At 40.6% G+C, this 1,147,085-nt stretch overlaps 15 protein-coding genes, 3 long non-coding RNA genes and 1 other non-coding gene across 69 annotated transcripts; 12 read left to right on the top strand and 7 right to left on the bottom strand.

Moving 5' to 3' along the window:
* The first annotated feature begins 24,475 nt into the window (after positions 1-24,475).
* Positions 24,476-37,602, top strand: LOC109144665. The gene is made up of 3 exons (XR_002045551.3): positions 24,476-26,533; positions 27,055-27,135; positions 29,342-37,602. It is a non-coding gene; the product is annotated as an uncharacterized LOC109144665 (long non-coding RNA).
* A 5,774-nt stretch (positions 37,603-43,376) lies between these two features.
* Positions 43,377-60,150, bottom strand: TNFAIP3 (TNF alpha induced protein 3). Of its 2 annotated transcripts, XM_039569508.1 has the most exons (10): positions 60,073-60,150; positions 59,650-59,865; positions 56,164-56,476; positions 51,826-52,016; positions 51,453-51,600; positions 51,090-51,260; positions 50,162-50,342; positions 47,813-48,723; positions 45,741-45,973; positions 43,377-45,088 (listed from the first exon to the last, which is right to left on the bottom strand). In XM_039569508.1, the coding sequence occupies exons 3-10, from the start codon at positions 56,474-56,476 to the stop codon at positions 44,807-44,809; spliced, it is 2,430 nt and encodes an 809-aa protein (XP_039425442.1). In that variant the 5' UTR covers positions 59,650-59,865; positions 60,073-60,150; the 3' UTR covers positions 43,377-44,806. The 2 variants fall into 2 exon arrangements, with proteins under 2 accessions (XP_039425442.1, XP_010397976.1); XM_010399674.4 differs by lacking the exons at positions 59,650-59,865; positions 60,073-60,150 and adding an exon at positions 59,267-59,389.
* Positions 60,151-177,456: 117,306 nt separating this feature from the next.
* On the top strand, positions 177,457-178,784 carry OLIG3 (oligodendrocyte transcription factor 3). Its single transcript, XM_010399661.3, is given in 3 exon segments — positions 177,457-178,541; positions 178,543-178,620; positions 178,622-178,784. Coding segments are annotated over 3 exon segments (822 nt in total). The 5' UTR covers positions 177,457-177,875; the 3' UTR covers positions 178,700-178,784.
* A 109,599-nt stretch (positions 178,785-288,383) lies between these two features.
* On the top strand, positions 288,384-313,416 carry IFNGR1 (interferon gamma receptor 1). Its single transcript, XM_039568431.1, has 7 exons — positions 288,384-288,468; positions 297,807-297,921; positions 298,321-298,493; positions 299,918-300,066; positions 300,766-300,937; positions 301,992-302,107; positions 308,399-313,416. The coding sequence occupies exons 1-7, from the start codon at positions 288,384-288,386 to the stop codon at positions 308,897-308,899; spliced, it is 1,311 nt and encodes a 436-aa protein (XP_039424365.1). The 3' UTR covers positions 308,900-313,416.
* Positions 313,417-316,836: 3,420 nt separating this feature from the next.
* Positions 316,837-326,071, top strand: IL22RA2 (interleukin 22 receptor subunit alpha 2). 2 transcript variants are annotated; one of them, XM_010399636.4, is made up of 6 exons: positions 316,837-319,925; positions 320,912-321,062; positions 321,877-322,055; positions 323,291-323,460; positions 323,893-324,071; positions 325,160-325,586. In XM_010399636.4, exons 1-5 carry the CDS (start codon positions 319,862-319,864, stop codon positions 324,046-324,048), a joined length of 720 nt encoding a protein of 239 aa, XP_010397938.3. In that variant the 5' UTR covers positions 316,837-319,861; the 3' UTR covers positions 324,049-324,071; positions 325,160-325,586. The 2 variants fall into 2 exon arrangements, with proteins under 2 accessions (XP_010397938.3, XP_039424364.1); XM_039568430.1 differs by lacking the exon at positions 323,893-324,071 and having other exon boundaries at positions 325,160-326,071.
* A 25,899-nt stretch (positions 326,072-351,970) lies between these two features.
* Positions 351,971-370,935, top strand: IL20RA (interleukin 20 receptor subunit alpha). Of its 7 annotated transcripts, none has more exons than XM_039569504.1 (7): positions 351,971-352,127; positions 363,020-363,149; positions 365,325-365,503; positions 366,169-366,344; positions 366,503-366,647; positions 367,191-367,330; positions 369,787-370,935. In XM_039569504.1, exons 1-7 carry the CDS (start codon positions 352,058-352,060, stop codon positions 370,696-370,698), a joined length of 1,752 nt encoding a protein of 583 aa, XP_039425438.1. In that variant the 5' UTR covers positions 351,971-352,057; the 3' UTR covers positions 370,699-370,935. The 7 variants fall into 7 exon arrangements, with proteins under 7 accessions (XP_039425438.1, XP_039425440.1, XP_039425441.1 ...); XM_039569506.1 differs by having other exon boundaries at positions 352,023-352,127; positions 363,020-363,135; XM_039569507.1 differs by having other exon boundaries at positions 352,024-352,127; positions 363,051-363,135.
* Positions 370,936-399,618: 28,683 nt separating this feature from the next.
* On the bottom strand, positions 399,619-405,104 carry SLC35D3 (solute carrier family 35 member D3). Its single transcript, XM_039569911.1, is given in 5 exon segments — positions 399,619-403,493; positions 404,672-404,707; positions 404,710-404,850; positions 404,853-405,080; positions 405,083-405,104. Coding segments are annotated over 5 exon segments (1,257 nt in total). The 3' UTR covers positions 399,619-402,663.
* Positions 405,105-408,361: 3,257 nt separating this feature from the next.
* On the bottom strand, positions 408,362-451,916 carry PEX7 (peroxisomal biogenesis factor 7). The gene is made up of 10 exons (XM_039567938.1): positions 451,739-451,916; positions 450,339-450,396; positions 448,688-448,838; positions 444,195-444,272; positions 443,786-443,894; positions 432,813-432,919; positions 432,316-432,429; positions 429,012-429,067; positions 422,584-422,683; positions 408,362-411,021 (listed from the first exon to the last, which is right to left on the bottom strand). Exons 1-10 carry the CDS (start codon positions 451,860-451,862, stop codon positions 410,953-410,955), a joined length of 966 nt encoding a protein of 321 aa, XP_039423872.1. The 5' UTR covers positions 451,863-451,916; the 3' UTR covers positions 408,362-410,952.
* A 7,181-nt stretch (positions 451,917-459,097) lies between these two features.
* Positions 459,098-559,463, top strand: MAP3K5 (mitogen-activated protein kinase kinase kinase 5). Its single transcript, XM_039567934.1, has 30 exons — positions 459,098-459,906; positions 488,349-488,488; positions 491,162-491,185; positions 501,188-501,381; positions 501,625-501,793; positions 502,726-502,832; positions 505,290-505,460; positions 509,430-509,542; positions 515,291-515,450; positions 517,514-517,667; positions 520,188-520,295; positions 525,461-525,510; positions 529,558-529,653; positions 531,051-531,132; positions 533,054-533,187; positions 537,098-537,225; positions 539,083-539,219; positions 539,824-539,929; positions 540,899-541,056; positions 541,556-541,733; positions 542,560-542,580; positions 543,662-543,839; positions 543,938-544,106; positions 546,979-547,164; positions 550,651-550,756; positions 553,015-553,255; positions 556,003-556,115; positions 556,984-557,096; positions 557,977-558,053; positions 558,731-559,463. The coding sequence occupies exons 1-30, from the start codon at positions 459,501-459,503 to the stop codon at positions 558,789-558,791; spliced, it is 4,080 nt and encodes a 1,359-aa protein (XP_039423868.1). The 5' UTR covers positions 459,098-459,500; the 3' UTR covers positions 558,792-559,463.
* Positions 559,330-562,307, bottom strand: LOC120411591. Its single transcript, XR_005604018.1, has 2 exons — positions 562,223-562,307; positions 559,330-562,049 (listed from the first exon to the last, which is right to left on the bottom strand). It is a non-coding gene; the product is annotated as an uncharacterized LOC120411591 (long non-coding RNA).
* Positions 562,246-672,776, top strand: MAP7 (microtubule associated protein 7). Of its 13 annotated transcripts, none has more exons than XM_039567935.1 (19): positions 562,246-562,375; positions 624,501-624,569; positions 629,265-629,342; positions 637,380-637,543; positions 638,293-638,404; positions 639,290-639,376; positions 641,748-641,858; positions 647,587-647,700; positions 651,073-651,221; positions 653,680-653,789; positions 654,167-654,447; positions 658,017-658,200; positions 660,057-660,249; positions 661,733-661,834; positions 662,116-662,166; positions 662,264-662,321; positions 664,772-664,910; positions 670,048-670,274; positions 670,944-672,772. In XM_039567935.1, exons 1-19 carry the CDS (start codon positions 562,330-562,332, stop codon positions 670,952-670,954), a joined length of 2,286 nt encoding a protein of 761 aa, XP_039423869.1. In that variant the 5' UTR covers positions 562,246-562,329; the 3' UTR covers positions 670,955-672,772. The 13 variants fall into 13 exon arrangements, with proteins under 13 accessions (XP_039423869.1, XP_039423871.1, XP_019143619.3 ...); XM_039567937.1 differs by lacking the exon at positions 562,246-562,375 and adding an exon at positions 565,266-565,678; XM_019288074.3 differs by lacking the exon at positions 562,246-562,375 and adding an exon at positions 565,477-565,678 and having other exon boundaries at positions 651,097-651,221.
* A 347-nt stretch (positions 672,777-673,123) lies between these two features.
* Positions 673,124-700,545, bottom strand: LOC104689430 (vacuolar protein 8-like). Of its 3 annotated transcripts, XM_010399545.3 has the most exons (14): positions 699,862-700,541; positions 696,695-696,814; positions 695,627-695,746; positions 694,411-694,530; positions 689,896-690,018; positions 688,782-688,864; positions 687,440-687,565; positions 686,576-686,621; positions 685,275-685,408; positions 680,803-680,931; positions 679,052-679,166; positions 678,036-678,170; positions 676,708-676,833; positions 673,124-675,797 (listed from the first exon to the last, which is right to left on the bottom strand). In XM_010399545.3, the coding sequence occupies exons 1-14, from the start codon at positions 700,085-700,087 to the stop codon at positions 675,676-675,678; spliced, it is 1,725 nt and encodes a 574-aa protein (XP_010397847.1). In that variant the 5' UTR covers positions 700,088-700,541; the 3' UTR covers positions 673,124-675,675. The 3 variants fall into 3 exon arrangements, with proteins under 3 accessions (XP_010397847.1, XP_010397855.1, XP_019143667.1); XM_010399553.3 differs by lacking the exon at positions 676,708-676,833 and having other exon boundaries at positions 699,862-700,545; XM_019288122.2 differs by lacking the exons at positions 685,275-685,408; positions 686,576-686,621.
* A 6,571-nt stretch (positions 700,546-707,116) lies between these two features.
* On the top strand, positions 707,117-732,417 carry BCLAF1 (BCL2 associated transcription factor 1). 19 transcript variants are annotated; one of them, XM_039568176.1, is made up of 15 exons: positions 707,843-708,032; positions 712,839-712,977; positions 714,022-714,095; positions 715,106-715,198; positions 716,070-716,187; positions 717,215-718,120; positions 719,552-720,223; positions 720,336-720,505; positions 723,176-723,281; positions 724,182-724,266; positions 724,954-725,129; positions 726,271-726,451; positions 729,983-730,129; positions 731,696-731,905; positions 732,048-732,417. In XM_039568176.1, exons 5-15 carry the CDS (start codon positions 716,084-716,086, stop codon positions 732,051-732,053), a joined length of 2,763 nt encoding a protein of 920 aa, XP_039424110.1. In that variant the 5' UTR covers positions 707,843-708,032; positions 712,839-712,977; positions 714,022-714,095; positions 715,106-715,198; positions 716,070-716,083; the 3' UTR covers positions 732,054-732,417. The 19 variants fall into 19 exon arrangements, with proteins under 19 accessions (XP_039424111.1, XP_039424115.1, XP_039424105.1 ...); XM_039568172.1 differs by having other exon boundaries at positions 716,064-716,187; XM_039568177.1 differs by lacking the exons at positions 707,843-708,032; positions 712,839-712,977 and adding an exon at positions 707,117-707,264 and having other exon boundaries at positions 716,064-716,187.
* Positions 732,418-736,200: 3,783 nt separating this feature from the next.
* MTFR2 (mitochondrial fission regulator 2) lies at positions 736,201-763,785 on the top strand. 7 transcript variants are annotated; one of them, XM_010399394.4, is made up of 10 exons: positions 736,201-736,361; positions 736,946-737,077; positions 737,416-737,520; positions 737,757-737,881; positions 739,864-740,069; positions 741,066-741,369; positions 743,340-743,526; positions 745,032-745,166; positions 746,498-746,655; positions 761,383-763,785. In XM_010399394.4, the coding sequence occupies exons 1-8, from the start codon at positions 736,299-736,301 to the stop codon at positions 745,128-745,130; spliced, it is 1,221 nt and encodes a 406-aa protein (XP_010397696.3). In that variant the 5' UTR covers positions 736,201-736,298; the 3' UTR covers positions 745,131-745,166; positions 746,498-746,655; positions 761,383-763,785. The 7 variants fall into 7 exon arrangements, with proteins under 7 accessions (XP_010397696.3, XP_039424125.1, XP_039424123.1 ...); XM_039568191.1 differs by lacking the exon at positions 736,201-736,361 and having other exon boundaries at positions 736,432-737,077; positions 761,383-761,455; positions 763,151-763,785; XM_039568189.1 differs by lacking the exon at positions 736,201-736,361 and adding an exon at positions 757,100-757,213 and having other exon boundaries at positions 736,432-737,077.
* On the bottom strand, positions 760,366-932,439 carry PDE7B (phosphodiesterase 7B). 3 transcript variants are annotated; one of them, XM_010399373.4, is made up of 14 exons: positions 932,287-932,439; positions 932,013-932,127; positions 876,365-876,425; positions 798,896-798,979; positions 785,873-786,024; positions 784,550-784,613; positions 782,829-782,924; positions 781,057-781,157; positions 779,479-779,610; positions 773,096-773,187; positions 771,903-772,047; positions 769,802-769,898; positions 765,774-765,854; positions 760,366-765,255 (listed from the first exon to the last, which is right to left on the bottom strand). In XM_010399373.4, the coding sequence occupies exons 2-14, from the start codon at positions 932,031-932,033 to the stop codon at positions 765,038-765,040; spliced, it is 1,344 nt and encodes a 447-aa protein (XP_010397675.2). In that variant the 5' UTR covers positions 932,034-932,127; positions 932,287-932,439; the 3' UTR covers positions 760,366-765,037. The 3 variants fall into 3 exon arrangements, with proteins under 3 accessions (XP_010397675.2, XP_020439235.1, XP_039424121.1); XM_020583646.2 differs by having other exon boundaries at positions 932,322-932,439; XM_039568187.1 differs by lacking the exons at positions 876,365-876,425; positions 932,013-932,127; positions 932,287-932,439 and adding an exon at positions 842,416-842,762.
* A 99,451-nt stretch (positions 932,440-1,031,890) lies between these two features.
* On the top strand, positions 1,031,891-1,046,028 carry LOC109144714. Its single transcript, XR_002045627.3, has 3 exons — positions 1,031,891-1,032,026; positions 1,038,081-1,038,201; positions 1,038,863-1,046,028. It is a non-coding gene; the product is annotated as an uncharacterized LOC109144714 (long non-coding RNA).
* A 40,368-nt stretch (positions 1,046,029-1,086,396) lies between these two features.
* On the bottom strand, positions 1,086,397-1,087,716 carry SF3B5 (splicing factor 3b subunit 5). Its single transcript, XM_039569949.1, has one exon. It carries the CDS (start codon positions 1,087,511-1,087,513, stop codon positions 1,087,253-1,087,255), a length of 261 nt encoding a protein of 86 aa, XP_039425883.1. The 5' UTR covers positions 1,087,514-1,087,716; the 3' UTR covers positions 1,086,397-1,087,252.
* Positions 1,087,717-1,107,925: 20,209 nt separating this feature from the next.
* On the top strand, positions 1,107,926-1,122,213 carry STX11 (syntaxin 11). Of its 3 annotated transcripts, XM_039569913.1 has the most exons (4): positions 1,107,926-1,108,165; positions 1,116,251-1,116,432; positions 1,117,106-1,117,433; positions 1,119,159-1,122,213. In XM_039569913.1, exon 4 carries the CDS (start codon positions 1,119,164-1,119,166, stop codon positions 1,120,028-1,120,030), a length of 867 nt encoding a protein of 288 aa, XP_039425847.1. In that variant the 5' UTR covers positions 1,107,926-1,108,165; positions 1,116,251-1,116,432; positions 1,117,106-1,117,433; positions 1,119,159-1,119,163; the 3' UTR covers positions 1,120,031-1,122,213. The 3 variants fall into 3 exon arrangements, with proteins under 3 accessions (XP_039425847.1, XP_039425846.1, XP_039425848.1); XM_039569912.1 differs by lacking the exon at positions 1,116,251-1,116,432; XM_039569914.1 differs by lacking the exons at positions 1,116,251-1,116,432; positions 1,117,106-1,117,433.
* A 3,444-nt stretch (positions 1,122,214-1,125,657) lies between these two features.
* On the top strand, positions 1,125,658-1,125,740 carry TRNAL-UAA. The gene has a single exon. It is a non-coding gene; the product is annotated as a tRNA-Leu (tRNA).
* The last annotated feature ends 21,345 nt before the right edge of the window (positions 1,125,741-1,147,085 follow it).

Below are 1,147,085 nucleotides of genomic sequence, written 5' to 3'. Positions count from 1 at the left end.
ATATCTCTAATGGATGCTCCCTTCAGCAGCTCTGTTTACTTCTGGAATAGAACACTGGTATGGACAAGGTAAGAAAGACCTGACATATCATTTCCAAAATAAAGGACAATTCAATGTGGGTAAGATTAGCAGAATCTGGGTCATAATTAAATCACTTTTTGTTAGATGCACAACATGGTTGCATGAAAAAGAGTCGTCCTTCCTTTTGAGGCATTTCAGTTGTGTGACAGTTATTACTCCTTATAATTCAATCTCTTGGAACACTTCCTTGCACATTTCTATATTCAGTGGATTTCTCTGTGTTCTGAAGATAAATAGATTCAAGAGAATAATGAAACGAACAAGCTCCTGATAAGGGAAAAAGGTATTGGCCCATTTGCGCACTGTTAGAAAGGAGGAATCAAACCATCTTGCTAGGACAGTGATCTGAACAAATAGTTCCTTCTGGATCATATTGGAAATTCCAGGCTGAGAATTAAAAGACTGATAATAATGGGGAAAGAGAGATTAAATCAGTTGGGTCTTCCTTTATCTTGTTCCACACTGTCAAAATATTGCTTTTGCCAGAAATTTTGCTTTCAAGAAAAAATTGTCACTTTGGTGCAGCTCCATAGGAATGTCTGGGCCCCAATTTTATCTGCAAAATGCTTCAGTGCTAAGTGCCAAAATCCAAACAAGCACCTGAATAACCTTAAGGCTGCAGATGATTCTGATGGGGCCGTCAGAGCTGTTTTCATAGGTTGTTCCTTAAATGACTTGATGTATTAGGTCTCATATGCCCATCTGCACACAGTGGTTAGTTCCACAGATTTCCTGCATGTGAAGTGATGCAGTAATTCTTTTTTTTCAATTTTGCTTTTCATTTTTCATGATCAAAGTGAAAATGTGGATGTATCATAGGATTTTGCATGGTGTTGGCTGGGTGTGAGGAAAATTTACAGGAACAACTTTCAAAATAGTTTTCCTGTTTAAGATAAATGTGGTGAGATTGGATCAAACTGTCCTCTCTTGGGCAGCTTTTATGATACTTCCTTTTACTTGTGCCCTAGTTTGTCCAAGCCATCTGGTTTTTTGTAAAAACTGTTTTGTGAAAACTCACGCTAGTATCATACTGAAAAGAAATTATATTAGGTATCCATGGAGAATCCATCATAAAGCACTTTAAATAGCCCTTGATTGTTCAAATGCAGATCAAACAGAGAGGAAGATGTTGTCTGTAGGATTTTTCCACAGATAGTGTAAGCCCAGAAGAAGATTCAATTAACTATTGACTGTAGACCTGGCTTACATGCCCAGCTCCCCATTTCTTACAAACTAACAGGTGCCCTAGAACTTTGCCCTCAGGGGAACATCAAACAAGTAAAATTCAAACAAGAAAAATGAAGGAAAAATATTACATAAAGTATTTATATATACACATCCATAGTGTCACAATTTAGTCCATAGCTGACCTCAACATGAATGAGGATGGACCAAAGTTGTGTGAATCACAGTTGGGGCTCTGCTGTTATTTCCAGTTTTTCATTCTTTTATTTTCCCATATGGAATTCTTCTCACCTCACCTCTGTCAAGCCTTACTGCTTTTTTTGTATCTGTCCCAATTTTACCACACCCGGTCTTAACAAGCACACACGTGCTTGCCATGCTCATATCTGAAGGATGATATTAATTCAACTAGGCTTTTATCCCTTAACCCTCTTTCTTTTCTTCTTAAATAAAAGGGCTTGAAGTAATAAAATCCTGCTGACGTTAGGAAAATTGGAAGAATGGGGATTTTCTCAGGCTGTTTTAGAATTAACCCGCAAAAGAAGAAAGAAACAAGAACTGAGGTTCAAAAGAAAAACCCAGTCCAGTACAAAAAGAGTATCCCAAAATCTACTTGCAGTCTTGACAGTAAAATGGCTTGGGGTGATTAGCAGCCAAACTACCTTTATGGCTCCCTCCTTCATGTGAGTGCGTACTCCGCGTTGCCGTGCAGTTTCTCACTAGCTTCAACAAATCTTCTGGGCACTGGTTTCTGAATCCACCAGTATGCAGAGAGAGGAGCTGCCCATCGCCTCTGCCTCCTATAGCACCCAGGGAAGGGAGTTTTACGGCAGAAGCCCAAAGGACTCTTTTGGCCCTTGTATGACATGGCTGGTGTCCTCATGGCAGGATGGGATGGTTGCCCACCGGAGTGGAAAGCTTCCCTCTGTTTTAACCTACAGTTCCAAACAGGTTACTAGCAAGTTGAAGCTGCCATTTTATTCATCTGAGAGGGTTTTGTGAGCAGGCAGAGGAAGGTTAGAGATTTGGAGACTCACAGTGCTTAGCCCAAGAATTTTGTAAATTAAGAATTCACTGTGTCAAGATGTACAAGCTTCCTTAAAATACTCCCATGTATAATACACAGAAAAAGGGAGGGAACAGACACACCTATTTATCTTCATAATTGTTAGGCCTGATGCTTTGACACCACGAAATATTCTTTGGGTTAGTAACAAGAGGATGAATACAAAGAGCTGAAACTTTATGCTTTGTCCTGAGTCACAGCCACAGGTGATGATCTCCTGAGTCACCAAGTGCTGTCTCTGGCTGTTAGAGAAAATTGCTTATTATCTTGTTCATTATCTTATCCAACTCTGCTTTGCTGTCCATTTGTTACAGGAGGCTGATTTGAAAACAATCTGAGGGTCGGCCTCTGATTTCCATCCAACATGTATCACTAGCCAGAAGACAAGAGCACCTCTCCTTCTGGCACTGCCTATGGCAATACCCAGGGGCAGCATTGTCACCTCTGAGCTTTCCTCCTGCACAACTTCTTGTTTCAACTGCAAAAACTTGCATTTTGACTGCTCCATACCTTTCAAACCATCTTTCTCCAAGCAGTACACTGCTTTCCAAATCTGTGCTCCTGTCTCAGCTGCTGCCTAATATCCCATGACTGCCACAAGGGGTAATCACTGTCATCCCCAGTAGTGTCTTGGGCATCATTTAAGTTCCTCCTTTCTCTTGCTCAGCCTAGAGCACAATTATTCTGAGCTGGCCATGCAGCAGCCAGATGGGGAGCACTCTTCACTCTGGCCAGGGTGTGACCAGGCTGGAGGGGAGCCTTCCTTGTTCATCTCTGTGGCAGTGCATGCTTAAAGAGCACCTAGGCCAGCATTGCAAAAAAAAAAAAAAAAACAAAACAAAAACAAAAACAAAAACACAAGGTTAAACCAAACTTCTTTGGATCTCCATCTGTGCAGTAAAGACAAGTAAGGGCACAAGAACTGTTTGCTAAAGCTCTTTTTGCAGTGGTGGACTTGAAATGACATGTTCTGCCTTCACCTCCCAAGCTCCTCAGGGCATTTAGGAACCATGAGTCCTTTAAAGGTTCAAAGGAAGTGGAAAGAATTCTTCTCCTCATACACTTCCACCTCCTCCCAGTGAAGCAACTCAAAGGTTGCTCTGGAACCTCCAACAGGAATGTAACTAACACAAAAAATCAAACCAAAATAGTTCAGAGGAGGAAAGGTGGCTTCAGGCATCGTAGTGGACTATCACCTCCTAAATATAATATTAGTTTACACAGAATATTGCACAGATCATATACAGTGTATGCTTCGGAAAAGGATGGTTTGTTCTAGTGTAGTAAACATTGCTACAGGTGGTGTACCAGCTTGGATTAGTATTGGAAATTAGGCTTGATATTTATAAACCTTGTGTCATCAAAGTGGTTTCAGCCTGAGCTGTGTTTGTTTGTAGCTTACTGCATAAAAAACCTCAGAAATCTGATATCAATTTTGTCTAAATGATTGATTCTTTAGGGCATTTTTGGTTTTCTTTTTATTTAGCTTACTTTCATGGACATCGTCCCAAAACAAAATACCTATTTCACCTTCCTTTTCCTGGTGTATTTTTCTCCAGATTTTAGAATAATAAATTTTCAAAATGAAAAATTTGTATTTTCTTTCAAAGCATGTAGGCATGACATTTTAGGTATTTAATTTTTATTTTCCAGTGCATGAAAATATTCATAAATGACAAATTTGAGAGTTTAAAGAGATCAGAGAAGCTGAGATCTGATTTGCTTTGTAATGAGCAATCTATTTGCCCCTGAACTGGCCTGGTTCTATTGTAAATGCAGTAGCTGCTTTGCTATTAAAAACAGTAGTACGGCTTATGTAAAGCTAATGTAATCCAAAGAGATTCTTTCTTTCAAGTCACCATCCAAACAGAAAGGCTGGCTTTGAAGGTTATCAGATGAGAGATCACAGAGGACTGAGCCAAGCTACAGGGCTTGTACAAGGGCTCCTCCGCACTTACTCTCCTGGTTTTGAGAGTCCCTGCCAAGTCAAACACAAACATAAAGACTTTTTGACAGCCTGTGAAAAACATTTTGAAGGCAGAGAAATGCCAAATAACACAGTACCTCTGCCTTATGCTCCTGCCACTAAAAATGTGACCTGTGCCTTGCTACAGCTCTACAGGTGTTTTAGTTTTCTAATGTAAGGGTGCTTCATTTTATGTGTATTAATATAATGAAAATGTAGGCTGGCCTAGCAATAAAAAAAACGAATGAACTAATATGCAGGGGATGTTCAAAAAGGGAGTGCTTGTGTTGCCAGTCTCACAGAACTTTATCATCATGCTTCCTTCTTCCCCCATGGCTGTGGTAAGCAGGACTATTATGCACCTCTTGCAAGCAAAAAAATATATGAATTAATATCCCTCAGAGGGCAATTCCCATCAGGCTTTGGGACTGACAAAATACTATATAGATGCAAATAGTAGGCACCTAGAACATCTACTCACATGAAATTAATCTCAGCATGGAGCAGTTGGTCTGGGCAACAGAAAGGCTCTCTTCCAGCTTTAGGGCAGCCAGTGTATTTCTACTGTCACAAGAGATTAGGAAATACACTGTGCTGTCCTAAGGAGCTGAATCAGCAAAAAACCCTGGGCTGAGACGCTGCTGATGAGACATTCAGTATCAGTTCTTGGGTAGAAAATGCCCCTCGGGCTAGGGCTGGGCTGCTCCGAACCTCCTTGGCAAGGAGACAGGAGGCACAGTCATCCAGCACTTGGTTCTGGGGAGCAGCTCCTCTGCAATCGCTTGAGGGCAGTGAGAGAGTTGGCAGAGAAGCCATCACAGCACCGAAATTAAATTTACAGGCTGCTTTCCCATGGCTGTGCTGGGACATAGCAGGGTGCTTTATAATTATGCTTTAGGAGCCTCCGCCCTCTTGCCCTAATTTCCAATTAAAGTTGTACCCTTCCCAGTAAAGATTGCAAACATCCTACAAATGGGGAGGAGGCCAGGAAGGACCATTCTGTGTAGATTGGTAGCAACCTGCAGAAATTATGCCACAACCAGCAGCTACTCAGCCTCGTCACCCGATAAATTTTCTCTTCTAGACTTACTGATGGTGTATTAAAAGCCAAAAGGAAAAATGGACAACAAGTGGAATGGAAATGTGGTGGGAACAAAAAGAGGGGGGAAATAGACGAGGCAGCAAAGTAGTGGAAAAACTGCAATGCTTCAGTCTGGATGCTATTCCTATGGTCAGCCAACTGTGACTGTCTAGAGTGAAGTGCTAGGCTAGATGTGTCAGCAAGAGATACTCTTTTACTAGTTTGTTTTCCTAACTAGTTTGTTTCCTAGATGTTAGACAGTGTCTTCTCCTCTGTTTACCCATACCTCATCCTAGGTGACCCAGATACGGCACCTAGAAACCAATGTTGTTCATTAATCTTGATCTTTTGAAAGGTAGAACATAGAAACTCTACAACTAATAGCATTTTAAAATACTTCTCATTTAAGTTTTGTGGACAGTCTCCTAGTTTTTATAAACCACTGCAAGTTTTTATATATATTTTTCAAGTGCTGGCAACTTCTGATTCAGATTTAGAATGTGCAAGACCTACATTTTCATCTCCAAAAGTTTGTCAATAGAAATTTCGTGGTGGCTTTAAATGACCAGTAAACTGCTCTGAATGCCAAATGGCACAGAGGAAATGTGTGGTTAGACTTGTGATGGAGGCTGGCAGCACCTGCTTTAACGAGGAAGAAAGGTATACGCAGATGCTATGAACCCTCTGTTTTACCACATCTGAACAGGTCTTCCTCCCGTCATGGGTTATATTAGTCAGTAGGTTGCAGCTGTGAAGGAAACATCTCTTACCCAACACACAGATCTTCCTCTGACATTCTCTCCTCCTCCCCCTCCTCATTTGCCTCCTCATTTGCCCACAACTCTGCAGTGTCCATTCTTTTCATGTGGGTTTAAATTAAGGAAAGACCATAATCTCATGAGTGGCATTCAAAGCCACAACTTTGCCCATTGTAATAATAATAATAATTTAATATCTCCTATAAGATGTTAAGAGGATGTTTCTCTCTTCCCCTGTGTAATAAAGAGTTTCCTTTTAACTTTAATAGTCCTTGTTCCATCATCCATGACTAGCAGAATATGTTATTATCAAAAATATAATTTATATAATTAGAGATTTATGGGCTTATATTGAACCCTTTACCAGCCTGCTTCCGTTTCTAGACATTGCAGTTTTCTTGTTTGTTTTTGCAGCTGATAAGAGCCTGTGTGGCCACTAAACCTGAAAATGAAAAAAAAAATCATATAGAAACCTTTCCCACTGGAAAAAGCAGATCTGGACAAAATAAGACTGTAAGGCTTGATTTGCGGACTTAGGCACTTAATTATTATATTCCTTTCATTCTTGTAGAACAACAAAAGCAATGCTTAATGAGATGACATTTTTGATCTTATCAAAATAAAAGGATTTATGAAAATCACTTCAGTAAACCCTTAGTTTATAATTCTAAATAACTTTTCCTAGACATTTTTTAGATTTAGCTCAAAGCAGATGGAAATATAAAGCCATTAAAACATAAATTGTAGAAAAGAAATTTCTTCATTGACCACTGTCAATAAATGTAATTTTTAGGGATCAGTTTTATGGAAGTTTTGATTCTGGTGAATAACCATGACTTAGTTATCATTAAAGAACTTCTGTACAGGCAGAAAGATAAGTGAGTAAATGTGGAAAAGATAAATGTTTTTGCAGTTAGATGTTATAAAATGAAAAAGTGGAAGAAATGTCCATCCTGAAGGGACTGTGAATGTTCTGTCCATTTGAAGAGTACCAAAAGTTGAGCTCTGTCGGTGGGGCTGCAGCCTCTTTGTGTAGGTCAGACACTGCCTTAATGCAAAGCTGTGCTCAGCACTGTCTGCACTGCTTACACCTGGCACATCGGACTCCTTAGGTCTAGATGAGGAAAAGCCTTGGGACAAGGCTGTGGGGGACACACAGCTGGATCCAGAGACAAAGCTGAATCCAGATCCACCTCTTTCTTCAGAGCAGGAGGTGTTGCAACATGACCGACGCGGCTGCTGTTGCTGAAGATACCATGTTGTGTGTGAAGTACTGGCTTCTTCTTCAGTCCAGGGTGGCATCCATGACGTCTCCTTTGCTCCTTGTGTAGTACAAGATGGATTACAAGCAAAGGGAAGACTATTAATTGTATAATTAGCAAATTATGTATGTTGAAATGTTACTAATTTAGTAAGGGCTTTTATAGCAGCACAAACAAGGAGCCATTTCTCACATAAAAGACAAAGTTTTTGCTCATAGCTCTTCAGGAGTTATTAATGTTAAAGCTTTTTCAAGCTACCCTGGACTAAAAAGCAGACAGAGTAATTATCAGCTGCTCTAACTGGAAATCTTTCAGCCATCAATCAAGGAAGATGTGGGAGCAAAGGACAAATGCACATGCTCAAGGCAAGAGTCATTCCAGTTCAATGAGTTAATATTAACCTACATTTTTATCTGTTCTTGTCTGATTACACTTGAAGTCCTCTGAGAGCAGAAACTCAGTATAACTTGTCCTTCCAAAAAATTACTTTTCCTAGGTATCCTAGTGAAGAAAACCCTGAAACCACATAGAAATGGTAAAAAGGATAAAGAGTTACTTTTTTCTGGTTTTTTTTTTTTACTTTTTTCTCCCCCAGAAAACACAGAGTGACTGTGACTGGTCAGGTCAGTAAGTGAACTACAGAAGAAGCAAGTGATGCTGAGGAGGAGGCCATACTGAGAGTTTTTTTAAAGAAAAATGTGACAGTGAGGGAGCAGCTCAAGAAGAGTTTGAAATGGCAGCTAACCCTGATGTGAAATGCCAAAATTCCAAGTACCGCAAGGGTTTGCTCTTCATGTTTTTTTCAATTACATCTTATTACTGCTGTAGCTAGTGATTTATGTGGGTGCACTGTGGGGAAAGATTTTAGTGAGCTGCATGTGCAAACTGGGCTTTCAGCGTCATAGTTTTCTTCAGGAACGTCATCATCCTTCAGCAGTTTGTTGTGGTGAGGGTTTAGGAGGAAAGAGAACCTACACGGGGTTGACCTTAGCTGTCATTTTATTGAGTGGGAGCCTCAATTTTACCTACACATGGATATGAGGGATGAACAGAAAAGCATGTCTAATAACCCAGTGACTGCACGAACAGAGTGCTGGAATCCTCCACTGCCACTTACCTCCTCCAAATATGTGTTTCTATGTAAAATAGGGATAACCACCTTTTGCAGAGGATGCATATGTGAAAGGTACACTGAAACTGTGGATGTTTTTGAATTTAACTGAGTTCTAAAGCTGGCAAACAATTTGAGCCTGTTGTTCCTCGGGATGCCAATGCAGCCACTCCTCAAATGCAACACCCAAGGCAACAAAACCAACAACCTGATCGGAAAAGAAAGGAAGAAGCTGCTTTCCTTCCTCTTAGTCCTCTCAGTCCTCTCTGTCCTCACATCCCAATTTGCTTGTCAGACACCAATAGAAGCAGATGAAACAATACTGCCTTTCATGTCCTTTCCCATGCTTTAGAGAGAGCAATTGTGACAGCTCAAAATAACTTCATTAAAAGCATATTCAAAATAGCAAGAATATTTTAAATATTTCAACTTTTCTGGCTGATTCTGAGCTGTGTGCAAGCTGTTTGGGAGTTGTATATGTTCTAGCAGAAACCAGCATCACTTTTTTTTGCAGACCTGGTTAAAAGTTCAAGCTCTTTATACTAGAGAGGTTCTACCCCTCTGTGATCAGCAGCAGTGGTACAGTGCCCCAAGCACACCAAAATAACAATCTTAATGGCATTAGCACTGCTAGTGTTGTCAATTCCCTCCCAGTTTATGGCACAGCAGTGATTATCCCGGATGTCTTGGAAGCTGTGGTGTGGCAGATGTTGGTTTGCTCTGGTAACTGAGCAACATGTTGCTGCTGCATGGGGGGATGATGAATCATGAGGGTGTTGTTCAGGCGTAGCAGGGTTTGGCTTGGGGAAAGCACTAAAAAAGGAAGCCTAACAGATCTTGTACAAATCCAAGAAAACACTAGTGTTGTCATGGTCCAGGTCAGGGACCAGCCTGTGCAATAAATTGCAGTCTATTCACAGGAAAAATCCCCTGGCTTCGCAGCCAGAGGTGCCAGGTAGCCAGGTAGTGACCAGAAAACGAATTATATTGTGTGTGTGTGGGGATGAACATAGAGAGACTAACAGGCTCCAGCCAACAGCTTTTGGCAGAACAGTGTCTTTAGTGGGTTTTAGGGCTTCTGCAAGAATTAGAAGCTGTGAATTTAGTACTAAATTGAGAAACATATGCAGGTTTAAAGAATGGATTATTTTAATCATTTTTTCTTTTAACTTTAAACAGATTTATGAGAGTTTAATATTCCATAGTAAGCATTATGCAAATATTCCTATTCCCTGCTAATAAAACAGGAAATAATGAATGGTGGGGCTGTCTCAGTTACACAGCGTGGTAAGTCTGACAGATAAACAAGCAAACCAACCCATGAAATGCAATTTTTGCGTGATTATGTGTATAAATCTATAATTTCACTAATAGAAAGCTGTGCAAATAGCAATACATTTGGTTCGGGTTATATGTGAGCTGTGGCAGACCTCTTCAACATGGAGGTGAGAAAGTAAAAGGTGAGAAAGTAAAAGTAGCTGACTGAAAACTTGTCCTTTATAGCAGATATCAGGGGCTATATCTCAAAACACTAATTTTATTGTTCCTTTTTAAACATAAATCAACCTTGGCTGAGTTTGAGCCCAGACATTTAGAAATTCCTGTTCTAAATTGAGCTTGCTTGAACCATAAGGATTTCTGTTCACATCGGAAACTGTCTGATTCGCAAGTGTTCTCATTTGTCAGTATTAGAAAAATACTTTGCATCATAAAAATGAGATGAGAGTAGAGTTCTTGCTTTCCCAGAACCTGGTAGTGGCTGGGACAGTCTTTCAAACCTGCAGAGACGGATCTCCTTCCAATTAAATTTCTTCTTACTCCCTTCTCTTGTTGTCATTTCCTCCTGCCATAGGTTATACCTCACCAATCTGCCAGCAGAGTGACTTGTCTTAGTGCTCCTTACCTTGTTTCAAACACAATCAGTTGAAATATTTCAAACTTTTTTCCACCAAGTCTTTAATTTCCTCCGATTTGCATGAATTAGCTTTGTTGATTAACAGTGACGTGAGTTAGAAAATGCTTTTGCAATTGTGATATTAACAGAACAGCTGTGAAAGAAAAAAGTAGCTGAGAATCACTTTTTCTGCTGTCACTGGACACAGAAGAGAACCCCTGTCATTGCACTATGAAATGCATCTCTGAAAGCTTCTCTAGCTGGGCCCTATCATGTTTTCATCAAGGTCTTTGGCAAGCCCTTCTTCAGAAGTATGTGAATGTGATTATATTTTTCAAACTACACTTAATTCTTTATCTGATTCCTTCAAAATCCCGCAGACCTCCTTTAGAAACACTTCTATAAAGTGACAATATAAATCAATTCTCTGTAGCCCACACATGCAGCTCATTCTCCATTAATGCTTTCTCTGGTTTCAAAGGACAAATCCATTGCACCCTGGGGAAAAATAAAGATACAAGAACATTTAAATGGTCAAGATATTTCCAACTGGGCACACAAGTTATCTACAGGAGCTCAGGGTCTTCTGGCTTTGTCAGTATTCATAACAGATAACCCAAACTAACAAAGCAAAGCCAAGGCCTTTTGTCTATATTAATATTCTAAGTTCTATGTTGAGTACAACAAATCTGTATTTTGTTTTGGGACTCTATCATTCTAGGAAAAAATCTCCTTTGATGCAGAGAGCCAAAATCAAAATTGTTTTCCACAAGTCCCAAAACCACAAATGGAGTTAATTGATTGGCACTATCAGGAGGAAGGACATGACTGAGCTGAAGCAACCTTTATACCTTTCTCCTTTCTTAAATCAGGAGTTGGAACACACTACTAAAGCCATGTTGGCAAAGATTGCATCATTGCTTCTTATGCTGTACCTGCTGGTAAACAAAGGCAGGATTGTGTCTTCCACCACCACTGTCAGCTGGGTGCATTTCATGTGAAATAAATGCGAGGAAACATGAAAATAAGGAAAGTTAGGAAGAGACCTTTGACATAGATCTGAGACAAAAATTTAGACAGGTGCAGTGCAGCCTCCTTTGACAGTCAATAAGTTTCTAATCATCAGAGTGTGAGGAAAATCATCTCCCCTGAGGGAGTGAGCCCTGCTTGAGCAACTTTGGCATCAATATCTGAGAGAGGTTAACCAATCTATATGTCTGTCTCATTTTTTCTTAATTCATGTGTCAATGTTAGTGATCTCAGATTTCAAGGCTGTAAGGGACTCACCACTACAGTCTTGCCTCTTGCAAGACACAACAAATAATGTTATTTTTTAATGAGCAAAATATCAATACTGCCAAACTCAGCCTTTATAATGAGATCACTTTTTCAACTTTTAAATGCTTACTCTTTTTAAGAATTAATAGAACAAAATAAACCAAAACAAAATGAAGCAAACCCTCTTTGCTTGTTCCAATCCCTGAATCATCTTAAGGTGGGAAGAAAATGCAGCTCAAACTTCACAGCTTTTTTCCATACTGCTGAGTTGGGATCAGCTTGAGACTGAGCTCTCACAGAGGTCTGGGCCTTACAATTAAATGCTTTGCTGAGACCTGTTGACCCAGAGAAGCCCGCATAGGCCCAGGATTTCCTCTCCTGGAACAAGCTGGGGGTGACACTCTGAGGATCAGGAACTGCCGGGAAGGAGGGATGAGTCTCCATTTGTTCAGTAAGGAAGGCAGTCGTTAGCCTCCAGCAGACCTTGGGCACAGAAGGCCTGTAAAACAAAGCAAGAGCTGAAAATATTTTGTTTCAGTGCCTTCACTGGGAAAATTTTAACAAGTCACAGACTTGTCCTCTTTGTTATCTAAAGTCATAAGGCATAAGACTAGAATAAATTTTTTCTCCAAGAGATGAAAAGGCTGAGCTCAATGGGGTGTAAAGCAAAGAACTGAAGCCTTCTTGCTTGTATCTCTAGTCTTGTATCCCTGAGAGCCAGCGACATTGCTGGATTCCAGCACAGCCATCTCTACAGTGCTCCCCACCAGCTGAGGAAGCCTACTTCAACCAGGCTGCCGGGAAGCACAGCAGTGCTAACTCCTGGGGGTTAGCATGTAAATGGCTCTGCATCTGTGGCCCCTGCAGCTCCTTGCAGGCCTCTTCCCAGTGAAAGTGAATTGCAAACTCCCCTCTGACCACATTTTATGGATGGCAGCTCAATGGCTCATTAAAATCTCCCTCTCCAGAGAGGATGTGATCCTGCCTTCTGCAGCCAGACCTCCATAATGTGACTGAAATTAATCCTGCAGCCCCAGTCATGGCACAGGAGCTCTTTACTTTGGTTCTTTGTTTTACACCCCATTGAGCTCAACCAATCTTATGGATAGAATTTCCCATTCATTCTGCAAAAAATATCCCCCCAAACCCACTCAGTCCCCCCTGCCATGGATATTACAGTTAGTAGGGGACAGTGCACACAAGAAAAAGAATTCACTGCAGCATTCAGAAAGGCTACCAACACTTAGTGGCACTGCTACCACCTGCCAGTGGTACAAGCCACCTTCAGGTACAAACTTGTTATTAAACAGGCCTACAAGCCAACCTTCCGCTGCTGGAACAGACTACCAACAGACCTATTCCACTTTGTGTAGATTTTTATTTTATGGCACAAAAATAGCCAAAAACCAGGGTTTAGAAGCACTTTTCACTAGGAAGACCATCACAAGTTCAGCTCCAGCTTACCATGCTCTGGAGTTCTTTGAAGTTTATCCTAAACAAATCCAAGTAAACAATAATTAGCTGTGCATGGGTGTGGGTCTTAATCAGAAGGCACAAAGGATTCATATTTATTAATCCTCTTGTACCAGGCAGGTTTATCTTCCTGGTAGAAAAGTTTCAGGATTTTTAAAGGCTCTCCTAAAAATATCTCACAAGACTCTCAAGGATCTTACCCTTTTGAAACTGCTCAGGAAGAGGCAGTCTGCTTTGTAGATTGAGTGCAACAGCCAGAATAGTAGCCTCTAAAGTTAACTTTGAGGTGTCAATGATCTGCTTTGGGAATTTTGCTCAGTTTTGTTTTGCTATTTTTTTACGTTTTGATTTGCTTGTTCAAACCATGAGAGTAGCTTGAGCCTTTCCAGATCTGTGGCAAGCAGGGAGGACTTTGCCCTTGTAACAGCATTTTGCAAGTAAGAAGTTAGTTATTGTGTAGGAAAAATAATAATTTGTTCTGTAAACCTGTAACAACTTTAAAATTGATTGGTGAGTCATCCCATGTGAAACTCAAGGATCACAACTTAGTTTTTGATGAGGTGGCTGGTTGATTTCTGAATTTATATGTTTCTCAGTTTTTTGACTTGGAAAGCAACCTTAGCTTTCTCTATTATTAGTGGCTACATTGACCTGTTTTTATTTCATTTCTGGAGACTTAGTTTTTGTAGTAAGGAGGCTGTAATCCCTGCCAGGGATTATCTGGCAAACTATAAGCATCTGCTCTCAGCTCATTTCCTCAATGGACAGGGCCGGTTAGACCTTGTGGCTATAAAGGTGTGCTGGTTTTTGGAAAGAAGGGCTGTAACCATTAGTGCAGATGGTCTGATGGTCTTAGAGAGCCTTTTAAGACCCTCAGCGCCAGCATTTAAAAATTTAGTTGGAAATCTGGAAAAATTCCTAGAAGGTTCCAGTAGCCATTCATTACTGAACTGTCTTATATCCCTTTTGGCATTAAACTGAAGCAATGTTGGATCAAGAACTTGAAATAAGCGCATTGAAATAAGCATTTCACATGGATAAGGCTGAAATTCAGTCTAAGACATTTGTATGTCTCTTGTTCATTTGTTTATTTTGAAGCTGATCATAGTGTATGAGTTGACATAAGAGAAGAAAAGATTTCTTTGAAAATAAGAGAGAAAAGGTGGATTTTTAAACAGAGATTTGTAAATGTTTCCCATTCTTTTTTAAGACAATTGGGCTCCCAGTTCCCTTCAGATCCTTTGAGAAACCTGCCTCCATTGCTACAATTTTAGAACATTCCTATATAAAATTTGGGCTATCTGAATTTTAACTGTCTTCTAAGCTCTAAATATTCCATTCACCTGCTCTAACAGAAAGTTTTAACCTTATTCCATGGACATATTCCTGAAAGGGCTTACACTGAGTTTTTAATAAGAAACGTAGAAGACTCAATGGTATGATGAGTTTGAAGTTTAGTAGTAAATTTGGTAAACAGTTCAGATTTCATTGTTCTATAAGATGGAATTAATTCCTTGTCTGTAAACAAAATCACTTCTTCCCCCATATAGGAAGGGATGAAGAAAACGTTGTAGTGACAGCATTGGCTTCTCTGCTTCCTGTGGCAGCAGATGATTTTTGTTCTGTGCCCAGGTTGCCGGTCCCATGACCTGAGGGCTTTTTGAACATGAACATGGTGATCAAGAAAGTCAAAATTTCCCAGAGGCCTAAAATCTGCAAACAGAGCTGTTGTGAGTAAAATGTCTAAATTTGGTCTCATATTGTCCACACTCAAGCACACAGCAAAACCTCAGCTGATTTGAGCCAGAAGCAGACCCTACACAGAGAGCTGTGATATCATCAATCAACTGTTTAGACAGAGAAATGTACAGAAATCGCCATATCCATATATTCTCTGACACATTTCCCAGTGTAGGATTCTGCTCAAAAGTGCTAGACACTCAGATTGAAAACAAGGCTCAATTGTCAATTCTCAAGTTGTTGACAGTGAATCATTTAATGGACTGACCAAGTCCTGTCATCATGTGCCACTTGGTGGGCACGTGTCCACATGTTTAAAAGATTCACACATTTGCAACAGGTGAGAGCATTGTTTCCCTCCTTCATGTCACATTAAAATGACACTGTTTGCACATTTAGAGCTATTGGGAGAGCTGTCTGCACTATTTTTTCAGAGGAAGAAATGTGGTTTATGTAGTTCAGTGTCACTGAGGTGAAATAACACAAGTAAAAATCATAGAATCATAGAGTGGGTTCGACATAGATCTGTTGGAGCAGGTCCAGAGGAGGGACATGAAGGTGATCAAAAGGCTGGAGCACCTCTCCTTGGAGGAAAGGCTGAGAGAGCTGGGGTTGTTCAGCCTGGAGAAGGCTCCAGGGACACCTCACTGGGGCTTTCCAGCAGTTAAAGGAAGCTTGTAAAAAAGAGGCAGAGCAACTTTTTACATGGGCATGTAGTGCTAGGACAAGGTGTGGGGTGGTTTTAAACACTGCATCTCTCTGCCAGATGGCACTTATGCTCCCTCCTGAGGTGGGGACACTGAGGAAGAATAAAGGTAAATAAAACAGCAAAGAAAGAGATGGAAGGGATGTGCCCTTGTCTCAGAGATTAGCATGCCTTGCATGTCTTAGGGAAGACCTAAATTCTATCTTTTCTCTAAATGCTGCTTATACATTTAAGGATTGGTACATAGACCTGATTATGTGGATATGTTTGTGTTCATGGACAGCGGTGGCAATAATCCAGTTTCCTGGTTTTCCCCCTTCTCTGCCACATGAGCATCTTCATCACTGTGCCACAGAATTGTGCTACCTCTGTAGACCAGTGGGATATGAAGTCATGAGACTCAGTGTGAGAAAAAGTGCTATGGCCATGTATTTTGTGGGTGACAGCTGAACCTCTGGCTCCCTGGGCCTTGTGACAACTCTGCCTGCTGGAACCTGTCAAAAAACAAGGCACTTATGGTATTTAGAAACCTTCAGGAATAGAGAGCAGCTGAACAGGAGTTTGCTTATCTGAACATGTGTGCTTCATTCTGATAATGCACCATTTATTACCTATGTCTTTTCATTATCTCCATCTTTCTACCCAATATTGAAGAGAGTGAGGAGAATATTTATGAGTAAACTGCAGGCATAAGCACACTGAAAGGCTGCAAAAGCACAGACATCAGAATAAAATTACTTAACATGTCACGCTCCCTGAGTTAGGGATAGTTACCTAAGTGATTCCATTCCAACCAATGCAAGAACAACATTAATCATGTCTAACTATACAATTTCAGGTTGGCTCCTGTCCAGTTACTGAAAATCTTAACCATGTCATAACTCCATTCTGATTATTTGTTGCTTGGGGAATCAGCTTCAGGTCCCCCAGAGGCACAAAAGAAGCATGAGCAAACACTGTCAGGCACTATCTTTATTCTAAAAGCACTTTAAGAACCATGATGGAGATCTCCATCTCTGTTGGATACATCCTTTCTCCTGGAGCAGGTGTCTTCTCAGCTACTGCCTCTGCCCTGGAGCTCTGTGCTAGCCCTCAGGCAAGGCGATGGTACCATTTCTGCCAAGTCCACAAACAAAAGCCATTGACTTGGGAAGAAGAGTCACTGCTTGCGTGCTTGCAGGAGAGGCAGTGAGCTGTTAGAGACCCATGTTTACGGCTGATTAACAAATTGTGTGGTAAGGCAGCATGGCATTAAGGAGTTAATCACAATGGCAGAGATTAATATCTAATTGTAGCAACTCCAGGCAGTTTGCTTCCACTGGTTTAGTGACAGAGTGACTCTGCCAACTGGAGCCATGTGAAGCCTGCTCCACCCAAGCTGGGGTGGTTTCAGACAGAAAGCACCTGTCAATCTGCCCATCCTGCCTTGCTGCATGCACAGAAAGAAGAAACCATGTACAGCTCTCCATCTCCTAAGCTCCTCTGCACTGAGGCAATTACCCATGATTATATGCTTGATGGAAGCTGATGTCTCCTCAAATTGGTCAGGCATGCTCACAGGTTGAAGAAAAGATGAAGTGGCTCAGTGATTTGAGATTAGTTTCTGTCTCCCTTTGTTGGAGCCATATTCACAGCACACTGCCTCACCCCTGTGCAGGAGAGAGAACAAGATCAAAGGGATTCATACACAGACTTGCAATTCCACACGGAAATACTGTTTCCTCATCTCACTTTTCTGCCAGTCACACTCCACTGCCCTAACTCTGGAGTAAGGACAGATTTGGGAAAGGAACAAGGTGGCCTGGATTTGGCACTGGGGATTAATTTTGTACCACCACATCTCTCTGGAAAAGGATCTGCAGAAGTGTGTCCACTGTAGCAGCTCTCTTCAAAGAGAATCCAGTATCACCAATTTGTACAGGAATTTGTTTCTCATCTCTCCACACTGCTCAGATTATAATAAAGGAGCTGATTTTCAGCATACCACAGCAGTGGGAGAAGTGAGAAAGTACCTATATGTTGCATTAGAAGCAACAACAGTGGTTGAACCTGCAGGGGAACTCCCAGTACAGCGGATGAAGTAACCCAGATTGGAATTTGACAAAAAACCTGGATTATTTCCTTTGCCTGAAGAAATACATGATGGTGACCCTAAGGTCATTTCACTGCATGAAAAGCCATGATCTTCCTAATATGGTTAAATAAGTCATTCACCAAATTAATTTGAATCCTTTTTCCATGCAAGGCCTTGTCTGCTTTAGGACAGTGTCCTGACAGATTTAATTCTGATTATTATGTTTGTTAGAGAAATAATTACTTCAGGCTCCCAGCTCAGAGTCCTTGACGTTAGTTCTCATACAAAAGTGCAGAGAATATTTATGAGCAGATTGCAGGCACAAATATACTGAAGAGCTGTGAACTTATGTGATACTCTCAAGCCCACAGTGACTCCAAGCCATCACAGTGAGGCACTTAAATGGTGAGCTGCTCTTTGAAGGTGTCACTGACTGCAGCAAGTGTGACTTTCAGCTTTTGTGGAAATAGTTACTGAATTCTGAGTGATACCATGGGGAGATCTTGTCATGCAAAATGCTATGCTTTTTTTTTGATGTGAGATCATAGAATGATTTGGGTTGGAAGGGACTTTAAGGATCACCCAGTTCCAATCACCCCACCATGGGCAGGGACACTTTCCAATAGACCAGACTGCTCAAAGCCCCATCCAACCTGGCCTTGAACTCTTCTAGGGATGGGGCATCCACAGCTTCTCTGGGCAACCTGTGCCAGTGCCTCACCACCCTTAAAGTAAAAAATTTCTTCCTTATATCTAACCTAAACCTACTTTCAGTTTGAAGCCATTCCCCTTTGTCCTGTCACTACATGCCTTTGTAAACAGTCCCTCTCCAGCTCTTTTGTAGGTCCCCTTTAGGTACTGGAAAGATGCTGTAAGGTCTCCCCAGAGCCTTCTCTTTCTTCTCTTGGCTGAACAACCCCAGGTCTCTTATCCTGTCTTCACAGAAGAGAGGCTCCATCCCTCTGATGATCTTTGTGGCCATTCTCTGAACTCACTCCAACAGGCCCATGGCTTTCTTATGTTGGGGGCCCCAGAGCTGGATGCAGTACTCCAGGTGGGGAGCAGAGTAGAGGGCCAGAATCCTCTCCCTTGCCCTGCTGGCCATGCTGCTTTTGACACAATCCAGGACATGTTTGGCTTTCTGGGCTGCAAATGCACATTGCCAGGTCTTATCTAGCTTTTCACCCACCAACACCCCCAAGTCCTCCTCGGGGCTGCCCTCAATCCATTTTTCACCCAGCCTGTACTTGCACTTAGGATTGCCCTAACTGAGCCACATGCAGGACCTTGCCTTTGGCCTTGTTGAATGTCATGAGGTTCCCATGTCAATCCCATAAGGTCCCTCTGGAATTACTGTTGTTTCATGCCTGCTTCTTCTTAGGTGACAAAGGCATGGTTCCTTCGGCAAGTGCCACGAGAGTCAGCAAACCTTTACTGCCAGACACAAGAAAGCTGCCATGCAGAAAGGAGGGCTGGGCTGGGAAGGGCCTGTGAGAAAATGCTTCAGTGGCCATGGGGAAGGAGCAGAGGAGGAGAGGAGGACGGAGGAGAGGGAGAGGAGGGGAGGGGAGAAAGGGAGAGGAGAGCGCCTGCCTATCTCTGCCAGGGGACGGCGCAGCGTTTTCCGGCAGGCACTCAGCGCTGAGCGAAGCGGCTTCCCGGGCTGCTGCTGCTGCCGCTGCCGGCTCGCCGCGCTTCCTGCGCCTCTTCTCCCGGGGCCTGCCCCCCGCCCGCGCCCCCGCCGCGGCGCCGCTGCCCGCGCCCGCCCCCTGCCGCTGCCCGGCGGCGCAGCAGCCGCGGGGGAACCGGCACGGGCACCGCCAGGGAGGGGCACGGCACGGCACGGCCGGGCGGGGAGGGGCAGGGCTGGGCCGGGCGGGGAGGGGCAGGGCACGGCCGGGCGGGGAGGGGCAGGGCTGGGCCGGGCGGGAAGGGGCACGGCAGGGCCGGGCGGGGAGGGGCAGGGCCGGGCCGGGCTTCGCCAGCTGGGCCAGTGTCGGCACCAAGGCAAAGGCGGAACAGAGGCTGGCAGATGCCCTTCCGCTTGGGGCAATCGGCTCCTGAAGAACTGGTCCCAGGCTGGGCCTTTCCCCCGGCCGTAGGGGGACGGGCAGAGCTTTTCTCTTGCCTGTGTTCCGCGGCACGAGGGGCCGGGCCGGGAGGCTCCCGTGGCTGGGGCGGGAGCAGCTCCCACGGCCGCGGGACGGTGCGCGTGGGTGGAGCCGCGCTCCTTCGTGGCATCCACTGGGCTCCCCAGCGGCCGGCGGCAATCCCGGCCGCACCGCCCGCGTCTGCCTAAAAGGAGCGATTAGCAGCAGCCAGGCAACAGCTTGGAAACTGCCTTGTCCGGTTGATTGCCACCTACTACTCATATGAAACCTGGGACAGGCTCCCAGAAGTACCTTGGACTTAAAGCTAGGCCTTCCCCAGATGGGAACAGACACGTGTATTGGTAACCTCTCTCCAGGATGAGGAAGATGCCATAGTCTGGCTGCATGTGAAAAGCTCACTGCAGCTGAACCTTGTCCACAGAGGAGCTGTGGGCTGTGACCCCTCTCGCTGCTTTGGGGTGTAGCTTTTTCAGGTGCTGAGCGCACACAGAGACCTGTGGGGTCAGTGCCCAGCCAGCCCTAAAATACTCAAAAGCTCAGTGACACTAAATAGCACAAAAATAAAAGAACTTTCAACAGGAAGGCCCTGAACCCTACTCACTGGAAATCTTGATGTGAAGATCATGCTGTATGAGTATTATGTTCTTAGTTGGATTGTAGGATGTTCTCAGCTCAATATGATTTGTAACTGTTTATTCACTGGTTTGTTTTTTCTCGGGCATCCATTGTGCCTAAAGGTTGCATAAGCAGGTTATGCACAACTTTATGACTACATAGTGATAATCTAGTGACCAGAAGATTTGCATAGTGCATAGAAGATTTCTGGGGCTAATGTGCTACTGGACTGTATCTTGGCATGCAGACGTGTGTTGTGTCACTGCTAGTCTGGCAGCCCTCAGTGACCAGGGGACATAGCAGCCTCCATCAGACCTTGAAACAGGCTGATTCTTGATCTTGTTGAGCCATTTTGACTCTGCTTTATTTCTTAGGGATTTATACTGCTTCACATTGCCACTTGTCACCTGAATCCTCTTGTTAGAAGTTAATCTTGTCTGAACGTCTTTAGTCCTGCCTTTGCTTTTACTTTTCTCATGTGGTACAGCTTTAGCTTAGGTATCCCCCACAGTTCCTCACGGTGTCCTCAATAAAGTTGCACCAAAGCCATGCAACCTTGCCTTGCAAACCTAGGCCATGGCTGGCAGGCACCCAAATCCCTCGGCTTGGCAGAAAATGGGTGGCAGAAACATGCCTGACCTGTGAGTGTGTGAGCTTGAAAGGGGAGCTCAGGAGGACCAGCCCATTGCAGGAATAATATTCACACTCACTTGCAATCAAAGAAAAGGCTAACAGTGAAACAAATGGCTGATGTGATACAGGAGGTTAAACCAGGGAACTGGAATGCTTTCTCTGACCCTAGATTTCTACATTCTTCTCGCAGACCTTATAATCCATATATAAAAATCCATATGCATAAATCCATATGTTCTTCTATGTTAATTACACGTGCGTGAAAGGGCTTGTCTTCATGATGTGTCTATAATCTGCTAAAAAAGGATTTGTCTCATTAGTATGCATTTCATATTAAAATGCTGATTTATTTCTGTAGACAGATTGCCACACAAGGCAAACTGCACTGGCATGAGAATACAAACATAGCTGCTAAAGGTTATTCTGCTTAATTTTATTTTTGATGCTTTAAGATGTAGACTGCAGTGCATGTCCCTGGTTAAAGCAAACAGCACTAAGAGATGAGGTGGAGAGTCCTGCCTCCTTTCACGCATTGCTCTGAGGTGCTACAGCTTTGTGGGGCCCCTAAACAGCTCATCCAGCACATAGGCAGTGGAGCACTGGGGGGGGGGGGCGACCTATGGCTGGGCATAAGTGACCACAACGGCTTTTCCTTTTGTCTGGCTAAAATACACCCATTCCTCCTGCTGCCATTCTCTGCACGGTGCGTGGGCATGATTTGATTACTGTCAGACATTTCTGCAGTTTCTTCTGCAGCTCCTTTTTATCATTTCATGATTTGACTATTAGCTAAATAGTAAGTGTTCCCGCATGGCCTGTTTAGGATGTGTGAAGCAATTTATATGAAATAAAGCTGTTAAATACTTGTGTTCTTTTTTATTTCAGTTTTCATGCATTTCTTTAAGACTCTTGAGTCAACGTTTCTCTGAACCAAAGTGGAAATGCTAAAATAGCCTAAGATTTTTTTAGAAAATAAGTAACAAAGTATTTTATTTAGGAAATGACCTGTTTTTGTAAAAGAAAAGGATCAAAAGTACACCAGGATGCTAAGTGTTTGTGTAAATGGTTTTTATAGATATATATTCACACAAATACTGAATTAATGCAAGGAGCAATAGAACTCTTGCCATTTCAGTCAGGCATTACCCGTTTGGTATTGGTGGGCATTCTGTACCCTGACCTTACCATGGCTTTTTTTTTTTTTAGAAAGTCTGCCAATAGCCACAATTTGAGATGGCCAAGTGGCCAAGAGGGCCAAGACTTTCAGGGTAACTCTGTGTGAGGTACGAGGAGGAAGGAAATTTTCTGACTTGTGCCCCGTCATTCTCTTGGTCTTCTGTTAGCACTGTTCTCTTTTGAAAACTAAACCAGAAGTAGCCACTAGATGGCTGTATTTAGTAACAAAAGGCCACACATGCCGCCTTCTTCTGCTATAACCCGTATAAAAGATGCAGTATCATTTTTATAAAATCAATTAATCTTTTCATAGCAAAATTAAGGTGGACAGGCCTAAGAGGCAGGACAAACCACCCTGAAAAGTTCTTCAGAAAACCAGCTGGAGCAGGACAGCTTGGACAGCATGGGGCTTGAGCATGGAGGTCCTGAGCTGTCCCCTAGTGCTAGACCCAGCCTAATTCTAGAGGAGGCCAAGGATGACATTTCCTGCCAGGACTATGGGGAGACACCCCTGACTCAGTTTGAGATGCTGCTAGAAATCCCAGATATGGAGCACTGGTCAGTCAGTGGCTGTGCCAGCCATACTTCTGGGTGGCAGAGGCAGGGTAAGGCAAAAGTAGGACATCTCTGCCCCTTCCCACAAAGAAGTCCTTGGACGCCAAAAGAAGGCTGTGGTGGGTTAATCTTGGCTAACAGCCAAATACCCACCCAGCTGCTCACTCCCTCCTCCCTCCCCTCCTTCTCCTGTAGGACATAGGGAGAAAAAAGGGTGGGAAAGATCATGGGCCAGGATAAAGACAGGGACAGTGCTTGCCAATTGCTGTTATGGGCAAAACAGACTACTTAAGGGAAAATCAGTGTAATTAACTGCCAACTAAAATGGTGAAAACAAAAAGAACATTAAAACAACACACTTCCTCTCTCCTTCTCCAGGCTCAATTTAACTCCCTCAATCCAGACTCTTCTACCCACTCCAATTGGTGCAGACTGGCAGGGGTGGATATGATCAGTACAGAGTGGTTTCTCTCTGCTAATCCTTCCTCCTCACACTTCCTCTGTTCCACTGATTTGCCCATGAACTGCAGCTGCTGTCAGGAAAAATCTCCTCTGATGTGGGCTCTCTACAAGCTGCAGTCCTTCGGGAATATTCATGTGCATCCTTCATGGGCTGCTGTCCAGCTGCATGGGCTCCCATATGGAGCGCCTCTTCCCCCTTTTTCTGACCCTCATCTTCCCTCTGCTGCTTCTCCCTTATTTTTGCCTCCTCCTCTAGAAATCACGGAAAAGAAATACCTAGTGTGTCTACTTGGTCTTGAACCTTCCATCAATGATCAGCTGTGAAGGACCTGCCCTTGGGTGCACTCGAAAGGGCTCATAGCATTCCTACTGCCATGGGAGCAGCCTGGGCACATCTGGACTTTCTTCAGTGTCTCTGAGAGGGCGTGCAGAAATGGTACTCTGCCCTATTTGAAAATGTTTATCCATTCCATAAGGGAAATATAACACTCAGAGTAAGAAACATTGCATATTAAACATTGGCTTGTTTCTATTACGATTTAGAAATCAAATTCTTAGGTTAAAAATCTTTAAGAAAGCAAATTAAAAATCACTAAGAGGGACTGAAGAATTTCTTTCACAAAAGATTTTGAAATTTTTGAAATCCTAATACTGAACTTGTCACCAAAGAATTCTAGTTAAGTGATAAAAATCCGGCAGAAGAAGTCTACGCCTGCAATTACTCTAGCTCAGATTCACACAGAAATTTCACTTTAACAAAAATCTGCGGTTTCAGTGTTACTTGTTTTTAATGAGAATTTTAAGCAGACCATCTGATTATGTCATGAGTTTCTCATTTCTTGTGAAATAGTATTTTGGCAGAACTGACATGATACTATGAATATTGCTTTGATAGCATTGCTTCTTTTTAATTATGAAGTGTTGTGTGAGGTTTTTTTCAACCACTTTGGATGTGGTTAACTTTTCTAATGCATTTTCTTCCTGACTACCTGGTTTTTAGAACTGTTATGATACTCAGGCTGATTTCACAAGCAGAATGTGGAAACCTGGCCTCACAGAAAGACAAGAGGAAAATCTGTCACTGACTTCAGTATGGCAAGTTTTTTCCATCTATGATTCCTTGACCTATCTCATTCTTGGTCAGGCCACTAAATTATTTAAGGGGTTTTTTTTTTTTTCCTTGTAAAACACCTGTTTTATTTCTACATAGATTAGAGAAAGAAGAGTAATTTTTTTTTTAACAGGAAATCTTTAACAGTTTCTTGTACATTTAAAATGTGAGAACTGTGGATTCATCTTAAGAAAGGAGCCAAAGTTCAAACCAGTTCTGTCTGAGCCAAAGCAATGCTGCATCCCAGTTTCCCAAGCACTATGAAGAGTGCCCAGTGATAGGAAATTTTTGCTTCTGTATCTGTGTCTGCTAAAATATTTTAAATAGATCCTTATTTCTTCATATAAAACAGTGAAATGTAAGCAGTCAGTACAGCACTGGCTTAATCACTGGGGTTTTCTGTAAGGATACTGTGGCACCACAAACCTTCTCTGCCCAGCAAGGCTGAGTTCCTGGGTGGGAACTCTGATGTGCACTGCCAGGGTTAAGAAGAAACAGTGGTGGAGAATGGCAGGCAGGCCAGGCAATAGCTACCGAAATAACTGACCCACAGAGAGGGACTGGTGTATCTTGTCAACCATGACAATTGTCTTCAAAATCTTGTCACAAATTCCCAGACGAAGACAATAGTGTTTTTTCTACACCTTTTCTCTGCTCCAGCAGTGAGATTGGAATTTACATTACTACCTACAATATTAAAAATAAAACTACTGAGGTCAGCTGAAAGTGTCAACAATGAGATTTATCTGAGGCTGAAGTAGTTTAATCAAAGTTTTGCCTTCATCTTAGTCTTTCGGTGAAAGGAAGGCTCTTTCTCCAGGGTATATCATGTAAACTGGCAACTACAAATTTATTTACAAAACTTAATTAAAATTGTGCAAAACCCTTTCAAACATTTTTTAATAATGTCATGCCAATTTAAATCAGTGTAAATTTCAAAGTATGCAAATAAAATGTAACACAAGCATACTCTAGAGACTTTTCTTATGCTAAGTGGTGATTTATTTATTAACTTTTTGTCCATTTCTGTCAATTGCCGGTAAGTGTCCCAAGTTCTGTCTGTTGTTTCTAATAACAGGAGCAAGACTCATGCAAATTTGGAGAAAACATATAGTTGCAGCCTTCTAAAATGGGGAAATGATGGATTTCTTAACAGACTGTCAAGCTAATCTTGCACCTCTGTTTAGTCAGTCCTTGATGAAACTGCCCATTGTGACGCCAAATAGAAAGTGAGTTGTGATTATGAGCCTCCTTGTAGAGCTTGTCAGCTGTGAGCCTGATTCTGGCCATCTCCTTCTCTTACAGAAACGTTGTCACATCATTCAAGAGATGAGGGTGATGTCTGTTTGCTGCACCAGCACTAGAAGATAGGCTGGGGTGTGCACATATAATATGCATTTATATAGAGTATCTCAAACACCTGATCTAGTGTATGAAAATGTTATGCAGAGCAGTGTTACTAGGCATGCTATTTAAAAAACACCAACACCTGAAGCATTGACAGGTTAAATGACTTGTCTAGGTTATAAAGGAAAATTGTGGGAGACTTAAGAACTGCCACACATTCTCCCAAACCCACAAAATCATCTTATTCACAGACAGGCCTCTAAAAGGATTCATCCAAATGCTATGTTTGTTGGAAACTGAACTCCAGTGCTTATTTCCTCTCTCCATAAAATGAATACTTTGTTCACCTTTTCCTTCTTTCTCTCTATGGCTGAAAGTACTACATGTTAAATGTGCTGCAGCAGCTGTACCGTGCTTCTTGTGGGTACATACTGCTTGTTCTGCATTCCTCTAGCAGCTGTCATCAATACCCACCAGCAAATGTTTATATGAAGTTATTATTATTTCGTTAAAAATATGATACATAACCTCAAGGACGAACACTGACAAAAAAGCAAGCTGTCAGATACGTATTCAAAAGGCTCAGGACTGCTCATCTGGAACTAAGGGTGCTATGAGGTCAAGTACTTCCCCTTATTCAACCACACACAATACCCCTGGCTGCTCTGTAATTGTAGTTTTAAGCATTTGCTATCTTTGGTATCAGATTGTTCCACCAACAATCAAGGTTTGAAGTGAAGAGGAAGCTTTGTTGGAAAGCTTGTGGTGTTAACCCAGGCACTGGCTTACTTCTTGCAACCAGAATTTAAGGATGGCAGTGGAAGACTTCAAGCTGCAAGTAAAAACAGGTCAGTTCTGTATGGTGAAGGTGACACCTTCCTCAGGAAAAGGATGTCAAGTTGTAAAACTGCAGGTAGAGAGGCAGAGTGTAGCTGTGGGGTTTTCTAGGGCCTTCTTTGTGGAAGAACTGAAGTGTGTTGACAAGCAACATCTTGCCTGGCTTGTGGTGCCCCTTGGGACGGTAACAGTATTAGTGGCTCTTTGGGTCACTTCCAGTCTCAATACTGAAATTTGCATGAAATTTAAGAAGAGACTCCTCTCTGGTCTTCTCCTTTCACTGTTTTAATCAATGAATGAGGATGCTTAGGTAAATGTGCCTTCCTCTGCTGTGCTGGTAACCCAGACCTCAGAGTGATGGGTTTGAACCTGAGGACTTCCAAGTGACTCTGCTCACTGGGAAAGCTGTCACTGACTGTCTGCCTCCTTCAAGTCAACCACAGTGCAGTCCACAAATTAAGTGCTAAGGAAAGTATGTGTTGTTTTCCTGATTCATATAAAGTGCATCGTCACTCTTTTTTTTTTCTTTTAGAAAGAAACATGGGTAAAACTTCTCATGAAGCTCTGAAGACCAAGCTGTAGCCTGCATCGCTGTATCTTGCTCATTGCTGTGGTATGTGAATATTTTATTGAAATCTATAATGCATGATGGCTACTGAAGCCTGTGGTATTTTCCTCTGCTTTCTACAGACACTGGAAAGACATGGAGAACATTATTGAAGAGGGAGGAAACATTTACAAATAGTAGCAATGTTACTTCTCAAGCCAAATTTAAAAAAAAAGGAAAAAACATAGTTAAATGTCAGGAAGTGGTTCTTAAGGGAATAGTTCTCCCAAGGTCTTGTGCCATTTTTAGCCTTGACCATGTAAGCAGAGCACAGCAGCTCTCGAAGGACACGTGTGGGCTGCTGGCTCCACGGGGCATGTGCAAGCACGCTGCACAGTCTGAGTGAAGAGGGCGAGAGGGCACCTGCATGCCTCTGGGGAGGGGATGCCTCAGAAAAGGTAGGTATAGAAAACGTCTCCAGAGGATTACAGACGACTAGATTGTTTCTATTGGAAGTCTAGAGAATTAGTTCTTTCATTGCCCATTAGGTAGCATTGTCCCTGCTTTTGTTATGATTAGAAATAAAACCTCATCTGCTGCAGTGCTTGTTGCTCTGGCTAGCAAGGGGCAAGGTGAAGTTGTACACTCACATCACGTTCTCTGAAACACAGACAGTGCAGTGGGACAGTGTGAGAACCAGCCCTGCCTTACCCAGCTGAGATGGAGCCCCTCCTGTCTGTCCCATGTGGGATGAGGGAATGGATGCAGCTCATCTGGCGCCAGCCGTTCCTGGGGCCTTCCTAGGCTCTTCCCAGAAGATGAGCATGCCTTTGGCCCTTTCCACTGAAAAGAACTGCGGGGGAAAGTGCAAATGGCTCAGCACAAAGCAAAAGATTGGGTGTACTCCCAAGTGCATGGTGAAAAAAAGATAGTCCTGGGTAGGCTGCTAATCACTTGGTGGAAACATTTCCTAATTATGCAACAGGCAGCCTTAAATAACCTCCTAGAACAAAAGCAAACACTTCTCTTTTGATGCCACACCTTCTTAAGGAGGGAGAGAAGCACTGAGACGAAGCAGAGAGAGGCAGCCACTGTGAAGTGCTGAGGGCTTCCCAGGGCGGCTGTGGAGCACGGGGTGGGCCAGCAAGGACTGTATGCTGGAAAGCCGTGTGTTTGGAACAGAGCTGGCTGGTGGCTGGTCACGGAGCAAAGTGCTTGTTTGCAGACGGGAAGATGAAATGCAGCGAGCAGGCAGGAAGAGGCTGTGGCAAGAAAAGGGGAGGCAAAAAAAAAGGCTAAAAGAGGAGCTGGGAAGGAGAATCTGCCCACTAGGAAACTTACTTTAGCTGCCAGTGTGACAACTCTCACTGCACGACAACAGCTGTGCCGACCACTGGCACTGCCCTGAGGCCTGGGCTGGCTCAGCGTTCTGAGCACACCCAGCCTCTGCCATTGGAAGCACCAACACGGAGACATGCCAGAGCAGATGGGAGACCATGCACACAGGAAAGCTCTGGAGGTCCACCAGCCCCTGGAAGGCAGTGCAGCAGTGGGAACTGAAGGCATTGTTTGAGGACATCAGATGAGCGTGCAGGATGTGTCGCTGCAGTCAAAGGCCTGCTTCCCGTCTGACATCTTCTGGCCACAATCATGTTTGAAATGTACGAAAGTCCCTGTGACATTTTGAAAAAATATGACAATATTTTCATGTTGCTTGGAGAGATGTAGCTGGAGATAAGAGTATGTCTAAAACAACTCATCATGAACTGAAATAAAGAATAACTGAGACTTCTGAGTGTTTCCACCTAAGGTACATAGAAGTTTGAAAAGTACCTAGATAAAGTGTCTAAGGAACTAGAACTACTTTGACATGGGAAAGGAAGAGGTTGCACGAACCATTATATACTTCCAACTTAAATTTTCAGTAGAGAGGTTTTAAGGAGGAGAGATACCATCTAAATTTTGCAGAATTTGTTTTTAGAGCATCCACCTGTGGACTTTGGACAAAAAAAAGCGAAGTGACAGAAATCAGAATAAACCACTTAGTCTAGCTGCATGATCTACTAAACCCTGTCTTGTGATGAGAAACCACATGAAATCTGTACAGATAAGCCATCACCAGTGGCTAGTTTCCCCTGTGTCTTACTGAGAAGAGGGGGGGAAGAATATGCGTAATTAATACCCAGGGGAAAAGTAGGGAACATCTGGTGAAGTAATCCTTCATTACATTCAAGTGGGTATTGATCAAATTAAATAAAATATGCTTTTGTAGCAATATTCCCCTGGAGAGGGTCCAAACAGAAGCAGCAGGGGAGCTGTGATGTGGCCTGGTGGAACAGCATCCCGCCCACTGCTTCACGCCTGGAGGCACAGAGGAGGTAGGACAGGGGGAGATCTTCTGCTGAGATGGGCCCATGCACTGCAATGCTGATGGGCATGAAGGCAGACTCATAGAGTCTGGGTGAGTATTTAAGGGCAATTTTTTTGATTAAGTTCGTCACATGGTCTTTGATTAAGCTAGAAGTAGGAGGACTAAAGTGAATATTTGAAGGCTGGAAAAAAATCACCTGCAAGAGAAGTTTCTGGGTGTGGTGTGACTTATCTTTTCCTGTTTCTCACTGTTATTCAGTGAGAAGATGGTTTTGTAATTGCAGTTATTATCTTTAGGTGATAAACTTAGTTCTGGTGACAAGATAAATAATGTTGTAAGCAAGACCTCATTTTCCTGTTACTAGTTTCTTTGGTTAAGTAACTTATGCTAGTTATCGAGGAAAGCAAGACCTCATTTTCCTGTTACTAGTTTCTTTGGTTAAATAACTTACGTTAGTTATGGAGGAAAGCAAGGTACAATGGAAATATACCTTGTCCTCTTATTCAGCCTTTCAGTAATATTGTAAGGTAAGTAAGTCCACGTAAGGACTTAAGGTTTTGACATTATGTACAATGATACTGCAAAAAACTTACGCTGTTTTGACAGAGATAACTTTACAATGCTAGCTGCAGTCTTAAAAAAGCCCAAAACAACAAAACAACAAAACTGTATGCTTTCTCTTTCTTCATCCTGAACAGATTTTTTCAGGAGAAATTACTTCTGCAAAATGTTGCCTCTTAAATTTGTAATTATAGTTCCCTTGAAATTTCAAAGCCTGGAATTATTTAGGGCACAGATACCCTGGTTCATTCGCTGTGAGCAAGGCTAAGAACAGCTCTGCGCATTGGTCTGCTCCAAGTGACTGTTGCAGTGTAAATGTGTCCATCCACACTCATGCCTCCAGATCTCTAGAGAATCTTTCTGAAAAGAGATGAATGGATGAACCAGAATTTAATGGCAAAAAAGGTTGTATCCTTGTGGGTGACTGGGGTGATGTCAGTGGTTAGAAACTCAGATCTAGCTCACGCTTCACTGCACATTTTGGATTGGGGTGAATGGCTGAACACTGCTGAGGTGTTCCTTCCTCCCATTCTGGAAACACACTTGTTTGGGGGATTTCTGAGACCTATGCTTTCAAAATTCACAGAAAATATGACAAAACCTGAAAAAAAACCCCAGCAGATTCAGCCAAGACTGTGTTTATAGAAGCAGCAGACAAAGAGATTTCAAGAGGTTTTGCCATATACCCTAAAGACTCTGGGCTGCATTTTGTGTGGTATGGAGGGATCTGATGGAGGCTGCGTTGAGCTTGGGGTGAAAATAGGATTCAATGAGCTGACTTTCCTAGTTTTCCATACTGCTCTGAGCCCAAGGGGAGTGCACTGGCTCTTGCACTCAGGGATTACCCAGGATATTGCTGGACAAGGATGGATGCCCTGACCTGCCTGAGAACCCTGCCAGGAAATGCCTCAGCTTACAAACATGGGGACTTCAGGGTAAAGTGTCAGTGCTGGTGTTTGCTGGCATACAAAATGCATGGAAATGAGGAAAGAAATGGAAATCCTGCCGAAGGTGAGATGGCCAGGTGCCAGCTGCACAGAGGTGTGCTGCGCTGTCTCAGCACCACCACACTGCCCAAGCACCTGGACACTGGTGTGAACCCCTGGCTGGTTCACCCAGATTCTGCCCAGCAGTCTGCCCTGAGAGTCAGCAGGTGCTGTTCTTCTTGGTAACTAACTCTTTTTATGCAGGCAGTATGGTAATCTCCTGTGGTCACAAGTGGGAAACCCCCTCTTTGCACACCACCTTGTAAAAGCACCACTCAGACTCTCCCCAGACAGAGCCTTCAAAGGGAAAAATTCCTCTTCAGACCTGTCAGGCATGTATCTGCTGAAGAAAAATGTTCCTGACGTGTCCTCAGTCCTTCAAACTGCAACCTAAAGTCCTTGGAGCTGAGAATGACAGGGAAATCCAAAAGGATGTTTCTCCTGAGTTAAAGTCTTAACAGACTTCCCTTGGATTATGTCCAAAGCCAGCTCCAACACCAGCCCACCAATGAGGGGGCCAGGGTGTGTTTCTTTCCCAGAGAAAGAAATATCCCCTGTAGAAGAAGGATTTTTCATTTCTCCTCTGGGGACGGGCTATGCTATGCTCTGTCTAGGGGAGCTGCCAGAGATCTCACCTGCTCTGTGGCAGCACCACGCCTGGGATCCCACCAGGAAGGACTGCTGATGGAACTAATGACATTTGAACACAGCCCAAATCTGGGCAGAGCTGGCTTGCAAGAGGCTTGGTGGTGGACAAGGGGAACCTAGCAACCTGCCTCAGGGTTCAGCAAGCGTAGACAAGTGTCGGTGTGGTCATGCTGACTTCTAGTCACCATGGAGCACCCGACAGCATAGAAGCTAATGTTAGTTGGTCTACTGTAAATTTGTCATTTTTCATTTCTTTTAGTTAGAAAAATAAAAATACCTCATTTCTTCATGAGCTTTTTTTCCTCCTGCATATAAGCTAATCCAAGAGCTATTTAATTCTCACTTACATGGCAGTTTTTCTTCTGATAGCAAATATACTTTAAGTTCTTTTACTTGTGTTCCTATTAAATATTAGTACAAATATATTAATTACTTTTTCTTTTCTAAATTAACGCTGTCTTTTTGAAAATTATCAGTGACCTGGTGGAGGAATCAAACATCACACCATTTTCTCATATTTACTGTGTTTGCAGTTTGTTTAGCCCTTGTACAACACAGCAACTGTATAGAATTAAAAATAAAGAGCATCACATTTTCCAGACTGAGGGACCAAAAGGTCCTTCTGTCAGCTGTGCTGGAGCAGCTCATTAGCCAGAGCACAGCAGTGGAGTTGCGTGGATGGTGCAGACATGTAGGAGTAGGGAACTTTTTGCATTGCCACATAATGCCAAAACTTGGCGGTTGAACCCTAACCCAGCACCCTGTGTGTCATCCACTTGTTCTTTTGACATCTGACTTGTTTACAGCATGAACACGTCTCTCCCACATACAGGGATTGAAACTCCCTGAAGTCTAACTTCAGATGCCAGGAGATAGGGTAGTTTACACCTTTTCTACAGAGGTAGGTAAAAAATTTTACCTAGTATAAAAGTTCTTCAAGGGTTTGACTTTGCTTATTTTTCTTGTGGATTAGATAGGTACACTAGGGGCTACTAAAGGTTAATGACACTGGAGAGCCTTTATACTGTAGGACATCTCCCTAGGTCAATTTTTGTCTGAAGTCAAAATTTCTTGCAGCTTGGAACTGAAGGTCAATGGACTGAGTAAAATGATTAGATTTTCTTAGGAATTCTGCTTTATCAGAACATGAACATTAGTACAAGGATGACTTTAGGAACATTTTGTGTATCTTCCCAAGTGTGAATTGCACCCACATTGAAGAAAATCTAAAACCAATAAGGGATTTTTTAGAATCCAATTAATCTCAGTCATTATCCTTTGGAGATAATAAAATTCTAAGCATAGAGGGAGAAAATAGTCAGCAAACATCTTGGTTCTGTATCTAACATTTACCTTAAATAATAATGTAATGGAAATTATTGTTAATATGTGGTACAAGTAAATAGGATCACTTCTTCTTGAATGCAGCTTACATCCACAAGTCCTACAAGAGTTGCTTAAGAAGAAGGAAAACAGCCACTGTCATTCTATGTTAATTATTAGAAAAATAAATCTTCTTTAATAAATCTGATCCAGTGCTTTGCTGATGTCAGTTTCTAGCCTGGTTGATGAAAGCAAATACATAGAATTTTGTGAGGTATTTGTTTTGGTATTGTAGAATATTTGGACAGGAAAATCTAGCAACTCTTGCTGGCAAAAAACCCCATGCCCATTAAACTGATAACTGATGCCCTGGCGTAATTACTAATATGTTGGCAATAAGAAATCTTTACCACATGACTTCTCTAGTTATTTTCTGCAGAGATCAGTGCCAGATTTGATCTCATTCTACTTTTTTGTCTCTGTCCAGGAAGAAAATACTAAGTCATAACTTAATACTTTTTTGTACAAACCAAAGATGCCAAGAAAATGGGAAAACTAAATATGGAGGAGGAAGAGGAGTCAGACAGCGTAAAATAGATAATTAGCAACTAGTCAGCTGAAACAAATGCACTTTAATACAGGAAACTACCAAGTGGGGTATTACATCCTGAGAGCAACAAAGAGAATAGGGGGCACAGTGAGCAAATAGCACAATATGAGCTCACAGTTTTACAGGGGTAAAACTGTTTACGGATGTCTTGGCAAGCTAACAGAAAAGGTTTCTCTTGCCCTTGTATTTCTCATTGCTGAGGTTTTGTTTCTTTCCGTGCTTAGAATTTAGTAATTCTAAAACTTTTCATTGGTTCTTCTCAGATCTCACTGAAATCACAATTTTATCTTTATTATGAATATTTTTCCACTACAAAGAGGGTGTTTATCCCTTGGTTATGTCAGTAAGTCAATACAGAAATAGATAAAAGCCAGCTAGATGAACTTCTCACTTCACTTCCTTGTTCATGCCACAGTGGTTTATTCTCATCTCCCTTGATAACCTCAGAGTAAACAAGTGGGTCATCTATTTGCCCCAGTTTGTAACATTAATCACTGTGCAAGCCTTGGTACACAAATTCCCTGGTACATCTCAACTGCATTATGATTCAAAGAAGCTAAACACTTATCTGCAACCAGCTGCAAGTGGTGTACAGAAAACTGAAACTCAGTACTTTTCCTTGTTGTTTGAAAAAATTTCAGATTTTTGTTTTGTCAGAAAAGAAACTGATAATGGAGCCAGGTAGACCTTCGATGCAATTTCATTGGCTACAAAGGAAACCCTATTTTCTTGAATGCATTATTAATGCCTGTAAAGGATATATTGGTTTTGGCAATTGCCTTGCCATTAACGCTTGTTCCAAACAGCCCTGTCCTGATGCATCCATCTCCTTTTGGTCTGATTTGCTACACTGAGAACATGTTGGCCCTGAACCTGGAATTTTTTTAAGAATTCAAATACATTTCTAGAACACTGTTAAAATAACCAAGGAAATGGTAAGGAAGCAACGGTAATGAATGGTAATTCATTAGTATTTAGATGTTGTTCAATGCAGAGACTTGCATGTGGTTTCACATGCTCCCTTTGGGCAAGTTTAATTTTGATTCCTCTATATCCCATGGAGTACCTGAAAGAAAACACGACAAAGTGACTTCAGAAAAATGGAAATGTCTCCAAAAGTGAGACTCAGTTGATCCCAAAGCTATGGGATTGTTAGTGTGCAGTGAGTACGTTCTCAACACACATAGAAATAATTAGTTATTTACATATCAGATCTTTCACCTCAGAATGTCAATGCATGTTGTAATCATCAATTAATTTAATCTCAGAACCACTGAGGAGAGCTAAGTGAGTGCTACATCCCCAATTTTATTCAGAACAAATAAATAAATGGAAGAAGTGAGAGGTTCATTTCCCAGAAATGCAAGGCATTTAAATGCCTAACACCCATTGATTTCAGGAAGCACTCGTTGCCATAAATTTTGAGTGACTCTGTCGTTTGCCCAGCATCAAACTGATTAGTCAGGAAGCTATGCAGAAACAGGCAACCTGTGTATTGCCCTGATTTCCTAACTTTCTCCAAGAGGAAACATCTCCTTAGAAATGGATTGTGAGATTCAGCTCATCAAATGTGTCCCCTTTAGAGTGTAAACATCTGCATCTGGACTAATCATCTGGACATTCCTTGTAGTCAAGGAAGGCTAAGACAACAGAGATGAATCCCACCCCGTGTGTCTGCACCGCAAAAGCGGAATACCAAAACACAGCCTACACCAGCTGTGGTCATCCACTTACCCTTGATATCCAGAGATTCACTGGAAAAAGTTACAAAACAAATCCAGGGGATTTCCACACAGTCCTTGATGTTATCTTTAATGTTCTAATTCAGTTTCAGAATAAAGCACTCATTTATACTTTTTCTTGTGTCTACTTGCCTCTGCTTCAACCAACTCAAAACAAAGAGATTTTAAACATTTACTGGCTCCACATGCCTATAAACTTAGCATTTTCTCATTTTTATGATATCTCTGATGTCTTGTGATTATTTTCCATTTATTATAAGCTTTTCTGGATTAACTTTATCTGCTGATGATATTTTCATTGTTGCAGTATTAAAATAGAGATTTAGTCAATCTTTTATGCATTAGCAAGTATTTTTCAATAGTTTATGGCTTTTTGACTGGGGAAAAATAAATCACAAACAATGATCTAGCTAGACTTTCTCTGGAACTGAAAATATTTAGTTACACCCTGAATTATAACAGAAAAAGCATATTGATAAAAGATTAAGCACAAACACAGCTCTGCCAGCTATAATACAGATGTTATTATTACAGACTGAGGCTTCATTGTCAACAAGAAGAAAAGAGATACAACCTACCCATAACTGCTGTGTTTGCTGCTGGACTTTGTCGAGAGCTTAGTTTGAAGTTATTTACAAATAGGAAGTGCTCTTAACTCAAAAGAATAAATACTGGGAAATTTGGAAGGTCAGCCCTTTGCAGAGCATGGCTGGGTTTCTGCATTTCTACAGATAAATTCATCTGCAAGACAAAGAAGGCAAGCACAAAGAGGAGCCTTAGGGGCTAGAAATTTTCAGGAAGCTGCATTTGTGACCCTCACCTTCTTCAAAGCCTTGGGAGTAGAAGAAGGTGATATCTTGGGAGCTGGCTCAACAGCGGGAGCAAACCAAGATGTACCTAGACCAGTGGGAAAACAGTGAAGAAGAAGCGTCATCGTGCTGTGAAATAAAATTACAAGTACCTTGGGAAGTTGGCTAAAGCTGGAAATGCTGTGTCATCTATTTAGCGCATGCAGATGTGGAAAATACAACAAAGCTCTGCACATTAAAGATCATATAGTTCCTCATCCCAGCTGATGACAGGTTTCTCTTCTGGGAGGGGAGAGGGAGCGTGGGTCCGAGGACAGACATGTGGCAGTGAGATAACTCAACATTGTGGATGGAAATCAACTTACAGTGTGCAGGCACATGAACAAACCAAATCCTCAGAAAAAAATCTTACCACTCTGAGGAGGACTCGGTGTATCACGGAGCTCAGAGTGGAAAGCTGCTGCAGCCCCTGTGCAGAGGAGATGAGCAAAGATAAAGGTCTGATGCAGCACCAAACTGTCTGAACTGAAAGTTGGTTAATTAAATCATGAAAGCCCAGTGACATGAAATTCTGCCTTAATAGGTCCTTTCTGCTGAGTACACAAAAGAAAAAGCGAGAGGAAGAAATTCTGGTGATGAATATGTTAAATTTGACATTCATATAGACTTAGGTATGGGCAGTCCTGATGGGGCTGAGCTACATGTTTAGTGTGAGTAATGCATTTTGAACTTTAATGGTGCACATTTCTGTTATGACTCAAATGCACAGGAGTGCCAGCAAGCACCGGAGGCTTTCCTGCCTCCAAGCACCTGACCTGGCACCAGCCTTCAAAGAGAAGAGCTCTGCCAGGGGTTATCATTTATTGTTCTATCACAACTGTCCAAAGTTCCCTTTTTTAAAAAAAAAGTCTCTGGAAATGATGACTTTTCTTTTAGGCAAATGTAGGCTGGTCTAGACATACACATGATTGTGAAAAAGCCATGCAATATCATCCTTTTCTGTTAGGCTGAATCTTAATAATACATACATGAAAAATAATATTTCTTCCCACCAGTAAAAATGAGCTTTGTTCTCATTGCAGATAATAGGTTACAGGATAAATAAGCTACAATCTATCATGCTGAAATATCAGTTTGACAACTACTGTTGCTGTGCATTAAGGACCACAGCAAAGGCTAAAACACCTAGTTCCCATTAAACTGTAGCAAGCCACCAAAACATGCATCTATTTAAATGGAATGACTTTAACAATGAGGTCTGCTCAGATAGGCATGCCTCTGTGGCATGAGGATATCAACAGCAGAAATTTAAGGTGCATCTTTTCCCTCCAGATGTATAAAAGGAAGTAAGAGACTATTTTTTAAATGTTATCAGACCAAATTCCCATCCTATTTATACTAAATAATGTGTCACTGCTCAGGGACTGTCTGAACATTGGTCAGGGGTGAGCAATTTTATTGTGCATCATTTATTTTTCTTAAGTTTTATTCCTCTCTCTTTTCTTTTAATTACTACTACTATTATTATTATTGTTATTGTTATTATTATTATTATTTTGTTGTTGTTGTTAGTAGTAGTAACAGTAGTATATTTCACTTTGTTTCAGTTATTAAACTGTTCTTATCTCAACCCATGAGTTTTACTTTTTTTTCTGATTCTCCTCCCCATTGTGAAGGTGTGAGTAAGTGGGAGTGCATCTTTTCACTCCAGAACATATAAAAGGAAGTAAGAGACTATTTTTATATGATAGCCGGCCAAATCCCCAACAGAATATCTGGAGTAAAGTTGCAGGAGAAAATTGAATTATTACAGCTTTACATGAATATAAATGTTACTGGAGTTTGCAGCAAGATGTTTATCCAGTGTCACTGCAGTTTACACTTCTGTCACCAGTGTCAGGCAACAGGAAATTAAATGAATCCCTCAAAAAATAATGTTAGCATGTGGGATTTCTGACCAGACAATCTCATGCTATGCCATACTTCATGCCGTAACCAAATTCTGTCCCACAGTGCTCAGCAGCATATCTGACAGAGGTCAGTAGGAAAAGCATTCTTTTGAAAGCACAAAGCACCACACAGGGTCGTGCTCCTCTTAGCAGATCCCCAGCTCACTGGCTTTGCTTTACATTGTAAATGAGAAGGGGATTTTGACTCCTTCTTGTGACATGACACCCAGTAGTGGCTCTTTTAAAAAGCAGTACTGGCTGGGAACTGGACTAACTCATGATATGCATTTCTATGAGCTCATATGAATCCCTTGACAATGAGCCACAAACAGAGAACAAAACCTAAGATCCCCCTTGGCCGGTAATTCACCAGGGGAAATCTCAATTCCTGCCCAACACCACTTATGTGTACTACAGCTTAACCCAGAAAAAAAAAAATTGTGGGGAAAAAAACCAGCCAAACCAATAACAAAAAGAATCATTGCTGTCAGAGATTGGGGTGGTGGGAGGGAGGAGAGTTTGCGTTCGTAACATCCACTTTAGTGAGGCTGCAGGAGGGGGCAGTCTGGATAGCATGCCGTAGACTGTCTTTCAATATTAGACAGAGGGAATTTTTTTGAAAATTAAGATTAGTACAAAAAGAAATCATCATAAAACTCCCAAGCAAAATTACCTGTTCCTATTACAGATTTCTCTTTGATGGATGGTACAATTGGGTTTTTTTTAGTATGATACACGTATATATACACAGAGGCTTTTTTTCAATTGACGTTCACCTTGACAAATGGAGGTGTAATCACATGGGGCTGACCAGGTTATCTACAGCAGCTGTTTGGTGGAAAAGGCCTGCAAGAGCTCTTGGCAAGGGTGCTGGGCTGCCTGGGAGGCAGTGGGTGGACAGCCATGGCTCTGACCAGACATCAGCAGCAGGCAGCTGCTGGAACCTGGGCAGACTCGTTGAGCTGGCTTGACCATAGCTTGAGAAGTGGTAACATTTGTGTAGGTGCAGGACTGGGCTGTGAGGCACATATAAGGGTGTCCTACTGCATTGAACATGTACATGAATAACCCACCTGAGAGCTGGAGGCAGCCTTCTCCAAAATTACCATGGATGGTCAAGGAAAGGGGAGTTAATGAAATAGCAGCTCAATTAAACCACTTGTCTTTCTTACTATGCAGCTAGGATAATGATTCTGAACCAGGCAAGGGTTGATACTATGAGTATTTATCACTGATGTGGGAGAAAGGATCAGCACAGGAATGACTGAACAAGTTTAGTTTAGTCCATTGAATCCACTCCCATCAGTGACAGGTTTGCTTTTCTGCATGTCAGATGTGGGACCTGACAAATGGAGCACTCCAATGTACTTTTAACTCCAGATTTTAAGGTGCCTTTGCAGTTCAATGTGATCTGAAATTATAACTGTTCTGTGTTGTGGTTTTCTATTTCAGTGATATATGTATTACACTATAGTCTCCTATTCAAGTATGCAGGACAAAATTATGCAGCCAGTGCTCCCCTGTGCCTGTCACCTGAACAAATGTGCATGATGAACTCATGTGCACAAAATTATGCTCAGAATGATTGTTTTTGAGATTTATACCCAAACCACATATTCAACATCTAAACACTAGTGAAGTCTCCATTAATCTTCTCAAATACTGCCTTCAGCCCCAGAAGTCCTTCATCCCCTCTGTCAGTAAAATCTCCAGTTACTGAGGGTATCTGTGGTGAGTCTGTGTCCCAGTTCCCACACTGCAGAGGCCTTACTGCTGCCAGAGTCTCAGCAAGACTCTCAAACAAAGCATCAACCTGGACATATGAACTGCCAGGTCTTGGTTCTACCAGATATCCCTGCTTACTCATTGTCTCCTAAACACAGCTAGAGATGAGCAGGTAAGTTCATAATTTTTGTTCACTAGGTTGACTTCCCTCTTGACATAGCTGCTCAGAAGTCCCTGCCGTGCCTGTTCAGAAGAGGAGCTTAGAGTCCAATATCCCAGTCCCAGCTGGGAAAGACACCTTAGCATATCCCAAAAGCTTTGGTCTCATGATGGGGGCCTGTTTCTGTGTGTTTATCCTAATCACTGAACTGCTCTTTCTCCTATGCCTATCACTGTCAGTGTAAAGGCCATAGCTGCCAGATAAGTATGGTTTATATGACTTCAGATACCTTTGAGGAATGGGGTGTATAGATTACAACAGTCTGTAGCAACTGCAGGGACATCAGGATGAAAGCTGGCAAAACAGCTATCACTTGTGATTCAATCAAGCACATAAAAAGTAGACATGAAGCCACTCCTACATTTACAATCATTCAGCCCAACGTTTTTCATTTCCATTTATTGCATTGCTACTTGCTCCAGGCCATCAGTGGGTCAGCTGGAATCTGTACACCAAGTTGCACGGCAAGCAATTCACAAAAGGCTCATCAAACCAGATATCCTTACTTCAATAACCATTTTTCAGCTACTGCCTTGGAGAAGGATAGTTCTCCTGTGGTTTGTCTGCAGTGAAGAAGCAGCACTGCAGGCTGCAGGCTCCCTCTGTCTCCAGGTAACTCTTTCCTTCCACTCCGCTGAGTGAGGGCGAGTGCTGTGAGGGGTGGGGATGGGGCTGAACAAGTGCAGGAGGAAAAGATGGGCAAATGGCTCACAGGCCATCAATATGCTGCCTTTCCCTTCTGTGTTAATGCAGAAATAACGTCACAGCCCGCACCTGAGGCTGTAACAGCAGGGACCCTCCGTTGTTGCTTTACCAGCAAACTGCTGACCATACTGAGTCCCGCCTAAGGCTCCCAGGATACGCAATTAGGTCAGTAGCTCAGTGTTACGTGTTTCGATCTAACACAGTACATGCTGTTTTGTGATCCCAAACCTGTTAAGTGGCCTAGTATTTCAGATCATGCCAAAGACTTGCCAGGCAGAGCACTGAAATACCAAAAGATAAACCTATGTACTCCCTACACTGAAAATGTACTAAGTGCTTTCTTCTTCTCTGTATCATGTTATCTATGAATTGAGTAGTTATATCCCTGAGAAATCCAGAAACATAGATAATATTCAGATCACCTTATATTCATCTAAAGGTATCCGTTCCCCAAATAAAATGAATGTGTAAGCCTGCACAGCAATCCCTTCCTGCACGATATTACAAGGAATTCCAGTACAATACAAGTAGTCATTAAGCCATTTGTTTCATATTGGGATTGTTTAGCCTGGAGAAAAGGAGGTTCAGGAGAGACCTTATCACGCTCTACAACCACATGAAAGGAGGTTGTATCTAGGTGAGAATCAGTCTCTTCTCCCAGGTGAAAGTGACAGGACAAGAGGAAATGGCCTCAAATTGCACCAGGCGAGTTTTAGATTAGGTAATAGGAAAAATTCCCTCACTGAAATGATTATCAGGCATTGGAACAGGCTGCCCAGGAAAATGTTTGAGTCCCCATCCCTGGAAGTGTTCAGAAAAGGTTTGGATGTGGCACCTGGGGATATAGTTTAGTGGTGAGCACATCAAGTGTTAGGTTAACAGTGGAAGTCAGTGATCTTGGAGATTTTTTCCAGTCTTAACAATTGTATGATTCTCTACTAGTTTTGCCTTTCTGCTAAGAAAAAAAACTCTGGCTATCGAAGATATGTGTCTTAGAAAAGAGCCTTCTTTTCTAAGTGAAGTGGTCACAAAAAGGGACACTCCAAATAAAAGTTCTCTCTTGCAGAACAGGAAGGAAAAAATATATGAACTTGAAGAGTTGTCTGGGCAAAGAGCAGAAAGCATCAAGAGGGTCAAAATCCCCTAAGGACATAAGGGAAATACCAGAGTATTTAAAAAAAAAAAGAAAGGCCCCACTAGCTTTAATGTTCCCACACAAGCAACTCACAAGAGACAGGCTGGGCACTCATTTACATCGGAGCTTCAGAATGAGACCAGCCTCATGTGACACAAGGGTTATGAGTAATGGGCCCAGAAAAGAGCAGAGAAAAATCAGTGGGATGTGGGGCATTCGATCTGAAATCCTTCCTCTCTGCAGAAGTTGCAATTAACAGCAAATGGAGTAAATCAGCCTCTTGACACTCAGGGTGTCATGATGGAGGTTCTTTTCAGTGAGCAGGGACTGGTGGCTGCTGAGAGTGGATGCCATGAGCTGCCTCCATTTCCTGCTGCCTGGCTGCAGACATCCCTCCCTATCTTTCCCTGCTCTTTCACCACTGAAGTGTCTGCCTGGTGCAAAGTTCAATGAATCGCAGGGGCATGTGAGTTGCATGACTTGTAAAGAAGGGAGAAGGTGGGTACTGGTCAACAGAGTCAGATTTTGTATAAGAGGAATGTGCTGTAGAGATGGCGTTGATAGGTCCAGCAGGCTCTGCTCTGGGGGGAGTAGGCTGACTTCTAGGTTGTACGCTCTGAAAGGAGAGGGAAGCTCTGTGAGTGCAAAGGGAGCTGGGCTATGGATTAAAGAGTTAACCAGGACAGACAGCAACTGAGCTGAGAGGACAGCCTCTTGGGAAAGGGTCCTCGACTGCACAGGGATGTTTGCAGCCTTGATTCATATTTTTCTTTCATGTCATGAGCAACACCGAAAAGCCATGATAGCGTACAGTATGGCAAGTGTTTGTATGTATGCCTGTCTAGGCAGAGGTCTGAAACACCCGAGTGCCAGTACAGGAGTTACAGTGCAGAAATCCTCTGGCAGTGAGGCTTGGTTAGGCTGAGCTTGGGATAAGAAGAAAACACTGCTTTCATGTAGTTCTTCGAACAGCAGCTGGCAACTTGCTCTTCACGAGCTACTGAGCAACTCTGATGCCAAGGCTTCCCTGGTGTCCCTGATAGAGGGAAGGTTGTAGGCCTGGCCTGTGCCTTTGGGGCTGCACACACAGCTGGGTGGAGGTTGGGATCATGTGCTGCCATCACCACCTCCCAGGGTAGCACTCAAGCACCACTCACTGGGAATTCCTGAAATAAGGGATGGATGAACAAAGAAAGCTAAATCAAGTCAGTGTAGGTTGGGTTTCGTTGCAGTCTGCTCCTGCACCATGCATACTCTCCCACACTCATTCTTCCGGGGATGAAAATAGTCTGCACCCACAGGAGCCAGCTCCTCACACCCAGGTCCTTCAACAGAGCCAAGAGCTCTTCCTGAGAGAACACCCACTCACAGCAAGTTATCACCTCTTCCAGGCACTTGGCTACATCATCTGCACCAAGGAGCAGTCAGTAACATGCTGAATGGTACTGCTGAACAGGAAGGCTTCCTTCAGGGGGTGTCCCATCCTCAACCGTGCTCTCTTGCGCAGATATAAAAATAACAAATTCAGTCCTTCAATAATTTATTTCTTTATACCACAGAAAGTTTTTCAATTATACATTTAAGTTTGTAACTTCCAACACTAGGGTAAATATATGTTAAAAAAAAACTAGCTGTGCAAATTTCAAATTGCATTGTTTCAAATAATATAAATATTTTAATAAAACATACGTTCACATTAAGGTTCACAAAATATATAAAATTTAACAGAAATAAGTCATGAGTTACTTAATTTTTTTTCTTTTTAGAAACTGGTTTTTTTAGTAACTAGAAAAAGATTCTAAACTTGAGAAGCAAGTTAGAAGAGGTATCCAAAATCATAGCAGCAAAACAGGTGCTAAAAACTTAAAAGGTGTGAAAGGAGAAGAGAGAAGCAGGTACCAGGCACAGTGGTAAAGCTGAGGTTCCTAAAGAAAAATTGCAGATTGAGAAGTGGAAGCATAAACTCCAGGAGTAAAATCTCAACCCTGAGGAACTCATGTTACTGAGCTCCAAGCTGTTTGCATGATAACAGAATCACATTAAGGATGACAGAGAGCGTGACAGAAATGGGAGGGAGGATATGAACAGCACACACATACTCCTCTTGACAGTTGCAGTGCAAGAGAGGGAAGAGTCACTCTTGTTTCAGAACTGAACACAAAGGGATTTGGGGTTTTTCTTTGTCTGTTGGAGATAATTCCTTCCACAGAAGTGGGAAATGGCAGCATGCATTTTTGCCATCATATGCATTTCTTCTGTAACTTCTGTCTTTCCAGCTGTCTCGGGATTTGGGAAAGGTTCTAAATGCTGATTAGGTTAAGCTTGTTAAAGGAGCAGACCAGTGCTGGTCTTGTTTCTGGCTGTGGTTTGCTGAGGGCTCTGCAAACACAGACCGCTTGCTGCTATCACCCTAAATGCCTGCGGGAGCTCCCGCCCTGGCGAGCTCTGTAAGAACAGCAAGGACACGGGCAACCCAAACCATGTTTCTTTGGATGTCAGCTGGAAGTTGCATCAGTCTGTCCTGGGTAATCCCATTCAGGAAGGACTTGCCCCTGACTGATGTATGCAGACACAAAAAGGTCCAGCACCTCCGACAGTAGGCATGGGTCCTTGCCTGGGAGAGGGGAGGTATTGAGAAAGAGGCAGAATTGGGAAGTTCTTTGGATTCAAATGCTTCATACTTCCCTCCTGGGAAGTCCAAGAATTAAATATGGCATTGTAAGACCTTAGTCATGAATGAGAGCTCTGTGCAGAAGGCAATGTGACCTTCTCAGCAGTCCTTGTATGCAGTGTTTAGAGGAAGTAGAAATTTATTCCCATTCTTGGGAATAAACATGATCTGAGCAGACAGCTTATGTTTCCCCCCGCTCTCCCACTCCCAGGACTGTTAAGTGTTTTGGACATAGCACCATTTCAGTGAAGGAAGTAGCTGGCATTGCTTTCTTGTTCCCTACTAGCCATAGATCTGTTTGAACTGGTAGCATTCATTGCAGTAGCCGTTGCACTTGGCATTGCCATAGTGATCACAGGCAGGGGCTCGGCAGCGCTGCTTGGGAGGCTCCTGTGCCGCTGGCTCCCTGGCACTCCCCGACGGTGGGAGCTGACTGAGGCGCCGGCACTCCGGGCACAGGTCATCACTTCTGCAGGCCAGGTTGTTTCTACACGAAGCCACACCACACTGTCTCTTCTGGGTACTCAGTGCTGCTCGCTGCACATCTCTGTGCTGCCCTGTTCTCTTGAAAAATAATACAACACATTGTCAGTCGCTGTGCTGGCAGCACAAATGGCTTTTCATTCCCTTTTTACTCTACTCATGGTTTGTATAGGTAATCACTTGGGGATTGCTTGCAGGCACTTCTACAAAGTGCAATGCCAAGAGCCAAGTCGAGTTTTACCAAAGAAAACCACAAATTCTGTCATTTCTTAGGAAAAAATGTTGGGTTTTTTGTCTTTGGCAACCCTCAATTCTAAAAGGACCAAAACAAACCACATAAAATACCTCCATCGGGAACAAAGACAGTCTGTAATGGACTCAATCAAAAATTCAACTTGAACCCCATGATGCAGTTGCACAGCTCTAAGGGTAAGAATGAAAATCCTCCCCAATCAACAAAACAACCCAATTGTAGGTCCAATTGCTTCCACTAAAATTGCTGGCAAAATCCCAGCTGAGGTAAAACTGAGCACGGCCACTGACAACCCTAAAGTGAGAATGACTTTTTAGGAGCACTGCTCAATTGCAGCAGAAAAAATCATGCTCTATGGTTGTCTTTCCATGATAGCTAGGATGCAGTTGAGGATTTTCTAGTATGCATCCCAAGTTGCTCACACAAGAGAAAAACATGCAGCGCTAAACAAGAGGAAGATTTTGAGAAGTTCACACTTACTTCTGGCTGTCTCACCAGTTGCTGTTCTGTCCTTCTGGCTTCTTGGAATCGCTGGTTCTGGGCTATAATGAAGCAGTTCTGGCAGTACCCCTCGAGCATTGTGCTGCCCAGGGTGCCGCAGTCGCGCCGCTGGCAGGACACAGTGTTACGGAAGCCGGCAGCGGAGCTCCCTGTCTCGTCTGCTGCCGAAGACTTCCTCTGAGATCTCCTCTGCTGGCGTAGCAGAACACTGTCTGTAATGCAAAGCATGAACAGGAGGAGTTCGAATGTGCCCAAGAGATTTGATGGCCCACAGCAACTATAAAAAGTTCCCCACCTTAAAAATGAAAATAAATTAAAAAGATCAACTAGCCTCAAGCATGGGTTTTTGACATCTCTGAGACACCCCCCACTTGGTACATCATTCTTCATGTTACGTAAATAAGGGTGCTAATGCAGCCTGACTTTCATATAAGAAGTTGTTGAAACAGATGATTTGGGAAAAACTTGCCCTAAGTGGGAAACCTGGATCTCACTGAAATTGAGAAAAATTTCATCTTTGACTTCATTTTGACTGTCATCTGTGACCTACCCGTTTCAGCCTCCCCCATTTCAGTCACATCAGATTATTGAAGTGGTACAGAGCTTAATAGGAAAAAGTGAATTATACTTTTTAGTCTCATGAAGCAATCTTATATATTCCACAATCAGAAGGAAAAAAAATTTCATTGTGAGCAATGCTGGAAAATAAGTTCTTGCAAGCTGGCACAGAAGTTCCCTAATCTGAATTCATGTGGAAAGCTCATTGTTGTGAAAGATGTCCCTGCCAATGGCAGAGGGGTTGAATTAGATGATCTTTAAAGGTCCCTTCCAACCCAACCTATTCCATGTTTCTTTACTTGTATCGGCAAATTTACCAGCAATAAAACAGTCTGAAGAGGTAAGTAATAATTCTCTGTTACTTATGCCTTTCAGGCTCTATACCTAAGGGCTCTTTACCTGTGAAAGAGGGCAGCAGCATGAAAGATGAAGATTTCATGCTGTGATTTATTCACAGATTATTGCCTTTTTGAAGGTCAGTCTTTAAACACGTGCATGCACACGCATGGTATTACCAAGGAAGATTTCAAGGCAGAGTATAACAATACAGGCCTAAATTACTCCAAAATATCAGCTAATTATCCACAGTCAACTGCTACTTGCTCTGCTTATCAAGGCAACTACAGTGGTTACTCCAGAGCATTATACCTGTTACATCCAGAACAGATACGGATCTTCAAATTCTTCAAAGGTTCTTAAACGCCTTGCTAACATAATGGGTTTTCAGTACCTTCCATACATTTACAGCATTTCCTTCACTGACCTCTACAACTTGTCTAGCTGTGAAGAAAATTCATACCAAACCATAATTGCAGTGGATGCTGGGGAGGTATCAAAACCCACCCCCTTTTGAGTTAGTTTTGCTTCCATCAAAGCTGAAAGGAAGTTTTACGAGAGATTTCACAGATTTCTCACACTGCTGCCATGTGCTCCTTCATGGTTTTGGCTGGGGTAGAGTTAATTTTCTTCACAGTGGCTGGTATGGGGCTCTGTTTTGGATTTGTGCTGAGCACAGGGTTGATAATATCGAGATGTTTTTGTTATTGCTGAGCAGGGCTTACACAGAGCCAAGGCCTTTTCTGCTTTTCATAGTGCCCCGCTGGCAGGGGTGCATGGGAGGCCAGGAGGAAACACAGCCTGAACACCTGCCTGCCCATGGCAAGCAGTGAATTAATTCTTTGTTTGGCTTTGCTTGCATGTGCAGTTTTTGCTTTTCCTATTAAACTCTCTTTATCTCAACCCATGAGTTCTCCAGCTTTAACTCTTCTGATTCTCTACCTGAGCCTGCTGGTGGGAGAGTGAGTGTGTGGGGTTTGGTTGCTGGCTGTTGTTAAACCATAATAATAGGATAACAACAGACAGAAAATCACCTTCTCCTCACACTGTTTTCATCACCCCCTGCCTTTGTATCAGCCAGTGCACACAGAATTTCACAGTTCAAGGAGGTTGATCTGCAGCCAAAGTCTGTCAAAGCTCACTCTAATTCTACTTACCATGGTTTTCCCGGTACTCAAAGAAACACAGCGTGCAAAAACCCTCATTTTGTGATGTCCCAAAAAACTTGCAACCAGGTTTCCTACAGAGGTTGCCTCCCCTGTTCTCCTCAGGAGGCTGTGCTGGTTGTGGGGGCTCCTTGCCATGGCTGTTGGGAGCCTGATAACAGGAGTGCTGGTGGAGGATCTGTGAGATCTGGGACGGGTCTGACGTTGATCTCTGGTGGCAGGTGGGCAGGAAAGCGGGACTGTCATCTGGGGACTGCTCTGTAGACCTTTTGAAGCAAGTGCTGCATATACCATTGAAGGTCCTCTTGGCCTTCTGACAGCACATTTTGCATGTGGCATAGTCTAAGTGTCTCTGGTCATCCAAGTTGTTGCAGGGACCAAGCTGTCTGGAGTTGTAGCAGCGTTCACACAGCCCATTGTGTTGCACATTCAATGTAAAGGGGCAGTCTGGGGTCCTGCACTTCATGGCTGTGGTTTCACTGTACAGGAAAAGGCTCGGAGCGGTTGGAGGTGCAGAGCGAGGCTCTGTTACAGGTCCTTCAGATGTCCATCCCCCAGGTTCACAAATATCCCCACGGGGCAAGCCTGACCCAGGTGCCTTCAGCTTCTCAGGTGCTGCTTTGGAGGTCTGCTTTCTTCCTTTGTTTGCCTGGGACCTCTGCTCAAAGCATTCGTGGCAGTAGGGCTGGGTGTTCACAGACATGTAGAAAGGGCAATTTGGCGTTTCACATTTCATCTGTAAGAGTGAGAGCTGGGAAAGTGACAGTTCCTGTCTATTCCTGGAACACATCTCTCTTCTAGCGGGTTCAGCATTCTCCTGCCACTTCTTGTACTCATGCTGTACCAGCTGAAAGTAATCTTCCACGAGGTTTATTTCTTTGGGTAGGTTGCCTTCATCTAACCTGACAGCCAAAAAAGGAAGATTGCATCAGTGGTTGAAAAGACCAGATGGTGGGGGTGGAAGCAAATACAAGCAATGTGGGAAGGAAATGTAGATTTAGTGCACATCCATATTACTCAGACAGAAGATCTGGGATGTTACACTGTTGGTGTAAATGGAAATAATTTTAAAAGCAGGTGTTCAGTGATGGAGACTTTCACATCTGAAATAAATGTCCAGAAACAATGCTAAACAGAAGTATTCTTAAAAGGCTTTGCTAGGTGAGGGTTTTCTGTCTAAGAGCTGTTTGCACAAAGAATATGGGTAACCTCTCAGAAGCAGAAAGTCCCCCAAATGGTGAATTTCTCTGAGGACCAGTGTTGAACTGAAGAGAGGTTAGAGTAGAAGATGCTTTTCTTCACTACTCCATACTAAGAACAAGCCCTTCCTACAGTGGGCTCAGCATTCCATGATACAGTTTATCACAAAATCTGCTCCTGCTTCTGCCCCGCTGTGTCTGTATCTACCAGCAGAATTCTTCAAACAAAGTGGGGGGTTTCAGTGTGGTGCGTGCAATGCTACCATCCATCACACCATCCTTACTCTGCCTCCAGCTGCAGGGAAAAGATGAGGAGCTAACATTTCTGGTAATACTCCGGAACACATCCAGGCAGTGGGACTAGGGAAGCTCAAGTGCTACCCTTTATGTGTGCGTGTATCCTTTTGGTAGGAGGACTTCAATTTTCAAGGCCCCTAAACCAGAACCAGTCAACAGCATAAAGATTCCTTTCCATGTGGTAGTGGAATCAAAGACTGAGGATACAGGGAGTTACTTCCCTCCCTCAGTTGTGAGGGGACTGGCTGGACATCGCTGCCAGTGTCCATTAAATATGAGAAGCTGATGTGTCTTGCCAGCTGCTCCCTGTGTGTTACTGATGCTCAACCATCAGAGGGATGAGCAGAGACACCGGTTCCTTCACTGGCCACAGCTTCCTGCCTACTGCCACACGGAACAGCCTAGGGTGTTGAGGCATCTGTGCTAAGACCATACTGCCAAGTACTTTCCCCAGGGCAGCCAAAACGACACCAACTGCCCATTATGCAATGTGCCCTTACACAAAGCACAAGAGCTTGGGCTAACTAGTTCCTGCATTTAACTACTTTTCAACCACCCTCCTGTGTAATCCAAAAGTCAGTGAAACTGATCAAATGGATTTTTTCTTTTAAAATGCTAGTTTCAGTTTGCTAAGTCTGACCACATTTTTGCCTTTAAATTTGAGACAGGCCTCAGCTCATACTACTTCAAAACATATCAACGGTAATGCCAATGTTTCATATTTCAGGTAGTAAACACATGGGTCACCTCGAAGGAAGGAAAGACCAAAAGAAGACACTGGGCTGCCCAGCTTGTCCCACTTTGGTAAAAAATATAACTTTGAGGAAACAGGAATGACACTCACTTTGCAGCATTAATTAGATGAGTTGTACCATGATCCCAGCCTTGCACTGGAATTTCCATCACTATCAAGTAGTCTTTTAGCAGCTGCTCTTTCTCCCTCTCTTCTGCATCTGTCAGAAAGTGCACATTCAAATCCTCAAATCTGCCTTGTTCACTGGTGACCAGAGGGACAGCCCGGATTTCTGTGGAGAAACAAGATGGATTAACACATACACATGCACACATATATATACACACACACACATAACCAACTAGTCAGGAATAACCATAAAATGCAACACATGGAGATATCACCACTAAATTTTTGAGAGAGAGGAGAACAGCTGGGCAATCAGTTTCTATATGGAACCATGGGGGAGGTCGCAGACACACCTACATCACAAAGTTAGCTCCATGCCACAGTAGTTTTAATGTCCCCATAGCAACTATCTTCTCCATGTGAGCAGCACTGTGGATCTTTGTTTGTTATGCCTTTCTGTGGGATGATGCTGTAACCTGAAACTAGAGAACTGCTGGCCACTCAGAAGTGATGCATTAAAAATGGTAAAGCATCTATTTTGTTATTCCTGCCAGGCAGTGGTACCCTGCTGTGAGACTGCATCCTTCAAAGCTTCTTCTCTTATGATGTGATCTGGAAAGGAGGCCAGAACACAATAAAGCAGAGGCTACCCTTTGACTAATTCCAGCCTGCAAGCAGGTGAGTTGCACTCTACTTTCCATCAATACCTTGAAGGTAACATTTAGTTTCTATTCAGATCCACAGACAAAGCTGTTTCTGCTCACATTTTAAGAATGTATTTCAAATTCATCTTTTACATTTATTTAACTTTATAAATGGAAATCTAAACCAGATTATATTTTAAATGCTTTATCAGCACAATGGTTTTGAAGAAGGAACATAAATACCAAACAAGGTACTTGAAAAATACCTGGCCCGCTGTCCTTTAGAGTCACCAGTGGTGTAAAATGCATGTTGTCATAGCCAAGCACAATTGGGTATCTGTAGCATTCTTCAGCTGGCCACAGGAGAGGCAAGTAAACACCACCAACATTCAAAGGAGCAAAACTGGAACCTGACTCTAAGCTTCTAACCACTTTATCTGCATAAAAAAGAAAAAGAAAACACAAATAATATGTGCTACAGGCAAGAGAAAACAGACGCTGGGGGTTTTAGAATAATTGCTGAAAACACTGTGTTCTGAAATGCATCTACCTGAAAACAACAGTTGTTGACTAAGACTACTAACACAGCACAAGAGTAACGCAGTGGGATGACCAGCCAGGCAACTCACCTGCAAGGACAATGACGGGCCTTCTGAGGATGTTAGCAAGGATGAAGATGTGGATTTCTTCCAGTGCATTATAAGGAAGCCTGTTTCGAGCCCCAGATATTTCTGGGGAGGTCATTTCAATGAGGTATTCCCACTCCTCCTCCCAGTTCTGAGGAAAGAAACAGTTGTCACCAATGGTTCAAAGACAAGGAGGTCAGGAACCAGCTGCAGTACAGCAGTGCTCAAATAACTGCATTTTCCCATTTCCTCCAAAGGAAGACTATTTCTGCTCTCCATTAATGATGGAATCCGTGAAGCCCAAAAGCAAACAGAATCAGCAAGGCAACACTGGTGAGCACTCAGAAAACAGCACCATTCCCTCAGGCTGCCTTACCCGGGTGTCATAATGGAGTCCCGTTTCTACAAACTCCTGGGATTTAACAGCCTCCCGCTGCCAGCGGAGCTTGAAGTTCCGTGTGTCAATCTCCCTGAGAGCACTAAACAATGTTTTTCTTAAGACAAGGTCGATATCTTCAATGCCCCACATGTACTGTGATGCTGCATGCATAAGGCAATTTCCATCACCTGCAACAAAAGAAAGAGTGCATTATTTTCAAATGGCTACTTAAATAAAACACCACAAACCTGTGGGACATAGAATTACACTGCACATATGCATATTCCCTGTGCACTTCTCTCTAAGCCTCAGAGAGAAGGGTTGTAAAGAAGGAGACCAGAGTTATGGTCTCTGTTCAGAGACAGAAAGAAAAAACTCCCCTCCCTACTGGTTTTGTCTCTGTACCAGTCCAAGTTAAGCTGTCATTCAGCAATGCCCCTTACCTATCTTACTTAACTTTGACTGGTATCACACACTAAATTTTGGGGTCAACTACAAATGTCAAACACAGCTGAAATAGCTTCTTAAACACAACGAAGTCATAAAATTACAAAAGAAGATGTAAATCTCCCTCGTTGGTGTTTATACAAATATACACCAAATGGCATGGGGTTGAAATAATGAAAGCCATTAAGAAAATATTACAGTAACACCAAGCCTCACATCCCCTGATGAGCACTGCTTGGCACTTGGCTGTTCTTGATGGAGGAATTGTAATAAAAAAGGAGACAGAAAGGGAGTGGCAGGCGATTTATGTAAAGCAATCATAGGAACACCTCTGGCCTTCCTCTCAGAAATGATAGTGTGTTGGGTGTTTACGTGTATTACTTAGAGGGCTGTTTTTCAGAATCCAAAATTAGAACTAAGTAAATGAAAGACAGTGAATCCATTTTCATTTACGCAATCTCCTTGATTGAAAAATTCCTCTTTCCATGTAGGAAGGATTGTGATATTCTTCAGTTTCAGAGAAACTGAGACTCAGAGGAGATAACTAACTTAATTAAAAGGTTTGACAAAAAATATATCTATATCTGGGTTTCGAATTCTATCTCTAGCCATCTTCTTCAAAAGGGGATGTCTCCCCTGAAAGGGAGACATAAAGAATCATTATTGTCATATCCTCAGATGCAAAACTAGGTCTGATGTTTACTACAGTGGTAAACAGATTCACCCAATGTTAAGAAACCACAGCAATTTTTTTGGAATAGAAGACATCAACCCTGGTAAAGCTACTAGATTTTTTCTCATGTGAAAAAAAACCCAAACAAACCCACCCAAAGAACTCCCACAAAAGAATTAAACCCAGTTTGCCACACACATTATGAGTTCAATTACACCATTGTGAACACTTTTGCTACTTATTCTGTGAAACTGCAGAGAAAAGCCTACAATAGACCCCAGCTCCTGAGTAAGATATAATTTGAAATCTACTCAATGCTTCATAAATTGTTATGGGATTGGTGGATATCAGGTTCCTGCAACTGCCTTCTGGTTTCTGAATGCTGTCTTGCAAAGCTTACTTCAATTCTGCAGACTGCTTACTTGAGCTCAAATATCAGGGAGCAACAAAGACGACAGAAAAACTGACTGGGTTTCCTTCTGACCAAGAAAGATGACATATTAATCCCATTAAAATTTTCCCTTTGCAAAATCTAGAGCAAAGATAAGATTAAATTTTTTCTCTCTCTTGAGAGCTCACTTTCGGTTCTTTATTGAGAAGCACTGCCCAAAATTCCTTACACAGCACTTGGAATTCCCCCACACCGTTTGACTAGCAATTGAGCAACAGTTGTACTTTTTGTTCTGCGGGGTGCAGCGTAGCCTCCCTCGGACTTTCCCAGGGGGTGTGGCTGGGCGAGCTGGAATGACTGCCAATTCATTATACAAGTGAAATCTCTACAGCCAATAGATGCTGGAATTTTTAAATTTAAAAAAAGGAAAAAAACCCAAACAGTTTCGATTTTTGTACCTCCTACCGCTTTCCTTCTATCCTCCATTCTCAGATTTCTCCAAAGAAATATGTGGTGATTCAAAACAGCTTTTTTAATTAAGAAAACCCCACCACGCCACAGATTCACAAACATATTAGGTAAAATGTACATCAAAAGATCCTGTAGGAGATACTTACTCTGTTTTCAACAACTACAACCTTGATCAGAAAAACCCCAGAATTTTCTGAAGAAAGCCCACTGTTGACTGAAAGAATTAACATATTCCTCCCACATCTATAGGTTAAGCAGCTAAATGCTTAAAGAAATATTTTTTATGCCACATGGGAGAAAAAAAAAGTTACTTTCTGGAATAATACAGGGCTTCTCCAGGCTTCTGCACTTCTTTCAGAGATCCTCTCCTACTGTCCAACCTACCTTCCTTCTCCTGCAAAGGTCCTTCAATGCAACTACTTTGCATAACCCACAGGTTTCCAAAGACACTCCTACTCACGCACTTAATGACCCCAAAGCACTGAACTGAAGCCAAGTTCTTCGTCGGCACAGTGTATGGGGAGACCACAAACCGAGTCCTTGCTTTGCTTTCCCTCAATCTGCCCTAATATTTCAGCATCTCGTATACTGGTGTGCCTGCTCACAGGCGGGATCCAAGTCCATGCTACTCCCACCTGTAACACTTGCCGATGGTCATGAGACAAAGAAAGAGGTCAGTGTTACTGAATGTAACGTGGTCACCACAAGGGTCTGTCCAGGCAGCCTTAATCCCTGCAGGATTTCTATTGACAAGAGAGGGGGGGATTCTAAAACTGTTACTCTTTGCCCCAGGCAAAAATTGTGCACATTGTCCATTTTTCTAGAAAATCTGTTAGAGTGAAGTTTTTAAGATGCAACACTTGGAGTGATGTTACCTTCCCAGCATCTGCAAAGCGCTGTCTGCCCTAGCTGCAACTCCAGTCCTTCCAAAGCTCAAGATTCCGCAACGTCTGTGCACACCCCAACTGCAGTCATGAGAATTTTACACCAATGCAGAGGCAGCCCAAAAAGCCCACCAAAAGGTCAATGCCTCTACAACAGTTACGGACACACATCGGGATCAGGCTTTAGGTTGCACAGTGACATCTACCTATTTTTAAGGCTTCTGTATAACACAGCTGTGTACAATCAGACTGAGAAATATGGCAGAACTTGGAAAGGGAACAATGTGGACTAGGAAGATAAGTATAGAAGCAGATATGAAAAGAAGCAACCATAGAACACAACATGGACTTCAACAAGGCTGCAGGTCCACCACACCCAGTGTTTCTGTAACTGCTGTGATCTGCTCCTTGAGCAAAGAATATGTATTTTCCATCTTCTTGAAGTCCTCACCGTCCCAGTCTATTCTTCCTGGTTAGGGACAACCTGTGCTGTAAGGAATCCTGGGTCCAAGTTTGCAGCTGCGTGACTGTAAGTCATAGCCATTACCGAATCTTTCCTCCACTGAATGTGAAATGCCCGGTGACTCTTACAGTCATGTGCCAAGGTTTCCTGCTCAGGACTGTGGACAAATGCAACCCGTTCAGGAAATCTTGGCGCTACTTCTGCGCCTTTTCCTTTGTAGCACTTGATGCAATACACACACAAAGTAACCCAAAAGCCAAGTCCTGAAACCAGCACTGACTGTTGAAAGAAAAGGGCACTGCAAACTTTGTGTTGCACAAAGATGGGTGTCAGTCACACCCATGGGGGCTGCTGGTGGGCCCTGAGAGAGGGTGAGAGCTGGCAAACCCCAGCAGGTAGCTGAGGATGAGGGAGCAGCCCCAGTGTGGGGTGCTAACCCCAGGGACAGCAGCATCAGGTTCCCAGAGGCTCCATGTTCTGAGTGCTATTGCCGTCACTGTTCTTAAAGTTGGATCAGCAAGCAAACCCTGCCTGCCAGCAGGGCTTACTGGAAGGATATTAGCTTCTGCTAAATATACATGGGAATGCATCCCTGTCACTCAAAGCATCTGAAGGCTCCTCTTGCCTGGCATTAAAGGATGTTTGGTGCTTCCGACGAGGCTGCCGACATGTAGCAGTCAGATTCGTGGGAAGGCGGTGGGTTCCAAATCAAGTTTCCTTGCCTTTTTCTTGACTCTGAAGTGCCACAGCTTACCAACATTATTAAAATATCTGTGAAATTTCTACGGTATTCACATACTGTGGTATGGGCAGGGGTCTGCTACAGCCTCAGGGCAGTACCTCACGTGGAAAGAATTTTAATTTACAAAACTAAGATTAAAAGGCAGCACATTTTTAAAGCCATGTGCTTCTGTTTCAGTAATGTGAACTCAGATGCTATTAATAATGTTACCTACATTCGTAGAACCCATTTTACTGCGAGTGCAAAGACCTGCTCATAACTTACCATTAGTCTTCAAAGGAACAAGTCTCCGAACTTCCCTGCACCAGTTGAGCTTCCTCTGGCGCTCCAGTGAAGTCTGGGTAGCCTGGTCAGTCAGGGACTTCTGAAGCGTTTCCCGAAACTGTGGACAAAACTGGCACATTCTGAACATTTCTATGGTATATCTGTGCATAGTCCTGAAGTGATGAATTATTCCACCGGGAGGTTTGACTAGATCCTCAGGTGTCCTCTCTCTGATCTTCATAGCCTTCAGCATATTGCTCTGATACAAAGCTTGAGGAAGGATGTGTTGGCCAGCCATGTTTCTAGAAGACATCTGAAATGAAAGAGGATCCTTTTATTGCCATGTTAGTGTCCCTCTACCACAGTGCTATCACTTCTGCAGAGACTGAGAAGACACTTTCAGGGGCTGGATTCTGGATGCAGTTTTGCCTAAAATGAGCACAGAGTGGATGCAGTCCAACTGAGCCTTTCATAAATAATGTTTGTTTAAAGCTCATATTCACTAACTTTTCTGCATTACTCAGATATAGGCAGTGATCATCTTATCCCACTCATTTGCTGATATAATTGACTGTGATATTAAAGAGGATTTATTCATAAGTAAGGAAACTGCATCATCATTCAAAAAAAAGCGCATTTAAATCAAAATAAAGATAAGAGAAGGCAAGATCAAGGGAAGGGAAAATTATCCTGGAAACGTAACTAATTGATAATTGCACAGCATAATCCCATATGCACTTGCTGAATTTCAGCACATTTCAAGCTCTTGCTTTGATAACATGCCAAAAGAAAGCAGATAGTGACCATTCAGATTTCCACAGCCCAGACATTCTGAGAAGTGATGGTCAGTAGAGTACAGAAAGAGCCCAAAGAATTGCAAGCTGTGCTAGTATCAGTCCCATACTTACAGTGGCCAGATATGGTAGATGAGGAATTTGCCACTCAAGGAACAGACTTAGGCTACTTTTCTTGAGGCTGTTTGTATTTTGTGAGTGGTAGAGCTACAGCACAGAGGTGCTTGTGCCATGTGTGGGGGTGCAGACTGCAGTGCCACTATTACTCAGTGGTAAGCCAACAGAGCTGAAAAAGCATTTCCACTTGGCTCAAAACCCCCAATATCTTTCCACAGTAGGACATGTAATGTTTACTGCCCTGCATCCCTTTCTTCAGTAACTCTGGCCTCATGGGGTGCAGCAGGAAGAACATAAAAAGAAACCCATAACCTCAAACCCTCTACACTCTATGAAATACTTATTCAGAGCACACTAACTTTGTGGCTAGTTAGAGCCAATGTAGGCACAACATCCCTCAGAACTCCCATGTGCTACAGTACAAACAACAATAACCTGTTTTTACGTGGAGGGGCTCTCCACACTGTCCACAAACATTCCTGCTTTGTTTAAAAACAAAGCAAAGTTTGTATCAAGACAAATAAAAGTATGCATGCTTAACATGTTTCGAGTATAGCTAGTCACATTGGGAGAACCCACCATTGTGATTATGTGTCTAGGGACAAGTATCAAGCCACACATGTGTATCAATCTACGGACATCAAGTACAGGGAAACAAGAAACAACCAAAAATTGTTTATGCAACTATTAGGAAGTTTTCTCATGCAGATAGGAGTCAGGAGGCACAGGGAGAGGAAGAAGAACTCCAGTCTGACAGAGTGACTGGGAAGGCATTCCCAGGTCTATGGAGGCAGAAAACCCCTCTTGCACAGAAGGACTTCAGCACCTCCTTCCCCACAGGGAAACATCTCCTTACTCCTCTTTACCCAGACACTTCCATTGGCAACATCCACCTCCAAATGCCCAGCCAAAGCTTTGGAAAAGACCCTCTCAGGGTGAAAGGGGACCTCAAACTCCAGGTGCCAAGAACTGACCTCTATAACCTCTCTGAGAACCAGCTGATGGAGACGTACAGTGGACATCCTGAAAAGCCCTGAACAGAGGCAGATGAAACAGGCGATGCTACAAAGTTCTACTTTAGGGCAATGTCATTCACACACCCTACAGCATAGGGCTGTGACATCTTGCACATATGGAAAAGCTTTCCTTTAGGTAATAGAGATGGCATGTTCTTATCATTCCCCCACCAGCATACAGCCTTAAAATGAAAATAACACATTTTCTCATCCACTCTCTTCGCCAGTATAGTTTTAACACATGCTATTTACGTAATCCTGTATTTAAATGTATGAATGATTCTCAAAAGGAAATATAAACAACCCCTTACTAATCTATATAATAACCACAGCTCTACTTTGCTCTGAGATGACCAAAATACTGAATTCCTTACTTATGTTAGTAGAAACATTGAGTCAATGGGATTTTTTACACAAATAAAGACTAATCACATGACTAAGCACTACCGGCACGGACCCTTGAAATGGTTATTTCCAGCTTTAAGTAACAAAAAGTACTGAGTTTACAGAAGTACTCACTGAAACAACATCATTCGATACTATGTTCTACAGACATTTTTCCCCCTCCACATGTGGAAATTACTGCCTATGCTATTTACAGTCATAAATGTCAATCAAGGCAAAAGCCAAGCAACCCTTATTTTCAAAATCAATGGGATGAAACAAACAGAACTCAATAGCCATTTAAGTTGGAGATTTAAAAGTAGAAAACCGACCTACAGTTATTATTTTACAGTCTACTGTGCTTTGTTGTGTGTTATGCTACTTTAACGTTCTGACAAGTAATGACTAGGAATTCCCAGAAAGGAACAGCTGTAAACAATAATTAGAGACAGCATCCTTTCCAAACGTGTAATACTGAGGATGCTGGGCTCGGGAAAGCTGAATAATGTTCTGAGATCTGCCAATGGTTTCATAAAGTTATTTTAATTTTCTGTCCTCTATTTGAGAAAACGGCAATTAATAAACTTCTCCATAAAGTGCTAAAACTCCTAAAATAAATATGCTTAATACTTTTTAAGCCCCCATAGATTTTTTCTGCCTGGGTCTTTGCTCGGTACAACCCAAAACATAGTATTACTCTTCACCAAATCAGAAGATGAGGACCGAGGGTCTTTTAAATCCCACAGGACTGGTTTACCCACAGTAAGTGTTCCGCGTTCTTCGTTCCCTGACCTACTGCTCTGCTGGAGGCTGGGTATGCAAGGTGGAAAGGACACAATACGGCCCGCCAGCTTCCCAGGCGAAGGACCCGAAGCCCCAGGGCGGACTTCCCCGCGGCCGCCGGCGCTCGGAGCAAGCCCGGCCGCACCGCACCGCACCGCGCCCGCTCTGCCTCTGCCTCTGCGTCGCGGCGCCCGTGGAGCCCCGGGGCCGGGCCGGGCCGGGCCGGCAGCAGCGGGCACAGCGTCACCGCCCGGCCGGCGGCGGCCAGCGCCAGCCGGAGCCGGCACACGGGGCACGGCCGAGCCCCGCCGCCAGACCCGCCTGGTGCCCCGAGGCGGCCTCCTGCAAACGCGCCCGGGGCTCCGCCGTGCCCTGCCCAGAGCGGCGCTCACCTCTCCGCGGCGGGCTCCTCCTCCGGCCGATCCTGCCGTGACTCCTGCTCAGCAGCGAGGCTGGGGCGATGGGGCACAGCCGCGCTCGGGATCCATCAACCCCCACCGTGCCGGGGCTCCTTCCTTCCCTTCTCTCCCCGCCGGAGCTGCTGCTGCTGCTGCTGCCGCCGCTGCGGAATGAAGGGCTGAGCCCAGCCTCTTGTTTTTTTTCCCTTTCTGTTTAAGCGCCCGGGTGAAAAAAAAAAAAAAAAAAAAAAAAAGAGAGAGCGAGAGACTGAAAACACAACACAAAAAACCCCAGCGGGGATTTCCACCGGCAGAGCGCAGGGACTTTCCGGCCTGTGACAACCGCCGCGGCCCTGCCGCCGCCAGGGGGCGCCGCCGCCGGGCAGCCCCGCGGCCTCCCCGCCCGCCGTGACTCACCCACGGGAATTTCGGGAGCCGGGATGGCAGTTCTTCCTTCCTTATTCCTTTCCCCTCGGGCAGGAGGTTGCCCATCCCGTCCCGCAGGCTTCGCTCCGCTCACGGGCCGGCCCGGTGCCGAGTGGCCGGGTCGGGAACAGCTCTGTGTCCCTGCGCAGAGCGGCGCCCCGGCCGTGCCCCGCACCCCCTGAAGGCCGGCAGTGAGAGGCGGCTGCCCCGGGAGCCCTTCCCGTGTCCTCAGTCACACGGGCACGCGTGGCAAGCGCCTGCCCTGGCACACAGGTCTCGGGCTGCAGGTGCCCGGGTGTAGATGCCCACACCCCTGCCCCAGCATCCCAGCAGGACAGGAAGGGAGCCCGTCCCATGGAAAGTATTGCTCTTCCCGACGGTTTTCAGACCCAAGCAAGTATTTATTTTTTTCGTTTAGCTTGTACGTGCTCCACAGTTTTGGCTCTGTATTTTAAGTAACCACAAGTGACTTCATTTCTTTAATTAGAGGTTAGGCCGATATGTAATCCCATAATCCCATATGCTGGCATTTTTGGCAGGAGATGTCAATGTGCTTTAATCCAGCCCTGCTCGAGGTAAGATTGTTGTAGTTAAGGGGCAGAACAGTGGGCTAAAGCTATCAAGTCAGGGAGATCTTAGTGTCTGAATACGTTTGTAAATTATTGACTGCAGCTAGCAGCTTGTAGGAATCATTAAATTTAATTATTGTAAACAATTCATTCATACCTTTAAACAATGTCCTAATATCTGTGCAGTGAAAAAATTCACTGAATAAAACCCCAATATGTAAGGGCTGCTAATATGATTTATGGATGGGATTTATGCTGGAAAAGGGGCAGTTTTTTGCTCAACATCCTTGCAATCTGAAGGCACCCAGAGATGAAAAGCAGTGCAACAAAGTTTCTTGCAGTATTGAAAGACTTCATCTTCCCAGATGATGAGCTCCTCCTGCCTGTTCCTGAGTATCCACCCCTCCCACGGGCAGGATGAGAAGCCGGGGTTGCTGCACACCTCGAAAACAGGTCTTAAATATTGACTCCTTCAGAGAACAGGTGGATTTTGGAAGAGTTCAGCCTTGAACTCCTTCACCTCACCTCCAGCAGCAGCAGCTGGCTCAGATCATGCACTTGTGTCACACAACAGGATTATGTGGCAACATGATCTTTCCCAGGGTTTACAGGCCTGTGCTGGCTCTGCACAACATGCCATCCTTCTCCTCTGCCTTTGTTCAAAAAGAAGTCGGGGATATGGCTGGAAAAATAATGATCCCTTCCAATTTTTTTTTCTCTTCTCCTTGGAGAGTTTTCTTTTAAAGATTTTTGTGTGTTGTTTTTCTTTCTTCTCCCCTCTCCCCCCCTTCCTCCCCCCCCCCCCCCCCCCCCAGCCTCTCTGATGCCTTGGAAAGTATAGTTGGGTAGGAAGGCTCTGCATTTAATGATTGATAGCCTGAGGGGTGTCTAAGATCCAGGGGACTGGATATCTGAAGGAACTGGGCCTGAGTGATTCCTTGCATAACTAGGGCAGCATCTGTGCTGTGATTTACACAGTGTATGTTTCTGTCAGCATCTTGCAGTTCCCTTCTCCTGGACATTTTTCCCTGTTCGCTCATGGGGACTGAGGTAGCAGATTACTGAAGTGATCTGGTTAGAGGAAAAAAAAACCTTAAAAATATATTTGTTTTTCTCCAAAACATTTCTCTCATGTGATATGAAGCCCAGCACCTCACAGAGTTTTACAGAGAATATTTGAAGTGATGGAGGGTTTCACAGTGGAGTAGGAATGATGAGCTAAGGTAGGAAGTAGGGAAAAAAGAGCTGACTTGTACCCTGCTTTGCTTATGAAACTGCAGCAAGTAGATTCACAAGTGGTCCTAGCCATGGTGGAGATGCTGAGACCCAGGAAAACCTGAAAATGCAACAGCTTATTTTTTGTTTTCTAAATGGTAAGCACATCTGAATGTTAATAATTACTGTTTACACCTTGATAAACTGAAAGTTGATTGCACATTGCTACAGCTGATGTTTATCAAACAGGTCTGAGCAGGATGGCAGGAATTCATTTGATCTGAGTTTGCACAGCACAAAATGAAGTTCTGTCTTGTCAACCATAACTCCTAGGCAATATGGAAATGCATTAAAAACATCAGGAACATCAATAATTATAGAATGCATGAATGTACAGTCCTCTTTTCTGAATGATTCCTGGGGTTTTTTGTAGTTATACCCTATAGTTTATCTCATAATTTATGGTATAATGCTTATATTTCATAAAATATAAACATATAGTATAACATAAGTATAAAGTCAAGGAAAATTTGCTTCTTTGAAGTGTGTGTGAAAGTATGCACACATACACATAACTATATACACGCACACACGTATTTTTAGGTATATATGCATGTCTATATCTCTTGAGGGAAGGGTGAAGTTCTTGGCATTAAGGGCAGAATAAGAAATACTTTAAATTTCAGCTACCTGCATTCTGGTTAAGTATAAGGATGAAACAGTCCACCCCTATAAATGGTAATGTTTACATAACCTTGGAGAAAGCTGTCTAGGGGAACTGCAGAATATCAATTTTTTTGGTGAAAATTTAAGTAATCAGTTTTGTGCACATCAATCAATAACAATTCTTTATTGTACTTGGGAAAAAGAAGAAATCTCTCAAGGCCCCATTCAGCTCTGTATCTCTAAATTATTTTAATTACTTTGCTTCTTTTTAGAGTTTGGGAAGGAGTAGCTCATGCTCACTAAATTAAACCAAGACCTCAGAGTGTTCAGAACACCATTGCCAAATGTTTCAGAGGTTGCACCAGGAAAGACTCATTGTTAAGACAGTACTCATATACTATTCAATGCTAGGATGACGACTATAATAGTATGAACAGATAGTAACCTTCAGACTTTTAATAGTTCAATCATTTGCTAGGTCTTTTAATATCAGATAATTCTGTAAGAGGTGTGATTCATCTAGAAGGGAGGAAAAGGATCATAAAAGGGAAATCCCTTTTAATGCAACAGCAGTGCTTGAGGTCATGCTTGAGTTCAGCATTTGTGTCTTCCAGGAGCTCTTCCGTTGCTTCTTTTCCCGGTGGAGAAGTGATAAGAGCTTGTCAGTGCAAAGGAAAAAGAGGGGGAAAAATCCCCTAAATATCTATCAGACAGAAAGATGGTGCTTATTACTGAATCACGTAATGATGGTAAAAAAAACCAACAAAACCCCCAAATCATGTCTGCCAGTTAGATAGCAAGAGCTGAACTGGTTTTGTGATTTTTTTTTCCATTGTACTCATCTGAATACAGTAATAGAAACTAGAGATTCCCAAGAAGACTTTTACCAGGGCATTCTGGCAAGTGACTGTACTGGAAGTAGGGATTCCTATTTATGCCCCTGGGCCAAGGTTTCCTCTGCTTGCTGCCTTTTTTTTTGTGTGTGTGTGCTCATTTTCTTGATCTTTTTAATATCTGTGGTAGAAGTGTCAGAAGTAAAGGCTGGAACTGCAGTGGGCTCAAAGAGGCTGAAAGTTCAAACCTTGCCTTAGCCCCGTTTGTTAAGCGGAACGCTAAGGGTGGTATTCTGCCAGTAAGGCTGGTGAAACAGTGTGAAAAATGACCTATGGAGGCAAACACTGAACGTTTTTAAAAACAGGTTTTATTAGCTATGAGGGAATTAAGTATGGCATTAACCACACAAAAGATTGGCCTTAACTGTACTGACCTCCTGGTCTAGAGGTAAGTTTCATCACTGTTTTCTGTGAAATGCGTGAAAAAGTCTAAGTGGCGATGATAAAATCTTTGTAACTTGATTTTTATTCCTCTGATATCTGTAGATACTGCAGCAAGCCTCAGGGCCCCTAAGCACACATAGCTATGGTATAGCTACATTTGAGATGGCAGCACAGCCCAGCATGACTTACCCTCTTCAATGCACAGTACAGAGAATTCCAGCTAGGCCCCAGCAAGAAGTAAGAGGAAGACCAACATTATTTCTGCATAGGAGAGCAAAGTGATTTCAGTGGATTTTGATGCAGGCTCAGGCTAGACTTGGAGCTAAGCTGAGGCAAATAAGAACAGCAGTAGTAAGCCAAATCAAAGCCCATTGACCTAACTGCCCTGTTTCTCACAGAGGTTGAGAAGGTGTCCAGGAAAGAGCATAGAAATCGGCTGGAGTGTTCCCAATACTTTTTCCATCCTGCACTTTGTCACAGTTTCTTGTGGGATTTGGGGCTGTGGCTTACATTCTGGTACCTCAGTTTCTCAGTTGTATGGCAAGAGTGTGAATGTTTCTTTCCTCACACTTTTCTGTACATGCTTGTTTAACTTTGACTGCAGACTCTTTAGAATAGAATCTTTTCTTGTGTTGTGTTTGCTGTACTTTAGCACCTAGACACATGGTTATTTACCATTCAGTGCGGTCCCTGCTTTCAGGGAGTTACCATCCATGTGTAGCAGACTTCACTTAACTGTGAACTACTACTGTCGGAATGGTCTTTGATTTAGGTGGAGGGTTGTAAGCATAAAGCACTGCATGGATAACACTGCACAGGGATGGATTCTGCACAGGCCCGGTCTTTGCTTTGCAAAACTGCCTTAATGTACAGAGCAGTGGCTGGGTTTAGGTAGTGCAAGCCCAATCATTGTAACTTTAAACTTGATCTTTAGGCTGGCATAACTGCTGTGCTGCCAACATGTCCAGCACGCACCACAGCAGAGGACTCTAAAGCAGAGTCTGGTTTTGGAGCTGTTTGCTTCAAGCAACAGTTCAGCATCCGTGAGTCAGCAACTGGTTAACAAATAAATAGCTAAAGAAAATGCCTCATCTGAAATCAAGCAGGGACTACTCTTGTTTTCCTTTCTATATTCCTATCTGATGAGATGATCAGCTATTCTAACTTTAGGTATGAAGTAAGCATTTAGCACAAAGCTGTATGCTCTGTGAGTGGATGGGAAGCATCAAGGAATGCAGCTAGTGAACACTTGCTCACATAATTAAAGCTCTTTCTGCTCTCTCCTCTGTTCCTCCAACAATTTCAACATGTAAGGAAGCCAGTAAAACTTTCTTAGATAGAACAACCTGCTGTTCAGCAGACTTGCCAGTCTTCCAGGTCGTTAGCATTCTGTATTCCTTTCCCAGTGAATTCTAGTTTCACTGGAAGTTCTTACTTTCTCCCAAAATATAAGCAGTTTGTATAATCTGAATGGAAAAAAATTAACTGCAAACTGTTCTAGTTTCTTTCATACATGTCCAATAATGTATTTTGTTACCTATGTTTCCATTTATTGAGACAGCCTTACACTCTTTAAAATCAGTAAACCGATTTTGAATTGTGTTTGATTTCCATGTACTTGGTGCATACGTGAATGAATGACTCTATCATTCCTTGCCAAAATGGGAGAACTGCTGATACTGTTTTCTCTCCAGATGGAAATAGTTCCTCTCAGCAGCTCTTAGCGATGGAATTAGGTGGGGAGTGCTAAGTGAATAAAAAGTGACCATGTGAAGGTAATCTTTAGTCATGAATCATAGAGCATGAAGCTTGTCAGTCTTTTCCCTCTGTAATTTTTGTAATTTCCCCCAAATCATCTAAATGTGGAGAAATAGCCAAGAAGGATCAGTTTCTACAGTACTTGGTGAATGCTTCTGGCCAGCTTTTTATGTTTGCAATTGTCTAGTCTGACAGACAATAACACAGTCTGTTGAGCTTCTTGGGGTGTTTCTGTGTCAGCCCTGTAACTGCTGCCACATGGTCAACATCTTTTTCAGGAAGAGACTGTTTTGATTTTGTTAAAGGGAACAGAATTGTATGAGGGGTCTGGTACCCACAGTGTTTACTCTAAATCCTGTTTTAGAGTGACTAATTTAGGTGTGAGAATTAATGTCAGTTGGCACACCCTCAACCAAATTGTTCAGCTGAGGTTTTACCTCAAAAGCGCTAAGCATTCAATAGGTTTCAGTATCTCGTATGTTAAGAGGTTAACTACATTGTGGGTCTGTTTAAAGCTCACAGTGTTTTCAGTGACAATGAGGAAGTGAATTCATTCCTGGACTTTCAAAAGCAGAGGAAAGGCATTTCTTTTGCGTAGAGCAAATTCTGTGCATGGGGAATAACATGAGAGGCTTTATGAGTGGCCAGAAATTCAAGCTAGCTTTCCAAATGTAGAGAAAATCTATTTGCCCTGTATCAGCAGTGCCAGAATTTCCCCAAGGAAAATACCTCCAAAGAAGGATATTTATTTATGCCTGGGGATTTACCAGCATATGCTGAACTAAATAACAGAGTCCATAGATTTTTTCCTAAAAGCTAACAGTCATCTCCCATCAGGGAAATGGTGAGTTTGCTTTGTAAACATGGGTTTAGTCAATGTCCACGAGGTGAGTCTGCATCATGTGTTTTAGCTCAAAAAAGTACATTGTTTTCTTCTGATTTCAGAGTGAAGGGACTCCCCATTTTTGCAATGACAGCACTTGTCAGTAAGACTAACATAATCATTGATTCTTAACTTCACAGAGAGGATTTTTAAAGATTTCTGCTATATACATGGGGGAGGGGGTGTGTTTTCATGTCATATACTCCCACTTTTGTAATTTTTGATGCTGCAGAAGCAAAAATTGTAGCTGCTTGCTACAAATTCCAATTTACTCATTCAGGTGGAGAGAAGTAAAAGTGGTCCTAGACAGATTCGGGAATCATACAGGAAAAGGTAGTGTATAATGTCTAGGAGATGCTATAGAAATACATGCATCTCTGGTGTATGTGGAGCCCCCCAAGTAGTTGTTTCCATCCATACGGTTCTAGAGCATTAAAACTAAGAACTGTCTGATCTGGATCACCTGGACCATGTAAATGCATCTCTCTGAGTTGACCATCTTCATAATGGAGCAGGACTTTCTTTTGATGGTGCAGTGATGGAGTCCAGACTGAACAGGACACGCAACTTCTGAGAGGCCATAGGTTTAAGTTTTTTTGGTATGTTCCTGTAATAGTTCATTGTCCAAAAGCATTTCTCATGCTTTCCAATTGAACTGATGAATTTGCCTTACTCTTAAGAGAAGGCATTTCTTTATTTGGTAGACCAGTTTTACAGAAATTTTCTTTGTTTATTGCAAAACCTTTTTTTTTTTTTTTTTTTTAATGCGAGAGCTGCCAAAGTCCTAGTCAGCTCCTCACCATTGTCATCAAAATAATTTACCATTCAAGTCCTCTCCATGCAGAAGAATAAATGTTGAAAAGGAAAAAAAACCCAGATGCTTTTGCGTGATATCTAAAAATAGAGTGAAGGAAATACGCCACTGTGGACAAGGTAAAGACTGAAAGTTTATTGCTAAAAATTTAAGTGCAGTATGTATTGCTTTATCCTAGCTGAGTCATGCCCAGCTTGTGGAGCAGGAGTCAAACAATTTAAGAAGTCTGGCACACATCTCGTCCTGATCGCCTCAGCCTGCTCTTTCTGCTGTTTTACCATTTTTTCCCTTTTATAGTTACACACTTTGCCCAAACTAGTTCATTTTAAAAACAGATGAAAGAGAAACACTAACCTTATGGCTAATTCTCAAATAACTTGTCGTGAAATTTCATGAGAACATGTGGCAGAAAAACAAGGAGCCCATAGTCAGTAACTATTCGATGGGATTTGTTACCACAGTGAAGGCCTGCTCCAGCCTGAGGTGTTTCAGTGAGGTCAGTTACATCTGCCTGCATAGGTTTTCACTGTAATTTCAGCAGATTTATGGCATCCTGTCATTTCCTGGACTAAATAAAGTAATTTAGGTATACATTGAGGACCAGCTACGATATTCCTGTGCTTCTATGACTGTTCACTCTTCTGGCTGCAGGTATATTACATTGGCTGTGGGAGCAGGTATCTATATGATCTGTGTTCTCTTTCTATGGTACGTTGAATCCCTAGAGGTCCAGGGAGGAAGTAATCTCTGCACACTCTGCCTTTTTGATAGATTCTTGTGGAGATTGCAGAAGGAAGATCTGTTCTGCCCCCCTTGGCTGCTTGGCATGTGTACTATAACTGGGCATTAATGAAAACAGGGTTATCTCCAACCTCATGTTCTGCAGAGAAATTAGTTCCTTTACAGATGGGGCAGATGGCACCATGGTGGGAGTAGTTTACAAAAGGCCAAAGGAGAGCTTTGCTGTTACTTCAAAGTGGGAGTCTTCAAACTCTGGAGAAACATCCTGGTACCAGAGCCATCCTGGGCAGAGAGGGTGACTCCTTCCAAGAAAGTCCTGCATGAAGATTCTGATGAAGCTCTGAAGTAGTTCATCCACTTCCACTGAACTGTGCATAAAACCACCACAATGCTGTTGTAGTGCATAGATAATTTAACATCTGAATTGCTTATCAAAGGTAAATCCCCTAGCTGAACATTCACCACTGCATGAGCATTTTTGCACATTAGAGGCACCTACGCATGCTTACCACTTCTTGCCTTATTTCAATACTCAGTGTATCTGCTTGATGTTAAGCCAGCACTGTTATCAGTAAGACAAAGTTGATAGGTTTCTCAAGAATGAAATTAGAGCATGTGTTTTCATCTTATGTATCAATTATAACCACAATCAGGCAAAAGTGTTCAGCATTGCTGGTGTTAAAACCCAGTTTCCTGGTTTTTTCCATGCTTGTCAACCCCCTTTTCTTTTTTAAATTAAAGTATCTGCAGTTGTTTTCCACAGTGAATTTGGTGACAGGTGGGAAAGAGGGAAAGCCTGACTTAAAATAGGTAATTCTTTTCTAGGGACAAGGCTAAAGAAGAAAAATACATAATTTTGTTTTTTTAAAAAATGTCACTAACTTTTTATTTAAATTGATCTGATGACCCAGTCTTAGGAGCAGAAACCCGATTTCTTGCAATAAAAAGATTTGTTCATCAGGGGATGTGCCATTTGCCACTCAAAGAAGTGTCAGCCCAAACCTACTGCTATTTGCACTTGTGGATAGAGACTTTTTGCCTCACATCCAAGAAATATGCTCTGGTTGACCTGAAACTGCCAAGAGTCAGATCAAATACTTGCACCTGTCTTCAGGGTGAAGACAAACAGAAGTACCAATTCCCCCTGTTGCCCAGTGGCTCAGGGGGGTCTTGTATAGAATGTTGTTCCTGCTTCTGCCATGGAAAGCAAGGTGAAGACAGGGGCGAACCTACCTTCCCTTTGCCCTTCTCGGTGATGTAAGGAAACCTACAAGCTATGCTGGAGCACAGAGTATGCAGAAACCTCTTGTTCAAAGTGTGGCACTTAAATAATTTTTTCTCCTTTGGGTAGGAGGGAAAGCACCGAGGAATTAGGTTTCATCATAGACTAACGATGAGAAATCTTACTGAGGCTATTCCAATTAAGAGTTAAACATTTCTGAATAGGGTAGGCAAGACTCAACCTGCAAGGCTGGGAGCACCATACCCTGGACTGTACCATCTGGTGATATTAGATGTAGAAAAAGAGCCTGTGTCTTCTCACATCCCAAAATATTAACCAATGGCTTAGTTAAAAGGTAGGAGGCTATAGCACTGTCTCCTGTTCTTTACTTTGTTCCTTTTTTTTTTTTAATATTTCAAATGCTGCATGTGGAAATAAAAAGTTTTCTAATGAGTAAAAGTGCAGGTGATTATACTTTTTCAGGTTAATAAAAGGAACAGAAAAATCTGCATTTTCTCACAGATCAAACTACTTCTTTTATTGATTTTTTTGCTCTTACACTAAACCAAACCAACTTCATCCAGAGATGGAGTAAATTGCCATCCTGTAACTGTGTGCTCCCCACAGTGTGACGGAGTATGTTCCATCCCCTTACAGATCCAGTATTGCCCACAGGGTGCAACTGTGCAGGGTGATCCAGAGAAGGTTTGCTGCAGCCCAGACCTGTAGGGCAAGGCTGGACATCCTACAATTCCAGCTCCCCACCAGTCCAAATCCAGGTGGGAAGCAATAATTATATAATGACTTAGTAAATGAAAAAATGGAGCTTGTCCCTATCTCATAATTTTAGTGCCCTTTGTCTTGCTGGCAAGCATTGTAGAAGAGGGGAATGGGAAGAGCCTGGTGTTACTTGAGTAGCAGTTAAGACTTGGTGATGATTGCTGGCACCTAAAGTTGGAGAACACTCAGCTTCAAAGCTGGGGAGACTGTGGATGCAGAGCAGATTCTGTGGGAGATGAGAAACTGGGAGCTGAGAAGCTGCCTAAGGGAAGCAATTCACTTAATCAATTCATTCATCAACACTACTAGAGTAGAAACAAACTGGGACTGGGAAGATAAGTGATGGAGAGAACATCAGCTCCTCCTAGGACCTAAAATATGGGGTGAGAAAAGGAAATTATTGGAGAAGAAAAGATCAAGTAAAGGAAGTACCAAGTGGGACTGGGATAGAAGGAGCCTAGGGGAAAGGCTATTAACAAAATGTGATATGAATTTTGAAATGATGAAGACTTAGTCAAAAGGGCTAGAAGAAGACTGGAACTTGGTAAAGGAAGGAAACAAGAGCTTGGTGGCAAAGCTTGAGGAAAGGGGACAGAGAGCTGAAGACAAAAAAATTAGAGGGATAGGAAGAAGCAAGTGCAACCCGAACAAGGAGGAGTGAGGAATAAAAAGGGGAAAATGTGAGGCAGTGGGGAAAGACATTGTGTGCCCCACTGTGCAGTCTGTGCTTGAGCATGGTTTGGTGTTCCAACTCACTGAGTTTTGCCATTTCTACACCAGGGATAGAATGTGCCCAGTACCTTTGTCCCACACTTTCTATTGCTCTCCCTGAGACTAAAGAACACTAAAGTCACTAAGTGTGATACAGAAGAATGCCTGTTTCCTTCACGTAATACATTTGTCCTGGGGGAATCAGTGATATGAGGCAGAGAGAAAAGGGCATCCCCCATATGTCCAGGACCTCCACCTTGCTTGCTGTCTTGTTCTGAAGCTGCAGGCTGAAGACGGATTGCACCGAGAGCAAGCACAGCATGTGGTGAAGGCAGTCACATGCTGCCCTGGGAAACTGTGCTTATCCTCCTCTTTGCCACAAAATTTCTGTGTGGTGCTGGGCAAATTTTTGAAACCTACCTTGTCAGAGGTGATGACTGACTGGGTGCTCCTTGTATTACGCATGTGTGGGTGGAGATTTCATGTCTGACGTGAAGGAGTGCTGAGTTCTCACAGCAGAAGCTGAGGTAGCGCATTCTGGGTTTTGGAGACAGAAAGTAGAGTATTAAATAAATTGAGAAATCAAGTCCTAGGAAGTACAAAAAAGTAATGGAAACTTTTGACCTTAATCACTTTGTGCTTCAGTTCCCTATGTGTAAAATGTGGATTGTACCACCCCCTCATGCTGCAGGGCTTACTAACAAAGATTAGCTCACATTCAAAGATACTCAGATGCTTTGGTGATGAGGTAAGAGCAAGAGTCCCTGAGTAATTTTATTTTCAGAGCCGTGTTTGAGGAGTAGGTAAAGTGTGAGGCTATGCACTGAGCAAAGAGCAGGACACAAAAGCCCAAAGAGCTGCTCACCAAATAACTAGCTTTGCAGCCTGCATGCAAAGAGATGGCTGTGGGATGGGAAAAGTCAGTGAGATTACATTTCCTAATGTAACTTAAATTTTACAATTTCCTACCCTGAGGGTTTGGTTTGTAAATGCTCAATAAACATTTTTGTGTGCAGTATGGACATGAGTTGGCAAGATGTTCGGTGAGGTAGACATTTCTCTCTGCCTATAATGTGTGATAAGTGAGGCTTTCCTCGTCATAGAGTACTACACTGTGTTGGTGAATAATTTTGATACTAATTCGATGATCTTAATTAATATGTTGGCATCCATAGCAGTGGGTTCTTAGAAAAGCAAGCATCATGACCATTTTACAAATCTGTTCTATCAATATTTGAAATGTGCATTGGAGAGTTGGAAACAAACCCTGGATCCCTGGATCTTGCTCTTTTCCCTAAAGATGAAACCAGGCATGCATTTCTGTTCCAGTCAGATTGGGTTAGGAACACTGCATAATTAAACAGGTCTACCTTGGAGTCCGGCGGTTGTCTCACCATTTAGCATAACTAGGGTCAGGTCTGGGATAAATAATTCTATAGGAACACTGAGCATGGTAGAGGAAAAATCTTGGTCTGATATTGAAGAAAATCTAAATGCATCTTGATTTTACAAAAAGATGGATGGATCTGATTCGATGGAACAGCTGAAATCCAGGGACATGGATGAGGTCTGGCTTTGGAACTAAAGGCAGTTTCCTAGAACTGACATTTACCTGTATGTTAAGGAGGAAAGGGGTACTCCTTTTGATTGCACTTCGAGTGTGTGGAATCCCCTCTGATAACTGATAATGAAACTGTCACTGATAGTTTTAAAGTCACACATTTGGTGGTTTGTTTTTTAAAAATTTCTGTGAGTCACAGGAATCTGTGAGGCCAGTTGGGAGCAGGGGGAGAAAAAAGAAACCCTCTACAATGTAGGTCACTAATTCTCAAAAAGTCAGCGGAGAAAAAATAAAAGCCCCAAATCAAGTATGAGTCCTTACACAAGTCACTATTTTGGCTACAGAAACATTTAATTTCTGAGTGAAAAAGAACCCACACCTTTGTTTTCGTCACCATAATTTATTCCAAATGTCATTAGTCTGTAGATTCAGAGAAATGAGTCTTACACCACGTAGAACATTTATTAACATTTAGTAACATCTTAAAGCTAAATATACACCGTTCTCTTGGTGTTTGTCTTCACTAATGACTTCTCTTAGTCTCAGACTTTTCTCCTTTACATACTCTGCACTCATAGCAGGAGCAATGTCTTTTCTCCCCCCTTTTTTAAACTTTTTGTAATGTTTAACAATATGGCTTAAAACTAAGGCCACAGCTTTCTTTAATTTCACTGTGGAAGTAATGAATAAAAGGTAAATGAAGGGATTGTGCTGTTTCTTACCTTGTCTTCTGCTGCAGCTGTACCTACAGCTGAAATTGTGAGCCTGACATCAACTACTGGAAAATGTTTAATATTAGTTATTCTATGAGCAGAAAATGCTATAGGCCTTGACCTGTCATTTTTCTTCACTACAATCTCCTTCTCTCCAATCTCCCTTATCTCCTTTAGACAACTGATTCTCTGCTGCATTTGCTGTTTTGGCATATTAGGATTTGCTCACAACAAGCACTCTCAGTAAGGATTGGTACCTGTGGCATGGAGGAAGCAATGAGTATGAGGAGATCCTGAAAGGTATCTTGGGATCTGGAAGAGAACACAGAAACAGTAACACAGTTCAAGGAGGTATTTAGTTCTAAGATTCATCTCAAGCCATTAAGGACCCTATTAATTAGGTTTTATTGCAGATATGCTGTTAGGGAGCTTCTATCTTATCTGGTTAAACTTCTAGAAGATTATCTTTCTGGGATACCTTCTCCAGCAACAACTTTTTTTTTTTTTTAGAAGGATTCAGCAGCAGGACAGCTGATTTTAATTGTAGATGGTGTTGTTTCTAACCCAGTCCATTTGAACATCTGGTTTATTATCTGGAAGAACATACCTATTTGTTATTCTGGTCTTCTGCATGAAAACACATGAACTTAAGCCCTAAACTCTAATTTTTAAAGAACAGTGAAAAAAATGAGGAGCCAGGTGAGTGTAGGTAGAGTTCATATCTTATCTGAACAGCTGATAGAGCTGGAAAAAACAGATGAAATATTGAATGAACAAGCCCTTCCTTCACTTTTAAATAGAAGATTCACTTTTCAAAAATAATGAGGTGTATTTGCAAGTTGGAGAAAACATCTTTCACTGAGAAATTTAAGAGGCACAAAACTTTGAGCTGAAAGAAGATCAGCTTGGTTTTTGATAGGCATCTCCTAAAGGAGACAGGGCAAGGTGCTAATGGTAGAAAAAGTCAAACAAACCCCAGTGGCCAGAGGTCAAAGCTACACAAATTCGAACGAGAAGTTAACTGCTCATAGCTAAATTGCAGCTAATCATTATTGGGACAAATACAAGATGAAGCCAAGATCTCTTGAGTGTCAGATCAAAACAGGACAGCTCTCTGGATGAAAAGCATCAGCCAGACACCACTGAATACAGCTAACTGTATTCAGTACAGGATTGACTAGGAGACTTGTAACACTGGGACTGGTGAATGACTGGATTGTGTTTACACAGCTGTGAAGGTGTTCTATGCTTCTATGCTGCAGTAAAAGACAAAAGTTATGCTGATAGAAGTTAGGTGTTTCTTAATAAACTATGTCTGAAGCCAGACTTGTATGATTCCAGTAAAAAGTACACCCCTAATTTACAAAGTTACTTGCAAAAAAATCTGGGGTTACCTGAGAAGTGACTTTTTTTGCATCTTTTTGTTTTTTGTTTCTTTTCTTAATTTGGACACTGGCTCTAGCAAGAGAGAGGGCTGTTGAAATGTGGATATTTCAAACACATCCTGAAATTGGATTAGCCCGGACCTGTGTGTGTAGACATTGAATGGGAAGTCTCTTTACCAACATCCACAGCCTCTTAAACAAATGTAGAGTGAAACATCGTCCTGTGAACCCACTCAAAAAAGGAGGAGACATAGCTCTTCCCTGTAGGGACTGTATCCACAGAGCACTTATGGGTCATAAAGGTGCGCTCACTTTCATGAAAATGAAAAATGGCCAAATCGGGTAATAAACATCCTTGTACAGTTATGTTTTAATTGAATGAGGCATCCACAAAAATAGCAATCACCTCCTTTGGAAGGTATATAGAAAAGTCCTTTTTAATATAAGGTAACTAGTAATTATTTTTTATTGCCACTCAGATCTTCAATATTATTGTTTACTTTGGGATGTCTTATTTTCTATGTACTTTACACCCAAAAGAAACTCAAGGAAGAACACTCATGCAGCATTGTAGAAGAATCTGCTTGGTTTAAGTACCACTCTAAAAGACACCAGCAAAGAAAGGCAAGTGAGTTGATCAGTCACTTTTGAATGGTTTGCCCCACAAGAGAGTGGACTTCTGTGTGCACATTGGCCTGCATTACTCCTGGGTTGCTGAAACACCAATCTCTGTGGTTTTCAAACACAAGTGTTTAATACTGCTGCAAGCCTTTAGCATTTCCCTGTCGAGCCAGTCATGACAGAGGGTAGTTTTATCTTGTGAGGGTTATCTCTGGCCAGTAGTGTGGCAAGGCTGCCATGGCTGGAGGGAGAAGATGCATGATCCTCCTGCTACTATTTTATCAGTGGGGGAGAGTCTGCTGCTGTTACATGTTTGAAAAATGGCACAGTAAATCAGGTCAGTGATGTTGCATCATGATAATACATGTTAGGTTGCAAAGTTGTTTTCATCAGGGCTTTAAGCAACAGTGCTTTTCTCCTAGTAGGTGCATGTTTAGACAATTAAAAGAGTTAAGCGCAACATGTTGATCTAGAAAAGAAGGTCAAACCACTTTTATCCTTTCCTATTGTCTCCCTTTTTTTCCACAGCATTTGTGACTTTCTCATCAAATAACAGTCCTGCTGCTGCAGACTTTCAATCTCTCATAACCTCACAGATTCTCTTCATACCTGTCAGTGGCCACAACAGACCAACAGTTGCTTAGAGACAGCTGTTGACATCCAACCCATTTTATTTACCTTAGCTACATGATCAGTGTCACCCCAAAAGGGACTTATCTGGTTCACTTGCTGGCGTAGTTGCTTCAAGAGAGGGCAGATTGAAGTCACTAGTATGTTGTGTTTCTGTCTTCTGCTATCTGTTCAGTGGAAAGGCCCATCCTTGCTTCTCTGGTCTGGAGTAAAACTGTGTGCTAAAGATATGTGCATGTGGGAAGGAAGAACCTCTGTGGAAATGAAAAACCACTATATTCTTAGAAATGGATGGCCTCTGCAAGTGGTGAGTGGAACGGTCAATCATCTCAGCCCACTTTGTGTACCAGATGTGGGAGGATGTGCCCACGCTAGTGCATTTATATAGGTATAGGCTGTATTAATATTGCTTGACTGCTTTCTTCTAAGCAATATCTTCTTTTCTTTTTCTCGCTCTCTCTTTTTTTTTTTTCGAAGGGGAATGCCAGACTTGACTAACAAAAACAAGAGCAGACTAAATGTTTCCTTAACAGGAAGCCATGAGCTCTCCACTTAGCAAGTGGGGAGGAAAAGCCTTTAAAAATGTTCAAACTTTCTTATGCAAATTTCAGTTACACACAGGTTTTGGGAGAACTTATTCGAGTGTGAATTGAACAGTCTCAGTGATTATAAATGCACATTACACAAAACTGTGTGCAGCACAGCACAGAAATCTAAAGGTGAGGGTGCTTTCTGGTCTCCCAGGGTGTTGTTCCACTGTTTCCAAACAATCTAGTTTTGGCTGCAGTTAATATCTTTTCTAAGAAAAGCATTAAAAGAGCTTTAAACCAAAGCAATTTAAAGGCAAAGCAATGTGGTCCCTCTAGAGGAACATGACAATTTCTCAAATGAAGGCATTTATTATGGTTGTAGTCAGAGTTTTTGAGTGACTGAAACACCTGCACATACAATTGCCATAATTAGAAAATATCCCAGAGCCCTGTCAGAGATCAAGGATGCTTTCTAGCTGCTCTTCTCACATACATCAAGGAGATAATTTTTATCTCCAGACTGTTCTGCCTTGGACTTGGGATCTGTATGCATACCTTCTTTGTGGCCTCAGCGATGCTAATCACATGACACAAAGATAAGCAAATGAGCAGTGACTGAAGCTTTGTTCAGTGGCAAGATACCATCAGAGGGTAAAGCTGAAAGAGTGGTAAGTGAGAGATGGGCCGTTGTTAACAGGTTGTCTTCTCTCACCAGTCCTCATGGTAAAAAGGAGCATTATGGATGTGAAGGAGTTCTGCTGAACTAAAGAGCCACTGCGGGTGCCATAATGGCCTTCCTAGAAAAACAATGTTGGTTCCAAGATCTCTTCCCTGGACCTCTGTCTGTTTCTTGCAGACAGCCACAGAAAATCTTCATGTAGCTTTCCACTGAATTTTGTGGGACACTCTGCAGAGGGCAAGGGCCTTGGTGTGTGTTAGATGTTGCCTTATAACTACACTGTCTGACACACATCCCAGAGCTGAAGATCATTGTGTGCCTGGCCCAATGGCTGTCAGAGAGACCAGCCTGCGGCTCTGCTTTTATCTAGGCCAGCATCTAATGGTCCTACAGAAGGGATAGCACAGCTGAGTATCAGGACAGCAGAGGCATGTCTCCTCCCTTCACCTCCACCCTGCTACTGCCAGGAAAGCAGGCAGTAGCTTGTACAACCAGAGGATGCCTTTTACATTTGAGTGAGTTACCTGTGGCTGAGGTATCTGCCTGCTCAAAGCAGGCACAAAGCCTGAGGAGAGTGTTGTTTCATGAGCTAATGCTTCAGGGCAAGAAGTGCAGTCTGTCATTTTTGTTCTGGGACCAGTTTCCTCAGCTCAACCCCTTCACCGACCAAAGGCACAGTGTTTAATCATGGTGACATGGCCATACATCTTCATGAGGACTGCCTACTCACCAGCTCTTGGTGTGCAAGACCTGGGCTCTATTCTTGCTTCTGCTATGGTATCGCTCTGACTCAGTTTCCTCATCCATCAAATGTGAATAAGGATGCTACTCTCCTTTGTGAGGTCTGTTGTGCTGTGAATGAAAGCAGTGCACCAGGGAGAAAATTGTGAGAGGACAGAACTCAGCGCTGGCCTGCTGCAGCTTAGGGTGTGCTGCTATGCTGTGGGTACAGAGTGACAGCTGTAATCCTTGTCAGGTAAGGAGAGAGGTGGACTCTTTGCTCACTTTGCTCATCTTCTAGAGGAAGCAACCACTTTTATCCATGTGGCTGACATCTGAGAGAAATTACCATTCTCTAGGGAACTGAAAGTTCTTTTCGGTACATTGGAGAATTTTATTCCCCAACAGGGAAGCACAGCACTTTTTACTTAGAAATAACCCTGGCCAAATCAACTGTCTCTCGCTGTCCACAGCCTTAGGTTATCACACAGCCACACATGCCACACACAATAAGCACAATAAGGTGCTTTGGGCCCTGCTGGAGAGTGGGAGATGGTTAAGGAAATTCCTGGGTGCTACATATGGAAGGAGTTACTCAGGAGTCAGCAGGTTTTTTTTTTTCTGACTCAGTGCTGATCCTTCACCTCTGCCTGTTTTTTAGACAAACTGTGTTGTGCATAGTTACTGTCTTTCTCATGGTGTTTAAAACTGACATTGTGACACTTTTTAGCATCAGCAGATGCTACAGTGCTTTTTGCAGTATCAGCTTGAGATGAGTTTTTTATGGGTCATGACAGACAAGGCACTTTGGGCATTCAGAGGTGATCTGTCCTGCCCTGCCCTGAGACCAGGCCTCGAAGACCTCAGCTGATTGTGACAGATACCCCTATTACCTGTTCTTATACACCTGCAATGATAAGGCCTTCATACTTGCTGTTGGCAATCTGGTCCAGCATCTCCTTAGTTTTACTGACTGGGGGTGTCTCCTCATGTTTACCTTGCAGCTCCCTAACTTGTGCACTCTGCAGTTGGAGCCAAGCAGTATAAACATCATTTGGCACCAAAGACTTCCACTTTGCAGAAAATAAGCAAATTATTATTTTTCCTATTAAAGAAATGTGGGGAAATTAGGTATTGAGAGCAAATATCTAGTTTCAGAATTTGCTTTCCATCTTTATAATGAAAAGCCAACTAGGAGAATCCACCACTGCAGGCTGGGTGTCTCGGGTGCCTCTGTGCCCTGACCCGCAGTTAGGACCAGTGACAGCACCAAGCCTTAACCCCATGTCAATGGCACATGCTGTGACTGCTGCTGGTACCAGTCGTGGCAGGGGCCAGTGCAATCAGCAGGGCTGCAAGGCCCGGTACCACTTTGCTCTGGCATTTCACAAGTCTGCAGCAGAGCTGGAGGCCATTGTGATGGAGGTGGGTTAGAGTGTATGTGGGCAACTGAGTCACTCTCTGGGTGGTGGCAGGCCAGCGCTCACATTTGGTGACCTTGTTATCACCCACCCATCCCCAAGCATTCTCTCACTGTGTCCTGGTCTCTTTTTGGTTGTGGGAGGAACAGGTGGCTCCTGACGGATGTCAGTGATTTCACCTGTGCTGGGCAGTGGCATTCAGCGTGTGCCCCACGGCACATCAGCTGGGTGATCCCAGTGGGGTGCTGACACCAGGTGGGGTTTGGGGCACAGCCAAGGCAGCACAGTGAGACAAGTGGCACAAGGCAGCCTGGGAAGCCGCATTCCTGCAATGGTAATGCCATAAAAATTTTTAAGGACTTCCTGCAGAAACAAACACAAATGAGGTTAATATCTCTATTGAAAGCCTTCGAAGAACTTTGCATCTGCCCCCTCCTGTCCTATAGACTTATCTTTTACTTCACTTTTACTAACCAGATAGTTAAGCAAAGAGCTGGATCTTGAATAAATCAGAACAGCCCCACTGAAGTCAACAGCACAGCTATGTTATTTTAGTACCAGGGTGTGGTACAAACCTCAAATTAAAAATTAATTTATTATCTGCCTGAATATAAATTCATGGTGCAAGTCCTTATTTTCCCCTACTGTCCCATCCTGCTAAAAATGCCAGAAGACTTGGTTTGTCTTGTTTCAGCATGGATGTGTCTGCAGTTTTTGCTGCTGTGGGTCATAATCAACAGCCACTGCCTGCACAGCAATTCCCTTATAAATTTTCTCTTTCAAGGGTGGTCACTTTACTTTGTCCTTACCCAGCAAAATTCTGTCCTCAAGTATCAATTTCAAACATGTGCATTTATCATAAGTCCACTTGTATATTGATTCATTACTGTGCCTCTGCTGAATTTGGCAAGAATTTTGTGTTAGCCAAACTCTTGTAATTGCGTAATAGCAGAAAAAATACAAAAGAATACCACTTACATCATTTATACTGCACATTTACCAATATTCCTTGCTGCATCTATTTCTTGTGTACCAAGTATGTGGCAATTTCACACGAACTGACTGCCACTTCACTGAAAGTGACTTTTAACTATATGAACCAAGGAAAACCACTATTATTTTTCATTTCCCAACAACAACCAATTTAGCTCAAAATTGATATTTTGTAATAGCTGAAATGAAGATATTTTCTACCAGACTCTCCTGATGACTTTTTACCGTAAGATGGGCAACAGTGGACAGATGGAAGCAGATCATTTCCACTAAGAAAGGTCATCAGCCCTATTGCAAAAGTGGTCACTTCCAGCTGGACACATAATGACTAAATTTTAATGAAAGTTTTTTCAAGTCTGTAGGTTTGCTCATTTTTACTCTACACTGACCTACATTTTCAATTGTTTTGACAAAAGCTCCAGAATTTCTGAAGTGCAGCTGTTTTTCTGCTCAGCTCTGCTTCTAATAGTTGCCTAAAAACATTTTACTTTTAAGGGCATGTACTCCTGCAGATAGAAATGTCAGCTCTAAAGAAGAAAGCATTTTTTCTCTTTTTTTGTTAACCCATTTTTGACCTGGCAAACATAGGTGTGATTTAGGTGATCGCCAGCTACAGTGGAGGGTTTGTTGAGCTTGCTGCAGCTGAGGCCAGAGGCTGATCTCATGAACACTGTTTTTACAGGCATGTGACTCTGCTGACATCCTTTGACTTCCTGTTCAGTGAGGCTGTGTTTGACATCCTTGGATTTAGGAGCAATGTGAATTTTCTTAGACTTCACCCTCCAGCCATTGTTTTCTTTCATCAGCCCTTCCCTGCCTGTGAATAATGGTCATGATCACATCATGCAATGGCCACAGGGAGGGAAGGTCCCCTCTGCTGCAGCGCTTTTGGTGGCAGCAGTGTGGGTGAGGTAGGTGTCCGTGGGAACGAGGGGGAGTGGGTTTCAGGCAGTTTCTGGTAGCATGTAAGACATGCAGTGCGTGGTGATTCACCCCTTCAACACCATCAAACCTTCAGATTATGAGTGGGTTGAATCCTGTAAGGTCATAGGCACACTATAAAAATAAACACAGACCTCTGAGGTAGATAGGTTACTGGTGAGGGGGCAGTAGTGTGGATAAATCAGATCATTCTTCTTTCTTATAAACACTGACAACAAAATCAACTGTTCCTACTACCAGGCTCTAAGGCTTTGCCTCCTCTTTTCATTGCTGGCATGGGTGCTGTAGTGCATGTCTGACACCAAGGAGAGGTCCTGCCCATGCTGAACTTTTTGAGTGCATTTGAAGGTGCTGAGTGCTGTGTTCTGGTGCCAGACCACAATAATAACAATGGGCTAGCGAGGAACTTCTCTGAGAATTACTGAGTCCAGAATTAAAGGTCATGCATGCCCACACTTTTATTTTTGAGGTATTAGTTAGGGAGGGAAGTAGATGGAGGGGAGATATCAGGGCTCATCAGAGCATATCTATAATACCATGTCCAGTTTCACACTCTCTCTGTCAGATACAGGGAAGTTGGGGCATGTTCAGCAAGATATTAAGGGCTGAAGCACTTGCCCTGTGATTAGAGGCTGAGGGATTTGGTCTAGTCCAGCCTGAGGCAAAGAAGTCTTTGGAAGGACCTAAGAGCAACCCCCCAGCGCATACAAAGGGATCAGCAAGAAGACTTTGCCAGAATCATCACAGCACTACACATTGGGAGGACAAGCAACAAGGGACTGAAGTTGAAACAAGAGTCTCAGGCTGGATATAAGGATACACTTCCCCAAGGGGAGAGAGTCAAGCACTGGACCAGGTCACTCAGTGAGGTTGTGCAGCTTTTGTTCTTAGAGTTTTTCAAGACTGGTCAGACAGGGTCCCAGGAGACCTGGTCTGAGCTTAGAGCTGTGTCTGCTTTGAGCAGGAAGTTGGAATACAGACTTCTTGACATCCCTTCCAGTCTGATACTCTCTGATCCTATGTCTAGGTATCCCATCCTGTGAGGGTCATGAAAAGTTTTAGGTGAAGTTTTTGGGTGAAGCGTTGAAAAGGTAAAAAGAATGCATTTTGACCCCTCTCTCCACCTTTGACCAACTGATTTCACTCCAGTCCAGCAGCAGTGATACTTCCTCTGTTTTCTCTAACCATGATCAGGCAGTGGGCTTGTGTAAATGTTGTCCTGGCAGCTGAGAGGACAGGGGTGCTGGGCAGAGGGGATAGGGCACCCACTGTCTGAGGAGATTCTAATGCTAAAGCAAGGCTCAATCAAGTGGGATTGGCTGAGCCTTTTGGGATGCCTTGAAGGCTCAGAGATAGGAACAGAAATCCAGCTTTGCCCAGCAAGATATACCCGGTGGGATACTCTGGCAAGTAAGCTGTTGATAGAGATACAAAGCATGTAACATTGGCCAATTTTGACAGTTTTAGTCTCCACAGAATACAAAATCAATATCATACCACAGCATTAAAATAATTTCCCCAGGATACAAAATCTCCTCAGAATACAAAATTAATAACATAAAAATAATTGCAATTATTTGTGGTATTTCACTTTCCAACCTAAAATTAGTTGTGTGCAAATTCATCACTGAGACTAGGGCACCCATGTTGCCTGTGGGGCAGTCACTGTGCTCCACAGTGCCACTCTTATCATACTTTTTCCTTCCTTCCCTGCAGATCAGAAACTCGATGTGGGTCTCTTCCCTCCCTGTGGATCCCAGTGCTGAGAAGCCAGCAGCAGTCAAGAGAAGTCACCACATTTGTGTGTTGGTGGGTTTTTTTATGAATGCAAGGATTACCACAATTGAATGAATAATTCATTCATGAAAATGATGCTTAAAAAAAGAAAAGTACTTTTCTGTTATTCTTGGAAATTGTTAACCCAGTTGCTTTTTTTTGCCTTTGCTGTGGTGGGACCTGGCAGTGGCTGTCACTGAGAGCCAGCAAGTTCATCTCAGTGAAAGTGAGGGGGGGGCAGGAAAGATGCAGGCCCTGCCCCGTTGTCACTGATGGCTTTTGTGGGTGTTCTCAGAAAGTCCTGCCTGGCGTCCCGGGTGACTCACCGGCAGCTGACTGAAGGCAGGCAGGACGCCAACAGCCCCTGCACAACTGGAAAGTACAGAGCCATCCCAGTGTGTACCAGAAAAAGGAGAAGATGACATGCAGCGATGTGTCTGTCTGCCTGCCTTGTCTGTCTGTCACAAGGCTAGTAAAGCAGTGACTCTGTGTTTTTTGTAGGATATATGGGAGCTTGGTGCTGTGAAATCACCTTTGTTCTTGCTAGAGGGACTGTTGGATGGTCACACAGGAAGGTGAGGAGCTAGTGCAGGCTTTATTCAAGCTTCTTGGCAAACAAAACTTTCTAAGGCATACATGGTATTAAATCCTTTCACAGGTACAGTGTAGCATCCCTTTAGGGCCAGGGTCAAGTTTACTCAGTCAAACCTACCCACTCCCTTATGAAGCTGCTCTTGCTGCTTTCTGGCAGGCAAGTGATGGATACCCAGAGGGATAATGCACATGGTCATAAAGGGGTGAGAGTGTAAATACAGTCCAAGTCTCATCTCTTTCACTGGGGGCTCTGAAGAGCACATTTGGATAACCTATTCTGCATGTTCACCCTGGAGATCATGAACCCTTTTTCCTAGAGAGCTGTGCCTTCAGCTTTTGTGACAGGCAATCTCCGACTGAAGGTTTTTCTGTGATGGACTTCTTTATAATACATCCCTTCTCTGTGGACTTGCTGGTGCACAAGGAAGGTTATCCTCCTTCCTCCACCCCTTGGGCCACTGACCCAGACAAACTCTTCTTGTAGATCTGGAAGAATTTAATTTTCTTCAAAATTCGTATCTATCCTTGAGACTCATGGTTGGCTTTGGCTAACAGGCTCAGGGCTGCCTGGCATGGTATTTCTGACAGGAAATTACCCTGCCAGGGTATTTTCTGAGGGGACAGGCAGGAAGGGCAGGAGGGTCAGGAAGAAAAACAGACACACATTCTGACTCCTGGCACTTTTAGAAAGAGTCGAGATGAATGGCTGTGGAGGGTGACCCCAGGTGGGATCTTGTTGCTGCCCCAGAACCCTGCCCAGACAGAGCTGCAGTTCACAGTCCACCAGCAGCACGTGCCTGCGGCTTGCACTAACAGGCCTTAGCAGGCCCTGCCTGGACATCCCAGAGCCGTGTCTGACACTGGTTCCCTCACCAGCTATGATCCTGACCCTCACCCACACACCTACATCCTGTCTCCTTTCCTGGGGAGTTTCCCAGTGCTGAATCCTTGCCAGTTCCTTCCTGGCCCTGGATGCCCACAGCGCATTAACCAGGAAGGAAGAGTCATGGGTGTTTGTCCCTAGCTGCAGCCAAGCCAAGCCATCGTATTTCAGAGAGCATCCTCCCCCCAGCCCCAGCTCTCACTGACACCTAAGTTATTCATCAAAGGCAGGAAAAAAGCCTTCCTGGTTTCAAGCCCCTGGGGAACTGGGACATGGCTTCAGCATGATAAAACGCAGAGCAAATGGTGATTCAATTTTGATTCAAAGCCCCTGGTGAAGGGCACAGACAACTTGGTTTTACCTCTTTTTTTCCTTGAAAAGGCAGTTTTCCACCAGTATCACATCCTGGGAGGGACAAGAACACACGTTCTCCTTCCCCAGGGCCAAAAATGGGAGGGTTTTGTTAGGGAAGTCCATTGAAGGGAAGCCCACAAAATCCACATCAATTGTCTCCACCTAACAAGTACCATTCAGCTGCTGTACCATGACTCAGATTGCATGGAAAATGCTACAAACTGCTTTCTGGGGGTAGGAATGCAGGTATTCCTGCTTCCAGTGAGCAAGGTGAAGAGGCTTTCTGGAGCACCACAGCTGCTCTTGCTGATACACACCTTGAAAGCCCCACAAGTGATGCTCTGGGGACAAGCCTACAGAACAAGTTTACATAACTGCAGTTCAGGCTGGGTGGGTTGAATCACCACTTGGGTCACTGTCCTAATATGGGCAGGATGTAAAACTCTGGAGTTTAAAGAGGGAACTGACACTAGGGTGTAGGGATGAAAATAATGAAGTGTTCCTTTATTTCAGTAATAGTGTCTGATCTCCAACTGAGAGAGGGAGTTTTTCAGAATGCAGGCACATGCCTTCTGTGGTTTGTACCACCTGACAACCATTGAAGCTATAAAAACTCTCAAGTAAGTCTTTTCTGTGGTGAATGCAAGAGAAAACTGCAAAGGAGCCCTCTAAAAACAACTGACCTCTGCAAACATTCAGTACTTTGTAAAATCAAGGACTGATAACGCCGGTGAGAGAGCAACACAGCTTGCAGTCGGCACTGTGTGACCTCTGCTGCTGAGAGGCTGGTTTCCAAAGTGAGGGTGGAGAGGAGGTGAGGTGTGTGGCAGTGTTTCTGATTTTCGGAGCTCTCTAAACACAGACACAGAGACTGGTTTTAGAAGAAACTGTTTATTCTGTGCAGAGTGCAAGGTGAAGGTTTCCACAAATCAAGTACACCAAGTGGTAGAAAGTTTTAACTTTTTTTCAGTAAAATTTACATGAATCCACCTCTCTAATACATATTCTCCGCCTACTTAATGCATATTTATTTAGGCCGCATAATCTTCCACGATGCTTGAAACATAAAGTTCTTTTTTTCATTAAGCAACTTCTATTGTAGACGTTATCTGATGACATCAATTACATTTACAAAAGGTGAGAGAAGTCAGCTTGAAGACATCAATTCCTTTTGTAGAATTCAGCCTGGGGACAAATAACTCAGCTTGAAGACGTCAATAGTAGCAGAACCCCATAGGGATCAAGGAGGAAACAATTCGTTTTCATATGCTTGCAGTAACTGGAACTTCTTTCTTTTTCTGTGGGTGTTTTGTTTATTTTTTAGTATCTGATAAAAAGGTGTGACAATCGATTATTCTTTTAGCCCAACCTAAAACCCAAGGGGACTCAGCAGCAGACAGGTCTGTGACACTGAACTCAACAATGTTCAGAGAAAACCCTCAGTGACAGATCCCCACGGGAGCTGCTGGAACAAATCTCTTAGGGCACCTCTACTGCCACCGCAGGGACGTCAGCAAGCAATGCCACAGCCCCACGGTGCTTGGCTACAGACATGCATGGGGCATCTGCAGGACAGCTCGGGATTTTTTTGTTAGCCTGGCACTGTGTCAGGAATGATAAGTTCTATGCTTTTACAGAGAGAATCAGTTTAGACTCAGAGACATCCTAGGAGCACTGGTACAACTCTACCAGCAGCCAGAGCAAATCTGCTGCAGGTCATAGAACAGAGTAGAATCATTTAGATTGGAAAGGACCTCTAAGATCATTGAGTCCAACCTTTAAACCAGCACTGCCAAGTCCACCATTAAACCATGTCCCTGAGTGCCACATCTACATGTCTTTTAAGTATCTCCAGGGATGGTGACTCCACCACTTCCCTGAACAACCTATCCTAATGCTTGACAACTCTTTCCATGAAGAAATTTTTCCTGATATCTAGTCTAAACCTTACCTGCTGCAACTTGAGGCCATTTCCTCTTGTCCTGTCACTTGTTCCCTGGAAGAAGAGGCTGACCCTCACCTAGCTACACCCTCCTTCCAGGGAGTTGTAGAGATAAGGTCTCCCCTGGGCTTCCTTTCCTACAGGCTAAACAACTCCAGCTCCCTCAGCCACTCCTCGTAAGACTTGTGCTCCAGCTCTCTTGCCTTTCTCTGGACTTGCTCCATCTCCTCAATGTCTTTCTTGTAGTGAGGGACCCAGAAATGGACACAGGATTTGAGGTGTGGCCTCAGCAGTGCTGAGTACAGGGGGATGATCCCAGCCTTGGGCCTGCTGGCCACACTATGGTGTCATCTACAAAGGGGTGCCCTTGATCTCCTCATCCAGATAATTAATAAAGCTATTAAACAGGGCTGGCCCCAAAACTGAGCCCTGGGGACACCACTCATGACCAGCCACCAGCTGGATGTAGCTCTCTTCAGCACCACTCTCTGGGCCAGGCCGTCCAGACAAATTTTACCCAGCAAACTCTGCACCCAGCCGGCCATGGGCTGCTACTTTCTACAGGACAAGGCTGTGGAAATGGTGTCAGAGGCTTTACTAAAGTCCAGGCAGGTAATATCCACAGCCCTTCCCTCACCCACTAAGCTCCTTGTCATAGGAGATCAAGTTGGTCAAGCAGGACCTGCCTTTCATGAACTCATGCTGGCTGGGCCTATGTCCTGCACATGCCATGTGATGGCTCTCAGGACGATCTTCTCTATGGCCTTCCCTGGCACTGAGGTCAAATTGACAGGCCTATAGTTCCCCAGATCCTCCTCCTGACCCTTCTTGTAGACAGGTGTTGCACTTGCTAACTTCCAGTCACCTGGGACCTCCCAGGCTAGCCAGGACTTCTGGTAATGATGGAAAATGGCTCAATGAGCACTTCAACTGGATCTCTCAGTACCTTGGGTGGATCCCATCTGGCCCCATAGACTTGTGCATGTCCAAGTGCTGCAGCAGGTCACTGACCATTTACATTCAGATTCCTCCTTAACAAGTATGCATCTAAATAATTGCTAAAACACTTCTGATACAGAATGTGGGTTGAAATTTCTCATCTTCATTGATTCCTATGGATTGAAAGCACATGCCAGTCTGTTAATCAAAGGCAAAACTAGGCAGTAGGTGGGAAAACCAAAGGCACAGAGGAAACTCCCTCACACTGATTTTACAGTTCCCCTTCAAGTGATGCCTAAACTGCAGGAGGCAGCTTAAATAATCTCCTGTATTATTGCCTCCATCCACTGCTCCATTTCCTTCTGCGTCAGTTGTAAACTTGTGTAAACCAACAGTCCACAATATTCCTTTTTGCTCTTTTGCAAAGACAGTACAGGGCTAGCAGATAGGCTATGGTGGGCTAAATATAATTTCTTCTTAAGAAGAAAAGAGATATGAAAATTCTTTCAGGCACAGTAGCTATGGAGAAGTCTTGGAGGAAGGTCAATGCTTTGCTTATGCCAGTACATCCCACTTGTAGTAATATATTCATAGTTTGTGAAAGGTTTAAACTAACATAAAGGTGTGAAGGGTGGAAAAATACTCTCCTGCTGAGCTGTGAGTGTGCTCTAGTGCAGGGGCAGGGAAGCCAACTGGAGGCAGCAGGACAGTAAAGTCCTCCAGGTCTGAGTTTTCTTCCTTGAGACTGCAGGGCTGTTACTGAGATGGTGATTCCCAGCAGCACTTCAGTGTGATACTGCATGGGAATACATCACCCTGAAGGGAAACCTAGCAAGTTTCCTGGTTCCCACTCCTTTAGGGAAGCTATGTTGTTGCCTTGATGTTCAGTAGAGAAAACCTTTTAACCCTTTAATTTACTTCTGTTGCATTCTGGAGAGCTGCACCACAAGTGACATTGCTTTGGCTGGTTTCATTAGCAGTATATGAGAGTGTTCAAAATGTAGCTCATGCAAAGTTCTGTCATGTACCAAGAACCATCAAAAATTAAAAAATGGTCTTGAGTAGGGCTGTTTGCAGACACCGGAGTTTCTGTGACCAACTTACCCAGTGCTAGGAATAGAGATGATATTCCCATGGCAAAGCTCCTGGAGTTCTACTGACAAAACCAGCTACATGACATTTGACATTAGTGTCACTGTAATGGCTGTTAGCAGTGCATGTGCTTCATGTGCAGTGGTATGATTGCAAGACAAACTGGTACAGGCCATGTCTAAACCTAGTAGAAGGAAAATGAGCAAGGAGCCCATGTAAAGGGGAAGCCTCTAACAGCTGAGCCTTTGTGATGCTTAGCATAACAATTGAAGATGCCAGCACTGGCAGCTCTCTGCACTCCTGTTTCTTCAGCAGACCCTGTCCTCACTAGCAGAGCTGGTGGATCTGCATCCTGCGTATGCCTTAGGGTCCCAACTGAAATTCTAGCGTACCCAGAGAGCTACCATTTATTAGAATAAAGTACCAAAAGTGTAGAGAACAGCAGTTTTGTGTTAAGATTTTGGTGCATGGGCAAATACTCCATTCTGTCTGGTCCCTCATAGAAAAAGAAACCTCTGGCTTTGGTTCCTGGTGGTCCAGAAGGGTCAGTAGTATCTGTCCTGGCTGGATTTACCAGAGTGTGTCAGACTTAAAAGGGGTTACAAAGCGGACTTTAGTTAAATCAGCACAACTTCCCTGTATAGAGTTTCTTACAGTACCGACCTAAAAAGGAAGCAGAAAACAAAAACTTAAGAGTTCCCCCAGTCCCCACAAATCCCTGGGCTCTGTATTCTTTTTCCTGAAGAGCTGGAAAATATGTCTGTTTCCTTCTGAAAAGGATGAACTCCCTGTGGATTTCAAACTGCATTTTCCTATATCTGAGTTTATACAGTCACAGTTTCTGAGGATTCAATCCCTTAATTCATAAGGCAGAAAGGAAGGGTGAAAAATTCAGGCTATTTCAGCATTTTCACCATCAGGCCACATCAAATCCTCATAATGAATGTGGTCTGTGCTGAGATTTTCAGAATGCTCCCAGAAGGAGTGCCATGGCACAGTAATGAAGAGACTACTGTTCCAAGTGTCTAAGTAATTACTTGATTTATAGGAGAGCGTTCCGAGAAGAAATCCTTTATTTATAGAAGAACTCCTCCATTCTGGCCTTGTGGAAAGGCACACTGGTCACTGTCACTGTGCATTCCCAGCCAAGCTCCCAAAGACACAGTGAAAAGCTAACATTCTGCTATAATTCAGTTGTAGGAGCATCAACAGAGCATCCTTGCCGATGGGTGCTGTGGGGCGGGGTTAGGGGTGGGGACAGGGAGAGCGGGGAGGTGACAGCTGGGTGAGAGGAGAGGGCGGGTGGCAGAGGGCACGTGGTACACAGCCAGAGCAGCAGCAGAGAGCTCTGAGAGGATCTGGAAGGATCCAGAAAGGATCTGGAAGGATCTGGGAGGGGAAGAGTGCAGGAAAGAGGAAACAGAAATGCAAACGGAGAACAGAGCAAGCAGATTTGCAGTGTGCATGGAACAAGATCTGCACGGAGGATTTGGAGGGAAGCATGTGGCAAAGGCACCATGCCAGAAGAGGAAGATGAGCAATTTTTGGCTACTTATGCAACAAAGCTGTACCTACAGGTGCTGACAATAGCCACTACACCCATCAGTCTTGGTAACGGCCACTGAACAAGTGCTGACAGTAAACAAAGCATTTATATCTATTCCAAACCAACTGAACTGGCTACGGTTCAGAGGAAGTTGTGATGGGGTAAGCTTTTTGTGGAACTGCATTTACCACACTGGTTCTGGTCACTTTGCCTTCTGTGCATCTCTCAAAAAGTATTCAGGGAAGTTTTATTACCTTTAGTTAACTGTGCTCCCCAAAATGCAAAGATCCCAAGATCATAATGAGAAAGGTCAAAATGTTTATAATTAAATATTTCCTTGGGGAGAAATGATGATTTAGAAAAATCAGTCCTTGCATTTGGTAATTTGTAATTTCCAGGGAAAAGTCCGTTTTTTTGTGGGAAACATCTAAGTAAAACTTGAAATATCAGGTGAATTTAATTTTCTTTCTGTTTATGAAAAAAAATTCTTCAAAATTACTATAAATCAAGGAACAACATGTATTCAGGGTTTAGAAATGGAAGTAGAGATGCTCATATTCTAAATCAGGGTAATTTAAGGGGTTGTGAGGAAAAATACACTGCAACAGTGATCTAAGAAAAACTGTAACGCACATTGTTTTGTGCACATTAGTCTTCAATGACTTTCCCAGACTTTGCTGACTGCATTCTGGGAGGGCACCACCAGGTCATGTTTCATTTTCTTTTTCCTATTGCAGCTTTCAAATCCCCCTCAGCTTCAGCAAAGCTAGAGAACACGTAAAAAGAAAAGACCAGGGGGAAAAAAAAGGCAACAGTTTAACACTGGCGCTAGGGAAAAGTGAAAAGTTAAAGGATAGCAGGCTCGAATAGTTATCCACCACACATTTTCCCCAATTGGAAACAGTATAAAAACCGGAAAAAGAAAAAAGTAAATTCCTTGTTGAAGGAATCCTGCATGAGAATTCGTTTCACATTCTCACTGGCAGAAAGAGGGGGCAAAGGGGTGATACTATTACCAAGTGAAAATAGAGTTTCAGATATTTGAAGAATATGTGTGTAGGCTCACACATGCTCTCACATACACAAAAACATAGTCCCCTGCTGTCTGCTAGACCAAGTAGCAACCTGCCTTCTCAGATAGATTTCAAATTCATAATTGATTTTAAGGCAGATTACTTGCTAAGGTGCAATAGTAGGACATATTTTCATGGGCAAAATTGTTACTGATTTTTCTGTTTATTTAGAGAATTTCTTAGAGACTTTATAGAAAGTGGAAATGGGTCCATATCAGCACAAGAAGGACTTGAGCTTTATCAACATTTAAATTTCTGGCTGAGGATTATGGGTGAGAGGATTTTTATTAAGATGTCCTTGTTAGGGTAGCATTAAATTCTCAGGGGACTGGTTTTCTGAAACAGTAGAGGGATTCATAATTCCTTTCAAGAACAATGTTTTCAATTGAGAAAACAGTCTCATTATGAAATACGCATTTTCCTTCTCTTCTGCCTCAATGTTTCCTAGCAGACTATGCAAGCAAAAACAACTTTTGTTTCAAGTATTTTGTTTTGCTTATAAGCTCTTTCATTTTCTGCTTCCTTCCTTTTTGTTTCCTGACCTTGGCAAGAAAATTTGTGTGACTCGGTGTTAACTTGAATTCTCTTTGGGAGGGGGCCAACTTCTCCACAATGACTTTTGGGTGCATATAGAGATTAATTCCCCTTTCTGAGTAAGAAAGTCTCAGTCTAAATTCGTGTAACTAAAGACTGTATAACTGGAATTGATTCTCAAAATAGAAAATAGAAAGAGAAAGAACTGTGAAATGGAAATCATATACAGTGGGAATCTGTTATTTTTAGAACTTCCAGGTAAAGTCCAACTCCAGAGTGTGGATGATATTTAGGATTTTACCCATCTTTTTTATTTTATTGTTCAGTAGTTAAAACTTGGAGTCATTATAGAAGATGTTGTTGTCAGGCCAGTCTCACTAGCCGCCTCCCCGTCCTTCCTTGTTTGCCTGGAAGTTCCCAGCTTTTGAGATTATGGTGTAAATGTAGAAGAGACAGAAGTCAGTAGGAAATGAGTGAATCAGTTGTCTAATGTGCTGTGTGTCACATAGCAGGAATTCCAGTATTTTCAGCAGTCCTTTTGCTCCCTTGTGAGAGCACGGTTGTTTCATATTGTCCTTTTAAGATAAGAAATTTTGGGCACTAGCAGTGTATGGTGCTGCATCAGTGTCATTCTTTGATGACCCTGGCTTGCCAGTGTCTGGTTAGAGTGGCTGCCAGCAGGACCACAGAAGGCTAGTGTCCCCTGAGCAACGCACGTAACCTGCGGCAGCTTCTGTTTTTCAAAACTGCTTGAGAATAAGCTTCTGCACTTCTGCAGCACCATACACTGCTAGTGCCCAAAATTCGTGTTGGGAGAATGCAACTGTCTTCCTTTTTGTTCCCATTTCCTTCCTGTCCTTACAGTGGTGTTCTGGGGAACCTGGTTGGAGGCAATGACCTCAAGGACAGCAGGCTGCACGCTCCCATGCAGACACTTTCTTTAATCAGAAATAAAAGGGGCTTCAAGAACTCCCCCATGTCAGATTAACCCCACACCCAGAAGCGGGAAATACGTTGTCCTTTAGTCAGAGACAGGGTCAGTGATGTTTCTTTCTCTGATTATGAAACGGGGAGTGTTGCAGTCACCACTTGTATTTCCTGATAACAGCAATACTGAGTTGTGTTGTCAGATACCTCACTGCGGAAGGAGATGCTGTCACATTTAATCCCACTGCCTCCCAAGGAGTGGATGGAGCAGGATGCTGTAGGCGATCACAGTGGATGGGTGCCAGGCACCAGGAAACCACGGAGCCTCTGTCACCCAGAAAGGTTCCTGTGAGAGCACCCACTGTCATGGGGAGCTCCAAGTTGCAGATGAGATCCTGGTATCTTTAGGAGACAGCTACCTCTTGTTCTTTCCAATGATTAAGCATATTGATGCCAGATTACACAAGTACATGAGGTGCTGATGCGATGTGGGGGACCATCTGTGGAGGTGTGAGGAGATGGGGATGTCCAGAGTAATTTTGCCTCTACCATCAGCACTGAGTTTCTCCAGCTTGTGGAGAGGAGACAGAATCAGGAATTAGCACATGGAGTGCAGAAAGCACGTGGTGGTTTTGACTGGGCTTTTTTTTGGATGAATATCCCAAACGATGAATATCCCCTGAGCCCCTTAGCTTCCTTCTCACCCTTCCCTTCAGGCTCACTCTGTGCACTCCTGCCCTTTCTCTCCTTCCAAACCCTTTCCACCCTTTCCCACTTCCTTGTTGTGATTACCTTTCCATTTCACTGACCTTTCTGTTATGGATATGACACTCCTCCCTCTGCCCAGCACCCACCTGGGTCTAGCGGTGCTCAGCCACATTTGCATTTGCAGAAGGGCAGCAAGCCTCTTCTTGTGCAGAACTGCTCTGAGTTTGGTGTTGCATCTAAGCAGTGAGTCTCTGAATTAACTGAGGGCTGTGAAGCAACTGCTGTGAACAAATGCATTTTTTATTTTTGATTTAGTTTCTGAGACAGGTATTTATTAAGAAAAAGATAAACACACATGCTTACACAGACCTTCTCCACAAAATGTACTCTCTTTTACTAATCAGAGAAGGGACCAAGCAGTAGTATGTGCAAAGTATGAAGAACATGAAGTAACCCTATCTCCTCTGAAAATGTTCAAATGAGTTTGGATAACTAGACTGATTTCTGGTTGATCTTCTGGATAAACAGAGGCTTTTGAATAGGGAGAGAGGGGGGAAAAAAACCCCAAGAAAATAAGAACTATATTTTTAAGGACTTATTTAAGCTCTAATCAAGCACAATTTTTATGGTGTGACAGAAGATCATCTTCAGCTTCTCAGTTTAACCCTAGGAAGACAATAGATTCACTTGGAGACTAAAGGCCTTAACATTAGGGAGAAAAGATCTTGCAATCTTTTTGACAAAATTTATAAAGGTCTTCTGTTAACTGAAATGAACTGCTGCCTAACAGGCAGAAGAATTTGGCTCTATGACAGAGCAAGAACTGAGTGCAATGTTAAATTACTACAGACCAGAACTTGTTGAGAAGATGCTAGGCTGATCCTTCGCTCTGTTAAAAGTATCATTTCTGTGAGTCATTCTAGGTGATTTCTGAGATACTTTTCTGGTCCTACAGCAGGAATCCTCTCCTTCTTTCTGGTGGGAATTTTCCCTGTGCAATAGCAGAGGCTGCTGTGGTTTCATAGAAAAGAAATCCATATGTCCTTCCCATGTACGCAACTGTCAGGTCTGTGGTTTTCTTTGGTAGTTACAGTATTTTGACCATATGATCAATTTCTTCCTTCACTAACTCTGAGTGCAATGAGCAATTGTATTTGGAAGGCACTGTAGCTAGTGGTGTCATGAAATATTGACAACTCTTGCTCTGTCTCCTAAAGAGAAGTGAAAAGCTCTGGGGACATCACAGACTGTGATGCTCTGCTAAACATCTTTTTCCCAATGCAGGAGTGATTGCTGCCCCAGCCAGCAGCGCCAGCTGTTGTGCTTGTACTGCTCAGGGCTAGAGTACAGTGACTGTATCCAGGTCACAGTGGTCTTGCCCCAGCCCTCTGTGCTCCCTGCAGTGCAGCTGGAGCTTTAGGACATGACCAGCGTTTCTTATGTGTTTTCTCAGTTCAAAATGTCTGAAACAATGAGAGGGCAGCCCACGCAAAGGTACTTCTATGGCATGAGGCCTACGGACACTTCCAGGCTGCAGCATGCCAGATGTGTGAGGTGAGGTCATGGGGAAGTTGGTGCCTTGGGGAGCCTCTGGGGGACAGGCAGGACAATGTGGAGTAACAGTAGCCAAACCTGTTGCAGATCTCCTACACTACATCCTCAGGCCATCCTGGGGTGAACTGTTTTCCCCATTGCACCTGAGCTTGGTTAACAGTTGGACTTGATGATCTTAGTGTTCTTTTCCAACCTTAATGATTCTATGGTTCAGAGGGAACCAGCTGCCCTCTCCAAAAGATAGGAAATGAACCTGTACTTCTCCAGGGTGGATGAGCATGGGGCTAGGAGTCATGGTGGGACTGTGTTAACTCATATGCTGGATGAGGGTATGACGCCACAGCCAGAACAGCATCTGCTCCCACCCATAGAACAATAGAGTCCATAAGGTTGGAAAAGACCTCCAAGATCCTTGAGTCCTACCATTAATCTGACACTAACATTTCACCATTTTGTCATATGTGCCAGTGATTTTATCTTGTCATCAAAAGACCAGACCTCGAAGGCTTCCTGGAAATGGCACCATGACCCCAATTCTCATTGACTTGGGGATGCAAGAGAGACTGTCATTTTGCTGAGGCCCAGAAGCATTTGAACATGACTCCAAGTGCAGCATAACTGCATAGAATGCCCTTGAAAGGGCATGTCTCACTCTTCTCTGTTGCTGGCTGGCCTTCCTGCTGCTTTCCCAGAGTCATTTAGTGAGCAGGTGGCCAGACATGGAGCTGGAGCCACCTGTAGAACAGCCAGAAAGAGGATACATCTACTAGAGACTGACAGGTTGGCAAGAGCCAAGCTATCCCTTTGAAGAGCAATCCCCAATCCTCAGTTGCAGGAGGATATGAGCCAGCAGGGTTGTCCTGGCACCCAGTTGCAAGCCCAGTCCTGCTCTCTCCCACATTATTCCTGGAATTTCCCCTCCTCTCAGTATGTGGTAGGTGTCTTGTAGCCGTTGTCGGGGGCACAGGGAATCCTCAGGATGCAATGGGGGGGGATTGGAGAGTTTGTCTGTTGTCAGCCCACCTCCCAGGGACAAGCAGGAAAACTGGGATGGCTCAATTAAAACTGCAAACTCAGTCCACAGAAATGAAGACAACTTAACTGTACCCCAAGCATGCTTTTACTTGTAGAAATGGAGTTCACACCTTTAGCAGAGCCTTCTTAACTTTCTTGAGAGTCAAGCTAGCCCTATTTAGATAAACATTCAGTGATTTCCAGAGGAAGACAAGAAGCCTTTTTAATGTCAATGTAAATATGGCCAACAGGCACCCCATCTATGTGGGTAACAATCTTCAGCTAACAAGCCTTGCCTTGGGCTACTGGCTGAGAGGGGAATTTTGGTAATGTGCCCTTTGACAAAGAAACCTGAACAAACAGGGTCTGACAAATTCAAGTAAGAAAGCACCAAATGGCAGTCACTTGCCTGCACAGGATACTCAGAAATAAGTGTAAGAAATGCAGCTTAAGGATCCCAGTCTTGGTAAGGACAAACACACACTTGTGTTTCATTTTTCCTAGGGTGAGTCAGGAATAACAGTATCTATCATGATTCAGCATGAAATAAGCTTGTCACTAAGAACAATGTCCTACCTGGACTATAACAGAAAAAAGAAAAGGGAAAAAGGAAAATGTAGTTTAAAGAATTAGATTTGAAAATTGGCCATGGACTCACATCTCTGACTCCAGCTGTGTCTGGTTACTGACTGCAGCTGCTGTTTAGAGCTTTAATCTAATATCATAAGAGGAGCTCATCTAAACTGAACCCACTGCACTGTAAACTGGGGAAAAACCTATTTACATAAGGGTTTATACTTTGTGCATACTTTAACATTTTATTCCTGCTAGAAGAACATTACTTTTCTACCAGCTGATGGAAAACACCTCAGGAAAACACCAGTTGCAGCTTCCTGTCTGTGAGCACACTGCCAGGATACTGATGATGTGATTGATGCCTGTCCCAACAGTATAGTCATCCACTTCCGTCATACAGCAGTGATTGCTCTGGTCAGAGCTTTCATCTGTGCTGGACAAGATACTTCCCCATCCTCTCTATTCCCTCTTTTAAACCTAGCAACAGTTTTGGTAACATCTTTGTTTGCTGTCCTGCTTCCCAAGAGGGGAATAAATGGACTTTTGTCATTGGAAAAACCCAGCATGAACCATGAAGGCCTCAATGAAGAGATGAAAGGCAGAGATACTGAGATGAAAAAAACACACAAAACTTGTGGAGAGGTGGATGTCTTTGAAATGCAGAAGGCCTGGCCCTAAGGCAAATGAAAGCAAGGAGGGAGCCAGTTGCAATGCAATCCTGCCTGATTTCCTTTTAAATGTGGGGAATTTTCTCCTGGTATTCTTGCAAAGTATCTTGTCCAAATATGCAAAACCCCTCCTTTTGTTTGTGTCATCTCTGCATTGTTTTCTTGAAGATGCCTTATGGTTCTTCACTTGATATCCTGAATAAAACTCACTCTACTTTTTCCATAATAGTGTTGCTTTTTATAAAAGCTCTGTAGGGAACATCCCTGTAATGTCTGCTCTACAGGCTCCAGAGTCACAGGCAGTGCCTGCCTTCTGTAGGACTCCCTCACCTTCAAGAGTAATGCAAGGGTACTTGAAATTACTACTATACTCCTTGTTGAGACCACACCTATAAGCTCCCTTTACTTAAAATGAGGGGCTTGCATGGAAGACCTGTATTAGCCATGCCTACAGCTATACCCCTGTCCTAAAGCAAGCTGTCCAGAAAAGTGCAGTATTTTTACTGCCTCTTTCTGTTCATATGTAAAATAAGGGAATGTAGGACACTTCCCCTGTGACCCCAGTACTCAGTGCTCTGCAGTAACAGGTTTGGTCTCCTCTGAGGTTCAGCCCAGCCTTGAAGAGTTACTTCTGGCCTCTCAGAAGCCTCTCGAAGCAGTCGTCCTACACCTGCTTGCATAGAAATCCTATACTTCCTTGCAAAAATGCTCTACAAGGCATTGCCCCTAGCAATAGCAGAGAGGACTTTGTGTTTTCAAACCTGGGCTCACACAGGTGCTGGGAGTGCTCAGCCCTGCCCAAATACTCAGATGTACACACTGGCCAGTGAGAGAGATCTTGGCATGCTGTGCACCTGACTTAGTACAAAAACACCCAGAACAAACGAAAAAACCTAACAGAACCACTGGTAGAAATTCCTGAGGCAAATAAATCTGTGGACTCATTATATGTAAAACCTTTCCAGCAATATCAGGTCAGTTAGAAGTATGGAGGGTTTTTACTAACATGGTTATGCCACTAAAAGCACTAACGTAGATTCAGTTATACCAGTACAGATTGCTTTTTACTCAGGTTTGCTTTCCAGAATGAAATAATCATACTAGAATACTACAAGATGGAGTTCCTCTTGTGGAGTCTTTGAGCATTTTAGGCTGTTAGAAGACATGGTAGCAAAAGCTGTCTATTCTCTGACAGAAATCCAAGGATCTCTCAGTCTAAGTTACTACAAGAGCCTCCTATCTGGGTAAACTGGCAGATTCACAGCAACACTGTGGTGCAAAAAAGTTTATTCAAGTATTCATACACTTGAATCTATATATAGCTTGAATGGGAAAACATGGAGAGAGATTTTTGATGAAGAAGGCTTCCAATTTACCCACGGTGACAGAGATTGAGGAGAGAAGGGAAGACTGGGAGACAAGTACTAGAAAAGGTTGGAGTCCTGAGTCAGGGAAGGCAAGGGTTTCGTGACCACTGCTGTCTGTGAGGAGAGGGGTGGACAGATCAAGACAGTTGTTAATAGAGTATTTGTGAGGTTTAGCTAGGAAAGAGGTGAACAGAATCTCAGCAGAGTGCCATTTGGAGGCTCTAGACTGAAGATAATGTAAAACCCTTGTGCCAATGAGCTTAAAGGGAAAGAAACCCAGAGGTCTTCACTTAAAAAGCAATAGAAATTGAGTCTCTTGTTCAATAAGGGCAACACACATTCATAATATGAAGGAAAGAACCAGAGGAAAGTGAGGGTGGAGCTACAGTCAGTGTTCTGAGCCAATGTCACAGCTTGTGGCCACTGAAAGAGGAAGGTCCCAGCCCGCCACCCACTGCCCCCTTTCTCTCCTTGGCCAGATGTTGCCTCTTCCCCTGCCCTGCTGGCTTTCAATTCACTACTGTAAATTCAGCCAAATAAAAACCTGGAGGAAAAAAATCCAAGCTAAAAGCCTTAGAAAGACATTTTCTGCAGGGTTAGTGAATGGAATTGGCCCAAAGAAATACCCAGTGAGCTGGCATTCCTGGGGATCAGTGAGGGAATGGCAGGAACTGGGAAAGACGGGGCAACACAACCCCTCCCACAACCCTGAGAGGTGAGATTGTCTACATTACCCTGTGTGATGTCAACCTGAGAAGCTGCAGAAGAGGTAGGGAAGGGGGATGGAGAGATAGGCTGGGGTCCTTGAGGAAAATGACTAGGCAAGAAGGGAAAGGAATTCAGAAAATAACTTTCTGACAACAAAAAGACTGTGCTGGTGGAGAGGCAGGAGGAAGAACAAATTAAGTTAGAGGTGCAGAAATGTTTCAATAAGATTAAGGAAGAACAAGAAAATGAATTTTGTAAGGCTGCAGGAAATCAGCCTGGCCATAGAGTCAGCCAAAGTGGTCCTCAGCTCGGCCACCTAGCAGGTAATGTGGGTCAGTTAGCAGTGCTGGGTGAAGGTAAGAGCAGTGCTCAGCAGTGCTGGAGAGCACAGTGCCTCCAGAAACCCAAGTGCCTTAAATGTCAGATGCAGTGCGTGGGAGGACAGGACTGTGCTGGAAGGCAGTGTGACAGAGTGACACCAAAGGAGTAAACAGCTATGAAATTATGGCAAAATATTGATGTCATGACAAAGGCAGAGAGTTGACAGTGGTCAAAGACAGAGGGAAGGGCATTAGGAAAGGGGGAGAGGAGATGACAGGAGAAGGAGGGAATGTGGAATAGAAGCTAAAATGGGAAGGAGAGGCAGATGCAGATTCACTTATTGGTCATGTGAAGAGACTAAGGCTCCATAATTAATACTGTTTTAGCCTTTGGCATATGACAAGCGACACACACTCTATGTAATCCCAGTCTGATCCTCTGACCCTGACTCCCAGACTTTTATCCCTACCCATTCCATCCTGCCTAATTTTGGTGCTTGGTCCATCTGCGTTTGTGTAGGCATCTGTCTTTTCTCTCTGTGTCCTGGGTTTAGGAGGAGCCAGGGCTCCCCAGATGTATTAGCACCATTACTGTCTCAGCTCTGGTGCTTAAATCTGGTAGTGCTCTGCATCAGCCTTTAGCACAAATCTTTCTGAAGTCCTGGTTCTAGACATGCTCACTGCAAACTGTCCCTGGGGAAGATCCAGTGAGGTTTTTCCTGAGGATGTGCAAACTGAAATTTCTCCAAAAGTTTCTATATTTTGACCAAATTTGGGTAGATTGTTCCAAGAACAACAAAACTCCCTTCTCTGACTGAAAGCCATTTGCTAACTGCTAAGCCCTGCTCCAGCATGTTGGGATACTGCAGCTTCGCCGAAATTAGATGTCTGCCAAAATTATGGGCTAAATAGCGTTCATTATCCAATCTCACACTCACAAAGGGTTTTGGCTGCAGGCTCCTTCCTCCATGTTCCTAAGGAAAACTCATCCCAAAGCAGTCACTTGGGCATGAACAAATTGGGCCTGAAAGCTGAAAGTCTTATGAGCAGCGTCAGGAAGCATAAATCTTCTGTGGACATCTTCCCACACTGCCTCATGGCTTCACTCTGCTCCTGCATGCAAGAAGCATCTTCTTCTCAGCAGAGCTCTCACATACTGCGTCTCTTTCCTTCCAAAATCTGCACCCCAGAGTGCATACACTTCTCTTGTTTCTACACCCAGGAGCAGACCCCACTCCCCTCGAGGCTGTGGTGGCACTGTGCAATTTGGCAGGTGCACTGGCACAGGTCTGCAGGTCCCCTCCTGAGGACACACAGAGCCCAGGCATGTTCCTGGCATCAGTCCTCTTGGGTTAGGTCCGTGAGCTGGTGGGGCAGTAATGGCTTTTGCTCCCATCTCTCACGAACCCACACAGTATCAGAGAACCACTTGCCCTCGAGGCGGGTGATGACAGCGTGAAGGCGATGACAGCGTGAAGGCATCTGGCCATACTTGTGTGCCACTAATGGGGTATGAACAGATGGAGTACAATGAAGGGAAAGACAGCCCATGGACCTGTGGTCTGCAATAAATAAATAAATACAGATGAAAGGTGAAGGAAAGCAAGGGAGATGTTTTCTATTCACTTTCTCCACTGGGGATGGACACCATGTGTGGACACTCCAGCAGTGCATGGTGCAGGGTGCAGGGTGGGGTACTGATGTTATCCAGCTGGAGTAGGCAGCCTGAACTGAGAGAATGCCTGCCTGCTTAGTGGGAACAAGTGGGACTTAGAGCTTCTCCTCTGACTATGTGGGGGACACACACTCAGCTGCCACCTTAGGGCTGCTGTGCCCCTTAGGAAAGTCAATGGCATCAGCAATCCTCTGTCTTGTTTGTAGCATAAGGTGGGAGCAGGTGAGCAGTGCAGAGCATGTCTGATTGAGGATGAAATAAACATCAAATAAACACCTTTATTCATGGGCTGAGGAGGCCAAGGCACCTCAGGCTCAAGTTCATCTGTGCTAGGGCAACCTGCTGCAGGACACCCCTGACACTTGCCCAGGTCATAGAGATGACTGGCTGAATTAGGACCTTTGGTGCTAAGTGAGACCCTTCTCTTGTCGAAGGGCATTCAATTTGCAGCAAGGGGGGGGTCTGAAGCACCCATGGGAGCCCTTATGTTTGTTTGTCAGGGCCTCAAATCTCTCTCCGCTACTCAGGGGTGCAAAAGCCATTCATGGCTGTTGCCCAACACAACAATACCCAAAGTCCTGTTTATCTTCCCTGCTTTGGGGTGAAGAGGGCAGAGGAGAGGGAGGAATGTGCAGTGCCTGACTGGGGGTCAGCAGGGCTGGTAGGGAGCAGGGGGTGGGCACAGAGGAGATAGAGAAGGAATTTCTAAGGGTAAGGGAGGGCAGTCACTATGGGCCCCTGAAAAATGCAAGGGGGAATGGAGAGCCGACATGGGGTAATGAGGAGAGGAGCTCCAAGAAGCCTCCAAAGGACCTGGCATATCTGGAAAGCAGGGTGTAGGGAGAAGGGAGGAGGGACCCCCAGCTCTTTCCATGAGGGAGCAATGGATTTGCTGGCAGACATAGCCAATATATGGCCACCTCCAATGGATTTCCCTGTCTAGTTCTGGGGTGCTGGAAGGCAGAGTGGTCTGTTGCTACAGGCTTCACCTGTTTCAGGAAATCCTTCAGCCACACAGGTTTACAGGGAATGTGAACTTCCAGCTATTGGGGCAGCTTGGAAACACCAGAGGTTTTTGCTTTTGGACACAGAAGGGGGACAGACACCTCACTTTGCTTTTCCAAACATTCGACATGTCAAAACAAGCTGGAAAGCCCGCACGGGTATTTTTTGTCTCCTTGTCTGAAACCTCAGTGCCCGCGGGCCTGCCACAGTAGGACTCGAAGGAGGAGGAGGTGAAAACAAAGAGGTGATTTCCCCCGGTGCTGTGCGCCATTCCAGCTGTGCTTGACTTCCCTTTCTGGCGGTGGGAGGGAACTGTGACTTATTTCTTCTGTCAAGAACTCACTGTTCCTCTTCCTACTTCACCTGCCATTTGATTGCTACAAGGGTAGTACTTTAAACATTGGTGGAGCAAAAGGAATACCTTAAAGTAAGTGTAAATAAATGCTTTCTTTCTGCCTAACAAGTGATAGCTAGCTGGAGTAATTTCTTTGCACCTCCCAGCCCTGTGAATCATGGTTATTCATCCCAGAAGGAGGCTTTGATCTTTCTGCATGTACTTATCCATTAAATAACTGATATGTCTCTTAGACATCTTGAATGCTGATATAATTTTCCTCCCTTTGGCTCTTGAAATCCTGATTCTAAGTGTCTAAATATATCATTCTCCTGTTGACTAGAAACATTTGCTTCGGTTGCCTATGTTTCAGGAAAGGAAATGTTTTTTGGAGCACATGCAGAAAGAGCTTTGCTTAGGGACAGGCTCCAACCTTGGGAGTGACTCTATATTCCCAGGGCTAGGATACATCTAAGATGTGGTAATGAAATGCTGTTAGGTGCCAAAAGATCAGCCTGCTCTGATGCCCAAAAAATCAGGATATTTTTGAGAAGGGCAAGGAGATATTTCATAACAAGGAAGACTTTTTTTTTCAGGATTATATTAAGCAGCTTTAAAAATAGAAGGTTTTGTCAAGGCCCATCATGGCTTGCCACATGCTTCCTGCTGTGTCCCTTCATTCCTGCTTATCTCATTACTTTTTTCTTTTGCAGAAAAGAACTCCTTGGCCTACATTAAAAAAAAAAAATAGAACACATCCCTGGCAGCATCATTTTCAGTGCCTCATGCATTGCAGCTACCTGGTGCTGTCCCATCCAGGTGGACACTGGCACTGGCAGCCAAGTGTGAGGGCCACTCTGTGCTGATGAAGGTTTCTCTGGACCACTTCAAACTTCATCTACTCCACCACCTAATCTCTACCTCAGTGGCAGTGCAGGCCTTAGTAGCTTCCTTAGTAGCCAGCTGTCCCAAGGGAGCAGCAATGTCTTTGGCACAGGCTGGGTGATTTCCGGGTGCCTGCCCTGCCTAGTCTGAGGTGGGGGAGGGAGTCTCCTTTGAAGATCTACCAGTGCTGGTGGCTGCGCTCCCTTTTGGCCTCCAGACCAGGGTGTCAGCTACCACCTCGCTGTTCTGGACATCCCTATGACCCCCTGGGAGGGTAGGAGAAGTAGGGAGCCAGGTGGTCCCAGGTGGGTTATGGTGCTTCAGTGAGGCTCAGGTCATCTCCAGTTCTCCACCAAGGGAGGATGCATTACTGATGTGTGATCCCATTTGGCCAAAGGGCTCCCTTTGTGGGACCATTGTATCATCACCCATTGCCCCAAAACTGCCTGAGTGTTCCCCTCCAAGTGGCTGTCCAGTGATGGGGACCCCTGACCATCTGGCTGGAGTGGCTATGGAGTGCTGTGAATGTGGCATTTGTCTTGGAAGGGCTGCCTTCAGAGAGACGAGTGAACTGGAAGAGACTGGAAAAAGGAGAAGTTGGTGCAGAGGGAGAGGTGAGGAAGAAGCAGCCAAGAGGCCCACAGGAAACACTCGGAGGGGGAAAGAAAATGAAAAAAGGAAGAGATGAACAACAGAGAAATTATTTAAAGACACAGAGCCTTGGTGAGATTCAGAATAAAGAAATTAAAATAATTTTCCAAGGAATATTTGAGCAACAACCAATGTACCTTTCAGGCAGCACTCCTGTTTCCTTTACATGAATACAAGCACCCAAGCTGGCAAGGACTCCCTCTGTAAGTCCTGTCCCTGCTACCTGTCACCTCCAGTATGCTGTCTCATCTCTCAGGAACAGTGCCATTGTTCACATATTCTTGACTGTGCTGACAGCACTGGTAGATTTATCATGCACAGCTCTTTCCACAGCCTGTTTCGTGAAGGAGGCTTTGGCAGACACCTTGGCTTGTGTCCGGGGAAATGGAAGCACAACAGATGAAATGACTTGCTCGAGGTTATCTGGGAAGGCACTGGCAGAACCAAGACCAGAGCCCAGAGGTTCAGAATCCCTTTGACTGTCCATGGGGCCATAGTTACTGCTTTTAATTTATTTAATATCTCCAGAGTGCATACGAATGCGAATTTTGAGGTGCTCATATCTGCAGTGCCAGGATCTTTATTTAAAACATCTGCTTCAACATTTCCACTTTGAGCCAAAGAAAACATTCCTCTGCTTTGTAAGTACATTGTCAGCCAGACCTCTGAGCAGATACCTTACCAATATCCAGCAAACCTTGTTTTAAGTTGACCTGTTCTGAATAACATTCTCTAGTGCTAACTGCTGCTTCTCCCCAAACACACATCTTCCCCTGAGGCAAAAAAACCCCAACCAAACACTATAATAATAATAATAATAATAATAATAATTATTATTATTATTATTATTATTATTACTACTATTTTTATTTAGTTGGAGTATGTCATAAGGACTTCCCCTTCAGCAACCTCAAGAAGCCTTGCTGGCACCTGCTGGGGGATCTGCAGACTATTTACATTCCAGAGGAATTTGCTGGGAAAGTCCAGGACTCTCAGGGCTTTGAACACATCTGAGGAGAGACGCCTGATTGCTGTAACCCGAGATGGGGTTCTTTGCTCAAGTGTCTGAAGCCCTCGTCCACTTGCAAACCAGCTCTCTGCAAGTTCGACTGACTTGGTCTGTACCACGACCACCACCACCAACAAAGCAAGTGTGCAGGTGCTGGCCAGGCACATCTGGCTGAGTTTGCAAGGCTACATAGCCTGTGGTGAGAAACCTCAGGTTTGCTGTTTGTTTGCCACGTACTCAACACTGCTGTTATTATTTTACTGCCTGTAGCTGAGGTGCTTCACAGTCACAAATATCAAAGGGAAAGAAAATGTTTTATGGTTCTCCCCGACAATCCTGTTAACAGAATGTGTTACCAAAGCAAAATGATTTTCTTACAGGTATGGCCCCCATAATGAAGCAGAACAGACTCAAAGGTGAGTACCTTGGACCACAGGTCCTTTCAGTCCTGGAGGCTGCAAGGGCAGCTTCATCAGCTAGCTCACAGCTGACCTTTTGGCTACATGGGACATAGAGAAAATACCTTTTATTGTAAAAAACCCAAAAGACAGTAAAGGCCTAGCATCCAGGTGAATGTGTACTGCTCAGTTGCCTCTGGAGCTGGCTCAGAGATTCTCAGCATTGTGCAGAAAATTGCTTTTTGGTGCCATGCATGTGCCAGAAGCAGCCAGCCTGGATTCCTTCAGCCCTGACTGTGGAGCCAGAGTCATCATCACACCCAGCCCACTCACTCTACAACCCTTCTCCATGCTGAACTCTCACCTCCCTGCTCAAGAGAAGAGCCAGAGTGCCTCCCAGAGTGCTGGGGCTCTTCCTATTACCAGTTGATGTTTCCTAGAAAGACTAGAACTACCAGGTAGAGCATGGGTACAGCACAAACCACAGAAAAGTGCTGTGTGATCAAATACCTAAGCAAAGTCTTTTTTGCACATGCAGCAAAGCAAACACTGACTATAGGGGCATATGTGTGCTCACCCCGGAAAAGAGGTGGCTTTCTGTGGTAGCACACTGGGCAGAATGTATTCCCAAAGGCTGTGGCAAAAGAGGGAGGAGTGGACCTGGGGAGTTCTTATCCCCAGTCTGCTACCAGTGGATTATCCTGACACAGTTAACTTCTCTGTTTGCAGACCCACAGAAGACTAATGCCTCATGCTTTCTGTTCCCAGCACTGCCCTTTAGCCTGCATTTTGGGTATGCAGAGCAGAAGTGAAGGCATTAAACCCAGAGTCCATTTTCTGTCATGCAAAGGTGGATGACTGTCAAGGGCCATAGGTCTCTGACTTACCCTCCCAGCTGTGTTGGTTTAAGACATTACCTCCATCCTCCCTCTTTCTTTCCCCATGCACTGATGTCTGTGCCTCTGCTCAGCTGGCTTAACCTGTGTGCTGGCTTAACCTGTGCCAGGTGATAAAAGCTAATAAACCATCTGGGAACTGAGTCAACAGAGCAGTAAATACACATTTACACCTGCACACCTAGCAGGCACTGGTTCCTTAGCTTTGCTTGTCAGAGGCAAAAGGGTTCTCTGCACCTACATGTTGGCTACCCAGATTCATTCTGCCTTTCCCCAAGGGTGTAATAATTTCCCCCCTTTTCTTTTCTAACCATCAGGGTGAACAGTCATAGCCTTAGGAATGGTTCTTATCTCCCAATGCTGTGGTTGCCCTGTGGTCATAGACAATATAATTTCACGGGGCATTTGGAGTTTCATGTTGCCTTGCTGCGCTCCCCGGAAGTTTGTCACCCATTTCAGCCTGGCACGGCACAGACCCATGAGTAACACTGCTCCCATGCATCTCTCTGTGTGCCAACAGAATGAACATCACTGGTCTTGACCTGGGATGGCAAGACTGAACCTGCTTAGAGCTGCAGAGATTTCAGGATACCAAAATAGCGATTTGTTTATATTATATAACTCCAACATAAACAGGCTTTGGCATAATGTTTTCATTTAAAACACTGCTGTATAGGAGAGCAAATATTATGATATTTTTTTCTTGGCAGAATCAGATCTGGAAAAGGGGTAAGAAGGACCATGCGTTTCTTAAAGAGTGAGCCTCCACAAAGCAGGAACCTGGAGAGTTCAAAGGCAAATCGCTTGGCACTGCAGAGCATCCTACACAATCACATCAGTTTTTGTGACTTTGCTGTGAGCCCACTGGGGAGAGATTGTGCTTTTGGCCTTGGGTAAATCACTGGCTGTGTCTCTAAATGCCATTTGTTTTTTGGGCTATGAAGTAATGACTTTGAAGGGAGGGAAAAAAACTTCTTGGACTTCCCCTTTGATATATCTATTCAGCTTGCCAATAAGCAGTGGAAGTTTGATGCTTCCTTTTATGTCTACAGTAGAGCCCAAAAGTACATGGTAAACTCCTCTTTCCACTGCAAACAAGTCACACAAAAATAACAGCATAATTGTGAGGGTGATTTCTCCTGGAGATACCTCAGAACGAAAGAGCATAACTCCCACGCATTTAACCTCCCACAAGGCTCAGTGTGAGCCACCAGCGACATTCTCTGTGTGGTCTGTCACACTGACAGAAAGGGCCAGGGGATCAATAACCTCATGTGAACTGGTAGAGGCCTTCTGCCTATGATACAGCCCTCTGAACACCCCCAAACTAAGAAGCAGCTGTATTTAAAGAGATCTTTAAAGTCTCACGTCTGGTAAAGTTCCCAGATTTCTTTATAAATGTTAAAATGAAATTTAAAAGCAGAATGAATATGTTTGGTTAAGTGAAAAACTGGATACATCATAATTTTGTAGTAATTCAGTATAGTAGTACTGTAATGAAGAATCAAAACAATTTCTTTTAAGACTCAGCATAGCAGATCTATGTAATCACAAATTCAATGACCCTCAGATTGACCCAAGCATAGAAGGTCCATGTAATCACAAATTCCATGACCTTCTGGTTGATACATTAACATAACTTGCATACTCTTTCATTTCTTGCAAGAAACAGACCAAGAAACGGAATGTTTTCTCTTGTTCCTTGTATAGAAAAAAATCTAAATTAAAGAAACTAAGAAAGGAGAATGTTCTTTTCTTCTTAGCACCCAAACCTCTTCCAAAAAGGAAGAAAAGAAGCCTTTGTTCTAAATATTTGTGCCAGTCCTTTCAGCTTGAGATGCAGATCTGTAGTTCTGCCTAATACTGAGAGCTTTTAGACAGCTTTACAAGAAGATGAAAACATAACCTCTGTTTCAGCACTTCTTTTGGAGATGGTCAGGGGTTTTTTCATGTTGAAATTTTGAAGTAAAATCACCACTTAAGGAGGAAAAGGCATTGCTTGTCTCATGAATTTCCCCATTACCATCATTTGAGGAATAATGTGCACAAAGTTTTAAGGACCTGTCAAGAACCACTTTCCCTTGAAAAGAATATTTTATAAACATGTTCCAGTTATAATCCATCTCAATAGTCTAAACACAAATGTGTTTTGATATGCTGATTGTATTTTCATGTAAGTCAAAAACTCTCCACAGCCTCTGCCTTGCAGATAAAATAAATTAAGGAAGGAACGTGTATATGTGTCTCTTGTGTGTGTGTGTGAGCATGTCTGAGATCCACTCTCAAAAATATATAAAATTGGTTTTGACTCAAAATTGCCTTTTACTCCAGCCACAGACGTGACCACTATTGTCTTAAATAAACCACAAGCCATTTCTCCTACCACAGTGCAACTTCCATTTTTGGTGCCACCAGAAATGTGGTACTTTTCAGGCAAGGGAATGATCCCAAGAATTTCCCAGAGAATTCTGAGAGGAAATAAAAGGCGGCGTAATGACCTTGTCCTTGTACTGTTCAGAGCTGTGATTACATCTTACTTGCTTTTGGACTTCTTTGCTTACTATCAGAGAATAAAAAGCTTTCCATGGTACTCATTATTAAAAGAAAACATACTTTTGAGTAATTTTTGGACTAGAATGATGTTTGTTCACTCAATCTTGAACCTTGTGCTTTCCATAAAAGTTTGTTGGAAATGTTCAGCTGGCCTGGAAATTTTCTTAGACAAAGCCAAGGTATTATTGCCACGTGTCTCGGGAACACTGGAATTACCCAGCTTTGTGGATGTCTGTGTAGTGTTGTTGAGCAACTGTGGGGGATCCCAAGTGTGTCCAGCTGGGACAACATGGGCATGAAACCACAGGTTTTGAAAGCAGCCTCCTCCCTTTGAAGACCACCAGGGGCAATATGTGATCTCTTCTCATTAATGTTTGTGTTTTGTGCCCCCAATAATCATATTAACAATGAATGCCAATGCCACTGTCAAGTGCTTCCAACCTTCTATGGGTGCATCACGCAGTTTTGACCTCTCCTGTATGTCCATGGATCGTGTTTGTGTGAAGTGGCAGCAGAGAGAGATTTGCAGCTCTGGGCAGATCAGTATCAGCCTGGCCCTGTCTCTGTGAACAGGGTCAGGAAACAGTGGCAGGGCTCAGGTCTTGGCTGCCCATTCAGTCTGCAGGCAGGGGTAAGGCAGGTGAGTTTGTTGTTACCCATGGTCTCAGTTAACAGGTGTGAGCAGAACAGTCTGCCTCCAAAGTCACGGTATGTTTTGAGAACTGATGTTATGTTTAGTAATATCACAAGTTACATTTGATAGCAACATCACACAATGTATTAATAAAAGGCTATAAAAGTCTATAACCAAATCTCAGTAGCTTTGGGAAATAATTTTCCTAGATCTTTAAAAGTGATGAGTTGAAATACCTGTGTTATTACAACCAGGGGATTTATTAAAACAGATACCTGTGCTGTCTGTAGGGGTAAAGTGTAAAGTTTTTTCAAGATAGGAGAATGAGTATATCAGCCTTTAGGTTTTGATGGTCTAAAAATGTACATCCATTATTTTAATTTGCTAAGGATGTGCATGAATATCAAGCTAGGCAGAGGTTAAAGCTCCAAGCTGAGGAGCTGAAGCAGTATCTGTTCTAGAGATGGGACATAGCTCTGACACCAGCAGTGGCTTCTGACTGCAAATTGCCAGAAGAAATTATTATTTTAGTCAAAGCTGTTTGTCAGAGCTAAATGTCATATGACTGGCCATAATCAAGGAGGGCAAATCCGTTTGAAGTGATGTTCACTACAGACCTAAGAGGTCTTGTAGTGATCTGATGCAATACTGTGTGTGCTGTGGAGGCGGAAGGAAAAAATACAAAATGTCAAACATTACTGAGCAGTTTTAATTTTGGTGGCTCCCAGAACCAGGTGGGGTTTCCGTGCATTTAGTCTCTCACTCCTGATTCTCTCTCTGTTTCCCCTGCAGTCATGCAGGCCCTGATGGTGCCTTTATGCTGAGCATCCCCTAGCCACAGGGCTACCTCCTTCTCTTTGTTTGGGGATGTCAGGTGAGCAGGCAGAAATAAACATGGAGCCCCCCGACCCCACAGTGGCCCCCATGGAGTGATGTCCAGTGGGTCAGACCCTGCCACCAACTGAGAGCAAGAAGGTGCTGACTCTTCCTGCCCTTTCCAGTCCACACACTGTCCTGGTGCTGAGTCCCATCCTGGCATGGCAGTGGGCTTCTGGCAGCTCTGAGCCCCAACACTGTAGTGGGACCACCCAGCTTTCACAGCCAAGGGCTCCACAGCCCCCTCCCTGTGCACTTCCCTGCTCAGGAGAAGCATGGGACAAGTTTTCCCAGGAGTGAGCTGGGGCGACTGAATCCGTCGCACTCCAGTCGCCGTGCGAGTCTGCACGCCCATGCTAACACTCGTTATGTTTTCAGGAACTAAGATCATTTTTCATCAGCGCCTGGAGGTATCCACGTAATTTTAGAAAATACATAGGATCCTCTGCCTCAACTGACCTGATTTTGATTTGTGGATTGGGATTTTTTTTCTTGTCAGAACTCTTCCGGGGGTTGCAATGCCCAAATTAGGATGAGAAGGCAAAAGGGACAGTGTGTTCCAGTGCACTTATTTTTTTTTTCTTTTCTGGTTATTAATTAGCAGAAGTGAAAAATAGGACTTAAGGAAAATGACTTCTTTTTTTTTAAATGGAATACCCATTTCATTGAAAAAAATTGACATCCCTCAGAAAAACTTGGAGGGATATTACAAGCTTTGATGGAAAATCTTTTATTGTCTTTAATATTTTTTCTTAGAAAAACCCATCTGTCTAATTTTGAGCAATTTTGCTTTGCAATTAAAGATCGTCTAAACACAAAACCCATAAAATTTAACTAGCCTTTTTATTTTTTTTTTCCAGTGAGCAGAAACATTCCCATTTTGACTTCTCCCCTCTGTCCCAAAGAAGAAAAAATTTAAATAAAAAATTGAGAATGTTAATGAGATAAGAAAGGTACATTCTGGTCTCATAAATACCTGTACATACCCTACCCAGGATACCATTTCAGTGTGCAGCAGTGGCACTTCACAGTACCTGTCTGATGTCTTCTTATTTGCTTCAAGCTTAATTCCTCCTTATCTCAAAGGACAGAAATCCACAGACCAAGTTTGACCTTGCTGTAATTCTGAATGATGTCATTTTGTCATTGCTGAATTTGGTCCATTATGATTAGAAAGTGTGCTTAGCTGGCAAGGAAATTAGGTGAGCGTATGTAGTTAATTTTAAGCATGCTTTTAATGCTATCCCCTTTCAACAAACCACTTAGACACATGCTTAACAGCCCGTGTGCTTGAAGTTAATTAAGTGCCTAATTGCTTTTCTGTATGTGGGCCTGAATAGGGATGGACTAAAGCACGTACTTCAGTTCTCAGTTAAATTGCATCCTTTCTAGCAGGGCTGTTGCAATAGGACAAGGGGTCATGTTTTTAAACTAAAAGAGGTCGATATAGATTACATGGAAGGATTAAGTTTTTTACAATGAGGGTGTTAAAACACTGGAACATGTTGCCCAGAGATGTGGTGGGTGCCCCAACCCTGGAAACCTGCAAGGTCAGACTGGACGAGACTCCGAGCAACCTGATCTAGTCAAAGGCGTCCCTGCTCACTGCAGGGGGGGTGGACTAGAGGCCTCCAAATGTCCCTTCCAACCCAAACTGTTCTATGATTCTAAAAAGCAACTCTATTCCTAACCCTTCAACTTCCCCCCTTGTTCAAATTTATTTAATTCCTGTGTCACCGAACTCATCCCTATGTTTGCCTAACAAAAATCCAATCAAAACAAGTTGTGGCCTCTTCTTGCTGGCTCTAACTATACTTGTGAATAGCTGTACTGAAATCCAGAAATCTAGTAATGTGGCATTAATTAGCCTAATGGAGAACTGAGAGAGAAATGTGGTTTCTGAGGCAGTAAAGTTCTGTGCCCTGGAACACAAGACACGCCAGTCAGAACTCTGCTCAGAAGGCCTCTATGAAATACTAAACCTCGTCAGGGTTTGCCTCAAACAAGACACACTCCCACAAGGGTTCCGGTTTTTGGTGGAAAGAAAAAAAAAAAAAAAAGGCAGAAAATTCAGCTCCACCAGAACTTCTCCCGAAGTGCAGCCCGTGGCTTCCCTCCAGCGGCTGGTGAGAGTGGGGCGGAGGGAAGCACTCCTCATGGCGTGGGAGGGCTGGGCCGGGCCCAATCACAAATCCCTCAGCCAAACAAGGCAGAGCAGGAATCTGCCACGGGTTCTGATGATTTAAAACACGTTCTCCTTGTCCCACGCGCTTTTTTTAGTGATAAAATTGTGTAGCCATTCATCTTTTGCTTTCTCTCTGATCCATGCCAGGGAAATTCCCTGTTGCCAAGACAAGGGGTAATGGTTTTAAACTAAAAGAGGGCCAATTTAGATTACACGTTGGTAAGAAGTTTTTTTTACGATGAGAATGTTGAGGTTTCCCAGAGAGGTGATGGATGTCCCATTCCTGGCAGTGTTCAAGGTCAGGCTGGATGAAGCCTTGAGTAACCTGTCTGGTTTGTCAGGAAAATCCACAAACGCCAGAGGTTTATGTCCAAAAAGGAGACAGAGGAGTCCTTCAACTTTATTCGAATAAAGGGAGAAAGTCGACCGAAGCACAAGTCCGCGGGGTTTTCTCTGGAGGTTTGGGAGGGCGCAGCCTCCCTTTTATCCTAACTCCCGGCCGCATGTTGCCCTTTTCCTTTCCCCATTGGCCGAGGTACAGGGAAGGTACAGCCTTCCCGCAGCGCCTACCCCATATTCCCCCTTGAACCTACTGTTTTACCCCGAAGTTCAGAAGCTCAGGCTTGTGCAGACTCGTGTGTATTTCAGGAGCCAAGCTGTCTGGGCCCGGTAATGAACCTGCTGCCCCAAGTCAGTAGAGGTATTAAGACCCATTTCAAAGACGTTGACACCCATCAAATTGTTTGAAAAGACATTAGCACACATCTTTCCTCTCAGGTTGAACATGTCCCTGCCCGTGGAGGGGGGGCTGCAACTAGATGACCTTAAAAAAGGTCTCTTCCAACCCAAACTATTCTATGAATGTGTGACCCTGTGAGATGGGTTTGCAGGGCCCGCGGGAGCCGCCGCAGGACACCGCCTCGGCCGCACCTCCGGCAGCTCCCCGCCGAGTGCTGTCGCGACATGCGCTGCCCGGCCGTGCCATGCGCTGCCCGGCCGTGCCAGCGCGCAGCACCGCTGCTGCGGGAGAGGCGGGACGGCACAGGGATACAGCCTTGTGGCGAGGGCGCAGCACGCGGGGAAAGAGGCGGTGAGTTTGGAGTTCATCCACGCGCCTGTGCATCGCTTGCAAATACTGTGGCGTTAATCTGTCCACTCTTTGTTATCAGGAATTGGTGATGAGCTTCAGGCTCCCTGTGGAAATGGGAAGTGCCTCTGCTGAGGGAGCTGCCACAACACTTCTGCGGTCCAGAGAGGCAGAAAGAGGTACTGCTTGTCCCTGTCCTAAGACAGACCATGACAAGTGGGATATATCCCATACTGGGGGAAAAAAAGCACTTCTCTTAAAGGCCATTTCATGTTTTATGTCTGCTCATGTGAAGAAAGTGACCTTGTCGTCTTACTCCTTTCCCAGTACATCCCAAAATCTCATACATAATTGATCCATGTCTTACAGCAACCTACTTTCCTCTTCTGGTTCTCTCAGCACCCTGTGAGGCTGCCTGGCCCTCTCTGACCTCCTCTGAGAGTACCTTGGTTTCCAGAGGCAGCAAGCCTGAGTCATCCATCCATCCATCCATCCATCTGCTATCTCTGCTAAGGACTGATGTTTGAAACACCTTCATGGACATCACAAGGCCAGGGAATGCTAGCATTGCCTGTGTGGTGGGAAAAACAAAGCTCCTTCCTGTCATGCTGTCCATTGTGAAAACTGTGCTCTCATGTTCTGTGACTGGAGAGTACATTGTATTTACCCTGTAACAGGCTGAATGTGTGTGTGTACAAAATGAAATTTCACTAAGTAGGAACACTGGCAAGAGGAAGTGTGGATTGTCACATTACTGCACTGCAAACATCAAAGTGCCCCCAGACTGTTTGTTAGAGAAACCAGCAAATCACTTGAGTGATTCATAGATATTAGATTATACAAGAAAAAAAAAAAAAAAAAAAAGATGAGAGAAGTTGCCAGAAACTGGAAGGCTGGAAAATAGGGCCTTTTGTAGTAATAACATTTATAGCCATACAATACCCTATACTACGACTCTGTAGGCACCAAATGGTTGTTGGACCAAAGATAATTAATAAACTGCATCACTGCAGAAAGCTTTTTTATGGAGGAATTTCCTGATACCCCCAGCCTGTCTGGAAAACTAACTTGAACCTGAGCCCTTGCAAGATGAAGTCTCCACCTCTGGAAAAACCCTATGCTAGTTCCTTGAATCGTGTGTGCTGCTACAGCGGTAGCAACCATCACTACAGCTGCGAGAGAAACCGATGGACCACCAAGAGGACCTGCTGCACAGCAGACTGACTTGTGTTCCAGAAGCAGATGTTAGATCTATTTTGACAGAACTGCAATAGGCACCTCTAGAAGCCCAGGCCTATCTGCAGCAGGGATCACTGCAAAGGAACTATTGTTTCCCTGCGCAGTGTGCCCCCAACCCTTATCTCCACAAATTGCCCACAGGCAGCTGAACTGCTATCCTGACAGAGACTCTGCAGTTTTCCCGGACTTTTGTAGAACACCTAAGAGCCCAGGTAGCGCTGGGATTAAACCTGTTCCATGCTCAGATTACTCAGGGGTCTTCTACAGAGTGGAGCTCAGTGAGACAAGTTTGGGTCCCTTGACTTCACCAAGCACCATGTGTCTCCAGGCTACATTGATGATGATGAACTGTTGAGGAACAGCTGCTAGTGCCCAGTTGCCAGTAATAGCAATTTGGGGATCTGCAGTGTGGCCAGTTCTGACACCCACTGCTGAGGCTACTCCACAGGAAAGTGCAGAGCAGCCTGCTCTGACTTTGTGCAGTAACTGGCTGTTACCAGTGGCTCTGTCTGGCTGTCATTGCAGCACCTGGAAGGCATCACTCTGACAAGTGTGGACAGGTTGTGGGGACGGGGAGATATCTCTGGTGTGAGGGTTACTGGGGGAAGAGATGCTGCTGCTGCATGAGGTATTGTGCCACACCATGGCCATCTCCTCCTTTTGAGCCATAACTGTAGCACAGGCTCCACAAAGCTCTGGGAGATGAGTCTGGAACACCCAAGCACAGCAAGCTGACCAAGGCCGCTCTGCAGTCTGCTCTTGACTCTCCCAAAGGCACATGGCAGAGCTGTGCTGCGAGCAGGTGGGTGAGCGGCAGTGTGGGTGTGCTGAGGGCTGCCAGGTGGGAAAGGAGCTACTGTGCCTATTCCCTCACCTAGGTACATTACTGACAATCTCTGTCCCTCCTCACAGAGAGGTCCTGGGGTGAGGAGACTGGTGAGAGTCTGGGGTGAGGCCCCTGGGCTGGCTTGCTTGGGTGCTGTAGATGTGCAATTCCAGAGGCAAATAAAGCATTTCAGAAGGTGTTGGGAAGAGAGAGAGATGGGAGGGCTGGGCTAGGCGCACACACACACACACACATTGCTGCTTGCTCTGGGCCTCTGCAGGCAGCTTGACCCTCTTGGCCCATTCTCACTTGGGCAGAGGCCTGTGCCTTCGGAGCATCCAGGAGCTACTTTTGCCTGTATCTCACTTCAGCCTCCAGCACTTATGTCAGGGAGTATCTTGGGGCCTTGAAGAAAGCCGCACTGTGCATGCATGCACTATCTGATGCATCTCTGGAGGCAGAGGTACAGGCACACTGCTGAAAGAAGCCTCAGGGACCTCAGCGCTCTGCATCCACTCATCCTCCCAAGGCAAGCAGTGAAGTTCCCAAACAAGGGCAAGTGGATGGCACATCCTGGCTGCAGGATAGAGCTCTAAGCATGGGAGGGGTCATTAGCTCCCAGCACCTAGTGAGCTCTTCATCTCTGCTGCCACTGGTTCAGAAGGTGGAGCGTCTAACAACAACCAGGGAGAAGCCAGCCTGTGTACTGGATGGCAACCTTCTGGGTTCTTTCTCACCTGCTCTGTGTGTTGAGCACACTGATGACATATTGCCTGTTCAGGTGCCTTCCTGAAGCCTGGCAATCCCTGAAGGGCAAGGGTAAGTTGACACGCTCATCTTTAGCTATTTGCTCTGCAGCATGCTGCTCCCCAGCTTGATCCAATGTATCTGCTGCTTACTGAGTTGCTCTGATCACAAGAAGGTACTGGTCTGGAATTTGCCCTCCTCCCCAATCCTGAATGAGTCTCGCTGGTGTGGGAAGTTATTTCACAGTCTGTGCTGACTTTCACAAGGCTTCTCTCAGCTCATTTCTCCAGGTCCTCCTAGAGAGCAGCTCTGCAGCTGGTTGTGATGAAGGGAGCCTGCCATGGAGTGGCAGTGTGTGGGGATCCCACTGAGGCCCCACAGGGCTGGGTCTGTGGCAGGAAAATGGTTTCAGAGAGGTTGGCCTGCAAGGAGCAAGGGTGTATGAACTTATGTTTAAGCAAATCAGTGGCTTTAATGAGATCTTAAGGAGTGAGGTGCATGAATGTAAGTGGGAAAGGAGAAAGATAGATTTAGATCACCACTTCACACCACGGGCATACCACAAAAACCTCATTAATTCAGTCCTGGCAGCTGTTGTTATTGTTTCTGAGTAAGGGGGAGGTTGTATTCTTAGTCTAGGTGATAACACCTTAAAATGATTCCTTGACCATGTCACTCAGGGAAGGTGGCAAAAAGGAGAGACTGTGCTTGCCTCCCAGTTTCTCTAGTGATCTGAGCTAGGCAGTTGTAGAGGTACCTGACTGCTGTGACCCTGCTGCCTTGGTGTCAGTGGCATGGGGACTTGGGAAGGTGACAAGCAACCACTGGAAGTGAGGATTTCACCCTTCTCACCAGAACTCTGAAACTGGTCAAGAACTGCAGGGTTTCATCCAGAAAATTATGTCCTGTTAGTCAGATTGTCTTGTGTCTTACCATTGTAATTCAAGCACATGCTGATGGTAATAGGCCAATCATCCCGTGCAAGATGGATCCAGCATCTGTGGAGCTCTGTTTCTTGCCACCTTGACAATGTCTATCAAAGGAACTTAACAGTTGTATTATTCTTGCTCCTGTGCACTCAGTACTAATTAGCTTTGCTGGATGTTACTGTAAGACCTTGTTGCAGAGAGCATCCCTCAAACCAGATAGTTCTGCATGACCTTCTGCATGATAATCCAGCATCTAGGAAAGCAGCAGCACGTCTTTCTAGGAAATAATGACTACACTCAGAGAGCTTTATTCAGGCATAGTATTGCAGACAGAACTCCTTCATATCTCTCAGCATATCTAGAACTTGCCTCTTGGCTAGCTAGGTGCCTTTCATTTGCCATGCAATTTTTAAGGACTTAATTCTTGCATCCCTATTCACCGTGCAGAAAAGAGAGCGCTGGGGATTCCAGCAGCTAGTGGGATGCAGAGTTAGTTAGTGCACTCACCAAACTCCTTTGTAGCCTCAGCCATAAAGTAACACTCGGGAGTCAGTTTTACAGCGATCACATGTGGTCTGACTGGGGAAAAGCAATAAGAGCTTGGTTCAGCTGTGGGCTCTGCTTGCAATTATGAAAGACTTCTTTTGGGATCTAAATGTGTATGTGGTTTTAATAGCTGAACATTCTCCCAGGAGCTGGAGGGGCCTTTTTGTGTTTCTTTCTTTACTTCTTTTAATAAAGACAACAGCAGCTGGAAGCATTTCCGTGAAGACGGCCCTTAGCAGTTTCCCTTTTGCTGGGGATTTTTTAGGGAGTGGATGCAAAGGTTTTTCCCCCACCACAGGAGAACAAAGCATATATAGAGTGGTATTTCTGAGCAGATTTAGAGGGATGTTCTGGTTTTATACAACTTCAGAGTTTAGCAGAACATAAATATTTTAGTGGTGAATGGTTATTGCACTGCGATGGCCTGACTACCTCTGCCTTCGGTTAGAAAAGGGAAGCAGATCAGCTTTTCTTTGTAAGCACATGCTTTTCTTTCCACACAGGCAATACTCGGGGTGAGAACCGGGGCGCAGCCTGGGCCCCGCAGAGCCCCGCAGAGCCGGAGCGGCTCCCGGGTGCGGCCGCCAGGGGCCGCTGCAGGATGCGGGATGAGGGTGGGGAATGCACGGGCGTGCGGGGCGGGAGGCGGGCTGCGGGATGCAGGGTGTGGGGTCGGGGGAACAGACCCCAGAACCCCACAGTGGGTTTCCTGGCAGTCTGCTCCGTGGCATTGCCTTCAATTGCGGTGTTTGCCTTCTCTCTCTCTGGTGAATTCGCGCTGGTTTTTAGAGGTGGGCCGGCTAAATGTCCCCCGCAGCAGAGTTGCTGCAGGAGCAGCAGCCCTCGGGAAATTTCAGGATTTTTTGTAAATTCAGGCTTTATTTTCTACAGAGAAAAAAATTGCTCCAAACTGTGAACCAATGTATATGAAAAGGACAATAGCAGTGCCCCCCAAATAATCAAGGACATTAAGAGTGACAGGTGACAGCAAATCAAGCTAGTTGCTTGTTGAGACAGACATTTTAGGAGCAATTTGAAGAGTTAAATGAATAGCTGGAAAAGTGAAAAAAGACCTTTGTTTCACAGGGTGTGAGGGTGCTTAGCCCTGGATGGCAGCAGCAGCTTTGCCTCCTAACACTGCCTTGGAAGCAGCAACTTCCCTCCATGTTTTGGCATCAGAACCTCAAGACTGACCCTGGCTCTGCAGCGAACCTCCATGCACCAGGGATTGCCAAAGTCAGTCTCTGGAGAGAACACACTATTTGTGTGGCTGGTGCTCACTGTGGCTTTGGGTGAATCACAGGGATACTCCTTTCAGAAAACTCCCAATCGCTTGCATGTATGCTTTTAACTTCTGCTTGCAAACCAGACTGGAAACTGCGTCATGAAATAGACAATGAACGTCAGATGTGTTTTCTTCTGATGCTAAATAAAGACCTTCATATAAGGAAGGGAACCAGAACCATCCTCAAAACTGGGTTTCCTTTGCTTTGCAGACCAGTATTTAACTTTTCTTGGTACTGCCTGGTCCGACCCTGAGCTGTGAGGGTAGACATCCACCCCACCTGTGGTTTTGGGTGGCTAGTTGGTGCTCAAAAGATACTTTCATGCCAATTATATGAGTTGGGAGGCTCATACATCTTATTGTCCAACTGTTCATCTGAAAGCAGGACCTGCTCCTGCAGGAATGCTTTTGGTGGATGCCTGTAATGCCAATGGGTAGGTTTGTTACAGCCTTGTGCACTGAAAGAGAGATGTTTCTGTGGTGGAGCAGCATCTCAGGAGGAGAAGGAGATGTGGGGTGAGTGGGCAGCTCGCACAGAAGGAACCAGTGAGAGAGGAGGTTATGCTTTAAATGGGCCAGTCTGAGAGTATTGGGGCTGGGTGGAGGTAGTGGGAAGAGAATGTAGGAGATATGGGAATGTTTAGTTTGTGGCTGATTGGGAGAAATGTGGTAGACAGGGCGACTGTGGCTGCTGTAGAAAGTGGATAGGGTGTTTGCCATGCTGACAAGTTGAGTACTTTACTGCCCACAGCAGTCACTTGACCATGTTGTCCTCTTGAAGCTTAATTGCCAGGCTTATGCAGGTCTTTTATCTCAGTTGTTTGTTGCAGAACTGGAGAAAATACATTCCTTAACCATTATCTCGAGTCCTGCCTTGTTTATTAACACCGGGATCAGAGCAGGGTTTTTCTGTGTGTTGGTGGGTGAGTTGTTGACACTGGAGATCCAACAGTGTGGGAGAGGTTGTGGGAGGAGGACATGTGACAGAATGGTCTGGCACCCTTTGCAATGCCAGAGCATATTACAGCTCGCTGGTTGTGCCGATCCGTCCACTGCTCCTGAAAACTCAGCCCTCCAAATCAGCTGTTCCCAGTGCTCACATCTCAGACATGAAATAAAATGAAATGAAATAAGCAAATGATGTAAACTCCTCCTTCCACCATACTGCACAAGGGGATCTGGGCTGGCCTGGGATTTCAGCAGCTCTTGGTAGCAGAGCCTTGATATGGGTAAAGACACAATTTGATGATGTTCAGTTCCAGATAAGAGAACTGGTTCTTGCTCAAACTTTACCAAGGCAAAATTCACAGAGAAGGGGTAACCAAGAGCTAATTCCTGATTTATTCCACTATGAGGGAGGGCTTTTTATGTCTCCCTTTTCCCTTCCTAAACTGCTTGGCTGTTATGGTCTCTGTTCCCCTGCACCAGCAGCAGGGATGCTGGGACCTCTCAGTGGGGCTGTACCCTGAACATCTCTGTGGTTTTACCTTTTCCCTTTTGAGTGTTGTGACTGCATGGTCAGCAAAAGAGAGTTTTCAGAGTCTGTGAACAACACCCAGCAGCTTTCATTGCTCAATCAACTTGTCTGCATCACAAGATCTTACCAAGGGTACATATGGTTTGGGAGAACTGCACAAAGCCCCAAGGGAATGTTCACATACTTTGAAGATCTGTGCTTGATGTTACACCAATCCACTTGTAGCTAAACTCTGAACCTGTCCAGTTTATCTATTCAGAAATGTCGTGGTCCCATTTTAAGGAAATAGAACACTATGGAGAATATTCAACTTAGGAAAACCTGTCCTGCATTTCAGAGGCAGAAGAGTTTTACATGTGTGCTTAACACTAGGACCAGAGGCTGGCAGGACCTCTGTCCCTTCTTCAGGAGCCAAATTGGATATAGTCGTGATGTGAATGTATTTTTATTGGCATTGCCGCAGGTGCACTGTTGCATCTCAGCAAGGCAGAGGGGCTATTTTCAAACTGTTGATGAAAAACAAGCTGAAACAACAGCATCCATCACACCACCAGATTGTCATTCACAAGAAGTATGGAGGCAATTTTTGTTTAGATAAAATTTGCTGGTAAGACAGCAATGAACACGAGATATTCAACATTCTAATAAAATAGTAATGCTGCAAGCTCAGCGGCTCATGAAACATTTACAATCTGCAGCTAGTAAAGTACAAACAAGAGATTTAAGCGCTGCTGTTGCTAGATGGATGGAAACCAGTAAGAAGATTAACGGAAAGATTATTCCACACAGGTTAGAATGAGGTTCATTAAATGCCTATCAGTTCTCTCATTTGCTGTAGGAGACAAGGAGGGCTGCAGGACTGCACCTGTTGAACCCGGCTCATCCTCAGTGCCAGTGTTAAGCCAAATGAGCTTTTCTTTTCAGCTTGTCGTTTGTTTTGCTTCTCATGTCTCCCTGCATCAGAGGTTTGCAGAGGCAGCATTACTGGTATACTTGCAGATTGCTATTCTTTATATATGAAACTACTTAGGTGTCAACTTGTAACAGGCTCTGGAGGGTGAGATGAAGAAGAGGGCACAACATACACAAAGCTCTCCCATAAGTTCAAGATAAGCAGTGTAATTAAGGAGATTTAATGCACTTCCAACCCGGATAAAAATTACACACCAGGCAAATGATTTTATCCATTGCTTGTTTGGTTTTTAACCTTTGATCCATTTTATCAAGGACTACAGCAGATTTCAGTCATTACTGTCACACCTAAGTGCTTCTCCATGGATCCTTCAGAGATTAAAGGTTAAAAGAAGAGTGTTGGATAAGATCAGACAGGGAAGCCCCCAGATACCTCCCTCTGTGTTTTCTGCATTACTCTAGCTGAGTCATTTTGATTCTTTTCTAAGCAGTTCTTGTATAAAACAAGCAGCCCTTGCTTTTTGGTCTCTTAACTGTACAACAGGGCTCATTCACCAGGCTACTCTGCTTCTTTTAAATCTGGCTCATAGTTATTAAAATTTGCATTTTAAGAAAAGCTCTGAGGCTTTCTGTACCACTGAATATGTGAGAAACAAACAAAACTTTTAAGCAGCAATTTCCTTCCTCCACTGATGGAGAAACATTTTTTTTGTGTCCAGAGTCCATGAACAATGTAACCCTGTGAAATCTGGTGCCTTTTTAATGCTGTAATTTTAATAGCAATAATGGTCTTGGGTGAAACCTTGACAATGTTGCAGTTAAGAAGTGCCTTAGCTGCAGGTTGTGCCTGTCATTAACTCTGAGATTTCACTCTATGTACAGAGACAGGTGCAATATTCCCACAAATACTAACACAGGCTTTGACTGGCAAGAAGAGACATATCTGCACTATGTGCAGTCACAGAAAAATCACAGCAGTATTTAATTTGAAAAGCTTGGGTCCATGTATTTTAGGACTATTCTCAATCCAGAAATATGTTGCAATGTCAATAAAATGTGAAATGGGAACCGTCCTGCCCTGGTTCCTTGAGTGTGCTTCTGAGAGTAATGGTTGAAGGAAAAGGCCCATGGTTTGGGGATGAAAGAGAAAGATGGGTAATTTCTATAATAGACAGCAAAGAAGGCAAAATGCTTTTTGAAACAAGTATAGAGCTACTTAAGCTCACAGATCACTGTTTGAAAGACAGGTCAAATTATTTGTGACACTGGAGTGAATTGCTGCAGTAGGTGAGGGTGGTTGGGGTTGCTAAATGTAAGGGTTGGAAGTTTTCTGAAACGATTCAGTTGACAGCAGTATGAGTGGTACAGATTGTATCTGTAGTCACAATGATGAGGCAAACTTACAGAGGCAAAGCAAACAGAGGCACTGAAGCTGAAACAATAATGTAGGGACTTTTCAGCTTTGGGAGCTTGGAATGGGTATGACCCTAATTACTTTTAGGGGAGAGAAATATGGAGGGAAGGATAAAATAATCTGTATTGCTGTTGGCTGTAGACTGTGGAAGGTTTGGCATGTAGAAGGTCAGTAAACTTTAAAGAGCTTCTTAGGGTGCAGTTACAGAGATTTTGAAAGTACTGCAGCCTGAAGTTGTCATTTTAGCACCTCAGAAACAGACCTGTTTTAGGGAAGAAGAAAAGCCTTGCAAAAAACGCAAACATGAAAAATTCAAGTACTTCCCAAAGTAAATGCAGGGATTATAGTAGTCCTCTCAGGCTGTATTAGTTTGTCATCCTTTTATAACATATTGCATTAAGGAAATGCAATAAGAAGGAAACAGGCAACTGAGAAAACTGTAACATCTCTGTTACTTAAAGACAGTAGAGAACTGAATTTAATTCTTGTTGTTGAAAAGTAATTGTCATGAAAAGTGAAATGGATATATGAATGATGTTCTAAATAAAAATTTGTTACTTTTTAAAGGTATTTTTACTTAATTTTAAAATGTTTTAAACCCCATCATGTAGTATTTGTTGCTGTGTTTTCAGTCTTGTTTGAAAAATGAAAAATATTTTTCTCAATAAGAATGTGGCTGAAAGTATGCAAAATATCCAGGAATTTTTTGGTAGTATTTTGGAAAACAGGACTTCTGGTCAAATCTAGTAACCTGATTAGATCACAGCACTTAGAAAGGTAAAGTCAATTATTAGAGCTGCTTGTTCGTTAAGTCTGTGTTGCAATTACAGTGTCCTCTGATCAAATTCCAGCAGCATTTTTCCCATCTGTAGTTGAACTTCTCCTGAACACAGGGTAATTTGGATAAAACTAAGTATGTCTCTTCTGCTTTCAGAATTCAAGCTAGGTCCCCATGACATATCTCATCACACTGTGTAGATCTAGCAGTATGCTGAGTTCTAGCACCTGTGTTTCTGTAGAAGGCATTTGTAGAAATGACTTTGCTCTCTGAACTCCCAAATCACTTTGGAGACTGGGACTGATAAACCTAAAATCCCCAAAGTGAGCAAAGCAAAACTGAGTACCTTTAATGATGTTTCCTTACCTACTGGAGACTGTCTCTTGTTAGGGCAGGCTTGCAGAGCTTCTGTGTTTGATCTCAATGGAAGCAAATGAGCTTCACCTCTGCATGACTGTTTCATAGTAGTTTCACTTCCAAACTCCTGTAGGAGAGCAATAAAACCCCCTTTTTAACTTTCCACATTTTAAATCATGCAAAAATATCCCAGACTTTTGGGGCAATGATGCTTAAGCAAGAACTGGCGGAAACTGATGCACAGGAAATTCCACCTGAATATGAGGAAGAACTTCTTTGCTGTGTGGGTAACCATGCACTGGAACAGATTGTCTGGAGAGGTTGTGGAGTATCCCTCACAGAAGATATTCAAGAACTGTCTGGATATAACCCTGTGCAATGTGCTCCAGGATAATCCTGCTTGAGCAGGGAGGCTGGAATAAATGACCTGTTGTGGTCCCTTCCAGTCTGACCCACCCTGTGATTCTGTGTCACAGGGCCAGTCTTATGAAGGACTACTACAGAATCACACAAACACTTCACAGGACTTCCAAGGAAAACTGTGTATGGACTTTAAACGCTTCACATTTCTTTGAGCTCACTTTGAAATCTGATTGCCAGACCATAAAACTGTATCTGATGCTCTTAGCAATTACTGTTACTGCTGCCAATATGATTGATATAAATAATAGCAGAAACTTCTGGCATAGGATGTGTCAAAATAACTCTAATTTCATCCTATGAGAAGCTTATATATAGCTTCTTTTTAAATGAATGATATTTTGGTCAGTCACTCAAGTGAGCATGCATAAAGGCTACCTTTAAAAGCAGAATGTTGTTAGCGTATGGCAGAGAGAGTTTGTTTACTCTGCTTGGGGAAAGCAGGCTACCTGTGCAATTATTTCCTTAGTGAGTCTGCATAAAACTTCTATTGCATTTAATTCAACGCAAAACATTTTCTATATTTCATGTCATGGGTAGGAATGAAAATGGAGATAGTTCATCAATGCTGATATGTGATATAAAAAGAGCTGAGAAGCCAAGGGTATGAGAGTGCATAAAAATGTTTTGTGTCCTGACCAGTACATTGCTTAAAAAAAAAATTTTACAATCAGCCCCAATTGTTCATTCCTCCCATGCAGAAGATACTCACATATTCATTTTTAAAAGGGCAAATCAACCATAATTCAGTTTATAAACTGTGAAGCTGGTTGCGAATGTCTGGATGAATATTCATTAGAATCTCTTAATCTGCCATCGACTGTGATTCATTAGGCATATGTAAATATCACTCACTTTAATTGCCCCTAAACTGACTTAACATAATATTGTCATTAGCAAATTATTAGTTATTTGTGTAACTAATGGTACATTATGGTGTACACGTTAAATCGCCAAATATATGATTACAATTATGATGATGTTTTATGCGGGGTGCTTTGTAAACTATTTGATGAAATATAATGGAGCCAAATCAAATCTGGTATGTTAATAGGACAGTTGTGGAACTTTATAATTATATTTCTACACCTTGGTGACTGGTCTAATACTTGAGCCTTTACCTCACCTCGTGCTTCAATGGGTTATGGATTGGCTTCACTTTCCATATGTGAGGCTGGCGTGACATTCCAATGCCTGCTTACCCTTTGTTTTACCTGATGAACTCAGTTCCAGTTAATTATTGGTGAAAGTGCCCTAGGTTGCTGTGGCAAGATCTTTTCACTGAAAGGCCGGGGGGAGGGAGCAGAAAATATCACCTTTGCAGCATGAAGTCTTAACAGGCCTTTCTGGGGAGTGCTGCTGTTGAGGTAGCAGTGGCTGTAACCTGCTGGTTTTTCTGTAATCTGTTAGTGTGTCCTAGGATTTTGTATTTCCCTGGCCTCTTAACTCTTGGCTCCCATTCATTTATCTGATGAGAAGCCTTGCCTGGAACCTTTGACCCACCCACTTTCCAGCACTTCCAATAGTTATGCATGAAACAAGCAGCTTTTAAGATGACAAAGTTATGGTGGTGAAACCTTCAATTAGTGCTGTTAAAAGGATTTTAATTACAAGGCTAATGATAACTGGAATATGTTTGTGCAAAAGGCATGAATGGTATGCTCAAAGGCTTTTATTAAGTCCTGTGTCTACATGCAAATATATTTATGAGCGTGTTAATGTTTATAGACCCAGGAAGTTAAGAAAGGGCTGTTTCCCATTGCCACATATTTATTCAAGATGCATTTAATATGGCAGTTACTTTATTTCTTTAAAAAGAGCTTATTAAGGCACATTTACTGGGAACTAATTAAAATGTAATGAACACAGATCTGTTTGCAAATTAATAGAAGCCTGTGAAAGAATATCCTGCATCATCGAGTGGTTCTCCAGCTATTCCTGTTAGCCACGCTGCTCCACCTGGGACCTCGCCCCTCAGGTGCTGCAAACCGGACTGTACCTGCAGTCTGTAATGTGGAGGCAACTTCTATCAGCTGTACTTCTGCTCTTCCAATCAAACAAGACACTTCACTGTCATTTAAATACATGCAGATGTCATGAATGTCACGGAAACTTTTTCATCGGCTTCAAAAGACTTTGGCACAGATGCAAAATATCAAATGTTTGTTAGAATAAATTAACAAAAGGCATTGGAAACAGATGCTGAGGATGCAAAATGGAACTACCACATTGGAAGCCTGGTTCAAAAGGCTTATTTATTTCCAGCATTGGCTAAAGCTGTGGATTTCCACTGATTTAGCTGAAGCTGGACAAAAAGCACAGGGGAATTATTTTGACCTTAATTGTAATGATTTACCTTAATTCAGTTAGAAGCAGAATTATGCTAAACCCCAGAAAACACCTCCAACACTAGGAAAACAAAGTAAAAATACTCACATGGGATTGTATACTAATTTAATGGAAATAGCCCCTATTCTTATGCAAGAATTCCCTAAAATTTGCAGGTATCAGGTCTGGCCCCTCTCCCAGGTGAAAACCAGACCTTTGGAACAAATCAAGGGAGCTCAGATGCTGTTCAGAGGGTATTCGCAAGAAACTCATGGCAAATTAATTGCAGAATAATTCACATAAATTATTGTCTGGGTAATTTTAAATAATGAGTTAAGCAGGAGAAAAGCACACATTATTACATAATTTGTTCCATCCAAACAGAAACATTAATAATGCTCAATAAAGGTAAAATAAATTGCACTTAGAGACTATTTAGTCCCATCTCAAACCTCACTGAAGGCAGCAGGAATGCTCCTCTGGGTCTGATATGGACAGAATATGTAAGAGAGAAAGAAGCAGAAGATGGGCTGGGAGATGGGCTGTGCAACAAATCTATTTCCGAGGCAGATAAAAATGTCAGTGGGTGATGAGCTCTGCAGGGAGGGCAGCTGGCAAGCCAACATGCAGTTCCACCCTATAAAGACCCCATTCTAGTGTCCACTGAGCTCTGCAGACTGTCCCTATGGCCTTGGAAGGTTGCTCCTGATGGTTGGAAGCTTTTGGAGGGTGAAAGAGGAGGAAGGGAGGAAATGGATCTTGGGATCATGTGTGGTGCTGTGATGCAGGACTCCAGACCTGTTTCCAGCTCTGTCACTACAATGCTGGAAAACCTTGGATGGATCAGATTTTGCTTCTCCTTCTATAAAGCAGAGATAGTGGTGAGAAAGAGGCACAGGCTTGTGGATGCAAAATAAGCTCATTTGAGAGATTCCAGGCAACCGCTGTGAAATTGTCCATCTGAAATAATCTGTTTTAACCTTTTTTCTTCCTGCATTGATGATTTTGTAGATCTGCAGCCATACCAGCAGTTGCATTGATGCCACAGAGGGGAGAGGGTTTTATCAGCACGAGGGCATGGGCTGAAATCTTTTTTAGCAAAGGTACTTGGGGCTTCTTTGTAGAAGGCCTGCTTAATCAAGAACTCGGATAATAGTGAAGTGGCTGAGTTCACACGTAGGACGAGAAGTTTGCATTGATGTTAGTTGTTAATTAAAAAGGAGAACAAAGATAAGATGGTTTTATGTTAGAATGTTTGTGCTGCTTGTTAGAATCCTTCCTGGTTAGTAAACCACCTGCAGACTAAAATATAATAATAATAAAACTACCATAATGTGATGATTAAATGCAATGCAAGGTTGATTTTAAATATGAGTGCTTGCAACATGAGTAAGAGGTACACACCTGAAAAATGCACTTATTGGTAGAAAGAAAAACATTTGGGAAAAGAACATGTAAAATAGATAACATAAAACATAAATTACTGAAATAGGACTATTAGAAGAAGTCTTCTTGAGGTGATGAAATATGTTGCCAAATTCCTGGAGTTGTGGGGCTGGGTTACAAAGATAAGCAAGATGCCTTGAAGGAAAACAATTACTTTGATCCTGTACCTACAGTACTTTAGCTCTGCCTCTTGCTTTCTGCTGAGGAAGGCACGTGAGCTTCTGCAGTAGGTTCAGGTTTTGTGGCACACATAATCATACTCATTCACTTGCTCCTGGGGGAATAATATTCGTAAGACATTAATTATGTCCAGGGAGCAGCGCTGCACACACTGAGGGAGGTTCAAAAGGCTGGTATGGCTTAAGCAGATTCTTACACTGACCACCTGCACACAGGCAGGAGGTGGAAGTTCTTGTTGGCCAACTTCTTCCCTCTCGCTTATCACTGCTTTACTTGGAAAAAGAGACAAGGCTCTAACTCTTAGAAGCTACTGGCAAGCCCTCGAAAGCATGAAAGTGTCTTCTACCTTATCACTGTGTTTGGGGCACACCTGCAGGAGTGTGGCCCACTTGCCATTGTCCCTCTCAGGTATAAGACACATCAGTGCTAACACCACCCTGGTGCTTCTTGAAGGTGCTTCCTTCCTTCTTGAAAGAAATTTTCAGTGACTATGGAAAGTGAGTGTGGAGTCCATTGGATGAGAATGTATCTCATCCACATCCAAATGCATATTCATAGGCTGCATCTGACCACATGGGGAGGATGAGCAATGACAATGCCTCAGACATGTAGAGACAGATAAGTTTGTGTCCCATGTAGAGATATGGATGATTGTTGGTAGGGAGAGAGTTGGGGGAAAGAGGAACAGAGTGGATAACTAAAGAAGGCTCAGTTTGCTTTGGATCCTGACTATGATGGGCACATCTTGCACCTTGAACAGTTTTCAAAGCTAACTCACACTATTTCAGCACAGGCCAACTCAAGCCAAGGTGCCAGGTACACACAGCCCAAAATTTCTCCTGTTCTCTCCTAATTTTTATATCAGAGCTTGCAAAGGGCTCTCCTATATACCAGAACCTGAAACACAGACTTTGACCCCCAAATCTCTATGGCACTTTTAAAATCCCTTTTGACTGCTCCATTCACCTCCTTTTTAATATGTTCCTGGCAAGGTTAGAAACCATACTTCCTGCTATTACACAGAAAGAGACACAGCTTCCAGACTCTGTTTTGTGAGAGAAGTGACCTGCCCTTCTCCCATTGTGTAACATTTTGTAATATTGTGCTAGATGGAGGTGAAATGGTCTGGCTTAAGCATACTGTTAAAATACTGAAAAAAAAAGACAAATTGCTATCTGGATTGAAAGCACATCTGGGGAACCTCTGCAGCAGTTAATGGAGAAGACATGGAGTGAAGACCTGATCACACAATAAAGAAGTGGTACTTTCAGTCCTTGGCAAGCAGATGGGAGGAAGCAGAGGAGAACTGCTAGGGCTGCTGAGAGCAGTGCTCACTGTTGGGGTCTGCAGTGTGCCCCCTGGCTTCAAATCAGCTCTTCAAAGCGATTTTTTGAAGGTGCAAATTCAGGACAATATGTTCTTGCTTTTGTAAAGAATCTCTCAGCTCCGCAGGTTAAAAGCTGCTCATTACTATAATTATCCTTTTTGTTAATACACATACATAAACATCTAACTTCAGGTTGTTTCCAATGAGGAATACTTGAAGTGGCAATGCAATGGCTGCAGTACTCTCTACTTGCTGTTAGTCTACAAAATCAAGACATATGCTCATCATGGAAAGTTTGCACCAAGGTTCACAGTTTGGCTTAGGAAGACATCTTTTAGGAGTCAAGCTTTCAGGCCTTACAGAAACAGAGACCATGCCATCACTATCACATTGCTTACCTTGTCTGATCAGATGAAAAAAGGGCTCTCTGAGCCCAGGGAGTTTGAATCACAGAAAATCAAAATCCATTAAGCTGCAATAGATTCAAACTGTAATTGCTGCAGATTAGAATTCAGCGGAGAACTTTGCATAATGCCAAGAGGTGACCTTTTTCTGGGGTGCTCTCCTGTGATTGTTGGGACCTTGTAACAAATGCCTAGTGCCATTTAACGAAGGAATGACATATCTCTGATATGCAAATTTTTACAGCACAGCAATTAAGCGGTTTAGAATTTTACGACAGTGTTTGGGCTTTATACAACAAAAAAAGGGCCAATAAAGGGCTGTGATGGATGGGCTAATCCCCACTGGAAATATACCATGTAATCTCATGGAGACAATGCATTATGGACAGCATTGTGATTATTGGTGGTTAATATCTCCCCCTTCTCCTCCCACCCTCCCCTGCCCACAGCCTCCCCCTCCCCTGCTCACCGCCTGATGAAAACTGCATGGCTGCCACATTGTTGGGGGCACAGGCCTGGGATACAGATGGGAAAGTTGGGCCATTGCAATCTGCTGCACGCACGGACGACAGTGAAAAGGGGGCTTGCAGCGAGGCAGCTTGTCAGCAGGGGACAGGGCTGGGGTCCATATGCCTCTCTTCTTCTCCCTTCTGTCGTCGAGTCTGCTGCCACATCCTGCTGTCGGGGGACACTTTAATGATAAACATGTTTTAAACAGTTTTGCTTACCTAGCGACAGCTTTTCAGGGAAGGGGAGCTTAATTAGACACCTTCCGCAGTTTTGGTGGGTTGTATTTTTCTGCAAGTGTCTGTCTGTCTGTGGGTCCATCCACTGCCCTGCCCCCTGCAGCCGGGCACTGGGTGCAGCTGCAATCCTTGCGTCTTGCCGTCCTCCACCTGCCACAAAGGGCGCATCACTTTTACTCCACGTGCCTCTGGCTGGCCATCCCTCTCCTTGCTGCTTGCAGCTTTTACCTGAGGTCTGCTGTGGAGCTGGCTGAGGTGTTTGTATCAAGTGTTACTTCACATGCAGAGTACGCACAGTTTCAAGCAGGGTGAGAGAGCTGTGATAGGGGCTGATCCTGAAGTGTGAGGACAGTTGCTTTGGACACACGATAGCAAGATAAGCATTGGGAATTTTAACTATGTTTATGAAACCAACGTGTAAAATTAGAAGGAAGAAACATCTCTGACTGCTGTTTGGAGTGCCAAAGTAAAGTAATTTAAAGCCTGAAGTCACCATCTTGCTATTTGTTCACTATCTTAAAGAGTCAAATAAAGCTTGTTGTTTATCTTTTTTTTTTTTTCCCCCGATCTTTTATACCCTTGGTTAGAGCTGCTACTGAAGTACTTTTTTATTTTTAGGACAGAATAGGGGACTGGGAAAAATTCAGTTCAGTTGTTTCTTTAAAGTATTTCTTAGGTGACAAGAAATTCCATCAGTATATGTTGTGGCCAAAATTAATTAAAGATTAATTTTACAAAACCAAAAATTTACAAATTTTACAAAAAACCCCATTGACAGTGGGATTCTGGGAAGCAAAAGCAGCATGGGGATTCCCAGGCAGGGATCCTTAAACTGGGAAGCATGTGGGACAGGGGGAATGAGATGGGAAGTAGATTTGCTGGGGCAAATACAATCTCTTCTACAACACAGGGGCCTTCCACCACCTGATTGACTCCTAGGAACCACAGAAAGCAGGACAGTTTGTGTGGAAGAAATTGTTTCAGCACTAGCTCTGATTTCCCACAACATCTCCTTATGGTCCTTTCCCAAACAGTATCCAGCCCTCACAGAGGGAAGTTTACCCTCACCCCTGCCATTAGGCTAAGAGGGGCCCTGAGCAAACATGGTGTGCCCCCTCCTTTAGGCTCTCAGAGGTACCTCTTGTTACTTAATCACTAAGCTGCCCTCTCCCTGACTATTTCAATGAAGAAAGTATTGAGGGCAACAGCTGAAATAAACAGCTGGATAGACAGATGGATTGATGGGTAGATAGCTGGATATACAGATACAGGCAGATACTGGGAAATAGGTATGGACAAGGATTTTAAACATCAAATGAGTCCTTTGCTAAGCTGGGAACAGTCAGCAAGAACTGTCCTGCTTCAAACCTCAGATCTCAAATAAGCTAAAACACTTCTGAACCAGGAAGCACGATAGGCTAACTCTATTCTTGAGATACAAAGTATCATATGTGCTGGTCTTGGCAGGACACTGTAAATTTTTTCAGTAGCCAGGAGAGGGCATGGCCAAGGCCCAGATATTATTCTGTATCACCTTATGTCAATCCTGGGGGCCAAAGGAAGAGACTGAGGGGAGGAGGTTCCTTCTGGTCAGGAGAAAATGTGCCGCGGAAGATCTGGTATTGGTACGGGCTTTCCATGTACATTTTTTGTTTGTCTTATACCTTTGTTATTAATATTGTTGCTGTTAGTGTTCCTTTTCTTATCTCATTGCTGTTTCCAATAAATTGTTCTTATCTCAACCCATGATCTTTGCCTCTAGGGCATCCAATTGGAGGAGGAGGAGGAGGAGGAGTGAGGAGTGATGTGGTTTTAGCAGGAGTACTAAATTGGAGAATACCATTTCTAAACCACAACACCGTGTCGTGCAGCAACTTCATTACAGTTTCCTGTACAGGATAGGCCAAAATAAAAATCCTGAATAGCTGGTGGTTTGAGAGTAACATCTTTGCAGCTATAAGCGGGAAGCCCTTGAAATGTTTGGCTTCTGTGGAATTTTTAATATTGTCTTCTTCGGCCAGCTGACAAATATATTTCCTGAAAGGGTCAATTTCGCTCTACAACGCAATGGAGATAATCAAAGGAAAGGAAGCACTTCTAGCAGTGAGTCTGTCTGTCTTCAAAGGAGTGACATAAAAGAAGTGAGAAGGTTCTTGCAATTTTCATGTTTTAAAATATGGAAGAAAATACTGGAATACAACCCCTTGTATGACAGATGAGAGACTGTGCCAGGAGAAGGAAGAGTAAGCCATCTCAGTAGCAATTTCCACTTTGTCCCTTTCACTCCTGCGAGGAAGAGTCCCTTCACAAGGCATTGCAGTTCCTATGGATGGGGAAAAGGGCCCTTGGCAGGTTAGTCGCTTTGTCTCTGGGAGACCTTGGCCATGCTGTTTCCTTCAATCTGCTCATCCAGACAACTTACTTGACAAATGCCTAACCTAGTTTTCACCTGATTCAAGGTGGTCCTCTGCATCTTTCTCACTTGCAACAAACCAGTGTGCAGTTCCTCATAAGAAGGACAACTGACTATCTGGCATGGATCACCACTCCCTGCTAGTTGTCACAGTGGCAAGTGTGAAGTAGTGAAGCCTGGAAACAATTACACATCGTTATTTTCTGATCCTGAATGGAAGTGGAAGAACATGGCAATATTTGGTGTTCAATAAAAATACTTAATAGCACCTGGGTCATGCCACCGTGGGGAAGCCTTCCTCTTGCTGCCACCCATGTGTGGGTACAAGCAAATGTTTGTGCCAGCAACGTGGTACAGCTTTATTGATTGCGGCAGTAAGAGATGTGAGAGGATGGTTGGCACTTGTTTACAGTAGTGGAAGTACCTGACAGTACTAACCAGGGAATCCCAGGCAGCACTAACTTGGTGATATCTTTAAGGATGACAAAATTAAGCTGTGACGTTAATATCACCTGTTGCAAAATGTCAACAAAACCACTGAACCCCATTAGAAGATAAGAGTCCTCTCCAGCTCCTGGACTGCCTCCCCTGCTTGGTAACATCTGTGAAACTTTTGCATTAGAATTTGAGTATCTAGAATAGAGATGGTGAGGTAACATGTGTGAATCTTCAAGGAAAAGTCATCTTTTACCTGAATCTAAACAGAAGTGGAGTGACTCAGCTTATGGAACATTTGGAACCAGACAGATATATTAATGAATTTAACTGAAAGTTTTCCCCAAAGTGTCAAGACTGCTCATGGAGTGAAAAAATGTCACCTACAAGGTGCAACAGCTCTCAGCATTCAGACTCCAAACCCAAGGTCACAATTGATCAGGTTTCTTGAAGATTTTGTGAAGCTCTCAAAGTAGCTTTTGTTTACAAAGTTGCAATGATTCAGTCATGGAAATTATCTGAAGTCACCACATGAGATAGTCTTTTTTCTTTGCTTTAAACTCTCTTGAAAGACAACTATAAATTAAATTAAATAATTTCCAAGCATTAAAGTATTTCCAAATAATTTCCAAAGAGTACTTTGAAAATCACTGCCACAGCAACTGCAAGTCACAGGTCACAAAATGGTGTGCAGCCTTCAAAAAAGGGGATACTGTTCATTTTGGTAATCTCCATGTAAAAAACCTTAATATACATGCAGATTGCATTTCTACCAAGATATTGTACACTTGCATCTTCAGTTAGTGTTGCTTTGTATTTTTCGTTCTTGCATTTTGAGTAACTGGTAGATGTCATAATATCACAGTTCTGCTTGCTTTTCTGAAGCGTGCAAAAAGTCACTCTTCTTTTGTTGCTCAGCAAAACTTGTGACATCAGGAAAGTTAACTCCCATGGTGGTGGTGGCAGAGAAATTGTTTTCACCGTCTTGAATAACAGAAAAGTATATAGGTGAGACAGGTTAGACAGATCAGACCTGAGACCATTTCAGCGCTCCAAGCCAAATGAAGTATTTCCTATTTGAATTATGAGCAATATAATTTTAAGTTTTATCACCAAACACTATCAGTGCTGTCATTCAAATCTCTGTCGTTCCAGTGCCTGAAACACTATGCTGGCGCATGTTCATACCACAAATGTGTTGTTCTTTTTTGAGGACAACCAGTTCCTTCTGTTTCTAAGGCAGGAAGGAAGGTGGCTATTGCAAAAAGAGACTGAACATAAATCAGATTGTTTTCTCAGAGTAGTTTATTTTTATTAAGGACTACTATTCTGTTACACTGTTACCCATGCTGCCACTGAAAATAGCGGAAGTAAAAGAAAACGTAGAACGGAAGTTCCAAAAGTCTGTGAATTTCCAGATCCCAGAGAAGATAAATAATATGTTTGGTTCAAGAATAAGCAAATAATAAGTGTGAAGAAAGCTTAAATGAGGTTGGGTTGATAACACATCTTTCTGTATGGAAAGAAAGAGGCCAAATTTAGAACTAACCAAATAGTTCATTCTCCCAGAGTGGTGTGGGAGATGCATGACTTCACATGGATCTCGTTATCTTGGGATCTGCCTAAAAACTTGCCAAAATAATGATGCAAATAAGAACAATATCTCTGAAAAGAAATTGACATAATCACGAGTTTCTAATTCAAAATATAAGCTAACCTACAGTTCACTGCAACTGCAAAATAGTGAGTAGGTTATTCCTCTGTGCTGCCTTTTTTTTCTGCCATTGTTTTATTAGAGGTGATAGTGGATCATAGTATTCATCAGTTTTACCCAATTTGATACTGTATGTGGGCATCTAGATAAAATTTGGATGTGTTCATTTTTCACATCTGTATGTTGTTCTGAAAAACAAATCAGCAACTTTAACATCACAGTAATTTAGGGCAGACTATTACAAGTATCTGATTTTGGTGGTATCACTAAATGACTCAAGTGCTACCTAATTTGTATGTATTGGGGGAAGAGGAAACAGGTTGGTGGTCATTTTTATTCATGCAAAAATGGAGCTTTCAGCTACAACATTGCATCAGAAATGCAATTTTCTTGTTTCCTCTTACCTGCATCAGGTTTTCTTTGGTGTTATGTTTGGGGTATAATGTAATTATATTCACAGAGTTGCTGTATGATTTTAATTACAGAAAAGAAGAAGAACTTCATGGCAAGCCAACAAACTTCATTATATTTTTAATTCATCTCTGGATTTCTCTGGATCACTTCATGTTTCTGGAGCCAGTGCTGCTGACTTCCTTCCTCTACTGTGGAGGGAAATCAACTTATGGTTAGGATTATGGATGAGAAACCCAGGAGAAGAGGGACAAAAATCACGTGAAGACAGAGTTTTAGCTTAGATAATTTCCCACTTTTCCCACTAACATCATGTGTAATTTGGGATGAAACGGATAAAGTATGTTTTTTCTGAAAGAAAACACTAAGGCACAGTGAGGTGAGTGAACCACCACATGGAATGAAGATATGGAGTCTGAATTGGATGTCAGCATCCCGTAGGAAAGCAGGCACGGGTCAGACAGGCTTGACTATGGCACTCAGGTTTCTTTACTTCTAAGTATGAGCAGCCGCACGATGATTTACAGCCCTCAGATTTATGCACTCTAATTTCTCGCACTTCGTTAATTTGTCTCGTGCTTCTGAACGTCCCGGGCTCTGCCGCGCTTAAACGGCTCATTTTTCTCTACCTTAGTCACAGCCGGGTGACAGCCGCGGTGGCGAAGTGACAGCGGCAGGCGGTGATGGATGGCAGGGGAGAGATGTGCGAGGAGAAGGACAGGGGAGGCTGGGAAGGCGGGGGGGCGTGCTCCGTGCTGGGGGGACGCTGCGCGGGGAGGTGGCACCCGGGGGTGCTGCGTTTGTGGCGAGGCCATGAGCCGCTGCAGTCAATAGATGGCACTGCTTGGTTTGGTGTTCCAATTTTGCGGCATTGGGAAGACAGGCGGGAAGCTGCTGGAGTTGGCAGCTTAGCCATGCTCGGCTCTGCCTGCTCGGACTTTATTGAAGGAGCTCTTGTTAAAACAAACAAACCAAGCTCCCCCGTCCCCGACGCACCCCTAAAGGGGCTGCTTTCCTCCCCACAGCAGCGGCAGTGGGGCAGCCTGTGGCGGGTGACAGCCTCCCTTCCTCCTCTCCCCGCTGCCTCAGCAAAACCACAGATCTCGGTTTGACAACGTCTCCTGTCCTCTTGCAAGCTGATCCGCTGGGAAGGGGGGAGCATCCGGGGGTCCCAAAGGCTGGTCCAGGCTTTGTGGCTGCCGTCGGGCATCTGGGCACAGGGGCAGGGCAGCTGGGGGAGTGCGGGGACTTGTGAGCTGTTAACAGCCTGTCCGATTCCATGTGACATCCTTAGTCCATCCGAGAGTGCTTCCCCCTGGCCCGAATTGACCCCGGATACCAAAAATTGGTAGAGTATCTGGAAAGTGCCCACACTTATTCTTGTTTTGAGAGAGCTTTGAAAAATACCCGGTCAAAAAAGCCTGGAAGAGTGGAACAGATATTTGGCTTTTCCAGAGAAATGACAAAGATTACAAAATAATCAAGGATTTTTAACCTTCATTAGCACAGTCCAGTGTGCTACACTCAGTTCACATGGCTGTGGACCTCTTCCCCACCTCACTATGGCTGCACCCACCATTGCTAATATTTGTTTGGCCATGTTGCCCATAGCCAAAAGTATCCTTTATTTTAATGCATGCATCCCCTAAACCTCACTTCTCCCATCATTAATATGGGTAGGCACAGCATGATGAGGTAATTTTTATGGAATACAATTCAGACAAATTGAATTTGGAAAAAGCATCCTGCTAAGATGGTGACTGGTTGATAAAACTGTATTCATAAGTAATACAGCGTGGACCTGATTCCAGTCTGTATACACTCATTCACAGATGTTATTAATTGACAAATATATTAATGCAGTTCAACAAATCATTTGTGCCAAGGATTGAATACATCCAATACTATTAACATTGCTTACTTTGCCGCAGAACCTTGGAGACCTTGTGAGAGATGGTACTCATTTTGCTAGGTGCTGTATGAATAAAAAAAAAAAAGTGTCACTGCTCTACAGGAATGTAAGAAAAGTTGCAGATTGGAAATCGTTTGAACACAGACTCAGAGAAACCCAAATGTGCTTGAAATCCCAAATGCACAGTTAGCAACTAGGTTTGGCCTCTCCTTCATTAGAAAATGCTGTAGCAGCCCCAGCCCCGCTCCAAATCACAGCAGTAGACAGGGGGGAGTTAGGAGGGGGTCTCAGCCCTGGCTGGGTAAAGCCACCTTTGCAGGAGGATTGCTAGTGAGTTGAGTGGGAACAGATTGCATTTGTCATGTGCTGGGATTTAGTTTCCACACGCAGTCTGGTGGGGGTTTTCAGCATTGCTCTACAATGTAATTTGTGATTTACTCCATGGTTTATTCCAGCAGCAGTGCTGAAATCAGGTTAGGCTTGCTTCCTGATGTTGCAAAATCTAAAGGTGGTTTTTGTAGACAGAAGGGTGCACTTCCTGACAACTTACACTGTTCTTATCAGGAATAACAAGTAAGGTCATGAGGCTTTGCATGAGGATTTTCTTGTAATAGTTCTTCGTTGCAGGTCTTTTGAAATCAGCAATGAGAGATATTCCCTTGTAAGAGAGAGTGAGGATTTTTTGCAAAGTTTTATCATGTTGTACTCTAACAAGCCCTCCTAGATGATGGAAATAGGAAGCACTTCTTATACAGCAATCATCCCAGGGTACAGCTGGCATGAGTGTGCTATGGTGAGGGCTTTGGCAAGGAATTCACTGCAGTTCATTGCAGATTAGAGCAACAGGAAAATTAGTGAAGTTGCAGCACAAGAGAAAGACAGATAAAGCTGAACACAAAGGCAGAGATTTTAGTAACAGTATTTGAGAACATGTTAGTACAAGAACAATGAGAAAGGTGTTAATGCTGTGTGGTTGAAGTCATCTTGAAGTTAGCAGTACTGAGCAGAGCGAGAACAATTGTTATATCAGGGCCTTCCTTACAATCTGGACTCCAATTTTGCTGCTGCTGGCGTGCAGAGTTAGCAGTCAGGAGAAATGATGTCTGTATAAAATACAGCTTTAGCATTGCAGACAGATTGCAATGTAGGCAAATGCAAGACATAATAAACAAAAGAAGGAAAAATAGTTAATGACAAAAGGCGAGAAAACCACCTTAACCCCCAAATGTGTAACCGCCCTCAAGCTGTCTCACAGATTTCAACTCAGTAGGAGCCATTCAATGAGGCAGTAGTGTGCAGTTCATTGCTCCTAACTGAGTGCTGAAATAATACACTTGACATTAGGTTTGTATATGATGATTTGTATATTATCAGTGGAGCATATGTGAATATGCCCAGAATGGCAGGAGAAATTAAGTACTTCAGTCAGGTATAACCCAATGCTTCTGCAAACTGGCTGAGTTTTGCTGAAGTGCTGAAGCTCCAGCAGTCCATACCATAGGAAAGTCTGATCCAAAGCTTTTATGTACCTGCATAACTGTTGCTCTGTATATAGCATGCCTCTCTGTGCCACTGTGTCCTGAGCTGCTTGTTCAATTGCCAGCATATAAAGAAGTACAAAAGGCTGACTCACATCCCAGTCACCACTGTTAAACTTAGTAGGAAAAACTTCAGAGGTACAGGAATTTTCAATTTGATTTCAAATACTATATTAGACATTACTTGTATTTATTTCCAGGAGACGGCAAAGCCAGAGTGCATGCATTGAGAAAAAAACTAAACCTTGCTGAGAGTAGTGAAAGTTCAGGGGAACTCAGCTGCTGATGAATTACTTGATAATCTGCCACAGGTATCTAACAGAATAATGAAACATTTCAATGAGAAATAAGTTAAATTAGAGACTATTGCCTATATTTTTGATTTCCACAATCTGCTGGATCTTTAACTTAAAACTTTACATCTTTTAGCAGAAAAATTAATTTCTCTTTCACAAGTTCCACTTAGATTTTGTTGCTAATAAACCCAAGGATGTAAATACTATTAAGTACAAAACAGCCTGCTGCATAATTGTTTCAAAGCAATTACAGATTATATCGAGCCATTCGTTGAGCAGAAACAGTTTTTTCCAAGGCACCAGCTCCCTGTACCTTGAAATTTTATTAGTCTAAGAATTTCATGCACCATATGTTGTAATACGAGACTAGCTGCAATTGAACAAACAACTTTCTGATATATAAGTGAATGATAACCTGATTTTAAATGTGTTTATCTAATGAGATAGTAACTGTAATTTACAGCACGTATAAAAACTCCCACTGTTACTCCTGGTGCACCTTTTGGCTAAAAAGGGTGATGCGCTGAGATATGCTAATGAATATCATCTTGGTTTTTACCAAGTCAGTAATAAAATTTGCATTTGATATTGTGCACAGTAAACTGGGTTATTAGCCTTGAAAATGAGTCTCATAAAATTTAAATATAGGCTTAAATCATATTAACTGTCCTGTAGGTTTTCTGAGAGGCTTTAAAGCATTGTGCTCTCATTCTATAGCGTCAAGCATGCAGATGTCATTTTGCCTTCAGGGGTGCCCCAAAATACTCACTTATTGGAACCTGCAGGATGAGCAGCAGATCGACCCCTTCTTTCACGCTTGGGGAAGCAGAGGTAGTTCTGGGGCTGGGAAGACTGCAGTGGGAAGTAGGGGCTGGAAAGGGGAGAAAGTACTGTTGCTTAGGTGTTGCCTGTGGGCTTGGGCAAGACAAAGCAAAGGGTTCAGTCCTGCATGTCCAGCCTCACTGGTGTGATCACCCATTACCACATGTGGGCTGAAATGTTTGTGTACTGGGGTCACGTCTGGTGCCAAAGTGGTTCTGTTGGTCCACAGGAATGCTGTTTCAACTGCACAGTCACAGAAGAGACAAGAATTTGATCCCTGGTGTTTTGAGTGAGTAGAAGGCATTGGAAACACAGATCTGCACTGTGGACAGATGAATCTGATTCTCAGTACTTTCAGAGGGCAAACTGTTGGAGAGGAAGATGGGCAAAGCTGAAGAATGATGGCCTGTCTCCAGCTGGAGGGAATCCCTAGTCCCAGAAGTGCTCAGGGACAAACTGTGTTGAGCTTGGTTCTGTCCGGCACTTGGCATCCTTGTGCACATCAAGGTTAGGTCTTAAACACTTTAGAACATGTCTTGTAAAACTTCTGTCTGTTTTAAAAGGAAGGTTGCACACATACAGATTGCTTACATGGTATGCCAGGCCTTTTAGTTCACTTTGTGAGACCAAATCTTCTAGTAAAAGCTGATGTTTTCAGGGAAAGGAGGACATTTCTTGCAGCTGTTGTCTATCACCAGTGCAGTGCTGACTCTTCTTACTTAAGAGTCTATTTAACCATTATGCTTCTCTTCTTTTACCCAACATAATGTTGTAATGTTTGCTAGAAATCAGACTCTTTTTTCCAACTGGTTTCTGTGATTGCTGTAGGTCAGAGGGTAGGTTTAGTTTACCTACTAGGATGACTTTTACAGTGAACGTGGTGAGACACTGCCAGTGAAGTTGTGGATACCCCATGTGTGGAAGTATTCAAGGCCACATTGGATGGGGCTTTGAGAAACCTTGTCTAGTGGAAAGTTACAGAGGAGTTGGAACTAGATGATCCATGGCAGAGGAGCTGGAACTATATGATCTTTTAGGTCCCTTTCAGTCCAAACCATTCTGTGGTTCTGTGACTGTCAGAGAAGCTTTGTCTCAGAAAGAAACCTCCGTTTCAGTCAGTCAGGTAATGATAGCATTGCATAATATTATTATAGTTGTACTACTGGCTATATGTCCATCTGGAAGATGTTGCCACTTTGAAGTGAGGCAGAGTCAACATGTATTCTGTGCCAAAAAATGTAGTGAACCTGTTTGCTTATCTATGTGATGTTGTCTACTCTTACTCTTACTCTTACTCTTACTCTTACTCTTACTCTTACTCTCTCTATTCTTACGACACAAGCATAACAGGGATAAAATTACAGTCTTGTAACAAATTATTTAATCTCAACTCTTCTTATCAATGAAAGTGTCTGGACATGGTGCAGAGTATTAGACAAGCAGCTTCAAAGCGTGGTGCCTGCTGCCTTCAGGGTAGGGCTCTCACTGACACTGAGAAATCAGCCTTAAAGTCTGATGTATGGGGTTGAACATGCCAACCATGCTGCTGCTGGCATTTATTACTAATAACTCCAGGAATTCTTTATAGTATTATTATAAAACAACTTTTAAAGTAAAATTATTTTAGCATAATCAATGTTATAAACAGCACTTACATAAACAGGAACATGGTTCTCTTCTGCTACCCACTGAACAAAACCAGTATTGTAATACCAGGACTCTGTGATGCTTCATTGGGATAGGCTGAGTGCCAAGACACCAGTCCTTGAAAAGTGGAGGGGAAAGGAAAAAACAAAACCAGAAAAGAGAAGCAAAACATTCTCCTAGCCTGGAAAATGAAGGATTTCCTGACAGTGCAGGAAATCTAGGTGCTGCACCGTTAGGCAGTTTGCACTGCCCTTCCCACAGTACTCTGTCTCCGTCTGTTCCAGTGTATTACGATTTGGCAGGCACCCGAGCTGCATTATGTAGTGTTAAAAGAGACTGACACTTCCTTTGGCTGAGACATCTTTCCCGACTGAGCCTTCCCTGCTCCGCTTAAAGAAGAGGAAGTACCAGGCTGGTTCCTCTTGTTTGACTGCTAATGACCCAGCTCCACAGACCACCTAGCAGATCCTTCCTGGTATGGCTGGCTGAGGAATTAGAGGATTGCTTTATTACTAGGTTTATCTAAAGCAACTATACCATTTCTAGATAAGGATTCCCCAGGAGAAAAATTAATATCTCAAATGTTAATCACCAAATTTGGTTTTGCTTGACTTCTGTGCCAGTAAGAAATTTTTCTTTGGGAAAAGGTGACAACACAAAAGACATAACTAAGGGCTTGGATATTGGCTGAATAGTTTTGACTTTCTTTTGTCATTAAAAGCAGCTGAAAGGAGCTCTTCATCATCATTAAGGGTTCCATGGTATCATGACTATGAGCCCTGCTTGAGGGATTGTGTCTGACTGGGACAAGCACAAGAGTATCAGAATAAGGTGTAAATCCTGTTTTCATCCCTGATCTTCCTGAAGGCCTGGGCTCCTCCTTGCTCCTTCCTGGCAGAGATGGCTTCTCCTTCTATGCAAGTATCATTCAGGGGAGGGTGGATGGGAGAGAGATGGTTTGGTGGCAGGGGGCAGGTTTGAGGCTCCACTGACTTCCTGCCATGGTGCAGGGGGAAAAACACATCTTTAGACTGCCTTCAATCTAATCTCTGTTGCAGGCATTTCATGCCAGAAAATATAGATTTTTAATTTACCTGTGCCAGGATGATGCCTTCAAGTAACTTTTGACTGGCTACACTGATTTGTGGAAATAGCAATATAAAGGAGTGAACACCCAGAGAAAGGAAGACAGTTTCAAGATAGGTCACAAGTGGAGGTAGAGTATCTGTATAACGAGTAAGTTATTCCCTTTAGCTTTCCTGGCTGGTCACTGGTAGCATTAAAGTGAAGCACCATTGCAAATCATGCATGTAGAAGTCATCATGTAGAGGTTTTTTCTTCTTTAGGTTACCCTCGTGTATCCTCAAAATATGGAGGATCCTGCTCATTTTAGCCCTCAGTGCTGGAATTCCTCTGTCTGTACCAGCATATTCTGTCCCCATTGTCACTATGAAGTGTAACAACACCGGTGCTTACAATGGTTTATTAGTTGATTTATAGGGGTAAATCAGGGGTAAATTGAGCCCTTCTTTAGCAAGCCTTGAGTTCACAATGCCAAGATATGCTGAGCATAAAAACTCATGCGGGGAAAAAAAAGGGCCAGAACAATAGTGACACTGTGTGGAGCCAGGTTCTATATGCAATCGCACAATCTCAGGAGGTCCGTGAAGAAAACACAGCATGCAGTATGGTGGATGGGTGTGTAAGCACAGGATCACCTATTGTGTTGTCTCAGAACCATGTAAGTATTTCTGGGGAAAAAAAAACCAGCACCAGAAGTAAACTGCTGTTGTTCGGTGGGAGGAAAGAGAATTTAGGGACAATTTTTACTAAGCCCAAATTTAGATTTTCAAATTTGGCTTTACACTCAAGGAAACAGAAGAACGTGAAAAGAGAAGAATTGAAAGGAAAAGAAAACTGTGTGATGGTTTTGTTTGGACAACTACTTTTTGTAAAAATAACTATTTTGCCATTTCTAGAAATCATATCTGTTTTCAGTATTTCTAAATATACTGCATATTTATTGTTTATAAAAGCATGTAAAAATTACTTTTATATATATATATGTATGAATACATATGCACACGTGTGTAAAGTAAGACTATTTCTCAGGCTTATGTACACAGCTGGAAAGAGCCAGACTTCACCCTGGAAAGTTTTTGATGAAAAAGGCAGAAGAACTTGAATGGGAAACTCTACCTCCTTGTTTTGTCAAAGTGCTATCACTGTGACACCAACAGCCACAAAGATTAGGTGACAAATCAAAGTCCCAGTATCACAGAAAGTCTGGCAGTGCTGTCAGCCTAGTTAATCTGTAGTTAATCTGTAACTTCATGTCAGGAGCTGAAGACATCCAAGTCTTAAACTGTGCTATGCTGGAAAAAATTTCTCAGAAAATTTCAGTCTGCTAGTGATAGTAGAAAGCTGAAGTTGTATCCATGTTAAAGGATCCTTGTGTCTCTGGCTTTAAAGTTCTGATAACCTTCATGGCTATGTCCAGACTGTAGAACAAATAGGGTCTGAGGTTGGAGACTTGTTGGAAGTAACAGTGTGCCTCTTGCTTTGAGCTACCCAGCTTTCATCTTCTGGAAACTGGAACAGAGGAGGTGCCATCATAGTGTGCATCAATTCTCCATCTTCTTGTGTATCTGGAAGGTGGTAGATGCATGTGCCTGGATACAGGAGTTCAGAAACACTCTTTTGCCCCAAATAGGCTGTACTGCCTTTTTAGCAGGTAATTTTATGCCCTTTCCATGGAGGAGAGAATAATAGTGATACAGGGAGAAGTTAGAAGACTTAGAAGATAAATTCCTCAGACGTATTCAGGAGATAGAGTGGGTCTGCTCTGCTGGAGCAGGGGGAAAAGGAAGCTCACCTCCTCAGCAGCATGGCCCCAAGTGTCCACGTACACACCAAAGGAAGTTGGACATACAAGTTTCACAAGTAAAGTCTGTGTGGTACTGGCAATATCTTTTTAATAGAATAAACATCCTGCTTCAGCCAAATGCAAACTAGCAATCTGTACACAGTCTGAAGAGGTGGTCTTTGTCCCCCAGATGAGCAGGTTATGAAGTTTAGCAACTGAAAATGTTTGGCTGATGTTTTAACTCAGCCAATCCACACAAAACAAATAAACAAACCTCAACACCAAAATATTTCGAAGTACTGTTCTCCGCAAAACCAGCCATAGTAATAACGGGATACAGCAGCCTGAAAGACTGCCCATTTTATGGCACAGTGCATCCTCTCTCAAACTACTCAGCACATCTTCTCTCAAAGGTTACAGGATTGCTTAGCAAGCAAGGTGACCTGACTACACAGTATGTAAGAGAAGGCAGAAAGAAAAGAATGCAGACGTATATTCATGGGTTTTATGTGGTGGGGTTTTTTTTAGAACAATTTTCTTCTACAGAATTTCTAAAAGTAGTCCTTTTTTTTTTTAAATTTCTAGAATAGGTTATTTTTTCTGTGTAAGTGAAGTCAATTATCCTCCTACCTGTTGTTTTTTTCAACTTTATCTGAAAATTACTGTGCCTGTGAAACTCCCCGTTTCAGTAAGAGAAGGCTTCTGGCCCACTTGATCACTGTGGGAAATCAGGACATGAGCAATTGGGCTCAAACCCCAAAAGAAAGTGTAAAGAATAACTCAAGATATAAACAAACTGTGTGTTTTTTGTGGGCTTGGCTCACAATGTGTGTGATGTGCAATGGACCATCTTTTACCCTCCTGTTATTTAGACAGCACTGATGATACTGGGTCAGTCTTGCCTGAGACCTGGGATGAGCTCCTTGGTAGCCCTTCAGTCCCAATGCCAAGACTGAGTGCTTACCCAAATCTTCCTGCAGAACCCTCCACGCAGAGGCTGGCTAGAGATGCCCACCCCCACCTCAGTCCCAAGGGTGAGCTGGAGCCACAGCCTCTGCCAAACAGATGCTTGCAGGCACTGCTGAAGAAACTCAATATGGGAAATTCCTACAATTGTGTAGTTTTGCAGATGAAACCAATTTGCTTTTAGTCTGGTGGGAGCTTGATGGCTGGTACTCCTGTAACTCTGCACCTTCCCTGGGTCATTAATCATCTTTGCCTCTGAGATGGACTAAGCAATGGATAGTCTGGCTTGTTCCTCTGTGCATGAGAGATACAGACATTTCCTTTCCTGACCATGATGCATGCACAGTAATCCCTGTGTCACTGGTTTACACCATTAGGCAATACGTTACGTGTGGTGTATTTTCTTTAAAATACTTGCAGATAGAGGGTGTAAAGGAGTAACAGCTCATTCACTGCTTGCCTTTTAGCCTGTGGGACATTCCTTTGCAAGCCCAATAGTCGCATACGGCATTTCTAATTTCAGCTACAGTGATATAAAAGGCACAAAGACCAGTTTCCCCTGAAGCCATCAAGATTCCAGGTATTACTTCATGAGGCGTGCCTTTAGTGTAAACTCCATCAGAGTTTTGCGGGGGAATTTTTGTAAGGCTGTAGGAGAACGAGGGTCATGGACTCTGATCAAGAGCAAGCCTAGTAGTTCAAAATAAATCCCTTTACTCACATAATCTTCTATATGAAAAAGGGTGGGGGAAAGCAAGAAGGAAGGAAGGAAAACCTTGTCCATTTTCGCCAATTGGAATAGTTTTCCATATGTTAAAATAAAATATTCATCAAATATAGCTTTTCTGGCACTGGCTCTATCACCAAAGTGAATTTTATTTACATGTCTCAGAGTCCCACTGCAGCCCAGCACGGTTCTGTCTGCCACAGCTGCAGGCACGTTTCCTCTCCCTGGCTCCGATCCGCATCGCTTCCCTCATTCGAAATGTTAACAGAAGGGACAAAAGAGATGGACTTTCAACTGGTCCTCACCACCGATGTGAACAGCGCTACTGACAGTGCTCGCCAGGTTTTGCTGGCCATAGGTGCCTGAGCTAACAGTGCAAAGGGAGCAAAATATTCTGCCTGTTGGGGAGAGCACGAGGCACCCAACCCACCAGGGGAGCAGAGTTGTGCCCGACACCCTCCCACACTAAAACGTGACACCCAGCATGTCTGCAAGGGTTTAAAAACCCCCTCCGGGCTGCGGAGGGCCGTGGGGGGTTAATGCGGAGCTGGGTTGCCACAACACTGGAGGCATTCAGAGAAGAGGGCTGCGGTTGCTGCATAGGCACATTTGGCCCAGGTTGCCAAAGAGGCTGTGTGTGTTACTGCAGAGGAGTACACTGCCTGCCACTGTTGGGCTATTAGTATGGAAATGAGGCATGTGTGTGACAGGTGGCCTTACAACCAACACAATTAACTTTCTCCATTAGCTGACGCACTGACAAAACAGATGCAGCATCAATAAGCACCAAAAAACCCACAAACACTGAATAGGAATGACACGTTGCACACCCCTATTATTTATAAGGAGGAACAGCATAATTTCTTTGGGATGCAGTGGTGAGTAGGAAGTGTTTGGGTTTTTTCTCCCCTGATTATGATGTTTGTTTGCTTTCTTAAAATTATCATTTTAATCTTGAACTTTATAGAGGCATTGCTGCGAACTTTAAAGATCTCTCAGTGATGCACAGCAGTCTCAGGAAGGTTTGTCACAGCTGTTGGGTAGGAAGAACACAGATCCTTTGATAGGAAGTAATTCCAAGTTGCAGAAGTCATTTGACCAGGTTCTGAACTATAGAGAATTGCTTCCCAGCCCTCCAGTACAGCACATTTTAGTTGCCTCTGACAACACTGGTAAGGACAGTTAAGGTGGAGCAGCTGGTCATATCCCTAACATGAGTTAAAGGGCTCGTGGCTCAGCTGAAAACATGGGGTTGGGAAGGAACACTTGGCATATTAGATTGCAGCAGAGGAGCATCTCATGTTGGCTTCAAAGAAAATCAGCTTAAATATTGGTTGTTCATAAGAAGTAAATAAAAAGAGGGGATAGTTGGTTTTGGTTTTGAATGTCATGATTTGGTTTTTTTTCTCAGTCAAGCATCTCCTCCTGACAAGGTGTATGAACCATACTGGGGATTTAAATAAAAGCAACAACTTGAACTGTCTGAAATGGGGAACTGTAATGTAATAATGAAAATTTGCATAACAGCCTCCTTATGTCAGCTGGTACCTCGTGAAATATTTAGAGATGCACTGAGTAGTATCCTTGGCACATCCAAATTCTCATTGGCCTTTGGCTCCACTGGTCTACACCAGAGTTTTCCCAGGTTAAAGTCACTAAAGATCTCATCCTGTATTATCCCAGTATGAAAATGTCCTGGAACACAGCATCAGCTGTCGGGTTGCCCTGGCAGCATACTAATTCATGGCATATGGATGGCCTCCAATTAGGAGGATGTTTGAGGAGATAGAGCACTCAGTCTGTAAACCAGTCCAGTACTGCCCTGATTAAAACCCACTGACCATCTTTCACTGGCCTACAAAGTGATGGGTGGGAGTCAGCACCGCATCACAGACAAGGAGCTGCTGTCCTGACTGTGGACATCAGTGCTGGACTGTCTGCAAGTGCCAAGATGAGCTGCATCAAGCTGGTCAACTTCCACGCTGATGAACTGCTTTCTGGCCATCCGTCTACCTTGCACTATTTTCAAGTGCACAGAGAATTCTGACTGCATTTTACAGCTGCAGATTTGGAGCCAGGCTTTTCTCAGTGGTGCTGAGCAATAGAACAGGAAGCAATGGGCAGAAACAGGTGCACAGAATGTTCCACCTGAACATGAGGAAGAACTTCTTTACTGTGTGGTGACTGCGCACAGATTGTCCAGAGAGATTGTTGAGTCTTCTTCACTGAAGCTATTCAAGAGCCATCTGGATGCAACTCTGGTCCTGCTTGAGCAGGGAGATTGGACCAGATGATCCACTGTACTCTCTTCCAACCTTACCCTGCAACAGGAGAATAGATCCAGTGGCAGCAAGGCCAGCACTAGGCTGGCCATGGTGGAAAGCATGAAATCTTACCTAGAAAGTAGTAGCTCTCTCTCCATAATAATTACATGAGCTATTAATTTTTTTATTTTGTGTGGTGCCTTGGGATACATGCCATGGAAGACCTTGCTATTAAAGCATACTTTAATTGATTGAATTATGGGACATCCAAAGCACAAAACCCCTGCTAATCTAATTAGATGCCCTAGGTTATGCATTTTCTTCTCCCTTTGCTGTAAAGCCGATTTCCAGCTCTGGTGTGCAGGTGTCTGCACTGTCAAGCTTCGCTCCAAGGACCTTGCTCCATAACCCAAGCCACATAAAGCTGGGTGGACTTGCGCATCCCACTCATCTATCTGACCACCTAATGGATCTCAACATGTAGGTGTTAATGAGGTGGTGTGAATGAAGTTGTCTCCAGGGAGGGGGATGTGAAATGGTGTGAAGGTGGGTTGTTCTTAATGGGAAATTCCCATTTCACTGCCTCCCTGTGACTAAGGAATGCAGCTAAGGTGATTGACAGACAGACAGCCTCTTGACTCAGGTCAGGGGGCCTCTTCCACTTCGGCTGTGATTTGGATGGAGTGACTGAGTTATGGATAATAGCACAACTGAAATTTCCTGGTTCTCCCTGTTCCCACTTGGGGAGCACTGTCTGAAAGGTTCATGGAGCATTGTTCCATCTCCTGGGTTTTGCCAGTTTTATAGCTATGATTTATTTGTGCATGATTTATTTGAGGCTACAAGCAAGATTTTTAGAAGGAAAGGAGGATTTTTAGAAAGTATGATGAAACAAAGAAAGGGACTTTTTTTTCTGGTGTTAATTAGATCCATTTGGCAATGCAAGTAAATAGCCACTTGTTCGCATGCACTTGTGGAAACATGCATTTCAGTAAATGTTCTTAGAAAAGCAAAGAAGAGGAGTGGCTAGGATATTCAGCATCCACTCAAAAATAATAGTTCCCATATTTGTTCAAATGGAATAATAGATTTTCCTAAATAGCTTTTTACTTGCTTTTCTTCATCCTAAAGGTGCCCTTTTGTTTGATTTTGAAGAAGTCTGAGACACTTATTGAATAATTATCAAGCCAAGTCAAAAGGAGGTTTGTGGATGTAGGGTGGGTTTGTATGTGAATATAGCTGTCTGCTTCCATACTTATTTATGTACCTAAAACTGTTCTTTTCCCATTTTAAAGTATTAAGTCAGATTTTTTTTTTGGCATCAAAACTGGAATGCACCAATGTGTTCTGGCTATTCACACAATTACATAATAAGTGACAGGAGTTCTTAGCTTGAACCTAGTTATTCTTATTAAACCTGCCTCTGTGTTTTTGACTAGGGAAGCAGCTGGTTATTCAAAATAAGACCTTTTCTCACAGATATTTTAAAATGTCAAAAAAATTTTTTAAGCTTCTCTGTTTCTTAGAGCTCTTATTTAACCTAGTGAACTGCCTGCCTGGATATAGTGTTGAGTTTTTACCTGGTGAGCATCTAAATCATAACAAAAGACATTTTCAGGACATCTCTTCAGACGTGGCTTGCTGGCATGACAAGATGAGTCACGGGAACCTCAAAAAACTCTCTACATCCTAATTTGTTTGCTTTTGTTACAAACTGACTCCAAGACAGTTTTTATGAGGGGGCTGGAAGATTTGTTTTCCTCCTTCAACATTTCCTTAGTATTGTGTGTGTGATTTTTTTCTTTCAATACTAAGAAGTAGAAGAGGGAACAGAATCCTAGACTTCAAGAAGCTAATGGTTTTCAGATCCCTCTGAGAAATATTAGATCTTGGTAATCTCTTGAAAATATCATCAGAGAGGTGCTGCCCTAAAGGTGCACTTCAGTAGATTGACAAGGGGGTGGCAAATTGACATAGGTCTAAGGGAGACAGTGGACCTTCTGGAGAAGCAGTTTACAACCAGACAGGATGCCTAAAGCCTCTTAAATGGATTAGATGCTTGTGTGTAGGCAATAGCATTGCATCTTTTAGTCACAGCAAGAGTCATGAGATTGTAAGAAGTAGGGCTACAAATCCTGAGCTTAACCTATTAATATTAAATGTAGACTTAGTTTTGACAAAAGACAGTAAAACAAAGGGGTTGAATCACAGCCATAGTGAAGATCACCCTTAAGATAAAAGCTCTAGGCATTTTTTTCCAATGTAAGGAGAGATGGATTGGAATAAATAACAGACAAATATTATCTCTTAATACTTGCCACAGGAAAATATATTCAAAGGAAACTTCTTCAATTGTATTTAGCTGTGGAACTCCTTGCTACAGGATGGTGGGGGTACCAGGAATTTACTTGAGCTCAGAAACCAGCTGGACAAATTCATGGAAGAAGAAACTATCAAAGGCTATTATGCCATTGTACTAGGAAACACAAGAAAGTCACTTTTGTTCAAAATCTCCTACAGCAGCACAGAACTGTGCACCAAAGGGAGTATTGCATTTCTGCTCTTTGATCCTTCTCTATGCATCAGCTCTTGGTGACTCTTGGATTTGGGGTCTCACCCAGGATGCCCATAATTATGATTTTGGGCTGCCTTTCACCATGCTTGGATCATATTGGATCTTATTGTGCATGCAATGTTTGAGGCTTATTTCTAAATTCAGAGTTCCTTTGTAAAAAGAGGTAAAAAAGGGGGTCTGTGATGCAATTCATTTACAAATGTGCAGAACTGTTATCTCTCTCAAAGACCTCATTATGAATGGTGGTTGTCTTGAAGCTGCATTTATTTCAATCTCAATTAATTTAAGCTGCATTTTGTTATAATAATTGATCATTTGCAACTCCAGAATCAGAAAGTTATTGGTTGATGCAGTCACTCCTCTTTGATTATGATTGCTTCTTTGGAAATGATTGCAAGGAGAAAAAGCCAGCATACCTGTTCCTTTTCCATTATAAGGTTATATAATTTTATATATATATATATATATATATGTATGTGTATATATATACACACATATATAAAATTAGACAATTATATATTAAATATTATAGTTTTATATATATTTAAAATATTACATATGTACGTATATATATGTATATATGCACATATGACAAGTTTATATATGTATTATTTTGAACATAATATATCTAATATAAAATCGTAAGTTTATAACATGATAAGATTACGAGGCTATAAAACTAGTCCTACTGAAGTCCTTTCAGGTACAGCAGTACAGGATTTGGACAGAAGATGATGGGAAAGATCCATCTGATGGTAGGAAGGGATGGTGGTGCGTGTGCTCCTTTCTTGAGAGATCTTTTGTAGAAAAGTGCAAAAGCTGAAAAATTGCTGAGCCTGAGCTGGCAAACTGATTGCAAGCCTGATGCAAAGCCTATCGGGGTCAGCTGAAGCTTGAGGTAGCACAGCTTTGTGAGGGGTACTTGCTGGACTGGGACAAAAACTGCTCCAAGCCATTTTCTATCATGAACATGAGGGAAGGATTTTGTTCACTTTGGAGCCTCTAATTCCTCCTCTCTCACTGTTTATACCTTCTCTGAGACTATGGGACAGTGGCTTGGATTTACAGTATCTATGGCTGAGCTATAAAACACATATCTGTGCACTCAGAGTACCCTAGGCTTTCTTTCCTGCCATGTGAAATAAAAGGCCTGCTTAAAGGCGGAAAGCCGGGGGAAGCAAATGGAACTAATGGGAAAGGTGCATCAGTGTGACCTAACTCCACTGGTTTAACAAGGCTAAAAATGCATGACTCAATTACACAAGAGTTAGCTAATGAGGAATGGGGAAGATGTTACAGTTTAAAACAAATGGCTACTAAATGAATTGGGTGCTGCCTTTCAAATCTTTGCCATTCAACAAAAACCTGGCAAGACATTTTCTTCACAGGATATGAATCATCCGAGATAAAAAAAGCAAGACTAGGGCCACCTACATTCAGAGTTTGTACAGTATGACCTTAAGGCCCAACATCTACCAGAAGTTGAGTAGCAAAAGGCCAAGCTCCAAAGAATAAAAGGGCTTACATCAGTATTAAATAATTCTTTCTTAGAGATGCAAATTTCTAATTAGTTACTGTGGAAACTGTAGAGGCCTGGAAGTAAGCCCCGCACAATGAGAATGAGAGTTTACTTTTTTGATTTACTGCAGGGCTGCAGTAGTTGAGGGAGGGCTGAGAGGGGGAAATAAATTCATTGCTTTTAACATGACAACAGAATAAAGTGCAACAGAAGAAGTGACTTTGTTTTGTGCACTGCTGCTGCTGCTGCAACAGATCCCTGAGGAGCTTTATGTGACATAGGCTCACTTAAAACATCTCTCAAGGCATTGTAAAATGCTTTGTTTACAAACAAGTGACTTTCTCAACACCCTCACTTGTTACGTCTCTGACAAAGCCTTGGGAGGGTGTTTTTCAAAGCCAGCAGGAGATTGGGGTGCCTTCTGTTGTTTAGGTGACCAAACTGAGGTACCCAAATTTCAAGGTATACCACTACTGAAAATCAGAGTGCCCTAACCCGACCTATGCTGAGCACCAAAAATATCTTGTTGGAAATACTTTTAGGATCCTGAATGTAGAGTAGAAATAATTGGTTATGTAGTTCTTTGCCTTCTTGTCTTTATTTCTGTTTTACTTTACTTCTAATTATTTGGGAGGTGCAATACTTCTTTTTGGCTCCACCTGTCTGAGCCTTCCACTGGCATCAGGTGATTTGCCATCTGCCCAAGGAGCTGTCAGGATGAAGGAGACTGAAGCACCAGTCTGCTTTGTAGATGGACCACAGCCAAAACAAAGGATTGGTGCATTGCTGCTTGTTAGTAACTGCAGAAGGCTAGCTGTGATTCAGCAAAGGCAGGAATATTAGCTCAGCCAGAATAGGGAAAGCATCTTTCCTCTTAGCAGGTCGCAGAATTAATTTAATTTGTACTATGCTTGTTTTAGCTCTATTTCCATCTTGATAAGCCCCAGATATTTCTGAAGCAAGAAACCACTTATGCCCAAATAATAGGAGACTGCCATTTTTTTTCAAACATTTCAAATGCAGCTAAAAGCTTACAGATAGCACAGAGAAGGAAAATCAGAAAGCTAATAATTGCAACACTCTGATTTTACCATGGGAAACTAAGAAAAGCTAGAAATACTTTAAACTGGTACATAGTCTTTATGAGCATGATTCTAGATCAGCATCAGTGCAGAATTTCAGAACATAGCCTGAGCTGTTGCTGCTTAACACTTTGTTCATATGAAGTCCATGTCAGAGGCTGGAGTTTATTATGCTCAGTCCTCTTTAGCATCCTTAACCTTTGTAGGTAATGCAGGAGTTGAAGTTATCTGGGTGTGCCCTTAGTATTTTGAATAGGGATTGGGCTGGGCATCATCTTCTCTTGTCCCGTTATCACCTCACGCCCACGTTTGATGCTGAATCAATTTTTAGCAGTGCCCTTAGCTGTCCGAGCCCTTCCCTGAACTGTGTAATTAGCCATTCATAGTAGGACACAGAGAGCACTCTTCTGCACATCTGAGTTACCTGTAACTCTAATCAAAGTCTCTGAATAGCTCATTTTAGTGCTTCCTGTGGGTGACTCCTCCCAGCAGTTTGGTTATTACCCTGGCATCCTGGCCAGCCTTCCCTAATGACTTGTTTTCATCTGATTCTCACTGCCCCTCAGAGCTGCACCCAGAATTATCTGTCAATCCCTTTGGATCTGCTGCCAGGGAAGAAGTATTTTAATAGCACTTGTTTTCTTCGCTACTTCTGTTTAAAGTACTTTCTTTAGTATTTTGCTATTTTCTCATGCAGGGGGTTGAATTTTCTCTTTAGCAAAGTACTGAGCCAGTCACACAGCCTCTTCTGAAGTTAAATAAACAAGAAAGGATCACAATTTGAGTTCCTCCAGAAGTGAAAATCTGTCTTGGAGAAATTTTTTAGTTGATACAAAAGTTGAGAAATCTGCAAAGAATCGCTTTTCCTGCACACTTTAACTCCTCCAGAGCTTTGGAGAGCTGGCACCATCTGAAGTGTGCTGACAGTCCTTGCACCAATATTACCAGAGAATAATCTCATCAAACCTCCTCACAGATTATGAGCCATAAAGTTCTTATCTTCACAGAGAAATTCCTGATGACTTTTTCCTGGCTGCTGCCCTTTACATAAGCATGTGGCTCAGATTGTATAGTAATCAAGCAGTGTAACAGTAGTGCTTTTGCCTTTTCTCCTTAACTAAAAATAAAATAGTGTTCATAGCTGAACAGTTGGTGCACAAATAGCCTCAAGGACACCTGATAAATTATGTTATTCACCTATTTTTATCTTTGATACAAGGATTACTATATACAGTTAGAAATACATTTGCATTTCAAATGCCACAGAAACTATAAAACTCACCATTAGTTCTATCCCAGAAATTATTTGCAAGGAATTGGTTTAAAGTAGTCTGTAAAAATATTTTTCATCCCATTCTGCTGATTCAGCTTCATTGATGTTTTTTCAGAGTTTGTTCAGAGTTCAGCATTCAAATTCAAAACATTGCTGATGGTATGAAAGTCTCTGACTAGCTGATGTCCTGCTTCCTCCAAATCCAGAGCTCCCAAAGTGCTCAGATCCTCAGCAGCTCATTTGGATGACTGGCTGGGAGCCAGAAAGCCCTGCTACCTTTAGCTTTCATCTTCTTCTGGCTTCTTACACAGTCCAGAATGTCAAGATTCATGGTACCAGGGTGTCCATCAGATGGATTACCCAGGAGCTGAGATTTGATTCCCTTTTGTCTCCTATTGGAACAAAACCTAGATATGAAACTCCCCATGAAATGAGGTTACTTTTCTCTGACAAGTTCTGCTCCAAAAAACCTGACAATATAGTTTTCCGAGGCTTATGGGAACTTCGGGAAATAAATCTTTTAATTCTTCCTAGACTGATATGAGAAATAGTTTATTGAATCATTTCTACTGAGAAATTACAGGGAAAGACAAGAAAGGAGCAAGGAAGTAGTATAACTAAAACTCCAGGGTCGTGGCCTGGCAAATTAAAATTTAGTCTGCTTTCTAAAAATGGGCTGGAGACGTTTTATTTGAAACAGTCTTAAAACATTACTGTCCCTGAATACTTGGGGAGGTGGGGGTGGAGTCTATACAAGAAGAGAGGATCATTCCTCCCACAATGCTAATGGCTTTACTAGGACTGTAGAGAGTGATTACGAATAAAACAACATTTCAATCCATTTTCCTAAGGAGCTTTCACTTAAAGAACAGAAAAAAAATTAAACCAAGACAGTAAAACTCTGAGAAAACAAAGGAGGGGAACTGCCAGCCTGTGAAGTCCTAATGCTCATTATATCTGGTGCATGTTTAGCTTGTAGGGAGGGTTTGGGAAGGAAAGTAATTCAAGCAAACCAACCTGGGCCATCTTTTCATTCTTTGTTATGCACTGCTGTTGTTACCTTTAGAAATCCAGCAGTGGGGCTGGTTGTGTCCTGTTTTAGTGCCCTTCGTAAAGCATTCCCTTTTCACCAGCTCCGATGGCCCCATTGGAGTGGCCATGACAATGGATGTTCATTTTACCGCTATAAAAGGGTTTAATGATTAAAAGGCCACACCATTGCACTCAGCCACAAAACTCATTCTTCCACTTCTGTGGAGCCCTTTGATTCAAAATGTTCTTTTGACAGGATCAAGAGTGGTTTTCATTCTGTCGGGCAGCAGAAACATCTGCATTTTTTATCCTCTGCCTCCTCCTCAGTGCACATAGTTAATGTGTAATTAATGAAACATCCCTTCTCGGAGTGGCACACAATCAGGGTAGGTCTCCCACCAACCTCGCTCCAGCTCCAGTAAAGCAGGTTTGCTTTTATATCCTTGTACTCTCATTCAACAGTAGTAATAAACCCAGTTCCAGGCTTATCTAGCCAGCTTACATCTTAATCTTTCTTTTTCCTCCCCCCTTCTCTCTCTCTGTCTCCTCAGGGAAAAGGGATGAAAAAAAAAAGAACTTCTCTTTCTTTTGGGTTATCCGAGCACATTGGGAGGGGGGAACCAAACACACCGCAACATTCAAAGCAAAATAGAGAGAACAAGGGATCTAGGGAAAAAGTCCCCTCCTCCCTCCTTTCCCTGGAAGAAAAAATAAAGACCTTGGTAAGTAGTCAAGCAAGCTGAAAAGGCAGTTACAGAGGAAGGATTTCTAAGCCCTATAGGGTAGGGCCTTCAAGAGTAGGGAAGTTCTTGCTCTCATTAGTCCAATGCATCTGAAATCTAACACATAACGTGTCAGAAAACTGCTACATCCTCCTATACAGGAGTAGCCTCTTCATTTGCTCTTCCATTTGTAGAATCTGAAGGGCCCAAGTGTGCTTGAGAAATACAATATTAATGCCCAAGTACTGTCAAGTCTAAGGCTACATACTACACAGTGACTAATGAATGTTTTACAATTGTATTTACTTGCATAAGCCTTGTATTCATTTGTTTAATCTTTGCTAAGTTTGCCATGAATGACTGTGTAGAATAATGGAGAAATGTAACTCTAGAATTTGTTCGATTCTAATAACACCTCAGCAACACTGGATGGGTTCTAAGTGATGAAAACTGAGTCAGATGGGTCATGGTCCACCAGCAGCTCTCAGGTTAGTTCTCAGAGCCCCATTTACACAGCAGATCTAGAGAGCATTGCACTGTGAGCGAGTTGCCATAAAGAGCTTTCCTACAGAAAAACACAACAAGGCAAAGGCAAGTAACAGACCAAAAGGAGCAATATGTGTGCCCATGTTAATCCTACCTGCAATAATTTAAAGTAGAGTATCTGTAAAGTTCAGGAGATGAAAGCCACATGGGGAAGCAAACCCATCACTCGCTTGGCTGTGAAGCTGTGACCCTTAATGTCCTGTGCCTGGCCTCTTTTGGTTCTCAAAGAGGAAGTGATTCCCAAAGATTTCATTTTGAGCTAAAGGCTCAGCTGCAAATGTAGTAGGGAGAGAGAAGTATCAAAGAAAATTAGCTAACTAAGAAATTCACTTCTGAATGAAGTCTGTATCATGCCAATCTACTTAAAAACTTAGGCCAAAACCAGAAAGTAGATTTGCCTTGAAGAAAAAGTTCAGAGGAAAAACATAATATTCCCTCGTCCCTTGATGCTCTTGCAAAGTTGGGCTTCCTCCTGTCCAAGGATTTTGCCCACCCAGAGGAGGTAGAAGCCACAGATGTAAGCCGTTCTTTCTATTCATAGGAAACACACCTTTGCTTCACAGTTTTTAGGACTGTGTCCCAGTTGTCTAACTCCACTCTCAATAGGAAATTGTATCCATTGTTCATGTATCTGTTAAATGAGCAAAGTTCACAGGTAAAAATGAGAGCACGCTGAAGATGTTTTGGCCCCCTTCTGAATTAGTCTGATTGGAAGCTTTCCCGCTCCTACATTTGAGGAAGAAAGCAGATTTCTCCCCAGAAGTCTGCATGTTGTTCCTTTTATTGTCCTGGTTTCAAAGAGCTGAAACTGAGTGCATAAAGCATCACCCACTTTTGTACAGTACACTTAATCTTAAAATTTACTACTGTTCCAATAAAATAAGATTAATGTAGGAAACAGTTGCAAATATATAATGCTGCAAATATTGACTCTTTTTTTTGGAACCATAGCTAGAAGGAAGACCTGCCTATGAATTCAAGGACCTGATAAAAATTTGGTACAAAAATACCCATCCAGGGTGGTACACAACAGATGTGGTTCTTGTGCCAGTCCACTTCTGAGCAACCCCCAAGAGATCAGCAAACATACTCTGTTCCATCCATGTGCACATATACAGCAAAAATCTGTTTTCAGTCTGACACTTACTTTAATACAGACTCTGTCACTGTCAGATGTTATTTGTCTACAAAAAGGAAGAATCAAGATTTGAAGCAGGGCAAGGATAACAAGCATCTTGCAACACAACATTTTGGGCCAAATTCCACATGCACAGCTCCCACTGAGATCCAAATACGGGCAACATTTGTTTCCAGATTGAGCACAGAATGTGTCTCTATTGTTATTGAAATGAAAAAGGGCATGAGCTTTTGAACATTATTCCGTTGGTCAGACAGGCCAGCTCAACCTATGTCCAGTGATCAGAAATAATTTCACTAAACCACTTATTTTCTGTCTTCACAAAGGTGCATGCTGAAACATAAGGCATTGGAGATAGTGGACCAATAAAAATAGACAAATCTGCTGTGGGTAAACTTTGCTCAAGACTGTTGGCTGCAGCCATGCTTAAATAAATGGCTTCTTACTTCTTGTAAAAGAAGTGTGTCCTTCTCATCACATGCTACAGGAAGGCTGGTGTGTTGGAAGGGCCTGGGACAATTGCAACAGTCACTGAGCTGCACTGTGATACATTTGAATTCTGGCCAGAATCTGGGAAGTTCACGTTAGCTTGCCAGACCATTCAGAGAAAATGGGCTTCAAAGAGAACTTTTTACCCTTGATTCCAAAGTGTAAGTGAGTATGGAAAGAGTATAATGTTTGCTGTTGGGATTAGCCCCCTACTGCGTCAGCCACATATGAGTGCACTGAAAATTGGCGGCATGTAGGGGGAAGCCTCTCAGCTTGCTGCAGCTGAGCTAAAGCCAGGGTAGATTTCCAAGCACCAAAGCAGAAGGTGTGTGAACCTCATTATCATCTCCTAGCACAGAAAAGAAACAAAGCAGAAATCACACTGAAAGGAATGGAAACCAAAGACCATGTAAGATGGGAAAACATTCTCTATTTCAAATAGTGTACGAAAACCTTCAGTAATACTGAGGGACTGCTTAAAAGGACTTGTTGCACAGCAACGTACAAAGCAATGAGTTACAATTTATGTTGTAAAGAAAAAGATAATTCTGATTAAAATTATATTAGAGGATTTTTTCTGTTCCATGAAGACATAATAGGATAAAGATTCTCCTTTATTAGATGGCCAGCACTCTCCTCAGTTTAGAAAAGGCTGGTGTCATGCTGCACCAGTTTTTGCTCATGCAGACTACTCAAGCGTAACACAAATCAAAGAGTCACTCTACCCAGTATGATCTCAAGGTTCTTCCCTCATTTCTAGCTTCTCTCTTATGTCCCTTCCTTGACCCAGAAGTTTCTACAGGAGCATTTTGTAGCTCGTACTCTTAAGAACCAATTTTGACTTCTTGGAGTATCGGCCAGAGAGAAAGCTCTATCTGCACAAGGAATGAGGTGCTCACCCTTGGCATTGTTATGCTGCTGGTTCAGTGTTTTCCCTCACTGTGCTATCCACAGCCCCACAGTGAGAGGTCTAAATTCTTCAGACCAGGCCCGGGGAAGAGCTATGCACCACAGACCAAGCTGAACAACAGCCAGCATGCTGAACAAAAATGTGCCTGAGATGGCTTTGCCGCAGTGCTGAGAGAGGCTGAACTAGGTACCTCGCACCCTCCTCCATGTTCACGGGGGACTGCAGAGACACATATTTCAGATGCCAAGTTTCACACCCAGAGCCATGAAATGGAAACCAATTTCCCCGAAGAACTGAGGATGGCCAAGAGAAACATTACCTAGACCCATTAACAGAAGTGACAGGGAGCTGAACACTGGGCAGCAAAATGGGAGCAGCAGCAAAGGAGAGAGAAGGGAGAATGCTGTCCTGCCTCCCTTTGCCAGTACTGGGAGAGGAAGGATCCAATGCAGTGCAGTAAGACAGGAGGACATAAACTAGTTGCAAGAAAGGAAATTGTTCTGAGGACTGATTTCAGTATATGTGGATTCAGTATCACAGACTGAACTTTTTATTTTTTATTCTAAGCTCCCAATTAACATGAATAACAACCTCCAAATGAAACTTTGTCAAAAAGGTAGAAACTGTTGGGCCATGTCAGCTGACCACAAATGAAAGCATCTTAACATTGCCATCTCACCTATGAGTATTCAAAAAATTATTTTCAAAATACTCTGTTTAAATATGGACCTAAGTAATGCTTAGTTTGCAGAATAAGTAACAGCTATCTCCCCAAACCTCATGCTGAGTGCCTAGGTCATGCCACTTTAGATAAAAGAAGAGGTTGAAAAATTCATTCATATATTGAGAGTTATTAAGGAACAGAATTTTGTCTGGGTAGGACAAAAGGAGAAGGAAACTATGTCTTGAATCAGTAAACTGAGTCTGTGACACATATTGTGTCAGTGCTGTTTAAACCACCTCTAACTGTCCTCCTCGTTTCCTTTATACCTCTACTTCCATTCCCATCTGTTCCCTCCTGTGTTAGCACAAAGAGTTTTTTAGCACTGTGGTAAACGAAGACATTAACTAATCTGATTGAAAAATAATCCAGAAAAAATATAACAATGTTTTATTCTCACCCAGATCAGTTCCTTGATATGTTTTGCTGTAGGGGTCATGAGAACAGCTGCAGTAGCATAGAGGAGGATGTGATGCAGGAAAAAGAATCAAATAAAGCAGGACTGATGCCAAAAAATGGCTCACATAACCACAGCCTGAAGAACAACATTGTATAAAAACAGATTTAATGAAAACGTAAAATTGCATACCAGGGATGTGCACCTGACCTTCTCCACTTGCTTGAGTGGAGATATATATGCCACATACTCGTAAGATAAATTCGAAATAATATATATACTTCTAAATCAAGAGGTAGTCATATTACACAGCACTACTGCAGGCTCCATTGCTTGCCTGAACCTCTCATGGATTCATGACCATTGTTGGTATTTCTGAGCCTTTATCTGATATCTTCTGCTTTACTGTTCTGTGTCCAGAACTGTCAGCTCTAAAGTAATCACACTGTGTTTTCAGATGATCTTTAGTTCTATATGACATGGTTTCCTTAATGTAAAGCACATGGAATTGATTGCTTAATTCAGCGTAGTTGTTTGCTGGATGCAGACAAACTCTTGCTACTGTGACAAACCGCTACTGCTTCTACTAATGCAGGTGCAGCAATCTGGTTTTCTGGTTTTTTTGCAATTGCAAACCTTACAGACCTTTTAGGAATGTCTATTGTGCAAGGACAGAAGGAACAGCTGTAACTCCAAGGTTATAATCAATTTTAAAAGAGAAACCAGGGAAAGGAGGAGGCAAACAGAGACTAAACTGATTACAAACAGACCTAGACCTAGAAACAATAATTTTTAGATACAAGCTTTTCTAGCAGGATTGAGAAGAATAGCTTGCTTCAAGCACAGCACTGATTTGATTGTCCTATCCCACTTGTGCCCAGTGTAAGCATGCCCTTGAAATGGATACAGCTGTAAGGTTCATTTTGCTATCTGGGTTCAAAGGCCTGATTTAACAGTGCTTCTTTTTTTAATATCTAAATGCCTGTATGCTCATTTACAATGTTGATTGCCTTTTCTTGATGGTTTGGCTTCAGAAACATGCTGTGGAATTTAAATTCTTTCCCCTCCCATGCTAATGTTGGCATTATTTGTGTGTAAACACATTACATGGGATAGCAGAAATGTAAATGAGATTTCAATGTTGAGTTGATTTATAAACAGCCAGTCTCCTAATTTATTGAAGTTGTCTTTGTGTTGTTTGCACATGATTAGCAGCATATACCATACATAGGGTGCCCTTCTGTAACATGTTCAGAAAAAAGAATTGCAAACTGTATACCATTATAACACCAAATGAAGATCTTATTGAGCTTCAAGATGCTTTGAAACATGTAGTTACTAACTTAACTCTGCCTGTGAACTTGTCCTCATTAACTCCATAATTAGCAAGATCATGTTTGATCTTGGAGTTCATTAGACATTGCAGCTGGAAGATTGTTTCAGTTTTAACACATCAGAATAGACAATTAAAGTGATAATAAAGAATCAATATCACTTCCCTGTTTCTTAGATTTTTTTCAAGGTTGCAGTGTGCCTAATTAAACCTGGTTTGAAACAGTGAAAAAGTAAAAAGTAATGTGGTCATATCTATTTTGGTTTAACAGGCTATTTAAAAGGCTGTTTGAAATGTGTCCTGGGAAATAGTTTCTACCCACATGATGAGTAAATAGTTGGGATTATTTCAGATTCAGCTGCTGACTTAACTGAAGACTTGAGCAGATACTATTCTCATGTGCCTTCTATTGTCTGTGCCACATGCAAGTCCCTTTCCCTCTTTTTACTTTGTGACTGGACCCAACCTTATATTTCACATCACCTGATGCTCCAGAAAAAAGAGACAACTTTTTCAGGTCAAGTTACTTGTATGTCCCTGGGTTTTCCTCAACTGGTCATTAAGTTCACTTTCCAGAACAGCAGCCTGATTCTCCAGTGCATCAGGATATCCTTATGCAAGACAGCTGTAAAAGTCACCTAATGTTGAGAGTGTCTGTGGTAGAGCCAAGTCTGAATTCACACCATTAAGGGGCTCCTTCCCCCTCTGCTGTCCCCAGGAGACAGACTGGGGTCCTCAAACACACAAGTGGTTCTCTACTTGTTATCACAGCCTAGAAAGCAGTATAAACTAGAGAAATAAAAGAGTGATCTGTGCGCAGCAACCCCATGTTCAGGTGGACCTGATTCTGTTTTCTGCCTGTCTCCTGTGTGGTAAGTAACTGAACTGTAATACATTTCTGTGCTTCTCTTTTCCAATGTCAGAGTGAGGCTCTTAGACTTAAAACCAGAAGAACATGTAGGAAACCTCAATGAAATTTTCTATTTAATGAAATGCAATAACATTCTAAACAAGATTAGCGAGACTCAACATCCTCCTTCTACTTACATATTTTTACTTCAATTCTTCATCATTCTCATTTAATAAGCACAGTTAACTGAAGACATGAATCGTGTCACTGAGGGAGAAATGGATAATGAAGGACCACTGAAGCACTAATCCAACTAATCTTGCCTTTGGCTCTCGAATTTGTGTAGATCCCAACAGTAAATACTAAGTTCCAAATTCACCCAATTGATTTCAGTGGCCTACAGGGTGCCACATCTTTTCATTTTGTTTGCAATCATTTGAAACTAAATTCTTTTAAAAGATATTAATGCTTCATTGCTTTAAACTGAAACAGATTCTAATAATTGGCATTTGGGGCAGATTATAGAAATAGGGTCAGATCCCTTGTTGGTGTGAGTCCATCAAATAGAATGACAATGAGAATCCTAGCTTATGTATCCTGGATATAATGCCCTTGATATATGGCAGAATTAGGGGAAAAAAATTGCCAGTGTCCAAAAATTGACGTGCCAAGGTGACAATATACAAGCAGATAGCAATATCTAGGTTTGATTTTGTTCTCTGTGGCACACTTCTGTGCCTATGCTGCAGATTTTGGTTGCAAATGAGGACTAGTCCACTGGCATCAGCCCACTCCCTTGCACAGCTACACGACAGGCTGAGGCTGATCCGGCCATACCTGCATTGTCCTACCTTATGGGTCACCCCCAGGCATGACCCTTGCCAACCAGCATTTGAAGCACTTGTAGAAGGACCTTGTCTTTCAAGATATCTCGTCCTGACATCAGCTGTGTCTCATGTGCCGTATTTCCACTGCCCTGTACAACACTGGGTCGCCTTGGCTTGGCATGACATAGATACTGACCTCGCTTTCAGCTTTACCGACTATCGCCTCATAACAAACAGGCCTTTGGTGGGAGCTGCACTGCTCCTTCAGGGGCATGGCTCAGCTAGATGGGCAGAGTGACTGGATGAAGATTGGGAGGACAGGCAGCATCATAAAAATTTTGTCCAGATGCAATCCTCCAAAATTGCCCGTGCTCACGTGTCAAGGACACCTGTTTCTTACAGGCCCCACTGCCACCTCTCTGCGCAGGCCGAGGCTGGGGAGAGCACTGGGTCCTGTTCAAAATGGAACAGACAGGTCTCAGGGGGAGGCAACGCCATCCACAGCAGCTGAGGGTCATCATGGCACCACACGTGCTGGAGCATGAGTAAGGCCGAAGGCTCCATCGGTCATGCCATGAAGTGGCCATCTGGCTACCGCATGGCTGCAGCTTCCAGCCAGCAAGAGCCCCTGTGGACAGCTTCTTCTTGAGGGCACCTCAGCAACATGGACACGGAACACTTGCTGCCTCTGGACTCAGGGCCTGGAGACAGTCTGGGATCCATCACAACTCTCAACACTGACAGAAAAAATGTCACCCTTGCTTTGCCCATAAAATGCTTGGTGTCGTGAGGGAGACAACGCCACAGGCACCCTTGGGCCACAGAGCTCTTTAATACAAATGAAGCTTCGCTACGGACAAATTGTTTTCCTTCTCTTCCCGCTCTGGGAAGTCTAAAGTAGGGAACACGTGTGCCAATGTGCCCTGGCTCTGCAGATTGTCTCTGCCCTGAAGGGCTGTACTCTCCCAGGTCCCCTTCCCCTACCAGGCTGCAGGCAGAGCAGCACTGCTGGAGTTTGAGGAGGTTGTCAGTGCAATATCAGCAGTGTCCCTTGCATGCCAAGACTAGTTCTCCACATGAGCAGTGTTTCTGTGGCCAGCAGCAGGGTCAAGTCCACAGAGCTGCACCAGTACTAGGCTAAGATAGAGTTTTATTCTCACTTCATTTTATCCTATGTGTTCTCTGATGCACGTGGCAAAACTCTTTCCTGGGCTGTTTCCTGCTAATGAAGTGATTTTAGTGCATTGTGGGTTTTGGTTTAGCGTGTTTCCAAGAGGCAATCTTATTGCTTTATCTATGCAAAGTTAAAGATCTATCCTCATTTTCTGTCCCTGTGACATTCAGGAGGTTCATGTGCAAGAAAAAAAAATGGACTTGCAGTCCCCAGGCTGATTTTGGGATGGTTTATACTATCTCTAAACAGCAGGTTAATTTCAGTTGACACTTATTTATGAAAGCACAAAGTCTGGTGAGGTAATAAAAAAGTCAACTCCAAGAGAATATATAGCCTTAGATTTTCTTACCTAACATGGTTTTATTTAGAGATTTATTGAGCAAAATAAAGATTTGCCTGGCAAATAATGTTATCAATTGCTCCATATTTTAAAATCTTTTGAAAGCACATACAAAAACCAGATTAATTTCCTTGTACACGATCTACTGTGGGGTATAAACACATTTTATTCAGTGACTAGCCAAGAAAATGTAAATTAGCTGCCTGACATTTGGGAAATTCGTGTGGCTGAATTATATGACTTGTATATTTGGAAAACCCATAGGGTTTGTTAGTATCCAGGTGGATGTTAATTTTAAATAACAGCCTGGTCAGATGCTGAGGTTTCAGTGTTGAATCAAAGACACAGAATCTTCTGCCATCTCTATCCTTTTACCTATGTAAAGTTAGAGGATTTGTTGCCTGAAATCAGTTTTCAGAGAGGCTGACTGAATAACACATCTGGTCACTTGCAAGCTGACTCCGTCTCTGCTGCCTGGTCACTGTTCGGCAGAGATCTGCTTACGCGGCCCACTTCTCACATCCGCGCAGGGTAAGAGGATCCCTCCCCAAGACAGACCTAGGGCCTCTGACTGGGTACATGATCCCGGCTCCTCTCCCCATCTTTGTGGCCAGGGAAGGATGGAGTGATAGTGCACTGTCCCCTACAAAAATCTGCCATTCAGTGGGGCGAGGTCGGGAAATAATGAAGTCAGCACATTAGTGCCTTGCCTGCTGAGCTCACTCTGCTGAAAGCGGCCGGTGGGTGAATTTCCCAGCGTTTGGAAACTTTGTCTCAGTTCTGCGGGTTTGCTCAAGTGTGCGATGGCTGTTTGCAAAGGGAGCTTTCCTGCTGGGTGGGTTTGCTTTCCTCCTCACGGCTCAGGGAAGGTGAGAGCTCTCCTTCATGTCTCCCCTGCCCCCACTGCTGCCCCTCGTTCACCCCACAAACACAATGCTCTTCCAGCAGGTTCCCTCCGCTGGGGAGCTTTTCCCTCTCCCAACTCCCACACTGGGACATTTTTCCACATTTCCAGGATTACGGCCACTTTCACTTAGATCTATGTGTGTTGCCTCCACATACAAAGAAGCACTTGGGGACGGGATTAGTAGGATTAGAAGAGATTCACATATGTCCAGTTCAAGGAATTGGTATTCAAAGCTTTACACTTCCAAATGCCACCAAGAGAGAGAAAAGGAGCGGGGAGCTTGCTTTGCATTTCAGCACCTTCCTGCGGGGGACAGGGACCTTTGTCTGGGACGGGGGGAGGGGGGGGGGGGCACAAATCCCACCCCCACCCCTCTTAATCCAACACCCCTTAGCCACCAACTCTTTCCCTTCGGTGCCACCGGTGGGGCTCTGCCATAACCCCAGTAAGGAGCTACAACTATCGCGGCTTCCCCCATTCTCTCTTTCAGAGCAGCCCTTCTGCAGACTTTTGTCAAATTCTGCTGGTGTCTGGCAGGCAACTCAGGGTCCTGTCCCGTGAAGTTTGTTACCATATATCTTGTCTGTTGATGTAAGACAAGAAAGCATCACTGGGTTTAGAACATAAAGGCAAAAAATTCCTAAAAGAGTGCCTTTGTTCATATGAAGTTCTTCACGTTAGTAAACTGTTCATACTAGCAAGGCAAATCTTATGATTAAACAAGTGCAGTAGGTATTTCTGAAAAAGCAGTGGGAAAATCTACTTTTTGCCATTTCATTTTAGATAGACGGTCTTCCTTGTTGCCTTTAGTTGGTGATTTCCTGATATTAGACACATCAGCAAAGGCAGAATCTATGTTGCATAGCCTGCATTTTGGCAATCTCTCTGCCTAAACAAATCATCTTGTTCAAAAATCAGGAGGAAGGCTTTGATACTAGTCAGTGTAACAAACCTCTCTGCAGTACAGTGAGAGATTTTTGAAGCAGAGCAGGTGGAGCCTTATTTAAATACATTCATCAATTAATTAATTCATTCATTCTTTTGTTCAGTCTTTCTGCTCACTTTCTGCTCACTAGGATAAAAGCTCCTGTGGAATACTATATTTTTGGCTGTTACTTATGAGGGACAGGACCATATACAACCAGATTAAAAAATCAAGCAAACAGAAAAAAAACACCAACTTTTTATACCCTGAAGAATGTCCTTTAACTGATTTTTAAAATATTTCCAATAAGTGTGTATTTGTTTTACAATTTTTGGCCCAGAAATTAAATTTCAGAGTATATTAAATAAGCTGAAGAAAACTGAAATGTTGCTAAAATAACAAAGATGATCTCTTAGTTATTTCAGTTTACTTTTATCTTTAAAAGTCATGGAGTCCTGAGTGAGTATTAGCTGATACCAGTATATTTAATATGAATTTACTAATACCAGAGTAAGGCAGTACTAAATCCAGTGGGTCTTTTTTCTCATTAGTAAAATGCACGAAATTTGAGTTGATATTTTGTTAACTTGCTATTTTTGCAACTCCAAGTCTTACCTCAATAAAAATACATGGGAAAGGGTGCCATAAATATCCAGATTAAAGGAACTAAGTGTGTGGATTCTAGTGATTTTGGAAAGCCACAAAATTTTGCAGTATAGAAAGAGATCTATAGGACTTCAGATAGGTGGAAATCCTTAAAATATTGAAAACCAGGGAGGTTATCAGGTCTGTACATGCTCCCCATATCTTCAGGGAGTTCTGAATAGTTCACATACACTAATGGTGCAAGACTAGGCCTCTGCAATTTAGGAAAAACGTAGTGATATCTGCAAAATCTTGAACTGCAACATGCTGATTATCCATTTTGGGTACCTGCCAGATGTGGAGAAGAGATTCGTTTAGTAACAAAGCTGATGAGAAGACAACTCAAAACATACGTACCTATGAACGTGATTTCAAATTGGATTTTATTTTCAGAAGTGGTGAGAATAATTACTTCCCACTGCATCTGTTATCATCAGTCATAAAGAGCTATAAAATTAAAAATACATATAGTTTTTGCTGCTTTCCTTTTACCTTTTGTAGTTCTGATTTTGGTGCCCAGTCTTTATCTATCTATCTATCTATCTATCTATCTATCTATCTATCTATCTAAGATATTTACACAGTATGCCCCTTAAAGAAGGTTTTACACATCTTAGTGTATCCATATTTTTTGAGTCTGCTTTTCCTGCCATATTACAGGCAGTAATTGGTAGCAAGACTGGATTATGTGTGTCATCCCACTCCAGAAATATATTCTTTTTGTTTGGAAGAACCTTAGAACCCTTACCTCCCTGAGTATACAAATTACCTGAAAAACACAGTGTAGCATAGGAGCAGTGCCAGCTGTTTGTTTTGCTGTGTACAAACTGCTTGAAGAGAAGCTGTAACTCCCAAGATCCTGTTCCATCCTAGGCTCCCTGTCACCAGTGTTTCTGACAGCGAGGCAGAGGATATGGGGCACTAACTTCCACCAAGGAATCTCTCACATCCCATGTATTTCCTCTCTAAATTACATTTGCTGGCAGTATCTGAAGCTAGTGAGTTCCATATGACGGTTGTGGTTCACCAGGGACCCAGCGAAGCACCTCTGCAAGGAAGTGTCTTCCTGACAGAGATGACGGCTTCAGGCTAGATCTGGATTCATGAAACTGCTGCTACTGGACACCCACCTTTGGTTTGCCTGCAAAAGAATAACAGGCAAAATGATTACAGAAGTGGTATTAGCAAACTAGAGAAGATGACCTGAGTTCCATCCATAGGTCCTTCCCTGAAAACAGTTTTGCTTAGCCTTGGCATCTGGAAAGAAAATGTGAGCTCCCTTAGCTGAGCTTGGTGTCTATGGCTGGCATGGGCACTTTTAAAATCTCATTATTAACATTTTGCTAATCGATTTCCTTTTTGGGAAAAAAATATGAAACGGTCTGCCCCAATTAAAGCATTTTTGTTTAAAAACTAAATGATCTCATTGGAGTAATTAAGCACTTCCTCAAAGTGCTCGCTCATTCTTTATTGCAAGGAACAGCACTGGTGACTTGAATTTTAGGGGCCTGACCTCTGAGTCTATTGAAACCAGGAGACATCAGTCAGCTTCAGTAAAGTTTGGTTCTGGCCCTGACAGGCCTCATAATAAGCAAACAAACACCACAGTTTGTCAATGTTTTGATAGTTAATAATTAACCTCTGCCATAAGCTGGTGAGAAAAGATGGTGTTGGTGGACCTTGTCTTCTCTCCCTCTCTCTCTCTTTTAAGAGACAGAGGTGGGACTTTTATGATCCTCAATACTATTGTGTCTGAGCACTTCTAAGCCTGCTCCAAGCTGCCAGGAATTACAGGCTCCCAATGTTATATCCATAGGTTTGTAGGTTTTCCATTCAAACGACACATGCTGTGTCCCAGCCCGGGCTGAAGGGAGGACCAAGGAAGCCACCTGTCTCCTCCAGCCCCGCAGCCCTGTGCCTGGCTTTAAGCACTCACCAGGCACTACTGCCCCTGCAGCTGCACTGTTGCCTGGGGGCTTGTCCGAGTTGGGCTGGGGCTGTCACTCCCCTTATGTGAGACAGGAACATTTCTGACAGGGAGTTCTGCAGATGTGGTGGGGTAATGGCCATCAGGCTACATGCTACCAACACTATCCTTTCCCGTGTGTCTGCTTTCTGACCATCATTCTTCTCTTTTATACTTGTGTTTGATGTTATTTTCCTCTAGTGTATTTTATTTTCCATTTCTGGAATCACATTTACATTAACAGTGCAATTGTCACTGAAAATGGACTGCCTTCAGCCGCAACTTTAAACAAGATGAGAATGGAGAATTATTCACATTGTAAGGGTGGGAAAATGTGATTTAAATGATGCAAAAAACTCATATAGCAAAGCCTCCCTGAATATTTGGAGTTTCAACAGCTCAGCTGAAAGAAGTATAGCAAGAGACTCAGAAGCGATTTATAAAAACAGCCTTATGCCTTAGCCAGGCCAGATTTTACCATCATTTCTGGTGTTCATTAGCATCTCATTGCACATGTCGTCCCATTGATCCCAATGGAACAAGCCCACACAATAGACTTCTATTCAAGGGTAGTGAAGGCAGTCCATACGCCCATCCCCAAACACTGAGACATGGCAAAGGTTTGTGAATAGACTGCAGATAATTTTTGTTGTGTCTTCTAGAATTTGTACTAGCCTATTATCAACCTGTAAATATTCACTGGAAACATGCATTGTTTAAAATTGAGATACAAAATGAGACAAGGATTTTTTTTCTGTCTCTTTAGCAAGTCTTCCATGCTTTTGAATGTGTAGTAGAAGAATTATTCAATAATTTCTGTGACTTTATTTGTTTTCACTATAGCTATGAAAACTAAATTGCATTACGCTTGTTTCTGAGATGGCAAAGCATTTCAATCTTTATTTGTTAGAACACCAATGCTTTTACACTGAGATGACTGTAAATATTTGAGAAGCTTACTTAACAGCAGTGCATCTGGGGTTTCTGATGGGCAGGATTTGGGGGGAGCTTGAGGGGAGCTCTCTCTGTTTACAGCAGATATTTAAATACCCTATGTGACTTAAAGACTGACATGGTAATCATCAATTATCTAATAAAGTAGTGAGGGAGAGGGTTCTTAAAAGTCACAGTGTGAGGTTTGGTATCAAGTGTTAATAGATGAAGAAAGTTCACAGTAATAAGAATGCAAATAACTGCAAGTGACATGGAAGGGCAGAAATAAACAGAAAACTTGGTCATTTGAGAATGTTAATATTTTAGTGTGAATATGGGCCAGAACATAAAGGCAAAAGTGAAAATAAATACAGGCCTTTGAGCAGCACTATTATCCTTCAACACTGTGACATGCCAGATGTGATTCCAAACTATGTGACAAGGTTTTTTTGCCAGGACTTTCAGGTTTAGCCCATTCGGCATGCCTGAAGTGTGCACCAGTGTCTGAGCACTGCACAGGCGAAATGTGTATCACAGTCTCAGCTCTGTGGCTCTATTTTAGGGGTAATGCTGATGCCTTTTCCAGGTCTTAAAATCAAGATTCAAATACGGTTAGAAGGGAAAAAACGGATTTTACCTTTGTATTTATTTTAAGGATCCTTAGGTGCACCACGTCCAGGTTGAATGCACCCCAATGCACACCCACAATAGCTTGAGTATAACATTATAGGTCTTACTAATTAGCAGACCTATCAAAGATTCCCCAATGAGAGGCTCGAGTGAGCCCCCCCTCCCCAAGGAGCCTTCCCCTGGATGGTTCTCTCTTAGTTTACAGAATGTGTTCTGGAGAGGACCTTGGGGTCTGGGGCACACTGATCCCCGGCTACGAAGCTTCTAAAATGTTTGGTCTCTTAGCTTGACAAAGACGTCCAAGAATGTGGGCAAAAAGCACTAAGAATACAGAAGTTGTAAAAAGGTATAAAAGGGGTATAAAAGAAAAGGCAAAAAATCATCATGGCATCACTGCAAGTTTTACCAACCAGCTAAAATTAAACAATTTAGTGGATGCATATTCAATAATACTGACAAGTTTATTCTGAGTTTTTTTTTCTGGAATTCCAAAGACTGAAAAATATTTCACTGTTGGCTATTGTGATGGCATGTCTGATGCCTGTACAAACATTCAAACTGATTTTCTAAAATCTTTTCTCTGTATAAAATGCAGGTTTCAGGTGCAGTCACTACAGGAAAAAGAAAAAAAGGAATTACATTAAAACTGTCGATTAAGTGGTTTTTATTGTTTGTGGAAACCAATTTCCTACTTTTGGTAGCAAATATCATATATCAGAGGATTAACAATTTGCACATCTCTAATTAATTAGTCTTTGACTTTTTAGATTTTATTACTAAGGTTTTGTGCCATATTTATTCTGGAAGTTTTGAAAATCTGTATTTAAATACAGAAAATAAAATATCATCCTTAATTAACTGCACTGGAATGTCTGTCAGTTATTTCCTTTAAGCTTAAATTATGTCCAGAAGCAGTGCCTGGTATGGACCTGATCCCGTTATCTTCCACAGGATACTTTGAAGATATCAGTAAGTGCTCCAGTTTCATACTTAAAGAATGGGAAGAATTTGTTCTGACCCCTTGTTGCCAACGAATTTAAAATTATATGAATGGAGAAGAATTTTTCTCCATCCAGGCAGAGGAGTATTATCTCCAGGTCCATATGCCTGCAGAATTTGACTACAGCAGCCAGGACAGCCTCCTCTTCCCTTTGCAGTCACTGCCCTCATATTGCCCTGCTACCAGAAAGCAAATTCATGATAAACACAAGAACTGAAACAGTCTTTCAGCCTATTCACTTTGGCAGTGTCAAAGTGTCAGATGACAAGATGCTATCAATCTGAATTATACCGTCAATCTAAATGAAATCCATTAATATATCTTGAGCAAAAGCAGCATGCGGTTAGGGAATCTCAGCTGTCCTCTCTAAAATAAAATGTGCACAGTTTAGAAAAAAGCAAATTTCAGTTTTAGCCCCCAGTGCGGTGCAGCACAACCTCTTCGTAGCAGCACTTCTCTCACAGGGAGCCAGCTGAGAGCTTTCTTGTAATGCAGTGTTCTGGGCTTCTTACATTGTATCAACAGCTACTTGTGGTGCTTACAGTTATAACTACTTTTATACTGAAAGCACAGTTGTCAAATGTCAAAATTAAACTAAAAGCAAGCGGAGATAGCGAAAACGAGTAGCAATAAAGCATAAAAACGAATAGGCTTCTAATAAACCCAGAAGAAAAATATGTAACACCGGTGTAAACAGCTTTGATATCACTAATTAGATTCTATGCTGCTGACCAGGTCAGTAAAGTCAAGGGGAGCACAAGATTTAATATTCTGTCATAGTGACACTATGCAAGAGCAAAGTACATCCAATTTCCATACCAAACTATGATAATTCAAAATCGGGCACTGCCTTAAAGTGCATCCGTTAACACTAAAATCCAGTATTTGAAAACGCACGATTTCCATTCGGAGTAGGCTCTAAACTCAAAATCCTCCCCGTGAGCAGCGGCCGGGTTAAGCAGTGGGTTGAGTGCCCCACGGTCCGGCTCGGTGCCGGCGCTGTGCGGGACGGGGCACTCCTGCACCTGGCACTCTGAGTCTCCCCGAGCAGTTTGTCTTTCCAGAAAAAAGCACGTTTCCCTTCCTCACTAAATCTCTCTGCCTTTATGAAAACGGGAATTAAAAGGTGGGAAAGAGCACGTTAATTTGATGTAGCTACCACCTAGCCGTATTTTTCACCTTCTCCGACTCCTCGAATAGTAAAACATTTGTTTTTCTCACTCCCGGGGGTTAATTTCGTTGCTGTGCCGTCAGGGGCAGTTCTGCTGTTGACTGAACCGTGACTTCTCCGCAGCCCTATCCCGAATGGCCCTGGCCCAGGGGATGGCGGCATTTGTCCGTGCGGAGCGACAGCGGCGAGCGCAGCCAGCGCGTCCGAGGGCAGCGCGGACCCCCGCCCAGCCGAGCGCACCCACCGCCCGCCGCCGGGACGGGACGGGAGGGACGGGACGGGACGGAACGGGGACGGGACGGACCCGCCGCTCTCCGCCGCTCAGCCGGAAAGTGTCCGGGCGGGTCCTGCTCCCACGTGGCTGCGCCCGCGAGTGACATTTCCCACGCACCGCTCTGCTGTGCCTTTCTTTTTTTCCTTCTTTCTTTCCTTCTTTCCTTTCTTCCCTCTTTCTCTCTTTCCTTTCCTTTTTCTCTCTCTCTCATTTTTTCTCTTTTTCTCTTTCTCTCTTTCTTTCTTTCTTTCTTTCTTTCTTTCTTTCTTTCTTTCTTTCTTTCTTTCTTTCTTTCTTTCTTTCTTTCTTTCTCTCTCTCTCTCTCCCCCTTTCTCTCTTCCTCTCTTCCTTTCTTCCTCTCTTTCTCTCCTTCTTTCTCTTTCCCCTTTTTCTCCCTTTATTCCTCTCTCTGTCTCTCTCTCCTTTATTCATCTGTTTTTTTCTTTCTTTTGAGCTGCAAAAGAAAACGGCAAGGGAGGCTGGACGCGTCAGGCAATGTTACTACCAGCAATCGTGCAGGAGAAGGGCTTCTTATTTCCGAAACGACATTCGTGGCGAAGCTCCCTGTGCTCGGGATTTAACCTCTCGTATCTTTCCCAAATCCTTCCTTTGCTCTAAGGCGACCCCGAGCGGAGCCGAGTCCAGCCTCCCTGTCCCGTGAGGGGGATGTTGCGGCAGTGCAGGGGGGACTGGTCCTCACAGCCGAGCTAGGGACGTCGGGAAGCAGCGACATCGCCGGGGAAGGGGAGAGAAAATGGTTAGTAATATTCCTTCGAGTGACAAGTCCGCCTTTTCTTCCCGTCCCAGCGCCCGCCCCTCTCGCCCTGCAGTGCACCGGCGGCTCCGTAGTCCGGCATAGACCCCCGGCCCCATCCCGAGGAAACCCCAAGCCTGGAGGGGAGCGGGGCTCGCAGGAGCAGCTCTCCCTGCCGGAGGTGAGGACAGGACCCCTCCTGTTGCTTCCCTCGACGGCGTCTTTTTGCCTTCCTCTTTTCTGTCCCGGTCTGACTTGAACTTCCCCAAACCAAGGTGCGCGTCTGCTCCGGAGCGGCAGACGCGGAGAAGAAGGGTGGGAGCCGTAGCCCCGAGCAGCCTCCAAACCGGGGCCGGGGTTTTTCCCCGATCCTGCGCGGTTTTCTGCCGCTGTCGCCGTCACCGTATCAATTTTTGTTCATTTGCTTCACCCCAGTTCTACGGGAGAAAAGGACTCAGGGAGGAGCGGGCAGCCCACAGGAGCCACCAGGAGAGCGGCTCCGCAGGGTGCAGAGACCGGCGGCGCCCGGCTCTGTGGGGTCGGACGGCGCTGTGGACTCCGTGCCGGCCACGTTTCCTGCCTGTATGTCCGGGAAATCTGTGAGATGAGGAAAAGTCTAGGGGCGTTTACGGCATTCGTGGTGGAAGCGGGATAACGCCGAGATCGAGTTCAGTTACTATTGATATATTCTACTAAACTATATTTCTTCTTTTTTCTTTTCTTTTCTTTTCTTTTCTTTTCTTTTCTTTTCTTTTCTTTTCTTTTCTTTTCTTTTCTTTTCTTTTCTTTTCTTTTCTTTTCTTTTCTTTTCTTTTCTTTTCTTTTCTTTTCTTTTCTTTTCTTTTCTTTTCTTTTCTTTTCTTCTCACCGCAGGATTTACTGACAGTGTTAGAATCAGAAGGCTTTAATTTTGCTCAGCAGATTAACCACAGTTAAACTCAATCGGATGAAAATATCCCTCTTTTCCTGACCCTTCGCCCTCCTCGGGGCACGGACACTATGGAGGAACGAGGTCCTGCCAACATTTCTTCCGGGCCCTGAGCATCTTTTAGAAGGTGGACGCTCAGCCCGTCGGTTTCCCCCGAGAGAGGGGGGCACCAGGGCCGGCTCCGGGAGCTCCACGGGTGCCGCGGGTGGCTCCCGTCCCCGTCCGGTCTGACAGCCCCGCACTCATCGCGTACGCACCACCGGGGGCTGGGAAGATCCTGTGGACGACCACACGCCCTTCCCCGGACGCGGAGACTGCTCCTGCCGCCGTCCCCGCAGGGAGATTCTCACCTCTCCAGCCCGGCAGACCCCGCAGGCGGCCACGCCGGCTCAGTCCGCACCCGGGGCAGAGGCAGACACGGGGCTCGGCCGAGAGCTAAGGTGGGCGACACCTGCTCAGGTGCCCCCGCCCGCCTTGCCCGGTCAAGTCCCCCACCATCCCGGCCCCACGCCACCCTCCTCCCTTCCCCGCTCCGCCGACCGGCTGCGGCGGTGCCCGGGACCCATCTACTTACTGGCGCGAACGCCTGGGAGTTATGCAGCGCTGCCCCCCGAGCTGGCTCCCTTCCCGCCTGCTTCCGGCCCGGCCCTCTCGGTCCCACCGACGGCTGCTCCGGCCGCCCCCGCCGCGCCGCGCCCCCGCCGGAGGCCGAGGTCAGCGGAGCCCCAGGGGCTGCCGGCCACCCCTCCTACCGCCAAGCACACCGGCTTGCCGCCGCACGCCTGGCTTTCCCCGTTTATTTAAAAGGAGTCACTGGCCCGGGGGGAAAGGGGTTTTCCCAGCCCGCACCTTCCCGCGGCTGAATGCCCGAGTCATCATCGCTCGTTTAAACAAAGCGGCCTACCCAGGTACGAGGCAGTTGCGCCAGCCCCGCCCAGGGCGAGGGCCAGCCTGTGCCGCACCACACGCCCCGGCCGACGGGGGACAGGGAAAGGGGGAGGGAAAGGCAAACAAAGCGGGGGAGCTGCGGCTGAAGCCGGGCATACTGCAGGACGGGGGCGACCGACGTCCCCCAACCCCTCCCGCCGTAGCGGAGGGACTTCCCCGGGTGGCTTCTGCTCGCTGCCGCCCGCGACCGGGGTTTGCTGGCCGGCCCCGAGCAGGCGCGCAGCCCCTTGCAGCCCCCTGCCTCCCTACTGTAGACGGGATGAGGTTTTATATTGGAAATGAGGAGGCAGGGGGAGGAGAAGGCGCTCACACGGAGCGATGAGTGTGCGGTGTCAATCAGAGGGGTTTTGTGTCTCCTTGACTCCTGATGGTCCGTGGCTGAGGTGTCCCGGGTGGCACCACAATGAATATGAATAGGGGTCCTTGCTAAATGGGACAGTCAAAGCGCACCGCCCTGAATAATGGCACGTCATCCTAACTAGACCATTATACATAGGAGGGCTCCTTTTGTCTCTGCTCTCTGCTGCAGCTCTATAAAAGCCCCTCTTTTTCAGGCTGAGGTTAGTCCAAGCATACACTAACTAGCCATCCTGTAAACAGGCTGAGTAACCGGGTGGAGCGAGAGAGAGGAGACATTGGAGAGAGAGGGAGCTGAGGGGCTTTTTCCCTCTTCCTCCAGCATTTCCAGCCCTTCGCTGGCAGACCCTGCCGTCCATTTATTTCTTTTTCGTTTTGTTTTTGTTGCTTTTTGAAGAAGAGTTGTCGTGTTCCGCCACCTCCAGAGCAGGGAAGAGTTTCTTGCTCAGAAGCCTGAATACAATGAATTCTGACTCCAGCTCTGTCTCCAGCAGAGCTTCCTCGCCAGACATGGATGAGATGTACCTGAGAGACCACCACCACCACCACCACCATCACCACCACCAAGACAGCCGGCTCAACTCTGTCTCCTCCACCCAGAACGATCTGGTGCAGAAGATGTCCGGGGAAGGCCTCACCAGGAACGGTTCCAAGGCCGGAGGGGAAGGCAGCAAGTACAAAATCAAGAAGCAGCTTTCGGAGCAGGACCTGCAGCAGCTGAGGCTGAAGATCAACGGCCGGGAGCGTAAGAGGATGCACGACCTCAACCTCGCCATGGACGGACTGCGGGAGGTGATGCCCTATGCTCATGGACCTTCTGTGAGAAAACTCTCCAAAATCGCCACCCTCCTGCTAGCCAGAAACTATATCCTGATGCTCACCAGCTCCCTGGAGGAGATGAAGAGGCTAGTTGGGGAAATCTACGGGGGACACCACTCGGCCTTTCACTGCGGCACGGTGGGACACTCTGCCGGGCACCCGCCCCACGCCGCCGGCACTGTGCACCAGGTGCACCCCATCCTCGGCAGTGCCTTGTCCTCCGCCAACACCTCCTCCTCGCTCTCTGCCTCCCTGCCGGCCATCGGCACCATCCGACCCCCACACTCCCTGCTCAAGACCCCCTCGACCACCCCCCGCCCTGCAGCTCGGCAGCGGTTTCCAGCACTGGGCGGGCTTGCCGTGCCCCTGCACCATCTGCCAGATGCCTCCCCCCGCCCCACCTCTCGGCCCTCACCGCCTCCAACATGGCCAGGATCTCGGGGGAGACCAAGGACCTCCTGAAGTGACTCGGCGGGGCTCCCCCGGCCGCTGGGGCTGCGTCGCAGCCGGCGCTCCCACGGACGGAGAGGGGGCTGCGGCCCGGTCCCCCCCGGGCCGCCGACGGACCTGCCCCCGCTGCCCCCGCCCGCCAAGCCCCTGTAACATGGGATTAGTGTAGTAAGGACCTTGCAAAGGTAATGTTCTACCCGGCTCCGCGGGCGATGTTTTCTTATTATACTAAACTGGAAAAAAAGTCCCTGTTGTAAACAGAATGATAATAATAATAATAATAATAATGATAATAATAATAATAATAATGCCGCTGATGGTAATCACGTGTAAATGATTCCTTAAAATGTATGTAAAAGGAAAAAAAAAAAAAAAAGACATGGTTGTCATTGTAGTGTTCACAGCTACCAAGAGACGATGAAATCGGTTTGGGGCTTTTTTCCCTTTTTTTCCTGGGCTTTTCCTTTCTTTCCCTTCGCACGGCGACACCTCCGAAATTTCCCGCTCCAAACCTGACTGCGGCAGCGCAGCGGCAGCCCAAGGTAGACCAGAGAGTGCATGCATGCTTTCCACCCCAGCTTGTCACCCGTGGGGACCGACCACAGGCGGCTCCCCTGGCAACAGGGACTTCCGAGGGAATTCACTAAAGTTTTCGAGTGTGGTTTATGGCTTGGGGTTTTTGTGGTTTGGTGGGGTTTTTTTGGTTTGTTTGCTTTGTTTTTACAGATTTGGTTGTGATGCGGTTTTGTTTGCGGTAGTTTTTCTTCTTCACTCTGTGAAGAAAAAAGAAAAAAATAAATAAACCAAAAAGAGGAAAATCGTGCAAAACATAGCACAACCCTCCTGCGGATCTGTTTTGTCAAATCTCCCATCTCCTGCTCTCAATGAAGTGTCCTGGTTCAGCTGGCTGGCGTACTTATTTCTATTGGCTTTGGGTTTATTCGTGTTCGCTGCTTTTTTTTTTTTTTTTTTTAAATTTGAAAAAAAATTTTAACATTTTATTTTTTTTCCCTTTGCGGTGGTTTGGGTTTGCATGCGGGGTCAGCTCCTGCCAGATCCGTGATTTGATAACTAAATCGGAAGCTTTGTTGCTGTTTATTTCCTTTTCGATATATTTTCCTGGGAGTTTGCTTGAAATGACGTTATTATTCATTTCGTTCGTTTGTTTGTTTGTTTTCGGTTGGGGCCTCAAAGACACCACCATGTCTTTATTTTTTATATATTCTTGATAATAACTATCGATATATTTATTATTGACCAGTGTTTCTGGATGAGATTTCCAAATAAAGTAAAAAATTAATTCCATGCTGCCTGTTTCGCTTTTATCCGGGACTGGAAGCTGAGAAAAGGCTCCGTGTTGATTGCTTCGGGTTTCGCCAGGACTTCCCGGGCGCAGCTGGAGGAGGCCGGCACAGCTCCTCCTCGGAAGCAGCCACGAACCTGATGCCCTCCGGTGTGTGAGAGCTGCCGGGCAGGATCCGGCAGCTTCCCAGCGGGCTGGGGAGCAGTCAGGAATTCACCAGCCGATGGCCAGTCCCGCAGACAGCGCCAGGCTCGGGAGGACGGGCCGCGGGCAGGGGCTGGGGAGGGGCGCTGGGACGTCTATGGGCAGTAACTTTTTTTTTTTTTTTTTTGAGATCCAGCTTTCAGTCCTTTATTCGGGAGGGAAATGGTAGGATGGACAGAGCTGGGAAAGGCAGTCCTGCTCCGGCGGGGGGCTGTTCTCCGTGGAGATCAGCGCGGCTGGCACCTACCAGCGCCCTGCGGCTCGGCACAGGGGAGCGCGGTCCGGCATCCCCCGGCCAACCCCGGCCCCCTGCCTTCTGCGAAAGGGGATATCCGGGAGGGACCCGAAGAAACAGGAGAAGGCGACTCCCCCTGAGTCGTAAGTTGAGCAGTGACAGAGGAAGGATGGATGGGGCATTTAAACCGAAATGCCAAACAGCTTTCAGAAAGGCACCTGTGGGTGATCCGTGCTGGTGAGCAGATTGCACTACTGCAGCACCCGAGCCAGCGTTAAGACATAGGCACGCATACACAAATGTTTGAAAATGAAAAGAATGTGTATTTTCCCCGAAAACATGAACTAACAAATCACGTTGTAAAAAAGTCACCCCCTGAAGTAAATCCTTACAATAATTCAGCAAGATGATCAAGAGATGTTGCAGTCCCCTTCCTTCCTTCCTGCCTTCCTGCCTTCCTGCCTGCCTGCCTGCCTGCCTTCCTGCCTTCCTTCCTGCCTTCCTGCCTGCCTTCCTTCCTTCCTGCCTGCCTGCCTTCCTTCCTGCCTGCCTGCCTGCCTGCCTGCCTTCCTGCCTCCCTCCCTCCCTCCCTCCCTTCCTCCTTCCCTCCCTCCCTCCCTGCCTGCCTTCCTCCCTTCCTCCCTCCCTTCCTCCCTGCCTTCCGTCCCGCTCCGGCCTCAGGCATGAGGGAGGGTCTTTCCGTATCGGAGAGTCCGGCACTGCCCGGCGAGGGGGCGCAAGACCGGGACGTGACCATGGTGTGCACCAGTGAGGGCTGTCGTCGGGGAAGGGCCCGTGGGTGACCCCCAGGGGCGGTGGGAGCTGAGCTCCGGGCTCTGTGCAGGGCGCGGACCCTCCCCGCCGTCCCGGGGAGAGAGGCTGGGCTGGAGCCCCTGCCCGGCCCCGGCAGCCAAAGCACTCTCGCACACTGCCCTCTCCCCCGCTGCTGGCAGCGGGAGCCCTCGGCGCTACTGGCGGAGGGAAAGCGAGAAGAGGGCAAACACGAGCGGGGGAAACGCAGCAGAACAGCGGGGAGCCGCGGGGAGCGCGCTGCGGAGCGCCGGCCGGACGCGGGGCTGCGGCCCCTCCTCAGCCCACCCGACTGTCCCCGACGCACCCTTCCATGCGGGGCTGGCACGGCTGGGGCACAAAGCCACGGCTCCATCCGGGCCAGCATCCTCCATCCCCTCCGACTCCGCATCCTTCCCGGCCCCGAATCCTTCCTCTCGGAGCAGGGCAAGCGGGTAGCCTTGGACGGGACTGCTTCTGCTGCGCTGCTCCCCACCTGCGGCTGCCAACAGCTTGCCGAGCCCGCGACGGGGCTGGGCTGTAAATGGCAGCCGAGAGGAGGACGAAGTCATCCCTTCGGGATGCCCAGGAGTCGGCAGTCGGGTACCTGGACCCGCCGTCACCCCCGGCGGTGCCGCCTCGCCCCAAAGAATCTCTGTCGCTCGGCCCCTTCGGTCCTGGGGACGGAGAGTGCCTTGCCTCAGCAAAAGCGCTCTTTGGGGACATCTGATCCCCACTCAGCCACACACAGACATTCCGGGTTCTGGCCCGCATTCCCCTGTAGTGCCAGGCTGTTTTCCAGCTGCGGAGCAAAGGTGGGGGGACGGTGCACAGGCCACCTCATGCTTTTTCCCTTCCCTTCCCTTCCCTTCCCTTCCCTTCCCTTCCCTTCCCTTCCCTTCCCTTCCCTTCCTTCCCTTCCCTTCCCTTCCCTTCCCTTCCCTTCCCTTCCCTTCCCTTCCCCAGCCAACCAAAAGCGGAACAGCTTCTGGAGAGACTTGCCCATGGGAAGAGAAGGGGAAACGCTGGGGTTTTCTTTGGAAGGCTTTCCCTTCACAAACACACACGAGAAAGAAACAAAACAGAAATTTTATAACGGGGGGGGGGGGGGGGGGAGGAAAGTGGCTGAGAGATAGAAATAGGAAAGCAGGAAAGATCCGATGGTGGCAGAGCCTGGCAGCGTCCACCCTCTGGGCTCGTCCCTGCCCGCTGATTGGGCTGTGGGGAGCACGGCATGAGCACGGCACGGCGTGGTTTGCTATGGCACAGGACGGCCAGCTTCTGGGATACATGAGGAGAGCTTGGTGCTCTCAGGAAATTCCTTCCGTTAAAATAAGTAATGTCTGCATGTACATATATAAAATACATGTACACACACTTACAAATATATAAATATGAATATAAATATAAATATGAATATATATCAGAGGTGGATGGACACCATTCATTTTCACTGTACATCCCCTTGCTGACTGCTGGGTCCTGGCACAGCCGTGCCGTGGAGAAGACAGATACTGCTCCTTGTCTCAGGGGAAGGTTACGAGCCCTCCCTTCCCAGTGCTTCCTAGTTCCCATGGGGGAGGACCCCACTGCCTCTGCCTCCAGGGGTCTGCCACAAATTTGAAGCCAAAACCCCAGGCACTGATATTCAACTCTCTAAGTTGTGGGGTTTCTTTTCTCCCCCATTCTTCCCATCCCATCAGACCCCCCACCTGACAAGCCCAACCCAGACAGTCCCCTCATGCCTCTTCTCCAGCTACATGGAGCCAGGGAAGAGGTGGGAGTAGGCTTGTGTTTTGATTAATATGGAAATAAAATGCAGAAATAGCAGCAGTACTTAGCTTCATTGCTTCAGTTTAGAGATTTATTGGCGAGGAGATAAACACCAGGCTGGGGGCCTTGCTCAGTAATTCACAGTTCCCATCAGTTATTACCAAATGAGCAAATAGTTTTTCTTTGAAGTCACAGAGGGGAAAAAAAAAAGAAACGGGAAAAAAAAAGAGTAATTTTTTTTTAATAGGTTGCTACCCCTTGCCCCAGGTCCAGACTTCGTCTGCCTGCCCAGCTGCCCTGATTGGGGCCCTACTCTCCAAGCAAAACTAATAATGAGTTTATTACGTCTCTTGAAATGTATGTCTTGCTCTGCCTCCTTTCAACTTTCTTTTGTGTTTTCTTACTTGTGCCTATCCAAATTTTTAAATTTTGTATTTTCTATTCTTTGAACCCCCATTTTCTCTCCTGCAGAAGCAGGCAGGTGTGGATTTGAGCTGGAAAGTGCTGTCACAAGATGACATCGTGCTGCTGCCAGGGAAAACAAAGGGGCAAGACTGAGGGGGGAAATAGGCACTTTGGGGGCACACAAACCCCTTCTCAGGTCTGAAACAGAAGCAGCCAACTAGTAGCTAAGTACAAGATAAATACTAAAATATAAGCAAACGTTTTTCACCGAAGTTCTGTGAAAGTGAAGGATTTGAGTTTGTTGCTTTGTTTTTGGTGCATTAGAAATACCTTGAGACATCCACACTGAACTGATGAAAATTGACCCAGAACCTGCTGAACCTTCACATTTTACTGGACCAGCAGAACAGGTCAGGTGAGACGTCCTAGGGCATCTCAGAGGCAGGAAATACCTATGTTTAAATGGCTGAACTGAGCCTTACAATCACAGAATTATAGAAAAATTTAAGTTGTAAAAGAACTTTAAGACCACTGAGTCCAATCATAAATCTAACACTGCCAAGTTCACCACTAAACCACGTCCCTAAGTTCCAGCTTAATGTATTTTGAACAGGGAAACAGAGTAAGAACAAAATGGTCTCCAAAAAAATCTGCATATTGGAATCTTTGACCAAAATGCTACACTTTAACCAAAGAGAAAAAACCCCAAACCACCCCAATATTCACAGAAGGATCTTCCCCCAGTTGCTTAACCCTTTTTAAAAGAAACTTAATTGTTGTTTAATTGTTGATAATTTTGTGTTCTCTGTTTTTTCAAATGATCAGTTAGATTAAAACTATAAAAGATTTTAGGGTCAAATGAATAAAACGAAAAGGACTTACCCATCTTCCATCACATCAGGGATGTGATACAATTTTTGAAGGAGCTGTATCCGTATCTGTGCTCCCATCCAACAACTGCTCAGCATCCAAAAACTGCTGAGTTGGAGACACTGAACTGAAGACACCAGAATGGTGAACGAAAGTGCTGGTAGCCTGCTTACCTCAATAAATATTCTTTCTCATGCCCTTCATTTGTCTCTTCTGAAGTTGAAACAAACCCTTTTTGCTTGATATTACATTGAAGTAGGCACGTAAATAAGCACAGTGCAGCTGGAGAAGAGTAAAGTTTGGCTGATGGGCAAAACTTCTTAAAAATTAGCATCATTAGTTGAGGCTACGTGACCAAAATCTATGCCTAGGTCCCCCAAGTCTCTGAAGCTGTTGTAGGTTCAGGACAGGGTTCTATATAGCCTTGGTAAAAAAACTGTAGATCTATATTTTAGTTCAATATTTTTATGTTTGTTTGTTTTTTCCCAAAGTGTTGTGGCTGCTGACACATACCTCTTGAAAATTACCTGGCAGAGCAGCATGAGGGGCTACAAGAAAAACTACAAGAAATGCAGTGATTTAGTATTTAGGATGAAGATGTTTGTAGAGACCCACAACTTAAAAATGAATGGGTCCCTTTAAAAACAAGATATTTGCACAGGGCCTTGTCATGATGCCTTGTAAGCTAATAAGAGCGGGTAAGATTCAATTTTTAAGACAGAGATAGTGGAGTCTCCAAAAACAGGGGAGGAAAGGAGCTGCGGTCTCTGATTGCATTTATCACCTCCAGAAAACCCTCTCCCATGTTAGGGATGTACATGAGGATGCAATAGTGCCTTAGTCACACCACCAGAGGAAACATTTTACAAATTATTCACGAAAGGAAGTTGATGTTTGTGTTAAAAAAATAGATTCTGTCTTTGACAATACTTAATTACTTTTCTGCATATTTCTGTGGGCTTTTTTTTAGGATGTGTGTGCTTTTTTCTTTTTTTATATATTTTACTTTTATTTTAATTGTTTTCTACCCAGTGGCTCTGACTACCATGAACCAGATGCTATTTTGCTGTGTTCCAGCTGTAAATTGTTAGGTGGTTCTCTGAAAAACATGAGATTTCATTTGTTTTTTTTAAAAAGCAGTGAAAGGTTTCACAACTAAAAATGTATTTTTACAAAATCTGACCTTTGACCTGAGGGAGTTGCAAACCCTCATCCACGAGGTTAGAGGAAGAAAAATAATGTGACCACACAAACATCCTCTTTCCAGACTTTGTTTTTGTTGATAAACAAAGATCTGTTAAGTGTCATGCAGGAAGTAGACAACTAAAAATGCAGCTTGTCCCTTATGCTGCCCTACCTCGTGCTTTGCAGAGGAATTGGCTATGGTGGATTCTGTGGCCCGTGCTCTCAGATCTTCACACAGCAAGTGAATTTCCAAGCACTAGGAGAAAGGCAGCTTGAAACATTCACTGGGAGAGCTTCTATCCCCAGCTTCAGCACTCGGCTTTCCTCCTAAAACTGCAAGTGACAGTGATAGAAATTAGTCACGACTGTGGTGGTCATGGGCGGGATGATGGTTTGCATGAGCACAATGAGAATTGAGTTTGACACCACTCCATGTAAGTGCTGATACTTAAGCGGGCTACAAATATACCAGACACAGACCTGCCAGGGCTAGAAACCATGGGAACCTTGTGGGTAACTCCATGCAAAGGCCCAGACTGCTACCAGGGTCTGAACACCTCTGAGTCTCATAAATTGGCAAAGGACCTAAACTAGGAGGGTCTGAAGGTTTCATTTCCATGGGAGGTGGATGCAGAGGTTTCCAGACCTCTGTCACTGAAGTCTCGACACATCCATGCGGTGTTTGCAGGGAATAAATGAGAGCGGTTACTGTGGGGCAGCCATTTGGTGCCTACGGATGGGTCAAGCTGAGTCCCTGCTGCCCTGCAGGAGTGGTCTGCAGACTTCCTAGGAGCCTGGCATGTGCTGCCTGCCCTGCCTCCCCTTCCCTCAGCGTGCTTCTCTAAATGACTGCTGTGACCATGGCCACTGAGGTGGCTGTAGCCCAGCCAACCCTCAGGTGTGGTCAGGTCCAACAGGCTCTGTGTGTTTTGGAGGGTGCTTCCTGAGCAGGGTCCAGCCCATACCAGCCCTCTGGGCCACCTGCTCCTTGTTGCCTTGAGACCATACTGTAAGCAGGGCATGTACCCCTTTTTCTTTCTCACTGACCATCTTTAGGAAGTTTAGTTGTGTTCAGTTTTGAAGCAGGATGAGGTATGCTCTGCAAAAGCACTTGAACACAGTCTTTTCAAAGCTTCAGGATCTTCCTTTCCATAGTTTGTTTTCCCATAGATGCTCCAGCACAGTCCATTTGCCCTTCCCAGAGGTGTAGATGTACATCCTCACTACTCCATGCTTCCATTACTTCTGCCAGGATATGAGCTTTTTCTTACTCGATTTAGGTGCAGTTGTGGATGCCTGCCTCTCTCACATCAGCACTCTCTTGTGTCTGTTGGGTACTTCAGGATTTTCCATTTCTCAGGGTTCATATATAAGATGTCCAAGAGTTCCATTCCAAGCTAGGATCATGGACTTCATCTCTCCTAGTAAATTAACCAGTGCTACATAATGTTCTCAGGCAGTGTAGCTCAATTATTTATAGAGTCAAATTGTTACAACAGTTCCTGGCATGTTTTGGCTCCAGGCAGCTAGCATTCTCCTGAACATTTCCCAGGCATGGTTTGGGGATAGCATAGGCCAAAGGCCAATCCCAGCAGGCAATTTGTGTTCAGCCACACTGCCTGGAAAGCAAGAATTTAATAATGTGGACACATGCCAGTCTGTGCCAGTTGGCTTCAGAACTAGGTAATGGTCACAGGCATGTTTTGTATAGATGTCGTCAGTCTGAGAGTCTTTTTCCCTTACAAAAAGCTTTTGCCCTTGTTGTCATCTCTGTCTGTCTTTCTCTCCACATTACCAGGAGAATACATTTTCTTTGTGAAGTGAGAGATTTATCAGAACTATTAACTGATCAAGGTCCCCAATATTTGATTTTTTTCCATTACTTTTTGGCTTTCCATGCTTAGCTTTTCCCAGTTGTGCATGATTGGTTTATTGAACTATGAAGCTGTGAAGAACGTCTATTTCTACTTTTGCGCCATGTGCAAGAAATCCTTCTTCCCTTCCAGGTTTCACATCAATTTGCGGCAAAAGATGGCCATGGCAGTACGGGCGCACATTTCACAGCCACTTTTTCAGTTCATAAATATGACACATAGACATAAAATAGCCCTCAGTATCAGAATTCTTCATATGTCTGGAGACAGCCCTTCCTCACCTATCATCAAATCTCCACCAAGAAAAATGAATCCACTCCCAAATTTGTGAGCAGCTGGGGAAAGCACAGAGATTTTGCTTTCTGCTATGTAGGGATCATATACCTTGTGGGAAAGTGGTTCCAGACACAAGCTGAATGAGAAGCTTAGGGCTTTCCCCTGGGACTAGTCTCTTCCTTCCACCTGCTTAGACCAGGCAAGCTGTACTTAGTGCCCCATCCTTCACTTGTTTCAGCATATTTCAACTTACTAATGCAAAGCAATAATCCAAAGAGAAAACTTTACTTTTTTCTTTTTTATTGTGTTTCCTAAAATATTGCAGTGGGTTTTTTTCTTCCCACTGGTGCATTTCATCAGTTTGGCAACACTCCATCCATGCTTTTGGGTCACAGCAGTTTTTTACAGTGTCTTGGTGTCCAAGGTTTCTGCCCCAAATCCTGCCTACTGAGAAAGCCAGCACTAACTAAATACCCTGAATCAGATCAACACTGATTGCTTCTTCACTTCTGCCCGTGTGTATTTTACCTGAGATATCTGGGGTTAACTTGTTTCCAGCAATCCAGCAGAAGGACAGTTCTCCTGTAAATGCAGTATCAGCATTTCAGTTCCTTCTCTCTTGGTCATATTGGGGCAGGCTCCTTTGCCTGGCCTGCCCCCATGAAGACCCCAGTATGTCCCACATCTTGTGGGGCCCCACAGTCAGCAGGTGACCCTTTCTTTGAGACTGTCAGGTTCAGTCGCTTGAATATCTCCTGCTCATCCCCTCACCCGACCACCAGCTCCATCCATCTCTCTCCATGGGCAGCCCTCTTCCTCCAGCTGCAGCGTCTTCTATTCCAGCCTTCTCTGCTGTGGCTGTCTCACCTTGCCATTGCATCTGCCTGACCATCTGTTGAATCATGTGCAATATAAATAACAGCTAGTGACAAATAATAGCTACAGATACCCTCCTGTAATAGTCTGGTGGTCTCACTGGACATTCGCCACTTCGTAGATTTTCTTAATTTACTTTGCAAGTCACAATTATTATTATATAGTAATATTAAAGAGGGCTGTAATGTTTAAGTGGTTTGGAGTCCTTGGGCTACCTTATATATAATTTTCACATTTTCCCCAGAAGTGTCTGCTGTTAGTCAATTCCCCTTGTTCACAACTGTGATACTCTTCTCACTGGAGAGATCACAACAGGGACTTATTCTATGCTTCAACACAGCATTGAAGGTACCCCACTGATTGTAACAGGTAAGGGAAAATCAGCTTTAAAAACCAATCACATTTAATAATTTACATCAGAAAAAATGTAGAAAAGAGGTGAGACTAGGAGATTTCTCTACATTCCTCTTCACAGAGAAGAAAATGTTTTAATCTAGATTACAGAGAAGGCAAAAACTTGCCTTAGTGTGTCTGGTCAATAACAGGTCTTTACCTCACTGAGAGACCTTTAACCTGCCCATAGACACGGACTTGGTCACTGGGGTGCTGAAAACAAGTTGTAGCTGATGTAGCAGCTGATGCTTCATCCAGTAAAGTCATGGACAGCTTTGCTTAGAGGCCCATAGTTGAGTGGCAGCCTTACAACAGGAATTTGTTCTCCATCTCACATCTTTCTGGCTACATTTGAATGCTGAAAATGAATTGCTCTAAACATACCTCTGAAGCCAATCGATGGCACAGACACATGCCAAAGTAATCTTGGAACAGTTGTGATGATCCTAATGGTGAGCATAGCTGAGTGGTATTCGAAAAGCTTTGCTTTTTCACTCTCGTTCTTGATTCAGTTTAGGGATGTTCACAAAACTACTACATTTGACAAAGTGCTTGTTTTATTCACCAGCTTCCTTGAACTAAAAAGCTGATGACAGATTTTTGGTTCAGATGGGATTGTTTGAGAAAAATATGCCTAGGAAGCAGGCTCACTTTTTAAGCAAAGTTATTTCAGCTTGTCATGCTCATCTCTCAAGGTACACAAGCTTCTCCAGCAAGGGGAGCTGCTGGGTGCAGCTCAGGGGAAGGAGGAGAATATGTCTCAGAGCTTTCCTGCTGTGTAAGGGGAGCTTTCAGCTCTTTTTTTCTGTTGAAGATGACCGTGCCCTCCCTGTCTGAAAGTGCTTATTTCCTGCAGGTCAAAGATGGGCAGGTGTTTCCTAAACACCATGTTTTATCCATGATCTGCCCCCAGCTGTGAGGATGCTGTCTGCCCCTCCTCTGGTCAGCTCCCTCCTGGGGAGACCCTGCAGCCCACCAGCACTGGGGACTGCAGTGCCTGCCTGTAAAGAGATGCTTGATATACTGTACAACCAAAGCTGCCTGGCCAGAGCTGCAAGTGAACCTTCCAGGGGCTCTGCATCCTCTGTACATCTGTGGAGAAGTTGGGGTACCTGTGCAGTAACCTGCAGTCAGCAGGCTGGGGTAGTATGAGACACCTCTAACTCCAGTGCTGACATCAGTTCCCTCCTCGGCCTCTGACAAGGCTTTGCAGAAACACACAGGTTTGGAAGTCATGACTGATTGGTTGCTCCGGTTATGTGCTCAACTGGAACTTGGAAAGGCACAGAAATTCTTGGTCTGGACAAAAATCCCAGTAGCAGCAGCTCCACAACTAGGTGGTATTGATCCGAAGAGGGGGAAAACCATTCCTGAAGATGCTTATTCTCTCTTCCTTCCACACCCTCTCTAACACACACAGTGCACATACAGTGAGTTTTCCTTCCTTTTCCCTAAACTTTTAGGCCAGCCCCATGTATTTCAGAATGACCATGGACATGTTTTTTTGATTTTTTTTTCACGAAAAACAAAACCAACTAGGTTGGGTTAAAACTGGTTAAATCCCTCAGGACCTCAGTAGTGTTTTAAAACATATGTGAAGGGGAGGAACCATTTTTTGCACGTCCTGAAGAATATAGCTGACATATGGACCATTCAAAGGAAATTTTTTTCAGGCCATTGGCCATGTATGAATGGCTGGGCTTATACAGTGGGGACTCAAGATATGATGGGGATCTTCCCCCGGAAATTGGGCTTTCTACGTAGCAAGAGCAGATCCTGTAGAGGCTAACCATGCTACAGGCTCTCAGAGCTGGTAGCAGATCCAGGGGCCAGCGGTGGGGCAGGGTTGGGCTGGAGCAGCACAGTTGCACTGAAGCAAGCTTTGGCTTGGAGGGAAGTGTGTCCCCCTACTGAGCTTACCCCAGCAAAGCCTGCCCCATGTGATCCCACTTTCGCTCCTCTCCATCGTAAGCTTTGTCCTAGCTGTGTTCACCGGTGCTTGCTGCTTCAAACACTGCTTTACTGTGACTGGGTGCCATTGTAGTGCCACTGGTAGATTTAGCACCTCAATCACTTTTCCACTAAATACTTCCAAGGCCACAGAGAAACACCTTGTAAATCTTTTTACTTCCTCAGGAAAAATACCCCAAACCCTAAACCACAAAACAAAACAAAACCAACAACAAACTACAAGGAACTTCAGGGAAATAAACCCCTAAATTGAATTTCTTGCTTTAAAAGTGCTTTACATATATCACCACCAACCAGCATGTAAATTTTAGTCAGCTACTGGACTAGTCTTTTAAAGAAGTTGAAAAATGGCCCTGCATCCTCAAAGGACACACCTGTTATCTGAAACAGTTTTTAACCAGCTTGTTAAGCAGCTTTGACAGATCAAAGACCCTGGACAATGGGCACAAACTTTAACAATAGTTTAGCCTTGAGCAAAAGCTTCTGTCAAAGCAAGGCTTGTGCCAGTAGTATTATGGCCTGCAATTGAAAATAAATTTTACTTGAATAAGTACCTCAGCCCGATCAGAGGCACTGCCGCCAGGGAGACAAAAGCAGTTGGGGATAAGTTATTGACTCCACTGACAGCATGAATGAAGTTCATTATGCCAGCCCACTCTTGGTAAATGTGTCAGGTTTTAAACTGAATTAGGTGGCAGGTGCACGGACCATTTTCCTGCCCCCCTTGAGACAGTAGAGGGCCAGTCATCACCTGATTCTACAGACAAATGTTTAGATTTGGTTTTCATATCGCACAGGCACACTGACAGCATATTTAAATCATAAATAAGGTTTCCTGAAAACCCTTGTCTATCCCACTTTCTCTCCCCGTCCCCTGTAGCCGGCTGGCCGTGCTCCCATCCCCTTGCCTGCTGGACCCTGGAGGTGGGTTTGCCTCCCCTCCACTGCCCCTGCTACAGCCACCCTTCTGGTCTCTGTTCCTATCTGCCTTGGGGACGTGCAGGGTTTGGGCTTCCACAGGCCACCTCTGGGTCCAGTCCTGAGCCAGAGGGAAGTCCAAACCCTACTGTTTGGGTGACACTGCACACAGTGCATTTCCAACTTCAACAGGGTCTGGATCGAGCCCTCCCATAGCTGATTTTATGTGATATATATATGGGCCTAAAGAGATTGAATCCAGACATTCTATGTTAACCTTCAGAAAGAATTTCTACAGTAAAACAGTATGTATGTCCTTGTAAGCCTCTGATGACAAACATCACTATCATTGCAATTTCAAAGAAATGCAGGCCAGGTCAGAAAGAAGTGGTGTGAAAAACATACATGTATCTATGTGTGTGTATATACACACAAAATCACACATAAAAATACAAAATCATCCATATATGTACCAGTTTTTAAAAATTTTGCTAGAATTCAAAGAAATAAGATGATAATCTGCCATAATAATTTGATATTCCTCTGCTTTAAGACTGATCTTCAGTTTTAAGATGTGTCTTTTATTTTTGCATCTGAATATTTTGCTTGAAAATATTCTGGTTTATAGTCTGCTAGGGCCTAGAAGGATAATGCAAGATCAGCTGAACTTCAGATACTTTGGATGCCAGCTCTCATTACTTAATCATGAGACATAGTACTATTAAGACTCTTAAAAATGAAAGCCTTGTTCTCTGACCATAGAGGGAAGAGTTGGCATATGCCTTTGGCTGCATGCCTTATTTATGTTAATGAGCAAGTAAGATTCCTTCCCCCTGTGAAGGAGCTGAGCATCCCTTCTCCTGACGCTGTTGGGATCTGCTGCCTGAGTCAGTTACTAAGGGAAGTCTTTTGCTTTTCGACAGCATTTTGGACACATGTGGGTACTTTTTTTGCACTTGAGCCACTTAATCTTTCAAGAATGTCTTTACAAGTCTGAAAATGTCTTGTTTCATTGTGGTTTGTTTTTCCTCCACATCCTGAAGGCAAAGCATTTGTGTTTGTCCACTTAACAGCCTCTGAACCAGACAACAGTCACTGAAGTTTAATAAAATTTATTTATTCCCATTTTCCAGGGATTTCAAAGGTCTGAAGAAATACTACCTAGCCCTCCAACACTCACTTGAAGAAAAATGTTATTGCTGTTCCTCAAAACGGAGAGCCAAATCCTAAAAGAAGGGATGAGGCTTGCCCAATGTCACAAGCAAGTTGGTGGCAGATTCACACTCCAGTGGGTGTTTTAGCTCTCAGATAGTGCTTCACCCCCCAACGTGACATTGCTAAAGATGCATTTGGCTGAGTTCATGGTTGTATTTAGTACACCTGTTAATACAGACATATCAAACCCTTTCTTTTTCTGGCTCCAGTACAAATAGATCCAGGACGTCTCACCCACGGACCCCCAAAAAGAGAAAATGTTTCTTTTCCCCATACACAAATCTGGAAAAACAAAATAGGCTTATTCTTTGGGGCTATCTAAAGACTGCTGTGTGTCAACACACAAAATCATTTCTCACAGTGGTATCACTTGCTGGATATGTTCCTTCCCTCCAACTACAGCAGATGGTGTTTCATAGTTGGTCACAAATGGCTGTCAGCGAGCGTTTGTCTGCCTGCCAGTAACCTGTAGTTTGGGGACTCCCTCAGAGAGTGTACCAGCACTGACTCTGCTGATAGCAGCATCTGAGAAAATGATCCGTCCTTTCTTGTCAGGCACAAAATTAGCTATCTCATTTTCAAACTGTTGACAAGGGGGATATGAAAGAAATAAGGGCCGTGCTGGCTCAGATGATGTTTCTTCAGCTCTGGTTTGAGGCAGCGAGTGCTGGTTACAGAGCAGAAGCTGCCTTTACCACAGCAAATATTGACCTCTGCTGAAAGATGGGGATACAAGTACAGCCCTCTCCTGGTGTCAGGATTTTGCATGGCATTTCCAGCTTTCCCAAGTGCCGTTTAGATTTCTCTTGGCCAGTTTTAGCAATGAGAAATAGATGACCTTTGGTGAAGTTGCCTGTAGCAGGAAAAAGCTTTTGATGGGCTAAAGGTCCCAGTGAACCAGCCAGGTTTGCCGCTGTCTTCACATGCTTGAGGAGAAGGCAGCCAGGCAGCCTGTCATCCCCTGTGACTGCACCCTTGTCCCAGCAGCCAGAAACGGGAGGCATGGGAGAGAGACATCAGTGATGGAGACCAAATATATCTGTATTTGGCAAAGAGTTTTGGAAACTTTGCAGCGACTTGTAGTGGCAGCCATTACCTTACTGGTGCACGCCCACATTTCAAACACTTGCAGCTACAACCCCAAGTCTTTTATTTCCGCAGAAGTCTTAAAGATGAGTCCATGGAGCAAAGCTGAAAGCTCTCCACAGCAGCTGACTCAGGGTGCTCCTGCATGGAAAACTGTTTAAAATTCCAAGTGATATCTGGGCTGGTAAACTCAGTGGCCTCACTGGCCTTAGCCAGGGCAGGGGTCCCATCCAGGTGCAGGTGGCAGAGGGGATGAGTGCTACTCATGACTGCATGGCACTGCTGCCAAAGGGATCTGGTGACAGGGTACATTCCAGCGCTCCAGTTTTCACATATGTCAAGAATTGCATGTATCAATACTAGGTAGTAAAATACCCTGCGCTGGTCAGTAGAAAGGCAGATTGTATCGGCCCCAATTACTATAGACAGGCACATTATAATTTTCCTGCTCTAGTCCTGCCCTGCTAGAAGATTTTTAAAGAAAGTCCATTTTCAGAATTTCCCTTTCACAAAGAGTTTCTAATATTGTAGAAGTCCTTTTCATCCTAAACATATCTATCCTCTGTGAGAAAAAGATAGATAAAACAAAAATTTAAGTCCTGCAAAAGAGAAATTATGACTGCTTCAGAAAACATCAGAATGATCCATTTGAAGTGAAGTATTCTAAAAATTCAGGATTGCTTTGCTTCAGCTTCCGTATTTTTGTCACGGAACTGATGTTAAAAATACAAAGTACTAAGTTATTCAATAGTTGAAAGTGCAAATATTGATTTCCAACGAAGATTTTGAGCTACTTTCTGGAATATTCATAAACTAAACTGAATTCACACAGTAACTGCGCAACACCAATGACAACAACCAACCAGAACAAAAGGAACACAAAAATTTTGCTTAATTGGAGTCATACTTGAAATGAAATTTCAACTATTTCAACAAATGAGATTTTTTAAAGACTATTGAAGGTGGAATCTACAAGGAAAGTTGAAAATCAAGTCTCCAATCATGGTTCTGTTCCTTAAAATCTATAACAATATAGAAATTTTCCATTGTCCCTGAGTTTTAACACTAAATTTTTATTTTGATCTTTCATATATGAATAAGTCTGTTTATGTTCTCCTTTGGCTAAGAAGACTTTTCTGAGAAAAACAGAGAACTTAGACAAGGCAAGGCTACCTGCAGAATGCCGTGCGACTTTAACTCAGGTGCTCCATGAAGATTATGGAAGTATCTGTTCCACAGCAGATCAGAATGAGTAAAAAAGGAGAATGATGACTAGACTAAGCTTGATCCTCAGTAGGGGCCTTGTGCCCTGGCTTGCATCCAGCAATGTGTTCAAGCATGAATCTGAGTTAGAGAACACAAATATCTAAGGTTAAGCACTTGTATAAATACTCTTACTACATTTCAGTTGGGAAAACTACTAGAATCTGGCAAAGAGTGGGTAGGGCTCCTTATAAAGGGTACATTTAAACCCAGCTCAGCTTACAGTACTACCTGCTAGGTATTTAGTCCTGGCTTTGGTTTGCTTGGGTATGTTACCATGTTTGTGCATGTATTGGACATATGAGAGTGAAGTTCATATCCTTGACCCCTTACACATAGACTATGAATAACTTAATGACAGCCATGTCCTATATCTTGGGTTAGGGGGGCCATAGTGAACGGCCTTACACAGCAAATTGAGTAGCCCTTTCTCAGGCAGCTTTGCTTCAGGCAAAGATCCCAACAGAAGAGGCTGTTGAAAATCCCAGAGAGTCCAGCATCTTCCTAACAGAGAGCATTCCCTTTTGGGAAAGTCCATGGGGGCAGAATTTGCTTTGCGGATGTTTTCGGACCATACCATTAATGTTTTCTGCTTTCCCTTTGGGAAGGACAGCAAGTGTCTGAAGGGCTGGAGAATGCATATGGCCACGTGAGTTCACATCTTCCCAAACCACCACTTTCTGCTTCAGTGTGAAAGGCATTCATGCTTAGGGAAAAGTGCCCCCCTGAATCAGGATCTTCACTCCTAAACCACGCTGTTGACTTTGACTAAGACCTCTGATGCCCAGAGATAACACAGTGGCCACTTTGGTGGTCAGCTTGTGGTTGATCAGACAAACATTTCCAACACAGAGGTCCAATTTAGTCCAAAGAAAAATGGAGCCACTTCAGAGCAGTGTGGTCCATTGTGTGGCCCATCACTGAGGCCATCTTCAACAGCTGCCGTGGTCAATAAAGTTGGTTCCTCTAGCTGAATGGGAGGTATGCACAGAGTTTTGGAGGAACCAATTTGATTAAGAGAGATGGCCTGCACCAGGAAGATGACATGACTGTTGAGGCAGTCTGCAGTGCTCTCATGCAGTATGGGGAGCTCTGCTGCCACACACAGTGAATCATGTGCTAGTCCAGGACTCTGAAGGCAGGGATGGATTTGTGGGCTTACACGCATCAGGAAGTCCAATAGTACAGCATCTGAGCATCTGGCTCATTTTGGGCACCTGAGCATTTGAGCATCTGCCTCAAGTTGGCAGTGGTGGATGTACAGGATGAACAAGGTAAGGCCATTTCATGGATTTAGTTGGGACAAGAAGATGAGGAAACAAGTTACTTGGGGAACATTGCAGAGCATTTCTGAGTTTTTCTTCTGCTCCATTAACAAAATATTTAAAACACTGTTTCTTAGCTTGCTAATATCTACTTCACTGTAACATGATCTTCTCCTTCTGCATTTCTCTCACTTCTTTTACTGGGTTTGTTGTCTTTAGTCAAGCTGGAAAAAGTTTCTTTTGCATGCAAATTCCATTAGCTTCTTGATAAAGTTGTCAAGGAAAAATGCTGGTACTCTGCCATATGGAAGCATTTATTCAGTACCAAGTATGTAAATTAGATTACATCCTTGATGGCAGTGGTGTTAATTAGCATATCTTGGGCTCCTGCTTGCTACAACTGGACCCAAACTTTGGCCTTTTCCTTTTTTTTTTCCCCCCCCTTTTCCCAAGCTACTCTTGGGGCCTTCACAAACACTGTTAACCTACCAGATCTGCCTCAGACCCCTGCACAAGTCCCTCTGAGGATTAGAAATTCCTTGCAGCATTTGCCTTCTGCCAGAGTTTCTCCAGCTGAAGGTCTCGGCAGGGCTGAGGAGATTAAGGGGAACCCCTTTGGGGACAGAGGAGATCTGCTTCGCAACATGGCTTTAAATGTTGAGTACACTTATTATGAGGCACAGAAGCTCTGCAAGGGCTCTCAAGTTAATTAGGGGAACTTGCCAAGGCCTGTCAGACACTTGGTGGTCATCACTGGATCCTTCAGACTTTTGGCAAAGTTTCGGAGATGGCGACATGCCAGTGAAAGGCTCTGGCTGTGCTAAGTAACCATGACTGCATTCCCCCAGAGTTACCACTGTTTCTTGGAAATAGCAAAAGCAACTGAGCAACTCGTGAATTTCCCACCAAACCAGGTCTGCTACTTCTTGGCCTCCCTAAAATTTGGCCACAAACCCCTCAAAAGTCATCGAGTGGTCCAAGTGCTCCATTTTCCCATTTTACCTCAGACTTGATGGAATAATTTGTATTGGTGCTTGCACCTTGAACCTGACACATTTGGGGAGCTTTGTGAAGCAATAACGGGATTTGAATTTTCCATATATTGAAAATCAGTGGAGTGAAAATCTGTACTCTAGAACATAGAATAGTGATAACTTACCTCTTCAAAATCCATTAGTCTCAATATAATGCATTTGCCAGCCAGAGCCTATGGGTATTTCCAGGATAGCAGATGAGTGTCATGTTTCCACCAAAAAATGTAAGATTTTTTTCTCCACAAGACAAAATAAATTTAGAAGAGCCCAAAGGATGTGGTTGACAGCAGCACCAGACCTCCTAAAGAATGGCACTTTGCAGAGGAGACATGAGCCAGAAATGCCAACTGCTTGTCATTTTTAGTCATGACACCAGTTACAACAATGAGGATGCTGATGTTACTATTGCAGCTATATTCTAACCAGCTCACATGTTCAGCCAAATCTGGCATTGTATACAGCAAACAAAAGCTGAAATTTTTAGCCTAAGGAATATGTCCCATTATGTGCAGATCTGTTACCCTCTGTTTTCATCAGTTCAGTTTTAGGATGCTAGCTAATGATGCTCTGAGATTTAAATTTTACCTCTCTTCCTTCACTGCAATCTGATGTGTATGTCCAGACTCGTAACTGAACAGATAACCTCCTGTCCACAGATTTATTGCACCTTGCCCTGCTTTCATCTATACAACTGAAAGCAGCAGTAGAATATGAACTTGAAGGAAGTTTAGGAAATTATCAGCCTCATTTTGCAAGTATTTTTATCAGAAAGACTCCTGCAGGCAAATCACCCATAGCAAACACAGAGCTCAACAGTAGAGTTTAAGAGCACCAAGGAAGAAAAGTAGCACTCTCCTTGCAGTGTCCACCCAGACAGTACAACTTGGATTAGGATGTAAGTGATGTAAGTGCTTTTCAGAACTTCCTTTTTTGCAGTAATTTTCCAAATAGAGACATTATTATTATCCAAGTATTTGACTGGCATAAACCAAGTTCTTATGCTTTCAATTAATTTTAAAGCAAACATATGTTTCAGTAAGTTGCTTAAACACAGAACTCAAAATAACCCCATAGTAAGCCCCAATATTGATAGTCATCTTTGATGCCATGATGATTTTTTGCCTTTTCTTTTATACCCCTTCTATATACCTTTTTATAGCTTTTTTATTCTTAATGTTTTTTAGACTACATTCTTGGACTTGTTTGTCAAGCTAGGAGACCAAACATTTTAGAAGCTTCGTAGCCGGGGATCAGTCTGCCCCAGACCCCAAGGTCCTCTCCAGAACACATTCTGTAAACTAAGATAGAACCATCCAGGGGAAGGCTCCTTGGGGAGGGGGGCTCACTCGAGCCTCTCATTGGGGAATCTTTGATAGGTCTGCTAATTAGTAAGACCTATAATGTTATACTCAATCTGTTGTGGGTGTGCATTTCAGTGTGCATTTCGGTGCGTTCCACCTGGATGTGTGCACCTAAGGATCCTTAAAATAAATACAAAGGTAAAATCCCTTTTTCCTTCTAATGGTGTTTGAGTCTTGATTTTAACACCAGGAAAAAGCATCATCGTCATTAGGCCAAGGTGTCCCTTGATGTGAAAATGAGTTAGGAGAACTATGGAGGAGATGCACTCTCCCTGACGCATTGATTCTCCTTCAGCCTTGTATTTCTATGGCATTGATGACAAAGATTTGTGGACTATGATTCAGGCTCCTCAGTACTACTCTATAGTTGCCATTACTATTGAATAATGATGGTGAAAATGATTCTTATGCTACTGTTAATTCTTCAGAAAACTGAAAGCCTTGCATCAGATGTATACAAATACGTATGCACAGGGCAGGCCAGAGTCAAGGGAATGAAACATCTGTTTTCTTCGATCCATTTCCATTCATCCATTTTCATCGATCTAAAACTTCTTACTTTTCAACCTCAATTTTCCACCACTGTAAGAACATGCATCTTCTTTCCTTCTGTGAAAATACTTTTGGTGCTTCCTCCTTGGTGCCAGATTCCTTGAACACACCAGTCCAGTCACTCTTTCCTAACTGGTTGTAACTCTTGGGCTGACTGGTACAACTGGGAGTGAAACTACACCCTTTCATACTCAATGCCACTTTTAATTAAAGCTCTGTCTATGCAGAGTGACTCATTAGATTGGTACAAAATTTATGCAATGCCAATGAGCATAAGTATTGGTACTCATATCACAGAACAGAAATTAACGAGTATGGGGAAACCCTAACAGAATCCTAGCAGAAATAGTTACTTTCTCAATTTATTGTTGTAGATGTTGGGGACTAATTGATTTAAATATTAATTAAAAGATTAACTATTACCCCTTCACCATGTAATTTCTTCAGCTTCCTGCCTTTGGGCCTGTTTATGCACTCAGCTAAATACTTGCTCATTATCACTGTAGTTCAGGACAGTATTTTGCCTGCATTTAAATTCAAATGTATACTGAAATAGTCTTCAAAATATGGATGCTTTCTCAATTTGGTATTTAATTTACATTTTGTGCCATTTTTTTCTCTTCGGTTATTGCTCAAAACTTTTTTTGTTTCTTTGAAGATCTGTAGAAATAGGAATAACAAAGCCAAAGTATTTTATGAGCCTTTTTTCTTTCCAAACCAAGAAAAAAAAAGTTAAGTCTCATTTTGTTAGCACCAAAAGCCAGATGTTCTTTGCTGGTTTTAAGTCCCCTGAGTTGTATCTGTTCACTGAAGTTTAGTGCAGGGAAGAGCAGTCAAGTAATTCACAAGGTTTGATCTTGGTGTTAAATTTTTGCATTAAACATAAAACAGTTTGTTCTCTTGAAAATAACAATTTTGAGCAGTAAAGGGAAAGATCTTTTGCAAAACATTTTGAGGAGTTTTTCAGCTATAAACCACTCTCCCAGAGTCAGCAGGGGATTCGTAAAATAAACTTATTTGAATTACACTAATGAAACTCAGTGAAATATAGTGGTACACGGCTTTTCCAATCTACATTGTTCTACAGATTTTCATATTACAATCTAGCATTTAAAATTATTTTCTAGTGCCAATGTCAGTACATGTCAGCCTTGGGTGTTCTGGGCAGCATAGCAGTAGCAGCAATGTTTGTCTGCCTGTGTTCTGTCTGACAGTGTTTACCTCAGGGCAGAAGCCAGATCAGAGTTTGCAAAGGTCTTTTCCATGTATTGCCATGAGAAAACCTGACCCAAAGAAGGGTGGCACTCATTGTTGAGTAAATCACCTTGCTTTCTTTGCTCCCGTCAGGTATGCAATATTAGTAGCGCAAGGAAAGGAATTTGGGGATAGTTGACCTACTGAAATCCAAGTTGCATCCCACTCTTCCTTTAAAACAGAGAAATGGAAATTTGCAATTCTGAAAAATATTAGGAGTCAAACTCTTCCACACTGAAACACACCAAAACCATGTGGAGGGTGTGGCAGGGTTTGTATGTTGACTTATTGCAAAAATTGATTTTTGTTCGGGTAAAACTTCTCACTGCAAAATTATGAAAGCTTAACTTTTATCAGAAGTGTGGCCAGTGGCAAGAGTTAGACTAACACCTTCTAAGAAAAATTTTAATAGAAGCCAGCATAATAAGGTCTTGAATTTACAATGTTTAAAAATTTTGCTGGAAATATTTTCCATGGCGTTCATGCTAATACACATGCAAGCATATATACGTGTGTAGTAAGGCGCATGCATGGGAATGCACCCAGTTTCTGTGCAGATGGGCATCAGATTTTGCAGTGAAATAACCCACCCATTAAAGATACTTCACTACTGAGGCAATACTTCCTCTTTCCTAGCCATTGCCTGGTCTCTGCTCAGGTCTGTTTGCTTCTCCCCAGCTATTTGCAGTCACGTCTTGAGCAAAACCACAAAAGAGGCTTTGAGAGCACCTTTTTGGTCCGTATTTTTTCAGGAGAGCCTTTCTGCCTCTTAATGGGTTGCCTTCTCTCAAAGGTGCAGTTAGTTGGACACTTGCAGGCTTGCAAAGGGATCATCTTTGCATACATGTGATTGTTTTTCTCTCTTAAACAATGTTGGACTGGGCAGATCCTCTTGGTTGAAGTCCATCCCCCATTATTACGGATTATTTCATGGTGTGATAGGGACACTGGTGTTGCCTCCTGTCAAAATCAGAGACCTGCTGAAGAGTTGAGCAGGTTGCACCACAGGCATCTGTGGGGAGTGGGAAGGGGTATGCTGGTGCAGGACACATCTCACACCTCACTGGAGTCAGCTGGCTGCAGCTGAAAAGCTTCTGAGATTAAAAAAGTCGTTGCAGAGGTGCTCAGGACACAAAGCAAGCACAGTACCGTCTTTTTCTGTTTTCCTTTAAAGGTAGAAGCCCTCATCTCCAGGGAGACAGTGTTGGTTTTGTGGGTTGGGAAGAATCTTCCCCAGCAAAGATTTTGGTGAGCAGTGTGTGTGTGGGTAGAGCATGCCGTGGGAGACTACCGCGGGCTGATATGAGAGATGATATCAGAGATTAGTTAACCGTATGGGCTGAGTCCCTGGGGAGGTGTGTGAAATGAATCAGATTAAACAAAATTGATAATGTGAATACTTAATCAAACAGACAAAGGTAGTCTGCACAGCTAATTAGGGGCAAATAGAGCGTCCCTCTTGTACCTCATTTAACTGACAAATTGTGCAGACAGTTTTAATGGGAGTCTGTTTAGCAAAGAGAAGGCTGTACAGTTGACAGCTTGGCAAAATGTGGTTTCTGTAACACCACATGATGCTTATGGAAATTAGCCTGGTGCAGCTGAGCTCAGAGTAGGTAAGAGCTGCCCAAACTCTAGTAAAATGGTAAAATGGACCTTTTGTAGGCCTCTGTTTCTGACTTCTTAAAGGGACCTGGATGCTTTTCTGCAAGCTGGCAAGGAACATTTCTGAAAAAGCAAAAAGAATCATTAGCAATATCAGAAAGGACCACTTCTGTAACCAAGAAGGCAGACAAAAAATTCAAACTACATCACCTTAGCATTTTGCACTTTTATGGTTGGTCCTTTGTAAGAACAAAGTTACTTTCCCACCTTCTTAGGAGTTATGTAAATATGAATTACTGTTAATATTTTACATATGAAAATGACTGTGCAAAGAGATCCACCGAGTCCTGCAATATGGGCCAACTCCAAGGCCAGGCTGAGGACACAGACAAACAGGAAGGTCTCTGCTACACTTTGGAGTGACTTTCATAACAGGTACAGGTCTCCAGTTCCTTATGCCCTGAGTAACACAAATGCAAATACATTTTCTGGTAAGTCCTTCCACTGCATTCTTCTTCTATCCTTCTCCAAACGAACCATATCTCTTCATTGTCTCTCTCTCTCTCTGTCCCCGAGGTTCACATACTTAGCTCTCTTCCAAAGGAAGATGAAAACGTTTGGGTATGTTGTAAAGTCCGATGAGAGACTTTATAAACATGAATTAGTGACCAAACCCTTCAGCAAAGTGAGAAAAGTGGCCAACACTTGTTAGTTCTCTAAGGCCTTCACCATATCTTTCATGAGCAGCTGTTGTTGCACTGACATAAGAAAGCAAAGTGTCCTGCTTGTAAAGGGTGCACAGCTAACTATGTATTAAATTTATGAAACTACATTCAGGCTCCTTCTGTAGTTTCGCATCTGCATCTGCAGACCTGCATTCTAACCTACACAGAATTTCTAGCATAACAAATGTGAGACACAAGAGGTTTAACAAGGGATTTTGAGCATATCGTTTTGTGTCAGTTCTGCTCAAGATTGCTCTGTCTCACACTGAGTGTCATCAGGAGCAAGGGGAGGAGATCTGCTATCCTTGCAAGACCAGCTCATAGAAGTTTTGCTGGGAATCATTATCTGGAACATGGCACCCTCTGTGGTTAAGCCTCTCTTTTAGTTTCACCAATCTCTGAACATAAGAGGAATTTGATGTACGTGCATGATGCACAGAGCTGTGTACATCCATATACATATGTGTGCACATATATGCTGTAATCAGACAAGCTATACATTTTGACTACAAGATCAAGATGCTGTAACACTTAGAGAGTGAGAAATCTGCGGCTGTACTATGAACAGTAACTCTCCTCTCAGTGCTGGCCACTTCACTTAACTGTTCTGTACCTCGTTTCTACACCTACAAAACATGACTATCCTTGCTTCCTCAGAGCACTATTAGAACAAAATGCTGTGTTTGCAATGACCATTGATGGTAGAGCGTAGGATTTGGCATAGGTCAAATCTTAGTTAATGAGAACAGCCCAAATCATGTGCTGAAAGTGTCCAGGAAGATAGTGCAAATCTTACGGAATTCGTGGCCTCTGCTTTTGTGACTCATTTCAGAAGCACATTAGCTTCCTTCCCTTCCAGTTGAGTGGTGCTTATCACCTCAGCACTGTAAGGACTTCAGCAGAAGAAGAAAAATGGAGTGCTGCCATCTCCACAAAAGCATGGAGTGTTGTCTGGTTTGACATCTGACTTATGCTTAAACATCACCCACTGTTGCAAGGCATAAGTTTTTGATGGAACATAAAGATGGTAAACGCATGCCCTGAACTAAACATTTCAGGAGTGAAGTGCATTATATGTGTAATAAAGCTGCAAACATGAGGGACTGCCTGGAGCTAATGCTTTTGCTGAATTCACTTCTGGATCTCTCCTTGTGGAGCTCTGTCCCTGAAAGAAAATTCCTTAATACAGAAATTATAGAAAAACTAAATAGAAAGTGGGAAAGAATAGGAATTATTTAATCAAACAAATATTACATGCCAGTTAAAAAAACCTAAAATTTGATCCTTGTATGTTTGTGAGTTATTTAGGCCTGTTTGTGTTAGGCTTTTTCTTACATATCTTCTCAAGGAACCTTCATAACATGTAAAGCCATCTGATTCACTTATTGAATAGTTTCACATATTTGGGCAGAATCTGTGTAAACCAGCAATTCCCATTCTGGTCCCTAGTGACTTACTTGTTTTAGTCTACCTCCACTAATGTGAAATGTGTGTAATGGAAATTTCCTACAGAACAATACAAGTGTTTTAGTGTGGCAGGTAGCATTTGGAAAATGAAAGAAGGAAAGAAGGAAGGGATAAATGAGGGAATGAACAAGCAAAGGAACAAAAGAGAAAGGAATAGAAAAATTATGGGGAAGCTTCTGTCTGAAGGCCCCAATTCCCACTCCTATACCTCTGAGAAGCAGACTTTCTGTCAGGTGGGCGCAATCCAGCTATCACAATGGCTGAAAAAGCCTTTGGGAAGCAGGAGGAGTTCTTTTTTTAACCTCTTCTCTAGCTTGTTAAAGCCTGTGTAAATCCCACCAGCCCCCTCATGAAACGCTTGCCTGAGCAAAAGTTTTTCCAGCACATTTTTTGAGTCTCACATAATTGAAATAGGAGGGGATTTGAGCCTGATTCAATAGAGCAGTTTGAGTTAATTGATAAACCTTCCCTTTTTATTATCAGTGCTACCCTTCTGTCTGAAAGGCAGGGAGATTTCCTTATGGGATTTGAGCAAATATTGGAAATTGCAGTGGCAAATTAGCAGGGGCCACAAACCAGAAGTGACAGCTCAAGGAAGCTGGTGGAGGGAATGGAGCAATCCCTTACCAGTAGCAATTGGCCAGACTTATCATATGGACTAATCACAACAGAGCTGGTGAAATAATGGGCACCAGATGTTAGCGCTTTGTAGACGTTGGCTCTCCGGAGACCAGCTCCGCCAAGTGAGCTCCCCAGGAGCAGGAACATGGCTCTCTCATCTATTAATAGGACAGGGGGCTGCTGGTCAGTGCCTATTCCATATATCTAGCTGGTGATGCTACAGCCCCTTTCCTCAGTTTAAGGAGTATTTGCATTCATGAGGAGTATTTCCCTGACTTGTATGCCTTAGATTCATGGCACTTCATTTTGTTCAGACATGAACGAGTGAGTGAAAACTAGTCATGTAATGGATCAAATCACTGGTGGTTGTCTTCACGGAGATCTTTAACAGGGATGCTGCTCTGCGAAGTACTGACTATTTCCCTGCAGAATTTTACAGCTATAAAGGTTTTAGTGGCACAGTGGGTAGGAGGGAATGGGGTGGGAATGTTTTCCCCCAGGAGCTTTGCAGAGAAACTCTTAAACTGCTCTCCAGAGTCCAAGAGCTGCAGAGAAGGAGCAAAGCAGACTCTTCTGTTGCTCTTACATGTCATGCTCCCAGACCAGGTCTGGCCATGATCCAGCCTTATAGGATTACCTTACACCTCTCTAATTTGAAAAGACAGCGATTTGCAGCTAAGCCTCTGCTAAGAGCGCTGCCCCCAGCGCTGCTGCCAGCTGCAGCACTCTGTGCTGTGCCATGGCTCGGAGGGACAATGTGGCTGTGGATTAGGTTTTGTGCAGGAATCAAACCTGGCCAGGTGATCAGTCTGGTGGGTGGGCAAAGAGGGTCAGGGACCTTGCCTAAAGTAAGTCAGAAGTGGAGTAGAAGATGGACACAGAATTAAATATAACTGCTACTTAAGATGAATATATCTGTGAGCCATGCTTGCTGTGGTTTGTTCTAAGGGAGTCACGTCTGCAGAGTGGGCCCCATCACTGCCAGTGCTGGCCACAGAGCACAGGGCTCCTCCTGCCCTGTCTTCAGCACTGCCAAACCAGGTCTGCTCTTTCTCTTTTTGGATGCTGACTGATGTGGTTTCAGCTTCAGACAGATGGGACCTGTCTCTCCTATCTGATCTGTTCATCTCCCAGCACAGAACTTGTGCTTTTTTATGGGCAAAGGCCCTGCAGAGGGTCTATAACATGAATGGCATCTGAAGATACTGAGCAAATATCAATCTTCTTTTCAGCAAAAGCATCTTATAGATCCTGACCAATGTGTCTAAAAGCAGAGGTGCAGGCAGGCTCTGCTCATTCATAGCTGGCAAGGACCTGGAACCTCATGAAATCGGATGTTAGCAGATTTGTTATTGCAGTCATTAGAACCAGATGAATTTCGATACACAAATTACTGCTCCCCAAGAATGTGTCTACTTTTTACTGTCACTTTTAACACTAAACTACGTTGACTTTGTTTCCCCGAATAAAGATTTCACTAGTGTTAATTTATAAAAATATGAATTTTTTTTTTTCTGGGAACATTTTTGGCACTTTTTGTTTGTGTGAGAGAGCTTAGAAAACATGACAGAACTGACAGCTCCCATTTAAATGCCAAATGTCTCTTCCTAACTCCAATCTGCATCTAAAACAAAAAAACTATGCAAGACACAGACATTCCTTGCAGACATTTTTGCTATTCCTGTGGTCCCCCAAGTGTTGTAGTCTTTTTCTTTTGACACTTGAGATCCAATGATCAATCACCGAATACTTCCCCCTGTATCTGGATTAGCAATCAGTTGTGTTCTCTGGCATGTGCCAGGAACATCTTCCCCTTCCCTCTACAGGATGCATTTCAACTTGAAACAGCAGCTTAGCCTTTGCAATTGCAATCACCAGCCTGATGATGTCTGGTGAAGAATGGCAGGAATGCCCTAACCAGAGAGGTGAGAAGGGAAAAAATCAGAGGGTTTCTGTCAACTTCTGACAGTGGCAGAAACATCCTCTTTTCCTGATGAGCTGCCTTTCAAGTCTTGGCAGAGCCATTACCAATTCTATGCCTGCATTTCCCTGCATTTGGGGCCATCTGTCTTTACTCCTTCCATTCTGAAGTCAGAAAAGAAAATTATTTTCACATTAGCAACTCATTAAATGGTTCCAAACTTGTAGCACAATCACTGCTGGAGCCAAACCCATTGTTTTTACACTTCCAAATACCTACTCGGAGGCATTGTTCAGAGATCAGGGGCTGGCTTGCAGGACCTTCTGTCATGCACATGAGCAAGTGGGTGGGGTGGGGCCCTGTCACCCTCATCCATCATACTCCATCAATGTCACCACCACCTGCAGAGGCATTACCCCCAGTCACTCACTCACTTGGTTGTTTATTTCTGTCCATCAACATGCACAGAAGGAGAGGATATCAGTAGTCAGTATCAGAACTGGTAAAATTCTTGAGGTTTGTTTAAGGCAGTGGAGATACAGAAGACCATTTGATGACTTAGGCAAGTTGCACTTGGAGCTTAGTTTCTCAGCATAAAGAAGCCCTTAGGAGATCAGGTACAGTGTTGATACTCCCCGTGCAAATGCCCAAGGTTGATAAATCAATGCAAAAAGCAGTGCCTTTGGCTGGAGAAAGACAGAAAAGCTGTGTTTCAGGAGAGTCTTATCATCGAAGGGAAGCACGGTGGTCTCTTTTGAAGACCTGGATCAAAATCACCCTTAGGTCTCCTAGAAAACTCCTCAGTTTTCCCCTCCCTGCAGTGAATCACTCACTACACCACTGGTTGAAAGTGCCTGATCAACAAGTTCAGGAAAAGCGGGAACCCCAGCAAACCCCACATGCCCCACCACTGCTGGAGAGAGCACTGCTGGCCTCAGTGGCCCTGCACTGCCCAAGGCACACTGAAGAGCCACCTGTGTGGGACAGGGGAACCACTTGTGTGGGACAGCCCACAAGCGAGCAAATACATTTCTGTGCTGCTTGGCTAAACCAGTGCTAACATCTGAACAACTTCTAAAACAGCAGTCTCTGAACCGGCTGCTGAAATCCTCTTTGGGAACAGACACGAGCTCCCTCAGCCTGCCCAGCAGCTTGAAGCAGATCGTGGATGTGGTACCCTCTCTCCAGAGTTTTCCAAAGTGGTTGTGTTCCTGTGGCTTTCCTGAGAGCTGATGCAGGCTTTGGGAGATGCAGCTGCATTTTACGGGCTGAGCAAAACATTTTCTGCATTGCATATGAAAAGCCTTCTGGGAATCAGAGGGTATTAATCAATTTTACATGTACCATTCCTTGCCTTTAAAAATCAGGGCTCCCTGCACATTGTTAAAGCCTCCCGGAGCCCTTTCTGTCCCTGGAGTCGATCACTGTGAAATGAGGACATGTCACAGCATAGCTTATTAGGGAAACCAGGGTGTTTCCGTTTGTTTGGATTTGTACAGAAAAGGGTTTTTCACTGGGGCTGTGCTTTGACAGTCTCGTCCTCCCCCAGGCTGGTTCACATTTAGCAAGGGGCGGCTGACAAAGCTCCTGGGCCACGGAGATCCACAAGGTGCTTGCAGCTGGCACAGATACCTCATTAGAAATTCATTTTTTCCTGTCATAATAACAAAGTGCAGAGCAGCGGTGGCAACATAGTTTCGTATGGGAAAGCACACAAAAGGGGACAGCTGAAAGAAGCTGTGCTTTTCTCCTGTATTTCCAGCCCGACAGAAGCATCTTCAAAGGGAGCAGCCTTGCCCGTCCGCCGCACCCTCTTGGCCTGAATCGCTTGAATGGCATTTTATACACCTACTGCACCCTGGGGCCAGCCAGCCTCCAGGAAACCCATTCACCCGGCCCCGCTCCTTCTCCCGGCGTTTTGTTGTTTCCTACCCCACGGAAGCGGTGGGCAAATAAAAATCACAGCCCCGGTTTCTGAGCCTCAGCTCCCTTGCAAGCATTTCTGAAACCTTGCTCCCAGGCAAGGAGCCAGTTAATTTCTTAAGGGGGAGGGTGGAAAACCTCAAAAAGTAGAGAATGACTGCTGTCTAATTGCCCTCTCTGGTTTTTGTGTGGTGAAAGTGAAAAAGTAGATTTAGGAGGGCAGAAGTGAGAGGAGAGCAGCGTCACTGCTGTGACAGTCACTGCTGGGATAGTGCACAGATGAGGGCTATTGAGGAACCTGTATCAGAACAGTTAGTCACTGTGGAGGTGGAGAGTGCCAATGAAGCACCCTTCTCATGCACAAGCAGCTTTCACCTCCCCAAAGCTAATGAAAGAAGAGACTGGGTTTCTGAAGTCAGGAGATTTCATCTTGAAAGTGTAGAGTGAAAGCCTGACAAAGATTGCATTTAAAATCTTGGCTTTATTTTTCTCCCAATTATTTCTTTTCCATCTTTCCTTCATTTCGTTTTTTTTTTTTCTCCTTGCAACACCACATGTATTAGAAAAAAACAGGAGGATGGAGGAGAGAGACAGAAAGCAAACAAGCAGTGTGGGAATAGGAAAGGACTGATAGCCCAGAACTGAAAGTCCTGAAACAATGTAGTTACAACTCAGAAACTTCCCTCTTATACACAGACCAAAACCACATGCAAAAATTTCCTTTTTCAGACAATGGGTTGTTCCATTTCTTAATATACATACACAACTAAAAAACAAAATTAAGCAAAACAAAACAAAAGAACCTAACAACAACAACAACAACAAAACCCCAATTAATAAAGATCCTTGATATAAAAATTTAGTCTGAACTGTGTAACACACTAAACACCGGCACCTCACCGTTAGTCCAATCCTCCATAACACAGCACCAAGAAGCTTTGGCAGAAGTACAGCAAATGAACCCCCTTTGATCCCTCAGCCTGGAAGGGAAGTTGCCAGGGAAGAGCACCAGGCAGACCACTGGTGCAAATGCAGTACTTGCAGTTTTCTGCCAGAGAAATCTGAATCCCCACTTTGCTGTATGTGGTAGCCCAGAGACACCAGCATCAGAAATCTGGGGTAGTGGGAGTGTGAGGGAGACTGCAGACTGTGAGACAAAGAGCACTAAGCAAATCTTTAACACATTCCAGGAGTACTGTCATCCATGAAAGGATAATGTATAGATGCCTTTTCTATTCAAGAAACAAACTGTGGGACATTTTTGCTATAGACACTGGCAATAAAGTTATGTCCAGGAAGTGGGGATTCACTGTAGCCTGGATAAATGTTCTAAAGTGCCCAAATGTACTACATCTAATTTTAGACACTCTGAGAATCATTACTTAGCCCTCCAGAGAGCTCTGGCTTTCTGTACTGCCTAAATGTATAGGGACCAGGATGCCTATCAACTTCAGACTATTGTAAACTTAGTTAAACTTTTCCATTCCCCAACATCACATCTCAGAAGTAGTTTAGTCAAGGGTACTGAGCATCCTTCTGAAAAGAGTCTGTAATAGCACAACTAGTAACCAGCAAGCACAGGGGTATTTGGGATGTTCTTACAATGAGCACCTCGGGAAGGCAGGGATGGGGGTACTGGGCTGAATGTGGTGATGAAACTTGGAAAGAAACACAAAGCAAAGACCTCCAGCACATTGGCCTGCAGCAGGAATTTTAGAAAGGATGTCAATCAGGCTGAGCAGGAAGTGCACTTAAGGGGAGATGCTGATCTTCACTAACTTGAACTGTGCAGATATTTGGGTTGTGCTCTCAGCTCATCACCAGGGCATCTTTTGTTCTTTGTCTGCCAGGGGATTTCCAGAGGGGTCTTTGTTCTGTCCAGTTGGTGAGAGTCAGGGGATGGGGGTGCGTTGGAATGGCTGTTGGGGGGACTATCTATACTGCCATCCATTTGCAATAAGAAGATAGGCTAGATGAGAGGAAACAAGGCTAATCTGGTAAAGTTAAGGTAGAATAATTTATCTGAGACATTGAACATCTGGTCAGTTTCTATGATTCCCCAGGTTGAAACTGAGCTCTAGGTTGTTCACATGCAGCAGGCATTGGAGGATATGCTCATATGAGGGCCGCATGTGACATCTATACCAAATGAAATGCACCATCACTGCATTTTCTGGCTCCAAGACTAAGTGGCACGCGAGGCTCATGTCCTTATGACTAAACTCTCTTGTCCCCATGACCTAGTCCACAGCAACCTCCAGGGACAATCTGTGCTTCACACTGTGCTCTGAAGGGAGGCATTGCCTCGGTAAGCGCTGCCTAACTCGAACACAGCTTTGCTGAGGCAGGTACTAACTATGGTCCAGGGCTGGGGGGTGACCATGGGGGGTGCCTGAGCCACATGGATCATAGTTACCAGTTCGGCCACCTAGCCTCTGATGGAGACAGCTACCACACAGAGGAGTAAAATAAAGAGTACCTGTGTAGAGGCATGAAAGGATAATGATAGAGGCCTGACCAAGACAAGAGTTCCTCCTTGTAAAGGAATGTATTGGATCTATAGATGAATCTGCTGCATCTGAAAGACTCCTTACAGAGATTGTCAGGCCTGTATGCCAAGAGTTAGGGGACGGCAAATAATTCAGTCAAGCAAAACCAAAAGTGAGCTGAGAATTAATATTGGAAAACATAGATTTAGCACATGACAAACTTGTCATGAAAGGGTTAGATTGGCCATACAGGTTACTTGGTCAGGTTGCCAGAAGGACAGAGGAGCTGGAACATAAATTGGGCAATTTAAAACCTGGATAGGTGTGAGATTGTGTGGCTGATTCAGAGCAGGGATTTAAGACTCTGTTGACTCCAGCCCCTGATAGGACACTGCTTAGTGATGGGTTGGATGTTTGAGGGGATTGCCCACTTTTCCAAGGAAGAATCAGAAGTGGTGCCCTGCTAGATATATGAGAAATCTCAAAAAGCATGTATTTCCACAAAGGAAATCCAGAGGTATTGGGTTGAGTCTGAGGTACCCAACGCTGATCAACATGACACAAAATAAAATCCTGCTAGTCTCTGGTAACCCTTGGGAAGCAAAGAGTCTCCTCTTGCTGCTGGTCTGCATTCCTTGCCCTGAGCTGTACTCTCTCAAGCTGTCTCACTGATGAGATAGATCCAGTGGTTCCAGATGGGCTCAGAGCACCTCTGTCTGCTCATGCCTTCCAAGTACTTAAAGCTGAGACTTCGTTGCATAGGTTGCACAGGTGAGCTGCACTGGTTAGCTGTCAAGTCCATTTGCCTGCTAAATATCATGGTAAATTCAACAGTCTGCAGCACTCACTAAAGGCTTAGGGATACCATGTCCCACACTCAGTGCTTGTCCCAGACTCAGTGCACCCACCCCTATGCTTGTTTCCCTTGTCGTGTCTGGGGTGCACTGAGTAGGGTATGTCTTGTGGTGCCTGGTAACAATGGGATAGCAGCAGGCAGAGACCATGGGGAGGGAACACATGGGCACAGAGACAGTGATGTTGGAGGGCTGCAGCTGCTAATGGATGTCCAATGAGAGGCATTATAACCTTACTTGTTAGAGGTTTGACTGATTTATACTGCTCTCTATCGTAGATGACTATTCTAGTGGTTAAATGCTTATACTCCTTTTTGCTGCTTCTTGCCTGCACTGCATTGGACCTGCACGGGGAAAATGGAAAGAGAAGATGTACAGGATGTCATGGGCAGAGCTCAAGAGCATTATGTCTCATATGGCTAGAGAAGATGTCAAAGTCTGTGGAAATGCTTTTCTTGTCTTCACTCTAGAAGGATGAGTATGCAAGACACTTTCTTGGCATCTCTGATGACCTTTGTAAAGGTAAACTCTTAGAGCAGCTTTAGAGACCTGAAGATGGAAGTCACTGCCCTGTGTAGCACACCCAAGGCTGGACATAAGGACTGTGAAATTCAGCCTTCATGCCTGTGAAGCTGGCTATGCTCTCACACTGCTTTCCTTCTTCCCCAGACACCACTTCCCAGCAGACTCCAGCACCACCATACAGAGTGAAAGTGATGGTCTAGGAGGTGAGACTTGCAGTCCAGTCTGGGCACTACTGGTCCCCAGCAGCAATGAGCTGTTTATGCCCCCAGGAAAAAGAGCAGAAGACCTCACATGAACCAGCTGTGGGATCATAGTGGGCTGTCATTCAATCCTGGGTAATTGCGAGTGGGCGTCAGCCCTGAAGCAAGCAATGTTTGTGTGTTTTGTCCCTAACTGACTCTCGACCTATTTAGCTCACACTGACATGAAACACAAAATTCCTCTTGTTAAAAACAGGGCAAGATCAGGCCCAGAGGAGGCGGGAATCTGCTGCCTGGGTTGCACCATATTCTCCTTCAGCACTTTTCCAGGTCTGTTTAAGCAACTCTTTGGAAGCAGTACTCCCTGTCCTGGTGCTGTCAGTCTTCTGTGTGTGTGTTTGTTTTTTTTTGTAAATAACTTTAATTAATTGTTTTGTTGTAGCCTTGAGAGTAACTCTTCTGAAAGTAGCAGACCCTGAAATTCATTAAATGTGTGAAATGACAAGAGAAAAAGTGTGAAATTGTAACAGTCTGTTTGGGCCTGATTAATAGAAATTTTTGCCTGACAATCCCTGGGCCCTTCTGGGGGTCAGTGGAACAGAGCAGCTGTAAAGACAGCAGGAGCAATTTAGAAGCTGCCTGATGGGGGCCATGCAGATTTCGGAACAAGTGGGGAGAGTCCCATGCCCTTGTTCAGGCCAGTGGGAGATGATTGGCCACCACAGTGTCACGTTATCAAGCAGATTAGCCCGAGGTATGCTCCCACCACCTCGAAAGGGTTATTTGGCTTAAAGGAAGGTTATTGTTGTTTGTACTATTTTCAGCCCTCCAGCAATGTCACCCATAAAGCTGATTCTGGTGCACTGCCACATCTCACTGTCTGTGCTTCTGCTAAAGAGCTGAGAGCTAGTGAGGGAAAAGCCCTGCAGTGGAAAGAGTTTGCCATTGCAGTGAAGCTGGGAGGAGATTGCTTCACTTTCTGTCCTCCTTGGTGTCTGAAGAATCACCAGCTAGGGCCCTACCCGGGGCTGGATTCAGTGCTTATGCTGCGACTGGGATGAAGTCCTCAGTGGCAAAGGCAGCCAACACCAAGGACCAGGGAGGTCAGACGCCTGTGCTTGTGAGGAATATTCCCTTGGCTCCCACCAGGCACCCCAACCTGAACTGCTGACTTTTTTCTTCTTTCTTTTTTTTTTTTTTTTTTTTTTTGAGCAGCTCTATATAGCCAAATGCTTTCACCCTAAGAAAGATACAAAAGAAAACATCAAAGTAAATGTCCCCACACTGACATAAGGCTAGAATAATGGTGACCTAGTAGCTAAAGACTGGGACGAATACTGAAAGTAATTCACTCCCCTCGATAACAATGGGGCATGTGTGACAATGATATATACCAGGAGGCGAGGAGAGCCACTTTTGTTGGGTAGCGATACCCCACAAACCCAATTGTAGGGAGATCAATACTGTCATAGGACAATCATCAAAGACCATCAGCTCATCATATTTTCATACCATAAGCAGCTCAAGGCGCCGGGGCTGCCTCTCCAGCAGAAAGCCCCGCGCGGAAATTTGAAGGGTGTGAAATCGACATGATTAATAATTATAGTTATTAGCACATGTACCAGCTGCTCATGTATGGTTTAGCCCGTGATTTATGGGGCCATAAATGCCCATATCTGCTTCTGACGCAGAAGGGAGAAGGGCACGCAGTCATGGGCAGAAAGCATCGGCCCTAGTGCCAGGAGCTTTTCTCCCCCCTGCTCCTGACAAAATTAAAACAACAACAAAAATGGGCCAAAAAGTCACCTCTGCTCCACAGCAATGGAAGGAGCCCTTTTGTTCGCATGTCTGCCTTAACGTCGGCTGAAACCTGTCTGCTCAATGTCCCCAAAGCCTTTGAAGTTTTGGATCGCCGCTAACAAGGGCTCGAGATTTCCCTCCCCCACACAACTTCACACTGTTGCCAGGCTGCAAACAATCACCATACATATTACAGATGAAACCACGAGGACCAACAACAGAAAGAAAAACTAATTGTCTAGTTGCCAGAAGTTAAAGCTTTTGTTTCCAAATGTAATTTGATTCCTCTTTCTTCCAGCTCCCCCCAGCCCCACCATCCATTTACAACGTGTTTCATCATAGAAAACTATTTTACTTTGATGCAATCTGAAAAAATGGTTTGAAATGGCCAGACAAACAATATCACCACCCTTAGCAGTAGGTATGATGGTGCTTTAACTCTTTGAAGATTATTCTTGTCTTCTGAGGACTTGTAATTGTGATTTTTCCCCCTGCCAGAAAAAGAAAATCTGGTTAGTGCTGTGGAGAAAAAACACAACCTGCCACAGCCTGTGAATGTGCAAAATTGAAGCAAAGAGAGCTGCAGACCTAATTTTTCCATAATATTCATAGCCATAGACTAGCCATGTCTTGTCCTCAAGCAGAAGCCAAGTTGGTGTTCTGTCCTAGGTGTGCTATTTCCAGCCTGCACTGAAGTCCATAGTAAGGCTGCACCCCTCCTCTGGGTTAGGTCATGGCAGAGTGAATGGCAAACAGAGTAAATGTGTCCCCCCTGCCTCTTGTGAAATCTGGTGAGTTGTGCCATTCCATGAAGCCTACTGATCTCACACTGACCTGGTGAGCTAGAAACTTCAGTCAGGTGAAGGATTTCCTGCACAATGAGCACGAATACAGCTGATAAAATAACACAGCACAGTAGTGCATCTCAGGAGCTAAAATGGTATCAAGGTACTGGAACAGCCTCTGGCAAACACTGGAGTTTGGATGCAAGGAGGGAGAAAAAGGGGGTTATATCACAGTATTTTCTATCTCTTCCATTCTACAAAAAGATGATCAAAGGATGTGTCAGAATAACAGCAAAGGCACTGGGATGTTAAAAGGATTACCGAATTATTTTGCTTTTAAATGGACTCCATGCAGCTCACATAGTTCAAGTTAGAGGATAGATCAGTCTTAATAAAATAACTTAGTATAAATTATTTGTTTATTGAATCTCATAGAATTAATTTTGATTTCTTTTTCTCTGGGAAACTGAGTTTTGAGGCCTAAAAATTAGCCTGTGTTCATGTAAAAGGTTTTATTAGGACCTGGACATATTCTAGGAAAATAAAACACTTTTCACAAATGTTAGTCAAAACCAGTGGTTTTCCATTCAAAAGCTGTTTTAGTGAAAAAAATTGACCAGTCTTTAAATGAAGTTAGGTGAAAAGTTCATGGCATGCTCACCTGCTGTAGGTCTTTCCTTCAGAACTGAAATATACCCTTCAAAGATCTTGTGAGTTTTTATCTGTATGTCTTTATTGGGCCTTTATTTGGATGCTCATGAAGGCCTGATTTTAAAGTGACAGATACCAGTGGTAATTTGGATGCCTGTTCCTCTATGTATTGCTACATCTGTATCCTAGACAAGAAAATTTTTGTCTCTTAAATTTTAAGTAGCCCTCTGTGACATTGGATAATGACTAAGCTGTAGCCAAACAAGAGCTGTGCCCAACCCAGACACAGTAATTCGGTCGAGTAGAAGAATAACTGGGTGAAATATGAGAGCCTGGGAGCAGGGGTCAAACCAAACCATCAAATGCTTCTATTCCATCTTCCATTGCACAAACCTGGGAGCCTCCCATGGTGAGACAACAGATGTGTGTGGTGAGTCAGGTAGAGGTGCTCCATGTGGGTTCAGAATGCAGGACTGCAGAGCTCACCAATAAAGCCAGCACGGGGATGGCTGGTGTGCACCACCAGCAACGCCTGTTTCCAGCACAGCCACATGCAGTGAGACCACTGGATTTTGGTGTCACTGGGGAGAAACTAATTTTCTCTGAGGGCTCAACACACCCACAGACAGTTCTGATCTGGTGTGAATTGTTGACTGTTTTTCTTTTTTCTCATCCCATCCTCCTAAAATAACACTGAAAACCTCCTTTCCACAAAGCTGTCTTGTGTGTGTATGTGCATGGGTGAAACAAAGAGCTGTGGAGACATCAGGCAGATTCTGGACTGTTTCATGGAAAGCATTTCACTGGCTTCTGGCAAAGATAACAGTGCCAGGGATTCTCTGTACTGTCACCTCAGACATCCAAGGTAGATGGGGGCTGCAGATTCTTCCTTGTCTCGTATTATATGAATGTGTGGCAAGAAACAACCAGACTTTTTTCTCTAGATACGTGTATTCCTACCTGTAAAAATGGTTATATATCTATGTGTAATTTTAGCTAAATTTTAAGTATCAGAAAGTTCTTAAATATTGGGTTGTATTGGAATATTCCATCCATTAGCCAGTCTTTCTACATGGGGGTGACAAAAGTCATCAGCAAATACGAGTTTAATGATTTTTGGAGTTTATGAGTAGAAGTAGGTAAATATATGTGTGACCATTTGTGTGCATCTATGTCTGCACTGTATGTGTGTACATGTAACACATATAATCTCTTCACTTAAAAGGTAAGAGAAGAAGTAAATGTAGTGACCAAGAAATACACAAATAAAGTAAGGTAAGCTAATTTACATATTTATACAGAAACTGAAATTTCTGAACTCTTGGTGTTTTTGTTATTCGTTATGAGCAGGATATGGCCCAAAGAGAATTATTCAGAAATAGTTAAATGTTGGTTGTATTCAATCACTCAATTAAAATTAAAAGCCTTTTTTTCTGTTATATTCAGACACATACAGCTTGTTTAGATTAAACTCTCAAACAAGATATCAATACATATTATTTCACTGAAACAACACTGGTTTTCATAGCTGAGACTGTAAGAGACTGAAAAATGTTTGTTCTTATGCAAAAGAAGTGATTTTACAACACACTAATAATATCTATTTTAGGGCCAAGGGATGAAAAGTGGGAAGGGGACCTCATGGCAGAAAGGAAGAACAAGATCTCTCTCACTTTTTTAACAGTTTAAGAAATAATGCCAAGGTCTCATGACAGGTCTATGCATGGCAGGTAGTAAACAAGGAGAACCACCAATGTAGCAGGATAATGAAGAATGGCCTGTGACAAAACTTTGGCTGCTGGTTATTTCCCCTGATTTCATAACAGTGCTTTATCAGACAAACTGGAGGATACTTTCTGGAGTTACGGTTTTATGTAGTACTTAGAAACAAATGAGGCAGTATGTGACTACCTTAGCAAAAGCGGAGGAAGAACAAAGGAAGGGGGAATCAGGTGACAGGGGGGTCCAAGAAAGCCCATGAGGTAGCTGTCTAGTAGAAACTGTAAATGTTTTTATGTAAGTACACACATGCACAAGCATTTATGTGTCTGTGCATGCGCATGTGTGTTTGAGCATATGCTGATCTGTTTGTATGCAAAAGAGGTTCAACAATCTCTTAGGTAACCTTTAATATGAGCAAATGAAATGAGTCATCTCTGCATGACTTCAGTATTTCTCCCTTCTCAACTGCCTTATCTGGAGACTTTCTGGTTCTCCATCTAGCTGGCTGTGCTGTGAAAGCTGTCCCATCACACCCCTCAGTTCTGCCTCTTCCAAGCATAGAAGTTCTCAATGTTTTCCACGGTTTTTTCTCCTGGACTCATCAGGAAATGAAGCATGTGGGCCAGACAGGATTCAGAATTTGTAGGGGAAGGGACATTTAGTAACAGCTTTTAATAAAGATTTACATTATCAGAGATAAAGTCAATAAAAGTTCAAAACTATTTTAGTGGCCAATGGGACCCTGGTTTACTCTGCAAAGGGGTACTCCAGAAAATTTATTTGATTTAAAGAAAGTGGGGTCAGCCATTATTTCCAGGAAAAGAGCTAGAGAATCGCAGGTGCTGGCCCAAGAGTGGGATATGTTTCAAGGTAACTGTAGGCAGAAAAAGTCTAAGCATCACTGTTGGAAAACAGAACTCTACAAGGAGCATTTATAGCAATTCAACACCAATCATAACTATTTAACTAGTTCAATAATATGTTACCCAGCTAGTCTGCAATTTTCCTAAAGAACAGTTATGCAGAATTGGGCAGCTGCTCAGATCACTCAATTCAAAACAAACCATTTGCATAATAAATATTTGCAGAGGAGCAAGTGGGTGGGGTTTAGGCGAGTGCACAGATGAACATAAAAATCAAATATGGCTGGAAAGAAACTAGGCTTAATTACAGGAGGGAAACAAAAAAAACCCCAACAACCAAAATGCGCACACGCATGCACACATATTTCTTCAACTGCTTAAAAGAATTAGTGCAAATATCTCTAATTAGTTCACGTGCCTCTTTCCAGGGACATTGATTTCTTTCTCTTCCTCACTGACTGAATAAAAGAAGCTTGTGGGTTTGTTCCAGAGCTATGCACTATTTCATTTGCAAGCAAATAGTTTGAGAGTATACATGTGTGCTTCTGTGGGTATGCAGGGATCTGAGGGTGAATGGCAAAATGCCAGGGTCTACAGTACTGTTTCCACATAATGACTGTTCCACAATGACACTCAGGTTAAAAAATAGCTACAGCTTTTTCAATATCAGAGCTTCCCCCAACATTGCTCTTGCACTGAGTCCCAGCATGTATGATGGGATATTCAGTAGCAGTTTCTACCTTTCACAGTCGCCTTCCAGGTGTAACTCGTCCATCACTACTTGCTGGGTTATATACTCCAAATGAAATATCAGTTTCTACCCTATTTCCACAGAGTTAGGGGCAGAGTGGAAATAGAAAAAATGAGCTAAAATGTGGTTTGACCAGACTCACTTGTTGATTGTGAATGGCTCAGAAAAACCTGTGAAAGGGAAAGAATTGAGAAGAGAATGTTAAAATGAGCAGCGAGAGATCAGATCTAGAAAAGGGGGAAAAAACCAAACCACCAAAAGAAAAAAGCCCCAACAAACCAACCCCCTGAAAAAACCCAAGCCATCTTTATGGATCTCAAGACAAAGAAATTAAGTTGGGATGCAAGAGAGAAAAGGAGGATGAGCAGCATGGCAGCACAGACAAGAAAAACAATTGTAGTGAGACCCTTGGCATGTTCCCAGCATGAGGAAACTTGATGAACATTTAATCCAAACACATTCTTCATGGGTCTTCTGCCTCTCTTAGCAGCCCAGAAGCTCATCTGTGGTGAGGAAATTAGAAGGGCAAGGTCTCCCTGTGTGACCTCTGCCTGGCAATACGTAACAGTGACATATTAAATATGATTAATATTTTCTTCAGAACTGAGTTTACAAAAATACATGCTCAGCTGTGGTCAGCAAACAAGACCATAATGTGGTGTCTATCACAGCACAAACAGTGTATTAATGGAGCCATTAATCACCATCAAAACTGTATTAGGAGTGAAGATAGCCAAAGAGAGCTTAACTGACAGCAAGTGGCCATAAACCTGTCCAAAACCTAATTTGATTACCATCATACCAGCATCTGTGCCACTTATGAGGGTTCATTTTTTTGATGAAATTATGTAGACAAGTCGTTCATGCGTATAATAGACATCTAAATCATGGTAAACATGTTGTTGGCATGAGAAGTAGTTAAAGAAAGTGGAACATTGCTTTGTAGGTGAAATTTCAGGCAAAATGCACTGCTGGTGTCACAACAGTTGGTTTGAAACCCGTTGTCAAACTCATCTTGCCAAGCTGTGAGTGAGGAATGTTTTTGATCCACATTCAACAGAATAAATGCTGCTGAAAGTCAGGGCATGTCGGGAACCTCTAGCTATTTACAAGAAGGACGGCTTTTGCCAATATAAACTCTTGCTCTTTATCAGCTATAAATATTCCCCACAAACAATCTGTTTTATTCATAGACAGTTGGACCCATTATGTTTTGGTCTTGACAGACAGGACAGTAGGATGCTGCATTTAAATGACACAGACTGTATAGGAATGTATTTCCAGATGATAACTGAGCCTGGAGCTTCTGCATAAATCAGGGCAGGAAAATTATTCTGTAAGAAATATGTTCAGATTTCAGCCTCATAAATACAGAGAGAAACCAAATTTTCAGGGCTTCTTCACTTTTATGTGAGCATTTTAATGATCATTTTAGGCAGCTACCAAGAAATTCACGTTCACTATTAGCAATGTTATGCACAAGAGAAGTCTCTCAGGAAAGTAAAAGATAAGGTTGTCCCATCTACAAGTTACTAAGAGGCTGAAATATGAAAAGATCTCTGTTTTGGAGGTCAGGGATAATTGGATTTCCTGGCAGAACAAAACTGTTCAATTGACAAAATGAATGTAGACTGAAAATCACTGTGTTCCCCTTTGATTTACCATGCTGCCTAGGGTAGGTAGGGGTGAATGAGTAGCTGCATGCAGAGCCACCACTGAAAGGAAGGGACACGAGCTTGTAGCTCAAATAAGAAAAGTAGTTGAAAGCTGTGCCTGCTTTAACTTGCCATCTTTAAATAGACTTAGCATCTCTGACAGTCTCAGGCCACTTCAAATGTATCCCAGGTATGTGCTGTACATATGCTGAATGCACAATATAATTGAATATGGAACAGAAAGGGGATCAGTCCCCAGAGAGGGAGATTGTTTCTTCAAACTAGATGTTAATGGTAGAGTGAGTGACATTTATCTCCAGTCCTTTTATGAATCACCGAGACGCAAACAGAGTACACCTTGCCTTTGCTGTGAGCTGTGCCTCAAGCCATGGGAAGCTGCCTGCCATTCACAAGCCAGTGCCTTGTAGGCAGCTCCATCTTACCTGAGTTCGCAGATGGGCCATTCCCCAGGTGGGTCTGGCAAAACACTTCTCATTAATCATTGCTTAAAGCCCTCTCAGTGGGAAGACCTCAGGTTAGACATCATTTGGAAACAAATTGGGTGAAAAATAGCTCTGACAATAAGGAGCCCACACAGAATTCCCCTGTGAGAGCTTCAACGGTGTGAAAACAGACTCTTCCAGGACACTAAATGATCTGTCAGTTAGCAAATGACATTATAATCCAGTTTTATGCCACAGACAAATCAAAGCCTTTGCTGCATTTCCTCATTTTTTCTCTCTATTTTCCCCCTTTACCTCCTTTAATATTTGAGTTAAGAGAGATAGCCAAGTTGTAAATCCTTCCAGGGACAAACCAAAGTCTTTCAGGGTTGCCTTGTTTCCTCTCATCTTCTTGTGCTATCATTAACAGCAGAACCCCCCACAACCTACCAGGCACATCACAAGTGAGCATCAGGGTGCCCAAGCTCTCCAACACCACTGGTGCTGGCCAAAGGGTGCAGCTGTGCCCAGCCCTGCCCAGCAGGGATCCCTCTTCTGTTCCATCTTAAGTGCATGTACCGAGGTTCTGTTAGATTAATTTTTAAAACAAAGCTTTAAAATGAGACACAGAATCAAGTGCTTTTGTGACTGGAAGCTACAGTAACTATTTGAAAGCAAAATAATTGTGCAGCCTGGTTTTGTCTGGTTAATTGTTAATATCTATTTTCAAGCACTTCACTGGTGTGACACTTCATGCTAGTGGTAGTTCTGGGTCCTCAGAGACATTAAGTGTTGACCAGCTCCAGGTAACTTAAAATCCATGTTCCTTGTCTGCCTCCAGCATTGCTTCTTTTCTCAGGTATACCCCAGTGTTAAACTGACTCAGAGCTTAGACAACAGAAAAAAGGAGATGGTGAGTCTGCAGCATAATTTACCCAAACTGAATAGAGGAGCAAGGTATAATGTGGGACAAGTCCGACATTCTTCACTGAAATACATAGAGCTTAGCCCAGCTACCACACACAGGCATGGACACAGGCAAAACCCACTGCAACAAGGGGCTTAAGCAAACAGCAATTACTAAAACTCAAGTTTAGCTTCTTGATGATGTTCATATTGATTTATCTACATGAACCTCTGCCTACACATTATGGCCTAATTTTTTCATGGGTTCCAGCTCTGATACCCAGTGTCCTTGCGTGATGTAAGAGCTTTTTGAAGTCTCTCAATTGTCAGTCCTAATACAACCAGTTTTGGAGTTTGAATAACAGAAATTGACATCAGCCAGAATCAGGCAGTCCACTATCAACTGGGAGTCATCGCCATGTGGCAGTGATACCAAATGTGCAACAACCTGTTGGGGTTTTGCCTTCCCACTGAAATGTCCCTAAGGTATTTAAGACTCCTCGCTCTCATGTTTTTAGCCAGGGACCTTTTTGGCAGCCTTTTGTCTGTTGTCAGTCAGTGGCTTTTGCCCAACAGTCCTGTAGTCTCAGCTTTCTTATCCAGGGATTCAACAGAGTCTTCAAAGAGTGGTTGGTCCCAAATACTGAGTTCACTTTTCTTTCAGTATGGTTTATCCAGACGTGGTTGAGAGACTCAGTGTGGTCCATCCTGGAGTTCCTCTCTGAGCCCTGTCTGTCACTACCCTTTGCCCAGAGCACTCCAGAGTGTTTCCCGGGACAAATGTTTGCTAAGAAGTGAGAACAATGTCACTTATTCAGTAAACACACAGCCCATCTGTACCATTTCTTCTTGCTCTAGGCACTATCTTGCACCACGAACAGCCTTGCTGAAATTTTCAGCTTAAAATTGACAGTGTTTCCATGGCATATTGCTGTCAAATTTCCAACTGTGGCCTCAAGGTGCTGAGAAAGGGATACTGATCCAGCTTTCATCCCAACTCAGTATGTTTGCACCCCTCTGCTGGTCTCTGGAAATTATAGGGATGCAGCCAGGCTCACTCATCACACAGAATTAGCGAGCATGTGAGTGTGTTCTCATGACAGCCCTGCATAGCAATCAGCAAGTAAGAAGATTTATTGCTTTATTTGACACTCTGTTATTCACTAACTGAGCATGACACATCTGGGACTAGGAACCGCCAGTTTGACATCAATGAGCCTTTTTTGCATTGATTGAGTTTATCCAGTTCATGCTCAGAATACAACCTGGGTAAGGAAGAACTCCCAAAACAGGCTGGAATGGGAGCTGCTGGTTATATTTTTTCCAGGAGAATGAATATGATGGGTAAATGACCTCATATGTTGCAGGGCAAGAAGAGGTGATGTCAGCCACTTCAGCACCATCCTTCTTGTCACAAGGCACCATAATGATGAGAAACCATTTCTTTAATGCTGATAGACTGGTGGGGAAGTACAGATCAAAGTGTCATAAATAATAACTACAATGTATGGGGTCTGAGTGAAATTAAATTACTTTGCCCAGCCCATAGATGACACCATGCAGGACATGAGTTGCACTGTTCAGATGATTTTCCATGTGTACTTTGCAGAGCTGGGAACAATAATCTCCCATAATTGCTTTTTTTCTTCTTTAACTCGTGGGACAAGTCAACCTGCATGCATGGGACCCCAGCTTGCTCTGAACTAGACATAAAATATGGAAAACCAGGAAAACCTTACTAAAGTTACACAAAGCTTATATGGAGCTCTGAATGTGCTTTGGTTGTGTAGCAGTTTGGGCTATTGCTGGACTAATGAAGGAAGTGACCCTTAACGTGACAGCACAACACTGACCGTGACTCCTCCTTGTTTGGGTGTTAAATCAGAGCACTTCCTAAACATGCCTATGAAGCACAAAGGGAGGCCTCATGTTCCTACATGGAACATTTTAATTTTTTTCTTACTTATAATTAATCCCAAGCCTGTAATTAAGCTGCCCCCTAAGCTGAGGAGTTCCAAGACCTTTTTGTTGTTGCTGTTGCGCGGATTTAGAAAGGGAATTTGCTCAGCAGGTGAACCTAACATGAAGTTGCAGTTTTTTCAACCACCAGATCATGGAGAGAGACATTTCCTGTACTTTATATGCAGAGGCTGATATGACAGTGTATAACCAAATAATTCTGCAGAGAAATTATAGACAGGAAAGGGAAAAAAAGAAGTGAGCTGTCAATAGTAAAATATATAAGTAAACCAATCTTTTGTTTTAAATCTCCCAGTGCTGCATTTTGTTTTGGAGTGCACGTAACACTTATCAAAGCCATCAGGATGGCAGCACTGGCAGGCACAGCTGGTCTGAGATGGTGCCAGGGACTAAGGGAGGACCAAAATGATGGGACACATAGGCAAACATCTTAGTGTCTGAACAAGTCGATAGTGTCCTCCTCCATCGCCTGATTTGCTTTTCATTAGTGAACCAATCTCACTTCTTCATAAACCAGTTTCTCCCTCCGTCAGACCTGCCCCTCCCAGCAGACTACAAAGTAGCACCAGGGGTTCCTAATACACAAATCCTCAAATCACAGCCATTGTTCAGTCATGTCATGCTGTCTCTCTAAGGCATGTTCTCTCTAAGGCAGGTTTCACTAGAGCTACTTGCTTTGGCTCTGCCAGTCTAGAAATACACACTAGCTCTGTCTAGTCTATTATGGGTGATTGGGTTCAATTACCTTTCTAAGTCAGGCAATCCAGACATTTTTAGCTCCTTGTTATCTGTTTTGTTATAAAAACAGGACCCAACACTGGTCTCAATATTATTCCTGTCAACTTTTCATTGCACCTTAATATTGTTTAATTGACTGTAGTAACACATTGTTATTTTTCTTCTAATATGTCTAATATTTTCCCTTTAATAAACTTTTCAATTCTTGCCACCAGTTCTTTAGCCAACATGCTATATGTTGTCTTGAATGGGCTTTTATTTTGAAATTGTCTACAAAGGAAAATTACAGAAGAAGAATCATTTGGCTTACCTAAAATACTTTATCTACACAAACTATGTTTCCATTACAGATTATTTTTTTCTAATGATAAGGCATAAGATAGAACAATATAGCATTTGAAGACAAATCTTTATTTTTTTAAAGAAAATATTTTCAAATGCAAGACGCATATTTCATTTCCCAATCATTCAAATGGAATATTGACAGAATTTATCTTTCTCAGATTTTTTCCAAATTGAATTGATCAGATCTTGTGAGATGTGTTAGTTTGCGGGGAGCTGTTTAGCCCCAGCACCAATTTTTGTCCAAGTGGCTTTGCAACATGAAACATAATGTGTGCAACCTTGGGAGACAACATCATTAGCTTGTGTTGGAATGACAAAATGACATTTATTCTTTGTTTTCTGTCTCACAATATTTTTCATTCCTAATTCTCAGATTCTTTCACAGCATTTTATGCCAGGCCATATGGAAAATCCGACTATATTAGATCAAGGAGCACTCCATTATATTTTATGATGTTGACACACTCAAATATGGTATATACTGGACCATTTTTGCATCTTTGAATTGCTAACTCTTAAAAACTGAAGCACTCTGAAAAGTAGAAGGTTTCAACAACCTTCTTCCCTAAACAGACTTCCAGAAAAGCCTCTTTTATGTACTACTTTGTATTTAGGACTAACAGATTTCATTTCAGAGGAACAACACTGCCTTTTAGGCACACTGAATACTTGTGCACTGGCCCACTCTCAGGCTGGGGAGCCTTTAGTTCATGCACTTTAGAAAAGCTGTGAAGCTCTGTTTTCCTTAATGAAAATGCTCCTCTTTCCAAAGACAATAGAAATTTTCTCATGTGACTTTTTTCAGCGTTTTTCATACATCCTTCTTAAGTTCCACTTACCACCCACCCATGTTTGCTGCAGCAGCATCTGAAACACAGAGACCACATGCTGTGTGATTTGGTGGTCCTCCTGTTTATCACCTGAGTATGGTGAGTGACCTTCTCTTTTAATTATGAGTTTTTAGTGGTTAATTCTGCCAAGTTCCAAGGTCAGTGTCTGAGATTTTTTATGTTTGTCTCTAGAAAGTAGCACACCCATGAAAGATCTTCTGTGGTAAGCTCTGTAGTGAAGCCTATTGGAAAGACAGCTTTCCTACCAGTCTGGGTAATCAAGGAAGTCATTAGGGGCTGAATAACTTTTACATTTAGGAGCTTTTCAGAAGTTTAAGAACCATCATAAGCTAAATCCCAAATCCGTATCAGAAAGAACACAGCAGAGAGTCTCTGAAGGGAAAGAAGCTGCAGCCTGGAAGGACACATATCCCAAGGCAGGGAGCCAGGACACCAAATGAAGGTATGGAGAGCAAATGGAGGCTGTTTTGAGATACAGAAGCTTTAGCATGACAGTCACAGACAATAAGGTAGCATAATAAGCTCTCTTTGCGGCATTCAAAGTTGAGATGAAAAAGGTACACAGAGAAATATTGAGCTCTGAATAGCTGCTCTAATAACAGAGAAATAACTGCTCTCTGTTAAAACACAGTTCGTAGGGTATTTTTAAATGCTAGCAAACTCTGTCACATATTACCACAGAGGCAAAGCCACATGCACAACCACCCACCCCATCCCCAAATGCATGGGGTTTTAGAAGAAAGGGAAAGGGAAAAGGAAAGGGAAAGGCAAGAGTTACAAACTGGTTACCCCCCCAGATCTTAAGATGCTTTTGAATTGTATGATCAAAGTAAAGTTCATAAAGAAGTATTATGTGATCTTGACATCTAGTGCAAACCAATGCAGATAGCCCACATCATCTCTATGTAGGATCTCAACTGCAAATTAGATAAAACATATTTCATGGAGCAGAATACATCCTGCAATTTAAGGAAACCCTGGAAAGCCTAATGAAATGCTAGCAAAACATTCTCGTAAGTGTCTCATTCCCACACAACCAGATGCAGTGGGCTGCTGCTGGGAATCAGAGTGTGTGAGAGCCATACAAAAAGCATATTTATTTGGTGGAGGAGAATGTATCTGTCTCTCTATCAATAAATGTCTGAATGCTTGAGCCTTCTGTGCTCACACCTGAGACCTCTCTGTCTCTTACCATAATCTCTCAAATCTCACCATCAATCTGTCAAAACAAAAGTAAGTGATCAATTTTTAACTTCAGGGAGGAACTAAATCAAATTGTAGTTCATACTGATCTAAACCCTAAAGCTTCACTGCTTCTGTTAGGGTGATCCTGGCATATGTGCATCGAGATAGACCTGCCCATGAGTTCAGGGACTACAAAGAGGCGGCCCATGAAAACAATTTTAGATGGTAGAAGAGTCTCAGGAGATAAAATCTCATGAGAGGTTTTTCTTTTCCTTTGGAAGAAAAGTAATTTCAGTCACATTAGCTTTTCCTGTTTCTCTCCACATCTTTATTTTCTTTTTGGGTACGGAAATGTTTTTCGGAAGGCTCATACACAAGCAGCAGAACTAATTCCTAATATCCTAACATTTTTGATTATGGCTGGTGTGAAGCAAGGATCACAAATCCGCCTGTGGGAGACAAAAGTCTCACAGACATTCAAGGAACAGGTCCTTAGGGTCCCTGTGCTTTAAGTACGCTCTTTTAATTTCCTCTAAATTGCATGCATTTGTGCTAAAAGTCTTCTACAGACTGTTTTCATTGAGACCGATGTCTGACACTGGGCATGCTAGAAACAGTGATTTCAAGAAAGACCTCAGTGTTAATGCTATTAGGAATTAACCTCTTTTTTTCAAGATGTTACATGATTGAAACATCAAACTAACTTCAGTGCCAGAAATGTGTTAACTGCTGCTTTGTGCCTCCAGCTGTGCTGAGCCCAAATGCACTACTTAGGGTGTAAATCTCTCCTTTGAGAATAATGATTAAGGGGTTTTTTTTAAGTAATTTTTTCTTTCTTATTGCAGTGTGGAAAGGGACAGGCGGCAAAGAGCTAGACAGAAGGGTTAACTCAGGATGCTGTGGGCAGGGAAGGGTGGAAGTATTAGCATAGAATAGCATCTGGAATCTACACGTCCTCAAATACTGTGAGGGGGGGAAGCTGTTTCTCCACATTCATTACAGCCTGGTAAGGAAGAGGAGAAAAGAAACAAGGAGGGATAGAAAAGGAACAGGGGACTCCTTTTGTATCTGTGTCCAATATGGTTTCTTTTGATTTTTCATTCTCCATAGTCAAGAGCTCCCCATGGGTTCTCATCTGTTACCCAGGCTTTGCCATACCTGCCTGCCTGTGTGAAAACGGCTCAGCTGCCGGCACTGGATGAGGCTAACAGATCACATCTATCTCTCTGGCGTCTACTGAGCACACAGGGCTCCAAGGATCAAGCCCTGGACAAGAGCACAAAAGCAGGTCTGTATAGAAGCAGCCAACCTTCTGCATCGTCCGCGGCTCATTGTGTGGACACTGAAGGTCAAAACTTGCCTTCATTCCTGCTTTCCCTACACAGTTCTCTGTGTGTGTGTTCCTGTGTGTGCCAGAGGGTGAACAAGAAGGCAGTGCAAGACTACATCACACTGTTGTTTTACTTTCTCGTTTTGCACAGTAATTCATAATATGAAATGCATTTCAAAAGCGCTGGAAAAGTGCATATGTATATTATACATGGAAACAGAGATCATGAGAATGGACACAGACATTGAAATAGAGATATGCCCTTGCTATCTGAAAGTACAGCAGTGCAGATTAAATGGGATATAACATTCCAATAGTTAGGTAATAAGAGCTGTTTGGCTTTCTGAATTTGCATTCAGAAAGTGAAGGGCAAAAATGAATTTAAAAATGTTAATAAATAGAAATATCTGCTTGGTGAATCTGTTGCCAGTGAGTGAGATGAGATGAAAAAATTCTGAAAAACTAGAGAAGAAATCCAAAGCTCAGAAACAAGATTTTTAATTATAAGGATCAGGGTATGCATATTTGAAAGGGGAAGAGAAATTTTTCACTTCTCTGGGATAGTACCAGAAGGGGGAAGAAGAATAGCAAAAAAAGATGGAATCTGTTTTGATGATTCCACCTTTTACACGAGGTCGGATGAGTTCAGCAAAACAACACATTTGCAATGACCAGTCATCAGTCCTTCTGAGAGTTCACTAGTTGCTCATTTGTAATATTTTTCAAACAGGAGCAAATCAGCTAAACTGGAATAATTAGGGAGAATGAATGCCTGGCACTTCAGAGATTGAATTTATACCTGTATGTTTTTATGCTTTGTGGGCATTAGCGTGTCCCTCTTCTCTCTCTGGTCAGCTCCTGCTTTCCTACCTGGGAAGTTTTCACATTACCTCTTCTATCTGATCTCCTGGTCAGAGTCTTTTCCTGTAGTCTCTGTTTTTGTAAGAGATTCCTCTCTAGTCATCAAGAAATGCATCAGGAAGTCCAAGGGCTTTGTTTCCTCAGTCTGGTATAATTTCTAACTACCTTTGAAAATGCTGTATTAGCAACTTCAGAGCTTATACACATATCCTTCCACTCTCCTTCTCTTCCTCTTCTCTTCTCTTCTCTTCTCTTCTCTTCTCTTCTCTTCTCTTCTCTTCTCTTCTCTTCTCTTCTCTTCTCTTCTCTTCTCTTCTCTTCTCTTCTCTTCTCTTCTCTTCTCTTCTCTTTTCCTTCTCTCTTTCTTTCTTTCTTTCTTTCTTTCTTTCTTTCTTTCTTTCTTTCTTTCTTTCTTTCTTTCTTTCTTTCTTTCTTTTTTTCTTTTCTTTCTTTCTTTCTTTCTTTCTTTCTTTCTTTCTTTCTTTCTTTCTTTCTTTCTTTCTTTTTCTCTTTTCCTTCCCTCCCTCTCTACAACCCCTCCTTTTTCCTTCTTTTCCCACTGTCTCTATAGAGCTTTTCAGTCTCTGTAAAGGAGTGACCGAAGAAAGATTTGCTGTCCCATTCGTTCCGCACTGCCCCCATAAAAAGCAGATATTTTCAGGTTGACTGAAAGTTTAACTTTGTTATTTTTTTTTATTTTTAAAGAAAATCCAGCGTGACATGGCACGCGTTGGTGCCCTTGCCACTTAACAAATTACTTGTTTTTTTGACCTAAGTTAAATGCTGTGCAAATTTCCCTTGTCCATGTTTTCATTGTGTGCAGACTTCACTGATAAAGAATAAAGACTGAACTTGTTGGCACTTTTTAGCCAGAGCTTCCTTCGTTTACAACAGATTTTTTTTCTACTATGTCTTTAATGACACAAAAGCCTGGATCCTCAGCTGATGTAAATTGGTCATTGCAGGACTGCCTTCCACAAAGTCAAGCTGCTTTATACCAGCTGACAGTGGCACAGACTTTCAGGCAGGTCTCCAAGGTTCAGCATGACCTTCTTGCCTTCGTTTTGGGATGGATACTTCATTTTCCATCCCAGGAATCAAATGTGTTTTATCAAAGTAAATCACCACTAAACGCTTCCTTACAAGCAACCAAAAAGCCAATTGCACCGGTATTGATGAAAAACTCAAAGCTTTCATTGTTTTTGCAGACACAAAACCTGATTCAGCCTCTTTCTCTTGGGTGAAGCCCAAGGGCTGGTGTCCCCACAGGCAGCCAGCAAAGCCGCTCCAAGGGCCAGAGCAGGTGGATGCAGGCTGTTATCCCTGCCCATGTTGTGCTGTGGGTAGCAGGGGACAGGAGGGTCACTGATAGTACTGGCACACTCTCCATAGGTGACCATGGCTTCAGGACAGAAAGTTCACCAGAGACCTGCAGAAATCAAGAGTGCCCTTCATGGTGTGGCTCTTCCCATCCACTACAGTGACTTAATTGCTGTACTTAAACCAGTGTACACTCAGCCCTGAAGGCTGAACTGGCCGTGCTTGGGCTCAGCCCCTCCCATCAACACCCTTTTATTTTCTCAAACCTGCCAGTTAATTTTCAAAAGAGAGAAACACTGTATAGTTATAAATCTAATCTCTCTCCCTGCGTGCTGCTCTGCCTCTGCCTGTGATTTAGGGCTCTGGGTCAACCTGCCCCAGCACTGCTGGCGGGTGGTCTGGCCTGGGGAGCGGAGCTGGGCAGCCCAAGGTGAGGCAAAGTCTCCCTCTGCTCAGCAGTGGCGTTTCATTGCCAGCCCCTTGGAGACTCCTGTGACAGTCCTTCCCATGACAGATTGCTGGCTCAACAATGAACCCTTTGTGCCCTCCCATTACTCCTGCAACCCCAGCTTCCACCAGACTTACACCCTCCTCACAATTTTCCATCCTCTGGAGAAAGCAAAAAGCAAAATGAGTAAGCACCACTCATCTTTCCTAGGAACTGGACTCCTTCAACTGGGAAAGCCTGGGACTTTATACAGGCTCTTTTTTTGTGCAGCAGCATCACAGCAATGTATCTGCAATGCTGTTTCAGAATGGATAAATCATCTTGCTTTGCTTTTTTTCCTCATTCTCATATAACTCCCTTTCTGAAGACATGCGAAAAAATTGTTGCTTTATAAGACAAACCAGTCTGATGTCCTGGTTTGGTGCCAGAACATCAGTATCTAAAATGGCATCTTATTTAACAGCGTATCAGCACTTGTTTTTACGAGAAGAGGCAAGGGTTCTTCCAGGGGCACCTTCAAAGCCTGGGCCTATGGGCAGTGCAATTAACCATGGGATAAGTTCCCTCACCATTCTGAATTAAAATTATTCTTGCCCACGTTGGGGAATAAATTCCATTTATAGCATTTCTAGTCTACACTCAGTAAATTCAGCTTTGGGCACCTTGAGGGTGTCTGCAGTTGCTGGAGGCAAAACACTGCTGCAATGAGCACATGGCAAGGGGCTCACCTCAGCAGTAACTGCAGGGCCTCTTCTGCTGTCCTCTCCCCCAAGTCTGTGTGCTGTATCTCTCTCACACTATTGTTTTCTTTTCCTGGGCCCTTTCTGATGTCAGTCAGGAATGTCAGAGGCCTGTGCTGGGAGAGGGGATGGGCTGCAGAGGAGGTTGTCCAAGATGGGCAGTATGAGCAGCGGTTAGGACTGGCTGGAAACCAATCCTGTGGGTCAGGGAAGGGGAAAATTCTTGCGGGTGTTTTTGCAATTTTTTTCACTTCTTTCACTTTTCCAACCAGCAGTGGTTGCTCCAAACTCTGCTGTAGAAAGACACAGGCACTTTATTATCCCAAGAAATTGGATTATCACTTGGGGCAATAATTGGTGCCCTCTCTTCTGTAACCAATTAATGAGGTTCAAAGGGGCAGGAGATGGAGTTAACAAAGGATGAGAGAGCAGACAGAGCACATCTGTGCCCTGGACACTGAGAAGGCAGTACAAGGAGACTTGGTTTGTTCCTGCTTGTCTTTTTGCTCTGGTTGCAGCTGCCTTTGTCAATGCATTATCCCACACTCACACTTACTGAGCAGTGAGAGGAGCCTTGGGGAGGAGTGTGTGTTATACAGGTGTGTCAGCATGTGTGTGCATATGTGACCAGGTTTGCTAAGCTCAGACTCAGGAATCAGCCTTCCTGGGAGTTTTGCAGAGTGCAGACTCTTGGACAAGGCTCTGTATTTTCACTGGGATAAGCCACATGGATGCTCACCTCTTCCCCTAGCTTATCCCTTCCTGGTTTTCTGCTCATACAGTGAAGGTCAGGCTCGTATATGGGGAGATCAGGGCTCTGGTGTCAGCAGCCACAGGGATGTGCCTACACCAGCTCCTGCCCCATTTCTTCAGGCGCAATCAGGCACTATCAGGATTTCAGATGGCAGCTGGATTTCGGAATTGGCATCACTAGCTTTACGTTCATCTTTAAAATACCCAAATTAAAAAAAAAAATCAAAATCAACCAAGTGCATTTTCCACATCTCAGGAGCACCTTTTCAGTAGTGAGGCTGACTATGAACAAGTGAATGGCTACATCCATGCTTCTTCAGCAAGATTTCAGGGGCTCCTCTATGAAATTGCCTGCACTTGCCTGCTTATTTGCACACTGAGTTTCCTCGCATTGCAAAACCAGCACATCCTCGCCTTGACCAGCCTCTACTCTTCCATATGAGCCTCCAAGGCACAATGATGAACAGCTATGGAACCTTTTCTCATCTGCAGCTTTTCAGAAGAATTTGCCTATTTTAAAGCAAGGATTCATTATGTTCAGGCAATTGCTTTTATTCTAAAATATATTAAAACCCTTTAAAAGTCTGTAATGACATGCAGAGTCTCCACTTAGCTATTGCTGCTGAACACAGGCAATAAAAAACTACTATAGACAAACAAATTAGAAATGAGTTTACTTGTTCACTTTGCTGAAGTCACTCTACGTGTTGCACTGTGAAATCTTTTGTGGAATGACAACTGACCAGTCACTCTTGGGACCCACATCTTGTCTCATCCCAAACTCATCACTCCTTTTGACTAATAGTCTTTACTTTTCTATGGGATTAACACACTCTTAATTTCAGTGACCAAATCAATCACAACACAAGTTGCTTACCAGATAGCTCCCTGAAGGGGATACGCTGTGCACTAGGAGGAAGAAAGTTGTATATAATGGTAAAAGAATTAAGGTGCCAGGGAAAGCCAGAGCCTCCAAAAGAGGAACTTCCCAGTCAGACAACTGGGATTTGATAGGAAGAACATGGTGGTATTTCTGCAACATTCTAAGAAATATTAGATATAATACTACATACTTTCTCTCCTTCAAAGCCAACAGAAGAAAAATAAGACACTTACTTAAAACCAGGACAAGAGCAAGCAAATAAAGAAAACCAGCCCTTCACAGGACAGCCAGTCTGGGGGCTGTGTGGAACTGTCAAAAGCTCCTGGCGAAGACTTCCCTTTGTAACTCAAGCAACCTGCAAAAGGACAACTTCCTGAGACATGAGTCTCAGTTTCTGCCTGGTAAGTTTATTTTGATCCTGAATTGTGTGGAAGAGATTGACAACTCGTAGCAGTGCATTCGAGCAGGGAGTGAAGCTCTTTATGCATTAAGAACAGCTTGAAGTCACTTAAACCCACTGATCTGACCTATGTCTGATGACACAGCACTGTCATATTCAGAGATCTGTCTGCAATGCCAGCATAAGGGAAAAGGCCTGACAAGAATATGACAGCAAGCACTGACCTGACAGCATCCCCTTCCTGGGCTGTCTGGGCACAGTGCTGATGCCAGGGGAGGCCTCTTGCCTCTTATTAAATGATTCAGGAGTTTGCATCTGCACAGCAGCAGCACTGGCAGCTCTGCACTGGCATGCCAGCAGTTCCCCTCCAGAGTATGCCTCAAAAGATGGGCAATCTTTTGTTGGCCCCATCAGTTTTCAGTACTCTGGCCTACTCTTCTTAAACAAAATCACTTCAAAGACCCAAACCAGATTGATTCACACGTGAACACTACCCAAACTGTCTTCCAAGGGGGCAAATACTTGTCTTATGTTCCTTTGAACCCACTGATGCCCGTTTACTTGTATTTACTTTGCATGGCCTGTGACTGAACCATGGAAATTAGAAAACAAACTCCTATTCAGCAAGTCATGTCAAAGGTGACCGCTATGCCAGAGAGTCGACTGTGGGACAAACACTCCCCTGATCAGAGGCCTCTTCTGCAGTGCTGCTGTCTCCACAGTTACATACCTGTCTGCAGAAGCCTTTAGTTTTATCTTGTCTATGCTGGAAGTCCTAGACGATGCCATCAATCTGAGAGATGAGAGGGATGCTCCTTTGACACTCGCACAATGGCTGCGGTGCAAGAGAAAGCGAAGGGTCTCCCCCGTGAACCGCCTCCCTTTGAACCGTGCAGGGCCTGCCCAGGCCGCCGCCAACTTCGTGTCCAGGTCTTCTGAACCCAAAGGCAGAGTGGGAGAGGGCACCTTGCACCTCTGTGGGGGCCCAGGGGGGCTGTGGGCACTGCAAGGTGCTGTAAAACACAGTCTGGCTCCTACTTTTCCACCAGCATGAGCCAGGGGGCTGGCTGGAGCTGAGGGTGCAAACTTCCCAGGGGCACAGCAGCAAGATGGAGTTTGCAGTCTGTGTCTCTAAACCTGTGTTTCCAGAGGCCATTTAGGGACTCTCTGTCAAGAGCAACTTGGTAGCAATGGTGAGGGGGCACATAAGTGATAGCTCACAGCCCTCTGGGCTCCGACCTCAAGCCCAGTAGAAGCAGGGGCGGGTGTCTCGGCAGCTCTGCAGATGGTTAAGTAGCCAGCTCTGCTCCCCAGGGGATGAAATCTGTAAAGTGCCTAATAGCCTTGGGAAACAAATGCTGTGCTTTGGTATAATGGCTCCATTAAGATCTCATTTACCAGAGCTCCAAGACAGAAAAATAATCCAAATACATGTTATTACAGAGCTCTCTAACCCACTTCCAGTATATCTACTGGTGTCTCTTTAGTGATCAAGTGATTTTTGAGACTTGCTGGCATGGCCAAAAGAATACAGAAGTATAGCTTGTCAACAAAACAGGATTTCCTGGGACTTATTCTTCCAGCTCACTGTGGCTTGGCTTCCCTGTGCTCTGGGAAGCTGAAATTCAATAAACTTCACCCACATCAGTCAACTACCTTTCACTGGTGCAGTAACAACCAGAACTGTTAGGAAAACGGTGAGTCTGGTGACCACATGGACACTGTACTATTCTCATGCATATAGTACAGCAGGCAGTGCCTTCATCCAGTGGAATAAAATGTTAGCCAGGAATTAAAGGCTATCACCCACCATTTTGTATTGATACAACTCAAAGAGAGATCTGAAAAATAAGAGATATTTACATGTAAAAAACACACAAAGCGGATCTGGAGGCCCAGTTTGTCTGTTATAGAGGAGTATATTTGGCTCAGGATAATAATTTCCCCTTCTTTGGCTATAATATGTTGGTGAGTTCCCATACCAGGAGACCACATTTTGAATGTAAAAAGCTTTTAAGAGCAGTGTCAAAATACATGTTTTAAATACACATGAAATGAAACACTAGTTACATACAGCAAAAAAATCTCGTGACACAGATACTGAGGCATAAATACACTAAGCTTGCATCAAGTTCTGTAACACTGACAGCTTTTGTACCCTAAACTCTAAAGCAGAAGAAATGGTAGTGGGACACAGCATCATTCCAGCTAAGAAAGAAAGAAAGAGAGAAAGACAGAGAAAGAAAGTGAGCTCAAACAAAATGGTAAAATATGAGGAGAGCTTTCAGAAAGAGAAGAACTTTTTTATTTTATTCTCATTTTCTTTTCCTTCTGGAATAGGTTAAAGTTGGTGCCACAATGGCTCTGCAGGCTTCCTTCAGACAGCCTTTACACTGACAGCCTTAGCACTTGGAGGTTTGCAAGGAAACTAGCAAGGCAGCAAGCACTGCTGATTTTCCTGGCGTCTCATGTGCTCCTTTACTGCTGCAATGTCTTCCCTAGAAGATTGCCCAAGGTACAGGAACCCAGCCTAGGTCTAAGGCTACTGCAAATAAAGCACATGTATTTGGAGATACAGCTACAAATTCCATAATTTATGTAATTCTGGGTTTTCTACACAAATGTGAGAATGTCCAAACTTTCAGATGAATCTGCTTTATGAATTAGGAGGCAGCCCAGACAGAATCAGCCCTTCCTGCTCTGATGGGTGCAGTCAGTTCTGCTGCTCCTGTGTGCTGCAACACAGCTCAGTCATAACTCTGTTGAAATGAAATACTGAGAAAAGGAACCAGGATTCCACCTGCAGTGCCTTGGAAAAGCAGGTCAGAGTGTCTGCCCTCCAAAGTGGGCTGAGTCGTCAACTCAGAACAGAAGAGTTCAGCAAGGATAGCTACAGAGAGGCAAGCACATGTCTGACTGAGAGCTTTTGCTGCTGTGTTTACCTGCCTGCCCACAGGCAGACAGGTGAAGGCTTTTCTTGAGACAAGCAGCCCAGAGAAGTGCTTGCAGTGGGCACTTGACCTCTGGCCTGACTCTACAGCCAACAAGGCTTGATGCAATACAACACTGCATTGCTCCTTTACATTTTGGGGCTGAAAGGACACAGAACTGTTGTTTCCTCCCTTTCCCTGCCCTCCATTTCCCTATTTCTGGCACTTAGCTCCTACTTCTCTGCTATTCTGCCATTAGGAGAGTGAAGCTGTGGCCAAGATGAAAACCAAGCAGTAACTCTGGTGCTGGGATTCTCCTTGCTGGCTTGTGGGCATAGCCACCCTCCTGATAGTCTGTGGCATGGCAACCAGGTCCCTCTTCCATAAACTCCCTTGATCTGAGCCTTGCAAAGCAGCGTTCGGCCGCACGTAACAAGCTCTGATGTCCTCCCTCTCTCCAGGGATCCCAGGACGATGGCCCAGCACTGCCAAACGCTGTGAGACTGCCTCTCGGTTACCGGGGGTGCTCAGCCCTGGGACGTGCTGCAGCATTTTAGAAACGGCCGGGTTTCATTGCTGCGCTGTGTTTGGCTTAGGGAGTGCAAATACGTTCCCCGAGACCCATCGTGTGGTTAGTGTGAGCCAATGAGCAGCCTCACGGAGGGCACCACTTGCCAAAAGAGCAGATGTGTCCGAAGCCTGTACCAGTTAATTTTGTGACCTACTGAAATCACTGAGAGATTTATACTGCTAATTACTGACTTTGTTTCTGGTTTAATCATCCTTTCGTTCACCTTTCTGTAAAGCTGAGAAGGGAAAAAAAACCCTGATAAACATTGCATCTTCAGCAGGATATTGTTTCAAATATAAGCACACGAATAAAAAGGTGTTCGGGGTTTTTTTGGGAAAAACATTTACATAGAAAATATTTTAACTAAAGCTTATGATTCAGCAATGAGGCATATCTTTACTTCATTTCCAGTCAAAATCCTTCATGAAATGAAAGCAAAATTATTTAAAAATACTTTTTTTCTTCTGGACATGAACAAATGAGCCACAAGAGACTGAATTTTTTTATAAATGTCCAGGAAAATAAAGGACAGGGATGAGAGGCTATCAAAATGTTATAATAACACTAATGTCAAAATAACACTAAGACGTTGATTCTGCAAAGTTTTACTCCCATTCATAAATACTTTAAGCACATTATTTCACTGAACACTCTGGCATTATATGCCTCACTTCCCCCCGCATCCCTGCTGCTGGGTTCCCATATTTTCCACCAGTTCTGGTGCCAGGCATACCATGTAAATACACACACAAAAATGCCTGAGAAAGAACTGTGGATTAATAGACTGAACAGAAAGAACGTGCCTTTGTTTTTTGCACAGTAGATCCAGCTCTGAAACTGGTTCTTCCTAAAGCCATGTGCAAATTACTCAAACCTCTCTCTACCCCTCAGGAGGGGCAGCAGTTCCTACAGAGCTGCTCAGCAGCCTGGTAATGCCAACAAGCTGCCAAGACCAACACAAAACAAAGACCCTCAGTGCTAATGTTCTTTCCTTCAGGAGAGATTTGGTTGCTGGAGAGAACATGTAGTGGGACAAAGTCTGTATTTTGATGTTCTCACTGCAAATGCTACACCTTAGAGAGCAGATGAGGAAACCAAAGGCAGAGCAGCACAATCTCTCTGCGTGTTTTACTTCAGCAGCTGCATCACTTGTTGCGCTGAATATTTTAATGCTGCCAAATCCCAAGGCAGCATCACTTTTTATGGGTTGTGCTAAGGGAGGCAGGACTGGGACCTCTGGTTTCGTTTTTTTCCCAGCAGACACCAGGAGCCTTGCTTCCCTCTCCTATCAGTTCTCTTCCCACCCACTTGCTCACACCTGAGATTTGGGAAAACAAAGAACTCCATAAGAAAAATTGGTTTCAAGCACTGCAAGGCTTCTGTTGCTCCTTCTAGTGTTCTCAAACCCTCTCCAGCTGGCAGCCTGGATGCTAACACACAAGTGGCACCAATATACTGAAGCAGTCAGCCTCGACTGCCTCTCTGACCAGGAGCCATTGATCTGTGTATGCCTCTCACGATCTCCTCCCGCAGTGTCTCTGAAGTTAGCAGAGGTGCAGAGCTCTCAGCCCCCCAAACCAAACCAAACCAAACCAAACCAAACCAAACCTACCGACATCAGCATGTGGCATGATCGGTTGTTTCCCTGATCCGGGAAAATTTGTTGTCAGGGACTTAACTCTGTATGAAAGGAATGTTGTTTCATTTCAGAACCAGAGATTTCCGACAAGACAGAGCATGAGCTTTCTGAAAGGCGAGAGCTTTTTGTTTTTTTCTCACAAACGTGCTCAGACATAGCTTTTCTTTCAGCTAATTAAGCTGTTTTAAAGCAAACTGGTCAAACAGTGACATCGTGGTGGGGAGCCTTGGAACCAATTGCATGATATAGAAGGCAGGACATTTAAAGGGTGACTTCTGCCATTGTTTCCCCTGGCTGAATCTTTTCTACTTGGTCAATGCTGCCAGAGTGACCCTATACAATTGGGAGAATTCAAAGCCACTGACCTCAAGAGATGCCATTAAGAAGGCAACTGCAGAATAAGATTTCATGGTTGGGAGCCAAATTTACCTTCTCCTTCCATGTCTTGATGCTTGCAATATTTTATATGTATGTTTTCTTCCTGTCATTAGCATATTCCTAAAGCAGCTATATAGAAAGGGAAGGCAGATGTGAGGCAGCATTGGCAATAACTGCATCCTGGCTATATAGGAGAGCTGGACCATTTTAGGTGAAAGCTACTGCTGCAAACAAATCATTACAGTGGTTCCTTCGGCTTCGTGACAGTGAGCGATCGGTAGGAGTAAGATTCACTTTGCTAGCACAGAGGATGGACTCTGCCTAGCATATATTTTGTTAAACAGAGTATGTCATCCATTGTTTTTCCTAGCTGCTGGATATAAAATCAGTGAGTTTCAGCATCTGTCAAATGACCATACAGTTTCCCATGTGCAAAGAACCGACAAATTTGAAACATTCTATTAATAATCTGAAGCACTAGCAAAAATGGCTTCCTCGCTGTTTTCTTTCAGCGGATGTCAGGGAGGCCATTCAGTCAGGCAGCTGACACACAAAGAAACTTTGGAAAACCTGCAAATGGAGGAGCCACTGCTCTAGCCCCTTGCAAAGCAATGCTAAATGCAACAGACACAGCTAGCGACAGTTTCCTGTGCCACTGGAGAGATGCTCCAACCAGCTGTTTCCAGCACGCCCAAAGAAACTGAGTCTGTGTCAAGGTTCACAGCATTGGCCCCTCTTTCCACAAAGACATCAGATGTGGTGGTTTGCCCTGTGTGCTCAGCACACACAAAGTGGGGGTGCTACAGAACCAGGTTGTAAGGTGTAATGAATGATCCCTAGCTGTCCATTTCTGCTCCACAAGAATCTACCCGAAGCCCAGCCAGCCCTGCTGGGCATACTCCGTGCCACTGACCTCCTGCATATACCCCTTGCCACTGCATCCCTCTGGACAGGAGGTCTCCTTCAGGACCAGAGGGATACAACATCTCACCACACTGCATGAGAGGAGCAGTGCCCTCACCTGTGCTGAGGGGCTCAGGCTGTGGTTATCCTGTGTCTCTCCGTACAGTTACACAGGGCATCTCCGTGGACGTGGGGCTGTCTTGCACCTGCATCATGCATGCAAAGTGTTTCAGAGTACAAGAGGAATCTCTTTTAAAAAAGGACCATGACAACTAAATATCTGATGGCAGATTATATTGCAGGGCAACATGACCCACATAGAAATGCCATGTAGTCTCTTGCTCCGAAGCCTGGCTGTCTCTGGGAGACAGTCATCTCTGGACCATGGCTGTTCCCAGCCCAGCTGTATATCAGGGCAGTGCTCTGTCAAATCAGCCTGGCTTGTCCAAATAAGAGGGCTACAGCTGCAACAGCAGAAGAGTCAGAGGGTGATGGAAGCTGCTGCATTGCAAGGGGTTAGAGCCCCCTTGCACTCCAGAGCCAGCTGTTCTCCTGGATGTGCAGAGGAGCCTGTCTATGGGAGTGCATCATCCCTGGGCCTCCCCCTTTCCCCACGTGTACACACGTGTGTGCTGGCATGTGTGGGCACCCTCCCCTTCCGAGGGGACACTGAGCCCCACTGGACCCCACTCCCCTTCCTGTGATGTTGCATGTTCAATGTGATGACTTGCTCTATAGAAGCCATGTGTTGTCATAATGTAACATCATTAAACAAAGTGTTTAGAGCAGTTTTCACAGAGCCAGAACATGAACAACAAAACCCGCCAATTACAGTGTCATTTTGTGTAGTTGTTAAGGTTTCAAATGTCTCCAACTTTCTCTGGTAGGCCATATTGAGCATGTCACAGCGAACATCTGAGACAACGATTTGCTAGGCAATGTGCAATTCTCGCCTTTTTTTTTTTTAATATCCAAGAAGAAAGAGTTCTTTATAATAATTTGGCTCAAATGTCTACACACATTGCTCCAGCGTCTGTAGCAGCATGTGTTTCTAGGATTGTTCTGGAAGAGAAAATGCAGAAACAGCAGGGAGCAGAAGATAAACAGGCAATTCGTGACTCATTAAAACAAGCATTGGTAGCCAACATTGTGGAGTGTGTGAAGGCCCCAGATCCAACTCGCCTATAAACTTTTTTTACCAGCTGGACTTAGCATCTGTCAGAGTTTGGAAGGAGAGATAATCTGGTACAAATGATTTCAGTGTGTCGCATTTATTAACCTGCCACCTTACATAACACTGCTGATTGGGAACCGGGGGACTGGCTTGAGCAGTGACACAGCTCATTGTCCAAACAGTACGACTTTGCTATTAAAGATGCTGCCTTCCCTGCCTCTTTTTAAATTATAATGAAGACAATAGAGCAACTGCAAAAGAGATACTGAAGCAAACTGAAAAAACAGTGCAGTTCTGAGAAATGCATGTGCCAAGGTAATATCCTCAGCAGGTCTTTTTTGCTCTGTTCTTTTTCCCCCCAGTCCCCACTTTACTCCATATGCTCAGAAAACTTTTTAGCCTGCTTGTCACAGGAGCTGGGATCCACACCTCTAAATAAAGTAAATGCCCTGTTTCACTCCCTGAGCCACTGCCTGGGCAGCACGATGTTATTTACTGCTCAAACAGCTCCAGGAGAGGAAAATATTGTGGATGTCATGGCAGGCTCAACACCTCCCATAAAAATGAACATGGTTTTTTTTAAAGCATTTTGGAGAATTTCAAATATGTTCTCCATTTTTAATGCAGTTTCTTTCATTAAGGGCCTGATCCTTCTCTAATTAACGTAGATGAAAAAATTCCTTTTGGTTCCAAAAGGGAAAAGGCTGGTTCCTGATGCTGTGTAGAAACTGATGGCTTGGCAAGAGGAAAAAAAATCCATCAAAAATAATATATATGTTTATCTTAGTTTGGGGTTTAGCTCTTTACAACTCACTGAACACTTACTAGGGACTACTTGACAAATAGAAAACTGCAGAGTGGTGTTTTGCTTCTGCTCTAGATCAGATGCCATGAATTTCAAATTAATAGAGATGTTTACTCTCTAATACAAAATTTACATGTATTAGCTTATAAAATATGAATGTGCCCGTTCCTTGCTGCAAAATGCAGCATTTCCATTTAAAAAACAAAAACTGCAGAGACTTTGGGAGAAAAAAAAAAACAACACTCAGGCTTAGGAATACCTCACATTTCATTTTGGTTAGCCTATTATTTGTAGTTTTGAAACTTCATTGGTCCCTGATGTAATCTTTTCTGAGTATGAAAACATTAACATATGGTTTAACACAGCACAGGGCTGGAAAGTCCATATCCCAAATGCACATTGTATGCAGGGTGACATTCACACTAAATACCATCCCACAGGGTCTGTACTCCATTTTACCTGGGATTGGAGAGCCATGAAATCTCTGGAAAAGTTGTTCATGAGTCTGAACCAAATGGCGTGCAGTGTACTGAGATACTAGCAGCGTGTGCTGCTGCCAAAGGTTGTGGCTCAAATGTCTCTCTAAGTAACATTAAAAATCTGCTGCTTCATGCCTATGAATTTCAATATTTATAGCGTTCAATAAAATGGTCCACTGTCAGAGAGAGATGTGCCACTGTGCACTCTCTGAGCAGATGGGCTGCAATATGGCACATTTACATGGACCAGCTGTGGAGTGCAGAAATGAATGCTGGTCAGAGGCCGGCTGGAGGCACCACATCTGGAATGAAAACAGACCTGCCTCCGCAGCCGCTGGGATGTTTCCTGAGCAGGGTGAGCTCTGATTTAGGGCCGCTCACCAGTGTACCTTAAACTGCATCAAGAGTCCTCATTAACACAAGAGACTATGGTGAGGTTTAGGGCCTGGAACTTCTCTGCTGGGCATCTGTTAGAGCCCAGGGATGGTACTCTGCAACCTGGCATAGAGGCGCCCCGGGGAGACATTCTCTTCTCTCTACCATGTTATGGGGCAGATTTGATTCCTCTTTCTTTAAATTCTCTCCTGTACAGTGTTGTACACTGAATGCCTACCGATGCAAGCAGCAAACAAGATTCTCTCACTTCCTTCCTCACGTCCCCCTGGGCAACTGGAAAGTCTGCTAATACTCTGAAATGTAATTGATTTTTTAAAGCAAGAAACAATGCATGCTCCAGTACCACATAAAAAGAATAAAGCACAAATCTTGGGGGATTTTTGCACCTTTAGATCACAATTTCTAGAAAAAAGACTGCTGGCCACTTCTATATAAATAATTTTATACTGCGCTTGGGCAAAATCCCGGAGTCTCTGAAATCAATGGCAGAATTCCCACTCACTCACAGTAGAGTTAGAATTTTGCTCAATTTGAATAAATAGACCTTAAAGTGGGTATAAAAAATAATTTACTCTCATATTAAGGCCCCTCTGTGCTTTCAGAGTGGTCTAATGTGTCCTTAGTGTATATAAAAATCATATGTTTAAATCAAAAGGACAGAGAGAACGTCTATCTAATTCAGAATAGAAATAATAAAAACCAAATTAATACATCTGATAATGCAAATCAGAGCTTCCAATTTTTCCAGATCAACATATTTCATCACCACATTCTACTTTCATAGAGGTGTTAAGAGTCTTCTGGGGAGGGGAATACAGGTGTGAGAGACAAAATACTTCTTGAAATAGGATATTATGTGTCATTTCAACCTTCCTAGAGCCAATACTGGAGTTACAGTACCAGCTGAAGTGCAGTGCTGCTCAGTGACTGGCCTGCTGCTTGGCAGCTCCTCACTTACCTGGCTTGGAAGTATAAATGAAGGAGTTTAATGTGTCACTGAGGCTGATGATGTAAAGCTGTGAAGAACAGGTACTTTTCTCCCAGAGAGTTTCCTACCCTTCCTCTTCCCCTTCTCTTACCTCTGCCTTTTATAAGTTTTAGAGAATTTTTAAAGGCTTGGCTGGTTTTAATGAACAGGCACACGAAGGGGGAAATAAATTGCCCAGTGCATGCTTGCTTCTGTCTTTTTGCTGGAAGAAGGCATGACAAGAACTAACACGAATACAGCTTTAAAAAGAGCATTGCCATGTGTCTAACTTACTCTTCTTCACCATTCCTGCATATCTGTGACACTCTGAAGGCCAAATGTGCTGAGGAAATCTATAGTCAACACCTACAGAAAGGGGTCTGTAGCATACAGGATCATCATGCATTTAAAAATTATCGTGAAAACAGATACGTGCTCTTTGGGCTCAGTTCTGCTCTCAGGGAAAAAAACAGTCCTGACCCTCTCTTCCAAAGACCCCAGCAATGGAACAACCTTGAAGTCAGCCCTGGGTCTAGCTGGTAGTGTAGGCATAGCCCTGGTTTCTTTGCCTGTGAACCAGAAAGAAAAGTCCTACAACACTGCAGGATAGCTGCAAGTGAAAATATACATCAGGTTGTGAGGAGCCTCAGGACTGTGACCACAGGGCAACATTCACTCTGGAAATACATGGAGGGCTTGACGCCCTTTTTGGACTGAGGGCTGCCTACTAATCAAGGAAAGCTTAGGTAGTTGCTATTTGAAGCAAGGCTCACAGAATCTGTGTTACTGTAGTGTCTCAGGTTTATCAGGGCAATTTTAATCCAGATTCACTGATATCACCTTCCTCCTCTGCCAGGCAAAACTGTGGGACCCACCTGAGTGGGAGGAGAGCCCCCAAGGCCAAGCAAGCATGGCTGAGCAGCTCCCAGCTGCCAAGAAATAAGTTACAGCACTCAGAGCCACTATCTGTCTCTTGCTTCCTGGGCTTGAAGGCAGCAGACAGAACTGTTACCATCACAAATCACTCCAACGTTGGATGTCCATCAGGCAAGCATTGTTCCAGCACGGAGCTGTCTGGCACAACATGTGCCTGTCATGGACTGCTGCACGTGCAAGTTTTCCCATCTTGTAGGAGATACTTTGACTATATCCTTCCTGACAAGAAACAAGTCTATTTACGGCTATCTTCTTTTCATAAATAACCTAGCCCGTGCTACAGTGCACACACGTGAATTTGGCTTCTAGAGTTATTTAGTATTCTTTTTTTTTCCCTACCACTGCAGAAGTGGCACAGGACACTTCAAAGCTAATTGTAATTGCTGTAAGGAGTTTTATAAGGACTCAGACCTCAATGCCTATTGAATCTCATCTCTTCTCTGACAATTAGCAGCATTTGATGCTTGATAGCAAACACTGTAATCCTGGGTGACTGCACCGTAAAGTGAGATTTTTTTTGTTCTGGTAGCATTACACACAGTGGAAAAAGGCAGATGTTAGGGAGTTACTTCCAGATCTCAGATGCTCTTGCTCATTCCCAAGACTTGCTGAGTCTCGGCTCCTAGCTAAATTTAGAGCAGCCTGTGGATTAATCTAATTTACACTCTTCTGGCATTGGGGTTCTTCCAGCTGATGATGGGCTGGATGAGATGAAATCACGGGCTATATCCAGCCACAGACTGTATGTTCCCTATCTAACTAGCATAAGAGTACTAAGTACCACTTTTAAACAGCAAACACTCTTGATTTTACTGAATAGAAAGATCTCTGCTTTACTCCCATTCACAGTGCAGAACCAGCACAGCCCAGGGAGAAGAGGTGGATTTCTGTACATCCAAGAGAGCTGTTTAGCAAGGAAGGCTTGGAGGGACTTTTTTTGTGGTACTGGTGGAAATCTGTGGGCAACTGTGAAGTCAGCCTGACTTTCACATTCCTTCATAGATTGCAAAGGAAAACGAACATTTTCTTTTTCTTAAACTGAGTACATCTCACCTGAAAACCAATGCAAAACAAGTGTAAAACTCTCTTCCTTCATGCCCAGCCTTTTCCAATGTGAAGGAAAGGAGGTATGGTGGTGCACTTTAGTGTCCCCTGCATGTGGGAGGAACATTAAAAAAAAATGTCTGCAGAAGATTAAATCATATTTGTTGCAGTAGTATGTGCAGTCCCATTTCTGGTGCAATCATTAGGGATCAAGTTGCTGCTTGACAAAGCAAAATGATCACATTATATAGCTTGAACTGAGATGCCAAGGAAGGTCAGTGTGTGCTGGCCATCAGCAGTCCAGCACAACCAAAGAAGCAGCAGTGGAGCTTGGTCCGTATGTTTGTCCTGCTCTCGCTGCTGAGCAAAACCCTGCTGCACTGTTTTCAGAGCTTTGAAGGCCAGAAGGGACGCCATCACCAGCCCTGGCTGGGACTGCCCAGGCAACAGATGGCTGACATGCAAGTGAAGCTCATCAGGAGAAAAAAAATTCTGCTTTATAATAATTTTCCAGGGTAAAAAAAAAAGAAAAGCAACCCAAACGCAGGAAATCCTAAAACTTCGTATAGAGCTTTATCAGCAAGGGAAAATGAAAACCCAACCCTGCAGTATTTTCCTTTAGAAGCATCAGAACATGATGTTTTTAAAACAAATCAGGTTCCCTTGGGCTCTTGGCATCTGCCACACTGTTTCATCCCCCCTTTTAACAGCAGGAAGCTTTTCAGCCACAGGATAGTGTAATGCTGTCAGCAGGGGGTACTCAAGTGGGTCGGGGCTTTGCTGAAGGCTCAGACCATGCTGCTTCAAAGCCGTATGTCCTCAGAGGAGCTGTGGATTGCCACCACTCGTGGAGCTGTGCCCTCTCCAGGTGGTAGAGCTGGTCTTTAAGCTAGCAGGGAGGCAGCTGGCAGGGGGAAATCATCCAGGACTGGGGGCCAAAGCAGCTCCAGGTCGTCTAGGTTACCTGCCCTTTTGGCAAGGTGGCTTCCCAGCACTGAGTGAAGCGACCTGGTGGAGGCATCTCAGGGCCACCAGGAATGTGCTCAGCTAACACAGGCCTGGCAGCCCAGGCCATCACTCAGCTCCAGCCTCACTTCCCATTGTGGCAGCCAGCCTCTGCTGAGCTGTGCCTCATGCTGGCACAGAGATCCTTGTGCAAGGCTTGGAAAGGTGCCTGCCAAGTCAGGGTTACCACCCGAGTGCCATTCTTCCAAGCAATGTTTCTCCGTAGTGCTCGCAAGCACCGCAGCCCACACAGACACGGCAGTGGCGGCCCACCCAGGGTAGCGGACCCGGCGTCAGGCGAGCCAGCCCTCCATGAACAGCTTTGGCAGCCATGTGTCTGCAGCCTGCACAGTGCCCAGGATCTCACCCTGTGGCAACACAGCCCTCTGCTCCTCTGTCTGGGTGAGGCAGCTCTCACCCCTCTCCTTTCTCTGCGCCATCAGGATGTTGCTTTCCCTGAAATCAGGGGCCAGAGTGAGACATTGACAATAGTCTGATGCTGTTTTCATTTTGCAGTTGGCTGCATGATCTGAATAGGGCTGACAGTGCTGCAGGGACAATGAGTGAAAATTCATTTATAAAAAGACATGGCAGCGTCAGGAGTGTCAGGCAGAAAACCAGCCCAGGTAGTGGCCTGCTGGTGGGTGGGGACAGGTGGCACTACACCCTACCTAGCACATCATGCTTGTAATAAGCAAGGTACAGGAGTTTAAAACAAAGTCTGCTTAAAGCTGCCAAAGAGCAGCTGAGCCCATAGATTTCTGCAGTGATTCTCATCTCTCGATGCCTCTACTCTTTACTTCCGTGTTTTTTTCCTCTCTCTCAGCTTTCAGGGCAATCCTTCTGCTGTATCACAGCAAATTCCCCCCAGTGCTCACAAATCTTCCTGCAGGTAACTTCCTCCAAAGAAGGCAAGGAGCAGAGCAGAGCAGAGCCCCAGCATTACAGTGATTCACACATCACCAGCAGGGTCCTCTGTCTTTATAAATTTGTACCAGTCTCTGGATTTATCTTAGACCTGGAAATGAGTAATATAACACAGTAAACACTCACTGGGGAAACTCCAAACAGAACATCATGTGCTACATTTTCTCCTAGTGTCTATCATAATACTACTTACTGTCCAGAAAGACTTTGCAGAGAAGTAAAGCTGTCTCCCTCTGGTAAAATGAGAAAGGGTGTAGAAGGCATAGAGAATATTTGCATTTAATTTCATCTCATGGAGACAGAACATTAAAATGCTATTTGGTAACTTAGTCATAGAGAAGAATAGCAGAGCCATAGGCCTTTTTTTTTTTTTTTTTTTTTTTAAGATGTAACTCTTTTAAGAGTCCCCTTAAGAGCGCTCAGTAGGGTGTGTCAATATTGCTCCCCATGGAAATCATATGGTTTGCCTATGCAGACAGTGAATTGTTTTGTGGCTGTGAAATATTGTGTGTTGCCCTGTGAGCAGTGGAGCCAGTGGCTCGAGGAACCGTTGTTGAGACTGACAGTTACATTGTGCCACTGAATAGTGAAACGGCAGAATCAAAAACTCAAGTGGACCCAGACAGAATGTCCTGACCTTTAAGTAAAAGGCTGATTGGATATGGTGGGAGCTCCCCTTCATCTTCCACCATAATCCATTACACCTTTCTTGGCAAACCCTCGTAATTCATGTAGCCACGCAGATACATTTCCCATAGAATTTTTTTACATGCTTATCATTAAATTTATCTCTTATAACTTACTTGCCTTTGTATAGTCCAGTTGTGATGTGAAGTGTCAGTTTCCTATGCTGAAGCATTCATAGCGTCCTGTCTAAGAAGTAATTCTGCATCTTGCAGCGTGAAAACCCAGCAATAATAAATTTGTGGGAACCCAGTCAGAAGAAAAGTTTCTGCAGCACAGAAATAAATACATGCAAAGATTCTATATAATGACCTGCAGCGGAAAAATAAGAGACCCCAAACACAGGAAAGCTGTGAACTTTATTACACTAGGTCCATATCTTAAATTTGTTTGAGCTAGACTGTGAAGTATTTAGGGCAGACACAGTTTATGTATCTGCAATGTGCCATGCACAGTACCTTATGAGTAAGAAAGAACATAATAATGGCATTATTAATGTTGGCTGCAAACTCTGCTTTAGAGAGGATTAAGGTTGCCCAAAAGAGAAAAGCATATTCTCTCAATCTTCATTTTTAATTTCAGAATTTTTTTTTATCAGTATCAATAATTCACTGAAATAATAGCTAGGTGTGCAGATAAGGAAATATAGCAGTGTGGAAAGACACTGACTAGTTTTTAAAAGAATATTACTAGCATGTATGAAAACATGAGCTTCCTTCTTTAAATGCATCACCTTGATCCTGGGAGTCAAAACTAGTATGGTTTGTACCCAGAACTCTTTTTAGGGATGACAGAGTAAAATGCAAATTCTGTATCCCTGTGTCCAACTGCATTTTTTCCTTAGAAACATATGAACTTGTGGACACATTATTTCCCATAACAAAGTGTTTTAAGGACTGACTGCCTCTTTTTTCTTATTAAAATATGTTAATGACCTTTACTTTTTTGAATTTGAGAGTGAAAGCTTTCATGCACCTTGGAGGTTTGCCATACAGCAAATTAAAAACCCACAAATAAATTTTGTATTATAGTACATATAAAGACATATTCCTGTCTATGAAACTGTATATACAGACGTGTTATTTGCCTGGATGCTATCTTCTCTGTGGATGGATTATCCTGTTATGTGCACACATTCTTCTTGCCCAATGGTATGCGCTTCACCCACTTGCTTTGAATGAAACTGTACAACAGCTCCTGACACGTCTGAATGTGGCACTGGCATTACTTGCATCCCTCTTCTGCGAGAGGCGAGAATCTTCAAACTCAATTAGCATTTTAAAGAATAGGTTCAGTTTTGTGGTCCATTAAAGTCAGCTAAATTGATGCACTGCATGTCTTTATTTCAAAAATAAAGCTGAACAATTAAAGCCCATGTCTCTTTGCTCAGCTTTTGATTCCTCACAAAGCTTTCCCACTTGCTGCCTTTGGATGTAATGTTAACAAAGTCAGTTAACATCAAGAGCAGCGCTAACAGGCATGGCACAATTCCTTGTTTTTGCTCAATCGGTCTGTGTTCAAACTATCAGTTTGATTTATTTGTCCACGCTGACCCTTATTCACCACTTAATTATCCTCGTATAATGTTTCAAGAGCCTCCTGACACTAGGAGAAAGACAATTGCCGATGTTCTGTGGAACAACTGTTGACCTGATGGCCAAAATGACGACTGCAGGTCGAAGGTTGGTCGCCTTTTGAAGGACCCACTCCATTCTTGAGGACTCGGGCTAGAGCTCTTAGCCTGGTTGCCACTGGCACTGGGCAGCCTTCTGGTCCCCAGTCCTCGCAGCATGCCCGGGGTCAGCCCAGCCATCCTGGCTGAGCACAGCCGGATGACAGCCAGCGTCCTCTGAGCAGCAGCTTATTTTCCAAAAAGACAGGGTTTTGAGCAGGCAGTCGGTGAGCTCGCTCTGGTCCCCTCCATCCCTGTTCTGCTCCAGCATCACCACCAGACTCAACTGGAACTAATCTCAACATCAAATTGCCAAAACCAAGATCAAAACCACATCTTCTAGGAAAAGCAGAAGCTATAAGTATGATAGTCTCCATCAACACCCCTGAGCACCCTTATGCTTACAGCAAAGGATGTTAGTTTAAGGTTCCCAACGTGTATGCTCAGCCTCATGCTGGAGATCATGCACAATGATCTCCATTCATCCGGAAAGTGCCCTTTCTGCCACTCTGGCTTGGAAACACTGAATGACATTCCTACTCGTTTCCCATTCAAAAGCGAATAATCAACGAATAGGTTAATTTTGACAGGACACTGGCACCTCATGGGGACAGAGGGCAGGGTCCGCATTTTCATGGAAGTTGAAAGAGTGCCCAGAAACTGGGGAAAGAAGGGGCTGAAGTGGCACAGTGTGAGAGACTGGGTGTTAGCTGAGCAAGTTGTGCAGGTATTTCAGTTGTTGGCTGTCAGAGGCTCTGCAGGGAAATAAATCTGACCCTCTTTATAAAAACTGTATTCATCTCAAGTGTAGTCAGTCAAACAATTGACCTTCCCTGAGCATGTGGGGTTTATGTTTCAGAGAATTTTAGACCACTGAATTCTGCTGCTTAAGGATGTACTCAGCCGTAAAGGCCTAGAATCCTCACCACCACCAGGTAAAACCTGGTTAATCAGTCCCACAATACCTGATACCAGGAGGATCTTTCAGCACCACAGAGACAGCCGGATCACCTAGTTCTCTAGTGTCCTTGCTGAAAGATGTGTGAACACATTTATTTCTGTCTCATCTTTACAGTCTCAAGGAGAACTGGCAGGTACCACAACTGGGAACAGACTTTGGGCTGCTCTAGGTGGGATCCACACGGTGCACAGCCAGCCCTGGAGCAGAGGGGTACACAGTCTAATGTGGGACCTCCTCACTTGCCTATAGCCCCAGCCACCACCAAGCATCTGAGTCACAGCCAGGGTGAAACCACAGAGAAAGAACATGGCAGCCTAGGGGATAGGCTACTGCTTGGCTGTGCCAGCTCTTCTCAGACAGTCTAGAGCATAATGCAGTTGGTGCTTGGCCTTCTGCTTTCTTTAAAACCTCCTGCCTAAGCAGAAATATTCACACATTTGTACTATTGTCACCTGAAAGGCTGTTATGCTTAGTTTTCATGAAACATTTTATGTTTTCATTTTCAATGAAAATTCAAAAGCTGTCAAAGAAATATCTTGGCAAGACAGAGAAAAACTGTTATCATTAGTCTTTTCCAGGGGAAAAATAAATAAAGGTTCCCCAGCCATCTTTACTAAATCACAGACATCTAATTGTGAAGGCAGGATGCTGTCAGCTCTTCACTGGTTCTCCTCTTGATATCCCTGGGCATCATAACCCTCTCTGGTGCTCAGAACCTGGTACAAGCAGGGGCTGCTCCTGTACTGACACTGCCCCCATAGTTGACCCCTTCAGACAGCAGAAGAGGGAGCAGTTAGTTGCCATATTGCCCATGCCACAGAGGTATATTAGCACAGAGGATGAAGTGTCCAGATGCACCGAGCTCCTGCTTGCACCTTTGGAGATCTGGAGGTTGCTGCTGGATCATGAAGGTTTATAAGAGACTTGCTCAAGGTGGCATGGCAAGCCTCTCTGCCAGGACAGGTGACCTTCTCCTTGAAGCCTTGTCTTGGCTGATTTCTGTTCCCCATGGCAGGGACCACTGACCCTCCATCTGCTTTCTGTGGGCTGGGTGCAGTTTGCTGCCTCATGTCACTCCAAAAGCAAGTTGTTATCTAGGCTTCTGATCAGTTCTGCCTGAGGGGGTAGGTTGGAGAGCCAAGCTGGAGAATAGGGTGGCATGGAACAGAGGCACGGCAAGAGCTGGGAGTGTGGGCAGGGCTTGGCCAGAGGACACTGTGCTCAGGACAGGGCCACTGGGAAATCATGTTCAGCACACCCAAGGTTCTCAGTCTGGACATGCCTCAGGGGAGGAGCTCAGTGCCCCTCCATGTTTCAGCTGTGCTGGTGTGACACTCAGCATCCACATGATGGGCCTTGGTCTGAAACCCACAACTTTCATCAGTGCTAGGAAAATCAAATTATGGCTATTTTATGGTACCTAGGAGAGGGCCAAGAGTTTCCCTGAAAGCTCATCTTTCATTTTGAAAAGAGCATCTAATGACTTAGGGGCAGAATAGCAGGACAGGGAAAGTCTCAAACCTTGTCTGAAAGATGGAAAATTTATGGCTGCAAAGGGCAGCATATATCAAAGAGCTTTTGGCCAAGGCTCACCAATAAAGCAATTCACCTACTGGGTGATGTGAGGACAGAGCAAGATGAAAGTAAAGTTCGATCATTTCTTCCCATCACAACAAAAAGGTTGATAAAGAATATACTTGATATCAAACAGAGCTTCCTGCTGTCTCTAGTTACCTGGGAGTTTGGAGCCTGCAGTTTGAATAATGTTTCCTCCATAATAGGGTTGACAGCAGAAGTGTGGAGAGACTGATGGGCCTTCATGCAGGCTCAGCTTTTGTAGTTCAGGCTCATTCTTTATTCTCAGAGTGGAGCAGATAATAAATGTGTAAATAAATAGTTACCAATCTTCTGGCACAGTAAAATAACTAGTTGCTTTCTTGTGCTGCAAAAGAATTCAATCATGCTGATAGTAAAACCACATCGCTCGCAGTGTTTCATGCACTTTGCAAATAACTCGGGAAAGTCATTTGCATCGTTTGAGATGGAGTGTGGGTAATGCTAAATGTGTCTGCCAACAGGACTGAAACAAAACAGCCACCGCTGTAATTTGGGGAAGTTAAGTGCTTACAAAAAACAAAAATTCAGGATTTTTTTTCCTGCCTTTTGTTTATAAAAACAAGTTCATGCTAAACTCTGACTCATCCTAATGCTATAGCCATTTTTCCTTGCTTAGTGTGAGCGCTGAGGAAATGATAACAGAGATTAATTTATATTGAAACGTATGGTTGTAAGAATACATAGGAAAAAATATTGGGATTTCCACTTGTCTGCAATGGCTGTTGGGGTCTTGGGTTGTTGAGCCCAAGTTCATGCACCTTGGATAGAATTTTGTCCCTTAGTTCCACAGAAAAGCAGAGCCACAGAGAAATATTGTAAATGTTTCTATCTGGGGGTTTTTTTATGTGGGTTTAAAAAAGAAAAATTAATGAGTTTTACAACATTTAAGCCGATTATTTTAACGACAGATACAAGCTAAAATAATGCACAAGTGCTCTGGATATATCCAGGCAAATTAAGTATTTCCACAATTATTTTCCGTTAAAATGTGAGCAGAAAGTGTACAGTTCACAATTTTTTAACTGTTTGCTACAGCCCAGCCCTGTCTTTAAACAGGCTGCCATGCACTTCTCTGGTACATTGGGGCAGGTCAGGGCTGTACTAATGAAAAGATGCCGTCAGTGAGTACATTATGATTTTCAGAGTGCAGTTAGATGAGATAAACTGGGTAGTTTTAAGGAGGGGCCCTAGAAATGAGACTGAATACACCCTGTGAAATTCTCCTAAATTAAAGCATAATCTCTGGGGAAGACCTTTAGAGATGACTGGAAGTGCCATTATTCCCCTCAGCTTGGTGCTTCAAAGGCACTTTTTTTTCTTCTTTTCCCTTCTGTGAGCAACTTGTTCTCAGGCAGCTTGAAATGAAAGCTGGCTGAATTTTTCCTTTTTCAAAGAGTAATTCAAATGAGAACTGATTCTTAGACATAAAGTTACTGCAGAAAATTTTTTTCAGGTTTTTTTTTAATGGAAGAAAATGCAAACTGTTAAATAATGTCTGTAGGATTTTCCTTTTTTTTTTTTTTTGGTCATTACTTTTCATCTATAGTAAAAATGTTCAGCTGAAATTACTTTTTTGAAAAATGGGGCATTTACTGTTTTAGTTTTCATTCTGCAATAACAACAAAAGCCTAAAGCACTGCAAATTTTGACAGAAATGAGAAAAGGGGGGAAAACCCACAAAGAAAATCAGCTGGCATATTCCACTCAGCTCTGCTGAAAAATATCTATCTTAACCCATTTGTGAAATACAGCCCAAGATATTATTGATCAAAATTTGCTCAAGTTTTTTGAAAATGCTTCTTGGTGTTCAAAGGGCAGTAGCCTGTGCAAAGCCAGTACTCTGAGAACCCAATGCAGAACTGCTTGCTACAGTTTTAGGTGGCAGCTCGGTATTAGCAGCAGCATCCTTGACATCAAATGGCTGAAGCACAAGCACAAAGTTAAATAAAGCCTAAATGTAATGCTAAATAGCTGCATTGACACTTCATTAATTACTAAATTAATGCCTTCAGCAAATAGCCTGTCTGCACACTCAGTGTCTGTTTCCTTCACAGATCTCTCCAGGCAGTGTTAACTGCTAGAGGAGTAAATACAATTACAATGGGTGCAGATTTGACTGCCCGCGGCAGTATTGATTTAGGTGATGAGGTAAAAATCTTCTAAAGGTGTCGATGAGGGTAGCATTAAGCTCCCCTTCCGTGCGGTAGTGCTATAAGCTGTCATTACATCAGACTTATAGGAGTGAAAAGCTTGTGTTTAAGTTACTGTTTTTTATTTAAACACGTCTCTCTGACACAGCAGCCACCAAATCCCTGGCTTCCAAAGTGGAGGCTGGCGTTAGGTCTTTGTCTCGGCAAGTGCATTCAAGTGCAGCAGCTACTGCGTGGGGAGCCCTGAGCCTGGACAGGAACAGCTGCAGCACAGGACTGCCATAGGATCGCTTCTTTTTGCAAGTGAGAATTTCATTGAGACATTTATTATGTCCGTGCTAAAAAGAAAGTTTTAGACCAGAGATGTGAAAGTGGATCTAACAAATTTGTTTTACTCTGGTGAAGAAATTTTGGCATTCTTTGGAGCAGAGAAGAGGGAAGAAACTCCCAGGCCATCATAAAAAAGTCTCTTGCAGATCCAAAGCTGTGAACCCTGGTAAGAGCTGGAGGGAGCAAATGGGATTTACTGTAAAATCTGGTTATAAGCAAACAGTGCTATATCATTATGGAGGCAGGATCACAGCCTGTTTGCAGAGGGACTCCCGGTCTCAGATAATGAATGACTACATGCCCAGTCTGCTCCCTTTATCTTCAAGCACTGCCCAAAACCAGAGCTGGGGCACTTCGCTTGCAGCCTTGAATTCTTCCCATCAGTTTACTACATGTTCACATCCACAGAGCCTGAGGGATGCAGCCAAATCCTGGGCCATTTGAAGTCAGAGTCTCAGATCCAGGACTTCTCTCCATTGTTGTGCCAGGCCATTTTACCCACATTAAGGCTCCTTCTAGCCAACTTTATTCCAGGCTTCAGCTGGTTTTAGAAATAATTCTGTGTCCATAAACAATAGAAATTTCACCTCAAAAAAATCACTGTTATGCTCCCTCCAGCTTAGCCACTGGGAACCCAAAGGCATGCAGGCACAGCACGCCTACAGTAGAGAAGTACCATTTTAGGGACTTGTTCCAATTTCCACTTAATATAGATGTGCTGGCACAACCTTGTGCTGACAGGTGAATGCTGGTGGAAGAGCCTGCAATTAGAGCAGCAAAGCTGTGCTTCCCCTGGGAGGGCCACAGCCTCCCCTGCAACTCCCTACCTGGGTAGGATTCAGCAGACATTTTTTTGGTCAGATCTCTACCACAAAATCCAAGCATAAGCTGCTCTCTCCGTGTTTTCTTCTTTAATCTGCCCTCAGGTCACTAAACCTTTGATTCCCAAGGAAGCCAGACCTTCATGGAGGTGACCATTTGATTGGACAGACTCAGTTTGAGATCTAGTGATGAGAACTACTAGGCTGGATATATTTTTCTTCTTCTTTTTTTTTTATTTTTCTTTTTTCTTTTCTTTTCTTTTTTTTTTTTCTTTTTTCTCTTTTGGTTCTTTTCTGGTCATCTAGTGATTGTAACAAAGGCAGCTTCCCCTTCAGCAGGCTGATGCCAGGTTGCAGTCTGAAAACAGCCCTGTGGAAAGGGGGGATATTTTGATGTTCAGCCTTGCTCATCCCCCACTGGCATCATACGCACCCAGGGCATTGTTGGCATCTCCCCCGGGGCTGCATGTGCGCTCACATGGGGGCTATCCTGTTCTGGAGGTGCGTGACTGCGCAGCAGTTCAGGCTGTGGTGCTGTCCCAAGAGCCAGGGTTTGGGTGTCTGGCTCCCGAGGGCAAGCGGCTCAGCTCAGCTGCCCTGCTGGGGCTTGCCGGCTGCCGGCAGAGCCGGGTGCAATGGGCACTTCCCACCATTCTGGGCTGCCAGCTGAATTCCATGCCATGCTGTGGTGCCTGCCTGCCTGCCAGCCAGCCTGTCTCAAAGCAAGAGCAGTATAATTAAACACGAGATTCAGGGCCTCGCTGGACTGGGGCCTCAGTTATTACAAAGTCCCATATTTCCTGATTATTGACAGTAGCGGAAGGATGGTTGTAGTCATTCAGCAAGGAACAAATACATTAAAGACACAACAAAGATAGCAAATGGTTTCTAAGCCTTTGCTAATACTTTATGCATTTTATGTGGAAGTAACAGGATAAAAATTATTATTTAACAACCCTAACTCCATCACATACCCTAAAACATATGTTTTGGATGTACTTTTTTACATATTATCGTCATGGTCAGTGCAGCATGAATAGTCTGTAAAAATCATATTTTTATAATTAGAGGACACCACAACTGCTCCAGAGATATGGAAGATGAACTGCCTAATATAGCCTATGAAAGACATTTTTCTGCATACTGCTTTAGAGGAACTAAGCAGTTAAAACATGTGAGCTGCCGTCTGCCCTTCCAAAAGTGCACAAAATCAGTTTATTGTCAACACATGTCAATATATTTACTTGCACTGAGGAAATGGCTTCTGTTGATTGTTTTCAACCAGGCTGATGCCTATATGCCAGATTTGCAAATCACATGTTACCACTACTCTGTTTCTGGCAGAAGAAAACAGAGCTGTAACTGCAGTACTGAAAAATGTCTGTTTTTCACAGGCACATGAGAGCATTTGCAGACAGGGGTATGAGATTGCAGCTTTTCTTCCAGGGAAGCAATGAAGAAATTCAGGCTGGTGTCTCCAATGACTGAGTCTTTTAGTTATAAATTGTTTGGGATGCTTTTATGTTTAGCTTTTGGCAATAAGGAAAGAAGAAGCAAGAAAGGATCAAACTCAGCAGGACTTCCAAGCTATTTACAAGTAGCAGCTGGTTTAAGGGAATTGCACCGTATTGCAAATGTAGGCAGCTCACACATGGACTGGAGGAATGCTGTCCAGTCCCATGCTCAAAGCAGGACCATCTCTAGCCCTGGATCAGGTCAGCCGTGGCCATCATGCCAGTCTTCAGGAGATTGGATGCAAGTCTACGTACAGCTCATCCATTAGGTCCCCAGCCCACCCGTGTCTTTATGGATGTTTCCATTTGCCTTGCTTTCATGACTTGAGATCCACCAGCACACGGTTTGAAAGTGGAGAGGTGACAGTAGCAGGCAGGGCTGACAATGAAGCTCAGTTACTCCAAAGCAGTGGAACCCAGAATCAAATCTGGGAAGCACGATCTCTCTACTAATTGTCTTTGCCCATTAGCAAATTCCAAAAGAATTAGCCTTCCAGAAAAACAAAATTTCTTACCTTAAGCTGGAAGGTCAATGGAAGCTCCAAAAGATTTTCCCCTACAGCCACCTGATTCAGATTTTCCCATGAATGAAAAGGAGCATGTTTCCTCCATTGTCACTCCCATCTCAAACATTCTCTAACTTGCAATTACTTCATCTTAAGGAAAGGTCCAGCACACGCTTAATTGCACACACATCCATGCAAAGGGCATGTAAGAACCAGGAGCAGAGTGTGCAAAGCAGAGTGGAGCAAATACAAATAATTGTGTGTATGTTATATGAAACTCTGTACAAATACTTCACTTCTTTTGCACCTATAGCATCAGGCATGATGTTCAAAGACATTCAACTTCTAATGATCCCAAATAATTTCTACTCTTTCAAATTTAAGGGGACTTTTCACTGGGACGATGGTCCATATTCAGGACTGGAGCTTGTTACAGCAACAGAGTCTGGAAAACAGCATGTGGAATCAGTCAGTACCAGTGTCTAGAAGAAGAATAGACTCAGCCTTGAATGTTCATGTTGGATATTGTCTGAAAAGTTGCCCGTCATGTTACTGCTTGGAAGCTCTGGCAGTCAGGGATGACACGCTCCGGCTTCCCTATTAGCCCCCCTGTGCCGCCGGGACAAAGGGAACTGCAGGCTCCCAGCCAAGCACATACATTTGCAAACTGCCGCCAGTCAGTTCCCAAGGCCAGGGGCTGGATGCCATTGACAAAGAGATGTGAACTGCAGGCATAGCCTGCTCCTCTCTCCCTGCCGAGCGAGTGGCGCTTCTCATGGAGATCTATAGGGCCTGCTCTCTCCCCTTCAGCACCCGCAAAGGGCTGGCCAGGACCTGCTTCTGATTTTTCAGGTTTTAAACCTGTCCCTTCCATCCAGCCTAGGAGCCACCAGAGCATCATACACCCCTTGCTGTGATTCGCTTCAGCCGCAGATCAGTGTAGGGACATTTATCTGCCAGTGCCCACAACACTGCATTCTTTAACCCACAGTGTGGGAGATAAGACCTTGATAACCCCCAATAGAGTCGCAGTCTGATCTTGCGGGTAGCTGTGAAGAGCAGCAGCACAGCAGTGGAGGAGCTCAGGACAAATCACACAGCCATGCAAAACGCAGCCAGCCAAGTAAAAGCCTGGCTTACTTTTTCTTGACTTTCATTTTGCTGCTTTCCTCCAGCAACAGCCCATAGGGTTGAAGGGAAATGAAGGGGAAATCCTCTATGAACTGCAGCATCCAGCTGGAGATGCCCAGTGTCCAGGCTCATGCTCCTGCCATGCTGCTATCCCAAACCATCACAAAACCAAACGGAGGGAATTTTTTGCCAGTGTTATTAGATGTGAAACTGCCCTGAGGTGATCCAGACTGAATTTCAGCTCTCAATGAGTCACCTGGGCCACAGCATAGCCTGTGCATTAAGGATAGCCCTGCCTTTGTCAGGGTGGTGGCCCAGCCAACCAATACCTCCTTCTCTGGAGAGGAACTGGTGGGTCTCCAGCACATGGCAGCAGTCCTATGAGAGGCATCCATGATCCTGCCATGCCTCCTGCTCCAAGTTAATTGCCCAACACAAGTATGGAAAGTGACCTGAAAAATGTTGCTACTGCGACACATGAGAGCAAGAGACAGGAAAAAAATTAATCTCCAAATAGCCTGTGAGATGACATTTGCAGTTCCTGCTCATCCTTAGAGGGGACCAGGGCACAGGGGAAGGGTGATGCCCCATCTTTAGAGAGTGACCAGTGCAAAGAAAACCCTTTTCTCTAGCACTTTCCTGACAGCACATGCTCTCCCTGTCTCTTTCACCCTTTGTCCCCACCTCTTCATTTTTCCCATCTCTGTGTCTGGGCTCAACTGCTCTCTGCAATGCTCCAAAGGCATGGTGTGGACATTCACTCTCAGTCAGTCTACTATCAGCACTAACTCCTGAGTGGCTTTTCAATAGCAACTTGCCTGTTAGCTGGCTCACACATGCTTGGTCTTCTCACGCAAGACATGCTACTGAAACACAGGAGTTGTGACACTGGGCTTAGCACTGGCTGGATCCAGAAAGCATCTTCTTATTTAAGACTGAAAATACTAGCCCTGCTTGGAAGTCATGCTGTTCATAGCAGAATTTCATCCTTGCCCTGTGACCTTGTCCTGACAGGGTTTTATGCATGGTTCTTCTACGGGTAGTTTTAGCTGAAACCACATGAAAACTTTCCCAGACCACAGCTGTTCCTGAGCCAAGAACTCTGGACTGTGGTTCTCGCTATGAATGCCTCCACTGCACTACAGCACTCTTGCCTTTCCCCATCTGGTTATGAAATGGTGGGCTGCAACATTCTTTCTTCCCAAATCATCAGTCAGGCCACTTCAGTCAAAGCAGCCCCATCTTGGTGTACACAGATGACGTTCAGTCTATTGCAGCAGCAATGGATTTCTCTCTTCTTTTTTTGTTTTTTTTGTTCCTTAGTGCAGAAATGGATTGTGACAATCAAAACCTTCAAACCTCCGAAGCACAAAGACTGAGGACTGTGTTGGCTTCAAGACATTACAAGTACAAGACGAAGCAATGCTAGGAATTATATCCCAGAGGGAAAAATCTGGCAGTTTACTATTGTATGTTTACCTAAGAGAATGGTTATATAAAATACACATGAAACAGACTGATTTTTTCCAGGAGAATTTCATTATTTCCATTATGCATCAAACTAGGGACCTGAGAATGCTTCGAAAAGTGTACATGGATACCAGGAATCCACCAGGCTGAAGGAACCCTGCATTGATGTCACACCATCATACGTACCTGACAGATTTTGCAGAGCAGAGATACAGACCTCACATCCTCACCACTCTCAGTTTACTCTCACATTCACATCTTTAGGCTGGGGCAGGGCAGTGGCAGAAATGGAGCAGCTTTCCCTCCATTTGCAAACCCCATTCGCAAGCACTCAGTAGTCGGATTGTGGACACATAGCAAACACTGGCTGCCCTCCTCCTCCTTTTTCTCCCTAAGACTCTTTCCTCTTCAGCAGTGATTTGAAGCATGCAGCCTTCTGGCTACAGCAAATATCACAGGATCTAAAATACTCTTGACGTTTGTCTAGGTTTTAGCCCAGGTCTTCACAACCTTTTCTCCCTGTTTAAAGCCGAAACTTAAGGCAGTGGTAACAAACGTACTTTTCAGCTAGATCCATGTCAAATGAGAGAAAGAAGCAAAAATCTTCATTCCATTGGGCACTGCATTCAGAGTCCAGAAAAATAAACACTGTTGTCACAACTAGGAGAGAAATCCCACAAGGCTGAATATGTGGACACACATGTGAATGCAACACATACGCAAACCCAGATTTTTATGAGCTGTACTGTCAGCAGAGAGATTGTTTATAGTTGCCAGTAATTTATGACTTTTAAATGTAATGCTGGAATGCAAATAACTTTCCCCATGCCCTTCCCTCAGTTACCTGCTCATGAATAGGGCTGAAAGGAACCCAAATCAGAGACACTACCAGGGAGGATAAGGAAACAGGGAATGACTCAGCCTGCCCACACTTTCTCCCAGCCTCTGGGGATGTCATCCCCCCATCACGGGATCTGCTCCCAGCTCAGTGTGAGGACTTACTCAGTGCACAGCTGGGTGGGACATGATACTTAAAAAACTCCTATCCCAGGCAATGAAATGGGAATAGCGCTCAACCTACCCTGCAGCAAAAATATTTGCAATAGCATTAAACAAAAAAAGTCCAAGCTTCTGGAGCTTTTGATAGGAAGTAAAGATTTTTCCTTTCCCTACAAGATAAACAGCCATCCTAATACTCCCCTCTTCTCTTTCTTCTACCCTTTCAGGTCATTAGGAAGGAGGAGGTATTGAAAACTGTCTTTCCATGCCTTCAGTGCCATTCAACATCAGAGCTGCTGACATCAGTTCTATTACTGTTTAGTGGTGGCACTACAATTTTTTAGCGCTCTCAGAAATGTGCTTTCTCTTTATGCAGTTAGAGACTGATTAAAAAAACTTCCCAAGGGTGCTCTCCCAGGCAGATGCCTTTGCCCAGCCTGCCCAAAAGACCAGACTGAAACCAACTGCTTTGCCTGTAGGTCTCTGCCAGGTTTGATTGCAAAGACTCACAGGAAGATATACGAAATAAGGAGGTCAGCAAGTTACTGTAGTGTCATGCTCACAGTGCTCACAAAAAAGGTTGTCTGCAGAGCTTCTAATCTCCATTCTCTGGTGTTTTCACTGGTGGGGTTTTTTCCTCCTCTCTCCCCCCACAATGACAGACATTTCTATGCATTTTTATCTATGACAAGTTACAGTTTAGACTCCATAAAACATTTTTGGGACCTACAGGTGAAAAAGCAGAACTAATCTGTCAGATGTTTATGAATAAACACAACTGAAAAGATCTGCCTCCTCTCTCGAACTGGTGAAAACCAGAAAGCAACGAAAGAGCTTATGGAATCAGGCAGATGTGAACAAAACTGTCAGACTGATGTCAAGTAAAAACAGCAATAGCTGATTTGCAAACATTTGTTGTCAGCGTCTTAGAGAAATAATGAAAAACCCTGGGCCACTAACTGTTTAAAAAAGACCCTAAGCCACAAAATAAACCAAAACAAACCATAACGAGTGTTTCCAAATTCTTGAAAAATGAACATGATTTTGAGCTTCATTTAATGTCTACAAAAGATCTGGAAAGTTTTTTGGTGGGCAGAAGTTTAGAGTCAACTTTTCCAGCTTCTCTTCACCACCTTTGTGGACAAGAAAATTGTGCTGGTTTGGACAAATCTGAAGGAAAATATCCTCTGATAGAAGGAAGGTTACAACCACCCCAGCACCGGTAGGTTTGGGGAAAAAAAAAAGAAAGAGATAAACAACCTATTTATTTAACAAACACACAGGAAAAGGATAATAATGCTAAATAATAAAACCTCTCACTGTGGAGAGAAACCTGGGAAGATTTCAGAGCCCTTCTGTAGGTGTGGTCTCTCTCCTCCTCCTCGGAGCTGGGTCAGTGTGAGCCCACCTCCGGGGCCTCGGTGGAAAATTCTCCCAGTGTGTTCTGATGTTGAAACAGTCCAGAAGAGAAGAAGGGAAAAACTGAAGTCCGAGGAAAACAAAGTTCAACTCTCCGTCTCCCTCCGGAGAAAAGGAGCCGAAAGCTGGCTGAAAAGCAAGAAGGGTGCTTCCTCTGCTCCTGCTACCACAGCAGAAGAAGGCAGAGGAGTGCTGTCTGTGTCCTTGAACAACTGTTTTGAAAAGTTCCCTCGTTTTTTTTTCTCTTCCCCCTCTCAGGCTCAGTTTAAAGGCACAGAAAGGCAGAAGATTGATTTTTGAGCATAGAGCAGCAATACAGGATACACATCATAAAGTCACCCCAAGACAAAAATCCTGTCTCATTTTGAAGCTGAGGCTTTGCCGTGCTCACATGGTGGCAGAGTGAGGGATTGGAAGGGAGGTATTAACATCACAGCAGCTGGCAGCACTGGGAAGAAGGGCTGCAGGGCAAGGGAGCAGCAGCTGGCTGGGGAAGGCCAAGGGAAAAGGCTGCAGGAGACCAAAGAGGGACGCAGACTTTATGGTCACCCTGTGACTCTACATGAAGCCTAGTATTTGTACTGCATGCCAATACACACATGTCTAAGGTTGGAGCAACACTCTCATGCTAGAGATAGCATGAGTGGGCCTTGGTCTGATGAGTTGTGGTTCTGTCATGCGGCAAAAGAAATAACACTTTTGTCCTCTTAAGTATTTTTATGTATACATAATGAGTCTAGGGTTTTAAGCACTTTAAACAATTTGAGCTACCACAAATAAGCAATCTATATTGTTGCTTCACTTGCTTCAGATAGATGAGTAGAAAATTAATTTTGCTGGTTTTGTTTAACTGAAAATCTCTGCAGGAGTCATCTTTTCACATAAGACCACCAAGATTATTATTATTATAATTAAAAAAACCCCTGAAAAGCAAATAAAGCAGACACTAAAAAACTCCAACATCCAACAAGTTAGTTTTCATCTGGAAATTGTAAATACTTTCCTACCAGTTAAAAATTTCAATTTGTTTGTTAGAGGTAATTTAAAATTTTAAATTTTTTCTCATTTTCTTTCCCCACAAGGGACCCCAGTCTACAAGGAAACATTTTTTAAAGTTAAGGCATTCAAAGCAAAATACATGTTTTTGGGAGAAACTCTCCCTGATGTTGCAGTGTCAGAAGTGTGATTGTTCCCACCACTGCCAAGGCACTCACAGCTTATGGGGGTGACTTAGTCCATGGGAGACCAACCTCCAAATCTTCACTTGGTGAGCTTAGTCCAGTCCTATTGAGGTGAGTGATATTTTTGTCCCTGGCTCCATCCAATGCAAGATCACACCTTTAGACTGAATCTTCACCTTACTGAAGTCTTGGGAAGATGTAGCTGTCTTTTTTGACAGGACAACCTGCTTTCTGAAGGGCTTTCGGCGTAGTGCAAAACCTGACTCTTGGTCCAAAGCAAGTGAAATAATACCAATTTTGAAAGCTTAAGGAACAAGGACACGTTCCCTAGCAAAATGGGGGATGCCCTGTGCCTCAATGGGCTCAGGTGGCTTTTGTTCTATCATCCTAAAGCCCAACCTGTTCTTTCAACACTGAGAAGCACCATGAGATTTCACACATAAAATGAGCCTTATCCACAACATTTTACAAACTGGGTTTGAGGGCAGCAATGGGTTGTGCCATGCCTCCAAGAGCATCCACAGACCTGCCCTTTCCCGGGGCTCCCTGAGCTGCGTTTCAGTCTCCTCCATTCTCATATGACCATGAGAAGGCAAAACCAGGGTCCTTACCCTTTCGGGACACTTCCTAATTCTTAATTAACTAATCCTCCTTCTGCTTCCAGGAAGGATTCACCTCAGGTGGTTTTCTCCTTGCAAAGAGGAGGGAGCAGCCCATTACTGCAGAGCAGCTCAGGGATCATCCCTGCGGTGCCCCAGGGCAATGTCCTAGGCAGGTGTTGCATATTTAGCTTTAAAAGCTCCAGAAAGTTTCTGCGGGGGGAGGAGGACTTCAGAATGTAAATGGCAATTGGTTTCCCTTTATATAAATCATTAACATCTCAAATGTCCCTTAAAATCTTGTACCAATTTTCAGGTTAAATTATTGTCGGCAGTTTAACCCAGACAGTATCATGGATACATGAGTTAAACACATTTTCCTGGAATTTGAAGCAGTTTCACTGCCAACTACTAAACTCCAGGCTGTGCACTGAAAAATCCTTCATGACACAATAGGTATCAGCAGCATACAGTAAAATGTATCTGCCTCCCTCTTCACCTTCCATGTCATTAAGAACATACGATCTAATCAATTTAAAGGCAAGTTTTTATGTACTTAAAGTATCCAACAATTCATTAAGTTGTGTTTTATTGAACATTTATTACTTTCTATTGAGCAAATAAAAAATGAATGCAACAATTACCTTGAAAAATGCTGTGATACAGTCAATTTGGAAAATTTTAAGCTGTCACCACTTGCTAAAAAGAGCCAAATGACCACGTTTATAGTATATACAATCCTAAATTGCAGCTAGTATAGTTCTGTAACAGCACTTCTTAGAAAAGAGACCCCATATTTGTGGAAGTTTATTGAACAGTTTCTCTTCGTTTTGAAAATGCTCACATAAAAAATTTCTGCATTTTCTTGGACCTGTATTTCTTGGGAATATTTCAGATTCTTCAAGTCCTCTGCTTCTAGGCTCTTTATGGAATTCTAAAAGTCACAAGTATAACCCCACTATATACATAATGTATAGGAAGAGGGTTTGCTGTAGAAATGGATTGCATGCAAACTGGGGCTGGATTAAGCATACAGAATGAAGGCAAAGAAACCAAATCAAATATGTCATTTGCCACAGTGGAAACTCTATAGTGTGCATTTGTTCATTTTTAATTATACAGATAGTGGAAATTATGCCATTCAGCAGAGACAAATTAGACTTCAGATGGAAAGCATAATTCAGGTCAAGTAAGCAGCTGAAGGAAAAAAAAGATATAATTAAATATTGCCATTTGCATTCTTAAGACTCAGATCTACTGGAGATTGACTGAGATCCTATCCAGCCAGGAGCAAAACCTAGTATTTTTCCTGAATAGTTATATGGAAGAGGTTTTCAGATTCCCCCAGACACTGTGGGAGTCTCCATTTAGATGTCCTCCTGCACAACACTGAAGGCTGTTTTATCCTTGGGACATTGCAAAATACTGATGCTCTACTCTGTGGTAAGTAAGCAAATCTGTGTAAATATTCCCAATAGGATCCTCTGGTTTCTTTGAGCATATTTTGCTGACAAGATCAGTGTTATGACAACCATTAAAATTTAATGTTTGAATTTCAATATTTAATGTTGAAAACCATTTCAAATAAATGAATCATTCCTGAACATATCATAATGTTTATCCAAAAAAAGTAAATTTATGTGTTGATTATTGTTAAACAGCCTTTTGGTTTTTGGTGAGTGAAATGACTTTTAAACTATTATTACTTCATCACTCAGGCAGAAATAGAATATATTCTTTATTCAGAATAACCATATTCAGAAAAACAGAATATGTATGTTTTAAGTTAGATCCAAAATATGTCTTGCCATTAATAGACTAAAGGCAGTAGCTTCCTTCCTATTCAGCATTTTACACCACGTTTACCCTTCTGACAAATGCTGTTAAATACCAATTGCCACAGCCTCTCTGGGGCTGCCCAGAAAATTGCAGCCTGCAACCGCAGTCTGCTCAGCATCAGTTCTGTACTCTGGTTTGATCCTTTGCTAAACTAACTCAATATGTATTTGTCTGGTGGCTTAGGATATTGTTTGGAAGATACCCTTGTAATCAGAATGCTTGAGACAAAAAGAGACGTAGCAACTATGGCAGCAGAGCCACTGTAAATGTCTCTTTTGATACTCTGGCGTGGTCTAAATATCTGGATTGCAAATGACAATGTGGAGAAGGGACAGAGGACAGCAGAATATTTCATGAGAAACATGACTGTGTACAACTAGGCTTGTTTCTGCCTAGGGAAAATGATCCCATCACTGAAATACACCTAAGATTTCTTTATAAAACTGGAATGGATTCATGTCAATTCAAGTAATTATTAGTGACTGAAACTGTAAGGTAATAATTTAATAGATTCTTAATACTGTTCCTTACCACTATAATGCTTTTTTACCTCTCTGCCAACCGAACCATTGAGAATCACTTATTTTAATGTTCACTTGTTATATAGCATGTTGTCTTGTTAAAGGGCACGCTAAAAACGCATTGCATCAATTTAGACTGTTGCACAGTGTACACTGCTTTGTGTTTTAATCCCTTGTAATCTTTGCCACATTTGTGAGATTTACTGTATAACAGTAGTGGGAAAAAAGATGGAAGTTTTAAATTAAAATTCTTAGGTAAAATACATGGTTCACTGTGTATAGCTTACATCCCGAAGACAATGCTCTTCTCAGTAGCTGTGCTCTGTCAATCTCTGTCCATTTTTGCAATCTTCATTTGACACTGAGAGAGCTGGGTTTGTTCCCAGTCATGTCTCCTTCTCTCCCAAAGCTTCCAGCTCCGCAGAAGCACATGTCTACAGAAAGAGGATAGTATGACCAACCCCATTCCTTCCATGGGACTGTGCACCTCATATGAGCACATCCCTGAGTGTACAAGCAGTAGTGAAATAATTGCTTTGTTTTCCTAACAAATTAATGCTTTTTTTTTTTTTACACTACTTTGTGATACATAAAGATATTCCTCAAACATCCAGGAAAATGCACTCTGCCAATATCTGCTTTCATAACCATAAACTCAAGCACATCATGCAAGACAAATGTAACAGGGTCAGTTGTTTATCAGCAGCTCGGACCTGGGCGGTCAGGGCCGCTGCTCACAGAAGCGCCCTCGGGGGATGCAGGGCTGGAGCCCGGGGATGCAGGGATGGAGCCACCACCCGGCTCTGCCGCCGCCCCCCGGCCGGCCCCGGCCCGGCCGCTGTGTTACAGTGACTCCAAGTGGATTTGGGGAGATACTGCCGTGCCCGAGAAAGGAAAGGATACTTTGGTGCAGTTTGATTTGAACCAATCTACGCTTTACTGCCTCCTTAAGCTCCTGCGCAGCTTTATCCGGCAGTGGCGACACTGGTGTTATTGGCCTCACCGATCTGGAGTTATGTTCACGCGCATGCCTGCGTCCGAGTGCTTAGATTCAGGTTATATGTAGAGAGAGATACAGACACAAAGAGGTTCCGAAATCTAATTTTGTAAACTCTTAAGCACATAATTGCTGAGATTGTACACCAGGACTGGCTGTGGGAGGTGGTAGGCACAGGTATGCCCAGCTGTGGGCTGCCTGAAATCCCCTAAATACTCCATGGCCTCTACAGCAACCAACTGCCACTTGTCATGAATTTGCCCCTGTAATTCATCTAAATACTTACTTCCTGAGATTTTCTGAAAGGAATGGCCCATGCACTATCCTGATAGATGTCAAGGTGGTATCTAAGCCATTTTTTCCTGGACAATTTTTACTCCAAGATCTTACAGGAATGACATCTTTATAGAAAAATGCCCACATTTTAAAGCAGAAAGGAGTACCTTTCACAGCCGCCTCTGAAGGTAAAGTCAGGTACTTCTCCATATCATTTATGAATAAGTTTGTTATGATAAACAAGCAGTGAGCAACCTACAGAACTTCAAAAGATTTGCTGTGCTTTAAAAGGCTTCTTTGGGCACTGCTAACGAAGTACTTATAGGCAGAATGAATTTTTAGAAGCACTCATTACCATTCATGCAGCATGCTGGGATTTGTATGTCCTCCTAGCCCCAGGTGAAGGGTATTACTCACCTAGCAAGCACTGCCTCTGTCACCATTTGTAATTGAAGCTGCAGGTGTCTGTGTCAGGCAGCTGTCTGATACCCTTTTATAGCCCTGCACCCACATCCAGATCTGCAGACAGAGTTTTCCAAGGGGAACATACATCTGGCAGCAGGACATCACAGTCAGCTGTGAGCTACCCCTGCCCAGCTGGGGAACCTCTGGAGACAGAGGCAGTATGCCCCTGGGGGTCCTTACCCATCCACAACATCAGGATGGCAGTGCTGGCCACCAAAAGTCTCTCTGAGGGGTGCTCAGGCCATGGGTTGCAAAGTACTAAGTGGTGCGTCTGCATTCTCTGTCTTTTGCCCTTGTGTGAAGTAGGTATGAATAATTTCAAAGGCCTGGAAAATTCTGATATGGGAGAGCTTTAGGTGCCCTCTGCACAGGTGTAAAATAGACCCCATACAACTGCTCTGTCAGCTGTGCTATGTTGTCCAGGTTTCTTCAGGTTTTTGCTTATAAACATGTTTTAGGAAGAATTTTAGGCACAGTCAACATCCAACTCCCAATCTTCCAAGGAAAGAGCACGAGTGTGTCTCCAGTAAATTGCTGGCACCTAATAAAAAGGCTAAATCATTCCATGGAGCCCAGCTTGAGTCATTTAAAATAGAAAACAACTCGCAGAGCTGCTACTGCTCCATAGTGAGCAGCCATTATTAAATGAATTCTCAGGGGCAAACTCGGTTGCGGTTGGTCAGTCATTTAAATATTCCTATTCGGCTGCCTTCATGCTGTCCAGGACATGAAGCAAATGAAGCCTGGCTGTTACCCAGATGATCCACGATGTTGTGACCAGATGGAACTTCACTTACAACATGTGTAGGTGCCTGCTGGACAATAAACAGGCTTTCGCTATCTTTTGCTCTGATGAGCTCAAGGGGGTTACTGGCAGGTTAGAACAATCACAGCCCCCAAAAGATTTATTATTATTTTTTTAATTTATGCTAGATGAGCAGAACAGCAACAACAAAAACAAAAGGTTAAATGGATGTTTATTTTTTGTATTAGGGCTGATTTCTAGTTTTCCCACTTAACCTGGAATCAGTAATAAAAACAAACTGCTGTATCTTTGCTTATATGTTTGTGTTTGTTTGGGGTTTTTTTAATGAAATGAAATGAAAATGTTGTGATAGCTGCAAACATAGTTTACAGATAAAACAAAAAATGATTATAGCCTCATTTCCATTTGAGGGGGAGTGCTTGGGTATGTGCACACATGACAGACACCCCCTTCCCCCCCATGTATACTTCTGCACAAGTGGTCATCCTCTCTTCCAAAAGCTTGCAAATTAATTGGACAACTTTAATTAAATACCATGTGAATTCTTACAAATATCATGAAAATAAAAGAAACAGAGATAGAGGGAAGAAAGAGATTCTAGCTCCCTCTGGAAGGAAAGCTGCAATGCAAGCTCTACCCTTGCTACTCAGCAGAAATTTGAGAAGAGGGGGAGATGTGTACATGCACACATATACAGATTGGGACACTTCCAGTTGCAGTAAAGGCCTTATTAGATACCAGAGAAGATGCAGATCCATGGCCAAACAGGCTACAATGGCCCTACTGTGCTGTTTCTCAGAGCATGGACACATCAGAGAATCGCAGCACCATTTAGGTTGGAAAAGACCTCTAAGATTGAGTTTAACCTTTGACAGATCACCACCTTGTCAACTAGACCATGACATCCAGTCATTTGTTGAACACCTCCAGGGATGGTGACCCTACCACCTCCCGGGAAGTCTATTGTCAATGACTGACAACCCTTTCCAGGGTTGTTCCATCAGAAATTCTTCCTGATGAGCCTCCTCTGCTGCAGCTTGAGGCTATGTTCTCTTATCCTGTTGCCGGTTGCCTGGGAGAAGAGGTCAAACCCCACCCTCATTTCAGGCAGTTGTAGAGAGTGACCAGGTCTCCCTGAGCATCCTTTGCTCCAGGCTAAACATCCCCAGCTCCCTCATAGCACTTGTGCTCCAGACCATTCACCAGCTCCATTGCCCTTCTCTGGGCTTGCTCCAGGACCTCAATGTCTTTAATATAGTGAGGGGCCCAAAAGTGGACACGGGATTCAAGGTGTGGCCTCACCAGTGCCGAGTACAGGCAAACAGTCACTGCCCTGGTCCACACTATTCCTAATACAGGCCAGGATGCCACTGACTGGCTTGGCCACCTGGGCACATGCTGGATCATGTTCAGACACTTTCATCCAGCACCCCCAGGTCTTTTTCTGCTGGGCAACTTTCCAGCTGCTCTGCTCCCAGCCTGCAGCACTGCATGGGGCTGTTGTGACCCAAGGGCAGGACCCGGCACTTGGTCCTGTTGAATCTCATACAATTGGCCTTGGCCCATCGATCCAGCCTGTCCAGATTCCTCTGCAGGGCCTTCCTACCCTCCAGCAGATCAACACTCCCAGCCAACTTAGCATCATATGCAAACTTACTGGAAGTACACTTGATCCCCTCACCCAGATCATCAACAAAGATATTAAAGATATTAAACAGGACTGGGTGTACAATAGAAGAAGGACTGGGCAGAGATCAAAGCTTATGCAGAAACCTCAGTTGTTCTCTGCCTCCTCAGTTTTTTTGTTGGTTAATGAGGTCTCTGGCTGTTCTCAGCCACAGAAGAGGCAGAACCAAACAGCTTTTAAATTAAATTTTTCCACTCATGACAAAGGATGCAAAAGCTGATCCCAACATCCACACTTTAAATGAAACTTTGAGGGAAAGTTGTTTTATTGCCCCTCACTCAGATGTAACAACCCGCTCTAGAAGCTGAGCACTGATGGGTTGTATGAGCACCCCCAATCTGTTCCTGGAGAAATTAGTCTTACTTAGCTGAAACCACTGTTGAAGCTTGCACTGATATGACCAGTTTTTCATATAGAGAACACCCACCAGCAGCTCAGCTGTGTGGGGAGCAATATCCAGATGAGAAGTTGTAATGAACAGCTGGCAATTTTTTCAAATACTTCTGCTGGCTCTCAAACAATTATGTAATAATGTCTCTGCAAGAACAGAAATATCTGCTTCTTTCAAGAAAGAAGGCAGAAAACAGGCACTGTTCAATAGAAATCATGTTATTATCCTGTAGGTCTTCACAGAGGATATGCTGATTTCTGGAAATGCCTCATTTGTATTGGAATGATTAAAAAACAAATCACAGTTGCCAGAGCAGATGAACTTGGCAGCCTATGCCTTTAGTGATGCCATTCTGATGTTAAATGTGTTGGAAGCCTGTATCAATTTAATTTCCATATTTTCCTACTGTTGAACTTAATTCTGCTAATGTTAACTCTGCTGTTTTTCCTCAAAAAAAAAAAAAAAGATATTATTCTAAAGAGCTATCACATGTTTGTGAGGTTGAGGAAGAAACATTTTCAAAGGTGACTGGTGCATTTGTATTTTCGTTTCCTTAAGCCAGAAGGAGAAGCATAAGACGGCAGGAAAAGTTTAAGCAATAGTTGTGTCTAAAAAACCAAGACCTATACCAGCAGACTAAGTTTCTTGCTGCCATGTGTGGAAACTGACAGCTGGTCAGAAAGCTTCACAGACATTGATTTGAGCACAATTACTCTTTACCCTTGAGAATTCAGCTTGCACCCATGGGAACTTTAGCATCAACAGAAGCAAGAAACCAAAACCAGAGAAGAAAACATGCAGCTGTCCAAGGGATGTTGTTTTTAGCTTAGATTTCATTTCTTATGGGTGGTGGTTGCAACCTACCAATAAGTTTTAAGAGGTGTTAATGTAGAAGCCTATGAGGACACAGGACGAGTGCCAAGACACTATATAAATGGAAACTTTGTAGAATAAAATATCTTTTCTGTCCTTTTGCCTTCTGATGGAGTTGGTGGGCATTATTCACGAGTGTTGCGTCTCTCTTAACTGCGACAGCCATGGATAGCTGGTACCAGAATGGAAATTATGCCATAGAAAACAAGGTGTGCTGTGGTGAGGGGCTGTGTCACCTAAGCAAGGCATCTGTGATGGATGCCTGATCATGGAGAAGGAGGAAAAGATCTGTATTTTATCCTAGTAAATGCAAACACCTTTAATAAGAAAGGATGGAGTAGAAACTAATTTCTAAACCAGATAAATCTTGGCTTGAAAGTGTTTCCATAAACTTATGCTGAATGTTTAATCCAGAGATATAAACTACTTCAAACAAGTGAACATTCAGGAAGAATGCTCATTTGAAATGCTCTTGACAACTGGAAGTAGAGAAGATCTTCAAGACAGCGTGATGAGCCTTGGTGAGGAAAAAAGACAGAGGTTAAAGATACATGGGAAAAAGGAATGCAGAGGTGAAATTACCTGTCTTGTGTGTGTGATGCCATTCCCTCTCTGTCGGACAGAGCACTGCAGCACCAGACACTGAGTCAATTAGAGATGTTCAGGCAGGATACCTGCTTTAAGGCAGTGCCACCCTGGACAGTTCCTCCCTCCAGAGGTTGATCACACCCAGCTGCTCTCACTCCCCAAGATGAGATTTGGAGTGAAAAATCCTGTCAGAGCAGGTGGGTCAGGAGCAAACTGGGCCATCAATATCTCTTCAACACAGATCTCTCAGCTGTGCAAGGGCTGAAAATGGCATTCATAGCCCCTGAGATAACTGAGTTGGCACAAAAAGAGATCTCTAGCCACCTTTCAGTGAACACCAGGTCCAGTTTACGGACTTATTGTCTACAGCTGTGAGCAAAGTACACAGCCTATTTGTGCTGCAATTCCAGGGCACCTGAGTAGGGAAAGAGCTAATGCCATCTTCTGCAGACAGCCATGTCAGCAGCCTCTGGGTACAAGTCACTGGCATAGCTGAAAGCCCCCCCAGTCTGCTGCCCGAGTCATCAAGACCTGCCCAAACAACTCTGGGACACAAAGCCAAGGCAGTCAGGTGGTGAACTGTTAGCAGTGACACAGCGTAAGTTTGGTATGCTGACAGCAAACCAGCCTCCTGAGGGACAGGTATTATACTAGCATTTCAAATGCCGTTAGTATTTTCTACTGTTTCTGCAGAGCTAGCATGAGGACTAGGTTTCCCAAGCTACATTCCCAGCAGAAAAAAAATACAAAAGCTACACTTACTCTACACAAAAGCAAGTTGCATCAGAGCAGTAATCTAAACCCTCCAGGACTCATCATCAAGCATCTCTCCATTACCACAGCACCCCTCTTGCCTCAAGAGGCAACTGCAATTTTTTTAAGAATTGGGGAAAAAACCCACATGCACACACAAAACCCCAAGAGCAAACAGGAAGATTTTCTCCAGCTTTTTATACACAAGTGTAGCAGGATTCCTCGCCCTGGAATGTGGTCAAGGGGCAGTGCCCTGTTTTCAAGGACTGAGAGGGGGCATAATGTGCTGCTTTTGGTGTTGATTTATGCTAAAACCAGTCTAGCTCACCAACCCCAAATCAACATCGTGATAGTGAGGCAACTGGAGACGTGTGACTGGCAGTCAGTCACTTTATACTGTGAAAGTCCAGTCCACTCTCATACGGTTTGGTTCTTCTAACATATTCCTCCTTGGAGTGGGTGGGGATTCCTCCCTTGGGTAGGGGATGCCCCCCAAGGAGACCCCTCAAAGCTGACTGGAAAAGATTAAGCCCTCACTTGTTGGTATGGATGAGTTACATCAATCTCTCCTTTAATTATTGTTTCTTTTTGCTAGCTTTAATATAATTGCTTCGTTACAGTGCACTATCCTCTCCTATCCTGTCCTATCCTATCCTATCCTATCCTATTCTCTATGAGTAATTTTAGCTTTTGCTACTAAATAATTCTGATTAAGACCTTTTTGTCTAATCATTTATCATAAGAAAGAATTCATTTTTATAGAAATGTATCTGTTTTGCCATCACTAAGCCTGTGGAACAAATTTGTGCCAAGATCACACCTCTATAATTCCTTAAACGACAAAGTTTCCAAAGTCTTGGGCTAAGATTGGATGTAGCCACACCTAGACTTTTCTCTGAGAAGGAGTTTAGAAAGCAAGAGGGTCCTTTTGCACCTTGTGAGTCAACAGGAGGGCTTCTCTGAAGCTTTGTCTGAACTCTATCACTCTCCCCACAACAAGTTAAAACCAAACCAAACCAAAATAAAGAAGTTATAAGACATTGTAAATAAACATGTTTTTGTCAGGAAAATAACATGCTCTGTCATCAGTTCTCCTTCCTACTAGAAGCCTAGAAATCTCTAAGGCTTCTTGTGTCTTCTGCATGTCCTGTGGTGTATAATCTCAGTTTATTTAGGAACTAAAGTTCTCTTCTATTTTTTATAGTTCTGCAGACAACACAGAAAAAGGATTTCAAAACTCCTTGAGGGAAGTGGTAGTTGAAATGTTCCCTATTATGTAGCACTCTTGCACAACCTGAGCCTTTAGCATTCTTTACCAGCCACAGCCGGTAATTTTCGCAGGCTCTTATTTACTTTTGTATAACTGAATTGGAAAGACAATCACGATCACCTAGTCCACCTTTGAGCAGCATGACCACTTCTTAATTCCTGCATCACACTTCTCAGTTTCTGGATTCATCCTAGAACTTCCGTTAGCCTATGGTATATTTTCAAGAAAGAGTCTTGATCTTGATTTAATATTAAGTGCTAAAGATCCTGTCTGTTTTCTGCATAATTTGTTCTGACAGGACATATTGTTAATAAATATGTAGATACATTTTATGCATTGCATCTGTTTACAACATTTTCCCTAGACTGAAGATCTATCTTCTATCAGAAAACTCTTCCATGTCTAGGGAGACCACAATTTGCCCTCTGTCAGATAAACTGTACTAACCAACTTGGTTTGCTTTTTTTCACCAGAAGCAATTTCCAGATCTCAAATTACTCTTTCCTCGACACGTTTCAATTTTCAAGCAATCTAGGCAACACAAATAGTCATGACATTGAAGCACCTACCCCAATTATTTAATCTATGGTTACAACATAGTATCTGTTTTATGCTTGTCTGGTGTTTTTCTGCTTATGCATTCCAGATTTAGGGTAGCTCTCTGCTATTCAGCTTCCTATTGGGAACTCGTAAGAAACAGCATCCTAAGTAAAACCAAAAGTCCATAAAGTCCTTATCCTCTCAGTGGCGCTTAGGATAGGCTATGTAAAAGCTCAGATTAGGGAGTGCACGCATTTAGACACAAGGCACATACAGATGTGTTTGAGAAGATAACACAACCTAGATCTGGACAAGTACCTCCCCAGCAAACTCAAAAGTTAAGTTTTCCCCATTGATCCATTACTGGCACCATGCGATGTTGAACAAGTAAAATGTGTGACACCAATGCTTCTCTTTTTCCACCACAAGCAACTTGATATACACCTTGCCAACTGTACTTGATTTGCAGGAAAAGCAAAAACAATTTGATATTGTTACTTTAAACAGCATTCTGGACATCTTCCTCACAAACCCACTGTACTTCTGAAGTCATGATTAGACATAGAGGCAGTGGTTTTTCTGATTTTTTTTTCCCTAAGTTTGAAATTTTTTTCCTATAAAATAAAGGTATAAGGACCTCTGGGTACATTTTTTGCTGGAAGTAGCACAAGGCCCACAGTTAAATAAAACTCAAAATGAACATATGCCCCAAACAATTAGTTCAATGGCAATACTTCTAGATTTTCCTAAATGCAAACTGCATCCAGCTGATGGCCTCAGCCTCCTTTCGCTTTGACTCTGGATGGAACCAGGGTAACTAAATGTAAGGAGAAGCTAGCAAGTCAAAAGGTCAGACCTGCAAAGCTCACTTTGATCTGTGCGTGCTTATCGGTGGGATGGATCTATGAATTCATCCATGGTCTATCTGCTGCTCTTGTATAGAATTATCTTTATGTATGTTAATAATATTCTGACTCAGACAAAACAGAAAGAAATGATATGAAATTAAAACAACATAAGCTTGCTGTAATTTCAGCCAAACATACATTTGCCTTCAGAAGGCCATATAGATGGGATCTTATTAGTCTTTCAGTCCCTGTTTTGAGAACAGAAACTATTTCTTGAGAATGTTTAATGTCATTAAAAAAAGACACTGTGGGCAAACAAATGTGATGTAAAGCCTTTGTGTTAGATTTAGCAGTCCTTCAGTGCTTAGCTTGCAGATTTTACGATGTTAAAAATACACATCAGTGAAGTAGCTACATCCATTTCTCTCTGCATGCGAGTTTTAATATGAAATTCAAGGATACCCAGATGTGGACAGAAATGTAAGCTAGTCAGTGGATTTTTTCACTGCCTCTCAAACACAGATTCTACTTCTTCCATAGTTACTGTATGGCATATGTGCTAACAATAACACCCCTTTGTTCCTCTCACTAGAGAGAAAACTGAGGGAGTGCTGGAAGATGTCACCTGTAAAAGTCATTTGACAAGGCCAGCAGCAGGACCAGAAATGGAACTCTGGCTCCTTAATCATGACTTTCATATTTCCCTTCTTCTTGCTAGCTCCTTTACTCTCTAAATCAGGCTATTTATTTTCTATTTAGATGCATTATAAATACTACAACACTAGAACTCCAGTTTTTAGTACTTCCTCAATCCACACGAAGTATTGTATCACATACAAATAGTTTTTCGGTTTGATCTGACAGATGCCTCTGGGATGATAACATAGCAAAGTGCTGAATATGGGCATTTTGGCTGAAAACTAGATCACTCGGTCATATGTTCAGACAGGAAAAGAAGATCAGTTACTGTTTATATTCATTTTCCTCTGTGTTAGTTTGTATGCTGGTTTCAGTCATTACATTTTACCTGCTTGCCTTCCTTTTCCAACAACAAATGTCAAGACCACAGCTCTTGGGGCATCAGTAACAACCACTCATTTAAATACAGAAGCAATTGAATCATCTACTTTATGACAGAAGATTAAATCTAATAATCTACATTTTATGCTTCAAAACATCACTAGCTAACATTTGCTTTTGAGCAGGAAGCTTAATACTTCTAAGTGTCAGCACAAAGAATAGCATTCAGTTTCTTGATTCAGCTTTGCCAGCCAAGTCACTGATCTTTCAGAACTGCAGAAACTGGATAAGCGCCTGTTTATAACTCCAGTCTCTTGAGGGAAAAATAGCCATTTCCTCTTTAGTGAAAATAATACAAAGACTTGGAAATGAACACAGCCCTCTGGTGCGTCTGGCTCCCTTTTAGACCCACTCCACATTTCTGTAACCTGCAGCTTTATTTATATGTTACCAACCTAAGACAACCCCCTCCCAGCCACAGGAAAAAAAAAACAAAAAAAACCAAAAACGACAGAAGCATTTTTGGGCCTCCACCCAGAAATAAAAAAAAAAAAAACAAACCAGAAAGTACAGGGACTGTTTGGCAGTCCAAAATTGCTGATAAAATTCAGCCTTAGCCCAACATATCTTCATTGGCAAAGAAAATCCTGTGAAGAACAATACTTATGGCTTAACAGCTGAGTAGGTTTTTATTACATGTCTTAACATTTATTAAATTTTTCTCAAAATGCATAGCATATGAAGAAAAAGGCTGAAAATTTTAAAAGAGCATTTTTTTCTTCCTACCATATTATTGGTGTTTTGAGACCAATATGAAAATGAAGATTTTATCCTTGACCTGTAAAGTAAGAGTAAAATTAATATTTACTTTATATTAACAAGATTCACAGTGTATGAAATGCTATCTTGGGTCTTCACTGTTTATTTCATATCTGCTATTATTTACTGAACACACTGTTACTGCTTTTGATTCTAACTTACAGAAACTTTCAGGGATTTTGGTTTCCTTTATAAGCAAAAAATTAAGATTGAGACATGGTTTCTTTTCTAACAGATCCTGAACATTACAAGAAGCAAACAAAAAGAAGAAATGTATTTTCTAATACAGTCAAGCTTTCTCCAAAGCACTGCTCTTCCTAAAATGTTCCTGTTCTTTGTTTCATTCCTTGTTGATTATTTCCTCCATTAATGGAGGGAATACTTTCCTTCCTACTTTTCCTTCTCGTTTTCCACGATTCCGAGTATTGTTTTCTGCAACGCGGCCCTTACCACCGTGTCCACAAAGCTCAGCTTCTGATTTGCACATTGGCCTGTGTTCGAGCAGCAGCTCTGGCTGTTTCTGCTATAAAAAGTGGGCATGCCCTTGGTGCATGCCCGCAGTGGTGTCTGCCAGCTGCAGTGAGGTTTTGCAGTCTCAGAAATTCAAATACCTTCTCTCTTAGTTCTGCCCATCTTCCCAGTGAAGTTCAGAGGCATGACAATCTGTATGGACCAAAAAAAGTGAAGGAAAAAGAAGTAACAACAGATTGCAAATAGCAAAAATGCAACTATTTTAGAGAAGTCAAAACTCTGAAGAGCATTCATGTACAGACATCCTGCCACACATAGCCTTCATTATACATTTTTCCTGAGCAAAATCTTTGCTGTTGCCCAAGGGGCTCCAATCCAGACAGAAACAGGGCATCTACACAGGATTCCAGAGGGTGGTACTCCCCACTGCCCATTCCCCATGCTGAAGATGCATCTGGCCAGCAAGAGAGGAAGCCTGGCTGTGAAGGCCAGTGATCAGAGTCCTTCAGCAGAAGGGGAGTCCTGGACTCTGCTTCTTACTGATAGCAGTATTACACTTGTTATCTATTTGTTAGCATACCAGGTGGCAGTGTGGCAGCAACCTAGTTGGCCACCCTTCTTGGCCAGCCATCATCAGTGCTGTGCCTTGTGTCCTTAAAATATGTGGAAACAGCATCTTCTCAGGGACAGTCTTCAAACTTTCCTGCTATTCACTCTCTGCTGCACAACCCTGAGCCTGTCCATACATTGTCAGCCTCCTTCAACAGACCAAAATGCACCTCACCAAAGGTAGCTGCATCCCCGTGGACCATCATTTCTTCCCAGTCCAATCTGGATGTCTTTATTTGTATATGGTATCCCAGGAAAGCAAAATGCTCTACAAATCAATTAGACTTTCAGGTTATGTCTCTTTTTTTTTCCATGTCAGATTAATTTCTGGTTCCTATTAACGTCTTATCCTAGACTGGATTAGTAAGATACTTTCCTGTGGTTAAATTCTCCTGGATCTCTCCAGCCCATAGCTTGAAACTTTCTCTTAATTTTCACTGATGTTTATTTGCACCATGAAGTTGAGTTGAGCTGAACAAGTCTCACAGAGAGCTCAGATGAATTCTACCTGTGCTAACAATTTTTTTATTAAGTAAGTGTCGGAAACTGGGCTCACCTTTGCTTTGTTTGGGTTAGAAGGGATCTAGTTCCAAGTCCCTGGGCTTTGCAACAGCTGAGACTGTAGGCCAAGGGGAGACCTGGACTAGGATAGGTGCAGGAATGGGATGAGGTGTGCAAATCCCTGTGGGAACACAGGGGAGGGGGCGCAGGAGGGACCAAAGAGGGCAGTAAGCAGAAAAGGCTATGAAGGGGACCTGTTGAATGTAAATGGGTCCAAAGAGTGTGTTTGTCTGTCTGAGCCCTGTGCATGGCCACTACAGTCTGTCCCTTCCATGGGTGAGTGAGCTGAGTGAGGGGCTCTGCACCAGGGGCTGGAGCAGGGCTGTGGGTCACAGCCTGGGTGCCTGTGCCAGCTGCTGGGGGCTAGTGTCTGTATCCCCCTCAAAGTGGGGGTGTGGGGGGAAGGAGTGTGTGTGCTTACCAGCAAACTGCAAGCTGGACCAGCCAGTGAGTAAGAGGGTCTCAGGCTGGGGTATCACGCTGACAGGGAGTCAGTGCTGCCATGCCTGGGGGCCTTGTGAACAAGGGGTGTCTGTAGAATGAGTGTGTGAGGGCACAGGTATTTGCAGTGAGCCTCAATCTGGACCAACCAGCAACTGGTGGAAATGTGGGGGAGGCAAGTGAGGGTTGGATGGAGGCAAGTGACCATCAGAGGGGTCATGCTGGTGCTCAGGGGATCCATGAATGCATATGTGCTTATGCACCTGGAGAGCATGATGTATATGCCTGCACCAGTGACCTTCTGCATCTGCCCCTCCAAGCAGAGGGGACTTAACTGTCTGTATTTTATGTGAGCTGTTGAAGGCCATGCCTTACCTGAAGGAGGTGGTCACGGAACATCACTTGACACCTTGTGTCCCTTCCAGACAGCAGAAGGAATTAGCGATTTGTGCATCTGACTTGCAATTTTTCCATGCTCATCTTCCATTTTTATTTAGCAGATGGTTACAAGAGAGAGTAGATGACCCTAATTAGGATCATCAGGCCAAAAATAATTGCTTTTCTACAACCCAGTCTGTATGCTTGTGAACCTACATGTGTCTCTACAAATGCATGTACCTGCATACTGAACATTTGTACTGGAACAAATTCAAAGGTGCCTTTCTTATCTAAGATACCAGAAAAGTATTTTTTTTCCTGGTTGACTTCCATAAAAACAAATGCCTTTGATGAGAACAAAGATTGATGTATGATCTTCTGATGTGATTGGGGGTAGTTTTGTCTCACTCATGCACTGTGTCCTGTTTTCCTTTGGGAAGAGGGTGGTTAGGGAAACAAATTGTGAAATGGTCCATGTTATAGTCAGCAGCTCTCCAACATGGTTTTCAAGGCTGTTGTTTGATTTATAGAAAGTTTTTTCTCCCAAATAAAATGCACTGGAATGAAAAACTTGCAGTTTCACCTGTCACACCTCAGTGCTGTTGCATCTACAGTATTCACACACCCCGCTGTGATGCCTGGTTCCTATCCTCTCTCTGAGATTATTCTCTCTCTCTCTGATTATTAGCTCTGTGATTGAACACCAATAGTTTAGAGAAAAAGCAATAAAAAACTGTACCTGTGTAGTCTGGACAAAGCATAGCTGCATGGCCCTGGCAGCTTTACACATTTTAGAGGAGTGATTTTATCTTTGCACATCACTTCAGAGATCCTCTTGCTGTCCCAAAATGGGTTCTTTCACCTGGTGGGCAAGAGGCTGATCCCCACACAGAGCTGAGGTGTTCGATGTATTTACAGTTCTGCACAGAAAGCAGTGCTGGGTGACAAATCCACAAAATCAGCACACTGACTTTCAAAAATTTTCACTATTTATTACATTTTAGCAAACAAAGGCATTAATGTTAATTGGCTACAAGTTATCTAGTTCTCTTATTATCTAGTATTCTATCTTAATTGGTTGAATTATTTCCTTGCTTCTTATGCTAATTAGTGACCATGCTCAGTCTTTCTCTTCTTTTGAGTCACTGTGTTTCTTGGGTCTGTGGTTTGTGAGTCGGTGGTCGCGATCTCTCCCCGCTGGAATTGACTTTTACCCAGTTGGAGAAGATTGAGCACAGTTGCTGAGTTGGCTCTGTTAGTTTCTTTCTTGTTTTGTGAGTTTGTGATGACCCACCCTTAAGAGAAAGGAGTTCTGCCAAATGTCCCTGTGTCCTGTAAATTCTGTATTCTTTGTGTCCACTATCAGTTGTACATCCTTCTTCCCAAACTTTGTCAAGCTCCACCTGGGACTGAGATCACTGAAGCATGTCAAACCCTCAACTTTAACAAAATAATTCTACCAACAATTAATTTACCTTTCTAAAACCTGGACACCACTCCAATTTCCCGACATACACATGATGTTTAACTCCTTGTTTTTAAATGGCTCTCCTCCCAATAACAGACAACCACCACAGGTTTCATGCTGTTCTTCAGGGGAAACAAAAACAATTGTAGAAAAGTTTGCTGTCACGAAAAATTGAGGAAAACAAAATCACACAAACTACTACCTGCTTGGTTAGCTGCCTTTTTGTTGAGAAGCAATATGTTTTACTTATGTTCTACAGTATGCTATATAGGTTTGTTACAGATCAGTCTCAGGCACAATTAATTTTGTCTTACACAATCTAAACCATTCTTGAAATTTTTCATTTTAACAACTAATTTCTTAGTTGATGTAATGAGACATGCATTTCTTTATTAATCTTACTATGTCAGAATTGCGCCAGTCTGTGTGCAGATCTGCGAGGCATTTTGTTTCAGTATGCTTACAAATGAAACCCACGTCCAGCAGAAATCAGAAAGACTCCTTATTAAATCAAGCGCTTTTTTTCTTCTTTTACCAGGTTTTATTTCCCTTTTGGCACTATTTCCAAGTATTGTCAGAAGATTTTTTTTTTTTCTCTTATGGGAATGTAGTTTGCTTTTTGTCCTACAGCTTTTAAAAGGAAAGGTTTGGAGGATATCAATAATACACTCTACAAGAAAAAGCAGCTCTAAAATACAATACTCCTGGCAGCTAATTTTTATACACATTCTTCAGTTCACTAGTAATCCAGATAGATTACCAGAACCCTTTCCACTGCTAGAGCAGGTTGTCTTGTTTAATAATTACTTTTAGTATAAACCAACTTTATTACACCTAACTAGATTTTTATTCCCATTAATCTTAGCCTGAAACTGTTCCAAGATCAAATCTCATGAAAATTAGAAACTTTCTTCTAATTTTCAGCCTTAATTCAGGCAGGAACATTTTGTATTTCGTGATTTTGTGTAAACTTTTTATTTTGGGTTAAAAACCGTGAACATATTTGCAGAGAGGAGAAGTTTCTGTTTCAGCCTTTTCTTTTACCAGACTAGACAAGACAAGCACTTTTATCTTTTCCTCAGAATACCCACTTTCAACTATTGATCAGAATAGCTCCTTTCAGCCCCTCTTCCTGACTGCAGTGTCCTCTTGAGACAGACATGAGCAGTCCAGTGCACTGCTGCAGAAAGTATCTATCTGCTTCCTCAAGTGCTAGAATTGCTATTTCCCTCTCTCTACTGGATTCAACACCTTTATAATTTATTAGCCTGATAGCTGATAAAAAGCATATGATAACATTTTTCATAGTCTATTAATTATCACACAGCTTAATTGCGGCAAATTTCCCAACACAATAAATCATTGCCTAGAATAAAGACCATGCCTTTGTTCTGGCTTCAGCTAATGCGACAGTTTCCTGACTCACCACTAATTTACCAAATATGCTTTGGTTATTTTTAAACAACAGAAGCATAAGCCAAACAAATTATATCTAATAAATGGCCAAGGTAACAAAAAAATGTTGATAAATTTGGAAAGGTGGGTGTCTCTGTCAGTCTCTGCCATCTGAAATTTCTCCGAGGCTATCTCTCATGTTCCTGGAAACGCCCAACAGTGTCCAGCTCAGGAACAACCCCTTTCCATGTGGCATCCTGAACTGAGCCCTACCCCATCTCAACTCCACCTAAGGGTTACAGCTTAACATCATGCACAAATGAGTACCTGGAGATCCTTATTTTCCTCTTCCTGTTCCTATGCAGGACCTATTGCAATGGCTGCTTAATTCTCTTCGAATGTTTGAGAAAAAGAATGAAAGCTTGGCTGGCACCAGTACACACATCGGCTCTTTAATATATTGATTCATCTATTTCACTTCACCTTCTTCTTCTGCTACTCATTCCAGTTACTGTTTATTTGGCCTCCTCCCTTTCCAGGTAATAGAACTTGCTTCAGCAAACACATATTCACATAACAAAATTTTCCGTGACAGCAGAATTAAGGAAGCCTGGTTTCCTAGGGATTCATGTTGCTGATTCCCAAGTTCCATCCTCACACCATGTCCCCCATGATACCTTCACTATGCAAAACCAGCACTTTAAATGGCCAGGGTGAGCCATATACCTGCTGCTTGGCTCAGCACTCTACATCCATTGCACAGTCAGTGAGATGACTGTGTTCTTACAGTTGTTGCCAAGGAGAATATACTGCATTCATTTTTCTGACTGGAAAATATTTCTTAAAATACTTTAAAATTAAAATAAAGGGGGTTCCAATGGAGCTCTCCGTTTCCTGGAACTGTGAATTTAAAAAGAATGGATAGCCAAGGAAATGGACATGCATTTGAAATGATTGCTGGAGAGTTAGGAATGATGCTCCTGGAAGATCAAATGTGTATTTTTACTGTAAGTCTATATGAGAAGATCACTGAACTTCCTGACAGATTAATGGGATGTATAGAAGTGAAATGATCATGAATGAGCACTTTTAAATTTTATTGCCTTTCGGGGTGTGTGTTTGCTTTTACCTTTGGAAGGTGAGCACAGATAGTGCTTTTAATCACTGGGGAAAGTTCTGGTTAGAGGCAACTTCTCTATGTCTGTGATTTCTCTTTATGATAACATTTAAAGAAAATGTGGTGCAATGACTGTGGTATTGAATCAAAGGAGCAGGCATTTCAGAATAAGTGAGGTGAAAATCCTGTACCTACTTCTTCAAGGATAGAAAAACCACATGGAGTGCTACTGCACATGCACATGAAGGCACAATAACTCTGTGACACAACTAAGTGAGAGCTAAGAAAACAAACAAGCAAACAAACAAGCAAGCAAAAGGCTGTGGAAATTTGTCCCACAATGTGTGGAGCTGTTTATCTTGTCAGGACCTTTTCTGACAGAAAGGCACATGACCAGTGCTTGGGCTGAGAGTGTGAAGATAAAGGAGGAAGTTACAAATTTGCATAATAGCCAATTTTTTTTTTTTCCAATGTGTAACACCTCAAGATAAGGATAAATGTAGCAGGTTGGCAATGTTTTGGTGGTGATAGACTACATTGACTGCACAGTGAGAACAACCCCTGCCAAAAGCTGTGTACAGGGTTCTGGTGGCACAGGCAGTGGGTATGCCAGGAACAGCTCTCCTAAGAGGAGTTACATTCACTTTCTCCATACAGAGCTGGTTTCATTTTTATTCATTGATTTCCCCTTTCATGTTTTTTCAACTCTGTGAAGTATTGTCATAAAACACCCACAACCTTCTTAAGCTCTGTTTATGTGACAGCCACCTTAGGTGTACTGTTAGCCTTTGATACAACTGTCAGAACGCCTAAACTCTATCCAGGGCTGGTGATTCCTTGTTCTTACTTAATTTTGCATAAAATATCATTTCAATCACAGAATCATGTTACTATCAAGTCCAACTGTTAATGAAACATTACCAAGTCCACCACTAAACCCCGTCTCTAAGTGTCACACCTGCACTTCTATTATCCAGTGATAGTGACTCAACCATTTCCCTGGGAAGCCGTGTTCTAATGTTTGGCAACCTCATTGATGTAGAAGTTTTTCCTAATATCCGAGCTAAACTTCCTCTCCCACAACATGAGGCCATTTCTTCTCATCCTGTCATTATGTGCCAGAAAATGCATTCTGTGTTAGAAAACACCATGCAAGCATGTCACCACGCAGGAAGTTAAAATCCACGTGCCAGTGAGTGGTCAATACTTCAGTCAAGGCAGTTAAGTGCTCGTTGGTTGCAAAAAGCTTGTTATTGCACTGCATTAAGCACAAAGGTCAGTCTGCGCATATCATTTGCTACACAACGTCAGTGTAGTTTCACAATCCATTTTCTTCAATCTTAGCACAGCTGGGAGGAGATGTTAGCTCTCCACCTCACACTGATCCTACACCCCACAGCACCACCTAATCACCTCTGGGAACACCATGATTTCTCAGGCCATAACAGTGAGGTGTTTTCTTCAGCATCCATTGCTGGCTTGTGACCTCCTGTCTCCTTGCTACTCATTCCTTCCCACACAGCAAATTGTGCTGTCTCTTGAGTTTTGCCAGTGTGGATAGCAAATGGCAAGAAAATAAATTTCTCCACCCCTTTCCCTAGGAAGTGAGCTAATGCTTGGGACAGGAAATAAAGGCGAGTGAGCAGCTGAACTTTTTCAAAGAGAGGTATGAGAAAGGGGAAGCGTAATGGCTCTGGCACATAGCTCTTTTCTTCTCCTGTCCCCTTGAAAGCCTGAGAAGATGTGTGGACATCAAGGATTCCTCAAGGTGCCTCCATTTGAGGTCTAGAAAAAGCATTATTTGCAAAATCACTGACAGGAGCTTAAATAGCTGCTACATCCTCATCACAGCTGCTGAGGCATGTAGCAGAAGAGGTTTCTTCTGTGTCCTTGTCATAGGTTAGCACTACAGTCCTTCTACTCATCTGGCCCAGGGTAGTCTTGAGTTTGAAAGGTTAAGGTGGAGAATTACCTGGCACTGGGACACTGGATGGGAGACAAAGGAACAGTAGGGTGGCAAAAACTGCAGTTTCCATCCTGCTTGTCAGAACTTCAATTTTTTGAAGTGCATAGACAATTAGGTTATTTCCAAGAAAGAATAAGGCCTCTCAGCGTAAGTTAGGACTCCTCTACGCGTATGAGTTCAGTGTGCTATTTCTGAAACACTCCACTCGTATTTCAGAAGAAATGGGGAGAGAGCACAACTCACAACATGCCGAGGTGGATGGTGCTTTCCAAGCGGCTGGGGCTGACAGGTATGACCCAGCACTGGCCCTTAAAACACAGCATTAACAAAGCCAGGGCGGGCATCGCGGAGGTCACCACCCTGTTCATTGCTGGGACCGCCGCCAGGCCACGGCTCAAGCCTCCTCCCCCTCCCTCGGCGCCCCTCAGGCGCGGACCGGCGGTGACCCCGCTGCTTCCGCCCGCCCCCGCACCGTTCCTGCCGGGCATCCCGCCCCTTCCTGCCCGGCGCAGGCGCCGCAGCGGCCAGGGCGGAGCGGAGGTGCTGGGGCTTCACGAGCGGGGCGGCCTCCGCTCGCTCCCCACCAGGCGCCATGTGGGTGCCGCTGTCCCTCCTGGCTCTCGCGGCGCTGCTGGGGCCGCGCCGGAGCGCGGCTTCCCAGGGGGAGCAGCCCGCCCGCAGGTAACGGGCCGGACGGGACGGGATGGGAGGATGGGGCGGCTGGGGCAGGCCGACCGACTGAGGGGCAGCACGGGTCACCTGAGGGGCGGCGGCACCGGCCGCGCCCTGTCGCGGAGTCCTCTGTGACCGAGCGCCGCCAGTGGTGCCGCCGGGCCCGCATCGCTGCCGCGGCCCGCTGCGGGCGCAGGGAGCCGTCGGGGCAGTGCGAGCGGCCGGGCCGTGGCGGGGAGGAGCCCCCGCTCCCCGGGGCTGTGCCGTGCCGTCCCGCCGAGGCGCCCCGGCCGAGCTCTCTCCGGTGCGCGGTGCAGCCCGGCCCCGGAGGCCATCTCGTGGCGCGCGCACCGGCGGCGCGCTGGTGACATCAGCCTTCATTTCGGGTGTTTGCACATTTTGGCACTCAGAGCCAAATGGACTGGCCTGCGCCGCTGTGCTTTATCGCTTCCTATGTCCAAAGAAGTAAAGAAACTGGGAATTTCAGTCCGAAAATTGGGAGCACGGGACAGGGGAGTGCAAAGAAGGTATCGGGAGCACGGCCTGGAACACGCATATTTTGGCCAAGCACTGCTGGGGAGGAGAGGTGGCTTGCCAGCGAAGAACAGTGTTGTGTCTCTGTTTGCAGAGTTGTGGCAAGTAAATTACGAAAGAAATAGTCAGATTTACATGTGTCACTTTAAACTGAAACCGTTCATTAACAACAGAGATTGCTGTCTAATAGTCACAAGGGAACATGCATTTAATTTTTATTGAGACTGCTGAGAGCTGGCTGTGTGCCCACGCTCCTTGGATTCTGCAGATGGAGATTTCCTGGAGTTTAGATCCATGCCCAGGTGAAGTGACTGAACTTGATTACCCCTGAGCATGGGCCACACCAGACTTTGGAAGTCTGCTTAGGTTTGTCTGATATGGACTAGCAGTGCTAAAAATGGTAGTCTGCTTGCATTCTTGTCCCTTAATAGTTTACATTTTGAATATCCAGTTTGTTTGACTTGGTGTCTGATTGTAAGTGGCTAACCTTGCAGGGAAACTATCTTTTTGCCACATTTGATCAGTAAGGTGGCTTGATATGTTAAATATTGTCTTGTGTGGATATGTTAAATATTGTCTTGTGTGGTCTGACTTAGTCTCTTTTAAGGGCATGCTTTTATTGCTAGTAAAATATGCCACTTCTACATTGTATTAAGCATTTTTAGGGTAAAAGCCACAATACCAGTAAATCATTTGTGAAATAAACCTGCTGTAATCTAGCCTGGTCCAGCACAACAGTTATCTCTGTAAGAGTAGAGAGCAGTGCTCTGGTGTAGGTGATGTACCAAGCTGCCTAGAAGCAGAAAGCTCATTTTTCTGCATGTGAGTGAAGCAGCAAACCCTCAGCTCAAAGGAGCAGAATGTATTTTTGAGTTAGGTTTTGAAAACTCAAGCAGCATTTTCTTGGTGACTTACACTCAGCTTGGTCACAGCCACTATAACGATGCCCTTCAGAGACTTCATCATATAAGTAAAAACTTATTTTTTTAGTGAACAAAAGCATCATGAAGGGAGTTCTAATTGACATTGCTGTGTATTAGTTGAATGAAAATGCTGGTTTTATATGTAATGACTAATAACATGTCCTTACTTCATTATAATATTGGTGCAAGCAGATGTGGTGACTTACAGGGGAAGAATTAAGGTAGAAGGGGAGTCTGAAGTATGTTTATGATGCTTTCACATACAGAATAGCAGGGTGGGTCAGGTTGGAAGGGAGCACAGTGGGTCATCTGGTCCAACTTTCCTGCTCAATCATGGTCATCCTAAAACACATGGCACAAGATTGCATCCAGATGGTTCTTGATTATTTCCAGTGAGGGAGACTTGACAGCCTCTCTGGGCAGTCTATTCTGATGCTTGGTCACTCACACATGAAAGAAGATCTTCCTCGTATTCAGGTGGAACTTCCTGTGCATTGGTTTCTGCCCATTGCCTCTTGTTCTGTTGCCTGGCACCAGTGAGAAACAGTCTTATTGGCACTCCTTTTTCAGATACTTGTAGACATTGATGAGGTCCCCTCTCAGTCATCTCTTGAGACTGAACAGGCCCAGCTCCCTCAGCCCTTCCTCATAATGAAGATGCCCCAATTCCTTGATCAATTTTGTAGCTTTCTGCTGGACCTGCTCCACGAACTCCATGTCTCTCTTGTACTGAGGAGCCCAGAATTTCCATGGCAACAATTGCATGATTATTTTTTTTTTCCTTGAGTCTTGTAGGGCTTTCAATGTGCCAGTCGTATAATAGATACCTCAAGACTGAGTGTGTAATGAGGAAATGTTCAGTTATCTTCATCTTCCGTTGTAGGACACCATTTTCCTTAGAAAAGGAATGAAGCCAGACAACCCAGCAGCAGCTGGAACACCTCCTGCATTTCCTGCAGCTGGATGCCTAATGTGCCTGCATTGATAGCCCTCTGACTCTACAGTCAGAGGAGCTGGGCACAGAGGAGATGGGAACTCTCTGTATTTTAGTATCATGGAAGACAAGGTCTGTGGTCAAGGTGAAGAAGATTTAGAGGCTGTGGTAGCAGTTCAGGTGCTTACTGCACATTGGAAGCCAGATTTCCAGGGACATGTGTAGTTCATTTATGCAGCTGACTTCCTGTTGTATGGGATAATCATGGTGGTCTTGAGTTGTTCTTTTATGGTTCAGATTATTGGCATTCACAGCAGTTGATGAGCTGCAAACAAAAATTAGGTTGTAGAAAGTGCTATATTTAGATATCATCTATTACAACACTTCTATGACAAAAGGGAAGAATAGTCATAAAATAGATAAAACAGTATTTAACTTATTACATCAGGTTTTTTAAGTGTCCATCTTGTGCAACTTGCTGTGCTTTTTCTCAAGATGGTGTTCTCAGTGTGCCTCTCTTGTTAGTACAACTTACAACCTTGTGGAAATTTTTATCATAAACAATGATTTTAAAAACTCCACAGAACAGTGTCAAACCTCTGAGCCCTGAGAAAACACAATTCTGTTAATAGAAGCTGTAAAAATGCTCTGTATACTGTGTATAATGTTTATTCATGATACTTAGGAAATCATTTAAGTTCATTTCAGTAAATATTAAAAAAATTAATAGCTTTAAATTTTACCCCAGTCATAGTACTCACTTCACAAATAAATTAGTTTACAAATGAATTTGAGGTCTTTTGAGTACTTCCGGTAGAACCTTCTGCATAAATCGTTGTTACATGCATTAATTTTGCTTGTTTGTAGTAAATTTTTTAAGGAAGTACCATCCAGGTATGGGAGTGGTATTAACAGAGAAATGCATGTCCTGGGTTTCTTTTGGAGGGATAAATCAAAGTGGGTGAAGGCAAGCACATGCAAATATTTTCACATACACCATGTGGCTGCTGCCGCTTAAAAGAAAGCCAGTCGGTAGCAGGCACAAAAGTTCTTCATCTCCTTGGTGCTTGCCAGCATGCCAAGCTCCTAGCCAAGCACAGCCAACAGGCAGCTCCCCTCCAGCAGTCTGATAGGAGCAGGAGCTGTTTAGTGCCTGGTCTGCTGGAAGCGCACAGAGAGGCAGGCATGCTAACCTGGGTGCGCTGCCTTGAAGGAGAACGTGGCAGAAGGCAGAGCCACTGCTCTGACAGACATTCCCATTTCTCCCCAGGGCCCGTGCTTGGTGCTCCTGCAGCCTGTGGTGAGCAGTGACCCCTTCCTGCTCAGATTCTGTCCTGTGGTGCTGGGCAGTGCTCCTAGCTCTCCTCTAGCCCCCAGATGGCTGAACTCTGCTTTAGTGTGGGCCAACTTTGTTTGATTTAGAGCAGATTGAAGTGAGGATATTAATGGTTAGGAGGACCATTTGTCATGGTTTAACCAAGCATCATGCGGCTGCTTGTTCACTACCAGCAGGACTGGGGAGAGAATCAGAAGGGTAAAAGCTGGAGAACTCATGGATTGAGATAAAGAAAGTTTAATAGGGGGAAGCAAAATCCATGCACATAAGCAAAGCAAAACAAGGACTGAATTCACTGCTACCCATGGGCAGGCAGGTGTTCAGCCATCTCCAGGAGAGCAGGGCCCCATCACAGGTGAGGGTTATTTGGGAAGACAAACACCATGACTTCAAATGTTCCACGCTTCCTCCTCCTTCCCCCCACTTTATGTCCCGAGTGTATACAACACAGAAAGCAGCAATACCCTGGGAGCCCACTTGCATTGCCATGGCTGTTATCGGAATGCTCCCAAGGCACACCACAGTGAGGTGATAAGCAGTACAGCAAGCAGCGAGCACTGGACTCAAACATACAGTCAGGAAAGTGAGCCCCGGGACAAACACAGGAGTGTACTCATTACTAACTAAACAGCACTAACACCTGTAAATTCAGTCTAGTACATCCGGTCAAGTCTGTCATTATCTCAAACCCTTTGAATCCCAAGTTGTGCACCAAAAAAATATTAAGGAAATTCAGCCTTCAGAGAGAGACTAGGTTGTTTTTATGTGTTATTTTTCATCCTTAGCATTGACTTGCTGCCTTCTGAATCCATTTTTCACAGTATTGGTTGCCTTTTTGCCACCTTTTTTTCTGTTTGGGTATTTTTTCCAATGCATATGGCTGCAGAGGCGTGCAGAAGCATTCAAAGGTAGTGCAAATTGATCTTTTTTCCCTTGTCTTCATTTTCACTGGCGGTGAAAGTAAGGAGAGTGACTTTTTTACATTTGTGAAGTCATCAGAACTGCTACCCTTTCTGGGTGCAGTTAAAGGGGATGTGTGAGATCAGGTCCCTGTATGGGCTGTTTATGTAAGAGTTGGACTCAGTGATCCTTGTTGGGTCCCTTCCAACTCAGAACATTCTGTTAATCTGTGAAGTGAAGCAACTGTAGGTAAAGCACAGGGCTGGCACAAGGAAGGCACACTTCTCCCGGTCAGGGGCCCAGAAGGGACCAATTTGTTACCATTGCAGCTGTTTGTCTTTAAGTGATGAGTTAACCATGATTCTACAGCACAGTTCAAGCTGTTGTCCCTCTTGGCCTGTTGAAGTGGCTTGTAAGTGTTTTCCTATGATGTATCACTTGGGGATTATAAGAATTTGTTTGTTTTTAATGGAAAGCCAAAACAGGAACAAACTTTCAAAATACGTTTTTACTTGTTGTTTTTGCACAGTTTGTCTTTTCAAGCTTTCAGTTTGTGCTTTCAGTCCATATTTCGGTGCCTAAATGATGTTTAAAAGGCACATATGACTTGAATGAATTTTTATGGCTTTTAGGTCCACTTTTTATGGCTTTTAGTTGTCTCAGATAGCTGTACCATAAACTCTGCATTGTGGATTCATCAGGCCCTGTTCTGTTGCGTACATTATTGCACTTCAGCTGAATTCCACTTGTGTGAGCTGCGGTGACAAATCCCTCTGTGTATATAATAATGTCAGAATGAGGGAAGGAACTTCAGTGTTGCACAAGATACACGTATCAGCTTGAAGGCTGTCTCATTTTTACATCTCGGAAATGTCCAGTTCATTGAATTAATTTTTGCTCTAGGCAATGCATTGCTGAGGCTCAGTGAACAGGTCGGACATCTACATATATACAAAATATTAAGTCCTTCTGTAGATGCTTTAAAAATAGGTTTTATTGAGTACATGGCTGCTTCAAACTTGTCTTTCATTAAGTACTTTCAGGTATTGTTAAGGAACCGTTACATAGTGAACAAGAATGTCAGGTTTCAAGCTGGTAAAGAAGTCTGTATGGTTTGCATATATCTGACCCTGCTGAGATTTGTGAGAGGTGTGCAGTGGGTGTTTTTGACTCGGAGAAGTAAATGCATAAAATAAGACAAGTTAGACTTGTTCTTCACAAGTTACACCTGTCTTGTAGGTAAAAACAAGCATTTTCTGCCTTGATAATGTACACTTTTGAAGCAGAACTACATCATATATTGTGTGCAAGTAGTGGATTAGTTCTAAGAATTATCTGTCTTAGTCTTAGAAGACACTAGGTACACTTGTTTATGTTACTCCGAAAAAAACCCTCCAAACCAACCCAATATTCCCCTTATTTCTTAGCAGCCTGAAATCAAGCAGCAGCGGATACTTGAAGTAAAACAAGTCTTTCAGTGGAGTTTGGCTTTTAATTTCTTCCCGCATGTATTTCCTTACTGTCTGCTCTGCAAGTTTGCTGAAGATGTAAACGTCTACTAAATCTTAAATACATTAGTTAAGATAATTGCACATTGAGAAGGTGTTTGATTATGTATATACACATTCGTGTCCCATAGTAGTCACCTGATGAGATCTTTGTCATCAGTATGGCAGCAATAGTTTGAGTTGTTTGCATGTGGACAAATTAATAAATTTCTGTCCAAGTTATAAACTGATGCAGGTGTGAGTTTCTTGAGATAAACTGTGTGGTTGTATTCCCACATCTATTTTTTGTTAAATGCTAAACATCCAGGTCACCCTGTGGTCCTTGTCTTTGCTTTTACCCCTCTCTTAGTCCTACCTTTGCTTTCCAAAATTCCAGTTCTTTATCCTCAAAATACAGGCATGTTGAATTTCTTCTCCTGGCATGCTTAAAAAAGATATCTGATTGGCCTACCTTTGTGCTTTATTCTATGGATGTAGAGCTGCTTTCTGCAGTTCCTTTTATGTTGTTTTACAATACAGATACACATTTCAAAAATTGTTCTTGCTGTTCTCTGTTGGCTTCTCATCAGCCAGTGTTCCTGTCCTACAAGGCAAGGTGAGCTGCAGATGGGAATCACTTTGTTTGAACTGGAGGCAAAATAGAACTTGCTGAGTTTTCTGTGTCATGCATTATAACATGAATTGCTGATCAGTTTTCTTATCTCTTTCCATGCTTGCTATCTCACTGTTTGAATTTGCACCTTGAGTATTGCTGAATTTATGTTTATTATAAATTAAAAGGAGTTTTATGTTTAATAGTTAACCTTTGTGGCACTAACTGCTATTGTCATCTTCCACTTATGCCTGCAGAACAACACAGAATGTGGCATAAAATGTTTAGAAAAATGAATGCTTTCATTCTGGGTTCATTTCAATGGGTTAAGTAAAACAGTGTTTCTGTAAAGTATTAGGGCCTTTTACTGGTGATATGCAGAAATGGCATATGTAAAGATTAGACAGTGGCACTTTGAAAATCTGAAGGGTTCTCTGTGGTCTGCACTCTTGATGCTGGAGTGAAATGGGACTGTGGCATCCCCAGGCACTGTCTCTGGAGAAGAAACCATTAGAAATCAGATAGCCAGCCTCAGTAAAGGGGCTGTGAGCTAGACAACGAAGATCATTTGTTTAGCACCCTCTGCAAGGCCTCACATGCCTTGAGAGGGGGGGCAGCACCTCCCAGTTCAGGATCGTTGGCAAATTGGCCCAAGGTGCATTCAACTCCTGTACCCAGATCGTTGGTAAAAATCCTGAACAGAACAGGCCCTAGGACCGGGCCCCAGGGAACACTGCTGGTCCCCAGCCAGGTGCAGCCCCATTCACAGCAACCCTTTGAGCTCTGCCTTTCAACCAGTTCTTCACTCAGTGCACTGTGAACCTGCATGTGCCAACTTGTTCAGAAGGACAGAATGAGGGACAGTATCAAAAGCTGTACTAAAATCCAGAAAAAGTACATCCACTGCCTTCCCTTCATCCACTAGGTATGATCAACTGATAAATTAATAAACCAGTTAAATGGGACTTTCACTTTGTGAATCCCTGTTGACTGTTCCTGGTGATAGTATTGCTCTTTCAGTGTCTTCCAAGAGCACCCGGCATGATCTTCTCCATCATTTTTCCACGTGCTGAGGTTAAGCTAACAGGTCTGGTTTTCTGGGTCTTTCCTCATGCCCTTCTTGTAAATTGGAATAGTGGCTGGCTTCCAGTCAGCAGGAAACCTTAGGCAGGTGATGGAGGGGTCTTAATGTAACATTTACTACCCCCTTCAGCGCTCTGGGGTCATCCCCATTTGTTAAGCAGTTTCTTTTGTATAATAGTACACAAAAGTTAAATTTTTCTAAGGCTAGCTACACTGTGGCTTAAACTGGCATATTTGAAGTAATGCTTGTATGCGTTGGCCCATCTGTGTGCTTGACACCTCTTCTGTCAGCTTGTCACCTTTTTTTTTTCTTGTGGTTGTGAATTTGATGAATATGTTCCTTTTTTTCCAATAGCTGAAATACCACTCTTGTATGTATTAAAACATAAACCACAGAACCATTTGCAGAGTGATCTATGTTTCATGTATCAAACCTTTGTGGTCAATAGCATATCTCAACCTCTGCGTATTACTTTCAGTAATGTGTTATATTTGTGGTCTTGTTCTCAGGATGTGAAAATTGTTTACTTTCCCCGAATATATCACAGAGTGAAGTTGCAGTACTTGCTTCGTGAACAAAGAGCAGTGTAGAGCAGGTCAAATAAGAGTTCCCTCAACATGTTGTAAAAGCTACATTGAGAATACTAAGGGTGCCAAACCAGACATTGAAAAGCTGAGTTGTAAGAGTTAAATTTAGTTGAGTGACCTTCATTTATCTTTTCTTCCTGAGTATCATGTGGCAGCCTTCAACAGTTACAGCATACTATAATTTTCCTTCCACTACAGCTGCTTCATTGATATCTCTGTTGCTGTTGCTGCTTAGAACAGATACTTGTTGAATATGGAAAACTGTCAGTGTTGCTTCTTATTTTTGTATTGCTTTATGACATTACCTCTGATATAGATGTGTATGGAACTACATTATAGCTTCAGTGTTCAAATTCCTTACAAATGTTTGTAGTTTATTTTGGTCATCACAGCTTACTGAAAATACTGCTGGAGTGGTAGAAGTATCACTGTTAGAAATTTGTGTGGAATCCAGGCTTTCCCTAGCAGGCCTGTTGTATTTTGGCCTTGGAGGTCCAGCTCTGGTACCATTTCCCACCCCAGCTCCTCCAATTCATTTTATGAACAGCAAGAGAAATCTACGGGAACTGAGCTAATCTCCTCTAACTTGAGTAAAGTCTTACTATCTGTCTTGCTGGTACATCTGTAGAAGACCAACACAGGGGTATAATCATTGCTGCCTATGGACCTGATATGGGCTGTCTGATGGACTTGCTTTCAGTGAGCGTGGGTTATCTGATGTTGTTGCAAAGAGGACAAAAGCTGTCTCTGAAGGAGAGATTAGTAATAAATCAGCTTACAGGGCTCATAGGTGTCTGTACTGGTGACAGACTAGCTCATTTGGGGCAAGTATTTTTGATTTTTATGTCTAGCGTGTTGCCTTTTCCAAATAATTTAGAAGTACATTTGGCTGTTCTTGTGCTTACAAAGGTCTGTTTGTCAAAGTGCAATTGTTCTTTCTTCTAGTGCCTTCACCAATGGAGATTGTAGTAACATCCGAAAATTTCAAAACAGTTTTGCATTGGCAGTACCCATCTGTGCCTGAAACGCCGCGTTTTATTGTGGAAATCAAGCCTTACAAGTAAGTTCTTACTATTTTATTTCCTATGCCTGATATTCTCTAGAAGCATATAAAAGCAGTCAGTCCATGGTAAATTCTTTTGTTTCTATGTAGTGAAGTCATGTAGGGTGAAGGTTGCCCAAGTGTAAATTAAGGCGAAATTTGTCAAGTAACAGAATGGCTGAGGTTGGCAGGGATCTCTGGAGGTCATCTGGTTCAAACCCCTTGCTTGAGCAGGTCATCCAAGACTGTGTCTAGTTGGCTTTTGAATATCCCTAAGGGATGCAACTCCACAACCTCCCTGGGTAATCTGTGCCCTCACGGCTCCTGGCCACTCTCACAGTTTTTTATTACAGGCAGTGTATTGTACAGAATTGTGCAGTTGAAGTTGTATTTACTATTATTTGATCTGTTTTACAGTTTAGGTTACTATAAGAACGTCTCAACCTGTGTGAACACTTCAGCTCATTTTTGTGATCTCTCAGAGGAAATATGTGACCCTTATTTATCTCACTGGCTTCGAGTTAAAGCTTTTGTTGGGTCACAACAGTCTGAATATGTCGAGGCAAATGAGTTTATTTTGCAAAGGCATGGTAAGTTGTATCTATGCTAAACCTTGTGATTTTTTTTTTTTTTTTCAAAAATTTAGAAAGTTAGTAATTGATTATTTTTTTTGCTCTCTTATTGCACTGCATTTGGGAGTATCTTAAAGCCAGGAGTCCAGGATGAAATGAAGCGTGATTGCTTAGTAGGAACTTCACAGTACTTGTTAGCCCTGACTTGGTGGTATCTGAATATTTGTTTCAAAATGTCTAAAGGCAAGAAGGTGATGCAGATGGTGCACTCTGAATCCTTCCCATATTCTTGCCTGATGCCCCAGAAACCAATTTAGGGTGGGAAACTGTCACCAGACAATGTGGACCTTTAGGCATCATTGAAGTAATGATGCCTTGCTTGACACTAGAATGTCATGTACTGATAGCTTCAGGTATCTAGGTCCTGTAAGTTACTAGTTTTTCATGTAAATCTTTCGGCCTGCTTTGGAAAAAATTAGCCTTTAGCATTAATACTGTAAAAGTAAATTTTGTGTCTACAATCCAGTGTGGCAGGCTCTGGCATTCCATGGGCAGTGCAAAGGAAATGCAACAGAATGAGAAAAGACAAGGAGTCTTTTTACCATGCTTGCTCCATTCCCAACATAATGCTTTCAGGGGAAATCTGGTGCATGAGATTCTATCTGACTTGGGCTATGCTTTAGCTAGAGCTGGATTTCTACATTGCTGGAGCTGAAGGAGTGGAGTCCCTCTTTGTTTTCTGCTATGATTCTGTCCCCACCCAACAGTCCTATGACTTGAAATAGTGGCTGGTTTCTAGAGTTTGACAAGGGGACAGAAGTCAGGGTAGTAATGCTGAGTGTGACAGTTTCCAGAAAATTGGTGGCCATGTATGGAGAAGAGAAACAAAACACTTTTCCCACTGAACAAGAAACCCGTGTTCAGTCAGACCATTAGACACGAAAAATTCACATAAACCATTGCCATGGGAAATCCAAAGTTTCCAAATGTTGCTTACAGTGAGATTTGTTTAGCTTTTTGTATAACCTTTGTTTCAGTACAGTACTGTTTTTAACTGAGGTGATTTATGGTGGGATCTAGTCAGCAGGATCTTGTATTTGGTTCTCATTCGTGTATATGTTTAATTGCTGTTAGCTTTTTCTGTTGTCAGCTGAATTTTTATGGACTTATGTGTGTAGGAAAGTTGAATTGTTTAATAGTGAAATTCTTCATGGACAATCTGTTTCTATTTTACAAACTTTAGTTAATTAATATTAATTAGTTAATGTATACAAATGCCTCCATTACTTCTAAGCAACCAAGAGGTCTTACCACAGCTATGGAATATTAACAGCATGGGAATAAATACGTAAGTCTTCTCAAATCTGTGATGAATTTTGGAAAGCTAACTATAAATACCATTATTTTATGTTAAAAGCTTTGGCCTAATCAATGTGTTGCAGGAAAAATAGGACCGCCAAAACTGAATCTCTCAAGACATGGTGATAAAATCGTGGTTGATATTTACCATCCTGAATTCCCTCTTTCTTGTATTGAAGACATTTATTCAAGGCTTGAGTACTTGGTGAGTGCTCGGAATAGTAAAAATGAGGTAAGTTCCAAAAATAAAATTCAAGATTAAAAACACTTGTTTACCTTAAATGCCTATACAAGGGATTTACTCCTATGACACACGGAGCTAACAGATACCAAGAAAACGGTTGAGCACCTTAAATGTTGAGCACATTACAATGAGATATGTGAATGAAAGGTCTGGATTTTAGTTGACCAAATTAATGCTTACAACAAAAATTAGATTACTGCATTAGCTGGACACAAGATAAGTGTTACCTGATCACATGCTGGTGTTTCTGTGTACATGCTGAACATTGGTAACTTTACTTGTGCCCCTCTCACTTGTCTAAAGAGACCTTTAATTTAAGAAAATTACCTTCCAAGGTATTTATACCAGTTTATTTAGCAATCATGGAGAGTGAACTCAAGGAAAATTACAATAGGTGTGTTTACTTACAGTTAGCTTTTCATATGGATCCAGGTACAAGTTTTATAAATGAATTAGAAATGTGAATCTCTACTATGAGCAGCACAAATTTTAGCTGGAAAATACCATGGTCTGATCAAATACAACATCTTGAGGTAGCCAGTAAGCTGATGTTCACACAGCTTTTGCAAGGCATGTGGCTGATGTAGGAAACACATGGTGTTTTAACCTTTTTTGAAGTGGTAGAAGGTACTGTAACACTGTTCTAGTGAGTCAGATGATATAACATGTCTTCCACTTTTTTTGCAGACTGAAGAGTTCTACGAGGACAACTGTACAATGCATAAGTGTAGCCTCAAAATCCCAGTTCCTAATGAAAGTTCCACATACTGTGTTTCAGCAGAAGGACGTTTTGATGATCTGATGGTTGGCACTCCATCAGAGGAAAGCTGCATTCCTGTTCCTCTCAAGCAGACACTGAGTAAGAGGATTCTTATATTATAGTGAGAACATACTGAATCTGAAGACAGATCTGATTTAGCAAGTATTTGAGGTCTGATAATAGCCATTGGATGCCTGTGGGAGAATAGAAAAAATAGGGAAAGCTTAGTAATTATTTTCCAAATGCACTTTGACAGTTCTGACCTTTACAGATCATGTATTGTTTTCAAGTGACCCTGACCTCTTTTTGGGGTGTTTTTCCTGTGTTGTTGGTATCACAAAACCTGTTTCCATTGCACGTGATCATTGGTGTGATTAAAAAAAGACATGGATCATTCTCTGAGCTATGTGGTTTTCATATGCATTGTCTCTTCTAGCAGCTGGCTTTTTGCTCAGCCTCCTCACTGAGGAAAATGTATATAGACCTTTAATTTGAAGCAACTATAAACTTACAGCCATTAAATTAAGATATTGAACTCTTTCTTAATTAAAGAGAACAAAAGGCAGATAGTGACCCAAATTTATATCTGAACCTCTTGAGACCTTGTAATTGTACTTCATTATGGCCTGGAATTTCAGCAAAGAGTTAAAGTTGATAGAAGCAGTTTTCTTGAATGCACAGGAGCAGCTGTATGAGTGAGGCAGGAGGGTGTTAAGGTGAGTCAGACTAGTGGAGTCCTACTAGTAATTGTTAACAATTCTGTGTTTTGGAAGATTCCACGTTTTACTTTTATTGTACATAAACTCTGTGCAGTTATGTTAGTTAATATACTATCACATGGAAAATACACAAATCTCATCATCTCCATCTGTCATCTCTAAGGAACAAAAAATTAGTTGCAAAATTCCTTTATTTCTATAAAAACATGATTATGTTTATATAAATTGAAAAGCTTCTGTCATTCTCATTTTTATTTACTCCATAAAAGTTTTATGGATTAAGTTTTTTTGAGTGAAAAAAGGTAGTAAATTGACAAATTCACACATTACAGGTAAGCATTCTGACCTATTACAATTTCTGAAATTGTTCTAAATGATAACAGCAGTGGCTTGTTTTTCCAAAATTCCTAGTAGATTTTGCTTTAACTTCTTAGGTATACATTTTATCATCATTCTGTGTGTTGTTATTGGGACCTTGACTATAATAGCAATGGTGTACTGTGGCTGCAAGAAACTAAGGAAAAGGAACATAAAGCTGCCTAAGTCTTTGGTAAGTTCTATAACTACTGTATCTTTATGCCAATCTCTTGGGTTTGTTTGGTTGGGTCTTTTTGGCTTTTTTACTGTTGTCTCATAGATATTTAGAATTTATGCCAGTCTAATATTCTGATAGGCTTTGCAACTAGCTGCCTCTTACTTTTTTTAGGGCTAGACTGCAGTGTCTCTTTACCTGAAGTAGCAGTAGTTGATCTAGTTTGAGAATTTGGTTCTTAAAAACTCAGTGTGTGTGTGTGTACCTAGAAGGTTTGTGTTCATTGTAGTAGCAGAGACACAAAACCACAGAATCACTGATGGGAGAAGAATCTTTGAGGTCATCTACTCAAACTCTTTTGCTCAAGCACAAGAGCAGGTTACCCATGAGCATATCCAGATGGCTTTTGAATACTTGCAAGGAAGGAGACTCCACAGCTGCTCTGGGCAACCTATTCCAGTGTTTAACCACCCTCACAGTTTTTCTTACATTCAGAAAAAATTCCATGTGTTTCAGTTTGTGCCCATTTCCTTTCATCCTGTCACAGGAGCTCTGAGATTCCTTCATTAAATGATAGTATTGGAATTCTGCTAATTGCTGCAATGTTCTTAGTGATGTGCAGAGTAAGGGGAGGGACTAATAGTGCTGTAGGAAGAGAGAAGAAGGACATGGGGAAATCTGTTCTCACACTAAGCAGTTACAGGGAAGAGAGGTCAGCCACTGCTCTATCTTAAAAACTCCCTGTAGCCATCCCTAGGAAACAGAGCGGATGTTCCTTAAAGAGCAGCAGCACTCCTTGGTTTCATGTCAGGTAAGAGTGGAATATCTAACAACTATGGTTGTAATGTTCTCCTGGTGTCGTGTTACTCACAATAAATGAGCAACCACAACTTTAGAGAACGCCACCTGAGGCAGTAGTAAACAGGACTCACAGGAAGTGTGTCTTCTCAGTGGATAAAGTCTCATGTATATAAAGAGTAGGCAATGATCTTTGATTCCATGTTCTTCAGTTTCAAAATCCTTTAAAATTACTCCCCCATAGTCAATGCCTAAGATCCCTCTGGAATCTGCATTCTTTAGAATAGAGTATCAGGAGGTGAGATTGCTCTGACTAAATGGAGATATCTAAGCCAGAGGTGGTCCCTTTGTAGTAAAGCAGTAATCTAGTTCACCAACTTGTGCAGCACAAGATGATTCATCTTATTCTGAAATTATATACACTTCTGGTCAGACAAAATGTTCTCTAAAATTCCTGTTTCTTTCCATGGACTGTGGTGGAGCCAGGGGACTAGTTTGGAGGTAGCCATTCACACTGTAGGCTTTAAAAAAATGGGATGAGAGCAGCCTCTCTGATGGCATCTGCAGCTAGGCCCCAATATCAAAACACACAGGCCTGTAGAGATGCTGGAGGCTTTTTGTCATCTTCACACCAGTGTGTAATTGTCTGAATGTGTGACATTGTGTCCTGTGTACACACAACAGTAACGTTTGTGTTTAGGATTACAGTGTAGTGCTCAATGGATCCGTAGTTATTTTCGCTTTCCAGTACCACTGTGATATCCCATCTAAAGGATCAGGAAAAAGAATATCACAAATAGAATGTGTGCTTCTTAATGCCTGTGAGCTTCCTGATACGTGCTCCAACTTCATGCTTGAGGCTCATCTTGTAGAAACTCATTTGTGTGCCCATATTCTCATTTTACTGGGCTGTATGTTATTTTGTGGTTCCTAGGCTCTGGCACCACAGTATGGTTCACACGCTGCATCGTATTTTATTGCTAAGGAGCTGAATGAGGCCTATAACTATTTATAAATATTGTTAGCTAGGTGGTCAGGCAATGAGACAAGCTCCCTTGGGAAGTGGTTACTGTCCAAATCCTGTTCAAAAAGCGTTTCGCCCATGCTCTGAGATGTATGGTTTAAATTCTAGGTTGCCCTGGGTGGAGTCAGGAGCTAGATGCTGATTCTTGGGGGTCCCTTCCAAATCAGGATATTCTATATTTCTGTCCATTTTCATTGAAGTCTCTAATGACAAATATAAGTTGTAGAGCTCATAGAGGTAGTTTCAATACAGGTAATACGAATACTATGGGAATGTAAAATGAGCAATTAGTAATTTATGAATAATTATTTTATGGTTAATCATTTAGAGTAATGAACAAACAATTTAAATAATTAATATTAATGATAAATTTAATTATATTACATTATCTCTATAGACTTAATGGCACTTGGAGCCTGTCACTGACCTTTGAATGTGCACAAGGCATTTCTTTCTGTACAGGTTATGATCATTGCGCCTTACCTGAGCTTGTCTGAAAATAAAACATCTAGGGAGTTTTTCCATCTGTTAAAAGGCTGGGCAAGATTTCCTACCTTAGGACTGCTGTTTTTCAGCATTCTGCTTCCTGGTGACTTTAAGTAGATGGTAAAACATCATTTGAATGACTTCCAGCAACTTGGAATTTTCCAACAGAAGGGAAAATAAGGAAGAGTAACCATCAAGCAGCTACCTTTGTGAGTCTCACATACTTAGAGAAAAGAAAAAAAATCCATTGCCAGTTAGAGCTCCAGAGCTTTTATACTGTCTTTTTTAAGCTGTTCGTGACTCCCAAGAATTACATGTCAGTCATGTCTAGGTCCTGCTTCCACAGTGCAGCTGTCATTCGGTATAGGCAATGGATGGTTGTCTTCATCAGAAGACATGTTTGTTTAAATGTTTAAACATTATAAACAGTAGGATCCTACCAGGAATATGCAGATGTGAAATGGGACAGAACATGTTAGTCTTCTGCCTGGATCAGAGGAATCTGATGTTTCAGCAGTTCAGCTGTAGTTAAAACTTTCATTTATTTATCTCCCAAAAAGTATTACAAGAGGCTGTCTCTTTCCGCCCATCATCTTCAGTCACTGCAGTTTGGCCTGTGGTTATTCCTGTACTAGATTTTTGTTCTAAGATTTGTGATAAGGGCTCACCCACTTTTAAAGGAACATGACCCTAATTTACTGATACGCTGTGGGTATCTCTCTCTCTGCTTTAACGTCACTGTCTTTTTCTTCAGTGCCTTTTGTCCTTAAATTATGGCAAATATTTTTGTGGGTAGAAAAGATCCACTCTCTAAGAGAATGAGCTAAAGGTGAAAGTTGAGTCTTGCTTAAGCCAACTTTTCTGCTATCTGCTGATGCTTTTTCTGATTCTGACAGGAATGACAAAGCTGTGTTCTGTCTTTGTATTTGTAGAACACTTAAGGATATTCACAAAACACTTGAGAATTTTCTTTGCATCTGGTTTTTTTTTTTTAGTTATACTACATAAATTTTTGATGTGGAGAAACTAGTTGTTCCTGTAAATATTGACTGACACCACAAATAATTGTCATCTTAGAAGAGAGGAGCTGCTTCATTACTTTTGTGAAAACTTTTCCCTGTGGGCATCTATAGGGGGCAGTAACATAGTCTTCTCTTCATGAATTTACACAGCATTAATGTTTTGAGGAACCATGCAAAGCCCACAAAGATTTTTGCCATCATCCTAATAAGATTTGAAATGGAGTTCTCAAACTCTCCTCCAAGAAGCGTGCACCTGAAAATTACTTGGATCTCATGGGTGGACACATCATTAGAAAAGGAAGTTAAGAAAGAATCTGTTAATTACCTTAACTGTTACGAATTCCTTGGGATATGTTATTTATTTGTGTCCTTGAGCCTGACTTTCAGCAGTTTATTTCCCTAGTCTGTTAAAACAGTGAAAGACCTGAAAGCTCAGGTGCTGTTACTGGAGACAGGAAGTCATGTGAGTACCTGCACATGCCAGGAAATACTGCTGATGTCCATCTTAAGATCACTGGCTGTCAGTTTGCTAGTATTAGGTAATATGCATAAAAGAAAAATATTAACTTTCCTTTAGTAAATATTTCCTTTCAAATAGCAACTGTATCTTAATTACCCTTGTTACTTAAGATCTTTTGAATGGCCTTCCAGTTAGTGTAATAAGCTATGATTCTTATCTTTGAAGCTAGAAACAACTGCATGTGTTGCTAAATTGTCTAGTAGTCATGACTCAGTGACTCTTAGCAAACCTTTGGTACCGGGAAACTCACACAGGAGTTTCTTCTTCTGATGACTTCCTCCTTTTGTGAATGGGAATAGGAGTGTCTTTGCACCATCTTGACTTGGTCAAAAACTTGCCCCGAGAAAAATGGATTTCCTCTTTTGAGAAGTCTTGGATGTAGTTGTACAGAGAATATGTATTTTATCCTGAAAGTCTCTGAGTATTGCCAGTGCTCACTGTGAAATGCCAGACCTGTGTAGAATACAAAGTGATCCCTTAACACATTTTAGGACTGTGATTTTTTTTAGAGCTGTGTGAAAATCCTAGAAGGACAGAAACAAGAACTCATTGGGTTTTGTTTTTAACTTCAGTTTAGCATGTACTGGTATGGGGAGAGATGGAAAGCTGAAAATACAGCTTTTGGCCATGGTTTCTGTAATACTTTGTTTTAATTCACATTCCTCAAGTATTCCACCTTACACAGCGGATTACCTTCTCTTGTCATTTGCTGTGTGATTATTGGAGTCAGATTTTTGCTGACCCCCACCCCAAAAAACTATAGATGCTGGTTCCTTGAAGATCAGTGTTGTATAGCATAGGTACCCAATATTTTGGATATATATCCACTAGTACACTAGTCCTTTAAGTTGTTCTTAACATTTTCAGTATCTATCCATTATTGATTGTAATCTGTTCCTTGCAGCTAACTTTTAAGCATCTGCTTCTTACGAATGAGTGGTTTCCATGAATTCTCATGGAAATGACTCTGAATAGTCTTTATATAGTATTCTGTTTCCCCATAACAGAAAATGAAAATCCAGAGACACTGATGGCTGAATGGCAGCTGGGTTCTAGTGTGTCAGGAGCCACCTGAATGCAGTTTTACTAGTTTTTCAGTGGCAACCCTTGATTCCCCGGGGGATTGCCTCACCTTTTCAATGTTCACACGGCTGTTTGTAAAAAAAACTCTAAGATGACCAGTAACTGCTCTTCAGGGAGTAGTGTTTGCTTGACTTGTGGTGGTGCTTGTTGTTTAGCTGGTTCGTTTTCCTAAATTGTAATGTTTTCATTGATCCAGCCTTAACCACAGAGTAGCATCAACAAGGTATCAGGGCTACTGAGGGGAAAGATAATGGGACTGAAGTGAGAGATGAAGGCAATTTCTAGTGAAGTCAGCACAGTCTGAAGGTGTGAATGTAAAGCTACAGCCTCACAACCTTTTAATTAGGGAAGACTCTTGAAAAGCACAGTCAGATTGGATCATCTGGTTTTGATGGCACTTGCAGTTCTTACACTAATATAGACTGGGAGGTTCTTTGTGCCTATTTGTAATTTCTCTTAATATTATTTTTCTTTCTTTCCTCCTCCTGTATACATCCCTTTCTTCCAAATTTGCCTCCATCTAAATTTTCAGGCAGATTTTTTTTTTGTAAAGTATCTGAAAAAACAGTGATTATGTATTTTATTAAGAAGTTCAGGTATCTATAATACTTGGTATTGTGTGATACACATACATAGTGAATTATGAAATTTGGAAAAGGGCACTATTAACTCTTTCTCCCTAGGCATTCTGTTATCTTTAGGGAACACCATCAAATAGCTGAAAATTTACCCTATTTTGTTTTTCATATGTATGTATTCTTGAAAAGACATTAAAAAAAGACTAAAGAATTTAAACAGCCTGAAGGCATATCATAATTGTTTAAAACAAGCTGGGGCCTGGCCATTGAAGGAATTCATATGATCATCCTGTGGAGGGATTTCAAAGTGAAACATTGAAGTTTGTTGGAGCATTAAGGGACTTAGTGACACTGTGAAATAAGTTGGGAGACTCCAGCATGGGTGCAGTTACTGGGTATGTTGTTAACTTCCCTCCTGGCTGAGACAGGGCCCACTGTAAATTACACTCATTAGCTACAAAATATGGAAGGTTTTCCCAGCCGAAGAGTATTACATCTTTCCCTTCTTTTGCTGTTTTCCTCTACACTGGAAACTTCAAAATACAGTGAGTGACATGAAATGGATTTGATCCTTGTTAATGTGCTTGCCCAAAGAAATTCTTGAGATCTTGCATACAAGTGTTACTGGAACAGTTGAACTCATGGACATAGCCTTATGACCATACCAGATTTTAATTTTGCAGTTTTGTTTTGGAATTGGTTATATTAATGTTAAATTTGTTATTATCAACACACTTTTTTTTTTTTTTTCAACTTTTAAACTCAAAGTTGATTTTTTTTTTTTTTTTCCCATTTAAGGTCAATGTGATGAGAAATCTGAGCACAGGTGCCTTACTGGGACCAAAATCAGAGGGGAAGTATATATCCGTAATTAGCTTCCCATCAGGTCACTCGGAGTTGCCAGTGAACGGTGAAGTAACATTGCTGGAGATAGAGCCAGAAGAAGAAACTGTTAGTCCTGTGACTTCCTGTGACGGAGACCCTTCTGTCCCTTCCCCAGAGGCACCACCCAAGGTAGAAGAGGTGCCTGTGCAGGAAAGCACAGAGGAGGTATCTTCTGATGCTGATGAACAAAACTGTAAAGTAAAAGAGAGTTACTTCATTTCTGGCAGTAGCCAAATGGATACATGCAGTAAGTCTTCAGGGGCAGAGATTTCTACCACAGAAACACAGCAAACAGTCATCCCAAGCAGCTGCTTCAAGTTTTCTGGCTATGACAAGCCTCATGTTCCATTAGATGTGTTAATGATAGATGTTGGTGAAGAACAGCCTGTGAATGCTTACAGGCCAACTGAGTAACCAGAATAACTGAAATATTTAACCACAACTCAGAAAGAACAGCATTACTGAAGGTTATGGAAAGTCTGGGTAAAATTGTGAACATCTACAAGTCATACTTGTTCTGCTCAGTTGACAATTGAAAGTAGTACCTGAAAATGACATAAAAAGTGTGGGGAAGTTTCATAATAACCACTTTTAGAAATGCCTTTTTATATGACATAACTCATTGTTTCCTATTTGAAATAGTGCTGTGTTTTTTTAACAATACTCTATAGAAAACATAGCATTGACTATAAAACAGCAACTGTACCATTATTCACTTCTGCCTCAAATCCTTTTTCAAAGTCAGTTCAATGAATGTAATGCTTAAGAAATCCTTCACTTGATTAGGATAGACATGTGCAAGAATTGAGAGTTTTTACCATTATTGGAGGTATCCTCTTGCTTATCTTCCTCTCTTGAAGAGTATTTTTAAATTAGGTGCTACTATTTCTTTTAAGTAAGACTACGCCTATAAGCTCTTCCTGTAAATCTTAAGAATTTGATTCCATGTCAAAGAATTAAGAAGTAATGGCCATAAACTAAGAATACAGGTTTGCCTCAACATGAGGAAGAACTCCCTTACATTGAGGGTGGCTGGCAGAGCACTGGAGGAGGCTGCTCGAGGAGGTCACGGAGTCTCCCTCTCCGAAGGCATTCAAAACCCACCTGGACACATTCCTGTGTCACCCACTCTCGGTGACCTTGCCTTGACAGGGAGTTGGACTAGATGATTTCCAGAGGTTCCTTCCAACCCTAAAAATTCTGTGAAAGTACCAGTTATTTGTAGGCTTTGCTGTTACTTGAGTACAGCAGCATCCATTTGGATCACCTAGTGACGTGAGTAACCATGTCACGTTCTGGATAACTCCAGAATGTATTAGCAAGCTGACTGATCATCACCGAAGGAAAAAAAAAAAGTCTGATGGATGGTTGCACAAATTCTTTAGAAAATGTTTTCAAAATTCAAAAGCCTGTTTTTTTCTGGGGCATTTTATCCTAATATTTAAAACAATATATTCTTTAAACAGAAATCTATAGAATTTTTTCCAAGCATGTTTTCTAGCAGGATGAAAATTACTGCCATTTCCCCCCCTTTTAATAACATAACTTAGGAACTACATAAAATCACCCTCCAAAAGTATGTTTCAAGACAATAGAAAAATAGTGTGGTTAAACTGTACTTCATAAGTTTTATTGTCATCTGACAGCCTTCTGAATTCTGTATCATAGAGATTGTAGTTTTGAAAACTGGGGAATAAGAATTTTATAGCTTTATATTGAAATGCATGTAATCCATTTATTTCCCTTTGGTCAAGATTTGATAGGTATTTTTTATTCATAGGAAATGTTTAGAGCAATCATTAATGAAGTTTAGTTCAGGAAAAAAAAGAACACTTTACGGGTACAAGTTGGTCCATTTACACAAAATTGTGGTTTTGTTTTAAAAGGTGTTTTTATAGGATTATCAGACTTGTTAGTATGTTACAGCAGGTGGTTTTAAAGGAAAACCAGTACTTCTGTCCGTACATTTCTCAGTGCCATGAGTATTCTTAAGGTGAAGTTAGTTTGTACAGCAGTTTCAGGAGTGCTTCCATTCTTGTATATATCAAGATATTGACCACAAAGATACAAAAGATTTAAAGACAATAGCTATTTTTTCCCATCTCTACTCACAGGAAGGTAACAGATTGGTTAGCAGGGTTTTGATAATTTTAGGAAAAGCCAAATTAAGCAGGTGAATTTTGTAGTTACGGTGTCATGGAAAGCCCAATTAGTAGTTGTTAGCTGGCTGTGATCTGTTTCTGCATTATATTCAAATGTAGTGAGATCCCCCTAGCAACTTTTCCAATGTCATGTTCTGGGTTAAGTTCCTAGAAGGCAGTGCTTAGTGACTTTCTGCTTAGGATGCACTAATGTGTAGGTCTTGCCATGGCAAAAGTGCAGAAAATAACTCTCTTGGTGTTACAAGAAGGCTTTTTTAAAGTCGGCATTAATTGCACTGAAGCTCCTAGCAGGCTGTCTACTAAGTACATGAGCAGCTGTGTCTTGTGCAGAGATTGGAGTTGATGTAATTTCTTCCTGAGTTTGGAGGTTTGTTGATGAATATGAATTGCAATAAATACCTCAGGAATTTATAAACGTCAGGTAAGTGTTTAAGTTGAACTTGGCTCTGAAGGGATAGAGAGGGCATTAGAAACTGTGAAGTTAATCTTGTTTTATGGGAAGAAGTTTCTGGTCAGACAATCTGCTGAGTTTTCTTTGCAACTGCTCAGAGTGCTTAACCTTGCACTTGGTAGCTTGTTTTCCTTCTGTCAGTTTTGTCCAAAAAATAAGTAGGATGTTGGTGTTCTCCAAGAAGGTCAGGAATTAGCTCTGGCAGTTGTTGGATCTGATATATCTGCCTCAAAACTAAGATTCTGTCAGAAGCATGTAATTTTTTTTAAAAATTAGATTTGCATTCTTAACAGTGCATCAGGAAAGCCTGGTGGTGTTAGAACTAAGAGTCAGCATCTTAGATTTGTGTGAGCTAAGTGTTTTGTTGTTCTGGAAGATTTTCCTTTGCTGACACACTGGAAGAGGAATGCAGATAGACACATTTGAAAACCAAGTGACTTTCTCAGATTCTTCTCTCTTTCCCCTGCAATACAACTACGTTGTACATTTTTCTGAATCTTTCAAATCACGTGGAGTCAAATGTGAATAAAAGGACCCAGCCAGGAGCTAGGATATCATTAAGAACAGTGATGTTGAGATCAATAAGAAGTGACACAAAAATATATCATAATATGTGGGAAAAATGTGGCATGGCAGATAGTTGTGTATGGGAAAGGCAGTGTTATTTTATAAGCTGAAAATCAAAACCAGTGGAATGAGTGCTTTGTACTATATCACGTGTATATATCTTTACACACACACAACAGAAATATCTGCTCTTGAAATACAGCATGGTTAAATGTACTTTTTAATCAAAATTTCTGAACCTTAACTACAAAAACCACTGAATTAGCACCATCCCTGCAGTCTGTCTTCTCTGTGTTTCATACTTAACTAGTGGCACAGGGATAGTGTAGATGCTTAAATTGCTCAGGCCAGCTTACAGCTTTTGTAATTGTGAAATAAAAAAGTTTAAGGGTGCGCAAAGCACGGGATTCTTTTACTAGCTGTGACTAGCTGAAAATGTGAGGCCACAGTGAGACAAGGATGTGTTTCTGGGTCAGTAACCTGTTACCACCAGTCCTGCTTTCAGCAGTTGCCAGTAGTGGTATTGAGAGCTTAAGAGTAGGGCAAGTCATGGTGGTAATCTCGGGATACAGTCCAGTAGCTTCCAGTGTGAGAACTTCTTGGGATGGGAATGGAAATACCTTTCCAGCTACAGGTAGTTAGCCATGCTTTTGCAGTCCTGTAATACCAAATATCTGAGCAATGTGGCTGGGAACCTGTCAGGTAGTTTTTATCTATACCTTTTCACCTAATTGAGTTAGTTTAATTGATTAATATTCTTGTGATGAAGTTGTTTGCTTGAGCTTCTGGATATTCATACATAGCACCTTGATCCAGAATATGAAAGTGCCTAACATTTATACATTCAAAATCATTTAATATTCATGCCTTTTACAGACCTGTCAGCTATCCAGTATGACACACTTAGAAGGTTTTGACACTTCAAACCTTTTCAGCTGATTTTTACTCTTGTCCTGGCTGCTTAGCATTCCTCCCTCTCTCCTGAGGATGATTTGGGTGATGATGTAATATAAGACTCCAAAACATTATATCCTATGAAAGAGAACTTCACAAAATTTCTAAGAACTTCAGTTCTTGTTCTTGAGTGGACATTGTAATTTTTTATTATTAGATCTGCAATTAACAGTGAAGTATTGCAGCAGTACTGCATGCTGGCACAGAAACATCAAATCTGCTTTTGTGTGGTTTTCCATGTAAGTCAGTAATTAGTTTTAAAAAAAAATTGTCAAATCTACTAACATCTGTGGAAACAAGACACCATGTAAAGTCCCAGTTGCCTGGAACAGACTTCCATATTTTTATGTAATCCTTCACTAGAAGATTGCAGAAAAAGAAACTTGCATGAGAAAACCTGTTTTTCTCAGGGTTAGGAATAACCACCAGTTGCTTTGAAGTGCTTCCATGTAAACATGGAAGTACTGAGTATTAATAAGTAAGAGATGTTGTAGTTGGTCCAAATTAATAGTTTTAGCGTGTCTTAAAAAAACCAAAAACCCAAAAAGCAAAAACACAACCAAAATGACAAACCAAATATGAAGCACCTTGCATCTCAGGAAAAGGTGGCCTGTGTAGATTTCTTGAGTGGGATTTTTTTTTATAATTTAGTCCTTTAACTATGAAGTTCTTTTTTATTAACGCCCCATGTTCTCTAAATGGATGCAATCATTGGGCTGAAATCTGTAATTAAATTCCTGTAAATACTGTACATTTTAAATGTTTTATATGAAAATAAAAAAATTAAGAAAAATGTGTGTCCTTGCCTCTTTATGAGTGGTGTCTTTTGTTCTGAAGATTAAATGTGCTTTTGAAGCTCTCTCAGTTCATGTTATGTGTGTAGTGTATGCTTGAACATTATTGAGAATCAAAACCCTGCTTGGGGGAGGTGTGTGTGGCCCGTCTGTGGCTGTGTGCAGCCAGTTCCTGGATCCTACTGCCCATCTTCATCCTCGGTGCTGCAATTTCTCTTCTGCCCTTTGGCACTCTTGATGCAGCCTGCAGTAACTTAAGTCCAGTTCTATTGCTTGGGCCTGGGGATGCTTCCTTATGTTCTATTTTAAAATTGTGGACAAGGATTAAATGGTCAAACCATTTGAATGGATTAGTTGCTACAGAGTGAGGGAAGCTGGCCTTCTTTGAAACTGTAACTGTTCATTAGAAGTTTTAAATGATCACTGAACTCTTATTTGTGTGATATTTTACTTTCTGCTGTCCAGCCACAGCTTGAAAGAGGAAAAGCATTACAAGCAGAGCAAACGATGAGCAGGCAAACCAGGAGGTTCTGCCAGCCAGCTTGCAATGTGTCCTGCAGTTGTCAAATGCTTGCAATGTGAACGGTACAGCAGGAAGGGTATTGACTCTGATACAGCTTTTTTCTGTGCCAACATCCTTGAATAACACAAAGTCAAACAACTTCAAACTCAACAACTTACTCCCCTTCAAAAATGCCCTTTCAAAGAGAGTAAATAAAATCCTTTCTGATTGAAAATACCGAGCAAAAAGAACAAAAATAAATTCACTGTTTTCTTTCTGGGTATGGCTGTTATGTTTTGTAATATATTTTGCAAGTTAATAGCAGCTCATTGATTTGTAGGAAGGGTGGGGGGCATGTGCTGTTCTATTCCAGAAGAAAGGAACTGTCGCGTGCTTTCTGCTGCCAGGTTTGGCAGAGTTGAAGCCTGTGATAATGTGCTGCACTTGTGATTGTGAGATAAATTATAACAAGTAAGGAAGGGTTGCAAAAGCTTGCCTGAAAGGCTAGAGGGCAGTGGTAGCAAGGAGGTAGAGAGCATCTTTCCATTTCTCAGTCCATTCTTCCGTGTGGCTTCATCCTAGATATCAGTCTGGCCTTATCTCAGCTTTTAGTATAGTAGCAATTTGTACTCATCCCCCAAATCTGAATAAAAATTGCAATACAATACTGTGAATGTGGATGGTGAAATACAAAGAATTAATTTTTCAATTGCTTCAGGGTGCGTAGCAAACCTAGCAATTTTATTTGAGATACACCAAACTTCATTTCTTTTAAGACAAAGAATATAGAACAAAGCTTTTTTGTCTGCAAGAATTACAGGGTGATCTTAATGATTAAATGGTCACGTTCAGTAGACTCGAAACTAACACCTCTGAGAGGTGTGAAAACCAATTATGTGAAGTGTGGAGGGTTCTGTCGTGAAAAGCTCAGCACACAGATTCCTCAATGCTCAGAGACTATCCACACAAGATCTTCGACATTGTATTTATTAAGGAAGAAAAATGCAGGCTTGTAAAACTACAGTGTATATACAAATTCAGTAGGTATTTGGAGATGGTGGTGGTAAAGATTGTTGTAAGAATGGACTTCCTGGTCTAGAGTTTGCACTCCTTGGATGGTGGAGAGATGATACTGAGAATTCAAGACAATCACAGAACGGAGCCACAGGCTAGAAAGTGCGATGTGTGCAAACTTCGCCTTGCAGAAGAAATGAGTGAAAGGCAATTTCTTTTTTTTTCTTCTATTTCTTCTTTCCCTTGGCCAGGGAAACCCCTGGAGCTTGCATCTTTCCATGTTTTATTGCCCAAAGTAGCTACCAGGAATGTTTGCTCCTCCTGCAGCCCAATTTTTAATGACAGATACAGAGGCAGGCATCCCAGTTGTGTGAGTCAGTTCCTGAGTGCAGGCCCGCCAACCCCTTGCCCTCTTTGTGCTGTGTGCTGAGTCAGCCCTGTGTGGTCTGGAGCCTGGACAGCACCTTGGTGATCAGGTGCAGAGGCTTCGAACCACCCCCTACACAAAAATCAGTGTGTGGGTCATATCCTACTCACCAATATTCCAGGAGTTGCCTCAGCTGCCTCTGGTGGCAGTGTGTCAGAGAGCATTGGCCCTACCAGGCTTTGAACCTTTCTTTACTTTAGTAGGCGGACCAAGAAAGCATAAGCAATGTTTGTGTTGTACCTCTCCAGTCTTATCTGTGGTTTCTGTTGGCTGAGTGAACATTTGGCACCTTTACTATGCTGTGAAGATTACCTAAGCAAAACCGACAAATCATGGAATATTAATTCTGCGTGTCTCCAAGCTGGTAGTTTTTTGTCTGCTGATGATTTGGTGAGGGATCCACAACCTAAAAAGCAGGTCTTAATGGACTTAAACAAGCTACAGCACTTCTTAGTGGTAGGAAAAAATATAATTCTATGGCTTTGCAAGTGAGAAAAACTGACCATTTTAAGGGAACTTGTCATTTAAATAAAAGGCTTTGAGCTATTTTGGGGTTTGGTATTAATTTCAGTTCCTAATGAATGTTAGTGTTGGTTACTAACTTCCCAGTCAATTCAGTGTGTTGCACATTGTTAAATAAATACTGCATGTGCAAATAATGACTTGCTACTTTTGAGCCTTCAGCAGATCTTCATCTTTAATATGGTGAAATGTCTCACTATGTAGATGCAGCTACAGCATTGGGAACTTCTAACTGTAATCTTTAAAATGTTGACCCAAGCTCTTTAACAGTGAGAGGTGAACAGTTTGTACCTGTGGGCAGGAAGCAGGGAAGGCACACACTGTGCAGTGAAAGTCTGTGTCGCTTCCTCAAAACCTTCTCTGCAAGAACATATGTGATGCAATATCTCTTCCCTGCAGATCAGGGGGGGAAAAAATCTGAAAAGTCCCTCCGGCCTGACTGTGTGTTTGCTTTTGTTTTAATTTTTGTGTGTAGTGATTCATTTTCCCAATCCCCACTGAGCTGGTGAAAGGCTGCCCTGCTGCACATGGCGCATCAGAAGAAGCTGAGGGAGCTGGATCCCTTCAGCCAGGAGAGGTGGCACTCGGGAGAGATCTAATTGCCAACTACAGCCAACTGTAACATTTGCAGAAATGGCAGACTCTTCTCTGAAGCTCCCAGGAAAACCACAAAAAACAGCTGTCATAAATTGCAGCAGAGGAATCCCCCTAGGATGTGCAGGGGGAAACTCACATTAAAAGCGGTTAACTCTAGGATAAAATTGCCACTAGCCCTGTGCTGAGGCTGGACTGGGTGACCTCCAGAGCCCCCTCTCAATACAGGTTTTCCTCTAAGTCCACACTGGCTGTTTAGAAAAGACTGAAAACTGTGGCTCCAATTGTGAATAGTCTTTAGGTCTAGAGTAACATGAACCGCTCACTTTTTTTATTTTTGTGTGAAATGCTACACATGAGAGAGAATTGCCTGGCCTCTGCCAGTTACTAGAAGTATTCTCTGTATGCTTTGGGTATGCTTTCTTCATCCTCCCACATCCTCATCCAGGCCTGTAAGCAAAACCCATCTCACATTCACTGCAAGTAATCAGAGACTCGCATCTGAAAAGCCAAAGGTAGTGCTACAGTAGCAGTTTCAGGGTTACATTTTCTCCTCTTATGTATGGGAAACACCTCATTCAAGGGAAAAAGAAAAAAAAAAGAGTAACAAGGAGGTGGTCCTGTCAAATGAGATGGGTCAAGCAGCTTTCAGCAAAAATGTAGTTGCCTTTTAACTCTGTGTAGCAATAATCTGTCCTCAGGAGAAAGAAAGCTGTTTACCCAGCATTCAGATAGGTTTCTATTTCAGCAATGGAAAAAATTCTCATACCCGTGGTTTTCTATGTTGGTTCACAAAAATACCAGTTCTGCTGTTTCACAATGGTTTGGATCAGAAAGATGCTGCAGTGTAAGCTAGGACGAGCTAGTAGCATAATTACTTATGTGGATTCTGCTGGGCTAAGTAACACATTTTAACTTTCCACTTCTTAAAGTGCTGTTCAGAATACCCGTAATACTGTTTATAAAAGTTCCTGTATTTTAAATACCATTGCAGTGTGCATCATCCTGCGTTCCTCAATAGTTTACGTTTTGAAATGCACTCTATACACCATGTGCATATTCTTTGAGACTCCAGACATATTTGTATGTCCATGTCTGTGTGTGTGTGTGTGTGTGTGTGTGTGTGCAGCTGGTCCTTCTTTGACTCTAGTGATTTTTATCACCCAAAGCACTGAAGCAGCGTGACTGAGGCTGATGAGTAGCACAGTGTTACAGGTGCTAATAGCCTGCTATTGAAACAGCGGCTGTTTCAAAGACAACAGAAATTATGTGAAGAGTTACTGATTACTGCAGAATGCCAAGCCCAGCTGCCGATTAAACACTATCAGAGTGCAGTGCACAGGAAACCCTGGGTTTCCCCATGTGACAGGCATTTCTTGCCCTGTTCCACCACATCGCAGTGCAGCCTTTTCCGAGCAAAACCTGCTGGCGCCGGCACGCTGGCCCTCAGCTCTGCTCTCCTAGGAGAAGCCACCATCAAAAGGAACTTTGACAAAGGTCCACACTTCAGCTCCTGGCAATGGGCTGCTTCCCAGGATATGGGAAGGTGTGTACAAGTCAAGTAAACAAATACAGGACCTGTGACTAAACATTGATGACCTTTCAGACTAGTGATTGGTTTGTAAAAGTTCCCTATTCCCGTACTTGAGCTCATATAACATGATGAAATACTAATTGAATTTGGTATGGGGAACTACTTAAAGGTCACTGGATTTTGAAGATGTGTTTGGGAAATGGATAGATAAAAAATCTGCAGCTAGAGATAGACTTTCTGACTTCTGCCTTCATTTTGGTGACGTGGTGTTCTTCATTTTTTCTCAGTTCTTTAATTCCCTTAATTGGTTTGACTAATTCATTACTCAAAGCTACACAGTCAGCATTTTACTATATATGCTGCAGGTTTGGTGCTAGTATAATGAGGTATAGGTGATCAGCTGAACTGAGACCCTGTGCCCGTCTATCTGACCAAGGTCAGCTTCTTGATTAGATATTGTTTGGTTTGTTCAATATAACAGGTGGCCTTTAAATAAGTTCATTTGAACCAGAACTTGCACTTTTTTTTGACCTGACAAGTCTTCTGTTTCCATGTTTTCCCAAAGTAAAGATGATTTCATGATGTTTTTGTTTGTTTGCAGACAAGTAGTCTTCATATCCATTACTCCTTTTGTGGAAGCTGTTATGCAGGGCTGTGCTAAGTCTTACAAAATTAGCATTTTTCTCCTCTTGCTTATCATCATGAGTTTTCAAAAAGAGAATGCATCCTGACTTTTGCTTTAGTGCTTGAGCAGTGAAGTACCAGTGGGTGTCAGCATTGGGGAGCTTTTGGGGAGGGAAGAGTGAGGGGCAAGGCTCAGCAGTAGCACCACATTCACCACCAGCAACCGAATAGTCTGAGCTTTCTATGCATCCCAGGAGCACAAAACTCATCTCCCACCAGGCAGGCGTGCACGTGGCATTAAAGCATTTGCAAGCACGAAGTGAGATTGTTCTCGCCGGGGAGCCCTGGCATCCCCAGCCCTGGGGGTCTGTACATCTTGGGCAGGCAGGATCCAGAGGATAACATTGACAAATGCCAGTATTTGTGCAGGCGGTGTTGGAGCACACCTGCACCAATTGGAGCATATGACTGGGCAGTCTGAAAGTCCTACCCAGAGTGGCACTTTGGCCCTATGGGCTGGGCTTACCTTCCCGATCCCTGTCCGGAGGCAGTCAGTCCTGCAACTTCCCTGGCCTCCCAGCATCTCCCAGCAGCCAGTGTGGGGTGAACGTGCTGCCCAACAGCCAGAAGCGATTTCACAGCCCCTCAGTCCTCCAGTGACAGCCCCCAAGATGATGTCCTGCCACCAGCACACCTTCAAACTCCATCTCTTGCTTTTGACCCAGAGGCAGTCCATCAAACCAGAGGACATCCCATGGGTAGGTATTTTATATCTTTGGAGCAAAATTTCTTGTGTTCTTAAGCTCTGAGCAACTAGTGAACTGAAAATGTACAAACATACAAATAATATACAAACAAATAAATAAATAACTATTAAAAATCTTAGCATGGCAAGCAAGCAAGCTTCTGTGACAAATTTATGGGATAAAGCAATATTGGCAGACGTCATTTGGGAATTAGTGTCTTAAAAAAAGGACCTCTTTCATAATGGCTTGGTTCATAATTAGTTCCAAACTTCTGCATGACCACAGCTGCCAAGAAAGAACAATTGCTCATGTTTAATTTAGAGCTACTCATATGTTCTCCAGCTAAATTAAACCAAAGCCAAACCGGGGAATTTGGAAACCACTGAAAATAAGGGGAACTCTGGAGTGCTTAATGATTACTTCCTCATAAGACATGCCCAAGAGGAAGATAGGTGCTTTTCAGTCATGGAGCTGCTCTCCTAAGCATGAGGAGGATCATGCTGTCCTTCCTCTGCTTACTGATGCACCTACTTCAGGTTGAGACAACTTGTAAGTAAGGGTTTTTCTCTCTTTTCCTGTGTGGGAAGTGGGGGGTGGGGGGTGAGAGGACAGGGCTTGTTATTGAATTTTTGGATGAGCCAAGAAATCTCTGTATCTTCTGCTGGGTTTCAAAACCCAGTCACTTTCAAATTAGTTTGTTATTTTATCTTTCCAGGTTGTCAAATGCAGATAAAATGAACGTGTTGCCCATTAGATTTTTTCATGGCTGTATTGCCAGTTTCAGTTCAGCCAGTACAAGTCTTATATGATTCTGTGCTATGCCAGAGTAAAAGCTGCTGTCATCTGGGTTGCAAAACCCACAAAAATACTAGGATTTGAATGCTTCAGAGAGGTTGTTAACTGAATCTGTTATAAGTAATATTGCAGTTTGAAAAAAGATGATCTTGAAAACTGTCAGCTTTTCCAGTGGTACAGACAGGAAAAGCAGTGAATTTAAGGTGATTGTTTATTAGGCAGGAGCTGGTAAACACAACTGTGCCAACAGTTAAAAGAGCTATAATCTCTTCAGGTTAAAGCTGAGATGTGGAGTAAAGAGAGAAAGGGCACTTGACTTTTAAGTATTGATGGGGCTGCTTACTGCAGACTCTGAATAGATCTGAAGGGTTTGTTTCCTGGGATGTTCATGAGGCATCTTGCACAGCAGCAAACTCACTGAGGAGAATTATACCAACAAACAACAAACAAACAAAAAAAAAAAGAACAACAAAATAACAACAAACAAACCCAAAACAAACAGAAAAAAACTCACCTCCAAACTCTCAGACCACATAAAAGTATTCCTTTTGTACTTCTAAATGTGCTTCTTCTGTAATTGTTTGATCTCATGACTTGGAAAGTTTTGAATGTGAGATCCAGGAGATTTAATTTCCCTGTGGTCATGAAACTAAATGGTCTGTAGCAATACCCTCTGATTCCAATACAGAGGAGCATGTCTGTGACAAATGCATTCTGTTATCATTCCTTCCTATTTGCAGCACTTTTAGTTTTGGAAAACCAAGACCTGCAAGATTCGATTAAGCCGCAGAAGGTAGAGTTTCATTCGTTAAACTTCAACACCACTTTGCATTGGCAGCCTGGGTGGGCCAGAGAGGCGAGAGATGCGCTCTACTTTGTGCAGTACAAAGTGTAAGTACCGGGGCCTTCTACTGTACTGGGCCTTATCCCTGCTGGGCACGTCAAAAGGATTTCTCAGGTGACAGGATGCTCTCATTCCCGGGGAACAGCCACGTCCTGCTTGGCTGCCAGCTCTCAGTTGTTTCTGCACTTATCAATTCCATAAGGTGCAGTCAAGCAGCATGAGGCAGGCAAGGAATAAGCACCTCTGTGCTGATGCTCTGCACCTTCATTGCACCAAGGATTTGAAGAAAAATGTAGTTTTCAGGGGATCTCTGAAGGTCATTGGGTCCAGCCACCTGCCTGAAGCAGGTCTAGGTAGGTCAAGTTCTTCTGTAATAGGACGTTTATTTTATTTCAGTGGCCTACCTTGCCCACGACACTGCCTCAAGATGCCTTGCATGGAAAGCTTGAGGCAACATTAGGGGCTGGTCCTCAGGGTCTGCTCCCATCCCTGGCACACTGGTGAGTGCCTGAAATCATTATCGCCCTTGGGAAACTGGCCGGTGAAATCTGGTATTCTGCCCATCATTGAACACCCTGGCTAAGCCGAAGCTTGAGTGCCTCTCCCATGGGGCAAGAAAGAAGTGGCTTCCTACAGGGCTGGTGACCCATGGCTGTGCTTTAGATTTCTTTCAGAAAAGACAGAAACCTGTAGCTCCCAAACGCCCATGAAATCAGCCTTCCCTGTTTGCAAACTGAAGGCAGTTAATTTCCATGGCAGAACGCTTGTCAGTGCCACTGGAGTAAAACAGATGGCTAAGAATCTGCATGGACACAGGCAGTGATCCCTAAAGTTTACATCCTTCCTCCTCTTTCTCCGTAGGTATGGGCAGAGCACGTGGCAAAACAAAGACGACTGCTGGGGGATTCCCAGCCGTGTCTGTGACCTAACACATGAGACCTCTGACATCCAGGAGCCTTACTACGGCAGGGTGAGAGCCACCTTGGCTGGTGTCTATTCCAGCTGGAGCCTCAGCTGCAGATTCACTCCCTGGCGAGAAAGTAAGTGCAGACATATGTGTCCCCCAGGAAGGAATTTGATCTTCTGTGGCAGGGAATGCATCATTTCTGCTCACAATTTGCAAACATGAGCGATCCTTTTCTAGCCACGAAGCTGTACCTAAAGAAGTGAGTCAATAGCTCTCAGGTGAGGTGTTATGCCAAAGTAATTCTCCACACACTTGAAAGCCAAGCAATTATGGCTAAATAGCCATTTACCAGTAATTAGGAGATCAAAAGATCCCTTTAGCTCAACCTCTTCCTCTGGGCATGGAACTACACAAATTATTTTCAGGCATTTTTGGAGCTGCTGGAAGGACAGGACTCAAGACAATAAAAAAGGAAGCATTCTTTGCTTGGGGGGAAAAGAGAGAACAGAGCTGCGTGGTGTGTGGCCACTGTTCTTCTCACTTTCCTGACTGAAGGAAAGGACATAGAAAGGACATATGCAAAGCTTTTGGTTAGTACTGTCATTATAGTGCCACAGTATGTTAGAGGACTGCCCAAACACTGAACAGTAGCAGTGTACCTAGTAAGTTCACCATGAATTAACTCATTTTCCCCCACTGGTCAATGCAAAATCGAATTGTCAGTGTGGGTCACTTCACAGCCTCGAAGTGCAAACTACCTTGAGCCTCCTGCACAGATGAAACCACAAGCTTTGACATAAAGCAGTACCTTGCAGCAAAACCAGAACATCTTGCCCTGTGCCACCTCCTCCTCCTGGAGGGATTCATGTGGCAGCTGCTGCCCTGTGTCCCCACATTTCTGGTGCTGCACACACATGTATGCAGGCACTAGCTCGAATCCTTAGCTGTGTTTTACCAAGCTGATTGCAAAATATTTGAAAGTGATGATGGAAACTGCATCCTCAGCATAGCTGAAATGGTTCAAATGGATGTTTTGTGCAGTCCAAGCACACAGACAAATATGAGGGAAAAAGAAAATCAGGGCAATTTTGGAATTTTGTTTGACTGGTCAGCACTTAACAACATGCAGCTCTAAGGGATTTCAAAAAGTTTGGCTCAAAGATAGATTTACAAACACAAGAAATGTCACCTCCAAAATAACAATAGCCAATAAACACCAAAAAGTAAGAATTTATGAAGTGTCACTTGCAGAGTAAATACAGCATATATATTGTTAGTAATGTGAGCATTTGTTGAATGGATTCAAATTGCATCTATGAAATATTAATAAACTATAACTGTGTTTATAGCTTTGGTTTTTTTCCACAGCTATGGTAGGACCTCCAATGGTAACTGTGGTTCATAGCAACAAATCCATAATAGTAAAGCTCCAGGCTCCACAGTCTCCTTATAAAAGGAAGAGAGGCAGCAAAATAACAATGACAAATTATTATGATCTGCTGTATCAAGTCTTCATAATTAACAACTTGCTAGATGAGGTAAGAGCATATTTGGATATGAACCCTTTACCACTGAAAAGCCAGGAAAGTATGGGCACACCATACTTTTTACTGTTGAAACAGTCTTCTGGGATTGTGAGAGCAGTGATGACTGTGCAAGTGTTTGAAAACAAAGCTTATTTTTTAGGAATTGAGTTTGATTGAATTGAGTTGTAATTCCTCCCTGTATTATTTTCCATCAACTTAATACTTCATAATCTATGACCTAGATTAAAAAATTGGGACAGGAGAGGAACGGGGGGGAGGAGGGAGGGATTTTCTTAAAAAAGCATAGGTAAGTTTTTAATGCTGTTGAGTTTGTATAAGTCCATGTACTGTTCTGCATCCTCTGTTCTCATCAAACTTGACTCACAGACACACTTGCTAGGGAAATGTGCTTGACTGGCTCTTTTCTCTCCACTCTGTGTGAAGCAACACAGAGTCCTGGTGTATGAAGGGAAAGACAAGGTTATTAAAATACAAGACTTGAGGCCTGGAGTCAGCTACTGCATCGTGGCTAAAACGTACGTGCCGATGCTGGACCGCAGCAGTGCCTACAGCAGCAGGCAATGTACCATGCTGCAGTGACAGGGCTGGCACCTCTGAGACAGGTAAGTCACTGGCTGAAACTGGACATGACTCTGGAAGTCAAGATCTATCCCCTCACCAAAGGCAGATACTCTCCAAAAGCAGAGAAAAAAGTGTGTCATAGAAACTGCCATCCCACATGACAATATTAGCTGGAATTCTTACATAATCTCAGATGCACATCAGGTAAGAATGATAAGGCCAAGATGATTAGAGGAATGGGATAGACACTTATTTGAATGCTGGCACTGTCCTCAGAAATATCTGCTTCTTCCCTTTCTTTAAACAGTTATACATAGTATAGTATGGCTTTCATAATTTTTTTCTGTCAAGTAATAATTAATTAGAAAAATGAGTGACCTCCAACTTTATTAACATGCAATTCTCCTGAAAGCTCTTCCAGCCCGTTCTGCTCAGGAATTGATCTGATGGATTACTTAAAATGAGCCTGTCCCCTTTTCATGGCCACTCTTCGGTGTAGTGTGTTTAAAAATAAATCAATTATCAAATGTCATGAGTTCTCATGGGCCAAAATGCAAGAATTATCTGCACTGGCTGGTCTGAAAAATCTGGTTTTTAATTACCTCAGTCACTAGAGTATTGTCACCTATCATTTGCCCAGCCAAAAGATTTGCTATCAATCAATCCTGCCTTGCAGGTGCAAAGGCACGGAGTGTACAAAGATCTAACCCAAACTTGACTTGATTGGAATTGGCCTTAGAAAGCTCAGATTTGGGGTAACAGAGGAAAACTGGAAACGTGTCAGAGTTTGAACCTGGGCTTCTGTTCGCGGCTCTCTACCCTAAAACTATAAAAGTTTTCCTTTCTTCTGCTTCATAATATGGTGCATAACATTGATGTCTCTTGAGTCTTGGTCAGTGGGCTTAGGCTAAGGAGGGAGTCACTTTCTAGGGGAATTTCCTGCATTTTTTCTTGGTTTGCCTGTACTGTAAAGAGCTGGAAACTCAGGTTAGAGCTGGACTTCCAAACAACCTGCAGAGGGACAGGACAGATGCAGGTGAATGGCATGTGCTGAATGTCAGTTCAGTTTAATACCACCCAGCTTAAATGCACACACCAGCAGCAATTCTCTTTCTCTTCCCCATTGCAGAGATAATGGCAGAAGATGCCTTCCATCACAGGTCCAGCTGTAAATCAACATCTGCTGTCTGTGTCTGGAATACATACTTGGATGTATTGATTTAACCTCTGCTGCATTAAATTATTTGATTCATCACAATCATTTAATGCTACATGAAGGTCAAGGATTCTTTGTATGTCCCGTATTACAATTTAGGATGGTACATATTTGCATTTTCAAAGGAAACAGTCTTGTAATATAAAAATAAAACCATGAAAAAAAGTCTTTGTGGAAATATCCTTAAGATTCCCTCTAGGGGTTTTGTATTTTAAGTCTTGGAATTAAAATACAATCTATGAAATAGAGTTTCAAATATTTTATATTTTCTACAATGATTAAAACAGAAAATGAAAAAAGTGTCCTTTCTTTAAAATAAGAAATGTACAATACAGGAGTATTTCCATGCTCACAGTGTCTTCATAGTACCTCAACATAATATTTCTGACAGTCAAATTTCTGACATTCAAACCAGGAATGCATGTAAACTAAAACAGGAAAGATCCTCTCTTCCATTCAGTGAAAGACAGTTAAAGGAAAGAGATCCTCAGCAAGTTTGCTGAGGAAACAAAACTGTGGGGAGTGGCTGATAAACCAGAGGGCTGTGCTGTCATTCAGTGAGACCTTGATAGGCTGGAAAATTGGGTGGAGAGAAACTTAATGAGGTACAACAAGGGCGAATGTAGGGTTCTGCACCTGGGGAGGAATAACCCCAAGTACCAGCATAGGCATGCATCTGACCTCCCACAGAGCAGCTCTCCAGAAAAGGACCTGGGAGTCCTGGTGGATGACCAGTTGATCATAAGCTGGCAGTGCCCTTGTGGCCAGGAAGGCCAATGGTATCCTGGGGTGCATCAGGATACCATTATTAGGTTTTAACTTTTATATTCTTCACATTCTGTACTGCTTAGTGTGTAACTCTGAAAGTTTCTTGTAGCCTGTTAATTTCTGCTCTCGTGCTAGGTAGACATAACAAAACCTCTCTGGGCCTGCTTTCCAAGGACACCAAGACTGTCCTAGGCCAAAAAGTATAAACCAAAGAGCCTCTAAAGGGGGGGTAAGCTGAGGGCAAAACTGAAGCTTTAATTGGAGAATTAACCCTGCTATGCAAATGAACCAAACCTATAAAAGGGTGAAGAACTCGTGACCTGTCGTCCATCTTGGGGTCCATCTTGGCAATAGCCTGTGGCTCCCAGGGGGTACCTTTGAAGGCCTTTCAAATAAATACCTACCTTTCTTCCTTACTCCTGTCTAGTCTCTGTTTCTAGAAGGCCTCTTAAGGCATCATGGCCAGCAGGTAAGGGGGGGTGGTCCTGACCCTTTACTCAGTCCTAGTGAGACCACATCTAGAGTGCTGTGTCCACTTCTGGCTCCTCAGTACAAGAAAGACAAGATGTGACTGGAGAGGGTCCAGTGGGGAGCCATAAAGATGATGAGGGTTCTGGAGCATCTCTCTTATGAGGAGCATCTGAGGGAGTTGAGCCTGCTTAGTCTAGAGAAGACAGAGGGGATGTCACTAATGCATATAAATATCTCAAAGGTGGGTGCCAAGAGGATGGTGCCAGACTGTTTTCAGTGGTGCCCAGGATGAGGAGAAAAGGCCATAGGCTAAAACACAAGAACTTGCACCTCAACACGAGGGAGAGTTTCCTTACACTGAGGTCAGCAGAGCACTGGAAGAGGCTGCCCAGGGAGGTCATGGAGTTTTTCTTTCTGGAGACATTCAAACCCCACCTGGATGCATTCCTGTGTCACCTCTAGGTAGCCCTGCCTGGGCAGGAGGGAATGGACTGGATAATTTCCAGAGGTCCCTTTCAGCCCTAAGAATTCGGTGATTCTGTGACCACTATTTCAGCCATTTCACAGTAAATGGTGACTGAGTGCTGACCATCACCTGTGATTTCTAATGATTTTAGTCCTTCATCTTACAAGGGAAAAAATTGCTTGGGCAAGGTCTGGGTAGTGACTTACTAAACCATGCTAGGAGGGAGAAGTGAAATAGCTTTTCCACATCTGCAAGGTCTGTAATTAATGAGAATCTTAGTGCTTAACTATGTTGTGTTATTGTAGATTAAATGAGATGAGGTGAGAGTGGCCCAGACACAAAAGGGCAAAGCAAGCCCTGGGAAAAATGGAGATCCCAGCTACATAATCACTATCCACTGTTCCCTTAATTCACGTACACAAAGGTGGATCAATTCAGTGTAAGTAACAGACCTTGAGTTCTCTTAATCCACATCCAAAGCATTTTTCATGGTCTGTCACTAGCACCTCTCCTGGAGGCATCAGAGCTGAGAGCTGCATCAAGATGCTGGCAGTAGGCATTTGAGAAGAGGTTGTGTTTAAGGAAGTCAATGCTGGTCACTCTTGCCTATAACAAAATGAAAGAGGTCATTACATAACAAATATTTCCACCACCTGATTCTATTACACGATATATTTGAACAACTAGGTTTGCAGACAACATCCAGCTGTATCCACATATCTAGTCCATAAAACTAGGTTTCTTTCACTACTTTTTGCTCCTTTCCCAATTCTTCCAGTTGCTTTGCCCACTCATATCCCACAGTTTCTTTATTTAGGTAAGTGTTTTTTTGAGAAGCAAGCCTTTAAATCTCTGTGCAGTATCTAGTGCCCAGACGAGTGTGAGATCCTGCACATCTTGCACTGGCCAGAAAAACTATCCAGGCAAACTATTAAGAAATAGTCTGTCTTAATTTCAGCAGTGGTGACTTCATCCCCTTGTGGGTTATCACAGCCTGAAAACAGTATCTGTAGTAATTGAAGTGCTTTCTCAAATTCACTTATTTCCTTAGCACAGCTTGTGTTGCCATTGCTACACAAAGATAAAGCTTTATCAGAGAACAAACTCTGACAATTTCAGATACTGTGTCTATGTCAGATGCAGAGGGTAAAAATGTTTTATAGAAAACATAAAAACAAAAAAAGGAGAGAGAAAAAAGAGGAGGCAGAGCCATAAGAGTACCTGAAGCATTCAGACCTAGCTGGAAATATAGCAGCTGCCATGCTACAGGTCTATGAAGACATTAAAAATCTGAAAGTTTTTTGATTTGATAAAATTATGAAAAATGCACATGTGTGCTGCAAAAAACCAATAAAAGATCTGAAGAAGTCTTGCACAGTTGTGTGCTAAGTTGTGTGCTAACCAGATTTCACTTCCTCAGCAACAACACAGGCTTACAGAAAGCAGTGCAAGAGTTGCAGGAACCCACTTCCATTCTGACAGTGATTTATCATTGCCAACCCCATGATGTTCTGCAAAAGCAAATTTTCCCTTTCCATTTGAAATGCAAATTTTCTTTCAGTGCTGTTCTGACATGTAATTTTACTGGGGAAGGGTTTGGTAGAATGACTAGTGCTGTATTTTTTTCTCCCCAAAGGCTGAGTGGTCTGAACTCACAGCTTCTATATAGACTTGGTAATGCTGTAACTTTAAAAAACATCTTATTGTGCCTTAGACTGCATGCTGCAATGCTGTTTACAACTCTGTGAGGGTGGAATGGAGAAAGAGTTCTCTCAACTACAGCTGGGACTTTCCTGCTGGCAAGTCAGTTTGGGAATACCTGGAAAAGTGAGTTCTAGCCCTCCCTTCTCTTTCTCCTCGTGGGAACAAGCAAACCATCTGCTGTGGGTCCACATCTCCAGAACTGCCCAGGCTGGCACACAGCTCCACAGTGGGTTGTGCACATGCACACCATTCAGTTCAGGATGCTTTCACACTGTTGGCTTGGCTCCTTCTGGCAAAAAGTTTGCAAGGCGCTGCTGAAAACGCTTCTCTTGTTTTTTTAGTCACTTACACAGCAGGCATTTTCTAACCAAGTGCCAAGCGCCAGCTTCTGTTTCAGGAAAGAGAAATGCTGCCTTCTAGGGCTATGGCACTGGGAGAGAAAGATCAAGCAGTGTAACAAAAGCAGGACTTGTGAGACCTAATTCTGTGAACTCTCACCTGCCACGTTGCTGAGGGATGTCTGCAGTCACAGGCACAGCCTGTCACAATGGCCTCCTCTGGCTGAGCCTCTCTGTCACGGCTGAGGGTCCTGCCAATGAGAAATAGATATTATTTCTTTTAGAGTTTGCAGTTGTGGATTTTGTCATGAAGTGGAACCCATCCCACAAGGGCCTAACCTTCTTTCTTTCTTTTGTTTGAACATATCTTATCTGCCAGATAGAATAAGTGCTTATCTCCTACTATAAATGGATTTAACTTCCCATTCTGCTGGCACTCAGAAGAGCAATATTCAGCTACCAGAAATTCAAGAACAGGCCTCCAGAAAAGCTGATAGAGCAACAGCAATGAACCAGATGCTCCACCCTTATAAATTAGGAGATTATGCATAACCAGCTGTACCATATAAATGCCCAGTTTTATAGGATGCCATGGTCCTTGGTGTTTATCATATGGTGCAGCATCTGGCCAGTCCTGTTCATACCTCCCATATATCTGCTTTAATCAGATGTGGACTTGGGGTTTATTTACTTGCATGGCTTGATCTCAGCTAAGAACCACTTTGCGGCCCAGGGTGGGGTTCTGTTGTGAAATAACATTGGCTTTTGCCACAGATCTGTTAGACATTATCAAGTATTCCAGACTGCAGGGAATTAATCATAAATAGGTGGGGTTTTCTATGGACTTCAATGTTTGCTACAAAGATCAAAGATACAAATCTGTAAAACTCGTCTTAAAAAATAAAAGGAGAAATCTCAAACTCCTGAGTATTAGTTTGCCACAAAGGACACAAGACACAAAACAAGGGTGCTTTCTGCAGAGAAGGGAAGGGAAAGAAATGACACTGGTGTTCATGATCAGGAAAGTTATAGTCTCCGTTGCAACTTGTTTTCAGAATCTTTTGTAAAAGGTTCCCAAGGAAAGAAAAAAACCTTTTAAATGTAATTCCTCAAATTATGAAGTCACTGGTTGTTTTATTGTGTTACATGTTTACTCCACTGAAAACCCAGTTAAAGAAGTGATTGCTACCAGAATTTTGGCTTGAGATGGGGAAAAATGGGAAGCTTGAGCCCCAATGCTTACAAGGAAAGGAATACCTGAAAAAGCTCAGTGATCTGAGGTAAATACTGAAGACAGTTTTAAATGTTTAAATATTTTGCTCTTTTCTAAGGCAGTGGGGCTCTGATGCTGAGTTGCCTACATATCATTACTAATGACAAAATGCAGCCCAGGAGTATCACACTGAGGACTAGACTCTTCACAAATGTCCTTTTAAACTCAAGAACTGGATGGCAATGAAGAGTCATTGTGCTAATTGTTATACCCACAAAAGAGCATCATAAAATTGTTATTAACTTAATTTAGTTATTCCAGGTAATGTGCTCCTAATACTTTTTTTTTTCTTTTTTTGGGTATAAGAAATCACAAATCATCCCAATTCCCAAGAAACAGCAATAAACTCTTGTTTTTCATTTTTTACAAGAGGAGTATTCTTTTAACATTGCTTTTTATGTGACGCTGGATTTGTTTAATAGCTGACAAGTACATGATTGTTACAGGGCTAAGGTTTTATTTCTAGGCTAACTTGTAAATATAAATTCTAACATTTGGAAGAAAAGAGATATCAGCAAAAAGACAAACAATAGCATTGTCTTTGTTAAATCAAACTTAAACACTTCCAGAGGGTCAGTGAAATCATGCTCTGAGTGGAATGAGACTCAGAGACACAAACCTGGAGAAGAAACTGCTGGAAAAGACAGAAAAGGAAAGAAGACAAAGTGCACACAGACAGGGGCTGGGAAGCAGAGAACATGCAGCATTAGAGCAGAAATGTGTATTTCAAAAAGTGTAGAAAATAGGAGCAAAGTAATTTGACGTACAACACAGACATTAAGCAGTTTCTGCTTTGGAAAAGGAGACCCATATTCCTATGGAGCAAAACTCTTTATTATGTCAAGGAGAAGATATACCTATAAGGACACAACATAGATGTATTCTGATCAATTTCAGAATTTCAAAGACAATTTCAGCTATTTCAAAAGCAACCTTAGAGGGAGAAGAGACATTACAGAGACAATTTCTAAAGCCAGAGAGAGAAATTCATACGTGATTAGCAGATACAGTGAGGGATCTGCATGAGATCCTCACGTCCTGAGGGTGGCAGCTGAAGCCATGCACACAGCATCTATGCTTGGGTGACTGAAGCTCTACCCCAGTCACTGAAATACCACTGTAATGTACTAATGGGATATTTACCAGGTACGAGCTGGACCCTGAAGTCATGTGTATTTTTGTAGGGTTACACTGACAAATCTGAAGAGAAAACCTGGTTATGGGGATGAAATGCAGATCAGATCATGTTGATGTGTACACTGGAGTTACAGGGTGCCTTGGGCACAATAGCCTTTCTAGTGCCAAGGATCTTCTCTTTGCCTTTGAGTGATTACTTTTATATTTGAATGATCACTTTTAAATTTGAACGATCTTGTGGAAAACGGAGTAGGATGAGTGAAACTCTGGAAAATTAATGTGAAGAGATTTCAGAAATTGACTGAGTTCCCAGTTTGGTACTTCTTTTTATCACATTCATTCTGAATACTTTCTGAGGTTCTCTCCTCACTGAAATATTGCTCCACTCTCAAAAATAACATGAAAATGTATGTTAAAAGTACAGAAGCTTACTAAATAAATAGTAAAATCCTCTCAGGTGCACAAGAAGTATCATTATGCCATCCCTGAGCACACAAGGACATTATTTCTTGCCAATTTGCTCCTCACTGGTGGTTGCCACAGAAAAACAGACTTCCAGAAACAACAGGAGACACAATGATATAAAGTACAATGTATTTTGAGTGCTTAAGATTTTGAAACACAACAGGCTGGGATCAAGCACAAGCAATGGGAAGACCTGAGTAGAACAGAACTAGGAAATCCAGCTGGGAGACACAGTAAGATCGTTTATTCTGTATGTTCCAGTCATACACCTCCTTGCTCTTCAAGCTGTGCTGTGACCTCAAAAAAGAACCAGAGCCACAAACAAGTAAGAGCTACTGCAGCTGTGTGATCCTCTCAGTGTGTGCAAACAGAGTATCTGTGATGCCTTGGAGAAAAGCTGGCCAAAATGGCTTGTGCTGGGAAAAGGTACTTTCCCTAATTTTTATACCTGCTGTATATTAAAGACAGCTGAAAGCACCAACTCAAATTACCATTGGTCCTCTAAAGGAACATTATGTTGTTCATATTTTTACCATGACTGACTATTACAACAAAAAAGATTCTGCTACTTCCAGATGAAGTAGGAAAAGTAACATTTCAGAGTGAGGCCATCAACCTGACCAAACAGAGAGCCATGCATTGGTGTAACCAACACCTGGCAACCTGTGGCAAGAAACATGACCTCTCAAGGTCCAAGGATAGCCAGTCATGTTATGGGGTAAGGTGGGAAAATAAGCCAAACAGGGGAGGGAAACTGAACAGCCCAGAAGCTTCAGCTGATTTTCCCCAAGCCTCTGCAATGCATGTGGATAGTATCAACAAAAACACACCCAGAGAAATATTTCTAATGAAAAACTGGAATTTTGCTGCAAGGAAAAAATATGACTTACTAAAATACCATTCGTAACATTTTGGTTTTTGAGTGAAAAAACAAAATAAGATTCTCTTCTCTGTAGGAAAAAAAACCCCTGTGTCCTTAATCTTCCAGGCTGTGAGATTTCCAATGACATGTCTAAATTTCCTGGAGTAGGACAGGAATGGAAATTGTCCTAGACAGCTCTGATCAATCTTTATCTAACACATCCAGTCAGAACTCACTCTGCAATCAGTGACCTTTGGGAATGCTTTTCATGAGGTGCTATTTCTCTGAAAGCAGTATAATTCAATATATAATATTCAATGCTCCTGCCAGGAATGCAGCATACACATAATCTGAGGCAGGAGGTAAAAAGAGGACATTGCTCTGCACACTCATCAGCCTTACTTCAGGCGTTGAGGTTGTTCCAGCCACCCTCAGCTTCTTGTTAATAATGACAGCCCTGTGATTTCACCAACAGAGACTGACAGGTCAGCATTACATTGACAAGAGAACAAAAGAGTCTCTCCCCTGCCTTGGGTCAGGCCCCTTCCCTGCTCCAGGGGCTCTGCTCCTGCTCCCATTGTGCAAGTTTCACAAGTTACACTTCACAACACCTTGTTTCCTTGTGCTGGCTAGAAAAGAAAAAACAACACCCAAGAAACTTCTGCTGTGTAATCATGAGGGTCCAAACAGCTTACTGAAGTTTACGTGCAGCAAACTGAGTATTAACTCCCACCCTGCACTTCATTTCAGCTGGGAACAGTGCAGAACAGAGACATGGGTGTACCTCCATGAACAGTCAGGATTAAAAACATCTGTTTAATGCTTATGATCCAAACACTAGTATTTCTAATGATTTTCGAGACTTGAGTGAGCTGAAGACTGAAGTGTCACAACCAGCAGGCCAAAAGAGGAGACTGGAAGACATTACACCCACATTATGCAGGCACAACAGAACAGAGAAAATAGCTGCTTATATTATTGAGCATACAGTATTAATGTAATATTTCTTAAGTAGAATCAAGTTTTGAGGCAGATTATGTCCCTAGACCTTTGCAGATTATATCCCTTCCAGCCTAAAAGCATTTCAGTTAACTGGAAAACAGCATGGACAAAATCAACAAGAGAAAGACAGTCAGTCCAGTGGGTTCAAGTCCTAGGGCATCCTTGGGATATGGAGAAGACAGAATTCTCAAAAACTATTTTCAGTTTCTTAGTGGCAAAGCAGGAGAAAAGAGCGAGAGGTTCACTCTTCCCTCTTGGCCATTTTGCATTTGCTGTCATGGCTCAGGAAGCTGTGTATTTAACCCTCACAAGCAATTTACTCACGGTTTTAGGCAAGGAATGAGCAGGCACTGGTGAGTGGACATAATGGGTGTGGATGACCGTAAGTCTGGGGAGGTGTCACAATTATTTGGAGAGGCTGTGAAGCAGAAGTAGGGACAGACTCTCTGCTTGCTATGGGCTGTGCCAAAATCAGAGCCAGCTTTCACAGTCCAAAGGCTAACTTCGCGCAATGATACAGGTCATCTGTTCACTTGCTTAGGGACAGCATTTTAGCCAGAGTCCACATAAAAACACCAGATGTGGATGTTTCACTACCAGAGAAGAGTCAAAATTACATTGTAAAGAAAATCCCAATTTAAATACCACAACTACAAGTCAAAAAAAAATCAAACCACAGTCATAAGGTATAATTTCATTTCTCATTGATAAGTGTGCCTAGCTTGGCAGGAGCCAGTCCTGGAAAAGTACATTTCAGAACTGAGCCTTTAATGAATGCATGAACACTCCTTTTTAAAAGAAAAGTATAAAAAGGAGGGATTTATTCCTGAAACAAATCTGTATTACTTTTCTCAGAAGAGGTACATTTCTACTCAGTGCACGCAGTTATTACTTCACAGATTGGAAAACAAAATAAAGCTGAAAAGAACAACAGCTAAATTCCAAATCCCAAGGCAATGTTTTCTAAATAAACCAAAGAACTATAAAAAGAAGTGTGGCTGAACCATGTATGGGATTATACTGACATGTTGTGGCAAGATGGAAGTAATGCAGTGCCTTAATCACATCTGTGACCATAAGCTACTCTGCTACGCTCTTTCCTCTGCTTGAAGAGCAGAGAGAAGTCTGGGATCCTCAGTCCCAAACGGAGGACAGGGACAAAGAAACTGAGAAAATGTATGAGCAAGATGTTATCACTGGATCCGTCCAGTATTTCCAACCATGGTATGTGGAACAGTGAAGTCATTTCCACATCTTAGCTTGGAGAGATGCAGAGCAGATTGCTTCCCTGTCTGAATCAAAAGTTGGAAACCCTCATCCCACACAGCTGCAGATGTGCATTTGGAGGCCTCCAACCTATGAGCTTTCAGCCAGTCGGAAAGCTCTCTGTTTTCAAAAAAAAATATCCCCAAATGATTCCACTGAATAATCTTTCCCATATCATTGATACATTGGGAAAAAAAGTTCAAGGACAAGCTGTGTTCTGAGACATGACATTTTCAGAGGAAAATGGCCGTGCAAACAAAATAATTAACAGACCTGTGGCAGTGAATAAGCTCCTGAAGTATGGAGGCTTTATAATAAGCCTTTCCATCTATGGATCCACAAGAATCAGTCTCAGTGCCGGAGAGCTACAACTCCTCCTAACCAGTGAATAGTTGTGGTAGGGAGGTAAAGGGTGACATGAACCAAGGCTGACCACCCATGGCTCCACCATGTCATCAGCTGCACAAGCTGGAGGACTTCTGCATGGTTACTTGGTGTGCTTTCTTTCTGGGCAATGAGAAATGTTTGAAACATGGAGCATCTTTGTCGGACCATGAAGACCACAGTCATTTAAACAGCAAGGCAGCTAGAAGAGCTCATCTTTCCTAGGTAAGAAAAAACACGGTCCTGTGAGGAACACATTATTCAAAAATATTGACTTCAGTGGGAGTTAATCATCTAAATACCCCTATTTTCAGAGTGCCTTAAATACTTTCATGTATTTATCTTTGTAGTATCCATGTGAAATACAGAAGGGCATTAATCAGTTTGTAAAGATTTACAGGCAGCCAATCCCCTTTGAACTGACTGCTAAGATTACACAGAAAGCTTGTGGGCAATGCAGGGAACTGGATTTTGTTTTCTAAGATTTTAGGACCTCAAATACTAGACTGCTGTGATACTGCCTATCACACAAAAATAATCGTCAATGTGATTTGGCATGAATGTGCCATAAGTGCCAAGTTATTTTAAGGGGAAATATCCATTCTGGCAAGCTGTGTTTCAAAAGATGCAGGAAGTTACAGAACAGCTGGCTCAGCAACAGAAAGGACACTCCCTTCTCTGATTCAGCCCTAGAATGACTAAAGACTATTCCTTCTTTTTTGCTACTTGGAAGAAAACACCAAAATTAACTCAGTTGGTTAGAACATGGTGCTAATAATACCAACGTTGTGGGTTTGATCCCAGTATGGGCCATTCGCTTGAGAGTTAGACTTGATGATTCTTGTGGATCCCTTCCAACGCAGAATATTCTGCGATTCTATTCTATTCTACTGGAAAAAAAGCAGCATTTTTGTGCAAAAGCACTTTCACTTTCTTCCCCAAGAAAGTGTGCTCTGTGTTTCAGCGGAAAACATCGACTCATTTACTTCTCAGGCCAGCAAAAATGTAGACACTCAGCCTACAGCTTGAGATGTGCTAACCACTGCTATGTCTTGACTTTTTAACCTCAGTTGCAATGTAAAAACAGATTCCTATTAATGACACTATTATGTACTGTTGGGGCCCTCCCCCCTGCCATGTGGTCCTGTGGGAGAAGGGCCCCGGGGTAGAGGCAGGGCCTATGGGGTTTCCCTACTCCCCGGTCAACCTCATTCCCCCCCTGGTTGTTTTGTGTTCCCCTGCCCGGGAAGGACCCTCTGGTCCCGTGATTGTTCAGTTCTTGGCCAAGTTGCCAACCAGGTAGCTGGAAAAATAAACATCTCTGAAAATATCTACCAAGAATCGGTCCATATATTTCTTTTCCATGGGCCTCGTTGTCTGATACACGTGTTGCAAGAATCCCCACTGCAACAATGTACGAAGGGAATTGAAAGAAGCAGCAGCACTTTTGACTGTGCTGAACTTTATGTTAAGGTGAAATTAGTTTTGTTATTCCCTGCTACCTTGCACAGTACTTGGCTCCTCAGGCACAGAGAAGTATACAACTAAAAAAGAGTTGTGACTCCTGTAAAGAACCTGCAGTCCACAGAAAATGCACAGGCAATGCCTGTCGTGCCTACTGAGGAAATGTTTTCTGGAAGTGAACTATGTGCGGTATTATTATCTGTAGTATAAAGGATATCTATAGTAAAAGGAATAATGTTTCTGTGGCTGCTGGAAACTCACAATGTTGCTTCACATCCCTACCACTGTCTTGTGTATAATTCTCCTCTCTGTCCTGACATAAATGTTAGTTACCAGAATAAATGCAGATACAAATACCAAATGGCTTGAAGTTTACTCACAAGAAAAATAAAAAGCATTATCTGCAAAACACTCAAAGTGTACCAGCAGTGAGAGGGTTTAAATCAGTATTTCTGTATTATACTTACAACTTCCTTGGTCAGAGACAAGAAAGTTGAAAAAAGCTACTTCACAACCCAGTGCTTCTGGTGCTTACATAGCATTGTGTTTCCTTGCACTGGTAAATTTTTTTGTATTTTATGTTACTGTAGAGACCAGAGAAAGCGACTCCAGCCAACTTGCTGGTCACCATGGCCCAATTTCACCCTCCCACTCTGCACATGCCACTGCCTACATCCCAGAGGCGTGCGCTGAACCACTGCATAAGTGGGCTGCTCCTGTCTGGGTGGAGCCCAGCAGAGCCTGCAGCAGCCCGTGGCACACACTGCAGTGCCAGCAGCCTGCTTTTGGTGACACCCATCTTTACCTCCCAAGGAGCTGCACAGCTGTCAGCAGTGCAGAGTCTCCTCTCAGACTGTGCTAAAGGCTGTACGGGAACAGTAGCATCCCTCCAGCATCCATGGACTCCTCATCCTGCAAACAACAGGGAAGGCCCTGCCCTGCCACCCTTCCCTTTCAGTAACTTGATGCATAGACAGCTTCAGACTCCCTCCAGGCTCTCCAGCATGCCAGGAAGGCAAAGGCAAGGCATGAAAGCAGCAGTCAGGGTGTGCCAACAGTACAGATTATAACCAGAGAAGCAAGACATAGAAAATTCCAGTGTGGGATTATGGTAATAAGAAAGACTTCTCTCCAGCAATTCAGGCACTTCACCAAAGATTGTGCACTGTGCTAAGCACCATGCCTAGAAACTAAGTGCTACAATACCGAATGCTGCAATGCTGAATGTTGCAGGGCATGAATCCCATTTGTCTCCCTACCCCATGGAGCCCTGTCAGAAGTGCAGAACTTCGCAGCCATGTGGTGACCAACAACCCTCTGCAGGAAGCAGACAGGAGGAGAAAACAGACCACATCAGAGCATCTTGTGAGTTGCCAAAAGAATACATGTGCTATCTTGAAAAATTTATCATTTGAACACTTGAAAATGGCAACTTGCTTTGAAAACTCTTATCAGCATTTCAAATTTGGCCCTTAGGTACAGTATCCATGATCTTTCCAGAGAAACCTGAAGAGGCAAAAAGCCTTGCTTTCCTCTTGAACTTCTGCTTCTCCTCGGAGGTGAAGTCATGGAGTGACAATGTGACAGTCCTCTGGATTCTTGACACTCACACCTTGACCATGCAAGGAAGTTTCTGTGGGTGAGCTATGAACTTTAGACCTGATGAAATTTTCCCAGACAGCTAGCTCTACACTCTGATTTTTTTTCACTTTTGTTTATAGGACAAGCTTTGCTCCCAACTCCTTCCCTGATCTTCTAAAATCAGCAAAGCACAAAACAAATGTAGAAGTTGAAAATCGGATTTCCTGAGGGTGAAGCCTGTTACACTATGAGCACACATGCCAGCAACAGAAGATAACTGGTAGAAACTCAGATGTTTGTTATGCTTGCTGCTATTTAAACAATTTGCTTTTACACTGTTAATAAAACTAATAAAAACTTCTGCACAGCAGCAAAACCAGACCAGTAAGGACATGGCTTGAGCAGAGTACAGAAATAGAAGGTTTCTTGAGGTGAGATTAGTCAGGCAATGGGCAAGTGGCAGCATACCTGCTCAGGGATGACAGCAAAGCCCAGGGGACCATATAAAGGCAATAATAGTGGGCAGGGTTAAGCATGAATAGCCAATTTTTAGAAGAGAAATCTCTACCTAATATATGCTCAGAGGTTTTACACAGAATTTTGTGAACACACAGAATTCAGGCAGCCAAGCAGCTGGCTATATACTCGATCATCTCTGAAGTAGGCAGCCTCAGCAGTCAGACTCCAGCTTTAATCCACCTGTAAATTCCCCACTTTCCCATGTGATTTGCCAGAAAGAGGTGTTACTATGACTGGAAACAAGTTTATGCCTGATCTCTGTTCCCTTTAAAGTCAGACTGTTGCTCTGACCTCTTGTGCTACTGCTGCTTGTCAGTAACATGCTGTAAGAGATGAGGAAGTACAAACTATCACAATTAGATTTCCATGGCACTGTTAACGTGAGGTGTAAGTCAGCTCAAACTGGCACACTTGCTACCTTTACCATTATTTTAGAAAATATCACGGCATCAATTAAGCTGAAAACTTCTCAGATAATTTCCTACATTTTAACACAGTAACAACAGTATAATGTAATGGGACTGTAACTTCTCTCTGTAGGCAGATGGCAAGACAACACACAAAGCATTGTAATGACCAGTGTGGGGTGTTGTTAAGATATGAATTAAAGCTCCTGGACTGGAAAACCTTTTTTTTTTTAGATAGATTTTATAGGTATGAACTACATTACAGACACATGCTTTCAGTGTGGGCTCATTAAAATTACCAGAAATTAAGAACATGCTTAGCTGGTACTTTTGAGGTTGATCTGATTATGTGTCACCCATCTAGTTTTGTCTGCATCTAGTTATTCTCTCTCATGGAAAGCCCTGTCAAGGTGAATCCTCTGACATACGTTTTCAAGTGTTGCAACACATCCTGTGAGGTAACTTCAAATCAAACGGAATTGAAACTGCACCCTTGAGCAGCCTCTTTCAGGCCAAATATCCAACATGAGATTAGAAACTTTATTTATCTTCAACTTTGAATTCCAATTTTAATAGGACTCTATCGTAAACATACATCTGGGACAGGATGTAGTTGCCTAAATCGGGGAAGCAGGTACATCTTAGGTACTGAGGGTATCCTGCCTGGTCTTCAGCTGCCACTGCAAAAGAGATTTCAGGCCTTCCTGTAACACATAGGTCTCCCTATACCTGTCCTTGCAGGTGTCCTGGATACTCAAGGAAATGGTACCCTGAGTATCTGATATTATCAGCTACCAGAGTGCTGCGTATTGATATCTCTGTCCTTTTAGCTGGTGATGTATTTCCCTCCTGCAAGTTCTTGGATGAGGTGCAGCAAATCGCACACCCTCTTTCACATAAACTGAAAACTGCCATCACAATGAGGGCAGGTCCTGCATCAGTGCTTAGGTGCCCACTCCTAGGCTGACTTGAAGCTAGCTAATTTGGATGCTGTTAACAAGGCAGTACGCCCCAAAAGCAAACCCCCTGACTACTGCAGCCCACACAGAGCTTCATATTCCCTCAGACACACTGCTGTAGGCATCTCAGGTACCTCGGATACAGGTCTAGATGACACCACGAGATAGCATAACCCCAGCACAGTGAGTGCTTAGCTCTGGTTGTGCAGCGTGGTGAAAGCCATACATGTCGCTGCCTATGTCCCTGAGGTCTGTGTAATTCACAGTGCTGTCCCACTGTGGCTACAGTGCCACCCGGCCTCACGGCAACCCATTCTCATTACTCTGGTTGGGGAAATCTTTCCCCTTGCCTGCACAAACCACCCCTGCTATTGTATGGAGATTTTTGCTTCCTTGAAGCAGCCATGGTAGGCCAGTTTGGAAGCCAGGATACCAGACTTAAAAGGTTAATGATCTATCTATTATGCTAAATCCTGTGCAGCAGCACTAATTCTTCCTATTCAATCATCCTTTTCCCAAGAGCTTGGGACAATACGAGAGACATGGAAGGCTACTGATTTATTGCTGTCATGCAAAAGGTCAGACTAAGGAAGACCAGACACTAGAGTCTGTTGCCCTATAAACTTAGTATATGACAAGCTGTTTGTTAGCTTGTCTTCAAAACATCCTTTGACAAACAGCCACTATAAAAATAACACTTGGAGATTTTCAGTAACTTGCATTTCACTTTTCTGGGTTTTTTTCCAAAGGAAATGAGAAAATAGGTTCTATCACCTTCCAGCATCACATGTTCACTCTGAAATGGAAGCCAAGATACTCTGATTTACCATATGGGCTATTTACACATCACATCTCCATGAGGGATGAATTGATGAAAGTTATCACAGAAGATAACTCAACAAGACAGTAGCAAAGATTTCTGTTATTGAGTTAGAAACCCAGAGTATACAAAAATCAGTAATAAATATGTTTTCATTGAAATAAACTGGCATATCTCTCACTTTTAAGCTCCAAACTAGTGTTTAGGACTACTGAGAACACAAACATCAGTCTACACCCACCAGTAGAAAAATGTGCTTATATATGGTATATTTTTGGATATAAAAACATTTATGTGTGTAATGTAGATATATATATATATGTTGATATATAAGATGATTTAATATATATGAGCATATATATTCTGTGCAAGCTGAGAGACACAAAAGAACCTAAGCCACAACTTCAGAGCTTCTCTTTGTAGGAGAGTTACCTTCTGACAGCAAGACAAATGAAATGGCAGCTGTGTTCATTCTCTAGCGCTCATGCTTGTTTAGTACTCTGATTAATGATGAGTGCTTTACTTAGCCTAATTTATCTCTCACAAGCCTTTATATGCTGCTCAGAGCCCAATGTAAACTTTATGCGCAGATGCACCCACACAATAAAATGATTCCATATTGAAAATTACTTTAGTTTAATTTCAAAGTGAGTCCCCAAGGACCTCATTGGTTGGGATGCAGTATCTTGATCTGCCTTGACTTTAAGCTTGGGTTCATGGGCCATCCATAAAAGTTGCAATATTGCAGTAAAAAGGTGGAGTAGATATTAAAAGAAAACAGTGACATCCAGTTGCTACTTTGGTAAATTTTTTAGTTCATTTGAACATTTTGGAAAAAGAGGGAAAGGAGCAAGGGCACTGATAGAGGAAAAAACCTTTTATATTGGAAGTCCATCCTGGGAAGATATATCTATCTAAGCAAGGTAAGAAACTCTAACCTTTACTCTAAGACTCCTTCTGACTGAGAAAATTATTCCATCCCAGAAAAAAGTATGAAGCATGAGCCTTCTAAAAAAAAAAAAAAAGATGGAATCCTGCTGTGTCCTTATAATGATTTCTGACTACATTTCCACTATTATCTGAATAAATATTTTATGAGATGAAAGTATTTGATAAAATGGCATAATGTGGGATAATCAGAAGGAGTTTCAACACATCTTCGTGGACTCGTTTATTGCAACCTTTGCACCGGGAAAGAGCCAGGTCAGCGAACTCTATGTGAGTACTAAACAGCTGCAGAAGCTTAGAAATAGCCTGTGGTGGTAGAGTGGGTAACAGGAAAAAAACACTTTGTCATAGAGACAAATGCACATAGTAAGGCAGATGTGAACTCAACAACACTTACTGTCTTTCAGCAAATCCAGCAGAAATCAGGAATAACTCTCAAATTGACATGTAAACTCCTATGAGAAGGAAGCTTACTAGTCAAAAATTAAAGCATCTTCTATGTGGAAAGGCAAAAATGAAAAACAAATTAATGATAGTTCTTCACATCCTAACAGCAAAGAAGAGAAGCCAACTTAGAACACATATCCATTCTCTACATTTAAGTAGTTCTTGCTTTTTCAGTGAGATGAATACTACCAGCTATTTGGCAGGCCACTGCTGAGACCTGCAAAGGGCTTGCACATCCTCATCAATTGGCTAATTGGACATTCATTTTGAGACTAATCTTACTCAGAGCTGCAACTTCAGCTTTGACTGTATATTTTCTCTTTGTATTTTCTCTTTGTATTCTCTTAGTATTTAATTTTAAATGTAAGCTGATGCATTGAGTGCAACTTTTCTAAATAACACTGCTCTAAGGCAATAAATACAGATATCCTTTCATTAAGTTTCTTAAAATTAGAGCTGGTATGGTAAGAAAACAAAAATAAAAATTATCCTTAAACTCTTTGAGATTTTTGTAGCAAATATAAATTTAGCACTTATTTTCTTATTAGAGCTAAGATGCTCTAATATGTTTTGTATGACATTGATGTTGATAAATATAATGCAGAAGTTGCAGTTTCCTGCAGAGATGAATTGTTGACATTTTAGAAAATAGATTTCATAGAATTTACAATGACTCAAGTATTCATGCTATCAAGCATTTGTGTGGTCATATTGATTTCTTTACCATTACATAAAAACCACGTAGCAACAATGCTTTATTACTTCAGAAGTTAGTGGCATGAGTTATAGCTAATGCTTTCAAAATGATACCATTATTGCTTCTTTATAGGCTATTTGTTTCTTCATTCAATTTTCTCAAGCAACAAAATACTTGTAAAAACTTGATTTCAAGAGTTGATAGTCTGATACTGGAGTTAAGCAGGGAAGAAGAAAGTAACAGAAACTTTATTCAGAAGCTATGAGATTTTCTTATTTTCTGAACAACTATAATGGAAGCAAAATTTCTGTTCAGGTTATTGCTGTTACTACTATAAATGCGAACTTATCCTCTAGCCTCTGAAAAACAGGGCGGTGATTCCTATAGGTAATTTCTAGTTGGTAACCTCATTAAATTTTTTCTGTATTAAACTTCATGCTCATACATTTACTGTGTTCCTGCTTCTGTGAGCTTTAAAATCACCTTCAACTGCCATGGGTTTCAAGGAACCTGTCCCTTGCATCATAATAACGATTATTCACAGAATCATAGAATAAGCTGAGTTGGAAGGGACCCACAAGGCTCACGGAGTCCAACTCCCAGCCCTGCACAGCACCATTCCCAAGATGACGGGAAGTGCCATGTCATACTGCCTGTGCATGCTCCTGCTCCACTTAGAAGCACTTTTTTCTACTGTTAGGGCAAAATCCTGCCTTTAGGCATCCCTCCTTCCTTAACAAAACACTGCTAGAGTGACATCGCTCCCTCTTTCATACGTGCCATGTCTTTCATTTTCACAGGAGAAGCCATTCATTATTTATATGGAAAAAGCCCTCTCCATCCATGTGAGTAACTTTCATCTGTCTCTTATGATTTATTAAGCATTTGCCATGTTTTTCCTTTTCTTCGTTACATTATCATAACAGGGTGGTACCACCTTGAAAAGGACAGTTTCCACTCTGTTCCCAAGGGGAGGTAACCGAGCACTTTTGTGTAAACTTTTGAATGCTTGACTTCCTTATTCACAGTTTCTTGAGTATGACCGTATTTTGCACACCTAATTCCTAGGTGGCAGTGCTGCCTGGGCTAAGCAGACCATGTTAGGCCACAGTGTGAAGGGTGATCCCCCCAGCAGGCACACCATAAGTACAGTTCTGGACATGTCACACCTGCCTGTGTGATGGCCATTGCATCTACATGTTTGCAGTGAACTCTGCCCTGTGTGTGGTGGCCCCAGTCTTACCGCCCATGTGATAAAATAGTCCTGAAAATATAAATTATCCAGATTCAGGCTTATCTGATTTCAAAGACATGACTGACTTTGGGCACTTAAGTTAATAATAATGTCTGACTTTCTTGCTGTTTGCAGCACTAATCACAAGAAGATCTCCCCAAGTGAATTGCAGTCCTCCGTTTTAGGAAGGCACCTAAAATAGGTGTTGTTTTCGAAACTCAAACACGTGAACAGAGGACTGAAAATCAGACTTTTTAAAGCTCAGGCATGTTAGCCATGCAGATGTGCTAGCACTACAAACAAGCAGCATTAAAAAAACAGCAGGTGTTCAAAAATAATTTGTGAACATAGAGTAAGCCCACAAATTCAGATGTCTGATCTAAACCCAGATGAGATTGCATCATTCTTCTACTTCTCAGGCCAGGAATGATGCCTCTAGCAGCAGGGGAGGTAGCTGAGATTTCTGCGGTTTCTAGGCCAGGTGTCATAGTATAAAGGGTAGGTTGGACTCTTAGGACGCAGGCAGGAATAGGTTTCCCTCCTGTTCCAGGTGTTTGCTAGACTCATTTCTCTCCTACAAGGCTGTATCTTAATGTTTCTGATAAGCAATTTAAGAAGTCTGGTTTGCAGGACAGGCACATTTTTTAGCATATCGTCATCGTGATTTTCTGAAGGTTTATGAGAGACCTCTTGGGAGCTTAATCCTTCCTACTTTTGCACAGCAGGATTTCTCTAGTTATGCCTTATCATACCACTTAATTATCCAACAAATTAATAAAGGGAAGAGGATGAAAGAAATAAAATGACTTGAGTAGCCCAGTGAAACCTATGCATACAAATGACATACTGAGTCATTATTCCTCTACTAACTCCTCCCAAAGAGACAGTGGGGAGATATGCAATTCATGGTCAGTCCAATCAGGCTGCTCTTGATCCCACTTAATCCTTGGACACAACCTTCTGATGTTCTGGAGGCTGCATTCTGAGGACAAGATAAATGATGTCTCTTCAGGAAGGATATCAGTTGTTTTCCTTTAGAGGAGGCATTACCTGATTTCTACCTGCAGCAGAGGATCTTAAATCAAACTTCATCTTGCAGGCTGTTGGACTCAAGCATTTCCCAGAGCACTTTCTGCTTCAGTGAGTGTCCTGGGTCAAGCTCAGTTGGGAATAGTGCTGTTATGATTTTTACTTCTCAGTCATGGTTAGTTTTCTTCCACCTCGGTGAACTCACTTTGGATTTGGTTTTATGAATCAGGAGTGGTCTTGGCTGTGCTCAGTGGTTTGGTCGGCTGTTCTGGGCTATGCAAATCAGGATTTGTGAATACACCACTCAAAATAGCTCTGCAGATGTGACTTAGGAGAGTGGAAGAATGACTTTTACTTCTATGTTTGCAGTGGTTTAACTTTACTGGTTTTGGCAGTATCAGTAGACCAAGACAGATCAAGAATATGTGCCACATCCTCCTACATGCAATATTGTGGAAAATCATAACTACTCTTAATTGAATTAGAGACAAGGAAAAGCTCCGTTAAAGGTATTAACAAGTGGGGTCACTGCAAGGCTTACCATGCTTTCCTGGAGTGTAAGTCTTATAATAAGCAGTTTAATTTTAGAGGTGTGAAAAACAAGGTTCATTCTCCTGTGAGAATTTAAAGGGTTTAATATAAAGACAATAAGAGACACATAAAATAAAGCAAAGGGATAACAGACAGGTGCCTTGGCGCTCTGCAAGAGCACACCTGATGCCCGGGAACAGTCTTTTTTATACCATTTTTACTGTCTGTTCTCTATGCATATTCAAACTTTTCCAGGAACTGTTCTGCATGGCCACTCCTTGGTTCCGCCTTTTTAGAGCATGCGTATTCTTCTGCCTTGCGGTTTTATTTCTTTTGATTCTTGGGGTTGGGCCCGCTAGGTAAGAGTCGATGGTAGGGTGGATCTCTTAATTCTCTAGACAGTCAGGGCTGATTGCAGCTTTGGCCTCTCTGCTGCCCGGGCAGAGCGGTGATAGTGGCTCTCGGACCCTCCTGGCCGCCCGTTCTCTGGGCAGAGTAGCCTTTGGGCCCTTTTGTTCTCTGGACAAAGTGTTGATCAGCAGCTTCTCGGGCCTCATCCTCTGTTTGCTTGGAGGTTATCTTACTTGTTCACACTTGCTAACATTCTTGCTAAAAAGAAAGAAAACTACATCCACGCAGCAAAAAGCATTTCTAACATTATATAATATCTACCTTAATACTTGCGAGAAGCCAATATTATATGTTTATAACAGAGGGATTGTCAAAAGAAGGTGAGATGGAATATTCAGAAGGAATTGTTTTTTTCTGTGAGGAGACCTTTATTTTGTGACTTCACTGTCAAAAAGATCAAGAAAAAGTACATGTGTAGCAAACAGCCGTGGGCTAGGAACATCAGCCTCAGCAAACAGCTGCTTTCACTGCTCCACTTAGGCTTAGGCTTCTGAAAATCACAAAGCCTAGAGCTCCAGGGACACTGGAGGGAGTCTCTTGAATTGACTCCCTTCGGTTAACCCATGACATGGTGGAGCTGAGGTTCAGCTGCAGGTGGCACCATCTTGACACAGGACTGATATTCTGGCTGCTTTGGAAGGGGACAGGAACGCAGAAGGATGTATACATCCATTTTCAACTTATTAACTGCAGGTAACCTATACACAAAGTATCTCCACACATGTTGGCTCCTGGTACAGGAGAACTTTCTCCTTGGTCATGTTTGCATTTATTAGAAACACTTTGTAAGAGACAAAAGGCAAAGCATTTGCAAAAGATCCAACTGAACTATCTCTAGGGTTTAGAATATGTACTACTCTCATTCATTTGAACTTGAACTTTAGGTAGCTCCCTGTACAGCTGTGTAGGTGTATTCCTAATTACAGCTGTGTTTAAGAATGATTTTTCATTGCTGCTGATTGTTTTACCTCTGAGTTAAAAGACTGCTTATTTTGTTTAGTCAATCAATCTACAAAGAGCAAAGAAGGAATTTTTAAGGTGTTTCAGTTCACTGTGAGCAAAAGCAGGACTTTCAGGCCCGTTTATTCTTCCAAAGTTCTGAAAAAGAACTTTGTTTAAATGAGATCTATTAAACTCTTTATCGAAGGTCTTAAAGAAATATAAACATCTGATCCTTTTCCTTCAGCCTATGACTGAAAATAACTGTGCTGGTTTTCATACCTTGAAAATTGTGAACTTTTATATAATCTTTTACAGTAAATGACAGAAATATTTTAGGAAACAAGATGATGAAGAACCTCTTTCATGAGAGGTATTTTATGGGGGAAGATGAGTAACTGTTGTTACACTGAAACTACTGTAGCACAAGGAATAAGCTATAAACTCTGGAGGAACACGAATCGTCACTCAAAAAATTTTATTTCACTCAGTTTTCTCTTTCAAAGCTCTGATAGATTCATATATCAAAGAAGGGATAAATGCTATTTAACTTATATAACTCATACCCTGTGTAAGTATACATTTATTTTCAAAATGTGAGTGAATTTCATAATCAGAAAGGAAGTATCACAAATAAATGAGCTGGTTTATTTTCCTTTGGATACTTTCTTAGGAGTTTTTAAATACCAGCATGAAGGGTAGCAAAGCTAGCAGTCAGACAGTCTTCCCATTGATGTGAACAGGGTCAGAAGAACTTACTGGCAAAGCAACAAGTATCAGGATCAGCAAAAGAGACACCTTCCCATCAGTCTTCTGCTGAGCTGAACAGCAAGATGACCATTGCCTCTTGATTGCACCAGCAAAACCTAGTAGCCTGCACCTGAGTTTTAACCTGGCTGGGAGAATACAGATTCAACAACAAAGAACTGATTAGTAGGCAAAGGACGTTGCAGATATGAGAGGCATAAAACTGTACAGTATCAGAAAAAAAGCATCCCAATCTAACCCTAAACCAATTGGTTAAACCTAAAAAATCCTCTTGGAAGGTGGTTGTTCAGGTTACACAAGACACAGATTTGTTCCTGCAGTGAGCACAAAACACAAACACCATCCTTCTCAGTTCTGCATCTGGATTTCAAAACATAGTCTGATAGCATCTTTTAGTATTTTCAAGCACTTTTTCTTTAAGTTCCTCTGAAGATTACTATACTGCTACTGTTCTGTTGAAAGAATGCAAAGGCAAAAATTTCCTGAAATGTTTTCTGAGCAACAGTGTAGGTTTATCTTTTCCATGTATAATTTAAAAAAGCATCCAAGGCAGCCTACCTGCACCTTAAATTAAAACAATTTAAAAATTTCCATAGAAAGATCAGCTGTGCAAGGCTGGATTGGATTGTGGCCACATGTCTGAAGTTTCCAGTTCCTTCTAGTACTCATGTTGTTCTTTATGGACACATTTGGTAATGTCGCATGCTATATGCATTGAAATGACTCTTTCATTTACACTCCTGAGTTAAACTATTTACAGAGTAAAGCATAGGCCCTTGATTTTCTAAGGCCATCTCTCTATTTGCTGGCAGGAGGAAACGTCTCAGAAAAGTTCTTGTCTTCACCAACAGCAGGCCCAGATCCAGTGGGATGCATCTTGTGATTCTCTTGACTGAAACTCTATTTTTGTCCAAACAGGGCCTTTCTTATTGCTTGCAGACAGTAAATATAGTCTGTAGAAATATCTGTGCAGTCCATCTACCTCACTCTTCGCCTGCTAGCACACCCAGCAACAGTCACCACCCAAGCACAGTCAACATATCACCATCAATTGGCAGAAACACAAGGCCAGACACTGCCAGCCTCACTCAGGCAAATTTCCAATGAAAGCCAACAGCAACTTAGACTGAGAAAGGAGCGTGGGACTACAGGTAGTGTTGGAGCCAAAAGCCGTGTGTGCACTCTTCCACAAAATAAACATATTTCTAAGAAATGTGAGCAGTACTGAGAATGAGAGGGAGATTGCTGAAAAGCACAACTATGACTTGATTTCAACTGCAGGTCTTGTGATCAGGGAAAGAGAAAGAAAATAAAAAGGGCACTCACAGTCCCAGATTGATGCAATCAAGCTAGTTAACACTCCCCACCCTGTCAAGCACAGAATTTCCTCCCTCCTGCTAGGCTTCTAGGGCTAAGGATGTCAGGTGAAAAAAAAACCTCAAGCCTGCCAGCAAGTTCCTTGGAGAAGCAAACTGCTCCTGAACATCTGTCACAGAGCATCTTATCAGGAAAGATTATAATCTCTTTCTCACACTTATTTTACAAAGGTAGAAGCTTATCCTAACACCATTTCAACACCCAGCTAAAAAGGAGAATAAATCAAAATGTCAAGGATTGGATTTTTTTTCCATTTATGATACATAATCCTAAATGTTCTTCTGACTTTTTCCATTGTACAGCTAAATTAACTTCTTGAGCTAATTTTTTTATAATAAAGAGTAAATTCTTCAACCTATTCAGTCTTTTAGCTACTTTGTACTGCAGTTAAATTCTAAATAAAACCCCTCTCTTGTACAATCAATCTGGAGTAAATCTGCAGAAGTTAAGGGCTATATGCAAATTTGCTGTAATGTAAATGAGAGAGATCCTGTCCTGCTAAAATTAGATTATTCCATCATTAATCTCTTATGTATATCCTTTATTTCAGACAGAAAAAATGAAGATGGAGAGGAAAAAGATCAAAATACAATGGAAACAAAGCTCCACTGTCATGGGTGAAGATGCAGTCAGAGGTCATAGCAAATAGTACTGGCAGTGCCAAACTCTGGCAGGAAAAGGGTATTAATTTTTCTCTTCAAGATAAAAAAGAAAATGGAAAATGAGACACTGAAATTGAGGGGCTACTTCCACTCTTTGTAATACTCAGAAACTTCAGCCACTTGTGACAAGGTTTCCCGTCTAAAGCCAGGCTCCAGTCTTCAAAAGTCAAGTCAGCTGGGACATTTCCAAGATCAAGGGTAGGAGAATAAAAAAAAAAAAACACCAGAAGGCCTCCTCTCCCCACTTCTGCTTAAAATGCCATTTATCCACAAGAGTTTAAGAAGTTTCAGCTGAATGTGGAAACATTTCTAGTTAGAGAAAGTAGTGTTATCTTTCATCAAAATCTTCGTGAAAAATCTGGCCAAAATTTATTGACAGGAGAGACACTGTCCAGTTGAGTACCTGAACTCACTATAGGTCCTCTCATCATTCATGGTATGTATACTTAAGACTGTGAGCAAGCCAGATTACTTGCCTTGAGACCATGGCTTTGAACTTTGGAAAGCTGTGTTGTCTGTGGAGCCAGAATGAGGCTAGAAACCTCATTTTCTCAGCACACTTTCAGACTGGGCCTCTGTATGTGGACAAAGGCATCAAGTACCCCCTTCCTAACACAAACAGCACAGCAGGCAAAAAAGCAGGAGTTGCAGGAAAGACACAGAGTGACAGAGTCAGCTAATCTGGGAAAGAGACCAGTGTGGAACACTGTAGTGTATATCTCTATAAGTATATAGATACTTACAATATATATTACTCTGTACATGTACCATGTACAGCTTCTAATCCTCTGCAAATTAGAATTAGATAAACAAGCAAGACAATAATTTCCAGACACAGCCTCTTGTTCTACCAGTCAACCCATGCTGACCATCACTTCAGTGAATTGATCTGCAGCAGTTGCATTGACACCTGGCTCTTGTTTGCATGGTACTCCTTTTATGCAGAAAGGCCCGAGGGAATGGTTGGTGATGAAAAGACTAAGAGACCAAAAACTAGCAAAAGAGTGCCAAGATGGAGGAGGTAAACTTGAAGAGAACAGAACAACTGGGAGGACAGCGAATCAGGTCAGCTGGCAGGAAAGGAGCTGACTGGGGTCTATCTCAGGGAAGAAGGGCTGATGTCTCAGCACCTTCAACTGCTAGAGCCTCCCCAAGTATTCAGTCTGTAGCACCCCACGAGCACAGCGTGCACCCTTTCAGGTTCTCTCACCTCCTGCTCTCAGTGAGGGCTGCACTGAGCAGCTCTACACACCCCCAGCAAGAGCTAAACATGTTATTTCTCACAAGCCCAGAAATGCTGAGGTGGGAATGTGCCTCTGCAGCGCCTCTACTCCAACCGGGGTCAGGTGGAACAGGATGCTCAGCTCCATCACCAGATGGATTCTGAGTATCTCCAGGAATGGGGACTCCATAGCCTCTTACCATCTTCAAATACACAATTAAATGCGAAGTAGTAGGGAAAATCGTATCTTTGAACACCCAGTGATGTAGCACGTTGGCCTTCAGCTTCCTCCGGAAAAAAAAAAAAAAAAAAAAAAAAAAAAAAAAAAAAAAAAAAAGGTGCGCAAGAGCATCCCACTCACGTCTCACGGTGGTTTCGAGGAGAATTATTCATCAGTGAAAGCACTGAGGGGTGCAGCAGAAATCACCCCGCAGCCTGGAGACGGTGTCACGGCGGGACGACAGGGCCGCGGCAGCATCCCCGAGCGCTCACCGGGTCCCGCAGGCCCCACGGCGCCGCGGGAGCGCTCCCGCCCAGCGCAGCACCTCCCGCCCGGCTCCTCCTCCCGCCTCCTGCCCCGCCCTGCCCTGCCGGGCCGGCCGGCCCGCTCCCACTGCCTGCGCGGCGCGGGGAGCCCCCGGGCCGGGAGATGTGGCCCCGATGGGCGCCTGGCTGCTGCTGGCGCTGTCGCTGCTGTCGCTGCTGCCGCCGAGCCCCGCGGCGCGCACAGGTGGGTGCGGGTGCCGGCGCTGCCCCCGCCTGTCGCGGTGGGGACGCGCATCCCTCCCGGGCTGGCGGTGCGGGCCGTGACCCCGCACGGCCGAGCTGTGCTCCTTCAGCCCCGGCCGGCCGGCGCCCGGGAGCCGCGGACCGGAGCAGGGCTCAGGTGCTCCCGTGCCGTCCGCCCTGGACAGCCGTGCATTTGGTGTTCGTGTTTTCGACTGGAGGAGGAGAACTGGGTATTTCTGTAATGTTGCTTCATCTTTTCTTTTTCTCTGTAATTAAGCTGGAATTAGGTTTTACAAAGCTCTGTGTTGATTTGCTGTCAGCTCTAAGTCGATAGCGTGCTCTTCAGATAGTTCTTGTTATACCCATCGCGATAATTCCCCAAATACCTTTGGTGTTTGTAGCTTCCCTTCTGTTTGACAGGCATTATCCTCAAGAGTGTAACTGAGCAGTCAAGAGCTAGATTAAAACAAAAAGGGTAGGGTTTTGGCAGAGATACTCAGCCCGCCTGTTAGTGTCCTGAGTGGCTCCAAGTCCCTTCTCCCACCGGTTGGCTGTATCATATGGTGACAGCCACACATCCAAGCACAAGAGACCCGGAGCAAAAAAGGTGGCAGCTGGAGTGGGTTGTGGGAGCAGCTCAGAGAGCAAAATGTCTCGGCTTGGACAAGGATGTTACCCAGTGGGAATGAGCTTATAAACTGTAGCCTGGAACGTGTGTGCAGGGGGGGGTCCCCTGCTGCTGTTAAAATCATACATTATTTCCTTTTTTTAATATATCTCCTATTATAAAACAGAGCAACGCTTTGGAGGGATTAGCAGATCTTCTAAGAAACCTACTCTGACTCTGTGATTTTGTTCTTTGCTGCAAGTCTTGCCTCCAAAACTCAATGCACAGGGACAGAGTCTGCTCCCATTTAACTCCACAGCAAAACTTTCCAATCTTGTGAGAGCTGGAAGGCAGTGAGGAGAGTTCTTCATACCCTGAATGCCTTTGAGTACCACTAAGTACTGTGTCCTAGTTACTCTTTTGACAAACTACTCCAATAGGCATCAGTGATTTTGAGTTGCTTTCAGAGGTACCAATGCCAGCTTCTTTTTAAGTAACTGACCACATTATTTTCATCTTATTAAGTCCGATGGTCATCAGTGCAAGTGTGGAAAATCTGTACAACTGGCATTCAGTTGCCCTTTAAAAAAAAACTTTAAAATGTGTTTACTACTGGTTTTGATTCTGAAGAAAGTTTAGAAAAATGTCAAGGGGGTTATGCTGCTTTTGTCTAGTGGTTGTTCAAGGAAGAAGGGAATCTGTTTGCACATTCCTGAGGTTTTAGCTGGACATCACTTGAGAGTTTTGTTGACAGTCAGCAATACCAGCACGGAAAGGAGAGCTGTGCCTTCCACTGAAGGCTTAGAGCTTCCATTTTTACCTTTTTCAGCGTGAGACCTTAAATGCTAGTTTAATTCATCCTAGAAGTATTTTGCTAGTAATGGAAGAAATTATATGAAGTGCAGAACCATCATAGCAGTGCTCATGTGCTTTCTCTGAAGGGAAGTGATAGGTAGAGGAGTCCCTTTTGGGTACTTTGATCCAACAACAGAAACTAGGACCCAAGTGCCATGTAAATGCAGTTTTGCAGCAGGACTTTGCAGACTCAGATTCTTAGATCTTATGGGATCTGTCCTGTGCCTGTCTCCTTGGGATCTCTTGTCACGTTCCTTTCTGAACTCCTTAGCAGCAGCATTTAAATGCTAAATTAGAGCTTGACCTTTGCAAAACACCTTTTGTTTTGGCTGTGATGTGTTAGTGGGCATGATTTTATCCTTACTGGATTACATCTACTGTTCCAGCAGCCTCTAACTGCATTCTGTTTTCAGGCCCTGCTGTCTATGAACTGTACTTAATAGACTATCTGAGCAAGGATAAAAATTTCACTTGTCACTGCAATTGGGATTTTTATAAATTGGTGTTTCACTCAACCGTTTAAAAATCTGTACTGTAGAACAAATAAAAAAGTGAAGAAAATGCGAAATAAAATGGAAAATTAATTTTTTAACCATTGGGATCAAGACTGTTCAAGCATGTTCCTCTTTACCACATGGGAGAGTTCAGCAATTTTTGTGAGGATGTGAAGGAACAGCCTGAATTTTTTACGTGGTAGAATATTAATCCATTAACTTACCAAGCTCTATTTTAAATCCTTCTGCTTGCTTTTAGGGGAGGTTTGGTTTCCCTAACCGCATTCTTCCGCAGTTAGAGAATCCTTGAAATCTTTGGCCTGTGGAGTCCAGTATCTCTCTTGTAGATCCATACAGAAGAAAGAATGCACTGGATACTATGGTATCTATATCTATACTATGGTGAGGAAAGGGAAATGAGCCTGAATGCTGTACAGCAAAACTAGGAGCATTTTGATTTATTTAAGGCATATTTTACTATTTTCATTCAGGTAAGGTATGTGATTTTGAAGCAAATCTCAATCATTTCCCTTACTGTATTTTTGTGTATATTGTGACACAGTCTTGGAACTGGATTTTTTCTGGATGAAGCTGCCCTTGAAGATGTGCTTCATCCACTCATGTAGTGCCAAGTACAGGTGGTCCAGTGTTAAAAAGCAAAACCCTGAAATGTATATAATGTAGACAAGGTTTTCTCAGTATAAACATTTTAATCTAACAGACCTGCTCATACTGGGTTGCAGTCCTTGCTGGCATACACCCAGCTTTAGATCCCACTGGATCTGATATGTGGCTATATCAACTACATTTCATATGATGCAACCTTGAAAGCTTCCCCCTTTTGATGTTTTCTAATAGCAGTGTAAGTTGCTTTTTCTGCACTGACATACCTGATTTAATTTACGTCTTTCGTATTACACTTTACCATATTTTTACTAATAAATAGTAATTTGAGAAGCAGCTTCAGGCCTTCCTTTAAGCAAATTTCGATGTATTTTCTTTCACAGTTACTAGAACTGTACTGGAATGTACAAAACATCCCTTTTGATGTTGTTCTGGGAAATACTGGATAAAAGGCTAGAGATAGGAAAAGCAGTGGGGAAAAATTGTAAAATAGAATGATTTTTTGAACTCTCAGCTTGAAAATCTTGTGCATATAGTATTTTGTATAACCTAGTACATATCTATATACTTTGCAAGATTGAAATGCATGTGTGTTGGTGATAATCTGTGTGTTTACCAGAGAGGGCATAAAGCTTCAGTAATAAGAATGGATGTATATGGGGGGGTTGAGCTCGGTGTTTTTACACAGTATTTCCTTGCTCTCCACTAGTGTGAAGGAAAGAAGAATAAATGTAACATAGAAATAAATAAAAATGGATATTGGCATAAGGAGAACTGCAGTATATGAAGAAGGAGTGGCATGTTGATATAGTTGAAAGGTTCATCCCTACTTTCTCATCTCCAGCTTCCAATATTATGCTAGGCTGTTCTGGACAACACTGCGATCTAGCCCTAGTACTCGGCTTTGCTTATGACTCAACTTGACAAGTTCATATTGCCTGTTAAAGAGAAATGGAAATTGTTAAAGGAGGCAGTTCATTCCATAGAGGGACTTCCAACACTCTTGGGATTTGTGATTAAAGGCCAAACCCTAGATGTGCATTGCAGTTCCTCAGCAAACACTCAGGTTCACCACTGTAGCTGATAACCATTCCTTTCTGGGCCTCTTGTTGTCTAGTGACCTTTATAGTCTTAATTCCAAGACAAGCAAGTGGTTAGGATTACTCAAGTCATTTGTGTGTGTATGGTTCCTGTTTATGTTTGGTTTTATAGTTTTGGCTTGTACAGATTGATTTCTGCTGATTGAGTTCTCCCCGAGAAATGGTATTGATTATCTGCAAAAAAGAGAGAGAAAAAACACCCTTATGAGCCAGCTGAACAAGAGCTCCCATATTTTAAGAGGCTTAACTTGGTAAGAGCCTGAATTTTGGAACTCAGGACCATCTCTAGGTAAAAATTTAAAATTACATACAGCTCTTCTCTTTGTACTTGGTGTGCCAGTAACTTGGGTATTGTTCAGAGGCACCGTATTTCTGTTCAGTCTCACACCAATGAGGGGATGCCCCAGGAGTTCTCTGCAAACAGTTCCTTCCCAGAGGCATTGCCTGCGAGAGGTGAGGCATTACAAACTTTCTGGGAGTGTTGGTCCTTCCTCTGAGATCTCGGGTGCAGAAGAAGGTGTTCAACTTCCATCTTCTTAGGATTGCCTTTCCCTCAGAAAGGAAGGCAAGTGCTCATCCCCCATCAATGCTACATTCAGTCTCCTGTCTGAGGCAAAATGTGGATTGAGAATTGTGGATTTCTCTAATTAAAATTGTTTTGACTCCCAAGAAAAGCATAAATCCCTTTTCTAGAAAAGCCATCAGTAGGTCACAGAGCAACGAGCAACATCTCTTAGGCAATAAATACAATGCTGTTAGTTCTAACTGGACTGTTGTCGCCTAATAGCTGTTAGTCAGTGCTGAATGATGAAAGCCAAACCTAATTTTGGCTCAATTTATATGTAAAAAATAGATATTTTATGTAAAGATGGATTAGGAGTGTACCAAAATGTGGTGTATGGCAATTTGGCTGATAACTGTCGCACAGCATAATTTTTACAATATTTCAAATAGAAAGCTTAACTCTTGGATATTTTGGAAAACAAATGTAAGATGTCAGAGGTATTTTAACTAAGCTTGCATTTTCTTGGCTGTTCGATGTGATTGATCTAAGCAGCAATAAGTGGGTAATGCTAAACATGTTCTAGGTAGAAAAGAAAATCCTCAACATTAAATGCTGGACAGGCAATTTTCAATATTTCATATAATTTCAAAACATCTGTTTTAAAAAACAGCTATCATGTCATGGCATTGTGTCACCATTGGGCTTTTAAAATTAATGTAGCTCTTTTTGACAAAAAATGGTTTTGCATGACAAACTTAACAAAACCTCTTTGCATTTTAAATTAAAAAACAAAATAACAAGAACCAAGCTGGAACCAAACCAAACCATAAAGCACAAAACACCTCCATCAGATTACAACTCTGAAAGCCTTGAAAGGGCTGTGACTAATTTTAGACAAGCTCACTTTGAATTTCACTCACCTTGTTTGCTTGTTTCAGGCAAGTATTGGTCACTCAGAATTAATAGAAAACATACCTACAGTAACTTTTGCCTGCTGGAGTGCATCAAGCAAATGTGTTTGCAGCAGGGCATGGCGAAGACAGTGGGAGCTCTACTCTTGTACTTGCAAACTTGCAATGCAGTGGGAAGAAAATTCAGTTTGTTTTATTTCATAAAAGTTAGCAAAAAGGAATGGATGTCAGCTGCCATGGTCCTCTCCAGCTCTCTCCTAACAAGCCTTCGATGGACTGGGAAGACTTCCTCCTCCTCTCTGAAGATGGGTATTTCTGGACTGAGTCTGAAATGTTCTTTGACCAATATTCTCTTTAGAGGTGTTTTTTATAAGTTAGCACATGGTTTGGATAAATAACAACAAGGCTTGACATGGAGGAGGAGAGCCTGTCAGGGCAAGCCATAGCTTCAGTCCCACTTCTGTATCTCCTGTTCTTCAGGCTGTATTTCCACTCACACTCTTTGACAAAATTACCTCCTCAGGCTCCCTGTTTCCAATGGCAGCCTGCCCGTTTCTTGAAAAACAAACCCCATGTGCTTCAGTCTCATCCTTCTCCCACCTTTCCACACCTCTTCCCTCAAGCTTTTCCATCTGCTCCACCAACTGGTTTTCATGCAGCCTTATGCTTCCCTTTCTGCCCGTCTTTCTTCCCCGTGTGCCCCCTCTGAACAAGCTGTGTAGGGAGTGACAGGCTCCTCTTGTGGGAGAGCAAAGAGTGTGCTTTGTGGCTAGCTCTCGAGTGCTGTTATGACTTGAACAGGAAATCACCTCTGTGCTCCTCCCCACATTCCCACCAGTGCCGCTCAGGTCAAAGGGTTTCACTAACCTGACTTCATACCCAGCAACACCAGAGTTCCAGCAACCCACCAGGAGAAAGGCAGCTGAGCTGTAATGGCTTCTACGTACCTCTCCTCCTCCTCCTCCTCCTCCCGCTCTTTTTTCTCTTCCTCATTATTCAGTCTGCTGAGTTTGAGTCAAAAAGAATCTGCACAGAGAAAAGCTTTCAGGATCACTTAATTGTTAAGAAGTTTACTCATTTACTTAAATTGTTGCTAAGACAATGAGTAAGTCATAAGTTTGCTAAAGTATATTCTTGGTTTTGCTGGGTTTCCCTTCCTCTGTCTATCTTATGATCTACAATTTTGGCTCAGTCCCCCTGTTTACCACTTGGTGCAGTCCCTCACATTCCTGCATGGCCAGTGCCGACTTGCCTGAAGCTGGAGATGTGCCAGAAAAACCCCAACCCTCTGCTTGTGAGGGACACCAGACATGATGCTAAATGGACATTTACTCTGAGTATGACAAGTTTTATTTTTATGTTATGCTTAGGCATGTGTTTGAGAGACTTTTTCACTGAGAACAACATAATCAAAACAGATGAGCTGGAGGAAGAGAAGAGAGAAAAAAATTCCTCAAAAAATAAGAGCAACAGCATAGAAGGAGCAAATGAGATTTCAGAGGAATATGGTTGAAGTCATCCAAAGCTGAACTGTAAGACTAAAGAAAGGGCAGTGGTTTAGAGTGTTCATTTTCAGATGCAGTGTATCCTAGATTGATCCTTAATTGCTTGGTGCTTCACTGGTGGCTCTAAGCTACCAGTGGGATAAGGTAAATCAGGGACTCTGCCTGTTTGAAAGGCTGTCCCCTCTCTGAGGTGTGTAAGTGGGAGTTCAATGCATGGCCTTGAAGTGGCAGCTGCAAATGCCAAGGCACAGCTGCAGTGATGCCCACAAATTCGGTACCCAGCACAAAGGTTTCGCTTCCATCAGAGGTGCTACCAAGGGCCACTTCTTTATAAGAAAATACGACCGCAATTGAAGCCAAAGTCTGCGCCATTGTCAGAGAAGCAGTTCCTCTGTTGAATTCTGAGAGGACTGTGGGGGAGAGTTCTTGGGTTTTGCTGCTGTGGCTAGGAAGACTGTTGCAGTAGGGCTCATCTTTCTGTCTTAATGCTTTCCACATCACTCACTGTCTTAAATTTTATCTTACAGTTGTCTAGAGGGTTCTGTGATACTTCTTGCTGTATTTGATTGGATAATTTGGTGTTTGCACCTTTGTGCCATGCCACAGTAAAATATAGCAGATGATCACTCTACTTGAGAGGGCTACAGTAACCAACAGTGATCACACAAGGAGGCACTTGGATACCAATAGGTCAGCTCTCAGTGAGTCCTCTGCCTTCTCCCCACCCCAGAAATTTTGCCACTGCACAGAAAAAATAATCTAAACTTTTCTATATTTATATATTTTTATGCTTTGCAGCTGCTGGGTTACCCAACTGAAGTGCAAAGCTAAAAAATCTGTTTAGAGCCAGAGGACATGGGTAGCTGCAGCTGTATTTGTTCTGCAGCACTGCCATTAAACACAGCTGTTTGTCACAGAGGCAGGCAGGGGGACCTCCTAGCAGGTAAAAGACAGATGCACTGAATGGGTAATGGTTGTAACATGGAAAACATGTGTGTTTATCCTTGTGTCTGTATGTATGTGTCTGTGTGTGCATGTAGATAGATAGACAGGGCTATAACCAAAACTGAGCTGTGAACTGTACTGACTTCAGCAAGGCAGGTACTTGGCAGGCAGCTCTATGTGATTCAAACTGACCAGGTTTTTAAACATAGCAGGTGATTTCATAAAGAGAAGATGGAGCACCTGCCGTGCAGACTTTTACTCATGTGAATAATCTCACTGATGTCAGTGGGGTTTTTCACTCACATGCAAAGGTGTTTTCGGGCTAAGTCATGTCTGTTTTGTAGAGTCTCGCTATAGCTTATTCTAAGATCAGGACTTGGCTGTTCCTTGTGGTGGTGAAGTTTGCAAGTCCATATTATTACTTTAATTCCAGTCCAGATGTCAATCATGAAGGTGTAAACCATGATATTACTCAAGGTTTGATTTACAGCCTTTCCAAAGACAGTAATACAAGTTCCATTTTTTTCCATGCAATAAATAAATAAAGTGACTTAGTTGTACTGGGAACTGAATGACAGCCATTGCTAGCAATCAATGACGCAGACCTAACCTAGCAAAGCAACATGTGTGACTGGTTTCTGCTCCTAGGCCAGTACAAACTGAAAATGCTCTATGTGACACCCATGCCATTAATCCTGAAAAATGGAAATAAAATCAGAATATAACTGGATGTACTGTGTTTAAAGACAAGAAACTGAAAGACTGAAGACAAGTTAAAGGATTGAAACAAGCAGCTGTTGCATATTCTTGAGCCCTTTCCTGACTGATAACCATGGAACATTCAAGCTCTGTGTATAATCTGTTTTCTACACGTGCCTCCTGATACTGCTGATCACCAAATAGCCAGGAAGGAATTTATTCTTAACTCTTCCTGGAGACGTAGGGGAGTATGGTAGTTTTATTCTTGTTTTACACGTGCAGAATTGAGGTAGAACTAACTTGCATGATTTATTGTAAGGGCAGGAGCCCTTTAGTAAAGGGGCAAAACCAGGAGTAAAAACCAAATCTCGGCTTTTGCTTCTCATGGAAAGTTAATGGTCTCGTTCCCTCTGTCTTCCAAATCTCACTGAGCTGGGGGTAGCTGGGAGCACAACCAGCAGTGTTGTAATGCTTTAGATCTTGTAAAGATACAGTCTGCGGCTTCTGCATACTGAGATTGGCTCCTCTGCTGCAGTCAGTGTTTCTGTTTTGAAACTTCATTTACCACAGCAGAAACCACACTGGGAGGAGGGAAATTAAAATTAAAAAAAAAAAAAACTTAAAAAGTCAAAGAGCCAGTTTTACACATTAATAGTTTAAAAATATTTTAATGTAACAGCCAAACGCATTACTCTTGCTACTTTAAAATGTACTTGAGGAATACAAATGTTTTAAAATAAGGGTGGACAAATGTGGAAAGGTACAGGCAAACAACTCTTCAGAAAATCAAACTGTTTTCTCAGCTTTCCTGGGCAGCTTCATCTTTACATTTGGTTTCACTTAAAGCAATTGCAGAGGACATTTATTTTGGGGAAATGAAAACCTTTGATTTTCTAGATTCTGTATCTCCCACTTGGAAGCAAGTGTTAGAGTAAGGCAAATTCCTGGAGAATCTGTTTTGCTGTTTTTACATCCCCTGGCACCCTGGGACTTTTTTTTATGTTGTTACAACCAAGTCTATAGTTGTTACAACCAAGTCTTTCTTACAAGCTGACTGTCATGGGATATTTCTGCATCCAAGAGTCAAGGAAATGGGACTTTCTACTTTTTGTAAATAGATAAGCTTGCCCTAAGGACTATACCTGACAAAACTTGTTCTCTGACTAGAAAATGCAAGCTACTGAACACTAAGAGCTAGAGATAAAAGAGAGCAACATTAGAAATACCTTCCATAAACAGTGCTGTGATCTGAAGATACAGATACACACATATACCACTACAGCATTAATGAGCAGCTAGAGGCTTGGAAGACCCAGAGTTTGCACTGAGACAGTTTAAAGTAATAGGTCTCTATGGAATTGCAAGGAGATTGTTTTAATAAATGTGCTGAAGAGAAAAAAACTTTTACTGTTTGGCTCAAAGACAGATAGGAGTCTGCACATTAATCAGGAAAATGGTGGTGACTTTTGCTTACAAAAGCAGCTACATGTTACATACACAGGAGGATGAACACTATTGCTCTAGTAATAGTGAAATATGCTACAAAAAAACCTAAGGTCTGCTTACGGAAGTAACAGCTCAAGGACTATTCATTTGAACAGGTTCCCACTGTTCGTGTTGATAGATTTTATTTCCCCTTTTCTTTGCCTCATTTTGTTATCTCAAGAACTAGAATTGCATTCCTAGAGGAGGAAATGACAGGGTTTTGAAAAGTCCCGAAAACCCACAGAGTCACTTTTTTTCTTCCCTATTATGCTCTTGTGGCTACCTGCAATGGGAAGTGGCAGCTTCGGAGCTGGTCTCGGGTTTGTTCCCCCCGGTGCATGGCAGGAGTAGCTAGGGCATGAGCCATAACTTTGAACTTGGGATTCTTCCCCTGGGCCCACAGGCTTCTTTTTGCAAGCAATTTAGCAATGCGAGCACCTTCATGACATTTATGAGATTAGTAGTGGGTATTAGAAAGATGTGAAACTGTGCTCTTAAGACAGCCAGATTTGCCTGTTTATTTATTTCAAAATTTCAATGAACAGCAATTTAGATGTGTGACCTACCAGTAGATGTTTGCTTTTGACTTTCTGGAGAATCAAAAGGGGTGGTCAAATGACACTGGGGCTATTGTGAATCATCCAGTCCAATTCTCCAGATTAAAGTCATACTTCAGTTTGTAAAGCTGTGTGTGCAGTAGGTTCTATGTGTATTTTTAAAAAATGCCTGGTTTGTCTTTTAAAAATCCACTCAGATACAAGATGATTCTAATGAAGTATTAAAGGATATTTTTCTAATTTTCAGTGTTAAATTTTTCTTCAATTCGAATGCAGTTACAATTTTTAAAAAGTGTGTCTCTTCTAGGCCAAGCTTTCCTAGTTTTAGCTTCCAGTCCCTGAATATTTCCATGCCAGTGCCCGTCATAAATGGCAAAGTCATTTTTGCTAGAGAAAAAACACACTTGTAAAGATGGAATTTGAGACTGCACTAGGTAGGGACACTTGTAAAAAAATTTCCCATAGCCAAGTACATTACACTTTGAATGCTAAAAAAGGTTGAATTTATGGCCTTTTCAAAAATAACTCTCTCTCTTGGCTAAGTTGGAAGTGTATGTATTTGCGGATTCTTAGTGCGTGTTGTTCCTTTCTTATTTTCTTTCTCAGGAGAGTTGTATTGTTCTTTGCCCAACCCTAGGAATGTCCATTTTGAGTCTATAAACATGAAGAATGTCCTTCACTGGTCAGCACCAGAAGGCACAGGTGATGGAGTACTCTACAAGGTGAAGTATGCAGTGTAAGTTGGCTTGTTTATTTTATCTCCCACTGACTTTATTTTAGCATTTTGAATAACAATTTAAAAAAACCCCAACTTCATGCAAGGTATTGCTGATACAAAGTAAAGAAAGAACTAAAGTGTGAGCTAGACTTAAGGAGTGTGGTTTTTAACTTCTACTTCTGGCACTGTTTACTTCACACCAAGTTAGAAAATGTGTAAGGAGATGTTCTTCCTATGAAGGAAGTGTAGGAAGCAACATTCTAATACTATGGAAGCTTTCAGAGGCGTTTCTTCTAAAATGAGACAGAGGGATGAAGAAGGACTGTGCTGGGGACTGGTATCTGTCCACATACGTCCTCTGTAGACGTTTAAATGGAAATGGAGATGTAGTATTTAATACGATATTAATAACACCCAGTGTGTCACTGCTCTTTCCTGACAGACCCACTCCCCCAGATTTTTTTTGATCCAGCAAGCCTTTCTAGGAGAAAATCCACTGATGTTATCAAGCATTGTACAAAACCAAGTAATGTGGTTGGAATCAGGCGCTTACATTGTCAAGGTCTGCACCTTAGTAGGGTGTCAAGGAATTTGCATTGAGAACCAGCCTGCATTTCCTTTGTTCCCGCTGAGAGAGCACTGTGTCATTCTGAAGGGCAGTGATAGAAGTTTGGCTTCTAAATAGGTGTAGCATTGTTGTGACAGATGATGCAATGCTCCCAATCTTTACCTCTAATATTTACACTTCCCTCAATCTAGGAATATTTTCAGATCAACAAAATGAATGTAGATCTCTGGAAGTTTCTTGTACCTTGAGAGTGCTCAGCAGTTACAGAGTGAACGATAATTGTTGTCATGTTTGGGAACAGTGTTCTCCAATTCAGTAGTTCTGCTAAAAAAATATGGCACCACTTGCTTCCTCTCCACCTCCAGCTGGAAGCACAAAAAGCAAAGATCACAGATGGAGATAAGAACAATTTACTGGAAACAGCAGTGAGATAAGACAAAAAGCAGTGACAGCAGCAATATTAATGATAAAAATACACAAAAGAGAGAGCACAGAGCTCGACCTGACTGCAGCCATGGCACCCAAAACAGCTCCCTCTGGTCTGGACGAATGTTACCACACTGCTCCATCCACCTCGTTTGCTTCACTGGAAAGGAACACCTTTCTTCTTGGAATGGAGAGAGAGTCCCTTTCCCATGCCCTCAGCAATGACAAAAGATGGTATGGAATAACATTAAGATTTTGGCCATGCCCGCATGGCTCCAGGCTCCATCCACTCATGGCTACTGCAAAAAATTCACCCTGTCCTTGACTGAAACCAGGACTATTGTGTAGGAGGTAAAATGTTCAGAGAGCACTGGCTATACTGAATTAAAAAACACTCGTGCCTCTACCCACCCCAGGGAGCAAGGCCTTGGGACAGCTTGAAAATGCTGCTGAGTGATCTTGTCTGGCAGTCAGGCAGAAACGGCCACTCGCCCTTACTAATTAGCAGCCAAAGGGGAGTTCTTAAGGTGAATTTGAGGAGCAGGAGCTTCTGAGCAAATCCAAGCAGGAGTTTTCCAAGGAAATCTTGGTTTGTTCTACCAGTGTATAAGAGCTGGTCAGTACCAAGCATTGTTGGTAGCAGATACATGGCCTTTTTTCAACTAGAAGGGTTTTGAAGTTCATTGTGTTCCAATTGAAGCTTTCTTTGAAACTAGAAAATGAGGCAACAGGCAGGAATGAGTAGTCTCCTGTCATTCATCTTGGAGACCCTGAGCATCATCTGTGTCCATAGTTGAGTCACTGACCATTCTGACAGAACTCTTTGTTTCCATGTAAATAGTTATCCTTTCTCTCTTACTGTGTGTGTAGAATTTAAACTAAAGCTGTGGAGACTGAAGTTGAGAGATCTCTGGTCTGCGCAAGCAAAGCTTGACTTAGATTGGTATCACTAACATCCCACTTAGCTCCATCTGGCTTCCTCTGGATAGGACCTACTCTAATCTATTTTGCATTAAAAACTTGTGGAAGTCTTGTGCTTCATCTTAGCTGAAGTTGGGATTCCTTGAAATTTCAGATTTCTGCTAAACATGGGAACTGTTTTATCAGCTGTAATAAAGCAGAGAAAATTTTATTATGAGGTGACTAATATAATGGAAATAGCTTTTGTAGAGCTCCTTTCTCTTTCTTTTTCAATATAGATACGGTGTTGGCAAATGGATTAGAAAGCCAGAATGCAGGAATATAAACAGAACATGGTGTGACCTCTCCAGTGAGACCTCTGACTATGAAGAACAATACTATGCAAGTGTTAAAGCATTCCTAAATGGGACATGCTCTGACTGGATGGAGACCACACGATTCAACCCTCTAACAGACAGTAAGGAGGGCTAAGCACACAGCCAGGCATTCAGTGGCCTTGATCTGTAATGTGTGCTCAGACTGCGTGTGCCTTCATAGTGTATGGTATTTTAATTTTAACATGAAGTTACACTTTTTTGCAGTTGTTCCACAGTTATGCTTTTGACAGAAGTAATTGAAATAATAAAATTGGAATTTGGAGATATATATATATATCTATAGTCTGGTATATACTGAATACTTTGTAATGTTATGGTAAAGCCTTACTCAAGGCAAATAAAAGCTGCGGCACATTCACAGTATAAATAACTCATTTTGAAAAGGCTTTATTAAACCAATCAGTCAGCATACTCTAGAGCCCAATATTTCTTATGTGTGCCAGATAATCTAAGAACCTATTGCTAATTCAGCCTATTTTAGTAAATTGAGTTTCAAGGTTGTTTATCCTGTGAAGTCCCAGGAATTCCTTGGCAAAATTGCAAGTCAGTGTTCACTTTCTCACTATAGAGATCCTCTTAGTTATCTGATCAAACAATTTTTCACCAATATAAGTAAATTATTCAAAGCTCTACTTAAACTCCCCCAAACATGGCAAAAATGTAATATGATCAATTTTTCAAAACTGGTCAAATCAGCGTGCCTCTGCTGAATCTGACTGCTTTTTATACATGTTCATTTTTCCAGCTAAAATTGATCCACCCATGGTAAGTGTATCTTCTACTGACAAATCTATTTCAATCGTTCTGACTGCTCCTGAGAAGTGGAAGAGAAGTCCTGAGGAAGAATCCGTATCTCTGCTTCAGGTGTATCCTGGCCTACAGTACAACGTGTCTGTCCTCAACAAAAAAACAAGGAAGCGGGTAAGCTTTGACAAGGTTGAATGTTGATTGCATTTGGAAAAAAGGATGCAGCTGGCAGCTCTTAAAGTATCATTAATCTTTCTAGAAAATGTGTATGTCTGACCTTTCTGTAGCTGAGGAGTTAAAGGGGAGAAAAATATTTTTTTAATGTCTTCCAGTGGTTCTTCTCCATCAACAACAACACCTTGGTTGTGCCCTGGTTAGAGCCTGGAACAGCTTATTGTGTCAGTGCACAGATACATGTCACCACACCAGTTTTGGACAGCAGCTTTTCCAAAGAACATTGCATTGCTACATTGAGAGGTATGTGTAAGGTGGCAAATTAAGAAAAAGAAGATGCAAGTTAGAAAAAATAATGGTGGTTGAATTAGTGAGTTTTTTATGTATCCATTTTGAGAGTGATAATTGGCATGGTTTCCTCCTCCTCTGTGCACTTGTACCAATGAAAAAAACATTGCCTCTAATAACACATAGCTGGGACTGTCTGGAAGGTACATCAGTACCTCTGAAGAAAAGTATCTGCATTCTTGGAGTTTTAGTGCATGGAGAATGCTTTTTTTCCTTGAATGAGATTTGGGAGTGGCAGACCTGGGTCAATCTGAAGTTAGCAGCAGTAGAACCTAAGGGAGGGGTTGTTGTTTCTTTTTACAATTTAATTCATAATTTAGACAATAATAAACATCGTCCTGTAGCTCAAATATAATTTTTTTTATTTCCTGCAAATTCCTTGTTTATCTAAAACATCTGCATTCAGTATCCAAAAGACAGTGTGGTGAATGCACATATTACTGTCTACATGCATGAAAAAGTTGCCCGTTGCAATGAAAACTTTTGTTTTATTAACAGATAAAACAGAAGACGAGACTATAACAATCACATTTGGATATGTTATGCCTACCATGCTGGCTCTCCTTTTTATTTCTGTGATATGCTATTGTGTGCACAAGTATATTCACATCCACAAACAAAAACATCCAACAAACCTGGTAAGTGTCTTCTGTTGCAGGAGCTCACTGCCAGCCTTGGCACTCACAGCAGAGCTGTGTGTTTTCCAGGGTTCCAAGCAGTCTTGGAGGAAACCATGGCTAGCTCCAAATAAAAGCTCTAGTTGCCACTGAGATCAAGAGAAGAAAACCACATTGAGGGTTATTAAATGCAAGATAAACAGAGTAATTACTCAAGTTTTCAATGATCAGAACAGAGCTGTTGGTTTGGGAAGGGTCATTGCCTTAAGCAAGGTCTGGGGTGTACTAGGCAAGGTCTGTCAGGATGTCAGAACTCCATAAATTTATCTAAGATGAAGCACTGTGTAAATTCAGTTGGAAAAAAGTTATTAATTTGTTGAATTCAGAAACAAGAAGGGAAGACAATTAAGCAGTATGGAAACACCATGATGTTTTCTTGGACTATTACTGGGTGTTACCAGATTTTTCCACTTAATTGTGACGGATTTATCGCGTGTTTCATACAGATAATTTAACCTGGATTTCAAGAATACTTCGAAATACTGTACCATTTCCTAGCACCCAAAAATGTATAGAAAAACACATGCTGTTATTTAGACAGCCCAAATACACTTTCTGCAAAAAATGTTCTCAAATTTCTTAGCACTGCAAAGTTTGTTGATTTTTAGAAAGAACACATAAAGTCTATGAAATGTTACTGGTTTCCAGCTCATGAGGTCAACAGAACTTTCTCACCGGTATCTTTAAGCAAGTTGCTCAACCATAGGCATGCAATTATAATAATGAATAAAGACTTCAATGTTAATCCAATCTGCGTGACACCGTGGGATGGGAGATACAAGGGAGTTGGTTTCAACATGCTGATCTTGCTGAAGAAGATTAGAGCAGTGCAGGAGTGACAGGAGAAGTCTTCACAGGTGGACTGTGGGTTCAGAAAGGCTCAGAAGGAGTGGAGCAGCTGCTGCTGCAGTCAGATGTGCATGGAAACATCTGCGCTTGATGAGGCACTGCTTTTATTACAGAACCGTGGAATCGCAGAGTGGTTTGGGTTGGTAGGGGCCTTCAAAGGTGTCTAGTTCAGCCACTCTGGCGTGGGCAAGGACACCTGCCACTAGATCAGGTTACTTAAAGCTCCATCCAACCTGACTTTGAGCACTTGCAGTTATGGGGCATCCACAGCTTCTTGGGAAACCTATTCCAGTGCCTCACCACACTCACAGTAAAGAATTTATTCCTTATATCCAGTCTAAATGAACCCTCTTTCATTTTAAAACTATTGTCCCTTGTCACTACAGGCCCTTGTAAAAAGTCTGTCTCTGTCTTATTCTTTACGCTTTATCCCTGGGATGTGGGGCATGGTATCGGGAGGTAGCTCGGTCTCTTGGGGAGCTAACAGGACAGAACTCTTTAAAATCCAAGAACATGAAGGGCTACCTAGTGAAAAATTCCCCCTCAGTAGCAGACTAAACTCTTAACTCCTGGAGTTTTTTCTCCAGTAAAGATGTAATGTCAATGTTGGGAATTTTTTTTATGTTCATTGCACTTTTTAATGACCATCTTGGAGCTTCGATTTTATTTCTCCACCTCTGGAGTCAGTCAATGTTAAGGTAATGAATGAATATTGACCTGATATTTTAATGATGCTCTGGATTTCCCAACATACAGACTATTCCACATGTGCACCCTGTGTGGCTGGGGGGACGTGGAATAAGCCGTTTGTTTTGGTCCAGCACTTCTGTCCTGTGGGACCTTTCAGACTACTTGGTACATCAATTAATGGTCTCAGTCTTCCATTCAAGCTTGAAAACACTGAAATGCGGCTTCTGGTTGTTTTTCCTGTTCACTCCACCAGTGCCCACGTGTTCCTGTCATTTCAGGAAGATCGCTATTGTTTAATTCGATGATTTTGCAGAGAGTCACAGAAGCAGCCTGTGGCAGACTGCACAGTGCAGGCTCCGTAGACGGTGCTTCAGCCTGATGTGTAGCTTCCTCTCTGAAAGGAAACCTGCTACTAATTTATTCTGTGTCAGCCATACATTAACATGTTACCTGACACCGCTTGTGGGAACTGGTTGTGATGACCATTTTCTCTTCACTGGTTAAAAGGAGTGGAATATATTCGGTAATCTTTGATCCGAGAAGACAACTGGTGTTTTTTCCAAAGTCACATGAGTTTATGCTGGTGGAAACAAATCCCGTATTTGACACAATGGTTCTAACCAATATTTTGACATGGGGAAGGTGAGGAAAGGGATATTAAAACAGGTCATAATATAGTTTTACTTTAGATAGAATAAAAAAAGGGAGCATGTTGACACTCCTGAGTGTTTATGTGGTGAACTTTCTTCTTCTCTAAATTGAAATAGCCTCCTAATAAGGTCGAACATAGCCTTATATTTTAAGAATATAAGGTGGTATAAGAAGCAGCAAGATGGTATTTTTATTATACTTCACTCAAAGTATTTCTTACTTTCCAGGTATGGCAGTACACTGACAAATGCAAGGAACGGGTTTTCATACCAAGTGAAAAAATAGTTCTCAACCTTATCACTGTTAATGGGGATGACTGTAAGGAATCCAGCCGTCTATCAGAAAGGAAAAGTCCCCAATATTGCGCTGTTTACAGTGCCACTGAAGGGAAGGATTTGCCTTCTAAACAACTGCTGAAAGCAAAATATTTGCTTGGTATTTCACATGAAGAGATTTCACTGAAAGAAGATACTTTAGTGGAAGGGGACCAGACTGGACACTGGACATCTCATGGCCAGTCTGGAACACAGAATACTTGGAAAGATAAAAATCCAGGGGTAGTAGAGTATGAACATGATGTAAGGGCTGAAGGATTCACTCCTGGTCAGAAACTAGACAAGAAATGTTCTGCCCCCAGGGGACTACAGGGTGAGCCACAGATTGCTTTGGGGGACTTGGCTGGTATGGAAACAGGACAGCCATATTCCCCCCAACTGGAGATAAGGGTAGCAGACCTTTGTTTGGGACAGAAAACAGAGGAACTTAATTTGCAGGTGGTTGATGCAGCACATGAATTGCCAGGTGAGACCCATATCAACTTGATGGACCTGGATACTGAAACATCTGGGCAGACATCCTATCATCAGCTGAAAGAAATCACACAGGGCCTCACAGAGAAAGGTGTGCAGACCACATTAGTTGATTGGGATCCTCACAGTGGAAGACTGTATATTCCTACCTTGTCCAGTGTTGAAAATCAGGTGTGTGGAGGAGTATTCAAGTGTGATGATCCTGACAAAGAAGGAATTTTGCTCAGACTGTATGAGAAACAGGTATCTGGTGAATCATCTGAGGACCAAAAAATGTATCTCCTGCGGTTCAAGGAACAATGGGGACTTCACATAGAAATGGAAGACTGAAAAGTAATTTTCTAAAATATTCAAAAATGCAAAATCTTGTTTATTTTGCTAAAGAGAGTGATAGGCTCAGGGGAACAGACTTAATGTGCTGAAATTTTTGGAACCATCTCGGTCGAACAATTTATATGTTATTCATAATGGTTTCCAGATGTGATATAAATGATTTTGACATCAATCATAAACCTCTTGTGTAAAATATGATTGTTGTGAGGCTATATTCTTTTTTTAAAAATAAAATAATTTTAAAATAAAGAAGTAAAAAGAAAAAAATATTTTAAAATAAATATTTTTACAGATGATGCTTCCACCTTGCAATTCCTGCAAAAACAAATTACTAGCATTTAAAAGCACTTATTTTTAGAGGCAAAATCCAAACAAACCAAAAATATTGGAAAAATTGTAGGACAAAGGGGTTTGGTGAAATGCCTGTAATCTTACTGGCTGGACCATGCCTTGTCCTGCCTCAGACAGCAGGCAGCAGAGCATCTGTCTGGCTCTGCCCTGCAAGTGTCTGTTCCTCTCCGATGACTTCAGTGGCAGCGTGGCAGGGCCAGCTCAGAGGGAGAGGTCTGCCCCAGACACATCATTGCTTCAGACACTCCACCTGCCCCAGACACACCATTGCTTCAGACACCTGCTGGGGCACACCAAGAAAGGCTTCCTGCGGGCTTGCTTTTATTGCCTGATGTCCTGACCAGCACTTCTGATGCAAGTTCACTTTGTCTTCATGTCGTGTGACATTTAGGATAGCAAAATTACAGGACATTCTAGAAATGACTTACTAGGGCAGATGGCATTTTCCTTTTCAAAACTTGTCACTTTTTCACTTACTGAATCTTTATTTTTCCTCCCAGTACACAAAAAAACCTCACAGTAATGATTTGTTTGGTTTTGAAGAGGATAAGCAAAAGAAGAAAAAAAAATCTGTTTTTAAATTTGTACCTTCCAAACTAGTACATGGTTAGGTGTTTTTTTAAAGAAAGACCTTTACCTAAATGTTTTTTCTCAGCAGTTGTTGTTGCATGAGCTTGGCCTTGGCATTCTCTGTGACTGTTCATCCTCTGAATTTTCCAATTGTAGTCGTAGACTTTAAAACCAGAAATTACATTAGAATATTTCTAATTTTTCTAATTTCAGCATTACAATATGCTGATGACTCCTTATCAGGAAGTTAAAAACTGTCCTCAGCTGCTTTTATAATAAAGGTATAGTGTTACATGTAGCTTACATAAACACCTTTGCGTATCAGGAGGATTACAGAGGAGAATTATAGCTTAGTGTGAAAGAAGAAAATAGTTGAGAGATGTGAATGTTTTTCCTCCAAAAAAAATCAGTCCTCCAAAATCTTTCTCAGTATTTCCTAAAGATTTCTTAACTATCCTCTTTGTCCATGATCTTGTAATTTTCTTTTGCAATGTGGGGCCTCTAACTCATAGGTAGGAAACAATATTTACTTTTTTTCCAGTAGCCCATTAAAAATTACCCAGTTACTGCTGCCCTAAGACAAATCACTTGAGTTCTTACATATGGACAGATAAGGATGGTTCAGCTCTGTAAATACTTTGGTATAGGTCAACCAACATTCCTTGAAGAGGAAGGTATCCCTTATTTTCGGTGTGGATTTCCCCTGGCCTTATTTGCCAGCTGCTGGTGTCTGCTGCTGCTTTTTCTGTTTGGTGAGCAAACCTTGCACCAGCAGTTAAGGATATCTGCTTGTAAGGATATTTAACATACCATAATCAAGTCATTGCTGATTAAAATTTGAAGACTTGGTAACTTATCCATAGAATCTCACTTCTTTAAGTTCTTTTGTGGTTGTAATCTTTCACTGCATCTTGTCCTGTTTTGGTTTGGATTTTTGGTTTTTGGTTGGTTTGGTTTTGGGGTGTTTTTACTTTTCAGTAACAATTAGGTTGTATAGCATTTATTTCCTCTTGAAAAGGCAGCAGCTTCCTAGTTAACAGTACTTGTGATTAAGGTACAACATGCTGAGATTCTTGCAATAATTTTCACCATAGATTTATGCTTAGGAATAGTGGTTAATTTTTGGACCAAAATATTTGTGATAGAAGTTTGCAGCACTTTCGGTGTTGCTTCCTTTTGATCAGAATTTGCATTAAATTCAGAACTGATACTAGATTATGCAAACAGTCCTTCATGTTTATCAGATACATTTTGAAAGTGTTTTCAGAATGATCTATGCAAAAAAAAAAGCACTGGTGGAAAAGATGTTAACGAAGATAAGAACTTTCTTTTATATGCAAAAGAATTTTTCAGGTTAGCTAGTCAAGTTCTGGAATTGATGAAGCAGACATTATAGTGCCAATTTCCATCAATATAAGGCCAGTAGACTGTTGATGGCCTTTTTAATATCCTCAAAGTTTCTAATGTTTTTCCTTAAAATCTTCTAATTATGTTAATCAAATGAAGCTGATCAGGCATGGTACCTTCAGCAAAGCAGTCAGCAAGGAGAAAAATACTGCCATGTAAATTTGTAAAATAGTAGAGGGAAGAGCCAAGCATTAAGAGAGCTGACATGTTCCTACTCTTACTGCAGTTTATGAAACTTTGCTTAGCCACATTTAGTAGACTTAATGCAGCCAAAAGCAAGGTGGTATATCTAGAATCATACAGCTAGACTACAGATATACTCAAACACCAGGTTACCTGGATCTGGGAAATCAGTGATTTTGAAAATTACATGGGAGAGGAATAGAATGAAGAAGTGGTTTGTTGAGGACAATAGGATGTGTATTTCTTGATTGTAACAGCAGTAAAACCAGACCTTTGGCTGTGTTTACAGGCCTGATGTGACTACTACTGGAAAAACTGCCTCCAGTTTACAGTATAAGTCATGAAGATGAAAGGCAAATGCTACTATAAAAGGCCAAAGCAATGCACTTCAGAGCTTGAAAAACAGGAAACCTAGCTATCAAAATGAGATCTAATGGTGATGAAACTGATAGCTAGGTGTGGGCACACAGTTTTGGAAAAGTAACTATAATTACAAGCGTGGTTTTACTGCCTAGTACTTAGACAGTAGGGTGTCTCCTTCAACTTAGGGTGTTGAAGGAGAGACTGAAGCAGAGCTGAGTGCAAGATACCTTTGACCTGATGTAGAGCAGCCTGGGAAAAGCTACTGCAGAATGAGAATGACCAGATGGAAAAGTCCAAATACATGAGGGAAATGTGCAGTATGAGTTGTATGTCTGGTGTGATAAGGACTGCAAAGTGCCCACCCAGGGGCATGAGGTTAGCCAGGTGAGGGATCCATGATAACTCCCTAGTACTTTATGCAAGATCACATGAAGGACAGGGAAATGATCAAGAGGGATCCAGAGGTGGGGTCTGGAAAGAGTAGCTAACACTACTACTTAGCACAGCTCTTCCTACAGATAGTAGGGAAGGTCCAGCAAAAGCCCTGAGAAACAGTCTCAGAGTCTAGAAATTGCACAATATGAAAACATCCTGAGCAAGGAAATACTTCAAATTACATTACTAACAAATACACAGAAACATGTTCAATTTCTGCTGATTTCAAGTTAAATTTTAAGTAATGCTTTAGCACTTCCCTAAAATGGAGTGAATTCCTGAATTTGGGACTGACAAAATCTATCAAAGCATATCAAAACAAAAATAAGTCATGACTTCCTTATGGTCTAACCTGCAAACCAGGATTAACCAGACTAAATGACTGGGATGTGAAACACCTGAAATTTAAAACAGAAGAGCAGTATGGTTTGAGTATTTTACAATATGGACAATTGATTGTTTACCAAGGCCTGTGAAAATTCCCTAATGCCTGTAGGCCTTTCAAACAAGTGTGTTGTTCTTCAACAATAATGCTAAAAGTTGGGTGACATTTCTTGCCTGGAATATGCTAAGTGGTACAATGATGTTCATATGTTGTCAAGTCTTAAAATTTGATTAATCCCTTTGTTTCCTCTTTAAATAAGAAATGTTTGCTCATCTCTGCAGTGGAGTTAAAGGAACAGTTATTCCAAGCACCATGTTTTTGAACAGTTGAAGCTTTTATGTCTGATGTGGTTCATCCTTGCGAAGTCAAAGATTTAAACCTGTTCAGCCGTCTCACGTTGTCCATACAAAACACCAAAGTTCTCCTTAAAAGGAAGACACAGCAACATGTCAAAATTTTTCTGCCTTAGTTTTGCATGTAGGTTTCAAGCTTGATCAGCCCAGGAGCACATAGCAGTAAGTGTAGGAAGTAATTTTCATGTTTAATGCCACCTCTTAGCAACCATCAAGATTTTTGTTAGTTTGTCCTGGTAGTGACACCGAGCTGGCCCCATAGTTTCTCACTGTATTTTTTTTTTTCTGGTACAAAAAAAAAAAAAAAAAGAACAAAAAGTACTTCAGTTTTCTAATACCTCCAGTATCAGTTTATCTAAGACAAGTTTTTCTGGCCTAAGTTAGGTTTTAAGAAGAGGACTCAGTCCTTAGCATCACACAGCTATGAAAACTCTCACCTCCTGAGTGAAGACACACATTCCAGTAGTGCTGCTTCAGCTCTCTGCTTTTGCCTCTGTTTGGCTGGAGAAGCAATATCTTGAATTACAATATTTTTCAATTACACTGTCCATGCTGTGAAGGCCTCTTGTTTGCCACTGCTCTTCAAACACTACAAGGTCTCTACAGGCTGAGAAACCTGCAGAAGGGGAATTGTCCTAATTCTGTATTATTGCAAGGTGGCCTCCTAGATCTCTCACACCTTGTTACCTTGTCAAAGTTACGAGAAGTTATTCATCCAAGTAGAAATCTAGCACTGCTGCTCCCCTCTGTCAGCAGTTTGAGCAAATGCTGTCTGCTAGCACCCGAAATTGCTGCAGCGACTCCCATGGTACCAGAGCATTCTCATTTCACAGTAACTCACCCAGGTGCTGGCTTTAGCAGCAGCAGCCTGTGCTATAAACACGCATCATCAGCTCTGCCATCCAAAAACTGCCATTAAGAAACAACATCTTCCAGATGTCCAAAGTAAGTCAGCAAGCTGACAGCAGTGTGGCCCAGCAGCAGGGCAGCAAATTGTTTTGGTTTTCTAAATTCTCAATGATAATGTCATTGTGAGCGGAGCAAAATGTTCAGCAAGACCCCCTGCTGAAAACAGCAAGAAATACTGAAAAATACCTGGACCCTTCCAGTGTGATGGAAAGACACCAAAATATTTAAGCATTTTCTGCACTAGTAATTAAACATAAAGCAAGAGAAGTTGATCTTCCACTTTTACAGACCGGGCAACTGATACCTGGAAAGGCTAAAATGGATTGAAACCCATCCTACAGTAAGTGTAGGGTGCAGGGCAGGAGACAACAAAACACAGATGATCCTTCCCCAATGTAGTAATTGCTAAAGTCACAGTTCCCCAGCAATGTATCATCATAGTGCAGGTTACTCCAAGTTGTTAGATGTTCAAGGCTAGACACACCTCCAGTTTGGTTTAAATTAAAAATGTTAAATTTTAAGGTGAAAGTTTAGTATGTGAACCAGCTGCAGAGTCCAGACCAACAAGAGCAGAAGTCTGACAAACCCAACCCTCAGGGCAAAGTCAGCCAAAAGGATCTAAGTAAACCACTCTCTAAGGAAGAAAAGATAACAAGTCATGCCAGGCAGCCGTCTTAAGGTGGCATTAATCTGTGCTATGCTGAGTGGAGTGAGCTCCAATTGCCCCTATGCTCTCCCATTCTCTTCCACAGCCTCCTTAATGTTAACACTAAAGTTGTTTCACTGGATGTGGTTTGTTTGCTAGTTTATTTTGTAATATGTCTTTCTTCCAAGAAGGACACTGGGTCAGTGGAGTAGGTAATTTGGGAAGAGAGGACAGTCTTTAGGAGTTAAAGAAAAAAAAAAGAAACATCAGTTGGAGTGGTTCAAATACAGTCAATCTTGTCAGGTCACAGGGTGAGAATCGAATGAACTGCTCCTGTTTTATACAGCAAATGTCATCAATCCAAACAGCAAAGAAAAATCCCAGGGCATGTTGGTGAGACTGTTTCTACACTTCTCCTTTGCTCTTGGCCTCAGATGAAGCATGGGTTGAGGGAAGTGGTTCCACTCTTGCAAACTTCTTTCCTGGGACCCTCTCCACCAGTGTTCAGGTTCCTCAGTCCTTCCCTATCTGTGCCACCTTCCAGGCATCTGATCTTTTAAGCTCTGAATAGCCACTTCACTCTTAGTCCGCTGCTCCCCCTGAGCGAGCTCTGCTCTGCAAACTCTCCGATATAAAACTTCTTTCACCAATACACTGTTGGAAAATGGTTTTATGTGTTTTCTGACTTTGCTTAATTATTCTCTGTGCAAAATTAAGAGTTGTTAGGATATATCTGTACAACTACTTCTCACCCTGTCTCTGGGAAAACGATGTTCTTAAGATTAGCCCTTGCTCCTTGTAATGCAAGCACCATCACATCTACAAAGAGATCAGAGGGACTCAGCCTGTGTAATGTAATTTAGAGACTTATTTACTCTTCTCCCACTGGACTTAAAACCACTGTGTGCTCTATTTGTCTCCTTCTAAACTGACTTACACAAACACCGCAAAATAATTCTCCTGAACTGAATATACTTAAGTTTTCCTATGTGGTCACAGAGACCTTTTATTCTTTAAGCAGTTATTACATATTATATGCATTCAAAAAGAAATATTTAATGTTTACAATTAAATAGGCTTTAAAGATAAATCTTAATCGGTGTGGACTTCTCCCTGGCGTGCAAGATTGATCTTGCATAGCTCACAGACTGCTGGAAACAAATGTTTATTATTTACCCAGGATATGTATTATATCCTTATATGAGGATATAATGCAAAGTTTAGAAACCTTGAGTTTAGAAACCGTAGAGTTTTCATGACCCACCAGAAATTTTAAACCCCACCATATTTCTTAGCTGTGGGATAATATGGGTAGCAGTGTGTTCTGCTGCTCAATGCTATTCTCGCTTTCCTCCTACACTCAAGTCTCCTTGGAGCTCACATTTTTAATCTGTAGCCAAAAAGCAGTCTGGCAGTAGGGCAGCAGTTATCAGTCAGAAAGGGACAGTCAGCAGTTGTCAACGGACAGACAGCAAAATTAATTTCAGGCAGTGCAGTTGGTTGCAGTAAAGGCAGAGTGCATTGCCAAAGAACAAAGGAAAACAGTGAAAGCTGTTTAAGAGTTGTCTTCTGTTCTATGGAATCAGGAGTTTAATGATGCTAAAGATGAGCAAAGAGGCCCTGTACATATCCCAAGGCAACAGCAGGAGCTTTTTACCTTCTTCCTTTTGCTGGGAATTTGTTTCCTGCTGAAAATCGGAGTGTCTGCATCCCAGAACAGACCTACCAGGATCCTCAGCATGAAGTAATGACAGCATTTGGCAGAGAGGTCCAAATTAATTACAGCTACTGCCTTTGCCTGAACCTGACACTCAAACTCTTCCTGTAAGTACTGTAAGCAAAGAAGCTTCTAGGGAATAATAGGGGTAGTGGTAGAAATCTGACTTCTGCTCCTTTCTTTCAGTCTTGCAAAGAGACTTTATTGCAGCTGCTAAGAAAGGGCCTAAAGCAATGTCACCTGCAGCAATGTCACCTGCTCTGCTGAGCCTCTGGAATCAGCAGTGAACTGGTCTGTATGTTCCTGTACTACTAAGGAAGCAAAGGTTTGTCAGCAAACTGATCTCATGGCTTATAATACATGAATGTGAGCATGAACCTAAAAAGCCTTGCAAATTATCTACTGCATTTGTCTCTTGATGGCTAGTTTGCAATAGCTTTTTGTACCTTATATCAGTAGTTAAACATTAGTTTACTTTCATTTATGTCTTTCCTGTATTTGCAGCATCCATAATTTCTCATTGCCATCACAAATATTTGATCACAATTTTTATCTTTTAAGACAATTGTACTTCTAGATCATCAAAAACACAGATGTCAGAACTACCCAGCCTTGAAGCCCTTGTCAAAACAGTCCCACGTCTCTGTAAACACATTCTGGTCCAACACACTGGGGTGTGGCAAGGCCAACACCTTTTACCCAATTAGTAAACACAATTGATCTGTGTAGCAAAGAGAAAGGGTCTTGCTTCCATTATGCAAACTAATAAATTTCTTATAAACAAGTCTCTCAGGAGAGACCAGTTCTACCCCACTTACACCATTATCTTTAATAGAAACCTTTCCATAAGCAACACAAGTTCAATCTAAGCGTGCTTCTCAAATCCTCTTCATTTTCAAGTTGCAGAGTATGCTCATGGATCAGAAAGCACTCCTGTTTTCCCAAGATTGCATCAATGCCACTAACAGAAATAAGATGACCAAGGTTAATGACAGAGAGCAGTCAAGCCACAGCCTTCTTCTACAGCAGAATGCTGGGCAATATTACGTTGCAGCTGGCCTTAGGTCTCAATACTACAGGCTCTATTTTTCCCATTCTCCTGGCAATGGAACCTTATTACAACAGATGTTTTACCCTGCTGCTCGTGCCATGCTCTGTTTCCTCAAGTCTTTTGAGGTTAACACCACTTTTCATTTCCTAGTTAACCTCAAAGGAAATCGCAGCATAATCTTGACATTTTAGTGCTTCTTTGAGATCCGTTGTGCCACCTGGCCACATGTGGAGCGTGTAGGGCATTTAAAAGAAGCCAGTGCCAAATTGCCAGCTTTCTTCTCAAAACCACATGAAAAATGTGAGAGAGAGAGAAATCCATGGCTTCTTGCCAGGGCTGAGTAGTCTGAAAAACAGGGTGGTCAGCACCCAAAATCCTATGATTGCTGAGCATTGGACACTCCTGCCAAGGACTGGAGCATTTGGAATAGAAATTCCCCCTTTCCCCAGGGATGAGGGCTCAGTGCTACATTTGATGTAATGCAGATAATGAATAGGAACTGAAGATTTTGTTCTGAATGCCTGGAACACTCTCTAACAATTGATCATTTCCTGGCATTTCTGTGGCATTCAGCAATGCAGAATCTCTCACTACTAGGTTTCTTTGCAATAACTATGATTGTTTTGAAGTCCATCCTGTAAAAGCAAAACCATCCCACCAATCCTCTCTAGTTTGTGCAGTGATCATGTTACTACTGGCTCCATTAAAAATCAGCATTTTGCTCATGGCTGATCTAATGCCAAATATTCCAGTAAATAGCAATAATCAAAATCCATTAAGTCAATGGACCAGTTGGGGCTTGTTTTCCCTAGCTTTTTACTGTTCTGTTTTTCATTAGTAAGAAGGCAGATCTGTTCCTCATAACTTTGTTAACATTTATCTGAAAGCTATCTGCTATAGTGAGTCCATCAGAGTTCCCAGGAAATACAAATAAAGACCAAACCAAGCAACTTTATTGAGACTAGATTTGTAAATTTGCTTATCTTCTAACTTCTGGTCACCATGACACAGGGCAGATGGCTAAGATTACTTTCAGTCTCATTTGATTACTACTTTTTTTGTCTCTTCTGCAAGGGAGCACATGAGACCCCACATTGAATTAGATGGAAAGAACCTTGTCCTAACAGTCTCACCAAGGATGTCTCATTACTCCATGATCCAGTGCACTCTCCAGTCCTCCTAGTAGCAACAAAACATCAAAAGTCAGTGTACATGGTTGAAATTCAGTTAAACTGAGCACCTGAAATAGGTAGTGTAAATATTATCTATTAAAAATAGAAATCTCATGGCAACAAGCACAGTAGAAATACCAAGATATAGCTTCAGTTAGAGATGGAAAACTCTTAGCATTTCAAATTCAGACAGGGATTTAGCATTTAATCCTTAGACTTGCAACACACTTCACTAGGACTTCAGGCAAATCAATCTTTTTTCTTCCTGTTTTCTACTTCTGCCTCTATTACTCCATGTTTAGTATTTAGAAAGCTCCCCAAACCTCTCTCAGCTTTGGTCTGCCTGGTGCAATTCATGCAGGGACTCAGTTTCTGCCTCAGGCAGTTTTCATTCACTGAAGAAGTGGGAGCATTTTGGCTGCCAAGACACATTGCAACTTCTTATAAGTAACACCAGGAGCTACAGGGGAAATCCATTGATTCATTCTCTAAACAGTGAAAACTGGCAGAAATGTGTCACGCCACTGTGTGGTGAGGCCAGGGCAGCACCTGAGATCCTGTCTGCAGGTTCATGAACACGCCAAGACAAGAAGTCCCTAACATTCCAAAACTCTTGCTTTCTCAGAGGGAAGGATTGGAGTCCAGGCCCCTTAAGGTGCCTTAAAGAAACCAAGGATGTTCGAGTCTTCCCATGCAGAGGGAAGCCTACCAAGGGAAGTTGTTCATTGAATATGAAAATCTTCACAAACAAAATAGGAAGTTAAAATCACAAAATGGGTGGACTAAATGGGTAGAATAAACCTGCTTCATCTTTTTAACATTTTAAAGGTGTTGCCAGAAGTGCAAGAGGAAGTAGAGAGCCAGATACGTGTCGGTCGCAGTTTCAAGAAGAGCAGATGACTGAGAATTTGGTTACTCTGACTTATGCTGAACCCCACTGTTCACTCCCTTTTTTCTCAGCTACTCCATTTCAGTGTTATTTGTCTAGGTTGTAAGAGTTTGAGAGCACAGTTCAGACTCACCTTATTTCCTCTGCATCTTATCAGTAATACAAAAAGAGCAAAAATGGCAATGGTAGATTCAGCATGAACCTTCTGGTCTATAATGAGCACATCTACGGAGGCAAAAACTTGCAGTGGGTGAAATCCACATGTTATTTCAATATCTAAAAACATAAACCAAGTGGATGTCTCCCAGATGAATATATTACAATATATAATATAATAAGATTAAAAACATCATATTAGAAGGCTAAACCAGACAGGCTGTTCTGAAGGAGCATGAGTGTGATACATAACTGAGGCTACTGCATAAACATGGAGCAGTCTTGGCCCTGTAACTAACCACACATGAGAACGCACACTGCTCAGACTCACTTTCATCCATCCATTTGTATTAATTTCCAAATTAGACCTCTTTGAAAAGGTTAACTTGTGATTTTGCATCCAATCTCATGGACTGCTTATAATCTTGCCTGATTTCCATTCACCAAAATTAGTGTCTCACCCAAAATAGCATTAGCTGGTTCATCTACCTGGGTAGTTTCATCTATGATATGTCCAACATCCATGGGAATTTTCCTTTACTGGAAACCTCTCATTAACAAACTGAAGGGAAAGCTTGGACACAGGTACCCAGCTGTTCACCCAGAAGTTTATCCATCTGCAAGCAGGCCAGCAGAAATTCGAGTCTGAAGAACACACATGCATATTCAGAGAGGAGAGTCATCTTTTATTGAGGAGGGAGGAATGAGCACTTGTGGATGAGCACTTGCTGATTGGGACTGCAGTACTGAGCAGGGGCCTCTGGTCACACTGCCACAGGCAGGACAGGGGCAGCCTTGGATTTCAGGACAAGTAAAGGAAAGATTTTTTTTCTCAACCACTCTATAAATTCAGAACTAGAAGGACTATGTGCTCACTTCCAGAACACCAAGGGACTGAAAGAAGGACTTTACTGCACCTGAGTTTTTATACTTTTCCCTACTCTGCTTGTGAGTTTAGTAAAGACTCGGTCAGAAAGCTGTCCATGGTGTAAAAGTAAATCATGTCACTGAGGACTTCTTGAAGAGGCTTTATATGAGGAAATCTGTTAAGGGTGACAAAGCACACGAAGACGTGCAGGTCAAAGAATCTGCAAAGTTTCAGGACTCAGTGCCACATTACTAAGCTTTTGCAGTAAAGCCCGAAAACTTCAAAAGTACACATGTCTAATGTAAACCTGTACCCTAACCCTAAGCACAGCAGTAAAAGCAGCCTTTTCCTGAGGCTAAGGTTCCCAGCACATGGGTGGTGGCAAGGAGAAAGTTGTGGAGGGAGCAATGTTGTGGCAGTGCTGTGCTCCCCTTGGCATGCTTTTTGTAGTTGCAGTGTCCCTGGAGCTCTGGGCTTTGTGGTTTTTTCAGCCCTAATCATAACCCTAACCTGAAGCCCAAATGCCTCTGAGACCTGGCATACACAACTACAAGAACTTCCAAACCTTTTTTCTTTCTCCTTTTTATTATCTCCATGGGGATCTTTCTCCAGGCTTCCAAATACCTTCCCCACCAGCACATTCAAGGGAAGTTTTAAACCAGCTATCGGCAGCTGGACTTACCTGTCTAAACCCACAAGCAACCTGTCCTGGGGCTCCACACTTTCTCAAGAGAGGCTGCTGGCAAGCTTTTAAGTGGGGTGATGGCTTTTTCCATTTCAGTACTTTGGTGTGCCAGTTGTTTAGCAGCAGATTAGGACATTGAACCCACCAAACTCTCGGAGCCCATTTGTCCCCTCCACACCTCTGCTGTGACACACGGACAAGCCAGTTGGTGCTCCTGCAGTGCTGTGCTTGCCCAGCTCCTACATGTGGGTGGGAAAGGATGTGGAGTTTCTTTGTATTTCTTTCTTTAAGAAGGATTCAATGTATTTTTGCCTGCTTAAAGTACATGGTGCGGAGAATGTTATCCTCGATCAAATTATGAAAAGTGATGGTGTTATTTTAGCATGTACCTGAAATTCATATTTAGCTTCCTTAGGATGCCTTGTCAAGGATAAATAACCACATCATCCAGTGCCTGTCTAGAATATTTGCCACTGACAACTCTTTAGCATGAGACGGTCTTTCCCTCCGAACTTCGCAGCGATCGAATTTCCGTATTTATCCCTTTCCTTCTTTTGGGGGGGCTTGGCGTCCCCTGGCGGTCGCGGCGCGCCCGGATTTTCTGCGAGGCAGACGTGAAGGGAAAAGATACAAATAAACGTGATTCCTTCCCCCCCCCCCCCAGTTTCCCAGTTGTGTGCTGTCGTGTAATTTTTAACACTTCACTTTAAAAGTTCTTAAATACAGCATCAGACATCTCTGCTGTGCATTCTCCAGGTGAAATAAAATACAGTCTCCCTGTCCTGGTTTCAGCTGGAATAGAGGTAATTTTTTTCCTGTGCTGGTACAGTGCTGTGTTTTGGATTTAGGATGAGACTGCTGATAACACACTGTTGTTGCTGAGCAGTGCTTACTCTAAGGCAAGGACTGCTCGGTTTGCCATGGTCTGCCGCTAAGGAAGTGCACAAGAAGTTGGGGGGGAGCATGGCCGGGATAGCTGGTGGAAACTGGCCAGAGGGACATTCCATACCAAGGAACTTCATGGCCAGCATAAAAACTGTGGGAAAATGGCTGGGAGGGACCAACTGCTGCTCGGGCACGGGCAAGTCATTGGCTGGTGGGTGGTGAGCAACTGTATTGTGTTTCTTGGGATTTATAGCTCTTTGTCTTCTTATTATTACTATTATTATCATTATCATCATTATTATAATGCTTTACTTTGTTTCAATTATTAAACTGTCTTAACCCAGGATTTTTACTTTTTCCCCCCCTGATTTTCCTGCCCATCCCACTGAGGGGCAGGGGGATGGAGTGAGCAGCTGTGTGGGACTTAGTGGGCCCAGTGTACTGGGGTTAAACCACATCACTCCTGTTGGCAGATATTTTAATTGCATGAGTGTGTCTAGGTTCAAAATAGCCTTAGAGAGGGTATTTTTCTCTTTATTCTTTTCACAGAGAGGATTCTGTGACAAATGTCCTCCCATCAGCAAGATTTTGGAAATGTGCAGGGAGAAATCTCAGGCCTTTCTAGGGTGTCAGCACCTTGTGCTGAGTGAAAAGATAGGAAACTCCTACAGTCAGTATCCTGAGCCCTGAAATAATACCTTTTGAAAACAAGTACTCAAGGCAAGAAAGGCTCAGTCTTCTCTCGAGCAGGATCACTAGGTGGTAATGGTATCACCAGTATGTTTGAAAGGTTGGATCATTCATCCCAGAAGAGGGTCACAGAAATTAACCTCTTCCTCTGCCCAAGGAGGGATCCAAATCCATGTCAATTTGAATATCCCCCACACCAGGAGCATTTGAGGCTGTATAGCAATTCAAGAAGGAAGACATTCCACCTCTCTTGAAGAACATGGGAGGAAGCAATTGTGTCGTTTCTTGTTAGCAATGGGAAGCCATTTTTTCTTGTCTCTGCTCTCAGTCCTGGTTATCTAATTTATTCACAAATGCAAATGCTACCTACAGTGGAGAAAATGACACCTCCTCTTGATGTCCTGTAGGAGAACACTGCTTCCAGCATACAATTTGTGGAGAGATCAGACTTGTTGGTATATATGAGACATTCTCAGCATAGACAAATTGATAAAGCCCTTAGGGGGATTTAGGGGAAAAAAATTGTTTCTGGGTCTTAGTCAGACTGAGACATAATTGAGGTATATCTCCTGCCAAGACTCAGATGTTGCCAAATCTGAATTTATATTTTTCATCATTTAAATAACCCAGTTCCACACACCCCATACCTCCAGATATTGAAGAACTCTTTTCACCAAAGTGTTATTTTTTCTTTTAAGAAAGGACTAGGAAGCATAGAAGACAAAGATGTTCCACAATAAAAGTTGTACAACAATGTTAAAAACCCCTCCATACTATTACAGTTTGAGAGAGTAGAAGCACTTAAAAAAACCAAGCATAAACTCAGGGCTAATCCAAGGATGGTAGCAAACCTTTGCTTCAGCTGTTACCAGTGAAGATGATGTAGAACAGGATGAGCAGGTGGACATAATGTCTCAGGAACATGGATATGCTAAACTGTAAACTGCTATCCATGATTTGGGAACAGAGAATTTAATTACTGAGAAAGAGAAAAAAAAACCAACTAGAAATGAGAATAAAGTTTCTCATAATTGGAGAGTTGAAGCTCTGAAAGTCTTTTCAATACCAGCAAAGGCCCAAACCTGGCCATTTATAGGAGCTTAATAAATTGGTGAAGGGGATTAAGGACTGGACTGAAATAACCCTAGATATTCTTAGTAGTTCCAGGTTCATCTTTTTAAACCAGGGAACAGAGAGTCAACAAAGTCCCTCAGAGGCTAATCACAATGACCTTTCTGTGGAACCAAAAATACTGCTAGAATAGAAAAAATTTTCAGCCAGATCAAATGATAAGGCAGACAAAGCCAAATTTTGCTTCCAGTTCTTCAGATTTCACATTACATATGGGTGAAGTTCCCAGTCTTGGCTGTAGTCTATAATTAATATGTTTCAAGCAAATTTTGGACCATCTCCTTATTTCCTGCATGGTCACATAGAGGCACAAGTCCTCAAAATGAGTGGGAACATTTTGTTACATCTGACTCAAAAATGGATGCTGACAGCAATCCTCCATGTCCTGTCCTGCCACTCTTACAGCGAGAAGCCCGTAGTGGCAGACCGTGAGGCTGCAAAGCCAAGGAAGCAGTAAAGTCTCACATGCAGTGATGAGAATGATGCCTCTTCTGCAGCGAGTGCTTCCCCTTTCTGCCAAAGCAATGCCACAAAAATGCATTTGAAACAGAAGTTTCCTTGCACTAGGGCACATAGCCAAAATGCGGTTCTCTTAGTTTCTGTCCTGGTGCATCAGGAAAAGTGAATTATGGTGCTTGCATCTTTTTTTTCCCCATAGAGCTGCTGGAAAATGTGGGCTCTGTTGCTGGAAGGGCAAGTGTTCTGAAAGATAAAGCTGGTACTGCTCAAGCTCCCTGGAATACTTTCAGGTCACTGTAAACAACCTGATCTTACTTTGAATTGATTACTCAAGATTAATAACATTTCAGCAGGTAGGAACACCATAGGTAGAATGACCATGTGGACCTGGTAGCAATCCTGCAGGGATAATACCAGAAATTTGTATTTTGCTTTGAGGTTATTTTCTTTTAAAAAATTATTTCAATAAAAGAAAACCCTTTTACAGGGAAACCAAAATAATCAAGAGATCTGTCAAGGCTTCTTGATTTTCTCTCTTTGAAGATAAATAATCTGCTTTTATGGTCATATACAAAGTTTTCTCCTAGGTTACTTCAGCCCATTGGAGACACTGACAGTCTCTGAAAACAGCCAAAGGGACAGGAGGCCAGCTTTAATCATTTGCAGGTAATACATTGTACAACACAGAGAGAGTGGGGAGAATAATTCTACATGAGAAGTAAAAAGTACTCTATTCCTTACAATTACCCATCTTCAAAGGAAATAAAGGCTTTGGTGGTATAAAAAAAATAAGAGTGGTGCTGTAGTTATGCCATATTTGCTGTATCCTGTGTGAATTAATTTCATTCAAGTATGAACTGTGCTTGTGGGTTTCTAATTTACATTATGTCTCTGAACTATTTTTTATAACGCCTTTTGAGAAGATCTTGGGGTTTTAGACAAATTGAATATTGTTTTCTCTTTCATAGAGATCATCCGGAGCCAGTCAATGATGCAGTTTTTTATAGCCCTTTTAAAATTTCATTTTATTTTTAGAGTGTAGAACTTTTTTTTGATTAGTTGGAGCCTCTTCTTTTGCAGAGACACATTGTTTGAGAAATTACAAGTGGTTTCACATAAACACTCAGGAAGGATCAGAGACTGGGAAAGCTGTAGAGGCTGTAGGAAAATCTGAGGCTGGAGCATAGCACTGTGATGCAATGCAATAGATCACAGCACATATCAGATTAAGTGGAAGAGCTACTTGCTGTTCAATATATCACACGCCTTTGCCATGCTTGCGGCTTTGGGAAGGGAAGGGAAGGGGAGAGCTGGGAGCTGCATTTGCAGCAGAACACAGCAGCAACAGCAAGAAACAAATTTGCTGTGCTCAGCCATGACAGAGCAATGCTGCTGCTTCCCTGGGCAGAGGACAACTGTCTGCTGCCTCTCACAAAATGCAAGCCCTCCCATGTGGGCTCCAACGCCAAGCTTCAAATTGCCAAACTCTCTGACTCTAAGGACCGGGAAATAGAAGCCTGAAGCCTGACTCCACTGAGGGTTTTTTCCTCTCTCATGGACATCCCCAGACTGAGGACCACAGAGAGAGTCTCTGCAGAAGACAAACTTCATTTGTTTGTTGCAACTTTGTGACAGTCACTATCCACCACTCTCCATCTACAGCATATGGCTCTCGCATCTGTTTTCTCTTGCTTCTGGAGGCTACATTGTTCCCTGCTGTAGAAAAAGTTGTCTGTGACAAGGACAGCAAGTATGCTGTCATAGGTGTCTGGCTAGTTACTTCTATAGGTCTCATAGTGTGCTCTCTGGTATCAGGAATAGTAGATAGCCTGGTTTAAAAAAAAAAAAAAAATTACGGAGGCACAGGAAGCTGCCTCGCTGGGGCTTTTGAGGCCAGGTGTGTGAGTTGGGCAGCTCGAGAGCAGTGCAGCTCTGTTCGCAGGTGCTACATGCATGTAAATCAATCCAAGTAATCCAGTGCCGTCACACAGATCTACCTTAGATGTCTCTGCACTTAAGGCAATCTGTACCTTTGATAATCTTCCCAAAAACAATAAGGAGCTATTGAGAGTAAGTCGTACAGTAATCCCCAAAGCAGACCAACCCAGGGGTGTCACAACCCAGGTTGTGGAGGAGGAACAAGAACTTCAAAGCCCTGCAGAAGGCTTTGGGCAAGGCAGTACCTGGTTTCAAGGCTCCCTGTTGCCTGGTGGAACCCTCTGCCCTGAGGAGGGATGCAGGCCTGCTGGTGGCTCGGGAGAGCAATGGATGTCAAAGTGCAGGAGTTGGAGACTCAGGCTGCCATCAGGACCTGCTAACATAGTAAATGCTAATCAAGGCGGTGTATCTGAAGATGCTGTTGGCAAAGTATTTCAGTTCTTTTGTTCATTTGGTGCCCATAGTAATTTGTCTAAAGCTTGAAGTTTGCCATATGGTAATTTTTGCATAGCTAACAAGAACTAACCCAAGTCCTCTATGTCCCGTAGCTCTCTTTCTGTGGTTAGTTACCCCAGAAACACTATCTTCCAAATGTAGTTACTAGACAGCCTCCAAAACACAGGAGATTCACAGTACACAAGCACAACATAGACTAATACTTACTAGTGGGATGAGTTAAAACGTTTTTTATCACAGTATGGAATTCACCAGATTTCTTCGAATAACCACTCATTGTTGGTCTGTTTGGTCCCATTGGAGTAATCTGTGAAACTCCCATTAACTAAAAAAGGAGCACATAAAAAAAGCTGTTTACCGCTCACACTCCACTTATCTTCTGAAGTAAGTGATGCTCATACATGCTCAAGTCTATGTGATCAGTATCTCCACAAGCAGGAGTCTTTCTCTGAAGCAAGTGTGTTAAAAAACTGCCACACTTTACTCACTCTTACTTGGTTCACAGTCAGAGGCAGGTTTTTTTTCTTCTATCAAAGAGTGAAAAGAGCTGTCAGAAGTAGCAGCACCATTTTCCATCTGCAATATATATGCTCACTTCATTGCTGCAGAACCCCAGATAGTACCAACCTAAGCCATAGCTCAGCTGAGTCTTTCACTGCAAACAATACACTGTGGGCTGGGGGGGCTTTTCTGCACAGAGGAAAAGAGCATCTGGTGGCTGCTTTACAGGAGGACCACTGCACCTTCTTTATCACACTTCTACACCTGTGAGCTCTCTTCATTACTTCATCTTCCTCTCTTCAGATGCAAGTTATTATGAATTGTTAAGGAATATTGCATAATGTCTTCTACTAATAAGAATTTACCCACAGATGGAACCCGGTATTAGATGAGGCAATGCTATCTATCTGCTCTGACAGGTTTATTAACTGTGAGCAATTTTGTTATGCACTTGATGCAGTTTTATCTTCTAGTAGCACATACAATTGCAGAGGATTGCTCAACATCATATTTGGATTGCGAAATCTTTGGGCTGAGACCATCTCTTTTATAAGCAGAGCCTAATGCACTAGGGAGCTCTTTTAGTCTGTGTCCTCCAGATACTTCTGGAGGATGGAAATTCTAAATCCACAAGGCTGAGTTTTTCCTGAAACCTTCCACTCCATAAAGTTGGTATAATCCACTTGGTGTTGTGCCAATTGCTTTACAAAGTTAAATCTTTGTACTTTTACTGCAAAAGCTCAAGGAAAAATTAAAACTATATGTCCAAGGAGAAACACAAACACACAGACACATATCCAGGTGTTTACAGAAATACTGAGCTGAGAAAACTCAGCTGCTGCCTGTCTCTGAAGTCCACAGTCATAGAATCTTCTGTTGTCAGACCACCAACCACCTACAGCACTCCAGTCCTACTACCAGTTTCCATCAGTGCATCCAATCATTGCCAGCTGGGTGCAGACCAGGTTCCCCCATCGCCTCACTCTTAGGTGAGCTCTGCAGTGGCAGGCACAGGGAGATGAAGAGATAAACCAGTGAGGTCCTCGGTTCCAGGAAAGGAACCAGAATGAAGAATCACAGTAGGAAGAGGTACTTCAGCTGCTGAAACAACGTAAAATCCTGCACCAAAGGAGCACGGCTTGTTCTCATGTGGGCTCTTACTGCAGTGGTCTCCTTACTGCAGCAGTTAGAAATTTTCCATGTCTCTGTTCTCTTCAAGGCACAGGAGACAAGTGTTGAGCTCTGAGCAGGCTGACGTAGCCAGAGGGGGCAGGATTCAGCTCCTGAGACCAAGCCACAGACGTAACACATCACTGCCCCCATCCTGCTTTTCACAGCCCTGCTGGCTACACATAGCTCAGGGAAAATCCGCATCTCAACGACTCAGCACGGATACTTCTTTGGCTCCTGGGAAGGGCTGGTCACCTTAATGTAGGGGTGGAGAGCTCCACAACTGGAGGAACGACTAAAATCAGGTTTTGCCATCTGTGGCCACATGTCTTTGTACCACTGTTTTATGCCTTTGGAGAGTTCAGCCCCACCTCTGCTCAGCTGTTAGTGCTTTAACAGATCTTCCAGCCCTGTGAATCAAATTGTCATTGAATCTAGTAATTTCAAATCAGATCAAGCATGAGTCTTGAAATTAAAATATATACAATCAATGGAAGTACTTTACTATTGTGCTCTTGGGATTATTTCAGAGATGCAGTTACTGATTTCCATCAGCTGAGGCTGACTGGATTTACTAAAGAATTTTGTTGTTTTAAAACTGTTGCCACACATAAGATCCAGCTAAACAATCCTCCAGATCATAATTTTTATCAACTTTGGAGTATTTTTTGTGCCACACCCTGAAGCACATCTACCATTCTGCAATGCAAAGGGCTGGTGCTGATGCCATGATGGGTTTTTTTTTTGCCTTTTCTTTTTATATACCTTTTATGTATTCTCAGTGCCCTTAGCATGCATACTTGTGATTCTTTAAGTGTGATATCTTAGCATACTCCTGGTATTCTACTAGGCCAGAAGACCAAACATCCTAAAGGCCTCACAGCTGGGGGCCAGAAAGCCTTCCGCTATCTTGAGAAAGCAAGGCTCCTCTAGAACAGATCCTGTAAACTAAGATTAGTTTCCCATTGGGGGGAATACTTTAGGATGGGGAGATGTTACACTATTCATTCAAGCCTCTCATTGGGACATCTCTGTTAGATATGCTAACTGGCAAGGTCTATAAAATTGCACATGCGATCTACCAGGGGTGTGCGTTTTGGCGTATTCTGCCTTGACCAATTGTTGCACCACGAGAATCCTTATTAAATACCTAGGTAAAACCCTTTATCCCTTAAGTGTGTCTGGTTCTTGATTCTAGGACCAGGGAGAAGGCATCAGTGCTTGCAAAGGTTGTGGAAGCAGTAAGCAACTGGTGGATACAGCAAAGGGGAAGCATATAAGACCTCCTATAGCTGCAAGCATCTCTTAAGAGTGTTGCTCAGCAAAACACCAGCCCAATTCCATTCAAGTTTTGTAGACCTGATGGATAACAGTAGTCAAATGGGGGTTTTGGTGACTATCTATTGACACAGCTTTGTGTTGGGCTTGTAAACTGGGGATTGTCTAGTAGCTCCTTGAGAGAGCTGGAGCAGGTATATGATTCACTCACAGGGAACACTTGCTCACTCTTAGGGACACGGTGTAAGTGGGCATTGCCTGTAATAATGATAGATGTGGTATGTCCCTTTGTGATTACTGTGGGGTTTTATAGCTGAGGAGGTGAGGGAATCTGGCAGGGTGTACACTCAAAAGCAGTCCATACTGGTGAACTTTTTCAGCAGAACTCTAAGGCCTTTGTAAAGACCTTTCCTTTTTTCTAACCACACTGAGTCACTATTTTGGCACAGAAGAGGAAAAAACCAAGCCAGAGAGTTCAACAAAGAAATTGACAGCAGGTAAGCACAGTTTTTAAAACAGTGATTGGTGGCAGAGTAAGAAAGAGTAAGTAAATTGCTGAAGGACAGGATTTATAAGACCTTTGAAGATGGAGTGTATCTTGAATAAACTTTTACAGATGTTCTTCCTAGTGAATGCATTAAATCAAACATACAAATGGCCATACTGGCTCAAACCAAAGGTCTATCTTGCTTGGTATCCCATTCTCAGCAGCACCATGAACAGGTTCTCAGGATGAGAGCAGGAGGCTGTGCATGGTACATCCTCTGAATACTCTCCCAGACTCAACTTATTTCAATCTCAAAGAACATCCTGAAGTTTTCTATATTTATTAACCCTCAGGTACATGGAATACATGGAGTACATGGGTATATGGATTTCTCTTCCATGACCCTATGACATAAAGGAAAGTTTCAGCTTCCTTCGGCAGCAAGCAACACAAGTCTAATGCTTCCTGTGTCAAGGACATTTCTATTTGCTTTGAACCCAGAGCTACATCACAATCCTCCCATTACATCAGATAATTCTACTTGGGGAAAAAAAGTGTAATGAAAATGATAGTTATACCTGAGTCCCAAAGAAAACTCAGGGCAAACACGGAAGATGCCAGTCTGCCCTAGAAGCACTGAGTAGTCATGATAATTCTGCACCACTTGCAGTGTAAATATGGCTGGAAGGGCCAGCAGTGCAAGACCAGCCAAAGATCTGACAGTGTGAAATGCAGCAGAATGGTGAAGAATAATATTTTTTAGCTAAAATAAAGATTAATCATTTTAGATCCTGCTACAAGGAAGCTGGTGACTGAGATGAGGAGCCTGGCAATGAGCAGTCAGAGGAAGGGCAGTGGATCTACCACTGATTGAGGAAGTTTTAGCCCCCACTGAGTTCATCCATTCTCCATTTCCTGCAATGGACATTCCTGCCCCTGACTTTTGCCGAGTAGCAGATTCACAACTTGCAGACTGCATCTGAACTCAAGAGGCAAGGATCTCCCACCACAGTGTTTGTGATTGGACAAAGGGAGTGGGGTGAAAACCTTAACTAATGACAAAATGACAGCAAACTGTGTAGCACCAAGAGAAAAAACAGTCAGAAAAAGCTCTCCATTTTTGACACCCCTAAATGCAGGTAGACAATTCCCACAAGGAACTGTTCCACAACATTGGAAATTGTAACAAGTAAGGCAAAAATCCTGAGCTGCACCTCAGCAGACCCTGTGACAGGTATATAAAATCACACTCCCCTCACAGGAGCTTTTTTATGCTTCTCTCTGCTGCCACAGCAGAGAACTTTGCAGTTTTATGTCCATCATTTCCTGATCGGGAGAGATGCTTATAGCTCATGAGGGACCTATTTGTCCTGAAACAGCTTTTTGCCAATCAATTTCATTGGCATTTTGGGACCATGTCAGTGTAGCGGAAGCTAGCCAGCTCTTTGCTTGTTTTGAAGCACATTGATCTCACCAAACCTACAGAATTAACCCACAGTCCAAAATCAATGGATGAAACCCCCAAATACTCATTGTCCTCTTACAAAAGTGAGTGGCAGCAGAATTTCAGAGGGAGTGCAATTCTGTTTACAGCTGAAAAGATCCCAGCAACGAAAGACCTGGCTATAGTCCAAGTCTAATGGACTTTATTTAAACATAGACACTAGCCCTGGGACACAGCAGCTCCTGTCACAACTGGTGTAACGAAAATGTCAATTTTGGCGGATAGTCTAATCTTTCTCATGTATCAGATAGGCCAAAAGCGAATGGAGTAGTTCATCTAGACCTTCACCTTCAAGAAAGTTATCAGAAAAAAAAAAGATTACTAAATTAATCTGGAGGCTGTGGTAGATATATAGATATAGATATAGATACATAATTCCACACTTCCGGCTTTCTTTTTTCCTTTTCTGGAAATACTGTAATATAAATGCCAGTTGAGGCATTGTCACGAAAAATATATGGGTGGGGAGAGATTTGTCCCTGAAGGAAAACAGGAAGCAAATGAAAAGGTTGGGTATACAAAGGCAAAACAAGGCAGCAGATGTATTTACTTCCAGCTTCCCAGATTCCTGCATGCTGTGGATCAGGGCTTCTCCAGCCTTGAAAGTACTGTGGTGTACTGGGATGCCCATGGCTCAGATCCTGGTGGCTTCTGCTGAAGAACCTTATGGGCTCCCTGTGCCTGCATTTGGGTCAGATAGTGGCACTGGATTTAAAATAACCCAAATTATCTATGTCCTTCTTGTTAATACGCAAATGTTTATTCATTATTCTGACTGAAAAATGAAGAGCAACAGTACTGTAAGTCTTTGAAAATGTGTCTGTGGGACTCTAGTTTTTTTGCTTCCTTTGGCTTTCCTTCTTCACTGGTAGCTTATAATACTTTTATATCACTACTCAAGTTTAGTATTCTAGTTAAAATGAGAGCAGTTTTTTGCATGAATCTGCGAAATTGATCCCGTGTATCTCTCCTGGCAGCCACTCACAATCAACCTTATGCACCCTAATGCTGGAAATGCACTTACCTAATTAGATATCCCATTGCAGCAGAGCTCACCGATAGCGGGGCAGATCTGCCCTGCCTGCACCCTGGGAATAAGCTGGCTACTCCTTATCTTGCAGGAGACCGAATTTGTGACATTTTTATTCTAAGGCTCAACTGTCAAGATGCCAGAATTGTTTATCAAGTCAGCTTCAAGAATAATGGCAAATCCCTGACATTCTCAAATGGGTTTGAAGGTTCGCTGTAGCAAAGCTGCTTTACAGAGCTCGTTCTTTGTTACAGTCCTTACCTTTACATCTTAGTTTTCCCAGCCGCTTCGAAGGCAATGAAAATAAGGCAGCCACCAACCTAATCCATTCCATACACTGAATGATTCTGCAAGCTCAGCAGGTGTTGTATTGCCTGCAGGAACTCTCTTCTGAAATAAATCTTTTCTTCTAAAAAAACTATTAGTGCATTTGCAAATTTCCTTTCAGAAGCATAGAGGGAGCTATGCCTGGTAGAAAAAAAAGTAATAAAGGAAGAATTTTGCTGCAGTAATAGCCTATCTGGACAGCACAGGTTAAATTTTTGCTGTTCCTTTCCCTCGCCATGACGCCACTTTGCACCTGAGCTGACCTGTTTTACCCAGCATGGGGAGGGACTGAGTTGTGATGAGCCAGGTCCCTCTAAGGAGCTCTTGAAAAGGGGCAAACCCCTGACCCCACAGGAGAACCCCCACCCCCACAGCTTTAGTGTCCAGAGCTAAACAACAGCCTCTGCAGTCACAGGTCTGCTTGTTCGGGGGTGCTGGCACAGCCTGGCAGCTGGTGGCCCTTCACTGGTGTCATGGGGCTACACAGTGCCATGGAACACACCAAATTGGCAGAAAGTCCTTTCTCCTGCATCAGCTGTATTGCCACAGCAATGTCATTAAATAGATTCGGGTCAGAGGGGCTGTTTCTTTGGCTTCGCATTGCTGGAATTCTGAGTGTTAGCTTAGATCTCTGCTTAGTGGGATAGAAAATAACCCTGAAACCCACTTCTAACACTCTCCTTGGCTTGGGGAAGCGGAGCACCAGATACTACTGAGCCCGTAATGTAGAAAAATGCTTCCATTTAGGCCCGTGTCCTACTGAGTGAAGCCTTGGTCAAGGCACAAAATGCATAAATGTTTTAGTGCAACGAATCAGAGCATTCCTGATGGCAACTGGGGAGGGTTGTGGCGACTGCCCTATACTGCCACCTAGGAATCTGTGCTCACTTGGCAGCCTGAGTCTTCAAAGTTTGCCAGTTTATGTGCCCAGACGTTGGATCCATACAAAACACAAAGAGGAGCCCCACTAAGAAATAATCTCTGTTTTCACACCATGCTTTAAATGCAGAGATACAGCAAAGCCTTCTTGGCTGTGAAGGTCTCACTCACTGTGCTTTTCATGATGAGTATGAATCTGCATAAATCTGTAATGAAGCTCAAGTGCAGAGCAATGTGTCCTTATTTTTGATCCTGAGAGTGGCAGCTGATGATTTTTGCCTGCTGGTTGCTGGTGTGGGCCAGGTGCAAGACTCTGGGTGTTGTGCCCTACCTGACCAGCGACAGGGAGACAGGCAGAGGTGAAGTTTTCAGAAAGAAAATTAAAAAAGAATGGCTCCAAATCAACACCAAAGCTCAGTCAAGACCAAAATTTTCAGATTTTGAGGAAAGGCACTGAAGTAGGTAAAGATGGGGAAAGCCTAAAACTTGGGTAGCGAATAGCCCAAACTTCTTCTGGAAAATCTTCCATTGAAAAGGCAGCTCTGTCTGTCATTTTCATCCTCTACATCAGCCAGCTGTTGCTTAGCATCTTTCCTGAACTGTAGCATTGAATATTTGGAGCAGTTATAAAAGACCTCTATGAGTATACAAGCATACTTAATCACTGTTAAGTAGATTTCCCAGACAGAAAAATAAATTGTGCTGCTTGTGTTGGATGACAGAGCTGGATGCAGCATGAAGGGTACTGGTTTGATCAAGCCACTGCAACATCCAAATGGTCAAGAAGAGTTCAGCATTCAGAAGGTACCCCAGGACAGGACCAGATATTACAGATGATTCTGCTCATTCATACCTTCAATTAATAAAAAATAAAATAACAAAACAACAACAACCAAAAACCCCAATAAAACCAACAACAACAAAAAAACCACACAAAAAACAACAGCAAAAAACCCCCCAACCAAAGAAACAAAAAAATAAAACAAAAACCCCCACAAAAACAAAAACGAAAAAAACCACAAAAAACCAAACCCCCCCCCCCAAACAAACAAACAAACCAACCTCAAAATGAAACAAAAAACCCACAAAAAAGTGTTGAGCAATTTTGAAAGTCCAGCTCTGTCTCAGGAATCCTTGTAATGTGCTGCTGGCTTGATAATGATCCTTCTTTGAAGAGAAGCTCTTCACAGAGACCTGCACCCCAGCTTTAAGAAGTCTGGCAATTTCTTCCATGGTGCAAGGTAAATGCACCCCACTCTCTCTTTTTTTTAGAAAATATTGTAAATCCCAGGGCCAAAACTGTGTGGCTGTGCACTCAGTTGTGGTGTATTTTGTGTGCATCAGCCTTTTGATGTTCATTGAAGATTCAGACTCAGTAGCCTCTCAGCCACTATGCTTAAGGAAAAGTAATTTTTTTCCTGTAAAATTGTGCTAAGGAAATATTTAGTTGGTTTCCTTATGTTTGCAATAACATATATTGTTGGACATTTTATCTGTGCTCCTGAATGTTCACTCACTCAAGAAGATGCATCAACAAAGGGAACCTCTCTGCCCTTCAGATCCCAGGTTAGCTAGTGGTTTGATGAACAGCAGGGAAAATCCACCTTTTAACCAGGTGTACCTGGTTTGGAACTAGACTAACCATAAGGACAAATTTGCAGAGATACTCTGAAGACAAACATGCAGTTAATAGAATTAAGACAATTCAAGACATGAGGAGTTAATGGTGATATACACAGCAGCCTTTAGCTGTTTTTATCTACTGATGATACTCATTATTTACAGCAGCTGGTAAACCTGACTGGTTTACTATCATGGCCAGTTCCAACCCATTATTCTCTCTCATTTGACCCCCATGTCAGGTAAGAAGCTGTCTGTGACCTTAGAATTTATTGCTCTTTATCAGAGAAATCCTGAATTCTGTTAAATAATTGTTGGAATCTTCTTGTTTCGTCAGGAACAAAATCAATAGCACCTAATAAAAACATGTGCTGTAATTTTGAGAACAGAACTGACATTGCTTTTACTTGATAAAAGACAAACTTATTAACAAGATTAATGTGCCCAGAGCAAAATTTCTTACAACTGTCCAGTAAAAGAAAAAGATCATAGAACCACAACGAATAGATCCAGCCATCTTTCCCCCAGCCAGCTCGTTCACTCTGCCTCTCTCCTTCATGTGCACTGCTATTGTGGAGCCCAAATTCAAGTGCATTCGCTACAGATTTACCACACTGTTTGGCCATTGGTTTCCAGTGCTGTTACTTTTTATTTTTCCATGCAAGAGCATTTTTCTTTTCTGCAAACTATCGCATATTCCCCATCCATCCTAATTTGTAACTCACGTATTTTGCCCATATATCTTTATCCCATGCCATGTATCTCTTTGAGCACTGTTTTCATGCTCTATACCTGGGTTTTTATCTCAGGCTGCCTCTCTTCTATTCAAATACAATGTCTGTCACTGAAGTGTGAGTGGCTTTCTTAGTGTCCACCTATAAAAAAATCGAGCCTGACTCAACAGCAGGTTTATAGATTTATTACTTAAGATGTTGTTACTATGAAAAAATCTCCCAGTTCTGTGTGTATAACAAATCTCCACAGGGCAGGCACAGCCAGATTTCAGTGCTGGCTGTCTGGCAGAGTGAGGGCCCTCACTCTGGTGCCTGTCCCGTGCACAGCCCATCTCCGCAGGACACTGGTACGCAGCCCGGGCACAGCTCCACGAGAAGCTGGGACACAGCCAGGGCTGAGCTATATAGGGATCTGGGATGCAGGGAGCTGGTGGGCAGAAACATGCACAAAGGTAGAAGGAAACAATCTGGACATACAAGATCCTGCTGGTCCATCCCTTCCCTGCCTTTCTAGAGAAAAAAAATGAAGTAGCAGAAGCCTCTGTGGCAAGTCCTCCAACACTTGCAGAGGTTTTCAGGATGGACACTGGAAAAAAGATTTAGGAGATACAGCAGGAACAAAGAATGAGAAAAGAGGGCATGTGCATGTTCATCAATTCCCAACAGGAACGAGGTTGAAGTGAAAAGCTTCCTGATGACCTTCAACAAGCAACTGAAGCATGAATATAGCAGCTAATTGAGAGCAGAGTTGATTGTCTGCACTGCACTTAAAGATTCCAGGTTAGAAAAACACAGAAGAAACCTCAAAGCAATATGTGAAACTACACAGAACACAGAGAGAGAGGGTTAAGGTGTTAACCCTTCACCATGATAAGCAGCAAAATGCTCAAATGTTAATTTAGAGACCGGAGCTGAAGGGCTTGCACCTTTTTGCCTATTAAAGCCTTTGCAGCAAACAGGCATTTTTGCAGCAAACAGAATTACGGGAGGCTGTTAAACACTGGCAATAAACTATCCCTGGACATATGCAGGGGTCTGGAGTGTTGGTTAGTAAACTGTAAAATTTCTTTCCCTCTCCGATGGTGCTTTGTAGGTTGCTGCATATTTTCCCTGTGGAATTGAGGGCAAATACAAGATTAGTTTGTCAATGATGTATGCAAATTTTTAATTTATCCTTGGAAATTGTAACTGTACCTGCCTCCAAATAAACTGTCCTCTCTTTAGTTTCTTAGAGAGAAGAATATATTTCAAAAAAGATAGCCAGTCTGGCTTTTGTTGTCCGTGCGTGTACGTGCATGTCTAGGAGTGCTAAAGCAGGTGTTACTCAAGGATGTGTTGACACTGAAATTCTTGTTTATTCTCAAAGCAGTCATTGTGCATCAGGTTCATTTATTATCTGACAACAAGGATGGTTTCCTTCTCTAAAGCAACCTGCAGGCACATTTGTGTGGAGCTCTAAGATGAGTTCGGCAATAACCACCGACCACAGGCTGGTCTGGCACAACCCAGTTTCAGCCATGGGTGCATTATGTACCTTTCATCCAAAGAAAACAGGTGAAAAATTAATGCTTAATTCATCTCCTAGCACTGCCATGTGACATAGATGGTAATACAAATACTTAACATTGTAAAATGAAATTAATATTACATCCTTTAACAATGCAATGATTTTATAATAGAACTGTTAATAATGAGCATCATCTTACTTTTATTTATTCTAGAGTTATAACAGTTACACCAGTGACATTAAATCATCTTAAACATGTAACCAAAAAATCACCACTGAGAACCACAGAAATTTTGAGCTGTACTGAGGTCCCAGCACTTCAGAATCCTATGTTCCTTTGTCTGTCCTTAGTCCCTTTGCCCATGACAGTATTTATAGTGTGTGGTCACATGCTGAGGAAACTTGGATGGTATAAAGGCACAAGAATAACTATAAATGAAGCAAAAATGGGCACCCCGGAGTAGCAACAATAAGAAAACCAGAAGCCTTTTGGAAAGCAGTGCATTTTATTCCCACATCTCGTTCTGCAGTCTTCCGCTGATGCTATTAAAATACCTCAGCACGAGGCAGTATTTTTATTTTATTGTGCGACAGTGTCTGTTACTGAAAAAGTGGATTGCATTTGCCAAATTCCCATTTTAATTTAGGGAATTTACAGGTAAAAACAGAATACAATATAATCACATTTCGACTATACATGCAAATGTACAACATTGTAACAGCAGCTTTTTTTAATAGTCAAACCTGTTTGAATTTCCACAGATTTCTACTAATAATTCAACAACAGTAACTGGCAAAACATTTAACACTCCCCAGGAAAAAGTCCTGAAACAAGAGTCCAGGGGAAGAGCTTCCTACAGCACGTGTCAAGCACGGTCTGTGCACTATGGGATCTAAGACTGGCATCCAGGTGGTAAGAAGACCCACGTTTTTTGTGGACAGAAAACACTGAGCACAGTGAGGAGAGATCAGAAATGTGGGTTTCTCTCCAGCCATCTGTATGATTACAATGCAGTTCAATATTGCAACGAGTTCAGTAATACAGCAACTATTAGTCATAGGCACAAACTTCTTTAGTCTAGGATGCATTTGAAAAACTAACAAAAGCCCTATTATATTAGCCTAGAAACAATAAATAGTACTTTTATTGAGAAGATCCCATATGGAGCTTGAACAGAAGGTAACCGTATTTTGGCATACAGCCAGTATCTCTTAAACACGAGCTATACATAACATGTGATATACAGAGCTCTGTGCCCTGTCCCCCAGCTCAGCAGCTACAGGCTTTTAGCATAAATGTCCTTACAGCCATCTCTTCAAAATTCATGGGTGATGCCAGGTCAGCCAACTTCTGCAATCATTCAGAAAACACACCACCACAGCACCTGATGTTTCTGCCTGCATTTATTGACAAGAACCTCAAGCTCCCCCAGAGAGCAGTTTTGCAAATATTCCCTGCCGGGCAAATTGCTCACTTCAGACTGAACGCGCTGTGAGGCTGATGCTGCCTGCTCGGCTGGAGAGAGCACTAGGCTAGGCACTGGTTAATTAGGGCTGTGGGAATAATTGATTTTCAGTTCAGTGGCTTAATAGATAATAATAAATAATTATCAATAACAACAATAACAATATTAAAAACAACAACAACAAACTTGGTTCATTTCTTCAGAAAATGGTAACAACTTGTTTCAGTCTGTGGTCAAGGTGGCCCCAATGGCCACAGCACCCTTTTGGGGTGAGAAATACTCGGAGTCAAATCTTTTCTCCGTCTAGTCTGAGCAAAGGTTCCACCCAAGTACCCCCACCTACCAAAAGGATATCCTCAGGCGAAGAAACACTCAAACATCTGTTTCCACAGTCCTTCCAGTTAAACAGGTGTGGGACAAAATACTAGCATATTAGCAGAGGCCTCACTGGAGTGCCTGCTTCCCACTTCCCACACGAGTGCTCCAGTGGCTGAGGGGAGAGGCAGCTCTGCCCCTCACAGCCCACGGGGACAGAGACAGTCTGGGCACTGGGGAGCTGCTTCTACCAAAGACATGGATGTCCTTATGCCAAACACACTGAACATCACAGTGGCCATGGGATCTGCAGGAGCACACAGCAGCTCCTGCTGCCTGCCTGCACTTCCTTCCACTGGATAGCACAGGGACAGCAAGGGTGGATGCACATGAGGCCATGTACCAACAAGTGGCCAGGATGTAGCAGAACTGGCCTGCAAAGGCGCCCCTGGGAACTCCAGAGCTGGTGACCCCAGCTCTGCTCTCAGCTTCTGCTTATGAGAAAATGGATGGAGAGGACACCTGGGTTCCAGTCCAGGCTCTAATTCATCCGACTTTAGGGTACAAGGAGGGATAACAAAAGGCACACACTTTCTCCCTATTTTATTTATAGGCCTCCCAATTCCAATCAATACATACCAACATTTCCAAACTCTTTTATTTGAGTCAAGCTAATATTCCAAATGCTACATGTAGTTAAAGCTCAAAGATACACACCTTTCTTTTGCCATCAAAGCTTCTCAGAAGCTCAGATCTAGTTCTGCCTTCATGCACACCACCACAACACTGATGTATTTCTACTGAAGACACAAAGCACCCAATGTAAACCAGGTCCAAAGCTTGGCCTGGAGGGCCTCAATTTGTCAGATAAGAGAGTGATTTTATACCAGTGTAACTGAAGTGGCACAACCTCTAGCTCTCTTGCAATTGCATTGACACAGAGGAGCACAAAAAAAGTACAGCTAATACGAGTTTATATTGTAGGAATTAGTTATGTAGAGTACCTATAATTGGATGGATACAGATACAGAAGCACATTGACAGAGCCTCCAAACATGTTAAAATCACAAGGCTCCAGACACAATCTAAGGTATAGGCCACTGCTGTGTCACTGGCACTGCCGAGTAACTCTGTGGTACTGATGTCCCTCATAGCCCAGGCTGCTGGGCAAGCACCCCGTGACTTCCCATTACCCAACTCTCTCTGTGTCTGCAGCAGAGTGTCAGCACCTTAGCTGAGGTGGGTCTAAAGTGACTCACTGAAAGCAGCTGAAAGCAAGCCCAAAGCATGAGAAAACAATGACCTTTTGCTTTTTGACAATGAGGTAAAATCATCCTGAATGATTTGGATGTGTACGCATTGATGTGGAAATGTATGCTCTGCCTTTCCCCCTGTACAGAAAACCAGGTGTCTGTCCTCAAGCAAGAGGTTTTCAAATCTGCTTTTTAAGGGTTTGGTAGCTCTTCGTTTTCTATCAAATAATCCTTCTTTATATAATTAGCACCCCTCACCAATCTCCATACTCCAAGATAGGCTTCTTTCAGTGAGCTTCTGTTCACTTCTTGTGTGTTGGTGGATTTTCCCTGAACCACAAGTGCCTTGGCTGATTTCTCAGTGACGTCCTTCTCTTCCTCTCCACTCTGTCTCTCCCCTGTGGATGATCCTTCCACTGCTGCTTCCTCAGCCCCCTTCCCCTGGGAAATTTTCTCCATGGCAAACAGAGCTTGGTCTCCAGCCTGCCTTTTCCCCTCCTCTTCTCTAGCTTCTTTCTCCAGGTCCTCATAGTTGCTCTGCCGCCTGGTCTCAACGTACTTGGCCACACAGTAAATGACAGACCCCAAGGTGTTGACCACAACACCAGCTATAAATAACTTTGTGGGCTCCACATCATTGAATGCCACCATGCCTACTGTGATGGTGGCTATGCTCTTCACCACCCCTACAAAGCTGGTGGTCACAGCTGAGTTAATGTAAGTGCAGTGAAGGGTGGTAAAGTTCATGGCACAGCTAATCAGGACACAAGCAATAAAGATGCATACCATGGCAGGGTCCTTCCACCCCGGGAAGGACCAGACGTTGATGGAATCCATGCTGGCAAAGGAGCAGATGATGAGAAAAGGGGTGGCCGAAACAGCGATGGCATACTGAGCTGTCAGGGGTCCATATTCACTATCTACACTGGTTTTCTGAATGAGCACCAGGTAGGCAGCATGTATTAGCACGGCCAGCACGCCTGTCACATAGCCCATAGCATCCCCAGTCAGGTCACCAGCTCCTGTCAGAAGAGTCACAGAGAAAAAAAATATAGGTGTTGCACATAAAACAGAAAGAGAGCACTGTTTCAGACTAGAGGGATATTTAGGAAATAGGCATCATTGCACTTTCCATAACTCCTAGGATTTGTAACGCTTCTCCCAAATGCTGCCTCCCAACAGATCTCTTACTCATTTTTTTAAGCTGCAAACATACTGAATATTTTTCATATCCCCTCTAAGTCCCGCAGCCAAAATCAGATTGCCTTCTCCCTTTTATGATGACACTGTGGAAGATTTGTAGCTGAAACCACACACACACACACACATACACAGAGCACCTCTGAGCATCCTGTTGCCAGCACAGACACGTGCCAGCTCTGGCTGGCCGGGCTGCCTGCCCTCCAACCCACTGGCCATTCTGCACCCTCTAGCAATGGAGCTCTGTGGGATCCCTGAAGCATCAGCACCTCTCCCGAGCTGCCTGTCAGTCTCTTTGCAGATTAAATTACACACTTTGTATGTGCTCTGTTGTCGGAGGCAGTCCCCAACCCAGGAGTGCTGTCGGGCAACAGAGTACCAGCTTTGCCTCCCACGGCACCTACACCTCGGCTGGAAAGCAACACGGGTCCTCCCGGCCGCAGAGGGCCCCTAAGCTTGCACCTGCCCTTACAAGATCACACTTGCCCCAGTAGGGCTGCAGCTGCCCCATGGGCTTTCAGCTGCTCCCAGAACATTACATCTACCCCTGTAGATGCACCCACCTCCCGTAAGACTACACTTCCCCCGTAAGATTGCACCTTCCCTAGTAGGGTTGCAATGAGGTTGCACCTACTCGCACAGGTTTACACCGACCCCCATAAGGATGCACCTATCTCCAAAAGGTTGTACCGAGCCCTGCAAGAACATACCAGTCACAGCGGGGCTGCATCCACCCCTGGAAGGCTGCACCTGCCCGCCGTGAGGCTGCACCTGCCTCCGTGGGGCACAGCTGCCCCCAGGACTGCACGCCCCCCATATCCCCGCGTCTTTCTCCCCGGGCTGGCGCTGCACTCCCGGTCCCACGCCCCAAGCCCAGCCGGAGCGGCTACTGCTGCAGCCGCCCGTCCGTCCCGTCCCGTCCCGTCCCGTCCCGTCCCGTCCCGCCGCATCCCATCCCGTCCCGTCCCCCCGGTACGGTCGCGGCCGCGGTCGCGCTCACCGGCCAGCGCGGCGCCGCAGGTGGTGATGAGGACGCGATGAGGACGCCAGGCGAGGGCATGCCGTCGCGGAGCACCAGGGCGCCGGTGACCAGGGTGACGAGGGGCAGGCAGCGCTTGAAGACGACGTACATGGGTAGACTGAGGCCGCGCAGCGACCAGAGGGTGAGCGTGGACTGCAGGTGGCCAGGGCGGCCACGGCGGCGAAGGGGCGCGCCAGGCGGGGCCCGAAGGGCGGCAGCGCCGCCAGCCCCCGCCGCCGCAGCGCCTCCAGCCCCAGCGCCGCCGCCGCGCTGCTGAGGCACTGCAGCAGCGTCAGGAAGGCGAAGTGGTAGCGGGCCAGCAGGAACTTCAGCAGGATGTTCAGCGAGCCCGAGCACAGCCCGTGCGCCACCGCCACTGCGACGCCCGCGCCCGGCCCCGCCACCGGAGCATCCTGCCCGCGCACGGCCCGCCGCCGGGGCCCGCGGCACTGCGCCGGCCGGCCACCCGCCGTGGCGGCGGCGGCGCGGGGGACGGGGACGGGCGGAGGCAGGGGCGGGCGGAGGCAGGACGCGCTCCGGCAGGGCAGCCACCGCCCCCGACGTGTCCCCCCCGCGCGCCCCCAGCGTGTCTCCCCTCCTCTCCGCGTCCCTTCCCGCCCGGTGTGTCCCCACGCCATCCCCAGAGTATCTGCGTCGCTGCTGTAGGTGTCCCACATCCCCCGCCCCCGTGTTTCCCGGTTCGCCTCGCGGTGTCCCCGGAGGACGCCCGGCTCAGCGGGAATGGGAAGCCCCCCGCCGTCCGCAAGCCCTCCCGACCCCGGTCGGGTGCTGGAAAACGGGCAGCGGGAGCGGCCACCGAGGTGCTTTCCACGCGGGGGAGAGCCGCGGGGCCCGCGACGGAGTACCACCGGCCCGAAAATAAGGTGGAAGAGCCGCGGGAAAGCCCGTATCTCCCGGAGCGGGGAGATCAGTGCAGGCCCGCGCGTTCTCAAGCAGGGAGTACCGCTTTTCCTACTCCCCAAAAGTCTACGGCCCCCCGGGAAGAAGCATCTATCGAGCCTTCCGGCAGCATCCCTCCCACAGCCCCGCCGCTTCGCAGCGTCGGGTACCCGGCCGCCCCCGGCTCGTCCAAGGCAGCCCCTTCTCAGGCTCCCAACGGCAGAGAGACGGGAACCGCTGTTAAGAAAAGCAGGGAGAACCGGGTTCTAGCAGAGGAACTTGCCTTGAGAAGTCACTAAAAACTGGTAGCCACGCAGCTTTCAAAATTGATGTTTCAAAGCCTGGTAAAGTTTAAATCAGCTGATCGCTTCTCTCGGCTTTCCAGAGGAAGGTTTTAACAGGAGAGGGCAATAGACCGTATCGACTAAGTAAAAGGCAAAGCAAAAGCAGTTCTCTCGGGCAACCAGTCCTCTCTACCAGTCTCCTGCAGTGTCAGACAAGACAAGGGAAGGAAAAACTTTTATTCTTTTATTCAGAGCTGCCTTATAATCTTGAGTCTTCTTTTAACATCATACATGTTCAATTTCTCTCATCAGGACAGGCAGGGTAAAGGAGACAGGGCAAGGTTTTCAAAACGAAATGAGGTACTCATTAAATATGAGTGCCTGAAGATGAAAACTGGTAATGCAGGAAAGGAAACCATAGGTACTGGAGACCAAGTCTGGCTGCAGAACACACTGAAGAAATGTGCCAATACATTTACATCAGCCTCTATTTGGACTCACCCCAAGCCCACATGCAACACAATTTAAAGGAACGTGTGGATCACCTTGACAGTGTTTGCATATGGGAGAAAAAACCCAAACTCCTTCTGCCAAGTAAGTGCAGATGGAAAAAAAATCAAACTGTGCTTTCTGGAAATACTGTAGTAATTTGGACTATGCCTGAGTGTATCCTCTGGCAGAAACAATTTTGTCACCTCAGCAGTGAAATTATCACTAGAGAAGTGAATCTCTGACATTGCAGAGTATCAGGCTGCAAAACTGCTTTGGAGGCTAAATATTTCCCTGACTGAAACAGAGAAACAAATGTACCAGAAACATAAAAATTTTAATAGACTCTTTCACTTGTAAGGAATGTAGAATGATCATCCTAGTCCAAGTGCCCGACCAATTCAGGGCTGACCAAAAATTAAATCATTTTGTTAAGGGCATTCTCCAAATGCCTCTTTAACACTGACGAGCTTGGGACATTGACAACCTCTCCAGGAAGCCTGTTCCAGTGTTTGAATGCCTGCTTGGTAAAGAAATGTTTCCTAATGTCCAGTCTAAACCTCCTCTGGTGCATCTTCGAACCATTCCCATGCATCTTATCACTGAATCCCAAGGAGAAGAGATCAGCACTTCACTTTCTACTGTTTCCCGAGGAGGGCAAGTGGATAGGGATGACGTTGCCCCTCAGTCTGCTTTGTTCCAAACTAAACAAGCCCAAAGCCCTCAGCCTCTCCTCACAGGACATGCCTTCCAGCCCTTTCACCAGCTTTGAGGTATGCTTCTGGATGCATTCAAGGACCTTCACAGCCTTCTTACCTTGTGGAGCCCAGAACTGAATGGAGAACTCAAGGAGAGGCTGCACCAATACCCAGTTTGGAAAGTCAAGTGTTCAAGTACCAAATCCTATCTTTTGGAACTCACCTGTGCTGTAAGGGCAGCTTCTCTTGCAAGATCTCTCATGGTACTCCTAATTTTAGTCTTGTCTATAGACAGGAAAGGGGGGTGGAGGGGAAGCTGTTGTCCCTTGCCAAACCACCCCTTTCTCAACATGGACCGAGGCCAGGTTCAGTACTAGTCTCCCACTGTCTCTCCAGCACTCCACAGTCAGAAAAAGTGTTCTGCTCTTCACTGGGGAGGAATTGAATAAAGCGACATGGAACCATCATCAGAGGTGACACTGCAGTGCAGGTACTTCCCCCCCACTGGCTGTTCATGTGTCCAGAGGGAACAGTGGCTGCTCAGTTCATATGTTGACTCTATTGAAGAGTTTTGGCCTGGCAGTGGGGCACAGATCATAGCAATGAATGGCTCTGTGGTTCCTTACCCTTATGAGATGATTATGACACCTTAACTCTCATCCTTTGATGGAAATTATGCTTAGTTCTGCATTTAACCTAGGTACAATGACACGGGTGAGAGGAAAAAAAATCTGCAGCAAATTGGCGTCTTCCTAAGGGCATAGTTTTTTTATAATGGCTTCTTGGATGAAAATGGTAAAGATCTCCATAAAAAGTGTAATGGAAAATTTGCTTTAATTAGAGTCTAATGCAACCATGAGGTTTATCAGGGAAGAATTGTGCAGAGTTGTATCCATTCCCCATCCCATGACCCTGAGCACAGCTGAGCAGTACTACTGAAAGGCACAGTACACTCTGCTTACACAGCAAAATTTGAGGCCAGCCCTGTACTTGGCTAGAAGAAAGAGATCACTTCATCACTGACACATACTCTGCACAAGCAGACACAAAGAATAATTTAAAATAGCTTTCCTTTATGAAAATGAAGATCTGGTGGGACACACAGCTAGGAAAAGTTGCATAAAGTATGGTCTTTACTGGTACAGGGTAAAAATGTGACCATCACCCAGTATTCATACATGAAATAAACCATGATTATGATACTCTTCTTAGAAAATACTCGCAGTATCTTTCACTGCATTTACTTTTTGAACAACATTTCTTAACTGGGAAAGTGAACACAAGAGTATAGCCAAAGATACCGTGTGCAATTAATTTAATAGCATTACAGAACAACAATCCACGCCTTTAGAACTTGATTAATCAGTATGTTTCTTGAACCAAACAGAAATCCAGACTTCAATAAAACAAAATCTTTCACAGGAGCAAGTTTGAAAGTAGAACACATTACATCTTTTAGATTGTTGTTGTTAACCATTTCACTAAACGAAAAAAAAAGATTGGAAGCTAGTATTTTGGTCATAAAATAAGATGTATTTCTTCAAAACAACTATAGCAAATATTCCCTGAGAATTAAGAATCAGCAACAACTATTGCCAAATTGTTTCTTTTGTTACAGTGCAGAAATATTACAGCACATTCTCATCATTTAAAGATCACACAGGAAGATTAAAGGCCACAGTTTTTATTTACTATGTGCATCTTCTGGATGTGCTCATCTTTCAAGAGAATTAAATCCGGATACAGCAACCCTCAGCACTGAAGCTAACCAGGACATGAGGGGAGAGAAGGCAGTTGAGGGAAGATTTAACCCATGTGCTGAGTGTGCATGTTCAGAATTCCTAATTTTTCCCCCTGCGCTAGGTTTTCTAAACTTGCCCTTCCAACTGATAGGCTATGGCAGCATTCTGGAATATCCCACTCCCTGTGTCCCCCCAGAAATGGGCATATAAAATACACACCTGCCACCAAAATGTTCCACTTAGACAAGTAACTTGTAATCGAAGCAGAAGAGGGAGATAAAACAGGAGTGGAGGAACTATTGAAGTTGAAATAATCAATTTTAATGCCTAAAATTAGATTTCATGGCCCATGGTACTGCTGAAAGCTGCATGCAGCACAGCTTTATTCTACATTATTCCTCAGCACACAGAATTAAAGTGCAGTAAATGTTTGGGATTTGGTACAGCACACTGTCATAAAAAAAGATAAAATCTTTTTTTTGTTATTAATGCAGCTCAAAAGGACATCAATCTGTGGGCAGTTTGCATTGACCACGAAAAATACAAGATCCTATTGGGATCCAAATTATCATGTTGTAGAAGAAAGTTTCTTCCTGTCCTGCCCTATACACCACATCAATATATGCATGTCTCCCTGTGGCAACATGTTAGTTCCCTGGCTCTTTCTCCAAGACAGAACAATCATTCTTTCCTTGCAGCTTGGAGGTCTTAGCTCAGCTGAATTCTTTCCTTCATTGCTTCAAAGCATCCAGCAGATCCAGCAGTGTCTGCTATTGGTTGATCTATGAGTGCTGCAACCCAGAAGGGTAGAGCATTTATTAATAGCAGACTATGAAAACCTGACCAGAGATCTGCAAAGACCCAACCTGCAAAGAGTCTTTCGATGGTAATGATAGTTGAGATGGGTTAACAGCAGAAGGGAGACAGCTTTAAGAAGGTAAAAAAAAAAGGCTAGCAGGAAACCAGGAGAGAAGGCTAACATACACCGATGAGTGCTGCAGTACTATCACAGTTGGATCCTAAAACACTATTCAAAGGTGTCTGGAGAAACATAACAAGTGAACATCTCTAGTTGCCCCAGAAAACTTAGATGGAAGTACCAGCATGTGGGCTGAGGGGTCAAACTGGGAATGCAAAGTATTCAACATACCTAGAACATGTTGTGCATATTCTAGTAACTGCAATAGTTTGGCCATGGTGGCTGGATCTGCTACGTTTACATCATGCCATTAATCTGCATGTATATATGTTCAACTGGTCTGGACACCAGTTCTCACTTTGGCCAGGCTGTCAGAGGTCCAGAAACACTGGATATATGGCCACATTCCTCTTCTATTTCTTGGAAAAACTTTTTAAGTGAAAATAGAAGACAAGTCTAATAGAAGAGATGGTTGCCCTATCTCTAAATCTTGGGGATTGTGAACCAATTAGTTTTGTGTATATTTCATTTTTCCATAACCATTTTCTCTATTATCAGAGTGTCTTTCTACATAACTTCATCAACTGTTTTACTCAAAGAGCTCTAAAGGAAAAAGATATGAAAATAATCTTTAATATCTTTGTGAAGCGGCAATCAAAAAGGTCAAACATATTAGCTGGCTATTAACTATGACATTTACTGTCGATCAAGAGTATTCATCATATTGCAAAAGAAAATAATGCAACGTGACTCACAGCAAAACATATAAATGCATCCTGGTGATACAAACTTCAGTTGACATTACAGTACTTTACAGTAAAAAGCCTTTATTTTCTCTTCCTTTCCTTTCTTTTCTTTTCTACAGTGACATTACATCAAAATACACTGCCAGTTACTTTTAATCTTTATAAGGAACAAGAAGACTCAGGCCTCTGCTCTCACTATTAGCCAGACAGATCACAAACTCGTGTTGGTGATTCAACTCTGAAGACAGCACTGATATCTGCTACGCCACTCTTCAGCCATTGAGCAGCTGTGGAACATTTTGCTAGTTCAAGTACAGTAAACCAAGCCCAAAAGGCTCCACGTGTTCAAGTGCACAACACTCCATTCAAGCAGTTTTACTTATAAAGAGACACTGAGATTAGTGACACTGTTGACACTTTAGCACAAGTCTGGTTGTAGGGGAAGAGAGAAAGGTTCCTGATGTGTCAGATCATCTTCTCTTCTAAACAGGAACTGCCAGACATGATGGAGTATAGATCTTGACTAGTTCGTCCCAAGCACAGTCCACCACCTATAAAGCAAACAGAATCTATTTAGATCCTTCACAAGTGTCATTTTTACAAAAACCACAGGGAACTTAACACATATTGTGGATTTAATACCAGTTAGTACTCTGACAGTGCTTCAAAATTATGCAATAATGAAATTGGTTTTGGTTTGGTTTTTTTTAAACTTTACTGAGAAACATGAAAATTAACAACCTCCTATTTTTCATACTCCCCATGAGGGAAGCAGGGAAACCTTTGGGTTTTGCCTATTCAAAATAGGCAAAAGAATATAACTGAAAATTAAATTAAGGAAGGGGACACAGAAGTCCAGACCTCGTCATGTTTATTCTCTTTATAGAGTCTCAGGATCTTTTTACCATAATACCGAAACACTTCATGACCAGATCTGAACAACTTTCTTACACTTGCAGGTACAGGAATTTGTTATAGACATTTTCCTAATATCTAGTGCTGAGGAATGGAAAACCATAAATGTTGAACAAAATTATACAGGAGGTTTCCTGAAGAATTAAGCCAGAATTTCAGTCTCACACTTGATAAGCTACAAGATCACTGTCTATTGTTGAGAAGAGAGATGTGTATTTGCTGAGCATTGAGATCTGGGGGCTGTAGCGTTGCTTCAAGGACTACCTAGACCCCACTAGTCCGATAAGAAGTGGTGCCACTTGTGGCAAAGACATATTATAAACACAGAGACTGATTCGAGTATAACTGAAACTTTTTTGAATTCAATGTCCCAAGCTCTATCCTAGATGAAGGCTTGAACTTTAAACCAGAAAACCAGAAGGTTAACCTAAGTCTATAGTGTTAAAAGATTTTAACAAATAACAAGAATACAAGGAAAAAGACTACAGAATGCTTTAGGTTTGAAAATTAATTCAAAATGCCCTTTAGAGTCTGTAACAAAGTGAAAGGGTTAACCACACTGACAATTACTCAAGAAGATGACCTATCATATATATTCACAAAGTATTGTGGGAGGCAAGAACTAAGGCAAACAGAAGAAGAAAGAGGAGAGCTAAAGAGGAAAAGCTGATGAGGTCCACAAATAAATGCCAGTAAATCTGGCTGAATCTATATGGCATTATCTTTACAATGTCATTTCCAGTTGGGATCACAAAAGATACAGTATTGGATCCTCTGCACAACAAGCTTCCTTCTGCTGCAGACTACAATTCCTGTTCTCTTCTAGAGCCAGAATGAACAGCTGCACACTAAAAATTTGGAAATCCAATGACAGTATTTGATTTCAGACTATAATTAGCCCATTTTGTGTTTACTATACTGCACTATTATTCATTTTTATTGCTTCCTTAGCTGGTTCTGCTTAGTTATTTGAAGTGCTTTCCATATACATCTAAATGTGTCAAAAAAACTCTTGACAATATGTCTGTCTATTCATACGACATAATAGAGCTTTCTGTAGCATAATGTTCTGCTGCATTGCAGTCTCCCAAATCATACCAAAAAGAAAATTTGCGTTTTCCACTAAATGCTGTGTAGAAACTGGCAATCACATAAACTTCAGGTTTTTTACTATTCTCCACAGCTATAGATCAGTGTTCTATAGGCAATACTTTCTACTTTTGTAAAGAAACAAGAAACAGAAATAACATTTGGAAAAAATCCCATGGGAATTCCCACCTGTTATCAATGTAATTAGCATCCCTGAAACCGCCTCTGAACAAATATAGTTATAGAACCATTTAATCTAGCAACACTAAAAATAAACAGGGGATATTAAAAGAGTTGAATAGGATCACTTGCGATAAGATGCCCAACTCACTGATTTAATGATACCACATGAAAGGAGAAAACATAGCCAGCCAACAAGAGGAAAACAAAAGCTACAGTAAGTAACAGTCAATCAAGTTCTCCTGTGCAGCAGGAAGTCTATAATGGAATACTGATATCAGAAACCATGATGAAAAATACACATGCAAAGTACAGCAAAGGGGTATCTATAGGAAACTGGGACACTGCAGCATGAAGAACATTAAAAAATGAAATAGCATTTCCATTTCTCCATACTTTCTCCAAAATACAGCCAAGACTGCCAGAGAAAGGGGGCAACTGTAATCTAAGAGTGCAGCAGCCAGCATTCACTGATGGAGAGTGCCACGTGCCCCTTTGCAGTAGCTCAGAGATTGTCACGGCCTCAAATACAAACGACTAAGATGAATCCTAAGATAAAGAGAAGGACCTGTTCATGCAGCAGCTGCATCAGTTTACAAAATGTCTTCTCCTTGCACTTTGCATTTTATCTTGTGACCTGTCTTATACAGTGGTCTTATGACAGTTATGTGCCTTCCCCCAGAAGAGGGGAATGCGGGATATTAAATATAAATGCTTTAAAAGTATTTAGAAATGTCAGTTCTCATGTGACATATGACCATTTGTAATACATACTTTAAAGCTCTTTAGCCTTTTTTTAAATAAACTAAATGTTACTTAATTTAAATATTAAAACAGAAGTAGAAATTTTGTTGGGATGAGGGCTCATCCAGCACACCACAGCAAATAAATACAGCATACAAAAAAGTGTAAGATCCTCAAGTTTGTATCTTGATTAATGAGATGATGTTACTGACAGGTGGAGAAAATCCTCCTGTGGTGGGATGAAGACAAAGGAAAACAGAAAATGGACTCACGCTTTATTTGCATACCTGATAAAAGTCCCTGCCATTAGGAACATGAAGGGATGGAAGTTTGTCCTCCTGTAAAAATTGTCTGCTGTACTGGGGACAAATTTTACTCTGAGATTCAAACAAATCTCACTCATTTCAGTTTTTAGTGGGTGCGTGATTTTTTTTTTCTTTTTTTAACTGACATGCCAGTAGAATAGAGGATAGTTTATTTCAGTTGCGAAGAACTGTATAAATTGCAATATCCTTATAATATTGACTCCTTTCCATGGCATATTTTTGTATGTCATGCAACTTCTGTTATCATTTATGAATACTCTTGTAACTGCATAATGCAGTTTTACCATAGCAACTTTTAACTATTAACTATGCAGAGAAAAGGAGAATAACTAGAGCCTAACTGTAAAACAAGAATATTTTCTGTCGCACTGACTGGTAAACTACATCAAGAAATAACGCACATAGAAGAAGCATTCTAAGCCTGGTAATTTTCATTGCAACTAAAGCTACATGGAACAAAGGCAGTCTAACAAAATGACATTTATTACTTGCCTTTAATGCTTTTATTTCAGTAGCAAAGTTGTGGTACTAGCATACACACTAAAGGTACTATACTGTTACTACTGCAGAATAAATATCATGCCAATTTATCTGCCAGCAAAGATACAAAAGCAAGCACAAGAAGTGGGGATCACTGTATTTCTCTTCAAGTAAAGCCAAAAAGCAAGCAAACAAACAAAAAACTGCAATAATCTAGAAAGCTAATTGCTTGACTAGAAAATCATAGTTCAACTCAACTGAAACATCTATCCTGTATTTTATTGAAATGTTTATCCTAGTCCCAGAGTGTAACAATGTTTTCCACCAACTGATTTAATACTGACATCCATTCACTTATCAGAGCCATTTCCATTGACTCACTAACTGATTTACTCCCTTGACAGGCCCTCTGTTTCCCATTCATCACAATCATTTTGCCTTGCAATAGACTTAGACCTTTTCCAGCACCCGAGGGCAATCCATTCAGTCTAGTGCAATTACCTGCATGACATTCTGCCTCTTTACTGTTCAGAAGAAGCAAGAGAACAAGAAAAAACTCCCAAGTTAGCTACTAACTTTTTTATTCGGTACTTGAAGGCACAATAAATCTGCAAGCCCTAATCAAGATTAAATATATTCAAAAGAACAACTAAAAACTTATGAGTTCAATTACCCTTTATGAAAGGGTTTAACCATAACAAAGTACAGCCCTCTTTAGATTAATATCTCCAGAACTATCTTGGTGCCACTGAGCTTCCAGAGTGCTCATAATGAATCACATAATAATATATAAATGTGCCTGAGAGAGACTCATTTCTCAGCTTCTCCCCATCCCATTTTCAAATGAGACCTGTCTTTTTTTTTCTGTAGAAGAGACAGCAGAAAAAATATTCAGTTCTTGACTCCCGTTAGTTGTGTGTCCCTTCCTCTTTTAGCTTCTTATCTTATGTGTCTCCTCAAAGATAATTTAATGGTCTATTTATATCATCATTACATATTTTTGAGGGATCCTGAACATCCTCTAAGCATGTGGGATGGAGATTAAGTGAAGATAAAGCAAGCTCTCAGGTTTGCTAGTCATCAGATTATTTTCACAGGTGAACATTGAAACTAACTGGTCAAGTGCATAATGGATCATGCATGAGTTTAAATTCATTCAATACCTATTTTCTTCTAGAAAATGTAGACCACTTCTGTGGCCTGTTTGGTTAGCAGTTGCCAGAGTGAACTGCACGATGCAACCTTTACACAGGAGTGGAAGTTTTATTTGCAAATAAAACTTTCTATTTTCAATTTGCAGCAACACCAATATTATTTTAAATCTACTTTCAAAAAAAACCCACCTTGATTTAATTATTATTTCCAGTAAAGACACTGGAAATAATGAAACAAACCCCAGAGCAGAACTTTTTATAAAGATCTAGGTTCAAACTAGAGTTACCAGAAACAGATGTTCCAAATACTGCTTAAAAAATTCATTTCTTTCTTAAGGAAAAAAAAAGGTAAAAGACTTCAGGGGTATTATTTTTCATATTGCAAAGATATGTCACAAACAACTGACCTAAGAAGCAGAGAGCAGTCTGAACATTTGTTCTGTTGCTCTGACATGGGCAATGGGAAGATGACTTGGAAGTCATGCCACACATTTCTAAATGCAAGTCTTCCAAGTGTGCATTTCAGTAAAATAAGTTGTAAGTTGTAAAGGAAACAGAGATGTGAGTTGCAGGTTAGAGAAAAGTCCTTGAAATCTCCACAGATTTTCTACCAATTCCTCCGTCCTCTAAAAATTAGGAGAAAGACATCACCTCGGTCTTTCAAGAACTGGCTTAACTGGTAAGTCAATTTTAAGTTCTGTACAAGATATACTGGAACTGCAAAATGCCTTTCTGTGCTGATACTGACCTTGGTGACCCCAAATGCAGTCAATTTACAGCAGTGAAAACTGTGTTTTCCAGTGACCCTATCCAATCTTCCATCCTTCAGCTCAGAGTGAAGTTCCTTCCTTTTGGGATGTAATCACGAACAACCATAAGCCAAACAGTAACAGCTGCAAAATCCTGTTGTCTTACTATGAGCTTCACTAGGGCAATTCACTGGGACTTCTCAAACATTTATTGGTCATGCAGGAGAGAAACATATTCCACTACACTGACTAAAAGATAGGGCTCACAGAAGTAGCAAGTATTCGTAAGCCACTGCACCAAATACAGTGCACAAGCAACACATTTACTGAGTAAGAAACTACTGCCTCCCACCCTTCCCAGTACTTCAGTATCAAAATTGATTTTCCTCTCCATACACTTGAAGCTTTTACAGAACTGTGATGCCTGACAGAAACCTTTCCAAACACCAAGACACTTTTGCTGATAATGCAGAGTGACCATTACTCATGAGTGGCTAGCTTTGACTTACACAGTGGAAGTTTAATTTTCACAGTTTGGGAAAGACATACTGGAAGCACCAGTAAGAAATATCACCTTCTTTTAGCCCCTCCAACTCAATAAGGTGTTCAGATTGGTTTAGCACTTGCAGCTGGTGAAATCTGGTATTTTCTGGAAAAAATGCACTCTGGAATTAGGTAAGTAGGTTCTTTTTATCTCAAAGAATCAAAGAAACTGCGTAACTTTAGTAGCATCCTAGAGAAGGAGCATAAGGAGACACTAAAGTGAAGTACAAATAGTGTTATAATTATAGCAGTGGGATAGCCACAACAGCTGGGTGGAAGCTATCAGGTCCTTGTAATTAAGTGTAACAGAGAAGAGCAAGCTATCAAAAGAAAAAAGCAGAGAAAGTCTTTTTTTCTGTACATTTCCACAAGATGTAACTAACTCCACTTTTATATGGAACAATCAACATTCCTGGGCCTCTTGAGTGTCCGCAATTAATTTAAATGAACAGCAAAATACATAGCCAAACAGCCTTACTAAAGACACCATCTGCATTTATATTTGGCTATACTGGTTAAGCCAATTTCTGCAGCCCCTCCTGTCCCTTCTGCTTTGTGTGTTGGCACAGCTAATGGAGCACACTGCAAAAGCTGCACAAAGAAAACAAGGAGCAGAACAAACCTGCACACCAAAACTTGACAATGAACAAAAATTACTCCATAAAGCTGGAGGAATTTAGAACTAGATTTCAAGTTCCCTTCAGGGCATGAAGCTCAAGTGTACACAGTTTGGCTACGGCCTCCCTCCTACTAGTAAGACATTACAGCCTTTGAAATTCTAGTGATGCAGGATACCATTGGTTTCACCTGATCAACAGGCTGATGCAGGCATCCCCTCTCAGCTCAAACTACCCCTGGCCAGGTACAAGGAAGGAGAAGACTGCAGTTCAGGAAGGAGAAGGAAGGTACAAGGAAGGAGAAGACTGTGGTGACACACCACAGCTTTAGAAAGCAGAGAGTGGAGGTTCAGGAAAGCCGAATCACAAGGCCAAGTGTAACAGAGAGCACAAGAGCCACGGGTACCACACTGGTACCATCACTGTCTCCATTATATGGGGTGTTGTGTGTGTCATGGTTTAATCCCCACCAGCGACTGAGTACCATGCTGCTGCTCACTCACCCCGACCCCATCAGGTGGGATGGGAAGGAGAATTGGGAAAAAAAGGAGGTGCAGCCAGAGGATTAGAGGAAAAAAAACAAACAAACCAAACCAACCAACCAAACAAAAAAACCCTCCCCAAACTTGTTGACAGAAATAGCAATTTACACAGACCCATATGTAATGTAATTATGATTCAAACACACACAATCACAATAGAAGCAAATCCTAAGTGATCACTATTTGTGCTGTACACAAGTTATTCTAAAACCTAGACTTCAGCATGCACTCAGATAACAGATGATTTTAAACTAGAGAACTGACACTAGGTTCATACTCATTTGGAGCTGAACATTTCCAAAGGGAGCACCTCAGCACTGTCCACTGTGGAGTCCTGTTCTGATCCGGCACGTCACAGGTGTCTACATGTGCTTTTCACATACCAAGTGCTCTCAGCCACTACACCACTTGCCATCAGTCCCATTGAAAGTCACGTACCCTTGCAGTTTAGGAATGCCATTGTTCATAGCACAGAAGTGTAAGAGAAATTGAAAGATTTCTCTCTTGTTCCCATTAGATACTTAATCCTGCTCTCAGCAGCACAACAGAAAGCCTGAATCAATGCAAAACAGTAATTTATACATTCCACTGGCTGCTTTACATAGTTCAGAAGAGATGCGAGATGTAGCTAAAAAAGATTTTCAGACGAAATTCAGAGCATCAGATTTTTTTACATTTGTGGTAGGCAAAATAGTTTTAGAACTGCAACAGAAAGGGCTGGGTATCTTTTTGTCCACGATTTAAAGAAATTCATGATATATGTGTATTTTCTATTCTTTATATACTTATGGAAATAATTTCAGAATCAAGACAAGAAGGGAATGTTTGCAGGATCTGTACTTTTTATCTGTGTCATTAATGGATTGCCTAACGATATTTAAAATTAATTCATGACTCCCATATGGCATTCAACCTACAACAGAAGAAAAAGGCTGTTTTTAAATAAAGCTGCAGAAGTAATATCAAAGGAAGTTACCTACAGCATGTAAACATGCATGTAAACACAGCAAAATCCCAGGAAGAGATGTCTTAAAGGAGTATTACATTTTTATTCATTAGAACATTCACAGTAAATATCAGGAGAGCAGTAAGAAATCCAGTGAGCTACAGAGCACAACTCCACTATGTGGTCTAGCATCACGAGCCCCAAGCAAGGAATACTTTATAGCTGATTACCAATTTTAATCCCTACATACATCCTATGTTTATCTAGTGTGTATACAAGGAAGCAAAGTTTAGTTGTTTTTCTTATCCCTAAACTTCGGGAAGAACTACCTGGTTTAAAAAACTGCATACTCTTAATTTGGCTGACAGGGTAAACAGATTTGGTCAGTTCTTAATATTACACATCATCACAAATTTGAAAGATTTTTGGTGCTTACAGTCTTGTCACTGTTCTCATGTGTGCCCAGGCTACTTTGGCTGAAAGCTGGAGTTGGTTGTATTTTCTCCTGGAAAACATGCCTGGCAAACTCTCACATCAGCACTTGCAGTTTAACAGAGAAATACCCTGAATATAATGATGATCATTTCTGTTAATGCTTTGCACTGAAAAATACACATTTTTCTATGCATCTGAAAGTTTGTTTGTTGTCTCAAACTTCGATGAACCTAGCACTAACATTATGGTGGGGAAAAAAACCTCAAAGCAAACATCTGATTTTTAAAATTCAAAGCTTTCAAAAAACACCTACTTTACATAGAGGCAGATAATCCAAAATAGATACTAGAATATTTAATTAAGCACGAAGGAGGCTTTTTTTCATCTAGCAAATACTAGTGGGTGTCTTCACATTCCTTATGATCAGATTTCTCTCCACATGTTGCCTCCCTTAATACAAGAACCAGCCTGTCTGCATGTACCTACTCTCTGCCTGTGGGTTCTGTGCAAAGCTCAGTCAGCTCCACAGGAATGTCTTGTAATTCCTACATTACTAGCTACTTAATCACAGTATCTATTCTGAACACTTTCAGTAGTGCAGATAATTTTTTCCTTGACATGTAAAAAATACTTGAAAAATGCTGAAGTTCATTGTGCAAAGCCAAAGAAAACATAGTCTGTCTAGACAACAAAAAATATCATTAAGAATGAAAGCAAAGGTTAATGACCAGAATGGTACTTAATTTGAGTATAAATGAATAGCTTGTCCATTATAAATAAAATACCCTGCATTCTCCCTGGATCCTTCTCTTTCTCCCTCGAGGAGAGAAGCAGTTCAAATCTCAAGTCGTAACTCCTTATAAAGCACACAGTGAAAATCACAAATAATGCAAATACATGAAGAAAACAAATAATGGAGCTCATCATCAGATTGATAAAGAACAGACATAAAGGCAACCTACATGTTGGGAACAGCAGCATAAAATTTAAGCAAATAATCTGTGTCGGATGGATGCAGAAGCCAGGGAAAGACTCCAAGGGCTCATACTGGAAGCAACTATTCAGCAGGTGTTCATAGAATCATAGAATGGTTTGGGCTGGAAGGGACCTTAAAGATTATCTAGTTCTAACCCCCCTGACATGCACCCAGACACCTTTCACTAGAAGAGGTTATCCAAAGTCCCTTTCAGCCTGGCCTTGAATGCTTCCATCCACAACTCTGGGTAAGCTGTTCCAGTGTCTCATCACCCTCACAGTAAAGAATTTTTTCCTTATACCTACCTAACTCAATGATCTCTCAGTTTGAAGCCATTACCCCTTGTCCTATCACTACATGTTCTTGTAAAAAGTTCCCCTTCAGCTCTCTTGGAGGATCCCTTTAGGTACTGGAAGGCTGCTACAAGGTCTCCCTGGAGCCTTGTCTTCTCCAGGCTGAACAACCCCAACTCTCTCAGCCTGTCTTTATATGAGAGATGCTTCAGCCCTCTGATCATCTTCATGGCCTTTCTCTGGACTCATTCCAACACATCCATGTCCTATTCAGAGCTGATCAAAGTACTCAAGGTGGTGTTTCATGGGTCTTCCTTTGAAAATGGGGGTTATGTTTCCCTTGTGTTCACTCTTTAACTTAGTGAGAGTTTAATTTTATCACAGGTTTTTAAACTTCTTTTAAAAAAAACAACATTCACATTTTGCATTGCTGTGATATCCAACCCTCACAATACATTAAATCAACTCAATGGAAAAAACCAGAGGAATATCAAAGCTGTTGCAAATGCCAAACTTCTGTCTGGAACGCACATTGGCACACAGTAAATATGGATATGTACCCTAGATTTACAGATTCGTGCACTAAGTCCAACATCAGACTTGTAGAATTTCTGCGTGGAAAAAAAGATACCTGAATGCACAAATGTCCTAATGTTGATGGGTATGCACACCATCATTTTCCTTTTTTTCAACATACAAGTGCATGTGCAGCATGCACATGAATTTTCTTTCAATTCATTATCTACCATGAAGCAATGGGCTTATACTCAAAATAATCACATTCTCAATACAAAATGAAAGAAAAAAATCTTCTCTCTTCATTCAGATCAAATGCAAAACCCCTATCAGCTTCATGGAAAGCTGAGCTGGGCTCAGCACGTGCACTGCTGTGGGACTGAAGCCCTAAATGCTACGCTATGCTTGCTGCTCCCTCTGGACCCAGTGCAGACAAAATCATATCTGTGCAATCACTTGGGATGAAGTTTCCAACCCCAGCAACTGGCCTTTATGTATTCTTGCCTTGCACTGATAAAAAACAATCTGAACCTTGAAAGCTTTTTTTCAGCCTTACAAATTCCCCTATGTGGTTCACAGCACGACCTTGCGAGCAGTTATTGCAGCACCACTGAAGCAACAGAATTTAAGGAAAAACCAACCAGGTAGAAAACCCATCAAGCTATCATTTGGCTGGAATGGTTCCACATGAAGTAAGCTAAGTATTTTGCCAAACTTACACCTTTCTCCTGTGTCCTTTTACCAGCAGAAATTGCAACGGTTTTAATTTGCTTTGTCCAAACAGAATTGGAATGCAGATGTTACAATTTTTATCTGGGGTAAAAAATTCATTTTATTGTGAGTTTGAGAAGAATCTAGATACAAATTATATCTCTGGCACATTAAATAGTGCATTAGGACCAGTTAATACAATTACAGTAATTTTTGTGTGAAAACTAAAGGCTTTCTCATGTTAAAGCAAATAATTAACTTCAGTTTTTCAGAGTTTCTTGTTTGAAAAAAACACTTCGTATTACAAAAAAATTTAAAAATCCTCTGTTTACAAAATAAAAACAACTGTAGCAACAGAAGGAGAGGGGAATCCTTACAGAACTAGTACATAAATAAGTGCCACTGATAAAACAGGTTCTACTTATTCACATGAATAGCTGAGGGGTTTAAATTTCAGCCACAGATTAAGCCTCCCCTAGTCCTCCAAACAGTATGCCAAACCAGGTATAGGCATCATGTGTGACACTACCAATATTTAACTTGACAACTTAAGCAGATGGAAGAAAGCTCTGGATCTCAGCTTAGCATTCTAGACTCTTCTCTACTACTCTTCCTTCCAAAACAAAAGACTTCATTTTCCCAGAGCTCACTGTGGCTTTCAGTTATCTAATTTTACAATCTTGTCTGTCCCGCCCTCCTGTCCTACCCAGTGCAAGGAACTGCTTTACAAATAAAAATGGACCTGAAATGAGGTTTATTTAATAAGCATTCAGCCAGATTCACTTCCAGAAGCTTATTGCAATAGGGTGACTTATTCAGGGTCTGAGTCCTGCAGCCCAGCCATGACCACAGTAGCTGTAACAGGCAAGTGAAAAGTAAATTCATTCCAGCTCTTACCTGACCACGGTTGTGGAGACTTAAATCCAGACCACATGTAAATTCAGTATGATGCTCAACTGTTTCCAGCAAAGGATTAGTCTTGGAAAAGTCCCAGAATCTATAGAGAGATAAAGGAGGGAGAGAAAGAGAAGAAAAAAAAAAAAAATCAAACAAACCACAGTTAAAGTAATTGAAAGGCCATTTCAAAAATATAATGCAAGATATTGACAAATCTGTCGCTGCCAGGGTATTTAAAAAAGCAAACTCATCCACTTAGGAAACATAACAAATCATACTCCTGCAAAGCCATCTGCTGATTTGCATAAATTAAACCCCACTGGGCAAAGTCATCTTTGTGTCCTGTTGCAGAAACTGAGATCAAAGTTGGCACCAAGGAGCAGTCGTTGGGACATTATTAAAAGAGGATAAAAAATGTAGGTTAGAATACTCTTGCTATATTTCTTGATGGCTGGGGAATTTTATCCCTGAAAGATATTAGCACAATTTATGATTTTTCTCTGGTTTTGGTATCATTAACTATGTGGTCTTTATTTAAATAAAAGTTACACATTCATTTAGAGATCTCAAGTCATGCACATTCTCAAATTTGAGACTGTGTTCCTGGAAAACAGAATTTAATATTATAATTTAGTAACAAATTTGTACTACATAGATCAGCTACATTACACAGTTAATTCCACTAGTCCATATTTTTAAAGCAATTTTTGTTTTGAGCCTCGATTGATAAAAAATACTTAGAAAATAACAATTCTGAGGTCCTCTACTTCTCCCAGCTACTGTCCCAATAGATGCAGTGTCCATTCATGCAATTAACAGCAAGTATGAGAGATGTAAGAGTAGTTGGGATTAAAATATAGGTAAAAGACACCTCAGTCATGAAAAAAACAATTCAAACCCAGAACCTTCAGAGGGTAACACCCCATATGATGGCACAAAACAAAGGTTTGTTCCTCTTTCTTGTGTTGTATATACTGCTGAGAAAAGTCCACAGGCTGCACAGCACAGCACATTTTGTGGGCTGTCAGGTGTAATCAAATTTTCTACAGCCCAGATTTTCACACAGGGGTCAATTATACGCTTTACTACTTCTGTAACAATCACAGAGGTCTCTTTGCCTTGCTCTTATTGGGAAAAGTGACAATACTTAACAAGAACAGCTCGTTATCAGACCAACTACACTGGAAGTACTGTAAGTTCAAACCAATTCAGGTAAAATAGCAAACACTGGAGTTAGCAGGGTCAGTTTGTTTAATATGTAGATGCTATTTCCCTCATAAACAAGGAGAGTGGTATCAGCACAATGGCTATGCCATAGCAACAATCCTCTTAATTTTTTCCTAGTACCTGAGATCTAAAATAAACAACCTATTTTGCAGGACAGAGGAGCAAAAGACCATCTCAGCATTTTCATCCTCCTACATTTGTTTATAAGAAGGTAAGGAAACAAATTTTGCTGGTTTTAAGTGATAGTGTTAACCTTCCATACCACATTAGCTCTCTACTAGTTCTTGAAAGACAGATGCTCATAACCGAAAACTAAAGAAGATAACTTTAGATCTACATGAATAAAAACTTTAAAAAGACTTTCTGACCAATTTTAAAAACAGTAGGATGATATGGTGGTTGCATGAAGTCATGCTGTAAAAAGTCAGAACCAGTTTAGAGGTTAAGAGTACTGCAACTTAGTTAGAGTTCAACAGACTGACTGGAAGCTTTGGTATCTTTTTAAAATATATAAATAAGTACTAGTGAAAGCTCAAAAAAATGTTCAGTCTCAGGACTGAGAACCATTAATTAATTAATTAATTATGATTAATTAATGATGTTAATTAAGTAAAAAATTAATGATGGTTCTCATAACAACTTTGCAATCCAAAGTGAGAAACACTGTCTATAGCATAGCTTCCAAAACCACCATGGTGACAACACTGTTTTCTTCAGAGTCAACTTCCATCACATTCTGCAGACTGAGAGGGCAATGCAATTTTTCTAAGAAACTGTTTACCACAGCAGGATGGCTATACAGCAAAGCGAAGATGCATTCACAGCACAAATAGGTGTGCTTCCATTACTTTAGTTGTAAGTGTATCCACACAATTAGCAGCATGAACTAAAAAATGGCCCAGACAACCACATGGGCTTTTATGGTCCCTTACAGGTTGGTACAGCCTGTACAATCACAGGTGTGTCACTCAGAACTGCTACTTTTACCCATATCATGTATGAAGCCACAACTTCAGTCACATCTGCACTGATCACAGACACCCCAAAACCTATATGAGTGCATTTTCTTAAACTTTTTAACACTGGAATTGTTAAAAAGTATAACTTTTCCCTCATTTCTCTACAGTTTGTTTTACATGTATCTGACATGCAATTCATAAGCTGCACATATATTGCAAGTGGACTGCTTATTCTAAATGAGACATTATGAGAAGAGAAAAAGCCTGTTATGCTATAGATTTTGTACTTTGTACCACCCATAGCAGTGTCACGAAGACCTCTGCTCCCCTACCAAAACACTTTCACCAACCCAAATACAGTTTGTCCTGCATATGTCCTGCCTTGTCCTCACCCCCACTGTACCCTCACCAAATGCCCCTGCACCTTCCCCACTGGCTGGGAAAAAAGAGGCAGCATATCATTTCAGGTTCCAGTGTCTGTACAATGCACTGCAGCAGCCTGTTGCTGCATGATGAGGAGCTGGCAGATCAGTAAGAAGATTAGACAGGTGGTGAATTCATGCTACGTCTCTTACCTTCCTTAAGGCAGTACTTGGGGTTTCCCTCTCTTGCATGCTCATGCGTTTCCCTTAAATTTGTAGAAGCTTAGTAAATTTAGACTACAAGTTTCCTGTCAAATCTAGTTAAGTTTTCAATAGGTTCAAAAGTTACTTCAGGAAACAATTGTGTGAAAAAGCATGTATGGAAGCACGAAGAACAACTCCTCAAGTCTGTGTCCTTCTGGGTAAGAAAAATATATTTATGATAAATATTTATTCATGAAAACTTTACTACTGCTCTTAGGTTACTAGATGCCTTCAAACATAGTGTTTTTAGGTGGGTGTGAATCAGCTGTTTAGAGGCTGCTTTCCATAAAAGCCCACTCAACAACGACTAATGCTAGCTTTCACACACAACCACAGCAGGCAAAAGTCACAGTAGCATGTGGATGTAGAAAGGCAAGAACCTTTCAAGAGCAACAAAGAACTCAGTGCTAGTTTACTGCATGTGTATCACACAATTCACCACCCTGCTCCTAGTCTCTAATTCCTGTGCTGACTTGTAAAAGCTCTTCCTGCAAACTAGGAACACCACTGTCAGAGTAGAGCTTAGTGTTGGGCTACAACAAGTAGTTGGATACAGGCCAATTAGGGCAACGATGTTACTTCAGGCATTAACTGGGAACATCTGTTTCCACTAATATTCTGAAGAGATTATTTCATTACAGTTCCAGTGAAGTATCAATGTTATGAAGCAACTCGGGTATAGAAGGGCATTGGCCATTTGGGGAAAATAAGAAAAAAAGAGAGTAAATGAGCAAACACCCACCTTTTCACCTTGAAGAAAAAAAAGAGAAAAAGAATACAAGGATAATAAGAATAACTAACTGAAGTGAAACCCAGTTTATTTTATGATCAGCCCTATTCTGTAAGATTTCTTTGTGATCTAAGTTACTGAACTTAGTGATAGAGCGCTGGAGATAGTGGTTTATTTTAGAGTGTGTTGCAGAGATGATGTCCAGTATAGTACAACTTTTAACAAAAATTGCCTTTTTGCCTTAGGGACAAGCTTCTGTGAATATGATTCAAGATCTGGCCTGATACCAGCCTAATGAAGCTCTACAATTTATCAGATCTTCTGTTTAGATTTTGGTGAGCACCATCTGTGACTAATGCACCAAGATTTCTTCTTTATAGAGTCCAAAAATACAAAATGGTGATTCCAGGAAAGATGACACTGATGTTCTTCCAAACTGAATTCTGACAGAGATAACGTTTAAGAATATGCATGCAGACCTAAAGCAGTTCTGGAAATGTTACAGTACTTTGTGTATTTCCATTTTAATGATTCATTTGTGTTCAATCTGCTCTTTAATTAGCCTACATTTTTTCTGAGCTCTTCCAAAGAGTAAGGAAATGGTATAGAAAATTTGTCTGAACAAAGCATTTACCGGAAAGGGATTAAATCAAAATCATTACATCCAGGTATGTAAAAACTCAAGTTCGAATCAACATCCTTTTTTTCTCAGCTCCCAGTATGAAGCTGGCATGTGAACTAGGTTTCTTTTCAGTAGGTTGACTACAGTGCTCACATTCAATCGTTATACTATTTGCAAAGGATGAAGCTAAGTGTTGTTAACTCTGTTTTCAACCTACTACTTTTTCTTTTAGATATCCAGTTGTGATTATGTGCCAAACTAGCTGTACTACCTGAAACAAACAAAGCCCCTGTCTCTTACATGGCAGTTTGGTAATCTGAGCTAAGATTTGCAGCTGTTTGGTTGAACTATAAACCAGTGAACCATAAAGCTTCTGTAACATTTAAGATTACAGAGTGCTGACAGTAAAGAATTGCTCCAAAACTATGCTCTGTTCTGTTACCTACTATAAACTAATCCTTGCAGGTAATTCTGAGCTTCAAACAGACACACTGAAAAATATAAAGGAACAATATCATAACTAAACTGCTATTAAAATAACACTGCAATGAATCTGTTTTTAAAGGACTGCCATACCATGCTATTCTCTGAACCAAAAACCCCCTATCAAACGGGGCTAAAAAGTCACAGGCCTTGAGTAGATTCAACAAGATCCATAATTAATGTCATGTGCTGGAATCCCAACTTCTCCTCCAGCTTTTATGTATTTATCAAGGACTTTTATGTTTAAATTTAAATGTATGTGGATGTGTGTATATACTCATGTCCACACATCCACGTGTGTGTGGTGTACATGCATGTGCATACATGACAGGATGTCTGCATGTATGTGCATGTGGAGTGTATGGTGCATCCAGTAAAATGACAGTACAGGATATGTGATGGAGGTACAACATACTCTTTAAGAGGTGTTCCCAAATTCTTATGGTAACAGTTTTCCTCCATTATACAGAATATTTTGCTTGTGACACCTTTTCCAAAGACTTCCACCTGGCCTTCTCTGTTGTTTGTTCACTCGTAACAAACCTAACAGTTTTAGAAAACTGTCAAAAATCTTTATTTCATCTCTTCAATTCTGCTAGTCCTAGTCATGACAAGTAAATATTTGGACAGAAGAATAATGCCTAGAGTGAATTTTGTGAAGAAGTCCTCAAGCTCTGCATTTATAGACACAACACTTTGTGACCTAGTAGCTCTCTCCATCTTTACTGACAATTTCCACATACAAAAATGTCAGAGCTGAAACTGCACTAGATTTCAGTACTGCATGAAGCACATTAGAGCCAAACCTGAAGGATATATAGACAGTGCCAAAAAGGGGAAGAGCATGACAACACAATCAAGTCACTCCAATGCTTACTGGGTTAACTTCATAATGCAACTTTATATGATGTTATGGCAGAAGACTGGATAGATTTATGATTTAGCAACACATACAGGCACTGAGAATTAGCAAGATTTCCCTTTGGAAACAGAACCTCTCTAGGTCTGGTGTCAGACCAATTAGGACACAACCAGAAGTGATATTTACTTGAGATGATTTGGACAAGTGGGATAACTTTGCAGTCATTTATAGAGGCAAGAGGGCTTCTCTCATTTCTTGATGTACTGCCTACTACATTCAGTCCATGTAGAAAATTAAAATGTAGATGAAAGAATGTGATTGAGGTATTCAGAAATACTTCACAGTGCTTTGACTTATGACATTTTCTATCTTGGAGAAATCCCAGTATCAAATCAAACTTCTTTAGGATTTCCAATTAGCTTTAAAACAACTGTACTGTAAGACCCTCAGCAGTATCAGATATACTGAGCAGCCAGGGGAACTTGCAGAAATACTGTCTAAAGAGCTTCAGCATGCACACTGCGAAACACTACTGAAGCTTTCTCAGACACTGGTAGGACAAAAACTATGTTCATAAAACGTCTAAACAAAAATGTGTCACAGAAACATATGAGTTCACCTAACTATATTAAGAGGGTATTACCTTCTTATCAGACATTACCACAGCTGGATACAACTACGTTCAGTAGAGTGATGTGAAAAGGATTGCAGAAAGCATTTGACACAGCAGATATTGCTCAGCAGAGTGACTGAGCTGGTCTTTAAGTGAAGGGCCCATGCATTTTCAACATAGCTTATGAAGCATCTGACAGCAACATTAACTGAAATCCAGTATGTCCACTCTGGAACTGTTTTCTACTGCAAGCCACATTAAACAGATCATCTTTCTGTTTTTATCCAGTTAGAGAAAATACTGTACCTTACAGTAAAATCATAGGAGCAAGAGGCCAATATGGTTGCATGGAATGGTGAAAACTGCAAGAAAACAAAACAACTTTCAAAGTTAAAACTTTGTGAACATATATAGACTTACTGTAAGTAGCAAGTTATCAAAGTTTAACTATTTTAATGGTCTTTGTTGGTACCACATCATGCCGCAATAAAACAGACTATATCAATATATTTCTCCCCCATGCTTCTAATTACAAGGAATCATAGAATTAATAATCAGAAGGAATGTTCTATGGGATCCTGGTTTGCTTAGATTTCATTACAGCAGTGCCAAATAACTCTGCTGTAAAGTTAAGAAGTTCTGGAACAGTCACATAAACAGTCATTCAATTCTGCTTTTGGCTAACAGGCTGAGTTTCATCTCATTATATAAATCAAGTTTCAAAACAGCTATGTGACCAGTTAATTATTTTCAGAGAGACAAAATCTGTGCCGTACTGCAGAGAACGTAAGATATATTGCCATCATCAATTCTATATCCTACCATTTTGAAATTATTTATACAAATGGGAAAATTGGAGACAAGTGGAAAAACTGAAGGCAATATAACATCATTTCATGATTTCCCCCTCTCCTACGGGGCATTTTACAGGACAGACTCTTCCATGGACTCTTGCAGACTGGTCTAAGAACTGCAGCAAGAAGGATGCAGTTACGCAAAAATTGTTCATCTCAGCTCTAGCTTTTTGGCAACACTCAGTTTCCAAATATTTTAAAATCTGTATTTTTCAGCAGGAAATACAACAAGCCACTGACACAACCTGAGTTTGAAATGCAGGTCCCCCACACCATGGTTCATCGGTAAGTCTTCCTGCAAGACTTCTAATATCATTCACAGAAACTATGAAGTCAAAAGTTAAGTCTGGGCTATTGCCACAACTGCCCAAGTTGCCAAGAGAGCAATGTATGTTGATGGCTGCTGAAATCTGCTGACAGAGTTCTCTTTACTATAGCAGAATTGAGGGATGTGCATGCTGGAACTTGAACCTCTTCAGATTTCCTGCAATTTTTTCTGAGGGAAAAAAAGCCCAAAACAAAATGGGTTCTGCAGCTCAGAAAAATGAATACTAGAGGGGAAGAAGTCTGATGGGCAACAAAAAACAATGGTACACTTTCCATAAGCCCCCTTTGCATGTCCACATAGTTTAAGATAAAGCAAAACCATCCTGCCAAAGCTTTGTCATTAACCTTAAGTATCCTAGAAACTTATCCAAGAAAACTCTATCAAAATACTTAGCAGAGTGCTACACATGCAAGTTGAAAAAAACTCGCATGTCTTTCTTTTACAAAAGAAAATTCTGTTCCATTTAGCTGTAAGATACTACAGTTTTATCACCTGAACAGCTGTATACAGGCAGAAGATAACCACCATATCATCCATCCTGACCTCCAACAGATCATTTATCCAAATACCTTCACAGGTAAACTAAAAAACCGTAACTATGTTTCAGTGTAAGATATTGAAGCCAGCTAAGAATGTGAGGATCAAATGCACAACATGAAAATCTCCTGAAAAGGACTCCAGATGACCTCATGTGCTGATAATGCTCTGCACTGCAGTGAAAGACCATAAGAAATCTGCAGGAATCCTGACAGTATTGTTTGTATTGGGTAGAATTCCTTGCTAGTCTCAGATCTGACAGTCAACACGAGCCCTGAACAAGTGAGCAGAATACAAAAGACAGGCAACCCAAGAGTGTGATTTCATGGTTGGTTTAAGCTAATTTCAGAGTGCACTGCTCCAAAATTTGTGGCTTCCAGTTTCTTTTCCACTTCAAATTGTGTGCTCCTGCCCCCCTCCTTGTGTCAAGGCTTGCAGTTGTGTGGTTGAGCAACAAACTGAAACAGCTTAGTGATCCAGACAGAAACTAGTCACTTTTAGGGACAGGGCTTTCAGTCAGAGCCATCAGCTGCAGCTTTATAATCATCCTGTCGGCATGCAGGGGAAGGAATATCAGTAGGGGCAGCTGCCTCTATTGAGGCAGCATCCAGATCTCTCTCTCAATTCAGTGTGACTGGTGAGTGATACCACCCAAGTGTAGATATGCTGCATCACCTCGAAGTGCTGGTCCACACTGTCATATCTTATGTTCTCAGGGACCATGTCTGTCTTGAAACACAAGCAGTGAAAGCCTGGTAAGATGGAATAGAAGTCATGTACTCTCAGATACGTCTCCTTTGCACATGGATGCATCTTCGGCTATGAAAAATATTTCACAGAACCGAATTAGAGAACGGTCATGCAGGAGTTAAATTAGAAAAAAAGACTCAGCATCAACCACCAGTGGGGAGAGCACGAAGAGGTAGCTGGGATAAGGAGGAGCAGGAGCTTCTCAGGTTGTCTGACCACGAACAGGATTTCAGGATTTGTGATACAGAACTACTACTTGAGTCACACCCTTTTATGAAAATTTACAACTAAGCACAATAACTTCTAAGTACGTTAGAAACACATCAAGGCCATGTGAAGCAAAATACCAAGCCAGGATAACTTTTTTCTGCCAGTTCAGACTTCCCAGAAAATATTAATAAACATACCTGTTCCTGAAAGGCTTTAAAAGGATTAGATATTATCTCCTTTTTCAGGAGATTTTGATAGTGGTGCATTTGACTCTCACATTCTTTGCTGGTTTCAGTATCTTACACTGAAACATAGTTATAGTTTTTGAGTTTACCTAAAAAGATTTTTGGATACATATTTTCATATAACATGAAAAAAATGTCATTGTGCATCTAGAACAAATTCTTATTGGTGGGTGTTCTAGTTGTACACAGATCCAGTACAGTCACCTGTAGCCTTTCATGTGTAAAGTTTCAAAACCTCTTTAAACACATTAATATTTTTTTTGTATACCAAAAAGTACGTATTCACAATGAGTTCTATACCTTGTCTTCTGTAAATATTGACCCCTTGTGTGGAAAGACAAAGGAACAGCATCATTTAAAAATGAGTAAGGGGAAGAGTTTTCTCCTTCTCATATTTCCCATATAACTTAGCTGAAGTACACGTTCTAACACTCTCTCAAGCCCTCTAACACTCTTCGTGTAAATACACTGACTTTGAAAATGTCATTTACTGTAAAATCCCAGTAATCTACTAAACATCAAGATGTTTTACAGTGCTAAACTGAAAGTTTTCAAGAACAGCCACTGTGACGTCTAAAATCCTGTTGGTTTTTTCCTAGTAATTAGATAATATAAAGTATTACTGGTTTCCAGAAAATTTGTGTAACAATTCAGTGATGGGCAATGGGAAATAAAGTACAACTTACCTTTACTCTTCTGATAGCATAGGTATGACCAAGCAAGACGAACACTGGTTGCCGGATGTTCCTCAAATCCCAGCCTTTCAAGCTACAGTCAACTGCACCAGTTACCAGCAAGTTCTGATGATTTGATGAAACCCAGACATATCATGACAATTTAATTGTTGGATAAAAAAGTTAGATAAATCAAAAAATACAGATGAATAAATCATAAATGAAGTGATGTCCTCAGTGTGCAAATTAAAGAGCACACAGAAACACAAACTGGTTTTCCTCTATTAACTACTCTGCCCGTACACAAAAGAGTAAGCAAAATCTCTGATCTGCTTGGGCTGACCATCTGTTAGAACAAAGCTCTTCTGGAAATGTAATAGGGAATGAGAGCAACAAAGCAACTATACATATTTTCATAAAGAGAAGATGCAATAATGTTGCAGTAAAACCCCTTGCTATTTAATGAGAGTGGTTCAATTAGCAAAACAGTGGGATGAATGGTTTTATACCTCATCATATTTGCACCAGTCACAGCTCAACACCTCAGCCTGGTGGGCTGGTATCACAAGCTTGACTCCTGGGGTTTTCACATCCCAAATTCTTAAAGTCTGGTCACCTGAAACAAAGAGAAATTGATTCAATGTTGTTGCATCAGTTTTGGGATTTAGTTAATCCATTAGTACTCAGCAGACAAGTGTTTCTTAGCTGTATGAAATACAAATGGTTGCATGCCAAATAAAGCAAGCAGATTATAGACACATTATAAAGTTGGATTGATGCAAGAAAAAGTATTTGAACTTACTACTGCTCTTTCATTAGAGAAAAAACCCCACAACTTCATTTTATTACTAACACTTCCACTATTTTTTAAACTCAGATTTGAGTACAAGGAAATAGGGTAACAGACTTAAATAACATTTAATTAAACTAGGAGCTTAAGGTCCATTTAAAAATGAACTTAGAAGATCAGAATAATGAGAAAGCTTTCTTTTCAAGCATCTGAGAGGTACCACCTAGCCAAATGCTTTTGGCACAAAGAAAAGTGAACAGTACTTGATATACAAGTTGTTTCAAAATTCCTTCAATGAAAGGAAAATTTAAGATGTATCACCTATATTTATTATGTACAAAGTCTGCAATTACTCTCATTTGTTGAAATATTGGAAGATGGAGTAATTCTACTGTAACTGTTACAGATATGAAAGGCAACATGTGCTTTAACCTTGGAGCACACACACACACAAAGAGCAATGAATGCAGTCCAGCTTAACTTAAGAGCTGTTAAGAGCTGTTAATCACCTGTGTCTCTCTCTCTACCTCCAGCCATAAATTTTCTTCTACCTCTAAAGATCTTTAGGATTTGTATACACCCTTCTTACAAATTCAGTTCCTAATGGCTGGTAAAGACATAGAAAGCTGCATCGGCTGACGGGACAACTATGCTTTTCAATTTTTAAAATCGGGATTTTCTCATTAGCCCTGAATATTTAGCTTTGTGTCAGCAAAATGAATTCTCTAGCTCTCTAGCTTACAGAGAGAAAAAACTAATTAGAATTATGATTATGCCTATGTTCATTCAAGAGACAAATTTAATCACTAAAAGGTGATTAAAACACTCATGATTACTATAGGAAGTGTGTATCAATACTACCTAAATTAAAAAAACACTGTTTTACCTTGCTACTGAAGAAATTATTGATATTACCTTATAAATATTATTTTAATGCCATTTATATACAAGAATTTTGATGGTTTTAGTGCCCTGTTGGTCACTGGCTATAAAATATACAGCTGGGCACAAAAAAATCATAGTGCTTTTCAAGAAACTGGCTACACATCAAATAAAACCATCCTTAGAGCCACAGCAATATTCCTAATTGCATGAACTACCACACCCTGCAGTTTTCACAAAAAAACCCATAAAACATTGGAAAAGTTTGAATAAAAAAATAAGGCAGAGAGAGCTTGCTTCACTACATGTCGTGAGTCCAGCCTTCTGCCTGCAGAGCTGCACAGAGCTAGGGGGGCTTTGCTCTGGTGTTGGCTGTCTTGTCCTCAGCCCTCCTGACTGTGAGAGATGCTGTACCCCTGGTGGATAAATTCCCCGTCTCTAAGGTGGGAACAACACCCAGTTTCTCACTGTTTTCACTCCCCTCTCCTACTGTCAAGAGGAAGACTGCTGCTCAGTACACGAATAGCACTCCTGACAATGGCACCCTGCAGCCAGCTGAAGCCTCAAACATCACTACGGTGCTTATAAAAACAGGGCAACATATGGAGAGGAAGAAACACGAGCAGCGGGGTTTTGGCAAAAAAACAGGTAGTACACCCATCCACTCTCCATTAGCCTTGCTAATCTCCTTGCCTGAAGAGGACAGTTCGGTTCGAGTTTTAAGTGTTTCTGAGATATTATAATGGACTTCTTAAAAAGCTTTTATTTTAATTTTATCAGATAACAGAGATTTGAAGGGGAAACACGTATTTCACTACAGATAGGATCATTTTCCCCAAGCAAATAAATATATAAACCCAGGTGAACTAGAATGAACTGCTACAGAGATGCTACAGTAGCATTGTGAGGGCCAAAAACATTTGGAAAAATAAGTTACTCGGCCAATATCAATTTTGACACTAAATATACAATTGCCCCAATTATTTCTTTTTTAATAGAAAACGCTGATGCATGAGAAAAGGAAAAAAAACCGGTTATTTTCCTTTTTTTTTAAATTTCTTTGAAAATGCTAGACTTAGCAGTTATTAATTCTGGCTGGCACTACCAGTGAAATGTTTTTAATGGAGTAACACAACATGCAAGTGAACCTTTCTGTGAATAGAAAAGACTGATTTAAAGCCAAAGGCAAATCAAATTTTTCCATTTAAGTGGAAAAATCAGACTAAAAAAAAAAACCCTGATAAAAAGTGCAATCCTGACAGTGCAATCCTGACTCAGTGCACATTTTAACAAACCTTTTTTTACCTCAAACTTATTTCCATTACATATAAATATTTACATTTAATTTCAACAAAACCTGCAGTCAAAAATTTTGCAATTTCCACACTTCCATGACTACTACAAATACCGAAGATGCACTTCTTCGACAAGCATAAAGCAAAAGTAGGATAATAATAATAGAAAGTCCAAGGAAAGCACACCTAGTACAATCATATTCATTAACAGACACTTCCAGTTGACATCCCAAAGTAAGCAACCACAAAAGTACCCAACATTTCCCCCATAAAATATTTCTATTTTTGTAAGAAGCAATTTCTCTATGGCAACAGATTTTTACTGGTCCATTAGATAATTATGATTTCAGAATTGTTTATACATTGTACTTGCTTTCTTTCTTTTTAATGAATATTTGTGAAATCTTGGACGAATCAATAAAACTACACAATATACACTCATCTATTCAAAACTTTTCAATTGATGCTAATCTACAAGTACATCATCCTTATACACAGGATAAAGACTGCCAATGTGAATGACAATGTCTGATAGTGAAAAGATGAAGTTTATTTAAGATTTAAATAAAAAACAGTGCAGAGGTATAACAGTAACTACAAAAAATAGTTAGGTATTTGGGAGGTTAATAAAACTCCATGAAACCTTAAAGACTATCTGAAGGGGAAAAGGATTCTAACTAGGACAGGTACAATGCTTTTCAGGAACCAACTTCCACTAGACCAGGTTGCTCAGAGCCCCATCCAACGTGGTCTTGATCTCTTCCACAGATGGGGCACCCACAGCTTCTCTGGGCAACTCGTTCTGGTGCCTCGTCACCCTCACAGTACAGAATTTCTTCATAATATCTAATCTAAACCTACCCTCTTTCAGTTTAGAGCATTACTCCTTGTTCTATCACTACACACATTTGTAAAAAGCCAAAACCATCGCAATTAAAGCACGTCTGCAGTGCCACTGAACGATTACAAGTTAACATTACTTGCTTACTTATATGTATTTTTAAATACTAAACCAGATTAAATTATTTAGCCTGAATCAAACAGAAAATCTGTGGGAGAATTAAAAGCAGAACTCAAATCTCACGACTCTCAAAACCAATTTTTTTATGCATGTTAAAATGATTGTGCTGATTGTTTCTATCACAGATAATTGTCCTGATTTTGGCTGAAATAGAGATATTTTTCTTCCAAGTGCTGTGCTTTGGATTTAAGATGAGAATAACGTTGACACCACACTGAGGTTTTGGTTGTCACTGAGCAGTGCTTACACTAAGTCAAGGACTTTCCAGCTTGTCATGGTGCCCTGGGGTTGCACAAGAAGTTGGAAGGGGACACAACCAGAACAGCTGACCACAGCTGACCAAAGGGATACCCTGTAACACATGGTGTCATGCTTAACATACAGAGCTGGGGGAAGAAGAAGGAAGAAAGAGATGTTTGGAATGATGGCATTTGTCTTCCCAAGTAACCATCGCGCATGATGGAACTGTGCATTCCAAGAAATGCCTGAACACTTGACTGCCCATGGAAAGTGGTGAATGAATTCCTTGTTTTGCTCTTGCATTCACAGCTTTTGTTTTACCTATTAACTGTCTTTACCACAACGCATGAGTTTTCCAGCTTTGACCCTTCTGATCTCTCTTCCATCCCATGGGGGAGTGACTGAGTGGCTGTGTGGGGTTGTCCATAGGGGGTTAAACCGGTACAAGAAAACTCAGAACAGGAATAATAAAGCTCATGGGATTCCACACAGAGACAGAAATAGAGTGACACAAATAACAGCTTTAATTAAATCATCCAAGAGTGCTACCAAATACACACAATGCTCTATGGAGCACAACTTACTTAGCAAGTACACATAATTACCAGTGGAAACATACTTTCCAACTGGTCAATTTTAATCTGATACAAAATGCTGTCAAGCTAAAAATCAGAACAGTTTTAAGTTATTTTAGGGAAGAGCCCAACCAATTCTTTTTCTGAAAAGAATAAAAAAAATAAGTTAAATTTTAAAACAAACAAACAAACAAAAAGTTAGTGAAATCTTTATTTCAGTATTTCCCAAGAGGATTATACATAAATCTTGGGAAAATTTTTTATTTCAAAATTGACCACAGTTATGACTTATGATTAAGCCATTCTTTAGCAAATGGCAATATTGGCTAGATACCTACCTGTAACCCAAGTGACACAACCAAAATTAATTTACTGTAAAAAGCTGTTACTGCTTATTTCTTCTGAACACTAAACTGTTTTATAATAATGAGATTCTAATACAAAATACTATAACCTGAAAGTGCTTTATATTATAGCATGTACTATATACAGTACTTTACCATGATTAGCATGTAGTATAAATTGAGGGATAAACTCATTTCCTGAGAAACACTTCAGCTTGTACATTAGAGGATGATTTAGTAAAGCTTATTTGATGTGCTGGTTTTGGCTTGGGTACGGTTAATTTTCTTTACAGTGGCTGGTTGGGGCTCTGTTTTGGATTTGTGCTGAGCACAGGGCTGATAATATCGAGATGTTTTTGTTATTGCTGAGCAGGGCTTACACAGAGCCAAGGCCTTTTCTACTTTTCATAGTGCCCCGCTGGTGAGGGGACTGGGGGTGCATGGGAGGTTGGGAGGAGACACAGCCAGGACAGGTGACCCCAACTGATCAAGGGGATATTCCAGACCTACGACATCATGCTCAGTATATAAAGTAGGGGAACAAAGGAGGAAGTGGGAGGACGTTTGGAGAGATGGTTTTTGTCTTCACAAGTCACCGTCATGCATGATGGGCCTTGCTCGCCTGGGGATGGCTGAACACCTGGCTGCCCATGGGAAGCAGTGAATTAATCCTTGTTTTACTTTGCTTTTGTGCACAGCTTTTGCTTCCCATATTAAACCGTCTTTATTTCAATCCACAAGTTTTCTCACTTTTACCCTACCTATTCTCTCCCTGATCCTACAGGTGGGAGAGTGGCCATGTGGCTCCATGGGGCTTGGTTGCTGGCTGGGGTTAAACCCCACCACTAAAGCACAAGACTTGGATGAATTCAATACTGTGCTGGTATGTCCTGAAGTAACAGATTGTAAATGAAAACACTCACCTCACGTCATTACATATATTTGGCATAACAAACTAAGCAAGTAAATTGTATTTCAAAAGCTTCTAGTATAAACAGCAGTTCAGCTGAACTGCAACAAGCCACAGTAACTCCACAGTCAGCTTGCCCTCTAGATGCTCCATTTGTACAACAATGTACCATGCAGTAAATTGAAGCATCTTATTCTTTTATCCCTTTAGGGTTTGGGTGCCAAAAATGACCACTTTCTTGCAAAGCCTTGAACCTTGTTCACTATGGCATTTCTTCTAACACATTAAACAAGAAAATAACCAGGAGTCATAAGAAGCAAAAAGTGGACCCACGCCACACACAAATGGATGGAATATAAACCTCTAGAAAAAAGTGCTTTGGAACTCATGAGAAACTGCTGTCATAGCTGAAAACAGCAGATTATTTCTTCCATTTTTAAGGAACCTGAACAAACATATCTCTGGAATTACTTGTCCGCAAACCCTACTCTCCAACAGCTCCTTCTTTTGCCCAGTGCTACTTCTGAGGCAGGAATGTGAGCTGAAACTTTAGAAAACTGATGTCAAAGACCTGACAACCCCAAACTTTGGTCCAGAAACATGAAAAACACCTCTACTGAGAAGCTGCACTCAAGGCTATTCTTTCCATCTAAGTCAGTAAATGTTCTCTTAGTAGATGTACTCCTTCCCCAGCTCATTATTTCATGCAAAATAATTTGTTCAATCATAGGTTTTCTTACAATTTGAATACCGAGCACAGAAAGGTGCACCAAGACTACATAGCAGCCTGATTTATGAAACTACAGCTTGACAATCCCTTTAGTACACACATTTATCACCAAGAGACCAGTAAGCAAGAAGAGACTTTTTAAAAGGCAGCTCACTAACTCAGGGCTGGCAGTAAAACAGAATATGAGATAAACAATGGTTTTTAGTTTTAACATTAAAGTCTAGCACTCAATGCAAGGGCTTACAAGAGTGGGACCTGGATTTACAAGTTCATTTGTAAAGCAGCAAAGTTACAGTCATCCAACACTTGTGTCAACATAATAAAAATTTATCAGAAATTATTACACCTTGTTGTGGTACAAGAAAATTTTTTGCCCTGGGCCTTCAGTCTGAAAAATAAGCCTTTGAGCAAAGAATACAATTAATTGATCTAAATACTGATGAATACAGACATTGTCAGGCAGATTTCAAAAAAATTTATCTCCCTTTTTCATAAGTTGTTATTAAAATTATATACTTGCCCTGATCAGTAAACTTAAAGAGTGATTTAAAAAGAAATGCAGCATTAAAACTAAGGCCCCAGTATTTAAGAAAATAGCAATCAATCATTCTAAATCTGGGCTTTGTTGAATCCAAAACATTCATATTGTCACTTGCCAGTGTTGTATCTGTATCAAACAACACTACAGTTATGCAGATAAAGGTAAAATGGTATTCATTAAGTACATTCTACTGTTAAAGGACAATAAATCTAGTCGGTACTAAAAAGGATACTTTTTCTTTATAAACAACAGTACTGAGCAAGGTCTATTGCTCTGCAGTCATGGAGAATCCCTTAGTAGAACTGATTAACATTTGACTAAATATTACTGTTGCGTGCATTTCTAACATTCTTTATGAGCTTCTCACCAATTTGCTCTCTGGGTTAAAAAATATAAAAATAAAAAAAAAATCTACTAGGCAAACGACATAATGACTCATTAAACCCCTTTAGCCATGAGGCTGCTGTTAAACATTCATGTCACTCCTTTAATGACATTTTCCACATCAGTGTGTTTACAGCGTAGAGCAGACATTTACCAGCGCTCTGGTTTGGTGCGGCACGTACACCTGAACATCCCGCTTATCTTATCTGCTCAGAAATTGTTACTGACATCAAAACAGCACTTATTTACATATACAGAATTAACAGTATGCTCTGTTACTATTAACTACCAATTTAAAAAAATTTACTTTCTTTTTCAGAGTACAAATGATTGTACATGAAGATAACAGCATCATAAAGTACCTCACACATGCCTGTAAATGTTAAATGGAAGTTTATTAGATGCTGAATAAAACCTAATTTAACTAAAGCATCAGACATATATATCTTTTGCAATTCAATTGCATTTTATTGTCCACTGCAGACAAGCTCAGTTTTTCTTGTATGTATTCAGAATGGAGACTTAATGAAGCAAAAAAGCTGTACCTAGTATCAAATTCTTTTTCAATTGCTTTATATTGCCATCTTAGATTTCTCATTTTCTTCACTTGTATTCTTTTCCTAGTCTCATAACAGCTTGAGAGAAAGCCATATTTCAAAATCAAATATTAGCTTCAAGCATAAGCTGATCCTTTTGAGCAGCTATTCTACTGTGGTTTGCGATTCTGTTTGGTTTTCTGTTTTCAGTGTTCACAAACTAATTAGTTACATGGAAATTAAACTTCTGCTGGATTCTATGGGGATTCAGACAAAGGCAGAAAAATGGCAGGGGTGTGGCATGCAAAATGTTTTTAAACCTTCTTTCCCCTTGCTTACTTCCTTTAAAAGAAAAAAAAAAAAAGAGTGCATCGGTTTACTTACATTTAGTTTAACCAGAAGTATTTAAAGACCAACATTTTTTTCCAATCTGTAGTTTACAACATACCTAGCTTATTTTACTGGTACATGCAGAATTGAAGATGCTGCAACATGAAACAGTTGATTTCTCAAGCATTACAACTATACTACTAAGACAGCAGTAAGTACATGGTTGTGTGTACGTATGTGTGAGGTGGGACAAGAGAAAGGGGTCAGGTGGGGCAAAAGAGCGAAAAAAAAGACACAGACACACAGACATCCTACAATCCCAAATCAGTACAGACTCCTTCAAGAAAGGAATGTTTCAATAATTTTTAATCACAACATCCAAAAAAGCTATTGTTTTAAAAAGTGAGAAAACCCAAGTGAGATGAAAGGAAGTACAAAAAGTTTCCCTCCAGACACATTTCAGTTACTAACTTTCAAGACAACAAAAAGTTGCAAAATAAGAGACCACAAAACTGCAGGTCAACCTTTCCAGCAAGTGCATCCCAAAGAAGGGAACAGCTCTAAATTTGACACAGTACTATCACATTGAGATTCAAGTTTCTCTCCAGCTCCAACTTTAGCTCAATAGAAGATGAATCATCAGTGAAATTTAGCTTTCTGTCCCATGATTTTCTGTCATCCTTACAGAGTATGCAGATCATAGCAAGTTTTAAATGAGGACAACCAGCCTCCTTGAACAGTTCCACTTTACTTTCATCACATGCTTTGACTGACAGAGTAGAATGTCATTAAGCACTAAACAATAAACTCTTTGAACATTAACTGTGTGATATACTTTTACAATAAGGAAATGGCATTTATACACAGAGCTAGAGGGTCATGAGTACTTCTATTAGCCACAATCCTGCTGACCAAAGAAATGACTGCCAATATGTATTTTCTGTAGTGAAGCAATCCAATCAAACCACAAGAAAATTTCAATGTAAACAATGTAAACAATGTAAACACTGAAACCTTTTCCACATCAACATGTCATGATTTCCATGTTACTTCATCTAGAAACACACCAGACATTTTATTTTGGAAACTGGAAGAAAGTTCACCATCATTTTGAATACTTATTTTTCTCTTACCTAATGATTTTATACCCAGAATTACACTATCAGTGTACTGACAGCAGATTTTTATTTCACATCCGAGCAGTACTTGGAGAAGAAAAATATTGTGTCTTTTGTGCATGTTGTTTTTCCATCAGTGAGTGAAAACTGACTGCAATTAGCTTTAGGCTCCAGTAGCATATTAGTCCCTTTCAAGCGTCAAAGGAAAAATTCACAAAAGAATAGGAACTCTGTAGTGTTTTAGTCAAAACTTCTAACAGCTGCACCCACTGAGTCACTCAAAGAACAGATCAATTGTTGTACCCAATTTAGGTACCACGACATACAGCATCTAACAATCAATGTTTCCCAAAATTGTTCAAGTGACAATGTATTAGAAGATAAGTTTGGCTTCATATCCTAGAGGCTCAAATTTGAAATAATTAGCTGTATCAGCAAAGCCTTTTTGTTCATCTAGAATGACAGAGATTTTGTATGAGTAAGGCTACCATGGACAGGAGGGTTCTAAGCAGGACTTTAAAGAGAACATTCCTTAGAGCTTGCAAAAGCCACTACGTACTTAACCTTGAACAAACGGTACTTAGCTAGTATTTTGTAGTATATGGATAGCTGCATTTCAGTAGAACTGTTCATACAGTGTACAGGGCTCAAACCAGTAAGTTTCTGCACATCCTGTTAGACAGGTATCCACACGTAAGGTGAGAACATCTGTGCTCCATCATCTGGCTTTCAAGAACTACTATGTTAGAACAAATAATAAATGTGACTTGGTCATCATTCTAGCTAAACTCTGCAGGCAGAATCAGATGGATACAGCCAGATTGAAATTTTATGAAAGCCACACGTATTTTTTCATCTGAATTCCCAGAGAATAGGGAAGACCAGTGTCTCTTGTGTGTACACACTCTCTAACTCTCTTCTATCTGTGTGTACACACTCTCTGACTTCAGTAACAGGAAAGAATAGTTATACCCTCTTGATATAAGAGCCAAACAACTTCTATTTAAATCAGTACAGAAGTACAACAGATTTGAAATCTGAGAAATTTAGGCCACCAGAGTTAATCTATCAATATTTGTATTAACACAGCCCTTCTATTTCCCAGGCAAACTCTGTGGCTCACAGCACCTCCACCCAGCTAATCATCACCTGGGCTCCAGGTATCACTCCAGAGCTCTCCTTGTGCCTCTGAAGCAGGAGCAGTGTTTGGAAAACACTGCCACCTCACCTTTGCCTCTGGGTACGCCCAACTCAACTATGACTGTATTTACCAGCAAGACCCATAGCACTGGCCAAAGCAGAAAAGTAAAATTGTTATTACCTTTACCAGAGAAAAAGACACAGAGATTTACAGAAGTACTTAAAAAAGCTCAATGGGAACTGACTACATTTCTCACAGAGTTAATAGTCTACTGACACTTGAGACAATTTGAACAAAAACATAGGCCAAAACACAAAATAAAGCATGTAACATGATTTAGTGGTCAGTAACAAGAGTGAGATGAATGGAAGAGAGCTATATAAAATAACAGAAAAAATTGCCACAAGGTCACTGCTAGAAAACTGCTGATCCTGATTTAAATGGCCAAAAGAATGAACTACTGATTGTAACAGAACCTACAAATCCAGCTGCAGCAATACATTTACCTTTCCTTGTTCCATTTTTACAGACCAAGTGTATATGACACACACTACCATCTGCTGGACAAAGTCCTGAACTAATCCACTAACACAGAAGGGGGCCTTCGGGTTTTTGTTTTAAGAGCCTCTTTACCATCATGCTTACCTGAGGCAGATGCGAAACAACCTGGGATGTGTGGAGACCATATAGTGCTGTAAATGACCCCTTCGTGGCCTTTAAAAGTGCATAATGACTTCCCCACAGCTGGATCCCACTGAATAAAGGAAAAAAGGAAACTGTTGAGATACACATTCAGTAAGAAAGGAAAGGGTTTCATACATTGAAAAAAAACCTTCATATATCCAGAAAGGACTAAATGAACTTCTTTTAAAAAAGCATTTGTACACTTAAATTGGTGACAACTGAGAGTTCAAGCAACATCTCAGTTAAAGCAGAATTTCAGCCGCAGGGTAAAAATAAACAGGAAAAGAGAATCCATGTTGTTTCTTAACACAAAGAACTATCAGATCCAAAAGAAATCACACTTTTCAGCTTCAGCAGAAAACCAACATACCAGCTTGGCTGTTTGATCCCATGAACCAGACACCACTAGCTGCTCTCCTCTAGTTTGGTTCCAGTCAACACTATATGCCTATAAATGACATAAGAGCACAGTTAGAAAGAGCATTAGAATACAAGTTTCAGGCTGTAGTTAGCCACAGTTTCACAAAATAGACTTGGATCTGCAGATTGCATCCTAGCTAGCTGAAAAAAAATGCTGCTAAAGCACAATAAAACTGCCAACAACGCCATTTACCTGAACAAAAATTATATTTAGCATCTCAGTCAGACATTAAAGGTACATACAGGCTAAGACAAGCATCCAAAAAAGCAAAGATGAGCCAAAAAGGTGGAAAAAGAAAAGTTATACCAAAATCCACATACAACTACCATCACTAGAAGTCTACCATTTTAAAAGCCATAATTTTGACTTGTTTTCGTATCGCTGATCCAATTTTATTCAAAGATCTACGGTTTCCAATTGCTAGCCATCTCTCATTGTAAACGCCATCTCTCTTCAGAGCTCACTTTGAGATCTTAACTGACTAACAATAAATGCTTTTTTATTATATCTAATTCTCCTAAAAAATATATGTCATAAAGTACTCCTGGTTTTCATCTTTTCCAGGTTCTATGGCACTCTTTTTTGACCATCCAAATCCTCAAACAAGTAAAATAAAATAAATAAAAAACTCAATTTCCCTCGTAACTACTCGTTTCAGCTATTAAGGAATTATTTTTCACTGTGTAGTTGAAATAAGCTCCCTCTTCCCTGACAGCATGTTCTAATGCTGGTCCCTGCTTTGACAGAGGACACCTTAACTCCATCCTTCACTGCTGATTTTTCAGCTCTGCTGCCTCACAAAAACAAATACACTAAGGCAGTTCTTCAAATTATTTAAAATCCTCAAGTCTCAAGCACATGCACAACTTCCATCTTCAAATACACATCTTTATCTACTTGATGGAAGGTGCATTCTGTTTTGTCCGGTTTTATCTCACTCCAAAGTGATTCAATAAGCTTCAGCAGGACATGAACCATTTCAGTGTAAGGCGGATAAATAATAGATAAAACAGTTCATCCACTTCACCTCCTGACCCAATCAGAGCTCCCAGGACAATTCTCAGAAATGTGGTCACTACCTACAAGTAGTAGGTGACACTGCTGTGAACAGCTGGGCCACTAACCACCGAGGATTTGTACTCCACCTGGGATAATCTAGTTCTAGCACCGCACTGGATGTGGTCTGCAAGTCAACATACTAGATGCTGTGTTTGTCTTGGATAGATGGAATTGTGCATTTAATAACAGCAACCCTGTTTTGAAGGTGGATATGCTTGGGCCTGTGTCACCAGATTAAAAAAGCAGAGAAGTTGAAAGGGAAAGAAATCCAGAAATTGCCAAAGTCTTCTATGGAAAGCATCCTGTGTGAGAAAGGAAATTGAGGTAATATTTAGCTATTTCTGAGCATTTTCCTTCCTAAGAAATATTTCAGTCTATACTAGATCCAGCTTAAATGAACTGGTTTTCATCTATTTGGTTATTTTCCATAAATGGAAGGCAACCACTGCCCAGAGGAAAACAAGGTGCTTTATCTGCAACTCTTCTTTGTTATTTTACAAAGTCCTGCTTCCCATATACTGAAAGCCATGCTGCTCTAGAACCATTTTTTACTAACCCCCTTCCTTGAGGAGCTTATAGCCCAAATATACTGGGACAGTACTTCACAAAAGCCATATAACCACCTGAGAGGTAATTCTTTTGGGTTTTTTGCCAAACCACACCTTTACCGCTTGACTTTTCTACTTTTGTTAGCTAACTAATTGTACTAGTTAAACTCATTAAAACATGCTCCCTTCCAAACTAACTCTTCCTACTAAAATAGTAACGAAGGAGACACACCAGTACCTCTCAATATATTCTAAGAATGGAAGACATGACAGTCCTCCGAAGTGGCTCCCAAGCTCCTCATGAACATTAGCCTCTCTCTTTACCCCTGAATCTGTGTGATGGCCCAAGTTCAACTCCTAGGCTGCTGCTGTTTGGAAATGCCCCTAATTGTATCACTACATAGTATGCCTCTTTCACACAACAGCTCAGTGTTTGGCTCTCATATTCATAGTCAAGATTTTCCGAAGAGAAACAGCTCTTTGGGAAACATGCACCTGTGTCACACAATTCACGTAGCCCATGTTCAACACATTGTACTTGGGATGTATCAGATCTACTGCACGGATAAGGCAAAGCACACACAGGACTCCCGGCTCGCTCCCAAGCTATCAGCACGTAGATCTGCATAGCACGTGCTGTGACACGGACCTGGGCACATAGGGCACACAGCGCTGGGACTCTCAGCGCTCTGCAGCTGCAGCAGAGGCAGCAGGACCTGGGCAAACTCTCCTTCGGGCAAGAATTACAAACAAAACAGACAACAGGCTCGGGAAAAACAAGAGATACTGTCCATTTGGCACGTGACAGGTCTAGGCAATGGGAAGAGGATGAAAAGAAGACAGTGCAAAGAACCAAGTAAGGTTCACTTTTATTCTTTCCTCTTCATGCTATCCTCCAACATAAATTTACAGACACTTCAATGGAAGCTGTGTTGAGCAACTGGGAAAGACTAATAACACAGCAAAAACCTTAGCTGTTAATCTCTTAGTGCTTTATCTTCAATCCTAAAATAAATGAATGCTAGCTTATGGCTAAACAGCAGCAAGAAATGCCTCAGGCAAGACGAAAAGATGTGGGAAAAAATATGCAAAAACATAAAAAATAGCTTAAAATAAATGTTCAGGCTCACTTTACAAGACAAATTTAATTCAAGCATTCTATTCTATTATCTCACAATCCAGTGAGATTTTGACCAAACCACAGTAAATTAGACTAATTTATTAATGAGATTCAGCAGTTGGTTAGTGCTGGAATAAAACGCCTTGTCCTTTGATAATACAAATTCACTTTAAAATTAAAAATGCACATTCTTTTTGAGAGAGGACAATGATCTCATTTAGAAAAAGAGAAACAGATCCGTGTCAATCGTGCATTAGCAATAATAAAAAATGCAGTGACAAAATTGTCATTAAAAATGTCAGACAGGGATTAAGGATTAGGAAGGTAGTGAGAACACTGTCTGCCAGTGTTTACCACAAACTACTAGGTGAATTCCTTCTGAGATCTATCCTCTTAATACAAGTTTATAAAGAATCAACACAAACCTCTCGTACCTCACAATAAACACTCAGCCCATGTTTCCTAATACTGTCTAAGCATGGTTGAATATGTCCAGCTTCCCATGCTCAACTAGGACATGGAACAGAAATGTTTATTTCACAAACAACAGAAGGTGTAGCAGAACTAAAATAAACTTACTGACAGAATTTCAATGAGAAAATGACAGGAACAAACTAACAAAAGAAATTGCTACTGTGCTTCACCTACATCTTTGTGTAACTACTGTCAGCCTTTGAACACCATCACAAAATCCTGACAACTACAAACTCCTCTATCAAAATTCTCAGCTTACACAGTATACGTATTAAAACTAAGTAGAAAAACTACAAAAAAAATAAGGCACAGAAGATGGACTCTTGTGTAACTGCAGTCACTCAGCTTTTAGCTTTGTGCTTCATATCTGAAAAAATCTTGAGGATTTTGGGAACAAAAATGAATTTCCTCCATCCGTTTTTTGACTACATATCTACTAGATTATTTTATTGAGATTGATGTCATTTAGATAAAGCAACAGTAATCCAGGCTAAAACTGAAGTTTAAACTGAAGTTTAAAACTTAAGTTCAAAGACTTGATAGAAGTGAATGAAGAGTTAGAAGGAAAGCTTAAAAAAAAGGGAAGAAAAATCACTTCAGGGAAGATATACGTACTACAGTGTAAATATCCTTAAAACTATGCAAATATATTTATGAACATGAATATAACATTCTTCTCTACCCATACAACACTGCATAAAGAAACTGAGATTTTAAGAAAATCAAATGCAACAGTATTAAACCAAGGCTAAAATAACATACACTGTCCCAACATTTGACTACTGTTATTTGAGGAGGATCTCACAGATGTTAGGAGGGAAAAGGAAAAGCAGATCCGAGCGCAACCCAAGTGCTAAGGATCTGCATAATGTGTATCACTCCATAACCTCAAGAATAAGACTGATATATCAGCTGTCTGATTTAGACCTATTTAATAAGGCTCTCTAAAAATCACAGTGTGACTGCAGTAATTTCATGATTACTTAGCCTGTAAGGAACTACAGATGCTACTTCTGAATTTATTAGATTTGTGTAATCAAGCAGTACCTACTACAGCATATGAACATGCACAAGAATATGTGCTTTCACTTTATATTCAATTTATTAATTCAAACCACAGACCCAAAAAAGTTAAAAAGCAGAAAACAAAAAGCTGCTTTTGATTGTAAGACCACAAATAAATATTTTAATTATTCAAACATAAGATCATCCACTAAATTTTTTAAGTTTCCTGGATTTACCTCCAGAGTGTGCTCTTTATACACTTGCAGCGGACCTTTGGTTTTAGCCATATCCCAGATTTGCAGAGATCCATCTCCACTACAAGTGATCAACACGTTTTCGTTATTCTCACTCCAGGTCACATCAAACAGGCCATCATTCCAATCAAAACTAAATTGGAAAAATGAAGATATTAATCTGTGAGAAAGCACAACATAAAAGTCTGGACTAGTTACATGCAACAAAGTATTTCTTTAAATCACCATTTTTACCATTCTAAACAGCATTTTTATATATTTGAGCTTCAAATGAATCTCTTCACAATTAACTTACTTGTTTGAACATCAATTTCTACAACCGTATGCCAAAAGAGATTAAGTTAAAGCATAAATGAGCTAAGGACCTTCCACACACAGAGAAGGAACTCTGAGTTCAGTCTAAAACTTGCCACGCAAACAGAGGTACAACATGCCTCAGTCTGACCTATGGTTTCTCCAGGATGTAAGAACACTTTGTTTCTAACAACTGTGGTAAAGAAAGAAAGAAAACTGTGTTGGGAGAGCCCTATCCAATTCACAACACCATTACAAATCTCAGTCACAATGAAAACCCAACAGAAACACAGCCATGAATTTACTGAAGATCTCTACGCTCCCTTGAAGAGGCTCTCAACACACCAACAATTCACCATATGGGATTTGATGCCATATATTAGTTACTCTGCCACAACTATCAATGACTGTAGTATTATCTGATGGCAAATATGAATTTATTTACCCCCTTTTCACTGAAGGTTCAGCTAAGCTGAGGTCAAATTTCATGGCACTCTGCAGTAATGATAGGAAAGTACTGAAGGGAAAGCCACGCACAGAACACTTTGACAGAGAAAACAACAGTCTGTGGGTCAGGAACTTAAGAGGACTTTCTACCACAAAGTCAGTGGAGTCACTGGAAACAGAAACGAACAGTACTAAACCAGAGTACTTAGCAAAAGTAACAGAACATCTTCAAAGAGTCTTGTTTTATAACAGTGAATGAAAACCAGCTTCTCTGAATATGATTAATTATTTTATAACCATTTCTATGTCCGCCGCCTTAATCTAAACAATCATTGTTTCAAGACTTTCCTTAAAACATTTTAAGTTAATAACAGTCAAGTATTAATCCCCCACCTTTCTAACCTTTCTCCTCCTTCCATCCACAACAAAATCAAACTCCACTCAAGCCGTTAGAAAACTGTATCTCCTAGGAAGGACCTCCACAGCTTGATGTAGCTTCCTGCACTATTTTCAGTATAAGTCAATCATAAGGGCATAAATCTAGGTGTCACTGTTCCTAAAAAGCTAGAACTTATAATTTCAAGCTAGAGCAGAGAAGCTGCTCTTAATTCACATTGTCAGCTTTCTATAAAATGGTTTACACTATGGAAATGTTGCAAGCCAGATGACTTACCATAACAAAATCAATGCAATGTAAACATATCTTTTGTATTGTATGTAAATACAAATACATTAATTTATATGTAAATACAAAGACCTGTATCAGTAGCTACTTCAGCATAGAAAAAATACTTTATATCCCTAACAATAACCCAAAATATTAGTTGTGCCTTGTACTCACAAGTACACAGTAAATTTTTCTCTTACAAAAATAAATACAAACCTATATTACCTCCTGAGCAGAACAATCCCAGCTTCGTTTTGTTCCAGCATCGCCAGAGTTCCACAACCTAAACCAGCAAAATGAAACAAAACATCACAACTAGTTCCCCGATGCCAAAGGAATCTGGGGTGGTTCTCTAGTAGCTTCAGTGTGCAAACACAAAGGGTACCTGAACTTTAAGAGGCCAAACAATTACTTGCATAATTAAACATCTTGTGGTCTCATATTCTCTAAAACAGTAATTCATTTACATCAGATGGTTCTGGTTTGATTTGGGGTTTTTTTTTTTTTTTCGGTTTTTTTTTTTTGGTTTGTTTTTTTTTTCTCTAGTATATCTGTAGGTAAGGTTGAAAAAGACTTGCTTACAAAGCATAAAAGTGCATTTTCCCCATGGGCCTCACATGACAGACATACCAATACAGGATTCCCTTTTGTCTTTTTGATAACACAGCAGACAGAATACTTCCTCTCCCCCCCGCCCCTTCCTGAATATAGTAATACAAACACAGCTCACCAGAAACTAAACAAATAATTCAGTTCTGATAAAACACACATGGATTCTGCTTTCTCATCTGACTGAGATATTGTTGAAGTAATTCTACACTTAGACGTTTTTTTAAAAATTGTTCTGGAGAGCAATATTCCCACTGGAAATGAAAAAGGTGCCAGTACTGAGAAACACTCAGCTTGGCTCTTTCAAGAGACCACAGGGTCACCAGGGCCTGCCTGGACACTCAGGGACTGAGACAAAAACAGCTGAAGCCACAGAATCACAGAATCCGCTGAGCTGGGAAGGATCCATCAGGGTCGAGTCCAACTCCCGGGCCTGCACAGCACCATCCCCAAGAGTCACACCCCGTGTCCGAGAGCATCGTCCAAACACTTCTTGGACTCTGTCAGGTTTGGTGCTGTGACCACTTCCCTGGGGAGCCTGTTCCAGTGCCCAACCACCCTCTGGGGGAAGAACCCTTCCCTAATATCCAACCTAAACCTCCCCTGACACAACTTCAGGCCATTCCCTCGGGTCCTGTCACCGGAGAAAGTTATTTTCAGACATTTTATTCACTCTGTGCATGTCTTTACTACCGTATTTATTCTTGACCCTATCAAACGAGCGCTCCTCCGCGAGGGCGTCGTGAGAAGCGCCACGGCAGCAGCGGGTTGGTACTCGGCGAGAGGCAGATCCCGGCGGGCTGTGCAGGGCTGTGCAGCTCCCGCGCCAGCCCCGGCCCGGCCGCGGGGCACAGGCGCTGTCCCACAGCAAAACAACCGCAGCGGAAAGGAAAGTCGTCCCCAAATGCTTTGGCAGACACCGTCTGTCCTTCCGCACACCCACGTCTCCAGCCTCTTCCTCCTCCTCCCGTGAGGAGCCACGTTCCCGGTCACCCCCGCCGCGCCGCCCCCCGCACCTGCCATGCCGTAGTACTGCGCGGCGGCGCAGGCCACGCGCCCCGGGCAGTATGGCGAGAACTCCACGGCGTACCCATGCAGCCCGGGCAGCCGCAGGGCCCCCGCGCCCGCCGTCGTGCCCATGGCCCCCGCCCGGGCCTCCGCCGAAACGCGGAGGAGCCGCGGAGGTGCCGCCGCGCCCCCGGCCCCGGCGGAAGCGCCCGCCCGCCGGGCGGTGCCGGAGCCGCGGCGCCACCACCGCCATCTTTGGCGATGGCAGGGGGCGGCCCAGGGCGCTGCCAGAGCGGCGGCTCGGGATACACGAGCCCGCAAAATCGCCTCCTTGCGCAGAAGGAATCACTTCCAAATTTCGGAGACAATCTGCTCTTTTATGCGCCACGTAGGACATAGATCAGCTCGGTGTGTGTGCATCAGCTTGAATACATGAGATGTTTCAATCATAAGTCTGTATGTTAGCTCTCATTTTTCCTTTTAAAAATACCTTCTAAGCTTTTCATTCTCCTAATTTCTTGATTAGATCAGCATATTTTATCATTCTTCTCATTATGGAGTTGTGCTTTATGGAAGTCCTTTTATGAATAAACTTCTTACACCTGTGAGAACTTCTGTTTAAGTCAGTGAGAATTTTGCGTTTGAAAGGAGGAGGTGGGGAGGGGGTGTTCAGTCTTAGAAAATTAATAGCAGAGCAGCAGCTGCAGCTTTTGCCATATTATATCCTACATCTGTCTATGTCTACGTCCCTTAAAATACAGACACTGAGATTATTCCAGTTGGACACAGATCACCCTAATTAGTCACAATGACCCATCTATATATTAAAAGATAAAAATGCAAAAGTATCATTTTACACTTTCAGAAGTTACAGCAAAGGCAAGTTAGATTGTTTAATTCCAGTTACCTCATGGGACTTGGACCATGGTTACGTATTCCTGCTACCTGGCTGTATATTTAAAACTAAACCTTGACTGCAAAATCCATTGTAAAGCCACAAAAATGTCCATTTGCTTAACCTGGCACTCAGATGCAGAATTAGGCAGTTCTACTCATTCTTCGATCTTGTAATAAAAATGAAAACAAATGTGTTTATCAGATAGCCTCCAGGATTTTAGAATAAAATCAGTTCAAATTCAATGCAAGTGAATCTCAGTTTAATGTATTCTCTGGATTATCACAGCAGTTCCTAAAGCCTCATAACTGGAAATTTATGGGCTTCATTTATTGACATCAAACAAGATCAGATTTTTTAACCCCGGGGCAAAGGAATACCTCACAGAATTGGCTGCTCCAGGCCAAATTCAACCACTGTTAGCTTCTGTGGAATCTTTTAACATCAATTTATCTCTTCAAAATGCAAGTTACAAGACAGTTTTCTGAGCAAGTGTTTTTAAAGTAACTGCCCTTTGTGACTGGGATGTCAGTAACAATGCTTGAAAGTCCACCACAGTAGTACAGTAAGTAAGTTTGGACACTGCCATTTGAGAGGTGTTAGGGAGTCAGGTGCTTGATGGTGTAAAGTCCAGTTACTCTATGGACAATTTATCACTGAATTGGAAAGGTTTCATCAAGTGCATTTTTTTCCAAGCTGGTTGATCTTTCTTAACAAGTGAAATTCTGCAAAGAGGTTATGCAAACAGGAACCAGTTCTTATCAGCTGCCCAGCTGTTTTGTAAAGACACGATTAAAAGAATTTTCATAGACATAAAGATCACGAATTGGATAAAAGGTTACAAGGAAGTCCTGAGAGAAGGACTAGTTCCCAAATATTTTTTTCACAGACAAACTTGAGAGCTCAGGTTTTAAAGATCCATGGAAGTAGAAAGCAAAATAATACAGGCAGTGAAAGTATTTGAGTAGGATGGTTTTGAGGTAGAATAACAACAAAAGAAACAAAAGCTATTTTACAGGCAAAGAGAGAAGGGCCCAACAAATGAAGTTGCTAAACATGACTCTATTTCCTTCTCAGCTTCTGGGCAGCTGAATAAATTCAAGAAACATGAAGGACCACCAACCATACCAGCATTTTATATGCAGCTATTGAAACCAGATGGTCTACCAGCCAGCTCCTTCCAGCTAACACCAAATCACAGAATCACAGAATTGATTAAGTTGGAAAAGACCTCGGAGATCACCGAGTCCAACCTCTGACTGAACACCATCATGTCAACTAAACCATGGCACTCAGTGCCACGTCCAGTCTTTCCTTAACCTCCAGGGACAGTGATGCCACCACCTCCTGGGACAGTGATGCCACCACCTCCTCAGGCAGCCCATTCCAATGTCTAATCACCCTTTCTGTGAAGAAATTCCTCCTAATGTCCAACCTAAACCTCCCCTGGCTCAGCCTGAGGCCATTTCCTCTCATTCTGTCAATAGCTGCCTGGGAGAAGAGGCCGACCCCCACCTGCCTGTGGATACAAAAATGCTGCTAGCAAGGATTTTCTTGCTATTTTCTAAGCCCGCTAGAGACTTTTCTCTCTCACAGAAGTAGCAGAGTTATGTAAACAATGAAACACCTGCGGCCTTGAAAAGTCTTGTTTATAGTATAGTAGAAAAATATTTTGACAATGGATGTTTTAGGATTTTAGCCAGTCACTCGCAAGGGGTGGCTGATCCTTTGTCCAATTGGACTATGATGAAAAAAGTCTATGAAAGAGTTTGTAAAATAATTAAATAAATCAATCTTGCTGCACAATTCCTGCCTGCTGGATCTTCTCTCCTCCTCCTTACGGCTGCGGGACACGGTAATATACTCTAGGGCAATTGTTTTTTTTAATACCTGCCTACACCCTCCTTCCAAGGCGTTGTGGAGATCGATAAGGTCTCCCTTGAGCCTCCTCATCTCCAGGCTGAACACGCCCAGCTCCTTCAGCCACTCCTCTTCAGACTTGTGCTCCAGACCCTTCACCACCTTTGTTGTCTTTCTCTGGACTTGCTCCAGCACCTCAATGTCTGTCCTGAATTGAGGGGCCCACAACTGGGCACAGGACTCGAGGTGTGGCATCACCAGTGCAGAAGAATCCAAACGGATTCTTCCGAACAGACGGATCCAACATGAATCAGTAGATGGCAGCCACGTTCCATGCAAAAAACAAGAGCCTTCAGTTGAAGGAAAAAAATCCCTAACTACACTGATATTGCTGTTTTCCTAACACAACCTAATTTCAATAAAAAAAGGGAAAGTTGCTTAGTATGTAGTTTTAGGCTATCTTTATGCAGCTGTGACTTCTCTACGCTCAGCTCGAAGCCATACCCCTCGTTAGCATTAGAATGAGTGGTTGAGATGCTTACTGCAGTATCTCCACCCTTTCAGTCCCAAGGCCTCTGCTCTATTAGAAACACATGTCCCCCATTTCCTCAGCTTGCTAGCTGACAGCTAGCTTAGGTGTGAGTTGAGCTGGCAACCATCGCTGCTGTATGCATAAATCCTTCCAAAACCCTTGCTGGTCAGCAGAAACAGTAATCAGAAAGGCTCAAGTCCAAGTGTTTGAACAACTTATAAAAAGATCTTTTCTACCAGAGAAAGTAGAATGTGAGCTATTTCCTCATGTGCAAGGGCAGGTAGCTTAAAACACTGAAAACATTCAAGGACTGCAGTTAATTTTTGTCTGTCTTTTAACTATTAAACCATTCACTAGGCTCCATGCCATCAAGATTTTCTTCTACAAGTGAATGCTTATTAACTTAAAGAAACATAAAGATGTTTCCAGCTGAAATCCCCATATCATCATAAAGCTGAATGTGTTGCAGCTTTAGAAAAAGCATTTAGAATCTCAGGGTTCATATAAGATTGAAAAACTGGCAACATTGAAAATAAACAAATAAAAGTAACCAAGGGGGTTGCAGGAATGAATGCAAAGGGAAAAGGCCCCCCTCATATGGAGAAACTGAGGGTTATGGCATTTGGAAGGAAGAGGTTGTTAGCATGGAGGCTTTTCTGGAGGTCTAAAAGAACAAAAGAAGCAAGAGGAGAGAAAGAGAAAGACACTGGAGCAAAGGAAAATTTAGACATGGAGATTTAGAAAAAAATGTAAGAATTATGGGGGAAGAGAGTATGAAGCAAGAACAACACAAAATCTTTACCATGCTCACAAGAAAAGGGCTACAACAATGGTCCTGACTGGTAAAATACCCATCCCTGATGATGTACCCACATTGTTCAGTCTGGTTTTGCTGTAATTTGGTAAGCAGATTCCCCATGTTATTACTGTTCCATGATCAGCTGCATCCCTACACAATGGCCACCAGTCTCTATTTACCTCCCTCCTTCTACTTAAATATTGTTTTAAATGTTCAGTGTGTTCATAAATGTATCTTTTCTCAAAGATTGGCAGCTGGCTGCCTCAAAATACTGCCTTCTCCCTATTGAACTTAAAGCTACTTCTCATAGTGATAGAGTGATACACTTAGTCTAACTTTTAAGGATAGCTTTTAGAAACAACGGTTTTTATTTCAGTTTAACTATTTCTACTGCTTGTGACAGTTCTGGCCTAAAGGTTACAAAAATCGCACTATGAACTTTTAATATCTCATTCAAATTTTTGTATCTCCAAGTTTCTTTAAATTCTTTTGAGTTTTTTTAAACACTCATAATTGAAGCATGCTGGACTCTTGAAGACCTCTTTTTCCTGTTTATCAGTGAAGAATTTACAGTGAATCTCCAATCTCTCACTCCTATATATTATCCTGTAGTTAAATAAGAGGGCCTTAAATGATGAGCGAAATTTCACATCCATTTTAAACCCAGCATTTGTGGAGATAGATTTCAGCTTATTCTATGAATTCCCTCCACATTACTATAAACAAAATTCAAAATGCGTATTAGTCTAAAATAATTTTTCTCCCTCTACTGGACATGGATGGCCACAATACATGAAAAATATAAATTGGACAGAGTTATGTTTTAAATTTAATCTCTATAAATCAGGATACATTGAGTTGTGTTTTTTGGTTGGACCAGCTAAATCAAGCCTGTGGCATTTGTCACATGCTGTTTGTAACTCATCAAAAGTTGCATTTATATTTGCAACTAACGAAGTTGGCAAACTCTTGGATGTTAAAATTATAATTATGGTTAAAACCAGAGGCAAATGATTTATAGCTGTAGAAATAAATAAAAAAGAGAGGGTCATTATTTCAACAAGTCTACAGCCAACTGCTTGTTCCAAGTTTTAGTCTGTTTTGTCTCTGAAAAAAACAGAGCTGGAACAGGATGGTACTGAACCGTGATTATATACAAACCATCTGGTGTTAAAGATGTTAATTTCAAAGCCCTTGAGAAACAAGTGAACAAGGTAAGAGTACTTCTGATAACAAATGGGGTGTTGTTTCAGTTTTTAAAAAATCCTTGGAATTATCTCCTAATCAAACATGAAAACACAAGAGCTCCTAAATGCCTGATTGTTTGCTTCAGAGAGCTAACAGAGTAAAAGATATATTTTCACTTTATAAAAGCATCAGCAATTTGTATTTGTTACTCAACAGTATTTTGATTTTTTTCCCAGTTTAGCGCTCAACCTCACTCACGGCCAAATCAGTAGAAAAACTACCTTGTATTTGGAATAGACATGGTGCTAACAATGAAGCAAACCTCACAAGTCAGTAATGCTAAGTGGAATAGCATGCTTCTTCCGTCTCCTTTCAGTCCGTGACTTCCTTCTGCACTTGACAAACATGGGCTGTTCTCGAGAACAACAGAGACATATTGTTCTTGCTTCCTATAAGGTGATGTAACTGCAATGCTGAATGGATTAACACCAATTCTGCATTTTTGTGGAAAACACCGTAATTTAGAAAAACACTTTGCCATTCAGACTATAGCAAGAAACAATAACCTACTGTATCTGGCAGATGAGCAAATATTAACTTTTCCCTGCAAATTAGTCTTTAGTTTGCTTGTCATCTTCCCACCCCATTTACTGATTTCTTATCAGCAGAAGCAAATGCCAGGCATATCTTGTTGGAAAAGGGGACTGCTCAATGCAAAAGCAAACAGAGCTACTGAAGCTACTGCAGTGACTAATTTTTCTAATTATTCTGGAATTGATCCTCTGTCTACAGAAGTAATGGAAAACAATGATACAGGAGGAGGCTTTGTGCCAACAAGTGGATTAGTCTTAACATCAGTTTTAAAAGGATGGGACCTATTGATATATAAACAAAGCTAGTAAGTGCTATTTTTCCTTCTCTCTTCTACCTGTTTAATAGAAGCCCCCCTCCAAAAAAACCCCGAACATTTGATAAATCATGAACTTTCACAGTATTTATATCCAAAACCAGACTGCAGTAGTCTCAACATGATTTTCTTTTCAAATCCATTTTGAATTCCCCACAGAGTCATTCTTGGGCTGCAAATAATCTGAAATTTTGGGGCAACTTGTCTTCATATGATGTATTATTTCAAATGCCAAAAAGGATCTCTTCCTCTGCTGGGTACTATACCATAAAAAGTTAGCATAGCTTTTGGCTATATCCCACTAGTTTCCTTCTCTGTGAAGTAATATTTTTGGTAATTATCAAGATTTCAACTATTCTTGACAAGTAAATTGTAGGTGAATGCAAGAAACCGTAATATTTAATCAACATACGGGGTAGTTTTCCAGTTTTCGAGTGCAGCACTTGCGAAGCATGAGGCTGATCCTGTTTAAAGCAGCCATAAACCCTTCAGTGAACTTGAAGCTGCTCGGGAACACAGAGCGAGGCAGGTTTAGGCGGCGGATAATAGTAGAAGGCAAATGATTACTCAGTCCTGACACTGCTCTCAACTCACTGCTAACACTCAAAGCATTTACTCCTGACACGCTAGTTAGAATACCTGTGACATTAAAAACAAACAAGAAAAGCAGTAAATGATAAAAGTCCCTTTAGCAGGATTAGGTTCAGAGCACAGGACTTGGCTTTTTGCAAACACAGGCTCCTTCAGGGGAGCCCCAAGTACCTCTGAAGGCTCCGGGGCGAGGCAGGGCCCCCGTCGTTTCAGCGGCGGAGAGGCACAGCCTGACCCCACAGATTTGAAACGCGACCGTGGGCTCGTGTTAGGGGGGAGGACATTACAAAGCAAAGCCCCGCAGGAGACGGCAGGGAAGGGCCGCCCTCGGTCCTCTCCAACAGCCGGTACCGCCGTCCCCTCCCGGGGCACCGCGGCCGCGACTTCCCAAGGGGAGTGGTACCCTTCCAGGCTGACAAGCCCGTGAGGACACGACGTGACTCCTCTTCCTCGAGAGCTCCCACTCGGGACACGGCCGGAACGCCGAGCAGGGGGGCGGAAAAGGTTCTTTCTGCCCGGAGGCGGGGCCGGAGGAGGCGCCCGGTGCTGGGGCCGGCCCAGCCCGCGCTGCCAGTGGCTCCGCAGCTGTCGTTCGGCTGGAGCTGGGGTTCCGGAGAGCGATCCCACAAGTGGTTCCTCCGCGCGGCCGAGGAATTTCGCCCAAGGAGCGAAGCGGCCGAAGGAAGAGCGGGTTGTCGGGGGTGGCAGGAGAAGGAGGCCGGGCTGCCGGGGGTCGGCGCGCCGGGTAGTCCCTGCAGGTGCGGGGGAGAAGGGATCGGCGCGTCATGGTGCCGGCGGCAGGCACGGAGGGAGGCTGTGCTCGCCTCCCTGTCTCCGTCAGCTTTCGCTAGAGCCCGAGTGGGAGTTCCTCGCTTCAGCCCGGCCGCCTCTCCCCTCCAGCAGCTCAGCGGGACCGCTCCGGGGCGGGCGGCGCACTATGGCATCCGCCTAACCCCGGCCAGCGCAACAGAGCCCGGGGCTGCTCCTTCGCCACCGGGATGAGCGACAGCAGCGAGGGGATCGTCAGCCTGCCTGTGCCCGGCCCGCCCGGCGGCGGGACCCCCTGCGAGGAGGTGCTTGGCAGGCGAGCGCCTGGGGCCGAGACCGGCGCCCGCAGCCTCCCGCCCGACTTGGCTGCGCCGCCGCCCGCCGCTCTCTGGGCTGAGGACGCCGCCGCCGCCGCCTGCCCGAGCAGCGCCGCGCGGGCCAAGGGTGGCGGCCGGCGGACCGCGGTCACCTACGTGATCAACGAGGCCAGCCAGGGGCCGCTGCTGGCGGCGGAGAGCGGCGCCCTGCAGAGCCTGCGGGAGGCGTGCGAGGCGGTGGGGGCCGCGCTGGAGACCCTGCACTTCGGCAAGCTGGACTTCGGCGAGACGGCGGTGTTGGACCGCTTCTACAACGCAGGTGAGAGGGGCTGCCCGGCCGGGGCTGATCATCGCCGCCGCGGGACCCGCTCGACCCGGGCTCGCCGTCACCGCCCCGGGTTCACCGCGGGGCGGCGAGAGCAGCTCCGGCCGCCGACCCCTCCGGGGGCTGAGCCGCCGGTGCCCCCGCGGCTCCCGGCTGCAGTGACATCCCCCGGGTGGCCACGGCGGGTTCGTGGGGAGGCAAAAGTGCGCCAGAGCCCGCTTTTGTCTCCCGCGCTAATGGAGAAGAAACTCTTATGTCAGCAAGCGTGCTGTGAATCAGCTGTGCTACCAGCGGGTTAAACGTGCCCTGGCTATTTTCTCTCGGTGTCCTAACAGAGTGCAGGGACGCAAATTGGTACTAGTACGATGAGTGCAGGCTGAAACAGGCAGGAGCTGCCAGGCCACGGGAGCTTTGAAAAGGAGATTTGACACCAGACGTGTGGCTGGACAATTTCTTAGTGCTGACACAATATCTAGGACGCTCCATGTGTTTGTGCTTTTGATACTGGTTGCATAAATATATACGATGGATGCACTGGAACAAAGAGCTGCGCACACTGATCTAGTTTATTTGGCGAGAGTACCCAGGGCTGCATCCTCTCACCCCAGTTTACCAGCTGCACGGCGATAAAAGTACAGCACCCTCAGTTGAAGGTGTGGTGGCTTGACGTTCTGTGCTATGATGTACTTGGCCTCGTTTGTAAAAATAATAACTAAAAATTTCCCCCACCTATTTATCTTACTGACAGATATATGAATGTAGAATAAAAAATACCCCTACTTGCTATATTTTCAAAGACTTCATACAACTAAGGTTATAGTACTGAATTAATGACTTTTTGCTTTAAAAAAATCAGAAGCAGGAAATTGACCTGACCTGCAATTTTAAGCTTATTGTGTGATGTGGCTTTGGTGTATATGAAATACATGCTAAAAATAAGCATTTAGCAAGTTTTGTCAGATACTGTAATTTCCTCCTCTCCTGGGGAGGGGTGAAGAAAAAGGGAAAAAAAACCCCGAACACAAAAACAAACAAACAAAAACCTCCTGGCAGTATTGTAACCAGTTCTCACAAAAGACTCTTCAGCACAGGCATGCATATGCTGTCACCTCTTTGAAACTTTGCAAGCTTTTCCTCATGGACTGCTGCTTTCAGTTCAGTGAGGAGGGCGATTGTGAAGCGTGTACTCACAGCTTATTCCTTCTGCCCCATGCAGAACCCTGTCCTTAGAAGTAACAATTCAGAGAAGTCAGAGGAGCTGTCCTCACAGGTGGAAATAGGAAGGCCATAGAGTTTCATTATAGAATGAAACTCTTGCATTCTATAATGAACAGAGACTTACATTCTCTGCATTCAGCTCAGAGATTTCAAGCATTCTGATGTCTCTTCATTCCAGGGCAGGTGAAACCTGAGGGTCTCTTTTGGTTCTGTCGTGGAAGCTGTCGCGTAGTGAGGCTCACAAAGCTGAATTATCCCTGATGTTTCAGTGCCTCTTACACTGGTTAATTTTTAGACTCTGAGCTGTTCAGTAGGCGGGGTCTTGATAGTTCACGGACGCTTTTCTTGTAATGGGAGATTTGACTTGAAGTGGGCCCCTTTTAATTCTGGCAGTAGGCGTCTGGCATATAGTGCTACATAACTGCACGCTTATGTAATATAATTTGCTTATTTCAATGGCTTTTCAGCAAACTGTAAATGTGAAAACATTACTTCTTCTTTCATCCTGTTTGGCTGGAATTTAGTGGAAGTGTTACAAACCAGAAAAAATACTTTGTCATTCTGCTTTAGTAGCAAAGTCCATAAACCTGTAAAGAACTAGGAGAGCTGATCACCTCCAGTGCCTGGACTGAAGACACTTAGATGTAGAAGTTTGTGTCTGCTCCACATATACTCTGTGCTGCCTGAGCTGACCAGTGATAAACCAGCTGCAATCCCAAAACCTGCGTTATGCTGCTGGTCTTAGGTCTAGAGGGATCTGTGGATTTTCATACTTGTTTCTTTATCCCTGTTGCACTTTCTACACTCTCTCTATTTTTAAGAGTTATTTGTTCTCCAGAAACTTAAAAGTAGTGAAAAAATCTCTCTCAGATTAGGAACAACATTAAAGAGTAGAAGCTGTGTAGTAGAAAAACACAAATGAGGAACAGTGTAGGGAACAAAACCAAAACAGCCATGGAGGGTGTAGCTATTGCACAGATCTTTTTTTTTTTTTTAACTGCTTTAACAGGGTGGTGGGACAGAATATTTGTAGGTGACCTAAACTCCTTCTCTCTTATCCTTCTTGTCCTCTTCTGCTGTGTGCTTTCAGTGGTCAAATGTGATATTAGTAATACCATAAAGAATATCTGCACACTATGTTATTTAGGAAGAATAGTGTATGAAAATAGCACAGCATGACTAAATATGAAATAAAAATGCAGCAGTGAAATTACGTGACAGTTAACTGGTCATATTCAGGGTATGAAGTCTTCCTGGATTCGTTGTAAAGGCCAGCTAAGTTACAAGAATAAGGTGATTTCATGAAGGTTGGGAAAATCAAACTTATAACTGTGTTTGTATGAAACAAAACGAAACAAAACAAAACCTCTCATAATGCATGTAAATTAACTGTGATTTACAGGGATAGACCTACAGTATAATATAGCTGTACATCGTTAAGGCTTCCCTTTTAAATATCTTAATTTTTGCTATGTATAACATAATCTGAAGTCTTGGTGATTTCTGATGCATGTTTGCTTCATGCCTTTCACTGCTTCAAAGAGAACCTGAAGGAGTATTAAGTAAAATATCTTAGATGAAAATACTCATCATCCGCTCTAAATGTAGATTAGCCTACTAATAATCCTCCTTCTGCCAGCTGCAGTCAACTATGGCCCTTAAATGCTGAGACATAATTAGCAGTGCATATTTAGTGAGTAGGTGCCAGCCATGTATAATGGAACCATGCATGCACCAAATATTAAGAATGAGCCTAGTCTAGCATTTCTGATTGCATGGCTTAAACTCCACTTGATTTCAGCAAAAAAATTTATTTCTTGAGAAGCAAGTGTCAAGTGAGCCCTGAAAACTGTAGAAGTGTCTGACAAAAATAGAGATTTCAATATTTATCACATTTTCCTCTACTTAAAGAGGAAGGTAAGGAGAGGAAAATGTAGTTCAATTTCTTGCAAAACTTGATGTATCTGGATTTGATCAGCTGTCTTAAGGACTCTTTTCCTTTGTAAAGAGAGTACAGTGAGAGTCTTTCTTTCTTTCTTTCTGTCTTTCTGTCTTTCTTTCTCCAGTAATTTTAAGCTTGTGCGGGTGAATTACAGGTATCTCTTAAATTCAACTTAATTTCGAAATACTTCAGAAATATTTTAATAGGAATATTTTAGTATGCCAAGATGTATCTGAGACACCATTCTACAGTGCAGTAGGTAATCATGGTATTTTAAAAGTCACTGAAACCATTGATTTTGCAATTAAATGGAATTTTCTCTAAATTTTAATGACCAGATCTGCATATCCTCTTTATTTTTCTTTAATTGCTCAGTTTCTTTTGGAAACAGCCATAAATGAGTGTAAAGTACTTAGAGTTTGCTTGGCTTAGGTAAGCATTCTTCCTCTTTTTTATTTTTTTTCCCTATCTTTTTTTGGCAATTGAAATTAGAATGATTTTGTTTCTGAGCAGATTTTTACACAGTCACTTTGTGTTACATAAGTGCATCAAGGACTGGCTGAACAAAGTGTTTGAGAAAAACAAAACAGGTAAAAGTATGGTAAAAGGAAAAAAAGTCGCATGAATCAGCAATCTGAGTCAGCTCTTCATGGGAGGGAGGTGCCCTAAGTCAAGGTAATTTCTTCACACATGTTTTTAGAATTAAGCAGGGATTTGTATGGTAATTTGCTAGATGCACAGTATTGGGCATTCTGACTTTTAAATACAGTCTCAGAGGGACTGGTGGAAGATAAAGATCACACAGGGACTGAGGCGGATATGGGTTTTCTAATCTGTGCAGTCACTTGTTTTAGGTTGGTTCTCATGCTAAACAGCTTGACTGATGTGCTTTTCATATAAAACTGTCCTTCTAACTTTCAAGTTATCTTATAATGTGGAATTTCAATTTCATAAGCTTCTTATGCTCAAGTTTCATCCGTCAATGGCCCTTAGGATAGATAGCATTTTCTACTAACACTGTTGTGTCAGGCTATTGAGATAATTCTCCAGAACAGCAATGATCAACTAAAATACAGTTCATCAAATAAGAGATGATAAAATAGGTTTAATATCTTCATTTCTGGAATTCAGCATTATTGCTCTCAGAATTCATGCAGGCTTGGGCTTGAGATTGGCAGTGTTGGCTTGCTGGGCTTGGAAACGTAGTGTGCTATGTTCTTGGGAAGACTCTTGGTATCAAAAATGACAAAAAGTTCAGAGAACTAGTACAGTCACTTGTGTGAAGGTGAACTTTACTTCAAAGATGCTCTACACCTAAGTTGTTTCTGCAGATTCTACAGGACATTTGCGGATTGTGCAATTTAGAAACATTTACAGGCACACAGAAGTGCAGTAAAACAGTACCAGGGCTCAACAGCATTCTTGTGGTTTCTTCCTCTAAATATGATAAGTTCTATGATGCTATTTTTTTTGAAGTGGGATTCATGCCTTTATATAAGTTTCCTGAAGTTCATGATTGTGACACACTAATGCAAACTTCCCTCTTAAACCCAAATGAGGTTATATTCTATTCAAAACTGATGTTCTTGAGTCTAGAAGTTGGCGTATATATTTACTGTGATAAAAAACGGCACATGTCCTACCATATTAAATCTTTGTAGGAGCAAAAAATTCACTAGCAGAGAGAATAATCACAAGCTTTATTTTATTCCACATTGTCTGTCAGAACAATTAGGTGTTTTTCACCACCTTTTTATCTGTGCCTCCTGATTAATATTTTTTAATTTCACTGACAGAGTTTTGTCAAACACTTGAAATACTGCACATACTTCCTGTGATTATGCAGCACTTATATTCATATCTTATTTTACTTCTTTTTGACACCCCCCTCATGCCCCAGGCGCTGCTGTATCCCCACTACTGTTTCTATAGCATCATGACTGGAGAATCAAATTATAGTTCTTATTAGTGTAGCGGGAGAAATTATCCTGATGCATTATTCTTGTCCAATTTCAGAGTCCAGGACAACTACTAAAAAAATAAAAAGAAGTTTAGTCCCACTGTCAGTGGAAATCATGTTGAAAAATTCTGTATTTCAGCAGCAATATGATGCAAGTGATGAGTTGGAGCAAGAGGTGCCGAGTAGGTTAATAATGGTGTGCAGAGTAGAGCTGATGTCTGTCTTTAGAGTATGACTATAATCATGTCAGGGATGCTAAGTATTATGAGTACAGAATCTTTGTGTCGGAATGCACAGCACGTATTGTAATGTTTAGGTGGGGTGGGTTATAAAGCTCCTTTTGATTCCAGACTTCCTTAGAAATCAGCATTAGAAACCTAAACCCAATTCATGGCACATCTTCAACCCAGAAGAGTATTTAATTCTAAAGCATCTGAATGTCATCTACAACAAAAATGATGAGTCTGGAAAAAAATCTGTAGTCCTGATACAAAGTTTGTGTGCTCATAGTGCTAGTGGAGATCTTCTCAATTTATGAAAAAGTTGTGGGATTTGAAACAACATATTCACAAATATTTCCATTGCTGGACCAGCTGTAAATTTTTGTAACCAAATTCCAATATTGGTATTGTACTGCACTACTCTCATTAGGCTACTTGTCAATAGGTGACTGGAAAACTGATAATTCCATCAGCTTCTGTCTGAAGTAGAGGAGCGCAGCAGATACACCCACTCCATGTATGTGGGCTGTGAGGCCTTGGTTCTCTTTCAGACTCTGTCACTGGCCTGTCACAGCAGTTTGTAGCTCTGTTGTGCAGAAAGAGCTTCCTGGGGTCTCTCCTACAGCTGAGAGGCTGAGAGGCTTGTGCAGAGTCTGCCATGGGTGTGAATTTCCAGCCATGTCTGTAGCATAAGTAACATTTAAGGGTATGCTCTTACAGTGTTTATTTACTGAGCTGCTATCAGTGAGACAGCTAACTAGAGAGTCCAAATGAAGGCTTATGTTGGATTATTTAGAAGCTGCTGGAAGTTACTAGAAGTTAGGCTTTTGAAATGGTACTTTCTCTTTTAAGTGCATCAGGGCGATAGAGCTAGTTTAGAAATACTTCATGATATTTGAAGTGGTGGGAGGAATGCAGGTTATGAAATTATTAGGCTGTCTTAAATTACAGTAAAGATGCAAAACTTGTGGGGCATCTGTATTAGCAGACATCATCTAAGTATATTCCCCACTGGAGAAAATGCTGAATGGAGCTAGATGAATGCTTTTTGAGTAATGCAGAAGAAAGCTTGATTTTTCTGCAGTTTACATTTCTGTAGCTCTGAACAGGATGTGTCATAAAGAAATGACTCTTGAATTTGCTGAAGTCATGATAATAATTTGACTTCTTTTTTTAGTATCTTTCCAAAGTAAAGAAGCACAATACGAAAAACTGTAAATGTAGCAAGAGACAACAGCTGAAACAAGTTGTGTTAAAGCCCAAAGGTTTCAAGTGAAAAGTGGAAAAGGCCTTACACGCATCCTTTAGCACCATTGTCCTCAGTAATTTCACCCTTTGTTATGTCTTAAATTAAACTAAATTAAGCAAGTGAAAATTTCATTTTTATGGCAGTTTGTTTTCTTTTGTCTTGGTATAGAACAGCTGAATTTTGAGTGTATTCTCTGGTCCTGATAATTTAAAACTTGTTCCTCTTTTCCCCAGTGCCTTTGGAGCAGTCTCTATTGGAGTTGTTGTATTTGCATGTATAGAAAACCTGTAAGTTTATTTGTAAGTTAAACACAAAGGAATTAAAAAACCTCAGCGGCTCTATAATGACAGGGATTTTACAAGTCTGTGGTTAATAAAATGGAAGTTATTGCTGGGATTCACATCTTTCCTTGTGGGCTCCCTGCTTTAGATTGTCCCCAAACATCCACTGTCCACAGTAGTCTCCTACCACTTCTTCAGTATGGCTTCTCTGGGGGTTTATACTCAGCAGTACAGACACACTAAGAAGTACAGCATTTGTTAGAATGAGATAAACATCTGCAGCAGTCAGCAAAGTCATCTCATACAGCAGAACATGTGTGTGTGACAGATGACAGAAGAATCTGCTTTGACAATGGGGGATTTTCCGGTAATTACTGATGGGTAGATTTCTGTAAGAAGTTTGTAATTGTTTGTGTTCCAAGAGAACATGAACCTCCGGCTGAGCTTGACATACAAGCACAGGCTGCTTTTTTGGTTTATATTACTTTTTTCCTCTGAGACCAAATTTATGCCTTGAGTGATGCAGGTATAATATTTCAGTTATGAAGAGCTGCTGATCAACTATTAACAACAGCATGCCAGAGTTGAATTCTCTTCTAAATCGTGTCTGCCTTTATTCATAAACATTGGGATGAGTTTAGATGCAGTATGGGGCTTAAAGATTTCCCACAGTCTGAATCATTTGAAGCTAGTGGGAATCAGTGCTCTTTCAAATCCCACAAGAAACGTGTATTTTGATTTAAGAGCTAGACACCCTTGTAAAAATTTGGCTCTGGATTTCTCCCTTACTGTAATAAAGTAAATGAGTTGCTCTGGGACTTGCTTGCTGATTGTGTCAGTGGGTGTCTCTTGCAGAGAGTGCACTCTGGGTGAGTAAGCAGCTGGTGCTTTCAGTGGTGAAGACAGTTTTTCAGTGATATCTCCACAGAAGAGTTATCTGCAGTTCTTGCAGAATTTATGTGGTTTTCTTCCCCTTCACACAATACCTGTCTGATACAGTTTTAATGCTGCTTTCAGAACAGTCTTTCTGGCTTATTAGGGACTTATAGACCGAGACCTGCAGTCTGTGAAGCGTGAAGATGCAGGTTAAACTTCTGGCAGAAGTCTAATCCGCAGTGTGCACAAGTCATCTGACTGTACCACAGGAAGCCCTGGATGAACAAGGAAGACCCAAAGATGTACCAGAATTAAAGGTACAGTTGTACCTCCGTAGGAATTCATTTATAGTTCTGAAGTTGGGCCCCTCCTGCTTGGGATAAATTTATCTTGTCACAGTAGCAAAGTGCTTCATTTAACTCTACCGTAGAGGCACACCCATAAGATTAAATGCTCCTACTTCCACTGCTCCACCTTCAGTATGATTTTTTGCAGCTACACATACTTTTTAAAGCATGATAGTACTGCCTTTTCTCTATAGAAGAATGTCTCTGAAGGGAAGCACACTAGATGTATGCCATAATTTTGTGTTTATTGGTTTATTACTGCCTTTCAATGCAGTATCTCAGATAAGGTTTCTTGACCTTCCTCCAGGAACCTTATAGCTGATTTGAGTGAAAATGGATTGACTTTAACCTGAATGTATGCATGCTGACTACTGGTTATGCTTTCAATAATGTGGCATGATGGTGAAATCCAGGTTTTTGATTGTGTGCTGCATCATCTCTTCACTCACTCCTTGCAGCTCTTGCCATCAATGGAAGTGACATGTGGCATCTGTGGAGAAGGGCAGAAGCCATTTGCCTCTTGAATGTACCCTTGTCTTCCAGATCACAGTTGGAAATGAGAAGTTTTTGCCAGGCAGTTGGTGTGAAGAACAGAGAATCCTTCCAAATCTCCTTGGGAGCGGAATTTTGTCCGTTCTGAATGTCGTCATCATTCCCAGATCAAGTGCAATTGCAAAAAGCTCAGTGACACCATCCTGATCTCTTTCAGTAGAAAAGAAGTGATTGTTACTTGTGTAAATAAGATGAAGTCCTGTGTATTTATGTTCTCTGTTTCCCTGAGATCAGTTTCAGTTTGTTTTCTGCAGAACTGAACTTCACTATTACTTCATATAAAAATAAATATACTTCATTTGATACTTGGAGTCCTTCAATATGTAATCTCTTACAAGGGTTTTCAGTGACCTTGCAAATCATGCAAGTTGCTGTGCACAAACTATTTTCTTTTGCTTATTATGATGAAACTTGTGGAGGTAAAGTTCCGTGATTAATTCATTCAATATTTGTTTATTATTTACCTTTCAAGACTGTGAAGACTCCAATTTTCACAGCTATATTTATGACTGCATGTTAATTAGAAGAGAAACAGGGATTCTCAAAGAGGGATTTTTTTGTTTGTTTGTTTTGAGACTGTAACTCACAACCTTGGTTGTTCTAGTTTCCTTTTATGTCTTTCAGTGTTTTTATTATTTTGGGAATTTTCCTGATTTATTGACCAGGAGCAACAGCTCCGTGTATAGTGAGGGTGCCACATATGACACATATGGCAGACATTGCAGGGCAAGCCAGAAAAAAAATAGCCCTTCCAAAATATCCTCTGTGGCTATATTATTGCTATACAAAGCAGGTTTTATTATTTTTTTTGAAAGGGTACCTGTAGAGCAGGGAAGCAGCATGTTCTTTAGTGATGTGATTCTAAAGGAAGGAGGGGAGGAGAGACCCTACCTTTGCCATGAGAGCAGCCTGATGAGACCAATGCTATTCTCTTTGAGGAAGCGCTGGGGTCTTGCAGCAGTGCCCAATCCTGGTCTGTTCTTGAGGCATTATTTCCTACCCCTACTTCAGAGCGAACAGAGGTGGTTTTTTCCCTCTTCTGCTTGCTGCCACAGGCCAAGGGCAGCATGGGAGTACACTGACTTACTACAGCCATAGAAGGCCACCTCCAGTGGTGAAGTCTGAACTTCCCATGGCTGTGCAGAGCCCAGGTCTGTAGCTGGAGAGAAAGTACTTTGTCAACCTCTCAGCATGAGGAAGGAAGCCCTTTGGCCTTGGCTAGAGCTGGGAACTAGTGGTGTATACTTGGTTCTGGACAAGCCTTTTAGGCTGGAGCCTATATGGGCAGCACTGTCTAGAGCTGAGACTGTGGTGCAGCCCAGCCCAGCTGTGCTAGCAGATTTTTTGCTGGATCAGTCTCGGGGTGTATTGCAGAATGCTCTGTTTACAGATGAGAAGTGTCTCAGGCTGGATTTAGTAGCCACTCAAAGAGCTTATATTGAACATTTACTCAAATGCACTTATTTCATTGAGGCTTAATAGCACCAAAAGCTTGTGGAGGCCATTCAAGTGCGAAGTGGATTTAACATGGTTTAAATACTTCAACACATTTGGGTGTATTTCACAATTCTGAGGTAAATGGAGAAAGTCTTAAAAGTATGTATGTGTTCTAAAAGCATTCCACAAAAGAAACAAGAAAATGGGGATTCTTGCCGGTAATTCTGTTACCGGAAACTATGATCTCCCTTTTCCAGCTGATGCAAGAAGGCCAAAATGCAATAAAAGCACTGGGAAAATGGACTAAACTAAAGCAAGAGTTTTTGCAGCAAGCCCTGCCAAATGGGTGTGAACTGGAAAATTTCCAGTCCATTTTGTTGCTTAACTGCTTGCATTTTGGTCTGTTTTGTGCAGCATCCCAGAAGTGTCTTTGCTTTGAATGATCAGTGAGTTGACAACCTGATACTTGTCTCTGTATCCTCTCTGTTCAAGTTCTTTAACAGTAGCTTCAGTTGAAAAATTTCCTGGTAGGCAGACATTCCAAACCTTAGTGGATTTCAGTTTATGCTGTGGCTGGTGGCAAACTGGCAGATGCCCGTCTTCAAGATTTAATTCAGTTCATAAGAAATTATATATTCCTTATTCGTTATGAATTGAATATACTGATTTACAGACACAGAGAGCAGGGGTTGTTCAACATGGAGAAGACTTCACGGTGACCTCATTGTGGCCTTTAAGTACCTTAAGGAGCTTTATAAAAAGGAGGGAGAGAGACTTTTATATGGACAGATAGTGACAGGAAAAGGGGGAATGGTTTTAAACTGAAAGGTTAAAACTGGTTTTCAGATGGAAAGAGGGCAGGTTTAGAGTTGCTGTTATGAAGAAATTCTTCACTCAGCAGGTGATGAAGCACTGGAACAGATTGCCCAAAAGTTGTGGATGACCCATCCCTGGAAGTGTTCAATGCCACTTTGAATGGGCCCTGAGCACCCTGATCTATTGAGTGGCATCCCTGCCCAAGGCAGCAGGGTTGGAATTAGGTGAACTTTGATGTCCCTTCCAACCTGAACCATTCTATGATTCTATGATTTAGAACTACTGCCGTAGTAATGTCAAGTACTTTTGCAGTAGAACTGTCTCAGACTTCTAACACTGAAAGGCCTGAATGACACATTTTCAAATAATCCTCTATGCCGATAAATAAATACAAGCAAGATGACAGTTACTGCAATGTGCATATCAATATCAGAAAAGAGAATTGTCCTCCTGCTAGGAGTATACTGCTGCCTCACTCTAGCTGCAGTGCTAAGTAGGGTAGGAAGATCATAAAATCCATTTTTCTGTGCACTTACTTTCATTAAGTAGGACTGCTGGAAGAGTTGAGAACATTGTATCCTTTGAGATGCAGTCCCATGGCAGCTTAAGTGGATGAGAAGCAAGACTAACACACTTCTCCCTGGTGCTTCACCAGTGTTCGGAGAATTACGTGATGAGGTAGGTCATGGAGCTGGCCTGATTGCTAACTCACTCCTTTACTTCCTTCTGGTTAGCCTTCTGTTGAGTAGGTTCTGTGAGCTGAGCATGCATTCCAGAGGACAGACCAAAAGCAGGACTGCAGCAACCTGTGTTGAGATTGCCTAAAGGTGTGGTTTCATGTTATTCTCGATCTTGTCTCCTTGCGGGTTGCCTCATATCCTTTCCTCTTCCGGTCAGGGTGGCTAAGGAATGTATTTCATGTTGGCTGTGCCAGCTGTTTGTTCTCTCAGTCTGATGTTTTTCAGATACTTTCAGTTTACAGGAAGGTTTGAAAACATTGTCTGAGTTTTGCTCTATATTACAACAAAAACTTGAGGACTTCTCATCATCTGAAAGTTCAAAGATTCTGCCACCTGAATTGAAATTTCGACTACATCTTTGCTAGCAAATAAGTATTTGTGGTGTGATGTCCCACCCTTAAGGGGAGCACCCAAGATTCGTACGTGCTTATGGTCAAAAGGAGTGACAAAAGTCAGAGGGTCTGCAAAAGCTTACAAAGTTTCGTTAGATTATACACTTGCCATGGAAATTGGTACGTTAGTCCACTGTCTCCCAGTATAAGCAACAGTAGTGGGTTTTGGATAAAGTGGTAGAGTGAAAAGGAAGAGAGAGAGAGATGGGTTAAAGAGGGAGAGAGAGGGAAAAAGGAAGAGAGATCAGCAGTCTTGGCTCCAGTGTTGATCCAGATGATGGTGTGACCAAGGTTCTGGGGTGCACACACACTTGGACTTTGTGGGGGTACCTTTTTATAGATAAGTTTTCTCTGCTCTGGAGATAAGTTTCTCACTTTCTATGCAAGTGAGTTATCATGCTCAGTCCATTCTTTTAGACCTTTCTGGAAATGGGTCAGAGGGCTTAGGGGGTCTGTGGTGGTCTTGATCCCCCTCTATAGTCCATGCCCACTTCTTGACCTCATTCCTGCTCTTGCACTGTACTGTGTTGTGCTTCTCTCCAGGAGCCAGAGCAAGGATGTTTGTCCTGGAAAAGTGCTGCCCTATCTCTATATGGCCCCCTTCTCCAGCCACATCCTGTTCTTTCTCACAACAATCCTTGGCTGGTTCCACAGTTATCCAGGTATTGGTGTTCAGAGACATACACATTAGTCCCCTTATCTTCAAGGCTTCTACACATGGATACCAGAGTTCAGTGGCCTATGCTGTTAAGCTGTTATCACTTCTGGCATGCTTTTGGTCTGTGCCAATAAGTAGAGCCTCAGCAGCATTCCTAGTGGCCTGTCTGAAGCAAGCGACCTGAGGCTAGGAGAATTTAAGACTGATGTAAACCATTCCAAGCCACTTGGTCCTGAGGCAGAAGTGGGACCTGGGACCATGTTTAATCAGTCAGCATCGCTTTACTGGTTTCCTAGTTTGGGTGTAACAAGTGTGCTTTGAAGCTTTTGTTCAGAGCTGAGGAAGTGCGGTTGCAGTGCTGTATCTGTTCAGGAAGATGAGTTAAAGATACTGCATTTGTGAATGCACAATTCCAGCAGCTATCTTAGCTTCCAAGTTGACAGTCTTCTTGAGGCCCTTAAATTGAATTAAGGGCAGTGAGTAGCTATTGCAAGTCTTAGGCCTTAATAGCCATTCAGCAAATAACCTGCTAATATGTGCTGTTTGTTGAAAAAGAATCTCTCAGATTCACCATATAGAACTAGATTGCAAGTACAGCATTTGTGCATCTTTTCCAGCATGGATCATCAGTTTCTTTGTATCTGCATGAAATGTACAAAATGTTACAACTGAATATGATGTAAAAATTTCGTTTTCCATTTAATCATTTGATTTTTCAGTCAAACTCTAATGCATAACTCAGAGAGCACATCTCAGTTCCTTTTTTTGATAAAAGATATAATATTTTTCAGTTATTAGTTTCTGCTTAAATGTAACTGCCCTGCAGTTATACTCAAAAGCCTTCAGTGTTGTAAATGAAGAAGGTTGACTGCAAAAGAAACAAATGAAATTTCAGGAGCTTAATTTTTGACTTATGATATTGTAAATGACTTGGTTTATGCTGGCAAAATTGTTTCCTAGAGTTTGTGCTTTAATTTTCTGGTCTTTATATCCAAGTATTTTTGGATAAATCTCTGTGGGAGAGTGATTACTCTGTTAAAAATGAGTGTGTGAGTAGGTGGTGGCTACACTTTTTTCCCCCCAGTGTTTCAAGTGTTTCTTCATCCTAAATATTTATTTTTCTCTTCTATAGATAGAAGGTGAAGAGCCTGAAGCATGAGAATTTAAGTGTTTATATGTTTCAAATGCAAACTGAGCTAGGTTTCCTACCAGTTGTGTGTGTTATTTAGTTTGTGTAAAGCTGAATATCTATTTTGATGGCAATTATTCAGACTTACATCCATGTAGCTTTCCTGTTTGCATCAATAATTGCTGTAGGAAAAAAAAGAAATCTGTTTTTAACATAAATGGCTGTTACCTTTACCATTTCAGCACTGCAGGTTGAATGGTGGTTGAAGCCTATGTTAAATATTGCAGTGAGATCATGTATACTGAGTTATTTTAGTTAATTGGTACTAGAACACTTAGAATATTAACTGTATTCCAGAAGTTACTTGGAATGAAAACATTTTTATGTGTACGTAGAATACAGAAGAAATAGGAGTATAAGATTAGGGAAATCACCTGTTATATGTGCAAATGGTAGTTCCTGCCATTTTGGCTCTACTAGCCTATGCCAGTCATCAAACTTTCTCTTGCCCCACTGATTTAGGCACTTGGAATTGATGAATTCATAAGGTTCTTCTAGTATCATTTCCTTGGTTCAGTTGTGAGCTGGCTAGCATGAGGTTTTGCTGTCTACTGTGATTTAAGAAATATAGGTAATGGATTCCTTTGTAGGCTATTTTCTCCAGTAAAATGTTTGCTTGTGTTTCTATTTTGGAGTCCTTGTTCTTACTCAAAAATATGATGCAATGCAAGTCACTTAAAACCTCATTTGTAGTGCTAGTTCTGCTTCAAAAGTGCTGCTGGTACAATATTTTTTTTTCTATACATGGAGTTCAGCACTGTCCTAGCTTGGTGAATGTCCATATAGAAATACTTCAGAGTGGAATTCAACATTTACAGTGCTCCAAGTGCTTTATCTTGAAGTCTTTTTTTTTGCTTCTGCTAGCTGTGATGCTGGCCATTCCCGTTTGTGGGTAATGTATTTACTTAAGGATTTCATCTATAAGATGCTAAAGCACTTTATGGAGGGAACAGATAACCATCTCATCATTTTAAGGAGAATGAAACCAAAAGGATAGAGAGTAAATGACTCACCAGTAGACCGTAGCTAAAGGTGAGGAGAGAACTCAGTGTTCCTGAGTTTATGAGCTGCTGGCTGGATCAGATGTGCTGCTATTGTGATCACTGGTGATTTAGATATGACTCATTTCTGTTAAGAAGACAAGAATATCCATGATAGTTAACATCAAATCTGAAATTTAAAACACTCTTACACAGTGGCTGGATATTAAATTGTACTGCAGTAATTCTAAATTAGTGCTGTAGCTGTATAAAAGTAGTTTTCGGTACTGGAATCATATGCAGAGATGGGTTGCCTTTGGAAGTAAAGTTTGAGAATCTTGAATTAATAGAGAGAGTAAGAAGCAGCAGTAATCCAAGGCTGTTCTTGCTGTAAAACAGAATTGAATGAGAATGGAATCATAGCTATCATAGGCCACCTGGAGTTGCCATTGACAAAGCCAAATGCTTATCAGATCTGTTTAATCTCGTTTTGCAAGAATTAGCAGCAATCATGTCAAGCGTTAAAGAATTTAACTCAGATGAGTCATATCCGTTTTCTGTTGTGGGATGCAATAGTGCAGTTACTTGTGAGGCTGGGCAGTCTGTGCTGCCTTAGAGGTGGTGGTGTGAGCAGTAGTATTTTCTGTATTAATTTGCAACTCAGTAGTTGCTTCTCAGGAATTTTGAGTGTGATATTCCAGTAACTTAAATACCAAGTAACTACTTATGTGCACACATGTGGTTATTTTGGTAGAAAACTAGTGTGGGAGGTTTTGTCCTCCTTAATAATTTGTGTATCACCTCCTCTCCCCTTTACTGATACTTTCACTGTTACTCTGACAGTCTTGAAAGGTGAGGGGTAGCTCTGGTCTGTGCATCTGTTCTCCAGTAAGCTAAAGCAAAGAGTCATAGCTCAAATTGTGAAATTAATTTCAAGCTTGGTCTGTGCAAAACAGAGATGAACTTAAGCTATGTAAAGCAGAGTGGACGAATCTGTTTCTGTCTGAACTTTTATCCTAGGCTTTTGTAATTGCTGTCCTTGGGAGCTGATGAGAGATGAAGTTTACTAAAGGACATCCATTCCACACTTTATTGTACTTGGCAACCATAGTGTAATCTTGTAACTTGTATGTCTGCAACTGTATACAAGGCTGCAACTTTACTTCTTTCTGCTGGGTATAAACGCCTCGTCCTTGTTACCTTCTAACAGGGTGCTTTAAATTTTTATAAGTATTTGAGGCTTTGTGTTACAGGGCAAGATTACGTAAGTCTGCACCGTAGAGTGCTTTGCAAAGCAGGACACTGATTCCAGCTCCATCTTTTGTGAATTGTTGCGATAGAAGAAAATTATAGTGCCATGTTAGTGACATATGTCTGGTTCGGTGGAGGGTTGCTTTTTTAATTTCTGCATACTCCAAACTAGAGTCTCGTCTTTACATTTAAGACTTTATTTTCTGTGTGAAGTTGATACTTTTTTACAGTGTTTTTGGTGGAGCCCAGGGGATCTTTCAAATTTGGTTTGATCAGGTGCCTGTTGTTTATTCTGCACTTCACCTGTGTTGACTGAAGTAAATTGATTTGAGTGGTTGAGTGCTGCATGTGGGTTTTTTCCTGCTGAATTGCAAGGAAGGCTGTGTGTAAATGTTGTACTTGTGACTTACAGATCACTAAAGTCTGACTAAGCACTATGAAGGTGTCCTACCTGCTTTCAAATCATGTTTGACTTGTGAAGCTTTCGTGTAGTGTTAAGTGGAAAAAGCAGCTTAACTGTAATTCTACAGCTTTCTTTGTTGAAAGAAAGTGATGGTGGTTTCTTTTGTTTTGTTTTATCTTTTTTTTTTTTTTTTTTTTTTAAGGATGAGCTGGAGATGGATGAGGTATATTAGGTACGGAAGCAGATACTGATATGCCTTTCTGTTTTTTCAAGGATTTCTTTGAAATAGGACATAAATAGACCTTGTAAGATGCAGATGTATGGGAAAAGTAGACATAATCTTTTGAATTTAAGCAACAAATATTTAGTACATTGCAAATAGACAATAAATGATAATAAATTTGTGTGCTAGCAATAATAAATTCATTGCTGTGTGCTCATAGGGAAAGAACATGCATTGCTACCTAGAAATCTGTGAACAAGAAAACAATTGATAAACTAGTGCTTATACAGGTTTATTTTGGGAAATATTGGTCAGTGCAGTCACTAAACCAATTTTAAAATCAAATGAAGAGATGGAGACACAAAATTACTAAATGCTGCAGGGTATGCTTATTTTTTAATCTATTGTGGTTTCTAACAGAGGTTAGAGCTGTTGTGAATAAACTTCTGAAAACCTCACAGGAGTAATAAATAAAACTTGTCAGGAGTCACAAGGAAAGAAAGAAAGGAAAAACCAGAAGAGTCATTTGCTGTGTAAATCTGTGATATGTCATATCTTTACTACATGCGTCTTTGCTCATCACATTTGAAAAACTGCATTTGTATCTTGGTGGAAGACACAGACAAGGGAAAAAATGGATTATCAGAATCGTTCATGGAGTTGTTTCCATGCAGATGGAGACTGACTAGATAGGGCCTTTTCAGAAGAAAAACAAAAGGAATTTAAAATCAGGAATGGAAGGAAAGATTTATTAAGGAGTAATAACTCATTTTAATTTTTGACTTTCTAACTCTTATCTGTAAGCAGCTTTAGAAGAAGCTAAAAGAAGCATTTTTCCATAAAAGGATATAGTTAAATAGTCTTCATAAGGACTAACATTCCTGAGGGATGGGTTTGCTAAGACCTGTTATGTATTGTGTGCACATGAAATTACTTGGAAACTCTTCAGGCTGTTGAGTTTTCAGATGCTTTAGAATGTACCATGTGGCTCTGAAGTTGCTCTTCCTTTCCTTTTCCTTTTTGGGAAGATTGTGATGTTTTTAAGAGATGATGGTGTTTTTTATCAGAAAACATGGCATGTGAATTCCAAAGCCTTCAGGCAATTAGTTTTCTCAGTGCCTTTCTGTTCACGGGAAAACATTGGGTGTAGCAGTGAAAATGCTACAATGTAGAGATTTTTGTGGAGAGGGTGGCGAGAGCCAGGAGAGGTAGGTATGTTTTTTGATTATGATGAAACTTGGTGTCTAAAATACTCAAATGCTGTATTATTTATGAAAAATAGGGATTTTTTTAGAATGGAAGTATTTCCATGACTAAGTAAAGACATTTAACAAATGTGTTTGTTTATATCTCTTAGAAAAAAATCTGCTTCCAAGTTTTCAGAAGCTTAGGAAGGTTCCCATTTTTTACAGGCATTCCAGATGCTGTTCATCATAATCTTCAAATGCTTGTATTTATTTTTCAGTCTGTACTTGCTGCTCATGAGTCTGCTAAGTTTAAACCATTTTTGGTATCACTGGGTTGGAAAACATTAACTCTCATGACTTGAAAATAATGTTATAAGAAATATTTCTGCATCTTTGAATTAGAAGCACTTCCAGAGTCTTTTCAGTGGCTTAATGGACATGGCTCTGGCCTTCTCGAGAAGGGTCTACAGTCTGTCTTAGACATTTAGCTCCTCTTGGTGCAGGCCACATTTCTAGTAGAACCTATGTAAAAATGAGCAAGCTTCTTAACAAGAAATTGAAAGGATTAGCTGTAAAGAGGAGGAGCTTTCAGATGGCATAAAGATATCCTAAGGAAAATTCCTGCCAGAAAATTTGTGCTATTTATCAACAGAAATTCTAAAGTAATCCACAGCAGGTGGAGTTGCTGAGAAGATGAAGGAATGGAATGATGACCTTTGAAAGGAGAACTCCTGTTCAGATGAGGAAACAAGTTAAAAAATGTGTAAAAATGCATGTAAGCCTTAATAAGTTTACTTAGTTTCCAAAAGAGTTGGGTCATACTTGCTGAAGACTGGTTTGTTTTTTGTTTGTTTGGGTTTTTTTCAGTCTTTCTTGAATGCTTCATCAACAGGGAGCAAAGTAGGGATCCTAGGCAGTCACGGTGGAAAAGGAAGAGTTGAGAATAGTGCAACTTCCCTGATACTATTGTAAGGACTTTCTTTAAACAGATAAGGCTGAGGAACTACCTCAGACTTAAATTTCCAGAAGATGTTTTAAAATAAGCTGATAAAATGAACATCAAGGCAATGAACAAGCCATAGGAAGTATGGAAAGATGACTCAGAAGTTCTCAAGGAGCTCTGACTGAAACAAGATGAGATGTTAATTATGGTGCGTGACTTCTGAGTTTAGTTGATGTCGGCAGCATTGCAGTGGGAGATTATACTGGTATTACATTAGGGCAAATGGGTTAAAAATATAAATAAAGAACACATCATTTAGATTCATGGGTAAAATCTGGCAGCAAGGAGGAGTTCAAGTGGCTTTTTTGTAGAAGGAAATCACACTCTTCTTATGAGCCTGTACTTAAGGGTAATCCATTTAAGACAGTATATTGAGTTGTCAAAAAGCTTTTGATGGGATGCTTTACTAAATACTCTTAAAGGGAAAAAATGACTGGAGATGACATCCTTATGAACCCTGAGATAAGTGGACTCTTAAAGGAAAGGAACAGAAGGTAATTTTTGCAATGAAGCAAGGTTGCCAGTAAAAAAACAGGCTGTTGAAAGGATTGTTCTGTACTTTCTTTTTTGAATTGGCTTTTATTCACAGCTGATCTGGAAATTTCTTTCTGGTGAAAAGGGTGGTGATAATGTTTGCTAATGTGCAGGCTTGTCAAAACTTTAAAGAATAGGCAGTAAAGAAATGCAGAAAGTTTTATGGTAGCAGGCAAATGAGCAGGTAAAGGACAGCTGAAGTTCAGTGATAGTGAATGCAAAGTAACATACATGAAGAAAAGCAGCTCTAATTATTCACGTAATATTGAGCACTAAATTAGTTATTGATATTCAGCTTTCTAGGTAGCTCAGCATTTTTCTGTAAATGTGTCTGGATTGTTGTCTAATAAAGCTCAGTCTTTACTTGGCTCATTCTTAGTATCTCTGCAACACTGCCTGCTGGCTTCTGGCAGAGAAGAAATACTTAGCTAAACAGTTTTGATCTGATCCCTCCAGCTGCTGCAATGAAACTCAGACTTGAAACTCAGACTTTGAAGTTTGGAAGTGGATCTGCCTAGACATTTTTGTCACAGTGAGCTGAACAAAGGAACCAAATATATAACTGTGTTGTAAGTGAAAATAGTGAGATTTTAGAAAAAAAGAAGCTGGAAGACTTCTTAGATGGAGAAAACTTCAGGTCACTAAGTCAAAAATAAACAGAACAGAAAAGACAGAAATAAAAAGAACTTTTAATCAGCTTTTTCTCCTGCCCATCCTGTCCTTGAGGTGGATTGTTGTTTCCTACTTTGGTTTAATGATCTCTGCAGCTTTGGAGCTGTAGCAAACTCTACCGTTCACTTAAACTTTAGGAAAACTTTCCACCACCCCTGAGACCTGGCTGTTGGGTTTTCATAGGACTCTCCTTTCTTCTCTGAACTTTTCTGTTGGCTCACTTGTGTTCTTACAAGTTCTTTCTTCTTGGGTAGGCCCGGTCACTTCTCCAGAGAATGAATAATCACTCTTTCATCTTGCATCTCAAAGACACATAACATGGAAACATAAACCAAAATAACCACACAAATACTGCCACATCCCTTATTTATTTATTTATTTATCTGTTTAGGGGGGCTTTTGCCTGCTTATGATCTTGTTCAGGCCAAAGGAGCGTTTGGTCTTCTTTGAAAAAAAATTGCAATCATGAAGATATTTTGAACAAAACTTCCAAACGTAGAAGTACTGATTTGCTACAGCTTGCCTTGTTTTCATTGACTACTTCTGCTGTTGTGCCTGTGGATTGCTCAAATAATGTTTGGTACAGATCCTAACACTAGCCCTGTAATGTACTGCTGTCTTCAGCTGAGCTTCAGTAGTTATCCCGTTGAGGTCTGAGTATTTTTTCTGATACAAAGTTCAGAGTTAAGGTAATCTTTAGTATTTGGTGTTATTGGTACTAGGGAGCCTGTTTCACTAGGATTGATACAGATGCAGTGAGCCTGAACATATTGAGGTTATTTTTAAATAAATGGCTCTTTGTTTGCTTGTCATCTTTTATTCTTGCCTAATGCTGAGTTCCTCCCACATGCATCAAGCCGAGAGTGGGTTTTTTGAATTACTGGGGGTTGGAATCATGTGATAACATTACAATCCTGTTTTGGGCCAAGAAAGAGTGGATTTTTTGAATCTCAAGCTTTATTCTTTTTTCTTTTTCTTCATCTGGAAGCCTTTCTATATTGTTTCAATTGTCTTCAGATCATTGACACAGTGATTTAGGTTTTGGTGTGTAGTTTGATGTGTTAATTCCTACACAACCCTTTATTGTTTGTCATCTACATCTTCCTGTCTCATTCCTTTTCCAACATCTGTTATAACTTTCTTTGTGTTACCAGTTCATTGCCAGCTTCTGCTGTTTTACTTTGGTAATTGCCTTTGGCTTATCTCCCATCAGCTTTTGATTACAGAAGCAAGAGGTTCTTTCCCCTTTGCATCTTTGAAGCATAGTGCAGACAAAAAGGCCAGAGTTTCACTTGGGGGATCTTGGTCTAGAATACTGTTGTTGTAAAAAAAAAAAGTAGCTTGTTTTTCTCTCCTCCTTGCTTTGATGGTTCTACCTGGTGAAGTCTCACATCTGATTTTGTGAGAATGATTTAGCTATAAAAGTTGCCAGGAATAAATTTGCACGAGTTTTACTAAGGAGCACCTCGACGTATTGTGGGACAGGGTGCAAGTTTTGCAATGTGATAACAAATCATGACCAATCAGTTAAACATTTGGGGGGAGTGCTCCAGGACATTTGGATTTGTAGATTATGAACTTTCTTGTGATTTCTGGTTTAAATTTATACAGGCACAGCTTATATTTGCTCTTGCACATTGTCATCCTTTTACTTAAGTAGTTCCTCTTTCTTACCCTAACTAGAAAGAAATAAAAAACTAATAATGATTTAAAAAGAAGAAAGATTGCTTTTATGTGATTAGATAGTTTGTTTTTGTTATTGAGCAGTCTCCTAGAGACCTAAATTGAGTCACATACTCAATTTACAATCTATCAGTATGGCTATAGATGCCTAATGTCATGAGGTAGATTGTGTGAGTGTGCTTTTATTTATTTTCTGTATTGTTCCTCAAGGAACTTTTCTTCCTGTGGTATTATATATGGGATTCCTGAACAAGTGGGTGTTGCACCCATGTCTATATGGAGGATTGAAATTTACTTACCCATTGGAACAATATGTGACTCTCAGGCAGAGGTAAGTAGGTACTCAGTTGCATCCCTGCAGATATTGTGGTGTCTGGTGCCTTCTTAGTGATTGTGTGGGTGGAAAGTGAGATCATCTAACTGATCCAGGAGTCAACTGATCCTGCACACACACCCCACCCCTCCAAGCAAACAGATAGACCGAGTTGTCTCACTGGGTATTGACCACACTAGATCTGATACAAACGTGGAAGAGGGTCAGAACCACCCCTAACAGTAACAACTGTTTGATGAGTTTATCTGAAGTGAAATCATACCTTTTTGCTTGTGAGTCTAGGTGTAGAAATTCACTTTGAAATTCAAAAGCAGCTCAACTCAGTTTAGCTATTCAAGGAACAGTGGACTCTTAATACCAGCATGAAGGCAAAATACTTGGATACTATTGTATCCAAAGGAAACTTGATGCTTTTTGGCCAAGTATTAAGTGTTCCGATTATTTCTAGCTCTACTTTGTGTTATGCAGCATCTGGGAAGGGACCAGCCACCAGACAGCTGGGTTTGTGTTGTATCTGCTGGGAATTTGTGCTCAGAAATTCCCTTTTGAGTAGGTTGCAGGACAGGCTCTGATCTGTACTTCATTGATGCTGGATCTCTGCTTCCATTGCATAAAAATGAGAGTGCTTAAGACAGGATTACTGTAAGATTCCTAAGTCATAGTGCTTTTCACTAGACAAGAACTAGCTCATGTCCATCACATGTTTTTGTCTTGGTGCCCTTAAGCCTACTTCGAACATCAGTTCAAGCTTCTACAAATACCCTGCTTTTCCTCTAGTATATGACATACTTAACTTACCTGTACCATCATTACCTGTTTTTCCTTCCCCATATTCAAGCCTCAGACACCCTTATAAAGTCTGAGGTTTTTTTGGTTAGTGTCTCCCAACAGACTGGCTTGGCTGGACTGGTTTCCTGGGAGGTCAGCCATTCACCTGTGTTTAGGTATTTTCACCTCAGTGCCTCCCATCATTTGTTTCCGGACTTGGAGCCGTATGAGACACTCTTGACAGGAAATATCTGGTTCCAGTGCTGTTGACAAGTCAGTGGCACTGTGGTTTGCACAGTTGAACCAGAAATACCAATCTGTACTGACGTGCTGGGATCGCCAAAGCAGGTTTCCCACCTCATGCAGGCAGTCCCTGATAAACAGGAAGATATCTATGCCAAGCACAGAGAATCATACAGAATTTGAAGTAGATAAGGATATTCCTTGCTTGTTTCTGAGAGTTTGCCCAATAGTAAGTGTCATCATATTGTTATTCTAAGGCTGAACAGAGCTGCTACTGCAATACGAAATATGTTTGGTGTTCAGACTCGCACCAAAACAAATTTTGCCCTCCTTTCTTTTCTTCTGTATCTCTGTCAGAACAGTATCTTACTCTTTTAACCCTCAAGTGGAAAAGAACACAAAATCCTGGTCTGTCTCAGAAGTTGCCATTATCATCATTCCTTTCCCCCTGATTAATTGTGGGACAATGAATGCAAGGCAATGATCACATGTTTAATACCAATTAATCAGAAGATAATAGCAAACATAAACATTCGTTGTTGTATAGCTGCTCTGTTTGTATTCATTGTTTTTCCTGGCAGCACTGTAGTAAGCAGGTAGTATCAAAAAGTAGGGCGTACGTATCTGGTATCTCAGAGCACTTGTTTAAACATTCTTCTTTGCCCTGTTACATTTAAAATAATGAGTAGGAGATGGACTTTGACCGCTGCATTTCATTTATCACTGTCTTGGTGACTAAAGGCATGGCTAATAGCCAAGAGCAAAGGGCTCTATATCCACTAATGGACACTTACTGGGTTTTGGCCGTGTTAATGTGTATACCCTTGAGTTTTTACCATTTCTTAAGACAAGTGAATTAGAGATTTTGTATGTAAGGTTCTCAGTCTTTGCACAGACAGCTTAAAGAGAATAAAGTGGATTTACATCTCAAGTAAGAATGATTGGTAAGATGGTTTTAATATATGCCAAACTTCACAGAGATGTGTACTTTTTCCAGTACTCAGGCAAAAAGGGTCAAATGAATTGCCTCCAATTCCAATCCATGAATCTTGTTTCCCAGGGTAATAAGAAGCCAGTTACTCTGCAGTGATATTTTGTTCTCTTGAATGTGTGACAGTGTGTTTCAAGCTATTGTTGGTGTGGATGTTAGTTAGCCTAATAACATGGATTGTGATGGCTGGGTGGGTGTTGGTGTGTCTGCAGCTCACTGTGTGGTTACTCAGCTAATGTGTACATCGGCAGCTTCATTAGAAGCAATTTGGCTGCTGTCAGCAGGCAGGCAGAGCTCAGGGTGATTTAGGATATGCACACTAAACTGCCTCCTGCTGTGTTTGTGCTGGTTTTGCTACCTAGGCCTGAGTGAATTAAGCTCTAGTCTTGTGTTCATGATACATTTGTCTTGTCTAGTTAGGCATACCAGTTGTTGAAGGAGATGGGAGAGAAGGTTGTGATTAGACTTAACGTTATTGCTCATAAACTATCAAGAGACAATAATTTGCTGCAAGACTTACTGTAAGACTTTCTGTAATGTCAAAGATGATTAGAAGAGGTAAAAACTGTTCTATCCCTGTTTTCTTTAGTATCAGCGATCTGTCACCTGGTCTACTTTCATGAGATAGAGTAACTTTTATCCCGTACTTTGGTCTTGGGCACAGAACTAAATTTCACTTTCTTGTAACCTGTGAGGTTGCAAGAATTGCAGTTCTTGCACTTTTCGGTCTTTTCTTAGTGTTTTATGAAGTATGCTTCCATACCCACCCTACTCATTAGTCTCTGGAGCATGAACGGACTTTCTTTGCTGCAACGCTGAAGGTATGCAAGAGTGTTTGAAGTGAATTGTCAGTTCCTGGTCTTCAGAGTGCTTCATCCTGAGGGCTGAGGTGTTGAGAGAGCTCTACTCCGATTCTTGTGCTTGATCAGGTTTTTACTTGCCTTGAAACTCAAACCACAGATGTTTTGGTAAGGGGGTAGTTCCAGTATAACTGTAGAGCTGATTACTCCACCTTTATTGAAATACCATTTTGCCACTTACAAAACTGTGTTCTCCAATGAGACTTAGAAAACTTATCTTCTATTGCATGAGTATGTTTGAATTAATTTCATCTGGGAAAAATGAGAGTGAGAAGCAGATATACAGGATTCTGGCAGTTTATGTATCGATGACAAAACAGTTCTTTTGGGTTTAGCTAAACCCTGGCTCTTTCAAACTAGTGAGAATTTTGATATATGTATGTATACTTTTATGTAGATTTGTCTTTAAAACCATCAGTCTTGCTCATCTTTGCTAAACTTCTAATCATATTTTATGTAGCTGAATATAGTGTTTGTCTGTTTTGTGGTGTACTCAATGGTACATTTCAGGTGCTCTGTAGGAATCATTACCACTCCTGTTTCTCTGCAGTGGTTTTTTTTCTCTTTTTTTTTTTAATCCCAAATAAGCTTCCATTTGCTACACAGTATTTGACTTCTGCACTCCTGTCAAGTGCTCAGTATGCTGATCCCTCCTTTGGTCAGAGGAGTTTCTCTCCCGATGTTGTGAAAGAAGATAGTCAGAAACAGGTCTGTCAGAAGAGCTGATTTAGGATGTTTTTTATTTGGATTGACAGCTGATCCCAAAAGTGCACATACCTTTTGTGGCTTGTTAGAATTGCAGGTAAGGTTTGGGTTGTTCCCCTTGGAAATTGTGATACAAGCCCTGAGGCCTAACCCGAACTTGAGAAATCTGGGCTGTGTCATGAGTCTTTATCTTGAAATACATAACTGCTAGAGTGAGCAGGAAAGCTTCACAGAAGATGAACTTGTTCTAAGGAAGACACTGCTTTATCTATCAAATGAGATTATCCAGTAGACCTGGATTTCATAGAAGTCTTGACATGCTAAGGAAAGAAATCCTCTTTAGTTACATAAGAAATAGAAATATTGCAAAAGATTTTATGCCAGTATCTTGGTGTAATTTTTCATACAAATATTTCTTTACCTGTGGTCCTTCCCTCCTCTGCATAAGTAACTCAAGGTTTTTGTATGGTTTGGGGTTTATTTTATTTTATTATTCTGTGATAGGGATGGTACAGGACCCAAGAATGTTTCCTACAGTGTGGCCCTGAGTCAGACTCTGTTCAATGGATTTGGCCAGCTTGACAGTAGTATATATACACACATCATTTTTTTTGAGTTCCTCTTTCCTTCTTCATGATCCTAGGAACTTGCCATTTTAACATAGGATTTCTCAAGTGTTTTTTGTAATATGGCTTTGATCAGGCTCCATCTAAAGTAATATTTCTCTTTTAATCTTAGTTTTGCAACTCTAGTGAGAGCACATTATCTTGCAAGATTGCAGAATTAAGTCATGGCAAGTTGCGCAAATTTTCCTCCTGCTTGGTGTTAACAGATATAGACCATAGATTTAGAGTTGCTCAAGGTTAGACTTCTATGTGAATAAGAGCAGTTAAAAATATAACTTGTGTTATGGCAACTTTTGGAAGAAAAACAAAGCCTAATCTCACCCAAAATATAGTGGTGTACTGTTATTCTTGTTTGGCTTTTGTGATGCTTCAGTTTCCTAAAATTAAAGGAAGTGAGTTTATGTGTAGTCTTAGCAGTGCACTGCCTTTTTTACTTCAATCAAATTTGATGGAATCCATACTGCAAATATTTTTGTGAAATTGGACAGAGGGGGTTGCTTAGAACACAAATTATGAATCTTTTAGAAAACATAATTTAATACTAGATTTTTAAGTGTGAAAAAATATCCTTTTTTGTACCATATTAGTCTCCTCTCTTTTAATCTTGTTTCTTGAAGAGCCTAAGCTTGTATAGGCAAATGTTTGCTCTTTCCCCTGTGTGTATCTATCCTTCCTTCATGTTTTTAAATAATTTATAAGCCTGTAGGCCAGTTACAGAAAAACATTACTGAAGAGTAGATGTCTCAAAGGTACTAGTTTTCAACAAGTTGGAGAGACACTGCTTCCCCATTTGAGAGCAGGGCCACAAGGGTTATCTTTTATTTAATATCTTCATTTCAATTTTGATGATCTAAGTAAACAGGTGAGGTGGAAAGTTGTGGTTAGAGGTAGAATCTCTTATTAGATTAATTAGAGTAGAGAAACTTGAGGGTACATAAGCTTTTTCCCTGCAGAGCTTGTCTTGCTATCTGTATTTTCAGTCATGAAAGCATCCAAAGGAAGGGAAAAGCACAGAGGTATACTGGAAACCAGACTGCTTTTATTGTCCTACTCTTAACAGAAGCATGTTTCTCTGGGTTGGGTTTGGTTTTCTGTTTTTTTGGTTTTTTCTGAAAGATAAGAAAAAAATTAATGGGGTGAAAAGACAGAAAGGTGTTTGTGGAAGAGGTAGAGATGTGTCAGTTTTCTTGCTTTGCTCTCTTGATTCTACTAGACTTCTGCACTGGAAATATGCTGCCTGGTATAACAGAAATCTTACAAAGAGCAGAAATAATTAATTGCCTTTTGTTATATTTTGATATTGGTGTGAATTTGGCCAATAGAATCACATAGTTTAAGAGAAATTGTGGACTACATTCCTTGTTCTGTAAGCATTTGTACATGTGCTTGATTTTATTTCTGCAGGTAGAATTTATTATGAACAGAATTCTCTGCACAGTAAAGTTTTTACTTATATGGGGATTTCTTTGGCTTTACATATTCACTTCCTTGTTGCTTCTCTGCATCTGTACCTTGTCCTTTTCTCATTCTCTCTCTCATCTTTCTATATTAATCAAAATAGATCTGAATGGTATTTATACTGCAACATTACCTTTCAGTTTGTTTTCTTCCAAAGTTCTAGTACAGAATCTATACAGTATGTTCTGCAGTGATGTACATAGTTTACATGAATTTTTGTTGCAACTTGCACAGAGGGTAAAAACACATCAAATGTAATTTTTTCCTTTATTTTTACCAAAGGTTATCAGTCACCATGTATAGATTTACCAAGCGGATTTTATTCCTCAGGACAGCAAATGAAATTTTTTCCTTTTCTTGATTAGTGGTTTATCTCTTCTTACTGTTTTAAGGTCTCACTTAAAGAAAAAAATAGAGGAGTAATAGTGGAATACAAAAAGCTAAACCACATCCTGCTGACTATATTTAAAATTCAGGCATAATAGCTAAAATGGGGAAATCCCTCTAGATCTCTTATTTCCTACTTAAAGCCAGGTCTTCTTATCAGACTAAACTGTGTGAAGAAACATGACATAGAAGTACTTGACTGTCAGAAATGTGTAGCATTGACAATAATGTTTTTCATTTCTTTCTGCAGATATTGCTGTTGTAGAGATGAGTGACGCTTTCCGTCAACCTTCCCTGTTCTACCACCTGGGAGTCAGGGAGAGCTTCAGCATGGCTAACAACATTATCCTCTACTGTGACACAAATGCAGAGTCTCTGCAGTCACTGAAGGTAGCTCTGGGTGGAAAAAGGGGGTTGGGGGGAAAGTGACAGCTAGTCTAACACTTGAAATAGTTTCTCTCTGTAAGAAATATGCATACTACTTGTGGTTCAGATCAGAAGAGCAAAAATGTTCTGAGGCCTGGCAAAGTTGTCTACAATGCAATGCTGTAAAACTCAGTTTAGTTTTCTAAAGAGAAAGATTTAAGTTACTTGATCACAGTCAGTTAAATACCTAGGTGTTAAGTGGCTGTTTATGGAAACAGAAGTTTGGCAAATCTGAGATGAGAAACTAAATTCATGACTTTGTCATTCAAGGGAATTACTGGTGTTTGTTACAGTAATAAAGATCCTGTGAGAGTGGTAGTGTGTAGGCAGCAAAATAATCCTTGGGTTTTAGCTTTTGTCTAAATTAGCAGTTTTCTGCCAAAACTTACGGGACCTCCAGATACCCTCTGCTAAGTCTTGCTGAGTTACAGCTGTTTGCATCAGGTACCTGCAAGATTGCTGTGCTGGAGATTACCAGCAGTGTAATGGAATCAGTAAAAACAAAACTCATGCGTCAGTGCACAGTATGGTACTTTGGTTTAAGGCAAGAGGGTGTTTTAAGATAATCTATGGAGCTGTGAGTTGTGTCAGTCAAGGACCTGATACTTGCTTCCTACTGCAACTATCCGAAAGGTTTAGTAACTTCCATGATGGGAAAGGATAGACAACTTGGATGGCAGTCTTTTCAATTACTTCCCCTCTCTCAGATGCATTGGCTTTGCTCAGGAGGTGTTTTATGCTCTTGCGCTTCCCTTCTAGGCTTTGCTGAGAAGCAGCATTTACAATGAGCAGCTTGGTGAGTCAGACTGCAGTCTGGGCACCACCACCTCTCAGGAAGGGCTTGCTTCCACTGCTTCTGGCAAGTGCAGGCTATTTGGTTTTGATTCTGTCCCCTTTTTTTTAGGTTGGCCCTATATTTGGGAGGGACATGCTTATTAACTCAGTGTCTTCTCCCTGCTTTTCCCTTCAGATTTTCTCAGCTAACTGGACCACTTGCAATCCAATTATTTCCTTTCTTTTTGCACACAAAAGAGTATACAGATAAAAGCCCTAAAAATAATGCTAATGATAAAAGATGTATCTGGGAATTGAATTCAATTGTGTAAGTACAATGATCTACAGTATAAGCAGAGCAGAATTTCACTGTACTGGGCAAAGAGCTAAATACTCAACTCCCACTGAAGAATCACTTGGGATGAGGCACCAGGCTACTAGTTTAGAGGCTGGACTTTGAGTCACATGCTGGATTCCCACCGGCATCAGTGGAAGCCCAGCTCTGTGCAGGGAGGCTTGGATGTCACAGTTGCCACCAGTACTCTGCTGACTGAAAGACTCCCTTCAGTTTCCTTTAGCTTTGAACTGGGCCTGTGTTTCTGCTCTTGACAGTCTGTAGGAAAGCCATCAAAGAGCGAGACCCTTTCCATACTATTTAGTAACTGCCTAAAAAAAGTAGCTATCGGCATGCTGGGACACCTTCTGCGGCAGCGTTTGTTCCTGTATTTGTTACAGCCAGCAGATAAGAGTAGAAGCAATGCAGGAAAGCATGTGCAGTTTTAATCTTGTATAGAAGGGGGGAATTCAAAAACTGAAAATGAAGGAAATACAGAACTGCAGCATGTGATTCAGTCAGGGCATAAAGCAATGTAAGTAAGCTTTTGATGGTGAAATGTTCTGTATGAACCTTCAGGCCAGGCTGGGCAGGGCTTTGATCAACCTGATCTAGTCAAAGATGTCCCTGTCCATGCTGGGGGATTTGACCAGACATTTATGACCCGCGCTTGGAAAGCTAGAAACAGTCATGTGTGAAGCAAGCCCTCTCAACAGGGAGAAGAGCAGTTTTATCAAAGCCTGACTTAAGCAACATGGAAAGTATGAGGTGCCTTGGTTTGACGCTGTGTTTGTTTTTAATGCTGTTGTGCTGGTGAAGCTGCTCACCAGTCCCAGAGGCAGAGGCATAGCTATCTGATAAATCTGTTATGGTTATTGATTTCTGGGATCTGAACTGGCTGACAAATCTTGCTGGAAGCAAGATCATTGTTCAGAAGTGGTTTACACATGCACTGTACCACCTGGATTAGTGTGCAGGAATCAGCTCTTTCCATCTGTGTATGCTTCTAATTCTCTGAAAATCCACACTGAAAATGTGAAGATGTGGTTTTTGCATCTGATTATTAGAGCCAAGTGAATTTCAAGCAGTTTTGGAATATTTTAAAACCTCATATGAATACTGCTTTTACTATTCTTTTTGGTTGCTTCTCCTGGTAGCAAAATGCTACTTACTATATTTGACTTTTCAAATATGAATAGGTGTTTATTAATAGAAAACTTCTGGACATCATGCCTCTAGGCAAATTTATAAATGGAGGGACATCTATGTATGTGTATATATGTATATACACGTGCAGACAGTATGTACGCTCTTATGTATATATAAGTTGTATGTATCTACTTGGTTCCATAGTAATTTTGTCCCTCCTGAGACAATATCTCATTTATGTTGATTTGACAGGCATAGAAAACATCTCTAAACCAACCTTTTCTTATCATGTGTGCAAACAATATTAGAAAGTCATACTGATCAGATGTCTTTCCTAGTGCTATCAACATTATTTTCTTTTTTTTTCTTTTTTATTTCAGGAAATTATCTGCCAGAAGAATAATGTAAGTATGATGTATGGATTTCAGTTGAATTATAAACATTCCAAACTTATGTTTCATTTAATGTTGTTTATATTCTGTTTTCCACTTGAATCATTTAGCACTCTCCTACTGTATTTTTACAGAGTTAGATGCAGAATTCTGGAAATTCTAGCAGCAAGTCTGTGTAGATCACTTGGTTGCTAGGTACCAGGCTCACTTCTTACCTTGCCTCTATCTATCAGTGGTATTTTCTCTGCTGCCTTTACTTGTCTGTCATTATTTCACATCCATTTGCATTTGTCATTTTGATTATCTTTTTTTTCCTGTTGCGTTTTTCTGCACAGTGTTCTTTAGTGTTTTTTTAAAAAAACTCTATTAGAAAGTAGAGTCATTTGGAAACTGTTGCTCATTTTAGAAACCCATGGCTACAGCTCTGAAAAAAAAAAGTATGTATATATATATGTATCTATGTGTATATATATGTATGTATATATATGTGTATATATATGTATATGTATAAAATATTTATAAAGAGAGGGAGTGTTTGTATTTATTTCTAGAAGTTGAGTCCTGGAGCCTGTTAGTCCAAGTGCAGTGCAGATCCCGGTGGTCTGTCTGACTGCCAGTCATTAAACTGTAGGTTTCTGCACCTTGGCACCCCTTTGGTTTCTGAGGTTGACCTTGCAACTCTCCCTTCTCTTTTTTACTCCCAAGTTCAAAGGAGGCAGACTTGGCGCTGGGAGAGCACTGCTTTTTCAATGTGGTTGGTCTGGAGCAGCAGGGCCAGTCATCTCAGAATATATATCTGGCACGCTGAGTTGTTCTTGGCTTCTCTTTGTGACTTCCTGGTAGCCACATTTGCTAATATATAATTTCATAGAGGTTAGTCAGTGCTGTGCTGATATCCTGAGGTGCTATGTGCATGCTGTACAATTCCACATATTTGAATAAAATTTTCTAAGGGGCAGATAAGTATTTCATTTCAGAAATTGGCCAGGTTTTATTTTCCACAGTGCCATGAAAACTGCAGCATTCCTGATTTTACTTCTTTATTTAACAGTGAAATTCATGGATTAAGTAATTACTTCTGCCACTATGAAATATGTCTTTCTGAAAAAGATGCAGTCTTTCTTTTTCTCTGCATGGAGTTTCTAAAGATGGCTTCAAAACCAGTGTGAGCTTTGGTCTAATGCTGCAATTTAAATTGCAGACTTTTTTTTTTGTTAAAATACCAAAAAAGCGAAGAGGTTTTCCTATAGAGTTTCTGTATAGCTGTTAACCAAAAAGTGCTTTTCAGAGACTCACAGAAGGCTGTAAAAGATGTGCTAGACTAGAAATCTCTCGCCTGTCTCTAATGAAAGTGGGGGAAATGATCAGTTAGGCCTTTTACATAAAATGAAAGAGAACAGTAAGGCCTTTTTTGTAAATGAATGTATTACATTCTGTGTTTTTGTTCTGATGGCCTAGGACCTAGGGAAAATGATGTGTGACTAATGTAATGATCCTGGGAGGGTAGGGGGAAGAGCTCTCTTAGCAGGAAATCAGCAGGAGATGACTGGTACAATAGAATAAAGGGAAGATGTCATCTTGTCCTGCTTTTAAATGACAGTCCCCAAAGCTCAAGGAGAGGTATGATAACTTGGCCTTCGTCTGTTTCAGAAAGGATTGTTCTGTTTTCCATTTAAATTTGGATAGGTTACTGTGACACTGTCATTTATCACTTTTAGAAATGTTTCAGTGTATGCCAGAAAAAGAATGTGTTCCTTGAAAGTCTCAGATGTTTTCAAGCACACCCACATAACATCTTTTCTGGGAGGAAGTATTTTCCCTGGGATTAGAACAGGGAAGTCAGTGAAATGGATTTAGCAGCTCTGTAACTGATTTTGTCTCCTTTTTCCTCATTTTTTCGTCATGATGTCAGCCAAATTACCTGGAAGCAGACTTTTCACAACGTTGGTGCATGCCTAACTATTGAATATAGTACCTGCTTCATAAAAATCATGTTTCTTCATAAGTTATAAGATTCTTGGGTAAATGGGTGCGACAGAGGTTCTGTTCTTGAGAAGCCATGACTCTGATGCCCACCTTTAACAAAAACAGTCATGAGACGTTACTATTATGAAAAAAAATGAAATTCACATATGGATAAACAAGGAGTTCTGTCTTGCTGTTCTAGAACATGTTTTTTAATAGCATGCAAACATCAGCCATATCAGGACCATGGTATCCTTGGCACCAGGAGATTAAAAAGGTTCCAAAACAAGTGTCTCTGTGTGTGTGTGTGTGTGTCTATCTATATATATCTGCCTAACTGAAATGCCTTGTGTTTGCTTTTCCTAAACCTTGTATCCCTAAAAAGAAGTGGGATTAAAAAAAAAAATCTATTGCCAACTGTTTTGTTCTTCTGACTGGATATTTGTATTTCCTAGTATTAGTCAATACAATGTTGCATAGCTAGAATAAGCTCCCTGGAGCCTGTCTGGGCAGAGCAGTACAAGATAACATTGGCTCATTTCCTGTTATATGTGGTTTTATATCTATTTAGTTGGACCTTTTCCAAATGTTCCAGCAATACCAAAACCATACATTTTTACAGGGAGTGATACCTTAACATGAGGTACTTACTTTGCTGGTTGAAAGCTCAAGTTTAATTTTTGCTGTTATCTGATTTTTGAGGTCAATCAAGCAGCAGAGGCATTCTAGAAATTACTAGTAAAGAGTTTCAGTCATGAGATGTAGCTATAAAGGTTATGGTTCATGACTGTACCTTGCTAGTTTTAGCTAACCAGTTTTTATTTCATCATAATTCACCATGGTTTAAATTTTACCACCTTTGGAGGAAAGTTGCAGATCTATTCAATTTTTTAAAAATTTGTCTTCGTGCTGAATCTGATTGTTTAATGTGCATGTATTCTGCATGAGGTTTGCAACCCACTGCCGTAAGTTACACCTTGACACAGTGCACACCTTTCAGTTCAGGCTGCTTGCTTACACCAGGTTGGAGTAGTGGATAGCCTCAGGAGCTGCCTGGGGTGTGAGATTGCAGTGCAGCTAGTGGCCTGATCAGGAGGGCCCTTGGAGGCAATGGGAATTGTTCTCTTGGGCAGCTGACTTGCAGGTGTTAGCGATTAAACAACAGGGTTAGTGTTGTATGGCCGGGCACCCTTAGTAGTGTTTTGCTTTTCTAACACTTGAAGGGATGAGACTGTAGTGATAGGACAAAGGGCAATGGCTTCAAGCTCAAAGAGGGTAGGTTTAGATTAGGTATTAGGAAGAAATGATGTACTGTGAGGGTGCTGGGGCACTGGAGCAGGTTTCCCAGAGAAGCTATGGATGCCCCATCCCTGGAAGGGTTCAAAGCCAGGTTGAATGGGGCTCTGAGCAACCTGGTCTAGTGAAAAGTGCCCCTGGCCACAACACAGGGGCTGGAACTGGAGGACCTTTAAGGTCCCTTCCAACCCAAACCATTCTATGGCTCTATGACTGTAATTTTTACTGGTATTCCATAGCCTTTCCTAACTGCCTCTTGTTTAAGATGTAGCTTAGGAGACAGTTCGGTGTAGCGCTCCTTCAATGTGAGTGGAAGACCTCAACCAGTTCTGAAATCCTCAGCGCAAGAGAGACATGCAGCTCCTGGAGCAGGTCCAGCAGAGGGCAACAAAGATAATGAAAGGTCTAGAGCATCTCTTACAAGGAAATGCTGAGGGAGCTGGGCCTATTCAGCCTCTAGAAGAGACAACTGAGAGGGGACCTCATCCATGTCTTTAAGTGTCTGAAGGGTGGGTGCCGAGAAGATGGAGCCAGGCTCTTCTCAGTGGTGCCAAGGACTAGGGCAAGAGACAATGGGTAGACACTGACACACAGGAAATTCCATCTGAATAGGAGGAAGAATTTCTTTACTGTGCAAGCGACCAAGCATCAGAACAGATTGCCCAGAGAGGTTGTGGAGTCTCCCTGATTGGAGATATTCCAGAACTGTCTGGACACAATCCCATGCCATGCGCTCTAGGATGACCTTGCTTGAGTGGGGAGGTTGGAGCAGATGACCCACTGTGGTATCTTCCAATCTGACCCATTCTGTGACTCTGGATGAGGCATTCCAGAGGCATCTGCAAGCTCAGGATCTCCATATAGCTGCTGCTAAAAGACTGTAGTGAAGGGTATGTTTAGCTGTTGGTTTCTTTCACCATGGAAATAGGGGTAAATATTTTTAGTACTCTTCATCCAGCCAACCAGAGATTTGTGGCCAGTTTGATTTTTGATATCCAAGTATGCAAAAATGCTATGTAGCCTTCAGTAAATATTCTGTTGAAAATGATGACTGTGGTATTTATTATTGCTTGTTCTTTAATTTTTTGAATTCTTGACTACTATATTTGACACATGCTTTCCTAGGAAAAAGTTGGTAACTTCTTTTCCTGTGTGAATATGATGAAAGAACCATATAGGCTGTAAGCTGATTTTTAACAAGCATTTAGGATGTAACATGGCTGCAATAGAATGCAATTGCTGGGTGTATAAGGAAAGAATATCTTCTCAAAGTAAAGGGGAAGTATTTGATAGAGTAGATCCCATCTCTGTGCTTCAGTTCATCTGAGGCATGAGGCTTACTTAAGTTCCTTTTCAAATCAGTAGTAAGGCTATCATTCATGTGAGTGGGATTTAAAATAAACCAAAACCGAGTCTGTATTCATTAAAACATCAGCACATGTTGATTTACTGTGTGTTTGGGGGATGGAGGGAATAGATTTAATAACTTGGTTTATGATTTTGCCATCTGCTCCACGTAAGACAATGCGCAGTCAAAGAATTACCTTAAAAATTTCACCAGAAGAATTGAAATAAAAGCAGATATTTGTCAAAAGGACGAGTGGGAGAAATAGAAAAAAGCTCTCTTAATTAGAGGAGTGTCAGCAGGAAGAACTGTTCCTACTGTGAAAGATACTGACTATTTTTATTACTTCGGCTGATTTTTTTTCCTTTTTTTAAAGTTACATTGGATGCTGACCTGAAGCTTTGGCAAGTAGATGGGATTCTGCTAGATTCTACCATCCATGGCTAAAGTATCATGGTTTTGCTTTGGGGGATCTTTGCTTTCTTTGACACTTGTCTTTGAAGGCAGTTTTCCTGTTTGTGGATAGTTGACTGTTAAATGATCCCAGCAGAGCAGTGTTAGTATAGAGCCTTAGGGAATTGAAAGGACTGTGCATCACTGACTCCCTGGGATTTTTCAGAGTTTTTCCCTTCTTTTTGAAGAAAAAGTCAAGATACAAGAATTAATTGGCTAGAACTCAAATGTTCCTTTGTCTTTAGCACCATGTCTTTTTAATCTGTGCAACTTTCAGAAGAAGATCTTTTGTATTACATCAGATTAATTTTTGAGGGAGAGAATAGTGTTTATCTTATTTTCATGATATTTCTTTCTAAGATGTGGTCTCCCCATTCAAGTCTCAAAAAGCTGCCCTTTTCACAAGTAGGAGTTCTATAGAAGAGAGGGATATTGAAAGAAGGGCTGGTTTATATTCTTACTGTGAGCATTAAGTAAGTAATGCCTAAGTAAGTATACCCTATTAATTTTTATTATCTCTTGAATACAAATAGGTGCTATATTAATTTCTCTCAGAAGCTGAGAAAGGATATTGAAAAAGAAAGAGGTGGTTAATGCTCCAGTGACCACTAGGTCTAACTAGAAGCAGCCTTGTCTTAATTTCTGTAATTATAGAGCTATTAAGAATGATCTTACATCTGTATTTAACTGAAATTACTCACACTTTGGAATTGTTAGACTTGTCTTCAGTAATTGAGGAAGGGACATTAGAAAAATACAGAACAATTAAAAAATTTGCAAAAATTAATTACAGATTCTGTCACTTAATTGCAAGCGTTTATGTGTACAGCTGGCACCAACCAGCACTTCTGCCTTCTGATTAGTCTGACTGATGGGAGGAAATGGGCTGACATGGACAGTCTGTCAGAAAATGACCTGATGTTGCCAGGTACTGAGTGTGGTGGCCCAAGGCCTTCAAAGATATGTATGTTTGTATTTCCCAGATAAAAGTAGTTCATCTGATCTGAGAGCTTAGGCCAGGATTACCTGTCTAATGTCCCGAGTTCTCATGCATCAGTCTGAACCACAGTAACTGTCATCAACTCTCTGTATGCACACCTTCCCAGCCCCGGGTGTTTTCAGTAATGCCTTTCAACATACCACTCAGGTGCCCTGCAGTCCCTTTGTAACTTTGACTAGTGTAATTTGAGCTTTTGAACCTTAAATAATGAGGGCTTTATAAAGAAGGAGGATTGCAAAATGGAACTTGCAGCACCTCTTCTTGATTGAGGGGTCTATTCCCACCCACCTTTGAAGCCCCTGTATTCAAAGCATTTTTTTAAGTGGTATTGACATAACAGAATATTACAATTTTATTTAAGGTGCTACTCCTTCAAAAATATCCTGGTTTTATTGAAAGGTTCATTTCTGTTACTTTCATTATAAATGATGTGGTGAGTCACAAGAATGGATCAAAGTAAAACAATTTTGTCTTGTGTACTTAACAAACTTAGAATATGGAGTGAAGTCAGGGTTAGAAAAAATACCAGATTTTGTGGGATCAGAGTTGGAATGGAGTGTTACAGGGTAGATTTTAATAGAATAAATTAAATATATTTAAACTTCCAAGTCTAGTAATATGCACTAAGTCAAAATGTAAAGCAATGTGTGAGCAGATGGGAAGTGTGTGTCAGAAAAACCACCTGATCCTTTCTGACTTAAGTTAGTGTAGATTATACTTTGACAAAAAAAGATGAGAAAGATAAGATATAAGTTACTGAGACAGGTTGCATCACCTGGAAATGAGGAAAGCACACACTCTGCTTTGGGGAAAATGATTGAGAGTTGTCTGACATTTAGAATAGCTCCACAACTGCTTCCCACACAGCTTGGTCCTCTTGGGCTCCCACCCTAATCACAGCCCAAATGCAGTTAGAGTTGGGCTCTTTGCAATTAGGGTTTGTGACAGTGACACAATATGTTTCTCCACAGGAGGGGACTATAGACTTTGTTATACAAAAGCAGTCTCACCATCACTGTTATCTTTCTTCCACCACCTTTAGTAAATAATATATATCTTTTGATTATTTTCTTTTTTTTTTCTTTTGACGCTAGAGCTACTGCATGTCTGCCTTTGTTTAGCTGTTAAATATCTACCTGCTGTACTCATTAGCTAGGGAAGTGAAATTGAGGTCAGAGTTTCTTAGCTTTATTGCATCTGTGCTCTTTCTACTTTTTTTTTTTAAAGTGTATTTCCTAAGGAAATGAAACTTAAGAGCTTGTACTGGTTTTTCATCATCCACATTTGCTCTGTATCTGCCTGTTTGTCTGTCTGATGAACTTCAGCTGAATTTGACAGGTTTCAGAGGTACAGAGCTCCCACAAAAGATAACTATCTAGGTTAAGTTAAGAACCAAAGTAATGCCCTGGCTGAGGGAAAGGCCACTGTGTTCTCACACTGCTTGCTACTGAATTTCAGGATGAAATTCTACCTTGAGACAATTCCCTGAGATCCCTGGGGGCCCTCTGAACAACTGTAAATTGATTTATTCTTTTCTCTTTTCTTTCTACAGTGTTTTCTCCTGTCTTTAACTTTTAAGTTCTTCCCTGTCCATTGCTTCCAAAGACTGTTGGGTCTGCATGTCTTCTATACTGGGCTCTATATTATAACCAGCTTTTCTTTTCCCCGCCTCAACTAACAGGAAGAATGCATATATTGCTGGCTCTCTTGTTTCTCTCAAATAGATACGTACTCCCTACAGACGGTGCACTCAGGATGGGTTTCTAAGAGCTCATGCTCAGTCATGGACTCGAGCACTTGTCATCTGCAGGAAGAGCAGTTTTCCTCCTGGTAGAATTAAAAATTTTGCAAGGGTGAACCTTGGGTTCTGTGAATTTCAAAAGATGGGAACATTCTTTTTCAGAGTTGATTTTTATTTAAGACCTGAGCATTGGAACATTGTGCCAGAGGTCTGAGAACGTCTTCCTGCAAACAGTCTTGAATTTATTTTTAATGCACTGAATAAACATTAGGAAGTAAAATTCTTGCCTCCAGATATCTATAGCTACTTCACCCTTTTTTGTGACTCTTGACGTCCCAACCCTTTTCTCCTTTATCTAGAAAAGGAAAGTTGGAGAATAGTCTGCCTATGCGTAATAGTGGCTCTTAGGCCAGTCACTATATACCCATCTCTTGTAATTGCTGAAACCAGTTCCAGCAAATTCATAATTTTCCTTCTGCCTTTGACTGTGGGGCTCATTAGATTTTAGCAGGGTAAAAAGTTCATCCATTCACTGTTGAAAGCATGTGATTGCCTTACATGCTAGGATATTCTTGAATAGAAGTATCCATTCACTTTTGTGTTGCACAGACAACCAGTTGGGGTTCTGGCATCCCACTCCTTAGTTACTTGTTAAGAAAATTGTCATATGCTTCCCAGTTCTCAACTTTCCTTTGGAATTGCTGCAGTCACATAGAGAAAAATACTCCCTAGCTTTTCAGCAGCAGTAGTTTTCAATGGTTGGGAAAAGAAGACAACTAACCCTTATGCGAGGCACTGTATGCAATAATCTCCAAACAACTTCTGTGTTAGTTGAACTCAATTGACCTCATGTAAATGTCTACACCAATTATTTTTAGATTTTACAGAGTCCGTTGATACCCCTCAGAAGTTGCAGTGGGATTGCCTTTATATTGAGGTCTTACAATTTCATAGTGTGTTGGGTGTAATTAAAAAATAATTCCTGTACTCTTCATAGCCAGTCTCTGATTTGTACACGAACGTGTTTACTGACATATCTGTACACATACATTTTGCAGACTTGAGTACCTCAATCCTTCCACGCTTTAAAAATCTAATAACGCCTGTTAAAATGCATGTTTTAGTCACATGGCTGGTATTGTGCATTCAAAAACTATTCAGTCACTGCCCTCTCAATGTGTGGAGCTCAGCAAAGCAGGGGCATCTCTAAAGTGATGCCTGCATTGTTGTATTGACTTCTGGGAGAGCAGAAGCAGCTGACCAGAAAGTAATTAACCTTGGAAGTATTTTAGGGGTACCAAAATGATGAGTCTCAAGAATTGCTACCTTAAGGCTTTTGTTATTGGGCTGCTGGGCACTTCAGTAATGAAGTCTGAGCTCTGAGAGTTGAATGGAGGAACTCCTCCCAATTTTGTTGATATTCTGTCTCATAGTTAAGACTCTTTAAACCACAAATATTCAGCAACTTTCTCTGTACATAAATCTGTGCTCACGCACATACCACAGTCAGCAGACATCTTGCCTCCCTCTTCCTCAGAAGACACCTAATTTTTCCTTTTTCTTTGCAAACTATCTGTCATACACTGATATATAAAAATCAATGCAGTTTAGCAATGCTAAAGTGTTCTGTAAGTGATTATTCTGAACTATGTATGATTTTAAGTCCCATTGACGAGTATTTTCTACATAGTAGAGAATTTCATTTGCTTTTGAATGCTAAACTGTTTGAGTCATTTTGCAGTTCGTGTGAGGATTAGTTTTCTCTATGGTTTTCCTGTCGTGAGGCAACTAGATTGTGTTACTGTTTCCAATGTCTGTGAGCCTAACTGTACTGCTCTCTTTTGATCATCTGTCACCTTGAAAAGACTGTACGTCAGCTTATTTTGATTCCATCTGCCTTTTCAGGGTGACATGGGTGTGCCCTGAGAATTGTTTCACTTTTGAGCCAATTACAATTTTAAGGTCAGCTTGATACTTCTGAAAAGACTTATTTTACAGGAAGCAGATCAGAAATCTGAAAGCATACATTTCAAGTGTATATCATATGTGACGTGAAAACTGAATTTATGAGTCAAAACTTAATCTTGCTGAAGTAAGCAGCAGGTCTCCCTGTGACTTTACAGGTGGAAATCTGCAGGTAGTAGATACAGTTGTTTCATACTTTGGCTTGTCAAGCCATAACTGCCCTAAATATTGCACCTTGTTTCCCTGCAGATGTGCACTGGGAACTACATATTTGTTCCTTATATGATAACTCCACATAACAAGGTGTACTGCTGTGATAGCAGCTTCGTGAAGGGACTCACAGAGCTGATGCCGCCTGGTTTTGAGTCTCTGCTTGGGCCTATATGCTTACCTCTAGTGGATCGATTTATTCAGCTCTTGAAGGTGGCCCAGGCCAGTTCGAGGTGAGTTGTCGTCTTGTACACTCATGTAAAATGCAAATACTCCAGCTCGCAAGATAAATTTCAGGCTCTTTTGCCTCTGTTCAGACAAACTGATAATTAATAGTTTAGCTTGACCAAATCTCTTTATTGATACTGCTTTATCGATACGTGTTCTGCATACACATTGTGGGAGAGCTGTGGGGCCAGAAAAACAAGTGCAAGGGACCTGTCCCCAGTTGCTGATGCAAAGTTGTTCCTCTCCAGCCAGTATTTCCGGGAATCCATTCTGAATGACATCAGGAAGGCCCGGACACTTTACACGGGCAAAGAGCTTGCAGCAGAGCTGGCAAGGATTCGACAGCGAGTAGATAACGTTGAAGTCTTGTCTGCTGACATTGTAATAAACTTGCTGCTGTCCTACAGAGACATTCAGGTAAGAGTTTTGCGCACTACTAAGAGTAGTAAATTAAATTACATTCTCACAGAAATTTTTAGTGTATTTTGCACGGATTTTTTTTAACAAACTGTGTGGACAAAGCACTGTAGTAAAAATGGTGTCTTCTCTGATGTTTTTATTTTGTTTTGTAGTTTCACTGTTTGCCTTTCTGTAGCAGAAAAGGGTTTTCTAACATTACCTAAAAAGTACATGACATATAATAACTCTTCTCCGTCTCAGCATTGCTGTGTGATGAACAGCCTGTAGTTAAAGGCTATGGTAGCATTCTATAACTGATAGGCAAATGTGTTCTTTGTCACCAAAGCTTGTGACATTTCTTATGGAAACATAAATAGTTCATATGCATTTCAGCTTTTGGAATGATGATAGTAATGTTTTACTTTGTTAATTTCAACTGTCACTTCTTAAACATTATGAAGTGGTTTGAGTTTGATTTTTTATTTTTTGTTTTTTAAATATGTCAGTGAGTAAGCTACTTTAAAAACTGTGGTATTCAAGAGTCTTTTATTTTGTTTTCATGGCTCATGCCTGCTTCAAAGTTTTGGGATGTCTTAATTCAGATGCAGTTAGTTTTGTAATGTCTGCACAATATGAACACTGCTATGTGTTCAACTCCTGAAGCTAACTTTAATCATGAAACAGATGTATGAAAATTTCCACAGAACCTTGTTGAAGCAGCACAGGAGACCAAATTGTGCTTCCCTGCTAAATACTGTGCATATTCCCATTTCTGATTAGTGCTAGGCTATTTACAGTTTGAGACTGAAGGAACTAAAATCCATAAAACTTACAATGGACTGAAAATACTTCTTAGTACGAAATAATACCTGCTTAGGTTGAAGAGGAGTTTTTATAGGCATACCTCAGTACAGCCACTTAAAACTGTATTATTCCTTTCTTTTTGGAAGGATTATGATTCCATTGTGAAATTGGTGAAAACTTTAGAGAAACTGCCCACTTTTGACTTGGCTTCCCACCACCATGTGAGGTTGCATTATGCATTTGCGCTAAACAGGTAAGAATCTACCCTTCCTTCTTCTGTGGAACAGGAAATCAAAACTTCAAACTTCATAAGGCATGAGTAATCCTGTGTGAGGTTCCCTACTGGAATCTTTATGCACAGTCCCATGATTTTGACTGAAGCAGCTTTGGGGACTCTGAGCTTTGTGATAAATCTAAGCTTCTTTTTATCTCGTACTATCAAATTTCATTCCTTTTCCTTTAGCATGTTTGATTTATCTTTCCATAGGTTTGCATTATTTTTTGTTTCAGTACCTAAATTAGAGTAAATAAATACCTAACTATTTTCCTTCTGAAAAATACACTTTTAACATTGCTGTGTGAGTGACAGTGCTGCATCATTTGTGCTAGCAAAGACATCATCTCATTTTAGTCTTAGTTCTGGTAATGTTAGGAGACAGAACCAGACCTTTCATCAAAAGTCCATCAGAAGATTTTATTGTATTACAGTGATAAACTAATTTCCATGTTCTCTGATAACATGGACAAAATGTGATACATGGAGCAACATACACTGCTTCCATGTATTAAATAAAAGCCAAGCCTAGATTTTCTTTCTAGGATACTGGCATTTAGGCAAGAGACTAAAAGGGGAGCTTTTTCAGAAGAAATTACAGATGTTCTCTGCTCCCGTGCTGTTATCACAATGAACATTTTGCTGTTGACTTTTAGAGGAGTAGACCAGGTGTCAGCGGGTATTGAAATTCTCAAGTATAGAAAACGTCTACAGATGGTTCTGCTTCTCACAGATTTGAATTTTGTAGTTCAAGTTCACCGAGGAGTCTTGGAACTGCATATTATGTGAAAGTGATGTTAAAACGTGTTGCAAGTAATTACTTGAAAAAATAAACCTGGTTTTGAAAGAAAATAAAAAGAAAACAAAAAATAAAAACAGCTGTCTGACTTTTTTTTTTTTTTGTGTCTGAATAAAATGTCCAGGTCCTTTTTTGTGCCTTTATACCAGGTATATGAAGATATAAATATTCTGCCCTTTTTGTTTCCCATTTGACATTAATATGTAAAGTTTTGCAGATTAAATAATCCAGCATGTATCTGCCACTTCTACAGAGCCTTCACAAGGGTCACTAGGTGTTGGAGTTTTAGCATGTTGTTTAGACCTCAAGGACATGGTTTTCTGAAACAAAGTCACCTTTGGAAACAGGACTAGTTCATTGAGGCACTAAAAACCTGGAAAACTGCAGCATCATCTTTTCAGGCATACCCTTATAATTCACTGTTTCTGTGACTCTAAGATGTTGCCTGTGAGAGTATCTGACAAAAGATTACACAGTAGCTCCAGAGGAGTCCAGATGAGATTTTCCTATTCCTCTCTTCTCCAGGCTGACCATTAAACTAGAAGCCATGACAGCCATGAAAACATTCATGCTTTGGTGTGCCAAGAAGGAATTACTTTGGCTAATTCTAACTTTCTCCTAACTGGGACTATAGAGGATATTTTGTGAGCTAAAGCAGGTGTGGAATACTCTGCACTTCTGAATCTTTGCTGTGAAAAAAATGTGTCTCTTGCTTCTAATCCAGGTCACTAGTACGGAAGGATGGAGCAGCTCAATTAGTCAGGATTAGTCTGACCTAAATCAAGAAAGTGTGAGGGCATTGATGATGGAAAAGTAAACAGAAATAAAAGTAGGGACCTCTGGCTCTGAAGACCAGCTAAGTGTAAATAATCCATGTTGCAAAACATTATTTTCCGTACTGGTTTTGTTCTCATTAAATTCATTAATCTGGATTAGTGATAGTCGATACAAGATTTGGAAGTGTTGAAAAGGGAGTAACTTGTTTGCTCAGTACACAAGCACATTAAAATTCTAAACTTTTGATACTGAATGATGTATGTATCAAAACTATGACTCACCAGGAAGTGTCGAATGCTTGCAATTACGTGGTTTATTTGTCTGAAGTACTTCTTTTAATATTGCCTTATTGGCTTTACTCCTAAACCATCCCTATCATGGGAGTTCAATCTAGTTTGTGCTTTTTGGGCTTTTTGCTTCACAGTCAAAATGTATATAAAAAGTAAAATCACAAACATGAGATTGAATCTTTTTTCCTTTAGAGCATGAATTACAATTAAAGATATACTAGATGTGAAATCAAGGTTCATATTTTTCCATTTTATAAGGAAGCATCACATGATCCTTCTAAGAATTTCCCTGGAGGCTTTGGTGCTATTTTCAGTGCTTTGCTCTAGCTGATGCTTCACGAGAGAGAGAAATTATGTTTGGGGGCTTTTATAAAGGTTTCCTGTGATATAAAGAAAAGACAAAAAAAAAAAAAAAGAAGTAGGGGGTAAGTGTGTATACATAATATAGTCCATTTTGTCTATCAATAATTTTACATGGATGAAGTCATATGTCTGTATTAAAATATGGTCATGAAAAAGTATTTCTTCTTAACTTTATTGTTTTTTAATCAAAACTTTTATTTTCAACAGGCGAAATCTGCCTGGAGACAGACAGAAAGCTCTAGAAATTATGATTCCCCTTGTAGAACAGGAAGACCAAGTAGCTTCAGATATGTACTGTCTGGTTGGTCGAATTTACAAGGACATGTTTTTGGAATCTGGGTTCATAGATACAGAAAGCAGAGACAAAGGAACATTCTGGTGAGTACTGTTGTCCTGGTCTATGTTCTTTTGTTAGCTTTAGTAAAATATTCCTCAAACAAGAATATATTTAAACAGTTTTTCTTCCCAAATATTTGGCATCCTTAGGGGATAGACTGAATCTTCTAAACTTCCTTGCATATTTGTTGAGAATGAGAGATTTATGTTGTTCACACATCTCATTCTGCAAAGTTCTTGAAGTGCCTCAGAGACTCGAAATTTGGGTATCTCATCAGAGTGTATTTTACTCAGTTTTCCCAAATATGATGTCTCCTGTTTAGTGAATTATTTTTAGGAATCTGGGCTGGAGAGTAACCAGTCATGAATTGATTTGCATGTCTGGAATCTGATAGATACTAGCTAGGTAGGCTTAGAGGTGCTGAGGTTTAACTCACAAGCAACATGACTGTTCCAAACTTATGCTGACAAAAGTTTTATCACGCCAGCCTCACTGTATAGTACGTGCATGTAGCAGTGGACTACAGTAGCATCAGTAGTCAAAGAAGCACACAATGGACTAGTCAATAATAGATAAATTCTTATCCTCATTTTAGAGACAAGAATATTGGTTTTTAAAGCGCTTTTGACATGCGGTAAAACACTGTTATGTGGAAGAGGTTAAAAAATGAAGGCATGGGATGTCATCCTAGACTTCTGTCAGGATGAGCTGCTCCTCTGCATTCAGATGAGGATACAGACAATCTGCGTATATGTGTCCTGCATATCACATCTTAGCTCTGGTCTTGTGCTCATCAGCTGCCCGTTGAAGTAAATGCTTAAAATGGAAAGCTTTCTTCTTCCTTTTTCATTTATCACTTGTTTTCAGTAAACTTCAGCTTAGAACTGTCTCTTGTAAAAGATAAGATAAGATTGTTTACTGTTTATGGCCTCAGAATACAAATGCAGTTTATGACTTCTGGTCATGCTTAACAATTTTGCAATTTTTACTGGACTTTTTAAAAGATGTTGAAATAACAGGAATGTGAAATATTATTGTCATCCCTCCTAGCATAATTTTGGTTTAAAGAAAAGTTTCATTTCCTGTAAGGCTCAAAGCCTATAAAAAACTTTTAGGGGTCTTTTGTACACACTCTATTTTGCTGATGTTATGAACAAGATAAAAAGGAAAACTGTAGTTCTGTATACAAATTTTAGGCATTATTACAGGCTAAATGAAATACTAATTACTTTTGCTATTGTACATCTTGCTTTCTCCTTGTTCATAGTGCCTTAGGAACAGATAAACTTTGATGTTGTCAAACATAATTGACCTAAGAATGATTATACCTGTAACAGTGGTGAGTTCATGTAGCCATTTTAACACACTTTGAATAGATGCATCTTAGCAGTCATGATAATCATAGCTCTGATGATGGGAAGTGATTGCAGGCATTCCAGTTTAGGAAAGGACAGAGGCTGATAGCTCCTGCACAGGGTAGGATGCTGGTCAGCCAGCCCCTAAATAATCCCTGAAGTCTCTGGCAAGTGAGACCCAAGACAGAATGCTCTGTGCACCTGCTGCCACAGAACAAGGTGATCTCTGTTGAGTCAAGCTGGAGTTTGGCCGGAAGCTGTACCGGATGGGCCAGTTGCTTTTGGTTTGTACTTTATACTGGATATTGATTTGAGTTTCTAGTGTTAGTCATGCAGCAGGCTTGACATGCTGAAAGGTTGACTCATAACTCAGTGAAAAGCTCTTAGAAAGGAGCAGGCCTACTCTAGTGCTACAGCAGGCCACAACAGCACAAGGTGTGTGCAGGAACAATGCCTCCATGGAAGTGCTATGTTATGTTGAGATAAAGGTTATTATCTCAGTCTTAGAGAAATGAGGATGTAAGAGAAGTATGGTGAATTGAACAAGATAATGAGAATTTGGCAGCAGAACCAAAGCATTGGCTTTGCAACAACTAGTGATGTCAAGGTACTTTGGTCTATTCCAATTAAAAAAAAAAAAACGAGCAACAATGTGCTTTTCTGACAATTAGAAAGCAGAATAAAAGATATCTTTCATATAAATACAAGAGAACAGATGGAAGAGTAATTATTAACTGTCACTTTCTTGTTTCACACTGACAGTGTGAATCAGACTTACCAAAGCTACCAAGTCTTTATTCATATCTTTTCACTGCTACCTCCCTAATTCAGTGTCTGCACTGCAACATTTTCTCAAATGTCAGCAACTGCAACATTTTTCCAAAAGTACAGTCTCTCCTGTATTGGAACAAAAACACTAATTTCCAAGGTTTTTTCTTCTTCTTCTGTCAATATTTGCTCTCTCCTTTTCCTATTGCATGAGAATTACAGCATGGAAGATCTCTAGGGCAAAAAAGGTAGTCCAGTTCCCAGCATCACTATGTCTCCAAGCAGACAATGCTAGCTCGAGGGCTTCTCTTAGATGTATATACTTAGAATTAGTGAGAGTGTTGTCCTGTTTGGTTGGCAGATTTTTATGGGGGTTTTTATGGTGGTTTGTGTGTGTGTGTGTGTGTGTGTTGGTTGGGGTTTTTTAAGTGAGACAAAAGTATTTTGTATGTACTTTCTTCCTCACTTTGTTGTAACTCGCAGTATGAGAGGAAATTGCAGATGATGAAAGAAAAATATCTGGTACTCTCTGCTTCTCTTGCTTTTTTTTTTTAGAGGACTAAATACTTGTCTAATGATTAAGTTCTTTGGAGGTGGGCAACTGGAGTATAAAAAGTTTATATATGTATACTTTTGACATATGTATATATGTATATACATATGTATACAGGCTAAGAGAAGCCTGTCTTACAGTTTTAGAGAGCAGAGCTTATGTTAAAGGATGCAAAGTCATGAATCATTAGAGCAGAAAAAAACAACAAACAAACAAATTTAAAGCCAGCCATCTTTTTGGCCTGGTGAGATCAAAATGCCTTAGCTTTGCTTGCATGTCAAAGTGTGGTCTAGAAGCCAAATCCTTAGGTTTTGCGTAGATTGTTTTTCTTTCCTTCCTTATATACTAATCTCACAACCTGTTTAATTATTTTTGTAGTGTATTCCATTTGTCTGTATTTTTCTCATCCTTTAGAAAGTTATTTTAAACTCCCTTGCTTTTACTGTAGTGAGTTGTGTTGACTGAATCTCCTGTGCTCCTTAACTCATGTACAATAGTAGTCTTTACCTCCTACCTATGTAGGTGTTAATATGTGTGTATATACATGCAACCAAAGGTATTCTTATTCTGAAGGATAAGTTTAAAGCATTGTAGATGTGCTGTTGCTGTTGTCACAACTACTTGCATTGCTAGCATGAGGATAGTGTGTGCTGTGTTTGTTTGAAGCACCTCCAGTTCTTCTAAGACAAGATTGAGGCCAGGTGAATGCCTCTGACATTTCTCTTGATTGCTCAGTTCCTCTTGAGGAGAATGAAATACAGTATAGTTCTTCCTTGTGTGAGTAGATTTATAAGGACAGTGTCAATAAGACAGTAAAGAATAAAATTTGGAGTAGCTGAAATCACAGCTAAATGTGAGGTGTATTCTTGTATCACTTGCTTCTGTGCTTATGCATTTTGATATCCCTGTGTGCTGTTGTAGCAGATCCACAATAGAATCTGAGGTTTCAAGTCAATGAAAATTCATATATGAAAGATTAAATTAATGAGCTTATTAATAAATATAACTGTGAAACAGGTCTTTTACAAACTGATAGTATTACTCTGTTTTATTTGATCTGAAGGAAAATATTGTAAGGTACTGTAACTTTACTGGGATGGATGACTAGGGTCTGTGCTTGTTGTGTGGGGGGAAAGGAAATGGGAGGAGGATGTATACATAACAGACTCCTAAAAATAACCACAAAGAATGTGTGGAAAACAGTAAAATATTTTTGCTTCCATGGATTCTTGCTGTGTAAACAGCAGATAAGCTCTTAAAGTACCTAAAACTGTAATGATGCCCGAACTAGATTGCATTATTTAGAAAGTAAACTTGAATGTTTATTTTTCTAGGTTCAAGAAGGCATTTGAGTCAGAGCCAACGTTACCAGCAGGAATTAACTATGCAGTACTCCTCCTGGCAGCTGGACATTGCTTTGATACTTCTTTTGAGCTGCGGAAAGTTGGTAATTATAACTTGCAAATTCTTGGTGAAATCACGTTCACATAGCGAAAGTACACTACCACCCACTGTTACAGGGGAAAATCTGATGGTTGTATATGAAAGCTTTGATGTGAATATTTAAGTTGCTCTCTCACACCACTGCTGATCCCACCTGACTGCAGGTGAGTGCTGTCATGAAGACCTGGTTTCAGTGTCAAGGTCTTAAATGGTTACCGGAGTTCAGTAAAAACTAGGTTTCTTTGTAAAGGCATCATTTGTGTGAAACAGGAATGCCTGAAGTGGGAATCCAGTTCCAGCTAAGCACTCTTTAAAACAAACACACACAAACCACTGTAGGGAATATGGACAGGAAGTCCATCCTAAGACTGAGGAAAATGCACTTGACTTGAGCTTGGGTTGGGTTGAGAGAAGAATCTTTCTGTTCTGATGGATTCTTAAAAGTTTCTCAATGTTATATGTTCATGTTCAATTCTATTCATAGAATCATAGGATAACAGTGGTGTGGGTTGGAGGGACCTTTTAAAGACCATGTAGTCCAAGCCCCTTCTGTGGGCAGAGACATCTTTCTCTAGATCAGGTTGCTCAGACTGACCCTGGACACTTCCAACAAAGGGGCATTCACTTCCCTGGGAAACCTGGTCATCCTATGCTGAAATTTGAATTCTTGTGCCAGAGTAGGAGGTAAAAATATATGTTCTACATATTACATAGCATTTACAAATACTCACTTAGCTGGCCTAAGTTTAAACCAGATAGTTTAATGGAGCTGGGCTATATTTTTTGTGTAGTTTAATTTGAATCCTTTCAGTTTTAAAGAAACTTCTCAATTGTGTATAGGCTACAGCCAACTAGATTTGTACAAATTAATTTCACTAATGAAATGTGTGCTATTTTTTTGGTATCATCTTCTTATGAGTTCATCCAGTGCTGTTTTCCCTATTGTTTGTATCGAGAACATTACAGAAATTAGTGTTCATTATTACATAAGGTTACATCCCCAGCTGATGAATTATTTAGTGCAGAAGTATCCTGTTCCTTAGGTGGTTTGGTTTTTTGTTTGCCTGCCTTATGTTAACATTTAGTTAGTATCTGCTGGAAACCCTTGATATAGCAACCCTTCCTGTTAGCTACTGGTGTCCATCTTTCTTTTTTGTTACAGGGAATATTGTCAAAATACTTTTAGTTTCAGACTGACTCAGCTATGTTGAAACACGTTTTCAAATACATTTATGGTATAGACCTTGTGTGTGTCATTGGTCGTTTATTTCTTGTTGATAAGACTGTGGTCACTATTCATAGAGTCATGGAATGGAATACCAGGTTGGAAGGTACCTCAAGGATCATCTGCTACAAACTTTCTTTGCAAAGGCACAGTCTAGACAGGATGGCCCAGGACCCTGCCCAGCTGCACCTTATATGTGTCCAGTATCAGCAATCCACTGCTTCCCTGGGAGATGATTCCAAGGGCTGATTCTTCAAATTTTGAAAAATTTTCATCTTATGCCCAATTGGAAAGTCTCCAGCAGTAACTTGCACCTATCACCCTTCATTTTTTCCATGTGACTTCTTGTCAGAAGGGAGTCTCCATCTTCTTTGTAGCCACCCTTTACACACTGGATGGTGATAACGCTCCCCTAAGCCTGCTCCTCAAGGCTGAACAAACCCAGCTTTTCCTCATATGGCAGGCTTCCAGTCCTTTGTTCATCTTTGTGGACATTCTCTGGACCCTCTCCAGCCTGTCCACATCTTTTGTGTATAGTGAGAACCAAAACTGAACACATTATTCCAGGACTGCCCTGGCAAGCACTGAATAGAGTGGGATAATGGCTTCTTTATCTCTGCTATTGATGCCCTTGTTGATACATCCCAACACCCCACTGGGTTTCTTTGCTGAAGAAGCACACTGTTCACTCATATTCAGCTGCTTGTTTCTCAGGACCACCAGATCCCTTTCCACAGAGCTGCTCCCTAGTGGAGTAGATCCCAGCCTGTGCTGCACTCCTGGATTATGTTTTCCCAGGTGCAAGACCTTACAATTGTCTTTGTACAAAGTTTTTCAGATGGCTTGAGTTGTGCTGGATTCTGAGGATAATTTAGTATTTTCTTTGTCTAGGGTTAATGTTTTAAACAAAATCAGGCAAAATCGCAGAGGTTGTGTGGGAAAATGTTTTGATTTTTTCCTGTTCCTAAGTATCTCTTACATGTGTCTAATTCTTTTGATGTCATCTCTTGTTTAGAGCTCTGTGTACAAGACTGTTTTTCAGCAGGAGTTAGATTTGCCAGGCAGTGCTTTCTGTTTGGTGTCCACCCACAGCATTATCTGTAGTACACAGAAATTAGAGAAGTTCTGCTTTCTGGTAGGGGATTAGGAGAGAAGCAAGAACAAACTGGTCAAGTTCAGATGAGGTTATATGGAAATTATATTGCTAGGCTGGGAAAGGTGTAAGGAAGGATGTAGTCATTAACAGTTCTTCAGAGGGTGCATGAGATTGCAATTAGGAGATGCATATCTGATTACATTGGCAATATTGGAATAACTCCAGTAAAAGTAAGAATAAATCCAAGAGAAGTTTTACCAATCTGCATCAGATCAGAAAATTTGCCTTCTAAAAGTTCCTACCTGTACTTGTCAGATAATAGTTCACAACTAAATGAGCAAATGGAGCATTAATAAAAACCCTCCTTCTATTTTCTGGGTAGTATTGCTTTCTTAACCATACAAAGGACTTTGAGACCAGAACAGAAATGCTGTCTTCTGCATTGACAGTTATGATCTCTGCAGGCTGTGCAACTTTGACACACAAAGGATCCCGTAATGTGAATTGTTCTGTCAATATTTGAGCAAGGAAAGCAGTTTATTTATAAAGCCTTCATAGTAATATCTAACTGGTAATATCTACTTAGTGTATCTCATTTTTGTCACAAGCTGTGGGTATATTCTTGGTGTTATAAAAACAATGGCTTTTCTGGCATTAATGGTTCCTCTATTTTGGCTCATTTGTTTTAAAGGCAAAATATTTTTGATAAAATATACTGGAATTCAGCTGCTGCTTTTTTTCCCTCCCCTTGAGAATGCCAAGTTTATCATGAAAGAAGAGAATGTCTTGACTTTGCCTGGATTTTCTTATACTCTCAAGAATCTTTTAAAGATGGTGAAATAAAAATAAACTTACAAAAGGGAAATTATACAAGGAGACCATAAATTCAGAATTAAATTCTTGAAGGTTCACTTTGCAAGTTTCCAAAACAATCCTTCCCCCACAAGTTCTTTAAATTGGAGTTACAGTCTTTTGAACCTATTGCTAATGTCATCACACAGCAACTGCATCTCAGGGATAAGTAACTTGCCTTTCAGGGATGAGTAATTTTGTAGATGAGCTTTGCAGAGGATGGTCAGCAAACCACAGTGAGTTTTAGCACCAAGTACTTCACCTTTCTCAGAAGAACTTGATGAGAGGGTGATGTTGTCTTCTCTAAGGTAATAGGATCCACTTCACAGAATACTTGGGTAAAACTTCCATTTTATTCAAGTTACATAACAGTAATGATTCCTAAACTCGGTGTCCTCAGGTATCATAACTGCTACACATCCATCCATTGTCCCACTATCTTCCTGTAAGTCTCCCTTACTGAGCTGGGACTCAAAATGGTTGCTGTCACCAGTCCTACCCTCCTGACGAACACCTCTCCCTGCCATGCCAGTAATGCCAGTCCCTCTCCATGTGAGTTGTACTTTTCATCAAACCCACACCCTCAGTTTGTACCTCCCTTTAGCTCTGTTCCCACGTCTGGAGCACAGAAGGGCTGTGATGGGTGTCTTCCTGCAGGTGCAGTAAACCATGGCAGAGCATGTCTGCCTGTGAACCAGAGACTGGTGCTGCTGCTCGCTGTGACAAATAGCTTGTGATAGCTGGTCAGTGGCCACTGCAGCTGTGTGTGCCATCGCTCAGTGCTTAGCAAAGGCCCTGTGCACAGCTAAATTCCTCCCTTCCCCCTTCCTCTCAGCAGAGGCACATCCAACTGAAATGATCCACGTATCCTTGTGATACCAGTTCCCTACATCCCTTGTGATGAGGTCACATTAAAAACCAGTGGAAGTTAATAGGTATCTGTCTTTTCTTGTGTGTTGCTATCACATGCATGCAAATGCTTTAGACATTCTAGTAGAGCCCTGTGGCCTTTGAAGATATTGCTGAGGAGTGTTACTCTAAAGTTCTGGGGGAGATTAATTTTTTCCATTTACTGTGTTTTATGGATAGCATTCAGGTTTTGTTCTCTAGAAACCAGCTAAAGTTGAACACTTTCAGCACAAATTCCCCCTCCCTGTTCTCCACTGATGAGTGCAGCTATACACCTTCAAGCAGTCTCTTTGACCGTGAATGTGTGTAGCACCCTGTCTTAAAGCCTTGCAGAGATGGTCACCATGGTACCTTGTGGAGTTGCTGGAGGTGATGTACACTGCGACATTTCTCAGGCAGATCAGAGATACTTTGTAACATCTATGGCATTGTTTTTCTCTTCAGGAATAACAAAAACTTATTTCCCAAGAAGCAAGCAAATAATGTTGTTTATGATTAAAGTACTATTTTGTTCTGTGTATTACTCAAGCATGGCAATTTCTTGTTAGCAAGAAAGCACAAAGTGCGAAATACAGATGTGAAATAAACTATAGGCCACTTGGATACAATTTCACATTTTAAAAGCTTTTATTACCTGACTTGATGTCATAAAAATGTGAGCAATGTGATAAAACAAGATAAACTTTGTAGGCTGAAGTGTAGCTTATATAACGATACCTATTTTGATAATATTTATTGCTGCTCCCACCATGAAGTTTAGTCTGCTAGCTACTCAAGGAAGGTTAAGGAAAAAAACAAGATCAACTGTTGCATTGAAATTTCTTCTGAATACTCAGCCCAAATATCAAGGACAATGGAAGATGATGTGGGAGGGAAACTGTCATAGTGGAGTAGTGTGGGAAAAGTGAATTAAAGACTACAATAGTGAAGAGGCTTGTTGTGTAAGCTGCAAATTGTTTTTTATGCAGGGGATGGTGCAGCATATCTCATGTTAGCTATATGTAGCAGCTCATATGAACTAAAACTCATCCTGAAGGCCACAGGGGAGCCTGTAGTTCTCAGCAAACTTAGCAAGTCAAAATAAAACCTGAGGCTCTCCGTAGTCTTGAGTTGCTGAGGGACTTGCGAATATTAATAGATGTCTTTCATTGGGGTAGGACTTGCGGCAGTTAAAAGAACATCACTGCTGGAAGAAGCCCAGTGGATCATCTGTTCCTTCTGCATGGGACCTTGTCTATAAAGGTAAGTTTGGGGCTTGGGGCTTGTAAGTCAAAAAAACAAAGCAGAAAAAAACATAATAGGTGCCTTATTCAGCATCTGTTAAGTTTTTGCAGCTATGTTGTGTAGCCTAAGGCCCCAATTTACCTTTACAGATGAGGTCCATGCAAGAACATAGGTAATCTGACTGTGGCCTTGTCCTGACAGTGATGTCTTAAAGTTCCTTTCTTGAGAAGCCTATAGGAAGAGGGGGTGGGGAAAAAAAGCATTCTACCACTTAGGGTGTTTGGAAGGCATATAACATTAACTGGTAAGTATGATTTCCATCTTATTTTATCAAAATGGAGAGGGTATAGTAATGCAAGCAATTAATAGATTTTGAATAAGGGAAATGGTTATTTTAAAATTGCATTAATACAAATTCTTGTCACTTGTTATTCTCTTTGCTACAGGAGTAAAGATCAGCAGCCTGCTTGGTAAAAAGGGGAGCTTGGAGAAACTGCAAAGCTATTGGGAAGTGGGATCTTTCTTGGGGGCCAGTATGTTGGCTAATGATCATATAAGAGTGATCCAGGCTTCAGAAAAGCTGTTTAAACTAAAGGCACCAGCATGGTAAGGTGATAAACAAGGCCGTGTACATTGCTATGTTTTAAAACATTGGACTCCTTCAGCTTTCACATTAGGCACTGTATTCAGCTGTCAGGAGATGTGTTTTGTGCTTTTTAACAGATTTTGCTGTGTGTGCATTGTACTGCACTTTTATCCAGAGAAGGGACTCTCTTCCCCTTTTGCCCTTATTCAAGGGTAGATCTGATATGGGTCTTTAATTTGATGTGTGAGAAGGGCAGATTCACCATTGACTTCAGGCCCTTCTGAGGGCAAAGGGGAAAGGAGGAGTTGCTTGCAGCTACATTGCTGAAGAGAAGTGGTAGTCAGTTGTGAGTTTAGTCATAATAGCCTGAAGGTTTTGGGGAATGAAGACAGCTTAGCTGGAGAGGCCTGGCTGTACTTTTAAATACTGTTAAGGATATGGCACATACCAGTTGTTTTAGGAACTGAATACAAATGAGCTGTATGGTGCAAGCTGCATCTTGTAGTGATTGAGAAGACTGCAAATCAAAGTCCAATTAACAGTAAGGTTATAAATCCAGGGTTAAAGGCAACCCTGTAGATTCAACATCTGTTATGCAAAGGCCAAGAAATGTGTGCTCTGACAGCAGGTTCCTGACACCTGCTTTGGATATAGGCAGCACTTAAGGACTGGTCACCAAATCATTAAGGGCTGGGATCATCTTAGCTGGGGAGAACCAAGACTCCTTTCTGACTAAAAAAGTTGCCACTCTGCTAATTATAAGAGTGAACATCACAGCATATGTATTCTTATCTTTTTATAAAGGATAGAGTGTGTCTCCAGAAGGTGATCAGACAGATGCTAAAATATGGAAATGCTTAACTTCTGTGTTGACGTAACATAGAAACTGTCAAAATTAAAAACTCTAATTTTCTGACAAAATGGATTTCATAAATGCTATTTACAGTGTATTTATTTGCAAGGTTTTCCATTTTTACTATGTGTATATTTTACTAAGAAGCTGGATAGCATTCTCTGGAAGTCTCCTGGTAGAATTTTCTGGAGTTTATGAATGCCTGGTTGTCAGGATTTTATGTACCCCAGTGCCTTTGGGGTTTAAGCCTGTGGATTAAACTCTGAAAATACAGCTCACTCATTTGTGCTTCATGAAAAATTTCTCCTGTGAGCAATTCCTTCCCAGTCTGTTGCCTGCTTTATAGCAGGGCCCACTCGGTGCAAATAGGAATAGACACAGTACCTTAGGCCAGCTATCCTGATGGTCTAAGAAGGAAGATTAGAAATTGCACAGCTATGGAAATATTCACTAAAGACCCTCTGAGGGTGAAACAAACATTTCCATTAATAGCCTAATTGTGATGAAGTGATAGCAATGATAAATCTTCTTTTAGCATGTATAGCTCACTGCTGTAGTATTCATAAAAATTGCGTGAGCTTATGTTTACAACCTTTTTTTTCAAAAATGCGAAGAGAAAGCAATGTTATCAACAAGCCCCATAAATCAGCCCCAGAAAGTAGAACAACAGAGAGAGTGGTGAACTGCATTGAGGGAAAACATTCAGCACTGCTGTTGTCCTTCCCTAGCAATGCTGAAAGACTGCTTAGCATAGCTGTTGTCATCTTTGTAGGATAATCAGTTCAAGAAGCATCATGTTTTAGAAATCTGTGTTAAATAATTGCCTATGCAGACACAATATAGGAGATAGAACAGTGTAGAAAGTTAAACTAGTGGACTTTTCACCTGAGTTTTTATTTTAAGTAGGTCACTACTGAAACAAGTTGGAAATAGGCTCAGTTTGGTCCTTAGGTAGAGGATTTAGTTATTTTGTAATGTTTTCGTGGTTTAGGATTATATGGTATCAGGAATATGTGCAGGAAGGAATGTTCCAGGACTCTTTTATATTTCAGTTGCCTCATTTAGCAGCTGTTTCTAATTGGGAATTGTTATTATGGAAAGCAATCCTAGAGAAGCAAAATATTACTTGGTGTTGCAATGGTGAATAGTTCAGTTGTGATTAACAGCAGAGACATTACTGCTTACAAGCTGTATTGAGTTTTCTGTCTGTGTATGCTTGGATGGTCACAGGTACCTGAAGTCTATTGTAGAGACTATTTTGATATATCAGCATTTTAAGAAACTGACTCCGGAACACCATACGGCCAAACAGGAACTTGTGGATTTCTGGATGGACTTCCTTGTTGAAGCCACAAAGACAGATGTGACTGTAGTTCGATTTCCAGTAAGTAGCTGTTTTTTTGGGTCTTGGGGACACTTTTTGGTAGTTTTTTCGGGGTCTGGGTTTTTTTTTAAACAAATTGTGATGCAAAGGAAATGAGCACAAAAACACTGTATCTGTTTAGGTGGCCAGACAATAAACTGCTCGTCCAGAAGAAATGTATTTGGCCTGCATTTTAGATTGATTTTAATTGAATTCATATGGGTGCAACAGGATTGCACAGTGTACTCCATAAAAAAGTAAGGAGGAAAAAAGTCAAGATAGAATTTTGCTATTTATTGTTTGCTACCATACTTCTAAAGCAAACATTTACAGTGTATTCCACGTGGTAATATATTAACTATACTATGCTTTGAAGGAAAGATATTTAATTAATTTCAGTCTTTTTCTAGCTCAGCAGCCTTTGTGTACTCTATTGCCAATTAAGACTGTGCCCTGTTAGAGATTAAAAATCAGCCCAAACAGTCCGAAATGTATTGTTCCAGCTACTAGAAAATGCATTTCAACAACATTGCACTATAAGTGTGTATATATATGTTTATTTCTGATTTCTTCCACAAAAGTTTTGCTGAGAATTTTTATTAGATGCCCCAGTGCTGTACCATGTCCTGAAAGTATAATGTAAGAAGGTCTATGTTTGCTGCACGTATCAGCTATATATGTCCAGGAAATAATGTCTTGGGTATTCCTTTTAGCAAACCATCAGCAAAAACAGCTTTTTGTTTTAAATAGCACTTGCTGTTGCCTCCCAGATAGTTAAAGTGCATACAGGTTGTTTTGTACAGTTCTTTTACCTTCCATGTGTAGATGTGATAATAAACCATAAGTAAGACTTCAATGTTGAACAGCAAGAGCTTGAGGCAACGAGAGACTGTCTAAGGAGTCTGGTTTTCCTTTTCTGAGGAGAACAGGTAGAAAGTTTTGCAGGGGAACAAAAGATATTTTGAGTCTTCTGGAGTTTGTACAAGACAAGGCCATAATCCTTTTGGATTTTAGATGATGAAATAGTTCAATTAGATACTTAAAGCAGACTCTGACTTATAAAACTGTCCAAGTAAAATGGTTTGAATTTTTATTAATATTAAGAGGCAAAACAAAGCTGCTCACTGCATTAGTGTGAGCCAAAAGATAAACCCAGTGTCCACCCGGTTTGATGGTGTTGTACAGGAAGTTGGTTGGAGCATGGTGCTGATAAGGCCAAGGTCATGGCTTTGATCCCTGTATGAACCCAGTGATCCTTCTGGGTCCCTTCCAACTCAGACTATTCTGTGATTTTGTGACTACACTGGTGTTGCAGACAGACATGTGATTTCTCATAATACAAAAATTCTCTTTGTGCCTGTTCAGAATGAAAATCACACAGTTCAACAAGTCAACAAAATGAAAATTAGCAACTTTCTTTTTCCCCCCTTCTCCCAGATCGCAATTAATTTATTCTAAAAGAAGCTTTTTTCGTATTTCCTTATTGTGAATGGTTCTGAGAGCTTGAACTTAAGAGCTCCACTGTCCCTGGGTACTAGCTTAGCTGTTAGTTACTCACTTATCTGGTAGCATCAGTGTCATCATCCTCTCTTTGGCCTTTAGAGGAAGAAAGGACAGTGCATGGATAACTTGTTGTAGGATAAAGACCGCAGTTTGTGAGATGGCTTAAACCAGATTTTACAAATTGTAAGTGTCTGGAGATGCCAAGCAACACATTTTAATTCACACTGGTTATCATTTACAGAGTAAATGTGTAGGTACTTTTCGGAATTTAGCCCTGCACTGCTTCCAGTATATCTGTGTGCTTACCAACTCTGAAGGAGGAGATATGGCTTAGATTTCACTCTAAGCCATGGCTCTCTCCAAGACTTTCTGCTTGGGTGTTTATATACATTTTAAAAGAAGTGTAGACCAACTTGCTCTAGTCAATCATTATTGCATCCCATCTCTTTTAAATTATACTTCTAGTTTTTATTTCACTTATTCCATTACACTTTCTATACTTTTTAGCTGTCAGCCTCTTGCAGTGGTTCTTGTTGCTTTTGAGAAAATCATTTGATCTACTTTTGGTTTGGCTACAGGTCACGGTGGTCTAAATCAAAAGCAGTTCAGTTTAGGTTAATCTGTTTCTCTGCTTTGCCTAAATATGCTTCTACCAAAAGATGATAAAGTTGTACCGTGGATCTTCTCCACATGGGAGATAGACATTCTAGGGTAGCATTGTAGGAGACTGAATTGTGACAGAAAGATTTCAAAACCTGGCATTTTTCAAAAACATAATTTGAAAAATTGATACATGCTACCCATTGACACTTAACAGCCTTATATAAAAAAATTAAAGTTGGCTTTTTTTTTAAATCTTAAATTACTGTCAGCCACACTAAACTAGCTCAGTACCTAAAATTTTGCTTTTCATTGTTTCATTATTTCTCCTGTTTTTCCTGCTACGGTGTGAGTAGAGAAATAGTTTTAACAGATTTCAATACCTTTTGAAGTTCTACTGGTTTTGCACTAACTATTAAAAATTATTTTCTCTACAAGGTTTTAATATTAGAACCAACAAAAATCTATCAGCCCTCATATCTCTCCATCAACAGTGAAGCTGAGGAGAAGACGGTATCCATCTGGCACGTGCTGCCTGATGACAAGGTATGTCTGTAGTTTCAACTTTTTTCATGATTTAAAAGTATGCATGGTACATAAGGCATGTAACATGTGACCAGTTGCATCTAATTATGATTCTGGAAAGTAGAAAAGTGTTTTAGTAACACACAGGAAGATGCTGAGATGTATTGCCGTGCTTAAGATTGTCCCAGTTTTCAATGGATCTTTTGTTTCCCCTCATTTTTCAAAGTAACTTGCATCTTCCTTCAGGTTGTTTTAAGCCTTTGTATAATATACAACATGTCTTTTGCTTAAGATTTCATAAGTAATTTACAATTTACTGTCATCATACCAATAATGCAGCAGAAAATTGCTTATTCTTCCAGAACTATCATCTTCCCGTACTTACAGTTTTATGTGTCAGCTGTGATAAATACTCCTTTAATATGAAAGTAATAGAGACTGACATGTTAAAATGGGAGCAGAATCAATCAAATGCCAAAGAAGCACTTGGGAGAAGGATAGATAGATGCTCTAGAAACTGAAAATTCTGGGATGTCCATATGTCAAGGTGTGAGATAGCCAGACATATTTGGAAAGGAGCTTAGAAAATCCGGAGATGGAAGTGGAGAGGAAAACCTGGAATGGTTATTACAGTCTGGGATGCTTAGGAAGCAAAATCTTGGTAGGAGGGAAGACAAGGAGCATGTCATAGAACCTTGGAGAAGGATGTCAGCACAGGAACATGAAGGAGTATATGAAGAGTGAGTGGAGACTGAGTCAGCTGGAGGCAAAACACTGGGGGTGCTGTGATTTGTAAGAGCTGTTCATTCTTCCATGGCACCATTTTGTTTGGCTGCAGGATAGGGCAATGAAGACCTGTTTTTCATAGAATCTGTAATCATAGAATCATTTAGGTTGGAAAAGACTTTTAAGAACACCAAGCCCAACCAATAACCTAGCACTGGCAAGTCCAATCTTCAGCTTTCCTGCCAGTTGTCTAAAAGGAGAAACATTTTTGAACGCAAAATACAGTGAGGCTGTACTGCTTAGAATTTTTGTTGTGAGTTCATGAGAAAACATAAATGGCAGCTGAAACAGCATATTTAGAGAGCAAACTGAAATGTTTGCCTAGACCAATACATTTCTATTTATTTGTGGTTTATTCTGACTGGTGTTTTTTGAAGTTGGCTCAGGCTCTGAGAATAATTTAAAAAATAAATTTATGTAATTCTTAGGCAAAATAAAAATTTACCATACAGTAAATAATTATTTGCCAGAACTACAGACTTAATCTTGCTATTCTAAAATACCTGTTCTGAAAGTATTCCTGTATTCAGAATATATTCTATTTAGAAATTACTTGCACATGCATTTTTTTTCTTTTGTGGACTTTTTTGTGTGTATATTTAGTTCACCTCCAAACAATACTTTGCCTTCTGTTAAGTGGCTTAACTGTAGTGTAAGAAGGAACGACGGACTAGAAGGAATTTTCTGAACTGTTGAGTCCTCTTCACCTCTGTTGCAGACAGTCTTCCCATAAAATGTTTCACATAAAGTGATTGAGCTCTTTCTGAGTATCAGTATAGGTTTCACGGTTGACCAGTCATGCTGAAAAGTGGTTTGAGAATTCCACTGCAACTCTAGAAGAGCCAAGAGTGGAATATTGCTGGTGAAGTAAAAAAGAGTTACTTTAAATCTTCTAGTTTTCAGTCTGAATTTGTTGACATTTTATACACATTTGTTCTTTTGCTAACAGTGTTTATATTAAGTGGTTCCTTTTTCTCTCTGATATTTACCTGACAGTATTTTTAAGGAGAATCCTAATATCTCTTAGTGTAGGGTTTTTGTGTAGGTTTCTTTTTAAGCAAAACAAGTAGGCTTGGTGTAGTGGCCACACATAGCACCTCACTGCCATGACTTCCCATGTTGCAGTTTGAGTTAACCTTACTTGAGCATGTGCACTCATATTCCAAAAAGTGTATTCCATGGTGCATTCATTTATCATTTAGCTACTGGGATTTTTTTTTTTTGATACATTCAGCAATGGCATTTTTCATAGCTGTGTCATTCGACGGCCCAGTTACCCTCTGGTTGGGAGAAGGATTTGGATGTATTAGTCTACACCTGTTTGGTGTTTAGAAGATAGGTGTTTCTTTATAGCACGTTATACATTTCTTTCCATTTTCCCCTTCTCCTTCCTGATGTGAGGTGTGTGTGTTTGTATTTTCTGCAGAATAGTGTTTCCGTGTTTCTGTCCTAGTGTTAATCATTGGCATTAGACATTAAGTGCACTCCCTAGTACTTTTGCTCTGGCCAGAATCCTTACTGTGGTGAGCTTATTGAGTAGCCAGAAATCTGATTGATGCTCTGTGCCCTGTGAGCCACCATACCCTTTGAAAGAATGCAATGGGCAATTTGGTAGTTGCCCCTTCAGCTGTACAATTATAGTCTGTTGCAATTTGTCAAAGTCGTTAGAATCCATCGGAAATTTTACAGGGAGAAAAGGGACTAGAAAAATTTGGAGACTCCACTTTCTTTTTCTGCTGAATGTAACCAGTATAATATTTGTCTTTGCTAAGAGATTTTGTGAAGGATAAGGATGTATTATCTGTCAGTCTACTGCCCAGGGGAGACTCATACTTTGATCCTTAGTATCCTGAAAACAAGCATTTTAGGAGCTGATTAACAAGAAAAAACACCTATCTCTACTGCAAGGGCATGTTAGCTGGGTTTGGAAACTTCTTCATCTATCCAAGTTCAGTCTACCAACCTTAGGTCTGTCAGAGCTTTAGCAATTCATGCTTCAGATTTCAGTTCATTTTGGCACATAAATTAATGGTTCTACTTGTTTTCCAGAGTTCAGTCAGTGCTCCAAGAGTAAGATCTGTGAGTTACAAAGTGTATGAACATTTCAAATCCAAACTGAAACTCAGTGGAGCCTGCAGCTGGCACTTTTGTGCTCAATAGACAAATGACAGTCATAGGATAAATAATGTAGCCTCTTTCTTTTCTATTGCTTTTTAGCAACATATTTTAACATTTATGTTTTTAATAATACTGAGTTTAAGATAAACAAGTGCCTAGAAAAATCAGACAGCATTTTATTTTGTAGAATGCACATTACCTTTGCCTTGCAGTTCCCTAATTTTAGCAGCCCTTCCCGCATGGGGTTAGAGGAATGCAGCAGTGCTCTTTGTAAGTTTGAAACAGAACAGCCTGTCTCTGTTTTGCTTTGGCTTCTGAATCCATTTTGAGTTTTGTTTTGGGTAGTTGATGATTTTTTTGCCTAACCAAAGAACAGATGCTGAATTTGGATAGCATGCCTGATCTATTTACTCCAATGTATTCAAAACTTGGCAAGATCATGAAGGGATGTAACTTTTATGTTACTTCATTGCTTGAGAACTTCGTGTGGTAATTAAGATTTAAGAGATTAGTTGCATGTAGGTGACAGGTAAAAAATGAATACTAATGTTTCTTGTTATGTTTCGTGAGCATTTCTGTGTCTCAGAATGTGTATTTTAACTTATTTAGATTTTAGTTTATTCCCAATAGTGGGAATTGGACAAGCACCAATAGCTTAGCTCTGAAGAGAGTTTCTAAGCATGGAAAATTGGAAACTAGTAGATTTTGTATATGAAGGGAATTGTAAAAGACTAGGCAGAAACCCCTCCTCATTAGCATAGGGATTGAGTTGATCTTCCTTCATGCAAGAGAACCAGGCAACTCAAATAACAGTTTCACAAAGACGCCATAACTAGCATCAGTTAGTACTTCCATTTCAAGATGCAATTTCATCTTTTCCTACTATCAAGCTGCTCTCCTGTTCCTTACTCTGTGAGAGAACCCCTTACCCCATTTAACATTGAAGAGATATTGAAGTTTCCGCTTTGTACTTTATAATAGTTGTGAAACCTGTGCATCAAGAAAGATGTTTGCTTGTATTTTTGGTCCATTGTGTTAGGCATTTCATATTAGCATCACAACCTTTAATGTGATTTGAGCAGGAAGGAAAGAATTACAGAGGTGGAAAAAGTTGATGTAGGTCCTTGTAGAAAGCTGTTATAGCTGGGAGAGCAATTTCCACTGTCATCTCCTGCGCATTGTGAAACTATTTCAGTGGTGTATCTGTTCTGACTTCTGTATATTTCACTATTAGTTTTGTAAGCTACACATTCTCGAGTCTTCTTTTGGAATGCATTTGATTATGTGTCTGTTTGACACTATGCCCTTGCTCAGATCACTAAAATGCCAAATGAAATTCAGCTGCAGAAAGCAAAGGTTCTTCAAATATGTGGCTCATTGTGATGGGATCCCAGTGTTGCCAGGGCTGTGACGTGGTGTAGTTCCACCTTTTCCTGAAAGGAGAATGTTTTCTTTAGCAGATACAAAAGGCTTCTGTTTGCTGCAGTAAAGTTTTATTAGAACATAAACATAGAGCAATATAACTCTACAGAGTTCTCTCTCTCTACAGAGAACTCAGTTCTGCTGAATGTGACAGCTGTAAATTTAAAAGATCTGAAAATAAGTGAGGCCTGGCCCTTTGTGTTTTCATAGGGTGGCTTCTTTCTTCCAGACATGTTTTTACTCCAGCAGCTCTTAGCAGTTTTGGTACATTCTTACTGCTCTCTTCTGAATCCCTAGTCAAATAGTCTCCTTCCTGTTTCTTTGGACACTTTGCCTTCAGATTTGCTCCTTCCCTGAGCAATTCTTCCTACTTTGCAAGAATTTCTCACTTTGCTCTCTCCTGCATTAGACTTCTACTCATAGCTCTCTCTACCTGGCCTTCCCACACACTAGGCGATTGAGTGTACAGAGCAAGCTCTCATTATTCTCAGAGGTGGAATAATTTTCCCCCTCCTTTTCAGAGTATTGCATGTGATCCCAAGTTCAGTATCCAAACAAGGCTATACTGCCATCTCTTCTGATCTGCTCTTTTGGATGTTTTCTAAAATAGTAAATTGTGTTTGCAGCATAAACAGTGAAGAAATAACCCAAAACTTCTGTGTAGAACTCCTGTTGCTTTGGTTTCAGGTGAAAAAAAAAAAAAGCCTTGAAAAATAGCTGTTAACAGGTAATAAACAGACTGTTGTCATTTGTGTGTTTCCCATTCCCATGAGCTTCATTCTAGAAGATATGCCTACTGGCCCTTCATACGTAAGAAGGAATATTTTGTTTATTTTTTTATTTTTTACTGTGTGTTACAGAAAGGTATCCATGAGTGGAACTTCTGTGCTGCTTCTATCAGGGGAGTAAGGTAAGTTGTTTCCCTTCTTTGTTTTGAAATGAAAGGAGTAATTGAATCAATTTTGTGTTAAGCTGTTGCTGTGGACCTTGGAGGGACAGTGATATTCTATCACTTCTGTAACCTCTTCTCATCTATTCTTCTATTCTTCATCATAGTTTTTCTCTTCTTTTCCTGAGAATTTATCTATATTTGTCATCCTGCAATTTTCCACTTTCCTTACAGTGTAATTAAAAAAAAAAGTTCAGAAACTTACATTTTTTAAATAGTCGTTGCTCTGTTCTAATAATAACTGTTCCATACACAGAGTTGTTGCTATGTCTGCAGGACGTTTTTGCACAGATGGATGATTCTTTTTCCTTCCAAAAAGTGACTTAAAAACACCAAACTATCAATAGGCACGAAAATTCAATCCTGTGGGATTCAGCTTATTTTAGGCAAAAATTGCAATGATGTGCTTAGTTCAGTCTGGTTGGGGTTTTGGCTACAGTATGTTTTTGTGTGTTTCTAAAAAAAAAAAAAAGGGAAGAAAGAAGTTATTTATTTATTTACCGTCCTTTTGGTTTTTCCTTCCTCCTACCCCTCATTAAACCATGCTGTGGTCAGTACTGTTTCTGGTGTAACCTCCTGCATTTGTTATTTAAACTGTGAATTATCATTTAATTTGTCAATTGATTTTCCAATCTGTTCATCTGAACAGATGTCCAAAACAACTCAGATGACTTTACAGTGAGCCAAAAGTCACTGTGGATTTGTGGAGAACTCTCTGGCTCCCTCCATGAGGAGCTGCAGGGGGAAATTTGGGTTTTTTTCTTCTTTTAAATAGATGCAAGTTTCTGATCATTTAATGTTTCAGTGTTTTACAGGGCTTTTTCCTAGTTTTATGACGGCAAGTATTGTTTGGAGTGGGTGAGCCTTCAGAACTAGGCCTGCTTCTAGTCTATTTTTGTATCAAGACTATTTTTGGCTACTTTGAGGCTCCTAGACTTAAAGCAGTGTAGGATGGGGGAGTTGCAAGCTTTATAAGGATTCTCAGCCCTCCTATACTAGTAAGAGTCAGCTTTAGAAATGCAGCCTTAACATACAAGGCAGGTCTTTGTACATGATCTTGGTGGCTTTTTCAACAAAGACCGCCGTAAATATTTATGGCATTCCATAAGGAGACAGCAGGTCTGGAGAGACACCTAGCTTTGAAGTGGCTCACGTTTTTGGTAAATACTTCACAGCAGTGACAGAGGGTCACTTCTTCTGCTTGCTGTATAACAGCCAGTGTAATCAGCATTTTGTTTCTCAAGTAAGAGGGTTCAGCTCTCTGGACTGCAAACTTGAAAGTATGTAGAACTCTGAGCAGAACAGTGCTAAATCACTCTCTGTATGCAGAAATTCGTAGGAATGGGCTTTAGTATAAGAGACTCATCGATTAGCGGTTTGTGTGCCAGTGTAAATACCTCTGCTTTTGCCATATGCCTTCTTGACCTCTTAAATGCAGATGTTTCTTATTGAATGAGGCCAGAAGGTGCTGTTATTCTTAAAGGATTTATCAGAGCTTTTGGAATATGGCTGTTTCCCCAAGGTACTTTGCATCTTAGGTTATTGAGCAAAGTTCCTACTGTTCTGCAGAGCTGACAGCATATGGGCAGGAAGATAGGAAATGTGTTTTTCCAACTGAAAAATAAAAACTAAAGTGGCAAACTGAAGTTTGCTAGACTACAAGTTGGCTTTTACTCGCTGTTCAGGAGAAGTCCTGGATTATGAAATAACCATTACTTGTGTTGTTTTTGGGGGAGAGTGTCTTAGAGGCCATCCTGATGAAAGTAGCATTAGAAACAGTGGAAAAGCTGGATTTAGATCTGCATCCAGTTTCTTTCATAGCTTAAGAACTTAGACAAGCTTGAGACAAGGCTATTTGTCTTCCATCCCAAGTTCTTGGTGCTTTGAACTTAACTTTGAACTCAGACTACTTAATTACAGCAATGAGAGGTGCCTGTACTGCTAGACTTCTAGAAAACACACTGACATTCCACACAGCTCCTTTTCTATGATTCCTGCCAGTGTTCACCTGTTTAATCTGCTGCTTCATCTGGAAGTACTGGTAATCAGTAGTTACAGCATTTGCAGTATTTCTTATTGACTTAAGGGGAGTTCTGGATGTACCCGAGCTGGGCACGAGGCCTTGCTTCCCTGTTTGTTTTCGGAGTTTGGCGAATTCAGCCCCAGTTCTCCTGTCGCAGATGTCAGTGGGTACTATGTCTGCTTGGGCACTGTTAGAGTGAGGCATTTCCTGAGCAAATTATCCTGTCTCTTTTTATAACCTGGGTGGTTTTTAGTCTTCCTTTTTTAAGTTTAGCTTTTATTTTTTTTTCAGGGAGGAAAGCAACATATAAGCAAGTAAACCCTCACTTAAAGGTCTTAAATATTTATGAATTTCCCTGGCCTCTGTGTACAGTCCACATTCTTAGCCTTTTATTCACTGCTATGTTAGTCGGTGGTTTCTGGGCATATCAGCTTTCAGCTCACAGTCAGTAAAATGTTTAAATGCACGTGGAACTTGAAATGAATGAGTAATTCTGTTAATATCAGTTGCTCCATATCTAGAGAGTTTACTTATATGCTTGAAAAGCTTAACATAAAAGTTAGTTTATAAGCTTGGGACAGTGACTGTCTTCCTAAATGTGTACATTACTTAGCACTTATGAATTTTCCTAATGTAAAAATAAATGAGTCACCACACCCAGAGCAAAATATTCTTATAATGAAACTCAGTCTTCTCATGAGTAGCTTTATGAAAGGCAAACCTCCCAGCTTGTCTAAAGAGTCATTTGTTTATCAAAATTTACAGGGTTTTGCAATAGAGGAATTATAAAGGAGAGCAAGATCAGACAATCTTAGACACCTATTAAAGGCTGAAAATTCCAACCATTTCCTTGTAGTTAAAAAAAACCTGCTATGTTAGTCAAATTATCAATCCTTTGGCACAATATAATACATAATTCTACTTTATTGTGCTACAAATTAAATAGTGATATGATGGCTGTCTTGATCCAACTAAAATAGATTGATTTCACTAGGACTGTGGATATTGTCCAGTATATTAATAAGCTTAGTAAGGAGACTTAATTTGCCTTGGTTTCTCAAATACTGCATTATTTTCCCTTCTAACACCCCTAGCCATTTCCCCCCGCCCTTTTCCAATATGGTAAGAATCAATCATACTGCATCAGCTTGACAGCTGGCATTCAATATGTGACAAAGTTACAGAAAGAGCTATTTCAAATAACATTTAATATTTTCTGTAAGGAGCAGAGCAACAACAGGCATATAAAACAGTTCTGGTGAATGAGTATCTTTGCACGAGCTGCCACCTACTTGGGGTGGAAAACTGACAACCACACAAGAGTTTGCACCTCTTCTGTTTTTCCATTGAGACATCTATGCATCCATAAGGAAATGGCATACATTCCTCCTCTTTATCTTTGTTCTGCAGTTATAGCAGATAAAACCAAAACTGAAGGAAGACATGAGTGGGCAAGGGTAGTAAAGTCATTCACCTCATATTTAGATGCTGACTTAATTTAAAAATATTTTTCCAACATACTATCAAGGTACCAATTAACAAGGAACTGAGCAGAAAATTTTGTGTTCAAGATTGAGCTGTGGCTGATGTCTAAAGCATGAAGGACTCATTATTTCAGTTCAAAGTCCAGCTTTCTAATATGATCCTGAAAGGATGTTTCATCCTGGCTGCAGGAGTGAAAATTAAGGGCCTTACCTAAATGCACTGAAGACAAAAAAGTCACAGGTCACTGGAAATGTTCCTATTAATTTCTTTGCTCTACTCTTTCTTGGGCTATATCTGGACAAGGGGGGCAAGCTGATAGCAAGCATCAGAATGTGAACTTTGGAGGTTACAAGAGAGTGATTTTACAATAAGGAAAAACTACGGATTCTCAGATTTAATCTGGTGCTTTCCCATGTTAAATGGGTTGATCTGTGTGGTTTTACAAAGCTGGCAGAAGTCTAAATGCATCTTTCCGGTAACTTTCTTGGCTGTTCTTTCAGCATTTCAAAGTTTGAAGAACGATGCTGTTTCTTGTACGTGCTGCACAACTCAGATGACTTCCAAATCTACTTCTGCACAGAACTTCATTGTAGAAGGTGGGTCACTGCTGTTATTTCAGAAAAAAACATGGCCTGTAATGGGGTAGATGGTGTCTGCATGCACAACAGGGCCTGACTGTTTCAGAACTATGCTGACAGTAGATCTGAGTGTCCTCGGTGATCAGCATCTTTTTGTGGGAAAGCTTAATAGATGGTACTCTGGAGATCTGATGTATGAAGGGTCAAAGAGCAAGCTCAGGCAAACATCAGAAACAAATACAATTATCAATCTAATTATTTTTTTACACACACATTTCTAGGATTAGTTTTGTAATACTTACAATATTACAGCTTACTAAAAGTGTGTGCCCTCAGTTCAACAAAGCATCCTAAACGTTAGGAGGACTTTCTGAAGTGGGAACATTTGGAGTAACAAGGTCAAGATTTCTCTGTAAATATATTTTTATTTACAATTACGAAGAAGCACACTTGATTGCCTTTACATTAGCATGTGTTTACATAAGTTTGTACCTGTGTCCCTGCAGGAAATTTGGCAAAGGTTTGTTGCGCAAAATTAGGGGTTTCTCTAATCTGTGTTTCTGCTCCATAAGCTTAAGGCTGTGGTGTTGAATTGATCCTGGAGGCATTGCCAGAGGAAATGTCACATCTTTTTGTGCTAAAAAAGGCTGCAACTTCACCTAAAATCACTGCAGTACTGTCTATTAATGACTGGGGCCACCTCACAGCCCAGTCTCCAGCTTGTTCTTTCATCCATTCCAGTTCATATAGGTTCTTTTGCCGTGTTCATTCCCCTTTACATCTGAGCTCTTCTTAAGAGATGAGTAAGCAATATGGTTAGCACAACATGGTTTTTGCACTTTCATTCTTTCAAAAGGATAGAAGTCATATATAATAGTATTTTTTAAATGAAAAGTTATGAAATAGACATCCTTTTCATTCAAGGAAAAACTTAAAGCTAGCATTCCTACACTACAAAACCTCTTCCAAATGTAGCAAGACTTCCTGGCACTTCTCATGATGCTTCAGTTCTTTCAATGTACATGAAGAAGTGGTGGTATAGGATAAGAATTTAAACCGAGCTGTAGATTTTGAAATATTAATTCCATTAATAATTTCAGATATCATGGATTTCTTGTACATATAAAAGAAGTAGAAAAACTTCAGATTTTGAGGGTTAAATCTCCATGCAAACAAAATTTTTCTTCTGACAAGCAAACTTATACACTGAAATTATACTTATTGTATAAATAACATTTATATATATACTTATATATACATTATTATTACATAATATGTAATTATATAAAATAATACTTACTGTATTTAAGTCCTCTCTTGGTCCATTCATTACTTTGTTCCTATACTGTCTCCAGTTATTTTCTCAAGTGTATGTTTGCTTTTTTTCTCTCCTTTTATTTTTTTTTCTTGTACAGATTTTTTGACATGGTGAACAGTATCACTGAAGAAATGGGGAAGACTACAGAGGAAGGGGAATGTGATGGAGACTCTCTAGAGGTACTTGTACTTTTTTTTCTCCCAACATACAAAATTATGGGCTTCTAGTCTAGTACTTTGCTGAAGTAAATTATTAATCCCTTTTCCAGAGAAATTAGTGAAACTACTCTTTACACAATTTTTTCCTCTAATGTTTATCTATTAATGCTTCCTTGTAAAGGTCCTCATGTAGTTTTTAGTACCAGCATAGCTAAATCTCTCGTATTTCAGTTAGTGAACTGGCTTTAGAAGGTACACAGCTTTGGAGTTCTGCAGTCATGCTTACTGCAGAGCAGCTCTTGAAACAGTTACTTCAGAGTGTATTCAGAGTCAGGCAGCACTAGGATCTGTTTAAGTTTTAAAGACAGTTTGTCTGACTGTTTTTAAAGTCTGTTTCAGGCATCACTGGAATCGTGTGCACTTCCATTATTGGCAGATTATCTGCACAAGTAATGCTATAACTGCAGTAGGGAAGGTTTGTCCTGGCCAGCGACTGTCTGTAGGCAGCACAGCAGTGAGCAGCAGAATCAAGTCAGGTGATGATGTTGGTGCTGCTGGGAGTCTCTTTTATACCCTTAGCCCACAGACTTCCACTGAAGCTTAGGGTGCCCCTACTGTGAGTACACTGTGTTCTCACCTGGAGTTTTATCTGAACACACACATAGCTGGAAAGAGAGTACCAGGCCATTGGGTGCAATGCAGCACTTAAGGTGTTTAAGCTTTCTTTGAGGTGGCAGGGAGTAGGATAGAATACCTAAGCCCCTGTCCTATCACATCAAAATCTGGTGTTCCGAAGCTCTAGAGACATCCATAACTAACTGAGAGAGTCAGTGCTGTGTAATGAATTCAGACAGCCCTCGTCCCAGTTTTGATGTTGGCATTTTATAACACATTTATAGCACATTTTATAACATTCTGTCTCTGAAATCGGAGACTGGACAAAGGGAAATCACCAGGGTGACTTGCGGCATAGAAAAAGAGCCTCTATTGAGAACCTTAGGGTGCCTGTTTGTTTATTTTAGCAAGAAGAAAAGCAGTGGGTGACTTGATTACAGCGGGTATTTTTACTGTAAGAACAGCAATGTGCTAATGGTTTCTTTAATCTGTTGAATAAAAATGTAATTAAATAGTGACACCAAAAAAATTGAATTAAGAGGCATGACTTTACCATGAGAATAATTCATTGTTGAAACAAACTACTAAAAGAAGTAGTGGATTCTCTCTTTTATTAAAAAAATAGCCATCTTTATATAGAAGAAAATAAAAAATACTTTAACTAGGCCTAAGCTACTGGATTTAGCACAGGAGTGAACTTGTGAAGTTATATGTCTGTGTTACACAAGAGGACAAATCAGGTAATCCCTCTAACAAACGTTTTTGGACTGGCCTTAAACCCTTTGAAATTCAAGCTCAGCCGAAACCACGCTCAATGCACTGCAGCCCTGACTAACTTCCATTGGCACAGTCTGCCGGCAGACCTGGTAGCGTCAGAATTGAGGCTGTGCTGGTTTTGGAAGCTGTGCGGAGGTCAGGAGAGCCCCTGGGAGGAATGAAGCGTGTCCTGCCTTGCTCCCTGTGCCTGGGCAGGAGCCGGGCTCTCCGCCTGGCGCGGAGTGCCCTCTGTCGTCGGCTGCGGCTGCCGAGCGCCTGCCCGCGGAGCTGCGGGCGCTGCTCACCGAGGCACGGAGCGGAGCTGCTCTGGCCGGGGACGGGCCGGCTTGGCTCAGCTTTGCGCTCCTCCCTGGAAAGGCTGCCTTAGAAGCCGCTGGGGAAACATAGGTGTGTCTGCACAGCATCCCAGCTGTCGTCTTAAAGTGTTCTTCTCTCTCCTCTGCGTTCGGCAGAAAGCTACTAGCATCCTAGATGCCTTAGTTATGGTGGCAGGGTCAGATGGAATAAATGTTATCCTTCTGTTCCATTCATGTTGTTGTTTGCTTTGCAGTATGATTATGAGTATGATGAGAATGGTGAGCGGGTCATTCTGGGAAAAGGAACGTACGGCATTGTGTACGCAGGACGAGATTTGAGCAATCAAGTCAGAATTGCTATTAAAGAAATCCCAGAGAGAGACAGCAGGTAAATTAACTGTGGCTAATTCCAAATTATGTGTATTACATGATTTCATCATTAATGTGGTTGATTAATTTGCAGATCAAGGAGTGCCTCTTCTACAAAGCTGCCAATAAATTACCTGTCTGTGGTATATAGTGGTGTTCCCTATCTTTGTAACTAGATATTTCCAAGCAGTGGAGTAGATTGTGATCACAAATGAGAATTTAGATGTTTGCTGGATTTGGTACTAGTATTTTTTCTTTAAAACAAAACAAAACCAAACAAAAAAGAACCATGAAGTGCAGAATCTCTCTCAAACATCTGGTGATGAGCCCTATCTACTTATACATACTCAGGCATGTCCTTATAAAAGACCTATTGGAATTCATGATTTGTGCAGTCCTTTAAAACTCTGAGCCTGAATTATTGATAAAGACGTTTTTCTTTCTTGTTTTTGCACCGTTTTGAAGCCTCATAACATTAGACTAAAGCATGTAGAATTATCTCTTTGTTAATTTTTTTTTTTTAATGCGAAGTTTCTGTGTGAGTAACTCTCTCTCCTGTACAAAGGTTGCCATGTAAGGACCAGGCACTTCAAGTCCTTAGTATTTTTGTATCTGAAGACTTCCAGTATATCCTATTTTGTATATGTAGATTTCCACAAATATTGTGATAAAAGTGATATGAAATCTAAAGTTAAGAGTTTTTAAGTGAAACTGACTGTATTAAACTGTCAGGCTTATCTCAGTTTCTTTTTCAGGGTCTGTCTTGTGGGCTTTCCTTTGGTTATTCTGCTCTGACTTGGTTTTTTCTTTGACATTTAAAAATTATCACTTCTAAATCTTTTGGAATTCATTTATAGATTGGCTGTTCAAATGGATATGTGGTCTAATAATTTTTCCATTCTCATAATATATTAAAGGTGCTAAAACTTAGATTATGGAGCGTCCTTCCATCCTCTACATTGCTATTCCAAACTGAACTTCAATATATGTTATAATTTCCCAGAAAATATGGCCTCATTATATAAAACAATCTCTTGACTCAAAATAGTTGGAAGTTTTGTGTATGTTAGAAGAAATTTGTTTGTAACAACTGTGGTTAATAGAAAGATAGCCTGAATACAGCAGTAACTACTTTAAAGGAAAAAAAATCCAGATTTTTCTTCTCCAATACACATTTTTAAACAATTTTCAATGGAAACGGTTTCAGGTTCCGTGTGCAAAGCATACCACAAAAGAGATTACTAGGAAGCTGTCAGTCTTTCATCTAAGCTCTCAAAAATGTTTAGAGGCTTCCAGAATTAATTTCAAGTATTATTCTTTTAATGGCAAAGTAAGAAAAATGTAGTAATTCACTTCTGGTTAATTGTAACCTGATCTTTTCTCACTTTGAAAGAAGTCTATAGAAAGAGAACAATCTCTGAAGTTAGTTTGTATCATTTTAAAAGTAAGGATTACCATCTTTTGAATTTGTAAAAAAATATTTAAGTTCTGGGTCAGAGCAGGGCTGGAAATTGAAGTATTTCTGTGCAAAAAGAGGTGAGTCTTCAATTTTGCTATATGTTGAATAAAAGCTATTGAATAATTTACTTGTCAGGAAATGTTAGACTACAGAGACACATTCTGCATTCCAACAAAGAGGAAATCAGGAAAAAAAGCCAGGACACCTGTGTGAAGGAACAAGCATCTCCTGGAAAACTCAGACACAAAAAGGAAGCCTACAAAGGGTGGAAGCAAGGACATGTAGCCTGGGAGGAATGCAGAAAAATTGGATATTGTCTGAGGAGCCAGGGATCAGGTTAGGAAAGCTAAAGTACCTAATAGAATCAAATCTGGCCAGGGATGTCAAGGGCATCATGAAAAGCTTCTGTAAGTACAATGGTGATAAAAGGAAGGCTAGGGAAAATGTGGACTGTCTCCAGAAGGAAACGGGAAACCTGGTTATCCAGGACATTAGAAGGCTGAGGTACTTGACAGCTTTTTTGCCTTAATCTTCAACAAGTGCTCCAGCCACACTGCCCAAGTCACAGGAGGCAAAGGCAGGGATTGGGAAAATAAAAAAGCACCCACTGTAGAAGATCAAGTTTGAGACCATCTGAGGACCTTGAACATGGACAAGTCCATGGTGCCTGAAGAGTTACATCCATGGGTTCCCACTTACTGGAAACGGGAAATAAACCCCCTCTTCCCCCCCCCCCCCACCCCGTTTTTAAAAAGGGAATAAGAAAGACCCAGGGAACTAAAGGTCAGTCAGTCTCACCTCTATGCTGAATATGATCCTGGAACAGGTCCTTTTTAAAACTGTGCTAAGGCACATGGAAAATAATGAGGTGATTGGTGACAGCAGACACAGCAACACTAAGGGAAAATCACGCCTAACAAATTTGGTGGCCTTCTGTGGCAGGGTTACAGCAGTGGCAGATAGGGAAAGAGTGACTGACAAGGCCAGCTTGGATAAAGCCTTGAGCAGCTTGGTCTAGTGGGAGGTGTCCCTGCCCATGTCAGGAGGGTTGGAGCTTTAAAATCTCTCCTTAACTCCAGCCACTCTATGATGATAAGAAGTTTTGTTCATACCATTTAAAGTCTCCTAGTGACTAAGTTCTAAAATAAAAAATGCTTCATCCTAGTGAAAAATTTTCTGATGGCTTTATTTTATTTGCAAAATTATTTTAGTTGCTCAAGTCTCAACTGTGCTTTTTAAAAGTGCAGGGAAAAGAATTATAATGGTCATGCTGCTGCTGCTCAGAATTAACATCTCATTAACAGAACTCAGGAATACAATCTTTGTGTTGTCAGAATCTTTATAATCATGTAGAGAGGTAAGGCAAAACTCAAATTAGTTTTTAGTAAACAGACTCAGAGTTACATAATCATACTTTTCATTAGCCAAATAATTATTTTCTGCAACAGTTTTTCTCCAGTGGGATTTTCAGATGACTACTTTTTTTTTTTCTTTCCCCTACACTTTTTTAAGAGTTCAACCTCCACTAGTAGCTTGATGCTCTTTGAGGGAGTGATTGCTACCTGTGCTAAAAGGGAGTGGAAGTCAGAGGTACTTTTCCCATAACAATTTCAATTGCAAATGCTGCAACTACTTTTCACATTTGGACTGACAGAAGAAGTCTGTGTCCATCATCTATTTCAGCTACTCTGAAAGTGTTGCCACAGGTGTTAGTGCTTTAGAGAAGATAGCCACCAGACTGTCAGCATATTGTCTACATTTTGCCAGAAATACACAGAAAATACACAAAATCTGGCAGCTGACCCACCTCCAAGAGGAAGTGTTAGGGCAGGCCTAAGTTAGGAAGAGCGTCAGGGTAGACCTAATACATCAGTTCAGCACGTCAGCTGCTGAGCTCTGGTGGTGTTCCATACTGGAGAAAGATCCTGACTCCAGAAACTTTCTTGGCAAAAAGGCTGTTGAAAAGCTTATCTCTGAAAAAATACTCTGCCTTGGACTAAATTGCATTTGATGAAATTTTTTTGATTTGTTCTTCAAAATATCTCTCCATTAGTGATTTCTGTTTTCTTACTGTGATATCCCATCTTGCCTTCAGCAAAGACTTCTACTTTAATTAAAATCTAAATGGTGATTCATTTGCATTATTGAGGTGTTTTTGTTTATACACTAGTTTTATAGTTTACTAGTTCACTTTGGCACCAACATGAATTCAAACACTGTCACAACTGTTTATTCTCTTGGAGTTAGACTGGAGTGGAGTTTATTTTCCATAAATTTTGTTTTCCTCACTCTATGTGCATTTGTAACATTTTCTGTGTATGAATACACAATATTATATATTTCTTATATATGTTATTTGTATTTACATATGATTACATATTATTTTTGTATGTAGTAGTCATTTTCAATGTAAGCTGTTTCAAGGCTTTCTTCATCGAGATGAAGAATAAACTGCTCCTTTGCTTTCCAGGTACTCCCAACCTCTGCATGAAGAAATAGCTTTGCATAAGCATCTCAAACATAAGAACATTGTCCAGTATTTAGGTTCTCTTAGTGAGAATGGCTTCATCAAAATATTTATGGAACAGGTGCCAGGTGGTAAGTTTTGGGGGAGACTGGTTTGGTGGTTGAGGGGTTTGTTTGGTTTTTTTCGCATTTTAAAAGTATGAAAACCTTTAATAGGGCCATGAGACATATTTCATACAGATGTAATACTCTATAGTGTCTCTTTCTGAAATCAGTGGGGAAAACTGTGTCTTCAAACTGCTTGAGGCATCTCCTTCAGTAGTTAGATAGGGTGTGCTACAGACAAAGCTCAGATCATTGCTCTAGCAGGTGAGCGAGCTCCTTTTACCTACAGATCAGTGGTGGACTGACCCTGGCTGCATCCCAGGTGCCCACCAAAGCTAGTCTGTCACTCTGCTCCTCAGCTGGATAGGGGAGAGAAAATACAATACAAGGCTCATGGGTCATGGTAAGGGTAGGGAGAGATCACTCATCAGTTACCACTGCAGGCAAAATGGGCTTGACTTGGAGACACTAATTTAATTCATTGTCAACCCAATCAGAGTGGGATAATTAGATATAAAGCCAAATCTTAGAAACACGTTCCCCCTACCCTCCCTCCTTTCTGGGCTTTAATTCACTTAGGATTTTCTCTGCCTTCTCCTACCAATGATGCAGGGGGATGGGGAATGTGGTCAGTTCATCAAAATTGTCACTCCTTCCTCCTCAAGGGGAGGACTCCTCACTTCCTTACCCTGCTCCAGCATGGATGGGGTCGCTTCCAAGGGAAACAGTCCTCCATGAACTTCTCCAATGCAAGTCCTTCCCATGGGCTTCAGTTCTTCATGAACTGCCCAGGTGTGGATCCCTTCCATGGAGTGCAGTCCTTCAGGAATGGTGTGGGTCCCCCAGGGGTCACAAGTCCTGCCAGCAAACCTGCTCCAGCATGGGTTCCTCTCCCCATGGGGCCACAGGTCCTGACAGGAGCCTGCTCAAGCATGAGCTTCCCATGGTCTCCCAGGCTGGCTTCTTTGGGCAACCACCTCCTCTAGCTCAGGGACCTTCATGGGCTTCAGGGGGACATTCTTTATCACTGAGGTCTTCACCATGGGCAGCAGGGGAATCTCTGCTCTGGTGCACCTGGAGCACCTCTTTCCCCTCCTTCTTTGCTGACCTTGGTATCTGCAGGGCTGTTGCTCTCACATAGTCTCACTTCTCACTCTGGTTGCAATTGTTGCACGTATTTTTTTCCCATCTGTTACCCCAGAGGCATTGCCACTGTTGCTGATGGGCTCAGCCAGTGGCCAGAAGCATCTGGCATTGGCTCAATCAGACACAAGGGAAGCTTCCAGCTGCCCCTCACAGAATCCCCCCCAGCAGCCCTCCTGCTACCAAACATTTTCCATGCAAACCCAACACAAGATAGAGATGATCTGTGCTCATCCTACCAGAAGAACCATAGCCAGCCTCTGGTGGTACATAGCACGAGCAACAGGATCGGTGATTGTTGCTTCTGTTTGTGACTAAAGAGCTCACAGCAGCCAGACACAACTAAAATCCCACTTCTTGAGCTTAGCTTTTTCTGAAACTGTGGAGCTGCTGTATGTACATATGCGCATCCATCCTTTTTCACGCTTTTACAACATTCCTGAGAAAACTTCTCTCCAGGCATAGGAGGGAGGTGGGCATATTGATTAAATGGGTTCTGCTTTGTGTGCTTGAGGAAGCATACACTTCTCTGCTGCAGCTGAGGCCAGTGGAGATACTGACACTCTAATTGCTCAGGCCAGTGGTGATGCAAGTAAGCATTTGATTGGAGAGGACTTTGGTTATAGATGAGATGGCTACACTTGGATTGGGATTGATGTTTGTTGTTACTTTTTTCCTTTGGGGAGGAAGGCAGAATTTAATTGGATTTTTAATCTCACTTTTTGCTCTCCAAAATGATAGGCAGTCTTTCTGCTCTTCTACGATCAAAATGGGGACCATTAAAAAATAATGAGCAGACAATTGGCTTTTACACCAAGCAGATTCTTGAAGGATTAAAATACCTCCACGATAATCAAATAGTGCATCGAGACATAAAGGTAAGAATTTGCAGAGAATTGATAGTGTTATGTAACTGCATAGTCATTTATTTGTCCTGTAATTTAAAAACTTTTTTTTCTAAAACTCTCTGCTATTCTGAACCATGGGTTAGATAGGTGAACCATTGTTGATTTCAATTTGCACCAACAAAATATGTTTGAAGATTTTTTTATTTTAGGAAAAATTGACATGTAACAACTTAAAATGTGATAAAGTAGATACTTTTTTTCCTGTTTTTGAAGACATGACTGAACTTTCATAAAATCTGATCAAAGTGAAGAAGATTGTGGATGGGATAATTAGCAAGTTATTTTCCAAGGAGATTGCAGATGAAAAAAAATGTTTGGATTGTTTTCTTAAAAAATAGCCTTTTTTCCTCTTTTACTATTCTTTAACTGAATTCCATCTGGTAAGAGGGGAAATTCACTTTGAGATGAAGTTTCTGTTAATGGGATTGCATAAGGCAGGAACACTGCTGATTTCCCTTTCATCTCTGTTAAGAAGTCACTTAGTAAAGAGTGCATTGTAGAAACAGGTTATGCAAAAAGTCTTAGATGAAGGGTCTGCAGAGAAAAATAATTGCTCTGCTGTTCTTTTCCTCAGGGTGATAACGTGCTTATCAACACATACAGTGGAGTGTTAAAGATTTCGGACTTTGGAACGTCAAAGAGACTTGCAGGAATCAATCCTTGTACTGAGACTTTCACTGGTATGTTCCCTGAGGAGATTTTCTTATCCTCACTCGAACTGTGTATTTAGGGTCAGAATCCACAGATGCTGAACTTTCATTGACTTCAAATCAGTATAAAAGGTTACTGGAAGAATAACTTTTGGATATATGATCTTAAGCTATAAGCTGTACTTGTATGCACCATTCAAAGAGAATGCCATTTTGGATGTTCCGCTTGTGACATCAAAGTCCTCTACAAGAGAAGAGCTATGTCTCTCCTGTGCTTTATTTGAGTCTATCTCCTTTGTGAGCATGGCTTTTTCATCTTGCTGGTCTTTTTTCTTTCATGATTTCCTTGGACATCCTGGCTTCATCTTCAGAATCGCTTATCTACAGAACCTGTCATTAAGTTGCTCCTCCTTCTTCTTGATAATTTGATTTGGTGTTAAATCATGCAGTGGCACTGCATTAAATAATTATGTAAAATGTGAAGAGACTGTTATTTTAATTCCATCCTTCACTCTTCCATTTCTTCTGTAAAAGGAACAGAATGCAGAATGATATGTCAGGTTGATTCCCCTACTTCAGAAGAAAACGTTCATATCACATACTCTCTTAGCTTAAGGTTTCAGGTTTCTCTTCCTTTTCCTCTGGGTACAATTCAAAATGCTTTCCCAAATTTTAATCTTAAGGTATAAAAAAATAAATGAAAGCCATGTCTGATCCAAAGCTCATTGAAACATTTAATAATTGTTATTGACTTTGAAAAACGATATCCAGATCGGCAGATGGTATCAAATGCTTTTATCACAAGTAATATCTTGAGTAGTATTTTGAGTTTCATATAGCATGCATATGGAAGTTTTTGGATTTTGGGGATAAAAGGGGATTTTTTTAAACTCTTCTGCTATTGCTCACTTCTCAGTCATTTTGTTCCTGTTGTCCTTTAGCTGTCTATTTGCAGCATTAATACACCTAAGTAAACAAAAAAGAGTGTGTTTTAAACAGGTACCCTCCAGTATATGGCGCCAGAGATCATAGACAAAGGGCCACGTGGCTATGGGAAGGCTGCAGACATCTGGTCTTTGGGCTGCACAATCATTGAGATGGCTACAGGGAAACCCCCATTTTATGAACTGGGAGAACCACAAGCAGCCATGTTTAAGGTCAGACATCCTCCTTTTACAGCTCAGACTTGTTTTTCTAAACACAGGAAATCTGACGACTGTTTTGGAGAAGCTGGAATTAGAGGTTGCAAGAAAAGAAGATAAACTAAGTGCTTGGATTGTGAGGATGTTAAGAACAATAATCTGGTTCAGCTGAGAGGGAGTGCTGTGTACTTTTGAATAGATTAATAGAGAGATAGCAGCTATTCAGCAGCCTGGGTGTTTAAGAAAAAAACAACACAAAACTGAGAAAAGAAGCAGTTTTCTGCTTTGTGAGAGCCTCTACTTATGGTTGTGGTGTTTTTACATGTAACCACTTATGCCATTTGTAATGGGTTTTGTTTTTTTTTTTCTCTGAATTAATAAACTAGTTGAATAAAATTAGTATAAAAACCTGAGAACAATATACCACTTCTACAATCTGAACAGTTTTTTGATGTTGTTTAGTGTTTGGGGGCAGAACAGTTTAGGCCATTGTCTCTCCCTTTATTTGTCTCAGGTGGGGATGTTTAAAATACACCCAGAAATTCCTGAATCCATGTCTGCAGAAGCCAAGGCTTTCATACTGCGTTGCTTTGAACCTGATCCTGATAAACGAGCTTTTGCTCATGAGCTACTTATAGATGAATTCTTGAAGGTTTCAAGCAAGAAAAGAAAGTCTCCTTCAAAGCTCTCAGGTAAGCATTGCTACATTCAATCTGGCAGTTTTCTCTTGCCCATGGTACTGTTTCCTGAAGCTGCTGATTTAGTCTTTCAGATGAACACAGCAGATCTCCATCCCAGGTGAATGCTCAGTTGTAACCTTCTGTACCAGCAGCTTACTGCAGAAACACCTTTGTAGCAGAATTCAGTTATCATGTTGTCACAGAAGTCAATTTATGTAAATATTTCTAATAAGGTTTCTAAAAGTCTGTGATTTTGTGCAGCTTTTATGGTTGTTGGGTTTTTGTTTCAATTTTGTCTGGTTTTTAATTTGCATATGTTTTCACTGAAAGAATATTTACATAGAGTATATTTAGTGTAGGTTAGAACGTGCTATTAAACCTCAGTGGAGTTTTCTACATAAGCAAAATAATCTTTGTCCCATAGAAAATGTGCATACACTGCATTATTTTTGCTTCATGACATTTCATTTTCAGGAAATCTTCATTTCCTGCAGTGTTCTGCATTATGGAAAGTAGCAAAGGAGTTTTGAGAGCAGGAATAACATATTCTATGGTGTATGGATGTATACTTAGGAAAATATCTTCTATATATTTTTATCATGATACTTAAAGAAATAAAAATATCAGGTAAGGGAGATGATGTTAGATGATCAATTTTAATGTGGTTTCCACCCCCTCAGAATAAAATTAAATTGCAATAAATTACACTTTTGGAGGCTGCAGACAGGAGAATTGAGATAGTCCATGAAAATGGGAAGTTACCCTTTAGACTATGCTTATTTTCTCAGTTAATTTCAGCATAATTAACTTTATTTTTTTCTTTGCTTTTCTCACACAGTCCTTTCAGCTAACACAAACGGTGAGTTTTAACCTACTTCTCTATCAAAGACATACCTATGTAGATACTGTAGTTATCACTTATTCTGGTATAATTTGTCAACACTAAAAAGTTGGAAAGAGAAAAGTGGTCACAATTATGAAAATAAGTGACCTCTGTCTGTTAGGAGCATCTAATTCATCGTGCATAGCTGAGCTGCTGTTTTTAATCCTACCAGCCTGTGGCTTAATTGCCCAGGCAGGTGGGTGATACAGGCTTGAAGGGCTGTGCTGTTGTTTATGGGGACATTTGATGGAAATGCATTGGCTGCTTTACAATAGCAAGAGAGCCAAGGTTTGTGGAGAAAAAGAACACAGATTTTTATTAGACTGAATTCTATAACTGAAAAATCAGAATGCATTTGAGACCCCTTGTCAGACCAGGATACAGGATACTCATCTCTTTCAGGAAATGAACTGGGAGAGTGCAGAAGGGAACTGAACACACACATAGTTACCTTCATGCTGAATTGGTATCAAAGTACATTTTGAAATGTGCACATGTGGAATAGATATGAGTAGTTTCCTGCAGCCGTAATGTGTGCTCTCGATTTAAAACTAAAAGTTCTGACTTAACTGCATGTGTATTGTTATTAGTCAAAGATTATGAATTAATTAAATTTGCTCAAGTTAATCTGATGAAGAAGTGTATCTTATATGTGTTATAGTATATATATTTACATGTAGTGTATATATAAATTATATATATATTTATATACACCTATAAAATTAAGATCTTGGAAGGTGCTTGGACGACTTACTCTATAGAAACATTTTCCTAATGCTGGAAGACAGGAGATGCATGTTCACTTCAGTGTTGAAGTTCTGTAAGTGAACTCACAAGAAGCCCAGCATTTCCATCTTTCAGGAATAAAAACATACCTGAAAGATAACTCTACTCCAGAAAATAAGCTTTAAAAGTTTTTTGACAATTTTTTTCTAATATTTTGTATTGGTGTGTGGGAAGGCTGGAGTTTTTCTGTCTCCTCTGAAAAAATAATGTTCGCTTCAAAACTCTGATGGTATTACTAAATCCTGATTTCTGAATATTCCTGTACAAATAGAGTATCTTCGGAGTATATCCTTACCTGTCCCTGTTCTGGTGGAAGATACAAGTAGCAGCAGTGAGTATGGTTCTGTCTCACCTGATACAGAATTAAAAATAGATCCATTCTCTTTCAAAACAAGAGCCAAATCCTGTGGAGAAAAAGATGGGAAGGGAATCCGGTCCCTTTTTCTGAGGTAAGGAGATACCTGACATTTTTTTACACAGTAGATTAGGAATGTGTGCATTGGGAGGGTTTTTATAACGTTTCTTTTCACTGAGTGTCTTCATTCAGCATCCCAGATGAACATTTTGAGGATCACAGTGCACCTCCTTCACCTGAAGAGAAAGATTCTGGGTTTTTCATGCTGAAGAAGGATAGTGAAAGGAGAGCCACCCTCCACAGGATATTAACTGAGGACCAAGAGCAGGTGGTGAGGAACCTGATGGAAGCTTTGACTCAGGTAATTTCGGAGGGCAGCAAGAATTTTATGGAATTTTAAGACTTCTCTGCACTTACCTGGAACTCTTGAAATTAAACATAGTAAAGCAATTAAAAAATAAATTTTGATTAAACTAGAAAGCATACTCCATGTAAGCTTTCACAGTTACTGTTTTATTTGGGCTATTAAAAATAGCCTTTGAATTTGTTTATGCTGCATTACATCTGCCTTTTTTGTTTGTAATCACTATGTATATACCTGGGTATTAGTGCTGGGAAGACAACAAAAAAACATGTTTTCATGATACTCTATTTTGACAGTGTTTTTCAAATTGGACTCAAATTTCAAATTTGAGTCAGGCCTACTCACATAAGGTAGATCATCTCCAGGAGTGGATTATCTTGAACCCCTTTTAAAGTTCTGTGTTCTGGCTGACTGGTTTGACAGAGGGAAGTTTGGGTCATTTGGCCTGCTCTGACCTTATGTTAGAATATTGTACAGAAAGAATGAGGCTGATTGATACACCATTGCCTTCTAGCCAACAGCCACAACAAGGGAAAGAGGGGGCTAGGGAGAAAACAAATTGCAGCTATTCTGCAGCGCAGTTGGACCACATATGGAGGGAAGATAGAGTAATGGGAACTACAGCAAACAACAAAATAATTGCAGAGTGACCTTTTGGCACTCCTTTGTGGGGATGATTCATTAAGATGATGTATCAGTTCAGGACAACACTGAAGAAATAACAGGTCATGACCACACTACTCAATGTTGCAACACTATAATTGGATGACAGGATTTTTTGTTCCTGTTTATGTGTGTGTTAGTAGTTAATTGATTCACTTCATTCTCAAGGCAAAGTGTTGCTGGTCTAAAACATGTTTGTATAGAACGTAACAACTCATCTTCTAAACATACTAATGTTTAGAAACTGATGCAAACCAATATGATTATTATGTATGTACTACAGTTAACGTAATTGGAAATTGCTGCCATGCAAATAAAAATAGCTTCTAACTCTTGGGAGGGGGGAGAGAGTAACCTGCAGCTATCCTGGTAACTACAGAAAGTGTTAAAAGATAAGGCAGTGAGAGAGATACCTGTGATCTGTGATTTGCGAGAGTGTTGCTGTAACAGACACAGTTTTTGCATGTGTATGCAAGTAATGATCATGAGAGGCTGAAACTCAATCACAAATCCCAGACAATGTGCTCTGTGTTTCATGTCTTTCTCAGCTGGGGCTGGAACAGCCTGAGTGAGAAGCAGAGACATAGAATTTTAGAGCCAAAGAGTTCAAAGCTCATGTTCATGGGCCTGGCCGCCCTCCAAAAGGATGCAGAGCTCTGACTCCCAAAGACTGTTTTCTGCCTTGAGAAATGCAAGAAATTACTAATAGAACAAGCCTGACTTCCCTGTTAGACCTCATCAGGATTTAGGATTTGATAAAGTTTTTCTCTTCACAAAGGCTTTTCACAAGAAAGGTTTCGATGAAGCCATTGGGTGTGATGGCTAGGGGAGGAGAATGCCCCTCACAAAATGCGGCACTGTTTCTAATTAGCAAGTCGTACTGCTTGTCCTGTCCCCATAGTGCCTATGCCTTGATGGACTTGGATCTTTTAGTCCAGGGCTACAGTGTGCATTTACCTATCTGCCCTAATGGCTTTTTAATTATTTACATGAAAAGAAGATGGGCTACTGCAGAACTGTGAGAGATCCACTTCCATATAGAAAATCATCAGGTGAATTCTCCAAAGCAGATCAAGATCAGAGGCTAGGATCTTTTATCTCAGATGCATGTTTTAGTCTGTGGTATCTTTGCTCTAGAACTTTTGCTTTTTTTTTAAGCTTCTTTCTCAAGTAATCAAATTATCTTTGTTTCATCCTGATCAGAATTAATTGACTGTAGTTAAAAGCTCAGTGTTACTGGCAAACAAGAGTTCTTGATGTCTGGCCAGCCATAACATTCATGACATAAAACCGGCAAATGCAATAGAACCAAACACCGTATGCCCTTCTCTTACAGAAATCAATGTTGGATATCCTTAGCCTATATAAATATTTACTTAACTTCCTTTGGAATAAACATCTAATACTTCATGTTGAACAACAACCCTGTCTTAATTTTAGGATTTGGAATTGAAATTTGCATTCAGGCAGCATAACTTTGCTTATGAGAGCAAATACAGTGCTCTGCTTCCTAGTTACTTAGGCTGTTTTTTCTGATGAATGCTTTTGAACTTTTCACTTTGGTAGCTCATGCAAAAACACAAAAGCTTTCAAAAATAGGCATATGAATATTTATACTAAAAAGGTGAGATCTTTGTAGACTTGCTTTAAGAACAGCTAAGTGTAGAAGTTCTGTATTAAGGGAAATAAGGAAATTATATAAGAAACAACCAGTCCCTCTGTGAGCCTCCTGCATAACGTTGACTAATCCCTTCTTTTAAATGCTGCTGTAGGACTTTGCACATCGTCTCTGAGGGGCACAGAGAAACTAGAAGCACTGCAAAGTATGTGTGTGCTTGCAGTTAAGAGCAATTTGTAGTTTCCAGTGCACAGTGTATTTATTCATATCTTTTCATTGCTGCACAAAGAAACATACACACTGTAGTGTGTACATATTCTTCAGCAACTGGTGTAAAATGAAGTCAGCTACTTGTTCATCAGGTGTACATCATACCTGTGGTACCAGGGAGCTCAGCCACAGAGCTCTGTGCTGCTGCAGTTATGCTGCCACCGGTACCTGACCTGCAGCTGCACCTTTCCCTTAACCATAGCAGCAGAGTTTCTGAAAACCCATATTGCCAACTGACATTATTGGCTGAAGTCCTTCTGGGTGTATGTTTCAGAAGATGACTATCAAAACTATTTCTTCTCCTCTCTCTTCTGTCAGGGAGCTGAAGAACCCAAGCTGAAATGGGAACACATCACAACGCTCGTTTCCAGCCTCAGAGAGTTCGTACGGTCCACTGATCGCAAAATCATTGCAACCACGCTTTCAAAATTGAAGCTGGAGTTAGACTTTGACAGCCACGGTATCAGTCAAGTGCAGCTTGTGCTCTTTGGTTTTCAAGATGCTGTAAGTTGTCATTTTTACTAAGAAATTTGTGCACCTAAACTAAAAAAAACCTAAACAAACTAGGACCAAACAGAACTTGCTTAACTTCCACCCAGAGTTACTGAAACAATAACATTTGAGGGCTTTGAACCTGTAATAGCGAAATCTGAGCCCACAGCAGTGACTTGGTTTGGTTGCCTTGTGATCCTTTGGCAGGACACAGACCCCGAACACTACTGAGGTTTTGCTGATTAAAGATATAGGGTTCAACGTAATTGTGTGAATATTGTGTCGTAATAGTAAAGCAGGAAAGCTTTTTTAAAAAATCTTATTTTGGAAGGTGTTCTGGGAAATAAGACCAACAATGAGTTTCAGGCTTATCCTACATAAATGCAGATCTCTTAAACTTCTCTTACAAACTAGTGCATTACCCCCTATAGCAGTCTGTCTACCTTGTAGTACTGTATTGAACTCTTATTTTAGTATTTTTGATTTGCAGCAGATTTCTGCCAAACTAGAAATTTTCATTTCAATTTATAATAAGCAGGATAAGGAGGAATTAAAATGGTTACTTTTCTATCAATAATAAATGCAAGATTTATCATTTCTCACATTGAGCAACCAAACACATGCATGGGCAGCCTTTAAATAGCTAGTTTATGAAAAGCAAATGTTTTCCTAAGGTATGTGTTTAAATGGTAGTTCACAAGCAGTTAGGCTTGATGATTAAGATGAATAATGAACATGGGAGGGTGCAGTTGTGCTGAGTATCACTTGTCCAGACTGAAGTCATGTAGTAAAAATGAAATGACGATCCAGGTAGGCATTTGAGGTGGATGATTCTTTTAGAATTTAAACCCGTGGCACTCTGACAAGTAGAAGAGCTATCAGGAAGGATGGCATAGCATGTAAACTGCTGCACAGACTACACTAACAAGAATTAGATGCTGTTTATGAAAAAAAAAGTGTGAAATGAATCTGTGAAAGAGCTCTTTCTACAAATCAAAAGTTTTCTCTTTGATTCTTCTGAGTATGCTTTCAACTCTCTCTATTTAGCTTCATATTAATACTCTTTTGACACTTGGAAGAAAAAAACCAAGCATACAAAGTCAAGAAAACCATGCAGGGGGTAATAGTACAAATACTTGTATTTGTGTTCTGATAGAGATGTTCCTGGGCATCAGTTGTTTGGTAGTAATTGCTTGGGTTGTATTCTTATCAATAAAAAATTTCTGTTAACTTCATCATTACAAGTTGCTGGTTTTTAACTGATAAATGTCTCTTTCGTTACTATCTCTCTATTATTTAACTAAACACAGAGAAAGTCAGAAGAAAAACTTTGCTTTATATGTGTGCAATCTTAATTCTTTTGGCCATACAGTAGATTTCTGTAATACTACACTGAAATCCAGGACAGTATCAAGACCTCAGATGCTGCAGAGACTGAGGTGCTGCTAAAAGTGAGGAAAAGTATTTGCCTTGCTCTTGGGACTTAAGAATGTGATCTTAGGTTACAATGTTTAATAATCACAACTTCCTTATCAGACCAACCAAGAAAAAGTAATTTTGTGATGTAATATAAATAACTAAATCATATTACTAGGGATTGTTGTGATCTTGACAAAGTTAGATTATGCTTCTTCAGTTCTCAAAAAAGCTGCACTTAGCTAAACAGTCAGTTTGGGAAGGTGCAAAGTGCTTGCACAGGGAAGTTCTGCTGCCTCAGAGGGCAGTGGGCAAGCCTTCGGGGCCCTTGGTCTGCTGCTGTCCAGGTGTCAGGCCCAGGGCAGGCTCCCCTGGCGCCGCTGACAGCTCTGTGAATCCAAACACAGTGTCCAAGTGCCATCTCGTGGCCATTGGCAATAGAAATGAGGAGACACAGGTACTGCTGTGCTGGGTTGACCGTGGCTGGCAGGTAGAGGAAAGCCCCTACCCAGTCATTCATTCATTCCCTCCCAACAGGAAGAGGGAGAGAATTGGAAGAACCAAAAATGGGAAAACTTGTGGGTCAAAATAAAGATTGTTAAATAAGTGAAAGGGGGGAAAAAAAAGCTCTTAAGTGTTGCAAAAGGAGTCAGTCACCACCAGCAGACTAGTGCCCAGCCAGTCACTGAGCAACAGCTCCTTTGCAAAAAGCAGCCCCATGTTTATTGCTGATCATGACCTTACACCAAAGGGAATATTTCTTAGGCCAGCTGTGCCAGCCATGTCCCCCTCCAGCCTTTAGTCCACCCCCAGCCCCCTCAGTGCTGGGGCAGTGTAAGAAGCAGAGGCGGCCTTGACAGTGTGCAAGCTTTGCTCAGCAGTAGCTGAAACATGCGTGTGTTATCAAGGCTGTTTTAGTCACCAGTCTGAAACATAGCACCATGTGGGCTGCTGTGAAAAAAATTAACTCCATCCCAACCAAACCCAGTGCTGGTACCTGTATAAAGTGCTGCATTACTGAATACTACTGCTTTTTGGCAGTGAAAATAATGTGGTTAATAACTTTTACATATCCTCTGAAGGCATCATTTATGTAACTGCAGTCATTTTTTACAGAGAGGTTATTATCACAATATGAGGGAATTGAACGAATCCCTTTTTTAGGAAGAGTGAAGTATCTTTTTGCCACATTTTTCGTGATCAGTAGTTGCTTCTTTTTTTATAAGGCTGTGAGTTGATAATTTTCTAAACATAGTTATATTTTTTGATTCCTGCAGCTGTTTAAGTTCTGCAGAATTTGCTGCTTTGGATTGCTTCTGTGCCTGGAAAACAGCACTGAGTTTTGTGCTATTGCTGCTTACTGTTGGCTGGGCATTTCCTTGTCGTTTGGGAGCTGGAAAATGGTTCCGTGAGGTGGAGATGTTTGTGCAAGTGGCATGGAGCATCCATAGAGGCATCTGAGAATATGGCTAAAAGTGGTTTGAAAGCAGGCCTGTGGGCAGTTAGGAGCAACCCAGTTGTATATTGTACCATACTGATTGTACAAAGTACAATGTAGAAGGAATGAGAAAATGGTACAGCACACAAATGAAGTTCCCTAATTGTTTAAACTAACATTAATTAACTAGTTTCAGAATTAAGTAGGAGCAGCATTACATTAGTTCTTTGATATTTCCTACAATTGTACTTTAGAATAGACAAGTGTTGCTCAGAGCAAGCAGTGAAGGTGATGCCAAAAAAAGTAACAAGTTAATTAGTTTCAGCTACAAGCCCTTCATAACATAGTCCTTGTTATTTGTCTTGCTTGCATTCTTTTGAAATTTCTCTCCACAGCCATGAAGGTTAAGTACCACTGACATCAAAAGTCACCTAACACACAAACCAGTACTTGATGAAAAACATGAAACATTGCATGACTTATGATAAAATGGATGAAGTTGATAATGTTACTATCAAGAAATAGTTGTAATCATCTGCTCGGATACAGCATCTATAAGTTTAAACACTTTATGTAATGATGAGATATATTCTCATTTTAAGTTGTGGGGTATGTAATATCTGAACTGAATTTTCTCTTACTAGGTCAATAAAATTCTCCGAAATCATAATATTAAGCCACATTGGATGTTTGCCCTGGACAGCATAATCAGAAAAGCTGTGCAGACTGCTATTACAATTCTGGTCCCAGGTGAGTCATTTCTTAATACTCAGCAAATGTTTATCAGCTGATCTCTTTAAACATGCTTCAGAGTTGTGATTATGATGCTTCACTTAAGATTTTGAAACCAGCAGTGGCCTTTTTCCTGTTCACTGTCTGTTTTGCAATTCAGAAACTAATCTGTGTGTTGTTCAAGCTGGTTTGGAAAGCACCTTTCCACAATGCGTAATCTAAATGATTCTGCAACACGGTGAGTAGTAGTAGATTAAGGTGCTCTGGGACCTGATTTTTTGAGGTGCAAAATGTTGCCTATTGCTTATGGTCAGAAGCTGTCTAAAAAATAAAAAAAAAAACCCAAACCCTTGACTTGAAACCTGCCAAAACCAAACAAACAGGTCTGCAGTGCCTGCACTTTGTACATTGTATTTTGAATGTGGAATTAGAATGTATGGCTTCACTGAGGGAAGGAATCTGTTTAGACAAAACTGTAGCCCATTCTGTTACTTCTCTACCTATTTCCAAAGTTAGTTTTTCTGCTGCTTCTTAACTTCTAATGCTGGAATTAATTGTGATATTTTCAAATATGTCATTTAATGCTTTAAGTCAGAATACTTACATTCCTGTTTCCTGCAGTGGGTTGAGTCTTAAATTATTAATAAGGGGATCTGAAAATTACATCACAAGTTACAGCTATTCCAATTCTCCTTATTTTCCATATCTGTAGCACAACCAACAAGATATAAATAGGGTTTCTGTGTTACTTTCAAGTCACAAAGAAACTCTGTCTTCTGACTAGAATGCTGAACACCTCTAACAGGCATGTACTTCATTGCTGTGTAATAGGAGTAACTGTGGAATTCCTCAATAGTCTGTTCTTTCCCATACAGCTCAGTGTCAGCATTAACTGTACATGGCCAAGCTTAAACAAAAGCCTCTGTGCCCCAGTAGCTTTCAGGCACCGATCATCTACTGCTTCCCTAATTGCCTTACCCTACTTCTGATTGCTTTCCCTTGCTTTTGTCTCACTCTTTTTTCTTAATTTTTTTTCTTATGATGTGGAGATTTATCTATGGCCTTAACACTTCTAAAAGTTATGGGATGTTTAAGGAATAGTACAAAACCAATTTTATCCTGCCTGGTGGTGAACAATGGTATAGAACTTCTGCATCCTGCTAACAAAAACAGAAGTTCAAAGCAAATTCAGACATATTTGCCTAGCAATGTTTGGGTAACTGCTATATAATAAATCTGCTTTCCTTAATTTAGAGGAAGCACAGCTCTGTTGATCTTATGTTCAGTCTTGAAGAAGGTATGTAGCATTGAAATGAAAAGGTGAAATAGATCAAGGAACAAATGTTTCTTTTGTAAAGAAGAGAAATGTACTTGTTAATTACTCAGCAGAAAGGGCATAAACTAAGTGTGATTCAGGAAAAAAAAGTACATTTTGATGAGGAGACCAGAGGGAGTTCTTAGCACTAAGAAGCCATAATTGAAGGAAGGAAGGAAGAAAGATTTATATGAAATAGTTAGCATGAACAAACAGATGTTTTTACAGTAATAGATTGTGTAGGAGTGTCAGATCTTGTGTACATATCTTGCATACCTGGTAAGCTCTGGTAGGTAGTTTAAACAGGGAACAACAGAAACTAGGGTATAGCTTTGTCTTCATAGTTTTGTGGATGTGCATCATTTCAAAATAGGCAGTGTTCCCTCTGATAAGTAGAAGGAAAGTGTGCTGCTTTTAATTGTTGGGAGAGGGGGCCTTTTTGTAATTTCCTCTCTATCTTTGGATGCAATTTTTTGGTAAACATAGTATTCTTGTAATGATAGAATGCTAAATATGCTGGAACAGCAACAGCAGGAATAGCTGGGTATAAAAAAAAATGGTCTTTTGTTTAATAAAATATTTCAAGTCAGACACATAAAAAAAATGCAAGCTACTGAGAATGGAATTAAGCAAAAGTAACTCTGCGGTACATAATACTTCAGCACAATTTGACATGAAATGGTAGCCAAATCTGGAATCATATTCATCCAGATGTTTGTTTTTTACAGCTCTTGAACATTGGATAGGCAGAATAATAATCTGCATAAAACAAGGTGCTGTTTTGTTTTGAGTGATCTTAAAGCCCTAGAAAATATCTGTTCTCCTGTTACAGAAATTTCAGGTCTACTGTAGACAAAGCTATAGGATGATCTGTAAATAGTCACTTGGGGCTGCTTTTGTTTTAATATTTAACTAATGCTTAACATCTTTGGTGTTTTTTCTTTTGCTTATATTTTAATAGAATTGAGGCCGCATTTTAGTCTTGCATCTGAAAGTGATACAGCTGATCAAGATGATATAGAAGTTGAAGATCAAGATGAACAGCCTCAGAATCAAACCATCCAGCAGCCTTGCATTGTCTTGGAGGATGCAGTAGCTACCTCAGGTGTAAGCACACTCAGCTCTACGGTGTCCCATGACTCCCAAGCTGCTCACAGATCACTGAGTGTCCAGCTGGGCAGGCTAAAATTAGAGACAAACAGGTAAGTCTGGACATCGGGAGACAGGGACACTGGCCTGCTTACAGCAGTATGTATTGGTTAGCTTTCAGAATATATATGCTGGAATACTAGTGACAGTTCCAAAATTCCATAGCAGTGTAAGTTGTTTCTTTTAATGATGATCCTTGTTTAGCTGTGACTGATCACTTACATAGTTTTGTTAATTTCAACAAAACCATAGTGATGCAAGTTAAGGTCAGTCTTGATTTCAGGTGCCCTTTCAAGGAAGGTCTGAAAAAACCTGACTTGCTGCCAAACTTCTGCTTTTTCTCTCTTTGGTGTGCTCTGTATGGCTGATGAATGGTGTTACGTTTTGTTTCCATTAAGGCAGAACTTGCTGTTCTTTTCTATAGCTATTCTCAGCGAGTGAGCTCAAGCTAAGACAGCCACACAGAAACTCCACAAGGAAGCTGCTTCAGACTTGTTTTGTGCACAGAAATTACTGCAAGCAGGATCTGTCCTTACCAGCAGCCATTACCTTTTTATTAAATAAATTCTTTTCGTCAAAGAAAGACAGGGAAAATAGGTGTTTTGTTTAAAAGAAGAAATGAGCCATAAATTTGGATATTGTAATTTTTTTCAGAAATATGTCTTGCACTTTAAACCTGAAAAGTGATTTTTTGAGGTTTTATTGTTCTTTTAAGAAATGTCAGAGAAAAATCTGTCTCCATTATTTTATCCAAATGATTTTCTATATACTTTGTTTTCTTTTCATTAAAATACACCAAATAGTCTGGTTGAAGTAGGTATTTAGCTTTAGAAGCATCTGATTTATGACATTGGATTTCCTACTGACCTCAGTAAATTTTGAATGTGGCCTTGATAGAAAGAGAACATGTCTTCATTAAGACAGTTGTTATGCTGATAAAACATTCTTTGGAACTGCAGTTCCAATTGAAATTAAAATGTTAAATTGCACTTTACTTTTACATGTGTCCAAGTAATGTCTAATTATGTGTGCCATAATTAGAACAATTCATTAGACTGTACTTTTTAAAATAAAGTATCAGTATTTTGGGGTCCTTATGTAATAATGTTTTTACTTGTGACCACTGAGAAATATTTTAACTGTCTTATTGATATACCTAAAGAAATACTCACTTTACTTCACAAGTTTATGGTGGGGAATAGCCTCAGAAGTGATCAGTTTGCGTAGGTACTTTTTTGGTACTTTTTTGCTAGCACTTTGTTTCTGTAAATTTCTCAAATGCAAAGCCTTTGGCCAAATAACCACATCCAGTCATTCATGCAGAAATTTTGAAATAAATAATACAGACAATTGTTTGAATATTTATGAAAGCTTTATTGGCATAAGCAGCAAGCAGTTATCAGGAGAAAATAATGGCCCTGAAGGCCTTTTTCAACCAGAATAGATAGACTAGGCATAATTTAACTGAAAGGTGACCAGTCTGGAAGGAATATCAGAGAACAACCAAGCTGTGGGGTTGTGTAGCTGCACAAAGCAGCTCTGTTCCCGTGCAGGGTGGACTTGTTAAGGTTTGTTAGCTCAGGTGTGGAAGCACTCAAGTGCAAATATGTTTCTGGTAGGCCTGCATACAAGCTAAAAGTAGGGCTAGATGTTTTTACAAAGCAATCATATGGGATTCACTTTACCCCTGTGCAAAGGCAGGTAAAGGGCTTTTGTGGCACATTTTCTAACTGAATTCCTGTGTTTCAGTGTCCCAAATAAAAAGTTGCAGCACTCAACTGGTATAAATTCACAAAAAATTTAATATATGAATAAATAAAAGGAAACACACTGAAATGGAACAGTTATTGCATAGTTCTCAGGCTGGCAGAGGTTTCAAGAAAGGGATGAAGGTGCTTCAATCCTTCCAAGGCAGAACTTCTGAAGACTCAGAAGTCAATTATAGGTTTATGAGTGTGCTCTCCATGTCCAATTTCTGTTCCTAATAACATATTGTTCACAAATCCCACATTTTACTAAACCACTTTTCTAAAAGAACAAATTGCAGCAGTTTTACATACTAGTTTTCCATTATATTTTGACTATTTTCTTTTGATCAGCTTAAATGGTGCTGACCACCGAATTTCTCCAGGTTTCTCTCTGGGCTTGTCTTATGAAGGAGGTCAAACATAAGTTCCAACTTACTTCTGCTTGACATTCTCAAAAGTAATTGCTTAGGGGAGTAGGGAAGTATTTTGCCTCCTTTCTTCTTGCTCTTAATACAGCTTAGGAGGGCAGGAACGAAGTGCCTTGTATGTGAGGAAGGGACAGCCCATGTGTGGTTGAGAACGTATTTTGCATATTTAAGAAATGCAACCATATGTTTTCACCACATTTTCATCACAGCTCTGCCCTTTCCATACCTTTGAAAATGTCTGCTGGAGAGATGTGAACTGGTGTTTTTCCTTACAAAGGTTTAGCCCTTAGTTTATGAACCACTTTGATATTTGTTCTCAGTTCCAGTTTTGTTTAAAACAGAGCTCGGTCTGGAGAAATTTCACTGAAATTTTGTGCTATACCACTTGTTTAGTGGGGGAATGTTTATGAGGAAGCTGGTGTGTTTGGGGCTTCTGTATGAATGTTTATATCTTGATATAGGTCATAATCAATCTATAGTGAAAGCATATACCTGTGAGAGCTGAAGAAGTCTGTCCTTGTCTTTGTCAGGAAGGTTTCCAGTTTAAGTATAGTAAGATCTTTCTTTTCCTGAAAATTTGAAGCTACTTAAGGAAATGAGCGCTTTGTTCCCATTACTTCACAGGTTATTGGAGGAGTTGGTTCAAAAGGAGAGAGAATTTCAAGTCCTCTTGCATCAAGCTATAGAAGAAAAAGATCAAGAGATCAGGAACCTACAGCTCAGGTCACAGCCAATAGGTAAGTGAGAAGAATTTTTAAGGAAAAAATTCATGCTGGCTACACATGAAAAAGTGCCAGCTAAACATCTGTTCATTTTCTTGAGCCAGTCTCAGCAAAGATGCTTTATTGTGCTGCTTCTGGCAGGGTTTGCTCTGAAGTAAGAATGTACGGTGTGGAAACAAATTACTGGATTTGTTAATCACAGTACAAGGAGTGGTACAATTTAAATATTTTTGTTTGTGATTATAAGGAAGAGTACAAGGCACATATCCTACTGAATAAATATTATTCCTAAAGAGGATAATCTAGTATGTTTAGGTATGTGCTCCTTGAATTAAAGACTGTTCCAATTGTTACAATTTAAGTACAAGAGGATCTAATTGGTGAGATGCAAATACAACTTAAAGGTTACTGAAGGAAGCCGAGTTTGCTGTGTCTGCCCTGAAGAAGGTGGAAGTGCTAATGCAGTTTGATGTTTCTGTGTGATGTGCTTCTAAGTGTTGCTTCCCAAAAGCAGCTGATCCTCAGTCTAAGGCATTGCCTATGCAGCAATTGTATGAGTTACACTGAACAGTTCAGTTAATTGATCAAAAACCTTAGTGTAGAAACAGTGACAGCCTTGTACTAGTAAAGTCATTTTTAGAAGAGAGCAGAAAATCTTATCTGTATCAATGTTCACACTAGTTTAACTGTACCCCTAACCAAGTAGAGAAATTAATGTGTAACTGTCTATAAATTGTAATTGTGTTCTTTGTGAATTGGCATTTATTTATGGGGATACTGGTATTCTAAGCTTGAAAGGAAAGCTCACTGAAGAAAGTGCTTGAGAGTCAAAAATGACAAGAGGTTGCTTTGGCAACACAAAACTCAAAAATGCTTGTTCCAGATATTCCTGGATTGTCTGTCTGTCATCGCCATTCCACTGGCACAGGGACCGAAGACCCTGATCTCATAAACTGGCTGAGAGTTCATGGAGCTGATGAGGCCACGATAAACAAGGTAGCAATGATTCTATTCACTGCCTGGCACAGTTGCAGTTCTGCTCTCACTTAGTTTAAAAAACCTTTTTAATTATTTTAGCACATTTTGAGAGATTAATTTGTCTTCAGAGGATAGGAAAGAGCCATGAATGTGAAGGCCTTCATAAATATACGGTACCTTTAATAGTTCCTATATCTGATTATGAACAAAGCGATAAAATATCCTGGTAAATAGACACTCTTGGGTTTTCAGTGTCTTTACACACTGCAGCATTCCTGCTGATGATACTCTGGATACAGGATACATGTTCACCCTTAGCTAACTGTGCTGTAGTGAAATACCCTGAAGTAGATCAGTCTGCTTTGCAGTAAATTATGTAACTTTTGAGGTGTTGAGGATTTCAGCTAATTTAGGAATACCTGCATGTAGTTATCACTCCTACAGATCAGACCAAAGGTTCCTCCAAGTTCAATTACGTCAAATTCAGATGCCATTTTTGAAAAGGTAGGTCTTAACTGTTGCTTTTAATTTTCTCATGGGTTAAATGTGGTATTACTTATGGTCTAATTTTTGCTCAGTGAAGTCTGTGATTCTGAGATTCCAGTGGTAACAATAGAACTGCCAGTTGACAAAGGTTTTGAGTAGATGTAAAAGCATTACACTTTTCAAGTTGTGCCTGGTATGCTGATGCAGAGTATACAGTGTAAAATTTAAGTAGTTTCATTGTATTTGTAGGAGCAACGTGGATTAATCTGTTACATGTACCACATTTTAGCCCAATTTTGGGTTTCTCCCAATTGTAACCTCCTATTTTTAGGGGCAGATGATCCTAGGAAGATGAGCTTAGGAATTTAAATAATATTTCTAACAAAATGTTCATTTAAACTTCTTTCTGCAGTTCTTGGCTGAAGACTATACCTTAACGGATGTTCTCTGCTATGTTACACGAGATGATCTGAAATGTTTGAGACTGAGGTAATGCTTCACAGTTAAATGAACTGTGCTTTGTAAGAAGAAAAACTAACTGATACTAAGTCTCTATTTATTGCATTGTGTAGTATTAACTTAAAATAAGTAACACTTTCCAGTATGCCATTGTATGTTGATACATTCCTGCCAAACAGCTGATATTGTTTAAATTTTAAATAAGCTTTTTCTATTGAAAGCAAAACATTAAGGTAAAGCAATTACCTTACAGCTGGAGGCACTGGAAATCCCATTAGCACCTTGTTTTTATTTAAAAAAGTAGAACTAGCAAAACTTTCAGTAGTTTATTATCATCATCAAACTTCAGAAACTTTACTCATGGACTGTAAGTAGCAATACATTTCACCTAATCATGCCAGGTGTGTAGGTCACCAGATTGCATCATGTTGGAAGTCAGATATGGGTTATGCAAGTCCTTTGGACCAAAAGTCTGAATTCCAGACAGCAGGCATCTGCCAAGTGGAAAGATTGCCCTGTCCTGTAATCAGAAAAGGACTCTGTTCTCTATTTGAGTAATGCATGTTGAATTTCACCTTTGATCAGCCTTCCCACTGAATTTCATTGATCAAAACCAGAGCAAGAAAATCAGAAAGCACCTAAATTGGAAGGCTTTCAGGCTAGAGAGTATCTTTGTACCTGAGTATCTTTATGATTTTTCTTTACAGAGGAGGAATGCTGTGCACGCTCTGGAAGGCTATCACTGACTTTCGGGAGAAGCACGCCTGACACTGATCTTTTTCTTTGCTTCTCTGCAGAGATGAAAAGATTTCCTTTCAGCCAGAGCAGGTGTGCTGTCAGAAGGACTGTTGCACTTTAATCCAGTATTTGTTTACCAATGTTAAAAACACTGCAGCTTCCTGACTGCTTTTACTCCTATAATCCTATAATAATAAGGAATCTGTAAACAACCTGCAACATTATTTTACTTTAAATGTTTTTACATACAAGTTTTTCAAAAATTTTTAGAAAACACACACATACAAAAGTTATAAACTCATGAAATATTGTAGTTAAAGTAAGTAGATGTTAATTTCATGACAAACTGATGTAAGATTTCATGTAACTGTACATCACTGGAACAAAACCAAAATGTGACAACAACTTTTCGATTTCTTTGTAATATATCTCAATACTATCTGTAGTAGAGCTTCATAATTTCAATCATAATTAGATATTTTTCTTTTAGTGTTCAAGACCTAAAGGTAATTGTTTTTACCTACTGCTCTACGTAGTTTAATATTATTTTTGGTAATTTAAGTTCTATGGTGCATTTGTTTTAGAGTTGTTTATGTACTACTGAACTGTACCAGTTGTATACATCTGAACCACAGTAATGTTAGCTTGTTCTAAAGCTATCTCTGACATACACAATTGAAAATAAAAATAACCTAAGACTTACTTTTTCCTGTATTTTTGGACTTCTAAAATAATAGCAATGGTGTAGAGCTGGAAAATATTGGAATAAAAAAAAGAAAAAAAATTCATACCGAGTATCAAGGGAACCTTTCTGACACATCCTAAACTTACTGTGATTTGAGTATGATAACCATAGCATTGAATATTTTCTTGGTTTTTCTATTCAGTCTAATTCCTGTACTAACAAGCCAAGACCAAACAAAATTCTTCTCTGGGTGCTGTACTTGACTTGTGAAATGAAAAGTCCTGCCTCCATGCACTGAATAGTCATTGTGGCCTGTTGTCTCTTCTTCTGCTTTTGTTTATGCAATGATTCTTTTCTCACATGTAATGTAAAAAGGGTGGTGGATGTTCCCTGCCCGTCCACTGTCATTGTCACTCCACTATTCTAACACTGGGTATCAACAAATTCTTCTGGGGCAGCTGCAAAAATTCCATTGTGGGTAAGACTTGCCTGGACAAGAAGCTGCTTCTTTCTTCATAAGCCTTGGTAACCAGTAAAAGACTTATGCTCTTAATTTTTCAGGTCTAGCAGGTATTTTCAAAGAAAATGAAATATTTTTTTAAACATAAACATGTTGTTCTAACATGTGTACAGTAACTTTTGCTGGCTAAAACGCAACAATTATGTATTAAAAAATAAGATAAACAAAGAACAGTAGATCAAATAATTTTAGTCAGTTTTTTTTTTTTTACTCTGAAGATGGTTCTACTGATTTTTAGGCACAGATGTATTCAACTCATTCCAAAAACTTAACTACATTTCATGAGAAACACAGCTACTGTTTACCAATTCCTACTGCTATTACAGCAGAAAACAATACATTTTCAAGGTAGTTGTAAACACTAGAAAGACCAGTGGGGGAGGTTGACTTGTAAAACCCAAAACATAAAAAACCTACCCATTGAGAAGTAACCCTAGGACAATGAACTTGCCTAATTTGATTTTTGTGTGAAGCATGATCCTGTATTGGTCCAGGTTTGAAAACCTCTGGTGTCATGCAGTATGACTAGAAGGCAATTGCACTGGTCTGTTTACTTTGAAGGCATGCAGCCTGCTCTCTATGACTCAGGCTGCTCAGAAATGCCAACTATGTAAGAGAGAAGAGAGTGTGATCGAGGTTTCCATTGAATGTCTCCATGAAACCTAGCCTGGCACCAGCTGGGAATTAACTCCTATAGTTCATTACTGGCTTCACCAGACCCGAGGTGGCTTCTGCAGCATTGCTTAGCAATCAGTTCTGTATTCTCCATGGTGAGACTGCTGGGTCTGATCCATGTCCAGGCTGGGCCATGTACACTCATGCTCCTTGAGCAATTGGGTTCTGGTCTGAATGTGGCTCCCTGAGCAGCACAGTTTATCCATGTAGGTGCTAGATCTGTGCACAAAAGTTTATGTAAGATCCCTACATCAGGCTAGTTCCTATAGATAGTACCAGATGTTACTTTTTACATCCTCAGACAAAACATGAGGAAACACTTTGGGATGGAGTGCATCAGACAGGTCAGCCTGGGATTCTTCAGCCTGGCTCCCAGAATATGCTGGTGGGTAGATGCCTACATGGAGTGAGGGATTTGAGATTATGTTAGGGCAGGATTTTACTGAGGACAACATTCTGACCATAGGGCATACCAGTGGGTTTGAACTTGGATAACCTCTTGGCCCTTGATCAGTGCTGTTGTAATCCAGGGCTCAGGTTGACCTAGAGACACCTTTACACCTCCCTGAAGAGAATACAGAAGTGAAAACTCGACCAAGGCAGTGCTGTTTTTGCTGTCTTTTGCACCTTTCATCATAGAGCCCAGCCTGTTCTATTACAGACACTCTCCTGCCCGGAAGCCAACAGGGCGTGTTTATCACCCAAGCCCCAAACTGCTTCTTTTAGAGCATAAATGGCTCTCAGTGCAACAAAGTATTAATCTTCCCTTCCCCTAGAAAACCTTGTGCTCTGAACTTAGCAGTTTGTGAAAAGAGGATGTTCTGCATGGTGGCTGAAGTTGGCTTGGTCCAAGCTCACAAGAATAAGGGAGCTGCCCCTCTCCCCTCCTTGCCTGCATCCACAGCTGCATCCTGTGAGTTCCCCAATTCATTCACCCTCCTTCAACTGTAGTTCTGATGACTTGTAGGTGCTACCTACAAGCAGATGCAAAATTAAATGATGTTTCGATGCTGACAGGAACACTTTGAAAAGAAACACTCTTATGACCCTTAAAAGCAGTATAAAGCAAGTTAAGGCAAACTCATAGGAAAGGTAACAGGACCATGACCTCATGACCTTTACAGAAATGACTGATACATCGACAGGTCTTCACAGAGCCTTTTTTTTTTTTTTTTTTTTTGGAAGCAAGGCATTGCACGCAGCTTTAAAACCGGCTGTTTAAGAGCACGTGCCGCAGGAACGAGTCTACAGCAGTGCAGCTCTTTCCCACACGATGCGGCGCATCGCCTGGGCTTGCGAGGCGGCCGCCACTCCTCCCACCTACTGTCGAGATGGCGAGCATCCCCAAACCTGTTGTTTCTCTCCGCGCCGATACCGAACGAGCTGCGCCACTGCGGAGGGAGCTACTCTGAAGAAGAAAAAAAAAATAATCACACCTGTGTGAACACTGGCACCTCGGCTGCCCGGGCCGCCGAGGGGGCCGGGAGTGCGGGCAGACGCCCCCGCACCGCCGCCGCATAAGCGCGTCCAGCCCGTGAGAGGCGGCTGCTCCCGGGCCGCGGGCGCCGGTCCCGCCCTCACCTGCTGCCGGGCAGAGCCGCCGGCGGGGGCGGGGGACGTGGCGCTCACCTGCCCCGGGCCGCGGAGCCGCGGGGCGGAGCAGCCGCGCTTGGCGAGCAGGAGGAGACATGGCGGAGGCCGCGGGCAGGAGCGGCGGGCGCCAGCGCCCCGCAGGTGAGCGACCGCCGCCGGCCGGCCGGGCGGAGGGGGGCGGCGAGGATGGGCCCGCGGCTGCGGGGACCCTGCGCTCCCGGGCGGCTGCGGGCGGCCGTGCGGAGCGGGAGCGCGGCGGGGCCCGGCGGCGGCCTCGTCCGCAACAGGTGCGGGGGGCGCTCCGCGGCCGCCCGGCTCTGCGGAGGCTTCGCTGCCTTCCCCAGGGCACCACCACGACCCGGCCGGGGGCAGCCGAGGGTCGGCCCGGGCGGCGGGCAGAGCTGCGCCGGTGGGGGCGGCGCGCCCGAACCGTGCCCGTCGTAGCAGCGAGACCCCCCCGACCCCGCGCAGGGGCATCGGCGGGGCCACGCTGTCGTTCCCGGGTCGCCGCTGGTGCTTTTGGAACCTTCGTTCCTAGCTTGGAGTGCTGCCGGGCGCCCGCACGGCGGCGGGGCTAACGCGGGGTGTGGAGCTGTCCGGCGAGGAAGGGGTCCGGAGGGGACGGCCGCCGGGCTGCGGGCTTTGGTCGGGGTTGGAGGTAGCACTGACCTGCCGCAGTAAGGTCACGCTGCTAACGGGGACGGGGTGAGCCCCGGCGAGGGCGGAGGGACGGCTCGGCAGGGTCAAGGTACCTGGTGGCTGCGCCCCGGCGCCTGCCGAGCGAGGCCCGCTGCGGGGCCCCGGGGCTTGGCTGCGCCTCAAACGCGTGCGAGCGACGGGCTGCTGCAAGCCCTTATTTCCTATAGGGAAAGCGGGGAGATGTCCTTGCGTCTTCTCTAAGGAGGGATGTACACTGCGAGAGTGTTTTAACCCGCTTTTATTTTGGCCCTAAGGGCGAGGAGGGTGCAGGGAGGAGATTTTGGCTTACGCAAGCGGATCGACCGCTGTATCACTGTTGTAGGCGCGGATGCTGTTTGTTTTTGCTGCTTGCTGGACTGTGAAGTCTGACTCCAACTTTTAGTCCTTTTTTCCTTTTTTTACCTCCCTCCACAGTCCAATTCCACTCACCCTTTGCTAGTCCTTCTCTAACATATGTCTAAGTTTATCTCTAAATTAAAGAGTGCGCTTTTCTATCAAAACAGCATATGAATAGGCCATATGGCTGTTGGCTAATTGATTGTGTTTCCCCAGTATAATATTTTTAATACATACTTTATGTAATGCAGACATGCAGTCACAAGCAATGACTGTGGGCAAACCCATCCAACTGCTGTCTTCATTAGACTTAGAAATACTGTGGTTCTGCTCAGAAATCCTTGCAAGTCACTCCCAGGCATCACTCTAAAGTTCAGCTTCAGAAACGATGTGCATCTGGGTTCCTATGTGCTTCAGAGTTTGCAACTGCATTGATTTCACTTTCAGGAAGAACTGACTGTCTGTTTTTTTTTTTGAAGCCATTTCTAACAAAATCTTTTTGAGTTCTCTACCTTACATTGCTGATGTTTTGTTTTGTTTTGGTTTTTTTAGCTGGATTGTCAGTCTTTTTCTAATTACGTACCAAAACTAGAAATGAGCCAACAGGTGACATGTATTTTGTGTATGTTCTGTTTTAAAAGGACTTATGTTCTTAGATTTATTCTGAGTTTGCTTTATAGTTTCATTTCAGGCTGCTGTGTTGAACTTTTACTCATCAGGACATTTGTAGACAGAAGGATCTGCTTTCATAAATTCTTGAGTATTTTGAATTTAAATTGCTTTGTGCTGTTAAAGTTCACTCGAAACTTCCTTGTCTGTGAAATGTTAAACTTCTGTGAAGTTGTTTGTTGTCTGTTGAGATCCTTTTAGGTCTCTGAGTTATCACAGGGGCCGCTTTGCAGGCGTTCACAAACAGGAACAACCTCAAAGTACTTCAGGATCTGCTTCTGTGGCTCTTTGGTCCATCCATGAGTGAGCAGATGTGTGTGCCCAGGGAGGGCCACGCAGATGGCTTTGACTGCAGTCTGCTCTGCAAGCGGAACACTTGTCTGGATCCGGCTCGTCAGGAAGGGCAACATCCCATCTGTGTTTAGTGAAATTACCTACTGGTTGACCTATTGACTCTGTTTAAAAAACAAAGCTCTCTGTGTGTGTGTTGTGGTGTGTGTCTGGTTTGTCTCTTTCCTTGCCTCCTGTGGCTATACACGTGGACTTTCAGGGCTGATCCTGGGGAAAGCTTCAACATCACCACATGGGGTTTGCAGGGAGATGTTCCAAGTGGCTCCCTGTATTGGCAGATGGTCTGCTGCATTTAACTAGCTTTCTTTGGGTAAATGGTTTAATTATCAGGCTGAAGGGTTGTTTTTTTTTTTTTCATAAATGTATAAGTGGCAAAATGAGTACAGTGCTCAGGAGATATACTAACATATACCAGTTAGAATTTTTCAGTCGTAGCTACTCGAGCATCTAATAGCACTAACAAGCTCTTCAGTGATTCCTGAGATGAGAGGGGCCCTCTTGTGGGGAATACCACACGGAGAAGCTTCTGAGGCACCTCATTTTATGGCTGCCCATCCATAAACACTGCCTGTGAGAGTTCCCCGTGTGTGCTCCGGGCTGCCTTGGCCAGCTCTGTGCGCAGGTAACAATTTGCTTAAACTCTGGGATACCAGAGAGAGCAATTGTTTGTAATGTCGCAAAGAAGCTTTAATGCTATGTTTTTGTGTACTGTTGTAGTTAGTGCTCTCTTCTAAGTGAGCTTAGTATTACTCTGTACTTTTTGCAGCAAAACAAATCTGCACTTTAAATGATGCCAGTGCCAGGCGGCTTGTGAAAGCCGAACACTTGATGTGCTCGCTCTTTAACTGCTGATGGGACTTCATATCTGTTGCTTGCTTATCCTGGTATTTTCTCCATCTGAGAATAAATCAAATTTCATCTTACTGTGTTTGGGTGTTTTTTTTTTTCTGACAAATAGATAAATTATTAGGGAAAACACGAAAGTACAGAAAGCATACAGTGGGTGGGAGCTGAAGGCGTGCTCTGGTTCCCATGGCTCTTTCCCAGCAGTGCCAACGTGTTTTGCTGGGGAGGATTTACACGAGTGTGTTGTGACACGCGGGTTTTGTCTCTGGCAGGCTCAGGCGATTTATGTTCCTTCAAAGGGGAGCTGCCGGCTGCAGGGCGCTGCTGTTCCCGCCTCGCTGCGGCCGCGGGAGGGGATGGACTATGCCCGTGCCCAGCCACCGGCACGGGGGGTCCTGGTGCTCCAGCACAGGCTGCGGCACCGCCCGAGGGTCACCGCCGCCCCGGCTCCTTGCGCTCACCCGTACCGTAAACAGGGACTGTGGGAGCGCCAGGCGCCGTGGGGAAGCGGGGACCTGCCGCCAAATGGACACTGCCGCGACGGTATGTGCTCACAATGCTGCGAGTGTTGAAGCTTGTGTGTGGTAGGCGTGCTCCAATTTCCATCCATGATCATCTAAATATTAGTACATCGTGAAGCCTTTCTATCTTTTAATATATAAACTGTGGGTCTGCAATTCTTCTATTGCCATCCTCCTCTGATTAAAACCTATTCGGACTTTGAAATTGTGTATCAGAGCTTATGATTATATCTTTGGTCCCACATTAACAATTTCTGAGGCAGTTCTGAATGCACAGAGACTCGGATTTATCAGTATCTTGTAGAATGAAAATGAAACAACTAATTTAAATTTAGGTTAAAATCCTCATAGCAGCTGTCCCTCAGCTTTAGAAAGCTGTTCAACTACTGTGTCTTGGTATCTCTCATTGGTCAAGTAATGTCTGTGCAAGGACTGCACACTGTGGAAAACTTTGAACAAGCCTTTTTATGTGCTTATTGTGTAATGGGGGTCAGGCTTTCTCCACTCATCTATGCCCAGCAGTGCTAGTGTGTAAAAAAAAAAAAAAAAAAAAAAAAAAAAAAAAAAAAAAAAAGAGAGAGAGGTGTGTGTGTGAAACAAGCCACAACAAACACAAACTTAACACCAACAACAATCCAACCATGTCCAAAAAAATTCCCTCCCCCCAAAAAAATTCAAACCCAAAGTAACTCCACACGCACAGACACACAAAACCCACAGAGCCAAACCCTGACGCAGGGAAAAAAAAAAAATCTGAGTTTATGAAGAATCAGGCCTGTTACGTGATGGTCAAACATCTGGCTTACATGGTACTTCCAGTACAGAAAGAGAACTTCTATTAATCTAGTTAAAGTAATATGCATTGCTGTTTTTCTTGGGCTTAATTTTGAAAAGAGATGTACTTGTGTATGTGCTGTTTCAAACTGCAAAATGTTGTAAATTCACAGTACTCTGAGATGGCTAATATTTTATTCACATGATTTATTAGTATCCCAGATAAACAAATTTAATACTTTAGAGCTGAAAATTATTTGTGGTGTTAAAGGTAATTAAATGATCAGAGCAATAATTGCCTCAATTATGTAAATACTGCATAACCTTACAACAACATACTTTCTTTTCCACTTGAAAAAAGTATGTGTAAGTCTACATCCACAATACAAGCCACAGTGTGCTGTTGCTGTTGTTGTCGTGACTCTCTTTGCGTATCTATCCTTCCTTCAGGAAGAGGATCCCCTCTATGTGACTTCTATTAGAGAAATGCAGTGGCCTGCTAGGAACTATGGCAGAACAGATTATGTGTATATTATATTCTTTTTTACCTTACACATGCATGAGAAATAGTGTATTTGTGAGACTGGTTCAGGTTTAATTCTGCAGCTCTCCCGTAGTGTTGGTTCTGGAGTCATGCCATATTTGCTTTCATGAAAACAAGTAGAAGGTATATTTATATCCTTCTTCCTGGCTTTAGAGAGAAAGCTTGAATATTTGTGTTCTAGGAGATCTGTCAGAGTTCAACGGAAACAACCGTAAGTTGTCTGCTAAGATGACAGGCAGCACTAGGCTCCCTCACTGTTCAAATAAATGGAGTTAGAAACCCTGACTCTTGTTGACAATGAGATTCTTCAGAGAGGTGATAGAATGATTTGTGCTCCAGGAAGAGAGTCACTGTGAGACTAGATTACTGAGGGGAGAAATACAGTACTGACATCTCCAAATATTCCTCATCTCTCTATCTGAAACTCTGTGTTCTCCCTTATCCAAAAGTCCAGACATCTTGGTCATCTTCTAAGAAACATGTTGGGAACTAAGATGTCAGGAAAGCACTGGTAATTAACACAGTTCATAGGATTCCATCCATCAGATACTGTCAGTAATACAATACTGGAAAAAAATTTTAATTTGGTCTTGGCATATTGCCTTTTCTTTCATGTCCACATTTCTGTGAAAAAGCTTGGAGCCTTTTCTTTGAGGTATTCATTTCTACTGAAAAGCTTAGTATGTACATAAGTGCTCTTGACACATAAAATGCAGGTATTTTAAAAAATAAGCTTTTTTTTTTTTTTAAGAGAGAAGCAGTGGCATCATTGCCCTGGCTATTAGTTGTAGAGCAATTAGAATTGGTGACTTCTGTCTTCTACCAGATTCCTGTTTCCTACTGTCCTTTGAGCACCCAATTCCTTGCTGCCTTTCCTTATTTAACTGACAGTTGATTGAAGTTACACGGTATGTTCTACTATGGGGCATAATCCAATATCATTCTGTTACATATAAATAGAGAGCATTGACTAAGAACGATCTAATATGTTTTTGATTCATTGTGGTGTGCCTTGTGCAATGTTTATAATTAGTCATACTATGCAAATTAATTTAATTAAAAAATGTGACACACTTGTTAATGTAAGCCTTGTATTTGATTGTTTTATTGGTGTGTATGTGTGCAAAGTGTTTGTGAATGATGAGACTCTTGATTAAGTTCTTGATGAGTTCTTGATGAACTCCTCATGTTCACATGCCTTTTTGTGCTGATGAATGAGTTTGACTCAAAACAGGGCAGGGCTTCCAGCCTTCTCCTAAATTTTTCCTATGCATGGAAATGCACACAGGTTTAGTTTTCTTTGGCAGAAGGGGAAAGAGTTAACACCTTCTGTTTAGTCACTTCTGAGGAGCTCTTAACAGCCCTTAGTCCAGTGTGTGGCACTGTCACACGTCAGAGGGACAGCAAACTGGGAAGAAGATTTCCCTTATTATTCTCTAGCATTTTATGTTCTTACTGATTAATTCAAGGGACGTTTTGTTTTTTTTCCAAGAAGGTGAAAAGAAGAAATCCTTTATTATATCAGATGTTTGTATACTGAAGTTGTTTAAAAAAATTCAGTTACTGCAGTAAAAGAATTGGCTGAGCCTTTATTGTCTTGTATATAAAAGTGAGGCCTTACAGATATCTTTCAAGAGAAACTTAGAAACCTCTGTAAAGACAAGGTTATTATGTGTCTTTTTTGGAAAATAAGAGGTAGAAGGAAGAGAAAATAGAGAGCAGCAGTGGAAAAAATTAGGTGTTTGAGACAGTGGTTGACTTAATGGAAGCAAGTGGTTTTTTCTGATACAGTGGCTATATTTGTTATTTCCAAGTTAACTGTAAAAAAACACAAAACCAGGTGTAGGGATGAATCCTGCCTGTCTTTTTAAGGCTAGTTTGTTTTGTCTTAGATTTACATGCCATTGAAAAGGAGTTTTCCAGTCCTCTGATGCTGGGTAAATAGCTGTTTTCTCATACGAGGAGGAAAAAAAAAAAGGCCCTATTATTTCCATCTTTTAGGCCTGACTTCCTGATTTAAAACCTAGTGAAGTAGAAAGTAAACAGACATCTGACTCCCGAAGAAAACTAAGAATAGATTGAGTTTGAATTTTAGCTTGTGTATGTGTATTCCAACATAGTCCTGTGAGGAATAGGGAGTTGGAGTTAATGATCTTTATGGATCCCTTCAAATTTGAGATACTGTATGATCTAGCACTGCCTGTATTACGTATTTTTAAATGAGTTCTTAGAAAAAGTTTTTGACATAGATGATTAATGTTGAAAATGTCTATACAAAATATGATTGTGTGTTTTGATGAGTAGGTATGTTGAAAATTTTTTGTTGTAACGTTTTTGCAGGATGGGAGGTTTTAACTGAATTTTCCTGATCTTTTTTTCCCAAGAAAGAAACATTTGGAACATAGTTCCCAGTGGAACCCTATTGTTTCATGCAGGGAAAAAATGACTGTAGATGCAAAATTCTATATCATTTCTTATCCTAAGTATATAAGATATATACTTACCTTGCCCTGAACCCCTCAGTTAGAAGAAAATCAGAAATAACAATGAAATAGTGGCAATCTGTAAAGGAATGTATGCTAAAATAATATATTTTCTTGATCTATTTCTTGATACAAAACACATGTAAGTTGAGGGGAACCTTTCACAGGGCAGTGGCTGTGGAATGTAAATTTACGTGCAACTCATTATACTCTAAATCACAGTAATAGCTTGATGTACAGTTTGGATAGTTTACAGGGGATGAAACAATCCTGTCAGTGAGAGAGGATAGCAAATCTAGAGTTCAAGTGACTGGCTTCAACTTCCTTTTCATTTCATGGGTAAAGGTATCAAGTCTTAATATGTGATGGTAAAGCAGAAACATCACTCAGCATGTTGTCGTAAATATTTACATTTCCCATATCATGCTATAATTGTCCTAATAGTCCTTGTTCAAGCTGCTGTTCAAGACTTGCCTATCAGATGATGTTTTGTGCTGGTAATTATACCTATAGAATCCAGTGGATGCAAGTGGGTGTGTTTAAGTGTAGTGGTTTGTCTGATAATGAGTTTGCAGGTGTTGTAAAAACGAAAACCCCAAAATGACCCACTGCCCTCAAGATATGCAGTTGCCCTCACTCCATCCACTGAGAGAATCTCACTCCATCAGTAAGAGAGCTCAGCTGTGATTGTTTTTATACATATGATGACTAATGATTAGAGGGGGAAAAAAATCAATAGTAGGGGTTATGTAAGAAAATTGTTCCTTTTGTTTTGTCTTTTTTTTTTGAAGAGTTTAACAGCCTTGTTACTAAAATTATCCACCCCTTCGTTCCCTCAAGGAAATGTTGCTTTCATCCCAGTTTTCGTATAGAAGCTCCCATGTAGATGAGACAAAGCTGAAATAAGAAAAGCTTCCCTGATAGGAATACTTCAGGAACTTCTTTTTCTGCCCTAAACCAGTGGATTGAGGAAGGAGGGGTTGTCAGTACAGTCTTTTTTTATGCAGTATTGGTACCTTTAATGTATGCTTAATAGTGTTTTTAGGAATGTTTTTCACAAAAAAAAAAAATCCCCAAGTGCCTAAAGTTATGGGGTATTTTTTATTATAATAGGTGTCTGCTGTAGGTAAAAGGTCACATTTTGTTTGGCATTTGGAAACATGGTGTGAGCTCGCATAGTTTTTAACCACAGGGACCTTGAAATAAAATCTTGCTGTGTAAGCTGAATGTGATATTGACACTTTTCCTCTGTCACCTCTGCATTAGTAAGACAACAGGAAGAAATATGTACCAACACCTCAGTTGCCTGTGTGTTATTGCCCAAATCAGTCTTCACCAAACTCGGTTATTACTGCATTTTGTACAGAGGGCAAGTCACTTTTATGGGTGGGTGCAGGAGATCCTGCAAGGACCAAGGGAGTCATCCTCAGTCCTGTAGCTGTTCTGCATGACTCCTTCAATAATAGGAAATGGAGATGCTGAAACAGTCAACATACCTGTAAGCTGGGAAGCCACTCCATTCAGGTGTATTTTTGTGTGTTATATACTTATATTTTTTGAAATGCCTATTTAAGGAGTCTAGCAATCAAAGATGATTAAACATTTTTAAAAGGGTAGGAATCCTTACTTAGTGACTTAAAGCAGTGAAACGGGGTGGAGCAATATTTAATGAAGTTACCATATACTTATTGTTTTCTGTTACTTTTGTTCTGTTGGCAGGTCTTGGCACATACGAAAAGTAATGGTGGTACTAACTACTGTCCACTTTCTGTGGCAATGCGTCTACTGTTATGTAGTGTTTGTGGGAGGCATTAGGTGGATGGGCATTAGGTGGAGGAATGAAGCTGTTTCTCTTTATGGAATAAAGTAGAAGTGCCCGTACAAATGCCAGAAGGCAAATTGCTGAGCCAAAGAATAGCTTGCGTTAGAGCTTTTTTCCTTACTCTTCTGTCCACACCCTGTAGTACAAAGTGTCTCTAACAGTAGACAGATGTCATCATGTACAGCTGCCGTGTACGCCCAGAGTCCAAGGTGTAGCCAAGAAGCAGGATGTAGCCAGGAGGAAATACATACTAGAGGTGGGCTCTGGGCACGGTGAGAAATGGTGCCCTCCTGCAAAATGCTTCTGGTTTGGTTGGGTGTTTTGTGCCTGAGCTGGAGAAGGAAGAGCAGTGCAGCTGAGCCTTCAGGTGGTGCTGTGTTCTTCTCCATCCACTGTGTTCCTGGCTCATGAGCCTGAGATGTGCAAGAACAGAGCTATCCTGCCAGCTGAGCATGATCCAGGACTCCTCTGTAAAGAGCATCCCAGGCCACCGTGATAGTCAACATAGTTTGTGTCATAAACTCTGACCCTTCTTCAGTATTGTTACCCGTGTCATTGAGGTGATCATATACCATCCATCATATACATCCGTATAACTCAGAGTTTTCAATGAGCCACCTACAGACTTATCAGCTAATGTTTGTGCCATCTTGTGGTGGCTGATCAGGTTACATCAAGATTCTCTTAAAAAACCCCAAAAACCCACAAAACAAAAAACCAACCAAAACAAAACAACCCTGAAGTGAGGAAAAGTAATAAAGTATTATACTTTTACAATTATAGAGTGATTCTAGCTGGCAGTTTTTCTTTAGTAGCATTTTGAAATGGTGAGCACACACTGAATTGAGGTGGAAGTGGATGACGATTAAAGAGTCTCTCAGCTGAAACATCCAGCATGTTACGTAGTGGCATTTGCAGCCGTGAAGGATGGAACATTCAGATTGCAAAACTTGTGAGCAAGCATTCTGTTGTAAATGGCTAAAGAAAATCCAGAATGCCAGCATGTGAGGGAAATCAATTAATTAAAACTTCCCCAGGCTGTTTGGACTTTGCTCATTTTGCAAAATGTATGTTAATAGTTGGAACTGTAAAACTAATGGTGTGGTACAGAATATTCAGAATTTTGTTGCCCCATGTTGTCCACGCAAGCTAGAAATTCTCATTTTCGCGTTTTCACATGTGGAAAAGAAAGTTCCAACACCCGCCTGTAATTGTGGGTGTATGCATTCCTAATGCAAAAGGTATGTACTGCATAGGAAGGTGATTAAGGGGGGTGGGGAGGTGGTGGCACACATGACACCCAAGACATGCAAATATAGAAGAGGACTCATCCTCATTATTTTAGGTTAGGCTGAAATTTCTAAACATGAATAAGCAGAGCAGCTGAGCAAAAAGCAGGTTCATGCCTGGAGCCTTCCAGGCTTCTTTTCACTCAGTGCTCATCTGCTTGTGCAACCACAGCTCCATTCTCCTGCTGCCATGCAAGGAGGAAGGAGCAGCCCCTGCTGCCGAGGTGCTTCCAGCTCTCCATGAGCGTGCAGGACACAGCATTCCCAGGGCCGGCTTGCTGCAGCTGAGGAGACAGCACTCATAGACCCTCCTTTGATTAGGATGTGTCAGTGTTGTCAGGGCAACTGTTAACAGCGGCGTATCATATTTTCTCCTCTTGCATTGCGTGCTGAATATTTTAGTGTGCTGTAGCTGGAAGAGGGTTGCAGGGAAGAAGGTGCTGCCGCAAGGAACCTGGAGCTGGGGTCTGATTGAGCAGGTTAACAGCAAAGAGCAGCATCCAAAGCAATGTGCCTTTAATTAGGGCTTTTCTTCAAAGGAGGGAACGACTGACTGCAAGCCTTTTGCTGCCGACTGGATGTTGTTATTTGTCAGCTGTTTGCATACTGCTTATCCATAGGGGATCTGTTACAAGTGCTCAAATGAACAGACAGCGTTGCAGCTAGCGGCTAATCAGGGGCTGGAGTTTCTTACTTTTTTTTAATAAGCAAGAGGCAACAGCAACATGCCTGGTTCAACTACTGCCCTCCGACAAGAGAGACTGAAGAAAAGTCCCAGGCCAAGTCCCCCAGGTTTATTCACCATTAATGAAGAGGATGAGCAGCAAAAAAATGGGAATTCCAAAAGACTGAAAGGTACGTTGCTGTTCTGCAGTGTGATCAGGGCTGCATGTGGGATGTGCTGCACAGCAGGCACAGCAGTATTTTATTAGCTCTTCTGTGTGCTACAGAGCGTCTGTAAGTGACTGGTGCAGCTTGGCAGTTCATGTTGGCACTCACAAATGTGCTGTGCATGATAGGTGTATTTAAATCCCCTGGCTTGTTATGCAATCAGCTGCTTTGGCTATGAAGAAAAAACCACTTTTTAGTTATTAATCACGTATCTTCTGGTAGGGATAAGGGTCCTGCACCAGAAATATATCCGTGAGTTTCTGTGTGTTTGCTTTGATTTCTGTTTACAGTCTGGATAAATAACTGTTAAAAACAAGGTGGTTGTAGGCTTGGAGAGTACAGAATGCAATGCCTGCCTGCTATAGAAGACAGCTTTGCCAAAGACAATGTGAAACTGTCTATACTTCCTTTCGTGTGCGGGAGGGGCACTGTGCCTTTGGCAGAGTATAGAAAAATACATTGTTCAAAAATGCTGACTTATACAAGTCTGACAACAAAACAAACAGAGAACCCAAACACAAAACCAACAAATTGTTAAAGAAAAATATTTATGGTGCTTAAGGTAGGTAAGCAGTGGTGGCAGAGGGATGCTGATGGCCACTGATTTATAGCAGGTCTGTCAAGCCTGTGTACCCACTGTCTGTCCTGTATCATGTAATTCCTGTTTCCCACATGGATCCTAGTGTTTAAATTCTCTTGCTCTGGCAGGGATTCTGCTACTTAGAATTGTGACTGGAATTTTTATTCTTTTTCTTGGTGCTCAAGTGATTCTATGTGTATGAGCACCCCTTTTGGGGGGGTGGGGGGGGAAGGATGGGATGGATTGTATCAGTTTTTGTTTACAAAACAAATGTTAGTTTGTAGCCTCAAGACACTGTTTTAAATTTCTGTTGTCACTATTCTACCGTGTAACAGGAGAGGCTAGAAAGCATTTAAATAGCCAATTTATACTATGTGTATTAATTAGAGCTGAATAATTTACAGCTAACTGATTATTTTCTTTTTCTGAAGAAAAAAAAAGGTAGCTTGGTAGCTTTCACAAACAAATTCAGAACTCAAGTTTTGTTTGTTGGGGTTTTTTTGAGTTTGCTTGTACTTTTTTTTTCTCAGAATGGCAAAAAACCTAACTGGTTAGAGCTTCATGATAAAATGTATATTGCTAGTCATTGTTAATGTGCCTATTGTGTTAGGGTCTTGTGTACATAGTTACCTGCTCTTCTGTGTATTTGAAACTGCGCATATAAATGGAGATCCAAACTCTAGTGTAAGGTTATTGAGTTCTTGATGTTTTAAGAAGCATACTACTTTCCTTTATCACCCGCTGGATGGCTTCCAGAGTCAACAGTCCATAAAGCTAAAAATCAATAATTTTCCTGGTTTTGTTCAATGGCCCTGCTAGTTTCCCAACAGTTTGTTGACTTAACTACTCTTTTCTACTTGCAGGAGTTATACAGATGTGCTTATCCTTTGTCTCCCCTGCTTTAACCAAGATTTGATTTTTGATTATTCCTTTATTTTCTCTTCTTGCTGTGAAATGTAAGTAGATGAATGTGCACAGTAGCACAGCTAGCAAGCGAACAAGTGCACATGGTTTTAAGAAGATAAAAATTTGTCAGCTTACCTTGACTGCTCCTGGTGAGAAATAATATAGGAAATGGTACAAAATATTCTGAAACTATATTATTTTGCTTTTCATTTTACTAAATACTTAAAATAGCTCATAGTGTCCCTAGACCAGAACGCCGTTTGCACAGTGATACATGTAGGTAAATAGCTACGTTTATCTATTTGAATGTTATCAGTCATTAGGTGGGTTAGGCTGGAATGCCTGGTAATGGAGAATGCATGTACCCAGGGTGCTGTTCTTCTCACCTGGTACCAAGTAAGGTCACTCCAGTGCAGTTCTGTCTGGGTGATGGACCCACGTGGGGCTTTCGTGGATCTTCAGTGTTTGTTGTTCTCTTGCTACTTTACAGGGTTTGCCTTGTCTTAGTTCTTTACCTGCCATTTTTGCTCAGCAAGCACCTGAAGCTGCTGAGATGTTTCTTTTTTATTTTTTGTCTCTCTAGCACATTCTAAGTCAGTGTCATTTTTTGTGGGAGACAGGCTAAATGTTTTCTTCATCTGCAGTTTCTGTTATCATGCTGGACTTGCCTTGGTACAGCAGTACAAAGCCCAAGAGGCCTTTAATGGATCCGATACGCCAAAGTAAAGAAATTCCTTCCTCCATTAAGGGTATTTGAATATCATTGCAAGGTTTAAAATAAACAATATTTTCATAGTTCAGGTCTTGTCAGAGTACTAAGGCTTGATTAGACTTTTTATGAGAGCTGTTTTTGTGATCTGGGAAACAAATATTAATGTGGGTCTTAGTTGCTGGCATCTGCGAGGTTTTCTTTAAATCGATTTTGGTATCAGCCATTCCTTTGCTTGTCTGGCTGTCTGCATTGAAATTGGAGAAGTCTGGTAGGCAATGAGTTTGCTTCTCCAGTGTAAACAAATAATGACAATGTTAAGGATTTTTCTTTTCAGTTGGAGGTATTAAAAGCCTGCAGTGACCTTTATAGACATGTGCTCCTGATACTTCCTTTCCTTTGATGCGAACTGTATTCACTGTTTTTTCAACAAATATTTTAACTTCCTTTCCTCCTCTTGGCTTTGGGACGGGGCCTGCATTTTTGTGATATATCTGTATGGCATCCACTATTGCAGGGTCTCGAGATCCTGTTGTGTAGTAGAAGAGTGCAAATAAAAATTACTTTGAATATCCTTTTTTACCTTTATTAACAGTATTTATTCTCCTTTCTTGTTATAACATACAGAAGTTTTGCTACATAGTGCACTCTTCAAATACAATTTCTATTGGTTTACAGAAGCTTATTTTGCACTTGCATTGGTTTTTGGTTTAGTTACCAGCTTTCCAGAAGTTCTGTAGCTATATTCACACAGAAACCAGAAAAAACAGGAACTTAACAGCCTCAGTGTTTCCTTAAAGCTTGTGCAGTAAAACAGATATTGTTTCTGTGACTGAAGAGAGTGTGTTTATGTGGTTCTGTACGTAAATCACAAAGGTATGACTGAGTAGATTAGTGTTTAATTACAGGTATCCATCCTATGTGCGTGAACTTCAGCTTCAGACATTCCTTGAATTCAGGCACAAACAATTCAAAAAGCTTCAGGATTTCCCTCCTCTGCTCTGTTAATTCTGTGTGCCTTGGATGTAGTCTTAAAACCTTACTCAATTTTATGAAATTTTTAAGTGATGCCTCCTCTCCTTCTTCTTAGAAGGAAGACTTTCTCAACTGTTGATAATGTGTTTCTAAAACTCTCATTTGACAAGGCTGGAAAAGTAATGCTCATGCTTCTGGATTATGGATTTGAATACTTAATAACTGAAATAATTTTGACATTTATGAAAAATTAATGAAAAGTCTCAGCAATGGAGTCCTTCACCATCCTGCTTATTTAAAACTGATCAAGGGGGAGGGTACCTCTAATCTGCTGATTGAGTATTCCTAATACAAAGCTAGACATACATGTCTTAGCTGTCTGAACAGTAGCACTGATTCTTTGTCATCTTGAAAACAAGAGAAGGGCTTTTTTCAGTCCTTTTGTGAATGACAGTGATGTCAGTGATCACCAGCAGATCTTGCCACTGTTGTGTGGCTGGTAATGTTTGTGCATATTGCTTATTCATATGAAAGGTTTGTCCTTCCAGAGAGATGGAGGAGATTTCTTCTATCATGACTGTTTGGGTGTTTAGACTCCATGTTCTGCATGTATTAGTGAAATACGTATTTCTTTTTAAACTCAGATTGTCTAACTTTTAGTTCAGTTGTTGTCTGTTACTGTGTGTCTATAGCTAAAGCAAACTTCAGATACCTGAAAGAAAAGGGAACTTGGCATCTTCAAGGGCATTAAACTGATAGTCCTGGAAACTGAAACTGTATACTTACAAAACAGGTATTGCATGGGGTGTGGAAGTGTAATTTTATCCCACGCTGCAGAGTCTGTGCCTCAGGCAGGATCCAGAATGACAGCTGAGTCTCTGGCTTTCACCACACTTTAAACCAGCAAAACTGCCTGGGATGGTGGTTCTCAGTGGGGCCTCCTGATACTAGTCAGAAGGCTGACCTCCAGTTCGTTTGGGGCAAAACAGTTAGCAACTGTTAAAGGCTGAACACCAAAATCAAGTACTGGAGGTTTTTGTGACAATATGTAGCCTTATCTTGCCCATCTGCATTTGAGGCAAAGTGAGTGGAAAGAGTGCGTGGAACGAAGGAAAGGTACCAATTCTCATTATGATGCTGGTTGTGTAAAGGGGCAGGGGTGAGAACCCAGACAATGTGGTTTGGCATCCTGCACATTCCAGTGGGTTCTGCTAATGTTTCTCTGCACCTTCTTTCTGCTAGCCAAGGCCAGGAGATGAGGGGTCCAAAAGTATCTGTGGTTCTTCTGGACATTTATTTACAGAATCACAGAAGCTGAGATGGAAGGGACCCACAAGAGTTATTGGTCCAACTCCTGGCTTGTCACAGGACCATCCCTGAGAATCACACCATGTGCCCAAACATTTCTTGGACTCTGTCAGGTTTGGTGCTGTGACCACTTTCCTGGGGAGTATGTTCCAGTGCCCAACCACCCTCTGGGTGAAGAACCTTTTTCTGGTTCTAACCTAAACCTGCCCTGGCACAACTTAGGCCATTCCCTCAGGTCCTATCCCTGGTCACCAGGGATAGGAGATCAGTGTCTGCCCCTCCTCTTCCCCTTACAAGGCATTTGTAGACTGCAATGAGGTCTAAAAACAACTCCCAAAGTATCTGGGCGGTACATTCTTTAGAAAGCCCTATATTCTTTTCCTACAGTGCAGCTGTTGGGGGTACAAAAGGAACTTGTGTTTTCTTCAGGGTACTGCTGCCTCTGTTTGTAGGGTTTCCCCATTCACAGCTGTAGATGCCAGGTAGCAGGAAACATCCCATTTGTAACCATGACAAAGAGATCCTAGCATGAAGTAATTTATTAGCAGTAAAGCAAAGAGACTGTGTGGAAGTCTAGGGGATAGCAGGGAATATGTCTGCAGACCAGTGGAGCAAATCTGATTTGTTCAGTCCCTCTAGCTTTCAGAGTGAAAGCCCAAGGTCTGAGGACTTGGCTTGTGTTGTAACACAGCCTGTTCATCAAAGTGTGTGCTGGGATTCCTTGCAGTGCTTATCTGTGCTGGGTAAGAATTATCTTACACTTCTAGCTCAGCTCTGTGAGAAGAGGCTTCCACTGCTGATTCTGGAGGATTGTGTTCAGTTATTTTGATGACTACTTTTTGGGGGTGAAACAGCCTGTGGTGTATTCATGTGCTCAGGGACCATACTTGACATTGAGTACATCGATGGCAGAAGTAAAAGAAAAAAGTGGGATGTTGACAGTCTTGAAAGTTTAAATTAGTTGTTAAAGTGCATTCAGTTTAACTTGACATGTGAACTGAGGATAATCCCTTTTAAGGAAAGGCTGAATTTTGAAAAATAACTTTTGTAAGTAAACGGGGTTATTTCAACCAAGATCTGAATGATAATACAGTGTTCAGCAGAACTGTCCTGGTGAGAACGGGATGCAATATTTGACTACTGTCCTTGCAGGATAGGGTGCTTGTTGAAGTTGCAAAAGGATTGGTGTTCAGTTTTTTACAGATAACTCTCAGGAAAGCTTTGTATGAGAAACACCACTCATGAAAGATTGATAGCAAGCAGTGGAGTTTTTCCTTATTCACTATTACCTCTGTAAGAGTTGTAACTTTAAAAACCTGGAATTTGGTATATGAATCTGTGTGGAAAATACATGTAAAGGGAATGTAGGTTCATAGCCATTTCCTATAGGAAAGAGAGCAACCTGGAAAGTGATAGATCTGTCCAAGAATCTTTAAATTCTCTGAGGTCTTGTTGCATTCTTTTTTCCCTGAAAATATGCAAATAATACTCTTTTGAGGACTTTATACAGTAACATGCCTTTGGAATAAGTTGACAGCAAGAAGAAATGGATTTCTGTGTCCTATTGTACTGCATTACACATGCCTAGGTAGTACCATGTTTTATTTTGCAGTGAAAAATTGAGGCAATAGCTAAGCACATGTGTTTAAAAGAAATATGTTGCAGTTTGATCCCCTGATGTTTTTGTGATTGTGTTTTTTGTCAAGAGTCTTGGTGCTCTTGCTGCTGTTTGCAAAGCTTGCTCAGGAACTGCTGTATCTGTTCACTCCTAAGTTGGCTTTGTACCTGAGTACGTAGCAGTCTGGATTTATTTTTAAGGGAAAAGCTTTTGCTTGTCATGTTGAACTGCAGAGAAATTAATGAGCACTGGCCTAGAGAGTTGCTTCTGGCCATGAGTGGTGATGGAGCTCTATGTATTACTAGGATCAGCTGATTCAGTGGGAGTGCATAATTTTTCTTCCTACACAAGCTCACATGCGCGCATTCTTTGCTTTCTCACCTACCTACAGAGTAATTTTTGTGCCTTTTAAATTTTTTTCTTTCTTCTTTAAATTCAATCTGTACTTTACAACTGGAGATCTTGTTTTTCTGTTATTTGAGAATTAAGAGAGAATGAAAGCATCTCAAAAGGGTCTTGTGGTATTATCAGAAGTCTCTTCCAAAGTGATTTGTGGCTGTGGGATTTTTTGTTTGTTTGGTGAGACATGTGATGATATTATTTAATCTAGTCTACCCAACCTCAGGCCACAACAGTAATATGCCAGAACAAATGCCACAATGGCTGATGCAATTTGCTCTGTTTTAATGAACTGCCTTCAGTCACTGAAGGTGCATCTCACAGTGCACTGCTTTTGCAGCCAAGCAATACTTGAAACGCATGAGTTTTAGATACACTGAGTTAAAGCATGAGTGGACGCTGATGTGTGTGGGTCAGATTTGTATAATGAATGTAAGAGAGACTAAGGGGCCATGGTTAATAAGCAAATAAAAATGCAGATAAAATATCAGAAATTACATTAGGGAGTGTTCTAGAACTTGGACTTTGAGGTCTTGTTGCTTGAAGTAAATTTTTTTTTTTCAGTGGAGTAGAATCACTTTTACCAAATTCTGCATAAAACTCTCATTGGTTTATAGGTCTGACTATGAGAACCATTGAATAGCTAAATTGTCCCAAGCCCTATCTTAGTGTATAGATGTAGCCATAACTGCTTAGTAAGTTCAAGTCAAGAGGAATGACTTGGGATAGCATGCAGATGGTATAAATTTTCTTTTTATGCTGGCAGTTTCAGAGGAGAACCACTTGAATGCTAGGTTCACTTTCTCCTTTAAATGATTAACTTGCTGATAATGGCTAGAGCAAACAAAATTCCAGAAGGCAGGTCACTGCAGCTTAACCTGGATGCAGGTTTCTCCAGAAAGTAGAATTGTGTCCCTGCAGCAGTGGAGGAGACAAGGGGTTTGGAGCAGGCTATACCAGTGGAAAATTGAACTGCTCTGTCAGTACTGACACAGGCCTGTAGCTGTACTCTGTGTGTTTGTGCTGGGGAACTCTTGGGTAGTTTTGAATTAGATAAATACCTTCTGTAGCTTCAATGGGATGATGGTACAAGATTGTCTTTTAATGTCTGTTGAAGTTTTTGTTCCCTTTTTTCTGGACAAATAGATTTTCATCCAGTTGTTTCAGATCTGTTGAAGCCTAGTTTTGCCCTTCAGCTCTCTGGAGGAAACACAGTTGTCTCAGAGATTAGCTGTATTTCTGCACGTTTTTTATACAGTTTACCTGTGCACTTGTCAACAAGAGGAAACTGGGTTTGGAATTAAGAGCTGGAACAAATCAAGCACAGGTATCTGCTGAGATGTAAACGTGGCAAGCAGCAGAGATTCCAAATTATAGAGATCTTCCAGTGGAAGGCTATCACACAGGAATAAAAATTCAGTTAGATGAAGCACTCTTCTGGTACTAGTGTCTGTAGAGATGGCTTCAGGGAAAGCAGGAGTTTCCAGTTAGAAGCCACAGTTACGGATTTTCAACTGGTCTCTAATCTCAGTAAGTGTCTTCAATAGTGCATGTTAGAGGCCAGATCTATAGTGCATTTAACTCCTAGGCAAACTGACTCTTTGCCTCCTGTTCTGAGAGTTACCCAAACCCCTCAACAATCCAGGAGAAATGGTCAAGGTACTGGAGTTCCCAGAAGGGACTCAATGTACTTAAGAGACTAAATTTGTAGTTTGGTTGCTCATCAGTCTTTATTTCTTTTGTTTAATACCACTACAGTCTGAGCCTCCAGTCATGCCTACTAATTGGCCTAGTCTTCACAGAGAGGTTGATTGATTTATTTATTGATTTATTTTCACAGCCAACATTCTTCTGGGTCTTCCTCTCATATGTGAAGCTGACATAGGAACAACTGTCCTTCTACAATCTGGCATACCAGGCACAGCTGCTCACAGACTTCTTCTGTGATCTGCTGCTGGCTTTTTGTTTAGCATTGGAGGGTAATAGAATGAGGCTGGTGCCACTGCACACTCCTGCAGGAAATACTCCAGCTGGTGGAATTTCATCTTTGGAAGAGCTTTGCTGCAGCACAGTGCCATACCCACCTTGTATGGCATGGTATGCTGTGCTAAAAATGTGCTCTCTTTCCTAATCAAGAACAGGGATGCTCCCTGAAAGATCTGAGGATAGTCAATGACACAGAAAATGTTAGGAAGAATTTTTATTGTCTTTCTCCTGGAAGTCAATAAGGAAAAGGATTGAGGAAGTAACACTTTCAAAACTAAGTTTTCTGTAGGATGCCTGAGTTCTGATTTGATTGCTGGGAATAGCAGTTGTAGTGCTGATGTCCTAGGCAGACAGTCTGACCAGTTGAAAGTCCAGTTAAAGGTCCTTCACATAAAGTCTCATAACAGTCTAAAACCTTTTGTTAAATGTGCTGAAGAGACTTGGGTGGAGTTTTTTTCATTCTTGAATTCCTGATCTTTTTCAGCTTCATTTTAAACTCCTGCACAGGCAAGGCTTATTGTAGAAGTGCTGACAGAACTTGATTCATACTGTTGTATCTTAGTGTACAAAGCTATCTTGTTTCTCAATTCTGCTTCAGGAAGCTTTTCTGAAAGCTCTTTTGGAAATGCAGGTTTATCCAGTTACCCGCCCTTGACATGAGGAGTCATTCTTTTACACAGCCGGTTCTAGCTTTGGGTTTTTTTCCTTTTTTCCTAGTCAATTTCCTCATTGCCTGTACGCTGACTAAATGCACAGGTGAAAATTACAGTACTGAATTTTGGCCTGTGTGCTAAGACACCACAAATCACACCGAACACATTTGAGCTGTTTCTGAAGACAGAGATGTCATGTCAGTGGAGTTTGCACTAGTTTATAGTGGCAGTGTGATGGAGAACAATCCGATGAAAGAAGGTTTCTTTCCTGTCATTCCTTCGAAATTGTAACAATGCTTTCACTGAGGAATGTACACCCCATCTTGGACATGCGATCCATACAAATTGTAGATAATGTTACTTCCCCTTTTCATGTGCATTCCCTTTCACTAGAAAAATGAAAACATGTTTACCTCACTCTTATTCTCTGCAGCAAAGGAAGAAAAAGTAGGGGGTTTTCTGTTGGTTTTTTTAAAATACAACCTTCTCTAGCCACCTAACTATGGTAGTGATGTATTTACTTGCAGTCTGAACTGCAAAATAAGAGGTAAAGAAAAAAAACAGATGGCAGTTGCAGTCTGTAAACCAGAAAAGGACAGCAATAACCAGCTGCTGAGTGAGGTATTGGCAATAAAATCAGGCTGCAGACCAAGCAGTTTGCGCTTGTTGTGCCTGGGTTATCAGTGTTTTGGTATGTTCTTACACTTCCAATCTGGTTTGTTCTGAATTATTCTGTAATGTATTGATCTACTTCTGTGCTAGTATTTTTCTCTACCCAGTTATTCTCAATTTTAGGAAACAAAATTGTCATAGTTTGTGTCCAGGGAATTTCTGTGAGCCTCACCATCCCTGTGAGTTAGGTGGATTGCTGCTGTAAACTGTACCTCACATACTCAGTGTCACTGAAGGCTGCATGCAGCATAGTCTGGCTTTTCACTACAGTGTGTTCAACTTAAGTCTTTGTAGTCAATAACTGATGCGGCACAAAGGAAAGCAGTACTGTGCAGACTGTGCTGCTCACAGCACAGAGATGCTTGTGGATGCCTCCTTTTTTGGTTAGGCTTTTAAAAAATTATTTCCAGATTTCACATATTTGTGGCATCTGCATGATGAGCAACCTTCCAGAAGTGAAATATTTAAGGTGATAGTATGATGGTTTGATCTCCCTTTCCTGAGAAGTGAAGACAGCATCTCCATGATAATTGTGTTGCAGTTCTGAAAAGGCTTCTGACCCCAAGATTTGCAGAGGTGATTTCTGCTCATTTTAACTCTGCAAACAGGCCCTCCTATTGCCTGGTTGTAAACAGTTCCGTGTGTTTTGCTGCCACTAGCAGTTTCCTTTAAGGGAACTCTTAACTAATCTCGGTAAAGATTTAGCTACCACTCTGAGAAAGTGCTGCTGTTTGGTCTTTCTTTGTACTCCAGGCTTGGATTATGGACTTTTCTTACACTTGTCCTAGGATTTCTTTTCAAAAGTATCTAGATAATTGCCAGTAGCAAGCTCTTATCACTAAAATCTAGTCCCAGATGGTTAAACTGAAGCTGCTTTTTTTTTCTACACATCAAGGCAAGAGGGTTTGCTGATGTCGAATTCTGCCAGCCAGTTTTCAGTAGAGTTCTTGGGCAGGGATACTCTTAAGATGCCCTTGGCCTCTTCTGTGTTTCTGGCTTTGTTGCGGGAGAGGTGTGGGGGGGTGTGGTTGGTTTTCTTTTGTTTTATTTTTTAAGTAGGTGAAACAGCAATATGGGTTTGTAAACCTGACCTGGTAAGTTCCCAGGAGCTTTCAGAAGGAAGGGAGTCTGTGTTAGGGAGAGAGGTTATGTTCCCTATTGCCATTCACTTTTGTATGCCCTTTTCATGCCTCCGAGGAGAGTGATTTGACACACTTCATCCAAAGAGTCACATAAGCACTCTGCTTTTGAAATTATATAAGCTAACATAGCTTTAGGAAGAAATAAGATAGGGAGCAATTTCATGAGAAGGTTCTCTTCTGCATTTCTGGTGTTGGTAACATGTTTTATCAGTCCTTAAAGTGAGCCAAGATATTTCTTAAAACAAAGTGTGTTGGTAGAGTTACTGCGTGCTTATAAATGGGATGTTTTGTGGGGTAAGCAGAATCCAATACCTTTAACAAAAGTAAGATTTTGAGTTTTTCTCTGTGGTTATAAAACCTGTTGCAATGTGTGTCTGAGGAGAGGGGGAGTAATTTGCTTTCTTTTGAAAGACTTTTGCCATCCTCACAGCAAATTCTCTGCACAGACTATCCAACCTGACCTCACTTTGGTGGACTGATGTAGTGTGTACACTGGCTGGGAGTGAGCGAGAATTGCAAAAGTCAGGAGAATCACAGAATGGTTTGGGTTGGAAGGAGCTTTAAAGATCATGTAGTTCTCACCCCCCTGCTGTGGGCAGGGACACCTTCCTTAGACTGGGTTGCTCAGAGGCCCATCCAAACTGGCCTTAAGCACTTCCAGAGATGGGGCATCCACAACTCCTATGGGCAGCCTGCTGTAGTGCCTCACCACCCTCACAGTGAGGAAATCCTTTCTAACATCTAATCTAAAGCTACCCTCCTTCAGTTTGAAGCCAATTCCCCCTTGTACTGTCACTACGTGTCCTCATGAAAATTTTTTCTCCAGATGGCATAGCAGTATATTTATAAAAACTGGGGCATGCTCTTCACTTGAGGAAAGCTTGTTTTTTAGTTTTAAAGCTTCTGTCTTCTGAGACTGGTTATTGAAAGACAACCAGTTATTGATTAACAGTCTGTCTGAGACCTGTGCTTCAAAGACTGCCTTTTAGCATAAAAATTCTTGTGACTTACAGAAAAAATATAATGTCTAGTAGCATTTACAGGAACAATACCTGTTTCTGTCTCTGGGGAGAGGGAACTTGTTTTTGCAGAACATCCTGACAGTAGTGATTATAATGAGAGCTTTCCCATCTGACTCAAATATTTCATGCTGCGTAGGGATTATTGAATATTACTCTGTGGAAAAGAGTCAGCCAAAGAGGTTCTAATTACTTGGGGCTGAGCAACAGTGCACCTACTTCCCATTCTCTGCACAGGGTTTTCTCCCTTTCTTTTTGTCAAACTTTCCTTTTGCTTAAATGTTCTTCAAATAAAACCAGCATTAATTGTATCCTCCAGAAGGATTTAATATGTAGTATAACATATATATGTTTGTGAGATATATATCAGAGATACTTTTTTAACAAAATGTTTTGCCTGTAAACTTTTGAGAAGACTTTGCTACTGGCAAGTATTAAAAGATGTGACATCACTGTGTGCATATGCTTAAACCTTTGCTCTCTATTGCACTCTTGAATCTTTAAATGGGAAAATCCAATGAGATCTGACTTCTGTTACATAACACATTGCTATGCAATTATAAATGCTAACGCCACATTCTAAATACCTTTATTTTGTGCTGCTGCAAAGTAGTGCAATGTTGGATTATGTTTTATGCTTTGCTTTTTAAAGGGAGAAAAATAAAATGAGGAAAATCAGGAGTCTATTGGTGTCCTGCATGCCTTTAAGATTAATTGGGACTTTGTACTGAAAGAGAAGCTAATTTGTGTTGAATGCAGCTCGCTGCTGAGTAAGTGGAGCGTTGCGGCTTATGTTAATTGGCAGTTGTGCCTTTTCTGCTGTTTCCTGGTGCTGTACTCGGTGACCTGGTTGGGCCAGGCTGGCATGGCTTGTATCTGGTCAGAGCTGCTCACACACTGCTGCTTGCAGAGCAGGGCTGTTTTAATGGGACACTTGCATGGCAGGATGGTCACGGTGCGCTGAGCTCTGCCTGTCACGTGCCAGTAGAACCAAGAGGTGTGTGTGTGCTGTGGTGCTGGTGGCCAAGCAGATGGAAATGGAGACTGCATGCCAGGCTGGTTTGCTGGCTCTGCTTCTACTGCATTGGATTGCCTATTCATAGACTCGATGAGATGTAGATATGTACAACAGTTGTTACAATCTTCTAAACAGTTTGCGTATCTTTTGGTAAAGGCTATAGATACAGGACTGCCCAGTCAGCCTGGGAAATAACAAATTTTTAAGTATTTCCATTCCTTGTCCTACACAGGTAAGACATTCTAAGATATTGTAGTGTGGTTTGTGATTTTGGTGAAGTTTATTGGCTAAGATTTTTCATCAGTGGTGTTTGTATTTCCACTGTCTTGTGGGTACCTTTTGGAGGATATCTTAGTGTCAGAACTTTCCAAGCAAGGATTGCTACTGACTGCTGTGGCAAAGTAGAGAGCAGTGCTGTGGTTAAGTGCTTAGTGCTTTTGATGTGAAGGGAAGCTTTTGTCCCTGTATCTGCCCTTGTGCAAGTAGGGCACTACCCTTCACCCTCATACTGTGATGTAGGTGAGGCATCACTGACAACTCTTCCAATACTTGAAATAGATTATTTGAGAAAGAACAATAGATAAGTATTGCTAAGGCATTCCTCTACCCCCAGGTAAGCAAAGTAGGAACACTTATCTATGGAGAAGATGGGGTATGGTTTGTTTTGAGGGTTTTTTTAAAAAAGTCCTTAAACAAATACAGACATAAGCAGGTTATTAATGCCAGTGGAGTGTGAGAAGAGGTTACCCTTTTGACTGCATCACAGGCTTTGGCAAAACGAAGCACAAAGCTTGTAGACAGTGATTCTAGATCCTGTTCTTGCTCTATTGTGTCAAATACTTTCCTTCTAAGAGAGTGGGGAAAAAGCTCTGCTATTTCCTGCTATTACCTGCTGTAGTTAATTCTACAAATAGATGGACACTGAATTTTGTAGTCAGCTGTCACAACTGGAAAGATGTCCCATGGTATCAGTTGAAGTCCACCTATTAGGAAGTACCTAGCGACTTAGGTACTTCCGTTTATAAGCATGGAAAAGCTAGAGTTCATGTGTGCTCCTTTCCCATGGTTTTTGAAACCTCTTCCAAAAGTCTTTTAAAAGAGAATTCTCTGAACAGGAGTTGAAACTGATAATTTAAGAAGTGTATGAGGTAAAAACAGGGCTTACTGACCTTGAAGTATTTGGAATATTGCATGGGTTAGTTGCAATTGAATGGTTTACTCTTTTCAGAGCTGCAAATGTTTTGCACAACTGTAATTCTGCCCTATGGAGTTGTAACTCATGGCTAGTGCAGAGCTCAGTTTGTCCTAAGAGGTGCTATGTGTGGGGAATTTTAAAGATGTCTGGCAAGGAGATGCATGCTTAGACTTGCGCAATACCATTAAAAAGACTGGGCCTACTTTTTCCCTGTTGTCATTCTTCTGAAGCAAAGTAAATTGAAAAAGAAGTGAATCTGACCACACTTAAAACACTGATATTCTTCTCTTGCTAATGGACTGAAAGCACTTATTGCCCTGTCTGGATCTTTCTGGCTTTATTGAATTGAACTGCATTTTGCAAGTAAACAATTAGTGGTCTAATTCTTGCTTGAAAAAAATAACCATACAATATCCATTTCAAAGAATGAGAAAGCTCCCAAGGACAGGCATAGCTATAGTACTTCACGTTGCCTTGAAGAAATTGGTGCAAGTTTCTCATCAGCCTTTGAATCCCAGATCTGTTTATCTTTTGAATTATCGGTGGGTCTGTACGTCCTGCTGTCACATCTAGTCATATCTCCAAATAGTAGAACTATCAAAAGTTTTATAATTTTGCAATGGAGTAGTTACTTTCTAAAACTTTTTTTCTGGCAAGTGGGGAATTATTAGGCGATTAGGCAACTTGCAGAAAGGGAGTTTGGAGCAAGGCACTTATAAAATGAATGGTCTGAATCATCCCTCTCCTCAGTCAGGGCTGAGGCATTCTGGCAGGACTGCAGGCAGTGCTGCTCCAGCACAGCCTGGTATTACTTGTATGGAGAAACAAAAGGCTTCAGTCCTGAAATACCCAGTCTGCTACTCATCAGAGAACAGGGCTCCATAGGATTTAATGGGAAGATAGGTCAAGAGTGTCTGGCACAGGGAAGAGAGGCATTATAAAGAAGAGTTACTTCTACTTGAACTGTATTTTTGTTCTTGAAGTCTTGCTTTATCACACTTCATGTTATTTTATCGAAATGTTTACTTACCTGGGCTTCCCAGAAGCCTGCAATGTGTGTTTACTTGGAAGAGTGTCTATTTGTGTGCCAGTAGCTCATCTGACTTGTGCTGTTCAGAGCTTCCCAGAGATCAAAGCTGCATTTACAAGAACTGGAGACACTAAGATGGACTGGGTCCAGATTCCTTGGGTTTGTTCTTATGCTATTGGCAGTAAATGTTTAGATTGTTTTACAGCCTTACGATCAATTTGCTGCACTTCTTATGCTGGGGGGACCTGGCACTGAATTAAACTCTCCTGCATTTATTTTATTGCAAACAATGCATTGTGAGTCAGAGAGAGAGGGAGAGGTGTTAAAATGATGGATTGTGTTTGTTATCCAAGATGTATAAAGTCAGCATTTCCAAACACAAAAGCTAGAAGCGACTGTAATGATACAGTTAGCCTGTGCCTCAGAGAGACTATCACAAAAAAAAGTTAAGTGGTACACTCAACTCTTTGATACGTGGTCTCTGAAGTCTGCATTATTTAGTAGTGAACTGGTCCCAAAAGTTATTGGCTAGCTTTGGAGGCTTGAGAGGCTTTTTCAGTTTGTTGTTTTGGTTGATTTGTTGTTGTTGTTGTTTGGTTTTGTTTTGGTTTGTTTGGGGGTTTTTTGTTTTGTTTTTTCTTTGTTTGGGTTTTGGGGTTTTTTTTTGTGGCTAGTACTTTAACATGGGCTAACAAGGCTGCTGCCTTAAGACTAGGATTTGGCTGCATCTTATGAACTCCCTCAAATAACACTTTGGGGAGTAATGAGACTGCCTACTCTGCTACTGAATCAAATACTTAACTGCTGCATGGTTGTTCAGGCTCTATTCACTGTTCAGTAATTGCGGTGTTTGATAGTGTGGCTCTGTTTTTTAAATCTGTTCCCCAAATTCCGTAGTCTAGAGCAGTTTCTTCAAAGAGTTGCCAAGCATACAGCTTAACTAACTGCAGAAGAGAGTGTTCTTTCAACAGCATTTTGTCTGCTAGGAGAAAGGGACATAGCTGGAAGGAAAGGTGCCACCAGCATGTCAGGCAAGGTGCAATTCCTGGCAGCTCTCACAAAAAAGATGTGTAGGTGCGTAGTCACATTTAGATACAGATGTGCTTATTTAAAAAGTGAATGGTTGTGTTTCTAAAGGGTACACGCATCCCATGGATACACTTTGACACTACACTAAAGCATTTGGTAAAAGGTGTGTGCTTCCTAAGGAAAATGGCCTATCCTGCAACTGTTAGTTGAAGTTCCCATGTCTTTCCACCAATAACATCCTAGTGAAACTAATTTTAGATGCTTTAGCCTGTATTTCTAGGAGCTCCAAAATGATGGTAATAAAGATAAATATTTTTTTCTTTCTTTAATGCTACTTAACTGCAAATTATGGTACTTCGAGCTTCTGGATTCTACCTCCTTTTTCTTATTAAGGAAGCCTGTATACACTGCTGCTTAATGTTAACTTCATGTGATGGAAACTTGCCTATTTTTGCTCAACAGTGGAAGCTGTGACCCTCCTGTCAGCCTCCTTCTGAAGAGTGTATCAGACATCATGGCTTAGGTACATAAATGTGTGGAATAACTCTGAAGTTCTCTCCTCTTCTAGGACACTGTTACAAGGGAAGCAAATCTTACCCTCAAGTAAATTCCCTCATAACCATATTATTGTTCAAAATAGCTGATTTTTTTTTTTTAAATATGGATTCTGTGAACATAGGCCTAACTGAAGGCCAAATGTGTATAGTGACATAAACTACACTTATACTACAAGAAATACTTGAAATCATTTTGGCATCTTAAGTCTCCTACAACATAGTTGAAGAAAGTTCCTTTGCTAAAACTGTGTAATCAAATGTGTAGTTATGGGTTAAGAATAAAAATTATTCTGCACATTTGGATCACATTGCTGGGCTTTAGAAAGAGGGCTTTTTTTCAGCATCTAATGAATTGTCTCAGACTACCTGGATCGCCTACAGGTCTTGTTCATGGCAAATGGCTCATGAGGACAAAAAGAGAGATGTGGGTTTCTCTCCCCTTCCTTGAATGGGAACTGTGGAACATTTCTGGTATCTGTCATCTGCCAGCCAGTTTCCCCCCTGTCCAGCTATACTTTGCTTTACACAAGTTATTTCAGGACAGCCATGGAAGTGACTGAGCTTTCAAAAGGGGTCTTTACATTGTTGTTCTTGGTCTTAAGCCAGTGCACTCAGCTGTTTTCAGCTAATGCTCTTTGGAGTTTGGGGAGTGTTTTCAATGTGAGATCTGCTCTCAGTACCAATACTTCTATTTAATTGTTCTTTTGATGTTTATATACTAGCTTGCTCTTGAGTATGGGGGCACTGCCCTTGTGTGTGCAGTTGGAAGGACAGAACTCACACAGTGGGCCAGGAGCCAAGCCAACAGAACAGTGAAGGAGCCCTGACTTCTGCTTATTCTCATGCCACAGTGAATATTGACTTCTATAGAAAAAAAATAAAATTAGGTTATGTTATTACTGCTGGGGGGGGGGGGGGGAAGGAAGTGACTGCTTGTTCATATTTTCAGAAGCTTTTTCTGTTGATGTGCTAAAATAATTTTGTGAGGACATTGAATCTACAGTGAAAGCATGTCTTGCCAGGAGACTCTTCTGCCCCATAATTGTGATTGTTTCCTGTCTACCAGAAGGCAAGCAGTTAAAATATCCTCTTTTTGGTTTAACATGTAAAGAACAGGAAAAAAATTGAATAAATCATGTATGATAAACACATATACATAAAATAAATTAATACATAAAACATGTATGATAAATAACCGATAGGCTAATTTATTATGGAGACATTTATAGACACAAGGGAAGACCAATAGGTGGTTCAGGGTTGATTTTACAAGGTCTGCCTGGAGAGCCAAGTCATTAAGTGGGGCAGGGCATGTGTGGAGATGCCTCTTGTCTTTCTACTGCTCATCTGCCTAAAGGTGAAGCCTTGCCTGCCAGTGTAGGGCAATCCTCTGCTAATCTGGGGAAATCCATTTTGTCCCAGTCAGTTGATATAGGCAATGATCTCTTCACTCAGACTGAGCTTTCTTCCTCAGAGGTAACTTGGACGATAGCATTAGGAAGACAGAACATTGCTCTCTCCACTGCAGAGATTAGCTCTGGTCACACTCAGTATTTGACTGAGAAACACACACTTGTCAGTGCATCCAAAATCTGTTGAAATGAAATGGCTGAAGTTTATGAAGATCACTCTCTGATCACATTTTCTTATGCTGAAGTAATGACAGTTCTTTAGTCATCCACGGAGGTCTCTTGCCCTGTTGGCCTGATTTTTTGCTCATTGGTATGCATCATTCTTGAGCCTGTTAGCCTGGTGATCTCAACTCTTATGGATCCTTCTCCCCTTCAGGGCCTGTTCCTATGGGATTCTCTAAAGAAGGTCCCTGAAGAGCCTAAAATCAGCTCTCCTGAAGCCCATGGTTATAATCTTACTTGCTGCTCTGCTTCTTCCTCACCTAATAATGAACTCCACCATATCATGGTTGCTGCGGCCAAGGCTGCTCCCAACCTTTCACATCTCCAGCAAGGCCTTCCCCATTTGGTAGCATGAAGTCAAGCAGCACACCATTCCCTGTGGGATCCTCCACTACCTGTGCCAGGAAGTTGTCATAAGTGCTTTCCAGGAACCCTCTCTACTGTTAGTCTCTTCTTTGCTGTGTTGCCTCTTCAGCAGGTCTCAGGGTGCATAAAGTCCCCAACAAGAACTAGTGCCTGTGACTTTGAGGCTGCTTCAAGATGCCGGTAGAAGGGCTCATCTGCTTCCTTCTACTGATCAGATGGCCTGTAGCAAACACCCACAACAAAGTCTCTCTTACTGGTCTGTCCTCATCCCAAGACAGAGTTTCATACATGCCAAGTGTTGTCTCATATAGAGGGCAACTCCACCAGTGCATCTTCCTGCTCTGTTTCTCCTAAACAGCACATGGCCCTGCATGACAACGTTCCAGTCATCCCATCCCATGGGAGCTATCCCATCATGTTTCCATAACTGCGATGAGGTCAAAGCCCTGTGACTGCACACTGATCTCCAGCTCCTCCTGTTTGCTCCCTATACTGCATGCACTGGTGTACAGGCACCTTACTGAACTATTTGATTGTGCCAATATCCCTGTGGGGATGCAAAGGGATCCCCCGTATTCCTGTGTTGTGGTTACATCTTTGGCTGCTTGTGCTGGCTAGAGGTATTCCCTCTTTAGCCTCCTTCTACTTCTAGGATGGTTGCTATAATTCTCCCCTTCCCACACCCAACCTCTGTTCAGCCTATGTCCCCATCCCCCTTCAAATCTAGTTTAAAGCTCTCCCAATGAGCCCTGCTAACTCCTGAGACAGGCGGGGCCTGTTTGTTGCCAGCAGGTCCTGTGCAGTAGAAACTGATCTAAAACACTTAGCACACTGGTCTTTACTTGTTTACCTCTTCCAGCTTATAGTACTTTACATGCTCTAGAAAAAGACTGCTAAATTTTCTTATTCTTTTCAGAAAGAGAAGAGTAGGAAGAAATCCTATTTTAAAAACAATTCAGAAACTGATTAGGGGAAACATCTACAGAGCGTGGGACAGTACTCTTGTAACATCAACTCTATATATTTCTTTTCTTAAAACAAAAAAAAGCACGTTTTTCTTTTAGCTGGTCTTTTCAAAGAAAACCTCTACCAAGTGTTTTAATCTATTATTTTTCTGTAATGTACACATATGTTCCAGCTCTGCACGGAAACAGCTTTCTCCCTTTTAACTCTCCCTTTTAAACTGAGCTAAAATAGCATCTATTAAAGATTAGCTTCAAGGATGGAAATTCATCTTCCTCCCTCTTTCCCACCCTGGCCTGTTATGAACCTTAGTGCCTAAGTTTTCCTTGCATTAGTGCTGCTCAATCTTTATGGCCTAAATGTATCTAGGGCATTCTGCAGCTACTCCAGCACACTCTGTGGCTATTTTTGGCAATGTAGCTTTTGTCTGGCAGAGAGGGATGGCATATGCTCACTGCTGTGCATGTGACTTGATTTAAAGGTGAATGATGTGGTTTTGTTTATGTATATGTATTTATCAGAATTTTTAAAAACCCAACTCTGTATAGTGTGGCAACCCGTACAAATTTAATACGCTTGGCTGCATGAGTTTTTATTCTCCCTTTTTATGTAATTGTATGCTCAGTGAACTGTGCGTTAGAAAGTGAATTAGCAAGTTAATTTACTCTACATGTCAGTGATAGAATAGCTTTTACATCCTCGGGCCATGTGATCTGAACTGTGTGTGAATGTATCAGAATACCCAAACACTGCTTTTAGAACCACTTTGGGGAGGAGTGTTGGTAGTTTAACCTGTTCTCTCCCAAGGGTTTTAATTCTGGTTTGCAGTCACTACCAGTGGGGTGTTTTTGGACAGGTTCTGAGTGAGCTGGGTTTTGGGGTTTTTTTGTGCGCTTTCCATATTTCATATGCTGTACTTCAAGGGCACCTCTTGCAGAGCAAGTTACCTGCTCATCATCTGAACAAAGATAATAAAATTAATGATAATTAATCTTTAGTATTCGCAGTCGAAGGTAATTAACACACTCTATTTTGAGTTTGCAACTCAAACTACATAATGTTTAGCAATCTACTTCCCTAATATTCCATAAAACTGTCAGGCTCAGTTTCATGGGAGCAGCTCTAGAGCCTTAGTTCCAGTTCCTACAACAGGGTAGCCAGTCCCCCAGCAAAATTTGGTTTCAGTTGTACCAGTTGTAGGACTGAGGGAGGATGTTTGCATCAGAACCAATAATTTGAATAAATGAATGCTAAAAAGAGCAGAGAATAGAAATGTTTTCATCTCAAGATGTAGATCCAAGGTGTGAGAGGCTAAGTGCTGGTTAGTGCTCCTGGGATTTTCATTGCTGAGAGTATATGGGAAGGCTCTGACAGGACCACATGCTCAATCCCACTCTCCCAGGCTCCCTGGTTATATCATAGCCACATGGCTGCTTTTCACATTGCAGGACAGGACTTTGACTGCCTTTTTTAAGCTCGTGTGGATGGGCCAGCATGCAGAGTGGGTGGGAGAAGCCCTTGTGCCACATGAGTACAGTAGTTATTATGGCTTAGCAAATGGTTAGTGTAGAACCAGCATGTTTATTAGCTGTTGGAACTGAAATGGGAGGTATAAGGTTGCCATGATTTTGTTGGTGTGACAAGTCTGGTTTTAATTGTTTCCTAACAAAATATATAATGAGGGAATTGCAGGGGAGAATTATGTTTGGTCATATTACGTAGATGTGTGTTATGTCTTAGTGTAAAGTTCAACGTGACATAGAGAAGGTGGCCGTGGAGCGTAGGTATTTCTTAAAATCTGGATTAAATAGGCTATTAGCATTTTTTTTTTTGGGGGGGGGGATGAGGGAAGTTGTATAGCAGTTGCTATTAATTTGCTAGTAACTGATTTGCCATAATATTGAGCAAAGTGTTGACATTAATGACTGCATTATGATTGTTGAAAAGACTCGTGTTATCAAGCCAATAGAAACACATCAAGAATTATCCAAAAAATGTTAAAATGCCAAATAATATATTTAATACTAAAATCTTGGAAATGCCTAAGTAAACAATTTGCTTACGTACACATGCAAAAATTCTTTAAAATTGAGGCCCCATCTCAAATCAGTTTTTGATCTTGAAATGCTTATTGGATTTTTTAATATTGCTGTAACTGATGCTTGCATTAAGCTGTTTGAAAAGGGGGATGAGGGTGTGTTTTAAACAATTGGAGGGCTGTTCAGGGCAAACATGGAGGCTCCACTGTTTGACTTCTCCACTTTATTTGGAAGCAGGTTGGAGCTGGCTGACCAAGGCCTCCTTCCCAGGCAGTGTGTTTTGAAATAGGAAGTGGGGCAGTGTGGTAGACAGCTGCCAGCACCAATAACCGGTGGCTTGAGCTGCTTAACAGAGACTAAGCCCAAATCTATTGACGCAGAGCACGGGGAACTGCTCCGCAGACTTCTCCCCCCTCCCTGTCCTTCCATATAATCTCATGATGCTGTGGATGTGACAAACTCCATTTTGATCAGATGTTGGGCCAGAAATGCTGAGAGCAGCTCAGTTTTGACCTCAAAAGGATATCTTGATGGCATGCATTCTCCACACTTTCTGAAACTGCACCTTTTTCTCCTGTGACACCACCTCCTTTCTACTTCAGGTTTGCAAAATTGCTAGCCTGATTTTTTTAAATGTAGGCTGGGAGATTGAAGCCATGCATACGGGGTGACGTGGATCATGCTATGGATGCACAGTAGACCTCTGGGGTGCGAATGAGTGTTCAGTACTGAATATAATGGATGAAATAGGTAAGCACCTTGCTCTTCATATTTCCAGAAAAAGACCTTTTAAATAGCTTTCCAATTAAAATCTGTAAATGGAAAATGTTATCTCTAGTTGTGGGATGCATGTAGTGGTTTTCCTTTGTACTTTCACTTTATAATTAACTATAAGGAGTCTAACATGATGCAAGGGGTTGCAGAAGAGCAATCTGCTAACACATATATATTATTCTGATATATTCTCATATTCTGATTTTCTTTTTTTCAAGATAGATTATGAAAGTGAAGGTTTTATCTTTCTGTAGTACTTGCTGTTAATATCTAAGTAATTCATTGCTAATTGTTTTCTAAAACACCACATTACTCATTAAAGTTGACCTCTTGGTTGTAAGTAGCCATACTCTTGATATATAGTGCAGTTATCTACTTGTTCACAACATTGTTCTGTCTAATTAGTTGTAACTTCAAATCTGTGAAACAGGAAGGGGCCTGTTCGTCTGTAATGAAGTCTTTTACATAAGCTAGGGCCTGCAGTTGCTGAAACAGCTGCAGTGCAACATCCCAATTCCAAAAGTAGTAACAACTTTTGTATCAGAGTATTTCCTTTCCTTCACCCACTCTAGGCCAGACAACTGGCAAAAGATGTTCCGTGGTATGGAAGCACTGCCAGAGTTATTCCCTGAAGGGTGAATTAGTGGTGCTTTTTGTAACTTTTAATCTCTTTAGTTATTCAACTTTGTACAGGCACAATATGAAAACAAGAACATTATTTTGTATTTTCCCTTCTACCTCCATTTCGGTTACTTCTGTTGAATAAACACAGCAAAAATACTTTTAAAAAAAGCAAAAATATTAAAAAAAAAAACAAAAAACCCAAATTTTTGATGAAGGCACTCTTTTTGCTGCTTCATTTTGTCATTCAGCATGTCTGACTTTTTGGTAGTTGTCTGCTGTGTTTACTCTGTAAACTTTGGGTTATGTCATAAGGGTGTCCTTTCTGTTTACTATGAACTTTCTCTGAAGTAATCACTTAATTGCTTTTTACTTCCTTTGCTCTAAGTGCTACTTAACATACCTGGAAGTGGCCTGAAATTGAATAGTAGCTTGATGCTATCGTGCTTTCTATGTGCAACACTTCCATCTGACCCTTATCTCCCCTCATGGATTGACAGCTCACAATCCCTGTACAGAGACGGTCCTTTTCATCATCCTCTGTACCCCAGGTGCCAGCTGCAACAGTGGGGTTTTTTTCCCCCAACAATTGTTGTCTGGCGTGTCAGACTCTAGAGTTAATGTGGAGAGGTGGAAGTCAACACAGATTCTGCAAACTGAGGAATGAGCACCTTCAGATGTTGCCTTATGTTGTGGTGCCTGCCTTAGCACACAGCAGTGACCAATAAGCCCTTGCCCATCACGGTACCATTCCAGAGGGCACAGCCCCAGCACAGGATGCATTTGTGCTCATTGAACAATTAGAGGTCCTAGTAAATGCAGCCTCATTTGATGTGTGCAACTTTCATTTGCTTGAACCATGGCTATCGCATTGGGATTATTTTGAAAGTGAATTGAGTATGAGGTTCTTTAATCTCCAAATCACGTTGTGAAGTTATGATGATGAATAATCTGGAGGGTTTTGAATTTATTAGTTAAGTGGGGCAAGTGAAACTTAGTGCTTCTGGAAATAAAGGGTTGCTAGCACTATCTGATGGCTTATTACTGTTCATTCACGCTTAACTATTTTCCTTGACTGTTATAAGAATTTCTCCCTTTTTTTAATTCCTGATCTTAGATTGCAGGCTTTTTCTCTTGGGAGCAGAGAGTTCAGGGAAGTGAAAAATGGGGATGCTGAACTGTGGAGTCATTGTGAGGGTAACAAGCAGCAAAAGTAAGCTGAGACCACCCACCTCACTTTAATTTCAAACATAATTGGGAACTTCAGATGTGAAAAGCTGTTGCTGTAATCTGTTGTATCATTGCCAAAATCTTTGTAAATTTAATTCATCTGAAATATTAATATTGGTTACCAAAGAAGTGGAATTCTGCAGCTATCAGATAATACTGGAAAGTAGAAATGGAAGTATAATATAGTAAGAAAATCATTATTGGAGGATGTGAACAGAGACAGAATTTTGCTATAAGGCCTTGACTGAATGAATTCAAAGAAAACAAGGCAAGTCTTTCAGCTGTTACAAATTAGGTTGATATAATTTCTTTACTCGGCTATTTAAAAAAATAAATGTAATAATAAAATTACCAAATTAAACAAGAAATTCCTATATTTTGAGGCTGTTTTAGTAGAAAAGAAGACTATATAGCTGCTATGGAATTCTTCAGTACTTAAAATAAGAAAATACTACAAAGTGAGGTTTTTTGACCTCTCTTGCTATTATCCAGTGCTGTCATGTACTTGTAAGCAGTGCTACAGAGTCAGAGCTGCTACAGTTCTTAAAACTTGTGTCCAGTGACCAACATTCGTATGGGAAACAAAAGCAGAGGTCAAGTCAGTGTAAAATGATGCAAGGGGGAGATGTACAGAATGTGGAGGAGCTCGTACATTCACAGGCACATTTCTATATGCACATCCTTAGGACCTGTCTTCCTGCCCCTCTGGCTTAGTTGAAAGCTGATCTGTACTAACAGAAAGTTGGCATTGAGTAGGGACAACTAAAGGTGTCATTCCTATGAAACAAAAGGTTTGTCATGACTTTCCAAAACTAGGGTCATGTATTGAAGTATGACTTCACTTATGTTCTTCCTGCTTGGGGTTAGGGAGGTTATGATATTACTGGGATGAGAAGTTCATCATACATCTCCAATAACTGAACAACTTATTTGATCAAATAAAAATGATAATGCTTCTTTCATTTGGTCTCTTTTTTCATCTACAAAGAAGATTGCACAGGTTTCTTGGAGTAAAAAGAAAAAGAAAAAATCCATAGTTCAGAATATGTATGGAAAGTTTCCTTTTTCTGCCTAGGGAGATAGGATAGAAGTAATTTTTTGTCATGTATGCGGAACAAGTCACAGCTCAGACAGAAAGCAGATCAGCTCCAGGTATCTGAATCAAAACAAACAAAATTGTTGTGTTTTTTTTTTTCTAGGCAGTAAAAGATTTGAAATAAACATATTGCCCAGCAACTAAACATCTTGGAAAAAGACATTTATCCACCTGCCTGAAATATATACAGTGTTTGTTTTCTGAAAGTGTGCAGTCAATGCATGAAGCAAAATGAGACTTTCACATTTGGTGACAAATGTTCTTTGGAACTGTTCTCTTCCTGGTTTTGAAAATTTTAACACTAAGTTGTCAAAATAAAAATGAAGCAGTGTTTGAAGTTCTGCCATATTTGAAATTATAATTATGCTATTAAATGAAAGCCTGAGGAGCTGAGACTTAGAAAGTGACTACACATGCTTCCTTTAGTCATGAATAATAAAAATGGAGATGATAATAAATAGCTGTTGCTTGTACTACTACTTTTATTAGTTTGGGGTTTTCTATTGTGTCAGAGGACATCAACAGACACAGCAAATTTACAGGGTCATGTAGCTTTGACTTTCAAGCTTAAGTGATATTTTTTAACACCAGGTAGCTGAAAAAGCATTTGAAATGAAACAAATGAATAGCTCTCTGCTATTTTAAATGTCTAGCACTTTAAAAAAATCCATATAATCCTCTTGAAACAGATGGCTACAGCGAGTTAAAATCCCATGCCAGGATTTCGGTTTTTACCTGGTACTGAAACCAATGTCATGACGCAGGAATGCATCACTGAATTTGGAGGTGAAAACTTATTTCAAAGCTGTTAAAAAAAAAAAGGGCTGTGGAGAACTGTGGAGTTCCTTTGGATATTGAGTTGGCTGTTAGATTTATTTCTTTTAGTTTGTGTTGTCTTTTCCAGACTATATTGGAATGTGGAAGTTGGTGTTAACTAAATTCACAACCTTTCCTTCTGTGAGAAAGGAAAAATAGGAAGCTAAAATCTTTTAACTTCAAATCCTGTAAATACTTGGGATGCCTAACTAAAGACAGGATTCCAACTGAAATTTTTTGTTGTAACTCTATGTCAGGGTAACCCAGGAACACTTTAGGAGAGAGGACTGAGGTGTGAAGAGGAGGATGTTTGTATTAGTCTTATCTAGAACTAAAACATGCATGTATTTTCTTTTTTTAACAGGCCAGTGACCTCTTTTACCTATAGAACTACAGTACTGTTTCTAGAGATGATGACAAAATGTTGGTGTTCTTGTCCAGATAACTGGAAATAATTTAATATAGCTGGTGATTAGTGAAAGGAGCACATACTTTGTCAGTGTGCTTGTTTCCTGCACTCTTTTCATTGTAAAAGGAGGCAAATGAATGGAAGGGTAAATTGTTGACACACATTTAAGTTTTTACAGTTAAGTCACTTAGTAGTTAACATTTTTATCCCTGGTGCATTCCAGCAGTTAACCAGAGATTAATTTGAGCCAACAGACAGAGAAGTAACAGCCTCTCCTTGAATTAACGTTTGAATTGCACTAAAATGTATTGAAACTTAATAAACACAAACCCCTGTTCTGACTGTTCTACTCTCTATTTATCAAGTGCACACAAGAGAATATATTGTGTTCAGCCGGGACAGGAGGAGTGCAGCCCAAGTTATAGCCTCGGCTGGGCAGTACCCACTACTCTGAGGATGCACGTGTGTCCTGGTTGTTCTCTGCCATCCATTCTCCACGAGTGCTCAAGCATGTGCACCTGCCTTCTCAATCAGTTTTGTTACCATCTGCAGTACTCAATGGGCTGCAAGTGCGTGAGTATTCACAGAGAGAGAAATATTAAGCAGCTTGATAGCAGGTAATAAAGGACCTGGACTGTAGGGTAGTGAAGCCTGGTTTTTGGATGTTTAATTTTAATGTGATGTCTTGAGATACATTCAGAACTTCCTTAGGCTTCCCTTGTTTCCAGTGTAGGTCATTCCTAGCAAACTGAAGGATAAAATGTATACTAGAATATAGAAGATTTTCAAGAGATGTTGGAGAGATTCTTTACTGAAAGCCAAATAAGTCCTTCAAGCTGGTAGCTCACAGTATCTGTTTTTTCTAAGGCTCCTACTGCAAAGCCTGCTTTAGTGTTTTTAGTTTATTGCTCTAATATGGGCAAATAGTGCTTGGAAAAGAGCAGCTTTGGCATCTTGGCAAGACCATACTCATGTGAAAATGTCTTAGTATTCTGGGAGTGTTTCTGCTTCCTGGTAAAATTTAGGATAACTCCGGGTGATTCTTAAGAAGGCATGTAGGAGGTGAGAGCTCATCTGTTAGATGCAGTCACTCAAGAAGCTGATTTTCTCTGGACTTCAGTGACAGGTTGCTGTTAGGCCTGTTGGCACATGCTAGATTTAATCTTTAAAAAGCTGGTGATGGGGCACAGTCAGATTTTTTTTTTCCTCCGACTCTACTCACTTTACTGAGAGAGCGTTTTATCTTGATGACATGCCCCTATTGTCAATTTCTTAATGCTGTTTTAGCTAGACTGTTGCATCAAACTGTGGAGCAAGCAAAGAGTATGAAGAGGGATACTGGGACAGGGAGTAGGTGGTTTGAATGTGTTACATCCATTAGGAATGTCCTGAACAAGAAGTACTGCTGCTGGGTCTGCCAGATGAGTAGTTCAGAAACTAGGTTATTGTGAAATAACTTGCTGCTGTTGCAGTCATGGATTATTTGTGTGTTTTTAGCTGAGGAAATACGGTGCATTTGTGCTAAAGCATGCCATTGTTTTGTGCCTTGATAAATACAACATCTCTGCTGCTTTGATCTGTACTTGTACAAAGGCAGAGGGATATGGTAGTCTTAGGGGGACAGATTTGGAGGAGGCACTCCAGTGACATTGTTTAATTAGATCATAACCAAGTCCTTCCCTCAGCTGTACGTAATGCAAAGGTAGCTCTTAATCATGCACACTTTAGTAGCCTGAATGCATACATGGAAGCAAAGGTGATATTCCATAGGACTACAGCAGACCTAAACAACCTGTAAAGGAGGCTGTGACGCTCAAAGCAGTCAATGAGTCTTTAGGCCCTTTCTGTACTTTCTGTAGTTTTCACAGTGGCCCAGTGAGACCCGGTCCCCCAAGCCTTGCAGTCAGCGTTATCAAGCTCTTTTTGCTTAATGAAGCTGTGTCCCCAGGCTCCCAGGGGCCTGCAGACTTATGCATGATGTAGTGCCTTCTGTGCGCTAGTTTGTCAGCCTGGAGTGGGTGATGTGCCCATGGTTTATGAAGCTTGTTCATCTGTCCTGGAAAAAAGCATTTTATGTATTCTGTCTAGTCCTGGTGAAATATGTGTATTTGCAATAACAGAAGCACCTGTAAAATAAAACCAAGGCAGGGAAATAGAGATTCGATTTATAAGGGTCTTTCCTCACTGCTTCAGCCTTGAAGCGGGCTGACACACTGGCCACAGAGCCCCTTGGGACCTGGTGGAGTGTGTATTAGCATCAACATCTGCCCCCTTTTTTGTTAGGCTGATACTTCTGTCCCCTGGGCATGCAGAAGGATGTGCAAAGGGTGAGGACAGGAAACAACACTAAGAAATTTGACTCTCTCTTTTCTCCTTCTAAAGCCTGAGCTCTGCTTTCTACTAGTTTTTCCCTTTAGAACGGTCTTCCTCATCATGTTGTGACTGAGCCCAGGGCTCCACATGCTAATGCAGAGGAAGTGTATTATTCCCTTTCCCTTCTGTAACTTTCTTAATTAACATTTTCATTGCTTAATCTACACGGCTCTGCCTGTGTGCATGCCTTCCCTTGTTACAGTCTCTGAAGTAAGTGATTTAAGAATTTGATAATAATGTACCTTGAAAAACTAATTTGTATAATCATCTTGCTAGATTCAAAACACCTGCTTGCTCTCTAGTTACTTTTTCTCTGTGGAAAGACTGGTATTATTGATGGCAAAATTGGGAATGGACTCAGTGTTAGCTTTTGTGACTTTGAGGACTGTTAGGGATTTCTGGAGCTGAAACTTCGTCACAGTAAATTTTCTCTACCTCATGGTTAAAATAGGAGGACCACTTTTGAGGAGGAGAACGAATTATTTCTTGTTTGTTGAAATGTTTAAATTTTCCAACTTAACCCAGTGTTGCCTTGCTCTGATCTCTCTGGATTTCTGCTTCAGACCTCAATCAGTATCACATGAAGGGCTTCTGAAAATCATACACTGTATGTCTGCCTGCATTTCAACACTCAAGTACAGCAATAATGTAACAAAGTCATGTCAGATAAAGTGTTGATATCGGCTCTAAAATGCAGTCTCAGATTAAAGCACTTCGGGACGGTTGCTGCTATTTGTTACATCGCTGTCCTCACACTCAGAAGAGTACTAATGATGTCGGTGGCACTTAGTAAGAGAAAATGTAGTTGTGAACACCTCTTCTACACAAAGAAAGCTGTGTAAACAAGTATACTGTTGCAGATGGTTTTATGAAGAAAAAAATCAACCCAAACAAACAAAAAACCCCAACCACAGATGACAGAGCTGCCAACTGTTATGTAAATACAGAGAAATCCTTAGAAATCTGCACTAAGATGTCTACATATTTAATACACCATTAAGCTCTTGGCCTTGGGAGGGAGGCCCGCAAAAGGCTTTTTCTCCATCTTCAGAGTTAGTAGTTCAGTAACTGTTTCTCAGCTGGTCCATTTAAGACTGAGTGCATGTAGTGAAAAGAACCCTTTCTTGGTTTGTGTGTGGTTCATTGAACAAGGTGGCTGCTTAAAAACAGGAGTGTTTAGTGTTATTCATCATGTCACCCTTTGCTTTTACCCCAACGGACCTTTCAGCTCTGCAGAAGGAAACACATGCAGTAATTAATCAGCCCATGCTTATTATTTCAGGTCACTTGCATGGTGAACACAAATGCAAAATATTTTCCACCATTTGGTTTTAAGGGCAGGGTGGAGCATGGCAACATGGGCTGTCTGGTTTGTTACAGTGAGTTTTGGTGGTGTGCTGCCTGTGATGGTGTAGAATTATATGCAGTTGCCTGGGTGGCCACCTCGTAACAGAAGCAGCCAGAGCCACCTCAGGCTGCTGCAGCTATAGGGGAAGGGGCTGTCATATCTTCATTGGAAGGATTAAGGGCTTCGTGAGGCAGAGAACAAATATCTTGAGCACTTCTTTGTATTCAGAATGCTTTGTGGTAGGAATTGTTAATAGCTAGTGGTCCGTGGGACCCAGTATGATTCAGACCTCATCAGGCATGCAAAGTATCTGTTAAAAACAATACAGGATACGTCTGAAAGTAGTTTTACGAATAAATATGAAAAACATACATGTAACAGTATAGTTTATCATTTGTCCAGTGTTTCATGTGCTTAGGAATCTAAGCTCTCATAAGACTTGTTTTGAGAGCTTTTCTGGGGGGAAATGGTGGCTTGTCCTACAGTAGCAATTAGACACTGGTGAATCTGGGATAAATTTAAGACTTTCTGGATGATAGTACTAGAATTGGAGAGGCATTGTCTTTCCACTCAACTAGTATGGTTCCTTCTGATTTGTTCTTAGCTCAGAGGAATCTGGTTGTTTTCTGTTCCATCTGTCCTGGTAACTTGCCTTACTTTCCCATTTTATCATACGGACCTAGAATAGGAGTCTGTTCTGTGGCAGTTAGGGATTTGTCAGTCAGTTCAGATCCATCTCCGATGAAGAGTCTGAATGGGCTTAAATTTATGCGTAATGGTCTCTTGGCTTAAGGAAGGGTTGCAGATCTTCTGCATAGGAGGAAGTGCTTATAGGATAGAAGCTTTGAGTACTGCTATTGTGCAAAGAAGTTTTTAACGTATGCAAATAGGTTATTTAGCTTCCTACTGAAGATGCATAGCCTGACTCACAGTGGCACCTCGTGATGCGTGAACTACTTGGAGTACAGTGTCCTTCTCCCAGGTTGCTTACAGTCTCCTAATCATTACAATATCTAATCCCAGATTAGATGTTGAGGAAGAATAGTTTCCAAAGCCAGCCAGTGTTCTTTAGCTCCTGACCAGATGAGTCACTAGCATGTCCTTAAGAGATTTCCTTGGAACATCCATAGAAGATTATTGTTCTGGCAGAGATCTGAGTGCATCACACACAAATTCATGTCATCTAAATATAACATTAATTCTTCCAAGGGGAGATAATTTACAACCCTATTTTTTTTTTAATTTTTTACAATATTATCAGAATGATTGTCCTGAATAATCATATTCACTACATGTGATTTGGCATGTTACCTGGGTTTCTTTCAAATAGGGAATTGACAAGTGGTCTGTCCTCTTCAATAAAACTTCTATTCTTTTGAGGTAGAAAGACAATGGTTTTGGTTTAAAAACCATACTACTTTATTCCAGCATACATTCAGCACAGCTATGAGGGGAAGAATGAAGTGATATAAATTCTGCAAGTGCAAACAAATTGCATGTTTAGCACAATGTAATTGCATAGTCTAGTCTTCTACCAAAATAAAAATATTATTTTCCTGGCTTATCAGAAGTTAATAAAAGCTGGAACTCCTTAATTAATATTATTGTTTCACATTATTTTTCAACAGAATTCAGGAAAAAGATTTTGAACTCCCAACTCAGGATCAACTCTCATTGGTTTGTGAGATTGTTAGTGTCATCAAAATAAAGTCAAATGTAGACAAAATAAATAAAATAAGGGTGCAAATTAGTCTCTTTTCTTGCTACTGTTTCAAATTAACTTAAATAGATATAAGTATATACATACTTATAGTTGCTTCCAAGTCTAGATGTAGCAATAGCAGGAGGTTTAACTTGTATAGCTAAATTTAGACAGCTCTTAATTTGCAGAAGGGTAGGAGGAGATGACAGCTAGGACTACCTACTGCTAATTATGCAGGTATGACTATCAGTTCACTGTGACACTAATTACTGTTCATTTGTGTAGTTTGAAAATGTGTGGGTTTGGTGTTGGTTTTTGTTAGTGAATTTTGGAACTTTAAAAATAGAGGGTAATTCTCTTTTTCTCTGGCTTTGCATAGTGGCACTGATGTGGTGCTGCCTTGAATCAGGTGCTGTTGTTCAAGGTGGCGTAGAAATGCCAAGGAGAGATCTGTTCAAAGATCTGACAGATTTTGAAAGCTGCGTGGATGTTCAAAAATTGGCAAAGAATACTGATTCTCTTGATAAATAGTTTAAAAAATCAGTCTGTTGAAGAGCTGTGGTGGTTAGGATGCTTTGTATGCTTTACAGGCAGCCTAATTCCTGTCCAAAATTGTATTGTGTAAGGACACTGAGAAGAATAATAATTTATCTTATTGTGATGGCTGCAATCAGTTCCCAGTCATTCTGTTACTAAGACCTCTCTGAAGATCACATGTCTGTTTTCAACATAAAAAAGTTATATTCAGCTTTATGGTGTTGTTAGGCAGAAGATCTTGTGTATTTGTTGCTTAATTTTTTTTCAGAATCTATTTTTCTGCTTTCTGGGCCTTAAAACTGCTCTTGATCCCCTTCAAACATACTCCCAAACAAAGCTATTTAAAAGCTATGATACCATTTTCCCCAGTTATCTGTTGTGATCTGTGCTGCAAAGCAGACTATGGACAGCAGAGTAAACACTCAGCGTGTGAGAGAATCCACCCCCAGGCTTGTTGTCAGGCCATGCATAGCATGGGACTTGTCAACTGAAGAGCATTGAGAGGTATTTCAGGCCCTTTACTGGATGAAAAGAGAAAAAAGAGAGTGGACAGCTCTCAGATCACTGAATATTCTGGGTTGGAAAGGACCCACAAGGATCATCAAGTCCAACTTTTAAGTGAATGGCTTGTACAGGGATTAAACCCACATCCTTGGTGTTTTTAGCACCATATGCTCACCAACTGAGCTAGTCTCAGGGTCTAAAGAGGAGGGACTGTGCTCTCTAATAAAGGAGTGGTTTGAATGGTTGGAGCTTGGCCTGGGGTGGGTGACGAGCCAATAGAAATGTTGGTGCTGCTGCCTTCAGGTAGCTGGAGAGAGCCTCAGTCACAGGCTCACGGGTGTCTCTTAAACACTGTCCTGGAAGGGAAATGTAGCTGGGTGCTAGAAACCAGGAGGGGAGTTCAACACATTCCAAAACAATTCTTCATGCAGGTGATCAGTGAACTGACTAGGAGTCATGCTCTGCTGGACCTGCTGCTCACAGACAAGAACTGGTAGGTGATGAAAAGGTTGAGGGCACCTTTAAAGTGCTGTCTAGCTTGGTTTTGCAGTGTTTGTCTCTAGTTGCATCAGCTTTTTGGCATTGATCTTCCATTAAAAGCAGGAGAAGTGCTTGTTGGAAGTAAAAAGTGCTGACAATTTTATTTTGGTTTTGTTTGTTTCAATTGCAAAGCTGGCACGGCAATAGGTAAGCACTGATGAAAATAAGTTAGTTGGCACTCCAGTTGTTGGAAGTAACATTTTAAAGTGTTTTGGACAGAAACAGAGTGCATCTTGTTATTGTGTCCTCTATTGTATAGTTGTGATATGAATCCTAATTGTTCAGAGCCTGGTCAATGATGTTCTGCTTGGCTGTGCTTACCAAAGGGCTGTGAAGCAAGGTGATCTCTTACACAGCAGCATCATGCTGCAGTGTGATTGACTTTGAAACGTTCATTGTGTTGAATGAAGATAAACCAGTAAGGTGGACTTGGATGATGTATTTTAGTCACATTCCATAGGGCTTTAATAATCTTGTAGCCTGGAACCTCACTGGTAGTGAGCTACTCACTGCCCTAAAAATACTTTTAGGAAGGATTGAAGCAGGTTCGATGAGTTCTGTCTCCCTACGGAATGGCAATGCACATGGGCAAGGCTTAAAAGAATAACCTTTTAGATAAGTCCATTTGCACCCTAAAAATAATTTTTACAGTGCAATACAGAGAGCCCAGGAAGTGCTTAGTACTAGCCTGATGCCAGCAGTAACTGATCTATGTGGTCCCAAGTTTATGCAACAAAACCTGGTGTGTGTCTCCCAAATAAGCAAAAATGTTATAATTTAGTCCAGCCAGGAAGGGGAGTGTGGGGATCCTGCAGGTAATTTCTGGGAACCCTTGCATTGTTGGTATGGAGCCAGTTCCGTTCAGTGGTTGCACACAAGAAAACTTAATGGCTCTGGCAGCCAGCCTCCCAACCACTCTCTCTGTGAGCAAAGTGAAGGGCTGGAGGACAGTGCTTGAGTGACTTACCTGAAGATGAAGCAGCCTCGAGCACTTTTCCATCCCCACTTCCCCTGTTCAGGGCAAAAAAGGGAGGTGTAGTCAGCCTGTCTGAAGTTACTGGACCTGCTACCAATGGCTATCAGGCATCCAGCACGGGCTGCCTGCGCTTCCAGAAATATACCTCCAATATGGTGAACAATGCATTTCTGCATAGAGTCCAATACTATGATTGCAGCATTATGGTGCTCAGCTATTTTCTTCTCCTGTTGTGTAATGCATATATTTCTGTGAGGCTTCTTTTTATTTGCTGAAGTGGAATACTTGATGTGCATTAGAGAGCAATACTTTGAAGTATTGCACTGACATAAGTCACTTGCAATAAACACTGTAATGAGACACAGTCCATTTTTTTTCTCTCTTTTGGTTGACCAAACACAAGAATCAGAACCAAGAAGATGGTCTAAACCAAAATAAATCCTAGAGGTATACTTGGTACACTAGAGCTTAGTCTAGCCATTCTTGTAAAACATTTACTACTTAAAGGCAGGGACACAAAATATATAAAATATATATAGAATGTTCTAAATGTTATAAAATGCTATCTAAAATATTATTAACAAGTCCTTATTGTTTCTGGGGTCAAATTCAAAGACCTTTCATGAAATGAAATGTTTAGCTTTGCTATCAGAGTGATTGGAATCTTTCATCTTTGTTGGTATGTCTGTCAAGGCTAGGCTACTGCAATGAAGTATGTGGCTTAGAGGTCTACATTCTTTGTTTTCTCAATCTGCAATAAAGAGGAAGCCACTTTATTGTATTAAAGAGCTGTAATTCCATGTAGCATTTCAGTGATGTTGTAAAATCAAGATGTTTTGCATAATAAAATAACCCCAAGTGAGAATTTTATCCTTCTCATGCTTAATTTGAATTTTACAAGGCAGAAGGCAAATAATAAAGGTTGCATAACATTCCCCCTTTAAAGAGTCTTGTTTCAATCTCTTTACAACTCTGATAGATTTAAATGGTTTGGTCTCTATTTCTCTTCTGCCAGGTTCTCTCCCTCCTTTTTATTTTGTTCATTGTCAGCAAATGGACCAATTGCTAAAGAATTAGGCCTGGGAAAGCAATAGGGACTTTTTGCTTCTTGAAAAAAAATCTTAATCTTACTATCAGTCTCAAGGGATGGCTTAAGGCCACAATGCTTTAATGAAAAGATTTGAAACTGGGTACAGTATGAATTTGGTTTTAGAGCTATGCCTCCTCCTGACCTTATGAAAAGCCATTCAAACTAGTGACATAAAAAGTCACAGCTAGCTCATGCCGGTCAGGGATGCATTCAGCATTTGAGTGTTGTGTTTTTGTCCAGGATTTTTGGCTGAACTGGGGCAGCAGCCTTTCCTCTCAAATGCTTTGGGCCAATCAGTGTTCGAATTATTCACGATCCCCATGGAAAGAGTTGAGTGTGGTCCTCCCTGGAGCTCTGGGGTCTGAGGGGAAGCAGCCAGGGAAAAAAAGTCCCGGTGTCTGCAGGCAGCTTTGGCGCCAGGTGCCCCAACTAGGAGTGTAGAGGCTTGCTTTTCTCCTGTGCTGCCCAGGTGCTGGCTGCTTGGGTTTGCAGGAAAAGTGATGTGATGCCTCTAGGGAGAGGTGGGCATGAGGACGTGTTGGGGTTAGAACAGTGCTGCCCAGAGAACTACAGGGGTAAAAAGGAGACAGGCAAGAGAAGAGACTTGCAGTGTAGCAGCTTCAGGAGCAGAGAAGGAGGTTGAGGAAACATGGAGGGGGATGTAATATGAGGAAAGGGTCCAAAGATATCGTTCAATAGGATAAGAGGAACAGGAGGGCAGCTAGTGGAAAGGAATTTTGCTGGTATGTAAAGTTACCTATTTTTAATGCTTGTATGTTTTTAAATTTAGGTGACTGCTACATGTCAGTGCATTATGCAAGCTTTTGGTTAACTTTTCAGGTTTCAAGTCCAAGCACTGAAAATTTAGGAAATCTCAGTGTAAAACTTGACCCTGCAACTTGATTTAATACAACTTATACATGATGACATACTATCAAATAATTAAGCATGTGATTGTGCTATTGAAATTTAATAGCCCTCCCATCAGTAAGGCTAAATAACTGTGAATGAAGTCAGGTTTTGATCTATCTCAGTAGTGCTGCATACCTGATCATCCCTGTGATGACACAGCTTAATGGAAACTTCAAACATCTTCTGAGAGTTTGTAGTTTAGTTACTAGAAACAGTCCAAAAGCTGTTTGTGCATGTCTTAATATTAAGAATGAGAGGCAAAATACTGAACACTGGAGGGTTTTAGTTTAAAGTAGTATCTAGGTTTGGTTTTTATTCTTGAATACTTGAAACTTGGTGCTAAATAGGTTTTTTTTTTATTATTATAGCATATTGCTGTATTTACTCAGATGTTTTTCATTGCATATTCTGTTGCATCATCACTATAAAACAATTAAAAATTAGACCTGATTTTGCAAGGCAACAGCTTCAACACTTATTCTATGTTTTCTCTGTTAGACACAATCCAAACAGCACCATGGTGGCTTTTATCCACATAACTAAGGCATCAAATACAATGACAGTAATACTTTTTTTCAAGACCTTCTTTGATTTGTTGGATATACAGACTACCTATATATATATATATATATATATATATATATCTCAAACTAAAAGCAGTGGAAGGAGGTCAGGAAAGACTTATGTTACTCCTGTTAGGAAAACAGACCAAGAAATGTTTGGTTTGATTTATTTTCTGTAGCAGCCCATTCTTACTTGTGTTTTTTCTTCAGAGGACTTAATTTTCAGTGGTTTTTGTAACCCAAATATGGCTGAATCCTCTCAGACTGGTTTTGAAATTGTGGAATGTCCTTAAAATAAAAGCGAGTCAGTCAGAGACAAAAGATTTCTCTGAAGACTGTAGAGGGGGGGAAAAGTGAAATATATGTCTCCAAAGGCTTAAGAGCTTCAAATAATGGCAGTCAGGCAATCCAATCACCAAGAGAGCTAACAAGCAATTGCTTGGAAAGGCAATCACACCAATGCTTAAGGAACTAAAAGAGAACCTGCATGGACTTGGAATGTTATACGCTTTTATGATGTATGAAGAGCTGTTGTAGTACTGGACTTAGGGCAAATGTTTGTGCTTCCAATAGAGTGGTCTGTGTCTGAGAGAAATCAGCTGCCCATGGAGATTCTATAGAGAAACAAGTTTTTATTTTTTAAAAGACTTCTGCAGGTGGTGCATTTGTGTGGACAGTGTGGGGTGTGTATAAAGACAAGATGCACTTTTTAGCGGTGTGACACTCAGCCTCAGGTCCGAGAGAGAACCTGAGTAAAAAATATACTTTGGTTTTGATGATGAATTTTGGTGATGAATTATTCTTGTAACACAAATGCCAAAGAGCTCTAGTAACCATTTGATGTATTCACAATAAAGACTTTTTAAAACTAACCGTTGGTGTTATTTAAAGATTGCATGTAAGTACCTTCCTATTGAAATAATATCCTTGCCTTTCTAAACACATATTCATTTATTATAATTTTTCCAAATACATGGAGCTCAGGAATTATTGTTTGTGCAGACTCAGTTCTGTGCATGGACTGTTGTAATTAGCAATTAGATTCTGCTGCCTTTCTGCCAAGCAATACGTAGCTCCTCAGGAAGCTCTATTTCCTGACAGCTGGACAGCAGTAAAGAACGGCTCCCTGAACTGAAAATAAATTTTCCAGTTTCCTATGATGTTTACTTTGAAACACAAGTTTTCCTGTAAGTGGTGTCTTGAGAATCTTGTTGAGCTCTTGGCTGCTATTAGCTGTATTTGTCTTCTGCCTCCTTAAATATGATGGTGTAGGCCTGGCACAGCTTTTATTTTTGACAGTGATTGAAGTGATTAAGGATAAGTCATGCAACAGAAATACATTTTCTTAAGTCAGTGTTTCAGCTCTGTTCCCTGCTCAGCAGTGGTAGGAAACCTTCCTTTTTGCTACACTGTTTCTGTATATATGTATTTTGCACCACACTAAGTGCTTGTTTTATTTAGCTTGCAGTCCATAGGATATATCTTTTATATAAAGAACAGGAGAAGAAACAGCAAATGGAGTGTTGCACTTGCTCTGAGTAGTTACAGCATCCCTTCCAGCAAGGCAGAGGCAGGCTACCAGAAAACTGCCTGTTTTCCTCAGGCAAGAGTACTCTGAATTAGAGTAATGGCTTGAATGTGTGCATCCAGGAGCTCAACTGCTAAATAACAGCCCAGAGTCTTTGTAGTTTTAACTGTTTCAGAAATAATTGTCTGTCCAGAGTAGCTTATATAAACAAAGCCTGGCTTCTGTGAATCTTCCTGCTGTCTTTACTTGAGAGGTGGTTGTTGCTATAGCAACTTGCAGGCATTATTTGTGTTTTATTTTTCTGAGGCTGGAAGGAGGACTCGGAACATCTCTGCAAAATTTGAGCTGCAGGGAGCATTCCCCAGGAAACCCTGAAGCAGTGAAATGATTACCTATGTTACTTGTATTGATCTCACTAACATATAGGTAGTCTAGAATTTATCTCTCTGGAAGAGAAATCCCAGCAAATGTGCCAGGCATAAATCTAAGTGGCCTAAAGTGTTGCTGTGTGAAGATAATTAGGTACCAGGAGCAGCATAGCTTTTCAGCCAAGTCAAGCTCTGCAGTGGAGCCTGGTATTGACACGGCTCTCCCACGTTCAGTTCAGGGTGCCAAGTCAGGAGCTGAAACCCACATGGCAATGAACTTTTTCCTTAGTAAACAAGGTTGTGGTACTTCATTATTTTATTTAGAAGCTGCATCTTGCAGAAAACTCTGCCGCTTCTGTAGCCAGTTATAGCAAATTTTACGCCATGTTCCTTTGCATGAACCACTAAGTGCCTTAGCCTGTTAGCGTTAAATAATACTTCTTCTTTTCCCCCTTATCCTCTATTCTTGTGTTTTGAACATCCTAATTTTTACTCATTCTCTGGTAAAAGATTTATAAGATCTCACCAAAGGCAGTTGTCAGGGCCAGTGCAGAGCAGTTTATTGGGAGTTGGCCTGTGAACCTAAACCACAATGGGCATGAAACACTTTCAGTCTAAGGCCACTTGTCTGTTTGTGCAAATGTACTTCTATTATGGCTGACTGTAAGATGAAAATAGCCACTAAATCAATAGGCTGGGTTGAAATTATCCTGTTTCTCTTCTTGTGATGAGTAACCATTTATTCCCTCCCAAATGAGGTAATTGAACAAAGTTACTCTTGCAACCCAATCTTCTTCACAGGCGCAAAAGGATGAGACTGAAGATGCTTTTAAGCATTACTGGATGAAGGCCAGGAGTTCACTTAGTTCAGCAGACACAGTGATTCTGAGTTTAAAGTAATTGAAAGCAGAGGAGGGGAAATCTTGGATAATGGATTTCTCTTAAGATTTATTGTAGGTATCTTTTAATAGGGATGGGTAGTGAGGGAATTGTCATTTGTGTGGCAGGTTAGTAACTTGGAATCCAGTGAGAGCTGCTGTACTGTTGGTTGAAGCTCTGTAGAAAGAAAGTGGTTGGAGGTACCCAGAAGGTCAGGGAGATGGTGAGTGTATTCTTAAAGCAATGCAGTGGGAGAACTGTGTTGTACTCTCACTTGTATAGCTGTGTAAGGTGGCAGTGCAGAGTAACCAAAGAAAGAAGGCTCTGAAGGAGAACAGTCCTATTTTTGAACTTTCGAATGCTTAGAAAGTTCATATCACTTCATTTTTTAAGTGTCTTATGCCTCTTGCAGCTGCTCTTGTGTGTGTGGGAAATGCTAGAAGTACCCTAGTTTTAGAGTATGCTTGCAGTTGCACACACAGCAGAGAGAGATTATGAAAGCAGAAAAAAAGCTACTGAAATCCATCTCTTCTATATAATGCTCAGAAAGCCAGTACCTATCTGAATTTTTTCCCTATGGAAAACAGTTCTAAAACCTCATTTGTTTCCATGGTCTAAACCTCACCTGGCAAGGGCAAGGCTCAGCATTCAGATGTTGGTGAAGACAACATGTGTTTGTTCTTACACGGGGCACACTGAGACTGCACTTGAAAATGGTCTGCATGTGTGGGGATGTTCCCACCAGGCAACAGAATCACTTGGTTGCTGTAGAAAGGAATTAATCACTGTGATACAGAAAAACAGTAGTGCCTTGCTTTTGAATGATCAGTATGCTGCCATGCATGAAGAAATTCTTCACCATGAGGATGGTGAGGCACTGGAACAGGTTGCCCAGGAAGTTGTGGATGCCCCATTCTTGGAAGTGTCCAAGGCCAGGTAGGATGTGGCTTTGAGCAACCTGATCTCTAGTGGAGGGTGTTCCTGCCCATTGTAGGGGGGTTGGAAGTTGATGATCTTTAAGGTCCCTTCCAACCCAAACCATTCTATGATTTATTCTGTGGTTCTGTGGTGGTAGAAGTACCACTATTATGGGTGTACTCTGTCTAAAACATGAAGTCACGGGGACGATAACTATGAACTTCAGTGCGCAGGGAGCTAAGTCGGTAGAGTTGAAAGGATAGATGAAAGCATGAGTGTGCATTGAGTTCGGTGGGGGTGTGGTGACTTGTATATGTCAGTGGGGTGGCAAGAAGAAAACACTGTCAGTCTGGAAAGCTCTGTGTTGGTGGGAGTATCCTAAATTAATTGGTAGATACTGTTCATTTTGTGACATACTCATTTAAATTAAAAATATGTATTGCATCAAAAGAATGTTTCATTTTATTTTACTTTGGTGGGGAGAAGTGATTATGTCCTCTTTTTGCAAATCTGAGACCAAAGAGATTGCATTGTTTTCAAAAATTACTATATCTCAAGATCAAATTGCTCAATAGAGCAATGTATAGCAAAGTATCCATTTTCCCCTTCTCTCCATGCCCACATTCACTTTACTGCAGTTGCTGTCTCACTAACACTCACAGGCTGCAATATACTTTGATCATTGTGCCCTCTGAGCAAGGATATCAAATAATGGGTATCAAGCAACTCGAGTTGCTTTCTGCAGCCAAGCAATCTCACCTTGGAATCAGTGTGATATAGAAAGCAGGCTGGTCTGTGCCTAACTCTCCATTTCTCAGCAGTAGGTGTAAGCTTCATTGTGACTTGGAATTACTCACAGGAATTACCTCATAGTTTGAAGAATGATCTCTAGTTGAACTCCAGAAGAGTTTTTCATCTAGAAAATTGTACAGGTGCTCCATTTCACATAATCTCTGAGGTGACCTTCCATGTACAACTACTGCAGCAAAACACTGACACTGATCCTGGGTATGGGAATCTGTCTGACACTGTGGTAGCAAATGCTGCCTGCAGCAGTGAGAAATCTGAGGAGGAGAAGCAGCTGGTACTCTTGCACCTTTGCTGAAGGTGTTTGCCCTTGTATAACAGTCTCACAAATAAATCACTGCATCTTGCACATTGCCTGCCTTTGGTGTTTGAAGAGCACATGGCCTAAGACAGGCTGCACAGCACAAATTGCTGGATGTTTGGAACTGAGGTTGTCCTGCATGCCCTCAGGCAGTGGCATTTCAGCTTTCATTTTGGTGATGTGTAATTAAAAATCTTCCATTCACTTGTCTCATCTGCATCTGGGTGAGCTTGCCAGCCTTCTGGTCAGCTGCAGACCTGGCTTCACAGCACAGGCTTTTTCAGCAGAAAACAGGGACCTTTTTTCCAGGGATCCTTTAATGTTAATATCCTTGTTTAATATTGCAGTAAGATGATGAAATAGAATTATCCAGAGGATATGAGTGTCAGCTTTTTAAAAAATGCTGTTACAGACACTCTGTTCCTTTTATCATCCTTAGGAGATTCTAAGACTCTCCCTACCAATGCACTTGGTTTGGTATCTTCTATGTTATTTAATATTTTAGGATACAATGCTTTTTAAAGCTGACATAGTCAGCCAAAAGTAATCTTTTATAAATATGCATTTCCCAATGGAACAGTTACACAAGTTTAATCTTTAAAAAAAAAAAGAAAAAGTTGTCCCTTTCCCTAAAGCCAGTTGCATCATCCAGGTTTATGTCTGCGGATTCTTTTCAAAGAAATCTATTAATGCTTCTGATTTTAATGTTTTGCAGTTGAGTGCTGAATTAGCTGTGACAGTTTTAAATCATCTGTTTATCTTTCTAGTCTACAATATGATGAAAACAATGGCAACTTCTATACCATTCCATGAGTAGTAATCACTAGTGCTGGGGGAGTTTTCATTCTGCTTTGCTCAGCCAGGACATTAGAGATGAGGAACATTGGTAACAGCGCTTTGTTTGGCAACTCTGATGGTAGACTTCTATGATGAGTGCCAGAGCAAAAGGAACTGGTCTGGTCACTGCAGCTTGGTGTCATATAATTTATTTATATTTGCAAACCAGACTGGTAAGTTCCACACTGTTGGAAGTATGAAAAGATGTACTAAAGCATTAAGCTTTTAAGAATTGAAAATATTTTAATATAAAATTAATTAATAGGTGTGTTTAAATAAGGCATGAATAAATAAGGCATGGTTCAGTGAATAGAAATGAAACAGATACTCTGTCTGTCTTCTGACTCAAACCTCTAACTTGCAATCGTACTTTCTAAGTACTGCTGTTTAGGCTGTAAAAAGAACAGGCATTTTTCCATTTTCTAATGACGGAAATTTCTTAAAGTTTTTATCTGAAATTGTGAAGACTTGTATTACCTGAATTAAAAAAAAAAGCAACCTGATCTATAGTCTGGAAGTACTCTCACTTCACCTTAGTTCCGTCAGAAATCACTTCAACCTACTTCCCTTAACAAGAGAATCTGAGTGTTGACATCTAACCAAAATTAGGTACATGTCTTCATTGTTTCAAAACAGAAATCTAGATTTTAGTTTTAGAACACTGGAGTGCATTAGATCCAAGCCTTCTGCAGAATTCGTGCAGTTCTTACTGTCTCACTGCTGTAGTAGTTGGGAAAACCTTGTAAAGCTCCTGAAATATAATTTTATCAGTGTTAATTAGAACAAAAATATGTTACAAAAAGATTTTTATTTGATGGTATAGCCCTACCCATCCTGCCTAGAGTTTTCTGAAGAATTTAAATTAAGAAGCCTGAAGGAGTTGGTTTTGATGTGTTTCTATTTTGCTTCTGAAGTGGTAGCTCTGTTAGAGAAATCTTACTAGTGCTTCCTTTGAACCTGGTGTTCACTGCTTTCAAGAGGGCTTGGAGTTTTTTGGGTGGAATGGAGTGTGGACAGTATATGTGTAGAGTTTCCAAGCTGATGCTTCAATTCCGTTCCTCTCTGTATGCTCTTCCCCAAAGGATTAACCTGAAAGAAGGGCAGTGCACCATCAGTGTCTTGGTTTCCCCATTCCCTAGAAAGCTTACATCTCTTGAGAGCAAGCTTCTGCAAAATGCATGTTGAAGTTGTGCCTCTCCTTGTCTCTCCTGCAACCTAGGTCCTACAGTCCTCAGATACTTCCCTTGTTTCCCATCCTGAGCTCAGTCCCAGCACTGCTCTGAGCCTGTCTGTTGAACTCCCTGCTGAACTGGTCTCTGAACCTTCCTGGAAGCACCAGGAAGCTCTTCGTCCTGAGTGAATGTGAGCAGGGGTTTGTTACTGTGCCCTTTTGCTCCTGTCCTCAGCAACTGCTCAGGGAGCATCTGCCAACTACCAGGACAGCACATCTGCTACACAGGAAGGGCTCTGCAGCAAGGGCTTTAAAGGATGAAGGTTGCTTCAAAATGGTCTGTGAATAGGAGCTGACTGCTGTCAGGCTGCTTGCTCTTTGGAAGCCAACAGCAACCCACAAGGCACCATTTATTACTTCCTGCACAGAAGGGAAGTTTTAAGTTGTTGAAGAAGGGGAGAAAAGGAGGAGATTTTTTATATTGATAAAATGCTGATGCTTAGTTCCTGTGCTCCTGCATGGTCTAAGGGTCAGAGTAACTGTCTTGGACACAGCTCTTCTGTGCCGTATGTACAAATGGGTTTTGGTGATGAGAGAAGGAGATGGTTTGGTTTTGTGTTCAAACTGTTGTGTTTGGGTCTCTAATCCATCTTCAAGCCTCTCAGCAGGGTCATATTGTAGCATGTGTTAGTTGAAGCTGAGAATTTGCTTCCTATCTTGTTTTGAAGGACTTGACTTTGGTAATGGTTATGTTTGCAGGCATGGGAGTTTACAAAAGCAAAGCCAGTGTTGGTGGCAGTACAATTTTGGTTCACTCAAAGCACTGTTTTATAATAATTTTCTGAAAAAGCATATCAGGCCCTGAACAAGATTAGGACTCCAGTGTACTTATACTGTGACAGCAAGGAGTAGCATTGACCAAGTGTTCAGCTCAGACACAGATGGCAGAAGCAGCAGCATAAGAAATTTGGTCTGTCCAGTGTCCAGTACAGTGCAGCAGCACCAGGAAACATTGTCTCCAACTGTGCTGGAACAAGTTTCCAGGCCAAAACTCACCCGAGCTCTTCTTGAGGGGAAGTTTCAGAGTCATTATTGACAAGTGGATTTTGAAAACTAGCCTCTAACAAGTGAGTTTTTAAATTGGATTATTTACAACTTATTTTCCCCAACACTTCTAAAGAAGAGAGCAGATCAGAATTTTGTCCTGACTTACTCTGAAGGTTTTAATATTAAACATCCAGATGCTTGTTTTTTACTTTTTTATCTATCAGCTGCACTGCATGCATCTTGGTAATTTTTGGCCAGCCATAGAACTTTGAGACCTCTTTATCTCTGGAAAGATTACTTTCCTTTGTTCCCAAGCTTACAATTTTAAAATGCAAGTAAAAGGTAAGTATGGGGTACAAGTATTTAATGAACGCATTACTTAACTCTAAAACAATAAATTGCACTAAAATATTACTTAGTATACTGTTTGTCTAAATATATATAGTCACTATTGATAACACAAAGAATATGAAATGCTAAAAACTTGCAAAATATATTTTTACTGTAAATATGAAGAGTAGTTTTTACGTGTCTTATTCATAAACTATGGATGTAAGAAGAGGCAAAAGTCGCAAGCAGTGGAAAAGCTTTAACTTGTGTTGAACTCTGGTTTTCCTTGTATTCAGCCCCTGGATCATGGCTCATGGGAATTTGCTTGTAGGATAAACAATCCAGTTTTGCCATTAAAGAGACTCTTTAGTCTTAAAGTTCACTGATGTTGCTTTAGAACAGAACAGCCAGTTGCTGAAGGCTCAGATGCTTACGGTGAGTCAGGTACTCAGGACTTCGGTCTTAATGTGTTTCTGAATTTAGGCTAATAAACTTTGTCAGCTCTGACCTATATCTGCACTTTGAACACACTCCACCCAGCACAGCAATACCTCTGACTTGACTGACATGCTATCTAGCCACTGTTCCCAGTGGCTAGATAAAACTGCCTAGGCTAGAAAAACTGCCTAGACTAGACCCACTTCTTTATTATTACTTCTACAAACTTAGAATACTCTGTTCTCTGCTTAATTCTGAGTAGTTCAAACTATGCATTTTTTAGATTGTGCATGTCAGGCGTGACATGCTGTATAAAATAAGCAAATGAACTTAAGAGTGGGGCTTTTGTTTGGGTTTGGTTTTTTTTTTTTTTTTGAGCAGTGTTCATAAGGAAGTAATTGGAGGTAGCAGGATTGGATGCTAAGGAGTAAAGAATATATCAGTATCAGTTCCCAGTTAGCTCTGTTCTAAATTTCCCAGTTTAATGCTGAATTTCCTCAGCTATGTATTGGCAGCACTTTTTTACTGAGGCATGAGTTTGTTCCAGCTGTCATTTCTGATGTCTTCCCTATCTCTCAACACACACCCCCAGCACTCTTTGGCAGCTAAAAAAAGTAGCTGTTCAGTCATACCAGGGGGATTAGATGACAAGTGGCAGGTACAGAATAGCTAGATCTTTTTTCTTTTTTCCCTGTAATCCCTCCTCCTCTGATTTAGCTATTTCTTTTTTCTTGTGGCTGCTTCTCAGTATTTCTCTCTCACCTGCAGAATTAGAGCAGGAAACTGGAGGGTGGTCTCTCCCCTTTGGTGCTCAGAGCACCCTTTACCCAGAGGTGTGCCTGTGCTGTCAGGCACACATGGCTCTCTGCAGGCCTGGGGCTCTCCTGTGCTTGTGCTCTCATCCACAGCTGTGCAGCCCTTGTACAGCTCCCCTTTCCAGACCCGTGCTAGGATGCAGTTCTGGGGGCGCTGCTGTGCACATCCTGACCTTGACACAGGTCTGAGCAGCACCTCTTGCTGGTGGTCCCCAAGTGCCCCTTCATACTGTGTTTAATCTCTTGAGGATTACACTTCGGGGGGTAGAGACCTTCTGGAAATAGAACTGTGTCTGTCTTATGGCTGATTCCCTTCTTCAATGGAACAGAGCTTAAGCATCTTCTTTCCAGCTCCTCAGCCTTGCTGTGGTGCCTTTGGTTTGCCATTCACCTCACTGGGAATAGCTGGTTCACATCGTGCAAACATGTGCTTGATGTGCCACAGTCTGAAAAACAAGTGTTTGTATTCTGCACAGCTCTTGTGTTTTTTAAAAAGCCTGTCAAAATGCCAGTGTGATGCTTCCCATCTCAGTGTTTGGCAATCAGTGCTTTTTCCAGGGTCTGGGTGAATGTTCTTTCTGCTTTCCAGCACACCCTTCCAGGGGATATAATTCTCAACTAAGTTTTTCCCCTTGAATGTATTATCTTGTCTCTCAGGCTAGTCTTCTTTGTCCAGAGCTTACCTGCCATGTAAAGAAGCACTAAAAGCTTACAGTTTTCCTCCTTTCTCAGTGTTTTCTATGGGAATTTTCATCAGCTTTGAATCTTTTTAATATAGAATTTCTCTTTGCACTTGTTTTGCTCCCCACTGCTAGCAATTCCTACTTCTGCTCACACAGGCCTCCTTTGGATAATCTGGATATAATGGGTTTTGTTACTTCAAGAGGAACACCTTAGACAGTAAGGTTATTAAAGGCATTTTTGTCTGACAGATACTGATCATGGAACAGCTCTTTTGAAGTAGTTCTGATTATTAGAAAGTGTTTTTTTCCCCTTTTAGGACATAAACTTTGGTACAGGTACTTAGTACAGAGATTGTTAACTGCTGTAGGAATTGACTATAATTATAATGGCAGTATGAGACATGGGGTGAGCTGACATCCTACATGAAATTGCTTGTCAGTCCTTCTAGAGCTTGTATTTATCCTGGTAATAGAAATATTGATTAAACCTGTCTGATTGTGAACACAGACATATCGTAACTGATCAAAGATTTCTAAAATAGATTTCATTTCCATTACAAAACTGCTCTTTTAGGAGTAATCTGCCAGTTTTTTACTTGTCTTGGTATGTACCAAATTCTATCCTGCAACTGGTTTTACTTGAAAGCTCAGCATTTACAAATGCATATTATTCAGTAACAATATATATATCTTTTCTTGCCTCCCCCCTCCGCCCCTTTCCTCTCTTTTCACACAGAGAAACTGAGGCACAACTTTCTGTTCCATGCTGTGCCATATAGTAATGGTAGAGCTGAGAGAGAGGAGCTGTGCTTCACAGAAAATTATCCTTCTCTAACACTTCTTTATGCAACTTTTATTCCCTTATGTAAAGGTAGTGGTTCAAGATAAGCAGCAGAGCAAGTATTAGGTAGTTAAATTATAACTCTTCTAGCATCTGTTAGGTATTGAAACTGGTGTTGTCAATATTTAGGTGTGGATTTTAGATGTTTAGTTGTCTGGTTAATCTGTTTGTATCTTAGAGCAATAGGTATTTTATGTGGGAGCACACCTACACTGGTTACTAAATACTTGTGCCAATTCTTGTTTGATATCCAGCATCGTTAAAATTCATGGTGTGCCATCTGTTCTTTTCATCACTTGTCATATGAGTGGCCATATGAATGTGTATTCAAACTGTGTCACAAAATATTCCAAGGAAATGTTAGACAAGGAAATATGGGAAAAAAAATATTACTTCGTGTAATAGGCTTTTTTGCAAGTGTATTTTCTGGATGGCATTTAAACCACTGTTCTGAAGTTAATGGAGTGTTGCATAATCCCATGGCACAATGCTTGAAGAAAATAATGCCCATATACAGTATGAAAGATGCAAAGAAATTTGTGTTGACACTCTTAGAACACCAGTGTACTCACTAACTCTTAGAAATAGTATTTTTTCTATTTTATGACAGTTTCCTCTTCTGTGTGATGCCCTAGGCCAGGCTGATGGGAACTGTGATGTAGTCCCACTGAATTACATTCTGAGAGTGTTCTAAATGGTTTATACATGCAGGATAAAATCTTGTTTTACTACTGCCATACCTTCAAGGGGAGGTAAGATATAAAAAGTTTAGAATCACAGAAGTGTTAAAGTTGGAAAAAGACCTCTAAAATCAAGTCCAGCTGTTAACATAACACTGCCATGTTCACCACTAAACCATGGCCCCAGCTGCCACATCCTCAAATTTTTGAACACTTCCAGAGATGGTGATTCCAGCACTTCCCTGGGCAGCCTGTTCCAATGGCTGACTACTCTTTTGGGGAGAAATTTTTCCTAATATCCAGTCTAAAGCTCCCCTGGCACCTTGAGGCCATTTCCTCTCATGGTGTTGCTTGTTGTTCTGGGAGAAGAGGCTGACCCCCACCTGACTGCACCCTCCTTTCAGGGAGTTGTACGGGGCGATATGGTTCCCCCAAGCCTCCCTTTCTCCAGGCTAAACACCCCCAGCTCCCTCACCTGCTTCTCATAGCACTTGTGCTCCAGACCCTGCACCAACTCTGTTGGCCTTCTCTGGACTTGCTCCAGCACCAGGTATGGATTTTGATAATGGTAGAGCCTACCAAGCCTGGTGGTGCAAGTGTTCAGTGGTGCTCAAATTACCTTCCAAAAATCAATCCATCTACCCACAGGTCAAACTAATCTTTTGTAAGAGGCCTTTAAAATGGTAAATACTAAAATCTTGTGTTGGGCTGCCTTTAAGGTGTTACAGTTCATTGTCATTTGGAATCAGTATTTGTTAAGTTCAACAGTGGTTATTTCTGTTTATTGCAAGAGACTCAATACAGATGACAGGGAGAGGAGTGTCTGACAATTATTTAAGATTTCACACATTTTTATTGTGAGATGATGTTATTTTTGAACACTGCTCTTGGCAAAACATTGCTCTTGAACACTAAACATTTGAAAACACTGTTTTTCTATTTCCCTCACCCACCTTCTCCCTGCAAAAAAGCTACAGTACATGTAACATATGGGTTCTTCCTACCACCTTTCACCCCCTAAATTAATCCTGAAACTTGCTTGTGGAAGGAGGTAAGCAAGGAAACAAAGACTTCTGTGAGGGCATGAAGGGAATGAACTCACTGAGGTACTGAGTGTATATTGGTAAAGCTGACATGCATAAGAAATTGCTTGGAGCCTTCCGAAGAAAACTTGTTTTAATTATGTTTTCTAAAGTGGGTCTAATACAGTAATGCCTGTTTAGCTTTTAAATCTGGAGTAATCAGGGTTTTTTCCAACTTTCATTTCTAATGATATTTTTGTTCAAGTGAATCGGTGTCTTTCCTCCCCTAAGCTTTATTTATAACTTTTTATCCTTGCTTGCAAATACTTTCAAGCTGTTTGTGGAAGGCTTCTTAGAATTCCTACAGTCTGCCTTGAGGCTGTTCCCAGATTGGTGTGTTCAGGACTCAAACTCTCCTATAGTGGAACTGCTGGATACAAAGATGAGTAATAAGATGAAAAAATCATGGCATCTAATTTCTTGGCTAGTTTTTTGATTAGAGACAGATGCTGAACCAAGGACATGGTTGTGATTTGAGTAGTAGTAATGAATCACCTGGGGTTTTTTCTTTATAAAGGGTTGTTGAAAGGGCATTCAGAGCTCCAGAATTACATCTTGTTCTAGGCTGGTAGGGCCTGATCAAACGTCTATTGCAAATAATGGGAATATCTCCTCCGTTAGATTTCATTCAGGTCATTAACAGTCCTCTCTTCAGTCCTGCATTATGGGAGCGTTAGAAATTTGTAAAGAAGTTTTTTACCAGTATCTTGTACCATACCTTTAGAAACCTGGGATCTGCAAGTCATCTTATACATCTTATTAAAACATGTTGTTAAAATGCAATCTTCTTGTGACTCTTTCTTCAGCTTGAATCGGGAACTTGTGTTGTGGCTTCAATGCCTTCTGTGTAGCCTTTGGGTTTTTTTTTCTATGCAAAATGATGTAGAATGGCATTAAGGTGATCGCATCTTCGAACAGTGTGATTTTAAAGGGAATCCAGCAATATTTAAGTTTCATTATAATAAGGTGAGTGACCTATTATTAAGTAAAATCATTGATTAATATCTTCTTTTCTTCCTTATTTTAGCAACTGAAGGTTCTGAAACACAAGATAAGAAAGTCACTTCAGGACAAAGCAACGCTGGAACTAAACCAGGTACACCATTCCACATGGTCCGTGTTTCAAGGTTGTTTGCCTCAATGGTGTGTAGAAAACAGCTGTTGTCACAGAAACATCTAAAGTTTGTTGCTTTTGTACCTCACTTAGTGTTTCAGTCAAAACTGGTATCAGTGACTGTTCATGTTTGGATAGGCTGGAATCTGTGATTGTTTGCAATGAAGCAAAACTGGAAAAATCTACTTATATTTTAGAATAGTTTAGGAATGAGGGTTGGGAAGTGAGAAAAGACAACAGAAGCCACTGTATTTGCATTTGTGCATGAATGAGAATTATGTGCTGTAGGCAAAGATTTGGAGCTTTATATAAATGTGCTTCTGTTCAGGCGTTTCTTCACTTACCACAAAGCATGCCATATTCTGTAATGGGCTCTATGCAGTGGGCAAATGTTTCTCATTACTTCACCATACCTCACGGGTACATTGTGTGGATTTAATTCATGTTTGCTTACACAGTTGAAAGTGTATGTACTAAAAAGCTTAATGTAGTCCTTGGTGTCATGGGTCTGTTCCACATGCATGCTTAGACCAAGATCCAGAAGATGACTTAGATATCTGAATTCTGCTTGTGTTGCATTTCAGGTACCCAAGATTAAATTATGCAGTTAAAAATGATTTTGCTTAGATGCCTGAGAAAGCAGAGGTGCTTGTGTTGCTGAGGACTAGGCACGCTGTAACATTCCCTTTTCAAGTCCTTGACAGCTTGGCAGCTCAGTGACTGTTTTGTACTGACGGACTCTTCTCTATCCCCAAACTGGGTACTTTTGGCCTATGTCCCCGGAGGGAAGGAATCCCAGTGCTGTCTGTGTTCAGATCACACCTCACATGCTCTGCCAGCCATGCTGGGTCCTGCACAAAGCACAGGATTCATGGCTGCTCTCAGTCAGATAGGCAGTGGGAAAAAGAGGAGAAAATAAAGATAACATTACCTCCTTCCACAGCAAAACCAGAGCTCTTCATGTTGGACAGTGTTCAATGCTCACTTTATTCTGCAATAGTTTAATCCAGTTTTCATTTCTCAGGAGGGGGTCCTAACTGTTCCAATTTTCCCTTCATCTATGCTGGGGTGTAGAAAGGAATCCAAAATTCTTGGGGCTGGAGCGAGGGAAGGCAGAGTGTAGCTGACAGTATGAGCCACAAAAACTGGCCATATGTACAAAGTGTATAAGAAAATTTTTAATTTAGGAACTTAATTGCTACAAATATCAACTGTGCTTAAGAGTTTATTGAGTATCAGTTCTACAGAAGATTTGTAAAACTTGTTTCTTCCTTTTGTTGATATCATTAGGGACAAAAACCTACTGATGTTTCAGTGCTGAATTTCTGCAAAATAAATACTGTTCACAGCTTCTAAGCTTTTCAAAATTAACTATTAACTTATTAAAATTATTTTGAACTCGCAGTAAGTGTTCTAAATATATGGACATATACTGTTTTCATATGTAATTTAGAGGCTTAATTTCCAGCAGCAGGCACAAAATTAATTTCTCCTTTATAGAACTATGGGTTATTTATTTTCCAAACACCCCTATCATACAAATGCTTAATCCCATGCCTGCTACATAAGTGAAGGGAAATAGGTGGTTGAGTGTGAGTTCCCACATATTGCAGCATAACCAGACTGCAACTTCCAAAGCAGCATGTGGGTCTTCCCGGAGTGTTGTCTGTTAGGCTTTGCATATGCCCAGTTGGTAATTATTTCTCTAAAAAATGATAAATTCTTGCAGGATTTGTTGCAGCTGACATGTTTCCCATCTCCTTTCGCAGTAACTTAAATCTTATGGCTTGATGACGGATATGAACAAGAGAGAGTACAAAGTACTTTGTGTGTTTGTCCTGGTATTCCTACTGAATAAGAAATGCTAATCCCCCAGGTATTTGCCTGGTGGGTTTTTAATGAGTAGAGACATGAAAAATAAAATGGGGAGCAGTCCCAATGAACTCTTTTGTTTTGCCACAGTTTGAAACTATTGATGCTGTGCACTGGGGGTGCCAGCAGAACATCTGGATTCAGAATGCAAATGTTGGAGGTTGGGCTTGTAGCCAAACTATGAAGGATCATTTTCAAGGCTTAGTGGAGACATTTTAAGTATCAGTGTAAGACTTGCACCCATAATATGTGCTCCAGCATGTAGCAGAGCAAATGCAATGATGGTCTGCTACAAAGGTGTTACCCTCATCTTTGTACTAATATTGATTTAGCTCTTTGTGATCCCAAATGTATGCAAAATCGCTTGTTACTGAAGACACACTTACACTCTGCATAGCCTGCAACTTAATGTGAATTCTTTAGGATTGTTCTAACATCCTGGGGTATTGGGAGAGGGGCTCTTCTTGTGTGAACACACTCAGGTGTGTGATATGGAAAGATAATTGGATCTCTCGAACAGACTGGCAGAGGGCAACTTTAAAAATTTATTTTATTCCTTCCTTTGCTTATAATTAGGAATCCTTAAGGGAGACCTTTTCAGTTTGCCTGTCCATGTAACCCTCCTGCCTCTTTGAAGAATTGTTGCCTCTCCCCGGTAGGGATATCTTTCTTCTCAAGAAAGGGAAAAAAAAAACCCACTGGAAGGATATTCTGAAAGAAGCAGGTTTCTACATTTTTCCCCAGTGCCTCATAATTTTCTGTCAACTCAATGTTACATTGACTTTGCTGACAGCCCTTGAAGGGAATCCTCGTTTTCCAGGGGAAATGTGCATTATTCCACAAGCACTAATTACTCATGCTACAGAAATTCATGTTTTGTGAATCTTGTGTGCAGTCACAAGAGAGAAGGAATATTATTACCCCTTTGACCTGTGTCTGCATGCTAAAGGGACTGTGTGTGAGGCAGCACACTGCTGAACATCAGCCAAATGCACCATGCGGTGGACAAATCTCTGCCACGGCCTGGCTGAGCAGTGTCATAAATGGCAGCACCATGAGCTAGTCAACCAACATTAAAGATTTGACCTGTAACTGGGTGATGGATTACCTTTGTCTTTGCTGGTAACCTGTTCACTTGCTGCACCTTTCATTGGGGCTTTCGTGTTTGAAGGTTCTCCCTGCCAACTGTGCGATGGGCTTTCTCCTTGCGGCTGTTACTTTGCATCGCTGTTAACACTCTTAATTGGGGCTCTAGTCTGACAGTTGTTGAGATAATAGTTTTTCACTGATTGGAGTTCAAGAGTAATTAAACTGTAGATAGCTGTTAGTGAACTGGTTCACCCAAGAAATCCTGTCATGCTTATGCAGAAACTTCTGTTAGGGGATGAAATGCACATTACTGATTTTTTTTTTAAATCTAATTCAAATAACTCTTCAAAATTAGTCTAGCACAGCCTCACTTTTGTGAATATCTTTAACCTCAGTTTTGTGACACATTGTATTGTTTGCTAATAACTTTTTTTCGTAGGTATGCAGCCTATACACAAGTGGGCTGACTCTGCATGTTTTTACAAGTTGCTTACATGTAAATTCACAGTGAATAGTGAAAAGACTCTGTTGTCTTGTGCACTTTAATGGTGACAGTATTCTAGGTAATTCTTTATCTTAAAATACTTTAAAACTGAGTTTCCCTCAATACTAAAATTAACCAGACCATTTATTTATATCCAGAAATCTTTTTTATTTTTCTGTGGGTTTTTTGTTTATTGTGCTCTTATGCAAAGCAGACTTTTTCGGTGCTACTGAAAAAAGCATAAAATTAAGAGCTTTCCAGGTTTAACAGAACAGGCTGAGTAGGAAATTAGTTTTGGCAGCATGCTGAGATGAATTGCTAACTTGGATTTTGTTCCCTTTGTCTGGAACAGCTCCATTGCTGAGACTGGAAGTCGGATGCTAGCTGTTCAGCACTTTGTTGTCTTCCAGAATCATCACTGAGCAAGTGATGTTTTTCCAACCAAACCTGAATGTTTAAAGTCAAGCCTGGGCTCTGACAGAGATTTTTCATATTATCTTAGTCTAACTGCTGTGATCCAAGCGGCCAGTTGCAGACAGTTGTGAACTACTCATGTAGCTAAATTTCAATCTACAAGATCAGTTAAAGCTATCATCTTACTCGACTGGTATTATACCAGTCCATGCATGTGATGCCCTCACTGCCTTTAATATATTTTCCAGAGTTTTTAACACATGTGCACACAAACATCTTTTGAGATCAATATCATGCTGTTTCCAGAGGCTCGGCCAGAACTACTTTAGAACTACTCAGCCAGATCAGTGTTTTGCTTGGGTGCTGAGGTTCTTGTGTCATGAAATAGGGATTCTTGGTTGTCCTGAGGCATTATCAAGGGAAAGACGATGCTTTATTATAGTAGATTTTCCTGTGGATCCGTTTCTGAGAGACAGGAATAATAAACAGTATTTTTTCAGAATGCTCTCTAGCAGCCAAGTTGTTTTAGGCTTGGAAACAAAACAAAGCTTCTTCCTGGGTTTTCACAAGTGGTAGTCTGGCTGGGTATTCACAGTTACACCTTAGTCTATTCTTTGGAAGTATTGTACATCTTAAAAAATACGAGTGCATTCTAATTATCAGTTTTCTGGGTTTTTTTAATAAGATGGATTTCTGAAAATATGTTCTATTTTAGCAGAATAAATAGAGTTGTTTGACAGCCATTTTCCTAAAATTTTGGGTTTGGTAGTACTTGATTTTCTGCTATGTGCCTAATACTTCTCTTCCTCCATTTGTAGATCATCCAACAGTACTAAGGGTTGATGACAGGCAGCGGCTTGCCAGAGAACGAAGAGAAGAACGAGAAAAACAGCTAGGTAAGGCCTGCTCTGATTTTTGTTTGTTTTTAATGGACTATCATGTGCATGCAGTGTTATGGCCGGTTTACTTTTAGGGGCATTCAGCAAAATGATAGTGCTAGATATGCAATAGTGTCATTTTAGATACACTACTATATCTTTAAAGTAGATCTTTTAGTTCATCAGTACTATATTTCTCACCCTTTTTATGAATGTGAATGAAAAGTAGGTTTAATTATGAAATCATGCAAGGGAGCTTCACTGATGTAAATGGAATTTTGAAGTTGTAGAATATTTTACCAATTAAGATTAGACTACTTAAAATGTTGAATACCATGAAATAGAATTGCAGAATTTGTTGCCAATGTATGGTTTGAATTTTTTAGTGTAAACTTGGGGTACTTTTTTCAGGTCAAACCTTTAGTAGGTGTCAAATAGATGTGCTCAATATCTTATGTCACCTGTGCCTGAATATGTATAACACAGTTCAAGCGAATAGTGAGGGCTACTTAACAAGTGACTACGGACGGGCAGTATACTGAATATGGTGGTGAGAGAATTATGTCAAGCCATAGTGGTGGCTTTCTGAACAACGTTTATATGTTTGGTTGCCACAAAGTTCTGTGGTAATTGGGAGATTGGGAAATACAAGTATTTCCTCTTTTTTTATATGTTTACTCTGATTTCTTTCAATGCTGAATTGTTCTTAGGACTTGAGAAACAGAAGTTCTTTATTTCCTATTTCTAACTTCTGGAAGTTTATTGAACTATATTATAACTCCAGACAGTTATGCTGCTTTTTCTAACCTGAAGAGCCATGATTAATTGTCATCTAGGTCTTGATAGCATTTATATCCTCCCTTCTTTCCAGCACCTTATAACATTGCAGTAGCCATGCACTAGGATTGTTTTGAAGGGGAAAAGGAAAGTTTTGGTTTTGTCTTGCTCAAGGGGTAACATGACAGGATGTTTGCAAATCCCTGAAAAGCTGCTTCTCGAGTTGAGGTTAATGGTATGTGTAGGCTTGGTTTCTTCAGGTTTCAGAGCAAATGGATGTTACTGGCCCATTTTAATTCATTTTTCTTAGATGTTGGTTCCATGTCTTGAATTTGTTTTTTTCTCAGGTTTGATCCTTGTGTAATAACAATGCTTTACTCAAATGTAGAGAAAGATGCTTTCCTTGAATTTAACTCAACTTTGATTTAGCTATTGATAAATGAGTATTTGTTACCAGAAGGACATGACTTCTGTTGAGAAATGTGTCATTTTGTGTGACATGTTTTAAAAGCAACATAAAAGCAACATCAGGAGTTTTTATAACTTGACATGGAATCCTTCATTTCCAAGTGGGAGAGTTCTGCATGTCCCTATGATGTATGGGTGTATTGTGTGTTCTTGCATGAAGAATTATTTTGAACTAACAAGAAAATTGAAAGTCGCATTGTACTTTCATCTGTATATTTGTCTGCTATGATTTAGGAGCTGTTTCTCGAGATTTGTGTTCCAGTACAGCAAAGCAATGATTTTTACAATGGCATGCAAATTTATTTTATTTTATTTTATTTTATTTTATTTTATTTTATTTTATTTTAGTGCAGAACCTAGATAATCAGTCACTCATGTCATGTGAACCACAGCAAAGAAGTTCCTAAGCTGTCGCTCTTAAACATTAAGTTGTATAATATTGTTACATAAATGTGTCTTGCTAAAAATTAAAGTTGGATTTTGTTAATACTGGGACATCAGCCATGCAGCAGTAAAGCAACTGAAGGAGGGAATTTTTTTTTTTTTCAATAGAATTAGGTTGGATTTAAACTTAATTCCTTTCCTTTTGATTCAGGGGATCTGTCAGGTTTAGCAAAGACTTCTTCTTAAGCAGAAGTTGAGAATTTCAGTCATACCTAAAGTAAAATTATTCTTTGCTGTAAAAAAAAAGGAAAAGACAGTGCTCAGCTCTCTAGGTGTAGAGCTGGTGGTAATTTTGTTTTGTACTTTCAGCAGCTTGAACTCCTGGAGGTCATTACCAGCCTTTTGAGGAAAATTAAGTCGTTTGACCCTTCTGTTAAGAACATGTGGAGTACCAGTTTAATAAGGATTATGTTTATTTATTGGGCAATATTCTGATGTTGCAGGACAGATGATTTAAGACCTTTTTCTTCCCCGCTTTTTTTACTCTCAAGTTTTAATTTTTTTCAAGTTCTGCTGTGCTGTGATAGATTTGGCTTTCCTGTGGTAAAGTGGGTTGGTGTGTGCTCTGAACTCTTGAGGATTTGCTTGCACCTGGAAATAGTATTTTAGCAGTCTTATCCTACTTAGCACACTTGGGTGTCTAATTCTTGTTTTTAATTAGAGTTCAGAGAGTAGGAAATGCTGTCATTTTTGTTGTCTGGATATATATAGCATATATGTGCTGGGACTGTCGGTATCTGCTGTTTCTTGAGAATCATGTTGAGCCACCTAATTGAAAAGATTAAAGAAGCTTCTCCAAAAATGCCCCTTTCACCTTTAGTATATTCACATTTTGGTTTGGGCCTTTCTTTAGATAACACAGAAGATACACAGGGACACAATCAGCAAATCACGCCATCAAGAAGGAATGATTTTTTAGTTCCTTCACTGTAGGAAAGGCATTGCTTTTGAAATGCCATCCCAACACTCCAAAAATATTAATTCTTTGACATTTTTCTGTGCAGTCTATTTTGCATGACTGAAGTTGTATCAATTTTGGGATGGGGGTTTGTTTCAATCTTTTTATTCTCCTGGCCATTTGTTAATGTGTGTATTGCTGATATGCACATTCAGACATTTAAAGGATTATTTGGGTGCTCTTGCTTGAATTTCTAAGTAATGGTTCCAATATTGTCACTTGCTTTTTAGTAACCACGTTTTCATTTTTGTGCTCTTTCCACTAGCACTCTTTCCCACAGCACCTATGCATAAAAGTTAACATCTGTCCTTTAAAACATAGATATCATATCTCTCTGTGTGAGACTAACCCTCTTGGATTGTGCAAGATGGAAATCCCAAGAGAGGCAGTGGTAGGTGAGGGTGATAGCTGTCAAATGGGACTGTTCCCAGAGGCCAGAGCAAAGGGAGCTATCACATTTCTGGCTCCTACTTCGCACTTTACATGTGTCAGGCTGAGCAGCTGTGTTCTGGCACTGGATGCTGAGACACACACATGTTGGAACTGACTTGTTTATGAAGGCAAACATGGTAGATGGCCTGGTCAAACTGGAAAATTTTACTGAAAACTACTGCTTTTTCATCATGTGGACTTTACCCTTATCTGCCATAATGATTGTATCTGTACAGCCAAATTTAACAGTGCTGAAGAGTATTCCCTGGTGCTAAAACTTAATTGTTCTTGCTCTAAAGCTATTATAATGGATCCTGGCAGGGTTTTGGCTCCAGCCAACTAGCTGTCTGCTTCCTGATTCCCAGACAAGGTTTGGGAATTGGCAGGGAAGGTCCATGGGCTTTTCTGCATGTGCTGATTAAGTGCTGTCACCATTTTGGAGGGTAGAAGTCTAATAGTAGAGGTGAAAGTTGTTCCATGCCCGTTAGTCTCTGGTTCCAGAGCATAGACCTGGTCCTGCCTAACCAGAAAGAAAAATCAAAATGTGTTTTTCAACAGGAAAAGTAACTGGGATTTTAAAAAAGGTTTCATTCTGGTAACCTTAGGTAGTGGCCTAGCAAAGAAGAAGAATTTTCATGTTACTACTTAGCAGTATCTTGGTCCCTGATTCTTGAGAAAACAGTTTTAAGTCTCACTTCTGTGCATGTTTTATCTACACTAATCCTGCTTTAAGTCTGACCTTTTTTTAATCACTATTGTGATCCTGACAAGGACACGTGGTTCATTTCATTTCTGGCATTGGGAACAAAAGATGCTAACACTGCCTTTTGACTTAGCACGCCTCCTTAAATGAGGAGTGATTAATCTTAGTTCTTAGAATGTGTCTGAGTTTCAAGTTTGCTAAATTCATTAAATTCTTAATACTTACAGGCATAAGCATTAAAATAATATTTTAAAAATCACATTACCATGCAGATTCCTGTCCCATTTGAAAGTGATCATTGGCAAAATAGTAACATTAATAAAAATTACAATTTTTTTCTGTGAGTAAATTCCTTCTGGTCTATTTTCTTCCTTGGCACTTGGGGGCAGAACTTTATCCAACATTTCCACAGAAAGAAGCCCCACAGAAACTGGGAATCATTGACCCTAGCATATGAATAATTTTGGGATCTGCTTGGAGAACTTGGATGTCGAAAGGGTTTATAAGACAAGAAAACAATTTTTAAGGAAGACTAGTTTAAAAATTTCTGTGATGTATGTTCCTCAGAGCATGGTTACTGGGGAAAGGTTGGCTTAGAGAATCTCACATTAACTTCACCTTTAATTACAGCTCTGAAGTTCACCTTCTGATTCGTTCAGTCAGCCACTTCTGTGTAACGTCCCCATTTTTAGGTATGGTTAAAACATCACAGATCCATTTTACTGCTAATGCAGCAATGAGGCAATCACAGCCTTGGTGCAGAGCTGGCAGTGAGCAAAGGTGAAAGAGCGGTCAGAGGAGAAAGCTATTGCTGAGGTCAGTGCTGTAAAGTTAGAAAAGATAAAGGCTGGGAAGATTGACAAAGATTATAGGATCTTTACTCAGGTAAGCTGTCCATCTGAGGTGGATTCAAAAGGCAGACTGAGAAAGCATGGTGCTAGACTGATCTGCCTTTATATAGGCAGTAAACCAGAAGAAAAAGGAGTGAAGAGACAGTAGAAGGGACAGAAAAAGAGAATCTGGGGACACGTTGTTTACTTCACATAGATACACAAAAAGTAAAGGCTTTGACACTTAGTACATGCTCCTCCTTCCCTCACAGCCTAAAACCCCTGCAAAGAATAGTTCTGTGTGTGTATGGTTGGGGAAAGAAGCTACAAAATTGTTTCCGAAAAAGAAACATGCACGGTGTGCAGCTAACATCTTCCACATTACCTTAGTTAATTCCAGTGTAAAATTAATTGGTTTCAAGTCTTATGTGTCTGTTAATATTGGAGTGTCTCTTTCTTGATTGACCTTGTTTTCTCTTGCTCTGTTATTCACTTCAGAGGTGTCCGAAACACAGCCTTAATTATGTTGCTTTGTAATCCAATCCAGCATTACTAGTTTGCAAACAAGCAGAAGGTATTTAACAGCATTTCTAGGGCTCAGTTTCTAAATCTTGTTTTTATGCTCTACTTTTGTGTCCTTATAGCACATGACTGTGTTCAAATGTATTGATTGTACTAAGGAATGAAATAGAAAATGGACCAGGCTGTGACTTTTGTTTGTACTTACCAGCTTTAATGTAGTTGTTACTATGGAATTCAAGCTTTCAGCATGCAGGTGCTATCTGAATGATGACCAAACTTTCCTTGAATGAATCTTGCATGTTGTCAGACAAGGGAGAGAAGGATCATGAACCTGTTAATGCTCAGGCCCAAGAAAAGGCCTTTTTGTTGGACCATACTCGCCATCATAAAAGTTGGTATTCTTCCCTTTGACATCCTCAAATTGGCTGCTCTTTCAGGTTGATTAAACCTTTTAAAGATACCTTCAGTTTGCTGTAGGCTCATCTGCTGATTCTTTCTATCAGCAAGGCATTTGATGGTGTGCTTCTAGAAGCACACCTGTGTGTCCAGAATAAAGCTTAATATATCCCTAATTTTTTACGTTAGATCAGAGGTCTAAAGAGTAAACTTTTTATTCTAGAAGACAATTTGTTCATTTCTGTGTGGGGTGGCAGGAAAATGTTTCTGTAAATTCATAAATAGGAACATAAGAATGAAATAAAAATGTTATTTTAAACTTCTTATTTTCCCTGAAGATACCCTTGTATATCTAAGGACACTAACTTATCTCACTGTACATACCTACCTTATAGGTGGTAAAAACTGAGCCCTTAAGTTCACAGAAGAATGTCAGTAGTGCATATATAGGAAGCAGTGAAAACAAAGCAGATGTTCTCCTTTGATTCTCTAACAGAATAAAATTAAGGAATTGATACTTGAAAAAAAATTGAAAGTAGTTAAGATTATTTCTCTATCTTCAAAAAAAGTTAAATTATGAAAATAGATGTTACACTTTTTTCAGCAAACAGATGTATCATAAATCATACTTTCATGTGCTTGTTAAATACTTGGTCCAAGCATAAAATTAGTAACTTCCTTATGTTAGCAGATGAGCGCACATTTTCTGCTGCTTTTTGCCTGTAGCTTAAAGATGATGGAAAGATGTAGCTTTGGTATTTGTTTTGAATCAGATCTATTATTTTTGTTAAAAATTATTCCAGCCAAACACTTCCATTTTCCTTGGTTAATCCATCACTAATATGTCTTTCTGTTATTGAGCTGTCTTGCTGTATCACAAAAGTGTGATTTTTATCATTCCTTCCCTGAGGAGCAGAAAGCTGAAGATAAGTGTTCTACCCAGAGGTCCAGCATCCAGATTGTCTTACCATCACTAAGAATGTACATAAATATATTTTCAGCCTTTCTCTTCTTGAATTTAGTCTTAAAAGTTCAAATGTTCTATTTTCATTACTTTTTCTAATCAGCATGACAGACTGAAACCTATGGAAATCACCGTAAACAGTACCTCAAGAAAGTCTAACCATTTACATTAAGACCAGAAAGAACAAATAATCTCCATGTCTTTTATAGGCAAATTAATATTCCAGTGATGTCAGTTAAGAAAGCTGTTGGGGCTTCTTTTTGCTTTTCTTAATTTATTAATTTTCAGCAGACAACCAAAGAGCTTTTTTGTGCTAGGTTGCCACTATAAGAAGATTCCAGGCACAAAAAAGCCAGTTCATCACAGGATCTGTGGAAGTCTTGTGGCTCACAGCAGTGGCTTGTCTTGATATGATCATTAGAGTCTGTACATAAGTGACTATTCATTAAAAGCTGACATGCTGTATCTAGCTGGATTTTCATGAGATATATGCAGTTATGCTTCTTAGATGCTCTTAGCTCTTTCAAAGAGAATAGATTTTTCAAAACTTCTGCAAAATGGTTTGATTAAATTCGTTTTGAACAACTACATTGTTTGGGTTACTTAGTGTGTTCAGGGTCTGTGTAACAGGATCTGTGTGCTAGATTTGGGGTTTTTTGTGGTAGGTTGGTTTGCTTTGGTTGGGTTTTTGGTTTTTTTTATTCATTTATGAACCACTATGGTGAAAGAATACTGTAAGGGTCTGGAGCACTTCCTATGTGAAGGTAGCTCTAACTTAGACTGCAAACATATGATGTTGCATAAGGGAACAATCTAGTTCCACTCTTCTGGGCCCCAAAGCTTTCAAGGCAGCAGTGGGGAGAGATCCAGACTATTCTACATCAATGGTTTCATGTGGACTGCAGCTTAAGCCTGCGTTCTACAAAATTCATGAAAATTCAGACCCTGATACAGAGAAAAATTGATCTTGTGTAGCGCTTCTTGATTTGTCTTGATTAGTTCTTCTGAAACATGTTGTTTGAAGCTGTGAAGAAGTGGAATCATGTGACAGATTAATATTTACCTTTAGACTTCTTTGGTGGATAACTTCCTTCCTTCTGTTGGTCCAGGTGCTAGAATTCTCATCCCAGCCACTTCTATCATAAGAGATCTGTATTAATCAGTAAAGGTGAAAGTTATGATAGTTTTATCTCTCTTTTTCTGGTATTTTTTCAGTAAAATACTACAGAGAATTATCGTGGTTTGTGTAACAGAAGTTTGTTCACATATGTCTGACTTCAGTATTTAGGCATTTTAAGCTAGCAAAAAATCCTTTCTTCCATGAAGAAACTGTATGCTCAAATAATTTAACCGTTGGTAATTCATAATAAGTAAATTGAGATTAAATGATACCAATGTGTGGACAGGGTACATTTTAATACAGGAGGAGAGATAAGGATATTATATATGTCTGAAGAAAATGAGTTCTAAAGGTTTTCCATCTACTTTGGTTATTCAAAATGTATTAAAGACTTCATTGCATAAAGCAAGTTAATACTTTTATTTCTGATTTTTCTCACAGCTGCGAGAGAATCTGTCTGGTTAGAAAGAGAAGAGAGAGCACGGCAACATTATGAAAAACACCTAGAGGAACGCAGAAAGAAGCTGGAAGAGCAGAGACTAAAGGAAGAGAGAAGGCGAGCAGCCGTAGAGGAAAAGCGAAGGCAGAAACTAGAAGAGGAGAAGGTAAGAATGAATGTCATGAAAACACTTTTCAACTTCTTTTGCCATAAGATACGGTACTATCAACCTTCTTCTCCAGGAGATTATGTAAAAAATGCAACATGAACCATGGTCAGTATGACAGAGTGTGTTGGAAGGATTTTAAGCACAGGTACTGCTTCTGTTATGAATCAAATGCAGTGAAGTTTGAGCATGCCTGGATTACAGTGTATGGCACTGCGCAAACTCATGCAGAAAAACACAAATTGGGTCAGGTTTGTAGGGTTATCTGTAAATTCTTAGCCATTCAGTTTAAGGGTAGTTAAATATAAGTTGCTCTAAGAAAACCTTTTAAAAATCAGTGTGTAATGAAATATGCTCTTGGCTGATTTGTCTCAGTTAAGCTGGGAAGTACGTGCAGTGTGATCCTGTGTAAGTCACCTCATCCTTGTGGGTGTTTGGTTTCCTATCTCTCCCACTCCTCTGGTATTTAGTAGATAGGAAGTAGCACTAGGATGTGTTTGTATAGCGGCGGGGCCACTACACAAGATCTTACCTTTTCAAAATTTCAGTTAACATTCTAACTTATTTATGGCTTACTTGCTGCTTAATTTTGTTCTGGTGTGTGTCTCAGTAGGCAGCACATAAGCTTAAACACAATAGTAAGCTGCCAGCTTGGTTTTGTCCATGTGGATGGAGGGTAGCAGGGTTTGATGAGAAAATGCAGTTAAAAGCCCAATAGCATCCAAATGTATTATCCTGTTGTACTTAAGGAACGACATGAAGCCGTTGTACGTCGCACAATTGAAAGAAGCCAGAAGCCAAAACAAAGGCAAAACAGGTGGTCCTGGGGAGGAGCACTACACAACCGCATTAATAACACAGGTAAAGAGGGAGGCTTGCTTTGCCTGCCAGTTTCCCTTCCCCTCCAGCTAACTGGCATTTACTTTTCTTCTTCTGAAAGGAAAGATGACTCAGTGTATGTTAGTTTGAATTCTTTGCTCTTGGTCCTATTATTGTTAGCAATGGCATGTTTGTGACATTCTTGTGTAGCAAAAAGATAACAAGGAGAAATCTGAACAAAAGTTACAGCTTGTTTCAGGAGTTGACTAATTCTGTAACTCCCTTGCTGCAGCTTCTCGCTTCTGCTGCTTTGCTGTTGTTCGTGAGTGTATATGTGGGTGTGCTTGTGCTGTGTCAATCTTGTGATATGAGCTACTGTGGCAAATGCTACCTATGCGTCTCAAAAAGTAGGTCTGGTGGAAATGACCAAATACTGAGATTAAAGTAGACACAAGGAAGAAAAATTGTTCTGTGTGATAAGCTATCTGTGCCTTGCACTGATATTTTGGGAAATAGAAGTCCCTTTTCTTCCCCTAAAGAAACTTAAAAGATTGGAAATTTAAGTGAATTTTAGCTGTATGCTTTTTTTCCCCAATTATCTTCTCTAACTTAATCTACCAATCATTAATGTGTATATGCCCTGTTAAATATGAATCAACACCCCAAAAAGAGAACTTTTCCTTTACTTCTTTTAACAAAAAGTTATACTTAAAGTTCTTTTCTTCCTATTCTAGTTTCAACGTGTCCAACCTTTCATCAGGGGAGAAAAAAAAATTGAGAAAAGAATGCTCTGAAATCTTTGTCATATATAAATTCAATAAACAGTTATTTTTCATAAAAGGTTACTTTTTTGCTTAACTTTGTATAACTTATTTGATTTTTATTTTATTTTATGTGAAAAATCATTGTCTTGCATTCTGTCCCTAGGTTATTTTTTTGAATCATCATTCACCTTTCTCGATTTAGCAGGCCTGGAGCACCACTTCAAATCTCTGGGTGGTGCTAGAAAACCTGGTACATAATGCTGTGGTTTGTTATTCCCTTACCCATAGCTAGTTCTCAGGAAGTGAGATCATCAGTAACTAAACCACCCTCATGTAGTTGCAATGCATGCTTAACACCATGCTGATAGATTAGAACTGTTGTTAGTACCAGATTTTTCATTATTGTTTGTTTTTATGGTGGAGAGTTACTGCTGGCTGACTCTAAAGATTTGGCACAATTCACTGAAATGAAGCATAATGTTCTATCTACTGGAATTCAAGGAGAGGAAATTTGAATATTTTGTTATTTTCTAAAACACTTTTTGCATACTGCACGCAGGATTTACAATTATTTTGCACATGAACACAGACACATAACCAGCTGCGTTGGCTGTTTTGTTGCTCATGGGTATTTTAATTCCTTTTTTGTTGTTGTTTCTTTTTTGGGTTTTTTTTGGATAAAGAAAGCAGCAATTTTCCAGGCAATAGATTGCATTTGGCCTATTCTACATTTATAGGATTCGTATTGCTGACATTTGTATGCAAATCCTTATGCTGAATGTCATTCATTTAAATAAGGTTCATTGACACGAGAAATGTTGTCATGCCTAATAGCAGAGGTGATTTTCAATATTGTCATTTGTCATCTTCAGAAAGTCAGTTTATGCAGTACAGCCTTTCTGCCATATGTAGAAACTTTATGGTTGTACTGATACACTACGTAGTTTCTCAGTGGCAGATGAGACATGAGATCAAAATCACCACTCCATTCCCACAAATACTGTTCTGTTCTCAGGAAGCCTGAGCATTGTGTCTCCAGTAATGACTTGCACAGGGCATTCTCCAATTTACCCCATAGATCAATGTGGGATCATCTTGCCAGCCTACAGAGGTCTTGTTCTTAGTTATAACATTTAGATGTCTCCTTTTTTAAAACCCATTTCTGAGTTTCATTCCCCTCCCAGTATCCAGTCTGCCAGTTCTATGCCCTCGCCAAGTCATTCTAACATTAAAGCCTGCATATAATCACATGGGGTAGGGAGAATCTTTCTTCAGTCTAACCAGTTATGGTGAATCCTATATAGTTCATAGAACTGGGGAGAGTTAAGGTACTTTTCATATACTCTATTTCTATGAAATTTTTTTGTACACAGTGAGTAAAATTTAATCTATTAGGACAGAACAGGTAAATACAGTGTTAATACATTTGTCATAAATAAACAGTGGCAAATAATATTTCAGCAGCACCATCCTTAATGCTGTCATTGTCCTGAATTTGTATCTGCTTTGAAAACAGTGTACAGACAAATTTTTGCACACACAGAGTATGAATCAGCAGAGCAGTTATGCATATGCTCAAGCCTCATTGAATTTCAGCATGGTTGAGTGCCTTGCTGAGTAGTGCTGAGGTTCAGTACATGCTAAAACATAAGCAAGAGCAGAATTGATTCTCACAGCATCTTTTGAACATCAGATTTACAAATGGAAATTTGTAATGGAGAATGTGTAGTCGATACATGGAGCTTGGAGCTCTTTTTGTTTGGGGTTTTTTTAGAGAGAGAGAAAAGAAAGGACATAGCAAACTTCCTGTGACACGCATATGCACGAAGTGTGTGCAGTCTCTATTCTTGAAATAACCATCACCCCCTCAGCAGGGTGCAGATGCTGACTGCGGCAGTTGTGCAAAAGATGTAATACTGCTAGAGAAACTGCAGAGAAACTAAAATAAAATTATAAATCTTTTGTGTTATGTATGCCAAGTAGGTGCATTATAAGTACCTTCCTCAGAAGCTGATTTTTTTTAATCTGCTAAGGTGTGTGCTGAGTTGGATTGACTCACTACGACTTCATTCTCAGCACACTGAAAATAACTCTGTGGTGGGTGGCTTAGCACCTATACATAACTGTGGGATTTTTAACTAAATCTTTTAATTTATTTTGTGCTTACCCTCACTTCCTTTGTGTGCTAGTCTTCCCTAATCTCTCAGCATTGCACTGTCACAATATTGACCATCTACGTAGTAACAGTGCCCTGTCACCTTTTATTCAGGCGCCAAGGTGGTTTTTTTTGTGAATAACTGTGTTTCCAAGAATCTTGGTCCTTCCCTGAAGCTTTCTGTTGTAAGTCATGAGCAAAGATTTTCTGACAATATTGAAAGTCTTTAGATTGCAACCCATGGAGTGACAGTGGACAGAATATTTTACACATTTGAAGCTTAAATTGTGTTGTGCCCAGTCTTTGAGTCACCTGTACAACGTCTGCTGAGAAATCCATTCTATTTTGGAAGTTCTTGTGGTAGAGCAGGAGTGACCTAGTCCTGTTTCCCTCCTCCCACTAGTAAGCTAGGAACTTGCACTATTGCATGTGGGCTGTCAATTAGCATTATCTCCATTTGTTTTAGATCGAGACAGGCGGTCTGTTTCAACAATGAACCTTTCGAAACATGTTGATCCAGTCATTAACAAGCGGCTCTCCTCCTCATCTGCAACATTACTAAATTCTCCAGACAGAGGTACAGTTTTGAAGAAAAAAAGCATTAAAAGAGTAGCAAGAAAGAATTTTCTATACTGAGGTATTACTTTGCACATAAAACAAGCTTCTGAAGTCATTTTCATTTCATCTAAGTGATAGTGGAAAGACTTCAAATGTGACAAGTAAATGGTTGAACACTTTTTCCTGTGAGAACAAAGAATTCTTGTTTTTTAAAACAAGAGAGCTTACCTAAACAATCCTACTTTAGAAAACAATAAAAGCAGTGCTTCTGTCAGGTTTTTAGTAAATGAGGTACAACTGTTGAAAAAATACATCACTCCATAGTGCATGCAATCGTGTGACCTTTTATTTGCATTAGACCACTTTGTCATTATTTTGTTTTCCTTTCTTTTCTGGTAATAGTTCTTGAATGTCTAAGAACATGTTGCATGAAGCTTTCAAGCTTATTACAATTTTTACTTTCTTACAATTTTTTTATTACCAATTTTTGTTATCTTTATGGAAGAGGTATGTGTGTTTCTCATATTGTCTGTTTATTGACTTTTTGTGTCCAGTTATTTCTCAAAGATTGCTTCATTTCAGTGTACATTTTTGGTGTTTACAAGTCTGAGAAATTATAAACCATCAAGCTTTTAAAAATTAACATAGCTGAATTGCTGCCTCTGTTCTGAGGACTTATGAGATTGAAGCATTGAGCTTAAAATTTTCATAAAAGAATGTCTCTTGTGTAACTTGTGCAAAGAGCTTTATAGTAAAGTACTTGATAGGGATTTTTTTTGTCCTCCGCTGAGAATGAGTTCTGTCCCATTTCAATCCATAAAATTATTTTAAAAACCAATTTTTTAAATGGACTTCTAGTTGTGTTGTCTGGTCGATGTCATTATTTGTGTGTCTGAACTAAGTTCCAAGTTTGCTTGAACATGTGTATCTGGTTGATTTAATGAGCCATGTTCATCCTAGTGGGCTAACCTAGTTGTACAGCCTGGTAACTGGTGAAAAATACAGTATTGCATTAGGAAATAATTTATTCCTGAACACCAGTCCTTTCTTGCTCCAAATGTTGAAATCCAGTCAGTTTTAACTTTACTAGCTTTTCAGGTGTGTATATTTTTTTCAGATGGTTGCTGTTCTTTGCCAGGGGATGCTTTTTTGAGGAAGGATCTTGGTGATGTGGGCAGGTGAACTGCAGCAGGCATTAAGTATGAAGAATAGTTTCTTACGGACTGTAACACAGTGTTTTAGCTTCTGCCACCCATTTCAAATTCAGGAGAAGTTAAACTGAATACTATGCAGTATTCAGACTTAGTGGTAAGGAAAGAAAAGGAATATGGAAGTGATGGCCCGATGTCAAAATGCTGAGGCATTCTTTGCTTGGCATTTTTACTAAAACAGCACAGAACTCTTCAGGAGTCTTTTGTGACTTTCACAGACTCCAAGAAAGTAAATCCAAATGCTATAAATGCTTTTTCTCATGCGAAGTCAGATACCGAAATCTAGTTGAGCCATGTATCTGGAGAAATGCCACTAGTCTCTCCAGTGGCCTCAACCTCTTAAGGGCAGGTGCTTAAAGGAAGGCTGCGACTGCCTGCTCTCCATTTCACCTTCCAGAGGGCACCCAATCACACTTTGTCTGTAATACAGACTCCTACCTGCAAAACCATGAGCTGGAGATAAGGATGATAAGCTTACCTACTAATTGGTTTATAGCTGTCAACAAGAACTTGTCATCTGTTGTGCAGCACATTTTTATCCTTTGAAGGACAGTATATAGATATATTTTTTTTGGTGCAGCAAAAGACAAAAGTTTTCATTAGCTAATTGGCTAAAAGACTGGTTAATGGCATTTCAAGTGTTGCATTGCCATATAGCTCTTTATCACAGTTGTACAATTGGGCAGCTAGAACAGGCTTCTCATTGTGCTTTTATGTTACTGTAGTTAGTGAATAGTTGAAATTGTAACAAAACATAAACACACATATTCAAGTGGAGAAAACTGCTGTTGACCACTAGATTTTGGCAATTGTGCTCTTTAAGGAGAGCTTAGAATAGGGGATAATACTTTTGATGAGGTATGAGTTATATACTTTAAGTTTCGCAAAACTCGCACCCTAGTTGTTTTCCTCCCCCTCTCTGCAGTGACTTTTCTTTCAAGCAGATGATGGTCTCAATCATTGCATCATCATTTTCTGCAACCATTAGAGAAGACATTCAGGGACTGCAGTATTGTTTCCTGTTGAAAGAGCAGTTTTCCCCTATCTACTCGTCACCATATTGTGTATGTGTATAAGCAAACACCACATTTATCAATGAGAGTCTCCTTCGTGGTGCTCATCAGAAGGCCTGTTAAATCCCTGCTTCCCATCTGTTCCTACAACTAATCAACTGCTGCTGTTTGCTTACTTGCAAATTATTCTGTTGCTGCTAAGACAACTTTCCAGTATTCAGGTTGTATATCCTGAAGACAAATACAGATGATTGTAACCAGTTTACTTTTGCCAGCTCCCTGCAACTTTGTGTGATTTTTAGTTACAAGTTAAGTTATAAAGATCTTTAATCTGTTAAAAATAACCTGCTTATGGCTGTGGGTAAGGGTAATTGCTTGTACCAGCAACCCTACCACAAATGTGCTTCCTGTGTGAAAACAGAGCAATAAAAGCTGAGAGAGTTGGGCTTGTTCAGCCTGGAGAAGAGAAGGCTCCAGGGAGACTTCACAGCAAAAGGGTCCTCCAAGAGAGCTGGGGAAGGACGTTTTACAAGGACATGTAGTAATAGGGCCAAGAGGTAATTGATATTAGATATTAGGAAGAAAATCTTCACTCTGAGGCTGGTGAGATAGGTTGGTGGAGACAGGTGGAACAGGTTGCCCAGAGAAGTAGTGGATGCCCAAGGTCTGGCTGGATGGGGCTTTGAGCAACCTGGTATAATGGAAGGTGTCCCTGCCCATGAGAGGAAGGTTGGAACTAGATGATCTTTCAGGTCCCTTCCAACCCAAACCATTATTTTATTCTATGAAACAGCCCTCAGAATGATAGCTTAACACATTATGAGAACAAAAAATACTGCTTGCTCTTGTCTGTCAGATGCTTTTAAACACTAACTCTTGAAAATGTCACCCTGATGCATTAAAAACAAGAGCAAGAAAAAAAACCCCTGACCTCATTGTCTTAAAGTTGATCTTATTATTTTGGGATGCTCTTTGTTTGGTATTCAGTTTTGCTCCAGTGTGGTTTGGACACCAAACTGAAGCTGTTCAATGCATTTAGGTGTTAATACCCTTGTACTCGGAACTAAGTGGGTGAAAGTTTGTCTGTTCTAGGTGAATGGTGGTGCTAATCAATAAAATATGTATTGAAAGTGTCAAGTATGATGCCTTCAGGGACCTGAGCCTTTGAAAAATTCAGTATGTGTATCTAAAAGAACTCTGATCTAAACTCATTATAGAGATTCAGGGAGACTTCACTCCAAGATCCTGGCTAAAACTATTTCGACTCTGAACTAGGCTTATTGCTTATATGGAGAAGAAAGGTTTTGTAGGACTCTCCTAGCTCACTGTTGTGTGTATCAGCTAGCTCACTCCCAAACACTGCCTCACTGCTTTAGTTAGATGCTATGGACGTGTGACTGCTTCCAATAGGATACGAGCTCCCCAGAGTTAGGGCCAAAAATAATTAAGCCATACTCATCTTTAGGGTGAGGGACATGTGAGACATGGCAGGTGAGACTGGTATTCTAAATAATCAGTCTCTTAGCTGTATCCTCTTGAGATTACTTCCTCTCTGTGGCCTCAATGAGAGGTAAGGCTTGCAGCTGCCCCACAGGGACATATTTATGTTGTGACATTTACTTATAATGCACAGATAAACTCCCAAGAAATGAATGGTATATATAGTATTTATATGTTTACTGGCCTAAAACATCAGGGACTGCTTTCTCAAGTTGTGTGATCTTTATGTTAAACTACAGTAGAAGAGTTTCTCCAGACTGATCCACAATCATACCTGTGAGCCTCACTTTTAAACCCTGAGACCACAAAAAAGAATCTGTTATCTTGCAACAGTAGCTTTAAACAGTGATCGTACTGAGCACGGTGCCTGGAGATGAAAGGAAGCAAAGGCTTTACTGTTATTGCATCCAGTTTAATGGTAGTTCTGTGATTTCTTCATTGTTAAACTGCAAGCTTAATGATAAATGTGTGTGCTGTAATGGAGGTTCTGTAGGGTATTCTGTGTGTCTGTGTGATCTGTACCATTGCAGAATGGAACCAATAATCACAAAAAGCTTTGGCAATAGTACATTGTGTAAAAGGACAGTCATGAAGAGAGCCTGCTGTGTTTGAGAGTCTTATATTTCTATAGTAATGCCCCTTATTGAGTTAGCAGAATTTAAGGCAGCAATTTGAGAAGTGCAAAACAGCACTGAGGGCAGATTAAGCAATTATATTTTCATAGGAGGAGATTGAGATCAGCCTGTCTTTTCATGGGGCTCAGCAAGGAGTAGATCAAAGACAGATTCAGAGTTTATGTCTATTAAAAGTGATGGATCTCTTCCTTTAAAAATGCAAATGAATGTCAGGTTTATTACAGCCAGTCACTTCAATGAATGTTACAGAGATTGAGCCTTACAGATTCAAGCTGCAGTTTTGTTGCTGCAAACGCTAAACTAAGGCAAATGAATGCTAAGATGTAAGAAGACGTGATTTCGCTTGCAATATCAAGATTATTGCTATAGTGTAAGCTTGCTATAATGAACTACTTTGGGAACTACTTGAATGTTTTGGCTTGTGATGCTCATTATAAAACATTTTGTTGTATTGGAATATCAAGGAAATACCCAATTCAATACAGAGATTAACTTATGCAGTTTTTCTGATTAATTCTTCACCATGATAAATGTTTAATTAGTATTTTTTAAAAAAGTAAAGAAACCTTACAAGATAAAAGGACTTAATTGACAAGCTATGTTTGCATTAGACAACGCTGGGAAAAGCAAAGCAACAGTGTGATTGTAGCCAAGTCAACATGTAGTGCATTTTCAAAACAGAGCAACAATGCGAAAAGTTGATTCTTTTTACTGTTCTACATGGAAAGTGATCATTGGGCAGAGATCTTTGGGCAGAGAATTCACGATCAAATATATTTAATGTTTTCTGTGGCTTCACCTATTACTGACACAACTGTAGCTGCTAAGCTTGGTATCGGCAGTTGAGGTGCACTCTCCTTTTGCAACGCTTCAATAAAACCTCATTGACACAATTCTCTGTATAGCAGTAAGCAACCTTCTTTGGTTATTCTAGGTAGGTGGCAAACTTTGGAAGGTGTTTAAGTGTAACTGGAAAGTTTATACATCTTTTCTATAGGAAGAGTTTGGGACACAAACATCTCTGTTGAAGTCTATATTTAGGAGTGGCAACTGTTCTCCCAGTAGGGAAATTATCCTATCATTCCTAACACGGAATGTGGCAGATGTGCAAAATATCTGTATTAATTTGGTAACAATTTGCCATAATGCCACAGGCAGTAGCACAAATTAAATGTTCAGGTGTACATGTTTCTATAGGAGTTCTTGTGCTAAAAAGGAGTAATAATAAAATGCAAAACACTGAACTATTGTATGCTTTTGATCTCTGAAGGATAGTTTCAAGATTTTCATGGTATGCAGCAGTGAGGAAATAGTACTAATACTCCTGCAGCTTGTGGTTATTTGTGAAGTGTTTGATCTAACATCTTGCTTGTATGGTGCATGTTCAGCTCGCCGTCTTCAGCTCAGTCCATGGGAGAGCAGCATCGTTAGCAGGCTCCTGACGCCCACTCACTCATTCCTGGCTCGGAGTAAAAGCACAGCTGCATTGTCTGGAGATGCAGGTAATCCTATAAAAACAGAGGCTTCATGTCTCAGACACTTACTTTTGCAGATTCCCTGCAGGATGTTGTAAAGTCATTGATCTAATTATGAGTGTGTGGTAGCATCCCAGAATGAACTTGAATATCCATGATTAGTGTGCACGACAGCATGAAAGCTTCTTTGTACAGTTGTTTGCTATGCCTCTTTCTCTTTCTCCTACCACCTCTTTCTTACTTTTGCCTCTTCATCAATGCAATAAATGAGTACAAAACATGCAGGGCAACAACATCACGATGACCATGGCTGCATAAGGAAATGCACACCTCGTTGGAAAGAGCTGATTCAGCACATCCACTGCTAAAGCTGTCAGCTGCTTGCTGCAAAGGAGTTTCAGCCCCTACCAGAGCACTTCCCATATGGAGAAAGTTAGACTTGTATAAAGATAGGCCCTGGCTACTGTGCATTTAATACACGTGAAGTTAAATGTGCAGGTTTAGTGAGGTTATAATATTTGTAAAGTTGTCTGCCTACCCCAGAACAGCTCCCTGATGGTACTTACTGAGGGAAAATTAATGTGCAGAAATGTGATGATATTACTAGGGGGTAATTGAAGGCCCAGGCAAAACTGTATTGCAAAGACAATCAGGGAATACTTGCTTATCATGTATTTTAGGCAGGTGACAGCTGCCTCTTCTTTTATCATAGGATGTTTTATAATAGGATGTTTTATAATCATCCACTGGGAACTTTACCATTACACACAGCACGTGCAGCAATATATTACTGTAAGTCTAGGCAAGTCTTTCTTGTCTGATGTGGACAGGATTTTTATTCTAATTAAAGAACATAGAAGGTAAGAAGGAACAGAGATCTGCTAAGATTACTTTTAAAGAAGCTTTCACTTAAGAACTCTTGTAACTAATTAGGCTGCAGTACATTTCCACAGGGGTAGTGCTGTAGGAGCAAAAATGTGGATGATATTCTGCAAATAGTTGAATTAACAAGCGCAGAATTCTTTATTGCTCTTTGAAAATGATACCTTGTAAAATTAATATTTAATGTCACCTACCAAGCAGGATATTGGAAATTCAGCTCTTCATTAGGGAATAGTTGAGAAGGTAGCATGCAAGTGATTACCTTCCTAGAGCAAGCATGAAGCTTTTTGTCACTGCTGTTGTTTATACTGCACAACAAAGTCTAAACTGAGTGGAATATTGAGAAAGGCTACAAGTAGCAGGAAAGACTGATTTGTCAGTTCAGTCTGAGATGATTCCCTGAAATGCCTTCCCTATGCTAACTGGAACCATACCACTCAGAAACATAATCCAGCTGCTCATTGTTTTCCAGGTATTATTCTCTAGGAGCAATAGCTTCAGCCCCTTCATACAGGATGCTTCCTGGAGATTAATGATCAGGTGATAGCAATGGCTCATAGTTGTGCTCTGAGCACTCCACTCATCCCAGCCTGCCATTATTCCCTAGAAAATTACCCTGCCCTTTGGCTGTAAAAATAAATTGCAAGGTAAAAAATCCAAACTGAGTTAAATATGAATTCATATCCTTAAATTTTAAGTGGGCTATTACGGACATCCAGCATAAGAGTACATCTGGATCTATTTTTAAATAAATCCTTCAATACCAAAATGTTTTTTCAATGGCTTTCAAAAAGCTCCTCTGAATAGATGTAATCCTGTTAGTACATGATTCATTGGAAGTGCTGCCTAAAGCATTGTTTGGCAACATCACAAATGAAAATGAACTGTTTGTCTTTTAATACTTGTGATGTCATCCTTGGTGGTAACTTCAGATAATTAGCATGCAGAAGGGGAATTGAATCACAGAGCAGAAGCCACATAAATTTATAAGTGGTGTAAAACATACATTATGCTGCTGCCTCCTCTCTGGTTTAGATGCCCTCAACCAAAATAAAAACATAAACAAAAATCCCTGTTTTCTTTCTTCTTGCTTGTTTTTAAGTTAGTCATAATTCCTCATTAAATATAAATCTCTGTAAACTCTAAGGCAAGCATTAGTGCCATTGCTGTAACACTTACATGAGACTCTTTATTCATAATGTTAATCTCTTGGTGCAGGAGAATTTGCGGCATTAGTACTGTTAAGTCTATGAGCTCTTCCTGTAACAGCAGCTGTACTTTTGTAAGACTAGAAGAATTAACTGTATGTGGAACTGCATTCTTTCAATTGTGCTCAGAGAGGGATATACAGGCAAGAAATATTGATTTGATTTGGTTTTTTTTATCAAGAAAACAGAGGAGTTAAATTTCTTTTATGTGGGAAAAAAAAAGAATAGGAAAGATACTATATAGAGCCCCTTTTTTTTCCTCAAGTAACATGCTGGATAATAATTGTGCTAAGACTCAATTAAATGGCCAGAAGAGACAAACAGGAGCAGACAAATAAAACTCTGCAGTAACAATATAGTTTTTCCCAATCTTCTCCTTCAGTTAAATCAAGAGAAAGTCCAAGAACACTTTGCTGCAAGAAGTTTCCCATGCTATGTTTTGCAGTTAAAGTTCTCTTTGAAGATAAAATCAGAACACTGTATATCTGATACCTGCTATTGTCAGGTCTTTTGGTAATAATCTTTTTCCTTGTGCAAACCAACAAAAGCTGCCATCCTGGTTACTCAAATACTAATTGCCAAGCTGATTTGTTGTTGTCAGCCTGCTTTTTTTTTAATGTGTAAAATAGTTTGCTGTCGAGAGTGTATTTGAGCAAGTTGTTTTTCTAGCAGTATCAAGAAATATGATGGGTTAAAATAATCCTAAAAAGAAGGAATTTTAAAAACAAATCACTTGCTAAAAATTGTAGGCAGCAATTTCATTGATTTCCTAGTTGAAACTGTTTTGTGTTGTTAATAGGTTTTGATCTTTGTATGTATGTCTCCTTTAATTTTTCTTCACTTCCAATGCAATTCGTAGGCATTCTGATTTTAGTTCGATTGTTTTCTATTCTGAATGTAATTGAAACTCATTTCAATGCATGTACTAAGCTAACCTGTCAGACCAGCCATTGTTTCTACTGCTTTTTCAGAACCACCAGTTGTACAAAACCTTAACAGGAAAATATTGATACTATCTACTACCCACTATCATGGCATAATTCTTAATTTTTAAAAAAGAAATTATTAGTTTACAAATGGAAAAGTGCACGAGCACCTATTGAACTTGCATCCTTACTGTATGTGTGGCCAAGCTAACGTGTCAAATGATGGTTCTGACTTGATAATTAGTGATTTCTCAATGTATTAATACCTTCTTTCTTTTCTGTCTTTCTCGGTCTTTTCTGTTCCTGCCGGCTTTCCTCTGTCAATTCTCCAATGCTACTCTGTAATTAAAACTAATAAATAACAAACCCAACCAACACCGTAGTTATCCCCGTTTGTCCCCGTTCAGCATCTTGCAGCCCCCTCAGTCCTCTGTCCTACAAGGCCATGAACTGCAGGAATTCAGGAGAACGAGCAAAACTTTATGCTTCTACTGATGCTGTTGGACGTCGGAGAACAACGCACCTTGCAGGGGTAAGCTTGGCACGTGTGCTTAGTGTCCCATGCCATGACCACCTGACCGCACTGCTTGTTAGGATTGGAATAGCTGCAGGGATGCTTCCTAGCCTCTGCACTGTCCTCACTCTCTCCAGTTTGTGTCATTGTTGGCTGGATATTAACTGAAACATGCCACATTACATGGTGGCATAGCCTGATAATGCACCGAAGAATCCATGTGGAAAACACTGATGTTTTCTGAACACCCATGTTTGCAGAGTAGATGCCTCAGCTTCTCACAGAGGCAGTCACAGTGCCTCGTTCTCAAGTGGATTCTTTGTTGCCTTTTAAGGCCCAAGGTGGTGTTGCCACTTTTCCCTCAGAGGGGAACTTGTCTTTCCCAGCAGGCTGTTTTCACAAAGGTTCCAGAAATTGATGTTGTCTGAGACCTCTAGAAAATTCAGCTGAGCCCCTAGAATAAAGAGGGGGAATGCATGCACTCACATGTCTCTATACACAAGTGCACAGAGTACTCTTATTTCATCTGTACTTTCTTAGAAGACCAGGCTAGTAAACTTTTCCTCATTGGGAAGGAAGAAGTTGGTTTAGGAGCATGGTTTATAGGCAAGGCTTTCCACAGGTTTCTGTTCCTTCTGAACAATTTAGCAGCAGTACTAGGACTGATCTGAGCATTTAGGAAAATCAGAACAGTGTGATACAGGTAGAACAAACTCGTGTTGACTGTGCTCCAAGCCAATGGGATGCAGTCAGATCCAGTTCAAATTCATTTGCTGAACCTGAGCAGTTATATTTTTCCTGGTACTCTACAACCTGAGCTAGTTTGGAGTGCAAAAAGAGTTGAAGTCACCTCTGCAAAAGATTGTGTAAGAAGTGCTTGCATTTTTGTTCAGCCTGATGGGCAGAAGGTCAAGAGGCAGTGCTGCTGTTGGCATCCTTGTTGGAAGCAGTGTTAATCAAAGTGGCATGGGTCATAGCCAGTACTTAATCTTTCAGGCAGAGGGTAGTATACTGAAGTTTAAGCTAAGGCATAGCACTGGGATGTATCTCTAAAGAAATTTCATGGCACGTGCATAGTGCATTGCAGTCTCCTGGCCTATTGGTTCTTCCTCTTGAGTCTTTCTCATTACAAGTGGTTTGGGGTTTGGCTTTTTTTTTTTCTTCTGAATTAAAAAGAAGAAAGGTTGTTACTTTTTGGTGGAGGAGGTGATGTAAAAATGTCGTTAATATAAAATGAGTGAGTTAAGAGCTGTTTCCAGTAGCTTGTATGATGTGGAGAATCTTTTATTCTTCTGTGAACTTCTGTATGAATTCAGCTTTTTACTTTATCGATATAAAGAAAAATTTTCTGATGCTCTGCTTTCAGTACTAATAAAGCAGATCCAATAGAGAGTTACTGCTAGCAAGCCAAAACTCTTGTTCATTGTAATGCATTTATTCTGGCTGTGTTTATTTTGATAACTCAGCACATCATGTGCTCATGAAGTTGTTTTCAGCCTTTCTTTTCCAGTTGTTAACCTGGCTTTTAGTTCAGGGGATGAGCATTGCACAGCTTTCAGCTGATGAGGCTCTCACACTTCATGATACACCTGCTGCAGGGGTTGTGTTTAAGCCCCAGCCAAGGTGGTGAGCAGCAGCCTCTGCATTATGCTGGCTGAGTGGCAGCTCAGTGCACTTTCCATTATTCACATTCTTCAGACTTCTAGAGTCTCAGCTCATTATTCCAAAACCATGAAGTTTTTAGTCTATACTTAAATAGGGGAAGTATATAGATGCCTAAATTCTGATATGTTCCCTTAAAGCAGTAGTTCTGTTATAGCTTTGGTTTGTATTGTTAGAAATGTTTCTCAATTTAGGATTTTATTTTTTAAAAGTAAAGAATGAAAAAGGAAATCACTTTCATGTATAAGAACCAATGGCAAAAATTATGTGCTGTAAAATCATCCAAGAAAAGAAAGAATAGGATAACTGGTGTACCATATTTGAGAGCTTTGGTGACATCTCTGGTGTTCCCTTGTAAGCATGAACCCAAAATGTTATGCTATACAGGAAGACTGTGACCAAGTATGAGCTGAGTCATACTTGAGGGGGAGTTTGTTTTGTTTTTTCTTCGAATGAAATACTGTGTTTATGGGAAGTAGTGGAAGGTATTCTGTGGCAATCAGCAAAGATCAAACCATAAAAGGTAATTTTTTGCCTGTGTAAAAATAAGCCTCTGCAAATTAGCCCATTGCATCTTAGGACAGTAGAGAATGATTAAGAAGGATTCTTGTTGTCAAATGTATATCTACTGACAAAGATGGTGTCAGATTACAGGAGCTGTATTAAAAAACCTGTTAAACAAGCTGTAGAAACCACTGACTCAGCACTGTTTTTTCTCAGCCCCCCAACTCCTCATTCTTAACTGAGCTTGCTTTGCTTTCTTTAGCTGTGTGAACTCTGGCTTGACTTTGTCTTTTTGTTTGCTGAGCTATAGACTGACAAAAGAGAAAAGGACCATTTGTCATCCAGCTTCTCAGCCAACTTTAAAGGAGGTCATTTTACTTCCAGCCTCAAAGCTAGATCATCAGCTCCCTCTCCAGTTTGGTAAGTCAAGTACACGCTTAGCTGGACATGAGCTATAGGCAGCTTTGATTGTTCTATTAATTAAATGTGAAACAGGGTAAACTTATTTGATGATGTAGATGTTTTCTCTCTGCAAAAAAAATGAAAGACAGTCCTGCTTTTAAAAATATCTTGCTACTACTCTGGGGAAGGGGAAAGGGCAGGAAAATGCTTTCCTGGCTGGGCTCAGTACTCACACATCTGGAGAGCTGCAGAGAGGCATTTTGCATGAAAGCAAATTAGTTGTGCCAGCAGTCCTGCTTGATAGAGAAGCAGAGAAGTGGTTTTATTTTTAGCTGCTGTGGTTGTAGAAGTGACATATAGGTGGAAACCAGCATTGTCACTCTTTGATTACACAGGCATGCGTCAAAGTCTTTGCCTTTTTTGCCTGGCACACCCAAGCAGATAACTTCCCCACCTGGTTCCTCCAAAGTTTCCTCTGCTCAGACACGTCCTCCCTCTCCTGGCAACATCCGGCCAGTCAAAAAAGAGATCAAACCAGAGGGTGAGAAGAAAAGAGCAGAAAAGGAGGCTGAAAAGGCCAATGAGGTGAGGACAGAAGAGAGTAAAGGACCTTCAGCAGGTGCTGGAGAGCCTGCAAGTCAGGAACAGCTCACTGTCCAAGCAGAGCCAACTCAAGGTAAGAAGACGTACTACTTTAAGATAAGGAATGGGTCAGAGCCTCTTATATTTTTCCTTCCCTTTCTCTGAGATGATGTAGCTTTCAGTAGTTTTCTGTCAAAGGTTAATCTGAATTCTTCACAACACTGCTGCAGATGTGTGTCCATTATGAGGAAATTGTAGACAGGTTGAAGCCCTCCTGCTTCTAAGTCAAAACAACACGCCTAGCTGCCTCACACAGTGGGGCTTCACAAGACTCTTCCCTGCCCTTTTGGACTGGAATTTTGTCCCCCTTATCATAACATAGCTTCTTTACAAACTGTTGAAGTAGAACAATAAAGGTCTGAAGACTTAATGGTACCAGAAGACACCACATAAGGTAGTGTGAGCAGTGAGGACATCCAGCTCTGCTAGATACAGTGCACTTGTGCTGATAACACTGCTAGCTTATGTATAATATTACAAGAGGACCACATCATAGGAGAGATTAGCAAAATAAAGTGGAAGGCAAAAAGCAAGGAGAAGAGTAAAAAGGAATAGGGAGAATTTTTAAGGGAAAATGAGTTAGTAAAAATAATTACCAACCAAACAAAAAACCCACAACAAACCCTACCAACCCTGAAAAGCAGCAATGCAGAAAAGGATGCATACAAAAAATAAAATAATGATCATGAAGTGTAGAAAGGGCATAAGGTAAATCTGAAATGAAAAAATGTATGTTTGTTCTAGCAGACATTTTAGTTCATTCTAAATATGGCATAAACTTTCTCTTGCAGATGACATAGAAAGGCCAATGTGACCACTGGGATCCACAAGTTGGGTTAGTTAGGATTCTGAACTTAAAATTCGTAGACTGCCCTGTAGTTATCTTTCAGATAACAGTTTTAAGTATTAGTAATCTTGCATTCAACTGCAGCAGGTGTAGTTTGGGCTTGTTCTGTGAAAAAACCTCATGTGAATTGATTTATTCTGTTTTATTAAGCTCTGTTACAGCAGTTCCTGTCTGATACCCAGGTCCTACCACACAAGGTGCAACCCCACAAAAAGCTAGATATTTACAATACTGAATGGATGTATCTGTTGGTCATAGGCATGTAGAGGAGATTTAATTGCCATCTTTTGCCTGCTTCCCTTCGAGGAGAAAGCTTCCTTTTAAAACTGTTTCAGGGATACCACTGAGATAACTTTGCAAGTGTTTACAAGTTGTAGTTCCCCAGTACAAGGCACAGACCAGAGAAACTGTCATGCTTGCTTGACTGTTTAGTTCAGGAGGAAGAGAGACTCCCCTTCTTTGCAGCATCAGTCAATATTTGAGTTTGTGATGAGGTCTCTTAGTATTGAAACAGGTTTTGTGGGATAAAGGTATTCAAAAGTTTGTATTCACAATAAAGAATACAAACAAGAATATAAAGTGGAGACAAATGAAAGAGAAGGATACTATAGTCAAAGTGGTGAGCAGCCCTTCAAATTTAATGTCTTTTCCCAAAGCCAGAGGGTGTGGTGGTTGGGACCAAAAATGGAGAGCTCAGACAGAGCATTTTATATGTGAGGTTATAGGATGGCTTTGTACTGCCGATGGAGGCCCCAGATGCCAAAACTTACTCACTGGTTGAATTCAAGAATGTAGAGAGGTGCAAGTACGGCATTTGGGGCTAGAGGAATGCTGCTGATTCTCCTGGGACTGTATTGCAGGTGAATACAGCTCATTCCCTACAGGTAACAGCACTGGCCTTTCACTGGTATGGCTCAGCTGCCTTCTAGCTCTGTGTTCATAGGAGCCAGGAGGTCAGCAGGTAGCAATTGCTGATGAAGCTGTTCCAGCTTTTGCAGGCAAATCTTACACAACTTCACTAATACCAATGAAGCTTTAAAGGTCTTTTGGGTGTTATCTTTTCAGCAGGGCAGGTGTGCATTAAGCTACTTGTTATGCTGTCAACTTCAGCACCTGAGGCAAGAAGCAAGCCCTAAGCAGCACAGAGCTGTGCTCACTTCAAAGCAACAGCCTTGCCTTGGCCCATGTTAGTAAATTAAAAAGGGCTGAGGTGCAGGAGCTCTGTCATTTATACTGTTTACAATTACAAAGGCTCTCTGGTATGTTTCTGATCCAGGCTGTAATTGCAGCCTCTCATTTTCTTACCTTCTGTCCCCAAAGCTACTAAGAGCATGGCTCTAAAGGGCTCCCAAGATTTAGAGTGATCAAATTGCCTACGTTTTTATATTTCAACATCCCAGAATTTTCTGAGTTCCCAGCTACATCTTGGAGGTTAGCCTAGGCCTGGGCTGTTCCCTGGGGTTGGGCTGAATACCTGCTTTGGTAATGTGAGAGAATAGTTCTCCATTGCACTAGTGCTAAACTGTGCCAGCTCACCTCAAGGTTAGAGAACAGGCCCTGGCACTCTTTAAATTACTGGTGTAGAAATATAATCTGGATTCACAGGGAAAGCCCTGAAGCAGTTACAGAAAGACCTCTGTAGTTTTTAGCTGATAGAAGAGGAGAGCAGAAAGGTCAGCAGATGGGAATTAAGCACAGAAAGCAACTGAATTTGTTTGTTTACATGATGAGGTATAAAAGGGGGGGAAATCAGGGAGGAAACCCCTCTTTGGAAGTTGTTAGTGAGGTGAGGAAAATTGTCACAACCCAGTGGGTGGTTGGAAATGCAGATCTAAAATAATCTCCTTGCTGTTCCTTATGACTTATTTTACATATATAGTCCTAGGGTCACAATCTGATTTCATTGACAGTTCAAAGTCTTCCCTCTCCTTGTTGTCAGCTTTCCCAGATGGGATTACTCTGGGAATGCTTCCCTAAGTTAGCTTGTATGTTGGTAATGGTCCCTTGGTGTCTAGAGAAAAAGCGATGTACCTGTGCTAGAGAATGCCAGGCAAACTTAGAGAAATATGAACTAGTCTTTACTTGAAAAAAACCTGTAACATTTTCTCTGTCACATGGACAAAGCTGGCCCTGAATAAAGAATTGATACGAAGGCACTATTGAAATTTGAACATAAGCCACAGTTCACCAATAGTGGCAAAATTAAAAAATCTGTGTCCCATGAGTTGCCTCAGGTTGGAGCAGCTGCAAAACTGATGAAAGCTGGAGTCCTACCCTTGGTGCAGATCACTTCACACAGTTGATGTTTGAGATCACCAAGTCACCAAAAGTGACTATCCCCAAACAGTCTGGCTCTGATCTTCAGATGTAGATGATCAGATGGAAGAAAATATAATTTCACAATGTTTCATTTCTGCTTTTCAAACAGAATTGGGCAAGCTTAAGAAATGTGATGGTAAGGACTAGCTGAGTCAGCATAACTCCTGTTAAGCTCCTGTCAGCATTTGTTCTGACAGAAAACTTGACTTACCCTTTCAGCTGCAGCTGTTTTCACATACCCTGTAAAACCAAACTTCCCTGGAGGTATGTGAACCTCTAGCATCTAGAAACCCCTTCCTCCTCTGAATCATTTAAAAAAACACATAAGCTTGAAAATACTTTGCAGTGCATTTAAAAGTATTTTCTGTTCCTTTCCAGAGAGTGACATCTCAGCTACTGTGTCTGTACAAACTAATTTTCTTTCCCATCTGTTTCAGCAGCCAGCCCATCCCTACCTCCTGCTCCACCAGCTCCTTCTCCAGCCCCAGCAGCCCCCAAGCCCTCTGCAGGTACAACTGACCCAGAAGAAGCAACAAGGCTGCTTACTGAAAAGAGGCGTCTTGCCCGTGAGCAGCGGGAACGGGAGGAGCAGGAAAGGAGGGAGAGAGAAGAGCTTGAAAGGTAATATCTTCTTTGCAGTAGAGAAGATATGTTTTTAGCAGCTCCCTGTGTGTATTTTGCTGTTATATATGAAGCACAGCACTGATCTGCAGGAGGCACAAGTTATTCCCCAAAACCGTATTTTCCTGTTGAGTTTTTCAGTTGGTGCAATATATACCTAAGCAGATCTGTAAGGTTAGTTAAAACTTATTCTAAGTAGTGCTTTAAAACAGGACAGGAGGAGAGAGCAGATCCTTCCAGTTGTGATTCATTGTTTTCTCAGAGATTAACAAAGCTATACTTGTTTGTTCCAGCTAGAGAACTCTGCATGGCTGTTTTTAACTTTGTGATTGGCACAAAGTTTCTTACTTTGAATTGTAAGATCTCCATCGTGGGTGGTGCTTTAGGCGTCCAACTGTTGTGACTTCAACCTCTTTGTTTTCTCGTTTAAAACAAAGAACCCCCCCCCTCCCCCCCCCCCCCCCCCCCCCGCCACCTTCCCAACAGTTTTGGAGGGTAATTGATGTTGCATCTCACTTCCTATTAGCAAATGAGTAGCCCTTCTATATACTTACGACTGTGGCTACAGCACAAGTTGAGTGCTTTTTAGAGGGCTACCATATCTCTGGAATTTGTTGGACTTCTTTAACCACTTTGCTGATAGGAGCAAGGCAGAACCAGTTAGAATATCCTGGCTTTCCAAAAGGCTCACAATACCAACACTCTCAAAAAGAGTTTTAAAGAAAAAAAGCTGCTGTGGTATAAGAGTAATATGGTGAATATATACTAGGACTGAAAGATCAAAAATAAAAAGTAAAAAATAATCAGCTTTCACAGTGAAAGGAGTTTCCAGTGTCTGTGCAGTGCCTTCATAAAAGAAATTGAAAGGAGTTGAGGCTAGTGAGATGATGTTGGTCTTCAGTGAGATGTCAGTTGTGAACAGGCTGAGACATATCTTATGTTGCTGAGATACAAAATGGAAGCTGGATTGCTGTACTGATAAGCATAAAGGAATGTGTATAGGAAATAATCCTAACTTGACTCCTGTGTTGGTGGTCTCTGGCCAAATTATTTCTGAGGGAAGAGATCTTGTCTGGGGTTGAATATATGAAAGTATCAGGTGAGTCACAGTTGACAAAGTAAATGAACTGTTACAAGTTAAAAGAAAACAAGAACAAAATGAAAATGTCATTCTGAACTAATCAAGATAAATCTACATTTTGAATGTTGAGTTTTATATTTTTTCGAGATAGTAAAATCAGTAAAACTAGAAAATTAAGTGCAGACAGACATCAAGGAAGATCACAAGTACCATACAGTTCCCATATGAAAATCAACTAAACAGGTGAGGATTCTTCAGCTGGGAAGATAGGGTAAAAATTCCTAAATAATTTGGGAAACATCAAAGGTTAAGAGGAAAAGCTACTCACTCCGTAATACAAGGATGAGGGGCCATTAGTAAGGTTAGGAAGTAACCTTCAAAAACCAGCAGAATTAGATACTTTTTCTTAATCTTTGCCATGAGGTGAGATGGGTGCCAAAAATGCATACTATTTCAAAATATGATTATATGGAATAGCAAAAAGGAGTGTTTTGCAAAATATATTAATCAAAGATACTATTTCTGATTCAGAAAGTATGTGAGTCATAGATCAGGCAGATGTATGCTGGAGGAGTATTGGTGTTGCATTGCAAAGTGTTTTGTATTCCATCGGGCTTCATGTTTGGTCCCTATGGGAAGCAGAACAACTTAGGAATAAGACAGCAGTACATCCTTCATCCAGTTGGGATAGCAGTGCTGGGTCAGGAATCTGGTGGTTTGGCTTTTTCCCCTACTTTTATTACCTGTTTCTCTTATGCTTATTTAATGATTGCAGGCAAAAGAAAGAAGAGTTGTCACAGAGGATAGCTGAAGAAAGAGCTCGCCGGGAAGAGGAGGAAGCTCGCAGACAAGAAGCAGAGAAACAAAGGAAGGATGCAGAGGAGCGGGAAAAGGAGGAACGGCTGCGCCGCCAGGCAGAAGAGAGGGAGCAGAAGGAGAAAGAAGAGATGGAGCGCATTCAGAAACAAGTATGCTTCCCTCTTGGAATTTCTGGGCCAATCTAGTTGACAGTGAAGTGGGTGAAGCAGCACCTCTTACACAGCACCTAAATTAGAGCAATATCTAAAATTTAAATTCTATCTGAAAGGTGTTGGGACAGAGTTCATTCCATAGAGTAGTTCAAAGAGTAGAGGTATTTCTACTTGACAAAAACATGGGATAGGGAGTTGAGCTTTGGTTTGGTTTTTTCCCTCTCCCTTTACAATGTATTTAGAACAAATCCTTTCTTACTCCTCATAAATTGTGATGAAAAAAAATCAATACAGTTGTATTGGGGAATTTCGATAAGTGCTGTTATACCAGAGAATTCTTTGTCCCAACAGATATAGAAAGTCCAGATGCAAAGATAACTATTCACTGTGTTAGAGATACAGTACTGCTAAGTTCTAATCCTGTGCCAAATACTGCTTTTGGGACTGGTGGGAAGGGGGAGATTTAATCAGACCAAGGAGAACCTTTATATGGCACAGTCTTCCTGAAATCAGAGTAGCTAGTCAAAAGACATAAGAGTAAATAAATGAAAATTAAGTTTTTCAAGTACTTTCATTTTTGATGGACCTAATGACTGACTTCAGGAGAGGCTGTGGTAAGCATTCTGGATAGGATTCTTCTCTTCTCACATGTCCTCTTACTTCTTGCATGTGCTTTATTCTTCCACAATCCAACACTTCAATTTGCCTTGTAGACACGAGGTTTTCTTCTGGTGTGTAAATGTATGATTCTGATAATAAAAGGATTGATGATAAAGGATTGTGTTAGTGAATATGGCTGAGAAGCTCCATTCGCCTTTTTCAGAAGATGTGTGCTACTTTCTTTGAAATGTTAAACTGAGGCTTAACTCAGCACTCAGAAATAGCACACGGTCAAGGCTTTTTTGGATGTTACAGATGCAACAAATGATTGGTTGTAGTAGTTCCATCATACAACAGTGTCACTGTCAGGGAGCAAGGCCCCTCTACAGTATATTCCAGACAAATTTTGCATTTAATTAAAAAAGCAGGCATGGAAAGTTTGTGCAAACAGGCCTGTGGCTGTTTGCCCTTGATCTCATTAAACAGTTACTCTGTTGGCCAAACAAAGCATTCTACTGCATTTGTTTTACTCTCGAGAACATCCACCACGCAAAGCGTGGATCTCTCTAATATTTTTCTGGATGCTGTTTTAATGCTGAAGGCTAGAAAATTTATTCCTTATTTGTTATCTGGTGTGCTCTGGAACAGGCACAGAAACAAACATGATGTCCACTGTTAAGTTCCACTCTCCTAATGCTACGCAAAACACGGAGATTAATCAAGAAATGTGCAATTCCACCTGACAAGATTTTTGGTGACTTGTAAACCTCAAAAGTGTCTTTTCAGGGTGTTGTAGATATGCATAATTAAGCATAGAGTATAAAACTGTCCTCAAATAGTAAATTATTCCCCACTTCTTTTTCTTTTACCACCAATGTAGAAAGAAGAGGAAGCTCGCCTGCGGGAAGAGGCAGAGCGGATTCGATTAGAACGTGAAAAGCATTTCCAAAGAGAAGAGCAAGAGCGCTTGGAAAGGAAGAAGGTAACTCAGTCCATGAAGAGAAACTGTGATTGGTTTTGCCTTAGCAGTCTGTTTCCACCTCGGCAGTAGGAAGTAAATTACATAAATGTGCTCTCATAAAAGCTGCAGTCCTCATTGGCCTGATGTGACAATGAAGAGAATATTGCCAACAGTAATGAATAATTCATCTTTTTTGCAATAAACAGATACAGCTGATAAATGACAAGCAGTTGTGGTTTGGGAGAAAGATATTCAAATTAATGCCAGCAAATATTATTTTACCCCTTTACATTTCATTGTAGAGGCTTGAGGAGATCATGAAGAGAACTAGGCGTGTAGAAGCTGTAGATAAGGTCAGTGCTGCTATTCAACACATGTAAATATTGAACACATTTCAGTTTTTTTTCCCTAGTGCCATTTTTAATTTGCAAAACTGTGCTTCCTTTGTAGAAACCCAATGACCAGCAAAATGGACATATAGCAAAGGCAAATATCACTGGAGAAGCAGGTATTGTGTTTAACTGTGCCCTGAGCACAATAGGTGAATAAGTGCCTACTGAGCACAGGGAGTTGAGAAACAGTTCTGAAACTTGGCACGCTAATTGCAGTAAACTATGAGAGAGGAGTATAAATGAAATCTTAGCAGACATAAATTATTCAGCCTTTCTGTATAGGTAGTTAGCCATTACTAAATGAGTCCAATGTTTTAGCAACTTTGTCACATTGGTGTTTAGCAAAAGGTATTTTCTTAACAAGTTTAATTATTTATAAAGTGAAAGGAAACTATTTTGTGCTTCAGATCACAAAAGAAACCAATTCTACAGTTTCTTTCTTATATTATTTCAGATGTGGTTGTTGCAGATTTACTTCACTTGCTTAAAAGATTATTTCTTCTTAGTCATCAAAACAAAGTGTTCATTGTTCTAAACATCTCCCTGTGACTTCTTTCTTCCACACCTGCTGCCTTATTCACTTGGTCTTTATTTCTTTTTTTGACAAAATTGAGCTACTACAAAAGCTTAGTCTTCTTGTCACACCCACACTCTTATGCTTTCCTTCTACTCCATTCTGTCTATCTTTATTTCTTTTTAGGCAATCTTCTATATAAGACTTTAATACTTATAATAAAGGAAGAAAAAGAAAATATAGCTTATATTCAACAATCGCCAGGTGTGAATTAGCACTGTTTAAAGCTACTGAAGTCACGCTATCAAATGGCTTATCCTATTGTAGCATAACAAATTAAATGACATTAATCTTTTTCTCCTTTGTATTTGGGTTGAGTAACAGGGAAGATAGCAGCACTGGCTGATGGATGATTTTTTTCTTGATGTTTAAAGTGAACACTATAATTAGCACTGTCAGGAAACCTTTTAATGCAGATTTCATTACATGTGTTTGTTATTTGTTTACATAGTATCTTGGGTCAAAAAGTTTGCAAGCTACTAATACAGGATTCATCTGGGATGCCATCTTTGTCTGTGGGTATTGTTGAAGGTGTTATAAACCATTTAAATAATTCCTGAAACTATAAAGGGCTCCATAACCTTTGGCTAGTGTTTTCCCTCTAGAAATAGAAGTAGTTTTCTATCAGTTTCCTAAGGCAGAGGAGACTTTGGATCTCCATTTCCCTAGGCCCAAGGGAAGGCTGGAGTCCTTGAGTGACTGAATAAAGAGAAAACTGCTCTCAGCCTCAGGGCTGCTCTACTGTTTGGCTTTTCATTATCTATATATGCCACTGAGTTAAAGGTATGGATTAATGGGCACATTCTGGCCACATGAGTTTTCATATTGCACTTTAACAGACCTCTGACTATCCACAAACAGATTGTTTTAAAATTTTTTTCTTAAGTCTTACTCTTTGCCGAAACCTGAGGAGACCTTTGTGGGAATGGCCAAATCATACAATGAAAAAATCCATCACCTTTTGGTCATTTGTTTGGCCTCTGCTTCAAAATAGGAGGTTCTTTCGCATTTCTAAAGCAGAGCAACTTTTGCTTCTGCTTTTTCCCTTTAAATCATAAAGCAAATATATTTTCCTATTATTCCCTTTGTAGAAGCACAGAAACCTCTATTTCCAGTATCTTCCATATAAAAACTTGCCAAAGATCAGACTAATACATTCGGTATAGAAATCTTCAGCCCAAACATTTAGAGTACAGCAAAACAGAGCAGCTGAAGGAGGGGCTTCTCAGATGAGGTTTTGGGTAATGGTATAAATGTGTCCAAGCCTATGAATACTGAACAGTCCTTGCAATTACTGTAGCAGATGTTAGAATGGGTGGGGTGCAGTTGTTTCCTTTTACTGACCTGTGTATGAATTAGAGGGACTCTAGACACAATGCAGAAGGCTGTAGTTGTACTTTAAAAGGAAACCAGGAGGCAGGCTAGAAACACGTATCACGTGGTCTCAGCATGAGGGACACAGATAACCTAATTTTATGTAGCTCTCTGCAATGTTTTAGAGTAGTAATTTGGTACTTATTTAAAGAAGTATCCTTCCCAATGGAGATTTTATTTCTTGATTTCTTTTTGAGTTACTGGAATCAAGAAATACCAATGTATGGAATTAGTAATGTCCCAGTGTTGTTCTATTCCATTCTCTATTGCTGCTTGAAAAGTGCCAGCATAACATTCTATCAGATACCAGCCTCTTTTGCCCACTGCCTTATGTGTTGGAATTGTGCATATGACTGTAAAACGTTTATTTTTCTTCACAAAGCTATGGCTTTGAAATCTGTGACATTTAGTTTGGACCTGAAAAAGGGTTTATGTGCCCAAAAACTCGACAAAGGAGATAGGGTTGGGTAGAGAGAGAGGGGAGGGGTGTGGGAACCGTGTATTTTTTAAAACTGTAACTCGCCTTGGCTTTGCTGGCTTTTGTAGAAAATATTTTACCCTGACCTACAGGGTAGATGCTGCTGCTTGGTTTTATGAAAGCCTGTTTTCTCTGTCCAGTCGCAGCTGGTCCTGCCTCTCCCTTGGAGCCTGCAGCAGGGCCTCAGCTCCAGCACGCAGTGCCACCTCCGCACAATGGGACTCCGGCCGCCTGCACGCGCGTGGTGGCTCCAAACCAGCCCCCCATAAATGTGGACAGGTAAAACATTGCCGAGTGTCAGGGGAAGTGTTTGGAGGATGAGGGCTACTAGAGTAATAAATTATATTCAGATCCATGTGTTCATTAACTAAATAAGAGGCAGCTGTTCAATCTGCCTTGTTTCCTGGTTTTTATCTTGTCCTGTGTTCAGAAAAGAGCTTTATCATATTTCAAATAGCAGTAACTGATTTTTGCTAACTGATAGGGAAAAATCTAAAAAAAAAATAGAGCATGTTCTTTGCAGTGTTTGGAACAAAGTGTGTTCGCCAGCAATTATTACATTTATTGAAACTTAATGGAAAGGGAAATTTTTTCCGTTCCTTTCCCTGAATTAAGCTTTGTAAAACCCACTCTGGGCTTGTACTGGTGATTTTCTTAATTGGAATAATGACTACTGTGCTTTCAGCCTAGTTGTTTTGATTTCTGAACTGCTTGAAGTATTAGCAAGTGTTGCTGTAGATATGTCCTTTGTGTGAGATACAGGACTAGTCGCTTTGGTTATGCTTTTTGAGAAAACAGCTTTGTTCCTCATAAGGAGTATTTGGGGAGGCAGATATTGTATGTTGGGAGCTCTCTGTAGCCATGAAGCAAGTCACTCAGACTTTGAGAAATTGTTGAAACACTTGAAACCTCAGTATTGAACCGAGTGACATCTGTTACATAAGCATGAGCTGTCAGTTATTTTAATTTTAGTGATGCAGAAAGCCAAATAATCTCACAGTCCTTTCATGTTTTATGCAGGTAGTGCCAGAATATGCATGGAAAAACTTGAATGTGGGAAGCCATTGTGCAGTCTGTAATGGACACAGCTTCAGGGTGTGATTGGCACTAATTGAAGGAGGAATTTGCCCTTTCTCGATCCCTCCATATGCCTGGGGGATCTCAGCCTGCTGTCATGCTGACAAGGATGCTCCTGCTGAGGGAAGTTCTGTCAGTGACACTGAGCTACATTGGATGAGCTGCCTCATAATTGTCTTGGGCAGCTATTAAAATGTTAATCACTCCCAGCCTTACAAGCACCTTGATGTTTGAAATACAAAATGTGCCACGCTAATGAGTGCTGTCCTCTACCATTATAATCTGTGTGGAAGGAACCTCAGAATGCCCACAGTGAAGAACGAATAAATGAGATCAAAGAACACTGACAAAAGTAGGAAGAGCATGTAAGGTTGTAGAAGGGAGAACTGGCATGCCAGGTTGGAATGTGTCTGCTTCAGAGGTACATCCACAGTGACCGGGAAGGTGAAGCCTGAAGCACTTGGTAGTGTCCCATAGATTTTGTCACATGGTAAAAGCCACAGGTGCCAACACCACTGCTACTGCATCTTGTGTGCTGTGGTTGTCTGGCAGCCAGATACCAGGTAGCACACACAGGGGCAGTGGGTGCAAGTTGTCTCCTGAGTGAGCACCTCACTCATAATCAGCCCTCAGCAAGATCTGGCTTTTGTCTGAAAAAGACTTCATCATTTTTTAAGGGCAAGAGTGCTGAGATTTCTGACCAGAAGTTAAAAAGCTGTTACCTGGGGAACTTGTGTCGTGTGCTTGTGTGGGTGAGCGGACAGTGTGATGCAGAATCCTACAGCTGCCTAATCCATAGCCCACTTGCAGATTTTTGCTTGTACTCCATTGTCTAATTCTTTGCCCATGATAGATCGTGTCTGCTACTTCTTAGAAAAAGTTATTTCAGTACTGTGGTTTATGTTGACAGTACTTTCCTTATGGTACTTACTCTGTAATTCCTCTTTTCTGTGCTGTTTCCTACAAACACTTGCAATGCAGTGCAAAATGCCTCGGTGAGCACAGGTCACCTCATGTCTCCATCCTGTGTGCACGGAGTTGGGTCTCTGGGTAGGTTAGATAACCAGTTTTTAGAAATATACAGTTGGTCTGGGTGATTGCCTTCATATCTTGTCCTGGAAAAGAAAACTCCTTATTGCTGGCTGGTTTCAGTGCTGTTGTCTCAGTGGATTAAAAATAAGCACCATTTATCATCCAAAAGTCTGGCGTCCGTTTTGCTGTTAATGTCTATCTATGTCTCCTCTGCAAAAATCCTCTCGATAAATGAGGTGACTGACATTGTCCTTCAGATCAGAAATACCAGCTGTGAAGATATTTTGGCATTTTTCAAAGGCCTGCAAGTCTGTATTTTATTTTTTCCTGTTCAGTGATGCTTTCCGATGAATGGTGAGAAACAGATATACTGAATTCTGGCCTTCTTTCTTTATTTTTAGTCTCTTGTAATTCTAATTTCAATCTGTGGCTACATAGAGTTTTGGCTAAAATTATCTACAACAGATATAATTTTCAGTAATTGTAAATTTTTTGGATGTTCCAGTTCCTTTAAGTAAACTGGCTTCTTTTTTCTCAACATCTTCCAGTCTATCTTGTTAATATTGATGTGTCCTGGTCTGAAGCTGCAGAGATGCTTTTCAGCTGCCATGGAGATGTCCTTCAGATGCTTGCAAGATTGTTATGTTTGGAAATGCACTCTGAACAACTCAGGCAACTTTTTTTTCCCCCTCTATTACATAAGTGTCTTGCTACAAGCATACTTATGGAATATATTAGAATGCCAAAATTATCCAGTTCTTTCTGCAGAATTGTATGCCTGAAAAGGACATCTCTGGTGTTGCATTAGACACTTAGACAACATTAAGAATGTAACATAAGACAGAAAGAACAGCTGTAGCAGGTCAAAAGCCCTTTTTTATTTTTTTGTGTTCTTTGCTTTAATGGCCTGTAGTACAATGTAAAGGGGGAAAAAAACGTAATTACCAGGAGATCCTCTGGCCAATGAAGGGTTGCTAAGCATTGTGGTCCAAATGCAACCATAGGCTCAAGGAGTCCCTAAGCTGCTAATTACCAGAAGCTGGAGGGCATACCAATCTCCTAGGAATTTATCTAATCTTCTTTTGAGCTTGTGGCCTCTAAGATGTCCAGTGGAAATTAATTCCACTGTTCTATTTTCTCCTTTGTTTTGTCTAAATTTGCTCCTCTAGCAATTAGGTGGATCAAGCAGCATAGAATCTAAACGATTTTATACCACAAAATTTAGAGTATTTATAGTCCTGATTTCCTTTTCTGTACCTTGTTCGTGATTGCAGAGACTCCTCTGTCTCAAAAGGCATCATTCAAGTCTGAATGAATCCTGATCTAACTCTGTGTGTAATACTGGCAGTGCAATGACAAATACTAAATATGAAGAATTATTTTTTCATTGTCAACTGATAAATTGGGTAGAAATATTCTGTTTGCAGAAGCAAGAAGCTTCTTCATTGCTCTAATACTTGTTGAACTACCGTGCTGTTTAATTTATCTGAATGAGCAGTTGCTCTCTTCGTACCTCTTGCTTACCCCATTCATCAAACTTGGCATGTTATCCTAGCTCTAGTACGGTTATTGGCAGTAGATCGGGATAAAATAAGTAATAGGATACTTTATAGTGAATAATAACCTAATGACTGTACATTACAGAGCAGGTTTTAATAGACCTAAAGCATTTCACAGATTCTGCTCTTTGTCTTGCAGATGTGGATCTCTGGCACAAAAGGGTGATGTGGTTTAGGAGCTCTCCAGGCAGCCAGCAGGGTTTCTGTGTCTGCTCCCAAATTCAATGCAGTGAAACATATTTTTCACTTTGAAATTTGCCCAGCATATCCACAGTTGAAAAAAAAGGAGTGCCTTTCTGAGAAAGAACTGGCGATGGTTTGAAAAACCTGGGAAGGCTTGATATGAACAGCAGCATGTGATTCCCACAGGAAATCTGGGCTTTGGATAAAGCATTGCCACTTTCAAAAGAGCAATGATTGTTTTCTGTCTCTTGGGGAATACTGTAAAACAATTCTTTAATTGTTGGTGCAGAGTTGTAAACACAAAGAAGCCAGCAAATGAAAATATACTGTATGCCAATTATAAGCAGGTTTCTTTTTAAGACTAGTAAATGTGCTGTCAGGAGAAAATTAGCCTGTGAAACCAAGCCACCTACTGAGAAATGGCCTAAGGAAATTGATAGCCAAGTTTCAATCTAGGAAAATTGCATCTGAGCCTTTGTGACTGAAACATTTCCAAACAACCTGAACACTTACGATGTGGTCCAAATAGGGAATAGGTACTCAAGGTTGTCAGGATCTAACTGTTCAGGACCTTAAGAAGCACCTGTGAAAGATCATAAGATTTTTGAGTATTTGTTGAGTACAAGCTCTTGCTTGAGGAGCTTAAGGTCCCATTACTTTCATCCTATTCACTGAAGTAGCATCTTAATTTCTCCCCTCTGGCAGGATAGGACATGCCATCTGCAGAGTGAGAGGGATTTGGCAATTGCAGCACCTAATAAAGGGGTTGGGAGAGTCATGCAAGACATGAGCAAGTATCATCAGGAGAGAGTACGTGCAACAGCAGAGTGTCTGTGCTTGTGCTGCTCTTGACTGGGGGAGATGTACAAGAGCTCGCTCATAAGGCATCTCTGTCATGTGGGAGATGGGAAATGAAAGTGCAGATTGACAGGAGGAGGGAGGGAGGCGCTTTTGGCTTGGACATGATCAACAGGAGAAATGTGGAGCTGCGTAGTGTCTTGGAAATAAACCCTCAGAGCTTGTCTGGGAGGAGGGACTGAAAGGAGCACTGCATTGACAAGGGAGTTTTTTCTCTGGGTAAGTGGCATATAGAAGAGGCTGCTCCAGAACTGGTGGCAGGAGGTGATCCAAGAAATAATAAAAATTACAGTGATCTTATCTAAGGGCAATCACATTGATTTGCAATAAGAGGAAGGGTACAACAAAGACTATGAGATCTGAAAAAGATGTTAGAGGCTGTAAATTGCATTATGTGCAGGGTTCCAGGTAGTGGTGGTGCTGCAGTCACTTCTCAGACTGAGGTGGCCACAGAGCACCCTGTAGTTCTGGCTCTCATGTAGCCAAAAGTAACTACTATCCCGTGGGTTTGAGGGAAGGAATACCAAGTACTTGGCTGTGAAAAGAGTACTTCCTACTCTTGTAGAAGCATAGTTTTGTTTTCTCTGGCTAAAAGAATGCTTGGGATTGATGCAGACTTCTCTTACATTTGTACTATAGCTTTGAGGATGACTAAATTTCTGTTCTAGATAAAGTATTAAGGAAAAATTTCTATGTTTCTCTTTCAGCAATCTCAATCCAGAGAAAAACGCAAATGAAAATGGAATGTCTATGCAGAATGATAACTTTGAAGAGATCATGAACCTGCCTCTTGGTTCTAAACCATCCCGGCTGGATGCTATGAACAATGATGGAAACAATAGTCCCGAAATTCCTTTGAATCCTATTCTAGCCTTTGAAGATAAGGGGACTCTCTTGCCTCAGGTAGATAGTGTTCAAACACATCAAACAGCAGGTAGGTTTGCTGTGGTTCACTAACACTTGTAATGTGTTGTAATTGACAGAGGTCCCAGAGCTCTCAATTAATATAAGTTGATTCATTTAAGCATTTTTAAACTCCACATTATTTGGGGACACATGTCCTCTTTGTAAAGCTATGTATGCCAAACACATATAGATGCAGTGCAAAAGGTGCTGAGGCCTTCTCTTTTCCTGGAGGAGGGCTTCTCACATATATTTTACTTTCTGCCATTTGAGGTTGCTTGGAAAGGTTTGGCATGTACTTTCACACAGAAGTGATAGGTGACAGCTGTTGTTCTGGCCTTATGATCAGCCACTGGGTTCCAGTTTTGCAAGTGCAGTGCTTGACACGCACATGCAGAAGGGGAGCTACTACTTTTTACAAACTACTTTTTGAAATTCTGGATGTGCTTTCCTCATTAAGTTCTTGCAGGCATGGAGGGATGGTTTGCAGGACACTGGATTTTTCTGAAGTATATCATAACTTTTCAAGAATGTTTGGTAAACAAATACTAATCTAGCAAATTAAATTGGATAGCACTTTATTTTTCTCTGGCCTAAAAATGCAATGAAAATCATCTTACAGTAAAATAATTGCATAAGCACATAACATTTTGAAGTAAGAATTGCCACTCTGACCTGTCATTTTTACCTTCTCTTTTAGAAGTGATCTGATTGTTTCTTCTGAAGAACCAAAGGTGATATGAGCATCTCTGCAGTCAGTGGAGTTTCTTCCATGCAATGAAGGAGTGTTTTATTTTTTCTCTCCAGTTTTTTAAAGATTTCTTGAGTATCTTTTTTGGAAGGACTTTAGTAAAACCAGCAGAAGAAATGAGAGGAATAGACTTGGATCACCATTCTAATAGCTTTCATCACTAGAAAAAATCATGCTTCACGTGCGTTACTTAATATGGCTATTTCCAACAAGCTTCTTTTGTTAGTAAATGAATATTTCTGCATTCCTTAAGACACAAGACACTGGAATCTGAAAGTAATGGGCTGATTTGGGTGGTGGGACTGATTTTTTTTGTTTTTTTAAAAAGGTGGGTATTGGTTTAAAAGGCATAATTTTAAAATTGGCAAAGAATCTTTTACACTTTGTGGTTCTAATACTTGAAAAATAAATGCCTCATTGCTCTACAAGTAGAGTTAATGGGGTGTTTTATTTAAACCTGTTGGTTTAAATGTTATTGCAGAGAACTCTAATTATGGGGGCACACTATAGGCTTCTGTATCAGGTTCTTGTAAATGTAATTCCTACAGGGACATTCTGTAAATTGAGACGTCACTATGATCTTCTCACATTTTCTCTAAAAACACAAAACAAGACAGGTTTTAAAATGTGAAAATTTGAAAGCATTATTTTTTCATGGACAAGAGGAAAACCTATTGTTCTCCTAGATGATGTATTTATGAATTTTGCTCAGTACAGAAATTTAATTGAATAAATTAGACATATGTGGTAAAAAGATACAGCAAACTTGATTTTTTTTTTAGTTACATCCATGTTCACAATACTATAAAAGATGTGTATGCATATGTGCACACGTGTGCACACACATACAAGGAAATACCTTGTTCTGAGTCCTGTAAATTGCTGCTGTTCCCAATGATGGAAGACTTTTCCTTTGCCTTATCAGACTATTGAAGACTGTGTGAAACCTGGGATATTTGAGTTTCGGATGATGATGCAGGTTTTGGGACTTTTGGGATTTGCTCGTTTCAGAGCAAATGGAAAATGGTCATTGTTTGTGCTTTTTATGTAGTGTGTGGTTTTTATAAAGCAGTGCGGTTTGAGTGGTAAGAGGAACGATGCAGGTTGCTTTCTCTTTAGTTTGATGCTGATTTCTACTGTCATTCATTGCTTCATCCCACACTTTTGGTTGCTGTTGTGCAGAACTGTAAAATCTTGCACATTTTTGTGCTTTGCTAAACAATGCTGTTGGAGGCAAAGCTTGCTCTGGGTATTTGAGTTTCAAGCATCACTGAAGGCTTGAGGCACTGCTGTCTGAATCAGTGAGAAGATCCTTGGGTAGGGGAAATGGAGGTTCATGGGCTCTCAGCTCCTGCTAACAGAATCTACCATTAAGATTCCTGCACTTGCCTTTAGTGAGCACTGAGCGAGCCCTCTAGGAAGCTGTGCAGAAAGTCTGTGCTAGCAGAAGAAATCCTCTGAGACAAAAGCCGAAGAATTTTTGAAGAAATTTCTGCTGCTGCCAAGTGTTCATCTTATAGAGGAGATGCGATAAAAGCAATGGAAATAAAATGAAAGAGACTTCATCTGCCAGAATATTTATGGAAGGGAAAAAACAGCCATTCAGTCAGAGTGCTTTCACTAGTAACTTGTGACACAGTAAAATGAGTTGGGTTCCTTTCTTGCTTTCTTTAGTTTTCCGTGTACATAGCCACAATATTTTGAAGTGTCCAAAATATGTAGTTTTTCTTTAAAACTATATATAGCATGTAAGTACCAAATAAAACTTGTTTGAAATATTTATTTCTACTTATATTTTCATTTTCTTGCATAGTTGAAGCAAGAGTCAGTCTCTGATGGAAGACTATTCTGTCTACTGCTGGTCTGCTTAAAACTTTGCTTCAGGTATTCTCTAATTTCTTTACTGGAAAATCAGTACAGAGTCACTTGCAATTAGAAACAGAGCAAAGGAACAGTAACATTTAGCGTCAGTCTTAGGATTCATTTAGGATCAAGTGTAAATTGTGTTGATTTTGAGCTATTTAGGATTGGTTATAAATTATGCTGATCTGTTTTCTGGGAGATTTCAACACAGTTCCTTCACTGTTTGCAGCAAAAATGGGCCTGCTTTATTTCTCATATGTACTTTGTTTTTTGCTTTGAATTTTTTAACAGGGCTGGATTAAAACCATTTTATCATTACGGTCAATCTAGGTTTGCTTCAAATGAGAGAGAGAATTTCCTGTTTCAGGGGCCTGACATACAAAATAAAACCAAGGGAATTGAGAGTGGAAGTAGGTGTGTGAATTTTTAAGAAAAAGATTTAATATTGAATTTTTAAATCTTTTGGTTAAGCATCTTTTAATGCAGGGAAAATAGTTTCCCTTTTGTTGAGTGTTGTTCTTGACAATAAATACGGTCTGGGAGGAAGGCCAGCTCCTCTGCCTGCTATTGAAACTGGTTGTGTTGTTTTTACTATGAGGGGCAAGGGGAACTACTCCATGAGGTAGAAGTGTAGCAGGTGCAGACAGCTGTTCTGAGGGTTCAGAGCAGTGACCTTCCCCCAGAGCTGTGTGCTCTGGGAAGGCTCAGCTCCATGCTCACGCCTCCACAGCAGAGCATCTACGCTCACAGGGATGAGGCTCGGTAAGTTATTTCAGTACATCACAACTGCTGCATTGCTCACCATTAGCTCTGCTTGCTTCATGCCTTTTATCTCCTCATTCCTGATGAAGAATGCTTTGTTATTTTCTTTCTTGCTAAGACCTTGAAATAATGTTTGCGATTAAATACCTAAGAATACAGATACAGGACACATTCTAATATCATTACGTAATATTGCACTGTTTCTTTTTGGAAACTGATCTAAAAACACCCACAGAGGTGGCTTGAAATTTGAGATTTTTTTTGTTCCTGGGTTTGTCCTTCAGTCAGTCCTCTGTTTTAGTAAGTCCACCTGCACAAAGCTGAGCACATGGTTTGTCCCATGAAATTTCAAAACAAAGTTCCTGTCATGCATGAATATTGAAAATGCCATATCGCTTTATCGCTTTATCCAAAGTTTCTGTCTACCCTGTACTTTAATAGGCCTTTTTACTGCACTGAGTGTGGTTTTGGTTGCTTTTACATGGTTTTTGTTTGTTTGTTTGTTTGGGGGGGGGGGGGTGGTGTTTTGTTTTGTTTTTTCCCAAACAGTACCATTGTAAAGAACTTGCAGATATTAAAATAAATCATTATCAAAAATGCCTCCTCCAAGTACCAAAATTAAGCTCACAGATTTGAGCCACAATAAAATGGAACACTGAGCTCTTAACTGACAGAACAACTTTTTTAAACTATTTTTTAAATCTCACTTTTATTCCATGTTTGTGACCAGTATCAGCTCTAAAGCTCTACATGCGCATAAGAGTTACATGACGGTCAGAAGCACCTCAAAAGACAGTGTGCTGCTTTTGACTGGGGTAGAGTTAATTTTCTTCACAGTAGCTTGAAGGGGGCTGTGTTTTGGGTTTCTGCTGAACACAGGGTTGGTAACACGGGGATGTTTTACTGCTCAGCAGCGCTTGCACAAAGTCTGCCTCTCACACCACCCCACCAGCCTGGGGTTGGCACAAGCAGCTGGGAGAGGATACAGCTGGGACAGGTGACCCCAGCTGACCAAAGAGACATTCCATACCTTACATTGTCATGCTAAGCATATAAAGCTGGGGGAAGGAGGAGGAAAGGGGGGATGTTTGAAGTTACAGTGTGTGTCTTCCCAAGTAACCATTACACATGATGGAACCCAGCTTTTCCGGAGACGGCTGAACATCTGCCTGCCCATGGGAAGTATATATGTAAGAAAATGAGTTTAATTTAAACACATGACTACCTTTATTGTTCTTTAACTCCTTTTAAAATGAAGTATCAATATCAAAATATAACAAAAAAATTCCTAATTTTGCCAAATATTTTCACTCTTCCCCTGTTGCAAGTAGCTTTGGAAATAATTTAACATTTGCAGAACACAGAGTTCTGTACTTAAACACAAATAATTCATGCTTCCTGCTGTGTTTTGCACTTGCTCTGTGCAACATTTCCTTGCCTTAATGTGCCTTTGCTCTTCTGCTGGAGGATAGTGCCTATAGTGTGGAAAAGGATCAGCTGTAAGGCTTCACCCATTCTTGTTTCTTACAAATTTCTTGCACTTTCTGAATTGTCCTTCAGCAGTTACTTTCTGTAGTAACCTGTTCGTAGTTTTCTACCTTTATAGTATGGGTTGATTCAATTCTTTTCTAAAGTCCCTGGAGTGTGCTCTGAAATACAGGACATGGAACAGAAACAGAATGAAGATGAATACAATCACCTGCATATCTGAGAGATGCCTCTTCAGTGGAATCAGCCAGTTGCATGAATAAAACCTCATTAATACAGTGCTAGTTTTTCTGAAGGGGGGTTGAGGAAACCAAAAACAAACCATGGAAGGTTAACCAAGCAGAGAGGCTGCTTTTCAGTGTAGCCATGTCCTCAAGTACACTTAAGCAGCCAGCCAAATGGTCCAAGGAATTGTGTTTTGACCTGCTCCAATTCTTGTTATCAGGACATCTCTCTTGTATGATGCAACTGCAAGTAGCAGGAAAATTACAGGAACCAATAAAAACTTTCCTCTGAAAGTTCAGGCCCTTGGATATGGTAAATTTTCATAAGCCATTTGGCTCAAATATTAACTGTCTTCATGGCACATAGCTGCCCTAAGGAGCTCTTGAGTTTCTTCTGTTTGTTGACGGACTTGCTCAAGGAGTTTGGCCATTTGGCTTTTTCCGAATGCTAATGAAAATTCTGGATCTGAAGAGGAATAACAGATGTTAGGCAACCCGCTGTCTTTCCCTGTGTTCTAATGCAGATGCATAGAAAGCCTATTTTTCAGGTCAGATACAGTTGGTTGGTGGTTCTTACTACAGGGAAGGCAGAACAATAATCTTCTACCACAAAAAGCAGATACAAATTCAGTTTTCATCCCTACAACCATTCAAGACTGCTGCTAAATTCTCATGATCCAGATGCATAAATCTCAGTTGCCAAATTCAGCCTTATGCAGCAGCTGCCTATCACGTCATAGCAGGGTTTTGGCTCTGGCTCTACATATGTAAAGATATGTGCTGTATACAGTTATTACCACATTATAACTCTCATAAGTACTCAACTTTTATCCAAGGACAAGAAGACTAACCAAACCCAGAAAAATATTAAGGAATGGACATTTAAGTATGAAAATGTGAGAATTCCCAGCTTTAATATCAGCTAATCATGCGATTTCCTTATTTGCTTGCTTTACCAAAATAAACTAAAATCCCATTTGAAAAACTTTTAGGTTGCATCTAGTGCCAAAAATTCTTATATTGGATGAAAGCATCTGTACCTGAAGTCCTGTTTCCCTGCTGTTCAGAAAGCCTTTCATTTTAAAGCAAACAAACAAAATCCTCCTGCCTTTATTGGGAGATACTCTTAAACAGCTGCTTTAAAACAGGTGAGGTAACAGCCACCCTTGAGATTATTCTGTTTGCTTAAGTGAGCAGAGCTAGTCCCCTAGCAAGGAGGAGTTTCCACTGTCAGTGGCTGGACTTGATGATATTAGAGGTCTTTTCCAACCCCAATGATTCTGCGATCTCTGTTACAAAGCAGTGCCTGTTTGCTGCTGATGGGTGCAGGCAGCTTTGGCTGCACCCCGGGGGCCCAGCCAGCAGGAAGGATGTACCTGCTCGTAGTCTGCAGAATGTGGAGATGCCCAGCTGCTGAAAGCGGACCTCTTGGTGGGTAAGAAAATTCTTGAGGTAGGCTTGAATCTCTCCAATGTGATGCTTCCACAAAAGCATCATTTTTTCTGGATAAATGGGAGAACCACTGGAAATCAGTACAAGCCTTTAAAACACTTTGAAAACTGATTTTTGTAACGACATTTGTAAGATCAATAATGACTCATCCATCTTCAGATAAAACCAACATTACTGCAAAGACTGGCAAGGTAATTCCATGTGCTACAGCTTCTGACAATACTGCTGATACTTTAGGTAAATAAAAAGCTGTGTGGGCTGCTGTGCTGGGAACCTGATCCCTGTGCAAGGGCCCTGCTGATTCACAGACAAGCTGACCTGTTACATGAACCTTTCCATGAGGTGATTGTGCTGTTGGACTCTGCTCCCTACCTGAGAGACAGTCTACTCTGTTGCAAATCCTCAATGCTAGAATGAAACAGATTTGCATTTACCCTTATTGGGGACTCACTACAGTTTTTCTCATGTCTAAGGTCTAAAATCTAACCATACCTTTCTAGAGAATATGGCAAGAATCATCTGAACACCCTTTTCTTGCAAGTCCTAAAGGCTCTCAGCTGCATGGGACATGTATATTAAGCATAAAGCTGTTTGTTTTCTACCGGTAAAAATAATGCTTTTTTTATTCTTTCACATTGAAACTTTAAAAGTTTTGGCTACGTTCTTAAAAGCCACTTTACTTCACTGCTCCTGCTAATTTAGTCTAGAATTATAAAAGCAGGATTTGGTTCAGTAAGAGTTTTTTCTCCTGCTGGTTAGGGAGCAGAGTTAATCTAAAATTCTGGAACATAACCTCTGCTATCTGTGGGGAATGCCATCACATTTTACATACTGAGAAAGGTGGTCGAACAGAAAGATGTAACCTTGCCTGAAGTGACCCTTGTCTGTAACAGGTTCTCATCTCTCCCATGGTGAGTAGTATCTTAATGGTCTCCCACCTTCCTACTTAAGCGGTTTTTAAGGACCTCAGCATTGGCTATGGACCAGCCCTGCAGAATGGCAGTGCTTGAAGAATCAGACCTTTATCTGTGGTCCACTTTCAACCCTGGACTTTCTCATGTACTCAAGGACTGGTTTATTTCAAGGGTGACTGTAGGCACTTTTATAAATTTGTAGAGACCAGACTGGGGGGTGATCCAGGAATATTAAAGGTTGTTCAGTGCCTGACAGTTAACTCCTTTGGGAAAAGGCTAATTTCACTCCAGACAGCCATAAGCCTCTTTCAAAGCATAGTTAATCCTGTGTGAGTTACCGTGACCGATCATGTGCTGGATGACAGAGGCAGCATGAAAGGATGGCTCAGGATGTTCCAGTTGGCCAGCCAGTCTCACCAAGCACTTTGTCAAAGGTTCATCCATCCACTGGACCATGTGTAACATGGCTCCTTCTGGAAGGCAGAAAGGTAAGAGAGTAGTTGGTAAACAGGAACTCCAGTGTCAAAGAAACAAAGGTGAGAGGTCTGCCAGAAACTGCTGAAATAGGGAATCCTTTATGCAACTGGAGAAGCAAAGAAGTGCTGAATTTGGTTAACAGGTACGTTTAGGTTGTAAAAAAGGGTCATGTTCTGAGGTTATGCTCTCAGTAAGGTAAGGCCGTGGATTTGATTCATATTTTGTTGGCTTTATGTTCTGCAAGAATGAATCACTTCATCTGCAAGACACACTCTTGGCCTTTTGGGCTCAGACTGTCCAGCAGCTACCAGGCACTGCTTGCAAAATTAAATGTGATGTGTTGCCAGCTGCACAGCCATTACACCAGATACAAGAGATGACTTGTTTGACAGAAAATATCCAGTATTGGGGCATATTGGGAAAATTTACACATGTCCTTTCTGCCATGAAGAGTGCTGTACCTTTCATGAGTGCAAATTTGGTATCTCTGATAAATTCGTGTGCAAAAAATTTCAAGATAAAGGGTTACTGTGTATTTTAGTCTTTTTTTTTTATATTAGTTTCTGCTATGGCAAAATTATTTCACCCCAAGAAACTGGGAAATGTTACAAATAGAAGTAGACAGGCCATGTACAGCAGAAAAGTTCAGCACAAAAAAATTTAGAATAAAAGAATTTTAAGCAGTTGAACAAAAGCACAGATAATGAAGCCCACAGGTCCTGCCAGTGATTTGTATTTTGTTCTTGAAGCTTACAACACCATGAATTTAAAGGGAAAGACTTGGGCTGTGTGTCCAGATGTGCTCCATCTCCTATTAGAGTTAATAAAGGATGTGCACTTCTCTGATTCAGCTACTCATGGAGGGTTGCTGCCCTACCTTGCTTTGCTAGCTCAGCAAGGCAGGATGTCACATAACGAAGGGAGTCTTCCTGAGTGTCGGTCAAAAGCATGGTCTGGAGGAGACCTTCGACACAGCAGCTCTCCGTGATTCTCTGCCACAAGAGAGAGATTCATGTTTAGCATTTCCATTACGGTTTAGTGGTGTCTGGGGGCTTCAGAAGTACTCGACAGTACTGAGGGCTAGACCATCAATAATGGAAATATAGATCCTCCCAGATCTACCACGACCAGGTGACAACACCTTGGATTGTTCAGAGATCACCTGTACTGAGGTAAGTATTTTATAGACTGAGTTGAAAACAGATAGGAGACTTAGCATGTGCTGACCTGGATTAAAAGCACATGAGACCAAGAAATGAGTTCTGAATGAGCTGGCTGGAGGTGACTGGTTGCTAGTGAACTTGAATCACAAAGTCATCAGCTCTCTGGGAGGCCATAACAGTGGAGGCTGCTCATGGCTCCCAAAGTGAGCTCAGGTGCCTATCAACAAAAGGGAGTATCCTTTTTTGTGCTCACTTATTTTATGCTGCAGTTTTTTAACTTACTGCTTAGAGGTCCAAGATGGATTTGAGACTGCTACCTTTCAAGCTCCCACGCTCTGTGTCCTGCTGGCATAAAAACAGCACTGTTTTTTTCCTATTGTACCAAAGACTCTGAAGTGTTTTAGGGAGCGTTCCTTAGAACAGACCCTGGAAACCTGGCACTCCCACTCATGTCTGTGTATTCACTTATGCAGTGAGAGCTAGATACTCTCTATATTATAAAGCTTTATGAAGGTGAAGCAGCTCTCAGCTGATAACAGGATAATGTCACAGACTTTAAATACTTCAAAAAAACAAGCATATTTGTCAAACTTTGAACGAGTGGTCCATTTTTACTCCTACTGTGGGCCTTGAGTTTGAGGGAATCTAGTTCCCTGCAAAACTTGATTTCACAGCTATTAAAAATTTATATAATTCTTATTTTAGTGAAAAAACCCATACTTTTCCTTCTGGCTGGTTTAAATCTCTGGAACTAGTAGTAATTGGATCATGAACAAAGAGAACAAAAAAAGAACTAAGTCTTGAAAAGTGTGTACTAGGAAGTGGGATGAAGCAGAAACGAGGATTTAGGTGGGGTTTTTCTCTCAGTATTGATTGCTACTGGTGGTACTGTTTGATCAAGGTACTTTTAAAAGGCAAGGGGAAAGGAAGTGCATGTATGCATATGGATTTCGAAGCAAAGTCAGCAAGATAGATCTTTACAGAATTTTGGCACAACTAATATCTCGCCAAAGAGGCAAAATATACATCAGTAGCTAGGATTCTATTTCACAATGACGGGCAGCTGAAACATGAGGGCCAGGAAATAAAGATTCACAACAGACCTCAGATTTTCCTGAAGGATTCCTTTAATTCATAAGAAATGTCCTTACTAGAAGAACTTTTTATACCTATGATGCAGTCAAATTAGGTAACCACATCACTCATAGTAAAAATTAGGTATTTCTTATTTTAATTAGCTTATTCGTATTGGGAAAATATGAATAAAACTGCCTTTCATTATGGTCTTTTTGTTCATACATTCAATTTTGTGTAAAGTATACAGCAAATTGGCATATTTGCTATATCCTTTACATTAACATTAATTACCCACAGATTTTTTTTTTTTTTTTTAATGCTGATTTGACATAAACACAATGGCAACCTCACAGGGCATATAGTTCAATGACGAACATTGGGTACCTACCTGATGGTTTTTGGAAAGGCTCAGGTTTTTGATGATGCAAGCAGTATGTCCGACAATCACAGGGTCTGTTTTATGTGCTGCCAGTAATGTCCCCAGGCTCTGCAGTAGCTCAGCACATGCCAGAGTGTCCTAAGAGCAACCAGTATCATCAATTACGTAACCAATTACATCCAATATGGACAAAACAACATGACTTTGCAGTGAGCTATGGAGAGATCGAATTTAGCTCTGCAAGAAGAGCACTAGTTTGTTTATTTAAACCAAGGATGTGGCTGGGTCCAGTGCTGCTTCTCTAAAGTGGGGTCTGACTGGCACTGACTATAGAGCGCTTGCTATGGAAGGCTGAAGTCTTTAAGGTCCTGTAGTTTATTTTTGTTTCCATCAAATGCCTCACTGGGGTCATTGCTAGTCAGGGGAAGGATGTGTGATCCCAACTGGAAGGAGAGGTGCTCAAGGTAGGTGTGAAAGGCAGAAGTACACAGCGAAGTAGCAGCAGCAGTGCGTCCTAGAGTACCGCAGCAATTTACCCGGCTACAATAATGGGTTGTATGTTTAGATCAGGCACCTCTTTAGTAAACATGTTCTGAGCAACATCTTCTTTACACACATGTCTCTGCTGTCTGATGATATTTTAGAGGTACTTTACTGGGTATGTCTCTCTGAATGTAGTCTTCCTCCAATTACCATTAATATTAATTGAATCACAGAACGGCCTAGGTTGGAAGGGACCTTAAACATCATCTAGTTCCAAACCCCCTGCTGTGGGCAGGAGCACCTTCCACTAGGCCAGGTTGCTCAGAGCCCCACCCCACTTGGCCTTAAACACTTCCAGGGATGGGGCATCCCCAGCTTCTCTGGGAAACCTGTTCCAGTGCCTCACCACCCTCACAGTAAGGAATTTTTTTTCTAATATCAAATCTAAACCTACTTTCTTTCAGTTTGAAGCCATTACCTCTTGTCCTGTAGTATCAGATCTGAGTCTGGATTACTGTACAGGTGGTCACCTCAATAACAATATGGATTAAGGGGGCACTGCTGTGTGTAAGAGAAACCTGACTTCAACAGACTTTGGGTTAGGCCTACAGCTAAAAGCAAAAGATTTCCTCTTGGGTGTGTTTTTTCTTTCGGTCTCCTTCCTGTAAGAATTTAGGAGTTTTTTATGCAGTTCTTCTGTTTGTTCACAATGAACTATATTATTTGTGCTACTTGGAAACTAAGACGCATTAGCAAGAGAGTTCAGAATAAAAAAAATCATTGGTCCTATACACAGTTGCAAAAAATCACATTATTCTGAAACCTGTGAAATATCAGAATCACTAAAGCAGTGTTGAAAGGCAGACGTCTTTAAAAGTTAGTTAAACTTGAATCTTTCTTTTACTTAGGTTAAATTGCAAAAGTGTATCTTATTTTCTAATATCAGCTGACATCTTCACTTAGTTCATTCTAAGCACTGTCACAACCAGCAATCCTAAAATATAATGTGAAAATAAGTGGAAAGGGCAGTGCTATGCCTAAGCACAGGGCGTTTAAAGAATCCTACATGCAGACATGACAGTAAATTTTCCTTAGTCTTATTTTTCCTTCTCTTTAAAGGAAGAAATAATATAGTTTTAGATAATCCAATTAAATTACAATTGATGACTGTTTTCTATGCTTTTGGGCCAAATGTCCTCTTTTCTATGTAATCCCATCAACTACAATACTTGTATTTGACTTGCTAAAGCCTGGGAGGATGAAATTTTCTATGCATTATAAAGGAACTTTGTAATATATAATGACTTCCCTGCCAAGATCTTTTGTTTATTTAGGACCCACATTAGTAAGTGTCAGTACTCAAATTTTGCTGAACTTCTTTTTTTGGCTGGAATACGGATGAGATCCAGATTTTGTTTCCTGGCTCAATCTCTTGCACAGTGCAAGAGAATCACAAGAAAACTGTGAGTAAAAATAGATTGAGTGGTTCAGATGGATATTGATCTAACTTCTCCCAAGACTAGAATATTAAAAAAAAACAAACCAAAAAACAAAAGCATTCCAGCAGCAAGTGTGCTTACAGTTGCAATGCTGCACTCACACTCCTTACACAGGGATTTCTTGACAAGGTAAATATTATCCCATTGACCAGTTAGCAAGAAGGGAAGGCAAAGTTATTTTGTACCTGGAGTGGAGAGTCAGTGGCACCACCTGGAATAGACAGACCCTGACTTCCAGGTCTTTTGCTCAAAGGAATTTGATTTAAAAGACTGTTTTCTTTCAGGGTTGGGCTGTCCTTGGGAAATCTGAATAAAATTCCCCCCGCAAGAGGGAAGTTTTCCAGCTCTTGCTGGGAATCCCCGTCAACAGCCTGATCAGGAGATTGCAAAAAGGGGGCTGAAGCAGGGCGAGGAGCTCCTGCGAAGCATTCCTGGGGGGTTGCTTCATGGTAACAAAAGGGCAGATGGATTCTGCCCCATTGTATCCTGGGTAGCATTTGTAATAATTCAAGCATCACTTGACTTGGTTGTAAAGGTTAGCTTTGTTCAGTGGTTTGTTTTCCAACAGTTGTTCCCATGGAGAAGTCCCTCTTTCACTCACAGAGAATTCAGCCTGAGTTGGAGAAAGAAACCTTGAAAAGACTTGAAAAACAGGCCAGAAAAGGCATGGAGATGGAGAGGCAGGATATGAATACAGAGAGGTCAGCCTCTTCTCAGAGTGCCCAGGGCTTGCTCGCACAAAGCAGCAACATTCAGTAGTCAGAGACAGCCGTGTTTGCTCACTAAAACAAATTTAGAGATGTAGATACTTCTCACTGGAGAATAAAGCCTCGAGGGTGATGCTTTGCTTTCCAGCCTCCTGCTGCTGAACCTTTTTCCCTCATGAAGGATGGGCTGTTTTACCACTGGGGTACCAAGGCTGAGTTCCCAGTGCCTTTGTTCCCACTGACACTAACCATGTCTCTTTGTGGCCAGGGGTTTGAAACTCTGGTAAAGACAAGTTTCAGGACCAGGGAGAAAAGGAGTTGTGGATAATCTTTGCTGGGAGAACAAAAAATGTAAATGTTGTTTGGAGACAAGAAAAGCAAAAGTGAGTGAGGACCGTGTTTCAGCATAATGTCTCATACTGAATAACATATTTACTGTGCAAATGGCCTTCAACTAACCTAATGCATCTCAATTGTAAGATTGCTGAGAGCAAATTGTGTTTTGATTGTATGAGGCAGTTTGACAAGCAATGAGGATGTTTAGTGCTCATGCAGCTATTGTGCCTTAAATAGCTCTGTGCGCTAGTTGCTTCTTTGCAGGCATTGAGCTCACCCATTTTCTCAATCCACATCCCAGAGGTACTGGAGGTGCAATTTTGGTTTGTGTACAGGCAACTGAACTGTAATGCACCAAGCTTTCCATACCCAGAGTAAATTTCCAATCAGGCTGAGTGTATTTCAGGCACAAGAAGCACCTAAGGCCACCTGAGGCTACTCAGATCCTGTCACTACTGCTTGAAGCAATGTGGAAACGTTCTCACATATTTTTGCCCTATGTACCCAACCCCTGACTACCTTCCATTGCTGTTGTTAGTTTAAAACACTTACCAAAAACCTTTCACATTTGTGTTCTTAAGGATGTCTTTAATTACCATAAAGAAAAGGTTTATTTAAAAACAAGAGTAATTTGTCAGTACTTGCTGTAATTTATTTCTAAATTTATTTCTAAATACATGACTTCTTCATGTATTTGCTAGTGTTGCACTATTAATGGTGGTGTTTACCCTGAACGTGGGCAAAAGAATCATTCCATAACTTAGGACATGAGGATACACAGTCCTAGTGAAAGTCCTAATGCATTAACTAAAGATAGACAGGATTTCAAAATCTGTTAGTCCCCCTTTTTGTTTTGATGCTAATTCAAAATACGTTAGTATTTTTCAAATGCACTTTTGAATAAAGCTGTCCATATAGGTAAGTAATGTATATTTGCCCTTTATTCTGCACTTACGCATTTTTAAGTGTGTGCTCTAAATTAGTTTCTCTGCTTTTCAGTGTGGGGAGAAGCTCTGTAGCCAAGAAATAACCTCCTCGGCTGCCCCCACGGTGGCAGTCTCTCATGGTACTGTGTATGTCCTCCCCCTCATACACCTATCTAGACACCTGTGGTCTGGGAACTGAAAGAACTAGAGGGAGCTGCAGGGAGTGCAAGGCAGTATCTGCATATCCAATGAATCTGACACCCATCTCCCCCTCTACTCTCTCACTGGTCTCTCCTTCGGATCCCACTCAGCACAACAGACGGCTCCTCAGGTAGTTAGTAACAGTGCAGATGCAGTAAACAAAGCCTTGTTATTTTGGGTGGGACAGAGAAGGGTTGAGAATTCTCCCAGAGTCTATTGGTCATTCTCACAATGCATTTCATAGACAGTTTTGCCATAACAGAGTGTTACCCCAGGTGGTGGCCAGAACTACTCTTTCCCCTCTGTTTTTGGGAAATGACCTCCCCTACCTGGTTGGGAGGGTGCTGGGACAGTATCCAGAGCAGAGCAATGGAGGCACGACGCACATCCTCGCTGCCAGAGGCCAGGAGAGAGCACAGCTTGGGCAGGACGCTCTCAGCAACCATCTCGGCCTGGATGTCCGCTGGTGTGGGAAAACAACTGAGGTCAGTGAGGTTCAGAGCACTGCAGGGAGGCATTCAGGCTCTGACTCAAACAGTTGACTGTTGCCTCAGTAATCAAATTAAAGGGGACCTCCCCATCTCCGTGGGATGGGGCAATGCCAGATGTTTGGTTATAAGAATAAACCCTCATTTGTTGTGGTTCCTTTTGGTGAGGGATTAATACAAGCTTGATGGCAGAATGTAGATTTGGGCACCCTCAGTCCACGTCTGAACCTCAAAAAAAAGAATGAGGGGAATTTTCTGAGTCCCTCACTGGCGTAAGACAGGTAAGAAGGTGGCAGCTTCTGTTGCACAAACAGAAAGACCTCCCAAGCACCACCTATTTCACAGAGTTAGCCAGGGTTAACCCAGTTAGCCTGGGTTAGCCAGGAGAGAGACCAGCCATCCCACTGAGCTGTTATACCCCACTTGGCCCTGCAACCTCAGTGAGTGCGCTACAAGGCAGTGCCAGAGCAGCCAGCAGATGGAGGCAGATCTAAATGGTCAAGCACCCCAGGGGGTTTCAAACACGCCAAGCAGCAGCACAGCACATCCTTCACTCTCAGCTGCTCTAGAATTGTGATTGCTTGAAAATAAAGCACCTCTACATTTTCTAGACGAATAACTCTCCCCTGGAGTCTGGGGCTTTAGCATTAGTCCTCTGCCACCATCTCCTGAATATGTCATAGAAATGAATCTTGGGCATTTAATAGGATAGGGTTTTTTAAGAGGATGACAAATGCATGGGAGAAAATTACATTTAATGATAGACAGAATCATGCCTTGGAGAAGACAGGTCCCCACTCAATAAGCAATTTCAGGAGACAGTCTGTCCTAATTGGGTTTAATGCTCAGGAAACATGGAAAGGAGGAAAACTTAGCAACTCACTAAGGCTCTGAGCCTAAGAACACCTCTGCTGCCTCTCTCACCTTCTCCAGATACTCCCCTTGCTACCTGGGAGCTCTAAGACAGATTTAGTAAGGATATGCACTGCACCTTCCTCTTCCCTTAACATCCAGTTAAAAGGTAGAAAAGAGGGCGTCTCTTTGCTTTTAATAGGAAAGGTTCCCAGCCCACTGTGCTCACTCTGAAAGGCAGAGAGCGAAAGAAATAGTGTGGTTTCTTCAATCTCCAAGACATCGCTTACCACTGGTAGCCAAATTTCTTAGGCAAACACATGCCTGGCTTGAAACCTGCTTGTGCCAAAGAGGGGAAAAAAAAAAAAAAAGAATGAGAGAGAGGAGGAAAAAGAGCAGTTTCAGTAATGCATGTTCTTGCCTATTGCACACAAAATAAACATGACAACACTAGCAAGTTATTATATTATCTTCAAGAATAAATTTTGGCACATGATTTTTTTCAAAGTTTTGATGAATTTTTTTTCAAACTCCTAGCACCAGTCATCCTATTGTTGATGAAGAATAGGGTTCAAATGTTGGCATTATTTCAGAACATCTGATAAGCTACAGGAAAAGGAAGGGAAAGAAATTGTCCCATTTGCTTTGCCTTTTCTTCACCTCTCTTCTACACAGAGTTTCAGGCTCCACCCTGAACTGTGGTTTCTTGAAGTTTCTTTGATGTGGCTTCCAACAAAGCAAAATTTTCAAGATGCTATTCCTCAAAGCCATACAGTAAAAGTTCCAGATACCAAAAAGAAAAAAAAAAGTAGCATAACAGATGTGTCAGACACCTTCTGTCACAGACATGATGATCAAAGACAAAGCCTGGACAGGGCACTTCTCACATGATGTTTCAAGTTAATAGCACACAGTCTAAAGGAAGTGTCCAGGGCTGTAGAACAACTTTAATAATTTCCCTTTGCTTTCTTCATACATTGACCTTGTAGAACCCATACATTTTCTATTATAGGTGTCTTTTCTCATGGGAAAGATGGTGCATAGGTACCTGTACAGTAGATGAACAGAATGATGTGACGCTGAAACTGGAAGTCTAAGTTTTTAGCTCTGCTCGGATGCTAAGTCTTTTCACAAAGGGAAAGCTATAGCCTTACCTTGTCCACAGGAGAGGATAGTAGAGAGATCAGTGTCTGCAGCAGGAATCTGTCACTGGGTCTCAGCAAGGCTTTGTGGTGCTGAACATTGGCTGCCACGTTGCTTAGGGCAGCACAGCTGTAATACTGCAAAGAACCAAGAAAAAATGTAGAGAGAGAGGTCAGAGTAATGATACGTTGAATAGAATATAACTAAATTGGAGAAATGCTCAGATTTAAAACTGATGAAAATAAAGTGCTTTTTCACCTTAAGGGTATTTATGGGGTAGACACAACATGCTGTAGCTACTATAGCCATCCTGCTGGGGCATGTTGTACAAACTCATTAGGACCCTGGCTGTTTGGGAATGTGCTGTGCTGCTGCAATGACATTGCTGCTGGTACCTAAGTTAGGTCATCTGCTTCTACTGTATTATATGTTTAGATTTATTTACTGAAGCTGGATGTAGCTATTGCCCTAGCATTCCAAAAGATAATTTCCAAAGGATCTAAACATTAACGCTAGGGAGGATTACACATACAAGAGTATCTATTACTAGGGAGGTATAATTAGAAGAAACAGGTTGAGCTACAGAGATGGAAATTTTAAGGTGAATCTCAGAGAAATCTAAAAATGCTGAAAGAGTTTGCAGAAAGCAATTCCAGAGGGTCCATCCCTTCAGATATTTTAAAAAAATCTGAATAGAGATAATTAAACTGATGGAGAAAACAATTCGGTGCTACTCAAAGGACTGAATGAACAATCTAATCTAGCAGGGTGTAAGGCGTACAAGTTAATTCATAGTTTATTTATCAGCATACTTTTGCATCAAGATGAGCTCTCTGCTGAGTGTGCAGAATCACAAAGAGGTGTCTGTGATAGGCATAAAATAGGAAGATTTACAGATATTTACAACAACAAGAAAAAGATCTTTTCAAGTTATGTCTTCTCAGAATACTTAGTAACATTGCTCAGAGTGGAAGATCAAAGTTCATATGCCAAAAAAAACCAACAAAACAAAATAAAAAACCACAACCCAGAGGAAGAGACATAGCTGCAACTTGTCTGATGATCCGAAAGACACAAGGAGGTAGACACATAACAACCCTGTCCCTGCATTAATGTGTGCTGGCAGACAAAAGTTTGTGTCATAAACTTTCTCCTGTGGAGTTAGACAAATTGAGTCTTTTAATATACATTATCTGAATGAGCTGAGTTTCACCAAGATGCTCTCACACGTTTCTCCTCTTCATTAGAGAGACCTTTCCTCCTCTCCCCATTTTCATTACTGCATACTGTGGTTTGTGCTCTCCTTACAGTCACAATGCTACCGTTTTAAAATCTGACCTATTTTAGTCATACCTGGACTTCTGAGTCAGGAGATTCCAGCAGCAAGGCAAGAACTGGTAGGGCTCCTTCCTTGCATAGGACTTCTTGTATTTTGTCTGCCATTAAAAAGAAAAAGTGAAAGTGTCTTCCTTCTTCCCTCAGTCTCATCTGGAAGCACTATTCAAAAGGGATGTGCACAGTCCTTGGGTTCTAAAGAGTGCTGATGTTGTCCAAATATATACCAGTCAGTGTGACTGGAGAGTATATAATTTAGAACTTGTGTAATGCAGCAGTATTCAGATATTTTCGCAAAAAGATTAGCAGGTTGTCTGATTAAGCTTTTGATGGTTTTATGCTAAAAACTGCTCTGAGAATCTAAATTGCTGGAGAAGCTGAAAAGCCTCAGGTATGATCTTCACTATGATTTCTGTGTTTCAAAAAGAAATTATTTAAAATATTCTGAGTAATACCAGAAATGTAATAGCTAACTGTATAAGTTCTTGCCAACTGTTTCCTTCCACAATACAGAGTCCAGAGATGTTACTCATGACTGTATCATTTAGCTCTGTGGAACAATGGTATCATCTTGGTAGGTGAGATTTAATGCTGGTTTGTTTCAGAGTTAGTTATGGTAGTCTACATATAACTGCAGAGGACCAAGTACTGCTTTTGACAAAGCTGTTGGCAGGTATTACAGTAGCCTTTAATGTCTGACCCATGATAGTTATACTTAGCATATTCCAGCATTGAGTTAGAACAAGCAAAAAGTTCCTAAATCTCGACTTTGTTGGATAAGCTTCTGAGATTGCTTTAAAGTACACCAAATGTGCTGCTAACTTTTTTAGGCCAAGTTATTTCTTTAACAAATGTTTTTTTTTTTTCTATTTCTTTGACTGATTATTTAAATATTCATACACTAGCCCCTTGGAGTTGAAAATCAAGTCTTTCTGTTTTGCTACTAAGCAAAACAGGGCCCGTATCAGCTAAACTTAAATCATCAGCCTGTAGTACCAACATGAATGCCATATGCAGAGGAAATAACTTGTTGCACAGATATGCTTTTATTCTTGCCTTAACCCTTTTGGATTATTTTTCTATCAGTGAGTTTTCTTTTGGCAATTTAGGTAAACCATTAGTCTGAAAGTACCTGATTGTGTGAGGTTTAGAATAGCACCAACTGCATTTTGTTGGACTCTGGGATCATAGGAGTTGGCAAGAGACAGGAGCGGTGTAACTCCTCTAGCAGCACCAATAGCCTCTCGGTTGGACTCTGGAGAAAAGAATCAGAGAAAGAAATACTTACTGCCATCTTACTGTGAGCCACAAGCAGGACAACTAGCAGGAGTAGTTCTTTGGTGTTCCCTTCCCTGATTTCTCTGCATACTCAAAGGAAACTATTAAAAATTCAGAGAGTTTAACAGGAAAGAAACCAACTCATGACCTCCGGATTAGCCATAAATCACAGCTGCTTCAATGCTTTTGGTTTGTGACTAGGATAATCAAAATATCCTTAAGTCCCTTTAAACAGGTTAACAAAGTGTTGTACTTGCTTCATACCTTTGGTGTGTCTGATCAAGCTACTCACAGTGTGATAACCAAAAGCTATATCATTAACTGCAGGTAAGGTTTAATTAATTTAGTAGGGTATATTCAGGGCCAGTTTCTCTTTTGGAATGTCCCTGTGTCATTCACTTGACAGCTATAAATAATGCAGAGGTTTCTAAAGACAGAATTTGATTTAAATATTGGAATTTGAAAAGATGATGCTTCTCTGATTTGGTGGTGACTCCTTGTATTAAGGAATGTATTAAGTTGTACAGTTGTAATCAATATCCTGGTGTACAAGGAGAACTCAAAAAAGATCTGCAGAATCCCTTAAGACTCTTGGATGAAAAGCTGGTGGAAAAAAAGAAAAACTGTAACACTTAATGCTGTAAAATTAACAATATTTATCGACAGTTTAAACAATGGCCAGTCTGTGGAAGCTTGCTGAGAGAAACATGAAGCAGACAGAGCAAAAAAGTTAAAGGTATTTGGATGACATCAAGTCTTTAGGTGCTAACTAACTTTGAGAGTTGTGAGAACAAAGCTGTTAGTTTTACACCTGGAGCCTATCTAGTGGAAATTGACATAAACAGTTTATCCAGGATATTTATTCAAGTATAGTTCAGATAGTATCAGTTTAATATTCCGGGGTAAGTAATTTTCTGTCTTCCTATGAGTATATACTCAAGTAAGTAACTTTTATTCTGGAAAAAAAGAAGAGAAAAATAAATGTTCTGGGAAGAGTAATGTATTTGAAAATAGCTTTTCCATGTGGAAAGCTATTATTCTGGTGAAATATTCAGGTCCCTTTCGTAGACAAGCCTTTCTCTAATCTAATTTGCCTATATATCATTCTTTTGTTTTCCTCAGTAGAAGGAGAAAGTCTTTTGTATGGCTCCAACTGATGGAAACCAGTCTGGTGTGATGCAAACTACTCTGCTGAGTAAAAAACAGAGGTAAAAAGATTAAGAATTCAGATATCGCTGCTTCCTTTATTCTTGTACACAATACACTCCATGAATGTTTGTGAATGTGGAAAAGAATCTTACATTTGAGAAAAGGGATAACGAACATTTGGATAAAACTTGGGCAAATTCTTTCTTCTATCAGATATTGAGGCTGAACACTTGTTTTGCCAGTTTATGATGACAGACCGGATGGGCAAATCTATCTCACCAAGATGTGTAACTGTATTACCATCTCTGTAAGAGATGTGGCACGGTAGATCATGTTTCTCTCCCAGACCACCTGTTTATCTTAAATAATGCAGTCCTTCCACTGATGCCACTGCGACCACTGATGCCCCTTCAAATGCTTTTAGAAGGAAACCATGTGTTCAGATGCTACTCTAAAGTGGGATAATCAACAACATCTACTCAAGCTGTGTTTGAATAACTCACTAATTTATAAATTCTTTCTTTCCACTCTCTGACATTTGTGTGCTTAAAGATTTCCCAGTCAAAACAACTTTGAATGTGCTTTACAGTAAGTGCATCCTCCTTTTTTAGCTTAAAGCAGATGTTCAGGCCCCACTAAACCCTGAAGCTATGAACATTTAGTTCTGTTCTGAAGTACTCTGAGTTCTTATCCCAGAACTGATTGCTTTCACTCACTGATTGAAAAGCTGCAGATAATTGCAAATATGCATGTGTCCTTTTGCTGCATGGACAAATGCTGGTGTTGGAATAAACTAACCTTCAAATAATTTTCATCTGAATGGGTTGGTTTGCTCTTCTTATTTTCAGCTCCCTATTGCAGCAGGAAGACAACCCAGTTTTCACACGACCCGCAGTAACATCGCTAAACAACTTCACTCTGCACATAGTCTTGCATGCTCGTTGCAGCAGAATTGAGACCATTCCTAGATGCAGAATTTTAGTCACCTTAAAGCTATCTAAGGATATTCCTAATTTGGTTGTGCTTCCATACCTATCTTTTCTGCATAAATGGCTATCTTGAAGGATATGACTGAACTTAAAAATATCCGAGTCCATGAGTTAAAATTAAAATAAACCTTGGAGAATTGCCTCTTGCTTTAGTCTCATTGCTGTGGTAGCTAAATATAGTCCGAAAAACAAATAAATGGATCCAGCCCATTTAAATCTTGGTTAAACTGGGACAGAGATCCTCAACACTGATTTCCAGGCAGCAATCCAGCCTGTGCAGGAATGCCTACCCTATGTTCAGCTTTGAAAGCTCCTTGAGTGCTTAATTTGGAGTACTTGTGCTCAGAAGGACATTTGCACTTAAGGGAGTGTGCAAAGGCATTAGAAGACCACAGGGAATGAAGGTGGACTGGATCTGGAGTAGCTGAGGGTTCCCTATATTCCAGGTTAAAGACATCTAGAAGGGTAAGAGTGTCTTCAGGACTAAGTAACATCTTTAGGTGCTCAAACAAGTCGCTTTCTCCATGGACTGTTTAAAACAGGTGAATGGACATCTCTATAAATCTTCAGGGGCTTAACTTCACTGACCGTACACAAAGAAAGTCCTTCTAATGCCAGGTACCTAAAATTTTAGTGATGCCATGCCTAATTAAGACATTTAAAAGAGGCAATTTGCATTCCACACAAAGTTATGTAGTATGTAGAATTCTTAACCCGACTGTAATAATATACAATGCTTATAAACAAGGTCCTAAGGGAAAAGTGTTTAAAAACCTGAAAATAAAACAAAAAGGTGGGATAAAATGCAAATCAGCATTTTCATGTGGTTGGATCCTGCTTATCCACTTCCCCTTTGCAACATAAATACCTAAATGAGAAATTAACGCTTTCATCATGCTTCCCTCAGCCTTCTGGGACACCAGACTGCAACTTCCCATGCTGGAGAGGGAAGCTGGCAGAATAAATGCAACAGGGAGGGAAATAAATGTTATTCATGGCTTTTCTACAGATTTGTACACAATTTGTACTGTAGAACTACGAGTTTGCACAAGGTAGAATAAGACAGACTAACATGATAACCTTTCTTTTGGTAACTGTGGCTGAACTAACCTGTCTGGATACCAGAAAAATATTAATATCATTATATGAAATATGCATGGTTAAGCAGAAGTTGATGACAAACGAAAGTAGTACATGATGGGTTACAAACTGACTGCAAGCTGGCAGCAAGTTTGGCTGAATGGGAACGACCACCCGGGAAGAAAGTACAAATGGAATTCCATGAGGGCTGGTCTGTACTTGTTTTGAACCAGAAAGTGAATACAAAGATGTGAATGTAGAACTGTCAGTGCAGTGGAGGACTGGAATATTTTACAAATAACAGACAAGTTAGAAGACTGAAGCAACAGAAACAGAATGAAACCTGTACAAAATGCAGGGATATGCACTTGGAAACATTTGTGGTAGAGCCTTGATTACTTGGTGTCTGCTGGAAATAGCAGCAGAGGAGGAGCAGGACTAAGTGATTAAGTCAGCTGCAGGATGACAACATCACCATGGCACAATCACCAAATCTGCAAGTGTTACCATAAGATGTACCAAAAAACGTATTTCCCTATGTGCCACAATAAAAGGCACAGGTGAGACCCCAGCTGTAATACTGCACATTTCTGGTGACTTCTCTTTCAGAAGAGATGAATCCAAAACAGAATTCCTGCACCATTTATCTATATCTTGGGACTGTAACAATGCCTGAGGCCTGTGGTATCATGATACAGTACACGCAAGTGCTATGTTCCATTCCTGGAACATATCATTTACACCCAGAAGGACTCTGAAGATGAATGGAGAGCCTCACTTACAAGAGGAGTCTTAAAAGAGCTTGGTTTTCTCAGTCTAGTTAAAATGAAGGAACTTCATCAGCGTAAACATCAGAGAGACAGAACTACTGAAACAAAAGCCAATGTAGACATTAATTAAGATAAGCCGGCCATGAATACATTTAGGATGTAAATCGGAAAAAGGTCTGTAATCATAAGAGCAAGAAGGTCAGAAACACTGAGAAAAATAACTGGAATGTCAAGAGCTTGAATTCATGATGTAGGAATACCAGAACTTGCTGCTGCATCTTAGGACTCTTAAACCATTGCAAATAGGTTGTTTCATCTTAAAATATGATGGAAGAGTTGAATGAATTCACTGCAGAGATTAAAGGAAAAGAGAACACTTACCTGAAACAGCCAAAGTCATCACGCAGGCACAGGAATTACACTGGACAGTGGGATCCTCTGACTCAAGCAGATCCAGAATTGGCTCAAGTAAACCCATTTGGACAACTAATTCTTTGTCAACTATTCATAAATTCAAGAAAAAAAAAGGGCAAATAGAAAAGTAAACAGTTAGTGATTTTGTGGAAAGAATACATCATCCGTTGACTGCTTTGGAGATCCACATTATGATAATACAAAATAGACCTAAGATGGAAACAGCCTGAAAGCCACTCTCAGTCCCTAGCTTGGTTTGCTTCATTCCTCTTCAGATGCATGAAAGAGTGTAAGAGATGTTTGGAGGTTTTAGGCCAGAAGGTCCCAAATAAGGTTAATTTCGGAAAGAGCAACTGCAGCTTTCCAATAGGTTCACAATTTAGTCAGGACTCCCCCTGACTTTTCTTTTTCTTCTGAGGTCTACCCTTTAAATATTATTTTTTCTTTGTAAATAGTGACATGATCTTATTTGCAGCAAAATCCTTAAAAAAAATGTAATGAAAAAGGCCAGCTTTGCTGAAGATTGACCCTGTCTTCTGCTGTTACGGACTGCGGGATGGAATACTTGTTGTGGCCCAGGTGCCAAGGAGTGCAGTAGTAGATGCAACAAGGACTCTGTTGATGAGGTGTGGTGAGTTCATGCCCTGTCTATCAACATAAACTTTATTGGGGAGTTTTTCTTCCACATCTCCCAGATTCTATCTCAAATCTATTTTCCCCTTTAGTTACAGAAGCAAGTGAATCTACTAAGAATTTAAATTTCTTTTTTTATTCTCTGCAAGCAATTTAAGACTAAGGTCCAGTTCATAAATAACCAGAAAATGAGCACTGTCTCATACAAAGAGTTTATTTCTAAGAGCTATATCTGTTGTTCGAAAGGGAAACTGTTGGCTGTAGATCCACAAATGAGAATAGAATTCCCACACTGGTCTGGGAATAATTTATCAGCCTTTGCACACAGATCCAAGAACTCTTGCCACATGGTATAATCTAGCTGGAGAGATCTGATATATCTTGGCGCCACCAGAAGCTATGTAGCTTGCAGTCAGAAAGAGACTCACACTTGTCCTATCAGGAACAAAAAAAACGAATCTGGATTTGTGTAGATGTGCCCTCCTTCTGCCTGAGTCTGGCTGAAGAAATACTTCTTTACCTCAAGAGAGATGTGTTGTTAATTACTCACTATTTCCTTCCAGCAAGAAGTTGACGAGGGACAAGGAAGACATCTGCTGCACCTCCAGGTCAGCAGAACGTAGTAAGGCATAGAAGGGTTCCAGATGTTCCACAGGCAGGGGGATGTTCACTGCAAGAATGAGAGGAAATATTCATGAGTCCCATTGTTCACCACAGTCACATTTTTCTCTTGATGGACTTAAGTCTCAGGTGCTCCCACAGACAGGCTGAGTGGTATTCATCTTCATTAAAATTCCAATTTTACTAGCAAACAGGGCAAGTTTCCTGAAGAGGCTTTGAATAATCAAGTACTTCAAAAACATCATGGGAAGGGAAGCAGTGTGCCTTGCTACCAAACAACTCATTCTGCCTCACAGCAGGTCCTTGTGTTGTGGCTACCTGCACTTTTTATGCAGCAAAAAATACATGGGATAAAGCTATCATACCAAGTGACAGAATACTCTCTTTGAAATAAAATTAAAGTAAACAAGTAGATAAATAAATTGAAACCCACTTGTTGCTAGTATTTCTACCTTTCTGTAGAATCCAAATGCTAGCTGGTATTTTATTTGGAATATCTAGGCAGACTCCTAACCATTAACAAATTACCTCAAGAGCCAAGTGCTCCCACAGAATAGCTGGAACAAAGAAGAACGTTTCCTTCATAAATCTTCACTACAATCTGGCCTCTAGAGCTTTGTCCTCTTTCAAAAAGTATATAATATAAAATATTAACTTGTCACTATGTCCATTTCCTTTCACCATATTTGACTGTGTTGCTTTCAGGAGATTCAGTACACACTGACTCTAAATACTTTGGGTTCTGCTGAGTTCTACAGAAGTATAACAATTTCATAAATAACAGTCTTTTATAATCATGAGAGATATCTCCTTATAGCAGAACCCAGAACTGACTCTGCCTACATGGCAATGACAGTTTTCCATTTTCCTTGGCAAACAACATAGCATGAAAGCAAAATAAAAATTTGCTTAATAAATCAAAAGGAGTTTCACAGTTTGAAACAATACTTTTATTTATAATTACATGAAAATTTTCTAATGCATGGAGATAACTTACTGTGCTGACTCATATGCAAGTAATAGAGGGCAGCTGACTGCTGTAAACCTGGGTTTTCTGAAAAGGATAAGGTCCTCAAGGCTTCCAGAGGGTCCTTTCCAAGTGGAGACATTTCAAAATCTAAAGATATAAAACGACAGCACAGGCTCAATTACATCTGAAAAGGGTTAGTTTACAAAAAGAAATTAAAATTTACAGCCAATCAAACACATAAGGGTTTTTGTACTACAACTCTATCAAGCCCATCTATCTTTATTCATGTTTCCATGGGCAGAAGCAATAGATGAACTGGGAAAAACCTGTCCATGGCAATGCCTCTTGTAAAGCTCACAAAGCCAGTGATTGGAAACAAGATAAATTACAACCTTTAGACACGTTTATGCTATCTGATATAAATGCAGGTGTTCTTGTTCTCCATAAAAATATTTATCTTTTTCTGAATCTTTGTTAAAATATATCTACTGAACACAGTGTTCTTAGTTAAGAACCATAGAAAGAGTATGTATTTCTAATTTACCACATCTGAAGTTCGCTGTGTTTCCTGTCTTGGGCATTGAAATAAAGGATTTAAGGGAACAGCAACATGGACGGCAAACAGGCTTGCCTCAGCCTCAAATTTCTAGCATGAGTCTTACCTGTTCTCGAGTATGATAGCTCCCCTATGAATAAACTAGATGTTCAAAAACAGTCATCAAGCAATAGCAGTCATGCATGACTTCTGTAAGTCACTGTACAATACAATATGTGGAATGGAGCAGTAGAGAGGAAAATGAACGGGACATTGAACCAATGAACAGAGTTAAAAAGGTAATGTATGATTGACTGGTGGAGCACACAATTATAAGATATATTTTCAGGCAATAGATAACAGCTGTGCATTAATGATTGAAATATCTCTATGAAAAATATCTAGCTACTTTACCTTCCATGGGACAAAGAAATGTGAGGGATGTGAGGGGCATGAGCTTTCATGCCTCAGTGCGAAACACAGCCAATATCTCAAGCCATTAGAAGCTGCTGACATGTCAAGACTAGCAAACTCCTACCTTCAGGATTAGGAAAGTGAGCGTCACAGAACTGCTTCATATAAAGATCAATTTTATTTAATAATTAGTAATACAAAGAGAAGGAGTTACCTGTGTATGCAAGGTTTTAGAGAAAACAAACAAAAATCTCTTCATGTGGTTTAATTCTGTTCCTGTCACTATCTGAACTTTAATCTGACTATCTGATTCTTCCACATATCTGTGGTTTTGTTTGGGAGAGTGATAGAGCCGAAACCACTCAAAATCTCCACTTGCTTAAAATATCAAAATTTTCTGCCCTGGCTAACAGATGAGTGTCATGATGAACCATGAAGTCTCTCCTTGCACTCAAATTGTCCAAACACTGTCTTCTTGTTATTATATTTTGTTCAAAACTGAGGATAGGCTTGCTCCCCCTTGGAATAAAATACAATAGTGTTAAAGAGGGATGTGTCTTGGTTCTCTTTGCGAGGCTTCCCTGCCTCCATTTGCCTAGGCAATAAGATTCGGCCACTCAGAGATTTAACCTTGGTTCTGCTTCCTGGGGGCTGTATGTGTCCTGTCGTGGAGAGTGGGACCTCCCTGAAAGCCCACATTGTCATCTGTGTACTGCTGTCAGAGAAGCTCTAGACTTCCTGCTGCTGTACCCCAGCTCCCAAGGATCCATGACAGACCAGACTTTTGAAGACTGATCTCAGAGAGGAAAGGATCTCTCAAGAAAATATCCACTTAGTCTTTTCAGGGAGCACCAGTGACTGCTACAAGGGGCCATTCTGGCCTCCCCTTCATTACACCTCATCCACCAACTGAGCTGGGATAGTGCCAAGACAGTTTCCTATAGAGTCAGGAGCATGCTAGCCTTTGGAAGAAGAAGTTCGGCTCTGGAAGATCCCACTGTATAACAAGCTGAAAGATCTGTCCCTATTCTGGATATGAATGTCAGGATTTAACCAGTGCTACAGGTGCAACAATCAGTGAACCTTATCAGCAGCACAGGACACACCACATTCACTGGATAATGACACCAGCTAACACCAGCTGAGGTTAATTCACACATGTTCCCAACAACCAGCGTCACAGCAATTAGTCCAAAGGTTGTTCCATGACAGAATTTCAAACACCATTAACCATGTCACACCAAGGAAAAATGTCTCTTCTGGCTCCCCTCACAAGATTGTTTCATGTTCCCAAAGAGGCAAGTAAAGAAATGGTAGTTCCACACCCTTCACACAAATGAAAGGAGGAGCCTGTGCAATTTTGTGTAGTAGTTTTAGCCCAAAGCTGCTAAACATAAAGCAATATACCCAATTAGTTGTGACAAAGCAAAACCAAGCAAGCAACGACCCTTTATCTTGAGATGAGGACTGGTTTTAGATTGGACAACCAACAAAATACATTCATCCAAGATGACTGTAGGAGTGAAATAAAAAAAAAAAAGTTTTCCTATTGATAATGTACCCTAGGACAGGACAAACAGGACATCACAAATAGAAAAACAGGGGAATTGGGCAGATAACCTGTAAAGGAAAGGAGACAGATGAAGAGTTATGAATCTACTTTGATTCAAGCAGAATCCCATGACTGTGATTAAGCTTGATGTCTAAAACGATTGCACAAAAGCACAGTTGCTTGGAATACTGAGAGCGCAGTAATGCTTGTCCCAGGGTGACTTTGATCTTCCCCATGTATAGCCCAGACATCCCTAGCATAAGTCCAATTGTTCAGCCAACAGAGAGGTGCACAGCTGTGCACATCACATTGCGATCTGCCCACTCACAGCTCAGCATCCAGTCTTAGCAAAGCCTGTGTCCAGCTTGGTCAGTTCCTTTTGACTGACTTCAAAGAAGTAACTTTAATTTCTAGAAGGACTCACTTTTATGAAACACGTTTACATGGGTTATGTATTAACGGTGGCAGAGCAAGAGAGTGACTGACCATTTCTACCTAGATCCAACTGCTGCACCACTTGAGCCCTTGGAGTCCTGTACACAAAGAAAATGCTCTGTAGTTCTGGCCTTTCCTCATCATCACCAAGCTGCTCAATACCATGCCAGAGCAGATCAGCCAGCAATCTACTTTCAACCCACAAAATCAATCTCCTTGCTTTTTCACAATGCTTTAGAAAGAGACAAGTCCTCTTACCTGTTTCAATATGCTGCAGAAACTCCTCTGCTGTCACCCTCTCATGAGGCTGTAGGATGGGCTTGTACAGCTGTCTGGTTTTAGAGCTGTTTTGTTTTAAGCATGAGCACTTGCTTATCAGAGTTAAGCATTCCTTGATGCCTTGCACCAAGTCAGAGGACATCCTCTGAACAAAGCCTATGAAGTCCCGCAGGAGCTGCATGCATCGTCCACATAGCTGACCCATTCTTGTTCCAACAGCAGCACAAATCAAGAAGAAAAGGAAGGAGATGGAAGAAAAGTTTCTTCTCAGTTTGTCTGGTTTTTGCACTAGCTTGCTTCCTCACTGTTTTTTCTGTCTTACAGATGCTAACACCACACCATGTGCAGCTGCTGTAAGGCAGACAAGCTTCTGTGTCCAAAAAGCTACATTTCACAAGGCTGTTTTCTGCAGATCTCCTAGAGTTCATAAATTATTATTTAAAAGGAGTGCACTGGAGACACACTCAAACACCTTCCCCTTGCCTGAAGAAAAATAAAATAATGACCTAAACACATTTCGTGGAGAACGGATGGGGTTTAGGTCATGGAGCATCCACCAAAGCCTGTATGAGGCTAGAAAAACTGGGATAATGGAAAATGCAACCTCAGTTTTTGTAAGGCAGCTTTCCACGTGAAAGGTAGGCACCACCTTGTCTGCATGAGTACAATCTGCAGCTACCAATTGGAGAGAGGAAGATTAAAAAAAATAAAAAGAGCAAGTGAACAGGTTTTTCCAGTTTTTGCTGAAGCGCAGATCAGAACAAAGGAGCTGTTGGACAAACAACTCATAACTCAGTCACCTGAGACTTTGCAAATCAGCAAGAATAGAAAACAGGGGGAAACAAAAAAAAAAAAAAAAAAAAAAAAAAAAAAGGCATTGGCCAAATGAATTTAGCACTCTTTTCCTCCTGTCAAGCAAGTCCTGCAGAGTGGGCTGGATAAGCTAGCAATGGGAAGATGCAAAAATTATCTGTGGTTTTCATGCAGAAAAAGGTAGTAAAAGGAAAACAATCACTTCTCCTTTTGCTTAATTCACCAGCCTGGTGCATGTGCCCACCCTTGGCCGAACAGTTTTACAAATGACCCTGGTTTAACTCTTGTAGCATGAAGTGATATTTGTAATATTGAGGGTTCCAGTAAAAACTGTCTTGATTCATGGTTACCTTAATTAGGGATCCTGCAGGTACAGGTCTGCTGAATGTTGATCACTTTAATTAACTTCTTATTCATAGATTTGGTGGATTTATTCTAACTATTGCATTTGATACATTTATTGGTAAGTTTCAGCCTCTCTCCTTTAATAAATCTTTATTTTCTAAATAAATCATGTTTGAAAATCAACCCTTTATTCTGCACCCATCTCCCCACACGCATGAACAGGCTGACCCAAATCTCTCTGATCTGTTCAACAACTGTTCTTTTTTCTCTTGATGTAATTTTCCTAAACACAAATACTACTTGTCACAAATAAGCCTACCTACACTGGTAAATCAAAAGATATGAGACCTCTAATATATAATGCAATTCATTACAAAGAATTGGGACTTACATTTTTCTGGCTACTTCCTTGACCAGCTCTGCAAACCCATTGAGTTCTGATCTCTGTCTAGCTTCTTAATGTTACCAAAGGCGGGGTTAGTATTTCTGTTTTCTCACCATGTTTTCTGGATCCTTTCAGTAGGGGTGTTCTAAAGCATAGGGAACCTACGTGATTGCCAGGTCCTACTTCTGCCACCACCTGCTCTTCACCTTTTGCTCATCATCTTCCACCCTTCAGCTTTCATCCTAAAAGCCTGTTATCCATCACATGCTCCTTCTGTCTCTTGCTCTATTCTGTCTAATGAACTGTAATGTTTAATTGTGAGATTCTTTAAAGGTACTTGAAAAAGTAAAAGTACTTGAACTGTACCGCACTGAGATGAGAAAACAACAAGACTGTTTCAATGAAACATTTGCTAGTAATGACTGCATTTCTGTAATGTTCTTACTAAACATTTCAAAATGTATTGTGAACACTAAAACAGCTTTCCAACACATCTGTAAAGAAGATATTGCCAAAATGGTTTAAAAACAAGTTTCAGAGGTGCTGAGCTCTTGCAACTCTGTTTTAGATAAGTGGGAGTTTAAAAAGTGCACGACACCTAAACATTAGGCTATAATTTGCCTGAAGGCATAAAACTCAGGTGTCCTGATACCTAGTTTGATGACTCAGTCAGGAAATCATTCTTTGATTTGAAACAACTACTTGAAAGTCAGTGTAGAAGGCTGGTTTGTGGATCTTCAAACAGACTCTGAAATCACAACAGCTGCTGTAAAGGTAAAGGTTGAAACTATAAATCCAATGTTTTTGATTGGTTTCATGACCTTGATAAGTTTCCTTATCTCACTGAATAAAATGTCAGCTTAACTCTGCAGAAGAGGGAAAAAAATACTAGTACCATAATAATGCTAGACTATTTTTTGTTTTTTTATTCTTGTACAGAACATGTTTCAAATAGTCAACGTCCCACAGTCCACATCTTGATTTTTGTCTCCAAAGGAAAAAAAAATCTGTTCCTTTGTACAGTGTTAAAAAAAGCCTCTCCAAAACATTTCCATTCTGTTTGTGTGCAAAAGAGACTTCCAAGCAGCAACCTTACTGTGTGAAGGCTGTTTGGAATTCTGTATAAAATGCATTTGGAAGTTTAAACCTATTTGCCAAAAAAAAGATGAATGCTGTAGCTAAATAGTACTTCCAACAGAAAGCTTCTACTGGTCCAGCATTTAATCTGCTGTGTAGCTTCTCTGCAAATGACAGAAAATACTGCTTTTGGGCACAGTCCCTTAAGCAACTAACACAGTAGGTTTATTTTGTTTTGAATCAAAACCAGAAAATGTAAAAAATATAATTGTTCATCTACCATTTTGCTCATGCAGCATTCCACTGCTTAAACTGCTTCTTGTAACAGAAATTCCTTTATCCAGTTTAAAATGGTGCATAACTTTCGGTTGCTCAAAAGTTGACTGGCACCGGAGACACATACACAAATATGCTTTCTACTCCTCTTTCATACATGACCTAGGGCCTCTTCGTGCTCACAGGCCCCCAAGCACCCTCAGGCTCTGACATAAATATTGGGGGGAAAAAAGGTATTTGAGCTATGGTAGCAAAAATTTAGCCCCAGGTTCTGGATTTTCAAAACACTGTTATCCCTGTGGTTTTAATAAATGGAAAAAGGATTTTTGCAAAGTGTAGGGGAGAGGCAGTGATTGAGAACTTACATTGTCTTATTTGACTTGTGTGCCAGTCAAATAAGAAAACAGATACTTAAATGCTTAAAAAGCAGTAAATGGAAAGAATATACACAACACTGGTTACTCAAGAATCCAAAACTCTAAGAAATTGAACTAATTAAATTTGCATTCTATAAATCTGTCCCATGTAATTTTTTTATTGCAACTTTGTCTTATACACATTTCTTTCATTCTCCTCTCTCACCTTCCGATTCAAGGGTGAGGAAAGCACCGTACAGTTTAGAAATATGTACGATGGCTGTGCATTAGTGCTTGTTTAACAACAGATGTGATTCAACAGGTTGTAGCTTCCCTAATGCCTAGCAGGTCTTTATTGTCCCCATACCTGCATTTGAGGCCTCCTCACTTGTACTAATTCAGTGCTCTTTAAACTGAATCTATGAAATCTTGTGACTATAAAATACCAACAGAAAACTATCAACAAATCGAAGGACTTATGTTCTCAAAATGGACCCACTATTAACAGAATAGTAGAATAAAATATAGAATTTGAAAAAAATGATTGAGAAAGCAGAACAATTGTAAACTCTGAGTCTAATGTGTGCAACTTACATTACTACTGAGCTCTTTTATATCTATATATGTATATATATACACACACACATACATACACAAAATACACATAATATATATAAAAACCCACACGTGTGTGTGTGTATGTGTGGGTGTGTAAATATTCACTGTTATGAATTCAGGAGAAATTCAGCTGAACATAAACAGACTACAGTCATTCAAGCAGGGAGGAAGCCAGATGTGAGGACTTGATAGATCCAGATTTGTGAAAATCTGCCAGGGGTTACTTCATTGCAGAGCTCTGTGGGCATTCACTGCAATTTCCGTAGAGTGGAAAGGAAGTTGTTCTCACTGCATCTAATTCCTTGGCTGAGGTATTTGCCCATCCTCCTTCAGAGGGAGAGTGCCATCTACTGAAGCATTCCTTTGCACAGCTCCCTTGAGCCTTGTCCCACTCACAGATTGACAAAATCCATTCAAAGGGGTTGTAAAACTGAACAAGGTTTTACAAGGAAAAGCAGCTGCTATAGATGTGAATCTCTGCTGTAAAGCACCAGCTGCTTGTAAAGAACCAGGCCAAAGATGGTAAATACAACCACTGGCTTGTACAAGCCTGTTCTCCTGCTTTTGAAGAGATTAAAGACAACCTCACTCTCGGTTTCTTCATTCCTAATAAATCCTTGGAACTGAGATTACATTACCACTTTGTAACTCTTAGGAGTGGCATTCCCTGAAGGCACAATCCAATTTCACTGCTGACTATCAACCATGGACTTTCCTATTGATTCCTCCTTTTGTGTTAGTTCTCACAAGATGCACAACTACTCAGCCGACTCTGAATAGTGAGAACACCTGGTAACAGTCACCAGGAGTCTGGCTTGGACCAGTGATGACACAATATTATTGTGCTGCTTTGTCTTTATGTATTTTCCCATTGTCTTGAGCTTCATACTTTGCTGTAAATTTTCTGGACTGTTGCTGTACTCAAAGCAGCAGTTTGTGTCATGCTCAGAGATACTGTCTCCTATGATAATAATAAGCACATAAATTTATTTATTTTTTGGTATTTTTTTATTGCTTTGTAGCAAAAGAAAGTGTCTCTCACAGCTCAGAGGTATCCACATACCTTAGAGGTTTGAACAAATTGTATAAAAAGAAAGTTAAATTTTACAAGGTAAATTATCACACAAAGTCATGGAATCAGAGGAGAGGGAGACCTGTCAGGTTGTGTTTCATGTGAATACCCTTAGAAAACCACTGTTTTGATGTGTTTCAAAGCACAGGTGCATGTCCTGATGCTTTTGCTACCAAGGCGTTCCACTGAAGAATCACACAGCCCATAGCTCAAACATCATGTTTGGCAAGACAAGGAGTGAACAAAAGTTTGAAAGAACTTGCATTAATTGTCATTAGGCAAATATATTTGCCAAAATCTTACGATACATTTTCAAAAAGTTTCACATTGTAGTTTGTTTTTTTTTACCGCTGGGCACACGGTATGTTGTCTTAAATACAACAGATAACTGAGAGTAGAAGTCTTTCTGTAATATACATCCCCATGTATCTTATTTTGGCTTATGCCCGACAAATCTTTGTTGGTGCCAATAGGATTGAGTGCACCCTCAACATATTTGCCAACAACACCAAGTTGAATGGTGTGGTCAACACACTGGAGGGAAGGGATGCCACACAGAGGGACGAGGATAGGCTTGACGTGGGCCTATATGAGCTTCATGAAATTCAACAGGGCCAAGTACAAGGTTCTATACCTGGATCAGGACAATCCCAAGCACAAGCACAGGCTGGCAGAGAATGGATTGAGAGCAGCCCTGAAGAGAAGAACTTGGGGGTGCTGATGGATGAGAGGCTGGACATGATCCAGCAAAGTGAGCTCAGTGAGTACAGGGTGCAGAACGCCAATTGTATCCTGGGCTGCATCCAAAGCAGCGTGGCCAGCAGGGTGAGGGAGGGGATTCTGCCCCTCTGCTCTGCTCTGGTGAGACCCCACCTCCAGTGCTGCAGCCAGCACTGAGGCCCCAACACAACAAGGACACAGACCTGTTCGAGCAAGTCCAGAGGCATGTCACAAAGAGGACCAGGGGGCTGGAACACCTCTCCTATGAAGACAGGCTGAGAGAGCTGGGGTAGTTCACATGGGAGATGAGAGAGCTCTGAGGAGGATATCGTACAGCAGCCTTCCAGTGCCTGTGGGTGGGGGGGCTACAAGAGGGCCAGAAAGTGACTTTTTACAAGGGCATGTAGTGACTGGACAAGGGGCAATGGCTTTAAAGTGAAAGAGGGTAGGTTTAGTTCAGGTATTGTGAAGAAATTCTTACTGTGAGAGTGGTGAGGCACTGGCACAGGTTGCCCAGAGAAGCTGTGGATGCACCATCTCTGGAAGTGTTCAAGGCCAGACTGGATGGGGTTTTGAGCAACCTAGCCTAGTGGAAGGTGTCCCTGCATGAGCAATTCTCAGAACCATTAAGAAATAGAAGGAGGTGTACTGAATGCAGCCAAATCCCATGACAGTTCTGAAAACCTTATAGGCCATGGTAAATTGTCTTCTCTCACAGGTTCATTATCAGAGATCAAGGAGCCTCTTCATTAATAGTGCCTTATTGTTGGTTACAGCAAAAGCTGTAGCATGCGTGCTGCACTTGAGATACACATCTGTTACCCCTATCCCTACAGAAATGAAAACCTTAAAAGGAGAGAGGGATTTGTTTCTCTCTAGGCCAGACTGTTCATCAGTTAACCACACTGTTTTTATTTCAGCACCAACTACTCGTTGGTTGCTGCCTCCATAGAATGCTACACTTCAAAAAACTTAATAGCCAAAATAAATAGATCTAACCAGTACATCACTTTCCTTACACATGAAACAGTAAACTAGCATTTGGGGATTATGTCTGCTTCTCATCTTCCATGCCTTTTTCCTTCCATCAGTTGCTTTGGGCTGCCTCCCAGTCATTGTCCCCAGAATTCAAAAAACCCATGTCAAAATGGCATATGTATCCCTTCCTAATTTTTTTGTAGTGGGTTGTTTTTTGTTTCCTGCCTCAAAAAATAACAGGCAATAGCCTTTTAAAAAATAAATCAGCTGTGTAAGATTCAAGAAGAGTGAACTGCTCATCGATGCTCTCAAGTAAATGGTGTGACTCTTGGGGCTGTCCTGTGCACGGCTAAGAGTTGGACTCGATATGGCTCCCTTCCAACTCAGAATACTCTGTGATTTTGTGAATTTTAGGACTTGGCTAGCCTAGACACACCGCTTCGTGCATCAGTCAGTGGCTGCTCACTCGCAGCCCTCGGCTGCACCTTTTTGGTGGTACAGAGACCTCTCGGGCGCGCTTTCCCCGAACGTGGCGCTGCTGTACCGCAACCAAGCGACGGCCGCCCGCCTGCTGCAAAAGGTGCTGCAGTAAAGCGCCGCGGCACCGCCATCTCCCTGCCGGTGCGCGGAGCACCGGCTGCCAATGCCGCTGGATGCCGAGCCGCTGCCTGGGCTGCGCCGCGCTACGCACACAGCTCCTTCCAAGCGACTCCTGTGCATGGATGCGCACCCCGCCCCACAGGTAACCAGGCAACGGCCGGAGGGGCCCTGCGCCTCGCATCTCTTCGGGGAACGAGAGGATACAAGGCGGCAGCTTTTAGCCGCGGTGGTGCGGGGGGGAGCCGGGGCCACGGCGGGCGAGACGTGAAGCTCCCGGGCGTGGGGCTCACACAGCTCAGCGGGGGCGGGCGGCCGGCACACGCCATCTTGCTTGCGGACGGCTACCCGAAACCAAGATGGCGCTCAGGCGTTGAGCGCGGGGCTGGCGCTTCCCCGCCCACAACGGAAGTGACGCTTCGGAGGCAGCAGCCCCCCGCCTCTCCCGCCCCCCCTCCCCCCGGTGGTTTTTGCTTTTCCCCGCGGGCTTCTCGTCTCTTCCTTCGGTGAGACGGAAAATGGCCGCCCGGTTGCCCTAAGAGAGCGGGGCCGCCGGGAGTTCCGCCTGCCAGGTGAGGGAAGGGCGGAGGTGAAGGGGCTGCGTGGAGGTTTGGCGGGGCGGTGGCCCCGGGTTGGGGGGAAGATGGCGGGGGGAGTCTGAGGGGGGAGCAGTCCGGCCCCGCCCCGCCCCCCGACCGCGCGGTGCTCGCGCGCCGTGCCGTCCCGCCTTCCCCCGCCGCGTGACCTCGGCGGTCCGCAGCCATTATCCCGATTATCCCGCGCCAGCCGACGGGAACGGGACGGGAACGGGCGGTCGCCGTCACCGCCCTGAGGTGGGCACCGCTTCCCGTGGGAGCCGGACCGAGCCGGTGTCGTTCCTCCCTGCGCCTGGTCGGCGCCCCGGGAAGCGAAGGTAGAAGGGGAAGGGGCAGTGGGAGGCGGCAGCGGAGTTGCCTTGTAGCTGTTCTGCGGCTCCCGGAAACCTGGCGGGATAAGGGTGTGGGGGGGTGTGGGGAATGGGCGGCCCGCCGGCCCTGTTGGGCCTCCGCCCCGGGTGTGCGGCCTGAGGGAGGCAGGAAGGCCCCAGGGGATGTGGCTGTACGACGCTGGTTACGGGAATGTTAAATTTCCCCGTTATCCCTGTGGGTGTGACACTGAAGAGGGAGACGGTGCCGGAGAGAAAGGATGCTTCCCGGTATTGGATCAGCCTTTACGGTCGTTGGAGGAACTTCCCTTCGAGTATGGCTGTGGTTCAGGCGCTTGTGCCTGAAGTACCCCACGCCTCCCTGCGCCTTTCCTGCCCGGATTGCAGATGCCCACAAAACCCCGTGAGGGGCCGCAGTGGGTTTTATGCCCTTTGCTGAAAGGGTCTATTGTGTTCCCAGTGTTGATCATACTGTACTATGCAACCATTGCAGGATCGTTCCCGTTATTTCTCCTTTGCTTTGTAAACCCCCTACTTTTCGTCTTTAATTCTATGAAAATCAGATTCTTGTTTTGTGTGTCACGTTGATCCTTTACGAAGTCAGTACAGCTTATCACTTTTTTATCTCGGAGATCAAAGTTTTGTCCTCAAAGGAGCAGTTAAATTTTACTACAGAAAGACGTGAGGGCATGCAGAACAAAGGTGCACCTGACGCTGCAAGTAGTCACTGCTTAAGCAATGCAAATGTATAAAAATACCACTTAGAATAGTTGTTCTTGGTGTGGGAGGGATTGGTTAAACAGCGTGGAGTTGCAGGAAAATGCTGTCTAGCTGTTGTCTTTCTCCTCCCTCCTCCTCGCCCTCCTCTTTGATAATCACGTTGTTTTGGACAAAAGTGGGGCAAATGAGAACGGGGTAGAGGCTCTGGCACTGAGGTGTGCTCCAAGCATGCAGCCTGTGGCAGGGAGAGTAGGAATTTCGTCCTCCCACTGGTCGCTTTGGATGCTGAGTGGCAGGCCGTGCTGAATGGCCAGACGAGGTTTGGTGCGTTAGATACATCGGTGCTTGGAGCGCGAGTGCCTCTCTCTTGAGCAAGGCTTTAGTAGGCTCAACCGTGGGGAGCAACTTCTCAGGTGAAGGCTGTGGCTGACAGAATCCTGGGGGCAGGAGGTAGGAGCACGTACCATGGAGAGGGGCCTGTTTGCATTGAGGAGGCAGAAAACTTGATGCAATCGCAGGAATCTAGAAAAAATCAGCAGGGAGCTGTTTGGAGCTAGGGTGCAGATATTTGGATGGTTTATATTCAGGCTGGTTGTCAAGGAGAGATAATGCTGTAGGGTTTGTGGAATGCCAGAGAACATTTGGGGTTTGTTTATAGGTGGTGGAGGTAGGTGAAGGAAGCTACTGAAGAAAGTGCTCTGTTTGTGTGAGAGTTTCTCCCAAAGGTATTCTGAAAAAGTGCGTTGCTGGCTTGTTCGTTGTGCTGGCACTGGCATTGTGCAGCTTTGTGGTAAATGGGATCTGGGAGGTGATGTGCCTGAAAAGGCAGCTTTTGTCCGGAGCAGTTTTCTTATGGATCACTGCTGCAGCCCACCAAGCACCTCTGAGAGTGTCAGTCTTGGAACAAATGAGGGCGGGAAGATTGCCTTTTCTGCAGCAGCAATTCGTGTAGTTCATCGCAGAGATTGTGGAAACCACGGTGTAAGGGCGTATGAAAACACAGCGTGTAAAACACACGCACAGAAATAACAAAGGCGGTCCAAAACAGTATGTGTCCAAAAGCAGCTAATTCCTTTTTGCGTATGCACACATTTCTTAGACACTTCGGTTTCTTTGTTTTTCAGTTAGGGGAGAAACATGGTTTTGTTTGCCAATAGTATTACATAAAAGACAGCTAACAATCATATGATGGTTTTGCAGAGGTGATTTTGCTGTTACTAGGATGCTGGTTTTTGACTTAATTTACAGATATTTTGTGTTATTTTCTATATAGAAATTAATGAATTGGGGGGGAAAGTGCCTTTGTATGTTTTACTGTTTCCATTATATTTCCAGCATACGAAATGGGGGAAATAATGCTTCCCACCTCTTACTGGTACATAACAAGATAGTTTGGGCAAATTTGCCGTGGAATCTTAGTATTTGTAGGAATCCAAATCATTGGTGATCCAATTAGGATGGATTTAAGTGACTAAGAAATGCATTCTATTCTTAGGTGTGATGTGCCACTGCTACAGTTGTGGACATTAAAAAAAAAAAGAGGAGGGGGGAGGTAGAGAGTGGGTAAGAAAGCACAGCAGATGTGCAAGCATTGAATAGATGGCTTACAGTTCTGTCTCATTAAGACTGACTTTCTTTATTTCAGTGGGTGTATTATGAGAAACTATTACAAATTCTGTGGAATTCTTTGCAGACTGTCCTATCCCCTTTTGTGTTGTCATGGTTGTATAATCGTCGCATCTTTTGAAGCTTGAATCTCTGAATGAGAACACATTTTGGCAACAGCTTGTGAATTACTTAAACAAGATTTTGATTTAAATCTACCTGACAGCTCTCAAGTAATGTTTAAGCAAGAGAAATACAAACTACTAAATAGCTGTAAATGAAGGGTAGCTAAAATAATGGAGCTAAGAGGAAGCAGTATTTTGCTAGTGTAAGTGGGTATAAATGTCCTAAAATGTCTTAAACTTACATGTGATATATAACGTGTAAAATGGCTTAAGAGATGTGTTGTATGTACAGTCTGTGTACTCTTGATAAAACTCCAACATCAGCAGTGTAGTGAAGACTCCTAAAAGTAATATATAAAAGGAGCTAGATACCATTTTCCTTGTCCTTTTCATTTTTTTTATTAAACCTAGCAAATGCTAACTGTGTCACTTCCTCCTTACTGTGTTGCATGTGGTGGGATAAGCCTGATTCTGTTGTGTATCTTGTTTTTGCTTGATGGTCACACTTGCTGGCCAAGATTGATTGAAGACAAAGATCCTGTTGTATTTTTGGTTAAGAAACTTTTCTGAATGTGATTCAGTAATTGACAGGTGGTGGACTAGCCAATTTCCAGAAACAGTCGTGGTTTCTGTATTAAGTCTTGGTTGTTTGGGTGTGTTTGGTTTTAGTTATTTTGACTTTGTGTGTTTATTTTGGTGGGGTTTTGTTTGGGTTTTTTTGTTTGGTTTCTGGTTGTTTGGTGTTTTGTTTGTTTTTTTTTTTTTTTAAAGCTGATTGCAAGTACTGTTAAAAAGCTTAAATACCACCAAGTTTGTTGCTTCTGAAGGCTATGCCAAGCTGGTTTCAGGGAAGCTTTGAGTTTGTGGTGCTGCCAAAAGAAGCAGTCCTGCCTGGCTGCTATTTCAGTTTCCCTGTGTTGTCCCAAGTGTTTGTGGGCTGTGTAATGAACCATATAAAAAAAATTTATTGAAAGCGATCCAGTATGTGGGTGCAGAAATACATAGACTGGCATAAGGGAGATCATCAGGAATGTGAGGAAACACAGGATAGGAGAGATGGGACTGTTTCTTTAAACTAGCAGAGCCACCTTATTCTGTGGAGCTGCAGCAGCTTCATTTGTGAAATCCAGATTTTTTAACATGGCAGTGAAATAGTTGAGAGCCAGGCATTTCCTTTCAAGTATTTAGGGTGGAAAGCAAGGGAAAAAGAAGCTTGAGTGGAAAAGAAGTGTGTGGATTAGAGCCTTGGCATTTCAGGCACAGACCATGCTCCTAGCAGTCGTGGTCCTTTCTTAAAAATGCTGGGTGCTGTTGATGACACCTTGTGTCACATTGTTGATGCCCACCCTTGGCCCAGTGTGGTCGTCCTCTGAGACAGCGACAAACGGTGCGTAGAGCTCTTTTTCATTGCTCTTTACTCCTTGTGCCCTTACTTGACCTGGTGTAGCCACTCCAGACTGGCCATGAGCAGGAAGAGGCTGTGAGTGATTTCATTTGCTGCTGTGAACCAGGATGTTGTAGGTGTGATGCTCTGAGGAACGTGTACTTTTTCTGTGGAAGTGTGCAGCATGCAGGAGGTTACTGTTACAGACGGCTGTTTTCCTACGTATTCCTGTTACTACCACAGTTCTTTCCTAAGTGAGATTTGATGAAGGTTAATAAAATTGTAAATTCTTGTATGTTGTAAGAATATTTACACAGACCAAAAAAATCCTAGCTATGTGATCTTTTCACTTGTTCCTAAGTACTTGAGTGTTGTTTGGATAAGTGGGTCTTGTGTGTCAGGGTTTGTTTTACCTGTTACAATTAAATGGAGGCAAAAGCTGCAAATAGTTAAATGGTTTTTATTCGGTAGTTACGGCTTTCTATTCAAAGTACTTTTTTTAAAAAAATCATTATATCCATACTCTTCTTAAAAAGAATTAAATGGGAAAAGGGTAGCAGATGTGTTTTAGCTGCCAGGGTTGGATGTGGTACAGCCAGTGTCTCGTTTAAAAACAAAGAAGTGTGCCTATTTTTCACCTTTGCTGATTGCTAGAAAGGATTTCTGAGACTGCAGAACTGACTACCAGTGTTTGAGTTATGGTAATTTAAGATCTTGTCTTCTGCTTAGAGTTTTTAAAAGTGAAGTAACTATCTTGTTCTATATCCCCAGGGTCTAAAGACTTGTCTAAATTAGGATTTTTGATTTCAGCTAACACAAGTTTAAGTCAGAAATATAGATTATTAAGTATTCATTTAAAATCTTGGCCTGAACTTGAAGTTTGTATTGCTTTTTCTGTACTAGACTTTTGAATGCCTTCGTTACCCTTTACTGGCTAATACCATCTCGCCTTTTGTCTAGACAAAATCTGAAATGGTCCGATACACTACTGTGCTCCTTCGGAGACTCATGCTTGCTGATGATGAGAAGTAAAAACTTAATCTTAATAAAGCATATATTTTGTAGAAATTGGAAATATCTTGGTCACTACTAGTGAATGGTAAGTGGACTTTTGAAAGCAGTGTTTATGAACACAAATGCTACATTTCCTCTTTTAGATGAAGAGAACACCTATGGACAAGTGTGAAAGTGTCCTTTAGGAGCAGTCAGTGTCTTACGCCTTTGGATTTAATTAATTGAATTGTTGAGCTGCAGAATTTCTGGAGATCCAGCATGTCTGTAGTGAACTGGGATAAAATTCCTGTTTTGTTGCTTGAGTGGAATTGAAAAAGGTGCTTAGTGTTGAGTTAGACTACAAATGTACATTGTCTTAAGGCTTGGAGGTAATTAAAAACTGGGGCCAGTGAAAAATTCAAACATTTGAGACTGGTTTTTTTTATTACAGTTATGCTTCCTTTCTGCATAACTGTAAAAGAGCTGGTTTTTGAAGATGTTGGCTCTTTAGGTGAAATCATATATGTATGCATTTTAAACAAGAAGTTATAATAGAGTAAGGCTTCTGTAACTATTGCAAGAGAAACCTTAAGATAAAGCTTTCACTGTTGGCCTAAGTTCTCATCCCAATTTTTTTTTCCCAATAAGATGGCTCTAGTGAAGTGCAAAGCTGTGTGCTAGAGCTCAGACTGGTCTAACAGTTTGCCACTGTCCTTTTTGCCTCTCTCTTTCTGGCTGCATGCTGTTATTTGTTCCATAATCCAGCTCAGTTTGGCCCTTCATTAAACCACTTTGATAACCTCGTTATATGAAAGTGGTTTCTAGGTATCAAGAGCTGGTCACTGGAGGACCTGAAGGCTGTCAGGGCTGTTGTGAAGGTGAGGATAATGTGTTACACAGCCCTGTTACCAGGGCTGATGAGGAGTGGTCATGTGTGGAAGGGGAGTAGGATTTGCCACTTGGCAGTGGCTGGCTCTTGAGCTGCTCCAGTCTTAGTGTGCACCATCATGGAGTCCAAGAGTAAATTTGCTATTTCTTACGTGTTGTCTTTTCATGATAAACAGATTAATGTTCGAACCCATTTAAGCAAAAGGGTGCTGCCTTTTAGCAAATGTTCATGTCTTTGACAGTCTCACTTTTTGTTCTATAGGGATCAGTATTGCTGAAAGCACAAATAGAGAGTTTTGAAATAACTGCTTCATTGACACCAACTAACAGTTGGAGGTAAGTTTAGCTTAATTCTTCTTTGAATGTTCTGATTGAACTCAGCTATTGAAAATTCAATCTTCTTTTGCTTTCCTAAAATTCATGCTTGCAATAAGAAGCTGCAGTATATAAAACTGTCTTGTAAAGATCAACTGTACTTGTCATACGTAGAATGCAAATAATTTAAAACTGAGATTGTATTCTATTATAGACATTGTACATCTGATGTTTGGTTTGATAATTACTTGTAACAGAAAAAAGCCCCACCGGGTTTTGTTTTCTGTCACTCTTGGAAAATGGGTATGTCTTAAACAGTTTTACAGGTCTAAATTTATGTTGCCTATAAGTATTGATCCTAAGAGATTACAAACCATTTTCTGTTAGTTTAATTGAACTCAATGAATTAGAAAATACCTTTTAAGTATAGGTTCTGCAAATTTGCTTTTTAGTGGAAAGAGCCAGTAAAAAAGAGCGTTCAACATAATTCTTCTTTGCCAAGGTAAATAGTTTTTTCTGGGTTACATGGAAGGCTAGTTTAGGTTCATTTTTTTCTGGGTTAGCTTCAGATGAGGTTACATCTCTGAGGCCATGCAAACTCTTGTGGAGAAAGTCATATGGGGCAGGAGGAACCAGTTGATGGGGAAAAGTTGGTCTGCTTTTCTCTTTCAGGTTCTCTTAGATGTGTCTAAATTCTCTGTAATTTTGTTAGCTTTAAATTAAACTCTAATGTTGTTTTTGTCTTTACATAATTGAAATACCACCCAGGTAACGAGAAATATTATATAAGGTACCTTGTGACAGGAAGTGCTTGTTGTGTTGAGCTTATATTTTTGATATAGTAATTTTAGGCCTTAAAGCCTGTTTGCAATACAAAAGGTAAATGTTTGTTTTTTTCCATTTCTGTTTTAATTATTATTAAACAATGATTATTGAGCATTCGAAGGCCTGAAAATGTGTAGTTGCTTGTTCATAGTTTGTATTCAGGTTGTCTAATGTGACACTTTTTTTTTTTTTTTTTTTTTTTAAAGCTGGGCAATTTCAAAAGAAAATGGTAATGGGTCAAAGTTTTTATTAATTAAATTGGGGATTTTTAGCCACTGATCCGAAAAGAAAAGGAAAAGGTGTGTATTTTTTTATGGTTAGCACTAATGCTAAATATCTATTATAACTGTACATAAGAAGAAATGATAGTTTATTATTAATTACTTTCTTTTAGTTCTCATTGATTTATAATCAGTTGTAGTTTTTTTAGTTTAATTTGTGCTGAAGCATGTTGAATCTTGTTGCAAGCCATATTGTTTAACTAATTGTTAAAATCTTTAAGTTGGCCATGCATTTTACATGTAGACGCAAAAGCAAAGTTAATCTAAAAAGATGCAGGATGGGCATCTTGAGCAATGAAAATTCGGATCAGAGTGAGTAGCTTTAGTACATGTGGTTAAGAGAAGTAGTACCTGTGGGTCAAACTAACAACTGCTGGGCCAAATACTTCAGGGCTTTTCTTTGCTCATGTAAAAGGTGCATTATAGAGGACTGTAAAGTCCTCCCGGAGAAGGAACAGTGCATTGGAAATGCAAGGGAACTACAAACTACACAATAGCTAGAATTTTGTTACACTATATTAAGATGTCCAGAGTTACATTATTCTTCCCTTGATTTGCAGAAATGGTTCATTTTCTGCTGCTTCCTCTCCTACAGGATCCATGTGCATTTGAATCTGGAAAAAACCTTTTACACTTCATCTTTTCAGAGAAATTGTGTACACTGCAGCAATGTTAAATTCTTTAAAATGTGGTTGAGCTTTTAATTTACTAATAAATGTACTTATATTGTCTCCAAAGCTCTTTTTGTTTAGCAAATGCTATTCTACTTTCTAATAGTGTCATTTTAGTATATGCAAATTTTGTTCATTAATTCATTTACATGGACTCTAAATAGTTGCTTCCATTTTTTCCCCCTCCTCTCATTGCTTTTCCTTTTGGGAAGGAATAGATCTACTGGCAAAAATGGGTCGATCTAATTCTAGATCACATTCTTCAAGATCAAAGTCCAGATCTCAGTCCAGCTCTAGGTCAAGATCCAGATCACATTCAAGAAAAAAGAGATACAGGTAAGTTGACGTCTTACTGCATGAAAAAGTGATTTGGTATGTTAGTTTTTGTCTGGAAAATGTTTTTCACTTGCATGATGCTATGGCAGAAGTGAGCCTGGGATCTTATTTCATTTTAGGTAGTAGGTAAACCACTTTGAGTGTAATTTCTGTCACTTTATTTAAATTTTTTTTCCCTTTTCCTATATCTCAAGAAAACGTCAGAATGCTAATGGTTCTTCATGATTTCTGGCCCTTTTGTTTCTTCCCTTCCCCTTTTCATTATGTTTTTTTCATCCAGTGTCTTTCCCTGTAATTTGTTCTGTAGTTCTCATTAACCTTTTCATATCTGAAGTAACTTAAGGCTTCAGTAGATAAGCTTTGCTGTATCTTGCCTTCTCAGTTGCCTCCAGCATTTTCCTCATCTTACTAGTGGACATCACCATCTCCAATAAAATAAGTGGGTCAGTTGAATGTTTACTGCCTCAGCTGCTGCTGTCCACAGGCTGGCATATTAAACTGGGGGTCATGTCAGTCCTTGTTCCAGGCTGTGAACTGTGGTGGTGGTGAGAAACTGAACGCCATGCTCCAGAGTGGTGATAATCTTTACTAAAATGGCAGGGGAGGCCACTGAGACTAATAGTGTCTTAATCACCGGATGCTAAGTTTCATAGTCCTTAGCAGTATAGACGTGTTTGTTATAACTAATATGTTACAGAAATAATAAATAGAGATTGTAGAAGTTACTTTAAGACCAGGAGTCTGCATGCTTTACCATTCTGACTGCATCTGAGAAATGTAGCATTTCATGTTATGGAACTTCTTTTTCTTTTTCTTTTTCTTTTTCTTTTTCTTTTTCTTTTTCTTTTTCTTTTTTTCTTTTTCTTTTTCTTTCTTTTTCTTTTTCTTTTTCTTTTTTTTTTTCTTTTTCTTTTTTCTTTTTCTTTTTTTCTTTTTCTTTTTCTTTTTCTTTTTCTTTTTCTTTTTCTTTTTCTTTTTCTCCAAATTTTTCAGTTGTCAAATGTTAATGCTTGCTTTTTAATTTTAGTTCTAGGTCTCGGTCAAGGACGTATTCCCGATCTCGGAGCAGAGATCGTGTTTATTCTAGAGATTATCGCAGAGATTACAGAAATAATAGAGGAATGAGACGTCCTTATGGTTACAGAGGAAGAGGTAGAGGGTATTATCAAGGAGGAGGTGGTAGATACCATCGTGGAGGTTATAGGCCTGTCTGGAACCGAAGACACTCCAGAAGCCCTAGGCGTGGCCGCTCACGTTCCAGAAGTCCAAAACGAAGGTCTGTGTCTTCCCAGAGGTCCCGGAGCAGGTCTCGTCGATCTTACAGATCTTCCAGGTCCCCGAGGTCCTCTTCATCACGTTCTTCATCCCCATACAGCAAATCACCTGTCTCTTCCAAAAGACGTGCGTCTCTGGAAAAGCAGGCAAAGAAAACTGAAGGGGCTCCTTTGCAAGACAGTCCCTTGAAAAATAAATCACAAGATGAACAGAAAGATACATTTGAACATGACCCATCAGAGTCTCTTGACGATTTTAACAAATCATCAGCAGCTTCTGGCGACATTTGGCCTGGCCTTTCAGCGTATGATAACAGTCCAAGGTCACCCCATAGTCCTTCTATTGCCACCCCACCTAGTCAGAGTTCATCTTGCTCTGATGCCCCTCTGCTTAGCACAGCCCACTCAGCAAAGGATACACCTCAGCATTCCCATTCCATTCAGCATAGTCCTGAGAGATCTGGCTCTGGTTCTCTTGGAAATGGTTCTAGCCGCTATAGTCCTTCTCAGAATAGCCCATTGCATCATATCCCTTCGAGGAGAAGCCCTGCAAAGACAATCCCATCACAGAGTGCCCCCCGTGAGGAGGCTCGAGTGCGGTCGTTTTATCCTGAGGGCAGTGAACAGGAAACTGCAAAAGGTGGAAAGTTTATGAAAAGGTAAGGACCAACTTATAAGCCTACTGTTGCCTCTTAAAAATTCTAATCTGTTCAAGAGTTTTGTCAAGATCATCACTGTACCTTGGAAAATGCATTATGGAACTGTAGTAATACTAGTCTGGTTGGAATTGAACTTGAAAAATACATATACCTTTTCCTGCTAAGGTGCTTCAAGGTCTTGACTGTTGGCTGTTAGAGATAGGGACATGTATCCTTGAGGAAGAATTGGTTTCTGCTTTTCCTTTATGGTTTATTTTCTTGTACTCAATTTTTTACTGTTAAGAAAAATCTTAATTGAAATAGTGCATATAGACTTGCTGGCTTGATAGTGAACTCTGTTCAGGTATTTCAAAATTTTAATGCTTCATGTAGTTTCAAATGCTGATATTCTGGAAGTCTAAAAATGCCGATCTTGTGCAATAATTTCTTTATGTTGACATAAACAGCATCAGTTGCTAATTGTGTGGTGCAGTATGACAACTGATGTCTTGAATTGCATTACTTATCAAAGAGGGTAGGTCTTGGTATTCTTGGAATATAATGCTGTTGGTGAGAAGGAAGTTCAGTGTATGTTTTCCAGGGAATGTAAAATTCTTCAATTTGTTCTTTAAAAAGTTTGACATAGTAATTTTTGAAAGTTGTAAAAATCTTACTGGCATTAGGCTGTTCCTTTCTAATGTGACTGGTGCTCCAGTGTATTTCTTTAAAAACAGATTAGTGAGAAGAGTTGTGACTATGCTATATACGCTTGACTGTAGGCTTTTAAATCAATTTGTCTAGTCAGTGATTTATTATGTAAAAGAATTACTGCTTAGGAGATCAAAAATACAAGTTCTCTTGGATTAGATGTGTTGGTGAATGTATTAGAACCTGTGTGAACATAGCATACAGATCAGGCAGTGGCTGAAATAATAATTGGTGTGTTTCTGTGTTTAGGAGAGCTGCCTTCTAAGGGTTCCCTGCTTGTACACAATATAGTGAATGCACTAAGCCTGTGCCAGATTGTGGAATTACCTTAGTAATGTGCAGGATCTTGAAAATAATTCACTTTTTTTATGGTACTACTTCAACTCTTCCAGTAAAAGAAGTGCAAAAATGAATTGTGGTCTGAATTTTCAAACTTTATGTGAATTTGATGGAAAAAATTGCTAGTGTAAGAGAATGTGAAACTGGGTACTGATTAAGAAAACAAGCAAGTAAATTTCTAGTCATTCTACAGATAGGCATTATATTCTTCACATGCCTCCATTAGTGCATAAATGACAGTGGATACAGTGTTAATGGTGTGCCAAGCATTGCATGCTGAAATTAATTGCTTGGAGGAATGTATTTTCATCTTCTTCTTGGTGTGGGATTGACACGAAAGAGGAATGCAAGTGAACTGGAATGAATGCAATCCAGAGTTACCAGTCTCTTCTTTGCTATCCACAGGTACACAGATGAAGAGTCTAGAGTATACCTGCTTGATAGGGGTAATACCAGGGAGAAGGAGGCCCAGAAGGAGAGAGGATCAGAAAAAGGGAGGACAGAGGGAGAAAGGGAATGGGAGGAACAGGAAACTTTAGATTTTTTCGTTGATAAAGAGACTGGGAAGGAAAAGTTTAATGACTCTGAAGGGGAGGACACAGAGGAGACAGAGGATTACAGACAGTTCAGAAAGTCTGTCCTGGCAGATCAGGGTAAAAATTTTCCTACTGCATCTCACCGGAATGCTGAGGAGGAAGGAACCAAATACAAATCTAAAATGTCAATCAAGGGCAATAGAGAGAGCGATGGATTTAGAGATGAGAAAAGTTATAAGCTTAAAGAGACTGGCTATGTAGTGGAAAGGCCTAGTGCAACAAAAGATAAGCACAAGGAAGAAGACAAGAGTTCTGAGAGACTAATGATGAAGAAAGAAACTCAGTCACCTGAGCAGGTAAAGTCTGAAAAGCTCAAAGAACTCTTTGATTACAGTCCTCCTCTACACAAGAATCTGGATGCGAGAGAAAAATCCACCTTCAGAGAGGAGAGCCCACTTAGGATCAAAATGATAGCCAGTGACTCCCATCGTCCTGAAGTTAAACTCAAAATGGCACCAGTACCTCTTGATGATTCCAATAGGTAAATTATTCCGCTTTACAGTGTGGTTCTCCAACTGCCTGCAGTGTTGCTTGTATTTATTTAAACTAGTGCTTTCTTTTTGTGTGTCTCTTTTGTTGTTGATGCATTTTAGACCTGCTTCCTTGACTAAAGACAGGCTGCTTGCTAGCACACTTGTCCATTCCGTCAAGAAGGAGCAAGAGTTCCGATCCATCTTTGACCACATTAAGTTGCCACAGGCCAGCAAAAGCACATCAGAGTCATTTATTCAGCACATTGTGTCCTTGGTTCACCATGTCAAAGGTATGTATTTAATTTATTGTACTGGCTACGTATAAGTCTGACAAGTTTATTTAAGCCTATTTGCTGTTTCTAGTAAGGGAGATTTCAGGCCTCTTTGAATGTTGATTTACCCAGACTTTCTTCCTGTTGAGGTATGCATGAAAATAATTAGAAAAATAATAGGCACAGGAACTAGGACAAAAAACCCATGAGCGGTATAGAGTATAATAGCAGGTATTCTATGTTTCTGGATAAAATTTTGAGCCTAGGTAGCATAGAAAGTTTGAATTTCTGCAGTGTAGTTTAAACATACTACACCAGTCAATTTTTCTTATTTTTTTTAATGACTCTAACATAAAATTTTATATTAAATGTTGCAGTGTGGGTTGACAGATCTCTTTTGACTGTAAATACAATGGCATTCCTTTTGGAGCACCCTAGAGGTCATTTCCAGATTCTTAATAGAAGGGGTTTTTTTTCCTCAGTAAAATTTAAGAAAAATTGTATATTAAATGGTAGTAAAGTTCATGGTGATAATATGTTTTATTCCTATATGACAATATTTTCAGGAATTTCACTTACAGAAATTTGGCAGTGGCTAAATAAACCTCCATTAAATGAGTTACATACTAATTATTCTCTGGTATAACAACAGTAGCTGTTTTATATAAACACCAAGAAATACCCTTAACAAACCAAGCACAACAAAAGTCCTCCCCCAAAACCACTGAAATCCAAACCTAGACCATCAAAGTAGATGTATTTCACTTAAGTCATAAATCCTCTCAAAGTTTTTTGATGGGAAAATAGATAGTTCCTAAAACCCCCTGGGGATGTCTGGAGTGTTCTTTAAATGCCTTTTTTTCTATAGCATTTGCTTTATTTCAGTGGACTGTTTTCTTGCTGTTGTGTTAAATGTAACTGAGATAATATAAAGCTGGTGACAGTAATTTTGCCGTATCATCTTAGTAAAGGAGAAATATGGAAATACTTAATTAGGTACCAGATTCAATGAATCTGTCTGTAAGCATTGTTTTTACAATGTGTTAACTTCTAAAAATGCTGAGATTTGCGTGCTAGAAATATGTGCTGACATTCAGTTAAAAATCTCGTTTTGTTGACATAATTCAGATTACTAAGGGAAATTATTTCCTTCTTACTGAATTACTTATAAAGTAATAGCAATAATGGACTATGATGATGTATTAGATAAAAAGAATTATTGGGATACCTGTTTAGTGTATAATGATTTGTTGTGAATGTATCTATTTATTGATATATAAAGAAATGTAAGACTCAATCCAGTGAGAGCTTCTGTAAATTTTTGCTTATATGGTACGTACGTAGCTGTAGGTGAAGATAATACTTCTGGAACTCTCACATGTTGATCACAGAATAGACTTTTTCTGTAAATTTTTGTATGTTGAATATCTGATAAATTTAACAGCCTGTCTGGTCAAGTTACTAGAATATGTACAGTTACGGTTGTTTTTGAAAGCAGAACATCTCTAAGTTTCAGATTTACTGTGGTCTGTGATCAGAATTTTTGTAACTTTTTTGACAAACTGAAGTTATGTTCATTATTGGTGTGATGCGACCAGTCTGAACAGCTCTTTATTAATGTAGAGCTGAAAATGCCCAGTGATGTTTTCTTTTTCATTGTAACTAGGTCCTGGAATGTGTTTTGAAATGGCAAAATCCATGTTACAAAAGTAAAATAGCTGTTGAAAGATACAGATGCCAAACAGGCAAAGTTGAACCTTCTGTCTTCCTGGCAAAAATGGCATAAAAACAGAATTGCTAGCTCAAATTCCTGTGTTTGATGGAATTATGATTGAGGCACTACCCTTGTAGTGGCCGTTTCAAGTTTTAATGGTTGGTTATGAGACAAATGCTGGATGCCGGGCGGTAAGTTGATACAGATGTATGTTGACCTGTTAAGCAGATAGCTTGCTTCATATGTAACATTTCATAGCTCATGACTTTATGTATTTCTATATTACATTTAAACACATTTGTTGAGCTGGTTTAAAAACTGAGTTTTGCTGTGGCTGATTTAACTGTCTCTGAAGGAAGGAGAAAATTTGTCAGAGAAGTTGTCAAGTTTGCCAAGATGCCAGATGCTTAAATGAATTTATTTATGCATAGGTGTGTTAATTGTATTGTTTATCATCACAACTTCCAATTAAGAAATTGTATTCCTTTAAGAACAGACTTGCTAGGTCATTCATGTAGTTATTGCAGTGTACATTACTTAAATGTTTTCACTAATTCTTATTTTAAGTTATAGATGAGATGAATGGTAAAATGTACTTGCTGCAAGTATTCATGACTCAAAAGTAATTTCACTTTCTCTTGTGGGCAAAGTATAAAATAACTGTTTAAGAAATTGCTCTTTCTCTATTATTAGAGGAAAATGTCATTGAAAATGAGCAAGTCCAATCAGTAAATGATGCTTGAATTAGATGTGATACAGTCATGGCATAGTAGACTTGCAGTGATGCTGTGCGCTGCTATTTTGTTTGGGTTACAGAGTGTGTAAAAATAGGGAAAACGCCACATTTGCTTGTCCTGATAAATTTACTGAAAATACTGTGGGTTTTGCCTGCTACTTGCCTTTCTGTCAGGAGTAAAATATGTGTCAGTTGAATTAAACTAATGAAACAGTGTTTTTCCTATTGTAACCAACAGAGCAATACTTCAAGTCAGCTGGAATGACCCTAAATGAGAGGTTCACTGCGTATCAAAAAGCAACTGAAGAACACTGCACCCGACAAAAGAGCCCAGAAATACATAGGTATATGCTAACTGCATATGCAGATGCTTTGTGTTTCAGATAATGTCTTCTGATATTTCTTTTGAGAACCCAAAATACCTTTTCTAATCTGTATGAGGTAATTTGTATAATTACAAAATACAAAAAAAACCCTTCTGTAAAAGAGTACTCATCTGAGTCAGGTCTGGCTTCATCTGTGGTTTTGTGACAGATGTCTTCTCTACCTCTGTATCTCATTTGGGATATATTTACTTTTCTCACATGCAGTGCTCAAATATTGAGGGGCATATGTCTTGAAGATGAAAAGAAGCCCTGTACATGCATCTTTCTTCTTCAGTGTGAAATGTTCCATCTCATACTACTTTAGTTTTTGTGTGTGTTAATTTACAGCAGTTTTTTGAAAAATCTGAGAATCTAAAAGGTAAGAAGGTAGGCATGCAGATGTAGTGTTTGATCATGTGCTCTAGTTTTATGATGCAGTGGACTATATTTGTGTTGCATGTGAGGCTACAGTATCCAACTTTACAAGTTTTCTTGTTAAGAACTTTTGACTTTACAGCAAACTATCTTAGGTGCTGATGGTTTCTTGGAGGGGGTGGGCTTTCAGCTGGCTACATATAACTGATCCTTTTGAAAGGAAGCATTAAACATTTTTTCTGTCTTTCAAGCTTTACTTAAAATGTGAAACATCAGTCTGCCTATTTTCTGTATTTGTGTTTTTAGCATAGTTCACACAGAACAGAACAATGATTTTTAATTTTTAGTCTGCTTCTATATTCTGGTGGTGAGGTTTAGTAATGCAAAAAGTTTATTCTGCTGTAAAAATGCCTTGTTTGTCAGTTTTCTGTTGAAATGAAATGTCTGAGGCTGTTAAAAGTCATGTACATGTATGGCAAGACACTGCTTTTATTTTACATTTAGGAGGATTGACATCTCTCCAAGTACCCTGAGGAAGCATACCCGTTTAGCAGGTGAAGAGAGAGTCTTTAAAGAAGAAAGTCAAAAAGTAGGTTCTAAGTAAATGTCCTGTCTGTGCTTCTAAACTTATTAAACTTAGTCCCCCTTTAAATCTCAACTTCATCTTTGTGTTTTCTATATAAAATATAAAAATAATTTGTGTTTATTACACCTGGAGTACTTGCATTTAGAATTTTTTTTCCTTTGAGTAAAACTTGTTACTAAGAAGCTGATTTATGTAGCATGATTTTGTCATATTAACAACATGGTATGTAAAGTCAAGTCTTCTCCCATGCTTCCTTTCTTCTTGCATGTTTCTTGACCACTAAGCTGCCCAAGGACAAAGAGTAGGTTTGGGGCAGAGGGAAGTACCAAGATGGTCAGTGAGTGGTGTGGTTGAACTGCAAAGGTGCTTGTGCTCTGTTTGAAAACAATTCACCAGAAGAAATGAATACTTAATTATCTCCCCAAACCATGTATTGTGGTCTGTATTGTCAAAAACTAGACACCAATTGGCTTGGTGGGAATGCTTGTTTGAAATGAAATTCTCAGCTGTTCTTTTTTTTAGATGTAGCCATTGCATGTAAAGGGTAATGTCAATTTGTGTGCTGAAGTTTGTTGAAAAATAGGTAAATTCTATCTTTTTATTTCAATTGATGCACAACTTGCCTTTTCACTGAGATTGTCTTGATGTTTTATTTCAATATTTCGTTCCAAAATATATATTTGTTTACAGGGAGATAAAAAATTAAGGTGTGATTCTGCTGATCTTCGGCATGACATTGACCGACGTAGAAAAGAACGAAGTAAAGAGCGAGGAGACTCAAAGGGTTCCAGGGAATCCAGTGGGTCAAGAAAGCAGGAGAAAACTCCAAAAGATTACAAGGATTACAAATCTTACAAAGACGACAGGTAAATATTTGAAGTCCCTATAGAGGATTTTAGCTTCTAATTAGTCTTTTGTAATTGTAAGCTTAATTGCTTTCAATTTTCAATGTATAATGGAACATTTAATTTTAAACAATTAAAATTATTTGTTTTACAGCAAATATGTATTATCTGTCTTTTACACGGCTTATGGTGGATGAGGACAAAAACTTTGGAATAGCAAGCTAACACTGAAAAAAAAAATGACAAATTAATCTGTCCTATTATCCAGGCTACATCAGGAGGTTGGACTTCAATGCAGTACATTTCTATAAACAGTTTGTGTAAGAACTTTGGTTCGTTATGCTTGATTCCGCACTTTTTCAACTCATAACACCCAGAGTATGAGAATTTTACTGATACTTAGGTTTTAACATGGGTGAGAAGGGGAATTTTTAAATTTTTCTCTAAAGCCAGTGGGCTGTTTTAAGAAAAAAAAAGTTAGCATATCTCAGTGGATACTGTGTAGAAGTGGTAAGAATTACTTCAGGTATGACCTTTCTTTGAATAGAATGTTAAAATCTTGTAAATTGGGTCAAGTTAATACCACTATGGGGTTACTAAAAGTTTCGCTGTAGGAGTTTTTTCCCTGCTTTGTATTGTATATAAAGTGAATTTTTACTTATGCTTCCTGTTTCCCATTTACTTTGACTCTGGTATCCACATTTTCTTCCACTGGCTAATTTCCCTACAGCCGGCTGTGTAGGGAAGCCCATACCATACCTCTCAACAGTGTGCAAACTGAACTGTGTCAAGTTACTGTAAAAGTTTACCTTGAGGGTTTTTTCCCTTTAAATTCTGTTTTTCTGCCTCAGAAGAAAGGCAGATCTTAAAAGTAACAGAATCTCTTCATGACATCAAAATCTAGAAAAGCTGTATTTTACAGTTTGCAGACTGCTGCTTTCCAACTGCCAGCAATAATAAGCATTAAGTGCACTTAAATGTGTCAGAGGAGGCTGGAAAGTGGAAATATACTTCGCCTTAATATCTCAAATATGTAATGTGTGACTTTATAACCAGAAGGGGGTTAGTTTTTCATAAAATCTAGAGACTCGGTTTAGTATAGCATGTTACAGACTATCTAGTATGTTTAAAATAGCACATAGTGGTTTTTTTTATTTTTCAGTAAACAAAAAAGAGACCAAGACCGTGCTCGGTCCTCCCCATCTTCCTCCCCATCTTCTTCCTCATCCAGTTCTCGAGAAGAAAAGGATTGCAAGAAAGAAAGAGATGAAGAGTTCAAAACCCACCATGAACAGAAGGAATACTCTGGTTTTGCAGGAGTCAACAGGCCAAGAGGCACCTTTGTAAGTTTTTCTCCTGTTCTTCCCCCAAATTATGAACATATCACCAATGGCAGTAGTGTAACAGAGAAAACGAGGGAGTGTTGCAGTGTTTCATGTTAGGCTAGACTTATTCTTGAGTTCTTTATGTGAGGTACCAAACCTGAAATATTGAGTCTTTTTTTTTTTTTCCTGACCCCTCCCCAGTAGCAGTTAAATGATGTGTAAATATGCATTAGCCTGACATTAGAGATCCTAGCATAAGGCTGGAGAAAAGCATTTCTTGATTATTCCTTGCTCTTCTCTAATAATGCTGTTTCCTAACAGGATCTGAAAATTTAGTGTTCTATAAATTTTAAATCTTGGGTCCTGTTACCTCTTAGCTCCCAGCAGCTTGTTTTTCCTTCTCACTTTGGGTTTGGTTTTGCCCTCCTTTTTGTGTAATGCCTGCAACTTGTTAAATAGAGAATGGCACATAATTAAAAATCAGTGTCAAACTTGAAACAGCTGTATTGAGGAGATGGTATACTTGTTATTTTTCTGTTTCTTTGCTTTGGACTAGCCACTGGGCATGAAAGCTCATTGATTCACCTCTGGAATGTATTTAAGCATTGTGATTTGGAAAGTGGCATATTGACCACTATAGTCTTCAGAAAGATCTTAAACTTTCAGATTCCATGTTAATGTAGTTACTGATATATAATTGGGAAATGTAGAAGCATTAAGAAAAACTAGGAATCAATCAAGAAGGCCTTGAAAAAGATAAGGAGCCCTTAAAAACACCATACAACCCAAACCAAAAGAAAAAAAACAACCCACAAATAGACACCACACACCCACACCCTAAGACCACAGCAAAACAGACCTCCAAACTACAGCTAAACACACAAAATAGTGCAAGTTCTGTGTAGGCTGGGAAAAACAGTTTTACATGATAAGTAGGAGTAATTTCATACTTCAGTATTAATTCCTTAATGTAGCCTGTAATTCAGATCAAATAATGGTAAAATGCGTTGTTTGGTACAAACGTTTAGTCATGCATAAAATACATTTTGAACTACATAAAAGGGTGTCTGAAATGCATGTGGCATGTGCCAACACCTGAGGCTTGAATCTTCCATGTAAAAAACCGTAGCTACCTAGAGGAAAATTCAAAGTTGTAAATTTCTAATACTAAACGTGCATCATTTCCTCCTTTCTTCTTATTTTTTTATATAGTTATGCTATGGAACTATGTGGCATAAGTATATAAATCCCTGGATGGTGTAGGCATCAAATATGACTATCAGCACAATTTCTAGCCGTATAAAATAATGGCACAAACAAAACAGAAGTTAAACAAAAGGGAGCTCAAAACTCCATCTGCTCAAAGAGATTTAGTGGGAGAAAAGTCCTAATTGGTTGAAGCCTTCCTGCTTTATAAAACCGGATTGTATCTATTGTGAAAGAGATGCTACTTCACATGCACTTGAGGTAGATGAGAACTGGAAAGTTAAAAGACTTCTACTCATTTAATTGCTAGTGACTGCCAGTTCTGTCTACGCAGTGATAGCAGGTTAATGTTCCCTAACAACGTTCATGGTCACACACAGGCTTTTGGGACAAAGTGTCTGAGCAGGTCAATCTAAATAGGCCAGCCCTGCTGACTCAGATCTCCACTTAGTGATACATCTTGGATGGTATCAAAACTACAGACCAGGTAGCGTAGGAATGTGTTTGTAAATACAGGCTAGTAGTGGCTGCATTCCAGTGAATACTGCTTTGCTTTTGGAGTAAATAAAATGCTTTGGTTGTGAATCCTTCTCCTAACAGGAAGCCTTGGAGAATGTAGCATCTCCCCTATCCAGCAAGCTAATGTTAAATCAGCAATGTTTTTTTCACTAACTCCAGCTGATACGCAATTCTGTTGGATTCTAGGCTTCTCATACATAAGCATCATGAGTAGTTTTGAAATATGAACACAGAAATAAGTAGAAGTTTTCAATGGCAATGTCATTAGTATCCATATCTGAAAGAATTCTGTGTAGCAGCTCTATTTAAAGTGAGTTTTATAGAGAAAATATACTCTTGGGGTTTTTTTTGTGGTAGTCTTTGTAATGAGCAAGCCCATGAAGATAACACCATAGTAGATTTTATGTCCTGTAGTTCTTTACCTGAAAGATGATTTGGTAGGGAGAAACATTAATAAAATGGTGAGGAAAAGTGTAGATGTTTTTCTTACAGGGAATCTGATCACAGGACCGAATACCAGGAAACACTGATACCTTTTTTTTTCCTCTTTTTAAATCCTGTCATAATTCTGTCTGCCCCCTCCCCCAGGTTACTGTTTGTTGTTCCCTAATTTTGTAAAGCTGTTGGAAATAAAAAAAGTGTGTCGTATTTCCTCCCTTATACAGTTAGTCTATTGCTTTCCAAATGACTCTCCAAGAGTATTGGATCGGTCTTAGGAGTCTTCTACAGATTGTTTTTCAGTCTGTTTGATTTCAGAGTAATTTTAAATCTGTTCAGCATAAATTCTGCATCAGAAGTTTCGGAGCTTTGTGGAACTAAGTATGCATAATACTTATCTTTTGAGTTAGTTAATTACATACATTTTTTGGTCTATGTTTATGAAACATGCGTATTTTTAACAAATTAGTTTCCAGTCATGTTTTTGTACTATTACTCCGAAGATGCAGTTCTGTGTTTTTAAGTAGGTTATTTGTGGAAATTGTGCTCTGTAGTAACTGCAGTTTTTAGCAGTCTTATCTTCCCAAACTAACCTTTCTTCTCCCCTTGGATGAAGAATAAACTCATTTAATGTTTTCTACAAGCTAAGTATTCACATGCTGAGATAACTGTATGCATTACTACTTAGTGTATTCTGAGTTAAGGGTGGTTTTTTGCTGTGTGACTTTCTAGCCTAACATTTTAAAACCCCAGTAATTCATTATAAAGAATTTTTAAGACACTCTTTTTCACTTCAGGCATTGCTACTCTGCACAGTACATACCAATGATTTTTTTCTGAATAAAGAATTTACTAATTTGAAATGTAATTTGGCCTAAGGATACACTTTTTGAATCTTAGATAAAAATGTTTGAGTAACACACAGTGGATATACTCCCTTGAAAATTGCACTGTTAGTATGTATTCTAGAATCACCTTTTCATAACTGATACACTTGACTCCATAAATGACCTTTCTTTTCCTCCTGACAGTTTTGTCCCTGTTTCAGTCTAGTTTTCCCCTTGTTTTTTTGTCTGTGAACAGCTTCAGAAGCTTCTTGTGACCTTTTGCTCCAACACATTGGTTTACTAGCAGTCAAATTTCTTTTCACTGGTTGTGGGTGAACTTATGCCAAGAACTCAAATGTGTTTCAATTAAGTTTAATAGGATCATTATTTCAAAATGAATGCTTGAATATATTACTTAAGGTAGAGTGTGAATTTAAAAATGGTTTTCCACTTGCAGATACTGTAATTAAGCACAGAAAGAGTATTTTCAGTAATAGAGAACTTGAACTCTACTTTGTGGTGTTATATAAATGGATTAAATGACATCTTGGTTAATCAGTTTCGAATTAGGGGCAGAGGAAGAGCCAGAGGAGTCTTTGCTGGAACAAATACTGGTCCCAGCAACTCAAATACTACTTTTCAGAAGAGACCGAAGGAAGAGGAATGGGATCCTGAATATACCCCAAAAAGCAAGAAATACTTCTTGGTGGGTGTGGAGAACTCGATGTTTTATGCATGCTTTTGTTTTTTCAAACTTTCTACAAGCGTAGAAGTAGCATGCATGTATGGATAAGGGACTGCAGTAACTGTGAGAGTATCAGGGTGGCTGTAGTGGTTGGTTCTACTTATCTTTCATCTTTCTGCAGCAGGCTGGCAGTAACTGAGGCCTAACATGGAATTTATCTCCAAAACTTTCATCAGGGAGTGGGGAATAAGGCAGGCTCAGACAAAATTTGTTAAAACCAAACTTGAAACCAAAAAGACTTGTGCTGTGTTTTCCTGGATTTACGTCTGTATGACATTTGAGATCTTGTCTTAGTTTGGTCTGGAAGTCTGCAAAAGTGGAAGATCAGAAAAAGCTGACAGTACTTGTGGGGATGTACATGGGCAGACTCTGTTATGAGCAGTTTTCTGCTCTTAGCTGAGCAGCGTGATAGTCATAAGAAAATCACCACAGTTTTGATGCCTTTTTCCCATCTGGATTATGAAAGGAGGACCGTTGATGTAACCATTCTAAGTAGTGTAGCACAATGAATGTGTGGCCTCTGCTCCAGTTATTTCCGTAACAATGCAAACTTTGAAGGATGTTGTTTCATCATTGGAAAATGATAAGTAGTGAAGATGGGACCTTCTCCTATATCATTATAGCTTGTTACAGATATGTTAACAGGTAACTAAGAAATGATGCAGTCCCAATTCGGCCATTTGTCTAAGGAGTTCTCTGTCTTTCTACACATATCTAAACTTTCTGATCTGTAAACAGATGTGATAATCTATTCATTATACTAGAACAATCAACTGTAGCTATTAAACTTGAATTTCTAAAAATATTTTAAATAAGTCACCCTTCAACTACTTCTGTGTAATTAAACTGCATTATATGGGTGTGATATGTGTTTAATAGTTCAGACTTCTTTCCAAATCACAAGTGAAAAAAAAAGTATGTTGAAGCAAAAGTACCTCACCATTCTAAATATAAACTTTTTTTATATTAAAAAATGGTCTGTAGATTTCATGCAGTGTGTGAAATGATTGTCAGAACTTACTGAACTATGTAAGGCTCTATTTGGTAGCAAGACAGCAAACTTTAGGCTTATTAACCAGAGAAACTGAACTATTGTTTGTTAATGTTAGATTTAAACAGTTTAAACTTAATTTGCCCTACGTTGTGCAAGTGAGGCAGGTTTTCTGAAAACTGCCTGCAGTTACCTCTTCTTATGAAGTATAAAGAACTCCCTAGAGCTTCTTCTTTTAAAGTAACGATTTTTCCCCTCAAAACTAGTAATTTTTAATTCTGACAGAGTGTAAGTTACAGACAAGTGACTTGTTACTAACATTTGAGTAGATCCACAGCAAATAAGGGCTCTTAAAACAACTTTATTGTTGTGGTTTTAGTTACAGCATCATGCCTTTTAAGAATATACCTCATAATTACGATCTGAAGAGAACTTTTAAACAGTTACATTATTTTATACATTTGCTATAGAGTACTAACATTAAGGAGTACATTTAAGAGGTGTCTAACCTTACTCTTTGTCTGGTGTTATTGTAGCATGATGACAGAGATGATGGTGTGGATTATTGGGCCAAAAGAGGAAGAGGCCGTGGTACTTTCCAGCGTGGCAGAGGGCGTTTTAACTTCAAAAAGTCAGGTAGCAGTCCGAAGTGGACACATGACAAATACCAAGGGGATGGGATTGTGGAAGATGAAGAAGAAACAATTGAGAATAATGAAGAAAAGGACAGACGCAAAGAGGAAAAGGTAAATCATTCAGTGAATTGCGGATTAGACAGTTCATCTTGCAGTATGCCAAGTAATTGGATGCATGTCGGGATCACTTTAGCAGATTCCGGAGTTGGGTTATTAACAGTTTACAACAAGACTGTTTTCTTTCTTTCCACAGGAATAACCTGGAAGAAAGTTGTAGCTGAAAGAGCAGCTCTTGCACCACCCACACAACATTTTTAATATGTTTTTTTGTTGTCAAATGAATGTAAGCATTTTACTTAAATTTTACTGTTGGAAAGTAGTTTAGAGAGATTGTTTTTGTTTTAAGCCTTTAGAAAAAATCATGATATAGTAAACTATGTTAATGATCGTACAGGTAGAAAGTAAAATATTTGTAACAACTTTTAAGAAATTTTACTGTTTGTTATATGCAGTGTAATTCTGCTTTGTCCAAATATATGGTCAAGTACAACTCTAAAAGTTTTGATTCTCCCCTATGTCTGTGTTTTATTCTGAAGTAAACTTACAGCTCTGCGCACCTGAAATCTTGGAGCAGCATTTTTTACTGATCACTACTTCTCTGTTGCCTTTATATAAGAATTGTAATTAAGGGTAGTTATCCAGTCACAGTATAACCAGTTGTGCAAAATGCTGATTGTATGTTAGTTCACAAGAATCAGGTTTACATAGTGATAAACCTGGATTCTTATTCCACTCCGCAAGAGTGCAGCAAGAATGTTATTTAAGCAGTGAAATCGTCACTCTTCATTAGTAGCCTAAGAAATACGTATGCGTATGAAGACTACAGTGAATTTCAAGTATATTCTTTGATAGCTTAGTCATCAGCAGAACACTTAAGTTAAATTGGTGGCAGTATCAATCTAGCTTCTTTTTTAGCAATTTCTTTTACAGTTAGTTAGAATTCTCTTTAGTTTTCTCTATGTGGGCTTGCCTATCTGGGTATATAATCTGGCAAGAGTGAGTCAAACACATGTACAGCATTTAAGTTAAAATGAGAGGGCAGGGCAGTGGAAGGTGGGAGGAGAGAAATTAAACAAAACACCACAAAAATCCCTGGAAAAATAAAGCAAGGTATGTTAAAACCTGAATTGGTAAAGGTAGTTCATACATACCAGAAGTGTGAGAAATGAAGCTTAATCTTATTTTCTTCTACACTGATTTCTAATAGTTGTGCTGCAAGAATTTTTGTAGCCAAAGTGCAGATGTTAGTCTTTTTTTTTCTCTGTTCTTTTTTTAAACAAAAATAACAAACCCACAAGCTTAGTTTTAGTAGTAGGTACACACTTAACCTCTAGAATGTTAAGCATGACAGTAATGTACTTGAATTACCAGAACAAGGACATTCTAATACAAGATCACTTTCTTTTTCTTTCTCGAAATGCTGTAGATAAACTAAATCTTAGTGTTATATGGAGTTAAAAGTGTAGTTGTTCTTAGTCACCCCTTGGAATGGCATAATATCTTTAAAAGTAGAAAAAAAAGAAAAGGAAAAGCTTTGATAGAGTGTTTGTATTAAATTCCTATATAATGTATGCCCTCTTAGTTGCTTTACTGTTAGGAGGGAGCAGTTAATATCTGCCCTATCCAAATTAAACACTAGAAGGCAGGAAAACATAGTACTGTCAGTAATCCTAACTGTAGCTGAAGAAACTATGTTTTAGGTTGTACTAGTTTGCTAGCAGCTGTGTACAAAGGGAAGTAGGAATAATACTTGCCTCCCAGTAGTAGTTAGTTAGTAAAGGGTCATTCCTGCTTTATGTTTTAGAAAGTTTAGGCCAACTATACTGTTGTTGCAAGATTTGGTTTTACATGTACAGTGCATCTTTTAATAGCTGTTTGAAATGATAAACTGAGTATTCTTTGGACTTCTCAGCAAAACTCACACAGACTTTGTGTATACTAAATTAAAATAAGCAAAAAAGGGAACAAAGCAAACTAGGCATCAGGGTCTCAGTCTGTCCTAATGAAGTAAAATTAAACATCAGTCTGAAACTAACAGGACTAAGATATACTTGAGCTGTCATGACCTTAGAATAGGTAATTTTTTTCATTTAGGTCAAGTTGAAGGGGTTGTGTGTCATAAAGCAATATAATTCCTGCAAGATAAGGCAGATTTAAATATTCTACTTCAGCTGAATGTCCAAGGAGATCTGGTAGAGATTGCTTTGGTAATGGCATTTGGTCCTACAAACCTGTCTGTAGGTTAGGTCATAGAAATCCATTTTTTGCAATCCCCAATTTCATTGTAGTTTATCAGAAATGTAATTTGGTTACAGAACCCATGATGACCGCCATTACCATTTCTTGAAATAAATTAATTCAAATTAAGAGAGAATGTAGTCAAAGATGGAAGTTGCTCTCTATGAGGGATCTGTAAGAAACAACGTGGGAGTGGAGATTACTTTTTTAATAAATCCAGATCTGGTGCTTCAGCACTCACTAGTCTTTCAACATGAATAGTGAATTTTCACTGTGATAGGAAAAAACTTTTTTCGAGGTTTTTGCTTGGTTCTGCTAAGGTAGTTGCATGACCTGTGAATGGAATTTCAGTGGATTTTGCATTTCTCTTTTGAAAGGTCTTGAAAGACCATCATTGATGGTAAAGGGGAAAAAAAGTGTAGACATGCTGGTATAAAATGTTTAACTACCTTTTGAATTCAGTTATTCATTCTGACTCACTGCTCTTCAGCAACGAAGCACTTTTTAAGGACACCACACAGAGATGAAGTGGATTCACAGAGTTTGAAGTTATCCCTGCAGTTCAGATAAAATCAGGGATACATTTCGCTGGGCAAAAAAAAAAAAAAAAGATCGCCAACCAACCTGGAATCCAGTGGCTGTACTGTTAGTACAGTGTACATTTAGTTTCTTGGTTTGGAATTAAATCTCACGTAGTCTTTTTTCCCAGGAACAGTTAGCATTACTGTAACAGCGGGCAGCTACATAAGAGTAAAGCTTTCCTGCATTTGTTTTGCTAGTGCTTTAAAAGGAGAGCTGTTCCTGAGCTTTGGCTCAGCTCCAGAGGTAATGGCTGCAGCATTAAGCCTTGAGCCCTGTGTCACTTCTGGTTTCTTAAAGCCGGCCTATCACAAGATGCTTTTGTTCAGAAGATCCTGCAGGTCCCTTCTGTAGTGTTCAGAGCTGTACTTGGTGACTTGAAGCATTTCTGCACGAGTTCCCAGCTGCACCTCTTATTCAGTGCAGCTGGTTACTGGTGCTGGTGCAGTGAAACTAAATTGCCTCAGTTTTGCTGTTGCTTACGAGAGACCCTGCCTCTCCCTCGCTTTGCAGCAGTGTTGTTCCCATCCCATTCTGTTGACACTTCCCCTTCTTTAGTGAGAAGGTGTTGGAGGAGTAGGTGAGAAGTATGGGGTTTTTTCTTTTTTAAGACAAGTGCCTTAAACTGTAATACAGTTTTTCAAAATGTCCATTAAAATGTTCTGCCCTTCCTCTCCTGAAGCTTAAGCCTTCCTCGTCTCCTGAACCAGCTCTATGCTGTTACTACAGTGTGTTACCAGTACTGCTCCTTCTTTGTGTTTGGTCTTAGAGAATCGATCCAACTGACAAGTCCTGGACAAGGGTAACCAGCAATACTGCCGTAGTAACTACAGTACTGACAGTAGTAACACTGACTGACAGATGAGGGAAGGGATCTCCAAACACTGACTGACTGCATAGCTGGAGGAAAAGGATATCTGTATTTCTTCTCCTAGTGTGAGTGCTGTGAGCACTGCTAACTTCCTTGAAGTTTTCAGCGTTTCTAAGGAAAACAGCAGAAATCTTTCATAAAGATGAAAGAAGAAGTGCAAGATAAAAGAGCAAGTGCAGAATCTAAAGCCAGCTTTTGAAGTGAAGTCCGTGTAGTCAAGCGTTGTTGGGCAGCTGTTGTGTTGAGGATACTTAGTGCATTTGTTTTAGGTCTCTGAAGTAGTTACTAGTTTGCTACATCGAAGACCTAAACCATCTCAGTTTAGCTCCTTGCCATTAATTCAGCAAGTTAACAGGCCCTGGTGCATTTCTTCTGTTGGCGCGTACTGTGTTCTGCCTTCGCAGGCGCAGAAGCTGCGTTTTCTCGTGAGTACACCACCTTGTCAGTCAGGCCTACGCGCTGGCCGCGGTGCGCTGTGGCCGCCGTACCGCCCGCATTGCCGGCAGCGCTCCCTGCCAAGAGGGGCAGGCCCGGGCAGCGCCGGCGTTCAAACCGCTCCCTCCCGACACCCCCCGCGACGGGCCCGCCCCCGCCGCTCATTGGCTCTTTCGCAGGCACTGCCGCGTTCCTATTGGCGGGGCTGCCTTGGGGCCCCGCCCCCCGCCGCGGGTGGCGCTGCGGGCGCAGGCGGCTTCTCCGCCGGGCGGCTGCCGCGGGCCCCGCGTGCTGTGAGCGGGCGCGGCCTCTCCTCCCGCCATGGCGCTGCTGCTGGAGCTCCTCCGGCGGCTGCTGCGCTGTCTCGGCTGGCCGCACCACCAGGTGAGCCCCGGGGGGCGCGGGGGGCTGCCTCTGCCCGGAGAGCTGGGGGTCTCGCCTGCAGCCGCTGTGGCTCTGCGGAGGGAGGGTCGGCGCCGGTGGCGGTGGGGTGGCTTCAGCACCCTCCTTGCCCATAGCCGGCTTTGTCGAAATACGCTGCCCACACGTGGGGACGCGTGGGGTCACTGCCCTGACACGGCCGGTCAGAGTGCCTCTTTTTGCCCTGAACTGAGCGTAGGAAAGTCAGTAGCGTTGGCTGCTCGTGCTTTGCTGTTTTAAGTAAAAGGCTACGTGCCCCTTCCCAAGCAGTAGTTAATCCTGTGTGTTCAGAGACGTGGGAAAGGCGCGGCGTGGGAAGCTGAAAGAGCGCACTGATGCAGTGCCGGGGCTGATGCTGGAGCGTGAGGTCGTGGGCAGCTCCTCGGGGGGGCTGTCAGTCGTGAGGCACTGCTGCAGCTTGTGGTTCCGAGACAATCCTAGCGTTATTTATGGGAAACTACCAGAGTGTCTCCAGGAGTGCTGATTTGGCTGAGCTGTCCTGTTTACTTTCTGGTTCCGTTGTTGGAAGCTGTTGCTTTTTTTGGCAGGCCGTGTTTTTTGAAACTTGCATGTTTGGCAGCAGTATCAGACGTACACTCGGAACATGCCTTCCTTCAGCAGTCTCATCAGGAAGGCATTTCCAGCAGTTATATGCTGTCATAAGGAAGTATCAGGCTAAGGTATGTTAAATTTATTTCACTTCCTTGCTAATTGTTCTTTCCCAAGACTTAATACAGATGCATGTAGTTAATTAAATGGGCACTTCTGCCAGTATCTCAAGATATTGGCCTTTGTGCCCCTTTAAAATATTTTGTATTTTGGCAGTGTTTTAGACACTGTCTGTCATACTAATGTAGACCTCTTTGGACTTCCAGTTTGAGAAGAGCATTGAAAAGTTAGATTAACCAAACTGCATTATATTTAATTACCTGTAACATGAAATTATTAAATAACTTTGATTGTAAGAACTGAGGACTTTGATTTTGCTTCTCAGATTCAAAGGTTTTCCAATTTTTAGGTCACATCTGTTTGCCAAAAAAAGGAATATGGATCTACTCGAAGTGTTGTCCGTAGACTTGGGACAATTCTTTCCTTGGAGCCCTACCCCAGACCTTATTTTCAAGTAAGGAATTTATTGTCGTATGTATACTTCGCCTGTTTGTATTTTCTTGTTTCTTAATTTGCTGATAGCTTTTCTTTTCCTTTTAGCTTGTATAATTGTGTGTTGCATCCCTTATACTCACTGTTTTCAACTTCCTTATAGCACTGTTTAAAAATTTCTTTTGCTGAGGCAGAACCTTCAGTATGTGCCAAATCCAGTTTCCCTTCATAGTTTTTTTTGGCATTGTTTGTTTTTAGTTTGTTCAAGACCCAAGTCCATTGTGTTATGACGAGCAAAGTGCAGCTCCAGCTCCTGGGGCTCCATCACTTGCTGATGTCCTGTGGGTGGCAAATGATGAAGGACAAGCATGTACTAGACTTAAGTAAGTAAAAGTGTAAAAAGGATTAATAGAAGTAACTTTTGCCTCTTTTATGGTGTGTGATTTTGTGGTTAAGCTTGTTTTTCTTTTTTCCTAACCTTTTCTAGAAACAATTTGGGCTTTTTGGGGGGAGGCGGGCACTTCCTCCTTACTTGAAAATTCTTACTATGTAAAGCATTCTTTTCTGAAAGATTTTTCAAATTCAGTCTTCTCTTTTCTTCTCATAGTAGTATGTCAGGTGCATTACTGGTACTTTAAATGATTTTTACTCACTAAGTATTTTGTGAGGGAGGGAGCTGGTTGTTGCAGTATACTGTAAGATTATTCCTATCTTTTTGATAAACTTTATAAATGGGAAAACAAGAAAAAATATTTAAATGTCTCCTTTTGGCTTAGATTTTGACAATGCTATGTGTAAGCCTTGATGGTTGCTTTGATGGAAAACCAAGCATAATTATTTTAAAAATTTAAAATAATTTTGAATGCGGTTTATGTAAATGTTTCTAGCTTTTACAGAGGGCTGAAGGAAAATATTTTTACAAATTACAAAATACTTCTGGTACAGTGAAATGAAAAATTGTCCAGAAATTTGCGGACACAAATAGTATACAAAAACTTTTGTCTTCCCTCCCCCCCACTGGAGAAGAAATAGAAAGTTGTCTTGTCGTTCCTCTAAAGATCTGTTCAAAATCAGAGGATGAGTTAAAGCCAGAAGCCAGATTAAAATGTGGACACTCGTCTTGTACTGCATCTGTATAGGACAACGTAATTCTGCCTCATATTGGCATTTGTTTTTCTGTGATCTTTGTGCTGCTTGCCAGTAATGAAAATACAAGAAATTGATTAATTCAAATGACACACACTTCATTGGAGAAGTTGGATACAGTGTGCTTCATCTTATGTTTCCTGAAGCGTTATTGTTGAATTATTAAAGTTTGTTTGTAACAGCTGTAACATACCAGAAGAACAGAACGTTGTTGAAAGAACAAAAAAATCCTGGCCTGTTTTGTCCTGCTCATGCTGCTCTTTAGCTGGTCAGATTCACAGAACTATGACAGTTCATTCTTTTGTTGTTTCCATTCTTTGCTCCTCCTCCTCTTCTGGCTCTGTGGGATGTTTTTCAAGAACAGCTATTCTAGTTGATATATTTTCCTTCTCAAGCAGTGTTTATAGCAAGTGTTTTTTGGCAAATCAGAAAGCAGTGCTGCAGGTCTGATTTAAAGTAAAAGGATGTTTAAAATAAGGGAAAAGGTCTGAGCTTTTTTTCAATCAAAGCTTAGTGCATCTTAAGTGAATCAGGTAAACTTAATTTTTTTTCCATGTTTCATGATGAAATCCTGGTAGTTTGATTTTATACTTATATTTTAGGTTTATTTCTGCAGGCACAGACTTGAATTATTTTTTTTAATTAAAACCTGAGATACATAGCACAATTTTCTAATGCTGTCTTTGGCTATAGTAGCTTACAAAAGATGAGATTCTTGTTCTGTAAGTCTGTATTACACCGTATTGTTGAGTACATTTTCTCAAAGGTTGTAACTGCTTTGCTGCTTGCAGTGTTCATCTTAGAGTTTGATAAATGACTAAAATTTCTGAAGCCTAATTAAGAGATCATTGTGCTTTGACTCTCCTGCCTTTCATAGTCATGTGGGGAGAAGGGAGAGCCACTTTACAGTGTTAGTCTAATAGTTACTGAATAATCACAACTCAATCTTACTGTATGACTTTATGGTGTGTAATTATCCCTGAGATAATTATCTGACTAATTCTTATGATGACTTTGTAAGGATCTGCATTGTACTTGAGCAAAGAGAGACTTGAAACATTTTTTAAGAGTTATGAGTAGTTAGAAGTGTAGTTTGCTTAAATAGTTTGAAAAGTTAGGTCTTGCTGAATAATGATAACTTGCTTGAAGAGCCCGAGTAGTTTTGAGGTTTCCATTGTTGGCTGAGCCTTTTGAAACTGTGTCTTTTTTTCCTTTGTAGGACTGAATTGAGGAGAAAAGAGAGAAGTACAGCTCCTCTTGACCTATATCCATCAATGCAGGGCATTCCGAAAAACAGCGCACAAAAAGACGGTGTTGATCAAGCAGCGCTCCAGAAAATTTCTGCGCTTGAAGATGAGCTGACCTTTCTTCGTGCTCAGATTGCTGCAATTGTTTCAGCACAGACCTTGGGAAGCACTTCCTCACGTAAGCCCTTCTGGTTTGAAGCAAACCAGTGTTACTTTTTTTGCTTTAGAGCTTGCCATGCATGATATCGGTAGAGAACACCTGTAATTTTTCTACCTGAAGATACACCAACTAAATTTACTGAGTATAATATTTTGTTTTTCTTTTCGCTATTTGGTACACTTTCTCCTTTCTATTTTGTTGTCTGCTTGCCAAGTTCAAATGCAATTGATCCTAAGCTTTATACTCTTTTCCATGTTAGTGAAGGAACTTAGTAACATCACTATCTGTAGGCTACCAATAACTTTAAAAATGTTACAGGCTATTAATTGTCCCTTTGCAGTTTTGCTCTGCTTGTAACAAGTTACCAAAATAATGGGTAGAGAACGTATTCTAAGTCAGTCAGGTTGGGGCTTTAACAAAAACAAATGCTACAAACAGATGTGTCCTAGGTAGTTGGTCTCCAATATGCACTACTATCTTGTGACCTTTTTTTTTCCTTAAAAGTTTTGAGTCTTAGTTGTCTTACTTGCAGACTGACTCCACTGTGGTTGCTGAAATACTTGGACTGGTGTGAGGTAGTTACTTGGTTGTGACATTGTGAGGCACTTCTGTGATTCAGCTTTTCTGTTGGGTCTTCCTCTGTCTGTTCTCCATTGCACTCAGTATTCTATTTACATGTTTGGTGGTTATATTTTGCTTCATATAGGTTATTGTAACTTCTAGACCGTTGGATCACCATATGTAGCAGCAGGCTGCTTTGCTGATTTATCTAGTGACTAGATTAAAGACACAAGTAGAGAAAATCAGAGCAGCACAAGACGCCTCAGATTCATTATTTCATGTATTCTGAATTTGTGGGTTTGAAGTAATGTTCTTTGTTTTAAGTTTGGTTCTTCTGTGTTGTATGTGCAAGGTGTGTAAGAAAGTGCTTTCAGAGGGCAGTCTTATCTTGACTTAAAACTGATTCATCCTGGATGTTAATATATGTTGTTTTTCCACTCTAACTGTATCCAGAAGCCTGTAAAACACTCAGCACTCCAGATGGATTTTACCCACTGCCAGCCATGACTTCTACGCCACTGTCCGTCTCTCACAAATGTAATTTTGTAATTCCCTCGCCTCCTCCACTTCCTTCTGCTGCACCATCTGGTGTTGATGCTAGTAATTCTGCACTGGGACTTACAAAACAACGCCGAGCTGCAAGAAACAGTGATTCAACTGCAGCTGACAGTACTGATCTCCAGAGGACAAAGAACATTCCCAGTATGATGGACGTTTTGAAAGACCTAAACAAAGTTCAGTTGCGAGCTGTTGAGAGGTAGGTTGGATTGGATGTGCATCTCAGCAAGCCAAGGCTACCTAAGCATCAACAGCACTTCAGTAGCACCAGAGAATACCAATCATTTCAAGAGCAGCTACTGCTGGCAAACTGAAGTTGGCAGCTTCTGAGTTCAAAGTGTGGAGTATAAGATACTTGTGACATGGCTTTTAGATGCATTTAAAACATGCTGACTATCACAGCATTTAAAGCTACTCTGCTGTTTCAGTATGCAAATCTCAAGCTGGTGTGGGGAGGTGAGAGGTTGTTTACAAGGTTGCATGCGCAGTCCCAGGAAATTGATCTGAAAAAATAACCGTTCTGGGTTTACTGTGAAAGGCCAAAGCCTCAGGGAAATTTTGGAAAACTACTGTTAGTGTACCCAAAATATCCTGGTTCAAGCTTTGAAGTGTTAATGAAAACACATGCCGTATCATTTATTGGAAATGTCTCATAAATTTGTATTTCAATACTGTAGTTGGATTATAGATATTTTTAGTGGTCAGCTGTTTTGATGGTAAGTGCAGTTGACTTGTAACAAAAATGTTTTACTAAAGACTGGAACGCCTCTTCTGGTCTCTGCAGTGCTAGGTGTAATAGAGATTACACCTTTAGAGTTCTTTTCTGAACTTCTTGGGTAGAAAAAGTAAGAGAAACTGTGACTATAATGAATATTTGAAGCTCTTAATGGGAAGAATGTCACTTGGCAAAACTTACTGCATTCTAATTTCAGCATTTTCTTAACTGTGAGCTTTATCCCTGAAAATAACTACCACAAAACGTGGGCAAATAATTTACATGCAAATCTAAAGCATGTCTCTATGCTTTTGATGACATTCTCACAGTAAATAAAGCAAATATAAAGTGCACTTAGGTAAACCTGTGTGTTTCTTTTATATATGTTTTTTTCTATATAATTCCATGTATGGTGAGTGAAGAAAATGAGATGTTCAGGTTCAGGTTGACAGTTTTAATGTCTTGAGCAGGGGCATAATTAGCAGGAAGTGGTAGGTTGTACATCCAAAATGCTTTCTGGGTTTAGGCATTTACCTGTATGTTGAAGTAGAACTTAACTGAATAATGAATTCATATTTTTGGGGGGAGTAATGATGATCAAAGTTGTTCCAATCTTTCTGACAGTAGTTTAATGCGTGCACTGCAAACGGAAGTCCTCTGTTTTCAGAAATTAGAAGCCTAAAGATCCCAGTTTCTACCACCCAAGCACCATCTTACACATTGTTCAAGTGCTCTTGAGGGCTTGTTTTTATAGGAAGTGTGAACTCAATCCTCTCAGGTTTTGTGTTAAGCAACATTTACTGTAACTGCCAGGCTTAGAACTTGGTGATGTCAGTGTGCGTTATTAGGTACAAATCACCAGCCTGGAGACAGCACTTTACCAGCAGAAGTCTGAACACCTCTAGATTTTTCCACCCTGCTCCTGCTAGGTATCTCAATGGTTAGAAAGTCTTCTTATGATCTATTGTCTTGGACTAGTCACTAGCTTCCACATTTATAGTAAGTTTTGGGGTGTAGGTGCTGTTTTCAGTTTTGAATTTAAATGAACTTAAAATGAATAAAATTTAAATTAAATTGTGTTCACAGTGATTATGAAATACTTTGGTGGGACATTCCCATTAACATGCTTTTATATAACTTATAAATGACTTGGTATAAAAACTGCAATTTTGCCTTTTTTTTTTTTTTCCTCATTATTGATTTGCAATACTTTAACACTTTGTGTTGATTTACTGCAATTTTTCTTCATGTAACAGCGTTGAGTTGTGTTTTCAGGCTAAGAATGTGGCTGACAAATTGGGTGTAATTGTATCAGTTGTATTTGATGAATTGCTTTAAAGTTACAGCGGTGTTTAGGGATTTATTGGATAGGGTGTTTACAGAAGTCGTGTCTCTAGATCAGTCAGCACAGGATTAGAGTCAGGAGACAGTAATTTATTTTTCTTTGTTCGTAGGTCTCCTGGAGGTACTCCTCTTTCTAGACCCGAAAAGAGGCAAAGTTCGGCTTGGGATCCAGTTGCTCTACTAACTCATGCTCTAAAGCAGAAGTTTGCACATAAAAACTATGATGAAGATGATTCCCTGGACAAAGAAAATCATTCTTTTGATAGCTCTCCATTTTCTAGTCCTGAGGTGCCAGTGGTATGTTTTTATATAAAAATGTGCATTTGTATTCTTGAATTGACTGCTGTTTTCATGGATAGTTGCAGGATTTTCACAAGCCTAGAACTTCTCTAAAATTTTCTAAGCCATCAGCCTAGGTAGTTACTTTCTTTAAAGTATAATCAAAGCAGAAAATCTCAAATTGTTTTGGGTGGATTTAGACTGGTCAGTGCACTTCTAGACGTGTAAAGAGAAGAAGCTTAGAAGACTGATTTTAAAAATTCAGCTCATACTTGATTGAACTATGGACATTAGCTTGATGGTACCTGGCAGGTATCCATGCATAGAATTTAAGTAGTTTAATGTGTATTTACGTAGTTACTGACTAATTTTTCAAATAAGGATGTTAGGTAGGTACAGAAAGGTCTGACTAATATACACTAACTTTTCAGAAATGAAAATAAATGCATAGTCTGTAATATTTTTTTTTGAGTGTAGTTTTCACATGGTTTGAATGTTTATCCAAAACGAGTTGTGATTCTCTTGTAAAGCCCATGAAGAATACAGTTTTTCCTAGAAACAAAGAAGTGGTTGGCAGAGCCTTTAGACTTAAGGTGATTCTGAGCACTGATTTCTGTAGATCAGCCTGTGCCAGCTACCTCAGCTTATACAGTCCAGCAGTGCTGTTGGTTTGTTGTTAGGCATTTCCACAAACCTCAGAACTGCTCAGATGAGATGGATAGAAATATGTGGCACTAATTTAAACTGTCTCTCTGCTTAGTAATTCTGTCTTTTTATTGTGAGAGTGACATAAAAGATTTGGGCTGTGGCGTTTGTTATCCTAATGGAGGGAAATAGTAATGCAGAACTACTGTTTGGAGGCTGCTCTTACATGTGTCTAGCTGTGTAGCTGAAAACTTGAGAAAAACTAATGTGTGTGTGTTCCTCTTGCTAGCTATAATGATTTTATTTTATTTATTTCAGTTGCCACCATGATTTTCCAAGCATATATTTTACAGACTGCAGCGTGTCAACAGTTCTGGTGCAGTCTTAATAAATTTCTTTGACTTTTTTTTTTTCCTGAAGGGAAAAATTAAAACATCTTAAAAATAACCATGCTGGTATTTTGGATGCTGTGGACTATTGCACTTCATAGCTGACATACCTAATTCCAGATAAAAAGATCAGAAATAGCTCCTGGAACATCTTGTATATGGAATAGCTTTTGTTCCAGGATCTGACAGCTGGATTATAAAGTCCTGGAAGAGAGACTGCTTAAGGCCAGCATGCTCAGGAGTAGGTACAAAAAAAATATGGAATTTTTCTAGTTAAAGCAGAATAATCTTACGAATTTGTAACCAAGTCTCTAATTGTTAACTGTTTAGTGTTTTGAAGAATGGATGTATTTAAACCAATTGCACAGACCTACTATTTCATTCTTTCTATGTTGAGAGAAGTGCAACAACTCTTCCAAAATGTTTTTCTTGTAAACATCTTCTAATTCAGTTTTTGGGTATAGTTTTAATTCTATCCCTGCTCCCCAGGTTGGATGCTGCAGTCTGAAGCCAAATGCAAAACCCAGCCTTACAAGAACTGATGGAGTTAAGCAGGTACCAGCATGGAAAGCAAGAGCTCATATTTAGTGGAGACTTCCAAGGAAAATTCAGTTTGTTTAAGTGGTGGGTCCACTTTGAAACTGCTGTAAGGTGCTGTAACATGTTGTTCTAGAACATATATTTCCTATGCTGTTGAAGTTTGGGTGTTGCAGGGTTTGTAAAATTACCTCTTCCTTCTCTTTGGTTTCTCAGTAGCTAAACTTGTGAATGTGATGCTTTTACAAGAAGCACAGAACTGAAAGAAGGCTTCCATTGCTATGGAGCAGTGTCTTTGGAACCTGGGAAGTTCAAGAAAGCAGTGTTTGTATGGGGAAAACAAAAATTTATTGCTGTCAGGGCTGAGGTATATGCTCTGTTTGCACTCCAGTGTAAATAACAAGGAAGTGTAAACTTTTTGTTAGTGTGTTATAACTACTGTGTATAATGGTAATACTTTTTCATGAGAGTGGCATAGTTGCCTTGGTATTCTTGGCAGTTTACTGATGCAACTCCTTATTCCATGTGCAAACAGTTTTCTAATTTATTTTGGGTCAGGAGATGAGCTTTCATGTTTGTGGAACTTTGTGCTGTAATTAACCTGCAGGTCATCTATTAAATGCCTGTAATATGGGGGAGTTGCGTTTTGAGGTGTAAAAAAGACCTTGTAGAGAGATCTGCTTGCACACAGTCTAAATTCCGTATGTAAGTAAATATTAATTCCTATTTGGCATGTGCATCTAACTCAGTTTTGTTCACAAGAGCTTATAAAATAAAATTTCCTTCCATATTGTTAGATGTGTGTGGTAGTGGTATTTTGTGTTGCAGACTCCTTTGTATCTTAAGAACTGATCGTATTAGACAAGTTCTTAAATTGAATTATCTAAAACTAATTAAAGAACAGCTTATATTTTTTCCTGCCAAAGTACTTAATGGAGCCACTTATTTACAAATCTATTATGATCCATTGCTTTCAGTAGCTGCCTTCACGTAATCTTTTGTCTAGGAATCCTGATGTATAAAACCCAAATCCTGTCAGACTGTTGAATGTGTTCCTTATATCCTGTGTCTCTATTTCCCCCCTTACTTACACAGAGTAGACTGACAGCTGCATCCTCTCTTACAGCTGAATCTTACTTCCATTGTTGTAAGAAATTAGTGTGCAAATACCATACTTGCATTTTGGTTTTAAAAATTACCTTTTTGACTAAAACTGCAGCTTAAATGACTTGATATATTATGCTTCTAAAATTAAATCCTCTAGGTGTTTATTTCTTCTGGATTAAGTAATTATTAAACTTTATCATACTCTCCCATTCCTTGATTGGTCCATAACCGTTTGGCATTTGCTTTCTTCCAAAATACTCATTTGCTGCTTTTTCTAGCTAAACTTGACAATTGCTCTGAAATCCATACAGAATATCCAGCTCGGCCCCATACTTGGAAATTTTACCCTCTTCCATTAAAGCTCCTCGTTGTCTTTTGTCTGCTGCTCTGGCCTCTACTGTACAAGGGCAGCAGGGAGCAACAGTGAAGGAAGTCCACGCAGTGCCCGCTGAAGAGTACACAAAGGCAGGTGAGTCCCAGTGAGCATAAGGGCTATGAATTGGCTCCCTCTTACTCAGTACCTGCAGTGTGGTGAGGTGGAACAAGTATCTCCTGGTTTATATCAGCACTCTAGATCCAGGGGGTTTTGGGGTTTGTGGCCATGCTGTTGTGACTGACAAACAGGATGGAATTCTTTCTTTGAGAGACTGAATTGCATGCAAAGCCCTTGATACTATACTTTCTCCCCTACATCAGTTGCTTTATGTGACCAATAGTTTCTTCTCTTCAGGAAGAACTATTATTTTGGACTCCTTTTGCAGTTTTTCTGTTCTCCCAAGGGTTCATCATTTAGCTAGAAGTTTGGCCAACAGGAGCAGTTTGCGGTGAGAATTTTGGCTTTGGAAGTGTCTTCACTTTAGAAGGGACTTCTGAGAAATTTCTCGGTACCTCTTAAGACAATTACCTAGTATCAGAAGCATCTGCAAATTTTAGTGAGCTGTGTGACCCTTCTGGTTGTTGGGATACTCTCTGATTTTTGTCATTCTGATGTGAATTATGCAGTGATACACAGTTTATAGCTGATCTGCTTCCTTGGGGAAAAGAGTAAGTCATGGGACGTGACTTTTTTTCCCCCATCTACACGTTACGAGAACAGATTCTTTATTTTATGTAGTTCGAGATGTAAAGAAGTCTGTGGGTGGCTGTTGGAACCCTGAGTTCTGAGAATTTCAGCCTTTCAGTGCTGACAGACAGTGATCCTCAGAAGCACACTGCATTTGACCTGAAGCCTTGGGAAAGGCTTCTTAAATTGTGAGGTTGTTGCTGTGTAATTAAAAGTTATATCACTGGGTGGAATATGTAGAGATGTAAAAAATTTAGGTTTATGGGATATATGTAACAATATGGAGGATTTTGGGTGTGGATTAACTCTTCTTCTTTTCTCCCTCTTCACAAATCTGGGTGTTCTGGTATTGGGTCAAAAAACCCGCAGCGCGGATCATGAATAGTTAGTTATTGGATTATAAATAAAAACAAATTACTTGGCTTTCCATAACTGGGTAATTTGGACCTTAAAAGACCTTGGAAGTTAGAACTCAGGGCCATTTTCACCTTGTTAACTTAGAGGCACACTCTGTGCAGCTGTAATATAGATAAGATATAATAAACATCTAAGTCCGAAGATAAACTCCTGGTCTCCTATATTTTAATTCGAACTCTGAGTAAAAGAACTCAGGAAACAGAGTCAAAGAAGAAAAGAAACAAAAAAGAGAAAATTAATAGGTGGCATCCGGTAACATCAGACAGTTTTCAGTGCTAAGACGTTCCAAAGCTTCGGAATAGTTAGTAATGAAAAGTTCGATCACTCGTTGCAGAGGTTTTTCTTTCAGAACTGATGGAAACCTGGCTTTGTCATCTAATTTTCTTTGACTAAGACTTCTGTATCAACAACTTGGAAGCAGTTTTAGGTTCTCTGAAGCTTCCCGTGCCCACCTGGAATCCATTCCCTGTTTTACCTACAAATACCCTTGTTCGCGTAAGGTCCCTGAGTGAATTGCTCTGTCACAATGCAACTCAGGAGTTGTACTATTGATCTGGGAGAGGAGGAAGAGACTCAGGAACATGAGTCCTCTATTGGTCTGCTGGAACAATCTTGTGAAAGGTTGTGTTTTCTTATCACTGGAGAAGTCCGAAAAATTTAATTTCCTACCACTCCCAGTGAATTTTTGGGCAGGATGTCTTCCTTCAGGAGATGCTGGGGTGGTCACTGGAATGAAAGTTGGCTTTGTTTTTCTACTAGAAAGACTTTAAAAGTATGTATGTTATATCCAATTTTCCAGCTGATAAAATTGAAACCAGAGTAACTGTTTCAAATGTTTTGAGTAAGAAGGGTAGAAGGAAAAGTATAATGCAGTCCTTTAAAAACATTACTACAGATTTTCTTCGAGGGGATCCTAAAAGATTTGAGTTCTCTATCAGTGAGCTTCCCATTACAAGGAGACTAATGAAAGCAATCACCTGACAATTACTGTCAGAATATCACTGCTGACATACTCCTGTAACATACCAGACCTATCCAGATACTACTTGTGAGGGACAATTAATCTGATACATAATCTCATATCTATTAATTATTATATTAATATATAATTAATCTATATAATCTCTCTGTATGTGTAGGTACAGAATTTTTGGATAAAGGCAGAGCAGAGAGTGTGCAACAGTATTCACTGCCTTCAGTCTATTTTTCTTGTCAGGAAAGACATTGTCCTTTAGTCCCACCTAAGTAGTAAAATGGTATACGGGGTTCTTGCAAAAGCCAAACTGACAAAGGGAACCTGCTAAACAAGTTAGCCTTAAGTTACTGATCAGATGCCTTGGGGAAAGGAAGTTCTGCAGGCCAGACTATTGAAACAGCTGATGTCCCAGTGTTAAGCGAGGTCTGCAGCCAAATTTCACTTCAACTTATGTGAAATGTGTTTGCCAGTGATTGTAGGTACCTCAGAGATATTTATCATCCTCATTCCTCTACCAGGTCCTCAGATCCCTATGCGATTTACCAGTACATTTTTCATAGTGACACTGACTTCAGCTACATCTGTATTACCTTCTAGGTTTATCTGAATAATCAATTAATTGTGTGGGATATTTTAGCACATTGTTGCACATCTGTGTGAAAGTGAATAATTTACAGTGGGGAAGGTGCCCTGCTGTGGCTGTTGTGTGCAGACAGAGAAGGACTGGTGGGTGATGTCATGATTGGTGGCATCTTGGGCACAGTAATCACAGAACACTAGAGTTTTCAGTTCTCAGAGAAGTAGGGAGGGGAGTCAATAGAACTGCTATCCTGGACTTCTGCAGGACAGACTTTGGCCTGTCTAGGAGAGTCTGGCTGCGTGAATCTCTTGGGAGGCAGCCCCAAAAGGCAAAGGAGTCCAGGAAAGATGGACATTCTTCAAGAAGAAAATGCTAGTGGCAGAGGAGGAGGTGGTTTCCATGGACTCAAAGATGAGCTGGTGTGGAAGACCAGCCTGGCTGGACAGGGAGCTTTGGCCTATCACCTTTGGGAGAAGGGGCTGGCAACTCAGGAGGACTACAAGGATTTTGTGAGGTAACTCAGGGAGAAAATTACAAGGGTCAAAGCCCAACTATAACTTAGTCTGGCTACTGCAGTTAAAGGCAGTAAAAAATGTCTATAAATACATTAGTAATGACAGGAGGGCCAAGGAGAAGATCCTTTTCAGGATGTGGGGGGAAACATAGTGACAAAGGATGGAGGAAGAGGCTGAGGTACTTAATGCCTTCTTTGTGTCAGCCTTTAATAGCTAGACCACTTGTTCCCCAGGTACCCAGCCCCCTGAGCTGGAAGACAGGGACAGGGAGTGGAATGAAGCTCCCATAATCCAGGGGAAAATGGCCAGTGACTTGCCGCGACACTTGATCATGCACAAGTTTATGGGGCCAGATGGGAATCTACCCAAGGTACTGAGGGAGCTGGTGGAAATGCTCACCAAGCCACTTTCCATCATTTATCATCAGTCCTGGCTAACTGGGGACTTCAGTAAAATGTATGACAGCATTCTCTAGGAGAAAGTGGCTGCTCATGGCTTGAATGGATGCATTGTGAAAACCTGACTGGATGGTGAAGCCTAGACAAGAGAGTGGTGGTGAATAGAGCTATGTCCAGCTGGTCACTAGTGGGATTTCCCAGGAATTAGTCCTGTCTTTATCTCAATGTGGGGATTGAGTATATTCTTGTTAAGTTCACAGATGACACCAAGTTGGCTGGGAGTGTTGATCTGCTGGAGGGTAGGAAGGCCCTGCAGAGGGATCTGGACAGGCTGGATCGATGGGCCAAGGCCAATTGTATGAGATTCAACAGGACCAAGTGCTGGGTCCTGCCCTTGGGTCACAACAGCCCCATGCAGTGCTGCAGGCTGGGAGCAGAGCAGCTGGAAAGCCACCTGGCAAAAAAAAGACCTGGGGGTGCTGGTTGGCAGTGGCTGAACATGATCCAGCATGTGCCCAGGTGGCCAAGGAGGCCAGTGGCACCCTGGCCTGTATCAGGAATAGTGTGGCCAGCAGGACCAGGGCAGTGACTGTTCCCCTGTACTCAGCATTGGTGAGGCCACACTTTGAGTTCTGTGTCCAGTTTTGAGTTCCTCACTGCAAGAAAGACATTGAGGTGCTGGGGCGTGTCCAGAGAAGGGAAATTTAATTTCAAAGATCTGAAGATAAAGTATGGAGCTAAACTAGCAGAAATAGGATACCTGCTGTAAATTGCCAATATATAAAGAGGGAATTTTTTCATTATTTCTCAAAATACGTTGAAGTATGAAGCTGAAGTCACTCTGTGTTAACAGTATAGCAAAAAGAACAGGTATTTTATAGTTGTATAGAAGAATTTTTGTAAGAAAAGGAAGAATCTTATAAAGTCATAAATAGTGGATGTGTTGTTAGAGTAATTTGAGTTATGTAAAAAGAAACATGACATGAATTAATGCTTGTATCTGTTTGTGTAAATGATTCTGCTTTTGTTTCTTATAAATTAGCCAAATATGAAAGGCACAATCTGGAAGGGTCTTTGACAAGCTTGCTGTTTGTAGATGTTTCAGTGGTTTAGAACAATGTCCATCATGCTCCATAGTTATGCCTTGAAACACTTTGTTGAGGAACTCAGTCTTGAATTGTGGTGCTAGTTATGGCAATATCTAAAACTGTGTTGTGAGTAAACGCTAAAGCCAACAGCTGTCCTTCTACTTCAGAGAAATTTTGCACCTTCCAGTATTATTTGGCTGTATTATTTAGAAATTTTGATTATAATAATCAAAAGGCCCTTCTTTTGGTATTCATTATTTTCCCCAATAATCCTGCCAGCAGGATCTCTCCTTCTGCATTGGGAATTTGAATAATTGGTTTGGGGTTTTTTTGCACACTGAAAGAAAAGCAGCATGGTGCTTTTGTTCCAGCTATGTTTCTAGACCTCTTTTACATTTTCATTTCTGCTTACACGTTCACCCACCCTGGAAAGCAAAAGTAGGCTTTAAAAACAGCTTATTTATGTATGTCATCAAGACTGTTCAGACTTTCATTGTTGTTGGGATGGATGTATTTTTACCTTTTGTTTAAGGCTAATTTAGGCCTTTGGTTTCAATGGGACACAGAAGCAAAAGCAGCAGTCTGAATTCTCTCTTTAGGTAACAGAGACTACTTTAGGTAACAGCACTACAGTCTGCAGGGGTGGAGCTGGCACTGGTTGCTTTAAACCTCTGATCAGCAATAAATAGATTAAAATACGTTTGAAAATCCTTTAAAATAATTGATATAGAGTTGTTACATTTTGCAGATGAACTGCATGTGTTTAGCCACAAGAGAGCAGTGTCACACCGTGTCTGTGTTGCAAGTCTTTAAAAAGGAATTCTGCTTTGTCAGCATAAAGTCGCACGACAAAATTTTAATCCCTTTATATTTTTATTTTTATAATGATATACACTAAATTGTAGGGGTGGGTGGTTCTGTCTTACTAGCATTACAATGAACTCTATTTATGTGCATTTGGAGTAATAAAAAGTTAACACCTGGCTAGTTTATTCTCTTCACAAATCTGCTATTTCATTTTCTGGGAGAAGAGGCTGAAGATTTCATGTGGTGAGTTAGAAAAGAGCTTGACCTGGCAGTAGTTTTTTCCTGAAAAAAATATCCTGTTTATCCCATGTAAAATGGCCATTGGAGGTTTCTCTTTGTGGTCCAGTACACATATCATGAATTCTGCCACAGAACTGCAAAAATTTGTATAAATAACTTCTAGCTTATACAAGTGAAAATATGCTGCTTTTTACTGATTAAAAGTTAAAGTGACTATGGAGCATAGCGATTCACATTTTTTATTTCAGATGAAAGACTATACTGCTCTTCTGTAAACATACACATTCTTTGCTCCTCACATGTACACAGTGACTTGAACGAGTTTAGGTGCATCCATAAATTTGGGTGAGGGGATGTTTGCAGAGCTGGATAAATTTTAACCTTCAATAGTGTCGATCTTCAAAGTGTCAACTTCGTTCTTGCCATCTGTGCTTTCTCTTTGGTAGTCTGTATTTTATTTAGTGGGGAAAGTTAAACTGGATTGATTGTTACTGCTTCTCTGTTTCACTTTATAGTTCTCATGCCGTAACACAGCAGCTGTGTTTGCTGGGAGGCAGTTGCCACTGAGCAACAGCTGCTGGTATAAAGGAGCAGTGGGAAGAAATTTAAAGTAAGCTTAGTTTTAGTTTTTTCCTCGTGTTATTGTTGCCTTATGGCTGTTTGATGCCTTGTCACCTTACAGTTTACAGCCTGTAAGTATTTGTCCTGTTCTTTCTGTAATGAGAACTGTAGGAATCTGTGTTAATAGTTCTGAAATAGCAGAGGCTGTGTGTTCTACTACTGAAGTGAGGGGTTTCTGTCCTGTAGAATATTGGGGCTTTTTAATGTTTATTCTGTTGTTTCTTACTCAATTTTATCTGTCTGGTATTTTACTCACCTTTTTCCATCATCCTTTTTCTAGCAGGTGTTTTTGCTTGACTTACATACCATGTTTGACTGTCATCTACTGGGGCAGACTTGATAAGCCAGGCTGTTTTTAAACTCTTTCCTTGCTTGTAAGGAAGTGTTTCTGAAGAAGTGTCAAGCTCAATGTTCTTGGTTTTAATTTATTAAGTGGGGAGCTCCTTACCAGCATGTACAGTGGGAAAATAATTTGTAACTCACTATTTTGTCATAGTAAACATAGGTAGTTTGAAGTTGTACTTTGGTTTGACTCAGGTGAAATGTGGGCTTTATCAACACCCCCTGTTCCTATCTGTTCATTTGACCACTCCAATATTTTTTTATCCATTTGTTTGCTGCTTCTGTCTGTTCCTCTCATATGCACTATCTGCATGTATAAGAATTCTATTAAGGCTTTACCAGGTACATTTCTGAGGAGTCTCTGTTTTTCAAGACTTCTAGCAAATCCCCAGCCCATCTATTATTTCTCAGTAGTGGCATTGCCTTTTCTTTCAGATTTGAGGAGTAGAGTTTGTATTTAGTATAGTAGAACAATGCAGCTGCTAGTGACACTTATGTCTACCAAATAATCTGCTGTATAACCTAGCTGTATAACACTGAACTAGTTTTTGATGTTAAATTAGGTTTTTGAGTTCACAAATAAAAGAATATATTGAAGATACATTGACATAAGGCGAGGAAAATAAACAGAATTCGTGAGATCCTGCTTTGTGCCTTGTGAGCTCTCAGAGCTGTTGCTAGGAGAAAGAGCATGGTAACAGTGCTCCAAGCTGGTAGTTGCCTGGGGAACCCACAGGCACTTGAGCTATTTCTACACATCTGTACCAACTCACAATGTTTTTCTTCCATGTACCCCCTTTTTCCTCCTCTCTAGTGCAATAAAAGGCATGGGGGATCTTGTCCACAGGACTAAGTCCTTTGCTATCCTCCAGCATACAGGTCTCACTTACAGTCAAGACTTAGTAGCTTCAAAGAATATGAGATGTGGCCAGATCTTGACTGAGCACCATAGTGGTGAATAGCTGGCCCAATACAGGTTGAGGATGATGAACATCACACCTGGTAATGGGCCCTGGCACTTCTATTTGGAAGTTGTTGCTGTTTCATTGCTTAAATATGAATCAAAGTCTCACTTAGGAATTGCATAGATTTTCGGAAAAGTGGAATGTATTTACTTAGAAAAATCCCAGGATCACTAATTACCACTGAAGTAATTATCTGATGGAGGAATGAGTTAAACTCTGCTTACTAGAATAAAAAGCTTTGAACTACAGATGGCTAAGGAATTTAAATCTGAAAATTCTAAAGAAGCTGGCTGAAGGACATATCTGGCCCTTCAGACTTACTTTGAATAAACTTCGCAGTAATACAGAAATTCAGAAAATTGTGTCATCTAAGTTTTCTTTTTAAGAAAAGTGGGGTAAGACACATGACTGTTGGTCAATTGGCATGTGTCAATTCTAGGCAAAAAAATCGGCATGATAGTATCCATTTGCATGATTGCAAATACTTCGATAACAGGACTGATCTCTTGTGACTGCAGTGTAAAATAGATGTTTTAAATCATCTTTAACAAAAATAGCCGCAACAGAATAGCGTAAATTAAAATATAGCATTTTTATTACCCACAAAGTAGATGTTAAATGGGTGTAGAACTGATTAGCTGGCAGATAATAATAATCACTGAAAGGAAGTGTTTCTACCAAGATTATAGAGAATGGGACTGGGTTAATGCAGTTCCATATTTTTAGTAATGAATAAGTGATAAAATTTTTGGATAATTAAACCCAGTAATTACATAGAGAGAAATAATGAAGATGTGGATGATGGCAAAAAGCCACATTCATAGTGCCATAGCAGGTTAGGTCTTCAGAAGGAAAGTACATTCTAGTACAGGCAGTTGAAAAACTATAAAGCTGTTTCATTCAAACTGTATTATTTCAGAAAGAGAAAATCTGTTTGAATGACCTGATTTGTCTGTGAATGCATGAAGATTAAAAAAAGTGCAAAAAGCCTCTTTCTGTGACAGAGAGAAATGTAATACTAACCAGTTGTAGGAAGTGAAAACTAAAATAATTTAAATGAGAGTGCATTTCAATAATGAGCATGACATCCACAGTGGGAAGTGGTGACTCTTCTCTATTTCTTCTCTGTAGTAGAACCCAATGCTAGTTTGACAGAGACCCAACCATGGAGTGAAACAATTGTCACCTTTTGACAATGGTGCCTTCCTTTTCTTCCTCGTATGTTTATTTTCTAGTCTATTTATCATAGGTTGTCTCAGAAAGAGAACAGCTCTTACTATGATACTTGTTTTACATCTCAAAAGAACTTTTAATTTCACAGAGGAACTTGTGCTGCTCTTGAAGGTGCGAACTCCTTGCTGATATTCAGATATTTAAGACTCTATCGTGAATCTCAGTAAAATTTAAACTTGTAGATGTGCCATGCCAGCTGAAAAATGACATCTGCATTATTATATAAGATGTCCCTGAGAGCAATGTAACACCCACAGGCAAAACTTCAAGCTGTCAAGTAACTCAAGAGTGATGATGTAAGCTCTCCCTTTAAATTAATGACACTGAAGTATCAGAAAGAAAGAACTGCAGTTGGATTGGTAAAGGAATAAAGTCAAAAGAAAAAAAGAACCCAAGACCCCAAAACCCTAGCAACATGTACAGATTTTTTTAAGGCACCTGGAGGTGATCAAGTCACTTTTTCCACAAAACCATAGAAGTTGTGCTCCTTTATCAGTAAAGTAAGAGCTGTCCTTTCACATCTAGCTCTCTTCAGGATCTGTGATTATTTTCTTCTTGACCTTTAACGTGAATCTGTTATTAAGTTATTTCTATTATAGCAGCTTGTGGTGGGAGCAGTACTGGTGTCCCTTGTGCCATTCCTGATCCACTGGAGCACTCTGAAATGTAACCACGGTGCAAATAAATAAATTCCATCTCTATCTAGCATTTCTCATACAGCATGACTGTTGAGTTGCCATAGTCAAAATGCCAGATCATTTTGTTAGTGGTTTGTATTTCAAAACCTGTCAACAAATAGGTATTAGTGGAATTGGTCAGAAGAAAATGGAGGCTATTGGTCACACAATTATATTGCAGCATGTTTAGGTCTTGGGCAGATGGAGGATTTGGCAAAGGGCAGCTGAAGTCCAGACACTTCTCTTAGGCTTCATCCTAAGCAAACATTAATAGTGATATTATTGACTGTTCTTTCTTAAAACTGGAGAAGTGAAATGCTCTCTAAAAAAAAAAGAAAATATTTCATACCATTGTAAAATATGCTTAATAAAAAAGTGGGATGGGAATTGAAGTGGATCTGAGCCTCAGGAAGCTGTTTGTCTTGAAATCAAAAAGCCAGGCATTATTACAATAAACCCTCCATCATTTTATGTAGGGAGAACACCAGAATTATCAAGGAAGACAGAAAATAAAAAAAGGGGTTGTGACCTTGCATGTAAGTCCTTGCTTCCACTTAATACCTTTCTGAGTTGCAGCAGTCTCGTAGGCCCCTCTCATGTCTGGCTGACAGCAAAGGCTCACACAAATTTTATTTACTTGCTGTGTTGTCCAAGTGAGCTGTGAGCTTCTTGCTATGGCTCTCTTGCATGAGATATCCTGCAGTTTCTGATCTTTCTATCTTCCAGCTAAATCCAGAGCATCTCAGAGAAGAAAGAATTCCTGTTTCTCTTGAGATGGAGGCAGAAACCACATTGCTCTTTAGATGAATATAACATATGATTGGAATCATAGTAAATACCATCATTTCTCAAACCAAATTATTTTTTGTGTTGCTTGTGATTAGTTGATGTTTTCAAGAAGCTGACCATAATCAGGTATAGAGGGGAGGGGATGAGGGCAAGACATCTAAGGTAAAAATGAGGCTTGATAACCAGTTTTAGTCATCTCCAGACAGGACTCCTGATAGACCAAGCACAGAGGATTTGTGAGGATTGAGTGCAGAAGGAAATTGACTACACAGCTTCTTATGCAAGTTTCATCACTTTAATTGACTAATATCTTCAGGTAACATAATTTCTGTACTACTTTGTAGCTGTAATTCAGATAAATGAAGGAAGTGTATTTGCTCTGTTAGTACACACCTTTATGCACCTAAAGCCAATATGCCAGTGTCACTTAGCCATTTTGAGTGGCTGATGTACCCATCCCAAATCTTATTTGTGTTTCTTGATTTGTTTAATACCTGTCTTTACTTAGGCAGTCTTCAGGCAGTGGCAGTGTTGAGGAAGATTTCCTTTCCATGTGGGAGCCGGGGCAGTTACCATGCACATCTGTGAGCACCTTAATTCAGCCTTAGTGCTGATACAAGGGACTTCAAAGCACCAAAGTGCAAATGGCCACTCCTTAATCCCATGCGGAAATGGTGGAGCTGGTAGCAGTGACTTTCCTGATACACTGAGGGAAACAAATGCAAAGGTACCACAGAGGGTAGTGGCGATGTCCCAAACTACTTGTCACCTACATGGAACCTCATCCCAGCAAAACAGTACATTTTTTTTAAACAAAGTAATTCCACTCATGTTTTGGTCTCTCAGCTGATGATACCAATGTATCTATTTTTTCTCCTCCTAGAGGTTGACTTGAAATATATTTATCCGGCACAAAGCATGGGAGGTACAAAAAAGTGATCTTTGGGACAATGCTTTTTTTCTTGTTGAATCTGCCCTTGAATCTGCCATATGTTCCAGTGCTTCCTAGTTTCTTTGCGTTTTGGTTGCCTGACGTGGAATAGCCCCTGAGTTTGTCTGCAGGTGTTGGTAGAAATGAGGCTGGGCATCAAATACATGTGTAGGTGTAGCACTAGATTTTTCTTTTTGGTAGCTGTATTTCTTTCATAAATATGCTTATGTATGAGCTAAGCTCATAGGAATCCTCTGCACATATGAATGGAAAATCTGGATTTGGAATGTAACAGCTGCTGAGCAGCATGAGTAGGTCAGGAAAGCATCATTTTAAACTAATGGTGGATTTAAGTATTAAAGTGTATTTTCTTCAGGATTACGATTTTAGTAATATTTATTTGTAATCAGGAATTCCCTTCTTGTTTCATCTAAATTTCAATCTTTTAAGCTTTTCTATGTGGTTAAAGGTTAATATATTCTTATGGCAGCAACTTCCATATGTACTGCTGTACTTTGTTCTACCCATGTTTTGATTTGGGGAAAGCAGAAGCTCTCAGTCTGCCCAAATGTTCTGAGTTTTTTTTTATAGGTGGTACTAATGAAGCTGCAGTATTTTTTCCTCTCTCTCTCCTTCCTCGAGGTTTTTCGTGATTCAAATTGCTTTTTGCCACCCTTTGCACTTCCCACTCTTGTACTTGCACTTTCTAGAGAGGGATGATTGATACACAAATTGAATTTATCTCTGGGTGGTAGGAGTGCTGGAAATAACAGGACAACTCCTCTGTTTGTATGAATTCTAATACTCCATTTTAGTTACGACTTCTTAAGACACCCAGATCCCCTTCCTAACCTAGTACAATATATTTAGAGCTTTGTAGGGTACAGAATTCAAATCTTCTCTCTAAATTGTAGTACTATAAAATCTGACATGAAATTAATCTGCTGTTGCGATCCTTCCTTGTGTGTTTAGGTCTGCATGGTGCTGCATAGACACCCAAGGTAACTTTTAGGAAGTGCTGCTGCTGGTAGCAAAATCCAATTGTCATGGATTAAGGTGTTGCATAGTGTTCAGTGCAACTCTGCCTAAGAGCCAAACAAGCCCAGGATACAGTGAGATGATCCACTGGTTTTAGTGGCAGAGCCACTTTATCTCTTCTCTAACCCGTGATTCATTTTCAGTCTGTCTGTCCCTAAACAGCTGTTTGAGACTGTACTGTACACAACATCACTAAAAGACTGAGAAGTGTAGAACTGGGGACACCATAAACCTGCTCTGTTGATAAAACCCAAGGTATTTTCTAACCACACTCATTTTATCTGTCCCATAATTGATTGTCACATACATATCTCACTGTTTCTTCTCTTGATGAATAGTTGTATTCCCAAGATTCTTCACCTGAACTTTAAACCATAGTTAAGTATTTACCCAGGACAAAAATATTGCCATACAATTAATTTTTCTTTTGCTGTTCATTGATACATTTTAACTTGCTGGTCTGCATTTTTTGTTTTGAACCATTAAACATCCGCCTCCATCCAGACAGTGCCTGTGCAGAGTGGGAAGATGTATTGACTTAGCTGTACTTGAAAATAACACTGTTAAATCTGTTACGGAAAATGGAGCAGTTTTCCAATGCTGACCATGAAGAACTGCTCCTGGGGAAACCATCACAACTCCAACCCTATACAGGACAGATCTCTAGGGGGCTTCATTCTAAAATCTATTTTGCAGTTCTGCTTGCATCTGGGGGACACATGAAAACACTGTGATTCTGAAGAGTGGATTTTTTTTTTAGAAAAGTTTAAATTTAAAATGTTGGCTAAATAGCACTGAAACAAAATCTATTTCCAGCTCCCATATTTGGTTCAACTGTACTATTTGCATGGCATGAACTGTGTGAGTATTGTTATTGAACACTTTGAGGTACAAATGAATTTTGGCTTTAGAAATGTTGTCAAAGTCAAGAAGAGTCCCTGCAGTGATATCCATCAATGATGACAAGTATTTCTCACTTAGAAATACTTATCAGTGTAGAACAGCAGTACTTCTCATATTTTCAATTAAACTTCACAAGGCTCTGCCATGCTGCACATATAAATAACATGGTCTGAAATTGAGAAATGAGAAAATGGAGATTAAAACTGACCAATGATCCTAAGGAGAACTCATTACTGGAACTGAAACAATAGTAGAAGAAAACTCTCCTTTAAGTACTTAACCAGGGAAACATTTTCCCTGGGGTTTGAAAATCCTTCTACTCTATGCTTAGGAAAATTACATGGAAATGCTTTCCTTACTGGGAACTCCATTTATATTCATACAGCAAGCCTAAGGGGAAATTTAGAGAAAAGTTCTTCTCAGAAATAGCGAAATAGCGTACTAGGAAAGTGATTATTCTGTTGGTAGGAAGGAGAGGCAGTGAGAGAATGACAAGCAGCAAAAACCCCACTGCATCCAAACCAGAATGTCTTCTGCAAACAAAGGAGATCCTTCAATGAACTGGCTTTTACCAAAGAACTTGGGACACTTCACTCTTATTTTTTTTAATTTTTTTTATTAGTTGTCATTCTTTGACATGATGAATACTTACAGCAGTATGTTAAAAAAGATACAATTAGTCTCTTGGCATCACTGCATAGCAGTCACAGCATTTTCACACAATCTAGTGCTTCCTTTCAGAATGATGCATATGGCATATATACGCACATATGGGGGCTGATTCTTGGTCCCAGTGAAGCTGGGGGGACCAGTGTTTGGCCCATAGAACTGTGTAAGATATGTGAATATATATATATATAAAATGCTTTACAATAAACATGACATATACAATCTTGAATTCAAAGACAAGCAGAATATATTTTACATCCAAGTCAAGCTTATGCTCTGCACTTAAAGTTTATGTACCTAAAATATTGGATGGATTATAGAAACAAATAATAGAGCAACAGTTTGCACCAATCAAAGTAATTTGAATACATATTCATGGCATGAAGCATGCCTTGTGTTTTCGTTTTGTTTTTTGGGGTGGCTTTTTCTGGATTTGCAGGGTTTTAATTCAAATTTAATTACTGATTTTTGTGGGCCACGGGGGTCGTGGTGGCATCAGGAGGGAAATGGGCATACTTTATGGACAGCTGAGTGACTTAAAATATAAGGTAATAAATTATGGCTGGTACCCTGGCTGGTACCTGAAAATAAAATTGTGACTACTTGAGTTTCTCCTTTCTGAGGAGAAGTCATTTGGAAGGGCTAAGTGTGCCTTCTGTGTCTAATTTGATGCAAACTTTTAACAGAAATTTAAACCACAGACTGCAAGAGCTGGTGAGATCGCTATGGAGTGTAACAACAGCCTTATGTCATTTACAGCTTTCTCATTAATTGTTGGGGAGACTTTGGTTTTCTTCATTAAAACCGAGTTTATACAAAAACAATTGACCTGTGCTGTAGATTATCTTAGATACAACTGCAGATCATGTGTTTTGTTTTTTTGTTTTTCCTCCATGGACTCCACTTAATCTCAGCTACTCCTCTTTGTTCCTTGTATTCCAAAGGTACATGCTGCCAATAGTCCTTTTATTCTCCATTTGACTGGTGGCTGGACCACTGACACTTAAAATCACAATGGTAGGTAAAATCTTTACTTAATGCATATGTATGCATTATTTTAACCAGCCTAAGATTTTCACTTATTATCACTTATTATTGTTGTTATTATACAGAATTGCCTCTTAGATGGTATGAAATCTTCATTTAGAGGAGCTAGATTTTAATTGAATTGCATTTGTGAGGCATAAAAACATTTTAACATCCTGCTTTTCACAGCTTTTTTCCGTTTTCCATATACGAAAACCTTAACTCAGTTTGAAAACTTGAAAATCTTTCAGCTGCACTGGCCCAAGTAAGAAGGAAAAATAATTTACAAGGGCTTTCTGTAAAGTGGCTGATAGGGCTGACACCACCAAGATCTGTGTTATCTGCATCGCTTTACTATTTTGTGCATCAGCAGCCTGTTGGCATCCTGCAGTGAAACCCCAGTGCAGAAATGCCCCCCAAACCAGAGAATACCAAGTATGTGTCACAACTGCATGGGCCGAGCACTGGTGCTGTTGGATCGGCTGCAGCCTGTTATGGTTTCTACGGGCAATCAAATGGTTGCATTTTGCATTACAGACCCCAGGGGATCTGGCTGCCACAGCCTAACCTTTCCCAGCACTTCTGTCTGGAGCACCTGAGGCAAACTGGCCCAGGTCCAAACCTGTGTAATGGGCTTGGCTCACAAGCACAGAAGCATTGCTGGGGCCACTCTGAACCAATTTAAAGCACTGTTTCATTAGACAAGGTGATGGAAATCTAGCAGGTATGTTCAGTGCACCAAAATCCCCCACAGCCTGATAATTTTCAGAACAGCTTTTTAAAGTTGAGAATTTTTAACTTGGTAAGAACAAACTTGTAATGGACCCCATAGGTTCCACTTGTAGAAAAGGGCTGGGGTTTAAGGTGGCTGTAACAAAATCTGATTTGTCACTAAGCCTTCCTGTTGGACCTATTTTCGGGAAGCTCTTCAGAAACAGCTCAACAGGTTTCTGTCAAGAGCTTTTTATGCTGCTAGACGCTGGGTTTAACTAAATTTCAGAACATTTTTTAAAAATTCTTTGAACTAGATGGAAAAGGGCTTCTATTTCTCAGTAAAAAGATAAAACATGGGAAATCACATCCTTTTGTATGGACTTAAGTGCTTCTAAGCAGCACATTACATCGCTCATGTAATGTCCTAATAATTGTCCTACATCTGTCAGAAGGAAAGGTACACCTAAAAAGCTGCAAAGTGGTGGTGCTTCCACCCCTACCACCCCCATGTGGTTAAGAAGACATTTATGTCCTGTAGTTAGAAAAAATTTAAATCTACTACAACTCTCTCGAGTGCCCTTTGCTTGCTGTGGTCCTTCTATTACGTGAATCTCATTTAGATTAGTGCGAGGAAGAGGAGGTTTTCTACTAGTTGTACCTTACATGACAGTGGGGGGGCAGAAAAACATTGCTGGAGTGCTTCGTGTGCTCACTGTGCTTTGCACCTTCCTACTTCACTGGGTTTCAGCCTCTTTTCTCTGAAGATACACACAAAGAATTAGTGGAGTAGATCATCCTTCACTAAACTCATGCTTTTTATTTTCCTTTAGTCACCTTATGAGCATGAACTTTCTCTCATCAACGCAATATCCCCTGTAATTGAGAAAAATGTAATTTATTTTCCCTTGCACTTTTATGAGTAAACATTTCATGTTTCTCCAACACCAACTTAAAAAGCTCTTTCTTTGTCAGCCTCTTCAAGGTCTTCACATCCAAAGGTGACTATCCAAACGTGACTACCTGGCCGTACCTGCTTGTTCTTCTGGAAAGCAGCTGTACAGATTGGATGCACGGGGGGTTCACAACAACGCTGTACTTCACCTGAATGCAGTTATTCTTCCTGGGGGCAGAGGAGCAGGGGACAATCCCTTCGGTGCAATGCAGTAGTGTCTGAGAATACAATCTCATTGAAATGGTGGAAGCTTAAGTGAAGTTTAATAAAGACTTTCCAAACTGAGGTTGTTCATGGCATAGTTAAGGCCAAGTGTCTTTCACAAACATGAGATCGTAGAAAATTCCTCAGCCACTATGACAGCTAAGAGGATTTTTCTTAATAGTCTGACTGCAACACATTTTTTTCCTTCATTGACTGAGACTAATCTAAGAAGTCAGTTGAAGTATTCTTTTAATTAAAAGAAAAATACAAATGCATTTTGATGCTGACTATCTAAGGAGGGAATGTGGGGAAAAAAATCAGCTACACTGCAACATCTCTGGAGAAAACAGCCAAACTCCAGAACTATTAGAATGATCGTTTTGTAGATCACTAAGCTATTTAGTAAAAATTCACACTCTTGAATAAATGGTAATCAGGTTGAACTGTCAAAGCATGTGGTGTTGCTGTGGGGCTTGGGGGTTTTTTTGAACTTAAAACTTCAGGCTCTGTGAAAACATTTGCCTAGACTGAATGTGCAAGGTGCCATGGATTAACAACACGGACCCATATGGAATGTGTTTGAAGTTTTCAAGAAGTTATCCTGCCAGACTTCATTCCTTAATGACCTTTGATACACCTTGGATAGTGGAAAGGCAGTTCAGAATTGAATCTCATAATCATATGATTTTGGCAGCTATCAGAAGATGAAGGATGCTGAAAGTTAAGGCTTTTATCCACAAACAATGGTGTATATTAATAAACTCTATACCATATTTACAAATGCTTTCTCTTGTATTAAAACTAACAGTATTCTGTTCACAGTGCCAATGTTTTTACAGGTAGCAATCATCCCACAGTACTCCAGTATTTTGGCATGGGAATCAGTAGCGCTTTGTATTTACAGAAAATGTACACATGAATATAAACAGGTAACTTGAAACAGTACTCAAAAGATAGATCTGTTCGTGTTTCAAAGGTTTAGACTGTACTACACCTTCCCTTTCGGCTGCGAGGGAATACTGTTCCTTGCAATGAGAAGATGCCCGTCTTTTACCCAAAGTGGCATAAAAATGATTACCAAAACGAGCGTTGTTACACTGGAGGTGTGTATACGGAGAGTAACTTCAGTCCAAGGTTTATAGAATCTGTTGTTTAGTGCACAGAATACAAAAGTTAAAAAGGTTTTTAACTACTAAAACAACCCGACTCTCTGCCCTCTGTGAGCACTGTCCTGCTCAGTCCATGTCCTCTGGATGCTGGAGATGCTGGTGGTTTAATGTGCAGCCCAGCTGCCAGCCTGGAAAGGTGGTGGTGCTCTGGGCCTATATACATATGTCACAATATGACTCATGGTAAATGAAAAGATGACCAAAAGTGCCTCTCTGTGCCCCCTGTTCTCTCAGTGATCCTCCCTGCTTCATGGCCTGGCTTCCCTGATGCTGACTGGGACTCCGCATTGGGGCAGTTCGGGATCAGGAGTGGCGAATGGCATCAGGCATGCGCAGAATGGAGAGGGGGAGAGGAACGTGAAGATCAGAAAGAAACCCAGCAGAACTGTGGGCTGCTCGTGAGGACCCTCAGAGCTTTGCCATTTCTTCCCTTTGCACGGTGTTGCCAACAGGCTCCTGGCTCCCCGGGACCTTGTTTGCTGCTGTGACCAAGACAGAGATAGCAGTGCTAGAAGGAAAAGTGCAAAGCTGCCACTAAGGAGTCTCTTCTTCATTTAAAGTCTGTTCCTGGCTGCCAGTCACTTGGCCTGAGTGGTCATTGCTCCTACTACTGCTGTGTTGCTTGTGGAGCAAACTTCTCCACTTGGTCTTGTTCCTCCTGAGATGGTTTAGCATATTTTCAGATAGGGGAGTGTTGCCTGTAAACTGGGCCCACCTCTCAAAGAGTGGCTCAACGATGTATGTCATGAACCCTGCAGAAACACACAGGGGACATCTGGTGAGCAACAAATAATTCCACGAGTGCACTGCCCCACAGAGTGCCTTGAGAGCACAGAGCAATACAAGTGGCAAAAGCCCTGATAAGAAATAATGAACTCTCAAACAAACATCAATTCATTTTGAAATGCACAGCTTTTGACCAGCATACACAACAAGATATGGCTTTATCTGCATGTGATAGTCAAGCAACCCTTTGAGGAGATTTCAGACAAGAAAGTAACCAGTGTTTAGTCACACACACTGGCTGCAATTTTTCCCATGGGTATTTTTTCCCCTATGCAAAGACTCCTTTTTCTTTCTGTTGAACATTTAGCTTTGATAGGTATATTTTTGAACATTTTAATTTAGAACATATTTTTTAACTCTTATTGTGTCCGCAGCTCTTGTTGTTAAAACAACTGGATCGGAGTGCGGCACGTGGTGGATAAAGTTTCTCTTAGAGCTTGTGCCACAGTCAGATAAACATGAAGAGAATGAAACTACTACTTACCAATCTGGATGCTTGGTATTGTATCCTTCTGCTGATTACAAAGGGGACTTATTTCCAGTTCAAATTTTTGTTCCAGATCACCTGCAAAAAAAAAGAAAAAGAAGAAAATATTTTTCTGGCACCTTTATTTCTTCTCCATACCTGTGCCGCAGTCTTACAGTATCTGTGAGGAGCTGGAAACTTCTACCACTGATGACCACGATAAATGTCTAAATATCTTCATTTTCTGGACTTTTTAGGTGTCAGAGAAACTGATTATCCATACAAAGAAAAATCTGACTTTTGAATGAACACTAAATCTGAGCATGTAAGTGTTCTGAGGACCTTAATTTTTAAAATAGACTCTCTCATGTGAAAAATTTTTACGACATTCTACTTCATTTACTCATTGTTGAAATATCTTCCTACCAGAAAACTGCCGTATATCAATTTTAGAAGAAACGTGTCTCCAGCAGTACTGTAGTGGAAATGAATACTGTGTTCTTGTGGAAGTGGCTCATAAAGGGAAGAGTGTTGGAGCATGGCAGTCCATAGCTGTGGCTCCACTAACAAACTAGTAAGTGCCAGAGCATGGACTCCTGCAACGTTTCAAGTGTCAAGAGCTATGGAGTTCAGGTCATAAACATGGAAAAAGAGTGAAATTAGAAGTCTGTCTTGTTATTGTGCTGTAGCTGGGTATCAGGGTATGCCTGTGCTGCTGCACTGAGCGTATTTATTTCCTGGGTCATCAAGGAAGTCCCCAGAAAGGCATCTGCACAGAACTGACCTTAGACAGCAAAGAAGTTGGCTGAACTCTGAGCCACCTTCATAGCAGAATATTTGACTAATTGGACCAGGAGGTCTCTGGTTCCAAATCCAGGACTGCCCTGAAGATTCCTGCAGGCAGCTCCTGCTGTGACTAGCCCTGGGGACTGTTTCAAATTGTTGAAAGAAAAACCTGGCTGGAGGATCTGCTCACTGCAGATGCCACCTCAGTTAGCTCCTGATGCAGAAGTGACCAGATTTGGCATTGAGAAGATGCTTATAAACAGTCAGTAGAAATTATTCCTGCAGAAATGGTCACAAAGGACAGGCTTCTGTACATGGTGATGGCAAGAGATGTTTTTTATGGAGTTGAAGGCAATCAACAGCAATGACCATGCTGGATTTAAGAATTCAGCACAAAAACATCTCAGAGAGTCTCATTTGCTGACTGCCATCCAGACAACAGTCACTTGTTCTGCTGGAGAGACTGTATCCCCCATGCCTGCAATTACTTCATGCAAAGATTGCTCTGAGTTAAGTTTTGGGTGTAGGAGTTTTTTTTAAAACAAACACTCTCTGTCTGTGAGTGCAACACATTCATCCTTTGTGCCTGTTAGCCTTCTGTGCCAGTGTATAATCCCGGTTACTGCATGAGGTACAGGACCTTTCCTGTCTACAGTACGGAAGGGAAGTGAGAGTTAACCGTGAGCAGGCTAAGATGTGCCGCTTCCCCTCAGACAATAGTATTTTGTCCATCTGATTTACTAATACGGATGTAGTGAGGGCTCGTTAGGCAAAACTTTCCTGTAAGAAAGACAGACCTGCTTGTTTAGACAAAACACTGTATTCAACCCATAAAGAAACATTTTGCTTTCAATCCACTGTTTTCGTTTAAAACCTCTTTTCTCCCCACTAATAGTTCTGACTTAAACACTATTGTGCTACTCAGGTTCTATAGCCCCATATGAAACACCGTGTGCATTTCTAAGCCTTGCCTTTCTTCCCTCTGCACCGTGCAATTACTTCTTAAATGTGAGCAGAGAATTTTCAGTTCTAATTGAGTACTCAGGAAGTATCAGGAAAACATTTTTAGCTTCACGAAAAATCAAAAGGAACAATTTAGCAAAACTGAGACAAAATAACAGTTTCTCACGTTTACAAATGCGCAATTTGAAAGTCGTCTTCTCATCTACTCCTCCAAAAATTTTTGACTGAAAGAAGGTTTCTAACTCCAGTGATATCCCCTCTGTATGTGTTCTGGGTAGGAAACAGCTGACCTGTCTGCCTCAAAGTGTATCAACATTTTCTTGTCTTTCAGAAGGCACTTAATTGACACAAGTAAGATTTGCCTTTCCATGGTAAGGACTTAAAATGATGGTCAATCTTTCTGTTTCAAATTACTACAAAAGGAACTGCATTAATTAGTTCCTGAGAACTTTCTTGCTGGGGAAGACCTTCCAAGCAATTTTAAAACCTCATCAGAGAAACTGATCACTAATGTTGCTTCAACATTAGCCATTTTCTTGAAAAATTTTTCTTACTAGTTCCAGTTTCATATACACAAATCAAGTTCTATTACTTACCCTGTGTTCCTAACTGTGTTGACTTTTAAAACATCTGAGAACAAATTAAAGTGTTTTTCCAGGAAAGGTTTTTATTAGGAGCTGCTGTAGGCATCAGATGCTCCCTGAAATGCACCTGGATTGTATATTTTATTTACTAACATGTAGTGTAGATGCACCAGAACACTGGAAGATTGGGATCTGAGTCTCTATTAAAACGGCCTTAGAAAGGTTCGATAAAAAAAGATGTTCAAACTTTGTATCTGTTCCAGAAGGAAGATTAAACAAAGCACTAATTGTGCTGTTATCTGTCTCATCTATAGTTAAAAATCAAAACATGAGACTTTATGGTTTCCAAATGTTAAACTTAGTGCCAAAAAATACTTTCAAGCCCCATCATTGTGTGTGAGGGGGTAGAAAGGTCTACAAAAACACTTTAAAGTGATAATGGTATCTAAAAGCATGCTATTTAATACTGGGGGTGTTGTATCACTGAACAGGGTTATACAGCCACTAGTGATAGTCAGAACACACTTTCTGTATGTTGTTCCACATGAAATGCTCCTTTTCTCCCTTTGATGCTTCCAGCTGGTCTCATGTACTCAGGTATCCCCTTTTAGAGGTCTATTTCAGATGTTAGACTAACAAATCTTGAGGGCTGTGGAAAAAGCTTACATTTTTAAGAGCTGAGCTGTCTTTCTTGGCATGGTCCCCCAATACATTAAAGGTGAGGTGCTGCACCTCATGAGCTGGATACTGATTATGCCTTCACTACACATCTGGCTAACTAAACCTGCACTGGGCAAGTTGCTTACGTTGCTTCAAAGGCGTCAGACATTTCACCAGCTTAAACTGACAATGGCTGAAAATTAACTTGCTGACCTGTTTGTCTTTGTTACAAACTAACTGTACCAGGTACCAGATCACAGGTGGCTTAATTTTGTAGTGCAGAGTGTTAAATGAACGGAGAACTTCACTGTGTGCTCTTCCAGTGTTTGTACCACTTGCCTTCAACTCTCAGGATGCTCTGAAGAAAGATTTTAGCAGTGATTAAACTCTGCTGCACCCTGTATTGTAGCACAGCATGACCCTGCCTTATGCAGATGGAGCCAAATGGTGTAATTACTGTGTTTCAGAAAAACCCCTGCTTGACTGTGCTCTCTGCAGGGGTCTGAAAACATTTGCAATAGGTTCTAGCTGAGGTTTGGCTTGCTTGCTTTGGCCCTTTCAACAGCATGCTGGGAAGAGTGTTAGAACCCTTTCTCTGCATTTGCAGGCAGAAGAATGTGTCATATTTGGGAAACAGTGAGGGTAAGGCTCTCATCAGAGTTGTAGTGGGAGCATTAAAAGCGAGACAAAACTCAGTGCTAGGATTTTGGGGCAGTGTAGTGCTGGCACCATTCCAGCTCAGAAACTCTCATGGTGACTGGACGGTATCAGAGAAGAACCCAGCCCTGTGCTTTTCAGCTGAATTCAAGTGCTGAGGCACAGCAGAGTCCTTGCTCCTGCCTGATGCTGGCAGAGGAGCAGTGAGGGCAGAGATACACTTGTTGCTCTTCCACCCTTCCCACTTTTCCAGTGAGGCAGCGTATCTCTGAACAGCTCATTCTCAAGGCACATTTCAAGGCAAGCTGGTTATGCTGAATGCTACCTCTGACTTGTCACACAAAAACCATGGAAAGCTGAGGTGAAAGGGGACTGCTGTGAGTTGAAGAGACTGACCTTGCCGGTAAAACTCTTCGCAGACCCGTTCACTCCACTGTTTGCTCAGATCCCAGACCCGGCAAGGGTTGCAAATGTCAGCACACTTGAGTGCAATCTGAAAGCAAGAAGGAAAGTAGTCGTAAGAGAAGAAGTTACTGTTTAGCAGTGCTTCAGCAGTAAATCTGCAGTCATGAAACTTCCAGGCCTTGCCAGTGATGCTGGGAAGGGTTAAGATTACCTTTCAGAGACTCAGCCTCACCCAAATGTGCCCTTTGAGGAAAGAGCATTTATTTAAGCTGCAAACAAAACTTTCATTCAGCCCTCCACTTTACCATAGTGAGAACAAGAGCAGGGCCACATTCCAAGGCTGCAAAGTGTTTTGGATATTCCTTGCAAGGAATAAGCCAACAAAACCCTCAGGCTGGCTCCTGCTGACTGCTTGGCTCAGCATCCATGGCTGATGACAAAGAAGAGAAGAGCCAAGCTGGTGTATTTGGGCATGATTTCTCTGCGGTCTCAGTGAGTGACCTGGCATCTCACTTCAATTACACTTCATCTTAATGTCTGCATATTTTTGTTTACAAAGTTAAGCACAGGGCTCTCCACACTGCCCCTGGCCTGGTTTCACTTAGTTAACTAGTACTTTTAAGTGCTTTGTAGGGGACTGAGTACAGGGAAAGAGGTTTTTAAAACCAAGTAACTGCTTCAGAAAAGTAAACCATGTAGTAGTCTGCCTGTCTTACTGCCTTGGAACAAAATATCATGTGCCTTGTTTCTTCACACACTGAACACAATCATTCACTCTGACAGAAGTCAGAAGTCTTTCTGGCACCCGGGAAGAAAACATAAGAAATATTTCCTGCAAGAGTTCAGACCTGTGAACCAGCAGAGGGAAGTCTCCAAGTCATTTTTCTCTTTGGATTAAGCTGATTAGCTATAACGTTACTGTCTATTACAAGGACCTTTCAAACATTCTTTAGCTTATTCCAATCAATCAAGATTTCTTGATGATTTTCTTTTCTTTTTCCACAACTAATCCACAGATAAGTAAATCTTACTATGTCTGTTCCCTTGTTTCTAAGCTCCTAGTGCATAAGAAACCTTTTTTGCCATAGTTGAGAGCTCTAATTCCTCTGCTTTAGGCATTTGCACAACTTTCTTGCCTCATCTGTCCAGAAATACGGTCAACCTGTCATCCTGCCCTGCACGGTCTGTGCAGGAATCTGACAGAAGACTCTGTTTGAGGCAGCACAGGTGAGAAGCTACTACATTTCCCACACTGCTGGAGGGGGAAGAATTAACAGATCAGCACTTCCTTCCTTGAAGCTGTCACCTTTTCTGTGACTTTGATGGAAGGAAAGTATGTAGGTGTTTGTTTTATAAATGAAAAGGATTACTTTAACTTCTTTATGTATTTAAGAATGAAATTAATGTAACTTCTCCAAAGAAGCAAGTATTCGTAGCTACATTAATCACAATAATGCTTTAATAGGTAGAGGTATATTCTGAAGAGTCTGCTAATGACTGGAGCTTAGCTGGAAGAACCAGTGTGAGCCTATTTGATTTTTGAATAAAGCATGAGTTTTTCAATAGCTGGGCAGATGCACTAGAGAAACATCTGCAGCCATGGCAACAGCTGTCTCTGCAGAGGCAGTTTCTGAGGATCCATCACAGGAACAGGACTTGGACACCTGATGTCAGGCTGTCCTGGAAAGAACACCAATGAGGGGGCTCTGCTGCGTGGTGCTAGAAAATAACACCAGTGGAGTGACATTTGCCAGAAGAGAGAGACACTACAACTGAAACATTACCTGGCAAGAGAAGCAATGTTCTGGAAATAAAATAATTCCTAGCTTATCTTCATTCCATAGCATTTGACACTCTCCTGTACCTGTTGCATTCACAGCTTTTTAACTCAAGGAAATGACATAAGGAAATACTGGAGGCACCTTATGCTTGCCTGACATGCCAGAAGGTAGCAGGAGGAAAGTGATCATGGCAATAGGTGAGGAGAGGCTGATGTCCAGACATGCTATCATATACTACTCTTAAAATATACTAGGAAGTACTGTGACCTGAAAAATTAATAAAAACCATTAAAAAAACATTTTCAAGTTACCTGAAGCATAAAATGTCTGTCTTGTGCATCCTCCAGCCTCAAATCCTGATTGTCAAGATGAGATTTCAGACGGATCAAAAACTCATTCTGCCTGTTGATGTCTGTTGCCAAGATGAGGGAGCCCAACTGCTGCTCAATGTCCTGGCTGCAATGGAAGAAAATAAGCCCCTTTAATCATAGAACCATTCAACATTAAGAGCTCAAAACAACCTGCTCTGGATCACCGGAGCTGGCATAAAGTTCACTCTTTCTTTATGGATCCAGTCTGATTTGTTTGGTCAGTCTCTGCTGGGGTTTGCGGGGTACAACTGTTCTACCTGCCCAAATGGGTTCAAGAAGAATAGGTAATGTAGAAGAAAAATGCTTGTTGGCACAGGTTGTTCTGAAAGCTTCTGAAAAGTGCTAGGAAAGTACAAAAAAACCCACCCAGAACAACAGCAGGTTGCATCAAGAAAAATGCTCACGTCTTACTTTGGCTGCTCAGAGCTGAGTGTGAATACTGCAACTTTGAAGTTGCAAAGTTGTGAAGGTCTAGACTGAAGTCCTTTAAAGTTGTTGGTCTGATTCGAAGAATTTCTGTAGGGATATGGAGCTTATTGCTTCCAGGTAACTTGTTTAAATTCTTGGTAGGGCCACCTGTGATTTAAAATTTAATACTTCAGTCTGTTCACTGTCTCCATCTCCTGTCCTTGGTGGGACTCACACTGCACAAAACCAGCAAGTAAAAAGCTAGCAGCAACTTGGCCAAGGTGCTCATGTTGTTGCCCTTTTTTTGCTTCATCCAGAAAGACTGAACCACATTCCCTTAGTGAGGTGTGGAAGTCTGGAGAAGTCTTGATGCTCCTCGACCAACTCCTTCAATTTCCTGTTTCTAATCACTAAATCTTTCCACATTCGGTTGGTGCTATGTAAAATGAAAAATGCCAACAATCCATCTGAACAAGTTCCACTTCTGCTGGGACTGCCCATGTTCCTGGTGCTGAGAGTGGCCATTCTGTGCTGCAGACCTGTGGGTCTTAAAAACTTACAGTTCCGCTCTGTAACTTTGTCTCATGATTTCACAGTGGCACCAAGAAGGGGCATGAAGTTCAGCCTATGGGGAAGCCTGGGCCTCTTTGCCAGTGTGCTTTTAAGAAGGGAGAAGGAGGCCATGGCCTAGTTTCAATGATGCATTTCTTCTGGTGGACACTTACGTGACCTCCTTGGGCAGGTGGGCGAGCAGCCGCGACTCTCGAAGCATGCCAATGGTAGAGCGCCAGTGGTGGTTCTCCAGCACAGAAACGTTCTGGGGAGGAACAACACCAAAAAATGCAAGGATTAGGATGCTATCCATGGTACACACATGGATTTGCTGTATCACGTTACCTACCCAGTGCTGGTCGGACATGCTGTAACACGAGCCTGAAGTGTGTGCTTTTCAGCCACAGTTGGATTAGAGTAATTGGTCTAGATTTCTATAGTTAAGGACCTTGTGCTTCTGGGTTTCTTAGCTAAGGTCAGCCCTAGAGCCCTGTTGTTCTGTAGTTTTTGAGTCCTGCTGTGAACAGAGGAGCTAATCTCATCTGAGTGGGAGGTAGCTTGCATTCTAACAGATTTATTAACAAATGAATTAAAGCAGGAGTGCAAAATCGTATTTTTACCTCCTACTGATTCCAGGTTGACTTTTCAGCCTCTACAGTTTTAATGCAGAGTGGACAACAAAAAGAAAACTAAACTGCCAAATTTCCCTTTGAGTCAGGGAACTGGAAGCTGCCTGCAGCTGTTCAGTGAAAGCAAGAGGAATAGCACTATTGCTGAGCATTTGCAGGCTTCAGCAACTTGGTCTGCAACAGATTTTGACTCCTCTTTGTTTCCTTGCTTTCAGCTAAGTGGAACTAAAGTTAGGTTGGAAAAAATTGCTAGGGAGCAGGAACCCAGCTTTCTAGGCTGTCAGTAAATTACAACAAATTTGGTATCTTATGTCTGATGACTTGAAATTACTATCCTAACACACAGTGCATTTGCCAATCATCACTTGTTTAGTTCACAGGGTACTTTCTACCACCAAATGCCTCAGAAATGTCGCTTGTTCAGAAACCTCTATCATCTGGTTCCCTGTTTTGGGCAGTTCACAGCTTTTGCAGTAGATGAGCACTGGATAAGAAAAACAAAACAAAACACAACCAAACCTTTTGAGCAGGCAGCAGAACAAGGACTTCACCCTGTCACTGCCAAAGGGGAAAGTGGAGACAGAATCCCTCTCTCCAGTCACTGTTGATCTCTAGCTCCCTCCTGCACAGTCCCACAGCTCCGAAGGTGTTGCTGCCATAGTACTGCCCTTCCCATGGGACATGATGTGCAGCTTCCACTTTTCCAAGAGGGACTGAGCAGTGTTTTCTCCCTAAGTCTTCCCATCTTTCTTTGTAGTCCTGTCATATCTAATGACTGTTAAAACACTAAACATTGCCAGTAACCAAGATCCAATCTGCATTTTGATCATCTTGCCTGGTGCAAAGGTGAGAGTACAAATTGGACTGGCTTCCTATTACAGTACTTTCTGCAGTGCTTTTTGTCGCTTTTGAATTCACACAATGTTGCTTTGGTGTTTCTCTGGGTTTGTCTGCTTGCTTCCCTTACAGAAGTCACAGATACTGGGGGAAAAAAAACAAAGTAAAACCAACTCCAAAACTTTCAAATCATGCAAAAGCCAATTCCTTTTCTTAGGAAGAGCTGACGGACTCAGATCTCAACATCAGTTATGCAATATAGAAATTATTTTTGACAGCAATTCTGTTCATTTGCCAACCTAAATATATCCCTTTTCTCCTTTTGCCTAAATACATCAGGATGGACTTTTGCAACCCTACACTCTGACCAAGAAAAGTAAGAGAATGTAATAGGACATAACAACAATTTTTTTTGGTTTTTTTTTCACCTACCCAGTTGCAGAGCTGAATATTGTCCCAAGAGTCACCCCAAGGCCACAGGCTGTCATCCTCCTCCTAAACTGGACAAACTCTACCTGACTGTCACCTTTGGTTTTTGGGAAGGCTTACACTTGTTTAAGACAGTGCCTGTGTGCACAGTTTCCTGCAACCCTGGTCTGACTGCATCCTTGAAACATCGCGACCGGGAAGATCCATCTCGGAGCACCCTGTGTCCCCAGATCCCTTCCAGCATGGCAGCCTTACTTGCTGTGAGGAGCTGTTTCAGCAGCCCCTGCCTCAAACAGGGAATTACACTCCATGGATGCAGCTGCTCCTTGGCTGTACAGGAGGCCAGTCAGAACAGGACTTAGGCATGTAGGCATCTGAGAACCTTCCTGCATCCAGTTAGCAGTTTCTCATAGGAAAAAGCAAACTCAGGTAATCATCTCAGAGTATTTTCACTTCTCTAAGTTTCTGCTCTTTGCCTGCTGCTGCAGGGGGAACCTTAAACTGACACTGCTGCTCTGTTTAGCCTCCCACACTGAAGCTACAGGGAGGAGGAAAAAGGAAAGGTCAAGTTAACCAGCAACAACTGAGCATGAAGTCATATGACTCCCCTCTTAAATGTAAGAAGCCAGAATCCCTGAAGGGCTGCCAGCAATTAGTAGAGTCAGCTATTCCACCCAGAACACACTACTGCTTTATTAAGACTAATTGCCATGATCTATCTGATCACCCAGGCTGGTGGGAGACAATCCACACAGGGAAAGTCTGTGTGCTGGCTTGCAGGCTGGGGCTCTCAGCTCTACTTCATGTGGTTGGTTTAGTTTTTTTTAAAAATTGAGTAGTGCAGCTTTGCTTTAAAGGCTGCTCTATAGGAAGCTTCTGTCACATTTACAACCCAAGCCCAGTGGATTGCTGTAACAGAGACTTCAGGACTGTGACTGTTTAATTTACTTAAACTACCACAGTATTTCCAATCTGTTACTTAGCCTGAGCTATTTGAACCACCACATTTGACATACATATTTGAAAAAGAACAGTAACTTGAAGAGAGAGGGAGACTTGCTACTAACTAGGTGCAGAGCAAACTTCAATTTTAATTCAGAGTCAAAAGGGATTGGAATTCATTTCCATCTCTTCAATCTACTCTTACTCACTGAGCAGTTGGTTTAACTATACAATGTTAAATAGTTAAAAATGACACTTACACTAGAAGTGCTGCTTTTAAGGAAGACTACAGGTAGAACTATTACTGATGCCCAAAACATACTGTCCTATTTCCAGCTTACCTACATATATATTAAAGTTGTAAAGTGTCCTTTCATAGTTTCCTGAAACCTGTTTTGTACTACAGATGTTGTATGTGATCTATCCACACTTCTAAACTTTTATCCTTCATTTAAAAGCCAGACAATGACAGTTAGAAGCAAGGTCTGCAACACAGTACAAGGAATGCTGTTGTGCTCCTCACAGGAAAACTAATTGACCTCCAGATCACTAGAGTCACCTTCCATGCTCTCAACTGTCCTTGTAATGCTGGAGATTTCAATAAGGTGCTTTTATTTCTGTAGAAAATTATGTTGCATGCAATCACATGCAATAGACTCTTGTGGAAATTACCCTACAGATTACAGAACAAGTGTCTTGCACCATAAAATATGGATTTAAGTTGAAAATGAATATTGAAAGCGCTGAAGTCCTTGGCGATGTCACCTGTCTTCCTGAGATATGACTCTTCTCATACACGCACTTCAGAAGCTGTCAAACACTTTACATCCGTCAAAAACTGACCTACTTCATTTTGCAAAACCTTTTCTTCCAAATGTAAATGTAAAGTTCTAATTTAAATGTCAAGAGACATTTAAAAGCAAAGAAATGCCATACATGGATAAGTCCACTGTCTCAATGACAGATGACTGCCAGCTCTGTTAAAACTTACTTTCATTTGATCCTTTTTCTGATTAATCCCAGCAGTTCTGTGGCTCTGCCACTTAAAAACCAAAAACCTTTGTTTCAGTTTCAAGCACATGTTAAAGTACATGTTTTAAAGACTGTTCTCTAAATCTAAATTTTTAACTAAAAATGCTTTCAGCAAAACTTTTTTCCAGCAGTTATTTTTATTGGCATCCATATACTGTATACTACTAAAATCTTTGGAAACAATATGGGATCGTTTTCAGTTAAAATAACTCAAACTTGCCAGTGAATGTCCTTAAGAAGGGTACTTAAAATCTCATTTGCTGTTGAAAGATTGCATTTTCTGCATTGTCACTGCCTTTTCTAACCAACATTTTAAGTATATTCAAACCCAAATTACTGAGCAGAAACCACTTCTCCAAAATACTAATATTTAAGCTATATGTCTTTCAGATTAGCCCGATTTTTCAACCTAACTATAAACTACTGTTTGCCACTATTAATTTGAGAAGGAATTGTTTGTACCTTTTCACAAGGCAAGGGGTTTTGTGGAATGGCTCTACTCACTCCTCTTCAAAGCACCCTTAACATTCCCAAAGCACCCTGGGTTAAGCCCCTGGCCTTTCTCCCTCCTCACTTAGCTGGCCTCACATTTAGAAAAGACTGGAATAAAATGGACCAGAAACATATGGGTATGACGTAATAAGCTGCATCAGCTTATGATGAGACCAGTCACAAAGTTTTCAGTGTTTGAGCATCACTGTGCCTTGGCTGGGGCTCCCATATCCAGCCCATTCCTATGTCTGAGGCCAGGACAGTTGCACCATCATACAGTCCACTTTTTATGGGGAAACTCAAATGTTTGAGTGGGGGAGAACAAGAGAGACTCTTATCAAGTAGTAAGCACATCACAGCAATCTCTCAATTTGCTAAGTATATGTACGTAGCTATTAGTGAGTCTTCTTCAGGTAGATGAATTTTTAACTTGGGATATTCTGACACCTTATCACAAAGGCTGAAGTTGACTCTTCCAAAGTGGCTGGAAAGCAGCCCAGTGGGAGTGCTGGTCGACAGTGGCTGAACATGAGCCAGCTGTGCCCAGGCGGCCAAGAAGGCCAGTGGCACCCTGGCCTGTATCAGGAATAGTGTGGCCAGCAGGACCAGGTCAGTGACTGTCTCCCTGTACCCAGCACTGAGGAGGCCACACCTTGAGTGCTGTGTCCAGTTCTGGGCCTCTCACTTAAAAAAGGACACTGAGCTGTGGCACTGAGGTGCTGGAGCATGTCCAGAGAAGGGCAACAAGGCTCGTGAAAGGACCAGAGAACATGTCTTAAAAGGAGTGGCTGAGGGAGCTGGGGGTGCTTAGCCTGGAGAAAAGGCAGCTCAGGGGAAACCTTGTTGCTCCTTACACCCTCCTGAAAGGAGGCTGCAGTGAGGTGGGGCCGGGCTCTCCTGCTGTACCTGCAGTGAGAGGATTGGAGGGGATGGCCTTAAGCTGAGACAGGGGAGATTCAGATTAGATATTAGAAAAATATTTTCACTGTTCAGGTGGTCAGGCACAGGAGTAGGTTGCCCGAGGAGGTGGTAGAGCCACCACTCCTGGAGGTGTTTAAGAGGTGTCTGGATCTGGCACTGGGTGATGGTTTATGGGCTACAGTGGCAGTGCTGGCTGAACAGTTGGGTTGGACTTGATGATCTTAAAGGTCTCTTCCAACCTTCATGATTCTATGATTCTATGACTCTGTGACTCTAAAGGCTAGAAATCAATACTACCTCAATTTCATTACATGTCAATTACGGTTATTGCAACCAAAATTAAGATTCACAGCATTGCTCTGGCACATTGTATATGTAAGTACAATTCAAAGAATAGAGAGATGTGCATATATAGTAACAAGGTACACATGCATGTGAAGATTATACTCACAGGACAGTTGTAGATAAAATACAGAGCTACAATGATTGCCATAGGCCAAAACCTCAAATATCTTCAAAATGGACCCAAAAAATCAGGCAGCATGGGTTCATTGGTAGTTATTAAACAAGAGGGTCTGTGTTTTTGTTTCAGGAAATTTTCTACTACTGCTTGCCAGAGCTGAAAGGATGTATACCAGGTGAAGGACAACTCTGTACTTAACCCAGACTTATGTTTCTCTCTGAGATCTTTTACTGGCTGCTCTTAGAAACAGGATACTGGTCTAGACAGCCTGTGGTGTGACCTAGTGGCTTTCTTGATGTTCTTTCTTTGTATCTTGAGGAATGTTACTGTAAATGTCTACACTTCCTTTGGTTTCATCTATCTTCTATTTTTTTCTTTTTTTAATGCAGTGTTCATTAAGTATTTTACTACAGCCACATGAAGCAAGGGTTTCTTTTAATGCAATACCAATTTAGAGCATGCCTGCTGCTTACTTGCTCACTGAAAGAAGATGAAATCTTGTCATGATTTTAAATCTCCTACCCACAGTTCCTCACCCCAGATAATCTACAGCAGAAACAACCCAGGCAACTGATTTGGCGTAAATGTCCTAAACAAAATCTGACATTTCCAACTCTTTTCCCGTATCAGCTTTGTTTTAAGAAGGGACACACAGTAAGGAGCTCGACTAAAATTGTCCAGACTCTAAAGTGCAGGATGACTTGATCAGCATCCTCCCACTGCCACATTTTGGCATTAAAAGTTCACTGCGAATTGCTTAAACTCTGCTTGACACCATTTTACACATTAGGAACTTGATGAGCAGTTTTACCTGATACAGGCTGGCAAGGTGGTGTTTAGTTTTAATCAGAAAGGGTTGGTTGACCCCTGGGTGATCCACGTCATGAGCTGCAGCAGCAAGCAGTCCGAGCATGATGTCTGACGGCGTGAGGAAGTTGGCAAGCTGAATCATCACACACATTAATCACAATGAGAACACGAGAGTAAACACTTTTTTGGTAAATAAACAAACCAGCAGACATCATGGCATTGCTTGGTTTTGTGGGCATTTGTATACAAGTGTCAAACATAAATTTTGTGAACAACGTTTTTAAGGTGAGTGTTGAACAAACATCTATAAAGATATTAGACTATATAATCATGCTTTATAGTTCGTATTTCTTATCTCTTTATCATTCATGGCAATACAAGGATTGTTGTAATAGAAGTGCTTGAGCATAGTCTCAAACATTCAGTTCAAAAAGCAAACAGGTATGCTGGCAGGTTGGCATATGTTAGCATGCATCGTAGGAGCTCTGCATCTCCAAGTATTTAGCAATACCAACAAAAGATCAGGCTTCAATTTTCTAGCATAGCACTGTGTTAAAAAATGTAGAGTTTATCAATTTCTGAAATTTCAAACTTGGCTATTAAGAATCTATCTCAGTTCAAACAGATGTGTTTTATTAGGGAATATAATTTAACTTTATAACTTCAAACATTCAAGTTGGAAAACCTGTCCAGATTTTTTTCTGCTACAGAGCCCATTTAGAAGCAAAAAAAGGTAGTCTTAGCATTTTCTGTTTGTAGAGAGTGAGGCAGTTATTACCAGCCCGATGAGTCTGTACAGAGTACAGGTCTATGAGATGAAAGAAGCATCCTGAGGTGAGAACTGATGAGCAGTATGGTACAGGTTCCCTGCACTTCCTGGCCAGAAAAGACTTGCAGATCTCGAAAATACAGGAGAGGGAAACACAGGAAAGGTGGGGCCTGCTCCTGTCCTCACTTACCATTGCTATATCTGGTGTAACAAACTGCTAGTTCTAGCACAACATCCTTTCATTTAGGCCAAGCCAGAAAAGATAAGTTATGTTCTTATACTGTGGCTCAGCAGTGCAATATCCCAGTGCCTTCCAGTAACACATAAGGCAACACCACCCTGATGCTGTGAGAACTTGCAGCAGCAGTCAAATACTTGTGCAGAGGACAGCGTTGAAGAACAGACCCCTCTGAAGGGACTGCTTTCCCCTTTCCTGGTGTGGCACTGCCCAATCTGGTATTTTGAAATCGTGATGTGAGGAGGTGGCTGAGGCACAGACATGCATTGCCTCCTGCTGAGTTTGATGGGAACAGAACTGCAGGCATTGGTGGGTGGCTGGTTCACACCGTGGTGGTGGCTGGAGCTCATACAGCAGCACTTAGACACGACGCCTGCACAATGAGAAGTGACTCTCGTGGCTTGACTGAAACCTCTGTAATCTGTAGCTGAGGCTGCTCCTGACGCTGCTGACTTCCAGTGCGCCATCACTTTCTGCTGTCTAGAAGTATCTTTTGGGGTTTTTATTTCAATCCTGGGAAAAAAATCTGAGAACCATGTGAAAGCAACATCGGTGTGAAAGGTTGTCATTACCTTGGGCTCTCTCAGATAGCAGTGCATAGCTTGTGTGACATCAGCGGCATGGACAGCATTGTGGTATGGGTTTTGGCTATGGTAATCTTCTTGAACCATAACTGGGAATCAAAACAGAAAACAAAGATCCTTTTGTCTCTGAATGCCATGGCCACAAGTGGGAACTGGACTTAAAATACAATCTGAGGTTTTGCAGTCAGCTGCCTAAGGAGTTTCTTCAAATAGCTGTAGCTTATTTAAATTGCTGCTTTTATTGGGATACCTTTAGAGAAAAAATGCATGAAAGGATTTGTGAGGCCCAAGGGGATATACTGGGCCTAGTGCATAAATCACCTCTTTCTTGCCTTAGTGAAGGCTTTCATTGAGGAGTAAAATAAACAAGGAAGAGAGGCAAATTTATCCACAACGCAGTGTAATTATTTAGGCTGCTGTCATAGGGTAGTAGTGTGCCATTAAGGCAGTACCACCTATTTTACAGCAGCAGGGAGTGAGGCCCTGATACCCTGCCATCATCTGTTATTTGAGTGATGAACTACAGCCAAAAGCATTCCTATATCCCCCAGGTGAAGAATCAAAATCATCATTGGGGTATTCACAGCAAAATCTCCTGTGACAATTTTAGTCACATCTACGTATTCATTTTAAAATGCAGTCCCTCTTGCTTTAGTTTGCAGTGCTGGAACTGGTCCAGTTGGACCAGGAGCACCAACCTCTTAACTCTCAGCCTTCTCTCAGAGAGAAAAATCATTGAAATGTGTGCTTCACACCCCTCTGTTCCTTGTAGCAGTGTGTGCACCATTGCATGGTCTTGGGACACCACCATGTGAACGCTGGAAGCTGCATGTGATCTTGCCTGAAGCGCTCTCCTAGACATGATCAGATTAATCAAATGGAAAGCTAACAGGCAGACTTCCCATGGCGCTCGCTGCCAGCACGAGGAGCGCCAAAGGAAGTCCAAGCCTCCTGTTTGTTTCCAGCCACACAAGCATCTGGAGGTACAGTGGGTAATCCCTTAAACTGTGAGTACCACTAGCTCTAATTACCCAACTGTCCACTTCACGTCTGCCCACAGGAGATAGAAACAGCAGGGAGATTTTGTCTGTCTCCACACCAGAGTAATGCTTTCCAGAAGTGACAATTAGGCAGTCTTAAAGAAGAGACCCGGCTCTGGAAACTCTGCCTGACAGCCTGAAACACTGGCATTGAGCTGCTTTCAAAAAGTGTTGCAAAAACTAATTGATTTTGGCCAATTTCTTCTTTTGGTTCACTGACAGCATGGTGCTACTATTTCTGTTGGCAGTAACAGCAGCAGGGGCTTTCACCAGCACTATTCAGCGTAGACAGCTTGATATAATTTGTTAAATTCTGCACATAAGCTTTTAACTGCCCTGGGTCTCAGTGGTCTTTTAGTCACTAAAATAATTACACTGCACCACAATTGTACTGTGCAATTACTGTACATGGTCTGTGTGGGCCTAAGCCAGCCACATCTCTGCATGGTATACTTTACTTTAAATCACCAGTGTGACTGTGGTGCTGGGATGCTTCAGCCCAGTGCAGAGCCTTTTGAAGTCCCTCCACTGACTAAGTACTGAACCAAGTACTTGAGTCCCTGCAAACTGTATGCTGATATATATCATAGACATGTTTTACTGATATTTACAATGATATCATCATCTTTACATAGATACACAGACCAAGCCAGTGCCTTACCTGATGCTCTACTTAAGCACTAAACTTCATTCAAAGATGGCTTTGAGGTGAGCACTTACCAAAAAACCTGTGTAATGTAACCATGTCTAACTGGAAATGGTGAATAAGTCCATGCACATTGAAGAGGTGACAAAGGAGTGTTACGAGACTGTTTCCTAAAAGCAGAAAGGAACAACTATTAGATTCCCTCAACATGTAGTTACAAAGCCAGCAAGGGTAAAAACCTTGGTAATTTCCTATTAGTCAGCTCCATCTCCAATGAAGTGAGCTTAGATGACACCCGTGTATTCAGAAGTCACTTATATGAATTACTGCGCTATATAATCAAGACTTGATGGCATGGTTGTACCAACGGAGTGCCATTCTTGTGTCTAGATGCCATAAAGCCATGTTTGCTGTTTCAACACAACAGGCAAAGTGTTTTTAACTGGAAGAAGGCACACTGACACAGTTTTAACTAGAAATCTTTTGACAGGCTTGTCTGAGAGCAACGTCATCCTCGTAACTCAGTCTGTCTTCAGAAACAACAGAAACAAGAGTGGCTTTTCTGCCACGTCGGTTTGCCATATTGTATTCATTAATTAATTACTAAAAATCAGCAGTTTGGAACTAAATTTTTTATTTTACATATAGCTGCACAAAAATGTTATTAACCTACGTAAACTAGCTCAGCTACAATTGCATCTCATAACAATGACACAGATGGGGAAAATGAGTTGCAGCATTTACAGTCTCAAGTCCCACTGTAATGTTGCACTGGCCTTACTGTAAATCCAATACTGAGAACACTGGCAAAATTGAGCCTAACTAGTATTACATGGTCAATTACACATAAACACAGTATTTAAAAAAGCTTGCACTGCTTAATTCAGCAGCACTGTTTCCATAAAAGTTAGAAAAAACACCCCAAATCAACCAATCCATACTACATATAAACGAAGTTTGAAGGGAGTCTTTTCTTATTTAATGTAACTCAGGAAAGAAAATAAATATCTGTATGAAGAACACATGGAAACTTACTTGGCCTTGACTACTGAGCAGGGGCACAGAAAGGTAATTTAGAAGAACTATGCTTTTGCTTCCCAGGCAATTTACAATACTCTTCACTCTTCACTGCCAGTCACTCAGCTAAATGACCCTCTAAACCAACCTTTTCCTACACCTTCTGCCCCAACCAAACCTAATTAGATTGGGGGTGAGGAATGAGGACTCTCAGTTCTCTGAGCACTACAATAAGGGGAGAGGTGTGATCATGACCCTCTTCAGCAGATCAAGAGGTATTGCCTAGACATTCAGGGGGGGGAAGTGGGATGGTTTTACAGGCATACATTTAGAGAAAACACTTCACAGATTTTTACTCTCTTAATAAATTTCCTAATTTTTGCTGCTGAACAGAAGCAAGGGTATCTTCACTCAAAGGTCTTTTGTATTGATAGAAATTGACTGATTATGGAGATCTGGATTTATTGACCAATGTATCTAACAGGTATATTTAAAGTAGCTTGGGAATTTCCCAGGTAAATTAAACAGGAACACCTTCGTGAAAAGGTGACAACAACATGCAGGAGATTAGATTGATACAAAAGCACTCTTTAAACATTACCCTGTAGTTCAGGAAAAACCTGAAAAAGCTCCAGGATGTGATTGTAAGAGAGGTTAAATGTGGCCAATTTCTCTTCAGTAATCTGAACTGGAAACATTTAGCAAATAATTAATTAGGGATTTTTTGAATAGTCATTTATGAGAGATATTTAAAAAAAGACTTAAAAAATTTACTTACCATTTGTCAAGCGATCAAACAAGAAAATGTCAAAATCCCACATTCCCACTTTGGATAGCATATGCTGGAAAAAACAAATGTGAAAAGGCTAATGACTGGTATGTCACACTGTAAAGCAGATTTTAATTATTATTTCACATTAATCAGTCACAGGATTGGTTACTGCAGCTTTAAAGCTTTGTTTGAGAAACCTACAGAGGTTGTATTTGAAATATGAGAAATCAGGCTAACGTAGCTGTACTGCATAAAATATCACTTGCACTTTTAACTGAGGAGGTTTTGAACATAACACTAAAAATACCTTCAAAATGGAACTCAAAACAAGGAATAATATAAACCAAAATACTATGAAAATATTCCCTTTTACTGCACAAATTCTTTATTGTTCCTTCATGTCCCCGAACTGTCTGTGCAAATTCTCTTAGGCTTTTAATACAGTGTTTTAAAATCTTAGCTCTCAAGGTGAGTATGAGTTACAATGTGCTAAGCAAAGCAGTACACAGGAATAGCTTTTATAAATTTGGATACAGTGCTACCGTTAAGCCCACTCAGACATGCAGAAGAATCCGTCATTACCACCAAATGCAGTGTTCTTACAGCTACATCAGTTGAGACAGGAGATTGATTCTGGACTAGCTGTATCACCTACAATGGGAGTGAATGAAATACACATTCACTCCCATCTCTAGTCTATATTCAAACAGTTGTGGATTTCTTAATTACTTTCTAACACCTGGCAAATAATCACCTCTTGCAGAGAATAAAAACTGCCTAGGCACATAATCCCAATGCCATCAGTTGTGCAAGTTTTGCTCAGAAATACCATTCAAAGTGAGTATAAGTGCTGCAAAATAAGATAATTATATTTTGATCATTGTGAAGTTCTTTGCAGTCAATGTTCACTGTTTCCTAGCCTTTGCCACTATGGAGAGCTATCACAGGTTGCCTAATAGCTGTTCCATACCAGCTGAGAGACACCTGTCTTTTTTAAAGTGGATGAACTAAATCCTGTGTCAGGGCTGCACTTAAATCAGTAACTTAACCAGAAATCCTTCATTCTTTATTAAATCCAGACTATAATTCAGTTGTTGGAACCTGAAAACGCTGAATAGATGTAGCAGCATTTTCTGTTGCTCTGAGACCTAAGCCTTCGAGGCTGTAACCATAAATAGGGAATGGACAATCTGTTTGTTGTGAGGCAGACATGTAACGTGGGTCATTTAAGAAAGATCAGCCATAAATTCGGTTATTTGAAGACTGAAACAAAAGTGACACTCTCTGTAGTATTATTAAAAGAAATGGAGATCTGGAGACCCGTCTTACCCTTGCTTGCCCAAGGTAGTCCTCATCCAGTAGGTACAGAGAGGCTTGTGGTACAATTCCACGCAGTAACCGGGATGCATGGAAGTATCTCTGGAAACTTAACAGTCTTTTCACTTTTTTCTTGGTGCCGATTTCCCCTGAGAGTGTAGTATCTGTGAAAAGCAATCAGTACTAAAGCCATGAAACCCAAGATGATGGATGACATTAACAGTTTAATAGGAGAAATAACAAAAACTTTTAAATAGTAATAGAAAAATCATGAAGTTCATGCTTCTTGCCAAGCCACATGAAGGAGCAGTATTCAAATCACTCCAGCATAATACATCTGTTTATTTCAGAAAGGAAATACGTTCCAGAAAAGAGATTACTAATGTAGGTCTTGGAAGATCTGAGTTCAGTGCATGCCTGCCACAGCCTTTAATGTGACCCAGGCTCAGTCACGGGGGGAAGGGGGTGATACATCCCCTAACTGTAGGCGTCAGAGGGAGCCTAAATGACTAGGCAGAGTTAGGTACAAGGAAAGCTGCTCTTACCCTCTCTGCCTCTGTTCCCTAACTATACAATTGAAAATAACATTACCTTGCTACCTCACAGGAGTGTCATTGGAATATATTAAAAATTGCACAGCACTAGAGTAACAAGGTGATCTTGGGTATAAAATCAAGAAAGTGACACCAAAAGAGAACTCAAAATACAGTTTGAAAACACAAACGTGTGACCCACTTCTGGAAAATGAAAACAAAGAGAGAAAGAATAGGTTAATAATCCTGTAGCATTATCTGTTATCCCTTCTACATATTAAAACAAATTATAAATGAAGAAAATATTTTAGCTCTGCAATGAGGAAAGCAGGTATATTCAGATAATACAGGTATTTCTGGTTACACAACAGAATACGTTCTTTTCACTCAGTACCAGGATAATTCTAATTCCCTAATGCTGTATTAGGAGATTTTCATATAGGGCTAAATGTGACACAAAAAATCAAGGCAGTTTTATACAGTGATTAAATCACTAATTACAGTAATTAAATTACCTTATTGTTAGTAAGAAAAATATGGAGGCTTTCTAAAACTCATAATGGTTCAGGTAATTTCATTTGAACTCTTAACAGAACCTCACATACAGTTGTGGTGTTTTCATTTTGCAGTCTGGTATCAGTTTTGGAAAAAAGGGAGGATAGAAACTTGACAGGTGGTCAAAGGTAGCAAGATTCAATACAGTTTTATTTGTAAGACAAACCTTGTAAGACACTGAAGATTAAACAGTCCTTTGAGAGACCAGTAATGATTTCTTGAGATAAGAAGTTCATAGCAATTCAATGGATTTCAGGTTTAAGTAAGAGTTCATGAAAAATATGCATGCACTGAAGATGACTCTCTCTATTCTCTATTTTTACATCTCTTTTTATGAAAAAATACTGAATATTTGTTCTGCTGTGAAATTGAAATATCACTTTGCCTGCTGTTTCTATGAGTGGCATTATTCTGAGAGGATTTTCAGAGAAGTCGCTAAGGTTTTTTTGGATCACAGATAGTTCAGGATTTGATTTCTCTAACAGCAGATGTGCGAGCACCCTCTGTAGCAAGTTTCTTCCTTATTAAGTAATCCAACAGCTACTGAGTGGCACAAAGTCAGTAACAACATAAAAAAACCCCCATCCTTAAGTACTGACTATCAATATGACTTCCAACACCAGCAATCCTCATGGTTCTCATGGGCGGTCCAAAGACCTCACTGAGCTTTAATAATATAAAAACACAAAATAACTTTATTGCAACTTGACAAGTCATGTGGTTTCCAAAACGCAAACAGTAACAACACCACTACTGTATCAGCCTGAAGGTCAGGTTTTCATTCATGATGTGCCAGCACCTGCCTTTATTTTCTCACACATTTAAAAAGCTGGAACAATTTCATGGCCTGTTGAAGGAGTGACTAACGTAGGTGCGAACAGTTACCCAGTGGCAGTGACAGGTGGAGGAACCAGAAGACTTGTTTTTGTATTTCTTTTCATTTATACAGGGCTGCTACGAAATGGCTGGCATTCCATTTATTTCCTGGATAGCAAAACACTCTTAAAAGAAATTCACTTTTTAAACTTGTGTTAGCTGTTTCCTAACTTTCCAACTTCCCTATTTCTATCTTTGCCCACAAACTGTCACTACTTTCAGGTAACAAGTTCAAGTTTTTAAAGTACAAAAAACTTTATTTTTTTACATGAAAAACTAGAATTTGCTCCCAGTAGTTTTTATCTAAGTTAATATCTGTTTTTTCAGTTAAAGACAGATGACTGAAATTACCACCTACACTCTTAAAACTGTCTTTAAAACTCACACACAGAGTTGCTGCGGATGATGTGAAGGTGAAGGCTTGGCCTGAGTCCCAACAAGCAGCTGTACATTGGATTACGAAGAAGTAGTTATTTTATCCTTTGGATTACCACATCATTTCAGTACCATAAATAATACTTGCCAAAGCACAAACACATCAGATGGAAACAAATAACTTCTTATTATGAAACATATCTTCTCAACTGAAACATCAAACTTGCTGCCCATTGGTTGTCATGGGTCTCAATTCAAATTTAGTCATCAGCAGACAGTGCCCCTGAAACCTGACCTGATGCTTCAGGTGAGTGCTGTATGCCAATATATTATGCAAAAAAGATTACCCACAATAATCTGTTGTCCTGTATTTTCATTCATAAAGGAAGAAGTTCATAATACTGATAAAGAACTGTAGCAAATGTAGTTTCAAAACTGGGCTCTTGACAGGACAGCCCAAATCCAGCACTGCAGGCTATCCACATGCAAACTCTGGATGTCGACTTAAAAGAATATCATGTTAAAATCACATCCTTTGGGCCATTTCAGTAATAACTGATTTGCCTTTGAATCACAGGACTTATAAACTGATTGCTATGACCCATTACAGATTACTGTGACATCCACAATAATGTACTTTATTATGATAGTGTCTTGCATAAAACTGGACTAAGACTGCCCTTCTCTGAGCACAACACACCCCAAACAAGTATAATCTCATCAGCATTTTCTCTTCCCCTCCCAAGATCAGTGCCAAAAAAGAGAAAAGCACAACTATATTAAGTTGAGAGATAAAGGTTGATTAAAACAGAAGAGCAAAAGGCAAAGCAGCCAAGAGTGAACACTCAAATTCTGCCCTCAGCTCAGCAGTTGCATCTGAATCTCCCAGAAGCAAAGAGCCATCCTAGCATATGGGATCCACCAGCTGACACAAAATCAAGATGCAGGTTGAAGATGAAATTAAGGGTTTATGTGAATGATTTATAGTAATATGCTGAACATACTTCTTCTTTATTGACAACTGTAAAGTTCAATTTAAATCGTAAATATAAAATTTTGATGACAACATATGATACAAGTCATGCAGTGCCTTCAGGTTAAATTGAATTACAAAGTAAATTAATCAAAAATATTACCACCGATATTCCAGAACTTCAACTGTGGAACTATTGGTACTAAAACATATGCTATAGCATCTGGTTAAAAAACATGAACTGCAAAGCTCACATGGGAAGGATTCAGTAATTATGTGCAATCTTGAAATGAACGTGAAAAACAAACAAGAATGTCCTTTGTTTATACCCATAAAACTTCCCTCGAGAATTGTGTTTAACTTTAACCATTGTGGCAACTTCTGAATGTTTTGTTTACCTAAAAAAACTCCATCATCTGTATCTCTTAAAAGATGCCCATTCTCATGCTACAGAGTTACTGCCTAGCACACGGTTGCAGAAACTCTCCTTTGTACACTGAACAAAGTTATTGTATGAATTACACAGACATCTTGTATGAATTACATACATGTTTACAGAAGTGTTCATACAAGCATTCCTCACAAAGCTCAACTTCTGCCTTCAAAAGCTCAGGCGGCCTGAGCTCGCAGCGTATCTCCTGCTGTGTTTTAGCAGGCAACCAAAGTGTCTGCATTTTTCTTCAGGTAATTTGATAGCCACATCACACACACACACACCAGCAGACCATGGCTGACGTTTGCATTACTGCACGTGGCCCTCAAGAGGTTAATAAGCTGCAGGAATCAATGGCTGCCTTCTCTCTCCTAACACAGCTCCTCCAGTTACACTCATCTGCTCGCCTTAAATTTATCTATGCCTCACTACACACCAACCTCTGTTATTTCAGGGAAAGAGGTTTCCTGTACTGGGAGTTGCTACCAGTTTTCTTTCACTTTTCTTTCACACTGCTGCGCTAGTGCGTGCCCACAGTCAGCATGAATATAAAAATGATGGAGGTTATGCTAACAATGGTTGAGTTAACATCCAGAAATGATCACATAAATCAAATTTGGACAAGGATGTACTTAACTCTACATCAGACATTCATTACATTGTTACTGTTCTTTCAAAGTAAACAAACTTGGTTATGCATTCAAATAAACCCTATGAGTTTTTCTTCACAGTACTGCCTTGTGTTATTTTATTGCACTTCAGCATACAATAAGAACAGGTCACCCAGCAGCATGAGTGGATAAAAAAAGGTTTATTAATTTTCGAAAGTGAACTGATTCAGAAAAGGAAAATGTTTTTCCCCCCTTCTTTCCTAAAGGATGCAGAATACATCACGTTCTCAAGCAGCTACCTTTGACTCATACAATTTATAATACCCTTTCCCCTCTTCCAAGGATGCAAAGGCATTCCATACACAGCCAGTGCACACCTGTGAAGAGCCAGGCAGGATGGGTAGGAAAGTGCTGGGGTATCTGGAAGATAAGGTGAGAGGGCAAGTCCTGCAATTTAAGGTCCAGACAGTCTGCAAACAGTGAGGTCTCTGGGAAACAATTTTCCGCACTGGTTCCTGGCCTGACAGCTGGTTAGAAAGCTTTTCTTTGAGAGCCTGAGAGGTATGTAATTGACTTAGAAGGAATAGCTGGTGTTTGTCCACTTTTTTTTTTGCATGTAAAACCATGCCACGCATTTAGATCACCTTTACTGAGGTATCGTTCGGCATATTCATTGCATGCTTGGTTGCTGAATTTTTCTTCTAAAGAAGACTGCATAGCACTGATGATAGAAAAGAAACTGCTGTGCCTTCCTAATACCTTCTCACATTAGAGATTTATCATATTGTCCAAAAGACAACAGCAGCATTAGTACCGGCAGTTGAACTAGCAGAGGTAATCTAAAAATTAATGACAAACGTAGTATTTTAAGTTTGAATTTTGGAGAAAGCACTGGTCAACTAGAAGAACAGAAAACCTCTTCTGTCTGCACTGTCTAGGCCTTCCTGATATATCTCACCTTGTAGTCCAACTACTTTTCTTCTTTTTCTTTCTTCAGAAAGGAAACACTGAAGTTTTGAAGAAAGGCCTGAGAAAATGCACAAAGCACCAGAAGCCCACGGAAGGACTGTCACATAAAAGCTTTCAGACTAATGCAAAAGGACTAAAAAGCTCAGATGAACACCCCAGTTCTACTTCTTAATCATCTGTGACTGGTGTAAGAAACTAAAAAAACATGACTGATTCAAAAATAGTAAGATTGTGTCAAGTTTATCATCTGAATATACACTGGTCACTGCAACTAAGAAGACAGAGATTAACACCTTGCACTGTATTGTAACTACAAACAAAAAACTGTTGTACCGAAATCTTGTAAATGCAGAAATCCTCATGAGACTGCCTCAAACTATATGGAATCCCAAAAAGTTGGGTTATAAACACTTTGTTTTTACTTGCTTCTCTAACATCTAAAATATTCTTTGTTCCTTGACTTCTGGTAAAATTCATTTTTTGGTGATAACAGAGATCAAGTGTTCTCTGTTAGCTGCCATTGTTCATATAGGTTGCAACTGCATTATTTCTCTTCAGAGGGGTAATCTTTTTTGCAATTAGGCAGAAGCTGTGAGAAAGAGAGAGGGACCCTGGACACATCAGAGAAAAGCACAAAATTAGAAGTATAGCAAAAGAACTTTAAAATTTTCTGTTTTGAGTAAAAATTCTGTTCTCCAACCACGTGCACAAGTGCACAAAAACAATGCAGAGCCCTGTTTACAGAGGAGATACTCATGTGCTTCTCTGGCTAGTGTGAGAGGTTCTGAGACACCACCTTTCTAGGTGACCTGGCTTTGGAGTTTCCTCTTCTTTGAACATCACTCAAAGTGATGGTGGCTTGTAACAGCTCCGTTTCCAACTCATAAAGTTCCTGCACAACTGCTGGCGTCTTGAATAACATTAGTCATGCAGTTTCCTCCTCATCCCAAAATACATTCTTTTTGATACTGTTTGAAAGAGAATACAGAATTTAAGAATTACGCTGATAATCCCACTTATATACTGAATAATCCTATTACAAGTTCTGGAGAAATTAGGGTTTCAAAGACCACTTAAGTAACAGAATATTAGCCATAATAACAGGAAGAGGAATAGATTAAATCCAAATTTAAGATGAATTTAGATGTGTTTCTTATCACATTTTGAAGCCTTTATTTGGGCTATCACTCATCTTTATGCAAACAAACATTTTGGCATCTTTTATTAGGGCTCCTCCAAGTACTTAGGAAATGGCATGTTGTGTTCTGTTTTGCCACAAACTCATTGTCATTTCAACATGAACCTTTGTTCTGCCACTTCAATCTTTGTACAGCAGTCAGGACCTTTTCTTCCTAAAACTGCAAATGTTCTATAGCTGATTACAGTTTCTCCAACAGGAAATGGTGCATCCCCTCCTCCTTCACTCCCCTGGAGAAAAAACAACATAACCTGTAATAACAGCAAACCCAACTTTCATTTATCATTTTAATGATCCCATCTCCTTGTTCTTTCTTTTCCTCTGGTCATTTGGAAAGTACCCTCAGTTATCTTCAGTACATCCTTTCCCTTTTCTAATCAAGGAAAAGAAGGCGGGGTGGCACGATGGGTCACGCATCATTTGGCAACTTTTAAAGGGACATCTTCAGTTAACTGAATCCCAAGTCTGTACTAAAAAAATAAGTTACAAATGTGTGTAATCAGGCCAGTGTTCACTAAGACTTTGTGTGTGAAGCACACGTAGGTTTTTTGTCTGTTTTGCTTGCTGTCATGAGTCCTCCTGAAGCATTCATAACCCAAAATGATGCATTTTAGCATATGAGGGCATGTGCATCTATCAGTTTTACATTCTGGCTTTCATTTTTCTGCAAATGTGGCATTTAAGCTAAACAAGGAGCATGAATGGCAGGAAGCAGAATATACTTTTCAATCAAACTCTGTTACTAAATTTTGCAGATAACAACACTTACAAAAATACAAAAATGCAAACTCTTCCACCAAAAAAAACCCCCAAAAACAACCCCTTGCTGTTAGTTGATGAAAAGGGTGAACTGGACTGACTTCCAACGACAGGAAGAATTTTTTAATATAGTGAGAAGTTACCAGAAAAGAAAACAATCTTCGTGCTGAAATATTAAGAGGACTCCAATTTCTCTTCCTTGAGTAGGTGACTGATAGCAAGGCCACAGGCTGACCAGCTCTGGAAATGTTCGTCCCATTCAAACAAGCTAACCAGATTAAGAAGTCTATGTGTCTTAGGGATGTTGATGAGTATCTTTTGGATGGGCTTATCCATGAGGAACTAGGGGTATTATGTAGAAATAATGCAGACCTCATAAGATCTCTCCCTTTCTAATTTAAAAACCATCTGGAACTTTGGATTCATCTCCACAGTCTGGGTTGGGATCCGAGTAATCCAATCAGTCCTTGAAACTTCCTCACAAGACTTTTAGTGTCCTAATTTAACCTAGGTCAGAAATATCTAAAAAGGCATCTCTCACTCCTACTGCTTTTTCTAGCCAAAGGCAACAAAACAAGGCACTTAACCAAACTCTTTTTAACCTCACTCAATTGGGTTCAGGTTGCTTGATGGTTCAGTTTTGGGTTGGTGGCTGCGGTTAAGTTTTATTTTCACTGGAGATGGGCCCTACCTGAAAGCCCTGGAGTGTTCAAAATCCAAACCCAAAAATGAATGTAAATTTTGCAATGGACCTTTCTGTAGACAGGCAGAAACCACAGATTCAAATGTCCACAGACTTTGGTTCTTTGAAATGGAGACATTTTCATGACTTCGTATCTTCCCTTACTAATCCTGACAACACTCTTCATTTCTCCAATACCTAATTCATCATACGCCTGCAGAGTATGTGATGAATTCACTTTATTTACAAACAAACTGAAACCTAGAGTATTTTGCTTGACTCAGATCAGACAGCAAGTCAAGGACAGAGACTGAATGTTACCTAATATTACCATTTATCACCATTTGGTGTTAGAAGTACATAATCTGTAATAAATTAATTTGCCAACCTAAGCTTAAAGCAGGTGGGGTTCTTTTGGACTCAATTTCTGCATGACAACATCATCAAAATCCTAAGTAATACAGAGACATACCTTTGGAATGTCTACGGACATGTTTTGACATTTTACATATTCTCAGATCTCACTCTGTGTTCCTGTTGTGCAAGGTGTAAGAAAACAGAAATCTCTCTGGGTAACATTATTTGGGTACAGAAACTCCAATTTGCAGGTCACATGCAAAAATACTGAACTGAATACTGAAGAAGTGAATTAAATATTGTCAATTATAAAGTCTAATAATTTTGTCATTTACAAGCCAAAATTTAATCCAGATAAAAGCTTAGCATAAACAAGATGGGAACTGGAGAATTTATGTCTCAAGAACCTCCTTGTCTTCTGACTTGCATGACAAGCATATTTGTAAATAATAAGTTACTATCTCAGCTGTAAACTATGTTATTTTGTTACTGTACTTGATTGAACCTAGCAATATAACAAAGTATCTAACATAATTGCAATTGGGTGAGGTCTTCTTGCTTATTGCTTCATGTTTACCTACAAGTCTAGATTTATCACAAGGAATTCCCTCAACCTTGAGCTAAGGCAATGAAGAAATGTGCCATCACAGCCACCAAAAAAACTCATAATGAGATAATGAAATCCATTTAAATCAATGCATATTAGTTACTGGTGGGATCTGGTTCAATGACTCACTGAACAACTTTGTGAATCAGAGAACTAAATTATTGCTTACCATAGTTATGCTCCTTTATTCCTCAAATCCAAACTATACTTTGCTAAAAGGAAAATTGGATTAATTTTCACTGTAGAAGTGTTTCAAATCCTAAGTTATTACCCTGAAAATATTCAGTTTAACTCCTTTTCTGTCCTGTGAACACAGTAAGGTTCACTTAATTCACTGAAATGCAGAAGTGCCAATGAGCTGCCAATATGAATTTCAACCTGCATCAGGATCAGTTTCAAGCTTGAGCTACTCAGTTCAGAGCCAAAATGTCCTAAACTTTGTGAGGTTTGGTTTGGAATTAATTGAAGAGAAAACTCTCATCCTATTTTCCTATAAACAACCTATAGCGCTGTGCAAAATCTCTCTTATTTTAGGAGTTTGTAAAGTCTGATATTGGTTCATTAGGCCTCATAGTGAACGTGGAGCCTCAAGTCTCATATGGGGCTCATTTTTCTCTGGCAGATGTCAGGGGCCACTGGGAGGAAGTGGTTTGGTTGCCCTATCAGGACAGAAGGAGGGTTGGTGGGCTTGCCTCCAGTGGATCTCCACACCAGGCTGACAGACAGCAAGCAGCGGCTACCACAGCTTTCCCTTGCTGCAGGAGAGGAGCTGCTACATGGCTTCCCCTCAAGCTCCTGACTCAATGCCATCAACACAGAATCTGGTAGGTCATGCAGGTCTCTTTAAGTTGCAAGGACTAACTCTAGAGGCTGGGGCAAACATTCACTCCTCAGAAAACAGAACCAAGGAGTCCTCGATAACACAGGGCTATTTTACACTCAATTTGGTATTCCAGAGTAATCTTAAGAGTCCCCAAACGCACCAGTGCAACTATGCCTAGGAAAGCTTGCAACTAGGGAGAGAAAAGATGGGAAGATACTAAAGCCCTGCATCTCCCCCAGACAGCATTCTGGAAAATCCTCATGGTCCCGACAGCCTGGCAAAGACAAGGTGAAGTAACACTAACTTTCTATATACTGCAGAGAATCACCAGAGGAATGTGTAGATGGTATCACAGATACTAGCTCAAACAGCAAGAAGTCAACATTAATCCAGTTGGCTTTGATTAGGGCTACAGAAGATCCCATTTTCAGAGTGCAGGAAGTTTTCTTACCCAAAAAGACTTGGTGTCTTAAGTTACACAGCAACTTTACTGTAGGACTCCAGAAAAAACAAAAGATATGGTCTAGTCAGTGTTAACCCTTAACAGACAAAGGAAAAATCCATTAGTTTGACTGAATCTGCAAGTACACTCAAAAAGAGTTACATTTAAGTAACCTTTAGTCTGACATTAAATATCAATGCCCTATATTTTTTTTTAAGTGTGCATTTACATAATGGATATCAACTCTGTTCAAGAATGAGCTTCAGTGTTTTCCCTTACTTTAAAACAAGGCTGGTGCTGTTATTTGGAACAGTATTTCAGATGAGAGATGGAACAATCACTATTTGAGCTCAGTTTGTTAGTGAGAAGCTGTTATGCCGCATTTGTTGATGACCTCTGAGGATATTTACTATAGAAGTTTCTCTGCCTCTTCCCTCCCTCACTCTAACATCTTTCAGGATACAGTTGCTACCTGCCAGTTACTGCCCCCAAACAAATGCAACAAGGTGACAAAATTTTACTTCAAGTATTAGTTGGGTACTTTTCAAGAAACTGCGCAGTAGTGACATTTACATATATTTCTTTTTGATAGGATGAGCAGCACTGTGTTTTTTGCTGCTTATGTGCTTATGTTTTTTGCTGCTTCTGCACAGCGGAAATGGATTTAACAGACAGATGTAGATGAACAAATAATACAAAAGCCTGTTTACTTCCTGGCAAAACACATCTGCATGCTCTGACACTGGGCATCTTCATTTACTTGTAGGTCACCAAGTGAGCCAGGCCCAGTGCACTTGCCAGCTACACAATCAGTAGCCAAATATCTAGAAATCTCATGTCATTTTGCACTGAAAAATTAAGCCAACACTACTCCTTAGTCAGAAAATGGTAAATATATAAAAACCTGAAAACCATGGGAAATCCCAAATCAGGATCACTGCTTTCCCTTACAGAGATCATGATCAGCCATACGGACTTATTTCAGATTATGGAAAAGCAGTACAAAGAGTAAGCTGGAGGTCTCTGTGACAGCACGGGAACATAAAACCCCAGGTGTCCCACCCTGCTGGACCAGCGGTGCACACACAAGGAGGCACCACTTTTCAGGTTCAGCAGTTATGGTCAGAGGGGTTGTGTGGAGTGCCTTGCTCCTGGCATGATCAAAGGCTGACTATTCACCGGAACATCCCTTGCCATGGACATCTCCCTAGACAGCCCACGGACAGCACCAGCATTTCCCAGAGGCTGGCAGGATTTGGAGGATGGTAGGATTCATCTACAGGGGTTAAAAGTGAAAGCCCTTTTTCCAGAAAAAAAAACCTGGTAAGTTTTCAGTTTCTTTACCCATGAAGAAGAAAGAACAGAAGAACAGAGTTTTATATAAAGTGTAGGTATTCAAAATAAAAATAAGTAATTTAGTCACATTTGAATATGAATATATATCCACTTCTACTTCATGAATGAAAGCTGCTTTATTTTCTCTCAGTCTTTATAAGGGCATGCATGACCAGTACTACTTCCAACTAGCCTACACCTGATTTTTCTTCATGTTTTTCATTGGCAAGTCAGAACTAAACTGTCCTCAAAACTCTGCTCAACCAGTAAGTTATTCCCTCTGTCCCGGGAAAACTGATGGACCCATCTTCCCCCTTATGTCTTTCTACATCAGCCGTATCAAGCTCTCCGATGGACTTACAACCCAGAAAACATCTTTAATCAGCAAGACTGATAGCAGCACGTGGCTGGGTGGCAGTAACTGCTGGCGTGGATGAATGCAGTCCGTCAGAGCCTGAGTCCTCCCTTTCCCAGGAGTTCCTCTTTACTCCTGACTCCCAGCCAGTCCTCCTGCTTTACTTGTCCTCCCTTCCCCTTCCCCAGGCACCCAGACAAGGAGGTACAAAAAGGAGAATTCAAACTCTGGTTTGACAATTGTACTTTGATAAAAAGCACAATTGCCAGAAGCATAACAGTGTCAGCACTAAAACGGTTGCAGTCTGTTTTGATGAAGACAGTGAGTAACAGCTTTTTTCAAAGCTTACATGGAGGGGTCTGTGCAGTACACAAGGACAAATCGAGATCTGCTTGTGTCTGAACACTGAAGTTAACACAGCTGATCCAGGCTGAACGCTACAGGGCCCAAGACTAAGCTGTCACTGTTTTTTAATGTTATTTTTTACACACTCACTAATGGGTTTGCATCAGTATAGCGTCCATCAGGTGAAAAAAAACCCAACAGGGTCTTGATTTTTTTTTTTTTTTTTTTTTTTTTTTAGATTTGCTGTCCTTTATTTACAACAGTGGCAAAACAACTTCAATAAAAATGAGGTTAAGATTATTTTTAACAGATGTTCACTGCTGGCCTGACCCAAAATCCATTGACGTCAATGAGAAGACTCCATGGGGCTTTGGATTGGGTTCTAATTGTTGGAAAAATTAATGTTATTATAAACCACTGGTCAGTGCTGTCACATGCTCCCCTTCTGTGCCAATTCTATATGACCGGATAACAGCCTCACATAAATCTGTTCCAACTGTTGTCTAAGAGGCTAAAGGACACAGAGGTTTATCTTTTTAATTCTGAACTGCCCCCTCTCCTTCCCCAGCACACCCCATGGCCCTACTGTATTTACATTTGACAGATTGAGCATTACAGACACTATTCATACAATCAGAATATTTCACAGCCAGACACCGGGTGGAAATAATGGAATTAATGCTGACTGTGTAAAGACAGCTGAGCTATAGATATGTATGAGATGAAATACTTTGGTTTGCATATTTTCAATAGAGATTTTTATTTATTTGTATTTAAATACAGACCTGAAAGAAGGGTTGCACTTACTGTTAAGAAGACGGAAGTCTATAAATGGGTAGGAGCCACGGCGCTCGGAGACAACCCCTGTCTGACCTCTCACCCGTGCATCTCCTGCAAAACACAAAATCCCCAGAGACATTAGAAGGGGCAGCTGACTTTCTCTGATGTTTTGATCTTGATCTATTTTTTAATACAAAGTGACGACATTACACTCCTCCAGTGGGAATACTAAGGTCCAAAAAATCATCTCCCATGACATCCCTGGGTAATTGGGTAAAGCAGTACAGCTGATCCTCTTATGAGAACAAAGACACAAAAAACCCTTCATTGCTGGCCGGGATTAAACCACAACATTATCCTATTGAACAGCTTCTTGCCCAGCAAGCAGACTCTCATTGCTTCAGCAGTAATGCAGACATCTGGGGTTTTTTTCCCAGGCAAGAACAGGTAGGACTCTAGGTAGGACTGTCATGGCTTCACATACAAAGCCTAGTCCAATCCTGGACTAGGCTCACAATCCAACTGACCTCCAAAGTTGTGGGACTGGTCTCAAAATCAACAGTTGATTAAAAAATCCCCCCAAAAAAGTATGAAGATTTTTTTGAAGTTAGGTGGGTGGTTTGTTTGCTCGTTTGCTTGTTTGTTTGTTTAACTTTCTGCTCTTTGAGCACTCTGGAAAATGCAAGCCTTCTCCTCAAACACTGCTGCTGTTTTATGTAAGTGAAAACCTGATGTTCTCAGATAAGCATTACTCTCGAGCGTTAGTAAGTATATCCAAAGATGATAAAGTGCCAACACAATACTAAGAATTAGTACTGCTGTGCAATTCACACTGACTAGTTCCTGACTTACCATGTAATATTCGTGAAATAGGCAAAACTAATTTAAGGAGAAAAATGCTCCTCAGGATGAGTAAGAGTTACAAAACCTCTCTCCAAGTAGATAGGAAGTAGTGGGAAGCAGATGTCATTTTTATGTTTCCATAACTTTAAGTAACTTGTAGTGCAATGTAATTGTTTCTTTACAGGCAAGTATCAAGACCAAAATATTAAAAATTCTTAAATAAGATGAAGTTTGGAGACTTTGGAGGTCCTAGTTAGAGTTTGGAGACTTTGAGGTTCGAGTTAGAGTACTCTAGTTCTTCACCATACTAATTCCTCTTGTACAGAAACAGAGACTGCAATATTGAAAGCATACCCACTGCACATCCTTACACAGCTCACACTGTAGTCCTCTCAAAGTTTGCAATAAATTACGAATTATTAGTTAGTTTGAATTGCGCTTCCTCTGGGATACAAATATAGCATCTGACTAATCTAAACAGTAATTTAAGAATTTGGCTGCTAGTGCTAGCTTCTACTGCTTGTGTTTAAAAACAAGAAAACATCATGTAGCATAAAAGAAGGACCTAGTTAAATGCTGCTATTTTTTTTCTATCTAATGTTCACTTAAAATGTGCTTACAATTATGTTTAAGGGAAGAAAGCCAAGTAGAATTATTAAGTTAAATATTTGAGGTGGAGAAAAACTTCCGTGCCCTCTAGGGGTCCTTAGAGATACGAAAGACACAAGAGTGTGCAAGCAAATTAAGAATATTTCAAACACAGTCACTTTTGATTATAAATACAAATCTACGTCCTCTCACCCTTACTTTCACTTTGCTTTTTTGTTTCCAGAGACAGAACACATGTTCCGTGTTCTCAGCTCCTGCTTGACAACCACTCTAAGGAACCAGTCCAAAGCAACTCAAGCTGCTGCTGACCCCACTTACCCCTCCCGATAGCAGGGGCAGGAGGTGCAAACCTCTACCTGCTCTTCAGCTGTTCCACTTCAAAGGTATGGTAATGCCGTGGGTCTACCTTCATCAGCAGTTTAAAATTACATGCAACTTGTGGCAAGGAAGGTATATGAACCCATCCCCCCGCGTCCTCGCGTTAAAGAGTAGAAGGGTGGAGCAAATAGCTGTAGAGTTTGTAAAACACCGATGCAAGATTCATCAGCACCCACAAGCCAGAGCCCATGAAGCAGCAGTCAGACTTAAAAGCATTGCTCTCTACCACAGGTAGCCCCATCAGATTGGCTCATGTGTGCAGAAAGAGTAAGAATGGCAAGCATATGGTACACATTATATAAACACAAAAAAATCAGGCAGGCTTGAGCCTGTTGCTAATACAGGCATCAGCAAATTAAGAATGGGTGTGAATTCAGAGCATGCCTTGACCAAGGCTTTTGTTTTTCTGTAGGCACCAATCAATTAACAGGAAACTGCAAGTAATCCCCTGCATTACACACTGATAAACATGTCACTTGTGACTATATCAGCAGAGACATTAAAAAAGAAAACCAACAAGCAAACAAGAGAAATTCAGACTCCAAAAATCTGAAAAAACACCCAAAGCATATAATACTATAAAACCGTCAAGACTGATTTTCTTTCTAGACATGAAATAACATATTCATCAAATCAAAGGACGTACCATAGTACTAGAGAAGATCACATACAGTCATGTATCAAAGATTGCTTAACTCTGATCTCAATAGTATGACCCCAAATTTTCAGGAAAAGAATGCTAAAGGTAGGTGGGCAACTTTAAAACCAAAGAAAACACGATGTGGGCTTACCAAAAGCAGACCATACAAGATAATTACCTCAAACAAAATAGCTAACTGTTAGAGAGAAGGAAAAGAAAGCAATACTGTAGTGCAATTCAACCATATGGACTTCATTGAACATACAAGAGAAGGCAAAAGATGAGTACCAAAACTGAAGACTAAAAATAAGAAGATAACATGGTACACTGATAGGAAGCTTTTGCTTGGGAACAATTACCCCATGATCTCCATCAGCTTTAGAAAATTCATACTGGGAATGGTCCTAAAGAATTTTTATTGATGATCTTGACACAGAAGAGCACCAGTGATACTTGAGGATAACACAATGATGGGAGATACCAGGCATTAACAGCTACAGCTATTTTAAATTAAGTTCACTGCTGCTGTCACCTTTTCTGTCCCAGCTGCTCTGGATGTTCCTGGCAGCCCAGCTTCTTCCCGTGGTGCTGCTGTCTCACGTAGAACTACAGACTAGCCAAATTAGATGCTTATGTACACTATTCAGAGCAATTCAGCAAAGAGAGGGGAAGCAATGGAGCTATTGATGCCATTAGTAAATGTGAATGAGTTTTACTAACTAGCAAAGCCCAGGAACTGAAGTCATGGCAAACTGGTGATGATTCCAATCAGCTATTTGTGTAATTTTACATTTTTTACAGGCAATATAATTTTGGGTTGTCTCTAGCACTACAGGAATCTATATGCAGAATAAATCTGCATCCCTGCTGACTTAGGAAAAGCCACTAAAATCTTTATATTCTTATATGATTATTAACTTTATCCTGAGGGAAGGCAAGTTTCTGATGAGTCGAAGATGTTATCAAGTAGCTCTACCTCATGAATTTGTTATTTCAAAATACTTCACCAGGTGCCACCTAGTCTCTCTTTGCATCATTAGAGAAAGATTAGTTAGGAAGTGGTGGTGGGCTAAAACAACCACACCTCCCTTCCTCCATTTTTTCTTGGCTCATGTATTTGGCAAATATTTATATACTTCCCTATTACTTTTAATTACATCTAAGTACACTCAACAGAAAGACCAGGAATAGGGATTGCACCAGATATACAACTTATCACATGGATTTTAATTTCCAAGAGGCAAGGGCTGTTCATGGCAACATGCTCGATATTATTTTTTTGCTTTGACAGATTACTTTGAAGCTGACTTTCACCAGTCTAGCAGACCTTTCCATCTCTTTGTCTCCACCTTAAAAATAAGGCTAAACAGTTGTTCTGACGATTTATGTAATTAGCAATTTTAGATAAATAATCCTTTTTAGAGCAAAAGGAAGGATTCTGTAGTAACAAGGCAGGAAATTTTGACAGCTCATTGTGTTCCCAAATGAAACAAGCAGGGTGAAGGGAAATGGTCAGGGTACAGGTTCTCCTTGACTGCTTTGGGCTGAAGATGCAAGGCTGGAACATCTGCAGCTGCAAACACCAGGGGTTGCATCCTTACTGGCGCCAAGCTTCCACAAGATCTGCCAGCAGGGACATCTCCCAGGGGCTACTGTGCTCCTGAATTTTACTTTGTTCTTGTTAAAACAGACACTAAAGCAAACCAAATAAGCCAAAGCAACCTACATAAGGAGCCAGTGCTGTGACTGACATGCATGACAGCATACAGGCATAAGAAAATTGGCTATGGGGCAAGAACCATGGCACTACTGCAGCCATAGCAACAAGGGCACTTCAAGATGGTTCAGAAGGGTTAAGAAAAAATGAGGCAGCTCTTAACTGCCTTTCACATCTGGAGGAAAGAGCCATCTGCACCGAGGAAAACAACTTCTCCAAGACTTGCCTGAAACGGCATGAGATTCAATTTCACTGAGCAAGCACAACAAATTAGGAGAGAAAATAGGGCCATAGCTGTGACAAAACAACAGAGTAGCTTCATCCAGCAGAAGTTAGGATGAACCACCAAATTATTGATTCTATTTAGTACACAGCTCCATGTGGTAAGTCAGGAATACCACAGCAAATTCACAAGAGGTTACAAGTATTTATTCCAGTCAAGCTTTCTTACAATCTTCATTCCAGTATTTCTTAAGTTGACTGTTCAGCGCACATACTGCAGTGGCTGACAACTTTTCATGGCAAACCAAGCAGCAGTAGTAAGGCCTCTTGGGGGCTCCATGGAGCCCATGGCTCCTCCATTACTTCAGTTACGAAAAGGCTTGGGATTTCTGACCTGAAGGAAGAGGACCTGACGATGTTTTAAGCATCAATCTGGTTTTAGTGGAAAGATTTCTAGAAGAGAGGAGTGTTGCTCTGTAGAAGTAGCAAACTCAGATGAAAAGTTACATTAAAAATGAGTATCATAATAACTGGAATTATATTTTTATTTGAAGAGATCTAAGACTGGTTCATGGTGATTCATGCAGGTTTGGATTATTTTCATTCTGTTGCATTAGTGCTATAAATGTTACTGTAAATTCTTATTTGTAGGAAGCATACAGATTTCTCATGTGCATCAGATCTTCTGAACAAAACCATTTCCTCTGAACAGACACAGAGAGACTGATTTAAGGGTTACAGACTCAGGACGATTTCCCTTTGCAGCACAAGAAACTGTAGCAGCCACCTCACTTTATTCATTTGTAAGCACTGAATTTTTAAGCATGCAAACATTCCAAAATGTAAGGTTTTCTGTGCTGTATGCTGCACAGTTCTATTATTTCTGCTAATAGTCCTAATGAGCTCAGAAGTATTGATTTTATCCAATGTATTCTGCAGTTTTGTTTCAAAATGCTCTGCAAAGGAAAGGAACTGCTGCTACTCCCTTTTTCTAAAAAGGGGATAAAATGATGATGTAGAAACTGTAATTCAGTTTTGTAGACTTTTTTACATAGAAAATAATTTAACTTCCCTTGTAGTGGTCCTACCCTGTGAATGAATTATTTTTATTTATTACCAGTCAATTACTTGAAGTTCAGCTATTAAAAATTCCTTTTCCAGTCACAGATGAGACATTTCACGCATCCTCTGTTTTCTTAGTATTTTGAAGTGAATGATGGCTCTTATGTTCAACAAGAACTTACTGGTACTGCTTTACTGTATCTGCCAGCTCTAATTTCTGCCCTCCTTTACTGACCAAAATCCATACCACTGTTGTATCTAAACCTCTCAAACAGTACTATCACCACTCCTTGTGCCAATCAACAAAATGCTGTCAGTGTTCATAAAACCCTTCTCAATGCTGGAATTCTCTTGGTATGTCTTACGTGGACATAGAGAAGACCCTAGAATCTACAGGCATACCTTTAACAGCTGACAAATGAACAAGTTAAATTAATATTTTACAGACACTCTTGAAATCCTCTCTTAAACCATATCATATGACATCGGTGACTTTGGTGAAAAGACTGAACTGATGTATCTTGAGGCAAAGTTCTTACAACATGCAGACTTTGTAGGAAGTTCTTGCAGATAAGTGAAAACCAAGAGGATGAGAAAATTGCCATAGAGAACCAGATAAGAGCAGTCATCAGAAATTCAGATACTGAAGCAGTACCCACATTTCCCTCTTCACAGACCTGTTTGTTCTTGCATAAGCAAATGTAGAGCCTGCAACACTAACATCTGACTGAAAAAATGGCCAGAGTCGACTGGACAGACATCAACTCTTTGTTGCATGAGCTAACAAAGGTAGGTTTCCAAACTGTCAATGTATTATATTGCACTGGAAATTCTTTCACTTGTTTTTGAGTTTGATAATGGGCTACAAATTATTGCCTTAAGGTCAAACGTATTTCCCACACTTCTAGGCCTAAATGAGTGAAGTAGGTGCCTCCGCCCAGTGACTAATGCTGAAAGAGACTGAATTACCTTTCAAAGACCCATGTTTCTGGCTTTGATGCAGATGGAGTCTAGGACCCTTTTTTCCTAAATTAGATGCCATGATTATAAGCAGAGCCTAAGGGGGGAAGAATCCAAGACCTCACCCACGAGGATTGTATTCATAGAGCTGAGACCACACCAAACCCCTTACCTGTGAGTATGCCTGCGAGTATGCCTTTCACCATGATTATCCCTGTGACTATTTGGTAATAAACATAACAGATGCATCCACCTTTAGTTTATCAATGTAGGCACACCCTCAAAACACGTATGTACTGTGTACATTCATACAGTGCAGTATTAACCCACAGCTCAGTTAAACTAAAACCAGCATTTGTTATGCAACAGCCATCAGAGTACTGTTCTGGATAAAATGCAGTAACTTATCTCTTTGATTCTACTGTGTGGTATCTACTTAACTTTCAGTGTTTTCTAGATAAAAATACAAAAGTTTATATAAAAGTTTACATAAAGTGCTAAACCACAGGACACAGAGAGGGAGTGTAAGAACAGGCAACTTGCACAGCCTGCTTAATCAGGAACTTTTCCTTCCAAAGACATGACAGATTCAGATACAGAAAGGAGCTTGCCAGTACAAATTTTGCAAAATTCAGCCAATGGCTCTCACATGCAGACAAGTGTTGTTACCTAGCAGGAAAGAATAGGGAGTTGTTGAACTAAAACCAGGAGACAGGTCTTAAAAAAAATAATCCAACAAGAAAGAATGGAGACCTGTATACAGCATTTTAAGTGCAGAAGACAGAAGTCATCTATCACCACCTCCATACTTGAAAGTCACGGTTTAGACAACCATCTTGACTTAAGTAAATATTTTCCTTGCACTGTATTGTAAAGAGCGAGCCATCTACAACCTAGAGGGGCTAAGGTCAATAGTAAGAGAGGAAAAGGAAGGCCTGGGAGAACAGTAGCATACAACTGGTGGCATCTTGAGAGTCTCTCTGCTGCAATCCCAAATGGAAGCACTCCGTCTGACTTCAGGCTTACCATACTGCTGCTGCTCAGCAGGGTTGAGGCAGTAACAGAGGTCCTGGGGCACTCTGCAGGTGACAGGATCCTCTTAGTAAAGTGGATACAACCATTCCAAGTTCTAATGCTAGGAACCACCTATTTCTATCTTGGAATTTTGTACGGCATTATTGGCGGGCATTTCTGTCTCCAAATAATGATCACTGACTTGACAGGAAAAGTGCCCTATAGATAGGGCACTGAACTGTCTTGATATTCTTGTCTTCCTGAATGGTTTGATAGCTTATAAATTGCTCTGCATGAGAGGATAGGAGCCATGTCAGCAGAATCAGGTTCCTGCACTGCCATCATTGCTATTACTCTAGAGCCCTGCTGGAAGGCAGCAAAACTTACTGGTTTTCCTACAAATGAAATTGAATCGTAACATTTTAAAAACTAAAGGATACATCCTGCAATGTTAAGAGCTGTAATAAAGGTAATAACAGCTAGAGCACAGTCTTAGCGACAGGTAGTAGGTTGCATTACCATGGCAACTTTGAACATAATATCTTACTGTCATTCTATTCCCATCCCTCTCCCAAATAAATTACAGCATAAATAAAAGAACATTATTAGTTATTCAATTTGAAATTTTTTGATTCAAGTCTTCAGCTAGACTCTCAACTACTGAAATAAACATGTATTTAATAATAAACTTCTAAGACATGTAGACTCCCAATTCCAAGTCATTAGGCTTTCATTTTGTATAAAAGAAAAAGCACAAAAGATCTACATTTTGTCTAAGCCCAATGCCAAAAAGAGGTATAGAATTCAAATCTCTACCCCCAGTGCATTAGGTGCAGCTACTTCTGTTGTCATTCCCCAAAGATAAGGATTTTCTTCACTTATAGATACACCAAAACCCTCAGTTATCCCAAATATGATTTACATTTTCTTAACTGTAATAACATTCTAGATATAGATAGGTCTTTCAGAGACCCTTTTTTATTTGCTGAGTTCTCTCAAACATCTACATTTTATTATATGGATTTCTGATTTGAAGATTGTCAATGCTTTAAATGCTTCTACTGTGAGAACACAACCGGACTCCTTGAATCCACCAGTGAGAGTTTTGCAGTTAAAGAACAGACTCTTTTTCCACAAAAAGTTGAGCTAATTGTCGAGCATTTATTCAATCAAGTCTGCCGTATTTTCTGCATTCTCATTCCTCACCCACCAATAATATTTGTTAAGTGATCTCTTAAGCTAACTTTTCATTTTTTGTTCTACAATTTCCTCAAGAACCACTGTTTGTAAGTATATGCCTTTAATGGGTTGCACTGACTGAGCCACAAGGTATCATTCTCATTTTCTGCTAAGGCACTATTATGTTGGCAAGCAGAAAAAGGTTGATACTACAATCCATGTAAATCTAGCACAGCCACTGCTTAAAATTTGATATATTATATATACTTAATTTATGCAAAATAACAATTGATACAATGACATAAGTATTAATGAAAAAACGCTGCTAATTCCAAAGCGGAACAGAACAAGTGGAACTTCTTTTTTTCTTTTTTTAAATGTTCAATAATTTGGTATTAACATGTTTTGTTTCTGAGAAAAGAGAGGTAATGCTTGGAAATATCATGCAGGATGATAATCATAAGCCCTGAGCTCATTTCCTGGTTTCTTATGGAACAAACTGTTTTCTTTCCATGCCTCAGTTTTCCACTTCTGCGTTTTGTCTGTTCTGAGTAGACAGTGAGTTCTCTAATGCAGGGCCTCATTGGTTCAACAGCATTTTCTACCTGCAGTTCTGGTCCTGGTTTCTACATTACCACAATTCAAACACTAATTATCTCTTATTTTTTCACAACCAAGAGTTAAGTAAGACAACACAGAAGAAAAGGAATGCAGAGGGGTTTACTCGTGCCATTAAATCAAAATTTGCTTTCAACTCTTTAACGTGACACTTAAGGAAATTTCCCTCTATTTCCACAGCTTTGCCCACAAGATTTTGCCACCCTCCCTTTCCCATTAAACTACAAAAGGCCCATGTTTAAAATCATAAGTAGTAATACAGCAATTGCCATTGACTACTTTTGGAAAGCCTAACATTAGCCAAAACCTCAAGTCTATCAATAGTTTTTACAGAATGGCAGTCAGCCTGTGGAGCCAAGTAGGAAAAGCACAAGACCCTCTGAATTTGCTGCCCTCTGATTTTGTGCTGAAATTGCACAGCTGCCATTTGCCTCACACAAGGAGATTGAGTCTCTGCTGATTCAGTCTGTCTCACTGTATCTAACGTGGTGCTTGCACAACCCGTTAAGGTGCATCAGTACCAAGCCAATGTTGGAGATGAGTGAGTCACAATAAACTACATTTGTCTCAATCTTGTGCATTAACCACAGGATGATCCTTCCTTGTCACAGTTTCTGCATGCTTCATGTCCTCTTATCCAACTCTGCTCTGCACTATACATATATATGTATACACACATATCCCTAACTCTTATGTGACCCTTCTTCCTCGCCTCAGACTCAGCAGTAATTCAGCCTCACATCTGCCCACTGCCTTCTCCTGAGGCTGGAGTACCATGCAGTGGTGTAGCAACCAGTCCAGCAGCACTGGCCACTTATACTTCTTCATGGGGCTACCCCAAGGATCTTCATGGCTGCAGAGAGCAATGATAGGGAGAAGGAGGAAAAGGAAGCACTGAGCATTGGCTTGGCAGCACAGGAAGGTGCCTGTTATATCTTGCAAGAGAAGACTTTACTCACGACCTTAAGCTTTGCTCTGATTAAAAGCTGTATCTACACAGGAGACTGCAGGAACAAATGTCTTGAGGTTAATAATTTGAATTATTTTTGTACATTATATATTGCAATAAATTATTCTCTTTCTTTTGAATTCAAAAGAAGTATCTATGGTAAGTAACTGTGAATCTTCCTTGTTATTTTTAAATTTGGTCTAGTATCTCCATGGAATGTACAAATACCTCCACTATTGATCAATAAGGCAAGAGAATTTTGTCCAAAATAAGCACTGGTTTTTAGCAATAAGGTAACCTTAGCATTATTTGCTTATTCAAGATGAGTATTTCCTGAGCCAGTCCTAGGCTAGTCCACACCTTATCATGCAATACTCCTTAATCATAAAGTATTTTTTTAATAAAAAGATAGCGTAGATAGGTAACGTAACTATTCAGAATGGAATCTGTTCCATTTTGATGCTGGACGCAAGAACAAAGCTGCATCAAGTGGAAGCTGAGCTTAACTGTTCTACTGTTTGGAAAATACTTTGCTCTTCCTGTTTTTTACACTGTATTTTTCAAATAATTCACTGGATCTAAAAAAAACAAAAACTGAAACAAAAAAAACCCCACCAAAAAACAACACCACACCCAAATCATCAAATCCAGAACCCTAACCTGGCTATAATTTAGCAAATATGCTATCTCTTACACTTAAATGGATCACTGATCTGGATCACTCTTGCTTTGTACAATACATTTAAAATTTAAAACTTCAGAAAAGGTTGGCACAAGAGAAAGCTCTCACTTTCAAACATTAGCATAGTCTCTGTGCCCCGTTCCCTGTTATGGTTCAGTTACCTTAAATATCTATAGTCTAAAGTACAATTAAATAGCAGTTTACCTTTTTTCTTCATGGCACATTCTTAAGAGAGGTAAACACAAGCTGGCTCAAAGGAAAGTAATTGTCTACATGTTTCTGTTATTACAAAACACCTGATAAACACATCTAATTAGGTGCTTCCCATGAGCCAAGACTGGTTATTTCCCCAGAACCTGGTTTTGTGTGTCCTGGGATGGCCGAACCCTGACCATGACTCAAAGCAGTGGCAAGAGCAAGTGGCATTTGGGCCTCTTCCCAATGTGCTGGCAACCAGAGCTTCACTGAGCCCAGCAAATGTGCAAGCTGCAGCCAGGTAGCCTCTACCCAACTTTTTACGGCAAATACGGGCTTCCACTCGAGATCTTTATTCCAGAAACGTCAAAACTTTATCACCTGAAAGGAAGAGCAACTAGCAAGATACACAGAGAGGGTTAAGCATGGCTTACCAAAACCAGACCCCCTCTCACCATCTTCTTCCCTCATCCCATAATTATGTGCACTGAGTGTTGATTTCACTTTGACAGACAACAGTGTCCCATAAGGGACCTGCACTGAACATCACCCTTTGTGAAGAAAGGCTAAGCATACCTGAGGAGAGGGAAATCCTGTCTTGCCCTGGAAACAAACAGATTGTGCTGGGGCGCTCGCTGAGGAGGATGGACAGAGCAGGGGAGAAAAAGCATTTTTCTCCTTCCTCCTACTCTGCACCTACTTCCACAAGAAGTCAGGAAAAAATCTGGTTTTCAGACAGTGAACTCACTGCTTAACATTTGCATCAATACATATTTGATTAATAATCTTCCAAAACCACCATGAATGGGCAAATCCATGAATTAACATTCTAAAAATTGTACAAATGATTCATCTGCTAATTGGCCCAACCCAGCACTCTCCATTTATGAACAACTATACTGGAGCTACACCTAGATACTATCTGCAATTCAGGCCCATTGTGGCATAAACCTTACCAAAATTTTATTTACTGTTTTAGCATCAAGAAACAGGAGGCATATACAGGCAACCCACTGTGAAGGCAGTCAGCAAGGAAGCTTTTTGGGGATGTTGGCAGTCCAGGGCATGCTGCCATCATACCCTTTCTGGAAGCCAAGACACACAGTACTATCTTCCTGTTTAATGTCTTCCAATTACTTCATCCTTTAAGAAGCACCATTAGTAAATATATTTAATTTTTTAAGGTTAACTTTGTATTTGAAGTTTCCACTAAAAGCCCCATGCATTTCATCCCTGTTTTTAGTTAATACAGAAAAACGACAAAACCAAAACAGCATCAAAAACATTAACAACATTTCAGATTTTTTACATGAGAAATGCCTGGTCCTTTGATGGACAGCATACACTGCAATACTGCCTTTCTCCACAACCAGGACTGGAAACAGAAGCTGAGGCTTTTGTCTCCTGTGTTTTAATATACTCTTAGGGAATTCAAATAGTTGCTCAAATCTTTCAGAAAGAAGACAGAACTGCAATCTAAAACTTGTAATTCAACAAACATAGATAGTTTTTTGGGTGGAGGCAAAGAATACTGGAGATGTTTTTATAAATCCCAAAGGAACAATAAACTATGCAAACAGTAATTTAATTTTGTTTTGTCTCAAAATTTACCTTTCAATTACAGCTTAGCAACCCAAGAGTTCTGTCTTAGATATTGAACAGATCCTTTTCTGAGCAATCCAGCTCCTCAGGCTCCTCCTCAAATAGTATTTTAAAGGAGAAAGAACAAGACAGTGCTTCAGTATTTGCTCTTCACAAACTCCTGTAAATTCCAATAGAGAATAGTTCTGGCAGAGACCTTTTGGCATGTGCATGTGAAGACACATAAAAAGTATTTCTCAACTCATACTCTTGTGCAATTCATACTAAGCAAAGGGTTTTTTTTTCTTTTTGTTTTGCATTTGGTGGGGGTTTTTTTTGTTGTTATTCTGAGAATTGAAAGACATAACAGAAAAAACAGTAAGATTTCTGTCTTTTTCTTCAAAACAGATCAGCTTGAATAAACATTGAGTATAACTTAAAGCAACATTCGGAAAAAAGTTTGTTTGTCCTAGAATCTACCTTAACAGTATATTCAGAAGCTAAGGGTTAGCAAAGAAAAATCAAGATCTGTATGAAAATAATCTTAATTAGTTAGACTCTACTTCCAAGTGATATCTAATATAAAGGTTCTGCAAATTAGGTTTTAAATTACTACAGAAAAGCAGTTCAGAAACTCTGCTAGAAAACTTACAAGAACCTTCTTTCCTAAAATATTTGGCTGGCAGACTGAACCAGTGAAACACTTACCTAAACACTTGGAAATTTTGAAAAAGTTAAATTTTAATTTGGTTCTACCCTGATGAGAAAGTCCATGAAGATTTGTAAGAATCAGCTCATCATTATCACATTACTGAAAAATGTAATAAAATTCTGTCTATAGCTGTAAAACTGACTAATGTTTTGGACCAGGCTGTAATACCAGATGTATATTACTGGGAAAAAGACTGTATTCCATTGGTCCCCACACAAGTGTAGTAAGGTAATATACACTGTATTCACAGCTATTCAAACACAGATCCTGTACCAACTATATGGTGAAAAACATTGATTAAAATTCTACCAGCTGACAGAACTGTCTTAACAAAGGACGTATATTCCAGTTCACCTTAAAGTAAGCCTCCTGTTTTATTCCTCCCCAATACCAAACAGCTGAGTAATTCTCTCTCCAGAATGCAACATGATCCATTGAAGCAGGAAGGGACTGGTATGGATAAAAATAAATCAATTCTGCCAGCACCATCTTACTTGTTTAGTACACTGCAGCTGTGAGCTCATACTTCAGATTAGTTGTTTCAGTATGAGATGTTCTTATTTTCTCAGTCTTTTTGAGATAAAGCTCAGCAAAAGTTTGTTGGGGTTTTTCCCCCTGGATATAGGAAGAACAGTTTTTCCCAGATCTCAGATATCAAGTACTGGTGTCTTCAGTCCCTGTGTTGGCTCCTGCAGTCGCTCTGAGATCTGCTGGCCCATCTCCAGGTGTCCCACCAGCCCTGGACATTGAGAGATCTCATGCACAAAGGCCAGTGGACGTGGTGGCTACACGTGGTTACTCCCCACAAAGGAGCTGAACAGCCTGCCGTGCTTTTTCACCTGAAAAGACAATCTGATTTTTCTGAACTGACTTTCCTTTTGTGTAATAAAAGGGGAAAATAATTTCAACTCTGTGGAAATGAGAATGAGGTTCTGTGAGTGACCTAGTTGCTTTCCCATTCCTTGATCATCTCTGTGACCTCACTTCCCAATCTCAGTAACTGCCATCATCACTGGGGATCCCAGGAAAGTAAATGTGTTGGTCTGGGGAGGTATTGGGAGTAACAAGAAGAAAGAAACAAGTTGTCCTGAGCCTTCCACAGAAGGAACAGCTGATGCAGCACTCCCCCAGGGCCCTGGGGCAGCGGCAGCAGTCACTGTTCCCAAGTCTTTCATTTTCAGAAACTGAATGACTGCATCTGCATTCAGATACTGCAAAATCTGCAGATACTGCAGGAACCACTGTGGCCAGTGAAAAATCCAAGTTGTTGGCACTGCTGAAGGGTGAAACAAATTCAGGAAAACAGGATCCTACCATTACTAAAAAAATATGCTATTCTGTTTGCGTGTTACTGAGGAGTCTTGAAATTTCAGATCAGAAACTGAGTTGGAAATTACAGCTTGTAAAAATTACATGTATTCAAGACCTTGATCCAACAGTCTCAGAACTCCATCTCCTAAAAAGAAGCAGAGACACCCAGCACTCCTATGGACGCTCATGTCAGGCTGTGAGGAAATTCAGCTGAGACAAACACACTTTTCAAAAACTAGACCCAAAAATTCACTTACTTTTTTTTTTCTCTAGTCAGGTAAATACTTAAAGCGGAACAGACAGAAAGTGCAAGAAACTGAAGTTAATATACACTTTCTAAAATGAAATCTATGTAACTGTATCCATCCTAAACAGGCTAACACATACAAAGGAAAAAATACTACACTACACACTAATATCTGGAGATATTAGTGAAGAATGGAGAAACTGAATCGGGTTTTAGCAAATCACTGAATTTCTTTCCGCAATACTTGTCTAGCAGATACAAAAGGTAGGATATCAGATTTTCTTTCTCTGTAAAATGAGCTTCCCAGAGAAGAGCATACATAGCTCAACCAGAGTAGTACAGAGGCTGTTATTCGAGTTTCTTTCACAACTACAAGGTACTGGAAAAAGAAGCACCTTTGCCAACACCCTTTGTAGCATTACTTACAATCCTCAGAAAATGCGCATAATCATAAAAATAACAGTAGTCACAGAGTACAAATGTTTTCATTACATTTATGAGAAGGTGGAGAGAGCCAGGGGAGATCAAAGCCAACTATTCTACATCTTTCTTCAGTGTTTCATTCAAGCGTCTTTCCTGCATGTATTTCCTCTGAGATTTTATGTACTAAGTCTTACCATATTTTCAGTTGAAATGAAGTAAATTTTAGCTCACACAAAAACCTGTGTCATCTAATCAATACTGGAGCAGGCAGTACTATGAGAATTTTTCTATAAATATTAACATTACATACAGTAAAAATAAACATACTGGAAAAACTCTCCTACACCACAGGGCATCTTCAAGTATCTTCAGATGATTTCACATTCTAGTTCTTGAAGGACAACATATTCCCTGAACAAAACAGTCTTACATGTTTGATAGATTCTGAGAAGAAATTCTTTAACAACTTTAATGCCCTAATCTTATCAACAGTAATAAATAGAACAGATGTGAAATATATTTATTTTATTGAAAGCTATTCTGCACATGTAATAAAGCTTCATCTCTATCCATTCTTCAAAGGCTTTTATTATTCTACACAGTAAAATAAACTTTCAGTAAGACCTTATCTTTTTCTGTCACGTCAGTATGAATTAATTTGAGGGGGGGGTTTCCCTTCCCAATATGTGGTTTTTTTTCAAAACACCAGGCATGTAACATTTCAGATTTATCATAATTAATTTCATACCCAAAGACTGCCAATGTGTGTTTGCTATTGTTTTTAAGAGTAAAAGTGGGTTTGTATAAACAACCCTACATCATCTGCCTGGCAAGCTATCAGCTCCATCTGTGAGCAGCCCTTCAGTTTGGAAGTTCCTGCCTAATTACTATAGACAAATGTTGTCCTGCTGTAGCTGTAGACACTGTAGAGGCTCCTGCCATGTTAACTAACCAGCTTAAAGACATTCCTTTTATGGACCGTAAAACCTAGAAACACAGTAGAAATGCAAACCTCACCTTACCTCAATTTTTTTTTCCTAAACGTAATTTTCTCTATATTCTCTGCTAGATGCTCAGTAGAAATTCAGGCTAGCTTGGTGACAAGTATGTTTAACCTCTCCTCACCCAAGCAGTCCTCTTCAGATGGCTTTGGGCAACTACTCTGAGAGACCAGCATATTGCATACTTGCCAGAGACTAATTTCACTAAAGTAGACTAATAATGCATGGCAGTGATCCATGATTTCCCTGAAGGTTATACTGACAAAACAACAAGTGGCAAAGTTGGCCATGAATTAAATCAGACTGGTATAGGATTTGAGTAGCCAGGTGCCTGAACTATCCTCCAATGGGAAAAAAAGCAAAGCACAAAGAGAGGAGAAATAGAAATATATATTTACACACATGTAAAATACATGTTTATGGATATAAAATATATATCTAAACACATTTCAAAGATATTTAAGATGTGATGTCTCCCACAGCAGTGGGAGACAAATGGTCAAAATGGTTTCTGTGTAAATTATTTTATCAAGGGAAACAAAGGTGTAAACACTGCAAGTATTTAGGGAACATGACCCTTTCCTAAAACTTTATTTACTAGTAAGATCCTAAGATGAAAGAGTTTGACAAAAAGATTCAAATTGGGAAAATAAACTGTCCTTTCATTCTCTCATTTACACTTTTATTCTGGCTGAGAAAACAGATGTTCAGGGATTAACTGAAAGAAAACATATGCCCTGCCCCAGTTATGTCTTCAAGAAACACCAAAGAATTTTTATGTGATTAGTGGTAAAGGTCACAAAATACGCAGGGTTTTTAAACTAGTATTGTTAGGGGTTGCTTTCCTTCGCAAAGCCTTCTACAAATGGTCAGACAGAACCTGACTGGTCCAAAATACAGGTAGAATACCAGACTTCTCCAGTTAATGCAAGCAAGGTGTGAAGGTAAAGTAGGCTCAGTTCATTTGTACATAGCTGTAAATACAAACCCCATTTCATACATGGGAAACTAATGCTGGAAACTGAAACTGACTTCTGAGAATCCATTAAGTCCAAACTCCTTCACATCGAACACTGCTCATCCTTCACTCTACTATTAATTACAACATTTAGTTTGCACTATGGTGTTTTGGTCTCCAAGAGACTTCTGCACTTCAGAACAAAGGTAGAGAACAGGATGGCACCTCAGGTTTCCAGTACCTGAAATCTCTGCAACAAGCAGGTAAGTGCTGTGCTCAGACGATTGCAACAAACAAATGAAAAGAGTCGTGATCCCCAAACGTGACTTGTTTTAAAGTACATTAATGTTGAAATTGAAAAAGTTCCCATATTTATACTCAGGTCACCAAATGATCCTACAACATAGCTCTCAGTTTCTGTCACACAAAACATCATACCCTTTCTGTTAAGGTGCAGAGCTGGACCTGACTTTTGGGATTCTCCTAATGCAGTCTAATGGATAGGCAGCTCCTGAGTCTGGGCTCCAGTTCACGAACAGGCCATGTCCTACTGCCACTTTGTTTTTCCACTTGGAACCAATAAAAGGTGAATCCTGTTGTAAGCCAACTGAAGCCTTCCATCTATCAGGTCAGTGCACACTGCCCTACAGTAATGTTTCACCAGCTGTAAGGCAGAGGTGGGAGACAAGAGTCATTAACTATAACCTACTCATAACTAAGGGAAATACTGAAACAGAGAACTGAAAAATCAGATGAAAATTAACAGAAGAGCCAGGAGCAAACAGCATTATGTCCTTGAAGTAAGGGAGCATTCATACAGAATCTATTCCATCTTCACAACCTATAAATAGTTATCTTACAAGACTTTTGAACCTCAAATTACCAGATTTCATTAAACCTTCTCAAACATCAGTAAAAAAAGGACGTCTTTCCTATGTGGGAGGTATTAGACCTGACGAGGTCCCACTGATAGGTAGAAAACAAGTCACTTTGAAAAAGAACTTGGACATTGCTTGAGGCAAGACAGCAGTCAGCATATAGAGCATGGATGCTAAATGGCTGCAATGCACTCAGTAGGTTACCAAACAACTGCACAAAACAAAATGGTAATGCACATGCACACCCAAAATATGTAGCAGGCACACAGATGCTGCAGTACAGATGGCTGCTCTAAAAGATGTAACTGCAAACAAAACACCCCACTGCCTAGAACATGATGTTCTTGAGCGTGTGATGGCTAGTGTGACATCTTTAAAAATACCTCATGTGTTAGGCACGAAAGATATGTAATTACTTCTTCACAACTCTGCAGTAGGTCCAACATCCTTCCTCCTTTGTGTAAAAAATCTATTACAGTCGACTCTGAGCCTCCATAATTGGTCTCCATTAGTAATGATTTACATGATATTACATCTGTCACTGAATGTCAAGGTAATTTTCCCGTTTTCTTTCTTTGAATACTTTTATAAATTTTAGCTTAAAAGAGTACCTACTGTAAACATGTTCTAACAGAGGAGACTGCTAAAGAAAAACAAATTCTAAAGGACATGAGACAGTGATTTTGAAATATCTTGTCATTACAAAATTGACCATTATTCATTTCTAGCTATGAAGACTTTGTATTTCTTTTTGCACCCAAGGAAACATCATGAGGAGTGAAGAATTGAATTTTCTGATCTGACAATGTCATAGGACAGGGTGGAACAATCTGTCACTCCACTTGGAAACTTGGTAACGTGATGTTTTCAATTCATACAGCTTCAGAGCTTGCTAAGAAATCCAAAGTTAGTTTTCATAAAAGCCATTTCTTAGGATTAAATGCCAAAACTGTGTTTAGGTCCTGCAGGCCTGAAAACTTCCAGAAAGAGGACAGGTCTTGAGCTGCCTCCAATTTCCAGCTGTAAACCTGGAGGAGAAGCAGATGTTGGAAAAAGGCTGCCTGCCACACCAGTCGTGTGTTGAATGAAGGAGTGGGGCACACTGGTGCATGACATGGCAAGCTGGCAGAGCAGCACGGAGTTGAAACGTCCTGGCTGTAGAGACACTACAGCCTGTGTCTCTACATACTGTGAGACACTGGACCCAAAAGAGACATAGTATAAGCATCCTCTCATTCTAGACTGAGATCGATCCGAATGAACTTGGTGGGTACAGGAACACAGACTACAAGTACAGCTTCTCACGTGACTCATGCAGTTCCTCGCGGTGGTGTTGACAACAGACTTTTGTTAAGTGTCTTCTCAAAACCTACAGACCCAAGTTATGTCCTGCATTTCCACATTTGACAAATGTAGTCAAAGTCACTCTGTAGTCACTGACCTCTAACCAGGAAGGATAAGATTCAGAAAGAAATACATATGACAGTGTTTCATAATGCCATTTTGACATGGAAAATAAAAGGTAGGAAGAATGTATTGGCTGACACAATTAGACTGCTGCCTTTAAAATTGTTCCTAACAGTAATTTAGACCTTGGTTGATTTTTTTTTTTCCCCTCATGGGTGGCTCTTTAATTTACACTTACTAAAGATTATTTGGGAACTACTTAGGAAAGCATGAACTTAAAAAGGAGTAAGATCCATTGGAAATCTGCCCTGGGCAGATTTGGTTTCATTTTGAATAATCCATCTTTCTTCCAAACACAAGTCCCATTGATTATCACTACAGAGAAAATCTGCTTTCCTTTAAAAAGTAAGAGCAAGTTGGTTTGTGTTCATTTCTCTGTAGCCAAGTCTTCACATCATGAAACAACCATTACCATTTACACTATTGGGTGAACTCCTCAGGGAGATTAATAGGCAGTTTTGAGGGCTCTGCTGCCCCAGCAGATGATGCTCCTTATTCCTGAGGATCCCACCTCAGATCAGAACAGAACAAATCAGAGAGAGCTAAACAGGAACAGCTGCAGCCACAAATGACTACGCTGTGACTGAACGGAGCAATTCACTCCTAATGGCTCCATGCTGTCCGTAACAACCTATCAAGAGTAGCATATCCCACTTGGAAAAAATATTTATCTGTCAAGTAGTAAGTTTTCAAATAAAGAAGCAGTTCTTGGGAGCTTCAGACTACATCAAACATTGTTTGTCCCTAACAACCGAAGTGCGGAAAACACTGCAGTATTATTCTGTACTGAGGAGGGAGACTAAGAGAAAAGCAGAAGGCTGTTTTAAACATGTAATTCATTACTGATTAAAAAAAGCAAATCACTGCCCTCCCAACCCACAAAATATGAAAACTATAAACCTCCAACATGGTAGAAAAGTTTCCTTAATGCTTTAGCATGTGGAAGGAGAAGGAATACCATGTATCCAGAATCAGGACACTGCCCAAAATTGTGGTCAACAGTTACACATACTAAGTATTAGGAGAGATATCAAAATTATGCTTGAATTGTTAACAACTACTTCATGAGACATAAGTGGCAGACATAACTCAGGGGAGTTTTGCTCTTCCTTTCGTTCTTTCTTTTACTTATTCCTATTCTTATTTTTCACCATCACACCAAACAGCTAAACGTTCAGATCCTCTGAGCTTTACTGAAAAGTTTTTGGCCAAAATATTAAAAAAAAAGCCCAACTTTGTAAGGTGTTGGGCAGAAGTGGGGCCAGGTAGCTGTGTATTGTGTTGGGTCTCAGTGTTGGGTCCTGCTGAATTGGCTTCTCTCTCCTCTGGGTTTCAGGCATAAGGATGAAGGCAGAACTGTTCCCTCTCCCTGCAACCACAATGGGAAGGGAATGGGTTAAGCAGCAAGAGCTGTATTTGCTTGCCCTCTCCTTGGTTTGTTTATGCTGTCAAGCTGCTGGGTGCTGGCAGCACAGCCAGGCCTGCCATGCATGTTAGGTCTGGGCCTAAAAGAGTGCTCCTGGCTGCTCTTGTTTGGGGAACATAAGAAATAAAAGTAGCTTGGCGAAGGGAGTGGACTTAAGAGCTAAGATGTGGGTTTCTCTTGTACTGTCAGTGAGGTGAGGGCCCCCATAAACCCATCCCAGCCTTACAATGACATATCTGGGGAGGTCAACCTGGGGAACAGAAGAAGCCCTTACACCCCTCTGAGCTCTCCCAGCCTTCACATGTCCATCTGCTTCTCCCAGAGCTTCCATCCCTCTCCATGGCCTAGCAAGTTCTACCAGCGTTTCTCGGCCTTCCTTGTCCTCAATTTCTTTTACTGGCACCAAAATACTGAGCTCTGTTGCAATTCAAGGTGAGGACAGAATATGTGTTCCTTTGTTCCTGGAGTGGCCAAATTTTGCCTTGTCCATTGAGAAACATTAAGCTGGATCTAGATCAGGCCATCACAAACTAATCTCACCAGAGTCTAGCAGAACCTGAAGGCTGAGAGAAAATTCTCTGTATCTAATACTTAAATGTAAGCATTTGCATGTGAGCTACATGTCTCAGCTCTCATTCCAGTCAAAGCAGTGAGTCAGTGGAGCCTAGAGAAGTATTCCATTGCCTTAATTTACATTGGCTACAGCAGAAACTTACATACCAAACTTGAATACCTTGAAGCATCTTAACTTGGAGCTGAATCACTGACCCCTAGTGACCAAGAACAAAATTCTCTAGGACTACAATTTTAGGACAAGCTGTATAAGGAGATAACTGTGTTAAATGATGGGGGTAATTTGGAATAACATGTAAAATCCCATCTGAATCGCCCTCTATTTTTTTTTTCCTTTTTTTTGGAGGGGGTACAACAAAATATTTTCAACTGTTATCTGACAAAAAACTAATTGGATTTAAAGGCTATTAGTTCAACAGTACTAAAGGAAAAAACCCCATCAGGATAGGTTTTCAGCAGAAACCTATTTTGTGGATATTACTCAAGAACACTCTAGCTTTCATTATGTTTTCTCATTGTAAATTCATACTTTCCCAGTCTTAACTCAGGAAGGCAATAACAATACTAAAACATTTGCTTTTCATAGCAAGCTATGTTTAAGCTCAACTAATTAAACTAAACCCTTAGCAAGAAACTGCTAACAGTAGTTTAAAATAACTATGTTTTGTGAAGTCAAAACTAAGAAACCACTCATTACCACAATAATTATATAATAATTGTGGTCAAATTCATTGAGCTACACACTATGATGCCCATATCTGAATATTTACTTCTAGCTTACCACAGTTCATTAACTACCATCTTATACATTCTTGAGCAGCACTACATGAGATGCTTTCAGGCTGTACAAACCCATTGAAAGATGTGGAAACATCCTTTGTCAGCTTGCCTACATCTGCATAATCTTTGCTATCTGAAACTAATGAATACTAATTTAAAGGCTCCTTTCCAAATTCAGTCCCACAATGTAAATGTAACACCATCACTCTTGTGAAGTATCTAATGCTTCTACTTCACTGCACCTGCACAGCAGTTACATGCAACAAGAGAAAATTAGGATTTTTACCAAGGCAGTAAAAAAAAATACTTGGGGGGGGGGGTGGGTGTGTGTGTGTGTGTTTGTGCAGTTTGAATCAATATGTGCAGTTTGAGTCAATATGACAATTTCCTCAGCTAACTGAGGAATGCTATGGTTGCCTAGCTGACATTCAGTGCATTTTCATATATAGATGAAGCTCTGCTTCTTTAATGAAATTAGTACTCAAATGAAAAGTTTTCACTACTGGAGATAGAGTTTTGCTGTAATTCCTTGCCTTTAAGAGGAGTAGGCTAATGGAAAAGTAACATTTTCGGTCTTAGCAAAAAGTCCCAAAGAAAGTTGCATTACATTTTGGCTGGATTGGAAATACTAATCCATGTCACAGTATTTTTGTTCAGTTTCCATGAGATTTTGGGTAAAGAACTTTGATGGGCTTTGAACTTTAACAAACCTACCATCTTCAGGTCAGTTTTTCTACCAGCACCCAGCATCCGTGGCTTTGACTAGTCCACATATGTAAGGGAGACTGCTAAGGCAGAACACTTATTTTCTTACAAATCCAGTCAAGGACCACGTAGACATGCCTTGTATGATTCAGTCTTCGTGTCTGTCCTCAAAAGAATAATGAGATAAGACTTCTTTGCAGGCTTTTGTGTAAGCATATGTTTCAACTAATGTCAGCCAAACCCTGAAACTGTAGGGGAAACAATTAAAAATCTAGAAAAACCAAAAAGCGAAGAGAACTTTTTTCATGGTCTCAGACAACACCGTCTAAAGTGCGTGGTTTATCTAGGTTTTGGGGTACCCTTCTGCAATTTCTAAGAAGTGAATCTAAAATAAGAAACAGAACAGAATATATTTGAACCACGGGCGTGCCTATAACAGGAAGCTGCATTTCGATACCAAGTTTGCAAAGGTACCTTTTGTGACAGCAAACAATTGCTAACTTTCAAAAATTTTTCTGAAACTTTGTGACAGGAATGTCAGCTTCTGGAAAGTGCTGAGATACTGACATGTTATCTCCAATTAATTACAATCGCTAACATCTCTGCTATTTGTTATTCTGAATAGATACATTTCTATGGAACTAGTAAGTGAATGAATCAAAGTACCTTAACGCATGAGCATTTTTATTACACATTTTGTTCTTTAAAGCACTGTATTAGGATGAGAGAAAGTAAGAACTGTTAAGGAAGGGAATCTTGAGTTGTTATGTGACTATTTTCTCTGATTCTCATTTTACACTTACAAGAACTCTCTAACTCTATGGAGAAGATGATGATATTCTCATTCCTGCTGCAAAGAGAGATGGGTGCATGCTGTGCTCTTCTTGAGAGGGTTTTTTTTCACTCTTACTGCTCTTGTTATCAATCTAAAGTGAATTCTACTCTTAGTAGATACCTATGACCAGTCATCATTATTTTCTGATGTTCGTGGCTCAGTGACAAAGCCTCTCATTAGAAGAAGGAATTTTTTTCTCTCATCAGGATGTTTTTCCACCTCTGGCCTCCTGCATTTCCTTTTTTCATCTGCCTGTCTTTTCAAGAGAGATGTATAAAGCTCAAAATGTACAGCACCCAACACCTTTCTTTCTGCAATTTGCCACAATTTCTGCATGAACTCTGTGCCCCAGCATTAGCAGCACAATGCAGCCCATGGGAGGGCACAGGGGTTCTCCAACTTAGTAAGTTGTGCGAACATGTCTTTACTGCACAGGCGACTAAGTTTTTGACAGCTCAAGGATGCTTAAAATTTTCAAGAGCCTGGAAGATACCTCTGCTGAAGCAGAAGGAAAATGGTGGGCAAATAAAGCAAATACATGCTTACCATTTAGCAACAACTCTTCTCTCTTCATGATTCCAGTTTTTGCAATCTTCCTGTCAAAAGTTGTTTATTTCATACACAGGCACTGCTGCACAAAGCCCTGCTAATCTGCCCTTGCCGCCTCCTCCTGTGCTTCAAATATAACAAAAGGTGATTTTCTTTCCTTTTTTGTGTAATTAAGTGAAGGACGTGTTCTTTTCATTTAAAACCTTCTTTATACAAGACTGAAATACCATGTCTTAAATCCAAGCATTAGGTATATATTAGATATAAACAAACGTACTGTTAAACCCGGCACTTGAAACAAAAAAAATCTCCCTTCCCTAACATCTCTCTGTTCTCCAAACTGCTGTATTATTTGCTATACTCAGATTCTGACCATTAAGAGACTGTTCTTGTCGATAAATACAGTGTAAGTTTCCAACTCTATCAACATCCATCTGCTTGCCTAAAAGCTTCCGTTTTGTTGTTATTTCTTTAAACACAGAATCATACAGCAAGGTGAAACAGATTTGGAAATAGAATGTTCATGCCTTCATGCTGGGTATGTCATGCAGAGCACGATGAGATGTTTTATCTACCCTTTCAGAATTTCAGGCAGAAATAAGAGTTAATTGGATAGGACTGTCTCTCTCTTGAACCCAGTCACACTTTCACAATGCTCTGAAACTGTCTTTTTCCAGCTTTTCCCTCACAAAGAATTGCTACCCATGTCCAGTCACAATGAGTTGTTGGACGCTTATGAAACAAAATCAGCTTGCTTGGACTGATATTCAGAACATTCAAAGCCATGAAAAGGATTCACAGCTCAGAGTGATCCAATGGTTAGAGAAAAACAGAATGCAGCCTAGTAATTTTCGGTGTCAGTCCTGGTTCGATCCTCTTCTACCCTAAAACCGTCTTCAGACCCAAACCCAGGACAGCTCCAGATCTGCAGGATGGATGGGCCTGAAATGCACCTGTACTCATCAGCCAAAGTGCAGAATAACTCTGAATTTTGACAAAGCAAATGTATTTCTCTAGTGACATTTTTTTTCCTTTTTGATCCCAACTGGTTCCTATAGGATAAATCACGTTTAAAACAATAGTGTTACAACTAAGAATTTGTACCCTGAGATATTAAATTTCATAACTTTTTCATTTGTACATCTGTGCATAAGTATCACTCACTCCTACTCCTAACAACTTACTGTTGTGTTCAATGACAAAATACATAACCTTGAAAAGCCTTACCAGCCTTGCATTTCAAAGGCATTTCATAATTGTTTACCTCTTGGCTTGAACAGTAGTACTGTATGTACAAGGCCCTCCTTGAACTTGTGTAATTCAAAACTGTTTAGAAACTTTTTCTCAAACGAATTTCTTCAGGGGGAAAAAAAAAGCCAACAACAATAATAACAACAACATATTCCAACAAAGAATTTTTGTTAAGCCTTTTTGTTAAAAATAAAAAAAAATTCCTTTCTCTTTTACTCCAGAAAAGCAGTTTTCATTCCTACTTATTTCAAAGGAATGTCTGCAATTTTGTGGTATTATGCAAACCCCAATTAGCAGTCCACAAGGTGTTTTGAGAAACAGTGCCTAATGTGTTACAGACACATTTAGTGGCCAACCTCCAACAGCCTGAAAAAAATGCCTTTTTTGAAAGAAAGTTTGGGAATTAATTCACCTCAATTTTACTGGGAAATGCTAAGAGAAATAATTCTTCCAACAGCTAATAAAACTTTTTTTTTTATTAGTTGTTGTTGCTTGTATGTTCACTTACAGAAACAGAGCAGGATATTTCTGGCACCTGAGCAATTTGGTTTCCTTCAGTCTTTCCTTAAAATCCAGTTCTACAACTACTCACTGCTGAGCAAAGTGGTTAGTCTTACAAATTGTAGTCATCATTTGAGAGCAGTTCCAAAGACATCCATTGATTACATCTGTTTATTTAGATCTGTTATGGGACCTAATAACTGTGGGTTTTTTTCACCTCCACTGCCCAGCATAACAGGACACAGGTATTTAAGATGCCTGCTAGGGTAACCTTCAGGACTGGGGTTTACAACAGCAAGAACAGTAAAGGGTGGGGAACACCGTTTATTCTGGGAGCCCTCCTGGGCTACACCAAGACTCCCACTGAGCAGAATGTGCTGTCTGACACAGCTTACCTGCACTTCGGAAACAAGACCACACAGATTTAAAACGCCCAAAGCAGCAATGACATACACAAGTGACAGTGAAGTTGCTGCTCATTCACAGGACTGAGGTTTTATTCCTCCCTTCCTCACCAGAACTGTGGAAAGATTTTATGAATGCCACAGTCAGAAGGAAGGTAAGGACATACACGTGTATTTCAAACACTCGTGACTATACAATGTCATGTATTTTATACCCCTTAATTTCTCTTCCCTGCAGAGGAAAAAACCCTCATCCTATTGTTAGCAATCTTTTACAAGTGATCCTACCCTAGCCAACTCCAATAAGCACATTTTATTGCTCAATTAGTTCTTTATTTCTATCATGCCTAGGAACAGAAGCAAGATCTTGAAAAGTTTAAACCTTTTTTTTTCTTTTGGCTCACATTCTACACAAACTGTTTCTAAAACTCTCATCCTTTCTCACTGACACATAAAAGTTCCTGGTCTCCTTTTTCCAGTCTCTAATCATGCTTCAACTCCTCATGAAACTCCAAGAGGCCCTGGCAGGCTCAGCTCCTCTCTCTCATTCTTTGCTAGCACAAAGTGGGGCAGCATGGGCCTTACTGGACAAAGGGACAGAAGGGGCAAGGCTTTATTAAAGTTACTCTTGAAAGATTTTAATTATCATCAGGATAAACACAAAGATGACAAGTATCTTAAACTGTGATTTTTTTTCCTGAAGGCATAAAATAATGTGCATATCTAGAAACATCACAAATTACAGATCATCTCTCTATACATTGTGTAAATAAATATTTAGCGGTTGAATTAGACATATTTATGAACCTCTGGGGCAGAGTACCATTTAAGTAATTCAATCACATATCAAAACAGATTTTTGTTTTAGTTTTCTTGAAAAGTCAGCTTTGCTGACTAACTGCCATTTTACTCTTCTTTGTTGTAAAGTCCACAAAAGGAAAATACCTATTTAAAAATATGAAGGCCATAAATCAGTAAATCAGAAGTTTCAGAGGAAGGATTGGAGCTGCAGCTGAGTGATTCTTACAACCCTGGCTTTACTCTATGCTTTACTGGGTCTCAAGCTGACAAAATGGGGTCAGACAGCCAAAAACTTTCCCTTCTGGTTCTGTCTGGGAAATTGGGAAGGGCCAAGTCAGTCAAGAAATATAGGGCCCAATCTGCTCTGTTAAAACAGCCATTTTGGTAGCTGGTCTTGCTAACAGGCTATTGCTTTCAACAACCTGAAGTCTTCCAGGCAGTCACCAGCCTTCAAGTATAAGGCAGGTTAAGTGATGGTACTCAAAGTGTACATTGGTTTTTAAAAGCAACTGCCCTGCAGCTGAAGGTATCATCCCTCTAGCTCTGTTATGTTAGAGGAGAGTGCAAACACCCCTAGCCTCCCTCAACGCAAGATACATTAAATATGTTAAATAACCTGACTAATGAACTTGTGGGTGGTTTCCAAAGTTATCATCCATCTGTACCCACACGCTGCGGGCTGGTTTTAAAGGTGAACTGTATAGGAGCCTATGATACACACTGTTTTCACCTCACTAGCAGGCGTAACAGTCTCTCTGCTGGAGGTCAGCATTGATGGCAAAGCAGATCCAGAAGGAAAAGGGTCTGGCCCTCATCTTCTTACCTGTCAACTAACATGAAAGCTCTCTAACTCCATGCAGTTTCAAAGCTAGAAACTCAAAGACAAATTGGAATGCTTTTTCCTGCTGAATTACAGCAGTAAGAAAAACTGCCACTCTGAGCCTAAATAAAGTGCACTTAGGGCTTGGGCCCTATTTCAAGTTCTTATTAGCTCTTGGAAAGGTGCCACAGCAGCTCAAAACCTCTCCTGCTTGGAGCTGCTTAACTCTGCTGTACAAAGAGCGCTGCATCTGCATAGAAAGAAGACCAGTACCTTTGGATTCCCCACTTGTGGCCCTGCTCAGCTCTGTACAACCATGCTCTCAATGCACTGAGCTGCATCTCTGGTCCTGATCTCCACGTCCCCCTGCAGCCCAGGAAACACAACTAGATGCCACACAGCAAGAAGGCACCACCAGACCACCACTGATCCGATGTACAGATCACCTGTGACATGTCAACATAGCCCTGAGCAGTTGTCTGAGTGCCTCATGCATAATTCATGCTTCCTTAAAGTGGTTTCTGTATTTTGACGGCTGACACTCCAAGCTCATTTCTGATCTGTTGCACCGTGCAATCAAAGAGCTCTAAATGCTAGCTGACTTCCCCCAGAAAGCTTTAAGTTACACACAGAGTCTTTGTTCTCCACACTTCCCCCCACTAAAAAAAAAGCCTAGCAGCTTTCCTGTAAATTAGTTCATGCCTTCAGCAGCTAAAAAGGAAATAGAAGAAAGTCAGTTCCTTCCTCCACCCTGCATCTTATAACACTCATACAGAAAACCCAACACAGTGGTCACCCAGCCTCCTCCCACCTCTCCTTTTCAAGCACTGGAGACAGCTCTTTGAAAGCCATCTCCTCTGCTAACAGTTTGCAGGTTGCACTTTCAGAGCCTGGCACTGGTCATTTAGGAAAATCACAATCCATGGCTCCACCAGCTTGACTTACTGCCTCTCTCAGCTGGTCAAGCGTTCAGGTGTGTTTTTCCACCCAAAGAAAGCAGGAAGATACACTACTCGAGGCAATGGGAACTGGCAGGCAGCTCCTTTTGGTTTTGGGTCTTTTTTTCATTATTTCCCTCATGTTTCTTTATTTGTAGAAACATCTTGTAAACAGAGACAGAAGAATTAAATATTTGCCCAGATTTTCCCTGGTTCCATTGTAACATCTGCTTGCAGATTTTACATATGATAACAAAGGGAGAGAAGTAAAGAGGAAATAGTTTTAGTTGTTCCATCTTCCCCTCCCCTTCACAGAGTGAGTACTCCTGTCCCCAAAGGGGACTGAATGCCACCTGTTTTGTGACTTGGTGCCTCCCGTTCACAGGCCACCTTCCACTAGCATCTGTATCAAGCCTTAAAGAAAATATTTTCTTATTTCATCCGTAAGGATGACAGCCTGAAGTGGAGGTGATATACATCCTTACTTTCAAAGAAGTTTTTCATTTATACAGCACTCATGGGCTACTTTGATTTTTCTGGGAACTGGCAGATGAAGCGGCTAAGCCACTCTCCATCATATTTGAGTAGTTGTGGTATTTCAGTAAAGTTCCCACCAACTGGAAAAGCGGTTTTTAAACCTTTAAACCATTTTTAAAAAGGGATCTAAGGAAGACCTTGGGAACTACAAGCTGGTCAGTCTCACCTCTGTGACCAGCAAGATCATGGAGCAGATCCTCCTGGAAACTACACTAAATGCTCACATGGATAATAAGGAGGTGATTGGTGACAGCAAACACCTTGGCTTCAGCAAGGACAAATCATGCCTGACAAACTGGTGGCCTTCTACAATGGAATTAACATGCTGGTAGATAAGGGAAGAGCTACTGACATCATCTACCTCGACTTGCGCAAAGCAGCTGACACTGTCACAAACAATATCCTGTCTCTAAATGGGAGAGACATGGATTTGACAGATGGACTACGCAGTGGATAAAGAACTGGCAGGATGGTCACACTCAAGAGCTGCGGTAAATGGCTCAATGTCCAAGTGACAAGTGGCATTCCTCAGGGGCTGGCATAGCAACCAGCACTGTTCCACACCTTCATCGGCGACATGGACAGTGGGACTGAGTGCACCCTCAGCAAGTTTGCCAACAACAAACACCAAGCTCTATGGTGTGCTCTGTATGCAGGAAGGAAGGGATGCCATCCAGAAGGACCTTAACAGGCCTGAGAAGAGGGCCTATGCAAACCAAAAAGTTCAGCAAGACCAAGGGCAAAGTCCTGCACCTGGATAGGGGTAATCCCAAGCACAAGTCCAGGCTGAGTGGAGAATGGATTGAGAGCACCCTTTGTGAGAAGGACTTGGAGGTGCTGGTGGCTGAGAAACTTGACATGAATGGGCCATGTAAGCTCATGGCCCAGGTGGTCAACCATATCATAGGCTGCGTCAAAAGCAGTGTGGCCAGCAGGTCGAGGGGTATTTCTATCACCTTAGTCTGCTCTCATGTGACCTCATCGGAAGTGCTGTGTCCAGCTCTGGGGCCCCCAACATACGAAGGACACAGATCTGTTGAAGCAAGTCCAGAGGAAGGACACAGAGATGCTCAGAGGGCTGGACCACCTCTCCTATGAAGACAGTCTGAGAAAGTTGGGGTGGTCCTGGAGACAGAAAGGCTCCAGGGAGACTTTACAGCGCCTTCCAGTACCTAAAGGGGGGGTTACAGGAGACCTGGAGAGTGACTTTTTACGAGGGCATGAACTGACAGAACAAGGGGAAATGGTTTCAAACTGAAAGAGGGCAGGTTTATATTAGATACAAGAAATTCTTACCTATGAGGGTGGTGAGACATTGGAACAGGTTGCTAGAGAAGCTGCAGATGCCCCATTCCTGGAAATGTTCAAGGCCAGGTTGGACAGGGCTTTGAGAAACCTGGTCCAGTGGAAGGTGTCCCTGCCCATGGTGGGGTGGTTGGAACTACATGACCTCTGAGGTCCCTTCCAACCCAAATCATTCTATGATTTCTAATGCAAAATCAATGGGATGTCTAAGCAGTTGTTCTTTCTTCATTTCAGTGCAGCTTATTTTCACTCTATCCTTGTCCAATCCAGTTCAATTACTGGTTTCACTCTTTAAAGAGATTTTAAAACAGTCATCCAACTTTTCTGATATCCTATGGATTAGTTGTGCTCCCCACCCAAGCCATCAGTCTGGCATTCATGTTTTTACATGCTTTTCTTTTTACTATCACACTGCTTTATTTTATTTAATCTCTGCTTCTTCCACTTCTGCCTCTGTGTGTGGCTCTGATGGTTCTGTGTTACTTTATCAGACTCACTGTAAGAGAAATTTGGGACAGATAAAAAGTTTTGCTGCTGCACACCCTGCTTGTGCTCACTCAGAAGAGGCTGAGGCTCTTCTCTTGATAAAAAGATGGGTTTGGGAACAGGAGCAGAACTTTTGAGCAACGGTATTAAAGCCAAACAAGTTTCTACTAGCAGCACCTTACCAGCTCACTTGGGAAAGCTGCTGACTCCTACAAGCCATAGGGTTTTGGCGATTGCAATGCTCATGACCCAGCACACAATGAGGTTTTCATAGAAAATTAAGTTTTGGTATCTCCTCTCTCTTTCTGGACAAAGGTGAAAGAGAAGCTCCTGGAGGGCTTTGAATAGATACCTCCTGGCTGAGACACATAATTTAAACAGCTGCTGGTTAGTAGCATGCCTGCCCTTGCACTGTGACAATCGTCCCAGTAGCTTCCTCTGTCCTAATTAAAATAAGGTGTGGGGTGTTATCTGGGGAAAACCAGGAGTTTTATTGACTTGAGGCAGGCAACAAATATTTATGAGACATTTCACAAGCCATTTATACAGTGATGTTGAAAGCTGTATTTGTAGGAGACATCAAATGCCTGCAGACCCAACAGGACACAGTCTTACCTACCATGTGCTATCCTTCGGTAGAGGAAAGGAGCAGTAAATAAAATTCTGCCAGTAACAAGTAGGAAGAGGAAGTGCAAAGGACAGCAAATGCCAATTTTTCTGGTGAAAGAAGCATCAGTGAAAATGTACTGTGCACAGAGGTGGAGGTGACAGGAGGGGAAGATACCGAAGACTATCTAAAATAGAGAAGAGGCAAGTAAGACTGCAGGTGTGGGAACCAGTTAAGTTGAAGACACAGATGCGCATTGCAACAGAAGAGAATTAATTTGCAGTGAGGCAGTCAGTCTGGTCATAATAATTTGGAAAGATGCTCAAAGGCATGGCGGCTGAGGAGTACACTAGGACAGACTCTGCAATATGAAGGGAGAACAAATGACTACTAAGGGAAATCGAGGACTTGACAGTGATGGTGAAAAAGAAATCCCATACTGAACTGTTGCTCTGCTTTTCTAAAATGGAAGAGAACTGGCCTGGTGATTTTTCTCACCCTCATCTCTCCATGTAATCTAGAGTCAGCATGAAAATTGAAGTCTAAATAGGAGAACAGGAGGAAAAAATATAAGCAGATGACCAGAAAAAGACAGATTCTCAATGATGATCTAAACTTCAGTAGTTCTGCCACTAATTCATAGTGTTGCTCTTAACTCATGCTGTTAACAAGGTCACATGCAAAACGTTTTTCTGTCTGTATGACAAGACAGCTAAGTATAGAGTGCTTTCCCCTTCTAGTCATTTGATCCTATTCAAAACATATAATCTCCCAGGTCTCCAGTCTGTGCAAAGCCAGACATCAGCACATTTTTGGCTACAGGGCACCTACAAAAAGATTACTGACAGTCTTGTGAGGCTTGTCGTGCAGATTCTGTCAAGGGGCCAACATTTAAATAAGGTACCTTGCATTTTCATTATGAGAACTCCAGCTCACTATTAGCAAAGTTAGTTTAACTTTCAGTCTGTTGTGCTGGTTACTTAGTAGGTACTAAATGATGCACATGGCAGGCAATGGGGGAAGGGAAGATCTATTCTATTGCTACTCCATGGGGAAATTAAATAGGCTTGCTGAGTCTGCTTGGTTAGGAGTTATAACTCTATTCTGACTTCCATCTCTTTAATGTAATTATGATTTAACAGCTATGTGCTTTCAGTAGATGACCACATTTTACAGATCGCATCTTGTAACTCAGAAAAGTATTCTGTAGGTAGCTTAAGCATTAATTTGACACAAATCAGGTAGCTTCCTAGACACTTAAAGTCAGGCTTCCATCTTGAAGCAGAACTTCAGACCTAGTTATTAGCGAAGATCTGAGCATTCAGGTTCTACTGATGATCTGTGAAATCTTGTCAAGGATCATACATTTCTAACAGATAAGCCAGGCAGACCACTCAGTGAACACATCCCAGTCCGCTTCTGACAGGAAAATCCCATACTTCTGACTCTTATTTTCTCCCCAGGCAAAATAGGGTCTTCAGGCACACTTCTGTCTTACACTGCTTGCACTTCACCTTGCATGCAGTATGTTTTCCGCACTCGCCCCACAAGCCCTACTATCCCTTTCACTTTTACAATGGGTAAGTTAACTAGTACTCAGGTAAAAAGATAAGAGATCATACTGAAACCTTCTGATTACTCATTAAGCTTAACTACTGTAGTGCTGTAACAGCTCCTGTATGCTCTTGCCTGCAGTATGCCTTCAGCATGAGCCCCCATGCTGCCGTAACTTGAGCTATCCTTGATATTTTTCATCACTTTGGCTGAGATGCACGAAGCTAGAAAAACTGATAAACCATAACTCACAACATGCTCCTTAAAAAAATGTCTCTGAGAGTCAATGCATGACTGCACCAAGCCCATCTCATCTGTGTCACCATGCCCTTATCCACATCTGCAATTATGGTTTCCAATGAGAGGGCAGGACAACTTGACAGAAAGAAGACGGGAAAAAAGCTGTGCCAGCACTTACATGCAGCAGTGATTGTTGCCTTATTCATGACTGACAAGGAGGGAATTTGGGATTAAACTTGAGACATGCTAGTGGACTAAACAGCACTAAAGAAATTCCCATCTCTCCCTCCAACTCCCACCCATTGCTGGTCTCCTCTAAGTGCCCTCTGTTCCTCGCTGCTCTGCTCTCTTGAGAGCTCTCAGTTTGCTGACTCTAAGCAGGATGTTCAAACGGACCTTGCTTGGAAGTGTATGCTGACAGTGTCTCACCTAAAAGCCTCGCTCCTCTGCCATTTTAGGGTCGTAGTTCTCAGCTGTGCAGTGAACTCTTCTCAGTCTCTTTTCCAGTGGTCACAGAAAGCAACACACAGACTTTTACACACACAGAACTGACTTCAAGAAAGGCCCTGAGCTAGTCAGCCAGTACTAATTTATTTAGTTAGCTTTACTTCCCAAACAAGAACGTGAAATGTACACTCACTAGTGCTTCCAGGAAGAAGAGAAAGCAAATGCAATAGCTGTGCAGCACCTGTAAAGTTCAGAATCTCGCACACGGTTTTTCTGTTTCTTGCTGTTAGTGTGCCTGAATGTAATCTATATCACTAAAATAATCTGCAAGCAGGGAGTGCAGAATTCTTTTCCTCCCTCCACCTCTTTTAATGAGACAAAACTGCATGTAAACCCCAAGCTGGATCAAATAGTTTTTTCTGGCATTTCACAGAAGCCCAGTCTCTCTCACCCCTTTATTCTCTCAGTTCCACTTGGAATTAGAAATGCAATTGCCCAATTACTGTGAAGGCAGCTGTTCCTGCAGTTTATCCACTCAGGCTGGAAGCAGGAAATATGAAATCTTCCATGAAAGCCTGTAATTATGAGATTTCCAATTTAAGTTTTGCACACATGAACTGTTTGGAAGATGTTTGGATAAGCGAAGTTGGAACACAGCTATTTGGATAAGCACCTGGATGCTTCATGAACACAGTCTCCTGATAATCCAGATAACATGCAGAGATAACCCCCTGAGGATTAACTGCTGCTACCCTTAACTAACGGAAAGCTCACTCACAGAAGCGCTTCTTATTAGACAAGGAAGAACTTAGCCTACAGCTATTAAAAACAGGATAGTGGACTGTGTATGGAAGGTATTTTCGGTACCCATCAAAATTTTGATGGCTTAAGAAATGTTCTGCACCTGCATTTTCCAATAATTCTGTATGATTTTTAATTGAATATTCACCTAGCATCTGTGTAGACACTAGTTTTTGTCTGTTTTGGAACACAGTTCCAGCAAGCTTAAAACTAATTCCTTCTACTTGATGAACCTACTTTACAATTTAACTTTCAAAAGCAGTGTTCAAACACTATTGTGTAGTACTTAGTTTAGAGTTATTCTTCTGTCTGATCCGTAATTCCAGCAGCTGAAAACAAAACATTCAATCTCAAGGCAGTGCTTAAGCAGCAGGAAAGAAGTAATGCCTGCCACAGCACAGTGCGTTCTGAAAATCCTCCAGGATAACACTTCATTTCTAACTGCACCTGCACAGAGCACCTTCTAGGTAGGCCTTTGAGTTAATACTTTGTCCTTACCTTAGGTCAGGGATAGCAGGAGAACACTGAGATAGCAATATTTGAAGGGCATTACCTCCACACAAGCCAGAGCTGGCTACAGATGAAAGGATTTCATACTCTCCCACAGGAAGTGGAGTTTTGCACACTTCCCCTTCAGAAGGGATCAGATCTGGGGAAGTTTACAACAATTTCTCCAAATGGTCCTGTGTGTATAAAGAGACACTTAAGAGTACACCTTCCACAGGGTTTTACCTAGAAGTAACATTGAACATCCTGGTTTAGAACAAAGCCCATCCATGTCCATGGCAAGACAGTCCCTGGCTTCACCGCAATTTCAAACAGTTCCTCAGTTCCTGGGACTGGGAGCACTCCCACAGGGTTGCATTCCCAGAGATTACAAATCAACTGGCAAAGGTCAATGGCAAAGTTTTATTTTCTGAGGGAAATCTGAAGGATACCTGAACTTCAGGATATTCTCTTCAAAGACCAATGGAAGGGGCTTGCCTCTCTACTGATACTGTAATAAGGGGCAGATCTGGCAGCAATACTCAGCCTGCTAAACCTGTGTTCTGTTGGACCTCTCTCCTTTGTACACACTACGTTCATCTTTTGTAGGGAAAACCACAGCTGGCTGTCCACAGAGGAGCCAAAATAATGCTTTATGAAGGATTTATTCCTTCTTTCATACCAAGTTTGTTTGTTTGTAGCCATAACAGTGACAGAAGAAATTTTATGTTGCAAGCTGAGGAAAAAAATTAAGAGCTAAGACATTTTTGTCTTGCGTTTTCAAGTCTACACCATGGACCAATCAAGTACTTAACTTAATGCAATTTATCCCATAATTTAGTAGGCTGAATGCTCTTTCTGAACAAGGTCAGGATGACTTACAAAAAGTTTTTAACAAATATCAAAGCATGTTTTAAGCTGGATATCTCAAGAGCGTTTCACTTTTTAGTCCAAACAAAAGGAAGACAGGAGAACTAGAAAATTTTATAGAATTATGGCCAGAACCAGATGCATAATTGCTGTGAAGAAACAGTCTGAAGTCAACTGACTTTTTCAAAGAAGCTGCCACCATGGACTTCCTGCAGGACAACCCCAATTCAGACAAGTTTGCCCATTTGTAAAGATGCCCCTTGGAAATGTGGCAGTGGTGGGGCAGCATGTGAGCTATTATTGTAAGTAACATGGTTTAGCATATTCTGAAAGCAAAGCTCTGGGGAGGGGGTCTGAATAGGTTATAGTGGAGAAAATGGTGACATGGACACTTTTTTCCTGTTGTTGCATGGATGGAAAGCCAAAGTCACACTTCCTAAATCAGGACTACAGAAAGCTGTCTGGGATGCGTGTCTCCAAGCAAACTCTTTTAAGTAGGATAGATCACAAACTAAGCTTGTTATGAAGAAGCGCTGAAACAGCAAACATTGCATACAATGCCTCCCTACTTTGGAAGTTGGAATGCAGTATTGAGACTCCCACAATGCATTTTAAACATTTCTCTCACAACATTTAAGCAATACAGAAAACCATCAACACTAGGCAGGCATGGCTAACATCACTACTGCTTTCTATTGGTAGCTGCTTACCAGTTTAATTCTTCACAGAGTACAGAGAACTTCAGAGTCAATTTACCAAAGATAAAAGAAAACTATCAACTTTAACCCTAATGAAGCAAACAAGCATACAACAAATCCTCCCCCCAAAAAACCCCCAGCTCTGTTTGTATTATAGTGTAATAGCTTTTCCACCTTTTCCTTTAGCAACATTATTTTTATATATAAAGCCACGTCTCTGGCTCCTAATATTTAGAACAGCTTCACTGAAAGCAACATATCTGGCCACCACTTCACAGCTCACTGGAATTTGCTCTATTTGTATTTATAGTTTTCAGCAGACTGCTCATTTGTCTCTGAGTTGACAGACCAATAAAACCTCTGTCACTTTTCTAGCACACCAGCAGCATTCCCTTCTTTATGCTGGCCAACATCCAACCTGGGCAATTACATTTTATCTCCTAACTTTATCCTGCAGTCTTAACTCTATAGTATCATAATTTTTTTCTCTCTTTTGTGGCTGAACACAGCTGAATAGCTGCTCAAAGAGCTTCTCCAAGTATTTCTGAAAATAAATTTTGTTTTCCAACATTCACAACAATGCAAACAAAAAATGTGCCAGTCAGGCACACAGGAACTGAAAGACCATTTAGAAATCCCTCAGATTTTCAGATTATTTCTTCTCTACTCTTTACCCCTGGTCTAGCTCCTATTTTGGTGGACATCACAGCAGTTGAACTTGGTCATCTCAAAGGTCACTTCAAACTTAACTCTGAATATACCAAAATCCTAACAAATCCACAACAGAAAATTTACATAAGAATGAAGTAGAAAAGAGTGGTTAAGCACAGTGGTTAAGTAGAAAATTTTCACTCTCAAAATAAACAGGACTTCAATCGACAAACACATCAGCTCACTTGGACATGTTCAAACTAAAGGACTTCTAGTATCAGTTCAACTTCTCAATCTAAACTACATTTTAAAAATACTTCAAAGTAAAGAGGTAGGTATTAAACAAGGACCAGAATTTGAACAGTGACCATGATTTAATATCTCAATTTTTTTTTTTAATCTTTGAAGACAATTCTCTAATTATGATAGTCTTTTGGAAAAAAAATAGTCCCAAATCATATATATTAATAACTTATGTTCAGCTGGTAAACTGAAGAGTTGTGTTTGAACAGCACTACCCATAGGTGTGGTCTGAATTTTATCTCTTGGTCTACATACACACACTACAGAAGTGGTACTGGACACTGACTAATTTCACTGTTCTTAATGAGACCACCACTGATTTAACCAGCTCTTCACAAAATATAGAAGAGCATATTTCTTGCTCCCAAGAGCAGGAGTTTCAATACAACCATCAGTGAGCAATCGAAGTTGACACAGGTAGTCTTGATCCTATCAAATTCACATTCTTTGTCCCTCTAAGTGTAATGGATTTAACAAGCCTCAACAAAAAACTTGGGGGAAAAAAAGAAAAGAAAATCTAACCTCAGAAATATATATCAAGCTGTCTTCCTGCCTGCTGTGCATCTCTCAGCAGGACATAAATAAAGCTGATTTCAATCTAAACAATAACACAGGAGACTGCTCAGATGCTAAGACAATGCCATTTGATACCTCCCACATCTTATTTATTGCTGGGATCTACCTTTGTGGCACCTACATGCTCAGCACCAACTACTGAAAATGATGAGCTTTTCATCTGTTAGCCAAACCCCCATGTGGTTCTCAGTAATTTACAGATTCAGATTTTAAGCATTTTATGATTATTAGTTATTGCAGTGGAACTACAAACACAAGCATGAGTTTCAAGATGTCACAACTAAACACGATTCAGCAAATACACACCCAAACAGGTTGTTCAGAGAAGTTGTAGATGCCAGTTCCTGGAAGTCTTCAAGGCCAGGTGGGATGCAACTTTGAGCAACCAGGTCTAGTAGAAGGTGTCCCTGTCCATGGCAGGGGGGTTGACACTAGATGGTCTTTAAAGGTCTCTTCCTATCCAAATAATTTTGTGATTCTATAAGGAATGATGGGAAGTGGAAGCATGAAGTTTATTTTAACATGCACAGCAAAGCTATTGCACAGCATGATAAAAATTGTTAAGTACAAAAGAAAAATTAAGTAGAAGCCATGTTTCCTGGGATACTATGGAAGAGCTGAGTCTTTGGGAGTCTTGTGAATAACTTTAAGGCAGACCTTCAAGCAGCCACTAAGGAAACACACATGATTTGACTCCGACCATTCAAACAGGTGTATCACAAGATTGCTCAGCAGACAGCTCTAAGGTTGGAAAGAGCAAGCAAGAAGTTTGAATAGACTACTCAACTGTAAGGGAGACAATGGGCTGAGGAGAAGAAGTAAAGACATGCCAATAATTGGCAGAGATTTTCCCAATTGTAATAGGAGCGAAGTTCGGTACTTGCTTGTTTTTCCTACTCATGGCAAAGGGACTCATCAGTTAACAACAAGCATGATGCATGCATGAATCAGAACTACATTTCTGAGAAAATATCTACCAATAGAAAGAGGTAAGTGGAAAAAAACATTCAGAGTTATTTCAAAAAACCCACAGTGTCTTAACAGACCTCGATAATTTTTAGTAGCACTGCACCTTTCTCTGAAAGTCTTGCATGTCTGCACATGTGCAAGACTCAGTACAGAAAGTCTCTCTGGAGTTATCTGGGATGATCACTGTAAGCTTAAGAGGTGGCTAATGCTCATAAGGAAGACTCTCAGAGGCAAACCTGTACCTGTTCACTGATCAGGTTTGTTTAATATGCAAAGCTACTGCTGAACTCTAGGAGGGGGTGATAAGAAAGTTAGGGTCATAAACAGAACACAGTTACCTCCTAGGCATCAACACAGTTTCAGATAAGAATTATTTGAATAATTCAACTCTAATAATATCAACACATGCTGTTATTTTATGCAGGTAAAAGGCATTGGCTTGCAAATAATCTACTTGAAACACAGTATGAAATGACACCAAATTATACCCATTTCCCACAGAAATGGCTTCTGACACAGCCAGAGACTCAGTCTTCAACAGATCTCAAGTTTTGTGCTGATTTGGTCAAGGATTGAAACAGGATGGGAAAAAAAGAGTTACTAAGCAACAGCAGGCCAGGAGCAGGAGAAAGGTCTGTAGTCTTAATTGATACTAACACTAAAAATCAGTGCAACAAGAAGAGAAGGCTTAAGATGTGAGTTTTACTGCTTTGGAAGTGAAAATAAATCATCATTAGAAACCCTAGACAGGCAGACACTGAAATCTGAGTTCTTCATTCATCCCAAGTATATACTGCATGATGTATTGCAAACCCTTTTTTGCAGGGAGACCAAGTAGCTTATTCTCAGTACTGAACAAGATGAAAGAGCCAGATTTAGCTCTTACATATGAGAGCCCAGGACACACAGATAGTTTTTCTCTCTAGAAGCTCTCTACTCCTACCTCAGGAAAGGGGAATGTGGTATAAATTACAGCTAAATGGGTCCCCAAGACACTGCCATCCACAGAACTGACATCGTGTGCAGATATAGCTCTCTCCTCCACACTATCTACAGTTACGAGGGTTGTGACTCTTCTAGAAAGCCAATCCAAAGCTCAGTCCAATCACTCGGACAAAGCAAAGAAATTTGCTTAGCTAAATCTGTATTAACATGATCAAGCAAGCCAGAAATCCTGACAGTTTCCTTCCAGAATTCGTATCTATTTCCTCTTCTACTGTAAGCAAAGTAGTTTCATGAGGATGTGATAACAGAACATGAGTTATCACATGAATACTTACAAATTCAAATGAAAAAGCCCTTGATGTGGAAAGCGCTGTGAACTCTACTACTGAACAATCAACCTGTATTTGCCTAGCTAGCAGTACCTCAAACAGAAGTTATTTGCTTTAACTTCACCTGAAGAAAATCTGATTCCCAACTAACTACTGCCTTTTTTATAAGATAGAAGTTACAAAGTTTTGCTCTGCTTTCTTTTCAGCAATCAAACATGTAAAAAACACCCCACAAACACAAAGCTGAGTACCTCAAACTACTAAGCCTTCCAAATGATTATCTCTTCTTCCCATTTCTGCATTCTTTGACTCTGCACTTAATTTAAGTATACTAGATTTCAGCATTTACTGGTTTTCCCACATACTCCAATGTACTTAAAGTGACTAAAATGAAACCACAAGAGGGAAAACTACTAGGATGACTGTTGCTGAGGAGGAAAAACCAGCAACCCAGGTCTGGTTCACTCAAACTGTCTGATGATTCGTATTTAAAGTGTTGAGAGTTAAGTCATCTTCTGCCCTGATTTGTACTGGTGCAAGTCAGCTGAGCTTACAAAATAGGATCTGGCACCATGAAGAGGACTGTCCCCTCACAGGATACGAGTAATGGGCATTTGAGTAAATGCAAGTTACTCACATCCTGCTAGTGGACTGATCTGTCTCTGCACATTCACGCTCATTTTCAGTTGCCTCCAGGAATCTGAAGGTGAATCTCATTTGTTACCTAATGAAAGTAATTTCACCAGATACAACACAAGCACAATGAAAAACCACCATTACTCATACATAAGGTGTAAGCAATGCAGCATTTCTGAGGTTGCTTGATTAGGGTCCATCTCTGAACACTCAGCATTCACCACACTCAATCTCCCTGGTTGGCTACGGTACATTCCCAGCTGATTTGCTCCAAGTCTTAAAGAGCAATATGATCTCCTCTTTTGTTATTCCCACCACTCTTACTTACTATTCTTTTAAACTGAAGAGATTCCCCAAGAGTAAGATGACAGGTTGTATATCTTCCTCAGAGCCCAAGAACTATCCTCCCTTTTTCAAAATGGAAGGGGATCAAGCATTTTTTTATTAAACTGCAAACATTTTAAATAATAGACATACAATGACCAACAGCCAACCTTAGCAGGCATTCAAAAGTGATAGACTGATACCTATTTAATATTCAAGTTTATACATAGATTTATGGAGAATACATACATACACACTACAAGCACTTCGAAATACCTACAAAGAGGTTATTCTACCTAAGAAACTAAATTATTCAGGTACGAAGTACCGTAAATTATAGGTCTCAATAACAGGTACACCAAAGGAAGGTGAAGGCATAATCTTTGAAGACTGAATGCTTTGGAAGAATTTAGTGACCAAGTTGCAGAGATGAGATAATCCAGAGTTCTGAAGAAACAAGCCACAGTTTCATTAAGTCTATTAAATCACAGCAGTACAATTACAGGAGAATAAAAAATTATCAGCTGGTACTGAGACAACTACAGGCCTATGACCTTGACTTCAACAGAAGGCAAGAGGTTTTGAAGGAGCAAAGAGGTTGCCTCCAACAGAAGGCAAAATGTTTTGAACCATAAGCAATCTGGAGCACAGGTTAAGATGCAGAGTAAACTCATAAGAAGTACCATGCTAGCCTGACCACTCATCTCTACCTAATGAAAATGCTACAGGTCTAACCTGGACTTCCGTAAAGCATGTGATGTGGTGCCATATGTTAGTGAGATCGGAAAAAACGGACAGGGAAGATTTATACATTTAATGAGAAAGCACGTGCTCTTTACCCAGCAATATACCACGTTTAAAGAGAAAGTTGTGGGACAGGGCAGCGTTTCCCAAGTTTTTAATAGTGGTGGCTATCAAAGTACAAATCGTTAGGGAGTCGCTCCGCTTTGCACAAGGGAAGAGCGGGCAGATCATGTGAAAGGAGCCCAACGCACGCAAAGATCGGGGAGAGGTTTGGCGGTGGAAGAGGAGAGACCATGCGCTCGGAAGGGCACGGCGAACACAGCCGGGGAAGAAGCAACCGGGCTGCCCGGCGGCCCCGGGGCGCCGCTTCTCCGTCACCTTGACCGCGGGGCCGCCGCCGCGGAGCTCCGTGCGGGCCGGGAGAGCTCTCCGCGCCGGCACTGAGCCCGGCTGCCCCGGCGGAGGTCAGCCTCTGAGCCGCGGAGCTACTCGCTCTGGTTTTGAGCCGCGCTTTTATCACCCCGCGTATAAAAACCACGCAGCAGATTGGACTGGGAGAGCGCCATCAGCTAACTGACGTGGCTTCGGAGCGGCACAAACTCCGGTGCGCGTGTCCCGGTGGCGGGAGAGAGCTGCCCAAAGCACGGGCTGTTTCTCAGCCCGGCCGCGGTCGGTCGGGCAGCTCCGCGGCCCCGGCGGCTCTGCCCCACGACGGGACGGGCCGGCTCCGGCCGCGGCTCCCCGTCACCCTCGGCCCCCAGCCGCGTTTGCCCCGCAGATTCCCTGAGCAGCAGGGCGGGGGAAACCTACCTGTCGAACCGCCCAGGGCATCCTCGCTCTCCAAAACGCCTCTGTGCTTCGCCCCGCGGAGCTCCCCCTTGGATTTCCAAACGAGCTTTACCATCTTGATCATCTCGGGCAAGTCCCAGGCCAGGGTCCCCTGCTGATAACCGGGCAGGCTGCCCATGGGAAAGGGCATCGGCTCTTCCCCCGTCCTCCTCCGCCTGCCCGGCTCTGCCGCGGGGAAGAAGCGCTCCAGCACCGGCATCCTGGCCCGCGCCCCCCGCCGGGGAGCCGCAGCCACCCCCCGGTCCGAGCAGCCGCGATGGGCATCCAGAGCGGGGCGGGGGCGCCCGGCTGCCCACCGCCGCCGCCCCTCGCCAGGGGCACGCCCGGCCCCGGCCCAGCGGAAGGAAGGAAAGCCGGGCTCCGGCGGCAGCGCTCGGCTCCCGCCGCTGCGCGCCCTCAGCCCGCCGCCAGGCGCCTGCAGCCGGGGCGAAGCGGCTGCCGGGCAGGCGCGGGGCCGCCGCTCATGCCGGCGCGGCGCCGGGACCCGGGGGCGGGGGCTCGGGGGCGCTGCTGCGGGCGGCACTCGGGGCAGTGGGCCGCGCCGGCACAGCCGCAGCTCGCACCCCGCTAAGCGCCACGGCGGAGGCACTTTGACTTTATCCCTGCCGCCATGCCATGGGGGAGCCCCCACCGCCCCGCCTTCCTCCTCGCCCAGCTGGCTGCGGAGCCGGGGGGGTTTTGGTCTCTTAGTCAAACCCCGCCGTCGCCTCGGCTGCCCTTCGCGGGAGGAAGGGCGGTGATTCACGGGACGCTGCGAGGGCCGGGAGCGGAGCACGAGTGCTCTGGCGGCGTGCGGTGCCCCCGCCCGCCCCGCTTTCGGACTCCAGCCCGACCGGGCACCCAGAGGGGCAGCGGAGGTGCCGGCGCTTGAGGGGTCGGAGAGGAACGAGTTTGCTGAAATGACGGGTTTGGGGCAGGGTGTGAGGTCTGCCCCGCGCCCCTCATCACTTCGGCTGTAAAGCTCCACCTGAACGGGTTCATGTTAGGACACTGCCTGGTGGCAGCGGTCGCTCCCAGACTACGACGAGGAGACAATTATTCATCGCTAATCTTTAAAAACGAGCCAAAGCCGCCCGGGAGAGTGCTCTGTCTCATGCAGCAGCAGAGGTGGCGTGCTGGGGCTGCGCAACTGTCAGCGAGCGCTTCCTCGGGCTTGTGGGCTGCCTTTGGCCAGACCCTGTAGCAGCACCCGGCCCTTCTCTGGGATCCCTGACCCGAAGGGGCCATGCGATTTTCACATTTATGTTGCCTTTATACAGTATATCCCTTTTAGCCTGCTCGTGGTACTGGTCTGTCCTGTAGTTTATGGAGCGTACAGTAGAGGGATGGAGGCTGAGCTCTTGCACGAGCACTTAGTTTTCAGTAAAATTGCAGATTTATTAACGGGATTTTAGTGGGCTTTATAACATTTCCCAGCATGCATAGTTAATACTTTTGTCTTCTCTGGGTTGCATTCAATGTTCTGCCTTCTCTCCAGATGGAAAAGTAAACTGTCAAACAAGCAGGATATTCCTTCACAGAGGAAGAGAAGCCAAGAGAATGGACTGAAACTTAACACCCTTACATGTAGAAAACAGTGCACAACCCTTTCCTCCTCACTTTAACATCAGCAGGGGCAGCATGCTGTTTCCCCTGTTACAGGGTCTCTGCCTTGCTTATCTTAAATGTTCCAACCTCAAACTGACAGCTTTAATGGTTTGCAAAAGTTTTGATTGCAACTGTAGTGCCATACTATTAGCCTTCTACACTTAGTAGCCTTGCCTTGAAAACTATGAAGCACTTCCAAAGTAGTATTGTTGTTGTACTGATATTTTGCAGTCTTTTGTATCAGGATATCCTGACTCATTGAACAAAGGGGTTAAGAACAAAGAAATAGATGATGTGCAGTACAGTAGCACAAGCATTGACACATTCATACAATCTGTGGTTATAATTTTCTAGAAAGGCAAATTTTATTGGTTTTCTTTTCATATGGCTTACTGTGATATTTTAGGTGTTTCATATTGGTGTGTCTTGGGCAATCACTCTTTAAAGCACTGTTCCTGTCAAAAAGGGATAAACTAGGCAACTGAAATCCAGAAGACTTTGAAGACTCTTTGCCTACTGGGTGGTTTAAGCCTTACACCCCAACTACTTCATTTTGGTTTTGCGCAACGAGGAGTTGCAGTAACTTTTTTCAGCTATTGTTTTTCCTCTTTGTTTACCTCTGTGCTTTGTGGTCCCCACTGAGGCAAAGGGCAGAAGTGCCAGAACACTCTCAAAGAAAGGCTACCCTTGTGCCATTTCCATGGCACTGGATGCAAAAAGTGATGAAGAAATAACTGATAGTCACACTTAGTGCTATGGTTTAGCTGACAAGGTGATGTACTGGCAAAGGTTGGACTCAATGGTCATGGAGATCTTTCCCAACCATAATGATTCTACGATAAAAGATATCAGACATCTTGGAAGGCAGTGTATTCACACATGCCCAGACCAATTTTTAGATGAGTAACTGAATATTTAAGTGTTTAACAGAACTCATCCACCAGCCCTCTTGAAAGCAGCAATAAAAATCTTCTGAGATTTCAAAAGCTACACTACCTTCTTGTGTCCTTAAAACTGTGAAAGGTTTTGTATCATCTGTGGCTGGGTCACTTGGGTGTGTACCTGTCTTATGGACAGGATCAGAATTAATTGCTGTATTTGTTTTCACTTACAGTTCTACAGGTGCAAAGGAGCAGGCCAGTCAAAAAACAAACTGAAATACATCTGTTGTTATAGTTTCAGTATTTCAAGAAGCTATGCAATAAACGTAAAAGAACAGTATGTACTTCTTCTCTTGGAAAATTACTGTCACATGAAAACAACTGTGTTAGATAGCCTTGAGTTTTGTTTGTTTGTTTGTTTGTTTGTTTTTCTGGTTTCTGACCAGTTTAAGGATCAGCAGTTGCAAATGAAAAAGCATGTTAAAATTGTTGCTTGGCATTAATGGGTATGTTTGTAAATTAATTCATCTTATTCTTAATAAACTTATGCTTCACAGTTGTACTTCAATTCAATGATTACTTATCTTTGATTCATCCAAGATTTTGCTGTAACTGACTTTCTTTTTGTCTTTTTTCATTATAAGAATGGAGCCACATAAGAGCTGCTCACAGGAAAGCCTGGAAGATCTGTATTTGATTATGAGGAATTTTAGCATCAAAAATCAGCTGAAGCATCCCTCTCAGAGATTTCTAATTGACAAAATGCTCAGATTTTGCAAGTTCTGTTTCTCTGACTTGAGTTGTGCTGTGATGATTTACCTTTGAAGATGTGACCCCAACACCATGCTTTTCATTGCATTTAAGAAAATCCATCAGAACTAAAACATACTCCTACACAGCAATTTACCCAGCCATTTGTAAGTGCATTTTAAGCAGTCCTTGAGCAAGTTTGTCTCACCTAAAATTTCTCCTTTTGCATTCACACTTCCAGCCAGATTTGAAGGAAATAGTTCAGCGGAGATGGATGGCTTTATTTCTAGCAACTGCATTTCTCTCTGACTCTGAGTTAAAGAAGCTTAAGTGATTACAAGAGAAATATAAATGTATTAGCTCTGTCCCTCATACATTCTGGGAAGCAATGCCAAAAAAAAAGGCAAATGGAGTCATCTGAAAACATGACAAGGCAGTGCATATTTTCACAGGTAGACATGAGAACTGGAAAAGACTTGAGGAAAGGAATATTGCAGTGGGGGAAAAGGGAAGAGAGTAAGCTGACAGATTAATAGCTGGTGTTTCATAGTTGGTGTCTCTTAAAAAGTTTTACTTGTTTGCTTATTCACTCCGAAGTTATGTACATAAGAGCAGCAGCAGCAGCAGAATTGCATGCCAGATGGTAGAGGAAGTGCCTCATGTATCTTTCCAGTCTACTGAAGCCTGCGGGGTTCTTGTTAACCCACTGCTCTGGTTTTCATTGCAAATCCCTTTCTTCCCCTTTTTTCTTTTCCTTCCTTCAAAGAAAAAGGAGGGAGGGGGAAAGAGAAAAAAAAAAAAAAAAAAAAAGAAAAGCCATAGTTTAAACTGGCAATAGCACCATCCTTTTGGCTTTGAGCTCCTCTGTCCTGTGCCAAATATACTGTCTCCAGCAGCTCTCCCTCAACAAATCAGTCCAGACACACAAAAGCTGTAAAAAAAGAATGGTGAAGAAAGATCCTTGATTCTCCTCTTCTATCCCCCCCCAGCCTTTTCCTTTTGCTTCCCTCCTCGAGCTTCATTCTGCAGCAATGGTCTCCTTCTTGCCAGTACTGTAAGTGATACTGGGACCTTGAGCCTGCAGCGTTGCTGACAGCTTCCTTAGAGTACAGGCGCCTTTGCCTTTCTGTATTAACAGACTATTGTAAAGCAGAAGTAATATTCTATTATTCCTCCCTCTTCCATCTGATAGCTGATGTTTGAAAAAATGGCTCATAAATTATTAGCATGGCAGAGTCATTACTTTGGGAAACTTTTCCTATTCTTTCAGCTAACCCCCACCACTGCATTGTGTCACAACTTACATTTCCAAACAGACACCTAAAAAGATTTCTTATAAGCTATTTTTACTGTATATTATTAAAAAATTTGGAAAAATACTCCCAATTTTTCGAGTGATTCACAAACATTAGTAAGTCCAAATGTAGAGACCAGTTTCAAAGACTGTCAGATACCGATTTTTAGAAAGCGTAAATCATGTGTCTTTAGGTGGCACTTATTAGTGGAATAATCTTAAATCAGTAGTTACTTATGAAAAGTACGCCTTTGCCTCTGTCCCAGGAATTATAGAGTCATGCAGAGACAATAGGCTAGGCCATTGCCTAAGGTCAGAATCAGGAGATGATGCCATCCCCAGAATCAAGTTTTAGGAGGTTTTAGGGGGGTGAGTTTAATGTAAAAGAGGAGATGGCAAATGTTGGGGCACAGTCTTTACATGTAAAGTTAAAAAAAAAAAAGAAAGTGCTATACATTTGCAGGGCAGCATAATCAGAGCAACAGAGAAAAGAAGAATGCAAGTGAGTAACTTTTAAAAGGGACAAGGGAACAGAGTGCCTAAGAAAGTTGGAGAATATGACAGAAGAAACATAAGCAGGCATAGTTCTACAGAATCTTTTCTAATAACCTCCTGGAAGGTTTCTTTCATCACTTTAAAAATCATAGTAGAATTTTCTTATTCTTTGCCTCACAGTTGTCTCATTCCAGAGGTCTATTATTTTAATGTCATTCTTACTAGTAAGAACAATTAGTTATCTCTATCATTGCAATTACTTCATTAAATATGAAGAAATTTATATTTATATGAGGACAGTTGCTATGTCTTTGCTCTAAACTGGACAAATAAAATTCTCTAAATTCTATCTCAGAAGGTTTTTCCCAACTTTGAAATTATTTTAATATTTTTACTATGAATTCTCAACAATACAAAACTTTTCTTTGATGCATACTAAAGGTACACAGTAGAAGATTTTTTTTTGTCTCCTACCAACTCACTGTCAAGAGCAGTGAGCTGAATTTCTAGGAGAATGGTACAATTAATTAATTGATTGTTATTGCCTGAGCTTGGCACAGCATCACGCCTTGAGAGCCTCTTCTACTGGGAAATGTGGAAGACAGACAGTAGTGTTCTATGGGTTCATAATCTTTTGGTTGTTGTTAGACTCCTTGGAAAAAGGTTCTGGAAATAGAGGAATAAGGATTGCTTGAGTTCTGTAGGGCAAGGAGAAAATGCCTTTTTCATTCTTAGTGCAAGTGAGAGAGTAAATTTTTATGATTAACAATTTGTACTACTAACTGAGCAAAAATGCTTGCAATAAAGGAATAAACAGAAGTCCATAACTAATTGGAAACAGTGAGGTTGTGTAATATTTCCTTTGCTCACTCAGGAAAATTAAAAGTTCAGCATACTGAATCTGATGATTCAAATCTCCCACAGTAAACAGCAAAATTCTATGTGGCTTTAAAAGAACTAGCAAATAACAGAGAATACACTCATCTCACCTTAATAAACCATAATAAGAAAATAATAATGATAAGCTGAAAGAAAACTAAAAAGGCAATTGCCAGCATGATATTTAATTGTGTTGCACAATGTATCTGATGGACTCTGTTAGTTTATTCCCTCCCTTAATTCTTACACATGAACAAAATTTACCTGTTCCAAGGCAAAGTCAAGGGATTTAAGAAAAACTCATTGCCTGAGTTTACAGAGTGATCATTGCAACAGATGCTTAATGATGGACTAGGCTAATGGAGTGGGAGGTTAAGAACACTGCATCAGCTTGAAAATGTTAGTAGTAGAAATCAGGTAGGTAGAAAATAATGGTTATTAACTGTTATTTGGGACAGTTATGACTATATGCTAGTCATCATCTTTGTGAAATAACCCTATGAAAAGAATAACCTCTGCATCCCACAGGATTCCCTTTAGGGAATAGGTGAAAAAAGGCTGAGTAGAAAAAAGAACTGAACAGGTGAGAGACACCTATCCTTTAAATGCGTAACTAATAGTAAGTAACTGTAGGATCTCAATGAATTCGAAAGGACTGCTGCCATCTTTAAAGCTGAGCATGTGCATACATATTTTCTCAGTTGGGACCTATGTATCTAAAAGTTATGGCAGCAGTTTGAAAGATGAGATGTACCACATTTGAAAAACTGCTTCTGTCACATCTTACCTTAATGAGATGGCATGGGTGGCCGCATGGCCTGTGGTGTCCTTGCCCCTTATGGTATACAGAAAAGACTTGTGGCTATAATTTGGTCTTTTTCTGTCTTTTGAAATTATAAAAGTGAGTAGCTAAGAAATCTGCACTAAGTGATACCTAGTTTAAATTTTTTGTCAAAGAAAGCTTAATACAGTAAGAATAAATGGAACGTAAATATAAGGATAAATACAGATGAATAATAGTGCTTGCTCCCTCTTTTGTAAATCAGGTATCACAAGATCTGATAACTTTGTTTTTCCTTTTCACTTTTAAAATGGATATTAATAATATTTAACTAGGAAAAGAAGCACTATTTTAAATAAAATTAATACATGTTTCTTAACTTTGTTAATTTGTTAGATATTTGATGGCTCCACATATAAATATTGCAGAGATCTACTCCTCATTATTCTTCAGTCTTTATCTTTCTGACTTTAATAAGTAATGGTGAATTTAGCTCTTTGTATAATCCCATTTAGACCCTATAACGAGCGTTAGGATTACACAGGTGCAGACCTCTCCCAAATTTATTCCTATTTGCAATGCAAGAGTAAAATAATACAACTGAATTGCATTTTGCCCACTGGATTCTGGTTGCAGACTTATTATCTCTCACTAAATAAGCTTTGGTCATGTCGAATAGCTAGGCCACTAAATATTTCAGATTAAATATCTACAATTCTTGAGTACCATACCTACACTTCTGCTCATGTTGTATCCACATTTTATGCTGCTTTATTCTGCCTGCACATCAGAATTCCGACGACGTGCATATCCCAAAGCTGACATTATTTGCCCTCTCAGAGAAGTGCTATGGCTTCATTTCCCTCTTTGCATCTTGCTGACAGAAGTGGGTACAGTTTGCTGTGGGGATGGACAGGAGATGCAGCTGGGAAGTCGTGGGAAAGGTCTGACAATGATGTAAAAATATCCGAGTGATAAACTAAGCTCCCTCTGACCTACTTTCTCATGACTGCAAAATCAGGCCATATTTACTGTAATCAAGCTCTTTGCATTTCTTACAAATGCATTTGTGTAAATGTATCTCCACTGGGATGAGCAGCTTTGGAAATACACTGTCACTCTGTCCTGGCATTTTATTACCATGCTCTCGAAACCCACTGATAATCATGCAAACACTTGTTGGTTCTTGTCTTCACTACAGATTCTTCTTGATATATTCATATTGATGAAGCTGCAGAAGGAAAAAACTCAGAGGAGATAGCCCAGGAGGAAAAGCTCTCTTTAAATAGTTAAAAGTATCCACTAGATCTGCAGATGGAGGGGAGGCTTTCTGGAAAACCTGTTTCTCTCACATCTATTTGGGCAGGTTGCTCTGAGTAATGCAGTTCCAGCTGTACCGTGCTTTCCAAGATATCTTGACAGTATGTAAAACCATAAATGTTTTCCAGTGTTTCCTAAGATATCTGTTACAATTTTTTTTTTTCAATCCAGGCAATCACACATCATTTTGACAGGCTCTGCACAGCTTTTATGATAGCAATATTAATTTAGATACAAAACATCTGTAAGATGCATTTTAAAAGCCCCAAATGGATCAAATGCTTAGTAAAAGAAGGAAGTATTCAGGTTATTTTGAAAAGATGGTCAGGCAAATACTGTGTTATATGCATATTTTTCCCCAGACCTTGGCCACATATCAAAATGTGAGCTTTGGTCATGGTATTGACATCCATAAACATCTCTTTCCATCAGCAGCAGTGCAATTACAGAAGTTTTCAGGTGGGATTGTCTCCCTTTCACCACCTGTTCAGTACTAGGAACTACATTTGCTTTTGCTTTTTTTCTGAGGTTTGCAATATTTTCAATCTATTTTTCTGAGGTTTGCAGCATCATGTGCCAAATCAATTACAAGGTATCACTGGCTACTTAATATTACAATTTTAAGACTTTTGAGTTACACTCTTTAGCTTGCCTTCTGCTGACAGAGATCCTCTAGAAACATCAAAACCATTTTCAGCCACCTTGGGATGGGATGAGAGCTAAATGTAAGAGTGATTGCTCTCACAATCAGTGTCTGCCAGTTGCAATGTGAAGATGCTTAATTCAGAAACCAAGCTCACATCCTTAGAATGATAGGCACCATCTTCTCTATATAAGCATGGGCTTGTCAAACAGTCACCCTTCTATTGGAGTCTGTAGAGTTCTGATCACACTCAGAGAAGCTGACTGAGGCAGGTTGCTGTGCATTTCCATCAGCCAAGGAAAGAAAATTTCCATGCTTAAGGGAGCACTGAACTTCCAGGGACAGTTGTGCTCCCCAGTTCTCTATTCACTTTCCATACAGCTCTGTTCATGCTCTTGAGTGCTTCGAATAGTGGAGATGTTACAGTGTTTGTTACTGTGTCCCAGAATCAGAGTTTTAAAAAAAAGTCCAAACGATGGCCCAGGCTATCTTTTCACTTGTTTTTAATGGAATATTGTGAATATACTAAATAAGTAAAATGGTCTCTGTTATTTTTATTGGGAACTTATGCACTTCAATGAAACCCATTACATAGTTGCTGGTTTTTTTTAAAGTATAATATCGATGTTCAAGTAATACCAGATGAAACTGATTTCCGCCACCACTAACTCTGGCTTTTCAGAAAGGGAAAGAAATCCATCAGTATTTCCAACTTCAGTTGGAACACTGGCACAGGAAACAATTGAGCAGGGCCAGTGTACAAGGAAGTGATGTAACTTTTACCAAATTTTCTGACTGTGTGGAAAAAAAAGTCCAGCATCAGTTGGCCTACTACCCTATTAAACCACTAGTTTCCTGTGCCAATGAATTGGAAAATGAACTGCATCTCCTTTGCTGACATTTGCCATCTACATCAGCTGGTTTTTTAATGGCTAAATATCATATTTCCAACTACGCTATAACATGTGCTTGAGTAAGTCCAATAGGAAGTACTCATTTAAGTCTCATTTTGGCCTGAACATAAACTTCCTTTCTAATCATATCAGAAACAGAAGTGTGTGCTGATCTAGGACTGCCTGCTGGTTCACTAATATATTATTTTAAAAATCCTGGTTCCTTAGTTCAGAATACAATTCCTGACATAATGGTAGTAATGTTAGCAGTAGCAAGTTGGAAAGTAGAATTTGTTTTACAAAATGCCAGGTTTTTTATTAGAAGTTAGAAGTTAAGACCAAATGTCCATCAAGCAGAATTTAAATTTTTGCAGGAAATTACTTCTCAGAAAATATTTTTTTCCTTTTGATGTAGCAAATGTTCTCTTGAGATAACCTCCAAAAACTGCAGTATAATAAGAGATCCTATAACCTGGTATTTGAATAACATTTAACCTGGTATTGGAATAAAATTTGAATAAACATGTGAGAATATTAAAGCCTAAATAAATTAAAAAAAACAATAGTGAAGGAAAATTACCAGAAATGGTAAGAATGTAATGCTGGTTGTTTTTTTAACAAAATGAGAAACAAGAAGCAACTTTTCCCTCACAGAAAAAAATTGTTAATAAATTCTTTTTTAGAAAAAGAATTAAAACACTGCCTTTTCCAGGGCAGTATGAATCCACTGGAAAAGAAACCCCCAGCTTGCTGGAGCCATCTTATTGAACATTTTGTCTATGGAAGTGTGTGGAAGCCAGAGCAAGCACTGGACAATGTGAATGCAAGAATGAGGATGGGTTTGAGTAAAGAGCTCAGTGGCTTGCAGACGAAGACCTGATAGCATCCCTGTAGCACTCAAATATAGAACCAGTAGCAGTAAAATCCCAGCCTTGGTGACTCTGTGGTTGCTGTCCTTTCCTGTGGCTGGGACCAAAGGACATGATGTACTGTGAGAAGAGGAATTGGTAGAAATTTTCCTGTTGAAAGTTAAACAATGAAGAGATATACAGGAGAAAATGCATGGTAAAAGAGAATCATAGAATAATTTGGATTGGAAAGGACCTCTAAAGATCATCTAGTCCAAAGCTCCTGCAATGAGGAGGGACATCTTCAACTAGATCAGGTTGCTCAGAGGCCTGTCCAGGCCCGCCTTGAATGGTTCCAGAGGTGGGGCATCCACCATCTCTCTGGTCATATACACCTGTAACTATATACACCTTCAGTGATTGGTAGCTATTTAGTATGGTTAATTATTTTCATTTTATTAAAAAAAAAAAAAATGCAGACATTTCTTAAGCAGATGATGGTTTTCTAGATAAGATGAAAAATATTAACCTCATAGTTTATATATTTAAATATTAAATGCAAATAGTAGTTTTATTTAACATGTACATCAATTTTAGGTTATTTTTGTCACTTCACTGCAGCATAGAGCCAAATATAACTTTCCTAATAGCTTTTTTTCCTTTAATACTAAGTGCCAATATATTTTAGTGTGTATGTGGGAGTACAAATCATTCAAATTAAATAATGTGGTAACAGATGTCTGTGTTATTGGAGCCTTATTTTGCTAGATGTCATACAGACAGGTCCTAATTATCATTTAAAGGTCAGCATAAGAAACAGGGAGGCTTTCACAATGCCATCTAGTTTACTGAGCCTTCTACTCTGAATCACTGTATCAGAGTCTGTCTTCCCTTTGACTCAAAGAGGAACCATGGGAAAACAGCTAGATAATTTAACCAGCCAAAGTTTGTGCTGATATTTGTGTAAGCTAATTGTATTCTAAATTATAGTAATGGACAGTGGAGTAGCATTTGAGACAGACCAAATGTCCTAAATTGTAACATTTGCTGTTTAACCATTGTGTAGTAGAATTTGGCAGACATCCAAACAAACAAACTTTGCTTTTGTTTTGATGTTCAAAATGTTCCATTGCTTTAGAAATAAATAAATATTGGAGTCATCTGTGCACCCCAGTTTCGGCTGAGATCAGAAGTAGGATGAGAGTGGTGCAGAAGGTGCTTCCAGGGAAAAGAATCTCATGACAAAATTCTGATCTCAGGTTTTCTGCTTAAATTCCAAGATACTAAGATAAATTCAAACATTCAGAAATTGACTTTTTTTTTTTTTAGTAAGATGCACTCACCAAAGCTTTTGAGGTTTGCCTGTTATCTAATAAATGTATCAGCAGTATTGCTTGAAAAGTGTTGATTTTGCAAACTTAGTCTCTGAAGCTCAAGAAAACAGTAATGGCAATGGCTGTGTGACCAGCTGTAAATTAGCACAATAACCAAAACAGTTTTGTTTTCAGCAGATCTCATAGTATCTATTCTCATTTAAAGGAATTCCACTGCATTGATAGCATTTTGTCACTTTCTGTCTCCTTCATATGGTCCTTATGGGAAAATAAAGGAAAATGAGCTGTGCTTTTGTGGTCTTCCATCTCTCCAGATGTCACCTGAAAACTACCCAAAAGATCTGTCACAAATTACACGTATTCTTAAAAAGTAATTTGCCTCTTGTCAGAGCAGATAAAAATTCAGCTCTCTGGTCTGTCACAGTGCCTGTGTGATACTAAGAAACCAGTTTTAATCACTTTGCCTATATCTAAGCTGCCTAAACTGTGGAGTTCCTCCTCCTTCTATAGTTGGCAGTGTGAGACAACTGAGAGCTGGGATGAGATCTAGAGCTTATTTCTTGTTTTTCGCTTGCCTCCTGGTTTCTCTGTGAAAAAGTCCAGGGATGTAAGCTGCAAAAGCACCACACTTCACTGGGTAATGCTGGTTGATACGGAAACCAGAACTAAGTCGTTTGTATATCTGTCACACTGTATACATGTAATTATTATCTTTGGATAATATGGGAATAGTGTTAACTTTTTTCAAAGGAAGGAAGTAATGTTAAGAATAATTAAGCTCTAGTATACTGTAATAACAGAGGCCTTACACCTCTTCCTAAACACATTTATTTTGAAGAATCTGTCTCCAACACAGTTGCATACATACAGTTTAACAGTTGGGTTTGAGGATCTAAAAGGTCTTTTCCAGTCTAAACGATTCTGTGGTTCTGCGAATCTGGGCTATCAAGATTCATAGCTATCTAGTCACCCTCAGGGTACAGGTGTGATTGGCAAGACAGTACAAATAACAAATGCATGCTGACATGAAACACTGTTAGCCAGGTTCAGATATGGTGGTGTTTTCCCCAGGGAGTCGGCGTTCATCACTTTGCAGTGTCAGTGAGTTGTGCCAGGTAGCACTGGCAGCCCTGCATGACCTTGCAGAGTGCTGTGTCCCCAGCTAACCTGGGTGTCTTGGTGTGAAGGACACGTGAGAAGCCTTTCCCTGGGCCAGGTGTGTGCAGGGAGGGAGTATTTGCAACCACCCCCAAAGCCCTCAGCAGGCACAATGTACAAGTGGTGCTATTGTTGTCTTATTGTCCAGCCCAGTTCTGGTTGGGCAATTATGGTTGACAAAAAGTGTCTTGCATCTGCAGTTGCTTTAATTATGAATAATATTTAAAAGGGTTTTTTTTTGTTGTTCAAAATCTTCTGATTATTTGTGTTTTATTATTTTTGTTGTCTTTCCAATAACACCTGGGCTCCTAGGTGAGGGTATAGTGGTAATAGCTGTGGTAAACTGTGGTAATAGCTGTAAGCTCTGCAGTTCACCCATGGCTGAAGTGTGACTAGCAGTGAAGAGGGTTGGATATAAATGCTATTTGTATCTATGGAACTCGAATAGATTATGAGCAAAAAATTTAAAATACTGTTGTGTCCAAACCAATATTTTGGTCAGAGAAGTGGGATAAAGACCAATTCTAAGAATCATCTATCATTGTCACAAGTAACAAAGGCCACAGTTACTTTATCCCCTTTATGGTTTGTGAGGAGTCATTTCCCTTAATTTAACACAGGGAAAAGTGCTTACCTAATTTATGTTTTGTTTCAGTCCTGTTGTGACTGGCAGATCAGCTGAAGGGTTGCAGCTGGTAGGCACAGCCCACAAGTGCAGCCTGGCCCAAGCTGGGCAAAGCTGTGGGCCTGGCTGGAGACTGAGATGCTTTGGAGGTGAGATGTGCTCAGAAATTGCCCTGTCTGGCCTATCATTAGCACTGCGTGCTGCAGCACTGAAATCAGCTGCAACAAATGCTTGCCCTCTCACCTAAATACTGAAAAAATTCTATTGCTGTAGAGGTGAGCCAGTTTGCGCTACACAGTGAGTGAAGGGCTGTGCATCTCTGAGAAGAGCTAGCACTTAAATGTGTTTTAACATGAGCTACACTGGATGAAGAGTTGTGAAGCAGTAAGAAAGTGAGGCAGAAATTCCTGTGTGTGATTTCTCTGTTCTGGATGTGTGTGGCCTTGGGTGGGAAGAAAATCTTCTCATCCCATCTGAAAGTAACGGTGTCTTGTTTCTGAGAAGAGCATAGACTTTAGAAAGTTGTTATTGTGAATATCTGTAAACAATTTTCATGCATTTCTTTCATATGTGTTATTTTCCACATTACTAGAGAAACTTTTTTTTGGTTAAATTTTGCTAAGAATTTACATAAAACTCCTCCAGTTGTACTACACTAAACACCATTTAAATGTATGAAATTTCCTTTCATCGTGAATCCATAGCTTTTAAAACCTAGAAGCTAGTTTCCAAAAATTTGCTGATTTGGGTGTCCTGATTCCAGACAATGCAGTTAGAAGCAGCTAAAATTAATTGATTTTCAGGAACTAATTAATAAGTATAATTTGACTAAAAGGTATATGTTAATATGTTTAGTATGTTTAATATGTTGCATGTTGGTATCATAAAATCATAGCCTGAGGTTTTCAATTATGATGGAAAAGATATAATAGCTGAGGAAAAGGTATCATCATTCCTTAAAGTGCCAAGTTGCCTTTTAAAATATGTGGTATCAGGTTTCTTGGCTGGACTAATTCCTCCCATGTCATGCAATAGTATCTGCATTCCCAGAGCATGTCCAATTTAGTGATTTTTCTCTATTGCACCATGTAAAATGCCTTTTACGTACACATTGTAGTACTTTGCATTTGCTTAGTACTGCACAATGAGCATTGTATATTTTCTAGAAAACATGTATTTCCTCTAATGCCCATGTATGTGGAGTAGGCTTGTGTCCAGACACAGCAAGGCAAGCCAACATACCCACTCCCACACATGCACATCTGGGACATTTAGAATTAAAAACAAGAATATCAGGCAATGTGAGACTCCCTCTCTACACCTGTAGCTGCATTACCTATGATCATTGTCAAAAAATTAAGATCAGACACAAGTTGCAATCAAGCGTTTTAAAATTTCCTTAATTATTCTGTAGTCAGAACTGGCTGATTTTAAACATGATGTGAACTGGATGTCTGGTTCTTCATACATGTGAGCCCTCTCAAAGTCTTACTGCCCTCTCTCATTACAATTCCTCCTCACAGAGAAGGAAACTCTTGATCTAGTCATCCTTGGGTCCCTTCTAGTTAACCAATAGAAACAGCTCATTTGATTCATAGGAGGTATTTACATTGCCACACTTTATTTTGAAAGAAGAAAAGAGCTGTCAAAATGTCTTTCTGTTAACTGCCAGGAAGCCTCAGATATAAACATTCTTACTGTGGACATATAAAGGTAAAAAAGAGGTAAGGAGAAAGTACACTGCTCCCCTGGACATTCAGTGTGCTCTCTGTGAAAAGAATTTACCACCCTCAGTATTGTGCAATAACAATTCCTTCTTCAGAGCTGACATCCCGCCCTTGTACTCTTCAACCAAGACCTTTCTGTGCCTTATTGTCTCCTGCTTTCTTTCCTTTTACTGGATGAAACCCCTTCTTAAGGAGTAATTCAATAAAGTGAGAGAACATAGTTAAAGACTTCAGAACCAGGAGCTTCTTTATTATAAAGTTTCATAATTTTTTTTGTAAATTTATTTTGTATGTTTGATCTATGCATAAAACATGACTAAACAAGCCTAGGAACTATACGAATCTTGGTATTTTGGCTCGGTACCAGCCTCTTACAAACTTTTCCTCACTTCACTTGTCCAAAACAATCTAGAACTTCAGCTAGGGTCATCTATTTCTATATTCAGCCTGTGATGGAAAAAGCACTTATAAATATTAACAGCTATTCCATAATGATGAGACAATGAAATGAAATACCTCCAAATAACTCCAGCAGATTTTTTTTTTTCCCCTATATGAGCCTGAGGAATTAAAACAAATCCCATTTAGATAGGCCAAGTTTTAGGGGACAGTTAATGACAGACACAGTAATTACAGGAAAGGCTACCTCAAAGAGCCCGAGTTCCACATCAGTAACAAACTGTTACTGATGAATCAAGAAGATAAGACTACCTTTACGGACAAACGGGAAAGGGTCTAAAAACAGATGTTCCTGTTAACAATGGGAAAATATCTGGAGAAAAGCCAAAGTCTCATTTATTTGTGCAGGCTTTAGGGAAGAAGGTATAGTGTATGGTTGCCATGCTAGGAATATGAGAAAGCAAATTAGCAACTGAAAGGCTGTTCGAACAGAAATCTATCTTAAAGGCAGTGTATAGATTTCTAGGATTTGTACATGATGAAGTTTCTGTAATGCTTATGTGGATGGTTTGAGGATGTTTGTAATGAGACACACAAACGTGTTTTACCACATGAAAGAGAGAGAGCACAGTAGGGAATCTGACTTCCTATCACATAATTGAGCAGAGTATATGTATGAGTATGCCAGAGTATTGGAGGAGAAGAGGTATATCAATTTTCTGGTGGTGGGAGATGAGAAGGACAAGGCTGCTGGCATCTGCAGCTGGCCTGAGCAAGAGGAATTACTTTGTTTGTTACAACCTTGTGAGCTTTCATGTGTTTGTTTCCCTGGGGGCAGGAGCTAAAACCTGTTGAGATGTGATTGTCCTTGACTTCCTGGAAGCAGCAGATAGCCCACCAGATGACTAATAGCCTCAGCACACTGGTGTGGCCAAGACAGCTACCTCCTACAGTCTCCTGGGTCAGTCAATGGGTGGTGTGATAAAAACTTCCACTACAATTCTAAGGGAACCATTAGGACTGCTGGGACTCAGCTCTAGCATAATTTCTGGAGAGGGATGGGCAGTTGAGCAGCTGGAGAGCAGAAGCAGGGATGAGAGTTCAGAGAGGACAGAAGTAGCAGGCCGCATAGGTCTTGTGAGTTTTCCCATCATTTGGACAGCCCAGGGTGAGCTGAAAGTGGCAAATTCAGGCAAAAGTAACAATGAACCCCACAAGTACATCAGCTGGAATTTTTACTGCCTTGCAGGATGAATAGGCCAACGTGTAGAGAGAACTTGATGGTGTTGGAAGGTGTTCACTACAGCTGCTGTCTGCTGGCTGGAGCTAGAACTAGATGCCCACAGCTGCGGGGAGATGTATGTGTTCCTTGCTTTTGTCAACTGATAACTTCCTGGACTTCTGAATTAGGAGAGTCTTAAGTTTTTACCTTGCCATAAAATGAAATGCCAAGAGGATCAGGTCTGTAATTTAACAATAAACATGAAGCCAGTAAGTCATAGCTTTGTTTAAGTAAGACCTTGTTAGGTCACGTCTCTTAAAAGTAAATTAAAAGGAAAGATATAAGTGGATTCAGCAGCGAACGATTTATCTTTGACCACATGTTATCAACTAGATGGCCTTATGCCTTTAAGTCTAGGTTAATTATGGTTTTCTCCAACAATATCCAATTACATGACGAATAACCTTGGCATCTAAGGCAGGAACCTCTGATATGCGTCACTTCTTAACTCAAGACTGTTATCAGAGTTATCACTGCTGGCTGCTGAAATATCAGCCTGCTATTGTTACATTCCCATTCAGAGCACGCTGTCTTCCAAAACATCCGAGCAGACCTGACAGACTGACAGCTGGGAGTACTTTGACATACTCTACCAGAGGGAACTCCTGGGGGGAATAAGCCAACTGCATTCATGGCACTTCCTCCTTTGTAGTGTGTGGTAACGTAGCTGAGGAATCCAGGGAAAGTGTCTCCTGTGAGAGACAAAGCAGCAAATACATACAGGAAATCTTCAGGTTATATTTCTGCTTTGCACTTATTTTACTCCAGGTTCTGTAACTACTCCAGTAGTTACAAGTTACGAGGACAGAAATGTCTTGCACTGTGAAAATAAAAACTTTTATATACAGGGATCAAGCACTCCACAAAGAGAGAAGCATTCCATTTCTGACTAGCCTTAGACCCCATAAGCAATAAAGACTGAAAAGCATTATTAGAACAAGTGTTATTATTAAAATGCTTCCTAGGAATAGACTAGAAGGTGATGTAGTTTGTACAGTAACATCTTGTACTGTCTTAGAATAAGAAGAGTCATTATAAATTGGTAAAAGAAGGCATGAATTTCATTACAGAATTGTTTGGGATGTTCATTACTAGAAATATCTATTTGATATATATTATTTCTTTATCAGTTTAGCTATATAATGCACTAATTAGCCAGGGATTTGCACTTAATATATTTAAGTCTGGTTTGAATCTTTGGTTATTGCTTTAGAAACATCTACTGCCACAAAGAAAAATTATCTTCCCAGCCCTTTACCAGAAAATATAAATTTTTGACTCATAGCTAATAAAACTTTTGTTAATAATTAAAGAATGTTGATGATTAGATGCAGCCTACAGTTGCTATACTTGGATATTACAGATGAGATCTATCAGTATCTGTTTCTTAGTGAATGTGAAAACATTCCATAGGTCATCAAGATGTTACAGACTAGATCCAAAAAATGTTCCTGAACTGGGATTTTGGAATTCCAAATAGTACTTTGTGCTTAAATCCAAGGATAAGACCCTGAAAACTCCCACTAATCTTCTGTTTGACATTGAAAATGCTTCAGCACTCTGCCCAGCGCAAATTTCTTGCTTTGCTTTCTTGCGTTTTAACTTTAAAACCCAGTTGGTGTCTGAAAGATTTTGAGTTTGAGTGTACTCAAAAGAACCTCAGATGAAACAGAGCTCAGAAGCCACTGCTGCTTTCACATTTCCATCCTATTTGCATCCAGATAAGAAACATTTTTTCTGGAGTCCCGTTGGGCTCACTCCAGTTGGTGCTCTCAGTATGTGCCAGGTACATCTCATCACAAGTTCTAGCAGTGACCATTACAAAATAGGACTAGGAGGAAAAGAGATGCCTTTTCTTTATATAACAATAAAACTGAGCGTGGAATTTATGTATCAGTTTAGCACTTACAAGGGTTATCCATAAACTGGGGGAGGAGGTTAAATTTCACTGTCTGCCAGGGGGAAGGTTTCTTCTACAGCTTGTAGCTCCAAGCAGAACACCTTGCCTGCAGCATTAGGTGTACTGAGCAGGAACAGTCTTTCTGTGCAATAAAGAATTCCAGGTTAGTTGTGTATGTGTGCGCAATAATGCAGTGGGTTTGTAGTGTAATGGTTGACATGCACCTAGGATGAGGGAGAACTGAAATCTTCTCTGAACTTCACAGTCTTCTTCTTGGATTTCATTACGTGACATCTGTGGGGGGCATCTAGTCCAGAGACCACAGTTTAGGAATGCTTCTTCAGTAGTGTGAGGTTTTAACCGGAGCAGATTAAGCTGCAATTTCAAAATTTAATCTATTTTTGGCTTTTAAACTCAGGCTTTTTTAATTTAAGATTTTTTCATTTTAAAGTAGCTTTACAGTAGCTCTCTATGGTTAAAAAATTGGTCAGGTGCTTGTGAGCCAAATGAAATGCAGGACTGAGAGTCCTCAAGTGAACAGGGACTGTTTGCAGCGAGTTTGTTCATATTCTTTTTCTAACTGGCTGATAAGCTACATACAGATGCTTTCAAAGTCTCACTGGGACTGCAGTGACTATTTCAATACTTAATAACTTTAAAAGACTGAACCTGCAGTTTTCCTGTTCCAGTGTTGGTACTTTATTTCATGGATACATATTTAGTTCCCCATTTGAAACGAAATTTGCACTCCTCAGGCAGACTCAGACACAAATTGCTGTGATGTTTTGCCTCGGAAAAATTACAAATAACTTGCCTCAAAGTCTTGCATTACACACCAGCCAGCACTTTCGGGTAGCTTTATAGTGACAAGCAAAATATAGACAAAGAACTGTTCTACCAAGAAAGATGCATTCATTCTGGTGGTCTGGCTTTGGAAACTTGATTAAAAACAACTTCTTTGTTTATTTTTACAGTAGTCAAAGGGTAACTGGCAGGTGTTTGTGCACCAGCACTCATGGGAGAAAACAGCCTGAAACGTGGGAGCAGGTGTTGCATTGGCCAACTTAAACCAGAGGGAAGATGACTAAAACCTTCCTTCATTCTCACCTCTTGCCAAATTAAATCCAATTTAGAGCAATGTGTTGCTACACATTGCACCAACATTTAAAGAAGATAAAACCCCTGACTTACTTATTTTAAAACTGAAGAAGTCCTGTTTTACAGTACCATAACAACTTCTCTTACAAAAGAGATGCCACAGGATCAGTGAGCAAAGGGCATTAAGAGCAGAATTTTATATCTTGTCAAGCAGACAGCTCCTCCATCAGCAGAACATTCTCACAAGCTGCACAACAGCACCAATCTACAGCTGACACAGGCACTACATCAGCTCCATCTCTCCTGTTACATCTTCCATGTCACTGCAGAAATCCAATTCATCTTCCTTTATGTCAGGTCAGTTTATCACCACAAAGCTGGGTCACTAGAAATCTTACTTTTTAGTTCTAAGAGAGTAAGCTTAATAAAGAAACATGGTAGAAACTGAAATTTTGGCTACAAAGTATTTTTATCAAAAAATTCCTGAATTCCACAGAGATTTTTTCCATTTGTCAGAGTGGTTTAGCACTCATTTTCTTCCACAAACAAAACTTCAGTTTTTATCTGTAAATACTGGTTTCACAGATGTTGTAGGAATTCCTCAGGTGAACCTTAACATGTCTCTTTATCCCATTTTCTTCTGTGACTGAGGTTACTCAGCCAAGCTGAAACTTCTGTGAGCTGTCACCAGGGACTCCAGTCATATGCTGGAGTAACTCAGTGAGACACACAGTGATGCACCTCCTGCATAAAACACTGAAGCACCCAGACCTTTAGCAACCCTGCCTGTTAAACGCCACATCACCTTCTCTGAATCTAAACTTGTTACCAGACAAAGGATTTCCACTAAAAACTACTGGATTTGGGTCTCAAGTTTTCATCTTTTACTGAAACGTAATTACAAGATCTAATTTCAGGAAGACAACTTTTGTCAATCATTTCTGAAGAAATTCTTCTTTCAGCCAGCTTAGGTGCATACTTGTTGTCAAAAGCAGGTAAGTTTTTGCGTGGAAGAGAAGTGGGCATAGTGACAGCAAAAACAAGGGCAAGAACTGAATGATGGGCCCTGCTGATGTGAACCTGTACTTCTGGTGTAGCTCCTACTAAGGGAGTTAAATACGTCCATAATATGAGATCCTGCATCACATCTTGTTACTCTCGAGGCAGCTTCAGCAAGATTATAAAAACCAGATGGATAAAGGTGCTAGTAGTTTAGTAATTCCTGCAGATGATCTTTCCATTTCGAGGAAGATTTCTGGCATGACAGTGTTAGAGGGATTTATGCTGTTTTGCAGAAGGAGGGCTTGAGGCTGCATAGCTGCCAGCCTAAAACCTTTCTAGATCTACTACTGGAAATTCACTTAAAATTAAACATCAGCAACACCGTCCCCCAACAAAGACTTGGAACAAAAAATGTCAAGTAGGAAATGTTCAGGGTGAAGAGAGAATGGTGGTGCTTCTGATTACAGTCAAAATCAAATTCTCCCCCATCCCATTCTAGGATTTCAGAAAGCTTTCCAGCACACATCTGCCTCCAGTTTCCTCTTTGTTTATTCAGTCATCAATTATCAAGAGACTTTTTGTTTTGTCTCAAGGAGCTGCACAATTTGAAGCAACTGTGGTATCTAAGATGGTTCTGCCTAAACCAAACACAGATTCCTTCATGGCACAGAGAAACTGGTTTGGATTAAAATAAAAATATCCAAAACCAACAACATTTTCTCTGTAAACTGTTCTGAGGGCTATTATAATGTCATTTTTCCCCCTGAAACAATACACAGACTTCAAAAGCCCTGAGTCTTGTTCTCAAACAACAGAAAATAAATGAGATTTGACAGCATGATTTATGATGCTTCCATTCCTTTTTTTAAGAAAAGTGAAATATGTTAATAATTAAAGCAATGCAAATTTGTGTTCTTCTGGTTTCTAAAGTATTATGACATGCACTTGCCTCAAGAGCCGCCTAGGACCAATGTACAATGGCAGCAATTGCACTTGTGCCTTAAATGTGGTAGCTCCCTGGACATATAATTACCTGTGATAAACCAGTGGATTAATGTCTGCTGTTACACTCCCTGCTGATAAGAAATTACAATGAGGCATCTGCCATTCATCTTCCCTTTCCAACAGAACTCTGTCAGTGACTGCCACTCTTGTTACATCATGTAGCTGCTGGCTGGGGACTTGAATAATTTATGCTACCCCTTAACTCACTTTCACATCTTCACAACTCCATCCATAGGAGAAGTTCCATGGTGATTCTAATTGAATATTTACAGAATGGCTGAGTGTATTGGCAACTCTACTTCAGGTTTCCAAAGCAAAGCCACGTAATACCAGTTTAACAATGATTTTGTTGCATTGCAGATACTGACACAAGTTTGTAAGTACAAAACTTGGGATACCAACAGGTAAAGAAATTAAGTTCCATTAGAAAACGTTCACAGGGCAGTTAGAGCTGAGGGAAATAAAATTTCTGTCTTTTTCTTAGACAAACAATGACCTTTCTCTTGACAAATGCCTGTCTCAACCATCAAAGTTCCAGAGCACGTTCTGGAACTTGACAGAATGCCCAGTCATGTACCTTAACTTTAAATTTGTCTTCCTCTTTTTGTAGAAACCTGAAATACAGCTCATGGGGTGAAAATTCACAGGCTTCTTTTTAAGAGTATGTTCTTACTGTATTTATTAACAAAAGCAATCAAAGGACAAATGTATTCATGTCTGTGTGGGCTATCTTTACATACTGTTATCTAACTGAAAGATGCTGAAAGTAACTGTCCCTTCTTCTGTCAGCATGGTAATATGCTTCTTGTTATGGAAATGTTATACAGTTCTGCTGTCAGTTTATTGCACTGTTTTCAGATAAAGTCAATTATAGTCCACTAGTCCTTGCTTTCTTCTAAGAAAAGTCTACTAATAAAGTGTATGGTCCTAGTATTTCTGAGTTCCTTTCATTAGCACTCTCTGTTACAAAACAAAAAAGATACCTCAATATTAATAATAATTTGTCATACATGCATTAATAAAATGTGAGGATCTCATTATTGTATGTCAGTAAACAAAGCTCTGCAATATGAATAATTCCTTCGAATTAAGTGTTAAATTAAATTTGCTCTGTATTAATCTATAAGCTCAGTGTGAAATCCTGATCTAGATTTAAAAATCATTTTACCTTATATTTCAAAAAGAACAAACTTCTCATTGTACTAAATCACATTTGGCATTCCCCATAAACCTGTCCTCATGTGAGTGTATAAGACAAATGCTTGATAAAGTTGTAGGTTGCATGCACAAATTGATGGCACGTGTACTCAAAGTAGGCAAACGATAAACACACGCTTACAACCTGTCATAAATTACGAATTATATACATTCTAAGCATCCTCAGTTCAATCTTAACTGAGCTGAATGGTCCTGAAGGTAATTTGTGGATACAGAAGTCTGCATGTTAGAGCAATGGTTGGGTTGAAGTCCCAGTGGGTCTTGACTCTCTGGCAAGGTTCAGAGAATCAGGAGCATGAAAAGAGCAAATTGGCTGAGTTGAGCAGCCACAGCGGAGGTGCCCTGGCCTCTGCTGTGTATGCTTTGGAGGATTTTGTGTGGACTACTTCTAATCTTTGTCCATGGATTAGATGCCTACTAGCAGCTAGAATGCTCTAGAAGTGCTCCCAGAGCACAGGGCTTGCTCTATTAGATGGGAAAATTGTCCAGTTTGTCTATTCCAAGACTGCTTCACAATGCAAACTGGAATTTGCAGTATGTTGGGATAGATTCTCAAGAACACACTCCTGAGATGATCTAAAACACTAATGTGTACACTTTCTTTACAAAAATGAGCTATAGAGTACCCTCCCTAAAAATTTTACTGTGGATTGATATTCACAATGTTCTGGAAATCAAAACCATATTTGACACATTATTGGCAGATTTTAGTTTTCATAACTAAAGATTTCACAATACAGTCAAATTTTCTACCCATGGGACAGTGTGCTGGATCCCGTAAGCATTTGAAAAATGCTTTGTCATGCTTTCAATTTACTTTATTCAACTCAAATTCAGGAGCTATTCAGATGTCAGAAAAGGTCCTGCAGCTATGCCAAAGGGAGAGAGAGAGAGAAGTTAAGACTTCACAGAATCAATGAGGAAAAGAATTCAGTTAATAAGAACAATTTTCCACAAATACTTTTTTACAAATATTCTGAAAACTTAGAACTTGATTTTATGTTAAAAAACCAATAAATTATCTTGTAGATGAGGTTGATCAGCCTATTTTTCTATTATACTCTAAACCATAGATCTTTGAACACTAGGAAAAACAATATCTGCACCTCAGGAGTAAGATTATTCTCCTCCAAATGCTCACATCCACACTTCAGTTTCTTGAGGAGTCAATGGGGAGAAACAGGCAGTCTCTGAGTAGGGTTCCTCAGACCAGTTTTAGACATCTGTTTTGAAATGATCTAAGTCTGAAGGAAGCACCTCTTTCTTGTTCTTTTCTGCTACAAAAGGGATGATTAGATGATGGCTGTAGACTTTAAAATTAAAAGACTTAAAGTTTTTTTACAGAAGTTTACAGACATTCTGTTAGAAGAATTGCATCCCAACTGTCTTCAGCATTATTTCCTCTGCAGAGTGAGAAGAATGCCCTGTGAGGGAATTCCAGTAAGAGAACTCTCTGAACTTTTCTGTAAGAAATACATTAATCTCTTGACATAGCCAGCTGCGATTCAGATATTCCGTTTCTTGTTGCTAAGTACAATTTCCGTCATTTACTACCAATATTCACAGTCACACTCCATGATTTCAGAAGCCCAGAGCTTCAAGTGTTTGGATCAGATCAGGGCTTGAGCATGCACAGTGCTAGACACTGTGACTGACCCTGTCACGCAAACTTATTTCAATCTACTCATATTTTGGCTCCAGTGAGAACATGTAAATACATGCTTAAGTAGTTTGATGATCAATGGATGATCTAAGAGAGCAACTTAGTGCTTTAAGAAGTATGAGATGCACAAGAAGACAACAGATTATAATTAGAAATGACACTTAATTATAAACAATTAAAAAAAAAAAAAAGGAAGCTAAAGCCATCAAGGAAAACTAGTTATCCAAATAAGCAGGCAAAAGAACAGCAGAATTTTGATTTGGTAGTTTTCTATTTTATAATAGAGATGAAAAAATTTCCTACAAATATTATACTCTCAATTCTCAGTAAGAATGGTAAAATTATTAACAACATTTCAGAACAGCAAAAATTTTAACTCCAGAATATGAGCCATCCTTATAATATGGAGCAGAGAAGAATATAGGAAAATGCCTTCTTAACCTGAGAAGTTTATGAGCATGTACAGCCAGGAACTGAGTGCTTGAAAGCACAGGAATTCCATGGCTTTCTCAGACATAAATCACTCTTACTAAGCATAGCTACACAGTAATCTGTAGGACATTGCAGAGACTGTGCAATTCCAAGGTAGCACAAAGTAATAATTAAAGGGGCAAAGATTAATTGCTAGAGATGAGCTCAAACCACAAATTATAAATTTGAACCTTTTAAATCTAAGTTTAAAAAGTTTAGGTCTGGAGATTTCATTATACTTATGCTATAATGAAGGGATGGCTGATGTAAAACTGTGAATAAGTGTTTTCTTCTTCGATTTGGTCCCCCAATTTGGAATTCCTTTCCCCCCTCCCCATCTTTTGAGAGAATGTTATTACAGCAGTATGGTTAGTCACAGCAATTTTCAGTACAGAAAGTACTTTGGGTGAACATAACCCACTCATAACAGGTTGGACAAAGAAGATGGGAAACTACGTGAATACAGTCCGTGTTTGGGCACGAGGTTAGGCATGAAGAAAAATCAAACTGTGAGGAAACAGAGCGAATAGGCACTTGAAATCTATTTTCCAACAGGGGATCAGCAATAACTCATGTGACAAATACCATGAAATAACATATGAGATCATCTTAAGTAAATCAATCAAGCCACTGTTCCTCTGCTTTTCTAAGAAGTGCTTAGTTAAAAAAAATAAAAAAGGAAATGTCTGTGAAACAAAACTCAGGATTCTTCTTCTCTTACACGTGTGTGCTCCCCCAGATGTGGGGGCCCATTTCTTATCCTCCTGGAGTCATACCCAGCATTTGTCCTTGCGCAGGGTCAACAGATGAAACAGAGTGCACTTAATCCCAACCTGCGCTGCCTTTATTTTGGTAGGCAAGAAAAAAGGGAGTGCTGTTAGGTTTAACTATACTAGGATGACGAAAGTTCAGAATTAAAAGGTTAAACTTTCACTAGGTTATTACATAAATGGGCAGCAGAATGCAACCCTTCTGTCTGCAGCATGTTTTGGACTAAAAGGGAGACACTCGGCTTTGCAGTCTGCTAGAATTTGCAAGTGTTTGTAGCCGTGCTTTGAGTGCAACTGCTGGATAGGACTTGGAAATCTGTAGCTTTTTCCTAAATGTGATATGTGGTGAGATTCTCAGACAAGTCAAAAAACCTTTCTGATAGAAAGAGAAGCTGAAGAGGCAGGGGTTTGGCATATTTCTAGTTGGGGGACGGGAGGGCTTTTTTAATCATCTCTTGAGCTTTTGAATCTCAGCTGGATCTCCTGGTCCAAATGAATGGCTTTAGCAGATGTGGGCAACACAGTAACGCTCTCTTCTCCAGAAAGCCATCATGCTGTGCTTACATTATATAGATGCTGGCAAATCCTCATTTCTGCATTCTCTACAAGTGACTCCCTTCTCTTTCCTGTACCAGGCTCAGACATAGGATAAAACTATATATGATTCAAGTTAATGTTTATGTGATAGAAAACCAAGAACCATAAATTACATTTAGAAAAGTGTTTTATGTGCATGCTCAAAAGGCCAAGGCCAGTTTTTGTCTCCTTCAGCACCCTTCTGAAAGGTAGACTATTGCAAGAGAAGTAGTTTCAGTCTGACCTGATTTACAGGATGGAACAGGATAAACAGGTGGTCACTGTCACTCAACTACCAGCCTATATAATTACCTAAAATAGTAATTAGATCAAAATTACTTGAATAATAAGATGTTATTAGAGAACTGCTCTTTAAAATATTCCTAGGGCATCAGAAATTTGAATTTTTTTTTTAATCATTTCTTACCCAAATTAATCAAATAGTCCTGAAAGTAGAAGCTGGGTTTGATATTTATGTTCTTTGTGGTTTTAGGCACAAATTCTATCGTAGTAAAGACAAAGAGTTCCTACTTGTTTAGCCTGAAAGCGTAACACGGTGATGAAGTAGCACAATAATGGTGTGTGTATACCATGAAGTCCTTGACAAAGGAGTTGCTGTTGTGGTCTCATGACCACTGGTCTGCCATTTTCTGCCTCCAAGCTACACTCCAACATAGGCAGCCTGTCATCTTGGCCTTCCACATAAAGCATGGGGTGATACACCAAGTCTTTAGCCTGCTCTGTACCACTATGGCAAACAAGTCATGAGCATTTCAGAGTAAGCAGGTGAGATTTAGAAAGTATTGCATTTCAGGAAGATACAATCGACTTGAGGAGGAGGTCTTAACTGTTATGAAGGAGCAATAAGCCCCTGTTTCAGTGTTTTTAAAATTCATTTACAGTTGCAATATCAGGAGTTACGTCTTATTTTTAAATTGTGTTAATATACTGGAATGTTATTTTTGATAAAAAAGGGAAAAGTGTTAGAAGTTATTTGAAAATCCCTATTCAACTGGGTAGAAGAAATACAGTTCCATAGGTCCTATCTATACAATCCTGTTCTCATCAGAATGAATTGTTGGTAGAGAGTGGCAGTTGGAGTATAAATGTAAGTGAAAAACTTGAAGCATTGACTTACATGTTAAAATTCGAATGTATCTACATTAACAGGATATCAAAAAGAGACATGGTGCTTGTCTTTCTGTATGCATTCACACCATTGCTTTATAAATGGAAAAAACCTGCTTCTCTTCATCCTGTGTTGCAAGCTGCTCATGGAATAAAAGCCTATCTTTTTGTAGCAGACATCCTAAGCCTCTCCTTTCTGACAGCTATGAAGTTCGGAGTAATCCTGATGGGCAGTGTAGCGACAAGTATGGATTTTTTGCTAGTCACTGTAGATTTTGGGCCTTTTCCCCATAAATATACCACTTAATTTTACAAAAATTAGTTCATTTGTTTATTGCATCTCATTTGCACAGATAGAATAGTTAGTCTGCAGAAGGTCAAGTGCACATGTAAGCCTTTGAGTGACTGGGATATAAATAGTCCATATATTTGGCTATTTAGAACAGCATTGCTCATGCATGACTATCAGTTTCAGCAGAAGTTTTGTGTGTGCAAGAGATGTAGGATCACATTTCAAATGATGTCAGCGAGGGCTCCAGGAAGCTTTGCACAACTGCAAAACTTCATCAGTGCAGAACCATTTGGTTGGATGCCTCATTTCTTTTTCTCCCTTTGCTGCAGGGAAAGTTGACACGTTTAATTACTCTTCAGTAGTTTTTTTCACCCATTAAGGTACACGGTTATTTACCTGATCAAGTTTTGCAAAGTAAGTTAAAATAGATTTTTTTTCCGCCACCAGCGAAGGTGCCTTCAATGGTTATATAAGGCAGAGACCAGCCAGCCAGAGCCTTGCCAGTACCCCTCTCTCCTGGCTCTCAACACAGTTGTTATTCCAGTAATGTCTCTCTCTCTTAAGCTGTGGCTGCCAACTCTGTTCAAATGTGTGGTGGTTTTCTGCTGTGGGCAAAGAGCCACCAAGACCGAAGTTGGATCCACGAAAGTAATTTCATGGCTAAATGCCGATTCCTTTACCCACAGCTCTTCATAGGCAACAAATTGTGAAAGTATGCCACAAAACAACTTTTTCGAGGGGATGAGGGTATATGAAAAAGTTTGTTGCCTCAAAGCAACAAAGTTAAGTATTAGTAGTCTGGAGAATTAAAAAAAAAGGTGGCACTGCCTCAATTTTTTTTTTTAATAATGGCTTTTTTGTTGTTGTTTTTGATTAATTTTAAATGGCTATTTGTGAGGAAACTACTTTTATTCCAAGCAAGGATTCATCTGTCTGCTTTTGCAAGGATTAAGTCTGCACCAAATGGGAAACAAAACTCCGCCACATCATTCCTGTCTGCGTGGAATTTACAGTAATGAAAAGAAAGCACCTCAGCCTTTTGCCATGGGGTGTCTGGAAGCTTTGTGTTTTCATCTTACTAACCAGCTCCTTAAGGAGGGCAATTCACATTTCCCCTGGAAGAATTTCTTCAGACAGCAGAGTTTGCCAGCAAGAGATGTGACCTCTTCAAAATCTACCCAGCATTTCATTAAGGAGTAAAGACTAAATCTGGTGGTGAAAGACTGCTTGCTGGAGTAACAAAATAAGTAATGTAATAATTGGCACTTATCATCCATCCCCCTTACTTCACTATCATCAACCAGGTTGAACAGATTAAAACCAAAGGAATAATTTAATTTGTATGTGTTGTGATGGGTGCAACTGCCTATTTTCTGTATAAACAGGTATTTATTTATATAAACAAAATTATGTGGATAAGAAAAAAACCCAAAACATATATATATATATATATATATATATATATCTCAAAAAAATTGAAGTTTCTCTTCTAGTTGGCAGACCTTTTTCCTTCTGTACTAGTCCTAGAGCTAGATAAGGGAACTTACTTTTTCCAGGACAGATTCTTAAAACTCAGTGCTCTGCCATGTGGAGGTTACTGAGCTAGCCTTGGATGAGCTAGCTAAGGAAGTGAGAACCAGTAAAGTTGCTTTAACTTTGGACTCTTACAAGCTCGTATGCAATTCTTCCCAGCAGAGTTAATTAGCTTAGGCATCCAACCAGCAATTTTCACAGCAAACTAACCCAATTATCTCTGCATGATATGATACTGTGTCATGTCAGAGCCCAGAGTATGTCTGTCTGCATATGGGAAAAATTAACCTCAGGTTGTGCCATTGAAAATAGCAGTGGGTGCTCTAGGGAGAGGGACAGTTCCCTTCTGCCTTTCATAATATGAATCTCTAGACTGATAACTACATAGTGAGTACATTTCTATAACCTCAATTTTTGTGCTAATTATAATTTTGAAAGTCAAACTCATTTTAAGTAAAGAACATGGGGAGTCCAGGGTTCTAAATTCCAGAATACAACATAAAGCAAGAGTTTTTTGACATCCTGTTCAGCATTATCAGAAAATTTTTTCATGGCCAAGTGCCCTCACTAACTTGATAACAGTTCCAATTTAAGCAGAACAGTTCAGATTTTCTTCCTTGCCCTGGAAGTGTTGATGAGCTGGCATTATCTCCTGGCAGACTTGGAGATTCAAGAGAAACTTCTGATAACACACTTCTATTGACAGTGTGGTATTTTCATTACTTCCATTACTGTAGAACTTCAGCTTCTCATTGTACTTATAAATTTCTTCTTCTTCTTCCTAAGAAGTGAGGAAGCACTTATCTTCCCATTTTTCAAAGGACAATGGATGCGCAGGGTTCAAAGTCTTATCCAATGCCATACTCAAGAAAGCTGTGATATATTTAGGATCTGAACACTTCAGGTCTTCAAAAGGCTAAGGTGGGCCACTGACCAACTTTTTTCTGTGACAGTTATCAAGGTTGTGTTGCTTTAGCTGGTGATGGAGTTCATTTTATTCTTAGTAGCTGATACAGTGCTGTATTTTTAATTTAGTATGAGAATAATGTTGATAACATACTGATGTTAACAGTTTTTGTTCAGTAGTGCTTGCTCTAAGTCAAGGACTTTTTGGTTTCCCATACTCTGACACTGAGCAGGTACACTGAACTTGCCAAAGGGATATTCCATATTGCACATATTGCACAGCATCATGATAAGGAAATAAACTTGTGTGTGTGTATGTGTGTGTGTGTGTTGGCTGGCAACTGTAGATCACATTGGTCAGCAGGTGGTGAGCAATTGTATTGTGCATCACCTGTTTCTCTTGGGTTTTATTCCACTCTCTCTTTTTCATTACCACTACTATTATTGTTATTATTGTTATTATTATTATATTTTATTTTGTTTCAATTATTCAACTGTTCCTGTCTCAACCCACAAGTTTTACTTTTTTCTGATTCAGCTCCTGCTGCGGGGGGCTGTGAGTGAGTGGCTGCATGGTACTTGGTTGCCAGCTAGGATTAAATCACGACACAGAAAAAAGGGTAAAGAAACAAGCACAATATAAAAAATAAGAGGGAGACCATAATTTTCTGTAAAGACTTTAGTACAGATAATTACACTAATGCTAAACATATTCTGGTCAGGGCACATAGCTGTTATCTATTATAACAGGAAACACTGCTAAGTGACGATTTAATTTTGTTAAGTTATTTTTTACACTTGAATTATAACTATCCATCACTCTGATGCTGAGAGATGAGGCATTAAGCTGATCCTATGCTCTTAATCTCAGGTTGAGTGATATCTAGTCAGTGCCTTGAAAAGTTACCTTCTTTCACTATAGCCATTGTAAACATTTTGGCATTTTTTTATCTATTATTTACTGTTTTCTAGTAGGAAGATAAGATTTTTACTGCAAACCCCTCTTCCTCAACCTTTATAGAAAAAGAACTTCATACACATAATCCATGTTACCTCAAGGAATGTGGATTCAATGGCAAGCCTGGCATTACTTCTGAAAAACTTTAAATTTGAAGCTAGCGCAGAACGAGTAGTATAAAGCAGATACAGACATCTTCTGACAAAACCAGCTACTACCATTTTACAGTACAGCTTGATAATGTGCAGTTTCAATATGGACTGATCTTGCATCAAAGATCCCTGAAGAAATACAGTCAGTACTCCAGGCTCCTGTGTTTCTTTTCTTACTAGCGTAATTATCCTCTTGCAATTGCTGGGACTTGCCCTCTAGATTTCTGTCAGCACTGTGTCACTATTACATTAAATGACAGCAGGACAGTTTCAGCATATTTCAAAGATGGAGCATTCAAGAAAGATGTCCCTCTCTGAAGGCACGCTGTGCTTTGTTCACTGGTTACACCCACAGACATTAATAATGTCAGCCTTGCATTGATCAGTGACAAACCCTGTTACATTCTCTTGGAAATTCAATTCCCTTGTAAAATATGAGATTGGGCATTACATGACACATTCAACACAAAGTCTCAGGCCTTTTTGGATCCACAGTTTCTCGCTCCTGCTCTTCCCTGCAAGTTCAGTATGAAAGGAGAGGTGTCCAGAATGGACAGCCTCTGGCTTTACAGCACCACCAGCACCATAAGACTTCTGTGATAGACTGGGACAATGGAGCTTGTCTCCAGCAGTCACTCTCAGAGAAACCATAGTTTCTGCTGTGTTTGTACTCGATAGTTTCTTCTTCCCACACCTCTTACAGAGCCAGTTCTGGAATATACAAATTGTACTTAGAATAGTTTCAGCTCTGTACATGATTTGGAATACCTTGGGGTGAAATGTAAAATTCTGTATTATATATGACACTACAGTCCTTAATTTGTTAGGTACACCGAAAAATAACAATAGCAGGCAAAATATTTTTTAATACAAGAGATGGAACCTCTGAGAATCAGTTACACCTTTGGCATGTGCTCTTGGAGTCATTTTTCCATTCCTAGCAGTTTCCTTACACAGCACAGCACAGCACATGTTCTCATTCTTGTACGTGTATATACTGCAAGACATAGGTAAGAATATATGTAGTGGAAACAAGATCTTGTTCTTCTCACTTCTCCTAAAGAATTTTTTGCACTAAGAGCGATGTCAAACTCCCAATTTTGGACTGACTTGTTATAAAAATGCCAAATAAAATGATGAACGAACCCGTACAGAAGGGCGTTTTTTTGTTCTCCTCTCTCCCATCCCCCATTCTTCCCCCTAATGCATAATAACATTTGCATGGATATAACTTCCTTAGTACTAGAGTATTAGGAACTCAATTGTATTTACACTGTAGATTATAATTGGCATGATAAAGGATCACAAGTGTATCTTTTTTTGTCAGCTTGTTCCATTAAGAACTTCTAACCATGGATCATTGATGTAACAGATCATTATGGCCCATTGTGTCAGTTCATCTGTTGGGATCTGTGCACTACAAGCATGACAGATTTCCTCTGCAGCAATTATAGTCTATTGTGACAATAGGATTTAATGAATATAAACAGCAAACCACATAATCTGTTATTACAGAGCACAGCTATGCACCCAGATGGGAATTAAGTTCCTAGACACTGCCAGTTGCAGTTTAAAAAATTGCGGCACTTCCATTCTTCGCATTATTAGATGCAATGCTCTGATTTACAGCATGTATTTATCTCTTCCCTGGCAGGTGAAAGGTCTTCAGAATTTAAAGCTTAATCTGCAAGTGTCCTCTGATTTCATTTTTTTTCTGAGTAAACATTATCTCTTAGGTTTTTAGACATTTACTCCCTGCCTTTCACTGTAATACTAGCCATACTGTTAATGTTTCAGTACTAGCATTGTAGACTAAACAAGCAACCACAATAAAATTGGTCACAGAAATTAATGCAACATAGCAGAGTATTCCTGTATTGTTTCTAAAGAATAGACACTTCTACTTAACAGTCATTTTTACAAAGCCACACCAGTGCAAATCTGTAAAATCACAGTGACTGAAATTTTTCCTGAGTGATGCAGCTGAAGGTCTGATTTAGAGACTTTTGACACATGCTTGTGGAATTAATACTGTCTTTAGAAGTCCAGATTTTCAGCTTTTGAATTTGAGTTCTGGACTTCAGCACATCAGAGCTTCCAATTACAGTGCTGGTACAGCTATATTTTCATCTATGCACATGGACATTACTGGAGTATACATACTTCATTTAAATAGTTGAAAGTTCACCATAAAGAATATATTAATGAGGACTACATGTGGATGAGCTATGTAAACGCCATTGTGGATCATCATGGTCATTATCATGTAATTTTGAGAAGAAATTCCCAATTAAACATATCTCTATATACACACTTGAATAAAAAAGGGAAGAGACTCTTACCTAGCATGCGAACACATTTGACATTCTGGTCAGGACTATCAAATGAGATTTCTCCGCACCTCTGGGGAAAAAAAAGATATATTTCATTAAAGACTCTGTGATAGTACCCCCGTCCTCATCCTCTGATACCTCTGTTTATGTTTTGGAACTAGAAATTTTCAAGACATTGTAAAAACATCAAAATGAAAGTCTTTGCAAGTAGCCAAAGTTTGAGAAAAAAATGGCTATCACTAATGAGCCAGGATGGATCAACACTGTATTCCAGGGTGTTCACCGAGGAAAACTCAAGGTAACATCTATTGCCTTTGGATCTGTCTTAAGCTATAATACAGAATATTATACAGAATACAGAAGTGTTGGGTTGTTTTCAAAGACAAGATATCATTTTTGAGTTTATGCAGACAAGCCTGTCAGTTTAGCTGCCAGGAGAAACATAACTGGTGTGCTTGTGAGTCTGACTGAACTTCAATTTAAAGACAATCAGTGGACAGATCCCACTAACTTCAGTAGTGGTTTCTTCAGGTGCTACATGAAAGATTCAGTTTCGTATCACTACACTCAAAGCTCATGAGAAGGGCTTAAGGACAGCCTCATATTTTATAGGTAAAAGTGGTCTATACTTCCTTATCTATGTACTTACTGTTTTGGTGTCCACGACCAAATGGGAATAAAAGCAGAGTGAGTAAAGTTTGGAAAAATAACTGAGAGCTGTCCATTTCCCTTCCTCTTTCTTTCTCTCCCTTATGTACTTTCTCCTTTTCAGCACCTATGGTGGAGTTATTAGTATTGCGGGTTTTTTTGCTTTTTTTTTAAATTAATGAAAGTGTCATTGCAGCAAATATTAAAACCTACAAAGACTCAGGTAAGTAAAAAACCTCAGAGCATCAAAGATGAAACACAGCAGCAGTTTCATAAATGAACAACACAGTTGGAACTCACTATTTTTAAAAGACTCTTCACCTCCCTCACACTGAAATAAACACAAATAAACAAACACAAGTCCCACACAGAGTCTTTTCATATATCAGTACATCTAAAAAGAGCAAACAGATGCCTGTATTAACCTTCCTAGGTGGGAGCACATACTACTGAAACATTGAAAAAGAAAAACAAAACCTTGCATTTCAAAGTTGATTTTACTAATACCAGCTCCCTGTCAGGAGAAACAGATACTTGGTATTTATTCTCCTAAGAAGAATGCTTAAATATAGGCATCTTTTCACAGAAGTCTCCCAGCTGCTTCTTCTCAAACAAGCATACTTAGACAAACACGAATGGAAGAAAGCATGTAAAAATTCACTGCCCACCTCACCCCTGGAGTTATGCTGCTCTGTGAAAACCTTTGGTTATTTTTAATTCAGTCCCTCAGAGGTATTGTATGTTCCAGACATATTTACATAAACATCACATTTCAGGCTGGCAAATGGTGTCTTACAATATCTAACAATACTCACCAGTTCTAGTGTTATGAAATTGGGAAATCGGCTGATGTTCCCCAGAGCCCACTAAGATCCCATGGGATCCATTATGAGGATGGATGAACTTTGAAAGCTTTGTAAGCAAGATTCAGATAACTGTATACAAGTTCACAGCCTTATCTGAATTCCCTTTATGCCTACAGCCCATAGAACTGGTTGAAAATCACGCTACAACAGTCAGCCTAGGAGATTTTTCACCACTACCACGGCAGCTGGAAATACCAGGAGAAAGAGCTTCTGCAACAATTTAATTTCTGTTGCTGGTAAAAGTTCATAGGTACATGTCAATGGGATGGAAAATAAACTGTTAACAAACTGCTCAGAGCATCTGAAAAATACCTAGTTGGATCCTGGATGTGTAAAATGACACAGAAATACAGCAGGAACTCACTTTTGCTCCCCCAAAGAATAGAATTGTTTGCACATTTTTGCTGTTAGCAAATGTTTTCCATGAACAAGAAGCGAGGAATGATTTCAGGATTTAATCTTTAGGATTAAATTGGGACTTTGCCACAAGTACTATGAATTCCTTCCAGGGTTGGATAAGCTTCCTCTGTCCTTTTCCTGGACTGGCTTACTTCCTTTTCTGATTTAGGTTTGCTCTGCCTGCTAGTACATTGTGGTTGGTACTGTGAGATGTGGCCAAGAGTCTCTCCAGACCCAATCCATTTCCAAACTAATCTTACAGCAGCTGCTCATTCCCTCCTGAAAACATCTAAATTGGCTATAGAGTCAGTAAAGGATCTATTAGGGAGAAGGAATAGGAATTTGACATTAGCTGCTGGTTATTCTACTTTTTAATTTCAGCCAGTCAGAAAACAGAGCAAGAAGGAGGAATGACCTCAGACATATCTGAGTTTGGGATAATTTACATCTCAGTTTGGGCTTCATGGCTGGGCCCAGCACAGTATTGGTTGGACTGGTTCTGCTATATGCAATCCTGGATGTTAGGCTGGTGAATTCACAGAGGCAGCCCTGCTGAAAATAGTACTACCAGTGTTCATATCCCTGGAGTGCAAGAGTCTTTGTTGCTGAAAATCTTAAAAGAACTTTTGTGTTTTGAATTGGTCAGATTTAACAAATAAATGGGTAAATACAAGTAAAATTCAACCCTCCGAGTCTTCATTTTACATTCACATATTTTAAATAACTGAACTCTGGACTAGACTGTGTTTTTATCTCTTTCTGTAGGAAAGGAAGGCATAGGTGCTTTCAGTGAATAATATTTTCAGTAATAGAGGTGTATTTCTACATAGAATTGCAGCCTGCAGTTCATTACACATGTGAATTTTTTTTTAAAATTTATATAAGAAAATAAATAAATAAATAAATAATCTACTCTCAACTCCCTTTTCTGAGATTGAATGCATGCCATGATGGTGAGTCTGTTACACAAGCTGCAATGTAGTAAACTAGAATGGAACTTACATGTCCCCCATGGAAAAGAGACTGAATCATGGAGCAGCTGAAAGTGGAGTTTAAAATAAAGTGAAAAATGAGAATAGGGACAAAAGGACTTGGAATTCAGAAGAAATTTGGCATGAACTCAGGTCCTTTAGTGAGGTAAGTAAATTGGAGAGCTTGAAGCCAGCCTGGGTGACTATGGTGGCCCAGTACCACTTGTCTGAAAAGGGAAACACTGAAAGGCACAGACACCATCTTCCACAGGGAGAGCCTCTGTTGGAGAAGGGTGCTTTCAACCAAGATGACCACTTTGCAAGATACTATGAGGAGTACACAGGAAAATGGGCAGTCATCTGCAAGAAGCCCTGTACCAAAACAGTGTAAATAAAACTGCAACAAAGCAGGGCATAACTAACAGGGAAAAAGTTCATGCAGAGAACGGATGGAAAATCTACTCTGTGTACTAATGCAGTAACTCATCTCATGTTACTTCTCTGGTATTACATGATCATTCATAGGTTGGGTTTCCATTTCCAGCATGCCTGGGCTCACGCCAGCTGCATTGGAGGATTTGAGATATGTAGCAATAAACAGGGTGGGTTTATATACCCCAGCCAGAATAAGCTCTTAGTTTGTTGGGGTTTTTTGTTTTCTTTTTAATGGTGTGGAGAAACCTTTACCTATGAAACAACTGGTTTTGAAGTCACTCTATTCAACTTCTTTCTGTATGATAGACTAATGCATTACTTATTTTGAGGAGGAAGATGCAAATCAAGTAATTGAAATAAATGGGTCTAAACTCTTTTCTATGACAAAATTCAGCAAGTAAATGTCTGAAAAGTGCTTTTCATGAGAATTGCGGTAAGTGGAATGTTAATTTTCTACTTATTAAAGCCATATAATTAACACTGATCTAGCATTTAACTACTTTAATCATTTTAGTTTGTACAGTGTTTTAAAAATATAACAGGAACTTTGCTGGCATGAAATTTGAACGTGTGTAATTTTGACCTTTTTAAGCTGCAGACAACCAAGTCTTGTAAAGCCAGCTTAAAAGGTTATTGGAGCAGGAACCATATTTATAGGCTTCTTCTCTCTTATCTGTTGTGCTCTGCATGTCCTGAGTATGATGTTCAACACGTCTCTTCAACATTGCAATAATCAGGGAGGTACTTGATGTACATGATCAGCCAAATGTGACAACAAATATTGGATCATTTTCTTTTTGCAGGAGGTGACAGGGATTATTGTACCTCCAAATAGAGGAGGTGTGTTAACTGCACATTGATTGCATGCCAAATATTTTTTAAGAATCTATTGATTTCTTTTTTTAAAGTAACCTTCAGTTAGTATGCTTTGCTTTTACCAATAGTAGATGGAAGTAGATCCCACATAACAATATAGTTTGGTGAAAGAGCTTGCTCTTTCTTTCTTTCTTTCTTTTCCTAGAGTACTACATATAATTTCTTATTCCTTTAGAAAGTAGAGTTAAAAGATATACTCATCAACACAACTAATTAAAAGAATTTAAGGCAGAGCAAAAAGCTTCTATGCTTTTATGACTAAATGGATAACCTCAGAGGCAAAAAAGTGTTACTGTTATTCATATTTCTGTTTTCCTATCACATTCCTTTCTCCATCACCTTAAAAGTACTTAAATAAAGTTCTCTAGTATGCAAAAACATCATTCCATTTGCCCAAGGATTATAGCTGTAAAATCTGTTAGTGTGAAAAACAACACTACTTTGTAAGTCTTAGCAAACATCTATAAAAACAACAGGCCATTCATAAATAGCTGAAATCTAAGGGCAATATTTCAGAAAGAGTCAGGCCACATACCTTTCATCTTCAGGCTGCATGGAGGCCATTTAAGGTTGATTCACCTGATAAACTATCAGAGTGTAGGAACTGTAGGATATCCAAGGCCTTGTGCTTCCCATTCTGCCTCTCCTCTCTGACAGGGAAAAAGGAAGTACAGGAACTACCAAAGCTGACTGATGTGTAATCTATCTCACCTGCAGCCTTTTCACTATCACCTCCCCAGAATGAAAGCCTTGTAATAATATCTGCTAGTGATTAAATGAATTTTTATGCAAAACAAGGAAGTTCCCTACCGATACTCTTTAATCTTGAGATGCACTTAAATGTCAGATACTTCTGAATTTTGCTGAACCTTTATCCATGGTCTTTGCTGGCCTCAGCAAAGGAAATAAAACCGCTGCTTATATTTGTTTAGAGACAAAAGCTCCTTTTCTCTATATCACGCTGTATTTTAATTTTTACAGGCCCATATTTGATCAATTTTCTCTGAAGACAATAATTGCAAAAGCTCACCCTATTCATGTGACCTTGAATTGATGACTCTGTATTCTTCAAGAATTTTACTTTGCCTTTCTTACATGAAAACATGTGTATAATGAATACAGCTTGAGAATTACATATATAAACATTCCCATTGGTAGCAAACACTACTAGAATCTTTCAACTAATGAAACTGCCCAAGATCTATAAAAAATTGTGATTGGTTTTATGTACTGCTTCCCAAAGACTTATTAACAGTTCCCATAATGATTATAGATAAAATCTTATACTTGCCTGAAAGTTTAGATCTACAATAGGCAAGTCAAGGGTTTCACTAAATTGGGCTGAAAATAACTACACTTCCCTTTGTCCTGGGTTGCAGTGTATTCTATTACCATCCCCATCAGCCGTTGAAATCAGGTGGGGCAGTGTTTCCTTGCCTCCTCCCCCCAGACTATCTTTCTGTTAATGGCCCATCATTGTCCTGCCGCCTGACTCAGAGATAACTCCCTCCGGACCATCTTCTGTTAATGAGCCTAATCAACACTTGGCCTCATGACTCATTACCCCATTGTGAGATGCTCCACCCAGAGGGAGGAAACAAGCATTCCATCCTGGATATAATCTGAGACTCTGAACACCAGAGACACCCTTTCCACGGGATTTCCAGAGGACAAGAGCTACATAGCCAACACTGGACCTTCTGAGGAAGAGCAGCCCCTTCTACAGGATCACCGCTTCAACAGACCCATATCCACCACTTCAGGGGACTGCAGCCACCATTTTATCAGACTGCCACTGCCACCCTGACTAACAGAGTGTCAGGTTGTATCCTGACTCTGTCAGTTTGAACCGGTGTTTTGTTTTTATTTTTTCATTTAATTTACATATTAAATTCTTATTCTAACTTGGTGCCTCCCACTGGTTTGTTTTCAAACTAGTACACCCTTGAACTGGCATGTATTCTGTGTATGTCCATCCACTTATAACTATGGTGTAATCACAGCATACTGAGGATTGCCTTTAAAATACTATTAGCAGCCAGAATGCTACATATTTTGCTATTCAAATTACTACTGTTATATTGCAACTATTATATTGCAGCTGTAGAGTATTTCATGGGTAAAGTTTCCAGCTTCCCTATTTAGCCTCAGCATTGAGGCATACTTAAACTGAAAATTCAGGTTCTATTAACACCTGGATGATTTTCTGCAGAGTAGAATAGCTATATCTGAGCAGACTTGTTTTGAGAGTTCATCCCTTTCCAAGTTTTCCCAGTGAAAGGGAAGGTTTCTCTTCCCTCCAAGAAATTAAAAAATATTGCTTAAGTAACCTTTCAACACTGTCACTGTCAATCTCCACCAGCACCTTGGCACTGCATTTCACTCTGGAATCTACTATGCCGTAGACCCTCAGCTAGTCTGAACAGAAGACACTGCAAATTAAGTAATTGCAACTAAATTGAGCAATAATTCCCAACCAACCATTGTTGCCAGTAGTCAGCATCTTGTTTGTGGGCTAAATAGCCTGAGGTGAACCTTTAGGCAGTTCATTTTATAACAAACCCGTGATTTACTATGGTTAAGAGTGGTTTGAAATGGATTAATGTTGCTGGAAAATGGATATAGCAGTTTAGCTGCTTTGTTTTCTTCTTGAGTCAAGGAAAAAAAGTTTAACAGCGTGTGACTTCATTAGGGAGGCGCCAGTAGCCTTGACCCTCGTGAGAATCTGTCAGTGTTTCGATATGGCATCCCTACTTTTAAGTGTTTATAACAGGGGCACTGGGAGCCAAATCCAGAATTACTTAGCAATAAAAATGTTGGGTTTTAATAAGCAGTAAGTCACAGTCTAGTGTGCACTAATGGGTGAGGCACAACTTTCAGGCATGTTCTGAGGGAGTGCCATCATCCATGAAATGTTAAAGAGCAGATTAGTTTTCTACCCTCATGGGATGAATCTGTATTACAATTCATTTTCTAGTTTACGTTTAAGAATGTAAAACATCTGTAGATTACCTAATGGATCCTCCCACCACAAAAACAGTTCTAAGTGGGAGGGAAGATGGGAGGAAAATATCAATATTAGGGGAAAGGCAAATATGTTCTCTCTATTTATTTTTGCTCTGATGTGAAACATCAAAGTTTTCTGTATTTAAAACATTTCCTGGACCACATAATTATCTTTCCTTCTCTGAATTGTAGAGCTGGGCTGTTCTCCTAGTTGCTTTCCATGGTCACAGCCATTTTAACTTTCACTTTCTATTGAAATATGTAATGGGAGGAAAATACGGGATTAATTCGTGAAAATTTAGGTCTCAACTTCAACCTCATGTTTTTGTCACATATCTCCCACCAATCTACTGTATCAAAGCCTCAGAAGTACCAGCTGACACACCACTCTCTCCAATAAGCAAATCAAGGGTCTGTGGAAGAATGAATCTCCTGAAGAGTCTCCTCAGGCTGTTCAGAGCAATGTGGGATGAATTTTGGCACCCGCTTATTTGCGTGTTCCCACTGCATACCATATGGTTTGCAAACAAAAGCACAGTCTCAGGAAGGACAGGAAGACTGGGTGCCAGTAAGATGACACAGGCACCTGCCGAATACGACTGTCACCCTGACCACTTCCTGAGCAGTACCAAGCACGAGTGGCCACCTGCTACTCAAGAGCTGGGCATTCCTGGTTCCCTAAAACATTGGAATATGCTGAGGCAGTCCTGTTTCATCCTTTCTAGGGCTTCATTTTTAAGGAACAGGAGTTGGTGAGAACAACCCATGCCAAAAGCATACCAACAGTTAAGTAATGTGTTCACTAGTCCACCGCTTTCACTCACTTTCTGGCATACTTAGGTAACAGAACTGGCACTGGACCAAACAAACCATGTAAGAGAGAGTTAGAAGTCATCAAACAAACCTGAAAACATATGTGGAAGGTCTTGTCAAGTTGACAGCTTCAGCAGAAGTGAAAATGGAGCGCTTAGATGCAGAAGGCAGGAAACTACTTCTCCCTAGTTCCTTGCTTGTGCACTACACACTGCCTGGGTCTGAAGGTAGTAAGGTCTCAAGGACAGCTGCTCAATGACTGCAAAATTTGCTATCTTGTTAAAAGGGAGCTCTTCCCTTTCTCTTTTCTCACACACTCTCTCTCTCTCCTTGCTCTTTCCCTAGAGTAACTTTATCTGGCATCCATAAGGAACTGGGTAAATAAAACTTTTTATGAACGAAGTCCTTCCTGCAGCACTCTGAGGCCCCTAAGGATGATGCCCCTATGATGCCCTAAGGAGACCTGGACCCAGTTGCTGTGCAAAGAGGACACCACCAAAAAAGATGGCCACAGGCCTTCTTTTGAGTAGCTGTTTAGATGATTTCAAGGTGTCACAACATGAATAGCTCATGTCAGACTGTATCTCCTGGGTTTATTGCCAACCACTTAGAGTTTTACTTCCAAATTTGCTCCTGGTTATACTTTTCAAACATTTTGAGCTCTCCCACATTGTACTTAATTTTTAAGCTCTTTTACCACTAGAAGCAATATTAATATATGTGTGTTATCTTCAATAGTTCTGCAAAATTGACCTGATAACAAAATTTTGTGGCCACCTGTCCAGCATGTTACCACATACTGTAAAAATGGGCATCTATTTAGGTTGTTAACACATGCTTCTACAGTCATAGCTATTCATTACAAACAAGTAGTTATTGTACTTACGCATAATACTCATTGAGTATCTCCCTCACTGGAGATTTTCAAGAACAGTCTGGATTCAGTCCTGTGCAAAGTGCTCTAGGATATGCCTGAGCAGGGAGGTTGGATCAAATGACCCACTTTGATCCCTTCCAACCTGACCCATTCTGTAGTTCGGTGATACTCTTACATCAGTGCAGCTTATAAGAGGAAAGCAAACCAAAAAACTGAGTGACCTTAACACTGAAAACATGGCTTTTATTAATTCAAGTACAGCCAGCATACATCATGTTTCTACATGCAGAACATATGGAGCTAAAAAACAGCAAGTGTTGTTTTGACAGGAAAAATTTGCATTTCAAATTTGTCATGTTAGACATTGTGGAAGAACATCTTCGGCATTACAAGAAAGTGTCGTTGGTACTAACATCTCTGTCAACTTTCAAAGTGGGATTAATAACTTATCTGGAGCCATATAAATGCCATTATTATCAGGAAATACTTAGATGCTACTGCAGTAATCCCTGTGAATGTATTTCAGATACAGGGAAATCCACATTATTTTGACACATTAGCTACTGTTTCCAAGGTTGCAGTCTTTTGGAGTAATGCTAAAAAGACAAATTTTCTCCCTGAAAATAATTCCCAGAAGCGTAGTGTTTTGTTTTGTTTTATGTGTAGAAGCATCAGTTCAAAATAGGTGTATTGTTGGCAAGTATTGCACAAAGCTGCTCTTTTCTTTCACTTCTGAAAAGATTCTGGTTATAATCTCTTAGCCAAGACTACATCCATGCCTACCCTTGAGAAGGTAAAAGAAAAGGGCAAAGTACCTGCAAAAGTTTCTTTTCCTGTGGTAAAACTCATCATAGGAATTCATACAAGGAATGAAATGCCCAGGAGTTAACAAAAGGAATTAACTGCCCAGGTATCTTCCTTCTTCTCTGGCAGTCCCAAGGCCTTCCCAAGTGATTTGCATCTTGCTTCTCCATACAAAAATTGTACAAGCTTTTCATTCCAAAGAGGCTTATTTTAGAATGCAGAAACAACTAGAATAAAAAACAGCAAAAACACTCCATGGGAACAAAATGTTCCCTAGGTCTGCAGTAAATGTCTTTTAGAGCCATCAATCTCTAGTCTAGAGAAAATAAAGCCATCATAATTTCAAAGCTATCTGCAACTGCTGTCATAATCCTGTTTTGAGAGCACATATTCAAACAGGTCTGAGATTTTATTATAGATTTCACTTCCATGTGTAATCCAAATAATATCCTGACCAAATTGGAGGGTGAGAGACCTCTAAAGTCACTTTACTGCAAGCACTTTACCTGCCAGTCTTTGTTTTCTTAATAAGTTTTCATCAATAAGAAACATGAAAGCATTTTAGACTTGGTTATGAACAACCACATTTTGCAGTAGAAAAAAGGTCATGTACCTCACATTTGAACTACAACACACAGTAAAGCACATTATATAAGAAAGGCAACATTTATTTTAAAAGGCAGGGTACAAATTAATTTCATAGGATGCCTCTGTACTAAACCGGCTTTCTTTGTACAGAAACAGGAAAAAGGAAGTAGTTACTATTCTTTCAGGCTTTGCTAAGAGGCAACAACATCTACTATTTATGGGATCTAAATGAAGGCTAGAGAAAGACTTGGTTGAATGTGGTTCCCTCCCTTCATCTGGATTTATTCTCTTGAAGAGACATGTCTTCCTTCTGTAAGTAGTAAACCCCAAGAATTTTGCAAAAAAAGGCAAAGATGTGTCTCCTGTTACTCCCTATCCTACTAGATACAGCTTTTCAGGGGGGAAAACTGGGAACTGTACTTCATCTGTAGAATTAAGAAATGTTAACCTGTTGACCTCTGTTGTCATGGGAATAATCTTACATTGCCTTTTGGCCTGGCTTTGCTCATACCTTCCACTCTTACCTGCCAAAGTCAACATGGTGAACATTTTACTGATGAAGTTTCTATCCTATATTCCCTGTCTGTACAAAACCAGACAATGCCTTTGATTTTTAGTGTTAAATCAATTTGATTCTGACTAATACACATGGCATCATCTCTCTTCAGTGTCTGTTACCAATCTTATCACCACACGGGTGAGTTTCTTGCAGTGGGTGTATTAAGCAATGTGACTAATACCTGCCATATATAGTTTATTCTTTAAATGGTCCCCCAAAAGGAAAACTGGGTGCATTATCTATAATTTTCTTCTCAAAAGATTTTATTCTCGGATCTGTTTGTTTTTGTCTTGTGCTATTTAAGTGTGACTGCTACTATGTATTTATGTTAAAGATGGAATTCAAAAACAATTGGGTTTGAATTTTTTCCTTGAATTCCCAATTTTTATATGATAGGCTTCAGGAAAAAATCATTCTCTCTGCATATTTTCAAACAATTGCTAAGATACTGAATGTCTTACCAATTTATTTCTTTAAATGAAGTCTCTATTTTGGTACAATGTCTGTTTTATAAAACCCCCAAGAATCAACATGCAGACCATATTTAAAACAATGGTGGCCTGTTTTTGAATCCCACCTGAGGGAACTGAGCTCTAGATTTTTATGTTTGTAAAGAAAGAGAGAGAGAAATTTCTAGAAACTAATTTAGCCCATCTGATTACAGAGAAAAGCCTGGATGCCTAACTTATCAAATGCAGTTAGGAGGATTTAGCTGACTCTTAGTGTAAACATTGGCTGTACATTTGGACCCTAAAATCAGTAATTGAATGTTAGAGGTTGGATCTGGACAGCTGGAAAAATGTTATCCCAGTCGCCACACAACAGTAAGGTGGCTGTCAGGTAAGCAGAACTAAGGGAGTTGCAAATGGTGTCACTGGGAGGTGGGATATCCAGAATGTTTGGTTATAGAGGGAAGACAGCATGGACTGTTTAATAACTCTAGATTCATTGCATTTTTGTGAAAGAATTAAAAAGATGTTTTTAATACTGCTAAGGCCACCATCATTAGGACTAATTAACCACTTGGGAAGAGTATGTGGTGAATAGCAGACTACAGCTGTGAGGCTCACAAACAGCTGAAGGAAAATATGCCATTTTCTTCACAGTAAAGAGAGCACCTTTTCTGAAGCTAAGGGTAGATCCTGTTATTTCCTCTTAGCTTTAAAGAAATGATGAAGCAGTAAGCAAAATAATGTTTCCCATTTTCCTTTTTATATTGTTATATACCTTTGTATATAAAATACAATTCTTATAACGAAGCATAAAAATACAGTTATAATTTCATGGAGGTAAGCATTGCTGAGTAAATTATACTTTATGGGAAGCAGTGGTACATTTAGAAGTTGTGCAGTGCAGTGATTGAGAGCAAGGAGCAGAAGCACAAGCACCTCCTCTTAAAAATTCTCTTTTAAAAACATTTATACATTATTATGGTATCTTTAGTATTTACATACGGCAGGCCTTTGTCATTCTTTACAAATGAGTCATGGTTTCCCATATATTGCAATATACCTGAGCTACGTGACTCTGATAAATTGCACATATTACAAGTGGTACATCCACATAATTTTACAAGGAAAGAGCAATGACTTTTCTTTACAGCTTTTAGAAACTTTGTTTAAACTTACTTTCCTAGCATTTTCAAGAATTCTTTCAAAACAGATTTTACATAATACATAAATAATAAAGTTGTATCTAATTATCCTTGCTGACTTTATTTTAAGACCTGAAGGTTCTGTTCATTTTATGCCACATAATCCTAATTAATAACTCAGGTGAAAATGCTGTTCAGTGCAGAAAAGTTTTTGAGTGGAAATGTGCTGGGCTCCAAATACAGGAGGTTCTGAAGTACCCCCTATTTATATGAAAACACATGAAATTTGCATTTGGATGTAAACTCCTTTTGCTCAGGCCCACCCGGATTATGGATGCTGAGGCGTTTCTTCTATTTGAATGCTGGCAATGCAATGCTGACCTACTGACTAAAGTGACTGCAGCACTTGTCATGCTGAGACTGACACAAACAATGTAATGAATTTTTAACAGGTCTCTGTAAGTGAAAAACATTTGGTGTCTCTTGTGATTTTTACAGGGTTTTTTTAGTTCTTTCAATTTTTTGTTAGGTTTTTGTTTATAATATAAGCTACCTTGAGGCAGGCAAGATTTTACAGCTAGGTACTGTACAGATGGGAAAAGGAGGAAAGGACTATTTACACAAACCTGCTAAAGGTCAGCAGCCCACTGAAAGAGCACAGAGAAACATTCCAGTTGCCTGTGATTCTGTGTGCTATTTCTTGCATTAGGAGTACGACTACATTTATCTTGCTGAATAATGGATAAGTAAATACAGGAACTAACAGTGCTGACTGATGAGCACTCTCACCTCATAAAGTCAACTGAGCAACTTAGGCCAGAAAAATCAGATTTGAGGGGAGATATTTTGAAAACAAATGTCATATTAGATCAGAAACTCTGAATATTTTATTATTGAAAGGCACCTGGGTGACTTAAGAGCACAGTTATTAAAACAGTCCTGTGCTTGTTGAGCATTTTTTCATTATGAACCTGAAGCAAGTAAATCCATCACATACAGGTAATGTTTTGGTCAGCACGAGAGGCTTTGTTTGATCTGCAGAGGGAGTAAAGATGCTGGCTGGTACAGCAGTGGTTTTTTATCTAAAGATGACCACACACACCAACCCCCACACTCCTTCCCCATCTGAAAGCCACTGGATGAGTCCCTGGAGTACCAGCCAGCATCACACATCAACAGCAAAAGGAACTGTGGGGAGAGTGTGAGCCCTGCCAGCACTGCAGATCAGATGGTCTATGCTGTGTTTATGATTGACACATTCATCTTGCATGAAACTAACTGCATTTGTACAAAAATGTGAATGAGGACTTCCCTTCAAGGGGAAACACAGAAGGGTTTATCCTGATGAAATTTCTGTTTCCAGAAAAATCAGACTTGGTAAAACAAGCCAAGTTCATAAAACTGAAACCAAAGAGATTCTAATTCTGAAAACAATCACCAAGCAAAAACTCCTTAAGTTAAAAAAACCTCTAAGTCAAACTAATCTTCCCATCTGGATGTACAGTAATCCAGGAGGAGGATAAGAAAGTTATTGTGTGGGTTTTTCAATGTTTTTCTTGTGTTTAGTGTGATATTTCACAACTGTCTGGGGCCTCCTTCCTCAGTGCATTGGGAAACATCCATTGCAATATTAGATTCTATAAATGAAAAAAGATAATAGTTTGCCAGAAACGTTAGATGTCTCTAACACAGGAAGTTGGCTACTTGAGCAGCTCAGTTTCCAGCCATTGCCAAATTCATCTACAAATGACACGCAGCCCTCTTTGGCCATTGAAAATCATGCTCCAGCTAGATTAGAAGGTCTACTGACACCTGGGCTAGTGCCGCTTAGAAATCCCAGTTTCCACAGAAAGGGACTGATGTGGACAACACTCAGCATCCCCCATTGTGCAGACAAAAGAGACAGCAGCGATCGACCCAAATCCCAAGCAAGACTCAGCCCTGCTTTTCTGATGAGCAGAAAGGCATCTTTCCTCTCTACACCTAACTCCTAAACCACCATCATTAAATAAAACTATGGCCTTCTACTGTTTTAACCACATATGAGTTAAATAACAGGTCCTGTTTATCACTGAATGTCCACCAAAAAGCAAAACCATCACACATCAGTGGCTCTCTGGACATTACTGTGATGACATAGCCTCTCATTCAAGGTCACCTGTTCTCCTCTGTTTAGAGTCTGAATTGTTTTGCTGGTGCTCACTAACAACAACATCCCTAAATATGACATGGGCCAGTGTGGTTAGTATTTTGAAGCATGTTGGTTTTCTCACAGTTATATTGCTTTATGAGAGAAAGCTCTGTCCTAAGTTCACCTCCCTTCTCAACACGGACATTTGACATTGTTGGATCACACAATTATTTTTATCTGGAGACTATATAGAAGGGATTAAAAAAGCCTATTGTAGTAACACAGAAGCCTGGAATAAGATTAAAAATGTGTCGTTCCCATGGAAAGGATGTTAATCCAGTATCAAAAGGTGTTTAGGTTGTGGTATCTTTGGAAGCTTACGGATGTCACCTTACAATGGTGTGATAGCTATGAATGGTCTGACTGAAACTAAACAAAGAAGAAATTCAATGTCATCCTGATCCTGCTTATCCTTTGCACATTATATCACACTAAAGCAGGGAATTTCAAAACAGTAAATTACTATAATCCCAATGGAAAATCAAGGATGGAGAATTTCCTGTCCTTTGATATTTAAAATCAGAAATCCTGATGTTTTCTTTCAACTTACTTTTATTGGTTTTGCATAATACTTGGAACAATACATAAAATAAATATTTTATAATTTTGTTCCTGAACATTTTCACAAAATAAACACGAGATAGCCCAACCTTGTCTCCACTATTGGCCTTCACCACAAGTGTCCAGGACATGAGTGTCTCCACCCACCAGCCAGCTACATAAAGGATTAATATGGTATTTTAAAAGGGAAAATCGGGGGCGTGCAAGGACTGCTTAAGAGATAAAGGGGAAACTATGCTGTTAGAGGGTTATCCAATGACCTTTACCAAAACCATGAGACACAGTGAAAACTCAAGACTTCTTTTAAAAAGTGCTCAGCCCTCCGTAGCTAGACCAGGCACAGCACAGTAGTCACAAAAGTATATCTCCAAGGCTTTTTCTAACCATGTTTGAAAATTTTGTCTAACCATTGTTTCAAATCCTGGCAACTCATATCTTACATCTGGGAGACCTGGTATCTGTCACTCAGCAAAAAGGAATGAACTGTCTTACCTCACCTCCTGCAGAGATTACTAACAAAGAATGCCAATAGCCTCTATACCAAAACACTGTTACTTTCAAAGTCTGCCAGAAAAGCTCTTTATCCCATGCATCATCACAATAAAGTAGCTTTACTCCCAGAGAAGAGAGAGCATCATCAAACCTTCGAAGAAACGTGTTGTTGACCAGTCACATCAATGATGTCTGCCTCCAGAACACTAAAATTACCAGATATGTTGACCTTCTAAATCAGAAGAGGTTAACATATTTTTAAACTTCTTTACACCTTATTCAAAAGGAAAGGAAATGTTTTGCTCAGAATGCAGTATATACATGGAAAAAAGTGAATTTATATGTGAAAACATGAACAAGCTACAGCCTCAGTTCTTCAGTTCACGATGTTTACCTATCCTTCTGAAGAGTAAACCAAGTAACCGATAGCAACAGCTCTGGATTACAGAAGAGGTGGAGAACAGCAGATCAAACCAGTCTTTGGACAGAATTTAGAATAAGGACCTGAATAAAGAATTTAAATTCATGCTTTTGTGAAAAGTACTTTCAAATATCTCATAATCACGAATTAATACTTTGCTATATAGTCTTTTTATATCAGTTTTTCAGATCTGATCAGTGCTTCCATTAAAAACAAAGTATTATCTGAAAAATAATTGTCTACACAGATTTAGTAAAACATAATTGTTTTCTGAACTTTCCAGTTTGGACATTAAGGTGTTGTCTATCTTAGCCAATTAATGATAGCAGGGACAGTTCCTTAAGGCCTGCTGGGACAGAACAGTTCACATCCATCATATGAAATTTTGTGTAGCCTCCAAATTCTCCAAAGCAGCCCCCAGTGACAAATGGAGTGAGACCAAGTCCACCTTGGGCAGATGAAATTTCTGTGAATCAAATCAAACCCCACAGATTAGCATAGTCCTCACAATTGCTAAAATACAGCAATGCCCTGAAACTGTCTGAATTACTGTGAAACTGCTTATCCCTGTAAGCCTGGCAAGAAAGCCAAGCTCAGAGCCTCCCTTTCCCTGTTTGCAGTGTGAGGTTTCTGTGCTTAATTGCCTCACAGAGATGTTGTAAGGCCCACCTACGTAACGTTTGCAAAGTAACGTTTGTAGCGCACTGTGTGGCACATGGAAAGTGGGGAGGTGAGCCAGGAACCGAGGCGGAGATGGAGCAGGCGACTGAGCTCTGGGCTCCTGTGCTTCTGTTTACTCCTCTGGGAGCTTCGGCACTGCGGCTGCAGACATTTAGGTAGCACGGCCTCGCAATTAATTAATTAATTATTTTCTTGGTATGAAGCGTATTAAGGGCCCCTGTATAAGACTGCTGTTTACAGATGGCTTACAAGTGGCTGCTGTTTTCTGCTTCATGTTACATCCTGGCAGAGCTACTGCACTTGCACACAGAGTGGCATGGATTTTCCACTTTAGTTACCTGACCTTGGACAGCTTTAGCTCCTAAGGAAACTGCTTAGGAAATATGTGTGAAAACAGCATTGTTAAGGGAAATATTGTTACTGAATTGTAACAGTCCTTACCAGTGACTGCTACAGCGATATTCATGCACACGTGTGGAGGAATTCCCTGCAGGCTCACAGCAATCTGGGAAAGCCAGACCCATCTAGCATGAATGGCGGCTGTTTAAGCAGGGCACAATATTGCTACTGTTACAGACAGCTGGGAGGAAGTCTTAGAGAGCCATCATGGTCCACTGACTGCACACTTCTGTCTGACACCTTTGAAAGAGACCAGCAAGAAAAATCTTTGCCTATTAAGCAGTGGCAAACCCTGCTCCTCCCTGGGGAACAGTGAGAGCTGGGAGACAAAAATTCAGTTGCCTTAATCATTCCCTCCAGAAAACAAAAATATCCTATAATTTAAAGTTCCATTTTACCTTGCCTATATTGGCTCAAATGCATTAAAAGGGCTGCAATTGCAGAAAGCTGGCCTGTGGTTTTTGAATCCTGAGAGTCTAAGTAGGCAGACACGTAGCTGTAATCTCCATGTATCTCCTGTTCAGGCCATTTGGCTCAATTACTCTCAGAATAAGCTTGCCTGTTGCTGGCATCCATGCACTTGCAGAATGCTCTCAGCACAGGAGCAAAGCCTGATCCAAATCCAACTTGAAAGTATTCAGTGCAGAAGGTGTGAGCCGTCCCCCCTGGTTTCATTACTACTCACACTAGGCAGCCTTCTCTGTTACTTCTTGTTATAGATGCTGTTATGTACAATGGCTGTGCTTTAAAACCAGTAAGCATGGCCAGGTTACACTCCAGGAGACGACCAACTCCTGTCACTTAAATCCACTGTACCATTCCAATTGGGCAGGGACTCATGAAAGCCCAAGTGATTTCAGCTGGTGGGAGAGTAGTACCTCACAGACAAGTTTCAAGGTGGAAATCAGTGTAGAATTACACTCAGGGCTTCAGCAAGAAATGAGAGAGAAGCCTCCCTATATGGCCAAGTGCTTGAAAGAAGGATTATTCCTTTGAGAGTTTACGATGATGCCAGCTGTTGATGGTAGCTAATGTGGCACAAAAGAGAGGCTAAATTTACACTGGATTTAGCACCGCTGAATTAACAGAATTGCAGCAATATGAATTTAGTTTGACTTGTGCTGAATAGTGTCTATAAAATTTGACTCATACACTAGAAAGCATTTAATTTACCCAGCTTGCTTTCTCCTTATCTGTTCTTAGAGTGTTAACCATCACACTTAGCATTTACATCACCCTTCTACCCTGAAAAAAACATCAATGCGGCTAGAATTATCATTATTATTACAAATACATCACTAAGATGCATTTTGAATAAGAAAAGTATTAACAAGAATACATTTAGCATATAAAAAGAATTGCTGTATAGGCCTTTGAAAAAATAGTAAAATTTTTACTTTTGAGTAACAAAACATGCAATTTCAGAAACAGAGTTGTGCTTAAATAGGCGTTTGCTTGTTGATTTCTTTTTTAATTTGAGAAAATTTAAATTCTTTAAAATAGAAATCTCGGTATGCAACCAAGGGAAGTTGTATGTGCAGGGATCAGGAATAATCTGGCAATCTGGCTTCAAGGCAATGTCTCACTGTTACTGAAAATACAATAGCTAAGAAAGGTTACTTGCCCACAGCTGCTGCTCTTTAAGGAATAGTCTCTATAAGCATATTCTAGTAATAGTTGCTCACAAACACCCATAAAAATAACTGTATCCATAGAGAAAGATGCTGTTGCTTTGCAGATAATGCCATGCACCAGACTTTGTCCCTCTTTCTTTGGACTATAGTACTTCCAGAAAATAGTATAGATTGGTGAGAGAGTGGGATAAATTAATGGATTGTGAGTGTGCATATTGACAACACATTGCTAAAAAGTATTTTCAATATTTCTTAATTTTTCCATAACAATCCTCAGAAAAAATTGGGGGCAAATGGATATTTTGTTTTGAAAATGTCCAGAATTTTCTTCCCAAACATTTTCATTTTTAGTATTTCTCCTCTGCTGTAGTGCCTAACTTCTTACTTTCTTCCTTAGACCCAATTTGCTATTTGCCTCTAATTTTAAAGGTCTGTTAAATTTAGTATGCAGAAGAGGCAAATCAGGTCCTTCATTTCTATAATACTTTATCTAGGAATTTCATAGTTTGGGGGTTTTTTTTTAAATATTGCTGCTATTTAGTATAATGTCATACATGCATTCTTGTTTAGGCTGTATTTCTTCTCCCACTGTTCCACAGCTTTGCAGTCATTTCCCAGCTTTCTCTGTTGAATTATTTCCCTTTAGCTTCCTTTGTCTATAGACTGCTATACTCTCTCCCAATACTGTCATCCTCCATCCATTCCTAAATGCTTTTCTTCTATCTCCTCTACCTGATTCTCATACTTATCTTTTACCAACTGGGATGTAAACAAATATAAATAGCTCCTGAAAATTATGTCTTGTAATTTACAGTTTAAATAAATTGCAGCAGACCACAGATGTACAGAAGGTGCTAAGTTAGGACACCTGAAATTCAGATATTTGAATATCCCATCATCAAAATCCCTGCTCCGTAAGTTTTTGACAGCAACTTTTCTCCTCTCCTTAAAGATGCAATTCTGGGTATATTTATCATCGCTAAGCTGTTTGCTGCCTGTCTTCAAGGGTATGCTGACAAATGCACATCAACCTGACATGAACTTGGATCATCCTCAAAGAAGAGATTTCTAGGTCTGAAGATGGAAAGGAAGGCAAAGAGGAGTTATCTGCTGAGCCAGCACTGAACAGAGGTATTTCTGAGAGATGACAGTGGTGACAAAATACAAAACTTGATGAAAGTCACTTTTTAGAGCTTTGTTCATAAGCTATTTGTGATTTTAACAGCTGGTCTTACTGGACTATATGGAATCATCTCCAGAAAATCCCTGCCTGTCTCAAGTGGGAATATCTCATTTGAGAACTGGAATGGTCCTTAGGGGCCACATGCCCTGAAGGTCTGTGCTTAAGGCACCAACATAACAAACACAATTTAATACTACACATAGATATCTCATCCAAAAGCAGTGTGGCTGCCTAATGTGCCACAAAAGTCATGAAAATATGCAAGTGCCCCCCCCTTTTACTGCCAGCTCAGGACATCAAACACTGTTAAGCTACTGGAGTGCACTGCTTTTGAAGTAACAAGTAAAGGACTGGTTTGCAATAGGGAAAGAAAAAGTGTGCAACATTTGGCACTCATGGTACTGTCACCTGGAAAGCAAAGGCTGCGGTTCAGATTCCTGGCTCTGCTCTGTATTCTGCATTAAATAGCTACTGACCAATAAATATAAGCAATCCAGAAAGCAAAGACTACAGATCCTTCAGCCTTTGCCTCATAACACCATTGTCCAAATAATAAGGAATGAGAACTGTGCTTACTATCACTCCTGGCCCTGGTCCACTCAGTCTTTAAAGGCACCAGGCAAAGAAGAACACATTCAAGAGATCATATGGAGCATATCCATACTCCAAACTGCACGTGGTCTCGTGGCTGGGAAGATAGGAGATGTCAGTCTGTCACACAGCAAATCACTGCTCTTAGCACAATGTCATATAGAACTGGCTTCAATATAGCAGTGATGCTGTTGTAATGTCAGTCACCTGCTTATATAAAAATACGTTTTTTCTGTATCTCAACAGAGGCAGGATCAACTAGCAAGTAAAAGGAGTTGCACTATGTGCCTTGGACAGAAGTCTGTACACAAACCTGTGAAAAGGATGATGTTCAAGAGACTTTTTTATTGTTACTTATCCTTTTTGCTATCTGAAAATGCTGTTGTCTCAGTTGGCTCAGTTTATTATTGGCTCAGTTTCTGTAAGCCTCAAAAAATTATTTGAGGAGCATCAGCCCTTTTTACTAGCATATTGAAATGCTTTCAGATATTTTTCTGCTAGAAATCCATGCTTCAGGAAGATTCAGATGCAAAACAATTGTATAGCATAAAGGGAAGGCAAAAGTAGTCATTAGAGCTATGGGCAGCACAGGCATTTGAACAGTTACTTAGCAACTTTTAAGGAGCCTCATTTATGGAAATGGTTTAAGAGTTTGGTCAGGCAGATAGATATATAATTTACAAAGAAATAAATAAGGGGTCACTAGAATATAAAAGCCCTGAATGTTTGTTTACTAGTAATGGGAAAGAGAGGTTGCACAGTACACAGACATTCAGGTCCTATAAGCAACACAGTCCCTATGAAAATAAATTTTGTAAAACCCACTGTGGAGTAAAGGTGAATATGAATATTCTGAAGTATTCAGCAGCTGATCCTGTTCAAATCAGCACTGTTGTTCTCTGGAAAGATGCTGCAAGGAACTCTCTTCAATGAAAATAAAATGTTACTGCTAAAACATTGTTTCACTTGCATTTCCAATACTGCATATGTGTTACTGTGTAAAGCCTGTGAGAATATGTTTGCATGGCAGATGCCCCACAAAATAAAGCTGTACTGTACTTTTGTTTGCCACTAACAACATCTTGGAAGTTGGGAGATATGCCAATAATCATGAGGCAGTTATGTTGTTGAGATAAACCACAAAGACTTTGCAAGCTTCTGCTATGCTATTTTTCTGCATTTTCAGTTAACAATTTAGTTTCCACAGTAGTGGTGTTTGCTCATTCCTACCAAAACAGTTGACCTGATTTAGTAATAAAAGAAATGAGCCAAGTAAGTAACAGTCACGTTAAAGTTGTGGAGTTCCAAGAAGGATGTGGGGAAAGAACAAGCTGCATTTGGTCACCATGGAGCTTTCACAAAAAACAAGACCTAGCTAGGACCAGTGCTTCATAGAATCATAGAAATACTAAGATTGGAAAGGACCTCCAAGAACACCAAGTCCAACCTTCAATCAAGCAACACCATGCCCACTAAATTGTATCATGAAGTGCCACATCTACTCATTTTTTGAACACTTCCAGAGATGGTGACTCCACCACTTCCCTGGGGAGCCTGTTCCAATACTCTGCCTGCTTAGCACTTGTTCTTTTCTCTATGAAAATCACTGGAACTTTTAAAATTGTTTCTCAGCTGAATATGAGTTTATTCTCTGTTTTTACACCTATTGTCCTTACATTTTAGGAATACATTTCATGTCAGTGCTTAAAAGGGAATCTATTATATGGCCCACATGCACTCCTCACTCTTCCAAGATTGCCTCTTGTTAAAATATTTTTTACAGCTCAATAGCTGTAAAAACCTTTGGCAAAATATTTCATACAACTTCTGTGGCTATTTTGTATAGATGACAGATGTTCATCAATGTTTATCTCAACTCATGACAGGTCCAGCCTTGCCAACAGACCACACAAATTCCAATTAAGGCCGGAAATCTTTTTTCTTCTAAAAAACCTGAGATAAAAGTATATAACAAATCTTTGCTTAAAAAATGTCACAAAGTATGTAATGTCATTAAAGACTGATAAATACATATCCACGATGAAGTGGCATTAGGGCAACCTTAAACCTTATTATGTTCTACGGAAATGTCATTGCTTTCAAGCTTGTCAAGATTCTCACTGTCACCAAGTTTGAATCTTCACCTTTATGACTTAAGTGTTGCTTAGCCTCATTTAGAAAACATCTAATGACACATGGAAGTTAAAAATATGGTAACAGGAAGAATGTAAAGAAATATGGAAGTATTGATGTGTACATTGCTTCTGGACTCAGTCGATTGCAATGGTAATTGGAGACATGGTGCTGCCACTACTCAGATATAATCAGAACATGTAAGAGCACAGGCTCTTTTCAAATTTCTAAATTTAAGAGCAGAACTTTCTGCCAATTATCAATTCTGTCCTCATGTCTACACATTTGGGATGAAACTTACTTCTTCCAGAAGTGTTCTCAGTCTTAATTAACTATTGACATACAAACACCACCAACCTTAGATTCAAAAACCCTTATTTGCTTCATCACCTGAGTCTTCTAATCACTGATGGTCTACTGCCACAGTATATAGAAAAAATGCACACCATCAAAAAAGAAGTACATGTGATATGATTAGAGAATTGCCTAGTTTCTAGATGTGTTTGCCAGCTGTAGATCTTTTTTTTTTTTTTTCCAGTACAGACTGCGATGTATTATTGCTACTGCCTGAACTATTTTTCAGTGAGCTCTTTATGTGATCAATCATTTTTCTGCATATGGGATTATTCCTGCTAGCATATATCTGTCTTTTACTTACAGATGAAAAAAAAATTATAGAAGACATCAGGTGTCAACAATTTGCTTTTTTTTTTCCCTGTCTAAACTGAAGCAAAAATGGAATTGAAGATCCAAAATCAAAATGGAACCTTGGGGGAAAAAAAAGTGTGGTAAAGGGGATAACTCATTGAAATCACACCTAGATTTCTGAAAACATTTTTGGTTTGTGTTTTAGTTCAATATTGATCTGATACTTGACTTAATCAGGAAGAATTTTTCCTTGAGAGTAGACAGTGTAGGCACCAAGAAGGCATGATTATGGTAAGTCACAAACTATTCACCCCATCCTCCAAAATGCACCTCAGTGAGGTACTTGTTATCATCTTCTAAAATTAACTGATCTCCTCAGCTGTGACAGTGTCATCATCATTCTCCAAATTGGGTTTTACACTGCAGTATGAGGCCCATGACACCACTTCAAAGTATGTCGAGGCTGTATATTTCTCTGCCTTGTTTATAACTTGTCAGAACAAATTGTACTGTGGTGTAACAGCTTCAGATCATGACCACACCGATTATTAGTCAAAGCTACAAGATAAACAACTAATTTACTTTATCACAGCGAAGGTAAAAAACCAGGAGTTATCTTTAAACAAGCTACACCAGATAAAGTAATATGCGCTGTACATCTGATACTTGTGTTCTATCTCTAGCAGAGCCTCCAGATTCCTTCTTGCTAGAGATCACTTGTCTAGGAGAACCAGACATTTCCTTATCTGGCTGGCCAAGATGCCAGAGTGATGCTTTGTAAAAGAATCATCAGGATATTGCACAGCATGTGGCTGTGGACTTAATTACCACAGCATGCCTTATCTGGCACACCTTCTCTTTAACACAGCAGTTCTAATCTTGACTTGTGGTCCTATAATTATACCTTCCCCATTGTCCCTAATAAAACTCTCTTTGCTTGGTGTAGTAGGAGGCATTGAAAACTGTCCATCAAATATGAAGAAGATCATGTTCTTTCAATTAAAAAGAACATTGATACCTGAGAACCTACTTTTCAGGACAACCTCCCTGAACATTCTGTACATACAAACACCAAGGTTTTGTCCATTGTGGCATTCACAAACATAATCCATTCTGCAACATCGTGCCTTAACAGAAACAACTTGCATTACTTGCATACATTTTTAAAATAAATAGACATACACAGTACAATTAATTTTTTTTCTAAATTTAGATAGTCTCCAAAGTTTATAGAGCCCAACAATACAACAAATAGGGCAAACTTGTAAGTGAGATGTTATACTTACCAGTATCAGGTTACCCCATTATCTGTCACAGTTTTCATTTTTGGTGAAAGAACAAATAGTTCTTCTGATCCTTATAATGAAGATATGGGATAGCTAAAATATGACAGAGGCTGAAAGGTGATCTAGAGGAGCATATTTTGTCCCCACAATCTTTTTAGGAGACTTTTGCTAAGAAGTAGTTTCCAATAACCTTACAAAAAGGACTCTTCCCAGTCTTGCCTTACAAGAACTACTCCCACAGAAGCCCATCCTTCATGCTTTCTCATTCTAGTGTTGTCCTGCTATCAGAGGAACACTTCTCCTTTTTTCTAAATTGGCTAGTGTTGCTTTTTCAGCTCTAAAAAGTTTCTATAGTAAATATTTGGAGAAAAAAGTATAAAGCCTGCCAGAAAAATTATTCAACATTTCAACATACCCACTTCCCACCTAAACATAGTACAGCTTGGACATATTCCATCTAGTTTCAGGCAGAAGCAAGCATAGCTTATGATTTCAAATCTGAGCTGTCAGTTTTTCTTGACTGTGAACCTGGACATAGAGTTAAAGGTATTTTCCAACCTAAACTGTTCTATTTTATGATTTTCCTCCTTCTAATAGCAGAAATAGTATGCTAGAGAGCCAGTGTTTCCATGTTAAAGAGAAAAACATGGGGACCACTTGATAAGGATATAATACTTATATTTTGCAAGTGAAAACTGATTGTTACCATGAAGCGCAGTCTTAATAGAAAAATAAAATATTGTTTAAGAATATTAACTTGTACAAAGGCAGATTAAATGAAAACTTGTAAAACTTCAAGCAAAAAGAACACTGTCCATGCAGAAGACAACCATAAAGCATTAAACTTTGGTCAAGAGTTATTAAGCATTTCTTTAAGGGACCTTAATAAACAAATGTCAAAATATAGCAGAAGTTGTCAAGCAGCATAACTGGTATGGTAAAAAAAAAAAAAGAAGGTGAACTGTGTGGTTCATTTTGAAATACATTAATTGAGAAATAGTAAAAACCTGTTTATTTTCCACTTACCATTACATTGTTTGCTACAAGACATGCTCATTTCCCACTTAAAATGTGTGATGAAATAGACTTTCCTTCTTTGTGAAGAGTGTTCTGACAAAGAATTGATGGCAACAAAGATATGTGTATTTTAAGTATTTCTGATGTTAACATTTTTCGGCCAAGTATGGCTGCCTGTTTTTCTTACTATTCCAACACAGACATGTTGGATGGAAGTAGGTCTGTGTGAGGTATTTCTTGGAGGTGAAGTATCCAAAAAAGTGTGCCTCCCCACTATGAAAATGACAGCAAAATCTTGTTAGGTATTCCAAAATAATGTTCCAGAGTATAGCTATTTATCAGAGGCATAAAGTGGTCCTTACCCTATTTGTCTGGCAACATTTACTTTATGTGATGGATAAAGGAATAAAGGAATGATCATCTATAATAAAGGAAACACTTCCTAGCACCTGATCTCTGCTGAATCCCTGAAGGCAGGGGAAACTGGATCCAAGCAGAAACCCACTGTTCACAGCAGCTGAGAAAAGCACGGTAAAAGCAGAAGTGCTCTGCAAAGACTTGTCTGTCAAATAGAATTTCAAGGAAGGGAGTTGTAGGTGCTGTTACCAGACATTCAAGGACAGGTTAAGTAGGAATGAAAGAAAATCATCCAGACTGTAAGAGGCCAAGTGATCCGAGAGTTTTCATATAACTACTTGTTTAAGAGTTTGTGAGAAAATAATTCTGCCATATCTACCTACACATGGAGAACTTTATCTAATTATAAACACTGGAGTTTGTAGGCTTCAAGCTAGTGGCAGAATAACCAATGCAAAATAAAATCTATCAAATACAATAGGGGGAAAAATTAAAAAAGGAAACAATTGTAGCCCTTGTGTGACACAGCAGTATTCTTTGGTGTCACCATTCCTTTGTTAATCAGGAAAATAGCAAAATGACCCTGTGTCACTCCAGAAAAGGGTGGAAACACCATTGAGCTGACAGCTACCTAGTCAAGCCCCTAAACAAAGGAATCTAGTTTTTATGATCACATTTGCGTGCCTTATTCAGCCATGTGTCTGCCCATGTCCATATTACACATAAACACTGACTTTTTTGTAGAGATAGACAACATCCCACTGTGAGTTTGAGTATAGTAACATATGGAAAATCCTTACAAAAAAAGGAAATATTTAAGTAGTACATCTGAATAAAAACACAATTGACACTGCTCTTTAGTTTAGTATGTAAATAACTGGGATTACTTCAACCTCCAGGTTTTTTTTGATATAACGGAAATTTTATCAGAAAGTGCCAAAACGAGTTTTCGTAGTTAAACAACTGTAATAAAATGGTATTGTTTTCTATTTTGCATCTTTGACTTTCTGGTTCTACTCCAGTAGCACAAAGTGTTATGCTTGATTTCATTACTGTACAAATCTGCAGAATTGTTAAAACCCAAACTGATTAAATAAAATGTAGTATTTCCAAGTTAATTTATGAACAGAAAAACAAGCTGTCTTAGCAACTTAACATTTAACTCTTGTCAAACAAAATATCTCAGGCAAAAGTTTTGAAATTATTTTCTTGAGGAAAATAATTTCTTTTCTTTTTTTAATCTATCAACTTTTTTGTTTCATGTTTTTTATTAATAATTTTTTTAAAGAAATCATATTAGTATTTCTTTCCCAAATTTAAACAAGCAGGAAAACTAATTTTTTGCATCTTCTTCCAAACAGAACAATGCACATGAAACTGTTATTTCAGCAATTCCTTGGTTTGTCCCATTTTGCCTTTTTTCTCTCCTGTGCTTTCCAGATAACAAAATGATTAAGGGGAGAGATTAGGAAAAAAGCCCATGGCACTGAAAAGTTAAAAACATCTTTACAAGAAATGTGGGATTTTTCTTCCAAAATAAGGATTTTTTTTTTTTTTCCCAAGAGCAAGAATTGGGCAAAAAATATAATTGGCCAAAATTGTGATGTTGAAAGGAATTTTTTGCAAAACATCAGCCACTCTTACTAAAATCTCTGTTTCTTATTTGGAAATAATAACTATACATAATTTCTTGCAGATATTTTATTTAGCTGGTCTTTTCTTTGCAAATCTGGTGACCAAAGAGTTAACAGGTTTTGAGAAGGCATGGCGGTCAGCTATGGTGGAGGGCACTGACCGGCTCAAAACTACCCCAAGCAGCTGGGGCTTCACGGAGTTCCAAGGAATTGCAACCACTTATGCCAGATCTAAATATATCTGCATCTGAAGAGTTTCTATTAACTAAAATAATCATACTTCAAACAAAGGTAGGGGGTTGTCATGATTTCTGTATCTGGAGAGTTTAATTACATCACTCTCCTTGAGAAGAGTCAAAACTAGTCTGGCCCTCACCTGTGACAGAAAATGTTTTATTTTTCAGTTTTATGATGAAGAAAAAGATGTGTTCAAAGAAAACAGACCCCTTCCAGTAAAATCTTTCATCAAAATATAGCAGTGAGTAGTTGCGCTGTGTGAAAATGGTATATTTCTGTGATTGATTTCCGTGCTACACATGGGCCACAGACAGGATCCTTTGCCTTTTTCTACTTCTGTCCACCTTCTTCATATAAACCACACAAAAAATAACAAAAAGAAGGGGATTTTTAAAAAGAGTTTGCTTTTGTTAAAAGAAAGTAATGGAAAATTCTTGAAAGAATGCCACATAGATAAATGTCAACCCACCAGATATGTAAATAGTCATAGTATCATATTCTTCTGGGCTGGCTCTAAAAAAACTGAAGCCAGAAAAAGCTTTAGGAGAGGAAATCGAGTTGTTCCTGTCACATTCCCTCAGCCAGGGAATGTTTAGCTGAGGGCAGAACATGACACTACCAGGGCTGCTCTGGACAGCTGTTCTGGACAAAGCTAACAGGGCTGCTGTGATTGGGGTCCCTGAAGTTTACAAGCATTCTGACTCTGTTCACAATTAGCAAAAAAACCCCAAACAAATGGGGTCAGGTTAGAGATCCTTCTCATTTGTAAATAATTTTATTAAAGACAAGAAAGAGATATTGAGGTAAAGACCATATGAACAGAACTGGGAGATTAAACCTCCCCGGGTAAGTAGCTGTCATTGTTTGGCAATGGTATTCTCCAATTTAGTACTCCCACTAAAACCACGTGGCTCTCACTCCCCGCTTCCCCATCCTCTGCAGCCCTCTGGAGAGGGAACTGGAGGCAAAAAAGGCAAATATCACAGACTGAGATAAGAACAGCTTACTGGAAAAAGCAATGGGATGAGAAAATGAACAGTAACAGCAACAATACTAATGACAGAGGGTACAAGAAAGAGACAATTCACACGGAACCCCTCCAACAACAGACAATACCAGCCAGCTCCCTCTGCCACCTTTGCTCAGTCAGACCAGAACTCCTCCTTAGAAGAGAGTCTCTTCCCCTCCTGCCTCTGGCAAAACCATGAATTTTATAGAATAACCTCCAGGTCCTGCCCATGCTGCCTCCTGGATAGTGAAAATAATTAACTCTGTCCTGGCAGGAACCAAGACAATAGCTGTCCCCTTTCTGGAATTTGGCAATATTGTGATTTCCTGAGCAGCTTGCACTGAGCCATTTTGTTTAGCAGCATTTAATGGATCTATTTAGCATGAATTTGCATTTTTCATCTTTGAACTTATTTGTATTCCTGGCCTCTTCAACACCCTGTGGAAAGGAGTTCCATGATTTAATTATGCATTGTGTGCAAAAGTACTTCCTTTTTGCCTAACTCCGCTGTCCAACATTCTCATTTAGTGTTTCCTAATTCCTGCCTTATGAAAAATAGTGAAATTCCATACCTTTCAAAACTTCTAGATCTCTGTTGAATCCTTCTCTTTCTTGGTGATCACACCTCTTCCACCCCATCATTTTTCTTGACCTGGAAGCTGAATCCATTTACGTACTAATGCTCAGTAAACCCTACTGCAACCAGAGCAAGGTGATTGCATTCTGGCTGAACTGGCTGCCTGACCTTGTCAAGACAATAAGGAACATGGCTAGGGTGGATGTATTATTTAGTAAGCTTTTCTGTGAGAATCTAAAATGCCACTGTCCACCACCATTTCTCTCCACAAAGGAGGGTTCATACAGATGGTATTTTACATTTCAGTAATGGAGTGCACTTAGGTCCGTGGAAATTACTTCACCTTTATGCTACAATTTGGGGGGAAACCGAGCATTACCTTTACTTCATTTCTTTAACATGTTAACCAAATTCTAAGATAAGGAAGACAACCTCTAAAAAACCAGGGCAAAATTCCATTCTCAGTTGTACTTAAATAATATCTTTTTGATGTCTATAAAATTACAAACTCCTAATCAGTGCTTAATTTGGTGTCTGGGTAAGGGGGAGATTCTTCCCTTTTTATTATGGCCAAATGTTCCTGGTAGGTCACTATTTTAGCTTTGACTGTTTGGAATTACCATGGCAGTTCATTTATTTAGGCTTGAAATTATTTTCTATAAGCAATATTTTTCTCTGAATTTACATGACATTTCTGGCATCAGCTGCACAATTGCACCATAAAACTGGTTTATTTCCAGAACTTTCACCTTCCCTGTCAACACACAGCTGGAATGGAATGGAAGGCAGACAAATACAGCCTGTTTGTGAGGTTCTTGAGAGAAATGCATTAATCAACAAGCCCAATATGAAAAGGTACAACTAACTTCTTAACCCCTTTCTCTGCTACAGACCATTCTTCACTTATACTACTGACACCTCTGAAACATATTCTTGGGAAAAGGGGTGAAACTGTAACAAGTACAAATCTTGAAGCCATTTCTTTCTGGTTGCAAAAAAACCTGGGCTGAGTAATTTTCAACTCTGTCTATCATCAACTTTAAAGAAAGCTGCACTGAAGTATGGATGCAGAAACTAACTGTGTTCTTGGAACTAATTGTAGCACTACTCAGAGTTGGGAGACAGGCTGCCATAAGCCAAGTTTTAGGAACTTTCTGCTACGATACTAAAAATGGAGGAACCCAGAAGAGGAGCATCATCAGCTTGTTTCACTGCAAAATACACGGACATGACATCTTACTGATGTAGAATGCAGAAAAAGAAGAGAAAGGAGGAGATACAGAGATCCTGAAACAAAATCTAGTACCAGGAGCAGAGATATGGAAGAAATGTGAACGAGTAAAAGTGTGAATGGGAAATGCTGCCAATCAAATGGAAGGAGCTGTGTCAGAAGCTTAGGCACAGTGTCTGTGGAAATTGGCTCAATGAATTTGAGAATACCAGTCTAACAAAGAGGAAAAACCCAATGCTGTAGCAAGAACATGTACTGACTATAACAAAACTGATGACGTTGTTATTTGACACAGAAAATGGGAAATGGGGATGTGGGTAAATTTGAGGGTGCTGCAGAATCATCATAAAGTCGCCAAGAAAGGAAGTAAGAGGGGAGGTAGTTCTTAGAAGAGAATTGGAAAAGTGGAATCAGAAAAGAGGAACACCCTGGATTTCTCAGAAATCTGATTGGCAGTCATCTGTAGCTGCTTGAAAGTAGAAGATGATGATGAATCAGGGAAGAAACACAACAAACCTAAGGCAATCTTCAGTGCAGCCACAGAAATACCTACATACTCATGTAGAATGAAAATATTTCCTGTGTAAATTAGAGCTGCTTTCATGTTTAAATTCTGTAGACAGTGGAGGCAATCTTTATATGAAAAAAATATATAAAAACAAAGACCTAGGAATTCAATCTACTAAAATAATTTGAAGTTACATCAACTTCAGAACAAATATATGGTAAAGCATAAATTCACACCCTTCTATGCTACTTTCTCTATTTAAATTTGCCTTGGATCGTAGCCGAAGTATCAGTCACAGGAATCAGATCAACATATCAAGAGTGAAGTCATAAATATATGGTCATACACAGATGGCAAAAAGATTTCTTTCAACCCACATCAGTAAATGAGGACTTGAGATCCCTGATTTGTGAACATATAAGACCTAAATGCACTACCTGAGTCAGAACATGCTTCATCCTATCACCTGCATTTGTCCCCTGTGTAATGCACCAACATCCCTTCCACCACTTCACTCAGCTGTCATTCCGTCTGCTGGTTCTCAAGGACCCCTTAAGCACTAGGCTGGGAAGTCAAGGTGTAAACAGGACTACAGTGCTGGGTATCACTCATACTTTACACTACCTTCTCAAACATGCCCCTTTAGGATCCCAGCACGTGCTGAACAGAAAGGATCACAAGATAGACCTTGTCCCTCTGCAGAAGAATAAAATCCCTTTATGACTCTCTGAAGGTATGTCAGCAGGAAGAAACATTCCCTCTGTAACAGAGAAACTGGTCATAATGAAAGACATTTAGAGCTTCTGTAAATTCAGTTTAGGAAATGGGACTGAGTTTTCATTATTTCTAGGAGAAGCTCATCTGCCAATGTAACCAGTGCCAGTACAGTTCCAAATATGAGTGTAAAACCTCTGTATGCTGCAAGAAGTTGACATTTCAGCTTCTTGTTTACTTGCTATCATCTTTTCTGCCTCAATGACAGATCATTTCTAAATGATGGAGATAGAAAATTACATTGAACAAATAGGCTCTTCAAAACCTTCATGCTACTCTGTTTCCCACCATATCATTTAAGTCCTAAAGTAAGGATTGTGCCATACTGTAATTCTGTTTTGAACTGATTGAGTGGCATGTAGGACATTATTTCCTCTTAGTTACAGATTGACTGTTCTGAAATAGTGCATTAGGATCGCAGTGGATAAATGGAGAAGAGGAGGGCAATGAAATAATTTGTTGTTGTTGTTGTTGTTGTTACTACTCTTTTTTGATGTGGTGCTTAGGGACATGGTTTAGTGGTGGACTTGGAAGTGCTGGGTAAATATCTGGGCTCAGTCCTAAAGGTCTTTACCAACCTGAATGGTTCTTTGATGTTGCGAATAGCTCCAAGCTTTTAGCCAAAATATGTTGAGTACCTATTAATGGCACAGGCAGCTGAGGCCACCATGAAGGGCAGTACAGGTGCTCCGTTGTTGAGCAGACACACTCCTGCATGGTTCATGGCAACCAACTCCAGCATGGCTAAGGATGGGCTGTCAGGAAAGAATCACCCTCGGCTGCAGCATGTTACATCCTGAGATATCAGGAAACAAAAAAAATTCTGCAATGCCTCTTCCAATTAAATTTGCCTTCCAATTAACAATGTGGTAATATATAACAAAGATCCTTTTCAGAGTAATTTTTTTCCAGCTCTCTGCTTGATTTTCAGTAGAAAAGATGTCTTTGTCAAACAAACGCATGTGTTCCCAGGTTATTCCACCTTGTTCTGTGTTATTTCTTTACCTTGTGTAAAAGTGCAAGAACTTTTCTTGTTTCTACAGAGCTATGTCTAGCTCATTACTAAGTCTCTTTATGTCACTTAGAGATGTGCAGTACCTGACTTTCTGTTCCTATGTCTGAGTTCCACGTCTCTTCACTCTGTCACAAACAATGAAGTTGACATTTCCTTCAACTGAGAAGAGCAAAGTACCTTTAATGTATATTTAAGGGTGCCAGTCACACTGATTGACACAGTGGGCTGTCAGAAGCATTAACTTACAGGTTAAAAGGTGTACATTTATTCTGTCTGTTTAATCTCCAGTGGGACAAGTACCACAGAATATGAATCATTTATGCCTGTCAGGAACTTGCAAATCAATAGTAACCTTCTGTGATCCGCTACTTTGAGCTGGGTGAGTTCATAAAGCCGTACTCAGTCTAAATCCACAATGGACACTGTTTAGAGGCTACCTTAACCTGCCATACAGCATTAATAAAACCAAGAAGGAGACGTTTTCCTTGGCATCTGAAGAAACATTGCTTGCCACTCTTTCTAAAGGGTTTCTTTACTGCTTCAGAAATATCATATTGGAAGAACTTTTGGAACTTCCAACTAGCACTGAAAATATTTTAATAACATATTATTATCAGAGCTCTTCAACAAGTATTGCAGACTGCAGGTACTTTGTCCCCTTGCTACAAAATTTTTTTAAAGAAAAAAAAGCTGTCAGATTTGAGAAAGAAAATCAATTTCTTTATTTGAAATAAAAGCACAGTAGCCTGTGAGATGTGATTCTGCACTTGACTTGTAAGTACACTACAGCACTGAGTATAAGAGCTGGAAAGGGTGAAAAGTCCAACCATCCTCTAGAGTCATTAGGTGCTTAGGCTGTAGCAATGGATGAAGCAATTAAATAAAAGTGAATTAGACTGGAGCCCTTCTTGGAAAAATACTTGGCTAATGACTTTGATGAGAAAATGTCCACATACATTTTCAAAGTGTTTCCAGATTACACAGTAAAATACTAACAGAAAATCCTATTCCCTTGAGAAATTTCTAGACGAGTTCTTCACAGAAAAAAGACAGCAAACAAGACCCCATTGTTGTGACTTCCAAGTTCAGAACAGAGCTTGGGTGCCAGTATTTTCAGATTCTGCTTCTCTTTTTTTTCTTTTTTATTTTTGGTACAATTTTTAAAAGATAACATACAAACAAGCACCCAACTCTGATTATCCAGTCTTTTTCCTAATTAATGCATACAGCTAAGCAACATAGGAAGAATATAATCTTATGAAAAGAATCAAGAGGATGCAAGATTTCGGTAAAACTCTACCTGGATTTGCTGGAATGGTTCTTTTTGCAGGATCCCCTCTTCCATTTGCAGCATGCATGATCAAAGTATGGGAGCTGTATTATCTTTAGCCCTCTAAATTAAACAGCAAACACTTTCTCTCAGTAAGATCTTAGATTCTAATTTATTCCCACACATTAAAGGGAAAAAAATAAGTATTGTGTGCAAACACTATGTGTGTATGTATGTGTGGGAGGTATTTTGCAATGTAGATGCAGCTGTTGCTTTGTGAGCTGCAGCTAGTAAAACTAGAATTATGAGCTGAAGGTGTCCACTTTCAGGTTCCCCTTGTGGTATTATGAGGCCCTCATACATTTTTGATCCTGCTATCAACAAATATCTTCGAAGCTTTCTGAAAATTACTTTTGGCTTTGTCTGAAGGTCATTACCATGCAAGATGAGGAGTTATTCTGTTGGCTGCAGTGGAAACCTGGATTCTGCTACCTTGCTGTATTGCATCCATAACAGATAGAAACACATTTCTTAAGTTTGGGCTTTTTTTCCTTTAAAAATGCAGGAACCTGTCCTTCCTCTGTTTAAAAAAATTAAGACTGTACAAAGTATTTAAAAGGAAAGAACCCCAGCTGTCAATTTACTTAGCTAAAACAAAAATTAAAATCCTCACACTCTCTCATGAGTCTGTATTTGAGAAAAAATCAAACTTCACAATCTCCTGAGTTTCTACCACTAAACCTCTGCCTGGTTTATCAGGTAAGTGACAGTGCTGAGGATTAAGCATTATTTGGTCCCTGCTGCTCCCACAGAGTTCCTGGGTTACACCTCCTAATTTAGGACAGATTGTTACTTTGCTTCATAAAGATGCAAATATGTGCCAACAGGGATTTCAAGATGAGAAACTTATTAGCTTTACAAATGGCTCAAACATATTTTTTAAAGTGGGTTATGAATTTCTATTTGTTACTTTCTCAGGGCCCAAGTAAGAACTCAATGAGAATTGTGTTTTAACATATAAATATCAAAATAATACAAGTAATTAGGAAATATAAGTTCCAGGCATTAAAAACTGGGAAAATCAGACCAGAGTATGCTAAGATTTGGGGAACAGGATTATTTGTCATCTGTGAAGATTATGCCTCTTGAGCTTTAGAAGGATTCAGCTTTGATTCCTATTTTACAAATTAATTTATACTACTGATTAGCTGAACTCTTTACCCTTGAACATAATCTGTCTCAGGAAGCAAAAAGCCAGGTTAGGCAGGTAAAAATTGGCTATTTACACAGATACTAAATGGAAGAGGAAATGGGAGAACAACAATTTCACCAAAAAACCCAGGAAGACAAAGGAATTTTCCCTGCCTAGCAAACAAAATATGAAGGTAAAAATACTGAACAATAAATTTGTATTATAAAATATGGGAGAATGCTTCTATACAGTGCAAAAAGGATAATTTATTAAATTTATTACTATTAAAGGCACCAAGGAGATGGAAGCATGGGCATCTAACATATACTGATTACCCTGTAGAAGTATTTGTTACACAGAAAGAGAACCCACAGTACTTGCTCATAGGGTAACAGACACAATACAAGGGTGCCAGACCTGTAGATCTTAAGTAGCTAGTAAACTATAAACCCTATATAAAACATCCACATTCTCAAAGAACTCTTAAGCACACAGAAACAAAAGTACAAGAGGCTGAAATAATTTATTTTGACAAAATGTGAGAGCATGAGCCCCTTCCAGACAAAGTTCTTGTTCCTATTTAAGGCTGATCATATCTTAGTTGGTGACAAGATATCCTGAGTTGGAAGGGACCCATGAGGATCATCAAAGTCCAGCTCCAAGAAGTAGAACTGTACAATTACAAGGCATATAAATGCAAACCTTCAGACACTGTCAAGCACTCATGACATTGCAACAGAGATCCTTTCTCTTGCCCTTCTGCAAGACTTATTTCCAAGAGTGATATTGAAACATAAGTGATGGAAGAATGTACAACAAAGCTGGTAAGATCTTATGGGCCCAAACAGTAGGTAAAGGGCTCGTTTGTTTTTGCATGGGCACTTCTTCTCACATGGAAATATAAAAGTGTGACGTGGTCACCATCACGGTTAATGCAGTCACATGTGGCAAATGGAACGGGTGTGCCTAGCGTAAAATGCTATTACTAGGTTGTGCAAATATGATAAAGGACAATATTTATATGGCATTTACAAATTACAGCTGTTAGGAAGAAGCAATATAAACACTGAGCAGGTACTTTTTCCCTACCAGGAACCTATGAGAAATGCTCAGACAAGAGAACTGATTAAAAGTTTACTGCAGTCAAAGAGAGACTTCCCTTGTGTTTTACTGGGCTTTGGATCTGCTCTTAAATCACAAATAGCTTTGCAGATGAGAAGAACGCTATACTAAAGAAACAAGATAATAAATAATGAACTAAAAATTATTACCTTGAAAACTACAAAATGCATTTACTTCTTATGGAATGATTTCTGCAGCATTTTCAGTCTATTTTGCAGCATTACTGTGTCCTTCTTCTGTTGTACTATATGTTTATCACATGCAGATTTCTCCATGTCAGTAACGAACCAGGAACCAAATAAGAATTTACAGATGTAGTATAACTAAAAATTCTTCAATATGACAAACACAGCTGTGCAAGGACCACAAATATGATATGTAGGACTTAAAAGCTTTTTACAGCTCTAGTATTAAAAGTCTGGCTCATTAAGAATTAGTAAGCCTATTACTATTATTGTCAAATATAACATCAAATATTCACTGACTTCACTTCTCCCAACCTAATATAACTCCAGGCCTACTGCTACTGTGTTATTACAACCAGTATTTGCAGTAGCAAAAGGAAGAAAAGCAAATTCTGTCATATACACATATGAAGAGCCTTGATCAACAAATGAATTTAGAAGATTATGAGTTTGTCAAACAAACTCTTCACAAAACTAACATCCAACTAATATGTTGACTAATTCAGAAAACCCTATTTACATAGAACCTTGTACAAAAAACATGACCTTTTGATTTATTAATTATTCTGTAACTAGAATATGCAGTCACACTTGGAAGTTTCAAATATTCTGTTGCTAAAAACTCACTGTAAAAACTTGGATAGGAAATGTAAGCAAGTTGTCTTACTTTTTAATAAAATCTCAATTGATGCTGATAATTACATCATCAGGTTTCAACGTATGAGGTTGGAATGTATGCCCATGTGAAATTAAAATTTCAGCAAACTATACATACAGACAATGTACAAATGGAAACACATTCACTACCACTATATTGATGCAATTTTGGTTGCTAAGCAGGAAAGAAACATGTTTACACATTCCAATTGGCTGCGTCCTCTAACAGTGTTACAAACAAAAGATACTCCTGAAATTCAACACCAAAACCGAGATAATTACTGCCAGGAGGCGGTCAAGAATTGGCAAGTGCAATTTTTCCCTATCTTGCATGAAGTTTAAGAAGTAAGCTAAGCAGTCAGTCCATCTCCTAGGCATGTGATTTCTTTCAGATGTTTCAGGTAGGCATGTTTCTAGTGTATTGCTGCCAAAATGAGTAAGCCACAACACCAAAGTGTTGGAATGCCACCTTCTGAAAAATTCCACAGGCCTATTTGTTCTGCATTCAGATTCTCGACTTCTTATGTTGGTAAGAAGTTTCTTGGCTGACTAGTTACACTGAAGTTAAAGAGGTTCCTTACAATGGGAATAAGCACAGTGTAGCAATCAGCTTTAGAAAGAGATTGTCTTAAAAGAGAAATAATTTTTACTTGAGAAAAAATCCAGCTCAGTTACACTGAGATGATAGATACAGAGCTCCACATTAATGGAGTGAAAAATAATTTTGTTGAAAGATTCTTTGCCATTTCTTGATCAAGATGAACCACATGGATGTTTGTATTAATCAAACAAGGCAGACTGGGACATGTCAGGAGATTTTAATAAGTTCTGCAGAGTTTTGGTTCCTACTGTTGTGCTAGTTCCTCATGGTTATTTTGATATTCTGGCTCTGCTGTAGTTCACAGGAGATTTATTACAGAGCTCATTACATTCATTTGATACACTTTAATTAAAATATTAATTAAAGATAACTGTAACAAGGGACCTGGGATATGTTGTGTGAGATCAGATTCACAAAATGACATGCTGCTTCTCATCTTCAAGTGCAGACTCTTAAGCAGGGCTGCCACACAGAAGCAGGCTTTCTACTTTATCTCTAGATGATAGGGGCAACGTACTGGGTTTTTCAAGGTTGTTCTTAAACTGAGAACCATTTGGGCTTTGTGCCTTACTTGTAGTAAATTTCCCTTTGTATTGACTGAGAGCCCTAGGAATTTTCAGGGATGTAAATATCTGAATTATAAATTATGATTCATTAATAGTTATAAAAACCTTTGCGGTAGTAGGCTTTTAGAGCAGAGAACGTGCAGCTGATGCTTTTACATAACCCTGTCCCTCTAATACAAGCTATTAATCAGTGGGTTCAGAAACATTTTCTCTTCTGAATAAATCTAGCAAACACAGGCAGCAGACATGCTCAAAAAAATTAGAAGTTGTAAAGGTAAATTATGTGAAATTACAATGTGGCTTCCCTGAGGATTTCAGAGTCTTTGGAAGAGATACCAGTACCAACGCCTGGGCATGTACACACACATACATACACATAAACAAAATCAGCCCTTCAAATTACCTGTAGTAGCAATTATTTGGAACATCATAAGAAATGGGACTCTTATTCATCTTCTGAAAGCATAAATACTGACTGAAAGCATGTTATATTTGAAACATTTACTATCGTGTTCGTTTTGAACTCTGTGTATTAATGGATGTGCCAGAAAAATATCAAAGTATAGATGACCTAGAATGCCCACTAGCAAAAGGGTACCTTATTGAGTGAGAATTAATGGATAAAATGTACTAAAAGAGAATTTGACCTGATTAATAAAAGCAGGAATAGACATAATCCAGAATACTCTCAAAATATTCTAAAAGATAACGGAAACATAAATTATCTTCATTGTTTTGATAAAGAAGCGAAGGTATTAATTTCTACACTTACTTGAAATCATTGTTAGCTTGGACCTCCCTGCTACAGAAAACTTGTTAATAGAGGGATGTTCCTTCTGTCCTCTTCCTAAATGATACTACTGGCATTTACATTTCCAGCTGGTGCCTGCTGGCAGTCCTACCACAGCTGTGAGGCTTGGCACTCTACCGGCCTTATTTATGTGTGTCATGCTTGGAGTCACCAAATGGTTGGGGTTGGAAGGGACTTCCAGAGATCACCTGGTCCATAGCCTGTCTCTCTCTAACACACTCCATCAGCTATCTATACATAGTGAAAAATCTTTTCCAAGCCTTCTCTTCTCCAGGGTGAACAGTCCTAGCTCTCTCACCCTCTCCATGCATGACAGATCCTCCAAGTCCTTATTCATCTTTGTGGTGCTTCACTGAACTCCAGTAATTCCATGTCTTTCTTAGACTGGGGAGCCCAGAACTGGATGCAGTGCTCCAGATGTGGCTTCACAGCATGGACTGTTAATAAGCCGTGAACCTCTAATGATCTCAGTAGAAGTTGTCATTAAGGACATTGAATTAAGAAGGCCTACAAAGTCTTTATTAGATGGGATCAAGACTGATTCAAAGGTAGGCTAACAATTTAACTTAGCAAGCATGCATCAAAACCAATTAACTTCTAGAGAAAGTATAGTTTGAATTCCCCAAAAAGTATAAAAGTGCTTTTGCTCTAAAGTAAGTATAAAGGATAACATCTACATCACTAAAAAACTTTTATATCTGAAAAAGTTCCATACTTCATTACCTCACTTTAACATACAAAAATTTAGATACCAGCTTATGCAATAATTAAGCAATGCAAATATTCAATCTTATTTTTGTATGCTGACATTGTTTCTTCTCTTTCACTTGCTACACTTGACTTTTGCTTCCAATTAAATGACGGAAGCAGTGTCTTTGTCTCTGTTTCACATTGATTACACAGCAGCTAGAACAATAGAGATGGCAGAGGGAAACAGGGATAGCTGCAATGTAATCAAATACATGGGCAAAAACATGGGAAAAAGTGAAAACAAATATTCCCTTCTTTTCATTCAGGTCTGTTTTTAGCTTTGCATTTTAAAGGAAAGCTAGACTTTGGTATGATACCGTGAAATAATTTAGAGATCTTTGACAAAATTTGGTGTTAAAAAAGAGAAACTTGCTTTGTCACAATAGAAAAATTCACTGGTCTACAAAAGCATTGATCTGTTATTTTATAAGGAGTAGAGTCAGTTGTTTGTACTCTGTTCTTGAAAATCAGCATTTTAGACTTCCTACGTGTTGTACTAGAAAAAGATGTTATGGATCAGTGACTTTTTTCTTGTAGTATTGAACCTTTGCCTAGTGCTGTTTGTTTTTACAAGAGTTATTATCAGTTCATTCAGGTAAAAATTCCCATCTGCATTCTAGATTATCTTCTGCTGTAAGTAACAAATCCATTTATAAAGATTTAATAAGGAGATCTCTAAGTAGGACTGGAAGGCTAGCCTAGTTACTCATAATATTGACTTGAATACATATACATTTTAAATTACAGTATTTTTTTATTGTTATAAGTCTTCGTACTGATAGCTTCATATAATTTTTAGAAACCTTGATTTTAGGGAAGAAAATCCTTTCAAAGTATTATCATGAAATGAAAGGAACATGTAATTTTTTCCTTATTTAAAACAAAGAAAATTAAGATTGTGGCCTGTGATTTTCTACATGTAAGTATTAAGGATCAGTATCGAAGGACCAAATATGAGTCAAAGCCTACTGAGTTTGTACTAAGATGAATCACCAAGTACAATCTGAGTTGATAGCACACTTCATTTTTCCTGTATTCACTCCTGCCATTTAATTTATTAATTCCTTTCTCCATCCTCATTTTAGTTGAGTGTTAATCTCTGAGATTACTCAGCATACAATGTTCTTCAACTGACCACTCTAACTCACTAGTACAGGACCTGTCACATCAGAAAAAACCCTAAAAATCTCTCAACAGCACCAGGTAGACACTGCTGATAAAGAGCAGTGACATATCCTGGCACATCAGACCTCAACCACCCATGTGATGGGCAGAGCAGTTCCCAGGAACAGCCAGGCAGGGCAAACAAAGATCACCAATGGCACCATTTGGTGAGCCTGGTGACTTGCTACCCACACTGAGAGGCACAGCCTGGCAGACCATGCATCAAGAAATGGTCTGAAGGCAGGCAAATCTGGCAGCACACTTGAGTCACAAGCACGACTACAGCTTTCAGGAGCCCGTAGAAGACATAGCTAATGGGTCCGTAGACTAAACTTCCATCAGGCAGAAGTACACCTAGAACTTCACTATGAAATTAAATTGTGGAAACTGATCTGCAATTTCTTTTTAGCAATACTTATTCTGTGCACTTGTTGCTTCTTGATATTTCTGATTGTTAAGAACAACAAGTTCTGCTGCACAAAGAAAGCTGCTGCTTGTCTGCCTTCAGAACATAACAATGAGAGTGATTTCTAGGCTGCAATCAGTCTGTTAAAATATTAAAACAGCAAAGACCAGGAAAAGTCTGAGAATGCCACTCTCCAAATCTTATTAAGCAACTGTTTTTTTCCTAGAAGTAAACTATTTCCTAGCATTTATATTATTCTACGTCAAACTGCATCTTTTATCAAGACTTCCTACATTGTGGGGTGATATTACAAGAAAAATGCACAAGTAATATTCCAACGTGGCTGGTATGAGTGGAGGTAAAAGGAAAGGGAAAATAAAGAATTAGACAGACCACAATGCCTGGAGGCCTCACACATTGTTTGTTGTCAGACACTAACAGTCTAGTTTGATGTTTCTGAGAGTGATGTAAAACACGTGGTAACCTTTGCCCATTCCTTACTCTGGAATTCCCATGTACCAAATGCCACCGAGGCAGAGCAGCTTCCCCGGGATGGCTGCCAGCACTCTGAGCACAGCTTGCTGAAAATAAACCTGGTGCCAAGAAGATGCGAAGAGCAATCACTTAAAGGGAAAGATGCCATCAGAAGACTAAGCACAAAAAGACTACAGCAACAGAAAGAGAGGAATATATGTCTTTAAAGTGAGAACCAAGTGACAATTTCAGAACAACTACTACAGTTCCTAGGACTTATTTAATTAGTTACAGTAACTTCAGGTGTAGGCAAGTTTGTTTTAAATTTGTACTGATTTCTTCAGAATGATTAAGAATCTGGAATCTAGACAAAGCATAGCCTGATTTGTTGATGTGCTCGTCACAAGGAGATGAGATAATGCTGCCAAATTCATTTATTTATGCACAATTACTTGTTTGGAGATATGGCAAAGGCTTTGTAATCCCAGAAACTTATATTTGGCTCTTCAAAGTAAAATGCAATAGAGATTAGTTGCCAGAATATTAACATTTACTTAAGAATTTACTTAAAACATACAAACCAGCAAGGCCTGGTTGATAAAACAGGAGAGCAGGATTTTTGTTATTATTAGACTCAGATTTAACCTGAATACTAAAACTGGAAACAATACTAATTTCTTTATGTAACGTAGCCCTTTTCCATACATGGAAGATTACCACAAAGCCAAACAGACTTCTTGCATGTGTAAGAGGAGAATTTGGTTATGTCTACTAAGTTTTCTGTACTATGCAGTTTTTCAGGATAGCTTGACAGGTTAAACGCCCAGTCACAGACCTTATCTTTCATCTTACGAGTTTGTGTTAGATCCTAATTTCTTTTTCATATCTGATTTAATAACTCACAAACAATTAATAACTGAAATCTTTCATACTGATAATAAAATTTAGAAGGCTATAGAAATACTTCAAATCCATAGGTATATTCTGCCAGTTTTCCAAAGCAACCATTGCCTGATTATCATACAGGCTTTCTAAAATGTTTTAGTAATTGAGAAATCAGTTGCTGGTACTGTGCAGTGGTATTATTAAGACCTACAGGAACACTGGCACTTGCTCAGTACTTAAATTCTCCTAGATGCCTAGCTATTCACATAATTAAATACATTGTTAAAGATCTAAAACATTCAAAGTATTTAAAATCACAGTTCTCCATATAAATGAATGACCATATTACTGCTCTTGTGAAACACATTATTTGCAGTTAATATCACAATGATTTTTATTTCACATATCAAGAAAAATTGCCATAACAAATTCTCAAAGAATGTGTGAATGGTCCATATAATTGCATGTAATGGGATGTCACAGGGTGAACCTCAGAGGTTAAAAAATACTCTGGAGGAAATAAATACTGATCTTCATTTTTTCTTATTCCTAAAAGTCAAATCTTTGTGTTTCCAACATTCTTCTCACATTTTTTCTATTTTATCCCTCATCCTCAAGGGTAAATACTTTCCAGTACTGCACAAACTAGGACTGTGGTATCTGTTATATTTGATTTGTAGTCTCAATTACCCTCTTTTAAGCATGAGATTATTTCTTTGAAAAATTGGGAGAAATGTTTCTTGCACTTGGAAAGGAAACTGTTGAGGAATAAGATAATCCTCAGTTTCTTAGCAGCTCATTTTGAAATTTCACAGAGGTGTCTCCTATACAATCTTTATCCGGATGCTAGAGACAGCCTTTATGTCACCATAATCATGCAGCCCACCATCGTAAAGAAATCTGTGTAAAGCTGGACACAAGCCCCTGAGAACCCTGATGTTTAACTGATTAAAATCTTTTATGAACAACTTGTGTAAAAATAAGGTGGGGTCAGAAGATCAAGACTTGAAGGAAGCAAGGAGAAACAGTGCTGATATAGACTTAATATCAGCAATTCTGTAGCAGTCAGACATTGACTTAATATCAGCAATTTTAGAGTCAGTATCAGATGGAAAAAGGTGCATTATTACAGATGTTTAAGATAGCAAGATACAGTGCAATTTCCCCCCATCATTCTCTGTACCCACCCTTTCCCATTTCTTCCTCCTCCACCCTTTCACTCCCTATTTGCCCACGCCCTGCCCCACAATGGGAAGCAGAGCCAGGGCTTTTGGGTCAGAGACGACAAATTCTCTGTGGGTGATTCTGCTCACAGCCTGGGCTGTACCCAGTGATGCTGAGGAAAGCTGCACTCTTAGCAGAGCTGTGGGATCACTCGATTTGGCTCCCTCTGCTGTGGGGGTGCCTATAGGAAACAGAGCTCCAGGGTATGTGAGGTTTCCACCCCGCCTGCTGAAACAAGTCTGTGCTTCGGGATCAGAGGGAGATGGGTACAGTTTGTACTCAGGGTGCATATGGCAGGTGAACTGAACACTTGAATTTTGTTTTTTTTAATAATAAAAATCAAAAAGATACATGAATTCATTCTATTCTAAGTTCAAGGACTCCCAATCCCTACTACACAGAACAATTTGCCATAACAAATTATTTATTTTATGAAACGGAAAAATTCCATAGTAGAAAACTCCATCAACATAAACTGCCTAAATAAATGTTTGGTTGTTCTGCAATCAAATAACTAGATTCACAGACAAAGAACAGAACGCCCAAGTATTATATTTAAACTTTCAATGATTTCTGAGTTGATAAAGTAAATATTTTCTGAGTTAGAAAATCTGGAATGACAAAAGCTTGAATCTCCAACTTTTGAAAGATTTATGCACAGACAGGGAAGCCATTTCCAGAAAGTAGCCTTTAATACATCTGCTTTTCAGCCTGTGGAGAATACAGGAGTCTTACTTAAATGAGTGTTACTTACCTGACTTACATTTTACATACAATATTTTCATACTCTGCTGCTACTGCAACACACTTCGCAACATGGAGCAAGAGCCTTAAATAATCTCTTAGCTCACTAAGCTTAGTTTTTCCTAGGCTAGCATTTCATTTGGTATGAGTCTGAACATGATATCATGTTCCTATTTGGGATACAGAGTCTCCGAGACCATCTCTCTTTCACTCTCTTATCAGTCACAATCAGAAATGCTTCTGACGTCTTGGGATAGATGAGGCTATACCTTCCTCTGAAGCCTGCCCACAGCACAGTGCATTGACTGCTTGTAATCTGCTCACAGATCAGAAGGACAGTGTAGTTGCAATGGTTCACAATCAGAAGAAAAAATATTATTTTTTCTTTGATATCTCAATTTTTTAAAATTAGTTAAATAGAAGATTATCCCTAAATGTAGTAATAAGATAATTTTTTAGAAGTAGCAAGCAGCTGCCATGTATGTAATATAAAATATGGACAGAAGGGTCACAGTTTTCAAAATAAGCTCCCCAAAACATTTTAAAGACGTGGGTAAGTCTGAAAATTCTGAGCTTGGCCCTTAAAAGAATCTTTATTTAAAGGAAAAGTGTTGGGGTCACCAAGCCAAACTAAAAACTGTTTCTATGCCTCCATTTGTAAAATTAATAATGGCAAAGCCTCTCTTTAAAAACCCCAGCGTTTTCTTTATTCATCAATGTGTTCAGAAACATTCTCTGTCCAAGTGAGGGTTTTCATTAACACATCTTCTTATACCAGACTGTGAGAACAGTGAATGCCACTGCAAGCATGAAGCATGAAAATCACCTCATAATTTCTTATACCATACACGGTAATGTCACAGCTTAGCCTGGCGCTATTTCGTATCTGCCTGGGCTAAGACTGAGGCCATTTCCTTACATTACTGACTTTCCAATGAGCACCAGAACAGATTGCCCAGAGAGACTGTGGATTCTCCCACACTGGAGAAATTCAAGAATTGTCTGGATGCAATCCTGTGCCATGTGCTCTAGGATGACCCTGCTTGAGCCAGGAAGTTGGACCAGATAACCCACTGTGGTCCCTTCCAACCTGACCCATTCCGTGGGCTCCTCTTCCAGCTGTAAAGGACTACAGGAACTGCCAGAGGTTCATGGGCAAGATGTAGAGGAGCATTAATTAGTAAACAACATGTGTGTTCAGCAAGTACTCTGAAAAGCAGTGAGGGCAATTTAAGGGACCAGCTGAAAATTATAGCACCACTGGTGACTTAGTAGAAACATCTGGTGGTGGGCTGACTCTTCATAAAAGCTTTTCTGTTCTCCTTGTCACTGAAATCTACAGGTATCCTATTGCTCAGAACCACCCTATCATGCTCTACACTGCACATTATTTGTTGCCAGTGCAGACAAATATGTAGTATATCAAATGTAAAATGTGTTGAATCTCATCTCCTAAGAACCACAAGAACAACTGTATTGACAGCATTATTCGTATTTGATGTTTTAATGTAAATTAGCTAAACCAATTTTTTCTCTCTGCTGCACTCAAGTGGCACTTCTCTGCTGCACTCAAGTGGCACTTCTCTGCAGAACTCACTGGTATCACAATTCAGATCCCAGTTTGCCACAGAGGCGGACTTACTATTGTGACTTCATAAATTAATTAATATCTTGTATACTTGCAACATGGGCAAGAACTCCCTGGTTCAAAAGCATTAGATTTGCTTGTGTTGAACTTAATAAAGAGTAAAACAGTTTAGGTAATGAAGAAGCTGTTAACATCAGATTGTGGCTAATTTTCTGTCTGCTACTAGGAGAAAGAGCATTATTTCCCATGCCAGAACCTATAAATCAGTGTGGTGAAAACATAATTTTAAGACAAGTGTTCTCAGGAGAAAATAAAGGTAGCAGATTCAAAAAGAAGAAATGCTCTTTTAATATACTATTTCAAAAAATGTCTCCAGAAACTGAGGAGTTAGCTCAGAGGATTCTGAAATTCTCTTAAAATCAGAGCTGAAGAAGTTCAACTGTCGAAGTGTTGTCAACAGTGACAATCACAGGGTGGTTAGAAAGACCTCTCTGATAATTGTTTTCTACGTCTTAAACATCAGGATCTCTTGAGACTTTCTTAGAAATTGGTTTGCTTATTGGCATCATCTGCTTTTCATCAGCTATCATAAAAAGGTGCAATGCCAAGCATGAATTGACATTAAATGCTTTTAGCTTTACTCTTTTGTGAAATGTGAAAGAGTTTTCACCAATAGTTAGAAAATAGCAGAAGTCAGCTCCACCTGGTTCACGTGAGTAGTAAACATGATTAAAATTTTAAAAAATTATTATCCAAGTGATGCTCTAAAACTGTGAATACCAATTTAAAAATTCTAAGATAATGAGACCAAGCTGCAGTGGCTTATTAGGTGGTCCACATAACTGTGAGGCTTCCCCCCAAGAAGCTTTCTGATCAGCTGATATATTTAAACATTATAATCCTCCCTTTGTCATATTATTGGATTTGAAACAATGTTTGATATGGTGTTTAAGCAAAAAATAAAAACCCAAGCAGAATCCAACACTCTTTTGCTCCAGCAGAGAAGCCCTAAATGGCTGAATTTGGGGGAGGGATTCCTGTAGTGCATATGAAAACCTCTTTTCAAATGTGTTTCGCAGTAAAAATAATAGTGAACTCTACAAGCAAATCTTCATGCAGAAATAATCTATTCAGCACTATAGGTATCCTATAAATAAAGCATGGATTCGTGATTTTTTCCCCCACTTATTTTGAAAACCACGTCTGTTGGGATGAGAGTGAGAAGAGGATTGCTGAAAGATTTGGAAATTAAAGGTTCTAGTGACCTCCGAGCTTTCAATTCAGGTGCTGTAAAATAAAAACTAAGCAGACGTTTCAAAATGGTCACTGGATAGGAGCCAGAACTTCACAGAATCATCAAAGTTGGAAGAGACAGTGTAGATCATGTAGTCCAACCATCCATCACTCACCTCTGCCCACAAGCAGGCACCCAAATGAAACGACATCTCTGTACCCCTCAGTCCTCACAAGTAAGGTGGACATTCTTCAGCAGCAGTGAGATTTCCCCCCCCCCGCCCCCCTTTAAAATATATCTGAGCTTTCTGTTTAAAAACAACTATTCATTGGTACAAAAGTTGTTCAGAAGGAGATGCTTATTTGAAGAAAACACCCATCAGAAAATTTTCTTGGGTTCAGGACAGAACTCCTGGAGCTGCAGGTGAAGATCTGCCTGAAACCACCTTCATGGGCCCCTTCACCAGTGTAGAAGCTCGAGTTCCATGCTGGGGCTAAAGGTGGGGCTGTGGACTGTGGGTTGTCTCTGCCAGGTTCCATGAAGACAGAGCTCAACCCATAGGAAACACTGCAGTGGTAATCCACCTCAGGAAAGCTGACATAATCTAGGAAGGAACTTGAATCTTTTTCTCCCAGACCTTCTTGAAAGCACTAACAACAGGCTACTTCTGTCTGTCTAAGGCAGAAAGGGAAAACGTTTCCCATGCAACCTCTAACACACAGCAATTTTTCAGATCCAGCCATTTCATTTAGAGACTAAAGTGAATTTTAGCTTTTTTGAAAGCCTGGCCATTTCTATCAGATTTGATGGTGATATATAGGATGAACTTCACTCCATGTTCTTGTGTTGCACCGGTGTTTGCTACCATACTATTACAGAGATTATACTTTCATAGTGGACAGGATTGTTATAGTTTCATGGTTCAAAGAGACAGGATTTTACAATCCTACCACATGAAAAATTTCTTGTGATACAGCACAGGACATGTTGGTTCCTAAGCAAAATTACTATTTTTCTGTTATTCCTCAGCTTTTAAAAATATTACTCACATAGCTGTGTCCTTAAAACAGATCATGGTCTTTACTGAAAATGAGCAACATCAGCCCCTTCTGTATTACAAATATATACAGTTTTGCAGATGCTAGCACATAAGCTAAAAATTAACTGTGGGGTTGTGATTTCAAATAAAATCTGGTAAACATTTCTTCTCTGTGAAAAAGGGAAGGAAAGAAGGGGGGGGGTTAGAGTGTGATGGAAGGAAAAGAATGCAACACAGCTTCTGTGGAACCACAAAAGTTGCCCTGTGGTACCACAGTGCTGAGGAAGTTGTGGAAAACTGGTGTTAAACAGGTATGACACAAGGCTAATGAACCTAAAATTTGATCTAACCATTGAAGAGAAGGAATGTGTTTTAGTCCTGAAAGCTCAGTGTGTCTGATCTTTCACAGGTACAAACTGATGGAGTCCTGTTACACTCAGTGGAATCATGACATTTTACACTCTCACACAGCATTTCAATTTCAGTCTTGTTTTTATCTTTTAGTTGTTCTGCTTTTGAAAGCAGTTCTAGAAAAACAAACCAACTGTGCACCGGAGGAATTTGCTTGGTGAAAACATACATTCCAGTTGTATCTTTCTAGCTGATTCTTACAGTTTGTTCAAGAAAATTATACTTTTTAAATGAATTTTATTTAGTATTGTAAGAGCATTTTCAAGAGTGTTTTTTAGTAAGTGTTCTCAGATCTACTAAAGCAGAAAGCAACTCACTGTCCTCCCAAGCCTTGAACATGCAAAGCTCCTCTCTCCTTCACTGATGTGTGCAAGTTCTTCTTTATTAATCAGGACTAATTATTGTTTTCCTGGCTGTCCTACAGTCTTCTAATGACCATATTGATTAAACTGGAGATACGCTGCCTAATTACATTTATGATGGCCATTCTGATGGTACTTGAACATTGTTATTAATAGATACTTGGATATTATGGCAGTGAGTAAAACAAAAATGACTCTGCATAAGTAATAGAGAGCCAAGTAATATTCCAATATTTGTAACAGAAAGGGCCCTGGAAAATAGCCTGTTTCAACATGGTTTTCAGTTAACACAAAACCAGAAGTGTGCTTTCTCCATGAAGGTGTCATGCGTCTGTTTTCATCTCTCTCTGGGTGTCTAGGTGAGGTCTCCTCCTCCATCCCAGCAGTCTGGTATGCACCAAGCCCTCATTCTGTCTAACCTTCTCAGAGGTTTAAAGCCAAGTGGTAAGCTGAGAAAGAGGAAAACCAAATGTCAGGTGTTGCCCATCTTTAGTGTACTTCAGTGTGCAGCTGCATACATGCTCCTCTACAGAAACACGAAGCAGATTATGTCCTCTGGGGCTATGTAAGCAGAGGCCCCAGCTGTCACTCTATACCTGGATGACCATACATAAAGGGGAAAACAGCTACACCCTTTGGATGACAGCTGAATTCTTGAGAAAGTACTGAGGTGCTTCACGTCAATATGTGTTTGTTTCCAAAGCCCAGCAACCACGTGGGGATCCACATCTCTCTGTCCAAGGGATGAGTCCTTGCACACTTGGTGGTAACTCTGCCACCTTGTATTAGGACAAGCACCAGAGCTTAGCCAGTCTTTATATGCCCTGTAGGAAGTGTGCTAAGCTGGGTAGAGGGAAAGACAAGGATAAGAACATTATTGTACATATCCTTTCTTTCAGAAGTAATAAAGGGCAATAGCCAATGGGAGCAGGACGGATCACACAGTAGATCAATACCATCCTCCAGGAGTCTTCTAGTTAAGTTGGTATTTCTTAATTTCATTTTTACAGGTATATATTTCTCTAAGCCATTCTTGAGTTGCTGCATATCCAGTCAAAACTTGCCTACCTCCCCCTTTATTCTTTGAAAGGTAATGATCATCCTGTTCAAAATATCTTTCCTATATACAGATGGGTTAGTATCATAGACCCTGCTGTGAACAACCACGCAGAAAATTGTATACAAGTCCTGACAGCAGTTGCCCCACAAGTGTGTTTTTATGCCACCATGACAATTAGCTAAACTTAATTTGACAGGAGATTCTGTGGTCTTCTTTTCAAAACCTTACACTGCCAGTATTAGCACACACCATAGTGAGGTATTAGTTGGTGAGTTTTCTCATACCAGAAATTTTTGTGGGTGACTAGTGCAAACCTACCAGCTACAGAAAAAAAAGCCTCTGCAACTGCTTCCTTCTAAATATTTGTTTCTACTTTTTTTAAAATAACCTACTTGAAGAGAAGTAAATCTTGCTTCTTGTGTCTGAGGGCAATTCTTCTTTAGCTAAAATGTAAAAAATTTGTCTCTGTGCATGACTGGAAGAATCCCAACTGTTCACGCCCACCTATTAAGAGGAAGAGGTCATCAGCTATGTTTATCCATCCAGAAAACCTGGATATCTTATTTGGCTGGACAGCAAGCTAGCAGAAGAATATCATATGCCACCACAAGACTGTGACTTAAATAAGTAGCTAAACTGAGTTCTTACCCATCCTCACTCACAGCTCCTACTGGGAGGAAGAACAGAATAAACAAACACAACTCAATAGGACCCTTTCACTAGCTTAGTTTCTCTCATTTGACACTGTTTACATAATTAAATGATAGCCCTCTGAGAGACTCTGGACTTTTCAAAGAACAGAAAAAGTGACAAATGTATATCAAAATTACGGCATCAATGGACTGATGATATCACACTATTCAATGTGTGCAAAAGAAATGCTTGATTCACACAACTGCTGGTTTTTGAGATTTGTCTCTGTCACAAACTTTTCACTTACAGTTCTGTCACTGAAGTCTGGCTTCTGGAAATACACTCTCTTCTATCTGATCTGGCTCTGATTTGTAAATTTTCTACTTTAAAACTGGAGGCTTTAAAACAGATACCTATCACTAGCCCAAACATGAGCACTGTGAACCCTTGCAATATATATTCTGAATCCCACAGTCTGTTACAGGATAACACAAATGACAGGGTTCAGAGCTTCAGATATTGTTTTCTAATGAAATTTTTTTGGAATGTCACTGTAGTAAGAATAATAGTAAAAATTAAATTTAACAGATCTCCACAGTTTCTGGAAGATACAGAAGAATTCTCTTTGCAAAACAACCTTGCAGAAGTTGACTTTGCATTTTCAAATTCTATGAATTAGTTAAATAAATTGTCTTAAATACAACAAATGCATTCTATCCCTCTAGTATTTATACAAAGCTAATACTTCTGATCTGAAAAACTCCTGCTACTGTTAGAAGGCATGTTATTTGGATTCCACTCATTTACTGTGAAACACAAAAGGTTACTAGCAGTCCTCATCTGATGGCATATGTGGTACCTGGCATTGTGACCCCTCTTCTCAGCATTATTTGTCTTTAGGTGCCAAAGTTGATGCACCTTGTGGTGGCCAGAGAAAGAAAAAACATCAGAACTTCTGAACTACTTTTGTACACTTAGGCTGCATCTGTGTCCCAGTGTAGTCAGCGTATAAACTCTAAATAACATCAATTCTACACCCTGAAGCTTGTGACTGAAAAGTGCAAATTTCACACTAGAGGTAAAGCCAATGTTTCTCTGGAAATGTAAGAACTGATGTCCCTGCAAGGGTAAGCCACCTTGCTGGATGAGGAACAAGAAGAGTGAATTTTATAGTTCCAACATCTTCTACCCAATATGGATGTGAGAGGAGGAATACTGAACCATCATTTCATTACAAAAGACTTAATTTTGTTCTGGAAGCTGGTAGGACCCCAGCTGTCCCTTTCACTTTCACCCTGTGACAAGCACATGGAATGCTGTTATAATTTCAAGCATGAAAGTGGAGTAACAATGTGATGATGAACAGTACTGACTAGCTAAGAATTCCTATTTACATGGGATATCTTCCTGGCTGCACCAAATGACTTATTCTTCTGTTAGCCCAGAAACCAGAAGCAATCTCATCAAGAGCTTTTGGACATATATCTACCTTGATTTGAGGAGAGATTAAGTAGTAAATTTTTTTATGATTAAATAGAGAGGTGTCAGGTTTTATTATATTGACAGTAATCACTTGGTCAGTAGCTGGCATTTTTGCTTCATATTGCTTCTATAAAGCAAATTATCAGTACAAGAGCAGTATGCCTCAGAGTACAAGGCAATTATCAGTACAAGGCAGTATGCCTGAGATTGAAAAATTACAAGAAAATCATGTATGTGTCATAGAAAACCAATTTTCAGACTATTTCTCATTAAAATATGCTTTAGGTATTGGTTGAAGAACCATGTGATGAGTGAAAAGGAATTACATATGATCAAAAGTCTCAAATATTCTTCATAGTTGCAATGAAGACACTGGAAAATCAGTCTGCTAACAATGACCTACCTAGAGGTCTGGTAAGGGCAAGCACAGGGTTCCATTTCAGAAGGGAAAAGGACATAAACAGGGAGGAAAGGGAGCTGCTGTTTTAATGATATATTTATATACTATTTTACACAATTAAACATTTTACAATTTACAAAAGTGATCTGCAGTATATTGGATTAGGCTCAGCAGAGTGTGCCTTGCTCTGATGGAATCACTGGAACTTCACTGGTGACAAGTCCTGTCCATCCTATGGAAATAAACTCAGAAGAAACAGCCATTCATGGCCCACGAAACTTCTGCAATACACAGTTTTTTGGAGACAATGTGAGTGCAAATGTCAGTAAGTGTTTCATCCACTGCAGAGAGGCCAACCCTGAATTGTATTTTTTCTAGATGCTGAATTGAGGTTGTTCAGAGGGAACATTGCAGACAAACTTTTCATACTAAAGCAGCAAAACTCATTTCCTCAGCTGAAGTCCACTTACCATATTTTCTACTAGTACCACCACTAGTAGTTGCTACGGAACACAGATGCACCAACATGTAGATACAGAGGCCAAAAACAAAGCTTCTCTGAAAACTGTTTATCAAGAAAAGTGAATAATTTGATTCTCAGAAATTATTCTAAACCAGTATCTTACAGATTGTCTTTTGGAAACTTGAATATATTCATATAGTTACAGGGTTTTTCCTTACAGAACAGGTTATCGTCTCTATAGACTGAGACACACTCCTAATTAAATTTACAAATTAACCATCTAAACAACACTATATTAGCCTTTCTAAACTTGAGGCTAGAGAAGTAGTACTTTAGTTTTTGAAAACGGCTGGCAGTTCATACAGTAAGAATTTGGGAAGGGCTGATCAGGGGAGAATGACATGGAGATTACAGACTAACAGTTCATCCAACTAAGCTTGACTTTGGGTTGTTGGATGATATGAGAAAATATCTTCAAGCGTCTCCGAAGAGATGGGGCACTAAAGAGCTTATCTGTGACAAACCTCTTTGTTTCAGCAGTCATCAGTGAAGATACAGCAAAGGAAATGGAGGAGCTGCAGTTATGCATTTGCAATACACAAAGTCCTTGTTTTCCCACTAGGCACTGCAGAATAGCAATTGTCCATTCACAGCACATAGCACATCCTCTGCATTTCAGAGCTAATATTTTTGCAGTCCTTAAGCTAGCATGTTTCAGCCTAGTGTAGTTAATTTTTTTAACTCTATGGGATGCACTGTAGGAGCTAGGTGTGCTCATGTTCTTTTCCTTGTTAGAGAAATAGGTTTTTTCAGGTATAATTTTTAAAGTTACACTGAAATATTTTAAAATTGCAGAGGATTTATATCTACAGCAATGTTTCAAACAGAGCTATAAAAAGTCTCATTCCACAAATAGGAAAAATATGAAGACTGCTGGTCATTGAACATACCTGTATCTTAATCCAATTAACAACAGAAATCTCCTGTGTTGGCTGGAGTTATTTTTAAGACCACTCATACACACACACAAGCTCTGACAAGTGGCTCTTCCCCTTATAATTTAGAATCACACTCTTGAAAAAACAATGTTAGTTTTATGGTAGCAGTTGCTTTCATTTACTGCAGCACACACTGCCCACTCTAGTGCTGCAACACTCATTCAAGGCAGATCACTGGCTCATAGATGAATTGAAGCTATACGCCATCAAACAGATGCCAGGCTACATCACTCCAACTCCTGAGCAAATTTCCACTTTCCTCTGTTAAGTAGCAAAAGCTGCGTGGAAACTGGTGTTAATATAAGACGACCAGCTCTCCCCCCTCCCAGTGAGGATCTGTTTCTTAGTCAAAGCTCAAGCTGCTTCTTAATCTTGAACTTCTGAACCCAAACCAAGTACAGCAATCTAAGCATGTAGTAAAAAGAAGCAGCAGTACATGTACTCCTAAAAATGAGGCCGATATCCTTTTCTGCTTGACCTGTTTATTTCCAACTCTTCCTCCCTCTGCTCTAACTCTCAGACAAACTCACAGCCCCCTCAGGATAGGAACAAGTTTCTGTTTTCTTGTCCCTTCATCTAAGCCAGCCAAGTCCCAGGTCTCCTGTCCTGCCACAGAGCAATAAGAAAACATACAGAAAAATCAATCACACTTTCCCCAGTAGGGCCAGAAAGGACTACCACAAGAGATTCATTCTGCAATTTTCTGTAACCATCAAATGGTTAAATCAACATAAGTCAAAATTTTCATCTAGTTCGAATTAAGAGAAAAGGGGAGGAAATTCAAAAACCAGTTGCTGTAGTAACAATCACCAGTAAAAATCTTTTCCACTAAATAATAGTATTATCTCCCTCTCCCCCTCACAATTTTAGTTTCCCTTGAAAAAATAATCATGCTGCCTCTTTTAGATTTGCTGTACATACCTCAACCATTAAACAAGACATTTAACCATAGTGGCAGTTCTGTGACCTTTGAATGCCGTGAAATCTCTAAGCAGTGCAGCTTGTTCATGAAGACTTGTACTGCAGAATCCAGTAACTGCATCCAGGATTGGGAATAGAAATAAGTAACGACAGCAAATAAAAATAATAATAATTAAAAAAAAATAAAAATTTAAAGGAAAAAAAAAAAAAGAAAAAGAAAAAAGAAAAAGAAATAAAACCTCCCCAAGTCCCCCAACCCAGCCAATAAAACCACCTTAAGAAGCAAAAAGGCTCGGGAAGAGAGCGCACTTGGGTGCCGGGGTGAGGGCTGGGGTAGCGCGGAGGCTGCTGCAGTGTGGCTGCCGGTGTCAGCCAGCGCAGGCCGGGCGGGCTGGGAGGTGCTGTCAGTGCCACGGGCGCGGAGCGCAGACCAATCCCAGCCGTGCTGCCAGCGCCGGGGAGAAGCCTTTCTGTTTATGTTTCCTCATTTCGGGAGTGACGTCAAAGGGTTTAGTTTTTCCTCTGCATGTGCTATTAATTTTAAACGACTACTATGGGAGGAATGTGGCAGTGATTTAGGCAGGCTACCCTATGCAAAAAAAAAACCGGAGTCATGATTTATCTGTCCTGGATTCAGCTCAGAAAGATTTTATATCCAGAGGTACCAGAAAGATCCAAAATATACTCACAACGTGGGGAAAGGCTATAAATATGCTTACGTATATTTAAGTATTCTTAAATATACACAAGATGTTTTCCAGGGAGAGCTGGGTTATCTCTATGGGTTGTGGTGCAAAATCAGATCTGATTCTGCCTTTGCCCAACAGTAAATCAGGAACTGCTTGTCTAAATTCAGCAATGTCACACCAGTGTAAACCTGGCTGAAGAGATAAGACTGAGACTACTGTACACATCCTTTTATCAGTCAGCAGGAGCCACACTGCAGATTAGCAAACTTCTTTCATTACCCCATCCAAGTCACAGATGCAGTCACCCTTGAGGTCTGATCTGGACAAACAACCATTCCTTCCACCAGCAGACCACAGCCCAGCTGTGCTCGCCTTTGAATTCTGCTGAGGACCACCACACAGCCTTTTATTTCATACCAAAGTCCACATCAAAAGGCAAGAGGAAGGTAGAGCCTGGCTTTCAGTATAACCACACCATTGCCCATGAAGAAACCATGCCACTGAAGATTCAAGAAACAAATAACATTCATCAAGGTCAATTAGCATGGGCAACAAAGGCCAAAACAGCACAAGATAATTGATAGGAGGTCAGTTGACAACAGTAAGTGTTTCGTTATCTGCATCATTCTAATTTTATCAATTTGATCTTCTAGGGAATACTTTCAAAGAGCTCAGTCTATGAGGCACAGTTCATTTATAAAAAGTCTTAACAGTCTTAACAATTTAATTTTAAAACAGAGAGAAGTGCTTTTGAAAATGGGTAGGAAGAAAGCTCCCGATGAAGAAATCTCACCGTGCTTCACGAACGCGTACAAATGCATCCCCATGACCACTGACTGATTCTACCAAAATGCAGCTCCAGAGAGCCCAAAATATTTAATAATTTTTGCTTACTGAAACATCTGCCTGTGCCATCGCTGCTAATGTAATCATGTTCACAACCAAATGCTAAGGGTTATGGGGATGTAAATGCTGGAATAACACATCAAAAAGTACTTAATAAATTAGAGAGTAACAAAATCAATCAGAGCACATGAAGTTCACTGACTGTACTTAGAGAACTGTATGAAGCAATTTGAAATGCACAAATAGAAATGTTATTCGTTGTGCACAGAAAATCATCGTGTTCATCTTCACTCAGCATTGGGGCAGCTGAGTAATGCACTTTGGGAATTGCACTTCAGGAACCAGTTTTGGGAATGTCAGCTGAAAATTAAATGGATTTCAGTGGGAGTAATCTGGAGTCTGTGGAGAAAGACTGAGATTGATATTGTTTAGTCCAAAGAAAGGAGAGTTGATAAGTATTCTTAACTATATAAAGAATATATTTCTCTGGAAGAAAATTAACAATACTAGATAAAGTTTATTCTTTTGGCCTGGAGACATTATCTGGCCTTTAAACTTTTTCACCGTTTATGGCACCATAGCTGCATCTGAGCTGGTTATAAGTCTCAGACTGTGTTTAGAAAGCAATCAGGGCAGTGTCCAAAATCTGTGAAGGTCTGTTCTAGAAACATGACATAGTAGATAATCAAGGTCCACTGTTTTGAGATGTGTTCTGGCTCTGTTTATTTTACTAGAATAGATCCAGACAATTTGCAAAGAAGGAGGGATTAAATTTTTCTCCATATGAATTTTGGTTAGAACAAGTAAACTGCAGCAGAGGAAATGTTGTTTTACTTAGGAAAAAGTAAAGGTAGAAGAGTGAAGTACTGGAATAGATGGGCTATGATAGTCTGCAGTGTCTTGTTACTGGCTATTTTTAAAAGTACTGTTAGTCAACTCGTTCATGAACAGTTTTGATATAAGTGATCCTACTGTGGAGTATAGATGTAAGAGTAGATTTTCAAATTTCTATATCAGTCTGATTATTTTCTTCGTTTTGCATTTTAGGATCAATCTCATAACATTACACTGCATTTCATCAGTTAGGGTCCAAGTACATTCCAGTTTTGCACAAAGTCTTAGGTCTTGTTTCTCTCCTAAGTAAATTAGAGGTTACTTCAGCCTCCTGGAACCAAGTGGCCCTACAACAGTGAGTGGTCACTGTGGGTTTTGTGATGTAGAGGCTTCTTTGGTGAAAGGATAGAGAGTCTTGGAAGCACTTCTGATTGCAGTTTCTACTTAGACAAAGAATCTTAATGCCTGCATGAGTACATGCAGGTAAGGGTGGGAATGATCTTGGTTACCTCAGCATAACCATGCATTTCCATGATGGAGTGGGAACGACTGATGAGAAAAAATGGGCTCCACCTAGCAAAGAAAAAAATCCAGCACAGATTTGCTTATCTGATTTGACAGACACTAAAATATCCTGTCAGGCTGGTGATGTGCATGTCTAGATAAATGAGACCCATACTGGCCTAAACAAAAAAACTGTAAAAATGAAAACTCTGATTCTTTAAAAAAATGTCATTGGAGGAAGAAAAAGACAAAACAAAACAGCTGATGCTCAGCCTACACTGATGTAAACTGTATCTAAATAAATATAATGGAGAGAGAACACTTAAAGCAAGATCAAAATTACAACTAAATTGACATAACAGAAACTTGGTAGGGTACAGTCATGTGAGTATGTGACTGGAATACTAATGCCAAAGAGCACAGCTTGTTCAGGAGCAAGAGGAGGAAACAACAAGAGGAAAAAAAGGTAAAGGAGATTATGCCTCGTATCTCACTGAGATGTTCAGAATGCAGCAGTAAACATGCATTGAAAGTTGGAGCAATAGTACAAAGGACAAGAATATAGGCATTGTTGGGGAATCTGCTGCAGATCCAGGCAGATAAAGTAGATAACTCTTTTTGTTAGCAATTAGCAGGATTGTCAAAAGCACAGAACTTGGCCATAATGGGAGATTTTAATCACGCAGTTCTTGAAAAAAGAGCTGAGCTGGACTCAGACACCGTGGTTCCTTCTCTCTGGAATAAGCATTAGAGTATATATGGGAAGCCCTCAAATATAGGAGCCTGCCTTTTTGAGCAATCCTGCTTGATGAAATAACTTATTTGACTTCCTTTTACCATCCTAATTCAGCATTAGAGATGCTTTAATATTTGGTTTTAGCTATTCCCCTCCTATTTCAATATAGGTGGAACACCAAGACATGTTCTCTCTTACCATGGAATGGCATTCCTCTTCACAAATCTACAATCCTTCCATTGTGGTCTTTGGAGTGGAAGGAAGTTGGATATTAGAGAGGCTGCTTAACTGGCCTCACCCAAACCACGCTCCTTATAGCCGGTTATAATCCCTGAAACTTATAAAACTCAATTCATCTCAGTGCCAGTAAAATTTGTGTTTGCATATGATAGAATGGCATGCACTGTGCATGGACAGCCAAAAAGATGGCTCCTTCCTAAGATACCTTCCACTTTCTTCCAATTGCTTTATTTCTATCCTGACCATCTTTAGGAAGGGCTCCAGAACTGGATCAGATATTGGTCTTCGTATTGCTGTCAGTGACATCTGAGTGGGAGCTGGGAATAAGGAGTGGAAAATGAGGCATCATTTTTAAGCTGCCACCACTGAGGAATGAGTTCATGCCTGACTCTCTTTCCACCTTCCTCCACTCCCCCCAAAATTGCTCTGAAGTGCAAGGTTGTAGATGCTACAGTGATTCCCCAAATTATTTCTACTTTTCCTTAGGGCATAAATATGTAAATCTGAGGACATTGAAAACTCTGTGATGAAAGTTGTCCTTTGTCAAATCTGTTGCAGCTTTCTTTGTCAGGGGACAATAAAGGTGGACAAGTAGTGCAGAGTGACAGTGGCCTGATTCATGAAAAGAAAGGAAGGAAATGGTTGGCACCCACAGTCAAAGTATAGTTTCAAGGAAGTTTATGCTTATCCCACCCCATAAATACAGATACATTACTCTTGGAGGTGAGTTCATGTTACACTGTAATTGCTGTTGGGAAACTTCTAAAGGCGAATTTCTCCGGGCTGAATAATGTGAAATTGTTCATCATGCCTAGGTGTGAATGTTCTGTGCCTGTTTATTTACAAATCAATGCCTTCAGATTAGTCTTGTTGTAGATACAGTAGTTGGCTGGAAGCATCCTTGGTGCACGGTTTGTGGAACAGACTCCCTTAGAGTTCTTTTCTTCTCCTGGGATCTGTGTGATGTTTTTAGTGTGTTTACGGAGAGCCTGTGTGAACTGTAAGAAGCTGCTGTGGGCTAATACCTGTTCAGGGTTGTCTGAAATGACCCAGGGCCGTGTGACTCAGACAAGTGCGGAGGGAGGTAAGCGCATGATGTTGTTCAGAGTGAGGTGGTCCCCCCAAAGGAGGACACAGGTTGCTGACATGATTTTAGTCCTTATTTATTTGACCTAAAAGCTGCCATGCTGGTACATGGTTTGGACTTCTGTGCTTCCCAGTGCTGTCATAAGAAGATTACACTGCTCCCAAGAAAGATGTCTACCAAAAGGGAACGCTCTCCAGCTTTCTCAAAATTATACATCCAATATTCTGTCTGGCTTTCCAGCCTTGATGCTACCTACCTATTGTCAGACATCTTTTCCTATATGAGCTAGAAATTCAGCTGTTTCTGGCAAATAATTTCCCTCTAACTGTCCCCTGTGCCCTATCAGAGTTCCCAATCTTCTTCCCATGAACTGCTGAGTTTAAAAAACAGAGTCTTTCTTTATGTCATTCTGTTCCTTTGAGCTTTCTCTTTCTACTTGGACAGTGCAAAGTCAAGGATCCATGTATAGGAGAAAGGTCCCTCTCTCATAACAATTCTCCATCTCAGTCTGGAAGTGGTAGTGGACAACAGCTGTGATCTGAGCCCAGCTTTCTGACTGGGTTCCCAGGCCATTTGTGGGACTTTAACACATTTCCCTGGCAATGGAGAAGACCAAGGGCATTTGGGCAGACAGTCAGCACTGTGGATGTGTGAACAGCCTCCTATTTCACAGGGAAGAAAAGAAAATCTAGGCACATAGATGCCCATGCACTGGTACACTCAGGATTTAGGCAGGTGAAGTACTGAAGAAAGAAGGAAATTCACACAGTAGGCGTGAAAGACCCTAAGTTACAGTAGGTGAATTAGGTATGAACGATCTGTGTACCCCTGGCAATATTTTTTCTATCAAGGCTAGGGAGGAAGTAATTAGATAGAAGGCTACTTCTGTGGTCTATAAAAGATTAACATATTACATTACTGTTCTGTAAAATTTATATTATCAGTATATTAAAATCTAGAAAAAAGGAGAAAGCTTCCAGAACTTTGACTTGGTTTGGTTTAACCTAAGAACATTTGGAGTATTGTAATATGAGTGGATTTTTAGAAAACATCTCCACTTACTTCTATACACTTATTCATAGATTTAAGTGATGGGAAATATCCCTAAAATAATGGATTTTTTTTAAATCAAAAGAGAATACAAATAATTTCTCATCTATGGACTAGATAGTTCATGTAAACAGCATTGGATGAGCTCAACAAGCATTATATAGGATGATGAACAGATCAGGAAGAGAGCTCCAAATGCCCATTGCCTTGAGGCAGTGATCTAGAATATTGTGTGGACCTTGATTTTCAGCAGATGTGACCCTTGAATTAATAAAAAAAATAACTGCATACATGAATGTTATTAACATATTTGGGCCTAGTCATAGCCTGGTTTCTGTTTTGCAGCATTTAAATTACTTCCAAAGGGTGTCAGTTGGATTACTATTGAAGAGGACAACAGCATAGAGTCAGGCCGCAGAGCAGTGGAAAAGCCCCCAAAGTCAGCATAAGCCATCCCAGCAAAGGTGTAGTTCCTACAGCTACCTCAAATGCTGTATACAGGCACAAAGGACTTCACCACATGGGACAAAAAAGCTGACACACACTTCCCAGGCATTGAAAAAGAAGGGTGAGAAAACATTGCTGTCAATGACTCATGTTTGTTTTAGTGATCAGACCATATGCAAAAACATTTTGTTTTGTCAGACCCAATACAATAATATTTGACATTTGATTTCAAACCCATAAAATTGAGAACAGAAAGGTGAAAATTTTAAGTATTTTTCCTTACCTGAAAGAGAAAAAGCTTTTATTTTGGCCAATGCTGAGTACTTTTGTCTTCACACTATCGCTCATAGGTGAGTGGTACAATTTCCCCCTAAAAACCAAACATGTTCAGAGAAAATTTGAAGCCATAAAGAGCAGCAAGATCAGCAAATCCAAAACTTTATCCTTTTAATAACAGTTACCGATATTTCTCCAAATTCATCCAGCTCTAATTTGTGCAAGCAACTTTTTTTATCTCCTTTTCAGCCAGTAGATTATTTCTATGAGGCTCTGGGTGTTTAAAACAGTTGAAAAAGAAGTAAACCAAAAGCAATGATTTTACATGCCACAGAGGAATTTGAAACAATATAAAAACAAACCAGATGCAATTCTGCATCAAAGGGTTACAAGCAGTGCCAGAAAAGTTAGTGTATCAACCAGCAAAACTGTTAAAGTAAAGAAGTACTGCAAGATAAAAAATCCTTGTTTATTTAATTGAGTATTTTATATTCTATGGTCAACAAAAAAGAAAAAATAGGAAAAATAATCATATGGTAGTTTCCAATTCAAAGCCTGATTTTAATATTTAAAAATTTGTACTGCATCACTCTTTTAGACAGATAAACAAATGGGTAGATGCTTTCTTAAAATATACTGAGGAATATGGCAAGCAAATCCTAGGTTTTCGTTTCAATATGTATGAACTACTAAGAGCTTCATTCTTGATTTTTCTGAGGTTTTTTTTCTGATATCTATAACATTTTAGGTGAAGGAGAACTATTTTTACAACTTTCAATTAATTTTACTAATTAGGCATTTTACTAAGATTTTTAGAATTTGAAGATTTTTTTCTTATTTCCATTTTATTTTCTGTGAAATAGGCATTACTTGAAATGAAGCCGAGGCCAACATCTTCTATAAAGGATTATTTAATCTAACAAAGAGAATTTTAGTTTTCACATGAAGCTAATAATGATTAACTTTCTTATCCTATTGAATTGAAACATGGTAGTGTGATCCAGCAGGTATAGGTCTTGAGGATGAAAAGTACATTGAGACAAGGAAATGGAAATAATTTGGGTTTGCTCAGCAACTAGTACTTGCACATGAATGATGCTTTGCCCAGCTTTATAGCTGTCCACCTTTTTTCTTCCCCCTCACCTCCTCATTCCACAGTGGGCATCACCCCTGTGTTTTGAGATTCCCGAACAATCTGCAAGGATTAAATGAGCTCTCATCAAACATTCTGTGTAGTCCACAAACTTGCACTTATTTCATGAAGAGTTTAGTCTTTAATAGACAGAACTGAGCACAAATTACTTTTCTAGTTTATGTACTTATCAGAGAGAGTTAAAGAGTAAGTGTACAGTGCCTTGGCTGGTGCACTCCCCAGCATGATTACTGCACAGATTGAGTAGCAGCCTTAACTTCCTGAAGTCTTCAAGTATTTCATAATTTTATTTCATTGCTTGAAATTGGTCGATGATAAAACTAGTATAATCAGATGGAAGAGAAAAACACTCCCAAGCCAAGCAAAAGGGACAAGTTCTCTTACAAATGAGAGTCAAATTCTCAGCAGACCTCAAAGTTAATCTCTTCCAGACTGAAAGGTTTGAGTCTTAATTTTTTGCATCTTTTTTTACCTCTTAGTGAAATCTTCTTCGTGCTATGTTGTCTGAAATTCAAGCCAAAATGTAACTTCCACAGAAGGACACTGTTGGAGTCAAAACTTTATTTCCTTAGCATCTCATTCAAAAGCATCCCTAATTACCATCACATACATGTAAAACAGTCTGAGAAGTTAAAGCATATGTAGCAGTGTACGGTCAATGACATTTATGCAGCAATAGATCGGTTGCTTTCAATGAATGGTGATGATTTGCAGTGGTTTTCTCTGCAGTTTGAGCTTTTAAATGAATCATAATTAGAGACTTTTTCAAAGAGGAAATTGAAACTAGTATGGATTCACTCAAATGCTAAAGATGTGAACACTAGATAAGGTAGGTAAGTCAGGAAAACAGTGGAAATTTATCGAAGATACATAATGCATAAAATCTTTGAATGAAGTCAATGGGATTTCACCATTTGCTTCAACGGATTACACCTGCTATACTTTATAATGATATACTTAGGGAGAATATATTCAGTGTTAACAGTGTAGAGATGCTAATCTTCACATTTTCACATATATTCAGAATCTGGATGAACGGGCTAAGTAGTTTAGTAAGACACAAAGCATGTAAATGCTCAGCTCCTCTTGTGAAGGCAGACTCATTAAGGACAAATACAGGTTGCTTTGATGTTGTGCCAAGCATCTGTAATTTTGTAAATTACAGAATACAGTAACATTTTGAGACAACTTGCCTTGGCAATGACAGATGACAAACCATTGATTTTCTGTCAGCTGCTTTCTTCCTTCTTTTTCAGTTCTTGAATTCCAAACATCTCTGATCCACATCTTCACAGACCTTAACCAAGACCATGGCTTTCTACTGGGTTTCTAGGCAATAGATGAACTTGGGTGGTGGAAGTCATTATTCCCTACGTTCCTCAGCCTACATAGCACTTGGAGGATGCCTCCTCTGCACTGATGTGCTTTCTGGAGCTGCTTCATGTACAATTAAATTGCTCTTGTTGTGAGAACAGTGACTTCCAGGAGAAGCATCTCCTCTGACAGTCTGACTTCATCTACACCATCCATCAATATATTGTGTTGATTTAAAACTCAGGTTGTATAAGAACATAGGTTACTGAAAAGGTGTCAACCTAGGTTACTTGTTTCTATGTGTCATTTATAGGCAAAATGTAGATTATCTTACCTAAATCTTAGATTTTAATTATGTTTTATGCTGTCCTATTTATACATCTATTCCAGACTTGTAAACAAATGCAAATGATGATTTGAAAAGATGGTTCCTTTCCTATACAATGCTATACATACTAGGAAACATCTTTTCCAATTTTTTTAAATGTAGAAATGTTATCAGTTGGTAATTCTTGTAGGACATCGGAAAAGTAAAGTCCAGTGACATTAAATGTAAGAAATTACAAATATATATTTTTGGTGGACTCATTATACATTAAGTAAAAACTTTTGAGGACAAAAATGTGGTCCCAGGTGGGGAAAATAACAACTACAACAGTTACACACAGATCTGCCAATATGAGTGTTTCCGTTTACTTGCATCAGAGGCCTGTATTTATACAGCAGTAATTACAAAGTTGTTCTGGCATTCAGCCACTTGACTACATTAAAGATAGGACATAGTTACCAAGATCCCCTATATTTTGGAGTCCATGTTTCTCCTTTAGAGCAATTTAAGCTGACTTTTTAATGGCATCAAGCAGGACTTCAATTAATGATCCCTGTTACTGCATCTGACCCACCCTCCTCCTGCACACACACTTTTGTTTCATGAGCAAGACTCTCTGTAAGCTCTCTAGATTCAGCCTATGAACCAGGCAATTGGTGTCCCTGCTTTGCACTCTTAAAATATGCAATCCCATTCCCAGATGCTTGCAATGCCAAGATACATAAAATGTAGCTTTTATGGTCCTTCTGTCTGAATGTCACTTTCAGAGTCACAAGGTTTGCTAAACACATGGAAATATGCTTTTACAACTAATATCCAGCAGTAACTTTTAGGAATCAAGGTCAAGCCAAATTAGGGGATTTAATCCATCTTCTAAAACTCAATAAATATTAAAATTATAGCTAAATAAAGACTATTAAAATTAGTTTCTGTTCTGTGCAGTTGCCAGGTATGGCTACATATCATGTGCTTCTACAGTTTGGTTCATACCTGAAACTCCGGGTCATTGTGCAGTAAAGAGGTAACACAGAATCAAAATACTAGGAATTGCAGCTGTAATGCTCAAAGAAGCCCAGCCACTCACACTGAAGTGCAATTGCCCTCTATCTAGGATATTTTTCTGTGATAACTAAAATCATTAAGCACCATGAAACAAACAAATTTCTAATAAGGGCAAACATGACATAAATGGAAACCACTAAAGAGCAAAAATGAGCAGACAAGAGAGAAAATATTATTATCAACAACAAGCACTGTGAGAAGAGAAACATATTTACCTGGTCCTGAATCTTTCCAATGTGTTTAGCTTCTAATCCTAAAGGCAAAATGTCACACCCATGAGATACATAAACAGGCTAAACATGACCCAGATTAAGGACAAAAGCAAACATGGGCCTGCACTGATACACACAAGTTGAGCTCAGTGATGCTCAGAGATTAACTCAGCTGCACATTGAGGATCAGGAGAGATTTGACAGCCAACGCCTTGTTAAAACAGCAGCAGCATTGCAGACCACTCTCACAAACTGAGATACCCGTTGCCTGATGAGGACTGTGAAACACACGTTGCTCTAATCAATCTGGTTGATCTCTTAACACGAACAGTGACTTTTATTTCTGAAATCCCAATTTAGACTTCCCTGCCTACACACAAAATCCTCTTTGATTGCAGCTCTGCATACTCACAGGCACACAAACACATACAACCATGTATTTCTTACTCTTCTACAAAATGTCATTATTTACCATTATAAAGTTCAAATGATCTTTATCGTATTCCAAAGAAAGGTCACTATTTTATGAAAGTACCTATTCCTTTTTACCTTGGTTAGTCACCCTCTGGAAACATTGTTTTGTGAAGGTTTCCTTTCACAAGGAGACTCTGAACTTTGTGACTTTCTTTCAGTCATCTACACCATCCCATCCCTGGAATTTCAAGGTCAGAGGACAGTGGGATAATATCTTGCAAAGTTAGCACAGGTTTAATGAGAATTTGTTAAGAACTAAACTTTCTTTAAAAACACTGGACATCAAATGAAGGAGCAATTCTTTAACACAAGATGCTTTTGTATGAGAATGTCTTTATCTGCATCTTCTGTTTTCACTGCTGTCTTACACACATTTGTAATTGCCCTATAAGAATGGATAGAGGCAACAAGCAATTACAATTATTATGTGAACTGGTATTAAGGAGTAGAAATGGTACTGGATGAAACACTGACATTAGAGAAGACATGAAGAATTGGTTGATATAAGAAATGGAAGTTTGGACTCAGGGACTTACATTTTATTCACAGCATGGAGCAAAACCAGACAGGTTTTTTTATTGTCTGTTGGGACTGTAAAGTTATGAGAAAGATTTTCCACTGTGACTGGGTGTGGAAGCACTAGAAATCTCCTGAGAAAGCATCTTCTGCCCAAACATGAAAAGCCCAAAAGACTTGCCTGGATGAACTTTGATACAGCACTATAATGAGCACGTGTCTGGGAAACAACACTGGATTCTGAGGTTTATTGCATGTCATTCATCTCTACCTCACTAAAGAGTTAGAGGAGCGAAAGGGCTCATCTGAGGTTTGCCACCATCCCTGTATCCGAACTTGTGCTCATGTATTGTACTCCAACTTTTTAGTTCCACTGTGTAAAATGAAGCTCTTGTACAGTTGCTGCTGCAGGAGGTTAAAAGTTCTTGTAGTAAATGGACAAAGGAGAGGAGAAATAAGAGCAAGTATTAAGCAGAGAATATAAAATCTGGCTTGGGTTGCATTCTGCCTAGGACTTGAATTTGTCCACTACATGACTGCAGGAAGATCCCGCCATGCAGCTTTTCCCCTACTCCTGCCAGATATATCCAATCATAACACAGCTTGGTTCTCCCTTTGACTGCTGTGGCGCTTTCCCAGGCTGCCCATGCATTGTAGAACAAATGGTGGGACATCTCACAAGCCTTTAGGAGCCTGCTGATTGCACTTGTCTGCACAACTTTGCATTTCTACCTTCAGATCCAGAGCTCAATAGGAAATGAGTTTGGGTAGAAAGGAATTATAGGAGAAAAAGCAAAGTATTGTGAGAAAAATGTAAGCAGTCAGTTCTCTCTGGTCTCTGCATGGATCTGAAAGTAGAGTTATCCTCCCCTATCTGAAATACAGACAGTTTCTGAAGGTCTCTGAAGAACCAAAGGCAAGGTTTGCAAATCAGAAATTTGCCAAACATGATGTTTTCTGTCTCCCTCTCCAACAGAAACAATGTTTTCTGGTTCTCCCTGACTACAAATCTAGAGGAATTTATAAGTTTGCTCACAAGTTTGGAAAGGAAATGCTGTGGTGTGTGCTACACAGCGTCAATCCAGGCAGATTCAGGCTGCCCATGATGGCTTTGCCCATACTTTGTGCTGCTGCTGAATGAGCCAGCTCAGACATGAGCATCACAGAAATGTGCCCAGGTAGACAAGACCTATATGAAACACTTGAAATGGGACTTTACTCCTTATTATGGTAAGTCATAAAGCCACTTTGAACAGCAACACACAGCTACCTATAGAGTCCCTGGCTGTTTTTCTGAATGATGGCACAAGCTGCAGCTCATCAGTAGCCATTGTGTTCCCCAGAGGCAGGATTCAGCTGGGGAATTGGTGGCTTGTTTGAAGTTCTTGCAGACAATGCATTAACATTGCTGTGAATTCACATTCACAATGCATTCCAGAAAGAACAGTTGGACCCAGCAGTAACTACACTCAGTAGTATTAGTAGTAGCAAATGGCTGTAGTTGAGATAAAATTTTTTGTCTATAGTGTACTAAAATACTGAAAAGTAGTTTAAATTCAAAAAGTATATCCCACTAGCACTACACACAACAATATGAAACTGTTTCCTGTCTCAAAAAGTGGATCACATATTTTGCTTGTGTTTGCTTAGCACCCATCACTGTAAAATCCTGGTCCATGACTCACAAGCACCAGTAACAAGCAGAAATTTCTTCTTGCACTTCCTTGCTGCATTCTCTTATTGCAATGTGATATAAGAGGACAGGGATTTCTTTGACCATTCCTACTTAGAAAGCATTTGAAAGTGTGATAGGCATCCACATTCAACACTATTAATTTTTTTGCTGTTGAAGATTTATTATTTACTAATATTATACTAAAATTATTAATTAATACCTATTAAGTAAAACAGAGGTGCTCATGAAAGTGTGCCAGGCACAGAAAAATTCCTTGCATATCAGTTCAATGGAAGTGTGAACTACTTTGATGGCAAGACAGACATAGCTTTGGCTGATACCCTTAGTTCAACTGAGACACTTCCATAAGGCCAACTGTAAATTTATTCAGGACTAGAGAAAGCTACTATTTATTAGATGTGTACAAGCATTACTGGGAAAGAGAGGTAATATTTAAGCTTTTGCTAATATAACATATGTTTTATAAATCTGAAACACATTAAAGCTGGTATTGCTGTGGAAAAATAGAACAGGATGATGATAATTACTAAAAACACTCATTACAGTAATCAAGAGTAGTAAAGGTCAGGCAAATGAACAACATTCAGAGAGAGAACAGGATATGAGACACTTACTTCTCTGGACGGAGGGCAGGGAAAGAGATGGGAGAAAATGTTAAAGGGGAGTGCAAAGGAAGGAAATGTGAAACAGAGTGAAAAGACAGCAAGTCTGTGTCATTTACGTCACAACTGCCTTAAACAAGAGCAGCCAGGAAGATGCTTCAGAATTTTTCCATTTTGGTAGCACTGAAATTATTTATGTATGAAGTTTGTAGAGAATCATAGAGTAGCTGGAGCCACCTACGATAAGATCATAGTAATTTGGTTTTAGAGTAAAGCACAGATGTTTGAATTCAAACACATAGAACTTGGTCATGAGCAAGATGACAAAAGGGGAAACTGATGGGAACAAAATAAACTGGAGAAATCTGATTTTGTTACTACAAATTCCTCTGAATGGTTATGAACATTGTATCACTCAGTCCTTCCAGGGCCTTTGCATCAGTCTGGCTATAAATGAAGGTGCTCAGCAGTTAGAGGGATTTTCCTTCAAATGCTCCAACAAAATGTTACTTGATCTTTCTCCTAGGCTACAAAAGAATTCTTTTCCATTTATTCCAATCGAGCCTGAAGCTCTCCCTCCTCCTGCAGGTCCTCGACAGTTTCTGATCAGCAGAGCCCAACAGAAGCTCAGTACAGTGCTGAACCCAGTGTACGAAGATTCTCCTCCGCCCATGTGCTACTGCATCCAACTGAAATTTCCAGAGAGGCCAGGGGAGGCATCTGCCTGGAAACCTCCAACACAAGTAGATACGTGTTTTGATAAATCCTGAAAACAATATTCACTACATTCATATGTAGCAGTGATTTGCTGCTGGCATATGTCTTAAAGAAACTTCCTTGAAGCTTTCTTCGTGGAATTATTTTTCCTTCTCTGAGCTGCAAAATCAGAGCTGTGTGGGCAATGTCATGATTTAACAGGCAATTTCTCAAGCAAGAAGTCACAAACATGATTTTTATTTCACTTGCTCAATTCAGCTCAGCCTCAAGAAAATAAAAAGCACTGAGTATTCTAGTTAAAATTTTGCCAGGAGATATTTCTTCAGGCTGAATTCTATACTGTAAGTAAGGCTTAAATAACAATTGTTTTCTTTAATATTACACTGCAGGAATTTGATTGATTGATCCAGCCTTCCTCCTAGTTAAGTGAAAAGTGAAGGAAATCAGTGTCATCCTTTACAAAGAGCAAAGGCTGTCACACCAACTGGTTTTGTTCGATGTAAAGCTACAGGCATTGAAATTACAGGCAGAAGTTAGGCAAAGACTGTGTGTAGGAGTTATCATGATGTTCTAATAATCCCTCAGTGTAAAGACATGTCCTGGGGAACTACTGACTGAAAAATAGAGAGAATATGCACATGTACAAAGCCAGATGTATCCTTACTGCCTTCAATGTGAGAACTAAAAATCTCAGAGGTAAATTCCTGTTGTTTTTCTTGTGGTAATGCCAATTCCTTTAACCTCTGTGCACCCTGAAAATTATTTGTAGATTATTCTGCATACTAATGGTTATCTCACTGTTTACCACATGTTCCTTTATTCTTGTAACTCAACAGAAGATTTTCGGAGAAAAACTTATGAAAAAACCCAACAGTAAAAATTTGGCTCTGAATACAGTTCAGCTGCGAATCAGCTGAGAAAAGCTACTACTCTGCAGTTGATCAGTCATGTATATTTTAAAGATTTAATATTTCTCCTGAATTCTAGCTTACTTATCCATAAACACACATTAATATAAACCAATGATAATATATCTACAGAATTTCATGTCCCAATGCTCTGCTTCAATTGATTCTTGAGATATACTATTCCCCTTGAAACACACAGAGTTAGTAATTTGTTAGTATTGTTTTCCACCACAGGAAACATCTGATTTGCTGTAATTAGGCAAGGCAGCAATACATGCCATCACTCAGCAAACTGAACAGCAATCGACTTTCGTGATCGTTTGCCAATCTTCAAGCATTAATAGGAAGCCAACATCACTTCTTTTGACGTAATCTCTGTACAGTAAATAGAGCACTTGTGCAAATTTGATGGGCTTTATTAAAGCTTGTGGAGCAAGAAAAAAAGGAAAAGATGGTGCAGTGTAATGGAGTGTAGCCTTGGGACATTCTATTCTGTGATAGTAGAGAGTTGCCAGGGGAAACTGCAAGATGCAGATGCCAAGCACTTTTTGTAAGGGAAGAAACAGAGATAGGGGAATGGTGTCCTTTCTTGCTCCCTTCTCTGTGTGTGACTGCAGAGCTCATATCAAATGCTCTGTACATTACACATTCTGTACTGTTACGTGTTGAAAGACTTTCCAGTTTTAAATTAAGTCTTAAATGAATGCTTAGCAGAAGTTTGTTAGTACCAAGCTAGGGCTTGGTTTGCCCAACAGCAGCTTAATTTTGAACTGCAATGCACTCAACTTCATGGCTACCATGATTCACACTTGGCAGACTATAGACCCAGGAAGAGGAGTACAAACAACTGACCTTCCTTCCTGCTGGTTTTTTTTGTTTGTTTTTGTTTGTTTTTCTTTTTTTTTTGTTTTTCTTTTTTCTTCCCCCCCACCCCCCATCTGATTAGATCAGCTGATTTTGTCCAAGAAATGCAATCAAATTTCTGAGATGGAGTTGCAAATTAATACATACTCTAAACTCCATTTTTTTACTGTATACTAAGCTAAAGATAAGATTTTCAATCTAAGTAGAAACACATTTTTTTTCCACTGGGATTTGTACCTGAATCAGGTACCTTTATTAAAAAAAGTACATATGAGGAATACAACTTCAAGCAAATCAATCAACAAACTAGATAACCACAAATTTTATTTTTGTTGCTTCCTTTTAATGTATCTGGTTAGATTTAATATATGCACCTGTGCAAAACCAGTTCCTCCCTTACACAGGTGAGCAAAGCCGAGAGCACAGGGCAGTGTTCTCATAAACCTTATACCTGAGACAGCCATCATGGCAGCTACTGACATATCAGAGAAAGAAACCTGCTTTCTATGAACAACCCAAATAGTCATTTGCAATGACGCAGGAAGACCATAACTGAGAATTTAAATCACATTTTTTTCTAATGTGGCAGCAGAAAGCTTGCTGCCTTTGCTTATGACACTCTCTCTGAACACAATACCATACATATCACTCACCAGGCAGGGCAGACTGGCATTGCTTAAGTGCTGGCCAATCCTTAAAATGCATAACTAAGCCAAACAGTAGAACTGAAAAAATCTCTGGGGGGAAAATAATCCTACCCACTCCCCTCAAGGCAAAGTGAATAAATCCTTCCATTTATATCTATTGCATCAGCTGCCCCAACATACAGCAATCACCCCTGGATCACCACTAGAGTATTTCATACAAGTGTTTTTAATTTAGAGTTGCATTTGTGAATATCCCCACAGCACCAGAAGAATCCTGCCCTGTAATTAGCAACTCCAAACACAGCTCATAGAATACAGCTGCAAACCTTGTGATTTTATCCTGTCTCTAAGGGAAATCATGAGGAAAAACTTTCCTTTCTTTATCTCACAGCCTAAGCCACCTAGTAAGCCTGTAATTCATCAGGTTATGGCTCACAGTGATGAGACATGCTCTTATGTAGAAATTAGATTTATCAGATGCTAAACCAAGCTGATCTTTACAATGAGAACTACTTCATCCATTTTGATTAAATCAGCAAAGCTCCTAGTGAAAAACAACTAGAATATTTCAGAGAGAGCTACACAAGGATGGATTCTTAAGTCAAAAGTGCCAGTTGCAACTTTGTTATAGAAAGAAAGCTATTTCAACTAGGAACTCATGGATGTTCGTAGATAATACCTACATTTGAGATGCTCTGCAGTGTTTTGACTACCATGGTCCTGTTTTAGATCCCTGTTTTTGTATGCGTCTATGCTCTTTTCCCCAACACACATTGTATCAAGCTTTTATATACTGCTTTTATTGGGAGCCATTCAGAGGTGCTTGTGTATGAACCCTACCTCTCTTACTGTCTTTGTGATTTACAGCATGAGAAAGAGGCACAGCACTCCAGTGCTTTATCTGAGACAGTGAACAAGGTGAGACATACCGATGTGTGTTCTGTTCAGGCAATTATGTTGTTAGCCACAAACAGGCACAAAGTGATACGTTCCACAGACAATTACTGAAATCAGAAATCCATCTGTCTATGAAATACTGCTACAAAGCCAAAACAAGTGAAAATTACCACCAGCCCCAAAATATCTGAACACAAGGCTCGTGTTCCTAAATACAGTAGAAATGCTGTGTTAAATTGAAATCTGTGGGGAGATGGGGGAAAAACTCCTTCAAGTGAAATAAAAGCAAATTTATCAATTTTCAACAATTTCACCAATAGCACCAGAGGATGAATGGGAATTCAAATTACTTTTAGTGACTGTAGTATCATATATTGTTCAAAGCATTAATTTACTCAAATATTCTGAGATTGCATTTAATCTCTTGGATCGGAGGGAAGAGCAGATTCTAGACCACCTGATGAAACTGAATAGGCACAAATCTTTGAGGGGCTTTCAGCAAACTGGTCCAGCAGAAGGTATCACTGCCCATGGCAGAGGGGTTAGAAATGGTCTTTAAGGTCCCTTCTAACCCAAATCATTCTATGATTGTCTTTTTATTTTGCGTTACCTAAGGCTTTCAGCCTTTAACTGAAATGAAAGGCTCATAAATAGAAAATAATTCAAACTAATTCTACAAGAATTATTACAGGTCTCAAAGTTATGGCTCAAAGAGCTCTGTCTTTCCTATATAGACTACCTGGGTTACAATTCAGTTTGGAGAGAAAATTAAGTTTAGTGGTTATCTGTAATCATTTTCCAGTCTAGATATGGAATAGATAGCTAAGTAGGCACATATAAGATTATCTACCACCTGGAGTCTTCAAATAGGTATTAGATGTGTTTTCTTAATGAAATACAATAGGTCAGAGAGAAGTGATGAACAAATGCTACTCAAACTTCTGTTGTTCTGATATGCAGCAGTTCTTAGTAAGTCATGAGCACAGTGCTAATGCAACTCTGTGACTGAGAAACCACCTTTACATTCAACATATAAAGATTCTGGTTTGAGACTGAGGCCCCAGGATAGCAGTACGCTTGTACTTTGAGCAAGACCAACAGAGTCAACTCTCTGTTGAAGGCAGCCATCACAGCATCTGCTGATAGCAGTGCTCTTCCCCCTTCTTTGCCCTCGTAAATATGCAGGCTATAATTTCAGGAAGAAAATATTTATTTCCTTCCTTACAGTTAAAAGTTTAACATCTCTAGTAACGTGCTGTTCTGAAAAATGAGGAGGCTCTCTATCTATGGAGAAGACCAAAGAGTAAGAAACGGCGTTTATGCTTTATGCCTGTTTTGAAGTGACATAGCACTGGTCTTCACTATTGCAAGGTTAATATTTCCTAGCCATGCATTATTTAAAAGGCCTTTATGTGGGACTTAAAATTGGGAGAACATTAGTGATGCTCCTCTTCCTAAGCTTCTCATGTCCCAAAGTCCTACAGATATGCTGTCTCATTGTCTGGATATACTTTGGATATACACATACTTTCTGTGCCACAGATTACTAGAATTTTGGACAGAGGAAAACTGATCTTTTTTCTTACACACAAGAGTGATTAAAGTATAACTTATTTGGTAATGCCAACGGCCTCAAACATGGATGGCCCATCCTTATTCTTTGGGAAAGTAACAATGGAAAAGTTCTAGGGAAGAGGAACTAGCTCAGCCTTGACCTTAAAAAAACAAAAACAAAAACCTAAATCACAAAACAAAGGACAACCAAGAAAAGGAAGAAGTCTTGTCTTCCTGACAGGTTTTTGATGATGAGAACTGTTAGTGGCCTCATACTGGTCCCCAACCATGCTGTGACACAAGGTCAGACAAGATGCATCCTGCCTGGTCACTGGTTAGGAGAGTATTTCTGAATAATATTCTGTTTGCACAGAAAAAAATAACCTTGGGCAGTCAGAAAATCTGTTGAAATTTAAGTACTCTACCTCATAAATTAAGGGTTTTTTTCAGCCAGGCATTATTTTCTGAAGAGACTGAAATATCAAGAGCCATATAACTGTTCTTCATACCATCACAATTAATTTTTTAAAATTTTCTGATGTTTTATAAATGGGCATATGTACTGGAAAAATTTCCTCTTGTTGACAATGCATGAAACTGTTAGCATGTATAAAACTGATGTTTAAATACTATATGTTAATAAATACCTGAGCAGCTTTAGATAAGCATACTACTTGCTGAAGAGACCCCATATCTGTATACTTTTGGGAGCAACTATATAGTATTCATCTGAGAGATGATCAAGTGAAAAAGCAGTTTGAAAACCAACTTGTAAAAGACATCCATTTAAAATAAAATTACTTTTTGTAAAGCTTCCTAACATGCTCAAAGAAAATAAAGGCATTGAAACAACAAACAAAACTTAAGTAAATTTTTGCTCCTGAGTTCATTGTGAAGGAGCTTGAGTGACCCCTCATGCTGCATGGCCTTTATATGGTAGGCACATCAGATCATCTGATGAAAACTGAAAATTCATTAAAGGAGATTACAGAACAAACTGTTAATGTTTATTTTGTCAAATCACAAGATCCAGGCGGTGATGTGTAACCTCCTGCTTAGAGCTGCCTGGTGCCTGAAAAGTGGAAGGTCACCAGCATGGCAGCTATTTAATGAAATGGTTTCAGGGGTGGTTTGGGGTGAAGGGTTTACAAGCTTGTAAATTTAAGGCTTGGTCAAATTGGTAGTTAATAGTTTAAATTTGTGAGCAGCTTGATACTAGAAGGAACAAGATAATAACGCTGTCCCTGGCTTGCTAGCACGAGCTCTGGAGTGTCCCCAGTCGGAGGAGATGAGGAGTTATTTCTGTGACATCTTTCTGGACCGGCTTAGCTGGCTGCGTGCGCCTGCCGGTTCCTCCAAGGAGGAGGCACTGCAGGGGCCCCATGGGCTGGGCTCGCCTTGCTCCATAGGCAAAGAGAGGGGCTTCTGGTCTGGCTTCTAACAGGTTTATTGTCAGAAGTTTAGCAACCAGAACATGGCAATGATCATAATCGCGCCCGGAGGCTTTTCCCTCAGTTTTATAGGGGGTTTAAAAAGCGCGGGGAAAGGGGAAAGCAAGCAATGAGATACAAGCCAGGGGGAGGACACAGTTCAGCAAGAACCACTGGGGGAAACCGGGAGGCGGGAGTTATAACAAAGAACCCATGAACAACCGAGTAACCGAGAACATTCCCGAACAGGGGGAGGCAGCCTGGACCCGGATACTGCCCAGGGAGACGTGGCTGAGGTCTCTGTGCCCTCTCTCATTGCCACTGTCCTGGGTGGCGAATTCCACCCAAGGGAGAGCCCTGAATTGACTGACATTCCCCTGCCCCACCCCGGCAGTGGGCTGGGTCACCGCAGCAAAGATACATGTGCTACTAGGTTTGTTTTCTTAACAAAAAGATTTTAGCTGGGCAAAATGTATACTACGGCTCAAGTGATGGAGAATTTTGTGTCTCCTAATTTCAAAATGCTAATTTAGATGGATGGCCCTTTGGCCTAATCTAGAACAGCTGTTTCTGACCAAAAAGTTTTCCTTATACCTCCTATTTTCGTATTAAATGAAACAAAATAGGTGATCTTCAATTAAACCTGATTTTCTTGCTCATGTACTTTAGTTTTTGTCAGATATATGGGAAATCGCAATGTAAGTGGGACAGTACTCTTAATTCTGACTTTAACCCAGGTGATTTGTATGTTAATTAACTAAATTGAACACATATATATTACTTAGCACAAAGACTGATGAACCTGGAGTCTAGTCAGAATACAAAACTATATATAGAAGTGCACATAAAAGGAGTTGTTGGACTGCTTTATATGGCCTAATGCATCTTTAAATTATATTAATCTGCTAATCTGCCACAGACAATTTTTAAAACAAAATTTCCATAGGTTGATTTTTATACTGTGCTTTTGTGTAGCATAAGTTGCACCTTGTGCAGCATGAAGTTATTACTTATCTTGCTTAATTTCTTGTTTTGAATCTTTCTATTCAGATGTCAACACTCTGGACATGTGGTCTCACAGGAGAAATAATAAGGCTGCTTTCTGACTGCATAATACCAGTTCTCCCCGCTAAACCTTTTCCCTGTACTCCCATTATATCATAATGCTAGACACTGTTATTTCTCTGAGGAAAACCAAATTCTACCATTATTGCTTCTTTTAATAACTGTGTAAATTCCAGAAACTTTCGGTCATCAAGTGCTTGATTATTAATTAAAAAGCCTGCCTTACTCTTCTTATACCCTTTTACAGTCAAAATACATTTTTTCTATGATTCAGTGCTGCAAAAAAAAATGTTATTGATAAAGGATATAATATTTTGGCAATACATATTAATTGTTGTTTTGAAAAGTATTCTACTAGCTCTAATATGATGCTCCATGTCGTGTATATTGCTTCAGACACAGATTCAGGATTAAACAAAATTTATTTTCTTTATGTTTATATTTAAAAAAAGATTTTCACTGAAGAATTAATTATTTGTTCCAAGCTGAAGGCCTAATCATACATGCTTAGGACAACAAATTCTCAGTAAAAGTGCAGTATTATTCTATTTTTGAAGCATTTTTCTTCTGCTTTGTATTAGTTTCAAATTCTGTATTCTGACAAACATTTCAGAAAAACTCTACCTAGTTTAAAACATCACATCTTCAACATGAAGTTTGCACTTTTTTATGGGTCAGTCTTACCAGGTAAGGTTTTCCAGTATAAACAGCAAGTGTATCCCAGTACTTGTTTTACCTTTCTGTTCAGTCTGGCAACTATGTTATAAATACTGTCAGTAGTGTTAAGTCTTTCTGATGGAGAAACAAACTGATTTCTGAATTTCTGAAAATTAACCTTGCTTATTTAAGACCAGTACCAGCAATCCTAATACAAGCTTATAAGTTGAGTAAACATCTCTGATTACATCCGAGCATTCCTCCATTGCCTGTCTACCAGATGAAATCTCAATATAACTAACTTGACCGGGCATCAGAGCTCTGCTTTGCTTCCTGGAGGAAAGGTAAGGGTTTAGTTTGTACCTCTGGGGTTTTCAAATTAAATACTTCCAGTGTGATCCAAGTGTATCCAACATGACTAGTTTCTGAACACGCAGAGACATTAAAAAAGAAACTATAGTTTGAGGCGTGAACAGCCCCATTCATTGCAAGACTCTTACCTCATGTAAATAGTATTTTAAAATATCAGCACTCTTAACTGTTTTGTTACAGAAAGCATGTAAAAACAGATGGGAAGTACAATAGGAAGATTCATGCAATGTGCTCTGAGGATTGCTGTTTTGAGAGAAGCATTTAACAATACACAGTAAAAGAAAGTTTCTTTTCTTTTTTTACTCTTTTTTTAGAAGTTCTTCTAAAGAAGACAGACCCAACTTTCAAAATGTACTCTTGTCAAAGAGTGAGTTAAAGCAAGGGTCTGGCTCAGCTAAACAGTAAGGGAGAGTCAGACCACTGGAGTCAACTGCACAGATAGGAAAAACGAAATACATAATGTGATACATAAAGTTACTGCAACTGCCAAACATTAATACCAGAACAATCTTACTGCTTTACAAACACACACTTACAGCAAAGCCAGGCACCATGCAAAGCCTAGTTTAGAACTGACCTGATTTACCTTTGGCTTCATCACCATCACCGGCTAAATAACAGTATTTGCTGCATTCCGTGCTGTGTAATGCATGAATCTTTTTGGATATTATGCTATGTAAGTCAATCTCATGGTAGAATACTGAATCACCTGTGCCAATGCCCTGCCACACAGACATCTCAAAACTCATTTTACTTTTCTGTTTCCTACTATTTATTAGGATTTCTGTTACTTCTCAAAGGCAGTTGCAGAATTTTCCTTCTACTGAAAAAGGATGATTTCCAAATTTTCCAAGACCAATTTTGTTCTTGTCTAGCTTGTACTGCTTAAAATTGGCTTCTGGAGTACCTTCTGTTTATGCTGTGGTTTGAGAAAAATGTAGCACTTCAGTAGATTGAACTCACTGACAGTAAAGGACCATTATGAGGAGATTTTTTACTTCAGTCCCATTTCTTTAACTTATTTAATCATATCTCCTTAAAAACATACATTATATTCATTTGCCTGTAATATTATTGCAGTGAAGTTCAAGAGGTCTATGAGGCAAAGTCATTCTCAGATATCTTTGTTGTATGTATTTAGCTGCCATCTTAAGCAGTAACTGTAGCATCTCCTTTCTCTGAAACAGGAAAACCCAGAGATGAGCAACATGAGGACTCTAGCAAACAATTTTGCAGCAATTGATAAAGAAATTTTGCAATTTCGTTACATGCATTAATTAAAACATGGTCACTACTTTTCGTCCCTTATGCAGAGCTGCATGGTTTTAGAGTTATGTTTTGGATACATCTGACATGACTGGAAGAGTGCCTGTTGTACTGTTATAGGCAAATAATCAAAAGCAGAATCTCCAGGCCACATATCTCTGATGATTTTGACATGAGGTCCTTTTGCTCTTCAAATTCATGTGGTTTTTGAATCAGAATTTTTTTGCTTGGTGTATGCATTTTCTGACTCTGTTTTAACACACACCTATTAGTCAGCTTTAATGTACTTAACATGCAAAACATGAATTTTGTATCATCCTAAATTGTTAGCAAAAAGTTCTATTCAAGTCTTGGTGTTTCACAGAAACCTACTGTGTTAACACCATTAACATTATGAGTAAAACTTAAAAGCTAATTAAAAGACATAATTTGACAAGTCCTTTTGTACAGATTCTACTTTTATAAATGTTATACAATTTTATATAAATTAGTATCATTTATATAAGCCTCTTTTAATTGATTTTTTTATCAGCATTTTCACTTTTCTCCAGGATGATGTTAGTCTTTTTGCCAGAATTAGTTTTTTCAGTCTGTTAAATGCTGGCTGCATTTTTCTTCCTGCCTTATTGACATTCTGTAGCATTCCAAGACAAGTTCTAGAGCCTCTTTGCAGGTGTCTGCAAGGGCCTCTTGCAGCCTGTTACCAGCCTTTTCTGATTATTCTCTTCTCTGCTGTGACACTGACAGAGACAGGTGAAAATTGCCATCAACAACAGTAACGAAAAGGTTGAACATTTCCATTCCGTCATCAGTGAGCTGTGATGTGAAAGGTTCAGACTCCCTTCCTCCCTGGTGAAAATAATGTTATCTTCCTTAAAACTTCTTTGTCTTTTTCCTCTTCTGCCATCAATAGCACAGAAATGAGTCACTGCTCCTGCCCATACCTTTTTATTCTAAAACTGGAAACAGAAGATGCTCTGGCTATTCTAGGAACTGGGTATTGGTCCACACCTTCCAAACACTTAGTAAACACTTCAGGGAAGGAAAGACAGGAGCTGCTCTTCTTGGAAGTCAGAAAGTACTTTAAAAGCGACATTTTGTCAGTGTAACATTGAAACATTTATCTCTGATGTAAAACTGGACAAAAAATGCGTGTAGTGGGTAACTTTGTTATTTATTGTCTCTCTTCAGACTTCTCTCACAGTGTCATTAATGATAATGGTACTTCAAAGACAAAGAAGAGATTAATCTAATGATCCACTCCTATGAATTGTTCATCTTAGATAGACCCTTGAACCACATCTACCAAACTGTCCCTTTTTGAATAGGCTCAGATCCTGGAACATCCTATTAACTCTGAGGACTGACTGCCAGAATATGTGTGAATCATGTACTGTGAAGGGATGCTTAAAAAAACAAATAATAGAAATAAATTACTTCAAATATGGGAAGAAGATTCTGCAGTTCATTTTCATTACAGCAGTTGTTTGTTGTGACTCAGGAAGTACAAATTCTTCTATAGAAATTTCTGCAATACTTGGATTCATGCTACTCCCCTCTGTCTATGACCTGTTTTTTGGGTTTTTTTTGGTGAATTTATCCTGCTTGACTTTAACACTCTACCTTGTATTGAATTAGTTATTAAATTAATGCAATTCTAGCCTCAAAACAGTGGCCAAAGAACACGGAGCAAGGATTTTATGTTAGTTATAATTAAAAATTATAAGGATACATTTCCAAGCCTATTAAAAAGGCTGTATGGCAGAAAACTTCAAGTGTCAGTTTGCAGTAAAAATGAAAAAATGGTAGGCTGCACAATTACCAAGGGCTTGATATGCTGCTACGTTTACAACATTCACCAAGCAAAGTGTAACAGTAATGATTAAGAGTGCATGTGGAATCACAGAGTGCCTGTAAAACTGGTTTATGAAGTTTAAATGCCAGGCTTTGTAAATAAAGTCACATTGATGAAATATCAAGAGGGGACAGGATTGTATTGCCATGAAATTCTGATTAGTTTTGGCACAATACCAGATTAAATGAACATATAATGGCAAAATCTGTGTTGGGAGGACTGCAGAAGTAAAGTTAAATGTCAGAAACATACACATTAGTTTTCCCTTTTCCTGTTCTGGGTGCTGTGAAATTTAGATTCCCTTTGCTATTTGAATCCTTTACATGAGTTTAAAAGTGGGATCATTTTTGGGGGAGAAGGAATAAACATATGCCAATTACTGGTTAATAATCTAGTAAGATTGAGGGCTTCACACTGGAGCAGGTCTTGAAACAAGGCAAAATTATTATTTTTAATAATATACTTTGGCTAGTCATGCTGGTATTATTTAGAATCCCAGGCTCACATAATCACTCTTCAGACTCACTATTTTTCTGCTTTTGTGAAATCAAACATTTTTGATGTCACCATTTATCTCAGTTGTCAGGATAAATTTCATGTATAATGACCAAATATCACTTCTTCCTCTTTGAGATCTTGCTTAAAGTGGAGTAGGGACTTTAAACAAATCAGCAAGATTGAGACCAACAGTAAATCACAGATGTAGTATGTTTTCTTCTTTTCTTACAAGATCAAGTAGTTAATAAGGTTTATTACAAGATGCCACATAATCGGGTGGCAGAGGCTTTCAGCAGATATAAGAAAGGATTAGACATGTTGATGGAAAAACAGGTCTGTAAATAGTATCAGGAAGAGGCAAATTTCTGCCCTCTGACATCTCTAATACAGCAACTGGCGTAAGGGGTAGAAGGGGAGGGAGTGACTGAAAGCCACCAGGTTTGGTGTTCTCCCTAAGCTGCGTCTCCAACTGCCATTAGAGTATTAGGATAGATGGATCATCGATCTGACTCAGTAGGGCAATTTTTATGTTCAAATAAGGATGACTGAAATTGATAGGGGACATTAAAATAAGATTAGTATAAAAATAAGACAAAAATGAGTTTGGTAAGACAGCAGATAAGGCAAAACAAATCTTACAGTGGACACTCAACCACAGTGAATATTACAAGGACAGATAAATAATATATAGGGGAACAATAATTAGAAATACACAGGTGCAAAGAAGAAAATACAATAAAATTTTGAGAAGGAAAAAGCAACTTGCCACAAATAGGAGAGGGAGAAACGTGAAATATAACTGTTAAGAATCATAACCAACAACTAATAATCATAACCAGAAATTAATATAGAAATGAATGAGGGCAGTATGACTTCAGATTTATGTGCCACTGTTAATCATAAGTGAATAGATTATCTAGAATAATCAACAGATGAAGTGAAACTGATCTTACTAAAAATCTCCAGCTTGACTTCATGTGCTAGGTACTGGAGCCAAAGATACAAAGAAATATCTGAAGATATTTCTGAAGAATAGATAGAAGTGTTGAGGATCTTATTTTGCAATAACTTTAGTTGTATTAATACTCAAAATTCCTTTAAAATAAACACACATGCAAAGTCAAGAGATCAAATTCACTGGGGTACTTAAACAGTGCTTTATTTTAAGTCTCTATATAACTCCACACAATTTAATTAATTAAGCTGTATTTAAAGTTAGTAATACTATTAATTTTGCTTTGAGTATAGTTCTGAATACCTCAATAAACAGAGTGGTGAGGATTCGCATAAGAGTGATTATTTATGAGCTTGAAAGTTTGTTACAATGAAAGTCCTAATGAGCTAGCTACAGATCCAAGTTCTGTTCCCAGTTATACTGCTGTAAATCCAGAACGATTCTACTGATATCGTTGGGCTCTGGGGTGAGACAGACAGAAAAGCATGTGCTTCAGTACAAAAAGCTAAAAGAAGACTTAGGCTAACACAGGATATAACTGGACAAAGTCAGTGAATGTTTTTGCTCTAAAAACCAAGCAAATACTTTTCTCTCCTTCCAAGTTTGCTGTAATACAAAAGCACTAGTCAAATTACATATCCAGCCAGCAAATTTCCAAACAAGAAAACATGCTTGCATGTGTCTACAGCCCATCTTCACCCTTTGGAAAGAAATCATATGGCTTTTACATGCAACATGTGAATGCAAATGCCAACACCCCTGCAAAATTTCACAGCACACGTAACAGGATGAGACAGGAAGCTGCACAGTACCTGATGCATCTTTTCAGTCCTATCAGTCTTCCAGACTGTTGTGTGCATCAGGCTAGCCTGCTCTTGGGTGAGAATTTACACTACTCATACTGTTAGTGAAGTTATCCTGGTTTTATATTGCTGAAATCAAAAGCTTTCTAGATGTTGAGAACACTACAAAGTCTGCTATGACAAGAACTTAGAAGCTGTAGACAAAGACAGCAAAGATACAGGAGTTAGGGCAAATGATAAGGCTGAGTGCAAACTCTTTGGAAGCATTATTTAATAAAGGCAATAGAAGGACATAGAGCCCATCAACAAGAGGAATTGTTCAGCGATAAAAGGAGAAAACGAAGCTTACATGTAAAGAAAGGAGGTGTCTGCTGAACATCATGATAAAGCTCATTTTTTTTACACTGGAGCACTCTATATCTGGTACATAGTATATCATTGTACAGTTAAGGAAAGTGGGCTGCACAAAGCACTAAAAGGATAAACGGATAAAGTATTAAAGAATTCTGCAGTTCAAATGGGAATAGACTGGGCTAACTTATAAAGCACCGTAAGTTTAAATGGTGTGGGTTCACTATTCAGAGCAGAAAGCATTTACCACATTTAATCAATCACAACTTTTCTGGTTACTTTCTTTGTCCTCTCCTTAGTCTATTAGCAACCTAGTAAGAGGATTAGATCACATCCCCCAAAAGCAGTAATACTCTTTTCAAACTCCCTCAATAAAATGATCTCTTGATAGGTATTTTCCCCAATGAAAAGTATTTACTCCATCACTATTGCTAACAGTTCAGACTGATGAAAAAAATGTTCCAGACTTACAGGTTTGACCTGGACAGTGTGATCTTCAAGGTCTTCAAGATTTTTCAGGTACCTGAAATGTGAGCTATACAATTAAAAATCAGTTACACCTGACTCACAGCTGGTGGAGTCAAACCTGTGCCCAGGCAAGACGCTTCACTCTGGTTGTCACAGTGGCTCCCAAGGCACTTTTGGCATCAACTACTAAGGGAATGTCTTCAAGCTGCAAGTGCCATTTCTGCACCACAGACTTGGCAGGAGCCAGACTCACTTCAGTGAAGTCTGCAGAGCTGGAGAGAAGAGGACTTGCTTTGGTCTAGACTAATCTGGTAGATCTGCCTCAAACTGACTTAAGAAGATTCTAATTTCACATACTTGTCAGTCTATTTCTCTCAAACTGCATTTTAGACAGCGAGTAAGCCTTGCTGCAGTATTTTTCATCCACTGGGGAGGCTTTGCAAATGAAATATTGTCTGTAGTTTCACATTTTGTTCCTAATGTGATTTAAAATCATTATTTTCATACTTAATTTGCATCAACTACTTACATTAATAAGCAATGACTAGTTAATTTGTAACATCAGAGACTTTCCAAACACTTTCCAAGAACTCTTTGTTTTAGAATATTTGTTGCCTTTTGTAACTTCCTTGCTTATCTGTTATGATATTACGCTAATAATGAGTCAATTTCTTGGTTATTTAAGTATAATCAACAAGTCCTGCTGCAACCAAATTGCCTGAGGAAGTTTTCAGTTATCTTCTCTTTTCCCAAGCTTCTTACAGAAGTTATGTCTTCTTGACGTATTGTCAAGCCAGCATGTTAAGCATATTGCAATCTCAGGTTGAGAACCTGCTGTTGTGTTATAACTTAGACATTAGGGGCAGATCTGACAGTGAGTTGAGGAGCCAGAATGCCAGTTTCGGCATCTGAAGTCACAGAACCATAGAATATATCTTGAGTTGGAAGGGACCCCTGGGGGTCATTGAGTGCAAGTCCCTGTTTCATGCAGGACTACCTAAAACTAAACCATATTACTGAGAGCATCACCTGAAAGAATTTGGAAAAAAAGTCTTAGGTGTTGAGGAGACAGTTTTTCATCCTCAGCCTTTCAATGATGATAGGAAAGCCCTAGGATTTTGATTTAGCTTAAATTCAAGTTAAGGCCTAGTGCTTTGGTTATTTATCTTACATTGCTAAAAAAAGGGTTCTCACTTTGGCCGATGATTTTACAATTCAAATGGGATGCAAATAGAAGAGAGTTTTTTTCTATCTCTGATAATTAATCTTGAGCTGTGTTAATTCCATGTCTTCAATAATGTATAACAAAGCAGCTGAGCATTCCTCACAGGGCTCTGCTGGGTTTTTGAAACACTCTCAGGTTAGATCTTTCTTTACATTGAGATTTTGTCGTTGTAGTAAATAAAAGACAGTTAAGCAAGCAAACAAACCCACAAAGCCAGAACTCCAGATTGCCTTTCAGAAGATCCAGTCCTATTTATTGTTAACAATTGTAATTTTTAGAAAAATAAAGATATTGTTAGCATATTCTTAATTTTCATTACTAGTGAAAATACTACAGCTGAAGTGATTGTGCTTGTCCCAGTTTAGAATGATATTATCCAGTGTAGTGCTCCCATGCTGCTGCTTGCTCCCCCTTCCCTCCTGAGGGTGGCTGGAGAGGAGAATTGGAGGCATTAAAGATAAAGAGCACTGGCTGAGGTAAGAACAATTTACTGGAAACAGCAATGAGATAAGAACAGTAACAGTAATAATACTAACAGAGGGTAGAAGAGAAGAAAGGATCCACAGAGAAAAAAGCCAGCCTGGTAATAGACAATATCAGATGGCTCCCTCTGCCATGTTTTCTCAACAAGCAGGAATCCCTCCTTTCTGGAAAAAACTCCCTTTTCCCCATCCCCAGCAATGAAGTGAGGTGTTATAGAATAACCTCTGTGTCCTGGCCATGCCTCCTCCTGGTTACTGCCAAAAATTTACCCTTTCCTGGCCAGAACCAGGACAGTGGTATAGCACCAAACATTGAAAATCAAACGAATCATGATGTCAATAAATTGGCAGAATGATACAAAAAAGCCCCAGTGAATATATTATGAATAACATTAAAAGCCTGAATTCAGTGAAGTCAGTGGGAATTTTACCATTCAACATGACAAGGTTCCACTGAAACAGAGTGGTTTTTTTGCTCTTCAGCATTTATCATTTATTTATACTGTGGTACCATTGTCTTGGGATTTTATTCATAGAAGAGTTGTGAGTCCCAAAACTAATTCAAAAGTTTACACAAATGAATATTGGTTGCATTTTGTCTTATTATTCATTATTTATTAAGGCTTTCTTGTAGCAATGTCGTGTATTGACTCAGAGGACAAAAACAATAATGTGACTCAGTGAGTGACACTATTTCATGTAAGTGAGCACAGAAAAAGCTATCTAAAAACTGAAATTTATTTGCATAAATTATTTGGTGAATAATTATGACTCACAAGGACATTAAAACAAAATCTGTACCATCACAGAAGACGAAACGAAACGAAAGAAGCAGCCAAGAACAAGATAAATTATCCTGTGCAGAGTGTTGTAGTGCCACAGCTGAGCTGCCACTGGTCTTCAAGCTACATCCCGCCAGGCTGGCTTGAGTACTTGAAGTTGCTACAAGTTGCTGCTGTCTACATAAACCACTTACAATAAATGATTCAAGCAATTTAAAAGTCTCTCAGAACCCCTCAGTTTAATGCTAGATACTAACTCCAGCAGTTTCCATCTGTCTATCACTCCTTACTATGCACTTTAAAAATATTTTTAATTAACATTGTTTAATCATAGTAACAACATAGAGACAAACGATGTTTTACAAATGTTTGGAAACAGAAAAAAACCCCTAAATTAATACATATGAGTTATTTTTTTCCTCTGTGGTACTCTTGTTTGACACATGCAAAATAAGACCAGGAATTAGTTTGCTGCTAACAATTTCTCCAGTTTTCTTTTCTCATTCTGCCTAGGTTTCCCTATGGCTGAATGGCAGTAGTATAAACTAGATTTAGAACGAACTACCACAGTTTTGTGCTATGTGGTGTCCTGCTGGTCTTCCTGTGTGAAATTGTCATTCAACCAAATAAATCAAATACAGTGTAATAAATCCAAACACATTTTGAATGCTCAGCCTGATTTCCGTATTATTGGAGAGAAACACTGCCATTTTCTTCTTCTGACTGAAATTAATTTAAAAGAGGAAGTAAAATCTGCACAAAATAAGGGCTCTAGCTGAGTTCTACATAGAGTACCTCCCCCCCCACGCCCCAGTTTCTGCCCGAGGTTATAACCAGGTGTTTAAGAAAGCACATGCAGAAAATAGAAATATTTATATTAACATCTAGAGCAACATGAAGTAGAGATAGAAATTAAATTTTGTGGACATTGGTTCCTTAAATGGAACACAAAGCTTCTCTTATATTGCTTAACTTTTCCCTTCACGGAGCATAAGCTTAACACAGCCTTAGGTCAGGATAAAAATATTAAAGACTACATCTTCTGTTGGGTGTCTGCTTCCACTTGAGAAGGCCTCCTTGCCAGGAATAAATGTTGACAATTTGATCTGCTTTGGGATCCACTCAAGACTCTGCTTGCCCCGCTTTTGCTCTGAATTTTAACATTACAGCTGACCAATTTATGCTACAAAATGGTGATTTATGTTTGAGTTATAGTTTCAAGTTGTGCTTTTCTCTCTATTTTTTTTTTCATTTTGTTTTGTTTTGTTTTACTACAAAATCATTGTAGCTTCTACCAAACAAGGTTTTGAATAAGAAAATTTTGCGCATTCCTGAAAAAAACAAGGCTTTTTCACTAAGTTACCCTCAATGATGCAATGTTTGACTTACTCCATTTGGGATTTGGTTGATGCTGAGTGAGCTTGCTGATCTACTACAAAACATATTGTGAAAACTCAGCAAGTGCCTTGGATCTACAATGCTTCTGTTCTCTTATAATGAGATATGAAAGTAGTTGTCTCAGAGAAGCTTCATAAAAATCAACACACCAAAGAATGGCAGTAATGTAAATTACAGTAGAGAGAAGATAGACAACTGCTTGGACAAAAAATAGAGGAGAAAAAAGTTATTATTGGGATAGTGCCAAAGGGCCTCAGTAAATTATATTCAGAAGTAGGCTGAACCTAATTTCCTTGTTTGTTTTAAAAGCCTCACTGAGGACTTATGTAGCTTGCAGTGCTTGTTGTCAGTAGTTTCAAGTGGCCATGTCCACCCAAACTGCAAGAAGATTTCAGTCATGGAAATATCTTTTTTTATTTTCACAGTCTAAAACATAGTCTGTACCTCCATACATATATTATTGTAAAAGGACAGAAAAGTTCATATGTACTTCAGGATTTTGTAAAAGTAAACTTTTGAAAAACTTGAAGTCATTATAAAATCTTTCCCAGATTTGTGTTTATTTTTTCAAATGCCAGTGAGGGTCTGTATACATTATAGAAATACATTTATATAAAACAAAACAGGGAAAAAAATCCTTAATCCAAATGTGTTGAAAATGACACATTTTTCTATGGCAAGTTTGTTCAGCTGCTGTCAATAAGGTCATTATTTAACTGTTTTCTAGATGGAGACAGTTTATCTTATAAAAATGTTTTATTTTGTTTTTTAAAGGACATAGTTCAACTTTGGCTTGGCTTTTGCAGTGGAGTACAGCAAATCCTTTTTCTACAAACAAAATGTTCTAATTTGCTGCCCTCGATAAGATCCCCAGGCTTGCTTAAATTGTTCAAAGTGTTAGAGGTGCAACCTATGCCAAAAACTATACTAGAATAAATATTGCATGTATTTTCAATTTGTGGGTGAATGTAACGCAAAACAATTTCGGTTGTTAGGCACATTGCAGGCAAGCTCTGCAGGCTTCCCACACACGTTGCTACCAAAGCCCTTCAGCCCTGACAGTTAACACCATATGATGTTCCACTCTTGAATTACCTTATGAGCAGCAACTGCCAACTCGGTCTGTGAGTTTTGGAATATTCAAACCCTGTGGACCTGATGACTTGTTGGGTTTTTTGGTTTGTTTTCCTTAGCACCATGCTCTTTACACGCTATGAATGTCTGCTTGCTGTGAAGGATTTCTTCTGCATGCTTAACTTTGCCTCCTGGAAAGCCAATTTTGCTCAACTTACTTTCATTTAGAATTATGGGACACCTTCTTTCTAAGTGAAGCTGCTGGATTTTTTATTAAAATAATAATAAAATAATTATTAAAATAATAAACCTATATTTACTGAGACTATGAATATATAAATTGGTCTTCAGTCCAGTCTCCTTCTAAAATTTCTTAGTGCTTAAGAAAATGGTTAACTGTCAGTATAAGTTGACTCAATTGACTATTAGAAGAAATACAATCAGTACATTGAAATGGGAATGGCCCAAAAAGGGTCTCAGACAAAAAAAAATATTCTTCCTCCAGCAGTACTGGAAAGAAAAAGCAGCAGGTTGTGAGAGGGAAAGGATAGTAAGCCTGGTTTTATGCATTAACTTAAATTTATACTGGCTCATTCTTTATTACACACTAGACATTTTCCAGTTTTATTCCACAGTGGTCAGATGAAGAAACCTTAGAGGATGGAGAAAACAGGCAAAGTAAGGATAGGCTGCTTTGGAAAGACACTGAAGACCAATGAGCACTTTATTTTGCTTATGTTGCCCTGTATCATTTGTCCTATGAGACCTCAGCATCACTTGTGGCTTTGGAGCATTTGTCATAGCAACCAAGCAAATTGGTACATGCCTAACAAGGAAAAGTGTTGTCCAGTCATACTTCCTTCAGACTCTTGCTGTCAAAAAAGATTTGTAATAAAGGCTATAAATGATAAAGCTATAGCTGTAGTCCATGCACAGAGAAATAAACTTCAAAAAATCACTATTAGCACGTACATGTAGAAATAATTTTGGAAATAGTTTTGGAAATGTAATCTGTACCCTTGTAGGACTGGAGAAAGTAATTAAATTAACGGTGTCAGAAAGCCTACTTACCACCTACACACCAGTAGAATCAAAAATACAGAAAAACATATCCAGCTGAAGCAGTGTGGGAAATCCTAATTTTATTCAGTATCCTTAAGTATTTTTTATTATCCTAAGACAATTTACATTAAACTCAGAGTCAAATCAAGCTCTCTAGGTGTTCAGGATGTTTTCAGAAACAAGTCCTGCTGCAGGGTATCACCAAGAACATGTTGGCTTTTGGATGGACATTCAAAAAATTTTAAAGTACATGATCCTTTTTAAAATGTAACAGCAATAGGACTCATTAATTTAGGTAATCTGACACAGATGTAGCTTTTCCTGCCTGCTTTGGCCAGTGATGCTACAAGAACCTCTCTTCTCTTCAGCCTTACGCCTCTCCCAGAGCCGGAATTTTGTAGTTACCGTACAGCTTAAGGTTAGTTCACAGCACCTGTCCACTGCACATAACCACCATGTCTGCTGGGTTGTGCTCTTTCCCTCTGGTTTTGGGAAGTCTAAAGGGGTAAACATGGAAATTTGACAGTCTTATTGTTCTTATTGCTTGAACATGGTTAATATCTAAAATTGAAAAGGAAGTATTTACAGGAGGACAATAAACTAATAGAATGCTGGTTTTATTCCATCTACAAACACCCTGTTTAAGTTTATTTGTTAGATGTCTCTGAGCATTTACTCAGTGAGAGAGATCGTATTCACCCAGCCAAAGTTCCTTGGCCCTGGTTCATTCTTGGGTTTTGTCTCTGTTTGTCCAAACCTGTTTATCAGGTTCATGAGGACACTGAGCCCACCCTTTGCAGCCCAACAGTTATGTCATTGCCATTAATGGCACTCAAATGTTTGCCAAGGTGTGAGTGATCTTCAATACATCCTTCCTCATTTAACTAAAGAATTTATTTGCAAAATAAGCATCTCATAAACCCAGTCTATTTTGCTGCTTTGCCAAGCCTCAACTCAGGGCAGCTGCTTGCTTCCCTGTGTTGGCCTCCATCCTTTAGTATCCATTCCTCCCATCTTTCCATCCTTTTTTAAAATAACACCCATCCTGTCTTCAGTTTGTTTATATTTAGTCACTGTTTCAAAGGACATACTCTATTGCAAGAAATTCCTACATGCAGATGCCCTTAGATGGAAAATTGCCTGCCAGCATCTTTCACCTGTGCTTCCTCTTTGAGCAGCAAAAGAAAGGTGAAATGGCAACACTGTCCTGTAGTCATTACAGGTCTATTCTTTCCTTTTCTTCAATTACAAATACTGATGGGAGGCACAGAAAAATTGTGCCATTCACACACTCAGCACAAGCAGATACAGTAAGATAAGAGGTCAATTATCCAGAGAAAATGATCCTGATGCTCCTTGTTAAAGGCACCAAAGGGAAGCAGCAGACATCCTAGCTGAGCAGACAGTGCTGCCTTAAATGGCCATCAGAAAAGGAGGAGAGGACTGAGAGAATATTGATTATGTGGCAATGTAGGAGGCAGCAGGACTGATGTACTGTTCATGTTGACATGGTTCAACAATCTTTTCTACCCTGTGACAACCATGCTAATCCTCCATGCGAGCCTGACAGGCTTATTCACCCCAGCCTGGCTTCCCATGTAAAAAACCTGCATAAAAAAATGGTATGGAATAGTATTTTGTTACAGCATTGCTGTTTTGGGGCTGAATTACACCTTGCCATCCTTCCATAGGAAAATAAGGCAATATTCAAAGACAGTAATTTGCCAAAGAAAGTAGAACAAAGTATTCCTGTGGCAATCCCCGTGTTAGGCTAGTGAGATAAAACAGCGTGTCTTACGCACAGGAAAGAAATTAGAAGTATTTTTAAGTGTAAGAATTTTGTTCATTCACCATTCAGGGAAAAGAGCTTTCACACGGGGGAAAGAAAAAAAAGCTTTTCTGTGTTGATCTGGTTATATGTGTCAAGAGAATCCTACCTGTTCCTGGCATAGAGTGAAAAAGCAGTGTAATTCAACTGCAGACAATGAATGACCTGGAGAAAAAGAGCTGAAAAAGAGAGTTATCCACTACAGGAATCCTGTTGTATGTATAGGATTACTCCTTTACTCACTATTAAGCATTCTGATTTGGAGGAGAATTAGATGAAAGACAATATAGCTGCAACAAGATTCAGTATGTAAACTGCTTAGGGCAAAGGTCACATTGGGGTTTTTCTGTATTTACACATATCACAACCACCACTGGAATTTCTGGAGGCTGATGTAACACAAATTACTGCTTCTAGTACTACTTCTGTGGTAGTAAATGCTATGAAATCATTTACAGGAAACAGAAAACTGATAAAAATCTTCTGTAAAGGAAAAGAAATTTTAAATGGCTATAAATTACATGGGATATACTGAGATTACAGCACTTGGCAGTTTAAAGTTCCTCTCTCCTATGGATAATTGCTGAATTAAGCATAGAATGGCAGGTAAGGAGGCTCACATAAGATGTTGATCCTATTGTCATGAGAACTATATAATCTATTTTACTATGGAAAGAGTTTGAACAATGATCAGTAGAGATCTGTTCAGCCCAGGATAATATGCTACATCTGGCATAGATGCATAGCTATCTCTTATTTCCCAGTGCAGTCCTGACAGCTACCCCTTTAGTCTTGTGCACAGCCTTGGGAGCATGAGTGAAAAAGGTGCCTCAGCATTGGGATTGTATGGATCTCTGCTCTTCAGCATGGCTTCATTTTGGTTCTTGGGTTTTCAGCATTTCCAAGCAGCTCAGCATGGCAGCCTGCCATGGATTGCTGAAAATGATAGAGCAGAGTCATAACCAGTCACAAAATTGGAATAATGTTTTGTCCCTCCAAAACTGAATTTTCGTCATGCTGTCAGTGGGCTCACTATTTAAACCAGTCTGACCCTGGACACAAATACCCATTTCTGTATTAGTGGACGAGTCTGAAGTCAGGTCTGGAATCACACCTTTTCTTGTGATAGGCTTCTCTACCTGCTAAGCTCTAAGCAGCTCTTCTTGCCAAGCATTAGACCCAGATTCTCAACAGCTTCTCCCTTGAATGTGGTATGTTTTACTCCTCCCTGCTCTCTCCCTTCCAGACCAGTTACCTCTCCAAGTATCAAGTGACACCATTCTCTCCAGGCATCAGTTTCTCAACTCCGTGTTGCATCTGGTGTTTATCCCATTCCCCATGCTATCCTGGAAAGGGGAGGAGGTACTTTCCAACATGCACCATTCTCCAAAACTTTTACATGGATTAACAATATGCCAAATTTCCCCTCCTCCAGTCTCCTTTTATCTGTTTCCCATTTCTTTTCAAACATGCAGCCAGTTGAAGATGCCCTGGCTAATATGCTGATTTGGGGCTTTCATGTCATGCTGACATGCTGTAATCTTGTAGAGGAGAAATGAAACTACATCTTATTGTTTAGAAATTAAAAAGCATATATTCGTCCCTCCCCCCTCCGTATTTCCTTGCCAGCTTCCGATTTGATTGCTAGCTTGGTTTTTTGTCCTTCTTGCACACAGCACTCTCCTGAAAGATTCTGTGTACTTTTTGGATGCAGAAAGCTGTAATGTTCCACCCACTGCATTGCAGTTGTGATTGAGAAATAGTCTGCAAAATATATAGGACTCCCAGAAGATCTGAGACACTATTATAAATGTATTTAATGTTAATATTCTATGATAATGTTTAGGAACCATCTATCATGTTAAAAGTGGCATTATTGCTCCCCACAAGGACTGTACTTCCCTCCTTTATTTGTAGAGGTTCACTATGTTTTTATTTCATTTCAGTTTGATTTTCATGAAAACAGCTAGCTGCTTATTCCTTAGTGACTGCCTTCTTACTGAAAAAAATCGTGTAAAAATATGCTTTATGCCCAAAAGGCAAAGCTTGTCTTGACTCTGAGCCCAAGTGAGAGAAATGCCCACCTCAGAATGGCCCTCTGTTTTCTTGGCAAGTCACTACATGTGGTATAGTGGAGCTCACAAAAAAATCTCAGAAACAACTACCTTAAAGGAGTTCTCAAGGGGTCTGAAGAGCAAAGCCCACGCTGTTACAAAAGGTCAAGAAGTGGATATAATACTGTAGAGAATATAAAATCACAAGCTCAGATTTTCTCCAAAGCATAGGCTACAATCACAGGAAACAAAGCAACTACGTAACTTAATGTTGTTGTCAGCAGATGAAATTTTCACTTTTCATACTTTTCATGTACTCCAGAATGATTTTTCTAACAATATGAATATCATCCTAACAACTGATGGACCTAGCCATTATACGTTAATTTAAAGAAGATTTTCTTTATTGTTTTGCAGGAGTTTAAATTTAAGGAGCCACAGTACAAAGTGGAACAGCTTTAGACAAGTGTCTAGCTGGAAGGGGAGGGAAGGCAGAAGGAAAGGGAAGAAGTTGAAGGAGGCAGAGAGTGGGAGGGAGGGAAGGAAGGAGGAAACGAAACTCCCTCTCTTAATTTCTGTCTCTACCCATCCCCACTGAAGCAGAAAGTGATGTAATAACTTAACTTTTTTTTTCTTTTCAGAAAACTTGCAATAGATTTTGCTTCCAAAAACTCTTACACCTGGTATGCAGGAGAGTGTTATAACAACAGAATTCATGACATATTGTTCTTTCTGTATTGTCTGTTTGAAAAACTAGCTCTGTCAAGAACTAGTTTATTATGTGAAGAAAGTGCTCACTTTATCTTCTGGCTAGACACAATTAATTGTTTTCCTATGGGCGATGACAGATCTCTCCCCTGTTACAGCTGAAAGCTGGCAAACAGCTATTTGATGCTGGTAGGAAAAAGCCCTATAAGACAAGTAGAGAAAATGTAAGCCTGATTTAGAAACCCCTCTAGAATGTGAAAGCCAAAAAGGTGTTTGTTTACAGGTTAATGGAGTACTACAAAACAAAGCTGAGTGAAGAGTATTTCAACTTTCACCTCTTTCTTATTTATACACTTAATTTTGGATGTCTTTGAATATCTCCATTATGAAAAGATTTCTAAGTGCCAAGCATATTTTGGGCTTTGGTCTTTCGAGACTTATAGTCCCTGCCTGTAAGAATAAGATAATTATAACTATATATATCACAAGAGTATTTTATGTTACTTTGATATAGTACATTTACATTAATTTGATATTTACATATATGTGTGCACCTATGTAAAAGTCTCTAGAGAAAACTAAATATTACATTTCCTGCTGTATATTATGTCTTATAATCTTTGCATTCCTTTTTTTTTAGGTGACTAAGTGCTCCTGAAACTTCTTGAAAAGTCATGAAACCATTACTGGGGGACTGTGGTAACAGTAATTCAGTCATGATTCAAATTCAAAAGTTCTAGCCATGAGGTAAAATGACTATATAGAAAATAAGAAAGGTGAGCCTTTGCTCTACCCAAAGGTAGAGGGTTATTTTTTTTGAGTTAATATTATAAAAAAGGCTTCTTAAGTGAAGTGCCAGGGCATTCTGCAATTAACAGATAAAGCAGAATTCAGTATTTATTGCCTTTGGTAAAAAAGGTGATGAAGGATTCACAGATTATTGGCAATACTTTGCAGAAGACATACCAAACATCCTTTACCAGGAATAATCTACACACTGAATTCGGTATCTTCCTCTTTGAAACAGACGTGGTGGTAACAAATCTGCCTTTAACAGTTGTTTTCCTTTTGAAAGATTGTAGAGTGATTGGAATAAAAGCAGTGAAATTATAACAGGCTTTCCTTTCTCTCCATTTGGATGTTGAAGCCAACATTCAACACTGATTTGAAACAGATTTCTTAGAATACTCGGGAATCTTGCCAGGTATTTATCATCTTGACCAAACCTAGCACAGTATACCAGAAAAAAAAAAAAATCCTATTTGATTTTTGATTATCCTTCTCTTGAAGAAGGATCCTGGTCTGGGTGGCTTGACAGACCAGAACCACAAAAGTTATCTATTGGGTCATATTCTGCAATTGTTTGCTGCCTTTAAACCACAGTATATTTAAATGAAGCAAAACTAGAACACCTGGGGTCTGAGAAAATCTAGAGTGAGGGTTAAGATTTTTCAAGCAAACAGATAAAGCAGGTATATATTTTTTTCTGGAAAATATTTGCTCCTATAATTTAACGTGTATTAAAAAAGAGCCATTCATACATTCCTCAGTCACCAACACAAAAAATTGTGTGGAATCATTATGAAATAAGGTCTTTGTCTGTTAATCAGTGAATGATTCATGTATATGAGCAACTTAAAAAGTAAAGTGTGCAGATTTAAGTACATATCACCTCAAAACATCTAAAGTTATTTCTCAGCACAGAAAGCCAGACTAAGTTTGGCATCTCTTTTGTGACTGCATTTACACTGTCAGCAATGGATAATGATCCCTGGCTAAGTCAAGACCTAAAAGGCACTAATAGTTTGTCTCACTTTTTTATTTTCCACTGTAATCCCGATGTTAGACTCTGCGTTTACTGGTGTCTGCTCTTAGCTTTCCCATTTTTCCCTATAAAATGGCAGCATCTATTTACCTTTCTCCCTTTATCTTAAGGTATCAGTGTAGCTACACTATACTGTAAGCTTTGATGAACTCTCAAAATACTTGAAATTTTCATGGCGCTTATTTCATTAATATGAAACAAATCCAGGGTCCTCACATCAATATAATTAGTAAGCTGGTCCTTTGGTCCCATCCATAATCACATCTGTGCTTAGACATATGATAAATTATTTCTTCAAAACCACGGTTTTCAATTTCAGCTACAAAAACTTAAGACACTGACAACATGGAACAATTTCTGTGTTTTCTAAAACCCCATTTTCCTGCACACATGCACAAAGGCTGCAGATACCAATTTTTTAAATCACAAATATGGGCAGCAAAGTTTGCCAAAAATAATTTCAAATATGTTTTAATGAAAATAAAGTGGTTGTAGCTTTCCAATTGCAGCCCCCTTAGGAACACCAGCTGTAGCACACTTTCACAAAACATGCATTCAAAAAAAAAATCAGCCCTGAGCTTAAAAAATCTTCAGCAAAATATATTTTCCATTCAGTTTTCAATATCTGGTAACAAAATATATGTGAAAATGCATCAGAAAAACACTGAATATAGTCAGATTTTGAGTTAACTGTTTATCCTGATTAATTATAAAATTGTCAGTGTATTCTGTGGGGGGTTTTTAGATCCTTGCTATACAAGAATGTTCAAAAATTCCTCTTAATACAGAGGAAAAAAATGTGAAAGGAAAGACCTTGGTGCAGAATAGAAGACGGTTTTAAGCTAAATTCTGTATTTAATACTAATAAATATGCCGTGTTAATGCCACAACGAGAAACTAGTACAGGAGGCTTTTGCATGCAAAAAGCAGCAGACCAGTTTTCCATGGCTACTGCTCCTTGCCTTTCACACCCGCCTCGCCTGCCAACTGGATCTATCTTGAAGGAGAGACCTTAAATCCCTGCAAGCAGACTGTAAGGCACATGCAGTAGCAGCAGTGTACTGACATTTGCTAAGCACCAGCGTCCCTCAAGTGACTGGGAGCGAAGCCATTGACGTCACTGAACAATAGGCAAAATATTTCCTCCTCCTCCATAGTCCTGAACTGTAAACACCCAGCTTGCATACAGCAGGCTGAACATTTGGGGAGAGGCGGAGAAGGAGAATGTGAAAAACTCTCAACTGATGCTGCTGAAAACAAGCAGCTGTTCCTGCATAACCAGTCTCTCCTTATTCCTTCCATTTTGCTATGAGGATTGCTGATTCCCCCTTAGTGTAGGTCACACAGTAAAGAATATAAAAATAAAATAAACTATAATTAAAAGTGTGTCTACTGAACTCACAAGGAATTTTTTGAAGTAAAATATATAATATTAATTGCAAGTTTTAAAAAAGCACACTTATTTTCTCCCTCTTTCTGTCTCTGCTATGGATAGCTGCAGTATTGTAACAGTCATGCATGTATTTTGGACAAGGTGTGGTGAATGTAAGTGAATTTCCATCTCAGTCACTGTCTCTCCATGCACCCACATTATTACAAGTCTACCCCCTGTAGATCAGAATTATCATTACAAAATCACATATATCAGAATATGCTCTAGATTCACTGTAAAGACTGGTTTTAAATCCTTGAGTTGGAGAGTTGTGGTTATGGCATAGGCAGAAAACAAAAGGACAGAGTTAATCTTGAAAATGGAAATCTAACTACAGCTTCTTGTGACTGCATTAAAAAAATACTGATGCACAAAATCATTAGGATTTGTCAGTTTTTTGACAGAATATTGTTCAGTGGTATGAACTATTAAACAGTTCTGGAAAGTTATAAATCCAGGGAGCCTAGTTCAGCTCTTTTCTTTGCAGCCTCTTGTAAGCAGCTACAATCCTACAATCTTCCCTGTTTCCAGAGTATCCCTTGGAAGATCCCTGGAGTGCAGGAAAAGGAGACCACTAGAAACAGGAAGTAGTGTGGTGCTGAAAAGAGGTCAGAAACCCTGTACCTCTGAAAAAAGCTCAAGAAAACCCTTCAGGGAGCCCTGGAAGCTTCTGTGAGCCATTTCAGGGAATACACCATCTTATTTAGTCCATCAATGTGAACTAGAGAAATGGATCTCACCAGGAGCCCTCAGCCTTGAATTCAAAGGCCAGCATTGGAAGAAACCCTCAGAAATAGCTCCATAAAGATACTAGGGGTTTTTTTAGAGCCTTGTCTGAAAAAATCAGCTTGATGTGCCTGGAAAGGATTTTGGAGTGCCAAAAGAAGTTATTGTGTCACCTGATTTCTAACTCAATAGTTATATCTGTGGAAGTCAAAGCAATACAGGCAACCATAATGTCTATCTTCCTCTTGCCTCATTTAGGCTTTTCTACCTTTGTCCAAGGTGGTGAATAAGCCCTCTTGGCCATATTTGTTCTCAAACTAAGACCAAGGAATCATGCTCATCACCATGTTCTGCAGAAGGCAGCATGTAAGAGCCAGGGAGAGGCGCTTTTTTCCCTCTCCGCTGCTGCTCTCTGTTGAATGCGGCTGTAGGCGGCACATCACATTTGCGGCATATATTGATTTATTATTTCAAAGTGCTGAACAAACAAGTCATTTTTTCCAAACAGACCATAAGCAATTGCTCGTTATCCTCCATTTAATATGCAGGAAAAGTAGGTGGGCAAATAACCTAGTTGGCTGTTCAATTACTCCAGTGGGCCACGACGCTGCACTAATGCTGCTTCGTGTCCAGCTGCTGTGCTCATGCTGAATTAGCTGTGCTGTTGAAAGTGCCCAGCTGAAAATGAATGGACCTTATCACCTCTCCAGAGCGTGCAGCAACAGCAGACACGATTAATTGCACTTCTGGGGCTTGACACCTACTGTTCCACATGTTTTGCTCCATTTGTCGATGTGCTGGCACTGAACCTCTGCACCCTGTCTGTGCTTTCACACAGAAAACAGTGGCTGAAATACAGGTTCTCATCTTACCAGGGAAAAGGCATGTGGACTTTTCCACATGCCTGCTTTCTTTTTTTTAGCTCTTTGTAATTTTTTTCTTTGCATGGGCTACTTCATGGTCAAATACTGTCCTTCTGCTGAGCTAGGTGGCAATATCAAAACATGTAGTGAAAAAAAAAATAGCTAGATTAAATGAATAAACTGCTGCCTGACATGACCATTTCAGACAAGTATGTGTAATACTGGCATAAAATGCTGTATTTCTGATTAGATCAAATCTCTCTTTCTTTACTTACACCTGAACAACCGCCTACAATGCAAAGCAATGCACATCTTTTTGGGGACTGGGAAAGCCTTGTACAGCTTTGGGAAGCCAAGTATGTTGAGATATATTTGGAAGCCTGTGTTTAGTGAGTGTGGCCTGGGCTGCACAGCTGAGAAGGTCTTTGTGTATGCCCCAGTTATATCCTAGTCCCAGAGAGGTGTTCAAGCAAGTGTCTTTAATATAATATCTTTAATATTGTTTTCTACAGGAGGAAAACTCAGGCATCTGGATTTGAATGAGGCCAAGACCCTAGGACAACCTGTAAAAATATTTGCCCCTCAGTCTTATGTCTATCTTGGCATCTTCCTTGAGAAGTACTATTGCTGGAAGCCAAGTGGAAACTAAGAGAGAGTTACATACTCTTTGGGGAACAGCCTAAAAGAACAGCCTGGAATGTTAAGTACATTTACTTCATTCCTAGCAGTGCATTTTTTAAGCATACCTTAAGGCAAACATTTGTGCATTTAAGTTTTACTAGTACAAACACTCAAAGAAAATACATCTTATTTTGGTTGCTTGCCCACACTGATGTGAACATCATTTGATACATTCTTACACTTGGTAACTTCCAAGGTTTTCCACCTTTTCCCTTTCACTCAGCTGAAAACATATTTCTCTGTAAATATTGTATAAACGACACAACAAACATTTCAAGCTACTCCCTGAACCTGTGTGTTGAAGAAGTAAGAGATGGGGGAGAGACAGAAAGAAAACCAAAGGAAAACTTCCTTCACTGAAGCAAATATGCCTTTTGCATTTTGAGAACTCCACATGTTCTGAAATGGATTTTACACAAACTCACCTTCAGGCAGAGCTTGAGAAGAGAAAATGCTGTGAAAGTACTGGAAAACTATGCACTGTAATGAAGACTTGTACAATTTAAACATCAGTGTATTTGCACCAAGTTAAAAGTTAACAGAACGTAGTATTTCCTCTTGTTCCTATCTGAGCTAAAATGAAAGTGTAATATATAAAAAAGATTATAAGCAGCATTTTCCCTTCCATTAATTGGACCTATGACAATCAGAATAACCAAAGGTAAAGCTAAGCCACATGTGTATAATTCAAAACATAAGCAGATTCTTCAGCTTATGCACAAAGTGTCTAGGAATACTTGGGTAAGCAGCATCCCTGCACTCCCAGGAAACAACAGCAGAAGCATTGCATGGCTAAATTTTCAAAGGCTAATGTATCTTTAAATAACAGTCTATAGAAATTTGTTCTATAGATCCTGCTTTAGGATCTACCATGTTATAGTCATGTCAGTCATGTTCGATTATGGCTTTTCTTTCTTCAATGAGTCCTTCAGCAGTCATAAGAGGCAAGTTTATTAAAAACCAGGTTTCTATGTGTCCATAAATTCTTGGCATGCATAGATTAATTATTTAAGTATCCTGATTAGGATTTGGAAATCTGAACATGTGACTCAGATTGTGAATTTTGGCAACTATGGTACAAGCAGAGGTCTAGACTGAATGTATGTGAAGCAGATATTGATAAATAAGTAACTGGAGAAAAAAACGATCCCCTTCACAAAACAGAGTTTTGACATGGAAATTAAAGCATTCTCTTGAGTATCTTATTGAATTTCTCTGGATGTCACTTTGAATCCACATTGCTGTTGACACACAAGAATTTGCTGATGGGACAGTATTTCTAGTCCTTAGTTAACAGCTAGATGTTTATTCCCAGCACAAGTACCTATGTTGTAATCATAAAGTGGACAGAGCAGGTAAAAAAGTTAGTATAGTATAGAAGTGATGGAAATTAGATCAACAATGTTAAAAATCAAAGATAAAGTAATGTTATATACTTCTTAGCTGTGGGTTTTCTAAATACTACTGATATACTTGCCTCAAAATTTTATGCTCTACTTCAGAAAACATTCAAGATCTATAAAAATAAGGCAGTGTGCTTTCTACTGCTTGGAATAATCGAGCCCAGTGGAGATACTGGGAGAAGCATCTTGGTGATACTTCAGTTTTTGGGAAAGTCTAGTGGCAATGTCCCTGAATGCATACCTAATAAGAGGTATTCAGAAAACCTGAGTGAACTGTAAAAGAAAAGTTTAATTCAGTCATTCACTGAGGACATAAGTTAGCTTTTATCTAGTAACTACTGAGCTGTAGAAACTTGATTATACGTCTGTTGAAGTCAGTACAGCTTTGACACGTTAAGGAAATGAACACAGGTAGGCCTACTGTTCTGCCTCTGATTAATTGCAAGTTTAAAATTAGACATTAATTAAAGAACACTTCAATGTCCTTCTGCAGTGGGAAGAGAATTTGTTCCTACAAAACTTCCATTATTCACAGCTCTCTATATAAGCAAATCTTCTTTTCTGGCCCCATGTCCTGTGTGGTAGGTCGCAGAAGATAAAATTTTATAGTGAGGACTGTGGCTTTAGCTCACAGAATCTTACAATACAGCCACAGTGATTACCTTGTACCAGGGCAAATTGGTGACATTGTCTTTATTATGGATTACAAAGAGTCAGAGACCTACCAAGCAAACCTCCTAGGAAATCTTATGCAGCCTGTAAATATTTGCTATTTTTAAAATTCTCCTAATATGTAGCAAACAAGAAATAAAATTAAATCAATGTAAAACCCAAGAAAATCCATGTTGTGCACAAATCAAACACTTATAAAGGCTAAGATGCTGACATGCAAGGTCACAGCAGCTGTTTCAAGACTTGGCTAACCCCCAAGGTTGCCTTGACATTCCTCATGTTATTTATAATTCTGGAAATTAAGAGCAGATTTATTTATTTAATAGGAGGCTCAATCTATTGCTCCAGAGCTACTTTAGTAGAAAGTACTGATATACATCAAAGGGAAATGCTTATGGATGGCTGGAACTATAAGGTAAGCAAAACAAAACAGACTGGAAACTCACCAGGACTTTCGAGATGTATTGGTAAAGAACAACATACTTCTTTTGGCTGTAGATTCACTGTAGATTTAGATGAAGGACATGTTTTCATCCAACATTTTTGTGGTTAATTTGCAACCAGGATGTTTATATAAAGTAAATAGCCGGAATTGGAAATTCATTCTTTGCTTACCAGTAATATCTCAAACCTGAAGTGCATTTTGGGAGTTTAGCTCAGAACCTAACTTATACACAGCTAGCATTTTACATTTCACATCTAGAACCCACTTACTATCTTTCTCCTAACCCTGATTATTTATTGCCATCAATCTCTTTCACACAAATGCAAATGAAACAGAAAATGTTAGAAAATATTATGAAAAAGTAAAATGCATTCAAATACTTTTTAAAAAGTGCAAGAGACAACCATTTAAACCCACAAAAACAGTATCATGGGGGTTAGTTCTAGAAGAAATCATAGTATGAGATCACATCATAGCATATTTAGAAAGCAGTCTTTGGAATATTTAGCAATTAGTCTTCAGAGTTATTCAGCTATAGGGATAGACCAACACTGTGTATCACCCTGACCTAGCAACTAGTTCAGCTCATGAGGATGAGGAATGCAATTATTCTGCAAGATATTGCCCTAAGGAAAAAAAAAGGTAGTTCAATATCATGCCAAAATTTCTTTTTACCTCAGATTGAAGGTTATCTTTTTTCGCTACTCCTCTTCCTTCTTCAGTTTCTTTTGTTTCAAGATGACTGTATTATCTACAGAATTTTACTGCACAGACTGCCAGGCTTAAATTTAGTCAATAAAAAGAGTTTAAGAAAAGTAGACTCTAGATTTACAGAAAACTGGACATTAAATCAGGCACTTGCAAAAAGAGACCAGAAAATGAAGATACAGACAACAACTACATTTGTCAAAAACTGCTGTAAGTTGTGGCACCGCTTTACTTGAATGCTGCTTTCAAGTGAACTGAAAATTCTGCTGTTCTTTTGCTTTAAATGAAAGCAGCTATAAGAAGGATCAATTTCATTAACCAGATTTCTAGACGAAGCTCTAAGAGAAAAGAAGTTCAGCCTACATAGTAAGCAGCGTGTTCATTTAGCACTTGCCATATGCCACCAAAGCTGCTAAGGTTCAGATGTTGAGCATCAAACCCTCAGAGTAGATACCATACATGAAAATGAAGGGGAAAAAGGTAATTCATACCTATCAGTAAAAGCTTTGAGCCTTACTTATTCCTAACCATGCAACTGCAGTCTCAAGCCATGTGATTTCCAACCTGCCACAGAGCCCTAACATTTTGGGAACATTTTCAGCTTTGCAAAGGTCAGAAATCTGAACAACATCTTATCTCACAATAAATAGTTAAAGACATGGGTCCTTTGTGTGTCTGCATATTTTTTTATTAAACCCAGTAGTTTTGTGGATATCTCAATGGGTTTTATTCTTTTGACAGAAATACTCACCTAATCTTTTCCTCAGAGAGAAGATGTTTGTGAAAAATGTACTTTAAATGAGACTTTTTGTAATTAAGACATTCAGAATATATTTTTTTCTAGTTCAGAAATTCACATTTTATTAATTCTTAAGCACTAGCATATTTTTCATAATGGCATACCATTGTTAACCAAAAGGTCTCCTCTGTATTTCTTGGAATAAAACCAACGCAAAATCACTTTATGCCTGAAGGGGAATGCAAATGACCTCTCTTTCTTATTGCCTATCTCATTTCAATTTTTTTTAAATGAATTTTTGAATTTTCTCTCCTAAAGTATATTAAAATTCTGTTTTATATTTGTACACCTACCATTCCACTGCCCTCTGCTGGAGGGAATACATCCTATAGCCTATTTATGGAAGAGTAGTCTGTGGTTGACTCGTGGCTGGTGCTTCTGGACCCAAAAACGGGGTGTTCCTCTGTTGGTGAAGCCTGCAAGCAGTTGGCCTGTACATGCACAGATGTTTGATCATTATCTGTCTCCAGCACAAATAAGCATTCCATTCAAAAAAGTAAAAACACCAAGTTAGGAAAACATGAAGACAGCACAATTAAGTACCCAAAAGTTGGAAAATGCCAGAGGTAAAGTTTCACATGGAAATGTGTCTCTAATTCCATGTGCATATGCATTTACAGTGCAGATTTTATTTCTATGGACGAAAACCTAATTATTTTTCTACACGGTTTAGGGGTGCTCTCAAATTCAGGGAGTTTTTTCAGTACTGTTAGCCATAGGTAAGGATTTGTCTGAACATATGGTCTGTATTAACCTCCCCAAAATAATGTCAGGTGCTTTTCTGCTTTTTGTTATTGAAACCAGCCCATCTATAAACATAAGGTGCAAATTAAATTAATTCATAAACAGGCTGAACACACAAAGTCAATTGGGATTGCTTGAACAATCTTTAGTTAATAAATTATTTTGCAGAATAATACACTAGGGTACCTCTTACTACAGAGTCAAAAACTATTCATAACTAGTATTTTGTAAATAAGCAAAGGACAATTAAATCAGGACTTGCTTCACTTCAGGCAGCTAGGTGATTATGAAGCAATCACTGGTTCAAACAGAAAGCATTAAACGAAAAAGAGAAGATCTCTTTAATGCACTGTCACTGGGAAAAATAATCAATATGATGGTTTAACATTTATCAATGCTGATTTAACATTTATCTTGCTGCATTACAAAATTTCTCCATGTTTTTTACCCATAGAGCTTCTCACTGGAAGCTACTTTCAGGTCAAAAGCTGGTAAAAGAGACGGGAAACAAACAGCATACAGAAAGTCTTCCTGTATTTCTTACTTCTGTTTTCTATTTAGTTTGCAGTGACAGATCTGCAAACCACTTTTCCTATTCTGAATTCATTCTGATGAATGGAAGAAAAATGAGAATCAAAGACCTTACTTGTTTCAATTTGAGATATTCTCACTAACTCAGATTTACTGACAGATTAAGAATGAAAAACTTCCAGGTTTGAGGTACTATATAACCTGGAAGTGACATGGATATAAAATCCATTTGTAAAATCATTTGCTTTTATTTCAGCTGCACTTTCGCTATAAGGCAACCAAATTTAGTCAGAAGCTGAACACAAGGAATATTTTTGCTTACAATAATACCCAGCATATGACCCAGTCATTCAAATTTTCATCAGAAACTGATATTGTTGTTCTCTTGCAGCTGCTTTTTGTCAGAATAAAGTTTATTTTACAGAGCATTGCAGTAACATGAGTAAACCCCTCCTGGCAAGAGTTTGTTAGACTGGAGAAGTCCTTCTCTTGTATTACCTGCAGGCAGCACAATGCTCAGCAAGTCCCTTGGATCCAACTGGATGTGGTGGGAAAATCTAATTAAATGGGGGTTTTTTCTGGGGATGATGATTTTGCGCTGCTCTGGAGCAGAAATACTAAAAAAGCCATGTTAGACCCAGTCATGTTTTGCTGCTGGAAAGTCAGGGTACAGAGAGTACAAGCACAACAGGCTCCCAGACCTCGGGCGGGGAGGTGTGTAACCTGGCATCACTAGCACAGTCGGGCAGTGTAACTTCTCCACTTGAAGGCTTCAATCACAGACCTTAAAGTCTTTTCCTTATAATTAAAAGCCCTGAAGGAAAACAAAAACAATCCCGACTTGCACTGCTGAGGGAAATTCTTGATTTGAGTGTGTCTGTTTGACAGATGCTTACCCATTCTTCCAGGTCCCAGGGCTTTCCAGCAAATGAGCCCCAAAGCTATTCCCCACTTGTTCAGGCAGGAAAATCTCCTGGTACAAGAACATATTCTTCTTTCCCTTCAGCTGAACCTTTGCCCATCTTCATGTAGCGGGCCTCACTTCAACAGAGAGATTATTGCCTGTGCATTTAAATACATAGGGAAAAGGAATTTCTGTAGAAGTACAGAATGACCTCATATCTGTACCATTTTTCCCACCAGCCTATTTTGGAGGCAAAGATGGGATCCTGGGGTGTGCAGCTCAAAGCCACATGACCTACAGGACTGATGGTTTCTTGGGGTTCCTCTCTTGGTTCTCAACACAGGGTAAAAATAATTAAGAAGCCCAGGAACATTTTGTGTAATATAATATTTGAAATGCATGTGATGTTGCCTTCATCAGTGATTTCCTTGTCAATTTGTTGACATCATGGAATGCAATGGAGTCCAGTGACAACTGCTGAAATGAAACAATCTCGATTTTAACTCTAAACAAAATTACTGTTACTTTGTGTGTGTACAGAACTAGCATGAAAAGGAAGTTTAAAAACAAGACAAAAAAACCAAACAAAACTTTAGGCTAGCTAGAAGGCACTAGGGCAGGAATGATTTAAAAGAAGATTTTCATTTCCAGAACCAATTTAAATCTTCACTGGCTAAAGCCAGGCACAATAATACTAACTGTTAGTCTTACAACAGCACCTCACAACAGTGACACAGACGGGTGTGTCTGTAGTAAGATTTCTCACATTTCTGCCTCATAACAGAAGAAAAATTATTAGTTTCTAGAAGCTTTGGGAAAGACACAGTATTACTCTTGTATACATTTTTGCATCCTTTTAAGTTATTAAGGGGAGCTATGTTAAAGAATTTAGTTGCAGTATTAAGATATTTTGTTCTATGGTCATGGTGCAGGGGAACAGAATAAGTTGTTCAGTCTTCTGCCACGAAAATTTTCTTTTCTCAGAAGCGCCTCTTGGTTATATATTTCAAGGATAAACATTGAAATTATAGCTTTTATGAGACCATATGCAAAAGAAGAGTCTCCCTCACCAGTATTTTGAAGTGGTCAAAGGGAAGTTCTGAATCCTAAACCAAAGTTCTTCCAGTTGAATTGGAAGCTCATGCATGCAGCAGAACACCAGACTGGCGAGCTCTTTGCAGCCTGTGTTGCTAAGGAGACCAGGAACTGATTTTGGAAAGCAATGTTAAGTACATTTATATAACAAGGGGTTGCAGGTTTCAGTGCTGCAAGTGTACAGATTTCTGCAGTAATATATACTGTATATGCTTGAGAGGACTGGTTTTTACAACCAAAAAAAAAAACCCAACCAAAAAAACCCAAAAAACAAAACCAAACCAACCAAACACAGAAAAACATATACAGGAGAATAAGTGAAGAAATATTTGAGACACTGTAAAGGGAACTGTTTAAAAATTTGTATTAATTTTTTATTTCTCTCAGGCTACTTGGGTAATCAGTAGCATTGAAGGAGCCAAAAGATCCTGAAAATAAGAACTGAGTTAGTCTCAGCCAGGCCCACACAAAACACTGCCTGAAGGTTGTACCCTGCTCCAGACCCATTCATGTGGCCAGCTAAGAGCCCACAGGCAGCAGCCATCTCTCCAGAGAGGATTCTGAGCCGTGAAGATGCCTCCTTTCTCACCCAGCACGTAAAATGAGGTATGGCTGACTGGGACAGAATAGTTGCAACCCAGTGTTGACAACAGAACTGTTTTCTTGCCTACCCTTAATGTGCAGGTGCATTTGATGACATGGGGTTTTCAAAGGAACAATTTTTCTTCTAAAGCCTTCTCTCTCCCTCTGGTTCAGTTTTATCTTGCTTTTTCATTTTGGCTGTCCATTTTCACAGTGTATTTAGAAGGCTATGCTTCTCCCTTTTAGTTGAAAGGAGTTGTAGAGTTTTTAGGTTATATTCACTAATTTACTAATAGATAGCATACTGATAACTTCATTTCAAAATTTCAACACAAAGTAATAAGACAATGACATTGAAACAGATTTTTGTAATTTGTTTGACACTTCAAATAGAAACATATATTCAAAAAGTTCTCACATTTACCACCAATGTTTTCTCATCAGTTTTGTAGGTAAAATTGATACCTTTGTTAAAATACTTACTGAGGAGAAGTTAACTCACAGAAATTAGTTTTGCATTTAATTCCAAAAATTACTGACCCTGTGGGATTACAAAACTGCTGGTCTAAAAGCTTTTGTGAGTACTTATTTCATATTAGAATGTACTAGCATTCATATTAATATAGTCACTATAGAAATAAATGCAATCAGTTCAATTTATTCACTTCTTTTTAGAGGTACACAAGATTCTGTCTAACCATAGGAAACACAAATTTTCTCAAAATTGGCTACTAAAGTTAAAATTAGTAACAACATATGTCCTCACTTTCCTGCTTCCCATGTTTGGGAAAAACAGACATTACTTTCTGCTCACTAAAATACAGATTTGCAAACAAAATAAATCAGACTCCTTCTATGGAATTCTGCATTTGCAGAATAAGACACTTCAACTACATTCATTTTGGTATTTAAATACACTAACGAAGGCAGGAGTTAGATACTGTAGAAACACATTCAAAATGACAGAATCTGAATCAAAGAATTTACAGATTAGTAGAGAGTACCACAGACAAACACTGGAAGAACAATTTCTCTAGTATGTTATTTGTCCAATGGCAGGAATAGGAAATCCTCAGGCTTTATAATCCCCAGGTGATTTAAAATAAATAGAAATTGTTCAGATGCATATTGCTAGTTCTGTGTTCAAGGAGTTGACCACAACAGAACACGGGTTTACCACAACACAGGTAAAATAAGCTCATACAATTCATAACACCTTGTTACGGACCAGTGTTGTAAGAAACCTAAATGGAATGGCTTTTACTTAATAATAAGCTCTGTCCATTGTGAAACCCAAGAAAAATGTATTTAGATATAAGAATAGGTGTCTTATATGCTTAAAAGCAAAAACCAGTATTTCCTGGAACTGGTGAAATAATAGTGGACAAAGCTCAACTTCTATATAGTGCAATAAGGCCTCCTTAATTCCAAGTTGTTACTAAAGACTGTCTAACTTTGGAACTCTTTGCTCCTGTAGTTCTGTGGCTACAAATGACAGATTTTTTTCCAGTTTGTTGCATGAATCCAGTGCGTATTTTCTGTTATCTTAAAGAGGTTGGATTGGTAGTAACCAAGAAGAAGGCTTCATATTTACCTCACTCTGGCTGCTGTACTCTAAGTAAAATTGAAACTTCTGGAAAGGAGAAGGAAGGAGGGAATTGTTTGTTTTCTGAAGAGCAGGCTCAGCTCTGCAGGACTTTTTAAATGCAGAGTAGAAAAGACAACAAGAGAAAGAGAAAGGAGCATGAGTACAGACTGGGATATTCCTGAGAGGACCAAGCTACTTGCCTGCAGCATTGCCTACAGATTCAAAGCTGAGCTCTGGAGGCAACTGATGAGAGAACCATTCCAAAGAATGTAGAAAAGGCTTCAGTCTTAATTTCAACCCACAAAGTCACTGGCAGCTGCTGATTTTGGTAGAATTTGGAGAAAGGACTCTCATCCTGCAAGAAACATTGGTTGGGGTTGATTTTTTCATGCTTCCTTCATCCAGTATCCTGATGTTCCCTACTTCCTGAGCCATCTTCTCCAACAGTGCTTGCTTTTGTGCTAATGTCGTAAATAATATTAGAGTTTGGAGACTTTTGTAGCTTACATAAAAGAAAGTATGACAGGAAGATAGCAGAGTGTTTCTGCTTCTAGATTTTAGCAAATTCAGTGTTTAGACAGCAGAGAGGTGAAAGTACCAAGTAATCCCAGGCTGGAATATCAGGACACAGATATCCACGGTGTTCTGCTAACACATTTGTTATTTAGCTGCTTTTAGGATTATGTTTAGAGGAATAGGAAATGATGATGCTAAGCAGTTCAAAGGGCAGCTGCATCAAACAGCAGGTTATCAGAGACTCTGTGGATGACTGGCTACCATCAAAAGGCTTGAAATCTGAATTAGAACTAACTCATCTGTACAGTGCTCAAAACCATATTCAGCATCACAAATAGCAATGTTGTAGTGGCTGACTGGATCTTGGAGAGAGTTCTTGAAAATCAAACATTCTCCACCAGAATTTCTCAGCTGCCCAATATTTAGTATCTGTGCACAATCAAGAAATTAGGTTTACAAGCATACTATTCTGCCTACACTTAAAAAAGGCCAAACATTTGTTTCCTAGGAGAAAATGGTGGAATTACAAAAATTTTTATTAGCTGTTTTTAACTTTCACCAACCACTCATTTTTTTGTTTCCATCAGACCATAGACAAAACCACTAAATTAAGGATTTTCAGTATGATTTGCTGAATTTAATCTCTTTGTGTCAAGCAAGAGAAAAAAGTGGAACATTTGATCTGCTTTATCAAGTGGATTAAAAAATCCTGTGCAACAGATGTTAACAAACATGAACAACACTTTCATAGATGTCTGAAGTAGACTACAAGGAAAGAAATTTGATGCCTGCTCTTCAAGTTGACCTTTAGTTTGGTGGTCATTGGAATCAGATCACTTGTGGCCTCAGTCCAGCATAGTCTTTCATCCTAATAAGAGTACAGTAGCAAATCCTAATCAGAGTAGTAATGCACTCACAGCCGTATGCTAAGTTCTGTCTTGAAGGACCACACGACCTAAGAAAAATTGGAATTCGGCTATTTTGCATAATTGTAGGAATAATGGTAATGAGATAATACTGGACCTGTGAAGAGAAATAAATTACTCAACAATTGAAAAACAATACCAGAACTTGCTACCAGGGCATTTTTAGAAGATTGACAACATGATCTTTCTGGTAATTCATCAACATTGCCCGATTCTGAAGTTTACTTCTGTTTTCCAAAACCATGAGATTTAATGGGTTGTTTTCAAAAATTCATGAAGATTTGGGGAGAAATTGTCAACAGCATGTTGCTTTAATTTTAAAAACTAGCACATTGATGATCTGAGGTGTACCTGCATCTATACATCATCTTTCTGCCGCTAAACCTGAATACTTGCTCATTGCACCTTCAAACTTGTCCTTATACTCTGCTGAAAGTCATATCTCAGATTCCTGCAGGAGGAAGGCTGTTGCCTGGACAAACAGTTTTGCTGGATTAGTTACTACCTAGAGAACTGGTTTTCTTTGAATTTTTGTCCAGAGTCAAGCTTTTCACCACACAAGCTTAGAAGCAAAAAACTAAAGTTTAATCAAGGAAAGCAAAAGCTAAAGTTCTTGATTTCAAGACTGGAAACTTACAAAAGTAAAGAAAACCAAAAAACCCAATTATAAATTGTACCTAGCAGTATCGCATTATGAGTCTTGAGGGATTGTGTAAAACATTCTTACTCAAGGAACAGCTTCAGCTCATACCAATTCATGCCCATCCTTGTTGCTGCTCTTAGTATGGATTAGAACCAGTTTGGAGTCCTGAGACATTCCCACACTGCCAGAGTTCATCTAAGACTTTTGTGAGTTATTTTCTCCCTGTATTCAGAACAGAACCTTACCCCCCTTTCTGATCTCTTCTCTGGCATTGTTAATGCGTAGGAATACAGTTTCTGGATCTCCACAATAATGAGTGTTTTGACTCCTGTCCCCCCACCCTGTCTTTCACAAGAAGCTGTAACAGGAGTTTTAGCTTTAGATAATTAGCAAGTATCTGAAGTGCAAAGGATCACCCACAGTGTTAATGCATATGGATGAGTATTAAAGGAGAAAGAAAACTTACTTTCAGTGACTGTGGTTCTTCTGCATTCTTCCTCAGAGCTCTGTCCAAGCTTCTCCTGCAGGTACTCCTGGTCAAAGGGAACTGCCCTCTTATCTACCTGGAAAATAGAAGGAGAATGAAGGTGTAAGGGTATTATTCTAAGCCAGTTTAGAAGACCTGATGCCCTCAGAGCTGAGGTCATCAGTCTTCTCCAGAACTGACAACAAAGATGGATTAGTAGTCAGCTTGAGTGCCAAAGCCTCCTGACAGTTTGAAAGCCTATTGCCTATCTAGATTCAAAAGAAAACCGTGTCTAGCCAAGAAATTCTTATGCATGTACAGATCATGCTCTGTTTGTAACCAGAAATTGAAAGAATAGCAACTTCTGTCCAAAACCTAAATGTGAGTCTATGGCTAAAACACACTTGCGAAAAGATGGTGATGATGAAACTAGCTGCAGAAACTGGCAAGGTCATGACAGAAATCTGGAGGTAAATTATTAATTAACATGAATGGATATTTCAGGTTACCATAAGCAAAAAGGGCACAGAAGGTACTGTGGAGTCAGGTGAGTGCAACCTTCTAATTGTTTTACAGAGCTGGAAAAATTAGAAGGAAACAGAACAAAAAAAAAAAGAACTCCACCCCAAAACCTGTGAATGAAATAATATAAAAAGCATTTTATTTTGGCAAAAAGATATTATATAGAAGGAGTTTTGTATTGTCATAAATGTTTCTCTCGAGTATCTAAGTGTTCTGATTCAGCTGAATAGCTTAGATGATGCAAGGGACATGGAAGAACAGCACCTTCCAGACATATCTAAGGCAAAACAGGGTCAGATTTAAGCACCTGCAATATAAAAGCACATCATAACATGAATACACATGTAGAAAACGCTTAACAGAGAACCACCTTCCTTTGCATGTTTCAGCTAAGGAGGCTTATCGACTATTTCCAATTTGACTTCCAAAATGTGTCCCTCTAGGCCTAACTTTAAGCACAAGTTAGACTTTTAGGTGCTAGTCTGTACTTAAAATGATACTTGTATTTTAAAAAGTTCTCTCTTTACATAAATATTGTTGGCTATATTCTTGCTCCAATAGGACTTAAAACTTTGTTAGTTCAGACTTCCATCAGTAAATACTTCTCACTCAGCAGGCATTACCACACAACTAAATCCATTCTTGTTTTAAAAATTCAAAGCAAGGAGAAGGTTGAGGGCAGCCCATGGCACAGATCAAAACCCACATTAAGTAACTGACTGAGGAAAATAGGAGGCATTTGGCAAAATTTTTCTTTCACAATAAACCACACAGAAACTTGATTTCATTTTTGAAGCAAGCATTCAGAGGTTTTAAAATCTAGGTTTTTCAAAACGATAAAGAGGTCTTGAAACAGGTTTGTTCAATCATTTGGGGACAATACTTAAAATGCTAAAAGGCAAAGCTGGAAGACCTCCAAATTCCAGGTAAGAGCTAAAAGAGCAAAACTGTTTTCGTTTAGCTTTCCATTGCAATTGCCATTCACTGTATATAATTTTTTTTAATCTAAAAAAACCTTCACAGTATTTTTTAAATTTATAAAGAAATTTCTACAAATTTCCATTCCTAAAAATTGCTCTTTTCACTCTAGTCTTACCTCCCTTTGCAAAAAATGTAACAGTCATGAAATAACCCATATACAGTGAAGCAATGAAGTCAAACCTGAGAAATAGGAACAGCAGATGAGGGGATTGTGACTGACTATATATACAAAATATGCGATTGTTGTGGAGAAGAGGCACAAATGCTTATAGTGTACAACATATGGTGTTGAAAAGTAAACAAAGGTAATACACATTGCTGCTTTGCTTGATTTCCTCTTTTTTTCCACTTATACCCCATCCAAACACAAGCACATTCTATCCCGAAGAACTTGAAAGTGTTTTAAGTGTTACGATTGGCACTGTGTGGTTGAACTGTACGCTCAACTCATTAGCTTTTATTTACCAGAAACACAGCCATCTATATCCATTTTACTGAATTCTTTCAAATATCAGGTTCTGCAGACCCAGCTGTGTAAGTACAGCTACAGAAAATGATTTCCATATTACAGTTTGGTTTACCCAAAATGTCATCTGTAACTCTGGACAAGACTTGTTATAACACTGTGCAATTTGGCAACAAAATAATGAATTACTAAAACTTGAATTTGTGGGCTAAATCAACAGAAATAAGTAAGCCCAGCAAGACAGCCTGCAAGAGAATTCAGAGTTGGATAGGAGTCTAGCCAAAGAAAGGGATTAGCACTTCTTTGAATAATTGCCCCATCCAGCAGTCCATCCGGTCTTTTTGTACTACGTGCCTGTGAAGCTTGTCATAATGAGGTTTCAGGACAGAATTTCATAGGTATTGCAAAGAATAAATATTTAATTTCACTGAATCATTTTGCAACAACCTACAACAGAAAGTAACTGAATTGCTCTCTTGACATCTTCAAATTATATCTGTGTCTCTTTAAGAACATATGCTTTACCATAACACCATCTCGTTGCTGGAGTTAGAGAATGAAATAGTATGTCTTATGCAGGAAGTCAAAAAAAGGTGACTTAGTGGCACTGTCTGGTTTAAAGAATTTGCCAAATGCAAATCAGAAGTGAAAGAATACCTAAGGGTTGCATTTTATCAGAAGACAGGAATTGCTGTGCTGGCTGCCATAATGTGATGACATGAAAACCAGCTTTGTTTTTTGCTCTCATGTCTTGTGAGATAGGCCAGTGATAATACACAAAACCTAAATACCCACTGCTTCTACAAATGTATACAGTTCTCTGTCATCCTAACAAAATTAATGACTGGTGTATGACTGATTTGGAATGGTATACACTCTGTCCTCAACACTGCTATTTAGATGTGATTATCCATTCACTTGGAGTCAGTAAGAACTGGTCAAAAACAGCCAAGAAGAAAGTAAGGGCTTCAGAAATGTGCATTAATATCAAATACCAGGAGATCCTGGAAGTCTACAACAATATCCTCTTGAGAATGTTGGTAATCTTGACTCCATCCCTCCTTTAGTAAAAACAGACGGCTGCTGTGCCAAAGCATACATTGAGTGGCAAAGGGAAGGTAAGGGAAAGCATGACCGTCTGCTTGCTTCCAGCTCTAGTGAGCTGTGGTGGCAATGAGCACTTGCATTCCAGTACAGCTGGTCTGGTGTAGCCTCCAAGTAGAGTGGCTGTACAAAGCACAGTCACAAAGCATCAGTTTTGTACTCTGCTGCTTTCCAGGAGGGTTATTAAACTCCTGAATGAAAATTAAACCAAAATAAGGAGAAGTTTTCATGCTTTAGGGAGAATCACAATAATGAACGATATAGCATGCATTGCTGAGACCACACAAGCAGGGAGAACAGCTGGTGAAATAAAGGAGATGGGGCTGAGAGGATACGAATCTTCTGCCTAAGGAAAGAAATGTTCACGTTTTTTTTGGGAAACAAGATTTCACAGAATCAGGTATCAAACTCAAAATATCCTATTTCTGACCTTGCATTTGCTGATTTATTGCCACTTATAACCAGAAACAGAGTCCTCATCTGCATCTTCAGGGTTTTCCCCTAAGAATTCTTGGCCAGAAAGCAATGAGACTTTTCAACAAAATGTAAGCCCAAGTTTCTAAGTGCCCCACTGCAGTAGAGCACTCCAGAGAACTCAGATAAATAACCTGATTTAAGGATTCTTTCAGGATAAATCACACAGTGCAAAAATAACCATAAGCTTAGATGAGAACAGTGATTAACAGCATCCCAGTGTCATTTGGCACTGCTCTTGTCATATCCCCATTGCAGCTTCAGTGATTTATAGGATGTGTGTGTCTCTATGATCACATAGTAAACTATGAAACATTTTCTTACATGTCACAGAATCACACCAGGATCAAGGCCGGAAGAGGCCTTCAAATCTAGTCCAGCCATCAACCCAGAACCACCATAATCACCCCTAAACCATATCCCCAAAAGCCACATCCAGGCACTTCTGAATACTTACAGAGACAATGACTCCACCACCTCCCTGAACAACTTACTCCAATGCCTAAACACCCTTTCAGTGATTTTTTTTTCCCCCAAATATCTAATCGGAACCTCTCCTGAAAAATGTGGGGGTTTTTTATTTTTGAAGGTTCAAATAGGTTTACTTGAGCTGTGTTTTTTCTGCCTTGTTTTTTTTTCTGCCAAAACTAATGTCAGTTCACTTCAGATGGCAATGAAGGATGGTTAAAAATTTGTAACAGTGGAAATAATGCCAGAAGAATGTGCTTGTGAAGAAGGAGTTGCTGGCTACCCAGCAGTACAGGCAATTCATACAAAGCTGTCAGGTGATGTTCCAGTGAGACAGAAACTCTCATTATTGATACTTCCTTTCCAGCTCAGAGAAGTCTGCCTTAGCTGGATTACATAAAAAACCCAAGAGGAAAGTGAAGCAGGCTAGGTGGCTTGGCAAACACTGAGAAGAACTTGTGCATGCACATACTCCTTGGGCACGTGTGTGCAAGTCCATGGGTGGATGTCTTTTTTTCCACTGCATTGTTGAAGTGGAGTGAAAGGGCACTGCCCACGCTCCCCTCCCAGGACTTGACCCGGTGGCAAGGGCCTTGCATTCCTCAGCTGAGAAGTGCGTCTCTTCGCTTGAGCTGAACCAGATGAAAGCAGCACTACCAGGCTCTAGCTTTGCCTCAGGCCCCTGCTTTTGAAAGAGCCAACCCTGCTGTTTCTCTTTGGGGCTTATATCTGGTTTGAGAAGAATTGGCTAAAAGGAAAACCTTCCATTTTTCATTTGCCTTTGTAACTTAGTAAGGAGAGAATATATATTTTTCATTTGCAAGTTCATTTATTTTAAATATGGCAAGAGTTTGAATTTTATGCTGGAAAACCACAATCACATTCCACAAGAAAAATCAATGCTTTCATAAACTGGAACATGTTTAGAGTAAGACAGCTTCTTACAGTTTCATTTATAAGCAAGAACAGGTTTTAGACCACTGCTGGTCCGGTATTTCAGTAGCAGTGGAGAGTGACATTAGGCAGTTGTATTCCTGGTGGTATCCCTGACCAGCTACTTGGGCAAGTCCTTTCACTTCATTGTGCATCCAGCTTCCAAGAATGATGCCTTTCTGTTGGAAGCTATATTGTGGATCGAGCAGGGTGGGCACTTTCTCATACATATACATTTTGTACTATGTTCAGCATGGTTAGTTAAAATATATCAATGTTTTTGCACTAAATGTTAATGCAATTTCTCTCAAGAGGCTATCACTGAAATATTGAACATACTAATACCTTTCTTGAGATGATCACCCTCTCCTGAAGAAGCCTCTCACCTGAAAGCCAGATGTCATGAATGGAGCATGAGACTTTCACACTGTCTCCCAAGATTACCCTCCCAACCAGACCTATATGTTCCCGTTATGCTGTGCAGTCCTGAAGCATCTCTGGAGTGTTCTGACTCCCATCTGCTAGACACTGCAGATGTTAGTAACCTGTTAACTAGATGCATTTCGTATTTTAGGTCATGACAGGAGGAAGCCAAGGAACAGTAATGCAGCAAGGAGATGTGCAACCCTTCCCCTATTAGTCATTTGGTTCTTTCGTTACATGAGCTAATGATGCTCTGATGCAATTTGTAAGTTCTGCAATGCAGAGCTGCCAACACAAAACATATGAAGAGACAATTGTGAGAGAGAATAGCAGAGCTCTCCACATACAGAAAAGTGCACCACCATGTTGGGTTTTTCTCTACATATTTTTTCTTATAAGACCTGATTATAAACACTTTTTAAAACACCCAAACTCCTCAACTTTGATTCCAATCATAGGATCATAGAACAGTTTGTGTCAGAAGAGACCTTAAAGATCATTTGGTTCTAACTCCCCAGCCACTGACTGGGATAGCTTTCACTAGACCAGGCTGCTCAAAGCCCCGTTCAACCTGGCCTTGAACACTTCCAGGGATGGGGCATCCACAGCTCCTCTGGGCAACCTGTGCCAGTGCCTCAACACCCTCAATATAAAGAATTTCTGTCTAATATCTAACCTATACCTACTCTCTTTCAGTTTGGAGACGTTCCCCTTTGTCCTGCCACTGCATGACAGAGTAAAAAGTCCCTCTCCAGCTCTCTTGTAAGCCCCCTTTAGGTATTGGAAGGTCGCAATTAGGTGTCTATATTTTTCATCTGTACGAACACAAGCAAGGTTTTTATTTAACCTGTATTTTATCCATCACAATCTCAGTTCATTCTAAAGTTAATCCTCTGTTTCTGAGACCAGATGGATTTTTTTTTTTTAAAACACTGGAAGAAACCAAGGCTGAGTCAAATGGTTTCAGTGGCTTTTTGTTCTTTTCTAGTGTTGTCTGGAAGCAATTTTCTCAAGCTTTGTAATTTATTTGTCATCTTCCTCAAAATCCCCACACAAGAAAGAATGAGAGCCTTTCTTTGGAATTAAAAACAAACAGAAGGAACCTTGACATTAGATTTTTATACATATCTTTCATATCCTGAGTGTAATAATGAGTTGTTTTTAGTACTGATGGCGGGAACCTTGAGGAAAATAAGTTGTGACTGAAATCTTGTATTCTGGAGAACAGAAGTGATAGTTTGGGTCTCCAGGGATTCAGTCACACATTACCTACTAAAATGCAAGCAGCCACTTATTTTTCTGTTGTAAAATCTGACATATAAAAGCAGAGTATGTATCCCAATTTTTAACCAGGTATTTAAATGTTGCTTCTATACTCTCATACCAACAAAACAACTCTACAACAAAAATAAAATCCAACAACATTTTCATTTTTTACAAATGCCTTTTTCTTATGTTTTTATTTTTTCACAGTCTGGGTAAAGAGGTTAATAGTCTCATGAACACACAAGAAAATTAAATTTTTATACTATAGGACCAGAAAAGAAAACAACTAAATTCAAAGCTGAAAGTTCCTGAAAGAAAAAAACAACTTATCTTTACTTGTTCTGTCTCTTTCTTTTTTCACTTACTCTTTTTTTCTATTTTCTTGATCCAGCTCAAATGCTTCCACTGGGCAGACCTGTGGCAGGATGATAGAGGGCATAAAACTGAAGTATGTAGGTTCCAATTCATTCTTGAAAAATGATTCATATCTTCAACTGCATCTGGAAACTCACAGGGACATTTGTGAGAATTCAGTTTGGCCTGTATGCTGCCAAAATGCAGTGGTTAAGTGTCAGGTGTCACATTCTGTACCAGCTATGGGTTCTGGATTGATTTAAATTCCAAGGCTCATAATACATGCAAACAATCTATCTCAAAATGGAAAAAGCCCTGTCTGTGTTCAAAGTACAACAAAGCCAAAGATGGGAACAGCTTTCCCCAGCAATACCAGAACTGATAATTTTACAGCAGCCTGGCCTCAACACTAGAGTATTTGTTAAACATAAATTATGAAAAACAGAAACAATGAATAAGAAGAGGTAGAGCCACTACATATATGCTATTACTTCCTACAGCTCGCCAAGATTAGCTCAGGCTGACTGGACTGAATGCCAGTCAATTAGCTAATATCCATGCACAAGGATGGATATAATCACTCTCAAACACTACATACAAATTGCATTGAACTAATTTCTTGTTATTTTATATTCAATTCCAGACAAATTCTAAATAAAACAATTCCAAGTTATATGAATGGAGCCAATAATGTGTTGTTTGAAAACATTCTCCACACATTATAGTAATCATAGTCTTCAGACAGTTCATTGCATCATAATGTCTTTCTCATGGAAAGCATAAAAAAGCAACAAGCTGCATCTGGTAATAAAAAAGAAGGAACCCCAGTCCAGGTTAGCTAATTGGAAACTATTTGTTTGTATTATTTGTGACTGTGAAGAAAGGATAAGAAAGCTGGACACACTTGAGAAGTGGGCCCATGAGAACTTCTAAGTGCTCTCCAAGTACAAGGTGATGCACCTGAGTTGGGGCAAACCCAGACATAAGCATGGACTGGGAGAAGAATTCATTTAGACCAGTTCTGCAGAGAAATATTTGGGGCTTCTGAAGGATGAAAAGCTGGACTTGAACCAGTAATGTGATCTTGCAATCCAGAAGGACAACCACATCCTGGGATGCATCCAAAGCAGTGTGGCCAGCAGGGTGAGGAAAGGGATTCTGCCACTCTGCTCCACTCTGATAAGACCACACGGGGCTGTGTCTAGCTCTGCGCCCCTCAGCACAAGAAGGATGAGGGCCTGTTGGAACAGGTCCAGAGGAGACCACAGAGATAATCAGAGGGCTGGAGCACCTCTTCTATGGAGACACACTGAGAGAGTTCAGGTTGTTCAGTTTGAAGAAAGGAAGGGCCTGGGGAAACCTTTCAGTACCTAAAGGGGGCCTACAATAGACCTGAAGAGGTACTTTTTACAAGGGGTAGGACCAAGGGGTAAATTAAAATTAAATTAAAAGAGGAGAGATTTAGATTAAGTACTGTGAAGAAATTATTTACTGTAATGGTCGTGATGCACTGGAACAGACTGCTCAGACACCTTGTGAATGTCCCATTCTTTGAAGTGTTCAAGGCCAGGATGGATGAGGCTTTAATCAACCTAGTCTAGTAGAAGGTGACCCTGCCCATGGTAGGGAGGTTGAAATTAGATGATCTTTATGGTCCCTTTAAACCCAAACCATTAGTTTCTATGAAACTAATGAAATTATATTGGATACACAATCCCAAGATGTATCCAGAGACATATTTTCTAGAAAATATCAAGTAGTCCATGAAAGCATTCACCTAGAAAGTTGTATGCAGTTCTCACTTTCTTCCCCCCTTAAAACCATGTGCATTTCCAAATTTTCCTCCATTACTCAAAGTATATTCTTGTCTCTCTCTAAAAAGTAATTTTTATAACTCAAATTTAGGTGGAATTATAATGTTAATTTTACATATTTGACAGCATAAAAGTGTATCAATCTCTTGCTGTTGCATGTCATGTAGTCCTTTTCATAAAGGAATCAAAAAGTGGTTACAGTGCCTACCTACGCTACTCCTACTGGGATCCTCTTTTAGAGTCTTGTACCTCTGGTGGTTAGAAATTCTATTCCAATCTCCCACCTAAGTGTTTTATGGCAAGTTTAATAGGTATTCTCTTTCTGGTAAAATGCACCACCCCAATGCATTTATGGAGAACAACTATTATTTCTTCTCAGTCTTCTATTTGCTAGGGTATACAAGCCAAGCCTTTTTTTCCTCATTTTGCCTAACAGTCTCTCCATCTCCTTGATTGCCACTGCAGTCCTTCTTTACATCTCTATTTTATTTGAACAAATGAACCTAAAAAATGAGTAGAACTGCATGCAATTTTCCAGATGAAGGTTTCCACAAGTTATCTGTTCCAGAAGATGCCTCTCTGGATATATCTTGGGATGATGTTTGTCTTTTCTTCATTGCCCCAACAAGTACAGGACTTGCAGGTCCAATTAAATAACCTATGCCAATTTTTTTTTCTCTATTTTCTTATAAGCAGACACTGCATACCCATATGACAGCGGTTATCTTCATTATTAACAAGATTAGTACTTTCTACTATTAAATTTCATTTGATTTTAAATTAATATAATTCTTTCTCAATGGTTCCTCAAAAATAAGAAATTAATAAGAATGTAATAAGACAAGTTTATAGATAAATAGAAGTAGGGATGCTCAGTGACTTGACATCAAAGATTGTGTTAAAACAGGATTCAGGATTTGAAACTTGCTAGATATTGCAGAAAAGCTTTTGGTCACAGCAATGAACATGAAATACCTAGCAAACCACATTGGTTTGCATCAATATTTTGCACTCGTGACTGGTATTATTTTCTGTAAGTGAATGTATTCTAATTCAGAAATTAAAATAATGTCTGCTTACAACTCCTTACTCATTGGTGCTTGTATATGATTACAAAATAATCATGCTAAATGCAGCTTGATATCAAATCTCACACCATTTTTCTGGAAGTTCTATGTAACTTAGTCAGGTTTTTTTCTATTGTTTAGATGAAGGGAGAGCAGAACCTGGTGGTCACATGTGGAAGCCTCTACTCGCCACAAAACATTTGATTTCATGGTACCCTATACAATATCTCTCAGTGTTTACTATGCCACGTGTGAAAGCCTGTTTTATTATTTTTGCAGAAGCCACTGTGCATATTTGAATTTCAGATGAATGTGGATAATGTTGAACACGTAGGATGTTTCTTGTCTCTAACTTATAACTTTAGTAAGCATAAACAAATCTCTCTAATTTGTAAGAGGGTCACTTTTTTCTGTTCCACTGACAGAAGATGTCTCTCAATTACTCATTCTGTGTGACCAGCAAATCAATCTTCTGCAGTATTGCTATTTGAGACCTTTAGAAAGTATTTCCTGTCCCTATCATGGATTCTTAATTCTTAGTTACAATTCTTAATTCTTTTTTGTTTTGATTGTTTTTGATATTTTGGGTTTTTCTGTAGAGAATGGGGAATTACATGAAAGCATTTAATGAAATTCCGGGAAATACTAAGAACTCCTCCTAAAATTGGTTGCATTTTCCTTTGAAAACCCTTGGGCCCAGAAAAAAAATTTCAGTACTAGTAAGATGAAAATATTATATCCATACAATGTTTTTTATTTGTACATAAATTTGCATTTTGTTTCTTTGTTACTTTTAAGGCACATTCCTGATTCTTGAAGATAAATTGTAAAATACTTATCTATCTGTATAAAAATTTCTCTTTTTCTACGTGGAGGAAATTTTTTACAATTTTTTTTTCTAATTTTATGAAACTTAATTTTTGTTCATATAAAGTTCAGCACTTCCACCACTTTCTCCTACACAATCGAAATTTTCGAGGGGCATGAATGTGAGTCAATAAAATCTTCATGTAAATAAGAGATTTTAACCTGATAAAATCTATATTTTGTCCTTGATCTACTGACTCTACTGTAGTTTGCTATTTACCTGTATATTTAGTTCAAATAATTCCTTAATGGAGAACTTCTGTATCTGTGGGCCCTACATTTTAACCTCCTTTAACTTCTAGAACCTGTTTAATTCCCCTGATAAACCATTGTTTCATATGCGATGTTGGCTCATATCCCAGCGCCAAGTTTAAAATTAATGATTCCGGGTTATTTAGGCTGATAACATATTCATCTTCTGCTTCAATGTCACTCATTGAACACTTCAAAATATGTGAATCCAACAAGGAGAGAAAGCAAGCAGCAATGAATGAGGAAGCAATAAAGCTTGTGATAATAGCATGACTGTTTTGAAAAAGAAACACACCCATTTTGCATTCAGAGCAGAAATCACTTACAAGCAATCATAAGTAATTTTGTTGTGTAATTTGTTTATTCAGAAAATGTCTTCTTGTACACAAGCTGTCAGGAGCTACACAGAGGCTTCAGCCAAAGGGCTACCACTCTTTAAACAAGAAGCAATTGTGCTTGGTTTCCTTCTTTGACTCTCTTCCTAATCTGTTCCAGATCTGACCTGCTCCAGACCCTGAGTTTTAAACTTGACAAACACTTTAGCCTCAGGCTCTTCATGGGGAGAAGAGAATTTTCTTTTTTAAGTAAATTCTCTTTTGTTAAATTTCTCTGTCATATGAAATTATTTCCTGGATTTAATCATGAGAGAAAGGAAAAATCTTCTATCAAGACAGAGTTCTTTCTGTTATGAGCATTCATGTATTTATTCAAGTATGTATCCTTGCAAAGATGAATACTCTGTAAGGTCTAAACATTATAGTGCAAATATTATGTGTAAATATAGTAGACAAAAATCAAGAGGCAATGGCTTAAGTATGTAACTGTCTTTTCATATGTAAAACATTGCTTTTATTTGAAAATATTTAAATTTGAGTCATTTTTCTGTGTTACAAAGTTCTTGTAAGGAGAAAATTCAATATACCTCCTCTATCACATTCCACAACAAAAAATAATGGAGTGTTAAACTAACACAGCTGTCTGAAATCAAATCATGGTAGGAGGTCTTAAACTTATAGCAGCTTTCTAGCCTGTAAGACACTGTGCCATAAATTCTAGATCTGGTTCTGCTGTGATCTGAAATTTAATTTTGTGACTGTGGCAAAAGCACTTCTCACTCATTCAGTCACCCATTCAGCCACCCTTCTCACTCTAAGCTTCTTCTGCAGTAAACAAGGGAACAGTCACGTAACAGTGGTATCAAAATGTTCTTGTTTTGGTAGTGGTCTTTCCCATAATGATTTAAGGACTACACTAATTATGAGCCATTTCCAGTATATTGCCTTGGGGATTTTATTTTGTTTTAAGTTTCAGAAATCTTTTATGATTGAATCTTGCTAAAATCCACACCAAGGTGTAAATCAAAGTCTTTTCTCTAGATTATTTCCAAGAATGATTATCTATCAGAACACTACAGATTGTACTGTAGGGTACTGACAATGAAGTTGTCTTCATGCAAAGTACAATGAACTGTGTCAACAAAGAATGAAAGTAAAGAAAGGATCCACAAGGAGAGAAAAAATAAAATTAGTTTGAATAGTCAGTTTCCACAGAACTCACACAGCCTCCCTCTGGAAAACGATTCAGATTTTTAAAGGATGTTTAAAAACCAAATCTCCCCAACACACTGGAATTATACTGTTTTATTAGAATTGAACGTGTCTCTCTCCAGAATTTTTTATCCCTCTATTTCAAATGTCAAGACAACTGCTGATAGTTTGATTTTGCCATATTAAAGGTGGGAGAACAGAGACACAGAACAATTAAACATCCCCATGTTCACAAAAGTCAGTGCTGAAGGTGGAGAAACAATCTGTTCTGGTGGTGATAGAGGTGCTGAACATGGAGATAAAAGTTCTGTGCTCCAGGACTGTGCCTGGTGACCAAAAGCTGGATAGTCACAAGGTGTTTTCAACACTAGAAGATCTAGATAGACAAAGTTAGTACTGTAACTCTTAGTAGCTCTAAAATGAATGAGGGAAAAATTGCTTGTCTAACACAGGCACACCTTTTGACCATCTTCAAGGAACAAAAACCATGAATACCAACACTGACCAGGAATTTTTCTTTCAGATATTTTTATTAAAATGTTGAAATGACAAATAGCCTACAAGGAGTAAAAATATAAACAAGTGGGGACAAAACCTGAAATCTTGGTAAGGACAGGAAAAGTCCTTAAAAAAAAGACACGCCTATAGTGTTGGCATAGCAAAATCTCTTACTGCACAGTTCCTCAGATCCTGTGCTCCTTTTGACTCAGTATCTTTCACAGGCTCAATAAAAGTGTTAGTCATTTGCTTTTTTATTGACTCATTAGTTTGGATTGGTGCAGTGAATTATATATTAATTTTATGAAGACTTTTACCCTGTTCAGTATGGTTTGCTCGCATTATATTACATTTTCTTTATTCTACTGAACATTACAAATTTGGTAAATTTATTCAGTGTATTATGTCAACTCCATTATATGTTTAATCTCTTTCTTTGTGAGCTATATTTTTCTTGGAACATGTCATATAAAAGCTCAGTATTTTCCCACTTACTGCTTGTATAACTTGCAATGTGTTATGCATCCCTAGCAAGTTAATCTGTAGCTTGCCTCTTTCTTTTTCTGCTGTGAATGTATTTTATCATCTTTCCATCTAAAAAGGATCTAAATAGGTTATTGATGAACAAGTCATTGTGCATTTTTTAAACAGCTGTGGTCTGAATTAAAAGTTTCTAATTTCTTTTTTAAAGAAGCAATTTATTACTGTCACTCTATTGCCAAGATTGCTTTCTTTTGATGTTATAATAACGAAACAAAAATAGACGACTGAGACAGTGAGACAAAAGTACTTGTAAATGTGAAAAAATCAGGGGCCCAAAGAGTTACTGTCACTCTGAGGTCAGGAACTGTTCCATCAAATGTTCAAGAGTTGCGAGTCTGAAACACCTCTTAAGTTTGTCTATCATACTGAATAAATTCCTTGCAATCATCTCAAAGATGCTAGTTTAGTACTTACTGTCTTTGTCTGGAAATACCCGTGCTTCCTGAATTTGTCTAGAAGATGCCTTCAAGGCAGAAGGTTAGCAGATTAACCAGTAATCTTGATTTTCCTCAGGCTGCTCAGATTACAGGACTGCTGCCTAAAGAGGAATGGTGTTCTTTCCAGACAGCAGCATCTGACAGCAATTAGGCAAGTCAAGATCTTGTATGTGAAATTACACAGAGATTACTACTTCTGATAAATAGATCCCCAGTAATTACCTGGAAAGGGTTACCTTGTTGCCTTAAGCACAGCATCCATATTAAATGCACTGGGTGTTTTCTATTTCTTCATATATGGACTGACCCTAACAAAAAACCAAATAATTGTCAAAATGGAGCAGATCAAGTTGCTTATAAATTTAGCCAGAATTAATGACCTTAATGATCTTATTCAATTCTTTTCCTCATTGCTTCATACTTGACCTTTTTTCTCATTTGAAAAAAAAAAAAGAAAAAAGTTTAGCTGTTTCTTTCAGCATGGTTGAAGAAATTTAAACTTTCTTCTCTTACTGAACACTTGCGAATATTTCACTGATGAATTCTGGTTCCTCCAAACTTCAGAGCACAAACATAAAACTTGGCAGAAGCTAAATAAAGTAACCTGCTAGGGCACCTTATGTCATCACTGCTATACTGCCTTGGGTATTGACGCTAGCTCAGAGCCACTGCTGATGCGCACTCCCCCCTGTGATGTGTGCCCATGGCATACAATCTGCATTTCATAATGGGACCCCATAATGCATAAAAAAAGTCAGAAAGGGCTCTGTATGTGCCTTTTTTAATCAGAGAGACTGCAGCACTTGCTGGTTAAATGGTTGTGCAGTCTGAAAGCATGTGCAGCCCCGGCTCATGCTGCTCACGAGGTTTTGATATTGTTGGCTTGTGTAGAAGAGTGCCCTTGAGGAAGTACAGCATGTCCCACACAGCTGTAGTCCAATCTGATGGGATAAACTAGGGAATGCATACTGCCAAAGCACTTTATGAAAGTCAGTGCCTCTTTTATCTGGGTTTCTAAGAAAAGGAAAGTGCAAATGTATTTTCAGTTTTATTAAGGTTAGCAATTAATGATGACACCCACAAACTGACGGTGATGGCCAGAGTCCAGCGCAGCAAGACCTCCCACTGGCAGAGCACCTAGGGGTAGGAATTCAGGGTCACAACCTTTGGGCTTGCAGAGTTTGTCAGGAGTTGAGCAGGGCTTACAAGGGCAAAGCTTCCCTTGCTGTACAGCTCACAACAAATGGAAATTGCATCCTCCAAAAAAGCCCTTGCACCCTCATTAAAAACCCCAAATCTCAGTTCATTATTTTGCTGAATTCACAGTGGATGGAAACACCACTATATCCATATACACTAATATTCATACCAGCCCCTGTAATCAACATTGGTGAGGCCACATCTTAAATCCTATGTCCAGTTCTGGGCCCTTCAGGACGGACACTGAGGTGCTGGAGCAAGTCCAAGAGAAGGGCAACAGAGCTGGTGAAGGGGGCTGTTTAGCCTGGAGAAGAGGAGGGTCAAGGTTTACCTTATCTCTCTCTACAACTGCCTGAAAGGAGGGTGTAGGCGGGTGGGGGGTCAGCCTCTTCTCACAGGTAACAAGGGACAGGACAAGAGGAAATGGCATCAAGGTGTGGCACAGGAGGTTGAGGTTGGACATTAGGAAAGGTTTCTTCACTGAAAGGGTGGTCATACAGTGGAACAGGCTGCCCAGGGGAATGGTGGAATCACAAGCTCTGGAAGTGTTCAAAAAAGTGTGTGGATGTTGGACCTTGGGGCATGGTTTAGTGGTGAACATGGCAACACTGAATTAAAGGTGGGACTTGATGGTCTAAGAGGTCTTTTCCAGCCTTAATGATTTTGTGGTTCTATGAAAGCTGCCTGCCTAAACCAAAGGCTCTTCTTGTAATGTCCCTGGAGAGCCTATTTGGGAATAACTTCCTCTAGAGAAAATCTACCACTTGTCCTGGCTCCTGTAGAGACTAAAGAGCTGCGTCTGCTAGCATGAACAAGCAGAACTTCATCAGCACCTTTTTGAAAGGCTTTGTGATTTCCTAAAAAGACCTCACACATTATGAGAGGGATTTATACATTTTGTCCGATGAATAATCAACATCTACTACCATCTCTAGCTTCCAAATATTTAGATTTATAGAAATTTAGATATTTTAATTAGGGGCCAGGGTTGCTGTGAGGCAATGCTGAATCTAAGGCCATTTTACCTTTTCAGGGAGCAGGAATAAATCAGCATGGTTCATTCAATAGCTGCATTTATACTTCTCTTCTGAAGGCCACTTTCTGAAATCACCCAGAGCCCTAACATCCCTGTTCTCTCAACCAGCTGTCCCACAACTTCTCCCTTTTCTGGTTTACTTTTTTGAACCTCTGCACATCTCAGCTCAGCCACTTCAAGGCCAGCTGTAAAACACAGGGGGATCATTTAAGCTCCACAGTCGATGCTCCCGCCTAAAACCAGATTTGGAATTAGATGGAAATAATAGGTTTTCTTCAAAGGTCACTATCATTGCCTAAGCATTCACAGACTTTTTTGAAATATTAGGAGACTGTAGCCCCGATTTGCACTTCTGAGTTGACAGCGGTGTGACCTAGAGTCCCAAGGCCCCTGCCTGCTCCAAGCATGGGAGCTCAGAAAGCAATCATACACCTATACCAGGAAAAGAAGAGAGCCTACTGGAGCTCTGACATAAATCTGTTCCTGCAGTGGATTTATAAAATGAATTTTAAAAATACAGTAATAAAATAAGTGTGCTTTTTCAGGCCTGGGTTTCTGAAAATCACTTTCCAAAAGGGATTTTTGATGGGTGCTGAACACAGACAGTAACTTGAAGTAGAGATGTCATTATTTCACCTTATTCCACCTCAGTTTATGGAGTGTACAGTTTAGGTACTACTGTTCCACAATGAACTGCAATGTTCTCTTCAAGTGTATTATGGCAAAGCTGACCCATCCAATCTCGTGAGAAGCCTGAAAGCTTCACTTCATATCTACCATGTGTGTGCAGGTTGCTCAACTCTGCACTATTTAAACCTTAATTGCCAGTCCTCTCCCGCAGTTGATCCCATCTCAGGGAAATCCATAAGAATCAAAACATACACACAGTTTTGCTCCCAGTGGAGTGCATGGGCCAGGGCAGATCTTGCCCCACAAGTGTGACACAGTGCAGAACTTCATGCTGCAGTTTGTCGTGAATGGGGTTTGCAATCACTGCTCCAATGCAGCCTTTGGTAAATGGCAAAGTAAATGATGGCAGATTCTGACAGTTTGTGTACACAATACCCTCATTAAGCACTGGAAAAATAAAATTCCTCACCTGATCCACAGCTAGGGGGAAATCTACAGACTTGCAAATTCATGAGATCTGAGAAAGAATACTCTGAAAGACTCAAAAGAAATACCTTGTGGAATAACAGACCGGGTAAATGTTCTCACTTCAGGTTAGGACCTGTGTCTCGGTTTTGAAAGACAGGTGTCTGCTAAGGAAGGCAGAGGCCCCCCTTGAAGTGGCAGATATAACCCCTTTTCCCTCCAAGTTATTATATTTTGAAATCAAGGGCCTTTAGGCAAAGATGTGGGAAATAGGAATAACAGTTCTTTACTATATATATATATGTATATAACCAGTCAAACAAAAACAACAACAACTATGGCAGTAACAGCAATCACAAACCCAGTCCCAGCCTTCTCGGCTGTTGGGCCCTTTCCCCTCGGGTGCAGTTCCGCTCGCAGCCGGCAGGGGCGCTGGCGGCTCCCGGTGAGCAGGGCAGGTGCGATGGTTCCCCCGCGGCTGCAGGGGGCGCTCCGGAGCGAGCTCGGGGAGCACGCGGCACCGGTGCCCTGGGATCCCGGGAAGGATGGAACAAAGGCTTCACAAACCCCTGGGCAGCCGATCCCGGGCTCTCAGGAACAGCAGGCTGGAACGGCAGGGACGAACGCAAATCCCGGGTGGCAGACGAGATGTATCCAGATGGGAGAACCCCACGGAGGCCCAGGCGGGCAGGGCGAGCAGGGCTACAGCGTAGCGAAAGCTCGAAGCAGCAGCGGGGCAGGGCAGCCACAGCTCGGTCTCCAGCAGGGCAGGGAAAGCGGCTTTTGGGGTCGCGGCGTTGTTTCCAGCAGGAAGAAAGAACGGCCAAAAAGAAAGAAGCAGCAGCTCCTTTCTCTGCAGCTTCTCTCTCCGGACGCTCAGAGCGAACTGACCCCCACACCCAGGTGTAGACAAAGGAGTAGCCAGGCCCGCCCCACTCCCCTTTTTGTCTTTCTTAAGTACAGCTATTTGTCCCCTAGCAACATGCATATGGGAGAAAATTCCTTTAACAGGAAAAAAACTAAGACTAAACTAAAACCCCAACAACTTGCCTTTCTAATTTGTCACCATTGTAGAAGCATCTGGAAGAAGTGCAGCTAGGGCTGGAAGAGTACAAAATCCAAATTCCAACTATCAAGGATATTTTCACACAGAACACAGAGTATAGTGGCTTTTTTTTTTTTTTTTAATGATGGACAAAATATTGAATCAAACAATCCAGCAGGGAAGATTGAATGCTACAGAAAAGACGTAATAATTCACTGTCTGTAATAATTCACTGACACTAGTTCTGCAGTAACTCCCATTACAAGCTAAATTTATATTTGTGTCCCTTGTTTTTGATGCTATCCATGAATATCAAAGTGAGGATGAAGTGGTTTAAACTTTCATCAAAAACAAAATATTGCATTAAATGTGCTAGTGCTGACAGCTGTTGGGTTTACAACCACAGAGCACAAAACTCTTTGCAATAAATCATTTTTATACTTAACTGGTTTGAAAGTGATAAGGAATCCATGTGATACCTGACATTAACAATGAAATAGCATACTAAAATAAATGTCAAATGCTCACATAAAATTTAGAGTTCAATTGTATCACACAATGTCTGAATACTTCCAAAAGGCAATTGAGGAAGGTGGGATATGTTTTGGTTATCCTGTGAGGAGAAAGAGAAGTAACATTCAAATCACTCAAAATATATTATTCACTTCGGTTTAATTTCAAGGCTAAGAGCCTGGCCAGTTTATTTGACCTGAAACCTCCAAGGAAATACTTTTAGCATACTTTATAGCTCTACTCAAACTAATGGCATTTTTATGAAACAATTATTTTTGCCCAGATCATACTGCACACATACTGCACACACAAACTTCTCACAAGCTTTATCCAAGCAATCAGTGCTCAGAACAAATAGCAACTTTGACTGAGAACTTTTCAAGTGATGCCATATACTGTCTAGCAGCTGCTGTACTAGTAATACCACAAAATAAATACCAACATCTTTTATAGTGATCTTCTTTCATGGATTTGAATGTGTTTTGCAATGAAAGACAAGCACTGGCTGCCACATTTGCCCCCTGCTCATGTGCACATTTACTTCAGTGGTGGCTTATCTTGTCATTGCAGGAGACAAAGCAAACAGCAGGTGGAGGGAGCCAGTGCTGCAAGCAACCAGGCTCTAGAATTCTGCTTAGAAATTTCAGGCATCAATATGAACTGAATGCTTGAACCACCCTCACCCAGCTTGACTGTTGGAGCACTGACTGGGAAAGGCATGTGAACTGTAAATCTTGTCTGTTTTTCTCAGCTATCCAAGGAAGCTACGTGTCTCTCTGTATTAGCTTGGCCTCTCACATATCCCTGCACCTTCATGGCCTCTGCAGTTCTGGTAGCATGACATCTTTGAGTCTATATAATAAAGATCTTTACCTTTGCCTCTTGAGTTCTGCTAACATAAACATCTGGTGGGATGCGTGTCAGTAATTTCAAAGTAAATTGGTCAGAGCTGAAGGTAGCAAAAGCAGCCAGTATTAAAGTTTAGTTTGATGATCAGAGCTTCCTCTGAGACAGTTTTGGGGCAACTGTGTTATTCTTATTAAATCTTAGTCTTCATCTGATTTCAATATTAATTTTCATAATAAATCAGGGTGTCTGTTTTAAACATACTCACTACTTTGTTACTCTTTTATTCACCTGAAAGATATTTCTTCCTCTTTCTTGAAAAGTTATTCACATCTACTTCTTGTACAGCAGGCAACCACCACATAGGGGCTGTTCCTCCTATTCAACCATAATGTCTATTGTGGAGTGTGTTCCTGGATTTGTTTCCTTAGACAGACCAGGGCTATTCTCTGATGTATAATGCCCCTTTACTGGAGAAGGCTTCTTAATCTTCCCTTTCATCTTTCACTGCAGGCAGCTCTCCATTTTCCATTCCCTTTCCCATCCCTGTGGTTTATCTCTCCTGAAGGTTATAGCATTCTCCAGAGATTTAGTCAGACAGTGGTAATGAAGACCAGTCTCATGAAATTAGGTCAGATATCTGTAACTTTTAGGATTAACATAACAGATGCCATCAAGTGAGTTCCTGCATAGGTACATGGCAGCTGATGATCTGCAAACCAGTATTAGGTTTCCTGATATTAATATTCTCTTCTTGTTCCCTAGTGCCCAAGGAATGCTGCTCCATGTATAGTCCTTCTCTGAACCCTTTGTCCTTGAGCAACTTGATAACCAGGGAGATGGAAAAGCAGCACGTCCCCAGCAACTTCCTCAAGTTTCTGGAGGGTGAGGGCTGGCAACTGCCTATGAGGGATCAGACTCATTCTGAAACTGCCCTGAATTCAGAGAGTTGATCACAGGATATGATCACCAGCACGACACATTCAAACTAGAACTTGCCCAAAGGTTATGTGTTGAGTCCCTTTATGGAAGATATATTGCTTAGAAAGACCTCAAAAATATGATGTATAAAGCCAGCTCATGGGTAGAACACATCTAGCTCACGGACTTGTCAGACTTTTCCTGTATCTACCTTTCCAAACAGCAGGGTATGAAGACATGGCTACTGTCAAACCCAATTTACAGAACAATGTACTCTGAATGCCTGCTACAGTCTTCCTGCTCATCCAATGCCTTTCACAGCCTTTTAAAAGAAGTCTTTTCTTCTCCCAAATGCCCCTATCAATGTAGTTATGTTCCCGTAGCACTGTCATTAAACCTGCTGTTGTCCCAGGTCAACATCTCCTAACCTAATTCCAGTTGCTCTGAGTAAATAATTTTGCTACTGTGTCTGTCTCTTGGCTCATTCCCTACCTCACTAAGAAAGTTACGAGCTGAGTAAATGGAAGCCCTGTGGCTTTTATATTGATGGATGAACCTTTGTTCCCAGTCCTAAATAAATCTCACTTCCAATTTGTGACCATGAACTGGAACCGCAAACTATAAAGAATGGCTCCTCAGGTGTCCAGGCTGTGGATTATGAATTTGCCAGGTAAGAATAACTGAAACATGGATAGACCCAGGAAAGTGCACTTGAGGTGTATGCAGCACATACACAAGAGAGGTAACTTAAACTGTTGTGTCATAAACATTTTTCTGTGTTAAAGTCCTGACATATACAGAACTTAGTTGTTCGCGGACAGAGGAGCTGAAGGTAAGGAGTAAGATAAAGGAAGATGAAACTTTGAGATTTAGGCTTGGGTTCCAGGTACATTGTTTTTCTGATAATAAGGCTTTTTAAGCTTAAGAGGTTATCTGCTGCTATTATCCCAGTTTGCTTGTTCCTTCACCATCCTTGGAGGTGCTTAAGACGGGTCTGCATCTGGGGCTGGGTGATGTGGTTTAGTGGCTTAGGTGTTACAGTGGCAGCACCGAGTAGGCAGTTGAATGTTATGATCTTACAGGTCACTTTCAACTCCGATGATTCTATGATTCCTTAACATAGCAATCTGTAATTACTGATACACAAATTGTTTTGATGTCAATTCATAAACTTCATCATGGAAATGATCAAAAAACCCCATCACCCACTTGTTGCCTCTGCCACTCTTAGCCATGTAGATCTTGCCTTGCCATTTGCCTTTGGGGTTGATGACCAGATTCTATGCTATTTCTGCTTCTACTAAAATATTTTGGCACAATTCCCATCAGTACTCTCTTGATTAACAAGAAAGGAAGAAAGAAACTTTCCTTCTATATGTACAGGCTCAGTAACAATCCAGTGCTGCACATACGATTCAGATGAAGATGGCAAAATCAAAATGAAAAGCACTGTATTAGTAATGCACGTCCGGCCATTGGCGTGATGTGCCAGCAACATAAATGAAAAGTACAAAGGAAAGAGGTTTGTCAAATTAAATAATCCTTAAACTACACGAACTATGTATTCAGCTTGGCTAACCACAGGGAGACAAGAGCCTATTCTGAGAAAAGGCAGGAAAGATGCTCAGCATGTACTCAGCAAATAAATGTTTTCCTAGAATATATAAACTGAGATATTTGCTTATCCTTTTGTATATAAAAAGAATTCCTACTGATACCACATATGTTTACATCAAGCACAGACTAAAATTTTGCATTGGCCATATCAAGCCTTCCTTGCTTTTAATGACACACACTATAAAACAATTCCGAAAGTAACACAGATCTCTAATTATTTTTTTAATTCTTTAGCTAATGTGCTTGTTATTATTTGTGAAAAAAATTTCACCTGAAGAAAATCAGACTGCCCTTTCTTCCTTCCTCTCCTTCCTCCAGATGAAAAATCAAATACTGAATTACGCAGATGAAGACTTTAGCCAACAGTTTCAACATCATGAAAACAAGAGTCATCACAGTTTGCATGGCTGTGAGGTATTATATCCAAAATATCAAGGGTGGAACAAATAATCAGAATTTTCCCCTTAGAAGGAACTCTTCTGTTGTCTGACTTTGCATCCTTGAAACAATGGATAGCCCCATGACTTCAAAAGGATTACATGAAAAACAATGTATTTGTCAAAAAAAGGACAACAGATTCTGACTAAATAGACCATAACTATGTCATTATGAAGCATTTTGATCTCTTGCTGCCCTTGACGCATTTCTGCTGGGAGTAGACCTCCTTAGTGCTCTGGAGATCAAACCAGCATATTTCCTGAATGCTATACTAACACAAACATTTTTTGAGGAAAAATAAATAACTGAAACAAAACAAATTCTATGAAATCTTGGTACTGTTGATATAACTGGAAAAAATATCCAGTGGTTTGAATCAGTCTTCCATTCTCTTACTATATATTGAGCCTAGCATTTGCCTCACCCTAAATTCACTCTCCTCCTTCTATTGTCCAAACCTGTACGCTATTATCCTAGTTTGGAGGGAGCTGCCCACTACTAATATAGCTCTTAGTTGCTTTGAAGGTGAATTATCTGAGACTGTTTGAGAGGCAGCATCCCTTTTTCCCAAGCTTGGTTCTTTGCAAGAGCCTTTATTGAGCCTCTTTTGATGTAGTTGTCCTCATTTCAGCAGTGAGTAACGCAAAGCTGAAGAAGTGCAGAAACTAAGGCAGCATTAAGACATTCTTTGGGCTGTTTTACAGTATCCAATACTTTAAAGGTCACATCCAATGCTTTCAATACATATTGCAACCCCCAACATACACAATAAGAATCACACCCCAGGAACACTCTTTCTTGTTTTCTTATTACGACAATATTCCCATCAAACTTTGTAGTCATATTGCCACCCTCCTTCCCACCTGGACCTCAGGTTCCTGTACCAATATAGTGAGGGAAGAGCTTCCTTCTGTCTCTTACACAGAAATGCTGATGCCAGGTCCTTTTCCTCATTCCACATGGAGCTGTGGTTTTCCAGACACACTGGCAGACACAGCTGTCAGTCCTCAGTCTTGCAGGGGGGTGTGTGTCTGGACCCTTAGTTATCTAGTCATGCCTTTATCCCCCATTCCTTCTCTCTCTGCATGAAAGGTGACACACAAACTTAGTGAAAAAAAGATTCCCCTAACAAAGACCTTGTAGGAAAAAAGGAAGCAGCCAAGAAATTCAAGTTGAGTAGTCTTGGGAGAGCACTTCCAGGTTAGCTGTTTCCACACCCAAGCCCCAGTGAATGCAGACTCCAAGTCAACACTAGAGCTGGCTAGGGGCAACATTCACTATGATTCACAGCCTGGTTCAGATCCTGTTTTGTGAAAGGAAAGATGGGCTTTTTACTGGTGTCAGCACAGTGGCCCAGTCTCTGTCAGGACATTTATTCTGCCCCTTTGTTTTGAAGGTGCCCTCCCAGTTTGAGGACTGCATCTGGGATGCACTGGGTTAACGCTAAGTGGCCAGCATTGTTTCGTGGTCCTTTCCTTGTCTCTCTGAAATACCTCAGGTATACAAGGAGAGAATTCACACTTGCAGAGTACAGACCCTGAGCTGTACAGCCAGTACAGGATACTCCACACTGCCGTGAATGGATGTCAGGTTAAAACATATGGCATTATAACTAAGTAAGAGAGTATTTGAAACTGAAGCTCTACCCAGGCTAACACTAATTACGTGTCAGCTATGATGGCATTTTTTATATACAGTTTTGAATGGAATCACTATCCAGATGAATAATTAACAAAAAATAAGGGACACATACTGGTCTCCTGTATTTTTAATTGTGTATTATCCCGTGTTTCAGTAGCCACAGACAATGGTGATGAATTGTAGTGTCTGAAAAATATCTTGCTTTTTAATTCTGACAAAAATATGGAGTCTAACATGTTGTGCTAGATAATTTGCAAACATTAAGATAATACAATCTTTGTCCTGAAGCCCTTATGAAAAACAAAAACCAGAGAAAAGGAACAGAACCAAGTAGAAGAGACAGATTCCTTGAAAAATTCAGGTTAACCCAGCCATCTCTGGCTTTACAAAATGTTTAAATGGGCACATTTTAGAGGGGGATAGGTTTGAAAAATGGTTGAGCCAGGGAAGGTGGGAGCTGGAAGAAGCAGTCAGGTACTGCAGAAGACAGAGCCTGTCAGATGAGTAATCCAGAAATTACTATTTTCTGCAGCTGCTTGGCCACACTGAGTCACTGGTAGGTTCCAACTGCATTTTGTCCCCATGAAAATCTACCTGTTTGTGCATCACTGAGGAAATGCCACACAGGTCTTGGTGTCTCTAGCGCAAGTCCCCATGACCCCCACCAGTACAGCAGTGACCTTAAAAGCAGTTTACATTCTGTGGATATAGAGGCAACATCAGTCTCCAAATCAAACAGGAAATAAATATGTGGATTCAGGTCACTATACTAATCACAGTTCTCCTGTGCTCTGCATCATGTTTGTATTACGTTAAAGAATGTAGCTGTAGTGTAAATTACTATAATTCTGATTCTGTGTTATTCAACACATGCTAAGCAGAAAGGTTCATAACTAACATTTGTAAAAATCTTCAGGCCAAAAGCACAATAAAATCTTATATTTATATTGATTAAATATGTTGTACATATTTACCACTAGTTATTTAACTTATAGCTTAGAACATTACTTCAGTTCCTAAGACTTAAGAGACTCAGAGTGGGTGTAAAATCTTGAAGTCGTGCCAGAAGGTTTCAAAGCTACCAGAATAGAGGGGATTTCTGCAAGGATGATAAATAAAAACCTTTTATTTTAAGTCAAATGACATAAACCAAACATTTAGTATTAGATACTTGCACTGCTAGTGCAAAAAAAGCAACAATCTTTTACATTAAAAAAAAATCAGTGTAGCTCTGGCATACATAGCTAACTGCTTAACCTAAACTTTGCTTCCCAGTTGTGGTGTGGGGAATGGAATATGAATGAAACAATTAGCAAGAACATGCAATCAGTCTGGGATTCATGCCATGAAGTATGATTTAGGTCAAGAGTCCAGAAGAACTCAAGAAAAGTCTTGGGTATGTGTGGGTAAGAAGAACATCCAAAATAAGCATTTCTAAAAGCCCAAAGGAGTTTGTGGAGGGAGTTAGGCTTCAAGGCAGATCAACATCTAACAAACATAGGTTAAGAAGAACATTTCTGTGGGCAGTTGATCCTGTAACATTTTCTGAGGCAGCTGATAGAGGTCCCTGTCAGAAACAGAATGCTGAACTACTGGCTGTTGGCATGCCTCTATATGCCGCTCTCAGATTTCTTGCTGCAAAGGGGAGATCTGTTTTCAAATGTCCCAAAATCCAAAATAAACATTTCTGATGGTATTGAAGCTAGGAAAAGTATTTCTAAAGGGCTACTTGGTGCATGTTTGTATTTCTCTTTGAAATTCTCTTTGTTTTCCTCTATTATATCACATGAAAAAAAATCCTAAAATACATGAGATGTTTCCCATGTAAACAAATTCATTTCTTCCAGAGGAATGTTATATGATGACAGGGTATGTGAAATGGTCTTAGTGATCATGTGGTAAGTGAGATCATGAGACACTGTCTGCATTGGAGTTGAATATAGTCTACTCAAATGTTTTTGGGATCCCCATGATAGAACATTGGTGGAAAGGAAAACCACAAGCATTGGGCAAATCGGACCTTCACCTCCTGACGTCTTCAGGGCCTACAGCTTTGGTATAAAAAGTACACAAAATTGTTGTTACTGAAAATCATTTAGCAGATAATCGTACAGGGTTTAAATGGTTTAAGAACGGCATAATTTGGCTAGTATGGGAATTTTTCTACAGTTCCGAAAAATTATCCTGGGATGCAAATAAATTCTGTACAGTTGTCAGAATTCCCTCTATATACATACTTCAGGGATTGTTTCTGCCCAGTAGTTCATGGAGTGAGGTGACATAGGAAATGTCAAAACTGAGCTACAGAAGCTGATTTTTCAACCATTATTCACAGAGACAGAAAGTCTTCCTACAGACTTTAGAAAATCTTTTACTCAGGCTGTTTGTTTTGTTAAAAAAGGAAATGGACTAGTGTTTAAAATTCAGTATCCTTGTTTCATTTCTCAGAAAAAGTAATGTAATCACCATATCTACAGATGGCCATTCTACAAGAAGAAAAATCCCAAAAGGACAAAAATAAACAAAAATTAATCCTGTTCAGTACTTTTGAGATATCAACTGTGCTAACTAAGGCAAAACAAAAATGGTATGGATCTTGTCTTAAAGAAATGGAGCCAATGTGAATATCCTGTGGACTCTGAAGGAGCAGTTAATTTACATTTGGATTCTTTGGGTTTTTTGTAATCGTACATGCTGTGGTCCTGTGAGCAAATGATAATTTTCCATGACCACAAGTTTTTTAAATAAAATAATTTTTTTAAGTGACAGACCAGAACCTTTTTGTTTTTATTGGAAATGGGAGGGATTGCCTTTTTTTTTTTTTTTAACTTTGGAATGAAAAGTTAATTTTTCAGAGTTTTTGGAAAGAACTACTCAGAAGGTCTTCAAAGCCTGAGAAGTCTGAAGTTAGGCAGCAGTAGCTGCAGAAGTGTGACTTCTAGCATGGGCAAAAGAAAGTTAAAACTCAGTGGTTTAAACAGCACTAACCAGTTCCATTGATCTTACTGTCGTTTAACACTTCATGCCATATCTTAGACCAAAGGATGTCTGAAAAACCTGCCTCCACAGATATGAGTCTGTTCAAGATAATTATCAGTAGCACATAGGATCTCTTCTACTGGTCACCTTCAGTGACAACAACAGCAGGCAATTTTGTTTGCTCTGCCTATGCCCTCTACTTCTCCATCATGTGGCCACCTTAACATGCTAACTAAGCATTTGAACAGTAAAAGTTCAGTTCACCATATACATTCAAGACTTATACAGGTCCCATGGGTCATCAAAGCATAAGAATAGTGCTGGGCTTCTTACAGAGAACAAGAAGACCAAAGTACAGGCACTGTTTTAGCACCTATATTTAGTCACCATTACCTGTGCTAGAGCTGCTGCCTAGGTTACTGTATCTGCAGACAATTGTGAAGGAAAATGAATGCATTTGATTAACACCTTGGGAACTGTAAAGTAATGGTTTTAATACATACTTCAAAGCCAAAGCTAATAGCCAAACCTATTTAGAGTCCCTGACACCTCCCATTTAATGGCTCTTCTTTCCAGGTACTTGTATCACTGCCAAGTTTCAATCATTTTAGATAAAATTTTCCATCTTAGCTGTCTTCATTGGATGAGTTTTAACTTTTTTGTTTGTTTGTTTTGGGTATATTACAGCAAAAATACCTTGACTGCCTTCAAGGACATGGTTATGGAAAAAGAAGTTTTGTCCATGTGAACTGATTCCAGCGACCTTAAACTGTTTCACATTTCAGATTAAAACCTGGGACAGAGAGAGCAGTAAGCACACGTCATATAAAGGATGTGCCTTTTGGCATCCCTCTGAAATCTGACCCTAGTTGATCAGATTTCATACTGTTGGGGGGTGGTATCTCTGTGTGTGTGTGTGTGTGTGTGTGTGTGTGTAGAAGGAAGTTCACACCTGTTCAACAGATTAAGGTTTTAACAGTTTAAATTAAGATTTTAATAGTTTAATTCCTCAAAGATGCCATCCATAAGGGACTGCACATGAGGTTATCATGACTTGTGCTCCAAGTACAAAGTCTGAGCACCTAAACTGAGGTCAGCAAGCACTTCTTTGGGTCTCCTAGTGATACCCCTTGATTTAGGGAGTTAAAAGTAGAGGAGAAAAAAACTTAATGAAGAGAGAGGAGTAAATTGTGATAGGAGTAAGTCATGGGGTACTACTGAGTAGAATGGAAATAAGAGATGAGATAGGCTATGAAAACAGGGTGCAGAGCACAAGGATAAGGATTGTCAATATAATTGTAACTGATGCAGTAAAGACAGTCTTGGACAAGAGGGTTAAGAAATACAAAATAAGAATACCTACCATCTTAATCTTTAACTTTTCATAGTCTCATCTAATAATTTTAATTTTTTAAGATATATCTTTGTTGTATGTAATCGCTTGTAGAGATGAGACAATATTTCACATAGCTGTTTCACTCCCCTTCAACCGAAACCTCAATTTATTTATCCGCTAAAGCAAGTTCTGATAAGAAAACATGAATAGCTTCCAGTTAACATCTAAGAGAAACTTCTGTCTCTCAGCAATGACAAGAAATTTTATTCTACAAAAAAATGTTCAAACACTCTGAATCATTGTAAATTATTTCAATCATTGAAAATGGGCAAATACTGTGAATGACATAAATAACTTTTAAACCTGAGCACTTCAAGTTTAAAGAACAGAAACACTTCAATGCTTTGCAAGCAATATCAGAACAAGAAGTCTAGGGCAGAACAATTCAAATGGATTCAAGTTCAGACAGTGACTTCTCCAAGAAATACCTCATACTTCAATGAAAAGAAACTGCATGGCCCTGATCTAAAATCTCCATTGCTGTTTGGACTTTGGTTATTCACCACAGAGAGGACTGTGCCAAAACTGGTTCAAGTGTTCAAACTGGCACCAGTATGAGGATAAATGTACATATCAGTCAGCCCAGCGTCAATCATCCCTTCTGTCCTCGGAGATATCTTTAAATCCTATCATTTTAGTAGTTTCTCCCTTCTGATCTTGATCTCAGGAAGATCAGTTTTTGGACTCTGAGGGAGATCTGACAAGCAATTTGGCCATGATTATACTTCCCCAAACACAGCTTCAGAATCTGCTGTTGGACATGTTGGGTGTTTGCTTCATCAAATGATGGAGAGTATAATTTCAATCTTTCACAAGACTGATAACAAAAAAGCATGACATGACTATTTTGATATTATTAAATGTTGTTAATAAAGTGGCTGCTGGAATTACAGAAGAACATAGATGCTATTCTTTTATTAACATCCCTGATCTCCAGACACCTCATGGAGGTCTAGAACATGTCCTTGAAGAACATCATACCATGATGCAAAATGAAGAGTTAGGTAATATTGGATCATGTCTTCCACTTCAAGACCTCCCTCTGGTGTAGCACTTATCTGGTGTCTTATGCCTTTAGAATACTGCTCATCATCACCTATGCCCTATTGATAGATGTTTGTAGGTTTTATTTTCTCCTAAGTCACCCTGCTGCCCATATTTGCAGAAATACAGAACACTGCAGCTAGAATCCGTATTTTTTCCCCACTGCTTAAGTCTTGTATTGTTAAATACTGCAAAGCAAAACATCTGTGCCAGATAAAATGTAACCAGATAAAATAGACACTACATTCAGATAAACTGCTTGTAATGGAAAATTAATGGCTATGATAGGGTTTGTGTGATCTAGATTTTAAAAGACTGACTGCCATGGTTTTGTCTGTGACCTGTTTTTTTATGAGAAAGAGAGCAAAAAAACTAAACACTAAAATTTCCAGTTTAAAAACTATTCATAGTACCAACTTATCTGTTTCTTTTTTTTTTTTCTGGGAAAAGCTAAAAAGAGCTCCCTAATATAAGCATAACGCAGCTTGACATTGGTCGAGTTTTCTGTATGCTTTGTTAACTGTACTGTTGAGAAGAATGTGAAGTCAAAGATAATGGTAAAAATTATCTTCAATTGCAAAAGAACATGAGAAGTCTACTGAAAAAAGAAAAAAATACAAAAAAGCCCCCCAAACTCAAATCCCATTTTTTAAAAGAAGGAACAAGAAAGGAAGAACAATAGTAGTAGTAAATTACTACTAGGTAGTAAGGTAGTAAATTACCTACCTTAAGACTGCCAAAAATGAATCTACTTCTACTGCTCTTTAAAAGTATGTAAGTCAAGATGCATTATTATGGTGATTTACACCAGTCAATATAGGGTCCAAGGCTGGTCAGAAAATAAAGAAAAAGAGACAGATTTAAGATGCAGGGAATGGGTTTCAAGCAGTATCTGAAGGCGCTGCATATAATATAATTCAGAGGATAATCATTCCAGAAGAGGAAGGCTTTAAGGCTATCAAATTGTCTGGCACTATTCAGAAGCATTAAATTACCTTAAACAATCAGTAAAACCCTTTTTTTTTTTTCTGAGGTGATATATGAGTGATAAAACCTTGACTGATCCAAGTCCAGTAACGGATCATAAGATACATTTATGAAAGAAAACGGAAACAAGAATCAGGAATATCTAAACATTTAAACCCTCTAATCCTCTTTGTTTTGGGACTGTGGATATGGTTTTAGTCATGCAATTAATTATACACAGGAACAACGATTGCTTTCCAGCAAGATGACACAAAGCTTTACTCTGAGAGGTCACCAAATCCTGTCTCACTTTATATATTTGCTTTTATTGGCTCTCCATGCCACCTCCAGCACCAGGAAGCAGATGGAACTTCCTTTCCATCCGGCTGCCTAGCAGGAAATGTTTGACTCTTCGACAGCCGTGAACAGACAGCCAAGAGCTGTGGTGGAAGAGCATGACAGGAACTGACAGACGCTCAGACACTGCAGTCACTTCCGACTGATGGCCCATCAGGATTGCACATGCACTCTGCTGTCCTACCCAAAACGGAGCATTCTTAAAGATTAGAAATGTGTACCTCAGGTACAAATGGTGGAAATGGGACTAATTAGTCTGGAAATCTATTTTGATTTCCACTTGCTCACACTTGCTCACAATATCCAGATACCCGCAGTGCCAAGACCATACTTGCTCTAGACTACATGCTTCCTGTCTCCTTTGTTCTATGGCATTTTTTGGTGCAGGTCCATACCACATTTTCATTGTGCAACACTCTCTAATTAAATTTGAGATTTGATTTCGCTTTCTTGCTACAACAATACAGGGGAGATGTTTCTCATCTGGGTACAAAAAACCAAGCCCAGCTGGGCCTCACTAAGGAATAATTCTGCAAAGCCTTCAAATTCAGAATGACCTATTGTGAGTACTGCAATATAGTGTACTTTTGGAGTCTAACGTGAAATTGCATTATCATGATTTTCCAATTAATTCTGTACAGATCTATAAATATAAATAAAAATGTCCCATAATATTAATTTTAGTATCAACTAAACATAGAAAACATCTCTAGAGATCATAAAGTAAAAGCCCCCTACTCAAGGCCAGGACAACTAGACCAGGTTGCTCAGAGGCATGCCCTGATGGGCTTCGAACAGTCTCTCTGGGTAACTTCTTTCAGTGTTTGATCACCCTCAGTGTAAAAAGGTTTTTTCTTATGAGTAAATGGAATTTCTTGTGCTTCAATTTGTGCCCACTGCCATTTGTGTATTTACTGGATACAACTGAAATAACAATAATAAATATACATAATGCTAATACATATACATTAAATATCTAGATTTAAAGGCATAAAGAAAGAAACCATGAGTCCAACAAAATGGGATGTACCATACCTAAAGATACAACACTTTTATATTTAGGACAGAAGAAATTATTAGACCAGTTCATCACAGGCTAAGTAGTCTCATCTGGGGATTCTTTTATTGAGACTTAATTCTATGTTGTTGAAAATGACATCTGATCATGAGAGCACAGAAGGCAAAAATAGTTGCATATTGCATTAATTAGGAATTGGAAAACATTTTGTACTCTAAATTTCCTCCTCTTTATATTGATGGACACTGGTACACCTGGTTTAGGTACCTAATCTATTTATTCATGCATTAATTTTCTATTATATGTTCTTAGTTTTGTTTTTTTTTTAAATTCCCAAGGCTTTGCACTGCATCCTACAAATGAGAGAAAAGTCCTGAATGAGCACCTACCTTATCCAGTCCTCTGTCAGGGTGGTTGGAAGTCTGAGCACTCCATACAGATCCTGATGAAATTCTGTTTTAAAACTTGACTGATTTTTCTACTTCAGGTTCTGTAAACATTTTTGACATTCGTATTGTCTCCTTTACACTTCTTTGTGATGTGTTCTGCCTTGGTTTCAGCCTTCATGACTACTGGTGAAGTCATATATAATCTGTTTTGCCTCTAAGTAGCTGGTCTCTTAGCCTTTCGTAGATTGAGAAACAAGTGGCAGTCCATTCCCCCCCAGTGTGGATAGATATATTTTGGGTTTATATTGAAGCATTCTTTGTAAATGAAGCATTTCATTTTCTCTACAGTCAGGTAAGAAGGTGTTTTTCAGCATCACTGGAAGCAATCCTGTTAGCCAAAGTCTGTATGTGATTTAAGCTAACTGGATCTCGCCATGTGTCTTCTGGAAGACTGTGATTACTTTGTGCCTCTGCATGATTTCTGCTCTATTTCCAGACCACCGATTTACATTTCTGTATTATGTAGCTTAGTGACAGCATTGATTTTATGATAATTTTTTTGGTCTGAAAGGTGCTCTCAGAACATCAAAATCAGCCATGCTGTACCACAATCCTACCTCTTTGCATGCACCTTTTAATTGCTGAAAACTAATTTTCCACAGACATAACAGCAGAGACTCATCTGTATAATGCAAACAACAGCAGAATACAAAAATGAGTTTTAGAGCATTTTTTTCCCGTAATTTAAAAAAACACCTTGAATCAACTTACTGACCATGTAAGAGTTGAAGTGAAAGTACTGGGAAATAGGCAGCCTCTATTTAGCCATATTACAGCTATTTTTGCATCTTCATGTTGCTGAAATATACCACACAGTACTGCCAGCCCTTAACAAAAACAGATCAGCGATTAGTGTCAATTAATTCCTTGGCATCTGGGAAAAACTAAATCATATCATGACTGCTACGGAGTCAAGTAGTTATATCTGACATTCAGTTCTATCATTGTATGAAGCACTCAGAAACTATGGTTTACACATATTCTGAGGTAACATATTAACAAGGTTAACATATTAACAATGACCTGCCCTGAGGTGCTGACAAGCAGTAGCTATTAATTCCATGTGAATTATAGTTTATCTCCTTATAAATCTCAGATAAATATCTGAAATATTTCAAGCTGTCCAGTACTAGAGAAGTGAATAATGAGACACTAATTAACTATTCATATTTCAATTTCCCTTTTCACTGCGTAAATACAGCTAGTTGCCAAAGAAATGTCTAAACAGTGTGTGACACTAACTCTGTGACTATTTGCAAAGAATGGGTAAAAGATTGTAATACTGCCCAACAATATAACAATTCAAAGGTCCTATGATTTTGGTTTTGCCATGTGTGTCTTTCTTTATGATTTGATGGTTTTTTGTAATGTGGACTCACACCTTGGAATAATGCACTTGAAGAAAGGTGTTAGATCTGATTGCATACCATTATTAGGTCTCCTGCAGTATTACTTAGAAGAAATTTTAGGGAGGTAATGACGGAAACCAGCAGGTAGAGTTAAGAGTTTACATATGTAAAATCTGTGATACTGACTGGATCAGATTCTGGCAAGTCGAGATTAAAGAATTTTCTTGATGTAGTCATAGAAAAAAAACAATTCAATTATATTCCATCAAATTCCTTATCAGATGATAACGACTATATCTAAGATATTTTATCTACATCTAATATGATAATAGAACATTAAGAGCACTTCAAATATCTCTGCTGCAAGTATCTAAATTAAAAGGTATACTAGCCAACTCTTAGGAATTCTGCATTGAGCTGAGTTCTTAATTTCTAGTACTTCAAGATTCAGTCACATCTGAAGAAGCAGAAGTTTTCCCATGAAACCTAGATTGAAACTTCACCAGTCATTTACTGTCAACATTTTAACGTGTGAGGCAGATGTGCTTTACAGAAACAGAACATTAAGAAGCTCTTCAGTTTTTCAGTTAAAATGCTTCAGAAAACTGCTGTAAGTTAGTTCTGTTTCAAATGTGAAGTTAAGTGCCCAAATTTACAGCCTACCCATACTTAACAAAAAGTGAAAGTTTTACAGATCATTTGGTCATTGATGAGCTGAGGAAGATCGATGTTAAGTCTTGCAGGGACTAATACTAGTAAGGAAGGGATACACAAGACTTTAAATGGCCTATGGTTTCACAGCCCAGTCTTCCTAAGGAACATGTGAAATATAGAGAAAAATTGTTCGGATATGGTTATATTTTCTCTACAGAGCAGATAGAATAGGACTTACAATTTCTTTGTTTATGTGAGAATCCCTTCTGTTTCCATTGGCAAGATACTCCAACAGTTGATTACAAACAATTTATATTCCTTTATATTCTAATACAAGTACATGTAACATTCAGAGATTGAAAAATAGACTTCAGGTCACTTAACTGTCATTTATTTTTCACTATAATGAAGATTTGATTTTCCATGAGTTAGTTCATAATGCTGAACTGTTATAGCAGATCTCTATTTCTTCTCTTTGGTGAAAATATTTAATATTATGATTTTGTGATTTAAGTGACACTATGTCAAAAAGGTTTCCAACTTAATTAATTACTCTATGTTACCAACAACTCACAGCAAAATTAAGCATTCTGGAATTGCATCTTGTTTGTCTGTTATAGAAACATCATACAATCATGTATATATACTAGTAAAAAGCCAAAACCTCTTGAGTGATATAATTAGCTATTGTCTCCTCATTCACAGTTCAGTATCTTTCCTGGTAAAATCATTTTTAAATTGGCTAAAAATTAACATAATTTACACTCATAAATTTATTTAGTCTGTATATGTGCATAAAAATAATTCTTACTTTTCCGTGAGGTAGTAACTCTTTCTCCTGATTAAGTTATTCAACAGGAAGAAGGCATCAAAAAGGATGAATAATAGACTCAATATTTTTGGAACAAAATGTTTTGTTATTACTCTACATTGATGATTTTTATGCTAATTTTAAAAGCGGCCATCCAACATGTTGCAGAAGTTTACAGAATACTTAGGGCATAATGGAGGTAGTGGACAGTGTGTGGTAGAGGGTCCTGAAGATAAACATTGAGCTGAACCATGGAACATAGCTCTAGCTGAAGTACTACTGACAGATATAACTAAGACAGATAAAGTATTTTCATTTAAAATTCATTCTGTCAATCATTGTGAAGATCACTCCGAAAATTTCAGTTCTTGAATTGAGATTATGCCAACATGATTTCTCCTTGTAGGACAAATAGAAATACTTGCAGGTTTGAGAACAAATGGTTCATCTTTTTCTTTTCTTGTAGACAAGCAGCAAGTTACATATAAAGTAATTATTTTGATTTTCAGAATAAAATCCCTGTGGCAGCACACTGAAAAATTATACTTTGCATACAGGTGTATCTTTGAATACTCAAGAGAACACTTTTTTCATTTCTCCTAGCTGCAAGTTTTTGAAAAATGATGGGAGACTTCATGACAAATATTGCAACAATAATTATGCTCCTAACAAATTTGGGACAGTATTTTGAAAAATCAAAAAGGTTAGATTGCTCACTGTGCACATTCCAGTGTGTATATTAATAATATTTACTAAATTATTTAGGTTTCTTCACAAGCTTCTGTTGAGACACAAATTACTCCCTCTTGTTCAGAAATCAACATTTGTTGCAATAACGTGTCATCTCATTGGATGAGAGGGGTCTCTGGAAATCACAGAATCATAGAATATTCTGAGTTGGAGGGGATCTACAAGGATCATTGAAGTCCAACTCCTATGTTTCATTTCAGGCAGTTTTGGTTGCTACAGAAAGAAATCCCTGCCTGGTGTTTTTAAATATTTACTGATAAGAAAAAATAATAAAGCATATAAGAGTGGATATGCTACATTACTTCTGCTTTTAGGTATAGGTTTGTATTGCATAATCTTTTTTGTTTTGTTTTGTGATCATGTATCTGATTCTACACAATACTCATCAGCTAAGATCAGCAAAGCTTCCTTTCAGGGGTTCCTGAGTGCAGACTGTAAAACTCTGAGCAACAGAGTCACAGACAAAGCCCTGTATGATCCAGGCAAACTAAACCTTACCCAAGTAGGAGGTTTCCAGAGGTTCGTCAGGTGACATAAGGTACGGTGCACTAAACAAATCAGTGTTTAGGAGCTTTCTAAAAACCCCTATGTCTAACCTGGTATATCTGACTCTGCATAAAATTTTGGAAATATTACATGACAGTATACTAGTTGCTGTGAACATCTTAATTTCACCATTTTGTGCCTGTTATTTTAACCATGACTTCATAAAATTCTTTCTGGGCATTTTTTCTGTGCTTGGTTGTACACAAAAAAGGGATAAGATACTGAAAACTTTACAAGTTATGTTGCAAAACATCTTGCCTTCTGCTTCTTGCCACACAAACATCATATTTAAGGAAACATGAAACAATAACACTGAAAAATAAGAATGTCATCAAGTGTACTAGCAATTTGTTCCAAATAATAAGTATGTATCTGATGCAAAAACTTGGGCTGTCTTTTGTAGTTGGTATGCACATAGAAAACAACAACAAAAAAAACAGGCTAGAAGGTTTCAAAACTACTGCTTTAGTGTCCAAATACTGTTTTGGGCAGCATACAAAAGCCAAACAACTGAAAATAATGGAAGTGGGACATGGCTTGTGTTTGTTTAATTCACTGCACCCATATTCAATCTCATCTTGAAAGTGAGAAAGCTTGAATGGGTTACTGTGAGCCTCTTCATTCTGCATATGTTCACTTAATTAAAAATATGTCTAACTTTCATGTGTTTCAGCACTCTTGACTGTGAAGTTAAAGCCTCAGCCTCAGACAGATTCCAAATCAGATAAAGGTCCAAGCCTCAATACTACTGATCTCATGATCAGCTGTGAATTCTACCACTAAAGCATATGATTTTTGGGTGTCTTAACAACTGACAGGATATGGAAGTCTGTAGTTAGAGGACACAGGAGCATATTTAATTATTTGTTCAGCATTTAGACCTAGGAAAACATCTTCAAAATTTTCATGACATGAAATGTCATCTGGGGGTATTGACTAGCACAGAAGTACAAATAAAATTATGTAATATTTCCATAGAGAGTAGTAGACCCATTCCTCTCATAAATCTCTCCGTTTTGTATTGTGCGGTGAATATACAGCTTGGTATGAAAGTATAAAATAATGGTTTTCATGCAATTGGTTTTTAATAAACAGGGCAGTATCTTTGACATTCCTAAGAATGAGTTTTTCTGAGCATTGGCCAAATTATCTATAATAAATGGTTGTTAAAATAAAAGACCAATTTATTTAATTGCTGCAAATTGCAGTTTTGCATATGTAACTACTGTGAATTACTCATTGTCCCAGCCTTATCTTGCTTCTATGAACAATACTAAAGACATCAATGGGAAGCCAGTTAACAGAGATAAAAATCTATTTAAGCCTAATTTAAGAATTTAAGAAAGTTAAACTATTCCCTGTGATCCATACCAGATGTGCCTGTCAAAATTAAGCAGCCCATTCAGCAGTCTATTTCAAAATGATTCTGTGAGGGGCAAATAACTTTCTTTGCTGTTTTGGAAGGTTTTTTCATTCCAGTACCATTCTTTTAAGTAGGAAATAAGAACATACCTCAGTCTGTGAGGCTTTCTGGACTGGCATCCTGAATGCCTTGAAGTAAACTCCTTGGGGAAGTCAAGGTGACCTTTCAAGGTAGTGTGCTTGAGTACAAGGCGCAATCCTTGAGCAGGCCAAATTAAGATTATTTATGTAAAAACACAGCTGTCTTGATAAAGGAAGCCATATAGTTTTGTCAGACTACAATATTTAGCAGCATGCTTGAGATCTCTCATCCTGTTGCTTCAACCCTATCACCCTAGGAAAGAAAAAGAAAACAAATACAGAAGAATGGAGCTCAACATCAGCAAAGTAAACAAATGCCTTTTGCATAGTAATGCTGTTAACAGAGCTGCCCAGCTACATAGATGTAAACCCTTCCATTCTTGCATTGGAAGCAGGTAAAAATACTCCCCTTGCTGTCTTTGCAAAAGTTAAAAAGCCTTTGAGCCTGGGAAAGAATTTTGTAGTTCCTTTTTTGTTTATTTTCTCTAACCAGTTTAACCACTTCTTGTTTGTGGGACAACATGCACGTCTTTTGAAGACTGATTCTCCCAAAAACTATTCTTAAATAAATAAACCACTAAAACACTTGTTAAAATGTTTTCCTCTTCAAGACAGCATATCCTTAGGTGTTATACAGAGTAAGGTTTGCTAAACTCAGACCCAAAATAAGTATCACTGGTTCCTACAGAAAGTCTATATATGCATACGAACTCTACTGACATTCCAAACAGACAAAATCCTTATAACTGGTATTAAATGCTGCCATATAGAAATTGTCGGTATCTAGAGGAGTGGTTTTTTGTATTTATGGTAGCATTTTTTCTCTTGGAATACACTATGGACAATAATGAAATACCAAAATTACTACTGAATAGCTATTTTGTGATTTTAGATAGTTTAGTTTAGATTTAGATTTAGATTTAGTTTCTGAACATTGTCCCTTGGTTATGCTACTTCAACCACTTGAAACAAGCTTAGTTCCTGATGTACCAGTATATACTCCACAAGTTCATGTTTAAACTATCAACTAAAAGGCTAGCTAGAATCAGAAGCTGCAGTAACTTCTTGGTAACCCAGCAGCTACACATCTAGACTACTCTCGTAGCACTTATCTATATTTTGGTAACAAACAATAAATACCTCTATCAATTAGACCTACCAATAATGTTTTCAAATTGCTGTGGTATGATATGACATAGAAATTCAGATTATCAGTTTTATATAAAGCATTTGATACTTAAATATGTATATATTTTTTCTGGCTTCATTGACAATATTTAAAAGCAAACATGTCTCAAAATCAACCTGGGTAAGGTTCTAAAAGGCAACTTCCCTTCAGTGTCCTGAAGCCATACTAAACCTCTTGTGATCTGTATTCCAGTTACAGTATTGTGGCAGAAATCTCCCCAAAAGAGGACATTCTAACATGATGACATATCTATGTATAGTAATGGCAAATCAAATTTAAGAAGACCATAGAAATTTAAGAAGACATTAATCACAAGTATGAAGAATATTAAAATTGTGCAAAAACTACAATAGTCAATATCTCCGGAAAAAAAAGAAAGGAAATGTAGAAATCTAAGATTAAATCTGAGAGAAATGATTACTGTAATAGATATGCAAACAAACCAAAAATTATTCAGGAGAACAATACAGCCTGACACAGTTGCAGCAAAATAGCTAAAATTTGCCAAGATGTTTCTGAAGAACCCAATCCCCAAATATCCTGTATCTCAAGCTGAATAAATTGACTGACCCAGACGACCATTTGCCTTCAATACTGTTTTCTCAGTTAATGAACTTCTGGAATATACATATAATAGGAGTAGTAGCTCATGAATACAATGAATGCAATAGGAGTAAATGAATATAATTGTAGTAAATAAGCATATGAAAATAATGCTTCCTGTCTAGAGCAACAAACCTCCAAGATTACTTGTCATCCTGTGAAACAAGGCAAAGCCCAAACAGTGTAGGCAAAAGCACTAAAGAGATACGTCTATTACATGCCTACAAGTGAAGAATATTACAGATATGTTAAACATAGTATTTTCCAATATCATGGAAAATAGAAGTGGATGAGAAAATCATTCCTTTTCTCATTTCAGCAGACAGAAAAGGATTCTAGAAATCTGCAGTGGAAGAATAGCACTATTACTGTTATTATCTGTGCCTACTAATTTAGTGATGTTAGAGTCAAACAATGTGGCTACTTGTTTCTGACAGTAAGACACATTTTAAAGGGATTTTCAGGTATATCTTTCACTTTCTGGTATATGAGCACACAGACCTCATTTGTGTCATTAAGAGATAAGGAAATGAATCTCAACTTTCAAAAAAAAAAAGCAGTCTGTTTTTTCAAAGCAAGTTCTGAAACTTGCAGCTCCCCCTCAGAGAAAGCAGCAAGAAAAAGACAAAGGCATTTCAGTGTAGGGACAGATCTACAGGTACTAATTAATGAAAATACTATCAGAATTTTTAAACTCCCAAAGCCTTTCAGATACAAAAAGCTAATATGCAATGTTGTTTGCATATGTTAAGTGCTTAACTATTATGCTCGAGGAAAAAGAGATCATTAGTGATTTATGACCACTGAGATTACTGAGAGCCACACACAGAACTCTGAGGCACTCTGAACTTACACAAATACAGTTTAAGCAAATCACTAATGTGCACAGCTGCATTTCAAGCAAAGTCACTCTTTGAGTATGAAAATCTGACAGATTAACAGGATTCTCAACTCATTTTGAAGTATCAGCAAAGTTAGTTATGACCCCATATTTAAAAAAGAACTGTGAAGAACTGAAAAGCAATAATATACTGAAAAAAATGGACATCTGCATAGTCCCTGTTCAGGTGATCAGAAAATAGTGAAGGTATTGCACAGGGGTCACAAGAATGCTGGAATTACAAAGATGAGATAAAGCCAGAAGCAAGAAGACTGAACACCCAGAGCATAGCAAACAAAATCATCTCTGATGTAGAAGCCTGTAGTCTGAATGCAAGGACTCATAAAATGCCCCCAAATTATAACTGAGATGTCCAAGTAGATCAACTGTTACATATATGCATTTATTTAGCGACAAAGACAGTGAAAATTTGCTACAATTTTTTTACAAATCTTTCAGCAAACCAGGGGTGGACTTCTCAACCAATCTACAAACCCAATTAAAATTACACTTCAGAGCACTGTCCACACTTGTGAAAACTAGACAAAGTATAAAATGCTGCTGCAGTCCACATTATAGCAAAACCAATGAAACATTTCAATAAACACAAACATTACCTGATTTCAGCTGACAACATCTGAGAGAAGGCATACCATTTTCTGTTTGCTGTCTTGCCACAGATCAAGTCACCATTGAACACAAATAAATTGGTTATTCAGGTGCGAGGTAATTTTGTCTGGCTTTGACTCAGTTCTTTTTAATCAAAATGGAATCAGAATTGATCCATTCCTGCAAAGAGATGTAATCATAACTAATTAGTGTTTATGATGAAACATTGCCTGGTCAAAGTACTTTCAAATGGTTCTGAAAAAATGACGGTTGTGTATGCATTCTGCCTTATAAATACACCTTATTCTACTGGCAGTGGTAATAACTCAGAGAAAAGAACCCAGATGAAGGTCAAAGCCTATTCTGGCAGGCAAGCTAATGACTGTCCTGACATTGGTTGTGTCAAGCTAGACACAACCAGATATCTCCTGAGCATAAACCAAACACCTTCCATGAGGCTTTATAACTCCTGGTGATAAGTACTGAATTTGAGCTAGTTCCCAAAAAGAGCAGCTTGACTTTTTTTGCATAATTTGATGGTGCTGACTGATTTGGGCCCTTACTGTATCCTACAGTGATATCTGATGTAATGATACCCATCATGATATTATTGTAGCTATCCAAGTGGGGATGCATAGTGTGACACGACCCTGGAATGTGATGCACGTGTCTTGGATATTGAATAAAGATAAGCAAGAAACAAAGAGGAGGAGAGATAGCCATTCATATGGACTTGTCAGTACTGCACTACTATGCTACTGAGCTATGACTGGTAACCAGCACCATATTTGGAGTGTGATATGTGGTGTTAGCAAAGACTGTGATGCCTGATCAGAACAATCACGATTCAGTGAGACTGAGCCCTCTGCCAAAACCCTCCAAAATCCCCAGCTATTCCCTGAGTGTCAGAGGGCCATGCAGTTATGGGATTGCATCTCCTATAAATGATCAGATGGTGTCCAGCTGGCCTTGCAAAGAACATCAGAGTTTTCCGCTCCAGAGGGGAAGGTCAGTCTTTCATGTTTCTTGTGCTACCTCTAGCTCTTCCTGGCACTCACTAATCCTAATGTGTTACAACAACCTGCTTCGCAGTACTGGCACACACAGGATTTCCCTTCAGATGGCGATAGAGCTGAAAGAAGCAGATTTGTTTATTCTCTCAGAGAAGAACCCAGAAATAGGTCTGAAATAGATTTGGAAACAGGCAATACTCTGTGTGGGAGTCTCTCTGTAGAGAAGAGTAGCATCAAGCAGTATTGTTGTTTAAATTAATTTGCCTGCTTTAGTTTCTAGATAATAAATGATCCAGGGAAACAATCATGAGATGCTGTACTAAAAAATGCCCTAAGAAAAAGGGGAAAAGGATGTTTCAGCAGCAAACATGCAAGGAAGTAGGCTTAATGGAAGACTAAATACAGGGAGACTTATAGTTTAAAGAAGGATCACACTAATGGGGTTGTTAAATGTAGGGAATTATGAAAGGCTAGGGGACTCCTAAGACATGGAAATTTTCCATTTTGAAGATTGTGATATAGAGAATTATTTAGAAATCCTGGCCCTTCACTCCTTCACACACCCTTCAAGTATTCCCTATGAGCCCCTCAAAAGACAAACACAAGTTAGAGAACAGCATTTTGAATGAAACAGCTGCTTTTGAAGGATGAGTTAAAAATGTAAAGAGTCTGAAAGTTTTTGCAATTGGAAAAGGAGGGGATGAGCCTCTAAAGGTGGAGGAAACATGGATTAATATCCCATGATACTGATAAAACACAGATTCACCTTTCTTTCACCAGAGCTTTGTGGTCCTTTTAACTAAGATGCAGATATAATATAGATAAACACATCTCACAAAATCAAGATTATGCAAGACAGTGAGCTAAAGAAGATAAATAATTGGCTTTTCCTGTCAGACTCTTGCTAAACTGAAAGATGCAGCCTTTTTTAAGTCTATGGTGCATATGAAATGAAAGTGGTAGGAATGACTGATACTAGAGCAACAAAGTCATCTCAAATTAGTAATTCACTCACTACATACAACTTTATACAAGTTTTTAACAAAAAATTATTGCCTCAATATATTAAAGGCACACAGCACTCCTAGCAATTTGCAGTAGAGTGGACAGTTTTCACTGCACCTTCTCACACTGAATTGCTTAAGTTTGAGATGACCAGTAAGATTAATGAGTTAGTTAGAAAAGTGAGAAAGGCTAAGGGAGATACTGAAAACAAAATGACACAAAAACCTAGCGTTATGCACCTCCTATTACCATCAAGTATCAGAACAGAAAGTCTAAAAAAATTCACATTACAAAAAAGTGTAGATTTTTAAAAACAAGTCTCACATTTATATGTTTTTATTCTTATTTTGCTTGCTCTAACAATCTATTCCTCAGTATAAAGCTATGCATGTGGCACCTTACAAAGACAGTGTTATAATCATTATGGTTGGAAAAGACCTCTAAGATCATCAAATTCAAAAAGCAATAAAAGGTCTTCTGCATTATCTCAGAAGAAAGCTCAAACACAGCAGCATATTTAGTAGTTTTTGTGTAACTACCAGTGAGTATCCTCATTCAAAAATGTGTATTATTCTGGTGTTAGCTTTCAGAGGTGTGATGTAGAATTGGGATCCCTGTGTCCATTGCCCATGGAAGACAGGAAGATGTAATTTTGTCCTACTGTCTCAATAGTGGCAGCTATTTGATACAATACTGGCAGTGCCCCTACAGAGACTCTGATATAGTACTCGAAAAAGAATAACTGATATTATCAACGACTCCAGAGTTTTCTCCAGAGTTTTTGCCAGTGTGTGGCAAAGTATATACCAGAGATTTACAAGAAAATATTATTCTGAACATAATATACCCTAAAGATATATCATTTAAGTTGAAAGAATTGTCATTTCATAGGCCAAAGAGGAAAATATTTTAGTCACTTTGTTTCAATCAATGATGTTATGCGTTGTCTGTTTCTTAGCTACAAACTGAACTATCAAATAAATATCTCAAAAAGCCTGCTAAAAAATTATCCAGGCTTGTCTAGTAGCTACTGGCTTGTTGGAAAAACAGATATAGAAATAAAGCATACATCAAAGTAGTACTTATACCTCTGGATGACTGTCAAAGTCAATTATTGTATGCTAAGAACTTACTGATACTTTATTTCTTCTGCAATCATATGCAATATGAAAAATCACTTAAATTATTCTATAGACTAAAGTATTTCCACAACTTCACCTTATCTGTAGATCAGAAAAGCAAGCTGACACAGAGAGGCAATAGGTAAGGCAAGATGCTTTACTGTGTTTTAGGCTTCTATATTTTCTTTCCAGTTCTAAGAGAAACAAGCAGATCCTAGCATAGAAGGAGAAGTAAATCCCAAAGGAGGAATTTTCACATCAGCATAATTATGTGTTAGAAAAATACTTTTTTTTTCTTTTCTACAATATAAGAAAGAAAGTATTCACAGACCAAATATGCAAACAGTTGTTGGAAAGATCTCAGGACCTTCTCTAACTAACTGAGACACTGAGATGTGGTCTGATCAACCATATTTCCCTTAGTCACCTGTAAATGATAATCCCCTTCAGTCCCTTGTTAGCCTATAAAACTGTTCAACCAGCTTCCCTGAGAAACACTGCACCAAGAGGACTCCATTGAAAAGTCAATAGCACTGAGTGACCTTAAAATAGGAGCACATCAGCTGCTGGCCAGATTATTCCACTGGTAAGAGCCCAGCACCTGTTAGGGTTTGTTACGATCCCCTGGCCACGTGCATGTTTCTACTAACCCTGCCTTTTTTCCTGCTGCCTCACAGGGATGATATCACACAATACTCAGCAATTTTTCCTCCAGCAGGGAGGGCATTTGATGGTCAATACACTGTGATATAAAGCAAAGGAAGATTTACTGATAATACCAGATTAATTGCTTGGCTGACCTTCAGGATTTTTTTCAGATGATGCGTATTTCCCCATCAAAAGTATAAAAAATGTCAGTATCATAAACTGGAGAAGTGACAACCACATGGAATATAAATGGAATCTGTATTTTAGAAGGAAATATTGTGTAATCTAAAAACTATTGCTCTAGTGCATCGGGTATCTAATTATGAAGACTGATAATGACTGTAAATGCTTAAAGTTTCTCAGGCACTCTTACCACTTTTTTTCATTTAAACTACTATTTAAAGTAGTCTTTGCTATCATCCTATCAGCCAGTAACCACAGCCATACAGTTCAGTGTTTAAATACGATTGTTCAGTGCAAGGGAATTTAATTGTTTTGGTCAACGTCCCAGGCAACCTCAAGAGATATGTCAGATGCCTTCAAGGTTAAAAGGGACAGGACAGAATCTGTACCTTACGTTAGGTTTGCTCAGTGACACAGCAATTGCAAAAGGATTAAAAGTGTATCTCTACCCTTTCAATGAGCCCTTTCAAAGCCAGTGAAAACGTGATCTGAATCATCCACATAACCTAGAGTCAGGCAGAGCTAAGGTCCTGAAACAATCTGGTAGTGGTAAACTGTGTTCCAGAATCCAGGCATTTGTGAGAAAGTAGAAGTGTCTCCATGCTGTGCTCCACTGTACTGTAGAGATACACTCCTAAATCTGACAAGCCCTCAGAATTAAATTGTTTTACTGCTATTCTTAATATTCAGCGTGGATGAAATTCAGCAGCTAACAAAAGTCAAAGTGACATTCATCTTTAGAATAATCTATTTGAAGCCTATGTCCCCAAGATTATTTGCCCTTAATTTGCAAAGCAAAAAGCTCTTCATTAGCAAAAGAATCTCTGAATCCCACACTACAAATTCAGAAAAAAGTTTTGCAGCTATTCCTAAAACTGAATAGATTAAACCTCAGTTAGATAAACCTGAAGATGACAGTGATAAGTAAATTGCTAATGTGAAGACAGTGAATTTAGAAAGCCCTTCTGTTAAAAAAGAGTACATGTAAGTACATCCATTTATATAATTACTAACTTCTACTAGGGGAAAGGATGTTCTCTGAAGTTGAGAGAAGCTGTTTAAACTTTTTTGGGCAGAAGTATTTGAAATACAGATATATCAAAAATGATAGAAGTTAATGAGAACAGGGGCAAGAAAACTTTGCCTTTAAACTGAAAGCATAATTGTTAAGAGAACCTATCCTTAAGTTATGGTAAACTGTTTTATACTATGGAGGGGATGAAGTTATATGCTGTCCTTATATGCAGCTGTCATTAATGAAACAAAATACATTTTCTGCAAGCCAACCATCACACATCATACATCACATATCAATAAAATTTCTGCTTCATCTTCAGATGAAATATAAATCTTATTCCAATAAAATGGAGGATCATGGGAAGATGGGGAAAAGCCTATGCCTAAAACAATGGATGGCAACTTCTTCCTTATGAAGAGGCTACAAAAAACAACAATAAAAGCTATGAACAAAATTATTGATTACTACTTGCAGCTGGGTTATTTGAAAAGCAGAGAAAGTCCAAGGTGACTTCTTAGTTGAAAATAACATCATAGATGTACATAATAAAGTCCATTTCATCTCTGGGTACCAACCCACACAGTGCTCATGTGACACTGACTTTTTATCATATTTATGGAAACCAATATAATATAGGGAAGAGTGAGACACGGCTCCTATAGTTAATACATATCAGATCTTCCTTCCATCACACTGTCATAGTGTTGAGACATGCTGCTGTGCACTCCAGCTAATGTAAACATTTAAATAACAAGGCACTTTCTTTTTCACTCCCGATGTACAGAGCCCAATGTTCTCTAGATGCGAACATGTATCACAGATGTGATCTCTTTTGTTAGAGATACTAAAAATGAAATTCTGGGTTAAAACTAGGTCTGTATTAACAAATTAACATACAAAGATCAGACATGTTATTATTCCTAACAAAGACTATTAATTACAAAAAGCTGAGGTTACTAAATACAATCAAGACATTTATTTGTAAAACCATTTAAAGAGAATAACAAACCGAAAAAGCAAGGCCAAACTTACTTACACATTTCCAGAGAGATGACTCATTAAAATACTGGTTTGCTGCTTAAATGTTACTCTGATGAGTGTTTAGGAGAAACCCCACATCTAAAACCCCCTGTACTTGTTATTTCTTTCCACATAAAAAGTTATTTTATAATGCATAACTTCAAGTACTTTTAGGAAAGAAATTATGTTTAGCTTGGTTTTATAGTAGCATGGGTATAGATGTTAAAAGCAATTAGCAAGAAAACATTGAGACTTCCTGGGTAACACAAAGGTTTATTGTTTCAGAGATTCTGTTCTTTTCTCTTTCCTTGACTTCTTTTGAAATGCTGAAACTCAGTTATTAACCTTTCAAACTTTCCACAAAGCTTCATTTCTTGAACAATTACATGCTCATTATATGTAAAGAAAATACGTAACAATTAAACAGAGCTTTTCTTCTCAGGACTCCTCCACCTTTAAGTTCAAATTCTGATTCCGTAAATTTAAGGTGGGGTATTTTTTGGAAATAACTTTAGTGGCACACAACTGGTGGATTTTTTCATGTGACTGACTTCAGCCTTCAGAATACTTGAGAGTCCTTTTGAAACCAAAAGTGTGACATTTACCTGGGTGGTTAGAAACCCATGTTTTGGAGATGTAAGACTGAGTACTAGTCCTTGCCCTAGAATTTGAGTTATCATTACAGAGACATTACTTTGCTCTACACCTTTTTTACTCCATGCTAATTAGAGTTTAAATCCTATTAAAAAGTGAATAAGATAAATCCTATTTTAAAGATGAGTTTAATCTTGCCTTAAGACATCAATTTGACCATTCAATACTCAGAAGTTTGTGAAGTTTTCAGAAAAGCTCAAGAAAAAGGTGATTTTCAAGGACAAGCACAGTAGGATTTTAAAGAATTTAAAAGCATGTGAGAACAGTTCAAGATCCAAATTTTTATCAGTTAGGGAATGAGAGGGAGAAAAAAAATGGACTTGGTACCTGTTCATGTTGATTTTCTTTACCTTCTTTCCCTATTAATACATCCCTTTAATTATTTCATACTATTTTCCAGGTGTGGTATTATTTAACCTGAGACCTATAGGTTCTGAAAAAGTTTGGACCTGTTGCTCAAAACCAAAAATGTTTTGCAAGAATACTGGTTTTGTCATTGCAGGAAATCTTGCAATTCAAAGGTAAATAAACCCTAAGTATAATTACAGAGTAAGTATTTTCAGATTTAAAATTGCTTTGAAAATCAGATCTAATTGAAAGCAAAAAAAAGAGTCTGACTCAGAAAAATACGCATATTGTTTTTATTAACTGATCTATCCTGTGAAAAAATAACACACTGTATCCCAAACTACAACTTTAGGATTTGATGTCTCTTTTTTCCAAAGCAAGTATGCTTTATACAATGGGAGACAGATGTTTCCCTGTTTTTGTATAATTAAGTTTACTAATTTAGATCTCAGTTTATTATTCAGATGTTTGATGTTGTAACTGAGCTATATTTAACTATTGATCATTAAAAGAAAGGAAACAATGTAGTGTATTTTAACAACTACATTGTGAACAACTTGGTTTAACAAATAGTTTTTAACAAATAGGTTTGAAGACGCTAATGTATTTATGACTTTGTATATATCACTACACTGAGACAGTTAAAAGTAATTTAGCAATACATTCTGTAATGCATAGTATAAACCATGGATTAAAAAATTGAAAGGAAAATGGGTTAATACAAGATAGAAAAAGAAAACCCTCACGAAACTTTTACAGTGAAACAGAAGGGGGTTCTGTTTCATGCTGTCTCCAAAATTTTACTGATTATATTTTTTATTCTATTTTTATTAGGAATCTGTCAAACAATCAAAGTAATCTATTTTCTAATAATGCAGCCTACAACTAAATCTCCAAGACTTCAGCTGATGGAACACAGAGGAACCATAGCTCATGATTAGTCTTGGTGGTTATGGGAAATACTTTTCAAAGGAGGGAAGAACTGTTACTCCTCAAGACTCTTTTTCCACATTCAGTAATTAATCTTCCAAAGATATCCCACTCTCATCTTCCTGCCCTTTTCCTGAGGTTCTTTTCTGCAAGAGGATTTGGGAACATATTCTGGATCTCTGCTCAAATTCCCCAATGGGCCCAGCCTCAGATTCTCCATAATAAAAAAGCCAACCTCTTGGAACCACTTCTAAACAGGTTTTCAAAAGTTCATTACGTAAGTTATAATCTATCTCACATTACTCTAACCTCGTGATGCAAATGTCAGCATGCTAATGGATAGGTCATGTCCAACCTTCTCCTTCATCATATGGCAAGAAGGGACTTACACAATCATTCACTTTAAACATTTCTGCTACAGCTGAAGCAACCAGAAGACTAACGTGTCTATTTATAGTATTTCTAATTATGTGTGTATTAAATAGCAGTGGCACTTAATATGTGTTTTAGAATAACTTCCTTTTCCACTGACAGTTTTTTTTCCAAGCTGTCTCCAATTATCTCAAGAGGCTGGGCTCAACATACTAACATACCACTCACACATATGCTTGGGACAGTCTCAGAATAGTAATGTCACTCTGCCTAGAGACTGGCAACTTTAGAAGAGATGTTCAGATACCACCTCAGGTAACCTAGAGAAGTCACGAACACATGCAATGTAAATTCAGCATGATTTCTGCTTCTCTTTTTTCCGAGTTATTCCACTGTAGGAAACCTACAGTGCTTTGCTCACTATTACTCCTTCTGTTAGCAGTCCTTCAAACTTTCAAAATAAGATTTTGACATTCACTTCTATGATTCCATTCAGACTGTCACAAAATTCTGTGGAATTCTGTGAATCGGTTCTTGATTTTTTAAACATCATCTTACAGACCAATATGAAAGATTTTTTGACATAAGCATTAAAATCCAGACTGAGTTTTGGTATGAGAGCAAGGAAATGTGGGAACAAAAGCTGTTTCAAAATGGTGGTAGGAGGAGATTAAAAAACAAAAATCTCCTTTGCAGAGGCAGTATTTAAAAGGCCCAATGTACCACTTTTTATTTAAATTTATTATCAGAAATTACATATCCAGAATAAACTAGAAATTGCACAAAGTGTGTCAAATATTGTCATATTAAGTAACTATTATATTAATTGATTTAAATGGGGTTATAAAATACAACTGATCCTATGAATCCAATATTCCTTTTCACATATTTTGAAAATCTTTCAGCATCAACAGTGGTACTGTTGTTGCCCTTTGACCTCTTCCAGAAAGAAATTATAGGAAGCTAATTTTGCTCTGAAAAACTGAGGACATAAAGAGAAGAAAGCAGAGAAAGAAGGTGCAACCTTCCACTTCATAGTCAGCAGTAGCAAAAATAATTTAGTTCATATTTAACTACTTGATAGCTCTACCTTTGAACGTTATGGTCACCTTGTTGGAACAGAGGATTCCTTTCATAGCACTAAAGTGGAAAAATGTGCATTTACATTTTGAATCCTAAGGAAGGCTCTCAGTGTTTTCCTAAGGAAACGCTTTTTGACGGCATCATTCTTCATGTTATTTCATTATTTCAGATAGACTTGCTCCCACTGTGCAAAAGACTCCTCAGCATCTGGTAAAGTTATTTTCCTATTTTCGTGGAAACAGGCCAAGATGTGCAGTAACAGCTAGTATCTCTGTAATAATGAAGTAACTCTTTCCTGGAAAGTTAGAAGTTTAAAATTATTTTTAAATAAATATCTAAAAAGCAATATTACAATGTAAAAAACACAGTTCATTGCATTACTCCCTGAAAAGAAAATACTAGAAATATGTGTGTGGAAGGAAATATTATTATGCAGCATATTATTATTTAGTAGAGAGAAAGTCATTGTACATACTTACCCCTGTTCTGCTAGTCCATATGATTACATCTACACTGCGCCACAAGTAAAGGTCTGGGTCCATGATCATTTACAGGCCTGCCTTGCACATTTTTTTAGCATGAACAGCTGAGAAAACTTGGTGTTATTTCAGGGATCACATTCAAAGCAGGGAAATCAGGTTTATGCCATCCCTTCATGAGGACCTTTGTTCACAATTCTAGGTGTGGACGGGGCAGGTGTGCTGTGCCATGCCGTGCCCCGCTGTCTCTCTGGATTTCACAGAGATGCCACGTACTTGTAGGGTCCCTCCTATGAGGCCCCTGTTGTGAGGGGTAAGCAGAACGCCTGGGCAGCCTAAAGCAAGGCTGCTTGTGGGGTTGCACCCATCCCGGCAGCTGAGCAGGGTCAGTGCAGCACACGCTTGCTGACCACTGTAACAGCACTGTGGATGTGATTTATATCAGCATGAACTGTAGACAAGATGCCAAGTAGATGTGACAAGAAATAAGCAGGAAAAGTGGGAATGTGGGAAAACCTTTTCACTTCTCCATCATTATTGTCCACCAAAAGCTAATGGGAGAGAGAGGAACGAAAACCAGATCTCCCATACCTCTGCTCCATGAGACCTCTCCTGTTTCTCTCTCTTGTTTTTTTATCACATTGAGGGCGGATTTGTTGATTTTAAAATATCTTTAGGACTACTGCAGATAAGCTGAAGCTAACAGACTACACTCAAGTATTTTGCTTGAACTCTAGACCTTACTCTGGCACATCTTCCTTTTATTGTATTACTGTCTCCTCTCTTACCATAAAAAGAATGAAAATGTACACTAACCATTTCAATTGGTTTACTGGGCTCATGATGACTTTGACAACTGATGTATGTTTGATAACTACATGGCACTCATTTATTAATGTTTTGGTCAACATTTCTCCACATTTCATTCCAGGAAATCCTTCTATTCAATCCAGTCTCCAGAGGTGGATAAGCTGGGTGTGGGTACAGCTTGCTGATATTACCAAGATTTTGCTTATGCTGAAAACTGATGATCTGGGAGAAAACTCTTCTAAGAATACTAAAAATATCGCTTATCTTGTGCTTTTTACCTGCTTGATATTCTTGCTTCTCTATCTGCTTTGGTCTTTTTCCCTTTTCCTCTCTCTACATGTACACATAAATGCACAAACACCACTACCTCCACTTGGAACATTCCCTCGTCTCATCTCGTCTCATCTCATCTCATCTCATCTCATCTCATCTCATCTCATCTCATCTCATCTCATCTCATCATCTCATCTCTCCTTCGTTCTGCCTTCAACAATCCAGTATTTAACTCCTGGAATCTCACCTGACTTCACTCTGCCCATGTCCTAAGCTTAGTACCTACCTGGCACTATCTCCCATGAAGGCCGGTGCCTCTCTCTGGATGGGTACACAGAGGGGTGAAGAGCTGTCAGAATGCAGAAAGAAAACCCTTGCACACCACATAGATTTTAGGCATAGCTGAAGCAGTCTAGACAGCAGTGCCAGCCCAGCATTCAGATGGAAGAACAGGGAGAGATCATTTCAGGGGATCATGGTGAGATTTTTTTCTCATAAAACCCATGTCAATAAACGCTAGAAATGAAGGAAAAAGCTATCTATACACATATCCCAGTGTATATAATGGTCAAATACACACTGTCTCTAGACTAGAATTTTTTTTCTGTGGTAAGAAGACTAGGGCAAAGTGAGATCTTGTAAAAATGTTCACCTTGAATTTAACATGGACAGTGTTTTACAAATCTCAAGCAACAGGAAAAGTTGTTTTGTTTTGTTTGGGGTTTTTTTTCACCTATTTTCACTCACAGTGCTAGCCAGGAACAGAAAACATGATCAGAAAGGATAAAACAAACTAGGAAGTTTTAATTTTCCCATAGGTTATGGTGTATTTTTTCACGACAAAGGATTCCCATTTCTCTCCCACTACAGGAAATCACTGATTTACAAACATTCACCATGGGACTGGTGGGAACATGGAGCACGGGGAACTGTACTTCCATTTAAAAAGCAGACCCCTTTTTTGGACTGTACTGAGTAAGCAGTGTTCTGCTGACACTGCAAAACAAACAAACTACCTAACTTCCTGCTACATTCTGCACTGACTAAAAATCTCTTCCAAGGCTCATGTCTGTGTAACTCTTAGAGGCGTTTAAAAATTATTGGGAGACGGAATGGTTGTTGTTTTGGGGGAGGGTTTTAATTAAAAATTTTTGTAATTCATAAATGTTAAAAGTCCTTTATGTTGCTGGATAGTTGCCAGATATGAAATCTTTAACCCTGCTGGAAATTTCATGTAGTGATGTCTTGAGAGTAATTAGGAACAATAAGAATCATGCTTAATGGAGGGCAAAGAGAATTTTCTGTGAAGGCTGATATTTGCAAGTTTCATTTTCGTTGAATGAAATTTTTCATTTGACAAACTTCAAATAAAGGAGCAGCAATCTGAGAGTTTAGTAAAAAGAAATCATGAATCATGCAGTGATTAATACATGTAGTCCTTGCATATTACCTACCTGTTGCATCCTCTTTCTGAGACACTTTGATGAGAGGTTATATTGTGCCCTTTAAAGAAGACACCAAAGGCAGCACGGCTGAGTTTAGAGCTAATAACCTCCAAAGGGTTACCAGGTAAGCAGCAACATACTATCTGGTTTTGAACATCTGGATTCACATGAGAAAACTTATAGAGGAGTCTAAACATTAGTTTGATTAGATATCTGGTTACGACTTCATATGGCTCCAACCTGCTGGGAATTTCCCTTCCAAAAGCTTCACATTCCTGTAGTATCGCAACAAATGACGCCATCTTGAAATCACTAAGAGTGAAACTACTGTCCAGCAGTACATTCATGATATGTTGATAAAGCAGTTTGAACTACAGCACATGTATTCTATCTAATAAATTTGAACTGATGAAGTAAAATCCATACAATCTAGTGCAAAGAATTTCTGCAGGAACATACAGTGACTTAATATGTGTGCACATGTGTGCAGATCTAAGGATATTCCTAAGTCCTTGCAGTAATCCATTATAAATGGAAGGAACAGAGATGTAGCAGAATGGACTGAAGAAAAAAGAATGCAAAACAGCAAGTAAAAATGGCTTTGTGGGGCAGATACAACAGACAATTTAGGTTCTTAGCATACACCTAGGATTTAAATGGTGATTATGCATTTAAATCTGATTCCCAGACACCCTCCGCTCTTCATTCTTTCCCTTAGAGTCCTCTGCATTCTTCTAAGGATGATGAGAATTTTCCAAGTGACAATGAACTGGATAATTTGATGCCTAGATCAATTTCAGCATCCAGAAGACATATTTCCGCTAAAATATGTGAGGTGGCCAGTCTGATTGGTATTCTCAAACCATTCATGAAAATCTCCTGGAGCACTGGGGTCTCTACAAATGTGTTAGCAAAGTTGCATTCTGCTCAGAGAGAGGACCTGCAGAGGAGCTTCTGTCTGTACACTCTCTCCACATTATACCCTAAAGGTCAGTAGACTTACATATTGCCTTCTATGCAGGACCATGCTAACTACCATGTGAGACCACTGCTGTATTTTGCTAAATAATTTTTCTATGTGAAACACAAGAGTGATACTCAGAACAGACCCTAGAGACCATGAGTTTTTGCTCTTAGAGAAACACAAGTAGCAAACTACAAAAGATTGCTGATTCTTCATAGATTTTCTTCCTGACTCAATGTTTCTTGAAATTTTTCCTGCACACTTTCAATAAATGCAATGAAAAATATCCTCCTTTACTTTTCTTTAGTCTCTGAATTGAATTTTATTACAGGTGGTGAAAGTAATTCATATAAAAGCCTTTAAGCAGAGCAAATCACTAACCAAAGTTCCTATATTGTTCTTCCTATACAAATGCTCTAAGCAGTAACCTATACTACAAAAGACAGGCATCACCAGCTGTGCTTCTGGCCATATCTTAAAAAATAGCCAAGTCCTGCCCAGGTGTTTTTTAAAGCAAGAGTTTAGAGTTGTGCTCTGAGAATTGCACCTCCATAGAATAAGGAGATCCTTCTGAAAGCCCAGAGCAGATTATGCCTGGGCTCCAGAAAGGGGAAACATTCAGAAAGCTGTCTACTCTCAGCAGTTCCTTTTTTAGCATTCCTACCACTTTGCTAGTTTCAGGCAGCAGCCTGTTGATTTTAGGCAATCACATTCTTAAAGTATTCCAGGTTTTGAATTTTGTTTTGGTGCACTCCATTGCCAGAAACACTGAAGAGGGACACATGATGCTAGTTCAGTGTTCTGAATTCACCAAGAGAAATGGACTGAAAAACAATTAAGTAACAGATGGATCTAACTTTGGCCAGTGCAGATTCTGTATTCACCAGAGAAGCTGCTTAAAGCATGGGAGGGCCCACCTCCAGATGGTGAAGAACCTTCATCTTCTCCAAGTTCACTAGTCATTTCCTGTAATTACTGTATTGGACTACCTTCTTCAAGCCAAGGAAGTTCTATCACTGAGGCAAACAAAAGTAACTGCACAGTATAGCAAACTTTTGCTATCTGAATTTTGATTAAGAACAATATGTTTCTCCCCAGTTTAAAAGTCTTTCCAGTACTAATTGTAGGAGGAAAATGTTTTTTTCCAATCTTGTAAAATTAGTGAAAAAAGAAAATTAAGAATCTGACTACATATATGTGATCTATGTTGTCTTTAAGAAAATATCTTGAGTAGAGCTTCTAAAATGTCTCAGCAGTAGCAATACAAATTTGCTTCTGTTAGTGATTTATTCACAGGAAATGGCTTTAAAGCATAGCAACACACCGCAGATAGGATAATTAGGTACTGTATTTTGGGCTCTCACAGTAGGTTTTCCTCTAATATACCAAAAGAAGAATATTTAAAAAAAAAATTTAGAAACCTTCTACATCTCTTGACATCCGGAATAATAAACTGTCTTGCTACCTTTGCACAATCTGTAACTCCCCAGTATCTGCAGGAAATCCACAAGAAAAACCTCACTTACGCACATATTCACCACAGTAAAATCACGTGGTCGGCAAGGTGAAAATAACAACTGAAGCCTGATGCAGCTGGAATACATTTGAAATATAAAAAGACAAAACAACCTACTCCTCAGCATTATTTTGTCTAGAATAAGTTATACTTTAATGCATTTTATTATAAATATATAATTAAAATAAACAATTATAAAAAGCCAAAAAATTTTACAATTATTTTAATGTGAATTTTAAAAACCATTGCAATGTAAAATGGGTGTGTTTTGGAAGGACTCAAATGTAATTTAGTCATTCTGTGATGCTATAATCCTTTATGTCAATAGAAACCTTCTGTGCTTGCTCAAACTTGTCTACTCTCGAACTGCCTGAAATTGATGTTTGACCTTCTGGGTTTAAAATCTACATATATATCAATTTTTATCCATAACTGCACATTTTATGAAAACATGGCTAGATAGCTATTAAGAAAATAAATTACGCCCTATTTTAATTTAATGCATACCTTATTAGGTGATATCTTTAGACAAATATTCTTAGTCATACAAGGAAATTTTACACTATGTTCAGCTTGATGAGTACCACTCTACAGTACCTCTGTCTTTACAACATAAAATACTTCTGTCAGAGCTTCATAGCCAACATATGTACAGAAAGCATGTAGTTAACTTCAGAAACATAAATTTCAGGCACGCCAGTTCTTAATTTTGAACAAAAGACTAGGGAGGGGTGAACCACTGCTGTCCAAACAAAAGCCAAATAGGAATGTTTTCTAGGGTTTAAAAAGGTTACACTAAATTTGCTTGTTTGTTTTCTCTCAGTTTTATGCACTGTGGCACTTCCTAGATTCAGGCAGAAGCTCAAATACAGTGCTAAGAGAAGAGCTCTTCCTCTGCTACTCTATTTCTGCTCTGATGAGAAACAGGAAATACCAGCAGTCTCATGAGAGTTCCTGTTCTCTGCAGATCCCCAGCTCAAATGGGGATCATTACACAAACCCATCTGAGCCTGAAAACTTTTTGAAATTGTGGGACACAAAAAAATCCTAGCAGAATTCAGTAGCTTAATCATTTGAAGACCCTCATAAGTACGTAGTGAAACAATACTATTTATCTGACATGGCTACAACAAGTCCTAACTATTAATAAACATTGAATGGAAATATTTTCAAGTCTATACACAGATATTTAAAATATGCTTTAATGAATAAATAAACATTTTAAAACAGGGGCTCATGTCTTTACTTTGCAATAGCTTCAAGGGACTAGATTTCTCACAGGTGTCTTTTAATACCTATTCTGATAAGCAGAATCCTTCAAACTTTACCATTAAGTATATGAAACCTTGGCCTCTGTGAACTGCAGTTTTCAAATCCTTGATTAAAAGTTTCAAAACTCAAAAGGTATTCAACTTCAATTAGCAATGAGAGAATTCATGAGCAGAGTGGCTACACTGGTGCCAAAAGCAATGCTGGCAACAGCCAACAGCAGTTGCTTAGAGTATAAAAAAGACAAACAGAGTGATCCTTTCTCTAGAAAGGATTTTGGCAATCTAGTAAGGGACCTTCTGAGACAGAAGGCGTATTTGGGTCATTATGTTTACTGGCAATATGAATCTTAAATTTCATTTTGAAAACAATCGTATTTTTGGCCTCAGTATCTTGAGGCGATGAATCCAACAACTTAACTATGCATTGTGTGAAAGAGTGCTTCCTTTGTTTTGCTCTCGGAGTTCCTGTGTTACAAAGTGCATAATGATTTCTTACGCACCTTCTCCGTGATTTTATTATGCTTTTTCCTCTCAACTCACCTCTGGTCTTTTTCCACACCAGAGGGATTTCTCCTAATCTATTAACTCCCTGTGTTCCATTCTCCTTACCATACTTCACACTCCTTACTTTTGTACTTTATGTCCTAATATCTACTTTCTGAAATGAGGTAACCATGACTGCAAGTAATGTTCAAGATGTGAGCATATCCTGGATTTATTTAGTGGTGTAATGACTCTGTTTATTTTATTCTCCACTGCTTTCCTCATTCTTTTCTTGGCTTTGGATAGTAATATGTGAGCTGGTGTTGTCAGAGGCCTGCCCAAGGAGTCCAAGTCTTTTCTTCAAAGTATGCTCACTTAAAATTGATTGCTTGGCAAACATCATTGAGTTTTCCCCCCGCCCTTGTACATTACTGATATTAAGACTCACAAGTAATCTTTTTACCCACTGCTAACGATCACAAAGTCCTCTGGCAACTAGCCCTAGTTCTGGCCATCCTGAACGATTTTTGATTATTGGAAAATTTCTACATATCCTTGTTCCTCCACTTTTTAAATTCTCCTTATGAATAGCTGCACAGTTGTCCAGAACATACTCTTGTGAGACTCCAATGGAAATCTCCCAACACCATGAAAACTTACTCATAATTTGACCATTATCCTTGAAAGGATCTATTTTTATATTCTTCTGCAGAAGTCTTGCCTTTTCACAAACCATTGTGAACGACTTTGTGAACACTGGTTTTTTTTAAATACTAGTATGCTTGACTCACTGGACCACCATCATCCACATGCTGTTGACTCTTTCTAAGAAGCTCAATACATGAGCAGGAGTGGCTTCCCTCAACAAAAGGGTTTTGGTGTTGGGTATTAGTTCTATTCATTATTACAATTTATAAAGATTTTGCTGGGAATGCTGTTAATGAAGACAGATTCTGTAAGTTGCCAGAGCACTCAAGGACTTCTAAAGTGTGCTATCACATTTTCCACCTTAACCTCCTCAGACAAAGTAACTGCTGCAAGTGGCATGTTACACACAGTTCTTAATTCACTGCTTTAATATCTGAGCTCTTTTAAAACTCCAGAGTGGCTCTGGTAAGCTGATTATTCTTGCCCATAATTTAAAAAAACCCCAAGCTTGTTTTCTTTTAAATACAGTGATAGACTGGCGTTAAAAAAAAACCCCAAACCCCAACAAAACAACCCTACAGGTTTCCTACCTGTGTAATCCTATAGATATCTTTACTACTCTCCTACAGAGCTACATCTTCCCGTGCCTCCTTGATGACACCCACACTAGGAACTGGATTTGGTAAAGATAGCTTAGTAAAACCATTTTCTATGACTGTAAAACATGAAGATGAAAACTCTTACAAAAGCAGCTAGACTAGGTCTTAGGAGAATTATGTATCTCTAAGAAAAAGACTAAGCTAGGCTTAGTCACTGACGAAAGAAGGTAACACAGGCTGTGGAGAGCTGCAGTGAAGCAGCAAGTACAGGCAAAACTTCTGTCCTGTCCTCATTCCACTGAAAGAACCACTCAAGATAGACAGCACTACCAGATCAATACATTTTAAAAGGAAGCTCCTTAAAATTCTGAAGAGCTTTGTAATTGCGGCTGATATTCAAATAATTTGATTCAAAGATTTTCAGTCATAAAGTGGTTTTGGAGGAAGAACACAGAACATAGGAACCTACTTACCAAATCAGAAAAGGTGGTCAGAGCAGGAGCTGTGATTACTATTCTATTTTCAGTAGCACTCAGCTGATCTGCTGCAGATTCAGAATAAAAGATTATAGAAAAGTGCAAAAATTGAATCTCTTAACTTTCTAAACCTCATTTATAAAGCTTTTTTGTATTCTTAGCTTAAACTATCTTGAATCCTCATAAATTCTAGACTATTCTGCCTTATGCAAATCCATTCTACATAGTAAATTTCAATTCTGTTATTATTTTTTAATTTATGTTAAATGTACTACCTTAAAATGCCATTAATATACACTGGGGGTTTATATTCTGAGAGAATATGTAACTATCCCATGTATCACTTTTATCTAGAATGTCTTAAATCTAATGAGTTTACATGCCAAATTTCAATCAATCATTATACATTTCATATAATTTTAATTTCACCGCATCAAGTTTTTAGCCTGGTTTTTTAGAACAAGACATTCATACAAGATGTTCTACGACAGTTTGTATTGCCCAGAAATACTAATGAGTATGAGTTAGCATAGATTACAAAAAAGCCTCTGAACACTTCTGCCCCAGGGTTTTAAGGGTCCACTGTTTCAGATATTTTTGACCAGATTTAGAAAAACATAGAATCTGGATGACTGCTTCCAAATTAGACTTTGGAAATGTTCCACTCTCTCTAAGTTTCTACGTAGCACCTTTCCCTATTCTGTACTCTCCTACTGGTCCATTCCCTTCATTTTTCTGCTGTTCATGTTCACATTTGACATTGTTTCCACTCCACAAGCATGCAGAATTTTACAATGTACATTTTTTCTGCCACTTTATACAAGTCCTGCACAAAAATACAACTCTAAAGACCTTTTAATAACACTGTTACAGACTGTCATTTTAACAGCATAATTTGTCATCTGAATAATGTCCCTGGTGCAAGACGGCATTAGCACATCTCCCAGCCTGTAACAAATCCTGTCAGGCAGTCCTGATAAGGTCCTTTCAGCTGCAGACTGTTCAGACTGTATTAGACACAGTCACATTAGGTCTGCATATTCCCCTGATCCCTGCAGGCTGTTCAGACTGCAGTCTGGCTTCTCCTGCCTGCTCTAGAATATTTACTGTACTTAGTTTTTCTGTATGTCCCCCAGGCCAGACTTCCAGGCAAGGGCTGACAGTATACATGTCCTCCCTTTAGCCTCTGGGGACTTTGCTGTTGGGATTCATCCTTCAAGACCATGTGAGGTTGAGACATTATGTGCATGTGCTTCCTTGTTGTAGATGGTTTTTGGATTAATTTTGGGCAATTTTTCAGGTGAGATCATAGGACTCTTGGGAGACAAGAAACCCAGTCCAAACCCATCCTTAATACTGCCAAAAGTTTCTCCTCCATATCATGGGATCTGCCTTCCATGCAGCATATTTTCCTCTTTCCTGGCTGGCTCCACAAAGAGTCCCTATTATAATAAAAATATTATGTCTGTTTTTCTGCCTTTCCTATGCTTCCTGCCTGAGAGCTTCCCTGGATAAGTCAACATAGGGTGTGACAGGCCTCTGCAATTGTGGCCCTGAGCACGGCACCCTCCGCAGCCCATCCACCTACTTACACAGCTGCTTGCAGGTGGCCTCTTGGCTGGGCCAGTTCACACAGGGAGTAGCTGACATCCTGCTGTACCTCTGTAACGCTAGGGAGCAGTGAGGAGTCCCCAGGCAGGCACAAAGGAGGATCTTTATTTACAAAAACCCGGCCTTTTTATGCCGTTAGTCAGTTGTTAGTTTACATCGTTTTAAGGCACAACAAACCCAATTTTACCAACCACCACACACCACGGTGCGGGCACGAGGCATTCCCGCAGCATTCCTCACTTCCTCTGTTCTAGCTGAGTCACTCTCCCACAGCCCATTTCTGCTTAGGCCAAGTAACAGGCTGGAGCCATGATTTTGCCAGGCCTTCCCTTTACAAAGCTTTACCTATCGGTCACATACCTCCACTGACTTGAGTATTGTATTTGGAGGTGTGCTGTCCCTAATGACCAAACATGCTGTGCTGAGGGCAGCTGTCAAAAGATGGCCTAGATAAAAGCTTTTAGCTGCCCCTCCACCCATGCACTGGAGCTTGCCAGCAGTTCAGTTTTTAAGACTCTGCATTAGACCGTCATTTCTTTGTCTTCCTGTCTGGGGGATTTCCACATTCAAACCACTGTCCCCAGCAGAGCTTTTGGAGGAGACTGACTTCATGAAGGATGTGGCTACCTCATTGTTGTAAGTCAGGACAATTCAAGCTTTTTCATCACTCTAGGCAAGACTGAACACAGAGGAGGCAGAGTAACCACCCTCGGCTCCATACCGCATCCTGTCTACACTCTGTGAGTCCACTGGCAACACAACCTCTCCTTTAGCTGCAAGAGGTGGAGATGAGGACCATGCAGAACAGGGATGAGCACACACATTACAGGGCTTGCTACCAGCACCCATTACCGTGGATTTTGCTTGGGCTGCTCGGTGAGAGCCTTGCCTATGAGAACTGCTCTGCTGCTGTTATTGCCACACTGAAGTAACACCGTTACAGAGCTGAACTGCAACAACTGCAGCTCAAGATGAGACTCCCTCTGTCCTTTCTTTAAGGACATGATTCAGCCACTCTTAGTCTCTGCAGACACCAACTCTAGTATGACCATGCTTATACCCAGCCACAGTTTCAATGTCCTCCCATCTGCATCTGAGGGACTGAAGCTCGATGTTCCTGCAACTGTCTCTGTCTGACAAAGGAGCCTGACAGCATCCAGCTGAGTCCACACACAAAAAAACTTTCTTGATTCACAAGAAGTTCCCCCCAGATTGCAAGAGCACATCTTACAGTAGATAAAATGTAAAATCCCGAGCTGAAAGCAAGAACACAGTGAGGATAATGTTATTATTTTCTTCAATAAATAGATGGTACTATACTGTGTATTACTAATACCTCAATGAACTGTGCAGTAGGAAAAATATGTGCTTAGGTAGAAAAGAATTTATGAATTTGAATACATAATCTGTAAACCTAAATTTTAGTCCCTGGAACCCTTTCCCAAAGCTGAACAGAGATAATCACAGTGGCTTCAAGTTTTAGTTTCTTGTAAGTTTTTTTGTTGAGGATCTTTTTAAAATTGATAATAAAACCATAAATGTTGGATGGCAAAGAAAAAAATATCAGTCTCAGTCTACAGGCCCTCTCAAGACTCCACATTTTTGCCTCTAAAGATACCTATTTATCATTGTCTTCTGTATTACATTGTGATTAAGGGACGATAATGACAGAAAATAAAAAAATGCAGGCACTATTATCTGTAATTTATTTAGTGGATACAAGTCATAAGAAAAAAGACATATGAACTTCTGTTTCCTTATCTTTTGTATATCAACCCACTTTCTGTCAGAAGACTAAATTTTGTGGGAAAGCATTAAAAGCAATTTTGCAAAATGTCATAATTGCAACAACAGCTAGCATTTCCTAGCTGGGAACCCTGGGAACTCTTCAGTAAATTGTAATATCCAGTAGATGACATCTCTCTATTAATAGACACAAAAATATCCTGCTTTTTCCTAACATGTGTGTGCCACATATGGAAACAATTTCCTGATACAGTATTATCTGAACCATTAAAAAGAAGACATTCACTTCCAGGAGGCCTGACTGACAACTTCTCTTGTATTTTCCAGCAGGCCTGGATACATGATACAGAAGCTCTGAGTAACAGACCTTTTACATCCTATTGATTATCCCTTTAATAGGAACAGATGTGTAGGCTGATGAGACACATTAGCATGGTCATATATGCATTTCCCTAGCAGGAGACAAGCATTATTTTCCACTGCAACTTATATGCTAACAGACATCATTTTCATTAGTGAAAAGAATTTTTGGTAATGAATACTAGCTATTTCATATATGTACAGAATTTAAGTTTTGTAAATACAATTATTCTAGTTTGCAAACAAAGGCTGATCAATTAAGCTGATGTCATTTAAAACAAGAGTGTCAGTCAGAAATAGAATGGGGAATTCTGATACATCTCATGCTGCCATGACTTTAAATACTGTCAGCCTTTAGGATCAGGTTGTGTTTTCTGTTTTGTTTGTCCCATACTCTTAAAGTGAAACCAAAACTTGGAGATGAATAAAACAAAGTAAGTTCAGAGTATTGCACCTTCAGAAAAAAAATGTGTAGAATAAAACCACAGCTTTCCAGGAGGGAATTTACTTAGTAAAAGTCACAAAATGTTTGAAAATAGTGTTATAATCATATTTAATAATGACTTATTTATTTATACAGAATAAGGTACCTGAATGACTTTATAAAAACACACAGCAGACTAAACAGCAATTATTCTGGGAAAAGAGAGGAGGTGGATAGTCCTGACCACGTTCCCCTGCACTCCTGCTGGCTTGGCTGTGTCTGCCAGGTGAGGGGGTTGCAACGCTGCAGCTGCAGAGCCTGGCCGCAGATGCATTTACACAAACGGACCTGTGTATGGGCTGGAAGACCCTACTTGCCTGAATGGAGGAGAAAAGCAGGACAGGGTGCCTCATGGAACAAAGCACTACCGCTACTCAAAGCTGCATTCACACGTAATGCTACTAACACAACATGTAGCCACAGTAAATACAGTAGCAAAGCATGCCTGCTGTAAATCCAGATGAGATGATGCTTGTGCTTAGGAGTGAGAAGTGAATAGCAACAATAAAGTGTTAAATATAACCTTAAAAGAAGGATACAATTTGGAAAGAAACGGAGAGAGATATTTCTAACTGTAAAGAATGTGATTTTACACAGTCACCAAATAGCAGAGAGGTGAAGAAAAACTTACAGGACTTAAATGAATCACTATGGTCTCTTCTGTGAGTATTCTTATGAATTACTAATGGCATATAAATGGGAAAAGATGTCATTGGGGTGCTTTTAAAAATCACCAAACATGCTAAGTCTAGGACACACAGTCTGTCTATAAACTAATTACAAGCAGGCTGCATCACATTCCTTCTCACAAACTTGCACATCACACAGCCAAATTTAGGTTAATTGTGAAGCTGGAGACAAATGGAAAAGGATTTCAGTTGCTGAGAAATGTTTTGCTTTACTAAAAAAAACCTCAGAAGAAACAGAAGGGAAAAAAGAAAAAAAAGAAGAGAAGAGAAAAAAGAAGCATCTCCGGAGGTTTACTGCTAGCTTAGTTTCTGGTTTGTGTCAACTTGTTTATATCAGCTGCTGATTTGCGTCACTGGCTTGGCTTTGTGGTTGTATCTGGGGCCTGATGGACACCCTGGTGCATTAAGAAATTTACCACAACAGTACAGCATGTTAAGATCAGATAGCACAGCCTAATGTTGTTTTCTTAAGCACACACACCACACACAACCCTACTAAGAAGTTACTGCAGGCAGCTAAGAGAGGTGAACTATAGGTTTGATGCAAACCAGCTTTAAATTCAGATGATAGGAAAATGTCCATGTAGCACTAAAAAAGTGCATACTACATATTTTTAAGGCTACTAAAAGTTGTACATATATTTTTTAAAGGGTTCGTACTTCTAGGAATCAAAATACCTTGTATGTCTTCATTTCCTCTAAGTTTTTAGTAGAAGCATCTTGAGCCACTGCATATTTACTGGGTTCTGCAGGGAAATTTTTTATTTTGAGATGCAAAACATTGTTTTAGCTGTGGCTTTAATTAGCTTATCAGAAATTTTAAAAAGTAAATCCTGAGTATTTAAGCTTGAACATCTGCCCATTTGCAATATTGACCACAACATAACTTAGATGCCCTGCCTAAACCACAAGTATTTTAAAATACATTTACAGTACACAGGGTGCCCATACAGAAGTCAAAGTTACACTCTAAGCTTCATGCCCATGATTAGATGGCACATGTTCACACATACAGAACTGCCTAATGAAAATGCCTATCTAACTGAACACTTCAGAAATGAGCCTTCCTGCTATTCCAGATGCATGTAGTGGAAAACACTAATCAGGGACTGCTGCAATTCTGACGGCAGAGTTCAGTAAAGCTTTTACTTCAGCTGAGGTTCTGCTTCATATTTTCTGTTCAAGCTTCCAGAAAAAGCCTTACAATTCTTTCTATTTTTGTGATAGTTCATAGAAGGTCTAGTGAATAAACAAAGAGAATAAACCTTAACAGACATATTTCACACGATAAAATAGAATGTTTTCAAACCATATTTGCTTTATGTGAACTTCCTATAAGAAACACTAAAAGCTGCTCCAAGAGCCTCAAACTATTCCACAAGCATGTTCCTGAAATAAAACATGGGTTTTCTCTTTAAAAGTGACAAATCTGATCCAATTTATGTTAAGATATTAAAATTACTTCCAGTGCAAATACTACAGTTAAAACCTTTTGATCAATATATTTTACTTCTCTTTTTCTTTCTGAAAATTTCAAAATACTTGGCTTTTGCCCAATTTGAAATGAAGTCAGATTTTGAAATCTTGAATTCTTGAGTGAAGCAGATTGATTATCCCCTAGGATATGTACTGATAGTATACCATATTTTAGATTGAGGAGCTGCCATTCTAGAGAATACACAATGAATCCAGGAAGACCCACCAAAGCAAAAAAAATTGCAAAGAACAATAATCCAATTTTTAAACAATGGGTCCAGGAACAATCCAGGGAAAAGCACATCCTAGTCTGTATAGTCTAGAGCTCTTTTTCAGAAGTGTATGGTTCATTACAGCACAATGTGATAACAGAAAGAGTGCTGCTGCCTGCACAGAAAATGGGAGTGAATATAACAAGGGATAGTACAGCAGCTCTACACTTCCCAAAATATTCTACAATGCAGGAGTAACTCCTTGAGTAGTAAGTATGATTTCCTGGAGGGATATGCAGTACCGCCCCTATGAAGTGAAAAAGCTGAGTTCCCTATCTGTCCAAGCACAAAATGCTCATTCTCTTCCTGAGGAACTTCCCCCTTCTCGCCCTGTCCTATGTGATAATGCAAAGCACCATATTGCATCCTGGCTGACAAGGTATTCACCTACAGTCATCACTTTCAGTAGCTACTTTTTTCAAGAGGAGCTGCAACATATGGTGTCAGAGAGAAATTTATCACTTGGCAGCTTGGTTTGCTGTGTTTGACCTGCATTTTGAATAAATAGCAGATTCTGTACAGAATTGTTATGATTTACACTTTCAGAAGTATAATAAACCAGCAAATATTAGAAACAGTTTTTATTGGGTCTTTATTTGTAATCTCTGTTAAAACATAGTTGAGAGCAGCAAAGGAGTTTTGATTTCATTCAACAGCTTATATAAATATTTCCTCATCTTTCTCTATATCAGCACTCCTCTGTTCTGGAACTGGGAGCTTCCAGAAACATTGTGAAGTGTTAACAGAGCTGGTGGAATCTGCCACACCAGCTGGAAGAGGCACACCGAGGATCTGGTGAGAAGGAATGAGCCAGAAATTTAGCCGGAATAGGTCTGTGGTTTTAGGGCTGTGCCACAGACTTTGGGCTTTAAGGAATTCTGGTCCTGCTGGCTCCAGCAGAGGAGGGAAGAAAAATGAGGAATGATAAGGAGCAATTTGGCCATGGTTTGGTGTATGAAGACTGTGCTGAAGATAGTAGAACTCCCTGGATGCTCAACTCCAGCACAGGGAGGATGGGAAGAAGAACACAAAAGGGATGAGCAGTGATCTCCAGTGGATTTGTGCACCAAAGAGCACCATCGCCTCATCCACATGGGAGCTACTTCCTTTGGGGGCCACTCTGCTCTCCACCACTACAATAAGTCAGGAGTTTTGACTTCCCCATGTTCTCATGTCTTTTTGATACAGCCATCTCAGAGAGTTTTCATGGTTCCCAAATTCTATCCTTTCAGGCCTCCTTAAAAATAGCAGAAGGGCCCCAAAGTATGCCACTAAGACAGTCAGAGAAATTTGGAATGGAGGTTTTGCAAAAATATTTACTATGTGAACACCCTTCTGCTGGTCTTCGTAGGAACTGAACTAAGTGACCAAGGGGGAAATCTGAAACCAGAGTTTCTAACTGAACCCACAATTAAATAGAAAATCAACATGCCCTGCCTGTAATGACAACTGAAAAACTATGTCAAAAGCACTAGCGTTCAGTGTCTTTATAGTTTTACAATAATTTTTTCCAATTTTTTTAAGTGTGTACTAATTGAATAAGATACACAGAAAGATGTGCACTCTCTGGTGCTCTGCTGACAGCTTAAACTAATTCTGTTTAGTTCAGAGGTTGGACTAACAGCTTACTGTCAATTCTGGCTATTAGCCACTTACTTTGATGTAGCAAAGCTGGAAAATAAGAAGTTGTCAGTCCTTTAGTCCAACAATCCTCTCTAGATGAGAGCATAAGAAAATCAAAATTTGGCTGTAATACTTACATTTTATTTCTTCAGACATTTCAGCATTGGGAAATAATTATTGTAAGGAAAAGGTGTATATGTTTTGTTTTGGTTTTTTTTAATAGACAACTACTTTCAAAATAAGTAACTGTAAATTGCAGTGTATATAATGTTGTTTGAGTCTCATTACTTAGTTTTTCACACTCCTAATTTTACGTAACTGACATGGTAAGAAGGGTTGAGGAAGAATTAGCACAGTTATATAGTGTGATAGAGATGCTGCTGTGGAGCTTTACTATACCGTGACAGAGATAGCTACAGCAATGTAGGGGAAAGTCATTCTTGGCCCAAGAAAGCCACTGCTTGTCACCAGTGAAAGCTGCTCTGATGGTAGGTGAAAGCCCACTCCAGTGGTTGCAGGTACATGGACTGTCCATAAAAAGGAATATTAGATAATGTTCAGAAGAGACTCCTGAGACAAACACTACAAAGAGAATCAGATAACCTCAAAAGGAGCTAACAAAATTTTCACCCAAAACAATGAATGTCACAGATTTAACTGTCCAGATTTAAAAAGGCGGAGAAGAGTAAAAAAGATGGAGTATCCCCTCCTTCATTCCAAAGAGTTGAAAGTGGGGAAGAGCTTGTGGACATGCCATATCAAACAAAAAATTCTCCCATCAGAAATGTCCAGCCATATGTACAGGGATAGTATGAATGTAGATGAGCGAGTGAGAATATGAAAGGAAAATACAGTTTTGCTAAACAGCCTGTCAAAGACTTGGCATCCTTTGGGGTATTTGTCCAAAATTTCAGGTTTTTAAGCTGTTGTAAATCAGAGAGAATAGTTTTGTGAGAAATATGTAAACAGGTCAGTTTGACACTCATCAGATGAATGGATAACTCATTTTAAGTGTCAAATGCTGTAATGCACTTATTGCTCAACTTCCATATTTAACTGGTGCCAATATCACTGAATGAAAACAAAATTTAATATATTACAATATCCAACTACTGGCTTGGTGACTACTGCAGGTGAAAGATTCAATATGCTTTCTCCTTACAGTTTGACAGAACACATTTTCTGTGGCTCAGAAAATCCTTCAGTTCCTTCAGCCTCTCTGCAAAGCAAGTGCTTCAGCCTTCTGACCACCTGGGTAGCCTTCTGCTGAACTTGGTCAAGTTTATTAATGTCTTTCCTAAAACAGAGGGGTCTGAAAATGGACATAGCATTCCAGATTTCATTTCATGACTCTAGATCTCATGAATACTGAGCAAAGAAGGCTAGTTACTTCTCTTGATCCTGTTAGCATAGCTCAGGAAGCTGCTGTTTTTCTTTACTGCCCAGGCATGCTGCTGGCTCATGTGCAGCTTGCTGTCTGACAATACTCCTATGGCCTTTTTTGCGGAGCCCTTTCACCATCTCTGTCTAGTAGTTCCTACTGTCCAAAGCAAGTCTTGTGCTCATAAAATCCAAATTCCTGTCAATGACATCAGCTGTGCAACCAGACATTGACCCGTGGAATCCATCTGCTCTTCTCCAAGTCTTTCCTCTGCACTGGCAAGGCTCGACATAACACCACCTAGGTCTCCATTACTTTGGCCCTCATTCCCACAGCTGTCCAGTCACTCCTGATATGTTCAAGGTTCCTGCTCCAGGTGTATTAATGCTGCCAATGTACTTGAGCAGCAAGAGAAACGGCACATGGGTCGGACAAGCCTTGGCAGTTTCTTTGCAGCATGCTGGATCTGAGTTCCCAGCAAGCACCAGACTTCTCAGACAGCAAGTTGGATAAGCATATTGAGCTTTCTGTACCCCTAGAGGTGAGTCCTACACTACTGTCAGTTGTGGCTTCCACTTGATACTAAAGCATGGCTCACCAGGAGGCTCACCTTCTTCCCCAGGGATGGCCGTCTCTACCTTGCCTGCTACCAGCACACTGAACCAGTTCTGCAACTGCAGGTCTGCCATCCTCCCCTTACTAGGAGTCACAAGTCTTTCCCAGGCTGGGGCTTTCCACTTGACTCCCACAACTGACTGTGGTCTCTGGCTGCCATCGCTCTGTGAAGTTATAGGTTCAAGCTTTTGCATCTGCAGGATGTCTATGAAGATGCCATTTATTCTCCCTGCTTCTGTGCAATTTGTCCCCTTGCTCCCACAGCTCCCTGTCTTGGCAAAATATTTCCCCATTTAGTGCACACCTTGTGCAGGCGAGGACAGTTTTCTCCTGCTCCAACCTTGGAGAGACATACCAGCTGTGCAGTCTGAGATCTGAAAAGCTTTATCCTCCCATTGGAGCTGTAACTTAAATAGAAGCTTCTGCTGTGCCAGGGGTAGTTACTCTATTTGGTACTGGGAACTGTGGCCTGTGGTGCAACACTGCTGCTGATGAGTCCCACATGGCCTTCTGCAGATTTCTGGCCCCCTTTCATGTGCCTTTCTGAGCAAACTGCTGCTTCTGAGAGCTGTGCCCTGGGACCTGTGCTCTGGGACTGCTAACATGAGCTGAATGGATACTTGAATCTCTAACCAGGATCAATCTTTCCCAGCAGTAGAGACTGAACCTGAGGACATTGGAAAAAAACACCCCAGAAGATCTAGAAGCAAAGACCAAAGCAGCCCACCAAGCTGCAAGCACTGGAAGACCCCAAGAAGCACTCCAGCTCCAAGGCATGTTCCCAATCCCATGAATTGCCATGCTGAATGCCAAGTCCCTCTTTGCAGCTCCTAGTTACTGGTTTCCCAAAAGAACTTTACTGTTACAAAATTAGCCTGGCTCCAGTGTGGGGTACCCTCTCATGAGGCCAGAAGTCCACTTGAACGTGTCCTGACAGCAGTGTGCTCATGAACTCAATCCCCCCATCTGCACTGTCCTCACAGCAGTGGGAAGCCAAGTACAGGCAACTGTCTCTCCATGATGAAACTGTTCCATCACCCTCATTCATTGTTTCCCTTCTTGCAAAGCAAACCTGGCAAAGCACCCCTAAAGCATTGGTCAGTTGTGGGGACCATCACCACACACCCACGTCACATCCACAGCAACTGGAAACTCACCACAGTCATAGAACCACAGAATCCTTAGTCTGGAAAGGACCTCTAAGAGCATAGAGTCCAACCATTAACCCAGCACTGCCAATTCCACCACTAACAATGTCCTTAAGCACCTCACCTACAGGTCTTTTAAATACTTCTGGGAATGGAGAATCAACCAACCACTTCCCTGGGCAGCCTGCTCCAATGCTGGACAGCCCTTTTGGTGAAGAAATCTTCTGCACCTCAGCAGAGTCCTCCACAAAGAGTCTCAGCTAATGAGACCATGAAACTGCTCCAACACCCTCTGAGCAGGTCTCACTTATCTCAAGACTGCAGCTGCCCTTGTAACATCCAAAACCAGATAGGATTTCTGTAGAAATCATCACTTGATGTTTATGACAGATTCATACTTTCTACTTTCCAGCAGCAGTTGGTTTTAAAGAGCCTATATGATATTGTGACCGCCTCAGGTGTGTCATTCTAAAATTCCTAAGATGCCTTTGGTGGAGAGTGCAAGGATCTAGATACTGCTAATCTTTAATAATTATTACGTTACTCAAAAGAAAAGTTTCTTAAAGACAGTAGGTTTCTTAAAAAATCACTTTTCCTTTCTCTGGACTCGAAAATTATCTCAGCCACACAAACAAGAAACTATGTCACAAAAGAAGATAAGTTTATATATATAAGGTTATGCCATGTTCTTTCAATATGCATATACTGCTCCCACTGCAATTAAAAGGTTGCCTGCACACTGATGGGTAGACTTTGGCTTAAAAGACTGACACTCTGTTTAGACTAAGACAGATATAGTCAGAAGTGATAGGGTAAAAATGTGACCAAATATTTTTCTTGTATCTTTTTACAGTGCTCACGTAATTCTCTGGGCAAAAGGGTCAAAACAAAATAAAACTCAACATTTCAAAGCTCTGCTCATAAAATAAAATAAATGCCAAAACTCCCAGATTGTAACAAACTACTGTGAGATGGAGGAAATACTGTAAGAAAAATATTTCTAATCCAGAATGCCAAATAGACTCTCACATATGATTAGAAGGTAAAAAGACTTTAAATACAGGAAGAATCTGGTTTAAAATTAAGTAGAATAATAAACTGAACATTTAATAATAAAGAAAGGCCTAAGATTAACTAAATTATGCCATGTGAAAGGTTATGAAAAGACAATGAAAGAGAAACAGTGTTTGACAGGGGCATGTGCAGTTCTCATTACTATTGATAGAATTTGTACATATATCAGACACAGTGTGGTTCATTGTATATAGCAGAATTCATAAATAATGCAAAAAGCTCCAGAAAAATGAGGAGCAATGATTCACCTTTACCATACCTTCAGCCCTCTCCCTTCACAGATAGGCATTGCCTTCTCTAGTTTACATGGGACTAAAAATCTGTGTGATGAGACTGAACTCACATTCTTTGTATACCATCTGGAGGCACATCTGGAGTCATGAATTGCTCATGACAGATAAAACCATTGCCACAGCATCCTCTCAGATTTAGTTTCAGAATTCAGAATCCAGATTTAGTTTCAGAATAAATGGAAGCTTCAATTTACAAAAAAACCTACTTTCTTAAAACAGGTGGGTTGTCGCAGACAACAGAAGCAATGAGGATCTGCTATCTACTTCTAGCTACTAAAGACTTAAAAACTTGAATTTAAACATCCAACAGTTACAAATATACTATTCTGACATATGGTCTTCAAAGCAAAATATTTGAGGATTTTAGTGGGGCTTTAGTTCTTTATATGAGTACCATCTAGACATTTTGTCCCAATGTGGGATGAAAAATATTTCCAAATCTTGAAATTTTTCATGGAACTGAAATTAAGTTTGCCAGCTTGCACTAGTTAGCACAAAAGCCGTTTCAAAAGAAAATACAACTATTTGAAGTAAGTAGGGACAAGAACACAAATTTTAGAACACAAAGGGATAAAGTAAACTTCAGCTGTTGTTTTTAACAACAAACACATATTTCTGTAGTCACAGGGAGTGAGCCCAAGAGGCCTGGACGCTGTTTGCACATACTGAGCTCAGAAGTGCATTGGGATGCAGAGCTTGGAAACACTCCTGTTGTGGGTTCACTGCAAAGCGGAAGGAAGGAAGAAGCTCTGTGGAGGCTCATCTTACATCTCCAAAGTCACAATCACATAAAGTGGAAATCTTTGAGGTTTCTCAAACTCTGAGTGTGTAAAAGATATTTATCTATGGAAGCTGAGCTGCTTGTTGAGTTTAAGGAGATTCTTGGGTCAATGCTGCACACAATTGAACTGTTGGAAACATTTGTACTTAGCAACTGTGTAGGCTGCTAATCTGTGAGCACTGCAGGAGTTGTACACTTTCTGTCTTCTGCAGCACACCTGGGCCAAGCTCCCATGCTAACACACAGCTTTGGCTCAGGAGAGCCAGATGATGCCTTTGCCAACACTCTAAGTGCTCTAAGAGGGCCTAATAGCCATGATGGGCATCACCTGGGGACTTCTCACAGATCCTCTGTCCATTGGCTCAGGAGCCCCATCTAAGCTGCCAGGTGATCTGAACTGGCTCTGGCTGATCCTCCTCCCTGCCTGGAGCTGTCAGATGGCGGGTGTTTTTAACCACACAGTCCCCTTGTATTTTGTATACACCTGAAAGAATTCACTGTAAAGCTTGAAAATGGAAGTCTTGTAATTCATCACACTATGAGGCTTTTAGGATGATTTTGTCAAGAAGCAACTTATGTGCATATTGACATATTTGTGCTGATAAAGGTCAGTATGTCAAAGGCAACATTAATTGAATAACACAGCACCGTGAGACTTCAGTAAAATCTGCCATGTTTTCTTCATTTGTGGGCTCATGAACTCAGTTTCTTAGTAAGCCAGAGTATTCACATCAGTCTTATAAAACATCATTTGATATTGCTACTGCATCTGGTTATTAAAGCACATTACAAAATATTAATGACCAGCTTTTCCTTTCACCTAGTGAAACTGTTACTGCATATAGCACTACTTAGAAGATGACAAAAACTTTTTTTTTTTTTAAAACAACCTTAGTAAATAGCTTTAAAGTTACTTTTCCTATCTGAGATCATGGGAATGGAACAAAGCCTACAGAAGAAAAAATATGAAGCAAAATACTCTCAATTTCCCCCCCAAAATCATTGAAAATAAGAAGTACTAATAATTGAAAATCACAATTCAAGTACTATTGTACTTGGTTATTTTTCAGTTCCTAGGTGCAATTGTACAATCACTACAGATAGAAAGACATGACTAATCTTGTGGTTCTGAAACTATTTGCAAGTACCAGTGGGCATAAAGGATGACCTTCAATTTTTCTTCTGTACCAGTTATTTTTCCCATGAGCTATACAGCTTCAAGCTATAAAATGCAGTTCTAGGTGTACATAGCTAAAATTTAGCACCTGCTTGTCAAATTTGAGAAAGAAATTTTGCAGAAAAGCAACTTGTTATCTTAATAAAATATGGGGCAAATATTAACAGCATGTATCCTCTTCTGTTTCTGTTTACTTTAAATGGGCAACATTGGAGTTCAGTTAGTACAAAAATACTCCAGCTAACGTACAGTGGTAGGAAATAATTCTGCTTTACTGGCACTATTCAAAATGAGAGTTCTATTGCATTATGGAAATGTGGAGAGTTAGCCTAACTTTGCTCACCAAAATCAGTATACAGTTCCTCGAGAACAAAGAATCCCAAACACTACATGAAATTTTCTCTGAAAGCCAGATTTAGGATGTAGCTGGAGGCATTGTTCCCAGTGAAGCATGGGGCTGAAACGATAGGCTTTCTGCTAGAGCCTGGAAGGCTGAACAGGAGGCTGGAGCTGGCAAATGGACTTTGGCTCACCGCTCATCTGGCACAGTGTATGGGTTGTGGGCCTGCAGTTGAAGCCAAGATTCAGGTCTGATTGTGTCAGGTTTTGAATTAGTAAGGACTGAAGACCTGTGTTTATCCTGGAAATTGCAAGGAACCTGGTGCTGATGCAAGAAGAAGTAATGAAAGATTCATGGTAGATTATTTGGTATCTGGTGGTTGCCAAGCTGTAGATAGCTAAAGTGAGTGTTATGCTTAGGATTTAGGGCAGAAGAGATGTAAGAGTTCGCTTTGTTTCACTGTGCAAGGTTTAAGTCTTTGTATCAGTTTTCCCGTTTCCTTCTAATAAAATGCTTGAGAGTTGGTCTTTTTCTTTCCCCCAGTAGGACTGCATGAAGATCATGGGAGCAAATGCATCACTACTGCAGCTTAGGAAACAGGTAAGAAAAAAGCTTCATAAACCTGCTTTACAGTTAAGCAATGGATTTATTTACACCTGTAACCCATTTAAAAAAAAGTTCGAGGTGACAAAACTGATACGAAATATTTAACAAATAACTGCAGCAAGCAGGTTAGTATTGGATTGATTCACCACTGCTCATTAGTCTTCAGTATCAGTGAAGAGCTAGTCCCACTTCATACTCAGTATGTGCAGGAAAAAAGTCATTATGACTATTTTTAAGCTGAAAATATTTCAACTCTGGATTAAATCTGTAACATTATCCCCAAGGTGCTAGTTTTCCTTGGTTTGCCCCAGGACAAGAAAGGAGGGGTAAAAAAAACCAGCTTTAAACAAACCTAAACCCAGAGAAAAAACCAGAAAAATCAGCTTTCATCACCTTATAGAATATCTGCTAATTTCTCTCTACAGTACAGTATAGATGTCTGTCATAGGACACTATAAAAGAACAAAGTTTCTTTTAAAATTTTATTCTACTTTTCCATTTAGTTCATTTTGAAAGGAATAAGTGGAAATTAATATGATAATCACAAGGAAACAGGACACAAATTTATTCAGGAACTTGATCAACACACTTTTGTTCAGAAAATAATAATGCAGTACTTGAGGAAAAGGGTTGGCATTTAAACAAAAGCTGGATGAATATGAAACAATGTTTTAAATTTGCAAAAAGGTGACAATCCTTTTTGCTTGACTGCCACACATAGAAGTTGGAAATAAATTGCGTTTTTAAACAAAAGGACATTGTCTTTTTTAGTTATTGCTCATACAGAACTCTAGGTACACAAGAACAGCGATATTGTTTTCTTAACTTAGACCATTTCCTACTTCTTTTAAAAAGGATCATTACTTTTATGATTTTTAGCTTCCATTCAGAATATAACACTCAGATAAAATTCATTTGCTTTAAAGAAGTATTTGCTTGCTTTTGGCTTTGGTTTTTTTTTGGGGGGGGGGGAGGTTTGTTGTTTCTTTGTGGGGTTTGTAGGGGTTTTTTTTGTTATTTTTGGTTGGTTGGTTGGTTGGTTGGTTGGTTTGGTTTTTTCCATCATCCATTTCAGTACTGGATAGAGCTGTACAAAATTGTCATAAAGTAAAAAAAAAATCCTGGTCTCATTCCCTTGAGAAAAGGAATGCATAGAGAATCCAAGATGACAACAACACTCTACAAACAGTAAATTTAAGCATAGTGTATTCAGTTTCTGTTAAAAACTCTAGCAATTTTGAACAGAAACCACATAAGAAATGCTGGCTTAGCATTCTCCTTGCTCAAAAGGAAACTTGGTTCTTTACGGATTTTTGTGAACTTAGTTTACATCCCCGTGTGTGTATTATGTGCCAAATGTGAAACACAAGGCTACTGCAAAACTGCTGAAAGGGACACAGTTAAAAAAGCCTTTGTGTGATCCTCACAGGGGGAGTGAGAGTGAGCTACAACCACCTAAATGTTCTCTCACTGCTCTGAAGGATATCTTTACTAAGGAGATGTTACAAGGGTTCAGCTTAGATCTCCCTTCATCTCCCCAATGCCACGTGAACATCAAAACCAGGACCAACTGTAAATTACTCTTCCTCCTGTTAGTCCATTCTTGGATCTTTTCATTCCTCAGGGAGGTCCTGAGCTTCTCATAAACAATTTTCACATAGTTAAAACACCCACCTGGCTCACTTCTAGACCTTTCCTAGCCTCAGAGAAACCGACATGAATACTCTGATTTCTCCTTTCAAAAAACAATCACTCCTTTTCTGTTTCCTGAAGAAAGCTTGTGTTCTCCAGTCTCCACAATACCATCCTCCACAAGAAAAAGTGAGAGAACATGTCTGAATATTTATGGACAGTAGAAGTGGTCCAACACTACAAGAGAAAAAAATTCCTTTTTTTTTTTTTTTGAAAATCCACTTTTCCTCAGCTTCTTTTCTCTGAAAAATGTATGTCTGCCCATTAACTTGTCAGTCTTTTGCAGAGTATGAACAGGGCAATCTAAGACAATCCCAGAATATCAGATCTTCTCTCTCTAGAGATAGACATTTACCCATACTCATTTAGAAGCTTCTTCCTCCAAATCTGGAACTCAAGTCACCAGTAGTAACAAAGCTATTTCAGTTCACTCGAGATGTTCCCACCAGATTCCTTATGATTTCTCAACCTTTATAACCACATGATGCTCTAAGAGGAGTCAGGACTTGCTAATCTTCCCATCCTTGGGGAATACAACATGTACTATTTCTCACCATGCAATCAAATCAGAGACCAGAAAAGACATGAGAGAAAAGCAAGAATAAATTTATTTCAATACATTACATTGATTACATTATGAAGAATCCACTACTACATTTGGAGAAAAACATAAAGACAAATGACAAAAATACACGTAGTGTCCTTTGGATCTTCTGTTTGGAATGTCTCTTTGGTTAGTTGGCAGAACCAAGACCTGAAATTAGTGGAAAATATTTGCCATGATAGAAATTGTGACCCAGTTCTTGAAAGAGCTGCTTTTCCAGGCACAACTTTCTTGAATAAGAACTACTAATTGAAGAAATAGTAAGAAAACCCACCTGAGTGTAAATACACCCTTGCCTATTTCCGGTAATCTTTAATCTTGGTAGTTATTTTAATAAAGTTCAACTTCTCTGCTAATGAAATACAGTTGTTCCCTAAAAAGCAGCCTGTTGTTGGATTGTTCTACAGAGGTTTAATACTTCAGCTATTAACAAAGAAACACATGGTTATATTGTGTGGCTTCTCTGTGTGAGCTGAGCATGACAGGTAATTTTTTAGAATTTGCACACACAAGCTCATTTCACTACATAATTTTGATAAGTTGTATACTTTTGAGCTATTTAATCTACTTGAGCTATTTTATAATAATTGCATACTATTTCTGTTGGCTCTTTCTAACAACTACATGTGACCATGAATGAGAAAATGATGGAGGTAAGGTATAACTTTACTAGCTGTATCTTAATCACATCTAGTCTTATTCCAAACATGACCATAGCAAAAAAGACAATTTTAGTTTTTGTACAAGAATTCTGTTATTCTGTACTTGTCAAGTATGTGGACCCCAAACCAAACTTGCTGCCAAGTTCATTCTACTCTTCTCTATCTCACCTCTACTTTCTCTAAGCTACCATGTAGAGCATTTCATCCTCTATACCAGGACAAAAAAGAAAGATAAAGAAAATCATTCTATCAGTCACAGGCTGAGAAAAAAACAACTCCCTCAGGCAGCTGGGCTCTTTTACTTCTCCCTTTCTGGCTTTGAGACCAATCCAGGCTCCTGAAGTGGCAAGGAATGAGCATGGCCTGTCTCCCGAGACACTTGCAAGTACCACAGAGATGACCAAGATAAGCCTGGCCTGGGACTAAGGATGCTCTTTCAAGCAGCTTGGGAAGACATTGGAACAGGCACCACAGTTTCAGCTGAAACCCAGCAATTCATTAAAACACTATGTCAGTCAGCAGTGCAGATAACAACAGGTTAAACTCTTACCCCTCTCTGGTCTTGGACCAGCACGACGTTTGTATGACTGAACACAAAGCCGACGAAATGTCTGACCAAATGTGAGAATACTACATATAAAACCAGTCTGACACAAGGGCTCAAGACATCAATGCCTCTGTCATTCAAGTTGCCTTATATCACAGCTGAGTAGGACAGGGCAGAAAAACATAAGAAAAACTGAAATTCTTTAAAGTTTTTTAACTGGAAAGAGATAAATATGTAAAGATACAACTAAAGCAAGTTTAACAGAACAAGTTTTTTTCAGTGAACGATCCACCCCCCCATTTCTAATATCATTTTACATCTCTGTGTTACTAAAAAGACAATAAGCAGTGCATTTACTGAAAAAAAGTCTGCTTTTATCTAATAGGTTATTTTTATCAGAGAGAAACTGAAGTCTGAAGCAAGCAAATGCCATCAGCTGCAAACAGCTTAAAGGATTATTATGTTCCACAGCATGTTTGGGTCACTGGAACAATGGCATGGACTAGGGGACAATTTAGTACACCTCTGTCTAAGAAACATGGTTATATTTTGAGTATACACTGATGTTTTGTTTTTTAAAGTGCAAAGAGGACTTTGAAATTGCAGTATCTTTAGCCATTTAGGGTCAGCAGCTAATTTCCAAAAAAACATGCAAAAAATAATACATTTTTCTATTTTTATGTAAGCATATTTCCTTTTCAAGGTGCCTCTAAGAGACGAGGCCAACTCTCTTACTCCACAAAAAGGGTTTTGTGTAGCTGCAGTGCAGTGGTTACAAGAAGGCAAAGCATGCCTTTGGAGTTCTTTTCCCAGCATTTTTAGACTGTCTATGAATTAGTATAAATGATAATAGGATTCAGCCACCTTGAAAATATCTCAGCATTCAGACCTTCTTTTGTGTAAAAGAAATATTAGCATTTAACATTACAAGTAACTTAAGACCAGAACGGTGATTCAGCTTTATGTAAAAATTGAAGCTTTTTAAGAAGTTAACATGTAAAAGACTAATTCTGTAAAACAAGCAAGAAAGACTTTCAGTTTACTTGAACCAGCAGAATTTGACCCAAATTATTATTTGCCTCTAACATGGATCTTGTGTTGCTGAAGTGTATGAAAAGAATTTCCAAATCAGCAACCCACAACTATAATTTGTCAGTATGTGGCTTCATATCAGAGGTTGCAATGAAATGTTTGTTTTTATTCTGTGAAATATGGATGTCTCCCACAAAACTCAGAACTGCACATTAATATAAACTTGGAGTAAAATAATCAAAAGGGGCAAACTTACTAGTGAAACAGAACAGAAAATCTGAAGAAATTTTCTTAGATATATTACTCTTAAACTTCATAATATTTAGTAGTTGAAAGCTATTACAATTGCATTAAATCATCTAATTTGATCTTACCTATGGAGGTAAGGGGCCATTAGATTTTACCCAGGTACCTGTACATAAATCTGTTCATAAAATATTTCCATTCTCAGATGATTGAAGTGTATGTCCCAAGCATAGACAAGGGTTTGGCTCTCAGTAGTGACAGATACTAACTAAGCCAAGATGAATGATATCAGCAGGCAAACCATACCAGTAACTGCTGAAGGAAGCAAGAGTTCTTGTCTACCCAGAGACAAAACTCTTTCCCAGTTCTGAAAGTATTAGTATGAGCCTAGTAAGCATCTCAGCCTTGAAAGTACCTCAGCACAACTTTATTTCTAATAAAGAGAATTAGTCCTACCTTGTAACTCTTCTGCAGTTCTGCTTTTGTGATCCTCCTTTGAACCATCTTGAGGAACTTCAAGGCTGAGCAAGGACAAATATAAAAGCATAGGGAAAAGACTAAAAGCGTTGTTTGGAAATTACCTAACCATGGGTTTAGCAGCAGCTCCTATTAAAAAAGAAAACCAAATCATGGAATGAATAATCAAACCACTGCATGACTGAAACAGCACTCATCATAGTTGTGTTGAAAATAAATTGGGCCAGATCATAGTTTCTTTCTGTGCAAAGAGTAACATGCTTTGAGAGGGGAACACTTTGTGCATAAGGAAGAGACAGCAGATGCCATATATCCATCTTTCGTAGAGTTTTTGACACTTTTTCACATATCCCTAGTTTGCTTATGCAAACGTTACCTACTCTAGAGGAAATATGCACATCGAAGGTATAAAACTGGTGGAAAACCTATCAAGAAGTAGCTATCATTAATTCAGTACCAATGTGACATTTGCAGGAGTCTGCCCTGGGGCTGATACTGTTTGATGCATTAGTTCTTGAAGTGGGTTGTAAAGAAAAGAGGAAGCTTTTTAACCTGGCAGTTACACCAGCCTGTGAGGAACTGCAAGTGTTTGGGGCAGGAGGGCTGTAATTCAAAGTGATCTTGACAAACAGGAAATAAATCTGAAAAAGTAGACTGCAATTCAGTAAGGACATGCGCAAGATGTAGATGCAGAGCAACATGCATACATACAAGCTGGGGAATGTTTAGCTGGCAGCTGTGCTGAAAAGGATCTGAAACTACAGGATCGACATGCTGTTAATGAGTCAACAGAATCAATGCCATTGGTAAAAAGCACACGTGACTACCATGCAGGAGATTGATAAAGTCGTTATTTTACCTTTTTCAACTCTAAGCACTTACCCGCAATACTGTGTTTAATTCAGGTACATTTTAAGAGAGACTGGACAAATTCCAGAGTCTAACTAAAAGCAACATGCATGGCTGAAGTCTCTAACACATCATATCTGAGGATAGACTGAAAGCACTGAGATTATTCAGGCTGAAGAAGACACCAAGGGGAAAAATCGTTTTAGTGTTCAAATTCTGAAGAATGCTCCTCCTGACTGACACATAGAGGAAGGCAATAATCTACTCTCTTTGCAGGTAATAGGAGTAATATGCACATGCATGGCAGCAAAAAAGGCATTATTAGATCAGACAGAGACGCAATTGTCCCACTCTACTCAGCACTTGACAGGCCACACCTGCTGTACAGTTCTGGTCCCAACAAAAAAAGATACAGACAGCCCAGAGAGGGTCCAAAGAAGGACCACAAAGATGATCAAAGACTGAGGGAGTTAGGTCTTTTCTCCCTGAAGAAAAGAGGGCTCGGAGGGACCTCATCACAGTATCACAGTACTTGAAGGGTGTCTACAAGGAGGCCAGAGGCTCTCTCTTCACAAAGAGCTACATGGAAAAGACAAAGGGCAATCAGTACTGGTTGCACTGGGAGAGGTTTCATCTCTGTATGAAACAGAAATTGTGAAAGCAGTCAATCATTGGAGCAGCCTCCCCAGGGACATGGTAGAGGCCCCATCACTGGAGGTTTTCAAGATGTGGCTGGACAGATATGCCCATCTAGGTAGGCTCCCTTTCACATGAAAATTGGACCAGATTATCTTTTGAGGTCTTTTCCAACACATATTGTTCTATGAACTTTTTCAGATCACAAGTAAAAACACAGCTGGAAACAGTGGGTGAAGAAGCTGTGTAAACTCCAACTCTGGAAGATTTTTAAGAACAGTCTGTGATAATACATGTATGATTTGCCTTGCCTTAGAGAGGCCAAAGGAACTGCAGGTTGCTTCAGAGTCCTGTGTTCTATGATTCTGGGGCAAGCATAACAAACAGATTTTTCTCCCCACAGCTCATTTAATTAGTACCAATTGCTGCAACTACTACAAGTGGTAAGTAGAACTAATACAATGAGCTAGGCTGAGAAAGGCAGGCTCTACCAGCTTATTAAAAAAGAAATAAGTTTTGGTAGTGCAAAAAAAAGATGAGAGCTATGAAACATCAAAATGACATAATAATGCAAAGTACAGTAAAAAGCATAGTGAGAACTCTAAGTAATTTCATAACCATTCACTAGTAACTGGACTTACATATGTATATAAGAATGAGGATTCAAGTGTACTCCAGCTTTATCCAATAATGCAGAGAAGTGAGCTGCAGTGGGGAAACAGAAAACCAAATCCATTTAGAGAACGTGATTCAATAAGCTATACATGAAAGCTTGACAGCGTTGGGGTAATACAAAAATAATCTTTAATTCTTTGAGGATGTGTGGGCCTGAGAAAGAGAAATGACCAAGAGACCAGAGATCTACCATGTAAAAGTAGAATAATTGAACTAAGAGCTGAAATGGAGAATGATAGAAAATTACTGTATTTGATACATAGAGCCAGTCTACCTATGATGTAAGGAAAAGACTGCTAGTAATATGACCTTAGCCATGAAACAGTTTGCAAAATCATACAAACACCTAGCAAGAAACCTTGCTCATCAAAATACCAAAGAGATAAGTAAAAGTATCTAATAAGTATTTCAGGAGTAAATAAATTAACCTCGATCCTGCTATTTTCCAATATATTGGTATTACGTGATACATTTTCCATTTGAGTGATTTATGTACCTGCATCTGAGATCTTTGTCCCTGATGTGGTCAGGTTGCTATGCCCTCACTTTAAAAAGCCTTTCTGCAGTGACAAGAAACCAGTAGCAAAACACATGGGTATTAAATTCTGCATCCTGAAGTGAATAACTGATCTCTATTCTCTTGCAGCAACAAGAAGAAGTAGCTGCCTTTAGATTACCTGGCTAAACAGCAAGAAGATATAGAGAGGCTGTAAGAAGTTGTATCAGGAAAGAAAAAATGTAACAAACACAGAAAAAAGAGGCAATACTATGTTAAGTACAAATTCTGTTTGCATTCCAACAGTAAACAGAGAAAGCCTGACAGAAACATCCCACAGAAGGAAAAGAAGGATCAAGGACAATTCCTAGATTTCTGCTTTCAGAAACAAAATAACTAAGTTAATAAATGGAGAATAAAATGAGAAACAGAGAAAACTCTTCGCCAATATTTTTTTTATAAATGAAGTCATGCCTGTGCTCAGAAGGTAACAGAATCAAGACAGGCATGTAAGTAGAAGTTAGAAAATGTAGAATTGATAAAATGTACATAGAAACAATAGCTAAAAGAGATACTTATTATGAATCGTGACAGGGTAAAGATATATTAAAAACCCCTGACAAGATGGGATTCTTAAAGATCTCTAGAGATGGCAATAGAAGGTTGTAAGGTTAGTCAGCACTGAAAACTGAACAGTAGAAAAGTATCTTCAGTCAATTTCTCATCTCTTGCTCAACAGAACAGGCAGAACAAAGACTTAGATGTTGTCTGCGCTGGGTATCTGAATTGCAGGATTTTTAAAAAACTACAAGCATCTCTACAAGTAATTTGTGTTCTTGCTGTGCACAGTAGTTAAGGAGAAACATTTCATGAAAAATAGTGTTCTGTTCATTTTGCTTGCAATCATCAAACCATTTAGATATTTAATTAGTAATTCACTAAGTTTCATTTTGAGTTCATATTACTCAGAAATTAATCTGAATGTCAACTTACACTGACTTCTAAAGCATCTTTATAAACCTCATATGTAAGTTTGTCAGAACAGTGTATTTAAGTAAGACAAATTAAAGCTGAAGTTTTCATTTTTGCTGGGCAGATACCAAAACTGACTATAGCACAGTACCAGCACATCAATCTAGCAGAGGCAGAATTACCACATAACTCAGTGCCCCTCACTGCAGAAATAAACTGCATGTTAGGTTGAATGCAGAATTTCAGTACAAAACTAAGATGAGATTTTTCTTGTTATTTGGTCCCCATCAAAATTTATTCCATCTTTCTTGGAGACTGAATAAATTTTAAAAGTTACTGCAAGCTATCTTTCCTTTGACTGCTAATTAGACATGCTGAAGCACAAAGTGCTCTCTATAAAAACCAGCCCCATCTTATGCATCGGCCAAGTGCAACACATTCAAGTGGATCACCTTGAGTCCACCTAGAAAGGACTTGGATTTCAGTACAAGTCCAAAACTGCGTTGCCCCTTGGCTAATCACAAAAGGATTAAAAACTTTAATGGCTTTCATATAAAAACATAAATTGCACAAAACAGTAACATTTTTGATAAATAAGGCTTGAAAATTTGTCATGAAGGCAAACAAATTTACACTGGTTCACTTACCTCTCAGATACCTTCAGTGAAGGTCTAGCAAGATTCCACAACAGATTGATTAGAAACAGGTAACAGCAAGGATTCACAACACCATATTTGCAATAGAACTATGAAAGCATTTCCTAAGTTTAAAAATGGCCACTCTCTTGCTGACAATAGTGATTCTTACTCAAGAAAGCAGTGGAAGCATGGAAAGAACTGAACATTAATAAAATACTGAAGAATAAACAAATAATGTTATAAACAAATCAACAATAATGTTTAAAAAAATAGGCTTGAAGACTGGAAAAAAAAGAATTATGAGAACCTACCAAAGGACTACAAACTAAAGTCTCCAAACCTATTTCATGAAAAACCCCAATCCTTTAAAAAAAAGAAAAGATACCAGATGAACCACATCAACAATTACATTCTGAAATAAAACAAGTACATTTTAAAGAATAAATTACTTTTCTGAAAAAAAAAAAGATGGTGGGAATTAGTCTACAAATAAAATACTACTAACCATAGGATACAATAGGGATATTCAGGAGATTCATTATTCTTTATTAAAGTTTATTGTATAGCTAACAGACAGCACAAAAGGAAAACAATTTTATTAAAACATATACAAAGATGCACTAACCAAACAAGGGGAACAATGGTATTTTGAAAAGTTAAAAAGCAACACTGCTGCACTTAGTTACAGACATATTCGATCTCCAATATCCAATGTTTTCAGAACTTCAGAAAAATTAGACTTAACGACGTGCTGTTACACTGCCATCCTGTGGCAAAGTACCCGAAGTTTTCTGGAAACATAAGAGTTCTCCAAATGATAACCTCCTTTCAAAAAGACTTAGCATTCTATTTCTGAAGACAGGAAAACATCAGTAGAGATTTAGCTATATCTCAGGAAATGCTGCTCAAGAAGCACTGGCTTCAGTGAAAACACAATAAAATTTTCCTTCAGAGGGTCCATGACCTCATTGTCTGGACACAAAATTTGAATCCATGGCTTCTGAAACCTGGCTTTCTGGCACTGAAATAAAATGAGATTACCTTCTTTTCCTCATGTTGCAAAATAAACATATATTCTGGTATGTTGAAAATATTCGTACACAATCTGAGATACAAGGGAGTGTTCATGGGACGCTCCTAGTAACTTCAGCCAATTTAAAACGAAAAATAAAATTATTTATTAAAAATTTAGGAGTCTTAAATTTCCTGTTAATATCAGATCCTAGGATTGTGCCACTTTGTAGTTCCAGCCTTGCTTCAAGTCTCTGCATTAATAAGATGACTAAGACTTGATTTCCTTAAAACACTTCAAGATCCTGAACTGGAAGTATGTTCAAATAGGGGGAAAAAAGAAAAGTAGGTTTCTTTAAATGTTTTGCTGAATTTTAATGTAAGAATTTTTTGTATGTGGCCTACAAGTAAAAACTGTGTTTTAAGTTTTCTGCATTACAGAATTTCAGTTTTGTGAGAAGAATCTCTCACAAGAAGGTGATAAAACACAAGAAAAAGAAAACCCATGGTCATAATTGGTCTTGTACCTACTCTGGGAAACACGCTGAGATGGTAGCTATGGCTCAACAAAGTCAGTGAGGATAAAGGGCATTCTTAAACACATGCAAAACTGTTTTCTGAGAAAGGACTGCTTACATGCCCTCCTGAACTAAGGACACTCACTTCAGGAGTAGGAAATGAGTCAAGGATTGAACTAACATGGAAATCTTCTCAGTTCAAAGACTTTCAGATCTCTGAGAAGCTGCCACAGACATTTAGATTGCCCAAAAACCACATACAGACATTTCTACTGCCAATATCCACATATTTGGGGCACATCAGCTTTCCAGCATAGTTAGTCCTTATGACTTGCTTTCAAAGTACTAGAAATCTAGAACACAAGACACAATAATCTCAGGATGCAGAACATGTTGCACAACTGGTCTCTAATTATTAAAGAAATTGGTGATTGACTTTAACTTTTTGATGCCTCTTTTTCTTATCAATATCATATATTTTAAATTCTTCTTTTGGTATCCCCATAAATTTCTCAAGCTTCAACTTATGTCAAACAATCAGATCATTTGCTCAGAATACCAAATACCAGAAACTCAATTATATTTTGCTATCCTGAGAAAATAACCCACTGATCAGTTAAACAATTAACTTCTGCCGAAATAGCACTGTATTGTTAACGCTCTTCGGTTATCCAACCCCAAATCTTGTTTCTACTTTGTATACTCAAGTGACACCTAGAGGCTGTCCCTGCATGTGACAGATTTTACCTTTTGTTGAAAGTTAGGATGACAAAAACTTTGATCCATTGTTCATCATTCTAGAATTCCTGAAGGATTTTCAGAATGTATTTGATATCTACAAACTTTTTACTTGTACACTACAATATACCATCTTTGTCCATGTTCCTTTCCACATATACCAAATGTAAGATAATGGGAAGCCCCTGAAACTGAAAAATCAGGTGAATACAGTGAGCATGTTCTTTGGAATCCATTCAAATTCTCCATGCATCCATAATTACTGTTCTCTCTTTTTCAAAAGTCTTGCTTTCTCCTTCTAGCAGAATAGGAATTGCAAATTTGTTTCTGCTTTTGGGCAGGATGTGTTGTGTTTGGAGTATGCTTTCTTTTCTTTGGTCTGTTCCACAGCCATCAAAGTACAGACAAAACTCATCCTATTATTTTGGGGCTGTAAAGGTTCCCAGGCTGGATTCCTTAGCTGCTCCTGACATCCACTGCCTTTGCAATAATGAGTAAAGTCCAAATATTGTAAAAAAAATTTCACTGTCAGGAAACAGAACAAAATAGATTTGTGACACTGAGACTGGAATATGTATTGCCATATCTTTAGCTGTAATGAAAGTGTGATTATCAACCTCAGGAACTGCTTAATGTCAGCAGATCATATTATGCACTCCGGGAAATACATCAGAGGAACTGTAAGACATAGGACCTCATAAGAAGTAACATAGGGCAAAAAAGTCTTCTTTAGATCAGCATGTCAAACCTTGGCTTACAGTAGCTTTCTATATGGAACATTCTTAACTTCAGACTAGTGATTTTTAACTGTCCCTTTATCTGAACAATTTCCATATCACACCTAAACTATCACACAATCAAAGGTCAGTATTTTTTGTAAATTATCTCTTAGTGACGGGTATCAGCTATGGCTGTTACTAAGAAGGTAGCAAATGAATCATATTAAAATCCCCAAAAGTTCTCATCAGCAAAAGCAGGTAAAAGAGAAAGCACAATGGAGTTCATAGGCAAGGTTCACTCTACTGGTTACTAGGTGGTAAAAGCACACGGAGAAAAAGCAAACTGAAATCTGAAACCTGAAATCAACCAGTACAAAAGTGAACTCAACCCAAACATTATCTATGTGGAGACAGGGGGAAGGGTAAGGATAGGGAACAGTGAGGATTAAAGGGAATAAGGGAGACCCTCCTGTCGAGTCACAGTCAAAGTGGACTCCCTTGCCAAACTTTGCCCCAGACTCGACCAAAGAGAGTGTAAAAAGTACCTACATGTGAATGCAAAGCAAAGCAAAGCAAATAACCTGTCCTGGCCCAGGCTCCTGGAGGCTTGGGCTAGTCCATTCCAGGCACAGGGGATTTTGGAATGGGATGGGTGGGGACAGGACAGGTGTGACTGGGACAGAGGGCCCGAGGCCTCGTTACTCACCTCAGCAGGGAAGGCATGATCAGACCTGAGCCTTCCTCTTGGCCTGTCCCGAGTGCTGCTGCCCTTGCATTGCCAGGCAGTGCTCAGGACTAAAGGCAAAAACAAACCCACTGGCCTGCTGTCCCTCAGAATTAAAAAAGCAAAAGCTTAGGTGCTTGACTATAGTGAAATAAGACGACTCTAACTCCCCACATGACCGAGGAGTGTATTAATGCAAGTATTATGTAAATTAATGATGTCTTCAGTCCTAAATCTTTGTCATGCCTTTATTCTGAGGGAGAACATAGAAAATGGATGAACAAATTTTCTGGCCAAACTAGGATCAAAATGTTTTCCCAAGGCAAAGGAGGAGATGAATGTGCCCAGGATGGGAGCTTGTACTGTGTCTAAATTCCTATATTTTAAAGGTACAAGTAAAGCAAATAAATAATGAGGATCAGTTCCAGAAATCCACTGAGATGATTTATATATACAACAACCAGCTTAGAGTTTAGTCCTTGCTGAGCTATGTTTGGCTGCAAGGCCATCTTGAAAGCTGAAGTAAGAGTTGGATGTTGTTTTTGCTATCCTAAGGGGGAAGCCCAGAAACCCTGAATGCTTTTGTTTCATGTCTATGCTTTGTCCTGCCTTGAAAATACCCAAGTGTTAGGGTATTTGCAGAACTAAACTTGATATTGTGCCATTTTCAAATTTCAGAGTAAAATTCTCTCCAACTTACTGAGCAGACTCGTATTTCATCCTACACAAGCATCTGAAACAGCTCTTCTATCTGGAATACATGCATTTCCTATAAGGGGCAAAAAAGGTCTCTTACCAGTATGCAGTTTTGAGTTGGAGTCAACACATTAAAAAGAAGAAAGCTGTTCACAAGATATAAGAGGTTTCCCTTGGCAGTAGATCTTTTCATTTAACCTTTTTGGTTTTATACAGTGCTTCTGTTCACACAGATGCAGGGAGACCCACAGATGGTCAAGGTGCTGTCGGAATACCCTGCTGTCTTAGCTGCCCTCCCCTGTGTTTTGGGACCCAGTCACAGGGCTCTGGTAAATTCTCTGCAACCCTTTGCTCTCCAGTCTGTCGAGGCACTCCTACACTTCCGCAGGAGAGACTTACCCTGACTTACTGCAGCTGGTTCCCTTAATGGCTTACACCAAAGACACGGGAGTTACAGCCTGGGAAATCAGGGTTTGAACTTGCGGCGCACTGTAATCACCTACTTTGGGGCAGCTGCCTGAGGGAGTTTTTTCTGCCCTGTTTTTCTCCTTGTAGTGCCTCCACGATGCGAAGAAAGTTCCTCCAAGAAAGAGGCAGAAGATCCCATATTTGACACTAAAGAAAAGATGTGCAATGGTCACTAGCTACAGAGCAGCAGGTAAGCTCTCACAGTTAGTTTACCACAAGTAACTTGTTCTTGAGCCCTTATCTTCAGTTTAAGTTATCTTTACCGCAGGAAAAGACCATCCTCACAGAGCGATAGCCAGAAACAGGCATTTTACTTTGCATTCACATCCTCCCTTGCTTTCTTTTTGTAGACAACACCTGAAGCTTGTTGTTCAGCTTTGCCAAGAAAAATGCTTTGTTCCTGTTCATGACATTAGCTTTTCTGGTAGTGTCCTTGTAGAGCTGAAGGGGGTAGATAAGCTTTCAGGAAAAGGCTTACTGCTAACTGCCATAAGGGCAGCATGAAGAATGAAATCTCTTCCTCTAAGAATTATTAAGAACTGTGATCCCTCAACCCTGCTGCCTCATTTCCTAGAAAACATACATCATGTCCAACAGATAATACAGTCCTTGTACATTGCTGACTTCAGCCCACTTTTCTACCGATGCTGGCAGTCTCACCAGTGCATGTGTTAGGAGTGTTGCTTCAATTAGTTTTCAATGTTTTAAGTTTGGCTTTTCACTGCCTCTTCTGCACCATGCTTCATATTCTGAGAGCCAAGAAGCAGCTCTGAAAAATAAGGCCTATGTTCTGGAACTCACAGCCACAAAACTTTGGTATGAAGTTCATGCAGCTGGAAAGAGATGATTCCATCAACTTTCCTAGGGATCCTCTTTTCCACTGGGCTTCACACACACATTTCTTCTGACTAGATTGCAGGCCCTATTGGGGCTTCTCCCTTGCTTGCAAAGCACCTGGCAGGGTACAAGCCTTCATCAGCAGAGAAGAAAAATCACCTAAAGGCCTGACCCAGAGAGACACCAAGTGCTTGAACACTGTGATTCAATGAGAATCTCCAGATGAGATGGCAAAAGCTGGATAAGATCCAGGCCTGGATGACTAACAGACTGAATGTCCAAGTGCCCTGCTGGGCAGGTTGGTAAATCCTAGCCTGCAGGGAAGCAAAGCCTGTGGGCCTGCACTGCCCCACAAAGTCTTCACTTTCCACCCAGACAGTCATCCTGCTGCTGAGATCCTAAAGGCCTACTTGCTTCCTGTGACTTGTTTGATGAGCATATGGCTAGTCTCTTTCCCTTAAAGCCTCATCATAAACAACCAATCAAAATACTGGGAATAAAACCACAAAGTGGAGCATTGGAGGAGCTGTTTGCCAAAGCCTTCATTCACTGCAACTTTCCAGGGTCTTCCCAGGACAGCTGCAGTGCTCACAGATTTGTATGCAAATAGCTGATTCACAATCAGTGCCTTAGAAGGAAAACATTTTAACAAGCAATGAAAAGCAGAACATAGCTCCTTAAACACTTGTATGAAGGCCTATTGCAGCTCCTTAGCAAAATCCTGAAGCTCTGGTGTGGGTACAGGACACTTTTCCAGCCTGTGGATGGGTCTGCCGCACTCTCAGGATAACCCATGAAGGCCCTGTTCACCAAGTCTGACCCAGTGATACCTTGCAGAGTCCAGTCCCCTGAGTGGAAAGGTGCCCCAAAAGGCACTGTGGAGCAGTTGCAGGTGAAACAGTGAGCTTGGCTGTCCCAGCTATTGTCATCTCTTAAACCATCACAAATAGTGGTCTGATAATGCCAAAGACACTCTTAGGCTTTTAAAATATGAAGTACTGAATCTGCATGCATGTCAGTCAAGATGTCCAAGTGGGAAGTGACTTATGCCAATCAGCATTTATACCCTGTCATCAGTGAACAGAAAACACAAGCATTTACTGTTCTCCATTAATCAGCACCATATATTTGGTTTTTCAATATTTATTTATTTATGCCCAATAGGACATAAAATATGAATGCTGCAAAGTTCAGAAAATTCCTGCATGAGTCTCAGCTCAGCCTCATCTGCAATTAACAGCATGTCAGGAAATCACAGTATCAGGCTAAGATAGCAGAAATGAGCTTATTTTGGTTTCCACCAGACTGGTGCATTACAGACATACCAGAAAGATGAAAGGAATTCTAAAGAAACATGTTTCCTTCTAGTTCTCATTGAGTTTGCTACTCCACAGATTGAACAAGAGCTTTCAGTGTCTTATAATGTAAAGACTATTTTCACAAAAGAAGTAAGGACGGGCAGGTGCCACATATTCTTACATCCTCAATCTTTTTTAACTTGTTTTTAAGTTTCACACTATGGTTGTTCTACAAAATGGACATCAGAGAAGTAACAGCTAAAGGCCTGAATGTTTTAGATGCAAGGTTGCCTTGAAAGTGATCTAGCAGGAGGACATTTGAAAAAAAAGCTGTATCCTTCAGCACAATGACATGAAAGCCTGTGGGCTTTACAGTTATAAAGTATCGCTGTCACATGCCCTGCACTGGAAAGACATGAGAGAGATACTGGGAGCACTTCCACAACCTTAGCAACAGCTCTGATCCTTTCCAGAGCAAAACAAAGTACTCTTTATTTCGCTCTGCTTGACAGGTACCAACACTTTGGTATGACACTTTGACAGATGAGATTTTTCCCACTCACATTAGAATCATAGAATCAGAAAATGGTTTGGGTTGGAAGGGACCTTTAAAGGTCATCTAGTCCAACCCTCCTGCGATAAGCAGGTACATCATCACCTACACCAGGCTGCTCAGAGCCCCATCCAGCCTGGCCTTGAACACTTCCAGGGACAGAGCATCTACAACCTCTCTGAGCAATCTGTTCCAGTGTTTTGCTATTCTCATAGTAAAAAATTTCTTCCTTAAACCTAGTCTCAAACTACTCTCTTTCGGTTTAAAACCATTACCCCTTGTTCTATCACAACAAACCCTGATTTTTAGTCTGTCCTTATCTGTCGTATAAGCCCCCTTTAGCTTCTCTTCCCCCACAAACATGGGCTGGCACAGGATGAAAAGAAGCTGCTTTATTTTCTTCCTTGACTTTTCATTCCAATATTATTAGGACAGTAATTGTTCAAGTCACCAGTTTCCTCATGTTTTCTGTTCCTCCAGGAAATCTTACCAGAACAATAAGGTTAAGTTGAATACTTAAACACTGGGGCCATGCTATCACTGGAAATGGTAGTATGTGAAGAAATATGCTTCAAATTTAACTAATTTTATCTTTGTCCTGAACATAACATTGGAAGCTCACTGCTTGTTTTTGGAAAACTACATTTAACAAAAACATTCCACCTCCTTTAAATACCCTTCTCTGTTAATTCTATAGCTCAGACAGTAATCAAAATAATAAATTTTCAGTCTGTGACCATACTAAAAATCTGAGGATCGAGTGTAGCTGATGATACATGATGGGAAAATTGCTAGGCTAGTAACTATTGGGATTTGCCTTTTAAAAAACTAGAAAGCAGATTCAATTTCTTTTAATGCTATATGAAAAGAACGCTACTTACATGCTACTCAAACATGAAGAAACACAAAACTTGTTTGCCTGTGCCATCTGATGTCTGCTCTGCTGTGTGCTGTGGTCATGTTTAATTCCGATTCTCTGGGCTTTACACGCGTGCTCAGCTGTGCATGTACCAAATCCCGCAGCAGCCTGCACATAGCTTCTGCACAGATTGTAATGACTTCTGGCTCAGAATATAAAACATGCAGATTTCTTAGCAAAGGCCACTTAAGATATTTTCACATCCAGTTCTTTATTCCCAGTCTGTCCATAGCAGCTCCCTGCTCAGTTATGCCAGTGCCATGTATAGTCAAGCTATAAACCTGATGGGAGAAGAGAAACATTAAATATAACCTCAGGGCTTTGTAGGATGTTTACAAACCCTAACTTTGCAAATTTAATCTTAACTCCACTTCAGCAATGTGATTTACATTGCAGCCCCACAAGCACCAATATCAGCATTACCTGCGAGGCATTGGACTCTGAGAGCTTCTAAGCCAGCTGTCCAGCAGAAAAAAACATGGGGCAACCATGCCTCTCTTGAACTTGAGTAAATCCTGTTGTAATTTACCTGCTTAAAAACCCTAATTTCACATGTATCACCTCAAAATTGATTTATTTTTTTGCAACTTACAAGAAGTTCGAACTGTTATTCATCCATGATCAGAGTACCAATTATTTGGACTAAAGTTCTTTTTCACAAAAAACAAGGAGTCTGCATAGACATATATGAGTTGGACTATTCCAGCCGTTTGATGTGGGTTTCAAAGTAAATTCCAGTTGTGAACTGTTTGTGGCAGAGACTATTCTGGTACATGTTACAAGGGGAAGTCCAATGTATTTGGTGATTTTTGCAATAAAAACTAATTACCAAGTTGGTATGAAAATGAGAAAGAAAAACGGTTAAGTTCTGAACCCAAGAAAAATGTTATTCTAGTTCTATTTTTAGAGCAGTCAGAAGCTTTCAGGTATGTCAGCATCCTTACACATTTCTTCATGATAGCATAGAATGATGGCTCAGTTTCAAAAGGCAACAAAGAATACACTGAACTCTATTACATTCACAAGGGTTTCTTTTCCAAATCAAATATGATTGATTTGGAAAGATTGATTCAAAGAGATGAATATAGAAGGAAAATGGCAAATAGACAGGGAATAAAGGGACATTAATGGGATTTTCAAACACGATTGTCTAACTTGCAGCAATGTGCCACACTTTAATCCATTTTAAAAGTAATTAAGTTCTTTGGGGCAATTAAGCTAGCACTAGGGCAGTAGAAAGTGGATAGAGCATGCATTTATGGATGTATTATAACAACAGAACTAAAATGAAATACTGCATGATTAAATTCTAACGACCAAGAAACAACCCCTTTGTGTACCATGAAACCAAATGCCTCTTGTGGGGGGGAAGGGGAAGGATGATGTTTGTGGGGTTTTTTTCATTTTACTACAAAAAATCTAGAGTTAGTGGTGCAACATCACAGAACCAATGGAGCTCTGATGAGGATTTACAGACCAGTGTTGCCTAAAATAGCTCAGCTTTAAAAAGGAATTATCTGATGTGCTGAAGTAAAACCCTGATACTAAAACAAACTACAAATGTTATCATCTATGAAAGTTTAATATATGCAAATAATCTTAAAAAACAACTTTTATGCTGAACATGACTAAAATGAAAGAATTGACCCAAGTTTTACAGTTTGCAGAAAACAGCTCACTAATATAATTGCTGCACTGTGCAAATGTTAACTAATGTACTGCTATCATTCTGATAAATCAGAAAATAGTAAAAAAGATCAAGGTATTCCAAGCAATAGAGTGACGGTATTGTGCTAGGACTCCTATACTGTTCTATTCACCCATTGTGAAAAAAAGGTGTAATACACACTCGGAACCTTGGAACCACCCCACTGAAAAAAACTAATGACTTTTTCCTGTTGGGTAGCTTTACCAGCTTTTTTATGTATCCACCTATTTTTTCATTAAAAATCATACTGCTTGGATGTAAAAAGAGCATAAATGCAAATATCAAACCAATTTATAAACAAACAGTACCTGTCATATTTCAATCAGGATAGAGGTAAAAATCAGATGCATCCCAATAGGACAGGTAATTAACTCTGTTCTTTGTAGGCTTTACCCTTTTCAGTAATGTAGAAGTTAATTCACTGCCTTTTCTGGCTTTTAAAATGCTTTGGGATTTAGGAAAAATACCACCGTCCAGAAATGAACTCTTCAGTGTCTCCCAATTCACTTCAAGTTTATCTTGAATTCTTAGCAATTACAGCTTCCCTTTGGTTTTCTCGATTTCTTAAGGAAGTGCTAATGTTTCATAATCATTACTTACTACAGATGCTTCAAAAACATCTTTCCAACCATGCTAAAACAGAGGTATGTGCCTAACTGAGATCCAAGCAAGTATACCTGGAAGAACCAGCAAGTTCATTCACCATGAAAATCTTTTGTCCCTGAGGGCTGTTTGGCCTTTGTAGTGAAGAGCTGACCTGCAAAAGAGCATTAATCTTTACTTATGTATTACATATTTGTTGCTCACATTTTAAAATGAATCTCCACAGATAGAGCTAATTGCTAGTTTATCCTAAGAGAAATCTCCTGTGAAATAGTTTTAAGTTCTAATTTATGCAGGAGTGATTAAATTGCATGGCTTCTGTTTCTCCTTACTGTAGGAGATTCAAGACTTCACAAAACATTGCAAGTTCAGTTTGCAAACCATTACAAAAGCACCTGTTATCCTCTCTCCAGCCTTTCCACTTGCCAAGGCCCAGCACTAAGGCTCAAGCTCCTTTGCTCCCTGTTGCACACACCAACTGCCCACTGGCTGCCAGCACAGGAGACGCCTTATGGAAGGCAAGTTTCTAAGATTTGGGAACAGAGCAGACTTTTAACAAGAACTGTTAAACTGAACAGGAAACTTACTTTATTTACATGCAAATTTTGTTCAATTTTTGCAAGACTGCCTTGTGTACCTGTGCCTATGCACTTGAACTTAACTTTTTCTGGAAAAACTTTCAGCCATGTTCCTCAGTATGTGAGGAACAGATGCTCTTCAAATTACCTGCACCAGCTTGCAGGCAAATTGAAAACCAGTTTTCTACGTATTCGCCTTATTTATTGGAAAATGAAGTAGTTCCCCACAAAACTTGCAGGTAAAATTTCTTTCAGTCCACTTCACCCATGCCCTCATCTTATTACGTGCAACAAAGTTTGAAAAATGCCATCTTCAAATTCTTCAAAGGACAGATGTACTGACTAGAGATCACCAATTTCAGAAAATAATCAATAAGCTTGCATAGTGTCTTAATAGGACCACAAAACACTGCACTTTCCCCTCCAACGTTAATACAAACAAACATGTCAGAAATTAGAGCATTTTATTTCTCCAAGCAACATATCTCACAGTTTTGGTCTGAGGCCTTTCCATCCATTGGAACTCAAAATTTATTTTAACTGTAAGTGAACAGAATGCCTATTTAAAAAGACAAATCTGAATCAACATCAGCTCAGTATGCAATCTCATCTAAGACTGCATCATGTCAAACCGTTTTACTTCTAAATGGGACTAACCCTTATATTCTTATTCCATATTAACAGAGGCCAGCCCAGTATTAATGTCTTTGCTTGATGTAATGCAGAAAAAATTAAAATGCTAGGTTACTAGACAGCATTAGGGGGAAAAAATGTAGCAAAGTTGCATCAAAAAGAATCAAGGTTTGAAAAATTCTAAAGTACAAGAAAGATGAAGCAAGAAAATGGTGTTTAAAGAAATACCAATTTGGAGTTTTAAAGTACTAGAGGAACTGACTTATGCTATACCAGAAACCATTACACACAATAATGGTACCAAGAAACCAAACCCCTTGAGTACCAACAAACTTCCCCTCTCTCCCCTAAAAACTGAGTTTTGCAAGCAAGCATCAATCCATCATGCCAGGAAAATGCTGTCTGGGAGTATCCGAGACTCGCACCTCGGATGGTTTCAACGAAACGCTCAATACCGAGTACCAGCACTCCTTTGGGAACAAAAAGCTCTTACAAGGAGACTACAAAACCAAACATTAGGAATGCCCAGTAAGCTTTATTATTTTCCACTTGAGAAAATGCGAACGACCGCACAGTCAGAGTCCAGAAGCAGGCATTTTGCGAGACTTCTCCCGGTCAGTCCTTGGCGGGAACCACACAGGAGAGAGGGCCGGGACCAGGAGGACGGAGGTCAGGACTCGTCGGGCTTGTCGGCGGGCGGCCCGCAGGGCTGCAGCATCTTCTCCATCAGGTTGAAGCGGACGCGCGCCTTGCTCTCGTTCTCGGCGATGGCGAAGTAGTTGAGCAGGTCGAAGTGGCCCATGTAGGAGCAGTACGAGTCGCGGTGCTGGTTCACCAGCCACTCCCACTTGGTGGTGTCGGCGTGCCCCGTGCCGATGTACTTGGACTGCAGGTGTTCCAGCTGGCTGTGGATCGTGTAGCGGTCCGTCATGGCGCGGCGGGCGGGCGGGCGGAGTGCGGGATGGCGGGCGGGGAGGAAGGGCCTGGGCGCTGGGGTCGGGTCTCGGCGGCGCGGAGGGGCCTGGGCGGCGCGGAAGGGCCTGGGAGACGCGGAAGGGCCTGGGAGACGCGGAAGGGCCTGGGAGACGCGGACAGGTCTCGGCGCCGGGATCTTTTCCGGCGGGCGCAGCAGCGCTTCCCGCCGCCTTTCCTGCCGCGGTGCCCGACGGGAGCGCGCCGGGAAGGGCCTCCTGGGAGTTGTAGTCTCCTCTCCGCCGCGGCCGGGGGCTGGGCCCCGGCATGATTAAATATTGATATCGTAATAACATAATTTACTCCCGGTCCGGTCACGTCAGTTAGATAATCCATAGTAAGACAAGAGGTAGTTACAAGGCCGGGCCGGCATCTGTAACACAGAGTTATTTCAAAGCACGTACGTGAGGGTTGAGGGCTGGCTCCAGATCTGATCTCGTATTCTGAGCACGGGTACGGGGCTGCGACTCAGACTGAGCCAGATGCTCAACTGAGCCTCGGTCTAAAGCCTCGAGCCCCCGTTAATTCGTAAAGCAAAGGAACAGCTTTGATACTGCTCAATTCACCTGGAATCCAAGGGACATGCACCGTCCCACCTGGCTAGGAAATACCCACGTAGTGGATCATGGGGAACATCAGAAAGTCTCTCCTGCCAGAAGGTGTCAGAAAACAGGAAAGCAAAGCCGCGAGGCTCACGCTTCAGGGCACAGCTTAATCCCAGCTCCTGGCACTGTCTCTGTATAAACCGCAACTCAAGAGTTGCTTCCCAAGTAAGTGACATGGGAAGCCTGGCTCTGGAGAAAGAAAAAGCTACCACAAAACCACCCAGGAGGTGCCTAGAGCAGCACAACACCCCTTTTCGTTAGCCCTTTGCTTGGTGAGAGGGCAATACAGCACCTTCTGTGGTCACTCTCATACAAGCCCACGTAGAGAAGGGCTGAAGAGGGCACAGCATTTGCAGGTCCTCCCAAAATAAGAAGCTTGGTGAGGTTACTTCTGCTACGTACAACTGAGGAAAGTCCTGTAGGTCCCATCCCTGTTCCTTTGTAAGGTGAAGAGTTCTGAGTTACTATTTCCCAGGCAGTCTGTAGAGCTGAGCAGGATCAGGGGGGTTAAGTCAAAATTAAATATTAATGTTGAAAATGATTTTTTGACAGTGCAAGTACTATTTTATCTGAATGTTAAATCCATAAGCACATATAAAACCCACAGAAAATATAACTTGTGTTGTCTGTCTTCTTTTGGTCAAAGTCAAACTTAAAATAAATTTTATTATCCACCATAATGGAAGTTTTTTCAGCTCTGCTGAAGAGCTTACATAATGTTAAGTTTAAAATGCATTAAATGATTCATGCTTTCATATGATAGTAGTGTTTTTAATAATTTGTTTTAAAATAGGAAAGACACATTGCCAGAAAATTTTCAGTAGGACACTGAGCTATTTCTTCCTGTCCTTGTAAATGCCCTGTAGCCAAAAAGAAATCCACAGAAATGTTGTGTGAAAACCCAGATGATTCTATGCCCCTTGTTTGAAAGTGAGTGTCTTATAAAACCAAGGCCATATAAAGCAATGTAAAAACAATGTTCTGAAGTGTCCTTACCCTTCAGTGCAAAGAGCTAAATGAGGACTATAAATTTTTATTTCTGTTATTTTTATGAGGATCTGTTGAGTCATTGCTACCAAGGCTTACTTAGCTGGAAGCAGATTACACAGCTGGATACAGCAGTTGCATTCTGTGGTTGCTTTCAGAGAGACCAAGAGAGGAAAAATAAACAAACATGACACTTTAGGAGTTTCTATGTATGCTGGTATACAGAAAGACACATTCTCAACATGGGAAAGCTTTCATTTCTTTTTTTAAATGGCATCTTTCTAAAGAGTGGGATGGCAAGGATAATGCTAGCTTTTAACAGATGTTCCATGCCAACACAGTGACACATAAGGCTGCCCTCACAGCTGTTTTGAAGCTGTTTTGTATCCTCTTGGAAACCAGGAGATGTATTGATTAAAATAATCAGTCTTTGGAGCAGAAATGATTCCCAGAAGCTTATCCATCTCTTGCAGATGTTGCAGTTTCTAGGAGCAGCAACTGCATTAAATTAAACAGGTATAAGAGTTCTAGTTTAAAAAAAAGAAAAGAAAAAGAAAAGGAAAAAAGAGAGAGAAGAAAACCCCCAGCCAACCAAAACAAAAAACCAATGAAATAAGAGCAATAAAACACCAACCAAACAAAACCAAACCTAAACAAAACAAAACAAAAAAACCCCTCCAAACCTGAATGGGAAGCGTAAATCTGAAATTTTCAGCATGTTTGTTAGTGGGCCAGATTAAAATGCTGCATTCAAGCATCCAAAGTTCTGGAAAAACACACCAAAACTCCACTCTATATTGGCTTTGATCAAAAACCTCTGAGACTGCCAGACAAGCTTACCAATATTAGGAAGAAAAAATAGGTAGTAAAATTACCAGCTGACAAGCAAGTGACAATTATTTACATGTAATTACTGAACTTCAATTTCACTCAAAAAATAAAAAGTTCCATCTGCTAGCTTTGAAGAATTATATTCAATTGTATTCACTTTCTCTTCATTTCTTCTATACAAAAATAAAATCTGTTGTTGGGCCTTGTTTTTCTTGTTAGGCCCATACAAAATGAATGGCTGCACTTGGGCACTTTCATTTCAAGTTTAGGAATACTAAATGAGTGGGGAAAAGCAGATGCAGCTAGAGAGAGAGAGAATTATTGCTCAGTGGTAATATGCTCGTGTGACAAGGATTCCTGAATAAGATACATTTTGGGTTATGTCAAGGTTTTTGTACTGAATACCAATAAATATAATTATCAGAATATACAAAAATGGATGCTTACTTATGGAAATTGCATAAATGTGTGGATTTAAGAGCTGAAATTCTTTATTTGGAGAGTAATGCTCTATCTTTTCAAGCCAAGTTTCAAAAGGTGGAGAGACCGGGAGGACGTAAGGAACTGCGGAGGCCACTAGGTGTCAGGGTTGGACCTGCAAAAATTCTTCTTCCATGAACACGGAGCGGTTGGTTGCTCCTCCGAAATGTGGAGAAGGACGGTAGAGGGGGCTGCTGGAACAAGAAAGACAGTGTCAGTGGCTGCCCACTGCAAGACACAACCAAATTTTTGAATTCCCTACTGACTCTTTGGGTAGACGAGTGGAGGAATAAACACTCTGCAAACAAGAGGATGTGACACTCTTAATAGATAAATCCAACACATACCCAGAAAGATGATAAGATGGGGATACATGCCTTCCCCCCTCCCTCCCGCCTCCCTGAAATGTCTCTGTTCTTCACTATATTGATTTATCCTACAAATACAGAGAGGTAAAAATGTTTCAGGTTGCATTAGCCTGGAAGGAATGGTGCTGGAAATTAAATAATGATAAAAACCTCATGTCTATGTGGCATGTGAATTTTTTTAAAGCATGTGTTTCATTAGAAATATGTTGCTTCTGCTAAAACAGGGTTCTTAAATCATTATTTTCAGAGGTTACATTACCATTTAGCAATTTTAGGCTGGAAAAGTTACCTTTCTCTAATTGCATGTTTTGGGGTTTTTTTCACATTTCCTATGCTATCACATGAACTGTGATGCAGTTTCTCAAATGTTGTTATAGCCTACCAACATTATCAGCCTCAGACAGCCCTTATTTTGGCCCTGTAAGAGGTGGAAGGCATTTTTGCTGCTTTTCTCAAAGATCCTGTGAAAAACATTTTTCACAAGCAAGTCTCTTTTTCCACCTTGTTTTATGTAAACTGCCCTGATTTCTTTGCCTTGCAGTCAGAATCATGATTTTGCTGCAGGGTAAGAATATGCCTTCACACTGCAGCCACCTGCAGCCTTTGGGCTGCTGCTGGGACAGAGGAAACACTGCCCTTGCAAGCATGGTTAAGTTTCAAAGTTTCTTCCACTACTAGAAACTGTGTTTTGTTATTGCTTTGATTTTATAGTGCATAAATACTCCAACATCTGGAAGCTTCTTTTAGGGTTGTATGGCTGATTCTCTGCCAAAGCTATAGATTGGAAGAATATGGAATTTAAAAATCAAGAAAGAAGAAATACTGTGTATCGTACCATTGAAGGCATACACTTCAGGCTGCTCTGTATCAACGTAATCAATCATATTATCTTAAATCAGACTGTAGCTAGAGAAATTCACTGCTGAAGAATTGTCAGACTGAGTAGACCTGTGACCTGCACTAACGGTGCCTTGCCCAGGAGCAGCTTAGGGATCACAAAGACTGGGCCTTGTAGCTTCCATCATCTGCTTGTGACTATCACTGTGATGCTCTACGCCTTCTGTATGGGTCTGAATAACAGCTGTGTGCCTTAGGTGCGCAGCACAATTGAATTAGCTTCATTTAGATGCCCCTGAGAATTTCCTAACAAGGTGTAGGAGCACGCTAAAAGCAGAGAGACAGTAGGGGTCACTAGCACAGCGCTTACAGGTGAGATTCGGAAATAATGCGGTGATCTGAGGAATGTGGTGTGGAGGGAGATGGAGCACAACGGAGGCCTGGTAGAGGCAGTTCTCACTTGCTGTTTAGAGGGAAGTTCTTTATTCCAAAGCCATCACTTTGAAAATAAAAGCCTGTCCACTAATGTGATTAGTTACCTCTTCAGGCTAAAAATAGAGCCAGTAATAGTCTGCCAGGTGAATTGAAAGGACTTGTGTCCATACATGTTTTTGTAATGGGAAAGGTTTGTTCCTGTGATGCATTTGGAAATAAAATGAAGTAATAATAGTCAACACAACAAAACTGAGGAAGACTACAGGACTATCCAAGAAGCAGCTGTATTCTGTCCATTTTCTTTGGTGTGTTTTCTTCATTCACTCCAGATAAACTGCCACAGCTTAATACAGCTATTAATCGTGTTCAGTAAGGTATAAAAAAGTAGCAGTGATGAAAGGTACATCTTTAAATAGGCCCTAGAGAAGATATTAGAAATGTACACAAACTTAAATTAGAAGAAATTGATCTGGCCATTGAGTAGCTCTGTGTATCATATCACTGTATTCTTTCTATATGCAAGGAAGGGAAGAACAGAGGAGGCAACTTTCCTTTTTTTAAGTCTGACTTGAAGCTGCTTAATGCAGCTGTTTCTTTTTTTATCTGCCATGTAATCATCATGTTTCAAAAATACTGATTTCTTCAGAACAGTATTTAAAAATGTTCTGTACCAAGAAGCCTATCTGTAGCCAGCCTTTTCTCTCTCCAGCTTTCCACTACACACATAGTGCACAAGTATTCATCATTTCACCTCCTTCTCTGCAGTAAGCACAGAGGACATTGGTGTCATCACCCTTATCTAGACAAAAAAATCCATCATCTGTATTGTGCACAAGGGCAGCTCATCTGTTAGTGCATAGCAAGTCAGTTTGTGAAAGTAGAAAATAAGAGCAGGAGAAGCATGGAGCCACTGATAACAGTCAGTCATTAGCTCACCTATTTGGTGTGTGTTGTACTAAGTCATGTTGTGAAATTTCAGACTGATTGCTCGTGGGACAAACAGCAAAAGAGAGAGAGGGAAGCAATGGATTTTTAGGATATTACTATCATTGCAGGTGGAAGAATATAACTGTCCCTTCCATGTGTCTCTAGGAAATGGCACACACCAGTTACCACCAGTTCACCACAGAATTATAGAATCAAGTCTAAGTCTACCCTCCTTCAGTTTAAGGCCTTTTCCCCTTGTCCTACCATTACACACCCTGCTAAAAAGTCCCTCTCCAACCTTCTTGTAAGTCCCCTTTATGTACTGGAAGGCTGCTATAAGGCTGCTATAAACCAGTTGTTTCTCAGCCTGGGTTGGGAACTTCCTCATTTGAAATAAGAAATGTACATAAGCCTCTTGCATGTACTGTGAAAGTAAAGCTCTCACGAATAAGATGATGAAGCGTATCTCACCTTCAGCTTTTTCAAAGTATTGCTGTTTATTACTTTTAAGGCAAACAGAACATAATTTTTCACAACACCAAGCACCATAGACAAATGAATATGTTCAAATCCCAACTCTTAGTAACTCATAATAATTGTCTTTTTGACTGTTGGTTTCATTGTTGGGAATATCTTATTCGTCACAAGCTGAAAATTGCTTAATTGACTAGATCCTCAAAATAAAAAAAAACCCCAGAGTGTAGAAACTTGGCGAGGAATAAGCCACTGGAAGCAAGCTATTTATAGTCAGGGCTGGGTAACGTTAGTAATGTATGATGATAACCATCCCATCTATACATCTTGGAATGTGATTTGAGAGCTTGAAAGAGAATTGCTGATTTTGGAAAGCAAACATTCAAGGAGTACAGCAAAAAGATCTCTTTTAGACTGTAATATTTCTTCCCACCTCCTCAGCACCATGCAGACTAAGAACCTTGAAACCACCAAAAACCAAAAGCTATTTGACAAAAATATCCCCCAAACCTGGACATTTTTAAGTAAGCTTTCAAAGATGTGGGGATATTTTTTGCCATTGTTTTTAAATAGTGTGTATTGTTTGCTCTCTTTTTTTTTCTGTTTGCATTTTGAGCTTCCATATTTCACTTTGTAATTGCTTTTCTCCATAAATGTTTGAAAGTATTTATTTTTATGATGTTTGAAGGTACTTAACTTCAGAAGATTAGAGCTGAAATGTTCACATACTTGATTGCAGGGAAAGAGGCTTTAAGAAAAGCACCAGTCATTGTGAAAACTTCTGGCACTGGGGTTGTAATCTAGAGCCCCAACAGGATGTGCGTAGATCGTGTTGATGACTGCTTATGCAACTCTCAGAATAGCTGCTGTGAAGCACAGATGATTTGGTATTCACATACAGCTGTGTATGGCAGCCCATTTTTGGAAAAGCCTTCAGTATGAAATGAAAGCATTTGAAAACTGTAACTCTCTGTTCCCTTTTCTCTATCTTTTTCAGCCTTGTGTACCTTGACAATGGCTCTTCTTGGCTAAGACGTTCTCCTACACTGTTTGTACTCACCCAGTAGGGCCTCGTTCACAGCCTCATGGTGCTATTGTTACATCAAATATCGCGGCTATCTGTGATATTCACCTCTGGGCATAAAGACACCTGGCTTTGAACAGGATTAACGGGACGTATTTTTAACAGGCAGAGAAAGAGAAGTGCAGTCTAACCTGTGGGTTCTTCACTTAAAGTTCCAAATACTGTTTAGAGGTTCTGCCAGTAGACTTAAGAACTTAGGTTAGGTATTTCAAGTGCCAGGACCATTGACAGCAGTCGTTCATACTTGGCACCTCAAAAGGATCAAGCCTGAAGGTTAAGGAAAACTTATTGTTGGTGCCAGCAAAAAGTCAGCATTTTCGAGGAACAGGTTGGGGCAGAGATTCCCAAGCCAATGTGTGCATGAATCTGTGACTATCTGTAGCTGTCACGACACCTTGTCACACTCAAGTATGTAGGAAATTATTTGCAAACCTTGAAAGAAAAGTCAAAGACAATTAAAGAAATTAATTCTCAACTACATTTGCAATTACAGCATGTTGTCAAGTGATTTTTATTAGTAAGGGATGAACACACAACAGAAAACACTATCAGAAAAAAACCCTGGTCTCTTTTAGTTAAAGGACCATAAACATTGGTCAGTGTAATCTCATGACAGCTTTTTTCTCTCCTATTCAGTGAATTCTTTGTGTGAAGATGAGCTGCAGATTATTCTCCTATATTTATTGTATCTCACACAGGTAATAAAGGCTCCACAATCTTTTCGGTACCACGGCTGACTGCTGAATTTATCAGTGTGAAAAGAGCTGCTCTGAATGACTCAGCTGCAGAACTGATTTGTCTTGCCATTGGAGAACAGACTTGTATAGCTGCTGAGTCACAAACTGGCTTGCATAATTGGAAGGGTAAAACAAGCTTGTCGAGTGACTCAGTTTGTAATTTGATCCTCCTCTCATTCCCAAATGCACATGCACCTGTATTTTGAGACAGCAGGGATAGTTAATTACAGTTTGAATCATTTCAGTGGTACCCATGGAATGTCTCCTTCTGATACACTCTGCTGTTTAGTTCTCCTCCCAGAATCCCTGGGAGGAGGCCAAGTACTTCTTCCTTCACACAGGGGGGAAAAAAATTATCTGTGTTTTCCTTCACTATTAAAACTATTCACCATTATGATCCTAACAGATCTTCCCATGGAGTTTGAATCAAAAAAACAGCATCTGTACTTTTCATCTTTTCTTAAGGGACTATTATTACTCTATTTAAAAGACTATTTTCAATAGTAAGTTAGGTTTAGGAAATAAGGTGGATCTTTTATGTGTGTGTAGAATTCCAGAATGGTGGCATAGAAATCATAAGCCAAAATCTTTCTGCAAGTGTATTATTTTGACTGCTGTTTTGTGGAAGAAGAAAATGGCCTTTTAGCTAAGAATATTTTATGCTCAGGCGGAATTAGAGAAACCTTTGCATTGAGAGTTGTTTGTCAGATGTTCTATCAGCTAAAGAAACAGAAGCATGCTTTAGGAAAAAGCTAGCCACAAGTCTAGAGAGAAAAGGAAACAAAACATTGAGGGCAGTCATGTACTTTATGGATGTCACTGTTTCCTTTATAAAACACATTAGAAAGTACAGTAGCCTTTCTTCTGAGGACTGTATAGTAACCTACAAGCACTAACTCTTGATGGCCATACTAAGAAAGGAAAGCACTGCCCTAATCAAATAGATGAGGATCTTGACACAGACAATGAAATCCTTTGCCAGAAACTCCATGCTGACCTGGTGTCAGAGCAGGCTCCTTGCTGGTACTGCTCTGTGCCCATCACCCAGCTCTGCTCCAGCTCTCCATGAAGGTTTTTTCACTGACTCAGCTCAGCACAGCACAGCACAGCACAGCACAGCACAGCACCTCTAGGTGAGCCTTGTTTATGTCTGAAATGGTTTGATCTAGGTAAATGAGCCCTTTGGAAAATTTTATTGTCAGTTAAGTTTCTGTTTCCTCCTACATCCTCAAGCAGAGTCTGAACTGAGCCCACACGTGTGCTGACGCATTTCTCGTCCTCCTCACCCTGTGCTGAGGAGCTCCTTTGAGACCTGCATTTTGACTGGTATGCAGAGACGCTTATATCATTAACTACAATGAGCTCTACCATTTTTGTAGCAAATCTGAAAATTTCCACTTTTTTACCCAAAATGAAATTCTGTTTGCCCAGGATGAGCTGGAGGAAGGGGGGTGGGGGTGAATCGGAATGCACTTTTAAATTGCTTCAACCAATATGTTCCATATAAACAACAACTTGTGCGTTGGCCCTGACGACACCTTTTCAGCTGTTTGAATGCTTGAATGCAACCTTCATCGCAGAAATCCTACAGCTATTGGTTATTGGGCAGCTGTCTGAAGACACAAGTCACCATCAAACTCTATTTTAGTTTTCTACTGAGTGGTATTAATGGCTTGTAAAAGAAACAGCCTTTGGGCTTAGACAGACCTTTGGTAGTAGTTTTTTTTCTAAGAAAGGTACTCTAATAAAGGTACACTAGCACAAAACATTTCTTACAGATGTGTGGTACTATTGGATTTGAATTACTCTGCCTGTATCTGGGTGTGAATGCGTTCTTCCGCAAGGTTTGGGGCATCAGAGTTGGGATTCTTGGATCAGCTCATTAGGAAGATGGGACACTAACAAGTCTGGTTGTGATTTGCAGTTGTGTAAGTATCTGAGTTCTGGGGGCTAGTTTGTGCTTGTCTCTAGGATCTGGGAAGCATTTCATTAAAAATAAATATTTTAACTGCCAAAGGCAGCTGCCAGAGCATTTATATAATTAATTTCATTTTGCTTTCTGTCTTGTCTTAAGGGCATTGGCTAGAGGACACATTTGGTCTGTTCATTCACCTGGATACATGATCCTTATCACTGATTCATAGGATGGTTTGGGTTGGAAGGGACCTTAAAGATCATTCAGTTCCAACCCACCAACCATGGGCAGGAACGGCTTTCACTACACCGGGTTGATCAAAGACCCATCCAACCAGGCCTGGAACACTTCCAGGGATGGGACATCCACAACTTCTCTGGGCAACCTGTTCCAGTGCCTCTCCACCCTCAGAGTAAAGAATTTCTTCCTAATATCTAATCTAAACCTATGCTCTTTCAGATTAAAGCCATTTCCCCTTTTCCTCTCACTACATGTCCTTATAAAAACTTTGATTCTCCTCTATACCAGTAAGAAAACAACCCACTGCCTATCCTCCATGTTATGCTTCCTGTAGTTTTTAATATTGGGCCTGTCTCATTTGATACCATATTCAAACTTCCACTGACTTCACTGAGAGCAGAATCTGGCAATTAATTTTAACTGGCATAGGCTCATTAAGTAGCACACAGTTTTTTCCATGTCACCTGAATAGCATTCACACCTAAGAAATTACTGAGGGGAGAGAATTATTTAGGTAGAAAGATGGCTGTACAGAGGCATAAGCCTTTAGAGAAACAAAATATCTGTAAGAGAAAAGCAGAGACATGAAAAGACATGTAGTCTTTTCATGAAAAGAGAGAGCTAGCACTCAGGGGATTTGGATGCAACTTCTAGTTAGATCAAGACTTGCTGTACACCTCTAGGCATTTTGACACTTTCTGTGATTTCTTTCCCATCTATAATACATGGGTAGCAATACACACAGCAGTATTTTAAAGTAATTGCTTGCAAATTGGTTTAGAGAGCCTGAAGTGGAGCATAGTTTATAAATGTAATGCAATATTATTATTGTTGTCACATAAAAACCTAGCTTAGTCCATCAATTTAATTGTCACCAAAGCCACATGTATGGCAGGGTTTCTAATGTTACTTGGAAAATCATCTTTCAAGTCTAACATTGTCCTTCAACAACTGGCACATCTATCTCCTTTCATCTTCAGGCAGTAAGATTCTGAAAATTTCCATGTAGTACAGGTTTGAAGACTGATGGGCATATTACTTGTCAGCTTCTAATAAATCCCTCTTATCAATTGAAATATACTGCAAATGTGTTACAGTGTGACACTGCCTTCTACAGTTCTTTGACCAAGTCACAAAGATCTGGGATATACCTCAGCACCTACTGATCCCATAAGAGTTTGGCAATGCTCCCCGTCAGGCCACCAGCTGGTGCCAGGGAAGCGTGTTTTGTGACTTGCACTGACAGACAGTGTGGGGAGATTGCTCTACCCAGAAACCTGAGTGAAGACTGAGTTGTTTCCAAAGAAAGCTGCAAATTATATAACTGCAGATATGTATCCTTAGAAATAACAAATCTCAGGGAAACAAGTGCAGTAGATCGGTAGCCAATAAATGTAGGTGTGTTGCTGTGAGAACATTGCCTGTGAAGAGCTGACGTTGTTGCAGCAGCTAATGAGCCTTCCTTAGACACTGTTCATGCACTAACAGGCACTGCATGAGCAGCCAGACTGTTCTTGCACTGTGGTATGTAGGATGTGGGATTTAAGGGCTTCCTGTTTAGAGGGATCTTTCAGCACCAAGATCTCTACAGCTGTGGATTTTGGACCACATTAGAATCACACGTTAGGAGACGTCAGGGAGTAATTTTGTTCAATCTGCTGCTCCAACTCTCAGAGCCAACATTGATCTCTGTGCTTTGTCCAGCTGGGTCTTGAAAATCTCCAAGAACAGAGATTCAACAACTTATTCAGGCAATCTCCTGTTCCAGTGCTTCACTGCCCTCATAATGTGGATTTTTCCTTTATTTCCTATTGGAACTTTATCCCAGTTATGAGCATTGTTTCTCATTCTCCTGCCATACATTTGGGTTGTATCAGTAATCTCTTCAGTACATTAAGGCTGCTGTTAGATCCTCTAAATCTTTCCTTTTCTCTGCTAAACAAACCTGGTTCCTTCAGCCTCTCCCTATAGGTCACACACTCCAACCCTGTGACCATCTTTGTGACTCTTTGCTGGACTCACTCAAGTTCATCAACATCCTCCTCACACTGGAAATCCCAGAACTGCTGGCTTTCTTAGAAAAATCAAGGAAAGGGAGCAAGAACTCTTCCTATGCCTATAACATATTTTCAGGCCATGCAGTTTTACTGTAACAGGGAGGGTCGTTCCCAAGGGTAAGCAAAGTGTAGGGCAGCAGAGAGAACATTTTTCAGGTTTCCAAACCTCACATTAATACATTCTCACTGACCATAGTATCCCCACAGATTGGCTGTGATTTTGAATTGCAAAAGTATTTATGATCTTCTCTCTGAACAATAAGGGGCTAAGTCTTATGTGGAAAATCCAGTCAGAGGGAGACAGAGGAATGGCATCATATGGGTAACAGAATAACCTTAAGAAAACTGTGATGGGTGGAGATGGAAATTTAGAGAATCTGTCATTTCAATGTGTCTTTTCCCCACCATTCCTCCATGTTTCTTACAGGGTGTAAAGGACTGCGTGGCATCAATTGAATGGGTGACCTGACCCCTTTGGGGAACGAAGGGGGAGAAAAAGTCTCTAAAGAAAGCTTATGTTAGATGTAATTAATTTAACTGTCACTAAAACTGCAGATATGGCAAGATTTCAAACATCACTTGGAAAATTTTCTTGCGAAGTCATAAAATAGAAACATTTTTCATCATAAATTGATGTGTCTCTCTCCTGTCATCTTCAGGTAGTGAGCATGTGGAAATTTGATATGCAGGTATTCAGTGCCATTTGGAATGAAGTAAAGACTCACTTCTCTAGATGGATTCTAGATGTAGTACCAATTTTGGTGAACTTTAAATTTGCTGCTTTATATTAATTAAATTTTTTAAAAATTATTTTAAACTAAATATTATATTAAATTTGCTTCAGTATATTATTTCGTTTATCTGTTATTAAATTATTTTTTTAAGTTATACTTAATTTTAAATTCACACCCTGTTGGTATTCACAGCAATTGTATATGTTGTAATTAAAATTAAATATGAGTAGTTCGTTAAATTATTATTTATATTGGATCTTTTCTTGCATAATTAAATGTTAGTTGGGTTTTCTTTCATTTATCATGTTGTAAAAATTTTCTTCTTCTGTAAGATGGAAGCTGTGTTTAACATCCTTGTAACATACAGGTGTAACACTGCCAGTGTCGGCTACCAGGTTTGACTGAAACCAATGGTTCCAAGCCATGTAGCGTGGAGCATTGTTTTCTGTGCTTGTTCCCTGTCTGAGTGGTATTTCTGGGGGGGAACTGCTGCTGACCTTGGCCAGGAAGCAAGGTTTATGTTGGTAGGCATGGTACAAAGGCATAGTAGATGACAGATATTTCCAGAAGCCATTTTCTTCCAGTAAAAAAAAAGGGTGAATTAACTTCTCAGGATTAAAAGAACAGCTACCAGATTTACCTTATGATATTTGTTAGTATGATATTAATAGATTTCCTGTAATCTGTCAAAAATCTTACAATATCCTTGCAACTGTTTATTATCTTAATAAAAAATACCCACTTTCAACATTTGGCTCTAATTTTGGAGAACTGATTTACCCCTTTGAAGCTGTAGTCTTATGTTTTAGTGTATTTTAGTATTTGTATTTCTACAAATATACAGAGTATATATAGGATATATAGATATTCTATCAATATCTTTGACATGTTAATATCTTTAATAAGATTTAGAAAATTAGGCTAAAATAAGTTTCAGAAAGTCATCTAATCCACTCTCTACCTCAATTTAAAATCAGCCATACTTGAATTACTCCTAGTAGATACTTATCTAGCTTAAAAAAGAGGCATAGCCAGGCTAGGTTGCATTGCTGAAGCTCAGAGCACGAGGAAGAGGAAGAAATAAGAACTGAGCCTGTAAGCACAGTGCAGTACTCCTTCTCTGCCATAGTATTACACAACCTACACACAGATGTAACTTGTAAAGTGTATATATATTTTTTTTATTATTATTAATTTTTTTTAATATATGTGAAACACATTTTCACACCAAATAATTCTCTAGATTGACAAATTCGAAGAGAGGCTGTGTGCTCTGGTTTTGGTTCACCTGTTGGGACTTCCACATCATTTTGCTTACTCAGTTATGAACCTGGCAAATGCAAAGGCCAGAATCTAAAGTTTTCAGAGATCCAGAAGTTAAAGGATATGTTTAACAGTGCCAGTGCCCAGCTTCAGCCTAGATGCACATTAAATTAATTGCAAGCTAATAGTTGCTTCTCATGGAAAGATGACTGTACCCCTTGGCTGCTGCAGAGCCTCTCTCACCCACTGCTACCTCTGAGCACAGGGTGAGTTGGGGAGAGCTGGAAGCGCCAGGGACTCACCCAGGAATCCAGAAGGTTTGGGCAGGTTTGATCTTTCTGTGACTAATCACCGAGGCAGCTGCATCCATCAAAAGCTGGCAGCTTTATAAAAGCAGTGCAGGTACTCAGCTGCCCCTCTGCCTTACTCACTCTCATGTACAGAGATGCTCCCTGGCTGGGGTAAATGGGAAGAGACCTCTGGGCTCCTGTGGCTTTACTGTGCAGCTGCTCAGTGCCCCCGGTACTTCCTGTCCTTGCCTTTCTTAACTGCGAGGCTTGCAGTGTGGCCGGTAGCAGCTGCCTCTCAGAATCCTGGGATACTTGCCACAGCCATCAGACAGGTTTCAAAGATAAAACGTAAGCCTTCACTCTTCTCAGATAAGTTTTGCAAGGTGTTTGACAAATACCCTTCTACTTTGACAAGTACCATTAATTTTTAGGGGTTTTTTTTGTTTGTTTGTTTTTCTTTTTTTAGCTACAACATGCACGCGTCAGCAGTGACTTCGTTTCACTCCAAGGAAATCTCTCATGCTGTTACTGTGTCATGTACAACTTGCTTAGATACAATCTGCCCCGCCATTCACAGAAGATTCCAGGCAGCAATCGGTCATGACTGGGCTGTGAAACATACTACTCCCTGTCTGGGTATTCTCAGCTAAATGATCCCAAATAATTCTTCCCTTGCCTTCAACTAAACAGAAAGCTTTTCTTTTTCTTCTCAGATCTGTAGCACGTCACTACCTTTGGGAAGATCTACCACAAGGTATTTAGATCTAGCCACAAAGCCACCTAAAAGGTTTCCACATGTGCAGCATGCCTTCAGAAGAAGGTAGTCTGCATGGTACAGGAGCACCTTGTGCAGTTTAGGCAGGCTCCCCACCACTTTCTGGATGTTATATTGCTTACTGAAAAGCACTGGCAGCTTGAATAAGGTGAGCCATCAACATGGCAGTATAAAATTTATGTTCACACAATTCTAGGATAGAATTGTTTTATGTCATTGAAAATCAGTGAGTTTTAGAAAATAACACCTTTTCTCTGAATGACTAATGTGAAAAGGATGCTCCAAAAAAGCTATGGAAATATCCTCATTTTGCAATAGCTCTCTTTGCGAAGGTCTATTTACTCTTTGCCTCACCCTTCTAAGCCATTTAAGGCTTTTAACCTCTGGGAAAAAAAATCCCTTTTTATTACTCCCCAGGTACTTCTCCCTTCATACCTAATACACAGCCTGGCCATTTTCTGCTCAGAGAGTAGTGATGAGGCAAAAATAGCGCATGTAGTTTTCGGCAATATGAACTTGCCCTAGAATCTACTGTTACTGGGACTATACCCAAATCTGAGTGCCTGCTATGTGCCTTCCTCCCCTGGCTTTTTGATCCCTCTTGAATGACATAAAGATGTCCTTGTCTCTGCTCTGACAGGTTGCAAAGTGCTCCCCATACTGCAGAAGTTAACTGATCTCAGTCTATGGGCACACAAATGTGCAGGAGAAATACCTCATTCCTGCCTGATTACAGGAGTTAGAACACACACCTCTACTGAAGTATAGGAACAGGGTTAGGTAATACTTCCCATTAGGCCAGCTGATGTGATGGGGCCTTTGTCATGTTGGATGTGTGGGCTATGCTCTTGCATTCAAAAGCTGTGACAGCGGCAGAGAAATCCAGTGGCTCACCCGATAATCAACCAAGCCTTCAGTTCCCAGACATCAGTATTGTTCCACTGGCTCCAGTTAACTGTACTTGTTTACATCCATGATGTGAAAACATTTTGAACTTGTTCATTTATTGGTTACTAGCTTAATAAAACATGCTGGCACCTGCCATCATCTTTGAAGTCAACAGGAGTCCCAGGGCTATTTCCCGTGCATCCAATCTGGCATTTGATACAGCCCTAACTAGATTTGCAACTCTTTAAGAACTCGTGTATAGGTAATGAACCTTCAGAGCCAGGCATGAGTGCCAAGTTGTGGTTCACAAGGAATTCAGGGGCAATACACCCAGGGCTGGCTTCACATGCCTTTTGGGCATAATTGGAGAAGAATGTTAAATCCTTTCCTAAATAAGCAAGTGAGAGGGCCCTGGCACAGGGCATCCTCTGACTCCACAGCAATTACATCTGCACAGTTCTCAGCACTCCATCCTTTTGTAACACTCTTCTTCCTTCCTAATGAAGGAGAGAAAAGGAAAGCGAAAAGAAAAACATCTGCAGGGCTCAATACCTAGAGCACTATATTATCCCTATGTAAATCCAAATAGCTCCATGGGCTTCAACAAAGAATTAAAGTGGATTTAGCTACCTGTGGAGATACTTGGCTTCTGAATTATTTTCAGCACTCTATTCCTCATGCAGCCAAGGAGAATCTCTTTACATCAGCAACATTTATTGATGAAGCTGTTCTGTAACACCAGTAGCTTTTGTGAGAGGTTACAGTGAAATGTGAAAAGAGAGAAGGAATGTTGGACTTTTCTCAAGCTGGAAGTATCACAGATGAAGGCTCAGTTTCTCTGGTAAATGAATATAGTGAAAGAATTTTCTAGCATCAGTCTTTTGGTGTCTCCCTTCAACTCACCTGGCAATTGACAAATCATATACTGCCAGAATGACTCTACTGATCCATGAGGTTTAAAAGAAAAAAGTTATTTTTCCAGGACCATGAATCATTGCTTTAATTGAATCAATGTGAGCTAGATGACATCAGATCTGATTCTAGCTTAGAAGAGGCTCATGTGTACTGCACATCCAGAAAAGTGTACATGAATTTTATATGTGTCTGAGAACTAGCTCTAGGATACACAACTGAACTGGTAGCAATTTGTTCTATTTTTAGCCAGAAGTTTCACAAGTGTCAATTATTCACAAGTGTCAATTATTACAGATTGACTGTGGATGCAAATATGCTGCTAGCAAGAATTTCTCTTGCTTCTTTCCAGTCCTGTGAGATGGTTTTCTCTCTCACAGAAGATATTAGTAGAGTTCTATAAGCTATGAACACCTGCGACCTTGCAAAGCCTTGTTTATAGTATAATAGAAAAATATTTTGACAATGGATGTTTTAGGATTTTAGACAATCACCCCAAAGGGGTGGCTGATCCTTTGACCAATTAGACTATGAAGAAAAAGGTCTATAAAAGAGTTTGTAAAATAAGTAAATAAATCAATCTTGCTGCACAATGCCTGCCTGTTGGATCTCTCTTCTTCTCCCTACCACAGCGGGACGCTGTGATAATTGACACTACTATAACTGCATACTGAAACCAGTACAGATGTTATGGGTACAAACTGCTTTGTAGAGATGGGTAAGCTCTAGACAAACAGGGGCCTGTATGTCACCTGTGTGTAAGTCGCCCAGTGAAACTGCTCTTCCCAAAAATTGAGATTCCCCAGAACTCCCAGATGCCCTGAGATGTTGGCAAGTGGTAGCAATGAGAAATCTACATTTCCACATAATTTCTAATTTCTTAGGCTCTGGAAGAAACTCAGTTTCCTGGTTGGAAATGTCTTTGGAAGCATCACGCACCACAGCAGGGAGATTATGGGTCTCTCTCATGTAGTGAATTGTCCGTGAAATACTACACATCCTCAAGGTATTTTCACACACGAGACTCCAATTTGTTTATATATTACTTTTCAATACACATTTATGAGAACTGAAAGTAATTATGTCTATCTTCTTTCTAGAGATGAGAGAACTGGAAGAAAAACCTGGCTCATTCAAAGCAATCTCTCAAGACCTAGGTCAGGATTAGAAGCCTTTAAGGGAAAAAAAATGCAATAGCTCTTCAGGGAAGAAAAAAAAGAACTAAAAGAGAGGCTTACTGTCTGCAGATGTATTGTACATTTTTATTGCCCAAACTCCTTTAGAACCTTATTGGCATCTGTGATCCCTATACTAACAAGTTCTGCCTTTATCTATGTAAATTGAGTATTTGCTTTCACTGGTAAACTACAAAGTGTTTCTCTTATAATAAGAGATAGTAGAAAGTGAAAAAAAATTAATATGTTACTTTGGTAGCTTGGTATGTAATGCTGCTCAGGACTCACAGGAGAATAAAATTACAAGACTGAAAATTCTTTATCCCTTATTTTGGAAAATCCCTTTCCTCTCTCTAATCATTTCCGTTACCAATCTACACTGCTCATGTTATTTCAGAAGTAATTGAAATGAGCATAATAATCCAAAACAAGTGTCTTTGGTACATATGATGACACAACAATCTTTTCATATGACTCATCTGGTTTTGTTTCTCATAACACCATGCAAATGGCACCTTTTGTAATATCTAGCAACATAATACACTCAAGAACTTCAGGATACTTGTTCAGCAATGCTGATTTTTTTTTAGCTACCTATTTGTGTAGCTTAATTAGCAGGCTTTTTATGAGAGTTTTGAACCTTCTTTATCTTCATCTAATCTAGGTGGCAGAATTTGTAGAAATAATAAATTTCTCTCACTCTCCATTCCTTTCTTAGAAGCTTAATATTTTAACAATATTGCTACCTTGCCTGCTACTCAGCTACTGACATTTTAACTGAAGTCTCTCCCAAAGCAGGGGAGACTTGACATTCATCTCTTTGGTCTTCCATATCCTCCACATGAATTATACAGAAGACACCAGATGTTTCTAGAGGAGCATTTTGTTCTTGACTGGATCATCAGACACATCAGTCAATGCACCCACAGCTTTGCCTGTGCTGAGACAACAGCAGATTAATTTGTAATTGTTGTTCCATGCCACGCAAAGCAGCCTGCACCTTTGATTACCCATGACATTACATTAACGCCCAGCTCTATTTTCAGCTCCGCTTGCATTAACAACACTAAACAACACAAAAGGCCCATTTGCGTTCTGCGGTCCAGTGGCAAGGAGAAAACTGCTTGCCCACATGTGGGGATGCTGCAGCTGGTTTCACAAAGCAGCTGTGAAGAAAAAAGAAGAGGAAACCCACTCATAGTTCAGTGCCTTCAGGTAGTTTTAGGGGACTGATGAGACCCACGCACCTAAATTTTTCTCCGGCATTAAGGTCTAAGAGAAAAATCCCAGCAAAGTGCCCAGTGCAGTCCCGGATTTTTCAAGGTAAAAGAGCCTTTCTGTCAGATACATTTTTAACTGACTGTTAACCACAAAACCCCAATTATTTACCTATTACTTACATTTTTTTCCTGGCGCAAAACCAGCATAGAAAATAAGGAGGGAGGAAGCTTCCTACGTCTCTGCAATTGTCTCCATCATGACAGAATTTGTTCTCGGTCATCCAGGGTGGGATGCAATGTAAGAAATTTTGGAGCCTCATAATTGATGACTGCTCAGGAAAGCACAGTTGCTCTTTCAGCTACTTCTTGGCACCAACAAAAATGTAACTATTTTAAAATTTCTGGATTCAAATTATATCCAATTTTCGTGATGAAAAAGAGAATAAAGTATGTGTCCAAGATTTCCAAGAAAAGCAAAAACTTCCCATCTCAGAAAGACTGGAACAATCTATATAACTACTTGTGTGGCTAATGAATGTGTATTATTACTGTGTATTGAACACTATGACACCAGAGTTTTGTTAGGTTTCTTTTCAGTTAGAATGATGGGGAAGGTGTTGGGTTTCTTCCTCAAGAATGCTCAAAGTTGTCAGAGTTGAAGTCACAATGCAAAAACGGACCTAATTTGACACATACTCTAACGCATGAAGCGAAGAGCACATCTTCCTTACACGAAGCAGCAGCAATCTGAATTACAGAATCGCAGAGTCGGAAAGCCCCCGCTTGCCGGCGGGCAGGGGAGGGCAAGAAAGGTCAGGGGACATCCACGGGGACGACGGCGAAGAAACGGGCCACCTCACCGCGCCCACGCTTGCCGGCACCCAGCGGCGGACTTTCCCCGGGCTGGGAAGCGACGCGAGCCGAGCATCTTCCCACAGGGCCGGGAGGGGGCGGCCCGGGAGGGGCGGCCCAGGGCCCGAGCGCCCGCCCCGCCCCGCCCTTCCCGGCCCGCGCCGGGCCACAGACCCCCAGGGGGCGGGGCGCCACCATGCAAATCAGCCCCTGCAGCCAATAGGCGGCCGGGCCGGGCCGAGGGGCGGGGCGCTCCGCGGGGACGAGCGCTCGCCTCGACGGCGCGGGCGCTGCGGCGGCACCGGCACCTCGGGAGCGGCATCGGCGCCTCGGGAACGGCATCGGCGCCTCGGGAGCGGCATCGGCACCTCGGGAGCGGCATCGGCGCCTCGGGAACGGCATCGGCGCCTCGGGAGCGGCATCGGCACCTCGAGGGCGGCATCGGCACCTCGAGGGCGGCACCGGCACCTCGGGGAGCGGCGCGGGAGGAGCGACACGGGACCGGCCGGACTGCCCTGCCCGGGGGTGAGTATCTGCCGGGGCGGGATAGGACGAAACAACGCTTTCCTCGGGTGCCGGGCAGGGTTTGGCTTCTTCACTCCGGGCACAGCCGGTGTCGGCTCCCGGGGACGGGAGCACAGCCGTATTCCCGAGCTCCCCTGAGCATCAGGTGGAGTTCCCGGACGCCGACGCGCCCGGAGCTGCTGCCGGAGGGAGGGCAGCGCTGGGCAGTGCCGGAGCCCGGGCTGGTCGCCCCTTCCCCTGCTGTTGGGGCGCGCTCCGGGCGTTCCCGGTGCTCGGCAGCCAGCCCAGCCGGCGAGGCGGAGGGGCCGCGGGGCGTGCGGAGCGCTCGGCACCTCGGTTTTTGCACAAGAGTAGACGAAACTGCCCCCTTTGAGTCGAGAGGCGAAGTCTGAAACCCGGAGGCAGGAGAGATGATAGGAAATGTTGACTGGGCGTTTGGGTCCGAATGTGCCTTAAGCTAGCCCTGCTCCTCGTGGAAGGCAAAATGGACGGCTAGGTTTTCACAGGATGAGAGAAAAGCAGAGGCACTTCCAAATATGTGTCTTTTCATGTAGTCACAACGGATGTCTGCATTTCCACTGCCTTGTTTGTCTGGCTTAACGAGTATTAACATTTTATTCATAGTGCTCATACATGCTTATGAATAGCTCCAGAGCAGATTTTACAGAAAATTTGGTTTATATGCAAAATATAATAGCTTTTCCTTTGTTCTTGAGTGTCATCATGGCCTGATCTGGAAGTGGGTGCAAAAGTTAGCGTTCTTTGATTGCTTCCTATTAAATTGATACTCATTTCCTTCCTACCAAGAAGAACTGGCACTCGTGTATGCCTGAGATAACTACATGTCACTCTGTGATACGGAGAAAGGAAATGACTAGAATAACAACACTGGCCGAAAATGGACGCTTGCACTTTTTTTCCCTATTCTTTAGATGGTATTTTAGGAGCTGTCTTTGAAGCTGTCAGGGATCAAAATGGCAGTATATGACTTTTTAGGATGAGAATAAGTTTGAAGGATGATGTTTTCTTACTGGTGCTGATACTCACTATTTAAATAGTGGTGATACTACAAGATGACCATAACTTTTTTAATTCAAAACAGACCAGAGGTCTAACAGATGAACAGAATAAAAGGTCATCGTTAGGAAAGGATGGTTTAGGTGCCCAGCTCCTACAATGACCTTTTTCTCACACTTTTTCTCTGACTCCCTTGTATGACCACTGCTCTGAAACCAAAATTGCGTGTTCAGTCATATGGTATCTGGTGTTTTGGCTGAGGCTGAAACTGCAAGTTAAACTCTGTTGTCGAAAGACATCTCCATGAAGAAAGTAAGCATGGTACAGAAGATCTCTTGAGACATAAAAATGAGTAAAATATAGTACCTTCTGGGCACTGCAGATAAACATGATGCTATGGAATGCAACTGCATATTGTATCAGTCCTGGAGAATTTGGGTGCTGTGGGATTAGGCTCCATGTCCAACATCTTCCACTATATTATAACAGTAACCAAGACCTGCTTCAGAAGGAGAAATGGTAGTTACCACTGGTGCATCAATGATAGAGAAGGAAGAAAATCTGCTGAGTGAAAAGAGTCACCTAAATTTGTCCCCAGCACAGGCAGTGTGAACATGTATGGTGTGCTGGACACACACGGTGACACTGGGGGTGAGGGCACTGAGCAAATCATGGGAATGCAGGGCCACTGCGGGACTGTAAGACATTGCTTAATCCATTTGGTGCACCATAGCTGTACACCTAAACCAGGCCTGAGAGGGGTTTATCTGTCTTCTCTCTCTTTGTCAAGGAAGAGGGTCCCACAGTGCTTCCAGAGAGAAGTAGTCCAATTGTCAGCAAGTCACAGCCAGTTCAAAATAGGTGTTGTGTGAAAGAAATTGATTACTTTGCATGTTTCCAATGTCGACACAGGGATCAAACTGACCATTTCCCTTTTCATAGAAAACTCCTTTTATGTGTTGGAGTGCTGTGTCTCTTTCCCTGGTCTTCTGAATTAAATGAAGATAATTCCTTCAACTCCTCTTTCTCCAGGATTGTATTTTCTAAACTGTTTGGAGACAATGCCAAATGTGCTCCCTTTGACTTTCCTAATGTGGTAATTGGTGCAGGATGTACTATTCCAACTGAGGCCTTATCTATGCCAACCAGAGTAAAACCAGTCCTTCCCAAGCCATCTCTCATATAAGACATGAGATGTTGGTTTTTTTTCACAATGGCATTATATTGTGAACTTGTTTTGTAGCTTGCAATCAGCTATAACCCCACCAATACCTTTCTGCTGCCAAACTAGGTGTTTCCTGCTTTCTATTTGTGTGAATAATTTTATCTAACTGTGCCAGGCTTGTCTCTATTGAATATTCCTTTTATTTTTGTTAATTCTTTTCTTACTGTTAAAATCACCATAAATTCTCATAATTTCTCCTTCCCTGCCTCCACCAAAAACTTGCTTCCACTCCCTTCCAGTTCAGTGTCACACGGAGACTGTATAATCTCATATTTGGTTCCACTCTCCAAGTTACTAATGGAAAATATGGATAACCTCTGAGTGTGACAGATAGCCATCCCAATGCTGACATGTTCAAAACCAGTTCTGATGGTGAGAAGACAACTGCTGTGTCAAGTATGAAGGTGCTGGACCAGATACGCTTTCTATTATCTTTTCTCCGGCCCATCAATTTTCTTTGACTCTGGTCATCTCTGGAGTTCGAGGATGACAAAGCATGGTGCAGAAATTACAGAGGCAATGTTAACTTGATCCAATAAACTCATCTCAACACCAAATGCGTGGTTGGTCACTGCTTTTTGCAGTGAAGCCATTTTTGATTATACTTGTAATTTGGGTTATTCCCCAAGATGTGGCCATGAACCAACTCTGGTGAGGAACATCATTCCCAGGGAGCGGTCTTGGGCTGGCTCCCAGGAACCCCCTCTTGGGTAGTGGGGGGTGCTCCACATGAGGGAAGCAAGGCAGTTTGGTTTCTACTTCTGCTTTGATAGGCTAGATGAGATATCAAGACACTCTATGCAGTCAGCAAGAGCTCTTGCACAGTGTTTGGCACTTAACATCTAGGCCATATTTATGTCATTTTACCAGAGAGAGAATGATGTCTCATATCTTGACTTCAGAAGGTTTATCATCTGTGAAGCTTTTGATTAATCTGCTATGGCAGTTAACCCATTAATTGCCACAGTTATTCTCAACAAGGCTCATGTTCGCAAAAGTCAGGGAATTACTGCATGCTCCAGCTTTTACTGCTATGCCTTTTCTCTGTGCTGTGTTCGTGGTAGTGACAACTCACTTATTTTTGAAAGCAAGAATAAAGTTTGCTTGAGCTTTGGATATACCCAGTCAGGTGTGTCCCTAATTACATCTATATCTTGTCTTAACTTCACTGGTGCTTTGAATGGGCCTGTAAACACCCAGGGGCTGCTAAGTAACTGCCATAAAGCCTGACACGTCCTGGGGCTGAGGCTGTGGGTATGGATATGTGGCTGTAGGGCTTATTTCCTGTCTGGAACTAGTTTTGTGCAGGTACAGTTGTGTAGATTTTGCAATAGGTCCCAAACTGAACCTCATGTGTACTAGTCCACATGAACAAATACCAAGAAAACACCCTGTATTTAACCTTAAAGGAATTTTTTTAATGTCAAGAGTACTTGGTCTCAGATCATAACACTTTATCACAAGTCTTAAATACATGTGTTTTTTAAAAAATAATGCAGTTTTGCTTATTTAAAAGTGTCAGTAGAACATGTTGCTTCTGACTGATGATCACATGCAACCTCTTTTTTCTGTTTGCATGCCAACATAATGTCTTAATCACTTATAAATACCACTGTGTGGTAGCAGTAGTAGTTATCTACATGTGGTATGTACGTAGTTATTTCGCTGAGCCAATATGTTTCAGGGAAGCCGAGGTGATTAATTAGATAATGTACATACTCATGGTGCCGTAGTGCCAGCACTGCCTGTGAGTGCGTTGGCTAATTGCCCTGCACAGTGACTTGTAGTGATGCTGAGCTGTAGTAATTGCCAAGAAATGCATGGATGGCTGTCTCACTGTTTATGTTAGTGGTATGGATCTGTCTTAACCATCTGCCAGTCCCTTGGAGGTACAGTTCACACTTCCCTTGTCTCCATCCAGGCCAATTTAACCTGAAGACCTTGGTATTGCAAACCAGTGAAGATGGAGCAACTTTTTTTGTCTACAGCCCTGTTACAACTGCTCCCCACCCCACCCAACCAACACCACATCTAGTTACAATTGCTCATTTACGTGACTTGTGAGAAAAATGTCAAGAGGACATACCGAGAATCCATTTTATCTATGCACTGTTGAAAATTTGTCAGTGGTGATCCGTAGCTCTCCGGTGAAAATTTAGACAACCTAGTAAATAGTAGCAGTCAACCTATGTAAAACAATCTGTCCTCTCCAATGCAGGAATAATGTTTACTCTCATGGTTACTGAGTAATAGCAAGTTAAAACTTCAGAATTTTTTGTCAGTCTTATAATAAATATGTGAAAAAATGCAATGCATTTTTGTATTGCAATCAATGCACACCAGCATCTTCTCCTAGTTTTGATACTAATGTCTGGGAAACCTGATAGCCAGTCTATGGAAAACACCAGGGTGGTTAACCTTACTCAGTACATCTGAGAAGTATGAGAGGCACCCTAGATCCTTGAATTTATAATTATTGCTGTCATACAAAAATTGAGAGTTCCTTTCTGTTGAAGAGATCAAATACTGGTAAAGAAACTGAGATAAGTCAAAGAAGAACCTCCAAAGCTATCAGTATTCTAGTAGTTATCGCCTCATTTCTTTGAGTCAGAGGCAACAATTTGAATTTTAATTCCCCTCCCCCCCCCCCCCCGTTTTTCCTAGCCTTTATGGTAGGAAAGGAACCCCTGAAGTCTTGGAGATTCTGCCAACTGCAGAAGTAGCCTGATAAGAATGGAGTCATCCCTACTTCTCTGAATATATCAGCTTGTAATAAATAACTTGTGCTGGCACAAACAGAGAAGTTGACACTTCATGCAAGCTTTTGGGAAAAAATAATACCCTGAGACATTTGCAAGTGCAGATATTTGTCACTAGGATGATGGAAAGTGTAAAGGTGGTAATCTGCTGTACGTAGGCTTTGATGAGCGTATGAGCCGGGTGGTGTAGTCTTCAGATACACTTGCAACTTCTTGATGGATTTCTGTAGCTTTATAACTGGCATTCAGTGTTAACTGATGGACTTTAGTCCCTGAATACGTTTTGTCTAATCTTAAACACTGAGAAATCCAAGAAATTCCAGAGAGGATAACTTCCTTTCAGTGAGGCCACAAAAAGAGTTTGAACTGCTGATCTCTGTCGTAGTTGTTAGTACTGGAGTTAGTACACAGATGTGATCTTAGAACAGCTTGAGAAGGCAAACTGTCCTAATCATTAGATTATAATTTTTGTTTTTTCAGGCTCTTACAGAGAAGAGAGAAATAAAAGATGAATGATTTGAAAAATTCAAGCCTGCTGTGCCACCTGTGATGGGCATGGTTGGGAAGACAGGGAATTTGGACTGGAAAGATGACTAGTACTCTGCTATAAGCCAGTTACTCTTCTGGAAAGAGGAAAACCTACTGTTAAGAAAAAGAGTCTTTTCTCTAAGTTAATTAATATTGTCAAATCTATTATTAGACAACAGATACCAATCAAAAGTATTAAATCTGGCCTAAGACAATTGTTTCTAAAACAGAAACTTACTACAAAATTATTATTAAATCTGAGACTCCAACTCTAAAACAAAAGGCTTCAGCTAAATGTAACACTTTTTTTACCTATGCATGAATTGCATTTTAGTGCAACAGCAGCACACTATTTGCCTTGGAATGGAGTGTGTTCAATTCAGCAAGTCCATCTGAGTAGATTTCCATCACTACTACATCCTCTACAAGACATATGGGAAGTCACTGAAATGTGCTGACGGACACTTAGCTATGAAGTATTTTTGCCTAGGGGCGGGTTATTATTGTTCACCACTTGTTTTTTGGCTCATGTCTATTGTGTGTCATGCAATCAAAATCACATGCCATTCAGAGCCAGGATGAGCCACGTGGGTTCCTTTTACCTTCCAAGGTCGAGAAGAACTACTGACAGAAATTATTTTTAACTGGCTTGTTTTGAAATATCTGTTGTTCCTCAAACAACTGAAGTAAAAGCTTCATCTTGTAAGCCCTACTCAAGGCTGAAAAGATTACTGACTAGACTTTTGGGCTGTGCTGAAACTGCTTAATTATTTCACCATTTGTCCCCAAACTCTGATCACAGAATCACAGAATATTCTGAGCTGGAAGGGACCCAAAAGGATCATTGAGCCCAATTCATAAGTGAATGGCCCATACGGGATCAAGTGTGGACATACAAATGTTAAAGCTGAAATAAACATAGGTGTGCAACTCATTTGTTTCTATAGAAATAACTTTTTATCCTTAAGTTATTTCTACATAGTCAGCATGCTTCAGAACATTAGCATGGCAATGGAAATATGCTTTGTAGGACTCCCTTTTGTATGTATATGGGGATAACAGAAAGGGGGTTTATGCATATGCATAGTTTTTGATTTTCAGAGTGGATTTTCTTTCTTGTCTGAAACCCCATGTTATACACAGTTGTGTGGGGCTGCAGTCTTATTGCAACAGGACATTTTGTATCTTTCTCATGCATCATGGGAAAGCTAGTCACTGTGGTGATTAATACCAATAAGTAACATAAAAAGATGAGCACTGAACATGCCCTCAGCTGACTGTACTTGCTGGGTATCTGCCTTCAAACTTGTAACCTCTGCAGTCATCACTTGGCCCGTACTTCCTGTGTGTGTTTGGGTGTACACGTCATGATGGACTGCAGAAGGAACTTCATTTTTACAAGGACAGATTTATCTAGCCCAGAAGTACAAACATGGAAGTACATGTTCCAGTTTGAATATACGCAGCATTTTAAAATAAAATAAAACTGACAGCTAATCTATTAAACCTCACACCCTTAGAATTAAGGCATTATACCCTTGCAGCTGTTACTCCAGAGTAGTTTCTGTCTTGATATTCTAATGTGTTAGATGTCTCTTATATAGACTTGCACAAGTAGTTGAATATATTTAGTGTTTATGTTCGAATTAGCAAACCTTTTATCTAAGGCTGAGTACCCGAACAATTTAGACTGGACCTTTGGACATTGTCTAATCCAGCCCCACTCAAAATGCACACAGGCAGTTTTGCTGAGGGCCATGTCAAGTAGAGTTTTAAATATCTTCAAGGATGCAGATTCCACAACTTTTCTGGGTACTTTTTCCATTGTTTCTAAATGTTCAGGTTTGGTTTTTTTCCCCTTCCTTTCTCCCCCATCTCCTATCTGGCTGGCTCTTGCCTTGTTTCCACTTAGGTCTGTTGCCTCTTGTGCTATTGCTGTACAATTTCCTTGAAGGGTCTAGCCTTGCATTAAGGAGTTAGTGATGGCAACAAGATCTCCCTTGAGCTTCCTGTTTCTCAGGCTGAACATTCCCAACTCTCTCAGGCTCTCTTCATATGTCAGGTGCTCCAGCACCTCTGACCACCTCTGTGGCCTCCCCTGGGCTCATTCCAGTGTGTCTATGATGAGTAACACTCCAGATGTGGCCTCCCACGTGTCAGACAGGAGGGGTCCCCTTTCTTCCTCACTTTTGCTACTCCAGCCTGGATGCAAGGCACATGTTCCAGTTCATGCCTACCAGCACACCAAGGTCCTGCAGAGCTGCTTCCCAGAGAGCCCAACTTCTACTGCTGCATCAGGCACTGTATGAAGGGAGAGACTGACGTTCATTTTACAGATTGAGGTCTGAGGCTATTCCTAACAACCAGTAATGTACTATGTATTAATTTATTTCTGTTCTAATTACAAACAATACTATCAACATATGTGAAGATGCAAACTTTGCTGAGTAAGAACAGCATCTGATAAAGGAGGTCAACTTTTCTAAACATTGATTTGCTAAGTTGAAATGTTTCAAATTGCCGTTCCACCTTTCTCTCTCTGCTTATTTGTTTCAGATCTTTAGTGTCAGTTCTGTTCCTGACACCACCCAAGGAATGCTAGGAAGTTACTGTTCTCTCTTGGGAAGATCTGGTTCCCCTTTGTTTGAAATGAGAATTTGAAATAGGAAAAGACTTCTGTGGTGATGTTACATTCCAGCCTGCTGTTTATGTAAAAAATCATGAAATTCTGCCAAATTGTGAGTTTCCCAAAGCAACAGTTTCCAAATACCCCAAATAAATTTACTGTGTTCCTTGAGCAAAAGGTGCTCAAGAAAGCTGAAATCGAAACATTTTCTTGAACCTTACAAATCTCTTCAGCCAAATATTGCAAATGCTGAGTACTTGAACATGTTCAGCATAAAGCTGAACAGGTGTCCTCTGTAATTTGTGGTGTTTGTGGCCTAATATGATGCTGACATACAGGCACAAAGTTACTCACTTCCTGTCCTTCCATCCTGTCCAGGTACTGTGTGTAGATAAGGATGAGCATCTTGAAAATGTGAAGATGAGGTGGGAAGCAGGCTAGGTGATGCAGTTTAGAAACAGGGTGTAAAAGACAGGACTTGGGGAGAATGAAAGAAGGTGCCAAAAAGTCCCTGATTTTGCAGGACTCTGAAGTCAGGCTTAAAGAGATAGCATCCATTTGTTGGGACAAAAGTGTGAATACTTTAGCTGTGAAGCCAGATCCCAGACAGGTACAGGTCCTCAATGCAGAGTTAAAAGATACTAATGTTGACTACCTTGAATGTAAGTTTTGGTACATAGGTACAAATAATGTAGGCTTTTAGAACTAAGTACTGGGAAACTGGGAAAACCCAGGCTGAAGATTGTCAGTGCAACTGCAACTTGATCCCTCTGTTCCGCTTACAGCTAGACTCTCCTGGATCTGCTGGATCACGGAGATCGTGTGTGATGCTGTCCTTGTCATGGGAGAGGAGCTCTTCACAAGTGGCCTTGATGCATGTGTTCATTCATTGATGTCCAGCTTGTTCCTCTGCGATCTTACCCAGCAAAGTGCTCGAGGCTTGCAGCAGTGGCTGAAGTCAGAAGGAGCTGACTTCTGAACATCCCAGCTACAAAGAATTGTGCTTGAAGTGTCTCAAGTGGGCGTCATAAATCATCAAGAGTCTATCATTCTTATACTTAATGACTCTGGGCTGAAACCTGACTATTAGATCTGCCTTTCCCCAAAAGACTGGTATGAGTTTATGGAATTTTCCAAAGATTTTGCAGGGGAAATCCCTGAGGAAATGAACAGTAGCAACATAGTCAATGAGATAGCATGAACTGAATGATGAATATTAAATTTTATGTTGTACAACTTTTGTTCAGCATGTACAGACTGTAGGCAGAGACTTGGTGGAAGTGATAGTACATAGGCCAGTGTTTAATTGCGTGATCTTCCTGTGTGCAGGCAACATTGTGGTGCAATCCAAGGCCACACTTAACAGCTCCTTACTATTCTCTTAATGATTGACTTTTTAACCTTTCCTGTTATATTGAAAGAAAAAAACCCAGTATTTTTAGAGAGGCTGCAGGATTAGTATACACATGAATTTACTACAGCATTAATATTTTCATGTTGTGAATTACTATGTATTTGCTTCCCTATTTCTTCCTGGGGAAGGAAGAGTAGACCTACTCTTACAAAATTATGAGTTTATTACACAGGAGCTTTACTCAGTCTTTGCTTGACAAAGAGAACACAAACAGAAAATGAAATCATTGTTGAGCCAGTTGTTACTATGCTCTTTGTGGACGGTCAATGAAATTTAATTTTTCTGAAGTTTAAGGAATGGTGAAGTACAAAGTTCACAGATTTCAAAGTTCACAAATTATTAAGGTTGGAAGGGACCTTGGAGATCATTTAGTTCAAATCCCCTCCCAAGGAAGGGTCACCTAAATTAGGTGACACAGGAATGTGTCCAGTGGGTTTTGAATGCCTCCCAAGAGGAAGACTCCACAACCTCCCTGGGTGGCCTCTTCCAGAGGTCTGCCGCCCTCAATGTGAAAAAGTTCTTCCTCATGTTGAGGTGAAACTTCTTGTGTTTTAGCTTATGGACATTTTTCTTTGTCCTGTTGCTGGGTACCACTGAAAAGAGTCTGGCACCATCCTCCTGGCACCCACCTTTGACATATTTATATGTGTTGATGAGATCCCCTCTTAGTATTCTCTTCTCTAAACAGGCACAGCTCCCGCAGTGTCTCCTCATAAGAGAGATGCTCCACACCCCTGATTGTTGATGCCTGATACTCTATGGTCAGTGATAGCATCTGGAGACACTAAAGTTGCTCGTCCTTTTTTTTTTTTCCTCCCTATCTTGATACTTTCCACACCATTTTTTGAAACTTTTCCAACTGTATTTGTAAATGCCGTTTCTGAGAGGCTTCTTAGTATTCTCCCAGGAAAAGCAAACTCAGAACAAGGGAAACCCTGTGACATCTTGGGCAGTTGATGCAATGAAGGATCAGGAGCTAGAGGAGATTTCTCTAGTGAGCAGCAGTAGGAGGTGTTCAGTTATTAACCTGTCTACAGATGCTGATAGCTGAAGGCTTTCTATCAAGAGTCTGGTTTTTTTCCATCCAAGTAAAAGACTGGCATTTTTGGGGGAGTTTGGGATTGTCCTACTATTCTTTTTGATTTGTCTTCAGGATTTGTTGTCCTCTTTCCTGCAGTTTTTGTTTCTAATCTTTGTACTTTCTAGAACAGTGTTCTAGCAGAGTTTTGGATGTGAAATCCATCACTGTATAAAACATTGTGAACAAATTTAAAATCTGATATTTGGGTTATCTTTGATGTAGTTATGTTTGTTATCTATGATTTAGTTATCACCATGATGTAGTTATTAGTTACAAATCTTCAACTCTTATAAAGCAGTATTTTAGTTACTTTAAACTCATTCCTCCTGTTCCTGTTTTACAGGGAGGATGAAAGACCGTCTAAGTGAGCTGCGTGAATTTGCCAGGTTACACAACCAGCAGTTTTCTGATAGTGATGATGATGAAAATTCACCCCAGGATATTCTCCTTTATGAGACGGATTATGCCTTGGAAATTCTTCATAAGGACATACAGAACATCCGGACAGAAAATGACCACCTAAAAGCCGATGTCAACCGTCTCAGAAAGCAAAACACCCGCTTTCTGACTTCCATGCGCCGTCTTAGTAGCATCAAACGAGATACTAACTGTATTGCCAGAGACATTAAGGCCCGTGGAGAAAACATCCACAGGAAACTGCAGGTAATGAGAGATTTTTGTGAAGATGCAATAACAAAATATGGAGCTATGTCTGTCATTGCCAGGGTGGCAAAGAACCACTACGTTGACCTCATGCACACATTTCAGGACGCTATGTTTGATTACAATGCAACGGAGATGAACCAGCGGGAGAACTGCAAGATTCGAATTCAGCGGCAGCTGGAGATCATGGGCAAAGATGTTTCTGGCAACCAGATTGAGGAGATGATTGAGCAAGGCAAATGGGATGTCTTCTCCGAGAATCTCTTGTCAGATGTTAAGGGGGCTCGCTCAGCCTTGAATGAGATAGAGACACGACATAAGGAGCTGGTGAAGTTAGAAGGTCGCATTAAGGAAGTTCATGAGCTCTTTCTGCAGGTGGCCCTGCTGGTGGAGGAACAGGCAGACACCTTCGATGTTATTGAGATAAATATGCAGAATGTTGAGGACTATGTAGGAGATGCTAAAGAGCAAGTGAAAAAAGCTTTGGAATACAGGAGAAAACATCCTCTCAGAACAATCCTCTGCTGCTGCTTATCATGTTGCAGAAGGTGATGATCCCACTGGAGCTATCACAGACTGACTCAAATGTCTTCAAAATCAGGTGTTCTTTCCAGAGACTTTTTTGTAATGACAAGCCCTAGAAATAGGGGGGATAGTTTGTTCATTGCCTTTTTACTAAATGTGCTGAAGGCTGTTTCTATTATGAACTCTTAGAAATGTTGATAAAACTATTTTTAATCTAATTTTTATTGAAAGGTCCTGTTACTGTAACTAGAGGTGCAAGATCTCTGCAGTAATACTTGTTTCAGATAGGCAAGAAAGAGGAATTAATAACTTGGCCTAGGGAAGATGAATACTTTCAAAAAGTACCTTTATTCTTATTTGTCCAAGTGAGGCTGCAGGCAGTGAAGCCTTACTGCCTCGGGTGACACAGTACACCACAGAATCAAGAGGTTTCAGTTTTAACTAGTTTGGAGCCTGCTTGATGCAAATTTGACAAAATATTGAGCCTGCTAGCAGGAGCAGGACACAGAACTAGTTTCTCTTTCAACTTGATTCCCAGCTGTCTTGAATCTTAACAGAAGTGGCTGCACCTTAAATTATACTATGCACATTTTGCTCTATCTGTGTGCAAGTGACTGCTTTTTTCCATTTTGAGTACCCAACTCTCTCAAGGTGGCTAAAAGCACTGCAGCACTGAGGCATCTCACTCACTTTTAACTTGAGCCACTTTCTGGACTCTCAATTTCAAACCTGCCATGCTTTCACATTCTGATGCATTTTTCTGCCAATTAGCACTTCAGCCAGAAGAGAAACATGGAGTGGCCTTCTGCAGAAACAAACATAAGAAGACAACAGTTGTGGGACTGAGAAAGCATTTTAGGGACTCCTGTACTGGCACATACATACAAGCAGTTTTAGTGGAATGACTGGCCTATCAATATATTTTTATTTTTTATAAGCATTGATCAAATAAGAGTTTTTTTATATCTATTTTAAATAAGATGAAGGATTAATTTTTTTTTTTAATATGCAGTTTTACTGGTGTACAAAAATTTTTACTTTCTCCAATTGTTGGGAAATCTCCACCTGGGAAAGCAAATAGAACTATTTCTTTAGTACATCTGAAGAAGATAGAAAACAGTTTCATGTCATTTCAGTCCTCTTTTCAAGCTTAAAAGGAAATTCTTCTTTTGTGTGATGGGAGTCTGCCCTTACACAAGGGCAAACCAGTAGGTTTGGAGTATGGTAAGGAAATAAAAAATATGCAGCCCTGGTAAGCACTGAGCATTGTGAGTGAAACATGTTCATAAAGTCTGGTGAGTGATCATAGCTCCTGCATCTGGAGGCTTTCCAACTGTATTTCTAAGTGGCTTCCTGATACACTGTGATTATTGCTATCCTTTGAAATAATGCAGGACATTTTTTTCAGAAGTTAATTTTTTTTTAACTGATGATCCTATTTGTACCTATTTTAATAAATATATTTCAACATTTCAAATATTTTGTATTTGGGAGTTTTCCTCAGATGTGCACAGATGTGCATTTTCCTGCACCAGTCGCAGTGAAACTTCTCCCTTCTAACCTTTTGCACCCTAAATTTATATGTGAAAAAAAGCCCCAAACATTTCTTACTATTTTTATTAATATAACAAAACAGCAAAATAAATCCAACTTCCAAGCTTTCATATCTTACTGGGAAACACTGCTTAGCCAGACAGGTGTTTTTACACAAATAGAAACTAAAGGGATAACTCTTCTCAGAAACTGAGTGTCCCTTTTGCTGTAGCACTTTTCTCTGGTAACATGGAAGAGTGAGGAACACCTGTCTTCTAAACTATAAGATATTTTGATACTCAGTGGTGTACTGGTGATATCAGTGTTACGCTTGTCTGAGGACCTCTCCAACAACAGTGTTCAAACTTCAAGTGGGAGAAAGGAGGGTGATGAGCTGGCACCACAGCCAGTGGCTTTGGTGCTACTCAAGAAGACAAAGCTGTTTACTCTGTAGGTACTGCCATTAAGTCAGTGGAACTGTGCATTTGTAGAGAAATACCCTAAACCTCTGAGAGTCAGCATGTGGGGATAAATCAATGAAGAATGAAATAATGTATTTCCTTTCGCATGCGTATTCCTAGACCTTGATAAAAAAGATGTACTTTTTTTTTTTTGTGCTGGTTCCTTTTTTCATCTACATGGAAAATGGAATAAAGATTTAATGAGAAAAAAGGAAAGTGCGGAGTGGCGTACATTGAATCAGCAGCTCTGAATGGTTTTTTGCATTGTCAAAGGTTAGTTTAAAAGTTGCTAGACTAAATTGTGAGTTGGTAAAAGGAGATTAAACAAGGCCTAGAAAAAAACAGTTGTCCTAATATTTTTTGCCAGGGTAAATGAAATGTGTTGCGTATTGAGATAGATAATATTACTATTTTCTAATCTAATATTTATTAGATAAAATATTACTACTTTTTTTCCTAAAAAAACCAAGAAAAATTAGTTTCATGCATTCTAAGATGAATCTCTAGTGAAAAAAAAATTATTCTGGCAGTTCTGAGAGATCTTGATGATTTCACTAGTAGATATGCAAAACTAGTATTCAAATTTTTAGTTTGATTGAGGCACAGGGAAAGAGAACGGAAAGAAAAGGTAATTGTAGACTCTCTCTCCTGACTTAGGGCTGTTGCTGCAAGGAAGAAAATGAGAATTATTCAAAAACCAACCTGAGACCCTTTAAAACTATTTTTAAGATGCACTGTGAGTTATGAGACACTTAAAAATGACTTCCAGTAACTGAAGCAATCATTCTCTTCATTGCAAACACGTCCATTGCTTAATATTATGGGTTTTTTTCTACCCTTCAGTTGTGTAAGAACTCAAATTTAGCCAGCCCATGAACTTGCCTAATCACAGTTAAACAGACTTTTGAAAAAAAACCTGATCACACTATAGCTGTAAGGACTCATGCCACACAGGATGAGTGGAAGAAGATGATAAAAGTTGCTTGATAATATGCTAGCGTATTAATAACAGAAGCTGGAGAATGGACATCTTCAAAGGAAAGCTGCCTTTTCCTCCTAAAAGTCAGCACAACTCTGTGGAGATGTGTGCAGCCTATTCTATGGGTTGGTGGGGTTTTTCCCCTCTTCCCTTATACGGCAAATATTTCAACAGGGTGTGAGGGGTGAAGAAATTAAAATCTGACAGGGGATGGTTTAGCTTTTAGGATTGCTGTTACTTTGGTTTTGTTTCCTACTGAAGCTGAAGCTTGACAACCCACACCACCAACCACCCAGCCATGAATCTCAGCTCTTTCTGAGGAGAACAAAGAAGAACTGGCAACCAGTGGCACTTCGCGCCTTCTAAAATATGTAAGACAGCAATGCATAAATATAAAGGAGACAAAAAAGTCCCCTATTACAAAATATAATGTTTAGTATGTAATGGATATGTGTATGAGTCTCCATTTCATCTTGAGAGAGTTTTTTTGTTTGATTTTTTTTTTAATCATGGGTTTCATTTTAGCAAGATGGCAGTGGGACAATTGCTTCCTCAAAATGAAGGACCAGACTGTGGACACACTTGCACACATAAGCAGGTATCTAGAGCACGTCTTTTGGGAGAAACTTCTTGAAGTAAAGGGATAGCTCTTAAGATCCAGATACTTTTTTCCCTGAGGGCTGAACTGAGTAGCTATGCGAAACTGCTGCTTTTCTAATCTAACCTGCATTAAGAATGTTTTGAATGCACAGCCTGAGCTGTATTTTATTATTTCTTGAAAACAAAACATGTTCTCTAGATTTTTGAGCCATGGTAGCTATATGGAATTGAAGAGCTACATGGGGTTGTGCTTCTATCTCTAGTAAAGTATCAGAGATATAATGGAGGCAAGAAACAGTGTAATTTAATAGATACTGTATGTGGTGGTTCTGGTTAATAAATTTCCAATGCAATGGGATTTTCACATGGAGCCACGCTGTTTGTTTCTCTAACATGTAAGAAGGCAACAGCAGATCTATCTTCCACATTTTTCGCATATTATATAGTGTCTTCATAATGACTGAGCCAAAACAAGTAAGAGCCAGTGGAAGACAGCTTCATCATCACACCTTACAGTGCACACATTGTTAGGGCACCAAATCTGAACAAGAAAAAGTAACATTTTACTGTGTTTCTTAGAAATAATGTTAGATGTGAACAGAAAAGGAGAAAACCTAACTGATGGTATTCCTCTACTCAATACTTTGCTGAAAGGCACAACCCTGCTGAATAGAGAACTATGGCATGCCACCCATTTCAAGCTGATGATACAGCATGGCAAGTTCCATTGGAAGTTTCATTCATAAACTCCAGCATGTGAATAAAATGAAGGAAAAAGATGTGAGTTTCACATCTGTTTTTCATGTATGTAAAATGTTAACAGTTCACTTGTATGGTATGTGAGAAGTATTTTCCCTCTCAAGCATGCCTAGTGTCCCCGGGGTTTCTGAGCATTAAGAGCCGAGGAGGTCAGGTACCACCTGCACCTGCAAATTCGAGCCCCAGACCCCTTGCAGAGGGGCAGGGACAGCCAGAGTGTCCAGCTCCCGAGCAGGGAGTGTGCTCCTGTTCTGCTTGTGGGGAAGCAGACGGCCTCTGCCTGCCTCCTTGTGTGCTGGAGGGTGGCACAGGCCCGTGTCCTCAGCCTGTGCTATGTGGAGTATGTTTCTCACACCTCAAAGGTGCCAAAGTTTGGTGGCATGCAGGATGTCCATTTTCTCCACTGAAAAACAGCAGCGAGAGTGGGAGCCAGTGCTAGGGCTAAAACCAGTGAAGGGACACTTTCCCATTCCCCCACTGATGTAGGGAAGAAGGAGGTCCCAGGGCAGGCAGTAACCAGGAATATTGCAATAGGTGCTTCCGTAGACCCGGCATATAGTGCAGACCAGCAAAAAAAATCTTTCACCTGCGATATTTTTCTACTAATTAAGCATAACTGATAGCTTTGTTGGTTTTGGTTCACCTTCTACGAGCGAGACAAGATACATTCCAGGAAACACTTGGACGGAAATAATAAAGTGTCGGTGCCTTATCGGCACAACCTCTCCGCTGCCCTCTCACGCCCGACGAGCCCGCCGGCACCGCGGCCCTGCCCGCTCTGAGGGGGCTGAGCCCGCACTGCCCTGAGCCCGCACTGCCCGCGGCCCTCGCACCCCGCCGCCCCCGGCCCAGCGCTGCCCGCCCCGCTCTCCCCCAGGGGCGGGCCCGTGCCAGCGCCGCGCACCTCCCCCGCCTCCCCCTTCCGCTCGGGGCCCGGCGCCCGTCGGCGGGAAGGCGGTGGCGGCGGGCCCGGCCCGGCCCGGCTCGGCCCGGCCCGGCCCGGCTCGGCCCGGCTCGGCTCGGCTCGGCTCGGCCCGGCCCGGCCCGGCTCGGCTCGGCCCGGCTCGGCTCGGCCCGGCTCGGCTCGGCTCGGGTCCGTGGCAGCGCTCCCCGCCGGGCCCTGCCCGCCCGCCTCCCGCCGCCGCCGGGAGAGGCCGCCCGTGCGCGCCGCCCCCTGCGCTCCGCGCCCGCCGCGCTGGGAATAAAGGCGCGAGAGCGCGGCGGCGGGGACGGGGCACCCCCGAGGGTCGCGGGCGGCCCGGGGGGAGGGTGGGCGTGCGGCCGTCAATGTAGGAGCGGCTCCGAGCCGTCCCAGTATCTGCACCAGGATGGCCGAGTGGTTAAGGCGTTGGACTTAAGATCCAATGGACGTATGTCCGCGTGGGTTCGAACCCCACTCCTGGTAACTGACGTTTTTTTATCGGGAGCCCCGCCTCCGATGCCGGGTCGGGCGCGGTGTCCCGGCAGAGGCGCGGCCGCCGGGAGCCGGGGGCCGCCGGGACGCGGCGGGAGGCGGATGAGGGGCGGGGAGCGGCGCCGGAGCGGGGGCGGGTGGCGGCACCCGGCAGCCCGCGCGGGTGTCCCGACGCTGGGCGGCCGGCGGGGGCAGTGCGAGCCGGGGGAAGCGCCCCTGCAGCTGCCGCAACTCCGGCTTTAAAGTCGTTTTAAAGATAATTTTTTAAAAGACTTTCTGTATATATTTACATGCATATAATATACGTATATAAATGTCTGGATCTATACGTATATACAATATATGTATATAGACATGTGTATACACAAATACATAGACACATTAACACATATACACGCCTTTATACGTGTATATATATAAATATATACATACACATGTATATATACACATACGTATCTATATACATACATACGCACATTCGGCCACAGGCTCGGGCAGGGGCAACAGGCACCTCCAGCTTTGTTGTTGGATCGTGACTTTGTTGTTTGTCATTTAGGTGATTTTTAGTGTAAGTGGTTTTGGTTCGGTTTTTTTCCCAATTCCAAGCCCTTCAAAGGCTATATGTCAGCCCATCAGAGTGCTTTTACAACGTGAAAATCAGTAGAATTCTGCGTGCACTGGGGTATGGGATGTCTGCAGGTGTCCAGCCTGCTGAGGTGTCCTTGGCTGACGCTGGAGAATGGTGGAAAGGTGATCCCCGCTTCTGAGGGAATGGTCCCTAGTGCTGGCTGTACCCTAAATTGTGCCAGGAGATAAGCTAGGAGGTAAGCAGAAGGAGCATGCACGATTTTCAGACTGACCTCCTGCTTTTGTTTCATTTGGCAGGACACATGGAGCAGTTGTTACGCATGTTGAAGTGCTTAATTTTCTGGGGCATGGTTCTGTTGTTTGGGTTTTGTGGGGTTTTTGATAGAGTAGTATCATATTTAATATATTTGAAGGTGTGGGAAGTACAAATCAAGCGCTGACCAGCACATTTTTAATTACTAGTGTTTGTCAGAGCATGCTGGTCAAATTCCAATACAGGTAAATTCTGTTGTTCCCAGCCACCGTTCCAAATAATTTGACCTGAAAAATTATTCTAAACTTTCAGTCCAGGTATATGATGTGATGATACAGACTAATTAAGGGATAAACACTCAAGAAAGAGATAACAACTCACGGTGGGCCTTCAATGTAGTATGAAATAGAAAGTGAAATATGTCAGGATATTTTATTACATGCCCATATAAGATGATCTGGCATCACAAATGTGAGCATGGTAAAAACACAGAAATATGACAGTTCAAGAATTATGGAGAGAAGCCTGGTCTGTGGTGAATTTCTAGGAAATGCAAGTACGTACATTGTCTTTTTTGAGTGTTACCACAATAAAATTGTAAATGCAAAACACACCACACTTTCTAGAACTGTTCATTAAGAAGTGGTAGTGCCAGGTTCAGATGTTTTATGAAGTAAACAATCATTGCTATTCTTCATTAAAGTACAAATCAGTAAAAACGGGTGCATGTTTGAAGGTACACTTCACCTGTAATGTTATAATGGTAAAATGCTGCCCTTGGAAACCCACATCTTTGCATACAAATTGTGTAATTCTGCTTATGTGCTTATTTACAAGCATTATTGTGCCTACGATAAATGCTCATGTCAATTTTGTTGATACAGTGCTGATTTCGATGAAAACTTGGTTCCAGCTATGTCAGTTACAAGGATGAATTAGTAGTGGCTATTCTGCTCTGTGAGAAAGAAAAAAGAAAAGTAAAAATAATCACAATTTTTACAAGAATGGTAATCGCTGAACAGAAAAAAGGGGGGCAGTTTTGAAGATGAAGCAATAGAGAAAACTGGATTTCTTGGTTAGAAGTGTTCCGGTTTCAGGTAAAGCCTTTCTCTTTCCTGAAAAGATGTATTTTGCAATGAACTTCCCTCAGTCCTTTGGTGAACCCGTCTTCCCTGCTTCTTAAAACAGCTTGTTAGAGCATGTGCTGATCTGGAATGGAACAGATTTTTTTGAACTGTTCCAGCTCTCAAGAAATACCCACAGAATCTACTCGCAACAAGTATGTCCCAATCCCTTCCTACACTTCTCCATAAAGGAAAGCATAGTCTGCTGGGGTTATTGGTTTCTATTTTAGGTGAAGTGACAGGGTGATGTATTGTATTTCAGCTCTGGAGCTGATATTATCTTTAAGATTTTTGTTTTATTAAGCAGGTTCCTTTCTTTGGTTCCTTGTTAAACCCTCATGAATTTTTGGTGTTTGCCCTTGGAATTTGACATTCTTACATTCACTTGTTATATTCTGGCCTTCAGTTTAAACAATATTGCTTTCTGTTGGACTCCATTCTGTGGATGAGTTTATTTCTAAAAACGTCATTATCTGAAGGAACCTTGCCTTGTTTATTGAAGAAAGTGGAAAAAGCATAATGACTAGTGCTAGAAACTGGAATAAAAAAAAAAAAAAGAAAATTCATATGCTGACAGTTGAATGCTACCCTGATGAACCAGGGGTGTTTTTCATGCCTCTGCGTATTTCCTGTCTGGTGAGAAGCCAGTAATTTAAAATAGATTTTTCAAAAGCAATCATTCATTTTCGTGTTCCTTATTTTGTGGTCTCTGTCTTGAGAACCTCAATCTCATTTGTGGAAATGCAGAGCTTTTGCAAAAACAGGTGAAATCCATGTATCACCTATATTTTAAGCTGTCTTTGAAAAAAAAAAAAGTGACTCTAAGTAGTCAAATTTATTGGAAATATTTGATATGAATCTTTCCATACCTCCATTATAAAATGGAGGTAATAAAAATACACTGTTTGCAAAATGAGCTGATATGAAGTAAATTCATTCTTGTTTGCAAAGAATTCAGATGGACACTTAGGTAATCTGGACATATTAGACAAGCCCATGAGTAGACTGTCAGTGAATTCAAAAAATAACATGAAAGAAACAAGGTACAGAACCACACTTTGAGCTGTGAAGACCTTGCGAAGTGTTGAACAACTGCTTAACCAGCAAGCACCACATGATGTGTGCTGAACAAGGTGGGAGTCTTACAGGAAAACAGCAAGCCATAGCATAACTCAAAATTCTGTCTCACTTAAGAAACAGAAGGGGCTCAAATCAATAAGAAGGTAACCTATTGGTGACAAATTTAGGTGATATTTCAAAATAGTTTAATCTTAAAAAAATTTCAGCAACTTTTTTTTGTTGTTGCATTTTAGTGTGTGATGGAAGTGTGTAATTTTTTACTTGAGTTAAAACATTCTTCTATTGTCCCCAATGACCACTATTTCATGTTGAGATAAAAGTTGTAAAAAGGGCTGTGAAGTTCTTAATCTATTGCACGATCTTGTATGTATGATGATCAATAAACGCTCTTATTCATTTTACAGACTCATTTAAAGTCTGTAAGGTAGGACCAGTCTCTTATGTTAGCAGGAGTAACTGCATGTAAAGTGCTTGTTAATTCTTGAACTGTTCTCATTTTGGGACTTTTTTGGTAAGTAAGAGGGGTAGACTATTTTCTGGATTCCCGTCATTCTTAGGACACTTGTTCAAAAATTACCACTATTTAATGCAGACAGTTGTGTCTCTGTTTACACATGTGTTTATACAGATTCATTTTTAGAAGGTGCTGGGCTCTTCATCTGCTGACTGCCTCCAATCTTACCCGCAGGTTCTTAGAATCATTTCTGTTGGACTTGATAGCCGCGGCAACCAAGTGTCATTAGCAATGTTAACTAATTTTGCCTCCTTCTCCAGGGTGCTACAACACATGCTCCCAAACAGACCCTTGCAACATTTTATTGCTTAACTGTTTTTCTCTCTTTTGATAAGGAAAATGAAGGGATTTTCTGCTTGGTTGGTTCAGTCCAAGCAGCAAGCTCTGGGGAATTGTGCTGTGGTAGAACATTGATGGAATGGAACGAGGGTCTGCATATCACTTACTGGAGTGCAAAGCCCTTCAATTTGCTTACAGTGAAGGTGGATGTAGGTTCACTCTTACGACTGACAGATAAGCCCTGCAAGTCTTGCCATGGTCACTTAGAACATCATCACCCCCAGCGTAAAAATGGCCTAACAGAGCCATCAGAAGAGACCAGGTGCCCACTCAACTGCTCAGGTTGGTGGCTGGCATTTTAGCCCAAAGCCACTTCACTGGCAGAGCAAAGGGCAGTAGCTTTGCACTGGGTAAAGGGATGTTCCCATTTGCCACGTTCTCTCATCAGGAGGAATATATGCAGGTGGTAACACTTTAAATCAGCACAGCATTATTACCAAAGTACATTGCTGAAAGTGTCAAAAGACTGGTCTGTTCACTAGAACACCTCCAGTCTGAGAACATTTTCACTTGTGCTGGCTTTGCTCTGGGGACAGCAGCCTCTATAAGAAGGACAGAGCAGACAAGTCATAATTTACACTGCAGCAGCAAGGTTTGCCAGAGCACCTACTTAATGAGGGACCCTGAGTGCCCTAAAATGAAGGCAGCATAATGCAGAATGTTGAAGCTAAGATTTCTGGGATCTTAGAGCACTGGTGTTAAAGCATGGTAGCATTCATTGTCTGGTACATTTTTGGCTATGTTAAACTTACCTAAATGAATAGATTCTTTCTTGCTGCCAGGGAAGAGCTTTTGTCTGAAGACCATAGAAAATGTACACACTCTTTTGAAGATAGTCTTCTTAAATGTGCAATCACAAAAATGCCTTCCTTCCCCTAAATATTTTGAGAGAAGAACGCACTTTTCATATTCCTTCATTTTCCTGGATTGCTCCCTCTCTTTCACCATCTGCTCAACTGTGACCTTCTTTCTGGCTTGGAAGTGCTGCAAGATCTTTCCTTCAGACCTCATCGGCCTCATTTTTAAGTGCTTGCTGAAGTGGTTCATGCAATTCTTGGCAAGAGATCACTCACTGGCCATGCGACTTGACAGATTTGTGACACTCGTCTCTTGCTATTTCATCACTGTTGCAAACTTTTTCATGTGAGAGTGGAATCCCTGTTGGGAAGTAAGGACTGCATTAATGAGTACTGTTTTGCAACTAATCCATTTGGTGATTGATGAGCATATGTATTTTAGTTTCACTTGTCCTTACATATCTGTAATTATTTTCTGTCACACTCCCACCTTTTGGTTTTTGTGTGCATACCAAGAAACAGATCCAGCTGGTCTAGCAGTTAGCTGCTGCTAAAAGAGGAACAGATACTGCCTTTCCTCTGCCCTGGCTGTACTGCACATTCCTACTGCTTCCCTCTTGTGTCCCTCAGTCTTTGATTGTCAAGTAATACATAATAAAAAGTCCAATTAATTTCATGTTACTTGGATCTAAAATTAATCTCTGATATTATCTCATAATAAATTCTCTGTGAAGAAATGAGGAATTGGAGACAATTTTTTTACCAAAACATTTTTTGAACTCCCTGATGTAGGCAGTATAGATCCACTGATTTTATTCATCACAGAATGGCAGAGGCCGGAAGGCCCCTCTGAGGGTGGTATAGTCCACCTTGTAGCTTAGAGGAAGGTCAGCTTGAGTCAGGTTTTGAGTATCTCCAAGGATAAAAACACCACAGCCTCTCTGAACTACCCATGCCAGTGTTTGAACACCCTCACAGGAAGAAAAATGGTTTTTTTTAATGTCTTAAAAATAAGTGTTCTGTGCAGGTTAGACTAGTCTAAGTTGATCTTAGTTTTCCTTCAGAATGGTCTGGTAGCTCTAGTGCAAACCAGTGACATCCCTCTATTGAGTTGAGGGGAGGTAATGCAAGTTATAGCACTCACCTGCACCCAGTACTGTGGCTAATGACTCCTCATCCTAGATCCAGAGGCTGCCTGTGAATAAGGAATTGGAAAGCATCAATATGCTTTAGAAATCCCTTTTAAGTAAAGCTTTCCAAATCCTTTTGTTGCTAGATTCAGAATAGAAATAATTTATGTATTTAGTTACTGTGATGTCTATCTTTTACCATAATATGTTGAATATTTTTGTTTGTTTTGCAGTATTCTTTGCTGTGAGAATAACTGGGGGTTTTTTTTGGCTAAATATAGTTTTAAGGTTTATGTAGTGAGCTTTATAGCCATGGTTTCCACAATCTGTATTTTGATGGCACTATGATAGTGCAAGTTGTATCTGTGCCACTTAACAAATCCTATAGTGTTCTGTGACTGAAAACAGACTGAGACATGTCCAACCTGTTTTGCTGCATTCATTTTGGTGACCTGCCCCAAAAGTTACTTGACACATCAGTAAAGAAGGAATACTGAAAGCAACTGGATCCAGTGTTTGTGATGTCTCTGTCTGTTTAATGTCTCTGAACAAAATATTTTTCCACAAAAAAAAAGAAATTACTGAGTAGAATAATAGTTGTATGGTATGAATGCTTAAGTTAGATTTCTTTAAGGGGACAAAGCAGTTAATCCCTCCCAATAGACAGTACAAAGTGACATCATGGATGAGATAAGGTTTCTGCTCTGTATGAAGTTGTTAGGGAGAGAGGTCAGCCATCAACACAAGAAAAAGGACCTGTATGACAAAGGAGGAGGTAGAATGACTCTGTCCAGCTGAAATATTGACAAACTTGAGCCTGTTATGAATTACATGAATATATGAGATAAAAATGGGGTGGGATTGGGTACTGTCATTAAAATGCTGTAAAACCAGAAGTTGTTGTGGTTAGAGATTCTTCTCGTATGCCTGTTTCTGTTGCTTTTCTTGTTAAGTTGTCTCCAAGAGGATTTTAGGTAGAGTTTGAGTGCTCCTGTTTTAGGCTGAGCTCTGCAGAGAATGTGTCAGGAGATCTCCAAGTGCCTGGTAGTACCCACAGCCCCCAAAGGGAGCTTCTGGGGGTTCTTTATAGCCAGAGTTAAAGGCCTCGTATTCATCAGGAAGTCCTTAGCAAACTTTCCTCCATAGCCAGGAATGGGCCTGGATTGCAGTGTTAACTATCTCAGAATGCTTTATGTTTTTTAAAAAATTATTACACCAAGGTAGTCTTAGCTGTCAAACTGGGATGCATTTAGTTTGCATTGTACATTATTTCCTTTTGTGTACTGTTTGTCTTTAACAGACTTGGCATGACTGCTTCCCAGGCAGTAAATACATCCTGGCATAATTAAAGCCGTTCCACTTCCTTTGCAGGCAAAACCTCAGAGATGGTTATCTCTGGAGGGAGATGTTGGAACTGCCCCAGAAGTTGCCAACTGCTGTTTATCTGTTAACCAGTACCTCAGGTGGTGTCTTTCTCAATCACTGTCCCAGACCACATCTGTATTTACAGTGACCCCCTCTGATCCATAGGTCATTACTTGGGCAATTGTAAAAACTGAGCTATTAAAAAAGCTGTATTTTTTAATCTTATTTTTTAGTTCACTAGATATGTTCAGGCAGAAAAAGAAAAAAGGAGCCAGAGAAAGCAATTTAAAGACTTGGGGTTTATCCATGAAAAATTCCATGTAAGACAGTATAACTTAGTTAAGAAGGTAGCTGACTTCCCCTCAGCAAGGTAGCTATATGGGATGCACTTCTGAGGATATACCAAATTAGTTCTGCTGCTGCAGCCAATGTTTATGGACATAAATTCATGGCTCTTGAGCCTGTTGCTGCCACTGTGTAAGCAGATTGTTTGTCACTTTTTGTTTGGACAGGCACAGATGCCTGGTTGTATAATTAAAGTCGTAGCATTTGCACGATAGTTATATACTTTAAATTACTGTGCCTTGGTGTCACCTTCCTCTATTGATCTTTAAACCAGCACAAAATGAAATTGAAAACACAAGCCATTCAGGCAAAAATTCCATTAAGGGTAGTGAAGAGTACAGGGTGGGGCTTCTAGTGCAAGGGCAGGACTACAACATTTTTCCTATTTCACAGGAAAGTTGTAAGAGTCATCTTAATATTATGTGATAGAACAGGACATAAGTCTATATGGATAAAATTAAATTGTGCATAAGCAATTAGTTTCTGCAGAAGAAGAGATATAGGTTGTAAACTCTTTGAAAAGCCCTTCTCCCATGCCATCAAGTAATTTAAACCACAGACTATTCTTTGGGGAATATAAGAGCTCCAAAAACTAGCCTGGTCATAACTTTATGTAAGTGATAAATTAAAGACTACTATTAACTCATGACTGTTTGGAAAATAAAGGCACAGTTCGTGTTAACAAGGTTGAACTGGATGATTTCTTTTAGAAAACACTTGGATCCTTTTTTAATATGTTTTGCAAAAAAAAATAATGTTTCAGGTGACTGCTGCACTCTGTATTTGAGCCTTTATTTGAAAAAAGGTGCAGGGATAAAAAATTTTCATACAAATATTTGGAATACCTTGTGTATTTCCAGGACAAAAATTACTGAGTGGATATGAAAGAGATCCATCCAAAGATGAATTTTACCAGTAAAAGAAAAACTTTCTAAAATGAGTGCTTCTCATCAAGCATAATCTTACTGCCTAAACAGTTGCTATTTAGTGAGATGACTAACCTTAAATCTAACCATAATGGGAACTTGTATTCCTCAATCACACAGATGGACTGTAGATATAGTTTGATAACTTTATTTTATGATAAACTTCTTTAGGAGTGAAATAGTATTCCTTGTTGTCTCCTTCTTCTGTGTTTTGCAAAGTGACAGTGTCCATTTTATAAGTGGCTTTTGCAAGTCAGAATGAGCCTGGAGGAGGCTGGTCTGTACCCAGCCTCAGTGTCAGGGTACAGACAGTACTGTGACAGCACTGAATTGCTGTGGAGGAAGGGTATTTTGGGGTCATGGCTCTGCAGGGACAGTGAAACAACACTGCTGCCAGAGCCTGTGGAGGAGCAGCCAGGACCCCCTTCTGTGGCCACAGGGCCAGCAGTGGCCCCTCTGGACTACAGGGGCTGGAGTGTACTTCTGTAAGCCACTGATCTTGGACTGGGTCCTTCTAAGTGGCATCCCAGGACTTTACACCTGCTCTTGTACCATGCTGTGCACACCTAGGAATAGTTTAATTCCTTGGATACGGTGTGGGGTAAATGCCCTCCCAGGGTTAAATGGGGATTGGTGCAGGCTATTTAAGAGTGGGAAAGGTCAGGCCCTGAGTGAGCAAATGAATCTGTGTTCTTCACCACTTCTGAGAGGGGATCCTTCTCTTCCCTTGCACTTACTTTGAGTTTCAAAGGCTTGATGTATCCTTGTCAATACCTTGTACTAAACACCAGTTTTAGTCTATAGGTATAGAGACAGGTTTAAGAAAGAATTAAGTGGCTTACTGTCAGCAATCCTACCTTCTTCACAGGTGCAACCAGTTGCTATATAAGAAGCAGGGCAGAGCTGAGCAAAGAGCAGACCTGAGCAGGGGTGGGCAGGTCTGCACCTCTGGGTGATGTGACTGTGTGCTTTAGGAGTTACGTCTGTATGATTCAATCACTGAATCATTCCCCTCTTTCTCTGTTAGGTTGCAGAAGTGTAGTTTTGTCAGGGACTTGCATCAGGACACTAATGTCATGGTTTAGCTACCATGTCTAGGAAGAATTTTCCAGGCAGGATGGTGGGATAGTTACAATTAAAACCCTAGTGGGCTTTGTATTTGTTCTTAATTTCTTTGTGTGATGCTGCTCTCACCAAAGGTGGTGGGAGAATTCACCCATTTAAATGGTGCTTTCATCAGCATGGCTTGCATTCATTTTTGTCATGTTGATGCTCTCTTTTTTTTTGGTCAGACTGGACAGCCCCAAAAACTGGTGGAGGGAATGGACAGGCAAAACCAGACAGGAGTCTGGTCGTGAGCAGAAAGCAGTGTCTAGCTTCCAGCCTTACTGAACTGTTTGTTTCTTAGTTACTTCATGAGAGGAAGGAGCAGAGCATGAGATACTGGTAACATCACCTGTGATTTAGGGTTGCAGGGCCACATGTCAGGGGCTCTGAAGGCTGCCTGTATATGAAAACTGTTGAGACAAAGTCTGGGAATCATGCAGAGCTTCAGGCATGTCCCTCCTTACGCAGAGCCAGAGAGCAGCCCAAGGGCTACAAAAAAACCGGTCAGACTCAACTAAAAGTGGAACTATTTATGGGAGGTTGTCTGTTTTCTCTTGTGACTCGAGGATGTTCTTTCTTGTTCACCCAGGCTCTGAGCGCTATCAGTTTGCATTTAAATATTACTTTCCCAGGTTTTCAAATCTGCTGTTTTCCCAGCAGATTTTTTAACTCCTTTTATCACACTGAAGATCACCTCGCTCACTGAGTGTCAGTAGCTTCTGGTAGATGACCAGCAGCCTAAGTATTGGCAGCTGCCAGACCCCTCCTCTCTGTCCTTAGATGGAGACATTGTGGTTCACTTCATCCTACCCTGTATGATGCCCCCTGCCTTCAGTTTCTTCAGCACAGCCTCGGCCATGATCCTGAAATACCTTGCCAAGGAGAGAGCGATGGAGGACGATTACCTTCCTTGCAATCTGAGTCAGGTGGCACTGGGAATCACAGAAAAAGTTCTTGCAGGGGGAGTGGTGGTATGGCATGTGACCCTTCCATGTATCCAGTCCTCGTGTGTCTAATTGTCACAGACAGTGCCTAAATGTGTGTGCCAGAGCTGACAAGATCGTGTGCTGTTTTTGCATATACTCTCCAACTTAGCCAAATACTGTACTGCAGGGAAATTATCTCAAGAAAATCTAAAGTATTAGACTAAATAATATCCATAAGTGACATTTTAAATAGACATACAGCACTGTGTTTAACCTCATAATTACTAACTGATAAAGGTTCTATAAAAAACAACTTACTTTTTTTTTTTTAATAGAAATTTAATTGGCCATCTTTGGTAAAAAACTTGATTCTGTATGACTCTGCTCTCAAACCAAGTCTCACTCTTGCTTTATTTTTTGAATCGTTCAGAACTGCAATACATTTTTACTTTGGTTAATGCATGAGTGCCATACCTAGTAACTGCTAGTTTAGCTGTTAAATTCTTAAGTTCTCATATTGTCACTTCAGGTCAGAGGGAACAAAGGTCTGGTATTTTAAGGGATTTGGTGCTTCTAGATAAAAACATTTTGCATTCCATGCATGTTCAATCTCTAAAGATAAGTGGGGAGGAATACTGGAAAACCCTGGTCTCAGTGGAAAGGATAGTCAGAATGTAATTTACCTTGCATGGTGGTGGTTTGCATTCATCAACATACATTTGGTTTTGTTTTCTACTTGTTATAAAACCTTTAGCACTTGTTTTTAGTACTCATATGAACATTTGATGACTGCTGCTGCGAAGGTATTATCATTGAAACAATTGTTTCCTGAGCACTTCAGTTCTTCAGATAGTCCTACCAACAATTACAGCTTTGGCTGCTTTAAAACTGAAGTTATTTTAACATACAGTAATGCTGCTTGATAGTTTCCTCTGGGAACCCAACCAATGTTTTAGCTAAAACAACTGTATGAAGAATGCTGTTCTCATGGCTCAAACACTTGTAATGCTGTCCCACCCAAACTAACCTCAGTGTGAGGGTGACTTCTAATCCACGAATGAGATAAGCAATGGAACTATTTGTTACTGTCCCTCAGACCTGAAGGTATTTATTTCAACCAGGTTGGTATTTAACTGTCTTTATTTTACTGTTAACAAAAATAAAATCATGTAATTATAAGAGACAGGTGTTTCAGTCTGTTGTACAAAAAAGGGCATTGCTGATTGGCTCTGAGCGGCTGCTGTAGAATTCTGTTGGTGAAATCAAATTAAATACAGGGTGTGAAAGGATGCTTTTTCCCAAGTGAAGGAGAAGATTGGCTTACATTAGGTGAAATGTTAATGGCAGTTTCACTAAAATGAAATCTTAGTGCTGCAGTTCTTTTTAGCTGCACTGTATTTTTTTCACTAGAAACCATCCCAGCAATTCATCCTAGCTTGATAGCAGGGCTGTTTTTAAAAAGTATCAATTTTGTCACACATGTGTGTGGATCATAAAATTCCGAAGTATCCCAAGTTACTCCATCATGCTAATGCAGGATTTTTTTATTTGATGAGAATCTTTGGATAATTTCTTCCATTATGCTTTTTCACCTCATTTCCATACTGCTGCTGCTAGTGTTTTGTACCAGATGCTGTTCTGTCATTAAAGCAACTGCTTCATGATTCTTTTGTGCCTGAAAACTTGTCTACTATGTGTATCAGGTGACCCAATAAAATCTATTTCAAATCTTGCTCCTTTTCTATCATGAGACCATCCGAATTAAAAATATCTTTTTATGCTCCATGTCCCAAATACTCCATTATTGTTTTAGCTTGAATACAGTCCTGTCCTTACATGCCATCATGCCTGATGTGGTTGATGGAGGTGTGTGACATGGATTCAGTGCTACCTTACTTATTTGATATTTCCACCTCTTGGGGAAGAGTGCATTTATTTTTCTGACGGTAAAGTTTATTTCCTCTGACTGCATTTATTTTTCTATGGAAAAATTTATTTCCTCTGACTGCATTTATTTTTCTACGTAAAATCTATAAAAATAGGGTCTGATAATACTACCTTGAGTGGCTGGCCCCATTGCCTACATGTACATAAGCAGAGAGAGAGAAGGCTTGTGCCAGATAAAAGAAAGAATAGGGATCTGCCTAATTAGAGGGAGACAGTACATGATAGGTAAGATAAATATGAGCTTGTTATCAGCTGATAGTATTGCTGTTTCTCTCCGCTTGTATACAGCAGCAACCAGAGGGATGGAGGTAATGGCCCTTCCCCCGTTTGCAGGGGAGCTTTGCTCAGTCCTGGACCATCCTGGTGTTTGACAGCTCTAGGTTGATATCTGAAACTTCAGGTGGAATTTTGCTGCTTCAGGGACTTACAGGTGAATCATCAGTCCTATATGTAACGCCTTCCTGGGTGGCTAAGTAGGACTAAATACCAATGCGTATGTTACTAAATCCTTTTCCTAAGTCTGAAAACAATATGCTAAGATGAGCAGTTTGAGGTCCCCACCAGTGTTGCCATCTGCTTTGGGCTCTCATTCTCATCATACTTCTGTGATGCAGTTTATGCTGGAGTAGATACATATATGCTGGTGGCCAGAAGGGGCAACGTGTTTACTTTCTCTCCCACTGCTCCCCTCAGTGCTGAAGCAGTCTGCTTTGGAGTCAGCTGAACAGCTGGAGGTGCAGACCTGGTAGGAACATGGAAGTGAGAAGGGAAAGTCTGCCCTCTGGCCCAGCCTTATCACAGAACTTCCTGGTTAGGTTCCCACTTGGCCCTGCAAGTTGTCTTGTCTTTGGCTCTACAAATCCAAAGTAATTGAGCTATTTGGGGAAAAAGTAGATCATAAAGGCATGAAAGGCAAATATAATCTGAAGATAAATCATGCACAGTCAATGGAGCTGGGGCTGTGAAGTTGATTTCCAGGGAAGATTAAATGAATCAGAAAGCAGACCCTTTTGAGGATGCATTGCAACATACATTCTTTGACAGAATTCTTCCCCTAGAGGCCCCTGGCAATCTGCAGACCTCCCTAGACTAAACCTAAGAGCCTTCCTGTAAATAAAGAAGGGACAGGCTCTGGAGGCAATCTGGATCTCTGTGAAAAGCCTCTTTGTTCCAGTCTGTGAGGGCTGGAAAATTCTTAGGCAGCAGAATTATGGATGCTGATGGGAACAACTCCTCCAGCTGGTTTGGCTCTCTGATGGGCGAGTGAGTGGCTGGTGGATCTGAGACCCCATCCCTGCAGCCGAGAGAGACTGGCAAACTTACTGGGGCATCTGGCAAATGTAAAACCTTATGAAGTGTTTGAGGCTTGCTCTCCCTGACTGCTTTCTGCCTCTCCTGGTGCAGGAAGGTGGATAGTTTCCAGCTGAAACAGTTGATGGAAAATTCCTGCTAAGGAAGAAAAACTAGAGGCTTAACTCTGGTAAAGACTTTAGTGATGGGCTGGGGCCAAACCTAGGAAGACCAGGGCATGGGCTGGTGCCATCCCACTGTGCCTGTTGTCTTTGAGGGATGCAGGGATGCTTCTGCTGCTGTTGGGATGGGGGATGGTGAGTCAGGGATTTGCACTGCCTTCTGTGGTTGTTCCTTTCTCTCTGCACCAGGTGAAGCTCATGAAAAAATCATAGCTCAGCACTGAAACCAAACTGGGCATGGCTCATGTTTGGAGAAGATGCCCTGTGAGGAGAATGCACAGAGCATTCAGAAGTGATCTGAATCACTTCACCACCCATGGAAATACTCTACAAATAAAGTTGTTATATTTAGTTAAAAATTTCATGCTGGAATGGTTAATCTTGAATGTGTATAGGGGACAGCACCCAGAAATTAGTATTACATTAATGATTAATGACAGATTTGGACGAATTTGAAAGTGTATCCTAAAGGTGAAAAGCAATCCTTGGATTAACAGAATTTCTGACCCGCTCTAGGACTTGTAGACTTCCTCAGGCATTGTTGAAAAGGTTTTGTGTTCCTTCATTTTTCACATTTTCACATTTGAATTTAGTAAAGTTTCCTTCCTGTTGCTAGTGTTCCTGTTCCTCTGTTTATTGGTTAGTATTCCTAAAAAAAAAATCTAGGTTTTGGCTTTTGAAGGAAAAGGATATGGAGTAGGGAAACAGAGGAAGGCCCTTTAGAAGATTTGTGGAATTTGATAATATTACAAGTGGGGCTAATTGCTATTTTTAAAGTTGCTATTCAAGTGGTTTATTTCTGACAGAAATGGAGGAGTCCAAAGAAACCCTTACCTGCTTTTGTTCTAAGGTTCAGGACATTTCCCTGTTGTGTTTCTCCCTTAGGTGAGTATCTTCTGCAGGTGTCAGTGGAGGGTTTCATAATACACTGCTTGGTCTACTCTCTTGCCCTGAGATCTTGGTGCAGCTTTGCACTTTGCATCTTTATAAATAAATCATCAGCTTTCACAAATGACTCACCTATTGTTTGGGGTGGGCAGAATATTTTGATGGCATCTAAATTAAGAATTGTGATTTTTAAATGTTTGGTTTGTATTTTTGACCTGCTGTAGTTAGAATTTATGTCCAAGGAGGTATAAAGAAAAAAATAGGACAAAAAGCCTCGCTGAGCTGCAGCTGTAACAGAGACACACGTCCTTGGTGTTATTAGTATTCATGACTCATGGTGTAACTGTAGCATGGAGGAGTCACACTCTTTTGCACCTCAGGTCTGGGCATTGCTGAAACACAGGACTGAAATGGCCCAAAGCTTTTACCTGATGAGAAATAACAGATGGAGCTATGTAGTGGAGAACAGGGAAACAGCAAAATGTTAGGATGTGAAGAGGTGTTTGTGTGCCCAGAACTCACCTGGTTTTCTACTGTACCAAAGTCCAAAGTTTGGACATCTCAAAGCTGTTCCTGCTCCCTGCAGACCTTGCCACAAACACTCCTGGGGGCCAGGCAGTCTCACTTGCAGCACATCTGCCTTGATATTGGTCAGTGTGGTGGGCTGTAGGCATCTTGTGTATACACCTCAGAGCCTGCTGTAATACTCTTAGGATATTTTAAGAGTTCTCTCTGTTGTTTTATGAACATCGAATTGAGGCTTTTCTGATTCTTTTCGGAAAATGCCCTTTTTGGCTCTTCTCTGAGCTCTTTGAGCTCAGCACTACACTGGGAAGAATCCAGGGTTTTGCTTTGCTCTCTTTTTGGGAGTGGGACCTCCAGGAGCAGTCACGCACCTCATTCCATGCTCAAAATAGCAAAGTTCTTTCTGTGGAAAAGTAAACTTTCATGGCTCCTGAGGAAATAAATGCTACTGAATAGTGCTCTGTGGGCTTTAGTACCATACATATGACAGGGAGGACACACTTCAAAAAAAAAAAAAGGGCTTCAGAGATGGTTTAAGAACAAGTTGGTGAATGTAGCAGATGAAACAGGAGTAAAAGTGTTTCTCTTGGCCTCTACCCACTTGTCTGAGGGCAGGTTGAGAGCTAGGACTGGCTTCATTGAGAGGGCAGAAACACACTGAGGTGCAGGACACAGGGGTGCCTGGGACTGCAGGGTCCCTGGCTCAAATGGGATGTCTATGTGCTCATTGAATCACACCCAGAGGCACCAAGGAACATGTCTTGGGGAGTTAAGTACACACAAATGGTTTAAGCAAACAGCAGTGAAGGGAGGGGATGAGGGGTGAGCCTGCAGGGCTTTTTCCCAGAAACTGTGCTCTTGTATTTAGTAACTTGAGCAAAACTGTGCTGTGCGCATTTGCATCGCGAGATGAAATATACTTGCTGAAACCAGTTTTGTACTGCACTCTGCTTCTTCATGTCCCTTGTCAGGACTTTTTCTGGTTTGATGCTGACACAATATTGCTAGATGGTGATTGACACTTGAGGGTTAGTACAGATGATTTTATATTTCATAACAAATGTATCACAGGATTTGCTAAAATGAAGTCTCATTCCCAGCTAGCTTTCCCAATCATACAATTTTGTTTGCTGTTGTCTTTTTTTTCATGTTTGTGGCATCATATTCCAGACTAGATTTAAACTCTGAATTTGCCAGAACTTAGATACATTTGTATTTTAAATATACATTGGTCCTTTTAACAGAAGTTACACCATTTGTCAGATCATAGTCACAGAGTTTTAAAATATACCTTCATTCCTGGTTCCAGATATAAGCTGTATGGTTGAGAGACTTTGTTGCTCTGTGTTTATATTCAAGCTCAATGGCTCCTGATCCTGACAGAGTGAGCTCTTTGTTACTTCTGTGCTAGGAATAATACCTGTACCTGGTACAGGTCATCCTGTACCCACTAAATGTTTTTAAGATGAGTCCATAAGTGCTTGAAGTGTAAGAGCTTGGATATTATGTTACAATTATGTTCTAATGGCAGTGTATGGTGGACACTCTTAAGAAGACTCTTGCTCTCACATGGTTGGAAATTTCCCTGGAAATGCTAGTGAGGCTTTATTTTCTGAAATGCAAAGTCCACATACGAGCTCTCTTGCAGCAAGGACAAACTCCAGCATTGCTCCCATTTCAAAGGTTTGGCCTCTGCAAGTAACCTCCAGTTAGATACATCAGTGATGTATTAAGGGGTTCTGTTGCTCCCTTATTTTCTTCTGACAGTAACTCCAAAAAAGGGGCATTTTCAGAGCAGGAAAATTGTTTCAATCCTCTTTTCATTCAGTTTTGTGGTCTCTTTCTTCATTTCAGTGATTAAGGACTTGGCAGGGCTGGACTTCTTTTTTTGGTTTGCACTACTGCTTTGGTTTGGAACATCCTAAAATAAATTACGTCCAAAAGTTTCCTCTTTGTCTGCTGTGATTTCAAAGCAATTTTGATGGCTAGTTCAGGGCTGCCTAATAGAAGAAAATGGTAGAATAATTACTGCCTGCAGAACTTGTAGCACAGTTATTTAAGTAGCTGCAAAGTAATTTAAGGTATACACAAATATCTTGTTCCCTGAAGAACTGTGTGCTTTGAGCCAAACATTTTTCCTTGAACTAGGCACATGGTTCCAGTGGCAGCAGGCACAGCCCCAGTGTGCCAGCAGTACTAGCAAGGGCACCATTGGCATTCCTGCCTGTCTGAGCTGCGAAGCTCACCCCCATCACTGCCCTGTGTGCTGGGTGTTGTGGCTCCCAATCAATTCTGGAAATCTTAGCCTTTCAAATCCTACCACTGAATAACAAAAAAATAAAAAAAATAGTGTACTCTTCCCTCTGGGAAACCCACAGCATTCACTAAGTTCAGACCTCACCCTTGGCCCTGGCTGTGCAAAGCAGACAGAGGGCTGCCCTAATGGAGCAGCAAAGATTTCCTTCTCATGTAGGGGAAATTTCACAGTAGACATTCCAGCCAGATGGTGGCATGTGGAGAAGGGAGGGCAGTGAAGTGGCTGATCTCTGTCCTATGCCTCACTGGGGGCAGCCCCACTGCTGTCCAGTCCAGGAGGAACTTGGGAAGGGGATGAGAGGCTTCATCAAGATGATTTAAACCATTAGCTGAAATTGCTTTGACAGAATCATGGGGTAAGTGACCTCATTCAGGCTGAGTTCCCGTAAAGTACATGTGAAAATGCAAAGTGACCAAGAGAGAGTTTACCTAGGCAGTGTGGAGATCTGCAAGTGGGCTTTGTCAGGTGCCACAGCTTGCGGAGCATTTCCTGTTTTACAGGCATAGCCACAGAACACCAGGCACCAGAAAACAAACTCATAACTGAAGTCTCTGGTGGGTATAAAACTTCACTCACATAATTTATCTTGTTGACTAAAAAGGGCTATTAATTTGCTCAGAATTAAATAAATTTCTATACATACCTGTAAATCTGACCTGTTCGGATCTAGTGTTATCACAGTGATTATATTTATTTTAGTTAAAAACCAAAATCCTTGTCATTTCAGGGAAAGAAAAAGCCGCTTAACTGACTTTAAAAATCATTTAAGCTTTCAGCACATTAGCAAACCTACATGTTATGGAAATAGGAGGCTGGGGGTTGTCTTGCAAGCCCATATAGAGTTAGTTAAGAGAGGGGCTTTCTAGAGGCTCTGAGGGCACCCTTGCAGTGGCAGATATGGTAAAACCTGGCCAAGCCTTCTCCTGGCCATAGGTTGTCCACCCGTGGTCAGAAAGCCAAATGTGCAAGAGTTTGCCAGGGCAGTGGGAGCTCTGCTACACATCTTCTGTAATGCAGTGGTTTTGCAGCTGGAGGGATCAATGCTGAAGCATTTCAAGCCTGGTATCTGTCTCAGTCCCTGTAACCATCTGTGTCCTTGTGTGACTCAGGGAGGCAAAAGCCACAGGATGTCAAGTCTAAGCTGCAGGGGAGTGTACTTGGATGAAAAGTGTTTAGTGGGTGGGAAGATGGGACATCCATAGCACAGGTTTTTGCTGGTGCCTTGGGTGTCCCAGGGGGTGCCATTATCCCACTAAAGACATTAATGAATTGTGTTTTCCAGCAGAGAAATGTGTTATTAACACTTAGGCAATTTTGTATGTAAAACCTTAAATTCTAATTGGGGAACATCTTAAGGGGTCAAGTACAAAACATCCACATTGATAATTTAACAGGAAACAGCAGAGAAAAGGTGACATACCTAATTGATCTAAAGTGAGGGAAATAAATGTAAAAAATACTAAGAATTTGTGAAAAATAGTTTTGTTTCATTTCCTCAGATTTGGTTTGTAGTCATTCCATATTGGGAGCACTCATGGAGTGCTAAGGAGCTACTAGTTAATTTTGGTAAGAATAAACTGTGTCTTCTCCCACTGCTTACCTTTAAAGTAAAAAGACTTAAAAAGACATATCCTTTCCATTGCATACTGGTGACATCTTTCATTTTTAAAGTGTTTCCAAGTTGTCTTTGTCCAATTATCGTATTATTTCACTCAATGTACTCGTGATGGAAGATGCTATTTTTTCCCTACTACAAAAAGTGAAACAAGTTACTAAAATGAAGCAAGTTATCCAAGTTTCTGTGTTGTGTTTACACAGGAATTCTGTTTCTTTGCCTAATCCCTAACTGATAAACTTGGTGAAAAAGTGTACATATTTTATAATTGTAGAAGCATTAGGTATTTATGTGTCTAACCTATGAACAAACCTATGCCTATATATGGCACAGGCTATTCAAATGGGAATGGAACAGCACTGAAAAAATAGCCATGAGTGAGAGAAATAAACAGAAATCAACTTGTGTTAGGAGTGACTTTTCACTAGAAACTCGCACCTGCCCTTCCAGGGGATTGCCTCACGGTGTTGGTCAAAGGTTCCGGTCTTGCACAGGCATCTCTCTTGTTGATGGTTTTCTTTTTTCAATCCTCTGCTGCAGTTAAGGGAGTTATGTTGGGAGAGTAAATTGATTAGTATAATTGTTCATTAATGCACTCTTATTTAATGTACTTCGAGAGGTTATATTCTTCAGAATGATGATAAATGATGGTAACTCCAATTAATGTCACTGCAGCTAAAGGGATGTAAGCATTTCTATTAATACGGGGCAGTTTTCTGGGGTTTTATAATGAAGCTATAAAAGATTGCTGAAACTTAAGGTACAAATTTCTAGTATATTTTATGCACACAATATTCCCTTGAATCTGATCTAATCAATAGATATGCCAAATATAACAAGATATAAATAGAGTGGAAAGAATCTACTGAAGATACAGATTACAACTTGTAGAAATTGAAGTATATAAGGGGAGTACACTGCTTTCTCTTTAGGTTAAAGCAGGTGGACCTGTGGCAGTAAAGGTGACAGGCATTTTGCTCAAAGGGCATCTGCACCCTGGGCTGGTGTCTTTATCAGGATTCCTGCTGCCCTCTGCCTCAGTCCCTTCTCTGCACCTGGTAGCTCCTGATGTATGGTTAACTTGGTGTAGCAGAACAGTGTTAAATTTCTTAAGCTATGTTGATATTCTTGGAGGAGCTCACAAGGAGCTTGCACACAAAGGCAGCTGACCTTGGAATAAAAATAAAAAAATTAATATTAAAATTAGATCCCATCCCAAAAAGTTAGAGGTAGAAAATGCTGTCTCACCTTTAAAAGTTGTGCTGACTTTGAATATTTTAGTATGAGAGGCTTGAACAACAAAGATAACTCCAAAGCTTTTAAATTACAGGAATTGAAAGGATGAGAAACCAGCTAACTGTGTTATCCTGATGTACTGAAGTTTTTCAGAGGTACTGCCAAAAGAATTGTAGATAAAACTGACCCAAGCTTTTAGAAAAACTTGGTCATTTTTCTCACCAGAAGAACATACGGAGACAGAATGTTTATTTAATAGTTTTTTTAATATATATTTCTCCTTGGATTAGAAATAATGAAATTAGTAAGGTACTTGTACTAACTGGTTAGTGCAGTATGTCAGCACCAAAGCACCAAGGAGCTGTTAACTTGAATTCTGATGCAAGTTCTGCAGGAAAAAAATGTCTGCTGAGTAACAGCCTGCCTGATCTGATAACTGAGACTGACAATATAATGGGCTATGTAGAAAGGGGCAATAAAGATGCTCTATTTACAAAGCAATCCATTTGGTATCTTCTGTCTTCCTGAATATGGAATGGTTTTCTGAAATCATGACAAAACATTGATGAATGGGCACATGCATTATTATAGCAGTCAATCTCAAGGTAATGAGATACACAAAATTCCTAGTTATATTGTAATCCTGTAAATTATGAGTGTATTCTAAAAACAGAAATGCTAAGAACAAAGAAAAGAGAAAGAGACAAGGTAAGATGAGCTCAGAGCCTCACAACAGCATTGTCTTCATGCACCAAGGAATAAAGTATTTATTTACTTTGGTCAAAGTTCAAGGGCCTTGCATCTTCTCAGCCCCTTTCTTCACCATTTCTTTTTCTGTATTC

This window comes from Corvus cornix, chromosome 3 (genome assembly GCF_000738735.6).
Source record: "Corvus cornix cornix isolate S_Up_H32 chromosome 3, ASM73873v5, whole genome shotgun sequence".
Lineage (NCBI taxonomy): Eukaryota > Metazoa > Chordata > Aves > Passeriformes > Corvidae > Corvus > Corvus cornix.
The sequence above is the reverse complement of the archived record's forward strand: the minus strand, read 5'-3'. Positions and strand labels throughout refer to the sequence as shown.

What these genes read in the sequence shown, in the direction of transcription:
- TNFAIP3 (XM_039569508.1), bottom strand. Translation starts at nt 56,476, where the DNA reads ATGTCTTCTAGAAACATGGCTGGCCAACACATCCTTCCTCAAGCTTTG. An exon ending in GACTCCATTATGACACCCGG is followed by an intron (nt 51,601 to 51,825) that starts GTAAGGCAGCCT and finishes TTCTTTCCTCAG; the next exon opens with AACTGGGAGGAGGAGTGGGA. An exon ending in AACTGGTGAGACAGCCAGAA is followed by an intron (nt 45,089 to 45,740) that starts GTAAGTGTGAAC and finishes TTATTTTTCAAG; the next exon opens with AGAACAGGGCAGCACAGAGA.
- IFNGR1 (XM_039568431.1), top strand. Translation starts at nt 288,384, where the DNA reads ATGTGGGTGCCGCTGTCCCTCCTGGCTCTCGCGGCGCTGCTGGGGCCG. An exon ending in CCAGGGGGAGCAGCCCGCCC is followed by an intron (nt 288,469 to 297,806) that starts GCAGGTAACGGG and finishes TCTTTCTTCTAG; the next exon opens with TGCCTTCACCAATGGAGATT. An exon ending in GTGGAAATCAAGCCTTACAA is followed by an intron (nt 297,922 to 298,320) that starts GTAAGTTCTTAC and finishes TCTGTTTTACAG; the next exon opens with TTTAGGTTACTATAAGAACG.
- IL22RA2 (XM_010399636.4), top strand. Translation starts at nt 319,862, where the DNA reads ATGAGGAGGATCATGCTGTCCTTCCTCTGCTTACTGATGCACCTACTT. An exon ending in TACTTTGTGCAGTACAAAGT is followed by an intron (nt 321,063 to 321,876) that starts GTAAGTACCGGG and finishes CTTTCTCCGTAG; the next exon opens with GTATGGGCAGAGCACGTGGC. An exon ending in TTAACAACTTGCTAGATGAG is followed by an intron (nt 323,461 to 323,892) that starts GTAAGAGCATAT and finishes CTCTGTGTGAAG; the next exon opens with CAACACAGAGTCCTGGTGTA.
- IL20RA (XM_039569504.1), top strand. Translation starts at nt 352,058, where the DNA reads ATGGGCGCCTGGCTGCTGCTGGCGCTGTCGCTGCTGTCGCTGCTGCCG. An exon ending in TACAAGGTGAAGTATGCAGT is followed by an intron (nt 363,150 to 365,324) that starts GTAAGTTGGCTT and finishes TTTTCAATATAG; the next exon opens with ATACGGTGTTGGCAAATGGA. An exon ending in TTGCATTGCTACATTGAGAG is followed by an intron (nt 366,648 to 367,190) that starts GTATGTGTAAGG and finishes TTTTATTAACAG; the next exon opens with ATAAAACAGAAGACGAGACT.
- PEX7 (XM_039567938.1), bottom strand. Translation starts at nt 451,862, where the DNA reads ATGGGCACGACGGCGGGCGCGGGGGCCCTGCGGCTGCCCGGGCTGCAT. An exon ending in GGGATTGTTCTGCTCAGGAG is followed by an intron (nt 448,839 to 450,338) that starts GTAATATAGGTT and finishes TTTCCAATTTAG; the next exon opens with TTTTGATTGGAATGATGGCC. An exon ending in ATAAAGAGCACACTCTGGAG is followed by an intron (nt 444,273 to 448,687) that starts GTAAATCCAGGA and finishes TGTCATTTATAG; the next exon opens with GCATATAGTGTTGACTGGAA.
- MAP3K5 (XM_039567934.1), top strand. Translation starts at nt 459,501, where the DNA reads ATGAGCGACAGCAGCGAGGGGATCGTCAGCCTGCCTGTGCCCGGCCCG. An exon ending in GTGATGGAGACTCTCTAGAG is followed by an intron (nt 531,133 to 533,053) that starts GTACTTGTACTT and finishes TTTGCTTTGCAG; the next exon opens with TATGATTATGAGTATGATGA. An exon ending in CTAAAATTAGAGACAAACAG is followed by an intron (nt 553,256 to 556,002) that starts GTAAGTCTGGAC and finishes ATTACTTCACAG; the next exon opens with GTTATTGGAGGAGTTGGTTC.
- MAP7 (XM_039567937.1), top strand. Translation starts at nt 565,492, where the DNA reads ATGGACTATGCCCGTGCCCAGCCACCGGCACGGGGGGTCCTGGTGCTC. An exon ending in TGCATTGTCTGGAGATGCAG is followed by an intron (nt 647,701 to 651,072) that starts GTAATCCTATAA and finishes CCAACACCGTAG; the next exon opens with TTATCCCCGTTTGTCCCCGT. An exon ending in TGGAGCGCATTCAGAAACAA is followed by an intron (nt 660,250 to 661,732) that starts GTATGCTTCCCT and finishes CCACCAATGTAG; the next exon opens with AAAGAAGAGGAAGCTCGCCT.
- LOC104689430 (XM_010399545.3), bottom strand. Translation starts at nt 700,087, where the DNA reads ATGGGTCAGCTATGTGGACGATGCATGCAGCTCCTGCGGGACTTCATA. An exon ending in CCCAGCACCCTCCCAACCAG is followed by an intron (nt 680,932 to 685,274) that starts GTAGGGGAGGTC and finishes GGTTGCTCTTAG; the next exon opens with GACACTCTGGCATGTGCTGA. An exon ending in TGCTGAGCTAGCAAAGCAAG is followed by an intron (nt 678,171 to 679,051) that starts GTAGGGCAGCAA and finishes TCTGCCTTCCAG; the next exon opens with AAGGAGCCATGTTACACATG.
- BCLAF1 (XM_039568181.1), top strand. Translation starts at nt 716,084, where the DNA reads ATGGGTCGATCTAATTCTAGATCACATTCTTCAAGATCAAAGTCCAGA. An exon ending in CTTGGTTCACCATGTCAAAG is followed by an intron (nt 720,506 to 723,175) that starts GTATGTATTTAA and finishes TGTAACCAACAG; the next exon opens with AGCAATACTTCAAGTCAGCT. An exon ending in AAAGCAAGAAATACTTCTTG is followed by an intron (nt 730,130 to 731,695) that starts GTGGGTGTGGAG and finishes GTGTTATTGTAG; the next exon opens with CATGATGACAGAGATGATGG.
- MTFR2 (XM_039568191.1), top strand. Translation starts at nt 736,847, where the DNA reads ATGGGAAACTACCAGAGTGTCTCCAGGAGTGCTGATTTGGCTGAGCTG. An exon ending in CTTGGGAAGCACTTCCTCAC is followed by an intron (nt 740,070 to 741,065) that starts GTAAGCCCTTCT and finishes AACTGTATCCAG; the next exon opens with AAGCCTGTAAAACACTCAGC. An exon ending in CAGTTGCGAGCTGTTGAGAG is followed by an intron (nt 741,370 to 743,339) that starts GTAGGTTGGATT and finishes CTTTGTTCGTAG; the next exon opens with GTCTCCTGGAGGTACTCCTC.
- PDE7B (XM_039568187.1), bottom strand. Translation starts at nt 842,653, where the DNA reads ATGCCGGTGCTGGAGCGCTTCTTCCCCGCGGCAGAGCCGGGCAGGCGG. An exon ending in GTTTGATCGCTTGACAAATG is followed by an intron (nt 782,925 to 784,549) that starts GTAAGTAAATTT and finishes TTCTGCTTTTAG; the next exon opens with GAAACAGTCTCGTAACACTC. An exon ending in AATACCAAGCATCCAGATTG is followed by an intron (nt 765,256 to 765,773) that starts GTAAGTAGTAGT and finishes GTGTTTCTGCAG; the next exon opens with GGTTCATGACATACATCGTT.
- SF3B5 (XM_039569949.1), bottom strand. Translation starts at nt 1,087,513, where the DNA reads ATGACGGACCGCTACACGATCCACAGCCAGCTGGAACACCTGCAGTCC.
- STX11 (XM_039569914.1), top strand. Translation starts at nt 1,119,164, where the DNA reads ATGAAAGACCGTCTAAGTGAGCTGCGTGAATTTGCCAGGTTACACAAC.